Source organism: Microtus pennsylvanicus, chromosome 15, assembly GCF_037038515.1.
Source record: "Microtus pennsylvanicus isolate mMicPen1 chromosome 15, mMicPen1.hap1, whole genome shotgun sequence".
Taxonomy (NCBI): domain Eukaryota; kingdom Metazoa; phylum Chordata; class Mammalia; order Rodentia; family Cricetidae; genus Microtus; species Microtus pennsylvanicus.
Genome location: NC_134593.1, coordinates 5361255 through 6375000, shown reverse-complemented (window position 1 = coordinate 6375000; position 1013746 = coordinate 5361255). Strand labels below are relative to the sequence as shown.

The 1013746-nt window shown below is 43.6% G+C and overlaps 3 protein-coding genes across 23 annotated transcripts in view; 1 reads left to right on the top strand and 2 right to left on the bottom strand.

Annotated features, from left to right (window-relative positions):
• The first annotated feature begins 49779 nt into the window (after positions 1-49779).
• On the top strand, positions 49780-769745 carry Kcnma1 (potassium calcium-activated channel subfamily M alpha 1). Of its 21 annotated transcripts, none has more exons than XM_075949387.1 (31): positions 49802-50923; positions 252772-252933; positions 411301-411362; positions 470217-470310; positions 471120-471231; positions 527112-527187; positions 536195-536270; positions 538010-538180; positions 539736-539827; positions 556243-556353; positions 558704-558809; positions 561452-561534; positions 565376-565445; positions 571780-571935; positions 602856-602965; positions 614992-615060; positions 624510-624596; positions 631560-631636; positions 641500-641673; positions 672791-672884; positions 686272-686395; positions 690751-690975; positions 694534-694726; positions 725670-725783; positions 726540-726620; positions 731542-731672; positions 747323-747517; positions 750146-750264; positions 752138-752362; positions 754621-754649; positions 761267-769745. In XM_075949387.1, exons 1-31 carry the CDS (start codon positions 50555-50557, stop codon positions 761416-761418), a joined length of 3939 nt encoding a protein of 1312 aa, XP_075805502.1. In that variant the 5' UTR covers positions 49802-50554; the 3' UTR covers positions 761419-769745. The 21 variants fall into 21 exon arrangements, 20 of the variants coding, with proteins under 20 accessions (XP_075805521.1, XP_075805520.1, XP_075805504.1 ...); XM_075949386.1 differs by having other exon boundaries at positions 761264-769745; XM_075949389.1 differs by lacking the exon at positions 726540-726620 and having other exon boundaries at positions 49801-50923.
• A 56205-nt stretch (positions 769746-825950) lies between these two features.
• On the bottom strand, positions 825951-826353 carry LOC142835832 (large ribosomal subunit protein eL27-like). Its single transcript, XM_075949626.1, has one exon. The coding sequence runs from the start codon at positions 826351-826353 to the stop codon at positions 825973-825975; it is 381 nt and encodes a 126-aa protein (XP_075805741.1). The 3' UTR covers positions 825951-825972.
• Positions 826354-998870: 172517 nt separating this feature from the next.
• The window catches only part of Lrmda (leucine rich melanocyte differentiation associated), a 1010011-nt gene continuing 995135 nt past the window's right edge, over positions 998871-1013746 (bottom strand). Inside the window, exon 7 of the mRNA XM_075949023.1 lies at positions 998871-999001. Within this exon, the coding sequence (XP_075805138.1) occupies positions 998922-999001 (80 nt within the window). The 3' untranslated portion in view covers positions 998871-998921. The remainder of the gene's footprint in view (positions 999002-1013746) is intronic.

Below are 1013746 nucleotides of genomic sequence, written 5' to 3'. Positions count from 1 at the left end.
GGGCTGGGGTGGACCGCAGAGCGGATGGCTCAACACTGCTGGGGCACAGAGTCTAGGGTAAGGAAGGACACGGAGCTTGGAAGAATGCACAGCCAGGTGAGACTTCGCCGGAGCCTTCCTCAGTTGGGGGGTGGGGCATTCTAAGGAACCTTTTAGAAGAGATTTTAGGAAATCTTTGATGGGTGGTTCTATCTCAAGAGAGCTTGATTATAGCTGATTCTGAATTGGTCGCTTAGTGCATCTCTGCCTCAGTGTCATACGAAAGTAGAAATTAAGAATATGAGCCTCACCAGGGCTTTATGTGGTTTTTATATTTATTTTATTTGGAGGTAGAGCATAAGCACACCCTGCCACATTTGTAGAGGACAGCTTGGAGGAGTTGGTGCTCCCTTCTTCCATGAGGATCCTTGGAGCTTACCCATTGAACCATCTCACCGTATTTCTATTTGGAGTGTGTGTTGAAGGCCAGAGGACAACCAGAGGTGTTACTTCTCATGTGCCATTCACCTCTTTATTATTATTATTATCATTATTATTATTATTATTATTATTATTTGAGACAGGATGTCACTATTGTAGCTCTGACTATCTGGGGACTCACTATGTAGATCAGGCTAGCCTTGAACTTGCAGAGATCTGCCTTCCTTCCGCCTCCAAGTGCTGGGATTGAAGATGTGTGCCACCACAACCAGAATTTTTTTCATTTTTTTTTTTTAGGACCAAATCTCTCAGTGGCCTAGTACCTGTCGAGTAAAGCTGTGCATCCAAACTGTAATGTTCTGTAAGTGTTCATTCTCTCTCTCTCTCTCTCTCTCTCTCTCTCTCTCTCTCTCTCTCTCTCTCTCCTCTTTTTCTTTGGGTTTTTCATCTTATCCACCTAATAAGCTACTGGTGAGCTTATTAGTTCTCTTCTCTCCATCATTTCAGTTCTATACACACCTTTTGACTCATCCTGGGGAGAAGAGATTGACACACCACTTGCAATAGGCAGAGCATCATGGAAGACAAAGGGAAGTGTCTGGGTGATCCATCTCCACAGTCAACTTAGGAAGGAGACAGTTTACACACGATAGATTCATGAACAAAGGCCATTTTACTTTGAGAGCAAAATTCTTGGAGCTGGTAGCTGAAGAAAGATGAGTTAGCTGCTCTCAGTAGTCCCCTAAATCCATCAGTACCTGTCCACTTGGCTTCTAGTTGAGTTCTGTGGTTGCCACTTAAATGGGCAGGATGTTGTCACCATCATCACCATCGTAATCATAGTTATCATCTGACACTGTTGCCATGCCATTGTAGAGATTGTTTTATTTAGTTCTCGTGGCATCGCAGCAAGGCGAGTACTAGTTTACAGACAGGTAAACTGAGTCACACCGACAGGTAAACTGAGTTACATGTAGAAGTGCATCATGTTATCAAGGTACAAACCTGGTAGATGAGAATTCATGGAAGTCTGACTCAACCCTAAATTTCTTTGTACGCCTTTCTTGTCTTTCCCCATTCAGACAGAAAGGCATTAAAGGACTGAGAGAGGGAGGGAGGGAGAGAGGGAGGGACGAAAGGAGAGACAGAAGAAAGGAGGGAGGGAGAGAAGCATTTAACATGAAAATCATCTTAGCCCTGCCCAAGCCAGGAGGATATGTCTGTGTAGACCAAACACATTTTACGTTATGGCTTAGCAAGTACCTGTCATAGCAACACAGCCGTAGAACACATCCCTTTCTATAGAACGTTCTGTTGCATAGTGTGACCAGATTTTAATATTTAACTTTTTTCCTTTGAAGGTAAAATAAGCACAAAATACAATGTATAAATTTAGGCAAAAAAAAAATCTATCACTCCAGAAAGTCCCCTCAAGCCCAGCGCAGTGTCGGTGTCCAGCCCCCTCTCCAGAGGCATCTTTTACTTTCCTTTTAGTGTGTATGTATATGGCATATGTATATATCTATGTATGTGTGCATATGCACATGTACATGAGTGCGCTGAGGCCAGAGGTCAGTGTCATGTGGTTTTCTCACTAGTGTTCCAACTTAGTTTCTGAGACAGGATCTTTCAGAGGAGTTCTAATTCACTCATTGGCTAGGTTGGCTGACTAATGAGTTCCAGGGATCTGCCAGTCTCTGTTCCTTCCCTGCTCCCTCCTGACACCCCTTCCTCTCCCTTCCCGCTCCCACTTCACTGAGTGTACAGCCAGAGGGTACTATCACACTGTGTTGGTTTGAAAGAAAATGCCCCTCAAAGGGAGTGATCTTGTTGGAATAGGTAGGATCTTGTTGGAGGAAGTGTGTCACTGTGGAGGCAGGCTTTGAGGTCTCATGTATGCTCAAGCCACACCCCGTGAGACAGATTATTTCCTGTTGCCTGTAAGTCAAGATATAAGAACTCTCAGCTCCTTCTCAAGTACCATGTCTGCCTGCATGCTGTCTTGCTTACTGCCATGACAACAATGGACTAAACCTCTGAACTGTAAGCTGCCACCACAATGAAATGTTTTCCTTTATAAGAGTTGCCGTGGTCATGGCTCTTCACAGTAATAGAAACCCTAATGAAGACACACCAGTTTTTTGGGTTTTTTTTGGTTGGTTTTTGTTTTATTTGTTTTTCGAGACAGGGTTTCTCTGTAGCTTTGGGGCCTGTCCTGAAACTAGCTCTTGTAGACCAGGATGGTCTCGAACTCACAAAAATCCTCCTGCCTCTGCCTCCCAAGTGCTGGGATTAAAGGCGTGCACCACCACTGCCCAGCCACACACCAGTGTTTATTCAGGTGCTGGAGTTCTGAACTCAGGTCCTCACCCTATACAACAGGCACTTTACTGATGACCCTGTCTCTTCAAGCCCCCTCAATTCTAAAATCTTAAAATTAGTTTTGAGCACTTAGGAAGGACTTTGAATAGCATCACCAAACTCTCCTGAAAGCAGGCACCCTTTTTTTATTTTTGTCGGGAGTACAAGAAAGTCTTATTTTGCCTCCTCTCAGCTCACTGATAGTCACATGATAGTCCAGTGAGTGACACTTCTAACCCTGAACATGTAGGGAAGGTGTGCCTTTGGGGTCAACCCACTTCCATCTCCCTTCGCTTAGATTCGACTCTTTATGCTTCAGCTGGATGTACTTCTGATGTGTTCTTTTCACAGCTTGTCTGCTCAGTGCTCTCAAGACAGGCTTTCTTCCACCCATTGTAGCAGGGCTGGGTGAGTGAGGGTGGTCAAGGAGTGCAGAGGCTGCTCCCTCTAAGGACTATTCCCGAGACAGCACCTAAAGCCCTGCCATCAGCTTTACTAGAGAAAATCCTCGAGGCCATCAACTTAGAAAAGGCTTGCTTGGCTCACGTCTTTGGGTGGCCTAGTCCATGATATGTGATGGTTTGGCTCTGCTGCTTTGGACCTGTGGGGAGACAGCTCATCATGGTGGAAACTGATCACTTCATCAACTACAAAGCAAAAGAGAGGAAGAGGAGGGGACTTGGCTCTGCTCCCAATAACCTGAAGATATCTACATCACTTATCAATAGTGCCACACTGGTAACTAAGTCTTTACCACATTTGTCTTGGTAGACATTCGGGATCCAATCAATAGCACAGACCTACCTCATGGGTTGCTGATAACTCTGATGTTACAGTGCACTACAGAAGATTCAGATCAAGCCTGAACAGCGAATCAAGAGACTGTGGGCTTCTTTTTACTTAAAATTCTGAAAAGGGTGGGGTTAGAGAGATGTCTTAGGCAGCAAGGTATATGCTACACAAGCTTCAGCACCTGAGTTTGGAACCCTGGCACCCATATCAAAACAGGGCGTGGCCATGCACATCTGTAACCCATCACTAAGGAGGCAAGGGGCAGGCAGATCCCCAGAGCTCCCTGATCAGTCAGTGGAGTCAATCGATGAGCTCTGGCTTTGAGGAGAAACCCTGTTTCAAAAGATAAGATAGAGCGTGATAATGGAAAACACTTGATGTCAAGATCTGGCTTTCACCTGCACACACACACTCACACACACACACAAACACACACATGCACACACAGACACACACAATTCTCAACACACAAATGCATGCACACACATGCACTGTCCCCCTCCCCACACACAAACATTGTGGAAAGGTATACCCAGTCACTTTCTAGTATTTGTTTCAGTAAGTTAAGAAAAGGTTCGAGCACAAAAAGTGAAGTACAACTTTGTAGCTGGACCAGAAAATTGCCGGATACCCAAAGTCTATCACAGACAGCCTTTCCCCTTGCCTGTCATCTGCAGGAGCAGCAAGAGAAGACATCCCTGTGCTGAGAGCCTAGAAGACAGGGGTTGTGACTGCAGTGACTCTCTGACCTGGTGACAGTGGCCTTAGACAGGGGTCTCTGCCTCCACCGTGGTCAGCAGTGGTTCCGGGGAAGCAAGAAGGGTGGTTGTTTGATTAAACAGGATTCAGTCGCTGGCGCTGGTTCAGACTTTGATAGTCTGACCCACAGTAGTTTATTTCAGGTGTATTTAAGCACAGCAATTTTTTTCCTGATGAAAATTAACTTAATCCCATGTGCACAATAAAAATTATAATATGACTGCATTGGAATTCTTTGTAAAGTACATATGACATCTTCCTTAAGACAGGTTCTATAAATTGATAAGCTCATGATAGGGATCTGAAGGAGGACTTGGTGTGATCTCTGGTCTTGGCCATACATACAGTCAAAAGTCACCAGGCTAGCTGGGCGATGGTGGCGCACGCCTTTAATCCCAGCACTCGGGAGGCAGAGGCAGGTGGATCTCTGTGAGTTCGAGGCCAGCCTGGTCTACAAGAGCTAGTTCCAGGACAGGAACCAAAAAGCTACGGAGAAACCCTGTCTCGAAAATCCCCCCCCCCCAAAAAAAAGTCACCAGGCTATTAATGGCTTTAACTCTCAGTTTTCTGAGCAGATAACAGGTTTGCATCCCTTCTTTTGAAGGAACAGCCTTGTGTGTTTAACATTCCTGGCTCCCCTACTGCTTATCTGTGAGCACAAGGATGGCTGTGCCTCCCACAGCCTTAACTGCTTTCAAGTGGGTGAGGGAAGAGTCCTGCCCAGATGGAGGTAGGGGCAGCGGACAAGGATAAATGTCATAGCTTAAGCCTGGAGACATCCTGAGCCATTAAAAAGGATGGAACACGGCTTCAATGCCCAGTGGGATAAGCCTCGTCTGCAAATCCTGGAGTCTACTGTGCCCCCTGCCTGGAGTTTGCTCACATTACTGTGCATTGATTGGATTGGCAGATGGTCAGGATGAAAGCAAAAGACACAGGGCAGCCAGGAAGGAGGAGTCGCAGCGGGGTGCAGCTGGGAGAGAGACTCCAGGGCTGCTAGAGATGGTAGGTAGGATCTCTGAGGTTGATGGGAAAGAAAGAGGTGAAATGGGGCAGGGTCTAAAGAGTCACCTGGTGCCAGAGGACTACAGACACTTTAGAAAATGCAAGTTAATAGTTCGCAAGGCCAGAAAGTGATGGGCATTCTTATCGTGAGTCAGATGGACGCCAGGGAGCCCTTGCGGGTCTACCGGACAGAGCCATGTGTGTAGCATGTAGCAGAGAAAAGCGGGGCCTAGCCCTGAACTCAGACATACTTCTACACCAGAGCCTACACTTGATATTTTTATGTCAACTTGACATAGGCTAGAGTCATTTGGAAAGAAGGAACTTCAATTAAGAAGTACCCCCCTCCACATACCAGATCAGCCCGTGGCATAATTTTCTTGATAAAGCGGGAGGGCCCAGCTCACTGTGGGGAATGCCACCTTTTGGTTAGTAGTCCTGGGTGCCATAAGAAAGCAGGCTGAGCTAACCATGCAGAGCAAGTCAGTAAGCAGCACCCCTCCATGGCTTCTGCTTCAGCTCCTGCCTGTGGGATCCTGTCTTGAGTTCCTTTCCTGAAGGGTAGACCTACACACTAGAAGAAAAGTGAAGTTAACTACCCCTCTCAACTTGGTTTTGATTAGGGTGTCAGAAACCTCTATGAAGGCTCACACAGAAAATCAGTGCTTTGAATAAAAATGGCCCCCATAGGTCCATAGGGAGTCGCACTATTAGGAGGTGTGGCTTTGTTGGAGGAGGAGGAGGAGGTGTGTCACTAGGGGGTCGGATTTGAAGTCTCAGAAGCTCAAGCCAGGCCCTGTGACTCACTTGCTCTTCCTGCAGCCTGCAGATTCAAATGCAGATCTCTCCAAACTATCATTCTTGAACCAAGTTGGGAGGAGCATTAGAGCTGCTCAAGACCCTAGCAGTCCTCACACCAGAGGCCATGCTGTGTAGCTGGAGAAACTATAGGCTGCAGGGTGATGAGGTTCTAAAAAGCAAGTTGTCTAACGGCAACTTGGCGTGGTGTGCTGGCTAATCTTTGCTGGATTGATATACCAGGGAAGAGGGACGCTCACCTGAGGAGCTGCTTTTATCAGATTGGCCTGTGGCCGTGTCTGCGAGGCATTTCCTCAATTGCCAACTGATAGAGGAGGGCCCAGCCCACTGTGGATTGTACTGTCTCTTGGCAGGTGGGCTTGGGGTGTCTGAGAACCACAGCTGAGCAAGCCAATCAGCAGCACTGCTCCTCCATGCTGGAGTTCCTAGGATGGCTTTTCTTGATGGCAGTTTGTGATCTGTAAGATGAAAAGAACCTCCCCACAAGTAGCTTTTGGTCATGGAATTTATCATAGAAACAGAGAAAACAAATCAGAACTCATGGTTTTCACACAGGAAGGGGCCATCCACCTCTCTGCTCACGCCCAGCTGTACTAATGGTCTTAGGGTAGTCTTACTTGGAAAAGATCCCTCATGCAGAGGGATTTATTCCTTTTTTTTTTTTTTGCTTTTTAAAATTGATTTTATTGAGCTATACGTTTTCCTATGCTCCCCTCCCCGCCTCTCCCTTCCCCTTCTACCCTCTCCCATGGAGAGTAACCCTAACATCCACAATCCCCAAAGACAAGTTGGAGCACTGAAGCCATAGTAAGGCAGTTTCGGCAGCTGTGGATTGGGAAGATTCACGGCTGAAAAGGGATCTTCCAAATAATGCTTCCCGTGACCATCAGAAGAGTTGGGAATGGCCCGAGGGGTAAGCACCCTCTCCTCCTGTGACCCATTAACTGCTGTGTGGTCACCATCCCTATTCACCAGTGGGCCCCAGTGTGTCCTTCACGCTGTAGTCCCTTACCCCATCTGGCTGTGAAATAGGACTTTTGATTGGGTTGCAGGGCTGCCAGCATTTGCAGCTCTAACATATTTTACCCAGCTTGACCCAGGGAGTCTCCCCTTCCCAATGAAGGCATGAACCTTCACCTGCTGTCACGGGTGAGTTAGTGCATGGTGCCACCATCCGCTTCTTCCACCCAGAGCTCCTGCTTGCCGAGCAGGAAAAGCCTGCTTCCCTGTTGAGCATAGGCCGTCAAACCCCATCAAACTTCCTCAAGTCTTTCTGTTTACCCCACTTTGCTCGCTTCAGTCTTGCCCCATTGGGAGCCTCACGGAGGATAACTGTCAGTTTGAAAAATAGGATTCCATTAAAGGCTTACCGTCTGTCTCCTTACTCAGGCTAGGAGATGCGGTCTCGTCTGATTGGATTTGGGTCTGGGCCACTTTCTAAGGAACGGGGAAGGGAGTATCCATTTATCACAGCGCGAGAGATGATCAGAAAGCCGGTTTCATTTGGGGCTTTGTGTATAACTTGGCACCGTATTCCAAGATGTTCCCACAGGCAGGGGGTCAGCAGGGGAAATGTCCGAATTAAGCACATCACCTGTGCCAGGGTCCAGCAACATCTGGCCTGAAGCAAGTCATGTTGTGAAAATGAGGCCGGAGGTGCAAAAGGTAAATTAGTAGGTGATTATGTCCTGTGTACAGAACCATTACTGTAAGGAATCCTTCAAGCAGGCATCCCTGGTCCCTCACCCCCATCCCCCAGGTGTGGTAAGGACTTGGTAAGAGGACTAGTTTCCCACCAGATGTGTTTCTAGGATGGGATTCCTTTTTAAACTGACGATTGCTTTCTGTCTGTACAGTGTGACCCCTTTCTAGCCTTTAAAAGTTATTTTTAGTTTTTCCGTATGTGTGTTTTTGCCTGCATGTGTGTATTGTAACAATGCGTGCCTGTGGATGCCAGGAAAGGACACCAGATACTCTGGAATCGGAGTCCTGAGTTGTGAACCACCATGTGTGTAGTAATAAGGGTGGCGGGGCTGCGTCTCCAACACCCCAGCCGCCTGCTCGGCTAGCTTTTGCCCCGAAATAACAACACATAAACTGTATTCATTTAAACACTGCTTGGCCCTTTAGCTTTAGCCCTTACTGGCTAATTCTGATATACCGATCAACCCATCTCTAATAATCTGTGAGCACCAGTCTTACCGGGAAGATTCTAGGTCGGAGCTTCATCGCGTGTGTCTGCCCGGGAGCGGGGCATGGCGTCTCTCTGAGGCGTCTGCTCCCGAGAGGAGAGCTGTGGAGTCTGAGCTCACTTCCTCTTCCTCCCAGCGTTCTGTTCTGTTTACTCCTCCCACCTATCTTCTAACCAATGAGGACCAAGCAGTTTCTTTTTATTTAACCAATGACCTTCCTCCATCACATGTGGGTGCTGGGAATAGCAATCCTAAGTCCCCTGTAAGAGCAGCAAGTACTTGTATAACCGTGCAGGAATCTCTCTACCCTTTTCACTCCCCTCCCCTCCTTTCCCTTCCCATCCCTTCCCACTCTTTTATAGAAAAGCAAGTTTACAATATGCACCCTTTGTATCTTGTTTCTTTCACTTAGTCATGAGGAGGTTCACCCCTCCATCAGCATTCCATTCATTTGTATGGCCAAAGAGTCACATTCCTCTGTATGATATGTCAGGGATTTTCATCTGTTCATTGACATTTTGATAGCTTCCTGACTGTGGAATGACACTGTCATTTGTATTTGTGCTCATATGTGAGAAATTTGTGTTTTCATTTCTTTGGGATACGTACCCAGGAATGGAACTACTAAGTCATAGAGTAATTCTGTGTTTAACTTAAAACAAACAAACAAACATCAGAACTTTGGGAAATCGTTCTTTACAGCACTTGCATGCACCATTCCACCAGAATGCAGCAGAGGGTTTCAATTTCTCCCCTTCCTTGGTGATGTGGGAGTTTTTTGTTTTGTGTTGATTTTATTGGTTAAATAAAGAAACTTCCTTGGCCTTTTAATAGGACAGAAAATTAGGTAGGCGGAGTAGACAGAACAGAATGCTGGGAGAAAGAAGCCGAGTCAGGCAGTCGCCATGATTCTCCCACTCCAGACAGACGCAGGTTAAGATCTTCCCTGGTAAGCCACCTCGCGGGCTACACCGATTATTAGAAATGGGTTAGATCAATATGTAAGAGCTAGCCAATAAGAGGCTGGAACTAATGGGCCAGGCAGTGTTTAAAAGAATACAGTTTCCGTGTAATTATTTGGGGGCAAAAGCTAGCCGTGCGGGCGGCCTGGTGCCAGGAACATAGCCTGCCGCTCATAATACAACACCTTGGGACATTTCTTCATTCATCTTGTTACCTAGTCATCCCACTGTCTGAGAAGTTAAGTCTTCTTGTGGATTTGATTTGCATTTCCCCAGTAGCAACTTGATCTTCTCTCCAACTCTCTTAATCCCCAGTCTCTGCTTTATCCACACATGGAAGGACAGAGATGAAGAACTGTAGTCTGGAGGAAAGAAATTGTCCAGTCTTACCTCCTGACCAAAGGGAAAAAAATCTTTCTTAGGTTCATAGTATGAGCATTACATTTAATGTAATTTAATTTAGATGATACAAAACATCGTGGCCCAAATAGACTTAGAACGGGAGAGAGGATGTCATTGAAATTTGGACCCAGCTCACTTAAGGTACAACAGTGGAAATGAAGCAAAAAACGATGTTCCAGTATCCCTACCCTTGCCTAAACTTTCCAATGGTTTGAATAGTACTAGATCTTGTATATGCTATGGTTTTTCCATGGGTTTCTACTTACGGTAAAGTTTAATTTGTAAATCAGACATAGTAAAAGAAAATTAACAACAATATCTAATAATAGAAAGTGATGATGATACCATGAAATCATATGTGAACATACATGGTCCCTCATCTCTCTTAGAGTATCTTTGTATACTGTACTTGCCCCTGTTCCCTATCTTGGGATAATGTAAGGTAAGCAGAAGCTTACACAATGTGATGGAGGTGAATGATGTGTGCACTCTGACACAGTACTCGGCTGCTACAGAGAGGTCACTAGAACAGAAGCACTGCTACACCAGGACAGTCGATCTGAAAACTGGGCTCCTACCTGAGTAATGGGGGTGTAGTAAACATAGCAAGAAAAAGTTAAGGGATCATGCGGGTCTTGAGCAGGATAGAGCTGGATGGCAGGCAATCCCATCATGTCACTTAGAACAACACACAACTTAAAACCTGTGAATTGTTTATATCTGGAATTTTCTATTTATTATTTCCAGACTGCAGTTGACTACTGGTAGTCATGGGAAGAATAGGAACCATGGAAAGCAACGTTTCAAGTAAGGAGGACTCACATCATCCAATGGAGGGTGCAATGTTTACACTGCTGATATGTCAATAAGTATCACATCATGATGTCAATGATGTAAATAAGTACATTGATTCTGAAGGGCTCATCTTCCCACTTCCCTTTTCTTCTATTCCTGAGAGGCTGATGTACAGCCAGCTCTGGTTGGCTTGGTGCGGTCTCTCAGTGTAGTTAGGGCAAAATCAGCACTGAGTCTAAGACTATCCTGGGTAATTGTAATCAGCACTGAGTCTAAGGCTATCCTGGGAATTGTAATCAGCACTGAGTCTAAGGCTACCCTGGGAATTGTAATCAGCACTGAGTCTAAGGCTATCCCTGGGTAATTGTAATCAGCACTGAGTCTAAGGCTATCCTGGGTAATTGTAATCAGCACTGAGTCTAAGGCTACCCTGGGAATTGTAATCAGCACTGAGTCTAAGGCTATCCCTGGGTAATTGTAATCAGCACTGAGTCTAAGGCTATCCTGGGTAGTTGTAATCAATCAGCACTGAGTCTAAGGCTATCCTGGGTAATTGTAGTCAGCACTGAGTCTAAGGCTATCCTGGGTAATTGTAATCAGCACTGAGTCTAAGGCTATCCTGGGTAATTGTAAATCATACAACAATTGCTTTTCATTACTTTACAGGCAAAAAATGTCAATTTTAGTCCTAGAGAGCAAGTAACATTTTTTAATCTTTAAATCCTTAGTGCTTGGATTATAGGTAAATGTTTGTTGGAGGTCCACAAACATGCATGCACACATTCATCTATGTATACATCTATAAATAAAGCATCCATATATCCTGACACCCATGCATCTATCTAGCCATCTTCTATTCATCCACCAGGCAAGTATTTAACCATCCATCCATCCATCCATCTATCCATCCATCCATCACCCATACACCTATTTATCCATGCATTCATCCATCTAAGCATACACACACACATACACACACACACACACATCATCATCATCATCATCATCCATTTTCACGTGTCTTTTTTGGAAAGCTAGAATGCGAAGCCAGGTAAAAACTGTAGCACTTATGTGCCCGGTCACTATGTCACAGGCCCCATCTATGTGAATTTTGCGTGAATTGATGCTTTGTGCTCCAAGGTGGGCTGGCACAAAATTTATTCCAAAGGTCTATTGTGCTAGTGTGAGCCTGAGATATCAGGTTTGGCAACAAGCTAGCCAGATCATCAGAGTAAAGACAAGAAAGGTCTTTGGGGACTCACTAGGTTCTCTTCATTCTGTGTGAACCATTACTTTATTCCGTTGAACTTAGGTCCCTCCTTCAGCCCTCTTGCTACCTTCCTCCTAAGAGACTTTGTGTCCATACCCATTGTTGCAGTACTGAACAGCTATGTGACTGCTTGGAGGCTTTTAAAGACAGAAGCCAGAGAACTTCTGGGAGTCAGGAGCCAGGACACCACGGAAGGTGTAATTTGTCTTGTAAGAGTTAATATATTGGATGCACTGTCCTTGATGTGGGAATGTTGAGAGGTGGCGGGACCTTTAAGGAGCAAGGCTTCGCAGGGCAGTGATAGTGCTTGCCTTTAATCCCAGAACTAGGGAGGCAGAGGTAGACAGATCTCTGTGAGTTCAGGGCTAGCCTGATTTACAGAGCTAGTCCAGGACAACCAGGGCTGTTACACAGAGAAATCCTGTCTCAAAAAAAAAAAAAAACAAAAACAAAAAAAAATCTTTAAATTGTTTTTCTAAAGGAATAAGTCCTAGAGGGAACTCACTGATTCTCCCTTGATCAGTGATATTGCTCTCCCTTCCCGCCCATTGATATTGCCCATTCTCCAATGGGCCACTGCCATTGAGATGACACCCACTATGAGGGTTTCATGGTACTATGCTCTTGAACACTCAGAACTGTAAATTAAGTAAGCTTTTTTTTAAAAAAAAAATAAAACAAAGTACCCATCCCAGATATATTGCAATAGAAACAGAAAAGTTACTATTATGCAAAAACCCTTAGTATTAAGCTCCTAGACCAGTAAAGCTTTCAACTAAGCTGCAAAAGGAGAGTTGGTTTGACTTATTTATGGTTGTCACTATCACCTAAGCTAGGGAGGTACGTGCAGTGACTCTCCGGGATATATTGGATATATTTGCAGAATTATAAGTAGATCCATCTAGTCCTTTCATTTACAAAGAAAGGTTAACTTTTTTATTCTTAATTATGTATATGTTTGTGTGGTGGTTTGAATAAAATGGCTCTCATAGGCCCATAGGGAGTGGTACTATTAGGAGGCCTGGCCTTGTAGTAGGTGTGGCCTTGTTGGAGGAGCTAAAAACTGGAGGTGGGAGTGGGCTTTGAGGTTCCAGAAGCTCAAGCCAGGCCTAGTGGTTTACTGTGTCTTCCTGCTGCCTTTAGATCCTGATGTAGAGCTCTCAGCTACCTCTCCAGTACCGTGGCTGCCTGCTTGTTGCCCTGCTTTTTTTTTGTCATGGACTAAACCTCTGAACTGTAAGCCACCCCCAGTTAAATGTTTTCCTTTATAAGAGTTGCCATGGTCATCGTGTTTTTTCACAGCAATAAAACTTGAACTAATACAGTTTGGGTGTCTCTGTGTGTATGCACCTGGACGTGCAGGTGCTGGTAGGGACCAGAAGAGGGTGTTTGATTTCCTGGGGCTGGAGTTACAGATCATTATTTGGGTGCTAGAACTTGAATTCAAGTCTTCTGCAAGAGTAGTTAGTGCATACTCTTAACTCCAAAGTCTTCTTTCTAGTTCTTTGCACTTTGCAGCAAGGAACCAATAAGGCTCAGCAAGGGAAAATAACTTGGACTAAGCTATTATTTATAACCAACAAATGTGAGAGCCAGGAAACCAGACCAGGCCTCTGCTGTGAACGTTAGAATTGGGGTTCTTTCTATGGCATCAGGTGGCAGGTATCCATGGGATGCCTCTCCTGAGGAGGAGAGCCATGCACCAAATCCCTGCCCTCCCTTGGCCCCAAGCTCCAGGTACATCTGCTAATTATTAACCCAAAACAGATAGCTGAGAGGCAGAGAGGAGCCGGCTAACCTTTACAGTGTGAAATGCTTTCACGAGAGGAGGGGAAGCGAAGGAGGGGATGGCGATAATAATAGTAAGGCTTATGATTTATTGAAGACCACCAGCTAGCCAGACACTGCAAGCCAGCCTCTTTGCATTTGCTGTTTTTTGATTATTCAGCTCTCTCGTTATATATTAGTCACTATGGCCAAATGGTTCTGGATGTTACTTTAACCAACCAAAGCAATCAATCAATCACTTACTCAATCAATCAACCCATCAAAACTTTCTATATATAATGAAACAAAACTATGGGATGGGCCAGATACCTTAGACTTTAATATTTGCCCTCAGATTTTTCTACATGGGACAGAAAATCACAGTGCAGTCTGTTATATTCACTGGAAATGTATGCTCTCTTTTATGTTGTATGGAATCATCCTGGGAGAGAGTGGGGGACTGCATTAGAGGGGGTGTGGCCATGTGCCTCCATCCCAGGCAAGTGACTTTGAACATAGATGATAAACACCACTGCTATACCTGGCCCATTGGAACTTCCCATTACCCCTCCTCCACGGTGCCCTGGGCAGGGTTATGTGAGCCTGGCCTCTGATATAGAGATGAAAACTGTCTTGTTTTAGACTGTTAATTCAAACTCATAGCCCTTTTGAATTTATATTCTATATACTTTTTAAAAAAGATTTGTATATTTACTATTTTTATGTGTATGTATGTGTCCTTGCATGAGTTTATGTACACCATGAGAATGCCCACAGAAGCCAGAAGAGGACATCAAACCCCCTAGCATTGGAGTTACAGGCAATTGTGAGCAGCTGTGTGGGTGCTGGCACCTGAACTAGGGTCCTCTGCAAGAGCAGTAAGCCCTGCTAACTACTCTTAACCACTGAGCCTTCTTTCCAGTCCCATTGGATTTATATTCTAGATATATTTAGTATTTGTTTTAGACACTGCCTATATTATTATTAGTTTTACTTATCAGCTAACTTTTAAAAACATGATCAACATTTTAGTGATTTGTGAGTTTTATGATATATTTTGAAAGAACCATTATCCAAAGATTATTTTAAAAAGCGTTAGGTGGAACTCTTTTTCATGGTGCTAGGTATCGACAAACACAGAGCCTTAAGCATGCTAGACAAGAACTCTAGCACTGAGCTGCATCCCCATCCCCTCTTCTAGGTAGTTGGTTTTATTAGTGTGTGTGTGTGTGTGTGTGTGTGTGTGTGTGTGTGTGTGTGTGTATACACTACATGTGTGTGGGTACCCATAAGGCCAGAAGAGGGCATCCGATCTCTTGGAGCCAGGGTGACAGGTGGTTCTAAGGCACCAGACTTGGATACTAGGAGCCAAACTTAGGTCTTCTGCAGGAGCTGGAGCCACTCTTAACTACCTAAGCCATTCGCCAGGCCCAAGAACTTAAAAAAGTATATGGTTTACATTTAAAACTTTTAGTCCATCAGGAACTTACTTTGATGTAACTTGTGAAGTTGGCTTTCAACTTGGTCCTTATGACATTCCAATTGCACATACTAAATGATCTTTCAAAATGACTGGTTTGAGCCACACCTGTATAGCAGAGAAACTTCAGTGTGTATCTAGGCTTGCCTCTGGGCTCTGATCTGCTCCATGACTGTTGGTCTATAAGGCACCAACCTGTTTTAATTATTGTAAGTTTAGGACAAATACATTTGGAAATCTGAAAGGACTCCACTCTATTTTTCTACATATCTTCCAAGCTATTTTCATTTGCCTGGTTTTTTTTTCCCCAGATAAACCACAGAATAAGTTGTTTAGTCCAAAGAAATTGTGCTGATAGTTCGGTCAGAATTTCTTTGAATGAGAACTTAAAATTTCTACAACATTGAGACTTTGTATCCAGGAGTATGTATTTTTTTTAAAAACCAATTTAAGCATTATTGTAATTTCTAAGCAGAGGCTTAACATTGCTGTCTTTTTAGAGAGATTTTGCACTGTACTTGTAAATTTATTCTTATTTTTTTTAAAAAAATCCTTTTTATTCTTACTACAAATGACATTTTTTTTCTTTCAGGATATTCTCTTAATCTTCTGTGGTTGTATAAGAAGCTATTCAAATGAATTTTCCTTTTGCTCCTAAAGTTTTTTGGGCTTATAATTAAATCATAGCAAATCAGATTAAATCTGCTTCCTCTTTTTAAATACACTTTCCTCTCATTTCTCCCTGTCTAATTGCATTGGCTAGTGCTTCCAGAGCAATGCTGACAGTGATGCTGGTTGCTGTCAAGCCCTTTCAGTGAAGGAGGGAGTGTGTTACAGGAGGCCTGTGGGGAAAGGCTGTGACCCTAGCCTGGAAGGTCTTTCCTGGGAGCTGGACAGAAGGCTCAACAGTTAAGAGCACTTGTAGAGGACCTGGGTTGGGCCGCCAGAACCAACAAGGTGATCCATAACCACCTGTAACTCTCGTTCCAGCGGATCTGATACTCTCTTCTAGCCTATGTGGGCATTGCATGCATGTGATATATGACTATCCTTTCAAGTACATACACATACACATAAAATAAATACACAAATTAATCTTTTATAAAAATTTAGTTTTATGTATATGATTTTGCCTGCATGTATGTAGAGTACCTTGTATGTAAAGTACCAGCAGAAGATAAGTTATCAGACATCCAAAAACTGGCTTTACATACAGTTGTGAACTCCCATGTAAGTTCTGGAATTGAACCTGGGTCCTTCTGAAGAGCAGCCAGTGTTATTAACTTCTGAGACATCCCTTTAGTAAACAAATATTTCTTTTAAAAAAGGTTTTCCTTGCACCCTTGCCCTGTCTCACACACAGTCTGTAACCCTCACTTACACCTGTGTCCCTAAGCACTGCACCCAAGGGCCCAACAAGTGCAGGTTAAAAATGGCCTAAAACGTTGTTCCTGTACTGAATGCAGACATTGTCTTGTCCTTTCATTTTTATAGCACTTATGTTTCTAGGCACCATAGAGTATCTAGACATGACTTCAAGCATACACGTTCTGTGCCTACACACTGCACCATGTTATAGGAAACTTCAACACTCAAGGTTTCAATGTTCATAGAAAGTCCTGGAGCACTGGGAGGCCCCCCTCCATGAGCACTGAGGAAGGCCAGATTTTCTTCCTCATTATATTAATTACAATAATTAACATCCACTTCCCTGACAGGGATTATGGGAGCCCAGCCCTCTCCCTCTGCTGTTTCTCTGAGCCTATACTTGACTTGTCATACAGGACAGACACACACCCCTTGTCAAGTCACTGAGAGATCTCCTCAGACTACGTCATTTGGAAGGACACTCTTTGCAATACCTGTCCATCATCTTGCACAATGCCCCCTGTCGAAGACTGTTTCCTGTTGGCTCAGGTGCTTCACCCTTTCATCCAAGCCCCTGCAAACGTGTCTGTCCCCATTGTCACTTTTCACATATGGAAGAGGAAGTCCAGAGAGGCTGAGAAACTGACTCAGCTCATGAATGGCAGAGTTGGATTGCATCACCGGCTTCTGGTTCTTTCTACGGGGCTGGGCTGCTTCTTATGTGACTGTCCCTTAGAGGGCAGCAGCTGTGTGGACTTCCCACTTTGATAATAGACCGTGACTTTCTTCAGAGCTGCTGGCTGAGGGGCAAGAGGGAGGGAGGGAGGGAGAGATGTCTTGCCTTCAGAAGGTGCTCTCAACTTAGCCCTAGCCCATAAAAGGTAGATTTGCGTGAAAACTGGCAAGGCAGGAAGGGCTTTGGGTGGCAAGGTGGGGGTGTGACAAAGATAGAACATGCAGCAAGCAACCCGGACTTCCCTTAGTGTATTACCCGCACTGCAGACCTCACTGCTAGGGCCAGAGCCTCTGGAAACGATGATACAGATTTGGTGACATTGTAGAATGACTCAGACCTGGCACACAGCTCACTGGATGCTTGGTAGCCCTCCCTGCACACACAACAGAGGGATGTTCCAAGAGAGATTAAGTAATACCCAACCTATCTCTCCAGGTATCCATGTTCTCAATAGAGAAATAATAGCAGCTACTGTGTACCTGGCCCCCACACTCTCTAGAGTATGTCAAGAGTCAGCTCTGGGGACCTTTGGAGATGCATGGGATTACAAGGTCCATTCTGCTTACTAATGTCAGGATCTGGGATTCCAATCTAGGGACTCTGATGCTCATGGTCTCCATGGTTAAATGTGACAGAGAGCAAGTCCAGGGTAGCAACCTGGATTCCAACAGGACAAAATGAGGGGAGGCTCCCTCCCAGGTTAATTGAAAAAGGTGTTAGGAAAGGCGCCAGGGAGACGACTGGCTCACCAAGGAGAGGGTAAACAGTTTGGTCTGGAAGTAAGGAGAGATGCGCAGGATTAACCCAGGCTCTGCATTAAGGTCAGCTTCTGAGTCAGCAACACCAAAGACCAGGCTCCCTGAAGGGTGGGTGACCTTGGTAAACGATGATGCCGATAAAATTTAACTAACATGTCACTACCACTCTGGGCCAGGTTGAATTCTGATCTCACAGAGACTGTTTACCCCGTACTCTTATTCCCCAGCCTACTTCTGTTAGACCCTGTCAAGCTTGTGCCCCATCCCCCACCCCTTGTGTGCCCTAGGGAGTTTATGTGTCCTTAGACACTCCCAGAGTCTGCCAAACTGTCTATGAAGAACTCATTAGTGTGGGCATCCAACAGGAGGGTCCCCCAGCATCGCTGAAAAGCTGCAGGTTCAGGAAGATACCAAGTGAGTCTTGCTGGTGACTTCGAGTTTCCTAGGTCCTAGTATAAGACCTTATCACATTGCTAATCCCTCTTGAGGGAGCTAAACGGAACAGCTGCCCTGCATCACAGCCCTCTGCTGCAGACTTTAATCAGACTGGAAAACCGTCCAGGGCTCTGGCTTTCCAAAGGGCTGGCTGCCTCCCTTTCCCATCTCCATCAATAGCTCCTTAACACGTAAGCCAATCTCCTGGTGAATGTCGCTGTGAAACTGAACCTGATGCCCCCTGCCTGGCCCTAATCCTTCTCAGTCTCCAGCTCAGAGCTGACCCTGCACTGATGCCCCCTGCCTCGCCCTAATCCTTCTCAGTCTCCAGCTCAGAGCTGACCCTGCACTGACCCCCTGTGGCTAGGTCTGAAAATGACTTGGCTGGGAAGTAGCAACTGAAACCTACCCAGGGATGAAAGGGCCTGAATGTGAGACTGATGCCCTTGAAAATCTGGATCCGTTTAAACTAGGTGCCAAGTGAGCTGTAAATATGCACGCGCGCGCGGGCTGGAGAAGGTGAAAACCCAGTTAGGGACCATCATGACAGGAGAGGGTGATGCTACAGATTATAGAGTAACAGTGGGAGTCAGCTCCCTCAAGTTTCCCGAGGGGAAGGGTGCCAGGGACTCCCCGACCCCAGCCCTTTACCTTCCATTTGTGTGTGTGCTGGCCCATGAAGGCACACGTGTAAACTAGAGGCTGACATCAGGGTGACCCTCTCTCATTGCTGGGGTCTTTTCTTTTCAGTTAGAGTTGCTGGTCAGGAGCCCCAGGGTCCATCTGTCTCCTTACTCCAACAGTTGGATTCCAGAGCAGCACAGATGTGCCTGGCTTTTTATGTGAGCACTGGGGATCTGAACTCAGGTGCTCACATTTGCTCATTGGGCGTTTATCTACTGAGCCACCTCCCAGTTCTGTCCCAAAGAAAAAGAATCCCACATAAGTGTCATGTGTAAGCACACCCTGCACATATGGACCAACCTCTCATTTCCCCGGTCAACGTCCTTCTACTTCTACTTCTCAGACAAATGATGACCATGCGAGGCTCTGTTTGCTGAGCAGTTGATCCAAAGGGACAGGGTTCCAACAGATGGGCACAGCCCTTGACCCGACCTTTAAAAGTACTCGTCAGTGCTGCCACCTTACACTTGCTTGAGGAACCAAAAATAGTGCCTCTCTTGTCACCCAAAGAATTTACACCATCTCCCAAACCATCCCTAGCTCTCCCCTGCTTTGCAGTCTCCCCTCTTCTCTTTGTGCACTTGGGTTTTCTTTCTTCTTTCTCTCCCCTCTCCTTCTCCCTTCCTCTTCTATCCCACCACCCTCATCTTTTTCCTGGCTCTTCTCTTCTGTTTCCCCTTTTGCATTAGTTAATATTTTTGTTGTTGCAATGAAATACCAGACAAGAAGCGGTCAAGGGAGGAGAGCTTTGCTTTGGCTCACAGCTCAGGGGACATGTTCCTTGGTGCTCACAGTGTGGCAGCAGGACCTCTCACATCCTGAGCAGAGCGAGAAGCAGAGAGAGATGAACGGAGGTGCTCAGCTGCTATTCCCTTCTTCTTCAGTCTAGAGACTGGTTCTGCTCACAGTCAAAATGGCTCCTTCCTCCTTAGAAAATTCTCCTCTAAACACCATCACAGCCATGCTCAGAGTGTCTCCTCGGTGATTCCAAACCCAGTCAAGTCAACAATAAAATCAATCGCCACCCTACCCACTCCTTCTCTCTTCATTCTTTCTCTTCCTTCTGATCTCCTTTCCCCTCTTCTCTCTCCTTCTTCTCCCCATCTTTGTCTAGCCTATCATTGTCTCTCTTCTTTCTAGCTCATCCTCTTACCTTTTTTTCCAGCCCAGGACTTGCTCATGTCTAAGCTTCCCTCTTCTCAGAGTACCCAGAGCATTCAGAGGTGACCATCTCCTCATTTATCCCTCTGCTTTTTATTTAGTTTTTTTCCTATGAGCACTGACCCCTCCTCTCTTAGGGGGAGTGTCTATAACTCTGGGTACTGGTTCTTCTCTGTTGTCTTTCTGAGATACCAGGTCTAGGCTTGGAACACACACAGGCCCTCGGGCAATACTAACCAACATATTGCTGAGAATTTTTATTTTAAGAGGTCCTTTCTGGTTGAAGAAATAAAAATATGGAAATATAGAATATGAATAAAAAGAAATATAAGGAAAGAAGCAGAAAACATAGTCAGGAGACATTGGGATATGACTTGCAAGGTATTGAGAAAAGGTTCTGTTTGCATGTGCATGTGTGTATGTATATAGTGTAGTGTGTGTGTATGTACAGTCTTGTGTGGTATATGCAGATATGTATGCTATGTAGTATGTGTATGAGTGGGGTATGTTTGTCTATGTGGTATATATGTGGCATATGTGTTTGAGATGTGTTTGTGGTGGTTTATGTGTGACTTAGAGGTATACATATGGTTCTTTGGATCCAAGGCACAATTAGGTTCATCAAGCTCTTTGTTGACCATTTGTGTGGCCATGTCTACACAGTCCTTAAATCATTCTCATTTGGAATTCTTTATTCTTTGGACAGTGTAACAAGTACATAGTAATGATGGGGCCAATGCTGGAATGCTATTACATCTTGCAGACCATAGTTAACATATGGCTTATATGTCATATCCAAGTCACATCTTCTTGATGACAAGTGATCCCCTCAAATCACTCATCTCTCAACATCTCCACATGAGGGCTAATTGTTAAGAACTCCTGCCTAGAAAGGCCACTTGGAACAATTTGGGGACAATTATACGGACATGAGCAGCCACTGAGCTCAGTTCCCTAGCCTTGAACACATGGTGAATGAGATGTAGCATGGGGAATGAGGCTTGAAACAGATCTTCAAGTTTCACTTGCCCATCGTTCACTTACATAAAGTCCTGTGGCTACTGCAGATGTAGGGGAATGGGATGTGCAGAGACCTGAAGATGCTCAGAATCAGAGGAGTGACCAGGGCCAGCCCCGAATAAAACCATCTTTGTTGTGTAGCTTGTGTGCTTAGCTTTGGCTCTCCTCTACGTCTTTGCTTACTGCACCAGCTCTCTCCACTTTGCTTTCCTTCTGACTCTTAAGTTGAAGAACATCAAAGCTCTGCCCCCATTGTGATTGTCATAGAATCTATAATTGGTTCTCACATTGAAAGGCACAAATAGAGACCCTCCAACATCTCTAAAGTCTACTCAGAAGGCCAGCCAGGGTCCCTGCTAGGCTTGGCTGCATAAGGCCCTGACAGCAACCTGAGAAATTAATTGAACTTCTGTTGGACAATTGTCTGCCCGGGCAATTCTCCAGGCCCCTGTGGCTTTTGCATTTGTCTTGGAAAAGGACCAAGCTGGAGTGGAGTTTGACCAGAGTAGGTAGAACTGACTCATAAGAGCCAACCAGGGCAGGCACTAGGATCCAAAAAGGAAAAGAACAGGTGGGCAGGGAGAGAAATTACAGAGCATGAATGAAGATCAACTTTGTTAGGAAAGATGCACAGTCACACCCTAGGAGGGATAACTGTCAGCCATATACAACAGTTCCTAGGGAGATGAGCTTGGGCATCCATCCATATACTGTGAAGATGAATACTTTTCCTCCACAGGGTGGGTCACTTGGATCTCTCCCAGCAAGCAGAAACCAGGCCATAGAATCAGAACTGTTTATACCACTCAGACATCTTGTGTCCAGCAAGCAGGGAGCATAGGGGGATAGGGATTATCTTTCTGTTCACCACTGTGTGGCGGGCCTCTTAGAAGAAAACACCAGTGGCTCCATACTTTTCTTTCTTTCTATTTTGCTTTGAATATCAAAGAGGACCCCTATCCCCCACTCTTGAAATTGCTTCAGAACTAATCAGAGAAGAGGGTACCAGCAGGTATGACATTTGCTCTACAGTGGCCTAGGGTATGAAGAGCAGTGTAAGGATGAAGGCTGCAGAATGGAGGGTTTGTGAATAGAAAGGAATGAATGCACGCTTAGGAAATTCCACTGTCGACTTGTAGCAGTGAGCACAGACTTAAGTAGCTCTGAAAAGAATATATATATAAATATATATGTATGTATATATACACATATATTTATGTATATATGTTTAAATTGGGGTCAATAGCAGGGATCTGCCAGTATATGAATCAGGGCAATGGTTAGGGTCAACACTGCTAACTTCTAACAATTAGTAGATTTTAGTGAAAGTACCATGGCTCTCTTATAGTCTTTGGGGTTCACACGGGACTGGAGAAGGGAGTGGAGCCTTATTTACTGTATTCTCAGTCTGCCATACCCTGTCCCTCTGCCCTGTCCTGTATAACCACCAAATTGCCACAGAAAATGATCAAGATTTATTCTGTTCCAGCGTAAGACTTGGCCCCTGGAACATGGAGGCGTAAGTCTTCATATCACAACTTGACTCGCTACCCACAGGAGCAGAAAGTCACGTTAGGTGTGCATTGTGACACCTCCTTCATACCCTACTTCATGTGTTTCTATAGAGTTGAACAAAACTCTCAGGGATTTCACCACAGAACCCTAACAGATCCTGACATCACTTGGCCCAGATATAACCCAACCAATAGTCCAGCATGGTACCCATGAGCATCACTGTTTGGAACAGAGACCCAAGAGCCTTCTCTGGAGCCTCTGACCTAAGCACTCGCTCATCTCTCTGTCCCCCCAGGTCAGGGCCCATAAATGTCTGCTTGCACCTCACTTACATCCCATTTCATCTCCAGGGGAAAGATGCTGCTTTCTTCCTAGACCCTTCCTTTTCATCTGTCACAATGTTTGATGAGGGTCTAGTAGTCAGGTCTCGTGAAGGATGATAGAGATGAAGGAGAAGAGAAAACACTAGGATCTGGTTGGCCTGCATCTAGCTGGAAGAACATATGGGGGTGGCAAGAACTAGAATTAAAACATACAGATGGGAACTGAAGGAGGGCAGTTTCTAGGTCAGGATACAGACAAAAACAGCTCCAATGTTAGGAGCCAAGTGGCCTTTCAAGTGGCCGTCTCTAGAAAAATCTGTCACCCCAGCATAACCACCACCTGCAGCAGCATATCTGAGCTCCTGCTAAACATCTTTCTAAGCGTGTTATGGGCACTGTCTCTATTAGTGTCCTGTCCACTTCTTGACACCTTATTTTTTTCTCCCAGGCCCCTCTCCCCATCCTCTACCCCTTTATCTGTGTATCACAGGAGCTCAGGGAAAAGAGCCTGCACAAGGAGGTGAGGTCTGAGCCAAGGGCGAAGAGGGTGAGGAGATGCATATAGAACTGCTGTGCTTAAAAGATAAAGGATTTTCCAGCAGCAAAAATAAATTTCCTATCTTATGTCTGCCATCTACTTATCCTCATCGAAGAGAGGATAAAATAAATCATTTGGGCCCCATGGTGCCGTCTGAACTCCTCGGCCCCACACAGCATGAAATACCCCACCACTAGTGCCCTTTCCAGCACCCTCCACCAGCCCACTCAGAAATCTAGGTACGAAAGAGAGTCATTTACAAGTTTATATGAAACTGAATTGTCCCTTCCTCTTTCAGGAGAATTTTTTTCCTCCAAACTTGATATCTCATCCTTCAATGGAAGTCTTTGTTCTTATTAAATGACTTTTATATTTCAGAGTGCAAGTTGGGGGGGGCATCTGGGGAAGATCGTCAGGAGGTTGTGTTCCCTTTTAAACCATGCTATCTGAGAACATGCCAGCATAAATCAGAGTAGACTGGGGGTGGACGACAGCGGCTGATGAGTACAGAGTTTCAGTTTGGGAAGGTGAAAACATTCAGGAAGTAGATGAGGATGACGGTTCAACAGCATCTCAAGGAAACTCATTGCCATTGACTCCCACACTTCTGTTTAAAGTGCTGAGGACCAAAGGGAAGAGAAGAAACAGAGGCTGAATTTGTTGACAGGAAGAGTGGCTAGTGGGAGCAACAATGAAGAATCTTTAGATTGCTTCCTCGGATGGTGCTTGATGAAATGCCAAGAGTATTAGCCTGCTGTCTTCGATGAACACCAAGACTGAAAGCAACTTGGGAAATAAAGGATTTATAAAATATTTGGGTTACAAATGCAAGTCATAGCTCATCATGAAGGGAAGCCAGAGCAGGCACTCAGGCAGGAACCTGGAGACAGGAGCTGAAGCAGAGACCATGAAGGAGTGGTTTGTTCAACTTACTTTCTTATATAACTCAGGACCACTTGCCAAGCATGGTGCCACTCTTACTGATCTGGGTCCTCCCTCAGCAGTCATTAACAAAGAAAAAAGCCTATAGACTTGTCTGCAGGCAATCTGATAGAGGCAATTCCTCAGTTAGGATTTCTTCTCACCACATGACTCTAGCTTTTATCTTGCTGACAATCAAATAAACAAAATCAAAAATACCAAATATAACTAACTAGTACAGGTACCATCCCAAAGAAGAGTAGTCAGTGATGTTGACTAGGGTCGTAGACTCAGGAGCTTTGACTTAATGGCTACTCTTCTGAAAATTATTCATCTGCCTCTACATGTGCAAAATGCTAATGGCATTGTAGCAATGCCAGGGACAATAGGAGACTGACCTTGGAAAGACCCCAGGTGTTTATTTAGGGGAAGTTGTTAAAATGCTATAGTGCTATACCATGGAATACAATGTAACTGTGTATGTATGAGAGGGAGGGAGGAAAGGACAGAGAGAGGAAGAGAGAGAGAGAGAGAGAGATCCTTCATATTAATCATCAAAAGTCTCCAGTTGGACTGCACATGGTAAGAGTTACACAGTAAAAGACAGCCAAGAGCAAAGAGGTGTCAGCAGAATGTGACCTTTGTGTGAGAAATGGGGACACAATGAGCGTGTACATTTGCAGAAAGAAACACTGGAGATATGCAGAGTTAAGGCAAGCAGCCATGGAAGAGGACTCTGGGGAAGACAGGAAGGTATATGATGGCCGAAGTTTGAGGTGAACTCAACTCTCATTGCATAATCATCTAATAGAATTTCTGGGGAAAAAAATGATAGAATAGCCTCCTTTAAAATTTTTTCAGGTCACATCCAATTACATTTCCCCCCTCCATTTCCTCCCTCGAAACCCTCTCACATACCACTCTCTCCCACTCTTCTTCAAATTCATGGCTTCTTTGTTATTGCCTGTGCAATGTATGGGTATATACACACACATTCTTAAACATAACTTGTTCAGTGTATACAATATTACTTGTATGTTTGGTTTCAAGGCTGACCATTTGACACTGGACAACCAATTGGTGTGGCCTTTGCTGGGAAGGACCACCTCTCCCACCCCCACCTTTCCTCTGTTGTCCACAGTTCTTTTCATAGGGTTGAGGCCTTGTGGGCTTTTCCCCATCCAGTTTGGCAAGTCCATTTGAATCTTTCTTGTTCAGTTCACATTTTGGCAGTCAGGTTGGTAAGACTTCAGAGTGCAGCTTCTGATGTTACTAGGACACACACTTTCCCTGTCTCTCTGGCTCTTACAATCTTTCCACCTTCTCTTCCACAATGTGGAAGTGTTTTGTAGATGTAGCCATTGGGACTGAGTTTCACAACTTTGCATTAGATTTGTTGTGATTTTCTGTACTGGACACTATCTGTTGCAAAGATAAGTGTCCTTGATGAGGGGTGTAGATTATACACATCTATGGTATAATATACAAATGCTTATATATTATTGTTAGAGATTATGCTGGTTTAATCAATTAGTGCTTGTAGATTACCCTCTGGTAACCATGATTTAATTAGCATTGAGTAGTTAGCTAGGTTTTCAGTACCAGACATGGTTTTTCTCTCACTGAGTGGGTCTTTAGTCCAATTAGAGAGTTGTTGGTTACAGTTAATGTACGTGTGCCAGTATTGCACCCTCAGTTATCCTGCCATGCTGGTCAAATATATTTTTGTCTCTATCGTACCTTTCATTGAATATATGTATATATGAATAATGTTTAAGTTTTCAGCAATGAGCAATAAAATTTCCTGTAGTAATCTTTGAAGTTTCCAGGAAGAAGATGGGGCCCCACAACAATGACTCCACCTGGTAGATATGACATCATGATGCGGATAGCACTACTTTAAGATTAGTTTTGGGTACCAGCTGCTCAAGATGGTTTCAACTTGGTTAGTTGAAATGGTGCACCTTCTTACAATATTCTGATCAGAACTTCAAATGAGAACTTCAGAAAAACATTAACGTCTACTCAGAGACTATTTGCAATTATACCAGACAGTAATCTTGAAACTTAACCATCTCTTTAGTTTATAGGATTCCATAGAAAAAACATCGCCCCCATGACATCTGAAAGTAATTTTAGAAGACGACAGCCCTTCTCCCAACAAAGTCTGTCCTTATGGTTAGGGATTTCAATTAGGGATTGATTATAACTAATATAGGGTTGGGGGTTGGGGTGGAAATTATGTAGTCTCAGGGATCTCATTTGAAGGGAAAAAAAGGAAATTGGAATGGGATAATAGGTAGATTAATTCACACTTATTCACACTAATAATAATAGTGAGTAATATAGTGGATACTTGTGGCTACTATTTATAGACAATTTACACTGGTATAGATTCTTGTGCATTGATACAAATTAAAATTATATTGTATATGCTCCTATTTGTTATATTGAATATGCTCCTATTTCTGTTTACAACATTTGTACACCTATGCAAAGTTATTTTACCATATTATACGCACGCATGTTTCTATCTCTGCTTAAGACATTTTGTATAGGGCTGGAGAGATGGCTCAGCGGTTAAGAGCATTGACTGCTCTTCCAAAGGTCCTGAGTTCAATTCCCAGCAACCACATGGTGGCTCACAACCATCTGTAATGAGGTCTGGTGCCCTCTTCTGGCCTTCAGTCATACATGCAGGAAGAATATTGTATACATAATAAATAAATAAAAAAAAAAAAAAAGACATTTTGTATATTGATACAACTTTAGGATATATTTATCATATTGCACTATACATTTCTACCTCTGATCAAGACACTTATACATTGTTTACATTTTGAGGTCATTGTCCTCATTTGCTGCACAGTTGTTTAAGGATTGTCTAATGTTCTAATATGAAGCCTTAGTCTTTAAGCTATATAGGTATTAATAATTATAGGTCATTAGTCATCCATGTTTGTAATACTTATAGTTAGATTAATCAGGTTCTTTAGGTACATAGAGATTGTATTTCACATAGATAGGCAATCTTCAACCACTTCAAAGAGCTGTAGAACATGGCATTTAAATAACTTAGAGTTCTGTTGACATAAGACACAATTGCTCCTGGCAGAATCAATCTATTCCCAAGAGAATGTTGAGCACCAAAGACACTCTACTTGGAGCTTGTTTTCTTCTTGGCAAAACGGCCTTTGGGCAAAGAACTGCCCATGCCTTAATCACTGACAAAATGCATGGTGTTCAGATTGGACAAGCAGGACACAGGAAAAAGGACTGCCAAACCTTTCTAAGTTAGGGTAAAATTGTTTTGAAAATTTTCCTGCCTCTAAAAATGATCTGTCAGTTACCCTAGGTTTCTGGTCTCCACTTGTGCAGGGGACTGTAGAGTTTGTATCAACAGACAAATGTGAGTCTACCCCTAAATAAAGAACCCTTTATTATACCCCATTCTGCGCTAGTGTGGGATCACTTTATAATGTTCATCTATAAAACATGGTTTTCATTTAATAAAACTCTGCATGAATATCTTAAACACACACACACCACATACATACATGACATTTTTCTGTGTTTGATGGCCTCAGAGTCAGGCCCTCAAACCTACAGCTAGAGTCAGGTTGTTAAATAATCCCAGAGGTGGCTCCATAGTCCAATAAAAATTTGGTCACAAAAATAATTAGATTTCAGACTATTTAAAAACGTGGTCCCAGAGGTACAGCCACAGACTCTTATCCTCATTGCCCTCAGAGGAAGGACTCCAAGTTAAGAATAAGGTAAGAAAAGAAAACAATATTTAATTTAGGAATAAAAATAAGAATAGAAATAGCAAAATCCATGTCCAGAGTGTAAGCCTGTTGCTGGTGGGATTTCCAGAAGGGAGGCAAAGCCTTCCTGAGAGCCTCCAAGGGGCTGTAGTGGATGCATGCTTCCAAAGTGGAACAGCTTGCTGGAGACTTGTCATGTGACCCGAGATCAGGTCTCCCTGGAGAGGGAAGTTAAGGGGTGTCTTCTGGAAGCTGAAGAGCCAGTTTGTTTCAGGACAAATATCCCTACTGTGTCCCACAGGCCTCATCTCAGCCAGTTTACCACAGCTGGTTCAGTGCATTAAGTACGTTAAGGGGTACCTTTAAGGGTAGGAGAAAAGGGGTGTACATTTGTTTGTGCCAAAATCAGCAGCTGAGGTAGCCCAAAATGTCACATTTCCTGGGAGCACAACTCTTCCCACCCCCTAGGATCAGGCTGAGAAATTACCTTTGAGTCTACCAGGTTAATCAAGCCTCCTCTCAAGAGAAAAGTTCCTGATAAGATTTGTTGGTGGGCAGCTGACTCTCCCTCCCAGTGATGGATTTATTGAGGCTCAACAATGTCCTCTACAGAGATGTCAACGGGAACTTGGTAAAAGGACAAATCCACTGTTTTTCTTTCTTCATCTGCACTTGACACTAAATATTTCACCTCTAGTCACCAAAATGTGTATTGATTTTTTTGTTTGGCCTTATACCAACCAGATCTCTGAGTATGTTGTAGTTCAATTCAGTTCTGACACTGTCTTCAGTTAGAGTTAAATCACAGAAGCTACAAGCTCAGTCCTATCCTCAGTAATGTCCCTGCTTCAGACATCAGTTGCTTGACCCATGTTGTGATCTCTGTCCCTGGCCCAATGACTACAGATTGGGAGGTTCCCTCAAGGCCCTCTGTGGGTTCAGTATGTTGCTAGATACCTCACAGAATTCAGGGATATATGTTCCCACTTACTATAAAGGAACTTGCTACTAAAAAAAAAAGAACCCACAGATGGAATAGATGCACACGGAAAGGCAAGGTGTGCCAAACTGGGACATGAGATGTGTGGTGTGGTACTCTAGAGTCCCCATAATAGATAGGCCACCAGCCAGTCACCTCCAAGTGTTTGGCAATGCGGAAGCTCTGTGAATCGGGACGCCTCATTTGATATGCACAAATGGTTAAATCCCTGGGCAATGGAGATCCATTGTGCATCCTGGGGAGCTTCATCCTGCTCCTTCCTGGTGTTCAGAGACAGGGGCTGACAGTACCCCTCTTCTAACCACATTGTCAGTTCTGTTGGCAACCAGCCAGCCAGGAAGGCTTTCTAGAAAACCCCAGACACTATTCATTTCATTAGCATACAAAAGGTCTTCGCAGGCTTTGGGGAAGGTGGGTTAGGAGCTGTGTGCCAGGAAACCACTATGGATATGAAATACATATTTCTCATTATCATTAATTTTCTTGTAGGCTATGATGGGGATAGGGAGGAATGTTGCCCAAACAAGGCATCCTATCTGCACATTCTATTAGGAATTTTCACAAGAAGTTTTGAGAGTTCTGGCTCCCTCTGTTTCTGCCCTGGGCTATTACTGAGGCCCTGGAGGGCCACCAGGGTAGAGGAAACCGTCTTATTGGCCTGTGCTCTGGACCATCTCTCTTTCCTATGGCAACCTTTAGCAACCCCCTCAACACAGTGCTGAGCCCGTGACATTGAAGGGTCATGATTTTGTCAACAACTCCCTCTCAAGGAACACGTCTCTTAAAGAAGGGGGGAGGCTGGAAGGACAGCCTTCCACCCGGAGCATGTTACTCCCCTCGGAAAAGCTCCTGGGCTTGCAAGAGCTTGGTGATGACATTTGATAGCAGCGGTCTTGGTAACACCTCCTGGTTCTTCCTTGTGGGCTAACCAGACAAGTCAGATCCCGTGAATACTGTAGGCTGTATTGCTTCCTGGGAATGCAGATCCTCTTCAATATGATACCTGTGTTTCTTTTATTTGGGACCGGGAATGCAGAGCTGGGTTCCACAAGCAGACGTAGCAGATGAGTACCAGACATGACAAGTTGGCTCCAACCCGTGCTTTGTCTGGGTCAGGTCTGACCTCTCCCAGTTTCCCCTGCTGGTCCAGTGCAGATGCACTATCATTGCTGCAGGGAAGTCAGAGGGTGCTAGAGCAGCCTAAGGATATAGCAGCGTTGGTCTCCTGACAAAGCACCTGTTGTCCCATTGCCATGCTATCCTCAAATGTGAGCTTCTCAACACTGTTTCTAGTCAGGGGTCCTTTGGTTTTTAAATGATTCTCAGTGGTGCATCTCTGCTTCTTCCCGCAGGATCCCAGCAGCAGCAATATCCTAGCAAACAAAGATGTCTCCACACACGGCTAGTGTAACATAAGCATCCTGCTTGTTGGGGTTTCTGTCCCACCCGGTACCCCACAGCCGGCAAGCTCCAAAGAAAATCACACAGAGATCTTTATAAGTTATAAAACTGATTGGCCCATTAGCTCAGGCTACTTATTAGCTCTTGTAGCTTATATTAACCCATTATTCTGATCTATGCTAGCCATGTGGCTCAGTACCTTTTTCAGTGGGGGCAGATGACATCCTGCTGCTTCAGTGTTCTGGGCAGGAATGGGAGGAATCAGCTTCCTCCTTCCCAGAATTCTCCTGTTCTCATTGCTTCATTTCTACTTCCTGTCTGGTTTTCCCACCTATACTTCCTGCCTGGCCAATCAGCGTTTATTTAAAACATGATTGACAGATTACAAACAATTTTCCCACACCAGTCTAGCTTGGAAGTGGGGTGATAAAATCACCCAGACTGAAAACCCATGCTCTAGTGATCCTTCTCTGACAGAATGGCCACACTTGTCACTGTGCAATTTAGACCTCTGCTTTCACCCCCAAGTACTTGCTTCCTTCTTGCCCTTGGTCAGAAAAGTCTGCCCTTCCTTTCACTGAGATTTTTTCTCCTGGAACCTATCCCTTATACATCCTCTCCTGCTGATGTCCACTCGGGCCCTTGGCATCAGTCCACCTCAGCACCAATGAGGAGGTTCAACTGATGAATCTGTTTTGAACTTCCAATGATATCACTCTAGCAAGCATTCCCAGGGCCCAATACAATACATCCCATATAGCTATACCCTGGTGGCATTTCTTGAATTGGTCCTGAACAGGACCCACATAGCCAAAAGCAGACTATGGCACATGTGCTTTCTGAAGGACTGGCATTTTCTAGCTGCTTAAGAAAGTTAAATGTGAACTGTCCTCAATCTTTTTCAACTGATAGGAAAAATCCTGGGGCCAGGAAGATGGCTCAGTGGGAAGAGTGTTTACTCTTCAAACATGAGGTCCTGAAGCTGGCTCCTTAGCATTCGTGAAAGCTGAACATCAGAAGTGGATATCTGTAACCCCAGGGCTCAAGGGTGGTCAGAGAAAAGTAGATCTTGGGAGCTTACTCTCCAGAAAGTCTAGCAGAATTGTATGTTTCAGGTTTACTGAGATTCTTAAAAAACTAAATAAGTAAATAAATAACGATTCCTCATATGAAAAACCATTACCTGGCAAACTAATTTAGAGTAATAATTCAAAAGGTTTAAACAGAGGCACCTTGCATGGGTGGATAGTGCTCCTCCAAAAAGCTTGAGGTTATTAAATTAAAATTCCACTACCAGGTTTGGGATGTATCCCTGCAAGCTGTTGGTTATGAAGGCCCCAAAAACCCCTAAAACATTACAATGTCCTGGGTTGTCCATCAGAGCTAGATCATAAGACCCCATTGCTAAAGGCACCATATACTTGGGGTGTAAGACATTGAGAAACCAAGATGGATCTGATTTGAAAATTATCTCCCTGTTGACAAGCTTTCACAGTGCCAGAAGGTATGATATGCCAGCTTCTGGTAGAGAAAAGGAGGAAAGTCATCAGTGGTCATTTCTAGCTATGGGTCACATAAACTATAATAATAGCCAGGAGTGCAGTAGTGGCCTAGCTATTATGGGGCTAACTTCTGATTGGATTTGCTGTCACTCTCCAGCAAGGAGCCCATGCATGGCCTGCAAATCTGGTCACGAGCTCATGGCTAGGAAGGTCATGGTCTTTAGGAGAGAACCTGTTGCTGTTGCTTTGCTAAATGGACTGCTATCCATCAACTTTCTAAATATTTATGCTTATGCCCATGGCTTAGTGCTGATCTCAGCCTTTATCAGAGAAGTTTCTTCATGCAGTGGACAGTAGTTAATGCAGAGACTCACAACTGTTGGCGGTGCAGAGAATCAGTGACTCAGATCTCAACAGAACATTTCCATCGCCCCCATCAAGGCTCAAGGAGCATCGTGGAAGAGAGGCAGAAAGAGCGTAAGAGCCAGAGGATCTACAGTGCTTCGGAGCAATGCCTTCTGATCAAGGCATGGCCATCATAGAACCCACTGCTGCTGTGGTTACTTTCAACAAGATCTGCATAAGACTAGGCACATTACCATTTCGTCACAGGTGGGGGAGGGGCTTCCAGGGCTCCACCCCTCACTGAAGATCTAAGGGCCATTATAGGAGTTGGGGGAGGGAGAGCCTCCTTCAGTGGTGTAGTAACTGGTAAGATGCCAGTGTTCCAGTAAATGACTCCCCACTCATGCAAGAAGCCACAATTAAATTCAGAGGATAAAAATGAAAAAGATATCTAAGTAGGAGGCTTGTTGGGAAGCAGGATTTCAGTGGGAGAGAAAGAATGAGAAAGGATGATAGGGAATGAAAATGACCAAAATTCAATGCACACATGAAATTGTTAGAGGGTAAAAATTACATTTATGTATATGAGCGTTCAATGTAAGGTTATTAGCTCTCAAGTTCTTGTTCTAAAGATTTTAATGACTATGAAGAAAAGTGGTGGCTTGTCTCCATGTACTGCAGTGACTTTACCATCATCAGGTAGTATGTCTCTTGAGAACTTGCTCTACATACAGAAAAGTGCATCTATTGAAGGGGGATTCGAAAAATGTGGCTTTCCACCTGTTCTGCTGCATCAGGACCTTTGGGATCTTTGGACAAGTGCCCTGGCCCCTACGACCCCATTTATAAATGAGATCAGGAATCCCCTGTGGATTTGATTACTTTCTTTCTGTAGAAGTGGCGCTCCCTCACACTAAGCAGACGTTGATTGTGGGTTTTGATTGTGGCAACTGATGCTCAAGGCTGGGAAGGCATTTGACCTATGGTTGGCCAGCAGTCTAGCCTTCTGAATCCAGCAAGGGGCTGGAAAGTGAGCATGTATCCACAGCCTAGCCCAATAGAGTCTGTCATTGGGGTTTTCCTTTAGGAGTCCCATCTCTGTCCTTACTCTTAATGTACACTGATTGGAAGTGGGTTTCTGCCTTCTGTAACCAAAATGACATGGAACACAGAGCACCTGCGTGGCAAAGTTTATTTTAGTGGTAGCATGAAGAAACAGTCAGCGTTTCCATATGTTTGGCTTCTGCGTCTGCAGATTCAACCGACTATGCATTAAAACATATTTTTCAAAAGCTGTCTGTATCAAACATTTACGGATATTTTTTTGGTCATTAGTCTTCAGATAATACCATACCCATGATTATTTATGTAGCACTAAGCTTTGTAAAATAATCTGGTAAAGATTTAAAATAGGGTGTGACATATGCAAATACTATGCCATTTTATATAAGGGAATTGAGCATCTGTGGAGCTTGGTATTCTAGGTGGTTTTAGAACACATCCTCCGTAGATTCTGAGGAACGGCTATATATAGGCTGGTTATCGTGATGTCTGTAATCTAGATACCCAAAGCTACACTTAATGGAAAACCATACTGGGGCCGAGGAGATGACTTGGTGGATAAGAGTGCTTGCTGCCCTGAATGAGGACTTCAGTTGGGACCCCAGACTCTTGTAAAAGTTGAGTGTAACTGCACACATCTATAACCTTAATCTGAGAGATGGGGCTTGGAGACTGGAATAGAAAAAAAAAGCAAGCTCTGGGGTCACTGAGCCACTATGTCTCAAGAGAATATGGCGAAGAACAATAGAGGACACCCAATGTTCTCTCCTAGTCTCTGTGTGTGAGTAGGAACCTGGACCCCATAGGAACATATATGTGTATAACACACACACACACACACACACACACACACACACACACACCCCAAAAGTAGAATAACATAATGAGCCAAGAGGATTGTGAAGTAGACTGGGATGCATAGCAAATCTCTAATTTTTATATAAAAAAAAAACAAACAGAAGCTAAACCTAAAACAGACAAACTACAAATAAGACCACCACCACAACACCTCAGCACCCCATCGCCCCATCACACCCCCCACCAAAACCCCCACAAGATGGATGATGGTGCAGTAAAGAGAGAGGTCGCCACAGCCGCTTGTGAACTGCTGAGTTAGTTAGCCCCATTTCCCATCAGTGCCTTCGTTCATGTGATTTGCTCTCCTCCTGACAACTCTTCCCTCATTCACTACTACATATATGTCTGCTTGAAAATTTTTGTATGTATGCGTGTATGCGTGCGTGCGTGTGTTTGTGTGTGTGTTCATATGTGTATGGTATATGTGTGTATCATGTACATATGCTTGTGTATCTGTGCGGTATGTGTGTACACGTGCAAATGTGTGTGCATGCATCTATTGTATATGTGGGTGGTACATATGTGTGTATGTGTATCTGCAATATATGTATGTGTGTGTGGTATGTGTATAGTATATATGTGTTCATCTTCACATGCACGTGTGTGTCATGTGTGGTATATGTGTATGTGAGTGGTATGTGGCTTATGTGTGTGTGGTATATGTATGTATATGTGGTATGTGTGCATGTATGTGCATATGTATGTGCATGTTTGTCTGTGGTATAAGTGTGTTTGTGTGTACGTGTGGGATATATGTGAGGGTGTGTATGGTTTATGTACGTGTTTGTGAGTGTGTATGGAGGTTAGAGATTAATGTTGTGTGCCTTCCTTTGTGGCTCTCCACCTTATCTTTTTGAGACAGGGTCTCTTCTCTGAATTTTAAGTTCACTAATGCAGATAGAGCCTGGTCAGTAGCCTCTGGAATCTACCTCCTTTCTCCCAGCACTGGGGTTATCATGCAATCATGCCTTTCTTTCATATTCTCCCAGCACTATAGATTCTTTTTTTAAACTTTTGTGTGTTTATATGTGTATGCATGTGTGAATTTACGGGGACCATGTGCTTGCATGCGCCCTCAGAGGTCAGAGAATCTTTTTAGAAGGGGAGCTACTGGCAACCATGAGGACTTGATGTGGGTGCTGGAAATCAAATCCCGGTCCTCTGCAAACGCAGTTAAGTGTTCTTGACTGTTGAGTCATCTTTTCAGGCTTCTTTGGTTTGTTGTTGTTTTGACAGGGTCTTGCTCTGCAGCTCAGGCCAGGCTGGATCTTGCTATACAGTCCACACTGGCTTTGAACTCATAGCAATCCTACTGCCTTAGCTTTCTAATTGCTGGAATTTTAAGTATGCACCCCAACATCCAGCAGTTCTACATATTCCTAAACTTTATTTGGCTGAGTTGGGAACTTTGAAACTGCTTTCTTTTGGTTGAAATTTGTCTGACACATCTTTCCCCCAGGCTTTCAACGTTTCTGGGCACTTAATTTACAGCTTTATTTCTAGGAAACAGCCTGTTGCTGAGTGACACAATGTGAGTCAAACACTTCTTTCTTTGGGTTGGAGACTTGGATCCATTTGCATTTACTATAACCTAAGGGGAGTATGGCCGCATCTTAGCATTTTGTTTTATTTTGCTTTATCCTACTTTAAGCCTTTTCCTCCTGCATCTACTTTTCTGTCTTTTTTTTTTTTTTTTTTTTTTTTTTTGGTTTTTCGAGACAGGGTTTCTCTGTGGCTTTGGAGCCTGTCCTGGAACTAGCTCTGTAGACCAGGCTGGTCTCGAACTCACAGAGATCCGCCTGCCTCTGCCTCCCGAGTGCTGGGATTAAAGGCGTGCGCCACCACCGCCCGGCTCTTTTCTGTCTTTTAAATATTTCTTTTTATTCCCGATAGATCTGACAGTCCTACATTTTATTTTTTATTGTTTCAGAAGTTACCCCTAAAATCTTAATACGTTGACTGAGTTAATAATATTAACTCCATTCATAATTTAGCCCTGATGTAATACTCTTTTTAGCATGATTTTGTTATCAAGTATGTTGGTTTGGCTTGGATTCTTAATATCATCGTTGCTTTAGAAACTGACGCTGTTTCACATTGACTATGGTTAGCAGGTCTTAGCCAACCAAGATCTTTGATCACTGACATTGCCTGTTCCTCATTGCCTCCTTCCTCCTGCAAGTCTGTCCTTTGGAGACTTTCATTTCTGTGGGCAGCAGTCTCTTCGTTTTGTTTATCTAAAGATGCTTTCCATCAAGTCTGTGTTTAAAGTGTACTGTAGCTAAGCGCAGTCATCTAGGTTGGTGCTGTTTTTCTTCAGTCCTTTGAAGAGAAGTGCTAACCCATTGTCGTTCAGTTCCCCTGTTGTTATGGGCTAATTGTCAGTCCTTAGATTCATTTCTTTGTCTTGTTTTTGAAACTCGGTTTTACTATGCAGCTGTGCTGGCCTGGAAATCACTACATAGATCAGGTTGGCGGGAAATTCACAGGAACCTGCCTGCCGTGTGCACTCTTAGACCCAACAAGGATTTTCTGTTTTTATAGTACTTGTTTTTGTTTGTTTGAGACAGAGTCTCATTATGTAGCCCAGGCTGGACTTTAGCTAGCTATCCTCCTGCCGCAGCCTCTCTAGTGCTAGGATTACAGGCATCCGTCATCACGCCTAGCTCTATAAGGTTTTCATTTATTTTGCTTTGAACTTGCGCCTAGAATTTGCTGTTCTTGTTTTCAGTTCTCAGTCACCATCCCCATGCACACTGCTCCGCGTCCTCCGTGGTCTTCTTCAGGAACCCTCCGTGGCATGCTTGGCTCTTGTTCTCTAGCCTTAATATTCAGATTCTATTTACCGAGTATGTTTCTCAGTTTTATTTCTATTTGCCCAATCACTAAGGCCAACTGAATCTAATATACTAATTATCCTTCTTGTGGCCATGTTTTAAAAGTCTGTAATTTCTATTTGGCCTGTTATTTTAAAATGTATTTTTATGGCTCTAAATAATTTTAAATGTGTTAGTTTTGTGGTCTCTATCATATTAAGGGTTTGCCACAAGTTAGTGGAACTTTCACCTAAGTTTGCTTTCTTTATGACTCTAGACATTGGCTAATGATGCCGATATTACTCCATGGGGTTTTCATCTTGAATTGAGTATGTGTCAGCTTCCTTTTTATTCATGGTAATTATTACATTTTTGTGTACATATTAGATGCCCAAAAGATACTTGTACGTTTTTTATTTTACAAACCAATCCCAGTTCCCCCTCCCTCCCATCCTTCCACTCCCCTATCTTCTCCTCACCCCACCCCCATCTACTCCTCAGAGTAGGTAAGTCCTCCCATGCTGGGGACAGTCAACAAAGTCTGTCTGTTGCATCCACTGTGGCAGGACCAAGGACCCCATCGAGGCTGAGCAAGGCTAGTGTCCTTTTGCAGTTGTTCTAATATCAACAAACAAAAGTATCTCCAAAAAGCTAGTTGGAGCTATTTTTTTCTGTTGTGCAGTTATTTCTTCCCAGTTTAAATTAAAATATTCCATTAATGCTCAGGAAGTAAACACAGCTTGCAAATCTCATGGAGTCCCTGAAACTTACAAGATTCACAGTTTCCCTTTCGAAGGTTATACACACAATAGCAATTTCTGGGGAGAGGAGACTCTGTCCTGCAGGGAGCTCCAGAGATGAAGTATCAGAGTTATCACCCACACTGGGATGAGCATTTCAATGCTACAGCAGCTGTCTTTGAGTCATCTCTGATCCTGTAACACCTCACAAATACTCCTATAAACTCACTGGCTTACTAAGAAACTGTTTCTTTAGGTTGTTGGTTTCCGTATGTGGGGTGAATAGTTGTTAGTTCTTGTCTCCCTAGCAGAAGTTGTATAATAAACTTGGTTTCTCTATCACATCTCCTTTAAGTCTTTCTCTCTCTGTACTTTGAGTTTCATGCAGTTTATTTTAATCAAACTTGTCCCACCTGCCCCCACATCTACACTCTCCACCCTCTTCTCTCTACCCACCCAACTCTGAGTCTTCTTGTTCTTTTCATATCAATACAAGTTGTTGTTGCCTTACTCCTATTGGGAGTAGGGTGTGCCCTGGATGGAGTATGCTTCACCTACCAGGGTCACATCACCAAAGACAGCTGACTCTCCCTTTCTCGGCTGCCACCAAAGGTCAATAAGCCCTCAACAAAGGGGACCCTTCACACTTACCTTCCTGCTCTCTGCTGGGATTCCATCTGGCTCGAGCTTGGGCAGGTCTTGCGCAGGCTGTAGCAATCACTGTGAGCTCACACAATTACTGTGTCCTCACTGTGTCTGGCTCCTAGAATTTCTCTGACACTTCTAAGAAGATCCCTCAGCCTTGGGGGATTGGGTGTGATACGTACAACCCATTTAGCACTGAGCACGTTTATGAACACTTAGTACATGGACTCTTATTTTCTGCATTGATCAGTAGAAGGTTTCCTTGTTAATTGGCATCTACTGCAAGAAGCAGCTTCTCTTGTGGGGATTGAGAGATGCACTGATCTGTGAAGTTATAGCAATAAGTCATTAGGATTAATGCTATGTCCATTTAGCAGAATGATAATAGGCCTATGACCTATCTAGATGCAGGTTCATGGAGCTATAACTGTGCCAGGTATGGGCTCTGTCTCATAGAGCTGGCCTTTGCTTTTGCTTTTGATTCTGTAGGAGTTTCGTTGTTGTTGAGACCTATGTGCTATGCACAAGAGAACTGGATGTCCTGGGGAGAAGAGAAGAGAGAAAACATTCTGGAGAGGGAGGGCAAAAGAATCTGGCAAGCCTGTAGTCACAGCAGGAAAAGACAATGCTGAGCAATAGATGCACAAACATGAAGAATAGCTCTCCTGAGTTGAGGCAGGAAGCCATGACTGATCCATGGGAGAGAAGGTACCGCTTCTCTGCATCCATCAGAGAATGGGGATGCAGGTTTATGCAACCATTTTTCTGCCTTTGATAGCAGTGGCCAAGGACAGGAAATGGCCAACAGCTACCATGTACCAGACTCCACACTGAGAGCCATAGCTGGGTTCCTCCATTCTGATTCCCACACTAGCTCTTCGAGGAGGCCATTCTCCCTGTTCTAGAGAAGAGGACATTAAAATTTGAGTAAGCAAGAAACCTAATCTACTCCCTATAGCTAGTGAGAGGAGCAGAGATGACATTCGAATCTATCTGTGCTAGAGAAAAGACTGCCAGGAGGAGGCGATCAACTCTGGGGTTTTATGTCCTTTTCTCTTTGTTTCTTGGGTCTCTCCAGTTGTTTCTGTGTGTCTCATTCTCACTTTCTTTTCTCTCTGCCCTCTGTTCTGGAGTGTTGCCCCATCACTGCTACTTTTCTACCAAGGCACAGTGTCACTCCTGTCCTGTGTCCTCTCTCGTCATTGCCAGCCTCCCCAACCTAGAGAAGATCCTGATCTGCCCACACCCCAGGACCCACCACAGAGGTGCTTCAAAGCTCCTGTGTTGGTGTGATGCTGCATCCGACCCAGTTCCAGGGACAGGCTCAGAGCTGAGCTGCCAGCTGCACCCACTGTGTTTAAAGCCCGTGGAGGTCCATCCTGGGGTTCCTGGGTCCCCGGCCTCAGCAGGTGCTCAGAGGCCCAGATGACATGAGAAAGAATTCCCCCGCATGTCTGCTACCAGCCTGGGGACTTGTGAGGCTCCACACGCTGGTGCCCAGCTGGGTAGCACCATCCTGGGGCTCTGTGGGAGCAAAGCCTCTGAGTCCCCAAGACCTACATTAGCATTTTAAAGAAATACCAACAAGAAAGGATCTCTGAGACCTACTGGGAACAGAAAGGAGGAGAGGAAGACTCATGCCCAGGTCCCAGCAGGCCACCTGCTACACAGGTTGCACCAGAGAGGGCAGAAAGGGCACAGGAAATGATTCTAGCTTCAGCTCAGCCATGACAAAGGAGAAGCTTTGGCCAGGCTGTCAAACACCGCCATCTCAACTTTAAAAAGGACATGTCAGACAAAAGCCTTTTTCGCTGAACTGGGCTGGGTGAAGCAGAGAGCAGAGGTCGGGGTGGCCACTGTTAAAGGGAGTATTTCTGTAAGCATGAGCTCTCTCTGAGTCTGGACAAGGTGTTTGTTCAACATGCTCTCTTTCTGCCTCTGCATGGTGGATCCAGTAAGAATCTCACCGAGTAAAAAGTCCAGCATTTCCCAAAAGCCAACACACCAAGGTTGATCTCATCCCATATTCCCATCTTGGAACTAAATGAGGAAGTCAGATCCCCTTTAGTTCTCCCAAACCCTCCTGCCCCAGAGGTGGTCTTTGGCTCAGGCTGTGGTCTGGGCTTTATGTTCAACCCCAAAGTTCTGTCACAACGACTTGGTTTTCATTCGTTATGCCAACTTTAAACTTGCATTCTGTACCTTTGTTTTTTTTCTTCATCTCTGTCTATTTGACATCGGCATGTGGCAGAGCTGTTTGTCTAGGGGGTGGTGTTAAGGAGTTTCCCTTTTGAAGTGAATGAAGGGAGGAAGATGAGAACCAATGTCAAACAAAGGGGGAAGCAGCAGAGTGATCCGGCCAGCACAGAGCGGTCCTGTAAAAGCCGAAGGAACTGTTTGCATTAAATCTTGGAGTCGGTGATAGTGTCCAGCCTCCCCAGTGGGTTCTCAGTCATGTTTGCCTGGGCTGGAAGGAAGGCTGTGCTGTGTCTCCATGCCATTTCTCTCCCTGCCAACTCTGCTCCAGGAGTGCTGCTCACTCAAGTCTCTGTGGAGAAAGCTAGGAAAGAGGGGGCAGAGCCCTCTGGGCAGTGTGATGGGCAGATAAATTCCACAGAGTCTTTAGATTGGCTTTCAAATGGACTCAAATTCTCCCATGACTTTAATGGAAAGCCATTTCAGGAGGTCCTATCCGATGATGGACCATTGAATTTAATGGACAGCCATCTCAATAGACCAGCAGATTAAGAAGCATTGGGTTTTAAACACATGATAGAGGGGCTAGAATTCCCATTTGAGCCATTGGACTTTAGACAGAATATGTCTTGAAATAAAAAGCCACTTATGTATCCTTGCCAATCTATCTCTCTACAGTGTCACCAAGACAGGACTTTAAGAAGAGTTGAGAGCATGTCAGATAAAAAGCTTTAAGCCCACGATTGTCCATCACTCAGTGAGTTCCCAGGGCTGCTGGGGCAGCTTGGGGCTTACTTTACTCAACTTACAGCTTTCATTTTGTGATAAGGAGAGAACAAAATGAGGTTGATAGATGACCAAAGGGAAGTGTTTGCACACCTTCCCTCAGCTGAGCATCTTCTGGAAAACCACGTCACACTGTCCTCAGCATCCATAAAGACTGTTCCTAAAGGGAGGATTTACAGCATGCTGGACAACATCTGCCTCTAACTCCACCCTGTCCTACCCTCACAGTACCTAAGAAAGCTTCTAATGTTTACATGCAAAGGGGTCCCCAGGCAGATGAAGCTGGTGAGGCTCTCCATAGATGTTGCCAAATAGCCATGACTTCAGCTTCTGGAATAGCTAGAATTCCTCTCTCTCTCTCTCTCTCTCTCTCTCTCTCTCTCTCTCTCTCTGTGTGTGTGTGTGTGTGTGTGTGTGTGTCTGTCTGTCTCTCTGTCTCTGTCTCTGTCTCTGTCTCTCTCTCTCTGTGTGTGTGTGTGTGTGTGTCTTTCTAGAATGCTCAGACAACTGGCCAGTTTCCCATGTCACTTCCATCTTCAGCTGTCTTTTCGGGTTCATGTGACAACCATGCCACATATCCTGGAAAATGCCCTCAGTGCCAGATTTAAAAATGAGAATCTGGGGCAAAGATGAAACCACTTTTAAGATTCCTCTGCTCAGAGATCAATCTTAGCTTTAAGTTGAATATATTCTGGAATGTTCACAGCATTCTTCTGTGGAAACATAGCCATCCCTTTCCATAAACCTGTATGTATGGTGAACTTCCTACTTGAACTCAGAGACCCGTCTATTATCCTTTTCTGACTCACCGTCTTACAGCTCCCAGGGCACTGCTAGATTGAGATTTTTTTGATTTTTTTTAAAGAAATACACAAATTTGTGTTTCTCAGTTCCACACAAATACCTTGCCACTCATAAAACATCATGGCTCACAATCTTTTTGATCCACTAGAACTGTAGCTTTTTTCTGAGTAGCAGGAAGTTCAACTGAACTGTGGAAATACTGAAGGCAAGATGACAGGGACCTCCAAAGGAGGGAACTGTTAGAAATACCATTGTGTGTCACACATATACACGGACACACACACATACACACACATACACACACCACACACACACACACACACACACACACATGTGTACTGGCCAGAGCCCAACATCTGTTGTCTTCCTGGTTGCTGGCCACCTTATTTTTTAGGACAGAGTCTCTTGCTGAACTTGGCATTCAAGAGTTTGCCTGGCCAGGCTGGCCAGTAAGCCCCAGAGATCTTCCTATTCATTCTCCCCAGCACTGGGGCTGCAGGCAAGTGTGTGTGACTTTTTATGTCGATGTTGGGGATCAGAACTCGCTCATGCTCAATACTTAGGCTGCAGGCACTTTACCAATTGAACCACCTCCCGAGCCCCTCAGACACCATTATCACAAAACAAGGTACATGACCAAAATAGAAAAGGAAGCCAGGAAATGCATCCCTGGTCACTGAGATGTCTGACTTCGTAGCTTGTTATCCCCAAGCAGGTTTATAAGCAGGATGGCCATTCTCAGCATTGTTCTTACCTGAAGAGCAGGAGTAAATCTCCTGGCTCATCGACATGGTCTCTTGGACCCCAAAGTCATTCTTTACTCATGACAAGGAATTGAGTACTGGACTTCCCAAGAAAGCTTCTGCAGAGATTAAACTAGGAAACCCAGAAGAAAAGCGTAGACAGTGCTTTGGTCTGGAAGCATGAAAGACACATCAAGCATAATAAAGAGTCTTTCTTTGGTTTTCTCTCAGCACTGTAGAAGAAAGTGGGCTCTCTTTGGCTCTGGAAGCCTTTCAGAGGCAAGGTTCATGACCCCAGCGTGACAGAGGCAGAGATGGAAGAGTTGACATGGCTGGGGGGAGGGACGAGCAGGCTCAAGACCCTGGTGTTCTGCTAGAGTGACAATGGTGGCAGAGTTGATAGGGAGGGCCCAATGAGCATAATTGTTGCCTGGAAATCCAGGAGGATGAAAGTAGAAGGTGCCTTCCAACCAGGACTTGGCCCTTGAGTTGACCCCACCAACCATACCCCAGGCACTGAGGCCATCTGTCTTGGACAAAGAAGAGGTATATGCTCTTATAAACTTGCATCTGAACAAGCAGAAGGGACGTAGTAAGTCTTCTTCAAAGGCAATGTATTTTGTGTGTGTGTTTTTGTTCTTTAGTTGTTGTTTTTACTGTTTTTGTTTTTTCCAGACAGGGTTTCTCTGTGTAACCTTAGCTGTCCTGAAACTCACTCTGTAGACCAGGCTAACCTCAAACTCAGAGATCCGCTGGCCTCTGCCTCCTAAGTGCTGGTATTAAAGGTGTGCTCCACTATGCCTGTCTAAGGTTTTGATATACTAGAAAAGGAGACAGTTACGTCGAAATTCTTTGCTAGGAATGGGCTGATCTGAGGTCTGTGATGTCGTGGGAGGCGGAGAAGACCCTGTGGGCAGCTTGTCTCAGCTGGACATCTGCTGAGGCCCGGATGGAAGAGTACCAGTGGAAACTTTCTGACATCTCAACTACTGAAGAGGTTTTCACAGTTTTAGAGCTGATTTTTAAATATATTAAATTTTAGAATGAGTCACATGTCAGTTAGTATTCCATCTGCTAGACTGTTCCTCAACTATTTTTCTTAGTGTTTTCCAGGCTCTTTGATGACAGAAAAAACTCTTTATAGTTTAATGTGGAAAAAAAGTAGGATGAAGGGTACAAGTTCAATGTAGTTTTAACTTTGCAAAACTACCCACACCTACAGGGTAAAAAGGGAGTTAAATATATAAAATGTCAAGAACAGTTAGGTTATCTGTGGGTGGTGGGATTCTAGGTAGATTCAATGTCCTTTTAAAAAAGACCTTAAGTCTGAATTGTTCTTATACATAGCAATAAATATAAAATAGATATTAATTAGCTATGAAAAGAAAATCCAATCCGCTCAGTCCCCCCTTCCACCTGGTGAACCTTCTAAAGCTCAACGGCTCTTGAATACAGTTCTGAGGGTTGGGCCAGTGGGCTCTTCCTCCATTGTTGTCAGTCAGAGATTCTTCCAGAGGTAGAGGACACCGCCATGTCAAATGACTCGGCAGGAGGACTCAGCCTCTGCTTCTGGATCTGTAAGGTGGCAAAGTAGCCACTTCTCTTTCTTCCAGATTATAAGGAGGTAGGAAGGCAGGGAGGGCTGCTGTCTGTCCAGAGAACACCATGGTAGCTGTGTGTGTGTGTGTATGTTTGCGCGCGTGCATGCACACACGTGTGTAGGGATACACATCTCGGGATGGCTACACTTGTAAGGGTCAGAGGATAACCTCACCACTCCTCAGACATCATCCCACTCTTCTCAGAGAGGTCTCTTACTGGCCTGTCATTCTTCTAGTGGTCCAGTCTTACTGGTCAATGAGTTCCAGGATCGGCCACTCCCCGCCTGCCCAGACCTCAGATCTCAAGTGAGCTTCATGCCCGATCTTTTACATGCACATGAGTTCTGAGGGTCAAGCTCAGGTCCTGTGCTTGGAAGGGAGACGCTTTACCAACTCTCTCCAGATTTTTAACCATGGCAATTTAAGGAAGCACGGAGACCCGGCGGCAGTCCTCGCTGAGATGTGGCTGGCATCAGATCAAATGGTGGTAAGAACATTAACTGTGTCACCTACTTTATACTAACACTTTACACGCTGTGGAATTAGGAAGTGGATTATGGATATCATCCTGGATGTGAACTCTCTCTTCACTTTTACTTTACAGATTAAGCTTATTCATTTTATAAGTGGACCACATGGATGTATGTGGACCACATGCATGGTTGATGCCTCAAGACACCAGAAGAAGATACTAGAGTCCCCAGAACTGAAGTAGGAATTGTTGTGAACCATTATGTGGGTGCTGGGAAATAAAGCAGGGTTTCTCAAGAGCAACAGATGCTCTTACCTGCTGAGCCGTCTCTAAGCTTCACATCTTTTAAACGGACAAACATTACATATACACAAAACACTCATGCACACACATATAGTTCATAGTACTCACTGAAATACATGTTCATTGTGGAGTGAGCTGGCTAACTCACTCAAGCTGTTTAGTATATGTGTTACCTTGTGCTTGCATGCATCTGTGGTCAGAACCCTTAGTGCCCACTCTCAAGTACCAAATATTAACTGTAATCAGCTTGCATACTCTGACTTCTATAATCCAAATCTACGATCCTAGTTCCTGTGGCTACATTGTTTGTTTTACTGTGGAATGTTCCTTGGAATTTTCAGGTCTAGAATGTACTTATGAATCAGCCCCCCTTTGAAGTCACCAACTCGTGGTCTACCAGACAATGTCACCAGAGGGCGCCACTTCACTTAAGGAGACATCACAAAGAATTTTATTTATTTATTTATTTGAAGTACAGACTGGATCTAGGTTGGAGAAAAGAAAACCCAGGGGCTCTTAACTGTGATACCCCGCCAACATCTTTGTAAACATCCTTTCACGTTCTCTTTGGACTTTAATCATTCTGCTTTTTAGTTTGTGTGTTTACACTTAGTTTTGTGTGTGTGTTTTAAGTTCATTGGGAATACCCAGCTTAGAATACTTAACAGATTTGAAATCCCTGGCTTGCTCTGAAAGTGCAAGACACATAGACACATGCATTTGCTAGAGAGTCTGGGGAGCTTTTGAATATATCTGCAGACAAATAAGTGGCCCCTATTGTAAGTTTCTGCTTTCATGTTGGCTTTTAGCTCTGTTACAGTGATTCTCAATTCCCAACCCATAGACACACCCACAGCGGGCAGAGATGCTCTGGAGATATTTGTGGATAGTCCTCTAGCTTCCCCTTTCCCAGGTTATTGAGGGAGTGTGTGTGTGGTAACAGATCCTACGGAGGCTGGATGGCTTCCTCCTCTCAGGAGCCCGGCTGTCACTGAGGCTCTCTGGGTGACAGTATAAAGGCAATTGCAGGGCTCAGGGATTGCTGCAGCTGCATGGTCCTGCTTCTGCCCTTTTTCTGAGGGGCTGTGTGAGTGTGCAGAACAGCAGAATGGAGGCAGGGGGCCCTCCTCCTGCCTCTTCTCATGGAGCACACTGTTGGCCAGAGCATGGAGGCCGTAAGATATGGGAGCTTTGTGTGTCATAATCAAAATAATCAAAGTCTGTATATTTTCTTACTCATTCTTCCAGATAATTCTTTGAGGTAGGCAGAGTGGTGTGTGTGTGTGTGTGTGTGTGTGTGTGTGTTGTCCTCTCTCAATGCAGAAGTGCTTGGAGGCCAGAGGTTGAAGTCAGATGTTTTCCTTAGTCACCTTCCACCTTACTTTTGAGACAGGGTCCTATTCTCTGAATTTGGAGCTCAACCCCCTCCCTCTCTTCTTTGGTGCTATTACCTGTCCAGCAACCCCTGGGATCGTTAACTCTCTACCTCCCAGAACTGGGATTACAGGTGTATCCCACCATGTCTGGCTTCTATGTGGGTGCTAGGGATCTGAACTTGGCTTCTCAGACATGTACAGCAAGCACTTCACTCACCAAGCTCTTTCTCCTGCCTCTGGTTTCTGTGTTTGCTCCAGTTTTAAAGACAAATAGCGTAAGTGCATGATAGTCAAGGTTCTTTTGGAATGTGAGGTTCCTCCCTGCCTTGGAAGTGCCTCTTCCAACATGGGGAAAGCTAGGTGACAGAATGGGGAGGGTAGCCGGTGAGAGCTGGGCAACGGCTTGATGATATCTACTCCTGGTGGGTGGTAATACTTTCATTCTGTGCCCAAAGCCAGGACACTTGGGGAGATGGTGAGGGACAGGTGATTACAGGAATGGGAGGATGTTGAACTTGACAGTGAGGGTCTCTCATGGAATCTGAGCAAGTTAAGATTTTGGTCAACACTGGTGCTGAAAGCTTTAGTCGGCAAAGTTAGAGGAGGTGAGAGAGCAGAAAGAAGTCAGGGTGAAGGGGTGTCTCAGCGGCCTCTAGCACCTTCTAGAAGGATGCTGAGACGATGATGTGCTGCTGGAGCAGGAACACAGGTGGGGGCTTCACGTGTGGGAGGACGGAAGGCACAGCGGCCACTACCTTCCTGTAAGGAGCCTTGATACTGGTGTTTCAGGGGGGTTTAGGTTATAGGTATTGACTGGGAAGAATCTAGAGGGGACCACTGGTTGCAAAGTTTCAATTTTTGCTACTGTGGAATACATTCCGAATACACGAGGGGGCAGGACAAGATCTGTACCTTGCTATTATTATTATATAATATATGATATTATATATTAATTATAATATATTGTATATTAATTATATATAATATAATAATATCATTATGTTATATTTTATTATTATTATGTTATTGATGTCTTATTTTTCAATATTAAATCTTGGACTTAAGGGAAGTCCCTAACTCTTGGCATGTGTTGAGACACAAGGCAGCTATTGAGAAGGCTTTATTAGGAGCTTCGGTGCTGCTGTCACTTGCACCTCTTCCCAGCCCCTTTAAGTCCCACTATCCCAGCCCTATGCTGGAAAAGACCCAAGGCCGTTGCATGCATGGGAATTGTGCAGCAGCATCTGAGCTCAAAGTACGACGCTGGAGGCACCACTGGGTGATGTAAGGGGAGACTGAGATCCATTTCTCTTTCTGAAAATTGCCATCTGTAGTTCTCTTCTTTAAAACACAAATTATTTACCCATATGTGTGAACACAGGTGTGCATCATAGCACACACATGGGACTCAGAGAGCAGCTAACAGGAGCAGTTTGAGGAAAAGAGCTCAGGTGGTCAGGTTTGGAGGCGAGCAGCTCTACCAGCTAGCCATTTTTGTCACCCTCCTTTACATACCGCTCTTTCAGGGCTGAGCGGTTACCAGGTTCAGGGTAACACCCTCAAGAACTTTTATCTAACTCCATTCTGCCCACCCCCATGACTTAGGCCTTAAGTCTTTTCTAAGTTATACGTAGACTAAGCCCAAGGAATGTATCAACCAATTCCAGACTCAAAGATCTTCAGTGTCTGCCAGGTTTGACCTCTGCTGGCCCCTCTCCTGCATCCTAAGGCCAGGGTGTTGTGGCTGACCACTGACTTAGGCAGAGACAGCTTGTTCAGGTAAGGAGGCTCACTTGGGCCAATTAACCATAGGAAGAGTTGAAAGGAACCTGAGAATTCCAATTAGGCTCCAACTAATGAGCTGGAAACTTTGGGGAAATCACTATGGGCAATGAGGGGAAAGTGATCATCTTCTTCTTAATTAGCACAGGAAAAAGTTGTGGTCCAGCTGGTAGCCTGGTGAAGAAATGGCTAGAGGGAGGACGTTGCTGTATGCATCTAAAGGGGGACTCCGGGACGGTGGGGAACAGGGGTTGTTGAGCAAACCTGGATCCCTTCCCCTTACAGGCTAGAAAAAGGAAAAGCAGACGTGTAGAGGGGCAAGCCTGAATACAGAGTACCCGTTATCCAGCTGCTCTTCCCACGGGAGCCTAAAGAGCAGGGAAGAGACCCTTTGAGGAACGCCACTGTCCATTCAGTCGTGTGTCACACCGACAGCCAGATTGCTGTTATACTTGTCAGCTATCTCTCGGGCAATCCCGTGTTGCTTAGTAAGGAAACGGGAGGAAAAACAAAACATAAACCAACAAAACCCACCTGCTGCTGTCAGAGGTCACAGACCACCAACAGACTTTCAGAGGGCCCTGCCTATCAGCCATGCACACTGGGGCACCTAGGAAACTGAAGAGCGAGCAAGCTGTAAGTCAGAGGGCACACCTATCTTGGCTAAGGTCTTCCTCAGTCTCCAAGCCCGAGGATCTAGGGACAATAAGCCCGTGGAATCAAGTTGGCAGCCGGCCACTCTTCCCCTCCCCATTAGGAGATCCTTTGGGAAAACTGGCCTAGCAGGGGGCACCTGGTGGTTTTCCCCTTGGGGTACCCCACTGAACCTAGGTGGGGGGCGCAACACGTACTAAGTCCTGCACCTGAGCTGGGGGCGCTATACTCAGCGTCCTGGATGGTTTGTGTGGGGGGCGCGTTCCTGGCCACCTCCAAAAAGCCTGCAGCCCCTACTCAGCCCCAAGCCGTGGCGAGTCAGCCCGGTAAGCCTCCTCCCCTCCCGCTTCGGGCGGCTTGAGCCCGCGCCCGCTCCAGTTGCCGCAGCTGCCACTGCTGGCGGCAGCGGGGAGCGCGGGGCGCGCGCCGAAGAGGCTCCGGCTGCGAGGACAGGGACGAGGAGGAGCCAGAGGAGGAGAGGAAGAAGCATCAAGCGGAGTCCGAGGAGCCTCGGGGTCGTGGAGACCCGACTCGAGGGGTCCCGTAGAGCACCGGCTAGGGGGCAGAGAAGGCAGGGCAGCCGGCCGCAGCCAACCTGCCGCGGCCCCGCGAGCATAGGAGGCGGCGATCCAGAAGCTGAGCGAAGCCCAGGGAAGGAAGGGTGGCGCGGGCACGCCCGGGCGGGAGAGCGCGGATTCTCCGATCCTAACGAGCTGTCGCCTCATCACCCGGGAGCTGCTCGGGGACGGGCGGGGGACCCCGGGCCCGGACGCAGCGCACACGCGTGGCGCACGCCAGGCGGGCCGGGCGGCGCCTAGGGCAGCCGGGACCGCGCGCACAGAGCTCGGGGAGGCACAGACCCCGGGCACGGGGGGCCCGCGGCGCCCCCTGGGCTCTCGGTGCTCCGCGTAGCCCCAGGAGAGATCGGGGCCCGGGTCCGGGAGTGGGAACCACCCGCGCTCATCCCCTCCCCCCCCGGGCGGGCCAGCGGCCCGGGGGAGGGCGGGCGGCGGCGCTTGGCTGTATATATCTCCGCGCGCCCCGCCAGGTCGCGCACAGCGCCCCGAGCCCAGGCGCCTCCCCGCCCCCCCTCCCCGCGTTCCGCGGCGGCGGCGGCGGCAGCAGTAGCAGCAACATGGCTGTTGATGGGTGTTCGGGGTGGCGCTGGCGGCGGGAGGAGCTCCCTCGAGCCCCTGCGCCGGCCGCCCGTTGCTAGCTATGGCAAACGGTGGCGGCGGCGGCGGCGGCAGCAGCGGCGGCGGCGGCGGCGGCGGCGGAGGCAGCGGTCTTAGAATGAGCAGCAATATCCACGCGAACCATCTCAGCCTAGACGCGTCCTCCTCTTCCTCCTCCTCTTCTTCTTCCTCCTCCTCTTCCTCCTCGTCCTCGGTCCACGAGCCCAAGATGGATGCGCTCATCATCCCGGTGACCATGGAGGTGCCGTGCGACAGCCGGGGCCAACGCATGTGGTGGGCTTTCTTGGCCTCCTCCATGGTGACTTTCTTCGGGGGCCTCTTCATCATCTTGCTCTGGCGGACGCTGAAGTACCTGTGGACCGTTTGCTGCCACTGCGGGGGCAAGACGAAGGTAACGCGCGCCCCGGTCGCCCGCCCCCTGCGCCAGCCCCGCCGTTTCTTCGCGTCCCTTGCAGCCCACCTCTTTGCTCCGCACGGCATCTTGCCTCCTTCCGTCCCTGCCTGCCTGGTCCCCGCTGTCTGCCCTTCCCTCCCTTCTCCCTGCGCCCTCGGATTGGGGCAAGATATGTGCGCCAGCGGTGAGGAGTTGACCCCAGCTGGTGCGCTCCAGGACGCAGACCCCCGCTTTAGTTTCCTGTTTATTGTAGGGTTGTTGGTGGCTGCGTGCCTCTTGGGTATGGTGGTGTGGAGTGAAGAGAAGAAACCTCGTTGGCAACAGAGAAAGCTGGAAAATCCTGGGTGCGTGCCCGGTACCACTCACCGGCCGCGGCTAGGCTCTTCATGGTGGGCCGATAGGGGCAGATCCGCTTATACTCTAGGAGCTTGCTGGAGAAATGAGTTCATAGGGTTCCAAAGCCCTTGTCCTTTGGGCAAGGAAGAAAATCTCTTGCATTTGGGAATTCTGAGGGAGTAACGTGGCTGGAGAAAGTGGGGTCATAAGGGTTAATAGAAAGTTAGAAAGACTCATTTCAGAACGGGGGTCAACCCGTGGAGAGTCACTTTCTGAATGTGGCATGGTTGCAAGTCTGATGTCACCGCCCACTCCATCTTTTACATTTTCTTTGTAGAACATTCCCCTACCCCAAGTACTTTCGCTGCCTCTGCACTCCTCTCCAAGGCCACCCACTTTGGGTCCCCGCAAATGCAGCCAACAGTTCCAAGCTATAGCACAAGGGCAGCCCGCCTCAGACTCTGAGCGGCTTTGCGCAGCCCCTTCTTGGCATTTGATGTGGCTGGAAGTCGCCTTAAGCTATTCCAGGCAGAGACGCCCACCGGCATCAGGACTCACTAGCTGTATGGTTGCTAGGCTGACTCCTGGGTTGTGGCCATATCCCTAGAGGTGTCCCTGCCCACCACCTAGCACTGGCTGGAGGTGGGGGGCCGGGGGTGGGCAGTGTTTGAGAGAGAACTACAGAATGACTAAAAGAAAGAACTGGAAATAAAGAGAGGGAGCTGAACTGGGCGCCTCCTTTTTGAGAGTAATTCTCATCTAAGAAGACTTCACAGCACCCACATTTTGTGGAGGGAGGAGATGTGTAGGGGGAATTGTACAAGACAGACACTCATTTTGGTCCCCAAATGTTCAGACCTCATCTAGTAAAGTTAATCCCGGGACCCCCTCAGACTTCACGGAACCCAGCAACTTGTAGCAGCCTGCTGACTGCTAAGGAGAGAGAGAGAGAGAGAGAGAGAGAGAGAGAGAGAGAGAGAGAGAGAGAGAGAGAGAGAGAGAGAGAGAGAAGTAGTTAGGCTAGGGGATAGGCTGACTCTGAAACCCAAGGGCAACGGAAGCACTCTGTGTCATTAATTATACATCACTGTAGGTGCTGGGCTCAGCTGTGTTTTGTGGCAGCACATTTGTGTTTTGGAAAATACTTGTGTGTTGGAATAAGGGAGGAAAAAGGAAAATCATCCTTCTTTGCTTTCTCTTCCCATTACTCTGAAAGCCTCAAGTGGTGGAGTCACCTTCTTGGCGATGAAGGTTCCCCTTTCTTTTCAAGGAGAAAGATTGCTGGCCTTCCAGAGAAGCCTTCAGATTAAGCAAGGTTCCTACAGCCAGACCCAGAGAAGCCTTCTACCTGATCAGACTTCCCTTCAGCCTGATCCTAGAATTAATCAGTCATTCTCTCTTCTCCACCTCCAGCCCATCCCTAGAGTTTCTCCTTCTCATATTGAGACTTGACAACTGTTTTAGTGGGTACGGCAGCTCACAGTTGCACGCACCTCAATTATTGTCTAGATGGAATTGGTTTAGTTTGAATTTTTAAAAACTACCTTCTATTTTTCAGAAAGTGAACAATTTTGATCATAATGAATATGTTTTATCATCCTGATGCAGCTTTTATCATCTCTTTACGCTAGGGTTACCCAGTGCTTGTATAAAGCCTGTTATTATATGCTTTTTAGAGAATTTACACACAGAATCTCTTTCCTGAAAAAAAATGACCAGCGTAGTTTCTGTCAGTTTTTTAAAAAAGGTTTTGTGCAAGGGTAATTAAAAGGCAATACGTATTTGTCTACATACTTTTTTAGCCTGAAGACCAACTGAGTACACATAGTTGAGAGTTTCTATACAGAATTAACTCCACCATCCCGGAATGAGAGATAATTGGGGTTTATTGAAAGATTGAAGGCCAAAACAAAATAGCATCAAGCTATTTTTGATATCATGAGTTAAGAATCATGCCCAGATCTCTTAATACCCACTTCTTGATTTGTTTGATTAAATTGTGTGTACTCAACTCACTGTATCTAACAATGGTAAGTGAGGTTTCTTGGAAGCTTTTCTTTCTACCTTTTAGGTTCTGCATTCATTTTGCAATCATCCCCCCCCCCTTGCTTTCCATGTATCTGGTCATTTTGTCAAGACTTAGTGCAGAATAAAGAATTCAGCTCAAGTTTAGAACATTTGTACTGATATTCTCCCCAAGCAAACCTTTTCTGCTTTTCCACAGAAACTTCCTTCTACTCACCCTCAGGCCTATTTGTCCATCCCCACCCTTATCCAGATCTGTGTGCTTTTCTAGGAGCTAGAGCTCTGGGAAAGGTATCTTCTGGGAAAGGCACCTGAAATTCCCAGGGAGACATGTTTCAGCAGGAGCTTGGATACTGTGCTTTTGGTCTCCAGATCCGCACCATGTTTTTTGCTGATAGGAACCAGGACTGTGAACATATATCTTGGGGCCTCTGCTCCTTTGTACCTTTGACCTACAAATAGCATATAGCTAATGGCTTCATCATTTAAAAATAGATTGTGGACTTTTTTGGGGGGAGTGGGTGAGTAAGGAAGAACATTTATGCGTGGTGAAGTGGCGTATGTCTGTAATTCCAGTAACCGAGGACAGAGACAGGAGGATCATGAGTTTAAATCAGCTCCAACTGTGGAGCCCTATTCAGTCTAAGAGCGAAACAAAGTAATAGCAGCAAACCTCTCCACCTCTGTGTAGAAGTGGGGTACGGTCTTGCCAGCACTGTGCTTTTCTGAGCTTCTTCATTGCTTCCCTTTAGCACATCAGCAATCACTGGTCATTTGGCCATGATATTTTGAGGTTCAATCCAGTCCTGGATTGTAGTTGAACATGAGGGTTATTCAGGCAGCCTAGATAAGCCATTTAACTTCTCTGTCCCCTGTGAGATTTGAGGGTTGAAACCCAACTCTGCTCCCTGCTTTGGGGTTCCACACAGGAGAATGGGAGGAGAAAGGAATTGTGGGGAAATATTTTAGCTTGGTGGGCTTTGCAGTTCCCCAGATCCTTTTGGAATCTGGCTGTCGACCATATATGCATCTTTGTTCTCGTGATTTATTCATCTTCTAGCATATGGTCTACTTCTCCTTAAATGTCTTCTGGAGAAAGAGGCCACTTGTGGCTAGGTCTCTGGTTTGCTGCAGGACCTGCATGTGTCCAGGCATAGGCTCACTGATAATCTCAGTCAGGGCTGGCATCTCTGTAGCAGCTTGGGCTTGATCAAGGATGGTCTGCATGTTGTGAATTATTGAGGTGTTGTCTCCATGGCTGTGTCCGAGAAAACAACACAATTTCTCTGACAAGCTCGGGACTAATATAAATATCAGTTCCCATTACGGTTTGGTAATTACCCGGGGTCTGGTCCAGTGCGTTTAATCGGAACTGCGGCTTCAGCGCCCTGGAACTCTCGATTCCAGATTGGCCCCAGTGCTTGGTTTCCTCTTGGCCTGGCGGCTGCCAGCACCAACGACCTTCACATACTCTTTTGTGGTGAGATCACTTGGGGAGGCCAGGGAGAAGTTCTCAGGCCCCAGTCATAGGGGACCTGACCTGGCCTTGTCCAGACTGCTTGTTCTCATTGTTTATTAAAAACAAAAAAACAAACATTTTGCTTTATGTATATGTATATGCATTTGGTGCATGTGGAGGCTAGAAGAAGTGTTGGATCTTCTGAGACTGGACATTCAGATGATTGTGAACTACCGTGTGTGTGTGTGTGTGTGTGTGTGTGTGTGTGCTGGAAACCAAACCTGGGTTTTCCAAGAGCAATAAGTGCTCTTAACTACTGAGTCACCTCTCCAGCCTCACTGCTATACTGTTTGTTTGTCTATTTATTTATTTATTTCTGTTTAATGGATAGTTTAAACTCTACAGTTGGTCAACGCAGAATAAAGGGTGCCGCACACACTCAGGAGCGTATCTTTGGCTGACAGTAAAGTCTAGCCTTATTTCCTCATTGGCCAGAGGAACCCATTGGCACTTAAACTTTGTAGAATTCCTTTAGGAAGTACCTAAAACAGGTATACATAGTAACCAACGAACACCAGATACTAGCAGGCCTCTTGGAAGTGGGAGTTGCTACAGCTCCACCAAGTGAGAAGCTGTTTTCTCTGATTTGTTGAACAAAAGCTGCAGAAGGGCACAGACTAGAACAGAAGACATTTTGGAGTCCAAGAAGCTTCCAGACTTGTCAGCATGAATCAAATAACCTGTCCAAAGTCACACTGAGATTGGGGCTTTGGGATCTGGTAGCTGAAGAAGGACCTAGGGAGGGGATGCCTTGACTGTATGGTTCTGTTGTTGATGATGGCGGGTGATGTGGGTAGGTACTGATGGCGCTGGTGTAGGGCTGGCAGAGCGAAACATTGTAACGGTCAGCTGGAGATGTAACTGTTCAGCAATTCCTCCTTGAGGAGGGGCAGATTCCATCCATGGTAACTCAGGTCAGAGCTCACAGACTTACCTGTCATCTGTGTTTCTCTGTGTTCCTCTCCCGCCCACCTGACCTGTGGTTGTGGTCACACATACAGGATGCTGCTGTGTACCCAGGCCAGCTTTTCCTTGGCAGCCTCTTCGGCAGGATTTCCCAAAGTGTGTTCTGGCCCTTGCCCTTGACGTTACCTTGGGAGAGATTGGTAGGGCCGGCCCTGGCCAAGTCTCTCCTTGGAGGATCTCATCACAGGCGTACAGAGGTCCTGCTGAAGGGAACTTGCCCTTACTGTGAGCAGCCTTTCCCAGGCTTCCATTCTGCTGTGTAGTGACCAAGGGTCAGCCTATGACCTTGGCAAGGACTGCAGCACGGTGTGCCTCAGTTTCCTCACATTCAGACTCTCCTCACATTGAGACTTGTAATACAGTCCTGTGGCTCTTCCATTAGCCTCATTGCACAGTGTTCCGAGAAGATGTGGGTCCCTGATTTTATAGCAAGCCTTGGCCTGCTGTTGCTGCTTCTGGAAAAAGAGATACCCTGAAATTTGGCCTGAGAGAGAAGGGAGGTCAGGCTAACTGTGCCCCACTTTTTGCCTTGCTACCGTGTTCTTTGGGCTGGGGTATTTAATAGATGCCTTGCAGATGGGAATGCTTGCTTTGGGACTCCCTTGCTTACTCTGCCCCCTGCTTTTCTCTTTCTCTCTCTCTAGCCCTCTCTCTGTCTTTGAAGCAGCAAAGATGGCTTTGGATTACAATGCCGGGGTCTCCTTCCCAAAGTGGGTAGCAGGGGTTCCCTGGCTCTCAGTGGCCATGGCTGTGCTAATCTGTGAATCACAGCAGCCAACAGTGCTTTCTCAGGACTTCAGAACTGTGGAGCCTCTAGAGAAACTCCTTTTTGGTTTGTGGGAAAGGATTGTGTTTGTGTAGTGACACCATAACCCTGGGGCATCATGGAGAACTCTGAGACTTGTGGAGAAATCTTTAAGGGTCAGGTAAGGCCAGTCTTCTGCAGAGCCTCTGAAATTCCACCACGACACACAGCAGGAGCAGACCAACAGTACCTCCCTCCTCCAGATGCCTCCAGTCCGTGTGCTCTTGGCTTTGGGTTTGGTGAGAAGGAAATTGAGGGTCCCACCCTCATAGGCTAAGCTTTGTGGAAAGAAGGCCTGAGGAATGCCGGTTGGACTCAGGTTTCTGTCTGAAAGGGCTGGAAGAGGGGATCTTCAGTTTTTATGTGTACGCTAATCACCTGGATGGCTGCTGACATGGCCTGATACAGAAGGCCCAGGGAGTGGCCTGGGCAGCTACTTTCTCTAAGAAGCAAGCTCTGCTGTTCGAGGCTGATGAGAGAAAATGGCAAGGGCCTAGGCAGTCTGTCTCTGAACGTGGGTTTATAATGGTATATGAACATTTCCAGCTCTCCTATGGCATTAGAGGGCCAGAATGGACAAGAAGAGGAAGGTTTGCTGATGCCAGACAGCCAGGGTGAGAGAATTAGATGAGATGTTTGGGGTGGAGGGCGAGGCTGCTACCAGGCTGTTAAAACTGACTTTTGGGGTATCTTGTCCCAAAGAGCCCACAGGCACTGTGGCTCTGGGGCTGGCTGTGGCAGCCAGGGTGTAGCCTGTCAGTAACCAGCCAATGTGTGGATTCTTCTTCTTACCGGTAAGGGGTGTGGCTTCCCAAAGTCCAGGGTAGTGAGTTAGCCAAACCACCATTTTGCAAAATTAAAGGCCCCAGCTAGGGCTGCCTCGTGTGGAGCGGTTCAGGAGACCAGCTCTGGGCTACTCTTTCAGGAAGGGTTGAAGAGGGCTGATTTTCCACAGGGACCTGGGTGGACCTCACCAAATGTGAGAGAGGCCTCAACTTTGAAGGGCTCTGACAGGGGAGGGAGTACCACCCTCACTTGTACCTCTCAGCAGACAACAGGGAAAGTAGCTCTCTTTCTCGCCATCACAAGGGTTTTCACAGCTCCGACAGTCAGGGACTTTCCTTGAGATGTGCTTTTTATGTTGTTCCGATGCCAACAGAGGGGAATCCAGAAAGAACTTTACTCAAGTCTCTGAAAGCCTCAGGAAGGAAGGCCCTGTACTTGTAGGCCCTCAGATCTGGTTAAGGTTAGCGCTCTTGGTCTTACCTTTATCCCAGCATATTTACTGTGTTGGAAACTGAGCTGGGCACCAGGGGAAAAATAATGAAAACTGGTTCTGATCTCTTGCCCATTGGGACTCAGAACTATCAGAATGTGCTGAGCTAAAACCAGGTCCCTTCTTATGAAGGTGGATACCTGTGAGTGACCCCCTTAGCTGTCTAAAGATTCATTGACGGCAGGAGCTGAGTTATCTAAAAAGGAACACAGACACTTAAGGTGATAGGGACTATGATGGGTGCAGATTCATGTCTCTGCTCTCTCTCTCTCTCTCTCTCTCTCTCTCTCTCTCTCTCTCTCTCTGTGTGTGTGTGTGTGTGTGTGTGTGTTTGTACGAACAATTGTGGGTGTCATTCCTTAGTCATTACCCACCTTTTTAAGATTTTATTTATCATTGTGTGTGCCTGCTGTGGCTCATATGTGGAGGTTCATATGTTCAGAACTCAGTTTTCCGTCTACCTTTGTGTGGGTTCCAGGGATGACACTCAGGATGTCAGGCTTGCTCAGCAAACACTTCTAGATGGGACATCTCATCAGCACCACCTTATTTTGATTGAGACAGTCTCTCTCACTGGCCTGAATTCACAGAGCAGTCTAGGCTGGGTGGCCAATTAGCCCTAGTAAGCATAGCTCACCTCTCTCTTCCAAGCACACACCAGCTTAGCTTTTTTCATGGGTCCCAGGGATCAACCCAGGCCTTCATGTTTGCATGACAAACATTTGGCTGGCTAGTTCCCTAGTGCCCCCTTCTACTTTGTGGTGTCATTTATCAGAGACTGTTGAGAAGCTCTGAGAGGAAGACATGGGCTTGATTTGGTGACAAGCTTTGGTGATGAAATTATGAGCTGCTTGATTTATTTTAGGTTTTACTTATTCCCACCGCCATGATATCTTAACTGGTGGAGGACCAAAAATTTAGTTTGCTTGGGGTAGTTGTGTGTGAGGGGGATGAGTTAGGCGAGGGGCAGAAGAACAGTTTCAAAAGAATGCTCTCGTTCAGGTAGAATTTGCATTGTGTTTGGCATCAATTGGTAATTGTCTTTGGGACATTATGTCTAATTGCCAATTTGGAAATGTAATTGGCACTGTAGGGCCAGAATAGATATACTTAACGTCCTCAAACCGAGCCTGGGAGTCATCTTCCTGTACGATCTCATTACCTGTGTGACAGATGCTTCTGTACGTGGCCAAAGTTGAAATTAAAAAAAAAAAACTCATTTACTTTCATTTTTCTTTTTTGCTTTTACATCACTGGGAATAGAACCTAGGGCCTCGAGCACGGTGGGCAAATGCTCTACTACTTTAACCTTCCTTTCCATTTGTTGTTTTGTTTGCGGTGAGTGTGTGTTTGTGTGTGTATGCGTGTGTGTGTGTGTGTGTATGCGTGTGTGTGTTTTTCTGAGACTGTCTCACTATGTAGCCCAGATTGGCCATGAGTTCATGATCCTCCTGCCTCCGCGTCCTGAGTCTTAGCATCACAGGTGTATGTCACCAATCCGGGAACTCCTCTTTTCTTTCTTCATGCTGTTTCTTTGGCCTTCCTACCTGGTTTTCTTGGGGGCCCAGATCCAGTGGACTCTGAACAAACAGGGACTTGACTTAGCACTGTCAGGAGCAAGTAAAGCCACAGGTTGTGGTGCTGAGGGTTTTAAGGTCTCCCCAAGTCCTGGAGCTTTTCTGCGCCCCCTGCAGAGAGACTAGCGTGCTCACGATCTCCCGAGACCACCGCTGCCAACCTTATAGTGGACCTAGAAAGAATTTTCTCGTTTTTCTTTGCTTGTGATCCATGTCTGGGATTCCTAGAAAAAGTCCTGAATAGTAGATTTTAAATCCCAAGTGCAGGCCTGGATGACAGAAAGTTGGGTGGGATGTGGATATCGCCCATGCTGTGGAGATGTCAAAGGACCTTACCTATGCTGTTTCCATGCAGGCAACTTGCCCTCTCCGGTCCTCTGTCCCCGCTTCTCCCGAGACAGTGAGGTTCCCTGCTTTCCACTCAGAATTCTTTGGGAGCGCCTACTCTCCAATCAGCCTGATGATTCTGCCCTTGGAGATCTGTTTAGTCTGCTGCAAGCTGAGGGTGGAGTCTTTTGTGTTTGTTTGTTTATTTTAGTTCTCCGTGGGCCCTAAAGTCACTTTCCTTTTTTATTTTAATAGATGAAATCCCACATAGCCCATTCTGATCCCTAACACCGTGTAGTTAAGGATGCCCTCAAACTTCTGATGTGCCTGCCTCGGTCTCCTCGGTCCTGGAATTACAGAGTGCCCCACAGTACTTGGTTTAGGAAGTGTTTAGGCTTGAACCCAGGGCTCTCTACATGCTGGGTAAGCTCGCTACCAGCTGAGCTCCATCCCCAGTCTCAAAGCCATTCCCGTGTCAGTGGATGGCTCATGCCCGTCACTGTTACAGGTTTGATTTTCCAAGGCTTGGTTTCCTTTGTAAGGTTAGCCTCAGGCTCAGCCAAGGGCTGAAGTGACTTTGGGGTGATGCCAGGAATCCAGACATAGGGTGGGAATCTTTTGCTAAGAAGCCGGGGCTGGACTCTGCTTCCCAGGCATTGGGTTTTGAGCCCAAAGGAGGCAGAAGAGATATTGATCATGAAGCTCTTTGGGTCTCACTTGAGTAGAGCCACCCATTAGAAACAAATATTGTCCCATCCCCACCCAGCTTCTTATTTCTCCCCTTTTCTTGTGTTTCCATCTATTGCTGCCCCCCCCAAAGAAATGTGAGAACTAGAAATCCTTATGGTGAGTAAAATAAGCTGGGCCCACAGAGACAAATATCACATGTTCTTTCTCATATGTGAATTTAGATTTAAAGTGTGTGTGTGTGTGTGTGTGTGTGTGTGCGCGCGCATGTAAAAATGGCATTATGAGAGGGAAAGAAAATGTGTAAGGAAAGAAATAAGGTGTAACAAGATAGGGATATATATATATATGTGTGTGTGTGTGTGTGTGTATACTGTAAAAGCAGAAAAAGAAACTCTTTAGAGGGAGGGAGAGAGGGGACCAGCAAGGGTGAAGAACAGGGGAGCAGCCTGAGGAGGAGCAAACACAATGTAAGGTACAATGGAATATATGTATGAAAATAATATCACATGGAGCCTATTTCTTTGTATGCTAACTAAAAATTAATTTTAAAGATGTTGTGGAAAAAGAGATAAGAAGGAAAGAAACCCAGCCGCACACAGGAGAGGCTCGGGTATGTGGAGGGTACAGAGAAACAGAGAACAGTGGTGCTTCTCCTCAGGCGGTGGGAGGTGGATCTACCAGTCACTGGCAGAGTTGGCTTCTAGCCCCTTTGCCTTGTCCTATTTGAACGGATCGGGTTATCTCACCTCCAAGGAGTGGAGCAGGCCGGTAGGAAACCACTGGACAAAGAAATGCCATCTCTGCAACAGTGTAGGGTTTCACAGATTTTTGGTCAGTTAACTGGGTCTTGTAGGCCCTGTGACCACTGTGACCCCCATGGCCGCTTGGCCTGACATTAAGAGCAATGGACTTCATGCGGTTGTTTCTGTTCCATGTTATCCTAGTCTGTGAGAACAGGGCTGCTTTTTGAGGGCTATGGGCTGCAGTGATATATATTTTTATTTTTTAAAGATTTATTTCACTTTTAAATGAAGTATCTTTGTGTGGGTATGCTTGTATCCATGTGGGTACCTTCTGCAGCCAGAAGAGGTCGTTAGATTGCCTGGAGCTGGCATTACAAGCAATTGTCAGCCACCTGCCATGGGTGCTGGGAAAAAATGTGGGTCCTCTTGGAAGAGCAGCAAGTGCCCTTAAAGTCATACACTTCTCCAGGCTTTGTGGTGTCCTTCTTACTCCTTTTCTGAGGCTTTGGGAATTCTGACAGGGAGAAAAATGGCCATTCAGGGATATTCAGCTGAGAATTCAAAGACGTGGTCCCAGGGGCTGGGGGAAAGATTTGGAAGCGACAGGGCATATCCAGCAGCTGGGGATTTTGATGGTCACCGTGGCCAGCAGTAGCTCTTCTTTGTCCTCTCTTGAGCACCGGGCAGTGCTTCCTTCCTGGTGCCTAGAGGAACTGTGTTAGTGCCTGTGAATTACAGGCACTATTCATGTGAATTTTGGAAGCCACAGTTGGGCGCAGGTGATAGATTCTTAAGGCGTGCGGGAATGATGTCTCTCACCAAACTCACAGGAGAACTCAACAGTTTGCCTTGCTCTTAAAAAAGAAATCCATTTCTTATATTCATTTGCAACCTATTTTCCTCATAAGACTTATTTTTTGACTTCAGTGTTTTACATTTTCGTCCTTAATCTTGAGTACTGTATGTTCATTGTAGAAAATGTGGGCCAGACGGAGGCATTTCTTAAAAAAAGGACACTTCACATCCACTGGGATAAGTTCTGTAAAAAATATCCAGAAAGATCACACATGTTGGAGAGCTTGGAGAGGAGCTGGAGCCCCTGGAAGCTGTCATGGAAGGGTTTTACAAAATTAAAAATTAACTATCATGATTCAATGTTTCCATTTCTGGTTCTGTGCCTCATAACTTAAGAACAAGGGCCTGAATGACCTGTGTGCTCACGTTGAGAGCTGGATTACCCATAATAGTCTAAAGTGACAAGCACCGAGAATCGACTAGAAGATGAGAAGAGGAATCAGATGCAGCACAGGCACACACTAGGCTGTAGCCCTCCAGTAGGTCGAGCTAAATGATGTAACCTAGACAGGGAAGATGGGACTCAGCTCCTCTGAGCCACCTAGGAGAGCCAGACTCAGAGACGCATACTGGTGTTCCTCAGCATCGGGTCATCCACCAGTCATTCAATGGGCGTAGCATTTCAGTTTTGCAGATGAAAAGTTTTGAAGATAGTTTGCGAATATGTATGTCACTACCCAATTTTACACTGAAAAACAATTAAGAAGGTAGACTTTAACATTTATTTATTTATTTAATACATGGGTGTTTTGCCTGCACACATGTTTCTGTCACGCATTCATGGCCTCTGAAGGCCAGAAGACGACGTTGGATCTCCCTGGAACTCTACTTACAGATGATTGTAAGCAGCTATGTGGGTTCTGGGAATCTAACCTGGACCATCTGGAAGAGAAGCCAGTGCTCTTGACTGCTGAGTCATCTCTCCAGCTCCCAGAAGGTCAAACGATGTTTTATTTATTTTTAATAATTGTTTTTGTAATCCCAACATTTGGTAGGGTATGCCAAGATGATCTTGATTTTAAGGCTAGTTTGGACTGAGAATCAATGTCTACACAGGGCCCCGGGGGCCGTAAATCTGTCGGGGAGCACTTGCCTAATATGCGGAGGTTCCTAGTTTGATTCCCAGCACTAAACACATGCACACACGCACACACACGCGAGCGCAAACACACACACACACGCTTTTTTAACAAAGAAGAAAGAAGACCCTCCAAATCATGCTTGCCCTTTGAGGTGACCAATATTGTCCTTTGTCTGTTTACTTCCTTGCTCCTTCCCCCTCCTCTGCTTTGCTTTTTTTCCCCCCTGTGACCCCATTTGGCCATAGGCTATTACAAGTCTTTCTTTTGGGCCTCCAATCAGCTCCCAAATCATGACATGTAGTCATGATTATTATTAGTTATGAATGCTCGGCCCTAGCTTAGGCTTGTTTTCTGTTAGCTCTTATAGCTTAATTTAACGTGTTTCTCTTCATCAACATTTTGCCTCAGGGGTTTTTAACCTTTCTTTCAATCTCTGTGTCCTACTCTGTGTCCGTCTGTCTATCTGGCGGGTGCCTGGTTCTCTTCTCTCTCAAGCCTAAATTCCTCCTCCTCTTTATTCTCTTTGCCCCACAGGACCATCTATCCCTATACTCCCTAACTATTGGTCGTTCAGCTTTTTCTTAGACCAATCAGTGTCTTAGGCAGTCAAAGCAATACATCTTCACATCACTGAACAAATGCAGCATAAACAAATGTAGCACATGTTTACCCAATTAAAGTAATACCCTACAACAATAGGCTGCTCCTATTCTTCCTGTGGGCATTCAGGCCCCTGAGATGCCTCTGGCCTCGCTGGGTAGGATCTACACTGCTAGCTGCAGAATGAACTCAACCAGCGACCTCTTTCTGTCCAGAGTCTCGGAGTCTGTTTTACTGGTGTTTGCTCTTAGTGTATTTTTGTAGTGGTGACATTCAGCTCAAGGCCTTGTGCTAAGCCAGGCAAGTTCTTAACAGTGAGTGGCATCTCCAGGCCACCTCTGATCTCAGAGAGAGAGAGAGTGAAGGGCTCTTAGGAGTTTGACTTTGACACATGACATAGGACAGCTACAGTGTCTCAGACAAGGCATTGTCTGTGTCTTGGTCTTCTCAAATAGAATTGTTCTTGATTTAATGATTTTTTTTTTAGTACAAAAAGCCATTTCTTAAGTCAGTTTCAAAGCTATCGTTTTTACCTTTCAAGACTTCCATTACTCGAGGCAGTAGACCCAGGGAGCCGATTTTTCTCTACTAAAAATCATAAAAGTGGACTTTGATTAACACGTTCCCAAAACTTTAATGCTGACTTTGATGAGGGAGACATGAGAATTTCAATGTGAGGTGGGATTGAGAAGATGGCCCAGCTACTAAAAGCCTACCCTGCTATAGAAGAGAACTGGGTTTGCTTCCTAGTACCCATGCCATGCAACTAACTGGAGCTCCAGGGGATCTGAGACTCTGGCTTCTGTGGACACCTGCACTTAAGTGTACATACCCGCACTGCCCACCCCCAGACACTCATATATAATTTAAAGATAAAATATAGGGGGCTGGAGAGATGGCTCAGTAGTTAAGAGCACTGACTGTTCTTCCAGAGGACCTGGGTTCAGTTCCCAGCACCCACATGGCAGCTCATAACTGTGTAAAGATCCAGTTCCAGAAGATTTGACACTTCATACCAATGCACATAAGATAAAAGTTAAATAAACCATAAAAAATAAAAGAATAAAATATAAACCTTAAAAACTCTAACCAGAGGACATTGGAAATAACATCACATTTTCTCTAAAAAAAAAAATTCAGATCTGGGGGAGAAGGGAGGTGTGGAGGCTCAGTTGGGAGAGGTGGTGGAATGGGAGGCCATGGTTGGGATATATTGTATGAGAGAAAAATAAATAAAAAGAAAAAAAGGAAAAACTCAGTTAAGCTTTCGTGACTCTGCTATTACTTCTGGTGACATACACGACTACTGAAGTTTTATTTTGATTTTTGGTGTCAGGAAAAGTCAAAGTCATCTTAGATTATAGTCTATAAATAGACGGGAATTATAGGCTAGCAGTGTTTGATTGAAAAGAAGGCCACGAGAATCAACTCACTTTGAAGTTTTCCCTTAACCCGTCTTAAAAGGCTCTCCCGAGCCAGACAGGTCATCTCTGTGCTGTTGTGGGGAGCCTTCCAGTTGCTAAAGCTGGGTAAGGTTCTGAAGCCTCTGTGACAGGGGTGAGCATTGGGAGAGGTCATCCCCAAACATGTAAGCACTTTCTGAAACAAAATTCCCCCCACCCCCGAACCATAAGCAGGCAGGACATTGGGACTTACAGGAAGTGCTCTTCTAGATTACATAATACCCATTTGATTATGTTACCAGGGCCACGTATTAAATTTTAACTTGTCACAGATAAATGATGTTAAGAGTTTACAAATTCCCAGAGTCCCCGGCTGCCTATGGGGTTGCTCAGCTCACCAGGCATCCTACTGCCCAGACCAAACAAATGAAACAAGGAGAAACAAAACCCCTTACACCTGCACATAGACCTTGCTGCATTGGAGTTTAGGTCTTCTTGGGGATGGAAACACCCTCCACGAAGTTCTTACAGAAGGAACTTAAACATTTAGACAGCAGAGATGACATCTGCACAATGCACTACTTGGTTCACGGGCAGGAGGCAGATATGACAGAGATTTTTCTTTTTCCTCTCCCCAGTAACATGGCTGTGTGAGCACCTTGTTTTGAACTGATTCCGCCTTTAAGTTGGTGGCTGAAACGCTAGCATGCAAATCTCTCCTGAGCTGCATGGAAACTAATAAAACCACGAAGGTTTCTATTTGTGCTCTGCGAACACAGACTGTAATGAAACCAAAGCAGCCATCCCCAGGGGTGGTGCTATTTAAATGCCAGGCAGGGCCTGGAAATGATTTTAATGGTGAAAACAGAAACCAGTGAGTGAGTGTCTGTTTACCTGTATCTTTCTTCTGCCTCAGATAGCATTCTCTCTCACACACACATACACACATGCACACACATGATCAACGTGAGATATACAGAATTTCTTTGCAGTATTGTAGATGGACGCTAGGGCCTTGCACATACTAGGGAAGCACCTTGCCATGGCGCTGTGGCCCCAGAATGAAATAATTCATTTATAGCAAGGCATTTCATTGGTTCATACACTTTGCTGGCCATTTGCTTCAGAGCCCAACGGTTGATTCTGGAACATTCTCTTGTATCCTTTCCTCTTCATTCTCAGGTATTCGTTAATCTCCAGATTTATCACTGTTTTTGCTCTGGGAAGTCCTTTGTGAACTAGAGTTGCTGCCTTCTTAGAGGGAAAACAATAAAAAATTTCTTCTGAGTATCAAAGAGGCATAAATATCAGTGGAGGTTTCTTCTGCTGATTAGGTTTTGGAGTCTCAAAATAATCCTTTAATGTAGACATTTAAAATTATTTCATAAAGTTTTAAAGTTTAGAAGATACGTATAAGGAATTAAAATCTATTTTCTAACCCCCACCCCATAGAGAGCTTAAACATTTGAGTGCTTGCTGGTGTTGATGGGTGCTAAGCACTTTATATGCAAATATATGGTGTTGAGCCATCCACTCTGGTAGAGAGTGCCGACACCCTTACTTTGTGGGTTAGGGTTGGGGCCCAGAGACACACACTAGTGTGAGGTAGATCTGGGTGTGAACCCACATGGTATTCTGTACCCCATACCCCGGTGCCTGTTGTTGTATAATGACTTTGCTTACTTCACCCCTCTTACTAAGTTAGGCGAACTAATGGTGTAGTACTAAAAAGTTTATTAAGAGACTGGGGAATATTGCTTGGTTGGTAGGGTGCTTGCCTAGAATGCATGAAGCCCTTGGTTCAGTCTGCCATATTGCACAAACAGGGCTTGGTGAAGGCAGCAGGATCAGATGTTCAAGGCTACACTTGGCTGCAAATCAAGTTCAAGGCCAACCTGGGATGCATACAACCCTGTCTCAATGTTTAAATACCACACACACATACCAGCAAGGAGAATGTTGAGACTTAAGTGTGATTCTCCATGGGATGGAAGGGTAAGGGCAAAGAATTCCCATAGGACCAGGATTGAAATGCATCTGAAGTGTTGAGCATTTCTCTTGAACTCATTGAGTCCATCTTGTCAGAAAATGGGGTGTTCCCCCTTCTCTACCCCCTGTTAGGCAGGTGTGCTGTATATAGGTGTGCAGGTTCACCTTCAGGGCTGGTGTGAGATTTACATTATAGAATGCATAGTTGTGTTTTATAAACCATGGCACACATGTCAGTCCCTCTGCTGGGGGTATATGGAAGCACAATATAAATATTGGGGTGTGTTTTGAGCATTATCTGTCTGTTTAATAATGTGTCTTTCAAATGGATTATGTGTAAGATACACAACTCAAAAAATGTTTTTTAAAAGCTTAAGCTAGGAGTTGTGGGAGATGGTTCAGGTACCAAAGTTTTTCTGTTCAAGCCTTAGGACTTGGGTTTGGAACCCCAGTATCCATGTAAAAACTCGGCAAGGCAACACTATCTGTAATCCCAGTGCTGGGCAGGGAGAGACAGGTGGATCCCTAGAGCTCACTGGTCAGACTCTAGCTCCCGAAGTGATTGAGGAAGACGTTTGGCGGCTGATCTCTGTGGCCGACTTACAGACAAGCACCCAAGTACACACGTGCATGCACATACACCATGTGCATATCCCAAATACTCACACAAAGCATGAGAGGTATCTGTGAGTGTGAAACCGTATGTACATGCACGCGCGCACACACAGGAGAGCACGGAGAAGCAGAGAAGTTGGACACTCACAGGCCAAGTCTTATGTTAAGCCACAGAGCTGTAGATCCTGATGTGGAATGGTGTTACCACCATCTCATCTCTGTGTGCTGCCTGACTCCCCTCAAACTCCGTTCTGTTCTTCCTTCAGTCATGTCCTGGGAATTGAACTCACAGGGGCAGGTTTGGCAGCGGATGCCTTCACGTGTTGAGCAATCTCACTGGCCCCTCTCTTTCAAACTCTGAGACTGTTAGTGATGGAAGAGAAGCCACGAACATGAAATAGATGGATCTGAGTCCCTTGGCTTATTGAAATGAAGTTGCAGGACAGGGCAGTGTCAGGAAAGCCCTCAGAGGGTGTGGTCCCCCTTGCCTCGGAAGGATCATTCCCTGTTCTCTGTACCCCCTTAGCCTGGAAATAAATTATTGTACCTCTATCTGGATCTCTATCTAGCTAGTTGGGTGTCATGTTCCTCTGTATGCCAGCTCCTGTGGGCAGGGTGTTTAGAGGTGGGAGACGGAGTGGTCAGACAACAGATCTTTACAAACAAGACTCTCCTTTTCCCGGGGATATGGCTCACATGATAGCTTTCTTTTCTGGTCGTGTCACTGGCCACATGGCATGGTTGCAGGAGTCTCACGTTGTAGCCATGAACAGCTCCCCTGGAGCTGTGTAGCACACAACCTGTATATTCCTGTCTTTGCAAGCACCGAGCTGGGTTAGGACAATAAACTCACAGAAGAAATTAGAGACACGGTGTACTGCCTGGAATACTTTCTGCAAAATAAGTAAGAGGAGCACCGAGAACTTGGGATTCAGAAAAGGGTCGGGGAGGGAGTGGCCATATGAGCAGTTGGAGTGGTACAGTGTGGTTGGAGCCACCTTCCAAGCCTAGCCCCTCATCAGCCGTTTCCATGACTTCTGAGCACAATGCCCATGCCCTGGTATAGGAGTTTTCCTCACTTCCATTGGTTTTAAGCACAAGCTTTAAGGAGGCCTCATGTATACATGCCAGCCAGGTGTGTCCCTATGGCCACGGGCAAGGATAGCAGGACCCTGAGGATTTAGAAGAGACTCTGCTGCCAGCTCCACTCTTTTCAGCTACCCCCTACAACCCCTGCTGTCCCAAGTGTTTGCCAGCAGAGCACCCTGTGTGTGGAAGGGAAGTAACTGTTGGAGACCAGGCCCTTCACATCCAGGCCACGGCTGTCCTTGTCCCAGGCCAGATAGTCAGGATGGCCCCATAGGCTGGCAGGCCGTTGCCAGGCTTCTCTGGTCAGCGTGAGATGGTCCAGTGAAGGCAGAACAAACAAGGTTCCCTTTCATTGCCTCTTTTCAGCCCTGAGGCGTTGGGCAGCTCTTCACCCAGCAGTGGCTTATCAGCGTCTCCCTGGAGCTGTGGCCAGGGTTGCAGAGTGCCCAGATATGAGCTAGTTCCTGTTGCTGGGAGACCTGACGATGATAGCATAGCACATAGTTCACGAAGGTCCAGGTGTGGTAGGAGTTAGGTGGCCTTGCATGGCCTTGGGTGACGTAAGCCTTCCCCTCCAACCTCCTACCTCCTGTCCCTTGCAGGTTAATTCACCTGATTAGGAGTGCCACCTCCCAGAGGGCCATCCTTCATCTCCTTCATCAGCCCCTCTTTTCATCCTAGGCCTGCATGAGCGTTTGCTGTAGCAGGCATCCCGAGTCTCATGCGGCGCTCTCCCTGTGGACAGAACTGGTAGGTTTTCTTTTTGGCTCTATACCTGGCTGGTGGTCCTGAAGGACACTGGTGTCTTCAGGTGTTGGTAGGCAATGGCATGGCATTTGGTCTCCACAGATACCCATAGGTGGACCTCAGAAGCTGAGGGCAGCTTCTGTTGTTCATGCTTTGACCTAGTCCCTTTTGAGTCAAAGCTAGCTGTGAAGGAGTGAGATGGGGCAGAGGAACTTGTTACGACTTTTGAGGCCAAGTAGCAAGACACCGTGGTGCTTCTCTGTCTCATGGAATACCTGCTCTTGGGAAAACAGTGACCTCCCAGGGTATCTGAGTGCTTTGAGGCCACGATGAGTCAGCCCAAGCCCCCCACCCTTTGGAGAGAGCCTGGAAAGAGGGATGAGCAGGAGGTGGACAGGAGAACGGCAGAGGAAGTGCAGTGAGCATGGGGGAGAGAGTAGGGAAGAAACCAGCGGAACTGCATCCTCTAACTCCTGCTTGCACACATCAGAGACAAACTGCTCAGCTGATTGCTCTGAGAGTTCTTGGTTTCAGAGTAAAACCAAGAACAAGATGAAATGATTGATTTGAAGCCATTACGTTTATATTGGAGTAGTTTGTTTGCTATAGCTGACTGAAATAGGAAATATTTGCTGGGGTCTTAGCTTAAATTCAGCGTCTGTTCCCCCACACTGTACCCTTTCCTTGGCTCCACACTGCTCTCCTGTGGAGAACTGATGGCTGACTGTAAACATAGGCAGCATGGCTTCTGGGCCACCCTGCTTCTTCCAGGGCAGTGGTCTTTCCATGGCTTTCTTTGTGTTGTGACTTGTGTTTCTTTGTCTCCCCTACTCTGTCACAGGCACTGATTCCTCATGGACCGCATTATGGTGTCTCATCTGTGATGTGTGCTGTCGTCATAAAAACACCAAACTAGCAGGCACCTCAGAGTCTACCTGGAGCTCAACTGGCTGCAGATTATTAGTCAGGCTAGGCCAGCTGCTATAACGAGCAGCCCCATTGGTCCAGTGACCTAGAGAAGCTCTGCTCATCCCCCAAATGTAGAGGTAACCCCCTTTTGGGGATTAGTGTGGGCCTCTTAAATTCAGGCCTTGTGTACTTACCTGGTAGTCAGTCTTGCAGTTAGACAAATGTGAGTTTCAATCCCAGCCCTGCTCTGCTTGGGGGTGTTGACCAATGTCCTTCACTTCATTCTCCGTGTATAAACTGAACACCAAAAATACCCGCCCTGCCAGGCAGTGGTGGCACACGCCTTTAATCTCAGCACTCGGGAGGCAGAGGCAGGCGGATCTCTGAGTTGGAGGCCAGCCTGGTCTACAAGAGCTTGTTCCTGGACAGGCACCAAAGCTACAGAGAAACCTTGTCTCAAAACAAGCAAAAAAAAAAAAAAAAAAAAAAAAAAAAAAGAAAGAAAAGAAAGAAAAAAGAAAAAAATATCAGCCCCATGGAAATTTTGGGGGAGTTCACTGAGTATTTAGCATCTTGTAAGTGCTGAAAAAATGGCTGTTAGTTTAGATCAGGGGTTCTTCCTATGGGTCCCATCAGATATCCTGTATATTTATATTCATAATAGCAAAATAACAGTTATGAAGTAGCAATGAAAATTTTATGGTTGGGGGTCACTGCAACATGAGGAACTGTATTAAAGCGTCATAGCATTAGGAAGATTGAGAATCACTGGTTTAGACATTTCCACTGCTTCACCTGCTGTGGCCTCTATGACATGGAAGAGGAAGCCCCTGGAGGAAACTTGGTATCTAAAGGCCAGCAGGGAGGTGGAGGACTGTTCTCTGGGTATTGACAGTGGAGGCAAAGCTTAGGGCGAAAGAAAAAACGGAAATGCTTTCTTCCCTCCACATCTTACCCTACACTTACTAATTCCTTAGGAAGGATAAAAGAGGGAGAGGAGAGGAACAATTGTGGACACCTCCTCATGTTAGAACTGGTATTGTAGCTCTGTTGGTAGACTACTTACCTACCATTCATGAAGACCTGGGTTCAATATCAAGCGCCCTATAAACCAGATGTGGTGGTACTTGCCTATTATCCCAGCACATGAGACGTGGAAGTGGTATTATCAGCAGTTCAAAGGTCGTAGAAAACTACTTATCAAGTTCAAGGCCAGCCTGGACTACATAAAACTGTCTCGCTTTAGATGGATTTATTCTAGAAAGCTCCAGTTTACCAAATGACGATTCCACAAGATGATTCTGAGGTTCCCCCGTGACTCTACACATCCGTGTTTTGTGTGAATCCTGATTTTGCTCCTGAGTGTTCTGTCCTGTGCCACTGCCTTCCAGTCAGAGGAAGACAGTGGCAAAGGGTTTCAGAGGGCAGAGTGCTTCTCCCTTTGGCCTGAACTTCGTTAGCTTCCAGAATCGAGAAACCAGAATAAGAAGGTCCTAGTGGCCCATGTGTGCCTCAGGAGCTGTGTTCCCATGGGGTTCTGGAGGAGAAGGGGTTGAGGTGGGGGCACCTTTGGGCCACCCAGGCAAGGAAGACTCAGGCAGTGCCCTGCAGAGGAAGCCATATCTGATTCATGGAGGGGGGTCAGGCACCTGCTTCAAGGTTTGCTTAGCACCTGGTATTTTCCCTCAAACTTTGCCTTTTGCTGGGGATTATGTGTTCTTGAACCTAAAACTTGTTTCTGTACACTGAATTCCCGGAAGACTTTCTTCCCCACCTCCAGCCCCATTTTATGGCAGGTTCATCTTGCCATTGTCTGAATTAAACAAATATTTTGCTTCTTGGCCTCTTGTCCCACACTTGGCCCAGGCTGGGAGGAGGGTCCTGAGAGTGTTATTGACAGTGCTTTCAGAGGAGCCTGCGGTGGAGTTGAAGCTGGGTGGGGAATGGGTGGGGCTTCCTTCTTCCTCTACATAGTGAGGTGGAGAGGAGACACAGGAACCTGGATTAGTTCTTGCTTCTCCTGCCAGGGAGCTGGCAGATCCTTGCCAGCCTTCCTTGAACCACAGCTTTATGTAGCTATAGGGGAAGGCCGTGAGTTCCATGCAGCTTGGGAGAAAGGCTCAGAAGTGGTGCTCTCCATCAGGATGCATCCAGGCACAGAGCTGGCACTTTGTTGATGTTGTCTTGAGGCCCCCTCACATCAAGCACTGTGTTGGTGAAGATGAGGCAGCCCCGAGACTCCGGATCACTTCCTATGCTACGGTCTCTGTCTAGATTGCACGCTCCTAATGGGACCCTGTGTTATCTCCATACTGTGGGCTACGGGGTGGAGAGCCAAGCAGGACATGTGTCTTCATTTGTCTTGGTGTTCCCAGCACTGAGCATGCGATAAGACACACATGGGTACTTAGACAATGTTGGATGAGTCAGGGAACAAATGCATATTCAACAAATACTCACATATTCCATGTCAGTTACATTTATATTCCGGGCAGTGAATCCTCTTGTTGTCTGAGGTCTCTTTTTAACTTTATTATTATTATTATTATTATTATTATTAAAAATTTCCATCTCCTCCCCACCTCCTATTTTCCTCCCCCATCCCCCACTTCCCCTCCCCCTCCCTCTCCAGTCCAAAGAGTAGTCAGGGTTCCCTGCCCTGTGTGAAGTCCCAGGTCCTCCCCCCTCCGTCCACATCTAGGAAGGTGAGCGTCCAAACAGACTAGGCTCCCATAAAGCCAGTACATGCAATAGGATCAAAACCCAGTGCCATTGTCCTTGGCTTCTCAGCAGCCCTCATTTTTCGCCACGTTCAGAGAGTCCAGTTTGATCACATGCTCCATCAGTCCCAGTTCAGCTGGCCTTGGTGAGTTCCCATTAGATCAGTCCCACCGTCTCAGTGGGTGGGTGCACCCCTCACGGTCCTGACTTCCTTGCTCATGTTCTCCCTCCTTCTGCTCCTCATTGGGACCTTGGGAGCTCAGTCTAGAGCTCCAATGTGGGTCTCTGTCTCTATCTCCATCCATCGCCAGATGAAGGTTCTATGGTGATATGCAAGATATTCGTCAGTATGGCTATAGGATAGGGCCATTTCAGGCTCCCTTTTTCTGAGGTCTTCATGAACTTTGAGGAGATGTAATTATTTCTGAACGCCAAAGTAGAACCTTTTAAAGGGCTGCCTTCGGCAGACCCCAGGCTTTAAAAAGACAAGATGTCCTCCGTAGGTCTTAGCAGGTTGTTAATGACCTGAGGGTGGAACTCCAAAGCTACTTTACCCCCATTTGCTGGTAGCTTGGCAGAATATTCTACAAGCATCTCGAGCTTGACTTGCCGAGAAGAAAGGACATTTTGTGTGCTTTTGTGAGATAAGCGTTGGAAAGCAGTTCCTACCAGCAGACAGCTTTACCTGTGTTCGATGAAACCACACATTCGTTGACTTCCCCACCCCATCCCCCCCACACGAAGAGACCTCTGTCCAGCTAGCTACCAGCCATCACTGAAAGACGCCAAGGTCCTCCTTGCACTGCACTGAGCCGAACCACAGCCGACTGATGGAGGAGGAGAAGGTAGCACGAACAAAAACATCCCGTTGGAGATGAAGCCGTGCTGGGTTTTGCTGCACATCGGGAAATAAGAGCACAGAGGTGAACTGTGGAATCCGACTGATAATTAACCCCTCAGTGCATGGCCATATGCCAGTCTGCAACCAAGCTGCCTCCTGCGGGGTGCCCCCTTGCAAGCCCAAATCAGTTAGCTCAAAAGCTTCAATGGTCTCCCTGCTTCACTGGCTGCCCTGCTGGATCTGATTTTTAGACCAGGGTATTGATTTGAGGCCAGACAAACTTGGGGGCGTTATTTAATAGCCTGTTAAGGAGCACCCTTGAAGGGTGTTCAGTAGCTGAGATTCACAAAAGTAAGGTCATTACCCGAGGTCACAGTATCCACCCCAGAAGGTAGAAAACAAACCCAGACATTGAAAAACTCAGTCTGAGTGTATAAGCAAGAGTTCCAGGCCATTTGCAATTTGTTTGCACAATAAACAATTATTGAATCCCAATTGTATGCTTGTATGCAGTTTTGGGGTGGAAGGTGAGGGAGTTTCAGAAACGAGTCAGCCCTCACAACTTTGTTTTCCAAGGACTGAACGACCTTGAAGGGCTCTTTGCTGTTGGGAGGGGGCACTGGGTACTGTGCTCAAGGCCTTTCTTGGCTGTAGAGAAAGGGTATCCCCCATTTGAAACATGAAGGATGCTATAGGTTTTTGACTTTCTTTGTTTCATCGGAGGCCTCCTGTTCTCACAGGGTGCCTACCCCTAGATCTCAGGCACGCTGGCTGGGGAAGGTCACCTATATGAGGACATAGGCAGCATTTTTTTTTCTTTTTGGAGTCAAGGATTCTGGGTTACATTCTGCATTCTTGAAGAATGACTAGATGCCCGTGTGAGCACGTGACGGATTGGGAGGCAATGGAGTTATGAACATTCCCCAAAGCTGGTTTCCACAAGGTGAAGGAAGATGAATATTCATGAGTCTTTGTCTTGTCTTTTGCTTTCCCTGGCTGAAGCAAAACTGTTTCATGCATCCAGCTCCTGCAGCAGAGAAAGGGAGGAGGGAAAAAAAGAAGTCAGATGGTGGGTCTTGTGAGCAGCCGAGTTGACAGGGCATCCATGACTTTGAAGAACTGTGGTTGAGTCATGTTCATGAACTACAAATATTACTTTTGGGGTCTGTGGGAGCTTGACTCGGTGCTGGCCTTTGTGTGGGATCTGCCATTGTTGTTGGTAGGGTGTTTTAGCCTTGCTTAGCCAAGTGTGAGCACTGGAGTCAGGGGATAGGACAAAGTTAGTGGGATTCTCATCTCTTGAAACTTTTTCATCCTTTGCTGCCACAGTTCTTAAACCAGGTCAGTAGGACAACACTTGCTTTATTGTTTTGTGGACCTGGAACTTGTCTGGTGTCTTCAAGGACCTACTTTCCTTCTGTCCCTCCAACCTGCTTTCCTTACCGTTGGTGTCATCGGGAGCTGGCTTGCTGTTGTAGCTCCAGTAATCACATGTTCTGAAAAGAAGGTACTTTTGTCCCAGCATTCCTGGCACAGGGTCTGAGAACTGTTCCATTTGGGGCTGTCTAAAGCCAGAGCTTATGGGCTGCCCTTTCTCTCTCTCTTTTTAAAATTTAATTTAATTTTTTTTATTTATTAAAAATTTTCACCTCTTCCCCTCCTCTTACTCCTCCCACTCCCTCTTCCCCTCCCACTCCAGTCCTAAGAGCAGTCAGGGTTACCTGCCCTGTGTGAAGTCCAAGGTCCTCCCCGCTCCATCCAGGTCTAGGAAGGTGAGCATCCAAACTGACTAGGCTCCCACAAAGCCAGTCCATACAGAAGAATTAAAACCCAGTGCCATTGTCCTTGGCTTCTCAGCAGCCCTCATTGTCAGCCACATTCAGAGAGTCCAGTTTGATCACATGCTCCATCAGTCCTAGTCCAGCTGGCCTTGGTGAGCTCCCATTAGGTCAGTCCCACCGTCTCAGTGGGTGGACACACCCCTCACGGTCCTGACTTCCTTGCTCATGTTCTCTCTCCTTCTGCTCCTCACTGGGACCTTGGGAGCTCAGTCCGGTGCTCCAGTGTGGGTCTCTGTCTCTATCTCCATCCATCGCCAGATGAAGGTTCTATGGTGATATGCAAGATATTCATCAGCGTGGCTATCAGATAAGGCCAGTTCAGGTACTCTCTCCTATGCTGCCCGAGAAACACGCTGGGGACATCCCCGCGGACACCTGGGAACCCCTCTAGAGTCAAGTCTCTTGCCAACCCTAAAATGACTCCCTTAATTAAGATATCTACTTCCCTGCTCCCATATTGCCCTTTCTCTTTAGAACTTTAAGGACCCCAGATACAAAGAAGGATCTATAAGCGAGAGAGTGAAAGTTGGGTTGAGTTGAATCCCTATACATGGAGGAGGTTTGTGAACCCGATAATGAGGAACAGTTGGGGGTGGAGATGACTGGCCTCCTTATTTCTGCCTTCCCGAGTTGGCTCATGGTAGGCATCACCTTTAACCTGCATTCACTGCTGAGGCACATGGTGGGGGGGAGGAGTTTGAGAGCGTGGAGAGAGTGAGGCGGCGCATAAACAAGAGCGTAAGCGAGAGCGTCGAGAACGTGGGGAGCGTGGGCGAGGGCGTCAAGAGCGTGGGTAAGAGCGTCAAGAGCGTGGGTAAGAGCGTCGAGAGCGTGGGCGAGAGCGTGGAGAGCGTGGGTGAGAGCCTGAGCAGCCTGAGCCAGTGTGACCGAGGGCAGGAGCGGGAGTGAGGAGAGATATGAGGTATGTTCATCTTGAAAGCTTGGAGGCTCTTTTTTCTTTTCTTTTTTTAATCTCTGTCAGTGGTTCCTTTTGTCTTTTTGTTTTTTCAAGACCAAGTTTCTCTATCTTTGGAGCCTGTCCTGGAACTAGCTCTTGTAGACCAGACTGGCCCTGAACACACAGAAATCTGCCTGCCTCTGCCTCCTGAGTGCTGGGATTAAAGGTGGTTGCTTTCGAAATTTAAGCTCTAACGTATTTATGTTTAACTCAGGCTAAAGTGCTGAGAATTTTTTAAAGGACAATTTGATTGTTTTTTTTTTTTTATTGATTTTTATTGAGCTCTACATTTTTCTCTGCTTCCATCCCTGCCTCTCCCTCCCCTTTAACCCTCTCCCAAGGTCCCCATGCTCCCAATTTACTCAGGAGATCTTGTCTTTTTCTGTTTTCTACTTCCCATGTAGATTAGATCCACTTATGTCTCTTTTAGGGTCCTCATTGTTGTCTAGGTTCTCTTGGATTATAATTTGTAGGCTGGTTCTCTTTGCTTTATGTTTAAAAACCACTTATGAGTGAGTACATGTGATAATTGTCTTTTTGGGTTTGGGTTACCTCACTCAAAACGCTGTTTTCTAGCCACATCCATTTTCCTTCAAAATTCAAGATGCTATTTTTTTCTGCTGTGTAGTACTCCATTGTGTAAATGTACCACATTTTCCTTATCCATTCTTTGGTCGAGGGGCATTTAGGCTGTTTCCAGGTTCTGGCTATGACAAACAAAGCTGCTGTGAACATAGTTGAGCACATGTCCTTGTGGCACGTTTGAGCATCCTTTGGATATATATCCAAAAGTGGTATTACTGGGTCTTGAGGAAGGTTGTTCCCTGATTTTCTGAGAAATTGCCACAAAGGGACTGTACCTGCTTGCACTCCCACCAGCAATGCAGAAATGTTCTGTTTACCCCACATCCTCTCCACTGGTAAGTTGTCATTAGTGTTTTTTATCTTGGCCATTCTTACATAAGATGGAATCTCAGAGTTGTTTTGATTTGCATTTCTCTGATGGCTAAGGATGTTGAGCATTTCCTTAAATGTCTTTCAGCCATTTTAGATTCCTCTGTTGAGAGTTTTTTGTTTAGGACTATACTCCATTTTTTTTTTTTTTTGGTTTGTCAAGACAGGGTTTCTCTGTGGTTTTGGAGCCTGTCCTGGAACTAGCTCTTGTAGACCAGGCTGGTCTCGAACTCACAGAGATCCACCTGCCTCTGCCTCCCAAGTGCTGGGATTAAAGGCGTGCGCCACCACCGCCCGGTTTACTCCATTTTTTAAAATTAGGTTATTTGTTCTTTTGATGACCAGTTTCTTGAGTTCTTTGTATATTTTAGAGATTAGTCCTCTATTTGATGTGGGGTTGGGGAAAATCTTTTCCCATTCTGTAGGCTGTCATTTTGTCTTGCTGACCGTGTCCTTTGCTTTACAGGAGCTTTTCAGTTTCAGGAGGTCCCATTTATTAATTGTTTCAATGTCTGTGCCAATGTGTTTAAGTGTTCTTCTCACTTTCTCTTCTATGAGGTTTAGTGTGGCTAGTTTTATGTTGAGGTCTTTGATCCATTTGAACTTGAGTTTTTTGCAAGGTGATAGATATGGATCTATTTTCATTTTTCATGTTGATATCCAGTTATGCCAGAACCATTTATTAAATATGTTTTCTTTTTTCCATTTGATATTTTTTGCTTTTTTGTCAAAAATCAGGTGTTCCAAAATATGTGGATTAATATCCGGTCCTCCTGTTTGTTTTTATGCCAATACCAGGCTGTTTTTAGTACTGTAGCTCTGTAGTAGAGTTTGAAATCAGAGATTGTGATGCCTCCAGAAATTCTTTTATTGTACAGGATTGTTTTTGCTATCCTGGTTTTTGTTTTTTCATATGAAGGTGAGTACCTCTCTTTCAAAGTCTGAAGAATTTTGCTGGGAGTTGAATGGGTATTGCATTGAATCTGTAGATTGCTTTTGGTAAGATTGCCATTTTTACTATGTTAATTCTACCTACCGAAGAGCATGGGAAATCTTTCCACTTTCTATTGTCTTCTCCAATTTCTTTCTTCAAAGATTTAAAGTTCTTGTCATACAAGTCTTCCACTTGTTTGGATAGAATTACTCTGCGATGTTTTATGCTATTTGTGGCTATTGTGAAGAGTGATGTTTCTTTGATTTCTTTCTCGGCCCATTTATCATCTGTGTACAGGAGGGTTACTGATTTGTTTTTTGAGTTTTTTATATCCTGCTACAATACTGAAAGTGTTTATGAGTTGCAGAAGTTCCTTGGTAGAATTTTTGGGGTCACTTGTGTAAACTACCATATATCATCAGCAAATAGAAGAGTTTGACTTCTTCTTTTCCGATTTGTATCCCCTTGATCTTTTTTTGTTGTCTTGTTGCTCTAGCTAGGACTTCAAGAACTATACTGAATAGATATGGAGAGAGTGGACAACCTTGGCTTGTTCCTGATTTCAGTGGAATTGCAGGGTGTTTCTTTCCATTTAGATTATGTAGGCTGTTGGCTTGCTGGATATTGTTTTTATTATGTTTAGGTATGTTCCTTGTATCCCAGCTCTCTCCAAGACCTTTATCATGAAGGGATGTTGTATTTTGTCAAACGCTTTTTCAGCATCTAATGAGATGATCATGTGGTTCTTATTTTTCAGTTTGCTTATATAGTGGATTACGTTGACAGATTTTCGTATGTTGAAACATCCCTGCATCTCTGGAAGGAAGCTGATTTGATTATGGTGGGTGATTTTTCTGATGTGTTCTTGGATTCGGTTTGCCAGTATTTTATTGAGTATTTTTGCATCAATGTTCATGAGTGAGATTAGTTTGTAATTCTCTTTTTTAGTAATGTCTTTCTGTGGTTTGGGCATCAGGGTAATTGTAGCCTCATAAAAAGAGTTTGGTAATGTTCCTTCTGTTTCTATTGTGTGCAATAATTTGAGGAGTATTGGTATTAGTTCTTCTTTAAAAATCTTGTAGAATTCCGAGCTGAAACCATCTGGTCCTGGGCTTTTTTGGTTGGCAGACTTTTGATGACTGTTTCTATTTCTTCAGCAGTTATAGGTCTGTTTAATTTGCTTATCTGGTCTTGATTTAATTTTGGTAAGTGATATTTATCCAGAAAGTTGTCCATTTTTCTTTAAGTTTTCCAATTTTGTAGAGTACAGGTTTTCAAAATATGACCTGATGATTCTCTGTATTTCCTTTGTGTCTGTCGTTATGTCCCCCATTTTCATTTCTGATTTTGTTAATTTGGTTAGTTTGGATAAAGGTTTGTCTATTTTGTTGATTTTCTCGAAGAACCAACCCTGTGTCTCATTGATTCTTTGTATTGTTTTCTTTGTTTCTATTTTGTTGATTTCACCTCTCAATTTGATTATTTCCTGCTGTCTAATTGTCTTGGGTGAGTTTGGTTTTTTTTTCATTCTAAAGTTTTCAAATGTTCTGTTAATTCACTAGTGTAGAAATTTTCCAGCTTCTTTATGTAGGCATTTAGTGCTATGATCTTTCTTTTTAACACTGCTTTCATTGTGTCCCATAAATTTGGGTATGTTATTTGGTCATTTTCGTTGAATTTTAGAAAGTCTTTAATTTCTCCCTTTATTTCTTCCTTGACCCATTGATGATTTAACTGAGCATTGTTTGATTTCCATATGTTTGTTGGCTTTCTGGTATAAGTATTGCTGTTGAATTCTATTTTTAACCCATGGTGATCTGATAAGATAAATAATTCCATTTTTTTTGTATCTGTTGAGGTTTGTTTTGTTCCTGAGTATGTGGTCGATTTTTGAGTAGGTTCCATGAGGTGCTGAGAAGAAGGTACATTCTTTTATGTTTGGGTGGAATATTCTATATATGTCTGTTAAGTCCATTTGAATAATAACATCTGTTAGTTCCCTTATTTGTTCATTTTTTGTCTGACTGACCTGTCCAGTGGTGAGAGTGCAGTTTTGAAGTCTCCTACTATTAGTGTGTGAGGTTTAATGTACGATTTAAGCTTTAGAAGTGTTTCTTTTACATATGAGAGTTCAGTATTGAGATTTCTTCATGATGGATTTTTCCTGTGACTAGTATAAAATGTCCTTCTTTGTCTCTTTTGATTGATTTTAGTTTGAAGTCTATTTTGTTAGAAATTAGGATAGATACACCAGCTTGTTTTTTAGGTCCATTTGATTTGAAATTTTTTTCCCAATCCTTTACTCTGAGGTGATGTCTGTCTTTGAGGTTGAGGTGTGTTTCTTGTATTTATGCCCCTTTTCAAATATTGGTTGTGTTGGCCAAATTTTAGGGACTAGAGCCTATTGTGAATGACAAAATAGTGCCATGTTAATTTTGGATGGTGCCACCTACATCTACTTAGTTAACTCTGGGACATCTTCACAAACACCCACAGGTGCACTTCACCAGTCTTCTGTCCACCTCTCAGCATGTTGATAATTAAGGCCAATCTAGAAGTTAATCTTCTTCCTAGGGAAGTGGACTTTAGGAGTACCAGGGTGTGTGTAATTGAACTACTTGTGAAGGACAGGGGGTGGAGGAATCAGCCAGCCATGGTGGCCCATGGTTCAGTCCACCACCCTGTGGAGTTGCCTGTCTTCATTGTCTCACATCCATTGAGCCTAGCTGTCTTCTCTAGGGTCTCCCCAGCTTCCCACTTATACCCCTTTCCAACATGGCTCCCATTCCTCACATCACGGTTTCCCTTTTTGTCATTTCTAGGAAATAAGTCATACTAAGTACTTGACAAAAGGTCACCTAAAATCCCATTACTCACTTAGCTGGTTAGGTGAGTCTGACCTCTGGCCGGAGGCAGAGTGCTTCCTGGGAGTGAATGGCACCTAGCAAAGCATGGCTGTGAGGGGCTATTAATGACATTTTTCTCAGAGGCCTAGAGGACACTTGTCAAGAGTTTGTGGCCTGGTCAACATAAACCCCAGGTGGGTCTTCCTGCTTCCAACAAGGAGGGCTCTGTGTCATCCAAGGAGATCTAGAGGGGGGACAAAGACGTGCTTTCTGTCACTATCACAAAGACCTGAGATAATCAGTTTACAAAGGAGATATTTATCTTGGCTCACGGTCTCTGAGGTTTCTGTCTGTGGTCAATTGGCTCCATTGTTCCAAGCCATGGTGGCAGGAACTTTTGGTTAGTAAAACTCACCTCATATCCAGGAAGCAAATGAGAGTGTGTGAGTGTGGGGGGTCTTATGACCTCCTTCAAGGGTACACCTCTAATGATGAAAGACTTCCTACAAGATTCTACCTTTTATAGACCCTACCAATTCCTCATGCTATCACACTGAGGATCAAGCTTCTGTCACATGTGCCTTTGGGGGAAACTTGAGATCTAAACTATATCACTCCGTGTTTGGAGGCAGGGCACCATGGATGCAAACTTCCCTTTCTAGGGTGTGTTGGGTACCTTCTGAAGATAGGTAGGATTGCAGCTGTAGGCTTTGGCCTTTCTCTGGGGGAGGTACTTGTATCTGCCTGCTCTATCCTAATCTTGTCAGCAAGTATGATGAAACTCTGGTAGGCCGGGGGGTCTGTACTCTTGGAATCAGCCTAGCCTTTCATCATGTACAAAAGACCTAGAAAGAGGAGCCAGGGCCATTAGTAGTATGTGCCTACAGTGGAAACATCCTAAGGAGAGAGCCAGGCTGTGATTCTTGCAGGGGGACTGGAAGATGGCAGTGGTGTGTGCCCACTTACAGGGTGGCATCTTAATCTATTCCTAATGGGGGAAGAGGAGTATGGGTTCAGTCCTAGCTCAGTGGTCTGGAGTTGAACAACATTGTGCAGCTTATATATCGTGTATGTGTAAGTTTATGTATGTAAGTGCTTGCCAATTCTGGGTATTATTCCATATTGCTTTTGGAGATGGGATCTCCCGTTGAGGTGAGGCTTGCCTATTAACCTAGGCTGGCTAACCATAAAACCCCAGGGGTCTGCCTTTCTGCATCTCCCCAGCACTAAGATTACAGGCACACCCTGGGGATTGAACATAGGTCTTCCTGCCTGCAAGGTCAGCACTTTACTGACTAAGCTATCCTCCGGCTCCTGCAGATCTTCTATGAATCTCGGTTTTCTATAGATAACACCTTAACGGCAGTAGCATTTGGCCGATATGGCTGAGATGTGAGAAGAGTGCAGCTCTTTGGAAATACTCTCTGAAGGGGAGCTACGTCATCACTACCTGTGGGCCATCCACAGCATTTGTGGGGCAGAGAGTTCTGCAGAGAGTGGAGGGGGAGCTTGTGCTTAGGTCCTTCCTTCAGCTTAAGGCTGGGGTTGAGAGGTTGCTCTGGGCTGGCATCCTATTAAGACACCCCTGGGACTATCTCAGCCTTGGAAGGAGGTTTCCTGAGAGATCTGGATGTCTTGTGTTTGGAAGACACTGGACTGAGTTCAGGGAGGTCTCTGAGTTCCATTGAGCACCCTGATGTCCCATCCTCTGACCACTCTAGGAACCTGGGGACCTTGCACAGCTGGGCTGTAGCTTCCTGCCCTGAATCCCAGCTGCTTCTTAGTTGTATTGCTCCCCAGGGTCTTTGTTTTCTCATCTTTGAAGGGAATTAGGGCCAACCTGCTGGGGCACTTTAAGGGATTAGAGAGCTATGAAGGAGACATTTTATAGCCTACCCATCAGAAGGCACGGTGCCAACTCTCTCCTGTTGTCCTCTTGACCCTCCTTATAGCAGTCTCCTGTGCCTGTGTGGCACCCAGTAAGAAAGCCCTTCTTGCCTAGGTGGCATTGTTCCTGGGTTGCAGCTGGGCTGGGTCCTTGAGTTGGGAAGAAACCCTCTGCAGTTCACAGGGTGGCGACCCATGCAGCAGCCAGCTCAGACATCAGCTGTGAGAGCAGAAGTTTATGGCTGTTCTGGAGTTGTTGGCCTCCGGGCTGGTTTATGGGGCTCTGTGTTCTTGGAACCACACCCAAGATTTTCCAGCCTCTTTATAGGCTGCAGTGCCATACGGTGGGCATCTGAGCCACCTGCCAAATGAGAGGCGGTGGTGAGCTGATGAGGCAGGAGCCGGTGTCCAGGTAAGTCCCAGGTGGCTCAGAGGAAAGTGTTGCTTTCTGGTCGCCCACTTCCCATCTGCTAGTCTTAAGGAAGGGAACAACTTGTCTGAGCTCTGACGTAAGTTACTATCAGGACTGGGGAGGAAGAGACTTTGGCAGTTTTTAAAAGCTAGTGAGTACTGTGTCTCTGGATTATTTTTGTTTGAAGCAAATGCTTCCCCAGTCCAACCTCCATTTTTAATTTCCCCTCCCAATAAGGAAAGCCTCTTGTGCTACTATAGAGTTTTGCAAGTGATGGCCTCCTGCGGCCTAGTGGTCCTCAACTCCAACATAGAGCTGAACAAAATACTGGTTAAAATCCTGTCGTCACTATTCAACTGTCTTTGTGTGGGACACATGTATGTTCGTGTCTGTGTGTGTGTGTGTGTGTGTAATCGTCCACATTGTTTTTGAGACAGGGTTTCTTACTGGCCTGGAGCTGAGTAGACTAGACTGGCCAGCTCCAGCGCCCTGGAGATCTGCCTGTGTCCATTTTCTTGGTGCTACAATTACAAGTACACAGTACAATGCTTGACTTTTTTGTTTTAATGTGGGTTTAAGGGACTGAGCTCAGGTCCTTGTGCTTAGGTCACAAAAATTTACCAAAATATCTCTCCAACCCCTTCAACTGCTTTCCTTGTTACCTAGAGTTCATGGAGAGTGTATATCCTGCCGTGCAAGAAGTGGCTGCGTGAAGAAGAACTGCTGGCTGGCCTAGGATTATAGCAGCTTTTCTGGGGGAGATACTATTAACAGATCCCCAGTAATGCCGGGCAGTGGTCACATGCTTTTCTTATCTCTTTTCAGTAGCCTCAGGAGGTAGGGAAATTCGTAGGTCTCTTATTATTATTGGAAGAACTGCAGTTAAGAACCTTGTTCAAAATCATTCATCTAGAAAGTGGCAGAGGCAGGATTTTAATTCAGACAACCAAACACTCAGTTACAAAGAGCTGTGTTTGTCACCCAAGCCTGTCCTTTACCCAGGAGGCCACCGCTTACTGTCAAGACCCTTGTGTGTGGGCAGCCAGGGAGTCAGGGATTAAGGAAAGGACCCCACTGTTTTGTTTTGGCTTGGTCTGGACCTGAGGCCAGAATCCAGAGATGGAGGGGCGTGTCTCTTTTCCTTTCTCCTTCTCCGCATACTTGCTTAGACCCTGTTTTGCAGGGATGCTTTTCTTGTTTCACATTTGGATCTTCAGCCCCTGGCCACATCCATGAAGTGGGACCTCAGAGGGAAGTCCGCTTAGCCTCCTGACGGTGTACACATCTCTACCAGTCCCTTTCCTGGTAGCACTCTGAGATAGTGGGGGCAGGAGGCCAGGGGAAAAGAAGGTCCCTAGTAAATCTAGCTCAGCAGGAACTCCTCCTGAGAAGTCTACCATTGCAAATACCATTGCTTGTTTCTTTATTTTTAGCAATGTGAGGAGCCTGGAGGGCAACAGGGGATGTGGGAATCCTATTTTTTGCTCTGTCTTGCTAATAGAACTTCTCCAGTTTTTATGCCTGATTTCCTTTCCTCTGAAGTCGGCCATGCCTACAGCCCTGAACTGTACTTTCCCTTTGCCGAGCAGAGTGGATGATGTCAACCATTGGCCTTGTAGTCTCTCTGGCTCCTGGCTCCAGCTCCTCTGAGAAGGCAGATGGCCACCTTTCTGGTTTTCTCCCCCCTAGATCTGGTAAATTCTGCTTGCCAAAGAGTAATCAGTTTCCCTGTCGGATGATTGACCATTCTCTGGTCAGGTTGATGAGTGGGGTGTTGACCCCACACTGTAAGTCTACTAGGAATGTGGAGGGAATAGGGGGATCCAGTGCAGGGGTGACAGTGATGAGATGCAGGGCAGGAATTAATCTTCTAATTGTCTGTCCTTATGTCTTGTTAATTAAAAAAAGCAATCACTCTGTTAAGACATTAACCACATGCTATAACGTTTCTGCAGTGTGTAGTCACTGTTATCTCCGTGCAGAACGTTTTAACCATCTTCTTTCTCGGGAACAGACACTACTCATTTCCTCTTACCCCCAAATGCAAGTCACTAAACTGCCTCCAGTCCACTGCTTTCTTTGTGGTCCTCTCACATGAATTGTGTTGCATGATCTGTGGCCCTTTGGTACTCTGAATCACGCTACAGTAGTGACCACTGTGAACTGAACGTAGCTGTCTGCAGCAGACACTTGAGTTGCTAGAACCTGAAAGAATGGTGATTTCCTCAACCAGGCCACAGGGCCCGCATGGGAGGAACACCAGATTTTGATTAGGCATTGGTGGTCATCTGTGTCTCAAAGTTGTAGTGAAGTAAGAAAACCTTTCCCTTCCGTCAGAAGGGTAGGAGATGTATGAAAGATGCCTCGGTCTTAGTGCACTGTGGTGTGGAGCAGTTTTGATGCAAAGCCAGGTAAGTTTTTGAGGTGGCATGGATCTTGGAGACAAAGGGACAGAGGCTGAATTCTTATTGCTCAGCCCTCAGCATTGCTTGGACCTAGTCATTAGCATCATCGGTGACACTTGCTTTGGCTCTGGGACCAAGCAATTTGCTACCTCTTTGGACTAGACCATGTCCTTAAAGAACATGGCCTTGAGGTTCACATGATGTCTGATTGAGGCACAGACAAATAAACTGGCCTTGGTGGGGAAGGAAGGCACCATGGTGGCGACCTCCAAAGATAGACAGACCACTGAAATTAGTCTGTGGCCTCTAAAGTCTCACTGACGCCTGTTTTGGAATGAGAGTAGAAGCCACTTTGTCCCAGACTGATGGCAGTATGTTGCCCGAAGATCTTTGGTGCCCAGATTTTGAAAGGAGAACAAATGTCCACTCCAGGTGTCCCCACCTCAGGTGATGTACCCCAGCGTGCATGTGGAGGTCAGAGGACAGTGACTGAACTCAGATCTTCAGGCCTGGTGCAAGTACCTTTTTATACTCTATGCTGTCTTGTCAGTCCGAATCTTTGCTTTTAAATGACACAGTCAGATGTTCTCCCTTTTAACCCAGGGGGCTTTGGGAGGCATTGAGATGGTGTTTGGTAGCTGCTCTTGCTGGATATGAATTACTGGTCCAGTGTAGGACCTTGCACAGAACCTTCCCATGGGATCTTCCATGGCAGCCTTGTCTCAGAGGTGGGAGGCTGCAATGGGCTCTCATTTTGGAAGGTGTTCTGGAAAGGTAGAAAGGGGTGGCTGTGAAAGCCTTCCCTGTCAGGCTTCACTGTGTGTGAGGATAGGTTCGGAGTCTGGTCTTCGCTTTGCAGATGAGAAAATTGCCTTTGCTCAGCGGGACACACCTTTGACCATGCCAGTCTGGAGAAAGCCATGAAGCCCCCATTACATAGCTCCAGCTGTGTTAAGTAGCTTGACAAGCAGTTTGTATTTCCTGTAGCCTATGAGGCCAAGAGGTAGAGCAAAGTAAGTGTCATGTTTGGGATCCAGGGTCCTTGATAGCATCTGGGTTCTGTCACCTAGTGATTCGCAGACCTTGAGCAAGGGTCTTTGCATGTGTGTGTTTTGTAAGGAGCCCATGTATTCTAATGTATACAGGGCAGTTTGAGGACTGAAGGGATGTCAGGTGCTTAAGGATGCTAAATCAGTTCTACCTTCCCTCTTCTCTCTTGCCCCTCTCCACCTTCTCTTCCCCTCTTCCTCTCTCCTTCCTCCTGTGTTTTTTACTTAGCCTCATTGCCATCATTTAACAGCTGGGGAGACTCTAGGTCATCTTTGTCTCCTGTAAAGACCCCTCTGTGGCCAGTGTCCTGTAGGGAATGTGCACCTCTCTATAAGTACCCCAAGGAGCACAGTGCTCCCTTCTGCTCCTGAGAAAGTGATACCGTCAGTTTGCTTTCCATGGTACAAGTTCAGGCTGTGAGGATGGGATGGCAGTGACCTACATGTAGACTTGATGTACCATTCATATGTGGGGAGGCCTGTGATGTTTTAGGGACCAGCACGAGTTTAGGATTGATGAAACTATGCAAAGCAGAGAAGTTCTATAGTGGGAGACGAAGTGTACGCTTGCTGGCAGTGATGTTGGTAGGATCTGGTGACTAAGGGAGAAGTGACAGTGTGCTCAGGGTCACAGGACTTGCTCCTTAGGGTGCTGAAAGCCAACATTTGGCTCCTAGGATCCCAGTGTTCTCTAGAGCTCTGCTATGTCAAACCGAATGTAGGGAGTCTACCCATGATCAGATCTCCCTAACTTGAGAAAAGCATTTGCTATAACCCAGTAGGTACTTCACTGAACACCACTGAAAACTGGGTACAGGGAGACTGTCTTCTTATGATGACACGTAACTACTAAAATGTGTATTGAATATTGTTCCTCAGAGCTCGTCATGATGCGTTCTGTATTATCTGTGTGTGACAGTACCTGACAGGATCAATTCACAACAAGGACATGCTTATTCTGACCCACAGTTTTAGAGATTTCAGTTAATGGTTGGTTCCTCAGCCCTTTTCCTGTGACCTGTGGTGGCCCAAGCATGTAAGCGTGTATAGTGGAAGAGTACTGATCATCTTATAGCACAATGGTTCTCACTCTGTAGCTCTCAACCCGTTGGGGATTGAATGACCCTTTTACAGGGGTCACTTAAGACCATCAGAAAGATATCTACATTGTAATTCATAACAGTAACCAAATTATAGTTATGAAATATCAATGAAAATAATTTTATGGTTGTGGGTCACCACAAGCTGAGGAACTGTATTAAAAGGTCACAGCATTAGGAAGTTGAGAAGCACTGTTCTAGTGGAAGAGAAAGGTCTGGAGTGTTAATATCTTTTTAGGGACATGCCCCTCTTCCCCAGTGATGATCTAACTTCCTTCTGTTCCCTCCAATATCACCATAGGCTGGGAACTGAACCTTTCACACAGGGCCTTCAGTGACACCAGGGATCAAACTGTAGCTCATCCACTCTATTAAAGAATAAAACAGTGCCCAGTATCTCCTCTCCTTCAACTCTGAACTGAAGGTCTGAGCCAGTGCAATAAGATAAGGCTTGAGCAGGACAGGCATACACATTTGGAGGGGAAGAGGTAAGGGTGTCTTCCCCGGCTGCTGATCTGGTCATGTGGTGAGGGAAGGCCTAGACTCCAAATATATAAATTATTAGAAGCAATGGAGGTCAGCTAGGTGGCTAGAAATCAAATGCCAAAATGCACGGCTTCCCAGCAGACCACGGCTTGGTCTAGAGTAGGGTCTGGACATTAGCTGCTGGGACATTATCTAGGCTGTGCTTCATGGCTTCTGTTGGTGCATGGGACAAAATGCTGTCTCATGTGTACTCACCCAGCACCAGCAGGTAGGCAAGACAGACTGTGTATTCTCTCCCTTTCATTGCAACGCGTCTGGTCTGGTTTGGTGTCTGGTACACCATCGTCACTGGGTCCTCAATGGAACTCCGTTCAGATATCCTGCGGCTGCTCCGAGTCATGGAGATCCTGGGGGGTAGCTGCCACTACTTTTTATGTGCTGTAGGACATCTGAACTCAGGTCTTCATGGTTGTGTAGACCAATGTTTTAGCCACTAAGCCATCTCCCAATCTCCCCCAGCCTGTTTAATTAAAGTATTTATTTAGTTTTTGAGGTGGGATCTCCCTTTTTTCCAATGGGCCTGGAACTCACTATGTAAGCCAGGTATTTTCAACCTGTGAGTCATAAGCCTTTGGAGGTTGAACGGTTAACTGTTCTACAGGGCTTGCCTAAGACCACCAGACACTGCAGGTTTTACATTATGATTCATAGCAGGACCAAAATTACAGTTATGAAGTAGTAACAGAAATAATTTTATGTTTGGGGGGTCCCCACAACATTAAAACATTTATTAAAGGTCATAGCATCCGGAACATTGAGAACAGCTGATGGAGACCAGGCTAGCCTTGACATGGTTGATTCTTCTGTCTCAGCTCCGAGATACTGGGATTACAGGTGCATGACCCAACACCTACACGAGACAGTTTTAGTTTTCCTTTTACAGATGAAGGACCTGTGTGGTCTAGAGTTTTTAGGGTGACCTTGTCCAAGGTCACTTGTTGAAGAGGCACAGCTGTGACCCTTCCCTTTGCTGCCTTCTCCCAGTCCTTTTCAGACTGGCAAGTTCTAGCAGTCTGACTCACCTCACCAATTCTTTGTGGTCCCTTTCCAGTCTCACCAAGATGGTGGGAGGATAGTCTGGGTTTTTACTTTTTTGGCCTAGCACATACTCTTGGATTTCATTTGTGAACTTAACAGCCAGTCCTTCCTCTTAAAGTGGGCTGCGTTTGATCTTGGGAAGGTCTGGTTTTCCCTGGAGACTCTGGGATGAGATGTTTGAGAAAGAGAGGAGGGAAGAGCAGCTAGACACGGTCTGGCTTCCCTCTGGCTTCTGTTGTCAGCCCATTTCTCCCTGGCCTCTTCTTAGCTTAGACTGTGTCATAGTTTTTAGTTTATACTCTGCTCTTTTATGCCTCTCCTACAAAGTCAGTGTAATTGGTAAGCCATAATATTAATAAACTGTAGCCTTATTTCTTCTTCAGTGGCTCCCGGCTGCCGCATATCCCTCTCCTAGTGAGAATCACTGCTAGACTCTTGCACGCATTCTCCAGGCTTGCGATGTATCGGTAGGTTTTTTGCTCAGCTGGTGAGAGTTGTTAATGTCATCTGCTGTGTGTTAGATGTTAGGGATCGTGCAGGGAGTAAGATGGACGGAAGTCCTTTCCTTTACAGAGCCAGAGGGCTAAAGCAGCTCTGAGCCAAGTGCCTTCAGGAAAAATCAAGAGGATAGGGCACTCTTTTATTAATTAATTAATTAGTTTGGTGTGTGTGTGTGTGTTTATAGGGGGTGTCCCAAGTGTGTGCTGTGAGTGTGTGGCTGTCAGAGGACAGCCACCTGGGGGGTAGGATCTTCCTCAGGCTTGAAGGCCAAGTACCTTTACCTGCTGGGCCATCTTGCTTCCCTTTGTAATTTGAGCTGGGGAGTCAAGAGTGTGGTTCACTGAGGTAAGTTTTTATGGAGCTGAGGCCAGGCAGAGGAGAAGCCACACAGATCTCCGGGAAAGGAGACTGTGGGTCAAGTGGCAAGGTCCTGAGGCAGGATGCTGTCTTGTACTCTGGAGAAGAGTAAAGAAGGCAGGCCCAAGGAGGGATGAGAGGCAGTAGGAATGAAGTCTCAGAGGAGGAGAAGCAGTTAGGAGAGGGCCTTGGGGGAATGGGTCTGGCAGACTCCAGCACAGAATCTTCACTGGGCAGGTGTACCGACATGCCCCTGCCCCCATTCAGTGAACTTTCAGGTTGTTGTAGGGTGCCCCGTGTTCCCCACTGAGGCAATGCTATGACCTGAACGACCTGCTGGTATATGCTGCCTTCCCACCTGGTCCCGTCTTCCGTGAGAGGTGCCTCTAAGTTGAAAGGTGGGTGTTTCTGCTTAATTCTAACAGATCCTGAAAAGTTGCTGCTGAGCTGGGGATCGAATCCTGATTTTGCGTTCAGCTGCCTGGCTTTGCCTGCAGATTGCTAACTAACCAGTCTGCACTGAGGGCTGTTATGAGGGCTGGCTCAGAATCCTTCATCTGGGGGAAGGTGTGTGTGGCCTTTTGAAGCACACTGCTGGGGATGACATGGCTTGTTCCTTTTTGGAGCTTGTATTTACTGGCTGTGACGTCAGGAGAGTGAGGAAGATGGAAACACAGCTGTCGCGCTGTTGTCTGCGTTGCTGCTAATGTTCTATGTGCTTAAAATAAGCAGAACACCAAGAAAGTGCATGGAGACAGATTCACACCTTGTCGAATATTGAATCATGTTCCTGGAGTGTCTTCAGGGTAAGCATCCTGACTTGGGGACCTGTGAATGCTGAGCACCTGCTGATTCCTCCCCCACCCCTGGGTGTTGCAGAACCAGCTCTTGTAAACTCGGAGGTAGACTTTTCCTCTGTTTGATGTCCTCATGCAGTTAGGCCCAGCGGGCATTTAGGCTGTTTCCCATCTGTTGCAGTTCAAACAAGGATTAATCTTGCACACGAATCTTTTTGCACATCTACCAGGATGCATGTTGGGTCAATATCTAGGCATTGAGTTGACTGAAGTGAAAGTGATTTTCTGTTTATGTGCTGATAGACACTATTAAATAGACATAGAGAGGTGTCCCCGCTGGAGGGTGATGTAGGGGAGCCTCATTTCCCTATACCACATGCAACTTGGGGGCCTGCACGTGTTTGAAAATTTGTGAATCTGACAAATGACATGTTGTGTGTCATTTTATTTTTTATTGGTTCTTTATGATTGTCAGCAATCACCTTTTCTAATGTCCCAACACCATATTTAGGGCTGAGGTTATAAATCGGTGGTTGAATGCTTACCTAGCATGCATGAAACCTTGGCTTCCATCTTTAAACCTCCCCAAACAACAACCAAACATTCAAATATGTTTCTGTTTTCTACTTGTGAACTGCCATGTCTCTGTGCCTTTTATTTTCCCTGGTATATCAGCCTTCTCTTCCTGATCCCTTGCAGCCCGGCCTGCCTATGCTAGAGAGGATTTGATGCTATGATCAGAAGTGCTGGCTGAATATAGAGGACAATGAGGAATACTGAGAACTCAAGAACAATCGCAGAGGGTTTTTGATCCTACTGCACGTACTGGCTTTGGGGGAGCCTAGGCAGTTTGGATGCTCACCTTAGGAGACCTGGATAGAGGTGGGCAGTCCTTGGGCTTCCCACAGGTCAGGGAACCCTGATTGCTCTTCGAGCAGATTAGGGAGGGTGACTTGATCGGGGGAGGGGGAGGGAAATGGGAGGCGGTTGCGGGGAGGAGGCAGAAATCCTTAATAAATAAATAAATAAAAAAAAAAAAAAAGAAAGAAGTGCTTGCCTGTCTGACAAGAGGTCAGTAGTCAGGAGTGAGAGTCTGGGTGTTTGAGAAAATGAGAGCTGGTAAGCTGGAGGTGTGCACATTATAGACCAATCCTCAGAGAGCCGAAGTGCATAGATAACAATAGAGAATCTCAGCCCCTGGAGTCCATCTGCCTGTGTTCATCTTTTATAGGGTGTCATTTTTATCTGTTTAACCAGCTTGAGGAAGTATGAGGAGGCTTGTGTGTTTTCTACTGAATCTCTTTTCTGGTTTGGTTGGGTTTATAACCACACTGTGTTTTTCGGCAACTACTCTTGTTGATTGAATGGGCTAGGCCAGGAGACACAATGGCTATAGGAAATGACCCTCAGCTCCAGGAACAAAGCACCAGAAGAGGGTGTGCGGCACCTTTTTAAACACTCATTATTCTTATCAATGTAGATACTCCTGGTAGGATATTCTCCTAGCTTCTAGTGGAAGTTGCAGGGTCCTGCTGCTTTGTCTAGGGACACAGCACACTCAGGGTCCTTGTCTGTAGAAAGGAAAAGAGAGAGGAGTGTTGTAAGGATGTGTGTGTGTGTGTGTGTGTGTGTGTATGTGTGTGTGTGTGTATGTGTGTGTATGTGTGCGTGCGCGTGTGTTTGCCCACAGCCTCCTGGCAGGGCTCAGCCTTGTGGTCCACCTGCCAGAGGAATGGAGACCACTGCTGTGTCTGACTGCCATCAGTCTTGACTCCAGGCACATGGTATGCTCTGGTGTTTTAGTGCCTGTGGGGCACTTAGAAATTGTGTGTGTGTGTGTCTTCCAGTGTGGTTGCACTTTGACCTCACAGTTCTGTGCAGAGGTAAGATCTTTCAAGTGCTTTCAGCTCCATTTAGAACCCTGGGGACTGATGTCTGGGGAGACACTTATCCTATGGGAGTCTAGATACTTAACTCCCCATACCTGCTTAGCAGCTAAGCTCTCGTACTGGCTGGCCTTTTCCAGAATGACAGTCAGTGGTCATCCACTTTCGGTCTGGCTGGCCAGGCAGGCTCTGTCCATGGTGAGTGTGGGAGAACCAGGCTGCACATGGATGGGAAATTGTAGGCTGACTGGAGCCCATTTTCTATCCTCGTGGGAGACAAGAGTGTAAGTAATCTCATGTCCTTTACAAAGAGAAGCCAATCTAATCTACATGGGAAATAGAAAAAGACAAGATCTCCTGAGTAAATTGGGAGCACGGGGATCATGGGAAAGGGCAGAAGGGGATGGGTGAGGAAGAGAGGGGAGCGAAGAAAATACATAGCTCAATAAAAACAATAAGAAATTTTAATATCCCTTAAAAAACAAAGAAACAACAACAAAACCAAAGAGCAGTCAAGTGGTGGAGGGTGACAAAGTTATTAGTGGTGGGAAGGCTTGGCCAATGTGTCCTTAAAGGGATAGGACAGCTGTATACCTTGCATCTCTAGGGGTAGCTGACGCCCTCACCCTAACTTTGGCCATTTTTTTCTTCTTGTCATTTATGCCGGACACTAGCATTGAAATTGGGGTTTTTCCTCCACACTCTCATTTTGCGTTATTTTTATTATTTTGAGACAGATGATGCTGTAATGGGCTCAGCTGTGATGTCTCATAAGTTCTATTTTGAGTCACAGGGAAGCAAATGTAGGGTGTTTTTCTCTCTTCTTTGAGGAGATTGTGCTCCCAGGGGCCCATTGGATGAACAGTGTAAGACAACTTAGGCATCCTTTGGACACCCTCCTTTCTGGAAGGGAGCACATGCCTAGGTTTCCCTGTGTGAATTCGCCTGGCCAAATCCTGTAGAGACAGAGTAGGTGGCATGAGTGGTATGGGGTGCTGTGACAGCAAGATGGCCCCAGGTATCTCACAACTCATGTTCTGGGCCCAGTACTGTCACTGATAATCAAATATCTGTCCAACTCAGTTTTCTTTTCCGTACAAGAGAAATGATATATTTCCTGCTGCTCTCACTGGGAGCTTATGAGGATCACATGAGATAAGGCATATAAAAATGTCGTGTAAATGGAAATGCAATTTAAAGTATTATTATATTAATAGTAATGATTGCCATTTCTGATCCTGATGACTCATTTGGGGTGGGAGTCCTTGGAGCTTGTCATGGCCACCGTCAAAACCCTGTGTTTTACCTTTCAGCTGCAATTACCGTGCACAATATCATTTCAAATACTCCTCATCGTATAATAGGAGAATGGGGAAGGATCTTGGGGCGAAACTAATTGTAGCCTGTAGCTTTACAGATGTGGAGCTCATGCCTGGTGGAGGGAGATTAGTCAAGGCCTTTGGAACTAGGGGTTTCAAGCTGGCAGTAGTCTTACTTTTCTATTACATTGTCCTCTCTTTTCCGAAGGGCTGAAAATCGGAAGCTGCGGCCGGAACAATCCTTCTTTGTCATTTGGTAGTTACAGCCTGACTCATGGGGTCAGGAGCAGTGTGTGGACAATGCCAAGGAGAGAGGGTCAGAGCTGAGGATGCTAGGCCATAAGATCTAAAAGAGATGGAAGAAGGACCCACAGGGTTTTGCTGGAAAGAGCATTGGATCTGGGTAGTTCTAAAAAAGAAGGTGGAAGTGCCTTGCTCTTGACCTTGTTAAGACTTCGATCTTCTTTATATACCGTCTCTGTTCTTTCTAGAGGCTCCATCTACCTGGAGTGCAGCCGCAGCGCTGTAAGGTTCCACGTAAAGAAAACACTGAGGGTCACCCAGCATTGCACTGTGCAGAATACTACAGCCAATGCTGACTTGGTGTCATTTACTAACTCTTTGGTCGGCTCCTTTCCTGGCTCAGGGTTTTGCTCATCTGATAGATGAGGCTTCCTTCTGTTTAAAGCCATTTCTTCTTGGATACTGCTTTTGTGAGTGGATCTTTCATCCATAATATTATACCGAAAAGTTACCAATTTAGTACAGAGACATCTAGTATACTCTTTGGCCAACCCTGCTTGAAGATCATCTCTTATACAATGGTAGAGTCTGACAGTGCTAGAACCAAGGATTTCACATTGCTGTTAAACTGCTTACCAAAGCAAATGCTTCTTCCATGATCCACTCCAGGATCCCATGTAACATCGCCCTGCCATGTCATGCTGGCCTCCCAGCCATCACTCATCTTTTCTTTCCTCATGGCTTTGACATTTCATAGAATGTCCCTGGGTTTATCTGATTCCTTTTAAGTTTATTCATTTTCAGTAGGTATATAAAATGGTAGATCTCACCATCATATTCATACAAGCATGGCATCGAATTTTTGCCAAATTTGATTCCTTCTTATAATCATATTGTGGCTTATCAAGAGCATTGGTTAGGTTTTTGTTTTTGTTTTATGATAGAATTTTCTTAAATTTGGGTTTGTCTTATGTCTTTTAATTTTTTTTTTACTAGTGTACAAAAAATGAGTTTCACTATGACCTTTTCATACACACCTATTTTTGTATTTTGCTTCTGTCCGGTATCTTTGCATAGTTGATATGTATGGATTTTATCATGATTATTGGCTCTTTTGTTAATGGTAATGTCAGCACCTTGCGGGAAAGGATCTTGTCTTTCTGGTTTGTTCATGTTCACAAACATCTGTGTGCTTGGCACTCACAGTCAGTCAATATTTGCTGAGGGAATGCGGAGGTGGTGAACTCCTGATGTTGGCGGACTGTCTGCCCAAGGAAGGAGAAACAAAAGCTCATCACTGGCAAAGTCCCTATGAACAATGAGGCTTCTGAGATCTCCTCCCTCTTCCACTTTCAGTGGAAGGACCCAAGCACTGCATTTTGTTACATTCTGTGGGTTGGCGGGTGTGAGCTTGCTGTGACCAGTCATCTCAGGCAAGTTGGGGCGTGGATATGTACCTGAGAGCCAGGCTCTGCCATGAACTTCCGCCGTTGGAACCAGGAACAGAGAGATGTGCAGAGAGGCACCAGTGTCCAGTTGGTGGTCCAGACCCAGGGCCGAGTTCGACCTCTCTCCAAACCCCAGCCTGGTTGTGAATAGGAAGAGAACTTTGTTAGAGCACAGATTTCTGGGGCGACACTTGGATTGTACATTTTGTGTGACTGGCGCCTGAGAAACTGTATTTCAGTGACTTCCAGTCGTGTCAATGCTGTTGGCCCAGTGGCCCTGGCTAATTGTTAACACATAATCTAAATGTTAAGAGGAAAAATAAGTTACCACCAATGGACAGGCCCAAGAAATCTTCCTGGAGAAAGAGGTTAAGCTCGAGTAGGGTAGATGAGGACCTTAGATCTGAGTGCAGTGGCTTGCTGCTACCATGTGACCTTTGTGGTGTCTTTTGCCTTCCTTTTCCCCCCCGCTGGCATCTGCCCTCACTTGAGGCATTATCCAACCCTTTTATCCCATGAGCCATCTGAGCCGGGAGACTATGAGCCCCCAGAAAAGGAGACTGACTAAGGCTATGGCTCGAACTGACCTTGGCTGTGGTCAGTGAAGTCGCTCTGAGTCCTGAGTGTGTCCTCTGTTGCATGGCCTGCCTTGCCGTGTTAATTGACCCTGCCTGCCCCCTGCCTGATGGCTCTGCTGGAGGTGGTGCTGTTGGTCACTGTGACTCTATTTCTGTTTCCATGTCTGGCACCAGCACAGTGGGGCAGATGAGGTGTGTGACCACCTTTGCTTTTCCTTGTTCTTACTGAGGACAACACTTGGCTTTTACCAGTGTATTATTTGGAAGCAGATGGATCCTTTTCAGGATACAGAAACTACATGAAGGGTGGAAAAAACCTTTACAAGGTTAAATCATTAAATTCTGTCTATCTTAACCCATGGTGGAGATAGCCATCACATATAGTGAGTTTAACTTCCGTAACAGTCAGGAAGTTTTAATCTCTATAAGACAGCAGTTCTCAGCCTATGACCCCCTTGGGGGGGTTTCCTGAAAGACCCTTTCACAGGAGTTGCCTATCAGATATTCTGCATATCAGATATTTACATCACAATTCATAACAGTACCAAAATTACAGTTATGAAGCAGTAATAAAAATAATTTTTTGGTTGGGGTGTCACCACAACAGGGAGAACTGTATTAAAGGCCACAGCACTGGGAAGGTGGAGAAGCACTGCTTTAAGGGAAACTCACAAGGCACTGCTAGAGGAAAAGGCGGCACCTGGAAGCTCGAGAGCCACACTGTGCAGCTGGAAGATTCTGGGCAGGAAGATGACACATCATCCAGATCTCAGAAGGATTTGTCCCCCACTGAGACTTTCGTCCCTCCTGTATTGGCCCCAGGAGACCCACTTAAGATCGACCTTCATGGGGTCATTATGAATGCCTGTCTCACCACTTAGTGTAGGGGTTCTTGTTAATTTTAAAACCTCATGGCTCCTTATTAAAGATATAGGGGCCTAGATTCCAGATTTTAAGAATTAGAATATCCAAGGCTGTTGGGATTTCTCTTTTTGTTTTAAACATGACCCTAAAATGTAATCCTGACCAAAGTTTGATGAGTACTAACTTGGGTGCGTACAGCATTATTTTTCTTTTCAATTGGATTGTTTTTTGTGTCTCCACATAAGTTGTAAACATTTTGCACAGGTAGATCTTCCTTCCTTATAGAGTAAGGCATCTGTATAATCTGTATACTCATAAGGGCAATTTGATGATTAATATTGGGCCTTGGGTATCGTGTTCACCTAGAAAGCGTTTGCTGATGGACACATGTTACAAAGTCCCTGAACACTTTGCAGAACCAAGACTTATTAGTGAGGACTGGGCCAACGGTGCCTCCCATTGATTATACTAAAGAAGTGCTCATTTCTGGATGCCCAGGAGCCCACAGCCCAGTCCACTTGCTGAGATCCCCAAACCAGCAGATGCTGGCACACTGGCTCTGTTCTCTCTACTTTGATCTCTGTGAGCTTATGAGACAAGGCCCTTTACTCCCTCCCTCTACTGCCCTCCCCCCACCCCCCACCGCTGGTCCCATCCATGCCAAGCCATAGAAGTGCATGCTGCTGAGCAGAGTGTGTTTGGACAGTTCAGAATGTAGGAGTGGGGTTAGCTTGTATAATTAGCTTTGTTTCTTCATTTTACATTTGCAGAGAAGAGTACAAATGTTTCATGTCTACCTCAAGAGCCACACTCTGTGTTTATACAAGCCTGTTCTGGGAGGCCTCAGAGGAGGCCTCTTGCTTGCTGTAGGGTGTTATGGCGCAACCTTGGCATTGAGTCTCTAAGCAAAGAGGGTGCTTGGACTTCACGTGGCAGAGGGCAGCAGTCCAGAAAACACAAGTTCAAATGGTGCTTTGTTTGGAAACATTATGCATGGTTGTTTAGAACGTGCCATGCGGTCATTTTATTAAGCAGGGGGAAGACTGAATAATAGCAACAGATGAAACAAAAGCAGAGTTAGGAGTCAACAGCACAGGCTAGTTTAAGGAATGCTGTCTCCTTCCTCCAGCAACCCCAGCCACCCCAGGAGAGGGCTGAGTCTGCACGTTGACCAGTTAAAATTCCCGTGGCAGGTACATTAAAAATTTTTATCTGTCATTTTATCAGCATGTTTTAAATGGGGAGAAAAATGTAGATGCTAGAACTTACTTCCCTCCTCCCTTATGATTCTGCTCCATTAATTTTAGGCTTAATTAATTAAATTTATTATATTGACTTTTTTGCATAATTTAAAAATGGAACGGATTATTAGCTTTTTAATAAACAGTAACACTTAGCAGTTACTAGTAAGGACTCAAATCATTTAATTCATTATTATATCTCTATTTTGTTCAGGAGATGGGACAGAAATTGTTACTTGTTGGACTTCTTTTCCCTTTTTCCTGTGAATGGCATGGTGGGGGTGTGGCCCATGCAGAATCCAGGATAATATTTTCCTGTAGAGCATTAGAGGAGGCTGTCCAACATGCAACAATAACTTGGCATTACTGCTCTTTCTAGTTCCTAATCCCCAGACCCGTAAATGTGGTGAGAATAGCTCAGTAGAGTGACCATAGGAGCCCGACCAGGATCTAAGGCCACAGTCTCAATGTGAGGATTGCAAAATTAACGTTTTCCCGTTAGATCCAGGGAGTACTGTGTGCAGACTTGAGCAGAGTAAACATCAGGCCCCAGTTACCTGAGGCTAGAAAAAGTGCCTTGTGAAGCTTGCTGCTGGGCTTTATTGTCATGCTAAGTGTGTGCCTTCAGATTGGCTTCTGGCTTTGATAAACAGGCAGTCCTTGAAGGTCATTGTGGCAGCTGTGCTGTGAGAAGGGGGGTTCAGAAAGTACTTCTGGAGAATGAACAAGCGTTCTTTCTCTTGACACTGAAGACAGCAAGCAAGCATGAGACCTGGCGGTTGACTCACAGTCTGATGGGTCATGTAATACACCTATCTAGAAGGCTACAACTCCAGGGGTGTAGGCCCATATTCCTGAAAGGCAGAAGCCAACCATCCAGTCCACCTGCCATCAAACAGGACAAGAAAGCAGTTCGCCTACTGAATCGGGGAGCCTGTAAGTCTCCTTTGAGGACATGACAGTTGAGCTCAGCCTTGAAGTGTGCATACACATTTTTACAAGCAGTGATGGAAGAGGTGACGGAAATGGAACAAGCTGAGAACAGTGCAGTGCATGAACAAGTAAGGTTAATGAACATTTTTAAAAAATTAAATAATGGTTTTATTCATTCGTTGAAGATTTAATGTATTTTGATCACATTTACATGTCTCCCCCGAAATTCCTGTCAGATCCTCCTCTACCTCTCATCCAATTTTATGTTCTCCTACCTTTAAAAGAAAACAAAAACCAGCTGAGTTTAGTTTGTCTTGACTCCCTGGTCTGGGGCCTGCCTGGAGTGTGATAGATAGGTCTCACTGCAGGAAAAGCTGGCTTTTCCTGTCCCCAAAACAGTCAGATGGCCACAGCTCCCACCTCTCCCTGCCCAGGCTGGGATTTTGTTGGGCTTGAGTTTGTGCAGGTTCTGTGATGAGAGACTCATCAGGACTCAGGCCCAAGTTCTTATTTACAGTTAGATTCTTGGGCCAGGTCATTGGGGTTAGACTGGGGGATGGTGATACAGAATGCATCGCTGGGGACTGACATCATTCTTCCGACCCCAGGTTCTTCCCGCTAAGGTACACAAGTCTGAATTCTTGGATTTTTATAGATGAACCAAGCAATTGAAGAAATAAACAAATACTCAATGAGATCCTTGGTGAAGTGTGATAAAGCATGCCTTTAATGAGAACACAGGAACTGCTTACGCTGCTTCATAAATCCAGGCCCTGGCAGTGCCTGACACCAGTCCCCAGTAGATGAAACTTACGTATCAGAAAAGAAACTCCTCTTTGATCTTCCTGGGGTCAAGTTCCTGTCCGGAAGTCATCTCTCCCTGGGTGAGATCATGGTCTCTTTTACTGAGCCAGCGCAGTTAGGAGTTAGGAGAATGACTGACAGACAAGGATGGTTGCCCCTGGAGTAGCTCCGGAGGCATAAATGGTTAACACACAGCTCCATCTGCTGTGCCATGGAGGTTATACCAAGGGCACCTGGGATCCTAGCTGTGCTTGTGTAAGAAGTCAGTTTCCCTCCTCTAGGCTCCGGAGTTGCTCACCACCATACTTAGATTAGAGATCTTAGAAGATGACAGCATCCTGGGCTCTCACGGACAAACATACTATTATAATATATAAAAATTATCTTTTCTTTGTGACAAAATGCTCCTGGGGTTACAACCGGGACCCAGGGCTGCTCTCTGCCTCTGAAGTAGTATTCTGTGTGAGAGGTGATCCTCACGAGACTGTCGGTGTGTGTCTGCCAGGACCTGGATTCCCCTGGCCATGCATGCCCCATCCCTCTTTCTGCACATCTGGGCCAGTGAGTCGTTGACTCACTGTCATTTCTGTTTTAGCTGCTCATTGTGGGATCTGCTGTGGTGTGGCCAGAGTGGAGCTGACCAGGAGAAGCTTAGTCTGCAAGCCCAGGGAACAGAAGCAAAGGTCACAGCCAGGGAGGAACTGGAAGAAACATGAAGTTCAGGTTCTGGGAGGTCTCAAAAGATGCCTTGCTTATGAGTTTGACAGTGAGGTTCCTTTGACCATGACAGTTCTGAGACTATGAGTAATATGTATACTCAACATGAAATTGGGGTCCCATGATATTGGAGACTGAAGCAGGCAGGTTGGAGGGTGATCGAAAAATTTTATCTTGCCAAAGCCAACTTTGCCCTGGACACTAGTACTGAGTTTGGTGGTAGGTATGAGTAAGGCTACATAGCAGAGAAAATGTAGCCTTCTTGACTGACTATTTGCCCCACATGGCACGCGTGTGCTCATCTCTACATAGTCACTTGGCTGAAGGTCTCCTAGGGAAGTAGACAGGTTCCCTCAGCCCCACCATGTGCTAAGATCTCCAATTTCAGATCCGGGAGGCCACCAAGGAAGCATGACTCTATGAGCTGTCTTCATGTGCATCTAAGGGCAGGTACTTCATTGAGATGACTGAGAAAGAGCAATACTGCTTGCTTGTCCCTGGGCAGTGATTTCAGGCATCCCAAGGCTGGGATTACTTCCTGGGAAGAATACTTTATTCTAAGACCATACATAGTGCTTATAGATGGCGATATCTGTTGAGCAGTTGCTCAGCTCTCATCTACATATGTGTAGTTTTTAATGCTTCATAATAGTCCCATAAGGCAGACATTGGTCTATCTGTTTTGCAGAGGAGGACACTGAGTTATATAAAAGTCAAGAAACTTACCCAAGGCAATTTGCTAGAGATTATATCAACCAAGACTCAAACTCAGGCTGACTAGCTCCAGGGCCAGGGCCCTGGGCTCAGTGTTAGCAATGACATCATTGGTGAGTTTGGACGTGGACTCTGCTTTTGTTCTGGTGGGTGCAGGATGGAGATACATTTTCTTTGATCTTGCTAGAGAATTTTCCAGTCTTCTTAGCACTTGGAAGATAGGAGATATGAAACTTCAGAGCTGTGTCCTAAGGGCACAGTTCCTAGCTTGTGGAAATTTTGAAAGGAGGTTTTATTCTGCAGCAGACTTTTTTGTTGGGAGATCAGAGGTGGATGGGTAGCTGGCAGCATTGCTCCCCATTTTGCTTTCTCTCTCATTCTTGAGCTCAGATATTGTTTTGAAGTCTCTCTTCATGTTAAGGACAGAGGGGTCTGCAGTCAGAGAAGAAGGTGGGCCTGCACAGGCACCCCTACGAGGCTATGCCCCAGGCAGCATTCCAGCAAGCATCCTGGAGCTGCTTTGGACTAAGCAGTGATGATGTGCAGAAGTATGAACTCCAAAACACCAGGCAAATAGGGATGGAGACAGTGGGCCATGAAGTCTAGATTGCCCCAGACTATGGTGTCTTTGTCTTGCCTGGCTTAGAAGTATAGATTTAGGTATCAAATAGATTCTGGTATCTGACCTGACATTACCTTTTAGAAGGATGGAGTCAAGTAGGAACTTGAATATAATTGCCCAATGGTGTCATGACGGGCAAGCAGGTAACTGGTGTCCCATAGCTTGGGTTAACTCTGACAACACTGCTGATGAGCCCAGACCCAGAGCCCTTTGAATGAAGGGAAGGCCAGGTCTCTTTGAAGAAGGATCTTAATATAATACCAAAGAAATTTACTGTTAGCTTTTCTTCCATCCTTCCCCAGATGGGACTATGACCTTTTACTGGGGTAACTCTATATTGGGGAAAAGGAAACAATCAGACTTTCTGGGGCCTGTTGGATACTAGTTCTGAACTGACATTGGTTTCAGGAGACTCCAAGAAGTACTGTGGCCCTCCAGTTAAAGCAGGGACTAGTGGAGGGCAAGTGACTGATGGAGTTTCGGCTAAGTTTGGCTCGTAGTTGGTCTTCTGGGCCCCTGGACTCAGTCTGCTGTTACTTCCCAGTCCCCAAATGTATAATGGGATAGATACATGTAGAAGTTGTCAGAAGCCCTGCTGTGACCCAAGCTGCTTCGCTCTGTGTGGAATTGAATACCTATGCAGAGTGTGAACAGGGGCCCATGGTCAAGATTTATTGAGAACTATGATGTCACCAAAGAACATTTTATCGAGCGTGAGGCCTTTGAGATCTGTGTGATTTCACGGGTTGTACCTTAAGTCCCAGGAAAGCAACAACAGTAGGCTCAGCTGGAAGGACAGGTTTTGTCTTTGTCCTGTGCTCTTGGTTGCTTGGGATTTGCGACTTTGATTTTCTTTGCCAAGTACACATAGATGCCTCGTGTGAGGGAGCAAGGGGCATCTCATCATACACAGCCTGTCCTGGATCCTTTCTGGGCTATGAGAGGAGCCTAGGACAGGCCAAAGTAGCCCTGCATAATCTGTAAACCCAAAGAGGACCAGCAGAGCAAAACTCACCCCCTCTCCCCCATGCACACACAATCTCATACTTTCCCCTATTTTTTATACTAAAGTTTCTCTTGTGAAAAGTTGATCCTGATTTGTGCAGAGTGGTAAAATGGTTTATGTCGATTTACTTTGCTAGCATGATGGGCTGTTATCCAATGCAAGCTTGGCATGAATGTTTGTTTTTAATTTACTTCTCATAGGAGGTAGCGACTTAGGGTTTTGGTGAAAATGGCCCTGGAAGACCTGTTGCACTTCCCTAGCGCAGAGGTGAACAGCACCACAAAGGGGGATATCCTAGCTTTTATTTCCTTTGCTGGGCTCTTTCCCTTTATTTATCTAAACCATTCCAAAAGCCTTGGGGTTGGGCCACAGTGGTGGCAAAGGCAGACTGCCTGTCTCTAGCTGTGGCCCAGGAGCTAAGAATGGTTTATATATCTTGAAATGGTTGGGAAAGGCCAAAAGGAGAAATACTATTTTTTAACACATGAACATGAGAAATTACAATTTCCGTCTCTATAAATAAAGATTTATTGGAACACAGCCACATAGACCCCATTCTATATCTTTTGACTGCTTTTGCACCACAGTGGCAGAGTTGGGTAATGGGAAGAGATCGTTATGGGAAAGTTTGTTAACACCTGGGCTGTGGGATACCATCGTGGCCCCTTGGCCTGGTCTCTAAGGCTCTCTGTTGGTTGTGGCACTGGCCTCCTTCTTAGTCCCACCTGGCTGCCATAACTCTGCAGGTTCTCAGGAACTGCCCAAAGCCGTGAGGTCTTCTCGTTTCCCGCTTTATCCTCTTCCTGCCTTAGCTGTCTGACTTGCCACTGACTCGTCCTTGATGAAGAAGCTCCTCCCCCTTTGTCTTTTCCTCTCCTTGATTGAGTGGCTCTCAAGCTGGGTGAGAAAAAGAGGGAGACCCCTAGCGACTCCCAGAGGAAGGAAGCCTGGGGATTGAGATGGTTTACTTAGTCATCAGTCAGGACTGAGTGCGAGGCACCTGTCCGTGTTCTAGAGAGGAGAGGCTCAGCCATGGGCTCTGTTTCTACTTCATGTTTCCGTGGGGGAGACACAGTGAGGACTGGTTTTAATGCCAGCCCAGCACACAGGGAGTGCAAAGGAGTGCTTTCTACATAAAGAGGCCATGGAGTCCTACAAGGAGGTGACCCTGAGCCCCAGTTAATGGGGGATCTGGGTGGCCAGAACCCTTGGGGAGAGACGGCAAGATGTGACACCTGTTTGTTTCTGCTCTGTTTTGTGGAGATGGCTGGAAGCTGGTCCTCCTTTACTACTGGAGCTCAGGGTTCCAGTGATGTAAGAAACCACATTGGGCCCTCGAGTCTGTCCTTGCTTGTGGTCAGGATGCCTGGTTCCTTAGCTCCTCTCTAGAGCCTGCTAGTCTTCCATCCCCACCACAGAATCTACCCTGTGGTCCACCGGTTTGTTCTTTATGTTTTAAACGGTAAAACATTATTCTTCCATAATTTCATACACAGGCATAGATAGTGAACTTTCATCATTTTCTCCTCTCCCATCATCCATCCTCCTCTTATGTCCTCTTCCACCGATATTATTCTTCTCAGCAAGCCTCACTTCCTTTACTATATTTCTTTGTGACTCACTGAGTTTACTAATAATTCTTTTTGTTCTCATGAGCATGTGTGGGAGTCATTTACTGTCATGCAGGCCCCTTAATCAGTGACAACACCACTAAAGATGACATTGCTTTCCCCAGTGACCGTCAACTGCCCATAGGCCCGAGAGAGGGATGGGCCCTCAGAAACCCCTCCCCTTTGCATGATGGGATTTGGACAGTCCCAGTCTCATGCAGGAAAATCAGAGTCACTGTGAGTTCCAACCATGTCACATCCAGCAGACACCTTCCCAGAACGACCTTTTCTGGCACTTAGGTTTTCTTCTTCCTACTCTTCTGTGATGTTCTCTGAGCCGTGAGGTGGGGTGGGGTGTTGGTGTAGATACCTGGTTTAGGGCCCAGAATTCAACAATCACTTTGCCGTAGTACTCTGACCAGTTGTAAGTCTTTGAACTAAGCACCGGACACTACAAATAGAACTTGTTTAGTGAAGGCTCAGAGCAGGGCTGATCCATCCAGACAAACACAGGCAGTTAGATGGAAGTCTAATAATATGTCTGTTTAGGAAAACTACAGACTGGGCCAGTTCCTCAGGAGGAAGAGGGGTGGCAGGCCCAAGATACTGAACCCAGGAGGCTATATCTTTCTCCTCCAGCACTCCCTCATCCCAGCTGCTCACCTCACGCCCCACAGGGGTTCATGGCATCCTCTCCTGCAGTGATGATTGCTCTGTCTCTGTTATTGTGTCGAGCTAGTCTCTGAGCGGCATGGGGGTGTAAACAGCATATGTTGGGCACTTAGGAGGCACATCCCAGTTCTGTTATGGCAGAGACGAAGGAGAGGGATGAGGGAACATGGTTCGCTTTACATGGAGGAATTGAGACTCAGAGATGAAGGTGGGACCCAATACCTGGGTGGTTTTCCCGAGTGAAGGACATGTTCTCCTGCATCTGTAGGCAGGACACGAACATGCAGTCACTGTTGCCTGGACAAGGCTTGCCTGCAGTGAGAGACTGGGGGTAGAAGATGAACCTGGAAGCCAGGCACTCTTGTGCAGAGCTCGGCTGCTCACAGTGCGGGTGGAGTCCCACCCAGAACTTCTGACCTCTAGCCAGAGGGTTCACTCCATTCCCAGGCATGCACGCAGAAGACCCAAGGAGTGTTCCACTGTAGGTTACCGCTTCTTCAGCCAGGAAACATTCTCCTCAGTCAGGAGAGACAGGTCAGCCCATAGGTCCCAAGTGCTGATTCTCAGTGTTCTAGATCTTTCCCTAGCTCAGCGGCATCAGCTTTGCTTGGGAGCCTCTTAGAAATGGAAACTCTCAAGTCTTACCTAATGCCAAAAGTTGGTCTTTTGGAGTGGGCTCAGGACTCACGGTCATGAGGAAGAGCTCTTCCGGGCAGCCAGCTCTGCTGCTTATTGGGATCACCACAGGGGCATTGAGGCAAATGACCAGAGGGGACTGAGGAACATCTGGGTGTGCCAGTGACACTGGAAGTCTGAAGCGCTTCCCCGTGGTTCCAGTGTGCATCTGGTACTGAGCATCAGCACCTTAGGTGGTATACTAAGCCTGAATCATGGGCTGCCAGTTAGGCCGTCTAATTCCTATCTGCCTTCCAGTGATATGCAAGTGTCTTGGGAAGCTGCCTGGGGCCTGAAGAAGGCAGAGGGACAGATTTCCTTCTGTACCCCAAAAGGCATCCATGAGTCCTGCCTGAGGGAGGCTAGCTTGGATGCCCACTGTGGCCTCAGGGTGACACCACAGTGATGTACCTTGCTGATTGGGTCACTTTCAAGATGACCATGATTGATGAAACAACCCTGCTTGAGCAAGGGAAAGACCAGTGTTAGGGATCCCAGCTTACCCTTTCTCTTTCTTTCCTGCTACCCACCATTTACCACTAATGTGTAGCTCTAGGGCTTGTTTTGAGCCGGGTCATTTGCTTTGCATCTCAGAATATACTGTGTATGTCCTGACTCTGCATCTCAGAATATACTGTGTCTGTCCTGACTCTGCATCTCAGTATATACTGTGTATGTCCCGACTCCACAGCACAGTATATACCATGTATGTCCCGACTCTGCATCTCAGTATATACTGTGTATGTCCTGACTCAACAGCACAGTATATACCGTGTATGTCCTGACTCAACAGCACAGTATATACTGTGTATGTCCTGACTCCACTTATGTAATGCCTGCTTACATGTGCATGTATGCGCATATACATATATGTACATATACATGCACACACATATAAATGTACACAGATATGTGTAACATGGAGGAGCACAATGCATAGGATGCTTTGCTACATTAAGATACCTTCTAAAAGGTCTCAGATTCACTATGCCAGATGATGTCTTCCCAATCACTTCACCATAAATGCCCTATGAATTGATTTCTTTGGGGGGAATTCTATAGCCTAAACTCCCTGTATTACATTTTGAGTCAGGACATTTGCTCCCTTGGATAGGATGGTGGAACTGTTGGGGGGAAGTTGGCCCCCTCACTCTGAGTACTGGGGATGGTGGCAAGAATGAGGTTTAGAGAAATATTTACCCCAAAGTAATCCCTTGGCCATGCCACTGCCCGTTTCCCAGGAGGCTGGGCAACAAACACGGAGTCTGGTCATCATTTATTAGGTGCATAGGCTGATCCCTGCACAGACTAGGTTAAGAGGGTAAGGGGTGGTGGTCTCCATCTCAGCTCCTGTAGCAGCCAGGGCCTGAGCGCTCCTGAGAGATGCTATGAGGCCTGACAACGAGGAGGCAAGCTGCATGCATGATACCAAAGACACCCGAAACCCGAGGTGTAGAAAGACTTCATAACCTTATTTTGAGTCAGGTATGGAGGTACATGCTAGTAACCCCAGTACTCAGAAGGCTGAGGCAGGAGGGTACTGTGAATTTCAAGCTATGTAACAAGTCCCAGGCCAGCCTGGGTTATATGGAATGACCTTGACTCATACAGAAACAAAACTAAAATCTTTCTTGTTTATGATAAAACATAAACAAGAGCTCATGAAAAAAATAGCTATTCTTCACATGATATTCAGCTTGAGGTCGTTTTTTAAAAATATTACTGGATTATAAGGGATACATGTCAACAGCCGGATGAGGAGCACAGCCTGAGCCTAGGACTTGAGTATAACGATTTCCATCCCTGTGGTGTGGGGTTGTGGAAATCTTCCACGGCATCCTGTTCTACCTGACCCCATCCTATCCCACTGCATCCCCTCAATTTCATCTTTGCATTGTTACATCCTACTCCATCACCTTAAAAATGTTGCTTGCAACCCGCGATTATACTTCGTGATTGTCCGCTGGGCCAAGGCCTGCCATTTGCAAACTTACTGTATGGTCTGTTCTCTCCAGTTTGGAGAAGAGGAAGCTAACATTTGTTCTTACAAGTCACATCTGTTAGTCACAAATCTTGAGTCGCGCGAAGCTGTCCTGATTGTCCCCTACCCCCACCCCACGCACACCTGAGACTTCTCAGAGTGTCTGGACCGTTTGCTGTCTTCTCTGTGGTTTCCTGCCCACACTTGCCCTCCTGCCGTGAACAGCCTGGATGCTGTGGACTCTGGGCCTGGCCGGCCTCCCTCAGACTGCCATCCAGTCCAAGTTCTTTTCTTCTACTGGTCACTGTTCCTGTTTGCCCTTTCTGAGAACCTGAACACGGCTTCTGAGACTGAATCCCCCTGTATTTTCTGCTGCTAATCTTAGATGTGCAATATTTTGAGTGATGAGGTGTTTGTCAGGATTCACACCGCCTCGTTCCCTACCTTTAAATCCGCAAAACTCTGAATGCGAGCATTTTTACTTAATTCCTGGGTCATTTATGATCTCTATGCATTCAGCTTAATATAATATGTACTTCCTGGAAATTTCACTGTTTGACCATGGTGTAGCCCAAAGCTCTTAGATTCATTCACCTGAAGAACATCCTAAAATAGATGACCTATTTAGGGATAAGTCAAAGACCAACTTACTTTCCTTCCTTCCTTCCTTCCTTCCTTCCTTCCTTCCTTCCTTAGTTCCTTCCTTCCTTCCCTCCCTCCCTCCCTCCCTCCCTCCCTCCCTCCCTCCCTCCCTCCCTCCATCCCTCCCTTCCTTCTCTCCCTCCTTCCCTTCCTTCTCTCCCTCCCTTCCTCCCTTCTTCCCTTCCTCTTTCCTTCCTTCCCTCCCTCCCCCTCTCCCTTCTTCCCTTTGCCCTTCCTTCATTCATGAACATGTCATAAGGGACTGGAAAGAAAGTAGAGATTGGTCTTAAGAAGGCCTGGTCCACACCTGAGTGTTTCAATTTCAGGCCATGCAACCCCTTAGGTTACAATGTAATTTTGGATTTTCAAATTTTTATTGCACCACAGGAGCCACAGGTTTGCTGGAAGAGTTTGTGCTAGGTAGTTTGGAAGCTGTTCCTTTCCTTTTCAACGTCCATCCTTGATTGTAGAGTCCAGATGATTCCACTCACCTCCCCCATCCCCCAGAGAAGAGCCCGAAAATCCATAGTTTAACTGAATTCCTGCCTCAGGTCAATGATTGTTAGTAGTGCCCCCTCCCCTGCCAGCCACGAGTCACCCACATTTATCTTGAAGCCAGTGGAAGAGTCTTGTTGCTGGGTGGCCCGGGGAGGTGATGGATGGCAGCGTTCTGATTTTTAAGAGGGGCCCGAAAGTGACTAACATGGTGTCAGATACGGATCTTAACTGGGCACAGCTTGCAAATTCTAATTAATCTGATCCCAGCCCTTGGGAAATCTGCTCTGCATTGAGCTTGAACTCTGGTCTAGGGCTCAGGGCCCAGTCTGTCACAGTACTCTGCAAGCGTTCTGCATCTGTTCTTTTGGTTAGATATTCCGGAGGACAGGATCTGCCAGGGTGTCCCCAGTGCAGTGCCCTGGGCAGGGGGAGGAAAAATAATTGTTTCTCGTGTGCCCGTCCTCACTTTCTCCTCTCATGTTCTTGCATCCTGATTGTTCTTTGCCCTCTTGTCTTTTCTCTTTCCCTAGTCTCTCTGAAGTGAAGGGAGAGAAGACTTTTTTTTTTTATATACACCACAAGTCAAGCACAGTAAGAAACTGAGGAGTGACAAGTGTTCTGAGCCCTGGACATGACATGGCACGTGGTAAAAACAGCAGCCAAATGCATTGCCTTGGACAGTTGGGATAATGTGCAACTCTTTCCTGCTGTGAGTCTGAGATTTGACAATTGAGTTCTACTCAGGAGAGAACCAAGTTATCCCAGGGCAGAGCCAGCTTCTTCCCACCCGATGGACAGGGGCTCAGCCTCCAAAGAACCTTCTGCTAAGCACAGCCTTGGAACTCAGCATGGTTAGGCCTGCACATGACGTCACTTGCTTTCCGTGGGACAGCTGCAGGCAGCATCAGGACACTCCAGGCATGCCATTGGTAACTGGAAACCCTCTTTTTAAATGCTTCCCACAGCATTCGTGCATGGTGAGAAGTGCTTCTCCTAGGACACAATGACTGCCCATAGCAGGGTCCTAGGGAGATCACTGTCATCTGAATACTAGGACCAGGGCTCCAGGAGGGTAGGAAGAGGACGTTTCTCAGAGAGCTATGATTCTGACAGTGGGATTCAATCTGAATAGGTCTGCAGTGAGCCCAAGAAACACATTCCTAGGCAGTCACTGTCAAGGCCTCGTTTTGCAATTTCACTGACAGATATTTCCTTTATGTTAATCTATAGTCACTACCTCATCATCTCTGTGTATTAGGGCAGCAGAAGAGGAGTAAAGGGAGACAAATGTGTTCAGATTTTATTTTACATGTATAGATGTTTTGCCTGCATAGATGTATGTGCACCATGTGTGTGCAGTGCCTGTGGAGGCCAGAAGAGGGTGTCAGATCCCTTGGAACTGGAGTTATGGGTGGTTGTGAGCTACCAGTGAATGTTAGGGACTGGAGTGTTGGGACTTTTCTCTGGAAAAGAAGCCAGTACTCTTAACCACTGAGCCATCTCTTCAGCCCTACAAAGGAGAGATTCAGGAATCCATATCCCTACACATGTCTGGGAATCTACAAAGCAAGAGACATTAGACACAGCTTGTCTGTGTGTCCCTGACGTGGAAAGTACAGTAACCTAGGAATCCAGTGTGGGGTGACTGGGGCTGGGAGGCTCACGTTCATACATCATGTGGGCAGCCATGTGCTCAGAGCTCTTGTTGGCCTTAGCAACAGTCTGCTCCAGCTGAAGGCCTAGCCCCCACTCTAGCCACAGGGCTACCAACCAGTATTCTGTCAGCAAACATCAAGTGTCAGATGATATCCACGCCTTTAATTCTCGCGCCTACTTTCTTGGGAGGGACCTGCCACTAACATTGGGGAAAGTGACTCACAGGATTTCAGTTGCTCAAGGTCACCCAGCTGGTTGGCACAAGGCCTGTTTTGGAACCAAGATGGTCCACTGTGGCTCCCCACCGGAATTACGGGAGATGGAACCCAGGGCCTTGCATAGGTTAGCTCTATACCACTGAGTTAGCTCTTGATCTGGCCTTCACACTCATACAGGGCGATGTGATATGCAGGGGATGCTGGGACAAGCAGGATGGATAAAGACATTGAAGAGGTCTGGATATAGGGAAAGGACTTAGCTGCAAGTCCCTGCATTTAGTGTTATGTGAGTCACAAGTACAAAGGGAGCCTTTCTCTTACAGGAAGCCTGTCTTGATGGCTGATTACGTGGAATGTGTCTTGTCTAAAGGTCCATGGATCTTACTCACTGTTTTTTTTTTCTCTTTATTTTCTGCCTGATAATAACCCACTTTCTTTATTGCCAGTATCTTTCATTTGTAGCTCTAAGGAACAAACCACACCCCTCTGTCCTATGTGCTGAATAATCCAAGTGTGAGTTTATATTGAACTCTAATTACAAAGCTCCTTCACATCCCTGGTCCCTCTTGTTTTTTACCACAGTTTATATATATGTTATATGTGTGGGGGTGGGAGGAAGCAGAGGGCAGATTTTCACACGTAAGTGTAATTGACTGCCAGGTTTCAAAGAGGGCATTGCATCCCCTGGAGGTGGGGTTACAGGCGGACGTGAACTGCCCAGGGTGGGTACTGGGAACTGAACTCTGGTCTTTGCAAGAAGAGTACACACTCTTAATTACTGAGACATCTCTCTGGCCCGTTGGCATCACGATGCCATGGGACGGGCAGGACATCTGCAGTGAACCTGGTTTGCAAAGCTTGAGTGAGCTGTTCACAGGCACACAGTTCGTAAATGCTGTGGGCTTGCTGTGAACTTGCCACAGAGCTCCACGGAAGGATGGGTGATGGATTCCCACCCCGGAGACTCTCACCGTGCCTGCACTGTGAAGGGGTGAAGGGATGCGTGGTGATTCCTGGCTTTGCTGTGAGAGCAAAGGTGCCGTCCTTTGCACGCTAGCCAGTTGGAAGGTTCTGAGCTTTTGAAGCTCCGCTGTTTGAGCTACCTATGTGTTTAAAAAGTCTTACCTCGATTTTACAAGAACAAAGCATGTCTCTTCAGCCTGGGCACGAATCAAAAATAGTTGATTCTTTTTTTTTTTTTTGGCTTCAGCTTAAAAATAAAAAAGTCACCTTTGGGTTGAGATCAAGAATGGAAAATTTCAGGGCGTAAGAGTAATTTTTCCCACATCTGTTCTGGGCAGGGGATGGTGAGGCATTTTCATGAGAAGCTGTATGTCTCAGCTCTTTACTGCCATGTGTATCCCGTCTGTCAGGTTTCCAGGTTTCCTTAGTAAGAGGTTCCTCCATGCCTCCAGCACAATGGCGTGTGCAGAGTACAAGGAACATGTGTGAAATTGGGTATAGGCAACTGAATGGAAGGCAAAGGAGGAGGTGATTAAAATTAAGCTGCGACTTCTACCGAAGTGACTTCAGCGCATAAAGTGCAGGTTAGCGCCCTAAATGAGCCGTGACTCAGGCGCCCAGTTCAGTGATGGCAAGCATCTAAAGAGAACGAAGGGCCTAGGGACTATTATTGACAAGTGGGGTTAAAAATGGAGACTCCTTGGGAGTTCCATTAAGAAGTTTATGGACCCTGGCTGGGGTGATGGCTCAACCAAAGGGCCTGGTGTACCAGCACTATGACCCAGCTTCAATTCCTAGAACCTATAGTAAGACAGAACAAAACAACAGCAACAAAACCTGGGTGTGATACTTGGTATTTGTAGTCTCAGCACTGAGAGGTGGGAGGTGGAGACAAGAGGCCTCTGGGACTCAAAGGGCAGCAGGAGCAGCCAACTACAGGCCAGTGCAGGGGTGGGGGCAGGGTTCCCATGGCCTTCACAAGCAGGTGTATATACTTGCCCACCCCTCTCACAAAGACATGCATACCCCACCCCCCAGGTATGGCCAGACCCTGAGAGCTGAGGTGAAGTTTGTAAGACAGGATGGCTAAAACTGTGTTTGTTTGTGGTCCTCTGGCTTCACAGCCCAGTGTTGTCAAGGTGTGAAGGAACAGTTGTTTTCTGTCAGTTTTACTGTTTCTGACAACTGTTCCTGAGGAAATATACATTTGTGCAACAGACCGCCTCCGATGCCAGTTCCAAATTTAGAAGCCACCTCCGACAGGTGCTAAAATCAGTCATACAGAATTCAGGGCGGTGCTCAGAAAGACTCAGTACCATTAGGTCTTTCCAGCCCCCGTAGAACTCTTGTGTCTTAGGCCCCCAAGGTTGCCAGGGTCTTGCATATTTGCTGTGGCCCGGGCCCCAGACATGTACAGTGATGCCTTCCCGGAATTGAATCCATGTGGCTGGAGGAAGCCATGACTGGTACAATGGCATAGCTCTCCTGTGGGTGCCTGGATTGTCATCTCCGCTCTGCCACACACCGTCTGCGAGTCTGGGGCGCGAGGCCTCGCTCTTCAGCCTTTGTTTCCTTGTCTGGACAACGAGAGTGTCTTGACTCTTTCTTACTCTGGAGGCCTTTCCTGAACCTATGCTCTGCGATTAATACACAGTAGTCAGGTTTGGAGGAAGGACTTCTGCTGGGTTTACTTGGTCACAACTGATAATATGTGACCAAGCAGACATCGTTCTCAGTTTGTACCCTGCAGGCCTCTGGGCCTCCCTGTGGGACAGCACAGCAGGAAATCTTGTTGTATATTCCAGGCAGGCCTTGAACTCACAGTCTCGGACTGTCGAATGAGGGTCCCCTTTTTTGGACAGGATCTCATGTATCTAGGCCGGCTCAGGATTTGCTCTGTAGACGGATGGTGCTTCCCATTTCTCAGCCCCCTAAGATATGCACCACTACACATTTCATTGTGTGGACCATACTGGTTTATAGAGTCTACACAAATGAGTCGACTGCTCTGAGTCATTTTGCATCTGCAAATGGAGCTTATCATAAGCAGTGTATGGAATGAGGGTCTAAGTCTGGGTTCAAGTTCTGGCTTTTGTCACTTCCTAGCTATGTGACCTTGGGCAAACTATGCAGCCTTGCTCACCACAGTTCCTTAGGTATGATGTGGGGGTGGATAACAGCATTTCCTTTGAACTGATGGTGAGATCAGATAATCTGTATGAGCATTTAGAATAGAGGAAGCACTGTCAAAGTGATAGTTGTCTGTGTGCTGTTTGTAAGAACCTGCCTCACAGGTTTTGTTCCACTGGCCTTGTATATCCTCTTGTACGCTTTAAATACACTACACATTGCTTACCCTGCATGCAAGGCAAGTGTGGCATAAGTAGCTGCGACCCTGTATTATTTGGGGAATAAGGACATGGAAAAAAGTCTGAATGTCTTCAGCACAGGCACAGTTTTGTTTTTAACTATTTTCGATCCTCAGTTGGCTGCATCCGTGTGTGCAGAATATAGATAGGAAGGCGGCTTGTATACATCAAGTGAGATACCATCATTCTGTATTTGGTGAGATAATGCGTGTAAAGCCCCTAGAACAGTTCTCGACAGTCAGCCTCAGTGAATGGTAGCAGCTCTTATCTGACATGTTCTAGTGGGAAAATATGGTCATGCTTTTCATATCATCTTATTTTAGTTTGTATCTCATTCAGGATCTATACTAGCTCTGACCAGAACAAAACAAAAAATGGAGCTTGACCACATTGTCAGGAGAAAATTTCACCTGTTCCCAATTCTCTCCAAACACATGTTCCCTCCTTTTCCCAGTGGGCCCATGGTGCTTTCTTGGGGATATGAAGCCTGGCTACAGAGCAGAGGACTCTGGGGAGGTGCTCCAGTTTGTGTGGGTGGGGAAGGCTCCCTTGAGCCTCCAGCACCATGGTTTGTTTAGGACTGTAGGCTTTGGAGGAGGAGCTTCTGGGTGGAGGCCAGGTCTGGCTGTGGGAATTTAAGGTCTTGGACTGGGTAAGTTTCCTTAGGGCATCCGGGCCAGTGCTGAGGAGCCAATCACTAATGTTTTTTCTGCTGGGGAAAGTCTCAGTGGCTCTAGAGACCACTTGAGCACAACTCTTGGGTGCTGAAGAGTCAGCAACTTAGCATCCAGGAAATATGATGCATGCATTCAGATCCAGGGCCGCTTAGAAGGCCACAGGCTGCCTAGATCAAAAACCACCTTATAGGGTTCTATACACTTTTTCCTTCCCTGCTGTCTTAGGTTTCCCTGAGAGACCACTGCTGGTCATGACATTCTCCCCCCCTCCCCCCAGACAGGCTTTCTCTGTAGCTTTGGAGCCTGTCCTGGAACTTGCTCTGTAGACCAGGCTGACCTCGAACTCAGAGATCCACCTGCCTCGCCTTCCGAGTGCGGAGATTAAAGGAATGCGGCACCACCATCTGGCTTGGCCACAACATCTTATGACTAGCTAGAAGTCTATGAACCTTCCAAGTGTTGCCAGACAGCAGATTGGCTGGGCTGACTCAGGGCATAGAGAATGATTCGTCTTCTAGGGTTGAGGTCACCAAGAAAAAAAACCCCATGAGGCCTTGACAAGCATATGGCCTAATCTGCTGTATTTTGGGTATTTAGTGTTCCTCAAACTCTATGTGTTGCAGGCCCTAGAGAAGCACTATAGAGAGGTGATTATGGGATTCTGCACATTAAGTGAATTATATCTTAATTTAAATAAGGCAGGAATGAAATGAAGAACAGTTCAGGAGTTAGGCAGGCTCAGACCTTCTGAGCCTTTTTCTTACCCTTCCAAGGATGCTGAGAAAGCCCATAGCATCGATTCATTGTAGAGACAAAACAAGACAGACTGAAACAGACAAAACTAGAGAAACCTTTGTGAATTATTCCTCACAAGTAAAGGAAAATAATTTCTTAGGGTTCCTTGAATTACTGTGACTTGGTTATGTGCTTTAGTATTTACATACCCAAATGCCTCCTCCCAGGTACAGTGTGGGAGTCCAATCTTGGATGTCAGCTTACTTACTTAGGGGACCATATAAAGGAGGGGGCACTTTCTAGGCAGTGAATTTAGATGTCCCAAACAACCTAAAACATCTTGACAGCATGGGGTTGGGAGATTCAGAATCACCCAGCCTCTCTTCCGGGTGTACCTTGGCTGGGTATAGGTATGTTTACATCTTTCATGAGCTGGACATTCTTTGGGTAGGAGAGGCTTGCTTCCTTTTAGTTGGAGAATGCCCCTAACTCATGAACCCACCATCGCAGGGCTAACTGTGGGCCTGAAAGCTCTTGGGCGAGATTAAACTGCCCATTGACAGTGAGCGACAGCTTTCGAGATTGAAGTAATGAGTCCAGAGCCCTCGCTTCCTCGCAGAGCACTGTGGAAGTAATTTCTTGGAGTAGCTCTCTCTACCTTTCAGAAACCTGCCTCTTGTGCTCTGTGCACGGGGTGGATGTCACATCCATCTTCTGCTCCTTGACCAGAATTAATTACCAGCACTATCCGAGGGAGTTATTTATATTAGTCTCAGGCTAGTGAGCTACTGCAGCTGGAGGACCATCAAATACAATGTATGCTGACCGCCTTAGTGGCCAGGCTGCTTTGGCAGTGCGAGGCATCATGGTGTGTGTGCACGTGTGTTGATGATTGATGACTGGCGGCTGGAGCTGGGGAAATACCCAGGAACTCTATTTTCTTAGGGAGTTTGCCTTTCGGTGAGGTGCGCAAGTTGTGGCTGTTGCATGTACATGGATGATGGTTGCCTGGAGTTGGGCGTGAGGCTTCTGGTCGGGAGTCTTCATGACTTGGATGTCCACGTTCATCTTTGTCCTCAGATCTGAGTGGGTCTGTGTCCTGTTGTCTACCGGACACAGTGTGATCATTGTATTGAGACAGAGTAGACATGGGTGCCCAGCCTTGTGCCCCGTTTTCACTGTCACTGACAGAGAACACATTAGAGTCCATGTCACCTCAGTTATAACTTTAATCCCCCAACCACTTCCAACTATTCTTGTGTATGAGAATGAGTGTGTGTAGAGGCCAGAGATCAACATTGGGCATCTTCCACTGTCTTTCTCCACCTTATTTCCTTTTTAATTTATTTATTTTGTGTGTGGGGAAGAGGAGTGTGTCATGGCAAAAGGTTGATCAGAGGTCAGGGGACAACTTTCAGAAATCGGTTCTCTCTAACCATATGGCTTTTGGTGAATTGTACTCACATTGTCAGACTTGGTGGCAAGTGCTTCTGCCCATCTGAAGCAACTGGGTGGATCCTTGCGTTTTTGAAATGCTTACCAAAGGTTGTCACAGCTGGCTTTGCTTGGACAGAATGGATAGGGAGGGTAATGAGACTCTCACCTGAGTATCCAGCAACCCCTCCCAACCAACTGTATGGAATTCTGCTCTATTTGCATGTGGCCTTGGGGTCTCTGGGAAGGGCTGGAGGACAAGATGTGGTTAGAGTGGGGGGAGAGCTCTCCATTTACATAGCCATGGAGAAGACATCAGTTCTTCCAGCGAGGCTGATTTAGCGTTACCTATACTCCTGCCTGCAGTCTTTCCCACACCTCCCTCTAAATAAATCTAATAAACTCATTGCTTCCCTAGAGTGCACTCTGGTGGCATCTTACCTTGGTTTGTTGTGGGGACTGTGGGAGGAAAGGTAGACATTGTTTAATGTCTACTACAAGAGAAGCAATTTTAGCAACAGGCCACTAGACCAAAAGTTCTCGAATGTCTGAAAACTATGTGTGGGCACTGTAGATTCTCACACAGTCCTCTTGAGGGGAGCTGAGAATGCGTCTGACTCTGCCTTCAGAGATGGATTATGAGGTGGAAGTCAAAGCCAGATAAGCCTGCGACTCCCTTGAGTTGTTTTGGGTCATGTTATTTATCATTGCAATAGAAAACAAACCATAACAACTATGATTTAAGCTATTGGAAGCTCCCCCTTTTTAAAACAAGCAAAACAGTGGTCTTTTTTAAAAATCCAGTTCAGAATAGCCTGGTGGTGGTGGCACATGCCTTTAATCCCAGCATGCAGGAGGCAGAGGGAGGAGGATCTCTGTGAATTCAAGGCCAGCCTAGTCTACAGAGCAAGTTTCAGAGCAGCCAAGGCTACACAGAGAAACCCTGTCTCTAAAAATGAAACAAAAATCCAGTTTAGAAACAAGCTTGAAAATACAGATGATAGTGGTATACCAATTTAGAATATTTTTCCTTTTTGTTAGACAGAGGCTTGGTTCTTTCTTTCTTTCTTTCTTTCTTTCTTTCTTTCTTTCTTTCTTTCTTTTTTCTTTTCTGTTTTTGGTTTTTTTCGAGACAGGGTTTCTCTGTGGTTTTGGAACCTGTCCTGGAACTAGCTCTTGTAGACCAGGCTGGTCTCCAACTCACAGAGATCCTCCTGCCTCTGCCCCTCGAGTGCTGGGATTAAAGGCGTGTGCCACCACCGCCCCGCCCAAATTTCTTGAATCTGACCTTAAGGTCACTTCTCTAAGACCTGCATTGGTTGTCACTCTCCCCACTTTTCAGGTTCTTTAAATACTTCCTTTTTGGAATAGCCAGAAATGATCTTTGATTTCTTGAGTTTTATTTGGGCTCAAATCAAGTCCCAGGACACTTTATAGGGATTCGTGACTTTGTCATGTGGTTATCCTGGCCTGGGAGGAAAGGTCCTGCTCACTCCCTCTTGAAGCAGATCAGCTGTGTGTCACTGTTTCTCTGAGTCCCCTGCTCGCAGGCCACTCACTGCTCCAGTAAAGACACCCTCTTTCAGATGGGGATCCTCTGTCTGATACATTTTCTTATGGTGGCTACCTGCGAGCATGTGGAGGGAAGCCACGGCTTGCAAAGAGAGGTGAATAGGGGATGCTCCCTAGAGAACGGTTTTTCCTCTGAATAGAGCTTATCACATGACCAAGGACGCTGGGGATGTCAGTGCCCTTCCAGCGCTTCATCTTCATTCCTCCGCCTTCCTTGCTCAATGTTTTTCACCTTGTCTAAGATTTAGAGGCCCTGCCGTGTCCACAGAGCTGTGATGTCATGTTCTCTGTGCCCGTGCAGTCAGGTTCTCTGTGCACAGAGTCTCTGAACCGAGTGACCTTCCAGGAGCAGGAGCCTTGGGAAGGTTGGCTCTCTAGCCAGAGATCAGGGGTCTTTAGGGCCCTGTCTTGGGCTTTTCCCCTTCCAAACTGCTCATGGGATTTCTGCGTCATCTTGTTGGCCTTACCAGAGATGAGCGATTGCAGTCTTGTCTGGAGCCCTTTGCTGGGAGTCTTGGTTGTTTCTCTGCTATACCCTGTGGCTTCGCCCAGGCTTTCAGAGGGTGAAAAATAGCAGGCTTGTCATGGTTATGGAAAATCTGGCCTGGCTTGGCCCCAAGGAATTTGTTGGGTCTGTTCTGAAAGCTGGTGTTGCCAGCTGAGGAACCCTGTGGGCTTGAGTCTCCTTCCAGTATCCATTCACGGTGACCTTGGTTGGTGGTTCCCTGTCTCCTACTGGAACCACAACAAAAGACATTGATCCCACTTGAACCTTTTCATTTGGGATGTTCAGAGAGAAATATGAGATACTTATTATTTAAAGTAGATTTACATGGGCTTCTGTGCCCAGGCTCTCATGCTCCAGGCAGCTGGGAAAGGGAGGGTGACTCTTATGGGAGGGCGCCTTTGTGCTTTTGGTCACTTTGAATTCAACTCCTGATGGTACAGCTGTATGCTGGAAATGTCTTGCTGCTGATATTGATCACTGGTGTGGGATATAATCGGACTCAGTTCCTGATGGGATGTGACCTGGGAACAGCCCTGGGACAGAGCTGCTTTCTGCAGGTAGAATGTACTGGAGACATGACAGGTAGGCTCTTGGCTGAATACTTGAGGGTCAAAGTGGAGCCTGACCCTGGCAAGGAGTGCACTGTGTCTAAACAACTTGATTCCCAGACTGGGTAGCCTGGGAACAATCCATCAGGATCCTGGTATGCATCTTGGGCCTGGCATTGGGAAGCACTTCATATAGGAGTGCCACCACTGCCAAGTTGTAGCCCTGTCCTCTGCTCTCCCAGCTGCTACCATTATAACTGTGGTAGGAGAGGACACTTACGTGGGATGAAGGGACATTTACTAATGAATCCAGAATGGGATCATTTAAATATGGATGGAGCAAAAGATTAAAAAAGTTTCTAGCTTAACTCATTGAAAGATATTGAAAAACGACCATGGTACCTTTATTACTGCTGTGCCAATGTCTGTATTATTTGTGATGTAGCAACACAGTCACTGCTTCCTGTCTTTCCTCACTGTGGATGACATCATGGGCTCCTCCAGGAATTCAGGATGTACTGGTTCCCAGGTTTATGATAGCTATGAGAAGAGAAAGTCATGAAGCACACAGCAAGGCAAGGGGGTCAAAGCCCCATGTTCTTGGAGGGTTATGTACTTGAAATTCACAACAAAGGGGGGGGGGGATGATGAGCAGGGAGTATACCTCTGCCAGGTATTCACCACAACTGCTACCCAGATGTGGCCAGGTGTGGGCTCTCTGTTTCCTGCTTTTAGTGCTTCCCGACTCTGCAGTGTGGGGTGTATTATTTCTATTTCCAGAAGAGAAAACAGACCCAGAAAATGACATTGAAATCACAGAGCTTAGAAATAGAGGAATTAGGATCTTAACCCAGAAGGGCCATGTCTCCCAGAGCTCATGGGTCTTACTCACGGAAGTGTGCTGCCTTTTCCAGAAGTAGAAGTCAAGTTGGTGCAGTCCTCTGCTGCCCACATCTGCCCACATCTGCCCACATCACACCTCAATCTGCCCAGTTTTCTGCCCCCTTTGTACTGACACACCCTCCGTTGATGGAGTTTCTTTCTCCTTTCCTGCCAGTAGGGTCCCGGTCTTCTGTACACAGCTCCACTCTGGGATCGTACGTCTAGGGGAGAGTTTCCCATAGCGACTCCCAGCCTCTGTTGCTGACATTTGTCTTCTTGCTCATTGCTTTGGCTTCTCAAGTACTGGGCCACACAAGTACCAATAAGCAGAGAGCCATGATGTCCCCTTTGTGGAAATTGATTTCCCAGAGCTGTCCCCAAGAGAACAGAGCTAGGATAGATATTATGAATAATCTTAGGCCTCTACACATACCACACTGGAGAAAGAGGTCATCTCTCATAGACTAAGATGTCCAGCCACACTCTGTCTAGAAGCTCCAAGCATTATTGTATTCGACAGAAAGACTTAATCAACAGGCACGTCTTGGTCACATTCTGCCCTTGAGGCCACACATCCTAGCCTGTTGGGTGGGGACAGAATGGCCAAGGAATAGAGATGACCCATTAGGCTTAGGGTTACAGACCTGGTTTGTTTCTGTACCTCTTTGTTATTTGGTGGGGAGGTGGGGGTCTCAGTTTTTCCATTTGTAAAATGGGCAGTAAGAGACTTGAGGAGGAAGTTTCAAGAATTTCCTGCTGGCACACTTCTGTATTTTTTCTCATCCTGGCTCTGGGATCTCTGGGCTTCTGTTGATGATGTTGGATGAACTGAATTTGAGTGCACACAATTCTTTAAGGGGGTGAGGGGTAAAGGTGAAGTGCCCTTTCTTCATTCTTCACCTCAGGTTCATAATCCAGTCTCATATGATGTGAGCAGCGTTCAGTTAATGACATGTGTATGGACACACACACACACACACACACACACACACACACACGATAATATATAAAAATAGTTTCCCTGTATCTTTGATCCAGTTTTACACTCTGTTATGCTTTAGTTTCTCCCTGAGTAACTTTGTACACTCCACCACCAAAAGCTTAGTTGAGGATCTTATATCTTGCAGGCAAAACTTGGGGGCAGAGCCTGTGGCATTGCTTAGTTTGTAGGGGCAACACATAAAAATACGGAGTTCTTAACCTGCATGTCTGAAGTCTTATTTCCATCTTTCCTTCCAAGACTCAATGGCAATGCCAGTGTCTTAGCTTAGAATTGTCCCCCCTCCTCTGAGAATGTGCTGTGAGGGGATCCACACAGCTGGGCTTCTGCCCAGTCCAGCCAGCCGCACCCCCATGCCCACACTCCCAACCCAACACTCCAAAGCCTCTTTCTAAGATGCTTGTTTAGAAACGTTCTCAAAGGTACCTCCCAGCTCTTGAGTTCAGTGGGTCCACATGAAGTCACAGAGTTAGGATATGAACATGACAGCCGTGCAGTTGGTAGACCAGGATGCTAACCAAGAGAAAAAGGCAAAGAGAGGAGGGGAAGCTGTAGAGCTTCAAAAGAAACAGACGAATCCCAGAGACGTCTCCTGGTTTCCAGAAGCAGAAGGAAGATGACTCTGGCCACTGTGACCCTGCTTGGGAGCCGCAGAGCCACACCACAGAGCTTGGAGAGAAGCAGCCCTAGCCTGAGCTCATGTCAGACGGAGCCATTAGGTAGACCAATCTGCTCCATTTTCTCCAGCTCTCCACCCTCCTAATCTGGTGCTTATTGCCCCCTTTCCCCATTCTCACTTCTTCTATACTGGCCTTGGAGTGAACAGAGGAGGGACGAACCTTATCACCAAGCTTAGCAGAGTGGCTGGGATGGAGGGTGTCCCTGTGGAGCCCCAGGATTGCATACAGTTCTGCATGCCTTATCTCCTTGTCTTCCTCTTCTGAAAGGGGGGCAGCAGGCTTTTTGGATACATCAGTTCCTGCTGTTCCCAGCAGTGGAGAATATGTTCTATGTGGTTGAATAGTCCCAAGGCTTCACTTTTGCTCTCCGCTGGAAAATTTCTGTTACTACTATTACCATGGGGACACTGGCTTAAAGGTAGTATCACTTCTCTCAAACCATGATGATCTAAGATAGGGTGCAGGAATTTCCAGTCTGATGCCTTATGTTCTGTTGACAAATCTGACTGGGACATTCTAACCAGCTGTCACTGAAATCCCGGGAATAGCATAAGGGAATCAAACTGAGGATAGGTACATAATCTTTGGTCCCTGTACCCAAGTACCTGACAAGAGGTATTGATGCAGTATAGAGAAGTTTATTTTGGCTCATAATTCTGGAGGTACTTCATTGGGCAGCTCCATAGGATTGGGCTGCACTCAGCAGTGGGAGCATATGTCTGAACTAGCATTGACATAGTGAGTTTGTAAGGAGAGAAGAAGTAATGAGGGCCCACAATCTCCTTCCAGATCCCCAGTATCTGACAGACTTCGCAGTAGGCCATAGCTCTCAAACATTGTATCACCCCTCAATACTTCCACCCTGGGAACCAAACTTGAGGGGCAACCATTCAAACCACAGAAGAGGGTATGCGCCAGATCTCTGTCATTTAGGTGTCCTGGCTCTCTTAGGTCACAGCCTCTACTAGCATCCTTCTTTGCTTCAACCACAGTGGCCTGGGTCAGACTCTCTCTGGCTCCCACGATCACTTACCTTCTAGATACCCAGCCAGCAGGGCTTCATGCCAAGAGGAAGGTGGGGGGGCTACCAATGCTGAGGAGTTTGAGGCCTGTCCTGCACGGTTGAAAAGGGGAGAGCTGCTTTCCCCAGCTAGGGAGACATGCTCCATGGCATTTCTCATTGTGATAATGGATGAAAGATTTGGCATAACTTGATCATAATGGATAATTTTTCTAATGTGTTCTTGGATTCGGTTTGCCAGTATTTTGTTGAGGATTTTTGCATCGATGTTCATGAGTGAGATTGGTCTATAATTCTCTTTCTTGGTTGAGTCTTTGTGCGGTTTTGGTATCAGAGTAACTGTAGCTTCATAAAAGGAATTTGGCAGTGCCTCTTCTGTTTCTATATTGTGAAATACATTAAGGAGTATAGGTATTAGCTCTTCTTGGAAGTTCTGGTAGAATTCCGCATTGAAACCATCTGGTCCCGGGCTTTTTTTGGTAGGGAGGTTTTTGATAACCTCTTCTAATTCTTCACGACTAACAGGTCTATTTAGATTGTTCACCTGATTTAACTTTGGTATATGATATTTATCTAAAAAAGTATTCATTTCTTTTACATTTTCCAGTTTTGTGGCATATAGGCTTTTGTAGTAAGATCTAATGATTCTCTGAATTTCCTCTGTGTCTGTGGTTATGTCCCCCTTTTCATTTCTGATCTTATTAATTTGCAAATTCTCTCTCTGCCGTTTGATTAGTTTGGATAGGGGTTTGTCAATCTTGTTGATTTTCTCCAGGAACCAGCTTTTTGTTTCATTGATTCTTTGTATTGTTTTCTGTGTTTCTATTTTGTTGATTTTAGCCCTCCATTTGATTATTTCCAGTCTTCTACTCCTCCTAGGTGAGTCTGCTTCTTTTTTTTTCTAGAGCTTTCAGGTGGGCTGTTAAGTCTCCAATGTGAGCTTTCTCTGTTTTCTTTAAGTGGGCACTTAGTGCTATGAACTTTCCTCTTAGCACTGCTTTCATAGTGTCCCATAAGTTTGAGTATGTTGTTTCTTTATCTTCATTGAATTCCAGGAAGACTTTAATTTCTTTCTTTATTTCTTCCTCAATCCAGGTATGGTTCAGTAGTTGACTGTTCAGTTTCCATTGAATTTGTAGGTTTTCTGGGGATAACATAACTTGAGTTCAGTACTGCCAGCCCATACAGATAACCGCAGGATGGGCAACCGCTAACATTCCTCTCATCAAAGGCAGGAGATCGTAGAACGCAGATACATGTGCTTGATAGCCTGACTCTTCTTGGGTGTCATGGCACTTCTTCATCTGCCTAGTTGTATGATCCCGGAGAACTGGTTTCACTGCTGTGGCCTCAGTGTCTTCCTTTGCTGAGCAAGCTATGGAGACGCCAGTCTCAGACCTGGTGGCTGTTTGTGATGTTTGGGTTTGGACATTCATAGTGTTTAGATGCTGTTTGTGACGTTTTGTTTGGACATTCATAGTGTTTAGAACTGTTCCTAGTCTATGTGCTCCCAAGCCAGCAAGTGCCATGCTTGGAGCTGCTCTATCTCAACTGCCTAGAAAGTGGGCTGGCTCATAGTAGATGACTTAGTAATTAGGTATTGAGGGACTAAAAGTTGGGGATAAAATATAGCATGTGGTGTGAACCCATCTGGGTAAGGAGAAAACTAAAGCCAAGAATCACAGGGGCCCAAAGCTGGGATTCTCTCAGTTTAGCTTCATAGAGGTTAATATAGCCTGCTGCCTCCTTGGGTATCATAGTTAATTTCAGCCATGAACTAGACACACTGTGAAAGAGGGAACCTCAGCTGAGGAGTTGCCTTCATTGGAATGGCCTGCGACCATGTCTGTAAGCCATTTTCTTATATGTTAATTGGTACAGGAAGACACAGTCTACTGTGTGCCGTCTGTGGACAGGTGTGGTCCTGGGTTGCATAAGGAAAGTAGCCGAGCAGCCAGAGAGTGCAAGCTAGTATACAGTGTTCCTCCTTGGTCTCTGTGTCAGTTGCTGCCTTGAGTTGTTGTCTTGGTTCCTGTGGTAGTTTGAATGAGAATGGCCCTCATTGGTTTGTCTATTTGAATGCTTGGTCTCTAGTTGGTGAAACTTTTTGGGAAGGATTAGGAGGTACGGCCTTGTTGGAGGAGTGATGTCCTGGGGATAGACTTGAGGTTTTAAAACCCTGCACCACCTTCACTTATCTCCTTTCTCTGCTTCTAACTTGAGGATCAGGATGCAGCTCTTAGCTACTGCTCTAGCACCATGCCCGACAGTCTGCTGCTGTGTGCCCTGCCATGATGATCGTGGACTCTGATCTGCTGGAATCACCCGTGATCGCCGATAAGCAGCCTTGGGCATGATGTCTCTTCACAGCAGCAGTACAGTAGCTCTGCCTGCAGCCTGCGAGGCGGATACACCCTTTCCTCCTCCAGCAGTGTCTGTCACAGCAGCAGAGACGTGAACTAGGACAGGGCTTCCCAGTGTACGTGTCGCGACCAGAGTGGCTCGAGCTGATGGATGGTCAGTGTTGGCTGAGTGACACCTGGTGCAGGGGCAGCTTTGGGGAAGCCCTTCTGTGCCCCTGAGCTGAGTGGACATGAAACACATGGTGCCTCTCTTGGGCCTTCCAGGTGCTGTCTGGGCATGGCCACCTAGCGGTAATTCCAGGGTTTGGAGGGCAGAGACAGATGGCTCCCTAAAGCAAGCTGGCTGACTAGATTAGCTGTATTGATATTGGTAAGGTCTGGGTCCGAGTGAGAGATCCTGCCTCAGTGAATAATGCAGAGAGTGATCTAGGAATATGGCTGACATCAGCTTCAGGCCACCACACGTCTCTCCCCATGCCCACATATATGCGTGAATACACATACACAGAGGCACATTAAAAAAAAAACCAGAAACAACAACAAAAACGAAAAGAATCTCATTAAAGGGTCTTAACTACTTGCAAAAGTTTTGTAACCCAAGAATCAATAATTTATTTATTTATTTTTAGAAAAGCCAGATAATTTCCAGATATGGCAGGCCATGTTTCTTCAGCTACTCAATGACGTCTTTGTAGCATGACATTGGCTGTACATAGCACAGAAAAGATAAAGGTGGTTTTCCTAATAAAGCTTCATGTTTGCAGAAGGCAGGCAGGTTTGGTCCAGAGACTGTTGCTTTGCTGGTTCCCATTTTCAGTTGTGGTTTTGGCTTGCTACTCGTGGGTACGACTTGAGTCCGGTAATTTAAGGGAAAGGCCAGAATGTGTTGACTTTGTCCTTGTCTAATAAATACATGCAGGAGAGGACACAGAAAGTTCTAGAAATATGCCCCCCCTCTGAAGACTTGTCGTGTCTGGAAAGGCTGGTTTTCACCCCAGTTTCCAGTTGACCTGGAAGGGCCCATAGGTGGGCCTGGGTGGGAGGCTTTTGGGTGAGGTTGGTCACAATAAATTTTCAAGCGCTTGGATTCTTGGCCTCCTCGGTTTCTTTCCTCTCTGCTTTCAAATGCCAAGACGAATGAAAGGCAAGGGCTGTTTGAGCCCAGGCATAATATTTAAGGCTTAGTAGGTTGTGTGGAATATAATCAACAGTTCTGTTCACTCAGCCAAGCCCGCACTATCCCTTAATAATTTATAGTCAGATGGGCAGGTCTCTGGGGGAAACAGAGATGCTCCTTAGCAGCTGGGAGTAGATGGCTGGATGTCTAAGGCACTAGCTTCCAAGAGAAAAATCCAGCTCATCTTTGCACAGGAAGCTTGATGGAAATGTGGGCACTCCCAGCTCGACACCCTTTCTTTAGCATCTTTCATTTTGACAGAGGAGTTGTTGGTGCTCTGCCCTGGTGGGTTGTCCAGGCTGGGCAGGGTTCTTGGATCAAGCTATGGGCATGTTTTAGAACAAGCATTTGGTGTGGTCGTGAGATCATGGCTTCTGGGACTAGATAGTTTTCATGTTCTGTATATTGTTACTGGAAGCTGCCCGCAGGTCCTCAGGCTCTTGGCCTTGCCTGCGTGGGGAGGGAAGAGGAATGTGTGAGGTATGTTCTCACTGCTGCTGGACATTGGGAAACATTGCTCATGAAGCAAAAAGTTACATGGAGTAGGTGTTTGGATACTTCTCTGTGAACCAGGTAGCCCTGGAGAAGGTGACTGCCTTAAGATCATGGATGACCTTGTATGAATTAGAAAGTGGGGCACAGCAGTGGCCTAGGGCTGTGGATGTCAGAGGCTGTCTTGCCCTGGTCTTGCTTTAGTAGGGTCCCCAAGGCTGCACTGCCCCTTTATCCTTCAGTCTAAGTATGCCCTGAATCTTTATTCCTGTGTCTATATGGAGTGGTACCTGTGCTTCCCTTCTTTGGTGGATCGGAGCTTTTGGGGTTCTCAGTGGCAATAGAAGGGATGAACAATTGGAACACCAATGCAGGAGGCAGGTCTTAAAGGCTTGGAGAGAGGACAGCAGGGAGGAAGAGGAGGAAGAAGAGGGGGAGGAAGCTGCTGTTTGAGATAGTGCTGTCACTTGCTCAGATGGTGTGTGATCGCAGCCAGCCCCACACAGACTTCCCTTCAAACACTAGGAAAGTGAGAAAATGTAACTCAGTCTCTGACTCCTGCGGAGGTTCCTTCTGGGCTGTGGCAGGGAGTGTCTCCCTCCTCTGCAAAGGATAGCAATCCTGGGAAAAGTGAGGGAACAGAGAACCTTGCATATAAACTGGGGGTTGGGGCTTGGACTGTAGAACATAAAGGAGATACCATCAAGGACACTGAAGGGGGCAGTCAGGTCAGTGACCCCACTCACTCTGGGTCTCCTCCTATGCTGAAGCATACTCTTCCAGGCATGAGGCCATCTTTTCCACGCCTGGGTCCATTACCCCGCTGCCAACATAGGTGTGCATTTTGATGGAGCTCTCTATGTAGAAACAAGGGAGTATAATATTTATTTAGAATTGAGATTCCCAGAGTAAGACCCTGCTGGGATTCTCGTGGTCCTGGGAGAATGTTCCTGGTCAGGCTGGAAATCCATGCCCAGATGCCTTGGATGTTGGCATGGGAAACCCCAGACAGTAAGTGTAGCCAGCTGGCTGAGCCAGTGCACCTCTCTATGAGAAACAGACTCTGGAGAAGTTATAATACCGAGAGAGGTGCCCTCCCCAACCCTGCATGGTCTCATCCCCTCCTGCCCCGCCAGAGAGCACTCTGCAGTTCCTTCTTGGAGCATTCACACTTGGCAGAAAATGTGCTTAGCATTTTATCCTAGTTTCCTCCCTTCGCTGTCAGTCAGCGCTGCTATGGGAGTAGGAACTCATTTAAATATGAGTAGCTGAAAAAATATCATTAGGAAGATAAATTGAAAAATGCCTATAATACACTTCTGTGCTAGATATAAATGACTTCCCGCACACCGCTCCACCTCTCCATTAACCTGGAGAGATGGAAGATGTCTGTGGTCTGAAACTCGTAGGAACAGTTCCCAAGGAACCCAGGTGTTGGGAATTCCTCAAAGCAGGATGTACAGGGTGCTATGTAATATGTAAATAGGTAAATGCATGTGAGAAATTTCATGGCTCTGATTAAATTGCTCACTCAGTGACTTCATCATGCACCAGGAAAGAAATGCATTCTCTGTAGTGGGGAGGAGAAATACTGGGCAGGGGAGAAACTTGTCATTTATAACAGTGGGTATTGGAAGGCTCCTCCCATATGGGAGGGGCTCAGACGTGTTCTCAGAGTCCCCATGCCTGGCATTCGTTAGAAGTTACAGAAAACCTAGATTGGGTGATGGCACAGTGGCTAGCTTGCGTGCTGCAGGAGCGTGAGGACCTGGATTCAGATTCCCAGCACCCCATGAAATCTGGACATGATGGCGTGCGTCTGGAAAGTTGATGTTGCTGTGGGCGGGGGGCAGGGACAAGTGGATCTGGGGCTTCTCTGCCAGCTTATGTCATCTAAACAAGTCCCAGAGAGACCATGCCTCAAAAAATAGGGTGGAGAAACTATTGAAGACATTCTAATGTCCACCTCTGATTTCTACATGCATGCAATATGGCTGAATGTGCACACATGTATACAGTATGATACAGAACAAACTAGCTTTGGGTTCTAGTCAATACCATGAATTTCTAGTCCAACTTTTCTGTTAAAAACCTGGACTTTGTGTTCAAACAGAATGTGAACTGAAGCATGGGTCTGCCTCCAACCCCGAGGACGTTGGGGGAAATTCGCTTCTCTGACCCTTCATTCCGTCCACGGATAATGGTGGAAACCCTCACAAATCTTCATAACCTCATAGTGTTGCTCTGAGGGGCTAAAGGAGAGCAGCAGCAGCTACCTTAGCTGGTGGTTAAGGCTCTCCAGTAAATGGTAGGGTCCCTTACTGAGAGGAGAGCCGCAGCGCAGCGGGGAGGGGTCTTGGTGCTCTGTAGTGGACTGCGGCACTGGGAATAATGAAATCGCATCGCTGTAGACGGTAGCTCAGCGGGTGGCGTCTCAGATTCGCTGTTACTCGTGTTTAGCTGTCATTATTTCAACCATTTAGGAATGTGTGAGCTGATGAACAATTGCTTTTGAAATATTTACTGTAAGCAAGCAACAGTGAAGTAGAGGGAAGAATTTTTTTCTTTTGGTTTTTCAAGACAGGATTTCTCTGTGTAGCTTTGGAGTCTGTTCTAGAACTCACTCTGTAGACCAGGCTGGCCTTGAACTCACAGAATGCGCCTGCCTCTGCCTCTGAGTGCTGGGATTAAAGGCGTGTGCACCACCACCATCCAGCTGGTCAACATCTTAATACCTAAGAAGTAACAGACCTCAGACATCAAGAGATACTCGAGACTTTACCCTGGCTCCCGATTCGGAAAGATGGGAGGGGTTCCCAATACCTAGTTTGCAGATTCATGGGAGTAACTTCGCAAGGACCGGGTCACATCTGCATTCCAATTTTGACAATGAATATTAACTTACCTGCCTAATTTTCTGAGAGAAAATGAATACACTTGAAGAAAATTCTGAGCTGGGTAAATGTTTCTTAGTTGAAATAGGTATTTTAAAAATATCTCACTCTGCTAAAAGAAATATTAGGAAGTTGAAGTCATTACTTTCTTTTTTTGTCCCTCTCCTCTCCCCTCCTCTCCTCCCCTCATCTCTTCTCCTCTCCCCTCCTCTACTCTTTTTTTCCTTCTCTTTTTCAAGACAGCATTTCTTTGTATATTCCCAGATGTCCTGGAACTCACTTTGTAAGTAAGGCTGGTCTTGAACTCACAGAGATCCACCTGCCTCTGTCTTCTGAGTGCTGGGATTAGAGGAGTTCACCGCCACCACTACCTGGCCATACTTCATTCTTATTGGTCTGTCTCCCCACCTCTTCTCCCAATATCCCCACCCATTTCTTTGAGCCTCTCCTCTCCCTTCCAATAGCCCTCTTTCTATCTTGCTGTCAGATATTCCTTTCTTTTATTAACTAATTTAGATTTAAACTGTGGAGTCCAGGCTGTACAAGATGAAACAGTTAGCACTGCAGGCTTCCCCTTTCTCCTCCTACTTCCATATGTAGGAATGGCATGAGTTTTACGTTGTTAAAATGGGTAATGTCGGTAAATGCCAGAGCTGCGCTCCTTGTGCAGGAGTTCAAGGTTTAGGTGCAGCTTTCTTGTCTAACTTATTTAGCTATCTGAGATGCTGTTATTTTGGTCTTTGGTTTGCTTCTTTGACTTGTTGCAGGCTAACTTGTTTCATCACATTGATATTCTTACTAATTTCATCTAAAGCACTAAGCACCAAGAAGGGTTTTGTCGTTTCATTGGCTTGTTTTCTTCTGCAGAGAGCTCTTCATCTTCTACATACCATGTGCTTTATTTTTCTCTTATAAAACGTGGTTCAAGTGCTATGAATGCTTATATACATACATGCAGACATACATACATACATACACATGGAGCTCTATCTCATAATTTCTCTGATACTGGGAACAACTATGTTATGACCAGTCTTTTGTGACTGTCCCAAAACCTCGGCCTCGGTGTCCTAGCTGTTGCTTGAGATGGTTTCTGATGCTAAGGCTTTAGGGGAACCCGTGGGATGAGGTGAGAGCCGGAGCTGTATTTCCTCGCACAGGCCTACTGTCCTGTGCCATTGTTCATTTCCCTAAAAGTTACCACCACTTTCTGTGATGGTCTGTCTTTGACATATTGCCCATCTTCTCAATGAAGCAATGAGCCTCGGAACTATGCCTCTATGGCAGAGGAGGCCAACAGCCTCTCATGTTGCTGGTTTCAGTTATCCACCTAGTTGTTCTCAACTTGTCCCTCATTTTCTCCCTGTTGAGGTCCAAAATAGGGAGGATAATAACGCACCCCCAGCTGGCCTCTTTCTAAAGTACAGCCATCACTAGAAAGTATGTGGACTTGACCATGGCAGTTAGTACTCTTGGTTAGTGAAGTATGTGTGGACACCTGACTGGGCACACTCACCCCTACCTAGGTCTTCCCTTCGTATCTCAGGGCTTTAAGGATGCAGCAGTTCCTTGCCTGAGTGCTACAAGACTTCCTTCTTGGTATTTGTTTTTAAAATTTTGTTCGATTATGTATTAGGTTCATATAGGCGCATATATATTTGTATTCCCCCAGAGATGGGGCACAGAAATCACAAAGTGTCCCAGGCAGTTCTAACAACCAGAAAAGTCTGATTTATTTTTAGTTGTTAGTTTACTGTCATATTCTTTCCAACCCTAAGATTCCGTGATTTATTGTATTGTCTTTAATAAGCAGAGTTGGATTAGATGTTGGCACGCTCCGTTAATCCCATCACTGGAGAGGGAGAGGCCAGCATCCTGGTATACAGAGTTAGCCCAATTAGAAAAAAGAAAAGAAGAAGAGGAAGAAGAGGAGGAGGAACAGCAGCAGCAACAGTGATGGCTGTTAGCACAGGGTTCTGCCTGACATCCCCAGCTGTGATCCCTATTATTTCCCTTTCGATTAAAAGGCAAGAGATATGTTAGTGCCTTGGACTGCTATAACAAGAATTCCTCACAGCCAGAGAGATGGCTAAGTGGATAAAGGCATCTTCTGCCAAGCCTGATAACTGGAACCTACAGGATAGAAGGAGAGAACCAACTCCTACAAGTTGTCCTGTGGCATGCATAAGTGCACACACACACACACAAATATGTAAAAGTATAATTTTAAAAACGTACCTTAGAGTGGTACTTTAAAATAACATCTTATTTCTCAGAATTCTGCAAGTTGTGAGGCCTAAGAACAAGGCGTCTCAGTGTCTGGTGGGAGCTCACAGCCTGCTCCTTGAAGGTACCTTCTTGTGTTCTCACAGGTGGAATGGGCAAGACAGCTTACTTGGGTCCCTAAAAGGGGTCAGGCCCTGAGCACAAGGGTTGGGACGTCAACATATGACTTTGTTGGGCATGAAAACATTGAGGCCATAGCTGAAGAATGATGCTGAAGGGTCATCTAGTTTCTGTCCTCCATGATCCCAAAGCCCTGCATCTTATAGCTGACTTGCCCTGGAGTTTGCTCTAGGTAAGCTGTTTTGCAAAGAACACTTAGAGGCCCCTTTGACCCCTTTTCAGATGCCGATGCTGTTCTGTGTTAGGGTCTTACCTTGCCACTGTGACCAGTAGAGGAAAGCTACACTATGGTTCATGGTGGAGCTTTTGGCAGTGGGAGCTTGCAGTGGGACCCATTATATCACGAAGACGCTAGAATAATACAAACTCTGGGGGCCTGCACTTGGTGACTTTTATCATCTATCTCCCACCTCCTCAAGCTTTCACCGCCTTCCCACACAGTGCCACCAAGCTGAGGATCAAGAATTCAAACACATGAGTCTATGGAAATTTTTCGGAGTTAAACCATTATATATACCCCTTTCCTGGTCAGAGATTGCTGGGTCTGGGTCCCCTTCTCCAGATGTTCTAGCCAGCAGATTCTCTTTCTTTATTTCCTTAGTGGTTTGGAACCCTTTCTTCACTTTCGTTACTCATCATCTAAGTGTTGGTGAGGGGACCATGTATTTTCTACCCCCTGGATGGTTCTGAGCGGGATGTGACTGCAACATTAGACTGTTGTGTTGTGAACATGACCTCTGGAGTAATGGAAAACTGTGTGTGAATCATTTTCTGCTCCTGCTGCCTATGTCATCTTGACTGAGTAACCTAAATACTCTGTTCCTGAGGCACAATAGGCATTTCAAATCTGCCTTGCATTCTTTTGAGAACCAAAATTAATTTTATGTGTTATTAATTATAAGTGACATTGATTTTCTTTTGCTTATCATTTGCTTGATAGAGAATTTTCTCTCTATTGTTAGCTGTATTAATCAGGGTTCTTTAGAATAGCAGAAATTATAGAATGAATAACTCTATATCTATATATGCATTATCTATCTATTATCTGTCTGTCTGTCTGTCTATCTATCTATCTATCTATCTATCTATCTATCTATCTATCTATCTATTATCTATCTATCATCCATCCAGTTATTTCCAGATATCCAGTTATTTCCAGATATCTATCTATTTATTTAGTTAATTCCAGATATAGTCAAGATGATATTCAAGAATAGCCGTCACACCAACCTTTTATTAAGGTAGTGTGTGGTTCTTTGAATAGGAATGGCCCCCATAGACTCATTGTTTGATTGCTTGGCCTATAGAGAGAGGCACTATTAGGAGGTGTGGTCTTGATGGAGGAAGTGTGTCACTGTGGAGGCCGGCTTTGAGGTCTCCTATGCTTAAGCCACGCTCAGTATGACAGCTCACTTTTTACTAAGCTTATAGTTAGACTGTGTGAAGTTTTTTTCTGTCATTTTACTTCTGGCATCTTGGCTCCTTTTTTTCTCTTTTGTTGAATGGATAGTTCCTTTTCTTTGTTGGTAACAACCTAATGATTGTATTCTTCTTTCTTGTGATTTTTTTTTCTAAAATTTTAAGGTATTTGCTTAAAATTGGAAAACAAAATTTTCTAGGAACATTGGAAGTGACACAGTTTATTTCCTAAGCTAAGGCAGGTAATCTCTAGCACAATGCTTGCCCTAGAATGCATAAGAACTCCAGTGACTAGAGTCCCTCTTGCTACTGCCAACACTACAACAAATATTAATATCATAATTTTGCCCAAAAACCCACTAAGCACTGTTTTATCCATGAGTGTTATAAAGAAGCTATGAAGTTATAAATTTATGAAGTTATGAAGAGAGTTATGAAAATTATCCAGAAGAAATTCTGTTCTGAACAGCACCATTTCTTTGTCCTAAACAAGGGAATACTAGGAGAGATAAGACTGGATCCTAGTTCATTTTGCAATTTGGTTCATGATAACATTCTCTCATGGGTTCTCTTGTTTGTAAAATGTTATTCTGAGCTTTCAATAAGTCATATTGTGTGTGTGTGTGTGTGTGTGTGTGTGTGTGTGTGTGTGTGTGTATGTGTGCTTGTGTGCGTGTGTATGCCAGAGGTAAATGTTGGTGTCTTCCTCAGTTGCTCTCCTAGAGTCAGGGTCTCTCACTGATCATATAATTTGCCAATTAGGATTAGGATTCCAGCAAGACCATGGAATCCTTTCGTCTTTGCCTCCCAGAGCAGAGATTATAGGTATGTGCCACCATGTCTAATTTTTTTGTTTTGTTTTGATTTGGTTTTTTGAGACAGCATTTCTCTGTAGCTTTCCTGGAACAGGCTGTCCATGAACTCCTCCTGCCTCTGCCTCCCCATTGCCGGATTAAAGGTGTGCACCATCACTGCCTGGCTCCATGTCTGAATATTCTACATGGATCCTGGGGATTGAACTCAAGTCTTGTGGCAAGCACTTTCCTGACTGAGCCATCTCTCCAGCTTGTCAGAGTCAGATACTGTACTGTGCCCGGCACCTGGTAGGCATGTAGTAACTGGCAGCTTTTGTGTGGCTATGAACTGAACTTCCTTTTAAAAGCATCCCAACCTTGACTTGTTCAGCCAAAATCTGATTCTGTGTCTGTGGTTCTGACCTCTGACTCCAGGCTGCTCTGGCTGTGGCTTAGCATGGCAAGTGGTCTCTTAGGGTGGTGAAGTGGATCTTGATGTTTCTGGAGCAGTTGCTGGTGAGTCAGGAGTGTGGCGAGGGGTGCTTTAGAGTGGAGGAAGGAGTGAAGTAGGGATCGTCTGTGGAAGATGTTTGATCTCACTGGGGCAGCAACTCCTCTCTGCTCGTCTCCCTCGTGTGCTGCTGGGAAAGCAGTTAGGAGTCTGCAGCCCCTAGGTGGTGGCTTTTAGCTCTGCCACCGGGTTCTACACTTCCATTCCCACTGCTCACCAAGCAGTCCAAAGTAGGAATGCTGCTGCAGTGAGCTGCCTGTGGCTCATGTCCTCCAATGACCATGGGAGCGCTGAGGGGGTAATACTCACACTTGGACCACTGATTGAACAAAGGCCTGAGAATTAGGGCAGGTGTTTACTTACACTGCTCCATGACAGAGGCTACCAATCTCTAATGGATCCTGAGAATGGCAAGAGCTGGGAGTAAGATGGGGGTGTGCGGTATTATGCCAGAGCTGGGTCCCATCCATGGGGTTACCTCCTTAACCTCCTCTGTGTCTCCGTTCTCCAGATGGTTGAAGATGTGCTAGTGAGTTGGGGGTCAGGAGACTCCATGTGCTCATGGACAAGTCACCTGACCAGGTGCTTTGTAACCTGCACGCTGCAAAGCAGATTCCTCTCGCTATGCTCACTCACAGATGGATGGAACAGACCTGCTGGCTCTGGGAAGGCCAGGATCAGGCTCTGTGTGGCTTATCCTGGAGAGGAGCAGGCAAACGAATGGGGGAAGGTTGAGAGTTTCTAGTTCTTCTTGAGAAACTTGTTTGAGCCTGCATTGGATTCATCTGGTCCCTCCCCTCCATGCAGGGAGTAGGCCACTGTGTGTCAGAAGATAGCCGGGCTAAGCAGGACCTACTGGTCACTCCTGTGCTGTGTCTCATGCAGTTAGTATATGAACACTAGTGTTCACAGGTAGGGTACAGCACGCTGGATCCAATATGGAAACCTAGAACCAAGTGCTAGGTCTGCTCCCTCCCACGCAGGGTCGGGTGGTACCACTTGAGCTCTCAATGTTTTGAGGCCATGCAGAGGGTTCCTAGGGGGCACCTAGAGAAGGAGGTGATCAAGGGCTCATGGCATTCAGGATTAATCATCAGCCTGGGTGATGAAGACTCACTTTCCATTAGCTCTGGAGTCTGTAACTGGTAATTTTAAAAATATACTCAAGGAAACAAGTCCAGAGGAGTTAGTGATTTTGCCAAAGCGACACAATTGGTAAGCATGGAACCTTAGAGTCTAACTCAGCTATGACAGACTCTTGTGTTCTAGAATTGGAAGAAGTGAAAAAGTTATTGCCAAGGGGGCCTCGTTACTTTGTAGTGGCCAAAGATGATGTTGTCAGGGAGTTTGTTCTATGAGAGTACTGTTGGTTTTCTTGGGATCTGGTGGCCAAGGGGGAGAGTGTGAAAATAGATGTGGAAATATGTTGAGTTCAAGATACTGCACAGGTATACTGTGTGTGTGTGTGTGTGTGTGTGTGTGTGTGTGTGTGTGTGTACAGTGCCTTGTCCCAGTCTGCCCACAGCCTGCTCATTTGTCATGGTAACTGGCATAGAAGCCCATTTCCTCCCTGTCTAGTGTGTAGAACAAAGCAAAACAACAACAACAACAAAAAAAACCCCACAAAAAACAAAAAATAAAAAGCAAAAGCAAACTCCCACCTCCTCCCCAAAATGACAAAATACAAAAGCAAACTAAAGGGAAACAGTAGAGATGGTCAGGGCTGCAGAGGAGCTGACTGCAATTTATGGTCCAAATGGCCCATTCTGATGATTTGGGTGACAGTGGAGCTGGCTTGCTTCAGGACTCTAATGGCTTTTTAGGAGCTGTTACAGTCTTAATAACATATTGTTCTTAGGCTAGTAGTTTTTAAAATTATAGCTCCATTTAAAGGCAGATGAGAATGGAAAAGAGAGAGAGGCCGTGAGTGGAAGAGACTGTAGGGAGCTCCAGAGATAGTCCCACTCTAAGGCAAAAGAAAATACAGCTCTCAGTGGTTTCTTTGTCGTGGTCCTGAGACTGTCAGAGTGCAGTCATTTTCTAGGTGAACTCGTATCTTGGTTGATGGGAGGCCCTTTATGCAGTTGTTGGTCTGTGGCTTACGGGAGAGCTGGTTGTAGTGAGATTCCTCAAGCCTCTTCAGGGCTGTTGATTCCAGGAATTCACGGGGTTGGGCCAGACTTGCAGGATGTTGTCAGAGAAGCAGGGGAGGGGCAGAGTTTGGCACACACAAATGGAAAGGCAATGAACTATGGCTCTCGTCCTCAGGATTCCTGCCTCCAGCTTTGACTGTTTCACTCCTGGGATGCTGTCTTCCTTTGGTGTTTGCAAATGAAGCAAGTTCTGCAGAAGAGAAATGACTTGTCTAAAGCCATGTAACCACTGAATGGGGATGGGAAACTAGACTAGATGGCTCAGCTTCCAGGGCTCCATTTCCAAAGTCACATAGCTTTTGACATGTATTGGCATGTTGGTACTCCCAATAGTTCTGTTATCCTTGGAGTCAAGGAAGTGTCTGACCTTCCTGACCCTCATGTGTATGACAAGATCTTGTCACGATACCAGAGACTCACTGACAATGCTTGGTGATTCTCATGGCAGAGATGGCATGGAGTTTTCAGAACGTGGATGGCCAACCTCTGTTGAATACATATGTGATATCCATTAGAAATATAGAGACACTCAACAAATGTACACACACACACACACACACACACACACACACACACACACTTCCAGTGCTTAAAGTAGCTCGGTAAAGTTTTCAACAGAAGTTATAGGACTAATTAGTTACAGATGGCAGCAGCACAAAATTGGGAGTGATTTAGGGTTGTCAGGATAACATATGTAGAGGGCATAACAGCTTTTGGGTCCCTTTCAACATCGTTAGGCTACTTGGGCTTGAAAATCAAGGATTCATAACACCAGCTGATGTTTCCCTATGTCTAGATTTTTCCACTTGTTTTTAATTTGACTATTGACCATCTGGGTTACTTTTTAAAAAGTCATTTGTTTCTTTAAAAATGGTTTATTACACCTAACTGTCTGTCTGTCTATTCATCTATCTGTCTGTCTGTCTGTCTGTCTGTCTATCTTGTGTGTGGGTATATATACATGTTTGGGGGTGTACATGTGTGTGTGTGTGGTATATATGTGTGTGTGTGTGGTATATATATATGTGTGTGTGTGTGTGTGTGTGTGTGTGTGTGTATCTGTGTAGTGACAAGAGGACAACTTGCAGGAATTGTCTCTCTCTTTAACTTGTGTAGGTTCTAGAGAGTGAACTCAGGTTTGGTAGTAAATGCCATCACCCCTTGAGCTATCTCAACAGCCCTGATTGCCTCTCTATTTGGCTGCATTGCTTTATCTCAGAAGGGAAGCGATTATAAAGTCCTGCTAGGCTCATCCACCTCCACCACCACAATGGAAACAAACTCAGGAAATCAGCACCCTGATTTCAAACCTTTTGGTTCATGGAATTATTTACAGTCATGGACTAGCTAGTTTGAACGGATTGACTCCCTGGCTTAGATGAGTACAAAATGGGAGAAGAAATAGAAACCCTGGTGCCTCCCACCCATCAAGTCTGTGTGGACTACCTTTCCTCTGTTGTTTTTGTTTGTGGGGCACACTCTCCTCTCTGGCTAGCCTCTGCGCCTACTGGGAGCCCACTGGATCCACTTAAAGGTCAAGTCCAGTGGGATGCCTGTTAGTGGGATCCTTCTGTAGCTGACATATTGCATGACCTATAGGGGAGTCTCTTCACGCCGACATGGCGGCCCATGCCTCCTCCCCACAGGCAGAGCTCAGCACATCTTGTCACTGCTCCTTCTCTGGACTATTTCTGATCGTTATTGACTTGCTGCTTGACAGCGCTTCCCAGAAATAATGAACCGGGTAGTTTTCCCTCTTCATGTTTCTTTGTTGTTGTTGAATGCATATGGGTAACTGGGCTCTCCACTTATATTTTATTGATTCCTGAATTTAGGAGATAGTGCTGTAATTGATAATTTTATCAGTGCTTCATGCGCATAATTAAGTGTGGAACCTGTGGCTGTTAACTCTACATGAAGCTGGGACGTTCCAGACCTGGGCTATGACCCAAGATGGGATCACTTCTTTCCAGTCCTGCTGGACACTGCTAAGTGTCCTTGGGCATGTCCTAGCTGCCTTTCTTGGCTCTGGCTCTACTTTACTGTTTTATGAGATGTTACATAATGTGACCTTGACCACCAGTCCTTGAGTTATGGTTCTTGGGTTCCAGACTGAGCTAGAAGCCCCCTTTTCTTTGGTGGTTGTGTGTGAAGGCTTGGCTATCCCAGTGTTTGAGATGATATCCCTGATCTACTCATGTTCTCTTGCCTTTGTTTTCCTTGGGGGCCTGATGGATGTGGCTGAGTCATGTGCTGTCACAGCCGGAATCCCTTGTGACTAAGCTATGTGTTTGGGGAGGACTGGCAGAGCCCCCTGTATAGCGTCTGCATGGGGACAGCCTGACTCCAGCAGTGTTCTGGTGGGGAATAACCATAAACCTTGCTGGCACAGAGAAGTAGCACCTGCCGCCATGGCTCATGGGTCAGGACTCCTCCAATACACCCCTCTGACCACCCCCATCCCCTAGCTACGAGCTTTGCTTATGCATACAAAAATATGTTTCCATTCTGATTATTGTGGAAAATCTGGCTGTAAAGTTCCTGGAATGAGATTAAGCCCAATGTGTGATCCAGGTCAGCGGCTGACCTTTATCATGCCCATAACCTGCAGACAAGCGAGATGTCCTCTCCGAAGAGCAGCAAAGTCTTGGGATTTGAAATTGGGCACACTTGGGTTTGAAGCTGAGATCACTGCTTTTGGTGCAGTCACTTAAATGCCAGCCTCTCTGCCTCGGTACATCTTTTCTAGGAAGGTAGCAAGCAATTTTGATTTAAAGACATTCCCTTAGAAGACTAAGTGGACTTCTCCTGGATTTCATATCCCCCCTCCACGCCAGTGGTATAGAAGATGCTGTGGGGAGGGCCACAGACACGTTTCTTATTATAGTTTGTGTGCTTGGATGCGCTTGTGAGAAAATAGAAGTAACAGTTTGAGCTCGTGACTTCACAGATATTATTGCTCAGTACAACGCTATTTTGAAAACAAGAAGAGGAGGTAGTTTTGAGTTGATTTAAAGGACAATGTATAGTCCTTATTAGAACAGGGCAAGCAAACATGGTCCAAGCCAGTAAGATAGGCCCTACTGTGCTAAGTGATTGCAAAAGCCTAGTGTAGATGAGACAGTGGGGACAGATCAAAATGTCTTTCCATTCTTGTCAATTCCTGGAGGAGGACATGGGCACTGCTGCAAGAAAGTGTAAGGGGAGACACAGATAGTGGCTCAGGCCTGCACATTCCATTGGCCTAGCAGGGGATTCTGCCTGGTTGTCCACTCACCTGTTGGTTGTCATAGCATTAGAGCCTGTGAGCTTAGGACAGGTTTTGAAGACAATCTGTTGTTTTGTGTCAGACTTAGGTGGTTTTATATACAATTATTTTATGAATGGAACACTGAAGCAAAGACCTAGAGAGAGCGTGGCTCACTTAAAGCCATAGCAGGCATGGCTCACCTAGCAGAGCGTGGCTCACCTAAAGCCATAGCAGGCATGGCTCACCTAGCAGAGCTTGGCTCACCTAAAGACAGAGCAGTAGTGGTGGAGCTGGGGTGAACTTTCTGTCTCCTCCCAGGGAAGACATTCTTTCCTCTCTTGCTTCCTGTTGTGGTCAGCAGCGTCTCTGTTTGAAGTTCTTAGTACAAGCCCCACCTGGACTTAGATGTGTAATTCCATCTAGCCTTCATCACTGCTGGGCCTCTGGCTTCATGTGCTCGTGAGAAGTTTGGAAAGCCAACTGTGAAGACACCGTGGTAAGAAGTGATGCATTGTAGGAGTCCTCCCTTTGGTGCCTATCATGGCAAATCAGCAGCCTGTGAGCTGGGATGCTGTTGGTCTCGGATTTCTCTTTTTCAAAGACAAGATTTGGGGGAAAAGGTGTGGTGTGGGGGCTAATGCTAGGTTCATCCTATAAAGGAATTAAGATGGAGTCTGAGGTCGTGCAGACTAGATGGAATTATACATCCCAACATGTTTATTCTTAACCATAAGCATGACCTTCCGGTTTCCCAGTCTATGATACTTTATGAGAGGTGCCCCAGTTTGCAAGTGGGGTTGGATTGGTAACCTGGGCAGAGCCCAGTCTTGTCCCAGCATATCCTATGTGCCTCAGAAAATATTCCAACACCAACACTGTGACTGAGGCTCTGAGGCCTCTCAGGTGCAGCAGGAGGCTGAGTGTGCAGTATGAAGCCCATGTTAGACCCCAAGGCCCATTCCGCAGTACCCACCTCTCTTTTTCCTTCTGCATTTCTTCCTTACTATTTCCTCTTCGCTCCCATCAGCCTTATATCTGTCATTTCCTAGGTGAAAAAGGCTCTTGGACTTTCCTTGGCAGAGGACCTTAGAGAGCCCCTGAACTCTGCTGTCCTAGAGGGAAGGAGAGGGTAGTGGGGTGTGAACCCCTTCAATAGATGTTCCAGTGCCCCCATGACTTTCTAGCCTGTGGGTTGCTCAGGGTACTTTAAGACTTGCTGTAGAGGTGGTCTGACTTGCTCTGATTCTGGTGTCTCCTCTCCATTGTGTGAGTGGCCCTCACGGAGGACACTCTTCTCCGGCATCGTAGCTGTGCTCCAAGGATTCTGAGTATTGCTCTGTATGACTGAAGAGAAGGATCCTTGGAGAAGGGGAATGAAGAGTGAGCCTCAAGCCCTCTGTCTTGTGGAAGTTGGCGCCAGTGATTATGGTTCACAATGCAAAGCTGGGAGAGAGCCAGGGCGTGTTAATACTGCATGAGGCAGTAAGGAGACCTGGGCCTTGAAACCGGAGATGTGGCCTGGAATGGAACTGTGGGCCTCCTCTTAAAGGGGCATGATGTGCTCACAGAAGTATGTGGTGGCATTATTTCCCTCTAAGGCTGCTTGCTATATTTGCACACAATGCTTCCAGAAGAGCCATGGCCGTGGATTAAGGAAGGTGTTTTGAGGGAGGCACTGAATGATTTCTTCTTTTATTGCTCTGGCTAGAAACTGAGGGGGAGAAGGAGAAGGAAAGTGGAAGGAAAGAGGAGAAGCAGGAAAGGTAGGGATGAGGCAGAGAAGGAGACCTGCAAGCTCGCCTTGGGTTTTTCTGTATTCTTAGCTAACAAGCAGATTAAGAAAGGGTCGAGGGAATGGGTAAGACTTGAGAAGCTTAGAACTAACGCAAGCGATTCTGGCCTTCCAGGCGCTGCCTTTGTCCTTCCTGCTCCCTTCCCTGGGTTTGAGGCCCTTCTCCCCTCTCCATGGAGAGGGCGCAGTCAGCACTGCATTCTTAGAGAACCACCTGGCTGATTTCATTAGACCAGAATCCAAGCACCTGGAGAGAGAGTGTCAGCATCAGACTGGTCCTGACTGGTCTCTAGAAAGGATGTCAGGGGTTTAGCTGAAGGTTGGCCTCCATCTGAATGGTGTCTTCAGGCCATTTGCTAGGCATTTGATGTTAAAGAAACTCCAGAGAACTTGCATTCTTCCAAATTGGTGGCTATTTGCGCTAGTTAGGATGCTTTTCACTATTAACATTGGGAAACAATAGCTATTAGCTTATGATAATGACATGTTTCTTCCATAAATAGAACATAAGTCAGGGGAGAGAGAGTGCTTGTGCAGGGGTCAGGGTTCACTGATGTTAGTGAAGCCCTGTACCTTTCACTTCTTTTTTGATGTTTTTTAAAGACATCTTGTTCCTGGTGGTCAGGACCTACGCTGAGATATCCATATTCGTTGCCTCTCTTCCAAAGAGTTAAAGATAAAGGCTCAGCTGGGTTTAGAAAAGAAACAAGACAACTATCTGGCGTTGGGGTGAGGGACTGGAGATGGCCCAGTGGTTAAGAGCGCTTGCTACTCTTGCTGAGGACTAGAGTTGGGTTCAGTTCCCAGAACCCATGTCAAGAGCACACAATGGCCTACTGCCTTCAACCCCAGTTCCAGGGGGTCTGATGTCCTCATGGGCACCTGCACACATGTGGCACGTGCACATTCACACACACACACACACACACACACACACACACACACACACACACCTGTGGAAAATCTTTACTCGGAGTCACAGGATAGTTCAGATTAGAGAAGGCCACACTGTCAAGACTGACAGCAGGCCACGTGAATGAGGGTGGCACAGAGTGCAGAGACTGTTGCTTGAGGCTTCCTTTTAAAGAGAAGAAGGAGAAGTTTGATTACTAAGAGGCATAGAGAGGGTGGTCTTTTGTTTAGATTGGTAGATTAGGTCATAGGATCATTTTCTACTGTGTGTCTCCTCCTTCTGATATTAATCATACGCACACCAATTATGAATAGTTGTAAGATGATAAACATGGGAGTCTCCGCATACATTTACTTGAGAAAATGGTTTTGCTTTACTATGCGTACACCCTAAACCAGGTCAGATCATATCACCCCTTTTATTCTTTGTACTTGATACATTGGGGATATGTTTGAATAGAAACTGTTCAAGTTTGATTGTTAGGGGAGAAGATTACGCCACTGTTCAGTGCAAGTGGTGATTTGAAGTTGCTAAGTATATATTTTTTTCAGAGATGGGTAACTGTGCATAGCATGTCTAGTTAGAGGAGCTAGGCTGTCAAATGTTCTATTAGAAGAGAGGAATATATAACCTAAACCATTTCTATGCTTTCCCAACTCAAGAAGCCTAGGCTGTAGTTCAGTTGGTAGAGGGCTTACCTACCAAGCGTGAAGTCCTGGGTTCAGTCCTCAGCATTGCATGGACTGGGTGTGGTGGTGCACACCTGTAATACAGCACTTAGGAAGTAGAGGCAGGAGATTAAGATGTTCAGGTTCTTTGTTGACTGTGTAATGGATTCATGGCCAACTTGGATACCTGATATTCAAAATAAAAAATAAAAACCAGTTCCTTCACAACTTCAGGACACTCAGAAATATGTTGATTCTGTTATGCTTCACTTTGTACAAATTGCTTACAAAATTTATAATGATTATTATTTATTATTTTCTAGACAAGATTATCTGATGGGGAATAATAAACCACCTTCCTTCCTGGGTGTGAACTCCGTTGTGGGTAGTGTTTTTGCTTCAGTGTATCAACTGGGTTGCGGAGTTAGATGGTAATGGAAGTTGCCCATTGGTTTTGATAAAGCCAGATCTCATGGCCACACGGGGCCTTCCATTGAATTCATGAATAACGGAAGTGGGTGGCTCACACTTCATCTTGCTCACCTCTTCTGCAGGACTTTGAGGACTTTCTCCCAGCCTTCTCTTTCCCACAAAGGCTATCAGATGCTGGAAATTCATCTCATAGCCCCCAAATGCCTCTGATGAAGTGAAGGTGTACAGCCACTCAGAAATACATGTCTGTATTCTGGCATTTTCTCTTCTTTCTCTGGATCTGAGTCTTCAGGTATGTCTGGAACTGGGAACTCAGAGCATCACATGAGCCACCATGCCATGGTTTCTAAAGCCAGGCTCAGGACCTATATACTTTTGAGTGTCCTAGACCTGTCAAGATTCCCACAGGAGATGAGGGAGGCCTTCTCATACTCAAAGCAAGTCCAACTCTTGCAGGCTTGAGTGCGATGCAGATTCTCAAAACCTCTTTTTGTATCACATGGAACGTTCTTGGCTCTCTGATAGCTTAAGCATTCCTGTTAACATCCCATATGCTCCTGAGGTTGTTATTTCTGTGGTAGGAAAAGATCTTAGACCCTAAAGTCTCTGAACAGGGAGTTTTGCAGCAGAAACTCTGTCCTTATATTGACTTCATGTGGACATTGAAGGTAAGTTCCTGTGGGGGGAACATCTACCCATCCGTCCATCCATCTGTCTGTCTGTCCGTCTGTCCATCCATCCATCCATCCCTCCATCCATCTACCTACCTAGTTGGGATACCATATTTTCAGGCTAAGTTCAAACTTGGTCTCTATTTCCTGAGTGTGGGGCTTAAAGTTGTATACTACCATGCCCATTGGTTGATGATTGGTTATTTACTTTGAAGAGTGGGCCTGCCTAGGATACTCCTTCAAACCTGAGCAAAAGTGCATAGTGAAATCGGACACCAGAAGATCTTCCGCCGTTCTTGAAGCCAGCACTTCCATACAGATGAAGAATGCTTGTTCTTTCGTTGATGTTTCTGCACTCCATCTTCACTCTTCAGACAGCACCCTTGCCTGTGCATTGCCCATGGAGGAGTTCCCCACTAATGAGTCCTGGTTTAGCTCTTGTCTTTTCTTCCGTGACCACTTTCATTTAGGCAAGCTCACAGTAGGAAAAACCATGTTTGTAAATGGCTTATTTATCAGTAGGCTAAGTTCTAGTAAATAACACATTTTTGGTTTTTCCCAAACTTGAATTCCAAGGCAATTCTTCTGAACAAGCTGTGGTTATTTATTAATCAACTATCGCATACTGGGTGTTTTGGTAGTTACTGTGTCTTTGTCCATGCTATTGATGATGATGATGATGATGACGACGATGACGACGACGATGACGTATATTTTGGTGCTGATGAGGCTGGACTTCATGATCTGAGGTGCTTTAGGACTGCTCTTGACCTTAAGCCAAGAGGGAGTGGGCAAGGCTTCTTTTCTCTAGGATGCCAAAATCTGGCAGAGGAGTTGTGACGTGCAGTAGCTTAATTGTGGTCTTGCTCCGTTGAAAGCTAAGCTGTTGGAAAAGACTTGAGAGAGTTCTGAGTGGGAAAGAGCCACCCCGTCTGCAGGTAGGGAGGAGGGGAGATTTACATTGCCCTGTGGGGAAATCGGCCCTGGGACCTGAGCTTATGTTCACAAGGGAAGCATATTATGTTTTGTGGTAGGGGCTGCTGTTGAGAACGTGGAGGTCTCTGGAGGGGAAGACTTTGGATTCAGTTGAGCCCATTAAAGCTCTCAGCACTTGTGTGGTTTTGCCCATTCACTGGGAAACAATAGATTCACTTCAACTGTTGGCTGATCTGAGAGACCCATTTCTTTTGGGACATGTATTCAGCAGAGCTCAAAAGTTTGGATAAATATGGAAAGAGGCTGTACATCAGCCCTGCCCCTACAGCTGCTCTATTCAGCCATCAGGAGTGACAGCTGTGGGATGTGAGTGAGGGGTTGCTGGGAAAATGCTCTGCTTTACTCCTCCTAGCTCACGTTCAGTTTAGCACCCTTGACTATAGCTCCCAGCAGCTCCCCACTTTCAAAACTACTAGGAACTTGAGGCAGGCAAGAGGTGTTGAGGGGGATGAGGAGCAAACTAAAAAGGCAAAACACAGCGGGGGAAGCAGAATCACGGAGGAAGCATCAGGGGCAGCACACAGCTAGATAGGTGCACACAGTCATCAGAGTATGGAGTTGCCCTTCCCCAGTCTGGCTTTCCTAAGGTGGGGGAGAAAGGCCCAAAGGGGGCAGCTGGAAATAGCTCATTGGAACTTCTGGGAAATTCTGGATTCTCTTAAGGTTTCCCCAAATCGCCCCAGACAGTGAGGACTTGGAATTAGGAAATGTCTGGGGAAGGGAGCACTAGGGGTGTCATTCATCCATACAGACCTCACTCACAGCGGACTGGGGACAAGGGAGCTCTACTGAGATGGTAACAGTCACGAGAAGTAATGAGGCTCGCTATATCCGGCATCTTCTGTGTGCGGGGGGCTTCAGCCCGAGAACTGGTTCTTGGATAACTATGATTGACAGGTGAGGAAAAGGGTACAGAGGGGTTAGGTTGCTTCGTTAGTACACGTGTGTTTGCTTTCATCTACTACTTCACAGTTACTAGTAGGTACCTGGGTTGAAACTGAGGAAGGCGAATGAGAACAAGATGAAAGAGTTGAGGAACCGGAGATGGGGCTCAGAGAAGTTTCCTGAGCTGGAGAGAGTCCTGCCTGTGGCTCTATAGAAGACATTATTGGATGAGAGTGAAATGAGCCGACCATTAGTGGCACTCGTCCCTCTAAAACATTCCACAGAGCCCAGGCCATGGTCCCGTGTGCTCAGAGTTCTTGCATGTGCACTTCTCTCTGGCTAGGGTCACTGCTTTTCTGTTCTTTGTATATTGGTTTCTCCTTCTCTGTCAAGTCATAATTTAAAACCCATAAAGCCTGGCACGTGGTAAACACTCAGCAGAAACCTGTTGAGCAAATGAGCCAGAGGTGAACTTCTCAGGCTTTGAGAGAACAACTACAAAGAGAAGTTGAGAAGACTTGTTGAATCTTTTGGGATTTTGATGCCTTCTGTAGGCCAAGGATATAGGAAGGGGATGAAGTTGAGGCCAGTCTGGACTCTTTTGGTCAAGATGCAGGCTGGGCTGCTTTCCTTGCTGACCCTGAAAAAGACTGGTGAATGCCTCACAGGCTGAGGCTAAAGAGGGGCCTGGACTGAGGGTGGAGGCTGTAGTCTCCTATAGCCTAGAGCTGGATATAGTGTGTGGAAGCCAGAGCTTTCCCTGGGAGACTTAATGGCCATAGGTCCCTCTAAACAGTAGCAGGGGACATGACATTTGAACTCCAATCCTGGGTTGGCATGAGGACCAGATGCAAGTGCATCTTTCCTCCTTGAGTTCTTGTTTTTGTGAACTGTCACACAATAGTGGCAGCAGATACTTGGAGGTTACCTCTGTGTGCCAGGCCTATTAAGTCCGCCATTTTGCTGAGTCTTCACCATCTCCACACAAGGACCTGTCAAATAGCATGGCGTTTTGAGGACATCCCAGAGCCAGGAATGACCCTGCATGGTATTTCTTCAAGCAAGGTCCTTTCAGATTTACGTTGCCACCAAACACCTCTCTTGGAAGAAGATTGCAAGCTTGAACTTTAGAACATAAAAATAAAAAAAAAACATTCTATATGTGGCCAAGCAAGGTCTGGCTTTTGAGGTAAACACAGAATTCCCTATGATTGATAATCACTTACATTATTTATTGTTCTGGTTATTAGCAATAAAAACCATAATGATTCAGCCTTGAGGTTGGTGAAGCAGCAGCAGCAGGCAGTGCCTGGCCTTGGTAGGGATATTAATATACTTTCACAGCCTACCTTCAGATGGTCCAGACTCGTGGAATGGGAGCCAGCCCCTGGAAATAATCATAAAACAAAAGAATCAATTATCTCTTGCTGGGGTGTTGACTGACAAGTAAGAACTGAGTGTTTTACAGGTTGGCCTTCCAAGCAGGACCACTTCTCTAGCCAACTTCTGGAAAGTATGAGACATGAAAGCAAGGACAGAGAAGCTGTTGTTTGCCCTGGCCTGTCACCTCTGGGTAGCGATGGTGTGTGGATAGCATCAGCTGCCTTGGTGGGGACTAGCTCTTGTCCCTTTCCCAAAGGTGTTGTAGCACGTTGTTTTAATCCTCCTGAGCGTTTGGCTGGCTGGTGAGGTTGCATGGAAAATGTCAGCCTGATGGCCCAGGCCAGCATGCCTTACAGCTAGCTTTGCAGGGCTGACGTGGCGTGTGGCTGGAAGCTAATGGAAAGGTCACAAAAGCCCAGGACAAGGGAAGGGACAGGGCCAATAGCACTGCCCCCGTAACGTGATCTGGAAGATGAAATTGTAGCGTGGAGCTGAGAGATGCAGGGCTGGGGAAAGAGACCTCAGCATTTTCCATGATTAACTTTCTAATAGTAACCCTGTGTGTACAGCGGGTGCTTAGCAACGGGAGGCATCTTCTCAGAGAGTGCATTAATAAAGTGCATGCGGCTTCCCACCGTGATTTGGTTTTCCCCTGCCTGCTGGAGGCAGAGAGATCAGACCACAGACCTGTAGTCCTCCAGGCTCTAGTCGGGAGGCAGCTAAATGTGTCTGCTTTCCTAATTGAGCTGTCCCTTCCCTGGGGAATCCAACAGAGCCCCCTCTTGCCTCGGAGTCAGAAGGAAATGGATGCTTAGGGAATTCCTTCTGAGTTGGGACTGGACCTCGGTTCTCAGATGATGTGATGTGATGTGATATGATGTGTGTGTGGAATGCATGTGTTTACGTGTATCTATGTGAGTGTCTGTGTGCATATATTTACACATATAAATGTAAGTGTATGTGCATATGCTTCCACACACATACCCGTGTGTGTGCGCACCTGCGTGTTCGTCCTTGTGTGTTTCCCAGTCTCTGTGTGTATGTGGGTCAGAGGCTGATGTCAGGTGTTCTTTTTCTCTTCCCCATCTTATTGAAAAGTTTTGGATTTTTATTTTTTATTATTTATTTAAAAAAGGAAACAATCTTTTTTCATTTTATATACCAATCCCAGTTCCCACTCCCTCTTCTCCTCCCATACCTTCCACCTTTCCCCCCCATCCACCCACAAAGTTTTAGATTTATTTATTTTGTGTGTACCACTGTATTGCCTTCACATAGGTATGGGCACCGTGAGTGTGCCCGGTGTACTCGGAAGTTAGACTAGGGCATGAGATTCTCTGGAACTGATGGAGCCATAGACAGTTGTTGTGCTGGGAACCAAACCCTCATCCTCTTCAAGAGTGATAAGTGTCCTTAACTACTGAGCCATTTGTTTATATCCTCCTTTATTTTTTAGTGTTCGATATTTTCATATATATACACGTATATTTATAGTAGTTTCACCCCCTCCCATCCCTTACAGCTTTCTTTCACCCATATCTTATTTATGAGACAGGGTGTCTCCTGACGGTTTAGTAACCCCAGGATCCTCCTGATTCCACCTTTCCAAAACTTCGATTACAGAGGTGTGCTGATGGATCTAACTTTTATGCTTGGGTAGCAAGCATCGTATCCACTGGTCATCCCTTGAGCCTTAGCTCTTAGAGGTGATGGAGTCTATCACAGGCTGTGTTAATGACTTCATGTGTAACAAAGAATGACCAAGCTGGCCCATGAGGACCTGACTTGTTAGACATAAACAAAGTGGACTGTGGCCTAGGGTCTGAGGCCTGTGACAGCCTGGCCTGTTTCAGGCACTAGGGAACCAGTGGTGAGATAACAGACAGGAAGCCCTTTGAATTTATAGTCTAGTGTAGGAAGCCGCAGCATGATAAACAAACAATGGTTTCACTCCCTAGGATATTAAGTGGTTTTGAATATGAAGCAGGTTATGGGGGTAATCATATGAATATGTGGATGACTGCTGAGGTGCTCTTTAAGGACCAGACTGCTGAGTGGGACCAGGAAACCATGAGCTATCTGAGGGAACAACATATTTGGGTGTGTGGAATAGCAGTGGGTAGACTTTGGTTGCTGGAGTGAGTCCGTCCATTGTCCTGTCCCTCTCTCCGTCTTCCTCATTTTATATTCCTCTGGGCACTTGCCATTGTCAATCAATACCTTTCTATTTGGTACATCTGTGTGCTTTGTCTCTTGCTTTCCCAACTGTCCCCAAGGGTACCATTTTATTGTTCTGTCCAGTTCTCCCTCAGGAGGGGCCCTGAGAGGTGATTCTCTGCATCGTCTGGAACGAAGAGGAGAGGAAGAAAAGCTGATGGACAGGGAGACGTTGAGATGAGTGAGATGGTGAGGAGCTGGGGCACAGGGCTAGAAGCAAGGACTGGAAATGAAGCCTTTAGGTCCCCTGCTGTTAGGTTCCCTGCTATTGGGAAGGTGTGGCTGGGTCTGCGAGTGCCGCCTTGGGCATCACAGAGTTCCTTGTTTTAGCTGCTGTGACCCTCTGCCCTGTAAAGCCATGGTGCCTCAGTGGCTCCCCGAAACCTCCATGGAATCTAAGTTTGTGATCAGCCACGGTGTCAAATCACTGGAGGCATGAAGTCCTTTTGAAGGATGCCAGGACCCCACCCAGGCCCAGGGTGCCCAAAATGTCCAGCTATGGAGGGCGGCCACTGTGTAATTCCTTGTGGGTTCTGTGATTACTGAAGCCAGCAGTGTTTCCTTCATGGTAGCTCTGCAGAGGTCGGGAAGCGTGAGGACACAGGTCTCTGTGGCTGCTGTCTTCAGCCTGTGTTTATAGCAGGGAATTACCCTTGAGTGCCTGCTGTCCCTTTCCCTGCAGTGCACACACCCACGTGCCACACCCTATACCCTTAGTTGTTACTCTTTGCCTTCTGCCCCGGGACTGGGACCATTTGCCTGCACATTGGCCCTACCTTCAGATGTAGGGTGGGGGTTGGGGACGCTCTCCTTCGCTCACCTCTCCTGCTCACACAGAAGAGTTTCCGATCTGCACAGCCACACTGGAACACAGAAACATGATGAGGCAGGAGTGGAAAGTTCTCTCGGCCTCCTGTCCACTGAGAAAAGTGGGCGGAGGGAGGAGAGGGAGGCAGGGAGTCAGGGGTCCCCCTGCTGCTCAGGCTCAGCCTTGACTTTGTTCGGTGCTCCTTAGAGATGTCTCGCTGTCTTCTTCATGAGCTAGGTTGCATACCTGTCATGTGTTAGAGCCTGCCTGAGGCTCGGCGGAGACAGTGCAGATGGTTTGCCTTGGAGGGCTTGGTATTCCAGCTGTAGGAGCAAGACCTGCACACAGTGAGGAAGACAGGATGTTGTTGATGGCAATGACACAAAGGGACCTGTGAGACAGGGATGAGGAGATATGGAAATAAGAGTGTGCCTTTGTGTCTCTCTAGGGGCCCTGGGCAGCCATCATGAGGGCTACTGTAGCCAGGAGGCAGCAAGCTGATAATGCCAAAACAGCATGGCTGTGGTAGGGCAGGAGAATGGGTCCCCTCCACTGGTGGAGACTTCTTCAGTAGATGACACCACTAGCAAGGCCTGGCATCCGCTTGAGCCCTTGGCTGTATGGGACTCTCTTCAGCCTGGCGCACAGAGATCGTTAGCCTTTTGATTGACAGTTATGTGGTTATTAATGGATCTGCTTCTCTGTCCTAGACTCTGTGTGTAAAGGGTTGCAGAGCTAGGAGATGGAAAGCTGACCCTTTCTCGTGGGGGCTCCCAGCTAGTGGGTGCTTACCCGAATGCGTGGACCCTGGAAGTAGGGTGAGCGAGCTGATGGGCTGGGGAGAGAGCTGGCCTTGAGTCAGGGGCAGCAAGAGGAGGGTGAGCCCCCGTGACATCTGCAGCATGTTACGTTTTCTTCAAAGCAGGCAGAGCCATGATTCCTGGCTGTCACTTTGGAAGCTGTGTGTTTGGAATGCAGCCAGGGGGACCTTCCTGAGGAGAGGCGGAGACAGAAGGTACCCTCTGATCTCCCTGGCTCTGCTAACGCCCTCTCTGCTTCTTAGGGAACATGTATTGGTTTTGTCTGCACAGTTCATTTTTTTTTTATCCATCATCATTTGCAAAGCAAAAGAAAAGCTTTTGGATTAAATATCTGGGTTGTTCACTTTTCCAACAAAAATGATTGAAGATAAACACTGATGGCTCGTATCCCTTTCATGGTAACTTGGCTAATAGGCACAGCAGTTGAAGCCCAACCACTGCTCTGGGTACCTTGGGAAAAAGCCCCAAGACTTCTCTAAGCACCTTCTTTGGATTAAGGAAATAAATACGGGCTTCTGTATATTCTCAGAATGTCTCCTGGGGTCTGAAGTTCTGCCGAAAGCTGGGATGGGTGGGAGCCAGCACCGCTTGAAATCTGCTGGAGAATCCTCTAAGGTCAGAAAGAAACAGGTGGGGGCACAGCTGGAAGCTGTGCTCTCCAGCTGTGCCTCCGAAGGACAGAGGAAACATTCCTCCCAGGTCTGTGGGCTGGCTTCTAGGTGTGGGTGTGTGCGGTGAAGGTCAGAGGTCAAGGACATCCAGAAGGTTGAACACAGGGGATTGGAGAGAGGTTGGGGACTTGGAGGGCAGGTCTCCTTTGTTCTTGTCCCTTGCTCCTCTGCTTCTCTTTGCACTAGTCTGCTCATCAGTCCAGCTGAGAGAAAGTGAGACCTGACCCCTGTTCGGACTAAGCATTTTAGGCTGCTTCCTCCCCTCATCCTGACCCCCTCCCACTTCGCTTGCCTGACCTATAGGCTCTAAGGAGGACGCCAAAGCCATACACTTGGGGTAAGCTGGTCTAATGTGGCCCCACGTGGATCCTGTTACAGAGGAGTGGGCCCGTTGGTGGGTGGGCATGCAGAATGACTTTATCCCTCTTGCTGGCACCTCTAGGATTGGCTGTCTATGGCTCCCACTGCCTTGGAATCCCGGGGGCTATTGGAGCTCAGACGGTAGCCTTGCCTTTCGCTGATGCAGCAGGGTAAGCCTCTTGTTGCTCCTCGCTGATTTTATCGGAGGGTTCCTGGCCCGAGCACCAGGCAGGTAAATTGATTTTTTTCAGTCTGTGGAATATCTGCAGACAGGCGAGGTGGTTCTCTGCTGCCATTGGGGATGACAGGAAATGTGCCATTCACAAGCCCGCCCACTGAGGGTGCGCAGGCTCCTGGCCTGTGGCAGGAAGGAAGCTCGGCTAGAAGTGGCCAGGTGCAGGTGGGCTCAAGGGCAGGGTGGTAGGTAGAGAGTGGGGATGAGAACTCAGTCTTGCTGGCAGGACCATGGTGCCCCTTCCTGATCCATGGGAGGGTGCTCAGCTAGCTGCCTGACTGTGAGTAGGGCAGCTACAGTTGCTGCCATGGCTGGATGGAACAGGGTCACCCTATGGGAGTGAAGTCTCAATGTAGCTGTCTCCCTAGTCCAAAGACCTCTTATATCCGGCCAGTGGTTGCTTGGCTTATTTCCTGGTAACTTTTCCTTTTTTGAATCATTCAGCTGGTTGTTTGGAGCACTTTACAGTTTCTAGGAACTTTTCATCCCCCTGACTCCCATACAGGCTACACACACTTACTAATTTCCTTTTAGGCATTGGGCAGAGGGACATGGCACAGCATATTAGGTGGCAGGGGGATGCCTCTCAGGAGGTGAAGTTAGTTTCTGCTAACCTCTGGGAAGACAGCCAGCAAGGTTTGAAGTGTTGGGAACTACTTCCTGATGGTGGTGGGAAAGGCTCCTCCTAGGAGGAAATATTTGGAAAGGAAGCTAACATGATGGGAATTGGAGGGAAGAATCTCCAGGCAGAACCAGCTTATACAAAGGTCCTGGGGTAGGATGGGAAAGTGTTTGCCCTTTTCAAACCCCACAGACCCTTCTCTGAATGGAGTGTACCGCCCATGGCGCTGCGCTAAGAGGAAGCCGCCAGGGATGCTTGCATAGCGTTTGTAGACAGTGAAGAGGCTGACTTTCCCTGTCAGTACTGTGAGTGTTACTGGAGTGCTTTATATTATGTTCTTGATAGCCATGCACGCAACCTAGTTAGAACGTTCTGAAGCTCAGTCTGTGGCAATGAGGCCAGGGAACAAGCAGGACAAGCATGGAAGCAGTGCCCTCCTCTGGGATACTGGGAGGACAGAGGATGGTTCTGCCCTGGTCCTGGTCACAGGGAATAGAGGAACCGTGGCTCAAGCTAAACAGGGTGCCTAGCAGCCCCAGTGGAGGAAGAAACAGAAGCTCCAGAAATCCCGAGGTCGTGCTCCAGAGTCACTAGCAGCTGAGACTTGTACCTGGAGTCCCAGCTGCAGGACTTCCTTGTCTGTCCTTGCCTGAGCCTGGAGTCTCAGGGCGCTGACTTATCTTGACTGTCACGGGTGTTTGGTCTTAGCTGGGAGCCATCCCCGGGGAGGCTGGCTGCTGTGACACTGTGCCCAGGAGAGGGGCAGGAACAGCACAGCGGCCTTCTTCCCACTCCGGAGGCTGGGAGTCCCAGGTCAAGGCGTTGGGAGGACTGAAGCCACTTTTCTTGGCTCCCAGGTGGCCCAGTCCTTTTCTCCCCAGGTATTCATGCTGCGTTCCTTCTGGCTTCCAGTCTCTTCCTCCTGCTCGTACCAGATGAGAGTGTACTCTAACAACGTCACTCGGATTTTATCTCATCTGTACAAACCCATCTCCTGGTCCCCTTCTGAGATCCTGGGTTAAAGATATCTGCTTATACAGCCCGGGAACAATGCCCCTAAGCTGCCTCTCCTTAGTGAGCCATCTCAGTGGGTGGCATGGGGCTCACATTGCCCCGTTGTCCTTTGAACACTCAGCACACTTGCTTGGATAGTCTCCTGGCCAGTGATGGGCCCGTGCTAGCAGGTCCTTGTGGGTGGCTATGTGTGAGAGTCCCTTCCAAGGACCACCATTGTGGGGTGGCAGATGGGGTCTGTAAAAGCGACAGGTGTGATCCTGGACAGTGAGAGAGCGAAAAAGAGCGAATGCAAAGCCTTACGTAGCCACCAGCTCCAAACGTCACCTGTAAACACACAGCTGTTGGGCTGTTTACAGGCAACATTATTAAAATAACCAACATCACCAGTCATTTCTAGGTGCCAAACCTGTTTTCGATCAGTGTCATATTTATCTTGATATTTATCTTGACATTACAGGAATTCTACAAGCAGGTATCACCCTTGCTAGTCCCATCTTAGGATAGAGAAACTGTAGATGGGGAGGAAAAAATAATTTTGCCTCTGGTCCTTCAGCCAGGCTATGGTAGAACTGGGATCTGCAGGCATCAGAGTCCATTTTCCATAACCACTGTGAAATTGTCTCTCAAGCACTTGTTCCAGCTGCAGGTGGGTTCCCAGTACCCACATGACCTTTAACAACCATCTGTAACTCTAATTCCAGAGATCTAATGCCATCTTCTGACTAATGTGGGTACTGCATGTAGGTGCTGTACAGAAACACATGCAGACCAAGAAATTAATGTGTATTAATATATATATTAAATTTATAATTTATAGTATGTATTATTAAATTTATAATATATATATAAAATTATTCCCCCCCCAAAAGAATGGATGCTTCAAATTTCTAAATAAGACTGGATTTGTGTGTGTGTGTGTGTGTGTGTGTGTGTGTGTATGTATGTGTGTGTGTGTTGCTACAAAAAACAGTCAAAGTTTCCTTGTAGTCTTGTGTTTCAGAAAATGTGCTCCATTGGCCAGGCGGTGGTGGTGTACGTCTTTAATCCCAGCACTTGGGAGGCAGAGACAGGCGGATCTCTGTGAATACGAGATCAGCCTGGTTTACAGGAGCTAATTCTAGGACAGGCACTAAAGCTATACAGAGAAACCCGGTCTCGAAAATCAAAACCCAAAAGGTACTCCATTGATCAGCAACTTCTGTCTCCCCTGAGGATTTCTTAGAAAGGAATATTGTCAGCACCCACTGCCGCCGCTGGGGCAGATAGTGGGGTGACCTGACTGTCCTTGTAGTTCACACCCTTTCTCTGGCTTGACACCCTTGCTGGGTTCTGATAGCTCTGGCTCACTGCAAACCTGCTGTGGTCCCTGGGTTTGCATTTGTAAAGAGACTGGGTAGCCATGGGGAGGCAGACTCTGGGGCTCAGATGGGTTGAGAGCTAAGGCCTCTGGCTCCAAGGCACCCAGGCACTCTTTGTAGGCGGTAAGCCCCAAGGGCTGAGTGTCTGGTATGTTTGGAAAACACAGGTTTTTTTTTTTTGTTTTTTTTTAACCGGGAAATACCTCTCTGTAATATGTCCCCCACCCTCGTGTGTGTGTGTGTGTGTGTGTGTGTGTAAATAGAGGCTGATACCTTGTATCCTGTGTCTTTCTTAGTTGCTCTCATAGTTGCTGGAGAGATGGAGCAGTTAAGGCCACTTGCTGCTCATGCTGTGGATCTGAATTCAGATCCCAATACCCACAAGGTCACTTATAACCTGTCTGTCACTTCAGTTCCAGGAGATCGGACACCCTTCTGGCTTCTCTGGACTTTGAGAGTACACATAGTAAACATACGCACATGTAGGCAAAATAAAAAATATTTTAAAAATTAGTAAAATATGATATTGATTCTTGTTTTTCTGATTGTAAAGCATACCCATGTTTCTTGTAGGAACTCAGAAAATAAGTAAAAGATGTAGGTTGACTAGTGTCCAAAGGTCAGAGCAATCACGAATGCCTGCAAGGATATTGGAGCCCTGGCCCTCTGCTGGGGGGATAATGGTAGCTGCTGGTTATGGTAAGCACCGTATTATCACGTGGTCCTGAAATTTCAAAGAAATAAAAGCAGGGATGCAAACAGGAGTCATGTGGGAAGCAGGACCTTAGTCGAGAATTTAGATCCCTCAGATTAATTTATTTAGCCTCTGGGCACATTTTTGGAGTATTTTTATTATTTTAATCTTTTGCACATGTGTGTGGATGTTTTGCCTTCATGCGTGTTGTGCATCATTTGCATGAGACCAGAAGAGAGCATTGCATTCCCTGGGAGTGGAGGTATAGATGTGGGTGCTAGGAGTTGAACCCGGGTCTTTTGAAAGAGCAGCCAGTGCTCTTAACCACTGAGCCATCTTTTGAGCCCTGTGGACCTTTTTCTGAGGATAGGGAACCTGAAATGACCCTGTCTTATAGCAATACTGACGAATATCTTGCATATCACCATATAACCTTCATCTGGCGATGGATGGAGATAGAGACAGAGACCCACACTGGAGCACTGGACTGAGCTCCCAAGGTCCCAGTGAGGAGCAGAAGGAGGGAGAACATGAGCAAAGAAGTCGGGACCACGAGGGGTGCACCCACCCACTGAGACAGTGGAGCTGATCTATTGGGAGCTCACCAAGGCCAGCTGGACTGTGACTGAAAAAGCATGGGATAAAACCGGACTCTCTGAACATGGCGAACAATGAGGGCTGATGAGAAGCCAAGGACAATGGCACGGGGTTTTGATCCTACTTAATGTGCTGGCTTTGTGGGAGCCTAGCCAGTTTGGATGTTCACCTTCCTAGATATGGACGGAGGGGGGAGGACCTAGGACTTACCACAGGGCAGGGAACCCTGACTGCTCTTTGGACTGGAAAGGGAGAGGGAGAGGAATGGGGGGAGGGGGAGAAGGGTGGGAGGAGGGGGAGAAGGGTGGGAGGAGGGGAAGGGAAATGGGAGGCTGGGAGGAAGCAGAAATTTGTTTTTTTTTCCTTTTCTCAATTAAAAAAAAAAGAATTGGTAGGGCAGGGCCTGTCAGACATGGGCAGTGCCCATCATGAACACATGCTCCTGGGTTATCTAAAAAAGGAAGCTGAAGCCAAGCGGTGGTGGTACATGCCTTTAATCCCAGCACTCGGGAGGCAGAGGCAGGCGGATCTCTGTGAGTTCGAGGCCAGCCTGGTCTACAAAAGCTAGTGCAGGACAGGACAGGAACCAAAGCCACAGAGAAACCCTGTCTCGAAGCTGAATAAGCCATGGAAAGTAAGTCACTAGGCAGTGTTATTCCATAGCTTCCCCACTTCATGGAATGACGGCATAGAGACAGACGGCTTCTGGGAGCTTGCTAGCCCACCAGTGTAGCTGAAACTGTGACCCTGGATTCAGTGAAATACCCTGGCTTACAGAATAAGGTGAGGATCAACAGAGGCAATTACCCCGTTGGGACCTCTGGCCTCTACATGACATAGCACACATGACCCACATGCACACATATGCATACCCATAGCACACAGAAAGAGATGACAGCAACAGTTACATATCCAAGATGATGTGTGGATAGTTGAATATATATTTTCTCTGTCTATTAGACCATCTAAAACCTCTTTCCATTTCATTAGTAGGTCGTTGATTTTGTTTGTTTGCTTTGAGTTAGGGTCTGGCTGTGTAGCCCAGGTTAACTTTGAACTTGTAGCAGTCCTCCTGCTTCAACCAGGTTTGCTTGCATATCCCCCCATACCGAACTTTGAAACTGCTTTTTAAAATGGTGTCTATTCTTTCTTGGATTAAATGAAGCAACAATTCTTGACTGTCACCCCATGGTGGATGTTCTCTCAGTGTTCAAGGCCTGTGTGCCTTGAAGCATGTGAGTGTCTCTGCTGAGCCTGGTCAGGGCTGGTTAGTGTTCAGTCACGGGACGCTTGGGCAGAGCCTGTCCTTGGGAAAGAACAGTCAGTTCACAGGTAATCCCTTGATATCGAGCTCTGGTTCCAGTCTAGCGATTTTTATCTAGACTGATTGCAAGTTCAGCTCTGACTGGGGCCAGGGTGATGCTCACTCGGCCCTCAGATCGCGTTTCATAGCAAAGGGCACGGCGGCTCCCCTCTGCTTTCCTGCAGTATGCGCTGAGATGCTGCGTTTCGGGGAAGAGAAGCAAATTGCACCTGGTTTTTCAGGCTCATTCTCGGGTGGAATGGGGTGAGAAGCCATGTGGGACGCGGGCTCGTTTCCCACTGCTGTCCCGCACATCTGTTCCTTTTTCAAATGCAGTTTGATTGTGTGCAGTTGAGGTTTGCAACGGGACTGTGTGAGATCCAGTCAGATAGTAAAACAATCCAACCAAAGACGCCAGTTAAAATCTTCCTGCTCATAGTGACGGGGACGATTCACGTTTACTGTTAAAACAGACACCGCTAATGTGCAAAATTTTTCTTAAAAAAAAAAAAAAAGAATAGTGGACCTCAGATCTTTGTTGATGTGTTCACTCTACATAACCTTTGACCTACACGTCATAATTTCCTTTTACTTCCTTCTGCCTCTGCTGCAGATTTTTATTTCATATTCAGTGTGTATTTTTAGTTCTCTCTGTGTCTGTCTGTCTCTCGTATTATCTGTGTGTGATTATACAGTATTTTTCTTGTCTTACTTCACTTGTAATATTGTCCTTCTCATCTATCCTGGTGGTTGCAGAAGCCATTCACACCCTGAATGAGCAATGGGAACCCAGTTGGGAAAATGCTTGCTGTACGATCATAAGTTTGATTCCCAGAACTCATGTTGAAAAGGCTGGGCACCGTGTGCACCCTTGTGACCCTAATGCTGAGACTGAGGCAGAGGCAGGTAGAATGCTTGCTACTTGCTGATCAGCCTAACATACTTGGTGAGCCCTGGGCTAAAGAGACCCTTTCTTACAAAAACAAAATAAAGGGACAGTGCCTGCGGAATGACAGCTAAGGTTGGCCTCTGGTCCTAAGACTCAATGTAGTACACACACACACACACACACACACACACACACACACACTCTGAGGAGAGGGAGAACATTAGGAAGAAGTGGCGGAGAGGAAGGAGATGTGAGGGAGGAGCAAGGAAAATAGCAGAGAGAAAAAGAAAGCAATTTAGAAGTTACATAGTTCTTTTTTTAATTTAAATTATTTTGGCAGATTATAGAAACAAAGATTGGCTTCCCACAACCTGTTGGAGAAATAGCATTCTGTTCTTATTTTGAGCTGACAGCATAAACATTGGTCTGGATTGAATGGGCTATTTTAGAATGAAGCTCTGTGATGGTCCAGGGAGGAGCAAGGAGGAGGATGAAGGCTGGGAGCCCAAGGCTGCAAGGGAACCTTTGTCCCCACACCCTCTTGTCTCCCTCCTCACTTCTCTCCTCTTTTCTTCCTTCTCCTCTCCCTCCTCCCTCCTCTCCTCTCCCTTCTAAACCCTCTTCTCCAAAACCTCTCTCATCTCCTCGCCTCTTCCTTCTTTCCTCTCTGTCCTTTCCTTTCCCTCCTCTCCTTTTCCTCCCCCCTTTCCTCTTCCTTCTCATTCTCCCTCTTTTTCGTCCTTATACACATTCTGTATTTAAGAACACGCACCCTGATGCATCCTTGGTTTCTCTTGGGTAAAGGAAGTCCTGACAGGACTCACTCTTTTGATTCTGGAATGTTCTAGAAAGGCAGCTTTAGCTGTACTTCCTCAGTAGGGAGGTGGCAGACAGCCAGGGTGAGTCATAGGTCCAACTCTGTCCTGAAGAGTCCCTATTGGTGCCCTTAATTCTGCTCTCCATGGTGGGGACACACTACATTCCCCAAGAACAAAACAGAGAAAGGGAAAACAAAATGGCCTCCCTAAAGACATGTGTTTTTTAGGGTTTCCTTCTTGCTGTCCAGTTAATAATCAGATCCTGACAGTGCCTTCTCCCTCTTCTCTGCTGCTTCCCATCCTGCCAAAGCCCCTGTTGGTCTTGCCTGGCCATTGCAGTCGTCTTCCAGCTGGCCCTGTGACTCTCCTTTCTCAGGACCCAATCTCACTAGCTGATTGAGCTCTCCAGACGTTGGTTATATCATATTCCTCATCAAATATTCTTTCACAAGCCCTTCGTTAGCCAAAGGGAAACAGAAACCTTTCTTCGTTTTTCAAAGGTCTTCAAAATTCCTTCCTGTTTTATCTCTATGTCTCTGGACTCCAGCCCACTGTCCACTTCCCTCTATTTACTGCCTCTTGGCTTAGTGCAGTTTGTTCTCTCTGTTTCCTTGTTTGCTTAGCTTGAAATCCCACTTGTTCATGACCACCTTCCCCCAGTAGCTTGCTTCTGATGTTCCAAGAATCAACCTCTCTCTGTTTTCTAACAAATCAGCTTTCTTCTAGGTAGCCCCATTTCCACATCTTTATGCCCTCTGTTAGAGTTTATAGACTCCAACCTTACTTCCTCTCACTCTATGAGGCTCTGATTTACTGTGAGTGTTCCACATTGCAGAGTAAGGTACCCTGCACATGGGAAGTAGCCTAGAAGGGTTGATGCCTTAATGGATCAATGACTGAAGGGGTCCCATAGTATCAACCTTTATTTCCACCCTCCTCTGATATTTGAGTTGTACTCACAGGCTTTTCCTGTTGGGTTGTAGCATGAATGGTTGGGTTAATCAAGCACATGGCAACAAATTTCAGCTAATACCAGAGTCTTCCTGAAGTAGGAAAAGCCTGTCCTTGCTTCCAGCTCCAGACTGTCCCATGAGCTAAGAGGGAATGTTAACTCTTTGCTTTCTTAATATAAAAGATAAGAGCTGGATGGAGCCTTCTCAGTTGATAGTTCCCCCATCTCCAGCTCCCTGGCCATGGCTGCTTGGGTTTAGAGACAGCCACGGCCACAGTAGAGGTGGATGGAGCTGGGCTCAGCTTCTTCCAGCTGTACAGACGCCACAGGGAGAAGACAACTGGGGAAGAGGGGAGGACTTTTCTACCTTTCCAGTAGAGAGAAATGAATGCTGAATATGTGATACCACTGTGAGAAATACATACATTCTAGCGCTCGTGGAGCTCAGCTTCCTGTGACAGCATCAGCAGAAGCAAAAGCAACCAGGTCTGGTCAGGCAGGAAGATAACAAAGCAGAGGAAACTGGAAACAATAGCAGATTGCACTCCCACAAGGAGAGACACGTTTTATCCAGCAACCTGTGCCCTGCCCTCCTGCATCTTCCCACGCCGTTCAGCTAAAGTGAACTTTGGTAGATGACATGTACCTTCTGTGCTGTCTAAACTGTTAAATGACAAAATCCCTAATGCAGAGGATAGTTGCAATGACAACTCCAGTAAGATGTGTCATTTCTGACACGATTTCCTGTAACTAAGGGGATAGTCTCACAGAGCCTTCTGTGTGTTTGGATGTGGGAACCATCAGCCATTTGTCTTCTTACGGTTCTTTAGAAGCGGTTTCAAGTGTGGTTTTGGGTTTTGAAACATGATTGCATGTAGCCCAGGCTAACCTCAAACTCACTGTGTCACAAAGGATGATCCTGGATTTCCCATCTTCTGCCTTCACCTTCTATGTTGGCATTATAGGTAGATGCCACTATGCTATCTCAGTTAGGGTTTCTACTGCTGTGAAAAGACACCACGACAGTGGCAACCCTTTTAAAGGAGATCCTTTAATCGGGGCTTAGTTACAGCTCCAGAGGTCTAGTCCATTGTCATAATGGTGGGAAGTAAGACAGCATGCAGGCAGACACGGTGTTGGAGAGGTGGCTCAGAGTTCTACATCTGAATTGGTAGGAGAGAGAGAGGGGGGAGGGAGGGAGAGAGAGAGAGAGAGAAAGAGAGAGAAAGATTGGGACTGGCAAAGGTCACACCTACTCCAACAAGGCTACACTTCCTAATAGTGCCACTCCCTATGAGCCTATGGGGGCTATTTTCATTCAGACATCACACATGCCCAGTTTTACGGGATGCTGGGATTGAACCCAGAGATTCTTGTTTGGTGGCAAGCTCTCTACCAACTAAGCTCCATTTCAAGCCCTGGATGGAAGATTCTTGAGGGCGGAAGACCATTCACAATGACCTGCTCACACCTGACCTAGTGCATTGTAGGTGCTGGGCATGGAGCATATGAGTTGGGCCACTGTTAGATATGTGGATGCAGGAAGTAGGTCCAATAATGCTCCCAGGCAACTGGCACCAGAGGGTCTCTTCAGAACCTTTAGGAAATACCTTTGCTAATTTTGTGAATTCATGACCCCTTAAACTTAAAATGGAGTAACTGGACCTTTCTGGAGCCTTACTGAGCCTACAACTAAAGCTTTGACCTCATGGAATAACTCACCTGAGTGGATGGACAGACACTACAAAGAAATGTTTTTTTAATAAGTGACAGAATGACCTTGTATCTCAAATCTGCTCCAAAAAGGGAGAAGGGGACATAGTTGTTCTGAAGAACTGACCCAGTGCTGGGGTTGTAGGTCAGTTAATAAAGGGATTGTTTAGCATGCATTGAGCCTTGGCTTCAATCTTTCGCACTGCATAAACTAGACATGGTGGTCTACACCTATAATTCCATCACTAGGAGGGAAAGGAATGGAGATCATACATTCAAGTCAGTCACGGGATACATAGTGAGTTCCAGGTCTGGGATTCATAAGATTCTTTATGGGAAAAAAAAACTCGGTTCAGGGTAGTTTTTGTCTGGAAGATAGATTTTATTATTACATTTTTAAAAACCAAAATCTTTTATTAACTATCCCTCCCCCTGTCCCCAACTTAGAGCTGATATTGTACTAGTATTTTAACCAAAGCAACTCCTTGTCTTCTGTCTTAATAGCATGGTCAAGGAACCTTGGAGAATTGAATGGAAAAGTCTACATTATGTACTGATGGTGCTTTAGCCATCGTGGTTGATCTCATCATTTTTACCAGGATGCTCTCTAGTACATTGTATTTGGCATCCTTAGGGACCGACGAACCTAGAGACTAACTATGCAGATACTCTCTCAACCCTTAAGACAAATAGTTTTCTTTTCTTTCCTACATGAAGTCTCTCTGTATTATCTAGGCTGGCCTTCAATTAATTCTGTAGTCCACGCAGTGTTTGAACTTAGTCTCCTAAGTGCTGGATTAGGGGTATGCACCACCATGCCCAGTGATTGGATTATAGGATCATGCTCCCAGGCATAGTCGGTTCACATTGTGTTGGAGATGCTCGGAGTTCTAGTACATGCAGTCTCGTGTAATCCTTAGAGAGACCTAGGAAGACAGTAATTATCATTGCCATTTCCCAGGAGGGAAAACTGAGGACCCATGCATGATACTACATGGCATGACCAATCATGGAGGGAGGATAAGCGGTTGGGGTCAAATTGGAACTCTGTGAGGCTGAGGCAAGAGTTCAGGATTTCCTACTTTCTCTGAGTATCTACAGTGTGCTAGGGATGAGGCCTCAATGTCTCCTGACAGAACAGACACAGCTATAAATATAAGGACGCTCAAGTGAAATAGTCTGAGAATCCAGGATGAGGAAGGGCAAGGGAGGAGGAAGTTTGCATGGAGAACTTCATGGAGGAAGGAACTAGGTGCTTGGGTCAGGTGAGCAGCCAAAGGTAGGAAGAGACAATATTCTCAGAGGGGAAGCAGGGCAGAGGCAGGTGACGTGAGAGCCAACCTTAGTTTGCTCATCTTCCTCGGCACGAGTGCTCATGAATGAAGGGTGCTGAGGTGGATTCCCTGTGGAAAATAGTGCTGTCACTCGATGAGTGGGAGTGCGGGGGAGCGCGCCTCGTGATCTTCTCTTCTCCTGATTACCGCTAGGTTTTAATGGCAACACGAGGCAATAGTTAGAAACTTGCTTTGGAAATCGCTATGGGATTTAGAACTCATGGGTGGATCACTCAGTTCTGTGACTTCAGGGCTGCCTGACCAACTTCTGTGCTTCCTGGTTCTCTTCTAGCAGGAGGGGTCATCCCGGTGATTGCTGTGGGCACTTGCAGCTATGCAAATGCTGTAGTGTGTGACCTATGTGTGGTGTCGTCAGCAGCAGAGGAATCCATGGCACTGGTCATAAATGAATTGCATTTTAATGAACGAGAGTCATCTCTTGCCCCACAGGGCATTTTGATTTAACTAGGATATCCCTGACCACAGTCCGCTTCCAGGTCTGCTGTGTGGTCTCAGCTTCAGTCTGCCCTGACCCCTCCCCTCTCTGTGTGGGTGGCAGTGTGTGTTTATGGTTCCTTCACCCAGCATTATAGCGAGATGCTCAGTGATAGCTCCCTCTGATTCTGCGCTTGCGACAGAGAAGAGCTTGAACGTAACTGTTCTTCTGGCCCGCCCACTTGAGTGAACCCTCTTCTGCACCTGCTCCTCTGGGCCTGGGCCCCAGGAAGATGTGCCACCTCTGCCCTCCTCCAGGTTTATTTCCATGTCAGAGCTGGTCCCTTGCCTATGGCATAAGGCAAATGCAAGAAACCTCCCAGACAGGACACGGGGTGCCAGCTCCCTGGCCTCCGCGGAGATCAGCCTTGGTCGGGGCAGGACACTGCAGATCGTCTGTGCTGGGAGTGGGGAGGATCTGGGTGGGAAGGCAGAGATGGAGGCCGTGTGGGAGGGGAAGGAGGCAGGGATGACAGGCTCCATGAGTGAGTCACTCAGCTTCAGGCTCCAGCTGGAGAGCCCCAGGGAGGGGAAATACAGACAGCATCGCCTAATGCAGCAGGCAAAGACCCAGCTCTGACACAGCAGTGATCTGCTTTTGGTGTGTGTGTGTGTGTGTGTGTGTGTGTGTGTGTGTGTGTGTATGCGCACGCGTGCGCACGAGCGCTCTATCCTCCTGGGGCACAGGCCCAGGGGAGTGGGTGCAGCAGGATTTACTGAGCTGAGGGGTGGAGATAAGCCGTGGGATTCACGACTCTGCTCTGCCTTGCACTTGGAAGCCAGAGGGAGGTCTAAGTGAGCACTCCTGCTGCAGGCTGCGGTTGAATGAACCATAGTCATGCAAGAGGACAGCGCTAGTGTTCATCTCTGTTCAGGAAGGGCGAATCCTGGACCCCAGGGAGCTGAGCCAATTGACTGAAGCCACTTAGCAGTGGGGGAATAGGACATGATTTGACTCTGGCCCTCCTAGAGCCTTGGACTTCATCGGCAGTTGGGTCAGCCCCAAACCTGCACTAGAACTGCCTGAGGGGTTGGTTCTAGTGGAGTCTGAGTTACGCGTCCATGTGATGGTGGTGTCAAACTCACCCTTCCTTCCACTCCTTACTCAGCTTCCTGTCCCTGTTTCCACATCTGCAGAACACTCTAGAAGCTTGACATCTCTACTGGTTACTTGAGTTTACCATGAATGGCATCCTTCTAAGCCATTCACAATTGTGTCTAACCCGAGGACTCAATTTAGAAGAAGCAGTTGCAGGTGGAGGACGTTTCCTCTTGCCACTGTGCTTCTGCCATTTGTACCGTTTCTTTTCTGTCATCTGCATCCTTGCTGTGTAAAGGTTTTTAGCTTTCAGATGCTCATTTTGGATTATATTCTAGCAGTATGAAACAGCCTACATTCTCGTATGTTATTCATTGGACATATCTCTCTGTGTTTATACACAGACGTGTATTGTGTGTATGAGTGTGTGTGTGTATGCATGCATGTGTGCGTGTGTGTAAAGGCCAGAGGTCTGCCTTGGGCATGGTTATTGAGGTGTATTGTCTCCAGCTTGTTTGACGAGAAGGGTCTCTTCCTAGCCGAGAGCATGTCACGTAGACTAGGCTGGCTGGGCAGTGAGGTCTTCTCATTGTCTGTCCAGTGCTGGGATTATAGTGCACACCGCCATGCCTGGCTCTTTACATGCATTCTGGGAATTACTTATCATTTATGATTTTGAGACGGAGTCATTTTGTGTGATCAGGCTGGCCTTAAACTCTCAAACTCCCTCCTCCACTTTCGTTTCTATACCTGGCTTCCACATAATCATATTTAATATCCTTTGTTCTGAGTTTTACTTTCTCTAGTGCCCCAGCCTGGCCTTTAGTTTTTGCCTGACATACTTTGGGTCATTCTTTTACTTTTAACCTTATTTTATTATTCTGTTCAGGGTATATTTCTTACACAAAACACATAATTTCATGTATTAAATTGTCATGTATTATTCCAACTGTTTTATGCTACATAAAATATGTCATTTATTTTTATTCTTATAGTTAATATGATTTTGTTCCTTTCCCCTTTTTAAATTCTTCTTTGAAGCCCCAGTTGTCACTTTATAATAGGACATTACATTTTCATCTTATACTTTTCTCTAGCAAATGGTAATGTTGGCTTTACCTATCTTGCTCCTTAGGTACAATGGGTGCCATTTGGTCTCATTCTGCTGGTAGCTAATGCACAGAGTGAGATGTTATCTCTTGTCGCAATTGTCTTTTTTACTATACTCTACCTCCAAGAACATTACAGTCAGGGTTGTGATTACATAGGCTGATATTTTAAACTTCTATTGTCTTTATGTTTCTCTCTCTCTCTCTCTCTCTCTCTCTCTCTCTCTCTCTCTCTCTCTCTCTCTCTCTCTCTTGGTTTTTCAATACAGGGTTTCTCTGTAGCTTTAGAGCCTGTCCTGGAACTAGTTCTTATAGACCACGATGGTCTCGAACTCACAGACATCCGCCTGCCTCTGCCTCCCGAGTGCTGGGATTAAAGTCGTGCACCACCACCATCTGGCTTATGTCCTTCTCTTAAGTCTTAGCTTTTCTGTTCATTTTTATTTGTGATGCCAATGTTAAAAATTCTTTAACCTTAATCGATCTTAGGGCTAATTGCTAGAGTTCTATTACCATCAACATCTACTCTTACTGAATTTTTGGTTTTGAACAATGTCTGAACTATGCACATGAACTTCTTGCCATCTATAGAACATTCTGGAACAACTGCTTCTGATTCATTGTACTTTCTGCCTTTGCTTAGGTGGCACTGGTAGGGGTGGAGCACAGGACCCCCTCTGGGCTAAGCAAATCCTCAGCCACTGAGTCATATCTGCAGCCTCGGCATCTCATTCTTCTAAGGCTAGTAGCACTGTGTGGCCCTGCTGCTGTGTTCTGGGACCAGGTCAGACACTAGCTGGCTTTTCCTCCTTCCAAAGGTCAGCTGACATCTTCTGTTCAGGTGCTGTTGATTGGCAACCACGGAATCAGAAGACACATTTGCTTAATGCCATGGATGCCCCTTGACCACAGCCATGTCTATTTTGAGGTCTGGAAAGTGTGTGTGTGTGTTTTAATTCCTCCCCCCCCCCCCATTTCTGTTCATACTGATTTGGCTTCCTGGAGCTTTTTTGTATGATTGGGCACCCAGATTTTCAGCGCTCCATCTGTTTCTCCGTATCTTCCCCCTCTTCATGGGAGTGCTTGCAATCACAGCCAAGTGCTCTCGGCTTTGAGTGCAGACAGGAGGAGTTGTTCCCCAAGCCCTGTGCGGAGTAACTTATCTGCTGTGTGTTCCTTCTTGACTCTACAGAGTGAAGCTGCGAGCCATGAGCTCTGGTAGTGCTCAAGGTGTGACTTGGAGGAATGTGTGCTGAGAGGCCCAGCCTCATCCAGGCACTGCTCTCCAGAGGTGGAGCTAGGATCTGAGTCCCCATTGGGCAGCAGAGCCGGTGCCCTCGGTCAGGACCTTAAGATTTTCTGGAGTCATTCTTTTTGTTTTTCCATTTTCACTTTTGTGTTTTAGACTTACTTTATTTTTACTTATGTGTAGGTGTGTGTGTGTGTGCCTTTGAAGATCAGAAGAGGGCATCAGATCCCCTTGGACTTGTTGTTACATTTGGTTGTAAGCTGCTAAGTATGGGTACTGAGAATTGAACTCGGGTCCTCTATGAGGGTAACAAGGGCTCTAACCACTGAGCACCTCTCCAACTTATGCTGTAGCTCAGACTGGCCTGGATCACTGTGTAGTCAAAGCTGTGTCCAATTCTTTGGGGGTACTCCTGCTGAGATTACAGGGGCCACAACTGGAGCCAGCTGGGCCGTCATTTTGTTCAGCCTTCCTTTGAGCTCTGTGTTCTCTCCTTGGGTGTTTACACATGTCTTCCCAGGACTGATGGCCGCTTTTGTGGCTTTCATCATGAATGCAGTCAGTGTTTGCCCACAAGCAGGGAGGGCCGACTCTCCTGGGCCTCCTTGCTGTTCACCTCATTGCAGGAGAATGCTGTGTGGTTCTGCCACCAGGGCACGGGATAAGGAAGGGCATATCACATGGTGCAGCCACCCCAGAGAGCCAGGCCCATCTGTAGTTCCAGTAGGAGGCCAGTCCCCACAGCACTTTCCTGACTTGGGAAAGCCACTGTATTGAATGCCAACTGTTTTCATCTGGCTTGCTGTTTGACTTGGCCACCATGCCAGGTACAGACTGTGCTCAAACTCCTTCCTGGAGCTGCCACCTGCTCTGTCAGGGAGAGGTCCCCTGTCCCCAGCTAGGGTTCCTTTGATATACTAGTCATGTGATTCCTGGGGGGCTTTTCTGTTCACACACACACACACACACACACACACACACACACACATCACACACACACACACACACACACACAACACACACACACACACACACACACACACACACACACACACACACACACACACACACTTTTGTAGAATCATAGGCTCCAAAAGGGCAAGAGGAGTCCTGCCTTGGCAACTTCTCTGTCCCAGCCTGGTTCACCTCCTTGTGCAGACCTTACTGATCTGGGCAGCTCTGTTCTTTCTTAGCCAGTGAGGATGACCAAGGTAGCTTCTATTTTCTGTCTTCAAACATAATGGCTTTCTTTAATGGTTGGGCCCATAGGTTCCTAGCTTCTGAGGGGTGTCTCGGGATATCTGTTTTCATTGGGTTTTTCCTGTTGGTTTCTCAGAGGAACATTCTAGATGTAGATACATAGAGATGTTATTTTCTCATCTGTCATTGATCTTTCTAGAAAGCAGAGACTGGGAGGTTATGGATACTTACTGGGCTAATATGCTTGTTGGTTCAGGTCACAAAGAGTGTAGAAAGTCACAAAGAGTTTGCCATGTCCTGTTTTTGGGAACCCACCAGGTTCTGTCCTGTAGAACAGGACACCTTAATCTTGGGCCATGGAAAATCAGAAATAAGAGAGTGTACCTGGGATTTAAAGCTACCCTTGTGTATACTCAGTGACAGACCCTTTAAAAATAAACACACCAAACTTCCAAGGTCTCATTTTCCTTCTCCCTGGAAAACCACTTCTGTTGGTATCAGATCTGTGTGATCCAGGCCCTGAACTTTTCAGAAATGACAAGCTGTTTAGTTTGGCAGCTCCCAGGGGCAGAGAGCACAAACCATGGTCTGTGCTAAGGACTGTATACCTTCCTTCCTGTGTGTCTCTCTGCCCAGCACCTCTTCAATGCCCCAAGCCATAGCTTTGGGAACATGGTAGTGAGGCTGCCCTAAACAGGGGCATATGTGTGTCAAGCCCAGCTGGGCAGCTGGGCGAGCCTTCTGCATAACCTTCCTTAGCAACTACCAAACACCTATCCTGCCCAGCTTGAGGCTGGAGAGGGCATTGAGTCATGAAGTCTGTGACTCTTGTTGAGGAGACTCCCAGACTGAGCAGAGGCTGCCTTTCAATGTCAAGTACAACGTGATGAGTCTTTTTAGTATTGAATCCTCTGCTATGGCTAACTTACTCTCATAGCACCTGCCACTCTGGAGCTGTGGCTGTCCTTTTCTTCCTTGTGCATGCGTGCCTGTGTGTGTGTGTGTGTGTGTGCGCGCGCACGCGTGCGTGTGTGTGTGCATGCCTTTACCCATTGAGCCATCTTCCCAGCCTATGGTTATCACTTTTTTGTTTGCTTTTTTGAGAAAAGGTTTCTCTGTAAGCTTTGGTGCCTGTCCTGGAACTAACTCTTGTAGACCAGGCTGGCCTTGAACTCACAGAGATTCACCTACCTCTGCCTCTGAGTGCTGGGATTAAAGGCGTGCGCCACCTCTGCCTGGCTTGATCATCACTTTTGTAATGTTAGGTGCTTTAGTTGATTTTTACACTTCCACATGGGCAGACCTCTCTGTGTGCAAGAAGGGCATTTACTTGGGGCCATCTTCCTCTACTGTTTACGGGGGTGGAGGGCTGTGTCAGATGTTTTACTAACATTGCCATGGGAAGGTACCCAGGCTCTGGGATACACAGGAGTCCCCTGGCACATAGCAGGTTCACAGGAAAATGGTAAACTAATTGTCATCCATCAGAGTTTACTGGTTCCTGCAGTGAATATTCTTAGAAGTGCTGCTCTTTCCCTTGGCTGAGGTCAAAACCCACTGGGCCAGGAATGACTCTCTTGCCTCAGCTCCTAAGCTCCCTGCTCTGGGTTGGGCAAACTCTCCTTCCAGCACATCTATGTTGATTGATTGGTATGGTGTTAAACTTTTGGCTTTTTGTAGGCAACTGTAGGAGGGCATTGAGCTTTCCAGATCTGCCTGGTGTTTAAAACTGGAACTACACACAACTCACTCGCATGCATGGCTCAGTTGGAATCTCCTTCCCCTTCATTCTCCCTCCAATTCACATTTGATGCCCACAAGTCTGGACTTCTCCTGCATGCCATGGTGCTTGCCTTGGCTGGCCAGGACCAGGTGCCTGACCTTCAGGCCTTGGATCTCTGTGGGTAGCTTGATGTCATCCTGAATCCCAGCGAGGCATTTCTAAGTGTCCTACTGCATTGCTTCTGCTTTTTAAGCATGAGATTTGTTTCTAGGTAGTGTCGGGATGATGGGTAAAGGGCGTCCTGGAAGGGGCTGCAGACCCTTGGCCCACAGGCAGGTTCTGTAGTCAGCAAGCCTTGCCAGAGCCTACAGTGTATTTAAAGAGCCATCTCAGTTCCAAGAGCAGCAGGGACTCTAAAGACATGATGAGTTTGCAAAGACAAGCAGTAGAGAATTTGGGTTAATAAAGTCAGACTTGTGTCCAAATGCTTGGTTCAAATTTCCACCTTCTAGCATTGACCTTAGGTGAATGATTTTGCTTCTTTAAGCTTGATTGCTCTGTAAACTTTACAAGGTCTTTGGAGCATCAAATAAGATAATGCATGCCGAATGCTTTAGAATTGTTCCCAGTGCATTGTAGGTGAGCAATTACTCTTACTCTAAACCTGCTGGCGTCTCACCTCCACTGCTGGGTGTCAGGCACTGGCAAAGGGGTTTGGTCACAGTTTGCTCATCCACTCCATGTGGGAGCTCAGAAAAAGATGGAAGCATGAATTGGTTGTGGGAAATTTCCCTGAGGTTTTAAGTGGAGAACTAAGCTTTAACCCAAGTAGTCTTCCTCTGACTTTGTGACTTCAGTAGCCCTGATACCTTACATAGAGACCAACCTGCAAGGAAGCTCCACATAGCTTTCGTGGGCCCAGTTTCCTCTTTGTTAAAATTGGGGTGAGGTGGTAAGTACTGGCTGGGATGCTTAGAAGAATCCCCCAAACTTTGTAAATGACTTTGGGTGATGCCTGGCCCAAGGTAAGCACTCGGCATAGGCAGTTTTCATAAAACTGACCCAAAGTAAAAGCTACCTATACAGTATAAATTATATCTTAGTGTACATGATAATGATTCTGCATACTTGCAGGAACAATATAATGTTTCAGTACACATAAACATGTGTTTGTTGATCAGATGGAGGTAATTAGAATATCCACCACCTTAAACTTCGGTTACTCCCTTATGGAGAAATATTTGGCAGTCCGAATTTTAGATATTTGAAATGTAATTCATTGCTGTTCTCCGTAGTCACCATACTATATAATAGAATACTACAACATTGGCCAACAGGCAAATATTACAACTGTTTTATGAGTGGGGTCAGAGTTTTAGAGATCAATGGGAGCCGGGTAATTAGAGACGGGAAGGGGACATTCTTTGTGAGGTGCTCCTTAATTGAGGGGCACCTGAGGGAAGACAGAGAGCTGAAGGCTGGTGTTTTAGGAGCAGGGTCTGAGGGCACAGAGCTGGGGAAAGGCCATGGGGGATGATCTTTGGTTGTGTGGATTTTGACCTATGAGTAGACCCTGAGGGTTGTCATTAACAGTTTGACTGTCCCGGTCAGAGTGACTTCTTACTTCTCCATAGCAGCAGCCCATAGTCGCAGGAGAGTGGAGCAGGAGCTACTAGAGTGGCAGAGGGGTTAGGGCTCGTGAGATGCATGCTTCTTCCCTCCACCTAAATGGGGCGGGGATTATTCTGAGGTACTAGCCCTTGGCTTCTGGATGCATCCGAAGCTATGGGTTTACTGCCTTTCAGCTGCTGTTTGTGTCATAAATGCCTGTCACACAAGGGACCTTAAAAATAACCCAGTGGCTAATAGCATTTCTCAAAATAACTGCTTGCACAGTGCTTTGCTGGGGCGATTGGCTACTAAAATTACACTCTGCACTGGTGGGGATGGAGGTAGTATGTATGGATGGTTTTTTAAGCCCATCTTTCCCAGAGTGAGGCCCATTCTCTACTCTCTTTTGTCCTGTGGTTCCTCTTGTCATTGCTCTGTGTGCTGGGATGGTATCTCTTGGGTCACCCTGCAGTTCTCTCTTCTGTCCGGTGGCTCTTGGCAGTTGGAGTGCTCTCCTCTATGGCCTTGTTGTCCCACCTCAAGGAGCAGAGTTTTGAAGAATCTTGGAGGCGGGGTGGCCTTATTGTGGTGCTGACCTCATTCCTTGGTATGCCAGGTAATAATAGCACGTCGTGGGGGGGGGATCTCTCCCATGCTGTCCAAGGGGGAAACTGGGCCACAGAACAGTGTGGCAGCCCCACTCAAGGTGACCTAGTAACTGAAGGTGTGAACACTTGTTTTTCCAGAAAGCAGCTCCAGGAATTCTTCAGGGGTCTCCCAGACCAGTCTTTTGGGTCATCAGGCAACCAGGGTTACTCAAATTCCCAAATAACCACTTGTTAATATCACCCAAGGGAGCATGAAATCCTTCAAGCAAGCCCCCAAAGCTGAGGATCAGTACTGCTGAAGAATTTAGGGTGCCGGACTGAGGTCACGTGAGGGTGGCAATTTCCCTGTAATCACTGCTTACATCCAAGAGAAGTGGGTCTTCGTGAGAAGTACGTATGCAGTTAGCATGTTCATCACGCAGGTGTCTGTCGTGACCTTGGCTCTGTAACAGGTGCTGGAGTTCAAGGTAGCATTAATTAGTCGACGGATGTTTACAGGTTGGTGCGTTGTTTGGACACCCGACTCAGGATGCTGGATTCAAAGTTTCATCTTTTTCCAGTGAAGGATGTGTGACATGAGTGTGCCTCATGATGGTGGGCAGCAGCCATGAGCTGTAGCTCTTAGTGGGGCCCAAGGTGACTCCATTGTATTTAGTGTAGTGTGGTCAATGTCTATCTAGCTACTGGTTTTAGTGCAGGGCTTCCAACACTCTTCAAACCCCATGTACTTTTATCTGTATTAATTGTGTGTGTGACCAAATAACCACTCTGTGCTTTGTTTCTAAGGGAGTGTCCCCTGGATCTTGTGACATCGTCAGCAGATATTACCAAACTGACTTCACAATGGGTGATTCTGTCCAAGGGGAGTGGAGGTGTGTGTTCTGGGCAGGCTGAAGTCTGCAAGGATGAGCCCCACTGGTTATTAGATTATATAGTACATGCCATTCTTACATACAATATTTTTACCTTATGATGCCTTTCTGAGCCATGACCCTGTCATAAATTAGGATATCTGTGTGTAGCAGCCCCATGACAAGTAGAGTTCTTGGTGTGAAAAAGGTTCCCTTAACACTTTTGCCAGATCATTGTTTGCTGGCTTTTAATGACTCTGGAGAATACAGCCCATGAATTTTTATCCAGAATTGAGAACCAGGAACCCCCCCTCCACCCAGCCCTGTTCCCCGCAGAAGTTATATCTAAAAAGCACATTGCTATAGTGGGAAAATCCTAGGTTTAAAGTCAAGTAGACTCTGTGGCTTTAGGCAGAGCATTTGCCCTCTCTGAACCTGTTTCTTCAGTTGCTGAATGTGATTTGGCATAGCATCAACCTCTTGGGGCTGCTGGGAGGATTCCCAGGCATAGTCATGGCTGTAGCAGCACCCTGTGCATACATAGCTGCCGGTATCGTCTTCATATTGGTTATGAGCCCACAGAACCTAGATTTGAAGCACTACGTCATTGCCTTTTGTCATGCTGTTGGCAATTTCATGTTTAAGTATTGTCAAGGACTTGCTGTGGCAAGGCCCTGGAAAAGTTGGGGCTATTTGCTGGACGTTAGCTGGCCAGTTTCGGAAGGCTGGATAAGCAGGAGGTGAATCGGGTAGGGGTGCACTTTGTACAGTTGTTATGTAATCACAATTCACATCCTGTATTAGGCTCATTGTAAGTTCTGTAGTTAGAGGAATCTTTCTCACAAATCTACGTGCACACATCAGGATACACAGTCACTCCACGCAAGGGTTCTTAAGCAGGAGGAATGGTCACATGACATTTGGCACAGTAGAGAGGAGTGCTGCTAGCACCTGATGGATGAGAAAGTAGGGATACTGTTCACAGTCCCATCATTTTGAGACAGCTGCCTCCCTAAAGGACTGCCTGGACCAAATGGCAGCAGGGCTGGGGTTGAGACTCTCCTCCCAAGTTCAGATATGGAGAATCTATCCCTAAGAGAAGAGAATGACTTGCCAGAACAAGGAACATCTCTGAGTCAGGATTAGGAGGCAAAGTTAGATACGAATACTTGAGATCAGGACTTCTTCTTGTGTTCTTAGGAGCTTTTGTCATATTCTGGAAAAAAATAAATTTTCATCATAGTCATGAGGTCTTAGTCTAGGCCATTGTCCAGGGTTTTTCTCTTCTGCTTTCACAAGTTCTGTTTTGAGAAGTCTAGGTCTACTACCTGTTCTGACCTTGCTAGTAGATTTGTAGGGTGAACAGATGAAATACATAGCCTGTTGCATTTGGGTTTCACATAAGTAAGGTTCCTGTCTTTTTTTTTCTTGTAGTTGAAGTGATGGGTGGTGGCACTGGCAGGTGAGTAGTCACGCTGGCTCTGGGTTGGCAGGGGAGCAACTGGGGAGAAACATTGGGCCCAATGGTCTGTAAGTTGAGAGGGTGGTGAGTGGTCCCTTTTTATAACTGGAGGATAGTTCAAATTAAGTGTCAGCAAGTGACGCATGTCCCTGGAACACGAGAGCAGAGGGGAAGCCATGTCAACTCTGCTGCTGAACCAGGAGCACAGTGTCCCCTCTTGCTGCCTTCCAGCCCCTAGGGGCCAAGAGACCCCTGGTTACAGCACTTTCTCGGGCTGGGTTGCTGTCCTTGTGTGGCCCTTGAGATTACAGCTTGCAAGATGCAAAGTTCAGAGTTGGGCAGTGGCAACTGGTCTGGAAAGAGACCACAGACTATGGTGATGCTCCCTCTAAGCTCAGGATAGCTCCTGCTGACCAATAGGATCCCCTTTTCCCACTTGGTCCTCTTCATGCCTTGCTTCCTCACCAGTCCAGACTATAGGCTCCAAAGCGGACAGTCAGGCCCTTGGCTTCTGTGTAGCTGCCTCCCCTGCACCTAGTAACAGTCCAGACAGCAGGATGCTTCCTGTCACAGAGCTTGCCTCTACAGCCACTCCTGGAGAACAGCTAGCTCTCCAAAGTCCCAGTCTGGTACCCTTTCTTCCTGTTGGCTCAGAGCTGCTTTAAAAGAGACTTTGGACTGAGAATTGTGAAACGTACAGGATGACTGCTTGGAGGATTTATCATGCTATCTGCCGTCTTTCGAGTCTCCATCTGATGCCCAGTGTCTGTCATTGATTAGCGGGGTAGATGTTCAAAAGCGTATGCTGAGGGAGTTACCTGCAGAAACATTTTACCGGCGGTGTCTGATAGCACAGGTGACATCACTGGCTCTCAAGTCCAAGTGGACATCTGTGCTGTTGCCCCATGCTCAAACACATGGAATCGCCCTGGCCTCAGGACTCCCTGAACCATAGATCTGGAGTAGGGGCAAAGAGCTGGGCTTTTTTGTCTACTTGGCAGGCACTACTGCAGCTCCTGGGCCATACTTTGAGAGTGACTGGCTAAGTTATTGTTCCTTTATGAATGCCTTATACTTCAGGTTTGCTATTATTAAAATAATTATTGACAGATTAAAAAATCATCATAGGATACCTACCAGATTGTGATGCCCAACTGACAACAGTGGCCCCAACCCTGAGGGAACTTCACATTAACAGTTATTACAGAGTTTGATGATGCACACAGTAACCTCAGCACTTGGGAGGCGAACTCGGGGGATCAAATATTCAATGATAGTCTTGACTATATGATTTGAAGCCAGCTTGGGCTACATGAGATCCTATTTCAAAAAAATAAAACCCCAAAACCACTCGTAATTACCCCTCCCCAACTCTCACCTGATCCGAATTGCTTCTACTGGGGTTTTGTATTGAAGCTGCAGCCCAGATGGAACTGTGGGAGAAGGGCAAGGGACAGAGTCCTTTGATGCATAGTAACATCTCTCCACGTCTGTCCCTACCTTTATCTGCCATGTGGCTTCTCTCTCAAGCTGACCTATGAATTGAAGTGCAGGCTTACTGGTAGGGTTCAGCACTTGAATCCTGTTACATTTGTCTAATTCTAGCACTGACCTGAAAAGAAGAACCCCTCCCTGATGCTATCACCAGTGTGCTGCCTGAAGTTTGGGGTGACATTTTGCATCCAGGGCTTCTTTGCTCTCAGAAGGCTCTTTGCCAAGAGTCTTACACAGTTCTGAGATAGTGTTTAGCCAGAGACTTGTCATGGTCTGAGGGGACACTTCCTGAAACAGATTTCTGTCTTTAGAACTTGACTGGGGAGCCAGGGGAGCCCCTCTATGACTTGAGTGGGACACTGAGTTCTGGTTGGAAGCTGAAGGCATTTTTGTTGTCCGAACAGAGCTGGGGGTGACAGGCGGGAGTAGCTTTAGCCTCTGTGCTGACTTTAACATCTCACTGGCGTGGAACTGCTGGTGCAGAGCACTGTCCTTTTCAAATTCTTCAGGCTTGTGAACAGATGGAAGCGAGCCAAGAGAGGTTAAGAACTACGAAGGCTGATGGAACATTTACTCTCGGATACAGTGTCAGAATATGTGTGTGGGCCGCTTCCTTCAGTCTCTAGGAAATCTGCAAGTCAGGTGGGCTTGTTTCCATTTTAAAGACAAGAATACTGCAACTGTGGCATTTGCAAAGGGCAGAAAGGGGTTGGCTTCAGATAGAAGGCTCCATTCTGCTGTGATTGATGGAGGCAGGAGGTGGCGGGAGTTGCAGGTGACATAAAGGAAAGGTTGTGGTCCTTTCATGCTCACTCAGCCTCCTGTATCCAAGCTTCCTTCAGACCATCCACCCTGCCCAGTTCAGCCTGCCTTATGTGCTCTTTCCAGCATCTGTTTTTTATCTGATGTTGACATTTGATGTACTAAATGGCTTATTTTTTTATTGTTATATCAACTCTATATTGGTAGGATTACATCACCCTCGAGAACTGTGTTTGGCCTCAGCCACCTTCCAACTCTCTCTGAATACCTTACAGCATAGGTCAGGATCCGAGTGAGAAAGATAAACACTCCATCACCTGAACCCTGCCTGGTACATGGTCCACATTGAACATTACCAATTGTTCCAGTTGGCTCTGGGCTGCCAAGTTTCCAGCATCTAAAATCTGGTACTCTGGGAGACCCCTCAATCGTGGGTAACTTAAGCCAGATGGTCACTGTACATTATTAGGTAACCAGGGATGCTGGTGTCCTGGGGTACAGAGTATTATCTGAACACCATCTATTTTACCTGGAGGCGATCCCAGGGATTACCCTTTAACCCCTGACTCAATGCTCACTCCTCCATGCCCTCTGCAGGTGAGGGCTCCATCACCTGTCTGCCTTTAGATGACAGGTTTTTGGAGGTAGCTGCTATCTTTCAGGACACCTTTATGTTTCTCAGCCTCTTTGGAGGAAAGATGCCATGATAAGGAAAAATTGGCTCACAACTTGTAAGTGCAATCAGGGAACTGGACCTCACAGCAGAGGTCAAGGTAGGTGAGTGGGTCCACACCTAGCTACCAGTTTTTCCAATTGGCCCGGGGCTGCCAGGGTTTAACTGAAATCTGGCATTCTGAGAGACTGCTCAATCCTGAGTGAGTCTTAGATTGGCATGGTCTCTTTTCCAGCGGCTTAACTAACATTTTTCCTCAGTCCTCCAACCCAGAGATGTTGGTCTCCAGAGACAAGGGGCAGTTCACAGGCTGTCATGGCTGACCCTTAGAAATGGCTTCTAGATTAGCATTGTCCAAAAACAGGATGCCCAAGGTTATCTTTCATAAAATAGAAAGGGAATATCTAAGTATCAATTTATATTTTACATCATCCCTTTCAATGAGTATTCCTGTGTGCATTGATCATATATGTGTTTGGATACAATGTGGCACATGATGGATATGTAGATATGTGATACTCATTATTAAATGCTCCCTGTCTTTCCAAAATCATGTTGTAATGATCGTGAGATGGCTCAGCTGGAGAGAGTAGACATTCCACTCTCTTCTAGAAGAACGGAAGTGAGTTGAGTTGAGTTGGTTCAGCATATCCCTAGGCTGGTACTTACAGCTTCTGGTCTGTAATGTCATAGATGCTGTTTAATGGAGTGTCCTGCAGACACACTGGCTGTTGAGAGATGGGAGCAAGGACAGGATAGAGAGGGCAGAAGTTCTCTAAGTAGGGAACCTGCACTAGTATCGTGAGCATCAGTTGTGAACTCATTGTTTGTGTAGATGCGGAGGACTCCACATCAACCGTCAGAGATTCTTGGTGTGTGCCCAGCATCCTTTGACCAGACAACCATTCTTCTAGGTGATTATAATGGCTATCATAGACGGAAAACCATTCTGGTAGATACTTGGGGAGGAGCAGGGTTTCTATGTTGGGCCTGTCTCCTGCTACTTCTGTTGCCTGAAGTAAGTTCCTAGGTCCTTGAGCTTTGATTTCCGCATACTATAAACTTTCAAGTAAGATTTGAAACAGGAGCTAACTGGAATAAAGTCCTTAGTGCCAGGCGGGGCACATGGCAAGTGCCAAGTGCCTTGATTATTTTAATTATTCCTGCGTTACGATAGGCTGCCTTTTAAAAGAGGACCCAGAAATGTCTGCTTTCCCTATTCTTCCCTTGTTGATTTCTGTGACCTCCCAGGTCTCTTTGACTAGAAAATAAGACTAGCAACACCCACTCAACGGAATCAGACAGGATGGCATTCTGAAAGCACCCTTGCTCTTAAAAATACTAATCAAATATGAGAAAATATTAGAGCCATTTCTGAGGCGGTTTCTGCCATGTTTTCTCTAGAAAATACACCCTTTTTGTCCAAACAGAAAATGAGGCAGGAGAGGAAAGTCACAGCAGGCTGGGACTTCAAGAGTCTCTTTGTCTTGTGAGCCACATTCCTTGCTCCCTGTGGCATTTTTCTTCCCTCTGGCCCTGGTCATCTCAGGCCAGATCCTGGCCCAAAGTGTACTTCCCCAGTGGACCCATGTAAGTCCTTTATTAAAATGCCGCATGCTATTCAAGAAAAGCCTGTTTGGTTTCCAGGATGAGAAGCTGGTGACGGCTGCTCAGTCTGTCCTTAAGCCGTTATGATAATTGCTTAGGTTGTGGTGCCAAGACAGCAAATAAATTGCCTGTTCCCTTTGACATCCCAGTGCTGTTTTTACAACATGAATTGTCCCAGTGCGGAGATAATCCTTGCTCGTAATTTCACCAGACTTTTAAGTGAGGAAAATGGGCAAAGTGTTTTCTCTTCTCCACACACCACTCCCAGTCTCTCCACAGCAGGGTTCAATGGTCAAATGTCCATCTCCAATAAGAGATCTTGCCAGTCCTTTCTGCTGTTGGGTTGTGAGTCCTGAAGACCTGGTAGGTGAGTGTAAGGCAGAGACAGGGTGGGGAGGTGGAGGCAAGAGAGTCATGACGCTGCTTTTCTTGAGGATGGGAGCACATGGCTCCTGACTCTCCCCCTCTCTTCCCCCGTCACACACACACCACACACACACCTGCTTCCACACTCTGTGCTGAAAGAGTGGGCACTTCTGCCACTATTACGCCTCCTCATTAGGTTGCTGATGAACAGGGACGGGGAGGAATGAATGAGCTGAGGTCTGCTGAGGCATTTCTGAACTTGCTAGATCTCTGCAGACACTGTTCCCTAGGCGTGGAGGGGCCGGGGGAAGGAGGGCTGGGGCACAGAGGCTGATCTTAAACTGTGAGGTTCCCTGGGACTAAGAAGAAGCTAAAGCTGAAATGCATGCCTACTTCTGGCACAAGAGTCTCTTCTACAGCACCCTCCAAACCCGGAGACAAATGATCTGGGTGGATGTTAATCAGACACCAGTCAGGTTCTTAGATACCAGCCATACCGTGATAGAATAGGAAGGACAGAGAGGGAGGAGAGGGAGGGACGGGAGAGAAAGAGAGGGGATACTAGCTGTATCGCGGTAGGCAGAGCAGTAAAAGGGGAGTGGGGAGGCAAGGAGGGAGAGAGAGAAAGACAGAGAGACACATAGACACACACACGCACATGGGAGTGGGTTGTATATTTCAGGAGGTGAATTTTGAGGTAGAAGAGACACAAGTTGTTATAATTTAGTTTGGAGGCTAATGACAGGGCTGAGGTGTGCACTGAAGAGTGGGTCTGCCAGGGGCTCGTGCCTCCAAATTCTTCTTCTTGGTTGACTCCCAGGCCCCAGAAGAAACTCTTGACATAAAAAGAAGACTTTGGTGTCTAGGAGGTGTGTCATTGGAAGAGCAAGGAAAGAGTTTGAGTGGCCCCAGGTGCTCTAGTTGGCAGAGATGAACAGGAAGTCCTTCCCCTTGTGTTGTAACACATTTTTGTGGCCACGTGGCTGAGAGGAGATGGAAAGAAGGCTATGTTCTCTTCCTGAGAAAGGGTGTTTGTGTGGCTTGAGTCCCTCTCTGACCTGTGATGTCCTCAGTTTGCTGCTCCCGAGTCTTATCTTCTCTCATGATTTTCGTTAGAAAATCCCCTGTAACCTTTAGCCCTAGGGAGGATGTGGCATAGACCAGAGCCTCCCCATGTCTCCACTCCTGTCCTCCTTGGGTAGCTGCTCTTCTGTCCCCGGGATGGTGGCAGCCTCCCCAGGAGCTCTTCCGTCTATGCACTAGAGCCATAAAAAATTAAACTGCGGGGTTATCAAATATTAAATCTGCCTGATGAATGACTGCTTGTGGATTCTTATGAATTCTTTGCTTTGATTAAATAAAATTGAAGGATGGGAGCCATCTAACCAGCAGTTTAGCAAAAGACAACTCAAGGCAGTCATTCCGCTGGGCCTCCGGTTCTGAGTCCCATAGAACCACCAGCTTCACAATTTGGTCCTGAGGCTCTTGATACTTTGAGTTTTGAATTTTTCTGGGATTGTGGTTATACAAGGCAGTCCTTACTCCAACAGCCCTTAGTGGTTTATAAAGCTCGTTCTCAGTAGATTTCAACTCCAGTGTTCTCAGCCTCCGGTAAGCAGCCAATCTTTTTTTTCTGACTGTCAAATGGGAGTAATAGTGATGATGCCACGTCATCTGTAAGACCATTGCACGAAAAATACACCTAAGAGCTGGTATCATTCACCACGTAGGTTGGAAGCAATTGCTAACACCACTCTTGACCTATTTCCAAAATACTGTGGTTGAGTTGAGCTTCACTTTGGGCTTTAGCTGATCCACTGACAAGCGTGCAGGGTCTTTCTTTCATTGATCCGTTCATTCAAGGCTCTTGGGTCCCTTCTTTAGCGGGATGTAAGAAGTAGAAGAGATGGTGCCTCACACATACGGAAAATGTGCTCTTTTCAGAAGAGCGTCAAATATTTGCTCACGGGTGTTATGTGTCTACCACACAGGATGAGAAAGCTGGAAAACTGTGGGTAGGCAGGGTCATCAGGAAGCAGGAGGGGAAACCTGCGCAGGGTAGGCACAGGGTAGGCACAGGGCAGGCAGGGGGCTAGGACCTGTGAGAAGTCTACAGCAGTTCCCCTGGTTCCAGAAGACTTCAGCCCACATTGCTATTTGTAGTGTACCACATGCAGCACTTCAGAGCATGCTCAGACCGAAAGGAAGTCATTGGGATAACATGTCTTCTTCCAGGGCCTGCTTCTGTTGAATTGTTTGTTCCTGGAAAGGGGATTGTTTCCTTTATTGCACCACATTGTCTTATCAAGTAAACAAGCCCCTCCTGGCTGCCTGGCCTGCTGGAGGTCCTGCACTGTGGCTGGTTCAAACCAGGGGTTTGTGGTCTGGATTTGCCAGAAGGAGTCTTAGGTCATTGTGGCAGACCCTCACCTGCAGGTTTGAAACTGGAACAGAATCCCCACAGCCAGGTGGGACTTGATGTGGTCAGGCCCTTCCTGTCTCTGGCCTATAGCCAGCCCAGGTCCAGTGAGAAGTTAGATACACATCCTTGATATCTCAGTGCCCTCCAGTTTATTGGTTTGTGGCTCATTGTAGAGGGGACAATGTCACCACAGGTGACACACATTAGTGTCCTAGCTGGCAAGATCAGTAAGCCCTTAGGGCTTCTGTGTTAACAGAACATCTGCAGTCCAAGATGCGCATAGAACCATTGTCCTTTTTAACCTGCTCAATCAGCTAATCAATGAACAAATGTCCCTGAGACCTAAGGTGGCAGACATTTAAAAATCTCCAGGTGGCTCAGTAGGAATTCGAAGGCATGGTCAGTCCAGTAGAAGGAAGCAAGAGAGAGACAAGAGACAGGTAGACATGAAAGGTTAACCATGTCCTAGCAGGGAAGACAAGACCCTGGGGAAAAGTCAGGAAACGTTTAGGCAGTGTCAGCTCAGCAGGAGAGTGTGAAGTGGCTTTTGTCAGTGGCAGAGATCCAGAGGGAGGAGTGGCTCCCTGAGGCCCAAGGGCCAAGGTACAGAGTCTGCCTCTGGTGTTGAATTTGACACCTGCTTTACCTGTCTTGACCTCAGGGAGTCTCAAGTCACCAGTTGTCTGTAGAAGGCAGTTCTCTCTGTCCTCTGCCGTACTGTTCCCTTCAATTCTTACTGCATCTCTGAGGCGGATACTGCAGGATCTGTTTGAGATGACAGGCTCATTTTCTATCACCTCGACACAAGCAGGAGTCCTTTCAGAAAGGGGAACATCACTTGAGAAATGGCCCTCCCAGACTGGCTAGAGATGAGCCTGTGATGCCTTTTCATGACTGAATATTGAAGGGGGAGGACCGAGCCCCTTGTGGGTGGTACCACCCCTGGGCTGGTGGTCCAGGGTGCAATAAGAAAGTGGACTGAGCAAGCCACAAGCGAGTAAGCCAGGGAAGCAACACCCCTCCGAGCCTCTGCATCGGCTCCTGCCTCTGGGTTCCTGCCCTGCTTTAGTTCCTGTCTGACTTCTTTCAGTGATAAACAATGATGTAGAACTTTAAGCCAGAATTAACCCTTTCCTTCCAAGTTGTGTGTCATGTATGTCAGCAACAGAAACTCTGAAGATGCTAATCTTCCGGCAAAGTAAGGATGAAGACTGTGTGAAGAGGAGATTGAATGTCCCCGGATCCCGCCTTAAGTGCATTGTGTGATGTACCCGCTGTTTGCCTAGTACTGGGCTGGTCCTCAGGTCCATAGAGCCTTGCCTTTGTCTGCCTTCATGCTATGCATCTCTGTGACCAGTGAACTACATAGAAAGAGGCAAATGACCCGTCTCTTTTTAACCATCGGCGAGTGTGGCTGATGAGTATCCACATCCCTTTCTGCTTCTTATAACTGTTTCACTGTTTCCAAAGGTCCTGTGGGCACTCAAGAAACAGGAATGCCACAAAGCAGAAATAATCCCTTGACAGTCATGGCAGGGCAAGCTGCCATTGTTCATGTTTTGCTTTCTTTTTCTCTCTGCATTATTGCTGTGTAGATTTCTTTATAATGCTGTGCTCCCGAATACGTGTAGTCTGATGTTCTTCCTCTTGCCTAACATTATCTGATAAGCATTGCAGCCTGTCACTGGGACTCTGTCAACATTTTGAAATGTTAATATATTGCATAGGTGCTCATCCTTTCTCTTTATTACTGCTTTTTAGTTTATTTTTGGGCTATTATGAATATTAATGCACCACCTTTCCCCAGAGTTATACACATTGCCCTATTTGTTCGTTTCAATCCTGAGTATATTCAGTGTACGTGAAATGTGCTTTTTGCTCTATGGAAGATACTTGTTGATATTCTCTTTGGCATTGAGAAATGGAATGTGAAACCACCTGATGTAGCAAAAAGGTACGTAGATGAGATTTAACATGCATAGTTTTTTCATGCTGCCATCTCTGTTAAACATCCCTGGCTCACAGTAGGAAGGTGGGCAGGCCATTTGCTCTCCACCCGTTTCCACGTCTGTATTGACTTAAGAGGTTTCAGCGCTGCCCCCTATCATGTCTGTGATTCTGACTGCAGATGTAGGATCAGTCACTCAGGGATCCCTCCACTCTTCATGACTCACTCGGGCTGTATGTTTGCAGCATTTCTGGGGCACAGATGATGTTGTGGACAGGCTTGGACACAGTCTGTTCCCTTTTCCTCTCCTTCAGGAGCAGAGTGTTCATTTGCTCAGCTTCCCTTCTCCATGGGGTTGACTGCAGCCCAGGTCTGCTGGCAATTGGACAGGCGTCACCAAGTTTCATAAATTGTTGAACAGAACTATTAAGGGAAGGCAGACTCTTCACTGAATCCTGTTTTGCCAAGTGAGACTTGCATTTTAAAATATGGTTACTACTTGGACGAATAGAGAAACTCTCGCTATGTTAAAGCTTTAATTAAGCTCAGAGAACATATTGTCCTGAGACGCGATAAAGGCAGGAAGTAGAAAAGACTTCAAAAATGTCGTTGGATTCAAGGCCTCAGGGAATTTGATATATGATGGAATGCATTTAGCTGGGTGACTCTGTATAATAGAGCCCAGTGACTGTGAACCCTGGACGATGGGCCCAGATTTTCACGTTGTTGTCCACAGCTCATAAATAGCATGCTTAAGACCACCTGACACACATCAACAGGGACTGAGGGACAGCTCAGTTTTCCAAAAATAGCATGTTCTTCCTCGGGTTATGTCTGGCTTTTCTGGGTGAAACAGCTTAATTGTAGTGGTTCACACAGAAGGGATCTGGGTCAGCGGATTGGTAAATATATCTCTTAAATGTCCAGAGAGTTCAAGACATGCTGTAAAGGCATAAAGTGGGGAGCGTTGGAATGTCACCTGCCTAGGCCACAAATTTCCAGCGGTCATTTTCCTATTTCTTGCTCATAATAAATCTCCTTCATTCATGTCTCTTTCTGACCGAGTTAGGATGCGAGTCCTAGTATCATCCACCAGAGCCCTTGCTTTCAGAGTCAAATCTTGCCACTATAAGAAAATTGGCTATATTCAAATGGGAAAATAGGTCACCTTCTAGGAGATTCTTTGGCAAGCACAGCTATGACAAACTGGCTTTATTACATGCTTGTTCAAAGAGCAGGGTGCTGTCAAAAGTAAGGTTTACATGTATGAAAAACACAGGTGCTCCTTCTGCCTGCACTCAGCAGAGTCTCCACTGGGTCATAGGATGGTGATGTCCTATGTCTTGTGCCCTTTCCAGAAAGCTTGTTCTGTTTTTTGAGTGTTTCCTGTAGTATCATCTATGGGATCACAAGATTGGAATGATCTCCATGGCACATAGAAGCTGAGTCCAGACATGAGATGATGCAAAGGTTGAGATGGTATCTGTGACACAGGTCATAGAGGCTTAGACCAGACATGTTGACCTGTGGGTCACATGCCGCACATCACATAGCTCCTCCTGAGATGTCAAAGGATCTACTAACCTTGATCTCATATGCATTGCTAAAGGGTAAGGCCAGGGCTCAGTTCGTTATGTGTCTTTGTGTACTTCCATCTCAAGTACTTGATTAGCAGCTGAGAAATGCTAAAGAAGGTATTAATGACCCACAAGTCAGCAGAAGATTCATTCATTGGGCTTCAGGCACTAGAGCAACAGCTAATGATATATTTAGTCCACTGGAGATGCTTTCTCCCCCATAAAGAGGCCAGCCAGCCTTTATATCCTCACAGACATTCCAGGACAGCAGCCGCGAAGACCTCTACCTAGCTTTTCATCCGGATTTACAGCTGCCTGGGCCCCGAATAATGGGATCCCTGTGCAGGGGGTTATTATCTGGGCAGCAAGGGAAGGATGCTTGGAGAGCAGGGAACCCCATGCTGAGTCAACGCAGGTTAAGGTCACAGGACAGAGGCCAGCACTAATAGGGAGGAATGGGGCTTACAGAGTGGGGGTGTATTGTGTTCAGGCCTGTAAGGAGGAGCAGGAGGCTGAGCAGGCACCGCTCCTGTTCCCTTTCTGAGACTATCTTTGCATTCTGCCTTACAATGCATTATCGTTTAGGGTGGCCTTTTGACATGTGCTAATTATAAATTGTCCTTTGGTTCATTTGAGAGTTCTAATAATTAGAATTTCTAATTTCAGTCCTTTGAGCAACTCCCAGCAGCCTTATCCCGTGAGAGCAGCACTAAGTTCATTTGCTGTCTTGCGCAGAGCCCCTGCAGGAGGCCTGTGTCCTGTGCATAGAGCAAAGCTCCAAATTTGGAGGTGGGGAAAGAAGCTTCCCCCTGCAGCCCAATATAGGTATGCCGGGAGACCTTTCTCCTAGTGTTTTGTGTGTTGTTGAAGAGTCGAAACCTACTAAAGCAGTGTAGTCCATGGAACAGAAAAAACCCTGGCCCCAGCCTGCCAGAACCTTGCTGTGGTCCCTGAGCAAGTGACATTTTGGGCCTCAGTTTCCTGGCCAAGCACTAGGGTCATCAGATCTGTGATTGCCAAGAGCTGTTTCAGTTTCAAGATTATTTCAACCCACCAAATGTTCAAGTGATGTGTTCTGGGTCATCGTGTTGTGACTCTGCCAATGCTGGCTCTATGACTTCCTTTTCAAATGATTTGGTAACGAGATATTAAATACCTTCCTTCTAGGTCAAGGTAAGACCTTTTGTTTATTTGTTTGCTTTTTTTTTCCTCCCCAACTACGTTGTTTTGCTTAGCATCCCTCAGCCTTAGTTTCTTCATCTATAAAATGGGCATTATGGCTCTTGGTAGATTGTGTTAGTGAATACCCATGTAAAACATACAGTGCTAAGCTTACGTGATGGCCCTCTGAATGCCACCATAGCTTCCCCTGGCTTCGTTAGAAGGGACTCCCTGCCTCATTTGGAATGCCACAATCCTGCAGTATCTCTAAGAGGGTAGAAGTTTGGTGACCAGGTCTGTGATGGTCTGATGAGGGCCACACCAATTCCACTTTGGGTAATGGGAGCCAAGAAAACATTTGTTTTACTGACCCCCAACCTTGTGTACCCACCATCTCTCCTGACTGAGGTGCAGTAACCATTTTTCCTCTAGCACCCTGGACACTTTTCTCCTTGAAATCACCTCAGAGAGTCATTCACAGAGCATGAGGGCCCTGTTTTGCTTGTTTGTACAGTCTTTAAAGGAATGGGAAGGGAGAAGTTGAACCCCCCTCATGAGTGTGAGTGTGCCAAGGCTGCCTTAACAAATGCCACCAATGTGTGTGCTTGTGTTCTTCAGAGTTCTTTGGCCGCACAGCCATGGAGACAGGAAGTACAGGATCCAGGTCCAGGCTCAGCTGGTGTCTTGTGAGGCCCCTTCTCCTGCAGCTGGCTGTCCTCTCCATCTTTACCTAATTTTTGCCCTATATGTGACTTCTTATAAAGATACTGGTTGTGCTGGAGTAAGAGCCAACCAGTGGCCTCATTTGAACCTTGAAAGGGCCTGCCTTCAAATGAGACCTCTTCTGGGTTCCTGGGCGAGCACGGCAGAATCCCTCACCCACTCCCACAATGCCCTGGGTCTGATGCTCATGTCCTTGCTTCTCCTGTAGGTAGTGGCAGTTGTATCCCTGTCATCCTGATGAGTGATCAGGAGATACCGTGACACCCCATAATGAAATGAAAATCATGGGGCTATTGGGGCACAGTGCTCATGTAATCCACCTTCATCCCTTTGACTGATCCAGGGGCCAGCTCTGCTAAGGTCAGGGAGGAGACAGCTTGCTTAGTCGATGCCGAGGAGAGAGGGAGCTGGTGGTCCTTCTAACAAGTATCACAGATTAAGATAATTATATTAGCTGGCCCTCAAAGACATATTTATAGCCACAGTGATGTGTTGTTATTAAGGGGCTAATTTGGATCAGGACTCTGGAAATCTTATTTTTAGGCCCAGAGGAGAGCCTGGCAGGCAGGTGACTGGATGTCTCCAGTGGCTTTCTTACTCTTTCTGTTGAACCAGAGGCTTTCAAGGTTGGAAGGAATTTGAAAGGTCAGGCCAACCAATCATCCAGAGCTTGCACCTGGTGCCCCACTGAGAGATCAGCCTCTTTGTAACCTGACATCTTTTCTTCATAGGTTCTACTGAGAAGCAGACCTTTGTCTCTTCCTAGATACATCCTTGCTGGATGCTCCTTGGTGAGGGGGAGGGCAGCTCTCACCATCTGAGACTCTTCTGACCTTGTGTCCAGGGCCACTGCTATTCCTGTCCTTGACAAGAGGAAATTGCAGGAGTCTCCTATGTCTTGAGGGATATGACTGTCTGATTCTGGGAACAGCAAGTGTTTGTTCTACTGACAACTGTTGCTCTGTGTAGGGGTGGGACTTGGCTGACTGACATCAGCAGTCCTTGTTGAGGGTCTTTTGGGAACCAGATTACATTAGATCACCTTCTGGGGCATGGAAGAACAGAGGTGAAGGGCTGGGTACTGATGGAAAGGTCCTCCCTCCCTTGCCTCTGTGAGCAAAAACACGTTGTCTGTCTGGTGACCCCAGTCAGGACACAGCACTCTGGTATATTCATCTCTGGGAAGTGGGTTTGGTTTTGAGGTCCTTGGCCTTCTCCGTCAAAGAGCAAGGACTTTCTGCGCAGAGCCCATGTTCAAAGGGTGATTCTGGAGCACATCACATACAAAGATAGATCCCCGAGATCGCAGCCACCACAGCATCCATGCCATCATGAGTACCAGTGCTCTTGGACCACTGTGAGAGACTGAGGAAGTCTTCCTGGTGTGGTTCCCCCAGGTTCTGCTTTCCTGCCTTGCTGTCCTAAGAAGGAACCTAATGAGTCCTGTGGCCAATTCAGGACTTGGTGGGTCAGGAGTGACCCACCGATTCAGAGTGTACCACTGGGAACTCTGCCTTTGCCTGTAAAGTTGTGTGTGTTGCAGTGTCAAACAACAGTAGTACCAAAAGAGATGGGATAGGTTTCAGATGTGGGGAAATTGGGCTCTAGAAGGTGCTTCCTAGGAGATGTTCTGGGACCATCAGCTAGCTGTCCAGTTGTTCGCTCTGTTATTTTCTGAAGTCCCCTGTTTCTTTTAAAGGCAACAGAACAGTATTGCATGTGTGTGTGTGCGTGTGTGTAATAAAGGCAACAGAACAGTATTGCATGTGTGTGTGTTATGTGTGTGTTGCCTATGATTTTGGCATGTATGGTATATAAGTGTTCGTACGTGTAGTATGTGTATGTCTTGCGGTTTTTGTGCTTATACATGATATACATGTGTAGGGATAAAGTTGTAAAATATACAATGTGTGCTTTGAGTATATGTAAGACGTGTATATAGTGTGTGAATATATATACTATATGGGACGTACATATGTGTATGGGTATGTATAACGTGTGAAGAGGGTGTACATGTATGCAAAGTCTGTAATTTCTGTGGAGTATATGTGGTGTGTTGTGATGCACATGTGTAGAATGTATGTGGAGGAAGTATGTATATTATGGATGTATATGTATAATATGTAGTGTGACCTGTGTATATCATGAATTGGGGGTGTATATGTATGGAGTGCAAATGTGTGTAGTATGTGATGTGGGTGAAGGGTACATAGTACGTATGTTCTGTGGGGTGTGTTTGTGTGTGGGTATAGATGAGGGGTGTATGGTATGTAGCATGTGATATATACCTGTAGCCAAGCCAGGCGGGTGTTTCTGGGGCAGGCAAGCTTTCTTGCCCCCTCAGTCAACACAGTGGTGTTCCCACCTCTTGTCAGCTGGCATAGCCATGCTTAGGTTATTTTAAGAAACCAAGTCAGAGAATCCAAGTTTGGGGACAAAACAAGTACCTAGAAATCACATTTCTTGGGAAGCAGCGTTTGGTGGTTCTTCCAGAGAAACATGGCTACTTCAAATATGATGAGAGTTTCCCAAGTTAGACCCCGGCAAGGTGGCGGGTCCCATGGACAGGCTTTTGAACAAGATGAAGCGCCTCGTTTAGTATGAGCAGGATTAGTGTGAAGAGGCTTCTACTCCTTGGCTCCGCTTACAGCTAAAATAAGACTTGGGAACTAGTGTTTTTTTTCTATTCACAGTGGATCCTGGGAGATTTGGCAAGGTGCTGAGGAGATCGATGATGCAGACTTACATGGAACTTGGAACATAGTGGTAGCCCCGCCTTTACCTGAAACTTCCCTGGGGTAGCAATGTCACACTTTGCTGCACACAATGAGCAACTTCAATGCCACTACTCTGGGGTCACCTCCCTACTTTGTTCAACCAGAAATGTTGCTGGATCACGGGCAGCGTAGGCACTGGTTCTAGGCCCCTCTACCTTCCCTGTCAGTTTAAGTGAGCCATCCACAGCCACCTGAGGGACAAGCGTGAACACCTTTCCATTGATGTGGCCCTCTCCATATTGGCCACAGAAGACACAGACTTTTCCTGCCTCCCTCTAGCTGGGGGTCAGCGATGAGAGTGCTGGGCATTCTGCCTGTGTCCCAGTCCCGCTTTCCTCCAAAAAAATGTTCAGAGAGCTGGGAGCCAGGCACCAGAAATGCAAGTAGCACCCAAACCTTGCCTTCCCGTTTCACATGGCTGGTGAGACAGTAGTCTCTTGGCAGCATCCTGGGCTCTTTGTTTGCTATTAGCTGATTGAAATTAAGAAAGAATGCTGTGCTGGTCCTTGCCATGGATGTCAAGATGCTAAAGAGCCCTTAGTTACTTCCTGGCTTCTGTGGCCAGTTTTTGGCATTAAATCCATCATGAATTGTCATCCACTCCCCAACTCCAGCCTCAGGAAAATGCATTAACAAATTAAAATACTTCCCTGAGTCAGAGTGGCTTTTCTCTCTGGGTTCTGCCTAAATGACCTCAACTGCAGTCAGCAGTGCCATGCAGTTTGGGAAAGAGCCATGGTTGCCCAAGCCCTCCTTTGTGCTGAGGCAGCAAAGTGGTGGCGTTTCAGTTTAGCCACCATCTGTGTTTGAGGGTGATGTGTCCAGACCTTGTTGCTTTCTAAAGGTCTTGTTGCCCAGGCCTGTTCCCAGCTGTCCCCTGGGCAGTTGCTCCTAGCCTCACACAGCCACGGGACTTTCCTTGTGACCTCTAGTAAACTCTTTCTGGTTTCTAAGGAGACCTCTCTGTCAACTTCCATAGTCAGGACTCTGTAAGACAAATTTTTCAACAAGGCACAGGTATTGGCGCTGTGCCTACTAGACTACATTGGCCTGGGCCAGCCAGGGAACCACCGTGTGGGTATCAGCTCCCACTTCTTCTCACAGGAACTCTTAGAGAAGGCTTCCTTCTCCAAGTCACTGTGGGAAGGCTCCTAATTCCCATGAGTTGGAAGACAAGGATAGCCCGGGGCTTTCAGTTGCCTGTGGAAGCATCTGTAGTTGCTACCCTGAAGATGTGCAGGGGTCATTGTTGAACCGGTGAAGGCTAGGAGCAGAGAGAGTAGCTGTAAGGTGGGAAGTCATACCTTTTAGTTCTGAGACATTTAGAGTGAGGGGGATTTTCCTGCTCAGTGCTATGCTGCTGTGTAATGCAGTGTCCTTCCTAAGGAGAGGAAGAGAGACTGTGTGCAGGGACCAGAGCAGGGCAAGTCTCATTAGAAATAAGGCCATAGGGAATACGTATTGGCACCCATTTCTGTGAGGAAGGTGCCCTGTGGGGATGTGTGGCTACTGTGGAGGTTGCAGGTATTGCTTGGCCTGTACAACACAGGACTGTGGGTGAGGAATTACATGGAAAAACTGATTTTCTTATAGTTCTCCTAAGTGGAAGTCTAAGATAAGGGGTAGCTGTCAGTGGAGAAGGATTCCTTTGAAGGCCTGCAATGGAGCACCTGCTCCGACTTGTGCCTGTGGATAGACAACGTCTTTTTGTGTAACTCTGTGCCCAGATTTATCTTTCTAGAAGGATGCCAGTGATGTTGGATTAAAGCCCACCCTAACAACCTCATTTTGACTTTTTGACATCTTCATGAAGATACTGTCTCTGGATACAGCCACGTTCTGACAAAATCTGTGTGTACGGGGAAGGTAGAAGGTAGGACTTCCTTGTGAATTTTTGGCGCTGACACACAAGGCAGGGAGGCTAAGCAATTTACCAGTTGTCTGCCAGGACTCATGCAGTCCAACTGCAGAATCTTCTGGTTCTCACAGTGTTAAAAGAGGAAGAAATACCCAAAGCGGATTTCCTCGAGTTACACGATCTGTTCTGGTGTTTCCATGGTTAAATACATGGACTCTTTAAAAAACACAAAAAACAATGAAACTGACACACAATAGGGGTATATTCTCTAGAGGATACTTGCCACTGGCACTCGGGCTGCTTTGTGACTGTTAGGTTTACTGTAGATGTTCCTGGAGGGCTGGGGTGAGCGCCCATAACAGATTACACTTGGAGGTCTCGACTGTCTTTCCTCCGTTCCATGGGCATATCTCTGCAGCTTCATGTCTAACCTCAGCAGGGCTCATTTCAAGGTCAATGAGCTTGTATCACTGTAGAACTTGACCAGGGCCTTTCTGTGCCTTTTGGCCACTTAGGGAGACTTTTCTGAACCCTCCAGGTTCCCTTACACTTTTATCTTGGATGACTGATACTTAGCCACTTACTTTGACCTTGCCAGGCAGCAGTAGTGACCAGGGAGAGGCCTCAGTACTTCAAGCTGACTCTCCCTCTGGGCAAATGAAAGCTCTGATGCAGAGGATGATCTTTATGGACTTTAGCAGCGCAGGGTGTCCACATACATCCACTGCTACTTTGGAGAGTTCTACTACTGGATTGTAAGGCTGGGAATTAAGTCTAACTAAATTGCTGTGCCTGGGATCCTGTTGAATTATCTCATGGTTACCAGGATCTCTCCTCACCCCCCCCCCCCCCACCGCCACGAACTAATTGCTCAGCATCACATCTGCTGAGCTCAGCTCAGCCAGCCGGATTGTAGATGATGGCTTTGGAGACAGACTTTCCATCGTGCACAAGTGCAGTCGATAGGGAGGCATTGAAATCTCCTCATTTGGTGTGAAGCCTGGCCTGCCAACAGTGTGGCCGTAAGCTGTGACTGCAGATGAAGGCTGACATGTGCACTGAGTGGCGGCCTCTGGGAAGCATCTGCAGTGGATGATGCTTTTGAATGGATGTCTATACAAGGCCACAGGCCCTGGATGATGCTTTTGAATGGATGTCTATACAAGGCCACAGGCCCTGGAAGTGGTGGTGCATGTCCGAGAGAGCTGGCCCTGTCTGTGTAACATGGTGCCTTTCCCAGTCTGGCCTTGAGGTCCCTTTGAGGTCTTTGTTCTTCCAGGCGGATTCTGTCTTTTTTACTTCCTCCCTCTATTTTGTGTGCTTCTCTCCCCTCCACTCTCCTCTATTCCCTTCTTTCTCCTTCTCCCATCTTTTTTTTTTTTTAAACTTGTGTTTCTGTGATTTAGGTTTCACTTTCTCTGGCCTTTTAAATCCAAGTGATAACTCTCAGTCTCCTCTTGGGCATCATCATGCTGTGCCCCGCCAGACAATTTCTAACCCTGTGAATGTGCATCCAAGTGTACAGAGGACTCTTGCAAGGAGTGTTTATGTGCTCATCTGTTCCCTGCTCTCTCACCTGTCTGGACCTTACTGTCCTACCCAGCTAGATTCATCTCTCATGAGGATCTGCCTGTGACTAATAAAACCTTTGGTGGTTATGAATAAAAGCAACCCTTTCTTGGAATTTATTTTATAGTTTGATGTGTAATGTAATATACTGATAATATAATATCTTAGCATGGGTGGTCATGTCAGACTTGATGTGCAGCAGAAAAAAAACGGGTTTTGGAGACTTGGCTAATGTCCCTAGTGGCATAGCCTCTAGCAGATGACGGCTATCTGGGTCTCCTTACACGGCACGATCGGCTCACGAGGATCCTAGTGTTCTCACCATCTCATTAGGAAGAAGTCATGGGCAAGGAAAGAAGGTGGAGTGTGAGGTGCAAAGACAGAAAGCTCTAGGGTGGAGGAAGGTGAAGGCAAAGATGAGAAGATGCATTGGTGGACCACATGGTTTGTCTTGTCTCTGTCTCCAGCAGCTTCAGTAGCTATGTGTGAATTCCTATTGCTTCATTGACCAAGGCATGTCCCTGCTGGGTACCAACACCTTGTTGGGAAACTTGTCAATCCATCTGGATTTGGGTCTGTTCCTTCTCTTCCAGCATCCCACAGGCGTCTCCAGAGGTTTGGGAAGGGTCGGGGCTGCCTCGCCCCAGGAAGCACCGTACATCTCGGTCACAGTGTAGTCACTGCCCTCATGAATGTGCAGTGGAGCTGAGGGATGGAACTGGAAATCTGTCTGGATTGGGTCACCCTGTAAAATAGTGGGTGAGGGCAGAGGACATTCCTCAGGCAGCTTTTGTTTCACACAGGGGGCGGAAAAGGAGCCAGCATTCATTAGTTACCCGCTGTTTACTTGGAGCCAACAAAAGCTTTGTGTGTGGTATCTTATCTTCCTGTAGCTTTCTGAGCCTGCCACTTTCGTCACCATTTTCTAAATGAGCAAAGGGAAGTTCAGTATGCTTAAGTGGTTCAACTAAAGTGGGCAGAGTCAGGAAGTTACGGCATCCACGTTCAAACTCAAGTTGCTAGAACTCCAAAATCCCAAGTAGTCCCATAATGATCTGGTCCCTTCTAAAACTTGGAAAACAAAATGGCTCCAGAGACTGATGGTGCCATCTTAGACTCCAATGGGAGGCCATAGCAAGAGTGTCTCTCTGTTAGGGTTAAGATGCCTTCAGCTGTGGGTAGACTAGTGCCTTTGGAACAGGACTGGAATCTTCTATGTAGTTGAACCTCCAGACTTAAGAGCCCTTCTCAAGGTTCAGGGAGGACAGAGCAGTTTGCTATCAGTTCTCTAGGAAAACAATGAGCGTTTTGGCTTCAACAGAGCTCTTCCTGATACTCTGGGTGTCATCAGAGATGATTTCTTTGGTCTCTGGGAAGATGCTAAGGAGGACCAAGGTCTGACCTTCTCAGAACTCAGCACCTGAATTACTAATTATGTTGTATGTGTTTACTTGTGGGGAGTTCTGTAGACATCTGCTCACCCCAGATTGGGAACCAATGACAGACCAAAGAAACAGATTTTTTTGGAGGGGGGGCAGTGTTCCAGACAGGGTTTCTCTGTAGCTTTGGAGCCTGTCCTGGGAACTTGCTCTGTAGACCAGGTTGGCCTCAAACTCACAGAGATCTGCCTGCCTCTGCCTTCCAAGTGCTGGGCTTAAAGGCATGCACCAGCACCGCTCGACCCAAAGAAACAATTGTATATAATCTTGATTAGAGAATTAGTGGGTTCATTAAGTTTCTTGCAGGAGCATGGATGATTAAAAGACACCTGTAATACCCAAGCACCCAAATCCTACCCCATATAAAAGTTGCATCCCTGGAACTTCCTATACAACTTGGCTGGTTAGAGGTTCTTTCTCTATGCAGAAATACTGCTTCTATAACCTTGGGGAAGGGCTTTGCGCCTCTTGTTCATTTTAGGAACTTCGGAGATTTGTAAGTTTCATTTACTTCTTGAGTCGTAAGAAACCTCCTTCCAGGAGAGAATGTTTCAACATGGAGGACGTAACTACACAATAGATAGCTGAGCATGGACTGTTCAAGAGTTTGGCTGAAATGTCTGTCTACCCTTGCTCTTTAATTCTCTGGTCTTGCAGTTTATAGACAACCATGACTCTCAGTGGGAGGCTGGTGGTTGGACATCCCAGGCCCTGACTCTCAGGGAGAGCAACGATGGATTTGATGAAGTAGGATTACTAATTGTCTAGCACTGTTTTGTCTAAATTCTGTCATGCCATTTTTCTCCTATGGCGCGTTTACCTCAGTTATATTGAGATAAGCACCCAGACCACTGTAGAACGGTTTTTACTTTCTTATACTAATCTGGCTTGGCTGTCAAGGACACAGGCAACCCAAAATAAGGGAGAGAGTTTGTATAGAAGATAGGAGCTGACACCTTCTCATATCTCTGCTTCTCGCTGACTGTGTGACGTTGACCTACTCACTTCACCTGTCTAAACCTCGAAAAGGTCATAACTCCAATGGGAAGTCAGTCGTGATCATCGAAATGCCTGTATTCAGGGACTCTGCCAGCCCTGGAGTTTTAGATCTGAGGCTCTGACATGACTCATATTTACTCCTTCCTTGTTCACAAGAAGATGTCCTTTTGATTTTATTTATTTTTAATTGAAAGGCATTAAGGCTTAAATTGAAATCAGGAGGCTTCCTCCTAACTGCAGTGTGTCCTTCAAGGATGTGTGCCCTCCTGCATCCCTGTACACCAGCATCCTGTACACCAGCACCCTGTACACCAGCATCCTAATGACTGGGAGCCTTCTTTAAATCCCTTCTGCTATACCAAGGGCTTGTAGATGAAGGACTCGGCTCAGGTCTTTCAGAATTCATGAGACAGGAACCCCCCCCCCCAGCTCAGTCCCCATAAACGTCCAGCTGTTCTCATGGAACTACACTGCATTGGGTGGGAACAGCTGGACCTGAATATTGTGTATGGACTCCTTCTCTTGTGTTTCCTTTACCTTATGCAGAATCTCATATTCTCGGGAAAGGCAGGCGGTCTGGGGTGGGGCCCAGGAAACTGGTGAACGTTAGCCTCACAGGCCCTTCTATTTGGGTCTCACCGTTTCCACCTTTATAATTCCTGTTACAACGTTAAACAGTTCAGCTGATTTTGGTGAAGCCCCCAACCCAGGAGTCTGCTGTTTTGGGCTCATAGCTCTCTCTCCATGGAGAGTCGAGTCCTGAATTAACTTTCTTGGAGCAGTGAACCACCCGGAGTGCTAACCTAGTTTGTATTTTTAGAGTGTGCTCCATCAATTACTTAACTTGCAGAGCGACTCCTCCGTGGTCACTGGGGAGACACTGCTAGAGAATGTTCATCCTCGGGCTTCTGTAAGTAGTAACTTTCCTGGTCCCATCTCTTGGGAAGGAGGTCAGATGGAGTCCTTTCTCCTTGGCATTGTGTTTTTAGTATTGAAGATGGAGAGTTTGCTCCCTGCCTCACCCTGTTTTGTGCATTTGAATGAAACCGAGGCCCAGGGTAGTATGGGACCAGGTCTGGGTGGTGCAGCATGCATCTCTCTGCGCCCTTCAGCTGATTCAAGGAAGTCAATGAAAATGAGAGTCTCCTCCAGCCACATGGTATTCTCCGCTGTTGGCCAAGATGGTGCTCTGAAAGGAATCTGGGTGGAGGCCATGACCCCTGTCACTCTCAGGTAAAAGTGAGGCCCTGACTTGTGGTTTTTATTTGTGGAGAAATGCAGTATGCTGGGTCAGGGCCAGGGCCAAATTAGCCAGTAGTTTATACCATGCCATTGCCAGCCCAGGAGACCTTTTGACTCCAGCTCCAGGCAAATGGCCAAATGACTTGGTTTGAATTTCACCATGATTCTCCCACTTCCGGTTAGAGGTGTTAGTGAGCAACACTTTGCCAAGAGGCTGAGTTTCCCAAGCTAGGCCGTGCAGGAAAAGGCCGTTATGGGTAGGGCCCAGGATAGTTGCTTGGAATCCCAGACATCTTAACTACATGCTTTCCATGGACCTAAGGCCAAGGAGGTGACAGCCCTGCTGATTAGTTTTGAGTACCAGATGAGCTCATGGGACCAAGAAGGATGCTGTGGGTGGTATAAAGCCATGGAGAGTGTACAGGATCCAGTTTCTTCCTTGGGGACCTTATATTTCTTTCGAGAAAAGCATGATGTATCTAGTACGTGTGAAAGTGTATGACTGTGGATGTGTGTGGATAGGTATCCTTGGGCCCCTATGAGTCTGTTACTCATATAGAAGTATACATATGAATGTGTGTGTTGCATGCTTCTGTGTGCACATATGTGTACGATTGCACATATTTATGTTTATATTTATACGTGTCTATGTATCCCCTATTATGCATGTATGTGTTTTTGTACTATGAACATGTGTGTGCATGTGATTATATGTGTATATCTGTGAGTTTGTATGCCCATATGAGTCTCGGTGAATTTGTGAATGTGTGTGTGAGGGGAAGGGTGGTTACGGGTGAATTTGTTTTTATAGCTGCTCATGTGTTGTACATCCATGTACAAATATGTATGTGCATGCTTATGAGTCTGGGTGCACATGTTTATGTGATCTTATGTATCTGTGGGCATAGTGGACTGGGGTTGTGAAGTGTCCCCTCTGTAGTGGGACTGCATCCCCAGCCTCCAGGTTCTCCGGAATCCATCCTTAATAACTTGGCTACGGGACAGAATAGGAGCTGTTCTCTCGGGGCTGTTTTTGTTCGAGTCTCCTCAGGACTCATAGTGGAAGGGAAAAGGGAATGCACACAGAACAAACTCAACTTGATGCAGCACATTAGGGCCCACACAATTCATAACAGATTCAAAAGTGACCCAGGCCCATGCACTGTAGGGAATAAGCTTTAAAAACTCAGCAGAAAAGCTGAGGCAGGAGGTGAGTGGGGAGCTAAGCTAATGGTGGGATATCCCTGGGAACGGACAAACAGTGGACAGGGAGTGTCACTGCCAGGTGATCGGTGTCTTCTCCCTTCCAATATGGAAGCTTTGTGAAAGGGAAAACTACACCACATTAAGAATCGGGACACCCCCACTGGTCCTGTGTTAGTCCTCGCTGTGTGACTGCGAGACGGTTGACTTGGCCTTTCAGGGTCTGGCTCTCCTGTCTTTACAGTGAAGACACTGTAATAATCTCTTGGCCCCCAATGACAGCCAGAATTCTCTGCTGGAAGAAATCAGCCACAATAGCAGTCTGGGGCACAGTGCTCTGGGGTTTGGCTGAGAATAGGTCTCAGAATGCTGCATGGGTAACAGGAGAAGGAGGCAGGAGAAACAATGCAAGTAGAATCTGAGAAGCAGGATAGAGCAATACACTTTATTCCTTTAACAATCATTCATGTGAACTCAGTGGACAATAGGCATTGTGGTAAGGGGTTAGCAAACTATTGACTCTCACAGCAAACGTGGCCCACTGCCTGATCTCTAAATAAACTTTCACTGAAACATGTATGCCTGTGTTGGTTGACTTTTCATCCCTCTGACCAGATGCCAGAGAAAAGAACTCAAAGGAGGAGTTACCTTGGCTCATAGTTTGAGAAGTTTCAGTCTAGGACAGCAGGCTCTATGTTTCTGGGTCAGATCATCATAATGGAAGGGAGTGGAGGAAAAAGGCTGATCACTCCTAGCAACCAGAAGCAAAGAAGAGTCCCAAGAAGAGACTAGGCCTAAGATATCCCTTCAAAGTTGTGTCCTCAGGGCCTTGCTTCCTCCAATTGGGCCTCACATCCTAAATACTTCTTGTGACTTCCCAACAAAGGACCATAGTTGGAGACCAAAATTTCCACACATGACCCGTGCAGGAATGTTTCATATTGAAGCTACAAAAATGCCTGGTTTTTTTTTATAAAAAAACATATTATATATGACTATTTTGAGACTATAACAGCAGAACCAAAACACTGTGTGACAGAGACCAAGTGGTCCTGTCATGCCTCAAATAGTGACAATCTGGCCTGCTTGTCGTCCTTGCTCTAAGACCTTTATGATCATAGACTCACTGAATGCAACTCATAGCCACCCATTTTACAGATGAAGATAATGTACATGAAACCATATTTAAACCACAGAGGAGGTAGGGGATGGGATGTGAACTCAGGCTTCCAGATTCCAGAGTCTATGAAGGCTCAGCATTAATGCCGAGACAGCCCAGGAATAGACACCATGCTTGAGTGCTGGTCCCCACAAGGCTTCCTTGACCTTGCCAGGTTTGTGTCCAGGGCGATACTTCTCAAAGGCCTGTCTCAACATTGGCTATTCAGAGACTAGTCTGCTTGATGGGGATCCTCAGTCCCTCTGTGCCACTGAATCTCACAGGGATGCCATGGCTCCCAAATGCTTTACTGGAGTTTCTGATTTAGCTTTTTGGTATGTGTTTATGGTTGTTAAAGGTTATAGTTTATGTCCTGCTGCAGATCAAAAATGCTTAGAAGCCCTGCTTGTGACTTCCTCCCTGTGTGTCATATCAGAGAGCATGGCTTCTCGATGTTCAGAAGATGGTGGGCCCACATTTCCTCTTGTCAAGGACCTGTGAAAATAGATGCTCACATAAGGACCCCACACAAGTAGCCATCGTGTGCCCAAGAGCAGGTAGTGGGAGCAGCTGCCTCACTCTGCTCCCCAGCACTCTCCATTCCTGTCCCACACAGTGGCTCCCATGTTGCTGCCCTGCCTCCACCAGTGTGAGATAGTGGGCGGGACCAGAAGCAGCCCTAGCCAATGACAGAGCTCTGTGGGAATATAGAGGTGTCACCCCCCTTCCCTTCACCGCACACTCGCTCTGGCCCTAGAACTTCACTGGAGATGCTCCCCAGCTGCGCTGTCCAGCATTGTAGACCCCTGCTGTGTGTGCAAATGGAGGTGATCGAGGAACTGAGTTGGTTGTTTGGGTGTTTTGTTGAGATAGGGTCTCAATTTGTAGCCCTGGTCGGATTGGAACTCACGCACGCACGCATACATGACATACACATGGAGGTCAGAGGTCAAAGGATGAGTTGGCCGGGTCAGTTTTCTGGTTAGACGGCATGGGTCTCAGGTATCCATCTCAGATGGTCAGTTTTTTTGGCAGGTATTTTTATGCTCTGAGCAGTGTTTCATTTGGCTTTGTCTCCCAGAGGTCTCCAGTGTGGCTGAGCCTTGATCATTTATAACAATGTTTCAACTGCTAACAAACCCTCCTCTGCCTTCCTTTCTTATTTTCTGTTTTCTTTTCTTGCCTAGGAAGGCCAACCAAATAAACTATTCATTCACACCATATGAAACTTCCATTCCTGAAGCCTAAAAATAGTCGAATGTCAATACTTCATGATCCAATTTATAATGATATTCTTATCTTGTCCTCACCTGGGGGAATTCAGTCTAGCCTGGTGTGAGGGTCGTGTTTGTCCACGTGTGCAAGTCATCGGGGTAGTGTCCTCCAGCTGCTTTCCCTCTGGGTGCAGGAAGCCCCTACATAACTCAAGTCTTTGATGCCACAGGCCTGGTTTTCCTGCCTCACTTTACCTGTGTCCTGTCTTAATAATCTGATGTTTTTTCAGGAAATAACTTGACAGCTAGCCCGAGCTCCCCACTAAGACCTGGAGCCAGTTTTCAGATGAGCGGGATGATTTGGTCCCTAGCGGCTCAGGGGCTTCACATTCATCTCCCTTGTCCGCAGAGCCAGCCCATTCAGATGGCGATTATGAAGCTCGTAACAGGTAGCAATTCTATGGAATGAGATCAGTAGGGGTGAGGCGGGCTATGTCCAGCTTTTGGTTGATGTGAAGGAATACCAAGGAAAAGCTGTTGTAAGGACAGATGAGTTAGGGTTCATGGTTTCAGAGGGAAGAGAGGGAGGAGAGGAGCGGGGCAGTTCACACCGTTGGGTGTTCGGGAAGCAGAGCAAAGGACCACAAAACAGGAAGAGGCCAGGGAAATATAATGTCTACAAGGACACTCACACTAGTGACCTACTTCTTGCCTTGGTCTCACTTCCTACCTCTCCATGTGGCATCGTATTAGAAGTCACTCCATTACAAAAGAGCCTTGAGCATCTAATTGTCATAGAGGTGCCCTCAGGGGTACAGCCAGAGGGGTTCTTTACTGACCACCTAGGTGTCTCTCAATCCAGTCTCATTGACAGTCAAGATTAGCCATCAAAGGGGCGTGACACTTGCAGTCCTGTCCAACTTGCTGGACTTCTTAGGGCATTGTTTTCTTGTTTGTGTGTGTACTTATTCATGAGTTCGTCCACGTGCTTATATGAGTTTGCATGCACTTGTGTACCTGTGTGTGCAGAAGACTGAGGTCAACACTGGTGTCTTCCTTATTCTCTTTGCACCTTATTTTTGAGGCCAGGTCTTTCACTGAACCTAGCTATAGAGGAAGGCTCTGGAGTCCCCATGTCCACAGGCAGCTCTGGCTCTGGAGTCCCCATGTCCACAGGCAGCTCTGACTCTGGGAGGAAGACTCTGGGGTCCCCGTGTCCACAGGCAGCTCTGGCTCTGGGGTCCCCGTGTCCACAGGCAGCTCTGGCTCTGGGAGGAAGACTCTGGGGTCTCCGTGTCCACAGGCAGCTCTGGCTCTGGGGTCCCCGTGTCCACAGGCAGCTCTGGCTCTGGGAGCAGCCTTATCCTCCTTCAGTATCCTTTCCTCACTGTATTCCGCACCTGCAGCTGTAAGGGGGTTTGTTACTTGTGAGGAGCACAGTGCTGATGGAGATACCCTCTGTCCTTGCTCCTGGGGCAAGGGACATCATCAGGAAGGGAGTGAGGGAAAAGACATTACATGCTTTCTGATCACCGTATGGGCCAAGAAGATAGAGTAGATGGGCGCAGAGAGCCATGAGGATGGGGTACAAGATCCTTTAGAAGGGGAAGGTCTCAGAGGGCATCAGGACGTGTGACAAATGAGAAAATGATGACATTTCTGTCCAGGGTCCTGAGAGAAAGAAAGCCTGTCAGATGGTACTAGTAGCCCACACAAAAGCCTTGCGGCATGGGTGGGAATATGGAAAGTGGTTCAGGCAGATACAGCTGAAACCGATGAGAACGGTATCGCAGGCTTTGCCACTCTGAGCCCCCTTGCTTTGCTTCATACGGGCTCCTCTTGCCTTGGTGAGTGAGCGGGTGGCCTAAGACATTCTCCATTCAACCAGGGCGCTAGGCAGGTGGCTGGAAGCTGGCTTTATTCCTCCTGCAGCCACGTCGGAATTTCTGCACTATTTCTGAGATGCTCAGGAAGACAGCAGATTGCTTCTGTTCAGTCCATCAGCCACACAAAAGCCCCGGATCAAAGAGCACAGGCTTAATTTATTTTGTTTATTTTGTGGAGGAAATAGCGCTTCCTTGGACTGAAAGCTCTGAAGACTAAAAGCTGAATGGGGAGAGGGGGAGCTTGGATTAAATGAATGGGCCAGCTCTTTCTGACCCAGTTTCCACCCAGTGCCACAGCAGTGACAGCAGTGACGGGGGAGGGACCCATTTCGCTGTGTCTGCTCTGGCCCAGGGGCAGTCACCTCCCAGCCTGTTCTTTCGGAGGGACTGAGCCTTCTGCACAATCAGGCTTCACGGGAATGCCCTTGAAGGTGGCTTTGGAGGGTGGCAGGATTAGTGTGGCAGTTTGTGCCTGCCTGATGCTACTCTGTCGCCTTGGTTGGGAGGAGGGTGCAAATCTGCTGCCACTGCTCCCTCCCACCTCGATTTTCTAGGAGCTCACTAAATGGGATTGCAAAGAAACAGTCTTAGTGTGTGAGGGGGGAGGCCTAGGGACATTACTGCTTACCATGGTGGCCAGTTTAGTGCTGTGATTATATTGAGTGAGAGCTGGCCTGATAGTCGTGCCCCTAGGAGTCCCAAATTTTAAGTTCTGGCCCCAGCTTTGCTTTGTTGTGTGACCCGATGCTCTTACCCCACAGCCACCTCACATTCGTACCTCTGAATTAAGGCTAATGACGCTTCCCGTAGCTCCTTCCACGGGCGATGTGAAGTTCTGAAGCCATATGTGGCTGCAGAGTCGTGCATGGAGTGTTGCTGATACCTAAGGAATAATTCTTTGTTTAAACCAAAGATGTACTGAACAAAAAAGGAAACCAAAGCTGGTGTGTTGTTTTAATATTTTAGGAGAGTGGTTCTCAAAGTTTGGGTTACAACCGCTTTGAGTGTTAAATGACCCTTTCACAGAGATCACCTAAGACCATCAGAAACATCAGACATTTACATTATGCTTCATAGCAGTTACAAAGTAGCAGCAAAAGTAATTTTATTGTTGGGAGTCACCACTGCATGAGAAACTCTATTAAAGGGCCGCAGTATTAGGAAGGCTGAGAACCACTGCCTTTGGGCTACATGACTGAAGATCCCGGCCCAGGCTGCTACAGGGTGTTGTGGTGGGCACCTCTCCATTGACCTGGACAACTAGTTGGGGTGTCCTCTTTATAAAAAGATTCATAGAAAAGATAGATTGTGTTTGATCTTGTCTATACACAGTATGGATAATTGAGAAATACAACCTTGAGGTGTTGGGCTTACTTATAGAGTTCTTCCCTCTCTAGATTATCATAGATCTAATAAGACCTTAAAAGAGAACATCACCCAAGAGTGAAGGAAGGTTTCAAACATGGAAACCTGAGTGTTCTCCACTAATTAAAGAATTAAGTCACCAAGTCTCAGCTGAAGAAAGAACAGGATGAGAAGGAGACCACATCTATACTGGTCATTAATAAACTGGTAATTCTGATAGGCAGAACTTTAACCATGAGGACTGGAATTCTCTAAGAGTAGATGAATAGAGGCCCTGGAATTTTGAAACACACTCATCTAAAACCAGAGAAAATGGCCAAGGATGGCAATGACCTTTCTAAAACTATAGGTATGGTGTTAAAAGATAAGTGAGATAGCACCATTCCTGGGATGGATGACACTGTTAGTGACTAGGATGACTGGAATAGTAATAATAATAATAGCAGTAGTACTAATACCAGCAATAACACCACCACCTCCAACAGAATCAATCTCTTGCATGGAGCTGGAGAAGTGCTAGAAAGTGCATTTGTAGGGCTGGAGGACTCTGTGTTGCAGGGTCTTGAACCATATCGTAAGAGTTATCGTGAGCTAAGGAGTATTTGTTTGTTTGTTTGTCTGTTTATTGAGAGAGTCTCATGAAGTAGCCCAGGCTGACCCGTCACTCACTCTTGCTCAGGCTGACCTCAGCCTCGCAATCTTCCAATGTCAGCCTCATGGGCGTGTTTGTATATCTTTTTCAGTCAAGCGTTGAGTCTTCTCTGATTTTTTGCATGCTTAGTGAGTTTTGGTCGGATGCCAGACATTGAGAATTTTACCAATTTGGGTGCTGGGTAGTTTAATACTCCTATAAATATTCTTGAGCATTTTTGTTCTGGGACACTGCCGTTGGACTGTGTGAGAACAGTATGATCCTCTGGGGTTTTGCCGTTTTTGCAGTTTGATCGTCTGGAATTTTTTTTTTTCTTTAGACGGCAAGAGAGCACCTTAACCTAAGGCTCCCTTTTCAGACCCCAGAATTTGCACAATTATGAGGATTTGACCTGGTGGCCTGGGAGTTTGCAGATTTTTTTTAGGGAGGGGAACACAAATGACTCCTAGCCTGTTGTGAGTTCTGGGATTTACTCCACTCTGCCTGTGGTAGTCGTCACACAGGCCTGGACCGATGATATTTAGTTGAAGTCTTGAGTTCTGCTGTCAATCTGTAGCCTGTCGCCCTGGCTGCTCTACCTTTTGATGCCCTTGCCTGGAAACTCTGTCCTCCTTGGCCCTTCTGGAATTCCTCCATCTCACAACTCAGCGGTGAAACAGCCAGGGCCCTTTTGTCTCTTTGTGCTGTGGTCTGGACTTCTTTAAGAGGGAAGCCGGTGCAACCCGCCTCAGGTATTGCTTCCCTGCCCAGTTTGAGTTCTCAGGGTCTAAGGCTTGTTCCAAATGTTGTGTGTGTGTGTGTTTCTGTTGTTCTCCACTGTGTGAGGTAGGAGGGTGGGTCTGGCCTCTGCTGCCTCCTTTGTGGAAACCTTGGCTTGTAGGAGTAGCCTTTCTGACTTTTACATGCTGGAGCTGCTTGCACCTGGTCTTGTCTTGTAGGTGTGAGAATCTAGGCCCTGAGAGATCCATTTTGATGATCCAAGGCCTTATCTAAAAAATGTTGTTTGATTGAATTGCTAAGCTCAGCGTTGTTTGAGAATCCCAAGCAATGAAAGTAAGTAAAGCTCAGGGGTCGGCCTGAGCTGGGGGTACACATGGGACAAAGCAGATTAGCAGTTATTATGGGATATGGGATCTAGGTAAACCTGTGTGTGGGTCCTTTACCAGGACATCCCTTAAAATGTAACAGTGCAACAGGGAACTGGCCCTAGGAACCGTCTTTGCCTTTGTGCCAGCTTTTGCCCTTCCAGTGGTTCTGCTACATAGCTCTCAGCATTCTGCTCTCCAGGTGAAATTACAGAATCTTCCCAAATCTAAAGTCTGAGTACCTCTTCTCAAAAGATTCTCTGATGTCCAGCATCTTCACCAACATCCCAGTTAGGGTACTCCTGAGAGCAGAACTTAAAGATGAACCAGGAGGGTAAAATAAAGGGAAGAGATGCTTCACTTGGTAAAGAGCTCGCTGTGCAAGCGTGAGGAGCAGCGTTCAATCCTCAGAACCCACATCAAAAATGTCAGTTGTGGTGGCATGCATTTGTAAAGCCAGTCCAGGGGATGCTGAGACACGAGGATCCCTCGGGCTCAGTGGCCGGCCACCTTACCTTGCTTGTCAAGCTCCAGGCTGTTGAGACACCCTGTCTCAAAACAAGGTGGACAGGTCCTGCAGGAAGATACCCAAGGTTGACCTCTGGTTTCTGGCTGCATACTCAAACACGCATGCGTGCACACTCATGTGAACCTGCATACACATGAATACACACAAACACGCAAAGATACTTCCCAATTCCCCAGTGAGGGGCACGGATGATAAGTCAACACCCCTAAAAGCAGAAGGAGGCTGATTACTTTTGGGGTAGTGTCACTTTTAGAAGGGAAATTGGAGATTACTCGGGCTCAATGGAAGCCCAAGACTAATAGGTCTGCTCCTCAGGGTCATACACAAGCTTCCTTGACAAGGTACCTCAACTCCTACTTACAAAGGAACTTTCCTCTGTGTTCTAAAGTATATAATTATCTCAGTTGCCGGATGCAACCTTGTTGATTATAAATAGATTGTCACCTCGCCTCCTCATCACCATCCAATATGTCTTTCATGCTCAATTAGATGAACCTACTTAGTGAATTTTCTAATCAGTTCTGCAAAACTTAATCCCTGAGCTCAACTAGAAAAGAATTCTCATAGGTTCTTCTGTACTTCATCTTCTCAGTCCCTGCCTAACTGTCTCCCTTAATGCATTTCTCTCTATGTGATTGGTCACCCTACATCCTAACATAGTGTTGGTTGACCGTGAAGTATGAGTGGTCTTTAATGTAGTTTCACAAGGGGTCTGGACTGGACTGTCCAGGAGTGGAGAAAGTGGCAATGACTTCCTTCTTGTGGTCAGTTATGGGTGAGAGGAGGACACAGTCTTGTTGTCTTTAGAGAGGGCTCCCGAAAGGCCAGCTTGTGTCTAAGGCAGCAAAGATCATCGAACAAATGTAGGTTGCTTTCTTCCTCTCTATGCTGCGAGCACAGTTGGGGGTGATGGAAGGAGATACAATCTAAGGACTCCTTAGCAAAATGCTTGCTAGACTTGGTTTCTGGTGGTGAGAGTCAGAGATTTTAAATCCGTTTTATGATCTGTAAATGTGTTTCCTGCGGCTTTGAGCTCTGTGGGCAGATAGGCCCCTTGGAATATAGGTGTCTTTACCTATCTGTGTCCAACAGCTTTTCCTGCTGCATGCGAGAGGTCATACCTGGGCATATGGTCCACTAGTAGTGCTGGTTGCCTGAGTCACACCTATCCTAGACTTCAAAGTCAGTTCACTGCTGTGTTCTTCACTGGAAACAAGATTCCTTCCCTAAAACCAAAGCTGTCCACTCTTTCTCCATGACTCTTGTGGCCAGGGCTCTGGTCATTTCTTAACTGGGGTCCAAGCTCACTCTCTGCCTATTTACCTCCTGCTTGGACTATCTCTCTTAGGGGACAGTATTCATGCCTGGGTCTTCTTGTTGATCCTCAGTAATTCTCCCTGGTGGACAGATCACCTACAGGAACAAAGTAAGGTTGCTCTTGTTATCTGCTCAGGGTCTGCCGGACACTGTATTGCTGCCATGTATTACTTTTGGGAGTTCTGGGCCAGGCTCACTTTGCATTTCACAAGTCTAGAGCTAAAGGAGTGTAGTTTCTGCTAGAATTTTGGCTAGCCAGTCAGGGTGGTATCTGCTGGGTTTTGCTGACCCTTGTAGTAGTAGTAGATGCATAGAGCCCTTGTGTCTCTGGACTTGAGGCAGTATGATTCTTGGTGAGTCTGTTGAAGATATGACCAGGAAAAGCAAAAAACACCTTTCCAAGGTGTTTATTGGAGGCAGACATTTCTTGTACTAACTGTAGCTTAAAGTTTGAACAGGCCTTTTAATGATGATACAATTATATGTTTATTGTAAGAAACATTGAAAATATAAATATATATCTATCTCCAATGCCATCTGTCATTCTGCAGTCACCAATCATAGCTGCATGCATTTTATTATGTAATGAAAACATGAGTGGACCATATTATGTGAAACTTTAAAAACTTATTTATTAAGGAAAACAGATGGGAGGAGGTGGCACACATCTTTAATTCCAGCACTCGGGAGGCAGAGACAGGCAGATCTCTGAGTTCAAGGCCAGCCTGGTCTATAGCACAAGTTCCAGGACAGGCCCCAAAGCTACAGAGAAACCTTGTCTCGAAAAACCAAAAGACAAAACAAAATAACACACACACACATACACACAAAACCTAAAAACAAAGTGGTTCATGTGATAAATAGTCAAATGATCAATAAATATATAATCAGTAACAAAAGTTGTTTATTATCTCCCCGCAAGCCCTAGCCTTCAAACCCTCTCTGCAGAGACTGCTATTTTTTGTACATTCTTGGTATTCTTCTGAGGAAGGGGTGTATGTGCCAGTGTGTGTATGCACTAATACTCAGCCCATTTATTACCTCTAGTTATTTATTTTGGTATTGGGACTCTTACCCAAGGCTTCATGAAAGGTGAGAAATCCCTTTACTACCGAGCCATTCTTATGTGTGTGTGTGTGTGTGCGTGCATTTGTACCTGTGCATATGAAAGTCAGAGGATGTCAGGTGTCTTCCTCAGTCCCTCTCTGTTTTATTTCTTTAAGCCTGGGTCTGTCTCCCTCTGAACTAGAAGTTACCTCTTTCAGTTCGGATAGTTGGCTCTGCAGCTCCCAGGATCAGCTGTCTCTGCCCACCAGTGATGGCACTATAAGCCATACATGGCCACGATTGACTCTTTTACATGGGCACTGGGAATTTGAACTCAGGTTCTCGTGTTTGCATCACAAGTGCTTTTACCCACTGAGCTATCCCTCTTAGCCGCTACTTATTATTATTTTGAAATACAGAAGTCTGTAATGGTCACCCTACCCCTTTGCTACTATTTCAAAGAGTATTTAAGAAATATCAGTACCCCATCCCCACCACTGTCAATCACGTTGTTCCATCTTCATGTTTTGTTGTTACTCATTGAAGTTTTTTTTTCTATTTTGTAATTGAAAGCATGTTTGCCAGGCAGTGGTCGCGCATGCCTTTAATCACAGCACTCGGGAGACAGAGGCAGGTGGATCTCTGTGAGTTCAAGGCCAGCCTCATCTACAAAAGCTGGTTCCAGTACGGCCAGGGCTGTTGCACAGAGAAACTCTGTCTCTAAAAATAATTTTTAAAAAGCATATTTTCAAAAGTAGCATTTCAGGCAGGCTTAAGACACTTTTGCATGATGCATGTCTGCATGCACATGTGTGTGAGCTTATGTATTACACACACACGTACACACACAAACACGTACACACACACACACACCCTTGTCCACTTCTGCTTCTTTTTTTCAGGATAGGTTTCTAGAAATGCGAGTCTCGTGGAAAGGATAGAAGCTTGACTGCTGTGGGTGGATGCTGTCAAGCTGTGACATGTTTTTTTTCTGTAGAACAGGGATATTTCTCTTACCTCTGAATTATTTCAGTTGTTTTGAAGCTTTATGGAATGGTGTAGGAAAGCCTGTCCCTGCTGTTACAAAACATTCAAGAAATATGGAGGCACATGAGAGAAAGGGAGATGCCTCGTTTCCCCCAGAAATAACCGAGCTTAGAGCCCAAGCAGGAACCAGAGAGTCAAGGGTTCAAGTTCAGATGCTGCTGCTCCTTTGTGTCTCTGGGTTTGTGTCCCCCAGCAGTGGTCTCCTCCTTCTAGATGTAGACATGCACGCACTTGCTTTGTTTGTGAGTGTGGACGGAGGGCCTGGCCCCTGGTAGGAATTATTCTTATTATTGACTGGCCAGTTGCCTATACTATAATGTGCAGTCTTCAGACTCAGGTTGAAATTGTGCTAGGAAACAATTGTTTTGTTTTTTTTATTGATGCCAGTTCTTCTCTGCAAGATCACTTTAAGATATGAGTCAACTGCTGAACCCCTTGGAGCCAGAGGGGTCAAGGACACGGGGAAAGCATGACCGCAGAATCAGCTAAGCAGGGCTCACAGAGACGGAGTAAGGTGGCAGGCAGCTGCAGAGCCTGCATGAGTCTGTGCTAGGCCCTCTGTTACGGTTGTTTAGGGGGACTCCTGACAGTGGGAGTAGAGTATCTCTGAAAAAAGGGTATTAAAAAAAGAAAGATAGGAGCCAATAGTAATGCCATAGTGTGGGCTCCCAAAAGACAGCGTTCGTTCTCACAGAGCCGAAGCCTGCAAGTTTTGCCTTATGATTTACCTTTTTAAATGGTTAGTGAGCTTATGGGCTCTAGGTAAACCTGTGAGCCATTCATCTCTGCTTTCCCTGTCTCTTTGACAAGCTAGCTTTTTGCCTGACCTCTGGGGAGAGATACAGCCTGCATTGCTATTCCTGAGAACTTTGAGCTCAGAAAAAAAAAAGAGATTCAGATATGATAAACCCCAGTTTGATGGGCACTTGTTAAGTGGCCCTTTGGAACACTGGCCTACTCAAAACCGTGGGCATGATCCCTAAGCTCTACTGTGGATGCTGTTCTCTGCTCTGCAGCCATCTTTAGTAGCCCTAGGGCTTGGGTTATTTTAATTGTAGCTCTGTATATAACCTTTTTAGTATTTGCAGGACTGTCACACGGTCCTGGGTTGATGCTGTGAGCAGCAGGGCTGTTTGCCACTGAAGAGGTATGACTACTGAAGCTAGCCTTCCAAGGAATAAAGGACTGGGCTCTCACTCCAGACAGTGAGGTACTAGGAAGTCACTGTTCTGGATCCCCAGGATTAGAGACATCCTATGGGAAGTGTCTCCCTCCCACTCCCTTGTGGCTTTCAATCTTTGGCATTCTTGGGGAGCCAGAGAGATGGGCATTATGGCTTCCATGTCCCTGGCTTCTTGGCACTTTATCTCCACAAACAAGAGATATCTGTATATTTACCAAAAGTTCATCGAGAATCATTTGTGGGTGAAACAAGGGTCTGAGGTGTGGTACGTACCAAATTTTCCAGAAACGTATGTTGTTTATTAGAAGCCATTGCCTGAGAGGCAGAGGTGGCACTACCCAGAGCCATCCCTGGGGTGAATTCTCCCAGTAACATTGATATTTTGGGACTAACGTCTCTAGGTCTCTGTACCCTTCTTAGGCTACTCACCAGGTACTGTGCCCCAGAATGACAGCTGAGTGGAGCCGCTCTCTGCAGCTGAGACTGAAAACAGTAACTTCCAGGGGCTGTCTGCTGACCTACTGCTCGGAACTGGGCTGCGGATCCTCGTGTAGGGGATGGGGCCTGCTCATGTCCATGGCACACTTGGCTCCATGATCCTGCTATAACTCAGCCTCAGTTTCAGGAGACAAGAAGACAGCGAGGCAAGAAGGCAGAGAAAACTTCCTGATGGACAGAGCAGTTGAGCAGGGCTGTGGAGGTGGGGAAGGGATGTGAGAGCCAGCATCTGAAGCATTCCGGAGCAGACTGGAGAGGAAGGCTGTCCCGCTGGGAGATTGCCAGAGCCACTTCCTTTGATACCATCAGTAGTTTGCCTTTCAGATAGCCTCTGAAGTTTGTTGTCCCTGACCCTTGAAGAAAACCCAGTCAGCCTTTGTGTGATGTGCCTTCCGTGTGCCCTAGCGTGATCTTCATATGCTGTTCTCCAGCTAACATTGTCTAGCTGGCTGTATCGTCGGCTTCTTCTCACAGAGTCTGCATTTCCAATCATGACATCTTGTGGAGAAAGCTGGGGTGGCTTAAGACAGGTGACCAGGGCCTTTAGAAACCTGTAGGTTCCAGCTACTCATTTATCTTCAGAGGTGGACTTACAGAATTTTAGGGTAATATATCCCTAGTTCTAAGATTGGAGAGGCCACTTGATCCCAATGGCTGGCGTCAGGATCACTCTCTTTGCTGGGGATCACACAGCCACTTAGGTGATAAAGGACTGGCCTGTCTAAAATACACATTCTCCCACAAGGATGACCCCAGCTAAGACCCTAAGCAGTAGAGGAGAGGGGGCCCAATCTTGACTTGCCCTGTAGTCAGACTAATGAATATATTAAATATCACTATAGAACCTTCATCCAGCAACTGACGGAAACAGAGGCAGAGGCCCAAATCAGAGCACTGGACTGAGCTCCCAAAGTCCAGTTGAAGAGTGGGAGGAATGAAAATATGAGCAAAGAGGTCAAGACCATGATGGGTTCACCCGCTGAAACAGTCTACCTGAGCTAATGGGAGCTGACCAACTCCAGCCAGACTGGGAAGGAACAAGCATAGGACCAAACTAGTCCCTCTGAATGTGATTGACAGTTGCATGGCTGGGGCAGACTGTGGGCCACTAGCAGTGGCACGAGGATCTATCCCTACTGCATATAGTGGCTTTTTGGGAACCTGTTCTATTGCTCAGCCTAGATACAGTAGAAAGTGCCTTGGACCTTCCCCAAAGCAATGTGTCTTACCCTCTCTGAGGATTGGATGGGGGTGGGGTGGGAGGATATGTGGAGGGAGTGGGAACTTGGATTGGTATACATAATTTAGAAAGATAGTTTGTTTTCTTTTTAAAAAAAATAAAAATAAAATAAAAAAGAAAAGAAAACGACGCCTTCTCAAAACGCATCCAGGTGCTCACGTCCTCAGAAGCCGTGGCTCTTTTGCCCCACCAGATACCAAGATTTCTTTTTCAAGGTCTCTGGACATCAGAAGTGCCAAGGACACAGGAAACAGAGGCTCTCTGACCCATAGTGTCTCTTGCCAGACATGGGCTGCACCTTGAGTTCCTGTCACATGCAACTGGGTTTCCTCTGTATGTCCTCAAAGGCCCTGGACTGTCATCATGGTATTTTGGGACGTGACGAAGCAGGAGGGATAGAGTGACCCCACAGATGGACTTTCCTGATCCTTGACTGATGTCCATGGTGACATCTGTGTACAGTAAGCAAATCTGTGGTGTGATTGAATTTCCTGTTACTCAAGATGAGGACTCGCCCAGCCAGGTGTCTGGCTGCTAACTGTCAGCTTGTACCTGGGTGGGGGCTGGAGACTAAGCTTTGGATTTCTTCTTTATTCCCTTTCCCTGAATGCTCAGTGATGCTGAGTCCTATAAGGAAACCTGAAAGGCCGTGATACGTGTTCCTGTATCCTAAGAGCTTCTCTTCATAGGGGCTGGAGAAACGGCCCAGCCAGGGAAGTATTTGCTGTGCAAGCATTAGGTCCTGAATTCGTGCAAGCATTAGGTCCTACATGCCCAACACCCATGTAAAGAACTGGGCATAGCAGCAGGCGTGTAATCCCAGTGCTAGGGAAACAGAGACAGGAAGATCCCTGGCTCACTCGCCAGAAAACGTGGCCTAACCAGTGAGCCCAAGATGTCAGTGAGGAGACCTAGTATCAACAAAACAAGGTAGACAGTTCCTGAGAAATGGTAGTCAAGGCTGACATGCATTCACACATACTCACAAATACCTGCATGCACACACATGGAACACACACGCACACACATGGAACACACTCGTATGCACACACACACACGAAACTTAATGAATGTAATGTGCTGAAATTGCTCTATGCAATGCTGCTGGTGACCATTCCCACCTCTCGAGGAAGCGACTCCCTTTCTCAGCCAGCAGGGCTTTCTCAGGTCTGGATCATGGCATGAAGAGAGGAACTCTGGATTCATTTCTACCTTTGCTTGCTGGAGCATTCTCTGCCTTAGAAGACTTCTAGCTGATCCCAGGATCTGCTAAGACAAGAATCCTAAATTGCCCCGGGTAGTTTAGGGGTGGCATCCAAAGTGCTGAGAGCATGGGATTGAGTATTTGAACACCAGTGCCTCTCAGCATAGCCGAGCAGCAAGGCATAGTGTGTGACATCCGGATATTTACAGCTCATAGACCCATGGTTAGGAGAGTGAATATAGTTGCCAGGTGGCAAATTAAAGGGAGCTCCAAGTCAGCTAGCAGGTGCAGCTTCATTATTAATTCCAATCACAGTGATTAGTTGCTATTTAGGGATCTGGCTGCTTGGTCACCTACACTGTACTTCATCTGCTGCCTGCAGCTTCTGCAGAGAGAAAGCGTGCCCCTCCACCCATCCCTTTGCCCCTTGCTGCTCTTCCTTGGAGACTTCATTCCTGAGAAACGTCAGGTCAGTCTCCAAAGTGAGCCTCTCCCCAAGCAGGAGTCTGAATAAGTCACCCCAGTAATTGGGCACACTGGCAAGTGCTGGCCCTAGCAAGTGAACTGTGTTATGTCTGCTGTGCTTGTCACCATTCTTAAGCTGTGGCCTGGTCTCAAGATAGTCACTTGCAGAAGGGAGTTGTAGAGCTCACTATTTCTCAGAGAAGAAACTGGGGCTCAGGCTGAAGGGGAGCCTGGTATCGTCTCAGCCAAGTAGTAGTGATTTCAAGCACACAACTTTTGTGCTATCCCTGAGAACCCATGTAAGACCTGGTAGTGCTGTTCTCTATACGCTGAGGTTTTGCCTCTAGGGACGCAATGTCATTGTCTTTCCTGGCCACATGTCGTATAGCAGGTGTTGATGGAAAAGAGCCTTTGGGGGCAGATTAAATCAAGTAGGTAGAATCTCTAGCCCAGGAGAATTGCTCAGCACATTTGTAAATCACAAGGTCACCTTATACATGTCAAAAAGTTGGATATTCTCCGCCGATATTGAGTCCTTAAGGTACCTGCATCTTTTTTAAGACTCCTGGGTAATCTGTTCACTGAACCTCACTCAGTTTCACCAACATGAGTGGCCCCCGTCACTGAGGCACTGCCATTAGAAGCAGGAATGGGGACCCAGCAGACCCAGCATGCTGGAGCTATCTGTGTGCAGTGGCTCAAGCAGAGGGAAGATGGTTAAATGGGGACCTTGGCTTTGTTTTGTAGACTGAGAACAAAGTCTATTGTCCGGTACTTCTATTTATAGCCATCCAATAATTAAGCCGCTCAGGCGGTCCTGGGCTGAAGGGGCTGCCTGGCTGGTGGGCCATATGGTGGCTGTGCAGGGTCGGTGCCTGGCTAACGGGAGGAAGTGGCTGGGCTGGGAGAGCCTCGTGCTAATAATGCCCATGCTTCGTTTCTTCCCAGTATGGTTTGGTTGACAGGAAGATTATAAATAGCATTTACAAAAAAATTTCTCCTGGATGTAACTCTAGGGACTGTCACATTGTGTTTCCTTGTTTCCCTAATGTCACATGTGCCAGTGTATATACAATTCCAACTGAAGACTCAAGGTGTCTCCCTCAGCTGGTAGGAGGGTTAAATGGAGCACTACGTGCATACGGCAGAGCCACCTACCGTGACCGCACTTCCAGGCCCTGGTCTTACTGCAGGGTGTTCACTAGGCCTGAGGCATGGAGAGAAAGCTGCTGTTTAATACTTGAATAACTTTTTCCTGAGCTCGTAGGAACTGCTCACACTGTATTCTGTGAGCAGTATGTCCTTGAGGACAGAGGAGCCTTTGATGGGAATTTTGTCATTCATTCCTGTCTGATTCTCTGGCACGGCTTCTGAAAAGTGTTGTATCTCAAGGTGGATACAGACACCCAGGTGTGTTTCATCCAGAGCCAGCCCAGGTCAGTTCAGGGACTGAGCCCCTATCTGCTGGGCAGATAGGTCCTAAGTCCTGGAGGCACGCATTGGGGAAAGCAGATGTTGTAAATGTGGTGAGCATAACCCCACATGCCCCTCCCCCACTCCGAACAAAAACGAAAACAAAAAAGCAATGACTAGAAATGAGAAGGCGCATGCCAGCATCCCCAGCGTCTAGTCTGGTCCTTCCAGGCAGTTTTCTTCCAGTTCTCTTACGCACACTAACTGAGCTTTACGTTGTCATTTCTGCTCTTCTGCCACTCTTTTCTTTTGTAGTTTTTAAATGGACAGATATGGATTGTATGGGTGTGGGGACGTGGGGATGGCTCGGTGGGTGAAGTGCCTGCTGTGCAAGCCTGAGGACCTGGACCCCGTTAATGCCAGTTAGGATGGCACCAGAGAGGAACCCGACAGTGGATCCCTAAGACTCAAAGCCTAGCCAGACAAAATAGCAAAGTTCAGGCTAGATGGGAGAGTGTAGAGGAAGATATACAGACAGACAGACAGACGCACGCACGCACGCGCGCGCGCACACACACACACACACACACACACACAGGTTTATGGGATACAGTGTATACAGGCAGTGGGCAGTCGTCTTAGTGATCAGAATTTCCACATCTCTAAACATCTAGCATTTCTTTGCTGTGGGAACCTTTGAGTTACTCTCTTTTAGTTCTTTCTAAGACGTAAAATAAATAGCTATGAACTGTCTTCACCCCACCATGCTGTACCCCACACAGGCCAGCCGTGACCATCTCAGCACGTATGCACGCTCATTTCCAGCTGTAGCACAGTGTGCCGGGAGGACAGACGGGCATAGGATGATGAGAGAATGCCAGAGGCCCTGCCTGGGAAGGCCATGCCATATGCTGCTATAAGCAGCCCTAGGTTTGACTGCTGTGGTGTCTGTGTGACCTTCAGACAATTCACTTAATTCTCTGTGTCCATTTTCCCCGTTCTGTAGAATAGATATTGTTAACTCTGCTGGTGGATTAAGTGAATGAGATCGTGTGATTGAAGCACTTAACAGACATCCTGGTAACCCAGTAGGGCAGAGCTGGGGTTTCCTCCTTTTCCAGCAAGTGTCCTTTAAAGCCTGAGATTCTGCCAACTGGTTAATCTATTAACAAATATCCATGTGTCCTGGGGTCAGCTCAGACTACAAAGCGTTGCTTTAGGTAACTAAAGAATTTTTGTGTGATGTTAATTGTTAATAGTTAGGCCCAGCATAAGGCTTTTAGCCTGGAAAACCTCAAGTTTAGCCTAGTAAGGTTATTTTTCTAGCTCTACTATACCAGGGCTGCTGGGAAAATGGGTGTGAGTTGTGTGTAGATGGTGGGAGGCCAGGCTGCTCACTATGAAGGCTGGCTTTGACTTTGTGCTGGACTGGGCTCCTTCAGGCCTCGGGCGGAGGCCCTCTGGGGCTCCAGTTCATTGTTTCATGGTTCATATATGTTCTGTCCTTGCGGTCCTCTATGGGCTGAGTCCCTGGCTCTGATTCCTTTTGGTTTATTTGATCTTTGGATGTTGGAGGCTATCTTGCTACATAGCTCAGGCTAACCTCTAACCAGTGATTCTCCTTCCTCCTGCCTGTGCTGCCTCACCCAGGTGGTCTCTAGTTTCTCTATTTCTTTTGTTTTTCCTTGTTTGTTTTCTGACACAGGGTCTCACTATGTAGTTTTGACTGTCGTGGAACTCGCTCTGTAGACCAGGCTGGCATGGAGCTCACAGAGCTCTGCCTACCTTTGCCTCCCCAGTGTTGGGAATTAAAGGCGTGCGCCCCCACATTTGGCCTTGTTTCCAATTCTTCAGGTTTCTCGTGGTCTTAGATCAGCATAGTCTCTTTGTTTTCACAGTTTTTGATCCCAATGTAGGACCGAGGGTGGGGACTCTGAGCTTAGTCACAGAACTGTCCCCTGTGTTTGCTTTCTCTGAAAGCTGATCCCTATGGGCAGCCTCCCCTCTTGTGGGTGTGTTTGATTTGTTTTGATGCAAGGTCGTGAACTTGTGGTATAGGTCTGGATGTTTGGGGAAATGTCAACATTTGTTTAGGGTTCATGGTTTCTTGCAGGCTGTATCAGTTTCAGTCCAGGGACAAGACCTTGAGCCCCAAGGAAGAGGTGGTTCCCTTCTTATTCCTCTTCACTCTACTTTTTCCAACTCCCACACCTTCTTCAGTCTTAGAACAAAAGGCCTGCCTCCAGGAAGGGTCCTTTGCCAGTGCTGACATCCAGCTGAAGATACCAATCTGAGTCTCTTTTGTGTTGTGTTTATTTGGAAGATTATCTTGTGTTGTGAAAACTCGCTATCACGGAATGTATTTACTTTGTGTTGTATACATGCGTGCATGTGTGTATATGTGTGGTCATCTGCATGCTCCCACAAAAGCATATGCGGGGAGGTCGGAGGACGACTTTCAGGAGTCAGTTCTTTCCTTTCACCGCTGGATCTCAGGGATCCAGTGCAGGTCGTTAGGTTTTGCAGCAAGCTTCTTTATCCACCGAGCTGTCTCGCCAACATCCCCTTCCTTTAAAATATGACATCAGTTCAGTCTTCACCTACGGAAGTGTTAGAAAGTCTTAAAAAATTCCCTTTGCGGTGGGTGGATGTCCAGGCATGTGGGGAAGGAGCTGTTGGTGACTGTTGCCACTCCAGTGCATGCACCTCTCAGTTCTGGTTCCCGCAGGTGCTAGTCCACACTGCCCAGAAAGAGGGCATCCACAGGAGCCCGTTTTCCCCTGAAGCAAGAAAGTAATACTGGACACTAGTCCACTTCCTATTGGTCAGTTCCTCCAGGGGGTGTGTTAGTCAGGGTTTCTATTGCTGTGAGAAAACACTATGACCAAAAGCAACTTGGAGAGGAAAGGGTTTCTGTCTGCTTACAGTTCCACATCACAGTCCACCAAGGGGAGTCAGGTCAAGAGAACTCAAACAAAGCAGGACCTGGAGCAGCAGCTGATGCAAATGTCATGGAGGGGTCCTGCTTATTGGCTTGGTCCTCATGACTGGCTCAGCCTGTTTTCTTATAGTACCCAGGGCCACCAGCTCTGTGGTGGCACTTCCTACAGTGTTGAGCTGGGTGCTTCCACATCTATCAGAAAAATGCCACAAGCTGGTCTACAGACCAAATAGTGGGGACATAATTCATGATAACCCGGGGCATATAGCACAAAGCAGGCCTACTCTCCCTTGGGAGAAGGTTCTTCCGGGGCAGGCTCACAGCAGAGACATAATATAGCCTGATATGACTCTGACCATATGAAACTAAAGCTGTCATTGTGAGCACTGCCTGGTCCCCTAAAGGCCTCCACTCTGCCCTTCTCAGCTTGAGAATGGAGGCTTCTTTTCCCTGTACGAACAGACAGTGATGCTGTTCTCTTGAAGCTGAAGGAGGTTTTCTGAGGTTTTGTCTTCCTCATCTCATTCACTGCTGGCCTCCACATTTCCCAGATCCTGCCTTAGGGCCTGCAGTCCTTCCTTTCTTAATGGTCCTGCCCCTTTCCTTTGTGGCTCCCTTACGGGGCCTGAGATGGAAATCTTTTGAATTTTATGTATAACTTTCAAAGAGTTGATCAGTTAACTTTTTTTGGTCAGTTGTATAAACATTCGACCCTTAAATGAGCATCATAATGACTATGCAGCAACACCAGTTCAAAAGACAGGGACCCCACGTTTTCTGATGGTGGCACTGGCACTGCCTTCTACCCCCATCATGTCCGTCCATCTACTGTTTTCTTTCCTGCAGTTTTGTCTTTTCATTTTTGGGTGGAATGCATTGAGGGCCCCATTGGAGCCAGCCTCCTCAGCTCTGCATACAAGTTTTGCTCTGTGGTGTCCAACCTTTCCTTTGAAAAGATTTTATTTTTACTTATATTTATGTGTAGCTCTATGCATATGCCCCATGTGTGTAGGTACCTGGAAGACAGAAGAATCCATCAGATACCGTGGACCTGGAACTATAGGCAGTTGTGAGTCACCTGACATGGGTGCTAGGAACTGAACTCAGGTCCTCTGGAAGACCTACAAGTTTGCTTAACCACTGAGCATCTCTCCAGCCTGTGCCCAACATTTCCATCTTGTGACACGTGTTGTCATCTATAAAGTTCACGTTTGAGAACTGTACAATCAGATTACAAAATTAATCACAAGAGCATATCATAATGTTTTACATACGCTTATTAGCTGTACTCAGACAGGTGTGGCCCATAGGCTGCGCTATGGGCAAACCTCTATGTCTAAAGTGATCTTGAAGCAGGTGTGAGTCTTGCACACCCTGAACTGACAGTGACCATTGTGTTTGGAGGATTTAAGAAGGCATGGTAACAGAAGAGCAGCAGATGGACCCGGGCCCTCTTGTTTTGGTCACCAGCTATTGACTAGTGGTCAGAACAGGCCGGTGAACGGTGGCTGAGTGAAAGAATGCAATACGATGGCCTGAGGTTTGTTCATAACCCTCAGTTGTCAGAGAGACAAAGTCCCTCTGGCCTGTCCCTTGGCATTGCCTAGCACTAGTCACCCGAAGAGTGGAGAAAAGAGGAGGAAAAGAAGGAAAGCAAGGACGTGCTTTTGAAGTCTGAGGTCACAGTCTGATGACTGAATGTGAGTGTCTTGTGTGAGCCTTCGAGCCCCTGGCCCAGGGTTGCAGCATTGTCTCCTTTGTTGTTTGATCCCTCGCAACATAGGCTCCACAGTCCCTGCAAGTCACGACCATTTGCTGCTGTGTTTACTGGGGACTGTTATTCTATTGCCACAGAGCATTTGTCCTCTGCTCTGGGGTCTTCCAATGCTGGCCATCTCCTCTGCTCTGTGACCTGGCTGGACCCAGGTAAACCAGGAAAGGTGTGCCAACCAGCTCAGTGTCTCATAAACTTTGTATTTCTTGATTCCGTGGATCTTTCTGTTTGGAAAGTTTTAAAAAAGGGCTCAGAGAAATCAATGGAATATTGTTGCGGTCTCCAGGGCTGAAAGAGGATCCTTGGGACACTAGAGGCTTGGAGGTTTGATTATATTCCAACCCCTGCGCAAAATTAATGTCTCACCATTTGGTTTGTTTCCTTCTCAGGTTGTTACTGATTTACATTCTGAACATGGGAACCTGTCTGTAGCTTCTTCAGCACCATGTGTTGGCTATGGAAATCAATGGGAATGTAAATAATAAGTCACTGGGTGCTGGCTGGGACAGAGTGACAGAAGTTGTACCTTGATATGCCATCTTTTGGGGTAGACACTGGTCAGGCTGGTTTGAGTTTTCTCTCACACTGGTACATCCATGGAGGAGGGCAGTGGACATGCTGGGGGACCGTACAGTTGCTGTCCTAAAATGCATGTGGCTCCACAGTCTAGGATGTGACCCGAGAAATGCAGAGAAAGAGGCATGGGCGTCTTTGTTATGTTATTGATGATGTGTGAACTATAATCAAGACAAGTTGGCGGATAAGGCCTTGGCCTTTGTTGACTGACAGTTTATTACTTCCTTTGGACTTAATTGCCTGCACAGACACAAAGGTTTATTGTATCCATAAGAAGATGGCTCATGGGAGTTTCTCTTAGGTTGTCAGGTTATCAGTGCATGGATGAGCTGTGAGTGGATAGATCTCAGAGGCTTCCTTTGGCTGATACCACAGGCAGGGCCTCCTCACAGTACCCATGCAGGATGCCTGCTGTGTGTGCTTCCTGGGGCCGTCTGTAGAATTTAGTCACCAAGAAACGGTGATAGAACTGAGCTGGCCTGTGCTGTAGCTATGAGAAAAGGCTTGCTTGCTTCTTAAGTGTTGTGGGTCACATCCAAGTCTTTTGTACTGGACTGGGAGCTAGAAATCCAGGTATAGTTCTGCCATGCGTCTGTGAATGGGATTTTAAACATGTCTTACTTGTGGCAAGTTCACTGCCAATGAGGAGGTTGGGTTGCTAGTATATTACATGCATCTAAGATTCCATAGCATGGCCTATGTTATCACCTTAGAAAGACAGAAAGATATGTTAGAAATAAATATTAGCAATGGGCCTTGTTTGGGAAACCTTGTAAAATATGAGGTTGGCGAAGTTATGACACAGATTCTTCTTTCTCAAGAACTTTCCAGAGCCGTTAGTATATTCACATAACATGTTAATTACTTTTCTCACTACTATGACTAAAATATCTTGTTGAGGAATTTGAGGAAGGAGAGGTTTTATTTTGGCTCATTCTTGAAGAAGGGATTTAGTCCTTCATGGCAGAGACAGGATTGTTGCAGGATCACAAAATGGCTGCTCACATTGTATCGGTGGTCCCGAAGCTATGAGACGGGACAAGTGGAACAGACAATAAAACCTCAAGACCCACCCTGAGTGATCCACTTCTTCCAGTGAGCATCCACCTCCTAAAGGTTCCACAGTCTTCCAAAACTATGTGCAGAACCACCTGAGTCTGTGGGGGCATTTCACATTTGAACTGAAACATAAGGGGAAATCACCAAGGCAGGTTGAGAATGCAATGACTTTTATGCCTAGGTGATGGGACACCATCGTATCTATCATTCTGTAACCTATGTATTCTGTAATCTGGTAATCTATGGTTACTGAACTCATGTTTCTCATGATTATTGGTAATTGGGACACTAAGCGAGGGGTCCATCTAACATGGTGATAGTTTTACTTTTTAGAGGACATCTGATAATTTCCAGAGACATTTTAGGTGTTATAAATGCAACTGAGGGTTACTACTGGCATCTAGTGATGATACCCAGAAAATGCTGCTAAGCCTCCTCTAGTAGAGACACAACTCCTTAACCGGCCAGTGTGCTGAGGCTGGCGTAGCCAGCTCAAGATAGCCTTAGCCCCTGACTCCATACCTGAAACACCCGGTCCAGTGGCTTGGTCACCCTCCGCACCCCGTTATAGCAGCTAGCTTCTCCTGGGGCATGACTGGTCCCTAATTCACACTCATCTTAGAAGGTAGGAGAGATGTGACCGTGCAACTCATCCTTCCAGACATCTCACATTCCTGGCTTAAGAACCAAATGCTCATGTGTCCGTATGCTCAGTGGCCATGGGCTGATACTTCTGCAGCCCAGAGGCTACAGAGAGGTGAGAAGACTGGGAAGTCCCCCTTCCTTGTTTTTGTTCTTACCCCAGTGCTATGCTGGGGGCTGATTTTGCTATGTTGCCTGAGAAACTTGGACTTCAAAGCTCTCTCTCTCTCTCTGTCTGCCAAGAGCTGTTCCCACAGACAGAGCTGAGATTCCAAGATTCTGCCTCTCAGATTAATCATCCTCATGAAGTTTTGAGATTCCCAGATGGTCTTCATGAGTACTGTGGGTACTCAGCTTTAGTGGTTCCACTGGCCTCTCTTTTTCCTGGTAACCCAACCAGAGGTGTTGATGGAAATCCCATCAGAGGCAAGCCTCCAGAGACCCAAGTGGGACTGGGAATCAGTTTGTGCAACAGGACTGTTGGGAAAATGTCAAGGAGATCAGCAGACATTGTCTGGGCCTTCACTCTTAGCTTGTCTAAACCTCAGGTTGTGCTCATGAGAAAGACTTGTTCCTGCCACGGGGCCATGTGGAAGCCCAGGTGGAAAGTCACTCCCTGCTTGCCCTCCTCCGCACTAATCTTGGTCTGTTCTCATAGGGCTCTGCTGATCACTAACACCAATCATGTATTAGGTGATTTGCTTCTTTGAAAGGCAACACAGGGAATAATTGATTCACAGGGGCTTTGCCACCCACATGTCCCTTGTCAGTGACGTCTGTGGGCCATGGTCATATTCGACATGGCTTTCATCTCATTTTGAGGACAGAACCTACTATCACCTAGAGACAACATCTGGCCATATCTATGAGGAAATTTCTAGATAGGTTCACAAAGGTGAGAAGACTTTCCCTAGATGTGGAAAGCACTGTTCCATGGGCTGCGGTCCTGGACTGAGTATAATGGAGTAAGTGAGCTGAGCATCAGGTGCTGTGCTCTGCTTCCTGGATGCAGATGTGGAATGAGCTGCCACCATGATTTTCTACCACGGTGGACTGTGCTCTCCAACTACGAGCCAAGAAGAACCTTCCTTTCCTGAAGCTGCTTTTCTCGGGCACTAACGAAAACATTTCACAGAAACAAAAGAAATAATGAATCCACTATCCGAAGGGCAGGGAGCTTTGCCAGCGGGGAGCAAGTGAGTGAAATTCACTCAGCAGACTTTCTTGTCCTCCAGGCTTGGAGAGGGTGGTGGGTAACGTCGTCCTTGGGAAGATCTTCTGTGATGGGTGATGACAGTTGGCAAAACCCTGGACCTTGCCTTTATGGATTTTGACTTTGTTGAGTGTGCTCATGTTCTGTGTTGCTATTTCTTCTACAGTTGTAGAATTGGTAACTATGGAAAGAGAGAGAGGGGGGATGAAACACACTTGACAGGGCTTGTGGGAAAGTGAGAAGGGTGGATTCTTCTGTGTCAGTGGCCTGCGTAGTTTCAAAATTGCAGTCTCAGCTGACCCTCACAGCCACCATCTACAGTAGCTTTAGCATCACAGTGAGGGAGGCTGAACCGTAAGGAAGGCTACAGACCTGTCCAGGGATGAGTCAGTATGAGTCAGTAGCTAGCAGGATGGGCATTTGAATCTATTTAGATGTTGAAGCTAAACTTTGTGTTCTATATCTCTCATGAGTGCTTCTTGGCATCCAGTTGGCACTGCTTTTCTAACCAGGGTTTAGAGGTTTTAGGGGGCTGGATCTGAGTGACCGTCCACCTAGGACTGCATCATGGTACTCACAGGTAGCTTTTAGAAAGAGCTTCTGGGCATTGTGCTTAGAAACTGCTTGGGCTAAATATTAGAACTGAATTCCCCTAGGAAAAATTTTCAAGCTGTGAGCAACACCCCTAAACAAATTATGAAATCAAGTTAGTGCTTTGAAACCTGTGTTAACAAACAAAAATAAGAGAGCAAAGCACGTCTCTTATACTAGTGCTAGGCACTGTCTCCTGAATCCCATCATGCACTGGTCAATGCAGTGGATGCGGGTGAGTAACCATGAAGATATGTATTTTTTTCTTCCTTTTTATTTCTTGTTTGATGCACAATGCCTGTGTGTATTTATAGGGAACAATGTGACATTTCAGTAAATGTGTTCATTATGTAGTAATCCAGCCAGGATAATTAGCATATCCATCATTTCATACATCTCTTATCACTTTGTGGTGGGATCATTGAAAATATTCTACGTAGGGCCCGACATGGTAGTGTATGCCTTTAATACCAGCACTTGGGAGGCAGAGACCTACCTTGTTTACTTTAACAAGTTCCAGACAAGCCAGGACTACATAGTGAGACCCTGTATCAAAAAACATCTTGTAAATATTTGGAAACACTGAGTACAGTATTCAGTACCTTTGTCTTGCTATGCAATAGAACCCCGGTCTTGATCCTTCTTACCCATCTGGAATTTAGACCTGTAGAACAGTCCCCAGCCACACCCCTCATCCCTCCCCAGCCCCAGACTCTGATTGCTGTTCTTCTACTCCCTGTTTCTCTGAGACCATCTTCTTGATTCCTCAAACAAGGACATCACATGCTGAGTGTCTTCTGGTGCCTGGACGACATCCCTCACTGCCTGCTAGCTCCACTGTTTAAGTAGCAGGATTTATTGCCCTGGAAGGACAGTAGTACTCTATATTTTCTTCTTCGTTCCTCATTCTGGTCATTGTGGATGTAGCACACATTCCTTCCGTAGGTGAAGGTAATGAGTTTAGAAGACCTGGAGGGAAGATGGGGTCCAGGCAGATGTTCCTCAAGAGGTCTGAAATACTTGGTCTTCTGGTCTCTGCTGAAGATAGTGTAGAGAAGGCAGAGGGAGCCGCAAGGCCTGGAGGTTCCTTAGGAAGGAGGGATGGGAGCCCCTGTGCACAAGTTCTCCTAGGTGCTTTGGGCTTCAGAGATGTTCTAGAGGAGGACTCTCCACCTCCTTCACCACTTTTTCCATCCATTCATACTAACTCTGCTGAAAAAGACAAGCGTCTAGGACAGGTAGCACAGACCCGAAAGCAGCAGTCAGTGCTGCATACCCAAGATAGTTCACACCATGTGGAGATGAGGATCAGTGAGCTGATATTTAAGGAGGGCTCTGGATCATGCGTGGTTCCCATATAAAAATAAACCAGTAAGTTTTGTCTGAGTGCTCAGCAGAAAACCTTACCACATCAAGGGGCTGGCGATGACTCCATTTGAGGTTTGTCTTTTCAAAGTTAGTATCAACAATTATTATTTGGGGAGCAGTGGGTATGGGTATGTTCTGGATAACTGAACAGTGCTTTCCAGGTAAGTTCAACAATCCGTTGATATGGATCAGGCATAGTGCCTCCTCTACAGATGGGGAAATGAAAGTAAAGAGGGAGATGCAAAGTCAGCTCAGGCTTGGTGGCTCCCATGCCCATGACCTTGTTCCAACCATCCCAGCTTGTGTCTTTGGTCTGCATTGGCCTTCTCCTGGGCCTGGTGGGAGGGTACTATTCTTGGCAGAAGGAGTGTTTAAAAGTCCCTGACTGGCACAGTGCCCAAAACTAGCCTAGGGGCTTGCTGATGGCCCTGTCTGGCTGGGGCTGGAGCATCTGGAGACGCTCAACAACTGCTCTGTTCTGCTCTTGGCTTCACCTCAACATGCAGGCTCTGTCTGGACAGAGAGCCCCACGACAAACAGATTTTAATGCATTGTCACAGCAGGATGCTCAGTACAGCAGACTCAGATATGTTCAAGACCCTTGGCTATGGAAGAGGAGCCTCAAGAATTTCTAGGCTCTCCAGGGCACTTAGCTACCATTCCGCCCCAGGGAACTAATGACCACTCTCTGTTCTCAGACACCTAGGCAAAGTGTGTGTCCTCTCTAGGGTGAAGGGACAGCAGAGAACACAGTGCCATACTGTTCTTCCTCCCCAGCTTGGGGTCCGCTAAGAGAGATCATGGTTAAACAACTCTGTCTGCACATAGCCATGGTATTAAAAGTGTAGTGAGCCTGATAGAGGAAATGGATGGGTTGCTATGAGGAAGAAGAAAGAGAGGTCTTAATTTAGACTCATCAGTGCCGTGTGTATCTGTCAAAGCCAGGCCCATTCTTCAAGGCTTGCAGGCATGCCATCGGCTTCATTAAATCTGCCTGCCACCAGCACTTCCCTCCTGCCGTTTCCTGTCCTCCACCATGTTCTCTCCTCCTCCCCAGTGTCACATTCTCCCTGGGTGTAGTTTGAAGCACTAGCCTTATTTACCCTGATGGATCTTCAACGAGAGAGAGAGAGAGAGAGAAAGAGAGAGAGAGAGATCTGTTGGATGAGAATATTCTATGAGCACCCTGCCTCTGGGAGATGCACATTTGAATGATTGTTGAATGACTGAGTGAACACAGCAAGCATTCATTCCATACTCCAACAGCCTCTTTAGGAAACGAACAGACCTCCACAGCAAGGCCAGAGCTCTAGAGTCTGACCACCTGGGCTTGACTCTGCCTCTTACTGTGTGATTAAGTGCAGGTGCTGTGACCTCTCTGAGCCCCTAAGGCCTCATCAACAGAAGAAGATATCAGGAATGCCAGTAAGGACAGAAAAGGTTCCTGTAGATCCATTGCTTAGACTCAGGGCTTGGCACGGAGTGCTTTATAGATCAGTAGTTATGTGTCTGACACACTTACCTCTCTCAAAATTTCCCCAAAGCCACTAAAAATGTATTCGGAATTATTCCTATTTTGTAGCTCAGAAACCTGAGTTTTCAGAGGTATTTTGACCTGTTCTAGTTTGTGTAGCAAATTAAATTTAATATGAAAACAAACAAAATGAGGCCCGGGTGCGAACTCAGGAGAGTAAGTCTATTAAAAAATATTTTATCCAATGTTGTGCATGAACTTAGGGTCTTACACTTACTAAGTCATCAGTTCTCAATCTTCGGGGGAGTTGAATGACACTTTCACAAGGGTCACTTAGGACTGTCAGGAAGCACAGACATTTACATTATAATTCATAACAGTATTAAAATAACAGTTACGGAGTAGCAATGAAATTAACTTTATGGTTGGAGGTCACTACAACACAAGGAACTGTATTAAAACTTCCCAGCACTAGGTAGGATGAGAACTGCTGTGTTAGGCAAAGGGTCTACCTCTGAGCTGTAGCCTCAATCCTTTTCGTTGCTTTTTTCCCCCTAGACAAGGTCTCAAAAATTTATCCCAGTTGGTTTTGAACTCACTGTAGCCAAGACATGACTTGGAGTTGTGGGGCACCTTCTTCCGGTTAACTGGCATGGCCACCCACTTCCCTCAGGCCCTTTCTGCTGGGCATCGGTCTCCTATCCTCAGAGGATGGGCTGTTAGGGGCGCTGAATTCCACACTGCACTTATGAGCCACTGGACGCTTGAAATGGATGCTGCCTTTGGGATGGATCAGCGCTGGGATTCTCAGCTGCAAGGGGAATGGGTATTCGTTCTGTTTGTCTCTACATGATCTGCTTCTCCATCATCTTTCTGAGGGTCCTGAAGTGGGAGATGTACTCAGGAGCCCTGTGGCCTGCCATAGCAAAGGCTCTTTGAAACAACTGAGGCTTTCAGGTTCCTGTAGATGCGGGAGGGTAGCCAGCTCTGTGTTGGCATGGGTAGAAGAGGGGGAAGGCATTTGGTTGATCTGATTTTTCATTTTGTGGCCTCCAGTCTTGAGACTATCAAGTCCCCCCACCCCGCAGAGATCTCCTTCCTGTCCTTCAGTAGTAACAAGCTGTGTCTGAATTCTGAGATCCTTTCCAAGGTATCGGATCCATAGCTCTGTCTGCTCTCATCTTTCTGAGAATAAAAAATGATACCCCTCATTTTTCCCAGGATGAGAGGGGTATAATTTGTGACTAAAATCAGGGTGCTCAGGCTGTGAAAATACTGCTTAGCTGTTTCCATGTGGATTAGAGATGGAATTTATAGCCCAGATCCAGAGGACATGTCTTTGTCAATGAATGTCCTCTCCTGGAGGTTCCCAAGAAAAGTAAGGCCTGCAGAGCCAGGATGGGAGACAGCCAAGGCTCATTAGCCTACTCATTCAGTCTCTCCTATTTATTCTTTCCTTCTCTCCTTCTCTCCCTCCTGCCCCCCCCACACACATGAAAAATAATAACATAATTTCTGCTAAATTCAGCTTCAAGGCACAAATCCTACACAACATCACATTCATTAGATATTCTAATTCCCAAGCTTCCACTGGTTAGCTTTAGTGATAAAAGGAGCAAAGGTGAATTCCATTGTGCCTTCACCATTCACATGGCCCCTCAAGGAGGAGAAGGCGCTGGTGAGCATTTACATTTTCAGATGAGAGTGTTGTTGCCTAGGGTTACTACAACAAAATGCTACATAGTGATGGCTTCAACCACAGAAACATAATACCTTCCAGTTCTGGAAGCCAAAAGTCTAAACCAAGGTGTGGCTGGGCCACTGCCTCTGGGACATCGGTAGGGAAAACTCCTTGTCTTTCCGGTGTTCCTGCTGGTGGCAGCCATCCTGGACATTCCTGGGCATTCTTTGGCTTGCAGTTGTATTATTCCCATCTCTTCCCTTGTTATCATGTGGTCTTTGGCTGGGTCTGTGCCTTCACATGGCATCCGTGTGTGTGTGTTTCCCCTTGTAGGCTTGTTCCTAGGATGGAACTTGGGTCCATCCCGAGACCCTGTTTGTGAATGAGACCCCTTTCATGTGTTTTGTGGGTTAAGAATGAGGCATGTGTTTTTGGGGGGGCATGTTGTTAGTCATTATAGGTTACATGTTGTACGGGTGGGTCAGAGTTTCTTCTGAAACCCAATGTGAGGAAGCAGACATGTTGAGATTTGTGCTGGCTAATGTTTTGTCAGCTTGACCCAGCCAGGCTCATCTGAGAAGAGGGAACCTCAATTAAGAGAATGTCTCTGTAAGGTGGCCTGTAGGCAAGTCTGTCGGGGTATTTTCTTGATCAGTGGTCAGGTTGAGAGGGCTCAGTCCACTGTGGGCAGTGCCCCTCCTGGCAAGATGGTTCTGGGATGTATAAGAAAGCAAGTTGGATAAGCTATGATGAGCAAACTAATAGGAAATGTCCTCCCTAGTCTCTGCCTCGGTTCCTGCCTTGGGTTCCTGTCGTGGGCTATGCAGATGATGCACTGTGATCTGTAAGACAACATAAGCCCTTTGCTCTCCAGCTCATGTTTGGTCATGATGTTTTATTGCAGCAATAGGAAAATTAAGACAGGATCTAGAAATTAGATCTAAGCTTTGAAGCACCATGTTTTTCTTTCAGAAAAAGTGTTTTCAAAAGGGGGTTCCCAGGCCTCAGTATCAGTCAGGACTTGTGAGAGTATCTATTCTTTTGTCTTGTCTTCGTTTTTTGTTTATTTGTTTTTTGTTTGTTTGTTTTGTTTTATGAGACAGAGTTTCTCAGTAACTATGGAGCCAGTCCAGGAACTTGCTCTGTAGACCATGCTGGCCATGAACTCACAGAGATCCATCTGCCCCTGCCTCCTGAGTGCTGGGATTAAAGGTGTGCACCACCACTGTTTGGCATCAAGGTATCCATTCTTAAACTCCACTCGGAACAATTAAGTCAGATGTCTGGAGTGGGCCACAGTGTCTGGGTGATTGTAATGCCCACTGGAGTTTGAGAACATGTTTCTGAGGCCTTGCCTTTAGTCCTGCTATACTGCTCTCCCTTGGGATTGACCTTGACTATGGGCAGGTGTTTAAGGTGAAGTAAGTAGTCTTTGGTCAGATGAGTTTGGGCAGCACTGTCTTGATCTAAGTCAAGCAAGTCCTGTAATATAGGAGAATCATGAGCTTTGATGTGGGGAAGAGGGGTGACACCTCACATGTATGGTCTTATGAAGGTTGGTGCACCTGTGGGTGATAGGCATGGAAGTCACAGGATAACCTTAACCATTGCTTTCTACACTGTTTCAGGCAGGGGTCATCACCAACTGGCCCTCAGGCTTTCCGAGGTTCCTCTTGCCTCTGTGTACACAGTCATATTGCCAGTGGATCACTGGGACTGCAGACAAGTGTGCTACTATGCCTGGCTTTTACATAGGTTCTCAGTATCTGAGTTATGCCTTCATACTTGTGCAGAAGGTGCTTTCCCACTGAGCCTCCCCCTAGCCCTGAGCGTGTGTGTTTGTGTGTGTGTGTGTGTGTGTGTGTGTGTGTGTGTGTGTGTGTGTAAAAGTGGGCACAAGTTATGTGTGTGAATCACGTGTATGGAGGTCAGAGGATAACCTTGGGTGTTAGTCCTCAGATGCTTTGCGTTTTTTGTTTGAGACAGGGTCTCTCATTGTACTTTCACCACCTAGGTCATCTTCAATGGCCTGGAGGCTTCTGGGAATCCACACATCTTCATTCTTATTTTGTTGTTGCTGGGATTACAAATACAAGCTATTGTGCTTGGCTTTTTTGTTGTTGTTGTTTGTTTGTTTTGTTTTTAGTTTTCCAAGACAGGGCTTCTCTGTAGCTTTGGAGCCTGTCCTGGAACTCACTCTGTAGACCAGGCCGGCCTCAAACTCACAGAGATCTGCCTGTCTCTATCTCCCAAACACTGGGATTAAAGGCATGTGTTCTTACAGCTTGCCTGTGCCTGGCTTTTTACATGAGTCCTAGGGCTCTAAATCCAGTTCCGTAGGCTTGGGAGGCAAGCTTTTAGTAGTTGAGCCATCTCCCCAGTCCCATGTACCGAGCTTTCAATGTACTTAATGTACTCAAAATCGAATCCTTCTGGGAGGGACCTCATGGCGTCGCCAGGTTACATTGTATTGATAAGAGAACTGTCCATTCTTCTTGTTGTGTCCCGTCAAATTGGTGTCCCTCAGAACTGGAAAATGTGGTGCCAGGATCTGCCAAGGCTTCCAATGTAGGAAGTTAGGAATCTTTTAATAAAGTGTGAAGATGATATGAAATTCAAATTTTAATACCTCCAAATAAAATTTCATGGGCATACAACCATATCCATTTGCTTATGTATCACCTTTGACCACTTTAACCCAAGAGTGGCAGAATTAAATAATTCTGTGTATCTGAATTAGATAATTCAGTATCTATGTGGCCCATCACAGGAACAGTGTGCTGGCCCTTGTCTAGTGAGGCACAGAGGTGAAACTATAGTTTGGATCTCTGACATTGCAGGCTTGGTCCCCAGCCTGTGATGCTATTGGGAGGCGAAGGACCTTTAAGGGGTGGAGCCTAGTTGAAAGAAGTTACGATAACTGGAAAGAGTTCTCCTGAAAGGAGAGGTTGAATCTTTGTTACCTCCTGCCTCTTTCTTTTCTTTCTGCCTGCTGTGAAATGGCCAAGCCTCTTCTGCCACATGGTCACACCATGCTTTGCCGTGCTACCTCAGGCCCAAAGCAACAGAATCAAATGAATGTAGACTAAACTATCCGAAATAAACTTTCTCCCCTCTCAGGCTGATGACTCAGGTGCTTTAGTATAGTAATAGAAGCTGACTTACGCCTGCATTAGCCTTGTATTTGCAAATTCTTTGACTGCTATAAAGGAGAAGAGTGAAGACCATATAATTGGGAGGTTTCATTGAGTCCTGATGGTGCTGGAGTAGGTGGAGGTGTTAGGTGAGGCCTTCTAGAAAAAGCTCTTAAAGACTAGGAGGTGGTCTGGAGCAGGACTGGGTTGGGAAGAGGAATAATGCATGAAGATCTGAGTCAGGAAAGAGGCATGGAAGCAGGTTCCACATAGAGAGAGAACAGAGGTTATCCGAGGTGTGGCCAGCAAAGACCAGCCAGTCACTCCAGAGTGTGTCTGAGGGCCATGCTGAGTGTGATGGCCTCTGTTCATTGTCAGCTTGACACATCTGTGAAGAAGGACTCTCAACTGAAGAACTGTCTCTATCAGACTGGCCTGGCCTGTTGTCATGTTTTAGGTCATTTCCTTGATTGCTAACTGATGTAGGGGGCCTCAGCCCACTGTGTTTGGTACCATCCCTAGGCTTGTGAACCTGGGCTGTATTAGAAAGGTAGCTGAGTTTCAGTAAAGTTGCAAACCATGCACAATGTTCCTCTCTGGCTTCTGCTTCAGTTCCTGCCCAGATTCCTGCCCTGACTTCCCTCCACAATGGGCTGTAACCTTAAAAGAGCATAAACTTTCTCTTTCATGAGTAGCTTTTTAACCTGACATTTATCAGAGTAACAGGAACTCTGAAGATTCTGAGTGTCACTCACGGAGTTATGGATATCACTAGAGAGTGTAAACACGGGAGTGAGGGGCCAAATGCTGGAAAGTTTCTTTTGCGTCGCCAGGAAGAATGAGCATAGACCTGGAGCATGAACTGGTACCAGGGTTTAAAGAGGGAAGCTGAGTAGTCACCGAGGGAGGGAAGGCAGGATGGACCACAGATGTGCAGGTTGTTCTCCTTCCTGCTGACCCATGCACCCCTGACCACCTGAGGTCCTTCTTTCCTGGTCTCTGGCTCTGCATTCTTGGACCCCAACTTAATGACTAACATTCATTGCTTGCTGCATGCCTCCTATGAAGCCAGAGTTCTGTGTGTTGCCATTCCCCAGGGCATGACCATGAGATTCTTACAGGGGTGGGTGTTGATGGAATTAACCATGGTGCTCTAATAGAATGAGGGCTGATGACAGAGGACCAAGATACAAAGTTACACTGAGGGACAGAGGAGCCAGAATTGAACAAACACAAGTGGGAAACGTTGACTGTGATTCAGATATCTGGGCAGGTTTCCTGGTAGAGGTGCCTTGAAGAATGTGTACTTGGCAAGGGTAGGACAGTAGTTAATTCAGCATGTGTGAAGTGATGGAGATGAGAGACAGGGCTCAGTGGACGCAGGGTCGGACTAGGGAAGTCCTGAGCATGGTCAGGGCAGAGCCAGTGGTCCTGAAGCTTCCTACCTGGTTTGGAAATGTGACTCCGATCCTTGATCACTTCATGTTCCTACACCTTAATCCAAGGCAGCAGAACACATACATTCTTGCTTGCATGCTCCCTGCCCCTCACCATGCCAGTCATCCCTCCTTCATTTCACAGCCTCCCCAGGCAGGTACAGGCCATGAATCACTTCCTCCTCCCATGAAGTTTTTATAGGCATAGTCCTTAACAGAAACCAGGAACACACTGTTACTCCCACAAGCTCACTGCGGTCCTAGCCTCTATGCTTGTGTTTACCTTTGACCTCCCAGTTTCTTCTGATATCCTGGCTGATATCCTGGCTGCTGACTATTTTCTAAGATCAGCAACTTTCACCAAGGTTTTCCGATTTCCGGCTCCGCCGTGGACACAGGGCTATTTGTAGTCTGAACCTTCCATCCTTTGCCAGGAAAAACTTCACAAATGCTGGCAGTTAGGTCCCTTAAGAGCAGTTTGGCCAATTAATTTATTAAAACCTTATGAAAATAAAGAAACAAAACAGATCTACAGAAAGGAATGCTTTAAAAAGCACAAAATGGTTAATAATAATTAAGAGAAAATCTAAATCATTGTCATCTGGCTCAGAAAATATAGTGAAGTTGGCCTTTTGTATCCATGGGTTCAAACAACGACAGACTGAAAGTATTTGGAAGAAAATGGATATATGTTACAGATCTTTTTTTCTTGTAGTTGATGCAGCATTCACATTGTACTAGATACAGTAAACAGCGGAGAGAAGAGTCAGACTGTTCAGGGAGGTGTGTGTGGGCTACACTAGTAAGTACCATGCCATTCTAAGAAGCTAGTAATTCTCTGCTCTAGACCTAGGAGCTTTATAAAGATGGATCATAGAGATTCAAGATCCTCTGCTTGTCTCTGGTGAGGTCTCCCTGACTGTGGTGTTATGAGGGTCCAAGCTTGCTCTCCTATTTCAAGTCATGTCACTCTTGAGAGAACTAGTCTTCACTCCCTGAGATCAGCACTAATCTCTTCCTTGAGCAGTGTCCCCATTACCCTGTCAACTTTCCCCCCACTTCGCCTTGTAAATGCTGGCACACTGGGGACCAAGCTTCTCGTAGATGAACCGTTAGGGGACAAACCATAACAGGACTTGGGCATTGAGGATTTGGTTATCCTGCATGTATAGGGACCAAGAACCAATCACAGTACGAAGGAGAGTTAGGTCAGCAGTGTTCTCAGCAGCCTCCACACGTCCCCCTTCCCCTGACTGATTTTTCATGCCTGATGTCATTAGTTGCCATAATCTCTACCTAGACAGAGAAAACCAGCTTCACAGAGAGAAAAATTGAAATCTAGGATTAAGGCAGTGGTCTGCTTTCTGGAGATGCTCACACAAAAGACATTCCCCCTATCCATCAGTCTTAGTTGCTATAGAAACATAGGGCTGGCAGGATGTCTGCCCGGGTGATGCCCACAGTGTTTAGACAAAAGCCCCCATACTGTTGGGCTCGTCTCTCTGCTGCTGTTTGATGTTTGTAGAGATTTCTGAGATTTGGGACTTCCCTGTTTCTTCTTCTCAGCACTCATACCCCTCCCCATGTCACAATAAACAATGTGCTTTTGCTTCTTATCTAGGGAGCTTAAGGTTCCTCAGGTGAAAATCTGGAAAAACCAACAACAGTTTAGAAATAACTCACGATTAACTAGGTTACAGGCAGTTTGGAGATTGCATTTCCAGTAGTGGTGAAGGGCTAGAGCCTGTATTTGTAGAAGACACTGAGTCTCATTAAGAAAACAGCTTCCACAGGGACAGACGTCTAGATGGCTCTTTGCTCTGTCTTCCAAGAAAGGTGTATGTACTCTATTTTAGGATTCGGGTCCCCAAAGTGCTATCAGCAGTATCTCTTTGACTATTTATAATGGGTGCACTGTAACCCTATCCACAGATTCTCAAAACTGAAGGGAAACAGGAAGGCTGGTGGGAGGAGGCCTTTGTGTGCAAGTGTGTGGGATAACACCTTTTGGCTTCCTGTTAACCCATTTTCTCTGTCTGACTTCATCAGCATGTCTTCCTGACCAAGGTCTGGAGACAGGGAAAGCATTGAGTGCCCCCGGTGTTATAAGCCTATGCTTCCAGACACTCAGTGTGCTCTGTCTGGGTGGAAAACTTCATCCAAAGCCAGACTGAATCACATCAGTTTCTAAGACATTCCTCAACCATGTTAGGCAAGCTGGGTTAGAAGGAAACCTGATATAATTTTGGAAAAGCCTTCCTAGAGAAAGGACATTCTCACAGCTGCCTAGCCTCTTTCAATGTCCAGAGTTGGAGGGGCCCCAGGCTCCAGAGAGGAGCTCGGTGGCCCTGGGGCTGACAGGGAGACTGCTTAGGTTTTGTAAGGTATTGAAGGAATAGACGCTCTCTGAACCCCATAGGAATGCAAGTTCATTGCTTTGCCCCTGTCTGATAAGGAATTGTTAAATTTCACATTGACACCAGACTCTTCTGCTTGGCTGCAGTGCTGGGAACCTGGATTCAGCTAGAGAGTGTAAGGACTCAAGATCTTGGGTGATTGAGCTCTCTGACCCCAGCTAGCATGTGGCAGGGCTGAAGCTTGGATGGCTTGTAGCAGTCGGTACTAACTGTCACCTGTATGCCTGGTCAGTGACTGGGCCATTTTTTTTTTTTTTTTTTTTTTTTTTTGCTTCATGGGATCCCTGTGTACTGCTAGGCCTTAGCTTCCCAAATAGAGGTCATGTTCCATGTCTCAAAAGGCAGACCAATAGCCAAATTATAACAGCTGTCTCTGACCTCTGGCCAGACTCCATCCAAGTTCAGCAAATGGAAAAGGCAGACAAATGCTCAGTTGGTGAGCTCTATAGACTCATTTGTCTAGGTCCTAAATTACAGTGGAAAGTTTCCTGGGATGGGATGACTCCTTCTGTAAACAAGGACATTCATCTTGTTGTGATGGACGTTCCTGGGGAAGCATGTGCCTCTCAGAGGCCCTGTGTCATCTCGTCATGCCTGGAGTAAGGTTTGCAACTGACAGTACAGTTGCAAAGGAATGACAGTGAGGGCAACAGCCTCAGATTGTGCCGGGAATCCTGGAGGCTGGCCGGAATTAGCTAGCTGTCAACAGCTGGGGACTATGCTCAGCTTCCCAGCGTCTATTGAGTGGGGTTTTAAATTAATTGGTGCATAACTTTTCATTGTTTTGCTGCATACCAGATTCTTTGGGGGTATAGAAAAGAAGAGCTAGGGAGATGGCTCACTGGGTAAGAGTGGTTGCTGCATAAGCCTGGGGCCCAAGTTTGATACCTGGCACCTGTGTGAAAACATGGCATGGTTTTGTGTACCTATAACCCTGGTGTCAGTGAGTGTAGGCAGCTGTATCATGGGAGTTTTTTGGCCAGTCAGTCTCACTGGAAAAGGTGATGCACACTTCAGCAAGAGACCCTGTCTTAAGAGTATATGGTAAAAAGACATAGAGAAAGACACTGTATGCTGAGGAATCCTCATAGCCATGTGCATGTGCTACAAACATATCGGTGTGTGTGTGTGTGTGTGTGTGTGTGTGTGTGTGTGTGTGTGTGTGTGTATTTTTGCTCTATCTCAAGGAACTTCCAAAATTAGAACATTGCAACATGCAGGCATGAAAAGAAAACATGAATTTCTAGCTGTGTCTAGTATTGATAAACCAGAGGGGATTGGGGCACCCGAGGAAAGATGGGGGAAGATCTGTGTGAGACGACTTTACTGGGACTCTCGGATTTGATCAGGATAAAGATGTGGGGAATGCAGAGAGGGCTTCCCAGGAGAGGAATGGCGATACAAAAATGTGGCAATCAGGTAGACCAGGCAAGTCATGTTAAGACAGAACAGTTCAGTATGGAGTTGGGGAGGGCCGCAGCCACGCTGGACCTGGAGGCCGGCAGTGAAGACTTGGCTTTGGGTACTTCCAGTTCTGAGCTTTGGACAGGGCACGCTTGGCAGGGTTTTGGGGTTCCAAACATGAGGGAAGAGGGGAAAATAAGCACGGAACAAAAATCAGGGTGTAGTCTGTTGTTCACTTCGCATAGCAGGAAGAGCCAGCTCCAGACCTTAACGAGGGAGCTCCAGCAGGTTAGGCCGAGACCCTGACTAACCCCTCGTGGAGCTATTCTTTCATGGTGATTGCCAGGGGACAAATACAATGTGGAGAAGATATTGCCAGGAACTAACTGCAAGGACCAGAGCGAGTAGCAAAGGGGTGGAAGGCTCTGTGTCACTTCAGACACTGGGCAGTGACTTAGGTTGTTTGTGCGTTACTTGTCCCTTCTCTGTATTCTTCTTCTTTGTAGAGAAGTTCCTTTTTGTCATTTACCATGCATACAGTGAGCTGGTGCCTCTCAAACGTGGCATGGCCACGGGGAGAACTGTAGCATTTTCAGGGATGCTGTCTTAGTTCTGTGTATTTCCTGTGATAGTAATAGCAAGGGCACATGATGCTGGAAACTGAGGGTCCTGGGGAATGACTTTAAGCCAATGGTTCTCAATCTGTGGGTTGCAACCCTTTTGGTTTTGAATGGCCCCTTTATGGGTTTAATATATCAAATATCCTACATATCAGGTTTTTACATTATAATTTATAACAATAGCAAAATTACAGTTATGACGTTAGCATCAAAATAATTTTATTTCTGGGGGTCGCCACACTGAACTGAATTAAAGGGTCATAGCATTGAGGTTGAGAATCTCTGCTATAAGCTCTGGAAGCATGTGATATTTTCCTTCTGCTCTGTGGGCAATGATCACTGACATTTAAACCTCTGAGGCCCAAGAATTTGTTCCCCAGTGTCTGGCTTTTCTGGTCATGACAAGTGACAAACACATCCTGAGCTCCATGTTGGAGAGAGACCTGGCCTCCTTGACTGTGTGACGTCTGGGTGCCTTCTTTTTCCCATCTGTAGAATGAGAGTGTGGACTAGTAAGTGATGCCTAGACTTTTCCTGGGAGAGTCAATTAAACTTTAAAACACTGAGAGAATTTCACAGGGTTGCCAGCTTCTTATTTTGACAAGCAAAGGCCTAACAAAGAAACTGTCAAATGCCAGTTCTGCCATCATTGTCATTTTATTCAAAGGGCATGTTAATACCCAGCAAAGAAGTGATGGCATAATGTCAGAGAAAAGGACAGCTCTTCCCTGGAGAGAGCATCATCTGTCTTTCACTGGCTTCCTCCATTTAGTTATGCCGCCTTCTTCATTCCAGATAGCATCCTGGACAGTGTGATTCTGGGTTCCATGTGGCTTCTATGAAGCCAGGGCACCCGTGAGCTAACCTACAAAACCTACTGTGCAGTGTGAGGTCCCATCAGGCCCAATTAGCTCCGTCTCAGTGGTGTCACTGGGCTTACTTCCCTCTCTCCTTTTCTCACTCTTGACCATTTCCCTGTCTCTCTCTCTGTGACTTTGCTCTGGAGGCCTGGTGGCCAGTTTTCTAAGAGCTAAGAGAAGGTAGGACATGAGGAGGCTATGGCCTTTCTGAACCACTGGACAAACCCATTTAAAAAAATAATTTATTTTATGGGCATTGTTGTTTTGCCTGCATATTGTATGATGGTGTTGGATCCCATGGAACTGGAGTTACAGACAGTTGTGAGCTGCCATGTGGGTACTGGGAATTGAACCTGGGTCCCTGGAAGAACAGTCAGTGTTCTTAACTGCTGAGCCATCTCTCCAGCCTGTTAATAGACCCATTTAACACCTGTAAGACCCCCTACTCCTCAGGACCTTCAGTTTTTCCATTATTTTAGTCTCTTTGTTTCTGTGACAAAATATTCACCAAAATCAACTAAGGAGGAGAGGCTTTTCTGTCTCACAGTTCCGAGTCACAGCCCATCAGTTGGGTATGTCACAGCAGCAGGTACATGAAACAGCTGGTCACATCACATACTCAGGGAGGAAGCAGCAAGAGACAAGAAACCAAGGGTAGGATTATGTGAAGTGACTCAATTAAGGTTGCGCAGTTCAGTAAAGTGCGCCCAAGGATCAGGACTTTTGCAACTCAGACAAGATGGCCTGGCTGTCTCAAACCTCTTTCAGCCATTTTTCATTTGTGGGGATTCTACATCAATCTCTTATGATTGCCTTGTTTTTCAAGTCTGTAGCTCCTATGATGTTCAGCTCCTTGTTCCTAAAGACCATGCATGTTGCAAGGTCTCTGGCATTGTGACTCTGAGAGTCATCTTCATCTTTTTCAGAAAAGAAAACAGTTTTCTAGAGTTACATGGTTTCCTTGAGACAAGGGATGTCCCCATAAAATGCAACTCACAAGGAAAGGGGATTTGTGGGAAATGAGCTTCTGGCTCTGTAAGGCCACTGTGCTTCATAGGGACCTACTTCGCACCTCGACTGCTCGTCTTTAATATGGGAAGAGTAGAGTGTCATTTGTGGGGTTGGTAATAGCATTCACGGTGACAGCACAAAGCATTCGGACCATTGTCTCCATTACTAACCTAGCTGAACCTCCGACCCTGCTTCAGACCTGCCTGCTGTGATTAGATGTGTGAGCTTGTCCTTCGCCAGTGATTTCCTGTTTAGCCAGTGTGGAGCTGTTCTCACCAGGTGGTGCTGAGGGCGGACCATGGGGCTGCCTTACAGACTGACAGTTCTATGTCTGAATTCTGGCAGGTCAGCTAGCTGTCTTGGACATGCCAAAAGAATCATAGATATCTGTTAATCTATTCCAGATCTCCAAGGCCCCAATAGCAAACTCTAAGCTGTCACTTTCCCCCCTTATTAAACTAATTGAAGGAGCTAGTCATCATAATTCTTGAAAAATACAAGTATTCATCACTAAAGCTTGAGGGATACTTCGTTAATTGCAAGTACCACAGGCTGCTGTTTGAGAACATGTTTAATGCTTCATGTATCAGCCTGGTAGCCCCTATCTGAGGACGTTTCTCCAAATCCCTTTTCATACATGTCTGACTATAACCTAATTTAGGAGTCCATACTATGTTGTATTTTTAGAAACTGCCAAGTATAAGACAATCATGCCAGTATTATTGACAGAGAACACCTACCTGATTTTTTTTTTTTTTTGGCATATTGTGTCTATCTGGGTATCATGAAATAGAAAGAAAACCTGGCCTCTAAGACTAGATCAAACTTAAAGTTCAGCTTGGCTACTCCCAAGAATGGGCTCACACTCTGATATAAATAACCACACAGGAAACTCTGCCTGCTATTTGAATAAGAATCTTCCAAGAGCCAGCTACTCCATGCTCCTTAGTGGACTAGGAGGGGCTTAGAGAACTCTCTGAGAAAAGCTGCAAGGATCGTTGCCTTCCCTCCTTATGTCCCCAGCGAGGGAAATGACACTCAGTGAACAGGGCTGAGCCAGGAACAAATGCAACGAGGGATCCATCAGTAGTCCAAGCTACAAGGTCAAGGTGGCTCAGCCCCAGACAAGACCCTTGGGGACGGCTCACACAGCTCCTCTTCTTTGATTCTGAGACACAAGAGTGTGAGGCAGAGATGGTGAGCTTTTGCTAAAGGTCGCTTGGCCTTTCGTGACTGTCACCTTTGTCCCACCAGTCCTCCCACAGTGGCTCCCACAGAGCACACAGGTGTTTTGGAGAAAGTGTGCATCTGGTACCCCCGGACAGCACTGGTGGAAAAGCCTGAAACATGAGAGCTATGGTAGGGACACCTGGCCCTCCCTGGTGGTCTTCTGACTCCCAAACGATAGGCTTCGTCTGGGCTGTTTTTAAGCCTTTGTGGGCCAAATCTGTGAACAGGGTGCCCATCCCTGGAGCCATGGCCCAATAGTTAAAGAGAACACCAGCTGGATATTCAGGGTGGTCTCATACAGGGTCCCCAAGATCTGTGGCAAGGGTTTTTTGTGCAGCCATTAGATACATAGGACAGTCTGAGTAGCCAGGGAAAGGGTGCGCAACGACTTCTCAAGGGCAGACATGAGCTCTGCTTCCCTCCCTCACCAGCTCTGGCTGGGACCTGAGGACTCCTCTGCCCCAGTTCTCTCCTGCAGTGTCTACCTCCTCTCAGCCTTCCATTCACAGAACTCTGGCCACAAACACCCCAGCTGGCGGCACCCACATTATGCTTTACTTGCTTGAGCTGCTTTCGGTAATCTGCCTAATGCTCTAATATGCGGGATTACTGGTACCTGGGGAAATGCCCACAGTCTGCTGTCCCGCCGCTCGGGATGTTTGAAATACCATGGTGGGCTTCCTCCTCCATCACTAGCAGTGGGGTGGGCACGAAAGGAGCAGAGTTCTTCTGTTTGTAGGTCTGGGGAACCCTAGGGGCGCAAGACCAGGACGATGGTTTGCCATAGAGATGCTCCTTCTTGGGGGGGATATTTTGAGTTAATGGTATTTCAGGGTTTTTAGGCTATTTCAGAATGTTATGGTCATTCTCATTAAATAAATATGAAACAGGCATGTGGACATTTCAGACTCACCCCCTGCCAAACAAACAAACAAACAAAAAACAGCAAAAAAAAAAAAAATCCCTGTATTCACTTAAGAGCAAGTGGCACAGAACCTTGATAGGATGAACCATTCAAAGACTCTTTGATGAGATTGTCACAGGGCCTGGGCCTGCGTCCTCTGTCCTCCCTGCATGGTCCTCTGTGGTACCTCACAGAGACTGCGCCTCCTAGGTCAAAGAACTCTGGGTTTGACTTACTACTTCTTGTTACCCTGGTGAGGACTCTGTCCAGAGAAACCATAAAGTCTGACACTGCCTGCACAGGCCTCCCAAGGTCAGGTCCAGTTCTGCCACCTGTCACGATTCCTCTGGCAACAAGAAGGCCCTTGTGCTGTGTGTCCAGCTGAGGGCATCTGTGTGCAGGTTCCTGGCTCAGCTTGACAGGTGGGGAGGAGACCAGAGGAAGGAAGGGGCATGGCTAGGAACAATAAAGAAGGCCGATGCAGCAATAAACTCAGAGCGGGGACGGAAAATGAGGAAAGGAGATCCAAGTCTCCTGGTCCTGCCTGCTACAAAAGGCTCTCTGGAGTGAAGCATCTGCTCCATCCATTAGTCTCAGGGCCCCGAGGAGAGGCTCCAGATTAAGATTCCCCAGGATGGGGGCTGCCTCGAGCCCCTTGGATGGTCCAGAGGGAGAAGGACAAGTGGTTCTCCTTCAGATTACAGCCTCACCCAAGTACCTCAGGCTATGTAGGACCCAGCCAGGGACAGGCCTAGCATACCGAAGCCCTGGCCAGAGAGCAGCTCGGCCTCTGTGGATGTGAAGGACAAGGGATAAAGTCAGATCTTCTGCATGGAGAACGTCAGCTCTCAGCAGGAGGGCTGCCTAACCTGTCAGTGCCCATGTTCATTTCCAGTTCAACATTTGACGCCTTAAAGTAGGGTTTTGTAGTGGTTATTGGAGCACAAAGGATGGTGTTCTTCTGACCTTGGTTCAGCCAACGTCCTGAGGTATAAAGACCTTGAGGAAGGTCCCCTGTGGAGTGTACAGTGGCAGAAGCTGGTGCAGTGCACACTCATAATGTTGACAGACCTTAACTGTGTCAGTCACCCTCCTATTAATTCCTTTCTACCACTCCCCTGTCCCTGGGATGGCAGAACAGATTTGTGCCATGCCTCCCCCCCTCTTTTGCTGTCAGTCAGTGGGGTTTAAATTCTGCCAGTTGTCTTCTTGGGCCAGCTGCTTAGAGCTGTATCTGTTAAATGAGGACATTAGCACCTACCTCATAGGACTGCTACGATCATGCTTATAATGGCAGCCAGTGTTGTCGAGGCGGTGCTCTTTACTAATATAATCTAGATCCTGTGCTTGCAAAAAACTGGCTTTCTTCTGCTGCAGCTCTCTTCCTTGCCCCTCCTCCCTCACCTACCTCTTCCTCTTAGGTTCTCCCTTTCTTCCATTCTCTCCTTCCCAGTCCCTTTCCTCTTCTCTCTCCCCCTTCCTTCTCCTCTTCTCTCTCCCTTTCCTTCCTTCCTCTCACCTTTTCTCTTTCCTCCTTGTTTCCCTCCTGCCTTTCTCTCTTTCCCTTCTATCCTGCTCCCTCTTCGTCCCCTTTTCTACTCTTCTCCTCTATCTTCCTTTCCCTCTCCCTTCTCCTTCCCAGCTTTTCTCTTCTTTCCCCAACTCCATTAAAATTGATTTGTTCTTACTGGAGCCTGTAGTGTTTAAATTGTAAAAAGCAACAGGGGTCTGCACTGTGGAGTTTCACTATAGTGATCAAAGTGCATAGGTTTCCAGGTGGCCATGAACATCCTACCTGCACAGATTTATTTCCAGTGTGGTGGTCAGGAAAGGATTCAGGCATCAGGCAAGGGTCTGAACCGACACCTGGAGACCAGTGTGTGGATACTGGGGCCAAGAGAGCAACCAGTTACAGTAGCCTCTAAATAGAAGTAGCCTAGGAAGGTCCCAGAGCACAAGGAATCTGGCGCAGCTGCAGTGACATTCTGATGACAGAGAGTAGTGGGGCAGATTGGATAGTTGGCACAGTGTGACATGACTTCTCTGCAGAAAGGAAAGGGCAGCTTCAGAAGGGTGTTGGGGACAGCGACAAAGTGAGACTAGGGTTTTTAAAGACTATATTCTCCTTTCCAGATGGCCATGGCCTAAGTGACTCTTCAGGCAGGGGACGAAGGACCAGGAACCAAAGCCCGAGGTGTAATCAAACCCATTTCAGGCTCGCAGCTCCCTCCTGGGGTGGGCCTCTTCAGTCCCTTGGACCAGCCAGCTCCCCACCTCAACTTACCTGCTGAGGTGTGGTGCCTAAGGTGACCTTGGCCCCTGACTGTGCCAATACAGGTCTGTGTGCTCGTCCTGGTCAGGGAGAGAGCCTGAGCAGGCAGGGGCAGGAGAGGTGTGACAGCTGCTTTCACCCTGCCAGGGGGTTTTTCTAGCACAAGGCTTCTGCCTGGACTTGTCATTGCAACATCTCTGTGGTAAGAAAAGAAAGGGCCCTGACTGTGCCTTCTGCAGCAAGATAGAGTTAAACACATCAGCTTTGTGCTCCAAAAAGCTGCTGCTGGCTTTGGGGTGTGAGTCTCCTCCCCTAGAGCAGCCCCAGTTCTTACCAGTACTGGAGGATAGGGGCGCCTCACTGTCCTGCTTACCAAACAGTGCTGTCTGGGGGACTGCTCTGTCTGTGTGACCAGGGCCTCTGCAAGAGCCACTGGGCAGGACAGGTGGAATACACCATTTACAGAATAGCATACAAGGGTTTGGGGACATGAAATAATTTACCTAGAGCCACCCCCAAGAACTGATCTTGGACTTCAGCCTCTGGACTTCAACATCTCTCTTCTCAAGGCTCTTTGTCCTGACTCGGTGCACTGGGACCTCACTGGGCTAGCCTGGGTGAGAGGCATGCGGGTGCGTTCATAGCCCTTTGTTTCTTGTCTGTGTAGCCAGGAAGAGGGACAGTATCCTAAGAAGTTGTCCAGCCCCTTTCTTTTTTAGTGTTTCTTTACAAAAATTAGCATACAAAAGCAATAGGTTCCACCATGGCGTTTACATTTATGTATTTGTACATAGGCTTCTTCCCCATTTCCGTTTCATACTGGTTCCCTTCTTCCCCTCAAATTGTCCTTCTCCTTTCATGTCGTGTGTGTGTGTTTGTGTGTATTCAAATCTAGATCTCATACATGAGAGAAAATATAGTATTTGTTTTTGTGAGTCTGGCTTCTATGCCTAACATTCTGAGCTGTATTCTTAAGTTGCATTGCTGTTTGGTAGCGATTCTCAAATTCCCAACAGATGGTCTGTATGCTGACCACTGGTGACTGGGGTACAATCAGGCCATTGGCCACAGGTGACGCCATGGTGGGAACAAGACGAAAAGGAATAAAGAGAAGGTAGGAAAGGGACAGTAGGGTGTGTGGTGGTGGTGGGAGGCTGGTACTGAGTGTGTTCTGCTCTCCAGTTCCTCCAGCTTCCTATGCCTCCTGCCTGGCTCAGAAACTTTCTCTAAACATAGACTCTATCACCAAGGCCAGATGCAAGCCCAGTATACAGCTGTGCCTGGCCAAGGGGTGCAGGCAGGGTCAGGGATAGATACGGATGTGTGCCTCTTTATTCAGGAATCCTCCCAGGGTGGATACTGGGGCTTTGTTTCTCTGTCTCTTTTACACGTCCCTTTCTCCTTCCCTAAACATCTTTCCCTCTATGTCTGTGCATTTTGTCCGGTCCCCCTGAGACTGTGGCCGTGTAGTCAGAAGTCTGCAGAGACTGTCTCCCTTGGGGGTCAGGGAGAGGGTCATATGGTGATTTTCTTGCCAACACCAAGTTCACTCTTTCTGAAGAGTGTTCGAATCCTTTGTAGGAAAGTGGGAAGCCTGGGTTAGCTGGGCAGGAGCTTTGCCATTCAGGAACTGCATCTCACCTCTGAGGCACTGTGCCATGGAATGCAGAAGGAAGAATGAAGTCCTGTGACCCAGAAACTGCCTTGCTCTGGCCTGTCTCTCCTCCTTGGAAGGGAGCAGTTGGTGTAATGGAGCTGGAGGTCAGGGTGCATCTAAGAGAACACTTGGTCTGACCCCCCCTAGTATGGGAGTTCCTCCCTGACTATCATGGACGGAGTCCCACCGTCTTGCTGGACCCAGGCAGCAATAGAAGCGCCTGGTCCTGAGAGCCAGTTGCCCAGCCAGAGGGAACTATCATGCAGAAGTCACCTGTTTTCTGTTCTCTTGTCACTCATGGAGGCTCATGTTGGACCGGTGGCCTTTCCAGGGCCCAGAGGCTGAAACGGCATCGGAGGCGGCTTTGGCAGTGTTGGTTTGAACCGAGCACCGCATGAACCACTATGCCTCACACCTTCCCAGAGATGGGCGCTTCTCCTTGCTTCGCACAGAGGAGTTATGAACGTGACTTATGGGAGTAGAGGGCACCCATGTCCTAGTGGGCTCTCTGCTGTCCCAGGTGACAGCTCTCAGTTACTGGAGTTTTAAAATGGCCTGTGAAATCCCACTGATCTGCTGGACTTCTTAGAGAGCGTAAGAAAGCATGGAAAACTTTTACGTTCTAGCTGCTGAAATCCAATTCTGGCTCCATAGATGGAGACCCCTGCTGCTCTAATAAGCTCTAACTGAACACCCCTTACCTCCTGCATGCCTTCAACAGGGCCCCTTAACCCTCCAGGTCCCACCCACTTTCCTCCGGCCATAACATTAGTAGGGGGTTGCAGGTCTTTGCCTTTCAGGCACAGAAACCCCTAGCACCTGACAGGCTGGCACAGGGCTTGATGTAGCTCCCTGTTTCTGTGGCCCCTCCCCCAGTCCTGCCTCCCACACGTGGTAATTAAGCTCACAACATCTAGTATAAGCAAATAATAACAAGGGCATTATCTCTGTTAGTTTGTGTTTTTCCCTGCCTATCATAAAGCAATTAAAATAATGAATGCCTTGTAAAACAATAGGTAAGAGGGTTGGAGGAATAGCATACTATGCACTGTGTACCTCTTATGCTGTGAATTATAGATGCATTAAAACCATGGGGGCTGCAGGGAACTCCTGCCTCTGGGCCTTTTCCATGCTGAAAAGTGTCTGTCCTTTGAGGCAGCAGGCTCAAGCAGCAGGAAATTGGGCCTCCTGGTGGCCAGAGCCCATTTGTCTGCTGTTATGTGTAGCACAGTTGGTAGTGTGCTTGCCTAGAGTGCTCTCTAAGTCCTGAGTTTGATTTCTAGTCTGGCATGAACTGGAAGTGGTAGTATATGCCTCTAATCTCAGGAGCTTGGAAGTTCAAGGTCATCCTTGTCTACAGATCTGGTTGAGGCACTTGAAGCTTCAGTAGACCCTGACTCAAAAATAGCCAAATAGAAGCCAACACAAGAATGCTGGTTTGAAAGTCTATCTTCCTCTCAGCCCTCACCATTCATGGGTCAGTTCTGAAAGTAGCAGTTGTGCTGGAGTCAAGGTCTGTGGTCTGTTTTGGATGGATGAGGCCTATGGTTCCCTAGGTTGACCTCAGGTGTTGACCACCAGGTAAAACTGCAGTTTCTAGAGTGGATCTGACACCCTGAGTAATTTAGTGTACCTTGTGCTTTGATGTTGGTGCTGACTCAAGATTGAACTACCGCATTCAGAGTGAGTGTACAATGTGAGGCAGGGGTAGGCCTTCTGGACTTAGTAACCGAGTCTGCTACGTGCCATTGAGCATCGTGTAGTTCCACAGAGCAAACAATATTTTCCCCCATCTCACAGGGTATTCCCTGAAGTTGAGACAGGGCTAGATTTCAGTTTTGAATATGCACCTTGGTTACCATGGCTGCCAAGGATCACATCCTATCTTCCCGGATCTCAGCCCCAGGACCAGAGCTAGCAGGCCAATGAGACTAGCCTATTAGGTTTGAGAGGCAGATATTACACAAATCAGCAGATGGTCTGAGGCCTCCCCCTCCCAGGCTCCCACTGTGGGTGTTCCAGCTCCTGCAGCTTCAAACACTGGGGAGTAAAATACCATGTGCATTCATTCCTACAGCCCAGCTTCTCAACCCTACTCTATCTGAGCCAGGGTTGGCCAGTGAGAGAGGAGGAGGCATCGGGAATCTCTGCAAACCCACTCTTCCTGCTTCCCTGTTCTCACTGGGCCCACCCTTCTCCTTGCAGGAGGTTTCCACCTCTGATTTCATTCCCACTTCCCAGTCTCACATTAGGCCAAAACACAATGATCCCCAGTGTTTTTCTCTTTGTAAATTGATACCAGGATTATAAATGATGAGTATAATTTCCTCACATATTTTTCTATCTCCATCTGCACTAATAATCTCAGTGGATGTTTGAGCATGGGTCTAGTTAAATTTGATTTAGATGAATGATGAGCCTTTATTGTATGTAAAAGCCATGCATTTTTGGACATATTTATAAAGGTATTTGTTTATCTAAAATTCAAATTGGGCTGAGAAGCCTATATTTCATCTGGTATCCGAAACCCAGGCTCTGGAGGTGACAATAAACAAATACTCAGATTTCTTTGTATCTGTTCATTCAAAGTTTTGATTGCTTTTTTGTTGTAGTTTTTGGTTTGTGTGCTTGGACTGTGTGGCCCAGGCTAGTTTTTAACTTGTGGACAATCCTCTTGGCTAGGCCTCCTGAGATTATAGGTGTGTACCACCATGCCTAGCTTCATCAATGTTTATTGTGCTAGCTTTGTGTTTAAGACTGTGTTAGGTATAGGAGCTGACAGCAGTGTTGGATTTGGAGTGGTAAATGAAATAAGTAAGTGAATTATAGAGTATATTATTGTTATGGGAAACAATAAAGCAAAGCAGTTGGCATGACGTTTTCAGAGAATAGTGAGAAAGACTTTATTGGGAAGCGGGGACTGTATGAGTGAAAAATCTAAGGAGACAGAGGCCAGGATGGGAGCATCCTGGCCTCAGGACACATTGTGTGCAAAGGTGGGGTTTGGATATCTGAGGCCTTCTTTCTTCAGGCATATTTCAAGTTCTGAAGGGGGAGTTTATTATCTCTTGTAACTCAGGGATCTGGACTGTAGGCACCGCTGGACCCAGGCATTCAGATGCAGACATTGGTATTCCATCACATCTTTCTTCCATGCTGTCTTCCTTTCCAGGGATGGATCCCTTCCCCTACCTGTTTCAGCAAATGTACTATGCTTGCGCCATATTGCCTTGACAGAGATCATCTGCCTATTCCTAGCCCAAGAGGGTCTTGCCCAAATGCCCGATCCAACAGTCTGTATTGCTAGAACCATTGTGGGTCCATCATGAGTCCCTCTTGAATGCCATAGACAGGAGAAAAGATGGGAAATTGGTAAAGAGAAATGGGGTTGGCACTATGAAGGTACAATGACTTGTGCGGAGACAATTTTGTGCTGACTGCATCCCCTCTTTAACCCTCTGTGACCAGGGGCAGGTTTGTTGCTTTGCCTTTAAAGTGGTCAGAGAAAATGCCAGTATTCTTCCCGTTCCAAGAGTATTCTAAAAGGAAATTTCAGAAGGGATCCTTTGTGTGCCAGAGCGTGCCTGTGGAGGTCAGAGGGCCTCCTTGGGTGCCAGTCCTGTCTGTCCACCTTGTCTGAGATAGGACGCCTCTTTTGCTGCTCTCTATTGTGTATGCTGCCAGGCTGGTTGACCCCTGTGCTTCTAGAGCTCTTCCTGTCCCCGCCTTGCATCTCTATGTAAGAGTGTTGGAGTCACAGATGCGCTCTGCTGTGCCCAGCTCTTACATAGGTTTGAGGGATTTAAACGCACATCCCCCAGCTGCACGGAAAGTGCTTTAGCCATTAAGCAACCTCCACAGCTTGATTTTTTTAAACCAAACTAAAGAAAATAAAATCCTTAACCATCTCTCCTCCCCAACCTCTATCTTTAAGCCACATTCCCTCATCTGGGAACCCCTTTGGGTTCTGATTCTGTATAGGTGAACATCTTATTTAAATCTGGTTGTTTACTATTGACTCAACTCTGATTCTCTCTGTTGCCAGGAGGCCCAGAAGATAAATAATGGCTCCAGCCAGGCAGATGGTACCCTCAAACCAGTGGACGAAAAAGAGGAGGTGGTGGCAGCCGAGGTCGGCTGGATGACTTCCGTGAAGGACTGGGCAGGGGTGATGATATCTGCCCAGACACTGACTGGCAGAGTTCTGGTGAGTCCTTGGCCCCTCCCATATGAGATGGTCTTGCATCCGGGAAAGGGATTTGCTTGGGAGGAGTGATGATGCTCTGAGTTTTCTCGAGGCCAAGTTGGATGAGTGGCCACTGCTCCCCTGAGATCATGGATCAGCATGGTATTCTTTACATGTGTCCAAGTCTATAATAGTATGGGGGCATCTACAGCAAGTGAGCCAGTATCATACTTTCACAACCTGCCTGGGGGGTGAATTGAACTGTCTCTGTCAGTAAAACAGATGTGCACATACATGAACAAAAACACATGTGCACACAAACACTATACCTGTACTATCTCAGCATAAATGATGGGGGCATAGTAACACAAACCAGAAATATGCTTAGAGCTTGTTAATCCAGGATCTAGGAGTCTCTCTATCCTTACCACACCCTGTCTGAGAGAGAGCAGGAAGGAGAGGGAGAGGGAGAGTGTTGGCCTGTACAAGTTACTACGGTCCTCTAGCAGTCTGCTTGGGTGCAGTGTCTTCATCTGCACTGTGCCAACTAGCTCATGCAGTGCTCATATGGAGACTATGAGCAGCTCCTGTATGTGTGTGTGACATAGCATATATGTGGTAAGTGTATTGTAGTGTATATGTGTGTGTGTTATAGTATATATGTGGTGAGTGTATTGTAGTGTATATGTGTGTGTGTTATAGTATATATGTGGTGAGTGTATTATAGTGTGTATGTGTGTGTGATATAGCATATATGTGGTGAGTGTATTATAGTGTGTATGTGTGTGATATAGCATATATGTGGTGAGTGTATTGTAGTGTATATGTGTGTGTGATATAGTATATATGTGGTGAGTGTATTGTAGTGTATATGTGTGTGTGTTATAGTATATATGTGGTGAGTGTATTATAGTGTGTATGTGTGTGTGATATAGCATATATGTGGTGAGTGTATTATAGTGTATATGTGTGTGTGACATAGCATATATGTGGTGAGTGTATTGTAGTGTATATGTGTGTGTGTTATAGTATATATGTGGTGAGTGTATTATAGTGTGTATGTGTGTGTGATATAGCATATATGTGGTGAGTGTATTATAGTGTGTATGTGTGTTATAGTATATATGTGGTGAGTGTATTGTAGTGTATATGTGTGTGTGTTATAGTATATATGTGGTGAGTGTATTATAGTGTGTATGTGTGTGTGATATAGCATATATGTGGTGAGTGTATTATAGTGTGTATGTGTGTGATATAGCATATATGTGGTGAGTGTATTGTAGTGTATATGTGTGTGTGACATAGCATATATGTGGTGAGTGTATTGTAGTGTATATGTGTGTGTGTTATAGTATATATGTGGTGAGTGTATTATAGTGTGTATGTGTGTGTGTTATAGTATATATGTGGTGAGTGTATTATAGTGTGTATGTGTGTGTGATATAGTATATATGTGGTGAGTGTATTATAGTGTGTATGTGTGTGATATAGCATATATGTGGTGAGTGTATTGTAGCGTATATGTGTGTGTGTTATAGTATATATGTGGTGAGTGTATTGTAGCGTATATGTGTGTGTGATATAGCATATATGTGGTGAGTGTATTGTAGCGTATATGTGTGTGTGATATAGCATATATGTGGTGAGTGTATTGTAGTGTATATGTGTGTGTGTTATAGTATATATGTGGTGAGTGTATTATAGTGTGTATGTGTGTGTTATAGTATATATGTAGTGAGTGTATTGTAGTTTGTATGTGTGTGTGTGTGTGTGTTATAAGCAGGATTGTGATGTCCCCATCACTTTTCAGGGAATAGAAGGTTGTAGGAGTTACCAGTGTCTCAGTGCAGAGTAGGGAAGAACTGGGCAGATGGGGACTGTTCTCCACTTCTGCCAACCCTCTGCCTGCTCTAGGTGGGCTCCTTTCTTATCGCAGCACTGACTGGTGGCTTTCTTGGGCTGCTCTGGGTCAGGAGTTGCCTGATGATGTGTTTGGGTGACTTATCCCAGTGGCTCTGGCACATGTTTTGTGCAGGTCACCCTTCCTGGGCTTGAAGTGGGGGTTCCGTCAATAGTAGGGACCTCATCTGCCATTGGATGAAAGATAAAGCTAGGACTTGGGGTTTTACACATGGTTCCCCAGAAACTGCTTCTCCAGTGAGGAGGTGAATGCAAGTAAAGAAGGTGATGAGAGTCTCACTTACTCAAATCCTTCCTGGCAGTGTGTGGGATAGATGCCTCCCTCACCACTGGAGGGAGAGGGGAAGACATTGTGTGCCCTGCTTAAGGAGCTCAAGAGACTAGCCAAATAATCTGGTAGGAGAACAGGAACCTGGGATCCAAGGGACCTTCTATGAGCTCAGGCCATAAAGTCATGTTGGTGTTTAGCTGAAGGCTAAGTTCAAAAGAGAGGGAATGGAAGCTGACCCTTTGGAGGACAGAAAAGCTGACAAGGTCACTTGCTACAAGAAAGAAGACAGGGGGACTGCTGGGTCCTTTGTGAACCAGGAGAGGGGCTGATGAGCACTTTTGGGTGGTTTGCTGCTGGATGTGGGAACCACTGTCATCTATTTCCTCTTCTCATTCTATAAGGAAGATTTCTGTCGCTCTTTCACATTGGGTTATGAGTAGATTTTGCTCTAGAGACAACTGAGGTTGGGTTCTGGGTCTGGGTATGCTTGGGTGGCAAGAATGAGGTCATGCCTTCCACACATATGGTGGCAGTTCTGCGTGGTCATGAGAATGATCTATGAAAGTCATGCTTTCAACTTTGAATGAGTGAGTTTTAAATATATAACAAGCTAAAGTATAGGAGTGTGTAGATATCAAAAGGCCATTAGACCAGAATACAAGGCATGCGACAGAGATGGACTGGGCAAGGTGAGACACTCAGTTAGAATTCCCAAATGGCTGAACTTCCCATTGCTGAACTTCCGGCTTCTCTTTCCCACTGCAGGCACTTTAATATCATGGGGTGAACCGTAGTAACATCTACTGGAAGTAGTTTCCCTTTTAGTTGTTCTCAAGACTACAATGCTTTTACTCTTGGCCTGTTTTACCCTCTTCATCACAGAGTTTGGGGGCTGGCAGCTTATCACAGAAGAGGGGTCTTGAGGACACTTTGCGACAAACATGCGTGGGTCTGAGACAGTACATTCTCAATGAACTCCTATGGCACTCGATGGTTTACCAGGAGAACATACATTCCTCTGGCCATGGCAGACACAGTGTGGCAGGGTTAGTATGGATGTTATAGCTGCTCCTGTCCAGGGCCATTACAGCCAGTGCCAGTGTGCTTCATCAGAACGAGCTGAGGGGTCCTAGCATCAACTCTGGGCCAGAGGTTTTGTCTGACGAAGTGGGAAACAAACACAGGCACTGATTGGTGGTAGAATTCTTGCTTAGGCCCTGGGCTCAATGACAAGTACCAAAAAAAAAAAAAAAATAGAAAAAGGCTAAATGTGGTGGGTGCCTTCCAGGACTTGGGAGGCTGAGGCGGGAGGATCATGGGCTCAAGGAAAGCCTGTGTTACATAGCAATAAGCTGTGTTAGAAACAAACAAACAAACAAACAAAATCTGACCAGAGGAAAAAAGGGAATTCTTGGTGGGTCAGCTAGGAAGAGTGCCTAAGACAGAACACATTTGAGGGTTAACTAGACACCCCCATTTAGTTTCCCTTTTCAAAAGTGAATTAGCATCTTAAAAGCCAAAGGGAGGAAATAACGTCATTAAGGAAAGCAAGCTGTGGGAGCAGAACATAGAGCATTATGGGACTCTGGAGGGTTGTCCAATGAGGCCGAGGGCCAAGAACACCAAGGCATTGGGCTCAAAGAAAGCCTGGAAGGTTGACTGAAGACAGCTTGTCTGGCCTGAAAATACCAAGTTAACGAATATGGGCAAACTTTGTAGGACAAGGATATTTTGAGAGTGGGGTGCTAACGCTGGTGTTGTATAGCCACCTGGGAGGGGGTGGCTACTCAGAGGGGGAAACGAGCTGAGAGATCCTGAGACAACTTAGAGCAGTGAGCTTACTCCAGTGATAGCACAAGATGAAAAGACAAGGCCTGAAGTATAAACAGGTCAAGAGGTCAGGGAGGTTGATATGCCTGGTAGTATACAACTGGGGTGCGTAGGGCCAACCACTCCCCAGACCACTGCCCTTCTCTCCATGTACCATCAATAATACTGTGGAGAGCATGCTGTGAGCCCTGCAGGCACTGCGTCAGCCCTGTTCCTTTGCTTCAGGTGGAAAGGCATGGACCCAGCCATTCTGTTCAGTCACATATCCTGCATAGCTGTTGGATTGCAGTGTTCCAGTTTCATTCCCGTTGATATGAGAAAAATCCTGACAGCTTAGTGGGGAAAGTGTTTAGCTCATAATTTTATGTGGCAGTTCACCATGTGGGAAGGTTTAGGTGGCAGGAACTTGAGGGAGCTGTTCACATCCACAGGCAAGACTAGAAAATCAACAAATGCACCCTGCCCACCTATTTGCTTCCTTACATTCAGTTTCTCCTTTTAGGCATTTCGGGAACCCCTGCCTAGGGAATGGTATTGCCCACAGTGGGCAAGTCTTCCCATATCATTTAGTGAAGGCAATCCCCGCAGACATATCCACAGGCCAAATCAAAGTAGACAGTCCTTCCCTGACACTCTGTTCATGTGATTCGATGTTGTGTCAAGTTGACAAAACTAATCATTAAACCAGCTCTCACCACAAGGAAGCTGGCTAATCTCACCAAAGAATCCATCTCTCCCTCACCCTGAGCAAAATCAAGCCTCAAGGAGGGATTTTGGTTGGAAGACAGGAAGCAAAGCAGCTGTCAGTGGCAGCTGGGTAGCCACATAGACTCTAGACACTCAACTTAGTGTTCCCATGTAAGGACAGTGCCTCTTCTAAGTCACTACCAGATGTTACTCTGGCTGTGACAATCTAACATTACTGTTTTAGTGAACTAGGTCCGAGGACCTGAGTCCCGATCCCCTTAACTCTCACAGGTAGCAAGCAGGTTCAGCCTAAGCCTTTTTGCCTAGAGCTGCCTACGGTGTCAACTGGTCTCCTTAGAGAAAGTCCTGCCAGGGTGTTGGGTCCCCTTGAAGCGAGGGATCCCTCCAACACAGAGCAGTGTCTCAGAGTTGTTTGAGCCTCGCTCTGCACAGAACACAGGTTTTCCGCTGAAATAGCAGCACACAGGATGAAGCTGCCATGCCTGTTCTGAGTCCAAAGCTGTGTTTGTCTTGAGCTATCCAGATGTTTATCCCTACAACAGTGGGACCAAACCAATACTAGACACCAGCTGTTGAGTTTCCTCTTTCAATTTTTAATCTGTTTCCCTTGATGCATGCTCAGGAGCTCGGCCTCCACATCTGAATCTCTCTCACTTGTCTGTTGAAACTCCTAAGACTGGAATGTGATGGGTGAGGTTCAGCTGGCAAAGGATTGGCTAAGTAGCCCAGATTATCTGTTCCATCTGACCTCGATGGCAAAGCACCGTGTTTGACAAATGGTAATTTCTTACCAGCTCTGGCTGTGTACGACATACAGGCATAAAACAATGAGCAAGAAAACCCCGAGTGTGAGTTAGTCATACTGTTGGATTAGGTGTGTAATTGTACAGTTCCATTCCTGTCACAAGTGGTAAGCACCATTCACCAGGGGCCTCAGCAACAAAGTGATGATTTCCTGGACCCCAAGGTTCCAAGTCTTAGACTGACCTTTGCCTAATCTCTCTCCTTAAAACCAGGCTTTCTGGCCCCAAGTCAGCAAGAGTGAGGGGACAGAGCCCTCCTCTGAAACAGGCCTGAGTCATACTAAACTGGAGGGATGCCAGGTGGACGAGAGTTATTGCTTTCTTTTTTTCATTTTTTTAAATTCAAGAATACTTATTTTCTTAAAAAGTTTTTAATTAAAAACACTATGGGGTGTGTGTGTGTGTGTGTGTGAGAGAGAGAGAGAGAGAGAGAGAGAGAGAGAGAGAGAGAGAGAGAGAGAGAGAGAGAGAAGCTATGAATATTGGAACTGTGTGCCTGTGTTTATAGAGGTGGATGGTGGATATAGAGTCCAGAGCAAGACTCCCATTGTCTTTCTCCATAGCTCTGTCATATTGCCTTGAGACAGGGACTCTCTGAATTGGGAACTCATGGCTTGGCTAGGCTGTCTGATCAGGGAGCTCCTGTGATATGCCTGCCACTGTTCCCACCCTACCATGCTGGGGTTACCAAAATGTGTAGCTATGCCTGAATTTCTACTGGATGCTAGGAATTTGAACTCAGGTCCTTGTGCCTACACCATACATGCTCTTAACCACCGAGCCATCTCCCTAGCCTCCAAATTAAAAACTGTCAAAATAAAAATCTGCCCCCTCTGTCTTCATGTTCATCATCCATGGATTCCATCTATCACCTATCAAACTATTGAGACAGAGCTGCAGCTCATGGAACATGTGTGGCCTCTTTTATGTCATCTCTGGTAAACTTAGTGGAGCAGTTATTTCCGTCACATTTACATAGTGTGAAGTATTACAAGTAATAGAGGGATAGTTTCGAGCCTATGGGAGGGTGTGCGGAGGCTCTCTACAAAGTACTACACCATTTATGTAAGGCCTGTGCATCTTCAGATTTGGTACCCACGGGGAAGCAGTCTCCCACAGATGCTGATGGACAGTCGTAGAGGAGTACATGCTTATTTTAGAATTCTGGAACATGTTGGAAGAATCACTGACAATTTCCATTTTAGGATTTGGAGTTGGCCCACGCTCAGTGATACTTCAACGCAGAGGAAGATGTCTTCAGGATTCTTCTCCAATGTTTGGGCATTGCTGAGGACTGTGTTGCTTACATTTCACCTTGTTTAGTGAAGGAACACACTCTTGGAGAAACTAAATTAGCCGCTTTCACCTGTCAGTTCACAACATGATTATTCTAAATTGGGAAAGGAGTTGTGTCTCTTTCTGGTGGCTACTGTAAGCCAAGGTTGTCTGGCCCATGTGAACATAGAGAATCAGGTTTGAATTCTATGTGGGATCTCCCCCCATTTTCTTTGTTTCTATTTTCTTTCTCCTTCTCTGTCTCAAATGTTTTACTTTCCATTTGATTGTGTGTGTGTGTGTGTGTGTGTGTATACTGGTAAGTGTTCCATACATTTTTGTGAGCCAGATTTAACCCCTGTAAAGGCTAATGTGATATGCAATGACAGGGATGGGGCAAGAAATGCTTAGAACAGTTTTTGCTTGGTTGATTTTACTTTTTAGACTCATCAACCTAAAATCAATATAGATATTTTAGTTCAAGGTTGGTAAATGTTCATGTTGTAAACATGTTAGACTTTGTGGACTGTGCAGATTCTATCATAACTACTTCTACCACTTTGGTTCGAAAGCAGCCACAGACATCCACAATGTAACTATATTCCAGTAAAACTTTATTGACAGAAGCAGGTGGTGAGCCAGATTTCTTTTCTTTCACAAGCTACAGATCATCCCCTTAGTTTATAAAGAAATCAGGGGGTAGGGAATGAGAGTCTTGTAGAACAAGAGTGAGGCAGTACTAGAGAACCTATTTACAAGGAAGAAGGGTGTAGTCGCAGAAAGACACAGGCACATGAGAGTGTGCATGTGCACACACACACACACACACACACACACACACACACACACACACACCCTGCTGTCATCACCACCGACACTGTCATCATCTCCACAGATAGTTCATTTCGGAATAGCCACATTTCTATGTTGATCTCAGAGCAACTGTCTCTCTAGGAAATCTGTCTTGTAGCTAAAGATAACCTCACCTCAAGGTCTGAGCCATGTATGCATTGCCTGGACTTCCTGTCAACTCTATGACAGATGCAGTGTTTTGTAACTCTCTTAAAAAGACTTTTTTCCCCCCAATATAGTAACCCCCTCCTTGGGCAAAGACAAAGCCCTTAGCATCATTCATTTGAGTTACTATCCACATTTGTTTATGGTACTGCACTTGAACATCGCTCCAGGAAGCATGCAAATCTAATTCCACCATCTGAAAACATTTGCTGTTTACTTCAATATCTAGGGGACGCTTTATCAATGCATGGAGAAAAAAAATGCTAGTCTCACCCTTTATCTTTCTAAACAGGTCACATGGGTGGCATATGACACATTATGTAAGCAGCCCAGGTCATTTTATTCTTATGTCTGAGAGCTCAAGAGAAAATGCATACTTAGTGTGCCTTTCAAACAGAAGTGATCCCATTGGGTTCGTGGGGTGACATAGCTGTGCGGTCACTGTTGAGCTGTGTGAACCGGGCACTGGATCAGTGAAACTGAGGTGGGAGAGAATAGGTGTATAATGAATCCGCTATGTAGCATACACTGCTGTCCTTTGTACTGTTGGGGGACACGCTTCTCATGTGCATCTTCTCCTGTACTTTCTCAGTGGAGCGAGGTGGCGAATGTGCTATTCCTCACATGTATCCTTTTGTATTTTGGGCAAAGCTACATAAAATTGCCTCATCCACTGCCGTTATTCCATGGAGCAGAAACATTATAAACCTTGTGGGGTTGCATTCTGGATAGCGAACCATCGTGTTGCAAGTCAGCAGGTTTGATTGACATCAGCACTCCTAAAAGAGGCGTTGGCTCCAAAACTCACATAGCAATTCCCCACTAGCCTTTCCATTGTGCCTCTTTAGTTAATCCTGTGTTTGTACTTGGTGTTAGTCAAAGACGATGATTACATTTTTATGTCATTAAATAACTGTTTGGACCTTGGTGGGAGAGACGCTGAGGTTATGACACTTGTTATTTGTGACCCAGTACCTTTTATTCAAGGGGCCGACGGATGCCAGAGTGACTGCCCTGAGCAGCTCCCACTGCAGGGAACGAGCTGCCTGTTGCTGGGGACGCTCACAGTTTTATTTTGTGCACTACCACAGACAATTGGTCAAACTTAATCCTCAGTGCTTTAGTTAAGTGGCACTGAGTCCAAGAGATGCTGCAGGATAAAAACGGCTCCCCGGGAATTCGAACAAACTTGATTTCTTATTTGATCTTTAGCATGCATGCCAGCATATGGATGCTTACAGAAGCATCCAGAGCAGGAGAGTAAAACATTCTGTTTTTACACAAACTTCCAGCCTTTTTTTTTTTTAATTTAAAAAAGTCTATTCATTCATTTATTGTATTGTGGGGTCAGGACATTTCATGGTACACCGTCTTAGGGTTTCTATTGCTGCAATGAAACACCATGACAAAAAGCAAGTTGGGAAGGAAAGGGTTTATCAACATACACTTTCATATTGCAATTCATCACCAAAGGATGTCAAGAGGGGGACACAAGCAGAGAAGGGACCTGGAGGCAGGAACTGATGCAGAGGCCATGGAGGGGTGCTGCTTACTGGCTTGTTCCTCATGGCTTGCTCAGCCTGCTTTCAGCCCAGGGATGGCATCACCCACAATGAGCTGGGCCCTCCCCCCATCAATCACCAATTTCCGAAAATGCCTTGCAGCTGGGTCTTACAGAGGCATTTTCTCCTTTTAGGCTCCATCCTTTCTGGTGTCTCTAACTTGTATCAAGTTGACATAAAACCAGACAGCACAGCACACACGTTGAAGCCATAAGACAATTTGGAGTTAATTTTTTATTTCCCTGAATCATTTGGGTCCCTGGGATTGAACACAGGTTGTCAAGCTTGATGACAAGCACCCATAGAACCATTTCACTGGCACCAGAAGCTTCCATTCTTCTTTCCCTGTGGGACGTTTCTCCCAAGACACAGGTGTGACCATGCTGAACTTACCCATGGATCTGCAGGTTATATATAGAACATGCGCCACAGTGGCTCACTGCCTTGTTTGCCTGGCTTAGGAGCAAAAGATAGTTTTTCACATTTTCAAATTTCTTTTTTAAAAAAAAATCTAAAGAATATTTTGTGACAAGTGAGAAGTATATGAAATTCAGATTTCATTGTGTACAAATTTTAATTGTTATACTCATTTACACAGTGTTTGTGCCTGCTTTTGTAACACAATCCAGTGAAGACTTGAGTAGCGCCCATAGAGTCCCAAACATCTCCAGCCTAAAACAATTCCTGTCTATCCCGGCAGTGAAAAGTTTGCCACCCTTTCTGAAACTGGTGAATTATTCCTGAATGGCCAATGTGTCTGGTTCCCATGTTAGCCACTGCACACGGTAACAGATAGGACGTAGTAGTTCCTCACTTTCTGAACAACTCGCCTGTGTTACTGCCCTAAGCTCAACCCAGTCTGATGCAGAGTGTAGGAAGAGATGGAGGCCAGAGCCCAGTGGCCCCAAGCTACCAAGTTCTCTGTTGGGCTTAGCAGGCTTAGCGTAGGGGCTGGACACATTCAACTTCAGAATGTTATAGCAAGGTCATTCCTTGCTCCTTTTCCTGTTTCTGCTCTCCTGCAGTCTGCTACCTCAGGCCCTTCTACCTGGACATTCATGGTCCAGACTTTCCCTCTCCCTTACTCCTCGTGTGAGGGATGCTCCTGATGCAGGTCTGTAGGGCAGGTACCTTAACCCGCTCTGGCTGCTGGCCTGTAAGCTAGCACTCAGTGTGCCCGGCTCCCCAGTGTGCCCAGCTCCCCAGTGTGCCCTGTAAAAAGCCCAGCTGCTAATTTTACTAGCTGGCAGGTTGGCCTCTCTGGCCTCCGGGGAGCATTTGGGAGAATGAAGGATTGAGTCAGAAAGCAGACAGCTCTGGAGAGAGGAAGCTCCATGCTGGCCCAAGAATGTCCCCAGATGTTGCTCATGGTGCTGTTACTCCTCTACCTTGGGATGTCCAAGAGAAGGGTAGGAGGGGGGTGCCTGCTTTCATCTTCTCAACCGTTTACCTATCCCTGGAACCAGTCCTCATGTGTTTATTAGTATTTACCAATGGAACTACTCCTCCCATCCTCTTTGGGCTGTAGGCTAGGAGTTCCACCCTTCAAGCAGGGATCTGCCTGGTGCCCTTCCATTCCTTAGCTCTTTGAGTCACTTTATCGGGTCATCAGAACATACCAGGAGGTGAGACAGAACACTTTGTAACAACACATCTCCTGAATTCTTGGCAAGGAGCAGCTATGGTGTGGTCCTTGGAATACAGAGGGCCTCTGTGTATTTTTGCAGCTGAGGTTTCAGCCAGACCATACCATGCCTGTTCTACCTCTCCCCAGGGCTTTCATTCTGGGCCAATTGCTTCATCTTTTGAGGCCACAATTTCCTCATCTTGATGATGGGATAATGACAGACTCTGGGTCTTCCTGTTGCGGTGATAAGTTCGTAAATACATGCCAGAATAGTGTCTCTTTGTGGTTAGTTAGTAGTAAGCATTGGCTCTTATGGTTTGTCTTACCTTTCAGATCTGGCACCAGTTACAGTGGGCTGTCATGGAGCTTACAGAGGTGGGGAGGGGAGAAAAAATCCTCTGGGGGAGGAGGAAGAGAGAGAGAGAGGAGGGGGGGGGAGAGGGAGAAGGAGAGGGAGAGGGAGAGGGAGAGGGAGAGAGAGAGAGAGAGAGAGAGAGAGAGAGAGAGAGAGAGAGAGAGAGAGAGAGAGAGAGAGAGAGAAGGGGGGAGAGGGAAAGGGAGAGGGAGAGGGAGAGGGAGAGAGAGAGGGAGAGAGAGAGAGAGAGAGAGAGAGAGGAGGGGGGAGAGGGAAAGGGAGAGGGAGAGGGAGAGAGAGAGAGAGAGAGAGAAAGAGAAAGAGAATACTTGAGATCTCTCTGATTTTAACATTTTCTCAGAGGACCAATCTGCTCTGAGCAAGACTGCTGGAAGGTCTGGGCATCGCAAGCAGTCCCTGGTATGGGACTAGGCAGTCAGTGTTTGTTCTGTGCACACCCTTCATTTGGGTCCATTCAAGGTCTGGTCTTCCTGAGTCTGGACTGGCTCATGCCAGTCTGACTCACTGTTGTGAAGATGGCCAGGAAATTCTCACTGTACATACAGCCTCCCTGAATGGTTCAAGGGCCAGAGGCAGGGCTGTGCTCAGCTCCTTGGATTAATTGTGGGCATGTGTGTCACAGGAAACCCTGTGGCAGAATAACAGGTGAGTACCATGGGCCCTCAGTGTGGTCTCCATGCCTAGTCTTCCCTGGAGGTAGTGTGATTCTGACTGGGTAGATAGCTGATTTCAGACGGCTTCTCAGCACTGCACATAAGAAGGTGTGTGTAACATTTTGTCAGGCAGTGGCCACAGACCCACTGAATGGACACAGGAAGGCATGGTACTTTGGCAGAAGAAAGCGTGAATGTAGATTCAGTTGAACACATGAGGCATGTCCTCAGAGATCTTTGTCCAGCCTGTCAGACACCCCAGAGAAGAACCTCTTAGAAATCAGCCACCATTCAAGACAACAGACACCTATTGTTTCTTCCAGACCAGATAACTCTACACAGCACAAAGGATGCGAAGCAGAAAGTAGGATGCTTGCTTTGGCTTGAATGCTATGGGGGAGGGAGCAGAGTTTTGAAATAGTTTAGTGACCCACTAGCAGTCCCTGAGCAGACCTGGGAGCTTGATGTTTCTAATTCTAGTCTCAGATCCCGTGAGTCCCCGCTGCTGGAACCCAGGGGCTGAGTTAATATGTTTATGACTAAAGTCAGCCAGCCTTCTGCCTGACTGACCGCTCCGCCTCCCTCCTTCCCAACAAGTGAGAACTGGTGCCCCCTGGAGGCGTAGTAGGGAATGGGCAGTTCAGAGCTCACTGGTGATACAGGGCTGGCAATGTTTTCCCACCCCTCTCAAGTGCGTTTAGCTGTGGCTATTTGTGAGAAAAGTCTCTTAGGGAGCTGTAATTCTCCTTAGAGCCTTCATTCCAGCTGTGAGAAAGTTTAGTAGGGATACTCAAAAATAGAGACCATGGCGGTGATGAAGTCGCTCACACTTGGGACCACATGCAAGCTGACGCTTCCAAGTTTAGTTTGCGAGGCTATGTTTAGGAGGAGGCAGACGGACTCGTGCCTGTGGGCCCTAAACACTCCAATCTGGAGGACTAGAAGCCCCATTTAGAGAGGCAGGGTTCAGAAAAAGGCATCTTCCAGAAAAGACAAGTTTAGAGGGGAAGCGTCACCAACCCAAAGCCACTGTTTGGACTCAGAATTTTTTTATTATAAGAAATGTTCTTTCCTGTTTGGATAGAGGGAATGAGGGCTTGCCAGTTGTTTCTTGAGTCTGTCTTAAGGAATCAGACAAAGATAAACTTAAACGCACCCAAGCCTCTTAGGTACCAGGGCCCTCCTTTTGCCCATCCAGTTAATTTAGTTCATGAAATTAGCGTTGCACCGACATGGACAGCCTGGAGAGGGTGACGGCAGAAGTCTCTGAGTGGTAGCTTGGATCACAGTGGATAAGCCTGCAAAGGCACAGGTTTTAATTTAGCCTGGGCAATCCAAGGTTTCCTATACTATGTGCCTCCACCCTAGGCTAACAGCCCGTTGGGCCTTTCTTGTTTATAAGAGACGAGCTATCCCATAAAGTAAATGGGCTAGTCCCACTGACTCTTCCACAGGCATGGAAGCCCAAGTTCCAGCAGATTAACTAGAGAGCCAAGAGACGACCTTGGCCCTCTTCTCAGCCCTCTTTCCTTTTAATGTCTCCCACCCCACCCTTTTCTGTGACTGTGGCTAGAGCCACCCTTAAGAGAAGGAGGGAATTGCTCAGTGGAAGGAAAGAGGACAGGAAGTGCAGTTTCCCACCATAGCTGCCTACAGCTACAACAATAATGGCCATATCGCATAAGGTTTGTATTTCAAGGGACAGCAGTCCCTGATCTCTGACTGCTGTGAAAACCCGCTGCATCTGTTGGCCTGTGAACTTCGTGACATGGGGTTTAAAAGACCCTAGAGAGAGGTTCTGACCCCTTCCTTGCTTCTGGAGAGGGGCATGGATGTGATGAATTTTTGGGAGTATATGTTGAAACCCATCTAACAAGCTGGACACTCAGAGAGCCATCTATACCTAGGCTTCTGGACACTCAGAGAGCGGTCTACCTAGGCTTCTGGACACTCAGAGAGCCACCTACCTAGGCCTCTGGATACTCAGAGAGCCATCTACCTAGGCCTTTGGACACTCAGAGGGCTGCCTACCTAGGTCTCTGGACACTCAGAGAGCTGTCTACCTAGGCCTCTGGACACTCAGAAAGCTGTCTACCTAGGACTCTGTCCCTGCCCAGAGAGCTGTCTACCTAGGCCTCTGGACACCCAGAGAGCTGTCTACCTAGGACTCTGTCCCTGCCCAGAGAGCTGTCTACCTAGGCCTCTGGACACCCAGAGAGCTGTCTACCTAGGACTCTGTCCCTGCCCAGAGAGCTGTCTACCTAGGCCTCTGGACACTCAGAAAGCTGTCTACCTAGGACTCTGTTCCTGCCCAGAGAGCTGTCTACCTAGGCCTCTGGACACCCAGAGAGCTGTCTACCTAGGACTCTGTCCCTGCCCAGAGAGCTGTCTACCTAGGCCTCTGGACACCCAGAGAGCTGTCTACCTAGGCCTCTGGACACTCAGAGAACTGTCTACCTAGGACTGTCCCTGCCCAGAGAACAGCTCCTTTCAAAAAGAAGGCAGTTGCTTTCGGTAGCTGTTTATTCACAGGCATGCTTTTTGTATTGTTGGGGAAGCTGCCATGATCTTATGGTTTCCTCTAAGCTACCTCAGAGCTTTCCAGAAGAAGACCTGGAGAGACACGTCATGTGGTGAAAGTGCTTGCTTAGTAATCACAGTGATCTGGGGTCAATATGGACCAACTCAAAAATCCAGGTGTGATGGCATGTACTTTTAATCCCTTTCCTGGGGAGGTGGAGGCAGGCGGATCTCTGGGCTCCATAGCCACCCTGTCTAGCCTACTTGATGAACTCTGGGACACTGAGAAGAGAGACCCCATCTCAAACAAAAATCTAAAATTCCTCCATGGCTTACAGGCCCAGAGTGACAGGGCCACTGTCTCCCATTCATCTCCTTTGATCTTCTTTCTTTCTGAACCTCTTCCATGTAGACACAAATATACAGAAAAGGGGAAGCTTCTAGAAGGGACTGTAACCATGGAGTTGATGGAGGATGCCATGGGAGGGGGGTCTATACCCTCTGATCTGAGGCCAGGGAATTGGTTTCTTTTTAAATGTTTCAGTCATAGAACTTGTATTAGTGATTAATTTTTTGCTGAAGTGATAACATACCTGGAAAGAAGAAACCTCTGCGAGGAAGGACATCTTTTGCATGATTAGAGATGCCAGAGTCAGTCTATTGCATCAAGGGAGAGCTGGTGATGCTCATGGCTGCTCGCAGCTGTGGCAGCAATTGCATGAAGCTCTTTGTTCACATTCAAATGGATCAAGAAACAGAGAGTTGGGCCAGAGCAGGGACTAGGTTGGAATCTGTAAGGCTAGCCCTTCAAGGACCCATTTCTTCCTGCCCAGCCCCACCTTCTGAAGATTCTACAAAATGGCGGCTCAGATGGGGACTAATTATTCAAGACATGAGCTTGTGGGGGGGGGGACACACCATGCACAGAGCGGTAACAGAATCCCTTCCTGAGTTATTGTCACACAGACTTCTCTGAGGGGCTCTTGCTGTGACTCCATGTGAAGTGGGACAGCCCCACTGGCTCTACAGTGATGTGAAGGGGATGTCCTTGCACAAGCCTTTGCTTGAGGAGACCCTGGGTGACAGATGGCCCTCTCTACCACAGAAGTTTACTTTTCTTGCAGAGGCAGAAGCTTCACTCTATCTCTGCACCGGTGAACATTTCATAAATGGAACGTTTACTTAAAAGAATGACTGCCAGAGGCAGTCAGGAGAAAGCAGCCATTAGTGTGGAGTAAGGTAGTACACTCAGGGGGGCTAGAACAAAAAAGAAGAAGAAGAAAGAAACCCTAGGCAGGCTACCTTCCAAAGTTACATGAGGGTATCCAACACTGTGGGTGATCCATGCAATTCAGATTGCAGTAATTTCCCAAATGAAGCTTCGAGTTAACTTCCTAGATGAGCCGAAGAAAAACAACCACAGCACACCCTCAGTGGGCTATTTCAAGTGTTTCCAATTTAATTAACATGATTCTTAGCAGAAGCTGTCCATATCCTTGGGAGGAAGGGCAGAGTCCTTCCCTGGGTTCTTAGTGATGAAGCGCCAGAAGCTTTGCTCTTCCTCTGTTCTCTCACCCAGCTTGCAAAGCCATGCATGGTTTTGGCTGGTTCTTCACCCTTGAGAGTTTGAGCATGGAAGCCAGTTTCTATAGTCCCTTGGCCCGAAGAAAGTTGTGTGCTGTGTCTTACTCACAGACCTTGTAGACAAAATTCAACAAGACACTCAGAATTTTTTTTTAAATGCTCCTTCCCAGACTGAGATGGAGAGATCAGATAGAACTGGAAAGAAAAAAAAAAAAGGAAACATATTTCTCTCTCATTAAAGTTTGTTTCAGCTACAGCCTCTGGTCCTGATAATTTCTGCTGTGGAATTTAATTTTCTCAGACTTGGCTTCCCCGTCCTTTTGCCAAAGGTGGTATAGTCTAGAGATGCAGAGTGACAGGAAAAACAGCCCCACTTCCTGAAAGATAATTTTGTGTACATTAAACAGACACATTAAACCATTTAGAGGAGTGCTGTTTGTTCTCAGGAGTCTGGAGGAAATCTGAATTTCTAATTCTGGACCCTTTAATAATTTTCAAAAGAACTGAGCGTAATGATTAACTGTCTGTGAACTTCCTTAGGCTGTCATCTAGGCCCTGATCTCAAAGTATTTGAAATGGGATAGGATTTTCTACCTCAATGAGATTCTTAGAGTGAACATCATCCCCGGGGGGACTTTTTGAGCAGAGCTGGGGTAGAACCTAATATAAAGAGGGGGGGAAAGACACAAGGTCACAATTAAACTCCCAGATATTAGTTAAGGGAAGAGGCTTTATGCTGTATTTTTGCTACCCTACCTTGGTTGCTAAGACTTGGAAAGCAGGCTAAAGAGAAGAAAAAGAATAAAACAACCTCAAAATACAAAGTGACAATTACAACAAAATGAGGTAGGACATAGGACCTAGGTAGGGGTGTCTGGGACACAGACCATTTTCTAGCTCTAGTGTTTAAGGATTAGAAGAGCTCTAATCCAGGAACTCGGAATGTGTTTCCTGTCCTGGGTCCATTCAGGTGCTGCCTACAGAGAAGGCTTTGTCCAAGATTCATGGGTGAGGCCCTGCTCTAAAGAATGTGATTATTGGGCATTTCTGCCATTATAGAAGGTTTAGAAGGTGATCAGACCAATGTTATTTCTTTCTTAGCTGTTTGAAACCATGTCACTTACTTCTTTAATGATTAAATAGATTTGTCTGAAGTCATGCAGTTAATCCCAGGCAGCATAGGTCTAGACCCTATCTCCTGACTATGTCTGGTACACGTGGTCTAGACCCTACCTCCTGGCTGTGTCTAGTGCACAGGCAGCATGTGGTTGAGACCATATCTCCTGACCACGTCTGGTACACATGGTCTAGAGCCTACCTCCTGGCTGTGTCTAGTGCACAGATAACCTGGGACTGTATGCTAGCACTCGGAGAACCAGGAAAATTGTCAGCTTCCTGTGTGAGCCTTAGTTTTCTTTCTAAAATTTCTTTTCATATTGCAGCTTGACTTCAGATATTTCCATCTAGGGATTTCTTTTTAGTATTTGGAGGAGCAAGGGGGTGGATTACAGAGCCACATTGCTTCGACAGACAAACAGAAATGCAGGCACAATTTTGCAGTGTGTTCTGTCCACTCCCCAAATTCTTCTAGCACTCAGCGTGAGCCAGTCTTGGCCCTCCCACAGCAAACCTCTCCCAGCCCACTCCCGGGGTCCATTCTCTCATCTCTGCAGCTGCCTTCCTGGTGCCCCACTCCCCCAGTACCATAAAAAGCTTGTGGGGGTTGATGCGTCATGGTCTCCTTCCTTCATAGCCAGTACCTCCTATTTCTTCCTGTTTCCCCCCTTAATGTTCTCTCTTCAGCTATTCATGCTCACATCTTAATGGCTGTGCCTACAAAGATAAATACATTTTGCCTCTGACCAAAAGCAGTTTCTGGTCTGACTTGAATTTCAGATTCTGCCTGGGTTGCAAGAAGGAGGCAGGGGCAGAGTCCTCAGCTTCATCTGGGGAGCCATAAAAGTTTGCTAAGAGTTTATTATCCCCATCAAGATGAAAATGGAATTCCAAGGCTTCAGATATGAAAGATAAATAACCAGGCAAGCTTCAGCTTCTGTCAAAGCCACGTTCCCTTTGCTGGTTTTATGAGTCTACCTGCTGTGCCTTCACCCTGGCATTCATTTCCTTGTGATGTCAGATGAAGCTTTCTCCGGGGACTGATGCAAAATTGGGATGGAGTAGAGGATTTCAGGCCATTGGAGGAGTTTGCAAGAAGACTGACTGATCACATTCTTGGACTATAACTCCCATCCAGCCTCAATTCTTGCTCTTCTCTTCCCAATATAATGGGGATTGGAATAGAATGCCCATTAGCTGAAAGACCCAGGTTGGCTGAGAGTCTAAAGTTGTGATTTATGCAGTCTGTGCGCAGTGAGACTGTCTGCAGTTCCTCGTCTGGTGGGGGAGGCATCTTTTACATTTGAAGTGTCCAAGATTCTTTCTCAGATCTGACTTGCATGAGTAGTAGCCAGTTAAGGCAGCTAGGAAAGCTTCTGCCTGATTCTACACGCAGCTCGAGTGCCCATGGACCCCACGGCTGTAGTGATCCTGCCCCTGTGCCATTCTGGGTGGCCAAGAACATGCCCTGTTATTTCCCCCTGGAGTTTGCTTCTGGTCTTTGTGGCTGGCAGAAACTGGTGCTGACATAGCAGTTTCTGGTTGAAGCCAAACCCTATCTAGGCTTGCCATCAATGATCCCTTCCTCACAGTCCTGGCTGAAACCCTTGACTTCTCTACTCCCTGCCGAATTGTGTGTCATGTGCCCCACCTGCCCGCCGAGCATCAGCAGTCCATTTTCTGTGTCATTACCAGTGAAATCGCCCCAAAGCCAGCTTTGTTTAGGCTTCCCATTGGCTTTGTATGGCCTTAAGCCTGGACTCTTCAAACAGATGATCAACACGCATCCTCTTTCTAAACATCCTCCCCTACATATCTTCCCATACAGTTTGTTAAATCTGACTTCATCTTTAAGGCCAGTACACAGTCTTTCTCTCCTGAAATCCACCAGTCTTGTCTATATTTCATCTATGCATGTGTTGGACTCATCCACTTTTGGGGCAGCCCAGCTAAAGAGTGAAGAACAAAGGCTGTTGAGCGATAATGGACTGTTTGACCTTGGCTCTGTCATGCACTAGTTGGGCCAGGGACAGAAAGCAAGAGTAGCTACTTGATAGGGTTATTATGAAGATTAAATTCCCTAATATTTGTAAAGTACTTAGAACAGTAGCTGGCACCGACTAAGTCTTATATAATTTGTTTGTTAATCAAATATAGTAAGTTGTAGGTTCCTTGAGAATAGGAGACATGTTTGTTTTATAATCCCTTTTGTTTTATATGGAAGAGGGGGAAGAGGGGATATTTTCATCCTTGCATCCAACTGTTTTATCTGGATGAACCAAGCCCTTTTCTTGGCAGTTGCTCCACACTGCAAAGAGATCTGGTCTCTGCACTCATAGAAGCCAGTGTTAAACACCAGAATACAAGTATAGTGAAGGCACCTGATGCACATTCGTCAGTTCCCAACCCCATGCTACAGGGGAGGAAGCCAAGGCTCAGAGACTTTAAGATCCTAGGGATGATCACATACCCAGTAAACCTCAGGACTTGGATCCTGGGGCGAGCTGGCATTGACTCCTTCTGACACTTCATGTACTGCCTACTGGACCTGGTACCACAGACCTGTTATGCTAGTTCTATGAGAGGCTGAGGTAGGGGAGTCACAAAGTCTGGGCCAGTTTGGATTTGGACAACTTAGCGAGACTCCATCTCACTATAAAAAGAGAATGCTACCCAGCACTCGGGAGGCAGAGGCAGGCTGATCTCTGTGAGTTTGAGACCAGCCTGGTCTACAAGAGCGAGTTCCAGGACAGGCTCCAAAACCACAGAGAAACCCTGTCTCGAAAAAACCAAAAAAAAAAAAAAAAAGAGAGAGAGAATGCTAGAGACGACAGTCAGTGGAAGAGTGCTTCCCTGATTCATTCTCTCTGTCTCTCTGTCTCTGTCTCTCTCTGTCTCTGTCTCTGTCTCTCTCTCTCTCTCTCTCTCTGTGTGTGTGTGTGTGTGTGTGTGTGTGTGTGTAGAGATTAGGGAAGCAATCAAACCAGGATTTTTCAATTTTCTATACATACGGTTTTTATGTCAAGTTGGGTGAGGTACCACTTCCTGAGGTCATAACCACTTATCCAGTGGGGCATTTCTCGTAGTGGACACTTTTTCAAACCACCTCCCTTTTGTTACCGTGTCCAGACACCTTCCACCTCACTCCTCTGCTGTCATTATTTAGTCTCCTCCAGCCATTTCCCTCTGTAGCAGGGCTTGTTTTATCTTCTTCTCATTTGAGTCATATCCAGGATAAAACGTGAACGCAACTGTGAATAGAAAAAGCTACGTCACCCTTCCCTCTTTGATCTGCTTTCATCATAATGGGCCCATTTGGAAAGTTCCATAGGGACAGGCACAATGCCTCTCCACTGGACTCCATCAGCCACTGAATGATCAAGGTGCCAGGGAAAAAACTCTAGAGTGAGACTAGCTGGTTTCCATGGCAACTGCTTGCTCAACCCTGCATGCATGCTTCCTTCTTTGCACGTAGGTGTGTGTTTGTTTATTATTGGCACAACCTGCCAGTGCCCCAGTGACTACATAAATGCCATCTCCACCTCCACCTCTGAGGTCATTCTGTTTTGAGATACCCCCCCCCACCAGCTGGTGATAGTACAAGCACAAAATCTGCTTAGCTAGAAAATATTCTCCATCAAGCCCCAGACCACGTTTGCTCTGTCAGCGCAGTGATGATGATCTCTGGGGGTGCTGGAGATGCCGTTTTAGAACCCATAGAATCAGACATCATCTTGGCTCCTGCACTGCGTCACAAAGTGGCCTGGAGAGCTGATGTTGACGCACAGGCCCACACAAGCATATACGTGTTGCTCTTCCCTAGAGATGTCCATGAGCTCAGAGAGTAGACAGGAACCAGAGAGACCCAGACCTGGGCTGTCGCCTCTTCCTGGCTAGGTTGTTCTGAGTTCCTGAGGGATGGTTGTCTGAATTAAGATGTGCTAGACCTGGGAAATTAGGATGTCTGTGAAATAGCAATTCCTGATTTGATATGGGGTTCATCTTCACGTGATCGCATTTCAGTTAGGTTAGTTAAACTAGATTATCATCATTTTTCTTTTTCTTTATTTTTAAATTATTTGAAGGCATCTTTTATTTATTCTTTGAAAATTTCATATATATATACAATACACTGTATCTTGATGGACCCAACCCAACTCCTCCCTTTTTCTCTCTGGACACTCCCAAAAACATCCCTCTTCTGCCTTCATTTTCTCTTCTGATTTTTTTTTTTTTTGGTTTTTCGAGACAGGGTTTCTCTGTGGTTTTGGAGCCTGTCCTGGAACTAGCTCTATAGACCAGGCTGGTCTCGAACTCACAGAGATCCGCCTGCCTCTGCCTCCCGAGTGCTGGGATTAAAGGCGTGTGCCACCATCGCCCGGCTTTGTTTTGTTTTTTTTTTTAACTAACATACTGAGTCTAGTTTCTTGTTATTTTTAAAAGGTGTGTGTTAAGTAGATGGAGTAATAGTTAGACCGCTGAACTGTATAGCTATATAATTAAAATTACATTTCTATATGTCATCCACCACAGTGGAAAAAAGATAATATATGTATATAAATAAGTACATATATGTGTGTGTACTGTATTTTTATATACTGTAAAAATATATAAATCTTTCAGGAAAGAAACCACCTCCTCCACCCTGCCTTTAGAAGCCACATTCCTAGAAGCTACAAGCATACCTTCACATGTAGCCCACAAGCCAGAATGGAGTTACTAGCTTGGTCCTTGTCGACTGCCGACAAAAGAAATGGAACACTGAGGTTTACTTGGCCGACTGAAGTCTGCCTGGGAGCAGTGTTAACTCTTTCCACCATCTCCTGCATCCCTGAACAAAGTTAGTACGCTAGGAAGAAGGAAAGTGGGCCAAGGGCTAGCAGAGGCAGATGCTATAGGAAAGTGCACAAGGATGTTACCGTATATCAACTGTGGTGGACACAGTTTAACCACTTCTTACCCTACCTGGAATAAAATCTGTCTATAATTACAAAAAAAAATCATCAGTTAAATGGAACAATAAGTGCCTTACAGGAAAATTTACAGATGGACAGATACACACACACACACACACACACACACACACACACACACACAGGGAGGGGGACTGCATAGCCTATTTTTCTTTTGAGAGCACTGGCTCCTGGCATTCATGGTTAAATACAAGGCCCAGCTATTCTTCCCGAGTTAGAGGCTCTTTGGCCTTTGGGAAGCTACTTGCCTGTGTCTCGATTGCTTCATCTGAAAAATGGGAATACCAGTTGCAGCTGCTTCATGGAGCTGTTGGTTGCTGTTCGCTTGTTAATACACATGAAGCATTTGGGAAGATGTGCTCATGTTTAACACACAAATACGAATGAGATTAGCTGTCACCTGGGACTACTTTGGGGACCAGTGGTCATTCCTGAAGTCTTCCAGACCTCCATAACCTTCCACAGCTCCTCTGACTCAAATGTGGAGGAATCACCTCCCAGGGAGCGTTTGGTCAGACACAACTGAGGACTCTTGGCATATGGCTTTCCAGTAGATGTCCTAGCTGAGAGACTTTCTCCTTAACCTTGTGGTGGCTTTGTGGAAGAGAATAAAGGAGGGAAAATGTCCTGTAAAGAGAAAGTCCACTGCTTGCCACAAATTCCTCAAAACAGTGGGGCTTGATTGAACTTGAACTGGCTGTCATATTTGCCCAGCCCTGGGAGAGAAGACATTTGCAGTCAGGTGGCCTAGTGGTCTTGTCCTCAGAGCTCCACTTTAAGCCCTACGTTTAGAAGTTGGCGTCTGCTAAAAGAGGATATGGTGGTAATTCAGGACAGGGGGACCCCTGGATTTACAGTTCTTTCAAAGCCAACAATTGAGATGAATTTATGACTTCCATTAGAGTTATCCTAGCTCACGGACAGACATGGAGGGCTCATTGGAAACCCCGGGCAGTGAAGATTTTGTGTGATTTTTTTTCATGTCATCATTAGATCTGAACAAGCTGCTCACTTCAAATCACTGCCTGCTGTTGAGATAAATAGAAGCCTGGTGCTACAAGGCATCACAGAGACACCTGAGATGCCTCTGTACTTTACAGAGAAGGGCACGGAGCTGGAAAGAAAGGGTGGCATGCCCCCAGTGCACAAATGAGAAGGCTGTTGGGAGACAGTGTGACATCCTCCAAATCTGTTAATTGATTTGAATATGTATCTCCATTCTTTTCCTCTCAGTGACTGTTTGTAGCCCTTGCTAACAACAACTGATCATGTTTATAGTGGTACTGAATATGAATGACAAGTGTGTTCTCTGTGCTACCCTCATTTGCATATTTGTGTGTGTGGTATGCATATGCATATGTGTGCTCTTATGTGTTGTGTGTGTGCATTGTGTGTCAGTGTAGTTGTATGGACATGTGTATAGGTCTGAGGTTAATGTCCAGTGTCATCCTCAATTTTTTCTATGTGTTCTTTGAGTTGATGGTCTCTCAGTCAAACCCTGGGCTCACCGATTCATCTAATCTTGCTGGCCAGCCTCTTCTGGTGATTCACTATCTCCTCCTTTTTGTTTGGAATAACATGTATGATGCTTGCATACCCAGCACTTATGTGGTTTCTGGGAAATCCAGACTCCAGTCCTCACACTTGCCAGGCAAATGCTTGAACTGCTTAGCTGTCTCTGTAGCCCCTGCCTTTTAATTGCCATGTCTCTAGTGGGGAAAAGACCCCCCACATTCTTTCCCAGCCTATGGTGTCTACAGGTGAATCAGCCATCAGGGGTGTCTAGCCAACTTGCCTTCGTAGTGACAATCCTATTGGACACTAATGACCTCATGACAATCCCAAGCAAGCACTGGATCTTTACTATTGAGAATGGCCCAGCATTATAGGATTGGACACAAGGTGGGAACACCAGCCACTCGATGGATGTGATCTCAACAGTATTTGGTCTCATTTAGGAGAAAACTGGTAACAGTCATACTCTACAGTTGTGAATGAGAGTCTGAGTTAGGACTTTGACTGTTGGAGGAGATCGCTTGTTGACTCCCAGCTGCTCAGCCCCAAAATAATCACACAGAAACTTTATTAATTAAAGCACTGCTTGCCCATTAGCTATAACTTCCTATTCGCTAACTCTTACATCTTAATTTAACTCACCTTTCATTAATTTGTGCATCACCACGAGTAAAGTTTCAGCATGTCTGTCTCCGGTGGTAGCTCCATGGCTTCTCTCTGACTCCACCTCCTTTTTCCCAGCATTCAGCTTAGTTTTCCTTGCCTAGCTCTGTTCCCCTAGAGCTCTGCTATAGGCCCAAAGCAGTTCCTTTATTTATCAATGGTAATCACAGCATACAGAGGGAAATTCCACATCACTTTTACTGATGGCTCTCTTTCTGTTGTGTGTTTTTCTTCTGCTTCAACATACACGGCATTCTCACTACAGCTTATCTAGATGGCTTTCTGCTTCTTTTTTTCCTCTTCTGTATTTATCTAGCTAATCCTCACCCTGTGTGTGGGTTAGTGTGTTGGTTCTTTTTGAGACAGGGTCTCATATAGCTTCACACTTGCTATGTAGCCAGGACTTGATGGAGGAGGGTCATCTTTCTATCTGTTGTTTCATTGGTTAAATAAAGAAACTGCCTTGGCCCTTTAATAGGACATAAAATTAGGTAGGCGGAGTAAACAGAACAGAATGCTGGGAGAAAGAAGCTGAGTCAGGAGTCGCCATGATTCCAGACAGACGCAGGTTAAGATCTTCTTTGGTAAACCATCTCGTGGGCTATATATATTATTAGAAACGGGCTAGTCCAGGTGCGAGAGTTAGCCAACAAAAGGCTAGATATAATGAGCCAAGCAGTGTTTAAAAGAATACAGTTCCTGTGTAATTATTTCGGGGCATAAGCTAGCCATGTCGGTGGCCGGGTGCCGGGGACGCAGCCCCGCCGCTCCTATTTCAACAAGGACTGGCTTTGAACTCCTAATCTTTCAGCCTTCACTTCCCAAGAGCTAGGACAATATGTATACATCACCATGTCTGACTTATTTTCTGTTTCTTTAATTTCCTTTTTCCTCTCCGTACCTGTTAATACTTTAAAACAATTCATTTAAAAGAATCTAAGTGAGTTATTCCTTGCTTATTGGGTAGAGGAGTTTTTTAGGCCTCAAGTTAAAACAGCTAGTGACTTTTAAATATAATGACACCAGCTCATCATTTAGCTGATATTGTGGGGAGGATGTTCTGATAACCCATTGGACAGCGATTCTTGATGAGGTGGGAAGGGCTGGCAATCGTGCTGCCCTGTGTTTGGTCCATTGCCATTCTTGGTTATCTGCTATTTAATTGACCAGAGAAATCATTAAATGTATACTATTTTCTACCCTGTCAGGAAAAAAAAACCTTACTATTTCCCACATAAATGAAACATGTGCCTGTTCTCTGAACCAGGGACTTCTGATTAGAAATCAGACAATTACCAAGGGTGTCAGAGCATCTCATTCCGGATTTTATAATTGAACAATAAAAATGTAGTACATACAGAGGCCGTGGAATAAGACTTAATTTGAGTCAGAGAATGAGGAGAAGAGCTGTCTCTTACAACATGGCACCGATGATCTTGTGATGACTAACGGCCCTGTCCTGAAATTACATCCTTACTGCCAAGCAGTGGCTGTATATTGAAAGGTTAATGGTGATGATAATTGGGGCTTGCATTTACGTACAGTGCCCCACAACTTGTTAAGACACTTGTCTTTAGATTTGGCTGGTAAACATTCTGAAGACTGTATCTATGGGGGTAGGATCATGGGAAGGCACCCGTACTAGATGCACAATATGCACACGAGTCCTTAGGGAAGGATCCACAAGAGCCTCTAAGGGGTGTATTTTCGAGGTGCATTTTCTTCCCTTGACTTGCTGGCTCCGTGCTGCCCTGGACTGCTTGGACAAGGGAGCCCCATATGAACCAGTACATAAAACATTTATAGACAGCTTATTTTCTCAGGTTTTAGGTGCTTTAAATGCCAAGGAATCATGTGACCTGAAGCCCCTCTGTCTTGTCTGCCTGGTGGTAGAAGCTCATCTTTTGTTCTTGGTATTAAAAAGGAGTTATGGCTATTGTTTCTTGTGCACCCCGAGCTAGGAAAAGAATAAACTAATGTGACATCTTACCTTGTCTCTCTTTCATGTAAATTTGGAGTTAGGCAGTCCTATATTCTCCATGCAAAAGGTACCCTGGCACCAGAATAGTTGAGTGACTTGCTGCAGGTTGCATAGAAGCTCAGTGGTCTGACGTCATAGTCTGTAGATCTTCACCAAGAGCCAAAGCTTCAGAAGCGTGGTTTTCCTACTTTAGAGGCCTGGAGCTCTGTGTAAATTATAAAAATCTAGTTAAGAGTGAAGAAAGGGCTGAGTTCACAGGGAACTGCCCTCCATCCTGTGCCCCACGCCCAGGAGCTCTGTGAGTCTCTTCAACAGTGTGCTCACCATACTATGCCAACTCTAGAGGTCCATCCCCATCTGAACAGAGGTCATGTCCACTTCCCAGGAAGTGCCTGTCCAGCCCATGCTACTGCTTCCTCCCTGCAAAGTTTTAAGGTCCTCTCTTAGGAGGAAGCATTAAACAAGGATTCCTCCAAGGCCTACCTCTTTATTTTGTGAGTCAGCTAAAAGGCATCCCTATATCTTTCAAAGGGAGGGAGACACCCTCAGCAAGGTGTGCATGGGCTCTGCCTCAGGGCCTGTGCTGAGAGAAGGCTCCAGGGCTGTCCCCTGTGTAGCTGAATTCTGGTCAGGGTGGTGTGAGTGAGAGCCTCCGGAGGGTCAGTAGATCCAGGCACACAATGAGCCCAAGGAACAAGCCGTTCTGGAGTGTGCCCTGGGCAGATTTGCTTGGATCCCATTAGCCTCCCTTCTCTCCAGATGTTTCTAGTTATTGGAAGAAAATGTTCCTGGCTCCTCTGATACTGACAGGAGCCTTGTGCTCTCCTGAGATGACTGTTTAAAGAATCCCCTGAGTGATGGTTTGTCATTATTTACTTCTACCAGAGATACTTGGCCACCTCTGGCTCCTGGGTTAGAGGATGTAGAGATGGCACTATCCTACTGCAGGGTCCCCTGTTGGAAGGCTCTACAGCCATATGTCCTCCTGCCATGGGCTGAGTCTCCTTGTTATGCATGGAGATGATATGCCTGGAGCATTTGTGATGGAGGATGTATGCAGAGCCTGACCTCCAATTAGAATGTTCCAGACTCTGTAGGAAAACAGATAAATGGTATCTGTGTTCTCAGGGTTAGATTCAGTCTTCTCTCTGGTCATAGCACCAACATATGTCCCTTTGGCTTACCCCATATTTCAGCTATGTTAGAAGAAAAAGCATCATGAAGACAGAGAACACAGGACAGTTGCTCATCTGAATATGTGCAATTAACAGAAGGGTTCTCATTTCAGACACAAATTCAGTCCACAAATACATATCAGGTGTGTTGCAGGTAATTTTTAAGAAACAGCTTTCTGAGCCAGAGCTGAATGTGTGGGTATTTATTAGAGGGTCCAAGGGAGAGGAGGATCAAGGACGAGAAGTGCACAGAGGCCAAGTATGATGCAGGGTTGAGGAAGCTCCACCACTCCCTGGAGAGTGCTGGGCTTAAAGCATCTGCTGCTGTTGTCCTTCAACCTCAGTCAGTGGTAGGAGAGGGGCTGCCCCCAAAGGATGTGACCTTGACTTGGCATCTCTCTGAACTCCCTTGGAAGGGTCTCTGCCCAAACCAGGCTTTTGTTGGTGTCTTAGGTGGCGTGGCCTGTCTTTAGCAGGTGTCCCAGAATTCCATGCAGAACTCTACAAAGCAGCATCTCAGTTAACCCAGGCAGGTGTCAGATCCCATTAGCAGTCCTGCTTTCTTAAGAAAGCAAGGGAAACCCTGCCATGTCAGGCAGTGCCCTGAGATCCTATAACCAACCAGGAAGGCCTCAGGAGCCATGCTCACATTGGCATCTGAAGGCAGTCTGTTTTCTTGAGTTTAGAATCATCGCTGACACTGGGGACAGTACAGGAGTCATGGTGGGACCCTAGAGTCCCACAGCTTTCCCTTACCACCTTCACTTGTCTCCAATATCACTTCTGGTCCTTGACTGAGTTGTTACTGCCTGTTCTGCATCTCTCTCTACATCCTCCACAGAGTCCTCAGTACTTCCTCAGCCTACCCGCCTACTTTTTCTTGACGTTTCTCAGCACTACTATGTTGGGGATCATTTTATTCTAATTGCTACACTCTGTAAATGCCACCTCAGTCACCTAGGAGACTGCACTCTCTCAAAGGTCAGGGCTGTTGCATGTGTATGGTTTAGGACTATGAACCTAGGAAAGTCAGGTATAAGCAGTCCCCCGCCCCTTAAAAAAATGCAGGTCTGTAAGCCTCTTCTTGGGGAATCTGTGTGTTGAGATTTGCTGGCACTCACCAAACCTCATGGCTTTTGGAGACCCTACCAGCTTCCCATAAAGCCCAGAATAATATGGCCTCATATCTGTGCCCTTTGGGGGTCTGAGTTCCCTCTGACTCACAGATCTATAAGGGGACACACTGGATAGACCATGTATGACCCAGGATTCCCTGGCTCAGCTTGCTTTCTGGTCCAGGATGCTTTAGCCCAGAGTACCAGTGATCATTGGCTTGACTAAGGGTGAGGGTAAGATTTAAACCAATGAAACCAGGTTTGGGAAACATCCAAAGATGGCTTTGAACTCAGAGCCTTGCTGCCATCCCACCCTGGTGACTTGCCTCTTAATCACATGGCCAAGGATGCGCTAAGAGCGGGAGAGATGTGTAAATGTTTAGAGAGCAGTGAGCAGTGAGCTGTAAATGGCCCTGAAATGTTTAGATGAGACCGGCAGCTCAGAAATGAAACTCTAATAGCTTTGTATTTTATTGTTGTTTATTTTTGGTGGATAGAATTACCAAACTGATGGATGGAGGGATTATTCTGGTTGTTAAATATTTGGGATTTGGTAGTCTTTTGATGTAACATCTTCTGGCAACTCCTTGTAAACTGAGCCCAGACTGGCTTAGATTGGCTGCAGGTTGGGAAAGGGGGGTTTTTGGCTGAAATAGAACCCACCTTGCTTGCAACACTACGTTGTAAGAGTGCAGGATGTTGGTGGTGCCTGGAGGAGGGTTTATCTCTTTGGAGCTCTACTACATGAGATTCTCACGGTTTGTACATAAAGAAGGTAAGAGGATGGAGAAACGAGAGATTCTCAAGGAGCCACTGACATAGATGGAGGCCAGCTAATCCCTCTTTCTGTCTTCTTCTGTCATCAAGCACATATCCCATGGTCTCTCTGTGTGTTTCCCTCCTCCCCTGCAGGCCTTTGGGCATGGCTCCTTCTCTTGAGGAGGTTTGTTCATTCATCTATAAATAGCCCTGCTTGACTCAACAAGGGCAAGCTCAGAGCTGCATCTCTTCCACAACAGCTTTCGAAGCCACCAGCTGGAAGCTGTGGCTTCCTCTTCTGAAGGCCATTTTTGTCCATGAGAGCATTTAAAGGGAAGGTGGGAACTCTTTTGCTTTGTATTACCTGGATAGCTGAAAAAAAAATAGATAAGTGTGAAAAAGTTGGATGGAAGAAAACATGGGTGAAATTACCTGGTGCGAGTGAGAAGGAAAGAGGGAACATGCAAGAAACCCATTTAGGAATTTATTTTGGGGGGGAGATCACAGACCTGGGGAAATCAGTATACAGAGAGAGGGAGGAAGCTTTTAAAAGTTACCTAACGCATACATACAGGGGTTTGACATGGCTACATCATACGCAGATGACAGGGCTCACCCATGCGCACAAGGGCTTAGCATGGATCAAGGGGGGCTTTAACATCCCTGGTAGCCGTTAGGTACCTGAGGGCTTGACCCCAAGAACCCGGAAGTATCAGCTTTATGTGGCTGAAATCATTACAATGGGCAAAGAGAAGAGAGGAATGTGATCTGGTTCAAAAAATACAGTTTCAGCCTTCTTCACTTATCAGTAGTTAGGGCTGGAAGCAACAGCCTGAGTGCTGTTTGGTATTGGAGAATTAAGTGGGGTCGTGCTTGATTGTCTAAGGCTGTGCAAACATTAGCTGTGGCCATGGTTGCTTTTGTCTGAGGCTTTGCAAGCCTTAGCTGTGGACATTGTTGCTTTTGAAAATCACTCCACGAGACGCTCAAAAGCATGTGGAAATTAATTTCAGATTCTGCCTTGAAATTAGAGATTTCTAGGGCTTTCACTCTCCCACCCAAACTTATTTCTTTGTTATCAGTGAAGAAGTTGTTTTACAACAGGGGAGAGGGATTTTCCCATATTCAGAGTTGGCAGCAGGCTGGATGTCAAGATACAAATTTCAAAACATTGGAGACATGACTTATCCTAGTATAGAATGTGACCATATCAGACAGTGCCCTTAGAGATTGCAGGGGGGGAGCCAACAGGATAACAAGGTCAGGTTCCTATGCACTGGAGAGTCTTTGGATGAATTTCTAGATTAGGAATAAACAGGCTGAGGTCTTAGGATGCAATCCAGTTATAAACATTGAAATTACATTTTTTGTGAACATGAATTCTACTGTACAAACCCTGGCTAACATGATTCCTTTGAATCTGGGCATTTTGATTCATAATGTATCGTGAGTAGAAGGATCTTTCCTCTAGGGAATTCAGTGTTCTCTGAGTGGATTGGTAAGCTGTGCTCCACCTGTGACATTAGAAGGACATGCTGCCTTTCCTTGTCTTAAACTGATGGTGCCATCAAGTCTTCCCTCTAGGGTGGTGCCCTTGGCTTCCTACATTCTACTTTCCTGCAGGGTTTGGGGAACTGTGACCTTGCTTCTATTCTTCACCGGGGAAATGAGACTTATGATATACTGTCGGGGTGCCCATGCACATATGTAACTTACACCTGGGCAGGGCCAAGGATGCAGGTCACATAGTCCTGGACATGAATGTTTGACCTGTGAGACAGGGGTAGGCCTTGACAATTGCACTGCCATTTAACAATGACAGTGGCAGGGAAAAGCAAAGAGAGGGAAGAGACCAGAAAAGCAGTCAGGGTAGCTTGGGTGTGTAGAGGGTTAGAGGAGGAGTGGGAGCAAGTCATGAGCCTGGGATTTCAGGGAGTGTATGCTTATTTGGTGCAAAGGAAAGGAATGCTGGGATCAGTAAACTGCCTGGGTAGAGTCTTGGAAGCAAGGAGGAAAACGCTGTCCTTCGAGTGTGAAAATGTTGAGTTTCTATCACATGTCACCTTCTGTGATTATCCTGGGGGATGCAGAGAGTACTTGAGATGACAGAATGCCATCCGGTCCATCTGTATCAGTCTCAGGAGCTAGCTCCTTGTCTGTATAGAGAAACAGAGAAGAGAAAGAAGTGAAGTAGAGAGGTCAGCAAGAGTCCAGCCCTTTTATGAGTGATAGTAGTCCTCAACAAAATAGTTCATTAGTGCCTAGACCAGAGGTTTGCTACCTGTAAGTCATGATCCCCAGAGGCCATTGGAAAGCATAGAGATATACATTATGATTCATAACAGTAACAAAATTGCAATTATGAAGTAGCATTGAAAATAATTTTATGGTTGGGGTCACCACAACATGAGAACTAAATAATGGGTCTCAGGATTAGAAAGGTTGAGAACCATGGGTCTAGAACCTTTGTACATTAAGTTCCTGGCCTTCCTCTGGGAAGGTCAACAGGCATAAGCACCTGACTGTCCTGGGGTGATTGGCAGTTTGGCTGAGGAAACAGCTCAGTCACAGAAGAGCTGTGGGGCAGAGCCATGTGGTACTGTGGCCAGGGGTCACTTATTATACTAAGCCAAGCTTACTCGGGCCAAGAATCTTGAGGCCAGAACAAACAAGAGGGAAATGAAGGTGAGGGAGCCAGGGAGGCTGACTCAGAGTGAACATACGGCCTGTGTTCTTGACTGTTTATAAAAGAAGACCACACAGTGCCAACCAGCATGGAGCATTTAAGCCTTTGTCCCTGTCTAAGTGTCTTCGGGTCTTTAACAGACCAATGCTTTTAGGGGAGGGAGGGCTTTTATGTGGTATGCTTGGTGAGGATGGATTTCTGGAGAAGGGACACTTTAATTGGTTAGGTAGACCAAAGGGCACGGAGGGATTGTAGGTGGGCCCAGGACTCCTGGCAGCTGGGAGCTTTACTTATAGATTCAGGGAGAAATGTCTGAAGAGGTGCTGCGGGTCAGTGGTGGAGTGTGTATGAGTCCCGTTGAGGACCTCGATTTCCTTGTGCTGTGTGTGAGTAGGGGCCAGGAGAGACCTGCGGTAAGGGGACTGGTCAGAGTTGACCTGCAGAACAGTGGTCTTCCAGCTGTGGGAACAGCAGCCATGGAGAGCTGGTTAAGTATGGCTATTTTGGCCAGTTGGTTGTTTTTTTTTTAATCCAGAGAAACAGGATATTTGTGTTTTAATGAAGTCTCCTGATTTTTTTGTATGTTGTCAATAGTAAAAGCTATCAGTGGGTCAAGAGATAGATGGTTGTATGGGAGGGGACTTTCGGGGTTCCATCCTGTGACTCCTTAGAGCTAGTGGAGTCACTGAAGGTCCTTAGTGTCCCACAGTCAGTTGGTAGAGGCATTGAATTAGGAGCCCGGAACAATGGTGTCAGGGCTGTGTGGTGTTGTAGCCAGGGGTCACATACATTGTGTAGAACTTATCCTGGCCAAGAACCCCAAGGCCAAAACATACAGAAGGGAAAATAAAGGTATGGGAGCCAGTACATCTGGGTCAGTGTGAACAGGCTTTTTCCAGCTCCTTTTCCTGGCTGTCTCTAAAGAAGACTGGGCAGTGCTGGCCTGTACTTAGAAGCAGCAGAGGGGTAGTTAACCCTTAACCCAGATGTCCTTATTTGAAAGATTCAGGGTCTTCATAATGAGACTGTGACAAGAGCTTTAGACAGACGAAGGTTGGGGACAACTGGGATGTTAAAAGTTACAGGTGCTTCCCAAGCATCCCAAGGGATATGTGTATGTGTGTGTTCCAGACACTTCTCGAAGCTGTCCTATAAAGCATACAATACTGTGACTCTTCTTCAATGTCAAGGCCTCATTGCTGGTGGTTGGCTAGACTTGGGTCAGAACAAGATTTGGAAGCGCTTTCCTGACGATCCACCACCACACTGACTCATGCTGAGTCCACCATACACATGCAAGCACAGACAACCCCACGGTTTCTCTGTACCAACATTAACACGCTTTGGTTCTGCTACCAAGGCATTTTCTTATTTGGATTCTATGATTCTAAGGCCTTTGAATGCTAGCCTCCCACAAAAAGCTAGCAGTTGGAGATGCCTCAGCATCAATCACACAGTGGTGTTAAGAGTGGGTGCGGCAAGACTGCAGGAACCCCTGTGTTTTCATCATCTGTGGATATAGGAAACAGGGTGTCTACAGGAGAGGTCCTCCAACCTTGCTGCTCTTGAGGTCCTGGTCTGGAGGCCTCACATGCAGCGTTTGCTGTTTTAATATCTTCCTGCCCTTCTGTTCTCTCAGAATGTTCTCAGCCTCAACCCAAATGGTCCAAAGCTTCAAAGAGAAGTATTATGGATGTAGTTAAGTCTATTTTTAGACTGCTTGTGGTTGGTGCACATCCAAAGCTAAAGCATTAAGTTTTATATCTATTTTATCTACATCAGCAGCTCTTTCCCCAAAAAAAATCCATTAAAAGATAACAGAAACAGCTATCTTCAGACAACATTCAACCAGTTCATATTTTGGTTGCAAATATGTCATGTCCTATCTTGCTGTAGCTGAGACATGCATTTAACTTTCCAGGGAGCTACAGAAAGAGACAAGGAGAGCTTTGATTGCCCTTAGAGATTGGAGGGGGCATATGCCTTCAATTGTGCAGCTATGTTTCTGCCTTGGTAGTGGAGGGAAGTGGAAATGGAAGTAAAGATGCCCCCTTGTCATCAAGATGTCTTTGGTGTCACAGATATTGATCAGACATTCCTCATGTATGCACATGTGTTCTCTCTCTTCTCTGTTTTCTCTGTTTCTTACGATTTGTGACTTCCAGAGAGCCTTTCAGGAAGACAGGAGGCAACCCAAGCATGGGCTTCTGATGTTCTTTGGTTCCTTTGTCAGGTAGGATGAGGAACTTTGAGTACAAGGGATGTGTTGTGCCATCAGAGACAGCTTGGTCAATCTATCCACCACAATTGCTTGGTGAAACTTTGTGGTAAGATGATCACTAATCCTGAAGGATGCTAATGAGCTCACAACATTGAGAAGCAGTAAACTTGGGGCATTAATCAGATTGACTTACTGAACATGGGGCCAGAGCCACAAGAACCTAGACTCCCATCATCCCTTATCTGGATCCAGACAAAGGTTTACAACTAGAAAACTTGTAAAAAAAATCCTTGTTTGAGGATATAGCTCAGTGAGTAAACTATTTGCCACACAAGTGCAAGGACCTGAGTTCTAATCTTTAGAACTCATGTGAGGCTGGGTATAGCAGCATACTCTTATCTCGTGCTCCTCTGGTGAGATGGAAGAGAGAGACAGAAGAATTTCTAGAGGCCCATAGGTCAACTAGGCTAGCAGTGATGAACAACAAATAGATCCAGTCTCAAACAAGCACCAACTCCTGAGGTTCTCTTCCAACCCTTTCACTCACACATTAAATATACATGTGTATGCATCAGATAAATGCATTTACTCATACTTCATACACACACATATATGGACAAATTTTTAAAAAGTCCCAGTATATAATTTACCTTAAGAACTTGTTCTGGGAAGGACATGATTTATAGGTGTGTGTAGGACCTATGCAGATTTGTATTTTGTAAATCAATCTACGTAATTATCCACTCCAGAGAAGTGCTTCCCCAACTATTAAGATGCCAATTTCAAAGACCCAGATAAATGGTAAACATGCCATACTCGTGAACTAGAAGATTCATCATGCAAAACATGTTAGTTCTCCCAAATTCCTCTATAGGTTTAATATAATTCCTATCAAAATATAAGTAGGACTTAAAGATTTATTTACTTTATATGTATTTGTCTACATGCATGTATATGCATAATATTAAGCCTGAAGAGACCAGAGAAAGGCATCAGATCCTCTGGAACTGGAATTTAAGGATGATATGAGTTGTCATGTGGGTGCTAAAACTGAACCTTGGTCCTCTCAGGAGCAGCGATGCTGTTAATGGCTCAGCCATCTCTTCAGCACTCTCTAAGCAGGACTTTTGAAGACAGAAACAAGCCAACATTTAAAACTTATTTTGAAAAGCAAAGTAAAATTACTAAAATAATCTTTAAAAATACCATGCTTGAAGCACTCAGACAACCTGGTCTTAAGACTCATCATTAAGCTGTAATAATTAAGATAGCATGGGTGAAGAATGTATACACAGATCATTGGAACATAATAAAAATTTGCATATAGACCTCTAACAAATACAGGCATTTCCTTTTAGATTTTTCAAGACAGGTTTCTCTGTATAAGAGTCCTAGCTGTCCTGGAACTAGCTCTTGTAGACCAGGTTGGCCTTGAACTCACAGAGATCTTCCTGCCTCTGCCTCCCGAGTGCTGGGAATAAAGGCGTGCGCCACCACCGCCTGGCTTTCTTTTTGAAGTGTTGATTAAGTGGAAAGGGATAGTATTTGCATAAGTGGTATTAACAGAGTTGGGCATCCAGTTATGAAAAAAGTCAAGACTCAGCCTAAACTTCTCATCTTTTATAAAAACTTACTCAAGGTGGATGGTAGTTGTGAATGTAAAAGAATGAGAATCTTCTAAGAAAGCCTGAGACATCTTGGTGACTCAAGGTTGAGGAAAATGCACTCTTAGGTGTCAAAGGATGGTTTGTGTGAGACAAATGGATCAGCTGCACTTCATCAAGCCTGAAACCTATCGCTCTGGGAAGATGACGCAGAGAGAGTAAGCAGACAGGTATATAGAAGAGAGAAACCCCGACATCACAGAGTACTTTATATAGAGAAGGCATTTGTCTCCAAATCCCTCCTCCGTCAGACCATCCCCTCACCATGGCGCGTGTACTCTTCTTTGTTTGCCAACTGGAGTGCCTCTTTCCATCCATCTGCATGGGAAGTTACTTCTTAGTCACAGGCCAACATGAAATGTGCTCTCCTGGCGATGCTGTTCTTGTCGCTGCCTGAAAACTACTCAGAATTGCCCCACAGCCAACCCTGGGAAGTAGTGCTCTCCCAAATGCCAGGAGTACCATGGACACCTCTGTTGCTGATAGTTCTTTCTCTAGTAAGCACTTGGTTTGTCTATCAGCTGGTGGAGAGCAAGGAGTTCTTAAAGTATGGGAATTTACTCAAAACTCAAGTTCTTGGACTTCACCCAACATCCCTTGAGTTAGCCACTGGATTGAGATTTCAGGGTGCATTTATTTTACTTCGTTTAATTTCCAGACAGATTCTCACTCTCTACAGCTCAAGCTATACACTCACTGTGTAGTCCAGGCTGGCCTTGACCGCATAGTGATCCTTCTGCCTCAGCCTCCTGAGTACTGGGAATACAAATATGAGTTTCCAGCTGGCAGACATGTGTTTGGTACACTCACTCCTACCCGCATGATTCTGATAGACATCAGAAAGATGAGCAGTAGTGGTGTAGAGGAATGAGGGATGGGGAGGAGGCAAACCCCTTCCGTCGCTGTTTCTAACAACTCTGAAAGGGTGCACTCAGGGCCCATTTCATGTCTCTTAATTTCATTACTTCCAGCACGGGAGATAGAAGCCCTAAGCTCCTAACTGTGGCTTACCTGGTCAGATGTAGGTTTCTGCATCTGTTTGTCCTGGCTGGTAAGGCCACCATGACTAAGTGGCATTCTGGACTCTAGAGACAGGCTCTACATATCTTAGTGGAATGCTTTGGGCAACAGTTACATCCCTTCCTTCACTGCTACTGTATTCCTTTGTTCTAGACTCTGGTTTCCAGTTTTTATAAGAACACACGTGTTTACACGGTCTCAGACCCACAGGATTTAGTTTCTATACCTTGCACAGTCTTATAAGGGGGGGCCATTGTAACTCCCCACTTTAGAGATGAGGCTCCAACTCAGTGACAGGACCTCTGAACTTAGCTCAGAAGCTGCATTTCATTCTACACAGAAAACTGATGGCATCTGCATGGATCAGGATCTGCTAAAGAGCAGATCTGTTGTGGTGTTCACACTGTCACTCCCTCACCAACCCCAGCATTGCCACCATCACTGCCTTCTGTGCCAGCACCTCTGTCTTCACCATCCTACCACCACCACAGTCATACCATCATCATCATGAAGTCATCACACCAATCCCTGGAGTTTGGGCAATGTATGTGGTAAAGCAAAGATAACCGTATATAGGAAAGAAGTAGTAGTTTTATCAGACTTGGGGCTTACCTCCTGTACCCAACCAAGCCAGATTGGTCTACCTGTCCACATGTCCTCAATAAGTCAGGTAAAATAGCCAAGCTGATAATGAAAAGATGAAAAAGAGGTTTAGTCAATATGTAGACACTGGGCAGGACAAGGATTCAGTGATCTCTCTCAAGCTCATCTTTGGGGTTCCTGAAGTGAAGTGAATGTTTAAGTAGGGAGTCACTATACCTAGACAGTCCCTAGTCAAAGTGTGGTCCCACCCATCCCTGGCTTCTCATTATCTCCTTTGTACTATGACTCTCTTCACAGAAGAAAGCTTTCCTCTCTGGGTGGCCCAGACTCTAGGCTTTCTCTTCTCCCGTAAGCTCCCTGGGGACATTCTAGTTTCTTGGTGTCCATTGATTGTTTCTATAGTCTGGTAGCCAAAGTGAGGGGCACAGGTGCCATTTTTAGAATATCTTCATCCCTGCCAGGTCATTTGTAGCAATAGATTTAAAGCTCATATGCTCACTGCCCAGTAACTCAGAGTGTACTTACTTCCTGGCGCTAACTCCAGTGGAATAAGAAGGACACACTAAATTATTCACATCACCACAGTCTGTCTGAGTTCATTCCTTTATGTAAATCCATATTTATTATTCTTTTTGTAATTTCTACGATTATGTGGGAACTAGATAGAGCCCGTACTCGCTCCCAATTCTGTAGGAGATATAGCAAAGACCCATTAAAATTAAGGCTAGAGTGCTTGGTCATCCAAGAAGAGAGAGGGAGTTGATTTTTATTTATTAGGGCCCACCAAGATCCCCATGGGAGGTGAGGTGAGTGGCCTGAACCATCCATCATAGAGCAAATAGAGGGAGAAGAGGGCGTCTGGACTTACCTGGGAAGCTGTCTGCTCACACACCAGGCTGAAGGGGCAGTACAGTGAGGTGAATAGAGACCAGTGCTGTGGAGCCCAAAGAAGACAAGTTAGCTAATGTAGCCTTACAATGTGGACACACACATATAGTGAGTGGATACTGGCGAATCTTTGTCTGTTGGCTAATCTGTAGCTAGCAATGCTGTCGCCAGGCCAAGTGAGCTTTTCACCCTAGCTGAAGGAGAGACTCTTTAGCTTCTGAACCTTTGGGCTTCAGTCCTGCTCAAGTGGTCACCTACCGGTAATGGCTAGGAGCAAGCTGAAAAACCATCTCCGGGAGGTTCCAGGCAGATTCTCTGGGTTGCTTAAAGTTAGAAAAGATCCTGTTGCCCACACTGAGGTAGGCTGGCGTGACAGGTTCCCAGATTTCTCAGGTTGGATGCTGAAATCTGAGGTTGAGGCCCCTCTATCATTTGGTCTAATTACCTCTGCTTTCAGCATCCTGTAGTAACCTGAGCTGTCCTCTGTGCAGAGGGCTCTTGCCCCTCACTTTTCCTGTCAATTACTCTCTAACACTGCTTTCCTAGCTGCATAAAAACCTCAATTCTTTATTAAAATGCCACAGAAAATAAAAGCCTTTTCCCTTGTTCCCTTTTCTTCCCCGAACAGATTGGATTTGTGGTGGCTCCGCTGGAACAGAAGTCAGCTCTGAAAACAGGGTCAGAGTCTAGCTCAGCTCCTGTCTATTATAGTCCAAGTGATTTCAGCACCTGCTGTCAAGTAAAAAGCTCTGTTTAAGTGGAGGAAGGTAAACAGGTCAATTCTGCCTTCTGGCCTACCTAGCCCACCCTGCTGAGGTGCAGGGAGGATGCCATGCTGGGGACCAACATACTGAAGTCTTCCTCTTCTGTTTTTAAGACGTAGGCACTTAGGCTATAATAAATTGCAATATGCCCGAATTTCCAGTTCTGGTTTTGCTACTCACTGATTTTAAGACTTAGGCAGGTTATGGCATTTTAGAATCAAGGTTCACTCATCAAATCATGATCATGGTGAGAATCAAGCGGTAGCATAGTTGATAAAGTGCCTGCCATGCAAAGAGGAGGACCATGTAAAAAATCCTGCAATCCTGGCCCTAGGGAAGCAGAGACGGGTAGAGCCTTGGGGGTTTGTGGCTAGCCAGCTTATGAAAATCAGTGAGTCCCAAGCTAGTGGAGACTTTGTCTCAAAAAAAAAAAAGGTGGATAGTGACTAAAGTCAGTCTGCCACATGCACACATGTGTGCATGCATGTTCTGGTTGTTTGAATAAGAACGGCCCTTATAGGCTTATATGTTTGACTATTTATATCCTAGTTGATGGAACTGATTGGGAAGTATTGGGATATATGGCCCTGTTGGAGAAGGTGTGTCATTGGAGAGGATTTTGAGGTTTCAGAAGCCTGCTCTATTCCCAGTTCTCTCTGCTTCTTCCTTGTGGATCAAGATATAAGTTCCCAGCTACTGCTTAGCGCCATAACTGCCTGCCTGCTGCCGTGCTTCCCACCCTCTGAAACTGTAAAATCCCTAATAAACTTTGCTGTAAGTTACCTTGATCGCGGTGTCTTGTCACAGTAATAGAAAAGTAACTAAGACACTGGGAGTTGCACACAAAATGGTCATGCTACTAACTACTGATCTCAGCAGCATGCCCATCAGACAGCAGCTTCTTCATGTATGGCTTGGGGAAAGCTTGAAAATTGATCTTTGAATTCTAAGTAACTGAGTGAAGGCAGAGGTTGAGGAACTGAAGGATTCAACAAGCACATTCTTTTTTTTTTTCCAGAGGATCTATGGGACACAATGCATTATTGAAAACTGGTAGAAGAAATGAGATTTTTGTCTCTAACCTCACTGAGCGTACTTGATGCGAAGAGGGAAGCAAGAACTAGAAGGCATGGAAATAGGAATCTTCCTAAACTAACAGGAAAGTAGGAGAGAAAGGATGAAGTAACTTGCCTGAGGGTGTGGTCAGGAAAGTCAGTTTTAGGATGCAGCTTTGAGTTGAAATCGATGAGCAATGGACTGAGCAGAATTGGGGAAGAGTGAGGGTAAAGCTCAAATGTACGGAGTTATAAAGCTGCAGGGAGAAAAAAAAATAAGACAAAGGAGGCTGTATCAAGAGACACAGCCAGTAGTCTCATGAGCCAGAGGAAGCATTTTGCAATTGAGTATGGGCAGCAAGGAAAACGGTGAAAGCTTTAAAGAAGGAAGTAATTAAGTAATTTTGGTTTATTAGGACCAGATGGAGTAAACTTGAGGGAAGGTTGCTTAGAATACAAATGCCATTTTATGGGGAAGCTTATGCACTCTCCTGTGGGCTGGCACGAGGCAGGGGTGGCTGTTGGGAAGTGTCTTTGGCTCTTCTTGGTTCCAGTCTCCGTGGTGGAGCATCTGGGCCTTCAGTGTGGGGAACTCTGCTCTTCTCAAATTATGTTGACTTTCTTATGCCTTTGTGGCTGAGAATCCAAGGGAGTAGATAGTCCAAAAATGGCAACTATGTCAGAATTCCAGGTTGATGACTTCATTTCATGATTGGAAGTAGAACCAGGAACTGGAAGTGTCAGGTAGGTTAAGGGGATGGGGGAGGAAGCTTAGCTGTCATTTGCAAAAAAAGACTTTTTAAGAAACAGACCTTTTTGTCCTCTCACTGAAGAAGTTTTTGAGTTGTTTATCTCAAGGCTTAAGGGTGTTGGTCCCCTTGGGACTGAGAGGTTGCACAAGTTCCGTCAACATTCCATGCCTCCTTCACTGGCAGGTGGGCTGTGAGCAGTTGGAAGGGCTGTGTTGCCCCTTGCTGCTTCAGCTGGCTGAGTGCAGTGGTTTGACCTGGAGGGCAGCAGGGGCTGTCTCTCTTCCCAGTGTCCCTTATGTAGGTGAGCGGATAGTTTATGGAGTTCCTGAGATCTGTTTTACTGTTGCATGACTTTTTATGAGCTAACCATTGGACAGGGTCTTTGAATGAGGAGGACTGGTGCACGGAAAAAAAAATAAAGTAAGCATGTCGACAGTGCCTGATACATCCTTCAAGCCTGGGCTGCACGGCCTAGTCAGAGGCAGCTCTGTAGGGCTTCTCACATTGTCTGATTAAGAGTGTGCTGTTTTCCAGGTACCGTATGTTCCTCTATCATCCCATGTTTCTCTTCCAGTAGTGCTTCCTTATACAGATGGAGATAGTGAGGCTCACAGTGGTGCCACCAGGTACCCGAAGACACAAACAGGTTGACAACAATAGACACAGGATTTGAGTGCACATCTTCCTAGCTCATTCTCCCTTATTTCAAAACTCATCCCTGCTACCTTAGCGTGTACACAAGGGGTAATAATAGCGATGCCTCCTCCCCAGTCTATGTCCTTGATCTTAAGGATGCTGTGGGAAGGTCAGAGTTTGCTTCTGCACGGTCAGGAGTCATCCTGCCTTCCACGGTGCAGGGTCACTCTGACCTTCCCTTTCCCAGCCTTTTAGGGGCTGTGTGAGCTAATGGATCTGAAAGGTCTTCAGGGAGTAGAGCATGCAGGCATGGTAACTTAGGTGCTAATGGACAGTTTTTATTGCCAGAAGCCTGCTGAGGGAGACCCTGGACCTGGACCAGCTACAGATGGGCACAGCTCCAAGGCAATGGGTTTGCCTGGACTGGGTCAGAAATGATATCACCTGCCTAAGCTGCATTGCCAGCTCTTGTATGCAGGGTTGAGGAGGTGCCTGGGTGCCTGCTGCCTGACTGCCTCAGATTGTTAACGCCAGTATTTCAGCTCTGTTTCTCACAGCCCAGCAGCAGCCCGAGCTATACTTTGCCCTTAATAAAGGGTCACATGAAGATGCACAGAGAAGGAGGGACTCCCGTTTCTACCTGGCATAGATACTCTTGGTAAGATCCATTCATGACCCTCCTCTTTACAACACAGCTGTGGCATGGGAGGTAGCAGAAGAATCAGGCAGGGATACCTTTCTTATTGCCTCTGTTCTAGATTCTCAGCTCACTTGCTCTTCCTACCTTGACTTAGTAGCAGCAAATTCAGGGGCAGCCTTGTTACTGGAAGGCCAACAGAACTCCAGTCAAATGGCACAAGGCCCTCGAGCAAAGAAGGTGTCATGTAGTGCGCAGTCTTGACTAGGGACTGACCCCTCTAGTTCTAGTTCAAACTAAGGTAGACCTTCACAGCCTTGTCTATGGAGGCAGAAGGACTAGAATTCAGAGCTGGTAAGGTGGGGCTTTGCTTGAGCTATATCTGATGATGCAGATGGATGTGATACTAATAGTAGTTAAAATAGCCAGCAGCTTCCACTTACCTGTTCTCACCAGCAGAAACGTAGATCTCTTCACATTTAATTCTAGCAATTTCCCTGCCCAACAAGGGTTAGCGTCACAGCAGATCTGGGAGCACAAATGCTCAGACGTTAAGTGATTTGCCCAGGGTCAGACAGCTGTGAAGCTGCTGATTTTAAGCTTGGACTCTCATCATCATGGCTCCAAAGCCCAGCAATGTTCAGAAAAGCACCTTTCCTATAACTTGAGAGCCCAGGGTTCCTCCTTTAGATGTTCCAAGCATGGTTCCAGTTCTGTCACTTTGATACTGAAAGACCCAGATCTCTGACTGGGTCATGTCCTGGCTCCCTTATCCCTTGTACCCTTCCTGTGACCTGCAGAAATTCTGACTCCTGCTTTACTTTTCCACGTTCTTTGTAAATGTCCAGGTTGTGGCAGAGAGTCAAAATGGCTTGACTCACTTGCTTATTGTGTGTGTTTTCCTTTGGTCATTCAAGAAACATACACGGAGATTGAATGGGAAGAAGCGAGCCACATGTGAGGAACACTGAAACCCTTGGGTTGGGTGGAAGACATTGGCATTCCTAGCTGCTCCCCAGTGACTCTCCCTACATTGCACAGGTCAAGGCAGAGTAAGACTTTGTTAAATGTGGCTGTCTTTGCTTCTTAGAGAATTCAGAAACCAGAGCGGGGTTGCTTCCCTAGCTTGACTGCAGCCTCAGAGATGGGGAAGCCCCACTGCCACCCTTTGCATCTGGTCCTAAAGGAGGAGCAGGACTCAGCACTACCTGTGAACAGTGGCTCCCAGCTTCCCCCCGGCTGCTCCTTTCTGCAATGTCCTCTGGTCATCAGCTCTTCTGGAAAGCCACTTGCATTTTAGCCCAAGCTTTTGTCTCAGATCCTCTATGCCATTGTGTTGCATCTATTGGTTCATCTGTCTTCTTCTCCAAGACAACACCATGAATTTCTGTGAGCCTGGGGTAGCCTCTTTATTTTTCATGTTGTGTTGGTACCAAAAATCATTGCAGACATCATGGGCATAATTTAGAATACATAATGAGATGATTCTCTTGTCTTCTTTCCTCAGATTAGTTCCTGTATTTATAGTTGATGTCTCTAATTATTCCTATTATTTCACTCCACTTAGTGGTCTCCTTTTCTCCTTTCTTTTCTTCTCACCCCCTTTAGTTGCCTTGGAATGTATCTGTTCATTTAATAGTTATCCACTGAGCTCCTACAATGTACCACATTATAGATAGGAGCTCCATATATAGATGTGTGATCTAATCGGGGCACATGGGATTAGAGCTGACTCAGGATGATGATACATGCTAAATTGGTTCATCCTCCCCAGCTGATATTCCCCATGGAAGGGGGATTAACTGTATCTAAGCAGTTGTGTTGCAGGGGGTGGGGAGGACTCTTATTCCTGGACATATATTGTCTCTTGAAGGAGCAGCTCATCTGTTGATGAATGAGGCCACCCAGGCACCACACTGTTTCCTGGAGTCACCTTTTGATTCTGAGGTTTCATAATGAGAGCATGCTTTCTTTAGGGGAGCAGGTGTGTGGTAGACTTGGACTCCTACACTGTTCTTCTGAATATTCCCGGAGATCGGCACCTCTCTGCTCCGGTTTGGCTGTGGTTGTTTTTGTCAGCTCCACAGGGCTGTGTTGTTTGTTCCTGGAGCAGGGAGGCATCTGTCATCTTCACTGAGCCTTGACAGATGCCACATTCAAAGAACCAGCACTGGTTTGAACAGAGAGAGCAGTAGCTGTACTGTCATTGCCAGGCTGGCTCAGACCTAACCACTCTTGCTGCCTCCTCCCAGGGCATAACCTTTCCTGCCAGCTCCTGCAGAAGCAACCTTCCTGGGCTGGGATGTTCGGAAGACTTGAGCTGAAGGATTCCAACTTAGGAGGTGCAAAGGGCAGCCGAGCAGTGTGATGCTTATTGGGTGCCATGCACCCCATCTTTCCCCCACTGAGGCAAGACTCGAAGGTTGATCCTGAGCACAGTGGGGAAGATCTGGCAGGACAACACCTCCTCGGGGATGAGAACATGTTTCCTTTCGTCTGCTCTGAAAAGTGCTGCACCTGACCCTTGCTGTCTCCAAGAATCAGAACTTGCGTAAATAACGTGGGCACGAACAGAACACGTGGCAGGCACTGAGTAGTCAGGACGCCAGCTGTTGCGTAACAGATGGGCTGACTGAGAGGACTTCAAAGGCAAAACTTAGAGCAATGAAGATAATATATCTGTGACAGGGTGAAAGACAAAGGAGAACCAGACATGGATTCCTTTGAACTAGTAGGGAGACCTTGGAAATAATTTATATGATACATGACATTCCTTATGTTGGATATCATATTATGTTGACCATTTACTACCAATTCCCAATGAATCCTAATTGAACAAGTTCATGGACTTGCTTTGGAGAAGACTGGGTTGAGGGTAGTATCATTTGGCATGCTCCCAGACGAAGTCTGTATCTGGAGAACAATGCTGGAGTCAGATCTCGAAGCTGAGGAGGAAAGGGGGCTTGCATGTTATGTATAGGAAAGGTCATCAGGGACTGGGACTTTTTCTTTCTAGTTCCTCTGATTTTTCCCTGCCTGTGTGACTCATGGCCCCAGGACCTACAGCCTACTTTACCCTCTTCTCCTCTACTTCTGAGCCACTCTTTCTTTTAGAAGCTGACATTTGCATTCTCCCATTATTCTTTCTGAATTTTCCCAGATCATATTTGTGAGTCATTTTTCTCTGGTTCTTTTAAGCAGTGAAGGGACGCTGTGCCTGGCAGTGCAACTGAGAGCTGTCTTTATCAGAGTGTCAGTCTCTGGAACTTATAAAGCATCAATTTGAATAAAGGAAACAAGAGTTTAAGAAAGGCCAGCCTTCCCTTCATTTAAAATATTGTATCTCAGGGGAGCATTAATTTTTTAAAGTAACTCATGTATTCCAAAAAAGCAGAGAACTCTGCTAGATAAACAATGAAGATGTTTCCTTAAGAGACATTTCTTTACTCAGCTAATGAGGAAGCAGCGGGGGAGAAGGGATAGAAAGTGCTGAATGAAATACCCAAGCGTGGATCTGGCACCAAGGCTACATTCGTCATTCCTGTCTCTCAGAGAGTTCTAAGCAGAGCCAGACAGACACCTCTGACTTTTAGTCTTAACTCTGATATTGCCTTCTTGAGCATACCAGTGGAGAAAACTTTGTATGAGAATGTTTGTATCCAGGTGATGGGAGGAAGTGATACGGTTGAAGCTTCTCAAGTTAAGTTATTGATGTGAAGGTGATGAATCAAATAGCTGATGTAGGGAAGCTTTGAATGTATTCTTCTCTCTCTGAAGGTTTGATGATTTCCTTCTAGGAAATAAGCTGTTATTAGAACGACAATGGAAAGGACACCTACAAATTACATTATGCCTGAGGCATGGGAGTGTGAGACTTGGAGATGGGCAAGATGGCTGAGTGTAAGGGGTAGAGGTGGGCTTGTACCTTGAATTTCTAGAGAAAAGCGGGGTTGGGCAGGCTTTGGAAGTTTGCCAAATGGATGTCAGCAAACAACAGTTGTCTTAGAACATGGATTGCTTGTCTGATGTTGTATTGCTTCTTGATATAATTGGTTCCCTCTAGCTTGCCTTCCGTCTCTTACCTCTGCTTTCTTCTGTGTTTGCTAAGTGCTCGCTGGCTTCTTCCATGAGGTCCCAGGGCAGAGTCAAGTGCCATACCATGTCTTCCTCCGAATGGAAAACCTTTGCTGAAAAGACAGTTTCTCTTTCACATACAGCTGTGATAGCCGAGACCTACAGCTTGACTTTCATTGGTTCACATTAGTTGATGTGCTCATTCTAGAACCAGTGAAGATGGCCCCAGGAAGACAGACCTGGTGGCCTTCCTGGGCTTGTCACGCTTGGGCAGGCACTCTGGGAGTGGAGGTGGGGACATACCTGAACTAGAGGGTTGGAGAACAAAGGATAAGGTCAAGTTTTGTTTCCAGAAGCAGCAACTGATGCTTGTCACTGAAGGTAAACTATCAGTTTGATATGGTTTGCTCATACTGGTTTGCAGGGCCAGCCCTGGGATGATCCACATTTGCATTAAGATTATTCTATTTCCTTTTCTGTAATATACCTATTATTGTTAGGATTCTCTTGCCATCCCATTGCTACATGTTGAAAGGGTCTCCAGAGCCTAATATAACAACATGGATTTGGGCCTATAGATGAAGGCAAAGACAAGTGGTAAGCCCACACTTACTTGTTCCCCAATCACAGACTTAAGAGATTGCTTCTGTCTTCTAAGCCAAATGGTAATTTTGGCAGTCAACACTGAGCTAGTAGTTTTGAGAGGATTTTTAAATGTATTTCCCTATCAATTTAATTTTACCTTTTATTAAACAAATTCTAAAGAAATTCTTATAACTGCCTGTTGCCACTAGCTTACTAATGTCCCAGCTAGCTGACTGTTCCATATGAAGCCGTGTGTTAATAACAGTCCATTTATGTCTATTTTATAGAAGAGGAAACAGCCATAGTGGCATGTGGCTGTCCGAGTTCATGTCAATCAGAGGCTTTAGTATCCATGTTTTTACGTGTGGGTTGACATATGTAGAGATAAAGAAAATATGTTCTCTATGCTTGAGCTATATGTAATAGCTTCGCCTTAATATTTATATAAGTGAATGAGTAATACATTACAATGGGAATAAAACAGCAGGAAATGATTAATTTTGCCGGAGTGTAGTCTGGGAAACTGAAAGGGACATCTGAGCTGGGTCTTGATGAGTGAGGAGGAGTTTCCCTTGTGAGTATCGTGTGGGAAGAGTCTGTTCTTTTATGGAGTAGTGCATGAGTTGTTTCTTTTTTTATGAGATAGGGCTGTCAGGTTTAGGAAACAGGAGGTCACCCTTAACTTTCATCTTCATTCTCCAAAGATTTACATTTATATTTTCATTTGCAAAGAATAGAAATCTAGTAAACTGGCTGCAGTGATAACAAGGATTTGCTATCTCCTCTGATTGGGAAGCACAGACTTGAGATGACTTAAGGGGTTGCTTGCTCTATTGACTAGATCGAATCTTCTTAGGGTCTGACTTCTTTTCTTCTCGTTGTCTGGTCTAACAGCATGATGTTGTCATTAAATACAAGCTTGTTTGGAGCCCCTCAGATGTTTGTTTCTGTTGTATCCTTCCCTTACATTGCCCAGCAGGAAAGTAGCCCATCTTTATCCTAGCAATGCTAGTGTAAGACTGAGAGACACTGTTACTGGACTGACTTGGCTCATGGAACCACCCCTGAACCAAGAAATCCTTGTTCCCACAGGATAAAGACCATCGAGAGACTCAGTTGTTCTCCACTACTGGGGTCCTCAAATGGAATCTGGGGTATTGGGGGCACGAGGAAGTGACCAGGGGATCCTGAAAAAAAAAATTCGTATTGAGAGAAGGCATCAAGGAGATGTTCGCTATGGTTTACTTTTACAGCAACAGTCTCACCTTCTCTGGAAGTCAGAGAGGTGCATACTACTGGCAAGAAGACCACACAGAATAATCTAGAACTTTACAGTAAAAACTGTTCTCGGACTTGTTCAGGGGTGTCTTCAAAGGAGACTGGTGATTTGATACTTACAAAACTACCACCACCACCCCCCTCTCTAGGAGGGCAGCTAAATTCATTCTAAGCCATGGAGTGGCAAATTAAGGAAGGGAAATGTTTTCCAAAATGACCTACATCGATGAAAGGAAGAAGTGCCTAAAAATGTTAGCTTAGCGCTAAGATATGTGGAATCATAATTGAGATAGGATGGCCCAAGAGAAGGCAAGTAATTGATGGTAGCTGTCAGACCTGGGGTTCAACTCCAGGCACCATCACTTTTATGAGAAACGGTAATGTGTCCCAGGGACACAGAACACACTCTGCAGTGTGGCTGTACCTGCATGCTGGCTACATGGTGAGCTAGACCTGGGTGCATGCCTCACTCTGCCATGGATCAGGCATGCATGGGTCAGTCACTCATTCATTCAGCATGTGCCTTTCTCCTTCCAGCATAGCTAGGCGGATGCAGGATGGCAGATACTTCTGTCCTCAGTTGTCCACATGATAGGGTTGATGTGAGAACTGGATGAGCCCATCCTCATTTTATCAATTGGCAGATAAGTGTTACTCACTTTTCTGTTGTGGCAATAGAACACCGTGATGAAGGCATATATTTTGGCTTATCGTTCTAGAGGGTTAAAGTCCATGATGGGGACAGCATGGTAGCAAGTGGCAGGCATGGTGGTATAACTAAAAAGCTGAGAGCTAACTTCTTCAACTTCAAGTATGAAGCCAAGGGGGTGGGGAGAGAACTAGAAGTAACATGAGTCTTAATTTTAAAGCCTGCCTCAAGTGAGGCATACTTCTTCCCGTAAGGTTACACCCCCACCAAACCTCCCTAAACAGCACCACTAACTGGGGACCCAGTTTTTACATACCTGAGACAAGGGAAGATCTTTCTCATTCAGACCACCAAGATATATATATCATACATGATATATCATATATATACATGTATAACATATATTATGTATGTATGTATATATAAAATGTTTACCTAAAAATAATTGTAATTTTGATTAGATACATAACAAGATAAGTATTCACTTGTATATATATATATCCCCATACACCTACGTAATATATGGAAAGCATTTGTATTCCTGCTTACTAAGCACTATTAGTATATAAACAGATGACACCATGGAGTGTTGCCAGGAGCCTTACAGTCATTGCATATAGATTGTCTGCCATATAACAGACTCTTGATAAATGCCAGCCATTATAATAATTATTGTGTTGATTGAACTGCCTAATAATAATGGGATTCTTCTGAATACAGCTGTTTGTGCTTCTGCAGTGCTTAGTGCCAACACTGGCCCCCTTGGACCTTATAATTGTTTAATGACAAGCTCCTTCTTCTTTCTTGTGGAAGTTTGTGTGCTCTCTTGATGTTGTATGCCCAGAGGTAATTATCAGGATGAGGATGCACACCACAGTAAAGTGTTCCTCATTTCAGAGCTCTTGTTGCCTATTCTAGAGACTTTCCAGCCATTTGTCACAGTCTCATTTGAAATGCATGTGGTTTTCATCCGTAATATCTTGATTGTCCCATTAATCTCCTTTAAGCATCATAAAAAATACAGAAGGCTGGATCCCAAATAGTCACCAAGTTGTAATTTTGCATTCGAGGGAGTGTTTGCTGCAGACGTGAAGAGACTGATGTTCCCCGTTTGGCAATCCGCTTTCCAGCGATATCAGAAAGGCCATTGTGTTCTGAATTACCAACCTGTTGGCCGGGCTGCAGCTCTGTTTGCCCCTAATATGTCTGTATCTTTGGCTGTTTTCTCATCTCCAAGTCTTTTGTCTTCCTCCCAGTGATGCTCTGCAGTATCTAGTACCTAAAGGAGTGGCCAGGAAATAGCTTTTGCTAGAGCAGCAAGAAGCTTGGCAGTTCTGTTTGTCCATATTCTGAAGAACCTGTCTACAGACAGAGCTCACCCAGAAAGAGCAGCATTTGTTTTACCAACATACACACATCATCCTCTAAGGCGTTAAGTTGTAATGCAGTGACAGTTAGCTACATGTTAATTGTATTTGAATGAAATGACAAGTACAGGAATAGGGGAGATGCCTCGTCCCATAAAACATGCGGACCCGAGTTTTATCTCCAGACCTGTTTAGAAAAAAGAAGTTGTATCAGGTGATGTGTGTTTATAATCTCAGATCTTGGGAGGTGGAGACTCTCTGGCCAGCCAGGCAAACTCAATAAGGTAAGCTCAGACCTATGAGAGACCTTGTGTCAACAACAAACAAACACAAAACTGAGGTGGATGTCTCTTGAGGAATGACACTAAAGTTACATGTGCACATGCTCTGTAACGCATGTGCCGGCACATGCATGATGAACACACACACACGACTTACAAGTTTTATTCCTCATTTGCACTAGCTATTTTTCTTTTTTTTTTTTTTGCAATCCACATCTTTATTTTATAAAGGTATTTTTTAAAGATATGCCTTAGCCATCTTCTTGTTTTCCTTTTCTTTTTTTTTAAATTTATTTATGTATTTATTAAAGATTTCTGCCTCCTCCCCGCCACCGCCTCCCATTTCCTTCCCCCTCCCCCGATCAAGTCCCCCTCCCTCATCAGCTCAAAGAGCAGTCAGGGTTCCCTGACGTGTGGGAAGTCCAAGGACCACCCACCTCCATCCAGGTCTAGTAAGGTGAGCATCCAAACTGCTTAGGCTCCCCCAATCTCCAAAATATATAAAGAACTCAAGAAATTAGACCGTAAACGGCTAATCAGCCCAATTATAAAATGGGGTACTGAGCTGAACAGAGAATTCTCAACAGAAGAAGTTCAAATGGCCAAAAGACACTTAAGGTCATGTTCAACTTCCTTAGTGATCAGGGAAATGCAAATCAAGACAACTTTAAGATACCATCTTAAACCTGTCAGAATGGCTAAAATAAAAAACACCAATGATAGCCTTTGCTAGAGAGGTTGTGGAGAAAGGGGTACACTCATCCATTGCTGGTGGGAATGCAAACTTGTGCAACCACTCTGGAAAGTAGTGTGGTGGTTTCTCAGGAAATTCGGGATCAACCTACCCCTGGGCACTAGCTATTTTTCAAGTACTAAGTGTTACTGCCCTTTGGGAGAACATTTCCATTAGTGGAGAAAGGTGTCCTAGCCAGGAATTGGTAGAAAGAGGAAAGAGTGTTGAACGTCCATAGTATATGATTCATAGTGTCATGGACCACCAAGGGTCCAGTATGCCTTTCTTAACTCTGCCTGTGTTCCCCACTCCCCATAGCCAATCCACGTTTAGACCAGGAAAATAAAGATTGTTTCCCAACCTAGCATCAGCACTCAATGAAAAGAAGAAAAAAAATCATTTTAGAGAATGTCAATGAGCAGTTTTCTTCCTAATTTGCACCCTACCTTTTGACAGCATAATACATATGTTGTCACCCATTGGTGACAACATATGTAACCCTTGGCTGTTAGTAGTCACCTAGAATGCTGTGAGAAAGTCTGGGTGGAAGCTTCTTGTGATAGAATTTAGGAAGAACATTCAGGCATATTGCCTAAAAAGTCAGCACTGGTCAAGTACATTTAAGTAATCCTATCTAACCTGAATTTGAAAATATCTGCCTATGAATGCCTCTGGTGGACAAATCTACTCCACATAACTTGGTCTAGTCGTTCAGCTCCAAAAACCACAGATCAGGCATGACTGGGAAAACAGAATTGTTTTGGATAGCCTTGGGCTGTTGTTTGCTATTGTTTCACTGTTAAATGTCAATAGATTACTCAGTGATAATAGATGCAAGGAGATGAACGTGACTGCATGAATATTGCAAGAGGCTGATAGATCTCCCGGGGACCCTCCAGACCTACTTTTGAGAGTGACTCATTAAGTCTATTTGCAGAGTTGTGTTCACATCCTCAGAAAAGGCTTCTTAGTTTTCCTTACTTGGGAAGAGAGGAAAAGCAGGGGCTAGCATTGGCTGACTGTTTGGATTGATGAAGCAAAGAAAACTCCCCACCTGCCTGGAGAGATCTGAGATCAGAGGGACAGAGCCTGGTTTTTGTGAGGGATGATGTATCTGCATGACAGTGCTCAAGGCTTCTAACAAGAATGGGGGTTGGGGTGGAGGAGTCATGGGATTCTGTGCATCTGTAGTTGACTTACCAGGCAGGCTAGAGTCTGGCAAAGAAAGTCTAGATTCCTCCAGAGGCTAGAATCTCAGAACAAGAAGATAAATTTCCCCAAATATCATGGTAGTTGAGTTCACTGAGGCAGCCTGAGAATCTCAACCTGTGATAGGAGTGTGTGTGCGCATGCGCATGTGTGTATGTGTCTGTCTTTTGGCCTTTCCTCCTCTCTGTGTCAATTGATCTTATAAAAATGAGATTTCTTTTTCAGTATCATCGCCAAGGAAACGCTTGAGGATTTATAATACTCAGTGTATTGCAGTAAGAAATGTAATCATGACTTACATTTCTGAAGCCATTTGAATAAATCCTTCAATAAACATCTTCTTTGTGCTTCTGAAGTTATTTCTTGGTCCTTCAGAATCTTGGTTCATATGACATGTTGGCTACCTAGCAGCATATAGCAGGGGATAGCAACGAAACTGTGGTTGAAGGGAGAGAGGGTGAAGCCCAGCCTGCTGGCCTTCTGTCCCACCCCCACAAGCTGCCCCCAGCAGCTGAGTCAGGCTCTGAGTCACCAGTGAGCAATCCCCATGTCCCCAGAGCATCATCCCACTGAGTCCTCACCATCACCAGGTATGACTCTGAGATCCTCGCAGTGACTGGGAGAATGTCAATGAGGCTATCTCTGGCATGAAGGACACAGCCAAGGAGGAGAGAGCAAAGTCAGGGCTGTTGAGCTCAGTTCAGGACAGGGTTGTGATGACAGCAATGCAGGGGAAGTAACTTTTAAGGATCATCTACCTAATGGGGTAGCAATTAAAATCTTGCTAGGTTCCTTTCTTGATTGCAGTATATTTTTTGTATATGTGCAAATGTAGGGGCATCTTCATGCATGTATAGGCCAGAGGATGACTTCTGCTCACAATCCTCAGATACTCTCCGACTTCTTTATGACAAAGAGTCCCTCATTAGCCCAGAACTTCCCAAGTAGGCAAGAATGCAAGCCCTAGGGCTGAGATTAGTATTGGAAGCATCATGCCTGGCTTCTTTCCTCCTTCCCTACTTCTCCCTTTCTTTCTGTTTCTTAGATGATACCTTGTTTTGTAGTCAGGGTGAAAAAGGCTTCATCTCATGTGTGGGGAGCTCTGCAACCTTGGCCCCATCACCTTCGCAAGCCTTGTCTCCTAACTCAGTCACATTGTTGTCTGGATTTCAGCATATGGATTGGAGGCATACACACATTGAGACACAGAAGGGAACGTTTCAGGTCTGTATTGTGAAAGTGTTTGCAGAGTGATGGAATTCATTTTCTAAGGCAAACATTATCTTAATATTTCAAGATTTCCTGGTTTTGGTATTAGTTTCAAGGAATTTAGCATCAGATTTTTGATTTGCTGAGAGAAAAGGAAGGGAGGGGCAGCTTTTATCTGGAATCTCACTGCTGTTTTGAGTACAGCCAGCGATGCAAAGATGTCCTCCAAAGAATAGTGACAGTCCATCCTCAGAACAGAATGCTTACTTTTGTCTACCTGTGGCAGTTTCTGGAAGTCCTTGGGAAATTTCATGTCTAATTTTTTGTCAGGTCCCTTCCAGAACAGTCAGTATGTTCTTCCATATCCTTGTCTGCTAAGAGTATCCCAGAACTGCATTCCAGGAGCCTGTTGGTTAAGAGAGAGAGGAAAGCTGCCTTTCTTACAGGCAAGGACCATCACCCCCACTGGATGCCTGACTTGTATTCAAAGGGCTATTCATTTCCCAAAGGTTCTGATCTGGGGCTCCCTCAGCTTGCCTGGACTGTGCCTGTCTGACCTTCCTCCCCCAGTCCCCACCTTCCTGGGGTATCTTGGACTTCATTTAACATGTGGTCGAGAGTGTGTGAAGGCTGAGAGTTTGGAAGACAATGGCTACTTTATTTCTAAGAAGCAATGGCAGGTGGTTAATTTTTTTATTTTTATTTATTTGTTTGTTTCTTTGTTTGTTTTTTCAAGACAGGGTTTTGCTGTACCAGTGGAGCTTGTAGACCAAGGCTGTAGACCAGGCTGGCCTCGAACTCACAGAGATCCACGTTCCTCTGCCTCTTGAGTGCTGGGATTAAAGGCGCTCACCACCACCACCCGGCTCAGGTGGTTCTTAATAGATTTTCTGTTATGCCATGATAGGTTTCTCTGCTGATGCAGTAAGCCAGATCAGGCTAAACTAAAAAAGTAAAAGAACAGGTTTACTTGAGCAAAGCAACTCCCAATTTATCCCAATTTATACATAACATTAGCCCGAGGCGAACACGCCCCCCCCATTGGGCTGTGCTTCCTCTATACCACCTGAGTCCTCCAGCCTCAGAGACTGGGGTCGGAGAAGTCACGTGGCCAAACTATACACCCTGGAGGCAAGGGGTGATGATGTGTCCTCCGCACACAGCATTTGTGTCTAAGTATGGTCAAAAACTGACTGCTTTAGGTGAATTCTTGGGTTACTGGCAAATTCAGGCAAGGAGCTGCTGCAGCCGACAAGAATGCAAGGCTGGAATGTTTGGCCCCTTTTTCCTGTTGGAGATTCTCTCAAAGGGTAGGGTTTGGAGAGAGAGGAATGAGGCTTTTTGGATCAAGCAAGAGTGAGCTGAAGGTTCCAGCTCAGCAGTTCTCTCTAACTTAACATACTCAGACATGCTGCTTCTGAAACCACACTGAAGCGTATGCTGCTCCCCTCAAAGTCTGGAGAAGGTTAGAGACCCCACCCTTGTGGTACTTTCATGCACATTCATATACTAAAGACCCTGCAAGATCCACAGTAAAGGACCTGTTTGTTCCAGTGATTCCCAGTAAAACTCCAGAGTTGTGCAGACGTGTGCTCACCAGAGCCGATCTGTAAACAGCCTGTAAATTTTGAGGATCTGCTGACCTTGCATGGACAGCCCAACCATCACATGCCTCAGCTTCTTTATCTTTAAAAGGGGGTCGCTAAAATGCATCTGTCTGGTAGGAACATCATGAGAACAAGCTGTTTTAAGCAAACTCGGTGTAGTTTCTGAACTATCATAACTTGTGTGTTAGCTGATTTCAATGGTAGTACTATCAGGTATTATTTGTTGAAAGCTCTTAGCAGCCTGTCAAGCGTGGTTTACTGACTTCCCCCATGAAGTGGTGTGAAACAGCCTCCCTCTTTTAAAAGAATACGGCAGCCACATCTAGTCTGTTTCCTTAGCTAACTGTGGCAGATGGTGGTCCATGCCTCTGTTTATGGCTGACTGGGTCAGTTCTTCTATTCAACAGTCAAGGTGGTTAGAAGAGACACTCTTTACAAGACAGTGTAAGGGCGCATCCCACCTTTCTCCATTAGAGTGGAGGGTTCCTATTGCATCCCAGTATGGATGAGCAAAGCAGGAAGCATGCCTTCGCTGAATTTTGGAGAAAAATTCTAATTGACAATTACAAAATGGGATGTTTTTCAGGCTGAGGGACAAGAACACAACGGATTACCGGAAGTACAGCTGCAAGGCTTTTTAATAAGAAGGAGGGAAGGGCAGGCCAAGATTAGTAACCAACACGCTTTCCCTACTAAGTTGGCTTTCAGAGCGAAGGGGCAGAGCTGAGGGAGAATTGCTTTGGAAGTGCTAAGCTGCCATGTCTTTGTTTGACGTTGGTGAAAGCATACTTGACTTTTGCATGACTGCTCTGGAAATCGCTCAGTGGAGCCGCATCACCTGGAGCTGGCCTGAGTCTGTGAAGTAACAGATTCAGTAGGACAATTTATTTTGCACTCAACTGTTTTACAGGCTCTACCACTCTTCCTTCATGCCATCACATTGCCTTTCTTGCCCCAATGTCTTAGAAAACATCCCTGTCATGGGGGGTCTAGTATCAGCCATACATAAGTGTGTCCATGACTCCATGGCTTTATGGGTATGTCTGGGTATGGAGGCAGATGCCACCTGGAAGTCATGGAGGATGAGTAGTTGAAAGTAGAGCCAACTGGGGTTGGGGCTCCCTCATTCACACATCAGGAATTATTTACCGAGCACTGACTGTACGGCCCATGTTTAAGGCGTGAATGTAGAGCGGTGATCAGGGAGGCCAAACAGAAACCCACAATCAAGTCCTTGAAACTGCAGGTGGGAGTGATATGTTGCATGCAGGGTGTGTAAGTGACAAAGACCTGTGGTGGTGACTGTAGCTCACTAGCGATACCCCTTGGCCTATCCCCATTCTACCTGTTATGTAGGAAAAACACCATTCTCCCCGCTTCTATCACCTATCACATGTTCTCCAGGATATTTGTTTTGCCTTTGTCTGTTGACCAGAGGGGCAGACACTGCTATGAAGCCCCTCCGTCATGCTTTTACTGGGATTTGTTTTCTTGTCAGAAGGAAGCTGACTCAGATCTACTAGACCTTCCAGGTCAGAAACCTGCTCTTCAGAACCTTCAATTTGGCTTTTTTTTTTTTTTGGCTAAATTCATAGTTTGAAGACATCGAGGCAAAGCCATCACCTAGCCAAGGCAGAGCTGGGAAATGAGGTGTGGCTCTGAGTGCTGGCCTTTCGACGGGTCCTAGAGTGAGCATGGCTGATGGAGGTGAGATGTAGCTCTGAGTGCTGGCCTTTCAGCAGGTCCTAGAGTGAGCATGGCCCATGGGAGTGATATTGATATGCAGCTGTGTAAAGAGTTCCGGGTCCTATCTTAAATCCCCAGAAGCAAAACAGGAACCCCCAAATAGCCATTGCATCATCGCTCATTAATTTCCTCAGTCAACACTTACTTCCTAAATATAGAAATCAGAAATGCTGGAATTCTGGAATTAGATTATCGGATTTGAAATCCTGCCATTTTTTCTTACTATCCCTGCAGTTTCGAGCAGGTTCCTTAATTAGCCTCCGTGTCTCAGTTTCCTCATTTGTAAAGTAGAAACATTTGCTGCCATGAAGGAAGGTTGCTGTGAGGGCTCAACAGACTGAGAGCATGCGAGCTTGTGCTCAGTCACTTTTGCCCACTGACTCCTCCTTGTCCCCAGTCTGTTGGTCTGGTGTAGGGCAGAGAGTCAGGGATGGTAAGCAGCAGCTCTGGGTTACTCATCCCGTGTTTCCAGGAGAAGAGCTGGGTCTCCCCAAAGCAATGAATCAGCATGAAACATTGAGACAGTGACATGGTCTTTGACCGTAACAAAAGATGGTAGGAAGTAAGCTATAGAGAGCGAGGACCAGCGCTGTGTAGAGAGGGGAGGGGAAAGCGGCAGTTCTGTTGGGAAATGTGAAATCAACGGGTCCTTGGGATCCTCTAAGGAGAGATGGAAGACAGAAGGAAGAGAGGAAGGGAAGGAGGAGGAACAGAAGAAGGGGAAGATGGAGCGCTGAGATTGAGACAGAGACCCAGACAGAGGGGGACTGACTGCTTGGATTTCCAGGAGAGAGATGAGCAATTAAATAAAAATTGATCCTGGGGCCAAATAAACTTCAAGATAATTGCTTCTTCTGGTAGCAAATCATTATGACTCACAAATGAGTCCATCTTTGTAACTTTTCAGGACCAAATGTCCTTGAGAGATGAATTAATCCCTCTTTTCTCTCCTCGTCCATCACCTGATCGCTCACCTCTGAAATGGATTGAAATTAGGGTCATTAGTTTGGAAGACCTTATGAACACCGTGTTACTAGACGGGTGGCTTTCCCCTCAGCATGGCTGGGTCCCCTCTTAGATGGCTGGGTCCCTTCCCCTCTTAGGGCAGGAACACTTCTGAACTTGTGCTCAAGTCAGTAAGTCTCACAGTATGATCCCGTTTTCCTCCACACTTTCTAGTTGAAACTGTTAGGCAGAACTCGGGAACCCAGGAGCTGTGCCTCAGAGATCTCTGTGTGGGTGGTCAGTCTTCAGATGGGACAATGCAAGATGGCGGAGCTGCCGCATGTGCCCTGGTGGATCTCGAGCCTGGCTTATCAAGAGCTGCACGACTCTCTCCTTCTGCAGTTTTCTTCTTCTGTTTTCACTCACTCAGCATGGAAGCCTTTGAACAAATAAGCTACCCAGTCCCGAACAGTTCTGCTCCTGAACAATTTACAAAGTTATTTTTCCCTTTTACTAAAATAACTTACATACCTTTTCCTGCCCTGGTCCCTCTGGTTTGTGGTTTTGTTTTCTTGAATGTATTTGTAATTTTTTTGAAACTTTCTTATTGGTATCTTCATGCATGATCTGTATCCCTACGTGTCTAGAAACAGTATCTGGCAAGAAGGTGTTGCTAAGCATATGAGAACAAAGTGAATGTGGCTGGGGCAGGAGCTTCAACGGTAGAGTGCTTGTCTATCCACGGCCTTGATTCAGTTCTCCAAAGTGTCTAAGCTGGACGTGGTGGCACCTGCCTAAAATCCTAACACTCAAGAGGTTGAGTCTGGAGGAGCAAGAGTTCTTCAGCTATGTAGGAAGTTTGTGAACAACCAGAGCTACCCGAGACTCTGTCACAACACACACACACACACACACACACACACACACACACACACACACACACACACACGCACAAACATAGATGCGTGCATACAAATATGCCTTGGAGTGTATGCAGCTGGCTAGCAAGGCATCTAGTTTCTCTTTCCTGGCTCATCCCATTTCTAACTCCATGGTCCAGGGTGGAGTTGTGTCATCTCATCTAGGCAGGTTAGATGGAAGGACTACTTAACAGATGAACTTTAGAATCAGATTCAAGTACAACTTACCACATATGTGACCCCAGTAAGTGGACCACTTTCCAGGTTATACTTCTCAGTACAGTGTGTCGTTTACAATAACAATGCAATATTACTCTTGTTACCAGCTACTGAGAAAGAAGTCCTGTCCCCTGTCTGGCCCTCTGGGCTTACTTCTGGGTGTCTGGGCACCTGGGGCTGGAGTAGCCTAGGGACCATATGGGCACAGTCATACCAGTCTCAGTATGTAGGCCCGGGAGTCATGAAGCATTGAGCACTGAAGAGAGAACATTAGAAAAACGGCCAGCCTGTGTGGAAACAAGCTCTTTGGTCAAGGTGGATGCATTCTGAGGTCTGGGGAGGTCCTGCCCCTCAAGGTTCTATCCTTTCCACAGCCTTTTGGCAAGATTTCCATAATTTTATTACAAACGAGTGTGCGCTGGCCCGACGAATGACACTTGCCAGTGATGGGCATTGCTTTGCTCCTCCAGGCATGGAGAACTTGTTCAATTACGTGCCACCCCTGTGATGGGTGCAATCAGAGGCGCACACATTAGCTTCTGATTATACCCTTGTTGAGTCTCTCTTGACAGGAGGGAAATGGATTTACCTTGAGTCACCCCTGGAGTTTGCAAGCAGCTTTGCCCTCTCCTGACAACACCTTCTGTGTGTTTCTAAGGGAAACCAGTTCAGTGGCGGCCAGTCCCCAGTGGCATGTGCCTCCAGGCCTGGAGGTGAACTCAGGCTGATTCCCTTAGTGACAGTAGCCCCTGGGGCTCACAAGGAAGTGACCCTGGGTGTAGGGATCACCCTGGAAAAGAAGGCGCTGGCTTCTGCACAGAGCAGAGTTCTTGGTTTATATACTTAACATATTACATCTGAAAAGTACTAGACTATGTTTCCTTTGGCCTTTTCATTCATCTATAGAATGGGAATTCTAATAATAGTTAGCTCACGTGCACAGTAGAATTAAGTGAGATATGTGCAAAATACTTATCAGCATAGTGCCTAGGGTAGTAATTGCTAAGTATTTTGAAAATTAGTAAAAATCATTTTGAAAATTATGTTGCTGGTTTTAGGAAAGGGGTGGGCCCTCGAGTTCCATCCTATCTTTTCCATTTAGTCGCTGTGTGACATTGGACAGATCCCGTCATCCATGTGGGCTGTTTTTGAAGTGAGAGAAGAGAGTACTCTAGCTGAGGGTAGCTGTGAGGATCTCAGTGAGGTAGCCTTTGAGTGTTAGGAGCAGCTCGCCCCACACCAAACTTGCTTGCTTGTTAGCCACTCTGTCTCCCTCATCCGGCAGGAGTTTAGAGAGGGGAGGAGCAGAGTAGTCATGGTTTGGGTCTTGGCTTTAGGAGAGAGGCCTTGATTTCCGTTTGGACAGTGGGCTTCTTAAGATGGATTTTTCTAAACACACCACAGTTGGCATTCTGCTAAGGTACCCTAGGATGGGCCAGGATTGCAGTAGGAGTGATTAGACTTGGGGATTTTGGGGTGATGTGGGATGTCCTTCTGTATATGTGTTGCTTTTGTTGGATAATGAATAAAGCTGTTTCAGCCAATGGCTTAGGCATAATCCTGGCTAGCTCTTAAATGTTAAATTAACCCATTTCTGTTAATCTATGTATTACCACAAGTTTATGGCCTACTGGTAAGGTTCCAGTGTCTTCCTCCTTCAGCAGCTACATGGTATCTCCTTGATTCCACCTACACACTCTCTCTATATCTCTGCTTGGATTTCCTGCCTGGCTTTACTCTGCTAAGCCATTGGCCAAAACATTATTTATTCAATATCCAATAAAAGCAGCACATATACAGAAGGACATACCACATCACTGGGGCTCCTGGGGGCTCTTCCCATCAGCACCGAGTCCTGGGAGAGTAGCAGGTCTCTTTCTGATTTTCCCTTTCTCCTTTGGAACCTCCTCTTCTCCCCACAGGATGTGACCCTGCCCTTTCAGGTCCCCATCACTGTCACTCTGGCTGGAAGGGATCTGGGCACATCTGAACCCTGACTGTGAGCTCTGGAGAGACCTCCTGAGAGAGGACAGGATTCTGTGATGCCTCTTTTAGAAACTAATCCAACATTCTCCCTATCAAGGAAATTGCATAAGATTTGCAACTTGTCTAATGCTGTTTCATTTTTAACATCAACACATTTCCTACCCCCAGTTAATTCCCAGTGGCAGTATGTTGAGGAGAGCCACACACAGAGAGGACAGTCATGTTCCGAAAGACCCTGGGGCTCAGATCTGATTCAGATTTTTAGGCTGCCTGGTCACAGGCTGTAGGTCCTGTCTGTCCTTTGGAGGCCCCCAGGGATATGGCACATTTCGGAAGTGTGTCTTAAAAGATCATATGTAACATGAAGGGGAGCCTGTTTGTTTATTGGGTTTTTTTTGTCCTGCCTGGTACCCCACAACTGTTTAGCCCCCCCAAAAAATCACACATAGGTCTCCATAAATTATAAGCCCATTAGCTCTAGCCTCTCACTGGCTAACTCTCACATCTTGATTAACCCATTTTTCTGTTCTATGTTAGCCATGTGACTCAGTACCTTTTTTCAGTGGGGGCAGATCACATCCTGCTGCTTCAGTGATCTGGGCAGGAGAGGGAGGAATCAACTTCCTCCTTCCTAGAATTCTCTTGTTCTCATTACATCATTTCTATTTCCTGTTTGGTTTTTTGCCTATACTTCCTGCCTGGCCAATCAGCATTCATTTGGAACATGGTTGACAGAATACAGACAATTCTCCCGCACCAATCATATAATCAGCACCTTGAAGTTTGAAGTTAAAGAGTGAAGGGGGCTTCGACCCACCACAGCCTGAGAATCTAGTGGTTACAGTGAGAAGCCTGTGTCTGAAGAAGGAAGGCCTGCTGTATCCAGGGAGCTGGTGCTGCACCTGAAGAGAAATGCTCTGTGCCTCAATGGTAAAACTGAAGGAAGGTGTGAGGCAGGAGGGTAAGAGAGGCAGACAGACACATGTGGAGAGGTGGAGAAACAGAAAATGGTAAGGGAAGAGCTAGAGAGACGGAAGGACTAGAAAACTCTTAGAAAAAAATTATACAGGAAATGGAATGGACAGACATAGGATACAGACTAGCCAGGAGACATCGGGGAGATAGCATGACCACTAATAAGTAAAGAGACCGGACTATAACCCAAACTTTGACATTAGCCCTGGACTTTAATGTTTGCAATAATCCTGTGGAGTAAGAACCATCGTCAGCTTCGTGTTAGTAAAAATGTTGGATTTTCAGAAAGGCAAAGCACCTTATCCAAGGTCACACAGCTTTTGTGAGGAGTCAGGCTAGGACTCAGGTCCATTTCATGCTATGCCCAGTCCATTACAAAGAAGCCATAATCCAGGGGGCCTGAAACACAGAAGGCTACATGTGCTCCTGTAGCCTAGGCTGAGAGCCGATCTCTATTGTGTCTTTCACCCAGGACTTTAGTGTTAGTTAAGAGTCTTAGAGCCACAAGTTAAGGAGAAAATTTTTTGTCATGAGAAACCAGAGGTGCTTCTCTGTCATATTAAGGGTGACATCTCTAGATCTCAACTCTTTGATAGACGGAAAGCTTTTGGCTTTGGGTTAAGTCAAGGTGTTATGGCTTCCTTGTTTGTCGTACTTCTGTAGAATGCTATGCATGGTTTTCCATATTCCTTGCTGCTATGGAGCCTGTAATATCATTATTGAGTCTTCCAGTTTCTAGGACGTACAGCTTGAGAAATACCACCAGGGAGCGAGACTGTAGTGTCTACCGTATCCCAGCAAACCATCCTAAGTCCAGACCCACCAGTAGCCCTTACCTGAAGGGGAAGCACTTGCTTCTGTTTGTCGTTGCAGGTACATACTTGACCCAAGGAAGCTTTCTGAGTTGACCTGGTAGACCTGGTATAGGAATACGTCAGAGGCAGAATACTCACTCCATTCTACTCCAGTGTTGCTGGAAATGATGTGAACCAGTTCCGTGTGTCGTGTCTTGAAAATCAAGCCCAGCCTGTCATCTCCTGGGTGCTTGTTTTCCCTGTAGACACCTGCATAATTCATACCCTAGGGGAATAGCTGATTAGTTCAGCAAAGAATGGAGAGGCTGGCAAGGGCCAGGAGGAGGGGTATGGGAGATTGCCAGAAATTATTGACTTGGAATATACATGAGAAAAGAGATGTAAGCAATGGCAATAAGAGGCTCAGACAAAGGGGAACAAAAACACTACCCATGTTTGGATTGGAGATGTCTTTAGACCAGTGTCTTTCAGCTCTTGTTTCCTTATTGCCCACATGTGGGGACTTTGTAAACACCATTTCCTCCTAACCATGCCCCCTACTGAGATTTCAATGTCACAAATGCTTTAGGTATCTCACTCCTTTTATTCAGAAGCCAGCATGCTGTGTGTCTGTACTTCTACATAAAAGGCGTGAGATGTTTTCCAGTTTAGAGGAGACATTGCTGCCATGTGGAATGAATCAAAGACAAAGCTATTCTTGCCTGGATAGAGAAGAGCTGGCCCCATTTTGTAAGTTTATATCTGCTTTCTGTTGGGAGTTGTGAGAGGTGGCACATACCTTAAGAGCCTACTATGTGCCAAGCACTTCAGATTCATCGCCTCACTTGCTGGTTATGGACAGTTCCAGAACTGGGCCCTGTTTCACAGTCAAGATTCAGCGTGTACGCCCCTGCTGGAAGAGACCTGCTCTGTCTGGAACAAGGAGCTCATACTATTTCTGTTATGAGGTGTTTTCAGAGTGGGTGTCGCAAGGTGAGTTGGGTTAGAGCTCACGGTGGTACTTATGGTGGAACAGAACTGGCTCTGAAGAAGAGGCATCTCAAGTAAAACAGGACAGAAGCAGAGACTGTGTGGCTGGAAGGGGCTCTGGCTGACAGAGGCGACTCTCACTGTAGAGCTGAGAGATACTTCAGTCTAGTTTATTAGGGTTCTGGTTCTGAGGAGCCAACCTGAGTTAACTAAATGCTGTTTCCCCCTAACCATGCCCCTACTGAGATGTCAATGTTCAAATAATGTTTGTGCTGGGCACAAAGGCATTCTCTCCGGGCTAGGACAGGAGATAGAGACCCTAAAGGCGGGAGCCCAGGGTTTCCAACACAGAAGCATATAGACATTGAGTAATCCTTCAGAATATCCCAGTGGTGACCATTTCTGAAGGAAAGTACAGTCTGTGGCTTAAAGGAGATAGAATTCCTGTATCGTTTCCATTCCTAGGACTCCTCTGGCTTACCTTCCCTTCCAGACATCTTGCTGCAGCTCTTACTCATGTGCTTGGATCAGCAGGAATTGACTCCAGTTAGCAAGAGAACCCCCAGCTTTGGTATTCACAGCGACAGAGCTCTGTTTGCTGCTCTTGTTTCACATGGCGCTCAGGATAATCAGAACCAAGGCATCCAGAGTATACGTTTCCCACCTCTGAAGCCTTCATTTTAACATGTGTTTCTACTATCGCTAAAGTAGAGGAAGAGAAAATCAAGAGTAGTGCGCATATAAAGTGTGACACACGCCATATTTGTTGACATATTGGCCTGATTAGATTGAATTTCCAAATTGGTGCAACTTAGAATTGACTGGGAGGAAGAGAAAGTCAACTGAAAAAAAAAAATTGCCTCCATCAGATTTTCTCACGGCCACATCTGGGAAAGAGTGTCTTGACTGATGATTGAGGGTGGATGGCCTAGCCCACTGTGGGTGGTACTGTCCCTAACCAGGCAAGACTGGGCTATAAGAAAGCTAAGAGCATGAGCTATTGAGTAATCCAGTAAGCTGCCTTCCTTTGTGGATCCTACTCTAGGTTCCTGTACCAACTTCTATCAGTGATGGACTATTAACTGGAATTATAAGACCTGAAATGAACCTCTTCTTCTTATAAGTTGATTTTGGTCATGGCTTTTACCACAACAATATAATAAAACACACATCATTGTCCTAGACTTACCACATGACTGACCCATCAAAGGGGGCAGGGAAATGGGGCCTTCTGTGTGCCCAGGATGTGAAGATTGGGGAGCACTTATTAGCAACACTGAGAATGACTGTGATGATGATGATGATGATGATGATGATGAAGGTAGTCTCTGAAGATCCAGTTGTAATATTTTTTTTTCTGTTGCCTTTCTCTCTGAAGCACTGCAATTATCCCTCCAGCTGTAGCTTGTTTTGCTGTCTGGTAAATACTTATCCACTGACCAAACTGAAGTCAACACCCCTGAGGGCGAGGAGTATGCTGAATGAGAGAATACAGCTGTTTATTAAGGGTCCCATCTCTATGTGCTAGTCACTGTCAGGTACACTGAGCAAAAGCCAATTGTCCCCTCAGGGTTATAAAACATGCTCAGAAGACTCTGCCCTAGCATTGAGTAGTTTAACTCCTTATTAACTGGCCCTCTGAGTTAGGACACAGAGTGGAGAAGCTTCTAGAATGAGATAGCCTGCCAACCAGTGACCTAACCGTGACCTACATATGCTAACAACTTAGCATATGTAGCGTGAATATGATGCATTCTTGCCCATTATAGAACTTTGATGACCCTCTGTCTTACTGGTTCCTGACAAGGCATGTTGTCCCCATTCCACAGACAGGAAAGTAGTCTCAAAGTGCACCCGTGTCAGGTCTTCTTAGTAACAGTGTATAAGCAACCCGTGTCTTCTCTGCTGAGCTGGACCTGAGAGTTCAGCCTTCTCGTCACTTAGCCACCAACACTATCCATTAAGTATCTTCAAATTGGTAGAGCTTAAAAATGACAGCCATGTGAAATCGAGAAGAATGGAGTATTATTAAAATAGCATTCTAAATTTTAATCTATTGCAATGACGTTTTTAATAGCTTGTACTTTCACTAAAAATTCTGGGCCAGGCTCACAGACATTCAATTTAAATACTGTCAGACAAGACTGATTTTTGTTCCAGCATGGCCAGATTTTCATTTTTTTTCCCATAAAAGAAAATGTAAAGCTGAGGGTGTTTTTTTCTTTTCTTTTCTTTTGCTACCAGTTTTTTTTAAAATAAGATACCAAGTCTAAAGAGAGCATTTCTTTCTTTAAATTATCCATTTGCTTCTTTGTCTTCACCCTCTAGCCGTCTTCCCAGCTTTCATTGGTGAGTAAGGCAGGTGACGACTGCATGCTGTGTTGCAGGGCACTTATGTTAGCTCTACAGTGTTGCCAGACAAGGTCAGTATTGCCACCTCTCTTTCCAATTCTCTCTCAATACAAACTCTCTTGCCACGGCTCCCAGGAAGTATTTAGGAAGGATGCTTTTCTCTGACTACTCACTTCATTCCGTCAATCTCCTTCTGCATCTTTTCAGCCAGTTTGTCTTTTTTTTAAATTTTTTTATGGTTTATTTAATTTTATTTTATGTGCATTGGTGTGAAGGTGTCAGATCCCCTGGAACTGGATCTTCAGACAGTTGTGAGCTGCCATGTGGGTGCTGGGAATTGAACCCGGGTCCTCAGGAAGAGCAGTCAGTGCTCTTAACCGCTGAGCCATCTCTCCAGTCGCCAGCCAGTTTGTCTTTAGTATCTCCCTTTCACTCCAGCCTCTTACCTTGAGCTAAGATCGGTACTGGTGGATGATAAAGAGGGTTGACCATGAGTCTTGGCACACAAACTTGACATGGCCTGTATTTCATGTTTTTCAAATTGTTGTGAAATTAATTTAGGTTTAGCTGTGTCTTTGCCACAGGGGGATCATATGGATCCTGCGGGAACTGGGACTAAGGCGTGATGCTTAGCAGTGTAGTTAATGGCATCTAGAGCTGAGGGACGGTTCTTCCCTTTCCTCTGCCCTGGACTTCTCAGCACAGCCTAGCAGCTCTCAGTCTTACACACTAGCATCATCCCTGGAGCCTTCAGACAGCCCAAATCCCCAGACCTGGCTCTAGCCCAATGAGATCCCAGTCTGAGGGTGTATGCTTGTGGCATCTTTACTTTCAAAATTCTTTCCAGGTGAATCAAATGCTTGCACGGGTTGAGAGAAACTCTAAGTCCCTGGGGTTGCCTGAGGCCTGAATACACTTTCTTTTGAGATCAGAGGAATTCTGTTTTATTGCTTGTGGGCACAAACCCAGATCTCTCATCAGTGCTGGGATGGGATTTTTATCTTTCCTGGATGCCTAAGAGAATGTAGAGAAGAGACTGGGGTGGAAAAGATACTTGGTGGGTTGGACCAGACATCACTTCCACATCTCTGCATCTTTACTGCCCGCCCTCAAATTTCAGGCTTGCTTTTGCTTTCTCTCCCTTCTTCTTTTATACATGTGGGTCTACATATGTGAGGTCAGAGTTGAGCCACAAGTGTCATAGGTGACATTCTTCAGGAGCTAGATTATCTGACATTTGAAACGAGGCTTATCTGAGATCAGATACTCTGTCATATACATATTCTAAAACGAAGCACAAAAATTAAAACTAACACTTAGAAAATATGAGTACATATTGAAATGATATTTGGATACATTATTATTGAAATTAGATTTGGGATGGGATTTTTATCTTTCCTGGATGCCTAAGAGAATGTAGAGAAGAGACTGAGGTGGAAAAGATACTTGGTGGGTTGGACCAGACATCACTTCCACATCTCTGCATCTTTACTGCCCTCCTTCAAATTTCAGGCTTGCTTTTGCTTTCTCTCCCTTCTTCTTTTATACATGTGGGTCTACATATGTGAGGTCAGAGTTGAGCCACAAGTGTCATAGGTGACATTCTTCAGGAGCTAGATTATCTGACATTTGAAACGAGGCTTATCTGAGATCAGATACTCTGTCATATACATATTCTAAAACGAAGCACAAAAATTAAAACTAACACTTAGAAAATATGAGTACATATTGAAATGATATTTGGATACATTATTATTGAAATTAGATTTACTTGATTCTTTGCAGTGTGCTATTAGAAAATTTTAAATTATCTGTATAGCTTTGATTATTATATTTGTATCAGGTAACATCTACTAATCTCTTCGTCAACTTTCGGTGTGTATTTCACATGGGAGTGCTTCCAGTTGAGGACAGGGACCATGGCATGTCATTCATGTATCCCAAACCCCTGTCACTTCAAGTGCACTGTCCTCCTAAAGGAATTGAGAAATGTTTTCTGTCATCATGAATGATGGTTGACAATTGTGGTGATGAAGATGATGAGTTTCCAATAAAGCTGAAGTGATACATTAAGACTTAATTATTAGCTTAAAATAAAGAAGATGAGATTATTACATTTTTGGAACAAGTATTCTCAAATATATCTTAAATTTTTCCTGTTAACTTCCATGTGTGATGACCATTGGCAAAGGGGAACAGAAACCTCTCTAATTATTTCTGCCTAGAAGTAGAGTGAATTTCAAAGCATCTTACAGGAATAAAAATGCATAGTGCACTTTTGCTGTGGGCTAGGACTCAGAAATGGGAAGGAAATGTGGGCAAGGGACACAGGCCAGAAGCCTTTACACTCCATGTAGTATATAAGCATGAACGTATTTCCAAGATGAATGTTGATAGACTGGAATAAGAAAAGAATATCCTGAAGAGAAGCAAAAGACACAGAGGTGTGGGTGCTGACCAGTGGTGACTAGCAAGGCTTTCGTAAGGAAGTCAGTGTGTGCAAGTAGCAACTGACCAATGTCTGAAGAAGGTGAGCCATTCGCTTGGGACTTACTTTCCTTGTTTCAGCGACTCACCTCGTGTTTCTTTCCTTAGTTTATTCATCCACAAAATGCATGAAACTGGGCTCTTACTATGTACTTGGGACAGTATAAAGACAAAGACATGGGCACTGCAACATTTCAAGGAATTCCCTGATGGGTTTCTGAAGCAACCATACAGCACTTGCATGTGCAGCAATTACGCATCACTTGCTTGTGCTGCAATTATGCATCATTTGCATGTGCAACAATCATGCATCACTCACATGTTCAACAATTATACAGTACTCACATGTGCACCAATCATACATCACTTGCATGTGCAGCAGTCATACATCCCTCATGCATCACACTCACTCTGTTTAAAAGCTCCTCAGTTCGCCCCACAAGCAGCTGCAGAGTGGTTCCTTAGTGTCCCCAGAGATGCAAAGGGGAGTCTCAGCCAAACAGTTCTCCAGCACACACACTCCTAGACCTGTTCAGCTTGGAGAAATCCCTCAAGAGGAGCCCGTGCCGTCAAGCAAGTGCTATGAGGCTCTGGATTTTATTTTAAGCCTCATATGAGCTGATCCCCAGAAATGTTGCGATTTCATTACAAAGTGGTGGTTGGTTTGAATTTAGGCACAAAGGTGTGTGTGTGCGCGTGCGTGAGATGGCTGTACATTATTTGCCAGGCCATTCTTGATACGACCTGTAGCTCTCCCACATAGTCTGTTGAGAGAGCAATCTATCTATCTTAACGCGCAAAGCAGGTGAAGGTCACTGAACTTGCTTCGTACTCTGTGCTACTGTTTCCATTTCTGGAATCAGCAAGTAGGCCAAGATGCTACTTGAACATATGAGGCAATCCTGACACTCCGGAAAGGAAGCAGAATAGAAATGGTTTTGTTCTAGGGCAGCTGAGAAGTGTGTGCTCTCTGGGTAAGCAACTCCATCCCTCTAGATTAAAGAGAACCTGCTCTGTTGTCTAACTAAACTAATTGATGTGTTCTCCCTCTGTACATGTGGGGAGAATCTATCCATGTGCTTATACAAATTCTTGCATCTGTGCATGCACACATGGAGGTCAGAGGTCATGTTGGGTGGGTGTCTTCCTCTATTAGTTTCCACCTTAGTTTTTGAGACAATGTCTGTTACTGAACACAGATTTTACTGGCTGGCCTACACGCTCCATGGGTCCCAGCTGTGGGGTTACAGGTACTTTCCTTTTTACAATGGATCCTGCTTGCAGCAAGCACTTTTTCCACCGAGCCACCTGCCCCGCATCACAGGCTCATTGTTAACTGAGTAATGAATCTCTTTGCATTAGTTTGGATTGATTATAGAAATCAGAATCAGGCTTATCCAGTGGCTTTCTTCTGAGACCCGTTGATTTTCTGCCTTTAATTGTTCTGCTTCTCTCCTTTCAGTCCTTCGACTTTCTTGCTGTCACCCCATGCCATATATGCAAATGTGTTGTTCTTCTCTGTGGCTCCAAACCCTCCCAGCTCTGCCTACTAACACCCTCCCCCCAGATTCCCCTGGGCCCCATGCTTGAGAGGGTAGGCAGATGGCAGAGCTTCCCATCCTGCCATGCAGGGATGCAGGTGACGGCAGCTAATGTCACAGCAACAGGTGGGGAGGAGTTAACAGTGGACATCAAATTCTCAGTGCCCCCTAGGCACAACAGCTCGCCTGGCCCCAGCACTGTTGACAGAAGATGCAGCAGCTGATTCTGCCCCAGCTCTTGACCAAGCCAAGGATAATGCTGGGTGAGGGTGGAAGTTGTTGCATTTAGGGCATATTTTGTTTGCTTTTGTCCCCCAACAGCTCAGTTACAGTTGGGGTTTTACCCAAGTGTTTCTCTAATTCATTGCAGCTTTATGCCTTCTTCCCTCTCTTCCTTTACTGAACTCTTGAATCCCATCTTCAGATTTTAAATTTAGGGCACTCTCCCAGCCCCAGATACCTGGCTCACCACACAGTTTTATAATCTGTCCCTGACATTGAGGTCCTCTTTCTTTCTTTCTTTCTTTCTTTCCTTCTTTCTTTCTTTCCTTCCCTCCTTCCTTCTTTCGTTTCTTCCTTGTTTTTTCTTTTTTAAGACAGGATATCTCTGTGTGTCCTGGTACTCACTATGTAGACCAGGTGGCCTCAAACTCACAGAGAGCCACCCGCCTCTCCCTCCCAAGTACGAGGATTAAAGGTGTAGGTGTACACCATCACTGCCTGGCTCAGCTCCTCCTTTCTTTACAGCAGTGTTGTTCCTCAGCATGGGCCTAAGATCCTGAAGAGTGCCTGGTACTGTCAGTATTTGCAAATGTGAGTGGATCTCATTTAAGTCTACAGCGGCATTTAATTAATTGTAGCTCTTTCTTGATATCTATTGAATGAAAGACACTAGCAGTCTGGGTAAGCCAAATGATCAGACAGTCCAAAGCATATTTATTTAAGGCCTCCAAGTACTCCCCAGGGAAATTTGGGAGAGAGTTCAGCTTATCTGTCTTCTTGATCCCATTTGTTAAATAAAAATGAGGACTTGAGTGCTCTTTGAGTATCAATAATTATGAATTGCCATTCATCAACTCCCTCTTCAGTAAAGTTTCATCCATATTGGTTCTACCTAACCAAGACGGAGATGGTTGTTTATGGAAATGGACATGTCTCATTGACCCGCTGTTGCCAAGATACCATATATCACGAGCAGTGCTGTATAGATTAGACACCAGGGCCAGTGAGTTGTTGCTTCTTGTTGTGCAGCCCATTCCTCACAGTCAGACGTGCTGCCAGTCAGTTTCAGAGGCCTGGGAAAGCGCCAAAGAGATTGAGGTATCTAGGTCAGCATGGGATTCAGAAGTGCTTCAGGGAAATCACACGTGCTAAGTGAGCTCTCTGTGGTTCAGGCCTGTGGCTGGTAGGCACCCTGGTCACGGACAGCAAGTCACTGGCGTGTGGGTGAAGCAATGTGTGTTGTTGTCTCCATGTGATTTTGCATAATGAAGAAAGAATGGGCCTACCTGAACTAGCACTAGGGCTAATGATGCCAGCATCCTTTTCCTTCCCTCTCCCACGTGACTGTAACCCTCAAGAATCCTGAGAGGAAGGATAACAAAATAGGGAGTTAAGGTGGTTTTTCCAAAGTCATGTAGATAGCAGGTGGTGGAAGTCATGTTCTTGCCATTTGCTTCCCTGACTAATCTCTGCTTGCCTAACCAGCCAGCTGCATATCCTGGACTTGACATTGGCTGGTGGCTCTGTGAATTTTGTGTAAGTCACAACAGTTCCCTCCAATACGTTTTCTCTAAACCAAGGATGTTTTTGACTTCCTGCTGTTGAAGGGCTTACTTCTTATGGTTGTGAGACCTGGGAAGCCCAAGACCATGGTGCACACAGAATTAGTGTCTGGCGAGGACCGGATGCCTTCTTGCCAAATCCTCTTTGTCACATCTTATATAGGTCACTAAGTCCATTCATGAGGTACTTCTCTGTGACCCAACCATTTTTTGGGGGGTCCCACCTCCTAATTTTATTGCACAGAGGATTAGGATTTTATATATGAATTGGATGAGGTGTATACATTCTGTCCATGGCAGGAAATAGTCATTTTCTAAGTGATCCATGTTAGTGCTGTGATCCATTATGGAGGGTTTATTTTGTGTGTGTAACAAATTTAGAATTAAAGGTACAATAAAGAACTGGAAACATAATTCCTAATACAAACCATATTTGTTACCAAGAACTGTTTAAAAATTAAATCAAGTCTTTTTCCTCCTTGCTAACCTCTAGAATCCATGAATTCTGATTTCTATTTATGCCACTACATATGTGTGTATGTGTCTGCATGTATATATGTATATATATACATATATGTATATATATAAAACCACATATATACCATCACTTCTTGACACCCTTTTATCAACTAAGTCTTCATTTGGTTACAAATTCTAAATAAAATAGTATAAAATAAAAATAAAAGGCTAACTTGCCTCTAGCCTTTGTCTAGTATTTTCTTTCAGAACCATGGACAGGGCTTATTAAAACTGGGATTTTGGTTCTGTTTATATTCCTTGGCATTTTTCTGAGCCTATGGGAAGTCACAGTAGCCTTGTCGGCTGACATCACCATGCATACATGGTACTTTAAGTAGTTTCTGAAGATAATATGCAGAGTGAGTAACTGCCCTGATTTCTGTGTCCTTATTGGGACTTGACCATCATGAATACCACCTCCACCTTTACCATCATTACCACCATGGCTGCTTCCACAAGCACCCCCTCCACCTTCATTTTTGCATTATTGCCAATAAGAGTTCTACCACAATTACCGGCACCAACACCATATCTACCACTCTGCCTACCCCCAATGTCATCATCATCACTATCACAAACTCTGCTACAACCATCACCATCACTGTGACTACTTTCCCTATCATCATCGACATTATCACCAGTGCCAACTCCACTATCATAGCTGTCTCCAATACCATCTCCACAGTCGTCATCACTATTGCCTCTACTACCACCAGCAGAACAAATATTGATATCTCGCCATCACCAATATCATGTCTACTGTCATTATCGCCATATTGCCAATGCCAACTTGTAAATGTCTTTAAAACCATTTCCACTATCATCATTACCTTTATCGTCATCACTGATGTGAACTTCACCGTCATAACAATCACAAACACCATCTCCTCCTCCAGCAGCAATGACAGCACCATCACTATCACCTCTACACCATCATCAATCAAACATACCTGTTGTCAACACTTACTACGTGTCAGGCTCTGTGTTATATGCTTTATTTAGTCATGCTTTGAAGCTTATGGTCAACTTATTATTAGTCATATTTATAGATTAGTCTCCAGGATCTCTTTTATCAAGTCTTACTTTGGGATGCAGTTGTTTTGACACAATAGAAACTTAGAAAAGATAGAATAGTATGATGCTTTGTGGGGATGGTGTATGTGGTGGGGGAATTGCATTAATCAGCTAACAATGATTAAGACCAGGGAAATAGAAAGGATAGAAAAGATGGTTATACATAAGGAGCTGTCTGAAGGAAGGTTGACTTTCAGAGTTGCGAACCATGTGAGGTCTGGGGAATGAGGGAATGATTAATCTTGCAGTCATTCTCTGTTGGAGGCTCTGACCATGTGGTTGTTAGACAGATCTCTGTACCCAGGATTGGAGAAGACCACTAAATCAGATGGCCACCTTCCTGAATGATAAGGGCCAAATAAAGGCCAACCTCTAGGAAGCATTTGCAGTCATAGGAATGGAGTCAAGTTCAATACACAGTACCAAAGATTTGGCTTCATATCAAAAGCCAGAGGAAACCACAAAAGGTCTGGGAGTTAGGTACTTACCTGGGTAGATCATTTATTTAGATGACACTACTGCTACTATAGAGAGTGGCCTGGTAATTTGATCCATGGAGGGGCAGCAGAGACAGTTTGAGAGCATCTGCCACTCTTTCAGATGGCCCAGATTTGGTTCCCAGTACTCAGATGATGTCTCACAGTGTAAAGGCTAAAGTTAACCTGTAGGCCCTGCTTGGCCAAGGACAGATAGCTCCTGGAATGCTTGTGGCTGTTGTTCCTGTAAGATAACAAGTCACATGTTTCCACTCCAGTAAACAGGTTGTTTATCCAACTGCACAGGGTGTACATAGGACAATTAATAAAAACCCAGAGACAAATATTGGGGTTCAGCCTGAAGACCAGAACAGCAAAGCAGGCAGCCACTGGCTCTTACCTCTACCTGAGTCTAAAAATGGCAGCCTTGCCTTCAGGAGTCCTCAGAATGAGACTGAACTGTAACCTGTCTCCTCCTGTTTTATATTCCTCTCTAGTACCAGGATTAAAGGCATGTAACACTACTGTCCAGTTTCTATGGCAAACAAGTCTGGCCTGGGATTAAAGGTGTGTGTCACTACTGCCTGGTCTGTAAAGCTAATCAGTATGGCTGTTTTACTCTCTAATCTTCAGACAAGATTTATTTATTAAAATACAAAATAAAATATCACTACAGGTGTACTTGATCACATAGGTAGGAAGTACACTAGGGTGTTTGATGTAGGTGGGACTATGTAGGTAGGAAGTATATCAGGATGTATGCTTGACCTGATTGAATGAACGTGGAAAGTATGTAGCTTTGTGGGTTTACGTTTATAAGCACCTGACTGACCTAATTCAGTACCATTTCATCTCAAGGATGAACTTGGCCATTGTCTATCTTCCTGGTCAGTATTAAATAAAGCTTGCTTCAATTAGACAATTGTGGAATTGGTATTTTTTCTCACAATTCTCAGGCTCAACAACTATTGATTCCAATTCTGTGGGATCTGGTACCCTTTTCTGGCCTCTGTAGGCACAAGGCATACATATGATGTACATACATAAATCCAGGCAAACACTTATACATATAAAATAAAAAATGGTTAAAAAAGCTCAATGGAGGCAGAACAGGTATGCCTAGAAAAGCCATAGCAAAGATCATATTAGTATTAATGCAGAAATGAGACAGAAATGACTGAGAATAAAAGTCATTAGATAGGGAGATGATTGTTGAAAGGTTGGAAATGGGCTCCAATAGGCATTTACACCTAATTCATTAGTTATTTATTAATACACAAATAATATACCACCATATTTCCCCCTTTATCTAAAAAAGCAAGCTATATTATAACTAATATAAGAAGAATTATATACACTAAGTACAATAACTGTATAAGTATAATCAGGCAACAAACACATCAACATTGTCTAGTCCATTTGTATTTGATAAATTCAGAGAGAATACTCCATAACTATCCTATCTTGATGAATTCAAAAGGTTGTACCTAATTTATTTTCTGTTCTAATTTGCATTATCAAATTATCTTTTAATATGTCTTAACCTTTTACATTTTACACCTCTGCAATGATTTTCTTTTCTAAGTCTGGTAAACAAAGAAAATTATAACTAACTATCTGGTCTTCAGTTACCTTGGAGACCTGATAAGGAGATATTATTGACTGAGTAAACAGGAAGTGTGAACAAGCAACTTCCAAAAATGTGAGACATGACAGAAACAGCTGACTGCCTGTACAGTCACCCAAGCTTCCTCTACAACTTTGGGGCATCCATTTTTGGCCTACAGGCCTAGCATATCCAACATATGTTTTGTGAAGCAGAATATTATGAAGGGCTGCCCTTCGTGTCTTGGCAATGTTCAGCAGTCACTTTTGTGTGTGTTCCCAGTTTGTCCAATTAAAATAGCATACTGTCAGCAGTTGAGGCAAGGGCACTTTCTTGCTCAGTAACTTACTTTTGCTACAAAGAAAATAAACTCCATGTGGTATTTCTTCCATGCCCATCGTCTTCACTGAAGTAGATTGGTGCTTCCAGGAGATGTGTCTCATTGTCATAACAAAAGACCCTATTTATTAAAACATCTTAAATGCCATATTCTGTAGATCTCTAAAGTGTTTGAAGATAACTTGTCTATTAAAAATTTATCTTTGACCTTGAAAATATACCTAATATGAATGACTACAAGTTCAATACTGGCCTTTATTTCCTTATTACCATAAACAATTGTTAATAATAATTTTCAAGGACTAGAAATTTGCATTATATTGTTAAATGAGCTGTATAGATACAATAACTTGAACAGGAGTAGAAATGTATGCACAATATGTTCTAACAAAATCAATCTCAAATTCGTATCAATATACAAAATTGTATACAATATACAAAAGTCAAATACAATGTAAAATATTTAAAAGTAGTATTTTTTAAAGTAGATTTATCATATCTATACCCTCCCTTTTTTTCCTCTCAGAGTAGATTCAATAATCTACCCTTTTATCCTATCATATCTCTATCCCCATCTTTTCTTTTCGAAACAAGAACCTTGAATCTAATTTTCTTTGTTTACCTTTTTCCTGACTATTACCTATAACAACTTGTAACCAATCCCCCTAAACAATGACAAATATCCATAACAAATAAAAGACCCCCCCCACCTCTTGGGAATGTGGGCATCATATTCTTAAGTTTACTTCCTGTTGTTTGGGGATGTAGAAAGGAGCTGTGGCCTGCGTTCCTGTCACCCGGCTCCCGGCCGCCTGGCTAGCTTATGCCCCGAAATAACAACACACAAACTGTATTCATATAAACATTGCTTGGCCCATTTCTATTAATGTGTATAGCACCACAAGGTGCGCTTACCGGGAAGATTCTAGCCTATGTCCATCCTGGGTTGGAGCTTCATCTCGTCTTCCCTGGAGAGGAGCAGCATGGCGTCTGAGCCCACTTCCTCTTTTTTCCAGCATTCTGTTCTGTTTACTCCATCCTCCTATGTTCTAACCTATCAGGCCAAGCAGTTTCTTTATTAATTAACCAATGACCTTCCTCCATCATGGGGGTAATGACTTTTTTAGGGGATTCTGAAAAGAAAATTTGAGTTAATTGTTAAGTCCTGGGAAAGGTAACTTTATCATTTGTTGTCCAGTCTCTGTGTAATGGGAAAGTTCAGAGAAGTCTGTGAGGCTGGATCATCTCAGCTAGGTACCTTGAAATTGTTCTGAGCAATTTGTAGTTCAAATGCTGATCTTGGGGTGGTGTTTTTCAACTAGTGGTATTACCATAGTCATGGAGGAATCATCATTGTGGGGCCCCATCCTCCTTTAGGAGACAGTTGATAGCTGGCCTGATATGCCATCCATTTCTCTCCATTCCTGCTTATTTTCTTTGTGGGAGCAAGGACAGGAGACTTAGTAATGACATTCTCTAGTTTGGTCAGCTGCCCAAGATCAGAGCTCCTCATAGTCAGCGCTCACAACTGCCAAAGGCTATTTTTACAATTGGAACAGCTCTGTTTGCATTCACTTCCCAGCCATGACTGTTCTCCTCAATTCCCTGTGCTGAGGTTAGGCACTCCTGAAGAGGAGGGTCCCCTTTCTGGAGCCGCAGTTCCTGTGGAGGGAAAGAGGGGAGAGATGTTGCTGGCTCCAAGAAAAATATTAACTTGACATTTAGCAAAAGAGTGAATTGGTTTATTGCACTGCAACAATGAGGCTTTTGCATTCTGAGTAGTTCTGTTTTCCTCCTCTTGGTGACCTGACCAGGATGTGGCTTTGACTGGACAAATCAACATGGTAGTGAAACGTCTTGGTGACCTGACCAGGATGTGGTTTTGACTGGACAAATCAACATGGTAGTGAAACGTCTTGGTGACCTGACCAGGAAGTGGTTTTGACTGGACAAATGAACATGGTAGTGAAACGAGGCATGCATTTAGTTCCAAATCAACTCCTACTCCCACCTCACACACAAGTCCCCAAGGCTTCAGTGATGATTTAGGATTTTGACATTTTCTTCTCTGATATTCCTGAAATTGTAGCCAAATACAAACCACCTGTACACTGTGCATGTGGTAATGGAACTCCTTGTGTTCCTTCTGCTGTCTCCACCCTGTTGTGGCTGTCCATTTACCAACAGACACCACTTGTTGGCAGGAAGGAGCACAGATGAATTCCCTCTCAGTACATCAGGAGTGGGTGGCACTTGTCTGCCAGGGATACATGGGGCATTAGAGTTAAAGGGCCTCTGTTCCTTTATCATCTCACAATGGCTCATTGAGATGGGCAAGGCAGGTTCTGTTCTAAGGAAAAAGGCACAGCCTTTGGCTCTTGGATACTGATAACATGCCAGGCTTGATACTTCTCTTTCATATCTACAAACCTCCTTCCAGAGTGTTCAACTTGTCACTAACAGAATAATTCAACTCCTGCCGACCATAGTTCCCAAGTGAGAACATTTCCTTCTTTGTTAAGCCATGAAATTCTCAGGATAAAGACTAATTCCCATGTTGGTGAGAATTTCATGATCTGTTTAGACAAAGGAATGCATTGGCCTTTACCAAGTCCTTAAGAAGCCTCTAGCAATCCCAAAGCCACATTCTTTGTGCATATATGGGTGGGTGGCCTGTGTGGGGGATCAGGTACATACATCCATACATGTACATGAAGAAGCCAAAAGTCAATGTCCTGGAACAGGATCTCTCATGGAACAGCTCACCATTTGTACTAGATAGTCAGGAAGCACCATGGACCTTTCTCTGCCCCATGTCTAGCAGCAGGGTTATGGTGTCCACTCTCTCCTGCACCTGGCTTTTATGTGGGTCCCAGGGATCAGGCTCAGGTCCTCATTTTTTTGCAGTGAGCTCTTTACTCACTGCTTAGCCTTCCTAAAGCCAACATACTTCTTTTTTTTTTCCTTTCTTGTTTTTAAGGGACGTGTGTATATTAGAATAGAGTTGACCTTGCTTGGTCTGTGTTCTCACTTTAATATGATGCCGCTCCTCAGGGAAAACCTTTTCAACCTTTTCACATTATGCAGTTTTAGTGCCAGTGAGGTCCTTAGACATTGCTGTAGTGCAAAGGCTACAAAATGGCTGGGCATCAGAATCCCCTGCGGGTTTGCTAGCTCGGGCTGACTGAATTAAAATGTGTAGAGCTGATAGTTTGTTTTTAACCATGACTCTTCCTTATGGTGTTTGGGAACTGTGATCTGGTTTATCTACCAGCTCCCAGGCAGAGAAACATCTGCAGTGAAATGCCCAGTGGGGTAGTCTTGGCTGGCCCTCACTCTTTTCCTCCTGCTAACAGCTCTCCTTTTGTGTCTAAGGAGCAAGATTCTTGCCCAAAGTTCAAGGTGACTGTGTGCAATGTTCTCCTCTCTTTCTAAGACATGAGGGGTAGTTCCTTTTGGCAATAGGAAGAGCTGAAACATTCAGCTTTTGATACATCTGTAAGCACATCTTGTGAGAAGCTCAGCGCTCTCTATCCCCTTCATCACCTTGGGTAATTATCGGATAATGAACTTGAAGTACAAACTTTACTGAGTAGAATGCAGAGTGTCAAGCAGAACAGCATTATAAGGTCTCTTAACTGAAAATTCATAACCAGTATAGGAAAATATTAATAACCATTAGGCGACCATGAACTTTCCTATGTTAATTATGCCCCAAGCATTTGGGTGGCTTATGAGCAGAAACAACGGGCACCATTCTTACTGCTAGCCTGAATCAATGCCCTGCCTCTGCCTGCTTCTCCATGCCGTCTCTTGTTGTTCTCTTTAACACACATCCTCAGTTCTCTCTGTTCTTTGTGCATCTCTGGTCCAGAGCTGACTGGACAGCAAGAGCATATACGTCTGCTGTGCTATGGCAACTGTACGACATCAGAGGCATCCCTGGCTGCCACTGGCTTGGACACCCACTTCCTTCTCTAAGTTTGCCCTGGTATCTTAGCCTCTACTTCAGCATCTCCTTGTGATGATGGCGGCCAGCTGTTGAGATGGCAGAGCCACAAGATAAACCAGCTTTGATCCCTGAGTCATTTGTTTTGAAAGAAGTAAGCCTGAAGAGCTATCAACACAACAGAACCTTGTATGATTAGGAAATAAGGATTAGCGGCTGGAGAGATGGATCAGTAGCTAAGGGCACTTGTTGCCCTTGCAGAGAACCCAGGTTTGTTTTCCAGCGCACATATGGCAGCTCACAATTGTCTATAACTGCAGTCTCAGGAGGTGCAACACCTTCTTCTGTCCTCTGCAGTCACCAAACACACACATGTAGGTACACAGCCATACATGCAGGCTAAACACTAAAATGCATAAAATGAAAATAATTTTAATTTTTAAAAATAAAATAAAGATTAAATGTGAAGCCTTGGAATTCTGAGGGTCACTTTGTTTCTTTGGTATAATTGTGCTTAATCTGCTCACCACAGTTGGTATCTGCCCGTGACAGACCCCGTGGATGAAGTTTTCAATTCTATTATTTGGAGGTTGTTTCTCCTCTTAAAAACTGAATGGAACCAGAACTTTCCAGGAATCCTCTCGAGTTGCAGAAGTGGTTTACTGAAGCAGAAAGAACATGGTTATTTTGAGTCACAAAAGAAATAACAAAGCAAAACAACTTAGAATGGTTGCCTTCCCCCTAAAAAGTAATTAAAAAGCAGAGGCATGTGGGCAGGGGAGAAATACCAACAATGCTGCCTGATCTAGTGTGGATGTGTTCTGGAAACTATTAATTACACGCTTATGCCATTTAAAAATATTAATTCAGATGCACGCAGCTTGCAAATCTCCTCTTGTTCTGTCTGCTGGATGACTCGGGACAAAGCTAGCTGTGAATTAATTGATTAATAACAAGCTGGGCTTTGCATGTTTTCTCTGACAATATCCTTGGGATGGGCTTTTTGGAGCCAGGCTTCTGCTTATGGGAAAACTGGTTTCCTCTTCAGGGGAATTGTACCACCAAGCAGTTACCTCATCTGGTCCTTCTTCTGACAAGGCAAAAGTCGATAATTTGAAATTGGTTGCAAATGTGTTGCCTTAGGAGGCCCATCTGACACGTGGTATACAGAGCAAGATGCAGGGTGAGCTACTATTGTCTGTTGTAACTCATTGCCTATTGAAAGATCTCCCTGAGTGATGTTTATCTTTCTACAAAGGGTACTTCACCCTTGGGAGTGGTTTGATTAAAAGGCCTACTGAGGGACCAGAGAGAGAGAACTGTGAAAGCACTTGCTGCTAAGCCAGGTGACCTGAGTCTGAACCCTGGGACCCACATGGTAGAAGAAAAGAACTGACTCCCAAACGTTGTCCTCTGACTCCCGACTGCACAGCATGGCATACTCCCCTGTACCCCTCCCCCCAATAAATAAGCATAACTGAAGAATGGCAAAGGAAAACACCTAGCCCAGAGAAGGCCAAGTACTAGAGGATCAGCGATTTGAAATAGACAGTCCCACCATGGGAGGGTAGGATACAGGTCACAGAGGTGCAGTGGTGATGCAGGGAAGAGGTGATTCGCCTGATTTTGCATAAGAATGGCTGGATGCTGGAGTGGCTGCTCCTCCCAACAACCCTGGATCCTGCAGGGACTTGAAGTGGGTTTGAGGGAGGGTGGTGGTGCAAGATTTATATCTGCATGGGCTGAACAGTGAGTGCCTGCCTTTCTGTATCCTTGAGGTCTTCTGGGATTGCTTTCTTTTATATGAAACCCAAGCTTTCCAAAGGTTTTAGAACAGTGTTGTTTATTTTTTTTTTCTCTGTGATTCTCAGACTAGAGCTTTGTCATGTTATGTACAGGGATCTGGCTTGTCAGCCAGCCTAAAATGTGGCAGGGTTGATCAAGGAGAGAGAAGGAGGCTACGTGTGACTCAAGATCTACCCGTTGTGCGTTTCTGCCCAGGGCATGGGCTGGCTGGAGGCCAGGAGGAGGCCACCTACTGAGGCTATGACCCATGTATGACAAGAGTTTGGCTCAGAAGTACAAAGACATCACCTGGAGTCCTCCTTTCCTCTCCATGCTTGCTCAGATTTCAGCCTCAGCTTTAGCATCCAGAGCCACATGTAAATGAGATTTTTTTTTAGGGATCATCTCCTCTGTATAATGTCTGCATGGAGGTGAAAGGTGAGACCAGTCAAGATGGCATGGCTTGCCTTTTCCAGCATACATTCTGTTTCTTGGAGAAGTTTTCTGTTTGTAAGTACCCGAATTATTGGAGTATAAAAGTTTGTCTGTAGGTCAGGGCAGAGCTGAAGTGTTCCGGGTCAAAGGGGACTGTGTCAGTCAGGTTCAGCTATTGTCTGCTGTAATAACATGTAACTCCAACAGTAGTGGGAAAACAGTAATTCCTTTTCATTTCCCCCTTCCTCCCCTTTTTGTGTCTCCTACTCTTTTCCTTTCACTCTCTCTCTCTCTGTCTTAACATCACCTCACTGGGTACTGCTGGCTGGCCTGAGATATTCTATGTAACCCCGCCTCCTTTAAACTTAAACCACCCTTTTCTGAGTTCCAGGATTGCAGGTGTGAGCAGCCGTGCCTGGCAAAGATTTTTTTTTTTATCATTCAGTATAGGTATAGTTCAGTCAGGAAGTATAGGTTCAGTCAGGAAGGTGTGGATGGGGAAAATGTGGATACCTTTTATTTCAGTCTCTATTCTAGGCCATGGACAGTATTCACGTACAGCTTCCTCTTGGGAGGAGGCAATAGCCAACCAACATTGCCTGTAGTATTTTGGCCAAGAGAACCGCTTGGCCATATTTAACTTTCAGACAGTCCTGTGGGCTATCTAGAGAGAGAGAGAAAGAAGAATGGGAATATGAACATCACTGTTGCCTTCTGTAGGGATGAAGATGAGGGTCAAGTGGGGTTTGAGGGAGAGTCAAGGAGCCTGAGCTTCTGAGACCCATACCTCTACTTGTAGGGGCTCTGAAGGGAAGGACTGGTGACAGGGGAAAAAAAAAGCAACTTTAGTTGCCCCTTGACTTGGAAGGAACTAAAAATTCTAAATCTATAGGACTTACCCTATCAAGTGTGTCTCATATCCCTTTTCTACCTTCCTGGGAGATTCAGCAGTTATGTTGTTCCTAAATATCTATATATGGGAATATGGCATACAGAGGTATCCCATTAGTCCTCTGGGGACAGGAAGGAATGTGTCACCAAAGTGTTATCGTCAAGATGCAGATCATTTAGGCCAAATGAGAAGGCATTGATCCAGGGACAGGTTTATGCTCCTGCCATTTCCCCCCAAGGCTATACATTCATCAGAGTCAAGGACTGTGTCTTGTTTTGGATGTCCCCTGCAGAGTCCCAAATCACTGTGGACCAAGTAGGTGCTTGGTTGTGCAAAGCATGTCTTCTGATGACCAGAGTCAGGCGGAGCATGTGTCTGCCTCTCCCTGTGGGCCAGCAGCCAACAAGCTGTGGAGTGTGCAGCTGTCTCCTTGGTACAGTTGACTACTATGTGTCTTACAGCATCAGGGATCCTGTTGCTCTTAGACAGGGATGCAAAACCTTTCCTGCTGGTATAGAGGACCAGCCACGTGGATACACCAGTGTGGCAGCCAAGCAGAAAACCCAGACTTCACGTTGATGGGATACAGCATGGAAGCAAATGACAGCCCATGATGGAGTGGGCAGGTGGGCAATGCTCAGGACACTGGTGTTGGGTGCTCTGGTTTTTCTTGCCCATCCATTTGATTATTATTCCATATCTCACTTACGTCCTATGTCCAAAATGAGAAAAGAAGATTGCAGTGTTGGTCTCACATGCATGGTCTTCATCTGCAGTAGTTTTTAGCAGCATGTCTCTTTTATGACTGACTCTAGGGACAGAGGTAGGAACCAGTGACAGATAGAGCCTCTGCTCTCATGGGGTGCAGGACCTAATATGGGTACTGGGATATAACACGATTCCCCTGATTTCTACAGTTTCACCTTCTTCAGTCAACTATGATCCTTCAGCATTAAATGGAAAATTCCAGAAATAAACATCTCATGCTTTAAATATTTTAAAAATAAAATAATATTTTATTTTAGCACATTGTTATAATTGTTCTATTTTATTTTTGTTATGGCGATTAATTTCTTACTTGCCTTGTGTATAAATTACATTTTATCTTAGGTATGCAGTGCAAGAAAATTCACAAGGTACTTGGTAGGATTTCCATGTCTCTAGGTATCTGCTAGGCGTTGTAGAATGTGTCCCCTGGGTTTAAACGCATGGCTGTGTTCATAGTAAGCTGAAAACCTACAGATATTGAACGAATGGCTTTAGTTCACAGGGAGACGAAACACACATGTACTTGGAATGGAAACACATGAGCTGGCAGGTGTCTGGATCCCCAGGACAGAGCCTAAGAATTGTCAGAGCCAGGCGAGAAAGTTCACAGAGAGCACGGGGCTTTGCAGGGCACACAGGCAGCAAAGGCTTTTGGAGGGAAAACGTGGGTTGCAGATGGAGGTAGCTGAACTCTCAATAGCTGTGCAGCTCTGGGTGTCATTCCCCCTCCTTGGGACCCTCCTCAGTAAGATGTTGTAAGGCACATGTGAGCTAATGTCTTTGCCCCCCCGCCCCCGTGTGTGTGTGTGTGTGTGTGTGTGTGTGTGTATGTATGCACACATATGCGCACAAACACACACCTACAGGTTGAGATGTGTATGAGGATGATCAAATATTTGAAGCCCAGGGGTCAACCTGGGCTACCACTCCTCACTATCCACTTGGTTTTTGAGACAAGATTTAGCACTTGGACCAGGCCTTCACCAATTTGGCTAGAATAGTGCCCAGGGATCCTTCTGTCTCTGTGCTGGGATGACAGGCGTGTGTTACTTTGCTGATTTTTTTTTTTTTACATGGATGCTGTGGGGTGAACTTAGGTCTTCATGCTAGTGCAGCAAGCACATTTTCAACTGTGCCACCTCCTCACCCCTCATCTTTTGTGGTTCTATAGGCAACCACGCACATGAGTTGTCTATGCCAGTTCACGGACAAAGAGGGAGAAAGAGGGTGTATATCGGCAGGGGTGCTGACTCAGTCAAAGGAGGAGACCAGCATAGGAATAGGGACAAACACGTCGCTGTTTGCATCCCCTTCTATAAAGGGACATCTAGTCTCTCCCCTTCATTCCCCCTCTTCATACTTTATCCATGTGCTTGTATGCTGTGTGGTTTATTTTTGTACCCCTTGAGCATGGCAGAGTGTCAAGAAAGAATGTGTAAATGCTATGAAATGGGTGGGTGAATGCTCACTCTTTCATCAAAGGAGGAGTTGCTGGTTTGTGGGCTTGGTGTTTTCATCATTTTGTGTAGCATATGGCCTCTGGCTCCCAAGTGGTTAGACCCTCATCTGAGGTTTGAAGATGTGGTAACCCAGAACCCCTTGTTCCTCTCTCCCTAATGTTCCAACCTATTGAATGCCATCTTTTAGCTTTGACCTTTTCTTCGAGCCGTATCTAGGGCTCAGTAGGCAGACAAGTGAACCCTCAGTTGGATAACCCTCTAGTATTCCAGGCAACAAGTTTGAGGGAATAGACCCTAGATGCTGGGAATGAGTGGCATTCACCATTCCAACTATCCTCAAAATGGCTGTAGACCTTCCTTTGTCTTCCTGTGACCAGTGATGGTCACCATTGTCATCATTGTCACCACTATCAGTGCCGCTTGCTTCCGTAATTACCGGGCATTTGATTTTCCTTAAAGCAAATAATCCCATCATTCCATCTGTCCCCCATGGCTAATCTCAGGGGAATCGGAATATGGTCCCTATGCAGTCCCCACAGAGGGCTTTCTACGGCTCATGTCCGTGATATGATTGTCTCTGGGAGACAGGCAGTAAGTTCTAATGGTTAGCCCCAGAAATGACCTTCTTCTTCCTTTGGAGGTTGGAGGGCCACACTCCTTAATAATCTGCACTGCTTCTTGGAGGACTTTTGGCGAGACTGGACCCACAGGGAGAAGAAACCACTTTTCACATCCCACTGCTGGCTTCTCACTTGTCTGGTCTTGCCTCTGATCACTGAAAGTATTCCCTTGGATCCTACACTCAGCTTGCTGATTTTGGATCATCTTTCAGGGGACTCAGGGCTGAAGACATAGTCTTCACTTTGTAGATACAGGAAAGGACATGGGGTGTCAAAGTGGTATCTCCAGGGCTGCCTTGTCCAGGATCCACAGCCTGCACCCTCTACTCTCATACTGACCCTGATTTTGATCTGGGCACTCTAGACACATTTTTCAAGTCTCAGAGTTATGAGAGCTGACCCAAATTGCCCACGTGTGACTATCTCGGTATCATAGGCACCATCTAGTCAGTCACACCTACTGCACTGGGCAGAAGCTGTGCACCCTTCTCTGTAGCTGCCAACCCATTTCCTCACTAGGATTTGTTGGCAAGACAGTAAAAGCATTCCTGAATTAAAGACACAGTGAAATGACACTTGGATTCTCTGGGGAACGGTTCTGCGATGATGGATAAACATGTTAATTACTCAGAGTTTAACCTCCCAGCTGCCGCCTTTGTGATGTTTCTTCTCACAGCCCAATCTTGAGGCCGTGCAGGCTGGAGCCACAGGCTCTCTCTGGTCCTGGGAAGCAAGACAGCGCTGGTACTCCACGTCTTAGATTCAAATCCCAGTGCCATGCTCGGTCGCTTTCTGAATTCCACATTTACATCCGTTAAGAATAAATGTATAAGTGAGGGACTTCCAGTGAACCTGATGTCTAAGAGAAGCAGCGGCTGGTATTGTCACGTGCTGTTTTCATCTCTGTTTTCCCGTCCATGGGTTTTACTGATTTGTCTTTGTGATTACATTCCGGCCACCTTCCTTTTTCTTGTGGGTAACTTTGTAGTGTGCTTTTTCCTGTGACACCCACATAGACTTTAAAGATGCAAGTAGGAAGTTCCTGTCAGTTCATTTCACCACCACACGTTTCACAGGTGTAGTGTTGTATTCTTTTATTTTTGATTTCATTGAGCTATAAATTTTTCTCTGCTCCCCTATTTCCTCCCCCCCTTCAACCCTCTCCCATGGTCCCCATGCTCCCAATTTACTCAGGAGATCTTGTCTTTTTCTACTTCCCATGTAGATTAGATCCATGTATGTCTCTCTTAGGGTCTTTTGTTGTCTAGGTTTTCTGGCATTGTCACTTGTAGGCTTGTTTTTCTTTGCTTTATGTCTAAAACCCACTTAGGAGTGAGTACATATGATATTTGTCTTTCTGGGTCTGGGTAACCTCATTCAATATTATATTTTCTAGATTCATCCATTTGCCGGCAAATTTCAAGATGCCATTATTTTTTCCTGCTGTGTAATACTCCATTGTGTAAATTTACCACATTTTCCTTATTCATTCTTTGGTTGAGGGGCATTTAGGTTGTCTCCAGGTTCTGGATATGACAAACAATGCTGCTATGAACATAGTTGAGAACATGTCCTTGTGCTACAATTGAGCATCCTTTGGGTATAAACCCAAAAGTGGTATTGCTGAGTCTTGAGGAAGACTGTTTTCTAATTTTCTGAGAATCACCATACTGATATCCAAAGCGGCTGTACCAGTTTGCATTCCCATAAGCAATGTAGAAGTGTTCTCTTTTCCCCACAACCTTTCCAGCAAAAGTTGTCATCAGTGTTTTTGATCTCGGCCATTCTTTCATGTGTAAAATGGAATCTCAGAGTTGTTCTGATTTGCATTTCTCTGATGGCTAAGGATGTTGAACATTTCCTAAGTGTCTTTCAGCCTTCTTGTATCTCAGCACTTGGGAGGCTGAGGCAGGAGGGCCTTGAGTCTGAGGCCAGTCTGCGCTGCCTAGCAAGATTAAAAAAGGAAAGGGAGGAGAAAGATGGGGGTAGAAGAAGGGAGAGAGAGAAAAAAAGACATGCAAAGATAGTTGACCACGACTGGGTAGATGGCTCAGTGTCTATGACTTAACACACAAGATGAGTATTGGAATTCAGATCCCCAGAACTCCTGTGAAAACCAAGCAGGCATGGGGCATCTCAAGACTCAGGAGGAAGATATAAGTGACTCCCAGGGCAAGTTGGCTACTGGACCAGATGGAATTGGCAAGTTCCAGGTTCAAAGAGAGACTCTGGTTCAGTAAATAAAATGAAAAACCATCAAAAAAAAAACCACCTAGTTTCAGCTTTGGGCCTTTGACTGCACACACGTGTGTGTCTACACATACACACAATGTACACAAGATGTTTTCTTTTCCTTTAAAAAGAGAGTTGGCTGTGTGCTAGGTCCTGTCACGAAGTGTGCCTGCAACATCCATGAAGATACGCCTGAGACTCTAAGCACCTCCCTAAGGGACACAGAATGACACGTGACTGACACTCCACAGTTTGGAGTGGTGGATGTGATGGTAGCAAAGAGCCCCCATGACACCTGTGTGTTTTGAGAAGCATATGGTCATTGGGGTGCAGGATTTAAGACCTGTGACTGTACAAGATCTTGGTATCTCATCTATGACATTGAACAATATTTTTTACTTCTCTAAGCCTCAATTTCCAGTTCTGCAAAATGGGGATATAGCTACTCTAGGCTGATCATGAGGATTCAGAGTTAGCATAGTATGAGTCTGAGAATACTTGGTTCAATCACACTGTCAGCCAATGATATAAGACAGAAACCGTGATGACCTAAGCTGGGGGTCCTCGCCTCCAGACAGAGCCTCCCTCTCTGAACTTTAATGGAACAAGATAGCTAGTATAGAAGATACTTCATAATTTCTGGGTGTGAGACAATACCCCATTTATCTAAGTTGTTTTGGTTTTCACCATTTCTGCCTGGTTTACACCACGTCCTGCCTCCTGTTAACCAGTGAATGGATGACTCTAGCCTCCCAAGAAGCAGCTAGGGCTTTCCAGCTCGCAGGTTGCATCTCAAGGACCATGAAGTCTTGGCTCATGAGCTGGGATGGCTCACTGCTGATAGGGTTGTTGAGAGTGCCAGGCAGAGCCAATCTGCACATCAGAGGTTTATTAATAGCACCTTGAATTTATGGTCCCTGGTGCAGAAATTTCACCAGCATCTGATAAAAGATGAAATTTACAGCAGCTCTGCGCCAACAAGTCCCTTTCCCTGCTGTCAGCTGTTAGGAAGTGTATGTGGTAAACTGAGTTAAGGTAAAGAAAGCATGCAGGAGAAAGGAGCATTGACATTTAGTCAAGTCCTGAGGCTACCTGTGCAATATGGAAATAAATTCAGAAACTAGTCTCCTCAGGCCCCATCCCTGAGATCATGGGTTCTCTCCCCTCCTAATCCTCCTGTGGATTTGTGAACATGGCAATGCTTAACCCCGGTAGACAGTTGATGAACCCCAACTCTGTAGAACATAGTAAAGCAATGTAACCTCAAAAGAACAAGGAATAGTAGTGAGAGACAGGAATAGAAATGGCCGCAGGTGACAAGAGAATGTCAATCTTGGTATAGTACAGTAATCTTCAAATCTCAACCAACCTTCCTTCCTTCTTCTCTCCCTTTCTTCCTCTCTCTCTTCCTCCCTTCCTCTCCCTCCCTTATTCTCTCCTCTTTCCTTCCCAACTTTCTTTTTCTATCTCTTCCCTTCCCTCTCCCCTTTCCTTCCCTCCCTCGTCAAGCACCTGCATGAGTCCTTTTCCTGTGTGTGTTAGAGGACAAGCTTAGATGTTGTTCTTCATTGTCTACCTTGTTTAAGAAAGGGTTTCCTTATTCACTGTGGAGTATGCCAGGGTAGATATCCCTCCCACTTGGGTGATCTCCAGTCTCTACCTCCTATCCTTCTAGAGGACTATGGGATTATACAAACACATACACTACTATGTCTGGCTTTATGTGGGATCTGAACTCAGATCCTCCCCTTTGCATGGCCAGCACTTTATCCTCCCATCTCTCCCCTACAAAAATGTTTGGAGAAACTAGAAAGATTCTGCATCAAGTTGTCATGGAAAGGGATCCTTTGAATGGCAGAAGTAGCGTAGGAGCATCAGTTGGAACTCAGGAAGCTACAAAAGAGGCCCAAAGTGTGACTTGTTTTCAAGGCAGAGTAAAATTGCTCATCCAGAGGGTGGCACTAGGAACCCTGAGGTATGGTACCAATGTTTAGAGAAGCTGTTCTCATGTGTGGTGGTATATAATACACTCAGGAACAGGGATTTCCGGAAACTTTCAGCTCCTCCCATCATAAAATGCCAAATGTTCCCATCTTGCTAACAAGGGCATGAACCCAGAGTGGGAGTGTCACATGCTAAGGGTCACAGAGCATCTTAGTAGTGGCGGCACTAAATTGGTAACAAGACCCAGCTGTCTTGTCTCAAGCCTTTCCATCAGACAATGTCATCATATTTCTTCCCTCATTGGCTAGTTTTCATCAAGCCCCTTCCATCTGCCAGTGTCCCGCCTAAGCAGCAATGTTCTTTGGCCTGGTGGGAAAGACATTCTTGGTGGTTTGGTTTGACACTGGCATCATGGGTCTAAAAGAGTTGATATAACTTGCTTCAAATTATAAGGTTTGGTAGATTCCAAACTCCAACCAAGACAATGGGCAGTCTAAACCGGTGCTTCCCAAAATGGGGTGCCCAGAGGAGCAGCATTCGCTGGTACTCTTTAAGGATGCAGATTTTGTCATCTGAGTTTGATTACCTCCGCTGTGTGATTCTGACATAGGCTCTCCAGCATATGAACTGATAAACCTCCCAGACTGGCTACAGCCCTTCATTTCTGTGCTGTATCAATTCAGTCAGACTTCTTGCCAGGGAAAAGATTTTCAAGGTCATAGCCACTTCTTAGTAGCTCAATTTCTGGAGGCCTCTTTGGACCATGGATTCTTCAGGAAGCCTGAGATTGGCACAGCTTCCCTGGCATCCAGTGTGGTCTCTGAGTGTGAAGGCAGCCTAATTGGTGTTGTTGAACCTTTGGGGGGGTGGAATTTTCTGAATCTTGTCTGCTTTCATCCAGACTTGAGCAGTTTGACCCAGTCAAGTGGAAAATTAAGAAACCAGGAAGAAGGGAGACATAACTGGAGACACCAAATGTTCATTGCAATCAGGACACATCCTGACTTCTAAATACTGCATTTGTGCCTCCGTGAAGAGTCACATGCTACCGTCATTTTCTTCTTGATTCACTGGGTACTTTTTCTGCACGTACCAAATGCCAGGCACTTTACTTTAGCAATGGGTATATAAAAATGAAGTGTTGTGGTCCCTGCCCACAGGGAACTCACTATCTAGTGTGATGTCTGATGACAACAATTTCTATCACAGAAAACGTAGTGGCTTCTAATTGATGCAGTCCATTTACAAGGTCTTGCTGATAAAGCATCACACAAAACAATCCTTGGATCACCCCATTGGAGATGGGAGACTTTTCACACTGAGTAAGGCTGTGCTTCTCTGGTGGTGTGTGGGGTAGGATCCAATAAAAAACCCAGTGCAGGGGGGATGTCTGATGAAGACTTTATTGTTTAATGAACCATGTCACTGTGAACAGCTGTGGTGTAACCCAGCCAGACAATCATGCAAGCTAGATAACGTCTCCAGTGAATTGATTTGACTTTATTTGATTAGGATGGTTCTCCAAAGACAAATTCTTCAAAGTTGGGTGAGGAGTGAAAAACAAAATCACCATTCCAACTTCTCTTCTAACTTTTAATCGGCTTTTGCTTTCAAATCTTCAGAGAAAGCACAAGATGGCCGTTGCTCTGTTGGCAGCAAGAAGGGGTCGAGAAGAATCATGGGTCTGTCATAGCTATTAGTGTACTGTGCATAAGACCCGCACCGTGTTCTGTTTGATGAGCTTCCCTGTGGGTCTAGAAGAGGCAGACCTAAACCAAGACCATTCCTTTGTGTGTCCTCACAACAGCAGGGTTCCAGCTTCCCAAGCTGTCACCTTCCCTTTCTTGCCACCAAATGTGACTGCACAGCAGAACATCATGAATAGAAATGGGCTCCTTGTGAAACTCTTGCAATATCCCCATCCCTGATGGCTTCGACTTTAAGTGCCTGGTGCCACTGTGGGTTTGCAGAATGTGTCATCATTCTTGCCCTAAAAATCCAGTAGAATACAATGGAACGTCATAATGCATCTCATCATACCTAGCCAGCTTACTATTGCTTCATGAAACTAATGTCATTGGCGTGTCGGTTCTTAGCAACATTGTGAAAACCACTAATGAAAACAGGTGTTCATGTGGGCTCTTTGTTCACGTCCAAGGGAGTAGGACACTGGTGCTTAGCATGTGAGCACAGGATTTTGGACAGATGGTACTGGGTGGGGGGCGGGTAATCCAGAAAGACTGAGGTCACCTGAATCCAAAGTGGGTTTATAGCCCACACCAGCTATAGAGCAGATGCCGGCCTGATGTTTCTAGGGTTCTCTGTGCCTCTCTCCAGGGGTTTGTTAACACAACCAAGCTGGTTAATGAACAGACACAAGGCAACAGTTTGTAAGCAATTCTGGAAAGAACAGGGGCTCTTCCTACTATTTTCCAAGCTGTTCAGCTAAGGTACAACTGACCTTTAGAATCTCCAAGGTTCTGTCATGAGGGAAGTCATTAGATCTCATTTCAGTTGGTTCAGCCTATAGAAGTTTGTCTAAGTGTGAGAGGCCTTTTCTTTCTGTGGCGTCTTGACCGTATTCCCACAGCCAGGCTGTCTATAAAGGAGAGACAATGGTTTGATGATGAGACCTTTTTCCTGTAGTGGAAGGGGTCTCAGATACTGGTACCTCACTTATTGCAGATATGAACTTGGGTGGGAGGTAAAACCCCCACCACGAATGGGTTTCAGCTTCAGAAAGACACTATACAGCCCTTGCATGCATCCGTACCCACAAATACAAGACTATTCTTACCTACGCTTCCCCTTATTACATGTCCATATCAATACACTTTGATTGCTTGTTTTCTAGAACATTTTATTCTATTTGTTCCCATACTGTTTGATTCATCTCTACTCTGTCCTATTCTCATTTCATTTGTAAAATGAAGATAAAGGCTCACTTAATCAATTTCATCTTCCACTAATGGGTTGCAACCTGTGACTTAAAAGACAACAAAACACCGGATCAGATTATATTAAAATTCACTTTCAATCCCTAAATCCTATGAATCCAATGTAAATCGCCACTATAATATTAGGGTATAAAATTTTGTGTGCAGCAGGCTCCCAGTTAAATTGTTGGCTGACTGAAAACCATCTGTTTATTAATTCACTCATCCATTGTGTCTCCCATTACATATGAAGCAGGTATTGTGTGAGGCTATGTTGTCCATAAGTAAATCAAACAGAGCTGTTGAGACTTGAAGATAGGTTTCCCGGGGTTGCCCCTCTCAGCAGCTATTGGTCTGGGTTTGTTTTGAAGGAGGGAACTCTAGAACAATGTGTCTATTATACCAATCCTGTGAAATACTTAACCTGTGTCCTGGTCCACTAGCAAGAAGCACCACATCCTGCAAATGACCTCAGAATGAACATAAAAACTCACAGTGCTATGGAAACCCTTCCTCCTCTTGAACCCTGGTGCAAGTAGCTTAAAGGGAAGAGAAACGTTCCTTAATTACTTGTTGTATATTGATTTGTCTTGTCCATGGACCACTAATCCTGCAGACCAACTTGCAGACCTCATAAATGAGATTGCTCAGAGTTGGAAGCTAATCAGATCTCTCATGTTTTAGCTCAGTTTTCTGCTAGGCTTTAGGGAAGCTTGGCATACAAGCTCTGTTAACCATTTCCCAACCTAATGTGACCTTCGTGGAGCAACACAGATACAGATGAGTTGGATGTGAGTTGAGCCTGGAAGCTACAACTTCCTTAAGGCTCAGCAGCCTCAAGAAGCTCCCTAAGGACCCTCCCCCTCTGTCCATTTGCAGAAGCACCACCAATGCCGAAGCACATCCTGCTCTTCTCTAGTAGTTTGTGTCCGTCCTCAGTATACTGTGTCCTGTGGACCCATCCCTCATTTGAGTGATGAGCTAGCGGTTTAAATACTCCCTTAGGGGCTGCTGTGTCCAGAGTTCCTTGTGTGTCCTTTGGCCTGGAACTCCCCTCCCCTCCATGCTCTTCCTTCACCTCAGCTCTCTCAACACCAAATGAAGTGCTCTTCCAGGAATTCCTTCCCTTGAACTAACATGGCTGGCTGCTATCTAGGGAACCGTGCACATCCGAGATGGCGTTTAAGCCCAGTAATATCAGTCATGGGACCGGATGTGTCACTGTGACATTCCGACTTAATTATACTACCTAAGGGATAGCACATCTGAGCACCGCCAGGTTTGTATCTGATGGGTCCCCTGAGGTAATCTGTTAAAATGACAGCTGACCTTTATCAGGAGAAAAAGGATCTGGGAAATGACCAAGGTTTAGCTCTCTGGGTGAGGCAGAGACTCCAGTATTGCAGAAAGGCTAAGCTTTTCCAGCACCTTGCCTGGTGAGACTGATCCTTGGCACTTGAAATACTGGAAATGGCCCTGTGACTTCATGTCTCCTGCAGACCATCCTTTGACAGATGAACAAACCAAGGTCCAGAGCCAGGGTACAGCTTGACCAAGGTCGCCAAGAACTGTGACTACCCAGATAGGAGAATTAGTTGCTTTGGCTTTGAGGGAAGGAGCCTTATCACAATTTCTCTTTCCTCTCATTCCTAATGTCTTCTCTTGGGTATCCTTGTCCTTCCCTGAGGCTGAAAGGCAGGGATAAAGGAGCACCCATTGCCATGGAAACCAATCTAAAGCACAATCAGACTGTTCTCTCCATGGCTGTAGCTCTCTGGTGGCAGCTGCTGGTTTCACTGCTGGCCTTTGATGGGGGCACTGCTCCATTCACCATACTTCCCAGAGGAGAAGGCTGCTGGGATCCTTGATGTCTTTCGACATAAATTACACAGGCTCAGCAAAGAGGGACGAAGTACGCATTGAGTTCTCTTTGCCTTCTCAAAAACAGTTTTCCCTATGCCAGACTCTGAATAAGACTTCTGGGTCCTTTGATCAGACTTTGGACTTCAGTCACCCAAATCAGATTTCTGTGGTGACAATGTTCTGTTTGTCAGACACATCAGAAGAAAACTTGAAATGAAGATAGATCTGGGGAAAAGAGGAAAGGAGGGAACTCATTTCAGTCTCCTAAATCCTCCATTGATTTGTTTTGGTGGGGTTTTAACAACTAATAGTTTCTCCTGTTCACCTCTTCATTTATGGTAGGGGTGGGTAGACTTGCGGGATGGTTCCTCTAGCTCACTGTCTGCATCCCTCTGCCTCCATGCCTGCCCTTGTTTCACCTGTTTATACAAATTCTCTGGAGAAGATGATTTTGAAGCCCCCATTCTCATTCACCCCACTGTCTCACAGTACTTCAATTTAAAGCTGTCTTCCTCATCAATTGGGTTCAATAACATTCTTATTACTTCTAATATGGTGTCATCAAATATAGCCAATGAATCAGCAAATGTGCTGAAAAGAGCCACGAGGATGGTGATGATGATGATGATTTGTAATCCAGCCTGGATGCGTGTAACATGGAGACTTGGTCTTAGACCCACTGTACTGAAATTAAACAAGCATGTTAGAAGTTTTAAAGCTGTATTTTAGAAAATGATGCTTAGTAATATACTTACTGTGCTTTTCAATTGAAATGCTCCATTTTAATAGTACTCGCAACGGTTTTTCATTAACCTTTAGGCATAAAAAATAAAATTGTCAGTTATCAATTTGAAAAAAAAAAAGCTGTCTTCCTCACAGTGGCACCCAGTTCCTCCTGTTGTCTCTGAAGCTGCCCGTCTGTGGGCTGATGCTGAGGCAGCTGCAGTTTATGCAGTAGCATTTAACTTGCACGTCACTGTCTGTTCAAATCCTGCTGTTTCCATTCGTAGTCCAAGTGACACTGGACAAGTTTCAGCAATTACAGCTTCATGTCTCAGGATTTTATGATGATGATGGTGGGGGTGCATCTGTGCGTGTGCCTGTGTGTGTGTGTGTGCATGCACATGTGTGCATGTGTGTGCATGCATGCAGATGGGTGCTTGTGTGTGTATTCATGTGCATGTGTGTATACACTGGAGTATCATGACACATATTTGGAGGTCAGAGGACACCTTTTGAGAGTTGCTTTTCTCCTTTCCCTGTGAGTTCTGGGGATTGAACTCAGGTTGTCTGGCTTGTGTGGCAAACACTTTTTACCCGCTCAGCCATCTCATAGGCTCACCTTTTCGTTTCTTACCACGACCAGGTTGGTGTGTTTCTAGAACGTGATCAACGTAAGATGCCTAACATGGATGCTCTGGGCTGCCCAGGAGTGCCCTTGGATCACTACCTCTGACATTAGCCCACTTGTAGTCGAGTCAGGGTTAGGGATTTAGGCTTGCCACAGGGGTCGCTGAAGGATACCTATGGGACTTGGTCATGGACTTTTTCACAAGAAGGACAGTTTGACTGTGCTGGTGCACTGGTTTAAGGTATCAGTTCCAGTGATTCTTCCAGAGGTGCCAAGTGAAGTCCTGACTCTACACCTTTGTGTAGAGGGGTCTCCATGCTCACTGCCTCTGGAATCTCAACTGTCCTACTACCTGAGAGCCAGAATGCCAAGCACTGTCCACTGTGCCTATCTGACGGGGTCCCCAAGGTGATCTGTTGACATGACAGCTGACATTTATCAGGAGGAGAAGGATCTGGGAGACAGCGAGGCTCAGCTCTCTGGGTGAGGCTTGACTACGCATGAAGGCCCAGTTCAGATGCACCCATGTATGGGACTTGTACATGTGCTTTGGCTGCGAACCCCACATTCTTGCTCTAAGAGCTGATCAAGGAGGATGGAAGGAAAGGAACAGTTACTTCTGTGTGGCTGATGGAGAACTGTAATTGAATCAAGCAGTCAAAACCTCAGCTGTGGGCCTGGGAGAAAGCTCAGTGGATAAAGGCTTGCTGTACAATCTTGAAGACTGGAGTTTGGAAAAAACAAAACGAATAAATAACAAAACCTCCCAGAACAATGAGCCTGCTCATACTCCCAGTACTTGGGAGGTGGAGACAGGGGATCACCCAAGTTGGGTAGCTAGACTAGCCTAATTGGAAGATACTAGCATCAGCCTCTGTTGGGGAATGTGTGCAAAAGGATTGACTAGATCTCGTCAGGGGGCCTTACTTTACCATCAGATACTAAGCCACTGTTTTTGGGTACCTGGGGAGTGACATCTGCTTTGGCCAGGCATCAAGTGTGACTCCACGGCAAATGCTTAACCCATTCCCCTGTACTGTCACCCACCTATAGTGAGCCCATACACACATGAACACATACACATGTATACCATACGCACATGAACACATACACATGTATACCATACACACATGAACACATACACATGTATACCATACGCACATGAACACATACACATGTATACCATACACACATGAACACATACACATGTATACCATACACACATGAACACATACACATGTATACCATACACACATGAACACATACACATGTATACCATACACACATGAACACATACACATGTATACCATACACACATGAACACATACACATGTATACCATACACACATGAACACATACACATGTATACCATACACACATGAACACATACACATGTATACCATACACACATGAACACATACACATGTATACCATACGCACAAAAGCCAGAAACGAAGAAAAAGAGGTGTTTCTAGCTTTTAGATTGTAGGTACAGAACCGAGGACAAAAGAGGATTCTGCACTGCCTGTGCTGGTGATCAGCAGAAAATCCTGAACTTTGAACTTCTGACTTCTGACTCTGCCCAGCTTGGCACTCACAACTGTCCCAGGACCAGAGCTGTCCCGGGAGCAGCATCCTTTGACCCTGAGCATGACCCTGAGTCACATGGAAAGGATGCAGGTAGGAGAGCTAGGCATCAGACTGTGGGACTCCAAACTTAGGCAGAGTGGGTAATAGGAGGGCCCCTCTCCAAGTCTCTACGCTAGGCCCTTAACCCAGGCTGGGGTAAGAGGAGGAATGAAGGGCTTTAGCATCTGTCTTATTCGAAATCACAGGTGACCTTTCATTTTTCTTTTTCTCTATTGAAACATGGTCACTCACTGACTGGAACCACGGGGCTCTTCTTGTCCCTGCTGTCCCAGCACTGGGCTTGTAAGTGTGTGCCACCATACCCGGCTTTTCTTTACATGGATCCTAGGGGTTAGACTCAGGTCCTCTTGCTAGCAAGGCAAGTACTTTACTGACTGTGCCATCCCTCCATACCCAGCTGTAATTTATAAGGCTTGGTTTTGTACAGTGGAAACCTCTTACACAGACTTACTCTGTTGTTGGGGAACAGCCAGCGGCCTCCAAGCACTTGGGTGACAGAAACATCTGGAGAGGGTTGTTCAGGCTCAGAGGCTAAGAACATGCATGCCGATTTGTGTGTTCACATGTATGTGGTTCCTTCTGTGAGCCAGTCATTCCACCGTGATGTCATGGAAAAAAATCCCTCCTAAGCTAAGTTGCAGGTGCAAAGATGCTGATGCTGAATCCAATGAGGAAATACAATTTTGATAGCAAAAACATTTATGCACTCAGCTGACACGTGGTAGATCAGATGGGGTGGAGGAGTAGACAGTCGAGATACTAGGCTCTTTTGGCTGAGGAAGGGGAAGGAGCTTTTAGAGTCCTGGGGACTAGCATAGCCAGGGGGCACATGCTGCACTGTCCCTCACAGGATCACAGTTCAAACCTGACCTTGGGGCCTATGGTTTGTGATCTTGGGCATCTCTCTGATACTCTGAGCTGAGTGGAAGCTGGGAGTTTACCTACAGTTCCTCCTTTCAACACTATGGGTGACCTGGGATCTTGTGGGGCCATAAGGTCTACTGTCTTGAGCCTTCCAGCCTTAGCCTCAGAGCAGGTGTTTGCTGGTAGAGGCACCCACACATGAAGTGACCCCCTTGGGTTGCTATTTTGGTGGCAGTTGGTGTTAGGAAGCCGCCAGCTGGGTGGCTTCATCCCCAGTTGTGGCAGGGCAGCAGCCAGCGCCAGCCATCTTCATTGCGGTGATCTGGAACAGCTGCTGGGATTTAAGAGCACACTTAGAAGAATTACCTGGAATCACAGCCGGCATTACTGAATGGGAACACATTTCTGTAAGCTGAGCTAATGTCTGAGACTGGAGCGCATGCGGCTGGAGCAGGGGCTTTCCTTCCACAGCAGGGGAGACGCCATAAACAGGGTTGGGCTTCCTGGAGAAGCTGCCCTACATAGGAGCCATGATTTTATCCAAGCTGTGTTTAGCTTGGACTAGGGTTGGAGAGCGGGTGATACGATTGGGTATGGTCCACTGACCTACTTTCATGTCAAATGCTCAAAGTCACTACCTCTTGTCACCTGGGGAAGTGACAGGTGTCTTGGCCAGGCCTTGAGATGACCCTATAAACACATTCTATGCCGTTACCTTGCGTATCTGTGCCACAACGTTCCCCTGGGCTATTTCCCTCTCTTCAAAGTCCTGGTGGTCAGTAGTTGCTCACCTGTGGCCCGACATAGGTGGGGGTACTGTGTCCCATCTTGTGGTGACCTCATCTTTTTGTGAAACGTGAGTAATGAACTTGTAATTTTTAGACATCGATCGCCATTGCAAACCTGAGTTAAAGTGACATGGGTGTGCAGAAGTCAGATATAACTGCCCTTGGAGCTTAGAAAGACAACAGTTGGAGATCTCGAAGAGATTGGCCCTGCATGAACCTAGCATGCCTTTGTTGGGAAGTGCGGCAGACCCAAGCAGCCTTACTTTGCAGCTAGCCCTGCAGTTGGTGAACCTGGAGCCTCCTGCAGTGGAGATACAGGGAAACTAGAAGATGGCAGGTATTCTTTATGTGTTATTTCACAGACTAAAAGGGGATGGATGTATCATGTTGGCCTGGCTAGGTCAACTTAGTACCAACATTGGCTTCTCTATGGCTTTCAGGTGTGGCCTTGGTTCCTGAATCGTTTCCAAGTACTTTGTCCTTCATGAGTGATCGGCTGTGCTATTGGTTAACACACCATTCTGCATACAGTGAGGCAGATAGCCCCAGACAGCCTAACCCTGAGATGCCACTGCCATCCATCCGTTTCTGGAGCCCCAGCCACCGTCACTGCTTGTGTAGACAGCTGTAATGGCTTCCTAAAAGCCCATTGACATTCCCTCCTAAGCGTCCCCTTCCTATCAAGGCCATTCTTCTTGCAGCAGCCAGCAAGAATCTCAGATGCTTTTCTGGTCACATCAATTTCCTTCTGAAAGCTCTCCAGTTGTCCCCATTGTACTTAGAAGAAAATCCTTGTCATGCAAATCCTTATGTAAAGAAATCTTCATTCACAAGAGAATCTGACAGGCCTTGGAGGCTTGCTTTCTGTGTGCTGTTGAAAGTGACTTACCAACAGGAAGTAACTGGGCTCTGCCCCTGGGGCTCACAGGATGTGGGGGAGCTTCCTCTCCACCTTTGCCCCAGTTTTGCTTATCTTCCTCCAGTTTGTTTTTACTTTTAGAATGCCAGCTTGGCCACTCGTGTTCAGTATGTCTGTATAGCTGCTGGATCTGTCTCTGTACTCTTTTGTTTGTTTGTTTAGCATATCTGCTATAGTTTGTATCTGTATTTCCCAAAGTCCTGTGAGTGAAAGGCTTGGTTCCTTGCCCACGGTGGTATTGTGAGGTAGTGGGGTAGTAAGGGAGGTTTTGAAGAGCATTGTGGACTGTGGACTCTGGTCTCTCTCTTAGTCAGTCCTTCCTTCGCTCCATCACTGTGTCTCACTTCTTTTGCCATGACTTGAGTCGCTTGTCTTACCCCAGGCCCATGAACAATGGGTCCAATTAACCATGGGCTGAAAACACTAAAACCTTAAAAGCCTTTTCTTGTATAAGTTGATTTTCTCACATGTTTTGTTACAGTAACAGAATCCACTCATGAGAGCTGTCAGGGCACAGCCACACTTGGATCTTGATTTAGATTTGTGTGTGTGTGTGTGCGCACATGTGTGAGTGTTTGTTACACACTCACACATGCTACCATACTCTGATGCTGAAGACCTGCAGAGATATTGCTGTTGGAGAATCCAGAGATCTATTACCCATCCTGTTGGCTACTGCTCCGTCCTTGTAGGATCTACGGAAATCTTCACAGCAACGCCAATAAACTTGTCTGCAGGTTTCAAGCTTCTCTAGCAGGTTGTGCCATGCTTCCCACTGACCTAGACCACCGGTGGCACAATAAGTTCTGAGCAACCCAGCCAGATGTTTCTGTGTGCAGATGAGTATTGCGCCTAGGCGCACAGCAGAGGAGACTTTTTACTCAATAAACATAGCAAAGCTATAGTGGAAATCAGTGGGAGGTGATGAATATGAATCCCCATGAAGTCATTTTGCCGGCTGTTTTATAGATTGTAATCACCCATTTAGAGTTTGCAGGCCATTAATTTTGTTTGGAGAGATCTTGGGACTTGTGGGCACAGAATTTATAGGTTTGGAGTGTCACACTCCTGGATCTAAGCCTGGAACCCCTGGAAGGTTTGAAAAGAAATTGACAAGTTGCCTTTGGAGGAGGTGGGGCTTCAGGTTCCCTTTCCTGTGCTTTTCTTGGAGTTAGTTTTAAAAAAAAACAACAACAACAAACAAACAAACAAAAAAACACTTGCCAGTGTGCCTTGTCTTTATTTTGCTCCAGACATCAGCTCCTGGCTCCAGCCTGTGGGCTGAGGTTGCTAAGTTTTGCTCTCTGCGAGTTGTAGCAGGAAGTCTTCCTTCTGAGGATGAGACTTAAGAAGGAGCAGCATGGGTGAAGCAGGACTGTGTAGAATCCTGCTCAACTCTGGCTTATGATCGCAAGGTAATTTTTACCAATGTTAAATTTGTTTGAACCTCCTTTCTTCCTCTATAAATAAAACCAGTGTCCCATGCTCAAAAGGTGATGACAAAGATAGAGGACATGAAATAGGAAAAACACTTAGTATTCAAAATGACTTAGTTCATAAAGTAATGGGGCTGATTGGTGATTCAAAGTAAGTCTGGTACAGCAGGAACAAAGAGAAATCTCAGGGCTATGATGCTGGTTCCCAGCTGTGTCACTGATGTGCTGGGTGACCTTGGACATCACAGTCTCTATGATCCCACATCTTTTGCATTAATGAAATGAAACATTTGGCTCAAATGGTCTCTTAAATAATGGTGGGGGGTGTCTATGGGCCCATAGGGTCACCTTGGGACCAGTTATATGTATAGATTCTCAAGTTCTGTTTTAGTCCCGCGGACTAGGGATGGGCTTCAGCCTCTGCATCTAGATGAGTTTTCCTGGTGGTTGTGGGCAGACAGAAGCCTGAGCATCATCAGCATGATACACTGCAGCTGTGGTACTAGCAGTCTCGTTTCCCCAGCAGCAGCACTGCTAGAGCCTCCCTTTTTGTTTTTTGTTTTTTTTTTTTTTTTTTGGACCCAAATGGGAAGTAGAATCTTACACCAAGTAAAACAGTATCCTAACAAAGATGCAGGTGAGGTTGGGCTCAGATGGCTTGATGCAGAGTCTGAGTGTATGGCTCTCACTCCTGACTGCTCAGTGGGGTGGCCTCTGTCTCCTCCTTGCCTGTGACTTTAGATGAGCTCACTCACCCATCATATGGAATGCACACTGACATGTGGGCCGTAGGCGTGTTATAAAGAGCACATGGTTTCTGTGAAAAGGATGCTTGGGTGGGGCTGCATATAGCTACTATCATATGTGAGAGTGAGGTTCTCTCCTTCAGTGTTGTCCTCAGCTTTGGTTATCATTTCGCTGAGACTAAGTGTGAAGAGGAATACGAAGAGTAGCAAGGACTCAGGTCTGTGCTTGACCTTGGACAAGTCACTACAACTGAGAGTTCATGATGCGGTCTCATTTCTGTTGGCTCCACAGGGGATGTGCAAAGATGGGGACAGACCACCGAAGTCTAATAAACCAGAAGCAAACGTTATTCCAGGAAAAAAAAATAAAAAATTGAAAAAATAAATCTCCATTGGGCACAAAAATCTTACCAGTTAACTGAGACCACGGCCAGAGATGGATTTGTGAGGCTGTGGCAAAGGCCGGTTTTTGAACTCCTCTTTTTATAGCAAGCATTAGGCAATAACAAAAGAATTTTTACAATCTCAAAGTAAAACTCAGATATAAATCGTCCTTCTTTGCAATTTCCATAAACAGAGCTTTTCAGCTAAACTAGTGTTTGTATTTCGTGTGTTGTCTTCCCTGGCATTCCTTAATAGTGTTTACCAAGGCTCTGAACCTCCCCTGACACTTCCAGTTTCTCATAGCAGGGAAGGGTATAGAACAATATAAAACCAAAAAGTCAAAAGTTGTGTACATCCCATCATTTACCTCAGCTCACATCAATTTCTGATCATGAGTGGCCAGGGAGGTTATCTAAAAGCTGACCCACAGTTTGCAGAGCGACCCTAAGTTTTCAGCCTTGCAAATAGAGCTATGGATTGCAAAGCAGAGTTAATAGTTAGTCCTTAAGCTGCTGAGAAAATTGCTGGCAGGCTGTTCTATTCTCCTAGTCTTACAACTTTAAGTTTCTTTATTTCTATGTTCTTATTTCTGGAATCTGCATTTTTATATTCTTATTCTTCAATTCCAAAAGGGGGATTTGTTTATGTTTTGCTACTGAGCCTTCAGAGTGCAGACGCTGGAGCAATTTATGAGGATGCTGCAGAGGAAGGTAGATGAATGCCTACTCTACAGTCTTCACTACTTCCTCCAAGAATGAGCTTGCTGTGCCATCTGATGAGACGACACACCAGAGGTGTTGTAGTTATGGTGATCATCGTCTTATCAGCTTAGACTCCATGAATATTAAGGAGCCCATTTGCGAGCTGAATCTCTGGGAGACTCATTCTCAGGAGGGGCCCCACAACTAAGAACTGGGTCTGCCTAGACAGAACCATGTGTCTGTGATAGAAAGACCTGCTTCTTGGCAATTTGCTGATCACCACACCCTGTAACTGGTGAGTGTGCCCTTCCTATTCTGTGTCATTGCAGCTCTTTCTGCCAAGCTGCTGTGACTTGATCCAAGGTGCCTTGACCCATTGCTGCTTATTCTCTCCCCTGGTCTTTTTTTTTCCAGTGAAGCACATAATACCTTAGGTGTATTAGGGGTTTTCTGAGGCAGGAGGATACAGAAGGAGGGGTATGAAAGGAAGAAAGATCTCTTTGGTGGTGATTGTTCCATTTATCTTTTGGAAACGGTTGATTAAACCCTTACTGGGGGACTGTGCTTGACCCTGCCCTCGAGATGACTGCACACAGGGCAAGTCTACCTGAGCAACAGGAAAAGGCAGATGTCTTGTGAAGAGCACTTCTGGGCACTGTATGGAGTCGACTCACGCTGGTTCTTCTGTGGATACCTGTTCACAGGCCGCTTCTCAGTAATGGTTATAAGAAGAGAGAAAATGAGTTTGTGGGCTCTTTCTTCCAGGAGTTTGCTTTTCTAGGTGGTAGAGTACACACAGGAGGGAAAAATCCTACCATCCGTAAAGGACAGAGTGGAATTTGGTTTGGGCAGTGTGGGCAGGTGGAGATCAAACACTGGATTAGGCTGGAGTGAGGGACAGCTTCATGACTGTGGCAAGGCCTTAGAGGCAAGAAGCATAAGCAGGTGAACTCAGTGAAGGAGAAAAGCCAAGTGACAAAGTTTCAAATAGTATGAGGACACTGGCTGATCCATAACTGTGGCGCTTGTAGAGGTTGATATAATTCATACCTTCACGTTAAATCTTCTCGTTGATCCAGGGTTTCCCAACTGTGTAGCGAGTAAGTGAAGCCCATAAGAAATATGTGGTTTTAGACATGAGCTGACCGTGTCGAAGACATGGGAAATTGGCCAAGTCCTGTACCCCACCCCTCAGGTCAGAGTCAGAAGAATGGCAAAGCCTTCTGGTCCCTGTGAGAACTTGCATGCAAACCTTGCAAACATGGCTTCCTCCTCTGGGATGTTTATAGCCTCAGCCTTCTCCCCTACAGTGACCTCAGCCTCAGCCTCCTCCCCTACAGTGACCTCAGCCTGAGACTCTTCCCCTACAGTGACATCTGCCACACATGCTTCTGTGCATATGTGTGTGTCTGTGTGCGTGTGTGTGTGTGTCTGTCTGTCTCTGTCTTTTCTTCATTCTCCCACCATACCTACCAGGTTTCCAGGACCTAAGACACAAGTTGTACAAAGTTGATAGGTCTCAGAAAGCTACCAGCCACAGAGCAGCTGATAATGATGTTCCCACCGAAGTGGCCACTGTAGCATTCCAGAGTTCATTTGGGTTTAGGCTGTTCTATACTTGGGCTGCACAGGGTCTTTAAAAATTCCCAAGTAGCTAGGTACCTGTGCTGTTTGGCAAGGTACCATGTAGTCACCTACCCCTCAGGTGGTGGCTCTCACAGTGATTCCTTCCACGGACCAGGGACTTACTGCTGCTGAACTCTGAGGAACCAGGTTAGAGGAAGTGTGGGCGATTGGTGCCAGAGCCTCGAAAATACATGCATTGACCCTCTCTGAGGCATGACAGGTGCCAAGGTGTACTTTTTCACGTCTCAAAGAGTTCCTAGTTGAGGAGACAGCTACAGGAGGAAGGTGATGACCTCATTATTTCTCAACCCCATTTTCCCTTCTCCTTTCCCTTCCACACATTTTATCTTCATGGGCAGGAGAATTGGAGAATTGGTTAAAGAACCCATAGCCTATCAGCATGCCGTATTGCTACTTAATGTTGGTTTGTGATGTCATGTTTGTTAAAGTACAGTCAAACTACCTCACCTGCTCGTTCTCTGGGGCAGTTGGTGCCTTGGTGGTTTGGAAAATGAATGATAAGGACAACTGGCTGAAGTGTTTCTCTGAAAGTAGAAGATGGATAGAAGCAGGGTCTGTTGTAAGGAAGGCTAAGAGTAGGCAAAAGGAAAAAAAATAAGCTCTCTGAAGTGACTGGGTTTATCAGGCACCATTCACAGAAAGCCTTGGAAGAAATTCTTTCCTGGTGGTGATTCCCACTGTCTTTTCTTAAGATGAACCTCTCCAACGATGTCAATAATCCCAATCAAACCAAATCAGACCAAATTAAAAGATGCCCATGTTTAATGGAGTGCTCCCAGAAAAACATGGAGAGGGGAAGAGGGAGAAGGGGAGATCACACAAAACCTGGAGACCACGTGTTCATTCTCTGGAGAGCAGTTTAAATAGCCTGTGGGAGTGGTCTTGACCCTCCCTGGGTAGGGGTCATCATTTGGTGGGCTTTCTCAGAGGTGGAGTTTGGACTAAGGCAACTCCCAGGAGAGGGAGCTTATGCCAGGAGCTGGGGTGAAGCCCCCAGCCAAACAATCTGGAGTTTTTGTATAAAGGGGTACCAGAGAGCTGAACTGCTTCCAACCCAATACCCAACCTTTGCCGTTCCTCATGGATACGATCGAGCCTGCACAAAAATTTTCTCTTTTTCTCAAGTGGCTTCTTGAGAGAATAGGTCACTTGTGAACCGAAACTTCTTCAGGATTCAAAAGAGGTAAATTTTCTTAGCTGGCTGAGAGGATAGGTGCAGTTGAAGGCACAAAGAAGGTTTCCTTATTTCCTGGCTGAGCATTGCCTTTGAGGGCTTCTCCTCATCTCATCAACGAAGGTGCAGGTAGAGGAACCTTCCAGTTTTATAAATCAGTGAATTCTTGACTGTCTAGAATTCAAACCAGGTATATCTATCTTTGTGTTATCTGTGAGGGTGTCTGGGAATTCAGACCTACAGGCGTGGGACCTCTGGGAGATATTTTGTCAAGTCCAGTGCACAGGGCAAGTAATTGAACTCGGACATACCCCTCCACCATGGCCAGTAAGCTGCCCAGTATTTTGGTGAACAGCCGGGGTTGTGAGTCACCAGAAACTGGGCAAGGATCTCAGGAGTTGTGTCCCAGGCAGCCAGGTCAGAAAGGGCCTGTTGACTTTCTGGCTCTGCTCACTCCCATGACTGTCAGTACAGAGCCGACTGCAAAAGTCTTTAGGGTGGCAGGCGTTGTGAACTTCAAATCTGTTACTAGCAATGAGACAGTAATTAAAAGATCATGCCCTCTTCATTTAAGAATGCCTTGATTGGTAAGATGTACCAGCAACTTAACAACTATATTTTGGGCAAGATTGGGGTGAGAGGAATTGGTCTTAAATATATATGTATTAAAATATGCAGAGTGTGAACTAGACTGCAATTTCACAATCACTATATTGGAAAATGTGTGATTCTTGGAATTGAGTTTAATTACATAATGATATGGTGCTTTACATAAATTAGATCATTTAATCTTCACAACAACTCTACCTGTGAGCAGGTGCCCCCCCCCACTCTCCCCATTTTATCAGAGAGTGAGTTGAGGCCTAGAGAGGGATTACATAGCTCATCCAGCTACATAGACATGGAGGTGCTCAGACATGGGCACCGACTAGAAGTTTTGTTTTCAGAAGCAGCGCAGTCACTGTTTTGAGAGCCAAGGGCAGACTTTCTTAGGCTCCTTTCCTTCTTCTTGTCCTTTAGTCAGGGATCTGAGTTATCTAAATGCCAAGACATTTCCATAGTTGCTCATGGATACACTGCACGGAGATCCTGGCTTAGGGTGTAGCTAAGAGTAAAATTCAACCTGAGGTCCCTTAGCCTTGAGCTTACAGGACTGCTTCTTTTATTGCTGTAAAGGCCTAGCGTGAGGCATATAGTGAGTGGCAAAGCTGAGGAGGGGGCTCAGTACACTGAGCAGGGGCTACTTCATCACTCCTTGGTAGTTTTATTTTATTTTATTATGTGTATGAGTGTTTCCTGGATGTGTGTAGGTGTACTACATGTGGGCCTAGGGCCTGTAGAGGTTAGAACCTGGTTACTTTTCCTGGTCCTGGAGTTGTAGACAATTGTGAGCTATCATGTGGGTATTGGGAATGGAACCTGGGTTTTCTATAAGAGGAGCAAATGCTCTTACCCATGCACCTATCTCTTCAGTCTCCAACTTCTCACTGCTAGTGTGTGTGTGTGTTTAGTTGGGGACAACTGTGAGTGTCATCTTTCTTTGGATGTATGTATATGTGTATATATATATATACATATATTTATATAATTAAATATGTATATATATGGACATACATATTTAGTTTTGAGATAGGGCTTCTCACTCACTTGGTGCATGCCAATTAGGGTGGATTGTCTGGAGAGACACCAGGCTTGGACCTGTCTCTGCATCTCCCATTCTAGGATCACAGACATGTACCCACGCCACCTGGATTATTTGTATGTGGCCTCTGGGTACCAAATACAAGTCCTCAGACACACACTGCAAACACTATACTGACGGAATACTGTCACCAGCCTCTAGGAGTTCCTTGTTGGGTATAGCTTCTGGGGGGAAAATGCCCTTATTGGGTTTGTCTGCTGCTAGAGGTTAGGGAGAAGGCCCGAGAGGGCTTTCAAGTTCTGGGGCTCAGTGGAATCAGAGCAGGGTGAAGAGAGTACAGGGCTTTCAGCTAAAGAGAGCATTCGGGGTCCCAAGCCAGCTCCCACCCCAGCCTGCCCCACACTGCTCCTCCTCTTGTCCTAGGCTCCTTGATAGGAAGGCAAGCAGAGGCATTTAGGCACTGACTGCCAGAGCAGTCCGGGTCATGGAAAGGACAAAAACAACTTCAGCTTGTTTCCAAAGCTTCATGAATTATGCTGACTTCTCAGAAACTCTCCATTTGGACCCAACAAGTGAAATCCCATTTTGAGGCTCACTGGAGAGGAGCCCAAGGGTGACACAGCAGCAGGCCCTGCGCAGATGAGAAATGCAGATGTCGCTGATCAGCTGCCTCAGTGAGTCAAAGAGGAGACACAGCGGGCCCCCTTCCTCTCATAAGCCTTAAATGGGGCTTTTGGGGGACTTTGAGATGGGAGCAAAGGGTTAACAGCCCACGCCCATGCGTGAGGTTTCTGTTGTTGCTCTAAGAGGGTGATAGATGGCAACAAGGCAGAGAGAGGGTATCACAGAGTTTGACCCACAGCCCCTTCCATCTTGTCAAAATTTAAATGTCCCTGCTTCCGCATAAAGTCTCAATGATAGCACTAACCTGGCTTTAAAATAAGCCACCAGCTCCCCTGTTCAGGAACGTCAGCCTAGAGCAAAAGAGTACATATGGAAACATAGCTTTGTAGTCCCTAAGCAGAGAGGCCCAGGCAGTGAGGTGCAGATTCCTCGGGTGTCTGCAGGGAAGATGTCAGGGATCATGCCTTAGCTATGCACAGTAATGCCCATCAAAATCTCCTCCCACTTCCTGTACAAAGTCGGCACCTAGTTTGCCTGTGAGACCAAGGCCATCTCACTCAGGTGAACGCAGAAAAGAGTCCCACCAAGTGCTGAGGGGTTTCCTTCTAGACCCGTTGGCTCTTCATCAAGGATGGCAGGAGGGCTCAAATCGAGAACACCTAGGTAAGTAATGGGCAGGGCCTCTTCTCAGCTAGCATTTCATTTATTAAAGGGTATGTGTGTTTTAACATCCCTCTTTCCTGAGTAGAGCACCAACCTCCATTTCAATGAGTTCACCAGAATCCTTGTCATCGGCCTGGACTCAGGAGGGGGGTGCATACTCTTTGTTGGGAAGTGATTGCTAGCAGAACGGACCAGTTTATAGTTACTATTGGGTTCTTATAATTAATGAATCTGCGTTGGGTGCAACAGTCCATGTTTCTGCTTTATTAACTTTTAGAGCTTGCTGTATGAGGAAGAGCCTGGCCAAAACTCCATTGGGATGAGTACCTACCACTGCCTTTGAGTTCATCATCCCATTTGCGATTGGTACAGAGACTCCTGTGTGGGTTGAGTTGGTGTGAGGGCCAGCTCACACAGAGATGTCCCTCCCAGAGGTGTCTAGGAGAAATGAAGGAGTCGGCATCATTTCCTTTCCTTTGTCTACTGGTTCTGTTCCGATCTTGGGAATGATGATGCTCAGGTTTAAGAAGGAGGAGATGTGTTTCGTTGTTTTCAGCCCGTCTTCTCACAGGTACAGGCTGTCTCATTTCTACCATCTGCCTTAAAGAGCAGGCAGATTAATGAGGAGTGTATTTCGAGCCTTGGTAGCCTTGCCTCCAGACGTGTCGTGTAGCGTCTTGCCGTTTACAAACTTGGTTCCCATACTAATCTCTTTTGACTTAATGAGACAGTGATTCAACTGGCTATAAATCAGCAAAGCATCACCATGCACCATGCATGACAAGCATGGAGCCAGAGTAGAGCCGTCACGTGAATGAAAGGGAGCAATAAAGATTTGTGGTCCCCAGCTGGAAAAAGAAAACAGCTGTAAAGTTTCCATTCAGGATCTGATATCTGTGTCTTCAGTGTCTTAGCAGTCTCACACTGAAAATGCTGGCTACGGCCTGCAGGTGAAGCTGATGGGGCTCAGATTGCTGGGTTAGGCACAGTCTTGCCACTTGGTGTGACTGTATTCTCAAAGCATGAGACAGTGGGGCTGAGTCCTGGCTTTGTAGCCCTCTGGAGTTCAAGTTCATCAGTAGACTGTGTTATTTACCTCCCCCTTCTCAGCTGCTCCTGAGATGCAGTAAGGCCTTCTCTACAAGGGTGAGGCCTTCAGCCTTTACAAGTGGCGTGGTCTTAACTTCAGAAACAATGAAACATATGTGCATTTTGATGATAATTCTTGGGTGCACAGGGCAAGGGATGTGCAGAGAAAGCTTTGCTCTTCATGTTAGCATACATCCTCTGACAGTGTAAACCTCACCACTAGGTGGGAATGAAGACTTCTCATCTGTCACCTGTTTGACGAGTGGTACTGACACATGATCCAGGTAGATATGCCATTTTGCTTAGATAACCACCATGCTGGGTTCTCCACGGTGGATAGGGATGACCGAACTGTTCGGGAGTCTTCTGCTTTTACCAGACCAAGGGTGATGCCTGCCACTCTCCAGGTTCTGCTGGACCTGTGGTACCATGGGAAATCAGTCAGAAGGCTGGGGAGTTGCTGTACGAGACAGGCCTAGCTTATGGTCCCCATCTTCCCATGTGAAGTAGACTGTTTCTAAAGGTCTACTTCTCTGATAGCTTCTAGCCTCTACTGTAACAAATCATGATAAACCTAATGGCTTAAAAGGCACAACTACATCGTCTAGTGTTGGAGGTCAGCATTTCTCACAGCGGCCTGTAGGTGATACCAGGTATCAGTAGAGTTGAAGCTCTAGCTGGGGGTCTATTTCCTCATATTTCCTGACTCCTAGAAACCACCCACCTGCATTTTTGTTCTTAGTCCCTTTTTGTGCCACTCTGACATCTGATTCTGTCAACATGTCACCTTCTCTGGATTTGAACCTCACACCTCCTTACACAGACCCCAATATCATACTGGCTCGCCCAGATCCTCCAGAATACCTCCCCATCTTAAGATTCTCAACTGAAGTTTACCAGCAGAGCCCCCTTGTAGCAGTCACCTGCAAAGGAGCCTTGTCGAGTGGTTTGTAATTAGTTCAGAAAGGGAGCAGCATCTCTTCTATGAAATAGAATGGGCTCAGCTGAGCCAAGTAGCCAAAGTGGACTCCCTCCTCAGAGGACTCAGAAGAACAGAGAGAAGCCAGAGCCTGATGGGTTCTCTAATAGCTGCCTTCCCTGTAGGGTTAAAAGCTTAGGAGGCTTTTGGATGGTGATAACTCAAATACACTGGGCCTTCTCTGATCGGCATATATGAATCTCCTGGGTTTTTGTTTGTTTGACACAGACTGCCACATTCAAATTGATTTTGATTATATGATGTCTGCAATGAATGGCCCATTTGGGTTGGGTCTACTCCTCTCTTATTTTGCTTAGCCTTGTTTCCACAAAGTCCGGCCAATGGTTTCTTGATATTATTCACTTGGGGAGCTGCTTTTCACTATTTTCAGATACTTGTTTTTAAGAGATGAAGTTGCTGAGACTATTTTCTGCTGTACAGGGCATCTGGGTTTAGTTCCTAGCATTAATATGATAGCTTGGAGTGTTTAACTCCAAGTCCAGGGGATCCAGTATTGACAGAGGTTTCTGTCCCATCTAGTCCCACAGCCGTTCAGTCCCAAAGAAACACACAGAAGTCTACATTAATTATAAACTGGTTGGCCTATTAACTCGTGCCTTTTATTAACTCTTAAATTAGCCCATAATTCTTGTCTGTGTTAGCCATGTGAATTGGTACCTTTTATCAGTGAAGCGTTCTCATCTTGCTTCCTCTGTGTCTGGTTTCCTCTATGACCACCAACTGCAGACTGACTCTTTCCTCTTCCCAGAATTCTGTTCTAGCCTTCCTGCCTCTCCTTCCCACCTGGTCACCCACCTATACTTTCTGGCTACTGGCCAATCAGCATTTTATTAAACAAGTACAAGAAACAAATCTTTACAGGGTACGAGACCATTGTCCCACAGCAATTCAATATCCTCTTTTAGCCTCTGCAAGTACCAGTCACACATATAGTATTCTTACATGCATAGACTCAGGAAATTTATACACATAAAATAAAAAAAAATATGTTTTGAAATCCATAAGTGATAGATGATTTTCCTATTGGTGTATCTCCCAGTGACCTATTTGGACCAGGATCAATATACCTACCCATGCTAAAAGCTATGCAAGCTTACATAGATTCAATGTGATGGTGAAGTTACATCCAGACAAACTCATCACATATAAAGAATATGAAGGACAAAATGCATTCATTGGGCATGCTACTGAGCATCATGGCTCATCAAAACAACACAATGACACACTACACGGTGTATTTACCCTTTAAAAACACAACGACACATTACACTGTGTGTTTACCTTTGTCATCAGGAGCTACTGGTGATTGTGAGCTGTGTCTGCTGTCCAGAATTGTGAGAAAATATGATTACTCATATGACATAGCTAGGGGAAGATTCATGTTCAGAGTTTGGTGGATGGTTTCTGCCAAATGGAATACATATGGGTTTAGTATCTGTGAACGCCAACCATGGTCATGGTAACCTGGTAGACCTTAATGCTATTTCTAACCTCTAGCTGTAACAGACAAGGCTACAGCACAGTCTTGTATTTGTCCTTGAATACACATGTCACTGCATCTGAGGGAAAACTCTCAGTGACATTACTGGGTCCCAGGCTATGTGTATCATAAATGGTACCATGTTTATTACCCCCCCCCCTCCGTGAGTGTGTGTGCGCGTGCACATGCGTGTTTATGTAGGTGTATGTGTATTCACTTTTGCATGCGTCTGGGTGCATGAGTGTGTTTGGGGGTACGTGTGCATAAGGCTGCACATGTATGCAGAGACCCAAGGTTGATTTTATTTTACTTTATTTAATGAAGCAGGCTCTCCCAGTCAAACCCAGAATGTGTCCATATAACGGGTTTCTCTAGCTGGCTTTTTCTGTGGATCCAATTCTCTGTCTTCTAAGGCAGGAATTATAAGCAGGCTGTCATGGCTCCCCACTATTTAGGTGAGTTCTGGAGATTTTGATTCCAGTCCTCAGGCTTGTGCTGAAAATGCCTCCATTATTGAGCCATCTTCCCAGGTTTAAATGCTACACTTTGATGGCAATTGCTACCTGGGTCTAGCCTCATGTCACACTCAGCAGTGTTCTGCATACCAGTCACCAATTGCCCCTTAGTATTTCATTATAGACACATCAGACCTACCGACACTCTAGAGCCATGGTTCTCGACCTTTCTTATGATGTGACCCTTTAATAGAGTTCCTTGTGTTGTAGTGACCCTCAACAATAAAATTATTTTTGTTGCTACTTCATAAGTGTAATTTTGCTACAGGTATGAATTGTACTATAAGTATCTGATATGCAGGATATCTGATATGCAACCCAAAGGGATCATGACCCACAGGTTGAGAACCACTGCTCTAGGGAGTAGCTGATAACTGGGGTTATTGAACCAGGGTTATATATAACCCTACTGGGTTAGCTGCCACAGACCCATGACCAGAGTTGCAGCTAAGACCTGTATATTGACTCAAAACATACTCATTATGTAGTAGAAACGAAGATACCGTGTCACATGCTAAGAGCACCATACCATGTTTCCTTGAAAGCCACCTGTTTCTTTGTCTCGGAGTGAGACAGGACCAAGACTCTGATTGAAACATTATGGTGGTGGCCCTGTGCTGGTCAGAGAGACGTAACAGGTATTCCATTTACGGGGATAGTGCAACCATGCTGACCGGGGCCAGACTGCATCTGTGTGATAAAACATTGTTTGTGAAAGAGATTTGATGCTTCATTAGAGAAAAACTGTGTACAGAAACCCGGCAGAGATATCTTAACAGCCTTCTGATTAAAATGCAAACAATCCAAATGCCAGATGAGTAGCATCTTGGGGAGCCTGGCTCCACAGGGACTATGGGACTATGTTTTTCTCTCCTTCAGCCTTGCATGGCAGCATGTATTTGTTACTTGGAAGAAACAAGAAAGGACTGGGTGCTGTAACAGAGGAGGTACAGGAAGCAGGATAAAACCTGGGACTGAACATCTCTCGAGTGGCCTGGAAGGATAGGTTAAAACCTCTTTAGAGAGTGTTTTTGATTCCTGGCCTTGAGGTTAAGCCTGCACACACAATATGTTGCCTCACAATATAAGGCTTTGCTGGTGTGTGTCCTTTCAATGAGAACCCCACAGAATGCCTGCTGACCCTAGAAATGGCAAGACCACCATGCATACAAATGGTTACCTCTTTCCATTTTGACTTCAGGGCTTGATGTCACTGGTATCAAGGGACCTAAAATCTCATAACACCATACCTCAAAAGCTGTGACGCATCTTCTTATGTATGATCATCAAGAGGTGGGTTAGTTCCCTTCTAGACAAGCTGATTATCCCATAAGGAAGACTCTTGGCAGAGTGGGATTGACACTCTCTGTCTATGGACAAAGAAAGAAAACTTTCTATACACTGATTGCAGTGGTCTTTGAAGATGGCAGCCAAGGGCTGGGGAGATAGTTCAGTGGGGAAAGTGCTACCTTGCAAGCATGGTACCTGCATTCTACCAATGGATCCCATGTGAAGGAGCTAGGTGTGGGGGTGTAAGATTATAATCTCAGCATGGGAGTTGGGTGGGGTGGGGATAGAAGGATTCCTGGGGCTCTGTAGCCTGCCAGCCAGGGCTAATTGGCAACTCCAGGCCAAGAGACCCTGTGTCAAAAGAGGTGAATGACATTCCTGAGGATGACACCTGAAGTTATCTGGTTTTTACACACACACACATGCCCATAGACACACATATGAAAGCTGTCAGTCAAACTGGGCCTGGTAGAGCAAGTCTATAATCCTAGCTGCTAAGGAGGCTGAGACAGGAAGATTGCCTGGGATATTATCTGCCTGGGATACAGAGTCTGCCCAAGACCCTGTTTCCAAAAAAGGGGGTGGGGTGGGGATAAAACAACACTGGAGTAGAGTTATTGCCTATCTTCCATGAGACTCTAATGGGACCAAAAACCAGAAAGTCAACCAATTCAGTTGTTAATTCCCCACTCCCTGCCATATCTTAACCATGTCCAGTCTTCCATTTCATTACACGTTACTTAGCTTCTCACTGCCTGTGCCCTCCAATCCCCTGACCTGATTGTAGCTTTTAGTTAAAACACCAAGTTAACTTTGCCAGAGGTCCTGTTGTATTGGAATACTCAAGCCATGGCCTGCCATAAGTAGAATCCTGATGGGGAGCCTCCTTCAACCAATGGCCTTTGAGAACCTAGACCAGTTGGGCGTAGCCTTGGGTACCAAAAAGGTGCGGCCTACTTGTGCTCCCTCCCCTTACCACACCTGGGTATTGGATATCGTTTCTGTTCCCTGTTGTGATCTGTGAGTTCCCCTTTAATAAAGAATCCCTTATTATATCCTATTTGGAGCTCGATTACTTTATTCATGTGTCCTCCCACCACACCTGCCCAATCCGGCTTGTTCCCCTTCAGAATCCATTGTTCTCTTCAGATCTCAGCCATCCGGGATGTCTTTTAGTCATGACACAGCTTGTCCCACATCCCTGCTCCTGTGCTACTGATTTCCTTTATATCTCTATTGTCTGTAATTACAAGGAACCGTTGTTTGGTTATTTATTTACTTCATGACCTGTCACTGTTCACATGTGAGTGTCAAAAGGTAGGGATCTGGTTGGCTTTATTTAGTTCCTATAGAGGTTAGGTTCCCGCTAGTGAAACCAGGTAGTTCCAGAGAGGGATTGTCAGTGGGGAGCTAGATACCCTTGTTTACAAGGAGTAAAACAGTGAATAGGCTACGTATGTCTTAACAAGAGAAGGACTGAAGCTAAGATTTCAGAGATAAGGAAATAGTGAAGGAAGACTGTCAATGAAGGGACAGAAAAAGGCTGACTCCATCTCTTCCCTTCTTTGGGGGACTACCTCCATTGACTGAATCAAAGGGATCAATTGGCCAGGCTGCCCAAGAAACAGCTCCGGTGACTTAACCCCCAAGTCAAGAGCCAGACAAGGTGATGTGGGGACCAGAGTGAGAACATTCTAATCATTAAACTTTACCTTCAGCGTCCCTCACAGTCATTGGCACTCAGTAGTCCGGAGAAAGAAACTGATCTTGTTTCATTGTTTAAGACAGTGTCTCAACATAGCCCAGGCTGGCCTTTAACTATCTGTGGAACCAAAGATGACCTTAAACTGCTTCCATCCTACCTCCACCCTGTACATGCTGGGATTATAGCCTTGCACCACCACAGTTTTATATGGTGCCAAGAACCAAATCCAGGGCCTTCCAGTGTATGCCAGGCAAGCACTCAGCCAACTGAGTTATATCTCTACAGCCCCAGCAGATGACCACAGAATGGATGAATACACAGAACACACTTGCCCTTGTTAGTCAATTCCAATGTCGGCTCTAACATAGGACCCGTTCCATCTTAACAGTAACACTCCAGAAGCCCCAGTTCTGAGTGCGGAGGCTCTATAGTAATCCCTTTTTGCCCCAGCAGGCTGGATGCCTGGTGTGCCCCCGTCTCTTCTTCCCCTAGGAGAGAAGGAGTCTTATTTCTGGAAATATCGCTGTGTCACGAGCTCTTTCATCTGGGCCCACTGACGCTTTTTATATGCATGGTATTGTGTTCCTTAAGGGATTCCTTTGAAGACAGTTTTAAACTTTAATTCCTTGGTGCAGTTTCAAAATTTACGACGTTTGGGAATCTTTCAGGAGCCCGGGGTTTTAGAACTCTGAAGCCAGGCTGGTAAGGGAGGAAGACAGCTGCGGGTGAGGCACACCCCCATTTCTAGTCATCCTTATCTAATGGCTCCAAGGGGTTCACCACACAGAAGCAGTCTTGGACTTGTCCATGAGGTGGAATGAAGAACACTCTGGCTGCAGTGTGGAAGAAAAGAAAACACCCATATAAAGCAGCAACACACACATGCACGTGAAGGTGTCATTCCTTTCCCCTCGAGCACTGGGAAAGAAGTCAGGGTCCCCACCCCAGGTGCCACCTAGCGTTTCGCCCCCTTCGTTGCAGTGATGGCAGGCAGCTCCCTTCCCGCTGATTTTCCTCCAAGGAAGAGTTTGGTTGGAGCCAAAGGAGACTGTGGCTATTTATCGACCAATCTCTTTCACCTGGTGACATTTTGCCCCCTAAAGGAGTAATCGTAGATTTTCCACGAATTTTCCCCTACGGATTGTCTGTTTTTAAAACACTTGTAATCTGCTTCAACTCGTTACTTCTTTATGCTGTGGTAGGTACACTGGGTGCCTACCCCTGGAGCTTTGAGAGGCAATAGCTTTTCCTATTTAAATGTTAGGGTTGACTGGTGCTTCAGCAAAGCTCTGTAAGCATCTTTTGTTATAGGAAATCCCAGCAGGTTAGAACCCAGGGACGTCAATTGAAACCTCTAATGAAACAGTGACACCAGCCTCTAATCAAGACATTTCTGGGAAGTAATTCAATCGGGAGTTCACTTCACTACAGAAGTGAAGGTAGCTTAGCTTGTGGGACTGGTTCAGGGGCTACAAAACCCAAAGAAGTGTAAATGTGTGGAGTGGTGCGTGCGTGTGCGTGTGTGTTGATCTTTGGATTTTTATCCACATTGCTAATATGGCAATGGGGTAGGGGAAGGACTCCTTCAGAAGAACTGCTGTTTGCCTGGCAGATCCCCTGCATATTGCATCTCTGGATCTTCCCAGTCCCTGTCCTGGACAGCCTCAGGAAACACTGGTCAGAAAAGCACTGTCACTTGCAAGACAGTTGACCTTTCCCCTGCAGATCTCAGCAGTCAAGCTTAGGATGGCACCTACTTCTCACCCTTTCAAAGCAACTGGTTAAGTATTTTTGTTTCCTGCATCTTCAAAGACAGAGTCATTGTCCCTTCTTCGGAGGCACCAACAGAGCCACCAGAAAGTGGAATTTCCCATAAGACCACAATCTCATCAGTCTTCACTCATGACCTTAGTCCTTGCAGCTTTGAAGGACAAATTCGTCCTCTTTACAGTGTTGATGGGAAATAGCCGACTGTCAGTTCCGGGTCTCTGCACTTAACTGCATTGGCATGAGAGTATAGGAAGACACAACCTCATTTGAGAGTCCCTTTTCGATACAAGCAGACACTAAAGTCAAGGGCAGTGGCTAGCTGGTGGGAGGGTGGGTGACCCAGACCTTGTGTTGTCCTTGGGTGGAGGGCACACAGATGGATCTGGCTTATTCTGGCCTCACCGCTGCCCCTCTGCCTTCTCTGTGCCCTTTGCATTTTAAAACCACTTTAATATGTCCTTCCATCGAGCTTCTACTTCCGCTGCTCCCCTTGAAAGTTCCGAGTGTCTCATCCATAGTTTTCCAGATGACTTCTAATTCAGAAGAACGGAAAGAACAGCTAGCTCATTTGGGGGCTTTTCAAGTATTTCCTTTCAGTTGTTAATTGTTATGCAGTCGAGAATAACTTGTTTTCTTTTAGTATGCTAGCTTACGGCATCTAGCACATCTGTGTGTGCTCGTGGCCTCTACCATGATCATCATATACACTTAAACAACCCCTCTACCCTGCAGACGGATCCCTGGCAACCATCCACTGCTGCAGCTTTGTCTTTTAGAGAAAGTTCACCGCACTGTTTTGTTGCATGCCTATCTGTAATCCTGGCACCCAGGAGGCACTGAATTAGTGGTTTGAGGACAGCCCGGCTATGTAGTTCATGGTAGTTAAAAGTTCAACAAACGAATGAACAGAAACTCCAAAGGTCAAATAAGTAGAGCCCACAATACATGACCTTTGGAGACTGGCTTCTTTTGTCAGTTTTTTGTTCGTGTTTTAAATGCTAAAAGCTATGGTGAAAAGAATCATTAAGACTCATCCATCTGGGCTTAGAGATGGGAAAGATGCACTTGAATACTCAATCTGGGGACATGCATTGTATTGTAAAGGAAAATGTCTGGGCAATGTGTGTTGTCAGGATTCTATGTAAAGTCCTTTGTATTTATACTCCCAAACTATATCTGCTAAATCTGCACCATGTTGAAATATCATCCACTCAAGTATAACAAAGGGAAGCCTTCATAATCATCTAGGTCAGGCACTGGTTAGATATGGTATTACTACATTTGGGACACTAGACGACCTTTGGGGTCCTGTGTATCAGGTCATTGTTCCTTTTGTTCGAACTTGGGCGAGTTTGGATGGCTCCTTAAATGATAACTGTCTCACTTCAGAACTAGTCTCTGAGATTGTTCTTTATTTCTGTCCCAGATACTGACACCTAGTGGCCCCTGGTAATTCTGCTACTGGCCAGTCTCTTACCTGAGCACAGGTGGCGGATGCACAGGCACAGGGAAGGCAGCTGGGGTTCCAGATGTCTGCTGACAGTCAGCATTTTGGAAGCTGTGATGCCTGCTGGAACCCTGACATCCTCTCACACTTCCAGGGCACCTCAGCCTTTGGGGGAATGGAGCTATCTGCATTAGAACAGGAGACAGATTGGCTTAAGGTGGAAACAGACCCCTTTCAGTGGATTTTGCCTGCCACGAGGTAATTGGGAGAATAGATTTAGAGATATCTGTCTGACAGCCACCAAAAGACCTCCCAGGGAGCTGGAAGAGATAAGCCTGTCACCGCATTCCCTGCTGCTCCAGGCTCAGGGCTGTCACTGCTGCCAGACAGGACTTTGGTCTTCCCCTAAAAAGAATAGTTGGCTAATAATGTTCTTTCTCAAAGCAGGGTGGAATCATAGACTCGAAGGCTATGTTAGGGAGTGGAGACATGTCACCTAGTCTGCAGTTGGTAGTAGTCAGCCTTCCTCCTGGCCCAGCTGGCAGCTGGCACTCACTTTTGAGACACAAACTCAGGATGTGTCATGGAACTGTATTTCTTTGTTTCTAGAAAGCTTATATAGACCAAATAACTTTGCATTTAAAGCCTCAGATTTTCTGGTGTTGGTCAGTCAGTCAATTTACAGATAGTTACTATGAACCACTAGTTTAATTGTATTTGTGCATGTGCGCGCACACACACTTTGTATGTATTTGTGGAAGCCAGATGTTTGGGTCAAGTGTCTTCCTCAATCATGCTCTACCTTAATTTTTGAGACAGTCTCTGCAGTAAACCTGGATCTCACTAATTTGGCGAAACTGGTTGACCAGTGAGCTTTGGGGGTATCCCCAACTGTAACTGCCATACCATTGTAGCTACTGATTTAAACTACCATTCCTGACTTTTATATTGGTTCTGGGAATGAGAATTCAGGTCCTCATGCTTGTGGCAAGCATTTTACCACTGAGCCATGTTCTCCACCCTATGAAGTCCTATGGAGAGTCACTAGACTATGGTGAGTCCAGTTGTTGGGAGCATTTCTGAATATAGACTGTCTGCTTTTTATCTAACTAGGTGAGCCTTGGCTTCACTGCCAACCTTCCTGAGCCCCAGCTTCCCCATCTGTTAAATGGGAATGGCAATCGTATGTCCTCCATTGGCTTACTGTAAGATGAAATACATCAATAAATATATGTTAGGCAACCATAAAATACCAGACCTTCACTGGAAGCTAGGTTAAGGTGCTCCATATTTGGCAATTGTCCTGTTGGGGTTGAGAACAGCTGGCCATCTAGGGGTCTCTCTTTATGGGAGGGATGAGGTCTGTGAAGGTTATGAAGGTCTGTGAAGACCCAGTGATATGCACACAGGCCTCTGGGACTGGAGTGCTCCCTGGGTCCCTTCATTGTTTCTTCACACTGAAGAGCAGGCTGATGAGCTGCACGGACCATCCTCTCTTGGGCTCTGTTAACTGAAATCTCTCTTAACTCTCCTGCCTTGTGTAGACAGTAGTATAGTGTTTGATCCACAGCTGCAAGTCACTAGATAGGGACATTGCTTGTTTGTAGATGGAGTGTAAGTGTTGACCACATTTCTGTTGTGTTCATTTATTTGCATCAAGACCCCCTGTCTTCAGAAAAGGTGGCTCCTTAGCTGGACCACATGTTTTGCAGGAGCTGTCTGTTTGCTAACTGGGAGTGATAACAGAATTATTTGCCACTTGGTCCCTGGCCAGTTCATCTATGCCATCTTGTCTTCCCCTGTTGTTGGCACTTTCCATCCAATTGTCCCAGTGACTGACAACCTGGCTTAGTGATGACAAGTTCGTTAATAGGGAGCTAAAGATAAGGCAGTGGTAACTGCCTTTGCCTCAAGAGCTTGACGTCCACATGATGAATGATCCAAGAACCTGTCATCCCGTTGAGCTGATACATGTGAGGTGCTGGGTGATGAGAGCACCGGGAAGGCTGCTTGCTTTCATACATATCCTGGGCTAGGTCTCCCATTGCCCCAGGAAACCTCGGTTCTTTGTAGACTATCCTAGTGTTGATTCTGTCTATACCAGTGATTCTCAACCTCCTTAATGCTGTGACCCTTTAATATAGTTCCTCATGTTGTGGTAACCTCTAACCATAAAATTATTTTTGTTACTACTTTATAACTGTAATTTTGCTACTGTTATGAATCATAGTATAAATATCTGTGATTTCCAATGGTCTTGGGTGACCCCTGCCAAAGGGTCATTTAACCCCCAAAGGGGTCATGACCCACAGATTGAGAACTGCTGCTCTAGAAAATAAGCTCTTATAATTCAGCGATCTAGTTTTTATATGCGAAGACAGTGTTTTGCATTTTAGCTTTTGCTCAGTCCACAGGGCAGATAATAAACTCCCAGTTTTCTGTAAGAATGAACTGTGATCCAACTGAGCATCCCAAGTTGGCTCCTCCTGTCACACACCTCATTCCTGAACTGGGCATCATCATCTGCTTTTGCTAGAGCAGATGTGACAGCTAGGGGAGGTGAGATTCAGGTAGACATAGTGCCTGCCTCTGTGGATGGGTAGCACGCACTGACTCAGCGGAAGCTCCATTAATGTGAGGACTGTTCTTTCTTGGGTGTATGTGTTCTGCTTCTAGGGTACCTCTGCAAGATGCTCATTTCTTTGAGTGTGAAGGTTCAGCTTTGTTTGCACATGGAGGGAAGAGTCTAGACACACGGGAACTGTCCACTGATTTTACTGGAGCAGTGTAAGGTCCAAGCGTGAGTGAGCTGGGTGAGGACTGTGTGAGTTCAGATATGCCGAGTAGGCTAGTTCTGATACATCCTGTGGTCCTCCTCCTCCTGTCCACCGTGGGGACACTCCTTTTAAGTGAATATGGCATTTGTACGGAATGAAGACGAATAGCTCAGGATGAAACGTGATTACCTGTCTATTTTAATCCTTAGCCAGCGATGCTTTTTATGTAGGGCATTTAAAGGGCACGTGAGCATTTAGAGACAGAGATGGAAGGTGTGTGTGAGACATCATCTTTGAAACCTAATGTCATGGGGGTTGCATGAGAAAGGATGCATGACGTCTTGATAACCCTCATCCACACACCATCCATAGTCACGCTGGCAAAGCCTCACTGATAAACTAATAACAGTGTGACTTCACGAGCCTATAAACTCAGTGAATTCAGATTTCTTACTCTGTAGTTTCAGAAATGAATGACTTAGAATTAACTGGGAGCCTTCCTTACAAGTGTTTCATTGTTTTCTTGGGCATCAAGAACTGCAAGAGAAGCCACTCAAGATAATATTCCGGTGATGATATGAATTGGGGTTGATGGAGGAAGGTCATTGCTTAATTATAATAAAGAAACTACAGAGTGGCGCCCAGACGTGTGGTCAACTGAATCCACTGAAAGCCTGAGAAAGCTTGGGAAAGAGTAAAGCATGTTTTCTTGGTAGCAACGATTTCTCGGGTCTACTCTGCTTGCTAGAGGCAAGCAAGCGCTCTCATCTAAGAGAGGCTTCCTGACTCAGCTTCAGCTGCAAAACCCTGCAGCTCTTAAGAGGTCCTGCCACAAAACACTTAAATGGTATTGAAAAGCTGACTGCATTATTGTTTTCAGCAGTAGGAGGAAAAAACCTGTGTTGTTTTAAAATGCCGGCTTTCTGGGCCGTCCTGCCAGGGAAAACTCTGACTGTTTGAGACAGGAGGGCCAACTACAGAGAGAGGACTTGAGTGTTGTCTGTGGACATAATACTGCAGTTTGTTTGCTGGCAGGGACCTTAAAACGCCATAGAGTTGTGGCAGTAAACATGGCTACGACCGGTACCTCCGCCATGAGGCTGGAAAGCTAAGGAATGGGCTGGATCCAGCCGTCAAAGCCACGGCTTTAGTCCTACTGAGATTGCTTGGTAAATTAAAGACTCATGTGGTCAAAAAAGAGACATATACAGTAAAAGAAAGATTCAAAGAAAAAAGAAAACTTTTAAATGATTTACAGTGTGTTAAAAATATGTGTAGGCTAAAAGTTGAAGTTCTTAAAGTAAAAAAAAAAAGGAAGAAAGTAGTTGGGTGTGGTAGTACACACCTTTAATCCCAACACTTGGAAGGCAGAGGGAGATTGACCTCTGTGACTTCAAGGTGTGGTAGCACACGCCTTTAATCCCAGTGCCTAGAAAGCAGAGACAAACAGATCTCTGTGAGTTCAAGGTGTAGTAGCATACACCTTTAATCCCAATGCCTGGGAGGCAGAGACAGAAGGATCTCTGAGAGTTCAAGGACAGCCTGGTCTACAGAGTTATTCCAGAACAAAGATATTCAGAGAACCTGTCTCAAAAAGCAAAAAGTTAAAAGTAAAAATAAGCAAAATAGAGTTAAAATAAAGCCGTACAAAGATGGAAAATAAACAGAGAATTTTGATACTGTATGCTATTATGCTCTCTTTGAATTGTTTGAATGCTGAGGAAGGAGCAACAGCTGCTAAAAGATATTTGTTTATAAATGCTGCTTAACTAATCCAACATAGATATTTTGAAAATGCCTTGACTTTGAAATTTGGATCTAAGGACATGATGCTTTGGAAAGGAGTTTCTTATTTTGTTTTCACAGAGGGTGAGAGTCTGTGGATTGCTTCTATCCCAATATGGTATGATGGACCACGCCCTCCTGAAGGGTTGCTGTGAACACCTTCAAAAAAATTATTTCACTCAACTGCCAACTGAGATGACCCTGGCACACAGGTTATACCATGAAAGACCCAATTAATGACGCCCCTATACAGCAGGAAGCAGTTTGGAGAGAAATAACTGTGCCCATATTCCCAAATATTGTTTATAAATGTTCTTTTACATTTAAGGGGGATATGATATAGATATGAATAATTTGCATTGATATGGATTTTACTTTAGTGATATAAATTTAAGTTCAATTTTGTTATATGTATATGTGTTTCTGATCTTGATTAAGGTATCATGATTGTGTAGTTCATTTAAAAATGTAATGTATATAGGTTGTTAATAGATAATCATCTATAATAGTCAAGTTTGTAGTCATGTTAGTTAGATTTTCTAGATGTGCATGGATATATTTCAGATAGGCATTCTTCATATCTTTCAAAGGCTAGAGAATATGACATTTTAAATGTTTTAATAACTTAGGGTTTTTCATGACAATGAGATACTCTGCTCCTGGCAGCACTAATCTATTTCAAGAAGAAGATGGGCATCGAAGAGGCACCTTATGGAGTTTGATAGCCATTTGGGCAAGAAAACTGCTCTTGCCTGGACTATTGCATAAACTGGACACAGAAAACCCGCAGAGAGAGAACTACTGAACTTGCCTAAAGGTGAGATGATCTTTCGGGGTTCCTGATTCATGAAAGAGTCTGCAAGACATTCTTCAGGACAAGCAGATAGTGACTGCCTTTGAAATTTCCTGCTTCATGGAAATGTCTGCTGGAAACTATGGGCCTGTAGGCCGGAGATGGATGCCCCAACAGTACAGAGGAACTTTGGGTGACTGTCCAGGCAGCAAGATGTCTCTGTCATTTCTAGAGTTTGAAAGTTGCTTATTTCTTGTTTGCTTAGGTAATATTGTATCTTTCTGGAGTCTTTGATGGAGTTAAGAATAGTTAGTTATAGTTATAGTTTTCCTTAGTTATGATAAAGATTATGGTAATTTTTACTTGATAACTGTTTTGTTATATGTTATTTTGCTATGTTAAAGTCAAAGCCTTCCTTTTTTTTTGTTTAAACAGAAAAAGGGGAAATGATGGAGGAAGGTCATTGGTTAATTATAATAAAGAAACTGCTTGGCCCTCATAGGTTAAAACATAGGTGGGAGGAGTAAACAGAATAGAATGCTGGGAGGAAGAGGAAGTGAGCTCAGAGGCCATGCTCCCCTCTCCCTGGCAGATGCGATGAAGCAACTGGGAGGAAGAGGAAGTGAGCTCAGAGGCCATGCTCCCCTCTTCCTGGCAGACGCGATGAAGCAAGCCCCCAGGTCAGACATGCTGAATTTTTCCTGGTAAGACTGTTGCTACACAGATTATTAGAGATGGGTTGATCGGGATATGAGAATTAGCTGGTAAGGGCTAAAGCTAATGGGCCAAGCAGTGTTTAAAAGAATACAGTTTGTGTGTTGTTATTTCTGGTGTAAAGCTAGCCATGCGGGAGCCGGGTGGGACGAAAAGCAGGCCCGCAGCTCCCACTACAGGGGTGGTACCCTGACCTGGTGTCAGATGACACAGATTTATGTGGTGAGAAGGATATATTTCTATTTGCATTTTCTGACCACTGCAAGATGGTCTCCCTGAAGATCTCCCAGTCACTATTATCCTTCCCAACATGAGGAATCATCCTCAAACCCATGACTCTGTGTCTTGGCGAGGTGACAGCAATACTGATGTGTATTTTGGGGTACTCTACAATTATAGCAAGCAAGATGGTGTGTTCACTTCTGATAATAATAGAAAGATCTATCCAAAACAAATTTAGAAGGAAAAATACTCCATGATTAAGTATGCAAGAAGAAGCTAATTGTACATGTGTTACTGGAGCAGGAGGTATGTGAGAGCTGGCATAAGGGCATACTGATGATCTAATTTTAGGCAGATAAGATCTGGTTCCTGCCTTAAGCTGTCTCCAGTGAGAGCATCTTGCTGAATAAGCACTTTTCGTGTGCATTGCTTACTCATCAAGCAACTCCAATGAAATACATACTGTATCAATTGCCTTATTATAACGATAAACAAACTGACTTTTTCAATGACACAGAACCACTGAGGAGCAGAACCAGCCTTGGGTCATGGGCACTGGGAGTTTTCTGGCTGGCACTCTTCTGTCACCTTTCATGTGACATAGTGGCTGCTGGGAAGTGTGCTAAGCGAAAATCCAAGTCTCTCCAGCTTGTTTCCGTTGGCAACTTCAGAGTATAGTGAGGGATAAGGAGAAAAGAGGGCTGTGGAGATAGCCCATTTGGTAGGTAGAGTGTTTGTCTTCCAAGTGTGAGGACCAGAGTCATAGTCCCAGAACCCCTTGTAAGCATGTTGGTTATGATGGCACACATTTTCAACCTCAGTGCTGGAGACAGGAAGATCCCTGGGGCTCATCGGCCAGCCACTTAGCCTCATTGGCGACTTCCAGGATAAGGAAGGAGGTAGACAGTATCCATGAAGGCCTCTGGACCCCACAAGCATGTGTTCATGAGTGCATGCACACATGGAGAACCTTTTCCACAAACTTGCGTGCACAAATACACATTAAAAAAAAGAAGAAGAAAAACTTTACACCATCTTATACGCAGGTGATTGAGACTAAGGCCAAACCCTGTGTGACACCCCAAATCTCATCTCTGTGTCAGTGTTCCTTTTGTCTCCCTCCTTCCTGCCTACTGAAAAAAATCAGTCCATTTCCTGAAATCCCCAATAGGCTCATTGTAAATTAGGTTTTCCCACTCTTCCCCACTCAGTATAGATAACCCGAGCTCTTGGACTTGTGATACTCTTGGCTTAGGTACATATCAATATTTATGTGTTGATAGGAATTCCTTTTTTGAAGGAATTGGTTCAAAGCCAAATCTTAATCTTCCTGCCTAGTAACCATGAAGATTATAGGAGACTGTGTTTCTTGTGAATACACTTATATTCAGCTCAACCAAATGCATTTATTCCTTTTTAAAAAACCTGAGTCAATTCCAAGAACATCAGATTATTACTTTGTTAGTGGATCTTATTAAACCTCCAAGAACATAATTAACTCATTCTGCAAGTCAAAACTCATGATAAATGAGACCACTTAAGACCAATTCATGAGACAATGGGAAAAAAAATTTGGTATGTCGTGACTATTCTCTGATACTGTGAGAAATAAATAAATGTTTATCATGAGCTATTATAACCCTAGTTTAAGAACTCTTTAAAAGGCAATTACAGATGATTGAAGAAAAATAATGCGGATGGTTCATTCAGTTTTTCCCTAGCATATCAGTCTCTCCTGAAGAAGATTTCAGAACTGTACCAAGTCTTTGAGATAGAAGTTTGAATTGGTTCTGCTGTAATTCTAGCATCTTAATATTCTCATGTAAAGCCTAGCCCATTTTTAGGAATGACTAGCTGAGGTTAGAAGTGATTAAGAGAACTTGCTGCTCTTACAGAGGACCAGGTTTGGTTCACAGCACTCAAAAGGTGGCTCACAACCAACCACCTGTAACTCCAGTTCAGAGGATCTGGTGCCTTCTTCTGACTCTGGGACCTGCATACCTGTGATGTACAGATATTCACTCAGGCAAAGCACTCTAGTGTGTGTCCCCCATGTCTCTTGTGATCCTTCCCGAAGCTGCAAGCCATTGGGAGTCTTCGTTTTCCTCAGACCGGTGTTTCATGTTCCCTCTAATTGTTTTCTGGGTTCTGGTCATGCTAACTTTTGTCCAAATTTCTAAGGTGCTCTAGTTTTCTGTTACACTGGGGTTGGCACACACTGTGCACTGTCTGTTTGCATCTGTTGTTGCCTCTTTCTCCTTGTCTTCTCTTTTCCTTGACCCACAGTCCATGTCTTTCACCTGTGTAGTACTTACCTCCAGATGTCTGCTCTGATTCTTCACTATTTTGCTGTAATTCTGTTCTACTCCTTCACACTTCTCTCTCATTTGGGTTCATGCTTTCGCTGGCAATTATAGGATGAGTCTCTACTTTCTCGGCTACACTAAATCTCCCAAAGTAGCTATTATTGATTTTCTTGTTAGAGCTTTGTCCCTCTTAGTCCCCAGCACACAAGAAAGACTGAAGTATTTGTGAAATACTAAGGGGTGAGGATTCACTCATATGTGTCTTGTCAGTCTTCCTTAGTGCTAAGGATCCTGCTCTCAGACACCTTTCTTGAATTCTTACCCAAACTACCTCTGCTTTTGAGCTATGAATGTGCCTCTACCACTAGTGTATAAAGAATTTCTGGCATGTACTTGACTTTCTCAGGAAACCTGACTGGGAGTGGTGTCTTTGTTAAATTACCATGTCGGTTAGTAGTGGGACCATCAAGGTTTCTTGTTGGCAGCATATAGCTGGGCGCAGGATATTATGGAGATGAGTTCCCATATGTGCTTCACCTCCCCATTCAGTGAGAGTCTTGTGGCTTGAAATTCTAAGTAGACATCCTTGGAATTGGTGGAGGAGAAAATATGTGTGTTTTGTTGAATGTATTTGGCTGAGAAAGAAAATGGGCATCTGTGGATGACAGCTATTGTGCTGATATATACTCCTGTCATCTCTTTCAACCCATCCAGCATCACGACTTAGAGAGTAAGAGAACCAAAAAACTAGCAAGAAGCTGGACTTTATGCGAGGCCTGTGTATTCCAAAGCTTTCATGTTTTGTACAATGATTTCCTGCAAGAAAGAGCTGTGGTCTTTACTGGTCTAACCTAGAAGTTGGAATACTCATATTGCCAGAATAAAGGATGTATTTAGCTTGAGGGACTCATTAATGGTGCCACCTGTGTTCTTTACTTACTCTCTAGTTTTGTTGATACAGGCTTGAGCCTGGGAATTCATGATTCAATCAGGATAGAACAGATGCACAGTTATTCTAAAAAGAACTTCCTAGCGTCCTTGGCCACAACCTTGTCAGCAGTATCCCTGGTCTGAGTTTTTATCCATAGGAATGTGGACTCACCAAGACAGGTGATATCCTATCTTGGTGAGTCCAAACATGCCTTCTCACAAGCAGGAGGATTGTATGCTGCGAGAACTAAGGGATCAGACGTCATCAAAGGCTACTGAGGACAGTGCCTGAGCTGGAGATCAGAACAATAGGGGCCTTGGCTAGAGGAGGAGGGAGAGAACATGCCATGTTGAAGGGGCAGCACTTGCTATAGAGTATCTGAGAGTGGGGATGGGCCTGGTATCAGCACCATGATAGCAAGTTTTTCCACACCTGTTCCTTTCTGTCCTGTTGGCTAGAGAGTAGGATGGAAGAGAATAGGAGGAAAGTGGGAAGAAGTTAAGGAGAAAGGTCAAGTGGTAGCTATTGAAAATAAGAGTGTAGGTCCAGCCTGTAATATGGGCTTGGAAATAGAATAACAAGGGTCATCTCTTCCTGCTTACCCGTGCCAGGATCTCTCTGCCTCTTGGCACCATCAGGGCAGCCATGCAGCCTTGGGTAGCTACTCAGTTGTTCCTATACACATACTTACTCTGAACATCTAAGCAGATGAAATGCATCCTCAGTAGCCATTATGCTTGGAGTGTTGTAAATTTTCAGTATATGTTGCCTTCAAATGTTCGTGTGTGTGCTTGCATGTGTGTGTGCGCACATACAAATGGCTGTACCTGCTTGTGCGCTGAGGCCAAGGAAAACACCAAGTGACCTATTTCATTATTCAATCTCTTCCTTATTTTCTTGAGACAGGATCACTCCCTGGACCCAAAACTGAGCATTTGGGCTAGGCCTCCTGGCAGCAAGTTCCCTAGGTCTGGGCATCTGTCTGTCCTCACCCCAGTAATGCAGAGGCTACAGGCGTGTGTAACCATGCTTGTTTTTATGTGCATTCTGGGCTTCAACCCCTGGCTCTCATGCTTATGCAACAAATGTACTTGCCCATCAAACATGCTCCCCAACTTCTCACATCCTTCTTGGCCCCTGGAAAAATGTATATGGTCTCTGAGTGGTCACTACTTCCCAGGAGTGACTGGAGCAGGATGTCATAGTCAGAGCATTGCCTCAATCCTGCACCATCACCCAAACCTTTTTTGCCTTTTTCAGTAGTAGCTGTCTCTGACCTTGTGGGTTTTTTGGGGGATTGTGAATTCTGAGTATCCCTTTTTCTACTACTCAAACCTGTACACAGTTGAACAGTGCACAAAAGTTTCCAGCTGAAGACACGAGAGGAAGGGACACACATTCCAAGTTGTGGATAGCAGAAAAGAATTGCTGTCTATCCAAAGGCTGGATATAAGGCTTCGTAAAGGCTTATATCTGTCCTTTGATGCCAGCTTGCCAAGGGTCTGGCATAGTCAGAGCTAAGGTCTTTGCACATTTAACAGGGCTTTTACTTGAATAAAGATTGAGGTAGTAACAAGATAAGAGTGCCAAGTTGGAGATAGTCTCTGATTTATGAATTTGTTTCCATAAGAAAACTTACAGAGTTAGAGCTGTGTATCTACAGAAGCCAGGGGAATTTTCATCCTCTCTATTGTTCCCACCTTCCATGTGAGTTCTAACTTTTCTTACTGCTCCCATTGTGTTTCTAACTTGGGAGCATTTCTGATGTCTCATTGGTGTAAAATCCTGAATTCCAGATCTCAAAGTAAATATATGGTGAAGATTTTATCCTGTTGTTTGATCAATGGGCAACCAGGCAGCTGTCATAATTGGTTAAAAAGAACAGACACACAGATAGACTGGGAATATTAAAATGGATGGGAAAGGAAGGGGAAACTACTCCTGGATAGAATGGAATTTTCAAGTCTTATAAATAGGGCAGAGGGGAAGGGAAAGAAGACAGTAAAGATGTAGAAGATTCCACCCACCACTAATTTCTCCTGCAGCAAGCAGGGGCCCTTGATGGAAGTGTTTTCAAAGGCCACACTGGGATTCTTTTTTGATGTTCGTTTACTTTGAGAAATGTGACATAAGTCTTAAGTTCTCAATCCAGTTTTCCTTCTCTCAAATATTTAGTATTTGTATTAGGTGGCTCCTCTTCCCCTTCCCCTCTGTCCTTTCCACTGCTGTGACTGAAGCCCAGCCTAAGGGAGGGGATTTGCCATGGCCAGGCCTTCAGAGGGTTCAGTCCTTAGTTGTTCGGTCCCGTGTACTTGGGTAGGGCCTTGTGGCAGCAGGAGCAGATGGGAAAGGACAGTTGTTCACAGTGTGGCCAACAGGAAGCAGAAAGTGGCAGCAAGTAGCCAGGAAGAGTCTATCCCCAAAGATATCCACGCTCCATGTGACTATTCTAAAGCTGGGAACTAAACATTCAGAACCTGAGCCTGTTGCAGATACAAGCCATAACAATAGTGACCGTAATCATTATTCTGAATGTGGCAGAACTCACATTGTCTTAATAGACTTGTTCAACTGCTCAAAACCAATCTTGCCAAAGCCTAATGGGATTTCCTGGCTTACTGACCACAGAAGATAAAACGGAGAGTGGCAGGGGAGGGGAGACGGTGAGATATGAGGATACTTTCAAGGCTGCCCTATCTAGAATTGACTGCTCCTGTTAGTCACAAGGGGCTTCTCAGGTTTATTCTTACTCTATGGGGAAGAGCTGCCTCTGTGGGAGCATCTACAACAGATCAGCAATGTAATATGTTGTGTACATTCCATCTACTTCGTGCCATGAAACTAGCCAGCAGTGATGCAGGCTCAGAGCTGAGAAACTGACTTACCTTTCTAGCTGTGAAGTATTCATGTCTTTACCATTCCTCTGTTTCCTTCCTGGAGTATTTTTCAACAGTTCAAATCATATGGATTATGAACTGTCATCTCAACAAATCCTTCATACTATGCTTTAATTGTTACATTTTCTTGGTGGACCCCATGTAGTGGAGAGAACAATTTTGGTCTTCACCATCTCTATACATTTCCAGAATCCTGAGATGAGGTTACATTTTGCAAGAGCAAAGAATGGCAGAAGCTGTTAAATTTGGAGCACTTGGCATTGGCTGTCTTTCGGGACCTTGTGCTAATACTCATTTGTATATCACACATTGATCACGTCACGTGTGTTAGACAGAGGATTTCCCCAGCCAGTCTCGCCACAGCGCTCATCTGTTTCTCAATTCCTGAGGTGTTTATCAGTTAGCTCTGTGCCTGGTATTCCCATTTAGTCATACACAATCTGACAAGATTGTCTGTGCATCTGTGAGGTATTCATTTGTCTCCCCATGGGCAATATGGATTCTTGGAAGAACAGAATTACATCTTTTTTTCTTTGTTGCTCTGTAGCACCTAGCAGGAGTCAGAGTCACAGTAGGTATTGAGCAAATTTTTTCCCAGTTATCTAACTCATGCTAAGTTACATAGATAGTCATAAAGGTTTGCAACAATAGTTCTGTATGTATTGTCGGGGGACAGGCTGGAGGAATACGTGGTGCTCATTTTGAATGGGAATGGCCATTTTAGATGTGAGCTGCATGAACAGCTCTTGACATTGATTCATGGAAGGATATAAACCTAGTTATTTATATGGAAAGTAAAACTCTCTGGTGTCCTGGTTTTCTTTGGATCCTTAGGAATAGGAATATTCAATATCCCGTGCCCATGCAGACGATGGTAGAAAGAGGCATCCTGAGGAATCATTACCAACAAGATACCTCTGGCCCTGCCTCTGTAGCATTTAGGATCAAGTTCAGGAGCATAGCCTGCAGCTAGGACACTGCAGTAACTCACTGGAAGATGATGGTGCCATGGGTCTACGTAAGTGCAGTGGGACTAATGAGAAGCTGGCCTGAAGGATCTGTTTTGGTGGTAGAGCCAGTAATGTGGAAAACTGTTCCAGTTCCTTTCAATGACTGTGTAAGCTTAAGGAATGAATTTCAGGATGAATGCTACCCTCAACTTCCTGGAGACCAGTTGCTGGTGGCAGAGCTTGAGTGCTGGTCTTTGGATCCATCCCAGCATCTCTAGAACTCTGACAAGTGGGCATTGGGGGAACTACTGAGGTCCCTCATGGATTCATTCTTTGCAGAAGGAAGTGGCACCAGTAATTTCAAATGATTAAAAATATATCCATTTTCTGAATAGATCCCATTCAGGCACAACCACATTACGGAGATGTGACCATGGAATAGCTTCTATATTGTGTGTGACTTTGTTAAGGCATTGGGATCTGAGCCCCACAGAATGTACCTTTTCATTCAAGCAGTACCTAGAACACTGTCCTGGAAACAGTGGGAGGATGCTATGGGTTCCTCGTTTAGCCTTTGTTTCCCTGGATAAGGAAAAGCCTTCTCTCAGGGAGGGCAAGCCCTCTCTGAACAAGAGTGGCTGTCTGAGAACATCTTTGCTGACCCTGAGCAGAGCCCATTCAGTGAGCAGCCAGCCACACAGTTGTCCAGCAGCTCAGGGAGGCTGGTTGGAAGGCCCATCTCTGAGCTGCTTAATGGCTGTGAGATATGGGGGATGCTACCTCACAGTCTGAGTGTCTCGGTTTCTTCAGCTGTACAGTGGGATAATGAAACATTTGTGGTGATGGAAACAATAGAAATAAAATATTAAGAACAGAGTTTGGCATAAAATTCATACTATATTTTGCCTTCGATTAATGTTATATTGATTTATATTTTAATCTGTTATATATTTCTTATATTCAGTCACAATTATAATTACAGTGTTATTGGTATATTCTCGAGCTGGGCTCAGTTACAGCCTTTGGATACCTGCCCTCGGTTGATCCATATTCTGGGTTGATAACTGGTTCAGTCTGTGTAAATCTGTGCTTGACATTCCATGTAACTCAGGGCATCTTGAATTCAATACAATAAATGGCTCCCCATTATTTCTTTCTGTTGTTTCAGTTACACATTTTATTACTGGCTTTTCCTATTACTGTGACAAAATACTGGGAAGAAAAAGCAACTTTGAGAAGAGAAGTTTTATTTCGTTCCATAGCTGGAGAGCATAGGCCAGTATGGTAGCAAAGGCACGAAGAAGACAGGAGTGGAAGGCAGCTGCTCTCGGACTTTGAAAGTCAGGATATAGAGGGAGGAGAGTGCTGTTGTGCAGCGCACTTTCTCCCTTCTTTCTCAGGTTAGGACCCCAGCCTATGGAATGGCACCACTCACATCACAGGTGACTCTTCCCACCTCGGTTAACCTAGTCTAGAAAGTGCATCTCATACATGGCTGGAGGTTTGCCTTCGTCCTGTCAAGCCAACAAAGGGTATCAGCCATCACACTCATGTCAACTACTTTCTGCAAATATTACATTGGGTAAGCACAGCAACGAATTGTTCTGAGAAGCACAATGAAGACGTATGCCTTCCTGCTATGCCTCTCATTTGATGGAAATCAGTGTACCCAGCGTTCCCATAATGTCTACACCCCATGTCTGTTAGCAACCTAGTAGCCATCTTGGTTACCTGACCCCTGTACTGTATGGCAGCACTTATGGTCAAATAACTTATTTGATTTGGTCATGACCAAAGCTCAAGGACAGTAAAGTGGAGGAAAGGGCAATACACAGGACACAGAAGGACAGCGTTACCATGTTACTCTGTGGCACTGCTACAGAGTACATGGAAGAACATAGTGTGTAAAGGGCTCACTGAGTACTGTCTGAGGGTTGTTGAGAATCTTCTGAGATAGTAAAGTGGTGCTACTGGACCTACCAAGCGTAGATCTGTTGGGTTCTGTGGTTGTGCAAATAATGGGAATCAGACTGTTGAAGAATATTAACCAGAAGCAAACTTTATTACATCAGCATGGGGTACAAAAACTTCTAGTTAGTTAGAGCCATAGACAGGTTGCAGTTCTGGCTCTGTGACCCCAAAAGAGGCCATAAGTGTCTTTTTATAGTAGAAGACCGTATGCGGGGCGGAAGTCAATGGAGTTTTTACAATTTAAAGATTAGGTCTTAAGGGGAGTGCCTTTCAGGATTTACAACCTCTGGGGAGTGCATCCTAGGATCAGGATTTACAGCCTCTGATTATAGGGTATTCAAGATGCTTAAATAGCTGTGGGTCTATTTTAATTCTTAACCAACTGCTTTTTCTGTATCTGGAGAGAATGTAGGGCAAAGGGTCATATAGCTTGTTTAAAGCAGCTATCAGCCCCAATACCCCTAGAATATGCGTATAGGCTATATAAACAGGCCTATAATTTTTCATATTTCTGGGCATTTTAGATCTATGTTGAACCCCACACCTGTGATCCACATCTCTGATCTACATGCCAGAGGTGCTGTTTTTAAGAAGATTCTGAAGACCAGATGGTTAAATAACCTACACAGGACCAAATGATGATGGCTGTCCACTGCGTGGGAGACTTTCCTGCAGAAGATGAGCACATAAATTTGGTGGAGTTTATGTGACTAGGAACAGGTTAGGCCAGGAAAACCCACTCCAGACTATAACAAATGAAAGGCAGGTCCACTAGACCTCTGGGACTTTCCCTCTTCATCTCTAAGTATCTAATTCGTTAAGACATGCTATAAATCCACTCTTGACTGAGTCATGGTTTTCCCCATTACAACACAGGCTTAGGGATAGGTGATCTTGTCTCCTCTTAGTAGTGTTCTGTGGCTTTTGAATACAAACTGTGATACTGCTTGATATTTAGTTCTCTTGTCCTTGTGAACATAACTTCCTTTGGATGTGTTGTGTTTGGGTCAGGAGCCTAGATTTTCCAAGGTTTTCTTCTTTTGCCCCCTGCTGTCCAACACCACTCTAGAAATAGTAACAGTCAAAAATGGGATCTTGATGCTCATCCTCCTTTCCCCAACCCAGCAACCCATGAGCCTTCAGTTGGTCCAGCCACTTGCGGGCACCTGACTTCTAAGTAGAAAACACTTCCTTCCATGTGGTCTGCTCACTGATCACCCATGAAAGAGACTCTTGAGTGAAAAGCCCTTCCAAATCCAAGCTACTTCTTGTCTAGGAGTTGTACCAAATCACAGACTTGAGTAGCACTTTATGGTTAACCATGGTGCATGAGCTGCAAAGGAAGCAGGGGCTGGGGAGGCAGTCAGCACTGATGGCAGGTACCATGAGAGATCAAGGCTTCTCTTGTCCCATCCCTCTTGGTTTTGTGGCTGTGAGGTTTGCCTCAAATAGAAGAGTAGAAACCTTATGCCCACTGGTTTACTGACCAAATCCACTCCATTTCTCCTGACAATTGATCATTACTAATCACCTGCACTCCCCTAAAACCTGTCAACCTGTCAACCTGCCTCCCATTGTGATCTTCAGACAGGAAATGAAGTCGTGTTAGCAGCCCAGTTTGCAGTAGCTTGCTTGCTTCTGGCTCAGGTGGATTGCTTGTACTTGGATGAAATTGTGGTTTTTCTACCACTCAGCAGCCCTGCTAGTGTTTGCTTTATTGGGCAATAAATTAATCCTGAACACTGCCAAAGAAACAGATAAATTAGGTCAACAATCACATTTTTAACAGGGAAAATGGCTTTGTTTCTCAGAAGCATCATTTGAATGATGAACTTGGTTCCTGTACAGGGGATGAAATGGATCCTTATTAAACACATCCCAGAGAGGAATGATTTGGGGCGTTTATTGCCTCCAAGGGGTGTTAGGGTAAAGAGGCGTTTATTTGTGAGTAAGAGCTTAGAAGAATCCTGCATTTCAGTTATGTGTGATATAAATTCGATTGGCATTTTAGGATTATAAATAGTGAATGGGTCAAGGCTGGCCTCACCTACAGGCTATAAATAGGAGAGTCACACTTGACAGAGTTGGGAGAAATCTTTTATGATTTGTAATGGTTTTTAACTGAATCCCTGTGGTTTAATAATGGCAAGAACTAAGGAGACACTGAGAGAAAGCTCCTCGTTTGCAAAGCCAAGAGGAACTGTAGCCATCATCCCAAAGAAAACCCTTCAGAACTCAAGAGGAGGCTGGGCCCCTCCCTCTCGTTCACAGACAACTGGCCTTGCAGTTGTCCAGCACTCCTAACTCAGGAGGAGAAGGGCAGGTCCTTGCCCCGCTACTCTCAGCTGCTCGAGGGAGAGTTCTTTTCTTGTTCTGTAGCAACCCTTGCTCAGGGAATAGTGCCCAGCATACAGTGAGAGATCAATATGTATGTGTAAAAAAATGCAATTATAAATAGGCTGTTTTCCACCCTCCGATTCCACCTGTTATTCCCTTAGAACTTAGCAATAGTCTACCAGCTCTTCCTTGGTCAATTGAGTCTGATTGATATTTCTCTCCCCTCTTTCCTCAACTCCTCCTTCTCCTATTCTCTCTTATTGGAAACAGAAGCCCTGCCTTGTAGCATCTTTTCTATTGTCTCAGTTCAACATTAACATCTCATGTATTGATTTCTTTGTGTTTTGCTTTTTAATATCCATTCCACAAGCCTTTCAGGTTGTTATATAATTTTTATCTGTTTCTCTAGTAATGGGTGAGTTGTATGAATGTGAATTCAATAGATCTTGCAAGTATAATAGATTATCATATAGACTCTATCGTAATAGATTCTTTGTGTAATGAGTGCTTTAGACAATAATTTAGCCTTGACTGGATTTTGTTGTTACCTGCCCCCACAACTTCACTTCACATAATTGGTCAGTGTGTCTCATTGCTCCAGAATTCATCTTTCTGAGAGAAATTGAGTTTGTGTCTGTATGTAATCAAACTATTTAATTATGTCTTAGAAAGTGAGAATCGAAAGAAAGAGAGAGGAAAAATGATAAAGCAAATATGATTGTATATTTAGGGCCACAATTTAATTATGTTAAGTCTCACAGAAGAGAGCTACAAAGAGTTTGAAGTCAGAAAAGGTCATGGGCCCTGATGACCTTGCATGCTTGGGAGACAGTCCTATTCCACAGAGAAGCTTTGGAGCTTTCTTGTCTCTGGCGTTTATTCAGCTTTCATGTATTTTTTCCTTAGGAGATTTAGAAGAAATGTCAGCTCTTTGGATTGCTCTATTGGAACCAATCACTGCAGGGGAATTGTGTTTGCTAGGATAAGTGCCATTTTCAGTGTAGTGTGTTGAACCCCTGGCAGAGAATTTTAAAGATGACTCAAAGTTTTTTTTTCTCAAACACTGCCTTATAATTAAAGAAAACCAGCTTTACTGATCTAACATTTACCATTATTCTTTACAGCTCTGCTCTTGGATGGGAAAACAGTGGCAAAAATAGCTTCATTTAATTAGGATGAGAAATATAAAAAACATACGAGCTGTGTATGTATTACACACACATATATCACTTAAAATTACCATTTGTAAAGATAGTCCACTAGTGTGATCAAGAAAATTAATTGAAAGTCTCACTTTATCCTTGGCACTCATTCATTGATAACTATTATTGGGCATGGTTCTAAGACTGGACATCAAGGGGATGTGATATTCAGCTTCAAAGTGTGACCTGGTATAAAGGAGCTTAGAGTCTACTTGGAAAATTTAGACAGATACAGAAAAGAAGTTAAAGGTTTATATCAGGTTATATGGAATTGAGGGCCCTCTAAGTGCAAAATGAAAAGTGCTTTGGAATGTCAAACAAACGGAGGCAGAAATCCAAACAGCAAGGAGCACATTCAGGCAGCCATTTGTCCATTGCTCAGTGATTGTAGATAACAATAACAAAATTGAGCTCTAGATATTGAGTGCTGAGGATACTGTAAGGATGAAACAGTTCAAAGAGTTCTCTTTGGATTATACAGTAACAGGTAAAGAAGTAAATAGAGTGATAACAGTAGACCTAAGTTGGTGATGGAAATCTGCAGGGTCAGGACAGACCCATATGTGTGCACCTCTGTGTGTGTTCATTCATGTTCACACAGTTCACATGTGGATTTCAGGGAGGATCTAAAAACCTCTGGGCTGAAGTCAGTTCTCAGCGAGCAGAGGCCGCCTGCCTGAAAAGGGGCACACTTTCCTTACACTAGGGGAACCTGGGTATGTTCTTTGTGGGAGGGAGAAGGGCGTACATTTTAGAACACTTGAAATGTTTGTGACGTGGAGCTTCAGAACTCTGTTTCAAATAAGCATTCAGGTGAATAAAGGAATGGTACTAGCAGGGAGAAATGTGGTTGCCCTTTTGCAGGTGAGAGATGGTTTGAGCATTTTCTAATAAGGCCTTTCTCCAGTAGAAAATTCTCGGTGCTTTTAGCAGCCAGCCGCTTTGCAGCCATTGTCCTGTGAATTTGTGAGCCTCTGTTTCTTAGCTACGTTAGTGTGCTGGACACTGTTTTGAGTGCTTCACAAGGAAAGTATTTCACCTTCTTAGCTCTTTGAGTTAAATGCTCATTTTCCTCTCTCCCAACCGAAGAGGGAACTCAGGGGCTGACAGCTGTCTTTTCAAGGTCACCTTGATGGAAGTGGCTTCTTACTGGGTCATGTCCTTTGTCATCATGCTTCGTCCTGATGACAGAGAGAAGAATGCACGTTCTGAGCATGGTCACTCTGGACTGGAGAAAAGAATCAGGACCTTTTTGGCTTACTTACGGGGTCTGAAAACTATCTTGTCAGCCACGATGTAACATTCTCCATCAGGTTGCAGGATATGGTAGCCATAGCAACGTGGGCCTGTTGAGCACCTGAAGTGTGCTAGAGCAACTGAGTTGTTTTATTTGACTTTAATTCAAACACAGTCCTAAAAATGGAAGCAATACAAAATATGTTTCCCGTTTAAAGAGAAAAGAACTTTGTCATTTGGGTAAGTCTAATTTTCATGAAATAGGACAATTGTTTTGAAGTTGGTAACATGGTTAAAGTGTAGTGAGGTATTGGGCAGGTGAATGATTTCTACTTTCCTTAACTTTTAATATTATTGATAGAATAAAATATTTTGGGTATAGTGGGTAAAACTCAAAGAATGTTGAAAATGAATATTTTCTACAGATTTTATAATATTTTATTTTAATTGCATTTGTATGAGTGTATTTGAGAATGCCATAGAAGTAAGGTGACACCAGAGGTCAGAAGAGGATGTCAGAGCCCTTGCGCCTAGAGTTACAGGCAATCCTAAACCACCATGTCTATATGCTGGGAACCCAATTTCAATTCTCTGCACAAACTGTGCATACTTTAACCATGGACCCATCTTTCTAGGCCCTGACTCTTGCGTTTAAGATGACAAGCCAGGGAATTTAAGATGACAGCATGACTTGAATTCTATTCCTGTTGGAAGTTCATCCTTACGTCTCTGGGAAATGAATGGAGACGAGGAATTTTCCACTGTGTTTTGATAGCATTGAGTCATTCTCTTACAGACCTGTTCTTCATGGACCACTGTGTCCCCACTGAGTTCACTCTGGTTTCTGTTCCTAGGACCAGCAGGTGTTGTTGCTTCTTAGGTTTTCCAGGTAGAATTCCACAGGAGAGCGGGAATTCTCATGCATTATGCGTGATATACATTTTCTTCAAATCAATGTGGATCTGGCCACAGTCTTACAGGTCACATGTTTAGCTTTCCCTATTTATTTATTTATTTATTTATTTATTTATTTATTTATTTATTTATTTATTTATTTGGTTTGTCAAGATAGGATTTCTCTGTGTCAACCCTAGTTGTCTTGGAAATAGCTCTATAGACCGTGCTGGACACAAACTTACAAAGAGCTGCCTGACTCTGTCTCCAGAGTGCTAGGATTAAAGTCTTCTACCACCACTGCCCTGGAATACCTTTCCCTCTTGGCAATTTCTTGGCCATGTTTGATGCTTACATCACCATTGGCAGGGAACAACTGTTCATCCATCTTTATGCTTGAGGACTGATCAAGGTTTGATCAGACCATGTATCTGGTTTCAGAGATGTTTAGAAGCAAGAGATAACGGAACTGTGCTTGCCTGAGAAATTCTGGCAGAGCTGGGGAACAACAGCCTGCTCACACAACTCAGGCTACTGAAATCCAGGCGGCAGGAAATGACCTACTCATTGCAAAGTTCTGACTCAGTCCTGACATTCGCTTTGGGTTGAATCTCCCAGGCCAAGAGTGCAGTTGCCACGTCAAGGAACAGAGTGGGTATATACACAGGGAGATGAGGCGAGACTCCCGATTGTCTGAGATGACAGCTGACATTGTTCTGAGATCGTGCTGTGGAGACATTGAGACCCAACCCTCTCAGACAGCCTAGTGTCTTAACAGGACCCTGTTCCTGTTAAGACCTTCTTACTGTGCAAGTGCCCATGTCTTTTATATATATATGTAACCACAAGCTGGAATTACTGGGATAAGTTTCTGCTGTCTCTTCTCTTTCCTCTCCTCTTGTCTTTTCTGTTCCTCTACTGCCTTCTCTTCCTTTTCCTCCCTTCCTTTTCCTACTTTTTTTAAAGACAGATCTCATGTAGTACAGGCTAGCCTTACTTTCATTGTGAAACTGAAGATTAACCTGGCCTTCTTATCTTCTTGCTCCTACCTTCCAAGTTTTTCTAACCATGAAAATGCCAGTATCTGGTTCTGCCCTCAGAGATGCTGACCAAATTGCTTAGAGGTGAAAAGAGGGTTTCAAAAACCCTTCATGCCTCCCTGATAGGGTCTGGTTTGTTAAAACACTGTCTCACAATATGTTCAAATTATAAGGGAAAGGAGTGAACGGTACTTGTTGAAAATGCAGATTTCTGAGTTATCAGATCTTTGGAGTTAGAATATTTGAAAATGCACATGGAAAAATTATTTTAATCTCTATTTCTTTGTTAGCGTGTCCATGTTGAGTATATGTTGCATGCATGCTGCTTCATACTGAGGATACAAGAGGACATTTGCTTCTTCTAGAGCTAGAGCACTTAACTCAGCCTCTGAGCCATCTCTCCAGCCCTGGAAATACACTCTTATCCAGAAGCCTTCTGCTAGTCAGTAAACTGTAATCTCATCAGCACTGCTTGGAACCGTAAACAACTGAGCATGGGCATGCATCTTATCCCTTTGCTTTTTAAGAGGGCCAGGAAACAGTAGCTGTGAAGTGCAAAAGAAGTAATCTCCAGGAGGAAAACGTCAAAACCTTAGATGGGGAGATGTTTGGGGCGTGGTTCTTCCAGAAGCCCTGGAAATGATGACAGAAAGATGACTACCTGTTCTTCACGCCAGAACTGAGGAGCCAGAGAGAAATAACTATCTGGGGGCTTGCCAGCCAGCCTGGATTACTCAGTGAACTCTAGGTCAATGTGAGACCCTGTCTCAAAACAAACAATTGGTGACAGCCAAGGAACAACATCCACACTTGCCTCCGTCCTACTTAGGCAGACACATGTGCGCATGCCTCTACATGACGCAGACATGCTCATGCACATAAGTAACTAATACGGAGGCCATAAAACAAGTTCTTCAAGCCTCATTCATTCTTCAAGACTGCCTTTTTGTCTCTTATCCCACACATTTATGCTTTTTGTGCCTCAGCTTCACTAGCTTTAGGCTGCAGGCACCTTTCCTTCATGAAGGCGGGAGACCTTGCTTAGGTAGTCTGGCCAGTGTTTCCTATTTTCTCCTCTTTGAACTTCTCAGCAGCCCTGTCCTGTGGGATACTCAGAAGCATCTCTATCTCTCCACAGAGTGCTGAAGGGGCTTGGCAGACACTGCTTTCTGGGTGGAGAATGTTCATCTCTATTTGCCTGATGCTTTCCTAGCTTTCCTCTGGGAGAAGTCTCCATACCCCACAGTTCACAGTTAACGGCTGCTCTCCAGCTCCCCAGATTATCACTGCCTATGTAGATAGCTTTCCTTTCTCTACTTTTTTCTTTTCCTTCATCTCCCATCTTGGTGTTTGCTGCCTAGCTGATGGAGATAAAGTTCAAGTTCAGTGCAGTAGTTAACTCAAGTTGTGTGTGTGTGTGCCTGTTTTTGTGTGCAAGTCCATGTCTGTGAATACACAATTGAGTGTGTGCTTGTGTGAGTATGTGTGTGTCCACACGAGTGCATATGTGTATGCACGCACATGTGTGACTATACTTTAGTGTAAATTTTGGTGTGAGTCCATACATGCAGACATGTATATGTATTTGTATGCAAATGCATGTATGCCACGGATAACATGTCAGAGGTCACAGGACAACTTCAAGTGTATGTCTTCACACTTTTCCTTTTTTGAACTAAAGTCTCCATGTTCTATTACTAACAAGCTGCCAGCAGCTTCCAAGATTTTCCTGTCTCTATCTCCCTTCTCATGGTAGGTGCACATGGATTCTCCCATCTCATGGTAGGTTCACATGGATTCTCCCATTTCACAGGAGGTGCATATGGATTTTCTCATCTCATGGTAGGTGCGCAGGAATTCTCTCATCTCATGGTAGGTGCACATGGATTCTCCCATCTTATGGTAGGTGCACATGGATTCTCCCATCTCATGGTAGGTGCACATGGATTCTCCCATCTTATGGTAGGTGCACATGGATTCTCCCATCTCATGGTAGGTTCACATGGATTCTCCCATCTCATCGTAGGTGCACATGGATTCTCCCATATCATGGTAGGTGCACATGGATTCTCCCATATCATGGTAGGTGCACATGGATTTTCCCATCTCATGGTAGGTGCGCAGGAATTCTCTCATCTCACAGTAGGTGAAATAGAGATTTTCCCATCTCACAGTAGGTGCACAGGGATTCTCCCATCTCATGGTAGGTGCACAGGGATTCTGCCATCTCATGGTAAGTGCACAGGGATTCTGCCATCTCATGGTAGGTGCACAGGGATTCTCCCATCTCACAGTAGGTGCACAGGGATTCTCCCATCTCACAGTAGGTGCACAGGGATTCTCCCAACTCACAGTAGGTGCATAGGGATTCTCTCGTCTCACAGTAGGTGTGCAGAGATTCTCCCATCTTACTGCAGGTGCACAGGGATTGCAGCTACACTCTACTGCACCAGTTCCATGTGGGTTCTAATAATACAAACTCAGCTCCACATTGGACTTCAGCACTTTCCTCATTAAGCCATCTTTTCCTGCTGGGGACTCTTCAGACGTGTATTCTGAGTCTACTCAGCCTTAGCTTACTGTGATCATATGCGGGGCAACTGTGCAGTGATTGAATGAAGAATTGTGGACAGGTACGTAAGTCCACGCAAAGGAGCTCTTGTACCTGATGATCTTTTAGTGGATCAGATGAGGAGAGAAGTTCGCCATCAGACTGGGTCCATGCTGAGATATGCAGCCAGATTGTGACAATAAGAATGCCTAGTCCCTGAGTAGTGACAGCTTCCCATACGTAAGAATTTGAAACCTAGAAAAAAAAAAACGTTATGCTTTAAGCTTGACTACATTCTGGTTTTTCCCTGACAACTATGCCAAGGCTCTTAAACCTATGAAATAAAACATTCTCCACCGTCTTCTGCCCCTGACTTGCTGATGCCTAGCTGTGTACCTCGTCTGTCTGTCGGAGGTGCTCAAGGATGAGGCGGGTCTGACCCTCATTCACTTGTCCTTTTTCTAAGTGACCTTGGAAGGCCAGTAAGTGGTGTTCCGGGTTCTCCTTTTCTTCTGTCTGAAAAAGAAGTGGCAATCTTAGTGTTTCAGCTGCTGCATTCACATCTTCCCACCGCAAACACTTGCCCCATACAAGTGGTGTGCGTAGTCTTTTTAATGTCTCCATTCGTCGGCCAGAGCTCCCCTTCCCTGCATCATTGCCATCATCTGATCCTTGATGGGGGTGTGGATTTATGACACAGTCTCAGGAAGCAGGGTGGCAGCTGGAACTGTGGCTCACTCTTTCTGCGACAGTTCAGTGTTGAGGGTATCTTCCCTTATTCAGGCCAAACATAATTGTATATGCCGAGCTGTGTGCCCGTGATGCTATCTTCCAATTCCCCGGGCTGTGGGAGTTAGAGTGTGTGAGCAGCAAGAGGCATGCTATCTCCTGAAGCTTTCTACTTCAGAAAGGGTGGCTTATCTGTCTAAATTCAATAATAAATACAGAAATATCATTTCAAAGGAGGGAGAGATATCAGAAGTGGATAAACTGGGGAAGCTGTCTTCTAGAGATCTGAATTTCTCCCTACTGTGTACTTCACGAAGGGACTGGCTGCTGTCATCCTCAGCCTAGACAGCACTGGCCGAAGCCAGCCCTTTTGCTATTCAGCAGGAGACTCTGAAGAGGAGAAAAATCAATGGAGACACTAATAGACTTAGTATGTGGATGCACACAAATGTGGCTAGGTCCAGCCCAGGACAAGGGGCATTTTAAAGCTCATCAGATGTTGGCATCAGTGTGGCATAGACGGTTGAATGTTGTTCATCATCTTTGAGCAACTCCCTTGACATTAAGGGGCAATGGTGACTTTACTCCCTAGAGAACATAAATAATCCTTCTTAAAAGCAAGACCTTGGGTGACTAGATCATTCATGTAGAAGGGAGAGAATTGAGCTTATTTCTAGAATGTGTTTAATGTTCCGGTAATCCACAAAGGGTCTGTGACCATGTATTACTGCAAACTGGCCTTGAGGCTTAGACTAGAAGGCCAGATGCCCTGGATCTGTTCCATCCTCCCTTAGAGAGTTGATTGTGTGTTGGTGGAGTGGTGAGAGGATGAAGGGCATGGTCTTCTCAGACACAGAGCCATGACTGGAAATTTTTAGCTATGGTTATCAAAAGACAAAGGTGCTTCTGCCTCCACTCAGAGCCTTGCTCCCCTGCAGACTCACAGCCAGCTCTGACCCCTAGGATGGGTCAGGAGGGGACTGCAAAGGAAAGCTGTGCACTCACGTCTGTGTTTGTAGCTATTGGTGGGTCGATTCTGCTTTTTAGATGACAAGATGAAATGTCTGGAGGGGCAAGTGCCACTTGCATCTAGTAAATTTCTTATAGATACCTATTGCATTCAAAAGTAGGGATTCTTAGATTCTCATGGGAGAGTGATTATGAGTAACTTTTTCCAAAATAAATACATTTCCAGATTCTGCTCGCATTTCTAGATACAACTAGCATATAGATTATAGATGCTGAGAAAAAAATTGTAGTAGAGTACACATATGAGTGTACATGCATGTACACGTGTGTTTGTGTGTGTGTATATATATATAATTAATCATTTTAACCATCGACCAATTAATATGTACATATCTCAGTGATATTAGGAATATGTAAACTCTATAGTCATCTTCATTACCCATGCATAGAGCTCTTTATCTTATTAAATGAAAACTTCATTTTCATCAAACAGTGACTCCCTGCCCCCAAACCACCATTACTTTCTTGCTCTCTCTTTGAACTTGGCCACTCAAGGGACTTCTTGGGAGTGGAATCACGTGTTGTGTTTGTCCCTTTGTGGCTGACTTCTTCAATTAGCATGACACCTCCAGGCAATGTGTTTCGGCATTGGTTGCCTTCTGTGCTGGATAGTTTTTGTCAACCTGACACAAAGTAGAGTCGCCTGGAAAGAGGAACTCTCAATTAAGGAATAGCTTCCATCGATTGGTGGTGGGTATGTTTGTGTGTGTTTGTGTGTGTGTGTGGGGGGGGTATTTTCTTGATTAATGATTGATGTGGGAGGACCTACTGTGGGTGGTGCCACTCCTGGGTAGGTGTTCCTCAGTTCATAAGAAAACAGGCTGAGCAAGCCGTGGAGAATGAGCAAGTAAGTACTATTCCTTCATGGCTTCTGCTTCCCTTCCCTCCTCCGGGTTCCTGCCTTGGCGTCCCTCCAGGATGGAAATATACGATGAAATAAACCCGTTCCTCCCCCAAGTTGTTTTTAGGCATTGTGGTTATCATAGGAACAGAAATGAGTAGGAACCTTCCTGTCTTTAATACTAAAAACTTCCCGATGCATGTGTGTGTCTCATCTTGTCCATGCGTGCAGCAGCAATAGGCACTTGACTGCATTTTTCTTTTAACCATTGTGAATGAGCCCCCTTTGAACCTGAGTGGCCCAAAACCTATTTGAATCCCTGCTCAATTCCAGCTTTGCTTTTAATATAATTTAAAATCTGGCAAGATTTGAGAAGTAGGGCAAAGAAGGCTGTAAATTTAATCCTTGGTGACAGTGAGTGGCATGTGTTGACCTGGCAGGGCTATAGAAGATTTCTCATCTTAGAAACCTAATTAAATTAAAATTCTGGTTGGCCAAGCCCACATTCACTAAAGCCAAGCAATTTCTCACAAAACTCATTAACCAGGACGTGGGAGCTTCATCAACAGATGGAGGTTTTTTTCCCATATTTTTCAATAATTAGATTGAAAGAGGTCTTCAAACTTCAGACCTCAAGTGGAACATCTTATGTTGCTTCCCAAGACATCAGTTTTAATGGTTATTGGTAAAATTAGGCAAAAGGCACCCAGTTAAGTAGTATGAGGCGATGACATCAAATTTCAATGTCATTAATCTGATACTTCAGGAAGGATGGGAGTTTAGGGAACATTTTCTGACTCATTGTTACAATTAGTTTTCTTTGTTTCAATTTTTTCACATTTTCTTTTCTTTTCAAATTTAGTTGTAACAAATAGAGTCCCTAGAGAAACATACTATATTGGCAAAATGGCATGATTATTGGTAGCCAAAGCCATGATATATGAGCACTCCTGCATGTTTGGGAAGGACTAACTTGCAGAAACTCTCATCTGAACCTGGGGTTAGGTTCAGATTTGAAGGGGAAAGGTATTAAGCAATCGGCTTGTAATTGATGTTCCAGATTCTTCTTTGGGGAACATTTAAAGCAAAAATGAATTCACACCCTTCACCTCTGTCTGTATTAGTCACATTTATCATATTTATCTGTGTCCTCCCCCAAAGCCTGTTATTGCGTCTCATTTTGTCTCTCGGCAGCAGATGTCTGATTTATAAGAAGCTTGTTCTGCATAACTTCTGTTAAGAGGGAGTCTCATTTTCTGGGCCTTCATTTTTATCTGTTGTCATTTTTTGAGGTGACCTGACTTAAAAATAGACAGAGATCTATTGCTGTGCACATACTTCATTAGTAAATATTCATACAGAGATCCACCGCTTGAGATTAGCAACCTGTCAGTTTCACTCTAAGACCCTGGCATGTGTGTATGTTATATGTGTACATGTTATATACACCCACATTGGTATATTATTTATTACATATGCATGATATTTGTATTACTTTGTGTCTTATGTTCAGATTCCTTGTTTTCATCCAAATCTGCATTCTCTATGTCTCCGTTTAATGTACTGTTTTCCCATCACTGTGATTGATTTGTTTTCCTGGATACCTAATATCGCTTTCCTTCATCTCTGGACCTCGCTGTCTCTTTTTGGCCGAGGGACCAGTGAATGTTCTGCCTCCCATACTTGCTTAAAACCTTTTCTCGTGAGGATTCTGTCATCCAATTAAATCCTCTCTCTGCTTCTTGATGGGCTACTTCTTTCTATTCTGGGATGGTGCCACCCTCTACTCTGCCTTCTTGACTTCAGCCCCGTTCCTCAGCTTCCAAACTGTGCACAGGTTCTTAGGCATGCATGCTGCATCTCTGACCCCCTCCACTAGGGTGCGCTTCATTCCCATTCTCTGGTCCCTGGGTCTGGTGTCACCTGGAGCCACATCTCACTCTCGCCCTGGTTTCACATTCTAGGGTCTCATCCATACATTTCTCTTATTTTGTTTTCAAGGCATTCAATCTCCAAATGTGTTCCCGATCCTTTTCCTAAGTATTTATCTATTTAGGGAGCACTGAGCGATAATGGAGCGGAGTTTTTGTTAACCCATGGCATGTACTCTGCCATCAGGGAGGGCACTTGTAGTCCAGCACAGGGGAGACATGCTGATCAAAAGATAGCAAAGAAACATGCCATTGCCGTACTGCTGACTGCCACAAAGCACCTGTACTGACAGGTAATTTCTTATGTCCATTAGGCAGGGAATGTGAACTGTGGTGTTTGGTGAAATTAATTTCTGATGTTAGGTAGCCTATGAGAAGTGGCACTTCTGGGCTGGAACAGGATGTGCAAAGGCCCTGTGGTAGGAAGGGGTGGAAGAGGCAAATGGGAAAGGACAAGCGCTGAATGTCCACAGCAGTTAAAGTCTAGAGAGGGAAGGAGTCTGAGACAGAGCCAGAAGAAATGGGCCAGAGTTCTCAATGCCTCAGTGCAGTCAGAGATTTTGTTTTTGTTCCATCCTAGAGTCAGAATTGGAAGCTATTGGTGGAGGATCCCCCGTGCCCTGATATTCCAGATCATTATGACTTTATAGGAGTGCATTTGGGGAACCTTTACATTCCCTTAGATGCCTTTAAAATGCCTGTAAAATCCTAGTCGTTTCTGCTGGGCTACTTTATGTGTGACTTTGGGACAGAGGTATAGCTTGGTAGTGGAGTGTGTACTGAGCATGCTCAAGGCCTGGGTTCTAGTACTGTCACCAGACACGGAGAAAAGCGAACCTTACACCTAAAGCTTCAGTGTGAATAAACCACAGTTTGCTCCCACCCGAGGCCCTGTGCGTACTCAGCATGATGACTCCTCGAAGGCACTGTTTCCTCTGACTGGCTTTCTTCCCCCTCCTCCTCCTCCTCCTCCTCCTCCTCCTCCTCCTCCTCCTCCTCCTCCTCCTCCTCCTCCTCCTCCTCCTCCTCCTCCATTCTTCTCTTATACAATACATCCCAACCCCAGCCTCCCCCCATTCCCAGCATCTCACCCCAACTTGCTTATTTCTTGAACACATTTCTCTTTTCATCTTTCTTTGCAGTTTGGGTTTCCACTGAATTAATTTATATCATATTTGTTTGTACTCATTCATAACTCAAATGCAGTTTGTCAAACAATCAGGTGGGACATTTGACGTCTAAACAACCTGGTCAAAATATCTGTCCTATACTCTATAATTCTTTTAAAATTTCTAATCCCAAAAGTACCTTTTGGGATACCAGTATTCTACCCACTGAAGCGACACACTGAAGATTTAGGAGTGGAGAAACCTTACTGTAGTTGACAGATTTGTAATTAAAATACTTTTACTCCCCTTTCCCTTAAAAACCAAACAACAACAACAAAAACCTCTCTGATATACAGGCTGAGCTTCTGAGGTTAAAATGTATAGAAAATGTGCAGGCTTTCTCAGACTCCAAGATGCATAAGAGGAAGAGGTTGGGCAGACCTGACTTGTTCTTTATCGTGATGGCAGAGCTGAAGCCGGGACTTGGGAGAGAGCTGATCTGTGACCCCTCCAAGCCCTTCTTAGTTAAACTCTATCTCAGGTTGGAGAGCTCACGGACTGCATAAGCCATCGGTTTTGGTGCTGAAAGCAAACACGGTGAGTCAGAGCATTCGTGGAGTCTGTGCATGAGATTTGACGAGAGAAGACCCTTGGGCACAGAGGTGATGGGCTTTGTAGTCCTCACACCACATTGTGATTATGCACGAGGGTATAAGGATGGCGTGCAAGAGTGCCTCCTTTTCCAGATGAAAATTCTTCCCAAGATCCTCTTCTAACACACTGCTCTCCCAGTTCTGGCATTTCACAGACTGGGAAACAGACTTCTAGGGAGATGAAATGACATGCTAAGAGCTAAGCACATGCATGCGGCCTAGTGAGCCCTCGGGGTTCCTGCTGCTCGCCTTGCCCCAGACCATCATGCCTCACTCCTGGAGTCTGTCCTCTAGCACAGGCCCACCTGGAACGTCAGGGATAGTCTTTGTTTTCTTGGGTTTTCACCCGTCTTCTCTCTTCCTCTTCCACTTACGGGGAGTGGCACGGGAGTGGCATACTTCTGTGCTTGATGCTCTCAAGGACTCTGTAAGATGTTTCTTATATTCACGAGACTCTTGATTTATTTCAGCTTCCGGATTCCATGCTTGCCGAGGGCAGAGGTCAGCCTCATTTTCCTGCTTTGGCCTCATGTTTCCCTTCTCTTGCTCTGAGGCAAGTGCGAGGTTGGAATGCACCCCTCTCTTAGAAGCAAACAGTCCCCAGATTGCTTCGCTCTGAGAAATCCCCCAACTATTTATTTTATTGTACATAGTTAATTTTATTATATATGAATTATAGCTCCATAAGAAAAAAAGGCCACATGCCTTCAGCATCATATACGGAAAACTGCCTTTTTCCAAGAAAAGTCTCTGCTGCCAGTAGCCAGATTCAGCGTCGAACACGTAGCGTTGTTAATTAGGGTCATTTGTTCTGCTGCGAGCTGAGGAGAATGTACAAAAGCCCGCTTAGGGAGGAATTAATTCCTTCTCCGCTCTGGACTTTCTGGAGCATGCCTAGCAGATTCTCGGAGTCTGCAGGCCTCATACATATGTTCTAATGGGCTAATTGTTAAGGTGACATTTGTAAATTAATCTCTGACTTGAGCTAAGTGGTTCCCCCTAATGACTTGAATCCAGGAACACCCACTCTTGGCCACATGTCAGATTCTTGAGACCAGCCTAACTTAAATGGAGGGGATCACCCCCCCCCCCTTGTTTTGAGATTTTCTGTTACCAGAAAGGGCGTTCCTGCACTTGTTTAGTTTAGTGCACATGTGTGCCTCAGCATGTCCGTGGAGGTCAGCCTTGTGGGTTCCAGGGATCAAACTTGGGGTTTCAGATTTGGCAGTAAGCATTTATGCCTGCTGAGTTTCCTACAGGGAGACTCTGCCTCTGCTTTTTCAGGAAAGCTTCCCGGGGATCTGACTCCCTCCAGCCTTAGCTCCAGATCCACCTCTGAAGACCCATGATTCTCATGGGACCATTGAAAGCCTGTGGCTCAGCCCATTACTGGAGTTGTCAGGTTCAAAACCTAGCATCCTGGCAGCCCTAATAAGGCAGGTCCATACCGCTCTTCAGTAGGCCAAGAAGAGAGGTGAGTAACAGTGAAATCAGAAAAAAGAGCTTTGTTTGATGTGGCCACCGTGGGAAGAGGACCAAATAAAGATGTTTGGAGAAATAGCACCCCCTTTCTCCCCAACTCATCTTTGAGGCACTGCTGTGAGGGAAGAAGTTTCCTGGTCCAGTGTGGTCCTGCCCATCACAGACCCTTGAATGTTTGACTCCCGTTTGTCCTGCAAGGATCTCTGACAGGTCGTCAAAACTGTACAAATTCTCTTTCCTGAGGCAAGCTCCCAGGCTAGTTGGCACCAAGACCCATCGCAAGATTCCTGGGAAAATTCTAATTCCTTGAGGGGCCATTGTCTTAGAAGTCTGAGGACTGAAGTGTGTTAAAACCTTTCTTCACTGTTACCAGGACGGTTACAAACCTGACAACTGGAATCGAAGGTCTCAGGTTTCTCTGCAGAGCCTCTTTTCTTCATTTGGTCACCTGTGTTCATACTACTACAGGCTCTATGGAGGGGCCAGTTTCTTGTATCCCCAAACAAAGAATTGGACAGAGACTTGTAGATGGTAGCAAGCAGAATAAGAGAATTTATTAAGAAAGATTCCACTGCTGGGCGGTGATGGCACACACCTTTAATCCCGGTACTGAGGAGGCAGAGACAGGCAGATACCTGTGAGTTTGAGGCCATTCTGGTTTATAGAGTGAGTTCCAGGACAGCCAGGACTGTTACACAGAAAAACCCTGTCTCAAAAAAGCAGCAAAAACTTTAAAAAGGAAAAAAGAAGGAAGGAAGGAAGGAAAGAAAGAAAGAAAGAGAATCCTCTTCAAGGGAAAAAGTGCATTAGATCATTAGATCAAAGAGTTCGTAACATATATAATCATGATGTATAAAGGATTTGAGCTTTCATATTCCACAACACAGGTATTTGGGATCATTTGCATATTGACTTTTCTGTATATGCTCTGTTATGTATAGTTCTACATATAACCTCGTGTGTCAATGTCTTAGTAGCATCTGGAGTCTCCCCGCAAGACTGGGCTGTTTAATACTAAAATGGTTCATCGGAGTACTCTTACCTTTGCACCTGTTTGTTGGCCTCAGCCAAATTTTCTCCCAGCCTTCCTCTTTGCTAAGTTTTCTTTTTTTATGCTAATTTTGGAGTCTTTGAGCCCTATTTGCCCGCCTCATTTCACTGGATTTGCCTTTCCGTGCAGCTTCAGTGACTAAGGGGAATATATAATGCATACCCATACTGGTTTCTCATTTCTTCTGATATTCCCCATCCCACGAGGCATTTGAACCAGCTTCATGGCCTGCTGGTGTTTCCATCCAGGAAGATGGCTGCCAATCTTGCTTACTCTCATCTTGGTTCATGTTTAGACTTCTCATGATAAAGAGGATAGACTCTGTGTGTGTGTGTGTGTGTGTGTGTGTGTGTGGTTTAATACACTGTGTGTCCTCCTCCTACATTCTTTGGTGCAAACACTTGTCATTTTTCATTTCAGGTTCTGAAAATAGATGACTAACATTTTATTGTTCCAATGATGCTTATCAAGTTGCTTTCCTTTCTTTTGAAAAAAATGGACCTGGAACTCTGGAAATAGATGCAGTATTTGGTATTGTAACTGCAGGATTTTAATGGTGTAAGTCTGGTCTCTAGAAGCCCTAAGAAGGCAAGCTCAGCCCAGTTAAAGTCACAAGTAATACTGAACAGAAGAAGAAAAGATATATTATTCAATATGGCCACATTGGAAAAAGACATGGGTAAAAAAAGGTCCAGATGACCCCATGTCTGTCTTACTGATACTGACAAGAGGTTTAGGCTTCAGTAGAGGGCAGGGGATGGGCATGACAAAGCAGTCCTAATCAGAGTAGGCTCTTGCCTATCACTGCTTCATCATTTTTTTTTATTTTATTGAGCTCTACATTTTTCTCTGCTCCCCTCCCTGCCTCTCCCCTCTCCATCAACCCTCTCCCATGGCCTCCATGTTCCCAATTTACTCAGGAGATCCTGACTTTTTCTATTTCCCATGTAGATTAGATCCATGTATGGATCTTAAGGTTCTCATTGTTGTCTAGGTTCTCTGGGATTGTGAATTGTAGGCTGGTTTTCTTTGCTTTATGTTTAAAAGCCACTTATGAGTGAGTATATATGATATTTGTCTTTCTGGGTCTGGGTTACCTCATTCAATATTATGTTTTCTAGATCCATCCATTTGCCTGCAGAGTTCAAGATGTAATCATTTTTTCTGCTGTGTAGTACTCCATTGTGTAAATATACCACATTTTCCTTATCCATTCTTTGGTTGAGGAGCATTTAGGTTGTTTCCAGGTTCTGGCTATGACAAAGGATGCTGCTATGAACATAGTTGACTCATGTACTTGTGGTAAGATTGAGAATCCTTTGGGTATACACCCAAACCCTGCTCCATCTTTGTCCCAGCTCCTGTTCTGCAATGTAGACCTACAAAGTGGTCTGATGAGACACTGATCTGTTCATAACTATCCCCACTACTACCTTTGGGATCTATCTGGCTTTAGTAAGATGGTTACCTGCATTCTAGAATTCAGCTTCATCTTCATGAATAATTGTCCTTTTCTGGGGTCTGGCCTCTCTTGACAGCATTAGCTTCTCCTGGAATTTGAGTGGACTCAGGACAAAAGGTTACAGATAAATGATTTGCCTCTGTACATTCAGCCAAAGCATGCATACAAAATGGAAGTGCCCATGAGGAGTTAGACAAGCTATACCAACTCTGTTCACAGCTATCACAGAACATGTGTCACGCCAGGCATAGAGCAAAGGATCTTTTAGATCATATTACCACATACAGGCTCTTGCACGGGAAAGGCTGGTCGTTTTAAAGGTTATTCTGACTTAGCTGCCGGAGAACACATGCATTTTGCTGTCTGCAAAGGGAGGGTCTTGTTATTTGTTTAGTGCCATCTTTCCCTATCCTGTGGACATTCATCCTCCTTATCACTGTGCTATAGAAGCATGCAGAAGAATCTTCAGTAGCTCTGTGCTTCCGGAGCAGCAGGAGAGCAGTCGTAACTTGAATAAAGAACTACTACTTAGAGAACAAAGAGACACTGAGACAAGATCCCATAGTACCCCTACGCTCCCGAACTCCTCCTCTGTCTCTTGATTGATGGTACGCTGTCAGTGGCTTTAGCTTCCATTCTCTGTACCTCCCCACACATAATCGACTACTAATTATGTAGCCACATAGGAGTTGTTTATCATTCTCTGTGTGTGCATGATGTGCTTATATGGGCGCACACCACAGCGCGGACACAGAGGTTAGAGGAGAGCTTTCTGGAATGGGCTCACTTCATCTACTTTAGCTGGCTTTTCTAGACTTGCTCCTTGGCAAGTATCTTTACTCACTGGCCGTTGTTTACTTTAGAGAGAGAGGGAGAAAAAGAGAGAGAAGGAGGGAGGGAGGGAGGGAGGGAGGGAGGGAGGGAAAGAGGGAAGGAGGAAGAATGTGGCTGTTTGATAGAAAGCTGGAGGAAGAGGGCAAGCTGAGCCTTCTGCTTTGGTGGTTTTGAGAGACTCATGTAACAAGTCTCCGAGTCTCTCAAGCTCACTTTTTTATGGCCACATTTCTGCATGACCTAAGTCTAGGATGACAGTGTACGCATCCTGACATGGTAACAAGACACGTGAGTAAGTTTGAAGTTTACATGCACAGTTCATCTTCCTGCTGAGCAGCACTGTTATTTTGTTTTTCGGATGTAGGCAGGTGTTAGTGGCTCCCAGTGGGCAGAACAGTCTACATTCTCCAATCTCCCTGAGAGAAAGCCTTCTGGCAGGACACAAGATGCAAGCCTAGGTGGAGTCAGCAGAGGTGCTGTAGAGGGTCATATTCCTCCCATCTTCATTTGGCTCTTACCCTCTTTGAGAATGCTGCTGTTTGAGTTTTAAGAGTACAGCAGGGTGTATTCCAAACACTCTTGTCACTGATTGATTTGCTTAAATAAGTGATTCATTATTCCCACGTGGAGGCTGCTGGGGCAAATTAGTGTCAGTTACTCTGGCCATCCTGCTTCTGGGAAAACAAGCTTTCTCAGGAGTGCTAAGACTGACTTCTCACAGAAAGAGGGGGCCGTTTGCAAGGACTTTTGATTTCCCTTTAATAACATGTAGCATTTGGTGACACAGGACTGTCTAGTGAGCCCTGCTGAAGCTCAGCCTTCGTGCACAGATGGCATTAAGTGGGGAGAGATCAGTGCCCGATCTGCTGTTTATGAATGAAGAGTCCCCTCCCCTCTGGTAGGATCATGCTCCTTCCCTTTGCAGCTTTCTGAGAATGAGGTCAGGGCCGGGATCTAACTGCTTCTGGCTCAAAAATAGCAGCTCAGCTCCAAATTAATCTGATGCTATTTGCTGTAGAATGAAAAGTGGAGGCCTGCTTATGTGTTTGTTTCCTGTATACCTTTGCAAACAAGTTGTGAATGAACCCCATGTGAAGAGGCAGGGCCAGCCAAGAGCGAGTGCATGGGAGCTGGGCACTGGTGATTGCGGATAGGCTGTGGGAGCTGCTTTTGTGTTGTGGGAGCCTTGATTGGAAAAGCAAAACAGAAGAGGGAAACAGACCCCAGTTGTGTAGTACTCTAACTGCTTCTTCAGAAAGAAATGCTCACAGTTGTTGAGGATACTGTGTGTTCCTTGTATTGTGCCCAGCCATTTTCCAGTGTGTAGTCAGCTGATATCTCTCTTCTATGTTTTCATGGAGTTTTACAGTGTTTAAAATGAGTATTACATGCACATTGCATTATTTATCAACCATATTAGCATACACAGAAAAACACAGGAGTATGAGATTCCCTCTTACACACACACACACACACACACACACACACACACACACACACACACACTAGTGCACCACAGCCTGATCATGCCTTGTCTTTGCAGCTGGTGGAGTTAACTTCCATCCATCATCCAATGCCAGCCCAGTTTTCTCATGTGGCTTGCGGAGATCGACATTTCTAAGGATCTTCCCTGCAGTCTCTTTAGGATTTGAGTATATCTAAAGGGCTGGGTTTGAGCATTAGGCAGGCATTGTGTGTGGTGATGATGTTTCATTTCTGATCTCAGCCTTAATTGTTGGCTGTTAGCATCTGTTTTGATGGTACCACCTTTTATTTGCAGTGAAAGATGAAATGAACACATTGGAACCTTGGGTGAAGGACAGAAGTGTCAGTAGCAGCCTGATGTGTTACATGTCCACTCAGTGGACTTTTATGTCGCAGGTGCACGTTGAAGGAGATGCCCAAACTGTCTTTTGTATTCGTAATGATTGATCTTGAGTGAGCGCATAACGGCTTAGAGATTGTCATATAACTAACTGGCCAGATGGATGACCTAATTGGCTTTTTTGCACTTAAATCATTTACCTTTTAATATGTGAGAAATCCTATAAGTACACACTGAATCGAGAAAATTTATATCTATATAGAAGTGTGTGTATACCCATAGCTACAAATATACACACACTTACACATTCAAAGAGACATCTGTAGTAGCAAATGTGTGCTTTCCAAATGGCTATTTCTTATATAGTGACAGAAAGCAGATTAGTGTCTGCGACTAGAGGCTAGAGCAGGGATTATTAATTTCACAAGCACGAAAGATCTTATTGAGATGATAAAAATGTTCTGCAACTGGATCACAGTGGTGTCACAGAGGTTGGTAAATTTCCCAAAGGCCACTAAAGAATTCACTTAAAATGGGTGTATTTTCTAGCTCAACCAAGCTGTTAGAAGTGATCATTCCCTTAAAGTCCTAGGGCAGGTAGAGGAGGAAAGACTACATCCTCCCAAGTCTTTGTACTTTCTCTTTCCCTTTGAAGTTTATTGACTTCAATTGTAGAGAAGCTGGTCCTTGAGGTGACAGGGCCAGATAAGAAAAATCCAAAGACGTGGCATGGAGAAGTCTGCCCTGACCCCTATTGGCCAGGAACAAGGTTGCTCCCACTGCTGGGTGAAGAGCCATCTTCTAAATTGTCACAGGCCCCTGAGCACAGGAGATACGGAAGCAGGTTCTGGAGGTAGTAAGCACTGTGCCTCAGCCAATCGTTGCTGTCAATCAGAAATGCAAACATTCTGGTCCCGGCCCTTAAGTAATGGGATGTTTATCTTCTTTTGCAGGTCGTGTTAGTCTTTGCTCTCAGCATTGGTGCCCTTGTAATATACTTCATAGACTCGTCAAAGTGAGTATGCATATATGTTGTCTTGCCCATTTTTCTAGGTCAACTGTGACCCCTTACATTGATGTACTTAATTAACACTGGCCTTTGCAAGAATCTCCTGCGTGCTGAAGGCTTGGATGAAGGCAGGGCTGCTCTGTGTCGCATTTCTGAATGGGAAAACATTCTCTCGAAAGGAAGGCTATTATGCTGTTATGGGAGGGAGAGGTGGTTGGGGACCAAGCATCATTGCTGGGTATTTGTTTGTAATGAGCTAGTTCCTGATGGAGTATTTGTACTGAAGATGCCAAGAAGTCAAGAAGGTTTTCATGGGAATGTGAAACCTCTGGGAGGGGTGACAGAATCCAAGAGATGAGTCTGAGCCATTCTGGTCCCAGTCATAGGATCTATTTATTATCCAGGCTTAGGTCATATGGGAGCATAGATTGGAAAACCCTGCTCTAAAATTTCACCTGCCAATAGAATATGCAGCTGAAGCAATGGTCGCTGTATTTCTTCATTTATGGAAGGAAAGCAGGAAATGGGCTGAGGCTGTTCATGAGGACACCCAGAGACAGGTCTGTGGCTGTCTAAGAACCTGTAGAGAACAGTGCTCATGCAGACCCTTCGACTGGCTGTTTAGTGATCTGGTGCTCCAGGGTAAGCATAGTTCACAGATGGTGAAGGCTGTCTGGGAGGTGGATGAGACCAGTCACCATGGCTACCGTTAAATGCTGTGGGTACCACTACTGGTTGCATCACTCGTTCCAGCTATCCTACTGCAATCTCAAAGTTGACAGCATCTGAAGCAGACAGATCTGGGGATGAATTTGCTTGTCTGTTTGGACACAAACTCGACAGCTCTAGCCAAGAAAAAGAGCCCTTGAGCTTGCCAGCCTCGCTGAATACCTTGAGACTGTTTTTCTTTCCTCTAGTACTAATCCTGGGTAGACCCTAGACTTTGATCCTGGGACACCTGCCTTGTGTTCCTGCTAGTTGTTAGATATGCCACAACTCTGAACTTAGTGTTTTTTCCCCCATGGCACACCTAAATTCCGAATTTCCCAGAGCTATCTGATCACTAGCCAGGGTATTTTGTACATTTGGCTCTAGAGGCCAAACTGTCACATCCAAGAAAATAAAAGAAACATGTCTACTCATCCATGTCTGGAATCTGCCAAGTATGAGGCCTTCGGGAGTCTCTTAGCCCACCTCAGACACAGGCTGTACCCTCACCTGTCTTGAGCTCTGGGTCCTTTAGACATCCTCAGGGGACAAGGTTGTGCATGTTTATTTCATCTGAAATCCCTAGTCAAGAAAAAGAAGAGCGTAATTCAGTCTGGAAGACTCCAGCTGTCTTGGTGTTAAGGTAAGGCCTCTTCTTGTATTTACTCAGAGATTCTGGACCACATTTGAAGTGAACTGGAACTCTGAAGCCGTTGGTCATCTCTCTCCAATCTCTCTCCAGGGGTCATGGGGTACAAACCCTGCCACCACCCATGCTGGGGCTTAGGAAGGAGGTTCGAACATGTATGTAGTCTGTGTGTCCCAGAGAGAGCACACACTCATGCGAAGGTGAGTGTGGAGCTCTGCTAAAAGGACAGATGCCTCGGCCATGCCTGTTTTTCCCTCGTCTCCCTTTCTGCCCCTTTGTATGCTATGGAAATAAAATGTTGCTGGTAGATGGATTTGGATAGTGTCTTCTTTAAATTGTGCCTATTAGGCGTCAATCCTAGGCGTTTTAGAGTCTGGTCTTCCACAGGAGAGGATGGCAAAGCATGCTGTTCTCCTAAGTGGATGCCCTCTGCTGATGTCTCACCAGCCTCCAGTCCTTTGGGATTAGTCCTGACTCTGCTAAGTCTTGCTGAAGTTGATGCTAGAAACTCTGTGATTCTGGTTCTTTTTAGGGTCATGTAAAGAGTCTATACCAAGGCTGATCTTCAGTTCTGTTTTTCACTTTCCCCAGCAAAAATGCTAGTGATCTTAGATACAAGATTGTCTTCATTCCACATGGATGCTAACCAAGCCCTCGTAAGGTGTCAGCCTCTCTCCTCTCCTAACCAAGCAAACTGTGTGGTTTGTTAGAACAGACTTAGTTTAGCAGAACACTTGTCGCTACATACGTAACTCTGCTTTTCAGTTCTACCTCTTCATCTGGCCTGAGATTATAGCCTAAAAGACTCCAACCTGTGGAGAAGCCAATAAGCAGCCTACATAGAGAATCCATCTTTCCAGGGGGATCCATTAGGCATGCTCAGTTTAAGAAGATGAAATAAAGTAAAATCTATAGTGCTAACTTTATGGTAAGCCTAGAGGCATGGTTCTCAACCTGTGGGTCGCTACCCCTTTGGGCCCAAATAAACCTTTCATAAGGGTTACCTCAGACTCTCTGCATATCAGATATTTACATTAAAATTAATAGCAGTGGCAAAATTAATTATGGTGTAGGTAGCAATGGAAATTTTTTGGTTGGGGTCACCACAGTGTAAGGAATTTTATTAAAGGGTCTTGGTATTAGGTCTCAGGCATAGTCAGAATACCCAATGTAATCTATTAATCCAATTGTAATCAAGTGTTGTGAATGATTTGAGATAAAACTCTAAATACAAACTACAAATTGAATGAGCATGAGAAAGAAGAAGGCAAATTCTTAAAGTCTATCTTTTAAACAACTACTGATTTAATAGAAATCACTTGGCTGACTATCTTAAAAGGAGCTTAAATTTCACTTAAACATATTAGCAAGTCATTGCCCTAGGAAAAAATACCCGGTATTCTTGAGGTGAATTTGTATTAGTGTTAACCTTCTACAAATAAATAAATCAAGAGTAATGCTCTTTGGATTGAGATGGTTTGCAAAATTGATTCTCTCATTACAATTAGACAGAGCTGTCTTCACTCAGTTGGTAGACTGGAAATGTCCCAGCTACAGAAAGTGGATACAAAGCTTACCACACCTGGCCCTTTGGGAAGTACAAAGAGAGGTCATGGAGATGACCCAGTGGGTAAGAGCATCTCCTGAGCAAGCATGAAGACCTGAGCTTATGTCACCAAAACATTCCTGGAAAACTGAGCATGGTCCCGTGTGCCTGTAATTCTAGAGCTTTGGGGGATGGAGACAGGAGAATCAAGAGGGGCTTGTTTGGCTGCCATCTTAGCTCTGGGCTTGGTGGGAGACCGTGCTTTAAAGGACTAAGTCAGAGGGTGACAAAGCAAGACACCTGACATTCTCTTCTGATCTCTGCTTGCAAGTACGCCACACGTGCATAAGCCACACACATGGAAAAATTTTAAAAGATTTAAAAAGAGTTCTGCAAAGGAGGCAGATGAGCTTATGAAACAGTCCCGGGTGGACTCAGTTGGCTGTTCTCAGATGGGCTGAGTTAGACCTTGCACATGGGCAAGCAGAGCAGATTCTTATTGTGCCTCAGTGAGTCACAGTGGAAAGGCAACTCAGTTGAGGGGAAACTGTGATTGACAGGTGTGATTGTAATTGTAATTTGTCATCTTGCTCACCTATGGAAAATCATCGACTACAATATTCCACACATCTTTGCTGAACTTTCAGTCCTTAGTCCAAGACAGACAGATCCCCAAGAAAGTCTTGTTCAGTGATATTTTTGCGAATACCCCCTTTGGATCTTCATTTTCTTCATGTGATCTCTGTGGAAAGAACCATTTGGGTTATTTCCAGTGATGACTATTTAGCTCCACAATATTGTCTTGAAGTCAACCGATAAAAATGGTTCAAAGGGTGCTCCAGTATCCCAGTGGGAGACACTGGAAAGATTCAGACAAAGGGAGTGTTATAACAAGACCTGATTGGGATGGAAGAAATATCAGTTCCTTCGTGAGACCTGCAATCCCATCCTTCAGTGGTCCATGCTCTCCAGATGCCCCGCCTTCTAACTCTGTGTGTACTCTTTCTCCTGTGCACCCTGATTTCTATAAAGCAAAGACTTTTAAAAGCGTACAGTTGGATGCCAAAGAGATGCCTCAGCAAGAGAAAAGCATTGCTACATAAGGCTGACAAAAGGAATTTAATCCCTGGAACCCATCTTAAAGAGATGTGGTGATGTGGTTTTGTAAAACTAGCACTCCTGTGGTGATATGGGAAGTGGAGACAGAAGAATCCTCTAGAAGCACATGGGTCAATTGGCATGGAATATACAGTGCAGGATCAGACACAACGTAATGGAAGGTGAGAACGTGCTCTCGGGAGTTCTTCTGACCCTCACACCTGTACTGTGGCACATATCTGTCCATACTTACACACACAAACATGTACACACACTTATATACACTAAGTAATTTTTAAAATTGTACAGCCAAGTCAGATGTGCTCCTCACTTCCCTGTGAGTGTTAATATCACTGTTGTGTCACAGGATCAGTAATACTTCTGGAATAATAAGGGGTGGGAGACCTCATAATGTCCTAGTGAGGGGTAGGACCCATGGCGGGCATAAGGCAGCAGTCCTTACTGCTTCCTTTTTTCTTTTAAGAGAAAGTTGGAAGAAACAACAGCTCTCAAAGCTCTGTGCATTTGCATTTTTCCAGTGGCATTCTGGGAAAGGGTGACTCACATGTGGGGAGATATTTATTCCTTTGATTGATGCTTAAATGCTGCTCCTTCTTATGCTTCAGTTACGTGGATTATGAATATTTAATGCTGCATATACTGGAAATGAAGGTCAGGTCCTGCTCACTGGCGACTTCAAAGAAGCCTCAGTTCTGAAAGGCATACCACCTGCTGTTAGCAGAGTGAAGCGGAAAGGTTATGCATTGTTAAAATCTTCCTTAATGACTCTAGCTGCACCAGAATGGCTGCTGCACAGTTGGGGATGCCTGCTGGCTTTGCCAGCTTTTGCTCTTGGCTTCTGGTTTAACCCCTGCAATTTGAGTGAGATGGACATTAGGAAAGAGGTGGGGGAACTACATCACAGATTCTGTAGTGCATCCTATCCAAGTGCTCCATTGCCAGAGCATGCACTCTTCTCAGTCTTCATAAATGTTATTTATTCACTTTATATTCATTCATTCATTCATTCATTCATTCATTCATCAGTCAGTCATTCACTTTCACAGCTTCAACGTGAAAATCTTAAATCCCCAGGTAGCGACAGTGCTTATGATTAGGTATGGTTACAGATAATTTTTTGTAGATTTGCAATACAAACCCACCAGATTGTTTCCATAGTTTCTGGAAACACAACAGACACTATTATAATTCAGATACCCAGTGCTTCAGGCCAACCTGTTAGTTATTTTGCAGTTTTACCTGCCACTCTCCTTCATAGATATCCTGACCTCTTCTCCTTCATCTGATAAATTTTCTTTCCATAGGGAAGAATCGGGATTGGGAGATGGCTCAGATGCTTGCCACAAAAGCATGTGGTCCTAAGTTCAGATTGCCAGCACTAATAAAAACTGAGCGAGGTGCCCTGTGTCTGTAGACCCTGTGCATAGGGGTAGATGAGATAATGGGTCCCTAGGTACTCTAGTCATGTCTGTGAGCACCAGGTTTAATGACTAATTCTATCTCAAAAAGTAAAGTGGAAAGCAATGGAGGAGCATACCTTATTTCAACCTGTGGTCTCCACATTCATGTGCACACGTGTGCGCACAAACATCTGCATGCAAATATCCACCCAGACATATGCACGTTAATCACACACACATACATACAAGTTTGAAAGCTAACCAAAGACTGAAGGGAATTTGGATTGTCATTGCTGTGCTGTACATGAATTAGTGTGCTAAGCACATCACATACAAGCTCAGTAGCTTCTTCTAACACCCTGTGTGGAGTTTTAGCAATCTCACTTTACTGGTTAGAAGTCTGGAACTCGAAATTTGCTTCCAGCCACATAGCCAACAAGCAGTGGATCCAGAATCTCATTCTACAGCCCCACCAACTCATGCAGACTGTGGGGGCCATGCCTTTTATCCTAGCACTCGGAAGGCAGAGGCAGGCGGATCGCTGTGAGTTGGGGGCCAGCCTGGTTTACAAGAGCTAGTTCCAGGGCAGGCTCTAAAGCTACAGAGAAACCCTATCTCAAAATAAATAAATAAATAAATAAATACATACATACATACATACATACATACATACATACATACATACATAGCAGTAAAAAGCCCCATTCCGTACCTCCACCCTGCTGTTGCTTGCAGGTGTCAAGGAGTGAATTTCCAAATTAGAGAAGTCACAGAAAGAGCTTAAGCTTGGTGCAGATATTGTAAAACTGGGAGCTGCTTCCCCTTGCCCTGTCACGTCCTCTGCCTTCATCTTTTCATCTTCCATATCCCCATTCTCATCCTGAGAGCCAAGTCTACAGCAGATAGTGCTTGGGGGGTCCTGTCACCAGCCACCCACCTATAACTGTTGTGGTCACAGGGAAGTTGATGGTTGTTTGTCAAGGCTCCTCATTCTCAGAGGAGTCCTTCCAAGGGAGGATTCTCACCCACTCATATACCTACTGTGCTGTGCATATTATTTGGTACTCTGTCTGAATACATCTTTTCATCCTTGCAGAGTTGCAGCATTTACTGTTTCACAGTTTTGCATCATGTTGCATGATATTTAAATATTATTCGACTAGCAGAGTGTAGGAAAAGTTGGCTCCTAAAAGTTGTGTAGGAAGGTCTTAAAAATGACATAAGATAGCCTGATTCCTTCATCACCTTTGTTCTAAATCATCATGGACAGGTGTGGACTCGTGCTTCCAATGTGCCCAGTCTCTTGGCCAACCACTTGGCAGGGATGTGGGGACAGCATAGGTCATGAGTCTCTCAACATGACCAGCTGGGTAGTTTGAACATAGGGAGAAAGTGCCTGGGCATATCTTAATTCTTACTTCCTTTAATGGATCAGTCATTCTAGGTAGTGTTGTTAATAATTAGCTCGTGCATTCCACCTTCTTGTTCTGTTTGAGAAGGCATGGCATGCACTTAACCTTTGTTGAAGAAGTCAACACAAATCACTGTGTGTGCAAAGTATCTCTTTCGTCTCCTCTTTTTAAAAATACTCCCCCCACAATTTTCACCATCCCTCGGTGACATTTTTATTGCCAGGCATTGGTTTGGAAAATTACGGGTAGGGAAAGTTCAAGGGCAGGGTGTTTGGAACAGCATTGCACATCTGTGAGGGGGAACACAACAGGAGAATCAGCAGCTGTTGAAAGAATAGAGTCAGATGGTGGAGGAGCTCAGGCTCTGAGAGATGAGGAAGAGGGGCCGCCTTCAGGGTAGACGCCTTAAATAGCTCCCAATGGAGCTTCCTTCCCTTCCAGAATCTAGCCTCTCATGGAGCCTTAGAATTCTGTGATGTGTCAGGAGTGCTAACCCAACCTTTCTACATCGAGTTTTTCATGTGGCCATGATCTCATTATCTCATTAATGGGGATAAACTTAGAAGCAAAGGCAGGTAGTGAGGATGCAGACAGATGGAGGCACCTTCGTTACATGTCTACTTCCATGTGGGTGGCTTTAGGGTGCCGGCTCTCTTAGATAGGTAACAGTGGGTTGACGTTGTTTCTCAAGGGTTCCTCCACAGTGCTAAGACAGTCTCTGTGTCCCCACTCAGATGGCATCTGCAAGTGTCAAGAGAATGAGCTTACCTTGAGTAGTTTAGTCAAAACTACAAGGGACACTGTTAGGAGTAGGAGAAATGAATGAAATAGACCTTTCAGGTTTGATAGCAAAGACCAGTTGGGCATAGAGTTAGCCCTCTGTATCTGAGGACTCAACTAACTATGAATTGAATACAGCATGAAAGGAGGACCTTATTTTTACAAGACATACACAAATATATTTTGCTTTTCATTATTCCCTATACAACAGCTACTACTAATACAACATTGATATGGTATTAAGTAATATGTATAATCTCGAGATGATGTAAAGTGTATGGAAGGATATATCTAAGCTATATGTAAATGCTCCAATGTTTCAAATAAGCAACTTGAAGATACATGGTTTTGTTACTCATAGGGACTCCTTGAACCAGTTCTTCATATAGAAACATATGATGTCATGTCTTAAAAATCACTTGGTACCTGTATCTCAACATCCTCTCCTTTAGTTGAGGACAAACCTGGAGAAAAGTTAGGTGGGGAAGACGCAGAGGGATGCAGACAACTTCTTTACATGGTTTTACTTCCATGTTGGTGGATTTAGGGGACAGGGTCTATTCTTTGGTGTTGTAAATTAGTTTTACTTTATTTGTCTCTCAGAGTTTCTCCTCCTGCCTTTTAGAGCTGAGTAGATAGATGTTCAGTGTCCTGCTCAGGGTCACCAATCCAGGCAGGAAGAGCTACAGTCTGAAATTAGAGCTCTGCAAGCTCTTTTCTCCCTGATCTTTTGGGTCTTTTCTACCAAATTTAAGTCGTGAGCAAAGCTGTCTCGCGATTTATTGCCTACTGAAAAGCAAAGCATATTGATTTTTTTTTTTGTGCTAACTCTGGACCTGGGCCTTCATCACAGTGCAGACTTCTGGCCAGGAGAAAGCAGAGATAATCCCCGGTGGAAAACACTAAACCCAGACACAGGAACATGGGTGGGGGCAGTTTGTGTTGTTTCCCCCCATTTCAGAATCAAGGAACCGTAAGCATTCAGCTGTGTTGTGGAAAGTTGACAAGGCTGGGTCCATTGGCTTTGCCTCTTTGGCATTTGCAAGGCATTGCTTTGGAGAACACTGTGCCCAATGGCTAATTTGTTTTCCCTGTGAAAATACTGTCTCCTAACTATGCTTATAAATCCACATTTATTCCACCCTTCAAAATTAGAGTGCATGTTTTCTGCCCTCCTCACCACCATCCAGAACGTAAAAGGAATGCTGTGGATAACCTGGCACCAGCTTAGCACTTTGGCAACTTTGGAAGAGGTGACTTTGTTTGAGGGCAAACAAAGAGACCTCCCCTCCTTTTTTTTTTTTTTCGAGACAGGGTTTCTCTGTGGTTTTGGAGCCTGTCCTGGAACTAGCTCTTGTAGACCAGGCTGGTCTCGAACTCACAGAGATCAACCTGCCTCTGCCTCCCAAGTGCTGGGATTAAAGGAGTGCGCCACCACCACCCGGCGAGACCTCCCCTCCTTTAGGACATGTCTTACCCATGTCTTCTGTAATTACCTTGTGTTTATGGCACAAGCTTTTGGGTCTTCTCTCCAATTCCTATCCTGCCTGGCCCTAGTACTGTCCCCAAAGTCACAGGAGACATACATTCAAAGAGAGCTGAAGGCCAAGGTGAGAGTCAACTAGAGACAAGCACTGGCTCAGAACGCTGTAATGCAAACAGAAAGGCAGTGCTCATGACAACATGGCCAGCCAGAGCGGCACTAGATGGCAGCAGCTGTTACAGCTTCATTGTGGGCCTTATGAGCTACAGAACACGTGACCTCTCTCTTGTCTTTTACCCTTTGTCCTCTGTCCCAACAGCATGACAAATTGTCATTTTGAGAAGACCCTGACCTGTGATGAGTCATTTTTGATTTAAAAATAGAATCCTTTGCAGTAAGAATGTCCTTGGGACTTTTTGATGCATATGTCATTGTTCAAACAAACCGGGAGGTGTGTGTGTGTGTGTGTGTGTGTGTGTGTGTGTGTGTGTCTACATGCACTTGTGCACATATTAGGGGAAACAGTGTATAAATCTAGTGGAGGAGGAGTAGAGCATGGGGACATTGGCCTCCAGATTCATCACAGTAGCAGACAGGCTGGAATCTATGTACTTCTGATTTTAAACATAAAAACCAATCAATCTACTGAGTGCCTATGATGTCTGGCATTAGGAAATTTTGAATACCATGGGTAAGTCCATGTCTTTCTCACCATGATGTTTAAATTGTATGTATTTTTATGGGTTAGGCAGTCAAGGCTTCAAAAGGATCAAAACAAACTAACAGAGATTTCACCAGGCGATATATTCTCAACTGCTGCTCCACCAGCACTAACTGCTGGAGGCTAATGAGCTGAAATACAACTTCTTACAGTGGGAGGTTTGTCTCTCAGAAAGATTTTGAAGCAACAAACAAAATCTCCTCCAATAATCCCGAAGAGGAGAGTTTTTACTATTGTCTACATATTGGCCTCGTGATTTTTATTTTCAGTAAATGAAACTGAATTCAAAACTCTGTCTTGAATTCAGCCTCTAAGAGCAGTGGTTGAGAAGCCTTCATCTAGGCAATGGTGTTACATGCCTGTAATCGCAGTCCATAGAAGGTGGAGGGAAGAAAGCAGGCGTTCAAGACCAGCCTCGGCTACACAGTGAGTTACAGAATAACATAGACTATATGAGACTTTCTCAAAAACCCAAAGAGGACTGACTGGTGAGGTGGCTCAGCATGTAACAATGCTTGCTGTCAAACGTTATTACCTGAATCTGATTCCCAGGATGTGTATGGTGGAAAGAAGTAACCAGCTTCCACAAGTTGTCCTCTGACCTCCACATCCAAGCCACGGCATTTGTTCCAGTATTAGTTCAATGTCTCTTAGTGATTCTCCTGGACTCTATGTCTTTTTGAGTCCCCCTTTCCATAGAAAATATTAAAAGTTACATTTTACAGGTTCCTTAATGGAAGTCAAGTGTAATCAATCTGAATTGTGTTAATTATCAGTATTTTAATTACTTACTATTTGGTGTCACTTTTTTGGTCTGGTTTTAAGGAAATGTCTGTTAGGATGTTTAGGATGTACTGTAGGTCTCTAGAAGAAATGTCTACCATGTCTGACAGCGAATTTGGCTGTTTCCTCCACCTTGTCCTTCCCACCCTACTAGAGGTTTCTATGGTTAAACAAACATTATCTGAGACAGATGTCTGTCCTGTATCATATTCATCTCAATGTCATAGTTATTACAGACAAAATAAAACAAGTGTTTCATTTCCAGCATTGTCTCATGACTTGACTTTGTAACATACTGACGCAGCGACCCAACATTCAAAATCAGTACTTTGATGTATGCATCAAAATTTTAAAAAAATCTAAAAATCCTGTTTCCTGGCTGATTTTTTTGGCAAGCGTGTACTTTTCAATCTTTGTATATGAAAATGAGTCTTCCTGGATTAAGAGGTATCTTCATTCCCCCTGCTCCCATTACAATAGAATAACCTGAAAGAAAGTGGCCCAAGGGAGAGAGGGTTTATTTCAGCTCACCATTTCATGGTGTCGTCCATCATGGCAGGGAAGCAGCAGGAGCTTGGAGCAGATGGTCACATCACATTCACAGTCAAGAGGCTGAGAGCAGTGGATGCCAGGGCTTGCCTTCTTTTTCCATTTTATACGGGTCAGCTGCCCAACCAAAGGTATGGTCCCACTTCCTACTTCAAGGCTCCTAATCTAGATAATACCTGACACAGTGCCCAGAAGTGATTCTAAACCTCATCAAGCTGACAATAGAGAATAGCCATCGCAAGAAGCCCATATTGTCATGAGATGTCCCCAAGCTCATACAGACTACTATTAGGAGCTGTCAAAATGGGTTGGGTAGATCTGATGAGGAACATGAGGTGCTGGGATCTTGGGTGTCTCCTAAAGTAGATCTAACTGCTGTTCTCAAGCAGAAATAGACCCGTGTGGTCAGATTTTGTGATGCTTTAAAGAGAAGAGAGAAAACTGGCCTTACAAATTGTATCTCTAATTTAAAAATACTGGCTGCTGCCATAAAACTTTCAAAGTACCCAGAAAGCCAAGCAAAACACCTATGCAGGCCAGATTTTGTTCTCAACCTCCACTCTAAATTCTCTCTTTCTCTCCTTGAATTAGCTCAGCTCCAGCGGTGCCAGGAAATGTTCTTAACTCTTGCTAATCCAACCTCTGCCCTCCAAAAGGGCTCCTTCTCCCTCCAACACAGAGAAACCTTGGTCTTTATGTATCCAGGGCTAATTTCTCATAAAGCAGGTTTTCAAACACTACTTAATTGAATTCCCTGTTTTCCCTTAAGCAAGTACTGTATGCAACAGTAATAATTCAACCATGACTTACAGTAAAGCCCCAAAGCTACGTCATTTCTGAAAATAACGTCTTTAGAACCCCATAAACATACTCCTCTGTTTGTTTAAGGACTGCAAGAGCTTTTTAAACATGGTTGCTAAGTCACAAGCGAGTATTTTCCAGGACATAAATGGAAGCAAGCACAACCCCCTTCAATTGTCAAATTCTTTATGAGAAGCCCAAATCTCTCCATTCTGCTAGTGGATTATCTTGACCAGAACAGACTTGATTAATACTAATGTAAGTGTCAGTGATCATTGGAAACTTTTCTGACTTACTTTGCTAAATGGGCACTTTATACAAAGCTTGGCTTAATTTCTAACAAAATGGATATAAAGTAGAGTTGGCATAGATAACTCCTGACCACTGGTTTCATCAGCCTGTTTCCTGGTAGTTCTTAAGCTGTCGTCCCTTCAAAAACAACACAAGTGTGTCTGGGCCTTTCTCCCCAGATGCCCAATGCAGGCTTTACTTCAGTCATGGGGCTTTGGGGGTTTGCATGGAAACTTGGCAGTTCGGGTTAGTGTAGCAACAAGCTTTGTTTGAAAATGGAGACCAGCATGCAGATATTTTCAGAAATAGGAAAACGATGATAATCTTATGCCGTCAAAGACTTCCTTAGAGCTGTTTCCTCAGACCTTTTTCTGCATGGAAAATACCCAAGCTTCCTTTCTCCTGTCATCACACACGGGAAAAAACTGTAGGCAGGACACAAGACGTTTAGTGTTTGCATCCCTTCATGAGAACACTCTGTCCTGTGTTCAGAGCCCATACCATGAATGGAACAGCAACTTTCTGTAACCTCCACCCTCACTCCACGCCAGAAAATTCAGAGAAAACCTGTATCCAATTTTGAGATACACTTGATCTTGATATCCTGAGCTACTGCAGAGACAGGATGCAGAGAAAGGTGAAAAGAACGTGGATGCAATTAGGAGTTTCCACCTGTGCTTTTCCTTTAGCAGCAGGGTGTGGGTGGGTGGTGAGAGCCAAGAGTGCATTAAGGGCCATACCCGCTCCATAATAGCATGCGTAGTAATAATCAAACAGGCTTTGTAAAGAGCTACATCAATAATTGAGACATGAACCAAGCAGCAATGCAGCCTGCTGGGGCCTTCAAACACAATCTGTTACCTGACATGGATGAGGCTGGGGAAGTAGGAAGGAAGGCTGTGCATCTGTGTGCACGCAGGTACCCCAGTTTGGAGAAGGCAAGAGTGAGCGGCAGTCAGCACAGCAGCGAGTGGAAGCATAGAAGGCGATATGTGTATCTTATTGTGTAGAATGGATGTGGTGGGTTTTGGGTCAAGCACACCCTTCTTTGGGAATGGGATAGTCACTACAGAAATCTTTATTTGCCAAGGACCCTAGCACTGGTCCATGGATCCCATATTGAGGGCTTCTGCTCTGTCAGCCCGGTTCTTTTGCTAGTTCTCCACAGTTTGTTCCAGCACAATGAAGTAGAGTCTTTGAACTTAAAGGCTGAGCAGCGATCAATAGGGAAATGCTGTTCCTCCTACAGACCAAGTCCCACCATCATTCTCTTTGGTCTCATACTCTAATGCATTGGGATCTTGGCCACGAAGAGACCGTGTTCAAAAAACAACATAAGGGAGACCTTGGGTTTCCTAGCTTTTTCTATGACGTTAGGCCCCACAGAAAAGAAGAGCCATGGATAAGAGTGGGTCTTGTTGGGCAGATCTGAGAGCTCTTTGTTCTATGCATCTCTCCTGGTTGTGAGCTTCCACCTGTTATTAGTGCAAAGAGCCTCCTTTGTGATTTGGGGTGCAAGCAATTAGCAACTGGTCTAGTCACCTGAGACCCATGTGCTACGCAAGAACCTAGGCACCATTGAACTCAGACAGATACAAACAGCTGCCAGTCTGCATCTGGCTGTATCCACCGACCACACTAATGGAGGAAGAGCCAGGTTCGGAAAATCACTGGGGATCCCTGTTGGTTTATCCACCAGGCTTCAGACCAATTTGCTAGGAAACAGAAGAGCAGCTGGGGCTGTGAGGGCCCCTCTTCCACGAATTCTCTGCCTCTCCCAGATTCCTTCCTGTTCTCACCTGTCTCCAAGCCGGTCAACTGTGACAGTTTAATTGGTGTGGGAAAGGAGAGGCAGTAGGAAGCAGGCAGGGGTGACCAGTGTTCTGGAAGAAGATGGCTCCGCTGGGATGAGGGCACGGAACCATGACAGACGGCCTGAGAGAGCTGTATCCCGGCAGATCAGGGAGTCTGCCTCAAGGTTTTCCAGTCTCTTCTTTCTTGGACTGGTGGGGCCAGTGTTGTGCATTGCCATTGGTTCTCAGTGCCCCTCACCACTGAGGGACTGGGAGTTGTACTGGGAGGCCCAGTGCAGGAAGGAGGTTGATGCAAAAAAATACATAGTGGGTTCAGTGTAAGATTGAGCTCTTTGCCATTTTAATTCTGTTCTCCTGTGTTATGGTTGTGTGTCCTTGAACAAACTAGTTAGCTTTTCCAAGATGTAAGCTTTTTCCTTTATAAAATGGAGTGACTGTGGTGATGTGGGACAGAAACAATAGGAACTGCATGATAGTTCGGGGCGGGGGTCAGGTGATGCATGGAAAGCTCAGCACAGGACTAAGCATGAAGGTAGCTCAGGACATTGGATATTACTGGTATCGTCTTTTAAAGGTTTGTTTTAAAGCTTCCACTGGTCTTAGTAGGGAAGTATATGAAGATGCTAAAACTAGGAAACAACATGGTATGTATTAGAAAGTGGTACAGTGATCAATTACTACTAGGCTCCTGAATCTCAAAATTTTGTTGTTGTATTTTCTTTTACCCTCGCCCCAGGATGGAACACCGAAATGTCAAAATGTTACTGTTTGGTTTTTGTTTATTTATTTATCTTTTTTTCCTTTTCTTTTTTCTCTTTGGCTCTTTGATTCTTTTTGGCTACTTTGTCTTTGACTATTTTCTCTTTGTTCATTTGGGGGCCCACCACAAAGCTCCCAAATTAATGCATACATGGAGGCTTATTCATTCTTATAAATGCCTAGCCTTAGCTTGGCTTGTTTCTAGACAATTTTTCTTAAATTATCCTGTCTACCTTTTGCCTCTGGGATTTTTTCTTTTCTTACTTCTGTATATCTTGCTTTCACTCTTACTCTGAGACTGGCTGTGTAGCTGGGTGAATGGCCCCTGATGTCTTCCTCTCCTTGTTCTACTGCTTTCTTCTCTTCTTGCTCCTTCTTCCTCTCTTCCCAGAGTTCCTCTGCCTGCCAGTCCCGCCTGTATTTCCAATAGCCAGGCAGAATAGACCCAGGCATGAAATCCAAACATAGATATGGGGAAACAAAGGACAGAGTCAGGGAGATGCCATTGGCGCCAGAGAAGCAAGATATGAAGTGACAAGCCACTACCTTTGTGGTAAAATATAGAATAATAGAAATAGGTTAATATAAGTTGTAAGAACTAGTTAATAATAATCCTGAGCTAATAGACCAAACAGTTTGTGATTAATATTAAGCCTTGGAGTGATTTTTTGGGAACTAGTGGGTGGGAGAGAAACCTCTAGTTACAGGGTTCAGAGTCACTGGGTAGGATTACCTAATGTAGAAACAGGGGTAAGGTGAGTAGCCCAAGGATATTCTCAGCTTTCACCCCAACTGTAAATTAGGGGCATGCCCCAATCTACTTTCAGCATTAATCATTCACTGGAAGGGACCCCCCAGAATTCCTAAAAGGAATTGAGTTCATGGTGACAGCTTATTACAGGAAAAGAATTGAGATTAAGGGAAAGTGTGCCCAGGTCATAGTCTAGGAAGGTTCCACACATGGAGCCAGGTGCTTCTGTTATTTACCTGTGACCACATACCATCCACATATGCAATCAAAGAGCCCAGCTCAGCCTCAGAGCTTGGTTTGATCATGTAAATCTACGTGTTTATGTCCATTGCTAGCTAGTCTCAGTCTCCACCTACTGGCCCAAATCACACTGGTAAACATTCCAGTGTGTTCAGCCCTCATCCAGAATCAGACTGTGGCCATATGGTTGGCCCAGCACCCCAGGTCAAGACACTTTTGTCAGTTATGGCACTCCAAGGGCTTAGAAATTACCTTCCAGAAGCTACAGGCAAAGGTCTGAGCTTCCTTTGAGTGAAGGTAAGACAAGTATTGTACGGAGGCCCGTATATGGACTTTTCCTGGGAAGTCTGCCGTTGGTGCCTTCAATTACTTCTATGCATAGCAGAGGAGTTTGAACCCCAGCATCCTGATCTTCAGTTACTAGGTTTTGTTCATGTGTGCACCATCACTGTTGGAAGCACACATGACTTAGTTCAGCCCTTTAAACCCTATGTACCTGTAGACTGGATTACCTGTAAGGTGAGCCTGAAATGGGAGATGGGGGTGGGGCCAGCCTGAATGCATATTCCGGAGGCAGGAAGTCCCTTTGTCACAGGGACTCTGCTTCTAACCCGTTTCCTGCTGAGGTGGTAAGTATGTTCCCCATGCCTTGTTTCTTTGCAGTCCCCATGAATCCTTCTCCAATAACCCTCAATAGCCTTAAAGGATAATACCATCTCTTCATTCCAGCTGAGCTTCTGTACCCTGAGGCTAGATAAGGTCAAAGCCAGATAACTCTAAGACCTTCAGCTAGGGAATAAAAAGCAGAACTAGCCTGTCATTGGGCTATTGTGTCTCTTTGTAACCTGATCTCCAACCAGGGACAACTGGGATTCAGCGTAATGAAATGCTAACTGTCTTGCCTGGATGAAGATTTGTCCTAATATGTAGAGATGCCAGCTGACTTCAGGAGGGGAGAGAACAGGCTTTGGTTAATGGCCTCTAAGTATTCATTGTGTTCTCAGAGACAAGCTTTTCTGAAATGAGTCCTCTTGCTTGGGATGAGCTGTCGGTACCTGGTTCTGCTGTATTTCTGCTCAGGTGTTTTTCTGCCATAGTCCATAAACTAGACAGTGTAAAGAACATCTTGTTGGAAACATCTGCTGACCTCAGCATTCCAGGGCATATTTTTTAACTTAACAGGATCTTAACGTTCTTGGTTGAGCAATAAGCACTGTTTTCTTCCCTTTCTCTAACATTCCTGTTCTATTCCTGCTCTACCTCGAGACATGTCTTATTTTAGCCAAACGCAAGCCCTCAAGTAGGTAGACTGGTCCCAGATCATCACTGTGTAGTTTGCTAGCTGAGTGATCTTGGGTTGGTGTCAACTTCTCTGACCCCTGCTTTCCTCAACTGTCAGTATGGACAATAATTTCTTACTGCATGCAAGGTACAAACTACAGGCACATGGCACACGGGGTACTTATTCCTGAAGGACACTATGTTCTTAGTACTGGTCATGGAGCACACTGGTATTTATTAAACTGGATGACCTTAGTGGCACAAACTTGAAATTATTTTTATTATGAATTGCACATCAGTAGTTTGGTATCATTGATATTTATTTTCATGAAGCTAATGACTTAGCTCTTATTTAGAATTTGATGATCACTCAGTAACTCAATGTTTATTGTATGACTGTTGTGTGCCTGGCACTATTTAAAGCTCTCAGCCCTTATATTTTAGTACCAAAGGGGAGATAACTGCACAAATTGACAAATAAATGTGATGGTTTTAGTTGATGATGAATACAGAGGTGAAATAAAGCTGAAAGTGAAGGAAGCTAGATTTCTTCCATATTTTTTAATGTGTGTTTGGGACTCCTTTGGAGGCCTCATGAAATCTACAACTTCCTTGTCAGAAATCCTTAACTTATAAATATGTATCTCAAAACATTGGGTTACAGGGAAAACAGTTACTTACATGCAGTTGTTGGAATCTAAGAAGCAAATCTATGATGTGGTATGCCCAATTCTTGCTGAAGGTTATTTTATCAATAGCTATTGCATGCTCTAACACTCAATAAATAAAAGCAGCGTAATTCATCAGTAGGAAAAATAAGAGTGAAAGCTTTTGTGTGTCAAAGGATCATATGAAGAAAAAAACAACACAACCTACTAAACTGGAAAAAAGTTTGTAGAACATATATTTGATGATGGACTTAACAGCTGGGCTATAAAAAGAACTTATATTTCTCAGTAATGAGAGATAACCTGATTTAAAGATGGACAGAGCTAATGAATAGATCTTCCAAAGTCGATACACATGACTAGCAAGAACATGAACGAAAATCAACCAGACACGATCACTTTTAGTCATCAGTGAAATGCAAATCAAAAACACAAGATATCATTTCACATTTACAAGGAATCCTACAAGAGAAAAGATCAGAATAAATACCAGCAAGAATGTAGGCAAATTGCAGTTCCTCTGTGATGCTATTAAGATGGCATAAAAGCCCTAGAACATTCTTCGGAGATAATCTTTCCATCCAAGACTTACCTTAGAGCGTATGCTGCACCAAGCTTGCACTGAGCATTTGTAATTACTCAGAACAGTTAGATGGTGGAAAGTGCCATCAATACCCATCAATAGATGATTTTTTTAATATTTATTTATTATGTATACAATATTCTGTCTGTATGTCTGCAGGCCATAAGAGGGCACCAGACCTCATTACAGATGGTTGTGAGCCACCATGTGGTTGCTGGGAATTGAACTCAGGACCTTCGGAAGAGCAGGCAATGCTCTTAACCACTGAGCCATCTCTCCAGCCCCTCAATAGATGATTGACTAAGAGATTGTAATATAGCCAAGAAATGACATGATTCAGCTATAAAAAAATTAAGTTTATGCATATTTCACAGTGTGAATGAACCTTGAAACCATTCTACTAATGTGAAAGAAAGTTGGGAAAGTCATTAGTGTGTGACTCCATTGATAATGACGATCAAGAACAGGGTACTGTGGAAATAATCGATTACAGCTGACTTAAAGCTTCAGAAGTAAGGTTAGCGGGCACAGAGGGGCTGACAGTGGGATGGAACAGCGTTTCTTTTTTGAGGTGAGAAAAGTATTCTACAATGAATTTTAGGGGTGTTTAAATAGCTGTGTATGCTAAAACCAATTGAGTCATATACTTCAGGTACATGGATTGTATGGTACATGAATTATAACTCAGTAAAGCTGTAATAAGATAGTCATTCTAGATGGGAGATGAAAACAGAGTCTAGGGAGATGTGAGAAGATAAGAAAAATAATGGGAAAGCTGTCTCATTAGTCTTGCTGAGAGATGGAAATCAGAGTCAGGGGAAAAAGCATGTCCCCACTTCTGCCCTGAGGCTGTGACTTTTCATGTTCACTCTTAGTGTGTTCAGTGGGAGCAGATCTCATTAACAAGGAAGGACTCATTTCAGCTCCTGTTCCTAAGATGTAATCACCAAGTATATTTTTCCAAGCCACATAGGTTAAGGGTAAGGGGCAGGAACATGGCATTTCCTGGGCACTACAGTACTTGGATGGTGTCAGCAAAATAATGGGGGAAATGGCCACATCTTCTCCATCTGTAGATCCCAAACAAAAGCCTGGCCTTGGCGACTTGTCCACCCAGCTGTGTGTGCTCAGTGTATCCCTCTCTGGAGGTAGCTGGGCTTTGGGCATGAAGAAGCTCTAGACATTTAAGATGGAGTCAGATTGTAAACTGAGGCTGTTTCATCCCGAGTAACCACAAATCAAATACACTCTCTGAAGGTGGAAAATCCTCTGCTGGTAGCCTCAGGGGTGTTCCTGGATTAGAATACCTCTCCTGCAGGAATGGGCTGGAAGAGGGGCGGCTTTCCCCTGAACTTGAGCCTGGAGCCAAGAGGCAGGAACTGGGTAGTTCGCAGTAACTCCCGGTGATTTATTTCCTCAATACTGTTCTCCTTTTTAACCACAATTCCCCTGGGAACAAGTATGCCAGTCACTTAAAAAAAAAAAACCAACAAGGACTGATTTTTAAGTGTGACACTGTCAACAAATCTGGATAACTCCAGGCCGAACAGTTAGATACAGTGCAGACTTCAGGAAGCAGGTTCCTCTGTCTTTGCCACTCTGAAGTATTAGACACTAGTAAGAGAGAAAACGATAGGCTTCTGTCTGTTTTCAAACCACTCTTCCTAGCTACCTGGGGGTTGGGGGTTGGACCTTACCATAGAGCATATTCTCTGCGATGGGTTCCCATACCAAATTATGGTTAATTAAATAATAAAATTTTAATATGCTTCTTCTATTAGTGTAGTTGAGGGTGGCGAGAGAAACTGCTGGCTGAAGAATTCCGAAGCTAAAATGATCTAACCATTGACATGACCCCTACTTGATCGGTTGCCCCTTCTGTTTACTTTCCATCCTGTCCATGGTTATTATTCCTGCTCATGTCCCTTCCAGAATACAGCCTTCTTACTCATCATAAGGCACAGAGCTCTTGGCCACAAGCCCTTCTTTGGAGGAGTCAATAGTATTTATGTTACTTGTGGGGTTTGCACATTCATCCCTAGTTATGACTTACAGCTACACTTCCCAAAGTGCACCCACAAAATCCCAGTGATGTCATTTTCACCGTGAGCTGTGCTTCTCTTAGTTCAAGAATTTAGGTCCTGACATAGAATGTCAGGAGCCACACTCTTCTGGTGGTTGTCCTAAAGGTCATGAAGGTCTGTTAGAGTTGGATATTGCTGTCACTTATTTTATAGTAAAGGAAATGAATGTGTCACGGACAGGGGATTTTCGGTGGGATTTCTGATTCGTAGAGGTGGATATAAAATAGGAGAGAATAAGGAGAGCAATAGGGTGCTTTGAGCTAATACCCAGGTATCTTAGGGTGATATTAAGCTAGATGACAATTAGGCAAGCTAATGGTTTTGCATGTCTACAAGTTGGTATTCTTCCCATAATTATTAAATAATTCTTGGGGATGAAGAAATGGCTCTAGTGGGTTAGAGTCCATGATGCTTTTACAGAAGACCTGAATTCATTTTCTATTACCCTTTTTGGGTGGCTCCAAATGACTTCTAACTCCAGCTATGAAACACCTGATGCCATCTTCTGGCTTCCGCTAGAATCTGGACTCATGTGCGCATACCCATAATACCTATACACATATAAACAAAGTTAAAAATAAATAAGAACCTGTGCAGTGGTGGTGCACACCTTTAATCCCAGCACTCAGAAGGCAGAGGCAGGTGGATCTCTGTGATTTCGGGGCCAACATGATCTACAGAGCGAGTTCCAGGACAGTCAAGGCTACACAGAGGAAAAATCTGTCACACAGAGTCATTTGGAGGCCCTGACCAACCTCTGCTGGTCTTCCACTGTATGGTTCCTAGTGACTTGCTGTTATACATGGCTTTTCTGAGTGCCCTTCTGATTACTCTTCTTAAAATTCTCATCTTTCCATCTCTAGAGAGCCTTGACCAGTTAGCAAAAATAGTATGTCCCTCAGTCATCATTGGCAGAGAACTTTCCGGAATAATTTTTAATGAAATTCTTTCTTTGTGGCATGTTCTGTCCTAAAAACCTATTGTAACTATCCTCTCCTTGGAGCCTTGTGACAGCCTGGAAGTTAAATAGAAGTGTCCTTTGTATTCTACAGATGAGGAAACTGAGGCACAGAGAGGTTAGAGTGGTGTAGGCTTTTAAAGTGTCTGTGAGAGGTCCAAGTAAGATTTGAACTCAAACTTTTAGGTTTAATCTCTACATGTAGCTTAGGCTATAATCATATTATTTCTTTTAAAGTCAGAATTTCATATCTTCGAAAATGATGGCAAAATAAAATCAGTTAGAGTACAATTTCATCTGAACTGGGTGATTTATTATTGACCCAAGACTTGTATAGTAACGTTGTATGTAATAGTATGTATAGTAATATAGTAAAATAGTATGTATATTAATGTTGTATAACCATGTGTGATGTGACTCTGAGACTGGGTAGGAACTACACATTTATGAAGAAGACCCCGTTTTAATTTGGTTCTTAGACAGCACATCCTTTATATCATAGTTTGCATCTGACAGCTCCTTCTAAGTCCCTGCCCGATGCAAACATTTCAAAACCACAGAACATGGAGTCTATAAACAACTTTTAGACCTTACTGAGCTCACAAACCAGAACCTGGGTTCAGGCAGACATTCAGTAATGAGTGAGATCTGTTACGATTTTCTATTAGTAACTAATTCTCTCCCTGCGAAAGGCAAGAATTTAGTGGGGAAATCTCTCTGCTTCTTCTTGTCTCCATGGGCCTTTGATGGACTGTTTTTTTGAGTGTTGACGTCAGTGGAAACAACACACACATAGTAATTATCTAATATACTATAAATGCCATTCTATGGTCCTGGCAAAGGAAATAATGCCGCAGGAAAGGGGAAGTTGAATTATGAAAAAACAAGATGCCTGTCCATAATTACACCCTAAGAAGGAGAAGTCTGGCATTTAAGATACACAGAGAGTGCCGAAGAAGCCTATTTTGCAGTGGGGAAGATGCACCTCCTCCATCCCACCTGAGACTTGTGCCATTCCACTTCTGGACCCAGGTTATGAGCAAAATGGACTAAACAGGCTCTCAATAGACATCATAATGTATTAGATGGTCTCTGGAGTTTCTCCCCTTTCACCTGGTGACTCTAGGAAGAAGCTAGGACCAATTCCTCTTCTGTGCTGAACACGTCCCGTCTTGGGCTGGGCAAGTGACAGATGAAGGACTCCCCTCGGCCGTGCTGTCGATTACTTAGTACCAGTTGTCAGTTCTTTCCTCCCAGGGAAGGGTTTGCAATGAGATTGTTCTCGACAGACCGTCCATGATAAACGATTTTCTGAGTATGAAATTGCTTTTCTTCTAACCCTCACCCAATCATGCTGACAAATGTTCCTGGCTACAGGGAGCCATGCCACTGCTGTCTCAGACTAGGGGAGCGAGGGGCTGGGATCCGAAGCCAGAATGGCTCAAATGGGAGGTCTTATGGGTTTACACAAAAAGAGTCAGGAAATTTGGTTTCTGGCATGCGAATTTGATCAGCTCCTATCACCTATTGCTGAGAAACAAGTAAAGTTCAGAATTCAGAATGTCCAAGGTCTCCACGAAGATGGCCTTAAGTGCTGCATGCATCTCACAGTTCTGGGTGGTGGTATTTCCATGTATAACTATGTAGGAACACAGCAACTAATGTCAGCTATAAATAGGCCAGGACTGTGTACACATAGCAAGGGCAAGACCCTCCAGGCAATGTTCTCAACCTGTCATTAGTCTGTGACCCTTTCTGAACCACCATAAAAATAGCATGCCCTCCTTTAATGTTGTTTGGATTTCAACAGAGATGGAAACACCGCATCTAAAATCATAAGTGATGGCTAGAATTTGTCTTTTCCAGCTGAATGGGCTTCCCCTTCCTCTTCCAGATCCAGTGAGATTGTATATGATACTTGTCACATGCTGCCTATCACTTGGCAACGCAGGCCCTTGAGCATGGGCAGCTTAATCCATAGATTCAGACTCTAGGATCCGAGTCGGTGCCATCATAGGGTTGTTGTGTCAGGGCCCCTATCCTGGAAGAAGGGACCACAGCACTGTCAGAAGGAACTCCGGCAGTGCCACCTTCAAAGTTGCTTCGCTTCTTCACGTGCGACCCTCACCTCAGTGATCTCTGCTACCTGCTAGTTCTTGGTCCCTACCATTTCCCGAGACTCCAGGAAGGACAAAAGCCTGTGGTACTCTGATCATGGCTCAGCCTGGCCTGTGAGCTGCCATAGCAGTTGCAGAGATGTTACCTGCAGGCTGGATTCAGAGACAGGTGTGTGTGTGTGTGGGGGGTGGCTTTGCTGCCATAATCAAGCCTTTGTTTGGGAGGTAAAGGCTCCCTGACAGGAAAGGAGGGCCTACTAGCCTACCCTGGAGGATTATTTTGGACATTAGAATTGGCTTTTGTTATTTTTTTTAAAAGGGCTTGCTGGGAGCTTACTGCTTCTTTCTCTATCATTGCGGAAGTCTCCTTGAGCTGGTGGAGACAAGTGGTCCATGCTCCATCATCTACCTTTTCTTCATGAAAAAGGCCCCATCTTTCCTTTGAGACAGCATCCATTTCCTCTCGTCCAGCCTCACATTGCTCAGTTCCTCCTTGTGCAGCTGGCCCCTAGCTGGCATCCTCCTACCTTGAGATACCATGGAGGAGAGCTTCGTAAGGCTTCCTCAGTCTTTCAGTGTTCTGTGTAGATAGTTCAGCACCAATTTTCTGTGCATTTGCTTTGGCTCATTCACCACCAACCCTTGACACAGTTTCTGAGCCTGAGAATATATCAGACTGTCCTGGGTGCTGGGGCCACAAAAGGGAATAGACCAATTTTCCTGCTTCAAGTCTCACTGGAAGAGTGATAACGGTGCTACAGTTGCCATGGAAATGTATCGAGTGTTGTACTCCATCCAGTCCAATCTTGTTTACTTACTAACTCAAAGCCTTACCTTAAGCCTGTTGAGGTGGGTGCTGTCGCCATCAGAATTTTCCAGGGGAGAAATGTGGTAAGAGCAGTTGAAACCAGAACCACCTGGATGATGGGTGACATCTTCAGAATGTGAATCTTTGGAATTCTGGCCTTAGGGACAGACGCTCTGTGTTGACCTTGTGTGGGGAGTGAGCCCGAAGGACTATCCATACCTCAGAAAGCGACTGTAGGGAGCTAGTCCCCAGTTATTGCAGGGTATCCTGGTTTCCTCATCGCCGGGGAGCAGCCTGACTGCCCTGCTACTCTGGACTCCATCTCGCTGTAGTGAGATTTCTCCACACTTGATGTCTTGTCCCTTAAAGGCCTTAATAACCATATGGGCTTGCCAGTGCTGCCTATTCGGATCCAGGGCCATAGAAGCTACAAAGAGGTAACGTTTAAACCTATGGGCTCATCTGCACCATTCAAATGGCAATTTGAAAGTCAGTCATGTGATGTGGAAAGAGACTTTTAGGGGTTAAGCAGAAGAAACATGACTCCCCTTCCAACCAAGGTCTGGGCTACTTCCTGCTGCTCAGAGCAGAGCCTGGCATAATTGACAGCTGACTTGGGTAGCAGATGCTTCTGAAGCTAATTACAGCTTCAGGACGCCAGGTGTGTCTGAGTCCAGGAAACTGAACATTAGTGCATACAGCACATATGGAAGGAATGGGATGGTCAAGGTTGACTGACCAGTGGAAGGCGACCATGGGGCTGAACCTAATTAGCAAGCACATAGCAGACACGTGGTGCCTAAAACGTTCAAAGGCTCTGGAGCTATCAGGCTTGTGCTGGCTCTTCACTATAGGAATCCTCTCTAACAGATATTCTAGGCTGATGGTAAGATATATAAATTTTCAAAACTTCCCGTAGCCACTTAATGGATCTCCAAAAAGTGAACCAATACCACCCAGAACTTGTGCCCCTCTGTCCCCTTTGTATGTGACCTCTGGTCTGTACCAGTGTTTTCAATTTGCGCTCTGCTAGTTACGAAACTGTCCTTGGTTTGCAGATGGACACCTAAAGTGAGGAAAGGAAGGGAGCTCATGGCCAGTCAGAGAGAGAGGGAGAACAAAGCATCTGTAGTGGCTTGAAAGAAAAATGACTATTAAGAGGTACGGCTTTTTTTGGAATAAGTACGGTCTTGTTGGAGGAAGTGTGTCATTGTGGGGGGTTGACTGTGAGGTCTCCTTTGCTCAAGCTATGCTCAGTGTGGTAGATAGTTCACTTCCTGTTGCCTGTGAATAAAGATGTAGGACCCTTGCTCCATCACCATGTCTGCCTGCATGCCACCATGCTTCACCATGACAATAATGGACTAAACCTTGGAAACTTTAAGACACCCCAATTAAATGTTTTCCTTTATTATATTAGAATTGCTGGCATCACGGTGTCTCTTCACAGTAATAGAAACCTTAACTAAGACAGCATCCATATCTGAGAATATGAGTTTATGAGTGGCATTTGCCTTAGCAGTGGCACCTTATGTCTTGGTCCTGAGACCCCTGGCTCCTGAGTTTACAGTCCTAATTTCGATGTCACTAATCAAGGAAGTATCCCTAGAAGCTCCCAGTGTTTTAAGAGTATCCCTTTTGGTTGAGTCTAGACACATCCCCATCTGCCTGTACTTTTCAACTCTTGTGAAGCTGACACAGGCAACTCCTCATAGCTATGACATGAGGCTTATGATAATGGACTGTACAGGTGAAAAGTTGGTGATCAGAGATGAACAAAGAATCGTGGTTGGTGTCATCTGAAGAAGCAGTATGTTCTGGTTTACATGGTGAGATTAAAATAAATGGCACCCACTATATCTAGCCTCAAAATGATAATTCCTCACAGACAGAAAGAAATCCTAGTATTGTTTCAATGTGGTTAAGCCTTGCAGTAACATGCCTTAGAATCTAATTCATAAGGTAAAGTCAGTTCGAGAGAGGTTGCCAGGCATCCCTGGTGCCTTATCTAATCTCAGCTCTAAGACTGATGCTCACTTTTCCTGGAAGATGGAACAACTTTACCCATGGCATGGGAAAGGTCAAGGGTGAGATACTCTGGCCCCAGTTTTCTCCTTGCTCTATCTCTCTGAATCTGAATCCTGCTCAATGCAGCAGGAGTCCATTTTGTCAGGATGCTCCTGGAATCATTGTAGTAGTGCTGGCTGGTCAGCCACTAGAGGATCTATAACTTTCCAATTGACATTAAACAACCAACTGGGCCCATGTAGAACCAAGCAGGTTGCTGACAACAGGGATCAACTGGGCCTTGTAGCAGGTCCCTGGCAGCTAGTTATAGAGGCTCTCCTGGGTCATGACAGTGCTTCACAGAACAATGTCATGGTTTACTTGATTGAAATGGGCAGATCTCATTTGTCACATGTTGCAAGGAGAGATAGGATAAGGGAGAAGTAGAGGGCTGAGGCTTATTTTAGCTTAACTTGCCATTTAACTATGAAAATCTATAAACAGTATTTAGTTCGCTATGGTGTCTAAAGAAATCTTTTTTTTTCTTATTCTTCTGGCGTTCTCAGCGGTTTTAGTGGTTATCATTGTAGCAGAAGGACCAGAATATTTCACAAAGCCTCTGGTGTACTTCCCAAAAACACAGCAGCATTTTTGTACTTCTAAGCCTAGAGCTTCCTCCTCTCTGTCTCCCTTTGAGAGGATTTCTCTCCCCAACTCCTGTGACTTGTTTTTTGTATTTTCTGAAATTGCCTTGTAACCTATGGTCTAGGGAGGTCATTGTCATCATCAATCAGATTACAGCTCTAGCTCAGAGACTTGAAGACACCTGTCTTGATTCACAGAGTTTAGAAGTGTCAAAGCTGGGATTTGAACTCTGGGTGTTTCTGGCTGAAAAGTCCAGGTTCTTCCATGCTGTACTATGAACAGTTTCAGATGCAGTTAGTCCTCTGATGTTTAATGTTCTCTCTCTGTTCTTAAAGAAATCTATAAAGAGAGATGTTTGCCTCTTTGAGCATTTAATAAAATATCTTAAATTCTGGGTGTATGGAAGCCCCCCCACCCCGCAGTTTTGCATTCCTTTCATAGAGTCTGTGGGGCTCCTGAAGCTCTTCTGTGGCTTAATTAGGCCCAAAGATGTCTCTGGATCACACGTTTGGGAAAGATTCCATTATTTATTTATTTATTTATTTATTTAATCTATCTATCTATTTATTTATTTATTTTTAATTGAGTATTTAGGAGATTTTTTTGAGAAATCTCCTTTGGGATCTTGAGGATTAGCAAGGTAAGCCATGATGAGGAGAGGAGGATGGGCAGGATGGTGGAAAGACAGATAGAAGACAAAGGCAGAATGTCAGCACTGTTCACACTGTGACTAGGGAGTCAGCACTGTTCACACCGTGACTAGGGAGTCAGCACTGTTCACACCATGACTAGGGAGTCAGCACTGTTCACACCACCGTGACTAGGGAGTCAGCACTGTTCACACTGTGACTAGGGAGTCAGCACTGTTCACACCACCGTGACTAGGGAGTCAGCACTGTTCACACTGTGACTAGGGAGTCAGCACTGTTCACACCACCGTGACTAGGGAGTCAGCACTGTTCACATCATGACTAGGGAGTCAGCACTGTTCACACCATGACTAGGGAGTCAGCACTGTTCACACCGTGACTAGGGAGTCAGCACTGTTCACACCATGACTAGGGAGTCAGCACTGTTCACATCATGACTAGGGAGTCAGCACTGTTCACACCACCGTGACTAGGGAGTCAGCACTGTTCACACCGTGACTAAAGAGTCAACACTGTTCACACCATGACTAGAAAGTCCGCATTTTTCACACTGTGAATAGTTACACTGGCGTAAGCACCATCCTCAAGGACTTTCTTTACAGGTCACTTGCTAGAATGCGAGCTTGTGTACTATTTCCTATGAAGCCAGGGTCTCATCCTAACTTATAACCTTGCTCCAATCTGACTCTTTATTAAGATTGGTGCATGTTGGGGAGGGATTATTGGTTTCATTGAGCTTTACTGGGCTTTTGTGGGCACTTCGCACTTGCTAGTGGCCTATCAGGGACCCCGCTCAAGTCCCCAATTCTCTAGTTCCTATGGAAAGGAAAAGCAGGTTGCCTCATGAGTATGGGAGTCAGTTATGCCCAGAGAGAAACTAGTTGGTAGACCCTGGAAGGTTTGGCTAGTGGGTAAGAAAGGTTACATCCAAGAGCTTCGATGATTTTTTTTATTTTTTATTTTATCTTTCATTTATTTTATTTTTTTGAGACAGGGTTTCTCTGTGTAACAGTCCTAGGTGTCCTGGGACTAGCTCTTGTAGACCAGGCTGGCCTTGAACTCACAGAGATCTTGCCTGCCTCTGCCTCCCAAGTGCTGGAATTAAAGGCATCCGCCACTACCACCCAGCTATGAGCTTGGATGATTTTTAAGCTTGAAAGCTTTCTATCCCACCAAGAAGGGAAGAGAGACATGATTAACCTCATTCATTGTTTTAATATCTTTTCCATTGCTATGACAAATACAAATGCCAGAAGAGCATTTTAAAGGAAGAAGGACGTATTTTGGCTCATGGCATCAAGAGATGCAGCCCATTGAGGCAGCGAAGGCATGGTGACAGGAGTAAGCACAACGGGGCGGATCATTCTGAGCCAGAGGAGCAGGAGGCGAAGCAGGCTGGAGCTCCGTGTGCCTTTTGCCTTCTTTCATTTTGTTCAGTCCCCAAACCTCTCTGTCCATGGGATGGTGCCGCCTACATTCTGAAGGGCGCTTCCCTCCCGAGTCTTTGAAATGCCTCGCAGAAATGTGGAGAGGTATGGCTCCTGGTTGATTCCAAGTCCAGTCAAACTGTCAATGCAGACTGGCTACCCTCCTCCGTTTTTTTTTTATGGATGAGAACATACCCTAAGACAGACCCCTCTTCCAGTGACCCCCGATATGCACAAAATGATCTGAATTCCTGCCACCTCTCCTTAGTTCCCTGATGTTTTGGAAGTAAGTTAAAGAGAAAACATTTTTTCCAGCCTAGTTCTAATGAAGTTAGCTTTTCCATCACAGAACCTGCTGGCCAGTTCTCAGAGACACCGTAGAAGAGACCTGAACCCTTAGAAAGCCAGGGACACAGATCCAAGATCTTGCTGGCCAGTTCTCAGAGACACCGTAGAAGAGACCTGGACCCATAGAGAGCCAGGGGTGCAAGGCTCTGCCAGCTTGTTTGGACTCCCAGGTCTGGCCCTGGTCAAGGCAGAGCTTGGAGCAACTCAGCCTAGCATCACACACAATTTTGGTGGCCCAAAGGAAAGGACATTCTCACCCCAAGTCCCACAACCTCTGCCAATTATGGCCACAGAATTCCATTCCTGAATTCACATTTTTCTTTCACTTCTAGAAGGCAGTTCCCTTGGTTCCACTTTTGGGTACATGGATATATTTAAAGTTTTATGTCGATGACTAGTATACGTAGGGTAGATAGGTAAAATTGGTAAGTGTTTACAACACACTTCGGTGCCGTGACATGCCTACACCCAGGAGCACCAGATGGATATGGAGGGAGTCTATATAGGTGGGTGTCACCCAAAAGAGAAAAAGAACTAAGTTTAAAACAGATTGGGAACTGGCATGGCTCAGCATAAATGAGGTTTCTTTTTTAATCCAGTTCAAGAGTTAGCACACCAAGGCTCTCTCACAGTGCTCTTGTTGGGTTTTATAACAGGAGTTGAGCTGGTAAAAGAGCCTGAGCTGCTCCTCACTTGTGCGGAAACATCTGCAGAGTCCACCTGCATTATCTGCCCTAGTGTGTGTGAGTGCGTGTGCACACACGCCTGCACAGTTTTTGTTTTCTCCTCTCTCCCGTTTTATTCTGGGTTATTGGTAAGTACTTCAATGTTTTCATTCTTGCAGCTTTTGGAGAACAGAACTAACTCACTGAAGGCAGGGGATTCAAAGGTAGCCAAGAAATATTCTTATAAAAATAATTAATTAAGATAAAATCAATTGAAAGAATTAGAATTACCCATGGTAACATTCACCTGTAGTGCAAGTTACAGGAAGAGCTGAGGCAGGAGGAGCTTGTGAACCCAAGAATTTAAGGCCAGTCTGGGAAGTATAGAGACACAATCTCTAGTAATTTAGTAAGTAATTATGAGAGATTTAGTAAATAAATCTCTCATAATGAGTGTCTTACTGCAGCTTGACTGCCAGTGTTTTTGTTTCTTGGTGATACATAAAATAATAGTCCATTTTTTGGTTAGTGCTAATTTACATTAGTAAAATTGAGTAAATTACATTTTTAAAAACTGAGGAAAAAGTTTATATTGTTTATATGTGATTGCAAAACAGTTGGTCTGAAGCCATCTCACGTGATGTTGGTAACAAAAGGACAAGCATTGGTTTTTACTAGGCTGAGTGACATAACCATGGAACCTCCTAGAAGGAAACTGCTCAGTTTTCAAGGGACTGTTGAGTGTTTGAAAATAGCCTGATTTGCTGTCTGGTTGGTTCTGTGTTCCAATCTTAATCTCTTACTCAATCCTCTTCCTTTTCTCCGTCTGCTCTATCAGACCCTGAGATTGATGGATTGGTTAATTGATGTATTTGACAGTTTCATACATTTATATCATGAGACATTTTTACACACCCCACTCTGCCCTCTCAACTCCCTTCCCTCTGGTTCCCCGGCTGGAGCCATTCTTCTCAGCAAGTCTCCTTTCTATTTCCCTGTTTTCTTCTTGTGTGTGGCCCAGTTTTCTTGTAATGGAGACAGTATCCGATACAAGCAAGCAAAGAGTTTGTTTGAGCTCTCAGTGTTAGGACACAGAGCATATTTCTGGTGTGACTGGGACACTTTATGCTGGAGTATGAGCAAGCTGTTCACACCCAGATCAAAAAGGCAGGAACCAGCTGCAGAAGGAAGTGATATAAGGTAGTTCTCAGTTTCTTCTCCTAGTGACCATCTTAGCTTGTCATGCCTCCCACCCCAATGGTTGCACAACACCCCAAAATAGCCAGCTGGAACCACAAACCTGATTGGAACCTTTTACATTGAAAAGGATAATGTCTGGGGATGAAATGAGAGATTTACCAACATTTAAAAGCAAAATGAAACAGGAGAAACCTGGAAGGGAAACTGAGGAAGAACGTAACTGAGAAGATGAGGGAGACAGGAGGCCAGGTAAGAGACTGCTTGGGGGGGGGGGGCAGAGTGGCTACCTGCCAAAGGCTGGGAAGACAGGAGCTCCAAATTCCCTGTGGAGTTAGACATGTGGATATGGTCAGCATCTCTGACAAGTGAGCACCGCCAGGCAGACTGAGGCAAGGAGCCCATGTCACTGGTGCCCATCAGTCTGCCCTTCCCCAAGAGGCCACTGTGCATGTTGGCACCAGAGCTCTGGAGTAAGGGATATTTGCTGTGGCAACTCTGACAGAGCAGGCTGAGTTCATTTAGGGGAGCTTGGTCTCTCCTGTGAATAAAGGAGGTGCTTGCCTATGTATGAGTGCAGAGTGGGTGGCTTGCCAGTGGGAAAAAGGAAAACCTGTTTTAGTCTCTTGCGTGACTTATTTTTTTTTGGCACTATCACCTGAGCATCAGCTGAGCTGGTAGTGCAGGAAGGGACCAGGACAGAGAAGTGCTGTGGTTTAGATAATGATTTGTTCCCTGCATGTTCCTGTGTTGGTTGTCTGGTCTTGAGATGATGCTGAGAGGTGGTGAGACCTTTCAGAGGTGGGGCCAGTAAGAGGTCACCCTTCCTAGTGTTCTAGCACACTTTCCTACTATTGTGCTGACACCCTCCTTAAGGACCTCATCAGCGTGGAGGTGATGCCATTGTGATGCCTGGAGCCTCTTGAACTACAGTAGTTGATCATTATACAGCACCCAGCCTCGGGTATTTCATTATGGTCACAGAAAACTAATAAAGTGAAAAGAAAGAGGAAAACAAAATAGTTGTCTTGGAGACTTAGGAAGAAAATCAATTTGAGAAAATGGCAGTTTGACCATTAGCACTGAGGAACTAATTGAAAGTAAAACCAGTCACTTAGTCTGTGTAGCCTTTCCTAGAGATTTGCAGATCCTCATGTACTGGTGTAGCACAGGTTTTTTTTTGGGGGGGGGGCAGATTGATGGGCAGCAGAAATGTACAAGGGGACTATGAAGTAGGGCCCAGAGCTGAGGGTTGTGGGCTGGGGAATCTAGGACTTGCAGGCTGCTCCGAGATAAATCAAGTAGGAGACATGAACAAGAGAGCACAGACTGTTGAAGAAAGAATAGTTGGGGATGCCTCAGTTGCTGATGCTCGCCTCATCCAGCCTGGGGACAAGGATTGCCTGCAGTAAGGTTTGGGATCACAGCCAACTAAAACAGTAAAGGCTGAGATAGCTCCTCCCTGGTGGTCTCTCTCCATGCCCCTGTTATGAAAATGACAGGTGTTAGCATGCCCATGAAAGACAGAGCCTGGGGTTTCCTTCCCAACCATCATCCCTAGGCCACTTGTACTAGTGTGCATGACCACTAAGTCCTTTAGTACCCAGGTTCTTCTGCTCCAATGAAGTGGGTTTTTTTTTTTAATTGAGAACAGCCATGTAGAAATGACAATTTGGGGAACCCATAGTCCATGCTGTGCTTCAGGGACAGCTGCTTGGTAGTTGGCTTTTGGAGTGTCTGCCTTTCCTTCTCCTCCAGAGTTGATGTTTCAGGTCTTCATTCTGCAGGGTTAGATTAGCAGAGAGTGGGGAATGCTGGCAGCTGCTGTCCAGAGCTCCAGCCTTTGCTGAGTTCCGCACAGGCAGGCCAGGGGGGTCCTTTCTTTTCCGGGTACCCCGTGAATGCCACCTCATTGTTTCACATCATAATTGTATCATCATACGCGTCATAACAATAGGATCCCAACAGTTATTATTGCACGTTCTAATTATGTGATTACTCAGTCTTTCACCAATTATATAATTAGATTTAATTATACCAATTGCACAAATAAACGATAGTCAACTACAAATTACTTAAAATAAAATCCAGAACTGTGCATATGTCGGCAGTTGCTCTGAAAAACAAGACTGGAAAACTAAAGAAGACGGCTTCTAGAAACCAGTTTTAAAGTGGAAGGAACTACATGACCTGGATAAATCTTCAAGGATAATGGTAGGAAGTCAAGTCATAGGGAAGCTTTTCTTAATCATATTTTCCTCCAAGAAAATATGGAGGGTACTAACCAAGTGCAGGATGCCACCATGCGCCCTGTGCCCGATTTGTGTGCACGGCTTACTGAGAAGAGGGTAAAGAAAACAGCGGAATGAGGAGAGAGGCACAGGAGTATGTATGTGGCGGGTGCAGTGGAATGGGGGATGGGGAAAAACAAGTTTGACACTTAGTGCTCAAAAATCATACAGTGTATTTTGAGGGAGGGCACAGAATCCAGCAAACACAGCTCCAGTTGATAAATTGACCCTTAGCCTTCTTTCCTTCCCTTTTTCTAGTATCTCCAACTTTCTCTTTGCTTCCCCTTCGGTTGTTCCCCCCGAATAGGAAGTCCAAGTATAGATGCCGAGAATGGCTACCCAGACCCCAAATCTACACAGGCAGGGAAGGAAGATCTGTCATTTGCGACGGTTAGGACTCTGAAGTCCTGTATCTCGTACCTGTATCCTGAGGCCAGTATTCTCTTGCGTTTCCTTTGAGTATAATTTGTGGGATGAAATTTGAATAGACAGGCAACTTGGTATTTGGTCCTGTAATACATGTTGTACTCATGATTGTTTGCTTTATACTCTCGGGGGTTTGGAGAATTTGAACTTGGTACCATCCCACCCTCCCCCTTCACTGTGGAAACATGTATCTTAGAAGCATGATATTTTCTGGAGAATAGGTATTCTCCGGCTTAACTCTCAGAGCCAAAATAAACACAGCAGTGTCTAGGGTATGAAGCAAATTTGATAGAGGGCTTGCTGAGTGTGCATGAGGGTGTGGGTTCAATCTCCAGCACTATAAAAAATACAATGATGTCTATACAGAATGAAATGTTAGTCCCCCAAAGAATGAAATCTGGTTATTTGCAGCAACATGATAAATCTAGTAAATATTATGTTAAGTGAAATAAGCCATGTACTAAATGATCAATATTGCATGTTTGTGCTCATATGCAGAAGCCAAAAAGTTTATTTTAATCTCAAATGATGATTTCTAGAGGCTGGGAAGAGTGTGGTAAATAAAAGGAGGCTAGTTATCAAAAGCAGTTAGATAGGAGGAGGAAGTTCTGGTGTCCCACTGTGTGGTGAAGTAGCCAGCTCACAGTAACCTATGGTGATCTACAGGAGAGAGGTTCAAAGGCTACCAACAGAAAGAAATGAACAAGAGGAGGAAATACTGATGACATTGATTTGACCTGTGTCCGTTGGACTGCATGCTATGAAAATGTGCAATTAATACACGTTAATGAAGACAAGAGTGACCATGGCCCTACACCTAATACGGAGTCATTGCCAACACTGCCTCTGTTCCTTAAAGGAGAATAAAGAGTCTTCACTGTTAGGTGGCTGGGAGGAGCATATCTGGACTAGTGGGCATGCCACAACTGGACTCTACCAAAGAGATATGATTGCTAGGTACTACTTAAGCACATATATACTTAGGGAAATTTACCCTGTTGAGCACTGCTGAGTACTAAGAACCACTGAGTACCAGGGTTAATTAGCTCCTGCCCTGGGATTGTCACAAAAGTTGACAGGATATGTATGGATTGGCCCAAAAGTCCACATAATATCTGGCACATGCAATAACATGGTTACAGAAATAAGCCTTGGTACTGTGTCACCGTGGGAGCGCACCATCCTTTCTTAATTTCATTCATGAATGAAAAATTAACAAAATGTAGAGCGGCAGTAGCACATGTGAGGGGGAATATGCTTTGAAGTGGCAGAGGCATGTCTTCCCCTGCATGTTTGTTCATGTGTGCCTCTGAAGAGGACCATGGAAATTAGGCAGCTTTTCCTCTGGATGGATGTTCTCCACCTGTGCGCTGGTCTTTGCAGTGCTCGAGGATGCTGCCCCACAGAAGGCTTTCAGTTCTGCACGTAGATTTGTCCAGGGGGAGGTCAACACTGGAAGGTGGGGAAGATGGAAATCCGAGCAAGCAAATCCTGGAAAACTGAAACTTAGAGAGGGGGAAATCACAGCTCACGTATCTTTCCTTAATTCAAAACCTCTGCACCAATATGGAGAAATGGATTCTGACTGGCAGTATTGCAACTGACTGGTGTTCTGGTGTCCACATTGTTGGGAATTGGGAAGGTGCAGAACAGAAGATGGACCAACGCCTAGTATGAAGCAGCCACAACTATGTTCTAGAGGCCAGCAAAGTGACCCCAGCTGGTTATCCACCGGAGATGAACTTACCTGCAGATGCAGTCTGAATTCCTGATTCTCAGCTCGGAGCTGGCCATCGTCCCTGGTGAGCATTTCTCAGCAACTGTCAATGGAAAGATTCAAGTGACATGTACTAACAGACAGAGCTCTGAAGTCTCTCTCGGACCACTGTCTGCTTAAGCACTTACAGGATGTCAGCAAGCCTGTGTTTCATAGCCTCACATCTGCAAAACACCTTGTGTTTGTGGAGGAAAGCAGCATACCTCAAGGAAGCATCATTGAAGAGGCGTGAAGGAATTGCCACATGCCCAATACCAACCATGTAGCCAGTGGCTACTGTGGCCATTCATACAGCAGGTATCTATCAGATGATCACAGTCAGGTCCAGGCCTAGCTGTCAGCCATTGGAGACTGCCCTTTCATTTCCCAGCCACCCAGACCTGAATAATCAAACAAAAACTCTATCAGTTACAACATTGTTTGGCCAACAGCTCAGGTGTATTCCTAGCTAGCTCTCATATCTTTAACCCACTTCTATTATATTTTACTATGAGGCTCGTGGTTTACTGGTAAGGTTCTGGCGTCTTTCTCCTTCAGCAGCTACATGGCGACTCCCTGACTCTGCCATCTTTCTCCCCACATTCAGTTTACTTTTCTCATTTACCTATATTCTGCCCTGCCATAGGCCAAAGCAGCTTCTTTATTAACTAATGATACTAATATGCATAGCATACAGAGGGGAATCCCACATCAGAATTCTCATCATCTAAGTTGCTCTCTGTAACCGACAAGCTGTGTTTCTAGCTGTTGAGAAGTTACTTTATGTAAAGTCCCAATCTGCCTTTGCCATTCCATTCTCATTCCTTCATTTGAAGAATAAGGGGAACTTGAGCTGTTGAAGTCATGCAGGTAGTAATGGAGACCAGAAGTGGAGCCCATGGTCTGAATGAGTACTTCCTAATCCCGGGGTGACAAGGTCTGCTAGAGTCTAGTATCTGCGGGACTCAATGTCAACTCAGACATATGCAATGCCAGCATTAGCATACTTTAAGTGTGGATAAACATTGACGTGATGACATCCTTCAGTTAATTGTACATAATATGTAGTAGATCCTGGGACTAACATGGGCCGGACTATCAATATTTTCTTTGCCAAGTCTAGATAATCAATTAACAAGGAGATAGTTGTTATACTTTGAATGAGACTGGAAGGAATGGCTAAATATAACTCAAAATTAGATGTCAGATACTACCCTTCAAAGCACATATTAGAGATGATTCAATTAGCAAATGACTCCTGTTGGTATTGGAGAAATGAAGCTTCTTTCATGTGGTACAAAAGTCGTGTATAAATAGGAATTGGAGTGAGAGCTGCCTCATGCTGGTACTGAGACCTGACGGGGAAAGTACTTGAAAACTGTTGTTGATCAGATGGGGCTTTGTAAAATTTGGAGAGGACTTTAACATCCACTTCTTTTCCTGTATTCCTTCCTCTCTTGCCTCTGTCTATTTAATTGTTTAGGATAGTCTCTTTGCAGAGGTTCAAAGACACATCTAGGCTTTGGAGAAAGGTTTCTGCTTTCATGGAGCTTGCTTTTCAGTAAAGATAGCCAAAGCTTGGCATTTGGAGAAAATGGCAGAGGATTGCTGTGTCTCCAGCTTTGTGGGAAAGGGCGAGATTTGGGATAGAAACTTATGCAGACCAAGGGTTGCACTTTCTATCTAGTCCTTCCCCGGGGTAGGTAGAAGCTTTCTGTTCAACAATGATGACAGGAAGTTGGCAATACCTGCCCTCTTCCTGGGAACCCTGTCTCAGAACTTGTCATAGTCTAAGTAATTTCAGGTAATTCCTGCTCAGTAAATGTTACACTATTTCTCTCAAGTTAAAAAAATAAATTTCGCATCGTGTTGATAATGTGGAAAATACTTTTACTGAGTGAACAATGAGTTTAGGGCATGATGAGATGAATACAGTTGTTTTCAGCTTCACACAGTAATGGAGCTGCCCCAGTTTGCGGAGGAAAAGGATTTTATTGAATATGATCGATCTTAAGATTTAAATAAAACCATGAGGTCTCTCTCCTCACGGTGATTCTGTATTCATTTGCAAATAGCTCTGAGCTGGGCTACTTGAGCTTACAACATGATGTCATGTTTCATTTGAACAACAGTAGTGGACAAATTCATACCATTTTGTTTTTGTTCATGATAAATGAAGATAATTAAGAACTTCCTGAGTTGGACTCCTTTATCCGAGAATAAAGGTCAACATTGTTAATTCTTTACGCACAATAATTACAACCAGACCTTTTAGAATTGTCTATCGACAGCACACTATTTCAGGAGCCAGTGAGAACTTTAAAGCCTTTATAGTAATTTTACAAAATAATCCTGATTTATACATTTGACACTTAGGAAAAGTGATGACGGACTAAAGAGATGACTCAGTGGATGAAAAACATTGCCACATAAACATGAAGAGCTGGGTTCAAACTCTAAGAGCCCCAAATCTTGAAATTGTAGTGTGAGAATCTGCATTCTCAAAGTTCTTACTTGGTAGGGAGGGAGAGTCAGGAAAATTGCTGGAAGTATGTAGGTCAGCCAGGCTGATATGTGCAGGGGGAAAAAAACCACAGAGAGACCCTGTCTCAAACAGGATAAAAGATGAGACTTGACATCTGAGGCTGTCTTCTGACCCCAAGCATGTGCTATAGCTTGTAAGAGCTAACATTCATACACATGAAAACACACACACACACACACACACACACACACTCAAAAAGTAGGAACTCTCCATCAAAATCAGTGACAATTTGAGAGGACAAATGAGATGGAGAAGTCAGTATTTAATGTCTATTAAATTCTACTAGAGTATGATTCCCTAGTAGAACCCTTGTCATCTGGTGTAATGAGAACTGCTAGGGGTTTTCTTCATCTATGTAGAATACATAGGATCTGATCTATTTTTGTAGGCTATAGTTCTTCATATTCAACTTAACTTGAATAAGCAGGCATTTCAGCTTCCATCCAACAAGCTTGGTGTTTCCCCAAGGAGACTCTGCAGATCCAAATGCTCATCTGAATCCTTTGCCATGTCTATATTTCTAATATATTTTCCCACTGCTTCTTAGATCCTTGGCTCTTGTGCTGAATGCCTGAAGAAGTGGATCAATAAGATAGACCCAAGTTGATTTCCTAACATCTAATGTGTGCACATCTCTAGAGTTTTATCTTATCCTTCCAGTGTGCTTAGTGTCAGGTTTGGGTCTATCTTTCTGAACCAAAGCACAGATACACAAAAAATAACTGTAGTTTAACTAAAAGGAAGATGTGTCTCTTTTCTGTGTTCTTTAATCCTAATTTGCCTGGTTTATATCTGTCCAAAGAAGAAATAGTTATCTATTAATTTAAGAGAAATTAGTTTAGTATTATGTCAGAAAATGGCACAGATACCAAACCCCTTGAAACAGACTCTCCTAATACAGGATTCAAAATCTGCCCAGGCTTCTCAATGTGTTGAGCTTTCTTGGCTGGAAAGAACAGATGGATTTTCTTGGGTGGTGAATGTTGCTACCTACAAGGTCATTCTCACCTTTTAGCTTCAAGTGTGTTGTATGATAGGTTAAAATAATCCATACTTGCCTTGGGACATGGGAGGTGTACATAATTGAGTCTCTTGAGGTAACCACATCCTCTGGGGTGGTATTAACGTGGGTAATGCAGACATCACATAACTCAGGTTTGATATATTCATGATTCTGGGGTACTTGAAAACCATTTTGGAAGATATGGGATTTCTTGACTGAGTTTAACACCTCATGGATTATGGCACGCTTTCTAAGGTCTTCCAATTTTCTCCCTCCGTTCTTTCATTTTTCTCTTTCACTTTAAACCCTTATTTGGGGATTACTGTATAGCCTCCTATACCCTGATCAGAGGGCTCCAGGTGCAGTAGAGAAGAGAGAGACAAATACACACAGATTATCTTATATCAGTGGTGAATGCTGGGGAAGAATTTCAGATGGGAAGAGGAAAAACTCAGAGAAGGGCTCAGTGAATTCTAGATGAGAGGAGGATGCAAGAAGACCTCCAAGAGGAGGTAGCCACTGAGCTGTTTTCACAACCAGATGTATTGCGTTTGAAAGGTACCAGCATAGGAGCCAAATATGGCCAAAGCAGTAACCAACCCTTAGTAGGTGTAAATTTTTGCAGCTTGCTAGTTCTCTAGGATCCCTCTCTTAGTCACTGGTTAAGATGATCTTTTAAAAAGTAGTTGTATCTTGGAAGTTTAAGAGTGGAAGTTTCCTAGCTCTTAGGGAAATGTTTTAAATAAGTAACTTGTTTGATGCCTGATCAAGCTGTGCTGGTTGATAATCATTTAAACAGAGAAAAGTGGGAGCTCCAGGCTTTTGAAAATCCTGCCTACCTGCAGGCGAAGTTATAGGTGGCCAGCAGCAATGGCACCTGTCCTGTATGCAGGAAGGGCTGGATCTGCTCTTTCTGGTTCATCGGCCACTGCTTCACTTCCAGGAGCACATGGGCTTTGCACATCTCTCTGTTTTTCCTTCATCTCTCACAGAAAGATGAAAACTGTGGCCTTGTTCTTTGTAAAGTCCTCGGTGGTCTAAGGATTCATCCTCATGACTTCATAGTTGGCCTTGACATTACTTCCAATAGTATTGGGCAGACCAAGTGTAGACAGAGAAGACGCTGTCTACAGGCAATGGTGGGAGGTGTTGTGAGATGCTTATATTCTAAACTTTGCCTGTCTCTCCTTCTACCTTGCTGCTTTTATGAGATTCTGTGAGTGATCTTCCTTGTCAGAGCCTTTTCCAGTTGTTTCTCCTCCTGGGAGTAGATCTTCTTATCTCTTTGCATCTTAGGTATATGTCAGTTTTTGGCTTCTAAGTCGGGGTGAGTATTGAGCTTTAGGCAAGGAAAAAGATAAATCTGAATAGCAAATATAAGGGTAGCTTTGAGTGGGACTGACAGGAAAAGCGTTGTTCAGTTCCATGAGAGCAGACACCTGAGGAAATGACTATGATTTCTCACCCTAGGAGTTTCCTTAGCTTAGTATGTTAATGACTTTGTTTGTTGAGAGCCGATTTTGTCTTCAGAGATTATCTCTGAGAATCCGTGTGGTAAGCAAACGATGCTTTTGCTTAAATTAATGTGTTTTTGAGACAGAAGATGTACAGATCTATGTAGCTTCTTACACCTCCTTGGTGTCTTTTCTGTGTTCTACTACACATGCAACAGGTGCCCAATACAGGCTTTCTAAAGAAAGCAGCTTGCTGATTTTCAATAGGCGTGCACTTTGAGCCGCAAATAGACATTATATTGGCTCTTTGATACATTAAAGTCAAACAGGGAAGGAAAGATATTTTTAAAATGTGTTTTGCCTGTGTGTTTACATGTGCACTCTGCTTGTGCAGTGCCTGTGGAGGCCAGAAGAGGGCATGATGATCTAGAGGATCTAAGATTCTCTAGACCTTGAGTTACAGTCAGGAGTTGCTGGGAACTGAACCTATATCTGCAAGAGTGAATTTGCTGGATGATAATTTTATTTGACAATAGCTTACTACCTACAAGAGACTTACAAAAACTGTATAGCATTTCGGCGTGCATCATTCCCATCTCCCATAATTCTGTTAAAGAGCTGTAGTTCATTGTCACAACAGGAAGCGGGGCACATGCTGTTAGTGTGAGGGGTTTGCCAGCTGTCTTCTTTCTTGCTTTGTTCTGTTTACCATATAGATTGATGATGCTTTGTCTCTACTTAATTTGTGCCACCAACTCCTTAGTCAACAAATGGAATTCTCCTGGCAGCGCCAAGTAGCTCTCTTGTGAGAAACTGAATTTGAAAAATAGAAACAACTTTGAAAAAAGATTCACCAAAGTTTGTAGCAAGTCACATTAGTGGATTTGGAAATGGTGCAAATTCCAAAGTGTTATTTAAAATTCAACAACAACAAAATGATTGCTATTCAGACAACTATTTTTAAAGATTGGATTGTAGGCTTTAAGTTTAAAAGCACCTATTTTTACTTTGTTTCTTTACCAAACCATACATAATAAAAATGTCCTTGCATCGTTTCTGATTCCTGTTCCTCTGAATATGAAGGTGTTGTCTACTAAATAATGAACGATACCGCCTTAGTATGTGCTCATTTGGATTCCTAACAAATGTGGGTATGTGGCGCTCCTTACTCTCACAGTGGAACTGCCGGAGAAGGCAAAGCCTGAGCTGCTTCTTTTGATGGTGTTGCTGGGGCATACAGGCAGGAGCATATACTAGTCTTTGCTGGCTTCCGTTTCTATCCCATGAGTACAGTTGTCACTTGGGAAAGATGAGAGTACTGATGATGTTACTGTATACTGCTCCATTTTCTGGCTGTGCATGTATTTGTCTACGGGGGCCAGCAGAGAGGAGAAACAGCCTTTGTTGGGTTTTCTTATTTTTATTCAGTTGAGAGAGAAAGGAAGAGTATCAGGCCACACAGGATAATTCTTATTATTCACAAACCTGGAGGGATTTCCACCTCCATCCTTTAGATGTAGGAGGAGACTGCTCATTTGTTTCGCAACCACCTAGACCCAAATAATCACACAGAAACTATATTAATTAAAAAGCTGCTTGGCCTATAGGTTAATCGTATTCCTAGCTAGCTCTTACATCTTAAATTAACCAATTTCTATTAATCTATGTATTACCATGAGGTTGTGGTCTACTGGTAAGGTCCCTGTGCCTTCTTTTTCATCAGCTACATGGCTTCTTTCTAACTTTGCCTACTCTCTCTTTATATCTCTGTTCGAATTTTCTGCCTGGCTTTATTCCACCCTGACATAGGCCAAAGCAGCTTTCTTATTAGCTAATGGTAATAAAGCTTATTCACAGCATACAGAGGGAATCCCACATTATTTAGAGATAATAGCTATGAAGGTTGGATCTCTTTAACTTAAGATCTGATACAGAGTCCTGGATGTTGGGGGTGACAGAGAAAAAAGACCCAAAAAAAACTTCCAACAATGTTCCTTCACTTTGAGCAATCGCTGGCTGAATGGCTACTAAGCAACCACAGTGGGCATGTCTATAGGGAATCTCAATTGTTTTCCATGGTTAAATTCAGGGCACCACTCTTCTCTCTAAGGCTACAGGCTGAGGGACTTGGGGCCAAGGTAAATCCATCCAGGAAGCATGATCACATGACATGCTCTTCTGTTTATACTTCAAGAGCTGAGGGGGTAGAGTTCCCATCCTGGTTGTACTTGAAAGTTGAGCTTACTTGGGCATAAGCATTCTTGGTTGCTCTTTAAAAAGAAAGTGCTCTCTGGAAATATCCCCTTTCTTCTTACTCTTGTAACTTAAAGAAAGCATTGCTCTGAGAATATATTTCAGATCATCTTCAGGAAACTCAAATGACCAAACCCCAATAGGACCAGGGTTGTGATTACCAGTTGGTTTCTATGCTCTAAGTGCCACTTCCACAGATGGTTGTGGGGATATTATCAAGTCCTTTTGGAAGGGAGCTACGGAGGCAGAGAGAGTGCTAGCCTTAACCTTCCTTGTCTGCCAAAGTATGACCACATGTAGTGTGCCTGCCACTGTAGGAATGTGTGTCTCTACAGCTGCCCCATTCAGAGGGTAGAAACATGCCCACCTTGGATGCTGTTCTACTGTCGTTTTTACAATGCTTTTGCAGTAGCCTCTTAGGAAGGTAATTTCTTTCAAAAGATAAAGAGCCAGGTGCTTTCATTTCCTTGTGACACAAAGACCCTAGAAGTAGACATGGAGGGCCATTGTGATTCAGGTAACTGCTTTGATGGTATCATGAGTGGTCCCTAAAGAACTTGACAGCACCAGTCTCTGAAGAAAGCCACTCCCCAAGGTGGCCCTAGTTGCCCTGCAGGGAAGAATTTCATCTTTGGATTTGCATAGGTTGGAGCTGAAGGGATGGTTTAGAGGTTAATAGCACTGGCTGCTCTTGCAGAGGACCTGGATTTGGCTTCTAGCATCCACATGGCAGCTTACAACTGTCTGTAACTCCAATTCTGGGGATCTGATATCTCCTAGCCTTCTCAGCTACCAGGCTTAGACCTCGTGTGCATACACATACCTGCAGGCAAATATTCACCCACATTAATTTTAGCAAAGATTTGCATAAATGACTTCTTTCCTCTAGGATTTAATTTGATAAATTGACCTCTCTTCCATATTCTTAAATACTTGTACTTCCTGCTCTATGTTGCCCCAGAGTAAACTCAGTGCCAGACAAGGCTAATGTTGCCATTGCTCTATATTTAAGTTTCTGTCAGCTTCCAGCTTTCTCTAGGATGGAGACTAGGCATATTACTAGGTACCCAGCTACTTCACCATCTTCTGTCTCTCCTCAGTTCTTACCAGTCATGTAAGCTATCTGGCTCCAGAAGAGTGTGAGTCTCTGTGTCCTGTTGTACACCCAAATCTCTGCCCGTACTTAGCCCTCCACACCTGTACCCTCACCACCATCTCCCTCAGATCCGTGTCTACTCATTACTCCACATCTATCTCAGCTCGCCCAGAGAGACAGTCTGCTCATTCCATCAACCTCTGGTTTCTTACCTGGATTTGAGTGTTAGAGGTCACAGTAGATGTTGCTGACAGAGAATTCAGCGGAGCTGGCCACAAACAGCAGTTAACATTTCCTCGTTCATTTCTCTCAACATCCCAGAGGGGCAGTAGTTACATCTTAGTGAGGACTTCATGTTAGTGAGCTGTCCAGTGGGATGCTCAGCTTGCCTCTAGTCAGAAGGTAGAACTACCTCTTCGGTAGAACTTTGAAGCAAGCCTCTCTTGGATATATTATCCTGGACCAGCAGCTGTGTTTCATTGAATTTTGTGTCCTTCCAATGAGTAGAGCACCTGTCGCTAAAGAACTCTGGAGCTATCTGTTCAATGAATAGTATCGTGTGTCCTGTCTGGCTGTATTCATCTTTATGTTTTTGTGGAGCTCAGATCCTAGAGGATGCTCTGCTCTCCGCAAGTATGACGGCTGGGTACTATGTCCTTTTGTTCACAGGATGCCCAAGTCCTTGTCACAGCTGCCATCATGGTCCACACTAGCTATGAACCCGGGGAAAGCATATTAAAAGGAGTGATTTATGAACAGTACAATTGATTTCTCCCTCTTCTTTCAGCTGGAGAGCTATGGGAAAGAATTGCATGACAGCACAGACCTACATGAGCTGTGTTCGAGGTCACAGAGAGCAGAACAAGCGGAACAAACCAAGAGCATGAGTCTGTGGGGCAGGCAGCTTGTTAGTCTGCACTGTCAGCTAGCTGTTGTGGCGTTGACATTTGAAGGGAGTTGAGGCCCCTCCCCAGTCCCTGCTGCTTTTATTCATCAAAGAAAATGCTTGCCTTGCAAAGGATCGCTGTGAACCAACATTTTAAAAATGGGCTTGGTGTCGTGTTTAAAATCCCAGTACAGGGAGCGGGGAAGCAGGCAGATCCTGGGGTTTACTAGCCAGTCTGCGATCCTCCTAACTGAGTTGCAGACTAGAGAGAGAACTTGTCTCAAAAAGTGGAGAGTTTTTGAGGAGCAACACCCAGCGTGGTCCTCTGGCCTCTGCAGCAAAGAATGCACAGATATACACAGAGAGATAACAGAGATGGAGACACAGAGACAGAGATGGAGAGACAGAGACTGAGACAGAGAAGATCCTACACATTTCAAGTGTTCACGTGTTTGATGATCAGTCACTTTTAATTAAAATAATATATCAATGCATCTCCCCTCTATCTAAGGTTCCATTCCCTGAATATGGTGAAAGAAAATAAAATGGCTTCATTGGCAGTGGTTTGAAGCTAAGGGGTGTAGGTGGATTTTAGGGGTGATATTGCCTTTCACGAGCTTTGGGTTCTCAACATTTTGTTCTGCCCAGAGATTCACCATGAACTCTGAGACCATGATTTGAAGGGTATTGGTGCTTAACTGCCTCTCATTTATCTACCCAACCTCAGCCCTGCTTTTCAAATAAACTGTCCCAACAGGAAATCATGGTGTGAATCTTCATGCCACCAATACTTTGCTCTTCCCAAATATTCAAAACATCTAAACAGTTATAGCAGATGTCACCAAATTACTTGTCAAATCAAAAGACACTGTATAAAAACACGTGTGTGTGGAGGGCTGGCGAAGGAACCGGGCAAATCTGAGGACAGTCTGTGTTCCTTTCCTGTCTCTCGCCTCTGGGCTTCAAAGCTGCCTCTCCTCGTGTGAAATGCCAGTGCTCTGTATGGTGTTCTGTTTAGAGTGGTTTGAACCTTTTCTGCCCATGTCTGTCATTGCTGAAGTATCTCACCTCTCTCATGTCGACTCTCACCAGGAGCCGCACAGCAGACTCTTTGATGTAGGTCTTTTCTGCATGGCAGCCAAGGCCAAGTGTGGTTTTCATTGCATGCTGCAACCTTACCCTTTTGGTTGTTGCCTCCAGGTTAACTAACTAGATCCTTTTCCTGCACTGCCCATGCATGCGACATGCCTTTCTTGGTAGCTCTGAATGTAGCAAGCACTGGACGCATGCATGGAATTACAGAAGGGAGCATTCTGATACACTGAAGATTTGGGATATATGATCGCTCCTGGAAATCCTTTTGGGCCCCCAATTTGTTGATATTTCCCCAGAACCACCACATCTCATAAAAATTCAAGACTGGAGCACTGGAAAAGAAATGACAAAGTCTCATGTTAGGCTGGTGCTGAGTGTAAAGCTCATGATCAGGGATTTAGAACATAAGGCCCATTTCTAAGTAGCAGCTTAGCCAATGGTCAGTTCTGTGTCTTCCCAACTCGGCAATGATGCGCTCACAGTGCCCAAGGGTCCCGCCTCTTCTCATGACTTCCTGAACAATGTTTTCTATATTTTGTTTTGTTTAAATCTGATAAATGAATAGACTTAATAAACACCACCTTATAAGATAAATCCCCCCAAGAAATATAATTACTTGCCTTTCACATAGTTCATTGTATCTAGCAATACCACTAATTCAACCTGAAGATATATGAAAGGATAGTACTATCGAGGATATTTATATTCACCCAAGCACATTGGCACTGTATTCAGCATTGCTGATTAATAACTGGCATCATTTTCTCTCCCTGTTGCAATGCATCCTTTACTATAGGGATAGCGATGACTTTCTTTAAAAGTACTTTTAATTCTTTTTTTTAAAATTTTTATTATTAAATGTCTACCTTATCTTTCTGTCTTGTATTATTGGGATGGACTTCTGTAAAATATAACTGCCAGGATCTTGCTGGATGTGTGGCTGGTGTTATTTCACTTAAGTAGGTATTTTAAGTTGCAGAAAAACCTACTGTGAATGCCAGGAAAGGAAAGCTGGAGTGTTAACCAGCTCTAATGATCCCACCATGGGAAGGAAAAGCCCCTTAGTAATAGCTTGCCAGCGTACCTAGACTAAAATGATGCAATTCAGCAGTTAGAGTAAAACAAAACTGAAAGCCTCTTGCCTCCCTTTCCTCTTTGTTTTTCCATTTTCTTATATCTGGGGACTTGGTAGAGTCAAGCCCCTTCAACCCGCCATTTCTTCCCATTCTATTAGACATATCCTATTCACCCACTGAAGCAGACTTTGCTTAGACTTTCAAACATGTTCTTAAGGTAACCACTATAGAGTTCTTTGCTTGAGTGTATTCTCCTTTCTGAAAGGAGCCTGGTGGAATTAGAGGGTGGCCCGTGCAGGCAGTGATTGAAACCCAGGGGCTGAAATGCTCACCATTAGAGGAGCTTTTATCCAGGGCTCTCCCATGAGGAAACAGTTGTCTCTGTTCCTGGAAACACGCCCTGCTTCCTGCCACAGCGATGGGGTGGCTGCAGGGAGGCAGAGCGGTGATGAGAGGGTCCATCCAGGGGGCAAGGGAGACAGTCGAAGAAGGCAGCTCCAGGGCACCCCATCAGAGCACACTGCTATGCTTTCAAAGGATTGTAGAAAACAACTCCAGAGAGAAATCAGAGGCAGCCATAACATGACAAGGAGGAGCAGCAGGAAGAAGCTTGCTGCTTTCAGTTCAGAATCCTCCTCTCCAAATTTAGATCCAGAAGCCGAGTGCACACCAGTGAAACCGTGGTAAGAGTTATTTCTGTGGCCTGAAGCGATAAGCTGAATTTTAATAGATAAATGAATTCCACTGTGAACCAGCAGCAAGCGAGAAAGAAAAACATATAAAGGGAAAGAATTATTCCCAAAGCTAAGACATCAATTTCATAAAATAGATAAAAAAGAACATATACTTGGGGATATGATTGTATAAGTATAGGATTTGCTAAGGAATTCTCCTGGCCCTGTTAATGAGGACTCTTTGATTCCGAAAGTAACTTATCCTACTGATCTCCTGTAGTTTGCTTGGTCTCTACTGCTCAGGTTGCTTTATGACATTCCTAAGAAATTACTGTTCCTTCCCTGTGCTCAGAAGATTCATGCCTACTAATCAGCAGTATCTCAGATTGTCCCTTTTGGCTGTGATGCTGTGGGCTCTGTGCAAAGCTCCCAAATAGGGATACTTTAACAAAACATCCATGCCTCTGCTCTCAGTCAGAGACAGAGCTAACACATAGTGATTTTATTGCCATGTGTAGTATAATTGTTTTCTATACTAGATGTCAGAAAGACTGGTGCCTGGTCTCTCCCAGGGCCTTAAAAAATCCCCAGTAACAAAACAACCTCCTGATACTACAAACAGAGCTATCGCCAGCCGTTAGTGTCAACAAAATTCATCCCAGGCTGAGTGTGTGTGTTACTGCTTATTGCTTTTTATTCTTCAAGGAAAAGCAACAGATAAAGGGAATTGCTGTTGCCTGATGCTACCAGGGCTCCTAACATTAGCACTAGGCAGAGCCTTGGTCCTGAAGGTCTTTGTTGGTGTAGACCTTGAGTAGACTACTCAAGTGGACATATGGTTGAGGAGTATTAGAATTGAAGCTGTGGGGTAGTTAGTTGAGCTTTCCACTCTGAGTCCTTGCAGCTAAAATCAGAGTAAGGTAGCAGTGCCAAAGGCAACATCTGAAGGACAGGGGGCCGGACCTAAGTAGCAACCAGTGAGTGAACTCCACGTGTCAGAATCTAAAATCTGGAGAAGGCTCACAGAGAAGAATTGTCTTAACCACTGTTTATAATAACAGCTGGAAGTCACAGTTATTTGAAAGCTTATTATGTGATGAACTTCCAGCACACCAGCAGACTCACCCTCCTGTGCTGCTTTTGATAGGTAGAGGGGTCATGTTTTCCTTCCACAGCCTCTTCCACTTTCTATATAAGGGCAAGAGCTTATTTGAGAAACATTGATACCCAACTACCTTGAACTTCTTTTTTGTCTAGACTGCTTTCTTCATGAATGTTGACCCCGGGGCATTGCTTACCAGTGTGTAGACGTGGCTGCCTATTGGTCATCACTGTTCAGTGATGATTGTCTGTGAACCTTTATTTAATACATGTGTGACAATGTCCAGAAATGGGAGCAGAAAGCACAGTGGTTTGGCGACTCCTCTTGCCCTGATCAAGGTACCCTGTCCAAGGCAGGTGTAAGAGGAAGCATAGTCTCAGCAGCCAGGGTCTTATTTAACCCCCTCACCACATGCCAGGCTATATGTCTGAGTTTCCAGCTCTTTGTCTTGACCTGGGATTTTTCTCTGGCCTCTGTTTCCCTAAGCTCTCCCATTTGCCGGATAGACCAAAGGTGGGATTGGGGTTGGGGCAGGACATATGTCTGCTGCAGGACGCTGAGCATGTATGGGCACATTGCCTTTTTGTGTCTGCTACACATACCCACATAGCTCTTGAGCTCTGTCCTTGAAGGACTCGCCATCTATACCTGGAATATACATCTGAGTGACAATTCACTTAGTACTTACTAAATAATCCCCTTATATCTCTCTTCTTCTAGATAAATGAGACTCCTCTGCAAAGGGAGCAATGGCTATCGTGCACAGGGGTAGAGAAGTGGGTGACCAGAGTGCATCCATTGTGGTTTCACTGTCAATTTGGTAAAAAATCGCAGCAAGCAGCCCTTCCTTGGCAAGACTCTGTTTTTATGTAATAGCTTAATTCTGATTTATTACATAAAAGATGCTGGCAAATATGAACACTAATTCCACTCTGGTAACAGCTGTGATAGACATAATTGTAGTCTGTAGTCAAGCTAGAGAAAATAAGCATTAGTGGGTAGGTTGTCTCTGACATCATTCCAGGATTCCAACAGTGAACGAATACATTTATGGGAGTGCAGCTAGAGCAGAGTATTTACAAAGTGTTTGGCTGGTTCATTCCTGTGCTTCTCCTCCACATTCACACAAGCCAGCCAGGCGAATGGAACTGAAGATCTGGGAGGAAGAGTGGCTAGCCTCCCACGAGCCACTCATTAAAGTGACACAGGGCTTTCATTGTTAAGAAATCTTGGTTAATTATTTAGTATTTATGACACAGTATGACCATCCAAAATTAACATTCTGACGTATAGACTCTTACTGTGTGATAGTGAATTCTCCGATTAAGAGCTCACTGCATATCCAGTGAGTCTGTGGATCATATCAGAGTATTTTTTATAAGAATTCAGCAGTGCAGACATGAGAGGGGAAATGGAGCATAGAGATTACTAATTCTCTCAGTTTTCATTGCCTTTGGGACATTTTCCATTGGCAGTTGCTATTGTCACTACCACCATTACTTAGCTGTAAATATAAGTGTTATTGATTGAATGCATAGGTATTTCTCCTTACATAAGCCTTGACATTTTGTCTCCTTATCCCCAGTTTACAGACGAGAAAACCAAGGCTTGGAGAGGTCATGTTGCTTCAACAACAGAATACAGGTCATAGGACACAACCAGTTCATAGGCCATAGAACTAGGATTTTGAATCATCTGCCCAACTTGAAAACTACCCAGTTGCCCATTGGTGAAGAGGATGACTTACAATTCACATGTTTTGCCTTTAAAATACTCAGGTGCATTTACATATAGAATGGAGTAAATATAAACACGGATAAGACACTGCTCTAGTTTTCTTTTTTGTTGTCAACCAAAATTAGGTTTGGAGAGAAAAGGTCCCCCCGATTTAGAATTATAACTCATCACGAAGGGAATTAAGGACAGGAGCCCAAGCAGGAACCTGAAGCAAGAACTAAAACAGAGACAGTGGAAGAATACAGCTACTGGCTTGCTTTAGCTTTCTTATATAGGCCAGGCCCACCTGGGATGGCACCGCCCATAGTGGGCTGGGTTTTCCCACATAATTAGTAATTTAGAAAATGCCTCAGGACACAGCCATAGGCCGATCTGGTGGAGGCTATGCCTCGACTGAAATTCTCTTCCCAAATATGTCTGTCTGTATCACAGTGGCAAACACTAACGAGCACAGACATTGCAATCTTTTGTAGAGAGAAAGTAGCAAGGCTCTTACCACCTGAGTTTTGGGATAACACCGTTATCTGTGAATTTCATTGAGAAATCCAGCTTGCAAGGAACTGACATGTTTTGTCTCCTCATCAGCAATCTGTGTCATTTTCTTTGTCTCTCGGAAGAATGCTGTATTCTTAGGACTAATTACTCAGGTAGACACCCTGTGCCATGCGAATGCTCTGAGATGCACTGCTGTCATTGTTGTTCAGAGCTGAAGATTACAGAGCACAGAAGGACTCGGCAGAGCAGCGAGGGTTCCCATGTCACCCCTCCGTGCTGCCTGTTCATCTTAGCACAGTTCAGATGATCTATGTGTTTATTGCCATTGAATCCCATCTTGTCATCTGAGCACTGGCATAATTAAAAGCTGTTGTCAGGAAGATGAATAAATTATCGACACTAACCATAGCTAAAGACTTCCCGATAAAACCATTTAACAAGTGGGCTCGACATCATGGTAGATCAATACTACAGAGTGACAGAAAGTGTCTTCTATTTACATTGAAACAAGTGCAATATTCTTTAGGAAAAATGTAAAACAAGTGCAGTGTCTAAGAAAAATGCTTTAAGATTAAACAAAGAGCCAATCTGATGTAATTTTCATTAGCTTTGATCAATCATTAATCAGTCCACCTGTCAAAGATAGTGACCTGGGAGACATCTATCTTAAAGATGTTCTTAGATAAAGTCCTAATATAGATGGACAGAAGAGGCTTGATTCAGTGTTTTAAATAAGAATATAAAAGTATAGTACTTATTGAATGTATGGCCCCACACTGGTATTGTAAAAATAAGCTTTTTGGCCTTTTTGGCATTTTAGAGTTATTTACTTTTACTTTATGTGTCTGGGTGTTTGGACTGCATGTCTGTCTGTGTAGCACATGCATGCATGCAGTGCTAGTGAAGGGAAGAGGAGGACTTGGATCCTCTGGAACTGGAGTTACATGCAGGTGTAAGACACCGTGTGGGTTCTGGGAACCGAACCACTGTCTTCTGTGAGAGCAACAAGTGCTGCTAACTGGTTAAGTCGTCTCTCAAACCCCCAATGATAAACTCTTCAGTGCATTACTCTGATCAGGTGCTCAAGAGGGGGTGTTAAGAAAAGTAAAGAAATACAACGACAGATGTAAGTTGAGTTGTTCAGGACCTGTGATGCCGTCCACTTAAGATGGCAATGGTCCACAAACAGATTCAAGCCGTTTCAATGATTAATTAGCGTCTTCTCACTCATAATAGTTCCATTATTGTTAGGAGTTCACAAGACATTGGGACCCAAAGTTGTATGGATAACACTGACTTACAGATCTGGATACACTGCAAAGACTCCCTTTATTCTTGATAGTCTGAATATTCAGGCACATATCATCCTCACAGGTAAAGTGAAGCACATATTTTGACCAATACATCCAGACATTACCAAGAAAAACTTCACATTTGTGAGATCAATACTGCTCATTGGCTGAAGATGAGTTCTATAGAATCTATGTCTAAATGATGTCATCTTTCCTTCTGCTTTGATTGGATGAAATGGTGTGGAAAGTTTGTTAATCCCTAGCCCATAGTTAGGAAGGAATATTTAAGGGTTCAAATATTATCAGCTTCTACTGTATTCATTTTGCTTATTTTGGGAGGGTGCAGGGTCACATGTAACCCAAAGAGTCCTCTAACTCACTAAGTTCCCAAAGATGGCCTCCAACTACTGATCTTCATGTCTCTTTGGGGGTTTAAGGCAGAGAGAGAGAGAGAGAGAGAGAGAGAGAGAGAGAGAGAGAGAGAGAGAGAGAGAGAGAGAGATTGACTATGAATTGCAAAAGTTTTCGGGAGGATAACTGGGAACTCATCTTATGTAAGTATATAAGTGAATGACATTATCTCTCCAGGTAGAACATTTCTGTTTCCAGAAACACTGGAGACCCAGGGAGGACTTCTTGAGATGATTAACTTTCCATATGCCCACTTTGACAGAAAAGTGTTGGACATAGTTTAGATAATCCAGCTCCTCTGGATATTCCCAGACAAGCTCACAAATACGTGAAGTCTTGCTAGGGTAGTTTAACTTCAGCATTCCATCAGTCTACCCCCTTACTTTTGTATGAGCCTCTTGGGATGCTCAGTTAATATTGAACATTGTGTCTTACCCGTCTCCCTTTCCAGCATTGCACTGAAAAGGTAATGTGAGATTATAATACAGCTACTTGATCCACATCCTAACTCAACTACTCAGAATTATGAACTTGAACAGATATTGAAGTCTCTGAGTTTCTTTTTGTGAATCAAAGATTTTAACAAATACATATTTTATGTAATCCTCTTGTGAGGGTCAAATTCATTAGTATATGTAAATGCTATACAGTTGAAATGAAGAGTTGAACATGAACTGAATGAGGCTCTTCCCAATCCCAGAGCTATAGAAATTCACCTGCGAGGGGCTTGAAAGATAGCTCAGTGGTTAGGAGCATTGGTTGATTTTCCCATGAACCTGGGTCCAATTTCTAGCACCGTAATGTTAGCTAATAACCATCTGTGATTCTAGTTCCAGGAGACCTGATGCCATCTTCTGGCCTCTACAGGAAATGCATGCACATGGTACACAGATACACGTGTAAGCAAAACACTCATAGACAAAATAAAAATGAGTAAATTGGTTTTTAAGGGTATATTTTAAAATCCCTCATAGATGAAGCAAAGTCTGTAAGGATACATATTATTTGTATATAAGTTATACACAAGGATACGAGCTACCTGGTGAATCAAGTTTTTGAAGGCTACTGCGGTTTAGAACACAAATGGACAAAAGCACTTGAAAAAGTCACACCACAACACAGATTTAGAGCTGACAATATTTGGGTCTCATTCCTGATGGAACAAAGTAATCAGTTTGTAGTAACAACCAAAACAAAACAAAAAACTGTAGAACTTTAGAATGAAGTAGGTTTTGGAGATTCTTTGCACCTGGGCTCAGAGTTGGTATTTGAAACAGAAAGGTCCCTAATGCTCCGTGAATGACATCTTTTAATTAGATTAATCTAGCAGCACTGCAGATGTGAGCTGGATGAGTAGAGTCTGCTATCATTAAGCTTATTGAATTGATTTATGTCTGCAGTGCCTTGAATCTGACCTCTTGTGTGTAATGCTGGTGGGGCTTGAGAAGGCTCCATTCAATTTTAAAAGGAACTAGCCTTCAAGAGTGGGGAGAATCAGAATGTTAGAAATTATTATACAAAGTGCTACTTTGCTGCCCTACCAGCCCCTTCCCTATTCTATCATTCGGAATGCTTGTTGTGTTCCTAAGATGCTTAGCATTTCCTTATTTCCTGTAAGGAAAGCACCATGCCTTCACCCCTCCTTATCTAGACTTTGTCAGTTTTCCCTTTTAATCTAGAACTGAGAATGTACTCAGCGGGTACGCTGATTTTTAATTGGAATGTCCACTGTTGACTCATGTAAGGTGGTATTGTAATCACACCCCTGTTCTTTTCCATATCTGAAACTGAAAGTATTTGTTCAAGCCTTGATCTTAGCGATTAGTTAAGTGGTATGTATCTGGTTGTCTGTGGACAGGCTCAAACTCTTTAATCTTCTCTGTTCAGGTCTGGATGGGCGTCTTCTTGAGTAATGGTACCTGTAAGTAGTGTGCAGTTGCTAGAAATGTCTTCAGAAGTCATGGTTAGCAAAGTGGGGTCCCTGAACAACAACATCAGCAGAGTTTGGGAGCCTGAGAGAAAAGCCCAACGTTAGACCCCTAATCCAGAGTAAGGAATCAGGAACTGGAGCCAAGGCCTATGAAGGCCAGAGTCTGACAACCAGAGTCTGGAAAAAATAGCCTCGTGGAGTTGGGCAGCCATAGGCAGGAGATAGAAAAACAGCATTTGGGGATATGAGGAGAAGTGTGGAGGGTTAGGAGAAATGTCAGCACTTCCTGCTTCAAGATAACACAAGATTCCAAAGAGTGGCCTTGTGCTCTGACAAGTTCCAAAGCCAAGTCCAGAAAGTTCTACCTATTGAATCATACTGAACCTATTTACAGGAAAATGTATTGTTTAGGGTATGTAGAAAGGGATCCATTTTCCATACAAAGTGTCTTATTTCCTTTGGAGACAACTGCATGCTAAGCAAATGCTTTCAAGAAGTTCATTTTCAGCTATGCCCCATATTGCACATGTCTCAACAGAAGGAACTTCTTAGTGGGGATCTTTGGAAAGATCCTTGAGCTTAGATTCCTGGTCAAGACATTAAATGTCCCCAAGGCTTCAGTATCACACCCAATCTGTAAAGACTGTGGGAGCCTAGGAATGAAAATTCCATCGGATATAAGGATAACACGCTCTACTTACCTAGTTATTCATTAACTAGGAATGGATTAGGGTTGGTCAGATTGCTGCTGTCAGAGTTAGAACTGGTGTCTTTCTATTCTTAATCCCTCTACCCATGATTGGCATTGCATTTTCACCCAAAGCCTTTTCTGATGTGGGCATGCCTCATCAGAATGGCATTCTAAATTTAAGAATGTGACTCAGAATCCTTTTCTTTTGTAGTTTTAAATAGCAGCCCCGTTTCCCTGCTGCCATCTGCGGATGTAGACAAGGAAACCCTGGCGCTTTACACAAGACCGAAGAGGCGCTTCCATTTCAGTTCCCTCCCGCAATGAGTAATAATCGCTAAGAGAAAGTCTCTTGGGGAGAAAAATAAATCCTGATAGGCCAACCTTTTGGCTCTTGAGTTACGGATTATCTTTTGAAAAGATCAGTAAACTCCATGGGTTGTTTCCATTTGGGGAATGAAATAATGGGGCTTTGGATCTTTACTCTGTGGTCTCTGATTGTGCAAGAGCATGAACTATAGGCACTCAGAGGATTTATCTCAGAATGGATCCTGATAAATAGTTCCCTTGCTACTTGAAACACCGTGCAGGGGGTTGTTCTGGGCATTCCCATTGCAGGGGAAGTTGCTAAAAGAGATATAAAATGTGTCACCAGAATGCTTCCATTCCACCTGAATTCCCAGAGACTCAGTTCAGTTTCTGCCTCAGAATTTCCCACCTCTTGCCCTTTACCCCAACCCTGTCCATAGCTCAGGATGTATTTCTGTTACCTTGTACCTCAGCCAGAAAAACAGCCACTCAAAGCAGCAGAACAGCTTCTATTTTATTGTTTTAGCTCAAAGTGTAGAACTCAGTGAATAGTAAGGAGGTGATGGTTAAGTCAGTTTTAAATTTTGAGCAGCCAGTGACAAGGTCTATTATGTTTTCTGAATAGTTTTTATACATGGGGATGGAATGCTGAGATTTGGTTTTCAACATGGCATCTTTTTAGAGTAAAGTCTTTTCATTGTTACACTTAAACACTGTGTGATATGGAAAGCACCAGAACAAAGGAACTGACCAGGAAATCAATGAACAATGGGGAAGAGTTCCTGTGGCCTGATGGTTAATACTTTCTTGAATATCTCTTCCCATTTCTATTGAACAAAAGTAACCGCAGTGACACTTAAATGTTATCTCTCTAATAGAGTCCAGAAAAATGTTTTCCAAGAAGTTCCTAAATTAATCCACAAACTCATGGAATTAATAGGCACTAGAGAATTAACAAGATTCCCTAAATGCCACCAATATCTCCCTCCATGACTATTGGGAAAGCAATATTGAGCTTATTTCTTGGCTTTAATGAGGTAATTATGGATTTTCCTTGGTGAACTTGAACCCAAGGCCTTCCTTTGGTTCCCTTGACACTGTGTACAACAAAATATGTGACTATGTACTTTCAATGTAGAATCCAGGTTCCTGCTAGCACAACGGAGCACATGAGTGCGATTCTTATCTACAAATCTCCTGCATCTTCACTCACTTGTTCTCTTGCGCGGGCTCTCTCTCTCTCGCGCGCGCACACACACACACACACACACACACACCTCTTAATTTTCAATAGTATATCCTGCCAGTGGCTCTCTCACCACAGAGATACATACTGTCAACTTAAGGTCCCCGGGATCTGTAGTAGATCTTTCCTGTCACCCTAAATGCATATTTTAGGAACACACTGTACTCTTGATGTTGATAATACCACACCATGGCTTAAGAATTGTAAACATGTCCCTTGTTACCTACAGGCCCTAGTTTTCATTTAAGTTCATACTTGGGCGGGAACAAAAAGAACAATGGTAGGCTGCTTCGTGTAAGCTTTTGTTCCTGCCTCTTTTCAGCACTGGACTAACCAGATTCCGTTCTGTCTCCCCTCTCACTTTTCTTGCCTTAGTGAGAACTCAGCAGTTGTCATTTCCTTTGTAAAACAACCATTTTTCTATAGCTTTTGTTCAGTCTGCTTACTTTGTAAATGCAAGAATAGGCTACTCTGCCTTTGTGTGCGGAGGGTTACCACACACATCAGTGGTTTGGAACACGACCAGGGGCATGTTTGGTTTGTAATCCCAATGAACAACGGGGAAAGCCAGTGCATGTCACATGACTGGAGGTTCCCATAGATTGACTTACCTCTGAGTGGGCCCTGCATTCCTAGGCTGCACCAATTCCTGCCTGTTGAACAGCCAAGCATTGCCCTGATTGAAGTACAACTATACTAACTGGTATCTTATGCAATGATTTCTAAAGTAGCAATGCTGCTGCTCAGAAATCTTTCCTGATGCATCTCTGTAGTTCCTTGACTCATGGTCGGGGAGGTCCAGCTTGCTTCCCATCTGAAGAAGAATTCGGGGGTCCCTCCATTCTCCCTTTTTCTCATCTCACTGTCTTATTATTCCCGACCTGGATGCTTCCATTTGCTTACAGACGGCAGTCTACTGAAATTTCTGTTATAGTTTTGAGATGTCTGTGAGACTTTGGTGCTTCCCACCTGCTCCAACCTTCAGCACTGTTCATACGGAGATGTTCTGATCAGTTTGCTGTGGGGACTCTCATGGAAGCCTTGTACCAGTTTGTATAGTAGTACCCTTTGGAACTGCCAACTCTTGAACAAAATAGAAGTGTGCGGGGGGGGGGGGTGCTCATTGGCTGCTTGGCACACACACAACAAAGCCCATTAACCTGCATGCCAACGACAACAACAAACAAAATTAACCCTTAGAGTACTGCTTCCATACATTAGTTTAATGGTCTTGAATTTTATTGTTGAACATTGCTTCCTTCCCCAGTGCAGAGTACCACACAAGAAGTCCATGCTTAGACTAGCTAGAATGGTAACCAGGAGCCTTTCCTCCAGAGCTTTCCTGAGATGCTCCTGAGTCCTTTACAAATTTGCTAATAGCTTTTCTAAGATCCAGACATAGCTACTGGAAAATGGGCTCCACTTCTAAAGGGCTGGAGGGCATAGGATCTGATGTTTTAGCCTTGTGATAAGTCCTTTTAATTGAAGAAATCAGTTCTTTAAGGGTTAATGTGAAATCAAGGAATTTGGTAGTCCTTCCTGCTTGTCCTTCCTCCAAGGAGAATGCATGACCTTCCTTTGAGTCTCAGATCAACTGTTGAATGATGATAAAAAAAATATCTACAATTGCCACCGCCACCCCCCAGCAAATAAAAGAAGAAAACACTGAATGGTTGAATGGAAACCCCTTTGGCAGTGCTTGCTTGATGGTCACAAGGGGTAGAAAGACCAAATGTATTCAATGAACGTCCTCTACCCCACCCACCGTTTCTCAGCATTGTGGAAGCTGTGATGAGGTTTTTTTTGTGTGTTTTATTTACCTCTTGCTTTTTCTTCTTCCCATCCTAATAGCCCAATAGAATCCTGCCAGAATTTCTACAAAGATTTCACATTACAGATCGACATGGCTTTCAACGTGTTCTTCCTTCTCTACTTTGGCTTGCGGGTAAGTTTGGCGGCATTTCCCAGGAGTAGCACGGTGGGGTAGGAGAATCTGAAACTCCAGGATAACATGCCACCCAGGACTGCTCTCCCAGGCAAGGAGACGCCTGAGGTCCCCATGGTGGTCTGCACACCTGCTTTCTATTCTTAGGTCTATGGGAAAGCTCATTGCATAGCTGGACATTTTCTGTAATGTGTGCTTGATATAGTTCAAAAAAGGGGCCTGAAACAATGGCATCTTCACTGTCTCAGTGTTCCTAAATTTCTAACATATTCAAACACGAATGTGTTTTTCTATTAAAAGGTAAATTGAACAAAAGTATCTTAAGCTCATCGGTTTATCCTTAGCAGTGTTGAGATTGCCACTGTCAGAGCCAACCAGGGGTGAAGGTTGGTGGGATTCGGGGGCCCATACTAGATAGATGGTACTCATGAGGAGTTTTGTATGAAATGGGAATTGCGGACATGTGCATGAATGCATATATATGCGCTTCATTCACAGTTAAATTTACCTTAGAAAGACCCAGGGAAGTGAGTTTCCTCATCCTCTGTGAGGCTGCCAGGATCCACAGGAAAGTATATTGTCTGATCATTCTCCAAGGCCTATGTGGCATATAGTCACTTTCTTAAAAAGTTTATGCATTCACCCAAACAAGCTAGTGATTGGTATACAGGATAATAAGAGAAGAACGGAGTGTCATCCTCCAGACCCCGCAGAAACCCAACGTTGGTCCTTTGACAAAAGGACATATAGTAAATGCTGGCACCATGGCTCTCATTTTGTCTTTCTGTCTTATTTCTCTTTCCCCCCAGTTTATTGCAGCCAACGATAAGCTGTGGTTCTGGCTGGAAGTGAATTCTGTAGTAGATTTCTTCACAGTGCCTCCCGTGTTTGTGTCTGTGTACTTAAACAGAAGTTGGCTTGGTAAGTCACACTATTTTGCCTTCTCGCTGACTCTTAAGGTAGGATGGGTTAAGGATTTTAGAACTGGATGGTGATAGCCCAGAAGGATCGGCTGAGCTAATGCTTCAGACGGTTTTTATCATTGTTGAAGTCCCATGGTCATCACCGTAAGAGCCGGGACTTCTGTGGTTCGTAGTTCTGTCTGTTGTCACTCTACAAATGAGAGTCACAATTGGTTAAAGAAACCCATGGGAACAAGGCCCGTCTTCAAAGTACCAAGTTCTGATGCCCCAGAAGACCTGCCTTCCTGCCAGAGTTGGTTCTGTCTCCTGGGGGGTCTATCTATAGTTACAAACTCTGGGGTGAGGCAGAACAAGATGAAACATCTCAAGTCACTTTGGTATCACAGGCTACACAACTCCCTCTCTGGGTGCGGGGACATTCCTAGATGCTAAGTTCAGCAGGTTACTCCAGAATCAAGACTAGGACAGGAAAATGGTCACAAAAACTAACTAGCTCCAAGAATGCTTGGATTGACAGGTCCTTGTTCCTCTTTGATGCTGTGTATTTTTTAATTAACAATATTTTTGCTCCTATGATGTTCACTGAGGAACAGGCCAAAACGGAATTTGAGAAACTTATTTTAGAATTTTCTCTGTCTTTGCTTTCAGACGTTTTTATTGTTTCTTTGGTTGGTTGGTTTTGTCTTTTGTATTTTGTTGTTTTGATTTTTAATGGTCATGGGGGTAAGACTTCATATATTTCACAAATAACATATGTATATTGGAACCACTGAAAACTTTGAAATACCGACAAAGAAAACAGCAGGCATCTTTTCTCCTTTCATCCTTCCTGGACCCACCCACCCCCCACCCCGGATACCTGGTGTTAATAATCTACACACCTTTCTGTAAGCGCATCCTTCACCACACATAAACAAATGGATATACACACACTTACAGTCACACATTAGAGGGATGATGATATTCCCATAAGAAATTCTTTCAAATAGCTATATTCCACTGCAATTTAGCTCTTATAGTAACACGTGATCGACATCCCTTCAGCTCTGGGATAAGGGAAATGTCATAGCCATTTGGGTAAAATTCCATTTTCTGCTTGTTTTATAGTGGAGCTATAGGACCTAATGGATCACCTGGATGCTTTCTTTGCTACTCTGAACAGTGCTTTCATAAACAGTGTCAAGCATATATTTGTGAAATTCTATTTCTATTGATATTTCCATATTACCAGAAGAGGAAATGCCAAATATAAGAGCATGAATAATTTATTTTGTAGACATTGTTAGATAATGTTCTAAAAATATTGTATGGAGATGTGCTTGCATCGTGCAAGGCACTGGGTCGCCACAGTGGTCGCCCACACACTCTTTGATGTACGTGTGTAAAGGAGCCTGCGTGTGTGGATATCCTTAATTAGAGCCCCAGCACCCTGGCTTCTCATTCCAATCATATTCACTTATTGCCTAGTGGAAAAGTTCTCTTCCTGGCTCTGAGATGTGCTTGCTGAGAATGGTTTTCTTGTCAGTATGCCAAGATCACAAAAGGCACATGCAGATCTCAGGTGTGTCCTGAGTGTGGCCCTGAGCTGGGGCTGACTGGCTTTGTAATCTGGGGTCTCTGTTTTTTCACTTAGCCCAGGAAGGACATAGAGAGTCCTGCCTTACAGTTCTGGGAAGGGCAGGAAACTAGGGACTTAGGAAACCTGTAAATGATGCCATCTGGTGGGGAGTTCCAATGTTGGAACTGAAAACACAACCCTGGCCTGCTGGACTATGAAATCATCATCATCATCATCATAATAATAATAATAGTAATGATCACAACAATAAAAGGAACCTGTCCACCCTTATAGAAGAAAACATCTTTAATGAAATACTTTTGCTTCTTAGTAACTGCCCTTGGGTGAAATCCCAAACCTTCCTGCCTGTTGTAGAGGAGTCCTTCAGACTCAAGTCAGCTCCAGGAGGTTCCTCTGTCTGACTTAATACATAGAATACTTCTCTGGAAACAACCATTGAACTTATGAGTCACCATGGTAACAAGTGAGCATTCTCAGGTAACAGGACTTTAAAGCAGGAAAAGGACCATTAGGTGTAAACATTTTGGGCAGCTTTATCCTCATCCTGCAAAGGGGAGGAATACTGCCTTCACTGGCTGGGATTTGAGATAAAGTACAAGATATAAGTCTACCCCAATGCTGCACACCCTTTGGAATGTGGGGACAGGTGATATTGCTGGCACTATGGTGATTAAAAAACAGAGGTAACACCACAGCCTGTATCTTCTTTAGTGCCCAACCCATACCATGTTGCAATTCTTATCCTTGGTATAGGCTTATGTATTTTATAATAAAGCAGATATGGTTGCATATGTCATGTTGCACACTCAACAGTACAATCAACATAATGGCAGTGGGTATTCAGAGGCTTCTGTGTGGGTCCTACTGCCCCTCAGCTCCATCCGCATTCCATCTTCAGAGCAAACCTATGAGGTCAGCATTGTTAACTACTCCATGTTTGCAGATCAGGCACCTGAAGCTCAGAGATGCTGACTTGTCCTGGTTCACATAGCCTGGAAGTATGGGGTGGGCAATTTACTCCAGTCTGACCACTTGATGTCTACACTCTTTTTCTGATCTTGGGGGCTTCTTTAACATTGGAACCCTGGGCGTTTTGAGGAGTGAGTTGGGAAAGGCTGTGCCTCCTCTGCTGCTTGGCTGGCATCCCTCCATCACTACCCTACTCATCCAGGGACACCTCACTTGAGGCAGGAAGGGAGGAGGAGAGCTGATCTAAGCGGATGCATTGCCATCTCTCCTCTTTCGCACTCCTCCTTGCCCACCTCCAGTTTCTAGAAATGCCATGAGAACCAGAGAGGCACACAGAACTGGCGTGGTATCTCCCAAGTTTCAAGGCGCCTCAGCAGCTGGTGGAACTTGCAGAGGACCAAGGGTCTTCCAAATAGATCAGAATCCAGCCCTCTGTTCTGTTCCAGCTCAATTGGCTTTTCCTCAGCTACTTTATGCAAGATCGCCTTATCTGTCCCCACCCTGCTTTCTCAGTATTGTCTTCTATAAAAGGAAAGGGATGATAACAATGGCAGTCCCTTTGCTGGAATTACAGCAGGGCCTTGATGGGGCAATGTGCAGTGTCCGTTACATACCCAGAACGTTGTGCAAGCTTTGTTAGCAGGGCAGTAGCCACCCAGGCCTCACTCTCTGCGCAAAAGGAACAGATAGAGCAGAATGGAACCCCACAAAAGGCAGCAGGGTGGGAAGGCATCTATGCCTGCAGATGGTGAGGCTCAGCTTATTTTAATTCCTGTTCCCACAATATGGGCCCTTTCATTGTTTTCCTTACAAAAATCCTTCCCCTGACCACTAAAAATACGTGTGCCCTGAAATGAGAGGTGGATCTTATTTTGAGACATGAACAACATGTTCTGGAGAACTCATCTGTCTGTTCCTTTAGGAACTACCCCAGGGGAGGTTAGCTGTACTCTCTTTGTGTGCGTAGATGTTTGTATGGAGGGTTGTCTCCTGTAGTTAGAGGATGCCATAGGAGAAACTCACTGATGTACTAATGCACCTTCTATTATCTTGATGCTGGAGCTGAATGAAACCCAAGGTCTTTCTTGTGCTAGACAGATGCTTTCTCACTGAGTCAGTTATACATCTGCCTAACCCATTTTTTTAAAAAAGTTTTATTATTTATTATGTGTACAGTGTTCTGCCTGCATGTATACCTGCAGGCCAGACGAGGACATCAGATCTCATTACAAATGGTTGTGAGCCACCATGTGGTTGCTGTGAATTGGACTCGGGACCTCTGGAAGAGCAGTCAGTGCTCTTAGCCTCTGAGCCATCTCTCCAGCCCCACCTAACCCATTTTTATCGAGCATCTGTTGTGTGCTTAGCGCTAGGTTAGGAGTATCTCAGGCACAGCATCCCATTTTGTTGTGTTATGATTTCAAACAGGTTTCACCCCAGTTCTCTGACTGGCATAATGGGGAACATGATTAGAGCCACTGTTGACTGGAACCATCAATGAAAAACTAACCCTGTCTTATTCACTGTGGGCCCAATCTTAGACTTTAACCCCATCAACAAATTTCATCAGAAAACAGAATGCTCTAGTAAGAAATAGAAAGATGAGTTAGTGGCCAGTCACAGGGTAAAGAAAGCAATTGGGAATATCTTTATTTTTTCTTTTTCTTTTTTCTTTTTTTTTTTTTTGAGACAGGGTTTCTCTGTAGCTTTGGAGCCTGTCCTAGAACTAGCTCTTGTAGACCAGACTGGCCTTGAACTCCCAGAGACCCGCCTGCCTCTGCCTCCCAAGTGCTACAATTAAAGGCATATGCCACCACCACCTGGTGCAATTGGAGATATCTACCTATAAATATATGCCTAAGTTTTCTTTCTTTGTATGACAAGATGATTAAAAACAAAATTGTGCATAGTGTGTGTGTGTGTGTTTGTATGTATGTGTGTGTGTGTGTAAGTATTTAGAGACAGTACTAATAGAAAAAAAACATAGTTCCTGTCTGAGGATAAGTTTCAATCTTATTTTGGAAACAAGATAAACAGACATGAAATGAGAGAAGGTAACACTACCTACTATGTAATTAAGCCCAGAATTGTCAGGTCCAGCAGAAAGCCTGTGGGAGTTCAGAGCAGAGTGTTTGCAAGCCTGTGTGTGGGCCAGGGGTGCAGAAGGCTCTGTGGAACACTGGGCCTCAACCGAGGCTGGGGATGCAGGGTAGAGGTGGGCAGCGAAGAGGAGGGTGACTTTCCGAGGAAAGAGAACTCCACTGCAGGGTAGCATGTGCTTGTGGAAGGTAGTATCATTGATAAGAAGGCATCTTTCTTGAGCCCAGGTCAGCTTTACCTTCCTAGGAGCTAGCTGTAGTTGTTTCCCCCTGATACAGACACCCATCACTGCAATGCTGAATTTTAAGACAACCTCCGTTCATTATCTCATAGCTCTTTAGTTCAGCTTGGCTCTGGCTAAGGTAAGATAAAGATATCTTTAAGGGATGGGAAGATGGATCCATCAAGCATGGGAACCTAAATTTAATCCTTAGCACCCACATTTAAGGCTTTGAATGGCAGGTGTTCTTGTAATCCCAGCACTGGGGAGGCAGAGATAAATGGATTCCTAGGGCTCAGTGGGCAGCCAGCCTCAAGCCATTGAAAGACCATGTTTAAAAAAATAGTATGGCAACTGAAGATGATAATTGAGGTTGTCCTCTGTCCTCCACACATGACTGCACACACGTGTGCACACATACCAACTTAAATGTGTAACACACACACACGCATGCACACACACACACACACACACACACACACACACACGCTGATGTCTTCGGGGCCTGGCTCTTTCTCTGACGCTCTTTTATAACACTCAGGAGAAGAGCCATGTTTTTTCTTTCTCTGTTTTTTTTTTAATTGACTTTATTGAGCTTTAAATTTTCTCTGCTCCCCTCCCTGCCTCTTTCCTCCCCTTCAGCCTTTTCCTATGGTCCCCATGCTTCCAATTTACTCAGGAGATCTTGTCTTTTTCTACTTCCCATGTAGATTAGATCCATGTATGTCTCTTTTAGGGTCCTCATTGTTGTCTAGGTTCTGGGATTGTGATTTGTAGGCTGGTTTTCTTTGCTTTATGTTTAAAAAACACTTATGAGTGAGTACACATGATAATTGTCTTTCTGTGTCTGGGTTACTTTACTTAATATGATGTTTTCTAGATCCATCCATTTGCCTGCAAATTTCAAGATGTCATTATTTTTCTCTGTAGCACTACTCTATTGCGTAAATGTACCACATTTTCCTTATCCATTCTTCGATTGAGGGGCATTTAGGTTGTTTCCAAATTTTGGTTATGACAAACAATGCTGCTGTGAACATAGTTGAGTGCATGTCTTTGTGGAACAATTGAGCATCCTTTGGGTATATTGGGTATATACCCAAAAGTGGTATTGCTGGGTCTTTTTTTTTGGTTTTTTCGAGACAGGGTTTCTCTTTGGTTTTGGAGCCTGTCCTGGAACTAACTCTTGTAGACCAGGCTGGTCTCGAACTCACAGAGATCCTCCTGCCTCTGCCTCCTGAGTTCTGGGATTAAAGGCGTGCGCCACTACCGCCCGGCTTGGGTCTTGAGGAAGGTTGTTTTCTAATTTTCTGAGAAATCACCATACTGACATCCAAAGGGGCTGTACCAGCCTGCATTCCCACCAGCAATGCAAAAGTGTTCCCTTTTCCCCACATCCTCTCCAGCATAAGTTGTCATCAGTGTTTTTTTATCTTTGCCATTCTTACAGGTGTAAGATGGAATCTCAGAGTTGTTTTGATTTGCATTTCTCTGATGACTAAAGATGTTGAGCATTTCCTTAAGTGTCTTTCAGCCATTTTAGATTCCTCTGTTGAGAGTTCTCTGTTTAGGTCTGTACTCCATTTTTTTAAATTGGGTTATTTGTTCTTTCGATAACTAATTTCTTGAACTCTTTTGTATATTTTGGAGATCAGATCTCTGTCTGATATGGGGTTAGTGAAGATCTTTTCCCATTCTTTAGGCTGTCGTTTTGTCTTGTTGACCATGTCTTTTGCTTTACAGAATCTTTTCAGTTTCAGGAGGTCCCATTTATTAATTGCTTCTCTCAGTGTTTGTGCTACTGGAGTTATATTTAGGAAGTGGTCTTCTGTGCCAATGCATTCAAGTGTACTTCCCACTTTCTCTTCTGTGAGGTTTAGTATGGCTGGCTTTATGTTGAGGTCTTTGATCCATTTTGATTTGAATTTTATGCATGGTGATAGATGTGGATCTATTTTAATTCTTCTACATGTTGCTATCCAGTTATGCCAGCACCAGTTGTTAGATATGCTTTATTTTTTCTGGTTGATATTTTTTGCTTCTTTGTCAAAAATCAGGTGTTCAAAAGCATGTGGGTTAATATCCGGGTCTTCGATCCTGTTCCATTGGTCCTCCTGTCTGTTTTATACCAATTCCAGGCTGTTTTCAGTACTGTAGCTCTGTAGTAGAGTTTGAATTCATGGATTGTGATTCCTCCAGAAGTTCTTTTATTGCACAGGATTGTTCTGGCTATCCTGGGTACTTTTTGCTTTTCCATATGAAGTTGAGTACCATTCTTTCAATGTCTGTGAAGAATTTTCCTGGGATTTTGATGGGCATTGCATTGAATCTGTAGATTGCTTTTGGTAAAGTTGCCATTTTTACTATGTTAATTCTACCTACCCAAGAGCATGGGATATCTTTCTACTTTCTGGTGTCGTCTTCAATTTCTTTTTTCAAAGATTTAAAGTTCTTGTCATACAAGTCTTCCACTTGTTTGGTTAGAATTACTCTGAGATGTTTTATGTTATTTATGGCTATTGGCTATTGTGAAGGGTGATGTTTCTCTGATTTCTTTCTCAGCCCATTTATCATCTGTGTACAGGAGGGCTACTGATTTTTTTTTTCAGTTAATCTTGTATCCTGCTATATTACTGAAAGTGTTTATGAGTTGTAGAAGTTCCTTGGTAGAATTTTTGGGGTCACTGATGTAAACTATCACATCATCAGCTAATAGTGAAAGTTTGACTTCTTCTTTTCTGATTTGTATCCCTTTGATCTCCTTTTGTTGTCTTATTGCACTAGCTTAGGACCTCAAGAACTATACTGAGTAGATATGGAAAGAGTGGACAACTTTATCTTGTACCTGATTTCAGTGGAATCCCTGTGAGTTTCTCTCCATTTAGTTTGATGTTGGCTGTTAGCCTGCTGTATATTGCCTTTATTATGTTTAGGAATACTCCTTGAATTCCTGCTCTCTCCAAGAGCTTTATCATAAAGGGATGTTGTATTTTGTCGAAAACTTTTTTTTAGCATCTAATGAGATGATCATGTGGTTTTTATTTTTCAGTTTGTTTATATGGTGGATTATGTTAACAGATTTTTATATGTTGAACCATCCCTGCATCTCTGGGATGAAGCCAACTTGATCATGGTGAATTATGGTTCTGATGTGTTTTTGGATTCGATTTGCCAGTATTTTATTGGGTATCTTTGCATCAAGGTTCATGAGTGAGATTGTTCTGTAATTCTATTTTTTAGTAATGTCTTTATGTGGTTTGTATGTCAGGGTAATTGTAGCCTCATAAAAAGAGTTTGCCAATGTTCCTTCTGTTTCTCTTGTGTGAAACAATTTGAGGAGTATTGCTATTAGTTCTTCTTTGAAAATCTTGTAGAATTCTGAACTGAAACCATCTAGTCCTGGACTTTTTTTGGTTGGGAGACTTTTGATGAGCCCTTAGTTCATGACTCCATCCATCCCCCACCAGATTCAGAAAGAGTAGGTTGAGTCCAGGTAACTTCATCACCGAAAATCAGGATAGAAACTGAAGCAGGAGCACACATGGAGGAATGCTGTTTACTGGCTTGCTCCTCTTATCTGTTCAACCTGCTTTATTTTACAATTTAAGTACTACCCACATCAGTCATTAATCAAGAAGTTGCTGACCGACTTGCTTACTTACTTGATTTGCCATGTTTTGTTGATGTCCTTGAACCCCCTGGCTCCTATACTCCTCTCTCCTCCTCTTCTGCAGGATTTCCCAACCTCATTTAATGTTTGGCTCTGTGTTTCTGCACCTGCCCCCTGGATGGTACCTCTCTGATGAAAGCTGCATCAGGCACCAACAGTCTGGTCACAGAAGACAATCAGTTCAGGCTACTGATTCACTTTTGCTAGAAGCCAAAGCTGGGGTCCTCCATGTAGACTCTAAAAGTGGGAACAGGATCTGTAGGACCCTACTCCTTATACTAAGGCCCGTTGCCTGGACTTGGTACATGGGAGGTGTTTATACAATCAACTAACCTGGGCTCAGAGGGGCTCTCAGAGACTGAAGAGACAACCAGGGAGCCTGCATAAGACTGATATAGGGATCGTGATGCCTCCCGAAGTTCTTTTATTGTACAGGATTGTTTTGGATATCCTGGTTTTTTTTTTTTTCCTTTTCAATATGAAGTTGAGTACTGTTCTTTCGAGGTCTGTGGAGACTTCAGGAAAATGGATGGAGCTAGAAAACATCATATGGAGTGAGGTAACCCAGCCCCAGAAAGACAAATACAATATGTACTCACTCATAAGTAGTTTTTAAACATAAAGCAAAGAAAACCAGCCTACAAATCACAGTCCCAGAGAACCTAGACAACAATGAGGACCCTAAGAGAGACATACATGGACCTAATCTACATGGGAAGTAGAAAAACACAAGATCTCCTGAGTAAATTGGGAGCATGGAAACCTTGAGGGAGGGTTGAAGGGGAGGGGAGAGGCAGGGAGGGGAGCAGAGAAAAATATAAAGCTCAATAAAAATCAATTAAAAAAGACTGACCTAGGCACTCTGCACAGGTGTTACAGTTGTGTAGCAGGAGACTTTTACATAAAGAGAAGCTTAATGAAAGTTTGAAGTGATTTTTTTTTATGGAATCACTGATTACAAGTCATTTTTAAAAAAGAATTAGATAGTTCTTCTGGGGTCAACAAGAGGGCTCAGCCAGCAAAGGGGTTTGCCATCAACCTGACACTGTTAGTTCAATCCCAGGACTCATGGGAAAAAAGAGAAATGAGTTCCCAGAAGTTGTCCTCTGATCTCTGCATATTGAGGGAGGGCGCATGTGCATGCAGGCAGACACACAGATGCACAGACCACGCACACTCTCAAAATTTAAAAATAATAATAATAATAAACAAACAAACAAACAAACAAAAACTTTCCTAACTGGGCAGTCCTGGCGCTCAGCTTTAATCCCCGTACTCAGGAGGGAGAAGCAGGCAGATCTCTGAGTTTGAGGCCAGCCTAGTCTACAAAGCAAATTCCAGGATAGCCAGGGCTACACAGAGAAACCCTGTCTTGAAAAGACAAAATATCAAAAACCAAACAAACAAAACCCAAACTTTCCTGGGTAGATGATTAGATGAAATTACTGTTGAATCAACATCTCCCATGCCCAAACTAAACCAAGTACATTTAAGGCTTGGCATCACCACCCTCCGTCCACCCCACCCCCTCAAAAAAAATAAGTGCAAAATAATGCATTGGGCCTGACTCAGCCTTGGCTTCTCCGGCCTCCTGCTCTGTGGTAAAAGGGCTCTTTAGGTGCAGAAAGGCAAAAAGGGAAAGGTCTCTGGCTCCCCCTACAGGATACCTCTGAAATTTCTGTATTGAGTGAAGTGGGGAGTACAGTGGATTCAGTTTATGAGAACCATTTGTAGTTAACAGTGGTGGGCTTACCTTGAATGCCCAATGTTGTCTTTCATCCGTGACCACAAGCCCCCTCCTCTACTTCCATCGAGGGAAGCCCACAGAACCCCCGACATCACCTGCACCACTACCAAAGTGGCCCAGTTCCCAGCTTCAGTTTCTAAGCCCACATTTTCTAAGTAAACCCTCTCTCTTTAGCTTGCAGATTTATTTAAAAGTAAAATAAGAAAGTTGGTCATAGAGGCTCTTGCTTATAATGTCACCAGTAGGAGGCCAAATAGGAGTTCTAGGTCAGCCTAATGTTGTGACACACTCCTTTAATCCCACCACTCAGGAGGCAGAGGCAGCCAAATCTCTGAGAGTTCAAGGCTAGCCTGTCTGGTCGACACAGTGAGTTCCAGAACAGCCAGGACTGCATAGTGAGATTCTATCAAAACAAAACAAAAAGAAACAAACAAAAACTAAAGAAAAAACCTCAAAACCAAAACATGAAGCAACAAATAAACATACAACATACTAATAAACATACAACATACTAATAAACGTGAAACAAACAATCAGGGTTCCTCTCTTGGTATCAAGTGTGCCTGTCTTTAGGGAGGAGGGGGGAAAGAGGAAGAAGTGTGCTTCTTAACTAAAATAAAACTGGGTGTCTTCATATTGTACAGATGTGTATCTGTATATATAATTGTGCAGAGGCATAATTGGCTCTAGCACTCAGCCTAACAAGTCTGAAGTACATGTCATAGGTCCATTAAAAAAAAAAAAACAAGACTTGTAGATGTTAAGTTACTTGCTGATAGTCACACAGTTAAATGTTCAAGCCAGCCTTTGAACTCAGGTACCCTGCCTCTAAAATCCAGGTTTCTCTGTGTGAGACCATGCTGTAGGCAGAATTTTTTTGTCGGGACCTCCAGCTCCCAAATAACCCCACAGAGACTTACTATTCACTATAAATGCTCAGCTGATAGCTTAGACTTGTTACTAACGAGCTTTTTTTCAACTTAAATTAGCCCGCATTTCTTATCTCTGATCTACCACATGGTGGTACCTTCTTTAGCACAGCAATATTCATCTCCTGCTTCCTCTGTTCAGCTTGCAATGCCACCCTTCTTCCTCCCGGCATTTGCTCAGTCTGAATCACCTGCCTAACCTCTTCCTGCCTAGCTATTGGCCAGCTGGCTGTTTATTAAACCAATTAGAGTAATACATATTCACAGGGTACAAAAGGATTATTCCATGGCATCATGCTACCTTTCAAATGATAAACACACCCACTGTTCTAGTTAAGAAATTCCATCCAACCAAACTGACTCTGAGATGCAGCATCCTCCTTGCTCCAGTGATCTGACAAAAAACAGAGGAGCCTTTGGACAGGATGTCCCACATGGTCCCAGTTGAGAGAAAAAGTAAGGAAGAGAAACAGAAAAATAACTCAGTCTAGTTTTAAAATTCTGAGCTAATCCTATTTCAAGGACTAAGCTGGCTTTTCACTGCTGCTTCTCTTCACCGTTGGCCTTGTAGAGTAAGAAGACTCATTTTAAGTACATGTCCAAATTAATAAAAATAATGTCGTTACTGTTGGAATGATTTGCAATGACATCATTTTAGAGATGCTCACTATTGTGTTCTGAATGCAAGTGTTCACCAGATTCCCATGTAAACACATAGTCCTAGTTCAGCAGTGTTAGAAGGAGTGTGCAATTAGGTGTCAGGCACTTAGGTCATGAGAATGGAGCATCCAGAGTGTTATTATCACCCTTATTAAGACAAGGTTTGACCAGGCACTGTATGTGTTGGTGTCTTGACCCTTGCCTGTCTCAGCCTCCAGAATTGTGACTGATGGATCTGTGTTGATATGGTGATATAAATTATCCAGTCAAAGGTATGTTGATGTAGATACCTAAAGAGACTAAGGCATGGTTCCACACCCTTTGTTTCATTTTTTAAAAAGAATTTAGTGATACCCTGAACCTCAGGAATAGCATTGAGACTAAGCCATTAAAGAATGGCGAGATGGATAAGCCCATTGCTAAACTCTGCCCCCATGGTTGGACTTTGAGTGAAGACAGCCCCAGCGAAGCAGACTCGTGAAAGTTTAGGTGAATTTCAGGAATGTGATTGCTGTTCGGGTAGCTGCTGTACTTGCTAAATCTGCTTCTGGAGAAATGACACCTCTTGAAGAGATTTCCAGTTGTGTCTCCTTGATATTGCTTTGTCGGGGATGTGCTTTAAATAAGATGCCCTCCATAGGGAACAGGGATTCTAAATCCTCATTGACTTGCATGGCTGTTATATGCCAAATTGGAAATAACTCCCTGAAATAAATGTCTTCAAGGAATGAATTCAGCTGGAAGTTTTCACGGATGCCAGCCTCTCTTCACATGGCCCGCTTCACTGGGGATGCTATTAGAACAATCTCCTTGGGCAACCTAAATCTCTGGGACTGAACATATTTACCTGTGCTTCATCTCAAAAAAAAAACAACAATAATAAAAGCCTCAATCCTTTGCCGTGAGATGAAAGCCTGAGGGTTTGGCCTGGATAGTGAATCCGGAAGGAGAACTGAACGCTAGATAGCAGCTCGGAGGCACACTTGCTCCTACTCAACTGGTCCCTGTGTGCAGATGACCTAACCATGGGAAAGTGTGTGCCTTGCATTGTGAGATAATGCCAATGATGTATACAAATGTGCTCACAATAGATTATAGAAATTTGAATTGACTGTCTGCGTGCAGTGTGGATTGCAGGGCTCTAAAGGCAAATACTTTTCTCCTAGAGTATTAGCAGTGAAGACGTCACCTGCAGACTACAGACCTGGAGGCTTGGAAGTGAAGCCCTACCCCAAAACCTTCGAATCTGGCTTTCCTAAGAGAGAGATTGAAGGACGCTTTTGTAATTTTTCCAGGTGTTTCTGTCCTTAGGTGGGATAAAAAGTGACCTTGGAAGGATTTTAGAATTACCCTGGAGAACATAGGTACCTCCTGCCTCAGAGGCCAGACTGTACCTCAGCCTGAGTATATCCTAATTTAAGCTATCAGAATGGCTTCAAGTTTCCTAATGAAGTCCAGCAAGCATCCACATTAACAAATTTCTCACTTCATGGGAGACACATACTCAACCTTAGAAAAAAAACCTTAGAAACACACACACACCCCACACACTGTGGAAGTCTCCTTCAAAGTCTTCAATCAGACCCTCTAGGAACAAGTGAGGAGAGTTTTTGTAGCACATCGATGAATATTCTAGAGCACTCTTTCTCAAACCTCAGTGCCTAGCAGAACGACCCAGAGGTCTGGTTCAACCACACGTTTTGGGTCACATTCCTGAATTTAGAATTTGGTGCATCTGAGGTGCTGTGTGTAAGGGTAGAAGCTGGGGGGTTTCCTACAGGATCCTGGGGACAGAGATGATGGTTTGGGAGCTGTGCTTTGGGGTTTGTGGGTCCAGCCTACGATGAAACTGAACCTGAAGTCTAGCAATGGCTGCTGTACCAATCGTCACGATTGTCATACTTGCAGGAACATTGCTGTTTCATGCTCCCCAGAGTCAGGATTTACTGTAATGCCTCATTTCATGATGCTTTGAGCGTTAAAAGCTGAAGCATTTATGTCTTGATATATATCTAGCATATTATATACCATGTTGCAACTTGAGCAGAGGAATTTTTTAGAAAGTCCTTTGATCCCCTCCGTCATCCAAGTCCTAGGTTCCAGAGAGAGGGGTCCCTGGCTGGTATTTCTTCCTAAGATCTCCAGTGCAAGTTTGGTTGATGCTCTGCCTACCCTCCTGAGATTGGCCCAGGTCAACCCCTGGCATGTTGGAGATTAGGGAGAGAAGACTGGGGAAGAAGGTTCCAGACTTACTTCTCTTCTACTTTTCTGTTACTGACATGTCTTCTTTGTCAAGGATAGAGCCCTTTAGGCTGCAGGTCTAGAAGCGAGTTCTTCTAGGACCCGATCCCTCCCTATTGCCAGGATAACTCATTTGAACTAGCTTTCTTCTTTCCTGTTCCTCTTCCCTGGGGATGCCTGGGCCTGGACCTAGAGCTGAATGATGGATAATAAGTATCTCCCTTTTCCTAAGATGTATTTGCTACTAATTGAATTAAATGATGAGATAAGCGACTCCATGCTTCCGTATCACAATCTCTGTGTTCAGCCCCCCACCCCCCCCAGATCAAATAGTGGTATATCAGCCTGTCTCACAAAGGGTAAAATTAACTTGTTATTTCCTGGAACACAAGAAACAAAAAAATACTATTCCCCTGGAGGTACAGCAAACAGCTATTCTTCCTTTCCTGTCCCTTCTCTTCCCCCTCTCATTCTCCATTCTCCCTTTCTTCCTCCTTCTCCCCCTCCCTTTTTCCCCAGACTCCTCCTTCTTCTCTTTAGGTACTGGGCACTGATCCTAGAGTCCGGCTTATGCTTGCTCCATCCTTAAGATAGAGCCACCCTTCCCTCTTTTGCTTCTCATTTTGAGACAGAATCTCACTATGTTCCCCAGGCTGACTGTGATCTCATTAAGCAGTCTAGACAGTCTTTGAGTTTGATATCCTCCTGCTTCTGCTCCTAGAGTAGCTGGGATTGCAGCCATGCAGGTGACCTGGCTTAGTAGAACCTTTGTCTTTGCTGTACACCATCCCCCTGCCTTGCCCCCTTCATGTTTATGATTTGCCTTTCTGTAGATCTCTTGCTTGGATTCCAGGTGGCTGGTACCAGCCACTAAGCTCCCACAAACTCCTCTTGCCCACATCCTCCATCTCTGTGACTTCCATAGGTCATCATCTGGCAGGCGTTCACCCTTACTCTCCGTGTGCTTGAACTCAACCGGTCTTGATCTTGCCTCTTCCAAAACCATCATCATCCCAGTCTCTCTTCTGACGTAGGTCATTTCTGGTGAGACTGCACTTCGACAAGTGCTGTAATCATATCGTTTGCCACACTAGATCCAGAGTTGCCCCAAATGGCCCACTGCTGTGTGCGTGTGGTAGGAGTGGGATGGGGGTGAGATAGGGCTAGGATGACTGGCTTGAAATTCCCAGAGATTCCCATTTCCTAGCCTCTTCTGTGTTAGGATTTGCAAGTGTGAAGCACCATGCCTGACTTTTCCTTAATAGAGATTCTGGGGACTGAACTCGGGTCCACATGCTTGTATGACACGCGCTTTCCATGGTGAGCAACCTTCCCAGGCCTTTACTGTTTATTGTTGGAAATATGATTTTACTGGAACACAGCCACACTCATTCATTTACATATTGTCTATGGTAATATGGAGACCTAGGGTCACAAAGCATAAAATCCCATTCACTGTCTTGCTCTTTACAGAAAGCCTATTGATATTAGATGCATTATATATTCTTTTGTGTTCCTCTAAAGCCTGGCACGGTGTTTTGCTCATAATAGCTACAAATCAGTTTTGATAAATGCAGCATTAACTTTCCTCTGAGATCACTGGAACTATAATAGTGGTCAAATAAAAGCTTATTTTGGCCACTGTTATTATACTACCATGTATTATGTGGCAGGTATCGGAATAAGATCTTTATGTGTTTGTTTCACTCAGTGCTCCTACAAGCTCTAAAGATAAGTGGGAGAACCAGGAAGAGGCTAGCTTGCTCATTCCCTAAGCATTGACACAGCAAGAATGTGAGGTCTTTGTCATCTCAGAGCCTAAAGTTAGAATTATTACTTGATATGGACTGTGTCAATCCTATCCGTGATAAGTGCTGAGAGACAAAAAGAAATCTTGAAGAACGCTTTTCAATGAGATAAGACCCAGAAACCAAACAAGCATAATATAAGCCGAGCTAGGATGCCCCCAGAAGGAAGGGCTTGAGCCTTGTTTCTGGGGGATTTAGCTTCACTCATGCAAGTGTAAACCCTGGTTTAAAAACTGCGTCACTGTAGCATTGACATCAGCATCATCTTCAGGTATTCAGTCATTCAACAGACTTCAAAACAGGTATAATCGTAATGTGTTAGTTGCTTTACTTGGCTTGAGTTTAAGGTGTAAGATTCCTTTACTGTGGGAGAGGAATCTGTAAACTCAGGGTGCAAACCCAAATAGTTATAGGGAAAGGGAGTTAACAAGGGGTGGGACATGGTAAGACCCAGCCAGTCTCTGTAGCAGGGGAGAGGATGCTTCTTAAAATGGTTGTTGGCTGATTTTTCTTATATGGACGTTTTTTTCAGTGCCTGTTCACTTATCTGATTTAAAGACTGGTGTGTGTGTGTGTGTGTGTGTGTGTGTGTGTGTGTGTGAGCGAGCACATGCAGGTGCCTGTGCAGTCCAGGAGAGGATGTTGGATGATCTGGACCTGGAGGTCCAGGCAGATATGAAATGCAAGATGTAGGGTGCTGGGAACTGAATTCTGGTCCCCTGCAAGAACACGGGTGGCTCCTGAGCCATTTCTTCAGTCCCTACCCCAACCCCCCACCTTCCTTTCTTTCCTTGTCAATTATCCTGTCCTCGGGGACTTGCTTTAGGGAACTAGTGTAGGCTGCAACATTATCTGCTCAAAACACAGGGCATTCTGGGGTCCTCTAGAGGACTTGCCTTCCTTCTTACCTTATGAGTTGCCTAGAATCTATCACCAAAGCTCCAATCTGGTATGTGCTTGCAGCCGTACCTCTGCCACCTAACATCACATCACCTCACATATAATAAAACCAACCAGCATTCTCACTAGGGCAAGTGAACATTCCCACTGAATTGGTCAACAGGATCAGAAATCCTTTTCTCAAATGCTGTGAGCTAAGTCCGCATTGTCTGAATACCTATTTCCGGTTTAACAAACTAGGTTTCTGTTTGTTTTATCCAATTGCAGCGGTCCTTATACTAGAACCAGAACTTCTCACCACATGGCAGGAAGGAAAAGACTAGGCACCTGGAGGTCTTAGGGAAGACACAGGAGGCCCTGGTCCTAGGCGTATTGGCCTGCCCAAGTGACACTGCCTCTGTCAGCAGCCTGTGCTGTCCCAGTCCCTCATTGCCATCCTGTTGTGCTTCCCACACCACTTTGTCTGTTAAGCCATTCTGCCATCTAGTGAGGGAAAGCAGGAATGTCGTCCTCAGAAGTCCCTTGAATACTGGCTGATTGACTTCCCACTGAATCAGGCTTTTAACTCATAGAAGACAACATAGCCCTCAGAAGATTTCCCAGGGTATGCAGAGAAACTCACAGATGGCATGTAGGTTTCTAGGGGTTCTGAAAGCTGGCCTATGTGTTCACGCTGAGCACAAACTGGCACCTTCCATCCATTTCTGTCTAAATTGACACCCAGGGCAGGGCAAGGGCAAGAATTCTAGACTGACTCTAGAGTAAAGATCCCACTTGATTTTACTAAAATAACGCGCTCTCCTCTAGGTCTGTCCAGTCTTCAAATCTCCCTTCTATCCTTTGACAGAATTGGTTCTGAGCTAGAAAGAAATACTGAAGTGATCTGTCGCTGCTTCTCACATGTCGAAGCGTCAGCTTTGAAGAACGACATGCAAGAGAGGCGTTCTGCATAGACAGATGTCTATTAAATCTAAGCAGAAACAGGAACTTTGTAAAACAGCAACAACCCAAGTCTAGTCACAGCATTCGTACCCGAGAACACTGGAGCCGATTTTATGAGGCGGAACTACAGTATGAGGATGGAACTGTATTTTCATAAGGGCTATTATTTCAGGATTTCTTGCTGGGAGGCCTGTTAGTATGGTATTACTATAGAGTGCCATTTGGCTAGATCCCAAAGGCCTTTTTGTGGAAGGTAATGGAATTCTTCATATGACAAGCTAACGGATACTGCATAATACAAGAGGCACAGAAAATAGTGTAAATATTGTTACCCCAAGTTGTCACTGCTTTTATCAATTTGTTTGTAGAAGAAAGTCTCTTTTCTCCTCCAACCCCACAGAGCACAAGGGTAGATACCAGAGGATGACCCTGGGACCTTGGCTTCATTCCACTTCTTTTCCAGCAATCTCTTACTGACTCACGATTCTCAGTAGGCAAGAATGACCTCAGCGTGACTACTACCTGTTCCCAGCCCCCGACCACTGCTTTTCTAGCAGTTTCCTTTACTCCCTGCCTGGTACAAAGTATGTGTGGGGGAAACATTTAAGATCAAGATAAAAAAAAAGGAAGTGACAACAAAATGAGCAAAGAGTCAGAGCCATGACCCAACAAGAAGTAGAACCTTTTAGACTTTGCTGTTATATGGAAAGGTCATGGTTTCTCAGGGAAACATGCTAAAGCAGTTCATTATTCCAGAACCAGCAGAAATCTCAGTACAGGTCAAGTTGGTCTGGGAGCATGGTTGGTACAGCTATAGGACCAGGAACATACCAGAGCAAGAAAAATGAATGCCTCCTGTGTGCAAGTATGCATCAGTGAAACCTCTTCTCTAAGGTCTAGACAGCAAAGGAAAACAAGTGCTTCCAGGAGGGCACAGGCCTTGAAGGATTGTGAAAGCGGGTTTTGAGAGCTCCTTTTATTTTAGAGTCTTTAAAAAGTTGTCAGTTGAATGTGTGCTGGAGAGAGAAGCAGAGAGTACGGTGCATGCGTGTAAGTATGCTTTAAAATAGACAACCCTGTTGAAATAGCAACTAAGAAATATGGGCAGAAAGGAAATTTTATGATTATTAGCTCTCACGGGCTGATTTCTGAAGTCAGTGGTCTCTCTTCCTTACTTTCAGTGTTTAACTGGCCATCATTCATGCCAAAGACCTTGAATGACCTTGGCTAAAACTCCAAGGTGCTCTCTTTGTCTGTTGTCAGCATTGTGTGCTGCCTTGCCTTGGGCAGGGTTTGTGTGTTGCTCAGGAGAAGATCCATCAGGCTGCCAAATGAGAGGGAGGCTGATTTATGTCTGCAGAGATGACAAATCAGAAAGCCAGACTGGGGTCTGGTTCTTAGGATGCGAAGGTCAAGGAGCAGTGCACTGGATGTGCTTGGAAGCAGTACAGCCTTAGCTCACTTGTGAAAGTGCTGGGGCTCGGGATGCTAAGAAAGTTGCCTTGTATTTGTCTATTAAGAAATCACTTCTTGGGTCTGCTCAACACTGGTGTCCTTCGTGTGTTCTGTGGGCCTTGTGTTCAGGGTCTTCTTCTGGGTGCTGTGGTTAGACAGAGGATGCGGATCGGATGAGGAGCCGAAGGTGTTTGTCACAAGTTAATCTGAAAGAGAAAGCCAACAGAGAATGAATAGGACCTCAGGACTTTATAAGAGAGCAGGGCCAAAGAAATCTGCCCCAGCACTCTACAGTTTAATCTCTGTAGTGAATGACAATTCAACATATAGTAGAAGGTGACCTTAGGCAGTGTCTGAGCATTTGTCACAGATGTGGTGGCGGAGGGACCAGTGAGGTCATTTGCCGCTCCGGCCTCAGCTCCCATAATATCAAGTACCCCTCTCATCTCTGTGTTTTAGTCTCGCAGCTGGGTGGGTGGCATACTGGTACGTGTGGACGCTAATGATGAAATCCATCAAGAGAACAACGGAGTGGGAAGAAGCCAGAGTGCCCATCTTCTATTCTACAGAAGAAAGTTCAGCAAGAGTCTCCTGTGTCTTCCCAGATAGCAAATATCTTCAGCTTTGAAAGCCATCCAGTTACTGTTACTGCTATTCAACCTTGCACTGTGGCCTGGAATCAGCTTCATACACTATGGATTGAATGCCCAATGTAAAATATCTAATTTTACGAAAATGTCTGTATGTGACATCATACCCTATTCAATGAATATATACAATGGCAATTAAAAATCATATTCTTCACCTTTAATCCCAACACTCAGGAGGCAGAAGCAGGTGGATCTCTGCGGGTTCAAGGCCAGCCTGACTTACAGAACAAGTTCTAGGACACACTCCAAAGCTACACAGAGAAACCCTGCCTGTCTTGGGAAAAAGGGAAACAAAATCCTAAAAACAAAATTTTAAAAAATTTCATTGCATTTAAATTAGAAATTTATATAATTCTAAGATTTATAAAATACTATTATGATTTTTTTCAACTATTTAAAAATGTGAAAAAACACGTTCTGAAATTTCACGCTGTGCAAAAGCTGGTGATGGCCCTGTACCTCACCTGGGTCACATTCAGCACAGCAGAGCTGGTCCTGGTGGTGCAGGTGTGGCTGAGTCAGAATTGAGGGCATGAAAGCGTGAGAACCTGCCCAGGCCCTTGCTCATTGCTGCAGAGGGTGAATGAACAATGATGGAGAGCTCAGCCTGGTGAGGACAGAGAGCTCACCCTGGTGGTGAGGACAGAGAGCTCACCCTGGTGGTGAGGGCAGAGAGATCACCCTGGTGGTGAGGACAGAGAGCTCACCCTGGTGGTGAGGACAGAGAGCTCACCCTGGTGGTGAGGGCAGAGAGATCACCCTGGTGGTGAGGACAGAGAGCTCACCCTGGTGGTGAGGACAGAGAGCTCACCCTGGTGGTGAGGGCAGTGAGCTCACCCTGGTGGTGAGGGCAGTGAACTCACCCTGGTGGTGAGGGCAGAGAGATCACCCTGGTGGTGAGGACAGAGAGATCACCCTGGTGGTGAGGGCAGTGAGCTCACCCTGGTGGTGAGGACAGAGAGCTCACTCTGGTGGTGAGGCCAGAGAGCTCACCCTGGTGGTGAGGGCAGAGAGATCACCCTGGTGGTGAGGCCAGAGAGATCACCCTGGTGGTGAGGCCAGAGAGATCACCCTGGTGGTGAGGACAGTGAGATCACCCTGGTGGTGAGGACAGAGGGCTCACAATGGTGAGGGCAGAGAGCTCACCCTGGTGGTGAGGCCAGAGAGATCACCCTGGTGGTGAGGACAGAGAGCTCACCCTGGTGGTGAGGACAGTGAGATCACCCTGGTGGTGAGGACAGAGGGCTCACAATGGTGAGGGCAGAGGGCTCACAATGGTGGTGAGGAGAGAACTCACCCGGTGGTGGTGGTGAGGACAGGGAGCTCGCCTTGGTGAGGACAGAGAGCTCACTCTGGTGGTGAGGGTGAGGGAGAACCAGTGGACTGACAAACCCTGCAACTAACCAGGCCCTGAACCAGAGTTATGAGTTTGCCCACCCCAACATCCACCCCATATATTACCTGCTAGGGCATGTGAGGGGGCCGATCCTGCAGATCCAACGCTGTAGGATCTCCATACACAGAGCAACAAAAGGATCTCCAAGAAGAGCTCCAGTGAGGGCCCAGCATTGATAGTGTAGCAGAAGTCAGAGGGCTCAAACCAGATCAATGATTCTTTGCAATGAACACTTGCAAGTAAAGATATATGGACCAAAAGGTATACTATATAACTCCCTATGTCACACTACAGTCTCTATGATAAGATTTTTTTTTAAATTTTCTCTCAAATTTTATTTTTCTGGGGGGGGCGTTGTTGGCAGCAGAGAGGATAGATATAAAGGGGTGGGGAGATGAATGGATCAAGATGCATGATATGAAAAACACACAGAATACATAAAAGAAGGTTTCCAAACAAAAGTTGGTGATGGGCCCTACGTGCTCACACCATAACTTACTAACTGTTCTGTAGAGGATTCCAATACATGGTTAGGGTAGGAGTTTTGTGAAACTTTAAGAAATCCATATACTTGCACAGTGGTGGCATACACTTTTAATCCCAGCACTCAGGAGGCAGAGGCAGGGGGATCTCTGTTAGTGTGAGGCCAATCTGGTGTACAGAGTGAGTTCCAGGACAGGCTCCAAAGCTACACAGAGAAACCCTGTCTCAGAAAACCAAAAAGAAAAAGAAAAAAAAAGAGAGAGAGAAAGAAACTTATTCAGCATACATATATATATGTATGTATGTATGTATGTATGTATGTATGTATGTATGTATATACATCCATATACATACACACAGACACACATTCAGCCACTCCAACATTTATTGAGTACTTGCTGTATGCCATACTTTGTCCCAGACACTGGATATGATTACTCAGCATCAGACTTCTGCTTAGTCACCAGCCCGAGGAAGAGGTCCTTATCCTTGACAGCAAAGCACTCTGAAGCATGAGTCACGACACTGTAGTAAATAGGAGCCCCTAGTTGTGTCTAATGGATGTGCATGAAGCACTTTAAGATAAACTTGGCGTTACTACACATTGCCTTCCAGAGGTCAGCAGGATTTTTCAGTCATTCCTTATTTACAGACTGGAAAATCAGTGGAGATGGGCGATTACCCCATGACCTCCAGTTGGGTTTAACTGTTTGATGCCTAACAATAGGCACTTTGCTACTCTGGTGGGTTTTCAGCTGACCCCCTTTGTCGATCATAAAGAGTTAAGAAAAAATTCTCTCCCCTCATTTGGCCCTATTTTTCCCAGTCTCTACTTTGATCAAAACAAGAGAAGGAAATAAATGCTCTCTCTGGATTTGAGTCAGAAAACAGTGAATTTTTTTGTCTGTCTATTTCATTTCCTGAAAACAAGAGTGGCCCAGGAAACTATTAAATAGAGCAGAAACAAGAAGATTAGAGCCATGAAAAGTTCAGCATCACTTTCCCCTGCTAGTCTGCTTTGAGCCTGCCTTAATTCAATAATCTATTCAGCTTGAGCTCCAGCCAGCCATTTCTTCTGTCACCAACAATTTCACCGTCCTCCCAAATCCTTTAGGGAATTCCAAGGCAAATGGCCTTAAACAGGAACTTAATTGTCTGAGAGATTTTCCTTGCTTATTAGAACAGTTTGGTCCATAGTGTTATCTGTATGGGGCATAATTTCCTCAGCTGCATCAATTTTATAGTTCCTTGTTCATTGGACTGCAGTTTTCTGTATAAAATGATGTTAGGAATGAAGCCACCCAGAGTGCCAATTTTGGGTATCTTCACCACAGTGCAAAGTAATAACACTGTAAGTAGATTTGGTATCTCTTGAGAGCTGGGAGAGAGGCATAGGGAGAGAAGGATAGAATTTGGGGATGGAATTTGGGATTAATAAATGATTCATCCAACAGATCAGTATTGATCATAACTCTGTGGTTGTGTGGACCATGAGATGTATGTAGTTCAGTTGGGAGTAGCCTGATCTATTTATGGATATGGGAAATCAAAATACCTTATCTGCAGTGGGAATTGAACATCTGGTGAGTAACTATGACAGGGAAATGATAAAGTGTTCAATAATAACACTGAAAACCAGACTTGAGAAGATACGCATTTAAATGTCGAAAAATATATGTTTGCTTTGGATCTAACCCATATGTTGGTAGTACCATAAATAAAGATATCTATGCATGCATATAATAGAGTCCAATGGGATGTTGGAGACGTATGCTTGACTTTCCTCAGATCATATAGAGATTGACACAATGAGATAATCAATATTAAACCACGCAGCTATGAGAACCCAAATGGAGAAATTTTACCTGCCTTGCTTACCATGCTCTGAATGAACACAGACTTAAGTAAAACAGGTGTTATTTATTTACTTATCCAAGACTTCTTTCCTGTGGGCATGAGTCATGGAGCAGGCAGGCACTGTTTCCCTCAACCGGAAAGCGGTAGGAATGGGCAAGGAAGGACATGGCTAGATAAAGGGCAAAGATTCTCAGGCTACCTAGGGGATCCAGTGAGTAGCTGAATCGAGATATTTGTGAGTGTACATAGGGAGGTGGTTGATGGAACTCCAGTGTTTGTTCCAGGAGCAGTAGCTGATCACATTCCGTGGATGAAAGCACCATGTGTGGGCTGGACAATGCTGAAAACTAGGCTCATAATTTGAGAGCCTGGGGGTCAGCTCCCTATGTGTATTTCCTGGCAAGAGTGAATACAGTCTAAATTATGGGTTGCTGAGTCTCCTGCTTGGATCTCTTCAATTCTTAATTTGAAATTGGTGCCATGCTGGAGTTGCCTTGATGACCAACAGAAATAAGGGATCCTTAGGTTCCTTCAGTTTCCTTAGGTGCATTAATAAAGCACACAACCTCTATATAGGTGTTCCATCTAGAAGACGTTCTGGGAAGGCTATTATAATTTGATTGGCATTTTGAAGTAAATTTCATTGTTACCCTTGACTTGGCAGAGACGGATAAGGATGTTCTAAGAAGTAATTGGTCCAGGAAATTATACAATCAGTAAATAGCATACCCAGGTCTTTCACTGAGGGCCTGGTACACTGGTGACCTTCCTAATATGGCACGAGAGCTAGAGGATATTCCTGCTGTCCTGTAAAGACTAGGCACACCTTCTAGTCAAGTGAGTTAGGATCTGCTTTGGTGCCACAGGTGTTGTGTGTTGTAAGTTGAGAATGTGTTGATGTACCTGTGACATGGGGACTTGCAGGAGAGGTGATGTTTAATTGGGCCTTAAACATGAGATTGACCGCATGAAGGGGGACAGGAGGAGAGCATGTATTATATGAAAAAATTGTACATGGGAGAAGATTCTTAATTTGTCTAGGAATATCAGAGTATCTAGTGAGCATCTAGTGATAGCAGATACTATATCTGCTCTCTAGTGAGTAGCTTAATCTCAATATTTCTGAGTAACTATAGGGAGTTAGATGGTAGAGCTGCAATGTTACTGCTAGGAGTGGGAGTATATGACTCTGAGCTGGCCAGTCTGTAAAAATCACTGGGGAAATGGAGGTGAGCCTCCCCTGAGACCCTCTCTTGGTATCCCTCCTGTAGATAAATAGTGGGTAGAACTCTCCTACCTGTCCACCCACCCAATACTTCATTTAACATCATTTTGGTCCATTCAGTAGGTACTTATGTCCCAACTATGTCCCCAACACTGTGTTATGTCTCAGCCAACCACTAAGAGGAGTGATTTACCTGAGTTCGGTGAATTCATATACAAATGAAGGAGCAAAAGAAGAGAGACTAGTGTTACTGTATTCATTCGCCAGAGAGAATGAATTCCATTGAAGTTTCAGAGGATGGCAGGGCAGGGCTGGGGAGAAAGCACAAAAGAGACATCAGGGTCCCAAGGAAAAGATGAGCAGGGAAAAGGCAGTATTTGGGCAGGTGGACTCGTGCATTCAGAGGTAGGAGTTTGCTAACTAGAGGAGAGAACTGGCTGGTGGAACCAAAGGCTAATTCCTTCCAATGGACCAAAAGGCATAAAAATGATGAGGAAACAAGAAAATAGGTGTAACTTGGGTGGAGGGGAGGAGGAGAAGGGCAGAAAGCACAGGGGAAGTCTCCATGACAGACAGAAGAGGAGCATCTGGTCCACAGCCATCACTGCATCTCCTCAGGCAAGCCCTGGGCAGGGATGCTGCAGCTCCAGGAAGCTTTCCAACTCCAAGGCCATTTCCAGCAAAGCCCATCCTTCTCATAAGAAGGCTGAGGAAACATCTATCAAAGACTAGGTGCGAGTTATTTAAAACAGAAGTGACCGTAGTATGCTGCAGGAGAAAAGAGCTGAAGCTGTACCTGGACTGCTGTTTTCCTGAAACAGAAGCCAAAAAAGAACCGCCTTTCAAAAACTGGCTTAGGATTTTAATTTTGGGAGCTTAGGGGAAAAAAGTGTATGAGAACACCTTTAGACCTTGAATAGTTTATGGTAGCATCTAAAATTGCTGGTAAAATTATGACCTTGTAATTCACAGCTCTGTCATATAGTCCAGCCCACAGTATAATTTATATACCTAGCCAGGTCCTTTGAAAATGAATAGGGGAAGTTTCACATAACACACAATTTATAAAGTAGTGCTGTTTTTATTGTAAGGTATCCCTGGCTTAAATTTGCCTTGTTTAAGGGGTTTTTGTGGTGGTCGGGGTATTACTGAAGTCCCTGTGGGAAGGGGCTGTAAAGAATGCTAATAACATGTTCATCTTTGTTGGTGGTGCTGTATTAGAGTACTCAAGGCTCTCTCTTTCCCTGTCTTTATCGCCTAAAAAGATCTGTCACTTTAAAACTCCTTCTCATGATATAAAACCTGGGCAACTACCTAAGCCTGGCCCTAACACAGGCTTTATCCTGAATGAACAAGCTTAGGTTCCTTAGGAAACAACATACAACATGTTAGAAACTGTGAATGACATTTCCACCAAGTTCCCTGCCTCAGTTTGCCGTTGAGCCCACTTACAGAAGAGGAAAGCACCTAGGGGCAAGCTGGTACTGTTGAGTTGCAAACTGGTATTACAGGGGAAGGAATGCTGGGAGCATCTCATTTGCCTTGGAAGGAGGGAGGGACAAGAGAGAGAGCCTTCAGCCCAGCAATCGGAGAAAAGCCTTGGACCTGAGGTTGGGGACCTTCTTGGGTCCTGGGCTACAGAGTCACCCATCTGGGGGTGAACTTGTACAGCAAGTTTCTATATCATGTAATTCTCACTTGTAATAGAGAAAAGCTTCTAGTCTTTTCTGTGAAAGGGCATTATTGTTAGGATCAAAGCAAGTGTTACCAGAGTCCCTTCTTCTCTCATGCTGTGCCTGTTTACTTTCTGTCATTGCCTGAACCTCAGGAAAGTTTTTTTTTTAATTTTTTATTCATGTTATATACCAACCACAGTTCCCTCTCCCCTTCCCAGTCCCCCATTCCCTGCCCACTCCTCAGAGAGCGAAAGACCTCCCATGGGAGGTCAGCAAAGTCTGACACATCAAGTTGAAGCAGGACCAAGCCCTCCCCATGTATCAAGGTGGAACAAGGCATCCCATTATAGGGAATAGAGTCCAGAAAGCCAGTTCATGCACTAGAAATAAATCCTGCTCACTGCCAGGGGCCCCACAAAAAGACCAACAAACACAATCAAGAAAGCTTCGGAAGGTCAGTGATCTGGTCGGACTTCCTTTCCCCTCATCCCGTTTTGTCCGCTCTCCCTTCTGTCTTTGCAGTCATTTGCGGTTGCTTCCTCCTTTGAGAAACCTACTCCCATCCCTCTACATCCCCCAGACACACACAGCCTCAGTGACAAGCAGGAACCCACTCCCATCTCTCTTCATCTCCCACCCCCACCCCCAGCCTCCGTGACAAGCCACTTGGTTTTTTCTAGTTGATTCTTGATCCTTTCTACTTTCTCCCTGGAAGTGATGAGAAGGACTGCAGCTTGGAACAGAGAAGCAGAAAGGTGTTTGTGATGCAGTGACCAGGGCCCCAGACATCTTGGAACAGACCCCAGGGTACTGTTCCCACGGAAGGCAGCGGAGCTTGGCAACACTGCAGCCTTGTGCTCAGGAGCTCCTGCGAGGCCTCTGAGCTGTGGACCTTAGCTTCCCTCAAGGGAGAGACAATGGATCAAGTCATTGATTCATAAAAGTGAGTCCAACTCGACCTGGCCCAAGTTAGGGAACTCTTACTTTGTTCCAAGGCTTTTATTTTAGAGTAAAAAGCCTGGGCATCTTCAATATGTATTTTCAAAATAATTTTTATAATTTTATTTTTATAAGAGAAATAGAAGCAGTCACAACAAACAATATAAATGATTTGATACCATTACTTGAAGATCATTGTAGATTTAGAAAGAGGAAGAAGCTAACCAAACTCGTGTGATGGGCCATCCCTGTTTCCTAGCACTGGGGGGATAAAGGCAGGTGGATCAGTGGATCAGGCATTGTAGGCTAAGCTTGGCTCTATGAGATTCTGTCTCAAACTAAAAAGTTAAATAAGAAAAGAGATACAAACAATACACTTGTCTGTAGGGTTAAGCCCAGCCTTAGGGGGTGTGTACGCCTCGGGCTAATGTTTACCTATAAATCCACGGGAACCATGGTACTGTAAGTCTATTTCCACATTAAAGCTGTATATATATTTTACAATCTGTCTGCATCCATTTACGCCGCTACACTTGTTTCTAAAAGTTAAAATGTTAAATTACATTTACCTGAAGGTAGAGAGCATGGAGAATTAAAAATTGTTAGTTTTAGTCATTGTTAGTATGGGTATAGGAAAGCACTTTAGATCAGAAAAAAAATCAACCAGAGTTGTGTTTTCCTTTAACTCCGGTGTTTGGCGTACTGTTATGTGGATGGACTTTGGGCTGTGCCTAAGGAGAGTATGGCCGTACTCACCTTTCTTCCAGCTCTTCCCTCACTTGCTAGACATGCATCTCCTCTACTTTATCAGGGTTCTAGAATCTTCTCTTCTCTGATTCCCAAGTTTATTTGGTCTTGGTAAAACATTTCTAAGCATCCAGCTACTCACACCAGGTGTGTTTCCCACAGCATCTGCTCCCAGTTCCGCTCCTAATGAACTTGAGGATGAAGGGGTTTGTCTTTAAGTTCAAGGTGATGACAGATGGGTCTCTGGAGCAGGATCGGAGAGGTAGCCTGAGCAGTAAGTGAGATGCTTAGAACAGGGCAACGATCAGCCATGACATCTACCGCTATGGACGTACTATGTAGCCTCGAACCCTTCTCCATCCCTGGATGTCCAGGTAACTGTGCGCAAACTGTCCACTCTTTCTCTGCCCCTCTCACAAGATGCTGTACACCACCTTACACAAGATGTTGTAGGGATGAGAGGAGCTTTAAAACACTGATTGAACAAAGATTCAGCCACAGTAAGAGGCGCCTCTTGTTCTTGATTCACATACTGGACTTTGCATGGTGGGCATCGGCTTTTCTTTGTGGGATCTTGTGACTAATGAGTGCTGCCTGTGGGTCTCCTATACCTGTCTCCTCAAGCGAGGACAAGGTGGAGGAAACCAGTGATGGACTAACACCCTGGCTTCTGCACCCCTCAACGGGACAGCTCTGCCACACACATGTACATGTAGTCATGTGCAGACACTGGCTGCTGGAGTTTCCTGGGAGCATTTTTGCTCATGATGCTGTTTGCTAACAAAGTCTTTATTGCTATCTCCCATCCATCCGTCCTTTCATTCCCTTGTTTCCTTCCTGGTGCCTCCTAAGACCAACTCCCAAATAAACTGTTCATAATTAGATCCACTTCTCAGGTTCTGCTTAGTGGGGCAAAGCGTAACATCTCCCTTTCTAAAACAACAGCGATATATGCACACACACTCACACATGTGGGGGGGAGGGGGAGAGACAGAGAGAGATTCCAGAAGGTTCTCTAGTTCTCTATAAAAACAGTAGACCAAGATTTCAATTTAAGCAACACCCCATCAAGTACATAATAGTACATGGGTTTTGTTTTCCTAGAAGATAAAATGACAAGATGTGCATGACAGCCTTGGACCCCGTGTCTTCAGTAACACAGAAATAGACAAGTCCAGATCTGTCCTCACAGTCTTTGTTTGCCCTTAGTCATAGTAATCACACACTTCCACAAACACTTCTATGATGGGTATTTGACCCCTTTTAAATCAGGGGATCCCTTTCTGGATCAGACTTATGCTGACTTCTGCATGAGGAGCTGTGATATTCAGCTCCTCTGTGGTCCCTAAAATCCCAAGAAAGCAACTCACCAGATCAATTCTGTAACAGATTTTGGTTCATGAAACAGGCACAAGAAAATCATTGGATTTTGCTGCCTGGAATAATAAAAAATCTCTCTTAATTAGCAAGTACTATTAGCATTTATAAAAACCCAAATCATCCACAAGGTGACTGAGTTGGGATGTAGCATCCTGTCCCTGATGCTGTGGTGCTGGTGAGTGGGATAGTTTAGGAATTATGAATTCTAATGAGCCTCATGCTTTAGCCTTCAAGTGCATCTGGTCCGGCCTGGAGGGCAGAGTCTGCAACAGCCGGGAGCCAGTTTGCAGGGTTGATGCGGTGGTCCAGAGAAGGCTTCTGTTTGTTCCTAGTTGCAAGGGAGCCATAGAAACTGCAGGTTTATAGGAATAGTTTTCTTTTTTTTTTCTATCTCAGCTATGTTTAGAACTAATATTTCTTTGTGAGTGAGTGACCTTTCTGAAGCAGAGAGCCATATGAGTGGAGAAATTTGATCCTGTGTTAGCTTTCCATTACTTTGTAATACTGAACGTGAACAACTTAAAGCCAGAACGGTTTATTTTGGTTCAGAGTTTTCAGTGCATGGTCTACTGCTTCTCTGACTTTTGAACCTGTGGGGATGTAGAGCATCATGATAGGAGCATTCAACAAAGCAAAAGTGCTCACCTTCTGGGGACTGGGTAACGAGAGAAACAGGAAGGGGTTGTGGTCTCGGTAGCCCCTTCAAAGGCAAAATCACAAAGATCAAACAGCTTTGCAGCCCAGCTCCCAAAGGTCTCGCCACTTCCCACATGTTGGCAGCCAAGCGTTTAGCATAAGCGCTGGGGTGGGAGATGGCTTAGTCAGTCAAGTGGTTGCTGCAGGAACCCAAGGACGTAGCGTGGGTCCCCAGCACCAGTTTCAAAGCTCAGTGTCATGGTGCACACCAGGACACTTGGTACTTAGGGTGGGAGACCTTCAGATCCTTCGCATTCCCTGGCTAGCTTCCCCAGCCACTGGAGCCCTTAGGAAACATTCCAGGTCCAATCCTCACCAGATTTGGAAGGGACATTTTAGACCCTCTATTACCGACACTCTCAGGTCCTTCCTGCCTCTGAAACCCTTCACAAAGGGTGACCATAACTTGCTGAAGGCACCACTGTGAGCTGGAGCACTCCTGAAAGTAGAGCTCACTTATCTCTTCAAGTTACCATAGTCACGAGAGACCTCAAGTTTACTTTTGATTGTCTTTTTATTTCTCTTGCAGCGCTGATCAAAGAATTTTCATGCAGAGAAATTTGAATTGCCAACCACTGTAGGTTGTTTTTGCAGCCTCTGCAAATGTTGAGCCCTCTTAAACATAGAGTGTGTTCCAGGGAGTGACTGATTATTACTATTTGCTTCTGAGTTACAAGTTATGCTTCTGGAAAGACAGCACCATGCCTGGCAGTGTTTCTGACTGAACAGCTATCAGGAAAGAACTTACTGTGTAATACGGATGCTGCAGCTTACCATTGATCAGTTCATTTCTCCCAGCCATACGTAGCTACCCCTTTGCTCGCTGGGTTTAAGATGCACACTTGTTTATTTCCTCGCTGGTTCCTCACACAGTCAGCACAATAACTACCAGGCAGGCATGTGATGGAAGAAGAAAAGGATGGCCTATTTCATTCTGTAATTGGATAATCAGTCCAGAATAATGGTGGCTTGATTTGATTTGCAAGCCTCCACCGCAGGCAGTTGGTAACGAAACAGCATAAACCACAGTACAAGGGTGGCATGCATTTCCACTCACAGTTCCACCATGGCAGGAAGGGAGACGCTGCTTATTGCTGCTGACAAAGTAGTAAATGCGTCTTATTCATCTCCACATAAATCATGGCTTGGCAGGCATTTCCATAGTCCGAGCCCAAGTTGCTGGAGCTTTTCTTATCTGTGAGAGTCTTCCTGTCATGTGTGGGCTGTACACAAGGATCAAGAGCCAGTGCTGAAGAGTGATCCATCTTCATCAGTGGGGCGATACACTGTGAGGACATCTGAGATGTCATCTGCTGCCACATGACTCGGAGGCCTAGGCTCTTGGGCTTCTCCCACTGGTCCCCTGCATGGATAGGAATGTCAGTCCCCATCCCTGTCACTCACTCAATGGGTGCTGCAGTAGTTAGATTTCTAGCTCAACTAAGTCTGCCATTCAAATTCAGATCCCTGATCTCCCTGTACTCTGGGGCCAACAGGGATTTAGGATACAGGTTGTGATTGGGGATGAATATTTTCAAGGCAGTGCTAAGTGGGTTTGAATGCAGCATCCCAACAGTGCAAAACGCTGACTAACAGAATGTTTTAATTGCCCAAGCTAGTTGGTAAGAACCTATAATAACAAAAGGCTTATAAAGTAAGATCATTGCACATTCTTTTCCTTATTCTAAAATATTTGATTTATTTATTTAGAGATACATCAAAAAATACATAGCTTAGAATGCTGACTTTAGAGGTGTGCACCAATAAACCGAGCTTCAACATACATTTACTGAATGTCATCATTAAATGAATGTTAGAGCTATGGCTATACATAAAAATTCTAAGTTATTTTATGGAAAAATAATTGCTGAAGTAAGCACATGATCCAAAGACTATAGAATAAGAAAAAGAGATTTCTAGCTTAGTTTTGGAATTTTAATTTCTCGTGTGTGTTTTGCTTGTGTGTATGTATGTGTACCACATGTTTTCCTGGTGCCCCTGGGGGCAGAAGTAGACATTAGATTAATTCCTTGGCGATGGAGTTGACGATAGTTGTGAGCCACCATGTGGGTGCTTGAAACTAAACCCAGGTCTTCTGAAAGAGCAACAAGTGATCTTTAACCATTGAGCCATGTCTTCAGTCCCTCTGGCTTAATTCTGACTGGAATTAATTAGAGCATGCTCTTAACATATATTTATTCAAGACCAGCTAGAAGCCTGGACCCCACATTCTGAGGGGCAGCTACCCATTCTTTGTAAGAAACTATTTCTCCTTTTATGTTACAAAAATAACATAAAAGCCCTCATTTATGGAGATCAGAGGTGAACACCCTGGTACGGCAAGGGGAAAACTTTCTGTAAGCAAATGCAAAGTTCCTGACTCTGCTTGCTGCTTATGATCTCCGAGTATTCAGCATTTGCTTGAGTGGAACTAATTTATATGTGGCTGGGTTAAGCTAGAAAAATTTTGATAGAGAATCTTAGATGCTATTGAGAGTGTTATAGAGAAAATAAGGAGTAACCAATGGGTAATCACACCCAACATCTTTCTTAGGGTGACTGGAAGTCGCCCCGTTCTCCCTTTCAAGCATCTCCAACATTGAAAGGTGACAGACTATGGCCTGCTGACTGAATTAGACCCACCACCTATTTGAGGGAATACATTTACATTTTTAGTAGCAGATAGCCAAGCTCTTTCATTTTCATAATGCCTGTGGCTAGTTTTCGCATTGCTATGGTCAAGGTCACAATGTCTGCAAAGCCAGGTTTACTTACATCCCTGTTACACACACACACACACACACACACACACACACACAGAGAGAGAGAGAGAGACAGAGAGAGAGAGAGAGACAGAGAGAGACAGAGAGAGAGAGACAGAGAGACAGAGAGAGAGAGAGAGAAGAGGGGGGAGAGTTAGAGTTTATGCAGAGCATTGGAACCCAGTAGCAGGGTGACACCTGTCAAGTCAGCGTCTTCCCCCACAGAGGCCATGCCATGTCCATTCCCAAGTTCACCTAAAGTTAATTTTGAGCATCAGAATCAAGCATAGTTTAATCTGACAATAGCCTGAGGCTCTTGTGAAATGCTTCATCTGACCCAAGATTCACTGTTGGGCTTTCTACCTTTTTTTTATAGAGAGCTAAATCAAGAGTTCCCATTTAGAAGGAGCACCTCTGTTCTTTGTAAACTGTAATTGAAGACATAATTCACCCAGCTCCTCAGTCTTTATTCAAAGCCTCTGGCACAGACATTCTGCCTGAATTTAATTTTCAGATAAGGTTGATCTCGGCCGATCGGCTTTGTAGGCTTTTCCTGTTGGTGATTGTTATAACCTCATATGCTGCCTCCTTGCCACAGGTGACAGGAGCTGTGAGGCCATTTCAGAGATGAACTTCCACTGTAGACTCAGTGCAGGAGGCAGGGTGAGACCTGGGGGAAGCCAGGAAGAGGACTGCACACAAGCCTTAAGGAGGCACCTATTCTAGAGACTATCCAATTGTAGACTCAGCCTGTAGAAGGAGGGCCTCCTTAAATTTTGTGCTTGAAGTGCTTCCTTCTCACTCTCCTCTTGGTGCTGAGGCACCCAGGAATGTTTAGCCCTCCGTTGTTACAATGCTGGGTGTCTGAAACATGTTTGTTTGTTTGATTTGTTTTGCCATATAGATGGATTTAGGTCCTCCCTGCCACAGGCTGAAGTACAGATCTCAGTGCCTTCGGATGGCCATCTGTCACTTATAGGTCCAAATGTTAGTCAGGAGGGGAGCAGCACAGGCCTCAAGTCAGCTTCCCAGTTGGGGCTCCCTACAGGAACTGGATTAGAGGGGATTATTCCTCTTCTTTTCTTGATCTCAAGGTTTTGTCTTGGAAAAGAAGAGAGGAAACTGGTTAAGTCCAGATTCATTTGTCCTCAGTATCATACATATTATGCCAGTGCAGATATTCCCTCTGTGGCCATTTGCTTGGAAATAGGAGAAACTGTAGGGACCTGCAAGTTGCTGGTGGTCATTGCCAGGTGATGAAGGGGGAGTGGGTAAGGAAGATGCTGAATATGATTACCCACCCCTAAATATATGCTTGGTTAATCAAGGTGGTTATTGCTCCTGCTCTGTCTGGAAGAAGGACGGACAGAGCAAGGAGAAAGAGAGGGGGCTGGTGGGAGGGGTAAGTGGTGTCACTGGAGACTGGGCAAGTGTTTGTCTCCTGAATAGTTCAATCAAGAACCAAAGAGAAACATCTTTTTCACTTGTATCTTGAGGACGACCAAGCAACACAGGCTCTTGGTCCCTGGTTTTAGTGAAAGGGTAAAGAGGTTGACCCAAAGGCACTGAATTTGACTAGTTTGGAACTCTGATAAGAAAACAGCACAGGTAATATGTGTTTGAATATAATCGATTTGGCTTCAACACCTGTGTTCTGGGCTTCAAATTAGAAACATTGGCTGACTGTTTTGTTGACTAACATTGAACATAGAGCTAACACTTGCCAACAGTAGATACTGGTATCAGTTCATTTTTGGCTTCAGAGTCAGCCTCCCTGTCAATCGCACAGCGTTCCTCCCTTAGTCAGGGTCCTCTCCCACTATGGGATCAATCAACAACTCTCAGGGAGATGTTTGTTTTCATGGAGAACAGCCAATCCAAGACCCAAGGTAAAAAGAGCTTTGGAGAACCGGAGTGACTATGTAGCATTTCTCTGCAGTGGGGCATTTGAAAAAACACATGAAATCCACTGATTGTCCCAGGCTTATCCTTTGAAGGATGATGCTGTCTGTATAAAGTGAAAGGCTTGCAGGTGTCAAGGAACCAGGCTGCATTCTCATGGGATGAGCAGAGCTGGGATTCAGTAGGATTGTCTGACCCCAGACCTTTCCTCCTGGGTAATGCCACCTCTTTTAAAGAATATCAGGTCTCAGTGGCCGTGCAAGAAAAGAGAGCTAAGGGTCTGTTGGGTACTCCCTTAAAATAAATCTTAAGGTGATCATCTTTGTATCAAGATACCTGAGATTATTAGCCTTTGTCTTAGGGTTTCTAGTGCTATGAAAAGATACCACAACCATGGCAACTCTTATAAAGGAAAACATATAATTGTATAGTTTTGTAATTGATTACAGTTTTAGTGGTTTAATCCATTATCATCATGACAGGATGTGGCGGTATGCAGGAAGACATGGTACTGGAGAAGGAGCTGAGAGTTCTATATCTTGATCCACAGGCAACAGGAAGTGAACTATATTACTGGGCATAGCTTGAACATAGGAGACCTTGAAGTCTACCCCCACAGAGACACTCTTCCTCCAGCAAGGTCACACCTACTCCAACAAAAGCTATACTTCTTAATAGGGTCATTCCCTTTGGGGACCATTTTCTTTCAGACCACATAACCTTATAGTGATAAAGAGGTTTATTCTGGTTCAGAGTTTGCAGTCTGTCTGTGATCCCATTACCTTTAGGTCTGTGAAGAAGCAGTACATTGTAGCAGGAGCATGTAGAAAAACCATTCATATCATGACTAGGAACCATAAGAAAGAACAACTTAACCAATACTCTACTGTCCACATTGACCTAAAGATACCCCATTAGATCCACACCTCTTTAAGGTTCCACTGCCTCAAGCAATTCGATCCTAGAGACCAAGCCTTTAGTACATAGATCTTTGGGGGACATCCAACAACCAAACTACAGCACTGTCCTAGCTAAATACAAGGGTAGAGTGTAAGGCTCTCTACTAGATGAGGAGTTACTTGAGAATCAGTGAATTAGTAGAAACTCACATTGGTACACCCAGCTTGCCTAGCCCCACCATCTCTGCCCATTATAATGGCAGCAAGCATGTCTGGAACACTTGGGTTATATGCCAAGGACAACTTCTGATAGAGATGCAGTGGTTTGTTCCTCTGTACACTGGGTCACCCTTTCTATTCTCATTTTATAGTGGGGGAAACTGAGCTTCTTTGAGTTGAAGGAACTTGCTACTGCTTATTCCAAAATGATGGCTGAGCTGGAGATTGTTTTTTGTTTGCTTGTGTGTGTGTGTGTGTGTGTGTGTGTGTGTGTGTGTGTGTGTGTGACAGGCAAGTAACTTACTGATTAGTTACAGCTCTCTTTTTATTTTATTTTTTCATTTTTATACAGGATCCCATTAAGTTGCCAAGATTGACTGCTAGTTTACTGAATATCCATAGCAAGCCTTGAATATGCAATCCTCCTGTCTCTGACTTTTAAGTAGCTATGATTACAGGCCTATACTACCAGTGTGTGATCAAAGCTGGAATTTAAATCCTTTAACTCAGATAATCATCTCTTCTTCTTTTTTGTTTTTTGTTTGTTTGTTTGTAGTAGGAACTTAATAAAAATCTGTAGTTGAATGAGTGTACCTTCACTTTTTAGGGTCTGGAGAGATAAGTATGATTTCATTAAGGTAGTTGACCATGTCTGAGTCCAATGAATGAATGAATGTCCTCTTGTTCTTCTGTCATGACCATCTCTCTCTTACAGATACAAACTTGATGCAGAGGGAAAAGACAGGGGTTTTAATACAAAGTCTGTGGATGAAGGTCACCATTGCATTCTGGCAACAGAGTGCTTTCAGAAACAATGGCTCCTGGGAGTCCCTCGGGCAGAAGGTGCAGAGCAGCACTTGGGTCATGCTTTCAGGGGGAGTATATATGTGTAGGGCAGGGTTTAGGTTTGGGGTTGTATTTTGTTTGTTTTTAGACATGGTTTCACCAGGTTTCCTGGCTGATCATGAACTCGTGATACTGGCCAAGTAGACCTCAAATTCATGATCCTCCTGCCTCAGACAGAACTGGGATAGCTGGTTTCTCCTCTTGGGTCCTTCATTTTAAATGTGTGAAGGAACTCAGGTTTATCAAGGAGTTTTCCTCATTTTTTAGAGTCAGAGACTGAAGACTGGTTTTGAATAATTTTTCCAGGCCAACAAGACATGGGGGCGGTGGTGTATTTCAGTGACAGGATTCTGTCTATTCTAAAGCCCTCAGTTTGATCCCGCGCACCTCCAGAGTAAAAAGCATTTAATGTTAGTCATGTGTAGAGGGTGTTATAACCTCGTTTAGAGACAAGGCACAGAGGTCAAAGGTTCCACAGTGTGTTCAGCTATTTCGGTGGAGCCTGAAGGCAAGCCTTTGTTCCTTTGGCTGGGTCAGCTGGCTTTCTGGGCTGCTGAAGTTCTATGCTTCTCCCCTCCCTCACTCAGTGTTTCCGCAGAGGGGTCCACATTTGCAGTATCAGGTGACACTTTAGTGTGGTTCCCATGTTGAGCATCTCTAGTGACAAAATCACCAGCTCATCGATCTTATCATTTTAATGAGATAAATCATAGGTACAGTAAAGTGCATAGATCTTAATAATACAGTTCAGTGAGTCTTGAAAGGCGTGCACTGCTGTAAATTGGTCTCTCACCTATGTCAGTGTAAACCTGGGAAGGTTCTGGTGTGAGTTTCCATTTAACATATGCCACAGTCTTTCCTTGTACTAGCCAGCTGAATGTGATCACAATGCAATACTTGGCACAGGATCTCGGGAGGTGAAAAGAGGTTTATTAAGCTCATAGTTTTGGAGGTTCAACATCCAGGATTGGGAACTCTCACCAGTGTAGCCTTAGATAAGGGTGGCAGAGGAGGGCACACTGTGCTAGGAAAACAGGTAGGAGCAGAAGGTAGCATCTCCCAGCAGGAAGCAGAGAGAGTGGGTGGAGCCAGTCTCTAGTTTTCCTAAAGACTGAAAGAGTCACACAAGAAATACTTCATGTTCATTTAGAGAGGTTCTACTATGTCTCATGTCCTCGTGGTCCCTCTGCCTCCCACATAGAACCACTCTGGGTACTGACACTTTAACCAAACTGGACCCTTAGAGGATAGAAACAATATCCAGCCTCAGTATCCATCAAACATAGTCAACAGTTGTCTTAATTTGTCTCACTATGGGTTATTTTTCCTCTTTTGGATGTCATGTGATCGAAAGCATAAATACATCTTTTACTATGTAGCTTTTGCATGCAGAATAAGAATTCTGAGATTCATATATGCTGCCGTGTCTCGGTAGCCTGTCTGTTTTTTATTGGGAATGGTATTCCTTTACAGAGATATGTCATTATTTATCAGTCACCTGCTGATGGGCATTTTGGTTATTTTGAATAAACTCTTTGAGCTTTCCTATACACATGGTTTTCTGGGCAAATGTTGTTATTCTTCTTGGGCAAATAATAGAAATGGAGTTTCTGGACCACAGACTGGGCACAGGTTTACTCTGGCAGAAACTCGGGCTTCCAGGGAAGATTCCCACTGCTGCCACTGCATTTCATGACCGTCTTTGATAGACAGCTCTACTTTTCTTTTCCTTCTTCCTTTTGTACTTCCTGTCTTTTTTCTCTGCGTGTTGTATGTGTGTGTATACGAGTGCATGTGTATATATGTGTGTAAGTAGAGGCCAGGAGTCAATGTCAGATGCCTTCCTGTATCATTCTACACCTCATTTTTTTTTTGAGTTATGGCTCCTCATTATAACTTGAACTTACCAACTGGCTAGACTTGTTGACCCCTGACCTCCAGGAACTCACTTGTGTGCACCTCCCCAGCGCTAGGATGGCAGACACACACCATCATGCTCAGCTCTCATTCCTTTGTTCTTTTTATTTATTATTCTCCCATACAGTGCATTCCAACCACACCCTCCCCTCCCTCCCCTCCTCCTAGTCTTCCCCTACACTACTCCTCTCCCCCATATCCACTGCTCCTCCATTTCCCTTCAGAAAAAGAGCAGCCCTCCCAGGATGTCAACTGAACAGGACATACCAATAAGCATAGGCACAAACCCTCATAAAAAGACTACACAAGGCTGCAACCTAGTAGGAGAAAAAGGGTCTCAAGAGCAGGCAAAAGAATCAGAGATATCTCTACCCTCACTGTTAGCAGCCCCACAAAAACCTCAAGGTAAACAACCACAATGTATTTGCCGAGGATCTAGCATGGACCCACGCTGACTCTTGATTGCCACGTCTGTTTCTGTGAGCTGCTTAGGAGCCCTGCTTAGCTGAATCTGTGGGTCCTGGTCTCGTGGTATCCTTAACCCCTCTGGCTCCTACAATCCTTCCTCACCCTCTTCTGTGGGCTCTCCATATGCTCCGTATTTGGCATGAGTGCTGTGTCTCTGAACTCAGGTCCTCGTGCCTGCACAGCAAGCAGTTGGTTCAATGAGTCAGCTCCCCAGGCTTCAAGAGATAAATTTCTAATTTTAGCTATTGCTGGTTGTATCTAACTAGTTTTGATTTGTAATTCCATAAACTGTTTGATATATCAGTTTATTATAAATATTTTCTCATGGTTTGTATTTGAACGAGTTTTGAATTTTATTAAAAGTGAATTATATATTTTTCCAATAAATAACGCCTTCATCAGGTGTTAGCATCCTGGTTGTGCTGGCCGTGTAAAACAAGTTGTAAACTATTTCATTTTTCCTCTGTTCTGTAGAAAACTCCACGTAAGACTGGTGTAATACACTCCATAAATATTGAGAGACCTCTTTCATAGGAACCAACTCAATCTGAATGTTTCTAAATGAAATTTGAATCTTTTTTTTAAAAAAATCAAAAATATGACTGCTTGTGCTTTCTAATTCTTCTTGAACCATTTCGGGGAAGTTGTTCTTTTAATGGAACATGTTCCTTTCATTTGGCTGTCAAAATTGTATGTATAATATGCTTCCTGCTTTCTTACTGCTCCCTGGGTGCCCATTGGAGCTGTCTTTCTATGCATCACTTACAGCAACTTTGTGTTGCAGAGTTCCCTTCCTGTCATTTGTTTCCATTTTAAGCACATTGAAGTCCGTTGGCTTTTTTTTTAAAAAAGCCAAACAAGTCCATTTCTTCCAACTTTAAGCTATGTCTTGTGCTACTGTCTTAACTTTCAGAAATTGCTGTCTTCCACAGTCACTGCCTTTTGTTTGTTTGCTTGATTTTGTTTTTTGTTGTTTTGTTTTGTTTGTTTTTTGAGACAGAGTCTTACTGTGTATCTGTGGCTGGCTGGCCTGGAACTCTCCATGAATACCAAGATGGCCTTGAACTCACAGAGTTCTGCCTGCCTCTGCCTCCTGAGTGCTGGGATTAAGGCATGTGGCACCATCCTTGGCCTCACCATCTCTGTTCAACTGCCTCTCTGCTACACAGTCGTTATGATTCAGAAATGTGTATGTAGCCTTTGCTGATAGGGATATCTCAACATGTTCCACACATACACATGTATGTAGCATGCACATACATGTAAGCACAGATCCACATACACAGAAGGCAGCTTAAGATAGCTGCTTGCACTTTTCCTTTGCAGACTTGACCCAAATTGTTAAATAACCACACTACAGGAGAGCCTTTCTATTTCCTTCTCTCCCGTAACTTGACCTCTGCTGGGCTTCTGGGTTCCCGTTAGATTGCAGAATCACTCAATATCCAACATCACGTTTCCAGTGTCACAGATGCTTTACACATAGCAGTGAAGTGACAAGCTAACCTTGTTGAAAATTCTCCTAGAGGTCTGGAAAGAGTTATGTGGCCAATTATGGTAGCTCACAGAATCTAAGTATTTTCTTTAGTGTTTTTCCTCTTTCTCTGACTGCTTTGCTTCTGTTTCCACATCTGCCTGGAGATACAGACTTAGTCTCCTTTGGTTGCCATAGCACCGTAGCCTGGCTGCCTCAAAGAACACAGATTTATTTTCCCACAGTTCTAGAGGCTGGAGTCTGAGATCAGGGCAGCGGGATAAGGGATTCTCACAGGCTGCTCAAATAAGCTCACTGGTAACTGTCTTAAAAGCGTCAAGGAGGCTCAGTCTTCATGGACTCTCCTGAACCCAGTTCTCTCCTCAAAGCCTCATCTGTAAATGCTGCCGCATGGATTTTAGAGCTTGGACATGCACGTTTAAGGGAGAGAGAGTCCCAAAACAAGGCTAGAGTTAGTATGGAGAAAGAGACCGAGGACAGGGAGTGTTGGGAGAGGGGCAGGAGCATTGATGGGAGGTCCCCAGTCCACCTTCCTCCACAAAGCAGAGTGTCTTCCTGGACCACTGCCTCACACTGGGGATTTTCCTAATGAGTTATGCTGGCAGAAGATAATGGTGCCTTTCAGTGTTTCTCTCCAACTATATATCACATTCTATAAAGAAGGCCTCCTTACATACACACCCAATTGTCAAATAAGGCCACCATCATAAAAGAAGTGACTTGGTGGCCCCAAATTGCAGCCCCTCTCACACCCTGCTCTGTAGCAATTGATTTGAGGGATTATAGTCTTTTCTCTCCCCATCCTCTAAGCCATATCGGAAGGAGCTTACATGGTAATTCCCAGGATGAAGCTGATAGAGCAGCTTGTAGGACATAATGTGACAGGGTGTTCTCCCGCCCTTCTCTAGCCTTCCTGATAGGGCAGGCGCATCTGAGCCCACTTGCAAGCGGGTCGGTAGGAGAGGGCATCAATGCCACTGAGCCACACTGTGTGTGCAGCACAGGTCAGAGGAACCTGGACCCCTTCCAAATATCTATTCACACTAGAGTGTGAATAGATTCAAAGGAGTCTCCAGCTTGGTTCTTCTCTCTCCCTCTGCCATGATCCCCAGTAAGATCCTGGTGTACCACCACCCACCCAGTGCCACCACTACTGAGGTGCGCATTCCCAGCAGGCGACGCAGGAAGTCTCTGGGGGATTTGTTCCGCAAAGGCTACAGGGTGAGGTCTGGGCCTGCGGCTGCTGAGAAGGAAGAACCAGAGAACCTCTGGCAGTCACTGGTGGCTTGCTACAGGGTTTGTGCTTCTTGGGGTAAGGCTCTTCCTAACTACAGTCATTCTCCCCAGGATTTCCGTATGCTCAAGGCAGTGTCCTTCCGTGCTACAGCATTGAAGGAAGTGTTGTGTTGTCTGTTGTCCTGTGTCTGTCTGTCTGTCTGTTGGGGGATAATAGGCACTTTCTTGTTTTGTTGGCGTAACAAAATGTGCGTGGCATGGTTAAAACCTCTGCCTTCCTTTTTAGTTGGTTTTGACTTGTCCCTAGCTCCCCTGAATGTCATTGTGCTTTTAAAGATAACCCCTGGGAAAGTTTAGCAGGTGACCGGAGCTGCCTTCTCTTAGTAAGTGGCAGTATTTTAGTGGAGCGGTGTTTCCTGAAGAGGCATCTAAGCAGTGGGTGAAGGCTTTTCCCAGAGAAGCAATGTGAGATGCAGTTCTTTTTCTTCTGTCCTTTCATGTGGCTGTGGCCATGTGGTCCTGCCTTGTGTGATGCTCCATTGTCTGTGCTCGGCAGGAACCATAAGGAAAGTCCTTTAGGCAGATTTTCCTTTCTCAACCACCATCCAATAATAGGGACTTGGTTTTGTTTGACCATCTATAATGCATAACAGTTTAAAATAAATGACTTAAATTTACATTTTAAGACAAAAAAAATCCCACTCTTAGCTTTATTTCCAGAATATCAGCAGTACCAGAAGCTTCTTTAAAATGAAATATTGTCCCTTTGGAACTCAGCTTAGAATTCTGATGTGGATAGGCACAGCTCAAATAACCCTGCATAATCTAATTATGCCTAGCAAAATTCCAATTAGTGAGCCGGTGATGGGTGAGTCTAGTCAATCTTTTTCATTAGCAATGACAAAAAGGACGTCTTTCAGATGAACTGCCTGGAGTCCAAATATTCATGTGACTGCGTCCGCTGGCTTTTTTTATCCCCTCCCCTTTACTGCAAGGAGTCGCTGTGGACTTTTGTAGCAAAGCTGTGTTGGTGAGGACCGGTGTCAAAGCAGCTTGCAAGAGGAGGATGAGCAATGGGATGTTCAAGCGAAAAAAGGCTGTTGCCTGAGGACACGGTAGAAATCAATTAGACCTCTGGTTTAGTTTACTGCCTGGTAACCTTCTGGCTTTTCTCTTGGGAGGATTTCTCATGTACACGTCCATTCATTTTCAGGAGCCCGGAATGCCACACAGCACTGTTTCAGAGGATGATGAGCTGAGGGGTGAACGGGTCCTGTTCCCATGGAGCAGATGTGGTTCTTGAGAACAGGAAGGGAATGGCTCAAGAAGCAAATACGAAAGTAAATTAGGTGAACGTAAGCACTGTGAACACGAATAAAGGGATAGAATTGGGGGATACACCAGATGGATTGGCCACAGGCTTCTGAGACTGAGCTCTGCAGTGATCTGGGAGAGCACTCCAGAGAGAAGAAACAGAAAAGAAGGCTGTGGACTGAATTCAAACTGTGGGATATTCCTGGTGCAGAGACAGAGTGTGAAGGGCAGTTGCAGGAATGTCACCAGCAAAGAGCAGGCTGCCGAAAGCCTTGTAGTGCAAAATAAGCCACGGAAGAATGGCCACCGGTGAGATGAAGCCCTGTGAGGGCGCAGAGCCAGGCTCTTGGGCTCTGATCAATGTCAGAAAAGCTGTGTCTTCTTTACAAGGCAGCAGAAGAGCTTGGTGTGTTGGGGTGCAATTTTCAGACCCTTGGCCAGGTTAGGGGTTACAGTGCTTTGGGTCATAGTTCCAGCATTAGAGAGGTGGGAGCTGTTTTGCATGTTTTAAGTGGTAAAATCAAGACTGTTCCCTTTCAAAAATGATTTCCCTACTTCTGACCCATCTATTCCCATCGAAAACTCCAGAAGCAGGAGCAGTATCCTTGAGCTTTTATTGACTAGTACAGATGGAGCAGTTGGTGAGAACAGGAAATCAGCTCGCTTATGTGGGCGAATGAATAAGTCACTGAAAGGGGCAATAGATAGGTGTTGATCTCACTGTGAATATGGCCTCTGTTTAGTATCCAGCAGATGGGTCAGGGCTGAGAAACAGTGAGGAAGAAAGCAGCCTGAACTACTGCTCTGGGAAAAGATTGGTAAAAAATGTTAGACAGGCAAGTTCACATTACACACTTTCTGACTGGAGGAACAACCATCTAGGAGTGTTTGGGAACAAGAAACACAGGCCCCATCCCCTACTATGGAAGGAGAAGCATGCACCTCCTCTACATGGAGACTAAAAAGTAGATGGTTCCAGCATCACCCAAGCTGAAGATGCACTAGCCAAGGTGCTTGGGACCCTCGTGAAGAAACCTCTCGCTGCAGTGGGCACTCCTTTTACTCTTACGCTCTTAGTTTGATTTAACCTCCCCTGGTCTGCAAGGTCAAATCACAGTGACCTTGTCAGACAGCACAAACATAATTACTCTCTGGGATTGCATGGGGCTCTCGGGATTGGAAACGACAGAGGTTTATTAGAACCTTCCAGCTTTGGATTTAAAGATTAAGGAGTCAAAGTGGAGGGAAAACGGCACATGGCAAAGCCTGCGCAGGCTTTCTGCCTCGGCTAGATGCGCTTGTGTGTGTGATTCTGTCCAGCCTTCACTCAGGACCTCTTGTGATCCCAGAGACCTGAACAATGAATGGCTAATCAATTACCCATTTATCTGTTTATCTCTTCCAATTCCTCATCTAAGAAAGGCCACTTAAATCTCCCCATGTGTCCACAGTCACTGCTGAGATGGTATAGCCCCAGCTCTCAGGAGACTAACCTGGGGTCAGGCCTGGGCCACCAAGTTTAAACCTTTAAGAGAATAGCACTTACTGAGGGGCTTCCTTCCCTAGAGACGGTGGCCTCAAGTGATTACATTTTGAATGTGGGCACAGGACTTAGAGCCGAGAAAACCTGGGCTGCAGTCCTGATTCACATCTGACTTCATATCACTGCCACAAAGAAATTAGGAACTAAAAACTTAATGTCAATGTTATTTAAAACATTTAAAAAATGCAAAACATCTAAAAAATCTACCAAAAAACTAAAAAAAAAAAACCCCACCCCAGTCTTGTATAGGTAATACAACCATTATTTTCATTTCATGTAAGTTTTAACTAATATATATTCATATTTTATAGTTTTACTTAGGAAATAATGTTTATATTTTTGTCCATTTGAAAAAACATTCCTAAGTTGCTACTTCAAAACCTTTTTAAAATTAATTAAGGAGCTGGAGAGATGGCTCTGTAGTTAAGAGAATGTACTGCTCTTACAGAAGGCCCAAATTCAGTTCCCAGCACCTGTCTTTACCTCTGGCTCCAGAGGGCCTAACACTCTCTTCTGACTTCGTCGAGCACCCGCACTCATAGCTATGTGTGTGTGTGCAGGCACACACAACACACACACAACACACACACACACACACACACACCTATACATAATTAAAAAAATAAATCTTGGGGCTGGAGAAATGGCTCAGTGGTTAAGAGCACTGGATGCTCTTCCAGAGGTCCTGAGTTTTATTCCCAGCAACCGCATGGTGGCTCACAAGCATTTGTAATGAGATTTGGTGCCCTCTCTGGCATGTGGGCACACATGGAGCAATAATGTTGTATACATAATAAATAAATAAATCTTAATAAAATCTTACAAAATCAATTTTAAACATTTGTATGTGTGGTTTATGCATGTGACATATGCTCATGCATGTGTGGGGTGCTTACAGGGAACCAGAGGGAGATGTGAAGAATCCTACTCTATTTCTTGACAGGGTCTCTCCCTTAAGCTGTGGCTAGGCCGGTGACCAGCAAGCCTCCTGTTTCTTCCCGCTACAGCACTGGGGTTCCAAGAGTCTGTGTGGGGCCACACCTGGCTTTTGATGTGGGAACTCATGTTTGCAGAGCAAACATTCTTACCTCTTAGGCCATTTCCCCTGCCCCTTGAATTGTTATAGTGGTAAAGAAAATAGAACTTAAAACCTGGCCACCATAACTACTTTTAAACACACAGTTAGTGTTCAGCAGTGCTTTGCATTGTTGTGAACAGATGTCTAGAGAGTTTCTAGACCCTAAATTCTTTATATATATATATATATATATATATGTGTGTGTGTGTGTGTGTGTGTGTGTGTGTTTATTTATTTACATATATTTACATTATATATTTATTTACATTCTTTTCCCTTCCCTCAATCTAGCCTTTTTTATGTGCCCTTTCCTGCCTTTTTTTATGTGTATGCCCTCTTTTTCTTCTATTGTTATTGTCACACACACACACATAGATGAGTGTGTAAATACAGCCAGATGAGTCCGTCCACTTAGTGTTACTTGTATGTCTATGATTTTGGGGCTTATCTCTTGGAAGTGGATAACTAATTAGGAGCTTATCCACGGGAAACTAATTCTCCCTTTCTCAGAAGTCATTGGTTGCCTGTAGTTCCTTGTCTAGTGCCGTGTGAGATTTCCTCCTTCCACGCTGCTGTGTTTGCTCATATTGTTGTGTTTCAGGCCCTGTTTATTAGGAAGCCATATTGTTGAGACGTAATGGGTGTAGCTTCCCTGACATTTCTAGGAAACCTGCTATCACAGCAGACTTCTGGGTCCTCTGGCTCCGCCCCCTTTCCTGTGATGTTTCCTGAGCCTTGTGGGCAGGAATTGTGTTGAATCCATTGGGCACAGGAAGCCCAGATCAGTTCCCTTGCAGTTAGACCAGCTGTGGTTTTCTGTAGGAGTTCCAGTCTGCAGCAAAGAGAACTAGAGTGATAAGGGGCGAGAACTACACTCACCCTGGTGAGGGTGTAAGGATCGGTATTTAGAGTGCAGGTAGAATTAAGTAATTCCTGCTTCTGCCCTTCCTAGTTCTTGGTACCTCCCATTCTGATTTCTGCATTTTTCTGTAACATTACAACCGTGTTCCTTGCTACAGTTTTGTGCATGCGCAGTATCCATAAGAAGATACACTTAAGGAAGCCTGCTCGTAGTGCTGAAGCTGCTTTCTGCTTTCCTTAGTGACTAATTTTGCTCCGATAGTATTTGCTATAACATCTTGGGCTTTATTATCAGAAATTAAATTAGTTTGATTCATAGTATCAGATTACTTTTAAAAAGGGTTTTTTTAATCAATTTATAATTCCACCCTCAAATTTATAAGACCGTGACATTACAGATTTATTTTCCTAAAGCAAACTCAAATATATTGTTGATTGTGATGTGTAATAACTACAGCGCTTGCTGCGTTTTATGTAATTCCCAATCCTTTTATTCTTTAACCTTTCAAAAGCATCTGCACAGTACACTTACTGATCACAGTCAGCATACTGCATAGTTTGTCTGTTGAGCTGATTCTTCTTGCCGAGCTGAACTTTTACAATGGAGAGCTGCAGCCATACCCGTTGCCTCTCTGTCAGCTGCTCCAGCCCCCGGGAACCATCCGTCTAGTTTCTAGTTCTATGAGATTGACTTTTTCGGGTTCAGTGCATCATTGAGAACAGGTAGTATTTGTATTTATCTCCCTCGTCTGACTCTCTTGTAACATCTCAACCTCCCAGTTCATCCAAGTTGTTGCTAACAAGCCTTTATTCTTCCTCTTTGCCTACATTGTGTTTCATTGTGCATGTGTCCATTAAAATCCAATTGCATTGGAACATGGTGGTTCTTATCTTGACTCTACATGATAGTGTGTGGTCTGTTTTGAATTGAGTTTTGCATGAGATACAATTTCTTTCACTTCAACAAACATAATCGATTCAAATGGCTCTTTCCTAGTTTAATTTCCTATTCTATGATTTTCTGTTTCCATATTTTGGGTATAGTATGCTTTTGACATCCAAATAAATTTCTTTTTTTTTTAAAGCATCTGTTTGAGGTCTAGGGATTTAGCTGAGAGCCCTGCTCATATGAAGGGTGTGTCCTACCAGTGAACCGCATCCCTAGTTCAGAAATGAGTCCTGTTGCACCATTTTTAGTATTGTATTATTTTCAGCTGGGAATCTTTGATTTGATCTGATTTCATAGTTGTGAACCTGATATTTCAGAACTCTCCTGATTCTTTTCACCTCTGTTTTAGACAGTCTAGTAAGGACACAAGTACATTTCTTTTAGTTTTCTGTGTGTCATTATTTCCATTTGGTTTTTAATTCATCTTGAGTTGTTTTAAATTTTGATATGAAATGACTGAATTTCTTTCCTACTGCCAACCAGTTATTCTGAGAATTAGTCTCGTGCTTGATTTGTGATTACTTCTTTATCACCTACTAAATTCTTATAGAAGAGTATTGCTCTTCTCGACTCATCTTGTTGTCTTCTTTTCTCCCTCTTAATCTTCTCTCCTTCCTTCCTTCCTTCCTTCCTTCCTTCCTTCCTTCCTTCCTTCCTTCCTTCTTTCTTTTCTCTCTTTTTCTTTTCTTTCCTTGCTTTTTGAGGCTAGAAATCACTGTGTAGCCCCATTGGCCTAGAATGCCTATATAGACAAGACTGTCCTCTTTCTCACAGAGAGTTGCCTGCTTCTGCCTCCCAAGTGCTGGTCTTAAAGGTATATGCCACAAAGTCCATCTCTGTTTATTCATTTTCTTATTCTTTTCTTATTTTTTTCATTTTTTTGTGGTAAATCTAACTTAGATGAATTTAGTGAGATTTCTTTCTATCCAAATAATGTGAACCGTATTAGTAATTGTTAAATGGTTGTTATTAAGAAGAGTTTGTGGAGTATTTAGTGTGAATACGTGTGCAGGCAGGCATGTATCCCAGAATATTGAGTAGAGAGCGATTAGTGTGCAGGTACACATGTGTCTCCAGCTGGAGAGATCTCTCAGTGGTTAAAGCACTGCCTGCTCTTCCAAAGGTCCTGTGTTGAATTCCCAGCAACCACATGGTGGCTCACAACCATCTGTAGTGAGATCTGGTGCCCTCTTGAGGAAGAAACCTGAGCAGTCGTCCTCATCAGCTTAGACCATGAAACCCGATGTGGACAAGTTCAACAGAACTGTCATATACGGGATGCCCATACAGGCTTCAGCATTGCCAGGGCATACATTTATAAAGTTTTTAAAATTTAGATGTGTATCCCAACTTATCGAGTACTGAGTGTGACTCTGTGTGCAGGTAGACATGCATCCCAGTTATCGAGTACTGAGTGTGACTCTGTGTGCAGGTAGACATGCATCCCAGTTATCGAGTACTGAGTGTGACTCTGTGTGCAGGTAGACATGCATCCCAGCTATCGAGTACTGAGTGTGACTCTGTGTGCAGGTAGACATGCATCCCAGTTATCGAGTACTGAGTGTGACTCTGTGTGCAGCTAGACATGCATCCCAGTTATCGAGTACTGAGTGTGACTCTGTGTGCAGCTAGACATGCATCCCAGTTATCGAGTACTGAGTGTGACTCTGTGTGCAGGTAGACATGCATCCCAGTTATTGAGTACTGAGTGTGACTCTGTGTGCAGCTAGACATGCATCCCAGTTATCGAGTACTGAGTGTGACTCTGTGTGCAGCTAGACATGCATCCCAGTTATCGAGTACTGAGTGTGACTCTGTGTGCAGCTAGACATGCATCCCAGTTATCGAGTACTGAGTGTGACTCTGTGTGCAGCTAGACATGCATCCCAGTTATCGAGTACTGAGTGTGACTCTGTGCAGCTAGACATGCATCCCAGTTATTGAGTACTGAGTGTGACTCTGTGTGCAGGTAGACATGCATCCCAGTTATCGAGTACTGAGTGTGACTCTGTGTGCAGGTAGACATGCATCCCAGTTATTGAGTACTGAGTGTGACTCTGTGCAGCTAGACATGCATCCCAGCTATCGAGTACTGAGTGTGACTCTGTGTGCAGGTAGACATGCATCCCAGTTATCGAGTACTGAGTGTGACTCTGTGTGCAGGTAGACATGCATCCCAGTTATCGAGTACTGAGTGTGACTCTGTGTGCAGTTAGACTTGTATCCCACGGCGCCTTCCTGTGGAGAAGGACACAAATGTTGGCACCTCTTTCTGTGTTCTTCTGGCTTCTCCCTTTCTTACATCATTTTCCATTTAGTCCTAAAGATTCTAACTTTAGATTACTGTTATTTATTATTTTTTTAAAGAAAAACTCATTCCACAGACAATCAGTTGCTTTTATGTTTTCTCTTACAGCGCTTCTTATATCCCATTTCTTCTGGAATTATTTTTCTTCCAGTCAGCTCAGTATCTATATTACTTGGTCAAAAGTAATTTCTCCTGAGAACTGTGAGGGGATCTGTCCTTTGCTTTCTTGCATCTATTGCAAGAAATGTATTTTTAAATAAAACAAACAAATTAAATGGATACAGGATCTTTTATTGGGAAGCAGTCATATATATTTTTCAATTTACTTCTCAATTATTCGCCTATAATGATTTCCTTTGTTAATCTAAATTTTCAAAGCTTGTTATGTTTAGAGCCAGCCCCACTAGTGAGTTTTCCAGTTTCATGGGTATACATTGTAGGTTTGATTTTGTTTGTTTGCTTTTTTTTGCTTTAATTTGCTTTCATAAAATGACTCAGAGTTTTTATCACTATTAATCCATATTGCTTTACTGATATTTAACCATAAACATGAAACAATAAATGCTATCCGTGCTGCTAAGACTATGCCCCACCCCACCTTTGCTGAATGCTGAATGCTCTATGCTATCAGTAATAGTATATTACAGTGTTTATTTCTTCTCAACTGGCAGCTAAATAGCATGTTCCTCAAAATTGAGCTTGCATATACAGGTAATGTGCTGGAAGGCTTTTAAAACTACCCAGCAAGTTCTCGAATATAGGGGAGTTTGATGTGGGGGGGATGTCAAAATAAAACATGTGTCTTTAGGCAGCATAAATAAATCTATCAACATGGAATGATAAATTAAGGATTAAAATGAAAAGGTGCCCTAAACCCGACGCTCCCAAACATGGTTGCATGTTAGAAGCTGAACTTTAAAACATTCTATGCCCAAACTATCTTTACTAAGTTGGGGTATCTGGCTGTGGAGCATGCTCAGCCCTGGCTTTCAGTCTTCACCTTGCAGATGTAGCAGGCTGGTGCAGGAACTGCTGTCCTGCATGCTGCTGCCTCCATGTGGTCTTCTGAGCCACAGCCCTACCTCACCTGAGAGCTTGTTCTGCGTGCGCAGTGTTTCAGTTCTGAGTGTGAGCACCTAAAAGTCCGGGGGATCCTTTTCTGCCTGGATTACACTAGGACGCCTCCAAAGCAGGTGTAGCCAACTAATCCCCCTGGTCTACTTATACTAACAGAGTTTCACACCAATAAAGCCATTCCTGCTTGTTTACATGTTATTCACAGCAACATTGAGTCACTAAACTGAACTAACATGTTGATCCACCTTTGACTTCCGTAGACTTGTGCATCCACATACTACCATACACACAGAGGAATCTGAATGACCTTTCTCTACCACACACACCAAGAACCAGACCTCTGAAACTGAGCCAGAATAAGCCAAAACGAGCCTTTTCTGTATAAGATCCATGTATAAAATTTTCCTGTATAAAAATTCCATGACATTTTGCCACAATGGTAGAAAACTGATACAGATTCCTTGAGTCCAGTTTGGAACTGGAATGGTCTTTTGAGCAAGGCAATGGGTACAAGTCTGGGGTTTGGGTGCAGTTCGACATATTTGGGTGTGAAATCTGGTCCTGTTGCTTAAACATGTACGGATAATGTATAACATATATATATAATATATATATAATGTATAATATATATAATATATATAATGTATAACATATATATAATATAGCTATAGTATCATCCTTAGCTATTTTATTCTGTTGTATAGATTTTATTTATTTATTTTTATTTTTTTTAAAGATTTATTTATTTATTATGTATACAACTTTCTGCCTCCATGTATACCCACATGCCAGAGGAGGGCGCCAGATCTCATTACAGATGGTTTGGAGCCACCATGTGGTTGCTGGGAATTGAACTCAGGACCTCTGGAAGAGCAGACAGTGCTCTTAACCACTGAGCCATCTCTCCAGGCCTGTTGTATAGATTTTAAAAGACACAGCTTTTCATGTGTAGGACATAATTAAAGTAGGTGATCAGCAATATAATTTTACATTATTTTCGAAGTGATTATTTTACTGAGTTACAAATGGCAGTGTGTGTGTGTGTGTTTGTGCACGCGCGCGCGCATTTTTATCCCACATTGGCCTTTTTCTCTTTTGTTAGTGAGCCTTGATGCTAAGGCAGTGACCTCTAGAGGTCATTAAAGAAACAAGCCCTTTTCTCTTCAGCTCCTATGAATCTTAGGCTCACAGTACTGGACCTCCTTCCACAGGCAGATGCCCTCCAGTATTCTTCATTCCAAGAAAACTTCCTTGAGAGCTAAGTGTCTGCTTTTTATGCACAGACTCTATTGGCCAGGCACTGTCTTCTGGGTAGCTCCTGTGAGGGAGACACTCAGCTAGCCGAGTCGGCTTCTCACACAAAGTTGGAAGCTGCCCTAGTTTGCTTTCTGTTGTTGTCATAAACACCACAACCAAAAGAAACTTAAAAGAAAGCGTGTACATTTTATAATCCATCATCCAGGGAAGCCAAGGCAGGAACTCAAAGTTACAGCAGTAACCATAGAGGAATGCTACTTTCTTATACAGCCCGGGGCCACCTGCCTAGGGATGGTCCTGCCCGCAGTGGGCTGGTCTTTCCTACATCAATCCACAGTTAAAAGAATGCCTTATAGACATGGCTACTGGCCACTCCGATCTGAGCATTTCATTTCTTCAGCTGAGTTCTCTTCCCAAATGACTCCACATTTGTGTCAGGTTGACAGCTAAAGCTAGCCGTGATCTGTGTGGGCTTTATGCCCCTTCATTCCTCTTATTCCCAGCTCCATATTCACCCACCTCCACTGAAGAAAATCCTTTATTGTATTATATGTTTGTAAGTCATTAGAGTGTGTCAGTCTGCAAACCCCAGCCTTTTAAAATAAAAAATAAATTCTGTTCAAACTTTCAGGAAGTGCTATTCTATTTTTGGTTCCATAAATCATACATATGTATCTACATACACACTCCAGTCTGTGCACACAAACACAAGGACAAGAGCATGTGTGTAGCTAACTCAGGAATAGCTGTCACATTGCTAGTGAGTCTACCCTAGCTGGCTACTTCAAGCTCTCTGCCTGTCACTTTATGACATGTCACCATAAGGTCTCTTGATAGTCTGAAGTCTGAAACCGTACTCTATGGTCCTGACCTCTGACCTGATTTAATGACTTTGATTGGTTGATTGATTGATTGATTGGTTGAGTGAGTGAGTAACTGATTGACTGATGGACTGATTTGCACAGTCTGAAAAAATCGACAAAGATTGCTCTGGATTTTAGTCTTTCTGAGCTCCTTGAATCATCAAAACCTTAAATCAAACAGTGTCAAAAAATTCTGAGTGTTGCCCAAGTGTCACGTGTGTTAGCTTTTCCTCTGTATCAGAACAGCTGAGACAAACAACTGAGCCATAGGATAGGTGGATTTTGGCTGGCAATCTTGGAGCTTTCTGGAAACGGTAGTTTGGCACTGTTGCTTCAGACTCCGTGCCATGGGGAATAGTGTGTGGTAGAATGGAGCTTCTCACTTCAGGGAAGCTGGGAATGGAAAAGACAGGAAAGGAGTGGGGGTCCCAACATCTCCTTCCAGAACATTCTCCCAGTGTCCTGGCTTACATCCATAGGACCCTATCTGTTAAGGGTTCCATCACTTTCTACTGCTGCCCCAGCCAAGGACCAAGCCAACTTTAGAGGAATACTTACCATTCAAATATTAGCATTTAACACTTCCTGCTTTAATACCTACCATAACACTGATGCTTTAGATTCAGTGTTTAAGTCATTATTATACTTAAAACTAGAAAACAAAGAAAAGGCAGATACATCTTAATTCTTTTCATCTGAAATCATTTTTTTTTAATTTCTAGATAGTTCTTTTCTGCTAATTTCTGTTCCTGCTTCTGATCATGGAGTTTTCTGTGTTTTCCTTTTATTCCTCCATCAGGTCTCTGTGATCTCCCCTTCGTCGCCTTGTATTTTATTCCTCCTTTGCGTCTCTGCGACCTCCTCTTTATTGCTCTTTGCTTGCGTTGTGTTTCTCTTTCCCTTGTTTTTTCCGCATTTGAGGCAGCGCCTTTGTAGATTCGGCTCAGCAGTGTTATCCAGCTTTCCATCAGTTTGGTAAGACTGGATTCTCAGTAACCTAGGTCTCTTTCACATCCCCTCCCTCCATTCGCAGGTCTGCCTCTCTGGTTAGAATAATAACTACATTAATATTCTTTAGCGATGTAGGAACATACTCTGAACATCATCTCTTGCTCGCAAAGTGGGATTCTTCTCAGGTGAGAAACGCTCCCTTTGAGCCATCAGTATTTCCTCCTACTTCCTTTGTGAGTTGGGCATGCCCACCTCTGGGCCATAGGTTGATTTTTACATATTATTGAAACAGTTCTGCAGTGTTCCAGTTAGGCACCTTTTCTTCAAGGGGAAGGTACTCTGGCTTCACTCTGGGGCAGAGGTCTCTAGTGGATCTCGTGACTGGTGTCATCTCACCGTGCAGATTAGACTTCCTTCCCTGCCCGCCTTGAGGGGAGCAGAATAACTTCTCACCCTAATCATGCAGTGTCACACCTGCGCTGAGGGAAGAGGAAATCCCTGGGGAGCGAGCACCCCAATGCTTGCTCATGGCATTTGGCAATAGTTCTCCATAAGGTCTCTGGTTGATTTGGAATTTTTTTTTTTTGTTTTTGTCTTTTGAGACAGGGTTTCTTTGTGTAGCCCTGATTATCAGGGAACTTTCTCTGTAGACAAGACTGGCCTCGAACTCACAGAGATCTGCCTGTCTCTGCCTCCTGAGTGCTGGGATTAAAGGTATGCACTACCACTTCCCTGGTGATTCAGAATATTTTCTATCTCATGGCTTTGAATTAGACAGAGTGATCCTTGAAGGGAGACAAGACTAAAGAAAAAACTGGGTGTGGTGGAGCATCTCTGCAATCCCAGCACTTGGGAGGTAAAGGCTTGAGGGTCAGGAGTTGAAGGCTAGTCTTTACTATAGAGTGATTTTGTGGCCAGCCTGACCACATGACACCCTGTTTCTGAAAAACAAAACCTAAAATGACTCATTGATTATTGTCCCTCCCCACTTAGAAGCTGTAACTCTTCGATTAAGAGAGGCTACAGATACAAAAGTCGTTGACATCAGTGAAAATAGAACTGTTAGTTTTGAATCCTGAAGTTGTAAAGTGTGGTAGCTCACTCATCTGTGTTTGTTTTTCTCTTTTATTTTGTTTCTAATTGAGAGAAAATAACCAATTTTATAGAACATTTGTAGCTCTCTGGGCCAGAGTCTTTCTTTTATCTAGGTTGAAAATAAAGATTAGAAAAAAGCCATCAAAGACATAAGATGATCCGATTTATTCGTAATCTGCTCTTAAGCACAAGGTTATCCTGAATGAGCACATTTCCAAGTATTTTTCAGAAACCCAAATTCTGCCAGATCACTGGGTAGCTCAGAAATGGGACTTTACAATGGAACTCACCAGGGGAGACAATCCCCCTTAACACGGGCCCTCTCATCTAGCTTCTCCCTTAAACGTGCTTTCAAATAGCTCACCTTTAACAAGAAAGCCCATTTACCAGCTAAGACTAAGCCAGTGGAGAATCAAAATGAAGCAGCCGTCCCAAGGTACTGGAGCATTCATCTTCTCAAGGCCCCCGCAGCCCTTTGAGCAGACATGAGTGACAGCCACTCAGACAGCGGCTGGGAGCATGACAGCCAAGCACTGAGAATAACACCTCTGTCTTGTTTCTCTTTCCAGGCTTGAGATTTTTAAGAGCTCTCAGACTGATACAGTTTTCAGAAATTTTGCAGTTTCTGAATATCCTTAAGACAAGGTAAGATGGTTTTCCCCCCGTCTGGTTCCCGAGGGCCAGGTTGTAAATATCAAGTATATTTGCTATGATCTTGTTAAAAGGATAGAGTTGTGTTATTCACAGGAAGAACTAGCTGGAGAGTTAGCCTACTGTGGTAGGGCTTGCCTTTTTCTCTTCTGCAAGGCCTTGGAGAAATAAGAGAAAAGGGGAGGTGTGGTTATGTCCCTGGGAGGAAGATTGAGTATGGCAAGGTCACATGACTGGTATCTGGGCACCAAGTGAGGTTGCAACAGAAGCTCATGGGAGAGGTGCATGGAGGATGAGGGATGGATTTGCTCATTGATTGGGAAGTCCATGCTGCCAGATCCTAAATGCCTTTTAGTTACTACTAAACAAGAAACTAAACTTGGCCATAAAGGGAAGAGAAGCAATGCTCCTTGACAGGCAATCACAAACCTCATAGGGCAAACAGAAAATCATTTCATTCCTAAGTTTATTTGAGCTGTTTCACTTTATATCTATGGAACCCTTGGGATGTGCTCTGCAGACTGCCTTGTGGGGGAACCCTAAACACCTCTAGGCAATGTACCATGGTTGCATCTGCTGACCACATAATGGTCTGAAAAACATGGCTAGGACAGGAGCGGAAATCCCCTAGGGAACACCCTGCCTGGTGCCTTATCAGTGCCCAGAGCAGGCCTGAACCCCGGGCTGCACTGGTGAACACACTAATAAAAGGGTTAGGGGCACTCTAGTGGGGACTGAGTGCTGCTCACAGATTTCTCTACTAGGACATTACATTTTAAGAAGACCCCTTCTGATGTCCCATTTCCTCTTTGGTTGGCTCTAATGTGTCTGATGAGTGACAGGAAGCAGGACACTTCTGTATTTTGTCATGTATAATTAATGGACATGCCATTTGAGGCTTGGGACTCTGCGTTGACTTTTTTTAGTCATGAAATGTGGAGCCTGGCTTCTAGAATCTGATATGTTCAACAAGTGTGCCTTTATTTTGTTTTTGGTCCTTATTTTAATTGCAGATTACTCCTTCCAACTATTCATCTGTATGAATAAGAGATAAAGATTCACTCTTTATAGATGGTCAAAATGTAAAAGAGCCACGGAGCTCTCTTAAGGTGTGCCCTATCCCTTTATGTTTTATCTTCTGAGGTAAAGATTTATGACTTCTCTGTTTTTTTGCTTTATAATATCGTTCATAGATAGTAATTTTTTACATTTCCTTTGAGCAATAGTAGCCTTAAGTTTTTACCTTAAAGTTTTATCGTTTATGCTTATATTGTTTTTGAAATAGAAACAGTTAACAAAGGTAGCATATCTTTCTAGGCCCCTTAATTCTAGTACTAGGGAGTCAGAAACAGGTAGAGCTCTGTGAATTTGAGGCCACCTACGTCTATATAGTGAGTTCCAGGCCAGTAAGGGCCACACAGTGAGACTTTGTCTCAAACAAAAACAAACAACAACAACAACAAAAAACAAATCTAGTGTGCCTTGTATTAACATATAACATCACGAATTTAGCGTGCCTTGTATTAACATGTACTGAATTGTGTCACAAGGCTGATTTTTTGTTTAACCCCGGGGAGAGTTGGTGAGTGTGCAATGCCAAGTCTGGGGCCTTGTCCTTAAAATTTATGGAGCAGGTGTAGACATGGGGTTTGTTATAATGGAGCCATTCACAGGCTCCCACAGGCTCTCAGCTCTCCTATTTGTCTTTTACCTCATCAATTAATGAGACTTTTTCCCCATGATATTGGGTTTCTAGGAAGATTCCAGTCTCCTGAGCGATAATGCAACTAGAATAGCGTTCTCGCCCTCCTCACATGTGTGCACAGCCTTTCGGCCTCATCGTGATGTGCCTGCCCTCTGGGCATCTTTGACCAACCTTGTGCAAGGGCACTCACCCATTCCTGCTTCTCAGTGAAGCAGCCTTTGTTTAGATTCAGAAGTCAGATCTGGCTGCCCCTGGAGAAGAGCCTCTTCCTAGCTCTGCAGTCACGGTGGTGCTTCCTTTTCTAAGTGAAGGAGGGAGAGGGGGAAAGCTGCTGGCTGGAGGAAGAGGGGAGTGTGCTTCTCAGAGGCAATGGTTTTCCAGCCGATAGCAGCAATTGGGTGCTTGCAATCCTCGCCCTCAAATGGCATTCTCTCAGGACCTCCCCACTTCTCATATAAGAAATTCTTATTCTCAGGCACCCTTTCTTTAGAACCCCACAGCGCAGATGTCCTGGGTTCCTTTTGTTTGCAGTTACAACCAGGCTGTGCGAGGCCCCGGGTCTAAAGCAAGTGTCTATGTATGTAAAAGTGTGTGTATGTTGAGTGCCCCAGTGAGAGGCCTCATGGGTGGGGAAACTCAGAATCAGATTTCCTGTCAGAGTGGTCAGGGTTAAAACAGAAGCAGCCTGGATCTGGGAGGCACAGAAGGTTATTGCACTTGGCCTGGGAGGACTAATGCAGCAGGCAGGGTCTGTTCAAGTGAAGATGGAAACCTTAAAAAAAAAAATTAGGTCTCTGTCATTCTCCTGGGGCTGGAGGATGGTCACAGAAGGGTAGGGAAGATGGCCTGAGTTCAATCAAGATATCTTTAGAAAGCACACACTGAGAGAACAGGAGCCCTGTGGGACCTTTGAACTAGTCCATGCTCCCGAACATTCTATGGTTGAGACGAGGAGGGTGAGCTCGGGTAGGGAAGCCAAAGCCTAGTCTCTGGGCCCAGAGAAACACTTCCTTCAGCTACAGAAAGTTTAGACAGGTTGTGGCACCGTCTTTTCGAGTGCTCAGCTATGCCCTGCTTCCCCCTACAGTCACTCCAAGTCTCTTTCTCAAGGCTCTGGACAAGAAATGAAGCCCTGACTAGGGCCTTGGCCTTGGGCAGGTCTCTTGTGGGTTCTGTACACCCTGGCGTTTTCTCAGTGGTGGGGAAGCTTCTCTAGTGGTGACCCCTGCTGACCCGTGGTGGTGTTAGGTCAGGAGGGAGTCTTTACAAAGGTGACGAAACAGCACTTTGAAGAGCATGGCTTTGTTTCCTGTTCTTCCATTGCTTCATTCAGCTCAGAATTGAAGTAAGTAGGACACAGAAATAAGTGTGGAAGGGGAAGGGTGAAGAATGAAGAGGTCAGCGGAAGGGACCAGAGTGAACAGGGGGACAGACGGGGAACACTGGATAGCCAGAGTCAGGATGAGTGCCAAGCTGTAAGTTAATCCTGGCATGGCCTATTTTAGGCAGACAAGAGATGCTGGGCCATTTGTGTGAGGTTTGGGACAATCCTCAGTTGTCCTTGCAAACTGATGGCATTCATGGGCAACTTTCAGTGCTGGGTCATTTGCTCTGCCATGAGCGCCAAGTACAACCTGTTTAAGGGGTAAAATCCCACATATCACTGAACATGGTCAACAATGTTTGTTAAAACATGGCTTATCTAGTATGGGCTTTTTTTTTTCAAATTGCTTTATTGCTTCCTCTAATTGTTTAAGTAACATGTGCTCCCTGTGAATATTGGTGCCATTTTATGGAAGAGTGTCCAGGGTGAAGTAAAACACTCTACACCCTGTGCTGTGCAGTGTCAGCCATTGCTCTCGGCCAGTTCTATCTCCTATGTAGCCTCTGTGCACAGCCACCACCAGATACCTAAACAAAACACCTGCGGAGCATTAGTAAAATCAATTGTCTTACATGTATGACCTCAGAAACGTCTCCAAGGCTGTCTATGAAGCAGGATATTTGCGATGGCAGTTCCGAAGGGTATGAGGTTGAAGTCATACCCTGATGTCACTTAGACTGAGGGGTTGTTTGGAGAGCAAGACAGAGATGTTGAAGGCTTTTAATTGGAAGAGAAAACGTGGACACTTACCATTCTAAAAACCCATGCTTTCACTCACTGTATAGAATCGGTTTGAGGTGTCTAAGACTTCAAAAATCTGAAGGTCAGAAAGGAACAGTAGCCCAGGGAAGGGCTGTGAGGACGTAGCCTCCAGCAGGTCAGGTGGACAAGGGGAGACTAGTGTAGAGATAACTAAGGACAGACTGACCGGCTGATTTTGCTCTATTTTGTGTCTCCAAGTTGATTCATCTCAGTGCAGTATCATCCAGTCAGCTCTCCCGTTTGGGGCACTTTGCAGTGAAAAGAAACAAGGCTGTTGGCTCCTGGCTGCTCTTTCAAGCAGGAAACACAGTGGAAGACAGGGGCAGGGCAGATTCATGCTTGCTGGTGCAAAGTGCCTGGCATATTTGGAGTTAACCAGATATGTGTTGTGTTCTGTAAGGGTAGGGGTGAGGTGTCTTTGACCTTACTGCTCTGATTTTAGGAGTTAGGCTCTCTTGCCAAGCACCCACGAGTCCTGGGAAAGGTCACTGATCTACCAGAGTTCTGCTTGCACACTGGTTCACCTTCACACATTCGTGCGGATGACTAGTGTCTGGTGGCAATCAGACTTTCATCACCATGCCAAAGTTCCCAAGAGAACAACTTCAAGGAGCAAAGAATGATTTGGGCTCAGAGTTTCAGAGGTTTTAGGTCTATGGTCAGCTGGCTTTGTTGCTCCAACATGGTGGCGAGGTAGAGCGTCCTGAGAAAGCAAAGGTGGTCACCTCATAACTTAGAAAATAAGAGATGCATTAGAGACAAGATATAGCCACCAGGAATACATTCCTTCTAACCTACTTTCTCCATCTAAGCCCCATCTCCTAAAGCTTTAGACCCTCCCAAAATAGTACCACCTGTGGGAGACCAAATCCTCGTAACAGGGAAGCCCTTGGGAGACATTTCCTACTGGCTCCTAGAGGCTCATATGTATGCTTGGTCCCAATTTGGTGAAAGTACTTGGGAAGAATTAGGAGGTGTGGCCATTTTGAAAGAGCGGTACCTCTGGTGGTGGGCTTTTGAAACTCCATTCCCTATGAGCTCTCTCTGCCTCCAGTATGCAGGTAAGGATGTAAGCCCCTCTCTTTGAAACTCCATTCCCTATGAGCTCTCTCTGCCTCCAGTATGCAGGTAAGGATGTAAGCCCCTCTCTTCTGCTCCAGGACCATGTCTGCTCTTCTGCCGCCATGCTCCCAGTCATGATGACTATGGACTTGCCCCGATAAACGTTTTGTTTTTTCCCCTATAAGTTGCCTTAGTCATGGTGCCTTATCACAGCAATAGGAAAGTAACTAAGGGATACACCAAATTAGAACAGTCACTGAGAATTGATGGGTAGGGATTCAGAAGTTTCTGTGGAAACACAGATTTTTAAAAGAGGGGCCAGGTTTTTCACGATAGGATCACTATTTTTCCTTACAGACAAGGAACTAGATTTTGCCTGGTCAGAGGCGCTCTAGTGATTGCTGCTTTCATGTTTTATCCAGGCCTCTGAGCTTGGCCATGAAGGTCACACATAGCCATCTCCAATAGCTCCTTTGCCGCAAATGCACAGCATTCTCTTGGCAGCCCCTGCCTCCTAAACGGTCCTCTTTCAGATGGCAAAGTCCACATCAAAGAGGACAGAGGAAATCCACTGAGGGTTCATGTTACATGTTTTTGCACGTAGCATTCAGATACTAACATAGTCATAGCTAGGTTTGCAAGTCCATTTCCTCATGCAAGCAATCTGTGATGATGCTGAAGTCATACAAATAATCAGACATCAGCAATGAACCTGGTCTGTCTCAGCAGCAGTGATTAAATGCTCTGCAAAAGCGAGAGCTCCCTTAAGCACCATTAATATCCCTGGGACAATCATTTAGAGATTAATAATCGCCATATTTAGGCCATTTCCCCAAAGCACCAAGAGACTCAGAGACATCAATAGATTTAATATCTTGAAAGGACCTCACACAGTTGTTGATGATGGTACAGTACTTTTTAGGCCCTGAGGAACTGGAAGTGTGTGAGTGACTCAATTAGGCGTTGAATTCTCCTTGGGAAAAGTGAGAGCAGTACATAGCTCCCCTTTGCTACCCGTTCTCCCTCCCTCTTCCTCTTTGATATCTGGTACCATCATAGGGGCCTTGCAAAGTAGAGACAAGGAGATGGGTCGCCCTGCTTTGGTTCTCCATTGAGGAGCTTGCAGAGAACAGGACATAGAAATAACCTGGCTAATGAAACAGAGTGAGCTGCAGGCTTGCCTGGCGCTCAGTTGGCAGACCCCTGACTTGATTTGTTTTATTTTCACCCTGCTGATCTCTGACTTGTGGAACTACTCCTCTGATCAAGGACCTGGGAGCCAGTGAAGAGAACCTCCAGCCTAGTCAGCTGCTCCATGTAGCAAAGAGGCAGGGATCCCAGTATGTCCCAGCTGCAGAGAAAGGCTTGGATGGAAATTGGTGAACACATTCTTTTGTTAGCTGGTAATTCTGTTCTCAGCCGCAACACTGACTTTGAGAGAGGCAAAGGATAGCATGGCCCACTGAGGTGACTGGAAAAGGTTTGAAGGTCAGGATTTAGCACAGGCATGTTTGCCCTAGAGAGTGCTGACCAAACCACAGCATCTAGAGCCACAGAGCTAACTACCGCAGGCCACACAGTAGACAAGCCTGGCCAATTAGGACGCTCCCAGAGAATATTCTGGATGTAAACCATTTCTGTTGTGTATAGGCAAGTACCAGAATCCACCTTCAGAATGATTGGGTCCGAGAGGGAATGGCTGACTTCAGGCAAAGCTGCACGTAGGCCTTTAGCTCCCTCCGGGGCTTCTGCCTCTCTCTCCATCTTTTTGGGGCTTGTTTTTAGGAGGACTCCTCTAGGGTAGGTTGTTTAAAGCTTGTATCTGAGCCGGGCAGTGGTGGCGCACGCCTTTAATCCCAGCACTCGGGAGGCAGAGGCAGGCGGATCTCTGTGAGTTCGAGACCAGCCTGTTCTAGAAGAGCTAGTTCCAGGACAGGCTCCAAAACCACAGAGAAACCCTGTCTCGAAAAACCAAAAAAAAAAAAAAAAAAAAAAAAAAAAAAAAAAAAAAGAAAGCTTGTATCTGAGAAGAACTAGAACATGTAGTTCCTGAAAAATATGTCTGATAGATCTATCTGCTGGCCGAGGCTTTTATTGGCAGCATTTCTTTGGACTACCTAGTAACAGGAGAAGCCCTTGATACCCTGGTCTCCCAGGTCAGGGGCTGTGGGGAGATATATGTTTTTAGGAAGGGGTGACAAGCAAACCACAGGGTAACTGAAAAGAAGGCCCCATGGCTTCCCATACTGATTTCCCAAGTTACTTATCACTTACTAATTATGATTCCCAAGCAACCTAAATAAGCTCCCTAAACCTCAGTTTCCTAGGTAGTGAGTGGCAATAGAGTCATCGCCTACCCCCTGCGTTAGAGTAAAGGGTGAAATTCAGAAGACCCAAAGGACTCAGTGAAGTTCTTTTTGGAGGGGTGGGGGAGGAGGTGTCCCACTTCCTTTTTCTTTTTATTCCTTTCCTTTCTTTTCCTTTCCTTTTATTTCCTTTCCTTCCCTTCTCTTCACTTTTCTTTCTTTCTCTCTCTCTTCCCCTCCCTCCCTCCCTTCCTTCCTTCTTAGAACTATCTTTTCACGTTTTACATATCAATCCCAGTTCCCACTCCCTCTCCTCCTCCTGCTCCCTCCACTTCCTCCCCCCCTATCTACTCCTCAGAGAGAAAGGCAAGACCAAGGCCCTCCCCCCTGTATCTAGGCTGAGAAAGATATCCTTCCATAGGGAATGGGCTCCAAAAAGCCACTAGAAATAAATCCTGGTCCCACTGCCTGTGGTCCTACAGACTGCCCAAGCCACATAGCTGTCACTTACTGTCAGTCCCTGAGTCAGTGAACTCCTGCTAGCTTGAGTCAGCTGTTCCTTTGAGTATCTGCGTCATAGTTTCACCATTTGTTCATATTATCGCTCCTCCCTCTTTCTCTTCAACTGAACTCTGAGAGCTTGGTCCAGTGCTCAGTGAAATTCTTAGCATGTAACAATGCATCAGCAACCTGCAGGAACTTCAAATGGTGATTCTGGAGATAGCCAGATGTGTAGAGTGGGCAGTGTGTTGTTTTCTTGTCATATGGTTTTAAACTGGGAGGATGGTGTCCCACACATCTCAAAAGGCCAGTTTCGCCCACAGCTTTGGAAGCACTTGCTCATTCTCGTCCAGGCAAACAGAGACCACGAATGCCTTTCTTCAGTTACATAAGTGGAAGTGAAGGAAAGCGCTATGGCTGACCCAGGACTAGTGATTACAGCCTCTGTTGGGGCCCCTTGCAAAGCCCTGGAGTGCCCAATAGACCATATCCTCCATCCTTGTCTTTTTGCTGTACATTCAAGATTCAAACCCTTAGAATGTAGATAATATGTTATCCAAGAGAAAGACATGGACAGAAAGAGGACATTGGTATCATAGATGAATTGTCCAACGTGAAGGACTAGCATCTCCAGGGGCTGTATTGGGCCAATAATGGGAGAACAAGAGGTAGGGGACAGATTTTTTTTTTTCTGCGAGATGAAAATGATGGAAACTTTACTAAGCAAACTCTCAGGACAACTGGGGGCATTCAAATAAGGATTGTATGCTAGATCCCGTTGCTGAGTTAAATCCCTTCTCTGAGATACAGGAGAGTCATGGTTCTCCTGCAGGGCGTCCTCTCTGAGGAGTTGGATGCTACAATGATTAGAGGTTCTACTGTGAATTCCACAACAGTGGCTCAAACACAACATAAAAATGTAAGCGGAAAGAGGCAACACACTGAAGTGAATGAGACAGAATACAGAGATACTGAAGATGTGGGGGAAATGTCAGTAAAAGTGAAGGCTTGCAAATTCTATTTACTCTTCTTGCTTTTTTTGTATATTTGAAGAAGTTTGTCTTACCGACAAGTTAAGTTTTAATAAAGTTTGAGGGGGCTGATGCTGGGTCCACCTGTGATTTTCCTCTGTTGGAACCCTCATTCCTGATCAAGGTGTCTCACCCTTTTGATGAGCGTGGCCTGCCTGTTCCTGAAAGGGAACGCTGTAACACTATCAGGCACTTCCCACCAGTCTTCTCTCTGTAACTTAGAGACTCTCCTCTTTGTCCCCTTGTACAGTAATTCCATCAAGCTGGTGAATCTGCTCTCCATATTTATCAGCACGTGGCTGACTGCAGCTGGATTCATCCACTTGGTAAGTAGCCTTGAAGACCCTGCCTTCCTGGCTGGCCGGAAGCAAGCCCTTGACGAGTCTGTCCTTTTATTACTTAGTGATCATTCCTTTGAGGAAGACAAGTTTAGCTGTAGACACACGAAAGAGGAACAAACCACACAATTTTTCAGAATTCCCTACCCTTTACTCCTCTCCACAAACTAGTTCCAAATGGTGAGTAATACTCGCACCATGGACGTGTATTTCCAGCTTTATTGTTTGACTTGCAGTTTTCATTTTGTATGCAATAACCTAAGCAAACCACCAGATGGCAGTGCTTCCACACCAAATGCCGAGAAAAAGTCTAGCACCAAAGCTCAAAGTATGAAGCACACAGCTCTTTGTAAACAACAAATTCAGATCCCTGGATGTGTCCTTACTTCTCTCTCCAGAATTTTGCATTTGCTTGATGACATGTCAAGTTGTTTCAACCTGCCTATGGTTTTTATTTTATTTATTTATTTAATTATTATTATTATTATTTTTATGATTCTTTGAATGCTATTACTAAGTCCAACCCTGACACTCTACTTCCTCCCCGGGATGATTTCAGAGAGCATAGTTACTATTAAATACATATTTCACATGCACTTAAACTGTTACACCTGGAAGGAGCCCCATCAGACTACAAAACTTGAAATGAACGACTTTGTTTCCGTCAGCTGCTAAACCAGATAATTGGGGATTTTACACACCGTTTTAAAAACACATAGATTTATTTTTAATTACGTGCACGCCTGTGTGTCTGTGTAGAGACACGTGCAGATGTGTGGGTGAGCTCATGGAAGCAAGAAGAGGACTTTAAGTATTTAAATCTAGGAAGAGCTATGGTTACAGGTGATTGCAAGCTGCTAGAAGCAAATGCTGGGCTCTGAGATCCAGTCCTCTGTAAGAGCAATATGTGTTATTAACTAATAAACTACCTTTCCAGTCCCTACCCAACTATTTATGCTGGTGACATCCTAATTCTTGCTGAAGCCCAATGCTAAGAGCAGTCTGCACTCCCCCAGATCCTGCTAACACCCACTCCCTGCTCCCTGCTGGGTCCCTGCTACACTCACAGGGCCTGGCCCAGTAGCCCCCAGTAGCCGTGCAGACCTCAGGAACTCTGCAGCCCTAGCTGACCTGATTGTTGGCCCTTTCCTGAGACAGTCTGCAGGGCGGTTAGTCTAGAGATTCTGTGGGTCCAGTTCCTCTTATTCCAGAGGAAGGTTCCCAAGCTGGAAGTGCAGAATTGCCAGTGGGGCTTCTGCAGAGAAAGCGACTGCAGCCTCAAAAGTGGAGATGATGTTTGGGGATCAGGCAGAACCTGAGTCAGGTCTGATTTCCTTAGTTAAAATGATGAAAAAAAGTGTAGAGCCCTTTGTGGAAGGTCTAGTACATCAGGAATTCCCAGGGGGAGATGCTGAAAGAGCCGTCTCACATCTGCCTTAAAGGGGATGCTGTAAAGGGGGCAGAGCATCACAATTTCAGGATGTGAAGTTCCTCCCCATCTCCTCTCCTTGATGCCCCATTCAGAGGACATTGCCTGTTGCTACTTCCTATTCTGTGATAGCAACTGAGGGTGGCTAGCACAGGCTGGCACAGTCTCACCTGTACTGAGAAGAAGACACTTATGTGAAAAGAGCCCTCTGGAGCTCCTGGGCTTCCTGGTTCCCATATACAGAACATACTGACTTCTGATGGGTTTCTTTTCTCTTCCCAACCTCCTCTTGCTGCAGGTGGAGAATTCAGGGGACCCATGGGAAAATTTCCAAAACAACCAGGCACTGACATACTGGGAATGTGTCTACTTACTCATGGTCACAATGTCTACAGTGGGCTATGGGGATGTTTATGCCAAAACTACGCTTGGACGTCTCTTCATGGTCTTCTTCATCCTCGGGGGACTGGTAAAACAACCCTCTTTCTTATTATGTCCATTTAAATGGCGATTCATATTTGCTACTACCCACTTCTTTAGGCTTTGTGTTCTGCACTGGAAGCAAGTAACTGCCTTTATGCAACCAGGCAAGCTAAATCCAAGCCCCATGGTGACTTCATTGTGTATTTCTGTAGTGTTATGTTTGTTCCTTAGACCCAGGCATATTGTCCTCATTGGGGACAGCCACATAGCTAGGAACAAACCTAATTGTCTTAAGAGATAGATGCCATTAATAAATGAGAGTGTACTTTAGTAGTGGGATTCAGATACGGTTGCTGCTGCTGACTCTGGGAGTTGCTGTCCAGACTCTGCAGACAGATGGCGGTTTCAAGAGTTCCCTTCCCAGACTTCCAGCAAGCACTGTGGCTGGCACCTGCCCTAAAAAGCAGGGTCCCCTCATTTAGGAAATGTCACTATAGTAATAACCTGACTATGTTCAAAGCCTACTCCCTTTATCTCCTCAAAACTGACTTCCCTGGTCCCTATGTATTAAGAGGCCACCGCATACGATGGAACTCCAGGGAGTTTCCAGGCAGCATATTGGCGGTTGCTGCAGTTTGTCTTTCAGAGTAGCTCATAATAAAGTATGATTGCTTTTCTGCAGATGAGGTAAGCGATTAAGATTATAGTCCACAAGCAGTTGTCACATATGTGCACCACACACACATTTATATGAAGTGATGCATACATTTCTCTCTGTTCTGTATGCATAGGACATACACATTTTAAAAATGTATATAAACGTGTGTGGTGGTGGACATTAACACCATTTCTGCAGGGCCCCTAGAGTAGGAAACCCCATTATCCAGCCACAGGACAGTCTTGGTTGGGCAAAACATGGCAGTTTCGTGTCTCCTTGCTATCCTCTCCTCTTGTATGATTTCCAGAATTGACCTCTTATGCTTTTTAGTCATTTTAAATGAATATGTTTATTTTTAATCCTCTTTTAGTGCTTAGTGTCTTTAGCCACCCATAAAAGTATTCTGCTTTGTGTGTTATTTGGAAGGGCTTTTCTGACATTATTATATGCATGCATGTGCATGGGTGCCTATGTTTGTATGCCCGTGAGCGTGCGTGTGTGTGTATGCACCTGTGTGTGTGCGTGCACGTATGCCTGAGTGCTTGTGCATATGCACTTATGTCTGTCCATCCATGCATGTCAGTGTTTGCGTGTGTGTGTATGCAGGCGTGTGCTTTCACAAGTCTGCAAGCCTCTTAGCTACTTTCCTTCAGAAAGAAGACATCAACTCATTTACTCTTGTCTCCTTTATTTTTTTTTTTTTTTTGACTGTGGTTTGTTGTTTTCTAGTCCTCTAGGCTGACTTCTGTTTGTTCCATCCTGTGCATTTCCAGGAACATTCCCCTTTGTCCTGTTACTTTTGTATAGTCCGACACATGAATATGCGCCTTTACAGGTCTAATCCTTTTGTGTTTTCAGATCTTAGTATTCCCCCTTCTGAAAATGTCGCCCTTTCTTTGGCCTGTCTTTTTAGTCTCTCTTCTGTCTCCCCTCTTCTCCTTAGGCCATGTTTGCCAGCTACGTCCCTGAAATCATAGAGTTAATAGGAAACCGCAAGAAATACGGGGGCTCGTATAGCGCGGTTAGTGGAAGAAAGTAAGTATGCCAAGAGGTTTCGCGGCCTCCGCGGCGTAGGAGCCTGTCTGCATGCCTTTTCTGTTTGGCTCTTGTTTCTTTGTCTCATGCATGTAGGCAATGTTTGCCCGCTACGTGCCCGAAATTGCTGCTCTCATCCTGAATCGGAATAAATTCGGCGGAACTTTTAACAAACATGGAGGCAGAAAGTAAGTCAGTTGCATCATAGGAGATGTGCTTGATTGACCTGAAGAGCCCTGTGCCTGCAGTATGGGATCATGCCCCTCCCCTGCCCTGCCCACTTCTTCAATGAGGGAGGGTGTACATTCTGCACCACCAGGGTTTCAGAGCACAGAAGATGGTTGGACCCTCTTGACATCTAGTGGCCATTTACATTCTCCAAGAGATAACGGTGAATTTATTTAAAGGGGTCCATTGCAGCCTGAACTGTATTTTCTACCCTCATTATCCTTAATATATACACTAAGCTCTTCCCATGAGCTGGTGACATGATCGAACTCTGGTCCCTCCAACTGAGGTGGCATCATCCCCTGGTAGATTGGGCATGTGCACTAATGTGGGCTAGAACCTCAGCATAGGGAAGGCCTGGCCCGTCTGCCCTATGGAATGCCCATGACCACCAGGAAACGTATTCTCTGAAATAGTGATTTCCCCACTTGTGTGTTAAAAGGTCTCACTGCACAGGGGAAATGCCTCCAGGGCAGGGAGTGTTACGCTTGTGGTGTCCAGGTGCCACAGGCATGCTGGATTTCCCAGAGAGGAAGCTTTCCTTCTTTGGGAACTATTTCAGTTTGTGCCCAGGTCACTATGTCAGTATCAATATCAGGGCATGCATCCAGTATGGACTAAAAGTTTTATTCTAATGCCGATGCCAGGACCTTATTCTCTTGATCCTCTGCCAGAGGGCCATCTCAACAGAGGGGTGTTGGTGGGAGGATGGGCTGGCTGCAACCGTCTCCAAAAGTCAGCAAGTACTTGCGTTGAAAGCTTTCAGAGAGCCATTCGGCCTTGCTTTTATTTCAGGATATGACACGCGTAGAATGGAATGGCACAGATCCTGTGCACACCTAGAGGAATGTGCACTGGCGTACATGGCAGACCCTGCCATCCACATCTGCATTAAAGTGTGGAAAACTGCCCCACTCGTGCCCATGCCCTGCCCCCCATCACGGAGCTCTTTTACCTTGTTAATAATTATTACTTATTGCCACATGATTAGCTAGCTTAGTTTGGTGTTTAAGAGAACTACAACGGCCTATAGGAAATACCCCCCCCCACACACACACATACACATGGCTGCCCCTTCCATCTTGACAGTTGGCCCTGCTGGATGGAGCTCAGGGAGCTTCTCTATGATTGCTGTCCAACATATCCTGAGCTCAGGTGTCCAGTCCTCTCTTCAGAAAATGAGGAGGTGGAGAAAGGGCTCATTTCCTTGAACTACCAACAGGACAGCAGTTTCCTCTCATAGACACAAAGGACATTGGGAAAGGAGGCCAGTTGGCATCTTCTCAGGAAGGCGGTGTGTCTCCCCATCTCCCTCCATAGGCTTTTCCCCTTCCTATTATCTTAACAGTCTTGGATGAGGTTAGAACCAAGCTGTCTGGATGTCTGGGCCATTGGTTAGTTCAAAAAGGCCAAATAAGCCCAAAGATTCTCGCTCTCTCATTTATCTTAAACCAGGAGGAAAACAGTTTCCTAATCCAGTGTGCCTTTGAGATATGGACAGGTCTTTGTAATGTAGAAGGCATTCGGAGAGTTCCAGGCCCTCATTATGGCTGTCCCAGCGCACTGGTCTCAGCCAGCATCTCTTTATCCCTGTCCCCAATGAAGTCAATAAAATCAGTGGCTTTGAAACCTAAGTTGAAAGTATTTCTTGACTCTCATTCCAGGTGGGAATATTTTCTTTTCACCTTCTTCTTCTTCTTCTTCTTCTTCTTCTTCTTCTTCTTCTTCTTCTTCTTCTTCTTCTTCTTCTTCTTCTTCTTCTTCTTCCTCTTCCTCTTCCTCTTCCTCTTCCTCTTCTCCTCCTCCTCCTCCTCCTCCTCCTCTTCCTTCTTCCTCCTCCTCTTCCTCTTCTTTCTCCTTTCTTCTTTCTCTTTCTTTCTTCTAGGGCTGTTGCCTAACAGATTTTGTTGATGGGTGGTCCAAATGAGGTCCCGAGACCAGTACTCAGTGCCCCGCCATGGTCTGATCTGGTGAGGTTTAAAGTCTGGCGTGTTCACACACAACCCCACCTGCTGGGGGCTGCAGATCACAGCGCTCCTGTAGTCACATTCTGGATCTGCAATCATTTATCACTGTTTTAGCCTGGTTCCCTCTTCCCTTTTTTCTTGCCCCTTTATGAAAATGCATTGTGCTTTTAATGTTCTCCTTGGGTCTCCAATGTCGCTGGACCCTGCAGGATATAGGGTATGTCCTGTCATCAACACCACACCGGGTCTGGTCCCTTTACTTTATGCATTGTTTCCTGGTTCAAAAGCTAATTACCAAGTAGTTTAAAGAAGCCCTTGGTCACTTAGATCTTTCATCAGAAAATATAAGCTTGGGAAAGGAACGGTAATAAAGGGCCATTAGCACCCCTTTGTTTGATGTTGTTTTTCCAGTCAGTAGAACAAGATTGATGAAATGTTATGTTTGGCCAAAATTTGAGTTTTCATTTGGAATTCAGTGTTGAGAGAATGGGCTGTCAGAATCAATAAGTTTCCTTTCGCTTGGGATATGGGCATGTGGTAGTAATTAGCAATATAAGCTCTTTACTTGAGCAACGAAGCATGGATTCTGGCAGCAAACATAATGAGAAACTACAGTTGTTCTATTTCGAACGTCAAAAAGTTTCCAGATAAAATTAAATGCATTTGCGAAAGGAAAGGGCTTAACTTTGTTGAGAGCCGGAGTTTAGACTCTTAAAATAGCAGGCAGCCCTTTGAGTCTTGGTGCACACAGAAATGCATGTGCTGTCCACATCCACGCATGCACACGTGCCACTCCTAGGACTGAGTTCAGCAATGCCCAGAAAACAGCTTCCGTGTATACAAAGTCAAGAGCTCTTTCGGTGTGTACATATTTTATCCAGAAGTAACCACTCATAACAACACATTAACTTGTCAGACAACTGAAGGTAACGTATGATTCTAAACTGCAGAGACACAAAAGTCTGAAATTCAAAGATTGTTCAAAATAAAATTGTAAGTTCTTGATTTGAGTAATTCTATTAAGTAAGAACATTATTTATTTAAGTAATAAATAAGTAAGATGGAGAAACTTAGGGCTTGGAGGGTAAAATAGCTACATGTGGGATATTGCAGAATATGGAGGGTTCTTGGCGCTTCCTTGTGAGTTTTAATCAATGTGTCTGGCAAAACTTCCTCCCCATCCACATGGAATCAAGGGCCTGGCAAAGCCTTTTCCTGAGCCACCCCGGTCACCCATCCTAGCACTAGGTCTGGATACCTATAACTGTGCCAGCTGCCATGTAGCTTACTCAGGATTGTTAAGAGTAGAGACTTGAGTGTTAACCACCGAAGGGTTCAAACAGTGACCAAGAAAGTTGGAAATATTAGAGACAATTAGCTTCTTGGATCGAGATTCTAAATCTTACTTGGTATAGTGGCCCTCCTACAGCCTAGCCTGCCTCCACAGGGCCTTTGCCTTATCTGCCTTCCCTTCATGTACAATGAGAGGAGCTCAGAGGCGATGGAGGCCTGGGGGACCCTGAGACTCCCATGGCCTTGGGGGCTTTGGTTTACTGTCTGTTTTCTCCCACAGCCTCTTGCAGTTTTCCCCCAGAGGTTTCCTCTCTGAGTGTAATGCATTCTACTCCTGGTTAGTTTATGAGAACTGACAAGATCATGGTCCAAGGTCATATGGCCAAGGGCCATGGAAAATAATTGGCCACAGAGAGGAATCCATCAGCTGTAACCCCTGGATAGAGACAGCACAGCTGGGGAGCCATCTAAGCCTTGTATTTCCCATGATGTGGCTTTAGTGGCCCCAAATTGAGGCAGTCCTGGCCTAAGTGTTTGGGAGAGAGAGGACAGGACAGGTTTAGAAGGCTCCACAGATTTTTGGTAGCCAAACGTAGAGAGAACATGTAGAGAGAAAAAGATAAGGGTAAACAAAAGGAGAGCAGGAAACCAAAGGTTAGCATGGAAGAAAATCCTAAATGGTGACATCCCCATTCTAGAGTGGGGCATGGTTATTACAGTCAAACCCATACCTTGCTCCATTGCAAGAAGTCCATGTATAGAGTGTCAGTGCTACATGTTTCATTGGGCAAATTTTGACATCAGTAAGTTGGACCATTTTGAGGTCTTGTGACCTCACTCATGGTTTCCAGGAGAGAACAGTGAATTTATTTAAAGAGACCAAGTGCGCCTGGGACCGTATTTTCTACCCTCATCTGGACCCAGTGCTCCAAGGATGCAGAGAATAACTGTATCTCCTTCTCAGTCTCCAGCTCGCCTGTCACTGCTGTCTGCCCAGGAGGCTCAGGGCTGCATGCATCTTCTGGTTTCTTATGATCGGGTCCTAGTTTAGCTATGTCCAGGCTCTTCTCCCTAAGGTGCTTTCCCCTTCCTGAGACCCTGCTCTGTGTTTCCGTCTGCCTCTGCACTATTTGGATCAACACGGGCTCACTTTCTACATTCTCCCTACCTCCAGGTTTTACCCACTGTGGTTCCAGGTCATACTTTAGCGAACCAAGCACTAAAAGTCCAAAATGTGGTTCTTTATTTAGAAAGATTCATTTAGTTTACCCCCTCTGTGGTCTACCCTTGCCCGAAAGAGAGTCACCACGTGTCATACCTTTGCGATTTTTGTTTCAGATGTGTTTATTGAGTGCCTGCTCTCTAAGCCTGGCATCCCGGACAGACACATTCCAGCACACCCATTAAACCCTCCAGCGGCACCACGGCCCTGCCACTCTCTCTCAAGCTCCATGCTATCTTGCCACCTTAATGGTTGGATAGTTCAGCCTGAAACCTTTTTAAAACCTGCCTCAGTTCCTGGAGAATCTTCCAACAGTGCTCTGGCTGCTCTCAGGCCTGGCCTCCAGTGTGCAGGAGTGGGGTTTGGATTGATTCATGTGGTGTTAAGATGGCCTGATGCCACAGGCTTGCTTTCCTTTCCTGTTTACTTGGATCTCGGGTGAAGCTCACTCTCGCTTCTCCCAGGGCTGCGAGTGGCGGGCTGCTCTCAGGAGGGATGTTTCTTATAAAATGTCATTTACTATTTCTCTATCTCAGACATCGCTCAGCTTGAAATGGGACTGAAGTCTTGTATTTTACACAATCTTTGATCCCTTGTCAAGAAAGCCATTGAGCACTCTCCTCTCATAGCCCACGTGACTCCCCAGCAATATCTTAGGATTCCTGGATTTTCAAAACCATAAATTAGCAAATCATCAACATATCACCGGGAAGGTTCATCTGGTAGCGATTCTAGTCAGAAGGAAACATGGGCCCTAATAACTGATTTTCATGAAGATACAAAGAATTGCAGACAGACAGATACAGTAAATAGGAAGACAAATAGATAATTCAAGTTGACAGCCCATCTTGAACTGATTAAGCATTCTGCTTTGATTAGCATTAAACTTTTTGGGGAATGGGGGGGGGGAGAAAAAGAAATGAGATTGCCCTCATACTTGGGGAAAATGACTCCTGGGGACTTCTGAAACTGGGTACCGAGTGGCAGATCCAATGCATTTGTCGTTAGATGGCTCGCATGATGTAGTGTGCCAGGAAGTCCTTCCAATGGCAGGGGTCTTGGTGGGTGTGGATGTGACGCTTCTTCCTTGGCATATGCTTTGGATTCCTCTAAGCCACATCTTCGGTCCCTTTCAAACTCGCATGTCTCCCGAGAAGAGACTTGACTGCATAGTCAGTCAATCTCCTGATAATGCTGATGGGATGAAGGCTTCCCCTGCCCCCTTCCCTGCTGTCTTTCTTCCCTTCAGCACACTTAGCAGAATGTTCCACCTATTGTTCTTCAAACAAGAATAGAAATGCAGGTGGGAGATGAACTGAGTATTAGGAAAAAAAAAAGAAAGAAAGGGGGGAAAAAAGCCATATTCAAGCCTAGACTTTTGCTTTCAAATATTCTTGCTTCCATTTACAAAGGAGTCCTGATTATGACTTTTCTAATTATACTCCCCAAAGATTCTTTCTGTTCAGCATCATGTTTGATGGAATGAGTCCTTGCTGGGTAGATTGAGAATCCCAGGAGCAAATGTAAGCATCCGAGACTAAGTTGCACCCTATTTTCTGTCTTCCTGCCATGCCAGTCATTCTGATAGAAGTCTTTCCAGAGCTGTGGCAGGCAGTTCCTCATAGATTTGGGGTTCATTCCACCACTGCTGTCACTATGCCCTGAAAGTAAAACAACAAACTTTCTAACTGGCCAAGTCCAGTGTCTCTTCGTATTAAAGTATTATAGAACCCAAATGCAGCGTGAAAGTTGTGGAAATCTGATTCTGTTGCTGTCAGGATTGAGACAGTACTGATATTGCATGGCAATGGCTTGCTCCCGCCCTCACAACTGTGGAGACTTGCTCTGAATGTGGGTACCAGTTCTCAGTAAAAGTCATCCTCTCTCCCTCCTCTGTGCCATTTCAGTGAGGAGAAGTGGAGGCAGATCAGAGACACATGTATACCACTCTAAGGGCTATGATGCTTGTCGCTGATGCCAAAGGATCATGCCATCTTGCATATCAAACAGATTTAGGAAAACACCCATTCCAACACACTGGCTCAACAATTATTAAAATGATGCTGGAGCCAGGAACTGTGCTGGGCTCTGTGGTGAGCAGAATGAGGGGGAGAATGTGATTGCTATTCTCCTGGACGGTGTGTGAGACTTTGTACAGTCAGAACTACCCAAGGAACCAGCTGAATGGGAGCTTGATTGTGCAGGGACATCATCCCTTTGAGATGCTCTTTTGGCAGGAATTTTGTACAATAAAATCATGAAGGTGTGAAATAATCATGAAGGCATGAGCCCGATACAGAGAGTTTTCCTAAAGCATGTGATAACTCAAATTGTTGAATGTACTCACTGGGGCTGTTTAGGGCAGAGGTAACAGCAGAAAACCAGTGTGCCTAAAATCTTACAGATCTACAAGGGGCCCTGGAAAAGGGGGTTGCAGAGAGATTCAGGGCAGGGGACCTGGAACTGGGAAATCTGCTTCTTCCTAGGAAGTACAAGTATTATGCTCGGACGTATCATGCCTCAGCAGTCTTTAGAGTCTGTGGCTCCTCCCAAGTCCTCCAGGAGTTGTGAATACTATCATTCAGTGAGGTGGATGCCAGCACAGATGTTCGCCAACTTCAGATGGTGTTGCATCCTGATAAACCCATGATAAGTGAAAAATAGCCTGGATAGAAATGCATGCAGTATGTGCACCTACTGAGCATACTAGCTTAGACCTGTCTACCTCAAGGCACCTCATCAGCCTGCAGTTGGGCAAGACCACCTAACGCAGCTCCTTTGTTTAAGTGTGAGAAAACCCATGTGACTTGTTTACTGCCCAACTGAAATTGAGCAGACTGGTTGTCCAGGTAGCCTTTGGCCCCAGTCATGTAGAAAATTTCCAACTGGAACCAGCTCATTTTGGGGACTGTTAGTATGTGTGTTGAGAATGGCTGGTTGAGGCTGCACTTTTGGGTGTAGTGGGAGATAAGGGGAGCATGTATCAGGTTAATTATCACGGTGACAAAGTCAACCCCGGCCTGCAGCATGTAATGACGGACTAGGATGCATGATTTCCCAAGAGCGTTAGGGAGAGAGATGGGGGCACACCTTGCATATCAAAACCCTTTGCAAAGAAAAGCATATACACTGTTTATGTGTTTGGATCCATTCTCTCTCTACATTCTTAAAGGGTAAGGCTAGCTTCTCTCTGGATCAGTCTTCTCCCCTCTTGCCCTGTGTTTGTCCAGGTGCAGCAGCAGGTAGAGGCAGGTAAATCTTCTTTGAGGTAAAGGGGGAAATGGCATTCAGGACAGGAAGCCATCTGAGATAAAGGAAGGCAGGTCAAAGGCAACCTGCGTTATTTAAAATGGCAAAGGGTCGCTGAGTCCAAGGTGAATGAGTGCAGAGAGCTGATAAGGTGTAATTTGTGAGAACCTCACACTTGTGCAGTGACTTAATAAAGCTGCCTGGGGCTGGAGACGATGGCTCAGTTGGTAGCATGTTTGCTATGCAAGCATAAAGTCCTGAGTTGGATCCCTAGAACCTATATTTTAAAATTCAGACAAAGGACTCCCAGAGCTGGGGAGTCCAAGATGGGTGGATCCTAGGAATTCACTAGCCATCTGGCCTAACCAAACCCTGAGCTCCAAGTTCAGTGAAAGAGAGACCTTGTCTCAGAAACTAAGAGGGAGTGATTGAGGAAGACACTTGATGCTAGTCTCTGACTTCCACGTGCATGGGCACCCACATGAACATATGCACACAAACTCTCCTCTCTGAAAGGAATTAAAGGAGAAAAGAAACAGCAAAGTGGTGGTGATGTGATAATACTTTAACAGTGGATACTTGTGAAAATTAAATGAGAGTTTCAACACGGGTCAAAGCATCTGTCCCTTGGGGTTCTCTGACTGTAAGCAGCAGAAATGAAGTTTTGCTAACTAGGTAATTTTTTAATCATTGGAGTACCCGAGTACCTTATAAAATCCAGGGAAAGCTGAAGGGCAACCTCCCAGGAAGGACAGAAAGCAGCCAGAGATGGGGCTGTGTCATCCAGAAAGCAGAAATGCATGGTTATTTATCACTGGATTTTGCCATCAGCATGGTTCATTCAACACTTAAGGTTAACTTGAGAAGCAATTAGACTCCCTTAGTCTAATTGTGGAAACTTGATTAGAGATTAAAAAAAAGCAGCTGTGATTAAAAGTGAGCTGTTGCTCATGGAAGGAATGGTATATGTTTGCTAGGTAGAACCAGCCTATGCTGAGGTTCTCCAGATCTATCAAGTCTTGAGCTGATACTCCATGCAGGCTACAAGCTGAGGCAGAGGTGTCGTCATTCTTCCTATCATCTGACTCTGGTCTGGTGACTGTCTGATTATGCAGATCTCATTATGGTTTGGAATGGTGGATCCTCTAGGCTGGCTTAGTTTTCAGCTATAAACAACAAAATGCATCAGTTTTGTGTGGAACGTCCTGGGAAGTGGTTCCCAGTCTCCTCTGCTAGGTCATCCAATGCTCTGCTCCCTGACCTTGGGGCTCTGATTCAGGAAAGTGCCTTTGCTGAGCTGTTCGGATCTGTTTGCTCCACTGTCTGCTCCATTTAGGGAAACAGCAAAGCAGACTGCCTTTTCTGTAATACTCCTGTTGACAGCTGCATAAGACAGTTGCTCTCTTTTCTTTCTCACCAGGAGGCAGATCACATTTCCTTCCTTTCTCATTAGCAAAGTAGTAGATGTGGCCAAGAGTAGAACATTTTAGCTTAAGTCTCCTTGGGATATTCACCCGCTTTCCTCTTTTTTTTCTTCCTTTTCTCCTCCCTTTCTTTCAACAGGAAATGGTTATGGTCAGGCTTTGGGATTGTTGGCTTGATAAATACTGTGTTGTTTACTTTCCAATTTTTGCCCTCTTACCCACCTGGAAGAAGATTCTAGCCTTCTGGAATGTCTGAATTGGACAGCCATTTTTACATTTTGCTGTTTAGTGTTGACTGTGTTTGCTTTGGCCTAATGTCCGAGTCAAGCATACTTTTTCCAACAAATAGATCTTGAAAACAAATGCATGCTAAACTAGATCCTGGGGTAGGATGGGAAGATAAAGACCACAGACTGGAATCAGTTTGCTTTGATGGTTGGTGACAATCTTTCCCCATGGTGAAGACAGTCACTTGGGAACAGTTTATCAGTAAAGGAAAAAGAAAAAAAGGTGGAGATGGATTTACTTCATGTTTAAAATGGGGTCATGCGGAGAAAGAGAGAGTTAAAGTGAAGGCACCACTCAAATCAGGGCCAGTTGCCTAAGCAGCCAAAAGGCATGGCTGGATGACATAGCAGATTAAGTCCAGTTTGCATGAGAACCATGAAGATATACGCCCTGAAAAGTTCAAGTTCAACCCAGAAGGACAAACAGAATCCTTGGGTACTGACCACTGTGTGGCTGCTTGCTGGGTCTCCAACTGCCCTGCTTCTTGTGTGATAAAATGCTACCCATTCTCCTTGCCAAGCTGTACTTAAAATCCAATCACCTCATGTCAGGGGCTACTAATGGTGGGAGGTGCTGGGGAGAGGTGGGACGAGCAAGGCATGATTAGAAGGCCCAGCAAAAAGACAGAGGAGAGTCTAGCATATGTATTTGATATAAATATTATAGTTTCACAGAGACATCTAGATCAATACATGCCACCTTTCATCTGCCTCTTTGACAAAGTGAGTGCAATGTATTCAGAAAAAGCTGTATAGGATTTTCAATTTACTCTGTATGATTTATTGTGACAGGATAGCTATGGGTTTTTAAAGTTCTTTATACTTGTTCCAGTAAAAATGGATATAGTATCTTTAAAAATAAACAGCCCAGAGCCATGTATTTTACACTATCTTCCTGGTACGAGGCCCTGCTAAAGGGAGCTCTAAGACCTCCCCGACCTTGGAAGACCTGATTGTGGTCAGATTTGCATCAGTCTTTGCTCTTCAGCTTTTGGGAGGCTGGGGGAGGTGGAGAGAGTAAACAGGGAAATCAACCAGGAAGCAATTGCAGCTGTCTAGACAAGATAAAATGACAAGAACGAGAGAATAGGCAGGGAGCTAGTATCCTCCTTTCCCATAGGGACTCAAGAGGGTCTGGTGGGGGAGACCGAGGCAGCCTCCTCTTTTATAGTGACTGGCTCCAGGTCACACAGGCCTGCTCCCCAGTCTCTTGGTCCCCAGCCAAGGACCGCTCCACAACATTTGATGCTGCTGCTTCTTAGAAGGCATCAAATAGAGGAGGGTATTCTGTCTTTGGTTGATACTCACCTTGCACAAATGACTGAACCTGATTCCTTATTAAATGATCGTGGGCAGTAGACTATGCATGCACTATAGGCCTAAGCTATACCTGGAAATGTGAATGGGGGTTTATTGCCAACACCCTGTCATAGCGAGATATAGAATGTTTCAAAGGTTGTTGACTCTCAGAAATACTACTTGGTAAATGTGGAAAGTATGCAGATTTTTGTTCCCGTGGAATTGAACTTACTCAGTTACTCTCTGGTGCCTCATCATGCAAACCTTGAAAAACTCTGTCCTCCTCTTAAGCCTCCTGCCATAAGACCACTCTAAAACACAGGCATGGAATTGACTTCTGAAACAGCTTGGCATTCACTCAGAAACAGTTGCCTTCCTGTCCCACCATAACGACAGAAGTAGAGTGACTGGGAAGAACGTCTGTAACCATATTCTCGAGGTGGAGGTGCCTGGTGGTAGGAGGAGTACAGTCATAAATATTTGGAGATGATGAGCCTATAGTATAAATGAGTGGTAATATCCCAGTTACCCGTGAGAGAGTTCACTGTAGTCATACAGTGGTCTTTTATTATAAAATCATGCTCAACCTCAAGATGCCTTAGCTGTTCCACATCCTAGCTACGCTACCCATTCCTAATTAACCCGCTGCTTGGAGCCCTTACTCGGCATCACTACTGGATAAATTACTTCCTTCCACCAAGTTCCATTTGGCCCAGTGTGTTAATAGTTAAGATATTTCCTTGTCCATCTGAGATGGGTCTTCCATCTAAGCTTATGTTAGCTTCTGGTTATGTTCCCATTGTCTCAGAAGTTATCTGTTTATCAAACTCCATCAACCTTTGTCCCACCCCCAATCTCATCAGATTGGAATAGAAATGGTCACTGCTTTAGGTCTGTTGTCTGTCTTTCACAACCTAAGTGGCCAGGCGTGAAGATTGGCATTGGGCTCAAAGAGTCTATATCGGGAGCCACAGATAAGAATGGCTTTAGATACCTCCCACTGTGGCCTACTTAAATAGCTCTGCTGTAAATGGGCCATGTCTTTGTTATCCTTCAGGTTCCTGGGTTGGTGAGAGAGTCCTCAGCTTCACAGGAGAGCAAGCTCTGGTACAGATATTTACATTACTTCTGCAGCCCCTTGGCTAGTCAGACTGTATGAGTAAAGTTGAAGCTTGGTTTAGAGCCTATGAACAATGCTGTTGGTGATTTCTGTGTTATTTAGTTTTTGTTTCTTTGACCCCTCTGGGTCAACTGATCAGGTGTAGCCTAGTCTAGAGATGCTGAGAAACTGTGATATGTTAAGTTCATTTCTGTCCACCCTGTTACCATGACATAACTCTCTGAACCTCTGAGAACTCCTAAAATATCTTCTCTACCATGCAATAACCAATCCTGCCTGTCTTGAGGGAGCAGAAGCTGAGAGGTACAAATCCTCACCCATCAGCTTCATCTCTGTGAGCCCTGGAGTCTCCCACCTGGACTGCATCCTGGGTCAGTTCCTTTTGAAAGACCCTCGGAGAGGACCTTTTTCTCTGATGAAGACCCCAGCACTTTTACTTCCTGTGGACATCAGAGATGCATTTCAAAGGAACAGCTTTAGAGGGGCTGTCTAAAGAGATGCTGGTGGTAAGAACATGAAGTTGAGGAATAGATGGAATTATACGGACCACATACTACTATGTACTGATGTAAAGGTATCTCCCAGTTCCTACCATTTTAAATCCTGACACTGCTCCTTGAAGGGGCACATCCTTGTATTATCTCTCTCAATAAATCTTGGAGACAACCTTATGAATCAAGCGCTCTTTACAGTGCCTGTAACACTCTGAATTGTTGCTCCTCAAATGAAACCTGGTGAGAGCCATCTGAGACTATTTAATTAACTTTGTGTCTGACATCACAGTATGAATCTCACCCAACAGGTCTGTAGGTGTTGTGGAAGCCAGCAGAGATCATTTTGGACAGGGATCTTTTGACCTCTGTCAGACATGCCCCATGAATATTCACTGCCTCCAAGGACCCAGTACTCTGCTCTCAATTATAAAATATTTCCAATCATATTTTGAATAGATAGGAGAAGAAATATTGTGGGTTTTTTTCTTTCTGAAACAATATCCTCCCCAAAACTACTGCTGGAGGAATTTCCAAGTGCTTTCCCCTTTGCCTTCCTTTTCTTGTGCTCCTGTAGGGCATCGGAGGCTTCCTCAAACATGGGACACCAAAGCTCATCTTCCAGTGCTGATACAGGGCTGGAAAGGCAGCATCTCGCCATCCATCAATTCTGACGACATTCAAATATTTTCAATATGTGGGCTCCCTGATAACTTCCATTGTATGGAAAACAAAATGGAGGGAAATGATTATTGGCACAAAAGGGGGAGGCTGTAAATCTTCAAATCAGATACAGGGAAGATTGGAACAATATGGCTTCTTCAAGGTTGCCATGATAATGTACCTAATAACTCTCCCTGGGCAAAAAGGCAATCTGCTTTCAATCAATCTCCTTCCCCCTGACAACCCTCCTCCTTTTTTTTCTGAGCAAAAATACCAATTACGTTGAAGGAAGATTTTTTTCTTCCTTTTTTGATAAGGACTGTTCTCCACCCCAGAAATCATGCTGTAGCTAAAAGATATATATTTTCAATTGTCTAGCATGATATTGGACAGCAGCACCAAATGAAAAAAAAAGTCGATCTTTTTACCCCTTCCTCTCTCCTGCCAGCATTTGTCTACTTCTTAAGAGAAGTGAAAGCTAATTAAAGGCTTAAGGGATAATATTGATTGCATTGGAATATATTTTATATGTACCCGCCACACTTTAAATAATAGAACCCTGGCTTTTTCTAAGGCTGAATAAATCAGCTGGCTGAACCTTTCATTTGAGCGTGATGTGTTGGGGTGGGAAAGTACTCATCTCCCCACTTCCACCGGCACATATCTCTCCTAGCATGAATGATTTCAGAGCAGCACTGGTGGGGCTGTCAGATGTTCACTCCATTCTGTGTGTACAGAACAGGAAGGCTGAATGTTCAGCTGTCTCAAGCCACCATTCATTTGAGTCTGGCTGTGAATCATAACCAGGGATATGCCAGTGTAGAACTCTGAAATTTGCAATATCTGATGCAGAGGCTGGCGGGGTGGGACTTACTTCTCAGCTTCTCGTATGGACTAGAATAAATAGCTTGTCGGAGATATCCTCTCCTTGGTTACTGTGGTTCTTTTACTATTTATTTATTTATTTATTTATTTATTATGCATACAGTGTTCTGTCTGCATGTACACCTGCAGGCCAGAAGAAGGTGCCAGATCTCATGGCAGATGGTTGTGAGCCACCATGTGGTTGCTGGGAATTGAACTCAGGACGTCTGGAAGAGCAGCCAGTGCTCCAACTGCTGAGCCATCTCTCCAGCCCCTGTTTCTGGGGTTCTTGCTTACTGGCTTGCTCTTTCATCCAAGACATAGCTTCAACTATAGAGATGCCTCCTAGTTGGATTTCTATTGGTGCTTTCTTCATTCTAATGTCTTCATGCAGGATATTAGAGTGCACAGAACACACCAGGTAACACCCCTGTCATTTTTGTGCAGTTCAAGTCAGGAGGGAATTCCTCTTTCTTGGTCACATTCTAGACATGCTTGCCAATTCAGAATCATAAAACTCATTCAGAATATGCATACCTACTTATGATTTGTCTATAAATATGCTTATATCACAAGAAAAATTGTAAAATTCCAAATAGTCGGTTAATTTCGTGAATTCAGATATACCGTGTGCTTTACAGTCTTATAGTCAGTAGGGGTCAGTGATACGGGGCTTTGGGCATAAAATATGGGTGAGTAGCTAAGTGACACCCACAACCTAGTAGATGCTGTTGAGAGGGCCATATGTTACAATGACTCTTCTGATGTCACACCCCCCCCCTTTTGCCTTGATGACCATGGCTTGCCTGATCAGGCTAAGTGCACCACCGTAACAATAACAGTCCATAATGGAAATATTATTAACTGCATTGTGCATATTATTGATTTACTCTTTGTTCTGCACCATTATCATTTCCCCAGTGAGTTTACTGCATTATTCTCACATAGTTAGTAGAGCACCAAATTGCCACGAAAGGGCAGACTCTTGTAATGACGTCTAATGGGACATTGCATAAACCATCATCACCACCTCCTATTATAAGTTGCCTCCAGCCAATGAGCTTTCTGCCACGTTACAATGTGAACAGAGCAATTATAAAGGGTAAAGGACTCGGGCATTCTGAAGTTTCCTGGAGAAATCGCCTTATTGCATGTTCATCACCTGGCCCAGGCTTAAAGCACATTAGAGATCTACCCTCTACTGTTGTTGGCCTGAAGGGTAGAGTGGTGTGAGCTGAGTTACTTACTACAGTATGTTTGCTAAAAGCTGGTGCTTGTAGCTTCACCGCCGAGCCACTTTTGGTCTTGGGGCAAATTCTCAGGTCATGGTCTTGTGACTGAGCACTGTGAAGCCAATGTAAGTGAGCCCAGGATAGTCTGACATTAAGGCTGCATTGCTTCAGGAAGGAAAGTTGTTGGACAGGCCGCAGGTCTTCGTGTTCTGGAAAAGGCTCTCATTCCCTGGGGATGAGCTGCTGTTTCTAGAAACAGAGGTCAGAGCTGCCCTAGAACAAAGCTAGTATTTCCACACTCATGTGTCCCTGGCTTCTGCCCGGTGCAGCGGTCTCCAGGTGAATTAGTTTGGCTCTGGGGAAGTCTTCAGCACCCTGAGGTAGCGGCCTTCTGGGGATGTAGCCACAGCAGGCAGCTTGATCGCCCATTCCAGGGGCGTCTCATCTCCATTTAGCCCTGAGTAATGCTCACTTACTGTAAAGTGTTACATGCCTCCATTGTTGGAGAAGTTATGGTAGAAAAATGCAAAATTTCCTTTTTACTGCTTATGGCCAGCCGAGCCTATAACATGTCAAGCCGCACATTAGCCACCCTGATAAAAGTCCGCTTTCTTACACACAAAATCATCGTTTCAGCAAGATTTGTTATCTCATTACCTGATAAGCTGTATGTCATAAACCAGGACTGCTGCGGTAAATCTCCCAGGAGGACGCTTTGTGGGCAGAAAGGGAGCGATAGGAATCTGCAAGGGACTTGATAATGTAGCATTTAAGCACAAGCATAATGTCACTTATTGTTAAATGCATAAAACCACTTGGCCAAGTCGCTGGGCTTTTAATAGGATTTTGTGCAGCCTCAGGTGAGCAGCCATATGCTTTTCCTGTCCAGGAGCCTCTGAGCAACTGCTAGCACCATCGCTTTGCCTCACGCCCCTCTGGTGTGGGCACTGGGTTTACAGGGGCTGAGGGTGGAGATATCTTCTTGCAGCTGCCTCACGCTGTCTGCCTTGTCAGGGATCAGGAAGTGGGGCCGTGTCCCTGGGTCTGGCTGGAACTAACTGGCCTCTCCTATACAGGCACATTGTAGTCTGTGGCCACATCACTCTGGAGAGTGTCTCTAACTTCCTGAAGGACTTTCTGCACAAGGACCGGGACGATGTCAACGTGGAGATTGTCTTTCTTCACAAGTAAGAACCCACTGCTGTCCATAGAGCCTCTGCCCAGCCAAGTGCTTCCCTCTGAGGACCCACAGGTGTGGTAGACATGGTGGTGGTTGAGAATTGAGATGAGGTTGAATAAGCCATGACCCCTGCTGACTCCTTAGGTAAGAGGTAGTTTTCCATGAGAATGTGGACTTTGATTTAGAACCCTTGGAGGTGAAGCAACACCCTAGGCCAGGGTTGAAAACAGTGAGATAGTCTGGGACCATATCTGAGTTTCTATCTGAAAGACTGAACAGGGAAGTTCACTAGGATCCAAATCACCATTCTTGTCCCTTTATCAGTGTGGCCCTGTGCAGTCAGGGACATCTGCAGCACGGGAGTGGGATAACAGATGCGATTGTGTGGATACTTTACCGCTGCAGCAGAGGGACCAAGCGAGACAAGAGAAGAAGCAGAGTTACATTTCACTGGGACAAAACGCCTGACAAAATAACTCAAAGAAAGCAAGGTTTCCACGGGAAGCATGGCAGTGAGAGCGTGAGGCAGCCAGTCACACTGCATCCGCATGCAGATGAGCCATGGATGCAGGGGGGGGGGGCTCGGTCTGTTTTCTCCTTTCGTGTTAGTACCAGCCTAAAAGATGGTGCCGCCATGTTCAGAATGAATCTTTCCACCTCACTTAACTCAATCCAGATAATCCTCCACATAAATGCTCTGAGGTTGGTCTCCTAGGTGACTCTCGATCCCATCCAGTTGATAGTTATTAATTGTATCACACAGCGTATGAGGCATGTTAACACTGTTATTTCACCTGATACCAGAAGCTGTATAAAAGGATTTTCATTTAATCCATAGACATAGTGCCAAGTACATGTCTAATCTGAATCCTGGCTTAACCAAGGACTGACTGGCTGAGCATGTTACTTCCCCATACCTCAGCTTCCATGTCTATGGACAAGCGAGGAGATACTCTTGTCTCCTTGGACTGTTGTAAGAATGAAATGAATCAATCCATGTGAAGTGTGCAGAGCCCAGTTAGGCATGCAGGAAGTATTCAATAAATGTCAGCTATTATTGTGAAAGGAAACCTGATTGAGTTATACGGTTGACTTACAGATATACACATCCTATATAGAAAAGACTCTTGGTAAGACATTAGCTCACTCAATTCTGGAGACTGGGAAGTCCCATACTCTACCTTCTCCAAATTGAAAACCCCACTAGTGTTATGACTCAGTCTAAAGCTCAAAGGCCTGAAACAAGGGGAGCCAATGATGTGAAACCCTGGTCCACAGAGAAGGGTGGAAGGGGTAAGATGTCATAGTGCATATAGGCATGCAGGAGACAAGGGGAAGCTATGGTCTTCCTCTGCTCTTTCCTTTTAGGTCTTTGTTTGGTTGGTATCCACTCACGTGGAGGAAGGTCCACTTTCCACAAATTCACAGATTCAAAGGTGAATCTTGTGGGAAAAGAACCCTCATAAACATACCTGGAAATCACCTTAATCTGGGCCTTCCAAGTGGCCCAGTCAAGTTGACATAAGTAATGACCAATCACATTGATGTCATAGCTGTGATGTTTCTAATGGTAACAAAGAGGAAGATACTTTACCATATAGGCTCCAACTTCTGTAAGGTCAGAGACTTCTGGGTTTGTTTTCAGTGGAGTTTACTTCTCCTAAATATAAATCTTTTTTTTAAATTTTATTGAGAAAAAGAAAAAAAAGTTTCAGCCTCCTCCCAGCCTCCTCCCAGCCTCCCATTTCCCTCCCCCACCTCCCACCCTTCTTCCCCTCCCCCCACTCCTCTCCCCCTCCCTCTCCAGTCCAAAGAGCAGTCAGGGTTCCCTGCCCTGTGGAAAGTCCAAGGTCCTCCCCCCTCCGTCCATGTCTAGGAAGGTGAACATCCAAACTGGCTAGGATCCCACAAAACCAGAACATGAAGTAGGATCAAAGCCCCGTGCCATTGTCCTTGGCTTCTCATCAGCCCTCATTGCTCGCCATGTTCAGAGAGTCCGGTTTTATCTCATGCTTTTTCAGTCATAGTCCAGCTGGCCTTGGTGAGCTCCCAATAGATCAGCCCCTCTGTCTCAGTGCGTGGGTGCGCCCTTCGTGGTCCTGACTTCCTTGTTCATCTTCTCCCTCCTTCTGCTCCTCATTGGGACCTTGGGAGCTCAGTCCAGTGCTCCAGTGTGGGCCTCTGTCTACAACTGGTGAACCTAAATATGAATCTTTTATTTCTTGCAGGGAAGGGGGTTTCTCTGAAGGTTAGGGCCTTTGTTCAGGTCTTTATGTAGAAATTAAAAGCAAGGGAGCCCCAGAGTCTGGGATCTCCACTATGTTGTTTTAACAGTTGTTTCTTTTCTGTCTACGCAGCATCTCCCCTAACCTTGAGCTTGAGGCCCTGTTCAAACGACATTTTACTCAGGTGGAATTTTATCAGGGTTCTGTCCTCAATCCCCACGATCTTGCCAGAGTCAAGGTAAGGATAAATAAATGTCTTTACTCTTTCATGAGGGTTGGGGTCATGATTCCTGGGGTAGCCAAGAGCCATCTTCTAAACCATTAACAAGGTAACTCAGATGTTACTAACCCCAGTACACTCTTTCGTTGGCCCCAGGACCTTGCTCTGCTTGCTCACGCTAGACCATCTCTAAGTATTCCACACTTAGGTTCATCCTAATATAGAACTTACTTTCCTCTTTTCTTCTAAATCAACCACTCCCAAAGTAGGACTCCAATGTTAAGTTGGGGCTATCTCATCCCCATGATTCAGTGGGTAAAGGCACTCATTGCAAAGCCTGTTGACCTGAGTTTAAACTCCAGGACCTACTTGGTGGAAGGAGAGACCCAATTCCCACAAACTGTCCTTGCATTTTAATGTGCACACACATGTGCACGCCCCCCCCCCCACATGCATACACATACACACATGCACACACACACACATGCACACACATACACACATGCACACACGCACATACAATTCCAAAAAACTAGGAAAAGAAACAATGAAGCTACAACTACTGAAGCACAATGTAGGGCTAAGGTCACAAACAGCAAGGAGAATAACAAATTGATAGCAATAATGCACACCTTTCAATAATAACTTAAAATATAAAACATGGGCTCTACTTCCTCAGTCAAAGGACACAAATTATGTGATTGGATTAAGAAAGAAGCCATCTTTCTGTTGTGTACATGAAACTTGTCTGACCTTCAAAGATGACCACCTCTTTAAAGAGACAGGATAGAAAAGCCATCCTGAGCAGATGGGTGCAGAAAGCAAGCAGGCACCAATATCCTTCTATCCCACAAAATAGACTTGAAACTAAAATTAACCAGAAGAGACAAAGAGGGACACTTCGTGCTAATCAAGAGAACAATTAACCAAGAAACTCTTACAATACTAAACATGTATACCCCAAACTCTGGTCCACCCAATTTAACAGTGGGTGATTTCTATACTCCACTTTCTCTGATACTAAATAAATATAAAAAATTAACGTTGAATGACTAAAAGGCCATGCACAATGTAACAGCAAAGATGATTAATTTCCACCTAATTGAACTCAGCATAGCTTTCAAATCCATTAATTATATCTGAGAGAAATGTTAGAAAAGAAAATTACACAAAGCTATAAAACATTTGTGCTTCCCTTTTTCAAAAAAAAAAAATAGACTCTGCACCATTTGGTAATAAGTTAACCGTATTCTTCATGGCCCTTTTGAATTGGCATCTTCTTATAAAGTACAAGACTTTAGAAAAGGAAGGGACACAATAAACTGACATTTGCTATTTAATTCATTTAACACAGTTTTAGTAAGTGTGTTCCACATTTGTGTGGCAGTGGCAGTTCACTAATACTGTGTGAACCTGCGGAAGCCTAAATGCTAACTGTGGTCACCAAGCAGTTCTGTAATTGCTGTAGTGGCAAACATAGAAAATCTAGAAGGATTTGTATGAATTCTTCATATAATTAAAGAAATCCAGAGATAGTGCGTGACATACTAGGGACAGAACTACAGCCCTCCTGCTGAACAGTTTATGCTGAAACAGTCGAGTAAGTACCACATTCTGAGCAGGAGAATTGCAGACCCAGGTCAGCTTGTGAATTCTCATGCGTATGTAGGCTAGTTCCTCTTAATATTATCCAGACATGACCTAAGTCATAAGGACAGAGAAAATGGCTTTTGTTCATAGGCCTATTTTAAATGCAAGCAATTATTAGCACATCAAACTCACGGTCTGTCTAAGGAATAGCCCTTTTTTTTGGCTCACATTAGGATAAGTCAGTAGGTTGCCTTTTGGATCCATCTGTAAAGTATCATTTCATTTATATAAATTATTTGTCTTTTGAATACCTGAGTAGTAATGAACAGTAAACAGCACAGAACCGTGGTTTATTCAAGGCTCCAGTTCCTTCTTGGGACACACGTAATGAAAATGTACATAAGGTTTGATAAAAGATTTTTTTAAAAAAGATTTACTTATTTTAAATTTATATGTATGAAGGTTTTTCCGGCATGCATGTATGTGTACTTCTTGTTGCCTGAAGCCTACAGATGAGAAGAGGGAGTCAGATGCCCTGGAAGTTTTTAATGGTGTGAGCTACCATGTTGGTGCTGGGAATGGAACATCTATTTTCTGCAAGAGCAACAAGTGTTCTTAATCCCTGAGTTGTCTCTCCAGCCCCTGGATGGTCCAGTCTACTCTGCTGAATCTGCAACTGTTTTTGTCCACGTCCTAACCTGAGGGGAGGTGTTTAACCCACCAGCTCTATTTCCTGGTTAATTAAGATGATGGCACACAGTTTAAACAGGAAGTGGGAATGAGATTGAACATCTCCATTAGGTGAATTTAAGGACTTTGGCAAATACGCCTGTAAGCAGCTAGGGCAAATGAAGTGCGGAATTACTCAGGTTCACGCTGGAATGTTTGTGCTGTATCAAGGACTCAACCTGCAATCTACACTTTTGACAAAACTATAATTTTTTTCATGATTTTTTCCCTTTCCTTGCAAAACACCAGGTTCTCTAAATGCTATCAACACAGAGAAGACTGCAGTTGCGTGTGTCTGTCTATGTTTGTATTTGTTATGATTTTTTCCTTTGGTCTCTCAGATAGAGTCAGCAGATGCATGCCTGATCCTTGCCAATAAGTACTGCGCTGACCCGGATGCAGAAGACGCTTCCAACATCATGAGGTAACTCCTGGCATCAGGACTGTCTCGGACCATCCTCCCTTCATCACCGGCCAACAATGGCTCCTGTGTGGAGCTAGTAGAGCTGAAGAGCAGTGTCCACTGCTCCGAACTGCTCGTGGAGTTCAGGTTCCTAAGAAAAGAACTAGAAAATGAATAATAGGTTCAGGTCTGAATAAAGGTGCCGTGAGCGCAGGGCTGGGGAGATGGCTCAGTTGGTGAAGTGCCTGCCTCCTGTGTAATGTAATGACGCGAGTCTGAACCCCAGAACCAATTTTAGAAACTGAAGCACACTTGAATCCTTAGTAGTCAGAGGCAACAGGTCCCTGGGATTCACCGGCCAAGCTGCCTAAACCTAACTCAGTGAGTTCCAGGTTACTGAGAGACCTGTTTTAAAAAGGCAAGGTGGTCCCCATGTAAAAATAATCAATGCTGACTTCTGCCTTCAAATGAGCTCACACCTACACCTACACACAGAGATTCATACACATAAAATCTTAAATTTCCATTTTTTTAAAAAAAATTACGTTATCTGAAAGGAATTGGATCCAAGATGTCTTTACTGGGAAGGGCCTTAAAATACCTACAGGAGGTATTTTTTCAGCATGTTTCAACATCTTTGCATTTGAAACAGCAAGCAGGTGGTCTTGCTGGAATCTGGTATAGCACACTCCCATCTAGAAAACTCTCTGACCCAAAATGCCAATAGCTGAGGCTAAGAAACCCCTAGTTAGTACTTCCCCAGCCTGTCTGCATCAGGTTATTATTGCTCTGAAAGTGATTAGTTAATTAACTTGTTTCTGTTTCCTCAGATGAGTGATTTTAATATTAGCGTGGATCTCTGAGATACTGAATTATATAGATTATGTTTTCATTCTTTATGAATTGAATTCCCCACTCCTCATGTTTGTTTGTTTATTTTTAAATAGATTATGGTATGGGGAGAAAAAAATCTAGAATACTAATAGTTAATGCCTTATCTGTCCATGGGCTAGGCCTATCAAAGGCTAATTTTTTTTTTTTTTGATTTTTCGAGACAGGGCTTCTCCGTAGCTTTTTTTGGTTCCTGTCCTGGAACTAGCTCTTCTAGACCAGGCTGGCATCGAACTCACAGAGATCTGCCTCTGCCTCCCTAGTGCTGGGATTAAAGGCGTGCGCCACCACCGCCAGGCTCAAAGGCTAATTTTAACCCTACTCTAAGACCTTAACTTACTCTCATTTCAGAAAAAGAAAAGATTTCTTTAGCTGTTGTTCTTCCCACAAACTTGTCATCGTATCCTGGCTGTAGAAAAATGACCAAAACATCTGAACATTTTGCTCTCCTTAGCTGCAGTCCTTTTAGATTTTGTCTTTTCTCTGGTATAAATTGCAGAATAGTCACTTGAGGTAGGGGAAGATAATAAAGAGAATTTTCTAGAGAGAGCCTGGGCTAAGGAAAATGCTTCATTCCCGCTGTAGTCCCAACAACTCTCACCTAACAGTGAACAGGCATCATTTGGACCAGACATATAGCCCAAACGCTAATTGCAGCTTGCTTCCCTGGGACTCAAGGATTTACCCCAAGGTGAGAGTCGGGAAGTTGCCTTTGGGTTTTTACAATGCTTGTGAATATTTTGTTTTCGTTTTAATTAGTGTTCTCCAGTTACATGTACATACAGAATTCCTCTGGTGCATTTAGGTCGATCCCGTCTTCCTGTCAGTATCTGGACCTTCTGTCGGGAGGAAACTATCTGGCATGCGCATCTTTCTTTCCAGTCCTTTTTTATTTGGCAGTAGTTTCCATTAAATGTTTTAAGGAAATTTGTGCACACATTATAGTAAGACTTGGTTTGCCAGGCTGCCAAGAAGATGCAGTGGGGACTAGCTTCACACCTGAGCCCATCTCCTTACAGGCCTCACTGGAAAGCGACCGCACAGGTCAGCTTCAGTTTAGAATGTGTCCCTTGTCATTTCTGAACTAAGCAGCATTTCTACCCTTTGACAGACTTTTTTCCTGCCATTTTAAGTGCTAAAAATATAGCTCTTCTAGGGACAAGATTCCATCTTTTTCCTTATTACAAAGAAACCAGGAGCATGAAGCTTATGTTTTTGACTTCACAGAGAAGTTCCTGGCATATATACTTTTATTTTTCCTCAGTGGTGAAAAATAGAAACTTGTGGAAATTTTGAAATGGGCATTTCCCATAATTGAAATATTTTACTTGAATTTTGAGGATGAAGGGTTAATGTGAGCACACAGAGATGTCAAAGGAGAATGGTGGGATGCCGCAGTATAGAGCTCACTAGGCACAGAGGGCTTCTGGAATGTACGTAAGCCATCCACTAAGGAAGATTGGGGAAAAGATCCAAATGGGAGTGGGAAAGTCAAGGTTAAATGTGGCTTCAGCTTTTCTTTTATTTGTATATTCCTCCTTAGATTAATGAGACCAATCTGCTGGTTTTGAAATTAAAATGTCAAAGAGTCATTTGAAAGGAACTAATGCAGAAAGCTGGCTGGAGCTGAGAGGCTCTCAGAGGCCCACAGAGGCTGACAGATACCCTGAGTTATAAGCAGAGGTCAAGATGGCACTCCCTCGAGACTGAGAGGAAGTACTTCCGCAGAGAGCGGCTTTCTAAGGCGCCGTCTCCCCACTTCTCTGGTTGCAGTTTCTTCAGATGAAGCTGCTGTCTGATTCCTTCTCTCCAGTTTTGCAGAAAACGTGGCAAAGGGAAGCGCTGAGCTGGGTGGGAAATTTGTGGGGGCGGCTGTGATAATTGAGCTTGCGTTCCTGAGGAGGCTTAGGAGGTGGCCCTTTCTCTGGAATTCCATTCTTTAGCCTTCCTTGTCACAGAAGGAAATGTACAATGTCACCCCTGACAGGGTTGGGAATGACAAAAACCATAACTTACACATGGAGAAGGGCTTTAATGATTCAAAGCATTTTAACATCTGGTCTCCCATTTGCTCCTCATACCAAGCCTGTGAAGTAAACAGAGCAGGTGAGGTTACCCCCAGTGTCCAGATGAGAAGACAGGAACAGAGAGCCTGGGGATTTCCTCAGGGTCACCCAGTTCGTTAGCACAATGGCTGTGCTGGAAGCCAGGTGTTTCCATTCAAGGGCTCCTTCCTTCTTCCCTTTGCAGTGTGATTGACAGGAGAGGGGATGCTAGGAAAACTTGGTGGGTAGGGTCATCCAGGCTCAGTAAAGGACGGAGGGCAATAAACCGTATGTTTAGGGTGCTGGTGTTTAACTTGAACCAGTGGTCAAGTCATCTTTATGCTGTGAAAGGCAGAGTCCTCCATCATATCCCAAGAGTTCTGCTTAAATATCACATTTATGCGGATGTCTAAAGGGAATGTGAAAATCAGAGCCACTTGCCAGGTGGCCTGTTTGAGTTGTCGTCATTGTCTTAGGTTGTTAACTGGACACAGAACAGAGGTTTTTACATGCAGTGTGGAGGACTGCAGACCTCCAGAACCTGTCTGTAAACACCAGAAGCTTCCATCTCCAGTCCATTCAGGTTCATAGTCTATCTTCTACGTGTCTCAGGAGTCCTTCGTGTTTGTTTCTAAGGCAGACTCTCATGTAGCCCAGGCTAGCTTTGAACTTGCTCTGTAGGCAAGTCTGGCCTTACAGTCCTGGTCACCAGCCTCCATCTATCAAGTGTACTTCACTACTCCGCCTCCTCTGATGTTTGTCATGGTCCTGGAGGGTAATGTGAGGAGAACACATTCTTTCTTTGGACACAAGCCCGTGGATGGCCTTGGTTGCTGGCTTGACCAATGTTACCTAATGAGATGAGTCCTCCGTTCTACTCTGTGGGCTCCACAGAGCATGCTCAGTTCTGGCTTTCTCTTTTGCAGAGTGATCTCCATAAAGAACTACCACCCGAAAATCAGGATCATAACTCAGATGCTGCAGTATCATAACAAGGTACGTGGTAAGCTTGCAGGCCTGGAGCCATCCTCAAACCTTGGATGCTAGCACCTTCTCTCTCTCTCCATAGATACATAACACACATGTTCATGTAAGGACACAGGTACCATGCCCCGAGGTCTGGCAAAGATATGCAGTAGCTAAAATGTCCCTTCTCCCTAGGACATTCCTTCAGGGTCATCAACTTATTTTCTGAGGTGGGTCAATGAGAGGAGGTGCCTTTGTCGCCTCTTAGAGTAATTCATTCATTCAAGAAGAAGCTATTGAACACTTTGGTTCAGAACTATTGATGTGTTCTTAGATCCTGTCCATACCTAAGTCCCAACAACTTGCATTTCTATGTCCTGCAGTCATTCAGTCGATATCTATTGAACAACTACTCTGTAATTAACACTCTTCCTGCTACTTAGGGGGTAGGATAGCTGTGAAGATAAAATCTGATTTTGTGTTCTTAGAGACTGATCAAGGAAGGTGTAGAGAGTGTGCCAGATAACTGGTAGGATTTCTCTCTGTGTGGCCAAGTGCACTTGAAAGAACATAATACAAACTGAACAAAGAAAGCAGAACATGACATTATCCTCAAATTCGGATTGGGAATCTCCCCAGTTATACTTGGGAAAGTAGTGGTTTATCTAAAGTTTATACTTAAAGCAATGCTACCAGTGTGGCAGCTTCCGATGGGGCCTGGTTAGAAAGAACTCAGACGTTAGAGTTAGTGTTGCTTTTGTAATCACCTCTCACTGAAACAGAGCTAAAGGTCTAATCAAAGGCAGCACTCCTTCACTTGGCTTGGGGTTGAGCTCTAGACAGCTTTGGAGGAGGGAAGGTAGCATCTTGTTCTACTTGATGTGGTACCAGTTGTCTTCTTAATGGAGCTGAGAGACTGGAGGCTTCTCAGCACCTGGGGCCAGGTGTCCTGTCTGAACAGAAATAACTCCCTGCAGGGTTATGTGTGACAGCATGCCCCATCTTATAGGCCATATTCTCTACAAAACAAGTCATCAGGTGTCCCAGAGAAAACCCCATTCTGCCAAATGCCACCAGCACCATGCTATTATTTCTTAATTGCTGGCAAGTTTTGGCCCATTTAGCTGTGTGGAGGCCCATCAGAGGCTATTGCTGAGTGGGTCCTGCTGTCAGCGACTGGCCCACTGCTTGGAATTGCTGCCCAATGCCGACCATTGCCCAGCCCTCTGCAGGTGGCTCTACTGGAAATTCTGTTACTCTCCAGCCAGTGGGTTTGTGTGGTGGGCACCGAAGGTGACACCTCTCTTTGTCTCTGAGTACTCAAGATTGCGGTAAGGGGCCTGTTGGTAACTCCCAGGCTTCAACTGCTGAAGTTCTTGACAGCAGCCTCTGTAGGTGGAGGTGAATTTTGTTAGCAAGGCTATGACTGGTGACAGCTCCTGCTGCAAGGAACACTCCTTCTTTCATTTGTGATTTGAAATTTCATTTAGTGTGGGAGTGCTTTAAGCGATTGTTTAGATTTTTGGCTGAATTTAGACTGAATAGGAAAATTAATGTTGTATGTTTAGAAAGAGATGTCAGTTCCTTTTCTTCTCTTTCCAACGGGTGCTGATGTAGCATCTTCAAGAAATTAAAGAGGATTTCAGCTGTGTAGTTCTTGTCAAACTCAAAGCAACTTGATTGGCTTCAGAGCCAGATGGTACCTGGTCAGTATTCACATGAGTACAGCCACCCAGAGATCTTGGACAGACTCTCCAATACAATCATTCAGACACTGTGTTGAAGACATCAACAGGCCCAGGACTGTTTGCTTAAAACCCATCTCATTTAGAACCATCCCACTCACGCTCCTTGGGTTTCTGGGTCAGGCAAAATCATTTTCAGAACACTGTTAGATTAGTAAGGATACAGTGATAGAATAATTTTGACAAAGTACATTTTCCTCTGTTACTTCCCATTGCCCTGTTAGAATGGGCATCCTCTTGTCTTTAGGTCATTCTTAGCAGATTTTTAGTAGACAGTTTTTCACACTGCCTTGTGATTTTTGCAGTTGCTGAAGATGACCTACCCTTTTCACACACTCTTCTTCCAATATTTTCTTCTCGTGTCTTTTTCTCTGTGCTCATCTGAGATGCACGTAGAACTCCCCCCACTTATTGGGGGCACTTAGGAAAGACCCAATGCTTGTGTGAAAGCTATGCCACTGAGGACATATTCTGGAGGGGGTAGTGGCTCCCACAATTGGACAGCAGCCTTGAAATAAAAACAATGTCAAACCCCTGTGATGTAACGAGGGTGATCTTGTGGCGCCTAGAGGGATACAGGGAAACTGCTGGCCTTGAGTTTGTCATCATAATAATTACAGACATTTGTGTCCTGTTTTATGGGTTTAAAAGAGCTTTGACATCCGTTATCTCATTTGGTCCTCATTGGGCCATCTGTGCAGTTTAGCTGCGCAGTGTAGCTTCAGACTAGCGGGAGTCAAAACTCTGTCCTAGACAGATCACCTCTGGCCAGCACAAACCACGGTCACTCAGCAGCCGGCAAACTAGGACAGGACAGCCAACTGTCGCCTTCTATTTAAGTGGGACAGTAGCCCACAGAACCACGCTGTGGTTCCTAGGGGAAGGATGGGGCTCTACGAAATGGGTCTCTTTAGAGTGGCCATGTTTTACAGGGAGAACTTTTAAAAGCTGGCCTTCTTTGAATGAAGATGAAAGAGTGTGTTGGCTGACAGTGTGGGGAAAGCTCTCCAAAGACAGGATGATGACACCCTGGACAGAAGTGTCATTCCTAATAACTCACCTGGTAGTGGTAGTTTTATTTTCTGAGCTTCTTGTTTCTGTCTAGGAACCAAGTCTCCAGCACAGATAGATGCCAGTTCTTTGAGCATCCCCATTGTCTCTGCTTGCATGTGGGGTGTAATTGTGTTCATCATTGCCTTCATAACTTTCCTGTGCCTATGATAGGATACTCTCACAAAAGCACCTACATGAACGAGGGTTTTATTTCTGCTCACAGCTCAAGGCTCAGTCCATCCTAGAGAGGAGGTCAAGCTTCCAGGAGTCTGAAGTAGCTGATTATGTCAACATCCACCATCAGGAAGTACAGAGATGAATACATGCAGTTACTCAGTTCCCTTTTTTCCACTTACGTAGTTTAGGATTCCAACCAGGGAATGGTGCCACCCACAGTGGGTGGGTCTTCCAACCTCAATGACAGAATGAGGATAATCCCTCACGGGCATGCCATGAGGCCTGTCTCATAGATGAGTCTAGATTCTGTCAATGATCACAGGCAGCTTCCTGTCATTCTAACAATGAAACTTTGGGCCATGATGAGTTGATTTTGCTTTCTTAGGCTTGTGCTAAGGCAACACATCATTCGGGGAAAGACTGGTGGAAAGCAATGGGTCAATTTACTGCCATCAAATGAAAAAAGGCTGACTGGTGTCCTGTTAGCTTCCTGCTAGGCAATGACTCAAAGACCCTCTATTAATGGTTACCTCCCAAAGGTTTCACTTCCTCATAAGAGAGTAGCTCTCTGGAAATGAAGCTGTTAGCATGTGGTCCTTCAGTGGTCAGCGACTGAAGATGCAGGCTACAAATGCTGCGGGTTTTCCACTAGTAGACTCTTCGCTTTCCGTATTTCACAGCATCTCTCTACTGCTGAGTGTGTGGTAGGAGAAGTAAGTGTAGCCAGAATTCCTTCCTCCCACCTTCCTCGGATAGCACATTTTATAGTCCTTCTTCAGGGAATGAAGGGTGTTCCAGTAGCATAAACGGGGGAAGGTGTGTGATTAATGTTGGACCTGCTTTTTTTCTTTGCCAAATTAGAAGAAATTTGCCTCCAGATTCCTGTGTGGAAATGCTGCTGGGTTTTTTTTTGTTTTGTTTTGTTTGTTCACCAGACTCAACTTCCCTCAACTGGAAGAGGATGAAGTTTCCAAAAAGAAAGAATTTTAGTTTCTGGGTCAATATCCTCTTTTGGCTTCATTCACACAGCCTTCCCTCTTGGCCATTGCCAGTTCAGCTTCACTTCCTGTGTCCCATGACTGGAAAAAATACAGTAGCCAAGAAAGGAGGCACTGGAAGCTGGGAACGAACATGGCTTTTACATAGAACACGAGAGACCCAAGGCTTGCATGCCAGAGCTTCAAATTTTGAATGGCATAGAGATAGGACTGCAAAGTTTCAATTGTTTGAAGAAGGCATGGAGGATATGTGGTGTTTCTGTCGGGACTAGACCACCCGGATCTCTTGTCACAGACAAGTTCATCACTTGGATACCATTTATCATTCTTCTCATATGAGTATTTCTCCACATGGCTGAAGTTCTTTTGTACCATGCCAATAAAGTAACATGAAAAAACTGATGTCATTAGCCAGGGAAGAATGGGGAGAGAAATGGGAAAGATGGTGGGGCTTTCTGTTAGCATTGTGTGGGATGTGCAGAAGACCCCGTGGTGCTCAACTCCACACAAATCCCACTCTTCTGTGGCCCACACACAGGCCTGTTTTAACCATACTTTGTTTAGGGAGCAAGCGGTTGTCTCTTCAGCAGTAACCACTGCAGGCTTGGGATTGGAGACTGTCACAGAGGTAGATTTTGCAAAAGCAGACATTTCACAAGTGTAGAGTTTCTCCAAGCAGAATGAGAAGTCCTGGTCTCTGTTCTTTGTTTCTACAATGGGATCTTCCTTCCTTCTTTTGCAACTGGCCTCTTTCGTTCTGTAGATTAAGGGAAGGCTTTTTTTTTTTTTTGCTGCTTCCATTTGCTGATGCATAGGGAGATATAATTTCAGAGCTATAGAGACTTGGCATGTATAGGGACTTAGAAGAACTCTGGGTCAACTTTCTGTACAAAACGTGATTTACTCTAGCATATTGGAAAGATGATAAGTTTTAGGAATAAAGACATTGTGCTTTTGTTGTTGTTGTTTAAACTAGCCATCTCCATTTATTAGTCATATTTCGTCTTTAGAAAGTTCCATTGTGAAACAAGCCAAACCCCTCTGCTTTCTTTAAGTATATGCCAGTCCGGTCCTATCCTGGCTTCTAGCACAGAGTAGAGCCAAGCTAATCTTAACATAGCAGTACCTGAGGCATCACATATGATGACTGCTCTCTCTCCCTGAGGATCGTGTCCCCTGAATCTTGGAGATTATTGGCTCTTTTTACTGTTTCTCAAAAGACTTTTCGCAGAACACTCACCCTCTCTTGTCTTCATCATTTTTCTCTGGTCATTATTCAATTGATCATTTTCCCTCTTTAATGTTGACTACTAAGACTGGATCAAATCCCATGGAATGAATGTGGCCTGTTCACATGGAATAAAAGGTTCATTTCCTTTGCTCTGGAGACTTTGGTTTTCAGTCTCATGTATCCGATGGTCTCTAGTTGAGGTTTTAGTAACCCACACACTTAAACGCTGTGCCCAGCTCTCTCTTTCTCTAACACACACTCTCTTTTAGATTGCCTTCATGTTTCAAATTTATATAATGGATATTTTTGAACACAAGCGCTGTCCCTGATATTTAAGCCTTGAAACTATCTTCTGCTGTTATTGTTGTTAATCACCAAACACTAGAGAACTTCCTGAGTTTCAACTTTTTCACTCACTCTGTCATGTACGACTCTCTGCTGTGTGCCACTGGCAAAATTTAGTATGAGCATGCCTCTGGGACTCCAGGCTCGGTTCTGACATAACTGCGAAATAGGACATTCCATCTGTGAGAGACTGCAGGATGTCTGTGCTGTGATGGTTTAGGGGAATGGGTTCTGCACAGTGACCTCCAGAGAAGCAGCATTACCTCCCACATATAGAGTTCGAGGTTCTCCAGCTCCACCCGAGATCTATGCAGGCAGAAACTCAGCAGGGTGGGGCCAGCAACCTGTGGTCTTGTACACATGGCAGGGCATGCAGGTTCCCACTATAGTTTTGGGTGCCACTGATCTAGAATATTGAGAAGTCAGGAAAAAAAATCCAAGAGTATGCAGACACATAGACATCTGGCAATCTCATACTTCTTGAGAGCCGCTTTTAAAAAATGCTAACTAGATTTCTTAATAATGGGGGCTGGTGTGTCTCACAAGAGAAAAATCCTTTTTGGGTTGACTCTGGCTAAATAGCAAACTTGAGGGGAAAATGTGGACCTTGAGTGTAGAAGCAACATTGCCAAAAGGCCATAGTCTGTTGAATAGAAGCGGAGAACCTAGCCATTGGCCTCAGACGGAGGCACATGGAAGGATGGATGAATTTGGATGACCCAGTGTCCTTGGACAGGGCAACAGTTCCCAGAAGAGTTTTCAGACACTCAGACAAGGAGCAGAACAGGGTCTCATACCTCTTGTTATTCCCACAGGCCCATCTGCTCAACATCCCCAGCTGGAATTGGAAAGAGGGTGATGACGCAATATGCCTCGCAGAGCTCAAGTTGGGTTTCATAGCCCAGAGCTGTCTGGCTCAAGGCCTCTCCACAATGCTTGCCAACCTCTTCTCTATGAGGTCATTCATAAAGGTAACGTCTTGTCTTATTAGAGCACATTAGCCTAGGATTCCATTTGTCGTGGGGTTGAGTAGAGCACAGCTTAAACTCAAAACAGATCGGCGGGCTTTAACTTCTCTGCTTGAGGAGAAATTCCTTGTTACAGATTTGGGAATGAGGCCAGCTCCTTTCAAAATTATGTTTTTATTTTTATTTGGCACATCCGTGGCCATTAAATGATTGTTCAAAGCACAATCCTCTCTTTTTTTTTAGATAAACCACATGTTTATCTATCAACAAAGCCTCCACTGTTAAAACAAAAATATGATTTATATACATTCCATATGGCACCAGAGCGCCTAAAGAAAAGAATTATCATTTCGCTCTTTTCTATCGAGTGGCTGGTGGACCTCTCACTGTGGGGATAAATGCAGACCATGTGTTTGTGCTGAAGCCCAAACCCCAACAACATAATTCATTTATTTACTTGTGCGCAATCAAGGAGGCCTGCAAGGCTGACATGCCATGGCTGTTTGAATGGAGAAAGAAAAGATGAACCGAGTCTTCACCCCAAGAGACGTGCAGTCTGGATGTGTTCATCCCCCTGTCAGAGCTCACTGGGCAGCCACTCCTAGTCTCACTCAGGAAGAGAGGATGAACCCACTCTATTCTCCAGGGTCTAGAGCTTTGAGTGCCTCTGAGTCTAGGTGCCTCACTAAGCAAGTTTCCGGAGTATAGGCTTCGGCAGTCAAGCTTGCGCACCACAACTGTGCATTGTGCTACTTAGAGCTGGGATGTGTCAGGCCTCCATCCTGTGTCCCTATGTCATTGGCATTATTTAGCCAATAGGTAGTGCTCATAGTATGCCATAAAGAATAGCTTGGCTTGGACCCACTCCCGCAATTGTAGCCGTGCTTATAGTGAATAACATCTCGATTTAAAATATAACCTCTGTGTTTATTCTGTACCCCTAGACCCCAGCTCAACAGAACTTCAAGTTCAAACCCACTTACAAATAAAGTCACCCTGTACTTCTAAATGTCTTCTTTAATCCAGGCTGCTTTTGCCCTGCATAGATGAAACTGAGTGCAGGCAAAATGAAAATAGCAGGGAGGTCTGTGTGGCTGTGTTTCGGGAAGGGGCACCAAAGCCAGATGTAGCCATGTGTTTCCCAGGACTTGTCTGCTCCATCCAACGAGTCCAGACCTAGGTTAACAAACTGTCACCGAGAGAACTGCCCTGGCTCTTTCACTGGAGCTCTGGTGGTTTTCTTCCAGCAGAGGCTTGCTCACAGGACCCGGCACGTGGTCTGAGGAACTGGGTTCTGCTTCCTTGTGTTGCTGTGACATGGGCCTTGGCAGAGCCCCACCACAGATGGGGCCACTTGACATGCGTATGTTTTGATTTTGTGGTGCCTGCATGGTAACTAGATCTGCCTGTCAAGAAAATTAATAAAATGGCTGTGACACTGATTCTTCAGTGTTATTACCAGGGGAGAGAACTTCTGCCTGACTTTCCTTGGGACTCTGACGGGCCTCACCTCTAAAGCCAAGGACGTCCCTTCCAGCTCCACTAATCCCTTTGCCAAGTTCCTATTTAGGAAGAGCCTGTGGGAAAGGCTGGACCAGGCCCTGGTATAACTGAAAACACATTTCCCTCCCAGGGTTATATTACTGCATTACTTTTGTTCAGGGCCAGCTCCCCCATGTTTGGAGGCAGCTCTCTGGATATGACCTTTTGACACAGAGGTGGTCTTTGTGTTAGAATTTGCTAAGGGCATAGTCTACAAGTAACGTGACTTCCTTTCCTACATTATAAAATTCGGAGTAAGGACAGTCTCACTTAAAGTATTCCCCCGTTCTTCATTGTAATCTATGTGTGCTTATCCCTGAGTCGTAGAGCCATCTCGTCTCTTTAGGAGCTGGCGGAAACCATGCTGTTATCCTATCCTCAGTGTGTTTTCTATATTATTACAAAGCATTTGCTTGTTTCGTCTGAGGATGAGTGCAGGTGGAGAAGGGGATCTGTAAATGGATTCTTGTTTACAGAAATCACTTCCTTCCCCGACTCCCTCGTAACCTGTGGTTGAGAAGTCACCAGCACTTCCATCTGGAGGAGGCTTTGGCAGTACTTCATCCTTCGGGAACACTTAGTGTTTCTGCAAAGCCGTAGGGAGACGCGAGCTCACCTTCTCACTTGCCCCGGGCAAATGCTATCTGTTTCCTAGTTCTGCAGAATGTATTATACTTTACCTCTGAGCAAAGAAGAAAGGAAAGCAAGACTCCGACAGTGTAGATGCATCACAGGCAGAAGCACAGTGGCTATCATTGGGGCCGTTGATTATATGTGGGACTTAAAGTCCAAGACCCAAGCTAAAAATAGTAAGGTTTAATGGAAGAAAGAGGTGCCACTCGGATATATAATTTGTAAAAGGGACCTGAACTGGAGATGAGAAGAAATATATGGGAATAATTAATTATGCCTCTACTAGTCACTCTCAACCGAGGGCCTGCAACCCATTACCCTCTAAAACCTAGTCTTCATTTGGATATGGTACCTCTGAACTGACCTAAATATTTTGGAATTCATTGATACATTAACCTACCATTTTAGGAGTAATGAATTCTTTAACTTTGATAATTACTATAGAAATTCTGGCTTTTTTGTCTATTTCCCTCTTGGTTAATTTATTCCGAACATGCTTCAATGCATTTTCCCTACTGTTCAGTGGTATTTATAAATCCACACTAACCAGACATCCGATACCTTTCAGAAAGAGGCCCAGGTTTGTATCCGGGGCTCCTATAGCTCTTTGGCTGTTTGCAGGGCAGGATAATTTTTTTTTCCAGCAAGGAATCATTTTCACCCTTGATGTCCCTTAATCAGAGCCAGCAGATAGATGTCTTGGTGCCTGTGACTTATCTCCTGGTTGGGCCTCCTGTTTACCCCTAACCCTCTGATCTCCTTCTACTGGCTTCCCAGATTTCGGGAAGAGTCTCCTTAATGTTTTCTGGAAAGACCAAAACAATGGACTTGTTTAGGCTTGTCTGCCATCACCTCAGCCCTGAATAAGTGGGCCACACTTTAAGACCATTGATTTTGGAGTTTTGTTTTTGTTTTTTTTTTTTCGTCTATGTAGTTTCCAATTCCTGTTCAGCCTACAGAGTTTCAAGCTGGGCCTTGACCTTCCATTTTTTATGAACAAAGTTATTATTTATACTAGAAAAAAGTATTCTTGGACATGATGAATTGTGCATTTGTGTGTATGGTTTCTTTATGAAATTGATTGACTCTTAAAATTGTTTCTCTTTCAACACTGAAACTTTCAATTAAGGACATTAAAATAGGTCTCACAATTGCCAGTTATTTTAATTCTGCTTGTTTGTCATTTAACACACACACACACAGACACACTGTACCCTGCAGCACGGCATGGGCATGTAATCTGCAGTTTCTTTGTAAAGAAAGTGAGTTATGAGAATGGAGAAAATTTGTTAGGTTAGTATGGTGGTTTAAAGGGGAAAATGTCCTCCGTGAGCTCAGATAGTTGAACACTTGGTCCCCAGTTGGTGATACTGTTGGGAAGGTTATAGAGGTAGAGCCATGCTGGAGGAAGTATGTTACTGGGGGCAGGCTTTGAGAGCTTCTGATTCACTCTCTCTGCTTCACACTCTCTCTCTGGTTAAAGATATGATCCTTTGGCTTCAGGCTTTGGCTGCCATGCCTGTCTCTTGTTGCCATGCCTACCTACCTATTGTTACCATACCTCTCCATCATGGTGGACTTTCCCCTGACACTGTAAACCAAATAAATGTTCCCTTTTGTAAGTTGTCTTGATCACAATATTCTGTCATAGCAACATAAAAGTAACACAGTAGGGTTTTGTATTATTTTTGTTTGTTCTTGTTTTATAAGAACTGGCAATCCTGGGTGAATTGTTCTTGGTATTGAGCACAGCAAAGCTTTCTCTGGTGCTCTTTCTATGCCTAAATGGGGAAGCACTGCAGGAGTCTAGTTTGTACTCCTTGGACTGTTGACTGGCTGAGGTGCTCATGACCTGACACAGAAACCATTTGTTCCTCATTGTTCTTACTGCAAAGTGAGGCCAACTTTCATCAATACATAGTCCTGGCACTAAATGCAGTTAAGAAAATCATGGTTTTGTTATGTTTTTGAGACAGGATATTATTATGTTACACAAGCAGGCCTTAAGCTGTTGGGCTTAATCAATCTTCCAGCTTCATCCTAGGTATGTGCCACTATGCTCGACTAAAGTGAATCAATTTAATATATTTAGATTGGATCATACTTGTACACAGGCAGGTGTTTGTACAAGTCCATGTATAAAAATAATCTGCTTTAGGAGCTGGAAATATAAAGACCTTTGGATTATTGCCCAAATGTATGGAATTCTAACAACTTTTAAACCTTGTCCTTAATTCTTCATATTATTTTATTTTATTCCCCTAATGACCTACACAAACTTGGCACTGTAATCAGCCACTTCACTTTATCCTGCCCGAGGGCAGGTAGCTTAGAATTGACAATCGCAAGAATTGATTCCAGGTTTGTCCTTGAGAATACCAAAAAGGGATTAAGGATGAGATGCTTTCTTAGCAAGTATAACCACCATACTACGAGGCTTAGTTTCTAGGCTTCGTTTTATGGCAACCATTGATTCAATAGAGTTTCCAGAGGCACATATATTCCCAGCACACAGAGTACAGCAATGCGCTTATGGCTTAGAAGCACTGCTAAGATTCAGGGAGCTTCTGTTCTGATGGGGAATGGGTGGCATATGTTTACATAGCCCTATCAGTGAGTCTGGTTCACCTTCTGCTCTGGCCATTTCTGTAACGGTCAGAGTGAATGCATCAGACAGGTTAGATTAGACTATGACAAGATCAAGAATGGACTAGGCTGTCAAGAGGACTTGCTTAAGGAGGTTTTCCTGGGGAAAGGCAAGTGAAAAAGGGCTCTCTGACAAAACAGAACCAATTGTGTTTGTGATGCGTAAATGTGTATACATGTAGTAATGTGCCGTATAATGGCATTTTATTCAATGGCAGATTACATATATCACAGGAGTCCCATATTATGCAGCGATGCCATTCTCTTCTTGGTTTGTGCGAGTACATACTTGGATGTTTACATGATGAATTTACCCACTAAAACCTTTTTCACTTGTATCCCCATCATTAATCAATGCATGCCTCTATCATCTGTTTATCTACAATTAAGAGAGGGAGATGTTGACTACACCAAGTTGATTCTCTTGGCACAAAAGCTGAGTCACAATGTCTGCACTAGACCTGCTGGCGAGTCACAGGTATAGCGTCAATCAGTTTGAAGTAAGGAGACTTAGTATAGGTTTCAGTCCAGATGTAAAGTCAGAAAAACACCCAAGACCCCAGACTGTAAAACAGAGAGAACAAATTTCTAATGACTCATAGTTTGTGTTCTGTGACAGCTTCTGATGGTCGGAATAGGACCCACCAACCGTGGGAAGGTAATCTTCTTTACTACACCACCTCAAATATTAACTTGTCCAGAAATACCTTCACAGCCGTGTCTAGAACAATAACCAAATATCTGGGAACTTCATGACCCAGCCAAGTTAACACATACAATTAACAATCACAGCCACTCACTCGCTCTTACTTCCTGATGAGCATAAACTCTGCAGCCAGTGTCTAGGTCGGCATGCCCGAAGCATATCTCAATCTTTGGTGGGAATTTAGAGATTGTCAGGATCACTAGTCAGGCCAAAGTTGCAGCTGATAAGACCGGGATCGGGGACAAAATGCTAAGAAAGAGTTTGTCTTGGGATGCAAAGCCACCTAGTAGAAGATTGTGGTTTACAAATACTGTTGACTCCACTACCTGTAGATGATACCCCTCAAGGAGAATGGGGTGTCTTTGCGGGTTCTTGCCCATGGGAAACAGTTCCCAATGCAGCCACTCTTACTTCTTTAGGAATATAAAATATTTTAGTATAACGTAGATATACAGATGATATATATCATCTTACACAGATTTATGCCTCCAACTACAACCCAGCAAATCAATGTAACTGTCACTCAGCATTCCTTTTGGATGCTGCATCTCCTCACAGATTTAGCATTTTCCAGAACTGAATCCCTGTTCTTGCCAGGGAGCCTACCCTGCTCCATGTCGCCGCCCACAGCTGACAATGCCATCTTTCCTAACACTCAGCTTTGGAGCCATCTGAGACTCCCCACCCACCCCAAGCCTCCTTAGGCACCAGATTAAATTCAGCATGCCACCCTGACTTGGAAAACAACCCCTGAATCTGAGTACTTCCCACCAACTTCATTCTTACTGCTAGATCCAAAGAACCACCATCTCTTATATACCAGCCTTCTAGATGCTCGAGTCTAGACTCAGCATGTTTCCTCAATCTTCCCAGCCATGAATCAGAACATGTCAGTCTTTTGCCTAAGTCTATCCATGTCATCCAATCTCCTCAACACCAAAATAGTAGCATTGCCTTCCAGGTACTAAGCTGCCAGGTTCCTGTGATTTTGCTGACCCCTGTGCTCCAAGTGCTGTCCTGCACACTTTTGTCCTGAACCAAGTGTGTCTCTCACATTCCCTTTCCTGGCTGAGGCGATAGTTGTTGCATTCCCTCTATCTAGAATGTTCTTCCTCTAAGTTGATGCTTGACTTCTATTAAACCCTTTTTGTCTTTGCTCAAAATAAAATTCTCAGTGAGACCATCTTTAAAAATGTCAGAATTTTTTTTGTAAAGAGATCAAAAACAAACTTTTAACTATAGTATGCAAACAGAAAAGGGTATTTGTAAGAAATGTTTAATTTGTTAAATATTCATCAGCTCGACACTCTCATGTATCCAGGGCACAGATTAAGAAACAGACTTTTCTTCTCACTTATCTTCTAAGTCAGGTAATTGGCTCGGTTTCTGAATCACCTTACGGAGAACTCACATCTCCATCACTTTGTACTCTCCAATCTATAAAGATTGTACAGCACCTCTTTGGTTTTTGGTGTTTTTTGTTTTGTTTCTTTTTTTTTTTGAGACAGGGTCTTACTATATAATTTGGGTTAGTCTCCAGCTCATGATCTTTTGCTTCTCTTTCTCCAGTGCTAAGATTGCAGGCATGCACCAGTGTCCCCCACAGTACAGCATCTAGCGAGGGCACTAAGATTGCAGGCATGCACCAGTGTCCCCCACAGTACAGCATCTAGCGAGGGCACTAAGATTGCAGGCATGCGCCAGTGTCCCCCACAGTACAGCATCTAGCGAGGGCACTAAGATTGCAGGCATGCGCCAGTGTCCCCCACAGTACAGCATCTAGCGAGGGGCACTAAGATTGCAGGCATGCGCCAGTGTCCCCCACAGTACAGCATCTAGCGAGGAGCACTCAATGTTTCAGTTGCTTTTCAGGCAAGTTGGACAATCAGGAAGAAACTAAGTTTAGAACGTTTTTTGGGACTATGGGGGCTGCTTAGAGGGCAGATGTCACATGTCCCCCTGTTCTCTAGGAAGGATATAGTTGTTCTTTTCTTTCTAGGGTGATAAAATTTCTCGTGGTAAACAACAGAATTCCACTGTAGAAATCTCTCTTTTTTTTTCTAGCCTGCACACTCCATTCACACAGGTCTCCTTCATCTTCCTGGCTTTGTCTATTTGTCTACCCCACCCATAGTATTTTCTTGTTTATTTCTCTTTCCCCCTCCCCCTTCGTAACATGGAGGCACTATGAAGCCAGAGCTACTGCCAGATTCTCATTGACTAGCTAGCTACAGACTGGTAGCGGGTGCTCAATCAATGTATCTTGAATAAATGAATCAACAAGTAGGCTTCAGCTTAGCCTAGCAAGCCTGTGTTTCAGAGAACTGTGAGTGGAGCCCAGACGAACCGGGACGTCCAATTTAGTATGAGTTGAATTCTGAAATGTCTTCCTCTGCTACTGTATGCAGTTCACTGGCCCAATTAAAGAGCTTCGGCTCAGAATAGAAGCTTGAAATGCAAAGCTTTCTAATCCTTGGCAAGGCTTGTAAGGAAGCTGGTTAGATTTGGTTATAAACCATTTTGACTGCCAGAAAATATAGTCAGTGTGTTGTTTAAATTCGCAAATCAAAATAAACACCCCCAAATTAAAATACATTTGCTAAATCTCAGAATCCCATTTGGGCCAGCATGATCATGCATCTTTTTTCCCCTCCTTTCTCCTTTAGTCTATTTAGATCATATCATAGGCCTTGCCACAAGATGTCGCCTCTTCCAGCATCCTCATCACTGCCCACGATCTCTCACGCCCAACTTAAAGTTGAGTAACTTCCATGCAAACTATTTCAAATAAAGAGAGAAGCAATCCATGAGCTATTAACAGGGATTTCATTCCCCTATGGCCCTGGTAATTTCTAGAACATTGAATTAAGGAGTTCTCAGACCTTTACAAATTCTCAAGGCAAACATTATTAGCAAAGAGAAGGCCGTGCAGCATGTAAGAAGATTGCCAGAAAATGTCAATGGAGGTTCTGAACAGAATAAAAGAAGCTTCAGCTCTCTCCCCATCTTCCCCCACTCCCTCCCTCTAACATGATTAGAAAGTCATTTCATGTGTCTTATGTGCTCAGTCAGTCAAAGGCAAACCTACATGATTGATGGTGACGGGGAACACATTTAACTCATTATTCTTTACTTTGCAGCAAAATGATTTGTGTAAACTGTCTGCCTAGCATTAAAGGTAAAACAAACTTAGAAACCCCAAAATGTTATATTTTCATCTAATATTTTCCTTTTGGTTTTATAGCTGTAATCGCATATGGATTCTTTTATTTGGCTCTTGGCGTGGACTGAACAAAGGGGAAGGCAGGGCAGAGAGATTACATAACACACACAGAGTCCAGGCTCAGGGAGTGTGGAGCCATGAAAGCCACAACAGTCAGGATTTAATGTGAAACCCAGGAGAATCTGTGGTTCTCTCAGGCCCTCATCATCTGCCAGGACGTTGTCACTGGTGTGCAATGAGGAGCATCTCCTTGATCAAGCCCGTTGACATTCAGTGAAGTCCTTTTAGAAACTATTGACCTGTAATTAATTGCATGTATTCCTATGCACACCTAGACATCACAGGCTTTGTTCCCCTGGCTTCCTACTCTTCCAGCTGCCTCCTCCTCCTCCTCCTCCTCCTCCTCCTCCTCCTCCTCCTCCTCCTCCTCCTCCTCCTCCTTCTCATCCTCCTCATCCTCTCCTCTTCCTTTTTTTCCTTCTTCTCTTCTCCCACTGTTAGTAATAATTTAAGCAAGAAATCTCTAAACGTCACATAAACCATTAGGAACATAACCTCAGATTCACTTTAGTCCATTGGTTAGTGACACAGCCATACCAAGTGTGAGTCCCTGCAGAGCAGGGACAGGAATTGAGAACTTTTGATCATCTACTCAAGGCTTCTGGCACTGCAGACCTAGGAGTTGCCACTGAATTAATATGCTGGGTATTTTATCATGAACTTCAGATTTATCAGAGTCCTGACAGTTTGCATAGCCCTTTGGGGTTATGAGTTTTACAGATTTTTATTGTTTATTTTTAGGTTTGGGTGGGCATGCTTGACTGTTTGCACCAGGTGCATATATATACTTTTCCCACAGAGGCTAGAAAGAGAAGGTCGGATCTCCTGGAGTTGGAGTTGCAGGTGCTTGCGGCCTTCCTAGTACGGGTGCTGAGAGCTAAGCTATAGCTGTAAGAGCAGCTACTAATTTTCAATGCTGAGCCATCCCTCCAGCCACAAGACAAACATTTTTACTAAAATTTTTATTTGACCAGAAGACTAAGCATTTTTTTGAATGACACATGGAAAACCTGACAAGCACACAGTAGTTAAGATCTCTGACCAAAAGCAGAAAGTGACTCTGGGTCGGTGTTTCTCTGAGGATGAGAACTCACTAACGAGTCTGACGTTGGACTGTCCAGCTGGTTGGGAAGTGGTAGAGCCAGGGCTAACACTTCACCAGATAGTGCTAGTTCTTTGCTTTACCCTCGACTATATACTGCTTCTCCTAGAGAAGTGTCTCAATTGCAAATAGTACTCACTTTTATGTCCAAATTAACAGCTTCTAAGAGCAAAAATTACTTTGCAATATCTGTAGTACTAGCCTAGATTTTCTATCAACTCTGTCAAGTTATGCAATCTAAAATTAAAATAGTTTTCTGGGACAGAGGGAGGGCACAGCATTTAAGAGCCCATGCTGCTCTTCCAGAGGACCTGGGTTCAGCTTCTAGCACCCATATTGAGAAGCTCAACAATGTCTGTAACTCCAGTTCCAGGGTATCTGATGCCCTCTGGCCTCTGTGGGCACTACTGCACTTCGATGGTGTACATGCAGGCAGGCAGGCAGGCAGGCAGGTGCCCCCAAACATGCACAGAAATCAAATTTCAAAATAAGGTAATTCTTAAAGGCAGGAAGCTCCTATTCTTTCCCTTTCCGATGGGGTACATTAGAATGACGATGACCCAGGCAAGTGTGTCTTCTGAGACTGTGATGAGAATTGTTAAGTCAAGTGATTTTACCAAACAGGCAGAGGCACTGGTGATCTGTGGTTGGGAGGAGGGTGTAATAAAGATAGAAGCCTAGTCTGGATCATCTATATAAAGGGTGTGTCAGAGAGCGGCACATGGAGGATGTCAGCCAAGAGAGAGCCAGAGCCAGAAGGGTGACCCTGTAACAAAAGCGAACAGGAAATTTTCCAGGAAGCAAAAGCTGTGTCCAGCCCTGTTCCTCTCAGAGCTCTTCTGAGGTATTGAAAAGATTCAAGTGACTCAAACAGTTTGGGGTGTGGGGGGCTGAGGCTGTGAAGTAAGAAACCTCCAATGTTAGCAGAGACGTCTGTCTGCATGCTAGACCCCAGCATTTCTTTGGCTGTTTTCCACTTTAGAAAAATCCTTAAATATGTGTGGTCCCACGAAGACTCAGAAATGACTACTCTCATCTGAGTCCAGTACCACAGATTTTAGCTCATATAGGGCCACATATCACCTCACTCTAGAATATGGAGCAGTCTCAAACCCCATTCTTTATGTTTCACTCTTGCTTTGGGTCACAATTAAGACTCCCTAAACCCTTAGCCTCCGATCCGTTCTTTCATGGTAGCTCCATATTTTCCAGTAAGTCTTACAATACTGCTATGCAACAGATTCCTTGCCTGTCAGAACCTTTTTGCTTGTTTGTCTTTAGCTCCATCTAGGTTGGTGCAGGTATCAAGTCTTCATTCCTTTTGATTACCAAACGATATGACGTCTCTATAGACGTGCCAGAGTTTGCTTATCAATTCATTCATGGAAGAAGGACAGCAAGTAGCTGCTCCTGGCTTTTTCTTTTGGGGAAGAAGGGGGATCATAACAAGAGGTGACATAAATATTTGCATGGGCATTTATGTGACTAAATGCCTAGAAATAGGATTGCTGGTTTATACGGTAAGTTTCTGTTTAACTTGAAAACATGGCCAAACCATTAGCCACACTGTCTGTACCATTTATATACCCTCAAACTCAGCCCAAGCCAAATCATCCTTCTTTAACTTGCTTTGGCCAGGATTTTTGTCACAGTTATGAGAAAACTAATAAATACAGGCATGGATTCAGCCTACTATAGTTTGGTCCATGGATTATTTAGTAGTGTGTAGCTTAATTTCCAGTATAGGGTCAAAAGGAGCCCACATTCCCCTCTCCCCAAATTTTAGAAAATTTGTATATACATAGTCAAATATTTTGGGGGTGAGACTCAAACCAAGCTACAGAATTCACTTATGTTCTACATGTATTTTACATGTGTGACCCAAAGGCAATTTCCTACAGTTGTCAGTTGATTCTGAGCATGGAAAGGTTCCATGGGGTGGATTTAATGTCACTTTAGTGTCATGAAAGCTTCAAAGCACTTTGGAGTTTTACAGATGAGGGATATTTAACCTGTGGACATTTGTACTATTGAGTTCTTTTGATAAACTTAGTGTTTCTTCATGAATGGTTGGGCCGATTTACCCTTGTTAATTTTCCTCATTTTAAAAAATAGGTCAGATATTGGTTTCTATAGGCACTAAATTTTTTATTTTGTAGTGCTTTGTTGACAAAGTTTTTCTTCCCTTTTTTGAAGGCTGAGGTTCAGAACCAGGGCCTCAAATATGACAGGCCAGTGTTCCAGCTCTGAACTGTATTCCCCCGCCCACAAATGCGTATCTAGTCCCTTTTGATTTCATTTGAACCCAGCTGCATCATTAAAGTCAAAGTAACTTTCTTTTATACACCCCAAAGGTAGCTCATTTTTTAAAAGTCCATTTTGTGAACCTTTGTTCATCCATGGGTTTTGTGAAACCATTTATTTATGTATTTGGATTTGGTCTGGATATTTTATTAGTTGCTTTCTGATTGATTCTTATGTTTTAACACTCCTCTTTCATATCTTATTTGAGATTATTTGGACCTTGTCTTGAAAACTATTTTAACTAACTAATTTATTAGTACAGTTAATAAATTATAAGACTGTATACCCACTTTTAATAACTGTACACATAAACATTACACATCTTATATAGCCAGTGTACGAGTCAGTTGTGCAACTTTTAGTTACTGTTTTTATGCCAGAATTTTAATGCCCTATTTCATCTGAGGTATTTCTCTAGCATACTTAGGCTCCATGCATTTACCTGTTCATATGTAATATAAAAACTTTTATCGGTATAATGCATTGTCATCTCCGTTAGCACCGTATTGTGTTGTGCATTCCATACTTGGGTGATGGTATACAACTTGTCAAGCATCAAGTACAGCATTTTTTGTACTTACCCCGATGCTTATGCTCTCCAGGTTTCTGTGTTTGGCTGGTGGTGCAGCTCTGCTGCGGACATTCCCATTCTGTGTGCTTTGTCAGTGAGTTCTGTGCGAGCTTCTCTGGGCAGCTGACACTGTCCTCCTTCTCCTGAGAGGGCCTGTGGTCAGCCCCATTCCTGGAGGACACTTTTTTTCTTCTCTTCCAGTGCTTTAAGAATTGTTCTTCTTGCTTCTTTTCTTTGTGATGAAAAGTCCCTGTCGCCGGACTCCTGTTCGGCCATCCCACCAGGGTTCCAGTTTCCCCCACGATTCTGTTGTCTTCCTGTTGGAGTTTACTGAGATTTTTGAAATGCTAGCCTTGTCTTTTGGTTAAACTTTATTTTATTTTTCCCAGTGCCAATCCTTCCCCCTTTGCTTTCTTAAGATTCTCCTGCCATGAATGATGGAACATTTTTTTAAGTTCTGCTATTTGCTGTTTGAATTTGTTTTTTAAATCTTCATTCTATCAAAATCATCAAGTAAATATTTTAGTGTTGGTAGTTTTCAATTCTGGATTTTCCATCTAATTCTTTATTAACATTTATTTATTTGATTGATTTGATTATTTATTTAATCATTCATTTGTGTGTGTGTTTGTGTGTGTGTGTTTACAAGTGTGTACACAAAGGTCTTCTCTACCTTCTCTGTCGTTCTCTACCTATTTTGTTTGAGCCATAGTCTCTCCCTGAATCTGGAGCTCACATTTGTTGTACAGGCTGGAATGTAACCTGTCATCATTATCTTTGGGGAGAGCTTGAGCTAGTCCTCCTTTGGCCAGAGGCTATGAATATCAAAACATGATAAGCTCCTGCACAGGTGCAGTAAGATATCTCCTGATAGAACAATGTGAGATGGCTATTTCCGCTTCAAACCGATTTGGGACATCAGTAAAAAGGTGCCGAGATCAATTAAAGGATCCATCTGCCATCTTGAAAAATGGCATTCCATAAAACCTTTCAACTGGGGATGTTTTTTGTGGTTTTTACCATTAACTGCCACGTGTATTTCACAGCAATAAGAGTGATGCAGTCCTTTTGGTTGGTGTTTCAAGTTCACAGAGATACTGATGTCCTGTCTTGAGGACGATAGCCTGTGCACACTTGGGGATGGGAAGTGGGTAGAAGTAACTGTATGAGTTAGAAATATCACTTCTCATTTTTCCCATATCCTGTTTATAGACAGGCTATTTCTGTCTGCTGAAAAGCAGCATGCCTTTGTGCCCATTGAATCTGCTGTATAATATGTCATAGTGTTCACTCTGTGTGCTGGTTCTTTCCCATCACTGTGACCAAATACCCAACAGAAGAAACAAACTGAGGTTTGGCCTCTACTGTTTGAAGGTTTGATCCCCATTTGCTTGGTTCTGTGTGCACAGGCAGGACTCAATGGTAGTAGGAGCATACTGTGGAGAAGTGTTCATTGTGTGGCTGACAAGGAAGCAAATGCTACAGCAGGAAGTGGCTGTGGATGACACTCTCCCAAGGGTCCTCCCCCAGTGATATACTTCTTCAGACAGGCCTCATGCTCAGAAAAACATCCTAACAGCTGGGAACTAGGTGTTCACTACCATGAGAATGGGGTGATATTTCATATTCACACCATCAGCGTTCCCTCTACAGATGTCTGTATTTATTCCTAGCTTCCACGTTTCTGGCATTTGTCTTTAGGACAGGGAGTCCACCCTGTTTCATTTCCCTTTGCTTTCATTTTTTAAGGGCTTTGCTTTCTTGTTTGAGCTGGCTCTTATTTGCCAATGAGAAGGCCGATTCCATTGCAGATAGGTATTTTCCCTTTTCCTTGAGTAGATTAGCAAAGGAAAGATCCAGCAATGAAAGGATACTTGGTACCCCTTTCAGAATGGAATTGGGTTTCCAGCCTAACTGTGATTAGAATGGCCCGTCCACAGGTCTCCGTGCATATGTACCTGGTACATATATATCAAGACCAGTGTGTTATCCAAGTTTATCAGCAGAGCCACACCCTTCCTGTTCACACACCACTCCTGCTTATGAAGTGTGAGCCACTTGGCTGGCACGAAGTGGGCAAGGGGATAGGGTGGAGAAGACGGCCAGACTAATTTAGGATGTGTTTTTCTGTGAGGTTTGGGGTACATTATTCTGTTTCTAATCTTTAATTTTCTGGCAAAATAAAAAGAAAAGCTTAAGGTTGGTGGAAAATTATCAATGCCCAGAAGCTCCCAACCCATAGTCAATAAATCCTGACCTGCTTGGGAGTAGGTAGCATCTCCTGTTTAGATTTGTCCTTGCAATGACACTAGAGACCAGGTTAGTATTGAGTCACAGGTGGGAGGAATAGAAGACAAAGCCTGATATCTAATTGTGCTTCAAGGTGGCATGAAATAGCTCTGCCTATAATGCTTACAATCTATGTCACCAACATTTTTGTAGATGGTGATCTTGGGTAAAGTTTCTTATATCCTCTAAGGGAAGATCCTGGGCTGGCAGAATTTTCTGAGTTCATTTTTCCAACCAGTAGCATGGTTGATCAACCTAAATGACACCAGTTCCCCAAATCCTTGAACCTTTCTGCTAGTCCCCCACCTCCTCAAAGGGTCATGATTTTATCTGTGTACTAATAGATGAAAACAAGACATGTCTGCTGGCCTTTCTCTAAGCCTCTAGGCCAGTGGAGAATTGCTGAGGATTCTTTCCCCTATGTTAATGAGAACCCATCCAGCAGGTGCAGACAATGGCAGGGAAAATAGCTGTATGTTGTAATGAGCCACCTGCTGAGGAATCAGAGAGGAGTGTGATCTCCCATGCCCCATTATTGAAATGCATTCTCCAATTGAACTTCCTCATGGGTTCAGCAAGCCTTAGGGGTAAAGTGAACCCCTCCTTGCCAGACAATATCATCACAATTCCTCATCATCATCTCATGGAATGCCAGCTGCATAATGGGGGCCAGCCTGGCAGATTTCTGGGCATACCAAACTGTAACATATGCTGAAACCTCCCTAGAAATGCAGCAAGGAGGAGAAAAATATACTCCCCAGAACTTTCTCAGATGGCATACATTCTGTGGTTAGATGGAAGCTAACTGCTTCTTCCTCTAAGAGGCATGCAGGAGTAGATAGGTTCTCCCTTGCTCTCTAGGATGCTCAGGTTGGCTGACTTGTAAACCTTAGCAGAGTGGAAAATGCAAAACGAGTCCAGGATTGAATTATCAGAGCAGTAGAGGCTAAAGTTGCTGGCCGAGCTGTTTTTTTTATTATTATTTAATTTAGGTCATTTTACCTAGTATTCTGTCTCAAAATGCAGTGAACATGAATTTAAAAAATAATAGTGTTTGAGTGATAGTTTTCAGTAAAGTTATGAGTTCCTCATTCTAATCCCTGGAACTATGTTTAAAGAAAAATAGGAAGGAAGGAAGGAAGGAAGGAAGGAAGGAAGGAAGGAAGGAAGGAAGGAAGGAAGGCAGGCAGGCAGGCAGGCAAAAATAGAAGCTGGAAAGATGGCTCAGCAGTTAAGAGCACTGGTTTCTCTTCCAGAAGATCTGAGTTCAATACTTAACCCCAACATGGTGACTCACAACTGTATATATCTCTCCAGTCTTGGGAGCCAAACAACCTCCTCTGGCTTTCATGGGCACTGTGCACACACAGACACAGACATACATGCAGGCAAAGAGAGAAGGGGGAAATACATGGTAGCACATCTCTGGGGAAGTAGAGATCCTGGGGTTTAGTGGCCAGCCTGTCTAGATGAGAGATTATGTATCTAAAAAAAAGTGTAGATGGCACTTGAGAAACAACACCCAAGACTATACACTTGTCTCTACATGTCCGAGTACATGTGCATACGCACGCGTGCACACACACATTTATATACACCTCCATATATACACACACACACAGGGAAATATACACACCCACAGTGTTTGGAAAATTATTAGTTTATTGGCATGCCCATCATGTAGGGTGAAGATTTGCCAGGTATCAATTCAACATGAGCCTAGGAAGTAAGGACATAAAGACTAAGGCCATTTAATAGGAAGATGAGAGATAAAAATGGAGAAGAAGGAACACATTGAGATTAAAGGTAAGCGTCATATCTAAACCCATCCTGTTTCATTCTGTCAATCAAAGTCTTGTTTGCTCCATGCTTCTTTAAGAGGTCTAGGCTCATATTGCCTGGTTACTCTTCATAGCATCATATTCATGGGGCCACCCACACATGTCTTGCCTCCTGTTTTGGGAGACTCATTTTTTCCATGTATCTAACTCCTCTCCCACCACCATATGTTCTCAGGGCCATTATGAAAGTCGATAGAAGATAGGAAGGTCTTCTGTAGAGTCCTACTGTGCTTCTCCTTAATCCACAGGACCATTCAATGAGCAGTGATATAGCCTTTCTAACAGTAGCTAAGTAATGGAAAGTCATGAATCGCAAGCCCAACATCAGTCACATTGGCTTACAAGTCCTTTGAACAATAGAAATACCTTCATAATCTTCATAAAGTACCACCCCACCATCGCCATCCTCACTACTAATCATCACCCATGGTGACAGCTGCCATTCATAGGATGTCTACACAGTGGTACTGAGTAAGTGGCACAGTGTGGCTCTGCCGCATGCATTTGCCAGGCCCCGTATTCAGTACTTTGCATGTATCACCTCATTTGAACTGCCTTTCTAGAGGTGAACACGTGTGCTACTGTCATTTTGCAGGTAAACAAGGTTCTGCAGCTTGGCTGAGGGACAATGAGGCTGAGATTTGAAGCCAGAGTTTCCCCGGGCATAGGTGCTTCTATCCTCGGTTACTTCAGTCAGTGGGCACTCAGAACTGTGGTCACCTCTTTCCAAAAGAAAATTGCTAAGGCTAGCTAAATACCACAGTAGTTTGTTTATTGCCCACTTCCACTCTCCGAGTCAGTGCCTTTGTGAGGAGGCTGAGAACGATGTGAAGCTACAGAGGGGTCATGTCTAGCTTCCTGGGAGAATATTCTCTAACTGGCAAGAGATTGTCCCGGTAGCAATGAGTACCACAATCACCTAGGTGATGCTGCCTTTGATATCTGGCTCACAAATAACCCATTTGGCTTCCCAATCACCCTGATACCTAAAACCAGCACAATTTATGCTTGAGGCGGCAATGGCTCTGTTCAGCCAGAAAGCAAAACTTTACGACCAAACCCTTTGCTCTGAAATGAAATCTAGTCTCTTTGGCTCGACTTTATTAGGCCATATTGTACAGCGATAGGAGACATAAGTATCCAGAATCTGCTGTCACTAAAATGGGACTGGGTTGGCAAGCTTCTTCATCCTCACGTTCACTGTGTCCTAAAATGGGAAAGTTGAATAGAAATTAGGGATGTAAATCAGGGCCATTTTCTGAAAGTTTATTTTTAATTGAATTAAATATAGATATCTATATTACGATTGAATCCGTACAGCACAGATACAGATGGAGACTGAGCTATTATTGAGGTCATTGGATCAATGGCAAGAGACTAACTCGATTAATCTGGACCCTGGAAATAGTGTTTAGACTAATTACCACAACAACCCAAACACTTGGAGGCCCATCTTGTGCCTGATTATGTACACGCTTCCTCTGTAACTGCCTCCAATTGTGTTTTATGGGCATCATTTTTTCCTGTCTTCAGCTCCAACCCTTTAGGCTGCAGTGGAGTCTCTTTGATCTCTGGTTCACAAAGGCATAATGGAGACTCTGGGTTCCTTGTTCTTCTCTGCCTATGGGGGACTTGGATATTCAATGTGTGGTCTCTATGAGTTGCCTCACCTAGCAACTTATTAGAAATATAAATTTGTAGATTCTACATCAGGACGGTGACATTTGTAACTACATTCTCTTAAGTCACCATGAGCAATATGCATGCATATCAGAGTTTGGAAAGTGTTGGACTTGGTGTGAGGGTGTTTTTTCTGAGGATGTTTGTAGTAAATCATCCGATGCACACATTGCTAAGAAACTGTTGTTATTAACAGTAGATTTCCATCAAGGTGTCTAAATTACGAAAAGATTTTGAAAGACCTAGGCAACCCCCTAAATGTTTGTGTCACCTGAAGTAAGCTTATAGGATTAGGGAAATGTCCTATTCGGTAGAGTGCTTTTCACATAAGCATGAGCACCTAAGTTTAGATTTCCAGCACTCGTATTAAATAAATACGCATGCGCACACACACAAACACATATACAGCCCAGTATGGCCATGAGCACTTGCTATCTAAGTGCTGGAGAAGTGACTATAAGAGCATTTTTAGAGCTAACTGGCTGGCCAGCCTAGCCAATTGATGAGCACCAGGTTAAGGGAGAGATCTTGACTCAAAAAATAAGGCGGAGAGTGACTTAAAAGACACATATCTTCAACAACCTCTGAATTCCACATGCATGACACATGCATGCACACCTACACATGTTCATGTGCACAAACACATGTATAAAACACACAAACACACAGATGTGGGATTATAATTCCAGCACCAATTCAAGTGTTCCATTCTTTTTAACTCCCTCATCTCCCAGTTTAAAAAAATGATGCATGGAGGGGGGGCACACTCATTTTTAAAAATTAGGAGTAATGACACTGCCAATATAGTTTCCTCTAGTCTCAGTCTGTTGCTGTTAAATTATTGCTTGAGCTGACACTGCAGTCTGAGCAGTGAGTAGGCAAACAGGACCTTAGCCCTTGGGGAAGATGGCAGAGGCTGAGGCAAGGAGTGCAGCACTTTGCCCAGACGGATGAAGTGGTACAAGTAGACGGAAGGACAGTTAAAACACTGGCTCTTGCATCTTCTTCTCTTAAACCTGTCTCTATGTTACTGGATCTTCGGATTTAGAAAACCATAAGCTGATTGCTAAGCAGCCCAAGATGTTGTTTAATGACAACATTTTCCAGAAAATATTGCTCCTAGTAAGAAGTTTCCGGTGAAGTCTCAAAATGACCCAATTACACATACCTCCTTGTTAGAGCCTAAGACTGCAGAATTTCTCAGCTTCAAGAGGCCAAAATTGGTTCATTTCATGCTCCACCACTAAACGATATGAAGTTATCCATGCTTACTTTTGCTTAGAAGTCTGGAAAAACTGTGCCTGCTACTGTCTGTCTCTTTCTACAGCTTTCTCTTGCACAGATCAGCTCAGCACTTCCTTGATGTAGGCTACCATGCTCATGCTTCTTGTTCTAATAGAAGATAGAGAATCAAATGATCTGAAAGTATCGGATGCCAACTAGCATCAGAGTACCTCTGATGTGCCAGGTACCACCCTAGGTAGTGGATATGGAGTGCCTAGTACTCATGACGTGTAGACATGGTTGGAACTGTGTGTATCCATGAAAGCAGGTGAAGTACATCAAATGAGGGGGAGGATATGAGAGAAATCAGGTGGCATGTAACTCGACAAGAAAGAGAAGCATAGCAATGAAAATGCAGAGAGATGTTGTTCTGATAGACCATTGAAGAAAACATTCATGCCAGGGTGGGGAAGTGAGCAAGGAAGTTTCTAGCTTAGCATTTTCCACCTCCAAGGCGTGTTTCTTGAAATAAAGTGTCCTATGACTTCAAAAAATGTTTCTTCTCCCTTTGAGACGTATACTTCCTGCTAGTAGTTACATATACTAAGAAACATTACACTAAAATATAAAAATTTTATAATTTAATTACAAAGTTAGTTTGTTTTGTGAAATCCAGTGCTCTACATTTTTTTTATTCATTCAAAAATATCACTGGTCATACTTACTATGCCCAGTTCTAGGTAGTAGAGACTCAGATAAAGATGTTTTCCTCCAAAAGCCTACATTCTAGTGGGCTATGTCACAAAATTCCCTCACCATTCTCCTTGGTTCTAGGCAATGCCTCGTAGTAATTTCCCCAGTTCACCTTGTAATCTCAGCTGAAAAAGTAATATCCTTTTCTTGAAATGTCAGGCAAGTTGTAAGTGGAGTGTAAAGATCATAAGACAGGAGGGTGTGGCATTGTTGACCAATGGAATTTCAAATACAGCCCATGCCAGGAGATACTTGTAGCTCATTTGGCAGGAGATAAGACACAGAAAATGAAATAAGAATCTATAAATAGTTTGATTTTGTTAGTCAGATCCAGGGGTTTGAAATGTTGGCCCATACTTGGTGTGTCTTACTTCCTCATTTCCTTCTTCTTGTAATTCATTTTATACCCATTTTTTCAAACATTTGGGTGCACAAAACAACATATATTAGAAATCAGAACAAAGCCCTGGTTTCTTCAACTCAGATGTGTTGAGAATGGCTCCTTGGAAGTTTAGCCATGTGTCTGGGAGAGGTGGTGGGGTCGAGGTGGGGGTAGCTGCCAATGTCTGGGAGCAGTCACTTCCTGCTTCTCTAGCCCGATTGCAGTGGTTTCCAGTACCATCTGAAGAACATTATTGTTTGGAGAAGACATGAAGATGGTATAAACTGTTATCAAGACTGCAAAACCAAATTCCTGTTTGGGCGGATGGTAAATAGGCCAGTCTTTAAAACAGCTAGACATGTCTTAAGCAAAAGCACCTTGTTTACATCTGAGAGAAACCAAGAGAGAAGAGAAATCCTATATACTGGAAACAGTACCCAGCTTCCTGTCTTAACTAATTTCTACATAGTTATTCTTTTGAACAAGTCCCATGTCAATATTTCTTTTAAACCATCTTTTACCTTCAAACTCTTTGGAACTTCATGCCCCTCCAGAAGTAATCCATGATGGGTAACAAAATAGGGGAAATAACATTTATTGAAATGCTTTTGCATATGATGCAATGTTAATTGTTTTCTGAATGCCTTATATGGGTTCATATTTTTTATATATAATATCTAGCAACAGTAACAACAGCAGCAGCAGCAAGCTTACTTGATCGTCAGCAGTCCCTTTATCTGGGAGTGAAAATCTGGTCCAGGTCCACCCCAAATTAATCTTTGGAGCTGTGTATTTACTCACTCGAGGTCAAAGCAGCCACTTACCTGGCATTCCATCAGATCTTAAATAATGTGTTTTAATTTGCATCACTCTGAAGGCTTTGGAAAAATCTGAGATTCTTTCATTCTGTTCACTCATTCTGGCCATTGTGCCCTGAAATAGGCCATAAAAACAGAATGCCAAATTGTGATGAAGATTCTGAAATCCAGCATCATTCCCAGAAAGGCTGCTGGCCCCATCGCCATCCAAGAAGTATGGCACTGATAGGCCATTTGGCCAGAGAAGAAGAACATTCTGGAAAGGCAAACCATCCCGTGCCTCTACTTTTCCCTTGCCTTTATCACCAGCACGCCCACCCTGCAAAGCTGAGATGCAGGGAGTCCTTCTGAGTGGGCACCCTGCAGTCCCTAGCACTCTTCTCTCATTTGGCTTTCTAATTCTGTGAGTTGCTATAAGGATCTGTAATTGTGCTGAAGCTAAGAAGGGGCAGAGACAGAATCTCCACATGTCCTTTTGGCCAACACTGGGATATGTTCATGGACAATGGACGCTGAAGGAAATAGAAGAGAGGAGAATCAGAAAGGCAGTGATGGGGGCCTGTTAATGCCTCAACATTGTTCCTTTCAGCTAGAATTGAGAGCACGCAGAGCTCCATCAGGTATTCCCCAGTGACAGCACTCTGTTGAGGAGTGAGTAGAGATGGCTGCATTCATTCTAGTAACAGCTCCACACACAGGTCAGCCAAGAGCCCATAAATTCTGATTTCATGTTTATTGTTGGAGTAAATCCCTTGACACGTCCTGTGGGTGCTATTTCTTCTTTTTTCAGAATAAATATGTTTAAAGGGAATCTAAGATGGTGTCGGTCAGTTCATGTCACCACACTGTTGTAGAATACAACAAGCGCAGAACAACAACCTGTATAATTTGTATGTGCAAGTATTCATTCATATGTGGCTAACTAGTTTTGGTTATGTATTTCCATGGTTTCAAATGGCATCTTACCAGGGAAGGAGGATTGGCTGAGAATTCAAGTAGACTTTAGAGAACAGTGAGTAGAGTCTTGGTACCCTAACCCACTGCATCTAGTGGAGAAATTTTAGTATGTGGATGTTATGGCTTACCCCATTTTATTGCTGCTATTAACATAACTATCATCAGTCTCTATAGTTTTCTTTTAGTTCTTATTTTTAAGGTATATAAAATAGCATCTACTTGAATTAAGGCAGTGTACTTATTTTCAGCTAAATAAGGATGGGTGTTTGATAACCTTCAGGGTCATTTGTACACCTCCTGAAGTAGGGGTGGATTTTTTTTTTTTTTTGCAAAATTGATTGGCTGTAATCAACATAGTTATTCACTGGGAACAGAAATCACTGTGACTGTTATAGACCCCAGTCAGGAGAGCTGGATTGCTAACATTCACCAGGCTGTTAGCATTAGGGAAACACAGTTTCTTTCTAATCGGGTGAAGCACGAAAAGAAATTAAAGGTGTTGTTCCCAGCCGATCATTAGGAAGGCATTCAGAACCTGGGATCAGGAAGGAGGGAGCTTGCAGAGAGCCAAGGAGGATGGTTCTGGTTGGAAGGTGCATTGACGAGGAGACTCTCCGTTCATGGGTTCGTGTAAAAACCATTTGCTTGGGAGGTTCACCTAGACTGGTTGAAAAATTAGATCACGAAGGGTAGATAAATAAAACCATAAGAGGCATAGACAGGCGAGTCCAGTCGCTCCTTCCCTTCTCACCAAGGGCTCTGTGTGTTTGATGGATAAGGACCTCTAGCACATCACCTGCTCATGCTAGGAGCTCTTCTGAGACAGCCGGCGTTTGATGTGACAGCCAGAGGATAAACTGCTGCCTCAGGAAATGCTTTGCCTTTGACTGATTGCTGAATGGCTGGAAAATTAATTTTGGCACTTTTCCTTAAGTCGTTTTGGTCCCATTCCTTCATTTTTCTGCTGGGAAACATGTCTTCATATTATGGTTAAAAATACATTGATGATACAAATGTGGGGAATAGCATGTACTATTTGCGGAGAGAACTTGTAGGCTGGGACAGTTCCACTTCATATAATAGGAATGATGATTTTTTTTTCCCCAGAACTCCCCTTCCAGCTAAGCTCAACATCAGGAGTTCTCTTTGCTGGCTGCTCACAGCAATGAGTTCATGCTTGAGCTCCAGGGTCAGGAATGAGGGGCTGGGTTCCTTTTCCCACATTGGGTGCTTGTATATAACTAACCCTCCCTACCCATATACAGTATCTCTGGACACCTATCTTATTATCACATAGCAGGAGGCATTTGTGTGGGGCAGTTCAGGGCGCGAACTCTAAATCCTGCTTGTGCTACTGATTGTCTCCGTGGTGGCACACACCTTTAATCCCAGCACTCGGGAGGCAGAGGCAGGTGGATCTCTGTAAGTTCGAGGCCATCCTGGTCTACAAGAGTATATTGGCGTAAATGAATGCAGACAGATTGTAATAATATATACAGCTTTAATGGGGAAATAGACTTACAGAACCACAGGTTCCCGTGGACAGAAGGGGCTGCGGGCTCACGCTGGCCAGATTTATATGTAAACATTAGCCCGAGGCGAACACGCCCCCTAAGGGGGTTGGGCTATCCCTACACAAGAGCTAGTTCTAGGACAGGCTTCAAAGCTACAGAGAAACCCTGTCTTGAAAAACAAAAAACAAAACAAAACAAAAAAAAAACAAAAAAATTCAATGTATTTTACATTTTCTCTCCTTTGGTGGTTCCATTGACAAAAATAAGAGAGATGGGATTCTTTGTCCTTGCTTGTACACAGACAGACTTGAAACATTGGAAGCTAAACCACAATCAAATGTCATGGTAAAAGCCCTGATGTAAATTAGGGAGAGTAAAGTTCCATTTCCCTAGATTGGGATATGGTACAGTGTCATAGTGTTAGATAGACAGTCAGATATCAAAAGAATTGTATATCACAGGGTCCAGCTTAATTCCTCCATTTTAATCAGCAGCTTAGAAACCCGGAAACTATAAGGACAGGATTTTGATTATTGGTCCAAAGAATAGAGTCTGGACTTGGGATGCAGCAGTTGGCAGAGTGTTTGCACGACAGGGTTCCATCCCCAGCACCCAATAACCTGGGAATGATGATACACTCCAGAATCTTAGCACTTGGGAAGTAAAGGCAAGAAGGGCAGATGTCTGAATTCAAGGCCATCCTTGCTTTCATAGCAAACTCAAGATAGGCTTGGGTATCTCAAATGGTAAAACATCAGATCTGAGTTTAATTTTTTGGTCCTTGGTGACATGGTGTTCTAAACTGCCATCAAGCTCATAATATTATTGTCTAGCCAGTGGAGGCATTCTGGAAAAAGACAAGGCTACAGACTTACTCTGTGTTCTGTTTGCCCTCAGCTCTTGGCCATTGGCTTCCCTCAGCTCTTGAGAACGCTCTGTAATAAACTCTGCCTGTCCTCTGCACAGTGACCCGGGTCTTCTCTGAATTCTTTCAATGGAGGTTGCAAGGCCTGAGGAGTCAGGGGCCAGAGCAAGATCCTGATGACATCAAGGCTAGTTCCTAACCCTGACTCACATTCTTTCTTTATTGTGTTTTAACATCCTTGTGTTTAGGCATTAAAGCATAGTAGCATCAGTTATAATCATGAGGGCTTTAATTTTTTTAATTGCCATAAAACTAAGCACCGTAGACAGTTTTAAGTGTATATCTCATTGGCATGAAGTACATTTGCGTGGCTGTGTAGCCACTACCACCACCCATTTTCAGAATTTTCTCATCTTGCAAACTTGACACACCATACCCTGAAAACAATCACTGTCCCTAACCTCTGTGGGTGCCTTTGCACTCTCTGCTTCTATGGATTTTGTGCATGGACCTCAAGTAACCAAATGACCCACCTCCAAATATTTGTTTTTTTGTGATTGTGGTATTTTTTGCTTAGCATCATGTTGCCAGCGTTTCTCTATACTGTAGCATATGCCAAAGTTTCCCTTCTTGAGAAGCCTAACCAGTGTGGCTGTGAGGGTCTGTACGTTCTTCCATGGACGCTCGGGTCCCAACTCTGAGCTATCATAAGTAGTACAATCATGACCCCTTTTCATTTTCTCTAGTTATGTATTCAGGAGCGGAATTTCTGGTTGTGTACCAATTATATTTTGAATTCAATAACTACTCCACTGTTTCCACAATGCCTGTACCAGTTTACATCCCTACTAACTACATGTCTTTTGAAAAGATGTTAGTATAATTAAATTAGCAGTTTTGTGTGTGTGTGTGTGATGCCTTAATTAGAAATCTTAAGAACATTGTAGGCTGTGCATGCACAAATAGTTCTAAAGATGTACAGGTTTTAGAGAGTTAGGGCAATGCATCTTAAACTCCCTAGCATTTGTACAGTTGATTTGATGCTACTGTATTGAGCCTTTTGGGTACCATCTGAGAATTTACCTAGAGATGTGGAAGAGGGATTTTATTTGATAGGATGGTTTGAACAGTTTTCCCTAGATGTTTGACTTTCAGTCTACAACAACTTCAGACTAGCCACAGAAACAAAGTTTTGGGAAAAGAAATCTGGAAAATCAAAGGAAGTCAGATGTGTCTAGTAGGATGGTCACTCATATCCTAGTCAGGCCAACACAAGGAGAAAATGTGGGAAAGCAAACACCAGTTTAAAATAAGATTTAATCAGCCTCTAGAATAAGTCCTTCAATACAGAACATTTCAGTAACTATTTACTGAGTAAATGAATCAATGAAATACTTTTGTTAAATTTAACAAAAACATGAACAATATTGCTATTCAATAAAGATTATTTCTACTTATTTAACAAATGTATTGATTAACCTTCAATAAAATTTGTTCTAAAATGTTAATTCCTTATACTCAGAGGCATAAAAATAATGACCATCATTAAGCAATCAATATTAAAACCATACTAATTAAAGAATAACAGTAACTTTAAATTAAGTTTTAAATTGTCAGTATTTTAAAAAAATCATTTGTAATATTTAAATTAAAAAAGTGTCTGGAATATTATAAAAGAACTGAACATGAAGATAGGAAGTGGGCATGAAGTCTCATCCCGGGCTGAGGAGCTACTGACAACTGATAGCTGTTGGGAGAGGAACATCAGTTTTCATCAAGGGTGTGTCTCCTGAAAGATCAACCATACTCCAGGAGATGAACACACATCCAAGTATATATGGGCAGTGCAAATTGACTTGATGAGTTAAAAGATGAGAGAGAGAGAGAGAGAGAGAGAGAGAGAGAGAGAGAGAGAGAGAGAGAGAGAGAGGGAGAGAGAGAGAGGGAGAGAGAGAGAGGGAGAGAGAGAGCGCAGAAAGTTATGTGGATAGGTTGGATATATGAGGTTGGGGGAATCTGGTAAGACTTCTAGGAGAGGTTGATTAAGATAAACATACATTGTATGAAATTGTCGAAGGACTGATAAAGAATATTAAATAACAAAAATGATCTAATTGAAAAGACTGTTCAAAAATACACAGGACTCTTATACTTTAGGCAAACGACTTTCCCACAAAGCCCTACTTAAAGTTTTATAATTAACTATAGTTCATTTGGTATCCTTTGTATCATTAAAAGAATTATGGCTATATTGTTACCTAAACAATATTATGATATGTTTACTAAGGCATACTAAACTTCACTTAAATTAGAGTTACTAAATATCTTATTTGAAGAAAATTATTAAGAACTTAGATTTGGAGAAATTAAAAATATTCATGCTTAGCTGAACATATTATGGTTAATTTTTTTTAAAAAAAATTATACCATTTAACAACACCTTTTGTTGGTTGACACCTTTTTTTAACCCCCTCCACACTGGGGAAGACCTGTGTATAGATAATCAGCTGACAGCCCACGGCACTGGGGCATACAGGACACCCGACATACAGGAGCAGACATACAAGAGCCGACATACAGGAGCAGACACGTACAGGAGCAGACATACAAGAGCCGACATACAGGAGCAGACACGTACAGGAGCAGACGTACAGGAGGAGACGTACAGGAGCAGACGTACAGGAGCAGACTACAGGAGCAGACACGTACAGGAGGAGACACGTACAGGAGCAGACACGTACAGGAGGAGACGTACAGGAGCAGACGTACAGGAGCAGACTACAGGAGCAGACACGTACAGGAGCAGACACGTACAGGAGCAGACACGTACAGGAGGAGACGTACAGGAGCAGACGTACAGGAGGAGACGTACAGGAGCAGACACGTACAGGAGCAGACACGTACAGGAGCAGACACGTACAGGAGGAGACACGTACAGGAGCAGACACGTACAGGAGGAGACGTACAGGAGCAGACGTACAGGAGGAGACGTACAGGAGCAGACACGAACAGGAGCAGACACGAACAGGAGCAGACACGTACAGGAGCAGACACGTACAGGAGCAGACACGAACAGGAGGAGACACGTACAGGAGCAGACTACAGGAGCAGACACGTACAGGAGGAGACGTACAGGAGGAGACGTACAGGAGCAGACACGAACAGGAGGAGACGTACAGGAGCAGACACGTACAGGAGGAGACACGTACAGGAGCAGACACGTACAGGAGCAGACACGAACAGGAGGAGACACGTACAGGAGCAGACTACAGGAGCAGACACGTACAGGAGGAGACGTACAGGAGGAGACGTACAGGAGCAGACACGAACAGGAGGAGACACGTACAGGAGCAGACACGTACAGGAGCAGACTACAGGAGCAGACACGTACAGGAGCAGACTACAGGAGCAGACACGTACAGGAGCAGACTACAGGAGCAGACACGTACAGGAGCAGACACGTACAGGAGGAGACACGTACAGGAGCAGACACGTACAGGAGCAGACTACAGGAGCAGACACGTACAGGAGCAGACACGAACAGGAGGAGACACGTACAGGAGCAGACTACAGGAGCAGACACGAACAGGAGGAGACACGTACAGGAGCAGACGTACAGGAGCAGACACGTACAGGAGCAGACAACAGGAGCAGACACGTACAGGAGCAGACACGTACAGGAGCAGACGTACAGGAGCAGACGTACAGGAGCAGACACGTACGGGAGCAGACTACAGGAGCAGACACGTACAGGAGCAGACACGTACGGGAGCAGACACGTACAGGAGTAGACTGCAGGAGCAGACTACAGGAGCTCTTTCCAGGAAGGTTAACTTTCAGCCTAATTGCTCAAGCTGAGCATGAAGCAGATAAGAAGCATGGAAATAGGGAGTATTTCATTTACTTCTCGAGTTTTCATTTTGGATTTTGGCTGCCAGAGCATAACCACATAGTTGAAGCCGCTGATCTTTCCCAGGGCTCTCATTTCTTCTTCAGATCTCAGTGCCGTATTTCTCTCTGTTAACTGACTGATGAGCCATGGCCAGCACGCCTCACAGCACAAGAACAGGACAGCCCATTTGAAAAAGCTACATTGTGGATGGAACAACTTCCTGTTGCCGTCCTGTAACTTGAGCCGTTACAGGAAGGTGCAGCCCAAAGCCAGCCAAGGGAGCCACTGAGATTGATTCCTCAACTCCCAGAGTGGTTCAATTTATTAATTTATTAGTTTTCAAAGATCGACTCCTATGAAAACACCTTGTTGGAGACGGTTGTTGGGAAACCCAGCTCTACCTTATTATAGAAAATTAATGAAGTTTTGGGCATGACCCCCTTGAAACATCTTTTTTCCAAAGTAGGAATATATAGACTATAGTGCATATACATATGTCTGTGTATGCTTGTGTAAAAGTCTTTAGACAGCACATTAATCTATCTTAAAAATTAGTATTCTAGCCGGGCGGTGGTGGCGCACGCCTTTAATCCCAGCACTTGGGAGGCAGAGGCAGGCGGATCTCTGTGAGTTCGAGACCAGCCTGGTCTACAAGAGCTAGTTCCAGGACAGGCTCCAAAACCACAGAGAAACCCTGTCTCGAAAAACAAAAAAAAAAAAAAAAAAACAAAAAAAAAAAAAATTAGTATTCTACCACTCAGAGATAATTGCTACTGTTCTGCTATAAACATTTGTAGGCATTTTCATATGCCTTTCAACGATAAAAATCAAAGGATGGGGTAGATGACTCAATGATTAAGAGTACTTGCTGCCCTCCCAGGGGACTTGAGTTCAGTTTCCAGTACCCACATTGTGTGGCTTCCAACCACTCATAACTCCAGAAGATCTGATGCCTCCTTCTGGCCTCCGTTGATACCCACATTCACATGGCATTTACTCATGCGCGCGTGCGCGCACACACACACACACACACGCACATGCACACACATATACACACACATGCACACGCGCACACACACACAAGAATATAGAAATTTCATCAAGATTCCTCATTGTTTTTTAAAATTTCATGTTATCTGCTTTATTTGTAATTTTTCACGAATAAAATGTATATGTATGTGATTATGATATAGAAACATGTTTCAAGAGTGGCACAAACCCACAACTCCATGACTTTGTCTTGCCTGTTTAAATACTTTGTTGTGGATGTATGAAATGGAAGCCCGGCATAGAAGTCTATGGTTTCAGGAACTGTAAAAACACCTGCAAAATCGCTCTCCAGAAATTTGCGTCAGTTCCTAACTTGTCTACCATGACTGTGGTTGGGTCCTAGATCCCCACAGCTTTAGAAGTCATGAGGGTGCAAAGCAAAGCAAGGGGCTAGAGATGTATCTTAGCCAGAGTGTTTGCCAGAGTCATGAAGACCCAGGTTTAGATCCAGGACTCACCTAACAAGCTGCGTATTTACAAAGGCCTGATGACCCCAGCTCCGCAATATCCAACATCCTCTTCTGGTGTACCTACCCACACACACATACATTCATACTCTCATCCAGACACAGGAAGACTCGCACGCACCCAGTCACACATAGTCTCTCTCTCTAATACACACACACATGCAATGAAACTTATTTTTTGAGAGCAAAGAAGTGCTTTGAAGGAAATCTGCTGAACCAATACCTTTGGGGTCATGGAAGCATAATGGGGATTCTGTGGGTCTGCTCCCAGCTGCCGAGAAGATCATCCACCAGGAAGGTCATTGTGTCGCTAGTGCATTTATATGTTTAAGGCTGCCAGTCCGGGTCCCCTCTGTCAGTTTGTGGCTATATTTTAAACCCTCTTGCTGTGCATTTTTTCTTAGATTGAGGAAGACACGTGGCAGAAATACTACCTGGAAGGAGTCTCCAATGAAATGTACACAGAGTATCTCTCCAGTGCCTTCGTGGGGCTGTCCTTCCCTACTGTTTGTGAGTAAGTGACTGTTGACCCGATGCTCTTTGCCTCTCAGGGGTGTTTATTGTGTCTGTAAGGACAGCCTCAGCCTCTGCTTGCTCTGGTTGGGACACTTGGCTGTCCCCGAGGGCTCCTCTGCTCTCAGGCCTGCGTGTCTGCGGACAGGAAAGCAGGTTCTGACAAGGTCCTGCCTTCTAGTGCTACGCTGGCTCTTATTTATCCTCTAGGTCCAAAACTCTTGAGATTGAAGCCCTGATTTGTACAAACTTAGAGTTTGTGCAGCTCGCCTGTACATCTTCTGTAAGCCCACTGTGAGACAGAAGTCTCGGAAAGGTGGCGTGAACTCAGGTGGCCCTTGGTTTACTTTGTTTTGTTTATTTAGTTTTCTGTTTATTTATGGTGCTAAAGTTTGAACCCAGGACTTTACCTTCAGCACCTATCTGCTCTTAATATAGAGAAAAATCAAATCTTGCCTGTTCCAGGACAAAGGAATTTTACACCCTTCTAATTAAGTCCTTGATATATAGACATCCAAAGTGCTTTTGCTATTTACGGAGGAACTATGCTGCCAAGTGCACAGAAGGTCCTTGAAAAGGTCCTGCACACAGCTGCCAGTCTCAAATAGCATGACTCGGAACTGGTTCCCAGAGCACCTGAAGTAGGTCATATCTTGTACCCCTGGAAGATCAGGAATTCCAGGTGTCTACCTTGAGACACACCAGTACCCCCAGACTCACCACTTAGACTCTCTCCACTGAAATAATATCAAACAAGGGTCATGTTCCCCACATACTCTGAAAGCGGTGGACCTCTAAGCCTGACCTACTAGTATCTGACTCCGTAGCAAAGGTCAATAAATGGTCTCACCGATGAAAACTGGGGAGAAACAGGCAAATCTGGGCTGAGGGAGAAAGAGCATTCACTAGCCAAGCCTATCCCCTGGGATTCTAGAGCTGGAAATCTAACGGTGCTGAGTCGAAACTGAGAGCCCTTCATCGTAAAGGAAATCCAGGGTCTTTGGGACTCCAGTTCTGCTTTGTATGCAGGAGGGAGGGGTGGGGACTCCTGCCAGGGAGCATGGCAGGTGTTCTCTGCCAGTCTCCAGGTCCAAACCCCCAAGCACTCCAAAATGGTTTGGTTGTTTACAGAAATTTCTTGCCCTGTCCCTAAGCGATAGTTTAGATGCTAAATGAACTGGGAAAGTGAATAGGTAATTGATTCGGAAGGAGTTCTTCTCTGGAAACAGAAGCCCTGGTGTAACTCCCGTGAGCACCTTTCCCTGCGAGCAATGTCTCTTTCGAAGTTAACCATTCCGAGATGCTGGGAGGGTGTTCTCTGTAGCTCAGCCTGCTTTGGATGGGTAGTCTAGAGAAGTCAGAATATCCAGGGAACACACCAGGGCTCTTTAAGAGCCCTCTGGGGTCAGTACAGGGGTGGTCAGGTCATCAAGGCAGAACTGTCAGCGGAGTGGGGCCCTGTGATGTTCCAGATGCCAGCTGGGAAGATCCGAAGCTCTTTTACTGGGCCACTGATTTTTCCAGGTTTAGCTGGTGTTGGATCTGCCAGGTGCGCTCCCAGGGCAGCTGTCTGGCTCTTGCAGCTTTTGACATTTTTCTTCCTTTTCTGCTGGGGGAAAAAAGTCAGTTTTTTTAAAGACTAAGGGTGAGGACTGTCCCCCTAAGAGGTTATAAATGGGGTAGCACTGCACCCAGGGACTTGGTATTCTTTAATTTGCTCAAGGCTCATTGCTGGTATTTTTGGACCACGTTATCTCACAAAACCAAACAAAGCAAAACCTGGATTTCCGAACTCTCTTTAAAATCAGAGTTGGCCACACCGGATCCATGTTTCTGGTTTCCACTTGCTTTAATGAAAGGGCGGTGTAAACTTTCTCTAAGTCAGCTTAGAGTGACACTAACAGCCCAGGTCAGCTCTACCGTCTTTCAGCCACGGAACTCCTTCAGCCTTTAGTGCCAGCTCAGGAGCCAGGCAAGTAGCAGCGGTGTCACCCAGCTACAGCCTCTAGGGGGAGCCGTCCTCGCCTGTCATCTTTAAAAGGACTGACTTTTTTCCCCTGTGGCAGAGGGAGGGTGGAAAAGCTAGGTGTGGCGAGAGGGCTTCTGAGGGTGCTCTCCTGTCAAGCTAGGCACGAGTAAATATGAACTATTTCCCTTGATTGATTTTTGTCTTTAGATCATGCTCTAATGAGGAAAAAGATCTCTTAGACATACCTCGTTGTCAGTGAATTTAGTATTTGTTCAGTAAAGCTTTTGAATGGAAAAAAAAAAGCAACTTCTGATGTGAGTGAGAATGTGTTCAGCTTGGTGCTATTATTCCTTTAATGCAGCAATTCGGCAGAGGTGGAACCAATCAATAAAGAAAGGACATTTAATGAGATTTAGGAACAACCCAAAACATTGAAGCTCTCTTCAAGCATTTGATTATCTTGAGGCTTAATTATCTGTGTTTTCTACTTTAAATTAAAGAAAAGCCATAACTCAACGTTACCAGCAGTTTAATGATAACACTCTTCAATTCAGGTTAATTAAAGCGCAGCTGTAATTAGAGTGTAGCGTTGTATATCACTAGGCTGCCGCCTAAGTATTTTCATTACTGTAAGAATTGGCTATTCAATTTCAAGATGGCATAAAGGACGCCCAAATATATCTTAAGCCAGTTTGTGGAGACGGGAAAGAATCAGAAAATAGTGTGGGTATAATAAAGCACAGGTAAATATGCATATCTTCAGAGCATTCTCCATGGTTATGTACCTCACCAAAACAGCACGCCAGCGATGATGCTGCGAGGCATGGAAAGAAATGGTGTGCCCTTTCCTGGGCTGGCAGCAGCATGCCACCCAGCAGGGGGGACTGGTGCAACCCAGAGCTTTCTCAGAAGTGAGGCAGAGCAGGCCCATGAAGGCAGAAGGTGGCAGATACCCAGGTGAACTGAAGGTCTTCTCTGAGGAAAACAGAAAGGCCTGTGCGGTGCGGGAGAGGCAGAGGGAGGCCTCCAAAGCCACTGCCGTCAGGAGATCCTAGCCATGGTGTCAGCTTTTTGCATCTACCCTGTGTGTGACCAAAGCTGGGACATTATTCCCAAGCCAGAATCTAATTGAGACAAAATGAGCAGTTGTATGTAGCCATTGTGTGCATTCATCTGTATTTTCTCCCAGATACACAAAATAATGGAGTGATGTTTATAACGACAAGGCAAGGGGTGTCAGCATAATATAAACATCTCATTCTGTGTGCAAGAGACCCCTTACCTTGAAACTCTGAGAATCAGGGGACCTGGGTGCACCTTTCCTAAACAACTTAGAAAACAAATGCCAGCACTAGGGTTCCAAGGGTAGACCAAGGGGATCCAAGCTGCTCTCATGCAACTGAGAGCAGCCTGGAGGAAGTGACAGTTGAAGGCTGACTCATTCATGCTTTTGTGGGAAACTTATAAAATGAAGTCTATGTTTCATCTCCAGTTATTAAATCTGGAGTAAGGCTTAAAAAATATACATTAATTTTTTTTTAATGAGCAAGTGAAATCCGAGGACATAAAACTGCCCCATCCTTCCCGCACAGCACCCCACGCTCTGGGCTGATAGCCTGTGTGTCTGCTTTGAGCCCATCATTCAGGCAAATCAGAGACTCACAGATGGTCACATCTTTTAAGCTTATGTTAAGATCTGAACCTTTGGAGCTGGAGAGGTGGCTCAGCGGCTAGGCTGAGAATGTTTGCTCCTGTTACAGAAGACCAGAGTTCAGACCTCAGCATCCACTAGGGCAGCTCAGAACCATCTCTAAATCCAGCTCCAGGGAATCTCATGCCTGCTTCTTTCTTGGTTGGTACCCACACCCATATGCCTACACACACACACACACACACACACACACACACACACAAATTTCAAAAAAATCAGGACTTTTGCATTAACTTTGCTTTTAGCAGCAGCTTGGGTTGTGACACCAGCACCCATCTGCTTCCCTTACTTTGTGCTCCCCTCCTTCCTATTAAGTGCTTGTGAAGGCGGGGCTGGCCAGTGTCAAGCATACAGGAAGGCTAGGATTGTGAAGCCACATTTGCCCTTATAGGATCTTATTCTTGAGCGGTTCACACAACATGACATTACAATATATAGACTGAAGTCACAGGAAGTGAGGTCAGACCCGCAGGTCAGCCAATTTCTGCGTTAAGATTCTTCCTGTCTGTGTACTTTTCCTGTGATCTTATCAGATGTCTGGCCTTACACTTGGTGCAATTAATGAGAATCCTCATCTCTCAGTACATGCTCCTGATTTATCATATCTCTCAATTCTGCATCCTTTTCTGCCCCCAATTCCATCAAATGTAAGCAGGAAGCAAGGGAGGGAGGGAGGACAGACACTGTAGCAGTTCCAGTTTCTTTTTACTTTTATTGATTGGTAAATTCTTTAATTATTAGTCTCAAGTCACTAGGACAAAAATGTAATGAATTAAAATATTTTTACCAATGTGTTTAGCTTGTTGCCCTATATTTTTTCTTTTATCTTAATTGATTTTTATTGAGCTCTACATTTTTGTCTGCTACCCTTCCTTCCTCTCCCCTCCCATTCAACCCTCTCCCATGGTCCCATACTCCCAATTTCCTTAAGAGATCTTGTCCTTTTCTACTTCCTGTGTGGATTAGATCAATGTATGTCTCTCTTAGGGTCCTCATTGCTGTCTGGGTCCTCTGGGATTGTGAATTGTAGGCTGGTTTTCTATGCTTTATGTCTAAACCCACTTATGAATGAGTACATTTAATATTTGTCTTTCTAGGTCTAGTTACCTCACTTAATATGATGTTTTCTAGCTCCATCCTTTTGCCTGAAAATTTCAAGATGTCATTATTTTTTTCAGCTGTGTAGTACTCCATTGTGTAAATGTACCACATTTTCTTTATCCATTCATTGGTTGAGGGACATTTAGGTTAGTTTCCAGGTTCTGACTATGACCAACAATGCTGCTATGAATTAGCTGAACACATGTTTTTGTGGTACAATTGGGCATCCTTTGAGTATATACCCAAAAGTGGTATTGTTGGGTCTTGAGAAAGGTTGTTTTCTGAGAAATCACCATACTGATATCCAAAGGGGCTGTACTAATTTGCACTCCACCAACAATGCCGAAGTGTTCCCTTTACCCCCTATCCTGTTCAGTATAAGTTGTCATCAGTGTTTTTGATCTTGTTGTTGCCTTAGATTTGATTAACTATGAAACATGGGAACTTAATAAAAAATTCTTTGAATACCAAGTAAAGAATTTGTTTTTCCTTTAGTGCTGTCTTCAGAGTTTGAAACTGGACTGAGGAAGCTAATGTCCATCCTAAGGAAGCTATAGTGCTCGTATGTGCTTGCAGAATGTGCAGCTGGAATGCAGGCATTATGCTCTTGGAGAGTCTTCCTGTGGACTAAGGGAGGACTCCTGGAAAAGATGCCTTTTTATATGAGCAGATCCTCTAAGAAACTTGGGTTCAGGAAGAGGGTCAAAGTCAAGTCCCAGGAATCTGGGATCATGCAGTACCATAGGGAGCTTTCTACATACACATGCTCTGTTGAGGTTTCCTAACAAGAACCCTGTAGATGTAGGAAAGGGCACATCACTTACAGTGTGATATGTGGTGCTTTGAGGGGCAATAGTGATAGTAGTTTCATTATGAGAGCTAGCAAAGGTGAAGATGCCCAGGTAGGTGGGGTGGGAGAAGAAGGTGGGGTGGGCAGAGCCACCCAGAAGAAAGTAGATTCAGCAATCAGATTGGCAAGAACACAGAGTTCCAGGTCCTGAGTCTCACCGCGAATCTATTAGTCAGTCATTCATCACTTGCAAAACATAAAAGCTTAATTGTACGAGGTTTTACAGCTCAGAGGGGAGGAGGACACGAGGTGTATTTAAAATACAACGTGTCTCTCTGTCGCTCGGCAGCTGATGGAGGTCCTGAGTGTTTAGTACCCAGGTAACCTGAAGGCAGCAGGGGGCAGTGTGGAAGGGCCATGAGGCCCAAGCCCAGCTGCAAAGTGTGGGGACACTGTGCTGGCTTCAGGCGACGGAGAAGACTCCAAGGAGGGAGACTCTAATTTTCTCACGTATCCACCTGCCTCCTTGTGCCTGGAATTCAGAAAACTGGACTCTTCCCGTGTCATCTTGCAAGGACAGGAAAGTTAAGATTGGCACAGCTCAGACAGAGGATAGAGACAGGCCTCTTGCCCAGTTGAGTTCTCTGATTCCATTGATTGTGTACAAAAGATCTTCCAATCTCAAAGTGTGAGGGAGGCCAGACAAGCCCACTTGTTCCATGGTAAATTCCTGTAGCCTGACGCCAGAAAGGCACGTGCCTACAGAACTTATGTAAAAACTTAAGTTGCATCTTTTAAAAAATATATATATTTTCTGCTGGGCACTGGTGGCCCATGCTTTAATTCCAACACTCGGGACTCAGAGGCAGGTAGATCTCTGCGTTTGAGACCAGCCTGGTCTTCAGAGCAAGTTCCAGAACAGCTAAGGCCACACAGAGAAACCCTGTCTCAGGGAAAAAAAAGTTCAGAGATGGTTCTACCTAGTCTCTTATGTTGGGAGTTTTGTAAATAGGGCTGAACACATAAGAACATATATGATGTGAGTGTAATAACTACTCCTGCTCCAGGAACTGACAAGGTGGCATGTAGTTCTTTCTGTACCAGCAGATAAACCACTAGCAATAAGCCACAGAAAAACCCTCAAGCAAGGTTTTAGAGGCTGATGAAGATTCAGAATTCTGGACAGGGGAAAAGGCCAGTCATTGGGCAGGAGATTCAGTTAGAACTGGGGTGGTTACTAGGGTCTCACCTGACTTCTGAGTGTTGAGAGGAAGCACACACCCTATGGTGTATGTCTCAGGGAAGAATGACAGTCAAACTTCACACAAAGGGCATTTGCTAGTACTAAAAATACTAACTGCCCACCTCAGAGAATTAAATTATTTTGACAATTAAATGTCTTAGGATCTTCTAGGGAGGAAAGACACTGTGTGTGTATGTGTGAGAGAGAGGAGGGGGGCATGCATGGATGTACATGTATTTGAGAGTGGGTGTATCCTGAAAACTTCCCCATTGACCCTTATCAAAGCTATGAAAAAATGAGGTCTAGCATCATCCTCTCTTGTAGTGATGAGGCGAGCAGGCCTGCTTTTCATCACGCCCGGCTCCCACACGGCTAGCTTAGCCTTGGAATATTTACATGGAAACTGTATTCATTTAAACACTGCCTGGTCCATTATTTCTAGCCTCATATTGGCTAACTCTCACATCTTGATTAACCCATTTCTGTTAAATCTGTGTAGCACCACGAGGCTGTGGCTTACTGGGAAAGATCCTAACCTATGTATGTCTTGGGCTGGAGATTCATGGCGTCTGCCTGACTCTGCTTTCTTCCTCCCAGAATTCTGTTCTGTCTACTCCACCCACTTAAGGGCTGGCCTATCAAAAGGCCAAGGCAGTTTCTTTATTAACCAATGAAAGTAACACATAGACAGATGACCCTCCTACATCAAATAGCCCAAACTCTTCTATTTTCTTGGTGTTCAGTTTTATAAGTCTTTAATATATATACATGTATATTATTTATATATAATATATAATATTTATATATAATATATGTTATATTAGACATTATCATGTTCAGAAGCTATTTTTTTCCAATTAAAGTTGAATATGGTTATTTCTCCTCTAGCCCCTTGATCCTAAAACCTCTGTTTCCCAGTCCACAGTATTTGAATTGTTTCTAGTGTTATTATGGCAGTTATCCTGAAGTCCTGGAGCCTCTGGGCAGCTGGAGGGGGCTGGTACTTTTGGGAAAAGCTGGCTTTAGAAGGCTTGATGGATTTCGACAGCTTAGAAACTGTTTTTCTGTTATCTGCCACTTTTCTGGGGGCAGAGTCCTTTGCTCTAAGCCCCAGCTTTGCATCCACTTTGTAAGCACACTGGCTTAATTCACACCAGCAAGTAATCCTTCCAGTCAAGGGGGTTGATTTAATGGTTGGGACAATTTATTTCTCTCTGGGTAGTTAGAGACAGTTGGACTCTAATTCTTAAGAGCCTTTGTTCAGGAACATCTGGGTTGAAAATGCTATAGTTAACAGATGATGTCGGCAATAAAAGGAAGGGGGCTTTGTATAATGGCATAGTCAAATTTGGTAGACCTCTACTTAATAATTATAAGGAAAGCAATCTAACTTGTTATTACAACAGTTTTATTGCCGATTGCTGGTTTAAGACCTTTCTGTGACAAGTGGAATTTTCCCCCCTCTTAGAAGGGGAAAAAAGATCATTTCTATTTCCTTGTAATATTTGCAACTAGTGACAACTTCCCACATTGGACATTTTGGGAAAATTCATTTTAGAAACCAAGAATTAGATTCTCGCTAAGTTATGGCTGGATTTGTCTTGTTTACTATACTGTGAAGGCTTTCTGGCTTTTTTCTCTTTTGTTCTTCACTAACCCTGATTGTGCTTCCTGATTCTATACCTGTTCTGTATACATAGTAATCCAACAAGCTGAGCAAAGCCAGAGGAATGAAGATCATGCCTAGATAAGGCTGAGCCAGGAAGGAATGGGCACTGTGGCACAGTGGAGAAGGGGCAACCCTCGGAGGAGTTCCTTTTAACTAAATAAAGGACGGCTCCAGTGTGACTAGATTTGATTTGCAAAGGAATACTGAGAAGCCAGATCCTTTGAAGGAATACTTTGTTGTTCAAACAGTATGGGTCAAGTTTGGGTTGGGCTTCGCTGGGCTTTCTCTGCACCACACATTAAATGGAGACTGCCTTTTACTTTTTTTTTTTAATGCAAAAGCTATTTGAATGCAAAGTCCATTCTACTTTACCAAACGAAAATAATTTGAGTTAGTATTCAACCAAAGGACATCAGTTTTGGATCGTCTGCAAACACATTCTTAGGCATGTACCCTCCTGTAACACAGGATCTAGAAGAACCCAAGAAGAAATGACTCTCTGTATCTTCAAATAAGATTCATATCTTGGCCTAATGCTTGGAAGGCAAATGTTAGATGCCCAGAGCTTATCATGATTATTATCTATTATTATTTCCATTTGTGTCTTCCCCAGTCTGTTGGCATCTATCTAACAAGCAAGACAAAAAGCAAAGCATCTTATTTCAGGATTCTGCACTCACTTCTCTCGCTCTGTTAGTTCTCTGTTTTGTTTTCCTCTTCATTGTTCTAGCCTCTCCTGTGAATCTCCTGTCTCTTCATCCGGTTTGCTTCATGCAGCCTTCATCAAAAGCTTGTTCTTTGACTCCCGGAATGCCAGGGAGGCAAACATGTGCCCTATCTACTAGAGACGTTTAGCACATAGAGGGGGGTGAACATAAAATTACCTTATTAGCTCCCTTTTTTGCTTATGTAGGCTTGACTTCAACCACCACCTTTGGACCTCTGATCCCACTCCACACCTCTCATATCCTTAGACCAAAGGATGTTACTGCTCTCTGTAGCAGGATCTAGCAAAAATGTGTGATTTGAACACTCAGAGAACCATACTTCTCTTTGTGGATTAATTGATGGTTTGTCAGTGTGGTTTGCAAAATTGAAACGATACTTGTTTGAGCAATATTTAAAACATAGGTAAGTATAAGGAGGCAGGCAGGTGGGAGGGGGGAAGCTGAGCAGTAACAACAAGTGGGCACTGGGGGACACTGGAGAAGGTGTACCTCTTGAGGAGTTCCTTTTAGCTATATGAAAGATGGCTCCAGTGTGACCACATTTGATTTACCAAGGAAAACTGAAAATCCGGATCTTTTTTAAAATATGAAATTGCATGTTGGTGTCTGTTTCCAGTTTTTTAAGGAATACTGCGTGGTCAGACAGTATTGGCCAACTGCATGCTCAGCTCCCCTGGGTTTTCTCTGCTCATAGAGAGGTGGCCACACCGTATATATTACATGGCGACTACATCTCTACTTATTTCTTTAATGCAGAAGCCATTTGACATTGAGCTTGTAGATTTTCCCTCCTTGGACTTGAGTTAATCTTCTATTTAAGAAGGGGATGAGGTGCTGGAGAGATGCCATGTCTTGTAGAAGACCTGGGTTCAATCCCCAGCACCCATATGACAGCTCATAACCATCTGTCAGGCAGTGCACAGGATCGCCTGGGTCAGATGGACCTTCTTGCCTGAGGAAAGTCCTTGATTCTTAAACCCAGCAGGGTAAATGGCAACTAAGAGTGAACACATTCACCCTACTGCATTTGATCTTAGTCAAAATGAGACAATGAAATGTACACTAACTAGGAGGCACTCTTCCTTTCCCGCCAGTAGGGTTAAATCTATACAAGCAGTTAAGAGCTTCCATCCCGCAACCTATTTTTCCCCCCAGTTACTATTTATCCTCACAAGTGGTTTTATTTCTACATAGGATTTGCCAAGATCTAGAAATTTATTATTGATTCCCTTGTCTATTGGCTTAAAATTGTACTTTCCCTGATAGCACACTTCACTGGAGGGGAAGATGTCTCTCCCTCTAGGTCAGTTAGAAGCCTAATACTTAACCACTGGATGAGTTGTGTGGGCATTCTGGGTCTTAACTTTACCACCAGTCAAATAGAAGGATGGTATCTCCCGTGGAGGAAGGTGGTAAGAAATAAGTAGAGCCACCTAGGCCTTAGCTAGGACCTCATCCCTCATCCCCCATCCCCTTTACAATCCTGAAACTAAATAACCAGGGTTCATTTTTCATCATCACTTGAGCAATGTTTCATTATTTAATATCTCCTAGAATATATGATTTAATGCTTATTGTAGAAACATGTGATACATAATATATGTGGTTCATTTTTTTCTTTGTGTGAGCTCTTATCTCTTTAAATAGTCAATGACCATCTTAATCTAAATTTTACTACGTTATTTTCAGGTTTATATCTTACTCTTTGTGACTCTAACATGTTAAAACAGTTCTCAGAATTAATTTTGGATTTGACAGCCTTACACTCCACTGTACCGTTCTTCATTTAACCTTTGCCTTTGAGTTTTCTACTCCACATGACTAGCACTACCTGAATCTCTTTGTGCACAAGCATGTTGTGACACCTCTTTTTATGTTCTTGGAGCTGAGACACAGTGAGTAGGATTCATCTGTTTATGGAGGCCCTCTGTGTTAGTGACTCCGTTTGCTGTGCACTGTGTGGGGAATTCCAAACACTTTGAAGACTTGTCTGTGGCCAAGGAGAGAATGGGAAGCAGCCACAGCCAGCGTAAACTTAGCTAGGAGCTAAATGACGTGGACACAGGCAAGGTGCTGGCGAGGTTTGAAAACTAAAATCTATAAAGAGAGCAATAGCTAGAATATTGCTTGGAGCTGGTGATTAGACTGGCTGTGGCCTGGGCAAGTGGTTTGGAAGAGAAGAGAAGATACTGGCGTGCAGAGGGTGCACAAGAGTGAAGGTGGGGAGGCAGGAACAAGCCAACAGAGAGCAGTCTGGTCTGCCGCCCAGAGCCCTGCGCAGAGGAGTTGAGGCAGCCTGGATAAAACCAGGAGTGAGAAAGCTGTAGTCATGCGCTGGGCACTTAGATGGAGGCTAAGTATTATTACCGTCATTCCAAGCACATGGGGGGCTGCTCTGAACAACAATATGAGCCATTTGTACAAAAGGCTGAAATGGAATCCAAATAACAGGTCGCACTGCTCCAAGTCTCTTCCTCCCGCTGCAGTTAACATTTTACTATCCGGCTGAGTAACTAATGAATCTGGCTGCTGTAAATCCCCAGGCACAAATCTCTGCTTGGGGTCTGTGTCTAGACATCCAGACCAGAGCCCAATTTGCACTTTGAACATCCAGTCCCTTATCACTTGTGGGAAATCAGCTTTAATGGGGAAGATGTGGAGGTGTCATTTTACTGAGCCTGCCTTTGGCACCTGGGGTAGACTGAGGGCTCCCTGGATAATGGCTGCATTAGGGGACTGGAAGTTCCAGAAGGGGTTTGTTATGAGACTCCGCTGTTCACAGTCATTGACTGGGAGGCCTCTCTGTCTCATTGCAGGCTGTGCTTTGTGAAGCTGAAACTTTTGATGATAGCCATTGAGTACAAGTCTGCCAACCGGGAGAGCCGGTAAGTTGACGTTCATGTAGTGTTTATCCCGGGAGGGGTCCGTCCACTTCCTCTTTCTCGCTTTATGAATTATTTGCTTGGAACCCAGTGCAGCACCTCCAGAATCCTGCAAAACATTTCAAGACACTGCAGCTTCTATTTCAGACCAGCTTGTCACCCCATGCTCCACTGGACACCCAGACATTTCTCTGGAAGACAGGAGAGGGTAGCTCCAACCACTATGCTATAGCTACCCTTTACACAAGAAAGCAAGAATGGAAGGACTCTCTCTTGAAGTTCTTTTTACTGCTGTAAGCAGAAAGCAGGTGGCTTCAGGCCTTCTTTCCAGCAGCCTGCGGTAGAGTGGTAATGGGAGGGGCCAGCTCTCTCAGTAGCCGATCTGTAAGCAGCGTATTGTGGACCATATGTGTTTCTTCCACTGCAGCCTTAGCCAGGTGGCAGAATATCAGCTTCATGTAAATTAGCCAGAAGAGAAGAGCTCTGAGGCAGGAGCTCTCATTATTTATTTATTTTTTACTTAATGATGTGCAAATCAGACCAGTGAGGGACAAGGTCTGGTTGAAATAGATAACATTCCAGTCGATAACATGACCTTACTGCTGGTTGGTGGCGGCAATGTCTGAGCAGGAATCTGGTAGTGGTGGTGGGAGGTCCTAGGTGCCTCGTTGATAACACAGATAATCTTGGATCCTCAATTCTTACTCATAGTTTGGGGAGAAAGATAGCTGGTTAAAAGATAGCCTGACTTTTGTTCTCTGAAACGATGTATCCAGATGCTGTACCTCCTCTAGCAAGGCTTTTGCTCCTACATGTTAACAGGGCCAGAAGGGCAGCCCACCCACGTCAATACACGTCTTCATAACCGAACAGAATGCAGAACAACACTTAAAAAGTTCTACTAGCTTCATTCAAGGAGTTTTGTCAGTCTTGATAAATGACCACACACACACACACACACACACACACACACACACATGCCTATTTCCAAATATGTGTCTGTGACGTTAACAAAAGGAACACTGGATCACAGGCAAGTGGATCCTCTGTTGTCCCTCCCCTTAACTGTCATGTCAGATTGTCCACAGCCAATCTGACCAAATGCTGAGTTACTTTGAAAATCCAAATCAACCAGACACCAGAAGAGAAAATGGTGGATTTGGTGTCCTTTTGTAGAACACTGTGGTAGCAATTTCAAAACTATGCATGGAAGGATACATTTTTCTTTTCCTTGTTGGCAAAGGAAGGACTATTAAAAGTATTATTTGAGCCCAAGAGAGCCATGGCCATTTGTCTGTCAACAGTTAACGTGGGATTTGCTAGAGTTACCATTAGCCCACCTTTATACTAGCCTTACCTGGATCCACGTGTATGGAGGAAGGACTGTGGGTCCTTGAATTTTTTTTGGAGGGTGGGGTAGGTTGTGAATGGCAATCTTTGTGGATCAGAGGACCTCTCTCTATTGCTTTTGTGCATCTCTCTCCAAACAAACATAAAGGAAAGAAAGGAAAAAAAGGAAGGAAGGAAGGAAGGAAGGAAGGAAGGAAGGAAGGAAGGAAGGAAGGAAGGAAGGAAGGAAGGAAGGAGGAAAAGGATCGCTGCGTAGGTGGTGTTGATGAGTATTTTCTGGAATGATCTCATGGCAGCACTGAGCCATGAGCATCAGCCACTCAGCTCCCACTTACCACCCTTTGGTCCCAGGAAAGAGAGGTGCCACTAGAGGACAGGCACTATTCTAAGGAAACAGATTTCAGGTCCCAGGAAAACACAGCCTTCTCTTTGACAGGGCTTCTCATTGATTCATAAACCTGAGCTGTTTCCAACAAAGCCATGTCTAGAGATATAGGTTGTGATTTTGTTTTCCCTCCTAGTGCCCCCAGAAAAGGCAAAAAAAGAACTTGTCTGGCTTTGTATTGGCTTTTTGTGTGCAGTTGCCAGCATTAATCCTCAGTGTGGCTTGGTCTCAGTGTGGAAGCACATGAGTGCTGTGGAAAAGGTGTGCTGGAGGGAACGTGGCTCGTACCCCAACAAAACACAAGATGTACTCAACAAAGCGTCTAAGTCCAAAGCGCACTTTTGTTTTTATATCCTTGTGAGAGAACTAGTCCTCATCCTCTCACGTTTTGTAATGGACAAGGTATGGAAATCTAGAGAAGCTGCTTCTCTTCCCACTTCCTACCTCTGACCAATGTTTGAGGTTCTTCTCTGTTGTTGGCTCCACCCATGATCCTTTTTCCATGCTTTGCTGATAAACCTTGTTTTCACATGCATCCTTCAAATGATTTGAAACAAAGGTTTTATTCCTTCCTTCCTCCTGGTGTCAGTCAATTTATTATCAAATTGTTTGATTTGAAATTCTTTTCTTGTCGTTTTGCAGAAGCCGAAAGCGGTATGCATTCTTCGTTAACTTTCCTTCCAACCTCCACCCTCTGTCTTCACTCCTAACCACAGGACTAACCATTTGCCAAGAACTCAAGAAGAGAGATTATATATATGGATATATAATCTCATTTCCTTGTCTAGTATATATATATAGTATATCTATATATATTATATATATATTATACATATGTATCACCCGTCTCCCACTAGAATACATAAAAGTAGCCGGCTGCTGTCCTTGTTTGATTTGTTGATTCTTTTGGTTGATGCACTAACTTCTTTGCAGGAAAACTAAAATAAATAAGTAAAAAGGTAAACAGAAAGGTATAGATTGTCTTCAATCTTAGCACTAATGATGAAAACAAATAATATTCAACTTGAAAAGGAGACCGTTTCTCTCCAGCCCTCTGTGTCTGTTTCTGTACTGTCCTGATGTTGTCCTGGTATCCATCAGATGCGGGCACCATTTTGTCTTCATCCCACATCCACATTCCCAGTGACCTTCTCGCCCCTCTGTTGAGTTTCCACTTTGTCAATCAGTTTCTGTTCTTTATCCACAAAACAGAGACCAAGCGCTAGCACCTCGCCTTTTCCTCATTCTTGTTCGGGTTGATTTCATTTTGACTATCTAATTTCTTGAGCAGTTCTCTGTAGAGACTTGAAATGCCAGCACTGAACTGCCCAGCTGTGTATTTGTGTTCTGCAATAAGCACTGTTTGTTGGGACAAACTCATGGTTTTCTTTTGCCCCTTGTGTGTTTGGCACATTTCTTAGTAGGAAGTATCTCAGCTTTTACCATGTCACTTCATCCTGTTTTGCCGCTGTTTTGTGTTGCATGAAGCATGACTAAATTATTATCAATGGCGTTTTTTTAATTATTTGGGTTTGGGGTGATTGTTTTGTTGTTGTTACATTTTTCGCATAGTTTTTTTACAAGGCATTCTCTAAGACAGTACTGTTGAAAAGAGACTGTGACAATGCCGACCTCTTCATGTTCTTCTCCGTGGTTGTAGTCACTGTCATGTGTTTGTGTTTATACTTGTGTGTTTGTGTTGTCTGGGATTCTTTCCAATGTCAGATCTTCTGTGATTTTTTTTTTAGTAGATGTGAATAAATAGAGGTGGCTTCCTGTCAGTTTGGTATTATTGATATGATCCAACTGCGAGAAGTTATTGCAACACTATGCATCTTCAGAGGTCCACAGTGGTTGCACCTCTGCTGTTGGCTTCTGGCCTGGGGCCCTTTTACTTTGTGGTGAAGGCATGTTGTGATATGGGCATGACTTGTCTTAACGTGTACCAGAGCGTATGGCTTGCTCCCAGAACCACATGTCCAGTGTTATCTTTCCTAGATCAGCTCTCTAGCCTCTCCCATGTAGCTAGTCTTCTTATACTCTACAAATATATGGAAATTTTACTTTTAAGATTATTGATGTGAACGTGGGCTAAATCATATATTGCCAATATTGTTGTAGACCACAGTGATGGTCATTTGAGTCTGACCAGCTGGGAGCAACCTTGATTATGGTGTCTCTGTATGTAAGTGAACTAGGCCTATGCATATTGAAGCATGGAATACACACCTGTGTCTTTTACACATATTCTAATGTAAATGCATGTGTCTAGTTGTGTGGGACTCCAGCAGCACTTATTGTAAAGCCCAGAAGAAATGGAAAGTTCCAGAGAAGTGATGAGGTTTGAGATTTGGGTTTTTTCTAAGCTATGTCGTAACACAACACAAACTGCAGTGCAGTTGAACTTCCTGAGAGGGGGCAGAAATTGGTTTGAATCAAGTTCCTGCTGACAGTAATTGTCCATGAACTTGAGTGATCAGAGAGACCTCTTCCCAGTGGTGTGAGTCAGCAGGGCATAGCATGAACTGAGCTCCTCAGTGGTTCTGACTTGCTTGCTCTGTTTAATGAAGTCCCATTAGCTTGCTAGACACAATTGTGATAATAGTGTTTCCAAGTATAAACTATACCTTCACAGAAGTCGTGATATTTTCTCAATTGCTTGGGGAATGGTACACGATGCCTAAAGGGGGGGGGGGGATGGGGACAAAACTACACACACACACACACACACACACACACACACACACACACAAATGCATGCACGCAGTCTATTTGTCCATGGTGGATGAAAGTCTTCTTTAAGGTATCTGTTTCAGTTGAATTACTAGTCATTGGCCATTCCCCCTAACAAAGGTAAGGATTAGGAGGACTGAGGAAGGATTACTAAATAATTCTGCAGCTGTTGCACCTTAAGCATTGGAGAGAAGAAAAAGAATATTTCTCCCCACCTAGTCCTGATTTTTTTTTTCAATCTGCCTCAAGTCCAAGCATAAGATAGTCAATGTAATGTCTGCCCTAGGGCCCTGATAAAAACATGCCCCATTGGATAGAGCCCATTCTGTGTGGATATGTTCTGCAATCAGAAACATGCATTTCAATTCTAAGTGAGTTTTGCTTTCGGTATTGAAACCAATTGCTCCAGCTGCCTAAGTGACTGTTTACATATTTGCATATTTGTATATTTATACTTACTGCCTCTGGGAACTTAGCTTGGTGGCCAATCTACAAGAAGACTTGTGGTCACGCATTTGATCAGGCTGACTGATGAGAATCGCAGTAGTTGTTACTTTCATTTATTGGAGAGAAAAAGAGAAACTTGGAGAACTGAGGCCAGTTTCCATTCATTCTACAGATCTAGAAAGTGCCTGTAGCATGTCCCTAAGTTCTACTAAGGAAAACTCAGAAGTATGGGGCTGGAGAGATGGCTCAGAGTTAAGAGCATTGCCTGCTCTTCCAAAGGTCCTGAGTTCAATTCCCAGCAACCACATGGTGGCTCACAACCATCTGGTGCCGTCTTCTGGCCTGCAGGCATACATACAGACAGAATATTGTATATAAAATAAATAAATATTTATTTAAAAAAAAACTCAGAAGTAAACGGGGATCCTGTTTCTCAGTCTTCCAACTGGCAGTGATCTCTTACAGAAAGTGTGTGCTTTGCTCTTCTGAAGGGTAAGCAGACGAAGAATAAGCCTTGCTGCAGACGTAAGAAAAGCAATGAGCGAGAATTCGTGGAGATGAGACCACACAAGCCCTGTGCTGCCATCTCTCACTAGGCGTTTTCAATTGAAGTCAGCAAGGTCATGGGGAAAAAGGGGGGATAATTTATATCTTCCTTGAAATGAGGAAATGTCTCCTTCTGCCAAGATGTCCTTGTTGGAATTCTGCTAATGGATGCGCAGGAAGAAAGGCCTCTCCCGATAGGAGACTCCTCTTGGAGATTTTCTTGATTCTCTGCATGACACATCTTGAGTTTTATCTCTGATAAGCTTATGACTTAAACAAAATTGGAGCCAGAAAACTGATTAAAAGTGGTGCTTATGGAGGAAGATGTTTGGCAGCCATAAGAACAAAACAAACTTGACATTGAATAGTCTCCTAAAAAGATCAGAGAGATTTGCCAAAAAAAAAAACAAACAAACAAAAAAACAAACAAAAAAGCTAACATTCCTAGTAAGTCAATAGCAAATTTTAAGTATAAAAGGCATTTTGTAGGGAGAGGAAAAAGTTATTCCTGCCTAGAATTAATATATTTTTACATTTCTCAGATGAAGAAGACTAGCATTTATTTAAATGTTTCTAGATTTGGAATGCAGGTAACAGTTATGCAATCTGAAATACTAAAATCAGGAATGTATTTCTCCAAAGAGGCTGTGAAACTCACAAGTCACCTAGGAAACTTCCTATGTTGTGGGCCCCAGGAATCAGAGGCCTGTTCTTCACCACCTTTAGAGCTCAGTCTAGCCTGTACCACACGGAGCACCTGGCTGATGACTTCCCCTTAGAGCTCAGTCTAGCCTGCAATGCACGGAGCACCTGTCTGATGGACTTCCTATTTTTTTTCCTGGATGGGCTCATTCTTTTGACTCCCTCAAATGAACCCACTGAAGCCTGTCTTAGCCTAGCCTTTATACCTGCCTCATACTTCATATGCATACAGGTTTAATCTTCGCACCCTGGCCATAGGGCACATGAGGGTATTTGGGGATCCCAAGAGCTCTGGGGACAGGAGATGCTGTCTATCGCTTGCATATCTCCATAAAACTCAAGGAATAGAGTGATTTTGATTTGTAGCACAAGGTAGATCTGTAGTAACCCATTTCTAGATGTTGCCCAGAGACCACACCTTCCCAAGGGTTCTGTTAGCATTGAATACAAAATCGAGAGTAGGCCAGTAGAGGTGTGAGGGCTTCTTTACTCTGACGTTTTTAGTCACCTTGCTTATATTTATAGAAACCAAAGATTGAGGACATAATGTGTCCTTAATGCATAGACTATAGCCTTTATTCTCTTAGGAACATTGTCAGTCAGGTATTATTCTCTGCATTTTATAGTTAAGGAGGGTGAGACCTAGCTTCCTTCAAAGCCAGGATCCAGTGGTTATGATGAATGCACCTAAGTGCTTCACTAACATTGATGGCTAGGGAAGCCGAGGCTTGAGCACCAGGTTGATCTCCACCAGCACTGACTTGATTAAAAGATGCTTGAAGACTGCAGCAAAGCACTTCTACCTGCATTCTCTAGACTGCAATCCCTGATGTCACCGCAGGCCAATTCTTGTTCAGTCAGTGCAGATAAAGACCAGCGGAAAATGAAAAACCTCTGTGGCTAGGAACCCTGAGATTACCACATTTCACAGTGAAACAGTGGACTGGATCACCATGGGACAGATAATGTGGCACAAAGCATGAGAAAAGGAAGCACAGGTCTTTGGACATAAATGTCTGACCAAGACAACGTGTGTCAAATTTTACCTTCCGTATTCTGTTGTTTGAGTTGTGATAGAATCCCACCCATCCAGCCAGCTCGGGATCCCTTCCACTCCTATGTGGATTCTTAGCAAAATAGAGGCTTCCCAAACTTTGGGGAACATACTTTTAAAACTCCAGAAGTACGGGAATTTTTTTAAATAGAAGTACTCATGCATTATTCTATCATGTATAGTTTTTAATTCTATAACTTCATCATAGAGGATATTTTTGATAAGAAGCACAGTGTTCCAGTCCACTGAGCCAGGAGACCTCTGATGGAATGCAATATACTTGGACATTTTTACAGGGAAGACATGGTAACAGTAACCATAATCGAAGGCATCAAGCTGTTTAGACATTATCTTCTTTGACAAATGGCTATTGTTAGTCTTAATGCACCTCTCATAGGGAAAAGCAGTTGAATTCTTGGTAAGTTTAGGAACTTACCCCAAATTACCACTTCAATGCTGGAATATGAACCCAATTTCTGATTGCAGAGGCAGTCACATAGGAACTGCCTTTTAGGAAAACAAGGCAAAGATTGTACAAAATCTAGAACCCTGTGATCCTAAAATGCCTTACTTAGGTGATTTTGAAAAGGAAATCAATATAAACTATATAATCTCACATGCACCTTATTGAGCACAAACTAATTTTTACATTCATTTAATTGCAACAATTTGTATAATCTCTGACATCTTTGCCTCATGACTGTGCTAAATGAGAAGGCTTATGATACGGGTGTGGGAATTGGCAGAGGAGTCATGATAAGGTCTTTTTGTAAAACCTCTGCCTTTTGCAGTGTGTCCTTAGTGCAGACCGCAGGCCCATTAGGATGGACTGATGAGTTCTGATGTGGAAGGAACCTCATTGCTGCTGGTGGTTCTGAGGCAGAGCGGTCGCCTCTTCATTCTCTCTTATTTAGTGTTAACAGCAGCCATGGCAATGGCACAAGCCCCGCTTCCCGCTGTCAGGTCTTGTAGGTAATGGTAGGTGCTCTTGTACTGTTCGCAGCTATGAACAGTAACCTCAGGGTGATGATCTGATCAGAATTCTCCCAACAGTGCAGAAGTTCACCTGGGCTCTCCCTGTTTTGTTGCAGAGAGAGAGCTACTTTGACAACATTATCTCCTGAATCTTACCACTACAGAAAGATCACACATTAATTTTTCCCCTCCCCCATTTGTCTTGGGCAGCTGGGGGTCTTCAGTGAACCCGAGCCCAAACCTCTCTTGCCTTAATCACTAGCTTTTTATATCAAATAATAGTGCTATTGTCTTTTGCTTCATCCCAAGTCTCTAAATTCTACACCTGTTATACACAATGCCTCATCACTGTTTCTGCATAGGACAACACAGTACTCTGCTTTTGATCAGCAGAAACTTGCTTGTTTCTCCCATTTATTAGATTAGGATCCTTTTATCTCTATGCCACCACAAACATAACTTGGCTAGCTAGTCCATTTCTAGCACTTGTAGGGCTGTGAATATTTAGATTTATATATCCCTACAAGACAAGGCAGTTGTTTTGTTTCTGTTTTTAGAGATAATTTTCATTTGTCTTTAAGCTGCAGTGGGCCCCAATGACAGAATACTATTTTTATGTCTCATTCACACAACCCATCCATTTTTATAGAAAGTAGACGGGAATCATTGGGCATATTTGACAGATAATAGCTTTCTTTATCAGTGTGTAGATCGTGTTCTTCATAGAGTCTGCTTACATGTCCTTATCAAAGCCTCAAAGATGTGCTGTTTTATTATGCATTACATGTAACATAGGTGTCTTGTACCATTCCCCATGGAAATATGTGGTATGTATATATGTATGTTTCTGTATACACATAGGGGTCCCATTAATGCTCAATCACCTAAGGGGAAATGGGGGTTGCATAGAACTTCATTAGGCTGAGTGTGTTTCAAAACTGACCGTCAAAATCAGTTTCTAAATGGATCCATTCTGAAGAATGTACTTCTGGGAGCAGTTAAGCAGCTCCATTAAGCAAACCTAGACCCTAAGACCAAGACCTTTGATGGCCCTGACTTGGAGTGTGCTACCTGGAGCTAAATTATGGCATGATTGAAATAGATGTGTGGCCCAGTGAATGCCAGGCTCTAAGGAAAGATCTAAGGAACAAGATGAGTGGGGCCCCTATCAAGGCAACAGGATGGTGTCATCATCAAGTCTTTATCCTGAACCCCAGCTCACACTTTTGTCTTCTTTGTTTGTTTCTGTTCATTGAGCAGAATATTAATTAACCCTGGGAACCACCTTAAGATCCAAGAAGGTACTTTAGGATTTTTCATCGCAAGTGATGCCAAAGAAGTTAAAAGGTAAGAGTTGATTTTTATCTGCTTTCTTTCTGGCCCAACCCCAGACACTTAGACCTACTGAGACCTGCATGCTCCGTATGTCCAAGACTCTACCTCCAGAAGTAGTAATTGCTTCCTAGGGTGTCTTTTCCCACAGTCATTTCCCTGTCTTTAAGTCAGAATACTAAAAATTTAGATCAGGAAGCATCTTTATCTGCCCCTTCATCTTACAAGGAAAGAAACTGAGGCCAAGAAAGCAGAAGTGACTTCAAGTCATTCTAAGTCTTCCGGTTCTGAAGGAGATGCACAGGACTTCTGGCCCCTGTCTGAGGTCATTTTCCTAATATCGTATGGGTAAATGTCCTTGCATATGTTCTGATGTAAATGCCAAGAAGAACTTCAAACAGTTTGGATTAATTTTTGGCAGAACATTAAAATGCCCCTATCTGTGCTCGCAACTTTCTAAGCCCTGGCTAACGTTGTCAGCTTCAGTTGGGAAGCCTCTTTAGTTCTAGTATGAGGCTAGCACCAGGCTCCACGTTTCTTAAAATTTTTTATTAATGTCTTTATTCCTATTTAAGTAACTTAGGGAATCACAGGACTTTGCATATCAATTTAGACTTTTGTTTATATTTGATTTTATTCCACCAACTCCAGAACTTTTGCTTTCAGAAAATATGATATAATTAATCAAGAAAAGTTACTCAACTGAATAATTGTGTTACATATTTTAAATCAATACTTACTATGAGTGTCTTCAATTCTTTGTGGATGCCCATTGTCTTCTAATGAGTCCCCACTCAGAGCCAGGCCCATGTGACGTGTGCCTATTCTTTATGCTAACCCTCAAAAATTACCCAAGAAATAGAAGTCAGTCTTCTAAAGTGCTCAGAACTCTGGCCTTCTTGACTGTAAAAGGCCAGCACCTACTTACTCTGCACCACCGCTGCTCTGGGTACTAATGGGTTTCTTTGGGTTCATGACCTCACCCAGCCTTAGAGTTCCTTCTTTGTTTAGGAAGGAACTAAAACATGGCTTCATTGGCCAGCTTGTGCAAAGTCACTGTGTTAGTGAGACATAACAAGACATATTTGCAAAATCTCAAATATGCTAATATAGAACCCTGCTAATATTTGACAAAGTCAGGCTTATGACTTTCTACCCACTCAACTCTAGCAAGTGGGACTTTAAACAAGTTTTAGACTACTAGTTTAAAAGTTTCCATGGAAAAGAACCTTTAGAGTTGAGGGGTTTTTTTTGTTGTTGTTTTATTTTTTTTTTTTTTGTTTTTTGGTTTTGTTTTTTGTTTTCTGGATTTTATTTTTTACTGATCTCTCCAATAAGTTTACTTCTGCAAATTGGAAATTGGAGAATGATTGGCATTGTTAAACCATGTAAGAGAGGTCCATCTCTATCTGGTTCATGGGTAAAATACGCTGAGACAGGAGGCCATCAGAACTATCCTTAGATGGACGTTCAGGTGAGAAAGGAAATTGTCTGTGTGAGCCCCACCACCAGGGACTCTAGAATAGTTATGTCCTGGTCCAGATGTGAGACACGGAATTTTGAAGCAGAATCTCAGCTCTAAGCATGGTAGGCTGGGAGCACAGGCGACCATACATCATGCACACCTCCCAGACAGCAAATTCAACCTGGGCTCCCATTTGTGTGGTTCTATTTCCTACTGCATCTTTCACTAATGAGTGTCACAACACCGAGCAGCTCAGGAAACGAATTACCACCTATATTAAGGAATGTAATATGTCTTGTTCCCGTGCTTTATGGAATTCACAAATACATGCTGACACCATCAGCTACAACCCCAGCCTGTAATTTCCATGGCGTGTGATCTGTCAAAGAAAATGCTGTCAGTTAGGGCATTTCAAATAGATGAAGAGTACAGAAAGCTATAGAAAAGACATTGGAAATCTGAGTGAAACTGAACAAGTTGTGTAAAAAATGGAAAAGTAGATTATGATGGTCTCTTATTGGGTTTCACCCTCTGCTGTGGCTTCAAAAAAAAAAAAGGCAAAACACCATGCATTGAGAGAAGTCTTGGTCATAGAAACTTGAGGTGCTAGCTTTAGACAAGGAGGAGTGAGCCCAGCTACTTCAATTAAGAGGTTACTCTGAGATAGGTACTTGGTCATATTTTTTGGCTGTCCCTAAATATCCCCCCTTTTAAATAACTCAGGAACACAGTCCTGTGATTCCCACTTTCTTTAGCAAATACAAACTTTGTTTGAGTCATAATTAAAAATAATAGATTAGTTGCCAAGTGAAAAAAGTTATCTGCTATAATATTATATTATATTATATTATATTATATTATATTATATTATATTATATATTATATCTACTTCTGGTTTCTTCTCAAAACATGGAATCCCCAAAATTGGGAAGCAATCTCAAATTGATTTATTCATTCACTCATCAAATATCTGCCATTGATTAATGTTTGGAAGGCTCCAGAGATCCTATTTGCTGTCCTGAGGCTCACAATCTATAGAGGAGAGAATTTTAGGTTCTTAAAAACTTTAAAATGAAAGAAGGATTTCACTAGGTGTCAGTGAAAGCTGCTCTTCCAGAAAGGACGATAACAGGGTGAAGTTTGTTGAGACAACATGGGACAGCATGGCCGGGAGAGTACCAGAGGATGGAAGTGGGGAGCGATCAGAAGACAGGCTGCATCTGGTTCTTTGGGCACTTACAAAGAGAATGGCTTTATCATGGAATGAAGCATATTGTTGCATGTGATCAGAACTATATTCTCAAAGATCCTTGCCTGTGATGGGGCAGGAGAGGAGGCAAGATACTCAGAGAGCATCAAATAGTGTAGGGAGATGCTGGCAGCTTGTGCAGGAGGAGACTCCTATTTGGAGCACTCTGGGGAGCCTGTAGTGCATACTCATGAACTGCATAGAAGTGAGGGAGGAGGAAGAATCAAGGCTTAGGCCTAGGTTTTGGGCAATGAGCGATGGTGACGATGATGTCTTGCTGAGATGAGAAAAACTAGGAGAAGATGGGGGCGGTAGGAACTGAGGAATTCTGTCTGGGCCATGGTGAATGGAAGATCGGTCCTAAACATACCATAAAGTTGTCATAAAGGCTGGTGATAGCTGCTTTCAGCCTGAAACTGCAGGGACCAGGGGAAGAAGGGGGAAGTTTGAGGGGGAATGATGACCACTTAGTGGGAGCTTTGCCCTCCGGTGGGGAAATGTTTTTGTTACTATCCCACAACCCTCCAGAGAGCATACTCAATCTTTCTCACTTTCAGTTGCTCTCAGGCTCTTGCCTTTAGCCAGTCCCACAGAGCAACAGAGGACAAGGAGACCCTAAAGCCAACCTAGCAGGATGTGGAGGCGGGGTCTTTTGGCTGGTGTGTGAACTGGGGAAGAAGGGGATGGTAGTTGCTTTGGAGTGAGAAGGCAAGCATCAGGAAAATAGAGAAGCCACCAGGAGTGGGGAAAGGCTCTTGGAAGCCATAGTCAGGGTTTTAAACTAAGGCCAGTGGGGTTCTGTTCTCTGGATCACTGAGATTGCAGGGTCAAGTGCATAGTTGTAACAAAGGACATTGCCAAGAGAATGCAATGGGGGCTTTTCTGGGTGGTATAGCTTCCAAAGAACTGCCACTTAGCAAAAATTAACTTGTAGTTTAAAGAATCTGCCTCCTTCATCTGCAGCAGATGTCTTCTTGTGACCGTGGACACCATTAGCCCTTCATCTGCCTTATTAACCGCATCTGTCTGACTGTAGCACCTGCTTCGCTAAGTGAAAGAAGCCAAGCACAGAAGGACAAACATTGCACAATCTCACTTATATGTGAAACCTTAAAAGGTCAAGGCCATGTAAGCACAGGGTAGAATCGTGGTTACTAGAAGCTGGGGCAGGGACATCTGGGGAACAAGGGTCAAGGGACATAAAATATTAATTTAAATGAAAGAATAAATGCAAGCGATCATTGCAAAGTGCCACGACCATAGTTGGTTCAAAATAGGTTACTTTTTGCATCTGCTTATTTATTTGTGTTGAATAGATGTGAGAAATTATTCACCTCGGAGGAAGGTGAGAGAACAACTTTGCTCCTTCTACCCCATGGGACGCAGGGTCAACTCCAGCTGTCAGGGAGCAGGTGCTTCTCCCACATGGGACGCAGGGTCACCTCCAGCTGTCAGGCAGCAGGTGCTGCTACCTGCTGAGCCCTCTCCCTGACCCACAGCTTGATGTTGTTTAAACAGTGTGTTGTATTCGTGAAAATTTCTTTTAACAATTTTTCTCTTGGGGTAGATGTTAAATGTTCTCATTCCACATACAAAGTAACAAGTAGATGAAAGCCTATGTGTTGGTTTGCTTGGTTTCTCCATAACATAGATCACAAATACATAGCTTTTCTCAGTTAAAAACAAAATATTTACAGGCTAGGGAGATGACTCAGCAGGTAAGAGCACTGGCTGCTCTTCCAAAGGTCCTGAGTTCAATTCTCAGCAACCACATGGTGGCTCACAACCATCTATAGTAGGATCTGATAGCCTCTTCTGGTGTGTAGGCATACATGCAGATAGAGTACTCATATACATAAAATAAATAATTAAATAAATCTTTAAAGATGTTTAATATAAAGAACTGGGCTTTTTATTTCATTTGGCTCATCTCTCCATCTCTTTTTTTTTCTTTTAAACTTTTTTTAAATTTATTTATTTATTAAAGATTTCTGTCTCTTCCCCGCCACCGCCTCCCATTTCCTTCCCCCTCCCCCAATTAAGTCCCCCCCCCTCAGCCCGAAAAGCAATCAGGGTTCCCTGTCCTGTGGGAAGTCCAAGGAACCCCCACCTCCATCCAGGTCTAGTAAGTTGAGCATCCAAACTGCCTAGGCTCCCACAAAGCCAGTGCGTGCAGTAGGATCAGAAACCCATTGCCGTTGTTCTTGAGTTCTCAGTAGTCCTCATTGTCCACTATGTTCAGAGAGTCCGGTTTTATCCCAGGCTTTTCCAGACCCAGGCCAGCTGGTCTTGGTGAGTTCCCAGTAGAACATCCCCATTGTCTCAGTGTGTGGGTGCACCCCTCGCGCTTTTGAGAGAAACATGTTTAAGACTTTCGGCTCCTGGACTTGAATCCAGACTCTGCCACTTTGTGGTGTGACCTTGAGCAGGCCACTTAATTGCTACTCACCTCAGTTTCCTTATCTGTAACCAAGCTTTTTTTTAAAAAGGGTTGTTGAAGATCAGATATATTAATGTTTTTACATGCTTAGAGCAGCCCCGGCCTATGGTTTATTAGCTGTTATTACTGCTGCATTGCTGTTATCCACGTGAGCATCTAAGGGGTCCTAAAATGGCCAGAGGAAGTGGTTGGGAACTCACTTGCCCCAAGTAAATGGATGCCTCTTCTTGTCCCTTTTGTTTCAAGGCAGCCCACCATCCATTCATTTCCTACCCACAATGCCTTGTAGGGCAGACAGCTGCTTTTTCTGTTTTTGCAAAGGAGATGATGCCTGACATTTAAAGAAACGGTGAAGGAGCCCCTTGAGTTGAAAGAGCATTGGACTTGATGTAGAAATGTACACACTGTGGAAAACATAAAAGAACCTAGGAACTGTGTTTATTTCTTTGGCCTCCGTCGACAAATGGCTCTGTTTATTCCTGGCACCCAATTTCATGTTGGGAGTGGTAAAGGCATTAAGCCCAGGGTTTTGTTAGTTCCTGAATCCAGAGGGTTGAGAGGTCGTTCCAGTAAACTTTATTACCTCCCCAGTGCAGATGCTTCTCTACTTATGATGGAGTGACACCGCAGTAAACCATCATAATTTGAAAAGAACTTAAGCTAAAAATGCATGTAACCTACTGAACATCACACCTTAGCCCAGATTGCCTAATGTGCTAGAGCCCTGAACATTAATGCGCAGTTGGGCAGAGCCATCTAACAAAGCCTATTTAATAGATTTGTCAAAGTTGACCATCTCCTGCCACTTAAAGACGCCTGTGCTGAAAATCCTGAGTGGCTGAACGGCCATGCCTCTGCACCAGCTCAAGCTGGAAGGGCTCGGCCACCCACCCAGGTCCCCATGTTAATTTCTCTGGATGCTGATGTTAAGTAGTTTCCAGATCATCTTAGTTCTTCTCATTGAAACTAACTTTGGCACAGCCAGTTAACTTTGGGGTCCCAGACTGGCACTTAAGTCAGATTAGGGGACTTTGTTGTTATTATTGATGGCCCCTCCTTTTGGCTCATTCTGCCCATCATTCCCCTCCTCATCCCATTCCAGTGGTCAGCTGATTCCCACTCCAGAGAGAGAGAGAGAGAGAGAGAGAGAGAGAGAGAGAGAGAGAGAGAGGAGAGAGAGAGAGAGAGAAAGACTTTTATTTATTATCTGTGCTAGGAGCAGACCTAATGGGAATGGATCTTGCCAGCTTTGGGGTGGAATGGGGCTTTGACTTCCAGGAGAGAGTCTGAGGGGAACCACTGGAATCTTTCTGTGCCCCTCCTCCAGTAACTATCAGTCCTCTCTGCCTTTGGTCAATGAGGAAAGGTGCTTGTGAAGTGGCAAAGATGACATTTAGGTTTGACCAAGGCTCGTCATCCTTGTGCCCCTTTAACATGTATTCGAGTAAGCTGTGGGGATTTAGAATTGTTTTTAATGTATACTCCAGAGACTTGGGGCTATTACCCATGTGTTCCAAGGACCAGTGTTCTCAGAAATTACAGTCACAAGCTTAGTGTATCACACCAGCAAGACCTTTCTCCCGGTTCCTTTGCAAATAAAAGTTTATAAAAAGAAGCACCAACTCGAATCACAGAATGCTGGGTTTGAAGTGAATGGTCTTACAACAAACATTTCCGTCTGCAAATGTCTAAACTTCTCAAAAGATAAAAGGAAATTAGGCCTGGCATGTTTCATTAATTTGGCACCACCTCAGGGGACACGTGGTACTCATTTTACTTGGGTGGATTATGAGATGTGTCAGTTTTTCCGTTCTCTTTCTCCAGGGCATTTTTTTACTGCAAGGCCTGTCATGATGACGTCACAGATCCCAAAAGAATTAAAAAATGCGGCTGCAGGCGGCGTAAGTAGTGTTTCTTTCTCCCCTCCCTCCTGCTCTCCTTCCTCATCCCCAAATTCCTTTCCCTTCTCCTTTTCCTATAGAGGAACATTAAATACCAAGTGTTCTCTTGAATGTGTTTGGATATTTCTCCCAACCATTTAATGAAACATGAAACAGATACCAGTCCTTGCTTAGAGCAAAAGATGAAAAAGAAATCACAGTTGGTGCCCAGGCGAGAGGCTAGTACCTCCTAGTACTTTTCTAGAAGTAGACATGTCTGGCCCACAGTTAAACGGAGGCTACCTACAGCTTTGGTGGAAGGAACGTTTTTATATCGTGATTACAGTAGATGAGGGAGGATTTCCTAAGTTAAGAGACTATGTGTAGTTCTAGAAGGAAAGCAAGTCCCAGAACCCACTCTCCAAATAAAAAGAATAGACTGTCTTTCAATTGGGATTCTTGTAGGTTCAGACTTAGATCACCCCAGGGCAAAAGTACTGCTCCCAACAAGGCTACCAGTCACCGATGCCTACAGGCCATCCCATAGTGCTTTGCTTTATGGGGTGGACTAGACTGGGCTCAGAAGCTTCCAGCATAGACAATCCCAGTTGTCTTCCACCCCAGCTTTCCTCTGCACCCTCAGTGGTGACTCAGGAACACAGCTTATGAGCTCCACTGACGTCATGCTGTGAAACAGTCCTTGCTTTGGGGAGGCCCAACCTTTTGCAGCAATTAGACTGCACAGCCCAGTAGAGATTGTTCTGAACCCTAGAAAAAAATCAATGCAAGGCTGCCTTCTCTTTGATGGTTCGAAAAGCTCCTCGTGTTTGCTTTGATCCTCACCATGACCCTGTATAACTGTCTGGGCTTTATTTAATCCAGTTAAAGCAACAATGACCCTTCCTGATTTAATGAGACAATGGAATTTCTGATAATCATACAACCAACATACATAGATTCCAGTCCCCTGAGGCCTGCCTGAGTCCTGTGGTTTCAGTGCCCTGATCTTTCCTACAGGAGGAAGGATATCCTTGGGCTAAATGAATTGGAAGAGTTATAAAAAAAAAAAAACCCTCTCATAAAATACCATTTTACAAGAAGCTAGTCAAAAGGCCACCATTCCTGGGCTATGCCACCCCAAGGGTCTTGCCATTGTGCTGCTTGAAGGGGACGTGTTACCGATAAGACTTAAGATGATACTGCCTGAGCATCAATACACTGGTCTTCTGGGAAGCACCTATGGGCAGTACTCGGTCTAGAGACATTTCTGTAGAAGTCTTCTCGGACTCCTTTCCACACACCAGTTTAGGCCAGCTTTTTAGCATCCATGATTTGTGTTTCCAAACTCTGTCACTATGTCTATACCCAGAAGGATTTCCTGATTCTCTGAACCCCCAAGGAAGAGCATCTGAGTGAGTTGAAGATGAAGAAAAAAGGTCATTATCAGGTCAGCCCCCGGGCTCCAGGACTCATTCCCGCTTCTCACCAGGTGCCTGGGAACATAGCCATGCAGCAGGCATCCTCAAAATCATTTCCATCAGAAGAAACAGGCCATCCTGAGGCTAGATGCAGGCAAGAAATCACTAGAGCAAGAGGGTGAACTCAGTAAGGAAACTCTCATAGTGGCGATGGGGGCAAAATGAATGGGAGAATGTTGAGGTCAATAGTCCATGCAAGAGTATTTTTATAAGCAAACCCATCCCTTGGGAGCCTTAGTAAGGCTCTGGTGTACTAGGTGAGCATCCATTCATGTGCTTTTGTGTAACCTCTTCATGCATGGTCTCTTCTTGGTGCCCGTGGTGGAATGGTGAATGAGATCCCTTCCAAACCTTCTGTCAGGCAAAGAGACAAACCCATGCCATGTTGAGAGATATATAAATTCATAGAGACCCACATGCTAAGACAAGAGAGAAGACAATTTGAGGATGCCATGGCTCTTATAGGAAGGCTACTACTTCATAGCTTGACTGGTCCTTTGGGAGGTGATAGTGGAGTTGAAACATGGGTGGGAAGAAGAGCAAGAGACTAGAATCAAAAGCAAGAAGCCATTTGCAGTGTTTAGAGGATGGGTGGAGGGCCTTTGGGGTCTGTGGCATCTGGAGAGAGAGATCCAAAGTGAGATCATACTAGAAAGCAGAGATGGTGCTGAGAAGCTAGATTTTAGTCCTGTGCCCAAAAGCTACCAGGTGATTTTGGGAAAGGAAATGACATCATCAGGTCTCAGCTGAAAAGATTTCCTTCGCATCTGAATGGGGGATTCACTCTGGAAGGCAGAATGGAAAAGGCAAGATGAGGAAAGAACTCTGATTCACTCTCTGTGAAATTAGAGTGTCTCCGATAGGACCCCTTAGTATATTATTATGGCATGCCCCTTTTAAAGTTCTTACAAATAAGGATTTGACTTCTAAGGTATTTTTCTCCATCTCTGCTCCAGGCAAGCAAACAACAGTAAACTTTTAGCTCCATACTCTTGTGAAAAGCACACTGTTATGTACAGTCACTCCATTCCCCTCATTTCCATTCCATAAACTAAGCTAGTGAGTGTATAATCTCTTATCATGTACAACATCATTGCTGCAAAAGGATGGCCTCCTCCAAGGTGCTCTTAAGAGTGTCAAGGTTATGGAATGAGTGGTTAATATTTGATAATAATCAGAATTGTCCAAATGTTGTTATTCCCAATTAAAAGGTCATACCCTGGAGGACAGGATGCAGATATGTCTGGGAGGATTACAATAAAATGAATAATTGAATATAAACCTTCTCACGAAGGTCAGGAATTGAAGAAATTGGAGAAGATATGTTTGGCTGTGAAGAAACCTTCATGAGAAATAATTAGCATTGTTAGTAGCATATGGTCATAACAAATATAGCAAAACTGGAAAGGACAGTTGTTCCACCCTGTTATTTATCCAAACCTGTTAGTGCAGCAATTAATAATTCACCATAAAATAAAATGATATAGCTGTGAGCACAAAGCTAATAACAGCCCCCAGAATTTGTGTATATTTCTTACCCTTCTGTCCCTACCCCTTTTCTCCTTCCCAGTCTCTCCCTTACCCTTTTCATTCCTCTTCATTCAGTAACCTCCAATGTTTTGTGTCCTCTCTGGGAGAAGTCCGGCACATGGCTATTCCATCTGTGGAGATCCCATCGTGGTAGTCTAGTTTAACGTGTGCGTTTCTTTCCATTTCCTCATAGCTCTCCATCCATCCAGGAAGCGAGTCCAATTCAGATGTCTAGCCAAGGAGAAGGCTCTCAGACTTTGCCATTGACTTATTTTCTTTTTCTGTGCCACAAACCTGGTCTAATGATTTACACTTCCCTCCCAGCCTCTGAAAAGTTGCCAAGGGTACTCTCTTAAGAGACAAGTCATGTTTAGATTGATGTGTGTGAAGGAATTTTCTTTAATTTCTAATCATTGACATGTCTTTGATTTATTTTGTTTCCTCTTTGCTGCCTTGGAATACGACCCCCACTCTATCTTAACTGCACCCTGGTAGTGATCTATTGTGAGTAAAGTGCGCTCCCCGCAGCCCAGAGTCCAGTTTTCCTGCTCTTTCTCTAGATGAGATACTTTTTTCTGTACAATTTCAGTTTCGTTTTATTTTTGGTATTCATGTTGCATGTAGCAGTTACATCATGCCCCAACTCGCTCATGCCCCAACACAGTCCTTGTAGAGTAGCCAGGAGCTGGAGAGTGCCCAGAGCCCACTCTCCATGCATCCGTTCATTCCCCAGCCTCCAGCAAGCTCTGGACATGGTCTTATTTTTTCTATTCGAAAATAAGACCTTGACAACAGTGTGTTTCTCTTGAAGGCCTCACCTCAGGACTTTTAAGGGACACGGATTAGGCTGGAGTAACTACCACTCCATCTTTAGATGCTTTGTCCATCGGGGATCATGGTCATGCTTGCCTTTGATAAACTATACTTGTTTTCCCCTGCTATGGAGCTTGAATTCCCCTCCTGGAGGAAAAACATAGGTTACATATATATTCCTGAGTTGTGATATATATGATATGCACCAGTAGTTTATATGTAAAATGCATATTTTTATATATACTCATAGGGAGATTCCATAGAGAGAGGAATGTGTTGATCATATTATATGTGCCTCTCTGTACAAGAAGGTGCTTGCTGGATATTTAATTGAGTACTCCTTTGGGACTCTAAGTATCTGCCTTTCTGGAGACAAGTGGTCATTATTTCCTACAGTCTATGAAGTTGCCTTGCTTTTAAGTACAACTTCTCCTTTAGTTATCACCCACTAGTTCCTCCACAGTTCCTCCGTGAATGTTAGGCATCTGGAGGATCAATGTGCTTATTTGAAGGAAAAACATTGGTTAACTAAAGGAGAATGCTACTTTTCATGAATGAGCCATGTAGGAATCTAAACGAGTCAATACAAGTCTTTAGACCTCTCTAACTTACTCAAGGCATAGGATTCCATTTATCCAACCAGATGTAATTTTTAAGGCCAGTATTTCTATGTGTGACCTACAGCTGTAATGCTAGCTACCATGGGCACTAGCCGTCAGCATTGGGTCTTGACTTCCAGACATAAGACTCTATGGAAAGAGAAAGGAGACCCAGTCTGCAACTCATTGCGTTCATTGGCTCTGGAATGTGGAGGTGTTTCAGCACTGGACCTCTCATGTTCCTTTGCAGAAGAACAAGAAGAAGCAAGTTGACCGCTTGAGTTCTGGTAGTCTTCATGTGTGCAAAGTCTCTGATGTTCTGTGTAGTGCCAAACCAAAATAATGATCTTCTTCAGTGCGACACACAGTTCGGTCCATGTTGGCTCTGTGGAATGTATGTGGACGTGTTGCTTCTGCACCCCCAGATATTCATGCTCTAGCAGTCTTTGAGAACTAGAGGGCTACAAAATGCCAGTCAACAAACAACTCCATTGGCAAAGTCTCCCACCTTTCCCAGCTCCAGGGTGATTGGTGCGAGTCAGATCAATTAGCTGGGTGTGTGCTCAGGGTTGCTGACTTTAATCTTTGCCTTTCCCTCCTTCCCGATCATGGAAAGCCATGTGTAAGACCTTCTTCTTCTCCAGAAGGTAACCGGAAGAACTGTGTTAAGTGAAGACATCATTTCTTATTTTTAGGATATGAAAGAACCTCTGCTTCCTAGCATTATATATAATGATGTACTCAAACAAAAACCTCAGTGGGCTTTTCTTCTGTAGAGGGTTTGCTTATAACTTTGGTAGCTACTGAGCCCTAGAAGAATAGCTGTAAAGTCATGCTAAGAAATAATGCTTCCCTTCCGTGGGCTGATTTGAACAGTGAGGCCATGATCTGAGAAGTGTACCTTAATTTAATGGCATTTTTTTCGTTTGCACTAGTACCCTCTTACATTTGCTCCTTTGGAAACCTAAATGAGTTTTCCCTCTAGCAGCTGTAAACCTCCACCTGGGCCTCTTGGGCAAGGCTGCTTTTCCTCTCCCTTCCAATCCACCCCAGAAATTAAGATTGTGCAATTGCAACCTGGCTGGCCATTTGGTTGCTGATGCCGGAGGCAGATGGTACCGCAGACAGAATAGGCTGAAACCCTTCCTTCCATTCCAGACTTGGCTCAGAAAGGCCAACCAGCAGAGGACCTGAGGCCTGGCACCTGATCATATTAAGTGTGTCCCAAGGAAAAAGAAGTGAGCAGGCTACATCTGCAGCAGGTTTAATTTCTCACCATCCCAACCTTTGAAAGTAGAAGGAAAGTTTTGCAAGAGTGTGTCTGGGAAAGCTTTCCATTTTAAACACTCAAAAGTAAACAGAGAGCTTTGATGATGTCCATTAGGGAAGTACTCCTATTTTGTCCCTGTAAGTACTACTAGGAAGTCATAATGGAAATAGTGGATGAATATCCATTTTATTGTGGTGAAGAAAAGCACATAAAAGCTTTCTTCTGAAGTGATGAAGCTGTTCAAACATAGATTTTTGTTCTGTTTTAGCGGAAGGTGAGAACCCAAATCAGATTCTTGGCACTGACATGGCCCCTTCAAATCATTGATACTGGTCCAAGAACAAGAACATTTTGTGGGCCAAAGAGAAAACAAAGTCCCGAGGGGCTTATATTTCTTCTTTCCCAGAGTTAAGTTGGCCTATGGGTACAATTCGTAGAACATAAACTTGTTCCAAGAGCCCTAAGACAAACTGACAAGTACCTGCCAAGACACACTCCTGTCTAGTCCCTCTTGGGAAGCTGCAGTCTATCTGCCAGTGCAGTGTAAAACCAAGGTGCTTGCAAGTTACTTCTATTGACTGCTCCTAGGAGCCGCTCCTAGGAGGTTTCATCTCTCTGTCCTCACTGCCCCAGAACATCATAGATGAGATGGCTTGAATTGAAGTGGCTCCACATAGGTTTCAGTTCTTAGAGACTGCAAAACCCTCTTCTCCTCTGAGAAGAGCAAGTTCTGCTTCAGGCCATTAGCAAGCTGCTGTCCTACAGCCTACCACTAGATGTCCTCATAAACCTACTTTGCTTTGCCTTCACAATCTACTTAAAATCTTTTCTCTGGTGATGGGGAAGAGCCCTGGATGGCTACTAAGAAAGGAACTCAGCACACACCAATGGAGAGGAGACATTTTTTTACGGTCAGGAGTAGATGAGAAACTTTTTTTTGTTTGTTTTAAATAGATACTGAAATATTCCATGTACGTCTGTGAAACTCAACTTTGTGGGGGTTAAGTCTCTCTCTGATATATGAAATAAATCCTCTAGCCCACATTGACTATAGAAAAGAAAAAGTTACCAAGAAGGTTCTGAGAGTCTAGAATTTATTGAAACCATAATGAAGGGTTAGGAAGCCATAGAGTTGAGGAAGGTGATGGAGAAGTAATGCCCACGTTAGAAAGTCTGTAATATGGGACCTACGTGGCTTTATTTTACAACCCAAGAATAGAATGCCCACATTTTCTAGAACACCTACCACGTGGGAGGCAAATTTTCAGGTCTTCATTGCTGATCTTGACCACGAATAAAAGTGGACCAGAAGAAATCTCAAAACTGTGCATACATGCATCATGCCTGACGGTCACTCCACCAGATGGAGGGTCAGAATTGCCCTTCCCTTCTTAGACAGTAAACCTAGGACATAGGTGACAACACACCTGACTGGGGTGGCAGACAAGGAGGCACACTCTTAACTGGTCACCTTCACCCTAGACGTCGTGGCGCGCAAGGTTTGTCAGTATGCGGGGCTCAATCATTTTTAACTGTTTGTGTCTTGTCCCTGAGCCTCATGTTGATCACTCTTGGTGTGTGCATGTGTTTGTGTGTGTGTGTGTGTGTGGTCTTTGTCCTTTGAAATTTCTCTTTTGCATTTGGCGTGAGCGTAAAATGGCCGGGAAGGAGTGACGAGTACTGGCATGTTTTCTGTTTTATGCATATGCCGCTTTGGAATGTGACTGCTTATAATTAACAGTTAATCTTCTTATAGCAAACGGGTTTCTGCTGCCTCGGTTAACAGTTGCAGCCTGTTACTGCATGCTAACAATACAAAATTTTACAACAATGCATGGTCTCCAGGACAGCCAACCATGTCAGTTGCAAACAGTCCCTGACAGTCACTGGTTTGATGTTATTCTCCCTCCCGGAGCCTTCTGATATGGGAGGTCTCCACTGCCCGTTGTGATAGGGTGACCACTGTGGGAAAAAAAATGATTCAGAAGTTACCTATTCTCCCCTCCTCATATATATATATATATATATATATATATATATATATATATATATATACTTTCTTTCCCTATAAATGTGTCACGTTCTATTACCATGCATGAACCCGAAATGGCAGTATGAAAATGAAAACCAGGGACTGTTGCTAATGAGAAACATAGCATTTCTGAGTTTGATGGGATTCTCTGCTACAGTATTTGATTTAAAAAAAAAGTTTTAAAATAATTTGAAACTACAGTGAAACAAACAAAAGCAGAAAAGAAACTATCTTCATCATCCTCTTCGTCGCAAGTAACAAGTCAATATGTCCAGTTGAAGCGTTAGGATAGAGAAACCAAGAGACTGATTTTCCAGGTGGTAGACCAGATCTGGATACGGTTCGGCTAAGTTTATTTTCATGTCTTCCCTTGAAGACTCTCTTCTGCCTTTCTTGACTCATCCACTGCTGTTGATCAGGGTGGCCTGGACATTGGCAACACGCCTTGTGACTTCCTCTGACTCAAATGCTATAGCAGATGCGTATTTTTATTTTTTGGTAAAAGCAAAACTCAAGAGAATGATATTCTGAGTGTTGAACAGGGCTGGGGTTGCATGTTAATCCAAACAATTTAGTTAGGATGCTAAAGGACCGTGCACTGGGGATGTGAGCCTACTCACAAGAGTGGAGGTGCTGCTGGAGGTCTCGCGTTCATCTTCCCCAGTGCCTGCTCTTCACAGTCATAACGTTCCCCTCGCTTGACAAGCCCACTGTATGGCAAGTCATGAAGGTCTTAGAACAGGGCTTGACCCACTTGAGAGATTTAAACCCATTCCTGGTGACTGTAACATTCAAAGAAAGCAAAGCCACAAGCTATATTTTAGAGTAAGAGGGCAACCATTCTCTACAAAGGAAAATACAGAGGGATAATGTGACTTCCCACATGGAAGGGGTGGGTGCGGAGATAACACCTTTCCAGCCCAAGTTCAGTGTTTGCTGGTTGGAAGATGAGTTCTTCTACCCTGTGAGAAGAGCATGCTAAGTGTCCAGCAAGCATGTTTGCCTATTGTAGCAGCAAAATGAGATACGGAAGTCTGTCTTGTGCTGCAGTATAAATTCACCAGAAGGGTAAAAGGTAAAGGTGTTGAAAATGATAGAGATATCAACAAGCTTTGCGTGACTGTATTACAGGTGACTTCTGGATCAGTACCAAACTACGCTACAGTTAAAAGCGTACCACACTGCATTAGCCTTAAAAGAACCATTCAGGGTCCCTAAAATGCCAGGAAGATAGTTCATAAGGCAAAGATTTCATGTTATTTTACTATATTTTGGCCAGTATTTTCTAAGTAAGGAAAAATATGATTAAGTCACCTAATTCCCTTCTGATTTTCCGGTGGGCAGGAAGAGAGAGGCAGCGCTCACAATAAATACACCCATGAGTAGCTAAAAGCCTTCCAGAGACTAACATTTCATATTGCTCTGGGTGATTGTTTTTATTTGTGAACTTCCTTTAATGTCAAATATGCAACGTTAGCCTTGAGTAGCGGCATTTCTTATATGGACAGATTTGGATATTTGTTCTGTCAAGGGGAAATTTAAATTCCTGTAGCTATCATGTAAACTCACTCCTGGGGAGTTCAGCAAAAGCGTCCTCAGGTCTGATATTAACATGTAATCGTTTCACATTTAATTTGATGGAAGCTTGTCCCAGGTTCTGCTTAATGCCCAGAAATGGATGAAAATGAGAAAGCCTATATATTAGATATATTTGCATCCTGCAAAAAACATTTATTGTACCAAATAAGCAAGTCATTTAACCGATTGGCTGTGTGTTTCTTTTGCCCTCCTGCATTAATTGTGCCAGGGGAGAATGGTGGTTCATTTTTACTGTCGATAATTTGCTCTTTTTTTTCCATCCAAGAACCGGGATGTGTTCAGCCATGCCTTCTTCCTGTGGTCACCGCTCCATCGAGGGGACAAAAAATAATATGCAACAACCTTGGGGGACAATAAAGGCAATTTATATTTTCAATGTTTTTTTTTTTTATGTACAACCAAACTGTCACCAACAGTCACTGCATTTTTTTCTGGGTCAAGACTGTTAACGTGAACTAAGACCTGTGTTCAATTCTCCAGTGCCCTTCCAGCTGCCTTGCTGTATGTGACCTTGCCATTAACTGCCGCTCTTCCTCTCCTCCCATCCAACCACATGGTTATAGCCAAGATGTCCATCTACAAGAGAATGAGACGAGCATGTTGTTTTGATTGCGGACGTTCTGAGCGTGACTGCTCATGCATGTCAGGCCGTGTGCGTGGTAACGTGGACACCCCTGAGAGAGCCTTCCCGCTTTCTTCTGTCTCTGTTAATGATTGCTCCGCCAGTTTCCGTGCCTGTAAGTTTAACCTCAACACCACAGTTCCCTGTCTGTGCTCGTCTGTGATATCAGCCCTGTCTTGTGTTGTGCCCTGTGGTCCTGTGAGTCCACTGAGTTTGTGATGCCTTCCTAATATGGTCTTGTGTGTGGTGATATGTTGCCTGTGTCTCTGTGTATATGATGAAAGGGCTTTCCTTTATGACCTTTTCTGTGCTTCCTGTGATCGTGAACAAGGCTGGCACTTGACAGCCTGCTGCTAGACTTCCTCTCTCTTGTCTCAGTAAGTGAAAAGGAAAAGGAATGTGATAGGAGAGCAATCACTATTTTAATAGAGGATTTGTGAAAATGTGGGTCTTCGGATGTTAAGGTGACTATTAAAGTGGGAATAGATCAAAAGGATAGAGGAGAAGGAATAGTGAGCAAAAACGTTCTAGCACTTCAAAATACAAAAGCTGCAACAGCATCTAGATGCAGATGTTTGCTCATATATATATATATATGTATGTATGTTCATGTATATATGTAAATATATATGCATATACACACAATTTTGTCCTGCGTACTTGTTACTAGAGTCTCATTCCTTCATAGCTGATGATATCCTCAGCTCTTGAAGAGAATATTTATTTTTGAATCTGCCCCTCCATACACTGGCAGTCTCTACAGCTGCCTTTCAAAGATTTGACTCTGAAGGAGGCTCCAGAGACACTCATTAACATTTTAGATTGCCCCAACAATTTAGGCCCACTCAGCCAAGGTATTGTGTAGCAATCATGAATCTAAATAAGAAAGATTTAAATCCTGAATCTCCGGGATTTTCTTTGCTATATAGCTCAGATCTTTGTCACTGCCGAGCTTGTCCCCTTGAAAGAAGCTGTAAGCGTCACGCAGTTGACAGCTATTGAGTCTGATGAACCAAATTCCCGAGTCACCCTCCTCTGTGTTTTCATTGGTGCATAATGTGTTGGTTTGAAATGCTATGGGTGTACATCCTTGTCCACTGAGAAGAGCTTGAGTTCTGCATGAGGACTTGGATGCTCTTGAGATATAACCATGACCATGAGTTCTTCCTTTGGTAGTAGAGGAAGTGGGACCGGTGCTTTACCTATCTCTCTGTGCTTTACCCATATCTCCTTAAAGAAGCCAACACACTCTTGGTGCTGCGTTGACATCTTACCCACTATCTCTTCTCCTAAATAATCAAAATCGGTTGAACTTTTCTGTTCCTTGTGGACGTTCACACCCATTACAAGAAAGAAGGGAAACATTTAGTTTTCGGACATTTGATCCCATGGTAAATACACATGAACGAATCATCATTGTCTGTGTTGAAGATAGTCCTTACACAGTACACTTGTGAATATCTAGCGAGAGAGAGAGCCACAACTCTACTGTATAGAGAGGGTGCTAAGTCATGCCAGGGGCTGATGTTCAAAGCTGTGGTTCACATTTGAAGTCTGTAAGCAGTATGTTGAGCTATTGAAGACATTCAGAAGCCTGATCTGAGGCCAGTGAGCCAGGAGTGCTGATGGACCAGACTGATTTAAAAGTGATACTTAATGGGGTTTTATTGAGAGACATTATAGACTGTATAGACTGTACCAAACATTTTGACCTGATTTTTTTTTGCTTTGTTTTTTCTTTATTTTGTTCTCGTGGATGATCAATACAAGTCCATATGCCTTTATTTTGCCTGCAGGAATTTTTTTCTCATTCATATGCTATGTAGCCTAGGTAACCCAGGTCACAACTGCATAAAGAATTTGTCTGTGATGTGTAGCAGGGCATCATATTCAATGAGAAGCTGGTTAGGAAGACAATGGAGTAAGCCATGGTGGCACCACTGGCCAGATCCCTTTGATTGGCAGGGGTAGATGTGATTGCCAACCCTCTTCAACCTAAGGCACAATTTCTTCTTTTCTCAAAACCACCACACTCCAAAACCTTGGCCACAGATTTGGTGGAAAAAAACCTGAAGAGCCAGTTTGGCTCTGGGCTAGGGTCCTGTGGTCATGTCTTGGCGCACTGGCCCTCTGCTCCAATCACAGGAAAAACTATGTCCCCATGTGAGGCTCATGGTGTCCATTGTGTGCAATTTCCATTTTATTTGAGAAAAACCATAATTGCAGGGATTTCTCAGTTCTGCAATTCAATCCTGGCATCAGTGGAGGCCGAGAGAAAAAAATCTTGGGGTAAGATTGTCCCATCCTCTGAGAACTCCCCTGTTCATATTGTCATCCTTCTGCCCCTCCATCGCCAGCCCCCACTGTGAAGGACAGCAGGCTTCATGCCTTGAGTGGTATTGACAGCTCTGGGGGTGGCTTGCCGGCTCTGTTTCGTCATCCTCACTTCATCACACAAAGGAGGATTTCATCCATCCCTGTGTGAGACCACTCACCTTTGACCACTAATAATAAGCTAGAAAAATCTATTCCAAGTTGAACTCTTTTATAGGCCTATGTCAGCGGTTCTCCTCCAATTAAAAAAAGGAGAACAAAAACACAAAACAAATAGAATAAAAAAAAAAAAAACCCTCCGTCTCTGCTGAAGCTCTGGCAGTGTGCCACAGCCATCCGGGCACCCCACGCGGGTGGTGGGTTGGGTAGTGCCCCCTTGACAGAGTGAATTGACTCTAAGAGCAGTGGTGAGAGTGGGCTTTTCATTAAATATGAGCAGACGTGAAACGGAGAGGGTTTGACGATTAGAAATGGCAGGAGAAGGGCCCTGGAATCAAAGTGAGGTCAGATGAGCAGGTCAGATTACTTCTCTTACATTCTTTAGTTGTTCTGAAGATCATTTTGAATTAGTGTCAGCAGAACCATGATGGATTTTGCCCTTTGTCTCTTATACCGGGGCTGTATTGTTTCCCAAGACACTCATTAAAGGTCATTACACTATTACAGGCTTGCTTTGGTCGCCGGTTTCCAGTTGAGCCAGTAGTACTTAGGAGACTGCCTAATTCGTTCCTCTCTTGCCTTGTCTTTCCTTCCCTCTGTGCTTTTTTTCCTTATAAAGGAAAGGATTTCCATTTTTTAAGGGACTTTAAATTGAAACACAAAGCCCCATTACATGTTTTCTGAAGTGGGAAGGGAAGTAGCTAGTTCCCAGAGGTGGTAATGTATTAAAAGTGTTCAGAGGGTTTTAAAGTCCTCCCTTCTAACTGCTGTTTGACACACCTCTCCTTGGAGGCGTTGCCCATGATCAGTCCTTGTTAAGGCTGGTGCGAGGAGGCCATTTGTCTTCTATTGTACTCAGAAGGAGATGGGAGGCCAAACCCATACAAAGGCCTTCAGAGAGGAAGGACTGATTTTAAAAAAGATTTGTGATTATAAGTGCTGTGAGCCCGAGGAGAGAGCTCAGTTGAATCCACTGTGCAAGAGTAAGAATCTGAGTCTGGATCCCCCAAACCCATGTAGAAAGCCAAGAAGAATGGTGCATGTCTGTAACGCCACCACTTGCTGGATGGGTGATGGGCAGATTCCCGAATCTCATTGGTCATTCAGCCTAACCAAATTGATTATCTTCAGATTTAACAAGAGACTCTGTCTCATTCACGCACAGCACACCCCATACACACATACCACCCACTCACACGCACAGCCCATTAAAAAAAAAATCTAGAAATGAATAGTGAACATAGAAGATGCACATGCTGAATTGTTTGATATTTACCTCTAGACTTTTCTTTATTCATGTCTAAGATGGGACTCGACGCTAAAATCTAGAATTGGTGCTCAGTATTAAAATCTAGAATCACAACATCATTTTCTATTTCTGTAGATCTTATTTCTACTTCAGGTGGCTTTTGGCGGTGTGTCACTTCCCTTCAAAGACACCAAGATGCTGTGCATCTGACATCTGTACAAGTTTCTGATCTAGTACAGAGAAAAGAGCTGTCTCACGACATAAACACTCCCACCCGTCAATATAGATGGAGGTCCTAACCAGCCCTGCTCTTTCCAGGAGAGCTTTTGAAGTGGGCATTCTCTGTCTTTGGAAGTTTATTCTTGAGTCCAATCTTTCCTGGTGTCTAGTTGTTACATGTAATAGAAAGGGACAATTACAATTATGACATAGCGACAATGAAAGGCCCTATTGATTCGGACCTGCCTAGACCCGCCTGATGTGATTCTGTTGATAGTCCATCAGTAACCCTGGTGTAAGCAAATGAATGGAGTGGGGGGAGAAGAGAGGCCTTTGGGTTTGTACTGGGAACTAGCGTTAGCTCGGGCACACCTGAGCTCCCCCATGCACCTTCCATTCACCAGTAGTTTACCTGCACAGTTCCATGGAGCCTTCAGCAAACTATTGAAGCTAATTTTCAATTATGCATGGCTTTTACTTCTGTATTCATATATCCCAAATGAGGTGTTCAGCTCAGATTGTTAAGCTGAGGGGAGAAGTCCAATATGATTAGGAGGAAAGGAGACCAAAATCAGTTTCGAGTAACCGTGAGTCTTGTCAGATAATAAATAAAACCCAGCTTATTCTCGGTGGTCTTCGGCTTGCACATGCAGAGAATTAACACTGCCAAGTGAACTGAAATCATCTCAGTGAACTAATGGCATTTTGAAGAACATAAAAACAGATAGGAGGGCAGGAGGCAGAAACAGCTTTAAAGTCCATCTCAGGACACACCTATGCTAACCATCTCCAGAGTTTTGGAGGAGACACGAGGTTTAGCAAGCTACATTCAAATACCACCAGTCTGTAATCATATTGCCCCCCCCCCTTGACAGATAATTTGGAGGCGCTTCCTACAAACCCCACCTCCCCTGTCTTCAATAGTATGTATTCTACTTCTGGGAACCAGTGCCACACTGTCCTGTCACCAGTGAAGAAAATGGGAAAAAGACAGCCAGAGGATACTCAGCACATGTCGAGTTAATTTTAGTATTTCGTGTGGTTTTAACAAATGTGTAGTGACAAAGATGCATGGGATACAATGTGACTTTTCTGCATGTACATACATAGTGTCAAGACCCCAGAGTCTGTCCTCCTATTTCATTGAAACTTTTGCTCAGTGCCTCCCCTCTCCTCCCACGCTCCCAAGTATCCGAGTTCATGCATCTGTGTCTCCGGTGCTTTCGTTTTTCATGCAGCTCATGCCGGATGGTGTTTGCATCCGTTCTCATTTTATTTCCCCACCTCCTATCACGCTCATTGATTGCAAATACGAATAGAGCCTTTTAATTCTCTGGCTCCTTAGCCAGCCTTGGCTGGGCATCTTGATATGTCCATTTGCATTTTATTGTGGGAAGTGAAAATCAGAGGAAGGCAGATAGGGCCTGGCTGCCTTTTACCCATCAGCCCACGTGAGGAAGATGAATAATGCCCTCAGGAAGAGCCAGTCCCAAGCAAGGCCACTGAAGCCAACACCTCTTGCTAAATTTCTGGCAGGCACACAGGGCAGAGAGTTGACCGGAAAGATGCCTCTCTTCAGGTAATGGAACACGCACAAAGTTGTCAGCTTCTGTAGTCAGTAATGTCTGAGGCACAAATCAACCTTTGCAAATAGCTTCCTCGGAAAATAACTCCTGACATTGTCTTCAAAGAATACCAAACAAAGCTCATTTTCACCCAGTCTGTGATGCTGATGTTTGCAAGCCCAACGTCGGGGGAAGTCGCTGGTGTGCAGTCAGAGATCACGCTCCTTCTCCACTCCCCCAGACAAGGTGCTGTTGAATATAACCTGAGGGAAGAAGGAAGGGCTTTTTCTCTGTATGTACCCTGTCATATAGACACGTCCCTTTCCAGGAGCTCTGGCCCCTTAAAGAGAAATTACAAACTATGTTAGCAATGCCATAGGTACACCAGACAGAGGTCCTTACGCAATTGGCATGGAAATTCGGTTTGTATTTTTATGTTAGGACAGTGGTTGGCTGTCAGAACACTGGCCTTAACAGCTCTCACCACCAAGCAGTGGGTTCTTTGTCTTACCTCCCAGTTGGAGAAGAGGTGTAGCTAGCTAGCACTCCATTTCCCCTCCTCCTCCACAATTGTGGGCGACAGATGCCAGGACCAGACTGCTCTTCACTTGAGCCTTCTTGTCAAGGCTCTGCCTTGAGCCCGAATCCTGACCTTTACTTGATGAAATAAACCACTGTTGAACAAACAAAGGTTTGAATTAGAGCAGTCTTGGAGCAAGTGTCAAGTCCATCTCCCTCCTTCCACCTACAGCGGGAGTGTGGATTAGACCAAGTCTGGAGTTTGCAGTGCCTTAGGCTTTATGGGTCTGGGGAGACATAACTTATTAACAAAGAGTTATTAAATTTTTATCAATTTTACAACACAATGTAAATGCCTCCTATGAATCTACGTTGTATTCATTATCATTTAAAACGTTAATTAAGTCAAAGTTGCATTTAATTTCTCTCTAAATGGGCCTCTGGGAAGAGGCTTTCAGAAACATCTGTGGGCGCGTGTAGCTGTGGAGTCAGGAATCCCTGAGCCTCCATTCCGGATAGCCCCTTGAGTTGATTGCTATTGCGTGTCTGTGACTAATTTGTTGGGATGTGCTTCGACGTTGTCTCAATTTAGTATCACACCAACAACGGTGTAAAGCCAGGCAAGAGACACTGTGGGCTGCTGTACAGATTTCTCGGCACCCCTCCTTTAGATACCATCCACACGGAGCCGGCAGTCTCTGGGAGCATCTCCGGTCTCCATCAGACCGTGAGATTCTCCTTCCTCATATGGTACCAATCATTTGCTCTGTCTAATTCTTCATCTGAGATAGACATTTGTTAACTGGATCGGTAAAACTAGAACGTGGTACTTGGAAAAAGATGTTGATCTTTGGCATCTTTGATTCCCCACCTAAGCCCAGAAGTACAAAGCAGCTGTATGGAAAGCAGTTTTAGGATGATGTAGACAGGCCATGTTAATTGATAAGAAGAGGCATAGTGAGATTTGGTGAGAACTTGTTTTCCCAGTGTTAACTGTCAGTGGTACCGTTACCTTTTGTGAGTACAGAACCACAGCTTCACAGATCTTGAATTCTGTACACAACTTGTGGACTAGGCTTGCTTATAGGATGATACAAGGACATGGCTGCTTGGTTAACTTGGATTCATGTCAGGACTAGACAATTCCATTGCTACATTACTGTGTTTAAGATATTCTGCCAGAACAGCAAGAATGTACAGGTATGTTGTTTAATTTAAAATACATATGGTCTTCGCTCCCTGCCTTGTAGTTGCTACCTTAGTTGACAGGTACCGATGTGCAATGGTTACAGGATAGTCAGCAGCTGCTGCTTGCTGCTGGAAACTGAGGCATCTGTAGAGCACCTTATTTGTGTAGTTTGAATAATTTGATGAGGAAGCAAGTGGTAAGCTGGGATTGGAAGCAGATTGGTATGGCCCCATCTTCTCTGGATAAGTTGAGGCACTTAGATCTTTGCACTACTGAATATGGTTTGTAGGACTCTGCGTCTCTCAGGGATGACAAAGAAATGCAGATGGCAGTGATGAAACTAGAGGTGATGTGGATAATGTCAGAGTCCCTCACAAAGCGAGTGCCAGCCCCAAGACTTGGGAATCATTCTGTAGACTGTGGGGAAAAGAGGAGAAGAGAAGAGAAGAGAAGAGAAGAGAAGAGAAGAGAAGAGAAGAGAAGAGAAGAGAAGAGAAGAGAAGAGAAGAGAAGAGAAGAGAAGAGAAGAGAAGAGAAAAATAGGCCTTGGCAGAGGCCAAGCCAAGGGTGCTGTTCTTTATCTGCAATGCAATAGAAAGCAATTGAGATGTCAGACCAGGGAAATGAACCAACAGGGCCTCTCTAGTGGCTTCCATAAAGAGACCAGTCATGGCAAGACAACTGAGGAAACCCTCCTAACCAAATAAGAAAAGGGAAAAGCCCAGGGGCTGTGATGAAAGGAGAGAGAGTGGAGGTCCTCCAAGGAGCCTCTGAAAGAGAGGCTTTTGTGGAGCACCAGCAGGGTCTCCCCAGATGAACACCATTATCCAAATTCTGGTCTAAGAAGTTGTAGTCTCTTTAAAGACAGCTTAATTAATGGCTCTGGAACAGTTGGATTCCATTAGTTAGGGAAATTTCTTAAGCCCGATTCTCCCAGGATGACTAGTAGCCATTAGAATTCCTTCTCGAGCTTTTTGGTGGTTTCTTTTTGGGAGGGGGACTTACTTTTCTTTGGCAAGGACTGCCGACCTACCTGGCTCCACTCCTCCTTTTTCCTTTCCTTATCCAGTACTTCTTCTCCCACAAACTAGCTCTCCAGTTGAATAACTCTTGAGTATGAAGAAGGTGACAGAGGTGGGCAGCTTAAGGGCTGTTGTGATCATATTGGCTCAGGCAGAGCAGCTGACAAATGGGGCCACCAGCTGGGACACATGACCAACCCCTAAGGGTCCTGGCTTCCGCTGCATGTGGTAGCTTCAATTCCAGATCATGAAAATTGTTTTTGAAAATTTCCTAGTATCTCAGGGAGACAGCGTGTCTCCTTACATCTGCAGAGGGGAAAAACCATGAGCACTTCACATCCTGTTCACTAAAAGTCCACCACTTTTCAACTACTTACCCTGCTGCAGTGGAAATACAAAACACATTTCCTGTGAAGTACTGCCACACAAAATCCTGGGACATCATGTGGCGTTTCTAAGCACCATGGTACAATTTTCTATTTTATTTCTTTGTGCATAAGACCTTTCTCTGTGGTCATTGTGTCTCTGCGTCTGTGTCCATAACTGTGACATTTGTGTGCACCATTGACCCCCCAAGAGTAATTAAAACAGCATGGGAAAGTACTTGAGCCCTGGGTTTCCCCACAGTGGTAGGCCATGTATGCTAAGCGTGCCAACTTCTGGAAGTGGAATGTGGCCGGATGCACTCCACCAGCTAGCCACATGCTAGCTTCCTGTCTAGGGTTTTGCCTCTAACCAATATGCTGAGCCAGACAGTCCTTCATTTGCTACAAGACATCTGCATTTCCAGACACCCTGTCCTCCATACAGAGCCTACAAAGATGGGCAGAACCAAGCCACCATTTTAAAATGTTGTATGACTAGACAGTGCCAGTTTTGAAGGGAGATTGCTACATGTACACAGAAAGTCCTGTCCTGAGGAAACAGTTTTCTTATGACCAGTTTAGATGGACTGAGCTAAACCAAAGTTGGCCTGACCACTCTCCACCTACTTATCTACCTGCTGTTCTTTCCTTTTTTCCTCTTCTTCTGCTTCTTCTTTGATCATCAGTATCACCATTTGATCATGATTGGTAGGTAACTACTCTCATGGTCAAGAACAAAAGAACAAAAGAACAAGAAAACTCCCCTGGGCTCTTTTAGTCAACTAGAAAAGACCTGTCATAGCCTCTTCAAACAAACAAAAAGGGTCAGTGGTACACACAAAATAGATGCCAAGCATTCTGTAGGCATCAATGCAGATGCTATGCAAACTCAAGGTGAACTCTCTTTGGGTCCATCATCTCAGTATTGATCACCTTCGCTGACTTTTAAATGCAGTGAGAAAAGTCCAACTCCAGAGCTAGAACCATACTGGGTGTGTAGATGAGGACAGAGTGGCCAGAGCTCTGCCAGATGTGTAGGCAGCCACAGGGGCATCTGTAGACTGAGGCACATGTCTTCTGGGAACAGAGCTGACTCCTTGTATCACTGTGCTCTTTCTTTCAACAGTAATAGCTCTCTGGGCTGGAGGTTTTTGGATCTCACTCATTGAAGGATGAACCTAGGGGCTACCTTCTTTCCCTCCACAGTCAGAAACATAGCATGCGGCCATCACTGACTTGGCATCCTGTACTGGCAGGAACACTTGAGTGGAAAATGGCCTGGAGAATTCCTGTTCAGTAAATAGTTGATGAGGAAAAGAACAAACAAATGGAGGGATTCTCCATTGAAGAAGTAAATGGCATGCGGGACAGGCTCCCCCCAGACTCATGAAGTTCTCCTAAAGCTTTCTACGCAGATTACCAGAGAGAATGCCCATGCACGCATCCAAGTTGCAATGTCCACGGAATTTAAGAGGGGAAATGGAGAAAGGAACAGGGAATAACTTAAAAGTTATCAACTTGTGAGTATAGCCAGCATTCTTTGTGGAGGAGATGCAGTCACTTCTTTTTAAACTAAGAGAGGTGAGGATTCTCCCATGTATAGAACATGTATTCTACAAGATCAGAGACTAAGGTTATTTGACTAATTCCAGCGGATCGGAATACTTTTCATTAGAGTCAGGGTGGACAAAATGAAGGCCAGCATAAGGACAGGGGCTCACTGGAGATCAGTGTCATGATCTGCACACAGCTGCATGTATCTGCTCAAGGGAAGAAGCATTTAAGGATGCTCATGAGTTCAGGGGATGTAGATGGAGCTAATCCACCATCAGCTCTTAGGGGAAACTTTTTCCCAGTCTATGGACTTCAAAGGCCAGGTGCTTATATCTACTTCCTGTTAGAGCTGTTATTTGGGTCATTCTACTCAAGATAAGGAAAGGACCCTGGGCTGCCTAATCTATTCTTAGAGCTCCAACTACACGTCTAGCGGCTCTGAGCTGCCCTCCGTATTTGATCATTTGAGATGGTCATTCCTTCAGGGCAGAAAAACATAGGCTATTGCACAGGCCATGATGCTCACAGAACTGCATGGATTCTTCAAAGCTAGCACCATGAACAGGTGTTACTGCAAAAGGACTTATGGTGGCCTGCCATGAAGACACAGGGGGTAGAAATGAAGGATTCTAGAATACACACAGAGACAAAGGAGTTCTAATATAGTGAGTGTCTTGTAGACAGACATTGTTTGTATTTTCCCCTGTCTGTATAAGAGGGCAATCCAGGGCCTCTTTACCATGCAGTAAGATAACTACCTCACTGGCAACTGAAATCTGAAATCCCGGGGGGCACTTTAGAGCAGGGGAAGGTAGCTGAGAGATATAATCTGTGGGGTTCTGTGGGTTGGGGGGAACTGGAAGTAACTCCCATTGTGGTTCTGTTTTGATGTGGTCATCAGGTGGACACTTAGTGGATACTGGTTGCTGCAGTAGGAGCAATGCTTCATGGCAGTGTGAAACTTCATACTTCTCAGGACACTGATATTTCATCCGGGCAGTTTCAGAATCGACATCATCCATTTCTACCCAGAGTCTCTAATAGTTCCCAGAATGTCTTTATTCCTTCTCTTCCCCATCTGTATGATGAAGTTAATAATAGGACCTATCTCAGAGGGGTTGTAAGAAAAGAAAATTCTCTCTCTCTCTCTCTCTCTCTCTCTCTCTCTCTCTCTCTCTCTCGCGCGCGCGCGCGCGCGCGCGCGCGCACACACACACGCCCTTTGTTACATGACTGCCTTTGACTGCCTTGCACATGTTGAGTGTTATGATCTATTATTGTTATTATCATCCTTCATTAACACATGAAAAGATGAACCTGACCCAGATCACATAGCAAGTGAGTAGACGCCTAGATCGAAAGAACACCATCCTTCATGATTTTGATGGGGATAATGATAAGTAGCCACTTTGACTATAGCTAATGCGTTTCTGTTCACATGATGGAGTCTTGTCCAGCAGCCTTCTGAAAGGACAAATCAATTACGAGCAGAGACAGCCCATGGATGGGGCCTGAGAGTTGAAAAGCTTAGCATGACAGGCTATAAAATTAAAATAGGATCAATTTACTTAATTTCCAGATCAAGGAATCGTAGTCTCAATGGAAATAAGCTAACATAAGCTGTAAGAGGCAGCTAAAGTCTCCCTAGGAAGTTGCTTTCCATCTTGAATACTTGAAAGAAATTTTGGCAAATTTATGTAAAATAAGGGAATTGAAAGATGCTCTCTCTAAGGTCCCTTGAAAGCCTGAAACTCTGATTCTTTTTTATTTTTCTCATTGAAATAGAACTGAAATTCTTGGCTTTGTTTTTTTAATTTCAACTCTTGCCAGAATAAATCTTTCCACAGTGCTGAAGTCTGCTTACCAGTGTCCTAATAAATGCTCCAAGGAGAACGGGATGAAATTATCTGAGCACGGAAAGACTGTACCTTATCGACGTTGTTCTTGGTCTGTTAGTCCTCAGGCTCTGGCGGGGTGGGGGTGGGGTGGGGGTACTGGGCTGGGGCTGGAGATTGAGAGAGCAGGAAGACTTTTCTTTGTGATGAGCTCATTCTAAAATTCTCCTCTCTTTTTTTCCCCTTGAGGAAGCCTGGGCAGAGACAGTCCCCCCGCAGCATCTGCTCCCCCACATCTTGTGGCTCTCTGAATCCCAGTGACTTGAAGATTAGCAATAGTTTCACCCCACAAATGGTACCAACCTTTACATAGTGAATGACAGCCACCAACTACCCCAAAGGTCCTCCCAGCCATGCTTGCTGTGCAGTATTTCGTTTCTTCCCAGTGTTCAGGGACATAACTTGTGTAAGTGTGAGGGGTCAAAACAAGGACACACATTTTCAGACCAAAAGTATTGTCTAGGCTGGAGGGTGTCTGTGACAAAAACATTCTTAGCCCTGCCACTGGGGTTCTGGCAGGGAATGGTTAGGCACTTGAATGTTCAAAAAAGCTCTACTCTGGGTCTCCTCATTCCTGGTTATACTGGAGCCCTGGTTCTGTTGTTTTTCCATCTTGAAGGTGGGCCTGGGGAATCAGTGTTTCTTGGAAGATGAGTGGAAGGCTGGAAAGCAAACCAGAGGTGAACAGAAAGGGCAGGGCATATCTTTGCTTTCAGAGTCTAAGAGTTTATTTTCATGATGTTTCTTGACTTTCACGCAATTGTATTAACAGTTGCTATAGAGGCTTCATGCCACTACCTTCCTGTGACTTGCTCTGAGTGTCTAGCTTTGCCCCTTGGTGAATTTCTTGGTAGGGACATTAGCTCTATGAGCAGGCCAAGCTAAAGCCAGGCTCCTTCCCTGTGCCGTACTACTGTTCCCTTTGAGTAGCTCTGACAGGACAGGACTGGTAGTTGAGTGGCTATTCATGTTTGCTCTGAAACTAGAAATCCACACACTGTCTTGCCCTCTCATCTATTCTATTAGTGGCTGATTTAATCTCTGGGCCATATTTCAAAACTATCACCATTGTTAAGGGATAGTTACAGCTAACAACTTGAGGGATTCAACCTTATTTGCTTGATCTAACACTATTTTCTTCCAAGTAGTCTCCTCCCCAGTACTATACTATACTGGGCATAGTATAATATAGTATAGTGTTTATTAATTTGCTATATTTGCTGAGCACTGAATTGAACCCAATGACTAAATTATGCTGGACAGGTGTTCTAGCCACGAGCTAAATCCTTATCCCTTAGTTATATTATTTTAAAGTGTAAAGTCATCATTACTGTCATCTCATTTTAAAGACAGAGAAGATGAACTTTTAGTTTCAGGTCCTAAACCTCACTATGTAGCTCAGACTTGTACTCTTAGGACCCCCCTTTCGTGCTCCCTTGGCCTTTGGGGTGCTGGGGGTTATAGGTCTGAGTCACCACACCCAGCTGAAAGATCTTGATAACCATTAACCTAACCTGTCGCGTTAGGATGATCTCTAGCTTTCCCTCAGCAGATGGCGTTGAGACTCCATCACAGTTTGGTTTCATAGTAGTTTTCTCATAGGTCTCCTCTAGATAGCCTGAGAGCAGCCCTTCTGCCTTTCACCTTGCTGTGACATTTCCCATGCCTTGTTCTTCCCCTGGCCTCATCAAGGTAGTGAAATCTCCCCTACCAGGAAACTGAGGCTCACAGGCCGCATCTGGCCCTCAGCCCGCTTTCCTAAGTGAAGCTCGTCACACGCATTTGCTTGCCTAATGTCCCTAGCTACATTTGGGGTTCACAGCCGGACAGAGGCGTGCTAACAGAGAGATTTGGCCCCTAAAAAACAAATGTTCACCTTCTAACTTGTTCAGGGGAACATTTGCAGATTCTGCTTTTACAGTTCAGGTTTTAGGTAGTGCAAACTCTGGGAAGCCAACTTGGCTGACTATGTCCAAACCTAAAAGTCAGAATCACTGAAGGCTTCTCTGGAAGCCTGCCTGTAACCTTCCAGGTGACCATGCAGGGTAGCTTCCATGAAGAGTTTTTAAAGAAGCAAATAGCACCAACACATGGTCCTTGAAATCTGGACATACTGCATACGTGCAGTAGCAAAGAACATAGCAGGGATTCCACAGACATGTTGGAGCTGACATGGAAACTCTCCAGAACGTGTTTCATGGTTTATTGAACATGTGTTTGCTCGTGTTTCCTTGTATTGTCCTGAGTAGTTCCTTAGACTGCTGGAAAACTCTTAGATCATTCTAGAACTGATTTCAGCTTTCTGAGAAGGAGATGCATTCTATGATTCCCTCTGCTGGCAGTCACGTGGTATTTGGATTCTGCTTGACCTGGCAACGCCGCTGTCTTTGGATTACCTGCATCTTTGTTGAAAGAATTGTATATTGGAAAGGCAAGATTTTACTACTTCCTTGATGCTGTCACTCTGAGGTCCTTTGAATCCAGACTTTAGTTTTCTAACCAAAACATGGTGTTTGTGTCTACCTATTATTTCTTGTGGATTTGAACTTATCCACTTTCTACTAAGGAAGGGCTTGCACCTGGAATCACCCAGGCCCCAAACTTTTGCCAAGAGTCTACCTCACTGACTCAACATGCTGGCCAAGCAGAGTCAGCTCACAGCTTCAATCTTGAGAGCTCAGGATCCCACCAGGTCTTCCTCCTCGGCCAAGAACTCGCCTGAAAACCCTGTATCTCTAGGGCACATGATAGACAATGCCGCCCTTTGTCTGGGTTTATGATCTTCCTGGCCAAATTCCCTGTGTCGCTGGTGGAAGTGGCTGCATGCTCAGTACCTGCGTGCCTGACTCAGATGGCTGGAAAAACCAAATGTGAGGAGATCTCACACAGCTGTTCTCGTGTTCTTAGAAACACCCTTATGGCTGTTGCCTGAGCGATTTTGTTGTTGTTAGAGATTAAATCTCAATAACATTTAAAATTAGAGTACGTTTCACTCAGCATTCCCTCCTTCCCTGTTCCCTCCCCTAAAGCCCACACCATTATCACGTGATAGCTTGGCTGCAGATCAGATCAGGATGACATAGGAATTGTCATTTTTCATTTCCTGGGGCCCTTTGATCCCATTTGGGGTTTATTTTTCCAAGTGAAAATACAAATCCCCTTGCATTCTTGGGTCCATTAGACTCTTTTGTTATTCTTGTTCCACCCCACCGCCCTGTCAGAGATCTAATCAGAGTCCTAAGTAGTGTGGCCATTAGTTCTCACCACCAGATTCACAGCCTGCGCTTTAGTTCTCTTATTACAGAACACCAGCCTTCCCTGATGCGTAGATCGCTGGCAGTGGAGCTACCCTTTGCATCTCATGGGTACTTGGGTGTTAATTTATTTCACAGTTTCCTTTGCAGATATAATCAGACACACTATCACATTCCTGCTTCTTCTCTTTATTGTGTTCCTTTGCTATCTCGCCTGTGTGATCTTTTTTTCCCCTGAAAAATGACAGGTAGTGTTTCTTTGCCCATAGTATCAGTGACATATATTCTTCACAACTTCCTTATTGCCATGTAAAATAATATAACATCTTATAGATGTAATCTTCAGCATTTATAACTCCGGCTTTGCTATATGAACAAATTTTCTAAATGGCATTGTGGTCGAGGCACCTGTTCTCTAACGGGGGGAAGGGGGGATGTTCCTTCTTTCTCAATTGTAAATAACGGAGAGGGTCTTGATTAACAAGGGAAATGCCTTGTCCCTGATTCCTTCATTCATTGAAATGTGTGAGCATGGGTCTCGTGTTAAGAGATCATGTTGTATTAATAACACTGTTAGAACGAAAAGGAACTCTTTCTGTTGATGTATTTGGGTATTTACTGGGTGACTTACAGTTCTTTGGATATTAGAATTTGTTTGTCAACAATTAGCATGCTGGGTTTTTTATATAACCCATACTTCAGATAATAGAAGATTATTAAACTTCAACCAGTGTGTTAGAAATCTGCCAACAGGCAGTAAAATTCTTACCATATAACAGCAGTGGAGAAACACAGCTGTACATTTGTGCTTAGATTGTGAGATCGATGGCCGCAAACCAGAGGCGCTTGTAGTGCAGTGTGAGCAGAAGGTGGCGCTGCCTTCCTACGAATGGAACCCTCGCCCAGATGGCATCTAAGTGTTTATTCTCCTGCTTCATTCACTTCCTGCCTTTTCTTTCTTTTGATTCTCTCCTTTATGTCTCTAAGATGAGTATCTGAAACGCTTTGCAAGAGATATACCTCCATTAAGAAAACATCTCTCAACTTACAATATTTCTTTTAAATCCAATTTGCCAGATGTGATGCTCCCTTGGAGAGAGTTCCAGTTAAATAAACATTCACTATAGTTTAAAAGATAAAGACACCAAAGCAAGATTCCCCCTCAGATTGTCTGACCTCCACATCTCACTGTTGTTCTGTGGAAGGACTGTAGGTTTAATCCATTGATTTATACAGATTAATCCCCACAGTTCACATCAGGCCGTGTGTGTGTGTGGGGGGGGGGATGTTTATAAATTTAGTCAATGTACTAGACTGATATTCTATTAAAAATAACTCTAACTTGATACTCATTCTCCAGGAATTACCAGTTTAGAATCCCTGTTCACCATTGGATGTTGTTTTTCTCTCTGGAGCCAGAACTAAATCATGACAAACAGAAAAAGGGTTTATTTTAATGTCTTGTTTTCGATTTTAGTAAAATTTATAGGAAACTTGATTAGTTTTTCAACCTAGACTTTGTCAAAGAGTCAAATATGACTAATAAAATAAATAATAAGTATTTTTAAAAGAAGACTTAAAGCAACAACATTTTAATTCTTTTATTCACAGATGTATCCAATTTTCGAATGTATTCTTCAAACCATTGCTGCATCTTTAAAAGACAAACAAACAGCCCCCCCAAACCAAAAACAAAACCCTACAACTTGTGCATAAAAAATGACCTTTTAGGAGGTAGGATTTATTGAGACTGTAGAAAGGGAACATTTAAAATGTTTCCTAGAACAACTAACTTACCTATTTTCTCCATTATTCTACCTGTTAGCAACCTGGCAGACATATATTTTGCTTATTTTGTAAATGAATAATTTTAAATTGTTCATTTGGAATGTCCATTAGGAAATTTCTGTTTTGAGTTTTTTAAACATCCAGGCTTGAGGGCCAGGGATGCTATTAAGTGCTCTATGGTCTTGTTCGACTTACCCATGTGGTTTTGACAGAGAGCCTCACAAAGTGTTATTGATCAGACCAAACCACACAGCAGAAGGCTGGGGAAGCAGTTGCCTGTCCATGATTCTACGATTCTACTTTGAAGAACTGGTTTTGTTGCCAATGAGTTTTGAAGAAACAGTTGCCATTGGTTTTCAGTAAACGCTGGTCCCTGCTGACCTACCTTCCAGATGTCTGCCCTGATGACAGGATCAACTTAAACCAGCTCAGAGTCAAGGTTAACTTGACCACTCTGTAGGGAGTCAGGTTCCTGTAACCCAAAGATCCTTCTCCAAGGGGTTCTGATATCTTTATCTTGTCAGTTTTTCTCATCCAGATAAAATGAAATGTCCTTTGTGGACTAGACCTCGGCATTCTGGCCACATACATTTGGGTCTGTCTTCTCTTGGGCGCTTGGGACTCTGCCTCCCAGCCGCATGCACTTGTGTATGTCTTATCTTCAACCCTTGGAACTCTGTATTGCAGCCACGTGCATTTGGGTCTGTCTTATCTCAGACCCTTGGAATTTCGAAGCAGCTCAAAGGAAAGTGGGCTGAGCCAGATAGGTGTCCATAGATTTTTCCAGTGTACTTACATTTCACTCACTTTCAGTCTGAGCAGTTAGGATCAAGGAAAGGAAGCTTTAAGATGATCTGAGTTGCCCAGATATTGTGCAAGTCTGTATTTGGGGTAGTGTATTTGTGTCTCGGGAGCCACGGTGTGCCCAGTTACTCTGGTTGCTCTGCTCACACTGATTTTCTTAGAGTCCTTACATTAGTATGTTCCGTCCCATTGCTTTACTAGCCTCTGCCTAGCTCGCTCTCCCCACACATTGTTGCCCCTCTGCACACTTATTCCGTGGAACTGTGTGGACCCTCAGGGGACTGTGTCTCCTCAATCCTGAGTCACACAGGATAAGGCTGGTACTTCCTCCCATTCCATCCTTGTCTCCAATCTTCCTTTCTTTTCCCCGAGTATCCCAATCTGTAGCACTTGCTGTCTGGGGTTCTTATTGAGCTCTGTTGTGATGTCATCATACATGTTTATTGCTATTATATAACTCATATATAAAATTTTTTGGATAAAGCTGTCTTGTTTCTCCTGCTAAGCTTGTGGTTCATTTTAAAGATTTCTTTTTAAAGAAAAGTTCAGGAAAAAACCAATACCCTGAGCTTTTATTTGCTTTCATCATTATTTTGTTACTTCATTTATTTATTCAGGCAGTGCTTGGGATTGAACCTAGGAACTTGTGCTTGCTAGATAGCTTTTCTACCCTTGAACTAGATCGTCAGCCCAGTGTTTCTAATGTTTTGGTTCAATAGACAGGCATGAGACTCAAGCATTGGTATTCTACAAAGTTCCCTGGTTCCTTTCCTTAAAAGCCAGGGCCCTTTAATTACCAAGGCAAATCAGATTTTCCTTGGCACAACAGTCTTTATTTCCCTCTTCAGTAACCTTCTCGGTGGAGTCTGGTAGGAAGTGTTGGAGAGTTGTTTGTGGCTGACTAGTTATGTGGCCTTTAGTCCACAGCTGGCTCCAGTGATATTTCCCACATAAGAGGAGACAGCGTTCTGCTCAAATCATCACTAAACACATTTACTTTAATAAATTGCAATCCCCTAGGAGGAGAAGTGTCTTGCCGATGCCACACATGAGGTCTAGGCCCTGGAAGAAGAAGCCAGGCCTCCTGACCGCCAGACTGTTCCTTTCTCTCTGCCATGCCAGCTCCAGGCACTAGGATCACTTTCCTAGCAGACCCCACCAGGGATTCAGGCTTGTGAAAGATTCAGACATGTGAGTGACATTAGAGGAACTGTGGAGTCTAGTTGGGGAGCAGGACATGTTACAACAGGAAACAAATTGATAATGGGACTAAAGAAAGAGAGAGAGACTACCTCATCTAGGACTATTTCCTGGAAAGGGTGCATGTAGCCTATCCCTTGAAGGCAGAGTAGGCCTGGGAGATAGGATAGGAAGGAGTCGTCACTTCCCCAGCCCATAATTTGCCTGCCCTGCGACACCTCCCATGACCTCCCACCTGAAATCTGCTGCCCCTCCCTGTCAGGCAGCACAAATTTCCTGTGATTTAGAGGGACTGTGGGGTTCTCCCTGTTTCTGTCTGAGTTTCACTGTCACAGCCTCCTCCACTTGAACCCACTTAGAGCTTTTCAGGCTGACTCTGCTTCATAACACTTGGCAAACCGAATTATTTGGCCAGAGCAGCTCACTAGAGTCGTGCAAACGTGTTTCAAAGGTGATGGTTGAATACAAAGCAAAGGCTGGGGGTGGTACCGAACGCCCACCTCATTCTCCCACTTGGACAAAGGACCCATTGCTGGGGGTGGGGGTGGGAGGCAGAAAGAGTGTAAGCTTGTTTGAAGCCTATTGAAAAGATTGCCCCGGCGTTGAAAGACAGTAGACTTGCAATGTAGAGAATCCTGTAACAGACTTCCAAGCTATCCCTCAAGCCAAGAAAGCTCACAGAGAAAGTTTAGTAATAGCTCATCAAGGAAGCTAGTCAGTGCACTCTTTCACTTCCCGTCCATTCTCGGGATATCTGTAGGACCTAGGTTCCTGGTCCATATGCATTGCATCAGAGAACCAGTTAGAGTTTTGTAAGCCTCCAGATACAGTAGATACCTAGTAGGGTAGCTTCAGGTCCTTGCTCATAGCTTATTCCCTACTTGCCACGCAGCACCAGCTGATATTTTGAGACAGATCATGCCTTAAGAATGCCGTCTTGGGGATGTTGCACTTCAAGAAATGCCCATGCGGACTACCTGCCCTGCACCGGGGCTGGCCACTGTATCCTGCAGTGGGGTACTAGTCCAGTTGCTGAACCCTTGCTCCCTGAGAAAGAGACTTTCCTAGGATGGACACCTGACCTCCTGTAGGATTTTAAAATGTAGTTAGAAATCCTTAGTTTCACGGGTTAAGTTCTGCCTGAACAATTGTCTCTCTACAAAATTCCTATATTAGTCAGGTGGGACCATGCAGAATATTTGTATCTCATAGCTGTCTGTCTCCTTGTGACTTATGTATGCTATTCCAGAGTATCTGATCTCTCGAGTTGGCAGCAATAGGTTTTATAATCCTGAGTAACTTCTCTGAGAACAGAACTCCAGAGAGGCTCTGGGGACTATGGAGATGGCTCAGGCAGTAGAGTACTTGCCGTGCAAGCTTGAGAACTAAATTCAGTCCCTCCCACCTACATTAGGAGCCGGGTGTGGCAATGTATACCTGGAATCCCAGCACTGGAGTGGCAAAAACATGAGAGTCCCTGGAGCTTGCTGGCCAGCTTAGTCTAGCCATACCATCAAACCCCAGGATCTGTGAGAGACACTGTCTCAAACACTAAGATGAGGGAGATGGAGAAAGATATCGGGCGTTGACTCCTGGCCTCTGTAGTAATATGGAGCGGCGGCAGGGTTGCGTCCCCAAACACCCCAGCCGCCTGCCTGGCTCGGCTAGCTTATGCCCCGAAATAATTACACGGACACTGTATTCTTTTAAACACTGCTTGGCCCATTCTCTTCTAGGCTAATTCTCACACCTGGACTAGCCCATTTCTAATCATCTGTGTAGCGCCCCTAGGTGCGCTTACCGGGAAGATTCTAGCCTAAGTCCATCCTGGGTCGGAGCTGGGGCATGGTGTGCGTCTTCCCTGGAGCAGGTAGCATGGCGTCTCTCTTGCGTCTGCTCCCGAGAGGAGAGCTGTCGGGTCTGACCTCACTTCCTCTTCCTCCCGGCGTTCTGTTCTGTTTACTCCACCCACCTAAGGGTGGGCCTATCAAATGGGCCTAGCAGTTTCTTTATTGCTTAGCCAAAGGAATCAACAAATTGATATATGACACTCCCACATCAGGCCTCGACATATATACATGCACACACACACACACACACAATCACATACACACTCTGAGGGTCAGAGCTGTCACTCAGGCAAGTGACTGAACTCCAAGATCCCCTATCCTCATGCTCTTCTGGTGGGTGGGGTTCTGGTGGCCAGTGATCCAAATTACAGTGGACAGATCCAGGCTTTGGTTCTGGCTTTGATTTTAGTGTAGTCTTGAATCCAAAGAAGATGGCACCAGAACACCCCTGAAGCCCTTCGAGTCTGCACCCTACACCTTGTCCTCACGGGGTGCTTGCATTTTACAAATGCTGCACAGGATGTATCCTGATCATAAACTACAGTAGAAAATAGATTATGAGCTGATTGTTCAGGAGTGTCTTCAGAAGGTGACTATGTCTTTAAAAGACATACTAAATGTTGTGTTTAGTGTAAAATCACGATCCCAACTGTTCCATGCCTCCCAAGGTTAAAAACAGCATATTTATAAAGGGTTTTGTCAGGACATTCTTCATTGGGCACCTGAATTGCATAAAAATCCATGCATTTTCCTTTTCTCTGAGTTTCAGAGCAATATCGTGTAACCATCTGGAATACATATTAGGATTCTAAGGGGGCTCTTGACACAGTGGACTCCATGGCAGATAGGGTATTTATGGATGAGCTGATAGTGGTAATATTAATGATACTTATTTGTATAATATATGGTTTAGGAAACAACTTCATGTAGACACAGTTGGATTCTCGGCTCATCTTAAGAAGGCAGAACCAGTGAGGCAAATACTAATTTGAAAAACAAGAACAGCAAAGTGAAAACAGAAATAAAAGTATGATTGACATCTTCTGCCAGTCATGTTAATATGAAGCTGTTTAGGGGAGGGGAAAAATGGGAAGAAGGTGAGATACTAGTCAAAATACACAAGCTAATAGGAACTCACAACCCACAGTGTAAACCGGTGTAGCGGAAACTGGGAGAGTTTGATGTGGGCCTGTGATGACATCTGCGAGAGGCCTGACCCCATCTTTCTTTTCTGTTTCTCACCCTGGGCAGGTGGCAAGTCTCAGGCTTCCAGGCAGCATGATCCTTTCTCTACTCTTTTGGATATCTGACAATTTGTAAATCCAGGAGGAAGCTTGTGTTCCCAGTGCTGTCCTTAGCAATCTCATGCACACAGCATGAAGTGATCCAAAAAAATAATTCACTGGTTAAGTCTGCCCAGTGCCATTCGGTTGGGGTGGTAGGAACAGCACCTTGAATGCCCTTGAGAAATGGGCAAGGATGGGCTGTGGAGGAGGCAGATTTCAGAGCACATCTGAAATTTCAAGAGTCAGTAGTACCATGTAATATCTTTAAATGATCAAAAATGTAGCAAAATCCATGGTGAAGAAAATCTCCTCTTCTTAAAGTATGATCCAGTAAACAACGGTTTAATGCCGGTGTTTAGCCATGGAATCCAACAGGAAGGAGAACAAAAATGGCTGGCAGAAAGCTAAGAGCTTTAGCCACCCATGTGAGCCCTTTCAGCATGCTAAGAACAGTGCCTGGCATCTTAATGGGCATTTTGCACATGATAATATGAGCGAACCTTGGTATGATTCATGGTAAAATAAAACCTACACGATAATAAGCCATGTTGGAAGAAAGTTGCTTCCAGGTACCTTCCATTCCATTTCATTGTGTCTTTGTTAACTGTGTGAGCTGAGGATTGTAATCCCCCACATGGCTCAAAAATACCAGCACTAACCTTAAAATAAATAAATAAGGATGCTCATATATTAAGCACCATTTCTCTGTAGGCTCCAGCTGATGATTTTATTAAGGATGTGGAAGGAAGGAGAGAACCAAGGATAATTATAAATTCATAAATACATAATTCATTGGCATGAAATGATTTTAATGGGATGGATGCTGGATTGTCTGTTTCTTCAAGAAAATAACGGAGATGCTCTGATGGAAGCCCATAATCTGGCCTCTATGAAATGCTTGCCAATCTGATGGGGCGCATTTTCTCCTCTGAAACTATCTTGGATAAGAAACACATTACAAACTCATCAGTTTGGCTTCCTGTTAACAAAGAGACAGCAGCCGTCTGGATCATTCTGGATTCGCAGTGAAACTGCCACACCCTGTATCCTCCAAGTAACACTATGCCAGTTTGACAAGGGGCAGATGAATCCAGGAGCTACTGTGCAGGGGTTTAAATCTATGCGGCAGCTGACGGTTGAAATAATCATCTGGAGATCGCTCAGAGCTAGCCGGGGAAAGGTTGAAGCTGTATATTTTGAGCATATCTACTCTAATGGTTAATCTCTTGTCTTGTACGGGCTCTCACAGGGTGGACCAGCAGCATACACTGACAGCTTCAAGGTATTACTCACAGTAGACAGGCTTTCGCCTTGACTTTCAGAGTAGCCGGTGGAGGAATCTAAGTTAGCTTGATTGGAAAAGGGGAACTCACCTGACTCAAGTCCTCCAAATAGGAGGAAACCAGCAGAGCCCACAGCACGTTGGGTCATAGGGACATTAGTGTCATTAAATGACCTCTATTTGTCCCCAAGTCTCTGACTGTGTGCTTCAAATAGACCCTGATCCTTACTGTATTGTTTGCTTGCTTGAGCAGGTGGGGAAGGACAGTGCTCCTTGGGAGGACGGGAAGCTGGACAGATGTGCAGAGGGGACTGCTGCAGAGATCAACACAGCCTTTCTGCCAAGGGTCAGTCAGTTAATAGCTCAAGCTTTATAGGCCACATGGCCTCTAATGCATTATGAAGTTACTCAACACTGTTAGAGAGGAAAAGGAGCTATGGGCAAAAGGTAAACAATGATGGTGGCCCTGGTCACCTGGCAATTTCATTTAGAGATACTAAAATTTGAATTTTGTTTTGTTTTGTTCTTGAGACTCTTCGTAGGGCCCAGGCTGGCCTCAAGCCCTTGATCTTTCTGCATCAGCCTTTCAAGAGCTGAGATTACAAGCCACATGCCCTCCTATGGCTAGCTAACATCTTTTTTAATATTTTAGGAGACATTATCCTTAGAGTATTCTCCCCAAACATTTGACAATTGTGGGCTGTACGAAAATACATGATAGGCCACTATTTGTCGACTCTCAACATGAGAGAGGTAAGAAGGTGTCCAGATTGGTGCCAGGAGCTGAGCAGTCTTCATCTGCACTCTGAGTGACCCGCCAAACACGAACATCACACACTAGGGCTACAAGAAAGACTTGAATCCACCTTTGACCTAAAGGCCTCTGTTTGACTCGAACTGAAAGTGGTCCTCCTGCTCCTGTAGTCTTTCCAGGCTCCACCAGAATTGCTCAGGGATGTTCTTCTTTTCTCGTTTCCATTGTGTGCTTTGTCCTCCAACTTCATTGTTCCTGTCTGGGTCTCACTGCTGAGAAGCTAATACCCAGTGATCTTCACCTGAGGCTTCTTGTACCTGAGGCAACAGAGAGAGTCTGTTCCAAGAAAATAAGAAAGAAATAAAAGGGCTAAAGGCAACCAGGTCTCTGAAAGGAATTTTCTACTGAATGCTGAGCAGGGCAGAGTGATAGGAAAATAATTACAGCAGGGTCAGAGTTCAGGGAAGACACATGAGCTGAGATTCTAGATGTAAGGCTCTTTGAGGAACGCGGCTCTCCTACTGGGATGCAAACAAGACCCAGGGATTGTTTGAGAGATGGGGATGAGGCATGTGGCTACCCTAGATGTATACAGTCTATCCAGTTCAATTCTAGGGGAGCCTTTGTTCCTATTTATATAAGGAGATTACAGTGAAGGTCACGCAGATTCTGTTAACATATTCATATAGTGTTTTCCCCCTTGTAGGAGCTGAATTCCTTTATTATTCTATATTGATGGACTCAAACTTACACAATTTAGGTTTCCTAGGCACTAAATAGAGCCAGAAATATACCCTGTGATTAACTTCTGCGTAACCTATTGTTCCTTAAAGTCTCCCTTCCCATTCTTCTATTAGCACCACAAAAGCCAGAAATGAAAAAACACCAACAAACCCTCCCTTCTGTGCCCTCCCAGCTCTCCATTGGGCGGGTGTTCCCTGTGCCCATTAGTGCAGGGCAGCCTCCTATTTTCATTTTATATAATGACAGATTTTTTTAATAACGTACACCCTCCGAGTTTTCCAAATAAATCTGCTTCCTATTTTTTCAACTACAGGTTGTGAGATTGCCCAGCTGGATAATATACAGGAAGACGTGGCTGTTCAATTTTAGAGAGTTTTGTATGTTTGAGACATCCTTCATCTTTCCATTGTTTGTATATTAATATTTTGCATGATCTTTCACAACTACTTTCTTAGATTGATTTTAATGGGGGTCCTGTCACAAGTTCTTGATGATACAGCCTCTGATCGGCAAGCCAGGCATTGTCATCCTAAGGAAGATGTTCCTAAGCTCCCTATACTCTGATATTGAGCTGTCCCACTGCCCTTCTTGGGGTGTGTGTCTTAGGCTTATTGCTCTGTCCCTTTTATAGGCTTATGGCAATTCCTAGCTACAGGCTTCATTCTGTATCAACAATCAAGTGCTAGTTAGGACAGTCATGATACCTGGCCCACACTATGGCTTATCTGTCTGGGATTTATTATCTTTGGTTTTTCTCATCTCTTTAGGAAACTCCCACACCCAGTTGCCGGACCTAAGAGGCTGCCAGGGTGAAGCAGCCTTCTGTCATTTAGGATCCATTTTCCTCTTGGTTCTTCATTATAAGACCCTTAATGTTAGTTAATTCATCCAGACTTTTTGTTAGAGAACAGACAGTTATATTTCAGGGAGTTCCATCAGCCAAGGAGTTCCTATCCATGGGGCATCTCACTGCAGAATGATGGTGTTACTGGAGATTCCGTGGTTTGTTTCGAAGGAGAGGCTGGGAGCCATACTTGTGTTGCCCTCTTCCCCAGCAATCATGTTTTCAGTGTTTATCCTCAGTGTTAGGAAGACAGCAGTGAGATAGCAAACATGACCCCTCTAGAAAGTACCTGTGTTCCACTGATATCACAGAGAAATATGACACATCACAGACTCTTTGTAGTTGTTATTTCTGCTGAGGAGATGGTGCCTGAGATAGAACCCAGGACATAATCACACATGCTGAGCAAGCAGTCTACCTTTGAGCTATACCCTGAACCCCCAGCATTACTCTTTCTGAGAAGCGTCTGAGGAGTAGCATTTAGGTTTAGATCAAGGTAAGCAGTGATGTCAAAACCAAGATGGCCAATCAGGCTGACGGTCTGGGAAGAGAAGCAGCAGTATAGCAATGAAGGATAAAGATTTGAACAGAAAGGATAAAGAGCGTTGGACAGGACTCTCTCCAGCTAGTAGGCCTGATCCTGCTGTGTGTGCACCCATGTGTGTTGTGGGTGAGAAGAGGAATTCTTTATATGTCTGGAGATTTCTACTCAAAGAAGCAATTGTTTTCTGAATTTTCATATGTCCCTCCTCCACCAAGTATTTCTGGAAGTCAATGGAGGGAAAAAGAAAGAAAAGACCCTCCTCTTCAGCCATGAGGGAGAAACTTCCATTCTAACACAAAAGCATAGTTGTATTTAGTATTGAAACCAGTTGGTAACTTTTGTAATGACCAATTTCACTAGGGATTAATTTCAGTTTTCTTCTCTCCTTATTCCTTGGCAGTTAAGGCTGACGCTAGAGCACGTTATCACAAAGACCCGTTTGTGCACAAGAATGCAACTCCCAATTCTCAACATGTGCCTAAGCCAGGTGACAGAGTGCTGGGCTTTGTCCCAATGTGTAATAATTGTCTGGTGCCCCTCAGCCTTTCTCTGTAACATGCTAAGCTCAGTTGAAGAAGAGAGAGGACTACCGTGGCTTTCAGCATGCATTAACTTGTTTGGGCCACAAAATTTGAAACAGAAAAGCCATAAAAAAAAATGGATAATCAGTAAAACGACGCCACTCTCCCACTAGCCGCTTGCGCCCTGACTTCGGTGGGAAGCCCCTTCAGCGTGATCCCTTTGTGTTCAAGCATGCCATTTATTCTGAGTGACTCCAGTGTGAATATGACATTACTAATGATCTGCTAAGTGTGTGCAGATGTGGGTTACTCCAGATGTGGTGATTAATAACGTAATGGAGATAGCTGTTTGACTCATGTTTATGAGTTGTTGCCTTTTATTACTTTTCTGAGTTTATTTGCTTTGAGCTGTTTTTTAACCCCAGCCAACAAACCCACCTTCAAATCTAAGAGCTTCATCCTCCACCCCCTCCTAAATCTTATGAAAAAAACAGGGAAGAGGGAAATGCCCTAGGCTGGAGGGGACTGCTGGATTCATCCCACACAGTATCAGACTGCTCAGGCAACCTGAAAATCACAGTCACGCCCATTTCAAGGACCCTTACAAGAGGCATCAGTGAACCCCATCATAATATTTGCAGGTTAGAGAGTAACACAAAGGCAGGGATTTCTTTCTTTTCTTTTTTTTTTTAATCTAGTAAAATATGTGATCATTTTGAAGTAGGGCCAGGCCCCTGGCCAGTGTTTCTGGAAGATGTTGCTTTGCTCTTGCTCAAAAACAGAATGCTGATGGAAAGTGGAATGAAATGTTGTTACAGATGCTCAGCTCTGCATTAAGGCTGTTGGAATTACTGCCACATCTTAAATCAATTCCCAGAGCATTGTCTGGAGGTTATGTCACTGAAATAATGAATCCTCTTTAGTCAAGAAAACGCAAACATGTTAAAACCTCATTGTAAGTTTAAATTAAACTCCAGCGCAAACCAGGGGATCTGAAGCCTCATTAGACCGGCCTGACATTTTTCTAACGCTGACTCTTCTCCCCAAACTGTAAAACTGTTAGATTCAGGGCCTATTATACAAGAGAGCACTGGGAAGTTACAACAGAACATTAAGTGTTATACTTAGGGATGTGCAAAAACAAGCCCTTGAATTTTATGAGGACTCGGAGACTGGAGAGAGTTTGCCTCCTATAAAAATTCCACATTAGATTCCCGAACTTGTTTGTATTTTGAAGAAGCTGGTAACTCAGGCTTCTTTAAAGGAGCATGTCTTCATGCAGCTCACTCCACGCAGAGGCCAGAGAAAATGCTAGGAAGGTATATTGCAATTAGCCAGAAAGCAGGTTCAATGCAAGCCCGTGGGTATGCCTGCTTGCGAGGCAGTGGTTTGCTACTTCAACATGTTTGTCTTTCATGAAAGTGAGTAAATTTCAGTCTCTCCTTTAATCCCATTTTTATTTCTACCATGTAGTCATAGAAGCCATGAAACAAGAATCATATCTTAGAGCTCAGCTAGAAGGTTTTCTAGATCTGCTTTTTTTTAAATATACAGAAAGTGGTGGAACCCATAGGAAGGATAATAATTAAATATGTTTTATGTCCTACTTAGTAAGGAGAATTTATCCATGCTCCGCTTCTGAGACCTAAGCCATGTGTAATGTTACCCATTACACAGCATTCATATATTTAAGCTGAGGACATTTTCCATCCCAGCTCTTCAGGGACCAGATTTCCAGGCTCCAAATAAAGCTTTGAACATGGTTCCATTGAAGTGAACAAATCCCAGCTTAAATGCACTATGATTATGATGGATGATCTCTCAGAGTTGCAATGAAAATAAATAGTTGCCTTGCATAGAAGCAGGCATCACACTCCTTCCGCAGTAAGGTGTCTCCCCGGAGCTGGCTAACACATATTAACTTACAGATCTCCCATCTGAAGAGCCGTGGCAGCAAACAGCCGAGGCTAGGTAAACGGAAAAGGGATGCTTAATCCAAGAGGATATTTTCTTAGAGGCCCAGAGCTAATGGGGAAGGAAAAGTTCAGCAAAGAATTCAGCAGAAAAGCCAATGAAAGTAACTAAGAGAGACTCTTTCCATAATTGGCCACAGCCACGGTGATGTGTGGTGGTCTTGAGGAATGCTGGCGTTTGACTAGGATAGACGAAAGACCTTTTGGGGCATTGCTCTGTAAGCTTATGAAAGAAGAAGAAGAATTTATGCCCCCAATAAACATACTTATGCTCTCAAAAATAACACACTCATTTAAGTAGTGTGTTAACAACTATCCGGGTCTCCCTGTTGCAGTTTAACAGTGGCCCATATTAAAAGGTGACCTTGGATTATGCAAAGAATCAACGCAAGACTTCCTTCTCCAGCCTAAGGTGGGGAAACGTAAAAGTCTATTTAGGCATGTGTGTGAGCAAGTACACACACTCATACTTTAGCCTGCTTTGAATTGCTTTGGATGCCTGTCCCCTGTCCTCTGAAAGGAAGATGAATTCAGGTCAAACTTAGAGTGCCTGTTTGCTGGCTGAGAGATGCATATCAACTCTAAGTGATTTTTTTTCAATACCATTTATGTGGCTTGTATTTATTTCTTTAATCTTTTAAGTGCTGCTTAGTCTCAGTGTGATTTGCTGTGGATATTCATTTCTGATAAGACGTGATATCCTCCCAGCCACATAGCCCAGCATGGAGCACTAGGTGACTGATAGGGTCTCAGCCTGAGTGGAGCCTAGGGTGGGAGGTGGGGGTGGAGGAGGTTTCAGGTGGCAGGGGGAATGGGTTGTGAGCCTTTGCAGGTCCTTTCTGGCCTTGATTCCATCTGGTATTCCTCTCATCCAGTCACATCATTTCCCCTTGCCTTGGGTCAGTCAGAATGAGGTAACCCCAAACCGACAGTAGGGCAGAGGCGAAGAAGTGTGACATTCTGAAGCAAATCTGGAGGTCAGTCAGACTGGTGGAACCCCTTTGGTGCTGTGTGTCCTCACTGCCTATGTTTCTTTAGGGTTTTCAGAGAGGCGCTCTAGAGAGCATGCTCTGTTATTGGTCATCTGGACAATAGCAAGCAGCTGAGCTTGCTGCCCCCCCCCCAAGCCTCATACATATTAACATACACCAAGCTTCTTTTGATGTTGTCACTACTAATATTTCTCTTCTTAGCTTTAAGGTAACTTCCATGCATTCTGAGTTTCGGGGCTGTTTCCTCCTAGTCGTATGACAATCAACTCTGAAACTCCGAGGATCCTCTATTCCCATCTCGACATGGCAGTGTTAGCCTGGACTGTGTGAGGGTGGGGAGAGCAGGGCTAGAGTTTTGTTGCACTTGTCTTTGGGTGACAGGCTGGGCAAATATTACCCAGCCGCGCTCTTAGAAAGCAAGCATGGTGCAGGCTAACCCGTCTCCACTGCTTCTTAGTGGGTGTCTCTGGGCAAAAGCAGCAGAGTGCAGTGTGCTGTGTTGTCTGTCAGTAAAGCTTCACATTGCTTAGTGATCTGTGTGGTTCAAACATTTGGAAAGCAAGCTTATGGTTTCCAGGCCCTCTCTGCCGCCCTCCATCCCCCACCCGCCACCGCCTCCTCTGTGGGTGTCCTCCTTCAGTGACAGCCTTCTCCTTCATTCCAGTGCTCTTCTCCAGCCCCAAGTACGCTCCCTGGTGGCCGCTGCAAGGAAGAGAGCTGAGCTGGGCTGGTGACTCTTGAGCCCACATGCACTAGGGTTCCCAGCTCTGGGAACCCTGCCAGTGAAACATGGGCAGCTAAGGCCTGGAATCCCTGCCTCTCTTCAAGGCTCTTGCTGTGGGTGCAAGGGTTGGGAACCAGTTATGTTGGTTCATTTGTAGAAGCAGCAGGCTGGCTGTTAATCCGCTACCTCAAATACAACTCTATTTCTGATTTTGGTTACAAGAAAATTCGTTTGATTATTCAACCAAGCAAAGTATTAATTTCTAACCAAAATTAACTCCTAAAAATAATGATATGTATTTTTATATGTAGATAAAATCACTACGTCTCATTCTTTCTTACACCAGGGCATTTATAGGTTGTTCTAGTCTCTTTACAGTGCATGTTCAAGGGTTGGTGCATAAAGCAGTATTGCTTCACCCTCCTCTCAGCCGGCCTCTCTGACTAACGCATTCCGTCTTTGTTACTGGGCCTCTAAAGGCAGCCCTGACTCTCTATCTAGTGAGTGACTGAGCCTTGAATGTGTGTCCTTTGATATCTTGCCTGTGTTTCGCAGTCTTCCCTCAAACTGTTCATAATCTCACAAGCTGCCTGTATTTGCAGTTGAAGATGAGCAGCCGCCAACGCTGTCACCCAAAAAAAAGCAACGTAATGGGGGTATGAGGAACTCACCCAACTCCTCCCCGAAGCTGATGAGGTAAGCAGATCCCCCAGCATGGTCACCTCCCCAGCTCCATCTCAGGCCTCTCCACCTGCCCAAGCCCAGGCCCAGACCTTCCTCCTCAGTCAGCTCCATGGGGGAGGGGAGAGAGATCGTTAGATGGCTTCGTAAAGGCTGGAGTATTTATTCTGTCAGCTTGACAGCAGTTAATGATAGAGCTGAAAAAATTCTGTCACGAAAAACAGTTTGAAAAGCTGTTTGAAAAATACATAGGCTTTAAAGTCTTAGCTGTCACCATGTCCTGTCTGTGTGTAGTTACTAAACAGCAGTGGCACTAATGACACCGGGAACCAATCAGAGGAACTCTGTGGTTAGTTTGCCTGCGGCAAGACTCTTTCTGCTGGAGTCCCTCTGAGGACTGGTTTCTGTACTTAAGGCCATATGTGAGATGTATCATCACAATCAAAAATGAACCTGAAGATTACCTTCCTTTTATCCTGTCGATGAAAATCAAATTTCTGCTAATTGATTTTGACTGAGAAAAAAAAAAGTTTAATAATCCATGGGCTTGCCAATGCAAAGTTCAAAAGTAATCCAGTTCTGCTCAGGTTAAAAGCAATATTAATTATGGAACTGGTTGTGCTAGCAACCTTCCTTCCTTCCTTCTTTCCTTCCTTCCTTCCTTCCTTCCTCCCTCCTCCTTCCTTCCTTCCTTCCTTCCTTCCTTCCTTCCTTCCTTCCTCCCTCCCTCCCTCCTTCTTCCTTCCTTCCTTCCTTCCTTCCTCCCTCCTTCTTCCCTCCCTCCTTCCTTCCTTCCTTCCTTCTTTCCTTCCTTCTTCCATACTTCCTTCCTTTCTCCCTCCTTTTTTTCTTTCCCTCACCTTCCTTCCTTCCTTCCTTCCTTCCTTCCTTCCTTCCTTCCTTCCTTCCTTCCTTTCTCTCTCAGTCTATCTCTCTTTTCCTTTCTCTTCGAGCATTTCTAAACTATGACATCATCTAATAATTAACAAATTAAAACAGAGTCTCAATAAAACTCTACAAGTTCCTGTTTGGGCAAATTCTCCTTGTGTCACCTTTGTCTCTTTGATTGTTCCCCAGTCCCATCATCTATTTCCTCAAACCTCTTAACTCTCCCACACTTTCATGAGAAGGAATGATTTCAGGTCCTGGAGATAGTTCAAAGGGTAAAGGCTTTGCTCTACAAACTTAAGACTTGAGTTTGAGACCCATGATCCACGGGTTCTGGGGAGGAGCCAGGTGCAGAGGCTCATGGGTAATACTAAAACTGGAAAGAAAGAGACAGGTGGGTTCTTGAGGCTTGCTGGCCAGCCACACTGGACTACTTGGTTAGTTGTAAGTCAGAGAACTCTAAGTGAGAGACCTTGTCTCAAACGAAAAGGTGGATAGTGCCTGAGGAATGAAGTTGTGCTCTGGGGTGTGTGTGTGTGTGTGTGTGTGTGTGTGTGTGTGTGTGTGTGCGCGCGTGTGTGCGTGCACGCGCGTGCGTGCGCGCGCGCACGCGCATTCACATGTGTTCTACAGAGAGAGAGGGAGGAAAGGGACTGAGATTTCAGAACTGTACTGCTCACCTTCTGGAAATCCTTGCCTTTCTGACATCGCTTTCCTCTTCCATGGCCAAGGACCCCTCTCCTTTAGTTTCCTGACATGCACTTCTCCACCATGTGCCTGCCTCACCTCTGTCCACCTATCTGAGTCATAGATTGGGACTTGTCTTTCAGGGATGGGGACGTGGATTCCCAGTGGCAGATCCACCTGGCCCTTTCTCTCTTGTCATGTGTGCCCTCTCTGCTCCGTGAAAGGCTTCCTTCAGTGTCCTAAGCCTCCTCTGTGCAGCCTTGCTGGGGCTCTGCTGATTTACAGGCATGTTTACAGTTTACTATGAGAAGGAATAAAACGCACCAGCTGCCAAGCCACTGGGTTTTATGACGCCAGTTGTCAGCCTAGCATTCAAGTCCTATTTACTCACCTTTAGGTAATCGGCTTATCTAATGCTAATAGTTTTCTCCATTTAAAGGAGAGAAAAGCCCAAGTGCTTTCTTTTGCCTAAATTTAGAGAAGCAAATAAATAAATAAAGAGGAATCTGAAAAATGTGAAACCTTGGGAGCCCAATTCCCTGTCCCTGTTTGCTATGTAAAGTATGACTCGTCGCTTTGATCTTGAGCAATAATAATTCTGAGGAGTTACACTGTTTTCATATGCTTCAAAGCTGTGTCAAAGTTTTGCTGCTTAAGGGTACTTCTTTATTCTGTTGGCTCTTGGGTACCAAGATGACAGGTCTCCTGTAAGAGGTGGAGGCTTTTTTAAGTCGTAGCCTTCAGCAAAACATCAAATTACCAAATCCAGGGTAACATACTTCTACACAAATGCCTTTCCTGTAGATATATTATAGCATATATATTAAATACTTTAGTGTTACGTGCTACATTTTATGTGCAATAGAAAGTGATGGTTTGAAGTAGCCTTGGGGGGACTTTTTTCCATAAGCAGAGAAAGCTAGTGTATACCATATCAAGTATGGTTTTTACAGGACTTTCTGCCCGAAGGCCTTTGTAAATAAGTAATGATCAACAGATTGGCTGTGGGTTTTTGAAAAGCATGCCCATGTCAGTTTGCATGATGGGGGAGAATTTTCAAAGTGGATCTTGCTTTCATTGCCTGCCTGAGAGGGGCTGAGGGAGACAGCCATCCCAGGCCAGAGCTGTCTTCTTCGTAGTACATCAGAATAGCTAAATGGGGGTCAGGTGGCGAGCCAAAACTTGACAAGCTGCAAAACCCAGGCTTCTTCTGTCGGTGCCCATGGACTGCCCATCCCTCCAAAGTCACCATCATCAGATGCCTTATCTCACCTGTGCAATGGCCTCCATCAGAGCTTCCCTGGGAGAGCCGTGCAAGTCAGGACACTCCTCTTTGTCTTTTTTCTCCCAGGTGACGTTCTCCAGCTAATTTCAGAGAAGCAGGGACAGGGCCTCTGCTGGGTTCTCCATTTTCCTTCACATCCAGTCTAGGGATGAAGGACCCAGCCACTGGGCCTCCTAGTTGGCCTTTGCACTGTCAGTGTGGCCCCTGTTTTCCTGTGCTTTCCAGATCTCTTTTGCTGCTGCACACCCAGCTCCTTCCTGCTTCCTCCTATCTCCTCAAACACCCCTTTTTTACTCTTCAAAAGATAGGACTCGCCGGTCCCATTCCTCATGAACCCTCCCCCACCCCAGATCCATAAAGAAGCTAATGACTTAGTTGAAGTGGACTTTCTGGAGTTCCGTGCCTCACTTTTGAGCAGAATCAATCATTGTGAGTATGGGCAGGTTTTAGTGGCCTATGGGTGGTGATACGAATCGCTCCAGAGAAACTCAGAGCCCAGAATGGCCTGTGATGGTCTGTAATTTACCACCCTGCGCTTTGACAAATAAAACAGGCCCCTGAGTGAGGACGTCCTCCAAATCATGTGCCAGCAGGAAATGTGGGGACTCTGCACTAATGGCCCCATCTCCCATTTGTTCTGGTGTCAGGCTCACCCTGACGACTCAGTGCCACTTCATTCTCTGTGTGATCATTACCTGAACAGCCTTGTTTTTGTTGTGTGTTTGTGTGTCTGGATTTGGAGATAGTAGATACTTTAGTTAGCCTGACAGAGGCAGCCCCATCGCCAGCCGGAGCCGTGGCACTGAGGCTGGATATGCGTTGACAGACAATCTTTGGCACTGTACCCACTGAGAAGAGAGTCACGGTGTCCCTGAGTCTCTGTCTCTCTGTCTCTCTCTCTCTCTCTGTCTCTTTGTCTCTCTCTTTCCTTCTTTGCTGGTTTCTTAATCTGGAGTTAGTGGAAGAACTTCTCCCAGTCTCTACGCAGACACCACACCTGCTGCCTGGTTCTCCCTCCCCAGTGGATCTCTGCTTTGGAGCGTAACCATGTCGCTCCTCAGCAGTAAGTCCCCACAGGGCAAGAATTTGATGAAAGCTGTCTAGAAAGTTAGGAAAGCAAGTTCCAATCTGCTGCCCGCCGTGTGATGAGCGGTTAAAGCGAACTGACGTGAATCTAACCTCCCTGTGCTCCCCGCCCAGGAATCTCAAAACGAATCACCCTGAGTTTGTCCACAGCCATATTGGAGGGATTGTTTTCTCAAGTGCTTTCTCAGATGATGAGAATCTGTACCTGGGCTCTCACACATGTTCTGAAATGGAATCCCAGATGGCTGTGTGTGCCTCAGGTGCCGGTTCACAAAACAGATTAACTCTCATTGCACAGATGTTCCCTGAGGGCCTACTGTGTTGCACGTGTTGTGGGAAGTCGTTGAGGATCTCAAGTATGGTGTGGTAGAGGGGAATCCAGTTTGCAAAATGAGACAGGGAAGCCCGCACTGCACAGTCGAGTAAGGCTTTATTGCGCCTGTGAACATGGAAATGCTGCTGTCCCTCTGACCGGCTGTGGCTGATTTGTGAAGGAGGTCCCATTGCCATCGTTATAGGAGAGTCTCTACTGATGTCACTACCACCTCTGGCTCATGGTTGCCCGAGCATTATTTCCAGAGTGTTGTGCATGTAAACTCATTGATAACTGGAGCTCTCTTAGCAAGTGTATGTTCCCCATATGACAAATGAAGAAGCTTGGGCATAGAGAGGTGAAGTCCATCACATCTGGGGAAGTCTCACATCTTAGAAAGATGGAGGAAAGAGTTGTTGCCCTTAGACCACTGTACATGGCATATTATGACGGCACTGAAGGGTCCATGGAGTAACATCTCTGGAGTTGAAATTGTGTATGTATTCTAGCTTCCCAGTCACGGAGGATCTTGCCTGTTGTAAGCATCAGGAAACTCTTGCAGGTTTTGGAGGCACTGGTACCCTAAGTTGGGTGTGGAAGGATCATTGCTAATGGCATGAGGGTGGCCATGGAGTCCCCCATCAGGACCTTTCTGCACTTGTAAATGTGGAGATGTGTAGGAGGGAGCCCACCCAACCTCAGCCTCTGTCATGGTTTTCTGAGTACCAAGGTCTCAGTTTAGGTCATGTGGTATTTCTGACATCAGTTTTGCAATCTGAGCAAGGCAGTGAAGCATAGAAATGAAGATTTCTGTGGGATGTGTCAGGCAGACAATTAATACAGAGATATCTCTTGCCCAGGCTAGCACAGATAATTAATGGTGCCCCAAACAGAGACATTGAGCTCTTAGAAGAACACTTCACGTCGTGAGACCCAGAAGCGTTAGCCCCCAGTTTCCTGAGAAGGAAGAGAATAGGATTTGAGGGAGCAGACTGTTCTCTTGGGCACTGGCTGATCAGTAGGTGAAATGAACATCTGCTTGTTAAGTCGTATCTCCTCTCTTTTGACTCATACCTTTCATGGGGACCTTTTGTTCGGACTTCTCATACCAGACCCTGCCAGTGAGACAGATTCTGATAATAGGAAATGGAAAATTGGCCTGAAGCCCACTCAGGGTTGCAGACAGAATGCCACTCTTACAGCTTTTCCACTGGGCAGAGAAAGAAGGAAGGCAGGAGACAGGTTAGCTAAGTAAATCCATCCCCTAACGCACAAGCTAACAGCTTGTGACAGTCCCCCATGGGATCAGAGGATGAAAACATCATGGGTGTCATAATTCCAGGGTTTGGAGGGACTTAACACGGGAAGCAGGACAAGTTTGTGCTCAGCTGGAGGGCATTGTCCTTTCACTTCAGAGGCCTCATATAGAACCAAGGACCATGTCCACTCCCTGAGACATTTCTTCAGCATAACAGCAGTCACCTCTGTTTTGCACCGAGGAGGACACCTAATAAGTGATACTGTGTTAGGGGGGATGGGAAACACTGATGCAGTTAGAACCAGGGAAGCTGAGAGGGTCCCATGTTTACACAGGGTGGCTGGAGCATGGTGGGAAAGTTTTGTTTAGGTGGCTCCATGGTTAGCTGTCTGGAAGAGAGCAGTGGCTGAGTCCTAGAAGGCCACATCTCAGAGGCAATGCTGGCTGTCAAGAGGGTAGATGCAGAGTAGAAGGATTCTGGCAGGTACCAGGCCATACAGTTCAGTATCTTCACAACAGAATAGAAAATATTACTTACCAGGAGCCAAAAGGCACTCAGGAGTGGGACGTATCTGCCCAGAACCATCTTCTTACTAGAACCAATGCAAGAAGAGAAACTTGAAGTGATGGGCCCCACCTTTCAGAAGTATTCATGTTTTACACCAGAGCCTGAATAGTTCCTTCATTAATAACATCTGTCTGGACCACTAAGGACGTCACACCTGGTTCCTCCCTGCTGAGTACTTAGGGCAGCTGGCTCCAGGCAAACTCCAGGCAGCCTTGATTGCTTAAAGACATACTTTATAGTCTTCCTTCCCACCATGATGCCCTTCTTAATGGCATATAGCCTGTCTTAACTCAAATACACTATTTGTGAAAAATATTAGAAAAGACCAGAACAAGTCATCAAAAGAGAACAAAAGAAATGGGCTCCTGCTGGGTATGCATTCTGGACCGCATAATAGGTCTAGTGATGTTCAGAGACAAGAGCTCTTTAACTGGTTCTTACTATAATCCTGGTTGCTTATTGAGCATTCGCTGTGTCCTCTACTGGTCGCTGAAAAATGCACGGGGGAGAAAATGCAAGATCCAAATCTTCCCAACGCTTACCATTTAATGAATGAGACAGACACACAAATTCTTGTCTCCCAAGGAACAACTCATACTTCTATAGGAAAAGAGTCACAGAAGTCACTGAAACCAAGGATGAACTATGTTAGCCGAAAGATGAAGTCTAAGAAACACTCGGCACAACAGCATCTGATAGCACAGATGCTCTGTTCCTTGTGGAGGGGTTGTACTCACATTTCACCCCGCTGCTGCCCATTGCTGGGAGCCCGCTGCAGGATGGGGTCAGCCTCTGTCTGTGGGGGATGTTCGTGATGATGGAAAAGGCCTTACCCTGTGATGAAACGTTAAAGTGGGGAGAAGGGTGAAATTCTGAAGCCACCTAGCCGCTTCCTTCTTTCTGGACATTGTTGGGCTTCTTGTGTTTTAATGTAAGTGAACTCAAAGCCACACAGTAAACTGGGATTTGCTATATTCAGCTGTAAGGGGAACTCTACTCTTTATAATATAATTCGACTTTTTCACAGCAGGTTTGCTTGGAAAGGGATTTGCAGTTTAGCTTCAGGCTCTTGTCTTCAAGGCAAGCTTTTTGTGTCTCTGCTGCGGCAGGGCATTTAGTTCACTTCCTGAGATTAATTGATGGCAAGTGGCATTCCTTGCTCTGCACACCCTCCAAACAAAGATCTTTTATTCTCCTCTTGAAGTCAAGCATACTTAATTTCTAGCTGTGGACATCGGAGGTAGGAATTGAGAGGCAAGGAGCAAAGAGAAAGAAAGAAAAAAAACAAAACAAAACCTAGCTCACTGGGGCTGCTGTGTTATAAATAGTGGGCATTCCTAAACCAGCCTTCAGATCTTTGGCACATGACAAAGACTCACACAAGCCTTAATTGATTTTTGAGCCACTCCTTAGCACATTGTCTTGACAAGGGCTCACGGGGGTCATTTTCTACTGAGTATTCATGCAAGCTGTGCACTTCATACATACCCTTGATGTTGTTTGCCCTCTCTTTACAGCTTAGGGCATTGTGGCTTGGGCTGCAGGGGAGCAGAAACAAGACACAGCTGCCTCCTGCAGGGGGGAAGGGGGGGAGCCCAGCAGGACTGGCTTCCGGTCAGTCAGACCTCCTCTTTCAAAGCCTTGTTTCCCTCTTTCTCACAGTGCCACTGAAGCTATGCTGCTGCTACCCCCCCCCCATGCACATGGGTTGTTGGTAACAGAAAATGCCCATGAGTGTTAGTTTGATGGGCACGTGACAAAATGTGGGGGGAAATTTTAGCATGGTAACATTTGTAAGGTTTCAATTTATGGGAACTCTGTCATGGAGTAGGATAGCCAACAGAAGTAGTCCTATGTCTTTCTCGTTGGCTTTTCCATTATGCCTTCTTCCTTTTGGTCATATCAGAGGCACCAAAGCAGGACTAGAGTCTTCGCCAGCAGTAAAGAACAGCGGGGATGGTAGCAGTAAACACTTGTTTCAGCCCATCCGCTGAGTTGTTCGCTACATGTGTGACGTGGCTTTGCTTGTGTATGCCCAAGGTTGAATCTATTGCATAATAATGATATCTAACACTCCCCGTTTTACTGATTGAAAAGCTGAAGCAGGGTACAACTTGACAAGTATGAGGCAGGCCAGGATTTGAAGACATGCGCTTTTGCCTCTGTGCTTAGGCTCCTTACCCACTGTGTGAATTGCCTCTGAGGAAATAGGAGGTTTCCCCGCCTTTATTGGTATCACTCCCTAAACACCATTGGTGAAACTACACTTTTTGGTCAATTGAGCGGACTCACTAGTGAACAAACTTCCTCTTCTCTCTAGGGTTAGGCTGTCATTTGTAATGTACCCCAATGCAGGTTAAAGTTCAATAAACATTACTACTCAAGTAGAGCCCAGTAATTACGGGCAGAAAGTTTCTTAAAGTTCTAGTGGCTAAAAGTTCAAGGTCAAGCCTTCACAAGGATTGCTTCTTTTTGAGTTCCTGGAGAAGGAACTGATTTAGCCTCTCTTCCCAATCTGCTGATCTCTCTCATTCTCCAATACTTTATTGTGGCTTTTGTTCTGTCGATGTCTGAGTCAAAATTTCACTCTTGATATATTAAAAAAAAATCAAGTGATGACCCATTCCAGTGATCTTTCTTACTTTTATAAATAGCATAACTCAAAATCTGGTCATATTCTGGGGTACTGAGGGTGAAGATCTTAACATACAAATGGCACACCTGTGCACAGCAGTGAGCTAGCAGCTGCAGCTCACTTCCACTTTCTGTCCCTTTAAAATAAGACAAAGGCTCTGGCACGTCTTAAGTGACAAATGTACCTTGTATTAATTAAAGAGCTTTCTAGAAGAGTTGTGAATTGCTGTGTAGGTTGGAAATTTCATTCCATGAAAGGGGCTAGTATTTAGTGTTGGTCATCAGCTTCACTAGGTATTGGAGCTTATTGAATTTATTGAAGGTCTTTACAAGTACCTGTGATCATTATCCTGCAAGCTGAAGATGCTGGGATGCCTTGCTCAGAGAGGCTTCCCATGAACCTCCTTTCACATGTGTAGCAACCTGACTGGTTCCTCCTGATCGACCTGGACCACAGTGTTGGTTGGTATGCTTAATGGCATAAACACAGGCTGTCTTCCAGAAGACCAATTTGTAGAATCCCTGACCCTGAAGACACCCACCATTGAAAGACAGACACTTGAAATTGCTAGAGGGATCCACATGGTAAAGAAACCCATCCTGTCTGGCCCAGAATAATCCTATATTCTCATGCCACTGGGATGAATCACACTCCAGTACCACCCCTCCCCCCAGCAGAATCCAGGGACCATAGCCTTCAATGGGACTGCAAATCCATCAGTCTTCAGTGCTTCTGACCCCACTCTCCAAAACCTTTCTTTACCTATCCTCTGCCTGCTAGCCTTTCTCAGCTCAGCAGTGGCCCAATCTCTCCCCAAAGAGAACCTACTGCTTCAAACATGAAGGTCTTCTAGGCTCCCCAGCATTTTTAAGTCACCCCTAAGAGCCCTAGCTCTTGTACCTTGCAAAAAACCTCATTTTCAATATTCTATTTTATGTAACATTTTTTCCTTTTTGGAAGCACGCTGCTGGGTCTACCTGATGTCATGAGTCAGTCTGTTCTTTGGGTCAGTTGGCTCATCCTTCTGTTGACTGCCAGTGCTCATCTAAGAACATTTCCTACCATGTCCCTCAGGCTTCTGTGGCTTCCATTAAGCAGCAGAAAACTAGACGTGTCCAACCGCCACGCTACCATTTTGTGGCTGCATAGACCTCATTTCTTTGAGTGGATCCTGATGGCTGTTGGTGGAACAACACTGACTCACTTTTCACAGCTTGTCAGCTATTCCTATGACCCTTGTCTTAGGGGTCAACTGTTGCTTTGTTGTCCCTTCCCCCAACTTCCCTGATACTAACCAATGTGGAACAAACAGGTTGTTTCTTAAAACCTTCATAGCCACATTGTCTTGAATGCTAATTTACTATAGCACACACCCTAGTGTACCATGACCTTTGACCTATGTTTTTTCCCTGCTACATGTGAACCTTCCTTTGACATTGTTACATCCTCCTTTGCTGGCTTAGAATAGGGATCTCATGCTTATTGATAACTTTATTGATTAAAGAGACCAAAGTTGGAACTTCAGGTGCCTTGTCTGTTCTCCAAAGTAAATATCTGCATTCAGGGAGATGTCTTTTCTCTTCTTTTCTTTCTTTCTTTTATCTTTCGTGTATGTGTGTATGTGTGTGTGTGTTCGTGTTCATGTTTCTCAGATCAGACCCTTTGTGGGACATCCTTGGTGAGATCTAGGCCAGACTCAGAGATCTATGTAAGGACAGAGTCTATGTGATGCTCCCTGGAGACTTGCTACATGATTCTGCATGTTAGAGCACAAATCATGACTTGAAACCCTAGCTGCTTTCCCTAAAGTCCATCCTTAGTTAGTTTATAATTAACTTTCATTGTCACATTTTTTTTCTTTCAGTGATGGGCAGTTGTCCATCCATTTTTCTCCTTTCTACCATGGTTATAGGCCATTCTTACCCAGATATACCTTCAAGAATGAACCTATTGTTCCAAGCCAAAACACATCAACCTCTCTCCCAGGGCATTTTTTTTTTCAATGAATTTTTGCCTCCCTGTTATATCTACAGCTTACCTGGGAATATGTGAATATGGTACTGGCTATCTTTTAAGACCTAAATGCACTAGAAGTGGGTCCTGGGCATTTGAAATCTAAGATAATACCCTCTTTCCCACCAACAATAAAGACAAAAGAATATGAACTTGACTCCGTCTTCAGTGCAGGTTTAAGATTCTCTTGCAACCCAAAACAAGTTCTTCAAGGGCTAAAAAAAGACTTTACTTTCTCATCCCTCTTCTTTATGGTAGCTTTTGTCCACCTGCCTATGACAGATGCTGGATATCTATGGAAATATTCAAGATTTCTCAAAGGTGAATAAGAAAGCCCCTCATGTACTAAAGTGTGTGTGTGTGTGTGTGTGTGTTTTGTGTGAATGTGTATGCAAATGTTGGGGGTGGTTACCCCTGTGCATGCATGTGGCCATATGTCTGCCTTTATTGCTGTCCACTTTAGTCTTTGATACAGGTCTCTCCAGAAATCTCACCCACTAGGCTGTGCTGGCTGGCCCGTTAGCTTCCTGGATCCTTTTGTCTTCTCCCTTCATTTCTGGGGAAGCAGTCATGAGCCACAGTTCTATAGGTGCCAGGACTCTGAAGCTAGGTCCTTATGCTTGTACAGCAAGCTCTTTACCCACTAACCACCACCTCTTTGTCTCCAGACCATCAAATGATGCTTTCATCATGTTCTGTGACCCATTCAAATCAGTTTTTGAATCAATAGTTGCCCCTTTTTGGAATTTATGTTTTTTAATTTTATTTACTTTGTATGTGTGTGGGGGTAGGCATGGGTGTATTCATGGTGTGTGGGTGTGGAAACACAAACGCCAGTGTGTGTGGCAGTCAGAGGACAACCACATGGAGTCGTTTCCCTCTATACACCTTCCACGGCGTCCAGGGATCACACTCAAGTGTCAAGACTTATACAGCCAGCACCTTTACCAATGATCAATCTTACTGACCCTTATTTTAGCACTTTTGGACACAGCTTTGTATGTGAGAGGTGTCCTGGTACTCTATGGCCCCTGAAGACCTCTCAGCAACTGGGCCACTGAGATGCTACTCCGAATTGGGTTGTTCTGTTCCTTTAAAGATCAGATGTGACAGTTCCTGCAGTCATCTAGCATGCTCCTTGAAGTTGACTCCACAGGATCTCATCACATGGTATTTGTCATTTGCTGTGGCCTCATAGCAAATCGCCGAGAATGAAAACACACACCGAGTTTCTATCTTTGTGTGTGGAAGGCATACTAGACAGGCCATGCTAGAAATCCAAAGGCTTAATTTTGTCGTTAAACAAGATTAGAGAGATTGCTGCTCTAACCTCTATGGTCAGAGCACAGAGATGAGAAACACGAGGCATGTCTTGGAAAGAAATATAAAAGCTTAAATAAATACTATTCTTTAATGTTTAAAATAGATCATTTTAAAGGTAGCATCATGTCACTATACCATTTTGAAATTTGAATCTGTTTCTGTCTTTGGTTGAAGTTTGCTTAAGGATAATTTCGTTGCAGGATAGATCTTCCTAGGATAATATCTTAATTTTATGTGGTTCGTTGTTGCAGATGCCAACAAGAGCTTCCCACACGCTCAGTGGCTGACCATATCAAAGATAGAGCCACAGATGATGACTATAGCCTGAGCTGGAGGGCTTGTTTACTATACTGTGTGCATGGTAGAGCTGCCTGATTTCATTGTGATTCCTAAGGTTGTCAGTTAGACCCTGCCAACTCACTGGAGGGGCAGCCTCTATACAGCCATTCTTCCAGAAGGAGTGGATGTAGTCTTGAGAGTATGAAACGAGTTTATTAAGATGCATCAGAGCTTGAGGCTCTCATCCAAGGAATGCTACATTGGGAATTGAAGGTGGGGATGCAGAGCCCTGTCATTGGACAGTTAAGCACAAATACAGTTGTCAAGGCGAGGAGAGAGGGTGTTGTTTAGTATTGAAATCATGTATTCCAGATGTGGACATTTGGTAGTCAATCTGCTCTGAAGTGACACGCTGTTGAATCTTTAAAGGCCTTCAGCTGGGGAGAGCGAAATCTGATTGGGCAAATTGCTAAAATATTTAAAGTGCAGCCTGTTAAAGCTTTTACTGCGAAGAGCATCGTGTCAGAAGTTGTAGTCAGAAAGAGCGAGTAATTGGCTTTCCATCCTGATGCCAGTCAGCCAGCGCGATGCTCTATTCCTATTCCTTCCTCTTCATTGCCAATGCTAATAGCAACTCTTTGGGGTGTGAGTGTATGTGTGTGCACGTGTGTGTGTGTGTGTGTGTGTGTGTGTGTGTGTGTGTGTGTGTGTGTGTGTGTGTGTGTGTGTGTGCTGGGGAAAATGGATAGCTAGTAAAACGAGACAACAAAAAATGAGATAATCATAAAAAGTGAAGCTAAGCCCACAAAGTGGCATGAAGCGCATTTACAAAATAGGCAGGAGAAAGGCAGAATTACTACCTGACATAGTCAAGTGCCGTCCATAGGGGTGTGTGGTCTGGGCAGCTGCCTTTCAGGGGACATGCTCTGCAGGAGAGAAGGAAGATGGCCATTGGTGACAGTCACTTTCTCGGCATCTGTCATCTCCTCCGAGATGTAACCCAGGGACCCTTTGCATTTATTATTTATCGCATTTTCCACTTAGGTTTTCCTGCCTTTTCTCCCCAGGCATGACCCCTTGTTAATCCCTGGCAATGATCAGATTGACAACATGGACTCCAATGTGAAAAAGTACGACTCCACTGGGATGTTTCACTGGTGTGCACCCAAGGAGATCGAGAAAGTCATCCTGGTGAGTAAGGGAATGTGGGCTGGGTGTCCTTCCCCTTTGCCTGGCTTCATGACGTTTGCTCAGAGTAGATTTCCTGACTGAGTAGCAGAGTCCACTGTAACTTGTACTAGCTATTTTTGATAACTAAAATTCTGAGCAAAGATCGAGGTGACAAGACCTCCAATCAGAACTTAAGCTTAGAGGAGAATTTTATTAATTTTTCTCTCAAGAGCAGAAATTTCAGTCTCTACATTTTCATCAGGACAATAGTAGTGGTTATGTCCTGTCACAAGGTCTCATGGGAGGTGGGATGCGTGCCGTTCCTGGTCTTCATCTGCTCTGCCATCTGGTAGTTTCATGGCCTTAGGCCAGTTGTCGGACAGTGCGTTTTAATCACATTACATGTGAGGAGACGGATGGGAACTGCTCTAACTTCATGATTGTGAAAGTCCAGAGAGGCACTGTCTTTCTTCCCTGTTGCTAGTGTCGTGATTATTCTAGTAATATTAACTGCATTATTTTCTGTTATAAGAAAGTTTTGGATTTTTTTTGGTATATGTATATTCATGCGTGCTCTTGGTGTGTGTGTTTGCACGTGTGCACACACATGTGCCAGAGACCAATATCAGGTACATTTCTCAACCATTCTCTACTTTCTGTTTTGAGTCAGGGTCTCTCCCTGGACCTGGAGCTCAGCAATTCAGCTTGACTGGAGGGCCAGTGGTTCTCTGGGCATCCTGCCTCCACCTCCCTTGCACTAGAATTTTGAGCATGCTCCACTACATCCAGCTTTTTCTTTTAAATTATTTTACTTTTGCCGGGCGGTGGTGGTGCACACCTTTAATCCCAGCACTTGGGAGGCAGAGGCAGGCGGATCTCTGAGTTCGAGGCCAGCCTGGTCTACAAGAGCTAGTTCCAGGACAGGAACCAAAAGCTACGGAGAAACCCTGTCTCGAAAAAATCCAATAAATAAATAAGTAAATAAATAAATTATTTTACTTTTTTAAACTTTTATTTTACATTCTAACTCAGTTTTTTGGTTCCCCCTCCCATCTACTCCTCCCAATGGGTAAGGACTCCAATCAGGAGTAAACAAAGTCTGGGACATTAAGATGGGACTGGGCTAGGCCCCTTCCTGCTTCTGTTGAGGCTGAACCTGGCATCCCACTATAGGGAATGGGCTCTAACAAGCTAGCTCAAGCACCAGGGATAGATCCTGGTCCTACTGCCAGGGACCCCTCAAATAATCTGAGCTTCATGACTGTCTCCCACATACGGAGGGCCCAGTTTAGTCTCACAGAGGCTCTACAGAGTTGGTCTAGAGTTCATAAGTTTCTGTGAGCTTGGTTCAGCTGTCTCCAGCTTTTGATTTTTAATGTGGGTACCAGTAATCAAACTCAGACTCTCAAGCTTATGTGGCAATTAACTTTATCAACCAAACCATCTTCCCAGACCTACAGTAATGTTTCTTAACTAACATGTTTTCGGTCCTTAGCACATGGTACAGATAGGCAAGTGCATTTGCTGAGGATGCCATTGCCGGACCATGGTCCACCATACAGATCTCAGAGTACTGCTTCGGGGATTGCTTGCAAACATCTCTAGAAATAGCAGGCTTCTCTGTTCTGTCTCAGGAACATTAGCACAGAAAGAAATCCATTGTACTCTTTTTGTTTGTCCTTTTAATAACTTTAGGTTTTAATGTCTACATTGGCTTTCCTAGAGTTTATTGTTTTGCTAATCCATGAAAAATGGGTTGCTAGTCAGGAAGGCCAGTCAGATGGGGCTCTTTTTCCCTTGTACCTCCAATCCCTAGACGGCTGTGGGCCTACTCCATATTCAACTAGGAAAATCCTATCATTTTCAATTTTAGGACCACCCTTCCTTAGCAAGGACTATTTCAGTTGCTTAAAATTGTTTTGTGTGCTAATCCACTAGATTTCCTCCACTGTATTTTAACCAATGTGTGTGTTTTCGAATGAATTGTAAAAGAGCATTGTGAGCCAATATAGCATTGCCCTGGAGGTTCTCAGAGTTGTGAAAACTGAAGACTACAGTACATGAAGTCAAATGCTCAGCTAACAGCCACTGCTGATTTGCCAGAAGGGGAGAGAGTTCTAACCACTTAGATTCTTTGTGGTTGGTCACCTATGGCTTAATCATACGCTGTGTGCTTCACCTGGGTCCAGAATGATCTACAGAAAGTGTGCTAATTGACATGTGATCAGTATCCCCTTATAGAAGAAAAGAATTTAGGGAGGACAAATTCATCTAAAAAAAAAAAAACTCAGCATCACTTGAAGAAGCATTGATGCAAACACACCATGTGTTTGGTACCGTTCTTGTTCTGATGGTGTGCAGAACTTTCATTCTAGTGAAGCAGAGGGAAGGCCAGTGGGGAGGTGAGTGAGTCCATGAGAACAAGTTAGATATGACCGAGGGCTTGGTGAAGCAAATAAAGCAGAATCTTGGGAAGGACAGAGTCCAGAGGTGCTACTGATCAGTAGGATCCAAGAAACCCTCTCTGTAGTAATGAGTAGATGGAATTTTCATCCAGTGTGTGGATGAGAAGAATGGGATGCAGCCCTTGTGTGAAGACGCTAATACAAGCCGTTTATCCGGAGTGCAGGGATCTAATGGCTTTGGGCAATTCGGATACAGAAGAGACAGTCCTCTGATTGGAAAGGAAATATAAAATGAACCATGAAACAAACTTTCTGAGCTAAGTGGGATGAACTCAGATTCTTTAGATTCATGGATTAAAGTAGCCAGGGACGTCCCATCAAATATAAGTAAACCTACTCAGAGGGGTTGGAGGAGGGTACATGGAGAAATGCCAGTTTTTTTCTGTTGGATCTTAAGTGTGGACAAATCAGACTCTCCAGGTTTGAGGTGCTAGACTGGTCCTTTACACCTCCCTCTGGGGGTATAGCTCTGGCAGACTAGAGAATTGGTAAGTGCCCCAGGCCTACCTAAGTTCCCAAGGCTAGCTTCTGTGCCTGGACCATTCTGCCAGCTCTTTTTTGCATTTTTGATTTCCAGCTTCTATTCTTCACCCCATTTGCACTTCCCTGTTGAGAACTAGCTTTGCAGCTGACAAGGCCAATTGAAGATATTCAGGAGCTTCAGTGATAACAACCCCAGAGGGCTTCCATGCAACCTAACTGACTAACTCCTTGTCTTCCCCACAAAGTGGGAAGAGTTGCTGGGAGCTCCATGCCTCCTCAGTCACTTTTCATGAGAAATTTCTTACAGCTTGTGTCTCAGGTTTCCCTTCTACTCTGGGAAAGTGGCAATGATGATAGCTTCGGCTTTATTCTAATAACCAGAGAATAAAAGCTAGCTTCCTCCTCTCCTCAGGGGTTACTGTAATAACCCTGACATTGTCTTGAATTGCAATATTGGCATTTAAGCAATCAATACCTTGATCAATGCTAAGGATTAAATCAAACAGAGGTTGGTATGTGCAGTGGGCATGAATATGCCTCCCCCAATGCATTGTGAGCCTCATAGACCTTATGAGCATGCAGCGAGAAAAGATGGCAGAGGGGTGAAAGTGTTGACTAGAAGGAGAAACAGGGCACCACCCCATCCTGACCTCAGTCTCTTATTCTTTTCATCTGTATGGTGAGCAATAGACCAGCAATGGACAGATAGCCATTTGTATTTTCTGGATATTTGGGGCCCTCCCCTACATAGAAGTGTCCGTTACTTTATCACCCCTGTGGACCCAGGGCTGGGGCTGGGGAAAGACATTGGCCTCTATCTTCACTCATTGAACTCTAGACCCTTATAATGAAAATACAAATGGCTATTATTATTGTGAACTAAATTAAACATTTGTTTTATTGCAGTACAAATAATAGTTGTGTTGGATATCTTTGTGGTTGTATGGTAAAATACCAGAGACAGCTAACTTGTAAAGAGAAAAGGTAGCTCACAGTTTTGAAGAGGTTCAAAGTCTGCACCATTTGCCTGGTCTTTGCAAAGGTTGGTGGGTGGTAGATGATCACAGCAGGAAGGTGGAGAAGCAAATATCTCCAGAGAGAAATGAGATAGGTTTGTCCAGGTTTGCTCTTTTCATACTGGTCATTTCTGGAGAACTCAAGAGGACACATGAGAACTCTCTTACATCCAGTAACGTGTGGCTTCAATTCACAGGCCTTTTCCCATATAGTAATGCCACCCTGGAGACAAAGACTTTGATAACAATGGGCCTGTTGGGGACACCCAGAGCACACTTAAATGACACCAATAGAACACAGTAAGCGCAGAACCAATATTAACGTTCTCCTTCGCATAAATGCTGCTTTTTCTTTTTATATCGCTGTTGTGAGCTCTCCTCTCTGATAGTCTTGCACTTCCCTCTGTTACAGACTCGAAGTGAAGCCGCCATGACTGTCCTGAGTGGCCATGTTGTAGTCTGTATCTTTGGGGATGTCAGCTCAGCCCTGATTGGCCTCCGGAACCTGGTGATGCCGCTCCGTGCTAGCAATTTTCACTACCATGAGCTCAAACACATTGTGTTTGTGGGCTCCATCGAGTACCTCAAGCGAGAGTGGGAAACACTGCACAACTTCCCCAAAGTGTCCATATTGCCTGTAAGTCAAGGTCACACTATTTGATGTTTTGCTCTTCATCTTTTCATTCACAAAAGGGAATCCCAGGTGGCTGTAATTGCTGAAGCTTTGATCCTGCCTCTGCTCCTTCATGTGGTTTCAGGCCCGAGGATGCAGCAGTCCTCCTGAGCTCTGCCAAGAAAGTCAGAACCCTGGGAGGCCTTATTAAAAGGAATTTGCAGCCAAGTGTAGCCTCTTGTCAGGGGTGAAGTTGAGCTACCACCACATGCATTAACCATACCAGTGTCTAAATCCTCTTTCCTAGGTGAAATTTCGAGTGTTGCCCTGTTTTGATATACACATCTAGAATTCACTTATAAGATTCCTGTTGGCATTTTTAATTTGACGGGGTTCATTCTTAGAGAAATGCTGATCCATCCCATCTTCCTTCTGATATTGATCAAATAAATAAAGGGGAGAATTATCTCTACTGTATGGAATTCCAAACCTCTTTTGTGGACCAATCTCTGCCCAATCTTTGTTTTCCATGACTTTGTATGCATATGTGTACATTTGCAAATGTATATGCATATACATATAATGTATATATATGCATACATATTTCATGCCATCTTTATTAAAAAGATCATCAATATACAAAAGACAATTTGGGGCTCCATAGTTTAATGTGCAGGTTTGAGATAAATGATTTAAAAGTCATATAACTAGCCACTTTCAAATTATAATATATTCTCCACTAAATTATAGACTTACAGAATATTATTCTTTTCAAAATTTTATGTGGTTGTCTATGTCACAAATTCAGGAAAATATTACCTATCCTCTAATAATTTTTTTCCTTTTTGGATTTTTGGGACAAGGACTCACAATATAGCTCTGGCTGTTCTGGCCTTGAATTTACAGAAATCTGCCTGCCTCTGCCTCCCGTGTGCTTGGATTAAAGGCGTGTACCAGCACTGCCTGGCTCCTCCAACTATTTTGTTAATTTTAATTTATAGTATTTAGGGATATGCAACCTCTTAGGTTTTTCTGCTGTTTATCAGCTTCCAGAGCCTCAGAAATGCAGCACCAAGAGCTAAGCAAAATAATGTGTTAAAGCATCTATAAGGAGCTGTCTGCAGTCAGCACTCCAGTGTAGCCATGTGTCTCCCATAATGCTTGGCACAAGTCCCCCATATGCATCAAAAACTGCAAGAAGTATTAGGCAGGTCTCCTTGGGATGCAGGACCAAAACCTGTCTGCTTTAAGGTATGCATGTCGTTGAAGACCGTTACCTGTTACAATTCACTCACTGGACGAACATACACATATATTGCATGTACATTGCTAGATTCAGAAATATGGTCAATTTGCTTATACTTTCTGTGATTATCATCTTATATGTGCTAATTCTTGTGATCCCTTGACCTCTGCAGTTAGCTCTGTTAAAAGTGAACTAATTTGCTAGATGCAAGAGTGTATGTGTATATAGACGGGGCTTGTGGTATGACCTTTGGTATTTGTGCATATGTGTGTGTTACTTTCTGTGTGCCCCATGCACATTTACTCACCTTCCTCTGCAGGTCGGGATGAGTCTCCTATTATTAGAGCCTTTACAAATCCGCCCAAATTTAGCACACTTAAGCACTGGTACATTATAAGCCTGGTCCGTGTCTCCATTGTTTAAACTGTGGCATTCAAATGAGGGCAACCGATAGAAACACAAAAGCTTTCTGTGGGTGTCCTTGGTATTCTTGTGGTTTGAACTCCTATGTCTGCAACTGGACACGGGTTCCCTTACATTAAAATTAATGCTGAGTTCCCTATAAGGTGAAAATTAAGAGAATATGGACATAGACAGCTGCTGTTTATGCATAGCAATGTAATACAGAAAGTTGGTCACACTTAATGTTGTGCCAAGAGATCATAGAAGATGGTTTTTCTCTCCTTCTCCTGAGATACTGCTCCAGTACCTGGACCAGGACCTTCTTTACACCTATGGCTCTACTTGCCCTTACTCTGTGCCTCCACTTGGTAGCAATATTTAGGAGCCCTGGAATCCTGACATCCACTGAGTCATAAAGAGTTGATGGGCTGCATAGTATTATCCAGGTCCTATTTTCCCAAAGCCCATCTATTGATGGAAACAAGAGGAGATGCATACAGCAGCTGGCAAATACTTGGCTAATACAGGCTGTAGGTTAAAGGCAACTGGTGTATCCATATCCCATTTTAAGGAAAAATTTAAATAAATCTAGAATATCAGTTATGATGATGGCTTGACGGGACCCCCAAAATGATGCTGTATGGCTGCTGAGTGCTCTGGAACGGGATGGTCCAGGTAGTTATACTGGGACGTCCTTGGGAGGACACTGTGTAAGAGTGCTGGTCCTATCATAGCTGTGATTGCTCTCCATCATTAACCTTGCGTCTGCAGAGGATTTTCTGCTGTCTCCCATTGTCATGGGTTTTTTAAATCTCTTTTTACGAGCTTATTTATTTTTAATTGCACCAGTAATATACAAATCAGTTCTTGTTATAAAATATTCAAACAATATAGAAGTATATAAAGTCAAAAGCAAACTTTCTACTTTATCCTTTCCTCTCCCAGAGGTAATTACTGTTATTAGTTTAGTGTATAGTTTTTCCTGAGTTTTCCCTGAATTTGCATACTTTTATAAATATATAATTTTTGCTTCAAGTAGCTTTTTTTTTTTCAAATAAATGGGGTTAAACTTTTAAATTGTTCTCAATCCCCACCTCCCACCACTTACTGTTCCTTTATCTTGGAAATTATTCCAGCTCAGTGAGTATATAGAGGGCTAGCTCTGGCTCTCCTTGCAGTACACATGTCGACTGTATAGGTATGTCCAAAATCTTATGTTGTCGAATGTTTATGTAGTTTCCTTGGCTTTTCTTTTAATTACTGAAAAATATGCAATAGAATTTTACGGCCCTAAGCTTGCCCTCTCTGCTTTGCAAAATGCACAGTGATTTCACTGGCTCCTGCAGCCTTCCGACTGAGCAGAGCCAGGAGCCCACCTCATCACACCCTGTTTTGCTGATTTCCCCATGGCTGCTTTGGAAATTCTAATCGGATATGCTGTCTTTTGCCAGAGACAGAAGTGACCTGCTATTAAATAAACAGGCATTTGAAACCCACCCCCTCGTTATGTTCTGAAAGGCAGAGGTTGCCACAGGACAGTTACTTAAATCAAGACAATTTCCAGGCAGGAGGAAGATGGAGACCCTGGCATTATTCGTCTCGCGTTTGTTAGTAATAGCTTGATTGAGTATTGAGAGCTGGCCTGAAATGCTGCCATCAGCACCGACTACCCTTTAGATTAGCGTGCAGCCCTTATTCCCTGAAATGTAGTTAGGCCAGCTTAATGTCAAGACATAAAAAAGATACTTGTTAAATAATGTCCCAAAGCTCCAGCTCAATCTTTAATTTGTTTTTATTTTTTCCTTCTTTCCCTCTCCTCTCCTCCCCTCCCTCCCTCCCTCTCCCTCTCCCTCTCCCTGTCTCTCTCTCTCTCTCTCTCTCTCTCTCTCTCTCTCTCTCTCTCTCTCTCTCTCTCTCCCACCCCCATGCCAAAGGGTACGCCATTAAGTCGGGCTGATTTAAGGGCTGTCAACATCAACCTCTGTGACATGTGCGTTATCCTGTCAGCCAATCAGAATAATATTGATGATACTTCGCTTCAGGACAAGGAATGCATCTTGGCGTCACTCAACATCAAATCTATGCAGTTTGATGACAGCATCGGGGTCTTGCAGGCTAATTCCCAAGGTAAGGACAGCCTGTAATACTTCTCTGCTGTGCCTATGGGGGACAGGGGCTGGCAAGAGGGATATCCTTCACTCAGTAATTCAAAGAGGCTCACATCAGCCTGTCTGGCAGTGAAACCTGTGGTCGCCACAATGGCTTAGAGAGGAGCATCTGTTCTTCCTGCCATCTGGAGATGTAGACCTGAACCCTGTTGTATGTCTCCCTCCCTCCAGTTTCTTACCTTTTCATGCAATAAAGGAGTTTTTAAATAGTCACCCTCTTGGCCTTTGCAAAGAAGGGGCTTTATGACCAGGGTCACTGCCTAAGTGCCAGAGCAATTAACGATGCTAGCTTTATACTTCTTGGTCCCTTCCCTGTGAGTACTTTTCCATGGAGCTGAAATGGGAGTGGTAAGCTTTGCTATGGTTAGGGTCACATCCAAGACTCCTAAGGTTGGAGATCTCTAAAGAGTAGGGATGAGGAGGATACTTGAAGTCATGTAGCAAGGAATGACGCCTGTTGGCCACGCATTTTACTGGAGGAAGCACAGAGGCCTTGAATGACACACAGCTGCCTTTTCTTTTGGCCCCAGTCTTCCCTGTCATTTACTCGGGGGTTTTGGACAGGTCGTTTCAAGTAAAGAGGCCTTCTTGTAGTCTCAGGGAATCAGCGCAGCAAGTAACCCCATAATAAGTGGCCCTGGGACTCGGGATCAGGAAGGATAGGAGATGAAGTGTTTTCCTCTGTGTGACAGCTCTGTGTAGGACATGCAGGGCCTGCTGGATGGGTATGGTTGACTGCTGAACAGGAGCCCTATTCCTGTCATTCCAAGAAGCAAAGCCTGAGAGGACTGCAGCTGCTAGGGCAGCAAGCTCCTTATCGGTAGGTGGTTTCCACATGCAGGCCTTTCTGGAAGCTTGACTGCATTGTGGAGCTAAGACCTTGGTGTTCTGCTATCTTTGAGCAGCCCAGCATTACCAGCCTCTTCTAGCTTCTGCCCAGATTGGCATAAAACCAAGACACACAGTACCTGCAAACCTCTCCACTTGCAGGTTCTCTTCCTTGCACTGCAAGCTGGCCATTGAAGAAGTGTGCTGAGGAGGGACTGGGAAAGTGAAAAGGAAAGGAAAGGCCTTAATGCTACTTTACATTGGGGCCATGAGCAGCAGTGATGTTCAAAGCTAATCTTGCAAGAGTGTCCAGAGAGTCAGTGGCCTTGCTGCTGGGCTCTGGGAGAAGAGGTGCAGGCATTCCCCTGGGAAGTGTAATGCCTCTCACTTTGCTCTTTTTGTGGAATGGGGAATCAGGGCCTCCTTGACTTGGGTTTCTGCAACTCTTCGAAGGTTGGCTCAGTCTCTCGTTCTAGCTGAGTCACTTCCTGCTTCCATTTTTCTGACACAACCTTGCCTGTGACTTAATTTTGACCTCTTCATTCTGCCATCCTGCCTGATACTCTCAAATGTAGACCTTGGCACAGCCATGCAAGAGAGCTACATGCCAAGGCCCTGAGACAGACTCTAAGTTCTGTCAGGCTGCACGCATAGGACATAGAACTTCTTTCCTGCCCAGTTTGCCTGGGGAACACTGGAAAGAAAGGATGTGGAAAGACAGTAAACTCTCCTTCCTGGGGGTGAATTCAGCAAGCTGGTATGTGGTACCTGCCTTTAAGCCCCTGCTCTTTAATTTGTCTTCCTCACCTTCACCCTGGTGTGAGCATCACCTAGGGCAGCTTGTTGGAGAGGCATCTTCTTGTGGCCCATCTTAAACTACCTGTCAGATCTACATTCTAATGAGCTCCCCAGGTGACTGGTACAAGCTGATCTAAAGCTATTGACATCTTCACACTAACAAACGCAGGGCACTGAACATGCTGATCAGCTAGTTCAGACATGCCTCCTGTTCTGGGAGGGAGTAGCGAGGGAGCTGGAAAGATTTGAAAGGAGCAGTTCTCCCTTTGGGTAGAGATGGTGAGAACAGAAGAAGGCAGGGAAGCCCTTTTTTCCTCCTGCAGATGTATGACAACGCACCTGTGTGTAGTTGTAAAGATGTTCCATCCAGCTCCCTTTAAACTTCATCCTACCTCGAATTCTGTACAATGTCCCAACTCACAAAATCCTCCCTTCCCCCTGTGCTCAACGGCCTTGATATTAAGGAAATCAGGACTAAGCAAAGGGAATAAGTTCCAGCCAGAGACATGGAAGGAGAAGAGACATTCCTTTTTCTCTCAGAAGAAGGAAGGGATGTCTTTCTTTTTGTGTGGAAGTGCACATGCTGAGGCAGTCTGAATGCTGGACTCTCAACTGTTTTGTGTATTCAAATGCTAACCTGAGATAGGGAAGCCTGGAAAGGTGAGAATTTGAGGAGGTAACTAGGTCATGAAGACAGTGCTCTCGAAAGGGATTGGTGTTAAAAAAGACCTTAGAAATACCCAACATTCCCACTACTTGGGGAGATTAAGGAAGAGGGCACCATATGAATCAGAAGTTCTGATCCGGATGTCTGTGCATCCTGAATAGCCAGAAGGAGCTCTCTGTTGTCAATATCCACCAGGTAGCATGCAGTATTCATTTCATGGCCCCAATAAATGAGAAGGACACCAAGAGAGGAGGAAGGCAGAGCGTGAGACGCATGCCTGGCAGGCAGTACTTCTCTTAACCTCGGGTCAGCAGTATAATTCAGCAGGTGTCTCCTGGACACCAGCAGTCAGCTCTACTCCTAAGGACACAATATGGAAACTTTTGGTTATAGAAGGAGAGAGCTGCTTCTTGGTTCCCACTGCCCAGAACTGAAATAATCACACAGAAACTATATTAAATTACTGCTTGGCCCATCAGTTCTAGCTTCTTACTGGCTAACTCTTACATATTAATTTAACCCATCTCCATTAATCTGTGTATCACCATGTGGCTGTGGCTTACTGGGTAAAGTTCCCAGTGTTTGTCTCTGGTAGGCTACGTGGTTTCTCTCTGACTCTGCCTCCTTTCTCCCAGCATTCAGTTTAGTTTTCCCTGCCTACCTAGGTTCTGCCCTGCTATAGGTCCAAAGCAGTTTCTTTATTAATTAACCAATCATATTCACAGCATACAGAGGGGAATCCCACATCACTTGGTAGCCAAAATACTCCATTTTTCTTTCTCACTTTGTCATCTCCTACCCCGTTATTAGCCTCTGCATCACTCTGATATCCCAATAACAGCGGTCCAGTGGCAGTTCCAACAGCAAGAAGTGTCTCTTCCCCACTGCTCGCCTCTGGAGCTCACCCTGTACCCAATTGTTTGAGTCCCTTTTAGTCATGCACTAGATAGGGATGCTGAATGTCCCTGCTGTTTCCCGTCTCTGAGACCTCTTTGACTAGCTCGTATTCCCAGCGGCCTCATACTTGCTTCTCCACCCAGGTATCTGACAGGTCCACACTCCAAGGGAAGCTGCAATTACGGGCAACAAAGGCATCGTGTTGCTCTTTGCATTTTGGGAAATATATCTCACGTCCCCCGAGTGGAAATCAAAGAGGTTTCTAGGACCTGCCAGGCCCATTTCATCATGATGTGTCCTGTGGTCCTGGACAAAACCCCACAGCTGCCTTGACCCATGCATGAGCCATGTTTTTATTTCTCCAGAACCCAGCTGGGTTCAGACGTGTGGACGGAGGAGAATGCTGTGCCCTTGTGGCAGAGTGCCCGTGTGGGCAGTTGTTCTCAAGTTCTGCAGCTGAACAAGAAAAGGGCATCTTAGCACTGAGGGAGCCCGGCCTCTGCGGTGAGGATTTGTGTCTGTGCACTTGCCGTGGCGTGTTATTCTTTGCTTCTCTTCCCCTTCCCCTTTAGCGTTGCTTTTTCTAGCCCACATGGTGTCAGAACCGACCCAGTGTAGGGATTCTGCACCAGACACTTTCTGGAAAGAGAGGAGATGTGATGGCTGGCTGTCAAAAACAATTACAGCGGAAGGTGGCACATTCCATGTGGGATGGTATATCCAATGTGACATTTGGGTCTATGAGATGCAGTTTTAATATACAGCAGGCAAAACTGCAGTGACAATTACATAAAGCAGGTGAAGCTGCTTCTTGCTGGTCAGCAAACATCAGCTCAGAACCACTTTACAGCTCTTTACCAGCAACTAAGTGCCTTTATTTACAGAGTGCCTGTCACTTCCCTTGGCTTGGAGAGCTGGTGTATTATTTAGCACGCATTTATCTGGGGAAAACACTTCAATTTAAATCAGCTGGTACAATAGTGCCTCTTGCTAGCCCGTTTCGCTCTGGTTCTAAAAGACAAGAAGGGAGTCTGATCGTGGAAAGAGCAGAGTTCGTTCTCAGGGGGCCTCTGGGATCAGGACCTAAAAAGAGACTGCTCTGGAGTTGCTCTTTTTTTTTAAAATATAATAATGTGAAATAAGCATCTTGCACCTTATTTTTGCCTTGGATCAAGGCTTCTTTTAAGGAAAAGAAAGGAATAAGTATGTGGTTCCCTCACCCCCATGTACCAGCCATTCTGTAGGGTAAAAATGGCTTGGACTTGGCCTCCTGCTAGCAAGGAGGAGCTCAGTGGGTGGAGGGTGATGACAATACAAAGCCAGGAGGACCAGGTTAGCAAGGAAGAGGTGCTTCTTTTCCTCTATTCCCATGTCTTCAGGAGTCTTCCCAGAAGAGGTGACAGGCGGGCCTGTGCTGCATACATGCGGCGAGGCGGCTCTTGTGAAGGACCTGGTGAGAACATGGTGGAGGGGCTGGACTTGCCCTTGCCCTTCGTTTTATCAAAGTGAACCTGCAGTAGTATCCACTACTCTTACTGTTACGACGAGATGTCTGGCAAGAAGCAACTGAAAGAAGGAAGGAGTTGTTCTGGCGTATAGTTAGTGGGAGATATACCATTACGGTCAGGAAGGCCTGGCGGCAGGAATAGGCCAGTCATTCATATTGCACCTGCAGTCCAGTGAACAGGAAGTGTCACGAACTATAAAACTCCAAGGCCCGCCCCCAGCGATTTTCCCCGAGCAAGGCTTTATCTACTAATGATTCCATAGCCTTTTCAAACTTTGCCACTTTTAGGGGACAAGTGAGTAAACACCTGAGCTTAGCGGGCTGGGGGAGAGTGATTCACTTCACCTATAAACTATAGGAAATGGTTCTGGGTGGCTAGTGGCTATGTAACTGGACTACTTAGCCTGAGAAAGGTAGCTTCATGTCTTGATAAGGATAGGGACTGGGAGAAGTCAAAGATTTGGCATAACTGGGCAGTTATAAGTCTATCTTTGAAAAAAAAATACAGTTTGACCCTGGCTTCCTGTGTAATGGGATGGAGGCTCAGTGTGCAGCTTTGGGGTGGCAGAGAGAAGCAAGGCAGGCATGGAGGTGGATTGGAAGGGTAGAAAAGAGTTGCAGAGGACAGTGGATGAAAAGGAGAGGATGGGTAAGGATCTGGGAATGGGTTTCAAGGTTGTCTTCTAGATAATGGCCCTGCAACTAAGGAAGAAGAGAGGACCAGGGGCCTGGAGAGATGGCACAGAGGTTAAGAGCATTGCTTGCTCTTCCAAAGGTCCTGAGTTCAATTTCCAGCAACCACATGGTGGCTCTCAACCATCTGTAATGAGGTCTGGTGCCCTCTTCTGGCCTGCAGGCATACACACAGACAGAATATTGTATACATAATAAATAAATAAATAAGAGAGGACCAAGGAGGAGACACGGGCAGGGGAAGAAGGGAAAGAATTAGTCCTGATCACTTTAAACCAGTGAGGACCAAGAGGAACCATACAGCTGGCTGCACAGCCCGCATTGTTACCTCGGCGTCTGTGAAGAACAGAAGGTGTTTTGGCCTTGGATAGAAGTTGAGAATGGAGGTTCAGATGAAATAAAGGATCCCATTCTTTGACAGGATGCAGCTGTTCTTCCATTTGTAGTGGGATAATACCCAAGTAGACCCATCAGAGTTGAAACAGCATCCCCCAGGCCAGAGAGACACTTCCTCTGGTAAAAAGCCTATGACCTGAGTTTGATTTGACTTCCATAGCTGGATGCAGTTGGACATGCCTGTGGTCCCAGCCCTTAAGTGGCAAGGTGCGAGGCAAACCTGGGAGAAGCAGCTAGAAGACCACGGATGGGCAAGCTAGCCTGAATTACTCATGTGTAGCAGTTTGATGATCTCTCTTTTCCTGGCATATTTTTTTTATTATTATTATTTTTTATTGAGAAAAGGAAAAAAAAGTTTCCCCCTCCTCCCAGCCTCCCATTTCCCTCCCCCTCCTCCCACCCTTCTCCCCCTCCCCCCACTCCTCTCCCCCTCCCTCTCCAGTCCAATGAGCAGTCAGGGTTCCCTGCGCATATTTTTGATCATATTAACCTTCTCAGGGCTTGAGAAAAAAAACGACAGGGGAATGATATGGGGTCATCAGACTCTGTTTCCTGCCAACTGGCTCTGTTTGCCAACCTTGCTTCTGTCACCCTCTCTAAGTGATAAGTACAGGTATTAGTTACATAGGACACAGTCTTGGGAAGCGACACAAATGAGATCCAGCTTTGCAGTATGCGTACCCCAAAGCCAGCAGGGTTCTGTGCTTAGAGCAAGCTGAGCTCTGTAAGAAGCTTTCCCTTTCTGGTTCAATGCCTGGGCTATGTTCGGATGCTAGTTTTAAGGGGCCTTCCTTGTTCCCTTCCTACTGTAGGTTCTTCACTTGTGTGATTTGTGCTTTGTGTCTTAAACGAGTCTGTCCAATTCCACAAGCACTTGCTGTGCACCAAACTATGTGGTAGTCTTTATTGGTGAGATGGTGGGCATGAAACTCATTCCTGGTCTGACCTTTTCCTATACAAATACTTATGAGGAAAGAGAGCACTTGGAAAACCTGCCCAGATAGTCTTACATGAAACTCACTATATAGATGAAAATGACCTTGATATGCCTACTTCAGTCACACACACACACACACACACACACACACACACACACACTCGCACGCACACACATATATACACATGAATGTACACATCCCGGTTTGTCCAGCCTTCTGTTATATGAAGCCATAGTGACTTCTGTATTCCCCTTTGGATGGATGCTGTGTTTTGGGATCTTCACTTCACTGGATGGCAAGTGCAGGCTTCTTGAGGACTTTGTCAACCTGGAACTCAGGGACAGAACTCGCAGGATGGAATCCACTATGAGCATCTGACTCTTCATTCGCAAGCTAGCACTAAGGAGAGATTGGGTCATTCTTGCTGGTGAAGGTCTAATTCATTGGGAGCAGTGATTATTTCAACAGAAGGGTATTTCAAAAGCCATGAAGAGTTGAAAGGGGGAAAAGGACAAAGAAAATAATGGTGCAGAGGGGGCAGCCAGGATGAGGAAACTGTGACAACAAGCCACTTGCCAAATGGTTGAGATGAACAGGTTAAAAGGTCTATTGTGTCTTGTGTCCCATTGCACAAAGACCAGGACCATCAGCTAATGATGAAAAAAAAAAAAACTAGTCTTCTCACCTACCATGAGGAAGTCATTCCCAGGAAACAGAACAGGATCTGCAGGGATCGTGAGCATCTTATGGCCATGTGCTAAAGGAAAGTTACTGGCCACCATGATCTCTGGGATGAGAGGCCAATTAAACGAGATGAGCCCAGTGGTCCTTTATAACGGAGGTCTCTGGAATTTCCTTGGTTTTTATTACACAGGGGTCTGCATTTTATATGTTCTGTAGCCTTGCTCCGGAGGGAGAGCTGTGGTGTTTGGCAGGACAGGGGTCATGGGGTCTCTTAGTGGAAGTGTTCACATCCTTCCTGAATTGTGCTGTCTTTGTGTCTAGAGCTGCAGTGTGGCCAGTGCAGGGCGAGCATCTGCACATCTGGAGTTCCCATCAGAGTCGCAGATCACCCCGTTCCCCACTCCCATGTCACTACTCGTCAACACCTGCCCTTCCCACTTTCTGCTTGTCCTCTGCTTCTCGCAGATTGCGGACACACCTATGCACGTTTCCTCCCACCCAGCCTCTCTCTCTGAAACCAGAGAAGCATTTTTTTCAGTGGCTCCCATATAGCATTTCATTACCACAATATTCTCTCTCAATTCCGAAATGGCAGTGGGGGAGCACCATTTCTCTTTATGCCTACTGAACGAACAAAGCTCAGCACTAAAATATTTTCCTTCCGTTGTAACTGAAATGGCTGTTGGCTTCCATCCCAAAAACCAGAAAGACAATTCTACTTAACTGTTTAGAGATTTATACGTACCACACTGGAGTAGCCTCTAGGTAGTAACTTTAGATACCCAGCCCAATAATTTTCTTTTATTGGTTTGTGATTTAGATCCTATTTGGAATCCTCTATAATAAGAGTAGTACATTTCATTAAAAAAGCTTACTAAACAATAAAGAAGTCTGGCTTAGGGCTCTGAGAGGGTCTCGAGTACAGAGAGGAGCCTGCCCTGTTAACATTTCTTCTGCAGACTAATGCCAATATGTTTGGGGAAGCAGCGGCTGCAGTTATTCGGTAAATGGCTTTAAGTTAGGAGAATTTTTCTTACACAGCATATTTTGTCACATGAAAGGGCCTCTTAAGAGCATCATCTTCTGGTGATGTGATCCTGTGAGAGAAACAAGGATTGACAAGAGCCATTGCAACACAAGACTGAGAAGTGTGAACCACCTTTGAACCTTACTGGATGCCATCGAGAGAGAGAGAGAGAGAGAGCACATGCAGGCATGAATACATGTAGAGGCATGTGCAAGGAGATCAGAAGTCAACATCAGCTATCTTCCTACATTGCTCTCCATCTTTGACCTATGTGAAATAGACAGGTGTAGTGGAATGCATTTGTAATTTCACTGCTGGGACAAAGAGAAAGGTGTATCCCTGAGGCTCACTGGCAGGCTAACCCACCTAGCCTAGTCAGCAAGCCTCAAAACTATCAATAGGCCCTGCTCAGAAAACAAGGTTGTTGGTACTTGAAGCAAGACACCAGAGCTTGGTCTCTGGCTTCCACACACAGACACATACACACCTGCACACACACACACACACACACACACACACACACACACACACACACAAATACAACTCATTGTGTTGGGAACACAATGAGCACACACATGTGTGCCCACCTATACTTAATATGGATTGACTATGGAGATGTCAAGAAAAGTATGGAGCATTTGAAGTTTTTACTTACTTTTGTAGAGAAATGTTCAAAATATTCCAGGCTTATCTACTAATTCTGTTTCCCTGGCAGAAGGTTCAGTAGAAAGCATCAGGTGAAAATGAACACAAGCTTTTATTCCCCCAAAGCCTCCATATTCATCTCCAGAAATGGTCCAGATAAATGGACGTATGGAATTCATTCCAAGTTACATAGTCAGAGAAGCCAGAGGAACCTGTTACCCTATGTACTCTGTCTCTACCTTCTTTTCTTCCCTTCCCTTCCCTTCCCTTCCCTTCCCTTCCCTTCCCTTCCCTTCCCTTCCCTTCCTTTCCCTTCCCTTCCCTTCGCCTCCCTCCCTCCCTTCCCCCTTCATCTCTTCCTCTCTTCCTCCTTCCCTCCCTTCTCCCCATCAGTGACATTCTGGTAAGGGAGAATTGTGAATCAACCAACAGTTCCTTTTCTGCACACTGTTTTCCCTTGCACTTGAGGTTAACTCTCTGTCCATGCATGCTGAATCTAATGGGATCTCTACAGACAGAAGTGACAGAGACATGCACAATAAGCTATATGGTATGCTTTGGCTACACATAGTTAATGACATAGGATTTGGGACATTCCAGCGCACCCTGTAAATTTCCTTATGTGAATCATTTGTAACTCCCCGAGATGTGATTTAATCCACGTGCTGAAATTAGCATGTGTTCCTCAAGCTAGCAAGCAAGCATGCCAACCACCCAATGCATTTTTGCCTCTACCTGTCCTTTTACCAACAAAAGCTCATATCAAGTTCTCAAGCCCTTGTTTCTTTTCTCCTAAGTGTTCCTGGAAAAAAGACATCTAATTTACAGATGAGTTTAGTTTGGAGATTTTTAAAGCACTACCTGAAATGACCCTATCCTATAGCAATACTGACGAATATCTTGCATATCACCATAGAACCTTCATCTGGTGATGGATGGAGATAGAGACAGAGACCCACACTGGAGCACTGGACTGAGCTCCCAAGGTCCCAATGAGGAGCAGAAGGAGGGAGAACATAAGCAAGGAAGTCAGGACCACGAGGGGTGCACCCACCCACTGAGACAGAGGGGCTGATCTATTGGGAGCTCACCAAGGCCAGCTGGACTGGGACTGAAAAAGCATGGGATAAAACCGGACTCTCTGAACATGGCGAACAATGAGGGCTGATGAGAAGCCAAGGACAATGGCACGGGGTTTTCATCCTACTTAATGTTCTGGCTTTGTGGGAGCCTAGCCAGTTTGGATGTTCACCTGCCTAGATATGGACGGAGAGGAGAGGACCTTGGACTTTCCACAGGGCAGGGAACCCTGACTGCTCTTTGGACTGGAGAGGGAGAGGGAGGGGGAGAGGAGTAGGGGGAGAGGGAGAAGGGTGGGAGGAGGGGGAGGGAAATGGGAGGCTGGGAGGAGGCAGAAACTTGTTTTTTTTCCTTTTCTCAATAAAAAAAAAAGAAACCACTCAACAGAACCCCCCCCCCCAAAAAAAAAGATACTGATGAACCTTAAATGCTTCAGTTGTATTTTATGGAAAGTTCTAGAGAAAAAAAAATATTTCCCAATTCTAGACAAGCATATTTGTCATTGAGCATTTTGTTAGTAAAGATTTTCTACCAGGTATTTTCAAGTCATGCAGATGGTATGGTGTCATGTGATATGCCGTGTGATGGCAGAGGTTGCTTTGGGCTACAGTCTAGTTTAATCATAGCATGTGCTAGTTACTTTTGGATGGATGACTTGGGTGCAAATCTATCTCTACCACTTACTAGGCCTCGACAAATCCTTCAATCTCTCATTTTTCTCATGGGGCATCCTGGCTGCCTTTGGATCAAGTTGCTGTCAGAGTGAAATCAATGTCTGGGCCTTTCTGTTTTCCTCACAGTACCATTAAGTCAGAAGAAAGGGTTCTCTTTTGTCAAGACATCTCATCTCTCTCTGTTGAGTTGATTCAGGTTAGTTTTTTATAATTATGCTGGCCCCTTATTTGTTTGGGGTGTTGACTGTGTACCAGATATCTGGTTATCAAGGATTTTCCCTTATTTTGTGCAGTACCTTTTCATTTGTTTGATGGGTTCCCTTAGTGTGTGGAAACATTTTAGCTTCAACCAATTCCACTTGCTTATTTTTGCTTTTGTTACTAAGGCTTTGATGTTTTAGTCAAAAACCAACGAATTACTGTAGTCCACATCAAAAAGTTGCTTCCCTATCTTTTCCTCTAACAGTTCACACTTTATGTCTTATACTCAAGTCTTTGTACAATTTCGGGTTAATTTTTGTATGTGGTATAGGAAAGTGATCCAATTTCATTCTCTTGCCATTGGAAATCCAGTTTTCATTATGTACTTACTGAAGAGACTGTCCTGTCTCCATAATGCCTTGGTGCCTTGTTCACAGGTTAGTCAATCACGTGTGGGTGGGTGTGTTTTTGAATGAACCAACTGGCATTCAACGTTAGCTGCACAGTGCAATCACTTCGAGGATGTTTAAGAAAGCCTGTGATGCTCAGGCCACATCCCAGAAGAATTTAACCAGATACCAGAGGGTGACTCCTTCAGTAACTCCTGCATGAAGCCCAGGTTGAGAAACATTAGTCCAGTCCCTGCCTTTCCCGGGATTCTGATTTCTAAACCTCATATCAGAGTGGATGATTCATGGAAGCTTACTCTCCATAGAACAGGCAGCCTTGTGTGGGAGATGGCTGGGAAGTTTGTTTGGCATGTAACAAACCTCATTAAAGTGCAGGTATAATGAGACCTAAATTTTGATTCACAAACTTCTGCGTGGTTCCTGGTCCACCCTGCACATCCTGATCAAAGAGAGCAGAAGAAAGCAACCGGGCGAGTGGCCACTTGGGAGACCCATGCAGATGGGCACAAGTAGTTCTTTGAATACCTAATTGGCATAGGGAAAGGGCAGAATTCTGAAAATTAGTCAAACCACATGACTGAAGGCAAACAAGAAGGGAAAATGATGAGAGCATCATGGCTGAGGTTTCCCACTTAAATCTACTTTTAATAGGCCCCTGGGTGATTATAAATTCACGATGGCTTTCTTTTTATTGTGATTATGGGAAGGCTGTTCTATACTGCTGAAGCAAGACATTACTATCACAAGAGTATTTCTTATCTATTTATTTGCATTTAGGATACTGAGGAATTAAAGGGGAAAAACAACTCTTTGAAAGGAGCATTAATTATATGCCACACAAGGAAGCAATTGTGTCTGTGTTATGAAATATTAAATCAAAATGCCTCCCATCCTCACATGTCCCAGAGATTAATACATCAGTATTTTGAGGCCCCTCTCGGAGCTGTTTTGCCTGCGAATTTATTGTTTTGTCTCCATTTTCAGAAAGCCCTGTTTTTTTGTGAAGTATAGCACTCTAGGTAGTTTTTAAGGCACAAACTCCTCTAGAGTCGTCTATGTTGGTAACAACTCTTATGTAGATGGTACACGAGGGATGGCGGGCTGATCGGCTCCTTTAAGATGACAAATGGGCAGAGAGGGTTATTGTCTTTGATTGCAAGCCTTACATCATCTGTATGTAGGAATAAGAGGGCCATACTTTATCTTTAGCTGTTTTATAAATATTTAAGTCCTTATAGTTGCCTAAAGATATTAAAGCATATTTTACAGTAGTCGGAGTATAAATATTATATATAGCACAAGATACCAAAGTCATTTAATGAATTCATAATTTTCAGTTCACATTTATTGGAATGTGTTTTATGTTCTAAAAATTCCATTTAAAAAATAAGATCCCATTCTGCTCCCTGACAATACACCCAGCATTGGCCAGCATTTGGGGTGGGGCCTTAGTCCTGCTTTGATGAGGCTTCCCCTAAAGAAGCTGACAAACAGGAAGTCGGGCCCTGGGGAAATATTCCCTCAACCTCTATGCTTAAAAATATTCATCTAATGTTCTTTGAGCAAACACTTTCAGCTTATAAAGCATCTCAAAAAGCAAATAAATGGAAGGAGAGAGGGAGGGAGAGAGGGAGGGAGGGGAAAATTGAGATAGCTCCTGATGTAGTCCAGCTGACCTTGAGCTACCTCGGTCCTGCTTCCACATCCCAGCACTAGGATTTACAGGTATATACTTCCATCCTTGGAAAAGAATGAGAAAACTTTTTTTCTTATGATCTTTTCCTTTGTTACTAGTAGATTCATTCAAAAGATCGGAGGAGGGAAGAATCAAGATGAAGTTTGAAATTATCCTCTCTTCCCCTGCCCCAACTCCCTTTGTAAACAGGAAGGAAACACTGGTCACCAGGACACTAGTAAAACTGGTCTTGACTTGGACCAAGGCTTCCCAATGCACTCTGAATAGTTCTCTCTAACTTAAAGAGTTCCTGGTGGTAGTGCTTCTTTTGGTTTTTGGATTGTTTGTTTGTGTTGTTGTTGTTGTTGTTGTTGTTGTTGTTGTTTTGCTTTCTCTTCTTTTCCTTCATGCCAGGGAGTGGCACACAGAATACAACTGCACCTCTTTTCAATTTTCCAGCAAAATCTAAAGACTTTCCTCGTTAATATTTTACAAAGTTTCTCCAGCTCCCAGCGGGAGTCTGTGCTGGGTAATGTTTGCTAATTACCAACAACAAAACTAGACATACAAGGCTGGTAAATTACCTGACCCTTTCCATTTTAATGAGACAACAAGGATTTCACCAAGTGATGTTGTTTCGCTGGTTAATGGTGTCAGCAATGTTGTAATTGTGGGTTGAGACACATTAGCTGAACGGCCACATGTAGAAAGGGCTTTCTTTCAACAAGCCCTTTGGAGACTAACACCATATAATCATTAAGCCTTTGTCGTTTGCGTGCTGCTAATCACTTACTTTATTATCCCTCGTATCCATTGTCTTTCTTTAATTGCTCTTTAAATTAAAATTAAAAATAGTTTGAAAGCCCTCAATGGCTAGAATAGCATCTTGATTATGAAGATAACTTCAGGAAATTCAGGGACTGGTGATGTATGGCAAAGGATTAGGGGAGTCCTACAGCCTGTGCTGCTGTGCTCAGGGCCTCGGGGGCCTAATTGTAGCAGTTTCTCTTTCTTTAGCCCGTACTGTTTGTTTAATAAATGGTTATTTATGGCCTTTTTGGCCATTAGAGAAACTTCTAAGAAAGTACATTTTTTTTCATAGGTCTGGGCACTAAGCAGAGTGGTAAAAATGAATGGAAGAAAACGCACGTGAGAGTCTGTGAGAGCATCCTAGGACAGTCAGCTTCCATGCTAGGTTACATACACAGGTCTGTGGGTGCACACTTTTAACTTTTGAGCTCTTGAAAGAGACCTACACCTTAGAGCCTAGAAGGGCCTTAGGGTCATTCCCATAGATGAAGGAACCGAGGCCGTTACAGTCGCCACAACTATAACCACTTGGTAGCAAATGAATATGCTTTGTTAGTGGAATGAATGCAGGACTCCTGGAGGGAGAGGGAACCATGGCTGAGGGCTACTCCTGAGAGATAATATGGTTCTGTGCCTAGGGATGCCATTTGCCAGCAGCTTGGTTGTCATGGTACAATGTCTGTCTCTGGGATGTATGTATCAGTATTTTTGTTAATATACTCCTATATACGACGTTAAACAAACAAGCAAAAGGCTAACTCCAGTGAGATCTCTGTGGCCATCGCTGTCTATTGAATGACAAAACCAAGACTTAAGAATATTCCAATGTTACACACAATGTGGCACTCATTCTGAGAGAGATTTGGAGCATTGCTTCTGCCTTATTTTAAATATGAGAAAATCAAGAATAACCTGTGTCTTGAATACTTGTATGCATTATCTAAGAGGTTGTTCTTGGACTAAACTCCGTGCCTTTGGTTTTTTATATCAGCTTAATAACCAATCGCTGATGAATAATAAGTATTTAATAATAATAAGTAATGGAAGTGGCTGGAAAAATAGATTATTCAGTAAAGTGCTTGTCATGCAAGCCTGAAGTTCAAAACCCAGAGCCTATGTAAAGAAGCCAGTCATGGTGATGAGTGTCTGTAGTCCTAGCACTCTGGTAGTAGAAGCAATGGATCCCTAGCCTAGATTAATTAATGAATTCTAGGTCAATTAGAGACCCTGCGTCAAATAAAACAAGGTAGATGGCATCTTGAAGAAGGACCCTGGAACTGGCCCACAGCCTACATATACACTTGCATGTACGTGCACACACACATACATATACCTATGAGAAGTTAGTATTTAGGAGTACTTAATATTGTGTTAAAAGTTTACTTATGTTACCCATTTATAATCTTCGTAGGATATTACTACTCCATTTATAGATGAAGAAACTGAGACACAAAAATTAAGCAAATTGCCCTAGACCATAAATTAGATACTGAAGAGGGCAAGGCTCAAGAATCCGTCTTGTGTCTCATTTCTGATTGTGGGCTGTGGTCAAAGTGTAGTTAGTACTCGTGGCATCCATGGGGCAGGAGATTGGAGGGGACTCTCAGAACTTAACTAGCACCATTCATACCCTCTTGTGGCAAACTTTAATGTGTGCACATAGGCACACCTCTGTTCCTTCCAGCTCCAAAACAACAGTTATACATTTATCCTCCAGCATAACCATATATACACAATATCCTTTAGCCCTTAAAAGAAAAAAATTGTAAATGCTTTTAGTTAAAAAATTGTTTAAATGCGTGGCACTTCGGTGTCCTTCTAGCCTACACAACCTGTTAGGCTTGCAGCTACTCTGAGCAAAACAACTTGTTTTTCCTGTGTTTGCAGCTGCTCTGAGCACAAGACCATCAGGAGTTCCTGATGGCAGGGGAGTAGTTTCTGGTGGGTTTGGCTGGGGTACAGCTATCAGTTAAGGATCCATATATAAGCGGCTCTGGTACACAATAAAGGGGGCATTCTTGTTTCAAGGATGAGCCTTGTCTCTGTCTGTGTGTCTTTGTGTGTTTAAATCTCCAGGCCCTTGCCCTGCTCGGGAATGGTCCTGTAGTGCAGGCTCCACATACAGGCTTGGTACTGTAGTACACGTAGTAGTGAGGACGGTACAATTCTCAACCTTCCTGATGCTGTGACCCTTTAATACAGTTCCTCATGTCATGGTAACCCCAACCACAAAATTATTTTTGTTGCTACTTCATAACTGTGTTTTTGTTACTGTTATGAATAATGTAAATATCTTATATTAAGGATGATCTTGGGTGAACCTTTTTGAAAGGGCCATTTGACACCTCCCCAAGGGGTCATGGTCTACAGGTTGAGAAACACTGCTCTAGGACCTTTCAGGGACAGCTGACTGAAGGTTGTCATTGATGGGAATCTGCTTTTCTGAATTAAGTGGCCAATCCATTGGCCATCTGGTAAACCCGTCCTTTACAGCTACTTCACTGTCTTTGTGTTTAAGATACTGTTGCTTGGTTCAGTTTCCTTGTGTGGTTTTGCTACGATGGCTATTGGTTCACACTCAACAAAACAACTGGGGCCTCTTTGGCATTTGGACATTTGATCTACATGACAAATGCTGGGAACAAAGCCTACAGCCCTGCAAACGCCAAGGGACTGTTTATAATGAAAAGGTGGTTACATTTCCAGTCAATCTATCACTTTAATGAGCTCTTTGTATTTCTTTGATTAATGTTCACAAAAGGTGGAGAAAAAAATTGATGTAATGGAAACAAAATGCTATATAATCTTGGCAGCAGGCAGGAGGATTTCTACGTGTTTTATTAGCACCCGTGTCCTAGCAGCCTCTTGCAAATGTATATGTCTACATGTGCCCTACCACAGTAAGCCTCCAGTTTACTAGAGATTCAGTCCATCATGAAAGATGAGACCTTACGTTAGTAGCCAGATGTCCTTTGTCCTGTTCCTGTAAGAGGAGGAGCTTCCCAGAGCAAAAACACAGAATAACTAGTAGGGCAGAAAAGTCAAGTTCTGTCTCTGCCCTATTGAACGAGGGCTCCACTGGTGGATGACAATCAAGAGAGCCGATGGAAGATGCTTAAGTATGTAGGAGCCTTAGCATGTAGTAAGTACTGTATGATCAGCTGTAATTCATGCATTTTAAAACAGTCATGGAAAGGGCATGGTGAAATTCAGAAGACAGCTGTGTAAAGCAACTCAGTGCATGGGCAGAATGTCTCTAAGGCTTCCCAGAGGAAGTGACTAAAAGCTGGCTGGAAAAAGGCAGGGAGGGCACAGCATGCCTGCAGTTGGTAAGCTGGGTGGGAGCAAGGTCAAGAGTCAGCACGTGCCACTCATCACTTGTGCTGGAAAGGAGCTCCGACTGAGGTCCTTTATTGGTGCTCATTGGGATACAGTGGGTTTTCATGGGTTCCCTATCATCAAGGAGGACTTGACAAAGCACTCCATGGCCTCTACTCTGAAATTTGGCACCTCTCACAAAATACTGGAATATAGAAATAACCTTGTTGGCTCTTAGTTCATCTCAAGCTTCTTTTCCTGCTGTAGTCTTTGTCCAGACAGTTCCTTATTAGAACTTGAGTCTCTTAAAATGCTCTTTTATAGGATTTACTATGGATCAACAATTGCCATGTCAGCAAAGCTTCTCAGCCTGTAAAGACCACACACACACACACACACACACACACACACACACACGGCTTTGAGATTGCAGGGTTCTTTTTGCCTTTGGTTAATTTTTAAATTGTCTCTTATTTCTAAAAGAAGGGTACTCATTTTAGAACATTTAAGAGCTCATATAAGTAAGATTTAGGAAGACATGGTATGTTTAAAAGGTTTCTGTGTGCGTCTGTTTGTGTGTATGTGCAAATGTATGGGCTTGTGTATACACACGGAAGGCAGAAAGCAAGTCACGCTTCTTCAGGCACTGTCCAGTGTTCTTGTCTTTGTTGGGATGGAATTTCTTGCCAGCTGGGAACGCTCCAAGGCCAGGCTAGCTAGTTAGTAAGTCCTGGAGATCTTTGTCACCAGCACTTGATTTTACAAATGTGTGTCACCATGTCCAAGTGTTTAACATGGCTTCTGGGAACTGGAATCCTGTCTTTGTGTTTCTAAGTCAAGCATTTTACTGACTGAGCCATTCCTCTAGGGTTGGCTAAGGAGCTATCATGTCAATCCTCAAACATAAAAAATTTGATATATTGTTGTTTCCATAGATAAAAATACGTTTTATTTTATAAAAATGGATTATACATTAGTTTTTAATGCCCTTGAGTGTTTTTATGCAACATGTCTTTTGGATGAACCCTTAACACAATTGATTTTCCTAAGACTTGACATGCATGTTGTTTCCTGTTCAGTAAAGAAAAAAACCCCACTATACCAAGTAATTAATATAAGTGATGGCTGCACACACATTTTTCAAAGCAAGATTGTTTCAAACAAAGGGCAGGTAAAAATTTAAGTCTCTGTGCTAGCTGTGGATCTCTGCATCTGCTTCCGTCAGTTGCTGGATAAAGGTTCTATGATGACAATTAAGGTAATCATCAATGTGATTACCGGGGAAGGCCAGTTCAGGTACCCTCTCCACTATTGCTTAGGGTCTTAACTGGGGTCATCCTTGAGGACTCCTGGGAATTTCCCTAGTGCCAGGTTTCTTACTAGCCCCATAATGGTTCCTTCAATCAAGATATCTCTTTCCTTGCTCTTCCTCTTTGACTCCAGTTGAAGAGAGGAAGGAGTGATAATATAAGCAAAGGGCTCGAGACCATGATGGGGATACCCACAAAAGCAGCTCACCTGAGTTAGTAGGAGCTCACTGACTTAGGACTGACAGCGGGGGAACCTGCATAGACTCAAACTAGGTCCTCTGAATTTGGTGGCAGTTATGTGACTGGGGCAGTCTGTGGGACCACTGGCAGTGGGGCCAGGATTTGTTCCTAGTGCTTGAACTGTCTTTTTGGAGCCTATTCTCTTTGGTGGGATATCTTGCTCAGAATAGTTATGGGAGGAGGGCGTTGGTCTTGCCCCAAAGTGATGTCTCAGACTTTATTTACTCGACATGGGAAGCCTTTCCCTCTTTGAGAAGTAGATGGGGGTGGTGAATGGAAGGTGGGGGAAGAGGGAGAAGGGGAAGTAGAGGGAACTGGGATTGATATATAAAATCAAAAAAGATTGTTTTAAAAAATAAATTAAAAAATTTAAGTCCTCTGAGTCATATTGACGAAGTCTATATTGTTTTAGAGTTGCCAAACAAATAGAGAGGAAGTGAAAGCATCAACAGTGAGCTGTAAACAATCCGATGACACTGTGCTTGCATAAACAAAGGCATACGACCAGGTAGATATCTGGCGACTTTCCAAATCTGTGGTTTCAGTTGTATTTCAATAGTGACTGATTTGTCCTCCCTCCTTCCCTCCCTCTCCCTGACTTTCTTCCGTTTGGCCCCTCTTCCATCATTTCTCCCGGCCCTTTCAGAGACAAGTATTAGTCCAAACATTCTTTAATGAGAGAGACTTCTTAAGGGGTGACTCTTGACAACACATTTGTTTTCTGTGTGTGAGATTTCTCAGAAGAGTGCTGAATCTACATTACAAAGAGTACCAGACAAACAGCCTTAGAGAAAGTTCATTTTATTGGCTGGTTTCATTGGTTGTGCTTTGAATCAGACCCCAGATGCAAAGTGAAAAGAGAATCACGCATTTTTGGCAGCATGTGGCATCAGGTCCCCCAAAGTGCCAATGAAATACAGTCTCTACAAAAATCACAGTGTGAAACAGGCAGTCAGCGTGACTTACTGCAAGTAGAAAGAATTGGGCCCGGCACTAGCCAAGGGTGTGTCTGTCACTGGTTGCTACTCACAAGCATATGGGAAACCCATCTAAGAAGTCATTGCTTTGACATAGCCTGTATCGTGGGCTAGAAAGATTCCTCAGTGGTTCAGAGTGCTTTCTCTTTCTTCAGAGGACCTGAGCCTGTTCCTAGCACTCATGTTAGGCAGCTCACAACCTGTAACTCCAGTGCCAGGAGATCTGATGCTGTCTTTGATTTCTGCAGGTACCTGCACACAGGTGGCCTATACTCACATAGACAAACACATATATGTAATTAGTAATACATTTAAAGAGAGAAAGAGAGAGAGAGAGAGAGAGAGAGAGAGAGAGAGAGAGAGAGAGAGAGAGAGAGAGAGAGAGAGAGAAATCAGTGACATATAAACTATTCCATGGGGATTTTCCCCAGTGATTGCACTAGTTGGAGCATTTGGGTATAATAGAAATCAAACTGAAAAAGCTTAACTCGTCAGATGTCAGAGCTCTACTTAATTTTTTATTATTCACCTCTTGATTAACGTTCCCTGTCTAATTCATCCCAAAGCGGACTAGTGAATGTTGCAGCCCCAGTTTGCAGTCCTCTGGCCCTCTGGCTGTGTACGTGTGTGTGTGTATGTATTCCTATGTATGTGACCATAATGTGGCAGTCAGAGGTTGGTACTGAGTGTCTTCCTCAATTGCTCTTCATTTTAACTTATGAAGGCTCCCTTTTGGAGGCTATGGCCACTAGGAGCTGCAAACCAGAAACTGGTTCGTTGGAGTCACCTTTGGGCAATGTCAGGTGAACTTGTCACCTCAGGAAGTAATCTCTTTTTATTTATTTACTTTTTAATCGCCTAAATCCTTGACACTAGACTCCAGCTTTGGAAGCCACTGAAAAACCCGTGGAAAATATATACATCTATTGCAAGGTTAACCTAAAGTTCTTCTTTTTGACAGGAGTATTCTTGTAGCTCTTCCCCAAAATCTCTTTCCCAAATCAAGCCTTTGGCTTAGGTTATTTCTACTGCTCCAAGTTCAAAAGCAATTGCTCCTCTCCAACATGGAATTTTCTTTACTTGGGCTGCTGATAAATTTGTTGGCATACTCACTGCAGAAATGACTGCTGTGGCTATTACTGTAGTTGCTCAGGGGAGCTATTCAGATGCCTCATTTATTGGAGCTTAATAGATTAAAAGTCTAAATTGAGTCTCATGATATAAGCCTAATCAAGTTCTAATCTGCATAATTTTCCTATAAGCAGCAATGGAAAATTTGGATAATTGATGTTTCAGCAGTTGCCAATCATGTGTTAAATAGCACTGTTGCATTTACTTATCAAAATATTTTTATTGATCCTCACTTTGTCTGACATTTGGTTTGGAGATTTTTTTCCTTGCTGGCATTAACAGGAAATCTAATTCATCCCCTAGATGATGTAACATAAGATGTTTCTCTTGATTTTTAACATGTCTTTATAGATCATTTTTAACGGTGATCTTTCCTTTTACAACTTCATATTGAATACCTGTCTCAGCGAACCTCAATGACTGGGTCTAATTTATTTCCCTAGTTTAACGTAGCATATGGATTTCTAACCATCATTTATATGCACACAATAAAAGATAATTTGGCTCACCCTTTGAGCCAATTCCTTTCTGTTAAATCTATGGGGGTGGGGGAAGCACTTACCTTCATTTCTCTATCTATTCTAGGGGAGGTGATTGATAAGAATTTCCATCTCCCTCTCTCCCTGGAAAGGCTTGGGGATTTAACTAGGGAAGATTTAGGAAGTACTTTGTGTTTCCCCCATGGAAAAGTACTGTAATAAAGCATTTATTATCCACACTGAGCTGTACATGCTGCCGTACCAAAGCGGGTTAAGCAGGACTGCAGAGGGTCCCAGTTGTTATATGCTATTGTTTAAAGGTGGAAACAATAAAAGTTAGACAGACTTGAGTCTCAAACTTGCTTGCCAGGGTTGAGGAGAGGGAGGTGGGAGAGAGGGAAGGATGAATAAAGAGAGAGGGAGGGAGGGAGGGAGACAGAGGGAGGGAGACAGAGGGAGGGAGGGAGGGAGAGAGAAATCACATAGCCACACAGCTACAGCATGAAATACACCACTGGTTTTATGTTATGCTTGGACTCTTAAGTCAAACTCTGATCTGGCTATGGCTCCCAGATCTGTTACTTTCCACTGGGGGTACCCTTCAGCAAATACTCCACTCTTCCTAGTACTATTTCCATTTTCTAGAAATGGTAATATTAACTGGCCTCTCTACTCATCCAGTTGTGATGAACAATAAATGAGGTGAGTCATGAAAACACCTTGGGCACAGTCTGGGGTACAAGTTAGTTTAGAGGAGCCTGGGAACTCACATGGTTCAGATCTGAGATCTGCTAACCAGATGTCCCACCCTTGGGGCACACTGCTTAACCATGTATGTGTCATGGTTAGGCTCCAGTTTCTTCTTTCACAAAACAGTCTTTATTTAGGGTGGTCCTGATGCTTCTTTCTCTGACACGCTGTGGTTACCATAATCAGTTTATCTCTACTGCATCCTTCCTTCCCTTTGCTTTGAAGCCCATAAGTTTGTGCCATCTGGTCCCCACTCCTTTTTAGCACCCTCAGCCTGCATTGCTCCCTGGAGCTCTTTTCTAGTTTACTACTTTGGCTGAGTCATCGATAGCCCCTCATTACTTGTGCCTTGTCTCTTACAAGCCGGAAAACCAGCATTCATATTTACAATGCCAATCAGAAGCAATTAACTTTTTTGCATGCGTACACTGTTCTTTTTCCACTTTTTTTAATTCAAGGGAAATTTTATACCTTTTTGAAATTATAATTGAATTACATTTCTCCCTTACCTTTCTACCCTCAAGTTCTCCCACATATGTGTATGTATATACACACATACACACTCACACACACACCCTTCCCCTACTTGTCATTGTTATTGTATGAATATTCAAGGCCTTGAGTAGCATTCTCAGTACCCTCAGGGCTCAGAATTGGATGCCTATGGCTACAAGTGTTACGCCCAAATCCGCCAAGTCCCCCAAAAGCCAACAAGGAGACTAAGTCCAGTATGTAAAAGCAAAGAGCCTTTAATTTTATGCAAGTTTGCAAACTTGATCTCTCCATGTGTCCAATGTATTGGAATAAATGGAGAGCCCCTAGCTCAGTTAGAATAGTTTTTTTTTTAATAGTAGTAAAGGTGCGGGTGAGGGGTTTCTGAGGTTCAGGAACCATGATTGGCTGACATTTGTCTAGGGGTGTCTTGGAGAGTGTGTTCTGGCAAGTGGTCCTATCTACAGTGGTTGGAATGTTAGGCATTTTCTTTGCATGGTCTGTTCTTGGGTAGTATTCGGGTAATCCCTAGTGGTTCTTCCTGCAACCAGGTATTGCTTCAGGGTAAACATTGTTCTTTATAACTTAAGTCATTTTTTTAGACCCTCAAAGCTTATGAACTTTTATATCCTCAGACCTTAATACATGTTTTAATGAGCTAACAGGCTGGCTTCAGCTTTGTGGAGGAATCTGGATACCTTTTGCTATTAAACTGACATTATAACTGCCCTAGCCATTAATACTATCAGAGATCTCAGAAGGATAAATAAAGTATATCTGAGTACAGATCAAATAGTTTCCAAATCTATTAAAAATGACAGGGACCAGAGTTCATATACGGTTAGTCATACCCAGGTCTCCATAGCATTGGAGGCAGAAGTATCCAGAACAGCAGTCTTACTGTCTCAGCCAGGGCCATATGGTGAACTTTTCTTTTTCTGTGGAAGAGGGACATGGAAAAGACTGACCTTATTTTATCTGGGCAAAAGTGGTGCAATCAGTTCTCCAAGATCCTGCTGTTTGTCCACAGTCTGGACCAGGTCCTGGTCCAGTCTGGTGTCGTCATAATCCCGGTGGAGACATCATGGTGTCTCATAATCTTCTTTGGAGACATTGGGTTACTGCTCGGATCTCAGAGTCTCTGTCTAATACAATAAGCTTTTTAATTATTATTTTAAATGCCATACTCTGCAGATCTCTGAAGTATGAGGGCTGCCTTGATATGTCTAATTAGACAAATTTTGTTTCTCATTATTTGTTTTAAGTTTGACTTTGAAAACATACAGGGAACTAAATAAGGCTTATCCCTGTAACTAATTATATCAGTACTTTAAAGATGACTGACTAACTTGTATTTCCTCACAGTCTATAATAAGTTAGCAGCTTTCAGAAGACTAGAACTCCACACTCTGCAATGATTTTGAATTAAAACTAATAAAGAAACTGAATTAGTCATTCCGAGGGTAAACATAGAACAAGTTTGTATCTAGTTGTTAATGCTGTCTCCTGCAAAGGCAAGGAACAGTTCCCAGGATAAAATGGGAACAGGAGGGAGTCTAGGAGCTAGCATTGCCCTAGGGCAAACTGAGACTCAGGCCCACCTTCCTTCTGATCTACACCTTGGCAGCTGTGTACCAAGTTGCCCTGGAAAAGCTGCTCTGGGCCCAACACAAGGATCTAATGGTAAAAAATTTAACTCAAGCTGGGCAGTGGTGGCAAATGCCTTTAATCCCAGCACTCAGGAGGCAGAGGCAGGTGGATCTCTATGGGTTCGAGACCAGCCTGATCTACAAGAGCTAGTTCTAGGACTGGCTCCAAAGCAACACAGAGAAACCCTGACTTGGAAAAAAAATTAACTCAAGCACTTTACCTCTGCATGTTCTTCATTTTTCGTGTGATGGGAGAAAGTGAAGTGAAAGGACATGGAGGAGAAGAGGAAGCAGAAGGGGAAGAATAAAGAGAAGAAAGAAGAAGGAGAGTAAGGGGAAGAAGTAGAAGTAGCAAGGAGAAGGAGAAGGGGTGATCTATTTCTATGAGGTTTCTAGTTTTTACAGACATAGTTGGAAATTTCAACAGGCAAGGACAATCGTAATATGCATATCAAAATCACAAGAAGGGGTAGGCAGAACTTGGCAAAGCAGTACTGCAGAGGAGGTGACCTGAGCCAAGGAAGGGCCAGCATCCAAGGGGAAGTACTGACTTTCCAAACCATTTAGATAAAGTTACTAAATGTCCCTGAATCCTGGATTCCACCCATTCCAAATCTAATCTCTTTGGTGATAACCAGCTTTGGGGAAGCCCAGATTTGTTTGTTATCAGTGGTGGTGCACACTATCTTCCTGCTCAGTGCCTGTCTTCTATAGAATTTCTGTGTGGTCTGTTACAGGTAATTTTGTGGGTCTGACTCTATGTAAATTGACTGGTAGAACAAAGAGTGAATGCCATTGCTCCAAGGTTTCCTGGTGTGGGGAAATGGAAGAAGGTCACTCAGTTGCCTGTGCAGAAGTCATACTGCTGAGGTGTTTTGGAAATGAATCCCATTTTGAAGGGACGAATCATGGCTTCACAAGGTTTCCACAGATATGACAGCAACTTTTCCAAAGGACAAATGTTCCCGCAGCTCTGCAAAATGGATTATTCCATGAGGACATGTACGAACACACTTCCCATGATCGGTCTATTGGTCTGTCAACTGTGCATTCACTGTAGCGTCTTGTGGGCTCCAACATGAATAAATGTATCTACATAGATTCCTGAATATAATCTACTCAGTTGATATAATGCTCCCTCTTATGGTTTTAGGGTTGACGAGAAACCAATTGGTGTGCTTTTCCCTGGGGAGACCACCTCTCACACGGCCAGCTTTCATCCTAGGGTTAAGGTCTCTTGGGCTTGTCTTCACACACTTTGACTTGGCCATTGGTGTCATTCTTGTTCAGTTCACATTTAGACAGACATATTGGTAAGACATTGTGGGTGTGACTTCTGATGTTACTAGGAGGTACACAGTCTCACAGCAAACTTCCTGACCCATGGCTCTTGCTGTCTTTCTACCCACTCTTTCCACAATGTTCCCCAAGCCTTAGGTGCGAGAGGAAACAAGTTTTTAGTAGATAAAAACCTTGATGTCACTTTTTCCTGTCTTTTCTACTAGCTCTAGGCAGAAACCAGCCAAGTGCTTGTGTGAAATCCTTTCATTCCAAGCCACCCCCACTAGAGTACAGTTCTCTGAACTTGGCACTTACTGGTGCTCCACTGTCCTCTCTTCTCCCCACTGAGCCCACACTCATTCAGCATACAAAACGACTACTATCCAGAGAAGGTCGGTTGTGGCTGGCCCTGTTTCGTTCAGTTCAGCAGGGATGCTGTGTCCAGAACACAGGTGCCAGAAAAAAGCAGAGTGGTAAAGACAGTTTCAGGAGCCCAAGGAGCAAATGACTTCCAACTAATTAAAGAGCCCAGAAATTAGGTCTAGAAGAGAGAAAGTTCAAGAAGGGGCCTGTAGTTGCTCTTTGGAGCTGAGAGCCTTTCCTTTATGAAGACTGGCCACCAGTTAACTGTCAATCTGAGGAAAACCTCAGCCTTCCCCATATCCAGATTCCTTCTTGAGATACTTCCGGCTGCATTGTTACTTATTATTATTGTCTATTGTTGTTGTTATCCTCGTTATTATTATTGCAGGACTAATCTATTTATAACAAAACACCCGCTATGATTCTTGGTTTTTCATTAGTTTTCTAAGACAAATTCTTCTTTAGAAAATTTATCAAATGCTTTTCAGTTCTTTACCGATATGGTCTTGATGGGTGCTGGATCTCTGCACAAGTATTTGCTGTATATCTACTATCATATTGTCATTGGTGGACAGCAGTTTTGAGTGCTTGCTTCATCCTAGGGATGACACATTTTACTTCAGCCTTCCCGTTTCCCTGTGTAATGGTCACTTCTGACTTTTAGATGAAGAATCAGAGACTTGGTGAGAATATTGGCTGTTCTGTGTTTATATCTACAAAGTTAACCCAAGTCATCTGTGTTGTTTTCTCTAAGGCTTAGGGGACAGAAAGAATGTAAGAGCCTGAAAATAAGAAGGAATGTAAAGTAACATCTTCTTTGCAAAATATGCCCAGAGCTATCACAGGCTCACAGCAGTCACAGGTGCCTTTGGTGAGGCTGTACAAGAATGGACCAATCAACCGTCAGGCATGGATGGAGGAGGGACTCAGAGTGTAACCCTCATGGAGCAATCAATAGTCAGGCATGGATGGAGGAGGGACTCAGAGTGTAATCCTCATGGACCAGTCAACAGTAAGGCATGGATGGAGGAGGGACTCAGAGTGAAATCCTCATGGACCAATCAACCGTCAGGCATGGATGGAGGAGGGACTCAGAGTGTAACCCTCATGGACTAGTCAACAGTCAGACATGGATGGAGGAGGGACTCAGAGTTATACCCCTCACTATTGAACTACTTATTTCTGGCAGATTCAATGAAGAGGGAAACATAGCCTTTAGTCATATAACCCCTGATAACTCCACCAAGCTCCAATGGATAGTCCCAATCCGGTGGTCACACAGGTGGCCCTGATTAAACTAAATGGGTCAAAGAACAAAACCAAACGTTGGGAATCTTAGAAAGGGATGGAGAGGGGTAGGGGAAAATAATAAATGGTACTGGGGAGAGCAATCAGAATTCATAATGTACATGCATGGACTAGTCAAATAATTAGCCAATGCAGTAAAATATCTTTAAAAAATTAATAGATGGAGCCGGGTGGTGGTGGTGCATGCCTTTAATCCCAGCACTCGGGAGGCAGAGGCAGGTGGATCTCTGTGAGTTCGAGGCCAGCCTGGTCTACAAGAGCTAGTTCCAGGACAGGAACCAAAAAGCTACGGAGAAACCCTGTCTCGAAAAATCCAAAAAAAAAATAATAATAATAGATGAAGAAATAAAGAATTAGAATTGGAACCTAACACGTCGGCTTCAAAACTATGTTTTTCACTCGTCCCTTTTATTTCTTCTTTGTGAGTCAGGCCTCTTAAACATAAGCCTGGAGCCAGGTAAACAGGAAACTCCAGCATGTGAAATGCGGATATCTGGCTTGAAACAGGCCAGTCAAGGCAGGGATGCTTGATGTTCAGTGGATAACAGATGTATGCCAGGCACAGCTGCCACTGAAGACTGGCATTGGGCTGGGGGAAGGGATTCCCGGAAGGAGAGGAAGCAGTTTGGGGAAGTCGTCATGTCTAGCATGTCCATGGAGTACAGTGTTAACACTGTAGGACAGTCAAGAGCCTAAGCAAGAGCTTAGGCAATCCGCAAATGCAACCTCAATCTTTCCCGAGTGCAGGTTTTTAGTCTCGCTCTCCAACGCTGATGTTCTTAATGATTTCTTTTGGTGAAATGAAGGCTTGTCTCCCATGTTGGAGCATTTCCCAGTTTTTCTGGTCTCTGACTGCAGATCCCTGGGGTATATGCCACATGTCTTGGCTTGCACAAGCAGAACACCAGTGTTGTTTTATGTAGAGATATAAAGTGATGCCAGCCATTAAAGGGGTGGAGACCTGAACATTGTTGAGACCTGTGTTGTCAACCATGACCGGAATGGTGATATCTCAGGTCATCCTTATTCCTCATTCCTTCAAATGGAATATATCTAGATTTCTCTTCTCTTCAAAGTCGTTTAGGAAGGCTGCAACATCCTGGTACTTCATCACATAGTTTTCTTATAGTAGGGCCCCTAACGGGGAAAACGCTAATCACGTGTGAGTCATTGCTACTACTATATGAGAGGAAGGGAGAAAATCTATACTTTTGTTAACAACCCCCCCCCCTACAGTGTGAGGGCAGAAACGTTGCAAAACAGAAGGAGTGACATTTCTGAAGTTCTTGTGTCAACATTAGTATCTGTCCTTGGGGTCCCGGATGGAGACACAGATCTTCAGGGAGGATAGCTGGCTAGCCTTCAGTCTGTCAGTTGCAGATGCTTGATGGAGCCAGTCTTGGAGTCTGCAGGGGGAAATGGAGAATGGAAGCAAAGGGAAAGAGGCCTAGGAAGAAAGCAGGCGTGCCGTCTCCTAATGAAGGTTTCATGCAAAGGGATTGAGTCTTTTCACAGCGGAAAATGGAATCTTTAAATGAGATAAAATAAAAGGCTACTTCGGCTGGTTATAGACTCTGCAGTGAAATACAGCTTTCCTAACACTGTGGGACCTGTATCTCTGCCGCTTTATGGGTGCTGCACCTCAAGGAACACACCCATGGTTTCTCCAGTCAGTGTCTGATGATGGATGTCAAAATACAGGCCATGTATTATGCATAGAGCATTACCGATGCAAGGTGTTCACTTGTCAAGTTGAAGAAAGTCAAAAACGTCACATCCACGGAATCTGCACAGCTGTCCCTTGCAATTTTCCATGCTTCTGAATGCAACTTCTGATGAAAACAGTTTATTTCTTCCCCTTCACTGTTCGGAGAAAAGAAAACAGCTAATGTTTAAAACGCATATGGTTATACGGTTGGCTGGAAAATAGACACTTTCCAAAGTTTAGGAAGAATGAACATACTAACTCATTGAATGCAACTTGGTCTGTTTGAGCTATTGCAATACTCCAAAAAAATTAAGTGCAGTCAGGAAATGGATACTTTTTTGTTCCTTCTGAAAGTATAGAACTTGGTAGGATATTTATATAAAGGAGAGCAGGAAATAAGCTTGTGCCCTTAAAAGTCTCCAGCCTGTTGTGCTTTTATGAGCCTCCGAAAGGATAGTACAGCTGTTGAGCAGAAGACGTCCCCAAAGCCCGAATCAGCCCAGCCTTGTCCCGTTACTAAGTACTGACTGTAAAATGTGATCCTATGATCACTCTGGAGTTTTGATTTGGAAACCATGCAAGTTATCTTTGTACCTTTAAGTCCTTCATTTATTGGTAGGCCCATATAGAAATGAGAAACCAAAGAATCAGGCATAGCGGTAAGCACTTTTAATCTCAGCACTCAGGAGGCTGAGGCAGGAAGATCTTTGTGAGTTCAAAGTCAGCCAGGTCTACAGAGTGAACTCAGACTAACCATGGCTACATATACACATATACATACATATACACATACATATATATGTACATATACATAACTCCAAAACTATTTTTAATTAAATAAAATAAAAACTAAAACAAACCAAAGTAAATGATAGCACAGAGCTGACAGATCCAGCTACTGTGTGTTTCAGTTGGAAAATGATTTTCTGAGCAATGCAGGCACTATGCAAAGAGCTTTCGTGCCTCTGTGTCTTTGCCTCATCATTAACAAGGTACCCAGTGGGCTTGGCTGGAGGGAAGTCCCAGCTTTACTAAATTTGACATTTCCAATCTTACCTTTTTCATAAATCTCATGATCTCTAGATAGTGCTATGTTGGTTACCTCAGGAATTCAAGGCTAGTTTTATGACTCAGTTCAGACAGTATCAGCAAGTGACTTTTGTATTCAATAGGTGTTCAGCCTACTTGGAGGAGGGATATCATAGGTCTAGGAACTGCAAGCATATGAAAAAATATGTAGGGGGAATCAAACAAGGTATCTTCCTGTGCATTTCATTTTAAAAACAAGGAACAATTGCTGAAAGCCTCCAGGCAGATTTACCTTCACGTCTCCCGAGCCAGAACCATTTCAAATCCTAGGCCTAAGTTCCTTGTGAGCAGAAAGAAATGCAGTGAGTTCGCAGAAGAGAATAGTCAGAATGAGTTTAGATAGGCTGCGGTAACAACATACAAACGCAGTTTCAGTGGTTTACAGGAGCACATCACTGTTTCTTACTCAGGGAGTCTTCTGGGTCAGGACAATTGCTTGAGACTGCTGTCCTGACTCCACCTCCATAGTGATCCACATCTTCTTATTAGACGTGCTTTGGGAAGAGAAGGAGGAGACAAAGTCTTATGCCAGACGTGATGTGTGTTTCTTTGCTCACTTTTCATGAACAAGAGCATGTTGTATGTGACCATAGTTCTGACTGTCTAGGGACAACTAGACACAGTGGTAGCTACTTGGTCGGAAGGAGAACTATGAGTAGGAAGCATGTATCCTGATATGATCTGGATTTTTATGAAGGTGTCAGAGTAAGTTAAAATCTCTTCAAGTGTGTCTCCTATAATGGCCTGAAAAAAAAAAACCCTCAGAATGTATCCTATGTTAATTGGTGACCTGTCAATAATGCATCCACTAGATTGTGAGGGTCCTGTGGTTTTATCGTTTCCAGATTTTCTACTTCTCTCAATTTTTCCCCACTAGGATTCACACCTCCTGGAATGGACCGGTCATCTCCTGACAACAGCCCAGTGCACGGGCTGCTGCGCCAGCCCTCAGTCACAACAGGAGTCAACATCCCCATCATCACAGAGCTCGGTAGGGAGTGCTAGTCAGCTCAGTGGGTGGAGGTTTTTGTCTTCTAGATTATAGGGAGGTTGGCCTGTTGTTTAGTCCTTTGCTCATCGTGGGTTTGGGGTGGAGTGGCAAAGGTAAGGCATGATGAGTGGAGATACACAGGCTATTTGAAGGACAAACTGTTCTATCTTTCCCAGGAGAGAAATAGACAGTTTCCTTCCTTCTTGCCATGGTTTTCAAATGAGAATGGCTTTGGAACTGGGGCATCCATTTGGGAACAAGGAAGAAAGGAGGCAAGGGCTCTTCTGGAGACTTCTTCCCGAAGGTGCCTCTTCTGAGGGTTCTGTTTCAAAGGCCCCTATAGTTGAAACCCTGCTCAGAAGCTCAGGACTGAGCCGATCCCACCTGAGAATGGATCCCCTGTGAGAACTTGGTCAAATATTTGTTTGCTCCACTATGTAGCAACTCCTCCCAGCTGAGATTCTCACCAAAGGTCATTTTCAAAAAAATGGCCAAAATATGACTGAAGGGCACAGGGTTTGAATGCTATAATCTATAGCTAATGAAACCCTACCTCTGACCCGTCTGTGCCATTCTCTGGTACCCTGTGCGAAGTTATAAAACCACTGAATGGCCCTTGCCCTGCCAGTACACTGTTGTCCAGGTGGCTTAGCTAGAGAATGCATCCCCTACTGTTCCCTCACTCTTTTCTTCCTTTTCTTTTCTGTACTTCCCTCCACTCCCTTTCCCCGACCCTTAACTGCCTTATCCAATTAGCTAAACCAGGCAAGTTGCCTTTGGTATCAGTCAATCAGGAAAAAAACAGTGGGACGCACATTCTAATGATAACGGAGTTGGGTAAGAAGTGCTTGCCTTCTTGACATCAGTATTTTCTTTTGTTCTGATCTTGGTGTTTCCAACTCTCATTGGTTTTCTCCCCCTTCATTTCGCTGGCTGTAACGGAAAGGCTACCCCATGGCACTGCTTTGAATGCATTTTATTTGCGGCTCTGGCTGGAATCGACTGTCTTGTTCTGGCCTTTCCTTAATGATTTTCCCCACAGCCTCGGTAAACCTTTGATCACACCCATCTGACCTGGCAGGGCCTTGCAAGGCATCTCTGCTCTGTTTCATTTTTCTGTGGCCCAAGCCTCTCTCTCCCTCTCTTTTAAATCCCACACGTGCCCCCTCTCCCCCGCCTCCGCCCTATATTCCGCTTCCAACATGCTGTCAGTTTGACTGACATGTCTTCACAGCTCTCAGAGGAAGTCAAAGAAAAATATAAAAATTTTAAGATAAGAAATTCTAGACCGTGCCTTCCCTCCAGCTGTTTATTTTTCTTTATTCTGACTTTATTTTCCTCCACCCCCCTCCCCACACTAGGCCCTTTCTCAGAAGTTAGGCTTCTGAAGCCGTAAAAAGCAGCTGATTCCCAGGGGATCTTTTCTTACCAAAGCGAGATTCCAAGAAGGGTGCAGAACAGGCTGGGGACCCTACCTTTTGGTCCCCACCCTGCTGATCCAAAGCCTCCCTGGGAGATTCACAGTGGATTTATCTAGAAGATAAAGGCTCCTGGTCATGCCTGCGTTTGTCAGGCCCTTCCATGGTTCCCCATGACTTGGTTAATAACCCACAAAGGGTGCCCATCAGCAGGAGGTTTCAGCACTGGAGATTGATCTCCTAAATAGACAGAGCAAAGGGCTCCTCAGCAGAGATGTGGGAGGAGGGGTGGGGAGCACCTGCCTTCACTTGACTCACAGATGAAATGAACACTCCGTTTTCTTGGCCCCAAAATATATTTCAAAATAAGAGAGGAAGCTTTTAAGCCAGTGATCTTGCTTGTGAGATGTCTAGAAACGAAGGAATAAATTGTCCACCATGCAGCCCTGCATGGTTGTTAGACAGAGCTATTAATCAGGACAAATTCACTCAGGTCAAGGAGTACCACACTGTTGCAGACAATAGGAGAGGTATCTTTTTCATGTTTAGCATTGTTGGTAAAAGCCCTGAATTTCCCCATTCTTCTACTTAGAACCATAGGACCATAAAAGACCAAGAAAGCTCATGTGCCTCATGTCACTGATGGAAAATTCACCCGAGCATCTCCGGTACAGATAGCTACAGAGTCTTTCCGAAAACACCCATGCCAAGGCTTTTCTTTTACATGTGGAATCCGTGGGCCATTAACTGACTAGAGTATCCTGAATTTGATTAGTGTAAAAGGAAAGCAAAAAGCTTGGTGCTCCAGATACAAGGCAGTAATTTGCTTATCAAGTCCCCGGACACTCTCACACACCAGACTTTACCCCCTTGCGCCTAGAATCAGGCCCCGTGTTCTTTCTGCTCTTAAGTCTAGTGTCTCTGGTAGCCACACCAATGTCCTCCCACCACTCCCCGTCCCCTTCACCTCTGCAAATACCCGCCATCTGCCACTTGCCCTGCAATGTGTGATGTGTGTTATTGCACAGAGACAGAGCTGGAGAGATGGACCTGGGGCATAGTGCTTGCTGTACAATCATGAGGACCTGAGAGCCGAGCCCCAGCCTGCACATTTATGCTGAGCATGGCAATGTGCATCTTGTAGTTCCAGCCCTTGAGGACAGAGGTGGAAGGATCCCCGAGACTTGCTGTCCAGTAAATCTAGCAGAATCTGTGAGCTCCATGTTAAGTTGGCAGACCTGGTCTCAAACAATAATATAGAAAATGATTGAGGAAGACAACTCATGCTAATCTCTACCTTCCACATACACCTGTACATGAACACATACATACATGAACACATACATACATGAACACATACATACATGAACACATGCATACATGAACATATACAAAGACACAGAGGCAACCAAGGGCAAACACATTTTAAGACTGTAGTATATTCCGGTCCTCATCTGTTCTGAGACTCCCGTGGCAAAGGATCCTGAAGTTTCCATGATAAAGAACTTTGTAGCTGCTTAATTCCCAGCTATATTTATATATAATCACATGCATTACGGGGCGATGTTCTTGTCGACTCTTATTAGCCATGTAGTTGCTATTCTGGGAAGTAGGCACAGGGACTTCCTAAGACTGGGCATCTTAGAACAACAGGTAAGCTTTTCACTGAAACTTGCTCTTGCCTTGACACCTTCCCATAGCCTTCACTGTTAGATCACTCAAGTCCAGAGTTGTTGCTCTGACCCGGGCCACACTAAGAATATAGCACTATTCCTTCCTCATCTCCTTGTGACGAGGGAAGGGACGCTGCTCCAGTAGGAATCATGGCACAAGCAGCAGCAGCTGTTGTTGTAAATGAATAAAACCATAGTCTGATGCGTGAGCTCCTGTAGTTGACATTTTCTGGATCTGGGGACAGAAATACCGTGGTCCTCACAACATACTTTCAGAATACCAAAAGACAAAATTATTGCTTTAGGATTAGCTGAGTTAGTAGAGCACTTGCTTAACATTAATAAAGCCCTGGGTTCAATCCATAACACTTCATCTATTGGGTGTGGTAGTCCACAACCCAGAATCCCTGTACTGCAAAGGTGGAGAAGGACCAGAAGTTTCTCTAACCTTCCACTCCATAGTGAATTTGAAGCCAACCTAGGATATATGAGACACCGTCTAGAGAGAGAAAGAGGAGAGAGACAGAGAGAAGAAAAAGATAAGGCAAAATTTCAACAAACGTGATTTTTAAAATCTTAAAAAGTAGTTATTTCTCTTGTATGCATACAAGTGTTTGCCTACACACACATGTGTATGTGTATATATGTCCCTCATGGGGCTCCAGAGGACAGAATATTATGTTGGGTTCCCTGGAGCCATTGTGTGGATACTAGGAAGCTAACACGAGTTCTCTGTAAGAACAGCCAGTACTCTTAATCACGGAGCATCCGTACAGTGCCCGCTTTCGAGAGCTTAATTCACTTTATCTATAATTCTAGAGTATGACAGGGGCCCATACTGAAATGGTTCCTTATGTTTGGCTCACTATGAGGGCAGTGTGTGTGTGGCATGGAGACACCTTGACTGGGCTATACAGGTAGAACCTGTCTTGTTTGAATCTACTTTGAACACTAGGCCACTCGTTGTGATTGGTTGAGTTTGAGCTACTTCTTACTGGAGCAGGTTATACAGTCTCCAAGTGGAGTGAGGCCGCAGTTCATGACATAAAGAGACACTTTCAGTCAAGCATGAAATAGGTATGGAAGCAGCTTAGGATCAATCATAATTCAACGTATCAGAACCATTTGGAGGGTTCATAAGTAAACTTCGTTTTCTGTTTCTGAGAGGAGCAGAGAGAGGCTGGATATTTCCATAGTACGATAGATCGATAGACAATCATGGTACCAGCCTCCATTTTTCCACAGCATACCCTGGGTCCTAGAGCAGACTCACCGAGTCTGGTTCCCAAGGATGCTCTGAGATACCTCATGAGGGACTGCATAATTTCCCCACTTCGCAGTGAGAGCAGCATAGCTGTAGGATCATGAAATGCTTTGCCAGAGAAGTTGGTGACAAACCAGACTTGGGGCTTCCACCCACTGTCCTGCATTTCTCTTGCCACTGAGGCGACTGGGACCCAAACGTCATCAAATCTGGAAAAGATTTGCCTCATTTTCCGGGGGTGGGGGGAGATGGTGTCATTTAAAATAATCCCACGCCTAGCTTTTTATCCTATTATCATTTATTCTGACTCATGCAATAAACAAGGTTGTTTTTTTTAAAGGAAAATTGTCAAGAAAGTTCCTTTAAAAAATTAAAACAATAACTCTAGGAAGAGAATTAGAGGCAGATAGAGTCAGAAAGACATAGAGCTAGGAAACCTCATCTGTTCTCTCCCCAAAACCACCTTAATTATTCCAGAAATCACAAGTGTGCTCTCCCCAGCTCCGCACACTTCCTCCTATTACTTGCACTGCAAAATTGATCATGTCTGAGGCCAAGATAGGAACAGAAGCTCATTTCTCATTTAATTTTTTATAAGCTAAAGATATTGGAAGGACACCACTCTTCAGTCTGTGGGTGCACGCAGAAGTCTTTAGGGGCTCTTCAGATGACAGGGAAGGAAGGGAAGGAAGGCATCTTGTTATGACCATGTCTTCTAGAACACAAGGAAGACAAGGATGTTTAGAAGGGGAAAGAGAGTGTGTGGAGCCTTGCAGAGAAAGTTGAAAAACAGTCAGAGGCAGCCAGGAGCCATTCCTGAGTGTTTAGTAGGACCTATTGGGTATGGGTGTGGGTTCAGAGACCAGGCACACCAGGTACTACCAGGTTCATCCTTGGGGCTAGCTGTGGGTCCTGCCTGAGGGTAAATTCCTTGCCATTTACCCTTGCTGTGTTTCTGGTCTATTGCTTTTCCTTCTGAATAAGTTGCTTTCTTTTCTTTGTGGCTAACTTTACCATTGTAGCATGGCTATTCATCATTGAATGATGTTCATCTATCAAAGGATTTGGCTACCAAAAAATGCCCTTGGGTGTTTCTTGGTCATGATTCTAAAACTGTAACAAGGACTGGTCAGTGCCATCAACTTGCCAGTCCTTACCAGTTGCCATGGAGCAAGCCCGCTTGATCTCATTGCTCTCAGGGTCTTAGAAGTTAAAACAGTCCTCCTGCAGGAGCAGGCCGTTGAGTCCCACTCCTCACCAACCCAAGATCCATCAACAGCTTTGCCATGCTCGTTTCTTTGGCAGTAACTTCAGTGTCTCTAAGCCAGTCACTTAGTGTCTCACTGGCATCACTGATGCACTTGTGGTGTTCAGTGCTAATTCTTACTTTATGCCTTTTCTAGTGAATGATACTAATGTTCAGTTTTTGGACCAAGACGATGACGATGACCCTGATACGGAGCTGTACCTCACGCAGCCCTTTGCGTGTGGAACAGCATTTGCCGTCAGCGTCCTGGATTCGCTCATGAGCGCGGTGAGTTGTCTAACTTCTTCCTCTCCTCTCAAGGGGTGGGATACACACCCACGGACCATCTCCCAAATAAGGAGCCATTGACAGATGCTTGAGCTGTACACGGAGAATAGCAGAAGTTCACGAACCCTTCTCTCTAAAAAGGAAACCAATATATATCAATCACTCAAATAAATACTGATCATAAATTCCTCAGAGTACAGGGAAGTCAGGGAACACTATGACCTGGTTTGGAGGATTAGAAAAGCACTCCTTAAGGAAACAAGATTTCATAACAAGATATGAGACTGTCTCAAGGAAGACAAAGGAAGCAGAAGCACAGTGAGGAAGGGATAGGGAAGACACTGAAAACCGTTTTCATGGTTTGAATCTTTGGACTTAATGCTGAAGAATAATGTGGTCTGATTTGTGTCTGAAAGCAGCTGCCTTGTTTGGTCGGTGGAGATGGATTAGAACAGCAAGATTGGGCGGGGGAAGGGGCAGTGATGTCTTAGTAAACATTTCTTGTATTTTTGGTTGAGAACCTATCTTTTTTTTTTTTAATGGCTGAGCTGCCTCTAGCCCGTAAGCATTTCTTCTAGCTGGGGGGAGAGTAGTACTGATGGTGATGCTGGTGGGGGTGGGGCTGGGCTCGAGTAGTTCCTGGTAAACTTGGAAACATTCTGGAATAGCCCAGATGTGAACAGAATATAGAAAGAACAGCCTGCCAAGGGTGACACCAACGTCCCTGCCTGTCTAAAAAAGTAGGCCTTGGATGAGGACCAGGCATGGAACTCTTCTTTGCTGAAGGGCAGGGACAAAGACAATGGTAAAGAAAGGGAATTATTGACTGAGACATTAAAAGCAGTTCTATTTTGTTTAGTAACTTGATGTGTATTAAGTGGTCATGAGATTTGTTTTCCCATTTTTTGTGACCCCCAAAAAGTAACAATTAAAGAGTGGACTCCAGCATAGTGGCATCACCGTTCCGTGCAGCAGGCAGCAGCAGCCATTTCAAATGGGCCACAGCGGGTACTGGAAATCATTCCCCATTGGGTCTTTATTTATACAGTATGCACTTCATTTTTTTTTTTTTTTTTGGTTTTTCGAGACAGGGTTTCTCTGTGGCTTTGGAGCCTGTCCTGGAACTAGCTCTGTAGACCAGGCTGGTCTCGAACTCACAGAGATCCGCCTACCTCTGCCTCCCGAGTGCTGGGATTAAAGGCGTGCGCCACCATCGCCCAGCTGCACTTCATTTTGAAATAGTCAAATTCACAATTTGTGAAAATGGAGTTGTGGGCTGGATAAAAATCGACCTTTGTAGAAACCATGGAACAGAGTTTTATTGAGTACCTTAAACTATGAGCAGAATTTAGAGGCTGTTTTTCCATACATACATTTCTCACATTGCCTAAGAAGGTTGTTCTCTTGATTATGTTAAACAACTGATATGCTAATTATGCATTATTATCATGTATTATTATCATATATTCATTAAAGATAATCCCAGAAGAGCAAAGATGAAGACATGGGCTTTTAGAGATGAACTGAGGTTATTCTATATTACTGAATATAGTATAAATAAATGTAAGCATATCTTAGTGAAATTTCAGAAATATGGTCTTAAAAATCGGTATGAAATAAAATTCATCTGAATTAAGGTTGACTGGTGGCTTTCCAAGCCAATAAGAAGAGTCAGTGTGCCCAATAGTAGGGCCCTCTTGGTTTCCTGAAATGCTGTGACTGACTTTAGGCTGGCAATATTGGCTCAGTTTATATAAACTCTTGAACAGGCTGGCAAGACTAGTAGAGGCTACATAGTTATGTTCAGTGAAGCACCAGATTCTTCGTAGGAGGCTGGATCGTGTCTCTTTAGAAATGCCACTTTAATTCTGATCCTAATTCCAACATTCCAGGAGTCTACTCTTACTAAAAGACGAGTAAGCTATTTACGGATTTATTTTAGAACTACAAAGTACTGTAAGGGTTTTTTTTTTTTTAACTTAAACTTATACCATTTTTGTTTATACACAGACAATGTGCTCCAAGTAGGACAAAATGAATCATTTTTAAAGTGTATGTTACATAAATTACTCAGAATTTTGAAATAATGCAACCAGTGCTAATTCTAAATGATGCAATTAAAACTTGTACATAGTCAAAGGGACACATGACGGACAGCATGGAGCTCGGGTATATGACAGTGTGGAGGCAGGGCATATCTTGGCATGAGTCACAAGGCTAACCATTGATAGCATCATTAGAAAGTCCGTTCTCAGAAACTCAGACAAATCAAAATGAACTGATTTCTAATAACTAGTTTCAAAGGTCATCTCTAAACTCTTCTGATACCAAACTGAAGTGTTTTGGACAAAGTGGCTTGGAGTATATGGATGCCATTGCCTGAAAGTGATTTCTTTCTTCTCCATTCTGGCCTAGAGTAAAGGGTTCCAGGAACCTAGTACTGTTCCTCATATTGATCAGTGGTAACATTTGAGTAGTTATTGAGGACCTGGGACTGTGTGATGCACCTCAGTGATGCAGTCTGATCTTTCAGATCATAGTGTGAACAAATATGATTTAAACATTAAGGCAAGGCATATTAACAGGCCTGCCGATGGTGCCTTTTCAAGTCACCAATCGAAATCCCAACCAGATCATTCCAGACCTTGCTCTATTGTCTAAGATGAAAAACCTCCAGTTGAAGTTTGACTCAACAAGTCCAGTTAGATCCAGACCTTTTGAAGAAGTACTGCCTGGTGATTTCTTTGTATTCCACCCCCAACTTCATTTATGAAAATTTTAAATCAGTCAAAAATACCAAAGCAGTACCTAGGAAGTACTAGAAGGAGGCACCTCCAAACGGTAGGAGCAGAGGTCATAATCAGTGCTTGCATCCTTCTATGGCCCATCCCAAAACCTGCACAAATCACTCTGGATGTCAGTGATTCCCCCAATTCTAGCACTGCCCGCCAAGTTATCATTTATTCAAGGAGTGAATATTCTCTGAATATTGCCTATCATACTCAATTTGTTATGCCCAAATCCGCAGGGTCCCCACAAAAGCCAACAAAGGAGACCGAGTTCCATATGTAAAAGCAAAGAACCTTTATTTTAATCAAGTTTGCAAACTTGGTCTCTCTGCATGTCCATCATATTGAAATATCTGGAGAGCTTCAAGCTCAATTATAATAGGGATTTTATAGTAGTAGAGGTGGGAGTGAGGGGTTTTTGAGGTTTAGGGCCCCTGGTTGGCTGACATTTGTCTAGGGGTGTCCTGTTGAGATGTGCTGGCAGGTGTCTCTTATCTACAGCTCTTGGAATACCAGGCATTTCCTTTGAATGGCCTGCTCTTGGGTGGGGGTCAGGCAGTCTCAGCCTGTGGTTCCTCTTGCAGCCAGGCATTGTCTCAGGGTAAACTATTGAGACTCCAGACTCCATTTAAATTCATCAATGGCCAGAGTCCCAGGTGATAATGGTTGGAAGTAAAGAGCTTCCTTTGGGTGATCTGCCCAGATTAGCTTATCATGGCTGGCCCCCACAAATTCCTCCTGGCTTACTACTTTGCTAAAAGAATACTGTTTTGATTCTTCGTTGACCTTTTTAGAATTGGTAGAGCTGTATCAGACACAATCTTGTGGCTTCCTCCAACAGATCAGCAACAGAAACCCATGGTGGGAGGAATAATTATCCTTCTGGATGTGCACCTCTAAGAGGAAGGCTTCAATTGAGAAATTAAATTTTCAGAATAATCCTAGATTGCTTCTCTCTCCCTCTCTTTTCCTCCCCCCCGCCCTGCACACCTATACACACAAAATGAAAGAAGTTTGTCTGGTTTTAGAGCTATGTGTGGATCTTCGGATTTTTTTTCACCCAATTTCACTTCTTCCAAACCCCAATCCCAGTTATACTGCCACTTAGACACCTGGAATAAGAAAATACAACACTGACTCCCTACTCACATTAGCTTCCTGGCCATGATCGCAGAATCTCTCTGGGCCTCATTTTTGTCATCTTTAAAATGGAATAATAATCACACATATTCCTTAACTTGTCCTTATGAGACTGTGGTCATGGTTAAAAGTGGTGATGAGGTATTTAGCATATGGCCAGTTCTCTAAAGCTGTATTATAGCTATTGTTCTCAATCAGTACATTTATTGGTCACCTACTAAATGACAATGTTCTCCACACTACAGATACAGAATAGAGAAGTGAACCATGGACCATGGCCTCTGATTGTTAAATTTTCTTTCTGCTTGGATAATGTAGAGGTGAAAACAGGAGGGGAACGATGAATAATGTTAAATAAGAAAATGAGATTGTGAACTTGTGAAGCACTTGGGCCCTCATGGCACAAGGTCACCAAGGAGAACAGAAGCTTCTGGTTCTGACTCCACCAGCCCTTTGTTTATGTTTTCCACTGTCCGGGAATCAGTTGAGACCAACTTAAATGTGATGGGAACAACTCCTTGTGAACATGTTACAGCAGAACCATAGATTTGCTATTTACGTGCACGTGTGTGTGTGTGTGTGTGTATGAATGTGTCTGCGTACTCATTATCTCTCCTGCACACATGCATGCATGCACACATACTCTGGAGATTTAAGACTCAGGATGAGTCAGAAGTCTGCAGGAGGAACGTGTCTGTGCTTTCATGTCTCATGAACTGGCCTCAGTGTCAGAAATACCTTGATTTGTATTACCAAGGTGGGAAAATGTGCTCCTCTGAATCATGGGCCCACCTGCCTTTCTGTTTATATTATAACCTCCTGAAGGGCCAAACCCTGGGTGAGCCTTATGTTGAAGGGTGAACTCTCAGCCCAAGTTAATCCATTGCCATTTCAGAGATGCCAGCAATTTATGCTCATGACTCATCTCTTATACTCCACCCAAGAGCCCTCATTTCTCCTTCTCACAAGCAGACAGACCGTCCGCAGGCACAGCCAAGGCAGATGGAGTGACAGCAGCGTTGTCTGCGCAGCAAACAGCGGGATGTTGTGCTGGACCCAAGAACACACTCCTTGCTGCTGCACCAGCAAGGCAGATCCAGGAGAAAATAACTGAAATAGTTCTCATTGCTCATGAGAGAAAAACACTAAAAATAAAAATCCACACCATGAAAACTAGCAAATATAAAAAATGGCAGATATGACATGGAAGATGACAATTTTAGTGCAATTATAGACGAAAGGCAGAGTGCCATTAAAGTTAAGGCAATGTTATTAAAAGATGTGTTAATTTTCAGTTAAATTTTCTATAAAAGACCAATTAGTTTAAAAGACTTGACAGCATTAACTGTGAAACATAAGCTCCAGTAATTATACTTAAAAAAATAGAAAGAGGAAGATGAGCAAGTGAGTGGGACGGCCCAGCACACATGAGGCTAGGTGGCGCTGCAGATTCAATTTCCTGGTCCGTATTCCAGCCCTTCACGGTTTTGCTGTGTGTCCTTCCAGGACCCAAGAATCACCCGATGCTAGAAGGCAAGAGACCTCACATGTGTTTGAAGGCAGTCCTCCTTATTAGAGATGAGAACACAGAAGCAGAGAGGGGGGCATTTTCGAAATTGGCTTCATTGGCTGGTCTTTGTAATAAGCTACAATTCACTGAGTACTAGTTGAATATGGGAAATTACACTAGTTCTCTTGTTTAAAACTAGTCCATAAATGCTTACCCGCCCCCGTTATGTAGATTAGGGAACCACAGCATAGAAAACCTGGGCAATGTTCCCGTTATCCTAGCTATTGAGAAACCAAGAAGGGATTAAAGACAATAAAAGATGAGATGGTTTAGAGGCAGAGGCACTTACTGCTAAACAAAATGACCTGAATTTGATCCCTAACACTCACATGGGGGAGAGAATCAACTACCCCAAATTTTTTCTGTGATGGAGATGGGTCTTGTATCTTATCTGTTGCTTTCATTGGTTAACTAATAAAAAAAACTGCTTGGCCTGATAGGACAGCAAATTAGGTAGGCGGAGTAGACAGAACAGAATGATGGGAGAAAGAAGCCGAGTCAGGCAGTCGCCATGATTCTTCCACTCCAGACAGACGCAGGTTAAGATCCTCCCTGGTAAGCCACATGGTGCTACACAGATTATTAGAAATGGGTTAGATCAATATGTAAGAGCTAGCCAATAAGAGGCTGGAACTAATGGGCCAGGCAGTGTTTAAAAGAATACAGTTTCCCTGTAATTATTTTGGGTATAAAGCTAGCCGTGCGGGCAGCCAGGTGCCAGGAACGTAGCCCGCCACTCTTATTACAACAGAGGTATTACAACAGAGTGGTGCCCAACATGATAATTCTGCCCTCATAGGCACACCATAGCACACCCCCTATGCACACATAAATAAGATAAAAATTGAAACACCCATAATCAGAATATCAGCTTTCTCTACTACAAAGAAAACCTTCCCTGATAAAATGTTGGACACTTGCTTTCACAGTGAGGAGTGGACCCTGCATTCTCTAGACTGCACAGATATCCTGGTTTCAGGTACCAAATAGATCTCTAACTCATCCCTCTTGCTGCCCACCACTAAAGTGTCATGGGATGTCTGTGGACGAGTCCTTTAAGTTCACAGGTGTCATGCAGGAGTCCCTCATAAGGCTCCCTGTACCACAACCATGGAGTTGGTGGTGAGGTATGGGATGTCTGGAGGTCTTTGAGTGTGCAAGACAAAGGTTCATGCATGCACTTTAGAATCTCACAGTCTGTAGAGCACTATATTGAAGAGGTATGGAGAGAGTGGACATCCTTGTCTTGTTCCTGATTTTAGTGGGACGGCTTTGAGTTTTTCTCTCGTTTAATTTAATGTTAGCTGTCGGCTTGCTGTAAATAGCTTTTATTATATTTAGGTATGACCCTTGTATCCCTAATCTCTCCAAGACTTTTATTATAAAGGGGTATTGAATTTTGTCAAATGCTTTTTCAGCATCTAATGAAATGATCATATGGTTTTTTTTCAGTTTATTTATATGGTGGATTACATTGATAGTTTTGCATATGTTGAACCAGCCCTGCATCTCTGGGATGAAGCCTACTTGATCATAATGGATAATTTTTCTAATGTGTTCTTGGATTCGGTTTGCCAGTATTTTGTTGAGAATTTTTGCATCGATATTCATGAGTGAGATAGGCCTGTAATTCTCTTTCTTGGTTGGGTCTTTGTGTGGTTTTGGTATCAGGGTAACTGAAGCTGCATAAAAGGAATTTGGCAATGACTCTTCTGTTTCTATATTGTGAAATACATTAAGGAGTATAGGTATTAGCTCTTCTTGGAAGTTCTGGTAGAATTCTGCATTGAAACCATCTGGTCCTGGGCTTTTTTTGGAAGGGAGATTTTTGATAACAGTTTCTAGTTCTTCGCGACTAACAGGTCTATTTAGATGGTTCACCTTCTCTTGGATTAGCTTTGGTATATGGTACTTATCTAAAAAATGTCCATTTCTTTTGCATTTTCCAGTTTTGTGGCATACAGGCTTTTGTAGTAAGATCTAATGATTCTCTGAATTTCCTCTGTGTCTGTGGTTATGTCCCCCTTTTCATTTCTGATCTTATTTATTTGCGTGTTCTCTCTCTGTTGTTTAAATAGTTTAGATAGGGGTTTGTCGATCTTGTTGATTTTCTCCAAGAACCAACTTTTTGTTACATTGATTCTTTTGACTGTTTTCTGCGTTTCTATTTTGTTGATTTCAGCCCTCAGTTTGATTATTTCCAGTCTTCTACTCCTCCTGGGAACATCTGCTTCTTTTTTCTCTAGAGCTTTCAGGTGTGCTGTTAAGTCCCCAATGTATGCTTTCTCCATTTTCTTTAAGTGGGCACTTAGTGCTATGAACTTTCCTCTTAGCACTGCTTTCATCATGTCCCATAGGTTTGAATATGTTGTCTCTTTATTTTCATTAAATTCAAGGAAGACTTTAATTTCTTTCTTAATTTCTTCCTTGACCCAGGTGTGGTTCAGTAGTTGACTGTTCAGTTTCCATGAGTTTGTCGGCTTTCTGGTGGTAGCATTGTTGTTGAATTCTAACTTTAATGCATGGTGATCTGATAAGACACAGGTAGACACTGATATTTTTTTATATCTGTGGAGGTTTCCTTTGTTTCCGAGTATGTGGTCAATTTTTGAGAAGGTTCCATGAGCTGCAGAGAAGAAGGTATATTCTTTCCTATTTGGGTGGAGTGTTCTATACATGTCTGTTAAGTCCATTTGCTTCATTACCTCCAATAATTCTCTTAATTCTCTATTAGGTTTCTGTCTGATTGACCTGTCCATTGGAGAGAGAGGTGTGTTGAAGTCTCCTACTACTAGTGTGTGTGGTTTGAGGTCTGCCTTGAGTTCTAGTAATATTTCTTTTACCTAAGTGGGTGCTTTTATATTAGGGGCATAGATATTCTGGACTGAGACGTCATCCTGATGAATTGTTCCTGTTATGAGTATAAAGTGTCCATCTTGATCTCTTCTGATTGATTTTAGTTTGAAGTCAGTTTTGTTAGAAATTAGTATGGCCACACCTGCTTTTTTCTTAGGACCATTTGTTTGAAACACCTTTTCCCAACCCTTTACTCTGAGTAGATGCCTGTCTTTGTGGTTGAGATGTGTTTCTTGCAAACAGCAGAATGTTGGATCCTGTTTTCTTATCCAATCTCTTAGTCTGTGCTTTTTTATAGGTGAATTGAGATCATTAATATTAAGTGATATTAATGACCAGTGGTTGTTTACTCCAGTTATTCTTATTGTTTTTGGTAGTAGGGTTTGTGTGTCTCCCTTCTTTTACTTTTGCTGGTGAAGGGTCACTAGATGCCTGAGTTATTGTAGGCAGTGTTGGCAATGTTGGATTCCTTGGGTTGCAATTTTCCTTCTATTACTTTTTGTAGGGCTGGATTTGTGGCTACGTAATGTTTAAATTTGTTCTTACCCTGGAATGTCTTGTTTTCTCCATTGATAGTGAACAATAGCTTGGCTGGGTATAGTAGTTTGGGTTTTCATTCATGGTCTCTTAGTTTCTGCAGTACCTCTATCCAGGACCTTCTGGCTTTCATCCTCATCCGTATTTTAAAACCAAACTGGCCCCCTTTAAGGTGAAATTTCAATTGTATTTAAGAAACCTAGGTTTTGATTCCGAGTATCTTTTAAAGATGAATAACAAGCTGGAGAGACAGTGCGTCAGTTAAGAGTTCTATACTGCTCTTGCAGAGGACCTAAGTCTGGTTCCTAGCACTCTGGTCGGGAAGCTCAGAACTGCCTGTAACTCCAGCCCTAGGGGGTGTGGCACCCTCTTACAATCTCCAGAGGCACCTGTGCGCTTATGCATATGTACCCCTCATTGCATACCCAGGTGAACTCAAAGGTCTTCTCTGAAGAAAATGGAAAGGGCTGGTGCAGCACAGGAGAGGCAGAGAGAGGCCTCCAAAACCACTGCCATCAAAATTGCAAGGAAAGAGGTCTCTAGTGTGCAGAATGAGATTCTAGCCATAGTGGCAGCTTTTTGAGATTCCCCTGTGTTTGAGCAAAGATGGGACACTGTTCTCAAGGCAGAAGCTATTTTAGACAAAATGAGCAATCATCTGTAGCATTTTCTCCCAGATACACAAAACATTGGAATGATGTTTATAACAAGGCAAGGGTTGTCAGCATAATATAAACATCTCCTTCTATGCACAAAAGACTCCTTAGCTTGAAACTTCTAGACTCTGGAGACCTGGGTGCACTTTTCCAAATGACAGGGTTCCAGTGGTCTAGTCTCACGCAACTGAGAGCAGCTTGGCATAGGTGACAGTTGAAGGCTGACTCATTCATGCTTTTCTGGGGAACTTATGAATGAAAATGAAGTGATGGGACTTGAGAGATGGCTCAGCAGTTAAGAGCACTGACTGCTCTTCTAGGAGACCTGGGTTCAATTCCCAGCACCCACATGGCTGTTCACAACTGTCTGTAACTCTAGGATCCAGCACCGTAGCACAGACACACACACAGGCAAAACAGCAATAAATTAAAAAAAAATAGAAAGTGAAGTGAATAAATGCTTCTGTACTCGAAGACCCAGAGTCCTTCCTATTGTTTCCACAGATTAGAGGGACAGTTTCATAGCCTATAAAGTTCTTGGAACAAAGGTATTATTTCAAATTTAGTTGACCTGTCTTTTATAAAAGTTTATTGTGGGGGTCTGGTTTCCCTAATTTTATACTTTTGTTCTGAGAGCAGTGTTACCAGTCACTGTCCCTCACCATTTTATAATTTAAACTTAAATATTCAATGGTGCAGGACTCAGCACTGATCTTGGTTGTTTGGTGCAACCCCTGGTGTGTGTCTTAATTTCATGTTCCCAATCAGGACAGGGTGTTCTTACTGGAAGTGCTTTCTTGTCAAAAGTTCCTGAATTCTGTTCACACCTTTAACACGTGGACACTACTGTTTATCATGTCCCACTCCATCTTCAGTGTTTAGCAGATCCTCTGTTTTGTTTTGTTCTTTTAAGGACAGTAAAGCATGCACTCCCCACCACTAACCATGTGTGTGTGTGTGTGTGTCTCCACATGTTTGTAGGTGGCTCATGTGTGCACACCTGCATGTATTTATGTGTATGTACTTACAGTTTTCAGTTTTATAGCTTCTACTCCACATATAAAAATTTAACCATTATAAATGTAATTATCTCTTAACCATGTAATTATCTTTTAACCAGTTCTTTTAAGAAGTGTTTCATTGGAATATTAATAGACCATAAAATTCTCCCAAGTATATGATTTTATGGGGTTTTTTTTAGCATATGTAAACATCTCCAAGGATCTTTTAAGAACAGTCTCATTATGTGCAAGAGAACTCTGTCCTCATTTTCCTTCTTTAGCTGCTCAACCCTGAGCATCCACAAGCATGTATCCCTATCTTTCTAGAATCGCCTTTTCTGGATGGTTCATATAAATGGAATCTTATTGATTTTGGGGCTCATCCTTGTTGTACCATGTACTTTATTTCTTTTTATACACAAATAAAATGGTTTTCACGGTTATAACATTTTGTGATGTGTCCATTAACCAAGTGCCATTTTATTGTTTCCGGTCCTGGCTATGACGAATGATGCCGTTATGAATCTCTCTGCATGAAGTTGTTTTGATGTGTCTTTCATTTCCCATGGGTATAGTTATGTATGGTTGTTGGGCCCTGTGGTAACTCAAAGTTTACCAATTTAAGGAACTTTTAGACTGCCTTCCAGTGATCGGAACACTCACACACCTACGGAAACTGTAAGGGCTCCAGTTTCTCCACGTTCATCAGTTCTTGCTATGTATCTGGCCCTTGTTTTATCATAACCATCTCTGTGGGTAAAGATGAAATCTCGTTAAGATTGGAACTTGTGTTTTCCTTATGACTACTGGTGTTAGGCCTCCTTATGTCTCTTGCCTTCTCTACCTTGTTTTGAAGGAATGTTTATTCAAGCCTTATCCTTTTTCTATTTTTTCAAATTTATTGCCTTTTGGTTATGTTATTGGAGGATTTTAAACACTGAATATTATACCCTTATAAGATACAATATTTTCAAATATTTTCTCTAATTATACAGAGAAGTTTTACTTTCTACATAACTTCTTCCAGTGTATAATTTAAAAATATTATGAGACACAAATGAGCAAGCTTTCTTGTGTAGTCTAAGATTTTGGTGCCTTATCTAAGATAATTGTCAAAGTGATGTTAAGAGGATTCACCACTGTTATGTCTTCTTAGCTCTCTACACTTTTAGCTGTCACATTTGGGTCTTTGATTCATGTTGTTTTGTATATGGTGTGAGGAATAGGGCCAACCAACATTTTCTTCTGTATGTTGATGCTCAGTTGTTGTAACACTCTTTATTTAGTAGACTATTCTTTCTTTATAAAGCTTCTTGATATCCTCATTGAAAGCCAGTTAATAGCAGCTCTATGTGTTTATTTCTTGATGCTCAGTTCTGTTCCCTTGCCCAGTCATCATGCTAGTGTTAGAAGTATATTTTGAAATCAGGGGTTGGGAACATTCAATTTTATTGCTGATTGCTTTTTATATGATTTATATAACATTTTAGGTTTTCTGCAATTTCCTATAAAATTCGATAGGAATGTCTTGAATCTGTATTATGTTTAAGGTTTTTATTATTATTTCAATCTTATCCTCCAATCCAAGAACATGGGACATTTTTCTATTTATTTATATTTTATTCATATCTTTTGTAATGTTGCATAGCTTTTAGTATATAGCCCTGGAACTTCTTGAAAAAATTTCTTCTTAAGCATTTTATTATTTTCAATGTTGTTGGAAGTAGAGTTTCTTTCTTAAGTTTTTCTTGTTCACACAGAAAAAAGTTTGATTTTTACATAATGTTTTTGTACCCTGAAATCTTACTAAATCTTTCTTACCTATGGATTCCTTGGGATTATCTTTATACTAAATCCTTATTACCTGTGGATTCCTTGGGATTCTCTTTATACAGTGCCAGGCCACTTTGAGTGGAGATAATCTTCCTTCTTTTCCAATGTGAATGTCTTTTATTTCTTTCCTACTAACTAAAACTTCCAGCACAATTTTAAGATGGAAGTCATGAGAATGATCCTCTTTATTGCTGATATTAGGGGGGAAAGTATCTGCTCTTCTACCCTAAACTATTGAGCATTAACTGTTTTATCTGTGTGTTCCTTATTAAGGTTTTTTTTTGACAGTTTCACACATTTATATATAATGAATTTTAGTCACTTTTATCTCTTCTCTGTTCTCTGTCCTACTGAAACTCTTCATCCCAGTAAGTCTCACTTTCCCTCCCATAGTCGTTTTGTATGTGATTCATTGAGGTTAACTGGGGATTTTTGCATAAGCATAGGTGAGAGGATGTTTGCTGGAGCAAGGAAACTTGCCAGTTGCTACACCACTGAAGAAAGTAGCCTTTCCACAAACATCTTATAATTGCCAGTAGTTCCTCAAGCAGAAGTGGGGCCTCCCTGGCTCCTTCCCTGTCTACGATGAAATATTAGTTGGTCCAGTTTTGTGCAGGTCCTGAGAGATGACCACAGGTGTAATTAATAAGTCATGACCTACAAGACCTCTCATGGTGTTATTTTCCCATCTTCTGGCTTCTAGTATTTCTGCCTTTCTTGGGTAATGTTCCCTGAGTCTTGGAGAGCATGCTCCAGTTGGGGTCAATCACTCTACTATGGCTTAATCTTTATACTTTGGCCAGCTAGATCTTCTAATGACTACTTACCCAGTCAAAAACAATTCTTCCGTGCCTTATCTTGAAACCTGTTTCCTTTTGGGAAAACAACAACAACAACAACAACAAAAAAAACCCAACTGTTCCTCATTTCTATACATTTGGGCAGAGAGTGCTTTAGTGGTTCAGCAAACAGTGCTGTGAATGTTTGCCACCCGCTTACCTGCCATGGGTCTAGCATGGTAATTGGAACACAAAGGTAGTTGTCAGTTTTCTGTCCAGTTCTCCATTATTTAATATGATAGACAGGACTGGGTAGGGAAAATACCATAGGGAAAATATTGGAAAATGTTTGTGTGTCTTTAATCCATGTAATAAATTTTCAGGATGTAGTGCACAGGACCTTCAAGGTGTTCTTCTTTAATCTAGAGGAGCAGTTCTCCGTGTGGTCCTTGACCCCTTTGGGGTTGAATGACCTTTTCACAGGGATTATAATCAGATATGCTGCATATCAGGTATCTTATGATTCATAACAGTAGCGAAATTACAGTTATTAAGTAGCAGCAGAATTAATTTTATAGTTGTGGGTCACCGCAACATGAGGAACTGTATTAAAGAGCCACAGAATTAGGAAGGTTGAGAATTCCCGCTCTGGAGGAAACTTGGGCACTGAGGGTGACTGAGGGAATAATGGCCTTCCATCTTCTGGAACAAAAGCTGAAACAGTAATGAGAGTAATCAAGGGATGTTTGCATGTGAGAGTGGCTGTTGCCCATCATCAACAGTCCCTTCCCCATGTCTCTGGGTTCAGGTCAGCCATATTTACCAGCACTCCCTGGGCCCTGAGTTTCTTCTCAGTCCCTCAGGTGCTGAGCGTCAAGTATCTTGTAGCTGTTCTGCCATTCCATTTTACAGCTGATGACACTAAGTTCGAAAATGTTTCACAACTTTCGAAGGCAGCAGAGCTTCTGAAAGTTGAAGTCAACACTGAACCTCAAAAGGACTCCAGCCCTCTTAGCCTTCCCACCTGCATCTGCTCCCTTGAGTGTCTTCAATTCTGCTTTTCCACCCCAGAGAACAGCTGAACTCTTGAGGATAGCCTGTGTATAACTTTCCTAGCATTATTTGTAGCTGGAATTCTTTGTGCTCTCTGGTTGAGTGTTTCAATAAGGAACACGAAATCCAGGCCCTCCAGCAGCATCTTCTTAACTTGGAAGTCCATGTGGAATTCTTTGCATATATACTTGTTTTTAACAACCATGCTGATTTTAATGGCTGTAAACACTGATGCCCAGGACAACACAGAGCTAGTGATGAGGGTAGGATGAGGACTCAGCCATGTCTGGCTCATGATGCACTGCCACGTAAGCTGGCAAGGAAGTTGCAAATAAGAATGCACCTGTCAGCCGGGCGGTGGTGGCGCACGCCTTTAATATCAGCACTCGGGAGGCAGAGGCAGGCGGATCTCTATGAGTTCTAGGCCAGCCTGGTCTACAAGAGCTAGTGCCAGGATGGGCTCCAAAGCTACAGAGAAACCCTGTCTCGAAAAACTAAAAAAAAAAAAAAAAAAAAAAAAAAGGATGCACCTGTCTTTTCTAGCCTGCTCCAGCGGTGCATAAATGCCCCAAACTACATCCAAGATTTGGTTTGTTTTTATGTAGAGGCTTTGACTTCTCATGCAAGAAAATGGAACAAACCGCCTTTAACTGATATTTTCTCTATTTTGGCTGGGTGATAAATGTCATTTTAAGGCCTTTTCTTAGACATTCTGTTAATTTTTAAAGCCCCCATTGCCTTCGTGTGAACATTCCATGTGGGAGAAAAATGGCTATGTAAGGGAAAGAGTTCTTTAAATCATCTGCATTTGCCTCAGACAGCTGGGGTTATTTGCAGACCCAAAATCCACACATCAGGATATGCAGCTCATAGACTTCTCTAGCTGCTATCCTGGTGGTGACTTCTGGGTCCAGCCATTATCAAAGTCTGTGATAAGTTGTTGAGTGTGTGGCATTCAAGATTCTCTTTGCATCTAATTCCAAACAGAAAGAAGTTGTGCTATTTGTAAGTGGCCTCCCTCCTAACATGGGTGGCAGGCTCTAAGAGGTTGGCCTCTTTGGGGTAGCCGCCCAGGCATGCCGCCTTTTATTGTGCCCCTAGTGTCAGAGTTGATATTTTTCAGGTGTACAGAGGCAAGGCAGTATTTGTATATCTACCAACATCAACTTTTCAGGCATTAACCTTTTAAGAATTCCCTGAATTGTTTTTATCCTTTTCTTTTCTTCCTTTAAGTCAGGATCCCATAGTGGAACCAAGCAGGTGAGAATGGAATAATTGGAGACTGCTGTTTTTTTTTCTTTTCCCACAGAAAATTATTTAAAGAGAGAAGCCAGAACTTTACATGGGAGATACCAAGAAAAGTTGGAATTTGGGTTGTCAGCTACGGTGACTTTAGGTTGTTTGCTTAAGAATGTTTCTCTACCTTCTTTCCACAGACGTACTTCAATGACAATATCCTCACCCTGATACGGACCCTGGTGACAGGAGGAGCCACGCCAGAGCTTGAGGCTCTGATTGCTGAGGAGAATGCACTTCGAGGGGGCTACAGCACTCCCCAGACACTAGCCAACAGGGACCGTTGCCGAGTGGCTCAGTTAGCCCTGTTGGATGGCCCCTTTGCAGACTTAGGGGTGAGTCTACAGCCCAGACGATTCCTGAGCCGTGTTTGCAGCAAGCCTGATATGAATGAACCATGTGACATGGTGACAGACTAAGCATCTGTGTTTCTCTCTTCCATTGTAATAAACTAAAAAGATGGTATTTACGTGACCCTGTTTACCAGGCCCCACGCTTTATACATAGATATTCATGCAACTCCTCCAACCAAATAGTTGATATTTCTCAGGCAGCTAAGGCATGGGACATTTCCACCAAAGCATCCTGACTTTGGGGATATGGCTCTCGCCTCCACTGCTGTCTTCCTCGAGTATTTTCTTCCCAGGGATGGACGGGGTAGTTGCCAACACCACATAGCTGAGTTTAGGAAACATTTTTGCAGGGTCCTTGTAGCTCAGAGGTACTCCACTTTGACTCTCTCCGAACATGGGGATGCCTGGCCTCGAACCCTGCCACCAGAGTTTTTGTATCTACATACTGTTGACACAAAAATTACAGCTCTCATCTTAAAAGGGAATAAGAGGTAGTTTATTCTGGAACTATTTTGAGGGACCATGGCTCAGGAACACAGAATAGGTTAGCCTGAATTCCTTGTTCCCACCTAGAAGCAGTTTCATGAAGTTGTGTGGTTTTTACCGATCAAGGAAAATTATAAATCAAGGCAACTTTAAAATACACAAATACAGCAAGATGGATAAAGCTTTACTATAGGCCCCAGATGTTATCTAATGGTTTTCTTAGCTTTTGGGTTTGTCTAAGCTCATGGTCTGCTAAGTTAATAGATTCCAAAAAGGTTTCTATTAGCTACAAGATATTTGTTCTGACTGAGAGGTATGTAAATGGATGGTTCTTTCCCACCTGCCAGTTCTCAAATACCCAGCATCTGATTCCCAGTTTATCACACAGAATCTTATATTAACTATAAATGCTCAGCCAGTATCTCAGGCTTATTCCTAACTAGCTCTTACTATTAAATTAAGCCATAATTCTTATTTATGTTTAGCCACACGACTTGGTACCTTTTCTCAGTATGACACTCTCATCTTACTTCCTCTATATCTGGCTTGAGACTCCTGACTCTGTCCTTCTCCTTCTCATCATCCTTAGTTTGGTCATCCCACCTATACTTTCTACCTGGCTTCTGACCAATCAGTGTTTTATTAAACCAATTCCAGTGACAAATCGTTACAGTATACTAGAGGATTATTCCACAGCAGAGGTGGGCAGGGAATGGTTGCTGTAAAAGACTAGAACTATCCCAAGTTATGGTAATTAGCTTCTGGACCAGAAGCTTCCCAATCTTACCACCGCACTGCAGTTCTAATCGTAGTCCCTATAGACATAACTTCTTCTCAGGAGTTTTATTCACAGTGTCATCCAGGCACTGGTGAGGTTTAAAGCATGAAGGCAGTTGTGTGTGTGCAGAACAATTGACCAAAGTGACAGATCTCAACTGGCACTTTTGATGACTTGAGGTCTCTAATGCAAAACCTTGGTCTTGGGATTTCTGAGTCTGGGCCAAGTCCTGCTTCCCTATACCTCCTTTTCATGATGGGACCAGAGTTTCCTTTGGTTTCTCTGTACTCACTACTCTGTCCTGTGTCAGACACTTTGGAAAAAGTGTGCCACCTTGACCTTGACTCCAAAAGCACCTGTATAGATGTGTTTAAGGAGCGGAACCAAGAGCCTAGGAATGTATTTCCCTATTACACTATATATTGCCCAGAATGTACCATCGTGGAAAAGGTCTTGTTTGGCCATCAAATGGCTGCTTGTTTGGCCAGGACCTATATTAGACTGATGAAGGTCAATTTCCATCATCAGTAGTTCTTATCCTTATCACTTCCTTACTAATCCAGTTGAATCAGATTAATATTTTCAGTAATGGAAAAATGTAGGATCTTTTGTTGTCTAATATGATGTTCATCATGAGAATTCCAGTGATAGCAAAGACAAATGCATTCCCTCAGTTTCTAGTGAGTCTACTCTGTCATGCTGATCTGTATAGTAAAGTCTACTTGGTATCACACACCTGCTTGAAGTCCAGAATTTTCTATGCATTTGCAAACAATCACATTGTTTTCGCCTTCTGAGTTAAGCCCCAGAACTCGGGGTGGTTGTGAACTGATTAGTGCAGTGAATCCCAGCTATCTCACCTACAGACTCCCACATGCCCTTCACCTAGACATCTTTGAGGTCTGCAAATTGTGCTTTTCACACAGTCCTTCTTGGAGTCTCCTCACCAGAGGGCTTGGGGCTGCTCTTTTATTCTTGCAGTGCTTTTCATTATCACTTGGACAGTCCTGACAATATGGTCTCATCACAGTGGACACAGCTGAGCACAGGGAATATAATCCTTGCTTTGCAGAGTTCACCTCTTCTCTCTAGCTCTACAGCTGAGACCTTCCAGTGACACATCCCCATCCCAGATGAAGGAAGCCAGGAGTGTGTTTGAGCTATGGACACAACTGGGTGGCCACCAGGGGAAGCCTGGTGATGGTCAGTTCCCTGAAGTCAAACATACTGGCTGTTAACCACGCTGATGTCTTCAGGCACAGAGGGGTTGATGAAAAGCTGCCTCCCACCTTGATTCCCAGGCAAGCAAAAGCTGATGTTTCTCTTGTCCTTTGTTGCCTTCCTAGGATGGTGGTTGTTATGGTGATCTGTTCTGCAAAGCTCTGAAAACGTATAATATGCTTTGTTTTGGAATTTACCGGCTGAGAGATGCCCACCTCAGCACCCCAAGCCAGTGTACAAAAAGGTGAGTGCATTGTCCCACTTACCATCTCACCTGAGTGCAGGGGCATCAGTGCCTTCTCTCGTTCCCTGCAGGCAACGGTCTCTATGCGCATGCCTTCAACATACTGCCCATGTCAAGTGTAACACTGACCCCAGGAGTTATAACAAATATTTCTTTAAAAAAATACTGAAAATGAATGTGAAGTCACTGAGGCAAGGATTTGTTTACCGCATTACAAAAGCCAGAATCCCGAACTCTGGTTCCTCAGATCCCTTCCTTGGTCCCTAATGTGGAGGTGCTTCACATTGATGCTATATTTTGATTTATATATTTTGTAATTGATTGATTCACTTTCTTTCTTATATCTAAGTTTAAGAAACTTTTATATTATCACTTTACACAAAAATAGATGATGATTTGGGTATGCTAGTTGTGTGCTTTCCCTTACATGCCTTAATTTAAACTCATAGCAGGTAAAACAGTAATTCTAGAATTACCCAAGCCCATGAGTTTGTGTAGTGTGATCCAGGAAATATTGCCGTAGAGGTACTTCTCAGATCTGTAGTGTAGTGTGTGTGATCCAGTAAATAGTGCCATGGAGGTACTTCTCAGACCTGTAGAATAAAGTCATCTGTGGGATTTAAAAAAATACTAGGGGCTGGAGAGCTGCTTTAGCAGTTATAAGCACTGACTGATCTTCCAGAGGACCCAGGTTCAATTCGCAGCACACATGGCAGCTAGCAACTCTCTATAATTCTAGTTCCGGGGCCTCCACAGAGACATGAATGCAAAACACCAATGCACATAAAATAAAAATAAATTACTTTAAAAAAATACTGTGTTTAGAGTAATTTCCACAGTGTGTAAGAAAAAAATTACATGTACTTTTAAAATTATATACCAGTGTTTATGTATTTAATGCCTGAGAATTACAGTATATAGCCAGAGTTAAAAATTGTTGCAGTCTAATGCCAGGTAGTGGCACTTGGGAGGCAGATCTCTGAGTTCAAGGCCAGCCTCATCTACAGAGCAAGTTCCAGGATGGCCAGGACTACACAGAGAAACCCTGTCTTGAAACAAAACAAAACAAAAATTGTTGTATACTGATGTGTTCCTACATGGCAATGAATATGAGATTCGCCTATAGAGCTTCCCAAAGCCGGACTACTGAGTCTCTCACCTCAGGGCTTGTGAGTCCACAGATCAGGGTGAGTGAGGTTACTTGAACTTTTTCTTCTGTTTTTAGTTCGTTCATTTTTCCTTCTTTCCTTTCTTATTTTCTTCTTTTCAGTGCTACTGATTGAATCCAGGGCTTCCTGCCTGCAAGGCAAATGCTCTGCCACTTAGCTCCATCCCCAGGGAAACAACCCGTCTTTTTTCTCAGAGGTTCCTGGGAGCCTCTGAGAACAAACTCATAGATCCATTGCTACAGAGTCAACGTGGTGATCACCATAGCCATGCATAGAAAGCTTGGTAGAATAGGGAAGAGGCAGGTCAAGCTCTTATAATCAGAGAACTTTTATTCAAGAAGTTGTAGGGAAGACAAACAGAGACCCTGTGGGGTGTCTGTGGCTGTCAGGAATTTCTAGTATAGAAGCTACAGCCCAATCGGGTGACTGTTTATCATGAGCTGGACCTTTGTAGGAAAAAATGCATATGGCTCATATGAATTATGGTGTGGCTTTTTTCATCACCAGCTCTCACTTGGCACCTTTGCCTGGTCTTCTGACTGCCTCCTTGAGTTAAACATGAGACTTTTCTTTCATTCGGAAGAGGATTCAAGTCTACAGAACCATCATCCAGTTCCTCAGATATATTGGAGCAGCCAGGCAATTTGGTTTAAGTCATGTGTCTGCTCCACTCAGCCTGTGACTACTTTGCTTTCTCTCTCTAGGTATGTCATCACCAATCCCCCCTACGAATTTGAGCTTGTACCAACAGACCTGATCTTCTGCCTGATGCAGTTTGACCACAACGCTGGCCAATCGCGAGCCAGCCTGTCTCATTCCTCCCACTCCTCACAGTCCTCCAGTAAGAAGAGCTCCTCTGTCCACTCCATCCCGTCCACAGCAAATCGGCCAAACCGGCCCAAGTCCAGGGAGTCTCGCGACAAACAGAAGTACGTTCAGGAAGAGCGACTTTGATATGTGTATCCACCGGCACCGTGTGTGAAACTGTATCTGCTACTCATTTCCCCAGTTGGTATTCCAACAGAGCAACTTTCCTGTTCCCTGTAGTCCCCTCTTTTTTTGTTTCTTTTCCTTTTTTTTACACATTTGCATATGTATGATAGTGTGCATGTGGTTGTCATTTTTATTTCACCACCATAAAACCCTTGAACACAACAGCGAATAAGTGGATGGACCAAAAGTTATTTATGATTCTAGGGGGGAATAACCCAGAGGCATCCTCCAGATGTAAATAGCTCGCTACAGGAATGAGTTCACAGATTAGAAGGGAGCACCTGCAATCTGTCAGTTAGGCAAAGCAGGTTGATTCTGATTCATCAGGGCCATCAGAATGCTTTGGGTTTTGATTTGTTTTGTTTCGTTATTTCTTTTCTCTCTCTTTTTCTATACACACAGTAAGTTAGCACATGATCATTTGAAACAAGCAACCAAAAGGAACTAAAGTGCATTGATCGTTTCCACTCTGGGCTAAAGTATCACAAAACATTTGGAAAGCTTTCAAAGTACGCGCAAAAGATGATTAAGCACCTGCTTGTTGTGAGAGAGTATCAGAGATTTTTTTTAACTTATTCACCAAAGCCTTTTTGTCTCAGAGCTAACTTCTTTCAGAAGTTCAAGTGAATGTTTCTAACTTTAATGCAAAGAGGAAAACAGGTTTCCACCCCTGGATGTATCAAATCCTAGCCATTTCATATACCTGAAAAGAGGTTTGGTTGCATATTAAATTGTTATTCTGTCTCCTTATGCTGCCATAGGGATAGCTAGTTTTTTCTTTCACTTTTGACATTTGGGATGAAAAGCCATATGTATCATAAATATCAAATGTAAGTCATTAAGAACTGCCTTCCTGGGACTTTTACATTTTTTAAAAGGTGAATCACTTACCTTATGTACAGAATAAATAACGCTCAGAAAAGAGCAAGTATTTTTCCATGCATTCTCAGGGGACCTTTTTACTCCCCTTTGTTTGACTAACGAAGGCCCCAAAGCCAGGGCAATTCGGGCTGGAGCAATGGTGAAGTGAGAGGGAGAAAGTCCCAGCAACAGATAATGGTTTCTGTAGGAGCTGACATGCTAGATAAATCAGGATATAGTAGGATGGAGCCACCGTTGGTTGACTCAACAAAGACAGAAACTAGTGCCCACATTTAAATTGCTAGCACAGCTGTATGATGCACAGTCCCAAAGCAGAAGGCTGGCAGGAGAAGTTCATCTTAGGCAACCTCTTTAACATACAGCCAATTCACATGGGCAAGCGAGTGATGGGGAGAGAGTTTCTCCTGTCATTTCAAAACAGGAAGGAAAGGGCTGCGACAGCAAGCCAAGCACATTTCAGTAGTTTTTTTTTGTTTTTGTTTTCTTTTATTCTTTTTTTTAAACTGTTAGTCAACAAGGGAGGGAAGATAAACTGATCCCCTTTCCCCCAATATTCAATCACCAGATGTTTTATGCATGCAAATTACATTCTAGGAACATAGGAGTTCTGAGGAATTGGCCAACTTTACCATAACCAAATTCTGGCATGGCTAGATTAGCCTTGGGTGCATATGAGCCTGTCTGAGATGTTTACTTAGAAATCCTCGGCTAGAATAAAGGGCAGGAAGGAGGGGAAAGTTTGTAACAGCTGTAGCGTCTCTTTTTAAAAAGGTGTTTTTATGGTGAATGTTTTGGGTTTAGATTTTGGATCCCCTGTCCCTTCCAGCATGATGATTTTGGACATTTGCTTGCTGTGTGATTGACAAGCACTTTTACTGACAAAAATGGTGAGGCTCAGTCAGAACCTCCACCTCCTCCCACACCAAAGACAGGAGCAGTGCAGTACTCCAACCAGCAATGGGTGGGGAGTCATTGTGTACGTGGAAATTCAAAAGTCCCGTGAGTGGAAGTATTTTTTTTTTCAAATTATTTTTGTCCTTATGTATTTTGATTTATATATGACATATATCTATCTCTTTATATATAACTATATATGACTATATATATATAACTATATATATATAACTATATATACATATCCCCTAGTTTTGGATTATGAGAGATCTTCATGCATTCTTTGCAAAGGAGGTTATGAAGTTATGCCCTCAGAACATTTATAACTATGAGAATGTGCCAGTTAAAGTGCTCAACAGGAAATACTGACAGTTTAAAAGCATTGTAAAACTCACATAGCTTACTTCTCTCTCTAAAGTGCAACAAGGATGACTAGAATGGGCCAAGGTATGACAATTAATGGTTCTGCATGACCTAGCCACTGCTGGGGGTTTTCTTCTATAACGTTGTCCTTGTGAAACTTTTGTGGAATTAAAAAAAAAAGGAGTTACAAATTTTATTCTGTTATTGGTTTGTTTATTTTTATTTTTATTGTTCTGTTTGTGGTTCTATTTATTTTGTTTTGCTTCTCCCCCTTCCCCCTCCTTTCTTCCTTCCTTCTTCTTTTCTTCCTCCACTTTCTCAATTGCTCAGCGCCATGAGGCTGTGCTGCTGCTATGGCTAGATCCCTTAGAGTTTGTTTTGGTGTTCTTGGGTTTGGGGATTGGGTAATCTGGGGGTAACTTCTCTCCATCTGGCTTGCCTTCAAAACTGCACGTGGCCTCCCCGCCCACCTTGGTACCTTGCCCCAAATCCAAAAGCATTTTCCCATTGAAAAACCCAGCTTCCTCCACTTCCCCCATCACCACCACCACCACCCAAACCCAGCCCCCATCGATCTGTTTACCTCTCTGTGTTGATCTTGGCAAGACCCAACAAATCGAGCAATGATGCCAGTTGATAACTGTTTCTGTAAAACATTCACAGCTATTCCGTTTGGCGAATGTACTTCCCTGTTAACGGTTGATCCTCCTTTCATCTGTAGTAGGAGGGTTATTAATGGCAAATGCATTGGTCTCTTTTATCTGTTTGAAGCCAGTCAAAGCCGGTGAGCTGAGAGTGCATGTCCAGTGCTGAAGGGGCTGATGACTCAGTCTGGACAGTACTCATGTGTCTCCTGCCACCTGCCTTTCAGAGTTTGTTAAATCCCAACCGCAAATGGGGTAGACAGGTATAAAGTTAAAGTGTATTTTAATACTCTTGGTTAGTGACTCCTGTAGTTGAGACTGTGATTGACTATAATGGGAACAGACTGACATGAGATGAAATTTGGGGGTTTTCCTGAACTTTGGGCACACACTCTCCACTGGTCAGATCATTAAGATCACTGAGAACTGATGAGCAATGATTACTAATATATCTGATGGTGGCAAAGGGATTGTGTTGAGTTCCCTCTTAAGAGCTGAAACTTCTATATTATATTTTTCTTAATTAGACAGAAGCTCTCTTAGGAAGGAGGCAGATGACTCTGTAGTTTCTCTTTCCTACTCCCTGTCACCCAACGAGAAACAGAGAAGAAATGGTAGAAAGTGAGAGAACACTGTGAAGAGAAAAGCATGCATTTAATATGAATCACAGCTTGGAACTCAGTGATCTTCCCAGAGCTGGAAGAGAGAAGCAGTTTTGAGCCAATTTGCTTGGGCTTTGGAAAGGGCCAATGTTAAGTGAGTTGGTAAGCTAGGAGGAAAATCTCAGCACCAGCTGTCTGATAACTGTGGACATGTCAACATCCCTCACAGATGCCACTGAAGTCCTTCTCAAATCTAGTTCAAATGGATCCTTGCACGTTCCGGTTTTCACTGCATTTTGGAGACATTTCAAATTCTATTCTGAAGTTAGGGCTTATGACTGAGGGTATTAAAGTAGGTATATGCAATATATATTTCAAAAAACTCTCAACTTAATCGATTTTATCACAGTTTTAAGCTGTTTTATAATTTACACACATGCCCTTGGTTTATTTTTGGGAAAGTGGCAATTAATGCCTGAGGTGTTGACATAGCTGATTTGCTGGTGTCGGACTCTTGGAGCCAGATTCTGTTTTCAAGCCAGGGGGCAAGCCATATGAGCTTAGTGACTAGAGAGACTGTCTGTGCCCGTTGGCTGCATTATGGAGATCCTAGGTGACCAGAGGGACCTTTGACTGACTCTCTTTCAGCACAGGAATGCCTTAAGGGTGTCTATATCCCAATAGAGATACTTATATCAACCTTCCAGGTTCCTATAGCAACAGGCTCATTGAAGAACAAGAAAGTACAGAAACTTCAGGGAGTGGAAGATAAGACAGGGTTCAAATCATTTTCTCCACCAGCTTCCATCAGCCAATGCCTGCTTTGTCATAATATGATAAGGAAGTAGCTGTGAGCACCTGTCACTAAGCTCGTTAAGTATCTCTCATAAGGAGACTGCACATGGAAGTGAGTGAGAGAAACTCCTGCTACCTAAGAGGAAAGAGTGTCCTCAGGGTTTGACAGGATACAGAGATGCAGTGACAGTCATAGTGGTCCATTACAAAGAAGTGAGATCAAGGAAGCTTGTCTGGGTCTGGTAGAGACTATGCTTATGTCTGTGGAATGGCTGTGTTCTGCTGAGGCAGAAGAGGAGGAGACAGGATGTATAGTTTTGCTTGGGATCATCAGGATTTTGTGAGCAGAGGAGGAACACCACACTGCCTATCAGAAACGTAACCCAGGAAACCGCATGGAGTTGCCCTTGTAGGCTGGAGCTCCCTGTAGCCGTTGCTGTCTCATTGTTCTTGCTATGCAACTGGGATCTTTTCCTTCCATGCCTTTGCTCTCACAGACTCAGCTCGTGATGCTACAGAGCGCCTAGTGTTCCAAGTGCCTTTATCAGTTCCCCTTTTCTGCGGTCTTCTTGGGGGTGTACTCATGAGAAAAGGCTAAAGCCCACGACACTGACAGCCCATGGAGCCAGCAAAGGCTCAGTGTTCATAGTGCAACTGTTTCTCCCTCTGTTTGTGGAGCTTTGGAGAGCTCAGCCCCTCTTAACCATAGTAACTTTCCCCCAGGAAGGAATCTAAACCCTTGTTCTAAACCCTACCCTTGTACTAGTGAGGGAAGGCGTAGGTGGTTCTCCAAACATCAAGGGAAATCTGATGTCAGAAACAAAGACCCACTACATGAGAGCCCTGAGTTCCCTAGCATAACACCGTATTACCCTTCTTCTCAGCCACCTTCCAGATGAAGTCTGCCCATAAGATCCTCCCTTGTCATCTCTATTGCCATATCTATATTCTTTAGGCAAGTCCCCAGCTCATACATCCTAGGTCTCTGCCCTGGCTTCTCCATTGAAGAACTTCATTTGTAAACACAACATATGGAAGGTACCACCCAACCCACATCCTACTCTTCTCAGTACTAACCTTAAAGCTAACGCTTAGGCAGTCATTACAGCTATTGTGCTCAGCGAGTTGCGGTTGCAAACACATTCAACTCTTATGATCAAATTAGATGTTGGGGATGTTAGAATCTCCATGTGACTGACATTGGAGTCTGAAGAACACCAAAGTCCCTATCATTAAAAGCATTAACAAACTTATCAAACATTATTTGCTTACTATGTAACTGAATGTGTAGTAAGCCATTGATACCTGTTCTGTTGACCTAGCTAACAAGATTAGGAAGACTATTTCCTCAACCGTATTCTATAGAACAAATTACAACAAGATTCATTACACAGCGTTTTCAGAGCAGATAAGATATGACAGAGCCAGGTACACTTCACTCTAGACCACAAGCTGCTGCCATTTCACCGGCCACCTCCACATGGTGTGTCCATAGTGTGCATAATGGCTTAGTTTCTGTACAACATTACACTCTCAATAATGTAGCAGTCAGGTGGTGGTGGCACACACCTTTAATCCCAGCACTTGGGAGGCAGAGGCAAGTGGATCTCTGTGAGTTCGAGACCAGGTTGGTCCACAAAGCAAGTTCTAGGACAGCCAAGGCTACAGAGAAACCCTGTGACAAAAAAAAAAAAATTAAGATAGTGACATGCCATTTTTTCCCTAACTCTAACTGCCTTGTGACAGAAGTTTCTGACAGATCGCACAGAGTTCTCAGAATAGGGTGACATATGTCACCTTCAAGAAGTCTAAGAACAAACACAGGTTTTTTTTTCATTTTATGGGTGGGGGGTCCCGGCACCTTAAAAGCCTCATAGACCCCAGTACTTCTCGTCTTAGGTCTGAAATAGGGCCGCATAGAAGAAATGAGCTAGTAAAGCATTGGAGTGGATTCCCTTTCTCACTCAGCACTTTCTAGAATTCCTGCTTTAGCCCTCTTCCCTGTGCCCAGTTTCGTATTGATCCATTGGTGCAGCTTTGTCCTTGAACGACAAGATTCCGTATGCCAAATTGTCACTGTCTTGATCAATACACATTCCATGGAAGCCCAATGGATGGTGACCACTAAAATGTACCTCTCTCTGAAGATGATGGGAGACCTTTGTCCCTAGACATTCTTATAAGGTTCAGAACAGCTCACTAGCTCAGTTTCCTCAACATCTTACTTGACCTGGCCTCACACAGCATAGGCATTTAGAGTTTAGAAGACACTGAATTAAACAGTAGCTTATCAGGGACAGTGAGAATATCACCTCCCAATTGGAGGTGTTTGCCTACAAATCTTTCCTTGCTTGGAGCTGCATTCTTCAACCGCAGGGGCTATTCTACCTCAGTTGTCTTTTGTGGCAAGAAATTTAAAGAGAAAGAAGAAATTTAAATGAGACCAGTAATGCTGTCTCTCTTACAGATAGCTGGAGAAAACTGATATTCTGTCCATGGAGAAAGGTCAAAGTGCCCCCTTTGAATTGAACTGCAAATACTAAATTCTCAACAGTTATTCTCTGCAGCGGTTGTAAAAAAAAAAAAATCAGCAAATTGCATCTGTTTGGTCTTTCACCCAAAACACATCCCCCCCTTTCCACCAACAAGACTTACTCTTCCTACCTGGCATGTGCAGCCTAGCACTAAATCCCTTCAGCAAAATTGTTCTGCAGAACTGTGCGGCCAGAGCCAAGGGCAGCTTGGGCCAACAATGTAAACAGCAGGCCCCACTCAGAGCCTCATCTCTGCACATGAGCTGTTTGAGAAAGTCCTAGTTGGAAATTGTTTCTGAGACCTGGCAATGCTTTTAAAACATGATAACCATCACACTTTACTCTTCTCTGAAAGGTTAGTTTAATCGTAGATCACAAGAAATTGGTTTCCACAAATGCATAATGGTTCATCTATGTCACACTTGAACTAAATGGTTTTTTAAATGGAGCTGAAATTATTTTGATGTGTACACAGTCCCAGATTTCTATACAACCTTTTTTAACCAGCCCATCAGGAGTCTTGCCTCTAAAGCCTCATTAATAATTCAGATGTGCTGATGACTTTAAAAGATCTATGGAATTGAAGCTTAGGGGAAAAAAAAAACCCTCCTCTTGACAAAAAGATAAATGAATGTAGAAAGAAGCTGTAGGAGGCTGGCAAGCTGTAGATCATCTCAGAGCAGATTGTAACTTTATCATTCTGTCAGGGAGGATAATTTAAAGCACTTAATCAGTTAGCTTCGCCGTGAGGATGGAACATTATGAGTTCCTATCGTCCAATCTGTTCAAATCAAAGGGAACATAATTAGAATAGGTAGGAGAACCGGAGCAGGAAGGATCATGGGGAAAACCATGCAAGAGGTAGCAAGTGTCCTGAGGGCAGAACTGAGCTGCCGAGCCTCCTTTGGGCTTTTCCCAATCATACCCTAGCCCCAGAGGCAGCCACATTGAGGAGCAAGAACACTGAAAATGGTGGGAATACTGACCAACAAGAGTGGTCATGAGCTAATCACAGATGCTTAATTTATAAGCTAGCGCGCACACACACACACACACACGCACACGCACGCACACGCACACACGCACACACACACTGAGCTATCTGGGCAATCATTTTAAAAGGTATGTTCACAACCAGACACAAGGCAGATGTAAATTATTCCATAAGCAATAAAAACAAAAGCCATAGGGACCATTGTCTCTAGACTAGTGACAGCATTAGCAAACTGGTTTCCTTTCCCTCTCCCTTCCTTCTGTCACGGTAATGAAGTCTACAGTCCCCCAAGCTAGATGTTCTACTTCCCAGTCCCTTCCTGTCCATACACATGGCCAATTTTTCAGAAAATTTTAATCCTAGAAAGGGGATTAGATAGAACTGAATCCTGTAAAATAGCACAGCTCAGCTAAGAGGCTGTTCCTCTGCAGAGCTGCCCTCCCAGTCCACCCCACTGGCCCTGACTCAGCAACCTCTCTCAGCCTTTCCTGTATGGGATGGAAAGGAAAGTGGCAAGGCCCCAAGAGCTCTCTGCCGACAACGTGGGTTATTATAATCAGCGGAGACACTGCCACCTGCAATGCTTTCCATGACTTCATACCCACAGACTTCTCTTTCTTTAAATAAAAACCTTTTCAAAATACTCTTTTAGAATGGTCTCCTATTCTGATTTTTACTCTTATTGGCCAACAAATCCTACGGGATTTCTTTAGGACACCTTCTCCACCAGACCACGGGAGGGATGCAGACAGGACAGAAGTGGTACTGTTGACTTGTCAGAACAAAGCCAAGAAAAGGCTGGGTAGAGGTGAAACCAGGAAAGCGTCTGAACCGTTTGTTCCACAGTAGGGACCGTAACCATCCACTCCAGCTTAGTCTCGAGGTTGGCCAACTCCTAGAGTCTCCCAGGCTCAATAGCAGATTCACTTTGTTCTTTACTTGCTACAGGAAAGAGAGGCACGGTTCAGGTTCTGGGGGCTTCTGTCCACTGCACTGTCTTAGCAATTACTCACTGTCGGCTTCTATTGATTTCCTTTATGCATTTTCAATGAACTTTCCAAAAGCTTAACCTAGGACTAATTAAGCTTCTCATTTTTCCTTCTTGTTCTCTATCCATTTTGCCCTTTAGCAGAAAAGAAATGGTTTACAGATGAACCGGATAATGCCTATCCCAGAAACATTCAAATCAAGCCCATGAGTACCCACATGGCTAACCAGATCAACCAATACAAATCCACAAGCAGCTTGATCCCTCCAATCAGAGAAGTTGAAGATGAATGTTGACTCCCAGGAGACCAGAACTATTTTTTTAAAGCCTGACAAACTTCATAATGGTGATGTGACTTCTCTTCCTCTTCCATGCCGAATCACTGGTGGAAACACTAGAGTAAGCAAGAATTTGCAAGAAAATAAAGTAGACAGATTTTTCTCTTTGCCTTGAATATTGCTTCCATGTATTTTGGAAATGGTTTCATTTATAAATGAACATACTAAAAATAGTCATGTATAGCTTCTAGGGTTTTAAATTATTTTTATTTATTAGAAAGAAAATATATTTTTTTCTTTTCTTTTTTTTTTCATTGCCAGATTATCTTCCCACATATCACAGCAATGTAAAATCAAAATGAGTAAGTGGCCAGATTCCTTAAATGTGTATTTCTCTCCTTTCTTTCTTTTTCTTTGAGGAGAATGATGGTCACCACCCCAATTTGTAATTAAGGAAAATGGATTACTAAAAGAATTTAAGGTAGTCAACAATCTACATAAACATAAAACATATTTTAGTAAATAAAAAAAAAGTCCCAAGAGCAGAGGTGAATATTTGCGTCTCCCCGGATGGTTGTGTGTTTAGATCTGTTTTAACACCAACTCTTAGCAAATCAAACTTATTTATCCACACAATTGAAAGTCAGATCTCTGTAGTTTCGGTTTTCATGCAGCGTTTCATGGCCTTTGTTCATATATCTAAAAGAAAGAGCTTTTTGCAGCTTTTCTGCAGTTGCCAGATCAGGTTTAACCAGCCAGCTCAAAATATGCAGGCACAACTAGAATGCGGAAGTCGTGCACCAAGAGCAGGCTTGTTTATTGTTCTCATGGTGGGGCCTCCTCCAAGCTGTTATGCTCCTCATCTCATACTCTAAATCACCCAAACAAGTTCTGTCAACTGTGGGAGGACCTGGTGAATTCTTTTCCCCATTCAGAGCTATTAGCCTGGAAGTTTGTGAACATCATGGAGTAGTTTTACCGAACGCTTAGCATGCACTATTTATTTAGACGGCAGACAATGTCCATTGTCAAGAAGATGTCTTTGGCTCAGATTTTCATTTGCTGGCTTTCCTTGGTTGAATTGCTGGGACAAAACATTCAAACTCGCTAAAAAAATTTATGAAACCAATACCAACTGAAAGGAAGTAAGTCATGCTCTTACAGTAGACTGTTAGAAAAAGGCCTTTGAAAATTACCAGCAATGAAATCAAATGTATCAGCCACTTCAACCTGTGGTCAAAAGATTTTTCTAGCCATCAGATGCAATTGTGACGTCTCATCTCTGCTGTTGCATGCATGCCCAGTGTATAGTCACTCAACAACTGTTTCGTTCCAATGACTCAGAAAGTCTTTCAACCTCATGGTGATCAATCTCTGATATGATCATCAGGGTCTCTAGAGAAGCATGGGCGTGACTGTGATTTTTATTTTCTTAAAAATGTAAAATGTGGAAACTTCCTCAATCTAACCAAAATAGCCCCCAAAGTCCCATGACATCTCCTCCATTGATGTTTTAGATGACCATGGCTCTGTGGTACCTAGCTATGATAGTACAAATCAGAGCAGAGCAAAGCAATGCAATCGCCATGAAACCGTATGTCCACTAAGGACTCCAATTACCAATGTAGGCAAAATGAGCTTCCACCTCTGTCCACTCCCTGCAGAGCCAATGTAGTTGTGCTTCCACCTCGTAGGCATTGTCCTGCAGTGACTTGTCGGACTGTGGTTACTCTGTTGTCACATTTTGTAGAATTAGTTCTATAAAAGTATTGTGAATGTAATGTGTGTCCAATTGGATTGTTAACACAAAAAATATAATCAATCACTAGTCTACTCAGGCTAAAATGATGTCAGCAGTCTATATTCAGGCTTATAAACATTTCTTGGTTTCCAACAGAACCCAAATGTGTTGGTGAGGAGAATCCACTACTAGGGTATTGACAGCATTCCTGAAAGCAAAGACTTCCTTACACATCATGATTTTGCATTGGGGTTACCTAAGTCCATTTATGTCAATCACGCTCTTCTTTCCTTCCTGAACCACAGTAGGCTCTTCTTCACACCCATTCCTACTAACCACCTCTGAATTTGTTCATTGATCTTCTATAGCAACCAATGTTGTTTATCTAAATAATCTTTCATTAGAAGAATAGCAGTCTCAACACTATGCAGAAGCATAACCCCTATCTCATTTCCCATGATAGCTAGAGATTTAAATCTAAACTTTTTTTTTAAAACCACAATGGCTACAATGATAGTATCCTACAGCTAGGAACTCCTTCAGTTCACCAAGCAGCTTTCAAAACCCATGATAACATAGTTCTATTTTCTTCTAAGATAGAGCAATAAATGAAAAACAAATCAAGTATGATTCTAAGGTGTTACAGAAAATGACCTGGTGGTGGCACCTTTGTCAAAAACTCAAGGCCAATCAATTGAAATAGAAATATCATTTATTAAAAATAACTGGAGGTCTCAAGGCATTTCCCAAAGATCCCAATTTGTTTCTATTTGTTGAGTTTTGAGTCCTTTAAAAGTAAAAAAAACAAAGAGACAAACAAAACAATAAAAAAAATCGGACTTTCTAACCATATTCCCCTTGGGGCAATGGCAGTCTTCTCTGGCGTATTCCACATTAGAAGGCTCTGATCTCTAGTCCCTTTGTAGGGTTTCAGAAAAGATAGTTTGGCAAATTCATGTTGCTTGAGTGCTTTGGGAATCAGGCCATTTGTAAAACAGAAACTACCCGTGAGTCCATCGTTGCCCTCACCGTCTTTCTCATGCAGGCAATGTGCTTTTTGTCTAATCAACTGTATTTTAAAATGTCCTCTCCAAAGCAGATGGAATGTATTCACTTAAAATGGTTAATGTTTAAGACTGATCATGACTAGGTAACCTGGCCTTCCTTCTACAAGGTACACTTTGTTTTGGTTTGTTGGTTTGTTTCTTAAGTGACGGTAGTTTTAATCAAGGAATTAGAGTGGTATCTGTTGAGTTGAAATGGAGAATGAGAAAATGTATGAAATTAGGGATATTTTGAATGGAAAACAAAAAGTGCCCCCAACTGTGCCTGATTTGAAAGTTCAAGAGCATTCAGATACAATTAACTATGAAAATGTTCTTTAAATCCTCCAAGTCTCAGTGACTTAAATCACTGACAGTGATTCCTTGAGCTGGATAAGGTCCCTTTCAGACCAATTAAGACAGTAGTTACATTGCCTCAGTCATTGTAGACAATCTTTCCAGAGCTGTAATCATGGCTCTTCTGGCCTTGTTGCCCATGTAGGCTTTCTGAGCTAAACCCAATATCCATTTTCTGCTCTGAACATAGAACAGTCAGGTTCATTTTTGAACTTTTCAGCTTGGAAGCTCTCAAAGTTGAGATGCAAATGCTTACAGTCATGTTCACCTCCTTCATACAGTCAGTTTCACCTCCTCACACCATCATATCCACCTCCATCATACCACCACAACCACCTCCATCATAACATCACATCCACCTCCATAATCCCATGACATCCACCTCCATCATCCCATGACATCCACCTCCATCATCCCATGACATCCACCTCTATCATGATATCACATCCACCTCCATCTTAGCATCACATCCACCCCCATTATAACATCACATCCACCTCCATCACAACATTACATCCACCCCCATCATCCCATCACATCCACCTCCATCATAACATCATATCCACCTTCATCATAACATTGCATCTACTTCCATCATCCCATCACATCAACCCCCATCATGACATCACATCCACCTCTATCATCCCATCACATCCACCTCCATTATCCTATCACATCCACCTCCATCATACCACCACACCCACCTCCACCATACCATGACATCCACCTCCATCATAACATCACATCCACATTCATTATCCCATGACATCCACCTCCATCATGATATCACATGTACCTTTGTTATCCCATCCCATCTGCCTCCATCATCCCATCACACCCACTTCCATCGTCCCATGACATCCACCCCCATCATACCATCACATCCACCTCTATCATGATATCACACCCACCTCTATCATACAATAACATCCACCTCCACCATTGATGAGCTGGTTTTGTTGGTTCTGGGTTTCTCTTTGCAACCTCACTCCTCTCCTTCCTTGTCTCCTGGTCCAGCATAGTTTTCGCTAGTCTCTTCATCTCTAGCCCAATAGCATGTAGAGAGAGTTTGGACACCTCTACTCTCCTGCTATTATTCCCATTAATTTTCTTTGAGCTCAAAGGTAAACAGTATAGTAAATTGACCAGGCAAAATCTTGACTACCAAGAGATCACACAAATTCATTGAACATTGAGTTCCAGCTCCAGATCTTCTCATTTTTTATTTTATTCATATTTTCTGCCTTTGGGACAGTGGAAAAATCACTGGCATAGTCACCCTTATTACTAAAGGCTTAAGCCATCAGTTTTGAAACTTAGCGAACTGAGAAATTTTTGAACTTTCTTTTCTGCCTCTGCTCTTAATGGGTGTTTTTCTTTGTGAAACAATGATTTCTCACTTAAATCCCATGGTTACTTGAGAAAATGATGACTCCTTTGGATTTATTTGTTTAAGGAACAAATAAATAGAAAGTCAGAGTCTCTGAAAGTTCTGAACAGAGTGAAGGGCAGTGATTGTGCCCTTTGGGGACTGAAGATTTTGAGATGTTCAGTTGTTTCTGGAAGGGAATCATAGAAATGTAGATATTCTAGTTGAATATTAAGGTTGTTTAAGCCAAATTTATCCTAACTGGTTGTTGCTTATGTATTACTAGCTATTAATTATTCCAAGATTACCATTAAAATAAGGCAATGCAGAGGACATCTTAAATTTTATATTTCAGTACCAATGATAAGAGTGATTTGAAAAAATATTAAGAAAGGGACCTAGGTGGCCAAAGGCCTTTAGCCCTACAGTACTTAGGAGCTCCTCAATATTCAGTCTCACATGGCTTGAGGCAGAAATGATTCTTAATTAGACTCTCTCTTCTCAAAAACTGTGGTTTTGAGCATGAAAATGGGCCTGAAAGAGGGTAACTCTAGGTGTCAATGAAAAAGTTACAGAGAACAAAAGGAGATAGATATGATACTTTAAGAAACCCAGGCAAGAGGCAATGCCTAGGATAGGGAAGAATATGTTCCCTTAACCAGAAATGGGGAAAATGATAGGAACCCATTCTTAGATGGGCTGTGGAGGCTGTCAAGTAGGAAATACGTGGTTTGACTGAAGGCACAGGGATCCTGAGAATTTTCCAGTGAGAAAAAACTTAAGGGGTTATAATGATAACCAAAGTGATTTTGATATGTGAGAAACTTACCTTTGGTAGTAAGTCTGCATCCACAAGCTGAGAAAAAGTAGGACAAGACTTCGTAGAAGATGATAGAAAGTAGGTAGTTAAAGAGCCACATTAAAGTAGAGCTTTGGGGCTAGAGGCATCACTCAGTGGTTAAAAGCTGTTGCTGCTCTTCCAAAGGACTTGAGTTCAATTCCCAACACCCACATGGTGGCCCACACTCATCTATAACTCCAGTTCCAGGGCTTCTGACACCACCACACAGACACACATGCAGGCAAAACACCAATGAACATAAAATAAAAAAAAACAATTAAGTAGAGAATTGATTTAAAAAGTCAGAGAGTGTTACTGAAAGGTCTGAACAAAGAGTGATTGGCAGGGATGATGGCGCCCTTTTGGGGGATGAAGCTTTTGAGATGTTTGCTTCTTTTTGGAAGGTATCCCAGAAATGTAGGCTGTCCAGCTGAACATTCTCTCAGCACTGTGAAGTCCTATGGGTTGCACTCAATAACAGCTCATCAAGCAGAACAGCCTCCTTCATACATTATCTCCCTGCCAGGCATACACCAGCCCGGCGGTAGCCAATTACTAGAATATCAGTGGTAGATCCACCACATAGATGAAGGGGAAGGAACAGACTTTCAGATTGTTTTAAAGAAACCTGCTGGCTATACCATTTTAAAGACATTATATAATAAGAACATCTGGTGGACTGCCAACAAATCATAGGACAATCAAGAATGCAGGACTTCCAATTTCCAACATTATGTAAGCATTTTGTCAGGTAATCCAGTAACTTGGAACTAGTAGACAACACCAGTTAGAGGAATGATTCAGGCTGGAGGAAGGAGTATGTCACAATCTTACTTGCAGTAAGCTTAAAAGGAAACCCTAAAGAACCAGTAGAGAAAGAGTAAGCGTGTATACACCACTTTTCTAATAGAGCAGGAGTAGAAGGAACAGACAGTGGTATGGTTTGAAGTATTAAGTCAAGCTTTGTGGAATAGATGGGGTTTCAGAGTCAGGTAAGATGAGAGGCAACATCCCAGCTCATCCAGAAATATGGATAGATCAGTGATTTCATTAGTTTACTAAGGAGTCCTTGTGCACTTGTTGCTGGACAACTTGTGTCTCTTGGGAACAGAAGACATGCCATGAACAACAGCACCCGATAAAGACTTTTTTCAGTAAATACAATGTGCAAATAAATATCATGGATTGTAACAGCTTCTGAAGTCTGAATTAGCCTCTCTTGCTGGGTACGAGTGACAGATTCTTTGTAAAGGAAATGCTTACTGCAGACCCCAAGGACAGGGCAATGCTGAGGGACAGAGAAGATGAGGAGATGATAAGAATGTGACACGAACTCAGGAAGCTGAGAAATGGACTGCTTTCTTCTTGATACAAGGCAGGAGAGAGATCCTTTCCCACCAGGAAGTTGTCTTGGGCTGAGGAGGCAAAGTTGAGAAGATGCTTTGGGAAGGCCTGGCCCTATGAAAGCCCCTCCCTGCCACCCACACACCAGATACTTATAAAGAGAATAGCGTAGTTAAGTTCAATAAAGGGATAAACATAGGTTTAGATGATGGTGAGTAGATCTGTCTGGGGTTATAACCGAGTTTTCAGGGGCTCAAAGGAACAAATCAAGTAGATGCAATTAAGACAGATCCATTCAGTGTTTGGAGAATAGGAAACAGAAAGGTATTTAAAGATAGAAAGAGGCATCCATGAGGGTTGAGATGAAGGGTATCTGAAATGGTGACTCAGAAGTAATGAGGCAGACTGAATGGATCATTTTTCCCCTTGTCTTTTTTTCCTGTGGTTGCCCTGAGAACTATATTGGGTGGGAAACTACCAGGCCACTCTATGTCACATTGTACACCATAGGAATGGAGGATATACAGGGCATCTAGGCCACAGCAAGCCTTCTGAAGCGTCCACAACAAGGGGTTGTGAGTTGATCTCTCCTTTCATCAAGTCATGGCATCCCATTGCTCTTCATCCCTCATGCATAGAACACCCAGACCCCTCTAGTTGCAAAAGGCTTAATACACAAAATGCTAAGGTCATCTTGCTCTGATGGCTTTCCTGGACCAGGCTGTACATCAGAGCTTTTTGCACAGGTGAAAACTGATCTTATTTCTAGGCAGAACGTTACAATGAAAAGATTTTCCCCTTATTTATTCCCTAAGGAACTTCTGTGTTTCTTCTTGTTCTCCAAAGCTGACCTCCCCCACGCTCTCCAGGGTCTGTTTTAGGATACAGTAACAGTCCTATTGTTTAGAGTCTTAGATGGAAATATACATACACATCACATGTGCCTGCCAAAGCAACCCAGAGCTTCCTGCCCTTGGGATCCAGGGTCAGTTTGAGGGGTTAGTCATTAGGGAATGGAGCCCCTACAATGAGACAAATCAAGCCACAAGTCTACACTAAACCAGAGTCTTTCCCACCCCAAAACCTCTCTTCTTCTTTTCCTTCCGCTATGTACTCAAATGATCAGACAGAACTGCAACATTTCAAACATAAACCCAGATCTGCCTGGAAATCCTAATTAAGAACCTTCCATTCCCAGGTGGTACAATCACATCCTGCCTAAAGTGTCTGGCTCATTTTCACCATGCAGATGCTGGAAAGAGACTATTCCCCCACTGAACACCAAAACCTTCATTTGGGATTTCTTCAGGGGACAAAGAAAAAAAAGCATTTCAGTGGTTTACATATGCAGAGGTACACATATGCAGAGGTCAACCTACATGTTCATTAAGGGAAAAGAGCGTGGTTTGTCCATCTGTCTTTCACATACTGATTGCTGGCATGGTGACTGTGGCTACGATGAATTAGGTGACCAGACAAGAACTGGAGAAGAGAATAAATGCTGGTGCTCTGAAAAGACCTACCCAACTCTGTCATCTGTGACAACCAGTGATAACTCTCTTGTCTTGTAAAAAGGGTTTGTACATAACTTGTACATGGTTTCATTTTGTATTTTTCGCAGATTAAAAATTTATGTATTTGTGTTCTAAACTATGGAGTGCTTCTTGTGTCTTTGTAACTGTCACATGAGGGTGTCGGGAGGGTGTGGTGTCAACATTCTTATATAACCTCCCAACCCCTATGAAGATGAAGGTAAAATTGTGGCAAGCCAATAATTTGCCTCTATAGTTGCAAGGGTGAGCCAGGGTGATTCCCAACGCTGCCATGTGCAGTCCTGGGGAGGTATGACTGCTGGTGTCTGTAATCAGAGACTGCTTGTTCATTTCCCAGTTGCCCAGACACAAATAATCATACAGAAACTATATTAATTACAACATTGTTTGGCCTATAGTTCAGGCATTTTCCTAGATACCACTTATATCTTAATTTAACCCATTTTTATTATTCTGTGTATCACCACAAGGCTGTGGTTTACCGGTTAAGGCTCTGGTGTCTGTCTCCTTCAGCAGCTACATGGCATCTCTTTGACTCTGCCTACTTTCTCATTCATTCTCTCTCTCTCTCTCTCTCTCTCCCTCTGTTAAGCCATTGGCCAAAACAGCTTTATTCATCAACCAATAAAAGCAAGAAAGACATCGCACATCAGGTGTCAACGAAACTCTTAGAGTCCTACAGGGTCACAATGGGCTAGCAGGTCACGTGCTGCTACAGAAAGATTCAGGATGTAGAGCTCTAAAGACTCGGGCTATGTTCCGTAGAATCGTAAGATGTAAGCATGGGCTCATTTTTGCCATCTGTTCTCAAACCAGCTATCTTTCCTTGCTATCTCTATAAATAAAGTCTCCCTGCCTTTAACTTATCCAAACCCAGTGGTTGGAGCTTGCTGAAGGGCTTGGCTTTCTTGTACCCTGGGGCCACAGATAAAACTTCATTTCCAAGTCAATAAGATCTAATAACAACACTGAGATTTGAGTCCCTGCTTCAGATCTTCAGGATGTTGTGAATTTGAAGTCTTTCCAGAATGTGGGACTCCTTGGTCTAAAACTGATCTTGCTTCTTGGAAAAGAAGCTTGTGAGAGCATTCCATGTATGGGCTGTATAGAGCCTGTTGATAATATCTTTAGAGATTGTGCCCATCTTCATTAGACAATGTTTATATTCCTTTACTGGAACCTGGTGCTGCAGTATGTAATAGCATGATTCTATGTCTCTCACCTGAATGTGAATTATCAGATCACATATTAAAAACTGATCTGTGGGAGAGAATGCAGTGACCTATTGAGAAGACATAAAATGTATGCTTAGTTATTTGAAGAATAATCTAATTGACTGATACTTTGAAAACCAAATCTCTGGGTAGCTATGCTAGTTACCCTTTATCAACTTGACACAGACTAGAATCATCTGGGAAGAAGGAACCTCAATTTAGAATTGTATACAATGCTTGCCATGTGGGCATTTCTGTAGAACATTCTCTTGATCAATGCTGGATATGGGAGGACCCAGCCCCTGTGGGAAGTTCCACCCTGAGGCAGGTGCTTCTGGATTATCTAAGAAAGCAAGCTGAGTAAGTCATGAGGACCAAACCAGTAACCAGTAAGCAGCATTCCTCAACGGTCAGTGCTTTAAATGTTTTAGTTTCTACTTCCATGTTCCTCCCTTGGCTTTCCTCAATGATGGACTGACCTGTAAGCTGAAAAAGAAAGCCCCATCCTCACCAAACTTACTTTTTGGTCAATGTTTTATCAAAACAACCGAATAGAAAGCTGACACTACCTTAATCAAAAACAGCCCAGACCAGACCTCCTTCACAGGAGCCAACTGCCTATTTACCTATCCGGATGTGCCAACTCCTCACAGCGCTTTCAGCTCCAGAGTCTCAACTTGTCTTCTCAGTATTTGCTAACAAATCTGAATGTTGTTGGGGAAATGTAATTGCAGAGCATATGGTCTCCATTAGTTAGGCAAACTCCACTGCCAACTTCAGCTCCAAGGAAGGAGTCCGCATAAAGAATAAAATATTAGGGACAGATATATGGTGACAAAGAAGCCAAATGAAAGCGATATGACAGCAAGTTACAAAACAGTAGACCTGGCCAGCAGGACACAATGACTATGGAACATATTTTTCCCTTTGGTAAGAAAATAAAATATACGTGAATTTGTACTGATATCTCTCTATAGCGAAAAATCAAGGGAGACCATTCACCAAGATCAATATTAATTGTTTCTCAAAGTCAGACAAGAAAGGTTCTGTCTGGGAGACTATCACAGGGCAAACAGAATAGACAGCTTGCCAAAGGCAAATGTAAACATGGACTTAGCCCTGTTTTGAGTGGCTTGTTCTTCCACAAGAGAAACACAATCTCAGGCTTACAGCTCTGTCACATTCTGCAAATATAGACAAAAAGTCAGAAACACAAGGAACCCAGGATCCAGAAGAAGTATATAGACCATAAGGTGAGCATTCTCACTACAAACATGAATTTGTAACTTGTTTGCAAAATGAAAAATACATAATTTCTCTCCAGATTAATACATATATATTTGCTATTTTACTCAACATAGTGAGTGTGATAGCTAATCTTGGTTGTCAACTTGACCCACCTAGGCAAGGGGAACCTCAAGAGGAATTGTCCATCAGACTGGCCTGTGGATGTGTTTTGAGGGCACCTTCTTAATTGCTAATTAAGGGAGAAAGGCCCAACACACTGTGGGTGCTACTTGCTCTGTGTTGGTCATCCTGGGTGGTAAAAGGAAACAGGCTGAGAAGCGGTTAGGGGGAGCCAGCAGTTAAACAGGGTTCCTCAATGATCTGGCTTCAGTTGGCAATGACCAATTATTACCTATAGGCCAAATTCACCACCTGAATTTACTTTTGGAGAGTGTTTTTTCATGACAAGCTGTGAAAGAAGCTGGTACTAGGAATGTGAGGTTTGTTGTGATGAACCTGACTGTGAGTTTTATGCCTTGGACTGTTATGCCTTTGCCGCAGCACAAGGAAGGCGGAAGCAGGCAGAACTCTGTGAGTTCGAGTTCAGCCTGGTCTGTGTAGTGAGTTCAAGGACAACCAGAGCTAAACAGTGAAAGAAAACTAGAACACAACCATCAAAAACAATGAAGTAGCCAAGTTAAATTACAATAATAAAACATACCTAGTATTAATATGCTATTTACATATAATCTATGATATTCTAGAAGATGTCATATATAGAATATATAACAATATATAAATTATACAACTTTTAGGATACTTCGGTTGCTTTCTACTTTTTCTTACCTTCTGGAGTTCTCCTTTTTGATTGACAAGACTACCACTCCCCTAAAGATGCATATGTGGGCAAGCAGGTAGAATCAAGAATAAGGCCAAAGCTAAAAGCCCCAAACATTGTGCTCTGTAGACCATAGTTGTTTTCCTGTTCAAATCCTAAACAACTTAGCAGAGTGAGGGAAATAAATTCTGAAGTGAGAGTGGAGGTGGGGTACTGGGGAAAAATCTGGGGATATCTGCATTCTGAAATCTCAGAACACATTTAATACTAAGCAAACAAATACAGGCATATACTAGGAGGTTAATTCTTCATCCTTTTTAAAAAAATTATTTAATTTTTATTTTTTATATACATTTGTGTTTTGCCTGCATGTCTGTCTGTCTGAGGGTATCAGATCTTGGAGTTACAGACAGTCTTTAGCTGCCATGTGGGTGCTGGGAATAGAACTTGGGCCCTCTATCATTCTGTCCCCAAGAGGTGAATATTAAGAAAAGATTGTAAGGTAGAAGAACTAGAAAACATGGCCCAATGTAGGAGATGGGGCATATGGCATAGGTAAGTGACACACACATGAGGCAGGGATCTCAGTGGTAGAGGGACATGCAAGGCATGTTGGAGGTCCTGAGCTCTAACAATAAAAAAAGGGTGATGGTGGCTAACTTTATTAACTTGCTTTTTTCCTATTAAAAAAAAAAAGACCTATGCTATAAATGTAAAGCCTGAAATTAAGATGTGCAAAATTATCATCAATGAAAATAAGTTAGAATAGTTGGGGGTAAGAAACTATGCAAATTCATCTTAACTCACTAAAAAAAAATGTGTTAAGCTGACATTATCATAGATAGTGATGTAGATAAAAATTAAAATAATAAGGAAAGTATAAACCATTTAATCCAACAAATCTGAAAATTTAAGTGTAGTTAAAATTTTAATAAATGCTACTTAAAACTGATTTAATAAAGAAGAAAAATTGAACTAGACATAATACAGTTAATAAAATTGGTAGACTCGTGTGATCCAATTTGAATTTAGAGGCCGTATGTGTATAGAGCTTTCCATTTTAGGAATAAATTATGCCAATAAAAAGGAGAATGGCCTTCCAAAGTGAGAGAGGAAAACTGAATGCTAATATTTGCTTTTCAATATTGATGAAGTCAACTTTTCTATTACTGTGTTCTTTGTGTACTATTCTTCAAAGAGAATCAGCCTAACTTAAAGTCATGAGGACTCATTTCCTCTTTGTTCCTGAGAGTTTTACACTTGCAAATTCTTCATTTGAGCCTCTAATCAATTTGAATTAATTTACATTAGGGCAGCTTGAATGAGAATGCCCCCCCCCATAGGTTCTGAAATTCTCCCTGGTCCCTAGTTGGTAACATGGTTTGGGGACGGTTTAGGAGGTATGGCCTTGCTGGAAGAAATGTGTCACTGGAGGCGGGCTGTAAGGAGACAGTATATAACTGCTTCCTTCTTCCAGTTCACTATTCCTGTTTGGAGTTGAGATGTGTGGTTTCTCAGCTCCCTGTTCCTGCTACCATGCCTGCCTTTTGTTGCCAAACCTCCTGTCATGTGAACTCTTAGGTCTCTGGAGCAGTAAGCCGACACACACTCTTTCCTCTGTAAGCTGCTTCTGATCGTGGTGTCTCATCTCAGCAAGGGGGAAGCCATTCATTTAGTTTGCTTATTTTTTTGCATTTTATGTCTCCCATCTTACTTTTTTCCTACATCTTCTTTACTACTTTCCTTTGTATTAAAATGAACATTTTTATTCTAATATTTTCATTATTTAATATTTTCATTGTTTTTAAAAATAATTTTATTGGTTCTTTAATTTCATACAATGTGTTTTAACTTTTCCATAATCCACCCTGCCCCATCCACCTAGCTTTGTGTCCTGATCCCTTTGGTTTACTCATCAAGACAAATTTGCATTTCCTAAATATTCTTGGCTATGTGGTCTTCTACATACTAACTAGTGGTTGACTAAATAGAATCTACAGTCCAAGAGAAAACTCTTCATTTCCCAGTAGATGAACATTCCCAATAGCTCCATGGCGAGGAATAGGATTTCCTATACAACTCCTTTCTCCACACTGAGATTTGGTATAGCTGGATCTTTTCATAGATATGCACACTGTTATAAACACCATGAGTTCTTATGTGAAACTGCCCTACTCTGTCCAGAAAATACTGCTGTCATGTAATCAACAATGGCCCCTTGCTCTTATACTCCGTCCACCTCTTCCACAAAGATACCTGAGCCTTAAAGGGGAGTGCAGTACATATGTTATATGGTTTTGGTTGAGCATTCTGCAATCTTTTATTGTCTGCATCTTGGCCAGTTGGGTTTTGTGTTAATCATCTTCTACTGCAAATAGAAGCTTCTCTGATGAGAGTTGAGAGATGTGTTAATCAATGAGCATAACAATAATACATTAGGAATAAGTTTAATGCCAAGTCCATGTAGCAAAGTAATAGTAGTAAGTTCTCCCCTTCTGTGGCCACAGCACTCAAAAATGGTGCCAGGTATGGGTTTCTTCTTGTAGAACAGTACGGAAATCTAATCAGAAAGTTCTCGTTTTCTCCTATGATGTTTATGCTGCTATTGCACAAGTGGGCATGTCTTGCCAGGTCTGTCACTATTACGGCTCTCAGGGTACATGGCTGGGTAAGACTGATAATTAATTAGCATCTAGACACCATTTCTCTGAAACATAATTTAAGAAAATTAATTAAAAATTATTTTGTTTGTGTGTCTGTATGTACACACATGTACAAGTGACCATGGAAGCCAGAAAGGGGTATTAGATCTCCTGGGCCTGGAGTTACAGGATATTATCAACACCTCACTATAGGTACTGGAAATAGATCCCTGGTTCTCTACAGAACTATTTCTCTACCCCATGTTCATTTTCTTCTTTCTTTGTCCTTTGCATGCATAATATTTACCAATGTATTATCTTCCTTTTCTTCTGGCTATCCTGGAACTAGCTCTGTAGACCAGGCTGGCCTCAAATTCAAAGAGGTTTGCCTGCCTCTGCCTCCCAAATGCTAAGCTTAAAGGTATGTTCCACCACAGCCTGGTTACCAATGTATTTTTGAATTTGATATTTCTTCCATCATTCAAAATCTATCCTTGAGTCCTCCAAGCGAATTTAAATTTTTTAATTGCACTTTTCCATACCAGAATTTCCACCTAGTTATTTCTCTAACAATATATATATATTCTCATTATAGTATATCATTGCCCCCTGTGCTCCTTTACCTCTGTAAACATTGTATCCTTTAGCTGTGCTGAAATCTTCATCTGTTAAATTCACAACCTGTAATATGAGATCCTGCTTGTTGGGGTTCTATCCCGCCCAGTTCACACAGCCATTATTCTTATCTATGTTAGCCAAATACCTCAGTACCTTTGTCAGTTGGGCAGGTCACATCTTGCTTCTTGGGTGTTCTGGGCAGGACTGGGGAGGAATGGGCTTCCTCCTTCCTAGAATACTCCTGTTCTTATTTCCCACCTCTACTTCCTGTTTGGTTTTCCTGTCTATACTTCCTGCCTGGCCATCGGCCAATCAGCGTTTATTTAAAACATAATTGACAGATATAGAATTGTTCTCCGGCACCACCAAGCTTCCTTTAGCTTCTCTCTTTTCTGCTCTTTCTCACTATCTGTTTCTTGCTTTCTTTTCTTCCTTTCTCCCCCCACCTCTCGACTGAACCAAGGGCATGCATGCTTTATGCAGCCAGAACAAAGTCCTTGGGAAAATATTTAACAAGATTGAAAAAGTCATAAACCAAACTAAAAAAGCAAAACACATTTAACTGTGTTAAATTCAAGAAATTCTCTTGATTAAAAGAGATAGGGATTAGAGAGATGACTCAGTAGTTAAAAATGCTTGCTGCTTTTCCATACCACAGGGGATCAATTTCCACTGCTACCTGGAGCACCTTTATCTCCAGCTGAAGGGCATCTTATGACCTATTTTGTCCTCTATGGGTATTGCACTCATGTGAACAATCTCCCCCCACAAATACATATATAATTAAAAAAATTAAAATGACTCTTTTAAAAATAAATTTATAACAACAGTAAAGATGTCACAGGTTAGTATAATCTTTTTGAAAAAGAATATAATCAACAAGTAACAACTATGTTACCATCTACACGTAATCAGATAAATAAAACGGCAATAGAAGAAAATTAAGAACAATGTGGTGTGCTGGAGTATAGGTAGCGCTGAAATTATGGCAACAGCCAACCAATGAAACTGCCTGCAGGTCCAGGACCCAGAGCCTGGATAGCCCAGAGACCTAGGATGGAACCAAACATGACTAACTATATAAAAAATATTCAATGAAATAATTCCTATTGATATTCTGCTATGCTCAAACATTGTTGCCTAGCCCAAATGTCATTAGAGAGGCTTCACCCAGCAACTTATGGAAACAGATGCAGAGACTCACAGAAAACGTTAGACAGAGCTCAGGGGATCCTGCAGAAGATGAGGAAGAAGGATGTGGGAGCCAGAGGGGTCAGGGACACCACCAAACCCCATAGAATCAACAAACCTTGGCTCATAGGGTATCACAGAGACTGAACCACCAACCAGAGAGCTTACATGGGACTGACCTAGGTCCTCTACACATATGTTACAGCTGTGTAGCTTGGTCTTTTTGTAGGATTCTTAGCAGTGGGAGCATGGGCTGTCTCTGACTCTGTTACCTGCTTTTGGAACATTTCCCTCCTAATAAGTTGCCTCACCCAGCCTTAATAGAAGAATAGGTACCTAGTCTTACTGCTGCTTGATGTGCTATGTTTTGTTAATATTGATAAGAGGTTGACCCTATTCTAAGGAGCAGGAGTGAATGGGCAGCAAAATAGGGAATGTTGTGGGGGAGGGACTGGAAGGAAAGGAGAGAAAAAGAGAGGGGAAACGGTGATCTGACTAGAAAAAAATTTAATTTAAAAGTAATAATCAAAGTACTGAAATTAAAATAATTAAATAACATTAATTAAAGATAATTAATTAACGTTTATAAAAAAATAAAAATGTGGAAAAAGTCATCTGTGGGAGCAAAAACTGACATACATATGACATCTGTACAAAAACTGTAACTAAGCAGTTTTTTAGGAAAGCAAATTAAACTACAGTGGGATCATATTATACATTATTCAGATTAGTATGGATTATAGTGTTCTATGAATATAGTTCAATGGCCACATTGTAGGATCTATATACTACTTTCCGCTGGTTAGGGATAATAGTTTGTTGTTGAAGTAGATGACTTCTGATCTGAGCAAGATACACAGAGGATGAGTATGGAATATTCTGTCTACATATATATCACAGTTCTTGAACGGATTCAAGATCCAAAAGCCAAGGGGGTAAAAAAGAAAAAAATGAAATTGAAATGGATTGAGACTCTTTATACACATTTAAATGTATAAGTTTTAATAAATATTTATAATAATAAATCCAAAAAAGCACAAAATAAGTTGGTTAGTCATCATTAGGAGATGACTGTAACTCAAGTCAATGTCTCAAGAACTGGTATTGAATGAATCATTTTGGCTATACTCATGCTACCACTAAGTAACCCAATAGTAGTGGAAAAGAACTTGTCTTTTTATAGAGTATTCCAGCTCCTTGAGACAGAGGAAGAGAACTAGAATGCATTATTTTGTAGCACCATATGAATTATGAACTCAAAGGTTGAACAATAACTGCCAAAGTCACAAAGAGTTAGAAAACCAGAAAGTATAAAAGACACAGCTTTAACCATTAAATCCACCTAGAAAAGTGTGAGAACATAGCCAATAACATGAAAGAGATGCAATAAGAAAAAGCTAGTCTGTAAGAAATTTTACAGGACAAAACTCATGTACATATATATATATATACATATACATATATGTATATATATATAATACATGTATATGTATATATTTATTGCTAAAGATTAGAAAGAAAAGATCAAAAGCACATAAAGAGATGTGTGACATACCAACCAGCTGCAGTATGTGGATCTTATATGATATTTGTCTTAGTGTTCTATTAATGTGAAGTGACCATGGCAACTCTTATTAAAAAAAAAAAACATTGAATTGGAGGATTGCTTACAGTTTCAAAGGTTTAGTCCATTATCATCATGGCAGGGAGCATAGTGACAGGGAAGTGTGATGCTGGAGAAGTAATTAAAGCTTACATCTTGATCAGAGAGAGGGGAGGGAGGGAGAGTGAGAGAGAGAAACTGGTATTGGCATAGACTTGGAAACCTCAAAGACCACCCCCAATGACACACTTTCTCCAACAAAATTACACTTCCTAATCCTTCTAATCTTTTCAAACTCTTACACTCTTTGGTGATCAAGCATTCAAACACACAAGCCTATGGGATTCAAATAAGAATGACTGGGCTGGGGGCCATTCTTATTCAAACTACCACAATATTGGTTAAAGTACATTATTATACATGTTTATGCCAGATGTGGTGACACACACCTGTTACCCCAATACTAAGACACGTCATCAGATGTTTGAAAGGGGGGGAGTGCAGCCTGGGCAACATAATGAGAGCCTGTCTTCAAACAGCAATAACAACAAAGTTCCCAATGATGATTACCACAGTTTGCTATTAAGATATTACTTCTTCGGGTTTGGAAATGGTATTAAGGTAATTTACAAAATCTCCTTACCTGCCAGCCCTAAATGAACATCTCTACATTTTTCTGCTCCTCAAGGGTCAGGAAACATCCAGAAAGAGAAGGTAGAAAGCATGTAAGAACCCCAGATCATGAAAGTTGCTGTCGTAAGATATGATGGACTTGGCTGAGCCATTATACTCAGGAATTCACAGTAGCTGTGATTAATTGCTTAAGACCAGCATGAGATCAAGTCAGCATGGATGTAGGAGGGGCACACAAGGTTCCATTCCTTGCTAAAGAGCTACTGGCTGTTGATTGCCACTGAGGGAGGAAGAGTAATTTGTCTCCATGACTGTAGCTCCTAGTAGGTTGTTCATGCTTCCATGGATAGCTCCATGCCTATGAACATGGTTAGGTTCAGCTGATCTTTTTTAAGGCCATGAATTTAGAGGTGAGTGGTTTGGAGAGGAGATTCAAGAGGAGTTGATGCAAGAAAGAGCGTATGTATGATCAAAACGCATTGCATACATCTGTGAAATTCTCAATATATAAAAATATTATTTAAAAAAAGTCATAAAAATCTCCTGAAAGAAAAAATAAAAATAAAACATTAAGGATAAAATGGTGATATTTATGCCTGAAATTTACTTAAAAGTCAAAGGTTAGGAAGGTAGATACAATACAAATGAAACAACGTTGACCTTGAATGACAGAAAATAGAGGGCCCATTATACTTCAATCTATTTTTCTTTAATACAAAGATTAATTTGTATTTGTATGTGTGTTCCTCTGTGTGTGTGTCACTCATGTGCAAATACCCATGGAGACCAGAAGAAAGTGTCAGGTCTCTTGGAGCTGGAGTTACAGATGTTTGTGAGCTCACTGCAGATGCTGGGAACAGAACGTGCGTCTTCCGGAAGAGCAGCGACACTCTTAACAGCTGAGCCCTTGCTTCAGTAGCGTACTTCTGTTTGGTAACGCTTAACATTTTTGCTCTAGTGTTTTTGACAACACTCACTTTTAGCACAGATTTGCAGCATCTGCCATTCAGGCTTTTGGGAAGAAGGGAAATTGATTCATTTTGTTGAGATAAAAATAGCAATTTCTTAGTGTATTTAAAGATGTATACTTACAGGGAAGCCATTTTGCCCCTGTGTCTCTGCTATATAGAGAGGTAGTCTCACAGAAGCGCCCAGAAAGCAGGCAAAATATTTTCAGAGCAAACCATATTTTTAGTATGCAAAAAGAAAAAAAATGGAAACAACTTCAGCATCCATCAACAGGGGAATAGACAGATTGTGCTATATTCATCAAATACATTTCAATAGAGCAATAAAAGTTAATAAAGTATAGCTGCATAAATCAACATTGATGGTTCTCATAACACAAGTATGAGGCTGAGAAAAGAAAGAGAAAAATTTTAGAAGAATTCATATATTTTATGTAAAGCTTTAAACATATTTAACAATGCTATCCTCTCATATGTGTGAATCATTAAAGTAGCTGTAAACTTACAATGTATGCAGTGGAATTCCAGGTACCAAATCATGGGTAGTGGGTTCAGCACATAGGGTAATGTTTCCCGGGACAGACACAAAATGGGCTTCAAATGCATCGATGGCATATTGATTTTAATGCTCACATATTATTTAAGTATTTATGTTAATAAATTTATAATTCCCCATGTATGAAATATCAGAACTTTAAAATGCCATTCTAATCCACAGTTCTCACCCTCAGCTGTGGTCACCATCACCTGGTTAGATGGGAGTTCTTCAGTCATACTGCAGGATCAAGCACAGGCAACATTTTTCGGGCCTGATACACTGCTGACGGGAAGAAGTTTACTGACGAGAGCATGTATTTTAAAAAGAAGATTCAAGAGCTAGTTCCAGGACAGGCTCTAAAGCTACCTTTAGAAACCCTGTCCCGAAAAAACAAAAACAAAACAAAACACAAAAGAAAAGAAAAGAAAATTTACATAGAGATGTATCAATGCATCTCCTAATCTCGTAGATTCCATGACATCATCTTTACAGACAGAGATGGAGAATCTCAGAAAATGTTGCCTTGGCCAGTAAAGCCGCTTTCACTGCACTGGATCAGACAGGCTATTGTGTCGTGGCTAGAGCCAATCACCTGACAGCCAGGTCCAAAGACAGTCGCTTAGTAGCTCTCTGCCTTTTCCTGACGCAGGGTCGTGGTTCCCAAATCCACTTCACTCATCCCATGCATCATTTCCTTGTCCAAGAAAAATGGGACATTTCATCCTAGCACTGGGACTACCTCTTCTCCATGAAGAGTGGGACATTTCATCACTAGCACTGGGACTACCTCTTCTCCATGAAGAGTGGGACATTTCATCACTAGCACTGGGACTACCTCTTCTCCATGAAGAGTGGGACATTTCATCCTAGCACTGGGACTACCTCTTCTCCATGAAGAGTGGGACATTTCATCACTAGCACTGGGACTACCTCTTCTCCATGAAGAGTGGGACATTTCATCACTAGCACTGGGACTACCTCTTCTCCATGAAGAGTGGGACATTTCATCACTAGCACTGGGACTACCTCTTCTCCATGAAGAGTGGGACATTTCATCACTAGCACTGGGACTACCTCTTCTCCATGAAGAGTGGGACATTTCATCCTAGCACTGGGACTACCTCTTCTATGAAGAGTGGGACATTTCATCACTAGCACTGGGACTACCTCTTCTCCATGAAGAGTGGGACATTTCATCACTAGCACTGGGACTACCTCTTCTCCATGAAGAGTGGGACATTTCATCACTGGCACTGGGACTACCTCTCCATCAGTCTAGTTTTCCCCAAGTGCAATTCTCTAGCCTGTTGTTAATCCGGTCCAGTTCTGGATTCTAGTACTGAAGCCCGGACCTATGGTACACAGCCAGGAAAGTGGTGGTTCCTTTAGCCTTCAGTTCCACCCTGCAGAACCTCTTCTTCACCTCTGTTCCCCAGCTTCTCTGCTAGAGAAAAAAAAATGGCAGTGATAACACTGGGCCTTGAGGTCGTTCCATAGAGATTGAGTGCATGGACACCCATCACTGGGCTTTCACACTGTCTCACACGTGGCACGATATTGGTGGGAAACAACGATATTAGTAACAGCTCAGCTACTATTAAATCCTCTCCGCATGTAGATGCTCACTTTCTCTATATCGTGTGTTATTCTCAACACCAGAAAGGAAAATTCTGTCCAGGATTATGACTGGCTGGGGAGGGCTTGAGCACAAATCAGCCTGAAAGGGACTAATAAAATAGCTACTCTCAGCAACATCCCAGGAAACAGTCCCATCTAGCTAGAATCTCCATCCCCAGAAATGCACATAGAGCTTCAAGGGGGTCACATCAGGCTCCAGGGAAGGAGGGAGGAGGGAGGGAGTGAGGGGGAGAAAGAGAGAGAGAGAGAGAGAGAGAGAGAGAGAGAGAGAGAGAGAGAGAGAGAGAGAGAGATTGATTCTGTCCATTTAAAAGAAAAGCAATCAGACAGGAGTTCTAGTTGTATCTACTGAGACACTTCCTGGAAGAAAGTGGCTGACTTTTTATCAGATGTGCCACTCTGAGAAATAATTGCTTGCAATAATGGTGCAATGGCAGCCTGCTTGGAGTACTGTTTATCCATGTCTGTGCTAGCTTTCAACTTCAAAGAGCCCACTGCCTCACAGAGAACATCAAAATGACACCAGTGTTGTTAATGACAGTGGCCTAACGCATCACACAAGAGTCAAATGATTTCTCTGGCTAGGCAAAGGGTGAAAGTGTGGCTTGTATGCACATCCTGATGCTTCATTTGAATTCACAAGTAGGGAGATGGAAAGAGGCTGCAGATTTATTCACATTCAGGGAAAAGCAGGATGAGAAATGGAGCATGGAGGAATGAAAGCAATTAAAAAATGACAGGAGAGGCTCTATTTCTCTGTTTTCCTCTGTAATTTGCTTCCAGATTGGGAGTGGCTGGATCCCTTTTGTGATATAAAAACAGCAACAACAAAACGCAGAAAATTGTGGAATAAAAAATAGGTTTCCACAATCATGTTACCCTTCAGGGACACACTTGGACCATCACGTCTTTATCTGACTTACACCTCTCCAGCTATTTTTCGGGGTAACTGCATCCTCAAACCCCTTAACTTCAAAAGCCGCTATTCGTTGGTCCCCACCCTAACCCCTGGCTCATTTCTGCGTTGCTGTGTGGTCAGTCCACCTCAGTTAGGTCACTGACACTCTCAGCACCGGCTCCTTAGATCCGTCTGTATCACTTCCTTTCTACTTTTGCCTGTCATGTCCCGCTAACTTGACATGTGCTAAGTCAAATTCAACACCCCTTTATGATAAAGGTCTTGGAGAGATTAGGGATACAAGGGTCATACCTAAATATAATAAAAGCTATTTACAGCAAGCCGACAGCCAACATTAAATTAAACGGAGAAAAACTCAAAGCCATCCCACTAAAATCAGGAACACGACAAGGATGTCCACTCTCTCCATACCTCTTCAATATAGTGCTTGAAGTTCTAGCAATAGCAATAAGACAACATAAGGGGATCAAGGGGATTCGTATTAGAAAGAAAGAAATTAAGCTTTCGTTATTTGCAGATGATATGAAAGTATACATAAGTGACCTCAAAAACTCTACCAAAGAACCCCTACAGTTGATAACATCTTTGGTAATGTGGCAGGATACAAGATCAACTCCAAAAAATCAGTTGCCTTCCTATACACTAAGGATAAGGAAGCAGAGAGGGAAATCAGAGAAGCATCACCTTTCACGATAGCCACAAATAGCATAAAATATCTCGGGGTAACTCTGACCAAGGAAGTGAAAGACCTATTTGACAAGAACATTAAGTCTTTGAAGAATGAAATTGAAGAGGACACCAGAAAATGGAAGGATCTCCCTTGCTCTAGGATTGGGAGGATCAATGTAGTAAAAATGGCAATTCTACCAAAAGCAATCTGTAGATTCAATGCAATCCCCATCAAAATCCCATCAAAATTCTTCACAGATCTGGAGAAGACAATAATCAACTTTATATGGAAAAACAAAAAACTCAGGATAGCCAAAACAATCTTATACAATAAAGGAACTTCAGGAGGCATTACCATCCCTGACTTCAAACTCTATTACAGAGCTACAGTATTGAAAACAGCTTGGTATTGGCATAAAAACAGAGAAGTCGACCAATGGAATCGAATAGAAGACCCTGACTTTAACCCACAAACCTACGAACACCTGATTTTCGATAAAGGAGCTAAAAGTATACAGTGGAAAAAAGAGAGCATCTTCAACAAATTGTGCTGGCAAAACTGGTTGTCAATCTGTAGAAGAATGAAAATAGATCCATATCTATCACCATGCACAAAACTCAAGTCCAAATGGATTAAAGACCTCAATATCAGTCTGAACACACTGAACCTGATAGAAGAGAAAGTGGGAAGTACTCTACAGCACATGGGCACAGGAGACCACTTCCTACGTATAACCCCAGCAGCACAGACACTAAGGGCCTCATTGAATAAATGGGACCTCCTGAGACTGAGAAGCTTCTGTAAAGCAAAGGACACTGTCACTAAGACAAAAAGGCAACCCACTGATTGGGAGAAGATCTTCACCAACCCCACAACTGACAAAGGTCTGATCTCCAAAATATATAAAGAACTCAAGAAACTAGACCGTAAAAGGCTAATCAACCCAATTATAAAATGGGGCACTGAGCTGAACAGAGAATTCTCAACAGAAGAAGTTCAAATGGCCAAAAGACACTTAAGATTATGCTCAACTTCCTTAGCAATCAGGGAAATGCAAATCAAGACAACTTTAAGATACCATCTTACTCCTGTCAGAATGGCTAAAGTAAAAAACACCAATGATAGCCTTTGCTGGAGAGGTTGATGAGAAAGGGGTACACTCATCCACTGCTGGTGGGAATGCAAACTTGTGCAACCACTTTGGAAAGCAGTGTGGCGGTTTCTCAGGAAATTCGAGATCAACCTACCCCTGGTCCCAGCAATACCACTCTTGAGAATATACCCAAGATATGCCTTATCATACAACAAAAGTATTTGCTCTACTATGTTCATAGCAGCATTGTTTGTAATAGCCAGAACCTGGAAACAACCTAGATGCCCTTCAATGGAAGAATGGATGAAGAAAGTATGGAATATATACATATTAGAGTACTACTCAGCAGTACAAAACAAGGACTTCTTGAATTTTGCATACAAATGGACAAAAATAGAAAACACTATCTTGAGTGAGGTAAGCCAGACCCAAAAATAGGAACATGGGATGTACTCACTCATATTTGGTTTCTAGCCATAAATAAAGGATATTGAGCCTATAATTCGTGATCCTAGAGAAGCTAAATAAGGAGGTGAACCCAAAGAAAAACATATAGGCATCCTCCTGAATATTAACCTTCATCAGGCGATGAAAGGAGACTGAGTCAGAGATCCACATTGGAGCACCAGACTAAAATCTCAAGGTCCAAATCAGGAGCAGAAGGAGAGAGAGCATGAGCAAAGAACTCAGGACCGCAAGGGGTGCACCCATACACTGAGACAATGGGGATGTTCTATTGGGAACTCACCAAGGCCTGCCGGCCTGAGTCTGAAAAAGCCTGGGATAAAACTGGACTCGCTGAACATAGCAGACAATGAGGACTACTGAGAACTCAAGAACAATGGCAATGGGTTTTTGATCCTACTGCACGCACTGGCTTTGTGGGAACCTAGGCAGTTTGGAAGCTCACCTTACTAGACCTGGATGGAGGTGGGTGGTCCTTGGACTTCCCACAGGGCAGGGAACCCTGATTGCCCTTTGGGCTGACGAGGGAGGGGGACTTGACCGGGGGAGGGGGAGGGAAATGGGAGGCGGTGGCCGGGAGGAGGCAGAAATCTTTCATAAATAATTAATAATAATTATAAAAAAATAACAAAACAAAAAAGAGACACCTTTCCTTTCTCTTTCGATCTGTCTACAAGATTGCTACCAAGGATTTGCCACACTCGTGACAGTCTCCAATTCTAACTACCTCAAGTAAAGACTTGGCTGCTGCCAAGACTGGATGGAAGGGGGGTGCGTATAAATGAGGCTTCTCCTCAGACCCCATGTGGCTTGGGCTACCACCCTCCCTCAGCACTGGAGTGAGATGGGGCAGCAAGGACTAGGGTCGACCCATTGGCAGACTTAAACATGGTGTTGTTCATCTTCTACTTGATTCTAAAAGGTGAAGATATGCAATCCGAATGGAGTCAGGCAGACCTTAGCCTCTTCAATCTCCATTACCCTAGTTGCATGCATATGAGAACAAGCCCCCCTCACTTCCTCTCTGACTAGGAGTCTTACTGATTATTGCGGTGCACACTTGAGACCGCAAAGTCGGCAATGTGATGGATATAACGTCTCAGTTTTCCTCCGGTATATAAAGCCTCCTCCTCTGCCAGACAAGTACTCAGCACAGAGTTTTGCTTTTTTCCTCTCATGATGCTGGGGACTGAGTGAGAACTCACTATGCTAGGCCAGCATTCCAGCACTGAGCTGGTTCCCTAGCCCACCTTGCTCTATTCCAGTTATCCCTTGTCTTGTTGCTATTTTTTTTTCTTTTCAGGACTCACACCGTTCTAAGGTTTTAATTGAAGATTTCTGATCCTGATAAGTCAGAATCCATTTAGATGATTACCTGTTAAGTTGCCCATCCTCATCTGGCCTTTTATTGTTAGTTGATGCATGTTGCTCAGAGCCATCCCTCATCTCGGAGCGCAAAGCCTCAACATGCCCTTGTCTGAGCTAGTTTCGTGCCTTTATAAACTGAACAAGAGCCAGCCAGCTGCTCCTGGCTTTAGAGAGCTAAAGAACCTTGGTGGGGCTCATTAAGACTTTTCTTGCCTCCATCCTTCCTCCACCAAAACCCTCCTCCTCTTGTGTCTTGCTAGACCATGAGAACCACTGGAGCTGCTTGTGGCCCATCTCCCTTTGCACACCACGGCTCTTCCTGCCTCCCCCAGCTCTGAGAACCAGAGGCACAAACGTCTTTGCTCTCAAATTTCCTAATGCTATTTATTTTTGAAAATTAAAAGTCTAAGCTCTTTAAAATCAGAAGTAATTTTCTTTCAACATCTGTTCTGCGCTCCCATGGATGCCACCTGGGAATAGGCCAGAGAATACAATGAAATTCCAGGGAAATGTCAACTGTTATTTTAGAATCTTACAATCACATGTATGAAGTGGCTAAAATTATTTCAGGCTTACGATGAAGCCTAAATGCCATAACAGGAGTGAAATTCCTAGCAGTGTTTGATTAAACACTAATAATTTAGACACTAGATAATCCCATCTCCTTACTCGCTCAATTTTTCTCACTGTTCTTCCTTTTTTTCTTCATGGATTTTCATCCCTATCTGTTCCTTATATCAAGTAGTTCCTTAACTGTTAGATTGTTATGTCTTCACCTCTAAAAAGATTTTTTAAAGATCTCATTGTGTGTGTGTGCAGTTAGATCCCCATGGAGGCCAAAGGGCAATCTCAAGTGTTTTTGTCTGCAACCCCCCCCCATTCTCATTCTCTCTCTCTCTCTCTCTCTCTCTCTCTCTCTCTCTCTCTCTCTCGTTTTTTGAGACAGTCTCTCACTGTCCTTGGGGCTCACAGATTTGGCTAGATTGACTGGCCAGCAAACCCCAGGGATCCTCTGGCCTCTTCCCCTCGACACAGAAACCATAAGCTTCTCTCTTTGCACCAGCTTTCTGTGTGAATACCAGGGATTCGGTCATCATGCTTATGGAACAAGCCATAGTCACAGTTTCTATAGATGCACAGACACCCCATGTTTGCACATCAAAACCAATACCCATATTATACTGCAAATTTGTGATTTTTCGTGGGTTTTTCAGATCAGTAGGAGCACAGCTTTGCTTAGGCCAGAGCCGAAGCAATGGCTGTCTCTAGTTCAGTCTGCCCCATCTCTTCTCATACTGAGCTCCTCAGCACATTTTATGTCTTACTCTTCTACCTCATCTCCTCTTTTCCTATTTCTGGCTGTCCTCTGGCTATTCACTAGCAATATTCTATTTCTATACTTCCGTGTGACCACGTCACCCTTCCAGCATAAGCATTTATAATAGACCTCATTTCCTACAGGTGATGCTGCCCAAATGCCCAGGCTTCCCGTTGCTGCTCTTCACCACCACCACCATCACAAACAACCACCACCACAATTACCACAAACCGCCACAATCACCACTATCACCACAAACAACAACTACCACTACCACCTCTATCACCACCACCACCACTACCACCTCCTCATCCTCCTCCCTCTTCTTATTTTCTGTCTTTATCTATATTTATGAGCTATATTCAATATGTCATGACCAGCTGTGATAACATGTACTGCTACTACTGAAATATTGAATGTTTAGAACATACGTGTATAGAACAAGTTTCTTGAAAACTTTTCCATCCATACATAAGGGGTGAGGTGAAAGAGAAAGTGTCCTGATGCTAGTCACATCACGGGCTTCACAGCATAGTTTCTTAGATTTATTTTTATTTTAATCCTCTATGTGCATCTCTGTCTCTCTCTTTCTCTTGCATGTGCACCCACAAGTGCATGTGTGTGTGTGTGTGTGTGTGTATGTGTGTGTGCCTGTAGAGGCCAAAGGTTTTAGCTCACCCTGGAGCTATAGTTATAGCTGGTTATGAACCACCCAAAGTGGGTGGTTGGATCTGAACTTGTGTGCTTTGCAAGAGCAGTAAGCACTCTTGGACTGCTGAGTCTCCTCTCCAGGCCCTTAAAAGAGGTTTTTTTTTTTTCAAAGTCACTGAAGAAATGAAAACTTTCCTGTTGTGTCCTTTCTGCTTCCTGGGATATACCTATAGGATGGTGTCCACACAGCATCTCTCTATTGGACTGACAATGGCGTTTCCATGCCCATCCCTTTGTGTTTTCTACTGTGCAGTCATTCTGTTGTTTAAACCCCAGAGGGAACATCAGTTCCTTGGTGAAGCCTTCATGACACTGACAGTCCTGTGTCTCTTGCTGGAGACAATATGTTTCCTTCTGTATCACTTTGTGGGCATGGTTTACAGGTGCATTGGCATTCACTTTGTCTTTTCTTCTATGTAGTCTACATTATCCCAATACAAAGTGCAGAACTTTCCTTTTCTGTTTCCAGAACTCATCACAGGTACTCCGCAATTCCTCCCTCACTCCCCCCATTTTTGTTAAATAGGAAACTTAGAAGCAAGAAAACTAAAAACTGTCAACCCATAGCATGCATGGAACAGGGATGCCTGAGTTTAATTTTTAAATATGGTAGCTGACCTTAAATTATCTTACAGTCACCTTCACCTAATACTAAATCCTTCTGTTTGCTCACTGTTTATAGGCAGGGAGAATCCAGGTCCTGTCTTCCAGGAGCTTCTCAGGAGGTTTCAGTGAAATAACTCACAGTTCTCTTGATTTCTAGGCTTTCGGCACTAAAGAGACCATGCATACATTTGAAGACCTTCTGCTAAGCCAGATCAGTAACACAGATGTGGCAGAGTATAGGAGAGAGTCAAGATAGAGGGCAGCTTTTCCTCACATGCTCAGAGCTTCACCAAGCAAAGGGAAGTGTGTTGTCATTCATTAGACCCAACATGTGCTTCTTTTTCTCCCAAGAAATGAATGAACTATATGGTCCAATATTTTAAAGTAATTAAGGTAATTTTCTTTACCTGTCTGTCAGTCACAAAGACAAAAACTAACACTTTTCATTAGTAGTTGTCCTTGTTCCACCCAGAGATTACTGGGTTTTTCCCCCCCATTTTGAACCTTTCTTTTCAATTTACATCCTTGTACAGGGACAAGGAAAAACTAAAAATTTGGAAGAACAGCCTCTCAAGGTACTTATCCTGAGGAAGTCAACTGAAAGGTGGCTCCATGATCCTGTAGCCACCCCCAAATGTCATCCACAGTCCGGCTGGTCTCAGCCCCCAAATGTGGAAGCTAATCGTTGAAGCCACATCTTCCTTGATTTAAAATCTTTTCATGGACAGCCAGAAGCTTGGCTATCACTTTCCGGCTGCCACACTGTCAATCAATTGGAGAGGAAACTATTTTTATGCCCATCAAGGATTCCTTGAGGGATGTTGTAACCTATTATGATGTGCTATCCTCTGACCACTGTGATTTGAAGCCCCTGGCATTAATGAGATACTAGATATAACCAATTGTATCCACTAGAAACTATGAACAGTACTGGAGTGTTTGCGTGATCTGGAGAAGTCCATCTTTCCTGGTGCCAGCACTAGCATCACTACCAATGAGATGTACTAGGTGAAGATTCAGGGCTACTGCCCTTGTTCTGCAAATATTTAACACCAGTGAGTTTACTATTATCTGGTATTAATGTTCTGCCACAAGACCAGTATAACAAACTGACTAATTTTCAATGCCCTGAGCACCCCATGGTGAAGGAGATGAATTCTTCTAGAAACAGCCATTGTGGGAAACAGCAATATATAGGGCTGAGGTTGCCCTTACACATTTTAGTGGTTACAAAAATGTCTCCCCCACCCCTGGTGAGTTACTGCTCTCTGAGGCCTGGCTCTGAATCACTTTATCTCACTCAGTAACTGCTTTGTTGTACCTGGCTCAGGGATATTCATCTGAATGACACCAACCTCAGAATCGGAATTTGGGCCCTAAATTTTGAGCTTGTGATGTTTTTGTTTATGGGTCAGATTTCGGAGAAGCCCCAAAGAAGAGGAAGAATCACCAACACACCCCTGCCTTGCCCTTGTTCACAGCTCATCTCAGTCATTGCAATATATGTCCTTAGAATGACCTGTTTTTAAGAGGAAAGCTAAAGGGAACAGCTACCAACAGGAGAATGGTTGAGGAGTAAATAAAACAACAGCGAGACAGGCGGGGGCTGCAAGACCCAGACTGAGCCAGTATAAAACAAATTCATTCTACTGTAAATTGCTCACGCTATATGGGAGTCTATGCTGGAGGTGTTTGTAAGAACCTAAAAAGGAGCTATGGAGTCCTACTATATTCTGAGCCCACTTATCATTTCCAAATCTTTAGGACCAGAAATATCTAACTTAGGATGGATTGCTCATAGTTAGGGAGGATGAGTAGACAGTCAGTAAATTAAACTGGATATCCTGTCCACAATGTGAAGTCATTCTCTGTTCTGAATTTGGGTTGTGCATATATAAAGGCTTGCCATTACCTGGGCCCAGCATAGGGCCAGCCAGACTGTAGGTTTTTTTTTCTTTGAAGAGTGTCTTAAAGTGTTACAGCTTTTAATGTTTAGCTGAGCACTGAGTAGACATTCAATAAATGTCAGTAATTCAGTACCTGTGCTCTACGAAGAGTTTCTACCATCGGACCATCTCTCTCCATTATAGGTAGTAAGACATCGCAGCATACCAATATTCTCATTTGCTTCATTCATTCATTTATTTACTTACTCATTAACAATTGATATGCCAGTTGCTATCTTTTAGGTGCTAATCATCAGTGATCTGGTGCTGTGGGAGTTCCTTTGCCTCCTTCAGCCAATAGCCTTTAAGATAACCAGCCCAATCTGGTAAAAGCTTTGGCTGTGATTCTGATTACGTAATTGAATGAGGTCTTTAATACTTCTGAGCTTCATTTTCTGTTTTACAAAATATGGATAATAATAATTGGGTTATTTTGGGTAATTATGAAAATGAAGGAACTTTGAATATCAAGTTATTTAGCACACAGTTGTGTGTATGGTAAGTCCCATGAGTATAGTGACCTCAGGGTCCAATGTGAATTCAGCTACTCATGTGAGCCTCAGCCTGACTTCCCCAGGTGTTGTGAATTTTGTCCTCCTCTGTACTCAGTGTTTGCTATACATTCTTGGTGTTCAGTTCTCGGAGTTTTGATTTCCTTGGTAGACTTTCTTCTTTTGCCCATTATCCCATGAGTCCCTATCTTTGACTTTATTTCTACAAAAGCACAATTTCCAAAGCAATCTAGGTGAGAAACATAATATGAGTTAAAAACAAAGTCCAGGTGAAGAACAACATAGACAATAGTTCATCTTCCCAAGAGTAGAATAGAAACTTTGCAGAGAAAACCAGGAATGGGCAATAAGATAAAATAAAAGACATGGAGAGTGAGGACACATCCCATAGAGCAGGGGGAGGGCCAAGAGCATAGATTCACTGGGTCAAAGTGACCGGAGGAGAGTGGTTCCCACACCCGGAATGAGGAATAGAGTTTCCCCTGTAAGTTAGTCTGTGCTCAATGGAAGCTGAGCACAATAATAATCACATGTCTTATTTATCTCCAACTCTCATTGGCCATAAGCAATTTTGGTCCTGTAGAAGACAAGGTCCCATGGTGACTTCACTTCTGCCTTCCCTGTGTCGTGGAGGATCCGAATGTGTGCTCATGACCCGAGAACGTGAGATGACGAGTTGACTGAGGCACAGCAGGGTGGAGGTGAAGCAGTGCTGGTGCCGTGAGCCTTGGTGCTCCTGGTCATAAAGTAGAGCTACTAACCTGACATGAGCAGAACGCTATGGGTGTGCTCCCGTGGGAATGCTTTCTTAGAAGCTCGTCAATAGACTTCATCATGTTTTTAGAGGAGACTGCTCTAATTTGCTTGGAGGAATCATGCACAGTGGTCTGTGTTCCCTTGACAGCACTGCACATTCTAGAAGAGACAATAGAAACAAGGTTTTCATTTGCTTCTATTGATAGCAATTTTTATAATGATCTTCCAAAACAATGTGAAATTCAGTTTTACTCTTAAGAGGTACGAGGAATATATGTGAAGGTGAACAAAGCGGGACTTCCTAGCTAATGAGGCTCGGTAAGTCACCCACCCACCCCCACAACATGTCTACTGGTGACCATGCCCTGGTTCTGCACTGCAACTACATGCTGTACTTCCCTGTTCTAATTCTTTCTGTGCCCATTTAATTCCATGACTTGGCAACCAATTGACTTTTTTCAAGAGTGGTTCTGTTCTCTACCCTAGCTCAGATTCCCTTGATCTCCCTTAGCCTTTTCTAATATAGTTCAACCCTGGCTCTCTCTAGATCTGATTCCCATCACACACAGGCAGCATCCTCTGGCTTCATCTGTACCCTAAGACTTATAAGCACCACTTGGCTCTCTATCATTTTTCACAAAATGTAACTGCATTTCAAGCCTGACACCCACTTGCCATATCCTCTGAAACCCAGAGAGCATTCAGATCAGGGTCTTTCTGAGGACTAATCCTGACTGCAGCCTATGACAGCATATAGCAATTTGGACTCCTAGCTTCTTCAATTTAAATAATGCAATGAAAACTTTCATAAAGCAGGAAAATGGCTTAGTACACTATGGTATATCCATTTTTTTAAAAGATAATAGCATGTGTACAATCTAAGTAGTACTTAACAAGGAATATTTGAAGATAGAGGAAAATATTCATGACTAAATCGTGGATTGTAGCAAGGACCATAAAGATATGTATATTTATATATATATTTCAATTTATTAAAACGGGATATAGGGAAAACAAACTTACATAGCTAGAAACAAGACACCTGACCCGGTCTCCAAAGCCAAGAGAGAGCGTGCATAATCTCTTTGTCTCTCTCCTTTTAAGAAGTCATGTTCACAGACAAAAGCCACGCCTTCAGGTAGGTACCTCAAAGCTGCTGGGGGAGTGATTTTCCACAAGAGTGGGTGAAAAGAGAGCAGTGTTGAATTGCATAACAAGTGCATGGAAGTGGCACAGGAAGAGAGAGAGAGAGAGAGAGAGAGAGAGAGAGAGAGAGAGAGAGAGAGAGAGAGAGAGAATCCCCAAGATATGGAAGGGACTATCTTTCCCTCCCTCTTCTCCAGGACCCCCCCCCCCCCAGTCTCCGTACTGTAAAACCTAATATGTTCAAGAGTAACCTCAACTCCAGTGTTCCTCACAGGGCATCCAGGACCTTGCTGTGAGGTCTGAGTTCCCTGTAACCATCAGAACCCCCTCTCCCCACACCCCCACTCTCAGAAAGTCCTCACCCTTCAAAGATGTGTCCCCTGCAAACTATCTGAGCCCCAATCTGGAGAGCTGTCCTCCCTGATTTCAAATTACTCAAACAAGCAACATATGCTCCTGGGATTTTTTTGTTTGTTTGCTTGCTTTTGTTCCCATAAGTAGCTCTTGTAGACCAGGCTGGACTCGAACTCACAGAGATCTGCTTGCCTCTGCCTCCCGAGTGCTGGGACTAAAGGCACACACCACCACAGCCTGGCTAACATATGCTCCTGGTAAATGAAGGGCCACCTCACTCCTGTGTTCCTGTAGAGTGCAACTCCCAAAGAAACCCCGCTGGCTTTCTGCTTCCAAGTGACCTTCAAGTCACCCCATCCAGCCTTCCGTGCTGTCCACATCTGAACAGTGAGTATCTGTTCCTAACGAATCGTGTTTTGCGGCATCTATTGGGTCAGGAGCTACGCATCCAGTCATCTCACACTGTGGGTGACAGAGGTTCTTTCCACAACCACTAGGACCAATAGGATGCCTAGAATGTTCTTATCTTCCTTCCTTCCAGCAACCCAAGTTTTTAAAATAGTGCTAGGGAACTGAGGGCCTCACACATGCTAGATAAGTGCTCTACCATTGAGCCGCACCCAGGCTCCCTCTTCAATCCCTTTATTTCCCGCCCTCCTCTTTTCCTTTCTACTCCTCTCTCTCATTCTGGGCTCTTCTCCAGACACTGTAATAATGGCAATGAGAAAAACACATTCTCAGTTTGAACTCAGCTCAAAACAATACTTTTTAAATTAAAAATGTTTAAGATTTTTGTACATGAACGTTGTTTACGTAATTTTTACCCTCCTGCCTTCAACTTCTCTCATGTCCCCTGAGTCCCTCTCAAATTCATGACGTCTTATTCTCTGATTGTGAGTGTATGCGTGTGCACGTGTGCTCACATGTATACAACCTACAGAGTGGACCTAGTGTTGCTTATATGTAAATTTACTTAGGATTTACCACTTGGGATTCAGTAACATTTCAGAGGGGTTTGTCCCTGGAGAAAGTGACCCATCTCAGCAGCCATTTTATGTATGTATGTATGTATGTATATATGTATGTATTTGCCTGTAACTCTTTATCTGATGCCATCATTGGTCAAGGGAGGTGGATAGTGAGGTTTTCCAGATCCACATTGGTTTGTCAACTGTCATTGTCATTGTTCAGGTTTTACTTAGACAAAAATGTTGTTAACCATATTGTTAAGAGTTCATGGAGCAGCTTCTCTCTCACGTCTAGAAGTCGCTATGTAGCATCAGGTGTCCTGATCCTCTGACTATAAAAATCTTTATGTCCCCTCACCTAATATTTTCCCAGAGCCTTAGGTTAAGGGTTGAGCTGTAGATGTAGCAGTTAAGGTGGGCATCCATGTTCACTTTCCTCTGCTTTGTGACCAGTTGTGGATCCCTGTAACAGTCTCCATCGACTGAATAAAGCAGCCATGAGGGTAGAGCCACGCTTATCTGTGGACATAAGGAAAAGCATGCAAAATAGTTAGAAATTGTGTTAGTTTAGGAAAGGGGCAGTAGTTGGCTGTCTTCTAGAGTCTATGACCTCTCCAGTCACAGCACAGATAACAAAACAAAACGACTGAGAAATGAAGGAAGGCTGCATTGATTAGGCTGAAGAAAATGCAAAATTTAAACATTAAGCCAAGCCAAGTATGGTTGTGGTGACTGTCCTGAAAAACAGGATGATAAGTATCCCAGGACAAAGAGGATGTCTCCTGAATAAAGCTGTTTGAGCTTCGAATTCTATTATTGCAGATAAAATATTTTATTAAGGAGTCACAAGAACAGAGGAATAATGAAATGGTCATCTCTAAGAGAAGGATGGACAGAAAGCTTTCCAGAAAATGTGGAAGGTAGGCAGTATATCCTTGAATGCCCATGTGTGATGAATAATCACAGTTGTGAATCAATAAACATGGATATGCAAATTTCTCTGGGATAAGGTTCAAAGTCTTTAGGATATATACCAAAAGTGGCATACTTGGTAGTTCTTCAGTGATTCTAGTTTCCTTCCTTCCTTCCTTCCTTCCTTCCTTCCTTCCTTCCTTCCTTCCTTCCTTCCTTCCCTCCTTTTTTCCCCTCCTCCTCATTCATTTTAAAGAAATTTCCACGGTGGCTGTACCACCCTAAATAAAGTCCCATCGGCATTGAATAAGGGTTACTTTCACCCCCAGGTCCTCACCAGAATTTATTGTCATTTTTTTCATGTTAATCATTCTGCCTAGAATGAGATGGAATCTCAAAATAGTTTTAATTTGCATTAATTTTTTTAAAAAAGTGTTCTAACATAAAATGTCTTGGGTAAAAGAGAAACTAAATGACAGAATGAGTACCAGTGAATTAAATCCCAAGTTAAAAAATATAAAATTAGCAAAACAAAAACACTGTCAGCAAAAATTATTTACAAGGAAGGAGGTATTTAGCATGTAATGTATACACCAAGAATAGAAAAATTGCTGCTGTAACTAGTAGATCAAGCACCCACCTTAAAAATTAAAATACATAAACTATATCACTAAATCAAGAGGGGGAAATACAATCATTTCTAAACAAGCCCAAAGCTGAGATGATGAAAATTTTCTAATGAAATAGAATTAGAAAAATTGACACTATTGGGTATAGAACACTTTAAAAAGACCAATTTCCAGAGTAAAATATTATCAAGAAATTACCTCAGGACAAGGAATCGACACAGATGGTGTCATTAATGGTGTGGCAGATGGTATCACAGCAAATTCTCTCAGACCTTCAAAGATCAAATTGTTCCAATGCGCCATATATTGCTGTTAAACATTGAAAATAGAGGAAAAATTTTGTTTTTATAATGTCACATTGACTTCCATGAAAGAGAAAAACAGTACAACTAAGAAATTACAGACCAACACCACCTTCAAATATTGATATAAAAGAATTAAATTAAATATAATCCATGAAAATACAATGTTTTGCTGCATGGAGAAAATAAAGCACCCTGGCCAAATGGCATACATTCCAGGAATGTAACGTTGACTGGATAGTAAATCAATTAATTTATCATGCTATATTAGAAAGTCTCAGAAAAAGTTGTATCTCTACAAATATCAAAATTCATTGTTCATTCCTGATTAAGTTGATTGACCCTAATCATAAGGAATATAAACTTTCACTATAAAGCCAATATTTTTTTTTGACAAAGCCCTAAAGGGGTTTGCCATGATAACATGGACAAAGCAAGCAATCCCTCTATGTCCACTACATAATCAGTTATTAAGAACACTAGCCAATGTGATAAAACAGGACAAATCAATTAGAGGAATAATAATCCTAAATCAGAGCCAAGCATGTTCATGTAGACCAGTGATCCCCTATGATTGGACAACAGAGTGAAGAAGATTGAAAGTTCAAAGCTTGCTTATTCTTCAGACTTACTTAAGCCAGATTGACCCAGTTGGTACAATTCTATGTCAGAACAATCAAACCTTCAAAGCACTAAATATATGCCTAAGTATTAGAGTGCTTGCCTAACTTCTGTAAGGAGCTAGATTCAGTGACCCATACTGAAGAAAAAAAGATAAAGAGGAAGTCAGCCTCTTATTTTGAATATGATATGGTAGTACAAGAAAAGAAAACCACATGGATACACAGAAAAGCTGAGATCAAGTGAACAGAATCCCAGAAGTGGGCAACTCGGCATGCGTATTGTACATACTTGAACAGCAAGGTGGGGTTATTTCAAACAGCTGAACAAGGAGGCAGGCTTAACTAAATCAATAGCAGCAGCCTCTGTTGGGAAGCAGTCTGCAGGCTGTAAGCATCAGAGAAAGAACAGTGAACACTTTTCTGCATCCACTATTAACATCCACACGTAACCAGAGAAAGCTTTGCCATCTTTCAGAGCTTCACCTGTCTGGAAAAGCATTGACAATTCCCATGCATCTGAGACTTTGGCTCTTGACGTTACTGGCTCATGTCAACATACTCAGAACTTCACACACTCAGAGCTTTCTGCCTTTCTTACATTATTCCAGTGACCTACTTTCTTCAGCTAGGTCTCACTCTCTGCCTTTCACTGCTTCCCAACAATGCATCATGGCAGGAACCCAACAAGTTCTTTATTTGTCACTTCATATCCTCCTGATCTAGATGTCTCTGGAGACCCCATCACAGACACACCTGGTGGTGTGTGCCATTAATCTACCAGGAGTTTCTTTCTCCTTCCTTCCTTCCTTCCTTCCTTCCTTCCTTCCTTCCTTCCTTCCTTCCTTCCTTCCTTCCTTCCTTCCTTCCATTAATTTTCTTTTTGTTTTTTGAGATAGGTTTCTCTGTGTAGCTTTGGAACCCCTACTGGAACTTGCTCTGTAGTCTAGGCTGGACTTGAACCCACATAGGTTCACCTGCCTCTGCCTCCTGAGTACTCAAATTAAAGGTATGTGTACCATCACCTGGCATGAATTTCTCAATCTAGTTAACTTGACAAACAATTTAACCATCACAGTAAGGCTTGAGCATCAACAGCCATTATATTCACAAATAATATCCAGTTAGAAGGTAGAGAAACTCCATTTACAGAAGCAGTAAAAATTAAGTTGCCAAGAAGAAGCTGAACAAGAAATATGCACAATGTTTATGTTCATGAGGCTTTGGGAAGACTCCTGAAAGACAAAAAGTACATTTGAACAGATGCCATTCCTTCTTCTTGAACAAAAAGACTCAACTTCCTACTGGTATGGGCACTGCTAAACGGCAATAATCTTGAAAACAAAAATACAAATTTGACACAAAGTTAGATTGCTTATCTTTAAATTTATGTTGAAAATAAGACACGATGTTAGAGTCAGAAAAACAAGCTTTAGAGGACAATATATGGGTGTTGTTCCCAAGCTGCTGAGCCTGGCAAGTTTCCAGCCAGCAGCTCACGTCTTTCCCTCCGGTGGCTACATGGCATCTCACTGGTTCCACCTTTTATGTCAGAGCATTTAGCTTAGTTTTCCCTACCTACCTCTATTTCACCCTGCCAAACCCAAGTGCATTGTAAGCAACTTCTAAAACTCTAGAAGTGACAGAGAAATCTTGCAGCCTGGATAGTCACTCAAAGTTCTTCTGTACTGTTACAGATCCATCTTCAGCCTACTGGCCCATAGATTGTGGCAGATTTTTCCATGAAGCAGGAAATTTCAAAGACAGTTTTACCTATATTTGCAGTTTGTCAATCACTTTTTTCTATTTCTTGCAGAATGTCTAGCAGGCTCTTTCATGAAGCAAGAACCCTGAAGGACCATCTCACCTTTAGGCAAGTTCAGCAATCATTTTTCTTTGGGCCCCGCATGTCCAGTTCATACAGCGTAACATCAAGCAATCTTGGCAAGAACAGTTTCTTGACCAAATGGCTAGCAAACTCAATAAGGAATTTCTTTGATGCCCATTATTCTCTTAAAGTTGACTGATGCTTCCAGGAGCAGATGTGTCTCATTGTCATGAAAAGTCCTAAGTTTTTAAAACATCTTACATGTCATATTCTGAAGGTCTTTGAAAGCTTTGAAGATTCCCTATCCATCTGAAATATATCTCTGTACATCTAGAAAATCTAACAAACATGATTATAAGTTTGACTATTATAGATGACTATCTATTAACCTGTATTTCTTAATTAGATATTACATTTTTAAATGAGCTGCCCAAACAATACCTTCATGAAGAGCAGAAATACACATACACAGCATAACAAAATTGACCTTAAATTTGTATCAATAGATCAAGATCCATACCAATGCAAATCTCTATAGCATATCTGATGGAGGAAGGTCATTGGTTAATTAATAAAGAAACTGCTTGGCCATGATAGGTTAGAACATAGATGGGTGGAATAAACAGAACAGAATGCTGGGAGGAAGAGAAAGTGAGCTCAGACACCATGCTCCCCTCTCTGGGGCAGACGCGATGAAGCTCTGACCCAGGATGGATGTAGGTTAGAATCTTCCTGGTAAGCGCACCTTGGTGCTACACGCATTAATACAAATGGGCCAGGCAGTGTTTAAATGAATACAGTTTGTGTGTTGTTATTTCAGGGCATGAGCTAGCCAGGCGGCCAGGAGCCAGGCTGTGGGCAGAGGTCCGCAGCTCCTATTACAGAATGGCACCCAACGTGTCGATAACTGAATCTACAGAAAGCCTGAGAAAGCTTGGGAAAGAATAGAGTAAAGCATGTTTTCTTGGTACCAGCAATTTTTTGGGTCTGTTCTGCTTGCTAGAGGCAAGCAAGTGCTCTCATCTAAGAGAGGCTTCCTGACTCAGCTTTAGCTGCAAAACCCTGCAGCTCTTAAGAGGTCCTGCCATGAAACACTTAAATGGTGTTGATAAAAGCCAACTGAATGATTGTTTGTCTTCAGCCATAGCAGGAAAAAAGACTTGGGAGGCAGAGGGAGATTGACCTCTGTGACTTCAAGGTGTGGTAGCACACGCCTTTAATCCGAATGCCTGGGAGGCAGAGGCAGGTAGATCTCCAAGAATTCAAGGACAGCCTGGTCCACAGAGTTATTCCAGGTCAAAGATACACAGAGAACCTGACTCAAAAAGCAAAAAATAAAAGTAAAAATAAACAAAATAGAAGTTAAAGTAAAGCCGTACAAAGATGGAAAATACACAGAGATACTGTATGCTAATATGCTCTCTTTGAATTGTTTGAATGCTGAGGAAGGAGCAACAGCTGCTAAGAGATATTTGTTTATAAATGCTGCTGAATTAATCCAACATAGATATTTTAAAAATACCTTGACTTCAGAATTTGGATCTAAGGATATAATACTTTGGAAAAGAGATTCTTCTTTTGTTTTTACAGAGGATGAAACCCTGCAGATTGCTTCTATCTCAATGTGGTATGATGGACCCTGCCCTGCTGAAAGGTTGCTGTGAACACCCTCAAAAAATTACTTCACTCAATTGACGACTGAGATGAACTTAGTCACAGGTTATACCCTAAAATATCTGATTAACAGCACCCCATACAGCAGGAAGCAGTTTGGAGAGAAAAAACTGTGCCCATGTTCCCAAATATTGTTCATAAATGTTCTTTTACATTTAAAGGGGGATATGATATAGGTATGAATAATTTACACTGATATGGATTTTGCTTTAGTGATTTTAATTTAAGGTCAATTTTGTTATATGTATATGTGTTTGTGATCTTGATTAAGGTATTGTGATTGTGTAGTTCATTTAAAAATGTAATATATAGGTTGTTAATGGATAATCATTAATAATAGTCAAGTTTGTAGTCATGTTAGTTAGATTTTCTAGATATATAGATATATATTTCAGTTAGATCGGCATTCTTCATATCTTTCAAAGACTACATAATATGCTATTTAATGTTTTAATAACTTAGGGTTTTTCATGACAATGAGACACGTCTGCTCCTGGCAGCACCAATCTACTTCAAGAAGAAGAGGGGATCGAAGAGGATCCTTATGGAGTTTGATAGCCATTTGGGCAAGAAACTGCTCTAGCCTGGACTATTGCATAAACTGGACACAGAGAACCCACAGAGAGAGGACTACTGAACTTGCCTAAAGGTGAGATGATCTTTTGGGGTTCCTGATTCATGAAAGAGTCTGTGAGACATTCTGCAGGGCACAACAGATAGTGACTGAACTGACTTTGAAATTTCGTGCTTCAAGTAAATGTCTCTGGATACTATGGACCTCTAGGCAGAAGATGGATGCCCCAACGGTACAGAGAAACTTTGGATGACTGTCAAGGCAGCGAGATGTCTCTGTCATTTCTAGAGTTTGAAAGTTGCTTATTTCTTGTTTGCTTAGGTAATATTGTATCTTTCTGGAGTCTTTGATGGAGTTGAAGAATAGTTAGTTATAGTTATAGTTTTCCTTAGTTATGATAAAGATAAAATAGATGTAAATATTGTAATTTTTACTTGATAACTGTTTTGTTATATGTAATTTTGCTATGTTAAAGTTAAAGCCTTCCTTTTTTGTTTAAACAGAAAAAGGGGAAATGATGGAGGAAGGTCATTGATTAATTAAATAAAGAAACTGCTTGGCCATGATAGGTTAGAACATAGGTGGGTGGAGTAAACAGAACAGAATGCTGAGAGGAAGAGGAAGTGAGCTCAGACACCATGCTCCCCTCTCTGAGGCAGACACGATGAAGCTCCGACCCAGGATGGACATAGGCTAGAATCTTCCTGGTAATTGCACCTCGGTGCTACACACATTAATAGAAATGGGCCAGGCAGTGTTTAAATGAATACAGTTTGTGTGTTGTTATTTCGGGGCATAAGCTAGCCAGGCGGCTGGGAGTAGGGCGGCAGGAAGCGGCCTGCAGCTCCCACAACAGCATATCCCCCTTTAATTGTAAACAGTCATTTATAAACAAACATTTAGGGAATTTGGGTGTAGTCTTCTCAAAACTGGTTCCTGCTTTTTGTTAGGCAAAGTATTTTCTTTTTTTTTGGGGGGGGGGGTTGTACAGAGACCATTCAGTCAGTCTTGGTCCATTAAACCACATTAATCTGGAAGGATTCCATAGGTTCTCATCTTCTGTGAAAACAAAAGAAGCACCTCTTTTCCAAAGCAACAAATCCTTAGAACCAAATTTTGGAATCAAGATATCTTTAAAATATATAGGTTGGTTTAGCTTAGCAGCCCATACAATGAAATTTCTCTTTGTACTTAGCTCCTTCATAGTCAAAAAATTCAAAGAAAACACAATAATATACATAATACATACTCTTTGTGTATATTCTGTCTTTATATGGCTTATTTATCTTACTCTATTATTTTTCTACAAGTTTAATATTTATTTTATTATCTTTATTCCCTTAATCTATGACTGTCTGTAGTCTTTTATATTACATTTACTGTCTCTTTACTCTTTTTTTCTCATTCCCAATCTTTGTACATTTTTTAAATACACTGTATCTCATTTAGAGGTCTTTTATGTCTGAATCTGTCCTTATTGCATATCTGTAATTCTTTTCTGACCAGGATGGCTTTTTAAAATGCTAAGCACTTCTTAAAAACCTAAATGTAGCATTGCTAGGGCAAATATGGCCATGCCTGCTTGTTCTGCCAAGTCCATCATGGTGAAAGTCTATTAACCTCCTCTGCAAGCCATGGACAATGCTCCAGATCCATGTATACAGTGGGTCTACGTTGCACCATTAAGCAACTTGTATCACTCTGCTCAAAAAAACCATTTAAATGCTCAGCCTCCTGAAAAAGCAAAAGTTTGTGCTAGCTGCCCAGTCCATGTGCTATCTATCTATCTATCTATCTATCTATCTATCTATCTATCTATCTATCTATCTATCTATCTATCCTATCTATCATCTATCTATCTATCTATCTATCTATCTATCTATCTATCTATCTATCTATCTATCTATCTATCTATCTATCTATCTATCTATGCTACTGCTGAATCAGGAAGACCTCTCTTAAAGAAATCATGCCTTTGCTTCTTTCTAGCAAACAGAGCCTACCCAAGAAAATGCCTCTTCCAAAAATCCATGGTTAATTCTGCTCTTTTGTGTCTAAGATTTCTTTTTTAGCTTTCTCAGGTTTTACATGGATATAGTTGACCACAATGGCATGCCAGTTTGCTGTAGGAAGGCCACTTGTTTGTTCCTGGCTGCTCAGCCCAGCAAGATTCCAGCTGCCAGCTGGCGTCTTTCCCCTCTGGTGGCTACATAGCTCTGCTGTCTTTATCCCAGCATTTAGTGTAGTTTTCCCCACTTACCTCTACTCCACCCTGCCAGGCCCAAGACAGATTCTTTATTAACCTGTGGTATTCACGGCATACAAAGGGGAATCCCACATCATATGTGTAGTAACGAGGTAGTAGTTAATCCTTTCAGACATTGAAATCTCTAGGATCCTTTATAAGTAGCAGAACCAGACATTTCACCCTACAGAGGGCATTAATAATTCAATGTTCAGGGACTCTCGTAAGCCAGTACACAGACTAATAGACTAGAAGAGAAAAAAAGTAAAAATATACAAAAATAGATTTATTAAATGCCAAAAGTATCTCTAAACCTGGAGAGATGGCTCGGTGGGTGAAGGGCTTGCCAAGCAAAGATGAGACATGAGATATGAACACAAAATGTTAGGCTCCATGTCACACTTGGAGGAGTTATTCTTCAAAGCCAAGGTATATACAAAGTTACCATGCTCTACTGCATTTCACCTAAGAGAAACTTAACAACATAGGCGAAGGAAGTATAGAAATTGCATGATGAATAAAGCCAAAGTTGGTTTAGAACTTAGGGTATAAAATGGGAATTTGCCATTCCATACAATTATAAATGATTCCATAAATTTAAAATGGGAAAGAGTGCTCTGTCTTATGCTTATGTATTATTTTTCTGAGTAGTGAACAACATATATTGATATCAGATTGTGCTTTGACTTGGGGACAATTGTCATACTACATATTCTACAAAAACATGGAAGAGAATTCTCCTTCGTCCTGGGAGAGGCCAAAACAAGTGCTCTGCCAATGTTGAAAGCCAGCATCTTTTCTTTTTATCTTGAGACAATACCACACTAAGTTTCCTGGGCTGCCTTTGAACTCACTTCATAACCCAGGATAACCAGAGCTGCAGATCCTCTTGCCTTGGTCTCTGGAGTGTCTGGGATTTTGGTTCTGCATCACCATGTCCTGCTGGAAGTGATTTTAGGTAGATTGGATGGGCAACTTCTGTTGTAGGAAAGGCATCTAGATCATTGAAGAAATAAACAAAACTGGTAAAACCAGAAAATATTCTACAGTAATGATAAGATTGGATAAGATAAGGGCCTTTAAAAGTAACTGTGGTGATTAATAGGCTTTTTAAGTAGTTTCAAAGTAGCTTATAGGATGCAAGAAAAAGAAAAAGAAGAAATGGGTGACATCATGCCAACAAAGCAATCAAAGTTAGCATTGCCAATCAAGCTGAAGACTAAGAAGTGGTGAAGAAGATGGAATGTTTGTGAGTTAATCCCTGAAGGGTGGTACAGTGTCATTTTTGTTGTTGTAAAGATTGTGTGTGTATGTACTTCATAAATAAATATATATATATGTGTGTGTGTGTGTGTGTGTGTAATTGTATGAGCTATTACACAAGACCAAGTTAAGAGACATTTTATAAAGTAAATGAATAGTATTCTTTAAACAAACCAAGCCATGAACTACAAAGATTGAGAGGGTTTTTCAGATTACTGGTTACCTGGAGTGAAAATGACTTAATGCAAGGTTCTATACTGTGCTGCATCCTGGCCCAAGAAATGGACATAGGTGGGCAATTGATGGAATTCTTTTAAGCCTTATAGGGTAGCTGGTGCTATTCCACCAGCATTCATTTCAGGATTTTGTTGATTATGTTGTTGCTATCTATGGGTTCTTGGTCACAATTTATATTGGAATAATTTCAGATTCTTATGAGTTAGAAATTACTTCAAAATGAAAAGCCAAAGAATTGATGATCTAACTTCTCTGGAGTTTGGTGGCAGATATTTAATTGACATGCATTATAAAATGTCATTTTCTTTTTTTCTTGCTGTCACTGTATAAGACCTTGTCAGGTCTCACCCTGCTTGTTTCAGAGTTTTCTAATTGTGCAGAAGTTATGAAAAACAATGAAAGTTACTAATTATTGGCCTTTCCTTGAATTACCCCCATTGTCATAATGAAAAAAAAACATTTTTATAAGTTGGAGGGTTTCCTTTTAATAGTAAACTTCTTTGTATCTACTTAGCTAAGGAAAGTAAGGACTCAGACATCACCAAGGGCCTCTCTCCTTTCCTGTGAGTTAAACAGGAAAAATATCCAATTTCCTTCACAAGTGTTATTCAGAAACCTTGGAGCTACCTGCCAGTTGCTTTTCTAGAGTGAATGGATAGCTAACTATGACTCTATGAGTGTGTAAATATTTCTTTTTGGATATGAGTGTGGTAGTTGCTGTAGCAAGGGACAAACTAAAATCAATGTGTTGAACTGGAAATTCCAAAAACATGTTTAAAGAAAACCTCATCTTCGGTAGAATACTGAATCATTTTGTAGCCTTCACTCTGCTCCTGAAAATGATCCACACCAGCTCCTCCAGCCCATCACCACAGCTGGATCAATAACTGGGCTGCATATAAACTTATGTCTTACAGGATGTCGATATTAACCTTTCAAGTGTGCATCTTTCATGATTTATCCATCAATAGCTCAACTAAATATGTTTTATATGCTACAAGCACTTATTTTTTACCTGGCAGGAAAACTGACATTTCAAAGCTAACTACCTTCTATCAAGACACTATCATCTAGATTCAGGGACATACTTTACATGACTGAGCTGAAACTGGACAAACCTTGGGTCATACAATAGGGCTATAATGCGGGCCTCCTATAACCTCCTGCAGGGAAAACCATTTCCAACTCATGACAACACCAAAAGCTGTTCTGAAAGAGTAAATAAATGCTCATTAAATGTTGTCAAACTGACTTAATTATAAATCTAAGTAGCATCAATGTCATCATTAATTACTTAATTTTCAATGAATCTCCTATATTAATACTGACTATACAATAAATGCTGATAAGATAATTCCCAATTTTAAGTAATTACATTTATTTTTTAGTGAAATCAAGAAAGGTAGGTAATACTACTTTTTATAGAGCTAAGAAATAAGCATGTGTAGAATTATGTACCCAAAGCACTTCATTAATAAAAAGAGAAGAGATAGTAACTGTAGACAGGTGGGTTTTGAACTTATTCAATAACTATGTAAAATGTATCAATTAATATCACCTGTTAATGGGTAGAGCTTGGAACTCAGGTACTATCTTAGCTATTTCAAGTGTGTCCTGTAGTTATGAGCATTGAGTTTCTAAAACTAACTGTTCAGTTAAGCCCATTATCTCAGGTTCTTTATGCCTGATGATAGATTCAGAACGGGAAACTTCCCATGGAGTAACCATGATGCCTATACTAGTTTTCTGGTGGTCTTAACAAATCATGGAGTTTTGTGTCTTGAGCAGCATGTAGCTGCTCTGGCAAGAGATGGGATATTCTGTAGAGACATTTGTGACCCTCTCCCATTGTCTGCCAATCAGCCAATTTAAAGAGAAGGAAAGAAAGTAACCAAGATATCCAAAATTTAGGTAATCTTGTTAATAATCAGGAAAACACAAATTTATATGGGACATTTCACAATCAGCAGAGTTAGTGGTGTGACGAGTTAAAATGTGAGTATGAGTGAGCTCATTGGGCAGTGGAAAAAGTAGACACAGAATTAAGGGGCAGAATTGTTGAGGATTCCTGCAAGACACACGGAAGAGGGGAATGGGGTGATGGTGACTAAATTTCATTATATAAATCTATAAAACTGTCAAACAATAAGACTAGTTTAAGGAAATAGTAAATCATGTGCACTAATAATGAGAACCAAATTAATCTTATGACTTTCAAAAGAATTTTGATGAATCTATCTATAGACAAACTCACCAAATGTAATATTAAACGTGTATATGTAGAGGTGTTCACTGATGCTCACCAATGAACAGTGTGTAATAATGAATTAGGATGTCCTGTAAATCACTGAGAATGAGCTCCGTACATTCCTGTAAAGAATGTTATACAATAAATGAAGAGAAGCAGCCACAACCCAGGATGTTGGCATATACAAGCTGTAAATTTAGTGCTCACTTAAAAACAGAATTATCTATATGGTAGGAAGCCACTCATACAGAACTTTATAAAGCATAAAACAATTGCACAAAGTGTATGCATATATAATTGCATTAATATGACAGAAGTATACATGAGTCAAATATACACAACTTCTTGGTAGCATCATAACTATGAGCATGCCCAAGTTAATTTTTGAAAGAAGTAAAACTAAAAATTATCTACGATTATACCATCATGAGATAGACAAGAAAACTTCTTTGTGTCCAGCTATAAAAATTCCTATTCCTCCTCAATTTAGGTTGTTTCCATTGAGTACTTCCCCTTCCTATTATTGGACAAAAGAATGGGACAAACAAAACCCCACAACTAATTCATGTCCCATGATGTGGAGTGGTTCAGTTGGCTCTGAGAGTGTGCACACTCTGAGAAACATTGATTAAGGCCATGTCAACACAGTACTTGAACACTATCTGTTTTGTTCTGGGTCTGAGTCTAAACTCAAATGGTTAAATCATAGAAGTGAATTCTCCTTTCAAACAGTCAATACTGGAAAGATCTGGGTAGGGGGACCTGAGAACCTTAGGTCACGTGATGGTACCTAAAACTCAGTCATTGTGTTCAATACTAGAGTTATTAAAACAAACAAACAAAAGTTGTAAACTCTGAGGGAGAATCAAGACAGGAAAGAGTTCAGAAAAATTAAAATTCCTTACCCCATCTGTTGAACACCTACATCATCAACTAATATTTTCTGATCCTACAGAAGGAGAACATTCTCCTCCGGGGACTTAGCGTTTGTTGAAGGGCTAGGGAAGGACGTGGGGAGACATAATCCACATTCAGACAGCCACCCTCAGCTGTCTTCCAGGATTATTAAGTACCTGGCACTGTAAACTCCAACTTGCTTCTTTAAAAATTGTTAAAGCAGATATGCCAGCACGTCAATATCAGAGTCATATCCAAACCATATATTATTCCTTCCTAGATGCTGCAACAAGGTGACTTGCAGCCCACAACGAGGGAAAGACTAATCTCGGTGCAGAGCCAAGGCTGTGGAGATTTCCCCGGGGAGTCCATCATTTTATCACACACCACAGCTTCTCTCCATCAGCATGCTCTCCAGAGCTGCTGCCTTCCCCTCCACCGCTACTATCCTTGGGAAAGTGCTTGCGAATAAAATTCACTTAGCACAGGTCTTGCCTGGGACACAGGGCCGCGATGCCAGCATCCCTGAGACGCCAGCATATTTAGACAACAGGGGAATCCGAGGTCACTCACTGGCAGGTGCTTTGAAAACTCCTCAGCATCCAGACTAGCAATTCACAAGTTCATGGTGACTTCTTGTTTTGACTGCTTAAGTGAACCAGTCCTGGCTGCCAAATGGCATGTGTCGTATATGGTCTTCGTGTTTCTTGCTTCTTTTCCCTGCTTTGCATGAGCAATTGTGATAGCCTTCAGAAACAGTAGTGTGCATATGTACATGAATACACATACAGGCATATTTAAAAGGCAGGTTTTTAATACAGTTTGTCATTCTGCTTCTGAAACCCTAATGAGCAAGAGCCATGACTCTTAAAATCACATGAGGCTGCGTGGTTCCTTTTCTCCCACACTTGAAGAGTTCAGATAGGGTTAAACGTAGCACTTCTGCAGCTGAGAAACACAATATCCCCTTCTCTTTGCTTCTTTTGAGCAGCTCCATCCTTGAGAGGCAGAATTCTACTTTGTGATGGTGGAGAATGAACTCCAAGCAGAGCCAGCTTGGAAAGTCTTGACAGGTCACAGGCCACACTTGAGGCCACAAAATCAAGATAGGATGGCATGCTCCTGCCAGCTCAAGCACTGAAGAATACCGCCCCCGCCATGCAGCGCAATACTGGCCGCAGGACTGAAGAATTCCAGGATTTTAGGTGCCTAGAAAATCAGCACAGCTCTTCCTAGCTCTGGTATTCCACAGTGCTCTTTCTGACTTATTCTTGGCATCCAAGGGAAGTTATATGTTCACCAAAGTGGCATTGAGTTGACCTGGCAGGAGATGAAAATACTCCTTCTCTCCTTTGTTCTCCTGAAATACCCTGCCCTTCCTCAGCCCATGCTTTCAAGACAGCTAAGATGGACGGCAAGGAGCTGTTCAAACATCTTGCCGGTAATGAATAGAAATGAAGTAACTGTCAGCAAAGACCTCTGTGAAGGTGGCGGGGACAGGAGAGGAGGGCGATTGTGCTGGGAAGCACAGTTGTCACTCTGCGTTAATAAGTGAACATGACCTTTCTGTGACAAAAATTAGTTGCTGAGATCCGTGGTGAATGGTCAGAGCAGTTTAAAATTTAAACCCAGACAACGGGGGACCATCCGTTTGAGAGAGCACGACACCACTCTTGTTTTCTCCAAATCCATTGCCTGACAGGAGCTCCATGGAAAGTCCAAAGGAAAGGAGGAAATGACACTTTCGCCACTCCCCAGAGCACGCTGCTGCTCTTGATAACAGCGGAGGTACAAGCTCCCAGCTGCCATTCAATACTTTCTCAAAATCAACCCAGAATCCACTGCTTTTTGCCTCGAGTATAAACAACAAAGAAAATAACTCACAAATATTTGTTGCCCCCTGTCCAACAGCCAAATTTACTGTCTCCTGCCGCTGTCGACTCCCCCTTTGTGAAAATGGATGTCTTTCTTTCACGGCACCTCTTAAGCAGATATCTCTGTCTGATGCTTGCTCTGTATTCCTCCTGCCAGGTTTCCAGACAATAGACTGATAGTCTATTGTCCCCTGAGCATATATCCTGAGGGCTCTGAAGCTGTTAGCCTCAGCTGTCACTGTCCTGTGATCATCTCTTCTGCTTTGGTTTACACCCATCAAGCTTGTCTTCTCTTGAGGAACAATAGACTTGCAGCAAGAAAGGACTCATTTAACTTGCACACCTATTAGCCAGAGGCTGTATTAGGTCTCAAGGACTATCATGAAGGGCAAGTTTCTGTGTCAAGTCATTTGTAGAGCCAGAGTGCACTAGAATGACAGCGGATGGAAGAGGCCACTAAGACGGAAGAGTCACTTCCATGCTCATGTGAGCCGGAGAAACGTAAAGATGGCAAAGAGCCTGAAATACCGAAACCCTTCACTTTGCATGTCCCCAGCAAAAGCCTCGAAGGTGAAGGGATTGGTTGTTGGCAAGGCCCAGCCCTTAGGACCAAGGACTGTTAGTGGGCACTGTTCATAACGATCACAAGTCTCTCCTGAGTGCTTCCTAAGTGTCAATTCTGTGTCAAGTGCTTTCCGGGGGTTAGAGAGAGGGCTCTGTGGTTAGGAACTCTAACTGCTCTTCCAGAGAACATGGTTTTATTCCCAGCACCTGCATGGTTGTAGCAGGCTTTCTTTCGGGCCACCATCCAGCTTCCAAATTATGACACAGAGACTTATTATTAGTTATGAATGTCTGGCCTTATCTTAAACTCATTTTTTGCTAGCTCTTCTAAGTTATTTTACCCTGGCAGTTCCTCTTTATCTACATTTACCTCAGGGATTTTTCCAGTTTTTTCATTTTGTATGGCCTACTCTGTGTCTGTCTGTATGGTGGCTGCCTAGCCAATTAACCTTTATCTCCGTCATTCTCTCTCTTCCTCCAGCCTAGATTCCTCCTCTTACTTACTCTCTCTGCTAGCCTATCCCTTTCCTGCCTAGCTATTGGCCATTCAGCTTTTTTTTTCTTTTATTAGACCAAACAGGAGCCTTTGACAGGCAAAGTGAAACAGCAACACATCGTTTCATAAGCAAATTCAGCATAAACAAATGTAATACATCTTTAAATAGTTGAACAAATGCAGTATAAACAAATGTAACACATATTTATCTAGTTAAATAAATACTCCGCAACATATGGAGTCTCACAGTCACCCATAACTCCAGCCCCAAGAGCCACACCTCATCTGTCCTCAGAAGGCACTGTACACAAATGATATAAAGGCATACCTGCAAGTGAAAAACCTATACACATAAAATAAAAATAAAGGCATTTTACTTATTATCCCTTAGGTTATCCTCATTACAGCCCAAGAAGTTGTTCCTGTTTGTGTGTGTGTGTGTGTGTGTGTTATAGAAATGGGAAAATGAAGAGACTAAGACATTTTCCCAAGGATCTGGGAGTTAGAAAGTGAATGATCTAGACTGAGAATCAATATACAGCTATCACGCTCTGTGAATTTTTGGCCCACGCCACTCTTCACATAACTTCAGTTAACTGAGAAGAAAATAGATCAACTAAAATGAAGTCAAAACGTCACCTGCTTGCATGACTTTCTGATGCTGCACGAATGCCGATAGCCTGGCATCTTCCAGTATGGGTCCCCAGGTGTCATTAAAGGCATGCATCACAGACGAGATCTTTCTCTAAGGGCTTTGCTGCCTTGTTTATAAAATGCAAGGGTTGGACTAAATAATCACAGTGGTTCTTTCTGATTCTTAGAGTCTGTGATTCCAAATAAGGATTGCTATCCTCAAAGCCTGTAAATTTGGCTCCCTTCAGCAGCCCTAAAGAGGGGAAAAAAGGAAGGATGGATGGCATGCTTGTGCAAATGTAAGTAATAGAGAATGGAGATGCTCCCCTTGTGGATTCTGAGGTGATATGCATGACTTGGGCAAAGAGAGAGAGCACTTCATGCTGCACCAGAAAGGAGCACCTTCATCTCAGCCCGTCTTCCTGCAATAAAAACACAACTGGGGTTTTCGAGTGAGTTCCTTGATGTATGGCCCTGTTCTTCCTCATCAGTCTCACGTGATTCAACAACATTAGAGAGAAATTTTTCCTCTTAAATTCCTACTTGCAACAGAGGTAAATATCTTACTTTTATAAAAATATATTTCCTAAAGATAAAATACAGTGCTACAATGCTGTTTCAAATGGATTTGCCATAAGTCAGGTTCCCTCATTCAAATAATAGACTATGAACCCAATCTGTCTTGGAGCGTCAAGATGTAGAGAGTTGGTCTTATTAAGGTGCTCTGTTATGAGGCCCAGTCACGGAGACAAAGGATTGTTTTTCAACAGGGCTCTGGCTGCCACTGCAGGTCTTCAGCTTGAATGAAAAGGCAATTAAGAAAAGAACCTGGAACAAAGATCTTAACTAAATTCTCTGTTTTCACCTCTAGCATAATAAAAATGGTGTGTAGTCATCAGTTGGCTAAAATTAAGTAAAAACTGTGAAATTAAGCAACATTGGTAAGACCAACTTTATTTCTAAGAACATTTTCCTTCTAGTGTTACTTGACCTTTTTTTTCTTTTGTTCGTATAAAAGTTTTTGCTAAGGTGTTATAAGTGCTTATGTTGACGATAGAGGGAAGGAATATTACAAGTTCCTGTGTGAGGGCCTGCTGCCACTCTAGGGAAGTGGGCATTGAAGGATGTAATGTAGTTCTTACTGCTTTATGCTGGAGTCTTCACCTGACTGTTCAAAACTCATAGCTCAATTTACCTTCTTCTGTAACCATGAGAGTAAATCTTCAGTCTCCCAAGAAGCATTAAAAGCCCTACTACCAACTTATTGCTACACAAACCACAAAATACAGTAGCTTAAACATTCAGAGTTATAGATATGACTTGGTAAAATCACTGCTGTGCAAGCCTGAGGATGTGAGTTCGGATCCCTGGTTGCCACATTTAAAAAATAGGGATAGAGATAAATAGATAGATAGATAGATAGATAGATGTAGATGATCGATAGAAAGATAGATAGACAGATAGATGATTGATAGTTTATAGCTAGATAGACAGTTAGATAGATGATTGATAGATGATAGATAGATAGATAGATAGATAGATAGATAGATAGATAGATAGATAGAAGATAGACAGACAGTTAGATAGATGATTGATAGATAAATAGACAGATGATTGGTAGATGATAGATAGATAGACAGATAGATGATAGACAGATAGACAAATAGATGATTGATTGGTAGATAGATAGATAGATAGATGATTGATACGTAATAGATAGATAGACAGTTACATATATGACTGATAGATGAAAGATAGATAGATAGACAGATGGATAGATAGACAGACAGATAGATGATAGATAGATAGACAGACAGTTAGATGATTGATAGATAGATAGATGATAGATAGATGATTGATAGACAATAGATAGATAGATAGATAGATAGATAGATAGATAGATAGATAGATAGATGGGGAGGAAAAGGGAAAAGCTGGGCACCATCAGTTGGGAGGCAGAGAGAGGTGGCTCATGGAGTTTATTGGGCTTATCCAAATTAATGAGTTCCAGATTCAGTGAGAGGTGCTGCTTTAAAACCTAAAGAATGGGGCTGGAAAAATGACCCAGTGGTTAAGGGCACTTCCTTCTCTTCCCAAGAACCCGAGTTCAGTTGCCAATGCCACATCAAACAGCTTACAGCTGCCTATAACTCCAGTTCTGAGGGATCCAATGTCTCTGTCCTGTCAGGGCATCTGCACTAGTGCACATGTCCACATACACACGCATGGGCACACGTAAGACCACAGAATTAAAAATAATAAATTAATGGGGTGTAATTGACAAAGACAGCATAGACCTCTGGCCTCTACATGCATATAAATATATGTACATATACCCATACAAACACATACTCATTTATAACACACATGTATACAAATATAGAATTATTTGTCTGGGATGGGAATCTTGGTATGGCTTGGCAGAATAATCAACTTAAGGGTTAAATTAAGTGTATTGAAGTAGGATTCTCTTCCTAGCTCAGTCAGTGGTTGTTGACAAACTTCAACACTGAGAGCCTCAGGGCTTGCCTGGGTGATGGCTCCATTCTTGGCCTTTCCAATATGGCAGCTTGTTCATCAAGTCAACAAGATCAACAGTCCACAGATGATCTTTTGTAACTTAATCAAAGAATTGGTCTTGCCTGAGCTTCTAAGCTCTTTTGATTAGAAGTAAATCACTAGTCAGTGCACATGGTCAATCTCTCTAAAGTTGTTTTTGTTTGTTTGTTTGTTTGGTTTGGTTTTGGTTGTTCGAGATAGGGTTTCTCTGTAGCTTTGGAGCCTGTTCTACAGCTAGCTCTTGTACACCAGGCTGGCCTCGAACTCACAGAGATCTGCCTGCCTCTGCCTCTTGAGTGCTGGGATTAAAGATGTGCACCACCACCGTCTGTCTCTAAAGTTGTTGCTGTTTTTTTAAAAAAAAATAATTTAAAGACAGCCATGCATCATAAAACTGTCTCATAATGGAAATCATAGGGAATTTGCAAACCCTATTGAATATTAGCACTTATACCTTTTTTATACATAGCTCCATTCAATATGGCTCTTTCTAAGTTTCCTTGCATGCGTATCACAAAATAATAAATTTTCATTACATTTAGTGGCCATAATGTATAAAAATGTATTACTGAGTGTTTTGTAGTGGGCTCTTGGAGCCAAGAGAGGTGACTTTGACCTGCCACATCTTCCATAAAATACCCTGGTGCTATGACATGTTTGCTTTTTGAAAAATAATGAGTTTTTAAAAAAGTGACAATATTGAATGCCTTGAAATTTATCAAATCAATATAACCAGAAATATTCAGGATTCCATTTTACAGTGTTATTTTTCACAGGAAACTCCAAACTAGTAAAGCATAAAGATTTTTGACATAGTTTAATATCATATATGTATATATTTAATACCCTGCACCTTTAAAAACTATTGATTGTTGATATTAAATGTTATCATTCCCTTTTGACCAAAGGAAGACGAGTTAGTGAAAGTCACTCTCTTTTCCAGTGGTACAGCATCATAGCCTCTACATGAGGACTCTGATTTATATGAGCCCCTTCTCCATGCTGCTCCAAGGAATCCCCAATATGCCTGCTACTACCAATGGATATTGTAATAGACTAACAGGCTTTTCTAATCCCGAGTAGCTGTAAATACATTACTAATAAGCTCACAGATTAGACTAAGTTTGCTAATATGATGAAAATATAGGGCAGTGTTTCTGGATAGCCTTGTGGACTTGGTATAATCAGAAAGTCCTCAAAAATGAAAGAGGGTATTGAGTGGGCTGCTATCTTCAGTATTTTATGAAAAATGCTTGTAATCGCAGCCCAGCCCTGAGGATGCTGAAGTCAGTAGATCTCAAGTTTAAGGCTGACCTATGCTACATAGTGAGAAGCCACAAAAGGAACAAAGGAGATATTCTAAAGAGGACAGAGACAGGGAGAAGCAAACTCCCCCTAGAACTTTCATATGGATACAGTTGACATATAGTGTTGGCATCATGAGACCCATTTTGAACAACCAACCTCAAGAGCCACAAGACAATAACTTTGTAGACATTTTTTTGGACAGTTTTCACAGGAAACTAACACTGAAAGGCAGCCCTCTACATCCCTAAACATCTTCCATATTCCAGATCTTGTCAGGCAATGTGGAATAATGGGCTGATTATTTGTTGAGTAGAATATACTTTCAAGACACAATAACACTACATACACAATATCTCCCTTTAGATTTCAATGCAGCAGACAGTTCTAAACCATTGCATTTGAACAATGTAACTAAACATGTTATCTTGTTATGTGTTATGCTTTTGGGCAACCTCTCCAGTTTGGTGACGTGGAATATACTGAGTTCCTCTGCTTTCTTATAATTAATAATGTATAGCTCATATGATTGCTAATTAAATTGCTTTATTACTTACCATGTTATGAAAATGTATGGCACTAAAAATATATGTAACTTACATATAGGAGGCAGAGAGACAGCTCAGTGGTTAAGAACATATACTGCTCTTGAAGAGGACTTAGATGCTTATCCCAGCAGCTTCATGGTTGCTTTCAACTGCCTGTTACTCCAGTTCCACTGAACATGATGCCCTCCTCTGGCCTGTGCAGACTCTTGCATGCACATGGTACACATAAACTCAGACAGTCACACACAGGTATGCAAATATATTTTAAAATATTAAAAAAAAAAGCACAGCTGGGCAGTGGTGGCTCAAACCTTCAATTCTAGCACTTGAGAGTCAGAGGTGGATCTCTGTGAGTTTGAGCCTGGCCTGATCTACAGAGCAAGTTCCAGGACAGGTTCCAAAGCTATACAGAGAAACCATGTCTTGAAAAACAAAAATAAATAATTAAACAACATCATTAAAAACGAAAACCAACCAACCAAACACACAAGCAAACCAAAGCCTACAAAACTTAACCTGGCAGCCAAGGGACCCTCAGGATAGAGTGAAGAAAGTTCTGTCCTCTTTATGTGATCTTCAGGTCTTGAAGTGTGGACAGTGAATAAAGGATTGTCAGATTATATGGCTACATATTAACCATCAAAATTTAGAGTTGCTTATTGTTATTTTCTTTATCATAACTTGCTGCACAAATTACAATATCCAGGAACATGCGCAGTGTTACACATACACAGGAGCTCAGCACTAGGAATGTGGGTTTCACTTCTTTGTGTGCCCTTTGTTTATTTGCAAGAAGCCAAGGATGCATGTTTAATTATGTGGGGATATCAGCTGACTCTACAACTGCTGTAAAGATCCCAAATTAAACAGCCAGGACTAGAGGCAACCTGGAGGGTTTTGAGAGCAATCTCAGAGCTTGGAGAATTCATAAACCAAGTAAACCTTCTGACATAACTATAAAATGTGGTATAAACCCTAGAAAAAAATGGCCATCTTGAAAGGGTAACAGCACTTTTACGAGAATTCCAGCCGCACCATGGCAACATCAACCCGTCAAAGCAAATGAAGGGTAGTAAAAGTAAAATTAAACATGATGAAGGGGACACCAGCTTGCTAACAGCTTTCCAAGCAGTAAAGCTTTCAAATGTTATCTCTTCATTGGTCTGTTCAATCACACATGCCTGCTACCAAGCTTTCCGCATTCTGTATCTTTCTCATCGCCACAGCCTCCTTGCTTGAATGGACTTGTCTGTCTGTTCACTGAGGAGAGGAGTTGAAGCTTTCTTCTTTCTGTTCTAGTATATCCCCTTGCGTGCCCTTGCTCCTCTTCTGTAATTCTCTCTCTCCTTCCACTCTCTTGCCCTTGTTTTGGTGTCCAAGTCTCTGCCCTCAGCAAAGGTGGCTGTGCAGAAGCAGCTTGGGGGATGAGGGCCTAAATATAGCTCAAAGCCCCAGCTGGCACTCAGCATCTTATGAATAGGACCCAACCCTCCAACCCAATTCTGTCTTTTTCCTCTCCCTTGCTCCAAAACTCATTAATTCTTCTTCTTCAGGACTCTTATTCTCAATGAATCCCCTTTCCCTACCTCTTGTGCAGACTCATGGGGGCGTTTTTTGTGTGAACTCATAGACTAGTTAACCCCAGCATTCATATGCTTCCCTGTTTGCAGGGATGCAGAAATCTCAAGGTTACGTTTAGTTTCAGACCCACTCAACCATTGGGAATCCTTGGGACAATATTCTGGTACTTTCTTTCAGTGTCTTAAACCTCGCCTTAACTCTGTTTCAAATGTATTTGTTGTGCACATGTGCCAAAGTCCTCTACCTAGAGACTGCAGAGGTCATCCAACTGAATGGAAAGCAAAAGAGAAAAGCAAATGACCAAATATCTAACTGTGGCTTCCCAAAGCTCACACAGTGACAAGGAGATAAGGGGAAAAACAAAAGGCCAGGTATCCTTCTGTCCTTACACATAGTCAACAGGAGGTGATCAAGAAAAGGAGAAACCATGAAAAAAGAAGCAGGTGGCCATGCCAAGCATGTCAGTATTTCGCCCCTTAATCCCAGTTTGCTGTCTGTTAATGTGGTAATTAAGTTGCTATGAATTACAAGCCCCAGTCTCTCTCAATAACTGGTATGTCAACCCACCTCCTTTCCTATGATCAGCCTTGAAGTATGTTCCCTTGTGATTCACTTATCTGTCCAGTAGAATATGAGCTTCCACTGTCTGCAGAGTGGGACTTCACATGCTCACAAGCCTTTAAGGTCTGAAAAAGCAGTCACTGGACTTGTCTGCTGGAGCTTAGGGGAGAGAGAATATTCCCAAAGATGCTTAGAAAGGTCCCACCATTACTCTACAAGCTTCTCTCTGGTACTAGTCATACCATCCCTAGCTTCCACCAAAAACCGAGATTATTTGTCCTTGTTGGCTTCTCTTACAGACTTACTAGATGGTTTCTGACCTCCTATCTACAGTGGCAGCTTAAACAAGCATTGAAAGCTGTAAGTACACTCAGAAAGATATTAATGCTTCTTCTCCATTCTCCTGTTAGCAGGGCTGTTGGTGTTACCCTTGTTCAGGTAGCCACATTGGTGAGACTTCATAGCTTGGCTTCTGACATTGCCAGGAGAAACAATCTCACAGTAAACTTCCTATTTCTCTGACTCTTGTAGTCTAGATATGAAGATCAAATATACTTGAAATAACTGGGTTTTGTTGTGTGGTACTGGGGATAGAACTTAGAGCCATGATCATGCTAAGCAAGCTTCTACCCCCAAGAATTTCTCTCTTTTAGGGGTTGTTGATTTTTGAGGAAAGATCTCTTTGTATCCAGGTGGACCTAGAACTCCGTATCTTTCTGGATCAGTCTCCTACCTGCATGCTAGAATTACAGGTATGTGCCAGCACATGTGGCTGGAATAACCTAGTAAGTACTTCCTTCATTCTCTCAGACATGCTTGCTCTTGGATTAAAAAGAACTTCAGACTAGATCTCTTCTATGTTCCTCTCAAGGATCAAATGGACCATGACAGTTTGCTCAAATTTGAGAAATATTCTCAAGAGAAAAAGTATTATAAATCTTTCTTATATTCACTTAAATTGTGAGTATCTTTTTTTAAGTAAGAACATAAATCCTGGGCCACATTGCCTGAGTTTAAACTGCAGATGTTTGATTAGTAACCTTGGCTATATCACCAGGCTTCATCTTGTCTCTGTTTCCTCCATGTAAGTTGAGAATATTAACACTATTGCCATTTGCTTTTTGTAAAAATCAAATTGATTAGTATTTGCAAAATACTAGGTGACTGGAATACAATGTATTTTTAATGGTTACATTCATTGTCAACCTGACTGGATTTGGAGTCCCCAACAGACACTTCTGAGCATATCTGTGAGGATGTTTTCAGAGAGGTTTTAGTAACAATATGTGCTCTTTCTCAGTGTGGGTGGCACCGTTCCATTGATTGGAGTCCTAGACTGAGCTTCCAAAGGAAAAGAGGAAGAAGTTGAATCAGCATGTCTCTCTCTAGCTTCCTTACTAAGGGGGTCTATGACCATTTGACTTAACAGATCTGCTGGCCTGCTTCCTAAACCTATCCAAACAGCATCACCAACTGAGGATGAAGCATTCAAATGCCTGAGATTATGGGGGACATTTATCATTCAAACTCACTACAATGCTATATGTGTTAAGCAAAAATTTCTAGCTGGGCCGTGGTGGCGCACACCTTTAATCCCAGCACTCTGGAGGCAGAGGCAGGCGGATCTCTGGGAGTTTGAGGCCAGCCTGGTCTACAAGAGCTAGTTCCGGGACAGGCACCAAAAGCTACAGAGAAACCCTGTCTCACAAAAACCAAAAAAAAAAAAATTTCTACAAATGCATATCCATAAAAGCTAGGAATGAGGTCTCTATGCATACAGCTCTTATTCAACTACAAGCACATTTTGAAAACCACTCAGTTATAGATCAAACTAATTGAAAAACTTATAATATTAATTCAATGTGATAAAGAATATTGGTTTTTCTGAACCTAAATCATAGAAGTTGTGATTAATTCCATAAAGATTTAGCCTCAGATCTAGCTCCACATTGAATATGTTTCCATATCCCTGATTTTAATACCATTAAAGAAAGTCTATGTACATAAATAAGTTTCTCAAATTTTGCGAATACCTCCAAGACTTTGCAATTTAGAGTAACCAAATATAGTTATTTTTATCAGCATTCTACCAGAATGGCAATTTGAAAAAAAATCTTTATTTTTGAGATCTCTTATAAATGCATATAATTCAATACGATCATATCTACTCCTCATTTTCTGCTTTCAACTCTCCCCATATCCCCCCAATTTCTCTTTCAACTTCTTTTCTTTCCTTTTTTCGAGAACCCACCAGGTCCAGTTGATACAGTTCATTTGTACGATGGTGTGGGGGCATTCACTGAAGCATATGCCACCTGTCAGTGGCCACATCCTGAAGAAAGAATGACTCCGTCCTACAGCAACAATTGACCCACAATAGCGCCTCAGTAGAGGGCAGGGTCCAGAATGCCAATTTTAATTAAAGATAATGTCACTGTGAAAATGTCCTCTAATTTCCAGGCAGAAATTTGGAGGGCACTTGTAGCTCCCATCCCTTTGCTCCCATTTTTAAGCTGAATTAATCTTCACGCAGTGACCTGTGATTCTGCCTTCTACTTGTCCTCTCCTTTGCCCTTCAAGGCTGAGCAACCATCTACTTCTTCTCTGTGTCTCTGCCAAGCGACCTAACTATCTTCCTGCTTTACTTGCATGTTTCCCGGCTTTTCCTTACATAATTTAACAGGAACTAAACAATTGATTATTTTAGGGCTCATGCCAAAGCTAAGAATCTCTTAATTAATCAGTTGTGTAAGACTTAAATTGTCCCTTAGTAAAGTTGCTTAAGCTATACACACACACACACACACACACACACACACACACACACACACACACACACACACTGCCCACCTGACAGGCCAAGTCTACCTGAGAAGATTCTTCTTTTCCTACTTCTCTGTGGTCATCCTCCTCAGTATCACCCCTAGAAATGCCAGTTTGCAGTCATTTCCTCTCCCACAACCAAGGCTTCCTATCCCTCGAGTCCTTTGCCCATTACCTCTTCCTTCTCTGGGGTTTTCTTTCCATAAGGAAGACTCCTTCTCGTCTTTCAGGTGTTTGTGTGAAAGCTAAACTTTCTGTGAAGTTTTCTCTGATCATTTGAATGTCTTGTCTCTTGGGTTCATTTGATTCTTTATCATATTGTATTGATCATTTTATTCATATGACTTCTCAAAATTCATAATACAGATTTGTTTCTCTGTTTTCTGATTTTTTTTGTCACTTAGCTAATAGTGGTTGGATTCCTAGCATATCTGTGAGTACCTGGTATCTAGTATAGTACATGACCCTCAATACGCACTTAAAAATACTTGAGAAATAAAGGTGTTATTCAAACCCATTATTGAATGGTTGTAGAAGGAACAGTGGGCAGGCCTGCTTTTCGTCCTGCCTGGCTCTACATGGCTAGCTTAGCCCCGGAAATAACAACACACAAATTGCATTCTTTTAAACTCTGCTTGGCCCATTGGCTTTAGCCTCTTACTGGTTAATTCTCATATCTGGATTAACCCATTTTTAATAATGTGTGTAGTACCACAAGGTGGTGGCTTACCGGGAAGGATCTTAACCTGGGTCCATCTGGAGAGAAGAGCTATATCATCTGCCTCACTTCCCTTCTTCCCAGCATTCTGTTCGGTCTACTCTGCCTATCTAAATTCTGCCCTATCAGGCCAAGCAGTTTCTTTATTAACCAATGAAAGTAACAGATAGACAGATGACCCTCCTCCATCAAAGGGTTTAAGATCAGATGAGTTCTTCATCATGTTCATTCCAAAATGTTCTTCAGGTTGGTGCATGCAGAGTCAAGGTTAAGGTAGACTATTTTGACAAGTAAACACATATCTGGAGAGAGGACTGAGTGGTTAAGAATACCTACTGCTCTGGCAGAGAACCTAAGTTCAGCTCCCAGCACCCACATCAGGTGACTCACAATCAACTGCAAATCCAGTTTCAGAGAATTTCACTTGTTCTTCTGGACTCGAACATCTATGTGCATGTGGTGAACATAAACTTACACAGGCATATATATTTAAACTTTTAAAAACAGCACAAACTTACTCTTTGAAAGGTTGTAAATTCAGCATAGGCCTCACTGAGAAAAATCAAAGTACAGCCATGTGTGCTCCCTGCTGTAAGTCTGGGAATATTTCACATTTTCACTGGTTCTAGTCCTGATGCTCATGTTCTGAGGCTCATGGTCTGATTTCTCTGATCTCAACGCCTCATCCCAATGTCCTTATCATGGTGCATATCTCATGCTCTCATTTAGATGTAGAGTTCTCACTGACCAAACACAGTTTTTTTGAACCAAAAGATTTTAGCTTTAGAGGACATTGAATAAAATACCTAAAATCTTGAAAATACCATTTGCCTAGATTTATATCCCCTACATATGCTGATGTATTTTAGTGTCTATTGTGATCCCAAAATAAGTTCATGGGGAATTATCAAACATGGTTAATACATCAATGAGTGAAATTATTTATCTTCCCACATGCTTGATTTGCTTTTCCATGACCCAGTGTGAAGATGATATATTTCCCTGATATGTAGCTTTGTATTTAGAATAGATATTTGAACATACATAATTTGTTGAACTGGTAAGCATTTGGTACAAGTTGTGTTGCCAATAGCATCACTAAAACCACTGTAATTTTGTTGTAGTAAATAAGCACATCATGGGAAAATATTCATTTTTAATATTGCTATGTGAATAGGTCTCACTTGTTCATCACCAGATCACCAGTTAGCTTCAAAGTCAAGACAAATAGAAAATACTGGTGAACATATCATTTGCTGAGTCATTGCTTCTTCAATTGCCTGGACCTGTTAGACATCCATTCACTTGCAAACCGCATTCATCTTCTTACAGTTTTCGAATAATAATTATTCTTACTGATCTGATCATTATTATAACTGAACATTTATGTGTATAGTACATAGATGGTATATATATATATATATATATATATATATATATATATATATGCATATACACATGTAATCATATATAATTGCCTATGTCATCTATTGTACAGTCAAATATAGTGACAGGTATCTTGCATGTATTATTCTCATTTTCATGATAAAAACACAAAATTGACATTGTCACTATCATCACTATTCTGAAAAGAAGATGCTAAGGCCAATGGGGATGTTAGAAAGTCACCCAATAAGTGTTCTTGTGCCCGAGTTCTCTGAAGGAATCCTCCAGGCAGCCCTTCCTCTGCCTGGATTCATCTTCCTTACTGTGAAGAGTCATGGCCCATGCCCAGAACAAGAATGTCCAACCTGAAGGGAGGGCAGATAGTCGCCAAGTAACAGAGAGAATATTTGGAACTTAACACTGGAGCAGCACCTGGAGACCATCCAAGACCCAGAGGAAAGGCAGATTGCCTGGAGTCATAAGAAGCCTTTCCATGATGCTGATCATATGCCCAGCATTAACTTCAGCTTTGTTCCTTGCTCAACCAATCCTCACAACAACCACATGGGGGCTATGGTGACTTAAGTCATCTTATAAACAACAGGAAGCAGAGGCCAAGAGAGTTTGGGAGATTTGCCTGAGGTCACAGAGTTAGGAAGTGACGGACTAGGATACTGAAACCCAGACAAATCTAAGTACTTTGCTTCTCCACAGGTACCAGTAGCTTCAACACATGTATTGTCTCATTGAATCCTGTTCTTTACTGGTTGCCAAGTGTCAATAAATCTCGGGTTCCTTCTAACCACGTTAAATGCCATAACCATTACATTGTGTTGTTTCATTACAGTAACTATCTCCCAAGCGGCTATGAGCTGCTTGTCCCATCTGTGCCTTCGCAAGCTCTCGCTTAAGCTGATGGGCCACAGGCATTCAGCTGCTCTCCCCTGCAGTCCGTCTTTACTCATCGCCACTGTTTTAACCAGTCCTGGAGTTTTGCTTCTGATGCAAGGTTTACAAGGGAGCCATAATCACACAATTACCCTTCACCATGCGGTGCTGACAATGCAGTTGTCTGTCAGCAAATGGCCTGAGCAGCTCCTGCATGGGATTGTCTGGACCACACTGAGCAAAATCAGGCTGTTCCTACGATGCCTCTAACTAGAGGAAAACAATAGCGCTGTGTTTGTCAGATTGCGAGGATGCTTTTGTCTGGCTTTCCTGCTCACATACTGAGATCCAAACATGAGCTGCAGAGGAAAGGGGAATTATCCAGAGACAAAATGCCTTTGTCCTACCTTTTTTTTAAAACTAAAAACAGTTGAATGTGTTTTGCAGAGGATTCTTGAAAATCAATTAGAATAGGTTTTCCATGTCTTCTCCTGAAGAGTGTGTTCCTAATGTAACCCACAGGTTTGTCTCCCGAATAGAAAAAGGAATGGAGACATTTTATTTGGTCAGTGGATGAGGGAAAAGATTGACTCCCTGTGCTATGGCTTACTCAGCTAAAGCATAGGGCACCAATCTAATCACAGGGCATGGCCAGTTCAGGCAATACATACGCTGCTGCCTGGAGTCTTAGCTAGGGCTATCCTTGTAGAGTCCTGGGAGTTGCCCTTGCATCTGGCTTCTGCTGGACCCATAATAGCCTCCCTTTCCAGTCATCTCTCTCAGCACTGTTTCCCTCCTCCCAATCCCAACCCAACCCCTGAAGTTCCCATGCCCACTCACCCCCAGCCAACCCAGGAGATCTCCTCTATCTCCCCTTCCCAGGAAGATTCATGCATCCCCCTTGGGCACCCCTTGTTACCTACACTCTCTAGGTCTGTGGATTGTAGCATGGTTATTCTTTTTTTGTTTGTTTGTTTTTTGTTTTTTAAACTTTTAATGATGTAAACAAAAATATGCCTAAAAGCGAAGCTTCTGGAAAAACCATTTGTTCTTCCCTGTCTTGTATCGTTCCTCAAATTTGACCTTGGCTTCCCGCCTTGCTTTGCATTTGACAACAGTTTTGTCCAGGGGGATGTCCACAGAGTACCTTGTAGGCATCAGGTGGTTGGAGTTATAAACCTTCACAAAGGACTTGATCTTGGATCTCTTGGCGACTTTCTTCTTGCCCATGGCAGCCATCAATTTTTGAGGATAGCAGTCAATTCCAGACACCAGGGCATGGCTGTAAGGGCGGTCTGAGGTGCCATCATCAATGTTCTTCACGATGACGGCTTTGCTTCTGGAGTAGTGTTCAGCCAGGACAAGCACCACTTTCCCCGGTTTCATGAACTTGTCCATTTTCACAGCGAGCAGCCGGTCCCCAGCAGAAAAGGAGCATGGTTATTCTTAACTTTATTGGTAATATTTACTTATGAGTGAGTATATGCCATGTTTGTCTTTCTGGATCTGGGTTACCTCATTTAGGATGATTTTTTTTCTAGTTTCATAAATTCACTTTCTAATCTCCTGATGTCATTGTTTTAAACAGCTGCGTGCTATTCCATTGTGTAAATGTACCACATTTTTTTTTAATCCATTTTTTGGTCAGGTGGCATTTAGGTTGCTTCCATATTCTGGCTGAAACTATGAACATAGTTGAGCAAGTGTCCTTGTAGTTTGATTGAGCATCCTTGTTGAAATAAGATTGGGCGGGCTGGTCTGCATCCCGCCACCCGGCTAGCTTTACCCGAAATAATTACACAGAAACTGTATTCTTTTAAACACTGCCTGGCCCATTAGTTCCAGCCTCTTATTGGCTAGCTCTTACATATTAATCTAACCCATTTCTAATAATCTGTGTAGCCCACAAGCTGGCTTACCAGGAATGATCTTAACCTGTGTCTGCCTGGAGTGGGAGAATTATGGCGACTCTTTGACTCAGCTTCTTTCTCCCAGCGTTCTGTTCTGTTTACTCCGCCTACCTAATTTTATGTCCTATTAAAGGGCCAAGGCAGTCTCTTTATTTAACAAATGAAATAACAGAAGACTCTATGTCATTGTTTTTAACAGCTGCGTGCTAGTCCATTATGTAAATGTACCACATTTTTTTTTATCCATTTTTTGGTCGAGTGGCATTTAGGTTGCTTCCATATTCTGGCTGAAACTATGAACATAGTTGAGCAAGTGTCCTTGTAGTTTTATTGAGCATCCTTCGGGTGTAATGCTGTGTCTTGAGGTAGATTGATTCCTAATTTTCTGAGAAACTGTCATAGTGATTTCCAAAGTGGCCATATAAGTTTGCACTCCCACCAGCAGAAGAGGAGTGTTCCCCTTGCTCCACATCATTTCCAGTATAAACTATCATTTTTGGCTTTGATCTTAGCCATTCTGACAGGGGTAAGATGAAATCTCAGAGTCATTTTGATTTGTATTTCCCTGGTGGCTAAGGATAATAAACATTTCTTTAAGTGATTCTCTGCCATTTGAGATTCTTCTGTTGAGAAGTCTCTGTTTATGTCTGTACAACATGTTTTAATTGAATTATTTAGTTTTATGATGAGTAGTTTCTTGAGTTTATGTATATTAGATGTAGGATTGGTTAATATCTATTCCCATTCTGTAGGCTGCCATTTTGTCCTATTGACAGTGCCCTTTTCCTTATAGAACCTTTTCAGTTTTATGAGATACCATTTATTAATTGTCAATCTAGTGTGTGTGTTACTAGTGATCTACTCAGAAAGTTGTCTCCTGTACAGATGTATTAAAGTGTATCCCTAATTTCTCTTCTTTCAGGCTCAGTGTAACTGGATTTATGTTGAGATCTTTGATCAGCTTGGACTTGGGTTTTGTGTAGGTGATAGATGTGGATCTATTTGCATTCGTCTACATGCCAACATCCAGTTATGATAGCACCACTTGTTGAAGATGCTTTCTTTTCTCCATTGCATAGTTTTGGCTTCTTGGTAAAAAATCAAGTGTCCATAGTTGTGTGGACTTATACCTGGATCTTTGATTCAATTACATTGGTCAATGTGTCTGTTTTTATGCCAAAACCATGCTGTTTTTATTACGGTAGCTCCACAGTAGAGCTTGAGATCAGGGATGGTGACACCTCCAGCAGTTCTTTCATTGCGCAGGGTTGTTTCAGCTATCCTGAATTTTTTTCATATGAATTTGAGTATTATTCTTTCAATGTCTGTAAATAATTGTGTTGGAATTTTGATGGTGATTGCATTGAATCTGTATATTGTTTTGGTAAGATGACCGTTTTTACTATGTTAATCCTACTGATCCATGACCAGAGAATATCTTTCCATCTTCAGATATCTTTACTAATTTCTCCAAGACTTGAGGTTCTCGACATATGGTCTTTCACTTGCTTGGAGTTACCCCAAGGTATTTTATATTGTTTGTGGCTATTGTGAAGGGTGTTGTTTTCCTGATTTCTTTCTTAGTCCTTTTATTATTTGTATATAAGAGGGCTACTAATTTTTTTGAGTAATCTGCTGTTACAGTGTTTATTAGCTGTGAGAGTTTTCTGGTAGAATTTTTGGGATCACTTTTGTATACTTTTATGCCATCTACAAACAGAAATACTTTGACTTTATCTTTTTCAATTTGTATTGATTTGATCTCCTTTTGTTTTCTTTTTGCAATAGCTAGAACTTCGAGTATTATATTGAATAGATAGAAAGTGGAAAGCCTTGCTTTGTTCCTGATTTTGGTGGAATGCTTTGAGTTTTTTCCCATTTAATTTAATGTTGGCTTGCTGTAAATTGATTTTTTTATAATTATGTACATTCCTTGTATTCCTGAACTCGTCAATACTTTTATTATGAAGGGTTTGTGGATTTTGTTAAAGGCTCTTTCAGCATGCAATGAGATGATTGTGTGGTTTTTCCTTCAGATTGTTTATATGGTGGATTACACTGACAGATATTTGTATGTCTAATCATTCTTGAATCTCTTGGATGAAGTTCACTTGATCATGATAGATGACCTTTTTTATGTGGTCTTAGATTCAGTTTCCCAGTATTTTATTGATTTTTTTGCATCAATGTTCATGAGGGAAATTGGTCTATAATTCTCTTTCTTCATGAATATTTGTGTGCTTTGGGTATCAGGGTAACTGTGGTCTCATAAGAACTTGACAATATTCCTTCTGTTTCCATTTTGTGGGATAATTTGAGGAGTACTGGTATTAGCTTTTCTTTGAAAGTCTGGTAGAATTCTGAGCTGAAACTATCTGGACTTTTCATGGTTGGGAAACTTTTAATGACTGCTTCTATTTCCTTAGGGTTTATAGATCTATTTAAATTATTTATCTGATCTTGGTTTAATTTTGGCATGTGGTGTCTGTCCATTTCTTTTAGATTTTCCAGTTTTGTGGAGTACAGGTTTTTGAAGTATGGCCTAATGATTGTTTGTATTTCCTCAGTGACTGTTATTATGTCTCCCTTTTCTTTTCTGATGTTGTTAATTTGGATATTCTCTGTCTGCCTTTTAGTTAATTTGGATAAGGATTTGTCTATCTTGTTGATTTTCTCAAAGAACTAACTCCTTGTTTCATTGATTCTTTGTATTGTTCTCTTTGTTTCTATTTATTGATTTCATCCCTCAGTTCGATTATTTTCTACCATCTATTCCTCTTGGGTATGTTTGGGGTTTTTTTGTTCTAAAGTGTTCAAATGTGCTGTTAAGTCACTAGCATGAAATTTTTCCAAACTCTTTATAAAGGCATTTAGTACTTTGAACTTTCCTCTTAGCACCACTTTCATAGTGTCCCATAAGTTTGGGTATGCTATGCATTCATTTTCATTGAATTATAAGAAGTCTCTTAACATCTTTCTTTATCTCTTCTTTAACCCCAGTTGACAATTGTTTAGTTTCCGTGAATTTATAGACTTTCTGTAGTTCATGTAGTAAAGTTCCTTTTTTTAAAATTGATTTTATTGAGCTATACAGCTAAACCTTTTTCTTTGCTCCCCTCCCTTCCTCTCTCCTCCACTTCAACCCTCTCCCATGGTCTCCATGCTCGCAATTTACTCAGGAGATCTTGTCTTTTTCTACTTCCCATGTAGATTAGATCCATGTATGTCTCTCTTAGGGTCCTGATTGTTGTCTAGGTTCCCTGATTCTCTGGGATTGTGAATTGTAGGCTCGTTTTCTTTCTTTTTCTTTCTTTCTTTTTTTTTTTTGCTTTATGTCTAAAAGCCACTTATGAGTGAGTGTATATATTTGTCTTTCTGAGTCTGAGTTACCTCACTCAATATGAAGTTTACTCAAAAAATAAATCAGTGAAGTCCATCTTTAATCAATGAGGATCTGGTAAGATACAAAAGATTATTCTGATTTTTTTTTTTGTATCTGTTGAGGTTTACTTTGTTACCAAGTATGTGGTTCATTTTAGAAAAGGTTCCATGAGGTGCTGAGAAGAAAGTATATTCTTTTGTGTTTGGATGGAATGTTCTATAGATGTTTGTTATATCCATTTGAGTCTGTCAGTTCTGTTATGTCTCTGTTAAGTTTCAGTCTGGCTGAGCTGTCCAGTGGTGAGAGTGGGATGATGAAGTCTCCCACTATTAGTGCCTTGAGTTTTTTGTGTGATTTAAGCCTTAGTAATGTTTCTTTTACATATGTGGGTGCTCTTGTATTTGAGGCATAGATGTTCAGGATTGAGACCTTCATCTTGATGGATTTTTCCTGTGACAAATATGAAGTGTCCTTTCTGTCTCTTTTGGCTGATTTTAGTATGAAGTTTATTTTGTTAGATAGGATAGCTACACTCACTTATTTCTTATCTCCATTTAATTGGAAAAGTTTTTTTTACCAGCTATTTAATCTGAGGTAATGTCTGTCTTTGAGGTTGAGGTGTGTTTGCTGTATGCAGCAGAAGGATGGATCCTGTTTTCATATCCATTCTGTTAGCCTGTGTCTTTGTATAGGTGAATTGAGTACATTGATATTAAGATATTTTAATAGCCAGTGATTGTTAATTCCTGTTATTTTTTCAGTGGTAGTGTTTATGTGTTTCCCTTCTTTAGGGTTTGTTCTTGTGAGATTATTTGTTGCCATTGTTTTCATGGGTGCAGCTAAATTCCTTGGGTTGGACTTTTCTTTTTAGTACTTTCTGTAGAGCTGGGTTTGTGGATGGATATTCATTAAATTTGACTTTGTCATGAAATACCATATTTTCCCCACCTATGGTTATTAAAAGTTTTGCTGGATATAGTACTCTGGGCTGGCATCCATGGTCTCCTCAGTCTGCATCAAGGTTCTTCTGGTATTTAGAGACTCCTTTGATAGGTCTGCTTATATGTGTACTTAGCCTTTTTCTCTTGCAGCCTTTAATATTCTTTCTTTTTTTGTATGTTTAGTGTTTGATTATTATGTGGCAAGATGACTTTTTTCCTTGTCCAGTATATTTGATGTTTTGTAAACTTCTTGAACCTTTATAGGAATATCCTATATCTTATAAAGGTTGAGAAAAATTACTTCTATGATTTTGTTGATTATATCTTCCTTGTCTTTGAGCAGGAATCCATTTACTTATTCTATTATTATTTTTAGGTTTGGTCTTTTCATAATGTCCCATATTCCTGGATATTTATGTTAGGATATTTTTATATTTAACATTTTCTTTGACCAATGAATATATTTCCTCTATTTTATCTTCAATGCCTGAGATTGTCTCTTCCATCTCTTGTATTCTGATGGCAATACTTGCATCCATAGTTTCTGTTCCCTTATTCAAGTTTTCCTTTTTCAGAATTCCTTTAGTTTGTGTTTTCTTTATTGCTTCTATTTTCATTTTCAGATCTTGAACAATTTTATTTGTTTCTCTCAACTGTTTTTTCTTGGTTTCCTTGACATTCTTTAGGAGAAATTTATCATTTTCCTCCATTTTTTGGGTTGTCTTTTCCTCCATTTCTTTAAGGGATTTTTACATTTCATCTTCACAAAGTTATTTTAAGGTCATTTTCTTGTGTTTCAGCTGTGTTTGAATGTTCAAGCCTTGTAGCCATAGGATAGTTGGGTTTCAGTGGTGACATATTGCCCTTTCTGTTTTCCCTGAAGAGTGGGTTTCCCATTTGACACACTTGCTAGCAGTGTTTGAAAGGCCATTTTCTTCTACATCATCAGTATACCCAGTCTTTTTGGTTATTTCAGTTGATGTCTGTTAGGCCTTGTTATAGGCCCCTCCCTGAAGTATGAATTTACACCCAACTCAACTAATAAGGTGGCACACTTAGTTTTGTATATATGGCCACATTTATATCTAATTTTGTGAAGTGTCTGTTTACAGCTTTGGGTCATTTTTTAATCTCCTAGGTGAATGTTTGGCCAAACTTTAGCTCTCTTCCCAGGGAGGCAGCATGATACAGCACAGTTACTCATGTGCATGTTTGAAAGTCCTGGTTCACCCTGTATCCCCACCCCCTCTGCACAGACTGACCTGAAGAGAGGATCATTTCTGAATAAATGCTGGTTATACTCCACAGTGACTGGGTGCTACCAACAGGCAGCAAGGATTGACAGCTTGTTAGTAAAGCCAGGTCCCTTTGTGAGATGTTTGCAGAATGATTGATTTACAATAAAGTGGTTCCTGGTGGGTGCATGCAGGTGGAACTGATGTGGATCGATTCTAGGGGCGCTAACTAATCAGCTGTTTAAACTGGCGGGAAGAGTGCTCAGTGACAGACACAGTGCCACCATCATTTTCCCCCTAAGATTACAAATTACCTTGTTCTGGTGTGCTGGGCTGTGTGACAACCTGAGGCAGCCTTAGAGGTGGGGAGGACAGGGCAGGCCAGCTGTGGTCTCCTGAGGATCCACCTTTTCTATATGGCTGGGCCTGGGCTTGCTCTCTGACTGAAGAAAAAAACCTCACCCTCGAATCGGGTCAGGAATTTTTTTCACTGAAATTCTTTCCCCAGTGTTATGGGAGCAGCTAAGTTTTGATGGGTCCACTGCTCTTATCTTCTCCCTTTTGTAAACCCCTCTCTTTTTTCTGTACCTTTTTATAAGTAGGACCGACACAGAGGGAACGAACCTCTACATTTGGAGAGAAAGTTATGTCTCCAAGGGCTAAATCCTTGGTCTGAAAATGATTGCTATTATTTTGTTCTCTTTATAGTGAGATTAAAGTATGATATTCTTTCAGCTTCAGTCTTATCTTTTATAATATCCACTGTAGCGTGTTCTGGAAACTCGTGAAGTTTTGGTCAAATGGCCAGGTAAGGTGTGGAGAGCAATGAAGATGAACCTGGAGGAACCAATATAGCTGTAATCACAACAAAGAATGCTAAACTTACCCGTGTGGTGGTGGTACACGCCTTTATTCCCAGCACTTGGGAGGCAGAGGCAGGCAGGTCTCAAGAAGTTCATGGCCAGCCTGGTCTACCAAGAGAGTTCCAGAATAGCCAGGACTGTTACACAGAGATACCCTGCCATAAAACCAAAGACACCCCCTGCAAAACTACCAAAAAACATTTAAAAAGTGCTAAACTTGACAGTTCACTAGGGAACAAATCCTGGCCCACTGCATAGCTGTTTGTGGTACATTACCTTATCCTTAAGGCAGCTCAGCGAAAGGCACTGAACTGATTTTTTTAGGTATGACAAAGTAGAAATTAAATGTCATTCTCTAGAAGATTCTAAAATAGGTAAAATCTCACATCAAATGAAAGGCTTTTATATTGTAACAGGTCCAAAGACAACCTGGGCAGACTGAATTAGCAAGCAGGGTTTTACACACACACACACACACACGTGTGTGTGTGTGTGTGTGTATGTATGTGTGTGTGTATGCTTTATGAACAGTCTGCAATGGAAGTCTGGTGTCAGAAGAAAAATCTGAAACCTTCCCTGTTGAAAGAAGTCTGTCCCATCTGGTCCCGCGGCCATTCAGTACCAAAGAAACACACAGAGGGTTACATTAATTATAAAGTGGTTGGCCTATTAGCTTGGGCTTATTATTAACTCATATCTTATTTTAACCCATAATTTTTGTCTGTGGCAGCCATGTGACTTGGTACCTTTTATCAGTGAGGCATTCTCATCTTGCTTCCTCTGTTTCTGGGTAATGACTGCAGACTGAGCCTTTCCTCTTCCCAGGATTTTCCTATTCTGTTCATCCCACTTCTACTTCCTATCTAGTTTCCCTGCCTATATTTCCTGCCTGGTGACCGGATAATCAGCATTTTATTAAACCAATATAAGTGACAAATCTTTACAGGGTACAAGAGCAGTGTCCCACAGCACCTTCCAGTTATCACTTCAGAAGAATATGCTTCTTCACCACTTGATGCTATTACGCTCCACCCAGAGATAAAACAGGGTTAGCACTACAATAGTGAAATTAGTATGCCCTCTGGGATAGACAACTAACAGATGAAGTAAAAAACACACTGTGGTATTTACACACAAAATAGAATGTGGGATGCATTAAAACTGAGAGAGAAGAGATGGATTAAAAAGTGCATTGCTCTAGAGTAACTGGAAAGCTATTGTAAAAACTCCATATAGAAACTTGACAGATACAAGGCTTTAGGACAAATACTAACTGTGTCAATGCAGAAACCAAAACCCTAAAGTCTTCAGATATTTAGGTAACTACTCAAAACTTTGAAGCAGTATAACTGTATGCAGAAAAGCAAAGGAAAAAAACCAACAAATGAAAAACATACATAATGTTAATGCATAAAACCTTTGCCTTTGTATTTTTATTGTTTCCCTGAAATAATATAAAGATTAAAACTTGAGCCAATTATAATAGGAATATTTACAACTAAAGTGCTGAAGAATTAGTACCACGTAATATACAAGATGCTCCATAGATAAGAAAAATGGGAACCTCAGTGGGTACATTAAGACCAAGATATGAAGAATTGAGTTATAATGGAGGAAATGAAAATGCTAAATTACCTTTTATTTGCAAATTCACCCATAAACAAATGATTAAATATTGTGATGAGGTGGCATTTTTCATTGATCAAATTAGCAAAGATGTGAATATAATAATAATTAACATTAGCAATTTCATGATACGACACACAGTCTCCTGTGTATAAGAATAAAGGTTGTATTGCACAATTTTCTGGTCATTGAGTCAAGTTCCTTTCACTGGTTCCTCCACTCTTAGCTCAAGCTCCCTTTGCCTTTCTTTTTGTTATAGGGCAAATGGGGATGTATTTTCCCTTAGCATCACATATATTTTATAAAACTGGCATGCTATGAATTATACTAGTGATGCACCATTTCACACGTATTTTAAATACCTGGAGTTCTCATTGTAAGAAGCTTCTCCTCTAACTAAAACTGATCATGTGTTTCTAAAAAATCACACAGAGGTGACTGGTTGCCCCAGAAATCCTCCAATGTTCATGGCAACCCAATACTTCTCTGATAGGTCCCCATGGAGGACAGAATGGTTGCAAATCCCATGTGTTAGCAAGCGGACAGTTCCCTGAGCATCGAGAGCTCTTTCACTTGTTACTGTATTTATAAATGGGAGGTGTAGACTACACTCATTGATCCAGTCTTCCTTATCAAACGTAATTTGTTTTGCACTGAAATCCATGGCACTGCATGTGTGGGAAGCAAGGCCATAATGATTAGCAAGACAGCGAGAGGGTGAGATGTGGTTGTGTGAACATAGATTCCTAATGGCTGGTCTTTTAATATAAGATAAGAGCCTTCCAATAGAATTCCTGATATTAGAAAATTTGAATACTATAGGAAAGGTAACATTTGTTTTTCCTTAATGGGCAAAGACAAAGCTCCATCTCCCATGATGGTTTGCACCAAAACGTAGATTAATAGATTAGCTGCCATTCACATGGCGATTTCTACTTGACCATATTTAGAATAACAATACCAGACATGATTAGAAATAGTGAAATAAAAACTTATATTGTGTGATGTCAGCACAGTGGACCAAGGCCATATGCAGGGACAATTTAAACCTGTACATGTCCTGCCGCAGAAACTAAGTTTCTCCTGTCTCATGATCTTTTTAAAAGCAAATGAGATATAATGTTTTAATGCTGATCTCAATAATGATAATTTTTTGTCTTTGTCATAAAAAATAAACAGTTTGTGGCTCAAAATTTATTTTAACTGAATTATTTCAGTGAAATATAGAGTTTCTTATTCTTACAGGATATATCAGTGTCAGATCTTTGTTAGTCAATGACTGTTAACTTCAGCCAGTGGAGAAATAAGACTCAAGGTCAAAGAACTCTTTAGTAATCAGAGGAAGCAGATGAGCTGAAGCTAATTATGAAACAATTAGTCAAAGTCTATGCAAATAAGATATGAATAGTATATTGCTGTATCTCATTAAATGAGTCATTCACCCATCATCTATCACTGCATTCTTATCAGCCCAGGCACCACCTGAGCCATGCTTGGGAGTTATGAACATGTAGATGGTAATTCATAAATAACAGTGTTATAGATGTTGATTACTTTCTATTTGTGTATAGCATATATCTCATGATGCATGTCGTAGCCACACAGAAAACATTAACACTACTTTTGATATTCTATAAGACATATGGAAAAATGCTAGTTGTTTATTTAACAAATAAATAACTGTATGTTTCTGTTATTGTTCCAATATTCTTACACATTCCAATAGAGAATAAGATAAAGGGGACAGTAGAATCAATTAAAGAAATCAAGCCAAGTTGCAATTATGAGAGGCAGGGTGTTAGTAATAAGGGGACTTTGCGTTTTGGTTGGCCCAGTGAAAAGATGATTGCTGACCTGATTCCTAAATCATCTAGCCATGTGATCATTGCTGATAAGGACCTGGGAAACTGCAAAACAGAAAAGTCCTAAAATGCCCTTGGTTGTGATGTGTTGGACAACACAAAAAGCTTCTTACCTCCAGAGTGTGGGGTAAGGCTTGAGGTAATGTGCTTGAACTTGGACAGTGAGCAGAGGACCATTTTCCTCACGACCTGCCATTCAGGGGCAAGTACCATCTGAGCAACACGGGAAGTTTTAAGAGCAGAAGTTCTGTTATATAATTTTAAAAGGGTCTGTCAACACAGCTCCTTCACCTAAGGCTCAGGAAGAGGGATAGAAAGATTGTAAGAGCTGGAGGAACAGCATGTTTGCTATGAGACCTCATTTCCTCACTATGTCGGAGAAGCTACACCCATGAAGTCTCACCAGTGTGGCAGCACAAAGAAGACATGAACAGGATGGCACCAATAGACATGCTAATGTGGAAGAGGAAATTGTGTGGGCTCTGCCAGCCCGAGACGCAGGGTTATCGATGGCTTAGGAACACTGAGAGAGGAAGGATTTGTTTTCCCCAGGGAAGAGCCCCAAAACTGGTTATGCAATACCAAGTGTTCATCTCAAATAAACAAGTAAATAATAAAAAAATAATAACAATTGTAGGAGTCCAGGCAAGAAATGATTCTGGCTTACACTAGGAAAAAATCTGAGCATTGACAAAGCATCCTTTAGAATAATATAGTGGAAGGTAAACCTGGAGGGGTTTGATAATACAGGTGAAGGGAAATGGGACAATAATGGAAGAGTCAAAGATGACTTAAAAGTTGGGATCTGGAGTTGTCTTAATTAAGGCTTTATTGCTGTTAAAATATACCAGGGCCATAGCAACTCTTATAAAAAAGCATTTAATTGGTGTCTCTTGCCTATAGTTAAGAGATTCATTCTATTATCATCATGATAGGGAGCATGGTGGTGTGCAGGCACACATGATGATAGAGCAGCTGAAACTAGACTCTTACATCTTGCAGGCAACAGGAAGTCAACTAACTGTCATACTGAGGGAAGCTTGAGCAAAAGAGACCCCAAAGCCTGCCCCCACTGTGCAATACTTCCTCCAACAGGCAGCACCTTCTAATAGTCCCAGTCCCTTTGGGGGCCATTTCCATTCAAATCACTACAGGAGTGAATTTGGTGAAAGCTGGTCTTTTAAAATACATATTAAAAAGATGTACTAAGATTGGGGGTTGGGTAGACGACTTACCAGTTAAGAGTGCTTACTGCTCTTGCAGAGGACCTGACACTCACATATAGCCCACAGTCCCCTGTAACTTCAGTTACAGGGATCCAACCCCCTCTTCTTTTCAATTTGTTTCATAGGGTCCAAAAGAAGATGAAAATAAGGATTATTAATGCATTATAAATATATCTGAATCTACATCTCCAAGAACATTCTTTAATAGGTACATTGCATGCATTGTTAAGCACTTGGTCATGAGCAGAATTTAAAAACTACCTGTGTATAGGCTAAAGCTAGAATGTGTTGCTTTTATTCCTTTGAGTTAGAGAGGCCATGTTTCATGTCTATGCAGGTGGTATGGAGTCATATACTCTGCTCATTTTTGTGTCTCCTAAGTAGGGTTATGATTTTGACAAGGAAGGGCAAAAAAGGGATATAAAATCACTATCCAAGATTCATGCTGAGCAAAGTCTCCTTGAGAACCACACGGAGACAGGAGCACAAGAGGGGTTTCTTCCTAGGTGGAAAGAAGCGATAATTAAACATAATTTGTAGAAGAAAATTAATAGTGATGGACTTGAATCCTTTATGGCAAATGTAAATTTCAAAGCAATTTTGTGTGGAGAAGTAAAAAGCTGTAATGTATGGCTGAGTGGTCTATGCTGACAGTAATGGTCCTCTTGTGCTGTGAGTTATTAAAGACTCGCATCTCATCATTTTCAATAATGAAAGAAAGGCATTTGGGGCATTTTCTGAGATATGTCTCTGGTGTTGATTTAGCTTGCATGATCAGTGGGTTTTCTTCACAGCTGTACAGAAAAGGTTAAATTTACTAGAGATGTGGAGAAGTGTGGTGTGAGAAGCATGTTATTTTAGGAAGACATACAGCTTCTTCTGATACTAGCAACCTATAATCATGGGAAGTCATTTGATCTCTCAAGGGCTGAGTCTCCACATCTTGTCCAGGAATCTTGTGAACAGCCGTTTCTAACTCCAATAATCTCTCATTCTTTCCCATGATGAAAACATCCATTTGCAATAAGCTTTTTCTGACCCTTGCAAGGAGATCACTATGAAAACAATTTAGGGATGTTTTGCTTGTAGTCATTTTTCTTTTTTGTTCCCTCCAAGACGGCATCTTCTTCACTAAACAGGGTTTGGGATTGTGAAGGAACATAGCCAGATCACAGTGCCTGACACTCATGCTTTCACAAAAAGCCATGAGGGAAAATATGCCTGGAAACCAATAATTCTGCTTAATTGCTTCATAAAATAAGTGACTAAGGAGTCTGCGCTATTCTCGAATATTCCTGGCTTCTAGGACTAGACCACAAGGAAAGGGAGGATTCGGCTGAGAGAAGCAAGCAGTCATAGGAATTTGTGATCATTTGCTGTAATTATTGAACATTGGGTGGGACTGTTAAATATGGAGCTTAATGTTAATAGATTTAGAGATCCCAGTAAATAATGTTTTAATGCGTAGGTAACCAGAGTTTTCCTTTATTAATATGATGCATTTGTCAAGATGAATTAACCAATATCAACCCATTACTGCTAGCTACAGTCCAAAAACAAGTTGAAGTTACTTATTATTTAACCTGATATCCTTAACTTTTTCTTGCATTTTATTTATTTTATGCACTTTTAATTAAAATATAATTACATCTCTTTCCCTTACCCTTTTCCCCTCCCTAGGCCCTCCCAAGTCTTTCAAATCCTTCCATGTACCCCCTCATTCTCATACTAATAGTCCCTTCTCTCCAAGTATTTCTGTTATTTGCATGTATGTATGTAAAATTATAGAAGTACAAGCAGCTGATACTTTTTTTTTTGTATTTGTGAGTATATGATTTCAGAACTGACTAATCTGTATTGGGCAGCCAATTAGGAGCCTCATACCTAGGGGAAGCTCTCTCTCTCTCTCTGTCTCTCTGCAGTTGCTTGTAGTTCCTCGTTCAAAAGTATGGTCCCAAGAGTTTGCTACCTTTCTACACTAGCATATCTATTGATAATACCATTGTTTATAACTGTTTATGCAGCCATTTCTAGGAAAGACTGTTTCACAGCATATTTCTTGGTATTCTGGCTCTTATCATTTTTCCATCCCTCTTTCCAGCCCTGTGCTCCTATGAACGGAGTAGTTGTGATGCAGATGCGCCCACTGGGACTGGGCTCCCCACGATTTGTATACTTCTGCATTGTTTCCAGTTAGGGTTTTCTGTGATGTTCTCCATTTACTATAAAGACAACCATCACTGATGAGGAGCTGAAACTATACTTATCTGTACATATACAGGTAAAATTTAAAATATACTTAGAAATTATGCTGGTCTAACAAAGTAGTGTTAGTAGATTCTTCCCTAAGGTTCATGTCCTCCCTAACCCCAGGAAAATGGCTAGGTTTCTAGTAGGAGGCATTGTTTCCTTCCTGTTGAATTGGCCTTACGAGCGATTAGACAACTGTAGGATGCAACCAACTCCTGAGTGTCACTGATCACACCTTTATGGCTGTCTTGTCATGTTGGTTATGGTTGTGGTTCATAGGTGTCATGATCTTAGTAGCACCATTAATTGCCTCCCTCCCTTTGCAGCTTATAGGGCAGGTTATGGCAGCAGAGAAGTTAGACCCCAGCAAGGAGGCTTTCAGGACAGAATGAGCTCCAATTGTCCAAGTCCAGTGTCCTATGTGTGCAATATCCTAAGTTCTACAGACTTTGGTCAAGCTAAGGGCAATCCAGGGCAACAATCACAGTCTATGTTGGACTACACTTACTAACCATTCCAACAGCAACTTCTTGTGCTTAGTTCTGTTTTTTTGTTTGTCTATGATTCTTGTGGGGAGGATTGTAAGCCTTAATTATGTAACTTTCTTTAAGTGTATGTGTGTGTGTGTGCTATACATATATATGTATTATATATGATTTTATATAAATATAAAATAAGAAGATTCATTGAGGCTTTATAAAACAATTCTGATGCTGTTTATTTCTCCTCTGTCCTTCTATATTGAGCTTTCTGCCCCATCCCTGTTGGCATGTCCCTCCTGCTTTTCCATCTCTGGCGTCCTAACACCTGTATCCTACTATTTTCCTTTCAGAGTGCCCCCACATAGCCCTTTACGCTTTTCTTGTTTCTATGGTTGAATCCACATTGTGTACTCAAATATGAGGATTTGGAGCTCGGAGCCACAGGTGAGAGACAGTATAACTGAGGTGTATTATAGAAGAAAAGGTTTGGGAGATTTACATTGGGGTCCATGATCACCGTGATGGGGATCATGACAGCAGGAAGACAGGCGCGGCACTGAAGCAGTAACTGAGAGTTTACATAAGCAGGAGACAGGAAAGCTAAGTGGGAATGGTGTGGGCGTTTGAAACCTCACCCGTAGAAACTCACCTCCTTTGACAATACCATACCTTGTAACCCTTCCCAAACAGTTCACCCAACAGCACTGAATGTTCTTCCAGAGGACCAGGTTCAGCACCCACATGGAATTCACAACTGTCTATAATGCCAATTCCAGGGGATCTGGCACCCTCATGCCATCAGGCAAAACACCAATGAACCTAATAAAAAATAAATACAATCTTTTCAAGTTTTATCCATTTATATGCAAAGCTTATGTTTTTATTTTTTAATAACTGAATATTATTATATTGTGTATATGTACTACATTTTCTTTCATTATCTATTAATCAGTTGAAAGTCATTTTGGCTGTTTCTATTTCTGAGCTTTTACAAATAGAGCAGCAGTGAATATGGCTGAGCAAGTGTCCATGAGGTAGGCTGTCAAGTCCTTTGGACATATGCCCTAGGAGAGCTGTAGCTGGCTCATATCATAGGTTTATTTCTAGTTGTTTGAGGATTCCCCATGCTGATTTCCAGTGGCCACACCAATTTGAATTCCCACTCAGTGAATGAGGGTCTCCTTTCCCCCACAAACTCTCATAATTCGTTGTCTGCTCTCTTCTTGCTAATTTCCTTTCTCCGTCCTAGAATTTCACTTACAGTAGAATAATATCTACAGTCATTACAACTCGTCAATTTTGATTAGGACAAAGTCTTAGAAATTTCCTTGTTTTTGATGGTCTCAACAATTTAGAAGAAGATTGATCTGGTATTAGGTGTTTCTTAATTTGCATCTGTCTGATATTTTTGTTTCAATATTTGGACTATAACTCTGTATTGCTAGACAACAATGAGATTTCTGAAGTACCATCTTTTCATCATGACAACTTATATACTTTCACTGTGAGTTTTGTTGGTTATTTTAAACTGGATCTCATGGCAGAGAAAATGTCAGGTTTCTCCACTATGAGACTTCCCTTCCTCTCCCCTTGGCCATTTCCATATGATTTGAAGGGAAATAGGATAGGTTGTATACACTTAAGAGAGTGAAAAGTTATGTGTCACTTCAAAATATCAATTGTTTGGGAGTCTTCCATAAGGTAAACATAGCTATTCCCATTTGTTCATTTAATGAATTAATCATTTAGTTAAAAATGGACTCCATTTCTAGTTATACTCTGGAATATGCTCCAACCCATGTTATTAACATTGATTTTGTTGTTCAAAATATTGAAGCTGTAGCCACTGTGAATTCTTCCAGTTGACCCCTGTGTATCACGGATGCAATCCTACTGTTTTGTTTAGTTTGGTTACTCTTCACTCTCTGATATGACAGGATTCCACTGTGTCTTACTGTCCCAACTCTATAACATATTTTCTCTTATGAAACAATAGTATTCAAGCCAAGAGCTGAGTGTTTGCTGTCATTTCTGCTAAGAAGTGTCAAAAATTGCTTCCAGACTCTTTCAGTAGAGTGACCTTGTAAATACATATATCTACTAGCCATTGTGTGCATATATAATTATTTCTGTGTTTATTCAAATGAAATCTGTGTTAAGACAAATGTAAAATTATACTGTCATTGAATATTTCTGTTATCTTAGTTAGGGTCTTTATTGCTGCAAGGAAACACCATGATCAAAAGCAAGTTTGGGAGAAAAGGGTTTATTCAGCTTACACTTCCACATTGTTGTTCATCAACAAAGGAAGTCCAGACAGGAACTAGAACACGGCAGAATCCTGAAGGCAGGAACTTGATGTAGAGGCCATGGAGGCGTGCTGCTTACTGTCTTGCTTCACATAGCTTGCAAAGCATGTTTTTTTTATAGAACCCAGAACTACCAGCCCAGGGACAACACAACCCACAATGGGCATTGATCACTAATTGAGAAAATGCCTTACAGCTGGATCTCATAGAAGTACTTCCTCGACTGAAGTTTCTTCAACTCTAATGACTCCAGCTTGTGGCAAGTTGACACACAAAACCTGTTAGTACACTTACAATGGAATCTATGATCCTTTCTAATCTTCTCCCCTTGTTTATATGAAACCTCTATTGCTTGGAACGAGAAATCCCGTTCTCAAGATCTGTCATCTAGGGGCTGGAGAGACTGGAGAGATGCCTCAGCAGTAAAGAGCCTATACTGCTCTCACAGAAGACCCAAGTTCAGTTTCTAGCATCCATGTCACACGGCTCACAACCACCTACAACTCCAGCTCCAAGGTATCTAACAATATTCGTATAGCCTCTGCAAGCAACTATACACATATGCACATAATCCTCAACACACACACACATGTGCACACACACACTCTCACAGTTTTAAAAGTAAAATAAAACTTACAAACATATCTGTCATCTAGGTAGTTATTATTTGATTCCTTCACACATGCATAGTATTTGAGTTGTAATATGTACCCTTGTATATATTTTTAATGATGTAGTGCTTGTAGACAGTTTCCATAGTTTTATACTTTCTGCTCATTTTCAAAGTTACAGAATCCAATAAGATTATATCCATCATTCATAGTACATACAGTATGATCTATTTGACACAGTCTGCATGCAATCCAGTATCCTCTAGTCTTCTAAATAATTGTTTAAGTTTTATATGCTAAACATACATTAAGGTTCATTCCTTGTCCTGTAAATTCTGTGAGTTTCCAGATCATAGTGTCATGTATCCATTGTTATGTTAGCACAGGGAAAGTGTAGTAGGGAGGAGTGGGCTTGTTGCCCCGCTGCCCGGCTAGCTTAACCCTGAAATAACCACACAGAAATTGTATTAATTAAATTACTGCTTGGCACATAAGCTCTAGCCTCTTATCGGCTAACTCTCACATCTTGATTCAACACATTTCTAATAATCTGTATGTCACCACGAGGTCATGGCTTACTGGGAAAGATTCAGCATGTCTGACTCTGGCAACTCCTTGGCAGCTCTCTCTGCCTGCTTTCTTTTTCCCAGCATTCAGTTCTCTTTTCCATTCCTACCTAAGTTTTTCCCTATCAAAAGGCCAAGGTAGTTTCTTTAATAACCAATGAAAGCAAAACAAATACAGAAGGACCGCCTACATCCTTTCCCCTTTTCGGTTTAAGGAAAAAAATAAAAGCTTTTATTTTAACATAGTAAAATTACATATAACAAAACAGTTATCAAGCAAGAATTACAGTTACAATATTTATATCTATTTTATCTTTTATCATAATAAAGGAAAACTGTAACTATCCATTCTTCAACTCCATCAAAGACTCCAGAAGGATATAATATTACCTAAGTAAACAAGAGTAAGCAACTTTCAAAACTCTAGAAATGACAGAGACATCTCGCTGCCTGGACAGTCTCCTAAAATTTTTCTGTACCATTGGGGCATCCATCTTCAGCCTACAGGTCTATAGTATCCAGCAGATATTTCCATGAAGCAGGAAATTTTAAAGACAGTTCAGGCACTTTTTTCTGTGTCCTGCAGAATGTCTCACAGACTCTTTCATGAAGCAGGAACCCCGAAAGACCATCTCACATTTAGGCAAGTTCAGCAGTCCTCTCTGTGCGGGTTCTTTGTGTCAGTTTATGCATCAGTCCAGGCAAGAGCAGTTTCTTGCCCAAATGGCTATCAAACTCCATAAGGAGCCTCTTCAATGCCCATCTTCCTCATGAAGTAGATTGGTGCTGCCAAGAGCAGACATGTCTCATTGTCATGAAAAGCCCTAAGTTATTAAAACATTTTAAATCCTCTATTCTGTAGTTTTTTATAGATATGAAGAATGCCTATCTAACTGAAATATATCTCCATATATCTAGAAAATCTAACTGACTACAAGCTTGACTATTATTAATGATTATCCATTAACAACCTATATTTCCTAATTATACATTACATTTTTAAATGAGCTACACAATCACAATACCTTAATAAAGATCAGAAATACATATACATATAACTTGTATCAATAAATCAAGATTAATACCAAAACAAATTATTCATATCTATATCATTTCCCCTTTAAATGTAAAAGAACATTTATAAACAATATTTGGTAATATGGGCATAGTTTTTCCCTCTCTAAACTACTTTGTGCTGTATGGGGACACTGTTAATCAGGTCTTTAATGGTGTATCCTGTATGCTAGGTCATCTCAGTCTGCACTTGAGCAAAGTAAGTTTTTGAGAGTGTTAACAGCAACCTTTCAGGACAGGTGGTCTATCATACCATGTTGGTCTAGAAGCAATCTACAGGGTCTCATCCTCTGTGGGAACAAAAGAAGAACCTCTTTTCCAAAGCATCATATTTTTAGACCCAGATTTTGAAGTCATTATTTTTTTATAATATACATGTTGGTTTAGTATAGCCCATACAATGAAATGTCTCTCTGTACTTAGCCCCTTTACAATCAAAAAATTTAAAGAAAACATAATAATACACATAATCCAGACTCTCTGTGAATTTTTCGTTTTTATGTTGCTTATTTTTTTTTAATCTAGAACTATCTGTACTCTGTCTCTTTAAAGACTACCCTTTTGTAAAGGCATTAACTTTATTTTGTGACTCTCTATATTCTTTCTTTTTCTCCCAAGCCTACGTACACCCATCCAACACTGTGACCCATTTAAAGGTCTTTTATGTCTGAATCTGTTCTATTGTGAATCTGTAATTCTTTACTATCCATGATCACTCTCTAAAATGCTAAGTGCTTTTTAAAAACTTTAGTTTGCGCCATGTAGGGGTAAAATGGTACTGTCTGTTTTCTGCCCAGTCTAAACCTTAACTGCAGTGTTATTATGATAATTACGATAGTTCCTGCCTGAGATCAGAACAGTTTAGCATGGTGGAGCCATGTGCTCCTGCTTCAGAGCCATTTGGTGCCCCAGAGCCACGCACAGTTCCAGGCACACAACAGTTTACATTGCCATCAAGCAAGCCATAGCACTTTACTCACAAACCCCATTCAAATGCTCTATCTCCCGCAGGAGCAAGAGGCCACACTGGTGGCACAGCCCAAAAACTGATAATTCAAAACTGCCACCTTCTAGTAGACCTGATCCCGCTGCCTACCCAGGCAGAGAGCACCAAGCCACAGGCATGGTCTCAGATACTTTGTTCCCAACCCCGAGTGGGCACACAAACATCCATGCCCACAAATGCTCCATAGCCGGAGATTGCCTGGCGGCAGGGCCAGGAAACCTCATTTTAAAATAGCATGGCTTTTTTTTTTTTTTGGTACAGCTGCTGAGTGAGAAAATTCTCTCTGTGGCATGCCACCAGCAAACAGCAAAAAAAGCTGTGTTAAACTCTCTCTCTCCTTTTTAAGCCCTCTCAGGATTTTAAGTGGATTTAGTTCATCACGTTGGGCACCAATCTGTAGTAAGAGAGAGGAATGGGCCTGCTTTTCATCCTGGCTGCCCAGCTAGCTTACATCCGAAATAATTACACAGAAACTATTTTCATTTAAACACTGCCTGGCCCATTTATCTCTAGCCTCTTATTGGCTAACTCTCACATATTAGTTTAACCCGTTTCCATTATTGTGTATCTCCACTTGACTGTGGCTTACCAGCATGAGTCTAACCAGCGTCCATCTTGGGTAGGAGTATCATGGTGACTGCCTGTCTCTGCTTTCTTCCTCCCAGAATTCTGTTGTTTTTTTCATGCCTACCTAAGGTTTTCCCTTTCAAAAGGCCAAGGCAGTTTCTTTAATAACCAGTAAACACAACACAAATACAGAAGGGCCTCCTACATCAGGAAAGCTTCACCATTCTAAGAAATCTGCTGTGGTGCACACATTTTGTCTACTCCTCCCATCATTGCTGGTCCCTAGACCTAGCAACCAGTGCTTGAGAATTCCTTAGTGAATAGAATATTATTATATTTGGTCATCATGATTCCTTTGGGGTTTCTTGACTGATAGCCTTATTTTTAATTTTTTATACCAAGTTATGGTCTTTTCTCAGTCTCTAATTTTTTTTTTCTTTTCTTTTTTCAGAGTGTCGTATCTGCTAGAACCATGTTGGAGGTGGTATTTTCAGTCTTGTTTTTTTTTATTTGGCATTTGATTTAAAATTTACATACATGGTTGTTTGGATTGAAAGTTCACTCATTTATTGCCAGGCTCATTCTATTGGCCATGCTTGAATTTTAATGGACACAAAATTTCAGTTTGGAGCACTGAGCAAAGTTCTAAAGACAGATGAGCTTGATGCATACAAAAATATAAATGTAGCAAATGTCACTGAGCTGTGTTCCTGAAAATGGCTAAGATGACAAATTTTGTTATCAAGTGTCCTTAATCATAATTTAAAAATGTTTAGTCTAATATGTAAACCTGAAACTCCAACTCCCAGACTCTCCTGCAAACTGATTGTGCTAATTTGTGTTTCCACCATCTGTGAATGAAGGAGTTCCTGCTGCTTCGGAGCTCACCAGGCTTTTTATACTGTCAGGTTTGCTTGTTTTTGTTTGTTGTGGATACTCCAATAGGTCTTATAGTGGTATATTATTTGTGTTTTAATAAATAAAGCTTGTGTGAAGATCAGAGGGCAAAGCAGCCACACTAGACATACAGGTCAGGGAGTGGTGGCACACACCTTTAATCCTGGGACTTGGGAGACAGAGGCAAACAGATCTCTATGAGTTTAAGGCTACCCTGGGCTACACAAGATCGATTCAGAAAAAGTTCCGGTTGGTGGTGGTTCACATCTTTAATCCCAGTGTATGAGAGTCACATATTTTTAATCTCAGCACTAGGGAGGTGGACACAAGAGTGATATGGCTGGGTGGAGAGAGGAACATAAAGGGAAAGATACAGGAACTCAGTGGAGTATGGAGTCTGAGGATTCGTGGAGACAGAATCTCTGCTTTCATTCTGAAGATTTAGTAGCAATAAAAGGTCTCTCTGGTGGTTGGCTGTTTTGCTTTTCTGATCTTCATGTGAACCCCAATATCTGTCTCTGGGTTTTTATTATGTGTGCAATATATGGCATCCAACATTTGGGATATGAATTTATGAAAAAGCCATGTGCCTGTGGCTTACAGACACCTGCATTGGCCAGAACTACACACAGCCAGAGTACACACTCTACTAGCTAGGATTATCTTTCTTCTCTCATGGTGTCCTCTCCCTGAATCCCCTTCTTGGGCTGCCTCCATACTAGGTAGCTGCCTTGAAATCCAGTAAGGATTTTACTGTTCTATGCAGTAGCAATAAGCTTTACATCTTCCTCAACATTGGCAACTGATTTGGTAAGACAATTGGGAATTCTTAAAGGGAAGAATTAGTTAAAAGAGAGAGTTTTATCCCATATTAAAATATGGGAAACACTATTACAATGGAGGGATTTGGGTCTCCCTATGATATATTCTAGGCAGTTAGACAATGGGTTAATTAAATGAGAGGATAACTAATTAAGATGAGATTTATGTAATGTCAATTGTAAACATTATCAGCATTATCATTTTTGTTTTATCACTAATAAAGTTAGTTAATCTGAGTGCTAAGATACAAGTTTTAGAAAAAGTAAGATGGATCATAAAAATATTCAAATCCAGAGAAAGGAGAAAGGAATTTAATGGAGATCCAATTTTAGTATTGCATTATAAGAATAGAGAGAAACAGACCAAGGTTTTCAGATAATCAACTTTAATATATCCAGTTACCTTACAGGAATTGACAAACATTAGAGTCACTGTAAGAGCTGAATGAACTCCTGTGTCAATGTTTTAAAGAGATTCAAGAGCAGTAGTCTCATATGGCATGCATTTACCTTTTCTGAAGCAAATGTTAAACTCGTGGTGTGGTCAGTTTGTAATAGAATTATTCCTAAACACTGGATAGATTTGGTTAAAGCTGTTTTAGAGACTGGTCCACAGTTACATAAAGTACCTGGTCAGAGAAGAGGCTAAGACTATTGAACAACAGAGTAAAGCTAGATGTATGAAAAATCTCCCAAGATCAAATTCTTAAAGAAGGAGATTATACTAATATAGAAAGGTGGAATGCTGCAGCTTTGAATGCTTGAGACAGAACTGAAGAAGTAGGAAAGAAGACTGAATCATTTACTTAAGTTTTATAGGGCCCCCAAAGAAATTTTCTCAGATTTCTTACAAAGATTGATGTCAGCAGTAAATAGAATGATACAAAATTCAAAAGCTAGGCAAATAATAATTGATTCTCTGGCTTTTGAAAATGCTAATTCTCAAGAGGGAAAGAGAGAACCAGCTTTAGAGAATTGTCCTCTGGTGCCCACACACTGTGGCATGCTCACTCACACATTAGCTAGAGCTAATAGCCAAGTAGTGTTTTAATTAATATAGTTTCTGTGTGATTATTTTGGGTATAAACTAGCTGGGCAGCCAGAAAAAGGGACCCTCTCTCCATCAACACACATGCATACGTATACACCTACATGTACACAGTTACATACATGTGCACACACATACATGCACACACCAAAAAAAGGAAAAAGAAAATGCTAATTTTCAATTAAAAAAGGATAATTAGTCCATTAAAGACAAGGCCAACACCTTTGGAAGAATGAATCTGGAATATAATTAATGTTGAATCTCATGACCATGGTGATATTCGGATAGGAGAGGTGATTTCCAGAGGTTTGAAGAAAAATTGAAGTGTCAAGTGTTTCAACTGTGGCAAATAAGGTCACCTTAAAAGAAACTGTAAACAGTGTATTCCTAGAAACAATGTTTTATGTAGGCATCATCTATTCAGAATGCCCCTCCCTCTGAACTATGCAGAAGGTGTGGCAAAGGCAGGCATTTGCACAAGTGAATGTAGGTCAACAAAGGATAGTCATGTTTGCCTTTGGGAAACTCCTTGACCAGCTCAGTCATTTCCTGTCTTCATGGAGGAAACTTCTTCCAAGAGCAATTAAAGAACCTAATGACTAATGGAAAAAGCCATACTACTCTGGAAAACAGAGCAGCTATAGAATAGAGAACGAAAAATTCAGGGGAAAATATAACGTGAGAGTCTTGGCAAACTTTTATAAATGAACAAATACAAAAATTAAAAATACAAATAAATGGCAATGCCATTGAAGGTCTGGTAGACACAGGTGCAGATATAAAAATAATTTCATCAGAATTTTGAAAACCAAACTGGCCTCTTCAGGACATAAATGTTCAGTTTTTAGGGACTGGAATTCAGATAAAGCAGAGTGTGAAATGGGTTGAATTTATAGGGCCAGAAGGACAAAGAGGAATACTAAAACCATATGTGGCTAAAACAGCAATGAATTTTTGGAAATGTAATTTGTTATAGCATTTATATATAAATGATTAACATTTCCCCAATTTTAGAAAAAAACCATAAGTTGACATATGTATCTAGGAAAAATATTACAAGGTATTATAAAGAACAGTCACCAATCATTCAGATTGTACATGAACAAGGCACAACAGTTGCTGATATTTTAAAGACACCAATAGTCATACTTTAAAAATGATTGACAGACAAACCTATATGGGTTAAGTTATGACCTTTAACAACAAAGAAACTTTAGTCTTTAGAACAGTCAGTACGGGAGAAATTAAATACTCAGCATATTGAAGAATCACTAGCCTTTGGAATTCTCATGAATTTGTTGTTAAAAGAGAAATCTGGAAAATGGAGAGTTGTAACAAATCTAAGAGCTCTTAATAAGGTGATTCAGCCAATGGGTTCTCTATAGTATGAAATTCCTTTGCCTTCTCTATTGCCTAAATGATGGCCTCTTATAGTTATTGATTTAAAAGATTCTTTCTTCAGTATACCTTTACAAGAAGAAGACAGAAAAATTTGCCTTTACAGTGTCTTCACAGCTTGATAAAAGATATTAATGGAAGAATCTCTCACATGGAATGCTCAATAGCCCCAACCTGTGCCAATATTTTGTAAGTCAGCCATTGGAAATTATAAGTAAGCAATTTTTGTCTATAGTTTACCATTACATGGATGACATTTTAACATCTGATTCAACTGTAGATACTTTAGAATGCTTAAAAAAGTAAAGAATATTTTGCCTTGTTGGGGATTACAAATTACTCCTGAAAAATACAAAGATTCTACTAATTATTTAGGTTATAAAATAGGTCTACAAAAAATTAGACCACAAAGAGTGCATATTAAGAGAGATTGATTGCAGACTCCTAATGACTCCCAAAGATTACTAAGAGACATTTCCCATCATGACTCACTGTTGGAATAAAACCTGATGAAAGGACTAATTTAAACAAAACCTTATATGGTGACAAGGACTTAAATAATCCCAGGAAATTATCAACTAAAGCGGAGAGAGAACTACCTCTGATTGAAGAGAAATTACAGAAGGCACATGTGGATCATATAGATCCAAATCTTAACTGCATCCTGGCCATATTACCTCCAAACATTCCCCTTCAGGAACTTTAATGCAGAGGGAAGATATTATCTTAGAATGGGTCTTTTTGCCATCTGAAACAAGAAAAAAAATTAAAAACTGATGTGAAATGACTCTGAGTTAATTCTAAAAGGAAAATTGAGACTGTTAATTAGCAGGAACAGATCAAACAGAAATTATAATACCTTTTAATAATGATAAAATTAACAAATTATTGGAAGAAAGTGAACCCTGGTAAATAGTTTGTAGAATTTTTTGGGAGAAATTAGCAACAACTATCTCAAAAACAAGAGAAATAAACTTATAAAGAGAACTAACTGAATCCTTCCTCTCATTGTATGGTACGCACCAATAACTGCAGCCCCTACATTCTATACCATTGCAAATAAATTCAGGGAATGAAGGCCAAAAATCAAAAAAATTAAGTAAAGTGGATCAAATCCTTTATGACTCTGTCCAAAAGTCAGAATTCTATGCTATTCTTATGGTTCTAAGGGAGTTTTAAAAAAAAAAACCTCTTAATATAGTTACCAATTTGCAATAGGCAGAAAGAGTTGTTTTGAATATTAGAAAACACTGAATTTATACCACACGAAGCAGAATTGACGTTATTATTTATTCAGTTACAAGACAATCAGGAATAGGAGTCATCCCATACACATAACACACATCGGTCCCATATGGGTAGATCTGCTAGGTTTGTTTGTTTGCTTCTGCTATTCTCTAAAGATATATAATAAAAATGATCTTTTTTGTAGTACTGAGTCTATTTAAAGATTAACATTGGCTTTGGAGTTGGAGTGTGGCTCTCTCCTTCTCTAAACCCAAGTTTGCTTTAATCCTAGGACTTGGGGGACAGAGGCAAACAGATCTCTGTGAGTTTATCCCATGCTACACAAGATTGATTCAGAAATGGTTCCAGGTGTTGGTGGTTCACATCTTTAATCCCAACACTAGGGAGGTAGATAGAGGAGTGATATGGCTGGATGGAGAGAGGAATATAAGGGGAAGAGACAGGAACTCAGTGAAGTATGAAGTCTGAGGATTTGTAGAGACAGGATCTCTGTTTTTGTTCTGAAGATTTAGTAGAGGTAAAAGGACTCTCTAGTGGTTGGCTGCTTTGCTTTTCTGATCTTCAGGTTGAACCCCAATATCTGTCTATGGGTTTTTATTATTTGCGCAACAAGGTCTGAATGATTGCCTCACTCTTTTGTCTTTGCTTTGGTTTCTAAGATAGAGTCTTGCTGTATATCTCAAGCTGAGTCTGAAATCACTGCATAGTGTAGGTTAGCCTGCAACTCACAGTAATCCTCCTGCCTCAGCTTCTGTACCACTGCAATTACCTATGTGCACCACCACACACCTGTCCCTAATGATTTGATACCTGCGACTTCCTGCCAGTGATGTGTTTATAGGTTGGGTTGTTCTCTTACTGTTGAGCTTTCAGAGTTCTTTGCATATTCTGAATGCTGGTCTTTTATTCATATGTACAATGTAAGTACTTTATGCCAAGCCAATGTGCATCTGAGAGTTGTTTTTTTTAACAGAGCATACTTTTAAAATTTAATAGTTTTCAGTTTATCAACTTTATGTTTTACAAATCATGGTTTTTAAAATCTAACATGTCATCAACAAATTCAGAATTGTACAAGCTTTTTGATCCCTCTAGATTTTACATTTATGTCTATATGCATTTGGTGTTATTATTTGTGTAAGATGTAAAGTCTGCACACGTGTGCACATCCACACACAGAGACAGAGAGAGAGAGGGAGGGAGCGGTAGGGAGAGAGAGATTATACACATTATAAGGCATATGGCTACCGGCTTGTTTCAGTTCCCTTTGTTGACAAACTCTCAACTATCTTTCCTTTACTCCATTGGCTTTGTAGCTTTGTGAAAAATCAGTTATATTTCTATGGTATATTTTTCTTCTTCCCTGGGATCTATATGTTAATTCTTGCACTCTCACCAATGTCATAGATGAGAGTTAATATAGATTGCCAATTTAGGAGGTGCAACAGCTGCCTAATAAACATATCTCCTGAACACCCATGTAAGGGGTCATCTAGATGAGGTTAGCCTCCAAGCATGCCGATCAGGGGTTATACAGATTTCAGGTGCTAAATCCTGCCTTAGCTGTTGTTGGCAACATTTCCTGAGCAGGACATTAGAATATATATATATCACTCCTCATTTAAGGTCTATTAAACCTACCTGCCTTAGCTCTGGCATAGGACTTCTCTGGCCCCATTCTCTGAGAACAGTGAACCTTCCTGAAAGTTGCTCCCATTAACCTGTTATATTTTTCCAATTTGATTTGATCCAGCTTACTGTGTCAGTGGAGAGATTACCTGAGGCAGAAAACCTATTAAGTACCATAAAACTAATTTAGATTATTTGATTTTGATTTTCTACATACATTTTAGAATCTGCAGTGATGTTCATTAAGTCTGACTTGAGTCCTGTAATGTATGTATGTTTATTGTGGTTTGAACATGAAATGTCTCCACAGACTCACATGTTTTGTGTTTGGTACCCAAGGATGTGGAATGTATCTGGAGAAATAGTTCACTGTGGACAGTCTTTGGGGGAGATTGCCCTATTGTTGCCCTATGCCTTGTCCTGGGGCTGGCTCTCTCTCTCTGTCTCTGTCTCTGTCTCTGTCTCTCTCTCTCTCTCTCTCTCTCTTTCTCTCTCTCTCTCTCTGTCTCTTTTATCAGAGAGTGAAAAGAACCTCACTGCCATGAAGCTTGGCCCACTCCCTCATAGGGCTAAGTTACTACATACTGAATTCTCTGAAACCAAGTTCTCAAATATCCTTTCCTTGTTTTTTATGTCAGGCCCTTTCTCATAGAAACATTAGGAACAAATAACACATATTTGGTATATCTTTTCATTTATTTAGATACTTTTTTTTTTTTTACTATTTTCTAGTGTTATATGAAAAGTTTTTTTTGGCATACCTTTTTGGTTTATATCTTCTATTCTTTTGGTGATGTTAAAAATGCTAGTTCCAGAACAGGCTCCAAAGCCACAGAGAAACCCTGTCTCGAAAAACCAAAAAAAAAAAAAATAATATTAAAAATGTTACATTACAATTTTATTCCTGATAAAAAGGTATGTAATCCACAAATAAGCAAGAAGTAGCCTTGAGAATCCGTGGACAAAATTCCCTTAACATGTGGTGCCTAACCTCCCGTCTTTTTATTATAAAAAAGAGATGGGAATGTAATTATCTGTTTTGTCCCTTTAAGAGACAAATCATTCCCACATCCCTTCCTGCTTGCAACCTTAGTCTCTTGTCTCCAGCTTCCACCTAGGAGGCAGTTTCTGCCTCTCCCCACTTCTCCCCTTCCCCCTTCTCTGTCTCTGTCTCTCTCTCCTCCTCGCACCTTCTCCCTTCCCTTCCATAATCATTAAATAAATAGCCGACTCACCCTACATGGTGTGCCTATCTGTCTCTCTTGCCTGCCTGCTGCCCACATGGCTAGCTGCTGGGGAACAGCCACCTTCGGAGACCTGCCATGTGGTCTCTTGCCCCTGCCATGCCTGGGACTAGCTGCTCTTGGGACCTGCTGCCCCCTGTCTGCTGGGGATCCCGCAGCAAGCTACTCGGAGATCTGCAGCAATTTTTAATAATCATTACAGTTGTACTATTTTTCTCGTTTTGCTTCATTGTATATGTTCCCATTACAATATTGAATAGCTTCAGTCTTAGCAGACATTCTGGATTTGTTCCCAAAGCTAAGAAAAAAGTGCTCAGTGTCTGATTATGTTTGATATTAGGGTTCATTCGTGCATCTTTTCCTAGAATAGGAAAGTTTTCTTCATTCAAGTTTTCTCTTCAAGCCATAAATGAATGTTTAAATTTCTACTTTCTCTATGTATTTGTTAGATCTCAGAAAGTGGATATATCCAGAAATGGGCAGTCTTGCCCCTCAAGTGGTACTATAGGATTTCTGGCAATTAGGTAAAAGCCAGCATTCCTTAGAAACTTGCAAAACAAGTTCCTGTCAGTCAAAAGGGGTCAATTCCCATGCTTCTGACATAAAGAACATATGGCGTCTATTGACATATATCTGTGGTTACACATCAAAGCCCATGCTGGCCTCCAGGCTCCTATAGTCCCTATTCACAAGTATACTTTATACATTTCAAAGCCCCCAAGCTAGCACCCTAGCTCTTCTTATCTCCTTCCCTACTCTAAACTCCCAGCCCTGCTCCAGCTCACTGGGTTCCCTTACAAATCACTCATCCTCCTTATAACTCAGCATTCTCTACTATTTTCTCTCTTGCTATCTCCCACCCCACTGTCCTCCATCCCTAGCAGACAGGTCTTGTCCTATCTGCTTCTTTTTCTCTTTGCTGTGGATTTTTTTTTCAGATGCCTCTGGACATTTTCTCTGTCTTTTCTTCAAAAAACCTCCCAATAATGGAGCAGCCATTTTGGTACATTTCTTTTTTTTACTGTGCCCCTCATATACACTCTTGGTATGAGCTTAATGCCATTTCTTATTCAGTTTGCATGTACAGCCAATTGTACTGATTAATCAATGATGCTGAATCAGCTTTAACACCTTTTATTTTTGAAGTCCATTGACTTCAAAATTTGGGTAAGAACATTTTTGTCTATAGTTATGAGATGAAGTAATGCATATTTGTCTTTTCTGTTATGTTTATGCGGGCCTTATAAAATGATCAGAGACGTGATGCCTTCTCTTGCCTTTTATTAAAGGGATTGGAGATAATCTGTATCCTTTCTTCCTGAAATAATTGGTGGAAGTTGTCAGTTCAGCCACCTGAATTGTATGGTTTTAAACCAGGAACTCAGTTTCTTCAGTGGTATGGTGCGGATCAGTGCATGCCATTCAAGACATTGGTCCATTTCGTTTAAGCCATCAAACATCTTGCTATATGTTTTGAAACTTTTCTTGTTATTTAGACAGGTGCTATTTTATACCCAAATGTTTGGGCACCTCCCAGCTATCTATTATTTTATTTTATTGAGAAAAGGAAAAAAAAGTATCCGCTTCCTCCCAACCTCCCCTTTCCCTCCTCCTCCTCCCACCCCTCTCCCCCTCCCCCAAACTCCTCTCCCCCTCCCTCTCCAGTCCATAGAGCAGTCAGGTTTCCCTGCCCTGTGGAAAGACCAAGGTCCGCACCACTCCGTCCATGTCTAGGAAGGTGAACAACCAGACTGGCTAGGCTCCCACAAAGCCAGAACATGATGTAGGGTCAAAGCCCCGTGCCAATATCCTTGGCTTCTCATCAGCCCTCATTGTTCGCCATGTTCAGAGAGTCCGGTTTTATCCCATGCTTTTTTAGTCAAAGTCCAGCTGGCCTTGGTGAGCTCCCACTAGATCAGCCCCCTTGTCTCAGTGGGTGGGTGCGCCCCTCGTGGTCCTGACTTCCTTGTTCATCTTCTCCCTCCTTCGGCTCCTCAATGGGACCTTGGGAGCTCAGACTAGTGCTCCAGTGTGGGTCCCTGTCTCCATCTCCATCGATCACCAGATGAAGGTTCTATGGTGGTATGCAAGATATTCGTCAGTATTGCTATAGGATAGGGTCATTTCAGGTTGCCTATTCTCAGCTGCCCGAGGGACTAACAGGGGACATCACCATGGGTTCCTGGGAGCCCCTCTAGGGTCAAGTCTCTTGCCAACCCTAAAGTGGCTCCCTTAAATAAGAATTGTGGTTCCTTGCTCTCCTGTCCAACCTTCCTTTATCCTAATCCTCCTGTTTCCCCAAGGCCCCCCCTCCTTCCCTTCTAACTTTTCTCTCCCCATCTCCCCTTACCCCCATCCCACCCCACCCCCAAGATCCCAATTTTCTCCCCGGCAATTTTGTCTACTTCTCATAGCCAAGAGGATAGCTATAGGTTTTTCCTTGGGTTCACCTTCTTATTTAGTTTCTTTAGTTTCACCTATTGTAGACTCCGTGACTCTTATTTATGGCTAGAAACCAATTATGAGTGAGTACATCCCATGTTCATCTTTTGGGGTCTGGGATACCTCACTCAGGATAGTGTTTTCTATTTCCATCCATTTGCATGCAAAATTCGAGAAGTCATTGTTTTTTACCGCAACGTAGTACTCTAATGTGTATATATTCCATACTTTCTTCATCCATTCTTCCATTGAAGGGCATCTAGGTTGTTTCCAGGTTCTGGCTATTACAAATAATACTGCTATGAACATAGTTGAACAAATGCTCTTGTCATATGATAGGGCATCTCTTGGGTATATTCCCAAGAGTGGTATTGCTGGGTCCAGGGGTAGGTTGATCCCGAATTTCCTGAGAAACCGAAACACTGACTTCCACAGTGGCTGCACAAGATTGCATTCCCACCAGCAATGGATGAGGGTACCCCTTCTTCCACAGCCTCTCCAGCAAAGGCTATCCTTGGTGTTTTTGATTTTAGCCATTCTGACAGGTGTAAGATGATATCTCAAAGTTGTTTTGATTTGCATTTCCCTGATTGCTAAGGAAGTTGAGCACGACCTTAAGTGTCTTTTGGCCATTTGAACTTCTTCTGTTGAGAATTCTCTGTTCAGTTCAGTGCCCCCATTTTTTAATTGGGTTAATTAGCATTTTAAAGTCTAGTTTCTTGAGTTCTCTATATATTTTGGAGATCAGACCTTTGTCTGTTGTGGGGTTGGTGAAGATCTTCTCCCAGTCAGTAGGTTGCCTTTGTGTCTTAATGACAGTGTCCTTTGCTTTACAGAAGCTTCTCAGTTTTAGTAGGTCCCATTTATTCAATGTTGCCCTTAATGTCTGTGCTTCTGGGGTTATACATAGGAAGTGATCACCTGTGCCCGTCTGTTGTAGAAGCAGAGAGGGAAATCAGAGAAGCTTCACCATTCATGATAGCCACAAACCGCATAAAATATCTTGGGGTAAATCTAACCAAGGAAGTGAAAGATCTATTTGACAAGAACTTTAAGGCATTGAAGAAAGAAATTGAAGAGGATACCAAAAAATGGATGGACCTCCCTTGCTCTTGGATAGGGAGGATCAACATAGTAAAAATGGCAATTCTACCAAAGGCAATTTATAGATTCAATGCAATCCCCATCAAGATCCCATCAAAATTCTTCACATATCTGGAGAGGACAATAATCAACTTTATATGGAAAAACAAAAAACCCAGGATAGCCAAAACAATCCTATACAATAAAGGATCTTCTGGAGGCATTACCATCCTTGACTTCAAACTCTATTACAGAGCTACAGTGATGAAAACAGTGTGGTACTGGCATAAAAACAGAGAAGTTGACCAATGGACTCGTATAGAAGACCTGGATTTTAACCCACAAACCTATGAACACCTCATTTTTGATAAAGGAGCTAAAAGTATACAATGGAAGAAAGAAAGCATCTTCAACAAATGGTGCTGGCACAACTGGATGTCAACCTGTAGAAGAATGAAAATAGACCCATATCTATCACCGTGCACAAAACTCAAGTCCAAATGGATTAAAGACCTCAATATCAGCCCGAACACACTGAACCTGATAGAAGAAAAAGTGGGAAATACTCGATTACTTTTTTCTAGCATGAGTTTCTGGTGTAATGTATGTTGTAGTACAAGCATGTGCTTTGGATAACTTTGATTCTTTTAAACACTGAGCTGGAGCGGGAGCACTTGTTGCTTCTGCTGAAATCCTGCTTTCATTTCTTAGCCTTACACAGCAGCTCACAACCATCTGTAACTCTAGTTTTAGAGATTCTGGTGCCCTCTTCTGACCCTTGTGGACAGCAAGTGATTACATACTATGTATATGTACATGTAGACAAAAACATTAATACATATTGCATTAAAATGCATCTAGAATATCTTTTAGAAAAGATATGGAAAAAATGTACCATGTGTACTTAGAGAGTGAGTGATCTGTTTCTTTTTGATGAATTATGCTCTACAATGTCAATTTGATCAATTGTGTTGTTCTGGAGGTTTTACTGATTGTCAGCAGGCTTCATCTGTCAATTATTCACAGAGATGGGTTTAATTCTGCAGAAGTAGTGGTTGATTTATTTAGTTCCCTTTTCCATTCTGTTACTGTCTTGTATATCTTGAAAGTCTGTTACATACCTGCATGGCTGTGGATGTTATAAATCCCTGCATAATTAACTTATCTCTGTCTTTATGTAAAACTCCTCTTTATCCTTCAGAATTGTTCTGGTTGCAAATTTAATTTCCTTTGAGTCATGTTAGGATTTTCTACTCTTTTCTGTGTCTCTACTTAACAGTTAATTGGACAAATAAATTTCTAATAATTATGTTTGTTCTTTTTTTACCCTGCTTCTACCTTTTCTAGTTTTTCATTTTGTGTAATTTTTAGAGTAGCATTTGTATTCTCCTTAGACATGTCCTAAGCAACTGCTTCAAGGTTCACTATGTATGTGCATGTTAAAATAAAAATCTACTTCAAATACCACTACAGTTCTTCAAGTGCAGTACAGGAGTTTTATAACAACATCTTCCCAATTCATTGGGGAAATTTTGATAATGAATTTTACTATCCACATGATTCAATTTCATAATGCATTTGGATTGTTAATCCTTTTAAAAGCAGTTTGCTTTGGGATGCATTAAGAGTAATAAAGGATCCAGATTTCTAACTTAGAAAGTTTTGCACCCATCAGAGGACTCTGTAATACTTTTCTCAGGACTGTACTACTGACAGCGGTTTCCTTAGTCATTTCCTTCCCCCTGTAGGGATTTACTTTGCCTTTTGAAGACCACTTTTATTAGATATGAATTCCTTCGGTTCTTTTTGGGGCAGTACATTCAATACTCCATGGAACCTTCTTTCATGAATTCTGCTAGGAGTCTGCTATGTGTCTCTCCTTGGTATATACAGTCAAGGTCTCTCTCCCCTCTCTGATTTATTTTCGACTCTGCCTTCCTTTGGTTTTCTGCAGTTGTATACAATACATCTTTTCTGAGCTTCTGCAATCTATTTTTTTGTCTTATTAAGTGTAACGATGCCTCAGCCATTGCTTCTCAGAACATTTCTTCTACCCTACACTCTCTATGTTTTCTGCTGCTCTGATTACAGACAAACATCTCTCTACAGATTTTAGATTAAGTCCTCTTATAATCTCTCACCCTCTCCTCATTTTGGAAAAGTTGTTCTTGGCTTACCCTCAAGTTCACTGATTTGTTCTTCACAATACTGTCGAGTTTCCCAGATCCTCTAGTGAAAGCATTGTTTGTGCCACCCCTTTTTTAAAAATAGGGTGCGTACTTTTGTCTGAATTCTTTTTTTTTATGTTTATTGAGCTCTACAATTTTCTCTGCTCCCCTCCGTGCCTCTTCCCTCCTCCCTTCAACCCTCCCCCAAGGTCCCCATGCTCCCAATTTACTCAGGAGGTCTTGTTTTTTTCTACTTTCTACTTCCCATGTAGATTAGATCTATGTATGTCTCTCTTATGGTCCTCATTGTTGTCTAAATTCTCTGGGATTGTGGTTTGTAGGCTGGTTTTATTTGCTTTATGTTTCAAAATCACATATGAGTGAGTACATGTGATATTGTCTTTCTGTGTCTGGGTTATCTCACTCAAAATAAGGTTTTCGAGCTCCATCCATTTCGTGCATCTTTTTAAGATGTCATTTTTTTTCTGCTGTGTAATACTCCATTGTGTAGATGTACCACATTTTCCTTATCCATTCTTTGGTCAAGGGGCATTTAGGCTGTTTAGAGGTTCTGGCTATGACAAACAAAGCTGCTATGAACATAGTTAAGCACATGTCCTTGTGGCACAATTGAGCATCCTTTGGGTATATTCCCAAAAGTGATATTACTGGGTCTTAAGGAAGGTTGTTTCCTAATTTTCTGAGAAATAGCTATACTGACATCCAAAGGGCTTTTATCAGCTTGCATTCCCACCAGCAATGCAGAAGTGTTCCCTTTTCCCACAACCTCTCCAGCATAAATTGTCATCAGTGTTTTTGATCTTGGCCATTCTTACAGGTGTAAGATGGAATCTCAGAGTTGTTTTGATTTGCATTTCTCTGATGACTAAGGATGTCAAACATTTCCTTAAGTGTCTTTCAGCTTCAGCCATTTTAGATTCCTCTGTTGAGAGTTCTCTGTTTATATATGTACTCCATTTTTTTATTTGGTTATGTGTTCTTTTGTTGACCAGTTTCTTGAGTTCTTTGTGTATTTTGGAAATCAGACCTCTGTCTAATGTGGGGTTAGTGAAGATCTTTTCCCATTCTGTAGGCTGTCCTTTTGTCTTATTTACCATATCCTTTGCTTTACAGAAGCTTTTCAGTTTCAGGAGGTCCCATTTATTAATGGTTTCTCTCAGTGTCTGTGCTTCTGAGTTTATATTTAGGAAGTGGTCTCCTGTGCCAATGCATTCAAGTGTATTTCCCACTTTCTCTTCTATAAGGTTAAGTGTTGCTGGCTTTATATTGAGGTATTTGATCCATTTGTACTTGAGTTTTGTGCATGGTGATAGATATGGATCTATTTTCATTCTTCTACATATTGATATCCAGTTATGCCTAAACTACTTGTTAAATATGCTTTCTTTTTTCCATTTGATATTTTTTGCTTCTTTGTCAAAAATCAGGTGTTCGAAGATGTGTGGATTGATATCCGGATCTTCTATTTGGTTCCATTGGTCCTCCTGTCTGTTCTTATGCCAATACCAGGTTGTTTTGAGTACTGTAGCTCTGTAGTAGAGTTTGAAGTCAGGGATTGTGATTCCTCTAGAAGTTCTTTTATTGTACAGAATTGTTTGAGCTATCCTGGGATTTTTGCTTTTTTGTATAAAGTTGAGTACTGTTCTTTCGAGGTCTGTGAAGAATTTTGCTGGGATTTTGATGGGCATTGCATTGAATCTGTAGATTGCTTTTGGTAAGATTGCCATTTTTCATATGTTAATCCTGCCTACCCAAGAGCATGGAAGATCTTTCCACTTTCTGGTGTCTTCTTCAATTTCTTTCTTTAAAGATTAAAAGTTCATATCGTACAAGTCTTCCTCTTGCTTGGATAGTTACTCCGAGATGTTTTATGCTACTTGTGGCTATTGTGAAGGATGTTGATTCTCTGATTTCTTCCCCAGCACTTTTATTATCTGTGTACAGGAGAGCTACTGATTTTTTTTAGTTAATCTTGTATTCTGCTACATTACTGAAAGTGTTTATGAGTTGTAGAAGTTTCTTGGTAGAATATTTGGGATCGCTTATGTAAACTATCATATCATCAGCAAACAGTGAGAGTTTGACTTCTTTTGCAATTTATAACCCCTTGATCTTTTTTTTTTTTTGATCTCTTATTGCTCTGGCTAGGACCTCAACAACTATATTGAATAGATATGGAGAGAGTGGACAACCTTGTCTTGTTCCTGATTTCAGTGGAATAACTGAGAGTTTCTTTCCATTTAGTTTGATGTTGGCTGCTTGTTTGCTGTATATTGCATTCATTATGTTTAGGTATATTCCTTGTATCCCTGTTCTCTCCAAGACCTTTATCATCAAGGGATGTTGTATCTTGTCAAAAGATTTTTCAGCATATAGTGAGATGATTATGTGGTTTTTATTTTTCAGCTTGTTTATATGGTGGATTATGCTGACAGAGTTTTTTGTAAGTTGAACCATCCCTGCATCTGTGGGATGAAGCCGACTTGATCATGGTGGGTGATGATTCTGATGTGTTCTTAGTTTCGATTTGCCAGTATTTTATTTAGTATTTTTGCATCAATGTTCATGAGTGAGATTGTTCTGTAATTCTCCTTCTTGGTAATGTCTTTCTGTGGTTTGGGTATCAGGGTAATTGTAGTCTCATAAAGAAAGAGTTTGGCAATGTTCCTTCTGTTTCTATTGTGTTGAATAATTTGAGGAGTATTTGTATTAGTTCTTTTTTGAAAGTCTTGTAGAATTCTGAGCTGAAAACCATCTGGTCCTGATTTTTTTTCAGTTGGGAGACTTTCGATGACTGTTTCTAATTTTTTCAGCAGTTATAGGTCTGTTTAATTTGCTTATCTGGTCTTGATTTAATTTTGGTAAGTGATATTTATCCAGTAAGTTCTCCATTTCCTTTAAGTTTTCCAATTTTGTGGAGTACAGGTTTTCAAAATATGACTTTATGATTCTCTGTATTTCCTCCGTGTCTGTTGTTATGTCCGTTTTCATTTCTGATTTTGTTAATGTGGATATTCTCTCTCTGCCTTTTGGTTAGTTTGGATAAAGGTTTGTCTATTTTGTTGATTTTCTCAAAGAACCAACTCTTGGCCTCATTGATTCTTTGTATTGTTTTCTTTGTTTCTATTTTGTTGATTTCAGCTCTCAATTTGATTATTTCCTGCTGTCTAGTTCTCTTAGGTATGTTTGCTTCTTTTTGTTCTAAAGTTTTCAAATGTTCTTTTTACTCACTAGTGTGGGATTTTTCCAACTTCTTTATATAGGCGTGATGTCCCATAAATTTGGGTATGTTGTGTGGTCATTTTCCTTGTATTTTAGGAAGTCTTTGATTTTAATTTCTCCCTTTATTTCTTCCTTGACCGACTGATGATTCAGGTGAGCTTTGTTTAATTTCCATGTGTTTGTGGGTTTTCTGGAATTGGTATTGCTGTTGACTTCTAGCCTTAAAGCATGGTGACCTGATAAGATACATTGGGTTATTCCAATTTTTTTTATCTGTTGAGGTTTGTTTTGTTACCTAGTATCCTAGTATGTGGTTAGTTTTTGAGAAGATTTCATGGGGTGCTGAGAAGAAAGTATATACTTTTCTGTTTGGATGGAATATTCTCTAGATGTCTGTTAAGTCCATTTGAGTCATAACATCTGTTAGTTCTCTTATTTCTCTGTTCATTTTTTGTCTGATTGACCTGTCCAGTGGTGAGAGGGGAGTGTTGAAGTCTCCCACTATCAGTGTATGGGGTTTAATGTATGTTTTAAGCTTTAGAAATGTTTCTTTGATAATGTGCCCTTGTATTTGGGGCATAGATGTTCAATATTGAGATTTCCTCTTTATGGATTTTTCCTGTTACTAATATGAAATGACCTTCTTTGTCTCTTTTAACTGATTTTGCTTGCAGTCTATTTTGTTAGATATTAGGATAGCCACACCAGCTTGTTTCTTAGGTCCATTTGATTGGTATATTTTTTCCAACCCTTTACTCTGAGACAATATCTGTCTTTGAGGTTGAGATATGTTTCTTGTATGCAGAAGAAGGATGGATTCTGCTTTCATTTCCAATCTGTTAATCTGTGTCTTTTTATAGGTGAGTTGAGTCCATTTACATTAAGGGATATTAGTGACCAGTGATTGCTAGCTCCTGTTAATGTAGTTTTCTGTGTTGGTGATGCTAATTTGTGTGTTTTCCCCTTTTTTTGGGATTTGCTGCTATGAGACCATCAATTGTCTATGTTTTTGTTGGTGTAGCCAACTTTCTTGGGTTGGAGTTTTTCTTCTAGTATTTTGTGTACGGCTGAGTTTGTGGCGAGGTATTGGTGGAATTTAGATTTGTCATGGAATATCTTGTAGTGTCCTTCTACAGTGATTGAAAGTTTTGCTGGGTATAGTAGTCTGGGCTGGCATCCGTGGTCTCTTAATGTCTGCATAACACTTGACCATGATCTTCTGGCTTTCATTGTCTCCAATGAGAAGTCAGGTTTAATTCTGATAGGTCTACCTTTATATGTTACTTGGCCTTTTTCCTTTGCAGATCTTAATATTCTTTCTTTACTCTGTATGTTTTGATTATTATGTGGTGAGAGAACTTTTTATTTGGGTTCAGTCTATTTGGTGTTCTGTAAACTTCTTGTATCTTCAAAAGGCATATCTTTCTTTAGGTTGGGAAAGTTTGATTTTGTTAAATATATTTTCTGTGCTTTTGAGTTGAACTTCTTCTTCTTCTATACCTATTATTCTTAGATTTGGCCTTTTCATGGTGTCTCATATTTCCTGGATATTTTGGGTTAAGCTCTTGTTAGATTTAATGTTTTCTTTAATTGATGAGTCTATTTCCTCTATTGTATCTTCACCGCTTGAGATTCTCTCTTCCATCTCTTGTATTCTGCTGTTCATGCTTGCCTTTGTGGTTCTTGATCATTTTCTCCTGGTTTCTGTTTCTATAATTCCCTTGGCCTGTGTTTTATTTATTGTCTCTTTTTTTCAGTTTTCAAGTGCTGAATAGTTTCTTTCATATGTTTGATTCCTTTTTCGTGGTTTTCTTTAAGTAATTCCCTGATGTCTTCCAATTTTTGTTTGTCTTTCCCTCCATGTCTTTAAGGGAATTTCTCATTTCATCTTTAAGAATTTCAAACATTTTCTTGGAGTTATTTTTTAGGTCATTTTCCTCTGCTTCATCCATATTTGGTTGTTCAGGTCTTGCTGTTGTAAGGTCTTTAGGTTTTACCGGTGTTGTGTTGCTCTTTGCGGTGTTGCATGCGTTCTTAACTTTTCCTCTAACAGGTGTGGTTGGGCTGTCTGAGATTCTGTTGAATAATCTTCTAGGTGCCAGTGAATCCAAAGCTCAGATGGTTGTTCCTCATGGAGCAGTCAGTGTCACAGGTTCTCGTTGCCCCATTGGTTACTCTGTGTTCCTGGAGATGGCTCAGCTCTCCTGTGCTTTACTTTGCTTCCTTGGAGTTTGCTGTATCAGGTCTACTTTGGCCTAGGTTGCCAGCTTTGCCCTGTTTCTATAAATCCTGGTCTGGATCCCCTTCTGCTGAAGTTCCTGGCTTGGAGTTGGACCTGGAATGTTTCTGGCTCTGGTCTACTGCCTCAGAGGTCCCAGGCTTGGATGTGTCCAAACCTGCAGAGGACCTGCTTACTCCCTCAGAGGTCCCAGACTCATGCTGGGACCAGCAGAGGCTGCAGGTTCCTGCCTATTCCCTTTGATGTCCCAGACCAATGCCTGGTCCCACAGAGGTCCTGGCTCAGGCCTACTCCCTCTGAGCACCCAGACTTATACCTGGCCCCACTGAGATCTCTGGTTTCTGCCTATTCCCTCAGAGGTCCCAGATTTTTGCCCAGACTAGCAGAGGTCCTGGCTCAGGCTTAGTTTCTTTGAGGTCCTGGACTCACTCCCAGAGCCACTGGGGTCCTGGCTTAGGTCTATTCCCTTGAAGGTCCCAGATTCATGTCTGGACCCTCAGCAGTCTCTGGCTCTGGCTCACTCACTCAGTGGTTACTCCCCTGTACCTGTTCTGGTGGAGATCGCTGACTCTGGATCTGGTCGCTGGACCATCCTGATCAGCCAGTGTCCCGGGACTGGGTTGGCTCCTGGGACTGAATTTACTCTTGGCTTCTGCTCCTGGTAGAGCTTGTTCCCTCTTTGTCCTAGGTAGCTGGTTCAGTCCCACTCCGGTTTGGGTGTAGATCTCTGACTCTGGATCTGGTCGTTGGCTCAATCCTGGTCCACCAGTGTCCTAGGACTCTTGCCACCACTTTTGAGTCCAGACATTCTTAGCCTCTGTTTTCTCACCTGTTGTTTTGCTAAAGATATGCTAGTGTGGTGTTGAATGAGAGAGAGGGAAGAGACCTTTCTTTCTTAGGGCCCAGCATCATTTTGCTGACCATAGGAATCAGAACAAAAAATTGGTAATAGTGTATAATAAACATTGACAAAAAATTAATTTGAAATCAAATGCATGTGATAGAGGTGTCTCTTATCATAATTACCTATATTGTATCATGTAACTTCACTGTAGGTGTTTTTAAACATGTAAACACACATACTTTACATAGCACATGCCATCATACCATAAAACATCAATTAAAGCTGACAGAAACAGGAAGCGTGGATGTGGGACTATTGCATATCGTGAAGTGCAGTTTAATTTTGTCTGCACACAAGACTTTCTGCTCTGACAAAAATGCTGTGGTTTCATTACAGAAAACAAAGGCTTTATTTTTTCTTCCATTCTCCTTCCTGGGCATGTAAGTATCAAATTAATGTATCTTAGGATTTTTTATAGTAAAATATTTGATTTAGGAAAATTATTGTTTGAATCATTGACTTGAATTTCATAAAAAATTTTAAGTGAAGGTTGACTTGGGATTTAGACTGAATGTCTAGGAGTTCCTGAAATGGTCCTTTCTGCAAAAGGTAATATCAGCACTGATGAGCTTCCAGTCAGATTCTGTTGGATTATGAGGAATCTTCAAGATGCTCCTTGTAGCATGAAATGTTCAGTTAAGATGTAAGCTTTCATAAAAACAGACAGGTATATCTATCTCATTGTGAATTTGCTTTTCTCTTTACTGAGTGGTTAATTATATATGTATGATGAACTGTTTTAAGAGAAATTTCTTTATGATTTACCATGACTAAAGCTTGATTTGTAGACCTTTTAATATACACACTATCAGTATTGTGTAAAAAGTTTCTTGGAAAAAAAATAGGTTACAAGTAGAAAAATTTTAAGAGGCCTTCTGTGGTGGCCCTCTCCCTCAGGATGTAGTTTAATGTTTGTTTATTGTTTTCTTCCTCCCAGTTTTGTCCTCCCTGCATCACTGGTTACTAAGTTCCTATTTCTCTTGCATTTTCTTATCACTTGTAGGTGGAACAGGTCAAAGAGTCATCCTGGGGAAATGTTTTCTTTCCCTGGTTTCTTTAGATTTTCAGCACTGCTCTTTGGCAAAGGTATCCCATGGGGGTAGCAAGATTCTGTGATGGAGATGGAGAAGGAAAAGAGGTGGTTATTCTTTTTTTGCCTGTAGTCAAAGCAGAAAGTAGGAGATAGGCAGAGGGGTGCAACTTTTCACCACTGACTCCTGCCCCTAACACCACTGACTCCTGCCCCCATGATCACTGACTCCTGCCCCCATGACCACTGACTCCTGCCCCCATGACCACTGACTCCTGCCCCCATGACCACTGACTCCTGCCCCCATGACCACTGACTCCTGCCCCCATGACCACTGCCTCCTGCCTCCATGACCACTGATTCCTGTCTCCATTGTTGTCTGAGTTTTCTGCCCTGCCCAGTTCCCACAGTCATTAAGTCCAAAAGAAATCACACAGAGGTCTATATTAACTATGAACTGGTTGGCCCATTAGCTCAGGTTTCTTATTAACTTATAACTTATATCAGCCCATTATTTTTGTCTATGTTAGCCACGTGGCTTGGTACCTTTTTTCAGCAAGGCAGTCATATTTGCTTCTTCTGTGGCCAGGTCACAACTGCAGAAAGCAGAATCCTCTTCCCAAAATTCTTCTGTTCTCATTGACCCACCTCTACTTCCTGTCTGGTTTTCCTGTCTATACTTCCTGCCTGGCTACTGGCCAATCAGCATATATTTAAAATATAATTGACAGAATAGAGACCATTGTTCCATACCACCTCATGACCACTGACTTCTGCCCCCATGACCACTGACTCCTGCCCCCATGACCATGACTCCTGTCCCCAATAGCACTGAATCCTGCCCCCATCACCACTGGCTCTTGCCCCTATTAGCAAATATCCAGAGTTGTATCTCTCTATGTACACTCACCTTTTCAGATTTTTGGAGTGAAATTTACTCTATGATCTGTTTTCTAGCAGATTTGAGAACAATTCTATTGTAATGATGACTTCTCAGCTCTTTGGGTGTCAACTATAAAATGAAAAATTCCAGTCTTATAATTCTAATGGAAAAATGTAGATGTGCTCTGTTTTAGCCCCAGGGACATTCACATAGGACAAACAGAAAGACGAATTAATTGAACAGTGAAACAAGTTCATATAGTACACAAGCATTTATAGTCAATAAATACACGAGACAATCCATGTTGATTTTGCTAAAAGATGAAGACGACATTTCAGAGTTGAGTTAGTATAGGTACATCCATCATCCTGTATTTGGTGAACATTTTTGAATGCATGTTGGATCTGGTACTAAAATCCTAGAAATACAGAAAAAGAAATAAATATCTATTTAAGGAAATAAGGACTAAAGCTAAAGGCCTGTTGAAGCATGGGAAAATCACGTAAGCTCAGCAGGCTATTGAAAAAGTATCTCCCCCGTGTCCTTCTCACTTGGCAAATATCACAAATGAAATGTTTTGGTTCATTGAACTATAACCCACAGTTTATACTTGTTCCATATGAGAATCCCTGACTAGAACTCTGTCTAGTAAATGGGTAAATGCGTCTTCTCCAAAAATCATAACACTACAATGTCACATCATAGAGAATATCCACTTATATTTATTTCTATGGGAGTGCCTGTGTGTGTGAAGGGTGTGTGTCTGTGTTTTGAGGTATGGGTGCTTTGATGGAAAGATCATTATATAATAAAGGAGGAGAGGCTGTGTCCAGAAATTAGTATATTGCTTTTCTAAGAGCTGTTATGACAAACACCATTAACCATGCAATCCTTCTGTGAGTTACTTCTGCCATTTATTTTAGTTTTGATTTCTTTTCAAGCCTGGAACTAGTTAATTAGGGACTCTACTTCCTCCAAAGCACTTTAATTTTTCGCAGCTTTGTCCCTAACCTTCAGTAAAGCCCATGTGGCAACCTCCTGAAATTTTAATTCACATTATTATTAAAATTCTTTATAATAAATCCTTATTTAGATCTAACCACAAGTGGTTCTCACTTTTTTGCTAATTCCTCATGCATGCACCTGTTTCCTTCTGAATACATTTTTTCCTTATTGTGTGAGTCATCCTCTTCCAATGAGTCAGTGTTTGACACAGTTTATAATTAATAGACTTCTGAATCTAAGCTCAACTTTCCATATTATATGTGGGTATTGAGTTCTAGAGTCAAAATTTTCTTCAGCTCTTTCAAGAGATGATTTCATTACAACACGGAGTACAATTGTATTGGTGAGAAATTTTGCAGTAGTTCAATTTTGGAAATAGACTGTAAGGCAAAGATAGAAGAACGGGAAGTGCATTGGGAAGATAACCCAGAAACACTAGTGATCAGTGAGACCAGAAAGGAAAATACAAGCAGAGCTTCTCGAGATAGTCACCGTGTGAGCAAATGGGGCTGATTTCCCTAGACAGGGCTGAGAAAAAGAAAAGTCTTGCTTTCTTTACATTTATGATGACAGAGTAGCTTGGAGGACCCACAGTTATTGCTGCGGGTGGACATATCGGTTTCATAGCAATAATTGTCATTTTCTCCTCACTATTATTTAAAGTGTGTCTATTCCAGTGTAGCACTGGGGATGCTGTGTATATCTTCCTCTTGTTTTATCAACCCTTGCAACTTAAGAATATGAGTCTTTCATTAATTTTTAGAAATTATTGCTCAGGTTTTTAAATATTGGCTTTTCTTCTCCCCTCTATTCCTCACTCTGAGCTTTCTCCTAGCCTGTACATGTTTGGAATTGGGTCATACTTGACATTCTTTACATATTCTTGATCTAAGTAGTTTATTAGATGTGACTTACAAGCATTCTCTGTGGGTATTGTTAATTTCTTAAGCAAAATAGAATATTCAAGTGCAGAAGTTCTTAAATTTCAATAACTCTAGTTTAGCTATCTAATGTCAAACCTTAAAATTTTTCTTCACCTTTACAATATTTTTCAAACAAAAAGATTTAATCCAAGTTTAATCCTTTCTCAGAGATGTTTTAGCAATTCTAGAACTTTCATATTTGCACTGGAATTTTAGAAAACCACCTTATCACACTACCTTATGGAAGTTTGATCATAATTGCATTTTATGTGTAGTTTAATTTGAAGGTCACCACAGCTAAATGGCAGGATTGGAGGTCCATAAATATAGTATGTTTCCTCATTTCTTTGTGTCTCTACCTTTCTCTCGACTGAGAACTTACCTTTCTCCTTAACAAAAAACCTGCTCTTTTATATCATTCCTTAAGCTAAAAGACAAATGCTTTCTCCTTAGGACCATAAATAAGCAGGACTGTCTGCCTTATGAGATATCAGACTTAGATATCGCAGTGAGTAAAATGCCTGCCTTGGAAGCATGAGGATCTAATTTTAATCTGCAGACCTCAGATGAAAAGGCCTGGACACATAGTTGTGTGTCCCTATAATCACAGTGCTGGAAAGAAAAACAGAGACCAGCCAATCCAGTCTTGTTGATGATTTCCATGATATTGAAAATTACAATGCTCATGCTCTTGAAAAAAGAATAATGTGATATATGTTGACTTTTTCAACAGAGTCTCCATCCCAGTCAAAAGTATGGCTGGATTTTTTTAATTAATGATGAATTTTATAAAACAAAACAAATACCTGAAAAATGTTATGAAAATCTTCACCATTTGAATATACAATCACAAATTATCAAATAAAAATGTTATAGACAGGCAGTGGTGGTTCACCTCTTTAATCCCACCCAGTACTTTGTAAGCACAGGCTGGCAGATCTCTGTGAGCTTGAGGGCAGCCTGGTCTACAGAGTGAGTTCCAGGACAGCCAGGTTTGTTAAACAGAGAAACCCTGTCTCAAAAACCAAACCAAAACAAAAAGAGAAAATATTATAATAGATTTCACCCACATAAATAAATAAATAATTTCAAAATAAAGAAGTCCCATGTTCACTAGAATTTACAAAGCTTGAGTTTATGATGAATAAAAGGCAATAAAGGGTAAATTACTTGAACAGATTCTTCATCAAAGGTTGTATATAACCAAATGAGCTCATGAGAAGATAGTGAGCATTTGTAGAAAATACAAACGGATATTAAAACCAGAATTAAACATTGCCACATACCCAGAACAGCAGCTGACATGGAATGAAGAGCAGTTTCATGTTGACAGGTTTAGGAAGTGGAATTATCACAGAATTATCAATGTGAATAGCATTTGGTGTTTTTTTTAAATTTTTGAACACAATTAAACATACTGTAACTGCTCAACCTGGCATTCCCAATGTTTAGTAGTAATTATGGAATATAAAAACATGCCTATCAAAAAACATGCCCACAAATATTCATATCTAGTTAATAATCATAACTATAGTCTAGAAACAGAACACGGGCACATGGAATGGTTAGTGGATGAGCATATCATGTGACATGTGACATCAACACAAGAAGCTCTGCTGAGCTGTGCGGAAGGGGTTTCATCAGTGAATTGATAAAACTTCAGCATTGTTGGACGCTAAAGAAGGCTGATACGGAAACCATTGATTCTGCAATTCCATTGAAGTAAAACTCTGGAAATTCCAACAATAGCTAGTCATTTAGTGGTTGTTTTGGGTAGGGACTGGACTGGTAGGAAAGGAGCAAGAGGGGAACTTTGGGGGAGGGGATTGGAATAGTCTACTGGGTAATGGAATTATGGTGGATCTTAGTGATTGTTGTTGTAGTGGTCCTTCCTTCCTTCTTCCTCCCTCCCTCCCTCCCTCCCTCCCTCCCTCCCTCCCTCCCTCCCTCCCTCCCTCCGACCCTCCCTTCCTTCCTTCCTTTGCTCCTCTCTTCCTCCCTCCCTCCCCCCCTCTCTCCCTTCCTTCCCTTCTTTTCTATCATCTGTGTATCTACCTACCTACTTTCCAGCCATCCTTAGATATTTATACCGGGATCATATAGTTGTAGTTTTCAAATTGATGATTTCTTTTGTATGTGAAATAAATCTTAATAAAGCTAGTAATAAAAAGTAAATATTTGAGTCGAATGGTGATGGTGCATGCCTTTAATCCCAGCACTCAGAAGGCAGGCAGGAGGATCTCTATGAATTTGAGGCCAGGCTGGTCTTTAAGAGCTGGTACCAGGACAGGCTCCAAAGCTACAGAGAAACCCTGTCTTAATCCCCCTCACACACAAAAAAGTAAATATTTGAACCCAAACACTAGAAGCTGAGGCAGGAGGATTGTGAGTTGGAGGCCAGCCTGGGTTACACAATGAGACTGTGTGAAAAAGTCTGTGTGTGTGTGTGTGTGTGTGTGTGTGTGTGTGTGTGTGAGAGAGAGAGAGAGAGAGAGAGAGAGAGAGAGAGAGAGAGAGAGAGAGAGAAAGAGGTGACTGAGATTGGGGTGGAGTGTGAATTAAAGGAAGGCAGGCAGGAAGGGAGGAAAGTACAGAAAAATAAAAATCCAGCTATCCTTTGGAGACTAATACTGAGTGAGGTAATAGGCCAGTTAGAAGAGTTTCATTACAAGAAACTCAAAAGTCACTCTTGGTAGACTCACCCAAACACCTACTTGTGCATATTGCTTCATTTTACTTCATTTCTATTTTTAAGTTTAACTATCAATTTCTCCTATACTGAAAAATATCTTTAGTATTTGTTTTAGTTTTGATATTAAAAAGCAATCAAATATTAGTGTTTTTATCATGTCATTCCTACGAGTGGACAGGGTGAGGTGTTTGTGGTCAAACTGAGGCAGACCTTTCCTCTCCCTTTTCTGTGTTACTCTAGCCAATGATTGCCCTTGGCTCCGAGGCTGATTACTTGAACTGGGCAGCCTGGCCACCACCCCACTAAGCTCAGGCAGGAACCTTGTGAGCCTTCTTTTAGTTGACCTTAGCAGTGGCTTGGATCTAAAAACCATCTAGCAATAAAGGGTTGGTAACACATGAGGAATTGTGTCTGAAGATATTTTAAACATCAGAGTGCTAGAAAGCCAGAGGTGAGGGAAACCACTTCCAGCCATCCTCGTTAGCTTACCTTGCACGCCTTCATGGCTTCATTACCAACACAGTCACATAGAAGTATTTAAAAGTTTGCTTCTAGTAGTTGGATCTTTATCCAACACCTTTATGGCTTTTTCATCTTCCATAACTGTCATCTTCAGCATTTGCAGCCCTCCTGAAGAGAGAGGAGGAAATATGTGGTGTGTATAATCTATGATGGCTGAACCCTCTTTCCATCACTCACAGGCAGAAAGTGGAATGAGAGTATAAGTTATCCTCACCTCCTCATTCACAGAGAAAAAAACATAGAAATGTCAGCCCCACACTTAGGCAAGATATACATACTAAGCGTGGTGGAGGACAGTAAATTGCCCCAGGATCTTCTTATATTCTTTCAACGATAAATGCTAAAATTGAAGGAGGCAACACAAGTCTGAAATAAAATCACTATTTTACCAAATTGCTCTCTCTATTGGTTTGTATATACAAAATGTTTACCGTTGTTTGGAGACAGAGAATATCTAAGCACATCTCTCTGCATTTGCAATGGATAACTTTACAGTGTCTATCTGGTTCAAAGGCATCAATGCAACAGGAGTGCAAATCTTCCAAGAAGCAGCTCTTCAAAATTTCTGACTCTGAGTTTGTCCTTCTTAATTTCCTCAGCACCAATGTGGGCTTCGTGGTCCTGCCCATATTATTGCCTGTACACTGTACCTGTTCCTGAGCTGCCAATCACCTTGAGGGCTTCTGCAAACCATACCAAACAAGCATGGCCGAAGGATTCTCTCATCAAAGGTCATCTCTACTAACTTTTAATTTCATATGAGTATGTACAGTTACTGTATTAAAATCCCATGTTAGAGAAATCTTGATATTTTTTGCACAACATTTTTTTTCTCTAACTCTTCAAAGAATAATCTTATACAATCCTGAAGCTAATCTGAACCCCTTGTATGCATCGGTTCTCCTTTAGATTATCCTTCCAAAGCAGCAAAGGAGCTCTCCAATTTTCCCCCCGAAAGACCTTACCTGGATGGCTGCTTGTGTGGGCACTTGTTCATGGCAGGAGTACCTTTCATCCTTACTGAGGGTCTTGGATCCATACAGGAGCCTTAAGGACTGTTACCATGATTAAAAGCTGCACTTAGTCGTTGCTCTAGTAGCATCTTGACAAACATTTTCATTTTATATCTCTCAAGCAAGCCCATAAAACAGCATGATCTAAAAATTCTTAACAAACATATTAATAAAAAATTTAAACATGCACCAATTGCTGGTGCTGTTTTCAGTTAATTACACAGTGCTGTTGCCTTGTGTACACCTTAATTAGATTAAATATTGATCAGCACACTTGCCATTGATATTTAATTAGCACACAATAACTGTCTTGTTATATCTGGATGTAACTTTAAATTAACTTACAAGTCTAACTTGAAATGATGTTATGGAATGATATACGGCACATAAGAAGGGCTGGGAATCTCAGTTGAAGGGTTAAAGAACAAGAGGAAAATGAAGCTCATCCATTTTTAGCATTTAAAGCAGTGGTTCTCAACCCGGGGGGTGCAGCCCCTTTGAGGATCGCCTAAGACCATCTACGTTTCAGATATTTACATTACGATTCATAACTGTAGCAAAACTACATTATTGAAGTAGCAATGAAATAATTTTATGGCTGGAGTCACCATAACATGAGGAGCTGTATTAAGGGGTCACAACATTAGGAAGGCTGAGAACCACTGCCTTAAAGCAATTAGATAGAAGAACAGTCCACAGGAACTTCCACCGATAGTCTTTGGCTTGTAGTATCAATTGTGCTAAGTTTGTCTATCACTCTGTATTAAAAACAGGGTTATGAAATATTGTTTTATTTCCAAGGATTATAGTCTTTGTTTATTTCAAAAAGGACTGAGGTTTTAAAGAGCATCACGGCTTTCTTAGCCTGTGATTAAGCCTGTTTATTTTCTGGCTGATGATCCTAGCACCATTTCATTGGGGAGATGCTGTAATTTTCCCATGATCTGGAAAATAATTCATAGCACTTTTATGTTGTCATTAACTGTCACATCTTTTGAGTTAAATATGAGTCCTGTCACTGGGAAGTCAGAAAGCGGCTCCTAAATTTCTCAATTTCATTAGCAATTGATTCAAATCATTTCCTGAAAATTGTCTGAATTGACATGAATTGCGGTGGTTCCTCAGCTCGGTGATGAATTAACCAAGCCATCAGCTTCACATCAACCTATTTATCAATCTTACGATTTCCTGCTTTTCAGAAAAAAAATTAAAAAGCACTCTCATGATACTTTATGAGTTTTGAGAAAAATTAAAATGGGATTAGGAAAAAATGGCAATCTGTCCTTCCTAATCCAGCAGTGCCCTGATGCTAAACCCTGTGAGCCCAGATGGAGACAGAGATGTAGAAGCTGCTCACTTCTCTGAGGCCTGAGTTCCTTTAGAAAATCGACTTGATAATTGAATGAAAGAATCTGTTGTTTTTCTGCAACCTTAAAAATTGTGTTGCTAGTTTTAGTTACATAAGCTTAAACGTTCTCTGTTGACTTCCCATTGATGGGGCTCAGAGGCAGCTCAGTCACTAAAGTACTGCCTCTGCATGTATGAGCACCGAAGTGCAGACCCCAGAATGTACTTACCAAAGAAAAGAAATGGATGCAGAGTGTGCTGGATGGGAGGCAGAAACAGAAAGGTCCCTGGGGCTTTCTAGCTCCACCAGTAAACTCCAGGTTCAATGAGAGAGCCTGACTCAAATGATGGAGAGGGAGTTTGTTTTATTTTTGATATTTTTTTTTGGCAGGGTTTTTCTGTGTAGCCCTGGCTTTCTAGGAACTTGCTCTGTAGACCAGGCTGGCCTTGAACTCCCAGGGATCCATCTGCCTCTGGGATTAAAGGTGTGTGTCACCACACCTGGCTCTGGAGAGGGAGTTTGGATGACACCTGCCATCAGTTTCTGACTTCCACATACACTTCTACCTGCACACCTGTGCACACATAGACACACGCACAAGCTTATTAGTAGGACTTCAAAGCCTCCAAAGGAAAAGTACAGTTGGCATCACAGGAGTCACATGGGTGACTGTGTTGCCATTTGCATCTGAAATACTTTTTTCAATTAAAGGCCATGTTGTCTGGATCTTCTTTGAGCTATTATTTATACCAAGGACCCGCAGTCAACTGCTTCCACCCAGAATCACAGTCTCAGCCCTTCCAAGCTTGGGCCACACCAGAAGCCATTTGTTAGCTGAGAAAAAGCCAGCATAGCACAAGCTGTTTGCTGCTTTAAGTTCCCTTGTACATTGCTGGATTCAATTAATGATCGGTTCTTTTCCAAATAAATGAGTAGCCAACCGAATCCAGTTCCTTTTCTTTGCAAAAATTGCTCTGTGTATAACCACAGAATAAATGTCTCATTCAACGCAAAATTCCCCTGTTATTATTTGCAGTAAGCTGGGGTTTCTCTTTTAAAACTAACTGCATTTTGAGTGCCAGGCCTCCTCTGGTGATGGAGAACAGTCTGAGCCACACAGAAGCGACCCCACATGAGGGATTAGAAGGGCACAGGATTTGATAAATCTCTTCCCTTCATTCTCTGCCCCTGGTGTCCTGAGGAGGAAAAGAATCTGAGGACCTGGAGTCCAAATTGACAGCAGCATTTTCATGGTTTCCTTTGCTTAGCCATGAGGGTCAAGGAAATGAAGAGAAATGAATCGTTCCCTCACCCTTTCCTTCCCATCCTCAGAAAAATACAGGACAGATTTTCCTCACACTGTCAGATACAAAAGAGGCCTGGGAAAGCTGAGCGGGGTCGCCTCCCCTTGGATAGGCACAGAAGGCCTCCTCAGTGAGGGAAAAAGGAATCTGACCTTTGAAGTCTCACTGTAGAGCACTGTAGCTCCAAGAACCCCTCCCCATTGAACCTGCCACGCCCTCTGTACATGTTATAGATGTAAAGAATAAGACCCAAATGAAACCAACATCTTGGCAACAAAACTGTTTTTCAATTCTTAAAAGATTATTTTAATTATTAAATAATAATTACATATATTATGTGGTATGGTAATTCGCCTACATAAAGACACACACATGCATATATGAATGATTAATTTAAACTGAATGACATATCTATCACCACATACACTTAGCATTTGCTTCAACTTAAAAAGATTCATGTTGGGTCTAAGTTGACAGTTTAGCGTGTAAAGCACAAAGTGTGCAAGAGTGAAGAGCTGAGTTTGGGTGTTCAGCAGCTGTGTTGACCATGGTGGCAGCATGTGCTTGTAACTATAAGAGACAGGGAGAAGAATCCGGGGATTTTCTGCTCTGCCAGCATTGCCAAGTCGGGGATCTCCAGGAGCAGTGGGACATCCTGTTTCAAAAGTAAGGTGGAAAGCTATAGAGGAAGACACTTGGCATTGCCATCTGGCCTCCACACACACAGGTATGGGTGAGTGTACGGGCATACATAAGTGTGTGTGTTCACGAACATACAACATCTCACAATTCATCTCTACACTGACAACCTACCAGAGAAAGAGAAAGAATGGCTAAACAAACACATCCACAAAAGACCTCAATACTTTCTGTCTAAATGAAGTCTTCCCACAATGCATATGAGAATTGGGTGAGATTCTTAAGTTCATTGCATGGTCTGAAACACGTTCTATTATGGAACCAGCCCCCCCCCCATTTTTTCAGTTCTCTGATTACCATATGCACAGTAAAACTGCATCTTACATTTTTCTAACTTAAAGAGGTCATTTGTTTGGTGTGACCATTTAAAAATCCAACAAGGACTCTCGTAACTTTGTGGCAGTGTTTCTTCTCTTTTTTCATTTCCCATATAACTTCAAGATAACAGAGAAGTCCAGGTCTCCCTGAGCCTTTCTGAGGTCCTTGTATCCTTTACTTCGATCTCTATGGTGTTAGGGTACCTCCCTTTTGGAAGACAAAGCCTTGTACTGAGGAAAAATAACCCATAGGAGAGACACATTATAGGTACCAAAAATGAATGACCCAAGTCCATGCTACAGCCTTGGCACATTGCCAAAAGACACCTCCAATTATATTACTAAAGAGAAAGAAAAATCTCTCCCCCGTAGATCATATTCTCTCCCTACTATTTTGTTATAAAGCATCGTTATCCCGAGTGCTTTCTTGAATGTGCCATACTCTCAAGCTCCTGGGCTAGCACAGTGAGGATGGAAAGGGATTGCATTTGCAAATGTCGGCCCCCATCATCCATCTCCCCGCATTTGAACAATACACATTCGAGGTTCAGCAATCGGAGTTATATATTTCTCCTTAATGTTGTTGTAAGGTAATGGTTCTCTTATCTGAAATTCATCAGCCTGCTATAAATTTAAACTCCATTACTGCCAATAGAGAAAAGCTAAGCACCAAGCCACTTTCAATAAATTTGCACTTATGCAATTGAACTGATACGGCCTCCCAGGAAAAGGTGAAACTCGTCTTGAGATATTTAAGTTAGTCTGAGTCACTGCTTCGTTTCGTGTTAAATTGGATCCATCAAGAGATATCAGGGCAGTACTTGTCAGTCCTGAGTTATAAGAAGAGATTTCAGATCCCCAGCCCCCCCCCAAATTCTGTCTCAAGAATTTATTATTAGATGGCATAATGGTGAGGAACCACTGGATTGCTCTGTTACTTGGCACAACTAAATGCTGCAAATGGAAGCCCTGATGAATGAGTATTTTTATGAACGATGTTAATCAGGATCAGACTGGCCCAAACCCTGGGCGTTCCTCCTGTCCTATTACAGAGCAGTAAGTGAGTATGTGTGTGCACTCAAAGCCAAGAGGATAATCGCAGCATGCGCATGGGTCCTGCAACCATCCAGGCTACAGTCGCTTAAAATCTTTTGTTTCTGATGAGGACAATGAAGTTCTGGGTGTGAAGTGACTACCCTCCTCTGTCTGGGTAGATACCAAAACAGCTATGTCTTGGTATCAGGCCCTCCTGTCCTGTGGTTTTGGTAGCTGAGTTCAAGACGCATCTAATTCAGTAGCCTCAAGAGGATGGCGAAGACTCCCTGTTGAAGAGCTCAGAGTTGAGGGGGGATGGCTCAGTCAGCAAAGTGCCTGCCTTGCAAGTGTGAAGATTTGAGTTTGATCTCTGGAACCTGTTTTTTGATTTTGTGTTGTTTTTTAAATAAACTCCAGGCATGATGGCATATGCTTGCAATCCTGCACTAGGCAGGCAGAAACCCTGGAGTTCACTGGCCATTGAGCAAGCCTAGGCTATTGGGTGAGGTCTAGGCTAGTAAGACAGCCAGTCTCAAAGACAAAACAGAACAAAACAAGAGCAAGGTGCCTGAGAAACAGTGGCCAAAGCAATTCTCTGGCTTCCATATTCACATACATGTATACGTACTCACACATTCATCTGTACAGACACATGTGCCTGTATATTGATGCATACACAGGCATTCCCAACACACACACACACACACACACACACACACACACACACACACACTCGCAGAAAAAGTATACCTTAGTTGAGCTGAAAGAGGAGAATGAATTCTGCAGAGAGTCACTGCCGTGGCCTTAGATAGGAGGTGTCCTGAGGACTCTCATTGGAAAGGATTTCAGTTTTCAGCTTTCGGAAGGAGGGGAGCTGGCCAATTAAACTGGATGGTTTGGCCAGCATGAGACAGGGATACTGACCAACAATGGCTATTGAGGAGCAGGTTTCGGGGTTCAGAAATTTAAGATGAGTTTTATTTATTGTTGAGAAAATTCTCCCATCTCTCTGAGGACTTGGCATGGGAACTTTGTCTCCACGGGCATAATGAGCATGCTCCAGGTTTCAAGAGCTTAGCTGTCACACACACACACACACACACACACACACACACACACACACACACGCACACACGTTTGTCTCTCCAAGTTCTCCTCCTACCCACCCCCAGCCTTGGTACCCACGCTAAGGCCAGAACTAGCATTGCACACCAGTCACAAGAACTGAACAGTGTTTGACTTAATTGGATGATATACATTATTCATGAGCCTTGAGTCTACGATGCTTTTGGCATTCATGGGAGGGGGCGTGAAATAAGGCATTAGTTTTCTTGGTACAAAACATTCCATATTAAACTTCGTTTGGCAATTCACTTTTCAATGTGAGAAATTAGAAATGCTTTTAAGCAATGTTAGGGACTGTGAAGTAGCTGGAAACAAGCAGAGACTTAAAGGAAAGATGAGGAAAGAGTAAGAGGTGAGACTTCCCAAGTTCTGGGTATAGCAGGGCTGGTTGATGAAAGAAACATGTTGATAGTGACAAACATTTTTGTGGATATACATATATTTGTATATTTATATTGTATATGATTATGATTATATGTGAATGTAGGTTATACTTACCATGTTTTATAAATGTATACATATATCTCCTCAAAATTTATTTCAAATCACTGAGTTTGGAGAGTTTTCACCCCATCTTATGTTTATACAAACTAAAAGGCATCACTGAAAGAACTTCCTTTTGGGCTATATTATGTCCATGTTCATTTCAGTTAGTATAAACTTCAAGCTATCAGAATCATTTGCAGACTTCAAGTTCAGTTCCACACTGTCCTTTCCCCAGTGTGTTAAGTTTCCTCGGATCAAGGTTATTTTATTTTAGAGGTGAGGAAACTAAGGCACAAGGAGGACCCTGGAGTCCCTCGTGTGTCAGTGAGTGAGAGCCTGAGGATTTGGGATTTATTGTACTACCCTCACCATATAAGAAACTCACTTGTTCTGAAGTCAAACAAGTATGAGTCCAAACAACAGCAAGTCTGGAATCCTAAGCAAGTTTCTTGGTTGTAAGTGTCAGTGTTTCAGTGGCTACAGGCTTCTGCTGTTAAGTCCAAGGACACAGTTTTCATTCCTGGACCCTTCATACCTCCACACTTGTGTGCATCCATGCATGTGCGCACACACACAAAACATACACACATACACATAGAGTAAGTAAACATAATTTAAAAAGACGTTGATTTCTTCCTGTTTTTGTTTATTCGGTTGTAAAATGAAGATAAATTATATACCCTTATCATGAAATTTATAGAAGATAACTCCAGGTTGTTGTAGAACAGTGCTGGACATCTGGTAGACCTTTATATAAGTATTTGACAGGTTTATCTGTTTTTCATTGTTTTTATAGAGTCTGAAGACATACCCCCCTGGGATATTCTTTTTTTTTTTTTTTTTTTTGCTTTTTCAATACAAGGTTTCTCTGTAGCATTGGAGCCTGTCCTGAAACTAGCTCTTGTAGACTAGGCTGGCCTCAAACTCACAGACATCTGCCACCTTCTGCCTCCCAAGTGTTGGGACTAAAGGCATGTACCACCACTGTCCCTCCCCGAGATATTCTTACTGTTGCCCTCTAGCTAGTGTGTAGTGGGGAAATTTGGCTAAATTAGTCCCGTGTTTGATATTTAGTTCTGAGATCAAATGTAACTTTCAGTTGTATTATTGTATTTTCAGTCAATTCAGTATTTTCAGGCATAATTCAGTCAATAGGTGGTTAGTTATGATATATAGCATGTTTTTACATGATAGAGCCATCAGGGACATGCTATCATTTCCCTGCCCCTGTTCAATAATGCCATGAGAGCCAGTGTCAATTCCAGGATTCTGGGGTGCAGAACAGTTGCACGTATGAGAATATTGACAAGGAAAGCTTCCCTGGGAGACAGTGGTTGATGCTCATAGTACCCAGCTGGTGTCAGGATTCCAGTTTAGTTGAATATGAATGAGTTTCGCCAGGAGATGGTGATGAACCTGCAGTGCAGCTCATCACAGGCTGAGGGCTGGAGAAGAATCTTCACATGGCCATCCTCTATCCACCTAGCAGACATCCCAGCAGCCTGGCCTTCTCAAGCAGACTCTAGGCCCATTGTTTTGGCTGAACAACTTCACAGGAACAGAATGAATAGGCTGCCAGGCTGGTGAGTATTTCATCAGAGAAGTCCCCAAAGCTGGAGTGAAGCGACTGCCTGTCAGCCAGGGTATGAAGCATGGCCCAAAAGGCTCATCACAAGAGTGAAAGAAATTTCTTTGAAGTTTCCCATTAAAATTCATGTCCATTTACATTCAACTTTAAGATATAGGCCTGTTTATTTTAATGCACATTTGCCCCTTAAATCTTAGGAAAATGGGTATTCTGAGAAAATGCTCCATGTTTGCTTTGTGTGTTAGGATGCCCAGGCTCACAGCTGTGCAGCTCTGATTAGGAAAAGGGGGTGGAGGGACTCTCTTTGCCTAGGTTACTCCCCAGATCTCAGGAAGAGCAAAAGTGTATGCTGCACCTCTGGTCTATTGTCACCGGGGCACAGCTGATGGGCCTCAGTGAGGGTGTGTCTGCTGATGACTTTCTGACCCGTCTGTCAGTGTTTCTTAAGGAACCATTGAGGACACTCGCTTCCCTTCTAAAACCTTAGGAGCAGCTGAACTCATTTCTCTTCTGTCCAAGTGTATTAATTTCTGCTTCTGTAATGAGATACAGAAGAGAAAAAGGGAGAAGAGTGATTGGGCACGATGAGTTATGGAGCTTGCCTTCTCATCAGCGATGTAAAACAGCTCGGGCTCTATTTACTGCTGCTCTCAGCAGGATCGATAAATAACACTTCAATGACACTGAGAGGGAAAGTGTACACTTACAGAAACCAAGGGAGCCAGAAGGAGAAGCAAATGGCATCCTCTTTTTCCTCTTGCTTTGTTGGGAGTCACCTTTTCATGGGCAAAGGATGGGTGACATAATTTGGTTTGTATTTCAGAAAAGGGGTACACACCCCCCGCTTCAAGGAGCTCAAGAATAGTATTTGGTTAAGAGGAGAGAACATAAAGGGGGCCTAAGTCTCTATGACCTCCCCCGGTGTGATCATACTTCCCTGTGATCCACGAACTCACCTGACCCAAGTGGGCAACAGAGCCATTTTCTATGATGGCTTGGAGAAGGTATTTGTTTCCTGGTTCATGTTAGAGTATGTCCATAGATAATTTGGAGCCCATAGGATGCTCAGGGGGCTTGCTGAATGGCTGAGAGGATGCTGAGCCCTATGAAAGCCCTGCTCAGACCTACTGGTTGGGATGGTTAATGAGGAAGAGATCGGTAGCAATGCTGGAAGGGATCACAGTACAGTCAACAAGAGGTTGGTAGCGCCATCACAGAAGTCTCATGCTTTGTGGCATATGGCCTCCACGGAACGTCTGGTGGGCATCCAGCTGGCATGGTTATCCCAAGCGTGGGAGGGGGTGCCTCTGCCTCTGCTCTGTGGACAGCTGAGCAAGGGAACTGTTTTATCTTTGGGGAATGAACTGTTTCTATTTTATTTGCATTAACTTTTCTGATTTTCTCGACAGTTTACTAGCTTATACATTGGGGCTAAAAGCTGTCAGTGTCCGAGGGTGGCATAGAGCTCTTCTATCACAGTCTTGGTGGCATTTTTACAAGTTTGGGCAAAAATCAATTGTAGTTTCATAAGTATTTGTGAGAGAGAAGGGAAGAGAAGCTGGGAGGTCATTAAGGCAAGAGTGGTGATTAATGGTTGGCCGAGAGAGGGAGAGATGGGTAAAAAGACAGCATGGGAGCAAAGAGGAGGTGGGGCCTGAGAGGGCAGGCAGGGACTTGGGCAACAGGGAGGGGAAGGGCCATGACTGAGACTGTTCAGCAAACCTTCATTCTTGCTAGCTCTGACTCCAAGTTATAAACACTGCTAACTGGGTGGAAAACAACATTCAGAAACCAGAAACTCTTCGTTAGACGTTATGTCACAAGAGCAGCATGATACAGGATGGTGGGGCACATATTCTAACCCCAACATCACTCAGGGAAGTCGAATGAAACCTTTCTGGCTTTTATTTCAGAATGCAAAGGGGAATGCCCTGTTATTAGTACTGGGTGTGCATATAGTGTATTGGGGAAAGCCCCTACGGGTACTGACATTTCTATTCCTCAGCCTGTAAGCCAAGTCTGTGAAATTGGGCCCATTACCACCTCTGGTTTTTGTCTGTCTATTTGTTTTTTTAATTAGGAATCACAGAAGCTGACTGTCTAGGACAGTGCTTCTAAAACTTCCTAAAGCTGCAACCCTTTAATACAGTTCCTCACGTTGTGGTGACCCCAACCATGCAATTATTTCCTTGCTACATCATAACTGTAATTTTGCTACTCTTATGAATTATAAAGTAAATATCTGATATGAAGAATATTTGATATATGACCTCTAATGGGATACCAACCCACAGGTTAAGGAACCAGGTGATCTAGGGCCACATGACCAGGAATGCAGAAGGCAGAATTTGACCTCAGGATTTCATCTGGCTCCACAGCCTGGACTGTGATACGGTTCATTTGTTCAGCAAATATCTATATAACATCTGTTGGTCTCTTTGGGTTGCCTGCCACAAAGGATATGTCTAAGGAAAACAAACAAACAAAAAACCAAAAATCCAAACCCTCACACTGCACCCTGAAGGATGGGTTAATGAGACCTCACACTTACTGTTCCTTGTTTGCGTGTTTGTCTCCATACTTCTAAGGGGTGAGATGAAGGCAGTAGGAGAGTGGATGGATGCAAAAGGAACACTGTTCTGGGCAGGAAAGGTTTTCAGGTGGGGAGGCAGGAGAGATAGCTCCAGGCATCCAAGAGACAGGCAGATGGAAGCAAGGGCCACAGGCCATGCCGAGTAGGTACCTCTCAGAGCTGAGAACTAGACAGTGAAAGGAAGTGGTAGAGGTGAAGCAACCGGTCTTTGGAGGCCTCAGTCACATGACAGCAAACACAAGGAAGAAGATCCTTCTGTAACCTGCTGGGAAGGGAGTAACCACCTCAGTTTCCTTCTGCCGAGAAACATGCTTCACACAATATTTTAAGGTGGCTGGTCATTAATTTGGAGGGACAGAATACTGGGGCTTGAAGAAAGATGGGGTGAAGTGTTCAAATTCTTGTCCACAGCAGCACAGTCTCAAAGGAGACTAGTTGTTTTCCCAGGACCTGCTGAGCTTTTTAGCCTCATCAGGCGTCAGTAGGAGGACCCTCAACACCTGCTCTGTCTCTCCTTCCTAACCTGATATATGTCAGGCCTCCAGCTTGTTAACCACTGATTTGACCATCATTAGTTCCCACTTCAGCTGGCTACCCCATTCATCTTAACTTAATACATTACCATGCCAACGAATGGTGGTCCATAGGTGTTCTTCTATTATGCTCAAGTAGCACATTGGAGCGTGTTTCAATTTAAAGTGACACACTAATCTAACTTGCCCATCCTTTAATTTGACTCAGTGCCAACAGCGCCTGCGATAACAGGCAGCATGCAGTCTATTAGCATCTTTAGAGTGAGTCACTGTTACTATGTCATCTTCGTATTCATTTACCACAGTCTCCTATGGTCTAGCTACATCTTGCCTGTGTGCTTGGATTTGGTTCCGGCATACAGAGCACCTCAGGCATGACACATGAAATGTGCACATATCCTTCCATGAAAATATGTATAAGATGTGTAGTAAAAATTAAATAACAATGACATGGCTAATTCTCCTCCAATGCGCATAATTTCATCCATTTTAACAGTAAAAATGTAATAGTTTGAAGAGGAGTTGGGTATAATACATCAACTTTTGTTCATTATAATAATTTTGAAAGAGTCCTTATTTTTCATATTTTGATGTAGGGTTTCACCATTTAACCTTGGTTGGATTAGGTTTCATCACATAGACTAAGTTGTCTTCCAACTCACAGAAATATGTCTGCCTCTGCCCCCTGGATGTGGGGATTAAAGCATGTGCTGCCATTCCTGGCTATTTTTATTTTCATTTTATTTGTATGTATGTGAGAGAGACAGAGACAGAGAAAAGAGAGAGAGTTACAAAGAGGTACATAGTCCCAAGTGTAAAGGTACCTGTGAAGGCCGGAAGAGGGCATCAGATCGGCTGGAGCTGGAGTTACAGGGGGCTCCGAACTGCCTAGTGTGAGTTCTGGAAAGCAAACTTGTGTCCTCTGGAAGACTCACATCATTTAACCACCGAGCCTCCGATCTCTTCAAGCCCTGATGCTCTTTTCTGAGAGGAAGAGTGGGAGAGACAGCCATTGGTCACCATACCATGGAAGGGAAATCTCCCTTGACCTTTGTGTGATTAAAGTAGTAGCTATGGCTTTGGTGGCACCCAAGAATCCAAATCCATAGAGCTAGCATATGCACTTGATCAGTGGCCAAGTGGATGTTTTAGAAACTTGCCTAAAAGCACTGCTAATTCAGTTAGCCACATGAACACTTCACGTATTTGAAAAAGAAATGTGGAGTACATTCACAGGTGTAAGCACAGACAACTCCATGAGATAGGAGCAGTGTGGATCCTTGTATTCCCATGAGCGTTTCTTGTATTTTGCCCTGCCCTCAGTCTTTCCAGGGTCATTTCTATACACTATTCACTCTACATACATACATACATACATACATATGTAATATACTGATATAAGGGAAAATTAGATTTCAACTTCTCTGTATTAATGTAACCACTCCTTTCAGCTCCTGTTACAATTGGCCTTAAGCACTCTTAGATGACAGCCTGATTTGAACACCCAAAAATTCATCAGCTGCCTGGGATTTGGCTTTTGTGGCATTGCTGTGTCCATCCCAGCATATCAGGGTCATGTTTGTTGCAAGTATTTGAAATCTTACTGTATCATCACACATTAAATTTCTTCAGTTTGGGTTTGCTTAGCCTCATTTGAAACACGTAATGGGAAATCCAGTTTTCTGTGTGAGAGTGTCCTTCTCTGATAAGGTCTCTACTGGTGGTTAGGTAGATGGCTGCTAGCATTTCCAGGCTTCACTCTAGTGGTTTGTGATGTAAAAAATGATAAACACTCCGTTCAGTGTCATATGTAGAATTTCAAAAGAAGATTTCTCACTAATTCCTCTTTGGTCAAATTCTGCACAGCCAGTTCTTCTTACTGAACCTGAAGATACTTTAATCCAACCATGATGATTTGACTACAACCTAGGGCAAGGGGAATAGGTGAAGCTCCATGGTTATAGCTCCATCAGGACTACTTAAAGTGTGTGTGTGTGTGTGTGTGTGTGTGTGTGTGTGTGTGTGTGTGGTGTTGGAGATTGGGAAGGGTGAGAAGCAGGGGATCTCAATCATCTCTCCAAGTTTCTTGCCTTGACACTTGGGATTCACCATCCCTTACTGACCTACTCAGGCCTCAAACACACTTCTCCCCACACCCCATAAGAATTCTCTAAGTAACTGATGAAGATATTCAGGACTTTCTCAGGGAATTCATGAGTCAACAAGAGCCTGAGAGAGACAACACTTGCAAGAGCAATAAACCTTAAAATAGATAACAATGGTCTCCACTCAAGAATCTTAGAAAAAGTAGCAAGATGGTTTGTGACACGAATTGAGGATCAAACAAATAATTGACATCCAGGAAGATTTAGATTGCAGATTTGATCATATATCATGTAATATCAGAGAATAACAATGTATCGTTCAATAGGGCTTTTTCGGCCAGTCTCTGCCTTCATCCCCGGATGACCACACACCCTGTCACTTAACAGGATCCTTCCTTAATGTGATGAGAGAGCTGTGACAGTGAGGACCCATGCGTAAGCTCTTTAGGCCACAACTTCACAGTCAGTGCAATGGGCATGCAGATCCTGGAGTCTCTCAGGGTCCATCCCACTTCCTTTCCTGAGTAACATCATCCTACTCTTATGAATACCAAGATGATGTCATGTGACTTGATGTTTAAAACCTCCAGTCTTCTTTCCAGAAACATGTGACAAATGAATGATAAAAGAAGTGGAATCCTAGCAAAGGGAGCTCATTAGTCTCCTGCGGGTTCTGGAACCAAATGCCCGAAGCTGAGAGCTGCTGAGTAAGAGGAGTTTATTTAGCTAAAGTTAGTTGCATCAAGATTCTGTAGTTGGTGATGGGGTTCTTGCTGACAGAATCTCATGACAGTACAGGACATCACATGTGTATCTTCTCCTTACTTCCTTCTTTTAGGAATCTACCCTTATCCGATTGCAGGACTCAGGCACAACAACCTTACCTAGTCCTTATCTCTCCAAACCACCTCACACATAAGCACTAGAGCTGGATTAAGTTTCAACACAGTGAGGATTAAAAATTATCAATACTTGAATTATTGGGACCACATTCAAATTCTTTTGAAACTATAGCACTGGCTGTGACTTTGACTTTACTCCCTTTTACTTCTGTCATTACAGTGGGGCGTCTTCATCTCAGCAGTTATCTTGGGTCCATGAAGGATAACAAAATAGCTAAAGTTTGGTTCTGACAGGCTTGTGCTGCTCAAACTTTATCAACAACTACTTTCTTCTGAACTTCTTGCTATTCAAGTAAACAGTACAATATAGAATTATATGAAGGGTTTTTTTTTTTTGGTCTTGTTCTGCTTTGTCTTTTTGCCATTAAAGCAATCTATACAATACACTCACTGCAAACTGATCTAAGATACTTCATGGAGACATGAGTATCTAAGTCTCCAGCTGGAGGGCCCGACTCTCTAGGCCATTGTCCCTGGTGGCAAATCCCGTGTCCCACCTTCATCCACTGTAGCCTCAGAGACCTAGAACCAGACTCCCCACACACCCAGCCATCCCCCACATCATTTGTGGTCACCAGAGGCTTGGCCCCACCTACACCTCTAGGAGTTTCAGAGTCATATCAGCCTTCACCAGAGGCACAGACTCTCTTGCACCTGGAGGAAGAGTGACCACCTAAGACACAGACACCACCTGCATCAACTGGAGGAAGATATGGGTAAACAACAGTGTAAGAACATATCCAACAATTCAAAGAGCAATATGGTACCACCATAAACTAGTGGTTCTACATCAGCAAGACATGAACATTCCCATGCAGATGAAGCAGAAGGAAGCAACCTTAAAAATTACTTTATGAAGATGATAGAGGCCCTTAAGGACGAAATGAAAAATATTCTTAAAGAAGTTAAGGAAAAAACAAACAAAAAATTGGAAGAAATCAACAAATCCCTTAATGAAGCAAAGAAAGGTTGTTTCCAGGTTATGACTATTACAAATAATGCTGCTATAAACATAGTTAAACAAATGCTTTTGCAGTGTGATTGGGCATCTCTTGGGTATATTCCCAAGAGTGGTATTGCTGGATCCTGAAGTAGGTTGATTCCCAGTTTCCTGGGAAACCGCCACACTGATTTCCAAAGTGGTTGCACAAGTTTGCATTCCCACCAGCAATGGATGAGTGTTCCCCTTACTCCACATCTTCTCCAGCACAGGCTATCATTGGTGTTTTTGATTTTAGCCATTCTGACAGGTATAATATGATATCTTAAAGTTGTCTTGATTTGCATTTCCCTGATTGCTAAAGAAGTTGCTTAAGTGTCTTTTGGCCATTTGAACTTCTTCTGTTGAGAATTCTCTGTTCAGTTCAGTACCCCATTTTTTAATTGGGTTAATTAGAATTTTAATGTCTAGTTTCTTGAGTTCTTTATATATTTTGGAGATCGACCTTTGTCTGATGCGGGGCTGGTGAAGATTTTCTCCCATTCAGCCTAGATGTCCCTCAGTGGAAGAATGGATAAAGAAAATGTAAAGTACTACTCAGTGGTAAAAAACAATGACATCTTGAATTTTATATGCAAATGGATGGAAATAGAAAACACTATCCTGAGTGAGATAACCCAGACCCAAAAAGATGAATATGGTATGTATTCACTCATTAGTGGACTCTAGCCATAAACAAAGGACATTAAGCCTATAGTTCACAAGCATAGAGAAGCCAAATAACAAGGTAAACCCAAAGAAAAACATATATAGATCCTCCTGAAAATTGCAAGCAAACAAGATTGCCAGGCAAAAGTTGGGAGCATGGGGGTAGGGGTAGGGGTGGGATAAGATAGGCTGAAGGGGAGACAGGGAGAGAGAAGAAAGAAGGGAAAGACTGAGGAGAGCATGGGGGAGAGGGAGGGTGGAGATGGAGGAAGGATGGTTCTAGGAGCAGGGAAGAAGATATCTACAATAAGGGAGCCATTTTAGGGTTGGCAAGAGACTTGGCACTAGAGGAGATCTCAGGTGTCCACGGGAATGTCCCCAGCTAGGTCCTTGGGCAGCAGAGCAGACGGTGCCTGAACTGTCCTTGCCCCACTATCACACTGATGATTATCTCAAATATCACCATAGAATCTTCGTTCGGCAACAGATGGAGATAGAGAGAGAGACCCTCATCAGAGCAACGAACTGAGCTCTCAAGGTCCAGTTGAAGAGCAGAAGGAGGGAGAAGACGAGCAAGGAAGTCAGGACCACGAGGGGTTTGTCCACCCGATGAGGCAGAGTGCCTGTTCTAATGGGAACACACACACAATACCATCACCATAAACAAAACCAAAAATAGCAGGTACTAACAATCACTGATCATTAATATCTCTTAATATTAATGGTTTCAATTCACCTATAAAAAGATACAGGGTAGCAGAATGGACTTGAAAATAGGATCGACACTTTTGATGCATACAAGAAACACACCTCAACTTCAAAACAGATATTACCCCTGAGTAAAGGGTGGGAAAAAGATTTTCCAATCAAATGGACATTAGAAACAAGCTAGTGTAGCTATCCTAATATCTAGCAAAATAGACTTCAAATTAAAGTTAATCAAAAAAGATGAAGAAAGACATTTCATATTTGTCACAAGACAAGTCCATCAAGATGAAGTTTCAATTATGAACATCTATACCCCAATTACAAGAACACCCGCATTTGTAAAAGGAAACACTACTAAAGCTTAAATCACACATCAAACCCCACACACAGAGTGAGAGACTTCAATACCCCTCTCTCACCATTGGACAGGACTACCAGACATAAACTTAACAGAGAAATAAAGGAACTAACAGGATTTATGACTCAAATAGGTTTAACAGACATCTATTGAACACAAACATTTATAGAACCCAAACACAAAAGAATATACTTTCTCCTCAGCACCTCATGGAACCTTCTCAACAATTAATCACACACTTGTTAAAGCAAACCTCAGCAGATACAAAAAAATTAAGATAACCCCCTCTATCTTATCAGATCACCATGGTTTAAAAAGTTGGAGTTCAACAACAACACTAATTACAGAGACTTCACGAACCCATGGAAATTGAACAATCCTTAACTGAATCACTCCTGGGTCAAGGAAGATATAAACAAATAAAGACTTCCTAGAATTCAATGAAAATGAATACACAACATAGTCCAACTTATGGGACACATTGAAAGCAGTGTTAAGAGGACAGTTCATAGCACTAAGTGCCTATATTAAGAACCTGGAGAAATCTCACACTAGCAACTTAAAAGAACACCTGAAAGCTCTAGAACAAAAAGAAGCAAAGCCATCCAAGAGAAGTAGATGCCAATAAATAAACAAATTGAAGGCTGAAATCAATAAAATAGAAATAAAGAAAGCAATACAAAGAATCAATGAACCAAAGAACTGGTTCTTTTGAGAAAATCAACAAGATAGACCAACCATTAACCAAACTAACCAAAAATCAGAGAGAGAATAAGCAAATTAACAAAATCAAAAATGAAAAGGGGTCATAGCAACAGACACAGAGGAAATCTAGAGAATCATCAGGACATACTTCAGGAACCTGTACACCACAAAATTGGAAAATTTAAAGTAACTGGACAATTTTCTGGATAGGATTACATACCAAAATTAAATCAAGAACAGAGAAACAATTTAAATACACCTATAACCCTTAAAGAAGTAGAAGCAGTAATCAAAAGTCTTCCAACCAAGAAAAAAAAAGTTCAGAGCCGGATTATTTCAGCACAAAATTCTACCAGAATTTCAAAGAAGAGTTAATACCTTCACTCCTCAAGTTGTTCCACACAATAGAAACAGAGGGAAAATTGTCAAACTCTTTTTACGATGCTACAGTTACCCTGGTACCCAAACCACACACAGATGAAACTAAGATGAGAATTACAGACCAGTCTCCCTCATGAACATGGATTCAAAAATACTCAATAAAATACTTGAAAAGTTAATACAAGAACACACCAGAAAAATCATCCACCATGATCAGGTAGGTTTCATCCCAGAGATGCAGTGATGGTTCCACATACATAAATCCATCAATGTAATCCACCATATAAATGAACAGAAAGAAAAATTATAAAAACACACGATCATTTATTTCATTAGATGCAGAAAAGGGGTTTTATAAAATTCAACACCCCTACATGATAAAGGTTTTGGAGAAATCAAGGATACAAGGAACATACCTAAATATAATAAATGTAATATACAGAAATCCAACAGTCAACATCAAATTAAGTAGAGAGAAACTCTAAGTGATTCCATTAAAATGAGGAGCAGGACAAGGCTGTCCACTCTCTCCCTTTTTATTTAATATAGCACTCAAAGTTCTAGCTAGAGCAATAAGACAACAAAATGATATAAAGGAGATACAAACTGGAAGGGAAGAAGTCAAACTTTCATTATTTGCTGGTGGCATGATAGTTTACATAAGTGACCAAAAATTCTACCAGGGAATTCTTACAGCTGATAAACACCTTCAGTAATGTGGCAGGTTACAAGATTAACTCAAAAGAATCAATAGCCCTCCTGTATACAGATGATGAATGGGCTGAGAAAGAAATCATAAAGCAACATTTTTCATAATAGCCACAAACAAGATGAAACATCTTGGGGTACCTCTAACCAAACAAGCAAAAGACTTGTATGACAAGAACTGTAAGTCTTTCTAGAAAGAAACTGAATAAGATATTAGAAAATGCAAAGATCTCCCTTGCTCTTAGACAGGTAGGATCAACATAGTAAAAATGGCAATCTTACCAAAAGCAATCTACAGATTCAGTGCAATCCCCAAAAAAATTTCAGCACAATACTTCACCAAACTTGAAAGAACAATACTCAATTTCATGTGGAAAAACAAAAACCCAAGGATAGCCAAAACAATCCTGAATAATAAAGCAACTTCTAGAGATATCACCATCCCTGACTTCAAGCTCTACTATAGTGCGATAGTAATGGAAACAGCTTGATAATGTCACAAAAACTGACAGGTGGACCAATGGAATCAAATTAAAGACCCTGATATTAGACCACCCACCTGTGAACACCTGATTTTTGATGAAGAAGCTAAAATAATACAATGGAAAAAAGAAAGCATCTTCAATGAATGTCGACATGTAGAAGAATGCAAACATATCCATTTCTATCCCCTAGTACTAAACTCAAGTCCAAGTGGATCAAAGACCTCAATGTAAGTCTAGTCACACTGAACCTCATAGAAGAGGAAATGGGAAGTAGCCTTGAACGTACTGGCACAGGAGATCACTTCCTGAATATAATACCAATAACACAGACACTGAAAATGACAATTAATAAATGGGACATCCTGAAACTGAGAAGCTTCTGTAAGGCAAAAGACTCAGTCAACAAGACAAAACAGCAGTTTACAGAATGGAACAAGATCTTCACCATCCTCACATCTGACAGGGCTGATCTCCAATATATTACAAAGATCTCAAGAAACTAGATATAAAAATATCAAATAATCCAGTTAAAAATGGAGTATAGATCTAAACAGAATTTTTAACAGAGGAATCTAAAATGGCTGAAAGGCACTTACAGAACTGCTCAACATCCTTAGTCATAAGAGAAATGCAAATCAAAATAACTCTGAGATATCTTACACCTGTCAGAATGGCTAATATTAAAAAGGCTAATGAAATCTTATGCTGGAGAGGATGTGGAGTAAGGGGGACTCTCCTGCATCACTGGTGGGAGTGCAAACTTGTACAGCCACTTTGGAGATCAGTATGCCAGTTTCTCAGGAAATTGGGACTCAATCTACCTCAATAACCAGCAATAGTACTCTTGGGCATATACCCAAAAGATGCACACTCATATTACAAGGACATTGCTCAACTATTTTCAGAGCTTCATTATTCATAATTTGAATATGAGCCAGAACCTGGAAACAACCTAGATGTCTCTCAACATACATGGATCTCCCTGGGAAGGGGAAGTAGACAGGATCTCCTTAATAAATTGGCAGCATGAGGGGAGAGGGAGGGAAGAAGGAGTGTGGGTAGGAGAACATGAAGCATTGGGAAGATTGAATTGGGTAAAGGAGAGAGAGAGAAGAGAGAGAGAGAGAGAGAGAGAGAGAGAGAGAGAGAGAGAGAGAGAGAGAGAGAGAGAGAGAGAGAAGAGATACCTTGAAAGAGGGAGCTGCTATGGGATTAGTGAGAAATCAGGCACTAGGGAAATTCCCAGGAATCCACAAGGATGACTTCAGCTAGGAATCTAAGCCTTAATTGAAAGGGTATCTTAACTGCCCTTCCCCTGTAATTGGATTGATGATTGCCTTAATTGTCATTATAGAACCTTCACCTATAACTGATGGGATCAGTTGCAGAGATCCACAGCTAAGCACTGAGCTGAACTCCTGGAGTCCAGTCATAGAGAAGGAGGAGCAATGTCATGAGAAAAGGGACCAAGACCATGATGGAGATACCTCCAGAAACAGCTGACCTGAGCAAGTGGAAGCTCATTGACTCTGGACTAACAGCTGGGGAACCTGCATAAGACCAAGCTAGGCCCTCTGAAAGTGGGTGACAGATGTGTGGCTTGGGCAGTTTGTGGGGCCCCTGGCAGTGGACCCAGTATTTATCCCTAGTGCATGACCTGGCTCTTTGGAGCCACTTTCCTATAGAGGAATACCTTGCTCAGCCTAGATAACAAGGCAGAGGACCTTGGTCCTGCCTTGAGTGATGTGACAGACTTTGTTGACTCCCCCTGGGAGGCCCCACTCTCTCTGAGTAGTGGACGGATGGAGACTAGACTGGGGAGAAGGCGGAGGGAGCAGGACGACAGGAAGAAGCGGGAACTGGGCTTGGTATGTAAAATAAGATTTTTTTTAAAAGACACTTCGATGTTGTTTTGTTTACATTAGCAGGTGTCCGTGAAAGGTTTTCCTCTACCACGTCACAATTGTCGCCTGGCTGACAATATGTGTAAACTGAGGTTGTTTTATAAGCTATGCCCAATTGCAGAGATATTGGAAAGGGAAGGTCGTTTATCTGGAGCCAGCAGGCTAGGATAATGCTAATGGCTCTCATTTGCAGTGTGAGTCTTATTCTTATGTGCAATGGTGCCCGGCCCATTGCCAGGTGCATGAAGAGTTCTCTAAGTGTGAGCTCATTCCTCCCATTCTGCTTATTGTATGTCTGAAGACCCAAGAGGCAGTGCCTCTTTAGACAACAGACAGTGTAAGTTCCAAGAGGCAGCCACATAAAACCACCCTTTCTTAGCCACTGGAACCCCCAAACATGAATTTTGGAAATGTGGCAAGTACTGTCCAGGTCTTTTATATCTGTCATTCAGGTTGGCTCTTCAGATTAGGTCTAATTATTGGACTGGAATTCATTTTGTTGGGACAAGGCAGTTCATTGAAATATTAAGTGTTCTTTCCATGTCACATACCCCTACCCAGGTCTGGTAGGAATGCCGCGTTTCCATGACAATGCCGTACATTTAGTCAGCTGCACCTCCGAGTAAACAGAAATCCTTCAGAAAAACAAGAAGGTCATTACAGCAACTTGTCAAATCAATGCAGAGGGTGTCAGGGCCGATTAAGGCATCTTCTCTGGAAGCTGACACAGTGTCAATAGTACTGGGCCACCATTGCACAGGCAGATGATTGAAGCGAAATGCCCATCAGTCAGGGCGTTGAGGTGGACTAACGATTCCCTGCGCTGCCTATTAGAGGGACATGACAACTCAATCCTGCTCTCTGGCGAAGAGAGAGAGCAGGAGAGACAGGGAAGGGGGGAAATAGTGACCTTGCTGCTTTGTTTGAAGCTGAATTAAATTGACAAGAACAGCTAATCTTTACCTTGGGCGATTAGCAGAATTAAGGTGCCCACAACAGAGGCACCCACAGTTTCAACATCTATGCAAAGGCTCTGGAGTGGTTACGATGTAGGAAGCTCCTTGGGTACTCAGGTACCATCTACATAGTGATTATGGGCCTAGCCCTCTCTACATGGTACGTGGGCAATTTCATTAACACCTTGGCACAGCAACCAGGGTGCAGTCTCTCTGAATAAATAGTCTTCTCCTCCATCTGCCCGGAAGTCTCTCTTTCCAGTGGCCTAGGCTGATTATTTTAGACTTATGAATCTGGACAGAGAAAAGTCATAAAAACATGGGACTTCTAATATATTTCTCTGAGGGATATTTTTTGCTATATTTTAAATCGTCTACACTCATGCTTCTACAGCCATTAGCCCCTCAAGCTATCCTAGAGTTGGGCATAAAAAGGCATGCCTGTAGCAGTGAATAGCATCAGGAAAGGAAATGAGCGGTTTGAGAGTCCTTGAACAGAAATTATAAATTTTTCCATATTTATGGGAATCTTCTATCCTTGATCCTATGAAAGGCATGGGAACATGTATGATTTTTTTCTTTAGAAAACTATGGATCAATGGGATATCAAGGAAGAAATATTCACTTTTATGTAAAAAGTATATTTAATATTTACTGAGAATATGTCAAGGACCCAACATGGGGCCATCAATTTTTTTCTGTAAAATATTTCAAGTTTATTTGAATCATATCAACTCTACCATTGTAATACGAAAAATATTAACATCTTAGTGAGTGGGAATGCGTGTGGCTCAAGAAAAAATTTATTTACAAAACAGGTGGATTTCAACTGTTATGTTCAGTTTATATCCCCAGGAACACAGTAATTTTATGCAACCAAGAAGCTGCCATGAAGTGCCCCCCATATGTCATGCTTCCTGCCTAGCTATGAAGAAAAATGATGGAGCTGGTAGAGTTCCCATGCTTCAACTTTCAGTGTGATGGTTAAGACAGGTGTATGGGCACAGGGCTATATAGGTCAGTAGATTAGTAGCTATGATGAAAGCAGCAAAGAGAAAATAGAAAGTGACAGAAAGCAAATTTGGGAACTATATATTCATGTTAGGGAGGGAACTTTAGCAAAAGATTGTGGGTAAGTGAACTATGCAGTCAAGGTGATCAGAGATTTGGTTTTTTTATTTTATATCTGCGGAGGTGGGAATAAGGATAAGTAAAAAGGGTTAGGAAGATTGGAGGCACAGAGATTGGGAAAAATGAGCGATACTATACACTTGATTCAGACAAAGGGTTTTGTACGGAAAAGGAAAGATTTAGATTTACTAGTCTCTTGGCAACAAAGAGCAATTAAGCAGGGAACTTGATGCAAAGGAATAATACAGGCATTTAGCTGTTTGGGGACAAGCAGAGTGGGCATAGATTGTTATAATAGTTCCAGGCAATAAAATAAAATAAAAATTTGCATTGTGATTGGTCAAGGAATAGAGAGAAGGACAAAGTTGTAAGAAATGTTTTATAAATAGAATCTGTCAAGTGTCTACTCTTAGGGATAGGGCAACTATGGCTGGAGGGTTGCCACCGCATCTCTTCCAAGACACCTGATCTTGGGGGAATATAGGACCTTGAGAAGAATTTGAACAACAGAGCCAAGGGGGAAATGTAGTCTAAATGGATAACCAAGAATATTACCATGGAAACCGTCTCTAAGAGCCAAGTGAAGATGATCCAAAGGTAAAAGTGAGGTCGTCGAGCAGTGGGGTGAGAAACTCGTGAGATTTAGTGGAGGTCAAAAAATAGAACTGGACATAGAATCGAAAAGAAAATATTCAAGGCTGATGTGAGCAGGCGATGGTTCTTCTCTTTGCTTGGATTCAGGAATGGGGAGAGCAGATGAAACTCAACGTGAGTTTATAAATTTAGATACTGATATCACCAGAAATTATTTCCATATTTTCTGGGAGGCATGTCAAAGCAGGGCATTGTTAACCATGGTAGCAAGGACAGAAGATGATGTGGGCAGAGGAGCACTGAGTTTCCGAATGGGATGATGAGGTAGACGCGTCTACATGCTAACAGGTGGCTTCTTGGATGGGTGGAGCTTGGCGCTGAGCTGTGGGTTCCAGGGCTAGAACTCAGGTTGTCAGGGGTGACAGCAAATGCCTTGACGCTCTGAGCCATCAGACTCGCTATGAAGCACTTGCTTTTAAATTACTTTAGTAAGGCAACTGGCTTCCGGGGTCAGTTATTTGTAGCCACCTTAAGTTGACAAGATTAGAGTGGGAGGATGGAAGGCAAAAGCAGAGGGAGAGAAGTCAGTTCAACATAAGGATGTTTGTAGCCACAGATACCAAAACAATGAGCTTGTTGGTAAATAATGGTTGTTTGGTTTTTGCTTATTGAGAAGATGAATAGCTGGGAATCATGAGGAAGGATTTAGATATCCATGAATCTCTAGGTTTTTTTTTTTAATATGACTTTCATGTCTTGAACCGTTGGGAGCATATATAACTATGGCCAGATAAATTGACCTCTTCATTTTTTGATCCATGATTGGTTTGGTTCAAGATCTTTCTGGTTCTAAAGGCAATGAAACACTGTGGGGAAAACTTGGGCAAAGATGCTACACAAAACATTGTGAGGAGGTGTGAAAGAGGCCCTAATTTATATTTACTGTGTCCTGTCATGATAGAGAATATAGTACAGACTTTTTTTTTATAATTTATCTCACTCAATTTTCACTCCGGAGTGATGAAATGAGAACTGGAATCCCCGTTGCTGGATGAAGGTAACAAGAGCTTGTGGCTGTTAGGCCATGTGACCACACAGCTACAAAACCAGATACATCTTATCCTGCAATCTGGGCTCCTAACTATGCCCTTCTGTTGCCCTCAGGATCTTATACTAGGCAGCTGCTGGATTTGGAATGAGCTTCTCACAGGGTCACAAACATTTTATCTTTGATTATAAAATGGAAGAGTGTTTTTCTGAATGACGTACATGAACTTCTAGGTGGCTGAGAACAATAGCAGCAAATTAGCTCCACACCTTCCCAAATATCCTATAAAAACCGCAGAGAACAGCCCAAAATAAAAGCACACAAACACACTCAAGTGTAAGATTTACCAAACTTCAAAATAACTGTAGACAGAAAACCTGCCAAATGCTGGTGAATTATCACTCATGCTTCTACTGAACGTCTTTAACAGTGAAAGGGAAGTTTGAGAAGAACTATAAACGGTAGGAAGAAAGGAAGGTAGTAAGGAAAGACAGAAATTAAAGATGGACATAAATTTGTTGCCATCTATTGCCAGAAAGGGGAGTCCAAAACTCAGACTCTCTGTTGATAGATCTGATTACTGATGGCAAGAAATGTTCTTAGAAGCACACAGGATTTGTAAAAGCCTTCACCTGAATGTATAGCTTCTTTGGAATCATCTTAGATTCAACAGAGTCTGTGGTTGCAGTGACAAAAACAGTATGACCAAGGCAACTTGTAAAAGAAACTGTTTAATTGGAACTTACAGTCCTTGAGGGTCAGTGCTCATGATGGTGGAGCTCACAAAGTAAGATGCACACATACATATTCACATATGTACTCATATGCATACATACATGCACACATACTACATATTATATACAGTGATCACACACTAAATAATATATGCAGTGATGACATACACACATATACATACACATGATCATATCAATAATAACGATGATGATCTCTGGAGTATTTCAAAACCAGAACTAAATATTATATACACCCACAAACACCACATGTTATACATATACACAGTGATGACAAGGGCTACAAATTTTCCTAAAACACCCATGAAACTATCACAAAACAAATTCTGCATTAGAATTAGCTAGATCACAAAGAAATCAGTAGTACGTTTAACACGATGAAAAAGCCTAAAAGAGTAAGGAAGACAACAAATTTAAAAACAGAGAAATGACTGCATCATTGAATGGTTAAAAGCCAGCTGTCTCGGCAGACGCGGGGGGAGGGGGGGCGAGGAGAGACTGGTGCGCGGCAGACAAGGGATGGTCCAAGCTTGAAACACTGAAGCCCACACTGAGAGCAGATCGCCCCACTATAGTTAAATCAAGTAGGTTCTTTGGGGGCTGGCCTGTGGAGAGGTAGGCCTTTCACTGGCGAGGTCCCCTGGAGAACGGGGAGCCTGGTCCTGTCCCTGAAGACCCTTCTGACTGGGGAGAGTGTTCTCAGCCAGCAGCGAGTCCCAGGAAACAGTGCAGGGACATTCCCTGACCCCCTTGACTCCCTGGTCAGTCTGTGAGGGCTGCCCCCCTCTGCTGGGGCTGCTACTTCTCTGCTGTGACCTCTCTCTCCCTGGACCATCTGAGCTTGCACCCAGGGGCCTCCTTCATTCTCCCTCCCTTCCGTGGGGCCACATGATCACCCAGTTCAGCCTGTTTGGGCGCTGGGTTGGGTGCTTGGGGCAGAGGGCAATGGGAGTTTCTTTGTTTTGGTGGCTGGCCTGCAGAGAGGTAGGCCTTTCTTTGACAAGGTCGCTGGTGAACAGGGAGCCTGGTCCTGCTCCTGAAGACCCTTCTGAGTGGTGAGAGGGATTTTGGCCCACAGTGGGAGACAGGAAACAAAGAGTGAGGGCATTTTCTAAGGGGGGGTGCTGGCCAGCAGGGAAACCTGATCCTGTTTTAAAAGACTCATTAGATAGCATAGATAGGAGGAGATCGGCAGGCGCCAAGGCAAAAATTCACCCAACAACCTCAAAATCAACATGAAAACACCAGAACCCAATAATCTTACAACAGAAGGTCTTAAACACCCTAACACAGAAGAAGTGGAAAAAATTGACTTTATGAAATCATTAGAGTCTCTTAAACAACATGTAAAAAATGCCCTTATAGAAATGGATGAGAAGTATAACAAAAAGTTTGAAGAAATGAGTAAATACGTAAATGATACCCTGGGAAACGAAGAAAAAATGATCAAACAAATAATGGAAACCGTTCAAGAATTGAAAACTGAAATGGAAGCAAGGAAGAAAACACAAACCGAGGACCAGCTGGATATGGAAAATCTACATCAATGAGCAGAGACTAAAGAAGCAAGCATAATCAATAGAATACAAGAGATAGAAGAAAGAATCTCAGATTCTGAGGACATCATAGAGAAAATTAACGCACCGACCACAGAAAACAACAAAGCCAACAAAATCTCATCAAAAGACATTCAGGCAATATGGGACACAATAAAAAGACCAAACCTAAGGATAATAGGGATAGAAGAAGGAGAAGAGTCACAGCTCAAAGGCCCAGAAAATATTTTTAACAAAATTATGTAAGAAAACTTTCCCAACATAAAGAAAGACATTCCTTTGAATATTTAAGAAGCATACAGAACACCAAATAGACTGGATCAAAAAAGAACATCCCATTGCCATATAATAATCAAAACACAAAATATACAGATTAAAGAAAGAATATTAAGAGCTGCAAAGGAAAAAGGCCAAGTGACTTATAAAGGTAAACTGATCAGACTTACACCTGACTTCTCTATGGAAACCATGAAAGCCAGAAGGTCCTGGATAGAGGTACTGCAGAAACTAAGAGACCATGAATGAAAACCCAAACTACTATACCCAACCAAGCTATCGTTCACTATCAATGGAGAAAACAAGACATTCCATGATAAGAACAAATTTAAACAATACGTAGCCACAAATCCAGCCTTACAGAAAGTTATAGAAGGAAAATCACAACCCAAGGAATCCAACATTGCCAACACTGCCTACAATAACTCAGGCAGCTAGCGACCCTTCAAGAGCACAACTCAAAGAAGGGGGACACACAAACTCTACTAACAAAAACAATAAGAAGAACAGGAGTAAACAACCATTAGTCATTAATATCACTTAATATTAATGGACTCAATTCACCTATAAAAAGGCACAGGCTAAGAGATTGGACACAAAAACAGGATCCAACATTCTGTTGCTTACAAGAAACACATCTCAACCACAAAGACAGGCATCTACTCAGAGTAAGGGGTTTTTAAAGCAAATGGTCCTAAGAAAAGAGCAGGTGTGGCCATACTAATTTCTAACAAAATGGACTTCAAACTAAAATCAATCAGAAGAGATCGAGATGGACATTTTATACTCATAACAGGAACAATTCATCAGGAGGAAGTCTCAATCCTCAATATCTATGCCCCTAACATAAAAGCACACACTTATGTAAAAGGAATATTACTAGAACTCAAGGCAGACATCAAACCACACACACTAGTAGTGGGAGACTTCAACACACCTCTCTCACCAATGGACAGGTCAATCAGACAGAAACCTAATAGAGAATTAAGAGAATTATTGGAGGTAATGAAGCAAATGGACTTAACAGACATCTATAGAACACTCCACCCAAATAGGAGAGAATATACCTTCTTCTATGCAGCTCATGGAATCTTCTTGAAAATTGACCACATACTCAGTAACAAAGGAAACCTCCACAGATACAGAAAAATATCAGTGTCCACCTGTGTCTTATCAGATCACCAAGGATTGAAGTTAGAAGGCAACAACGATGCTAACCCCAGAAAACCAACAAACTCATGGAAACTGAACAGTCAACTACTGAACCACACCTGGGTCAAGGAAGAAATTAAGAAAGAAATTAAAGTCTTCCTTGAAATTAATGAAAATAAAGAGACAACATACTCAAACCTATGGGACACGATGAAAGCAATGCTAAGAGGAAAGTTCATAGCACTAAGTGCCCATTTAAAGAAATCGGAGAAAGCTTACATTGGGGACTTAACAGCACACCTGAAAGCTCTAGAAAAAAAAAGAAGCAAACACAACCAGGAGGAGTAGAAGACTGGAAATAATCAAACTGAGGGCTGAAATCAACAAAATAGAAACTCAGAAAACAGTCCAAAGAATCAATGAAACAAAAAGTTGGTTCTCGGAGAAAATCAACAAGATCGACAAACCCCTATCCAAACTAATTAAATGATAGAGAGAGAACACGCAAATAAATAAGATCAGAAAAGAAAAGGGGGACATAACCACAGACACAGAGGAAATTCAGAGAATCATTAGATCTTACTACAAACGCCTGTATGCTACAAAGCTGGAAAATGCAAAAGAAATGGAAATTTTTTTAGATAAGTACCATATACCAAAGTTAAACGAAGACCAGGTGAACGATCTAAATAAAGCTGTTAGTCATGAATAATTAGAAACTGTTATCAAAAATCTCCCATCCAGAAAAAAACCCAGGACCAGATGGTTTCAATGCAGAATTCTACCAGAACTTCCAATAAGAGCTAATACCTATACTCATTAATGTATTTCACAATATAGAAACAGAAGAATCATTGCCAAATTCCTTTTATGAAGCTACAGTTACCCTGATACCAAAACCACACAAAGACTCAACCAAGAAAGAGAACTACAGACCTATTTCACTCATGAACCTCAATGCAAAAATTCTCAATAAAATACTGGCAAACCAAATCCAAGAACACATTAGAAAAATTATCCATTATGATCAAGTAGGCTTCATCCCAGAGAAGCAGGGCTGGTTCAACATATGCAAAACTATCAATGTAATCCACCATATTAATAAACTGAAAGAAAAAAACCATATGATCATTTCATTAGATTCTGAAAAAGCATTTGACAAAATTCAACACCCCTTTATGATAAAAGTCTTGGAGAGATTAGGGATACAAGGGGCATACCTAAATATAATAAAAGCTATTAACAGCAAGCCAACAGCTAACATTAAATTAAATGGAGAAAAACTTAAAGCCATCCCACTAAAATAAGGAACACGACAAGGATATGTCCACTCTCTCCATACCTCTTCAATATAATGCTTGAAGTTCTAGCAATAGCAATAAGACAACATAAGTAGATCAAGGGGATTTGTATTGGAAAGGAAGTAGTTAAGCTCTCGTTATTTGCAGATGATATGATAGTATACATAAGCGATCCCAAAAACTCTACCAAAGAACTCTTACAGCTGATAAACACCTTTAGTAATGTGACAGGATACAAGATCAACTCCAAAAAATCAGTTGCCTTTCTTTACACTAAAAAAAGGAAGCAGAGAGGGAAATCAGAGAAGCATCACCTTTCACGATAGCCACAAATAACATAAAATATCCTGGGGTAACTCTGACCAAGGAAGTGAAAGACCTATTTGACAAGAACTTTAAGTCTTTCAAGAAAGAAACTGAAGAGGACACCAGAAAATGCAAGGATCTCCCTTGCTCTTGGATTGGGAGTATCAACATTGTAAAAATGGCAATTCTACCAAAAGCAATCTATAGATTCAATGCAATCCCCATCAAAATCCCAGAAAAATTCTTCACAGACCTGGAGAAGACAATAATCAACTTTATATGGAACAACAAAAAACCCAGGATAGCTAAAACAATCCTATACAATAAAGGATTGTCTGGAGGCATTACCATCCCTGACTTCAAACTCTATTACAGAGCTACAGTACTGAAAACAGCTTGGTATTGGCATAAAAACAGAGAAGTCGACCAATGGAATCAAATAGAAGACATGGACTTTAACCCACAAACCTATGAACACCCGATTTTCGATAAAGGAGCTAAAAATATACAATGGAAAAAAGAGAGCATCTCCAACAAAGTGTGCTGGCATAACTGGATGTCAATCTGTAGAAGAATGAAAATAGATCCATATCTATCACCATGCACAAAACTCAAGTCCAAATGGATTAAAGACCTCAATATCAATCTGAACACACTGAACCAGATAGAAGAAAAAGTGGGAAGTACTCTGCAACACATGGGCACAGGAGACCACTTCCTACGTATAACCCCAGCAGCACAGACACTAAAGGCAACTTTGAATAAATGGGACCTCCTGAAACTGAGAAGCTTCTGTAAAGCAAAGGACACTGTCACTAAGACACAAAGGCAACCCACTGACTGGGAGACCTTCACCAACCCTGCAACTGACAAAGGTCTGATTTCCAAAATATATAACGAACTCAAGAAACTAGAATGTAAAAAACTAATCAACCCAATTATAAAATGGGGCACTGAGCTGAACAAAAAATTCTCAACAGAAGAAGTTCAAATGGCCAAAAGACACTTAAGGTCATGCTCAACTTCCTTAGTGATCACGGAATTGCAAATAAAGACAACTTTAAGATACCATCTTACACCTGCCAGAATGGCTAAAATCAAAAACATCAATGATAGCCTTTGCTGGAGAGGTTGTGAAGTAAGGGGTACACTCATCCATTGCTGGTGGGAATGCGAACTTGTGCAACCACTTTTTAAAGCAGTGTTTCGGTTTCTCAGGAAATTCGGGATCAACCTACCCCTGGACCCAGCAATACCACTCTTGGGAATATACCCAAAAGAGGCCCTATCATACAACAAAAGTATATGCTCAACTATGTTCATAGCAGCATTGTTTGTAATAGCCAGAACGTGGAATCAACCTAGATGCCCTTCAATGGAAGAATGGATGAAGAAAGTATGGAATATATACATATTAGTGTACTACTCAGCAATAAAAAAACAATGACTTCTTGAATTTTGCATACAAATGGATGGAAATAGAAAACACTATCCTGAGTGAGGTAAGCCAGACCCAAAAGGAGGAACATGGGATGTACTCACTCATATTTGGTTTCTAGCCATAAATAAAGGACATTGAGCCTATAATTCGTGATCCTAGAGAAGCTTAGTAAGAAGGTGAATCCAAAGAAAGACATATAGTCATCCTCCTGGAGATTAACTTGCATTGGGCAATGAAAGCAGACAGAGACAAAGACCCAAATTGGAACACAGGACTGAAATCCCAAGGTCCAAATCAGGAGCAGAAGGAGAGAGAGCACGAGCAAGGAACTCAGGACCATGAGGGGTGCACCCACACACTGAGACAATGGGGATGTCCTATCGGGAACTCACCAAGGCCAGCTGGCCTGGGTCTGAAAAAGCGTGGGATAAAACCTGACTCGCTGAACATAGCAGACAATGAGGACTGCTGAGAAGTCAAGAACAATGACGCTGGGTTTTGATCCTACTGCAGGTGTTGGCTTTGTAGTAGCCTAGTCAGTTTGGATGCTCACCTTACTGGACCTGGAAGGAGGTGGGCGGTCCTTTGACTTCCCACAAGGCAGGGAACCCGGACTGCTCTTTGTGCTGATGAGGGAGGGGGACTTGATTGGGGGAGGAGGAGGGATAAGGGAGGCGGTGGAGAGGAGGAGGCAGAAATCTTAAATAAATAAATAAATAAATAAATAAATAAATAAATAAATAAATAAATAAATAAATAGATGCCAGCTGTCTCTTCCAGGCAAGAGGGAAGGCCAACCATTGTGGGTAGAAGAGAAGCTCAGAGGCTACCTTTTCACACTCTGGAGCTGCTCCCATTGCCTGGACAAGCTAATAGTAATGAGTATAAAGCTTGAAAGTTTTAAGGTAGGCACAGAAGCAACAAAACCTAAGGCCAACCCAGATGCTTTCTAGTGTGACAGGAGAGGCGCTCCAGTGACTCAGGAGAAGAGTGACTATTTCTAGGAGTAGACCCAGCCACTACTGCTTTACACCAAGGGCCTGCCCTCACCCAAGAGTGCAAGAAGCTAAAATTTGGGAAAATGCAACCCATTGAGAAGAGACAGAGCAGTGCAAAAATGAAAGTGCAGGTGACCCAGAGGGTAGACTCGTCACACGGAATCAAGCACAGCTGCCTTTAAGGCTCTAAAGCCATCTGAGGAAACAGTGGATGAATTCCCAAACAATAAACAGAGAGAGATTTTGAAAAGAAGGAGGCAGTGAGCTCAAGATTTACATAGATACAGGGCACAGTAGTACAGGCTGGAATCTCACCACACAGAAAGCCTGGCAGTCCAACTGTGAGTTCTAGGTCAGTCAGAGCTAAGCAATGTAGACCTGCATCCTTGTCTGAGCATTGAATTTCACCTTTTGAGACTTAGGTCTTCATGATGCAGAGCCGCTTACATACACTTGTTGCTCATGATCATGGGTATCAGGGGTCCCTTCATCAGAGCCCCTGGTCTGCAGTCATTCTTATTCTGGAATCTGCTCTGGAATGATGGTTTAGGAGAAGAAGGCTGAATAACAAACAGTTTAAATTAGTGGATGGAGGGTAGAATATTTCTAGAAAAACCAAGAGCACAAAGCACAAACACACACACACACACACACACACACACACACACACACACATATATATATATACATATACATATATATATATTCCAAACTTAACAGTAGGCACAGCAATTGTTTAGAAATTAATCTGACAATTTTTTTGTTGCTATTTGTTTGGTTTTTTAGAGAAAATGATAATTATCACTGAAAGTGTTTAAAATTCTTCTCACTTCATGATGACACACATCTTTAATTCTAGAATTTATTAGGTGGGGTCAGGTGCATCTCTGCAGGCTTAAAGCTAGCTTGGTCTATATAGTAAGTTTCAGGTCAACATGGGCTACATAGTGAGATTTCATCTCAAAACAAAAAACACAAAACAACAACAAAATAAGTAAATATAGCATTACTTGATTCTATTATTATTCGTTTCTCCGTAATGTGGCACTCATTGCCCCCACATGGTTTCTCCTCCCATATTCCTACCTCTAGGACATGATTACATAATAGCCTAGGCACCCTCCTCTCATTATCTCCAGGACTGTGTTTTGTAATAGTTTGCTGGTCACTTGTTTATTCTACAATGCTCTACTCGAAAGAAGAGAGAATGAGATACTAATTTATCTCTATCTCTCAAATTCTAAATGTACCATAAACGTCCAATAATTGTTCAGTAAAAGAAAGATTTTCAATAAGTGCATTCATTTAAAATGTGCCTCAGGTCCCTATATAAACACTTGTGGCAAAGGTTGAAAACAAACTCAAATTTAACACTGTCCACCTCTCAAGCTCCTCTCAGCCAGAGTTCACGTGGACTTGTAGCTAGGTAGATAAGATGGTCTCAACTGGAGGGCTGAGATCCTACGGCTGTTCAGCGAACACCACAGCTGGGGGTGGTGGAGAAGAACTCAGATTTGTCATTAGGAAACTATGGGTTTACACCATGCATCTGCTACTTACTGAAAACATTTGAAATGATTAGAAACCTCACTGAGCCTCAGTGTACTCCATGCGCAGTGGATCTCCTCCCTGCACCACACAATTCTTGTGATAGAAACACCAAGTGACTCTGTTGTGGTTTCACGGCATAGAGTGAAGCCACATCCAGGGCTTGGTCATTTGGTTTGGATCTCATTCTGCTCTTTTTCTGCATGCTAATGCTCAAACTCCCACCTTCATCTCCACATTATGATATCCAAAGGGCATCGTCAGTGTAGTATGACATTTCCCTTAACATAGGAAACATCCGCTCTAACTCAGTTGTGGCTGCTGTAAATACTTTTCATCAGTTACAAGAAGATGCAGGCCTGGAACTTTAGGGTCTTGATGCTGTCGGGACTATCCAAGGGAGCCCAGTGGGTGGCTGACAGCAACTGGAGAGCAATTTCTTAAATCCCTGCTGGAGGTCTGTATAACACCAGTTGGGGACCATGGAGTCCAACAACAACAATTAGCCAGCACCATTTTTTCTTCTTTCAGTAGATACTTAATTGGCATCTGTCAATCAACTTGACCGGATTCCAGTAATCACAACTTATTTTCCAATTTGACAGGACATGCTCAAAGGAAAAGAAAAAGAGCACACAGGGAATAGATGTCTCATTGGATAATCAACATTTTTAATTGAATTCGAGGTTTGAGCTTAAGCCTCTCATTGGAGTGTTTATATTGAATCTATCATTGGCAGAATAATTCTATTTTCTTTTTCTCGTTACTTTAAATTGACCAGCAAAAGAAAAGTAGAATTCCAGACACACATATGTATTGGGGAAAATAACTGAGCTGATTGAAGCAAGAGTTTCTACCCTGTCTAATAGAATCTTTTACAATGTAGAAACTACTCTGCTCTACATGATATGGTGACTGCTAGAAGCATGTGCTTATTGAGCACTGGAACTGTACCTGGCACAATAGAAGAACACATAATTTTAATTTTATTTGTTAGAAATTAATTTCAGTAGGCACACGTGTCTAGAGACCATGAGGAGCAACACAGATAGCAAACCATCGTAAGAGTCACACTCACAAATGTTCTCAGAGTTTTCATGTTGAGCCTGCATTGCTGGAAGGGCAGTCTGCCTCCTCATCACAAAGGCCCCTGTGTGCTCTTGTCCAGCTTGAGCTTCTCTGAGCTGTCTGTAAGTTGCTTCCAGTGAACATTAGCTCTGGCTTTCTGATGTCTACCACGTAAACTGTCTTCTCATTTATGAAGGTAATTGGCGTTGACTTCTTTTATTCTTGTCTTCACTGCACCTATTTCTTTTAGTTTTACCACTTTTCTGTTGGTCATATGTCATTTCTTATATAGGAATGAAGTGGTTTTAGTAGATAACACTTTGAAGTAAGTGCATTAGACATAGCTAAGTAAAGAATCAGTGAACTGAAAGGCATGTCTATGGATATTTTGCATTGGGACATTTTTACCCTAATTGGTGCAACTTCATTATTACCCTCCTTCTCTTCCCATATATATTACATATATATGATATGTATATTTATATGTGTAATTTTAAGTATCCATTAGTATAATTTCATATGACTTTTTGAAACATAATTTTTGTACTGTTTATTCCTCTTTCTCCTTCCTCTCCACATAAGGCCCTGGCACCTATTTTCTCTGTTTCCCCTTTCATAACAACTATGTCCCATCATTCCCCTCTCTAGTACACCCTGATATCATCCCGTTTTAATTTCCTGGTGTCTGTGGTTACTCCAAGATATATATCATGCCAATGTGGTCAACTATATACACATAAAACCTGAGAAAGCTTACAAAAAGGAATTCTAGACACAAAAGAACAGAGTTAAGCATGGCTTTTTTTTGGGGGGGTAACAGCATTTTCTTGGGTGGGCTCTGTTTACAAGAAGCAAGCAGAGGCATGATTCTTTTAAGCAAAGGTTCCTAACTCAGCAGTAGCATCAAAAACTGCATGGCTCCTTTAAGAAGGCTACTTGGTTTGGGTAGTTGCATGAACAACTCTGACTCTTTAGGGAGGTCCAGCTATGGAACATTTAAATGGGGTGTGTGGCCAGAGTGCTAAAACCTGCTTAATGGCAACACAGATCTCCTGCAACCTGACCCTGGAATTGGGGCAGTGTGCATGGCTTGCAGAGGTGGTGAACAGACCTCTGCCATGTAGGACAGGGCGGAGCTAAAAGGCAAAGCAGCCTTGGTCAAAGCTATGCCTGCTTAGCATTAAAACAAAGTACTCCTGGTCAGAAAGTAATTACAGATATGCATGTAATAAAGACAAATCCATATGGAAAATAAATGGGTCACAGTGCTGGATAAATGTTCATAGGCTTGGGAGAGAGAAGAAAAATAATACAGAACAGTTATAAAAGGAAGTAAATGGTTTTAAAAAATAAAACAAAGTCTTAAAGAGACAGAGTAAATGTGTAGAAAAAGTAATAGAGTAAGAAAAATAAGCCACATAAAGATGGCATATACACAGAGAGTCCGGATTATGTATATTATTGTGTTTTTTTAATTTTTTGACTGTGAAGTAGCTAAGTACAGAGAGATATTTCATTGTATGGGCTGCTAAGATAAACCAGAATATATATTTTAAAAGTATTATGACTTCAGAATTTGGGTTTAAGGGTTTGTTGCTTTGGAAAAGAAGTTCTTCTTTTGTTTCCACAAAAGATGAGAACCTGTGGGATCCTTCTAGACTAATGTGTTTTAATGTACCAATACCCCAAAAGGTTTTCCTGAACACCCCCATAAAAATTACTTTGCACAACAAAAAGCAGTAAGCAGTTTGGAGAGAACTATACCCAAATTCCCAAATATTGCTTATAAATGTTTGTTTACATTTAAAGGGGGATATGCCATAGAGATCAATACTTTGCATTGATATGAATCTTGGTTTATTAATACAAATTTAAGATAAATTTTGCTATATATATGTGTGTGTGTGTGTTTATATATTTCAGCTCTTGTTTAAGGTACCGTGCTTGTGCAGCTCATTTTAAAATGTAGTGGATAATTAAGAAATACAGGTTAATAGTCATCTAAAATAATCAAGCTTGTAGTCATGTTAATTAGGTTTTCTAGATATATATTTCAGTTAAATAGGTATTCTTCAAATGTTTCAAAGACTACAGAATATGACATTTAAAATGTTTTAAAATCTTAGGTTTTTTCATGACAATGAGACACATCTGCTTTTGGTAGCACCAATTAATTCAAGAGGAAGATGGACATTGAAGAGGATACTAATGGAGTTTGCTAGCTATTTGGGCAAGAACCTGCTCTTTCCTGGACTGCTTGATGGTATGCTGTGTGAACTGGACATGCAGGACCCACGAAAGAATGATTGCTGAACTTGCCTAAAGGTGAGATGGTCCTTCGGGATTCCTGCCTCATGAAAGAGTCTTCCAGAAAGCAGCTGTTGGGCTTTGCCATTACAAGGCAGAACAGATCTTGGGATTTCCTGCTTCATGGAAAAGTCTGCTGGATACTATGGGCCTATAGGCTAAAGATTGGATGCTCCATGTTACAGAACTATGTGTGACTGTCTAGTCAGGGAGATGTCTGTCATTTCTAGAGTTTTGGAAGTTGCTTATAATGCACTTCCTGCTCACTTAGGTAATATATCCTTCTGGGGTCTTTGATGGACTTGAAGAATAGACAGTTATAATTGTAGTTTCCCATAGTTATGATAAAAGATAAAGTAAATATAAATATTGTAACTGTAATTATTACTTGATATTTGTTTTGTTATATGTAATTTTACTATGTTAAAGTTAAAACCTTCCTTTTTATTTAAACAGATAAGGGGAAATGGTGTAGGAAGTCCTTCTGTATATATGTTGCTTTTATTAGTTAATGAATAAAAAAAACACTTTGGCCTGTGATAGGGCAGAGGAGAGCTAGGTGGGGATAGGAGCAAGGAAAACTAAACTGAATACTGGGAAAAAGTGGTCAAAGAAAGAAGCCATGTAGCCCTTCTCAAGACAGATGCCAGATGCTGGATAGAACTTTACCCGGTAAGCCACAGCCACATGGTGACACACAGATTAATGGAGATGGGTTAGTTTAGGATGTAAGAGCTAGCCAATAAGAAGCTAGAGCTAATAAGCCAAGCAGTGATTTCATTAATACATTTTTTGTGTGGTTATGTCAAGTCTGAGCAGCCAGGAACAAACAAGTGGCCTCCCACTACAATTTGCCTCTAAATATTTATAGCTAGCATCCACAAATCAGAGAAGACATGCAGTATCTGATTTTCTGAGTCTGGGTTACCTCACTCAGTATATTTTCTAGTTCTATCCACAATTAATATATTATGAGATCAGGAAAAATGGAATCACAAAATGTTCAATTAAAAGCAGTGGAGGGTAAGAAAAATTGGAAGTATAAGAAGGCATAGTCAAAAGCATTGAGTGAACAATAGTTAAAGTACAGGAAATATTAAACAATTATTTCAATAATGGCCTTAGATACAGATGCTCTCAGTATAGTAATTAAAGGACAATGGTTGTCAAAGTGTATTGGGAAGGGAAAGACCCAGCTATGCATTAAGTGTAAGAAATACACTTCAACCTAAAAATGCAGGGAGGGTAGAAGTGAGACAGTGAAGAAAGATATGCAGCCAGCACTCAAGGAGCACAGCTAGGAAGAGGATACTGATTGCACACAAGGACAAATTCATATTAAATAAAGTTACCAGCAATGAAAAGAAACATTACTTTCTGAAAAAAAAAACAACTTCCCAAGAACTTAACAATCATTAAGTTAATAATCCTTACCAACTAGACATCAGAAAATATGAGGCCAAAAAAAGAGATAGATTTACTATCTTAGCTGAAAATTTCTACAGAAGCCCGATAGCAACAAAGACCCAACAGTCAGCCATCTGAGGGTAGGTAGACAAAACAGTACCATCCATCAACTGACTCGGGAGGCCTTTCATGTGTTACTTCATCCATCACTAATACGGTGCTGTGCTTCTGAAGCTCTTGGGGAACATTGTCCAATATAAACAATAGTCTAGGCAATTAAGTAATTTAAGCCATTTAAAAACCATAGAAATCGTAGTGTATGAGACCTCAGTGGAATTAGAGCAAACATCAATAATAAAACCATGGTTGGAAAATTTCAAAATATAGAAGATTAAACAGCGTATTTCCAAATGAAATGATTTAATTAAATTTAAAGTGTACAATAAACTTAGAAATATTTTTGAGCTATCATAAATGGGTGTTAACTTTTATCAAGTGCTTATTGTAACCTGTTTTTATGTAAATTTTTCTTTACATGTCTTATAGTAGGTTTTGTTATTTGATTTTGGAATGATGAACCACCCTTGATTTTTTGGTACAGAGATGACTTACTTATGGTATATAATTCTATTTCTACATGGTTAAATATAGTTGGCTAATATTCCATTGAGGACTTTTACAGTTATATTTATGAGAGATACTGTCTATAGTTTTATGTTCTTATATCATCTGGCTTTTTAATTAGAGTATGTTTTACTCATACAATTCCTTGTACTTGTATTTTCTGAAAAAAAATTGAATAAACGGCATAGCATTTTGATTAAATATTTTATCTATTCACCAATAAAGCTGTCTTTGCCTGGTGCTTTCTGTTCTAACAGGTGGCTTATTATCAGCCAACTTCTGAAATAGAGCTAGGTCTAACAGGGTTATTTGGTTTTACTTGTAAGATTAAATGAATTTGTGCATTTCATCTAAGCTATTCAATATATGAGCATAAATTGTTAATGTTGTATTGTTAGCCTTTTAATGTTCATGGGATCAGTAGTGAGAGATCTTCCTTGATTTCTGACATGACAATTTGGATCTTCTTTTTTGCCCGTGGTTAGATCTGGTTAATGGACTATTTTATTGATTTTTTTTCAAAAGAAGTAGCTTTTGTTCATTGATTTTTTTCTTCAACTGATTTTAAGTTTTTGATTTCATTGATTTCTATTATAACCTTTAATCCTTGATTTCTTACTTTGGATTTAATTTGTTCATTTTATCATTTTCTAACGTGGAAGCTATGGCTATTAAATTTAATCTTTGTTCTTCTAACATGTATTTGTAAGGTCAAGGAAGCATTCTTCCACAAGACATGACCCTGTGCTTCATCTCCTCCTTCTGTTATGGCATTTGCTATATGGTTAAGTATATTAGTGCACAAGAGAAGCCAGTGCCATTTAGAAGTCGTCAAAGATAATATGAACTCATCACAGGGCATGGAATTCTTTCTGCTGGAGGCTCTTTCTGGTTACCATAATCTAAAGACTTCATGGAGACTGACATTCCCCTTTCCTGAAATTAATTCCACAGCTTGTTCACATGTTCTCAATAATTCTGATGTCAGTGTAACAGAGTGGGTAAGAAAACTCTGGAATCAAGTGAAATGTTTTTTATTTCTGTTCTACTATTTACTTGCTGAGTGATTCTAGACATTGAATCTTGACTTTCTTATTTATACGATGCAGCTAAATTATAGCACATGGGGATGTAAAGATCAGAATCAGTAAATTCATATATGATGTATGTAGTGTTGCCTGGACCACACCATTGAACTTCTGCCCAAATGTCATGAACAGCCCTGATCTATGTATGCTTCCACCGACTCTATGACCTGATGGCTTTCCCAAACTACTGTCCTGACATTTTTTTTCATATGACATCCTTCATGCTGACAGCTACTATCGCAGAAAAAAACACTTTGGGAAATACTATCCAGGAGTAATTTGGCATATAATTTTTCGATTGACACTATTCGAGCCTCCTTGAAATGAGCATTCCCCAAACTTCATGCCTTTTAAAGATGCACAAAACACAGTTACAATGTCCTGATATGTCCTACAGCACACACACACACACACACACACACACACAGAGGTGGGGGGAGAGACCTTAATGATAGGGTTTCCTAAATTTATTTGAATAAACAATGTTTGCCCTGTTTCTAATAAAAATAGTTTATAAAACTTAGAATGTCTGATAATTGAAACATACGTTGGGCAACGCTGGACCTGACCCCATCTCCTGTGATCCTGGCATACTTTGAATTTCTTCCACTGCTCCCACCATCAAACGGGAATTCTGGTCTTTTCCAAATACCTCTGTATGTGTGGGTTGAATTCATCTCCTGAAGAAAGAGCTTTAGAGAGAGTAACACTGCTATGTCACCCTCTGAGGTATGTGATTTGACCCTTGTTGTTTGTAGCATTCCCTTCTAATACATTATCTTTACATTATTTCATCTTCTGGACATTATCAGTAACTGGCCTTGTGCCATGGCAGAGGGGTTTCTTGGAGAGAATACCTAGAGGGCAATATGAGAAGCAAAGAAAGGTGAGAGGAAGCTGGTTTACCAGGGACTGGTTCATTCCTAATTCTCATTGGAATAAGCCCTTACAGAAGGCCAAGGCCCAGGCAAATTCTAACTAAGGAAACAAAACCAGTGAAAATTAACAAAGCAATGGTATTACCACAGAGCAAGGGACTATTCCCGTTTGTTTTCTGGTCCATGTGGCTGGTTGCCTTTCAAAGGGTATCCTTGTCTCAAGGATTGGATTCAGGGTTCAGAGCTTGTAAATCTATACCAGACATGCACCCCCCAAGAGACTGTCAAAAAGAATTAGCGTCCCTCTGAGTTGGAAAAAGACACTTGTCCTGGTGGCAGGCACTTATCTTGCTCAATGCCATGTCAATGTGACCACACAGCAATGAGTCTCACATTCGACAGAGGAAAGGCATTATCCCACCCAGGAAGACACTACTCACTACCCTGTGTGAGTCAGAGGAGGTCAGACTCATATGGATACCATTTGTGGAAAGTTTATATGAAAACTATGAAATTTGACTTAGTAGACTGGCGGAAATAAAAATTCAAACAAACAAAAACATTTTCAAAACCAACTCTGAGGGGAAAAATAACAGTACAAAAGGTTTAACGTTGCCTCCGAGATCTCTCTTGGCAACACCATCATTCCTAAAACTGCATTCCTTGGAACACCAACGCTGAGTGGGATAGTGTGGAAAATTGTATGGGCTCGGAACCAGCCCAGAATAATCAGCATTTTACACTCCCTGTTGGAAACTGACACATTGGGGACTTTGAAAGTTTTTAAAAGAAAACAAAACTGTTCATTTTGGACTATCCACATTTCTTCAAATTTATGTGAGCATCTAAGCATTTTATCTGGACTATTTTAAAACTGGTGTCAGTTCATTGAGTGGTGATAGTGAGTTTCTCCCCTCAGTAAACCCTTCTTCACTTACCTTTCCTCAGAGTCAGCAACCCAAAGTTTAAAACATCTGCCCTTTCAAAACAGCAAGCCAAGAGATGTTGTGGATAAGGAAGTGGTTTGAAAGAGGCTTGTAGTGTTTATATGAAGACATCTCGTGTGCCGTATTGCTAAAAATGCATAGAACTGAGTCAGTCCTGCTGGGCAATACTAAGAAGTAAATGGATGTATCTCAATAGGCTACCAATTTTTAGCTTCCAGGGATTTTTTTCCCCTGGAATAAAATAATTGAGAGCAAACCAAAGAGATTAAAAAGTTATCATTTGACTGAAGGAAGAAATATACCCTACAAGCTAAATAAAACAGCTTGATTAGTTCATCAATTTGACAAACGTCTCTCAAAATTTCTATTGAAGACTCTTGCTGTGGGAAGTGATAGAGAGTCTGACTCAGATGATCTATATCTGAGAGGCTGTGTGGGCTGAGGAGATGGTCGAATTAGTAAGCATTTCCCATGTAAGCATAAGAACCTGAGTGCAAGTTCCTAGCTCCTATAATAAAGGCCAGGGACTGCAGTGTGTGTCTGTAACCCCAGCACCGGGAAGTGGAAATAGGAAGCTCCCTAGAGCTCACTGACCAGTCAGCCTCCCCTAACTCCAGGGAGAGTTTCTGTCTCAAAAATAAGGGAGAAATCACCTGAGAAGACACCTAAAGACCTAATGGGACCTCTGGCCTTGCATGCACAGAAACACACAAGAGCCATAGATACACAAGTGACCTTGTGGCTTGCTCATTTCATAAAAGTGAAAATAGCTTTTGTCATCTTCGGGTCTAACAAACTTTGCTTGAACATGTTTCTTTCCCTTCACTTGGGAATTGACAGTTGTTTTTAATCTCATTTTTTTAAATCTTGTTTGTTTTTTTTTTTTATTTTCATTCTGCATGGTATTCAAGCTATCTTCTACCCAGAGTAACCCTGATTTATGTTTGGGGGCTCCCCTACTAACAAGTTGGCTCAAGTGCAAGTGAAGACTTCTGGAGTGTTCCATTTGATCTATGCAGAGTTCTAAGTGCTCTACACGAATCAGCTCAGTAAATGACTTCCAACTACTTGTGAGGTGTTTCTCCATTTATTTCTCCACTTTTGAGAAAAGGAAAATGAAGTTATGGATAGAATTTTAAAGCTGACCACAGACTCTATGGCTCACAAAACTCAAAGCTGGGGTTCAGAACACAGAAGTGCAACTCCAGAAACAATATAATAGTCATTGCCTTCTAGTGAGTAGCATCACTCTACCCATTTTAGTAGGCAAGGGTCATGCAAATGAAGAAATGGCTATCTCCCTATGAAAAGCATTCTTACACATGGAATGGAATAAGCTGTAATCAAGTGATTACAATTCAACTTGCCCATTCAAGAAAGTGTGTGTATTATCTTATGCAGGCTTAGGATAGGGAATAACTCTTCATCTCTTACCTGAGATGAAGAGTCTACCAAAGCATCAAAGCATGATGATAGCGTGCTTGTAGCACGGATCTAATTGCTTTCAATAATAAAAACCGGGAGTCAGATATAAGGGTTAATGCTGAAAGATCAGAGAAGCAGAGCAGCCGGCCACTAGTTCTTACCTTTATTGAATTCTCAGACCAAGGGTGTGATCCTGTCCCTATAAATCTTCAAACTGAATGCTATGAGCTCCTGTCTCCTCCTGCCTTATATTCCTCTCTTTACCCAGCCGTATCCCTTCCTGTCTCCACCTCTCCAATGCTTGGGTTAAGGGTGTTTGACTCCCATATGCTAGGATCAAAGGAAGGAGCCACCACCACCTGGCTCTGTTTCTTTTTTAGACTGCATCAATCTCGTGTAGCCCAGAGTGGCCTTGAACTCACAGAGATCTCTCTGCTTCTGCCTCTGCCTCATGAGTGCTGGAATTAAAAGTGTGAGACACTACTGCATGGCCTTTATGGCTAGCTAGTTTCCAGCTCTGCACTATGATCTTCTGGAGAGCTTTATTTTTTAAAACACAAACAAAATATTACTACATGTGCTGGTCCTTAAAACAAAACAAAAAACAGTGTTTTTGCCTTGGAGAAGAGTGAGAGATGGAGAGCTATTTGGGGTTTCTAAAAAGCATGCAGACGTACTCATTTCTTCAAACACATGCTTATGATGGGTAGTAGACACACTTATGGAGGACTGGGGCCATCAAGCCTGCCCTCTGGAGCCCATATGCTTTCAGCATCTCTTCTAACTAGGAGATCAGGCAGTATTCCCTGCGTGTTTCCAGCCAGGCCAGAATGCCTCCTCTTTCCAGGATGCTGGTTCCATGGGTTTCCATATTTCACCGGATTCCTCAAAGAAGAGAGGTGTGAGCCTTGGTCTCAGCATTTGCTTCTTGTGGAAAGTAAGAAAATCACCTTAAAGGCCTTCTAAGAGGCAAAGAACTAAAAGACTCCCTTCTTTAGCCAAGCTTGCTGACTGAGCTTGATAACTACCCAGAGCAGAATGGTGTATGCATGTGTGGGCGTGTGTGTACATGCATTTTGTGCTGTGTGTTGTTTGTTACAGAATTCAAGAGTGGGAAGGCAGTGAGTTTCAACCTTCATTGGTGGCTTGCTTGGTGCTTGGAGAGGTTGGCTGTGTGTGCATAGCACAGTGGCGGGGACCACATCTTGGGTTTGGAGAGGTTGGCTGTGCACAGCACAGGGGAGGGAACTGTTTCCCAGGTTTCAGTAAATGCTTGTGGTTAGAGAAGAAGGAAACAGGTGTGTCCTAATGTTTCCCATAGTTCTTCATGAGGTAGCTAGATTTTAGCATAGGACTGGAGAATGGCAAAGCAGTTGTCTCCTTTTGTGGGGATAATTGAAGTGATCTATACTATTTTATTGGAGAGGGATTACTCCATCTAGCTGGTCTCTCCAAAATTAGGTACTGAAATTTTATGAAGAAAAATCAGACTATACACCATGGATTTTTACAGACAATTGCTTTTGTCATGTGGTCTAGAATCTGAATTCTGAGATTTAGTTTAAATCTTGAAACTATGTCTGCTGGCTTTTTCTTCTGGAATCCTGAACAGTTATTCTCAATACACTGTCTTTAAAAACAAAACTTGTGGGCTTGAGGAGGCAGCTCAGTGAATAGAACATAAAGATTCAGAGAGAGAAACCAAGTCTTAAAAAATAAGATGGAAAGTACAGGCAGAGTGACCACCCATAACCTCATATCTGGGGAAGTAAAGACAGGCAGTCCCTTGAACTGGTGGCTAGCTAGACTAGCCAATCAGCAAGCTCTAGGTTCTTATGAGAGGTCGTGTCTTTTCTTTTTTTTTTTTTTTTGGTTTTTCGAGACAGGGTTTCTCTGTAGCTTTGGTGCCTGTCCCGGAACTAGCTCTTGTAGACCAGGCTGACCTCGAACTCCCAGAGATCTGCCTGCCTCTGCCTCCTGAGTGCTGGGATTAAAGGCGTGAGCCATCACCGCCCGGCGAAAGGTCATGTCTTAAAAAGAAGGGGAGAACGATTGAGAAAGACATCTGATATTAACTTCACATCTGCATGTGCACGTGCAAGTGTATGTAGCCACAGGCATGTGTACTACACACACATATTAAAAATATAAAACCTAGTTTATCACATAGTAATCTCATCCATTCATCCAAGAAGTTTTATTAGTTAGTCAGGCACTGTTTCAGGCAGCGGTACAGGATGAATGGACAGACGCTGTCTTCATGGGGCCTAATGAACGAACGGTGCTTGTGAAAAAAATAGGACCAAGGAGATGCCTCAGTGGGTAGAAGTGTTTGCCACACAAGCCTGATGACCTGAGTTGCATTCCTGGAATCGGAGATGAAAGGAGAGAACAAATTCTCAAAAGCTGCTGTCCTCTAACCTCCATATTCACATGGTGGCACATGTATGTCACGTGTGCACGCACACATGCACACACACACCAACATCATCATTAGCATCAAGAGCTCTGGAGTATTTCAAAACCAGAACATTGCACGGGAAGGCCAAAAACAGAGGTTAGCACTCAGCTCCTACAATTTCTTATGCACTCCAACTATAACCATTTGAATATTACTTAATGAAAATTAATTGAGTGACAGGTGGAAGACTTGAGCACCACTAGGACAGTTGGTTCATAAGAGTGGCTCTGCAGCCCTGTCAGCTGACACCGGATACTTAGGATGGAGACTGCCTGGGTCAAACCTTGGCTCTGTACCCTTGAATGATTTTGTTAACTCAGAACCAGGCATAATATTTCCAATCATGTCCACTTCACAAATGGAGAAACTGAGGTACATGATGCTAATTTTGTAAGGTATACAGAGCTGTGCCTAACTTGTGATATTTTAGAATCATTCCTCAGCCTCTCTGTCACTGTGACTGTCAGTGCAGTGGGAGGCAGGGGTGACCCTTGTTCACAGAGTTCATGTTAGTTATGTAGACCCTGAAAAATTGCAGAGAATGAGCTCCTGCCACAGCGAATGGGTGTATTTCCGGGCTTGGGGATATCCTCCAAGAATATTTCTCTACAGCTTTGATTGTGGCTGCCTTGGTCACATGGGTTTCTCAGCAGATGGAGGCCCCAGCACAGAGCTCAACCAGAGAATGGCAGTGATTTGTAATAAACCAGAACTGAACTCAAGGAGGGCAGGGGTCTCCATGGCAAGAGTATCAACTACGTTTTTTTTTTCAGGGTAAAGCCCCTCCCCTTCTTATGTCACACATATCAGGTCTCTAAACTTGAGAAAGGGTAAATACATTGTTCTCTGGACTGAGTCTCCACGTAGACAAATAGCTGAAGCCTAAAGGTCAGAGGGTACCACGTCTTTTGAGAGTCTCCTTTCCTTGCTTCACTCCCTACAGCTGACAAATGTCACCTCTTACCCTGCAACCACATGAACCATGGAATCTGAAAGAAGCTGTGGTTCAGGGTAGGTAGCTTGGCAAAGGATAGGCAGGGGGCCTTCAGCTTGTCAGACACTTGATAGCTATAGTTTATGTAGTGAGAAGGCCACTTGGTCATTCTAGCCGCTTAGCCCCGAAATAATCACACAGAAACTATATTATTTAAAACACTACTTGGCCCATAAGCTCTATTTTCTTATTTGCTAACTCTTACATCTTAATTTAACCCACCTCCATTAATCTGTGCATCTCCATGAGGTTGTGGCCTACCTGCAAAGTTTCAGCATGTCTGTCTCTGGTGGAGGCTCCATGGCTTCTCTCTGCCTCTACCTCCTTTCTCCCAGCATTCAGTTTAGTTTTTCCCCACCTAGTTCTGTTCTCTTGTAGCTCTGCTATAGGCCCAAAGTAGTTCCTTTGTTTACCAAATGATATTCACAGCATACAGAGGGAAATCCCACACCAAGTTTACATCACAGAGCAGTGACTTCCCATCTCTGAACTCAAGATGATTTGAGAAAACACAAGGATTGTAGAGAACAGTCACCATAAAGGAGGGCAATTATGCAATAATGAGGACTTTCTTATAACAAAAGTCACATGGCTGAGGGAGTGCCAGGGCCGGGGTGGGAAGAAGAGTTGCTCTGAGGTTTCAATCGAATGTCTGATCAATGATCAAGTTCTGATCTGAGGACCCAGAACTATTCTGTAGTTTACAGAGGAAGTGTCCTCAGAACCTGCCCTTGGTGGTCTGCATCCCTGATAGGAAACTGGAAATGGGCTCTGGTAGAAGCTGGAAGGCCTGAATCATCTGTGCTTTTGTGTTCTTTTGCGAAAGCCAAAGGCTCAGCATTCTACAAAAGTACCCTGTATCTCGACAAATAGAACATCATTAAACACATACATCACATCTGAAACTCTATGGCTTCCCACAGCTTTCCTCATCTCAATGGTTTGGAAAATAATGAGACTTCTTGAAGTCCCTTGCAACCATTGTAGTTAAATTTAATTGTCTACTTTATATGTCCTATAAGTGTCTGAAACAGAAGTCTCAGTTGGGGGGTTTCCCACATGAGATTGGCCTGGATGCTTGCCTGTGGGTGCTGTCTTGATTGCTAAGTCATGGAGGAGAGCCCAGGCTGCTGTGGGCAGCATCATTCCCTGGGCAGGTGGGTCTGGATGGTACAAGAAAGCTAGCCAAGCCTGCATGTGCCTGCATGAGCCTGCAATGAACCATCAAGCAGCATGCCCCCATCATCTCTGCTGTACTGTTTTGGTTGTGGGAGAGTTCCCTGGTCAGAGGTAAGGCTGTGTGAGAGAGTGCACAGGCCCATATTTGGGATACTTCCTGGAATTCCTGCCCTGACTTCCCTCAGTGGCAGAGCGTGACAGAAAATGTAAGGCAAATGCACCCGTTTCTGCCAAGTCGCGTTGGTCAGAAGATTTTATCACAGCACAGGGAAGAAGCTAGAACGCATGAGGAGGTCTGGCTTTTCTATCATGATCTATCCTCTCCTCCCACCAAACAAAAAACAATGAAATAATCAGTGCTTCTCAACCTTCCTAACGCTGCAACCCTTTGATACAGTTCCTCAAGTTGTAGTGACCCCAACCATAAAATCATTTCCTTGTTACTTTCTAACTGCAATTTTGCTACTGTTATGAATATCAATGTAAATATTTGATATGTAGGATAGTTGACATGTGACCCCAAAGGGGTGGCAGCCCACAGGTTGAGTACTACTGAAGTAACTGATTTGAATGAGGAAGTACAGTAATAACTACATCTGAATTATTTAAGTCTGTGCTGGATGAATCATACTTGAATCTTCGTTAATCCTTTTAACCACACCACTAGTGTTGCCCCCATTTTGCAGAGAAGAAAACTGAAATAGCAATGGAGAAACTTGCCAAGGTTACCCTCTTAATGGGTAAAAAGCTGGGGTGCCTAACCATGACTGTGACTCAAATGGTCCCTGAACTGTATCTATAAAGGGTCGTCATAGAGATGCCTCCAGGACCACCCTTTCTATTCCTTGTCCACCATGCCCCCGAGATAGAACTGCGCTCACCAAATATGTGCTTTCTCTCTTAGTCCTACTGGGCTCTGAGCAAAGAAGAAAGGAAGAGTTCTGTGGATGAAATTTGAGCATCTCTGCTCTTGTTTGAACAGTTTTGTTTTGTCCTAGTAGAGAATATTTTGAAAGAAGACAAAAAGAAAACGGGGACAGAAAGAAAGTAGGAACCGGAGATCCATGGAGTTTACTGTGAGATCATGTCTCTCAGAAATGTCAGAAGCCACACCCCTGTCTCAGCAACATGACTATGTCAACATGAGCTGAACAAGGACAACAACAGTTGACAGGCCAAAGTGAATGGGGAAAAACCCAGAGAATCTCAACTCTAGACTAAGAACTCTAGGCAGCTAAGAAATGCTGAGAACGGGAGACATTTTCCTCGGGGAAGCTTACCAATTGTTTATCAATACCAAGTGGTCGGCTCTGAGAACATACATACAAGTAACATTATGCAGACTGAGCAGGTTGTATTTATGTATTTAGAAAGATACATATATGATGCATGTATGTAGGTATGTATGTATGTATGTGACAACAGTCAATGAAAAGAAGAAGTCATGAATTTAAGAGTAAGAGGAGGGCTTAAAGGGAGGAAAGGGAAGGGGAAATTATGCAATTTTATTATAATATATAAAAATAAGAGAAATAATGTTTTTAAAAGATAATACCATTTTCTGTATGAAACAAAACTTGGTGCCATCCATATTAATCTACAAGTCCCTCTACCCTGGGGTAAAACAAATACAGAAGAACTTTGCTCTTAGTAAGAATGTGTTGTTATTATTGTTATTATTATTATTATTAGTTTCTTCAAGTTAGAGTTTCTCTGTGTAGCCCTGGCTGTCCTGGAATTCACTCTTTACACCAAGCTGGTCTCAAACTTACAGAGATCCCCTTGTCTCTACCTCCTGAGTGCTAGGATTAAAGACATATGCCACCACTTCCCAGTACTTTTATTACTGATGGTAGATCTATCCATGTGTGGGCCTGAGGTACCTTTTCACTACTAAAGTGAGTCAACTGAAATCAGCATAGCCATGTGCATTGGGAGTTGTAATATGCCACATTCTGCAATATTCATGTCCTGACCTAATGTTTGTAGAATATGGCTTGTTCTAAGAATAAATAGCAGTTTTAGATCTGCAGGGGGCTAGATATAACCCTCATGTTGACTTCTTATGAATGGTCACAGCACTTGCCGCATCTCCAAGCCCTGGACTCTGCCTACCTATAGTGGACATAAAATGCCATGGGACTTACAGGGAACCTAAATATGGTGGCATAGTGTAACACACCTGCCATGCTGGTGGTCATAGAATATTTGTGCATCCCTTTCTGCATTTGTCCCTTTCCTCTGTTTCCTTGATGCTACACCCAAGCATCCAGATCAGATGTAGAAGCAAGCGGTCTCTACATGCTGATAAAAGTAAAAGACTGTGCAACGTGCCTCAGTGATAACTTGGACGAGAGGAGGAGCAAGTAAGAGCAACTCTGTAGGGGACACCTCCTCCTCTGGCCTTCTCAACAGCCCCCACAATCAGCAGTGTGGGTGGGATGTGTGTGGCTGGGAGTGGGAACGGCCAGCATAACCCTCCTGGTTACATAGCTAGAGAGGGGTGGTTCTAACAGAAGGTCCCCTCATCTCCTATTCTGCCCTATTCCTCTATTAGCTGTAAAGACCTTGGTGAGAAACACTTAAATCAAATGGAACCCACAGTTAGCCAACAGCATTCTTCAAGTAAATCACATTAATGTCCACCATAATTGGCATTTCCTTGAAGGAAAGGAGTTAAATGCTGATTTATAACATGTTATTGCTTTCCCCTCATAATCCAGGGCTATTTGTAATCTAATTTCTAATCTCAACACTGACATGATTCCCCGAGGAACTGTCAGGCCAGGACCTAGCAGCAGTTCTGAGCTTTTAGAACCTTCTTGGCGAGTTCTCTGAGTTGGTTAATCGGTTCAAGGCAGCTGAGGCCACCCTGAACTGAGTGTTCTTCATCTCCCAGAAGAACCGTATTAGACATAGGTCTGCTCTGCTCCTGGAGTCACTTGCCGACTCTCCTTGAACCTTCAGCCACCTCCTGACCCGGGTTACCATGACTAGAGAATTCTGTAATGTTCCCAGAACAAGCTGTCTCTGTGCATGAGTTTTGATTCCAGTTGCCCCTTTCTTGATGTAATGACTGAGTCTTGCCTGACCTCCCTGCAATTTTGGAGCCGTGGCAAAGTGGACCTAGCTCAATTGCAGGGCAAAATACCACGACCTTTGCTTAAACACAGCAATTTATGTTGTCAGGGTTCTGGACACTGGGAATCTAAGGTCAATGTGCCAAGTTGGCCTATTTCTAATTGAGCCTTCCTTCCTGATCTGCAGACAGCATCTTCTCATTGCATCCTTTCTTAGATGTGTTGCTGGGGTGGGGGACCTTGCTTTCTCTCCTTGTGGAGCCATCAGTTCTGTCGGATCAAGGCCCAAGCCTTATAACCATAATGACCTATCTTCCACAGTAGATTAGGTCTTAGATATAGAAATTTGGAGAGCATTTGCATTCACAGCAGTGACTCAACCTACAGGAGTTCTCAGCGTTGTATGGAGGATACTGTTTGGGGAGACTTCTCTACTCCAACTGTATACTTACCCGCCTGAGTATTTGGTTATTCCTTAAGTTTTTCATGTGGCATGACATCTGCTCACCCATAGGCATGCACCAACTCCTTCAGGCTGGCTGCAGCCAGGAATGAGAGATACTCTGTTCACTGTCTTCCAGACATGTGGCACTAGAAAGGTACACTCAAATTAGAGGGCCAGAGCTTGCCCAGGTGCACCATCTTGCTGTACTGAGCACTGTGGGAGATTCTACAAGTAAGGAGCTAGAAGGAACCACAACAAAAACATATCATCAAGATAGAATGCCCTTGAAGCTAGGTCTAAGGGAAGAAAAATAGTCCAAGGATTTCATTCCTATTCAAGCTTGCTTTCTTGCGCCTTTGTCTTTCCCTTCCTTTCTCTTAATCCTTCCCCTGCCCCACTGTTCTATAGCACACATAAAATCCTAAATTACTAGGTTAAAAGCAAAAAGGTTGAGGAAGCCTTAGGTTCCTACAGAATATTTTGGGTGATTAGGCCTAGGAAGTCACACACACGCACACACACACACACACACACACACACACACACACACACACTGCAAAAGATGGAAATAGAAAAAATTGCTTTGTTGTTTGTCTATTCCTAGTTGAGGAAATAGGTAAATATATGGTATGTGTCATTCATAGGAGCCTGAGGAGTGTAAAGTCCTCTGTTGGGCATTATCCACACTACGCATTTTAGATTTGCATATGATAAAAGAGCAGGGAACAGCCCCATCAGACACAATCAAAGAACAATATAGAAGAAATAGATCTGGGGAGGACACGAAGATGTTAGAACTGGCAGGCATGCCCAGCTCAGCCCCTGTAAAGCCCTAGTATCCAGCAATTACGTTGTACTTGCTGTTTCAAAGTCACTTTTCTCAATGACTTCTTAACACAGTAAGCTGTGGAAATCGACATGAAGAGTTTTGCTGCTATAAAGTCCCTGTGGTCACTAAGTTGGTGCTGGGTCACCTGTGTCCTTGTGAAAGAATAGTCTTTACTGCTTCCATTTCTGGAGAACCTACGTCTGGATCAACCTAAATAAAATTCAGGGCTTTTGTGCTGGGATATAAGATCACTGCAGCTGTAAGGCTGAGTGGTCCATGCTCCCTACAATCTGGGACAGATGGCCTGGTCTTCTGGCAGGTCAGGCACAGCCCCTGACCACACTCATTCTCTCCGCTCTCTCTGGCAGTGAAAACTGGACAGGATTCTAATGGTTGCCTAATGAGCCTGATTAAAACCTGGTAATGACTCATCCTGGGAGGAAATGTTCGATGCTTCAGAATGCATTGTGCTTTATTGTCTGTGAACTCCTCGCTGATGGAGACCAGAGATTGACAGACTTTGGTTATGTGCAGGGCTGGACATGGGGATGCTGAAAATGGGAGGTAGCTTCAGACTGTCAGTGATGGAGACCCAAGAGGCGCTTTGGCAGACAGAAGTGCCCTACTCAGGGACGTTCAGAGGAAAACTTTTACTCTTTCCTCCTTAGTGCTCCAGCCCTAACCTGGCAAGAGAAGCAGCTGTTGAGTCTAAACAGAAATGTGTTGTTTTCTGCGGAGATTTGATTAACACTGTGCTGGCGAGTCCTTAGGGTCAGGGTAGATTATATTACAGTCATGACAAGTAGTTAATGAATTTACACGGAGCAATCCATACAGTGCTAAAGATTTTTCTGTCAGGATTAATATCCAAAATGCGCAGGACACTCAGTCTGAAGCAGGCCTCTGCCTCTTGCACCCTTATGATAGGTGGCTTGTGTTTAATATCCCATGATTAGAGCTAAGTGACAGACAGGAGCTCTGCAGTGGGATTCAGGATTGCTTAGAGGGGTTTGTAAATGGAATTCAAGACTGGCTTTATTCTGTCCTGATCTCTTGCTCTCCTGCCCCCTCTGTGGCCACCAAGCTCCTCTGAGAATTCCCGTAGCACCCAGGGCATCTCTCCATATTATTATATCTTTTCTGTGACCTGTCTGGGTACTTGTTCTAACTTATTTCAGTCTTAGACATCTGCCATCACCTACCCCAAAAAGGAACTGATGCTAGATTGCTCTCCCCTTCGAGGGACCAGCTCCACCTCAACTGTTCCCTTGCCCTCTTCTCAAGCCTTAAACTTGGCTCTTGCAGCCATGTCCACAGTCCAGAAAGAAGAGCCTCATTGCTTGCCAATATGTGCTTCTAGATGCCCAGTACCTGCTGCTAGAGATGGCAGATTGCTTACTCATCTTTACAACAAAATATTTGACAAAAGCGACTTATGGGGGAAGGATTTATTTTGGATCCTAGATTCAGGGTACAGTCCATCATGGTGGGGCATCATGGTAGGAGCTTGAGGCAGCTGGTCATAGTGCATCTACAGTCAAGAAGAAGACAGTGATAGAGGCTGGTGTCAGGTCAGCTGCTTTCCTCTTACTCTATGTAATTTAGGCCTCGGATCAGAGACTTTAGGGTGTATCTTCACACTCTAATTAATATGATCTAGATAATCTTCCAGAGGCTAATACTAAAAAAATCGCTTTTCACAGATGTGTCCAGAAGTTTGCTTATTCAAGATCCCATCAAGTGGACAATCAGTATTAACACTCTGGGGTAGTAAATAGCAAAGCATGATGGGAGCCAGCACTGCCTGGACAACATCCCAGGCATTCCCACGCAGGAGTCCTTCCGTGATAAGTGCATATATTCTCTTCTTATCAAGAAACACAAAAAAGTCCCAGTGGGAAATAAAAAGGAGTTGGCTACTCACACTTCAAAAATCAAGGATTATGTCAACATTTCAGTAAATGGATTGACTTTTATGGTGCATGCATTATTTTATAATCTTCATTACCACCAGAGCGTCTATATTTTGCAGATAAGGATACCATACTGACAAGAATTAGACAGAATGGTCAAGGTCATGTAGCTGTTAAGTAGAAGTGGTAACACTGTAAGCCAGGACAGATTAAGGACTGGAAGTATAGCTCAGTTTTTGAGCACTTTCTATCAGGATCAAGGACCTGGGTTCAATGTCCAAGGACTTGGGTTCAATGCCCAGCGCTATGGAACATTTGCAGAAGTCTGCTTGAATTCAAAGAGTCCATTACTATTATCTTCTGTAGCGTTTTTACCCACCTCAGTGATGTGCTCCCTGTTTCCATAGTGATGACTGTGAGGAAGATGTTTTGCACTCATACTTATTTGCTCAGGTAGTAAGTCTTCTAGTCAACGTAGTATGTCTAGATTGGCTCCCTGAGATCATTTGACAAGTTATTTCCTTCTAATATCTGGCGAAGGCACCGATGGACCTGGGGAGTATTTTCCAGTTCCTTCTAAGGTCATATGGAGGACAGTTCTCATTGCTTTCCTCTTACTACCAATGCCTCTTTTCCATGTGGGTCTTGCTTTTCACCCTCCACACTGATGTCTGACAGATGAGTTGAGCAGAACCACTATCCTCCTCAAATAAGCATTCTAATGACAGAGATCTCTGTTATAGTGAACGTTTCTGGGTAACCTACTATGTACCAACTCTAATCTCAATTGCTTCGCACACATGCATGCACATTATCTTCATCACAGCCCTGCAATGTTATGATTCCTGACCAAGACAGGAAAAGAAGGTTCTGAGAAGCTAAACAATCTTTCCTGCCACTCAATTAACTGAACCCAAGTATTTTTGTTGTGGAGATCACACTCCCTCCCTTGGGTCTTCTTTACTAACTTGGGAAGGTTTGCTCCAAGGATTATCATTGGCTAGCCCAGACAACCACCCCTTACCTCTTTCAGAGTCTGTGTGGGGTTGCACAGTACCAGATGTACAATCATCCCTCGGTATCTGTATCTTTGTATCTATAGATGCAACAGACTTCAAATTGGAAATACGCAGGGGGAATATTGTATGTGGTTGTATGTATTCTGAATGAGTGGGCCTCTGCTCTTGTCACTGGTCTTTAAGCAATATAGAGTGACAACCTTTTATACAGTGCTCACATTTATTGGGATTCCCAATAATCCAGACATAGTTTGAAGTATTCAATAAGATGTGCATAGGCTAAGTGTAAAACTATTAGGCACATTTCCATGGAGGATTTGAGTGTTTTTAGTGCATCCTAGAACCAATCACCCATGGATACTGCACATCCCAGCTCAGCTCTCTCTCTCTCTATGCTTCTAAACCCATGCTGACATTCCATATGTAGTTTTTCTGTGCTTCTGAGGGCACCTTGTCTGAAAAGATGTCTTCATTCTCCTTCCCCAAATCCTCCATTAAGAAGAAAAATAAAAGAATATAATGCATTCAGCCCAAGGGGAGCGGGGCATACTGTGAACCATGAAACTTTTTAAAATATGTGTTCCTTAAAGCAACAAACACTTTAACAATTACACCATGCCAATTTTTTAGAATCTACCAAAAATTCTTCTTATAAACTGTTGGTTAACATTTGCTAGTTCTGTCATTTTCAATAGGAAGGATTTTTGAATTTCTCATCATATACAGCAGAAATTTTCTCCAGCAAGAGAAGCACAACCCAAATGTAACAGTTCCTTTACTTATGAATTCAAACCGACTCGCATTTCTAAACATGTACAATTGATGTGTATGTATTAATTTTGTAATTAATGGTTATGAGACACATCAAATATGTAACATGTTACGTAAGTACTTCATTAAAGTAAAAACAAAGAGGGATGATAATTAATAGGTACTTCTCAAAGGCTAGACAGAATGCTAGTTCAGGATGACTATAGGCTAATGATCCTATTGTTAATAATAGGCTCAACTTTTTATGTAAAATAAAACTTGCTAAAATTTCCTGGTTAAATAATGCATCAGAAGTAAAAAGTTCCTTAAAAATATTTTTATCATGTAAAACCTCTGTGTGAAAACAGCTTTCAAATTTCTCATTTTTAGATCCCTAGTTGAATTTGGTTTCATTATGATTTTTTTGGCTCAGAATTTTACTATTTTAATACTATCATTTTAAAATTCCTATCCCTCCCCAAGGAATGCTGAAAATATAGCAAAATCTAAGAAGTGTGATCTTGGTTATAAATGTAGTCTCATTAATGTTCTAATGCTGAATATTAGATAAAGTGCCTAACATGGAAAAGACCTGTCTGGTGCACTTTGAAGGATTTGTGTGTCTGTGTACGAATGTCTCTGTGCATGTACATATTTCTGTATGTGTTTGTATGTGTGTGTATGCATGTGTGTGTACGTGTGTGTGTGCATATGAATAGATGAGTGTCTCGGGTATATGTGTCAGAGAATAACCACAGTTGTTGCCCCCCACCTTCCACTTTGAGGCTGGGTCTCTTTGTCATTTACATCTGTGTTGCAGACATCAGACAAGCTGGCTGGGTGACCTGAAGGCTTCTCCCATCTCCACCTCTCATTTCCCCATGGGAACACTGGGATTACAGAAGTGTGTGCTACCATATCGGGCTTTTCTGTTGGTTTGGGGTTTCCGATCTTGGGTTCTCATGTTTGCATGACAAATGATTTACCCACTTGTAGTAATAGGAGTGGCGGGCTGTTTCCCTGGCACCCGGCCGCCCACATGGCTAGCTCTAGCTCATGCCCTGAAATAATTACACGGAAACTGTATTCTTCCAAACACTGCTTGGCCCATTACATCTAGCCTTTTCTTGGCTAACTCTCACACCTGGACTAGCCCATTTCTAATATCCGTGTAGCTCACGAGCTGGCTTACCAGGAATGATCTTAACCTGCATCTGCCTGGAGTAGGAGAATCATGGCGACTCTCTGACTCAGCTTCTTTCTCCCAGCCTTCAGTTCTGTTTACTCCTCCCACCTGTGTTTTAACCTATGAGAGCCAAGCAGTTTCTTTATTGCTTAACCAATGAAATCAACAGATTGATATATGACACTCCCACATCACCCACTGAGCCCTTGAGCAGGTTCTTTTTGTTTGTCTGACAATGGTCTTGAAAGCCATTATGCGCTGCATACAGCTAAAAATACAGCAGGTTCTAAAACCTGCTTCAGTCCTAACTCTTCATGGTATTCATCTAGCGAAGGATGTGGACAGTAAGTCAAGAACTGTAACCATGAGAACCAGTGAGATGTATGATGAGATGCAAGATCACCTACTTCAGCCCACAGTGTTAGGAGGAGAAAACCAACTCCAAAACATTCACACACACACACACACACACACACACACACACCACCACCACCACCATCATCATCCATTATGCACATATATACAATACTAATACATAAAATGGATTTCTAAAAGAATTGTGACAAGGGAACCATAAGTAGCAAATGCTACCTTGAATTCTAGTTTTGTAGATGATGTAAGACCCATATCAGATAGTGTAGAGGAACAGACCGATAAAATGTATATTTATTATGAAAGGTGATAATATTGTTTTAATTAAGAGGACTTTAGAGGTCTAACAATGATTGTCTCCATGTTAGAGAAGGTAAGAACTCAGTAGTTGCTCAGACATAAAGCTGGGTGCTTCACCAGTTTCTGCTGGGTTCTGAAGGTCTGAAAGGTTCCTGGAAAACACCTGGTATAGAGGTGTGCCATCTGTGGTGGAGACTAATGACTGTTGGAACGTGGCAACAGCAGGACGAAGCACACTTTCTCAGGAAGAAATGGAGGGAGCCAAGCAGTTAGTCCTGCCCAACCCCTGGACCTCTGTGCATCTCTAACCACCCTTTAAAAGCTGCCGCCACCCAGGCAACCCATCCTTTGTGAAAATGGCCTCAGAGGCCCGTGCAAAAGTACATCTCCTAGCTGATTGCAGATCCCATCAAGTAAATAATCATGGTTAGCCGCTCGTGGTTATACACCCACGAGATTCTCCTACAAGCCCACTGGTTTTGTTCAATTTTCCTTTTCAATTGTGATATGGGGTTTCACTGGTGTGTGTCACTATTTGTCTTCTTCTCAGATGGATGAAGTATGATGTGTGGTGTCTGAGAGATTAGAAGGAAATGAGAATATTCTGACCCACAGAAAACTGAGGTTTTAAACTCTCTCCCATCTATGCTGCTGGCTCAGCTGCCTCTCTCATTGCTTACGGTCTCTCCAGAAGCAATAGACTATTTAAAAAAAAAAGAAGAGACAAATAATCTTATTTTGAAAAGTGAAATATAATTTCCTGCCACTATGCTAATGAAGCAATAAAGTTAGAATTCATAAAGTATTGTATTTAATGAAAATACTGCCAAGAAAGGAATTAAGTGTGGTTCGTTTTGGAATACCCACCCACACAGAGTTCTTCCGTTTGTGTATACTTTGGCACTGGATCTAATAGTGTTTGGACCCAATTATTTTAACCCTATAATAGAACAGTCCCTACTCTCAATAGATTAGTATGTCTTATGTTTTCAAGATCCACATAGAAATATGTCTCTCCCTCTTTCCAATTTGACTCTCTTAGCTATTTGTTTTAGCAATTACATATAACTTTATTTGCTTTTCTTTACATATTCTAAATCCACTAATTTATGATATATATTTCATTTCTTTTAATTTTATTATATATTTATTGTACATGATTCTATCACATAAAGAGATTTTCTGTTTTTCTTTTTAAAATATTCTTATTAAGATGAACTAGCAGGTTCAGTACAACTGGCTGTTGTACTATGTCTAGAAAGTTTCTGCCAGCGTAGACTTTCTCATGTTCACCTAGTTTGCACAAATTTTAAGAGTAAGGCCACAAATCCTCTAGAATTATTCTGTCAATGTCCAGTGTGAACCAATGTTGCTTATTTTGTCGTGTATACAATGAGTACTTTTTATATGTTTCTATAAAGAGACTCAGTCTATCTTCTGCTAAACTCAGGTTAAAGCCCAGAATGATACTAGAACAAAAGCAAGACAGTACTAGGCTGTCGGTGCTATTGAGTCACCACGGTCAACAGACTGAATGGTAAATGCTTTGGTATCTCCCCACGCCTGTTCTGCTTCTCTTGGTGTCTTCCATTGCTCCTCTGGACACAATTCATTCTTCAGTTCCTTTACCCACAGGGCAGTGTTCGCTTCCCTATTGTCGCAGGTCCATTCCCGACCATGTACTGGTCTTATGCTGTAAAGCAGTCTATATCCAGCCTGAATCAAAGATCTTAGTGTACCGCAAACTCCCAATTCTGCCTTCTCTCTTGTGAATCCTCTTATTCCCAGGACACTAGTATTATAGCTGAGTTGAAGAGGTTCCATCATTTTTTGTAGCTTTGATTTGCACTTCTGCAATCCTAGGGAACTGGATGCTTAGAGGGCGTATAACTTTCTTCAATGAGCCTTATCTGTGCATCCATAGTCATATAAACTTAATTTTTTAGCTTTAGAAAGAACATTCAAAACTAACAATCCCAACACTTTAATTTATAAATGAGGAAGTGGAGCCCGGGCCAGATAACATGGTTGCCCTGGGCCCACCCAGCAAGTTCACAGCAGGACTGATTTGGAAGCCTGGGCTCTTTGTTTTCGTCATTGTCTCTCCTTCAGCTTCCTTGAGGACAGGGAGTAATTTCAGATTCATCTGCTCTTCTTTGTCTTCAGCCACACAGTCCCGGAACTGTAACCAACACCCAATAAATCTCAGGGAATATCTGTTGACTTGAAACGAGAATGAGCAAGCACTGCTTATGCAGCCAAGAAAGCAAATTTCTGTCTGTTCAGCCAAGAGAACATGAGTGCCACAGCCCCTGGAGGTCTCCCTGCTGCGTGTGGGGGGCAGTGTGACCATGCAGAGCTGGTCTCTTGAGTTACATGTTTGATCAAAGAGCCAAAGCGGCCCCTTATCTGGCTCTCAGTTGACATCACTGGGTCTTGAAACTCCAGTGCTGCTCACCATGAGGCTCAGTGGGCAATTCGCACCTAATTTCTCACTCACAGTTCAGGATTGGAGTGAAGAAATAGGCTGTGAGCAAGGAGATCATGTATTATGTTTAGGCAGACAGCCACTAAAAAGCATGCGCTGGGTCGGGTTTCTGCAACAGGAAATGGCATCGGCTCACCAGGAGGGCCCAGCGAGGGGCTTAGGACAGTCAGACTTGGACTATTGTCATGGCACCATTCTCCCCTCTTTGAGCTGTGAAAGATGAAATACAGTCTCCACCTGCATGGCACTAAAACGGAAAAGATAGCGGACCCATGTCCAGGCGTGGGAAGGCACAGGAAGCGCCGCTCAGACACTTCCTTCTGGATCTCCTAGAAGGGAAACAAGTTAACAAAGAGCAAGCAAGTTAAACCTCAGATGTGCTTGGGAAATTCTGATCAAGGTTTTTTTTTTTTTCTTTTAATTTTCGTTTAAGTTTCTTTTCCTTTTCAGTGTTTTCAGTTTTTCATCGTATGGGTCTTTCACTTCCTTACTAGGTTTATTACAAGTTATAATTTCTTTTCAGGCTAATGTGAATAGAATTGTTTCCCTGATTAGTGTCCCAGTCTTTGCTTTATAGGAGGGCAACTGAACTGGGTAGGTTTATTTTGTAACCCGCTGCTTTGCTGAAAGCATTTGAAAGATATATGTTCTCTGATACAGGAAAATATGACATCTATATGAATTAATAAGAAAATAGATGTCTTTCGAATGCAACTTGAAAAATTAAAATATTACCAGAAATATCTGGACCTACTTACAATCCTGTCCCATATTGTGTGTGTGTGTGTGTGTGTGTGTGTGTGTGTGTGTGTGCGCGCGCGCTGGAGACATTGCTTATTTTCTTCTTTTGTACTCTCACAGAGAGTGCTCTGTGTTATACACAGCCTTCAATGACATTTCCCACTATATGAGTAATATTCATCTTTGCTACTATGTATAATAGTGGGCCTTGGAATTTTTAGTACTCCATGATATGAACTTTATACCATTTTTATTTTAAATCTATACTATCCAAGATGGACATTTAGCTGCTTCATCTTTCCCTCTCACAAGTAAGGCTGAAATTACTAGTCTTAAAAACCATTTGCAATAATGCTGGGTGGTGGTGGCGCACGCCTTTAATCCCAGCACTCAGGAGGCAGAGGCAGGCGGATCTCTGTGAGTCTGAGGCCACCTGATCTACAGAGTGAGTTCCAGGACAGGCTCCAAAGCTACAGAGAAACCCTGTCTAGAGAAACAAGACAAAACAACAACAAAAAAACCCAAAACAATAACAACAACAACAACAAAGGTTGCAACACACCTTTAGGAGACTCTGTATTCATTGGCAAAGCATACGGTAGCTTGGCCATTAGTAATGTGCACTTCACATTTACAAGATGAAGGCAAACTTTTCAAAGTTACATGGGTGCATTTTCTACCTACAGGACAGTATTGCTTTTAGAATTGGTAAGGGGTCTTTGGCTTTGTCATACTTCAAGGGCTTGTGCACTTTGGACCACTTTTCTGAAAACTTTTAAACAGTCTCTAATACTTAAGACTTGCCAAGAGCAGAAGTGCTGTCTGGGCACAGTAGCCTGTGCTCATGATCACAGAGGTCCCTCCAGTCTTCTTCCACTGGCCGGGAGGTGGTACCACAGTCCCACCTATGGGCTTGTCCTGGGCCTGGCTAACACATTGCTCTCATTGGCCAAGGCAGGATATTTCTCAGAATTTTATGGTGTTGGACTGCCAGTACAGTGCTGATGAGGCAATCTGGGGTGGCCCTCATGGTTTTGTAGACAGAGTCCTTGAATCACAAGTTTTCTAAGAAGCAGCCACATCATAGAGGTGGTCCTATGTACGAGAGCCCACATTCCACAATCTCATCACCACTTAGGCACCGTCAAACTTAATTTTTGGAACCTAGTGAATATGACATCATATCTTATTGTGGCAATAATTTATGCATCCCTGATTACTAACTAATTTGATCATATATTGATATATTTATTTCCTTACAGTTTTTCTGTGAAATGCCTTCTAGGGTTTCTGTATGATGTTTGTTAATTGTGGTAAAATATACACAAGAAAATTTACCACTTTACAGTTCAATAGTGTTAACTATATCCATGTGACTGTATAACGATTCTTGAGAACTCTCATCTTAACAACTGAAACTCGATAGTCAGTAAATAGCTACCCATTTTCTCCTTCCTTCAGACCTGGAAATTTATTCTTCCTTGCCTCCAGTTTTCATTTTCCTGTCTTTTTACATTTATTTATTTTGTGAGTGTGGGTGATTTGCTTGCATGCGTGTTTGTGTACCACTTGTGTACCTAGGGAACCAAACCTGGGTTCTCTGGAAGAGCAGCCAGTGCTCTTCATAATTAAACTATCTCTCCAGCCTTCTCACCTCCAAATTTATCTCCGATAAATAAATGGTTTCTGTAATTCACTTATTTCACCTTAATATATTTTTCGCAGTATATTTTGTAGGGCTACATGTAAAAGATTCATTCTGTTTAAGGACTAGCTAATGAAGCATGGCATGAATATACCACATTTTGGTTTCCACTTGTCTAGGGCTGGAAGATCAGATGGCTTCTACCTTTTGACTATTGCAAATGTTTCTATGTATATATGTGTGCAGATGTTTCTTTGAGATGCTACTTTCAACTCTTTTTTTGCATATATGTGGAAGTAGAATTGTTCTATCATGTGATAATTCTATTTGTACTGTTTCTTTTCTCTAAAAAAGCTTTATTTTATTTTTAATTATGTATGTGTCTGTGTGAGTGTATCACACATGGGTGGGTACCAGAAGGCCAGAAAAAGATGTTTTATCCTCTAGAGTGGATAGTTAGAGGCAGTTGTGAGCTGTCTGACATGGATACTTGGAACTGAACCCATGTCCTCTGTAAGATCAACAAATTCTCTTAACCACTGAGCCCTTGTTCCACCTTGAGCTATGCCATTTTATATTGTCTCCATAAGTTCGATTTCTCTATACTCTACACTCTTGACCACACTTGGTTTTGTATTTTTTAAATGTGGTAATTCTATGCATGTGAGGGAAAACCTTGTTTTGATTTTTGATTTTTATTTCCTGATGATTAGTGCTATTAAATATATCTCATATGCTCATGCCTTTTGCATATATTATTTATAAGAAAGTTCTTTGCCAATTTTTAAAAAAATGGTCTATTTCTGACTTTTGTTGTAAGAGGTTGCTTGTTTGTTTCTAGCTACTCAGCACTGAAATAATCACACAGAAACTATATTATTTTCAATACCGTTTGGCCAATAGCTTAAACATATTTCTGGCTAACTCATATATTAAATTAGCCCATCTCCATTAATCTGAGGCTGTAGCTTACTGGGTAACATTCCGGTGTCTGTCTCTGGCAGGGTTACATGGCTTCTCACTGACTCTGCCTTCTTTCTCCCAGCATTCAATTTAGTTTTCCCCACCTATCTCTACTCTGCCTTAACACAGGCCAAGCCAGATTTATTCATTAATCAATAAAAGCAACACATAGATAGAAAGATCTCCCACACCAGACTTTTATGAACTTTTTATATATTGGGGATATTTTAAGATAATATTTTATTAAATCTTTGAGAATTTCATATACTGCATTTTGATTTTGATTCACCTCATTCTTTCCTTATCTCCTCCCAGATCCAGTCCCTATACTTGAAATACTAATCTCTTATCAAATATACTACGTGCAGAAGTCCCATATTATATAGATATCTCTTTCAATCTTTAGACTCTGTCCTTGACAGTTCTGAATGCCAATAAAGTTAAATTTGTCTGTTTTTACTTTGTTAATTATGTTATTGCTGGTACAGCCAAGCAAACATTCTAAATCCAATATAATGAAATTTATCATCTAGCATTTCCTGAAGGTGTTATGCCATTTTAGATCTTATGTGTAAGTGTTTCTTTGTCCAACTTTGAATTAATTTATGTGTTGTAAGGGTCTAAAGTCACCCCTTTATATATGGATATCCAATTTTGCCCACATTTGAAGAAATTGTCTTTGCCCTATGTATGGTCTTGACGTTTTTGTCAAAAGCCATTTGGCAATTACAGTAAAGGTTTATTTCTCTCATCCAGTCCACTGAACTGTACCTTTTTTCATTGTCAGTACCACATTGTTGTGATTACAGTAGCTTTGTAATGAGTTTGAAATTAAATTCTGGGACCTCTAGCTTTTTTTCCAGAGTACATTGGCTACTGAGAATCTCTATAGTTTCTATATGATTTTTTTTTTATTTAAGGTTTCTTTTTTTCAAAAAAGGTGTTACAATTTTTGTGCATTAAATTTGTGAGCTAATTTTGGTAATATTGACATTTTAAAATATTCAGCTTCCCAATCCATGAACATAGGATGCATTTCTACTTAATTCTTCCTTGATCTTTTAAGCAAAAATTATAGTTTCCAATGTAAATGTCTATTATCTACTTGGAAACATTTATTTGTCTTCATTTTGTTATTTTTGGTGCTATTATAAATATCTGTAATGGCGTAAACGAATGCAGACAGATTGTAAAAATATATATACAGCTTTAATGGAGAAATAGACTTACAGAACCACCGTCCAGCAGAGACCAGGAAAGCAGAAGCAAGTGCTGCGAGCACATGGCCAGATTTATAGGTAAACATTAGCCCGAGGCGAACACACCCCCTAAGGGGCGGGACTTATCCCTACAAATATCATTTTCCTTCATTTTTTCTTTTTGATATTCATGGGTAAGAATAAGCTACTTTTTTATTTATTTGGTATCCAGTTACATTGCTGATGTAATTACTAATTCTAATAAGAGTGTGTGAGCAAGTGTGCGTATGGGGGGGTGTTTCCTTTGAATATTTTTTAAAACATATTTTTAAAATTTGGAGTCCATAATTGTTTCCCAGTGTCTAATGCTTTGTGTAGCATGCAATAAAAATTACAAATTTCCCTCCTACTGTATTGCTTCCCTCCTATCCTTTTTGTGTATCTCAGAATAAGTAACAAACACTCATATTTAATTATCAAAGCCAGTTCTTCAGTGAGTAGTTTTGCTGGATTAAGATGCTGTATGAGTTTGGTTTTAACTTGCGTTTTCCTGATGATTAGTAATGTTTAGTATTTTCAAGTCTTTGTTGGCCATATACACGCTTTTCCTGAGAAACATCCATTGCCAACATATGCTCCCTATTAAACAGATTATTTGTTTTGTTGATGAGTTGTTTGAGCTCTTCATTCTTTCTGAATATTTACCTCTTGTTGGAGGAGCAATTTGAAAATATTTTTGCAGATTTTGTTTTTTTTTCTCTGTTGAGTCTTTCCTCTGCAATGAAATAGCTTTTAGTTTCATGTGCTCTCATTTTCTATTTCTGCTTTTGCTATCTGTGATTTGTACACTTGGATAAAATCTTTGCTTCCACTGATGTTTCTGTCATGTCTCTTTGTCTTTCCTTCTAATAGTTTTATAATTTCAAGCTATACATTTGTATTTTTGTCAATTTTGAGTTTAAATTTGTATATATTTTATAGGTTTGTTCGTGGAATATATAATTTCCTCCTCTGCACATGGATACATATGTAGCTTTCCCCACATCTCTTACTGAAGAAACTGCTCTATTTCCAATTCATGTTCTTGAGATGTTTATATAAAATCGAGAGTTGTGAGACTACGGATTATTTTCTGTATGTAGTTATGCTCTACTGACCTGTTTCTGTTTTTCTGCCAAAGCTATGCTGTTTTGGTGACTATTGCTTTGAAGTATATTTTGAGCCAGTTATTTTGTTCTCTTTGGTTCCTTTTGCTCAGAGTTGCTTTAGCTCCTCTGAATAGTCTTTTGTATTTCTTTATGAATTTTTAGGATTGTATTTTGTATTTCTGGGAGAATATTGACTTTTGGGTGGAATTGCATAGAATCCTAGATTGCCTTTTGGTAGCATGGAAATTTTAGCAATATTAGTCTTCAAACCCGCAAAGGAATGTCTTCTGAGTTTGAGTGTCTTCTTTAATTCCTCTCATCAGTAGTTTGAAAGTTTTATTGAAGACATCCTTAACATCTTTGTGAGTAGAACTGCTTTCTTATTTTACTTTCCACAAATTTTTTATTAATGTGTAAAATGCTACTGGTGTTTGAATGTTGATTTTATTTTATTTTTTATCTCACCACTATACTGAATTTGTTATCAATTCTAATTTTTGGGTGGGGATGATCTGTCCTGGTTTGGGTTTTTATTGCTGTGAAGAGACACCATGACCATGACAACTCTTCAAAAGAAAACATTTAACAGGGCTGACTCACTTTCAGTTCAGAGGTCCGTCCATTATCATCACAGTGGGCATGGCGGCCTGCAGGCAGATGTGGTGCTGGTAGCTGAGAGTTCTACATTTTGCAGGCAACAGGTTGTCTACTGATATTTCCTTCCACCGTGGTTTTTAGTTGATTTTGCTACAAAGTCTATATTAGCGCCCTCCTTTAGACACAGCAGGCACTATTTGCTGAAAGAAACTATTGGAAACTTGGGTCTTGCTATCTTTTGGTTATTGTTTAAACAGCCCAATGATTTTCCATTTATTATCTTTAGATTTAATTTTTATTTTAAAATTGAATAAATTTCTATGTTATAGAAATTTAGTTCAGCAATAACATACCATCATATTCAAATCAAGGATTTGCAACTCAGTTTGAAAACAAATCCTTCTAATCTCAGCACTCGACAAAGGCAAGAGGAATGCCAGTCAGAGCTATATAAACCTTAGACACACACACAAACACACACACAGCTCAGACACACACACAGCTCAGACACACACACACCTCAGACACACACACACCTCAGACACACAAACACATGACCACACACACACACACACACCTCAGACACACACACCTCAGACACACACACACCTCAGACACACACACACCTCAGACACACACACACCTCAGACACGCACACACCTCAGACACACAAACACATGCACGCACACACACACATACACACACACACCTCAGACACACACACATGCACGCACACACACACATACACACACACCTCACACACACACACACATGCACGCACACACACACATACACACACACACACCTCAGACACACACACACCTCAGACACACACACACCTCAGACACACACACACCTCAGAGACACACACACATGCACGCACACACACACATACACACACACACCTCAGACACACACACACATGCACGCACACACACACACACACACACCTCAGACACACACACGCCTCAGACACACACACACATGCACAGATTTTGTAGCTATCAATTTCCTTCAATGTTTCACTCATGTTACATTCCCAAGTTTCTTTTCTTTGAAGCAAGTTTGTACTATGTAGCCCAAATCAGCATCAAATTTAATCTTTCTTCTGTTAGTCTCTAGAGTTCTAGAATTGCATATATATGGTCATTCTTTATATTATTATTTATGTATTTGTTTATATGTTCAATGATTTATTTTGAAATTAGATCTTGTTATGCCATGAATGTTGAAAATCCTGGCCTAAAGTAACCTTCTTGCTTTAGCATCCTCATAACTAAGAGGACCCAGCTATTATCCTACAAGTGTTGAGACATTCAGTTCTAGATATTCTATATTGATTACTATGATTTTTTTTTATCCCACATAATATATATATATATATATGTACATACATACAGTTTAAAACTATGTATACATATATGTATATATACTTTTAATTTATATAAAACATGTATATTTTCACATTTGTGGAGGTGAATTTGGTCAAAGCACATTGTTTACATCTATGAAATTCTGAAGAACTCTCTCTATATATTTTTTCTGTTAGCTTTGTCCTTAGTATTTTATAGAAATGGTACTAGCTTCGAATTGTGCTGGTTGGTTATTTCTAATTTATATACAATGATGCCCCCTATTTATCGAGAAAGAACTTTTAGGAGTTCTTTGGACTCTCCCTCCGTCACTCTTATTCTGGAAACGCAGTTCTGTTAGGCACAGCCGAGCATTCGGCATGCAGTACCTTGTGTTGCCTTCAATCCTTGCTCCTGCTTCTGTCTCACAGTTGTTAACTGTCTGGCTTTCCTTTCCTGCTTCTTTTAGTGTCTCTTGCCTTTGGCATAATGCAAGTTTATTATTGCAATTTTTATTATTGTTGCCTGGACTCCTCATCATTAAGTAGCCTCTATATTCCTTTAATTGTAGATGTATTATTCTGATGAAGTTCGCAAAATTCTCAACCAATACGCCTTCAGGTTTTGTTTTTTGTTTTTACTGTTGTTTTTCTGTTTTTTTATTAGCACCAATTGCTTACTGTGGTATTCTCATGGCTTGAATTTTAGAATGTTGCAATTTTATTTTTATCTAAATATCTCTTTCATACTTCTCATCTCCTTGTCCTTCTGTTCTGCATTCAGAATAATTTCCTTAGATCTAGGTCCAGGCCTGCCAGTTCTTTCATCCAGTGTGTATAATCTGTTTTTAAGTCAATTTACTAGTCCTTCCATTTCATTGGCTATATTTTTCTCTCTAAAATACACTCAATAAATTTTCTGTGTGAACTTATTTTACAGTTAATAGTTCCTTCAGTTTAAAATGTCTAACCTTCAGTTTTTTGGGCATCTCATCACAACTTTATATCTACATCTGAAGCTATAGACCTTAGTCCCAGATAATCTGAATCTATTACAGCCTTTTATCCTTCCTGATGTTGGCATATTTCCTAAATTCTTTCATATTTGGCTAAATAATGAATGTACATTCTACTGTACTTCATTGTAGAGAAATTGAAAAAAAAACATGAACAAACCAAAATAAATAAACATATAAATAAATTTTTTTGTTTTCTCCACTGAGAACTTGGAATTTCTAGATGGGTCTCGTACAATTTAGGTTCTAGTTCCTTACCAAAAACTCAGCCACATGCTGCCAATCATACTGTGGATACATTTTTCTTCCCATTCTTCCCAAGTGTCAGTATTTCACCTTAAAGATTGATATGATTCTCCACTTGACCTATATATGCATGTATTAAAATATTAACTGTTGTGTATCTATAGCCTGTTGGTACTTGTTGACGAGAATATCAATGTTTGAAAGGGGGAGGAAAACAAAATTGACCCTCTTCTCATATCATACATATAAAGTAACTCAAAATGGCTCAATAGCCTATTTGTGCCTCAAACTATAGCATCATTAAAAGAGGATATGACAGTGACTCTTCCTGACCTTGAATTTGGCAATGGATTCTTAGATATGATACAAAAAGCATAATGGTATGAGCTAAATGTTTATGTCGCCCAAATCCATATTTTGAACTCCCAATGTGACCGTATGTAATGATGAGGCATTTGTAGGAAACTAAGTTTAGATGAGACTACGTGGGTGAGGCCGCCATAATGCGATTAGTGCCTCTCCTCCTGACAAAATGTAAGCTAGTAAGGATAACCACATCATCATCACCACCACCAACGGCAAATCAGCTGGGACCTTGATCTTGAACTTCTTAGTTCCACACCTTTGAGAAATGTTGGTTTTGTTTACAACACCCAGTGTGCGGGGTGTTGCTATGGTAGCCCAAGATGACTAATATAGATTTGGGATACTGCTTCAACACACACTTCAAATGTGGAAACGGCTTTGTGTTTATGTGATGAGCACAGTTTGGAGATGCATGACAGAAATATGCACATTAAAGGTGATTCTGGTTAGAGCTCATCATGAAAAATAGAGAGCTAACAAGAGGATTTCTCTTCTTAGAGGAAACATTAAAGGCATACTCAGAACTGAGATAATTCTCAGACCTAACGATTCAATTCTATGGTCCATAAGATGGCTCCTCAGGTAAGGATGCTTGCCTGCCAAGCCTGATGACAAGAGTTTGAAGACTGGAACCAACACAGTGGAGAGAGCACCAACTCCTACAAGTTGTCCTGTGACCACCATATATGTGCAGTGGCGTGTGCGCCTGCGCGTGCGCACACACACACACACTATACAAATATAAATATTTTTGAGGATTTGAACCTTTTTGTGACCCATCACCCCTTCCTTCTTTTCTATTTCTGTCTTTGAGGACGGGAGCGCCTCTCCCATCCCTATCTCGTGACTGGCTGGAGAAACACAGTGTTTTCACAGGCTTAAGGCTGGACAGGAATCATGCCCCAGAATGAATCTGCAAAACTAGGTTTAATCTAGATCTAATTAGGATGACACTACCTGAGATACTGGATGGTAAGCTTTGGAATTGATGACAGTTTCAGGAAGTTCCTGAGACTTGTGTGTTCTTTATTTCTTAAACTTTTTAAACTTGTGTTTCCTTCCTGAGTCTTAAGGAGGCTGCCTCAGGCTAGAATATTTCAATCTTTAGGAAATTGCTACCCGAGGCCATAGAGGTAATTTCTGACATGATTTTATGTGTTTTGTGACTGTTAATATCCATAACACTCGTAACAGCTCCACGAGACAGGTTCTATTACCACATCAGATTGCATATCAAAAACTCAAGTCCCCAGCTATTAACTCACATAGATTGGGGTTAGGTCTAGCTCTTGGCTCTGTCTGCCCACAAACGCTCCCTTATCTAAGTTCCCTTAAGCTGAACTTTACTAGTCAGAAGATATAGGGCACAAGATTCTAGGGAAAGATGTGAGGAAAAAGCAGCTGAGAGGCCCTGGTAACCTCCAGGCACGCTCTGCCGAGAAAATGGAACAAACACCGCTCATTTCCTGATGCCCACCTTTGCCTTGGTCACTCACTTCCTTCAAGCTGAGGGTCCCCTCTTTCAGAGGGTGCTCCTTCCTCCTACCAGTCCCTACACAGCCCATTGTTTATTTCTGGTGATATGTATAATAACCTCTAACATGCCAGTCATTTATACACAGTCCTTCATCCACACTGCTTTTGCAAATAAAGCATGCTTCTTTCTTTCTTTACAGAGGCACCCCACAGTGCTAATTCAGTATGGCATTGCTACCAAGAAGGGAGGTCGCCTTGGGATTGACGAATTTCCCTCCTGTGCCTACGGGTAACCTGCTCCTCAGCCTCCTCTCCGTGGACTCCCATCACCCTCGGCTCCATCCATCACGGCTGCAGCTCAGCCTGCTGATGTATTACACTAACATATCATTAGTGCAACGGCAGAGCAAGGAGCTCTGATGATGTATTGGGGCCATACATCATCAGAATGAGTCACTCTGATGATATATAACTCAAAAGATGGTACTATCCAGGGAAATGTGGACATAGCATAAATCAGGGCCAATGTGAAAGAAGAAAATCCAGGACAGCCTTGGAAGGAAAATAAAGGTTCAGGGGTCTCCTGAAGAAGGGGTTGAGAGACAAAACCAGTAAATTCTTCACGGCTCAGATGGAAGCTTTCTGTTAGCGGGGGCTCTCTTAATGACTAAAGCAGATCATCTGCATTCCCGGGTGACACTTGCGTTTCCTTCCCATCTGGAATTCCATTTGCTTTCTGCATTCCTGCAAAGCCCCCTTGTCTTGATGGAGATACAGTGTCCGTCAGATCAAAAAGGGGATATTCCAGGTCTGGGCTTCATCAGAGTCCTCAAGGATCCCTCATCCATAAGGTGGACTGGAGAGGCTTTGCTGGCTACAATGATTCACACCGACCTTGTGTAGAAACTCTTGCCTTTTGCCATGGGTGAATAAAATTCCTTGACTCAGAAACGAGTGAGGATCTGACAATCTAGTGTAACAAACAAACCAGAACACTGGGATCCTAGGAGTTATACACTCTTAGAACACAGCTAAGGAGTTTTACCTGTAAAATCAATCTTGATAAAACCATCTTTGCTTTTCTTATTTCAACCAAGCAGCAGAAAGAGGAGGAGTCTGTAAACGGTCACCCAAAGCCCAGATTGGATTTTCATGATGCCCACTATTGGACTAAACCAGAAAAGATGACACTTGAGTTTGGGACAAAACCCTACATTTTTCCAGCTTGGTTCCATCCATTGGGAGGAACGCTGGAGAAATGTAGTCAGCATGCCTTCCTCATCCTTGGATTGGAGGAGTGTATAGCCAAGAGCATCAGCCTCTTTGTAACCTTAAAAAAGTGGTAGATAAAGAAAGCCTTCCAAGAGGGAGTGGAAAGCCATGGGGCAGAGGGGGAGGCAAGACCACACGCAGGCACACTGGGGGAAAATTAACATTTGGGTTTAATGCTTTATTTAATGCCAAACTGTCAACTTGAGATCTGAGGCTCATGCATACTGATTCTGTCCTTCGACCCATACAAAAAAAAAAAAAAAGATTGAAAAAGAAAGAAAAAAAACTAAACCTAGGTGCTTCAGGACTGGAGAGCATCAGAGCTCAGCCTTTGGCATCTGGGATCCATTATAAGCAAGAGGTCTTCCTCTGGGGGTTCCTTTCCCTGGTCCCCACCCACACTCCCGCCAGAGAGAGGGTAGCTAGTGAAGGCTTCCCCTGCCAGCCCCGGTGCTGTGGCTGTGACTCATTGCCTTTGTTTATTGCAAACTCTGCAGTGGACTTTGTCCTTGAGCTGAGGGCAATCACGGGCCCTCCTGGCAGGGTACAAAAGGGCCTGAGCCCACCATAAAACACAATGGTGCCCCTTTCCCTCCCTATGGGAAGAAGGGGGGGCTTCACCACCTGAACAGCAGTTAAGAGAACAAAATGCATTTTTTTTTTATTGTTCACAAATACGTACGCTTCAAAGGCTTTTAAACGTTGAAACAAAACAGATCTTGCCTCTGTTCTTTATTTATTTTTTGGTGGGGGGCTGGCCAGGGGAGGAGAACGAAGGAGAAGATAAAGCCAGTACATTCCTTGGGAGTTGTTTATAAATGACCAGGACTTGAGAGGGATCCCATAATGCCTTGGGGCTGTTACCTACATTTGTTTCTGGAAGACTTTCCTCTGCCTGTGCTGTACAGAAATGTGGAGACGGGGACATTAGGCAGCAGGGACTGGGGCTGTATGAAAAGTCAAGGGAGTGGCCACAAACAAGTTCCTACAGGCTAGTGCAACCTAGTGGTCAGCTGAATGACCATGGAGAAGATGCTGGAATTGTACCAACTAGCACCAGTCAACTTCCTTGAAGGAAATCTTGAACCAAGCTGGGTGGTGGTACAGCCAAGCAACGATCTTGCAGGCTTGGCCCACTAGGTCTGCAGCAGAGGTCTATGCCACTGGCTTGATTTGTCAGACCTACCAGAGCCTGTGCATGCAGACAAGAACAGCGTCAGCAGAGGTGCCAGCGGGTCCCATGGCTATGCGTATCAGCCATGTTTCCATGCTTGGATTACGCGATTTCCCATTCAATATTTATAACGCTATGGAATTTCCCTGCAACTCATGTTCAGGTGAGAAAACTGAGGCTGGCTCTATTTCTGTGTCTGCTGCCGCCTCCTGACTAGGAAGCCGCAGAGTGGATTCTAACTCAGTTTCCTTTCGGGTCAAAGACCAAATTTCAGTGCTACATGCATGGAGGCCTTGGATCTCCTCACTACTTCACTCCCAGAGCATACAAGATAAGGATATCTTAAGAATACAAGGCAACATACTTGGCCCATATTCACTCTTCTGTCGTCTTCACCCCAAAAGGTGCCCCCCTTTCCTTTCACTTTAACTTTATGGTCACACACACACACACACACACACACACACACACACACACACTCACACACACACCTCTATTTCACATATGAGAAATAATTATAATTGAAATCTTTCTTCCCTTGCCCATTTTTAAAAAAATGTTCTGGGGGAAAGTCTGAGCCCATGTCAAACAAAAGTCTCAAAAATATGGAATGATAATTCTTTTCTCTTAATGCTACTTTTAGAATCTGTCTTTTTGTATCTAGGCTTTTCATATCCATGGATTCAACCAACCATCGACTGAAAATATTTGGAAAAGAAGTTGTTTGAATTCATATTGCCTGTTTTCCTTTGCTTGTATTTTTTTTAGTATTTATTTTATTTCTGTGCTGTTTGGCTCAGTAAGATGCTAATACTAAGCCAGTCCACATAAGAGTCTCAAGCACCAATGGGTGTTAATTACTCATAAGAGGATTTGAAACCAGTTCTTCTTGGATATAAAGAGATGGATGGGGCCTTATTTTGTTAGTTTATTTTTGATAAAGTAAATAGCAGAAAAATAGTAGTGACGACCAGAGGCTGCGTATGCAAAGCCACCAAGCAAAGGCACAAAAAAGCCAGGCTGATGGGGTGTGGTGATTTTGGCTCCTTATTTGGCACAAAGCCTGGGCTCTACCCAACACTTGAGTTTGCAGCATGAGTTCTGGGACAGACTCTTGGCCAGGCACTTTAACGACGTGTTCACTATCCCCTCATAGAGTGTGTCTTGAGACAGTGCCACACAGAAATAAAACAATTTCGCTTCTTAAATTATCAGAATCTCTAAAATAACGAACAATTGTAACAATAAAAACACCCTTGCAACATTATCTGATGCCCCACCCTTCAACATAATAACACAAGCTTTTACAAGATGGAGGCGCGTGGACTAATAAAATATATGGTTTAATTAACTAAACTTATGCTGTAATCCACATTAGAAGGCCATGATTTAGCACACACTCTCATCCTCAGGACAGAATAATGCAAACAGCATAATTAAAAGTTGATGAGAAGTATATTTATTGGGCACACAGAAAGAAGAGACACCCAGATTTATGACACGCAAAGTAAACCTTTAGTTTACAATATAATTAATATTTTAAAAACCACAGTGTGCATATAATGCAGCTGTAGAGTCCTCCTCCGTGGAAGGATAATTTCTTCTGTGCTGATCTTGGCCCTGTTTAATAGTAAATTATGTTCCTGGGCATATACAAATGTAACATGATCTATTATGATCTGGAGATGATGCTCATTGAGATGTCTGCAGCTATGATAGATCACAGTTACATGTCTCTGAAGACATGGAGGATGGTTGAAGGGCCAATTATTTATCTGTGGCACAAATTCCGTGCCTATTAGTCACACACGCAGTGACGCAAAGTGAGGGTCTGCCACTACATTTTAATCAATCCCTGCTCAAGAAACTCCCTCCTTAGCCTAGAGCTGAGGTGTGCAGCAGCCTGAAGGGGGAGAGGAGACATGTGGGAACGGAGACAGTCTGGGCCAAAGGGATGGAAGCAGGGACAGGCTCGGAGTCGGCAAGAGTGCCCATCATCCATTCGGCTCTGAGGTCTCACTGATGTTTTTCAGATAAGGATAAAGGTTTAATTTCATGCAATGACCACAACAACCCTTGGTGTTTTATTCATGCCTATTGTATAGACTGGAAAGTTGAGGCTGAGGGTAACAACCGTATCAGAATAAGTAGAACCTGAGCTCCGAGACAAGTCTGTTCTACCCAAGGATTTGTAGAAGATCTGGGAGAAAAGTAAATAATACTTCTTAACAATCAGGCCCACAATTCTTGTTTAAGCCCCCAAATTAGTATAGATCCTGTAATAGACGCTCAAACCTTGACCCCAACTATGAGAATATTCCAACTAGTATCATGATAGCTACCATTTAGTAGATACACTTTCACTTGAGGCTTAAAAAAAAAGAATTGTTCATGCACGCATGCACACACACACACACACACACACACAAACATGTTACCTTCTCATCTTTTCTTTCCTTTCCCAAACCAAGAATTGGTTCTTAAATATATACTTTTATTTTATTTTCAATGAAACCGCAGTACTATATACTTGGAAGACATTAAGATGGCCATTTTCCAGATCCTGTTACCCATTCTGCTTAGATTCCACAGGCTGAGAACTCCACTTTACTCTGTGGCTCTACTGCATGGGGATGGAGCTTTGCAGGGTATTCTTTCTTCTGTCTCTCCTTGCCTGATTACCTACAAGAGCACCTAGAAGGTGTTAGAAAGTTATGCCTGGCTAAATTTGCTCATTCAGTATACATGCATTACACATCATGGGCAATCACAGCCTTTCTAAGAGGAGGGGCAAACAGTGAGGTGCATATCTGAGCTCCTAGAAACCACAGGGGCACAAAACTCTTGCTTCAGCCACATCTTAATCTGATCCTTCTCACCCAAGGTTCACAGCAGAAAACTGGACGGATCCAGGTCAACATCACCCTGCCTCCTATTCAGCTGTAGCCCAGACTTACGGTGGAAGCTAGCATGACTTCCTTTGCCTCAAGAAGAACCCATTTGGTTTGAGGGTGAAAGGGGATTCACTGGATCCGGAGGAACACCAAGTCCCAAGAAGGACATGCCATGTCCTGGGTATGATCTTTGAAACCTTGTCACTACTTTCAAATGAAGATGTTTTCCAGATTTCTGTGAAACTGAGAGAAATGTTTACTAAAACCCTAATATTGGAAACATTCTTAGGAAAGAAGAGTGCAGATGAAACATGAAATAAATTTAAGTGCAAAGTAGATAAAGAAAATAATATGAGTGCTTCTCCATTATCTGGTTCATTACACTTTTTAGTGCTTATTAAAATGGTTAAATGATTTAATTTTGTTTGGGGAAAAACAGGATAAAAAGGGGGAATGAGAGATTAAAGAGATAAACTGCTGAGGTCTCCATTTTGGAACTGGTTTCAGAATAAGGCTACAATGAGAAAATTAATTTGTGGGTCTCACTGGAGAAGCAGTCAACACCAGGCATACAACACATTCTATTTGCCTTTTTTTTTTTTTAGCTTAATTGGCATACCCTCCTCTAGGGAGAGCTCAAGCTAAGCCAAATAGGAGGATAAATCACCTTTAGTGTGGGCCCCTCCTGGGTCATGGATAATTTTTCTGACAGCCATGTCAGATCAGGATGCTAATGGACCAGCCGACTCCTCCGTACACCAGCCCTGAAAATGTAATTTCCTTCCTATTATTACACCTACTCTGAGATACACACTTCTCAGAGTAGCTAATAAAGGGCATTGGTGCAGCTTGGGCAGAGAAGATGGAGGAAGAGGCTGGGCTGTTCTTGGCCAAGGCAGGTGTTAGGCCTTGCTCCCAGACTACACTTCAGTTAGCACTGAGGGCATTTTTCATTGGGTCTGTCTGAGATGTAGGATCTTCTAGTCGGAAGCTGTGAGTTATACTCCTGCCTGATCTGGAAGGTTGTTGTTGGTGACTGCTGACTTGAAGAGATGCTAAATTTTCATGGTTGTGTGTTCTGTATGCAAAATGTCTCACATGTGCTTGTGTGAACACTTGTGGTCTTAGAGCCTTTAAAAGATAAGATCTATGGCTGGGTAGTGGTGACACATGCCTTGAATCCCAGCAGAAGCAGGTGGATCTTTGTGAGTTCAAGGCCAGCCTGGTCTACAGAGTGAGTTCTAGGACAGGTTCCAAAGCTACATAAAGAAACACTGTCTCAAAAAAAGAAAAAGAGCAATAAGTTCTAGCTGAGGGACTTGGCTCACTGAAAGCAGCACAGCCTCACTTCCTGTTCATTTCCTGATTCCGGACTCCAGAGCTATGTGCCCAGCCAATCTCCTGTTCCAGCCATCAAGCTTCCTTACTTACCATGATGGACTGTATCCCCGCAAACCACGAACCACATAACCCCTCCCTCCCTTCAACTGCTTCCAGTCAGACAGTTTATCACAGTAATGAGAAAAGTAACACACGTCGCAATTAATATTAAAATACACAATACATGTTTCTGCCATGTACTATGGCTTGAATGTTGTTGGAGTTTATCCTTCAAAGTTTTAAGTGTTAGAATCTGGGGCCTAGTGTGGCAGTATGGATGTGGTGAGAACCATGGTGGAGGTGGAGCAGGAGTTAATGAAGATAGTGAGTTGCTTAGCCCCTGAAGGACTGCTGCTGGTCTTGTGAACTGAATGGCTGAGAACGGGTTGCTATCAAGCTAGTGTGGCCGCCTGGATCCCCTCTCACTTCTCACCTTCCCGTGTGATCCCCTTCTGCATACTGCTGGCTTCCCATTTATTCTTCTGCCATCCATGTTGTGACACAGGCAGAGCAGAGGCTTCTCACCTTTCCTGATGCTGCAACCTCTTAACACAGTTCCTCACACCACGGTAACCCCAACCATTGCTACTTCAGAACTGTAATTTTGTTTCTGTTATGAATCAGAATTTCAGTATCTTATATGCAGATGGTCTTAGGTGACCCCTATGAAAGAGTCTTTGGACCCCTTTGGATCATAACCCGCAGGTTGAGAACCGCTGATGGCTGAGGTTAGAGGAGAAGGAAAAGCGAGACCAGAGTCAAGGGCATGCTTAAATCCTAGCCCAGAACTGTACCCTAAACCTGGAAACTGGAACTCAAGGAATCACTTTCTCACTTTTGAAAAAAGACACATCATAAAACTTATCTCGACCACCTACCATCTGGAGTCACTCTCATGACCCCAAAGCCACAGTTAGTAGAGGCTTGCTGATTGGTGTGGGGGTGGGGTGGGGGGGTTCTTCAGTTAACCAGTTGTGTAGTCTCCCTGTTAGGATATCTTCCTGTGAGCTTATTTTGAAGCTCAGCATTTTTACCATTTAGCATTGTCCAAATAATTTCAGGTATGCAGTGAGCATTAAAGGCATACACTCAGCTTCCAATACTTTACTTGGTATATTAGTTCATTTTGTGTTGTTATAGTAACAGTTCCTGGAGACCAGGTAACTTATGAAGAGCTTTGTTGTTGTTGTTGTTTTGTTCTCAATTCTTGGTTCCCTTCCACTCTCACATCAGCTGTGAGTATTTTTGTCATAAATGATAGTCAGATCAAAGGTCGGTGATTCCATGCACTTTTATTCTGAGCGAAAGCCTCTGTTGCTCAAAACAGAAACAATTTGCCCCCATCCCCGCCCCACCGCCGTGTGCCTGACCCTCACAGTGAGTGAGCACTGCTCAGTAGCCTATTGATACTGTATCTCTCCTCAGCAGGGGGTGAGCTCCTTTCTCATGGACAAAAGCATCATCTTTGGCATTATGAGATGAGTCTTACAGACACTAGTGGGCCTAGTACATAATTGTTCTTTGATAAGAATGGATTGAGGATAACAAAATAAGATCCTCTCCTCAGGGAAATTAGAGGAGATAGGAGAGTATATACCCATTTTCAAGGTAAGGTAGAAAGTGTGGAATCCCTGAAGAGACATACATGCCTTGAACATGATGCTGGTTTAATGGATGAAAGAAAAGAAAGATGAAGAAAAAGGGAGTCGTGTGTGCTGTGACCATGGAAAGAAACTGACAAGACAAGTCAGGGCCTTGGAAAGTCCTGGGCAGTGAGGCCTCACTATTTTCTCCCCCGAGTACCTAATTGTTCACAGACCATTCGTACTGGATGTAGGGGATTTGCTGTTGAAATGCTGTGCACTACTCCCATTCTCTTTGTTGCCAGGAGCTTCCACTTCACCCCCTATGAGGATCCTAATCCATAGGTAAAAAACTGACGGAGGATGCTGCCTCTGGCCGTCCACAGAGGTAGGGGATGCCACTCTGATGCCACGAAGTGGGGTTGACTTGAACTTGTGCCAAGGATGAGCTAAGCAAAATCTTTCCTTTATCTCAGTGCTTTATCCCAAGAGCCTTTGGTCTCTATTACTAAATCCTCCGCAAACTGCAGCGAGGGCGAAAAGGCAGCCTCAGCCTTTCCTAATGGATTCAGGCATAAATGAGGAGTGTTTCTATGTAACTCACCCTGCCCTACTTTCTCTCACCTGCTTTCTACCAAAGTCAACCAAAGAACAAACACAGTAGGGCCAGAGATTTAAAACAGAAGAATATGAATCCTCCATTTCATATGCCCGTACCCACATATATGCATTCTGTATTTATACAGCATATTAAAACTCCAAAACCTACAGTAATGCAACATTAAAACCAAGGAAGATGCCAAGTGAAGGGTTTATGGCATTGTTAGCTTGCCCACACTGATTCTGCATAATGAACCCCACCTTAAAATTCAAGCCATATACCATGCGGCTGAGTTCACCCCACCAGGCAAACCTTAAACCTTTTGCGTTTCTTGAATTCCATTACTTCAAATTGCAATATTAATAACTGAAATGTGCAGCCGAGAAAATGCTAATTTTCTGCTTTTCCTCTCACTTTTTTTTTCTTCTGTCGGTTTCTCTCTCTAATTAGAAAAGTGGGGAAGGAGAAGCAATATGGACAAGGGGGAAACTTAACTCATGAGCAAGCAATACTAGGCTTTATGGGAGGGGAAACTGAGGCATGGGGGTGAGTTTATTTAGTGAGGGGAAACTGGGGCCTCGGGATAAACTTGCTGGCCTGAGAGTAAGTTCCCTTATAGAAACTCAGTGTTCTTTGGTTGACTTTTCTTGTTAACTCTTTGTTGAAATCCCAAGCCCTGCCAAAGGAGTGGTTCTAGCAGTAAAGGAAAGAAAGGCAAAAGCCAAAACATCTTGAAAACTTAGAAGAGTTTTCTCTTATTTATCCTGGTAACCAGAATTATTATTATATATATGAAGGTCTTTCATGTGCATGTATATATGTACACCGAGAACATGCCTGGTGACCACAGAGGCCAGAAGAAGGTAGTGAATCTTCTGGAACTTGAGTTACCCATAGCCTGAGTTTTCCTATGGGTGCTGAGAACCAAACCTAAGACCTCTGCAAGAGCAACTCTCAGTCACTAGACCATGGCTCCATGACCCCACGTAAGAGAATTTTGTTTTAAAAGGTGACTTTAATTGAGTTCAGAAAAGATCTATGCTGCAAACCAATGAAAACATTTCACTTTATTTATAGAATTCACCAAGAGTGTAACTTAATCTAGGAGGTAGCCTTCAGGGGAGTCGGATTTGGTAGTGGGGTAGGGAATAAACCCCACACAGTCCTCACAATAGCATCCACAATATGTATTGCCTAGTGGGAGTGCTATCCCTCTTTCTCCAAAAGAAACCAGTACAGGGGTTTAAGGTGGACACGCCCACAGATAAGCCTGGCTTCTTGTGCCATCTGTTGTCAGGTTAGCTTGGGGTCATCTGTGGAAGCAAAAGGGTCAGTGTGCCTGTAGTCAGTCTTCTTAATGGATTAGGATCAGGACTGTTTTAGCCCTTAGTGTTCTTATAGCATTGAAAAAATGTATAGGAATAGCTTTTCATTCCGAGAAATGCTACCATAAAATACAAATTACTGTGATTTTTTTTCCCTAGGATCTGTTGGAAGTTGTGCTGAGCTAGTGGATACTGGCCACACTGAAAGGAAAAGGAGAGTGATAGGAGATAAAAATACACACTCCCTCTCCCCCAGGTGCACACAGATGTCTCTCTCAACTGCCAGAACTTTCTCTACACAAGCACACTCAGGGTTTCTGACCGAGGGGAGCATATTGATGCAGATGTGAGTGTCTCCCCCATCTTAGTAAGCAGGATGCCATATCTATTTGTGAGGTAGTTTGGACTCACAGTAATGGCGCTGTGGACGCTCATATCTGCATTTGCTCTCGCTCTGAGGGGATCTTTTTAAGCTTCAGGGAAATGTCCCAGCTCCTATCCTTGTCCTCTGGCAGCAGCGGGCTCCAAGCACTCCAAGTGGGATAAGCTGGGAGAGATGATTGTGCTCTGGGATGTTTCATAAGAAGGAATCTTTTCAAATGATCCAGAACCCGGTGGATAGAGTGGAAACAGATTTAATGAGGCAGCAGGAGAGAGAGAAAGAGAGAGGGGGGAGGGAGGAAGGGAGGGAGGGAGAGAGAGAGAGAGAGGAGGGAAGGGAGGGAGGGAGGGAGAGAGAGAGAGAGAGAGGAGGGAAGGGAGGTAGGGAGAGGGAGGGAGGGAGGGAGAGAGAGAGAGAGGAGGGAAGGGAGGGAGGGAGAGGGAGGGAGGAAGGGAGAGAGAGGAGGGGAGGGAGGGACGGAGGGAGGGAGGGGGGAGAGAGAGAGAAGACACTGAGAGAGGCAAAAGGAAGTCAGAGGCTGATGCCCATCAAACTGAAGACAGGCGGAAAGGGAATTTTCCTCAGTCCATCAATCCTTTTCAGAAGTGGCTTACCCTGTCTTGGTCAGTTTATTGAATCCAAAAGGTGCTTACCTCAGCCAAGGCACACTGCCCTCCCCTCTTCCCCCTCTCTTCTTAGGTCCCCACTCTTCTAACAGATGGTAGTGCACACCAGCATTCTTTTCCTTCTGATGCTAAGCATGATTTACAGGCTTGAGTTATTATTTATCATTATTCATTTTCTGTCAGCTGTGCATTGAAGGTTAATAGAAATGCCAGCATGCTCACTGATTTACTTAGTAAAATATTTGTTCCAAGGTTTAGGTCATATGATTGGTGTCTGAGTGAGTTTCAGGTTTATGCATTATGAAAAGCAAGATGACTTGACCTTCAGCCACCAACACCAGCACCATATATTACTCTAGTGAGTGACCTTCAGAGCCCTAAGATGGAATAGATGTATTCAACACATGTTAGCCCCCTCCATATTGCTGGCATTGTATACATACCAGCTGAGTTTATGTGATGTAAGCTGAGCCCTGAAGCCCATCTAATGAATGGGAGGCAGATGAGATGTAAACTCAGGCTAAACCAGACCCTCGGCTTAAAATAATAAACTGGCCTTGCAGCCCAGCTGCACTGAAGCTGTGTGTACACTCGGGGACGAATCATTTCATGCTTCCTCCTGGGCTTTTTGTAGCTCAGAAAATGATGCAGACAAAAGGATGATTCCCTAGGAAAGTGGGCTGAGATGAGCCCTTAGTCAAGGTACCAGGAGGTCAGGCTTGTGTGGGAGGAGGGGAGCTCACTGTAGTGGTGTCCTTTGAGAGTCCAGGCCCAGAAAGAACAGGCATGAGCCTTGGTTTCTAGAAGGTTGGAGTCAGGGTGGCAGAGGAGACATGAAAAGGTTGGCATTGTAGTGCTATAAACACAGAAGTGATTTAAAGGTGTGTGTGTGGGGGGGGGGGGATTGAAGCCCTATGAAGCCAGTTGTAATAGTCTTGAAATAATCAAGTCTTATCACAGGATGGGTTTGAGTTCCAGACTCTGAATAAGAATGCATGCATTGGTAATCCAGGTCCACCGGAAGAGCTGACTTGATTTCTTTAAGACCCTTTTTGAAACAAGGATAAATTATGGATATCCATGTACACCTGTGAGTATGCATGCAGGCTTACACATGTGTTCATGTCCATGTAGGGGCTAGAGGCCATCTAACCCCAGGTGCCTGGCCTCAAGTGATGGCCTTCAGATCTTTGGATACAACGTCTGTCAGTCACTGGTTCGAAGATAGTAGGCCAGGATGACTGGTCAGTAAGCCTCAGCACTGGGAATGAAAGCTTGGCCCACCAGGCCTGGTGTGTGTGTGTGTGTGTGTGTGTGTGTGTGTGTGTGTGTGTGTGTATGCATGTGTGTGTGTTATGGAGCTTGAACTCATGTTTTTAAAGCAAACATAATCAACTGAGCTGCCTCCTTCTCCAGCCCCTAAAATGAAGATAATTCTTTTTAAAAATTATTTCTATTTTATTTTAAATGTATCAGTGTTTGTCTCTATGTATGTCTGTGTACCATATGTGTGCCTATTGCCCACAGAAGCCAGATGAAAGCATTGGATCACCTAAGACAAGATCTATAGATGATTATGAGCTGCCATGTGGTACTAGGGACTGAACCCAGGTTCTCTGGAAGATCCTTATTGGATCTTAACCTCTGAGCCATCTCTCCAGTCTGGAGGATAATTCTCATACTAACCTCACAAGGCTGCTGGGAATTAATGAACTAATGTAGTAATAATTCAGGGCTTGTGATAGGTATATAACATGTCTGGCATGGGATAGTGTGCTTGCCTCTGTTATGATTCTGGGATGGGATGGGGAGGAGCTTGCTGAGAACAACTGGGAAATCTTAGACTGAGACAAGACCTGACTTGTGAGTGGGAAGGAAATGATGTCAGTTAGTGGGAAAACTGGTCACTGTAGGGTGCCAGGAATGTGTCACTTTCTGGAGCTAGGAATAGATGGTAGAATGTTTAAGGCCTAACTCATTGTTTTATTTTCCTAAACTGTCTCTTGCCATTTTCAAACCCAAGGACTTAGTCCTTTATAATTGCCTCAAATACAGTGTTTTTGTTTTCTACTTTTTTGTTTATTTTGTTTTTTTGAGACAGGGTTTCTCTGTAGCTTTGGAGCCTGTCCTGGAACTCACTCTGTAGACCAGACTGGTCTCAAAATCACAGAGATCCACCTGCCTCTGCCTCATGAGTGCTGAAATTAAAGGCATGTGCCACCACTGCTCGGCTCTCAAATACAGTTTAAAACTCCAAAGTCAACTGACATTCTCCACTGAGTCTTGGCCACTGCTTGACACCTGTTCTCCTTGTTGGCACAGTCCAGTACTAGCTGGACTTCCCATCTTATGAGTGATGTACCATGTCTAGGAAGATTTAGGTGGATTCGAGTAACTAAGCTTTCTGTAATGATTCAGCGCAGTAGGAGAAAGTCTTTTGTTTCTTTAATTATTGCCTTTGTCATTTGTCTAGTTTTAACACTCAGAATGCCATCCAAAGTGGTAAGGCCTCTTTTTCCTACCTGTTGGTGGTAGGACTCACATTGGGCAAAGACCGTGGAAGGTGATATAAAAAACAATGGAAATCTCCAAACCAGGAACTAAATACAAGACAATCACCTTCAAAGAAAGAAAACAATAAGAAATGTTTCCAGAAATTTCTTATACATCTTCACAAAAGAAGAGGTGATAGTATATTTTAGATTACATATGTGTATAAGGGTATCTATCTCACTGGGCATGCTGAAGTGACCTAGATCTAATGTCCCAAATGGAAGGCTGTCTGCTGGTGAACATTTATCCCCTGCTTCCAGATACTAGAGGCTGCTGTGGGTGGGGGAGTTCTTTTATCAAGACTACTTGCAGCCTAGTAACCAAACTGGTTAGAGTCAAGGCCAGAATCTGGGACTATCTTATTCATAATTGTTCTTTATAATTGAATTACAATCTTAGCACTAGGCAAGACATGAGAGCTCACCAAGGGTAATCTCTCGATTTGTTGATCTATAGCAGAGGCAGACCTGGGGCAGAGAGGAACCAGATCCGGAAGGTGATCTTTGCCCTTCTCTGTTTGCATCTGTTGTAGACCCGGCTTTCGCCTCCAGTTGTTTACTGGGCTCCAGCTGCCCAGACTGAAAGCTCACTCTCCAAGGGCCACGTTTCCTCTTTTGGAACAAGAGTAGACATGCCAGGAAACCCACGGTGTGTCAGAAATGTTGATAGTAAAATACTACAATATAATAACAGAGGCAACCTTCAAAGGACTAAGGAAACAAAGCAATTTAAATCTCATTCAAATAATTTTCTCTTTTTCTCCATTGTCATCCTAGCCTGTGCAGTGAGGCCCATCTGAATTCTGAGGGCATCTTCATTTTCCCACAATGGGGAGCTGGTGTTGGAAATGTCCTTTCATTTAATTTCCAGTACTAGCTAAATTATCTATTACCACAATCTGTGATTGATTTAGATTTTATTGCTCTTGGCTGTGACAATCTATAAGGACCCAACTGATTTTCCTTCTTTGGATTTTAGGCTTTATTGCTGTCATTTTAATGACAGATATTAAACACAGAGCATCCTCATCTGTATTTGCTCCAGCAGGCTTAGCTGAATGCTGTGTTCGAACATGAAATGATTCAGGAAATGCTCCTTCCAAAGTTGCCTTCCCCTTCTTTCTACAAGCAACTAGGCGTTTTGAGGAAGAATGTATGCATTTCATATTGATTTCAATATCATACTGCCAAATTCACAGTAAACAGCAACAAAATTCCATTTTCTATTACCATATATTAATTTTATAAAATAGCAGACCTTATTGCAGCATATCCATAAATACACAGATGTTTAAATATTTGATGTATGAATTAATAAGATTTTGCACACTATTTTCTGTGTGGAATTTTCCACAGAAATCCTAATAATCATATTCTCATTCTTTATTTTCTTTTTTTTTTAATTTTTGAATCAGGGTCTAACTATATGGCCCTTGCCTGAACTTCACTCTGTAGACTAGGCTGGCCTTGAACTTACAGAGAACCACTTGTATGTTCCTCCTAAATGTTAGGATTACAAGTGTTCATCACTGTACCTGGCTTTTACTTTTTGTTTCGTTTTGTTGAAACATAGTCTTGTTATGTAGCTGAGGTTGGACCTGAATTTACAGTCTTCCTCTGTCTCTTGAATGTAGAGATTAAAATCCTGTACCACTGTGCCAAGAGGTAAAGACTCATTTCTGAATCCAGAAAAGCACCTACTGTGTGTAAGGAGATTATTCTATGGTTAAGACAATTCAAAGAAACCTATGATAATAGTTTCTACAGACTTGTGATTTATTAATAAAACCAAGCAAGTACATTAAAAATCCATATCATGAAATATAAAATAGGTTATAGCAAATAATAAGTGAAATTGGACAAAGAGTGAGACATGTCCTTGAGTTGGGGACAACAGGAGAAGAATAAAATGGGAAGTGAAATGGATGAGGACACCTTTGAATACTGCATGAGTCTCTTCCCGGCCACAGAAGACAGAAAACCAGCCAGGTCAACTTATTCAGTGGTTTGCCTAGTTCAGACTTTCTAGGTTAAAGACTACTAGGGCAGCATGGTACTCCATTAATGTACCAAATTTTGTGCTTTTATTAAGTCAGTTGAAGAAGAAAATTTAAAAAAAAAACTTATTTCTTCTTGATCTTTATGACCATTATGACATGATTTATGGATAGCAAGGATAAAAAGGGAGATGTTGCCATCCAGAAAACTTTAAACACACTGCAGAGTTGGAGTTTTGCCTAGTCAGGAAAGGAGAAGTAGAAATTCATATTTATATTTAATGCAAGCATATATATAAGTATCATGTTTAGATGAGAGAAAAAAATGACTTCAGAATGTTTCGTTGGGTAAAGACTAGAATAGTGACAATGAAGACATCCTGATACAACTGATGATGCCTCGAAACCTTAACGAAGGAATCAACATTGAGAAATAGTGCATTGCTTTTTCCATGAGTTCTCAAAGTTCAGGATGCATGTAATGGACAGGGGACACAGGTGGGGTTCAAAGCAATGAAAGGGAGATTAAGTATTTATTTTTTCTAGCTAATAATTCTATCCCTAATAAAGACAAACTAATTTTAAATTAACCCCAGAAGGCTGAGCCTGCAGCAGGGCTGAAAGACAATGGTGGCATTTCTTCTGAAAAAAAAAAAAAAGGAGTTTGGCAACTTGAAAGAATCAAATGTAATCTCTAATTCTGGAAGTCAGGGATTGTTTCATCTTAGGAATCTTCATTCTTCTTATTCAGAAGAGGGAGTGGATATTAAAATTCCAAAGAACTCAACCTAATCCAAATCCATTAGTTTACTTAATTTGGTGAAAGGTTTCCTGTTCTAGCTGTTGCCCAAAGGACCGGGAAGATCTGATGAGAAGCACGTGGTGAGGGCAGGACTTCTGAAGGCTTAGAAGAGGTAAGAAGAAACAATTCTGAAACATTTCAAGAGGTGCTTGGTTAGTTACAGTCACCTTCACTGGTTTGGGAGAGAAGCAAATGCTGGCCAGGATGATGATAAGGAGAGTTTCCTCCAAGCATTTACACACTGGAATTGTCCAGTCTCATGCCTGGGGATTTCCATCCATCAGTTCATAGTCAACATCACCATCAAATATCCTTCCTAATCCTCCAACCAAGAGCTAAGATCAGCAGTGGTCCTGAACTCATATTTTCTGCTGAAAAAGCTTTAGGAAGAAAAGACCCTAACAGAAAACATGAATGTCTCACCTGTATCCACAGTTCAATTGGAGGGGCCAACTCAAGTATTAAGGAATCTATCAGACACAGAATGCAGTGTTGTAGGTGCTCTGAGATTTGCCTTGGCATTTCCAACTTGAAGGTTAAGGTCAAAAACAGGTCAATTTTGCTGGTACTTAAGGACATCTATATATATGGTATCTTAGCCTATCACTATAACCAATGATTTTACTCTATTATATAGCTCCTATGAGTACTACATTGGAGAATATTATAGGATACTTTTAAAAACCCTACAAAGCAGTCACTCTGATACTCATTCCATCAAGTACCAGAAAAGTAAAGAAAAACCAAAATGAAGTTAAAAGAATCTTTTAAGTAGTTATCCAAAGTTGTGTATATCAAGAGAATATGGGTAGCATTTATATCAAATTTTGTTTGAATCCAAAAGTTTTGTGCTTATGTAATAACTTGTATCATCTATGGGGTAAACAAGAATCTAGAGTCTTTAGTGCCTGATAAATTGGATGGATTTCCAGAACCCTAAATAGTCTGGGTGGGGGAGCTCTTTCAGTAGAGCAAGAAGGCTTAGCTCTGAAACCGTCTCAGGCATCATCCATGAAGACAAGCCACTTTTAAAGGCTCCTGGGATGGTAGCATAGGATTAGCTGTTATTCTTGTCTTGGTCTCCCTGTGTGAACAAACTATTGCTTTAACCAGTCACTCTTGGACCATCTTTCCAAATGTGTGTGTGTGAGGTTGTGCACCGGCAGTGTAACTAACAGTTCTAAGTGACTATCATTTAAAATGTGCTAACCTTTCTCAAAAGTCGTATGTGTATGGAAGTTTTGCCTGCATGTGTTACTATGCACCATATGCATACAGTATCCACAGATGCCTGAAGAGAGCTTTGGATCCCTAGGACTAATGTTACACACGGCATGGGTGCTGGGAATCAATCTTGGGTCCTCTGGGGGAGGACCAGTTCTTGTAAACTCTTAGCCATCTCTCCAGACCCCCACCTTTCTTTTCTGTCTATATATTTCCTATTCTTTGAAAAGTTTATACATGTATACAATGTATGTTACACACACATGCATGCACGCATAGACACACACACACTTTTGTTCTAAATACCAAGTTGCCAACACATGCCCCTGGAAATGACCACTCTCTCGATTGTATTCTGCAGGAGAGAATTTATGCCCGGTACTAAAAATATGGTCAGACACACCAAAGCTGAGGAAGTCATAGGTCCAAGATTTGATGTTGCTTCACTAAACAATCATGTTGTCAAACTGCCTTCAAAATATTCATGTTTCTACCCCCAGATCCGTGATGCCCAACCTTGATCAAAGAAGCTTCTTACTGCAGTGGGTAGCACTTCCTGCAGCACCTAGCTGTACAAATGCTTAGAATCAGCTGCCACGAGTGCTTGGCCACAGAGGGACATCTTTTATAAGCTACGGGAATATCTTAGAAGTCCCGACAATCCAAATGCTTATGAGTCTGAAATATCTCATGCTGACTTGTGAGCCTAGAAATAACTGAGAAAATTTATTGAGCTGAGTTTGTCTTTAGAAAATACCACACTGAGTGGGATTTGTCTCCTGTCACATTGCCAGCACCTCTTGCTGCCGATGTCATAGAAGAGCTTCATGGTTATTAGGTCAAAAAGCTCAGAGCCAAACAAAGGCAGGATGAGAATAGCCAAGCAGAGAAACTCCTCAGGGCACTGTGAATAGCAGCGAGGTGTACTTCTTTTTAAACACAATTTGACATTAGAGCCTTGCAAATCCAAGTGAGGAAGGCTGGTTTCTTACAGAGAGGGAATGCATGAAGGGAGGGCCAGGGACTTGTATCTTGGGGGCTTTTTGTTTTTGTTTTTATGAGCTGCTTCCCTAACTCCCCTTCAGCATAGGCTGATGTAAATAGAACATTTTCTTTTTAAGCGAAGCAATTTGCCTGGGATCACAAAATTAGTCTACAGGTCTACTCTGTCTTTCTCTCTCAGACTGTGAGCTCCACGACTCATCACCAAGAAGCCACTTCCAAGAATATAGGCCCAAAGCCCCAGCAAAAAGACATGGAATGTGGGTTGAACAGGAAACCTTCCAATTTTAAGAGTCCTGTGGGGGAAAAAAAAAAAGAAAAAGAAAAGAGTCCGTAGTTCTTTAATAGGGAAATCGAGGGCTCAGATATTAGAAGTGCATACTGCTCTTACAGAGAATGGCCTGAGTTCTTGGCTCACAAGATGCCTGTAACTCCAGCTCCAGGGGATCCAGTGCCTTCTTCTGGCCTTGGGCACCTACACTAGCATGAATACACAGACAAACTCACAGACAGATAGAGATACACACACACCCTTAAAATAAAAATAAAATCTTGAACAGGGAAGGCAAACTTGGATGCAAACGCAGGTTCTTCTGGGATGCCCTGTTTTTTTGCATCTCCCGGTCCCGTGCTCCTTGCTGCAGTCACAGCTTGCGGACTAGAGTCCGGCGGCTGCCCTATTCTTCCTATTGCCTGACTCCTGCCGAAGAAGCAGCAAATGTATCTGGTACTGCTGCAATGAGAACAGCCACTCCTGGAGAAGGTGGCATTCCGGCAAGTCTACCTCGGTCCAGCCCAAAGTGAAGGAGAGAGGCACTCTCCAGAAGGTGCCATTTATCACCCTCTGCCTGTCATGCCTAGGCGGAAGGGTTGTGAGACAGGGGAAGCAGCCTAATCACAAAACACGAGCTACATCGCCTCATCTCATTTCCTGACTGGCCAGCAGAAGCCAGTGTGCACCCATCCCCAAACACAGGCAACCCAGTCAGCTCCTTCAGACGCAAACGTCCTTTGTTCTCCTGAAAGCTTGCCTTTGTTGTGGAGGTTGCTGTTGTGGTCTTGGGAGGGAGGAAAATGCCGACAACTTGAGTTTTTAATACGGTAAACGTCAGTGTTTATGCCTGCACAGGCTGGCCTAATTATCCCGTGTCCTCTAAAATCTCCTGTTGTAATTACTGCTTGCTGCCGTGACACCTACTGCTAAAGGGAGAGCCATCAGCGGCAGGAGCACACAGTCCAAGCGCACTCAGCAAACTGCAGGCAACACCAGCAGCTGGGGCTAGTTCTGAAACGGTGGGAGCTTCGTGAGCCATTTTCGTTGGTCCCTCCAGAGTAAATGCCACTCCGACTGAAAAGTTGGAAATGTTTGTCAGGCAGGGAACAAAGCTGTGAATGAATCCTACAGTAATTTGCTTTCCCACAATCCCTTCCTTTCTCTAAGCCAGCCTACAGAGGCAACTGATGGAGGCTGGGGGTTGGGGGAGACAATTAGCCTACTGGTATCTAGTGTGTGCCACCATTAGAGGTATAATAGCCTTTGTGTAGTCTCCATACTTACTACAGCACACAGAGAACTAGCAGAGGAGTTGAGACAGCTCCGGAGAACAGCTTTTTAAAGAAAACACCATGTTAAAGAGACTAATCCTTCTGAAAAAAAAATGTTCCCATTAGTATACATATGTGACAATGGATTTATATTTACAGCGCAGAGGCAACACTTTGGCCTGGTGTCCATGCTTGGAACTGTACAAAGCAAGAGGGGGGAAAAAGGAAGAGAAGAAAGGGGGAAAAAATCAATAAATTCAGTGTAAGTAAAGTCACAGCAACCTTTAAAATAATAAGACAAATCCATTTATTTCACAAATGTCTTCATTTCCAAATGCCATTGTTTGGGGCACTCCACTGTCACGGTCCATGACATTTTCGAAAACTAGGCTCTTAATCATTTAGGTGTAGCTGGAGTTCTCCGGCAACAGACAAGTTAAAAGATTATACATTCACCCCGCTGCTCTGGCAGGGAAGATCGACTTTAACAGCCTTGTCCTGTGGGGTGAAGGAGGGAGTCTGGTGGTGGGGGAAGAGGTTCGAAGAAGACAGGGCTTAAATATGGACAGAAAAGCTCAGTTGTATTGCTATATACAATGAAAAGTAATTACAGAGAAAAATGAAAGCCGTTTCTTGCTGTTAGCAGGAAGAATAAGAGAATTCTGTACCTTTTTAAAGCTCCGAGTCCATTTTGATGTAATTGGTTCTGGAATTATTTATGACATTAATTGCTGCGCTATCGACTGCCTGTCAGTGGTTCTGGCAGTTAGTCCATCTTTCTTAGCAGAGACAGCCTGCTCAGCCCAAACCAGACTGACAAGCTAATTATACCCATCTTCCCCTTCAATGACAGATGCTGTTCATCAGAAACCTTTCTAGAAATAAGCTCTCATTCTTTCCCCTTTTTCCTGAGCCAGACAGAACGGATATCTCAAGGTGCAGATCGCAGCTAAAACTCAGCTCACAGGGCTATTAGCTCCGAACATCTCACTTGAGCCAAAAACCCTAAGCGTCTTGTGTTATCAAACTGTATGTCATTCCCAGATGCTACTTTTCAGGCATGAGCAGAGGCCCAGCCTGCCAGTCAGAGAAGGGCAGAGCGAGCGAGTCCAGCTGACTAAATTAGCCCGGCTCTTCTTTAACTCTCTACCCCAGCTGGCTCCGGTGACGATATAAAGTCAGCCAGGGGCCTCTGATTGCTGCAGTGAATGTGGGGTGTGTGTATGGGGGAGGGGTGGATCTAGGGGTGCTTATTGCAGGGATCCCTTTTGTGGAGGCTAACTGGGGAGTCCCTCTCATTTCCGAGTGACTTTGTCCCAAGGGCTCTTCAGGACTGAACTGTGTAAATGGCTCTTGAAATTTAAGGTATATGCAGCTTGTAATTCTGGTAGATCCTATAGGCATTGTGTCTACATCATCAGACACCTACATTTGGGCAACTTGGGGAGCAGGCCCAGAGGAGACTGACTTTAAAAGCAGGTAGGCTAGCTCTGTAGACAAAACATGCACATTCAGGCAGGTGAAGGAAAATGACCACCAGCAGGCAGCATTGCAACACAGGGCGTTCTTCTTTGGGAATACCAGCTGGCTAGTTCCCCTTTTCCCAGCTGCTTTGCCCTTTGTTGTTGGTGGTCTGTTCCATTTTACCAAAAGTAAGTCAGCTGCATTAATTCTCATTCTAAATGAAACAAGCCTCTTGCGCTGTCTCTCAGCTGATACAAACATCTAAGGCAAGGAAGATTCACTTGTGCCTTGTTACTTGGGCTTGTTAGAGAGGCTAGAATTCCAGACTCTCTCTTTGTGCCATAGGCAGGGTGCAAACTTAAAACCAAACTTGTTGTATAAGCTTTCTATCATCCTACCTCTCAGACAAGGTTTCACAAAAATATAGTTCTAGAAATTATTAAGACATTGCTTAAAGAAAGAAATCCAACACCCTGCTTGAAGGTAGAATGATAGTAAGATGAAGTGTGAGCCCTTGAATCAGGACCGAGATTGGATATAGCTGCTTAGAGACTAGGGTCAGAAGGCCTTCAAGACTGTGGGGATCCTTAGTGTGTCAGGATCCGGCACCAAATCTTGCTGCTGTCTTTACTTATGGTGAGATAGGATGCTATAGATAAGTCCGGACAGAGTGGGGTGGACCATGGCAAATTTGTGTTGTATGTATGGGCTTATGTAGGCCCTAACTGGAACTATGTTTCTAACCACACTGTTTTTCAGGATTTATTTTCTTTGAGAATTGGAAGGAGGAAGTAGAGGTACAGACACGCTCCTTGGCTCCTCCGAGGCTTTGCTCTGTGGCTACTGCTCTGCTGCTTGTTGGTTGGCTCCTCTGATTGCTCCAAACTGCAGCTAGGTGCTCGCGCCTCCTCCAGCTATGCCCCAAGACATACACATTGTGCGATTTAGATGGTCTGATTTTTCACATTGTTAGACAACTAAAGAAAGTCAAACTGTGTGAAATCTGTGCTCTGGAATCTTGACCACCAGATATTTTCTTCTAACACCAAGTACTTGTGTAGCTAGACACTGAATTATTCTCATAGAAAAGCGCTACAGACGCAGGCTCCTGACACAGTGAAGAGCAGTGAGATTGTCCTACAGAGGAATATGCAGAGGATGGGTTTGCCATGTAGTCTGTGGGATTCGAACCATTGGTGCTGACATAGGCCTGTTCATGCATACTCAGCTGGTTAACCTAAGAGAAAGGCCATTATAAAATGACCTTGTGTGTTCTCTGCTATAAAAGAATTAACAAGCCAAACATTTAATACGTTTAGACTCTCTCAGTCTTTTTATCAGCTCTAAAATACCTTTTCCTGTTGCAAGGAGAGCCAGGCCACTTGTTGGTCCCAGCTGCCCGGCTATCTTAACCCTGAAATAACCACGCAGAAACTGTATTAATTAAATCACTGCTTGGCCCAGTAGCTCTAGTTTCTTATTGGCTAACTCTTATATTAACTTAACCCATTTTTATTAATTTGTATATTGCCAACATGGCAGTGGCTTACGGGCAAGGATTCTAACTGGCGTCTGTCTCAATGGAGGATCCATGGCATCTCCGTGACTCTTTCCTTCTCCCAGCATCCAGTTCTATCTTCCCCCCTACCTAAGTTCTGTCCTCTCAACAGGCCAAAGCAGTTTCTTTATTCATTAACCAAGAACAGTAGCACAAAGAGGGGACTTCCACATCATTTTCCTCTTGAAGATCAATTATTTATATGTAAAATAGTTCCCTTAATTTTGACAAAATAGCCACCATGAAATAGTTATTATTATTAATAATAATATTATTATTATAGAAAAGTAATGCATGAGTTTAAAATGTAACCCAAATAAGATAGATGAGGTAGAACATGTGTCCTGATGCATTTTCTATTAGAGTCAATGGGAGGTAGGATGGTGAGCATCTTGTATTTATTTATTTGGGAAGCATTTGAGATTTTTTTGAAGAATATTTGTATAAACATGAGATATGTAATGGTTAGGACTTGAGTCTAAACACAAAGTTCTTTTATGCCTCATACATACCTTACCACATGGCCTAAGAGAATGCTGTACAATGTTTAATTTCAAGTATGCATGGCATGGCATGGAATTTTTCACTTACAATGTCAGTTTGAGACTCAGGTTTGGGCAATCTCGAGGACTAGTGAGTCCACGTATTGGGAAAGTTCTTTACTGTTTTTCTGAGATAAAGAGGCTTTCCTGAGTGATCCTGGAGGAGAATTATATTCATGTGACTGAATATACCCAAGAAGGTAAAAACACATAGAATCAAAAGCGAATTGCCCCTATATACAGTGTGTCTATCATGAAATGGAAAGTTGGTCTGGTTGCTACAGTCATTGTCCATTTATTGAATAAGCTAAGATAGCATGAAGATCCGAGTAGATGGTAGAGGTACTGATGAGGCCTCTCCGGGACTGTATATCTGATATATGCTAGACTATTTAGGAGAAATTTGTGCTTCTTATTTTAGTAAATGACTTCAATGATCAAAGAATAGTTTCCTTTATGAACCCGCTTTCTCACTAGAATTAAGGAGGTAATTGAATATCTGGACTATGAATATCCACCTCTCCATATATTCTTTGGCAAAATTGCATAAATTTAACATGAAGCTTTGAAAACTATATATGAAGCTTTTTCCATCACTCTGATTATACATTGTGGGGCACCAAGGGTAGCCTTTTGAACTATTATTTTTCTTTTTCTCCTTCCTTCTTTTCTTCCTTTCTCCTTTTCTCTTTCTCTTCTTTCTCCCTTTCTTCCTTCCTTCCTTCCTTCCTTCCTTCCTTCCTTCCTTCCTTCCTTCCTTCCTTTCTCTCTCTCTCTCTCTCTCTCTCTCTCTCTCTCTCTCTCTCTCTCTCTTTCTTTCTTTAAAGTTGAGAGTACAATATAGAACATTACGCAGTCCCCACACCTTCCTCAGCAGGCAAATATCGTACTCCTTCAAAATTACCAGAATAGAGTTGTAGATTTTCCCCAAAGCCTTCCAGGGTCAAAGCCCCTGCTAAATTATGGACTTGTGGCCCAAATGTCATGGCTTCAAGTGGGAATTTCATGGGAACAGTTGAGTGGATGAACTAACTTCAAGTTGAGATTTGGTCTGAGTTATCTGGCAAATGTGGGACCTGATGAACGAGATGCAAGATGGAGTAGTATCCTGACTCTGGGCTTGAAAAATAGACTCCTCAAGTCAAACAAAAGGGTGACCTGATCCAGGTGACTTCAGCCCAATTCATTGCTATCTGAGTCATGAGGTAAAGATTTCTAATAGAAACAAATCCATTAAAAACTGAAAGTGAAGCTGGCCAACAGTCTTCCGGTTATGCAGTTTAGACTTTCAAATGACTGCTTTACCACAAGAGGAAGGAGGACAGGACATATTTTTTTCTTATCATAGCAGTTTCCTCACCCCAATAAATACATGTTGAACAAATCAATGACAGCTAATAGGATGCTAAGGCTTAACAATGCCATTTTCCAAATGTCTAATTATTCACGAGTGGCAGAGCAGTTACTTCTTGACACAGTGTTCCCAGGTCCACTCATAACTCAGCCTGCGCTGTGCTTATAATGGCAAGAAGCCCCCATTAGCCTTCTTCATATCGGCAGTGTTGAAGTTGGGGAACTGGTGAAAGTTTAAGATCAGAGAGAAAAATAGAAAAACAACCCAGTGTGATGGGCGTTACAGATTCCAAAGAAAGCCAGGTAATTCATGAGGCTGTGTAGCTCGGGATTTAGAGGTCGGTGTTTAGGATGCTTCATTAACATGTTGAAACATTTCTCTTTTCTAAACAGTTTTGAATTTTCTGGAGAAACATCCTTATCTTTGACCAAAGTTTAGGACACACTGAAGATGGTTTCTCTAAGGACAATATTAGCTTCTAGCTGGAAATGCAACTCAATTGGTAGAGTGCTTGCTTTGTATACACAAAGTCCTGGGTTTGGTCCCCAGCATCTTATAAACCAGGCTTGCTGGTGCATGCCCACAATTCCAGCACTCAGAAGCGAAGACAGGAGGAACAGAAATTCAAGATTATCCTCAACTACAGACCCATGACTAGCCAGCCTGTGGCACATGAAACCATGAAACCATGCCCTAATACACAACAATATTTATTGGTACTCTGTGGAAATTATCTTCTGGATGCTTCCATATGGCCACCTGTAAGGAAAGGCCCATGCACGACCTCTTTGGAGTGGTATAAGAAGCAGATCTTCAGACCCAGCCAAGAAAGGAAGGTTTCTCTCCTGAGTCTAGGTGTTTTCTTTTTGTGCATCATGAACCTAAAGGTGCAGGTGAAAGAAAGGTAGACACAGAAGCCCACGGATCTGCTGATGAGCTTTCACTGCCCACTGGACCTTCACCGGCATCCCCTCTGCTCTAGACAGGTGGTGGGAGGTTTTGTTTGCCACCTTCTCACTCTGTCCTTTTAAGTTTCCAACATCTCCTAGACACTTGTAGGTTTTTTTTTCAACGTGGATGCCACAAGAGATATTATAGAAGACGCATTTGTTTTTGACTTCTAATTAATCAAGATAACATCTCTCTCAACCACTGGACAGTACAATCAATATCTCAGGCAGCCTCACCGCCAGTTAGACTGATACACCAATACCTAATATTGGCAAATAAGTGATGTATTTAACCATGTTGTACTCTATCATTTTATAATACGAGAACAATGGTGTGATTATGCTAAGAGTACAGGGAGGAGGGTTTCTGCCTTTACAACCAGTATTAAGATTTCTCCTTCATCCTGAGCTCTGTCCTGTTACCTCCTTAACCAAAGCTCGTGGTTCTGGTTTGTTTTCCAGATTTTCATTGCTGTGAAATCACTCATCCTTACAGTGAGTGATAGCATTCCAGGACAGAAGAAATTAGTAGAATAAAGATCCTAGGTAAAGAAATGGTTGTCTCCATGAGCTCCTTCTTTCAATTACTCCAGGGCTGGAGTGTTTGGTTCCCTGTCTGTTCTGAGCCCATTCTCCAACCGAGACCTTGAGTATGGGAAGAAAGAGAAGAAATGAGGAACCCCTACAGCAGTAATGGGAAGGATCTCTAGAGTCTGGGGGGGGGTGCATTTTGGAAGATTCTTTGTAGGATTTGAATGTGACATTTGACCCAGACACTGTGAGCATTCTTTGGGACTGAAGTGAATGAGTATATCAGACTCTTGAACAATTTGTCCTTAGCTGATGGCACTGATATTTGCAGAGGTTCTCTCTCTCTCTCTCTCTCTCTCTCTCTCTCTCTCTCTCTCTCTCTTTCTCTTTCTCTCCACCCACCCATTTGTTCCTGCAGCCATGGCTGCTACTTGCTTGCTGTCATGCTTCCCTATCGTAATGAACTCTTTCCCCTTTGGAACTATAATACCAAAATGAACTCTAACTTTAATTGTCGTGGTCATGGTATTCTATCACAGCTACAGAAAAGTAACTAAGATAGGGACAGAGGCCATCAAATCAAGGCTCTGTGTCGAAGGAAGGACTTTTGTCCTTGAAGCAGCCCATTGCATCCTTATGACCTAGCATTGATGTATGCTCTGTTCTTAGAACTGACCAGGTATCAGGCCTAGGGAATCAGGCAAGTCCACAAGACAGAAAACTCTTCGTATGATCTATGCTAGATCCCAGCCATACAACTCAGTTCACGTGGCTGAGTTTTACTAGGCTTTTTCTTCCCTAACACTGAGCCTTCACCTACTCTCTAAGTTCAACTTTTTTTAATTTGCACCACATCTCGTACAGCCCTAATTTTCCTTGAACTCCTGTGCAGCTGCAGATGACCCTGAACTTGTAATCTTCCTGCCTCCACCCCTAAGTGCTAGGATTAGAGGTGTGAACCAACACACCCAGTTTTATGCGGTACTGGGCATCAAGCCCAAGGCCTTGTGTGTGGTAGGCAACTCTGCCAACTGAGCTATAACCCAGTCCTGTAAATAATAGTCTTGAAGTCATGCTGAGAGCTGAGTGAAGGGATCTGGAGAAAGTCCACTTCCTAAGGCAAGGGAAAGACTTAATGCATTTCCCGCCCAGTGGCGTGTCCTCAACACTCCATCTTAATGTTTTGAGCAGTGCAGTCTCAGTAGAAAGCCCTGTGTCAGCCACGGTGTGGAACCCACAGAGAAGTTTGTGGAAATGAACCAGGGTTCTGACTGATTATTGGTGCGATAGCCTTGGTGCCTCATCTACTCTTAGTGTATTCTTTTTTTTTTAATTTATTTATTTATTAATGATTTCTGTCTCTTCCCCGCCACCGCCTCCCATTTCCCTCCCCCTCCCCCAATTAAGTCCCCCCTCCTCCTCAGCCCGAAAAGCAATCAGGGTTCCCTGTCCTGTGGGAAGTCCATGGAACCCCCACCTCCATCCAGGTCTAGTAAGTTGAGCATCCAAACTGCCTAGGCTCCCACAAAGCCAGTGCGTGCAGTAGGATCAGAAACCCATTGCCATTGTTCTTGAGTTCTCAGTAGTCCTCATTGTCTGCTATGTTCAGAGAGTCCGGTTTTATCCCAGGCTTTTCCAGACCCAGGCCAGCTGGCCTTGGTGAGTTCCCAGTAGAACATCCCCATTGTCTCAGTGTGTGGGTGCACCCCTTGCGGTCCTGAGTTCCTTGCTCGTGCTTATGTGAACATGCTGTATAGATTAGGAAAACATTCGACAATACGTGTTGGCAGATGATTAAGTTTTACCACGTCTGCACAGTGAAACAACAGGTGCCTGGTTTGCTCTCTATGGCTGTCTTGGGAGCATCAACATTGACGACCTGGCTCTAATGCGAGATGGGGTCCTTCATGAAACTTGGAGCTCTCTATTTAGGCTAGACTGGCTTTCCAGAGAGCCCTCAAGACCTGCCCACCTCTGCCTCCGCCCACCCCTTCCCCAGCACTGACATTGTAAGTGCTGGTCACAGTTCATGCATTATCTATGGGCGCTGGGGAACCAGACTCTAAGCTATACTCCCATAATAAGCACTTTGCCCACTGAGCCATCTCCCCAGCTCCTCCTTCCCATTTATTGAATTGAGTTTTAAATGTCGTGGCAGACTACATTCCTTTCATAGGCTCAACTTAGCGATGATAGCAGGATTTGTTTTGGTTTTTGAGACTTTACTATGTAGCCCTGAAACTCATTATGTTCACCAGGCTGGCCTCAAACTCAGAGATCCACCTACTTCTTCTGAGTACAGGGAATAAAAGCTTGTTCCACAATGCTCAGCTGTTAAAACATTTTTAAACATCATTAAACTTTGAATGTTTTCTTTTAAAAATTAAAAAACTTTAAAATACTTTAGACTTCATTTGCTAATAATTTACCTAGTTTGCCTCCAGTGTGACCTTTTTTTCTGTATTTGTGTGTTAGTTACACAAACAATACAAAATAAGGTGCCCAATGCCATGTTCACTCCCTCATTTATCTTGAAGAGTGTACATGAGCTTGTAGTTGTTTTTAATTTGCATGTTTAAAAGAATTTTTTCAGGTAATTATTGAGCTTTGAAGGTTCATTTTGAAATTTTACTTAAAAAAAAGAAAGAAAAGAAAAACTCACATTTATTTATTGAATTGACTTTATTTATTGAATTTATTGAATTTTCTAGTTACATAATATAATTTGGTCACTATCATTAAAGTATAAATAGTTTTTGAATTTTGCAAGGATTTTATATTAAATATGAAAGGTAGAATAATAAGACTGGAAGATAAAATCTGAAAATGTGATGAAGGTCATATTTTTTATACATTAAAAAGAACATTAGTCAAAAAAAAAATAAAGGTTTGAAATTTGACACATGACATTAAGTAACTTTGCTCATATAAATATACCCTGAAGAAAACAGAGACAAGTCTCCGGGTGGGAGACAGGATCTGTACTGTGAGGTGACAGAGACCAAAGTAAACAACACTAATCAGTCGGGGCTGGAATGACTTCAACTTTTGCTCTTTTGTACTGCAGCTTAAGCTCTACCTGCTAGCACAGGTGGAGGCCCATGCCGGCACCGTCATTGTTGACCTTCAGGACCACAGAGAGATGATCTCCTGCTGAAGGGCCACCCTTCAACCCCAAGTGCAAAACCAGCAAGCATATGAAGCTGTGTGCTATCCGAGTGTGTCGCAACAGCAGCAGAGATGTGGTAACGTGAGAGCAGACTCTTTTCCACGTTCCACAGTAAAATTCATAATAAAAAAGTACCTCCTCCTGGCCTGCTCTTGGCAAATTTCTAGTGTGTTTCAGGTCACTGTGACACCAGAGTTCTCTTCCACAGTGACTCAACGGTGACTCATGGTCACCACGGGTGATTTATTACCATGCTCGAGGCCCCGAGGAATTTTCAGTAAAAATCAAGCTTAGACTTTCTATGTGCCACTGACTATTTTATCAAGTTTTTGTCAAGTCTATTTATTTACTTTTTAATAAATGAATGTACTTATCAAATCCTAATGCTATTTAAAAATGCTTAACTACAAGTCAATATATGGAGTTCAGAATTATTAAATAAATATATCGTGTTAGTGGGCTGGGAGCCTAGATTAAAGATTATCCACACATTTGCTGTTATCCATCATGCCCCAACGCCAGTTAAACCTCACTTGCAGGCTGGAGATAATCAGAGCTGTCTCTCCCACCAGGGGAACTTGGGTACCACCTGTTACTTTTGCCTGTGGACTTTCATTAAGCAAAAACATTTGACTTTGGCAGAACATTAAAAGAAGTAATATTTCAAAATAATGCAAGAGAGCAATATTTATGAAACTATTTTGCCCTATGTTTCCAAGAAGCCAGTTCTGCCCTACCATTATAAATCATTTTCTGACTGGGTTAGTGGGAAGAGGGTTTGCCAACTATTAGATCCTAGAGGATCTGTAGCAGAGACTGCTGCATTAAAATGATCAAAATTATCAGAATATTAGGATGTGGGGAATGTCATCAACCTCTCCCCCCAAAAAAATGTAGAAAAGAATTCAAGAGCTGAAGCCTTTGAAATAGAGGGTAGACTGAGAACACAGAGAGCAAATAAACACGGGAAACCAGTGGGACCAGCTCCACATCTCCTCTATCGAGCCCCGGATGGAGGCATCCACCTTGGTAGCATCATTTGTTTAGTGGGTTGTTGGAAAGTTCTCTGAACACTTCCCTCTGGCTTTGTCCATTCGTAGACACCATTCTCAAGTTGGGAGTGTGACAAGAATTAGAATTGACATCTACCAAACTCTGTGTGTCCTGGAGCCAGCCTTGATGGCTTGGCCACTGTCATGTCAGGCTCCATCCCTTGTGGCTACTCTGTGTCTACACCCATGACACCTGTCAGAAACTTTCAAGTGTGTGCTCATTTCTTTATCAGCATAGCCTGCACAGCCGAGGCAAAGGAGGAATGACATTTGGGATGAGGGAGGAGTGGGTAGTGCCTTCCCCCCCTGCCTCCTCTAGCTGTCAGTTTGGGTTTTCTCTCCACATATGAAGATTGAGACCCAGCTGTCTTGTCATTTAGAAATGCATGGAGTGGTCACCAGGTTTGCCAACAGTGTGGGAAGACGGGGAACTTGAGCAGTCTCCTTAGAGAATGATGCATCAGGAAGAAATGAAACAAAAGCGGCATGGTGCGGGGCTATCTCTGCCCTTTGGAAACATGCTGCTTTGGGAGATGGGTGGGTGCGCCTGAGCCATCTGTACACATGAGTTATTCTGCATCTCCTTGCTCTTTCTATCAAAGTGGAATAATCTGACGTGCAAGTTATCCCCAAGAGTGATGGTTTTAGAAGTCTAAGGCCTTTCTTTTTCTCCTTTATAATAATGCTTTTATTTTAATAAGTGGTTAGTGAAATATACATCTTAAAACTAAACCTTCAAATTTTGCAAGCTATGTTTTGCTTCATCTGATTTTTTTTTTAAAGCGGAGAAGCTTTATGGAAAGTACTGTAGCCCCCCACCACCAGCAGCCTTCTATAGGGACAATGTGAGCGCCTAGTTTTCCTTTCTTTTCATCTGAGCTATCTCGGTCTTCTGAAGATGGTTCACAGAGGTAACTGTGGTACTCAACTAATTCTTCTCCTAAGTTAGAGTGAGGTTAAGCTCTGACTCTTGCCACTAATGTTCGAAGCAAGGCTTTCATGCTATATATTATTGTATTGCATATAGATATGCATATCACAGATATCCCCATAATGTATAGTTCTTTCCATTCACTGAGGACAATATTCCTACTCCAAGAAGGAGGGCATTCAGTCAGGGCTGGTGTATCTGCCTTTCTGAGCTGCACCAGAATTCTAGTGGGTGCTGAAATACCCTGAGAATGTAGAGCAGCCGAATTCCTAAGAGCTGGCTGCATCATCACATGGGATGAGCCCGCCCTGCTCCCACCCCCCCCCCCCCATCTAAATTATGCACAAATGACTCTCCTTCATTGTCTCTCTCCCTGAATACAAAATCAAAGACTACAATCATAAGTGGGCTTATTAATGAGATTATTTTGAGGCTCAAATGAGATCATAGTTACAAAAATTACTTTGCTAATAATAGCTACCTTTCTAGTAAAAAAAAAACTGACGAGGGGTTGGATAATTAGTACATGTGTGCCTTCTGCAGTCACCGGTTCACAAAGAGTTGATAGGTAGCCATTGCTGCAGCAAACCCAAGATCAAAAGTATAAACCATTTTCTGTGTCTGGAACACGCATTGACTTTTTCTCATTCCATTTTCTAAGCAATGAATTACTCAGCAGTGCAGGGTGCTATCTGAGAAGATGTAGATTATATACCTTATATACCATCACTTCTTCATTTTATAGAGGTCATAGTTTGACTTCCTGTGCATGCCAAGGCATTTCCAGGTTGCGGATAGGTAGCATGACTCAGACTTTCATCTTGGCCCACACATGAAAAATAAATGCAGTGCCTGAGACAGCGAGCAGGTGGGGACACAACGCTTAGCACAGAGATTGTTTGGGACGTTTGGTGTACTTTCATGGGTCTAGATTGGAAAGGAAGACTGGAAAAGCTCCCAAATTACTTATTTATGTTGAGAGAGCTAGGTGCTCCCAGAGAAGTAAAGATAATCAGATTCTTATGATTATTATAAAATTTGTAGGCAAGAGTCTGCAGGCCTCACCAAAGTTTTCTTTTTAGATGCTGTTGTTGATTTTGGTTTGTTTGTTTGTTTGTTTTGGTACTGGGAGTGGAACCGAGAACTTCCAGTCTCTTAAAGTTAAAAATTAAGTGGAAATGGAATGTATGTACCTCCCAAGGCTCTACAAGCCCGGGATCAAAGCAAACACCCTCAGCAGCACCCCTGTGGTCTGCCTGGTTTTCTTGATTCACACCCCAGGATGTGACCACTTCAAAGACATGACTCCAGTGGGTGGGGCTGGTGTGGGGACAAAGCCACAGAGCAGACAAATCTTCCATATTCTGGTGTCTGGCATCATGACTCTGCTGTGTCCCCCAGAAGAAGAGATTCAAAAAAAAGGGGGGGGATGACTGGTGTACTAGGGAAGAATGTGAACAGTCCCCAGTGAGAAGTCTATGTCATCATCTACATGGACAACACCTCACCATGTCGTGGAGAAAGAGCAGGTCAAAGGAACTTGATTGTGGATGGTCAAGTCGCCTCAGCAGAGGTACCTGTGCCCACAGCAGCCCTCCTCCTTCCTAGACTGACAAGGGTAGCAGAGTCAATGCTTGTCTTGGTATGCAAGGCACAAAGAGTGGGGCCAAATTTGCTCTCTGTTCTGTCTCCTGTAAACGGTGACAGTAACTCCAGGCTAGACCCTCTGCTCATTAGGAGCAAGGTATGTGCCTGCCTCAGGCATGAACTCTGGCTTTAGTATGACCAGTTCTGGCCTCCTAGACCTCTTGACACTACCCACCTGCCCTCCCTCTGCAGGGCTTTCTGTCACATTGTATTATGATTGCCAGGAGGTAGGTCAGCTGGCAGAGCCTACAGGCTATACAGGAGCAGCCAAGGCTATCCCCTGTGCTTAAGTTTCATTTACCAACCATAAAGCAGCTATTTGTGTCTGTGTTTGAGTCCTATATTTTTTAAATTGTTTTTTGACTCCTGGTGGGAAGCATTATTTAAAATCTTAATAGGAGATTCTCACTGATAAATCCTTCAATGGGAGGTTGGCATCATGAGCAGAACCATAGGAAGTGATTAGAAGGGAATCACAGGTAACATTGGGGAGGCATTAGGAACCGTGCATTGACCCTTGAATCATAGACCCAGCATCCTAGTAGGAACTGTGCTATGCAGAAAATAATGCACTGTGTTAGAGATAGGCGCTTAGGCAACTCTGAAAAGTGAAATTCAGAATTGTCAAGTTGAGCATTCACTCCTGAAAGACTGTCTTCCCAGATCCTCAGCGAGGGAGTGCAGCTACAAATGAGGCCACATCACCTGAGAAGACAATTAGAGCCTGGTGATAACCTCAGATTCTGCCTATGAATGCCAATGAGAACTTTAGGCATGAGTATTCGTGGACAGGGCAATTAGAGTCTCAGCCTAGTCCACCCTTCTGGAATCGTTCCTGGAGTCAGTGCTGTGAGCCTGCCTCGGTTAGCAATGTTGTACACAAATCTGGCCGAGAGTGGAGGAAGTACAGTTTGTGAGCCACTGTAGCTTCTGGAGAAAGAAGTGCAGGAGGGAGCGGGTATAGGAGGCTGTCATAGTTTTGCAATAAAATATTATGACTAAAAGCATCTTAGAGAGGAAAGGGTCACTATGATGTATAAATTCCAAGCCTGTACATCAAGGGAAGCCAAGGCAGAGACTTACTGGCAGAGACCATGGAGGGGCACTGCTTACTGGCTTGCTTTACCCTTCTGATACAGCCTAGACCCACCTGCCCAGGGCTAATCACTGCCCACAGTAAGCTGGGACCTTCACCATCAAGTACTAACCAAAAATACCAAAAAAAAAAAAAAATCACACATAACAGGCCAAACTGAAGAAGGCAGTCTTTCAGGTTAGCTTCCCTCTTCTCTTCCGTGTCTAGGTGTATGTCAAATTACCCAAAAGTAACCAGCATAGTGGCCATGCTTCCATATCCCAGAGGCACCAGTGTGGAAGTAGGTGCTTACTTGTTCAGTGTGTCAGGAAAAGGTCAAAATAGTGAAGGGGGGTGATTTTTTTGACAACTACACCTGATTGTAATACACTGCTCTCATTCGAGGCTGTAATTTTAGTTATCAGGACATTGTAACCATAGAACTCACATTTTAAATAAGACAAGACTCAAATAGGATAAAGCATCATGTGAGGATCCAGATTTGATACTCTGTAATATATATTAGATATAAAAATTTAAAAGATTATTTGTTTAGATATAAATTATAAATATCAGATATAAAATTTAAGATATATACCTTTTAAAGTTTTAAGATATATATCTTTAAAAATTTAATTGATTCATATAAATCATACAACTTTATAGTGTTCTTTACTGATAAATTGTGAACATTATGCAACCTAGAGTCACCTGAGAAGAGGGGGCCTCGTGTCTCTCCACCACATGCCCAACATCTCTGATAAAGGCCTTCTGTGAAGGGGGAAGATATGGACACGGGTCCAGGTGGACAGACCCTCCTGTTTCTGTGCACCTGTATGCCTTTCTGCCTGGAGTTCTGGACCCAGCAGCTCTGTAGTTCTCAGAAGTCACAGCTCTGCTCTGCCTGGGCACTGGCTGATGGCGATGCTGTGTGAACATGTCCACAGTGCAACTTGTCTTTATAAATATCCATTCCTCCCAGGCTTGTGAAACCACTCACTTGAAATCTGAGTCCTTTTGGCAGCAAGACCGTAGCATGGCAGCTGTGGGTTGACACAGTTACCCTGGGCTAGTCCATCACAAGGTCCCGCACTTAACAGAGGCCTGGAGGCCAGTGTGGTGGTTTAATACCAGGACGGCTGGCAGCTCCCACCTCGTGACCTGAGAATGCAAGGTGATCTGTGAAAACAGTGTCCACAATATTCTCGGATGTTCTCTGAGGCTGTGCTCACTGCTGCCTGGGCCTCTGGCGGAGCATCTATTGGCAGCACACAGTGGTCTCCTTCCTTTTCGGTCATTCTCGAATTTCTTCAGTTTTCTTTCTCGAGAACAGAGAAGTTCTCCCAGTCACCAGACAAAATTCTCTGTTATTTAACACGCATGAGACCTTGTGGTGTGCCTCACAGTTGACTAAGGTAGGCCTGTGAGAATAGAAGTGGAAGAACACTGGTTATGTAATGTGTGAGCTGTAGTATAAAGAGAAATATATGAACAGGGCCAGCAAGGTAAATAAAGGCTTGTTAGGACGACTGAGGAATTTCCAAGTGTACGTTACTGAAGAAACTGAGCATCAGTGCAATGTGCATGAAACCATCCAAATAACACAACGAGTTCCCTGTCTGAGGTAGGTGTGTCTGCAAAGGACTCATCATACATCCAGCACCTTCAAGGAAAGAGGCCAACTCTTAAACAATCCTAAATCAACTTTTTCTTTTGATGACTGTCATCATCTGAATAAAGTTCCTAGTGGAAGTAAATGGTGATCGTTTCTAGAATTATTTTCTTTCTTGTGATTCTTAGCTGTGTTTCTTCTGTTGGCTAGAGAAAGAAGCTACTACATTTAAAAATGCTTTGTGTTTTCCCAGGAATTTCTAGTTGTCTATATTTTACTCCTAAGATTTTTTTTTAAATTAACTGCAAGATTTTTGCATGCCTGTCTTCCAGATCTTGCCTTTGCTGACTGTCTCCTCAATACTGTCGATTGCTGTCAAGATAAGGGTCACAGTGAGATAAAATCAGGTGAGCAGCCAAGTTCAACTCTGTCTTAATTAGCATGTGTTTTAAGTAGTTTTCCCTGTCATTTTTGATTAGTTTCATACACAAATGAAAATAACCAGAAATAAATGTAATGAAATTTCATGTTCAGAAAGAAATTTGGATGCTGTCTGTGCAGACGTAATCTGTCAGGCCTTTGTTGTCATGGCTGTGTTTCTCATCCCCTCTTCTCTATTTCGCTCTGTCTGTGTGAGAGGACAGCTATCATTCCTTCACTCCAAGAAATCAGAAGGCAAAATTGGGAGGTAATGTCCCCTGTTTTACAAAGAGATCCTTGGACCCTCAGTCCTGGTCTAATCACTGCAAATCAATGGCCAGAAGCCTGAAGCAGAGCCCAGAAATCTATTTTTAGCTAGCTATAAAATACCTTACTAAAATTGTGGGGTTTTCTTCTTGTTGTTCCTGGACAAGATAAAGAAAAGATTACTTTGATGTGCATGGTCCTCTTTCTGATGTAAAATATCTGGGTTTTTATCTCGCATTTGTCTTGTATTTTAGCGAAGTATAGAATTTAAAGTTGCAAATCATTTTCACTGAAATTTGAAAGTCTTCGCTGCTGTTAGTCAGCGTTCACTCCTGCCTCACACCCGTGCCAGATCCATAGTGTTTACCTTTCAGTTTCTAGGAAATTTCTTTATGTCAACGTTGTCAAAATAACAATTTGTTCAGTGTTTTTTTTTTAATAAATTTACTCACATTGATTCTTTCCTTTCCCTCTTCCTCTGCTTTTCTTCCTTTGTTCTGGAATAGTATGTCTGTGTTTCCTTTGCAAACATTGTCTTCTCTCAATTTCAGGGCAATTCTTCCTTCTTCTTGGTTGTAATAGTACACGATATAGAATTTGTGTAAATATGAGAACACTTTTGATTGTATTATATCAAAGCAGTTGATGGCAGAAATAAAGAAAAGGAGAGAGTTAAAAAAAAAAACCTCACCAAATATAGTCATATCAAATAGAGTAGGGTACTGTTAAATGTGTCCAAAGTGAATAGAACCGAGAGCCCAGAACTAATTCCACATGAGTCCACCAACTGCAATGGCAGAATGGGCAATGACAAGCTAAGAAAAGACAACATAGAACACAACAACTCCACAGTCCAGCAGTTTGCTTCTTGCCCAATGCCTAACACCACCATGTAGTAAATCCCAGGGGAGCTGAACATCTGCATACACCAGACAAAATTTTACAGCGCTTCAAAACAAATACGAAATTCCCGTGAGCTTAAGGTACTGAAGGTCGTAAGATATATTACTGTCCCTGAACCACACTAATTCATGTATCACAAAATTTAAGAAATTTGGTCCAAGAAAATTATAAATATGCTCCAAGAAGACAATAAATAAAGCTAAGAGATAAACCGGAGACCTATAGGAGATGCGTACTCACACATTAAAGTCAAGATTTAGGGTCCAGATAATTCAGGGAGTCCCAAGGGTCTGTGTAATTATAAGCTTTACTAGTTTCACAAGTTTAAGTGCTACTAATGTAGATTAACAATATTTGAAAATTTAACTGTATTTTAAAATATTAATGTGTTTCTCATTAAAATTCAACATAAGCATCAACTTGGGCTACACATCATTCCAGTTGGTTTGCAGACTTCATGAAAACTGCTTCCATTCTTGCATGGTGGTAGAGGAAGAGAAATGATAATCCTGGTCTCGTGGTCCTCTGAAGAGAGAGTGTGTGTGTGTGTGTGTGTGTGTGTGTGTGTGTGTGTGCAAAGGCCAAGAAGGATGCCAGTGTGCTCCATCACCCTTTTACATATTTCCTTAAGACACTAAACCTGCATGTAAGCACCAACCCTCCCCATCAGCAAGGTAAAGAATGCCAATACAAGGTTCTGGATGTGGTGCCAAGTGCCTTCAACCACAGAATTTAGGAGGCAGAGGCAGGTGGACTTTTTTGAGTTAGTTATTTTCTAGTTATAAATGTGTAAAGTAAAGAAAACCATGAGGGCAAACAGTGCAAATGGGGCTTTTCTAAATATCTAGTGTAACTCATGATTGCCCTAGATGGGATGGAGAGGGCAGTGAGGTTTCCAGGATGCTGATCCTTTTATTACACTATGCCTAAGTGTTCCTGTAAAGTCTTTAGACAGATTGGAAAATATTTTTATAACCTAAAGACAGCTTAGATTTACATAAAGAATATATGGGGTTATTTATCTTGGCCATATATCCCAGGAGATAAATCAGGAAGTGAGGCTAATTATGCCATTTTCTTCCTTTCTTCATAGGGAGCACCATTTTATAGTAGATTTGTTAAAGTTTTAAAATATATAAGAGAATTTTTGTGTATGTGTGTGTGTGTGTACATATACACGCGGAGGTGAACGGGTTTGTGTGTGCATGTATGTCCAGAGGTGAACAGGTTCGTGTGTGCATGTGTTTCCAGAGGTCCGCCTCTGGTGGCTTTTCTATGTGTTTTGAGACAGGGTCTCTCAGAGGGCCCTGGAGCTCACTAATCAGGCCAGGCTGGCTGGACAGAGCCCCCCCCCAGAGATTTATTGCTCCCTCCCAATGCTGATATTACAAGAAAACATTGTGGTGTCCATCTTTTTTACCTGGGTCTGGAAGCTGAACTCAGGTCTTCATATTTCTTAAGCAAGCACTTTAATGATACAGCTGTTCCTTCACCTTCATAGGTATTTGTTTATAAATTTATTTTACACTTTTTACAGTTAGTTCCCAAAGAGAAGTTTCAAAACTATTTTAAGCCACATCTCAATCATGAGAAAAACGTGTGGTTTTACAAAGTGAGGGCAGCTTCTCATAGTCTCATAGAACTCTCGCGGTAGGGAAGAGCTCTGCTTCTTGACGAAGATATCCAGGATAATTTCTTAAAAGAGCAATGTTGTAAATAGTATTGCTTTGCTTTTGATTTCTCCTTAAATCTTCCCTTGATGGACATATTGTATAATAGTTCATAACATAAAATCACAGTAGAGCCTGGCTTTTGATTCCCTGTTTCATTGAATCAAGGAGAGGAGCTCCTATTTCAGCACACATATGATCTCATGTCTGTTGTGTGTGCTGTGAGCCAGGCCAGGCAGACTACTGGCTGTTTGGGAAATAACTGGGTACACAGCCCTCGTGAAGCCTCTACTGCACCTGACATCCATCCGAAGCACCTCTTCACCCTATGTCAAGGTACACAGCCTCCATTCCTTCTCCTTGCCATTCATTTTCCTGTTCTGTCTCAGTTCTGATCTAGTTTATTGACTCACACTTCTTTCTTGTTCTGAAGCAGATGAATTATGTTTACTTGATCCAGGGTGAAGAAACATGGCAAATTTCCTACCAAAGATTCCTTTGATTAAAGGGACTGTTGTTATTTGGTGTTTGTAAATATAGCCTAATAGAATTCTGTGAAACAGAACAACGCATTTGTCTTCTCAATCACACATATTTATGGGGTAGGTGACACTTCAACACTTGTATGCTGTGGCTACAGATGGCAGGGAAATAGCATTTGTATCTATTTTATTACATTGGGATTCATTGAAGTCATCTTTTCTAGATCGTTATAAAATATTTAACAGGTTGTTGTGAAGTGTAGTTACCCCACAGTGCTGAGGAATACCCAGATTTGCTACCTCTAACTAGGTTGTGGTCTCATTGTCCAGTCTCCCTCTACCCCTCCCAGTCTCCACTTCAACTTCACATAATCACTGTATTATATTTGGATCAACTTTTGCTAGCTTCCACATATGAGAGAGGGCATTTTACTGGCTTATTTTACTTAATGTAATTACCTCCGATTATTATTTTCATAAAAATAATATTTCATTTTTCAGCCTGCTGAACGATAATCCACTGTGTAAAATATCGCCTTTCTCAGCCCCCGGAAGTAGGTAGGTGACACTACCCCTCATCTGCAGTTCCCAGTGTTATACGAATCATAGCTATGCAGCTACATCGGTAGCTCATCCATCTCCTTTTTATGTCTGTGCGTAGTGAGAGGGGATCATTCATATCGGTCAGCTTATTTGACCCAACTCAACTCAGGGGACGAAAGGGCTTGATTTGTTCAGCTTACACTTCCAGGTCACCATTGAGAAAAGTCTGGGCAGAAACTTGAACTGGAACTGAAGCAGAAAAAGGAATGTCACTGACTGACGCCTGCTTAGGTAGCTTCATTTTACAGCCCAGGTTGACCTGCCTAGTGATGGTCACAGACTGGGCTGGACCCCCTTCTGCATCATTGGGAGCTGACAGTGTCTCACACACAACCTCACAAGCCAATGCAACCAGGAGCCCCTTTCTAAGATGTCTCTAGGATGGGTCAAGGAGACATGAAAACTAACTAGGACAATCCTTTTCTTTGACTATCCAGAGTTCTTAGTTTGATTAATCTTGTCTGCATTTGCTCTAATCATCTGTGATTTTGGAGTTATTGTCACAGGGTTTTTGTTTTGGTTTTATTTTGTTGTCTTTGCTTCTCCTATTCCTGGAGTATTTTTCCTCTGTTTTCTGTTTACTTCTACTACATATCGCATAGTTATAGGTCTTACATTTAAGTCTTCCATTTGTTTTAAGTTAATCTTAGTTTAGGGCGGGAGATGTGGATCTAGTTTCAGTCTTCTGCATATATGCATTCATTTTTACAACACCATTTCTTGAAGAGGACATCCTTTCTCCCATGTTTGACTTTGATTCCTCTTTGAAGAATCAGTTGACTGCAGATATATGAACTTATTTTTGGAGTCTCTAGTATGACTCATTATTATGTGTCTGGTTCTATGCAATTACTATGCTGTTTTTTTTCCTTTTATTAAACTATAGTTCAATAGTATATCTAGAAAACCACCTCAGCTTTGTTCTTTTTGTTGAAAACTACTTTGGTTATTTGGGTTCATTCATCGTTGCTTCTGATGCATTTTAGGATTTTTTTTTGTCTAGTTCTGTGAAGAGTAGTATTGGTGTTTGAATGGGGATTATATTGGATATGTCAACTATTGATGTACTGTGGGCATCTTAACATAATTAATCTATAATCATGGGATGTTGTTTTTCATTTCTTTAAGTCATGCTCAAGTTTTTTCAACAGTGTTTTATTGTTTTCAGTATAAATATCTTTCATTTCCTTTATTAAATTTATTCTCAGGGTACTTGGGGGTAAGTTTTCTGACCTGCTTTTATAGGTTTTGTCAGCAGCCTTATTCCTTATCACTGTGTTAAGATGTTATTGACGTTTGTACAATATTTGTGTATCTTGCTACTTGACTGAATTTGTTGGGTTTTTTTTTCTGCCCCATTGCTCTCTGTGTGTCTGTCTTTCTGTCTGTCTCTGTTTGTGAGTGACTGAGAGAGAGAGGGAGAGAGACATTTGTTATCAGTTCTAATGGTCATTTGATAAGATAGTATGAAGAACCTTTTCTATGAATAGAATCATAATGTCTGTAGAAACGGATTGTTTTATATTTGTCCTCTTTGTAGGCTTCCCTCCCCGTGTCTAATTCCTAATTGCTCAGGCTGAAATCTTCATCACCAAATTAAACAGGAGCAGGGAGAGCAGACGTCCTTGCTCATTCAGTTTGGCCCATTTGGTTTGATACCAAGATTTGGTTTGATAACAAGATGGGATTTGCCACAATAGACTTTATTTTGTGGATATGCATACAATATATACCCTGTACATATAATTCAGTTTTTTCTCATGAAGGAATGCTAACATTTTTTGGAATGTTTTCTTTGCATCTAATGGCACAAACACGTGATATTTAGCTTTCACAATATAGTGACGCATGGGTGCATATATGTAAGATATGTCTATCGACTTGATTATATTGACCTATCCTGGCATTCCTAGAATAAATCCCACCTGATTACCACAGTTAAACTCTTTGATGTACTGTTGGGTAAAATTTATTGCTATTTCATTTTTAATTTTTTGTATCTGTGTTCATTAGGGTTATTGATCTATCATTTTTCTTGGTTTTGTGCCCTTGTTTTGCTATAAGAGAAATGGTGATCCCATAGAATGAGTTTGGAAGTATATCTTCTTTTTCAATGTTTTGAATTAATTTGGGGATTTAGGTTAGTTCTTAGTTAAATATTTTGTCAAAATCATCAGTGAACCAATTTAGCACAGTAATTTTCTTTGTAGCCTATTTATTATTGACACAATCTTTTTATAATGTGTTCACAATTTTTTGTTTCATCAGTTGAGCTTCAGTAGATTATGGATGTCCAGATACTTTACATTCCCCACTGGCTTTTCCAGTTTGTTGCTGTAGAATAACTTATATAAATCTCTAATAATACTTTGTATTTACAAGGCATTGTACATGCTATAGCTATAGTGTCTCCGTTTTTCACGTCTGATTTTACTTGGACATTCTATTTTGTTTATTTTGTAGTATTTGGTGATGAATAAAACCTAGGATCCTGTGTGTAAGTTGTGAGGCACGTGTCTATATTCAAGAGTTTTGTAAGGTTATTTCTGGTTGTGTTTTTAGTTAGTTCAGGCAAAGTTTAGCCAATTTTGTTTATCTTTTCTATAAAACCATTCTCTGTTTCACCAGTTTTGTTTTTGTTTTTTGTATCTATCTTATTTATTATTATTTTGATCTTTTCTATTTCTTCTGCTAATTTTGGACCTGGCTTTTTTCTTTTGCAAATCTTGGAGATACATTATTATGTTGCTTACTTGAGACCTTCCTCTTTTGACTTTTGTGTTTATTGCTATAAACTTCCCACTTAGTATTTCTGCTGCTGCATCCTATAAGCTTGGGTATGTTTTATCTCCATTTTCATTTGCTTTGTGAAATGGTTAAATTTCCCTCTGAGTTCCTCCATGCCCCAGTGTTCATTCAGTGGCATGTCTCTATGAATTTGCATAAGTTCTAAATTTTTGTTGATTGTTAATTTCTAGTTTTATTCCATTGTGAAGAGAAAAGATGCATTATGTTGTTTTGATTTTGCTCTTTGTTGAGACTTGTTTTGTTGTTTAATACGAAGTCTGCTTTTGAGAATCATTCCTTTTGCTGATGGAACGATCTGTGTCTTCAGGTGTTGGATGCAATGTTCTGCATATGTCTGTTTTGTTCATTTGATAGTGTATGCTGTTTTACTCTAAATTTTCTCCTTCTTGAATTTTTGTCTGGATGATCTGATCTAGGATATTGGAATACATATGGAGCTTATATATACACTTAAATAGACTAATATTTGTTTTAGGGACTGTAGCCATAGGTGAATATATATTTATATTTACATATATTTATAATTCATCATAAAATGATCTCTTCCCACCCCTTTTTTGTATTTGTTGTAATGCATATTTTGACTGGTATAAGTGTAGGCCTCCCTGCTCATATTGTTTCCATTTACTGAATACATTTTTCTATTCTTTTTTCTTTCAGGACACCTGAAGTGAATTTCTTGTAGACAGTGTATTATTGGATTGTGTCTTTTAATCAGTTTTTTTTTAAAAAAAGTCTGCATTTTTAACTTGGAAATTTAGTCCATTTACAGTCAAGGCTATATTGATATTTAAAATCTTATTCCTATCACTGTGTTTTCTTCGTTTATCTCTGTATGTCTTCCTGCAACTTTTCAGGGCTATAACTTACTTTGTTTCTGGATGTAGAGCTTTTAAATCTTTTATAAGCTGATGTGGTGGTGAGAAATTCCTGAAGTTTTGCTTGCCCCTCTTTGAAGTAAGTCAAAGAATTTCATTATGACCTGCAAAGTCTCTACCGAGAAAACTGGTGTTAGTCTAATGGAAATTTCTGTACCTGTGACTGAGCACCTTTCTTCATTAAGTTTTTTTACTGTCCTCTTTATCTACGACTTTAGAAATTTTGACTCTAACATGCCTCTCAGAAGATCTTTTTTATTTGTGTTCATTGTTCTATAGAATTTCTGTACCCAGTCGATTTGTCCCAAGTTAGGGGAAGTTTTTCAGGTATTATTTCACTGAGTATGTTTTCTATGATTTTCCCTTTCCTTTCCAGTATAGTACTCATGAAAGTTTAGTATTTTAGTTTAATGATGCTTCCACACAGCTCAGAGGCTCTTCTTATTTTTTTTCAATTTTTTATGTATTGGGATGTCTCAAATAAAAGTTTCTGCTTGATCTAGTCTACTATTGAGGCTTTCAACTACATATCTTTTTATCTGAGTTTATTTCTAAGAGTTGTGTTTGATGTTTTCCAACCTTGTTAAATTTCTTGTTTATGTCTTGAATTGTTTTACTAGTTCCATTGACTCATAGTACTTTCAATTTTTTTGAATTCTTTGTTAAGCATTTCATCAGTATCTTTTTCTTTAACTTTGTGTGTGTGTGTGTGTGTGTGTATTCTGTGTTAAGATTTGCACAGTCTACCATTCTTTTTACCTTTTAATTACAAATGGCTTTTTCCTGAATATAAGTCTTAAAATATCTATTTGATTGACTGAATTGGTATTGGTTCTAGTTGAGAACAACAAACATATGTTTTTTACTCTGATAAATAGCTTTGGTTTTTCATGTAACGGAAGAATCAGAGAACTCTTTTGACTTCAGGAACTACATGAGGGAGAGGTTTTTCAGGTGTCCCTTGTAGATGTGACACACACAAATGTTGGGAGTAGTTACCTGATGAGACTCAACGTTAGAAATTCTCATGACAGCAAATGTTTCCTCATAATGGCACAATAAATACTTGTGAAGTGAACACATGAATGTACAACTTTACAAAAACAGACAATCATAGTTTTTAAATATGTTTCAAAACCAGAAAGGATAATCTGGAAGCCAGAATTAGTTTTTAAGTGTTTTATAAGAACCTGTCACAACTGATGAGAGCCAGTCAGAAATAAATTCAAAAGCTGGTTTGTAACTGTTCAGAACTAATTTTCACTTTTAGTCTTCTATACACATGACAGCCAGTATATAATATAATATTAATGCTATTTCTAGTATATCATAGAAGTACATATGTCGTCTATCAGCTTTTCTTAGTCACTATGTTTTTTTTAGTCACTATGTTTTAATAAATCTTATAGATGTGGTGCTTAACTGAATGTTAGGGATACAACATAATGATAGTAGAAACTACCTATAGTATGCAAATATATATGGAGAAACTCAAGGATCGGGGCAATAATACTGCTCACTAAAAGGGTCCATAGACAAAACTAGGGCCTTGCTCCCAAAATGGGTTGAAATTCTATTTTACACAGTTAAATGTAAATTTCTATGCAGTGGTTAAACCTAGTTTTCTATATCTCCAGGGACTCTTTGCTGGTGATGGTCACCTTTGTAGTCACCATCATCATCCATGCTTAGACTTCCGGGCTGTGCCTAACACACTTAATAGATACTTTCACACTCTGGTGTGGTACCTTTGAAAGTGGAGCTTTCTTACTGAGTGTAGCAAATGCACTCCTTGAAGAGCAGAAGGGTGAGGCCTTTTCTATCCGAAGGTTTCCTCCATTTGTTGTATTAGAGTAACTTCAGTGCATGATACATTACTGTCCCATGGAAAAGGCACCTTCTGGGGAAAGACTGCCTTTCATGTAAAGAGGGGACTGGGAACGTGGGTAATGGTTGTAGAAGCATGGATACTCTTTATTGAAACCGGAGGCAGTAAAGCCATCTCTCAGCTGAAAACAGAAAGGCTCTGATGTAGTCATTATACATGTTGAAATTAGTCTTAAAGGTCTAAAACGAAGAAAATGGAAACATCATGCCAACATGGCACAGGGTTTGAACAAGTTCTAAATGATAGCTCATCACTATCATTCACTATGAAGTGAAGCTTGCAAGAAGACATGAACTTGTTGACTATGTAATGGGTGTGTGTTGGTGTGCAATGTGATAACATCAATAAATGCAAATTTATTTTATTGTCCAGGGAAAAGCTAGAAAATAATTTATTCACAACCATCAGTAACAGGAATCTTGTAACATCTTCTCCTTTCTCCCCCTGTCTCCCTCCTCCTTCTTACTTTTATCGGTTTGATAACTTGTTTTCTGACAAGACAGGAAGGAAACAGTTTAGGAGACTCTGTAGTTGTCACTATTTTCTCTTAATTAAATTATAGTACATTTCAGAAAAAAACATGTTTTCATTATTGTCATAATCTTAAAAAGCAAATCTTCCTATGTGATGAAAGTCAGAGTGCCAGTTTTTTCCAAGAAAAAGACCCCATTCAGTTAAATAATAGCATAAAAATCTTTATCCACATGTTAAACTCATTTTTATTTGGCTTTAAGTTGAATCAAAAGTAGTATTTTTATTTAAATTATGATATGAGAAGTCTAACCCTTGTAAATAAATACTGTATATTCATTGTTCTTTATTCTAGAAGTTGCAGTTGAGCCCAGCACTAGAGTGTTGCTTCTCCCATTACAAGTACTTTAATTGGGAAATTAGTGTCTAAAGAAAATTTTCCTCATAGAAATCCAAGCCCATTTTTATTTTAAGAAATATTTATTTTCCTTTATGCATATGTGTGTACGCCTATATGAACACATGTAAACAATATGTCGAGGCCAGAAGAGGTCACTGGATCTCTAAAACTAGGTGGTTGTAAGACCTTATCTTTCAAAAAAAATAGTTGGCTACATTGAGTAACTGATGTGACAAGAAATACTTTCTAGAGTGTTTTTCATGTTAAGTTTGATATCCAAAAACAAACTTAAATATCATCTGGACTATCTGTGAGATAATTTTCCCATCTAGGATCAGGAGGTTTTCAAATCTTTGTCAGCATCTTTGCACGCACAGACGTCTTCACTTGCTGTCTTAACTATCTTTGTCATTTCTGTGGCATCTTTGTCTAGGAATCCATCTACTTCTAGACTTAATGAGTCTTTGAAGAATCACAATAATATAAGTCTTTCTCTCTCATCTTCCTGCCCAGACACTGTTTCCTTTCCTTTTTAGTTGGTCTAGGGCAACTTAACTTAGGATGGGAGGTTTTGTGAGCAGTTACAATGTTGGACTGGCAAGCTTGTTCACACATTCCTGAAAAGGGGAGTGAGGATTGAGGAAAGAAATAGACAAGAGACAGAAGATAGAGTCAGGAGGGGCCAGTGTAACATCCTCAACTGTATTACTCATAGCCCTTGTATACCCCAATCAAAAGGGGAGGGCGAAAGACTTCCCTCCCATGATACAAGGAACAAACAAGTGTAATTACCTCCATACATCTCAAAACACCTAGTAACCAAACCCTAAGTCAAGCATCCTGTTGTCTGGTATTTGAGGAGCAAGACATTTAGTAGCCACAACTTTGGCCAAACATCCCATTTTATTTGGCCTTGAGGGGCAAGGATAGGTTTGAACTCTCTGAACTTTACTCAAGATGGAATGGATTCGAGACTGTGGGCTTCCACATTATACACAAGTTAAAACCAGGCAGTGGTGGCCCTGTGTTCCATCAAACATAGGCACATGTGTCTGTGTGGCACCTAATACATCTGCTCCACATTCTTTATTATCCCACGTAGGGAAACTTGTTGAATATGGCCAGTGGGCGCCAGTGATACCAAACGGGACTTCATTTTGCAGAGAAATGTTCCTCCATGGGAAAATCTTTGGTGGGCAGAAATTTGTCTTTCCTCTCTTCTCTCATTATTCTCAATTCTGAGCCAACCCTTCTCCACTAAGATGCTACATCTGGGCTATTTCCATGCTCTTCCTTGGCATAATCCTCTTTATTGCCATTCATATCACCCTGTCCCACTTTCTGTAATACAAACTCTATATCACCCCTCTTTCCTAGCATAACTCTCTTTCCTGAGTTGGTTTAATCTCTGGCCACATCCAGGTTTCCTTCAGAAGAATGTTCACACACTGGTGTGTTAATGTTTACAAATGGCACGATTTATTAATACTCTTACCACAGAGAAACCAAATTACATTTATGCTATTATCACCTAATGGAACACCACCAATACTGGGAAATTCCAGAGAAATCTGTAGAAAAACAAGATGTCTGTGTTGTGGTGTTCTGCAAATGTTGAAAGGCAATGTTTTGGAAAGGTGGCTCACTGGGAATTGATACATGCCCACCACTAGAATGAGCCCCTGCGTTCATCCACAAGTCCCGCATGGTAGAGGAAGAAGCCTGGGTCTAGGAGACTGTCTGACCTCCTCTCACAAACAGTGGCATGCAGTCACATTGAGTGTGCACCCACACTAAGTAAAAACCCAGTGAAACATGTATAGAACAACATAGTGGCAGAAGCAACGTAAGTAACACGAGGGTATTAAGTCAAGATTCAATGACCTGGCTGTCACATAAACAAGTGACCGGCATGCTTCATGCTTTCCTGCTCTCTTTATGCTTTTTTGCTCAGGGTAGATGATAGTACTGTAGCCACACAAAGTGGAGACACCAGAGGCAAGTAATGGTAACACCCTTCTTCAGGGAAGGTGGCTTCTTGGAAACAAAGCTGGAATAAACAGTAGCGAAGGTCACATAGGATGAAGTGCAGCAGACGGGCAACGGTGGAGAGTAGCAGCAAGCCCTTTAGCATCTTCCCTGGGCGTCAGGCAGTGACACATCTCGGACGCAAGTTGCTCTTGCAAGTAGAAAGTTCTGAGTCATGTTACAGTTCTGACAGAGAGAGCCTCATAAATGTTTTTATTCTTCATGATCACTGAGAAGAGAAAGACATCCAGACCATTTCTTAGAAAGAGCAAGGAAGATGGTTTCCCTTGAAATGGTGAAGATACAGCTTGATTAGAAACACACACACACACACACACACACACCTTTCACTCAGTCTGTAGTGTGCTTTCTTCTATTCCTTAATGCACATGAATATGTGCAAAAGCACACAACATGGAGATCCGCAGCCTGATCAAGTGATGGTCTTTTGTAATACACTTCTATTTAAAGCAGCAAACAGTGGAGCTTTTATGAGTGAGGCTGGGAACAGTAAAGCAAAGGATTACAATAGTATTTTAATAGGATTTCCCCCAATCTAAAACATTACTCCCGCAGGAACAAAGTGTTCTAAGTTATGTTATTTAGGAGCAAGATCATCTCCCTGACCTGCAGAAGAAATAGACAGCTCCAGAATTCCGTGTATCTCCCCGGTCCCTGGACTCAGACCAGTGGCCTGGGAAGGCTAGACAGGGTTGTCCAAGAATGATTTCCCCAAAGAACAGGCTGCTTGCAGCAGAGTGAGGAAGACAAACAGGTGTCAAGGGACGGATGAGACACGTCTGGACTTCAGATGAATTTATTACCCTGTAATTTCCAACTCTGAAAAACAAGGTTTAGGAAATTCCCACAGATTTTAAATAAACAAGGCTCAAGGCTTTCTCCCCTGCCAGTGCAGACCACAGGCCAGTTCTAGAAGGGCAGATGTTGCTCAACAATGGGGTTGTAAACAACCCGACAATAATTCATTATCATCATCCCTACTTAAGAGAAACAAAACTCACTATAATTCCATCAGTTAGATGAATATACTGCCATGATGGCCTTTACGTAAGCTCTAATTAAAGCTAATCTTAATTGAAGTTATTACACCATTCTGGAGGAAAACAAACAACCCAAAGAGAGGGAAACACTGTGCTCAATAACTCACTCCAATTTTTTTCTTTTTCTTTTTTTTCTCCCGCCTCCAGAGCTCACATTGAGGGAGACATTCCTGCGCATGATACAAATGGTTCTGACATTAAGAAAAGTAAACAAGTAAGAAAAATAAAGATGGAAAAATTCTGTGGTCAGTTCGCAAGTGCTTTTTTATTGTTCGAGGCAGGGTTAAAGCCTTTTATGAAGACAGGGATATATGTGCCGTTAGATTGGATGTGACATCAGACTCGTCTCACCGCCCTTGCTCAGAGCCTTGCTTCCCATAATATGCAATGGACCAAATGTTCTGATGCCACTAAACAAAGAGGCAAGGTGGGACCTGATGGCGCTAATGGAAACCATTAGCTCTGGGTGCTGTTGTGTAGATCAAACAGAGAAGGTACTCAACCCTGGTTATGAGTGGCTTGTATAATCTCTAGTTATTAATGGTCTTGAGGACTTTAATGTTAGCTGCCCCTAACAGCTGATGAATGGATATTGTGTAATCTCTATGCAAGACTCCTGCCAGCCTGAATATGTGTTATTCCAAGGCTGTGTTGACTGAGAGGGCAAAGGCTATGTAAACGGATTAGATCTGAGAAAGAAGGGTGCATCTCCAGCAGCTTAGGAAATCTGAGTCCGCAGTGACCGACTCTCCACTAGTAACCCTCTTACTATCCATGACTTGGAGGGATTCTATCTCAATCTTCACTGCCCTACCTAGGAGACTCAGGGAAGTGAACACATGGCATAATTACAAGAAGGAAGGGTAAGCGCCATTGTGTCAAGAGCAAGAAGTCTTTCAGATGCCTTCTAAAGCGGCGTGTCCCCGACAGCTGTGAGGTAGACAAAGTAACAGCCATTTGGCTAGCATGGCTGTGCTTGCTTTCCCTGTGATGCCAGTGCTAGGAAACAGCCATAGCTACAGAAAGAACTGGAACTGTCTCATCAACTATGGATCTGACTCCTGAGAGGGTCTCAGAGAAACAAGAACCCTTAAAGCTTTGTGTTCTCTCAAACCTGTCTGGTCTGCTGGGTATTTCCGCAACCTTCCATTTGGTTTCCAACCTCCTGGCCCATCACCCCATCTCTCATTATTTCACTACATTTAACGAGCATCCAAAGGGACAGTGCAGCCTGTAGGGTAAATGTAGCCATAGGCACAGCTGACAGCATGGCTAGAACCAAAGGAAAAATCTCTGGTGTTGCTAAACCCTGCGCCAGGAAGTATGGCTTACTCTGTGACTGACATGTTCAAGACAAGCAGCTTTTGAACTAAACTGCTTTGGTAGTCAGGGATTTACAGAATTCAGGAGTTGTATCATGAAGCCACATATAATATATAGATGACTTGGATGAGAAGTTGTGTCCTTTGAATGATGGCTCCAAATGAAAGCACATTGCCAACAATAGAAAACAATGTGTGTGAGTTGACTAAATGTAATGCCTAATCTGCAGGCTAAAGTGGACGCCCTTCCTCTGTACCATGGCTACTCCACTGAGAAGAAACCCAAAGCACAGAGATACCAGAGGACTCAGAAGGCGATCTCAGGAGTGCCTCTTTCACTAAACTGCAGCCAGTGAGCGTGTCTGGGGAGGCCCCAGGTGTGAGCCCCGTCCCCCTGTGAGCAGCGAAGAGACCAGGCAATCTATCATGGTGTTCACGCTGTCAGCCCGGGTGCTGCGCCACTGCTGTCTGTCACCCTGGTGGATGAGGCCTGCTTAAGGGCAATCATGTCAATCTCTCCGGGACTATTCAGTCTACGGCAGTTGGATGATCTTGACAGGCCTGGCAAAGTCGGCGCACGGTACTGAAAGCCATCTTACAGAGACACAATGTGGACTTTGGTTTTTCTTGCCTTTCCATTTTATTATCATGAAATAGGTTAAGGCATGTAGAATTTAGCTTCAGAGCTGGTCATCTCGGATGAACCTATTACCCTCTGAGTTTCTTCCATAGTAAAAATAGCGACCTTTCGCCAGGACACCTGTGAACAGAAAGAGACACTCATCATTACCGGTGGCATAATTCATACAGTTCAGAAATCCAACTGTTATTAACAGCCATGCACTATGATCGCTAATCTGAATGCAAGGAGAAAACAGATTAAGCCTCGGATGGCAAAGACTGTACCTTCTTGTTCTCAGAGGTGGCTTTTGAAATGAAATGTCACTACTAAGTACAGGTTCCTAGGAATAAAGTTTTCTGAGTGATTTCCTCTTTTAAGAACTTTTATAATTTGACAAATAGTTTTCCAAAATATAGTTTGACCCCCTCCTCTCCAGTTTTACTTAGCCTAGTTTTTAAGAATGGAAAATTAAGCTTAAATCAGATGAATCCAACTCAAGGGTAATCTTCCTAGGGTGGGACTCTTTTGAAGTCCTTTATTGGAAATCAATACTGTTAACTTCCAGAGAGAATTTTCCAAATCCCAGGGGACTTCAAGCCCATGCTGGGTGATTAAAGAAGAGAGGCCATGCTTACTGAAAACTAAGGCAAGTCACAAAGACCACTGACCTTAGGGATCCCCAGCTCATCTCTTGTGTGAAAAAGCATTTCCTCTTTAGTTCGACTCCATAGCTATCTGTGACTCCTTAGAAAACTTGCCTTTTCCCAAGAGTGGTATTGCTGGGTCCAGGAGTAGGTTAATCCCGAATTTCCTGAGAAACTGCCACACTGCTTTCCAGAATGGTTGCACAACTTTGCATTCCCACCAGCAATGGATGAATGTACCCCTTTCTCCACAACCTCTCCAGCAAAGGCTATCATTGGTGTTTTTTATTTTAGCCATTCTGACAGGTGTAAGATTAAAGTTGTCTTGATTTGCATTTCCCTGATCGCTAAGGAAGTTGAGCATGACCTTAAGTGTCTTTTGGCCATTTGAACTTCTTTTGTTGAGAATTCTCTGTTCAGCTCAGTGCCCCATTTTATACCCAAGAGAGGCCCTATCGTACAACAAAAGTATATGCTCAACTATGTTCATAGCAGCATTGTTTGTAATAGCCAGAACCTGGAAACAACCTAGATGCCCTTCAATGGAAGAATGGATGAAGAAAGTATGGAATATATACATATTAGAGTACTGCTCAGCAGTAAAAAACAATGACTTCTTGAATTTTGCATACAAATGGATGGAAATAGAAAACACTATCCTGAGTGAGGTAAGCCAGACCCAAAAATAGGAACATGGGATGTACTCACTCATATTTGGTTTCTAGCCATAAATAAAAGACATTGAGCCTATAATTCGCGATTCTAGAGAAGCTAAATAAAAAGGTGAACCCAAAGAAAAACATATAGTCATCCTCTTGAATATTAACCTTCATCAGGCGATGAAAGGAGACAGAGACAAAGACCCACATTGGAGCACCGAACTGAAATCTCAAGGTCCAAATCAGGAGCAGAAGGAGAGAGAGCACGAGCAAGGAACTCAGGACAGCGAGGGGTGCACCCACACACTGAGACAATGGGTATGTTCTATTGGGAACTCACCAAGGCCAGCTGGCCTGGGTCTGAAAAAGCATGGGATAAAACCGGACTTGCTGAACATAGTGGACAATGAGGACTACTGAGAACTCAAGAACAATGGCAATGGGTTTTTGATCCTACTGCACGTACTGGCTTTGGGGAAGCCTAGGCAGTTTGGATGCTCACCTTACTAGACCTGGATGGAGGTGGGCGGTCCTTGGGCTTCCCACAGGTCAGGGAACCGTGACAACTCTTCGGGCTGATGAGGGAGGGGGACTTGATCGGGGGAGGGGGAGGGAAATGGGAGGCGGTGGTGGGGAGGAGGCAGAAATCTTTAATAAATAAATAAATAAAAAGAAAACTTGCCTTTGTGGCTACAGCACTGTGAAACACAGTATTAGAGAGGGTTCTAATCAAGTTCTCCTTATATATTATAAAACCCACAAAAGTTCTGTGCTTGGAGGTACATGCCTGTAATCTTAGCACTTGGGTGGACTGAGCAGAAGGATGGTGAGTTCGAGTCTAACATGGCTTGATAGTGAGACTCTGTTTCCAAATAAACCAAAGGCTAGCCATGTAAATGAAGAAGCAGTGCTTGCCTAGATTGTGAAGTCTCAGGTTTGATTCGCAATACTACAGAATAAATACCCAGAAGACATTGGCTACAATCATTGTGAAAACTCTATAAGATTATTAAAAACAAAAAGTGTTTTCCCAAGAAAATATTTATTGTTTTTTTACCACCTCCTTTTTTTCTTTCCAATTTTAGAAGAACTAATTTAAAATCTACTTGCACATAGCTGCCTGTATACAAATAGACTTAATTCTCTCAAGTACACAGAAGGCAAGGCAAGGAAACAGCTGTAAAAACTAATCCATGAGCCACAAACTTGCTATGATGATTGCTACCTCTGCATAGGATTATGCATTTCATCAGCTCCACAGAGTGATGTCAGCACACCATTCTTCGCTGATTTGAGATCAGCTCTATTCTTCACATCAGATGTTAGTAGAACATATTTTGTGTCTCATGAATTTGTGTTCTCTCTCTTTCCCTGTATGTGTGTATTTATGTGTGTATGTGTATGTGCGCACACACGTGTGTGTGTGTGCCTGTGCGCACGTGTGTGTGTGTGTGTGTGTGTGTGTGTGTGTGTAGGTCACATGTTGACATCAGCTGTCTTCCTCAGTTGTTGTCCACCCTTGTTGTGTCTCTTATTGACTTGGAGTGCACGGATTCGGCTAACTGACTGGCCAGCAACCCCCAGGTTCTTTCTGCTCTGCCCATCTTTGAGAATACAGATGTCCACAGATGTCCACTGCCTATTTATTTAGGCACTGGGGATTAAACTCAGGTCTTCATGCTTGCATAGCACACACTTTACCAAGCATCCCCCCCCCCATTCCCTAAACTTAATTCTTAAATACAAGTTAAAATAATTTGTAGAAACTTTTAAAATTAGTATTGATATGCCCTGCTTTGAACAGCCAGAGGCAAGCTTGAAAGTTACTGGGGTTCTAGGTGATCTCAGAGTTGGAAGCGGGACAGGGTGACATCATTTGTGACCTGGTTCTTTTCTTGCTGTGTTGCCATGCACAGCTTTATTAGGGGTCATTTTTCCTGCGTGGCGTGACTTTTCTGTCTTTCCATGCCCCTAGTCCCCAGTTCCTTGCTTTCAGTATTTATCTAGTGCTTGGAAATATTGAGTTTGTTTGAAACCTCACTCAGATCTTTCTTGTGACACATTCTTTGAGCTATTAACACAGAGCTGTTCCCTTTATTGTATTTTGTAGAGCCTAGAATTGTACTAACATTGTCACCAATGCCAGAACCCTGGTGGTCTATGAGCTGGGATGGGCACATTCTGCCTCCTTTATGGCCTAGCTTGGTATGCCTCAGATTCATGGAAGACCCTGCAAGGTCTTAAACCTACCTGATACAAGCAACTCTCCCAAATCTGGAGGGATGGTCCAAAGGGCGTTCATTTCTTTCTACAGTACCAGGACACCATGGATTTTTACAAAAAGAAATGGATAAGGCTGCCAAATATAAAGAGCACAGTCCTCCTGATGTGCAAACTGCATGGCAGGCAGGCTTGTGCACACACCATGGCCTGCCCTGCTTGCACTCCCTCTGGTGAACTTGCCCAGACATTCCAAGATTCTACACCTCTCTCAGTGCTGAACTTCCACTCTCGATACAAGCAGATGGGAACAGTGTTCCTGGAACGTGGACTGAGGCTGCATTCGGAGCCATGCTCACACATCTTTGGTTGGCATTGATAAAAGTTCTTTTAAAGGCCTGCCCTGTTTCTCTGGGCCTGGAAGCAAGACTGTGTATAGACATCCTGACGAGAGAGGGCTGTTTGATGAACGCAGGAGTCTGTGGCTAGGTGTCAGCACTTGGAGAATGAGGCAAAGACGTGAGTTATTAATATTGTCAATGATCTCTTGATGGGGAAACAGATACTGCACTCACTGTCAGATTTAAATAGCCACTGAGTGCATTAATGACAAAAGGTCAGACTTCAAACAAAGGGGCTGTGTGCTGGGAAGCTGACTTGATCTTTGGGCTGGCACTAACCTGATCTGAAAAGACACTGTCAGGACTGGAGACAGGCCCCGGATTGTGCATGGTGACAGAAAACAGAGATGCTGACAGAGATACCAGCACCATACTATGCCAAGGACACCCGAGCACTGTCTAGGACTCTAAAACAAGCTGGTATCTCTCCCTAGCATGGGGCTTTTCTCTTCTGCTCCTGCAGAACCAGAATCTTTCTTCTATACATTGCTCCAAACTTGCCATGCCTATGAAGGTCCTGGCAGCCTTGGTCTGTGGGAGCTGTGGGTACAGGGCCTATAGATAACCTAAGTCACGATCACCCTGGGCTCTGCAGACACTTCCCCACTGATAGCTGGCTGACTTAAGTTGATCAGAGGACCAATGTGTTAGGAGCTGTCACCTTGAATTAAACACTTAAGGAGAAATTAAACTCTTGCGGGCTGGGGATACTCTGGAAAGGCTCAGGGGTGGCCTAGCAAACCCAAATAAAACCCAGCTGCTGGAGCTCGTCCGGGGCCAACCATGCCCAAGCTAGAGGCTCACAAAACAAGCTGATACCTTTGTACCAGAGTCATACACCGATGCTTAAACTAAGCAAGTTTTGCCTCTTGTGCATTCCCTATCTGAGCTCACAATGGGGATGAGACTACCCAAAATATTTGAGTTTGTAGGTTTTTTTTTAAGACATTAAGAAGGGAAAATGAAACAGCCTGGTATGCCCCCACATGTGATCAGAAGATTTTTATTTACCAAGAAAGTCATTTGTGAGGTCATAGGTTCTGCTCATACATTAAGGGAGATGGTGGTATGGGTACTTCCTGTTCTCACCCCACCCTCCTCCTCAACTACAGCAACTGCCAGAGGCTCTGGAAACTGTGGGCGGGGCCATTTGTTTGCACTTTGTGTTTTCTTAGGGAGGTTTTCTGTGGCTGGAATTTGGGACATGGTGGTGGTGACTCAGTAGGCCATAGCCTCTGACACATCTGCAATGGATTCTCTTATTTGTCTCTCCTCAAACTCTATGGTTGCTGAAATGGAAGTAGACAACATATTTAATGGCACGAGGAGTGTTTTTAATTAAAACATGAGACTCTGGACATAGTAAGTGGGCGGGCTGGTCATACATCAGGCCGATGTGCAGTTGTCGGTGCAGGGGTTTCTTTGGGGGACTCTGAAAAATGACAGAACACTGTCCCCTGGGGAATCCTTTCCTGCCAGATGAAACTCCTAATTTTTCTTAAGAAGCCATCTTTCCCATCACTATAAGCTCTTAAAGCTATAATTATGGGGGGAAAAGTGTGTAGAGGAAGAAGCTGTTGCAAAGAGGTCCTTTATCTTTTCAATGTTCCCACCCTCTGCAATGGACGTCCTGATTCTGCAGGTTAAGCTGTGACCTTGGCGCTGCTTAGTGGATGCAAGGCTGTGGTGATAGGGACCATTCTGGAGACATAGCAAGTGGCGGCAGGGGGTGGGGGGATAATCTTTGCTGTCCAGGAAAAGGGGGTTCTGACATACACACCGTTCCATCATGGCTCCCCACTCCTACTGTCTGTCCTTAATGCCTATTGACCTTGTGCATTGGTCCCTTACCCTCCCTCTTCCCCCTCTTGTAAGTGAAGACACAGATAATCACGTGGGTCCTCTTGCATTGTGAAATAGGTGATTTGGTATTTTCAATGTTTCTTTCATGAAGCTGGGTCCATACTCTTGATGGAGAAGGTTTGCCCAATGTGACCAAGTGTACTAAGTTAGGTCTTGAAATCCCTATAACTTACACCCTATAACTTACACCCCTATAATATAGCTTGAAGTCAGGGTACCCTGTATGAGTCCAAACTCTCCACAGAAAGGGTGTGTGAAAGTTCCCATTCATAGCCAGGAGTGCTGACCACTACCTGCCCTGCTGCTTGCTAGCTCTGAGATCAGATCTCACATCTCATATCCCATAGTCAACATGTTGAGAGCCTAACTAACTGTGGGAATGTCTGAGTTCGTGTTTGATGGAAGAGTGCAAATTGAAGCACAGATTTGTAAAATAGAAAAACCAAGTCTTAACCTTGTTAGTAGTACTTAGAGTAATCACCGCCCTAAACGCTCTTGCCACAAACAGGAGTGTAGCTCCACATTGATGAACAGACCACAATCTGATGTGACCACTTGGAACCTACTAACAATGACAAAGATGGGTAGGAATGGAGATCTCTCATCTCTAAAAAGAAAGGAAGGAAGCAGACCCCTGTGGCTTTGGCAGAAAAAGCTGTAGTGTTCTGAAGAGGTAGATAACCCCAGTAACAAAGAAGTAAAATGTAAGAGTAGTGTCAATTTGGACCAGTGTGGAAGTTTCTAGAAAAAGGTTCTAGTAGATACTATGCAAGTCCTTATCCTTCCACCCTTACTTCCAAAACCCAGTCCTAACGGGGTGTGACACAGACAAGGTAGTCAATGCAATCTGCTGGACACATTTAAGTGTTTACATATGCATAACCATTTTCAACAGAGCCTACCTACCCAATTTGGAATTTCCAGTCCTGTACACTTATATCTTAAACCTCTAATATGACTTTCCTACACTTTAAACATCTTTATTTAATGTCTGCCTTAATAAAGAAGAGACAGGGTGGCAGGGCAGTGGTCTCTGGCATTCAATGCTGACGGTGTTCTCATTCTGAATTCCTTTCCCCTCAAAAATACAGCAATTTCAGTGTCTGGCTCAAGAGAGAAGGGTGAAGCCTTCTTCTAACATTTTATCTGGCCTTCAGACCTGTAAACAGCATGTACCAAAAAGCATGTGCCCAGACTTCAGTTGCACAGGCGTCACGGGTGAAGTCCCTGGGAAGGAAGAAATACCTGCATTTTATGGTCTCAACCAAGTGCTGTCTCAATAACCTGAGGTCAGCCATGCCATATGCTACTGGCTCCCCTGTGGATCCATGGTGGTGCTAGCAGGGCTTACAGGCTTACAGGGTCCTACACAAGGTTCAACATACGCCACTCAGCGGCAAGACAAAAGTGAACCATGGAGAGATTTTAAAAGACTAAAGGAGGGGGTCCTCAGGTGCAGCTTTCCTAGAAGGAAGGCATAAGTCCTTCCTCCATACCAGCCATATCTGTCTTCCATTTGCCTCTGAGTCTCAACTTTGAGGTCAAATGGACTTTCCACTTGACCCAGGGGACAGTAGAGAAGGAAAAAGTGACACTTCCTTTCCCAACTAGTAAGTAAGGAATGACTTGAGGCCACTGTCTTGGTTTATAATCATCATCTTCAGTTGAAAGGGGTACCATGGTTGTTACGACGTGGGCTGACTCTTACAAGACTGGCTTCAGTCTCTGCTGTAACTGAAGAGGATGTACTGCACACTGCCCTTGCTATTTCCTGTGGCGCCCACCACCAGTTGCACCTTCTGCTTCTGCAGTGTTATACAAACACACTCTTAAGAGGCACGAGGGCGTGCCTATTCTCAGCCCTACCGCTGTGTAGGGGTGTACATGGAATGCAGCCATTTTGGCCCCCAGGGTATTTTGACTTCAGGCTTACATGTACTAACATGTGTAAACTTGCCTGGTAATTTCTCTTTGAGAAAGCACTAATTATGCACAGCAAGTTTCATTTTGACAGGTTAACTCCTTCACTTCTAAAGTGCCAAGTCAAATCTCCTCTCTTCTTAAAATTGTCCTTCCTATTTTTAGTGGCACTCACTTCTTTCCCATGTAGTAGTCCCTTCTCCAGCTTTTGTAAACTAGAAACGTTGTTTGTCAACATCTAGCTTCTCCCACCATCTTTTAGCAGTGACGTTGTATGTTGCCTAATTACAACAGGAAGGTATAAACCCTGTGAGAAAGTGTGGTCACCTTTTATTGTGTGGATTTCTGGCCGATTTCATTTTGTTTGTCATTATTTCTACCATGGTTAATTCCACCCTATGGATTTGTGTAGCTTTCAAGATCTTTAGATGTAAACCTTGGGTCAGTATTTTTATCTGTAATAAATCATATTAGATTCAAGGTGCAGTTGCTGTCAGCTTTCTCTCGAGCTGATTATTACTACCGGCAATCCTTATCATAAATTAAAGGACAGTTCTATTTGTTTCTTAGCACCTGGAGCCTGATGGTGAACATTTTAGATTTAGAATAAGATTCAAGTTATAGGGTCGTGACAAGCTGCTGTCTGTAAACACTGTGAAAACAAAGTTAGATCCCGTGATATGGCCATTAATTCAAAGGTTAGGAGGCAGACAAAGAGCCTCACAGATTAACTAACAGAGAAGTGTGCGCTTGGCCTCAGTGCCCAAACCTTTCTGAGATACCCTGAAGGGAGGCTCGGACCTCTCTCTCCCTTGAGAGTTTAGATTATGGAGCCTGCTCAGGCAGATGCTGGGCCAGAGGACTCACGTGGCATCTGAAAGAAGCGCAGGCTCAGAGTGAAAGGATCTAACTGAAGTGAGGTGACAGTGATGGGCAGGCATCCTCGCCTCCAGACCAGGGAGGCTCAGCCCTGAGTGAGCAGAATGATGTGCGATAAAGCAGCGTCTGTGGAAAACGCGTGCAGTTAAAATGCGGCTCATCATCTCAGGAAAAAAAGGAGTTAGGATAGGGAGAACAAGAAGCACACACACATTCTCCTCCCCACAGCAAGGTGACTTTTTTCTTCATGGAATCCTCTAGAAGAAAATACAGTGTGTGGACAAGTCTTAGAAATCCTTGCCCTTTGAGTGGACTCCTAGGACCCCTGCTATGTCACTAGATGTCAAGACCAGGTGGAAGATGCTATGGACCTTCTTAGACATGATAGCGCATGTCTCCATCAAGAACAGGGAAAACCTCTGTGCCTTTGCTTACATGTCAAACTCTTTTGATCTCCTTTGCATTGTGTGTGTGCTTGTGTGTGTGCTTGTTAGAGGTTAAGAGGCCTTCCACGGAAGAGCCTCAGAGCCAATGCATGCTCGCTCCTACCTGGCTTTGAACTTCACCAATCCATTTACTTCCCACCTCCACCCTCATTATATTTCAACCAAACAGCAACATAATAGAAAGAAGTGACCAAATTCAGTTTCCCCATTTCCTTGCTCAAGCAAGTCCCGCTCCCTCTCTTCAGGAACAGATTTGTAAATCTCACTGATCCAAGCTTTATTTACTTACTTATTTGCATTCTCAGGTCTCTGCTTTGTCCCAAGTAAAGGGGAGAGTAGAGACCACCTTCCTCCTGCTGTCTAGCTAAGAGTGGTTTACTTCCTCTGCAAGCATTGCTTGTCCTTCACTCAACTAAACCAGGACACAAAATGCTAAATTTTCCTCTGAAAATATTTCCTTCACTGTATCAAAGAATCCTCCAGCTGGGTCAGAATTTAAGGATGCTCATTTAGAGGGAAGTCCTTCACTTACAGAGAGAATGAGGTTCTGATTGGTTTCCCTAAGGTGACAATAAGCATGCATTGATCTCTTTCAGAAAGGAAAGGAAGTTTTGCTTTTACAGCTTGTTTTCCCAATGTATTATTTATTTGTTCAGTCTTATTCACCAGGGCCTCCTGAGAACTTCAAAGATCACCAACAACAGGACTGGGGCTCCTCTGCTACTTTCTCACAGGGGGTCATGGGCCTTGCAGTGCCAGCAAGAGACAAGTGCTGTTCTTCCAAGGAGGGTAACAGAGCTGAGGCAGAGAGCTGGATTCCAGAGTGCTGGGGTGAGATGCAAATCAGGTGAGACTCATGAGGCGCCTTTCCAGCTGCCCATGGACTATCTTGCCATGGCTGCCATTCAAAACAGCAGTGGTCAAGTGGGAAGGCATCATGCTTCTGTTTCAAGAGAACTCAGATCTTTCAGACAGAGGGAGAGAGAGAAAAGGAGAAGAAAAGAAGAAGGAGGAGGAGGAGGGGGAGAAAGAGAAGAAGGAGAAGAGAGAGAGAGAGAGAGAGAGAGAGAGAGAGAGAGAGAGAGAGAGAGAGAGAGAGAGAGGAACCCCTTCCACTATTATCTCTGCATTTCTTTTCCACTTCATCTTTTGAAGTCAGAATCGTGGCCACTAGAGGGCAGCATGTAGTTAGGAAACAGCTGCAGCTTTCTTAAAATAAATAAGGGCAACTATTCAGAGAAGGCCATTAAAACCACACTGTGCTTGTGGTCACCAATTACACATTCTGTAATGATCAATATGTCATGTTTATCCAATCTGGGCTGAAGGCTATCTGGGACTGAGGCTACCAAAGGCCCCTCACTCTGACACTTTTAGGTTCCTTCTGCCTTCATTTCAGGGACTTCTTTTCCTTACCAGCTGTAATTAATCTTAGTTCAAGGGTTGAATATTTTTGTTTGTTTGTTTATATCACCTGAGTAAATGCAAAGAAGCATGCAAACTAATAACGACAGATTCCTTCTTAGAGAAAAGAACAAACAAAAACCAAAAAGCACTGGCACCATGGACATCCCCAAAGAAAAGTGACGTCCATCTGCATGGAGTAGCCATTATCCAAGGGCAGCTTTTCAAAGCTATTTTTATTTTCTGACTAAAGTGAACTTTGGGTCAATACCCAGAAATCATGGCTGCTTTCTTTTAAGCGTTCCTTGCTTAAACCCAACCACTGCCTGCTCTTCTCAGGACATCTGGTCCTGCACCACCGCTCCTATCCAGAACAACAAATGACTGCCCTTGATATCCACAGCTTCCATGGATGTCAAGCCTAGCATGTTTTTAAATTCTGAGAGGCAGCATTAAACTGAATCATATGGGAGGAAACAAATGAGGGGCTCAGCCCAGGAAGAGCAGACAGACAAATCCCAGTTCTTGGGTTCTGGGCCCAGTAGCATGGTGCAGGGTGTAGCTGCTGCTCCAGCCAGCATGATAGGATGCTGGCCCTCCTTCCAGGCATTCCCTCAACACAGCAGTCATGTGACTAACCAGCCATGAAGGAAAGGTTGGGCCCAGGTAGTTAGTTAGATTATTAACTCATGACTAAATGGAAACTTTTGAGTTTTCTCTTACCCGTCAAGTAACAGCCTGACTATAGGTGTTCCTGAGGGACAGCAGCTGAGTATTTCCTATGAGGGCGACACCATGAGAACGTTTCTCTGGGGTGTGAGACTGGAGTGAACAGATGAAGGTTACTCAAGGTCATAGCATCTTTTCTTTACACGAACTCCAAAAGGGTTGTGGCAGCACACTCCGGCACACACCATGAAGCCAAGGCTACATCGTAGGTACTCAATAAAAATTTTGTGTGGGGCAGAAGAAGTCAGGGTCACCTCAGGTGTCATTTTTCCTTTTGAGACAGGCTTCTATTGGTCTACAGATTACCCCTTGGGCTACACTGAGTGCCCAGCAATCCCTAGCACATCCCAGCATGCCTGCTTTTATCCAGCTGGTCCATGAGATCAACATGGGTCCCTGTGCTTGTTTCCCACTAAGATGTCGCCCATCCCTAAGCTGCTATATGTGGACTGGGTTAAATGGCATGTGGAGCCCAGCATTTCCTATATATTTGATAGGTCAAAGAGCTGGGTGTGGTGGCCCAAAGACATTGGTTCTCTGGCTTGCCCTACATGGGAATCACCTCCCAACTTCCCATTTAGTGGGTATGACCTTGGGCTAAGAAATTTGCTTATTTTGGCAAATTCCCAGGTAATCACTTTTATTTAAGAAAGATTGTTCTTGAACAACCTAAATGCCCTTCCCTACCTCACCCTGCCCTTTTCTTTGGCAAAGTAAATGATCTTATTTTTATTCATATTTAAATTCAGAGACACAGAGTCTGGCTAATTGAAGGTCTTACTGCTTTGTACTCTGCTAAATGAAAGTTTTATTTGCTTTCCAAGAAAAAACATTAAAAAAAAAAACAGCCAGCCGGGCGGTGGTGGCGCACGCCTTTAATCCCAGCACTCGGGAGGCAGAGGCAGGCGGATCTCTGTGAGTTCGAGACCAGCCTGGTCTATAGAGCTAGTTCCAGGACAGGCTCCAAAGCCACAGAGAAACCCTGTCTCGAAAAACAAAAACAAAAAACAAAAACAAAAACAAAAACAGCCAGAAACAAATGATACCTAAAATAAATAAGGACCAACAAAATCTGAGTATAGCTCTTGCCTAGTACATACCAGGCCCTGAGTTCAAACCCAAGCTTTGCAAGAAGAGAGAATAAAAGTTTCTCAATACTTTGACATTTATACTTTTCCCTTTTTTCTTTGACGTTAGTGGCAGGCTGATTCCATCAATGGGAAAGACACCTCGAATGAGGTACGATGGGAAAGGAGCCTGCCAAATGTGGTTATGGCGTGGGGGGGGGGAGCTGAAAGATTTCTAGATAGTATTTACTCCTCTTTGAAACTGACAGGAAACTCTAGGAATACATCTGGGACCCCCTGCAGAGTGCGAACAGGGGCACTGGCTTGCCCTCAAGAAGAATTCACTTTTGGGTTTTAGATCTGTTCTCATAGAGGGGCTCATCTAAAGGCAGAGGCAGGCTGTGTTCTGTGTGCCTCCTTGGGCTGCAATTTTTCAAAGAGATACTGAAATTAAGTACAAGTTGCAAAGACAGAAAAAGAAAGGAGATAGAATGGGACTCTCAAAGGAAATTAGGCAGATGTGGTAATAATTGAGTTTGTCATGATTCAAGGAGTAGGCAAAGGGCTTCCTCCTTGGGCACATTGGCCCAGCCTCCATATGTCATCCATTAGAATCCAAAGGAACCATTCCTGCACTGATAGCACCATAACCTTTCCTAATTCCAGGCAGTCAAAATTGCCTTCTCCCCGAATATCAAAAGAATCTCTTGATATTTGATCTAACTGGAAGAAGTTTACAATTTAAAAATTTTTATTTTATTTTGTGTCCAAAAGTCTATCAATGCAGAAACACAATACAATACCTGGGCACTAACAAATTCTACTCCCAAATGTCTTCAACTACCCATCTCCCATGAGGGAGGCATGTGCACATATGTGTGTGTCTGTGTTTATGTGCACACGTGTATACATCAAGAGAAAGAAATTTATAAGATCACTGAATTTTCTGGACCCAATTTCTTGCCCAAGATGAAGACCTACTAAATACTTTAGCAGGGCCTTCATCAGAGCTAGCCTAACTAAAACTCAGTGAAGATACCAATCTCCCCAGTTTTTTTGTTGGTTTTTTTTGGGGGGGGCTGTCAATGGAACTGTCCCAAGTAGAGAGACATTAGTGACAGTAGGGGATATCACGTGTTATCTGTCCCTGGAATGCACTACTTTGAGATGACATAGGATGTTACCCCTTTTATTTGATTAGTCAGGATTTACCCTGTGATAAGTTAGCATGCCTCCATACTGAAAGAAAAGATTGTCCATTGTCCAGTGTAGCCTAATAGAATACATCTGGCTCTGACAGTTTGATGCCCAGCTCGGAGACACATTCAGCAACACAAATTAACAGCATAGACATTGCCCATGCTGTGAGCAGGAAGTAATAAACAGCTACCTGCTACTTTGCCAAAATCTCATTATAAGCCATTACAGTAATTTAGGGCCAAGGCTGTGTGTATTCCACTCCCCGAGTGCCAGTGGTTGAGGAGAAGAAAGACTTGGAATGGAGGAGGTGGGGCAGCCAGGAGAAACTGGCCAATCACCACGACATCTTGTGGTGCTATAGTTAGGGTGTGAGTGTTCCTGGACAATTTCTCTTCTTGCCCTCAAAGCCCACATGACCCCAGGTAAATAATATACCTTTTTGTAGGCCTTCAACAATGCTATGCAACTAAGCAATTAGTCTGAATGACTGGTTGGGACAACCACAGAGGGAAGATGGGGCGAAATAAGACAGAATGCTCCCTAAGTAAAAAGCATCAAAACTGATGGGGACCCAGGGGAAGCTTCCCGCCCTCCCTAGAAGGCAGTGGTTATCTAGAATTGCTTAGTGTGGAAGTTTTCAAAGCCAAGTCCCTCAATAAACTGGTAGAACAGTGGTGGGTCAAGTGAGATGAAGAGAGGAGGCAGACAGAGTCTATCAATCAATCTGAATTTTAGGACAATGAAAACGGCTCTAGACATGGTAGTAATGATGACAGCTAGAATGACTCAGGGCAGGGAGAGGAACCAGCTGCAACTCTGTCAGTGACCTCCAGATTCTCACCCCTGCCCATCTCACTATGGTTTGGATTATAAATGTTTCTCATGAACCTATGTGTTAGAGACTCATTCCCAGATGTTGGCATGTGGTGGGCTTGGTAGAAGGAAGCTAGGCATGATTGTTGACTACCAATTGGTAGGGTCGAAAAGCACCTCACAGATTAGGAAAATGAATAAGTAGGAGGGTTTCAGGGAATATTATGAGGGAGACACCAGCCTTGACTAATAAAACCTCAAACCTTGAAACCTTGAACTTCGGAAACCTCAAAGACTGCCCCCAGTGACACACTTTCTCCCACAAGACCACGCCTACTCTAGCAAGGCTACTTCCTACTAGTGTCACTTATGGAGGTCATTTTCATTTAAACCACCACAGTGACAGAAAGCAGACACTGTCAGACCAGTAACACCCAATTCACCAATTGTGGGAGTAAGCTTGCATAAGTTTTAAATAACAAAAATTTATTCATGTGTCCTCCATTGGCACCACCCGAAGTTGCCTTGCTAGACAAGCCATAACTACTGTGTCATTTACCACAGGTCTCAGCCTAGGGCTTCTGGGTAGAGACACTTTAGCTAAATGCTTCTAACCAACTGATTTTGGAGGAAATACA

What these genes read in the sequence shown, in the direction of transcription:
- Kcnma1 (XM_075949386.1), top strand. Translation starts at nt 50,555, where the DNA reads ATGGCAAACGGTGGCGGCGGCGGCGGCGGCAGCAGCGGCGGCGGCGGC. An exon ending in TCTGCCAACCGGGAGAGCCG is followed by an intron (nt 615,061 to 624,509) that starts GTAAGTTGACGT and finishes TTCATTGAGCAG; the next exon opens with AATATTAATTAACCCTGGGA. An exon ending in AGATCGAGAAAGTCATCCTG is followed by an intron (nt 686,396 to 690,750) that starts GTGAGTAAGGGA and finishes CCTCTGTTACAG; the next exon opens with ACTCGAAGTGAAGCCGCCAT.
- LOC142835832 (XM_075949626.1), bottom strand. Translation starts at nt 826,353, where the DNA reads ATGGACAAGTTCATGAAACCGGGGAAAGTGGTGCTTGTCCTGGCTGAA.